Consider the following 1,090,070-nt stretch of genomic DNA (forward strand, 5'->3'; position numbering starts at 1 on the left):
CGAAGATTATCACAACATACTCTGATTAATTCTGACATTACTGTGTGTTGTACAAACATGAAAGATAAAAATAAAATATTAAAATATATTTTCCCCTGTTTTTAATGTAATACTTATTTAATTTGGTGCAATCTGTATTAGACTGCTGCCATTTGAGTTCAAGCTTCATTGACGGTTTGTGTTCCATAAATCTCATTATGAAGCAGAATCGTTGGGATGCAGAATGAATGAAGTTATTGTTATGCTGCTGCATGCACTGAATCATGAAGACTGAATTTATACAGAATTTAGCTGCAATTGCAATTTACTCAGAAATGAGGCATTCATTGCAATGTATTTAAAATTATTCAAGAACAGCAAGCAAACCATTAATTTTAAGTTGATGTCCTCAATGATTGTTGATTGTAGTCATTCTGTTATTTGCTAGAATGTCCTAGATTTTATTATCTTACACATATAATGTGGAACTGCTGGTTTATGAATTAAATCCCATATCCAGTTTTAGTAATTCTTGCATTTATTCATATTTTATTGACCATATAACATTTAAAGCATATGTTCAACTAAAACATTTATATTTCTGTATGTACAACACGAATATGTAATGAAAATGGGGGGTTCCTATTTTTTTAAAAAAAGGCAGTTGATATCCATTTGACCTATGGCAGCGCCATCTAGCGGGCCAACCATAGGGCCATCTGGTTTCCCCCTTCAAGGTATACAAGTTTCGTTCTTTGTAGTTTTTTCGTTTGACGCTTATTTCGTGAGATATTTGGCCTGGTCACGATCAATGGACCACCCTGTATATATAAATAGAGAGATGGAGACATGTTATGTATTTCGACATCTGTAGACTGCATAGTTCTAACAGCCTAGGAACTAACCATATTGGAGCTAGCGATATCCACACTGGCCTCGTTTGGTTTAGATGTAATGCTAATCGAAAAGACAACCAGTAGACTGGGCTCAGTAATAGTGCCTTGATGTATCTCCATCTGACCAACAGTATTCAACAATCCTGGAGGAAAAGCATGATGTCAGACAACCACTGCAAATTTATTTTTTAAACACATAAATAAAGACTTTTACCTACAACCCAATTTATCATTGCTTGTGGTGCTAGTTCAGCCATCACAAACCAGCCACCTCCCTCAAGAGTAATAATAATTTCCATCAAGAGGGTTGAAGTATTATCCCATATCAGTGATGACAGAATTCTGCCATCTGTAACAATCCCAAAAATCATTAGATCATGCCAATACACAAACAAAAACATACACAGGTAAAATGTTTTGGATATATACACACACTGTCGTCTTCCAGACAAAGGTATCTGCTTCCCTTGTCAGCATCGCCAAATTGATAATGGCTGAGAGTCAGTCTAAAACAGAAGGAAATTCAGCTAGAGCAGTTATACCCCCTAGGGGCAGAGTGGATTAAGAGGAAGGAAGCACACACAACTGCATTTCGTTGGTGGAGACAAATCCTATCAATCCACCGAGTGGGGTAACTTCCACCGTTTTTCCAACCAATAGCCAGGGATGAGCTGGAGGATGCTATTGATGAATCTGGCCAATAGGGTAACAGCCCACAAAAATTATATCAGTATGGAACATGCTTCTCGGAAAAACATCTGGCAGCAATCTGAGTCAAAAATTATAAGTGTCTTGGAAGACATCTGGCAGCCATCAGAGTGAAAAATTATAGTGATAAGCAACATGTTCTCGGAAAAAGTGTGACAACCAGGATCCCTAGACAGTGCTAACTGAATAACAAATTACAATGGTAAGTAACATGATCGTGGAAAACATTTGGATAATAATTCTACATCTACATCTACATCTATACTCCGCGAGCCACCTTACGGTGTGTGGCGGAGGGTACTTATTGTACCACTATCTGATCCCCCCTTCCCTGTTCCATTCACGAATTGTGCGTGGGAAGAACGACTGCTTGTAAGTCTCCGTATTTGCTCTAATTTCTCGGATCTTTTCGTTGTGATCATTACGCGAGATATATGTGGGCGGTAGTAATATGTTGCCCATCTCTTCCCGGAATGTGCTCTCTCGTAATTTCGATAATAAACCTCTCCGTATTGCGTAACGCCTTTCTTGAAGTGTCCGCCACTGGAGCTTGTTCAGCATCTCCGTAACGCTCTCGCGCTGACTAAACGCCCCATGACGAATCGCGCTGCTTTTCGCTGGATCATGTCTATCTCTTCTATTAATCCAACCTGGTAAGGGTCCCATACTGATGAGCAATACTCAAGAATCGGACGAACAAGCGTTTTGTAAGCTACTTCTTTCGTCGATGAGTCACATTTTCTTAGAATTCTTCCTATGAATCTCAACCTGGCGCCTGCTTTTCCCACTATTTGTTTTATGTGATCATTCCACTTCAGATCGCTCCGGATAGTAACTCCTAAGTATTTTACGGTCGTTACCGCTTCCAATGATTTACCACCTATGGCATAATCGTACTGGAATGGATTTCTGCCCCTATGTATGCGCATTATATTACATTTATCTACGTTTAGGGAAAGCTGCCAGCTGTCGCACCATTCATTAATCCTCTGCAGGTCTTCCTGGAGTACGTAAGAGTCTTCTGATGTTGCTACTTTCTTGTAGACAACCGTGTCATCTGCAAATAGCCTCACGGAGCTACTGATGTTGTCAACTAAGTCATTTATGTATATTGTAAACAATAAAGGTCCTATCACGCTTCCTTGCGGTACTCCCGAAATTACCTCTACTTCTGCAGATTTTGAACCATTAAGAATGACATGTTGTGTTCTTTCTTCTAGGAAATCCTGAATCCAATCACAAACCTGGTCCGATATTCCGTAAGCTCGTATTTTTTTCACTAAACGTAAGTGCGGAACCGTATCAAATGCCTTCCTGAAGTCCAGGAATACGGCATCAATCTGCTCGCCAGTGTCTACGGCACTGTGAATTTCTTGGACAAATAGGGCGAGCTGAGTTTCACATGATCTCTGTTTGCGGAATCCATGTTGGTTATGATGAAGGAGATTTGTATTATCTAGGAACGTCATAATACGAGAACATAAAACATGTTCCATTATTCTACAACAGATTGACGTAAGCGAAATAGGCCTATAATTATTCGCATCTGATTTATGACCCTTCTTGAAAATGGGAACGACCTGCGCTTTCTTCCAGTCGCTAGGTACTTTACGTTCTTCCAGAGATCTACGATAAATTGCTGATAGAAAGGGGGCAAGTTCTTTAGCATAATCACTGTAGAATCTTACGGGTATCTCGTCTGGTCCGGATGCTTTTCCGCTACTAAGTGATAGCAGTTGTTTTTCAATTCCGATATCGTTTATTTCAATATTTTCCATTTTGGCGTCCGTGCGACGGCTGAAGTCAGGGACCGTGTTACGATTTTCCGCAGTGAAACAGTTTCGGAACACTGAATTCAGTATTTCTGCCTTTCTTCGGTCGTCCTCTGTTTCGGTGCCATCGTGGTCAACGAGTGACTGAATAGGGGATTTAGATCCGCTTACCGATTTTACATATGACCAAAACTTTTTAGGGTTCTTGTTTAGATTGTTTGCCAATGTTTTATGTTCGAATTCGTTGAATGCTTCTCTCATTGCTCTCTTTACGCTCTTTTTCGCTTCGTTCAGCTTTTCCTTATCAGCTATGATTCGACTACTCTTAAACCTATGATGAAGCTTTCTTTGTTTCCGTAGTACCTTTCGTACATGATTGTTATACCACGGTGGATCTTTCCCCTCGCTTTGGACCTTAGTCGGTACGAACTTATCTAAGGCGTACTGGACGATGTTTCTGAATTTTTCCCATTTTTGTTCCACATCCTCTTCCTCAGAAATGAACGTTTGATGGTGGTCACTCAGATATTCTGCGATTTGTGCCCTATCACTCTTGTTAAGCAAATATATTTTCCTTCCTTTCTTGGCATTTCTTATTACACTTGTAGTCATTGATGCAACCACTGACTTGCGGTAAGCAAAAGTGCACTGTTTGTCTTTTTCAAAGCCTCTAATCTATGATTTAGTCATGTACTTTCACAGCTGCTGCAGCTGCTGTACGAATGTGCCAGCTGTCATCAGGGGCGGAGCTGTTCATATGAGCCAGTATCTCGCAGTGGATGTCTGACTCTTTTACACATAAAGGAGCCACAGTCTGCAGTGGTGGGAGCTTTATATGATACAGCAGGCCAATGCTGAGATCACCAGGTGGCACCTCGTGTCGAGTGACATGGAGCTAGTCCACTGTGTGCCTCACTGTTTGGGCACACATCTCACTGGTCGCTGTCTGCTGCCTCAGCAGCAGTGAGCACAATGATATCAACCTGTGCAAATGGTTTTAAGACGCTACCCTGACACATGCGTGGTGCAAGATCCTTACAGCAACCACATTTTTTTTACTTAACTAAAATTGTTGCTTCCTGATTATCAGATCAGTGCTCAAATGTATAACGTTGTAAAATAATGCAATAAAACACTCCACTAATTGTTAACAATCTTCCATTTCATATTTTGCATATATATATATATATATATATATATATATATATATATATATATATATATATATATATATGCTTGCTTTAGGTGTCCTTTGTACTTTGGTAATCTCAGTTAACACAACTGTGTCATGGTCACTGATACCAGTTTCGATGTGGACATGCTCAGAGAGATAAGGTCTATTTCTTGCCATTAAATCCAATGAGTGGGATTCCTAAATATCTGTTCTACATGGTTTTCAGAGGAGGCATTTAGTAAAGTTTCACAGGATGTCTCACCAATAACAAAACAGTAATTTTCCCAATTAATTGTTAGATGATTAAAATCTCCACCAGTGATGATCCTGATTGGATGGAGGGTCACTTGGTGATTAAAGTCTCCACCTTCTGTGCACCCCACACTCAGTTAGCTACCTGAATAGCAGACTCTGATGTGTAATGCACACCTGACCCATTTATGGGGACCCTACAGTTCTTAATCCTATGGCCTTGTGACAGAACTTTCGAAGTCTCTGGTTCGGTCCTTCCACTCGACTCAAACCAAAGGGTCACGATCATTTCTGGGGACAAAGCTGGAAATTGGGAGCTTCGTTGAAACTCATAATGCCCAAGGCTTGTCTTCTCAACCTTCTCTGCCAGTTGCTGGAATGGCCCCCTGAACGACCTCAGAACCCAGGTGACAGGCATCATTTGTACCAGTGTGTGCCACAATATGCAGTTGGTTGCACAGTGTTCCTTCAATGGCTGCTGGAAAAGCCTCTTCAACATGTTGAATGATGTCCCCAGGAATATACACTGATTGCAATAGTGATCTTTCCTGTCCCTTGCTGCTGCTTCCCCAAGGGGCATCATCGTTCGCTGTACGTTTGAACTGCGAATGATTAATAGGCCCCTAATCTTTTGCATTTGCCTACTCCTGACACTGGACAAAACAGGTTTCCCTAAAACAGGTGAAGTTAGTCCCACAGGCTCAGTTTCAGTTTCAGTGGAAGACAGCACCTCAAACTTGCTGGTTAGGGAGATCGGTACAAGACCCTGAGTCCTCCCTGGTCCCCATCCACACTTTAAAGGACGCCTAGATCTACCACTGATACGCCACTTGCAGTCAAGTGGATGAGTAATGACAGATCCTGTAATTTCTGCAGAGGAGACATGGTCCACGGGAGAAGATAGTACTTGAGGCACCTCTGGTACAGGTATCACAGGTACATGACTCTCGGGTGCTCTTCCTACACAGCAATTCGCAGCAGCTGCCTATCATTTGACAGTAGTCAGGGCTATTTCCAGCTGCTTACGAACGTTTACCAGCTCATCCCGTATTCAAGAACAGCATTCACACATACGATGCTCGAAAACAGCATTCATAGTGCGGCTGCATTTTGGCTAGAGGAGTGTTTATAAGGCATTGAACAAATAACCTTAAATTAAGTGCGCTGATTATCTTTTAATCTGTTGAGCTAAAAATCTGCTGATTCCCTATAAGAATCAAAGCAAATGCACAAAACGAGATTTCTATTAAAGCAACACAAAAACCTGTGGTGGAAAACTACTATTTCCTAAAAAGTTATGAGGTTAATTATAGCTGTTAGCAAATTCAAAAACAGAGTTAATTTGTTAATTTACGATGTAGGCAGATAATTTATAAGGCTACTCGTCTTTAAGGTAAAACTAGATGTAACACAACATGTTACTCAGAAGATCTGCTACAGTAACTAAATCACAAACGCCGATTCGCTACAAATTGCTAGTAGATTATGCAAAGGACAATTGCAGCTTCTGAAAAAAACCGCACGTTTACTTGCGTTGATAGACTATGAAGTTCAGGGGTAAAGTATTCTTTGACAGAACTTCCAAGACGCTACTCCAGGCGGGTGTAAAATAATGGAAAATACTGAACGCGAAAATGAAGATTTGGCCCTGTCTGACTACCCCCTGAAGCAGTTGTCAGGATCTCTTAGTGATGATATTATCTCCTCCTTCTTGCTCTTTAACATATAAATTACAACATAAACATACAGGGTGTTTCAAAAGTGACCGGTATATTTGAAACGGCAATAAAAACTAAACGAGCAGCGATATAAATACACCGTTTGTTGCAATATGCTTGGGACAACAGTACATTTGCAGGCGGACAAACTTTCGAAATTACAGTAGTTACAATTTTCAACAACAGATGGCGCTGCAAGTTATGTGAAAGATATAGAAGACAACGCAGTCTGTGGGTGCGCCATTCTGTACGTCGTCTTTCTGCTGTAAGCGTGTGCTGTTCACAACGTGCAAGTGTGCTGTAGACAACATGGTTTATTCCTTAGAACAGAGGATTTTTCTGGTGTTGGAATTCCACCGCCTAGAACACAGTGTTGTTGCAACAAGACGAAGTTTTCAACGGAGGTTTAATGTAACCAAAGACCAAAAAGCGATACAATAAAGGATCTGTTTGAAAAATTTCAACAGACTGGGAACGTGTTGGATGAACGTGCTGGAAAGGTAGGGCGACCGCGTACGGCAACCACAGAGGGCAACGCGCAGCTAGTGCAGCAGGTGATCCAACAGCGGCCTCGGGTTTCCGTTCGCCGTGTTGCAGCTGTGGTCCAAATGACGCCAACGTCCACGTATCGTCTCATGCGCCAGAGTTTACACCTCTATCCATACAAAATTCAAACGCAGCAACCCCTCAGCGCCGCTACCATTGCTGCACGAGAGACATTCGCTAACGATATAGTGCACAGGATTGATGACGGCGATATGCATGTGGGCAGCATTTGGTTTACTGACGAAGCTTATTTTTACCTGGACGGCTTCGTCAATAAACAGAACTGGCGCATATGGGGAACCGAAAAGCCTCATGTTGCAGTCCCATCGTCCCTGCATCCTCAAAAAGTACTGGTCTGGGCCCCCATTTCTTCCAAAGGAATCATTGGCCCATTTTTCAGATCCGAAACGATTACTGCATCACGTTATCTGGACATTCTTCGTGAATTTGTGGCGGTACAAACTGCCTTAGACGACAATGCGAACACCTCGTGGTTTATGCAAGATGGTGCCCGGCCACATCGCACGGCCGACGTCTTTAATTTCCTGAATGAATATTTCGATGATCGTGTGATTGCTTTGGGCTATCCGAAACATACAGGAGGCGGCGTGGATTGGCCTCCCTATTCGCCAGACATGAACCCCTGTGACTTCTTTCTGTGGGGACACTTGAATGAAAGACCTGGTGTACCGCCAGAATCCAGAAACAATTGAACAGCTGAAGCAGTACATCTCATCTGCATGTGAAGCCATTCCGCCAGACACGTTGTCAAAGGTTTCGGGTAATTTCATTCAGAGACTACGCCATATTATTGCTCCGCATGGTGGATATGTGGAAAATATCGTACTATAGAGTTTCCCAGACAACAGCGCCATCTGTTGTTGAAAATTGTAACTACTGTAATTTCGAAAGTTTGTCTGCCTGAAAATGTACTGTTGTCCCAAGCATATTGCAACAAACGGTGTATTTCTATCGCTGCTCGTTTAGTTTTTATTGCCGTTTCAAATATACCGGTCATTTTTGAAACACCCTGTACATGAATAATTAAGGGAACTAGTAACTACAAATGGTAAATGCTGTTTCTGCTTATACATTTATTGGGGATTAAAACCCCTTTATATATTATAAATGCTTATATATAAATGTCCAAAATACATAAAGAGACACAAATGAATTTCCTAACTAATATTGCTGATCAATTGCCCAAATCTGCCCCTTTTTATGGCTACGCGATCTAATATAAATAACGCGAGATGACTGATATCATCTACGTACCAAACACTAGAAGACAATACTTTCAAAGATGTTCAACAGTGGTATGCAACCTCAGTGGAAATAAAACTTATGTGATCACACCTATTTAGCTTTATAGCCCTAATAAGCCGAAACAATTTGCAATATCACTGTACGTACTGTATCCGTTGCATCAGAGCGATGGTTCTCGTACACGTCTGACCGATGGAAGAATTCCAGCCACAAAATAAAAAACTCTTTCAAACACTAGGACGGCAGAAGGCGGTACTCTGACTAGTATGATCTAATACTGTCTTCTCGTCTCTGTATTCTACGCACAAGGAACGCGAGCTCCCAGCCACAAGGCCGGAATTCAGATAACGTCTCTACGTGAGTATAGACAGCACAAGTGCTCTCAATCACTGGATGCTGTGTACACAACGACGACTCCCTACTCGGAGGCGAAGTCCATAATCGTATAAGTTCGCAACAGTAGAGTGCATAACGGTTCTAACTATAAAAATCTCCTGAGAGCAAAGACAGCAAGTCTGTCTGTACCAGCAAAAGCTGATACTAAGCGTCTCTCAAACACAGGCAGTCAAAATGGAAGACCTCATTCTCTCCACCGTTGGCTTCCCAGCAAAGCTCGGCTCCCCTCCCTCATAACTGTAGAAGGCGAATCATATGCTCGAAACCACACAATATTCTCCCTCTCTACAGATTCTTCCAAACACCGACCAACAATAATTTAGTCTTTTGTCGTCCAGCGCGGAAAGTTGCGAAGTGCCGGGGCTAGCAGTGTATTTAACACTAAATTCTTCTAGAATCTACATATGTAAATGATTCTCTAAGCCCCCCCCCCCTATTCTAACTCCGACTTTTGCTGTTGCACATGGATTAAAAAGAAACACGAACTGACTGTAATCGACCCTGCAAGTGGAGTAGAAAAGAGTTTGGCACCTGCAATAATTTCATTTGATAAATAAGTTAAATAAAGGAAAGTTTCATTAACGTAGTGAGAAATGATAGGGTTGCACTACCGATTAACAGAATGAAAGTTCTGTCCAAAATAACAAAATGATTTATTATAACTCAAAATAATAAACAAAAACACATGAAACATTTACAATACATCACATTGGCTCAAATTGGATACTCAAATAAATGCTGTGAAGGTGAAGTTGTCCCTAAACTAGATTGTGACATTTATGACGAAGTGGTAGGTGGAGCCAATTCCTTGCAACTCAAGTCTTAAGAGAGACACACAGCCAACCCAACATTAATTGCTGCTACAGTAGTGAGAATTCAGACAATGAACATCCAAGACAGAACAAAGTTAGAGAAAGACGAACAGGCTTAGCTCTGATTATCACCTAGGAAAATCCCTATCTGCCGGTGCTGCCGACATACATTGCCAAACTGTCTTCTTAACTGCAAGAACACGATCTGGCGTACCAGAGGCGATGGCTGCTTGCTTCGACGTCCCGTCGTGGTGATGATAATGTCGCGAGTATAGCCCGAAACTAATTATCCTGCTCTGGTTGTTCCAGACTAAAGACTTCCTAGCAATACAAATGCGCCTCTGAGGGAGACGAAGAAGGCTCGCCGCACAATCACTGACGGTACAGTGATTGATTTTATCAAGCAAAGTCACACTGTAACTCTGATACAGTCAACTTTAGCCAAAACTGCTCAAGACAGACAACATAGGCCGCTTGTACGCAGAACGCTCAATTGCCAACTGTACTCGGAAAGTTACGTTGAAGTCGAAACTTCAGCAACTTCGTCAAACAGTTACAATTAAATAAAAGTATATTAGACAGCCAACGGAAGGCAGGCTGTCCAGAGCAGCGAGAGCTCAGTCTTGTAACCTACTCCGACCGAAAGGCGAGAGCCGATTCCCTCAAGAGCACCCGTACAAGCCGAACACAGAACATTCCCGCCCCCACGACAGTGGCCGTGGTTAAACGTTCCAATCAGCAACTCGAAAACCGGCGGAAAATTCCACTCTATTGCCGGAGCACTACCATTTGCCCGCCAAAACTGCCTGGGTGCACAAGTCATTCCCACGCCTCACTGGTAGCCCGCCAGAAAGTGTTTTCGCTAAGTTTCTGCGAAGTAACAGAACATACATTACAAAAACAATATTAGAGAAAGAAATTTAAGAAAAAAAACAAGGTTCATGGGATGTCAAGTTGTGCTTGCACATTGCACAATGTTCACGACTGTGCTGAGAATGAGGCACTAAATCACATTGCTGGAAATATTCGAAGCACTTCACAAATTCGTTAGTTTCTCTGAGGGGGTTGGTATGTTGAGTCATATGCATTGATGCACGTGGTTCCATGTCTTGAGCATCGGAGGGGGGCTTTTGGGATGGGGCCACAGTACTGACATCACATAGGGCTAAACGTCGGGTGTTGTTGCTACGTTGTTGCAACAGCAATAGGGTGTGCTGGAACATCTGTGGTACGCTGTTGAGATTGCAGCAAGACCCATGCATATGATCGCAGCAGTACGATAGGAAGACATAGGCTCTCCTCATGTCGATTAAATGTCTCTGAGGACTACTAGTTGGGATGCATCACTAGTCCAGGTCTCTTCTCTCCCTGGACAGTACTTTAAGTTTCCCAATATTGCAGTTCGACGAGTAATGATGGCATGTGGAGTGACTCCACAAGTGTGTGAGGTGATCCAGACAGGATCGAACTAGGAGCGACGATTGCTACAACTGCTCTCTAAGTGAGAGAAGTTAAAAATGAGACAATTCATTTGTTAGAGTTTGTGGCACGATACTGATTTGTGTATGCAGATCAGCCAATGCTAGTGAGTTGTAAACACTCAAATAGGTGATTATATAGCGTCCCTTTCTGTCCTGAGGCACATGAGACGCAGGTTCTGACACCTTATGTGATCTTCGTGTACTCACGACAACGTGGTCTGCCACAGGGAATCCCTCCAAATGGCTGCCGCGTCCGGAGAGCTAGCTGGCTGTTGCGTGCTGGTCGCGTGTCAGTGTCAACGGCCAGCCACACTTTCGCTTGTGGCCCGGCGAGGGCTGTCTGCCGCCTAATCCCTCAGGTATACGGCCCGGTGACTGACAGCTTGTAGGACCGGATGCTCCCGCTCCCTTCTCGTCAGGTGGCGCGCTGACGCTCCCCTTCTTGCAGGTAGCCGATGACCTCATGTTTTAGCTCCGCCTGGCCTCTGCATTGCCACGATTCCCGTCATCTGCACAGTTCTGACAAAAATCTTATGCCTAACTTTTTCCCATGACCTTCTATGTTATAATAAAATTTACATAACGATACATTGATGGTCTGTCATTTCAGACACTCTTATTTTAATTTTATAGTTATTAATCTATGGCTATCATTATAACAAAATCTTGGTGTATCTAATCTAGACACGGAAATAATTTATCTATATATTTGTGTAAAGCACGATCTCCATACTGTACATGATGTGTGGCAACTGATGCTATGTATTGGATGAAGAACAAAATTTGTGGGCCCGCACTAATATTACTATTAATTATATAGATCGACAGTAGACATGCTCAAGAATTATCTACCATTTGCCAACGATCTACATTCTATGTCTTTTGAATAAATTAGGTGATTATGCAAGTGGAAGTTTTACTGAGTTATAAAGAACATGCAACTATTCTACATTCGCTCGCCCGTCGTCCCTCCACTTGGGGTCTGTGGTTTGGTGACCTGAAAAATAGCATCCCAACAGGCGCGTGCCAAACACTTATGGTAGAAAACCCCCACAATATTAAGGATCTAGCTATTGTTAAATCCTAAAGTTTAACTTATCCTAGTATATAGTACTCTCCTTTTTTTTATTTTTTTTTTTTACCTTATACAATACTCTTACATAATTCCTGTTACGCTGAGATGTCTCGCTGCTCGCCGCTATTGACAACAGTGATGTGCACGCCGTACGACATGACCTCCGAGTTTTCATTACGCCTCACTGAAACTCCGGAGACTGGGTTAGCCATGGCTATACAAGACAATAAATTTATAGTTGAACTTAATTTTGTATGTGATGCAGTTTTAGCAATGAAAGCGCACCTTTCCAGAGGCAATGTAACATGACCAAGCCAAGACTGGTTCCTGTTGAGGATTCAGTCGCCCACCACATGCTAGCTATACAGTATGTCACGAATATCCAAGTATACGTCCCTGGTCATTCATCTGTGACAGTCGCAAGCAGCATGCTAAATCCCCAACCAGCACATTGGCATGGTAGGCTTTATGCCCGCATTTCTACCGTCTAGGGCACCATTGGAGTCAAACGCTCACAGGTTCACCCCGACTTGCAAGAAAACGATGCTGGCGCATCACTGTAAAAACTATACTGCCCATATTCATCCTCGAAATCACGCAATATACCACAATCTTGCAGTGCACTGTTGCGTGCCTGCAAGCATTGGTATGAACGTCTCACGAACTGGTTGTGGCCGCTATAGAGCGTATCACGACTTCTCAGAACGCTTCTAAAAGCACGTTCTTGTATGCGCCCCTTTGTGCGACATCTCCTCACTCATCATTATCCCTCAACATGGACACCAGACAGGAACGGAGAAAAACATTGCTCATGAAAAGGTAGTGTCTCCTGCTCCATCGACATTGGAAGTCGCGAACATAAACAAAAAAAGGATAGCAGCAGTAAATTCTTATGCGAGATAACGCAGCGTGTTAATACTTTGGCAATCTTAATCTATTAATGCAACGATTATTGTTCCCCGAAGAAAGGTTCATATATTTGCCTATTCTACTATGCACACCACTTACACTACTACTATAGCAAGGTTCATGTATTTGCCCATTCTACTATGTACACCACTTACACTACTACTATTCCACGAACTTCTTTATGTGAGAGATGTGGTGGAGTCCTATGGACTTCTTTCCTTTCTGCGTCTCCAATTCATAAGCATTATGGTGAGCTGCTCTCCTTATACGGTACGGGCCGTTGTAAACAGGATAGAATTTTTGGCATTTCATTTTTTGTTTGTTAGAGAGTCGGAAAGACTTCACGAGCACCCTTTGTCCAATTTGGCAGTGTCGTAGACGAGCTCCCCTGTCGGCACGTCTCTTCCTGACCTCTGCTGCAGCCCGTATCCTCTTGAGACCCAAATCCACTATGGCTCAGTGCTGTGTTCGCGCCCTAGGTGGGAAGTTTACGACTTCGGTTATCAAGTCCTTAGGAATCCGGTTTTTCAGTACTGTAATGGGTGCCAATTTTGTTATCCCCTGGGGTGCCTCATTGATCACCTCCTGGACGTCTTTAAGGAAAACGTCCCATGTCGTGTGCTGTTTGCTACAGTACAACCGGCACAAGTTTCCGAGTTCCTTAATAGCCCGTTCTGCAGCATTCGAGCTCGGATGGTGTGAAGATATAAAAATGGGATCAATTTTACATCGACGCAACGTCTCCTTCCATGTTTTTGACTTAAACTGTGGCCCGTTATCAGAAATAATTCTACTCACATGACCAACCTGTGGTAGGAAATCCCGGATTAGGGCTCGTGATACAGTTCGTCCTGTCGCCCTCTTCAGTGCCGTAAAGGTAACGTATTTGGACGTTAGTTCAACGAACACTAATACGTAAGTATATCCTCTTCTTGTTCTTGGCAAAGGTCCCATCAAATCTGTTGCTGCTAATTGTCTTAATTTGGTCAGTACGATTGGGTATAATGGTGCCTGCATGCTCACAGTGGTGTGCTTAGCCTTTTGGCAGTCTTTACACACCGACAGGACCCTCCGAATTCGACGCCCCATGTTTCGAAAGTAACACATGGTCCTTAGCTTGAGATTGCACTTGCGTGGTCCGAAGTGTCCATAGCTGAGTTGAGTATGCCATATAATCTTGTTTATTAGGTGTTCAGTGATGCATACCCCCCATTCAGTGTCATTGGCATAATTTCGGTGGAAAATTATGCCTTTCAGCAAGAGGTAGAACTGCCTGACGGTGGCGTGTCTTCTGTCTATCCATTTCTGTTTCAATAACACTAGGGCAGGGTCCTTGTCTTGCTCCTTTTTGATGTCCTGCATACTACAGGTAATAAAATTTTCAAAGGCTACTTTCTGCATATAGAAAAGGCAGTAGTGATTTTCCTCCAGATCTTCTTCCATGTTGTGCTCAAATCCAATCGGTGACCGTGATAAGGCATCTGCAATAATGTTCTGACTGCCGGGGATATATTCTATCGAAAAATTGTATTGCCGCCTGTGATTAAGCTTTGCAGTCATCAGGAACTCGAGTGCCTTGTGGTCAGTGTAGACCCTCGTCTTGCGACCAAACAGAAGGTATCTGAATTTTTCAAATCCCCATACAATAGCCAGCGCCTCTAACTCGGTTACTGAGTAATTCCTCTCACTCTTGGCTAGTACTCTGCTACCAAACGCAATTGTCTTCCACACCCTGTTTCCTTCATGTACATAGTCTTGGAACACCATGGCACCCAGACCTGAGTATGAACTGTCCGTCACTATGCAAAGCTCTTCTGCTAAATTAGGGTGTGAGAGGATGGGTGCTTGTAATAATGCGAATTTTAATGCTTTCCATTCGGATTCGGCCGCCTCATCCCATTCCCAAGGAATCTTCTTTCCTGTAAGTTGATGCAACCTAGGACTGCTCTGAGTTTTGACATGTATAAAGCGTTTATAAAAATTTATGATCCCCAAGATCCCCCTTAACTGCTTCTTTGTCGTAGAAATGGGAAACTTTTCAATCGCTTCGATCTTTTCAGGATTTGGGGCAATGCCCTCACCCGTGATGATATGTCCTAGAAATTTGACAGAGGACGTACCAAAATTCGATTTTTCGATATTGATAGTCACTCCGTATTCCTTGAATGTCGCAAGGAGTTCACCGAGGACCGCATTGTGCTCTCCCCAAGATTTCTCCGCGATCAGCAAATCGTGCACATAGCTGGTGACATGAAGTTACAAATTATCGCTTAGTATGCCGTCCAGCCCCTGAATGAATGCGGCAGACGAAATGTTCAAACCAAATGGTAGACGACGAAACCGGTAACATCTTCCAAATGCTAAAAAGGCTGTATACTGTCTGCAATTTGGATGGAGCTCGATCTGCCAGAAACTCGATTTTAGATCAACTGATGAGAAGATTGATATTCCATGGAAGTTTTGTAAGAGTTCCTCTAATCGTTCCGGTCTGTCTGTTTCGGGTTCTATTATGGTATTAATCTGTCGCGAGTCCAAGACTAACCGAATACTACCATCTGCCTTCTCGACTACTCTTAACGGGTTATTATAGGCTGAAGCCGTAGGTTCTATTATTCCTTCACTCAGCATTCGCGTAATTTCAGCTGCTACTTTCTGTCGATATGCCAAGGGGATTGGGTAGGGTGGCACACGAGACTGGTTGTGCGGGCGTACACGGAATTCATATTGGAAGTTCTTTATTGATCCTGTCTTGGGAATGAAAACCTCCGCATGTTCTATTAGTAATTTATGAAGTTCTTTGCGGTGGTCGCACCTTATATTCTTTATTGCTTCCACTTTTCATTCTCATCCGTGTCCTCTCCCCTACCCGAAACGTCGACCTGTTCTTCCTTTCTATCTTTCTGACACGCATAGTTTATCCGAACACAGTTAGACGGTAGTTGAGCTGGGATCAGCTGGTCGTCGAACTTAATGTGGACGGGATTCCCTTTCCTCAGAACCACTTCACCTCGTCCTAGATCAACTATCGCTTCATGCTCATTTAGGAGGTCCGTTCCTGTTATCATGTCGATCGCCAGATTTGGCACGATCCAGAAGTTAGACTCTATTTTGTGTCCTTGGCAGGAGAATTCCAGTCTTGTTTGTTGGGTGACCTCCGTACATTTACCCGCTAATGCCCCTTTTATTTTGGTTTTCTTAACCGATAGGACAGGCCAGTCCACCTCCTGAGAGCACCTCTTGTATGCTGCCTCAGATATTGCTGTTATGTAGCTTCCACTATCTATCATCGCATTCATACTCTTTTCAGCTATTGATACTGTGATAAGAGGCTGCCGATCCTGTCGAGGAGTTGTTTTATGTTCTTCGAGCAGGATTTCTGATAAATCTTCGTAATTTATCATCATTAGTTGGCCAGGTCCGAGATTACGTGCGAAATTCCGGCGGCCAGTGTTCGCACTAGTCTGGCGTCAATCCCGTGTTAAGCTCCCCCTCCTCTGACGTGCATTAGGATTTGCGGGTCTAGTTTCAATCTCCTGGCTCCACTGTTGTCCTTGGTTTCGCTCTCTCCAATTACGGTCGCTTTGCCGTTCGTTATTCTTCCTATCCCAGATTCCTTGTCTAGATTGACCCTGCTCCCTGACGTTCTGGTTTCCGTGTCTTTGGTTTCCATAACCTTGAATAGCGTAACCTTGGCTTCCGTAACCCTGGTTTCCTAACTGACCAGTGCGATTATGCGATCTGTTGTCGTCTTCCCTTCCTGGCCCGTGGTATTTGTTACTTTGCCCCTTCTTCCTGTCCTTTGCGTCTTGTTTATCAAAGACAACTTCGAGTTCGCGCAATAGACTCTTGAATGCTTCTATGTTAGATCCACACTTCCCGACAAGTGTCTGTTGGTACCTAACTGGCAATTTGGAAAAGCAAAATTTAATGATTTCTCCGTTGCTATATGGACTATCTAAAAATTGATTCTTCTTGAGTAAATCATCAAGAAATTTGGTTGCGCTCCTATGCCCGGACACTTTCAGTTCAGGACAAAATATTATTTCCTCTTTAATCCTGTCTTGCGTTTCCTTTGACCAGTAGGTCCGCAGGAATGCACCAACAAATTCCTGATAAGTCCGACACGTCGCTGCCACACCTCGCAGCTTTTCCGCGGCTTGGCCTTCGATGTGTCCACACATGAATTCTAATTTTGCCTGGGTTGGCCATGATGCCGGTAATGAATTTGTAAACTGCATCACCCAGCTCTTCGGATGCATCGACCCTCCATTTTCTTTGAACTTCTGGAATTTTAGTATCGACAGGAAGTGATTGTGATCAAAATCCTGTCTGATCCTCGCACTGGTGTTGTCACTCGTTTCCGATACTTGCACGTCTGCTGAGTGTCCTGTTCTATCTTGCTGATAACTGTGATGTGCTACCTCTGTAACACAGTGGAAGTGGCACTCAGAATTCACTCTCCTAAGTGGGCTACAATTATTGGAGCTATTACTCGCTGTTTCTGCGTGTGCATTGTTAGTTCCACACTCGGTCATTGGGCTAGAGCACGGCGGGCTTTTCCTCGGAGACACAATTCTGTGTACTCCATCATTGGTATCCGAACGCGCAGTGCTCGTGTGCCCGTTTTGCTCTAGTTTTGTTATCCGACTCTCTACTTCTTCCATTCGTTTCGTATTGTTCGCAACCGCGATATTACCCTGAGTTTTTAAGAACGCTAGGGATTTTGAGTGGGGTTGTGTTGTACGTCGCAAGCGCCCTGCGAGTTTAGAAGTTGCTTCCGCGACTTTCATTGCCCCTATTGCCGCCGTTTTGGCCAGGCCTGCTACTTTTTGTGCAGCCATTGACATTTGTTTTACTTCTCCACATTCTTTCTTTATTGTTAGTAATTCCCTCGAATTTCTCCTATATGCGAAATTATTGCCTGAGTGTCCTTCTTACGCTGTTCGTCAGTTTCTTACTTCTCCTTCTTACGCTGTTTCTCATCTTCTTCCTTCTCCTTCTTGCGTTGTTTCTCATCTTCTTCCTTCTTCTTCTTACGCTGTTCGTCAGCTTCTTCTTTCATTGATCGTAGGAAGCTCAGTATTGGGTTAATGTCATCATTTCGATCCTCGTCACACATGGGTGATGTAACTCTGGACACCTGGGCGCAAGAGCTCTGACGTGACCGAGCTGGCCCCTGTCTGCTCTCGTTCGTTTGATTATAAACTGCTACCGTCTCGACCTGTGTGCCTGTCTCTGTTTCATCCTCTACCTCACTATCATAATCACGGCGGCGACGTTGCTCTAAGATCGCGTCCAAATCACCTTCCTCATCAATGACCCTGTCGTCCTGTCCTGCTAAAAATGTGCCCATCTCATCTCCGAACCTATCCCCGTCAGTAAACTGCCCCTTATCCATTATGCAATCCTCTTTTGTTTTAACTTCGCTCGATAATAGTCGTGCCTTACTTCTCGTGATCATTCATGAAAAACAATTTTATCTAAAATCCACAATAAAAATTATCTACTCCATATATTTTTCGACACAGACACAAAATTTCAACAACGCCGTTCCAACGCTGTAATTACATGCACAGAAACTGCACACAAACCCGACAAAGTGTGAAGTGGTACGGACACCACATCAAAGAAACATATAAAACAATGAACAAACAAACAAATATATACGCTGAAAACAAAAACAGTAATCATGCGCAGCTACTTAAAACTAATCACGGAACTACAAGAAAAACAAGTTGGGTATTAATCATTAAAAAAAAGCAGAGAAAAAAATTTGAATGTTCCTACTAAGAATACTGTTTGCTTATCAGTGATTCACAGGAAAGATCCGAGGCTTAGAGTCGCCATTCTATGCGAGGTGCCGGGGCTAGCAGTGTATTTAACACTAAATTCTTCTAGAATCTACATATGTAAATGATGCTCTAAGCCCCCCCCCCCCTATTCTAACTCCGACTTTTGCTGTTGCACATGGATTAAAAAGAAACACGAACTGACTGTAATCGACCCTGCAAGTGGAGTAGAAAAGAGTTTGGCACCTGCAATAATTTCATTTGATAAATAAGTTAAATAAAGAAAGTTTCATTAACGTAGTGAGAAATGATAGGGTTGCTCTACCGATTAACAGAATGAAAGTTCTGTCCAAAATAACAAAATGATTTATTATAACTCAAAATAATAAACAAAAACACATGAAACATTTACAATACATCACATTGGCTCAAATTGGATACTCAAATAAATGCTGTGAAGGTGAAGTTGTCCCTAAACTAGATTGTGACATTTATGACGAAGTGGTAGGTGGAGCCAATTCCTTGCAACTCAAGTCTTAAGAGAGACACACAGCCAACCCAACATTAATTGCTGCTACAGTAGTGAGAATTCAGACAATGAACACCCAAGACAGAACAAAGTTAGAGAAAGACGAACAGGCTTAGCTCTGATTATCACCTAGGAAAATCCCTATCTGCCGGTGCTGCCGACATACATTACCAAACTGTCTTCTTAACTGCAAGAACACGATCTGGCGTACCAGAGGCGATGGCTGCTTGCTTCGACGTCCCGTCGTGGTGATGATAATGTCGCGAGTATAGCCCGAAACTAATTATCCTGCTCTGGTTGTTCCAGACTAAAGACTTCCTAGCAATACAAATGCGCCTCTGAGGGAGACGAAGAAGGCTCGCCGCACAATCACTGACGGTACAGTGATTGATTTTATCAAGCAAAGTCACACTGTAACTCTGATACAGTCAACTTTAGCCAAAACTGCTCAAGACAGACAACATAGGCCGCTTGTACGCAGAACGCTCAATTGCCAACTGTACTCGGAAAGTTACGTTGAAGTCGAAACTTCAGCAACTTCGTCAAACAGTTACAATTAAATAAAAGTATATTAGACAGCCAACGGAAGGCAGGCTGTCCAGAGCAGCGAGAGCTCAGTCTTGTAACCTACTCCGACCGAAAGGCGAGAGCCGATTCCCTCAAGAGCACCCGTACAAGCCGAACACAGAACATTCCCGCCCCCACGACAGTGGCCGTGGTTAAACGTTCCAATCAGCAACTCGAAAACCGGCGGAAAATTCCACTCTATTGCCGGAGCACTACCATTCCACCAATGGAGATTCTTGACGCCAATTTCTGCGCCGATTTTGCTATGTCACGGAGCTATGCCCTGAGCAAGCCAATCACAGTTACGATTTTGCAGAAAGCGCGGGAATTTGCCCGCCAAAACTGCCTGGGTGCACAAGTCATTCCCTCGCCTCACTGGTAGCCTGCCAGAAAGTGTTTTCGCTAAGTTTCTGCGAAGTAACGGAACCTCTAGCCCAGCCGCCACTTCAGGCCCCTGCGGGCGTGTCTTTTGACAATGTCGGCGTCTGGAAAGCATTCACTCGACTCCCTCACACCCGTCGGCTTACCGTTTCAAGATCAGCAGAGCCCGCCTGTCACCGGACCACCTGGGTGACGAGAGACGCTGCGTGGGAAGTCTGCGTGTGAAGGAATAGCAACTTTTCACCACATGCAATTAGAGAGGAAAATCGTAAGATAGAAATATGAGAGGGGGCTCATGCCACCTCTCCAAGTTTGCGAGGAAATACCTGTCCCCGTTAATTAGGAATTCATACAATGGGACGCTTCTAAGAGAAAAAAATCCTCTGAAATAACCCAGCCTGCATGATCTCTGAAGTAACGCTTCCTTGTTCCTCTCTGCTGCGTCCAAGATTTTCAGAGTTTCCGGTTATCCTTCGGGTCTAGCTACAATATCGGCCAGCCGCCACTCTATTGTGCTCCAGCGCTCAGGTGCACCAACCGTCCGGCTAGGGCTACTTCCTCTGTTAAGCAGGGCCAACACATCTGTGCAGGCTTTTCCACCCAGCTGTTTCATTTCCACTGGCGTTCCAACCTTTACTAGTATAGGCAATCATTCATTACGCCGTTTTGATATAAAGACACTCCATCAACTTTCATGCAATAAGCGTTAACAACTATTTACAAGGTGTACGTGACAATGTCAGTCTTCTTTAAATATTCATATATACGATGTACAACCTATAAAATGATACCTAATTCCCGTAGTAAATCACGGCAAAGTATGTAGATGAGTGCTTGTATGGTACGAAATTATAGCCACCTTACAGACTGTGAACCACAAACGCTGAAATCCACGAAATATATTACGTATCCGAAACATTTTTACCGGTAACTTGAGAAGATATAGTTTTTTAAGTGTCTGAAAATTCTCAGAATTTCCTTTCTGTCACCTCAATGAAATTAGAGAAACATTGTTTTGAACGAGGATAGGCCTACTTTTCTCAAGCATTTCAAAAGAGCACTACAATTAACGATAACAGAACGAGTTTATCGCAGCACTTGCGAATGTTCGAAATTTCACAATACAAATGAGTATTGATACAATCAATGAACGATTACGCAGAAACGACTCGGACAGTAAAATATGCGAATCTAAACTTTAAACTGGCAGACGATATTGTACATGCGGTCTCACACAAAGGAAAATCCCTTAGTCGGCTTTTGTATACACTGGTGTCCAAAATTAAAGCAACAAACCGAAAATTTATAAGGTTGCGTTTATTTTGCCACAAAACAGTATAAACGTGTGATAGTAAAGTATAAACAATATAAAGAATACAGAACGAAAACAACTGCAACATGCATAATGGTAGACAAAAATGTTCTTAGTTTTTTCCAATGTTACGGGTTTACACACACTTTCTGACAACTGGTTAATGTGCTCAGTATTGGGTGTTACTCCTCTGACAGCAATACAGGCATGAGGAACGACGGGGCATGCTGTGAATGATGTCATCAATCTCATGTTGAGGCAATAACGCCCATTCTTCCTGCAGCACTGCTCGCAAGTCTTGGAGAGTGGTTGGTGGATGCTGATGGGATGCAGCCGGAGTCCCTAGTCATTCCAGACATGCTCTATGGGATTCAAATCGACAGAGCGAGAAGGCCACACCATGAATTCAGTATCTCCCGTTTCCAGGGAAACATCAATCACCTGTGCTCTATGAGGTCGAGCATTATCGTCTAGCAATATGAAGCCTGGGCCCATAGAACCTCACAATAACTGCACATGAGGTCCCAAGATCTCGTCACGATACCTGACAGCAGTTAAAGCTTGCTGGTTTAACCGTACAATACCGAAATCGTGTCTCACGTTCCCTGCAGATGCGAATCCGTCGAGAATCACTGTCCAAACCAAATCGAGATTCGTGTGAAAAGAGCATTAGTCCACTGTTCAATCGTCCAGGTGGCATGGTGACAGCTCCACTCTAGATGTTCCTTTCTGTGAAGACATGTCAGAGGTACACATACAGCAGGTCCGCGACAATGAAGGCCACTCTGCCGAAGCATTCTGTGCACCATTTCCCTCTGTACAATATGTCCAATTAGGGTTGCCATAATCCAAGGACGAAAATCAAGGACAAAATTCGGTGATTATAAAGATGTGGTTGAAACAGACCAATATGTTGTGCAAGTGACCATTTGTTTGCATTTCAGTTGAATCTCCATCATTACTTTACAGTGGTAATTATGAAGATGTGGTTGAAACCTGGAATCACACAATGTCCTTTCACCTTTCTGCACGTCAGCCAAATCTTCATAATTACCATAATTCAAACAGTAATTCTGTCAGCAAAGAAGTTGTAATTGACCAGGAAAATTAATCCAAGCATTAATGGTGTCTATAAAGGAGTGGTCAACGGTGAAAAAAATTAATTGCAGTTGACATTAAATAACTTTTTAATTAAAGCACTGAACACACATTATTAACATGTACACAATCGTGCTGCTACAATTGATATATATCTTTCACTTCATGCTTTAAACCAGTCATATTTCTCTGAGATCTGGACAGAAGAAAGAAACTCGCTCCGATTCTGAATCAGTCTACGAAAGTCTGTGCAATTTGTGTTTTTCATGTTATATTCGATTTGGAGCATTGCATTGACTAATGTTAAAGCTAGCCTGTTTCTTTCTTCTGTCCATTGTGCATTCACTAGGGAAAACACTCTCTCCACATTGGCATTATGCCCTGGAATGGAGAAATAGCACTGCACAATAGCAAGCAGTTCTGAATACTGCTCTTTAGAAACACAATTCTTAAAAAATTTAACCCACTTTTTATGAGGCATCATCTCCAAATTCTGGTTATCTTCCTGTGTAAGAAAACATTTCAGTTTCACTATTTGGTCAAATAGCAAACTCTCATCCACGTTGCAAGTTGTGTTTTCTTGCATCCACTTGAGTGTACATTCAACTTTTTTGCCAATCAGGTAAAGCCTTCTACAGTACCCAGCCAAATGTTCAAGTTCAGATAAAGGCTTGTTCCATTTTATCAGATAATCTGTAACTGTCTGTTAAAATGCCATGACATCCTCTTCAAATTTTGACTGCTGATACTGGTAGGGATCTGACATTAACTCTTTTACTCTCATAGTCATGAATGTAGATTTCTTTCTTTCCTCTAAAACATGCATGAAGTTTTTAAGTTCCACCCTAACCTCATTCACAGAGATGTCCTCTTTCTCAATGTTGGCGATAGCCTTTTGAAATGGACTCATCTGAGCAAGCAGAAAGTGTAAATACATCTCTCCACAAGCATCAGAAAAAAAGACTTGAGAAGACTTGCACACTTATCGAGAGACAGGAAGTATGATTTAAGAGCTTGAAACATGTATACGAATCTTTCAATTGCAGGAAATAAGCTCATCCACCTAGCTTTCACATGCCTAAGTAAATCTTTGTGAGTCATATGGATGAAATCACAAAAATTCCTTAATGCTGCTACATGAACAGTATAAATTGAAAAGTGGTTATAGATCTTAATAATTATACTTTGCACATCTTGAGGAAGTACGTCGGTTCCACTTTGAATAGCATTATGCAGTACATGAACTGGGCAACCTACCCCTACTATGGACCTGTTTAGTTTGTTTTCAAGTTTCTTGAATACATTGTTTTCCCTTTTTCTTTCAACACTTCCAAAGTTAGTGTTTGTATTATCCCGACCAAAAGCACAAGCTTTGTCACTAAGGCTGAATTCTAAAATTATTTTATACGCACACTGAGACACTGTACTGTGGTTTCATTGTCACACTCATTCAAATGTAAAAAATTACTTTGAACACCTTGTGTAATGTCAAACTATTGTAGCAGAACAGGAAACATTTTTACATGCTTGTGATTACTAGCATCTGTACTGATCCCAACATAGTTAACCTTTGATAGACTATTTTTAACATTGTCTTTTATTATTTGCATCTGTCATCTCAACACATAAATTAGAATATAGGAAAAATGCATGCAAGGTGGTTTTAAAGATAATAAGGTCCCTTAAGTTAAGTCATCGAGGACTAGCAATTTGTGGTCACACCAATTAAGCAGCAATATTCATCGTTTGCTGCTGCTTAGGGCAGAAGATGCCCCTGACTTGAAATATTGGCTGCAGCGAACTTCTATAAGTGAACCTGTCTGGTTATTATCCAGTAATGTACAGCAAAACTATCTGTGGAATTCTATGACCCAAGACAGAGTTAGGGAACTCAGCCTCCACTGTATCCAAAGTGATCTATTGATGCCAGTGAAATAATCAGTACATTTCATTATGGAACGAACAGCACATGGTCCAGTTTTACTAGAGGTCAAGGTGAGTACCATAAGGTTTTATAAGTACAAATCAATCAAACAACAGATAGAACTACAGGCCTATGCTTGTTGATATTGTCTATCAGTAACTTTAAATTTTAATAACATTTATCCATATATTTTGCAAATAGTAAACAAATGATCTCTTTGTTTGTATTACATGGGATTTTACAACATACTTAATTAAATTTCTATCTCTACCTGCTGTAATGAAAGTTACGGTATTTGATGATAGATTATACATTACATTTTTATTTTTGCAGGCGGGCCCGTAACCCGTATGCTACGCTTCTCGGTCTATAGGTTTGTCCAAACACATTCTAACCCGAGTTTGATCTGATTTCTGTTGCTTTCAAGTCAGCTGTGTTACTGACTGAGCTAGGGCAGTCTAATTTATGCTTGTAATACCGGTATATTTTACTTTATCACAGCACAAATCATTATGACACAGGCAGTGTTCATAAAAGATTATAAATGAAAGGTAGGCCTAATAATTATAAAACAAACGAGACTTCCAGGAAACATATACTACATTCCGCCATTGATATGCACCCACAGAGATTTTGGAAAGTCGTCACCCTTGGTTGAACACACAAAAGTTCTGCGAGTTTTCGAAAAACTTCCAGTATCAGACAAGTTCGGCAAGTACTTGCAGCAAGATCGAAGAAACTGTTCCCATTAACTTGCGGAAGGTACTTGTGCAAGTTGATGAAGCTTGCAGAATTCGACTTACTGAGGTGGTTTCCACATCAAATAAGAGGCAGAAGTAGCTTCTGCAAACGAATTGCGGAAACTTATTCGCTAGAGGACACGCGCTTTTAGACAGTTTTTATCGATCAATCGTTACAGGACATGTTCATTCCTTACTCGATCCACCTGACTGATGTTTCATAGTCTCCTGTAAAACCACATTTCAAAGGCTTCTGGTCGTTCCATTTCTGTCTTCCCCATTTGTTAACAAACAACGTATTACACATAGTGTAACACTCGAATTGCAATATTGGCAACAGTAATCCTCCTCTCCACACCAGTTTCTCCAATCGGAAAATCAGCCGTAATTCCTCCCGAGGGCATGCAGCTCTTCTGTATGGTTAAATGATGATTCCAGGGGTAAAGTAGTCCCCCCATTCAGATCTCTGTGGAGGGACTATTCAGGATAATGTCGTCTTCAGGTGAAAGAAAACTGGAGTTCTAAGGGATCGGAGCGTGGAAAGTTAGATCCTTTAATCGGTCAGATAGGTTAGAAAATTTAAAAATGAGAAATGGATAGGTATGAAGTTCGATAGAGTGGGAATTGATTAAGTCTGGTGGCAGGAGGAACAGAGCTTCTGGTCAAGTGAATTCATGGTTATAAATGCAAAATCAAATAGGGGTAACGCAGGAGTAGGTTTAATAATGAATAAGAAAATTACGAGTAAAGTTTCTTGGAGTCAATAAGTGATGTCAGTCTCAAATACTGTATGAATATAGTCTGGGTGATTTGTGCACCATGAGCTACACTGCCGCAAGACATGTGTATAGTTTCTAACTGTAATATTTTTATTACTGTGTTAACTTTTTAATATCAGATTATACATCTTAATGAACAGATTATGACCATTTTAAATTTTTAAATATGACCAATAATGTATGAAACACTGAAAATCGATTTTTTGTTGTCCATTTAAACGTTAGATACGCAACCTGCAGCTGGTACTGTGTGCCATGAACTGGGGCAGCTATTCTGTAATATATATGATTTACTTGTTCTTTCAGTAGTGGGTTATAATATGACCAGTAAAGAACTTAATAGACAACAATTAATGACGAATCACAAACTACTGTTTATTGTTGCAATTGGTCTTTCTCCAAAATTTCAAGGTATATTTTGATTAAGAAAATCACTGTATGCCACAACACATAGTGAATTTCTTCCCACTGAAACTTCCGGTGTACTATAAATGGGGTGCTAATGATTAAACTGAACATAATCTCGAGAAGGACACACACTCCCTAAATCCCCTGCATCCTAAGAGCACTGCCAATCGAAGCATACCCATTCAAATATTACGCCCAGCACGTGCACATCATGAACAATAACACTAAATCATAAAAAAAATTGTCAGCAGCAAAGATTATTTGTACTACTCGTTACAACTTAACCAGCTGTTGTTGCATCACTGTCGACATTCATTATGCAGCCAAACTAAAAAGCAGTTTTTTTTAAATTCCAGATAACAGTAAATAACACGAAGTGTCAGGATTCTCACAACAGCATCGAAGTTTAACATCTGCTGGTCACTTGACCGCTTGCTACTGTCAGTAGCATGTATAGGAGTAGGTTGACCGACGATGAAATCACGAGTAGCTGAGAAGGCGTTGGACGTCCACATCTCATCACGGAAAGTGGAGATCGGAGGCTCACCCGCTCTGTAAATTAGGATATGTGGCGATATATGACAGTTCTGACGACAGAGTACAAAATTGGTGAAGGCACAAGTGTTTCAGAGAACTCCGTTCAGCAAACAGTGTTTAACATGAGGCTTTGCCAGAGCACACGACCTCTCTGTGTTCCCATACTAACACAACGACGTCGTATTTTAGGATTACAGCGGGCTTGGGATCGTCGAGATTGGACCGTCGGTCAGTAGAAAATTATCGCATGTTGGATGAATCTCGTTTCTTGTTACACCTGGTCGATGGTTGTGTACAGATATGCAGTCACCTAGGTGAATAGCTGCTCGAAAAATGCGTGCACGACGGACACAGGCTAGTTGGAGCAGTAATTATGCTATGGGGTCTTTCACTTCGGTTCTCATGCGACCTGTGGCGGTAATCGAAGGCATCTTGACAGCTGTGGTCTGTGTAAACATTATTGCTGGCCATCTTCCAGCAGGATAACTGCCTGTGTCACAGGGTCACATTTGTGCTACAATGGCTTGGGGGGGGGGGGCATGATGCTGAACTTGTGTTGACATCTTGGCCACCAAATTCACTCTATATGGTCCCAATGAAGCACCTGGGACACTATCGGGTACCAGCTCCTCGCTCACAAACCACTGCCTCGTAATTTATGGGAATGACGTGGTCTATCTGCGGCCATGTACCTCTGGAAACCTACCAAAGATTTGTTGAGTCCATGTCACGCAGAATCGCGAATTGCTTTCCAGTAATGGGCCAACACTATCAAGCAGGTGATCATAATTTTCTTGGAACTCCTATTTAAGTGATGTTCTGCAAAGCCTCGTATACAGTTTGTCTTTAGGACAGCATCGAAATCGATGCTACACTACTTAATTTCCCATGATGAGAGTGGCAACCAAACAAACCTAAGTTACGCAGCATCTGCGAGACACAGTATCTCCTATGGGAATCGGACTCGTAATGCCAAGTATGGATAAAAATGCAGATTACTTGAATGGACTACACTTCTAGAAATGCCTGAGAATATTGTAATGAATAAAGGTCCGTAAACCAAAAATCAGGTGTGAAAGGGACGAGGCAGAAATGCTGTCTCTGTAATCTACCCCTCCCCTAACGGCCTCCATGTCTCGTCCTCTCCCGACGCAGTACACCAGCATTATGAAATACTCTGGTTTTGTTAGTAAAAAACTAAGCACGTTGTCAACACCCAAGACCAAATAACCAAGGAACAAAACCAATAATACCAATACCCAGACAATATCTACGACATCAATAATGACATTGGCCTATTTAAATCATTTGCAGCCAAATTTGACCCCTATTTCCGGATGGTGGTAGCAAACGAAGCAAGCACTAATAAACAGTCTAATACAGGAGGTAGAAAGGAAAATTTAACATCCGATCAACAACAAGGTCTTTAGAGACGGAGCACAAAGTCAGATTGTTTCAAGGATTGGAAACGAAATCAGCTGTGTTACTTCAAAGGAATCATCCCGTCAGATACTTGGAGTGATTTACGGAAATCATGGAAAACGTAAATCACGACGTTCGGACGTGGATTTGAACCATTGTCATCCCGAATGCGCGTATAAAGTCCTAGCCACTGCTCGACCTCACTGCTTACAAATACAGCGGCAGATGCAGGTCCAAGGTAGTCGTTAGGGATCATAACCCCCTCTCTCCAATCACAATTTTAGTAAATGTTAATAAATATGTGGTTTCTGTTTTTCAGACACGTCTGAAAGGACAGACACCATTTTGATCTAACAACCACTATAAATTAAGACACGAAGATATTACAGGCGTTGGCTGCAAGTGGACATTGATTTAAATCAAAAGGGAAACTTGAAAATTAGTGATGGACCAGGATTCGACCCCAGGTCTTCTGCTTACTAGGCAGATACTCAGACCACTAAACCATCCAGGCACAGTGGTCATTGCAACTGCACTGGCTACCCTAACATGCCTGCTGTCAGCTCAAATTGAAACGCCTCCTTTAGTGTTTGCAACTGTTCTGTAATTGGTTTCTTTTATATTATCCCATTGCTTTTTTTCCAGACATGTCTCATACATCGTCGGCACTGTCATTCTCTGCTGCACAGATTTGAGATGTGATTATTTCTTCGATGAACACTTCTGTTTTTCGTTTTAAGATAGAGTACTCAAAAATTTGTTCAAATTCACCTCACAGCTCCTTGGCATGTGCTTCTCTCCATTCAGACACCATTTTTTGTACATTATGCCATTCTGTGATTTAAGTATCAACATTTTACACCAGCTGTTCATCTTCTGCTGCACTTCAGTGCCATTTTTCTTTTTAATGTGGTATCCATACTATGGAATTTTTCCACATGTTTCCCTCTTGATCCTTGCTTCTCTTCCCTGAATCATGTGGTCAAAGCTTCTTTGATTGCTTTTATCTGAACATTTTGTACTGACTTAGGTTCCTTTCTTCGCTGTAAATTCTCACACAAGAAATAAATGTCACTGCTGTTTACTATATAATTGCAATCAAACAAAATAATGAATGCTTACTCACAACGATTTTTTCAGCTAATCACGTGCTGTTAGCAGAGATGCGTTGCCTTTCAGTTACCAAGGAATGAAAACGATTACAACAACACATGCACTATCAAAATTACGTGTACTATTTACTTGGTGCAGATTCTGTTATAAATTGAAAGATGTGACTTGAGTATTTTTATTCCCACAATGGTCATGTCATGTTAGTCAGTGATAGTTTCCCTCGCTGTTTGTCAGGCTGTTTCCTTTTTTATGTCGTATCCAGTTAGTTTCAGGCCTTAGTTTAACATCAATTGTAGTTCACATTGTTCCTAAATTTTAAACAGTGTAGTACGGATCTTGAGTTGAAGCGCTTAGAAGTCGTGTTAGACGTCGCCATATATCTTCCTGCTCCTCCTCCTCATCCTTCTTGTTTCGGCTTTGAGGCAGTAGGTCCTACGTGCTTTAAACAGAACTCGAATTCAGTGTTTGGTTTCAAAATAATGTAGGCAACTTAAAAATGAGAATAACTCACCATTTCCTATAATTGGTTGAGTACAAGAGCCAGCGCATTCTACATTTTCGTCCATCCCGTAAAACTGACACAACAAGAAAGAATGATTTTTCTATGCTCCTATCAGGGTCCTAAATATGCATCAACCGATCAACTTGGTGGCACCCTTCACAGTGCCTGACTAATGGCAAGCAGTGATCACATTGCTGCCCTACTCCTATAGCCATCTGGGTGTTGTTTATGTTACGTTCATTGAGACTGTGTTCCTCGACATCTAGCATGCTATAAAAAAGATGAAAAAGCTAGAATTTTTTTGGCCTTTGAAGAGGTTGTGATCCGACAAGCTCTGAAATTATTTAAGAATGCACCAGAAATTCTTTCCTGTCCTACTAAACCTCATGAACCCACAGTTGATGAAAAAGAATATTGTGATGAGAAAAGCTGTAAACTGTGAGGATATGATTCTGGCAGAGCTTTGAAGTTTTCTAATTGAGTGCAGCTGTATGTTGAACAATACTAGCTAAGTAAAATTATTCTTGAAAGTTACAACATCATTTACGAATGTCAGACGGGTTGCTGCCACAACAGTGCTGCTCAGCTTGTGTGACATGGTGGGAGGATCAAGTACGGGGTGGTCAGCTACAGCTGACAGTGGCAAACAAAATCCGTTGGTCAGCCATCCACTACATTACATTACATTAGTCATATACCATGAGTCCCAGAGAGGGGACATCCCTAGTATGTTGAAAGAAGTCAAAGATGTAAATTTAATGCTTTTTAAGTGCAACACAGTGAAATAACATCACATTGCTACTTTATGGTGCTAATTCTAATTAAAAATTAACCTAAAACATTCAGTCTTAAAATCTTAGCAGTAATCCATGCGCTTTCAAATCGAAACTGTAGAGTTTCCTTATCAGTCACTCGACTGTTCTGTCGAGGAGTTCCATGAAAAATTAAGCTGATTCTTGTTGTATTGTTGATTGCATTTACTTAAACTTATAGCTCGACTTTCTTCGGGTTCATAAACATTTTATCTGTTATTATTTCTATGTAGTAATTTCATTTGGTGACACATTCCATGACCTCGGAGATTTGTTCCTCAATTTGGTCCTACAGAACTTGCCGTGTAAATAAAAAAAATACGTTTAATGTTTCTAGTAAGTTGTTATCCATATGTACCCATTTATTTGACTCCTTTCTGTATTAATATTATTCCCTTGCCCTGTTTGTGGAGGCTAGTCAAAACACTCAATTTTTTGAATAAATACCTGCAGAATGTTCTAGACTTAATATCAGGTGTAATTCTTACAGCAAATTTCTATATCCTGAAAACAGTATGCCTGAAGCTTCTAACATTCTTGGGTATACTGTCGGATTCAATCATTGAAAGTCCACAATATTTCTGTGATTAACTGTTCTGCCATCATCAGGTGATGCTGACAGAATGATGTGTCTGCAGCATGGTGGCGGTATTTATGCCTGCTAGACCAGAGTTCAGGCCTCACAGGTTCCATCTGGTGGTGAATGGTGGAAGGTCATGTGGCTGCAGTGGTGGGGGCAAGAGTCTTAGTTGCCTTCCGCCCACTGTCCCTGTTGCGTCTCACATGGAGGCCAAAAACATGGAAGAGTACGATACGAAGACCACTTTCATACTCTTTGCTGGCAATGTTGGGTCAAAAATTGGCAGACTGCCGTGAAAACACCACATAATGGTAGTTTTCCGCCCACCAACCAAAATATGAACTTTATTAGGGACAGTTAAAGATGATATGATCTTTAAAAATCGATGGTATACAAAGTTCTGTGTAAATTGGGGAAAAACTTATATTGGTCAAACGATCTACACAGTACTCAAGAGTAGTTAGCCATCTCAACAGTAATGGGATACTTTGTAAATCACAGTTTGGATTTCAAAAATGCTGTTCCACTGAGACAGCGATATACAGTTTGACTGCCCACATAATAGAGTGTTTAAACAGTAAAATGCCACCTACAGGAATTTCCTGTGACTTATCCAAAGCATATGATTGTGTGAACCCTGACATTATGTTACAAAAATTACAATTTTATGGTACAAATGGAACAGCATATGAGTGGTTCAAGTCATATCTACAGAACAGGGAGCTAGAAGTTACTTTTCATTGTTTAAGTGATTTAAGTTAGTTTCCCATTTCATCTAACGGGGGTGAAATCACATTACGTGTTACACAGGGTTCGATCATGGGCCCCCTTTTGTTATTGAGACATGTGAATGACCTCCATTTTTATCTAAAACATGAAGCTAAACTGACACTGTTTGCTGATGATACAAGCATTATTATTAATTCAGTAAACGGGTCTCCAATAGAAAATGATGCAAATAACATCTTTGGAAAAGTTATTAATTGGTTTTCTGTGAATGGGCTTGCTCTGAACTTTGAAAAAACATGGTACATCCAATTTTCTACTGCAAGGAGTACAGTTCCTTCAATAAATATAATACATGAACAGAGATGAGTACCCAGAGTAGAGCACACTAAGTTCTTGGGTGTACATATAGATGAGAATCTTAATTGGAAAATTCATATTTTGGTTCTCCTTAAGCGACTAGGTTCAGCAACTTTTGCAATCAGAATAATCGCCAATTTTCAGGAGATAGAAATTAGTAAGCTAACATACTTTGCATACTTCCACTCTCTGATGTCGTACAAAATAATATTTTTATGTAACTCAGCACTTACTTGTTAGACTAAAAGTATTCATTGCTCAAAAGGAAGTGGTTAGAATAATTTGTGGTGCTCTTAGTCACACATCTTGTAGACATCTGTTTAAAAGGTTAGGAATTCTTACAACAGTACATTTACTCAGTAATGAAATTTGTTCTCAACAACATGGACCAGTTTAAAAACAACAGTGACATTAATGATTATAATACCAGAAGAAAGAAAGACTTACACTATCCTGTACATAACCTATCTATGGCATAGGAAGGGGTAAAATATGCTGCTGTAAAAATTATCCATAAATTACCAAATGAAATAAAATGTCTGACAGCAACCAGTAATAGTTTCTAAAAAATAAACTGAAATCTTAACTCCTTGACAGCTCTTTCTATACCATGGATAAATTCTTGAAAAGGAATAAATAAATCTGTAGGTAAAATATATGCATTGTGTGCCATTTAAGGCAATGAGATGGGTAACAAAAATTTTAAGCTTATGCACTTGACACTTTCCACATCATAACAGTCACTGTGAGATTGATCAGTGGAACATGTAACTAACTGACTAACTAAGTAACTAACAGTCTATGATGAATGCACAGAACATTAGCGCCACATCCTTTTACTGCAGCCTGTCAAGTATGCAGTAGCAGAAAACTGTATGGATAATGGACATAGGACATTAGGATATTAGAAACCACCGATAAATTCTGGAACTACATTTCCAAAGAAGCAATCGGAATCCCTGTGACTGATAATTTAATCAATATGGACACAGGATTCCAACTGTGCAAGGCGTTGGAGCCTATATTAAGCTCCATCAAAGCAGAATGCGACATCCAGGCACAAGATGCGACTGGAACAGTGAGCAGCAACAGGTGCCAACTGACTATGACTGTCTCCCCCTCACCACCGGCACAGCTGCACGATCCCCCAACCCCCACCCCCACCCCTGCACCGCCGAGCACAACACCAACTATGGACCTGTAGCCATCAGTACTACAAACATGCAGCAGATACATCATTCCATCAGGATGATCTGATGATGACAGAATGGCTATCCGCTGAAATGATGTAGGTATTCGACGATTGTGTCTACCAGTACACCCAAGAACTTTGAAAGCAGTATATATGCCAGAAAAGCCTCAGATATCATAGTATCCCTGAAGATTGAATTTCTCTACAAAACGATTGATTAACCCATTAGTGAATCGAAATATTCAGAATTAACTAGTTTCATGATTTTCAAATCAATTATAACAAAATTATGTATACTGTAAAACAGCAGAACCAAGGTGCTTCATTAATTCTAGCCAGTGGGTTTTCCAATTGAGATTATGATCTGTTTGTAGTCCCAAAAACTTAACACATCCTACTTCTTGCAATTAATTATGTGAGAAACCTATTTTTATAGCTTGTGGAGTTACTAAACGTTTGTCTACTTTTTGTGAATTTGCTTGACAACAGCATGTTTAAGTGTCTCAGAGAAAGCACTCCGTCTTTAGGCCACAGGTAGCCCATCAGAAACATCCCAACGCCGTGTCATCCTCAGCTGAGGATGCAGATGGAAGGGGCGTATGGTCAGCACACTGCTCTCCCAGCCGTTATGATGGTATTCTTTGACCAGAGCCGCTACCATCCGGTCGAGTAGCTCCTCAATGGGCATCACAAGGCTGAGTGCACCCTTGTGTGAGTCTAATCAAAATTCAATAATAATCCATTTGCCTTGAACCATTTGTGGATGTTTTCAAGTAATTCTTTAGGTGCCTTTTCGGTAAGATTGCTCATACATTTTCTTATTCCTATACTTGTAACATCTGCAAAAAGACCACAATTTGCATCTTCAGAAACTGCATATGGCAGAATATTTATGTATACTAGAAACAGCAAAGGACCCACAATCGAGCCTTCTGGTACACCATGCCTAATTTCTTCCAATTCTCAGGGTCAATCGTTATACCATTGGCACTGGTACATGTTGCTCTCTGTCATTCAAATAAGGTAAAAACCATGAACCTGATGTGCTCACTATTCTGTAATGTTTTTACTTATTACACTGTCATGTTTTACAAACCAAAAGTCAAAGCCAAGTCTCAAAATATTCTAAATCGTAGTAATTTATTATTTAATGATTCTAGTATATCATCCATCAATGTAAATATAGCCTTTTCAGTTGACAGTCATTTTTAAAATCTAAACTGTTTGTTACTGAGCATGTTTTCCTGTACTAAGAGTGACAATTTTAGAAAATGCTGGCTTTAATTAAATAAGTCAGTAATTCCTTACTAAACGTTTGTCTACTTTTTGTAAAGTTACTTGACAACAGCATGTTTAAGTGTCTCAGAGAAAGCACTCCGTCTTCAGGCCACAGGTAGCCCATTGGAACCATCCCAACGCCGTGTCATCCTCAGCTGAGGATGCAGTTGGAAGGGGCGTATGGTCAGCACACTGCTCTCCCAGCCGTTATGATGGTATTCTTTGACCAGAGCTGCTACCATCCGGTCGAGTAGCTCCTCAATGGGCATCACAAGGCTGAGTGCACCCTTGTGTGAGTCTAATCAAAATTCAATAATAATCTATTTGCCTTGAACCATTTGTGGATGTTTTCAAGTAATTCTTTAGGTGCCTTTTCGGTAAGATTGCTCATACATTTTCTTATTCCTATACTGGTAACATCTGCAAAAAGACCACAATTTGCATCTTCAGAAACTGCATATGGCAGAATATTTATGTATATTAGAAACAGCAAAGGACCCACAATCGAGCCTTCTGGTACACCATGCCTAATTTCTTCCAATTCTCAGGGTCAATCGTTATACCATTGGCACTGGTACATGTTGCTCTCTGTCATTCAAATAAGGTAAAAACCATGAACCTGATGTGCTCACTATTCTGTAATGTTTTTACTTATTACACTGTCATGTTTTACAAACCAAAAGTCAAAGCCAAGTCTCAAAATATTCTAAATCGTAGTAATTTATTATTTAATGATTCTAGTATATCATCCATCAATGTAAATATAGCCTTTTCAGTTTACAGGCATTTTTAAAATCCAAACTGTTTGTTACTGAGCATGTTTTCCTGTACTAAGAGTGACAATTTTAGAAAATGCTGGCTTTGATTAAATAAGTCAGTAATTCCTTACTAATGGCCGAGTGCACCAATCTCGATTAACAGTTAACCGCGGTTAAGTCGATATATAATCCTGTTCAGCGCAGTATTCTGGTGCACTAACATCGATCAAAGTTAAACGAGGGAATTGACCGCGGTTATATTTAACCGGGGCTCTTTCCCGGTTTTCTCGAGATAACCACGGTTTTGGAAGCATACGCTATTAAGATGGCGGCGCGTTTTGATGTTATGGATGGCATTGAGGAAGATTTGTTATACCTTGACCATTTAAATCGTGACCGAAATCGTGTTGGAGTGATTGTGGAAAGGGGAAACCCTTTTGAAGATTATGGTGACAGGAAGTTTGAAGAGAGATTTCGTCTGTCAAAAGAAACAGTGTGGTGGTTATTAAATCAAATTAATGATAGGTTAGAATTTCCTACTGATCGGAATAACCCTGTTTCTCCAATAAACAGACTTTTGATTACTTTAAGGGCATATGCAACAGGTGCATTCAATATTCTTATTGGGGACAACAGTAATATACATCGTACAACAGCACAACGAATCATCAGTGATGTATCAGACATCATAGCATCACTGTCTCCTCGCTTTATAAAATTTCCAACAAGAGAAGAAGTGCGCTCTGTGATGTATGGTTTTAGTCAATTGGACCGATTTCCTGGCGTTCTTGGTACCTTGGATTGTACCCATATAAGAATTCAGTCTCCTGGAGGACATAATGCTGAACTTTTCCGCAATAGGAAATCATATTTTTCCTTTAACTGTCAAACCATTAGTGATAACAATTTGTTAGTAAGAGATATTGTCGCTCGATGGCCGGGCTCTGTGCACGACAGTACCATATTTCTCAACTGCGCTCGCAGAGCTCAATTTGAAAACGGAGAAATACCACAAGGTCACTTATTGGGAGATAGTGGTTATGCATGTAAATCCTACTTGTTAACTCCACTTCTAAATCCGCAAAATGAAGCAGAGCATCGGTATAACAGGTCTCATATTAAAACTAGAAACACTGTTGAGAGAAAATACGGCATGTGGAAGAGAAGATTTCCCATATTATCTGTAGGAATAAGATGTAATCCACAGGAAGCAATGTCAATCATTGTGGGTACAGCTGTCTTGCATAATATTGCGAGGAGTACAAGCAGTGATGAACCACCAGAAGATCCTGAAATTTCTCGACTTTTAAATCAGTTACGTGATGAGAGAGGCCCCAACATTGAAGACAACGAAGAAGTGCTACCTGGACAGCAGATGTATCGTGATGATACATTACCTGGAAGAGCAGTTCGCCGTGCTATAATTAATGAACATTTCCGATAATCTAACATAAATTCAGACATTGTTCGTAATGAAAAATTATGATTATAGTTATGGGATTTCGCCGTATTTTCAATTTTTCAGATTATTTCAGCATGTAATCTATTTTGTTTCTGCTGTCTATCGAACATAAAAGTACTCACTGAACTGGGTGTGTGATGCGAAATTTGAGGTTTTGTTGTGCCAGGGACAGGATGTGCTGCCTACAGACAATTACCCAGCTGCTGCTTTTCTGAGATATTTTTTTAGTGTGGAACTGTTGCTAATTCATTATTAAAGATATATTTCTTGCATCACATTGGTTGTGAAAGCAATGCTGTACTCTGTTATTTATATACATTATATTTCTGTATTATGTTCACTATAGATCCTAAACATCTCTTAAATTTTCTACTGTAACAACAAACATGTGAATGTCCAACAGTTTTGCAATATTAAAAGAGCACATTCTTTATTATTAGAACCTTACAGTTTAGAGATTATTTTACTGCACTTCTCCTCATTAGTAATGCAGTCTTATCACCTAGATAAGCTTAAAATTGTGAATATGCAGTACACACATGGGCACAAAATAATCATTTGTGTAATAACATAAAGTGTCAGATTGGGATTGTTTATTTGTTAAATTGTTTCCATATTAATCACTACTCTTTATTTACAATATGATTTTCTTAAACATAAGTGTGTGTGGCCATAAGGTTGTGCAAAGAATTGAATTACGTTGTTAATTCTAGTCAGTCATGCGTGTAGCAGCACTTTACACAATATTACGCGCAACTGTATGGCATTAAAAAAAAAGTACATGAAATTGAAGACAAATTTGTGTTTAGAAATTGCCACCAAAAACAAGTTCTCATTGCTACAAAAGGCAATGGAATGTTGTCAGCAATGTCTAATACTTTGGGGATCAGTGCAAGAGCAATAATTAGTTAAGGAGTGTGCTACTTCGGAAGATATGAAAGCAGAACTGTAATGCTGTGAGTTGACAGTACAAAGTGTCATACTTTAAGTTATTACTGAAAACTCCCTCCCTCACCCTGTCACTGATATTGATGCAGTTTTTTCACATATTTAATGCTCACCTGTAGAGAAGGGAATTCCTTGTCATTGCATAGTGCCACAGAAAAATGCCTCACTACAAATACAGTTGTGGCAGAAGTTATGGGCTGCCATCATAAACATTAGCAGGTGCAGAATATTGCTAAGAAAGCCACACATGCTATGACTACTAAAGCAGAAACCAGTGACCCATCATAGGAATGCATTTCTGAAAATATTCTGCTACAAATTTTGCTGTGATAAAAGTTATGGGCTGACATTGTAAACATTAACAGGTGCAGAATATTGCTAGAGAAGCCACACAATTCTAATCTCACTACTGTCCATATTAGCAATGTATTATTCAATAATGCCTCTCTACAAATACTGTTATGATAAATGTTACAGGTTTCCACCACACACATTACCAAGTGGTGTGGCTAGGAAAGCCACATATGCTATGCTTACTTTTGCAGAAAAGGGAACCCACCACAGCAATGTATTTCTCAACGTGCCTCAATTCAAATTGTATTGTCATAAAATATATAGGTTCCCATTATAAACATTACCTGGTGCAGATTATTGCACAGAAAATGGCACACACAAAATTATGATTTGGAGCACTTTCCCTCATAATTTAATATGTTGGGATATTCTGGTACAAACAATGCAAAACATGATAACATTGGGCCTCATGTATATAACTGTTACAGCACATATGTTCATTCCAAAGTTAGAGTAACAAGGATGCTTTATTACTATTATTTTGTTTCATTAACAGTCTACCTCATTGTTAAGTCATTTAAGTAGGAATTGGCACCTGACGCTATGGCTGCAGGCCTGCAACTGACATGTAGCTTATTTGTGTAAACTGCAGTGTTGCTAATCTGTTTTTATACATGACGTAATTGTAATTTTAAGTGATTGGATGAAACTTAGTCCAGACCATATAAGCTGTAAGCAGATATTAGACAGACAACAACTAGGATAGTAGCAGTATCACTAACAGGACAAACACAGAGAAAGAATTTGAACTGTGAGACAACTTTAATACGTTAGACAAAATACAACATCGCACAAAAAATTAAAAAAATCACTGTCACAGGAAAAAAAAAAGTCACGTGTCACTGGCATTTTTCTTCTTCCAGTACTTCAGTTTTTCTTTAAGGGCCAGAATCTTTAAATTTTTTATCCTCATCTCCTTTTGGTGCTCTGCCTTCATCATGACTAATTGGGCCTCCAGAAGTTCCACTCTCTTCTTGCACACATTGTCAATCACTGTTCCCGAACCTGATGGCCTTGGTTTTGCAGGCATCCTGCGACGACTCCATGTATTTTTTGGCGTGCAAATGTTTTTATCCGGTTGATCAGGAGACTGTGAAACAGATTGCAACTGGGTGACATCCGCCAGAACATTATTTGGTGTCTCTTTACTTAATAATACGACAGGTGTGTGGGACGTGATAGGTTGTGTGCACTCTGCTAACTCGACAACTGAAGCAGGTGGCGTATTCTCACTGCACTGCACTTCACTGCTCTCCATGTTTACAACATCCACAATCATGCTGAACTGTGCATCGGAATCATATGCATTTGTTAACGGTTTCATTGAGGAACCAACAATTTCTAGTAGTTTAGCCCGATCATGGATCGTGGTTTTTTGGGTAGGCTTCCCCCCACCTGTTTTGTACACTTCCACCTTTTCTTCTGCAAGGTCTTTTCGAAGTCTTCTTTTCATATTTTCATAACAGGTTTTCAGCCTGTCACAGGACCTTTTTGTCACACCTGAAATTAAATAAATGTAGTTTGTAGTACCATAAATTAATTCTTATATTATTTGCATTCATAAGTCCATTTTGCATTCTAAGGCTCTTAACTTATAACTGCAATAAAAATCTAAGATCTGTATATGGCTTTTGTTTACGTATCAGTTCATTAAAAAGAAAGTGGTATAGGCATATATGAAGAATACGGCACAGGGCTAAGTGAGAAACGTATGTTCACAATTTTCAACATAAAAGCTTCCGTTAGTCACATAATATTTAGTTAACAGTAGCACGGCATTGGATTTTAAATTTAAAACTAACAAAACAATTCCAACCGCAAATGTGCATAGTCCTATCACGTATTTCAGTGGTACGCCAGTAACAGTTTTAAATTTCAAACTAAAAGCCAGTGTGTCCCACATCCTACGCTTACGATGAACATAGAAAAGTTATTTATTTATGAGTAAACTTACCAGGAGTAGAATTAAATTGCGCCTCCACATGGGACCACATTGCCTGTTTTTCTTTTAAGCTGCAGCCGTCGGTTTTCTTATTTTCAAGAACGGATGCATTTGCACCCACCAGTTCAAGAAGTACATCTATCTCGTACTTCGAGAAATTCGGTGTTCTTCTTTTATTCTCCATTATTCTCCAAAAAAGAAACCAACAGATCAGAAATAGGTATCGAGGTACGTAAACACACTTCTGCTCGTCGACGGAAAAAACAGCAAAGATAGAACGTGGCACCAGCGATTATCTGTGCAATTTCTTGTTTACAAACATCTTTGCGTTGCCAGGGCACGTTCCATTGCAATGTAGAGAGTTAACCGCGGTCAAATGCACAGTTGGCTGACGACGGTTTGCTGACCAGCGATTAACGTTGGTGCACTGCAGAAACATTTTAAACGCGATTTACTTTTAACCATGATCACGGGACCTTGGTTATCATGCTTTTTGACCGGGGTTGGTGCACTCGGCCATATGGCCGAGTGCACCAATCTCGATTAACAGTTAACCGCGGTTAAGTCGATATATAATCCTGTTCAGCGCAGTATTCTGGTGCACCAACATCGATCAAAGTTAAACGAGGGAATTGACCGCGGTTATATTTAACCGGGGCTCTTTCCCGGTTTTCTCGAGATAACCACGGTTTTGGAAGCATACGCTATTAAGATGGCGGCGCGTTTTGATGTTATGGATGGCATTGAGGAAGATTTGTTATACCTTGACCATTTAAATCGTGACCGAAATCGTGTTGGAGTGATTGTGGAAAGGGGAAACCCTTTTGAAGATTATGGTGACAGGAAGTTTGAAGAGAGATTTCGTCTGTCAAAAGAAACAGTGTGGTGGTTATTAAATCAAATTAATGATAGGTTAGAATTTCCTACTGATCGGAATAACCCTGTTTCTCCAATAAACAGACTTTTGATTACTTTAAGGGCATATGCAACAGGTGCATTCAATATTCTTATTGGGGACAACAGTAATATACATCGTACAACAGCACAACGAATCATCAGTGATGTATCAGACATCATAGCATCACTGTCTCCTCGCTTTATAAAATTTCCAACAAGAGAAGAAGTGCGCTCTGTGATGTATGGTTTTAGTCAATTGGACCGATTTCCTGGCGTTCTTGGTACCTTGGATTGTACCCATATAAGAATTCAGTCTCCTGGAGGACATAATGCTGAACTTTTCCGCAATAGGAAATCATATTTTTCCTTTAACTGTCAAACCATTAGTGATAACAATTTGTTAGTAAGAGATATTGTCGCTCGATGGCCGGGCTCTGTGCACGACAGTACCATATTTCTCAACTGCGCTCGCAGAGCTCAATTTGAAAACGGAGAAATACCACAAGGTCACTTATTGGGAGATAGTGGTTATGCATGTAAATCCTACTTGTTAACTCCACTTCTAAATCCGCAAAATGAAGCAGAGCATCGGTATAACAGGTCTCATATTAAAACTAGAAACACTGTTGAGAGAAAATACGGCATGTGGAAGAGAAGATTTCCCATATTATCTGTAGGAATAAGATGTAATCCACAGGAAGCAATGTCAATCATTGTGGGTACAGCTGTCTTGCATAATATTGCGAGGAGTACAAGCAGTGATGAACCACCAGAAGATCCTGAAATTTCTCGACTTTTAAATCAGTTACGTGATGAGAGAGGCCCCAACATTGAAGACAACGAAGAAGTGCTACCTGGACAGCAGATGTATCGTGATGATACATTACCTGGAAGAGCAGTTCGCCGTGCTATAATTAATGAACATTTCCGATAATCTAACATAAATTCAGACATTGTTCGTAATGAAAAATTATGATTATAGTTATGGGATTTCGCCGTATTTTCAATTTTTCAGATTATTTCAGCATGTAATCTATTTTGTTTCTGCTGTCTATCGAACATAAAAGTACTCACTGAACTGGGTGTGTGATGCGAAATTTGAGGTTTTGTTGTGCCAGGGACAGGATGTGCTGCCTACAGACAATTACCCAGCTGCTGCTTTTCTGAGATATTTTTTTAGTGTGGAACTGTTGCTAATTCATTATTAAAGATATATTTCTTGCATCACATTGGTTGTGAAAGCAATGCTGTACTCTGTTATTTATATACATTATATTTCTGTATTATGTTCACTATAGATCCTAAACATCTCTTAAATTTTCTACTGTAACAACAAACATGTGAATGTCCAACAGTTTTGCAATATTAAAAGAGCACATTCTTTATTATTAGAACCTTACAGTTTAGAGATTATTTTACTGCACTTCTCCTCATTAGTAATGCAGTCTTATCACCTAGATAAGCTTAAAATTGTGAATATGCAGTACACACATGGGCACAAAATAATCATTTGTGTAATAACATAAAGTGTCAGATTGGGATTGTTTATTTGTTAAATTGTTTCCATATTAATCACTACTCTTTATTTACAATATGATTTTCTTAAACATAAGTGTGTGTGGCCATAAGGTTGTGCAAAGAATTGAATTACGTTGTTAATTCTAGTCAGTCATGCGTGTAGCAGCACTTTACACAATATTACGCGCAACTGTATGGCATTAAAAAAAAAGTACATGAAATTGAAGACAAATTTGTGTTTAGAAATTGCCACCAAAAACAAGTTCTCATTGCTACAAAAGGCAATGGAATGTTGTCAGCAATGTCTAATACTTTGGGGATCAGTGCAAGAGCAATAATTAGTTAAGGAGTGTGCTACTTCGGAAGATATGAAAGCAGAACTGTAATGCTGTGAGTTGACAGTACAAAGTGTCATACTTTAAGTTATTACTGAAAACTCCCTCCCTCACCCTGTCACTGATATTGATGCAGTTTTTTCACATATTTAATGCTCACCTGTAGAGAAGGGAATTCCTTGTCATTGCATAGTGCCACAGAAAAATGCCTCACTACAAATACAGTTGTGGCAGAAGTTATGGGCTGCCATCATAAACATTAGCAGGTGCAGAATATTGCTAAGAAAGCCACACATGCTATGACTACTAAAGCAGAAACCAGTGACCCATCATAGGAATGCATTTCTGAAAATATTCTGCTACAAATTTTGCTGTGATAAAAGTTATGGGCTGACATTTTAAACATTAACAGGTGCAGAATATTGCTAGAGAAGCCACACAATTCTAATCTCACTACTGTCCATATTAGCAATGTATTATTCAATAATGCCTCTCTACAAATACTGTTATGATAAATGTTACAGGTTTCCACCACACACATTACCAAGTGGTGTGGCTAGGAAAGCCACATATGCTATGCTTACTTTTGCAGAAAAGGGAACCCACCACAGCAATGTATTTCTCAACGTGCCTCAATTCAAATTGTATTGTCATAAAATATATAGGTTCCCATTATAAACATTACCTGGTGCAGATTATTGCACAGAAAATGGCACACACAAAATTATGATTTGGAGCACTTTCCCTCATAATTTAATATGTTGGGATATTCTGGTACAAACAATGCAAAACATGATAACATTGGGCCTCATGTATATAACTGTTACAGCACATATGTTCATTCCAAAGTTAGAGTAACAAGGATGCTTTATTACTATTATTTTGTTTCATTAACAGTCTACCTCATTGTTAAGTCATTTAAGTAGGAATTGGCACCTGACGCTATGGCTGCAGGCCTGCAACTGACATGTAGCTTATTTGTGTAAACTGCAGTGTTGCTAATCTGTTTTTATACATGACGTAATTGTAATTTTAAGTGATTGGATGAAACTTAGTCCAGACCATATAAGCTGTAAGCAGATATTAGACAGACAACAACTAGGATAGTAGCAGTATCACTAACAGGACAAACACAGAGAAAGAATTTGAACTGTGAGACAACTTTAATACGTTAGACAAAATACAACATCGCACAAAAAATTAAAAAAATCACTGTCACAGGAAAAAAAAAAGTCACGTGTCACTGGCATTTTTCTTCTTCCAGTACTTCAGTTTTTCTTTAAGGGCCAGAATCTTTAAATTTTTTATCCTCATCTCCTTTTGGTGCTCTGCCTTCATCATGACTAATTGGGCCTCCAGAAGTTCCACTCTCTTCTTGCACACATTGTCAATCACTGTTCCCGAACCTGATGGCCTTGGTTTTGCAGGCATCCTGCGACGACTCCATGTATTTTTTGGCGTGCAAATGTTTTTATCCGGTTGATCAGGAGACTGTGAAACAGATTGCAACTGGGTGACATCCGCCAGAACATTATTTGGTGTCTCTTTACTTAATAATACGACAGGTGTGTGGGACGTGATAGGTTGTGTGCACTCTGCTAACTCGACAACTGAAGCAGGTGGCGTATTCTCACTGCACTGCACTTCACTGCTCTCCATGTTTACAACATCCACAATCATGCTGAACTGTGCATCGGAATCATATGCATTTGTTAACGGTTTCATTGAGGAACCAACAATTTCTAGTAGTTTAGCCCGATCATGGATCGTGGTTTTTTGGGTAGGCTTCCCCCCACCTGTTTTGTACACTTCCACCTTTTCTTCTGCAAGGTCTTTTCGAAGTCTTCTTTTCATATTTTCATAACAGGTTTTCAGCCTGTCACAGGACCTTTTTGTCACACCTGAAATTAAATAAATGTAGTTTGTAGTACCATAAATTAATTCTTATATTATTTGCATTCATAAGTCCATTTTGCATTCTAAGGCTCTTAACTTATAACTGCAATAAAAATCTAAGATCTGTATATGGCTTTTGTTTACGTATCAGTTCATTAAAAAGAAAGTGGTATAGGCATATATGAAGAATACGGCACAGGGCTAAGTGAGAAACGTATGTTCACAATTTTCAACATAAAAGCTTCCGTTAGTCACATAATATTTAGTTAACAGTAGCACGGCATTGGATTTTAAATTTAAAACTAACAAAACAATTCCAACCGCAAATGTGCATAGTCCTATCACGTATTTCAGTGGTACGCCAGTAACAGTTTTAAATTTCAAACTAAAAGCCAGTGTGTCCCACATCCTACGCTTACGATGAACATAGAAAAGTTATTTATTTATGAGTAAACTTACCAGGAGTAGAATTAAATTGCGCCTCCACATGGGACCACATTGCCTGTTTTTCTTTTAAGCTGCAGCCGTCGGTTTTCTTATTTTCAAGAACGGATGCATTTGCACCCACCAGTTCAAGAAGTACATCTATCTCGTACTTCGAGAAATTCGGTGTTCTTCTTTTATTCTCCATTATTCTCCAAAAAAGAAACCAACAGATCAGAAATAGGTATCGAGGTACGTAAACACACTTCTGCTCGTCGACGGAAAAAACAGCAAAGATAGAACGTGGCACCAGCGATTATCTGTGCAATTTCTTGTTTACAAACATCTTTGCGTTGCCAGGGCACGTTCCATTGCAATGTAGAGAGTTAACCGCGGTCAAATGCACAGTTGGCTGACGACGGTTTGCTGACCAGCGATTAACGTTGGTGCACTGCAGAAACATTTTAAACGCGATTTACTTTTAACCATGATCACGGGACCTTGGTTATCATGCTTTTTGACCGGGGTTGGTGCACTCGGCCATAAACGTTTGTCTACTTTTTGTGAAGTTACTTGACAACAGCATGTTTAAGTGTCTCAGAGAAAGCACTCCGTCTTCAGGCCAAAGGTAGCCCATCGGAACCATCCCAACGCCGTGTCATCCTCAGCTGAGGATGCAGATGGAAGGGGCGTATGGTCAGCACACTGCTCTCCCAGCCGTTATGATGGTTTTCTTTGACCAGAGCCGCTACCATCCGGTCGAGTAGCTCCTCAATGGGCATCACAAGGTTGAGTGCACCCTGAAAAATGGCAACAGTGTACGGCGGCCTGGATGGTCGCCCACCCAAGTGCCGGCCACGCCCGGTGATATGACGGGAACCAGTGTATCCACTGTGGCAAGGGAGTTGCTGTCTCAGTGAAAGCGCCATAACTAAATCAATATATTTTAGTTCACATGAACAACATTTTATTTCACTAGTCATTCCATCATTATCACTTGAACTTTTGGTTTTAAGGAAAGGACTTTTCTTAAAGATGTAAGACAAAGTTGAATTTTATTGTAATTGTTTTGGAAGGCTATGCTTATGTACTGTAGGCTGTCTGCTAAGGATGAGTTAAAACCTAAATTATCTGCTGCTGATGGAAATATGTTATTGAAATTTTCTGCAGTTCTGGGGCTTCTTTGGTCAGTACATTATACATTGTTTCTTAAATTTTAGTAAGCTTTGGGCTGAATCCTCCTCTCACCCCCAGGATGCACTTACACAAAACTCGATAGACATCCCCACCAGGTGACAAATATGCTGGGCATGTATACATCGAGGTTGGTATGTCGAGATGTTGTGGCTTTTGAGTAATTTCCTTACCTTGTATTGACAGAGAAAATATATATGCATAAACACTTCAGTTAATATTTGGAAGATAATACATGGACCCTTTTTTCCATATCCTTTGAGAGTTTTTCCCTTTCTAATTATCAAATACTGCCAGAAACACCTGTATTTTCTCCTTTAATAGTGTTGACTTTTACACTGTTAAAAATGTTGTTTAGTAAAAAATTGTTTCTTTTCTCTGTCCAGGTGTAGTCAAAACTAAATCATTTTTCAGTTTCAGATATCTGGCCTCTGTTGTTGAAAAAATTCACTGAAAAAATATCCAAGTCGTCATTTTCAGTGTGTTGCAAAAAGAAAGGAAACAATAAATTAATAGAGACTAATTAGATACAAAAGCAGGAAACCCAGTACTGCAACATGAGTGAGCATGGTAATAAGGGGTTGAATTTCGATGTTAGCAGATGACTATAGGTTTCTACATATACACCAACCAACCAACTGAAAAACTGGATATGTCTAGGTGATTTGTCCAGCCAACTGACCAAGTTTTCTTGTTGAGCGATCAGTATAGTATGACCACCTGACAGCCAACTCCCCACCACTTCACCTGACACTGTCACCACATCACCCAATTGATTGACAAGTAACTAAAAAGTACGTATGATACTCGTCTGAAATCCGAAAGTGGTCAGTGGGTAGAATCTATAACATAGCTAACAACCCCTCCTCATTGCTTACAGCATCTCTCATGACTACATTCTTTTTCGTCAAGAATGCTTTGATGGCGTCCATCAGCTTCAAAAAATGTGTTTCATCCATTCTTAGATAATTACGAAAATAATCGGCTCTCACCTCCTTAACAAACAGAGCGTGGGTGAATTTCTTCATTTGTTAGCCACGTTTTCACCCAAAGCTTTCTCTCAGTTCTTTTGTCTTGTTACCACTAAAACAGCCTAGGCAACTCTCAGTTTTTGTTTCTGTGTAAAACCGAGTGTCAACTCGTCAAATGTAACCCAGTGAACTTACTATAAACAATTTACAACCAGCGATAGGAAAAGGGTAGTTCTGTACTCGCTGAGTAAAGTCAGTCGGAACATACATAGTCTGCACCAACACCAACTAGGTGGAGTTGGCTGCACTCGACATTGGTCGATCGGTCGGCCAGTTAGTGCGTGTGTAGGGCCCATCACTGTCCATCTGAGATTTGCACAAACCTGGAAGTAAATCTCCTTCATGAGACATGTTTATGTTTACATAATGTCCTCTTCTGTTGAAGGTATGTGTGAATGTCACCATTTGAAATGCATTGTGGAATGTTTTAACATTCGATCCCACTCCATTTCCAGAAGTGTTACTCGGCCTTAAAACATCTTCCTACATTTTTATATTATAAATCTGTGCCTGCAATGGATAGTGTGTCAGGTCCAAGAATTAGAATTCTGGCAAATCGCAATTCAAAGATTGACAGCTTATGCAAAATCGTACAATGGTGGCTAAAAATAATTTTGCCGTTTATTGTATTCCCAAACTAAGCATCTCATCAGTATAATTTGGTATTCGATTTAGATTGAATTTTAATCACTGATGAAACTTCCTGGCAGATTAAAACTGTGTGCCGGACCGAGACTCGAACTCGGGACCTTTGTCTTTCGCAGGCAAGTGCTCTACCAACTGAGCTACCCAAGCACGACTCACATCCTGTCCTCACAGCTTTACTTCTGCCAGTACCTCGTCTCCTACCTTCCAAACTTAACAGAAGCTCTCCTGCGAACCTTGCAGACCTAGCACTCCTGAAAGAAAGGATATTGCGGAGACATGGCTTAGCCACAGCATGGGGGATGTTTCCAGAATGAGTCCAGAACAGGGAACCAGTCGTGATAATAATAGATATTTACAACTGAAGCGGTATTTTCAACCTCTAGCATTTATTCTATACAAATATTCGAAAAAAAACAAAGTGAACAAAAATTATAGTTTGCACAAAAAAATTATGGCTCTTCATCGTTACCTACACTTCTCAATGTTGATAAATTTTGGTAAAAATAATGTAATACTGGAGAAATGAAACGTAGTAGGTCCATCAAATCCTTGTTTTTCTCAGGTGAAATGTTACATGATTTGGAATACTTCAGAAGAGGCTTCAGTGTTTGCTGTTTTTCTCGGCTCTTGAAGCTCACAGATTTAAATGGTTCTTCTTTTTCCAGTGATCTTTTATAAAGAATAGTCCCTGACTGTCCATTGTTTAATTGAAGCCACCTGATCCGCCTCCATCATAATGGATTACTATCGTTTGTTAATGCTATTTTGTATTTGCATTTTCAGGAGGACAGAGTAGCCAAGAAAATCGTTTCTCTGCATTTCGATGGCAGTGAAACTTGTTTTTTCTAGTTTGTCTAATCAATCACATTCAGTCATATGAGTGTTCTATAAGTACAACGAAAGCTTTCCTTCTTCCGCTCTATCAAACTATGCTGTGAATCACACTCCATGTGGGTGTGTCCATTAGTAGAAGATTTGGGATTGGCCTGGACAACTGTCGGAATACATTATCAATGTTTTCACATCTGGTTTGATATCTGAATGAATTTGTACAAGCAGGGTCCCTCTTCATTAGCTCCTCTCGTAGCTCCAGCCTCATGCCATAAATAACAGTGTGTCAGTCCCCTCCACAGTCCTATATTATTAAACAGTGCATCTGTAAGATCTTTTGTAAAATGAAATCGAACTTTTGAGTAAAGGAGTTGGGAGACATTGCTGCAAATAAAATATAATGGTCTGCATTTCGTTACTGTTACTTGCAATTTCTTTCTCAGTAGCCTTACTTTTGTAAGTTGCATCAGCTGTCTCATGATGTTCTTTCATAGCTTTCATTAACTCAGATTTTTCATTTTCTGGACGAAACTTCAGTTGTATTTTCGTTTTGTCACAGGTCGAATATGTGTCCACTCTCGATTAAACAACAGTATCCTTGAGTACTTGAGCAATATATAACTTCAACAATAAGGAAAGAACTCTTGCCAGTTAAACTCTCTAAAAAGCTAACAATTAATGCCCAAAGGATATTGCAGTGCTTTTACTTTATTGACACAAGTGACAAGAGTAAGATTACTTAAAGCAATGACCATTAGCCTTTCCCTACATTAAAATTCACGACAGGAAATGTAATTAATAAAGGTCAGAAAATAGATTCTCAAAATGTCAAAATGATTTGGATATGGCAAGGTAAATGGACACCAGTCCCTGTAAGATTTTACGAAAATTTAAATAGAGATGTTGGGCACTAGTCCCTTGAGATATTCAACACTGTTCACTACAGAAAAGGTAAAGCTGCGTTGACCACTTTCAACGATTAGCGACTCAAAACAAAATCAGCGGATAGACGTCTGGCACTAGCCCCTTCAGATGGTAAACAAATCTCAATACAGAAAGATAAGCAGGCATTAGCCTCTTTGAATGGTTAGATTAAAAACAGTTAATACAGAGAAATTAACAAATATGTGCCAGGTGCCTTCGAATGTTAAACAAATTCTGGTCTAGAAAAAAATATGTATGCACTGTCCCCTTTAAATGATTAGTGATTAAAAACAATTAATACGAAGAATCAGCAAACAGATGTCGGGCACTAGCCTCTTCAAACATTAAATAAATTTCAGTACCAAAACACAGAAGGCAGGTGTTAGCCCTTATTTGATCTACTGTGGTTTCCAAAGCATTAACTGGTCTACAGATTATTACTTGTAATAAAATGAGTAGAAAGTCAACAGAAAATTGCATCAAGTTCACCCCACCAAGAGTCCACTTGGTGGATTTTACCCAACGAAACCTGTACAGGGTTTGTAACTACTGCAAATACAGTGCTGGAATTATTAGCAGTTATGTAAAATATCTGTGGCGGGGAGGGGGGGGGGCAGAGGGCGGTTCCTGGTAAGCAGTTGCTACTGTCCACAGCAAAGTATCATAAAAGTACAACTTGCTGTATATGTAACAGCCAACAAAACATTACATAAGCAACCAACTTGAGTTCTGAAAAACAGAGAAATTTTATGAGGCTACGCATTTCAAAGACAAGAGGAATCACCGAACTTTCTTAATGAACAATGATTTTTTAAAAAAGGAAAACCGTTTAATCACTTGGTTCTGCTTGCAAAAGGTATAGGGCTAAACACAAACAACACCTGGCTCAACCAGAATGGGGCGCATTGGAACACCTGGACTTCCTAGAATAATAATATCCGTCAAACATGATTTGCTCTTACGGACATAGTTACAAGAACCAAACCGTCAGGACTCGCCGAGTAATTCAATTGTTCTCACCACAGTTCTACATCTACATCTACATGATTACTCTGCAATTCACATTTAAGTGCTTGGCAGAGGTTTCATCAAACCACAATCATACTACCTCTCTACCATTACACTCCCGAACAGCGCGCGGGAAATACGAACACCTAAACCTTTCTGTTCGAGCTCTGATTTCTCTTATTTTATTTTGATGATCATTCCTACTTATGTAGGTTGGGCTCAACAAAATATTTTCGCATTCGGAAGAGACAGTTGGTGACTGAAATTTCGTAAATAGATCTCCCCGTGACGAAAAACGTCATTGCTTTAATGACTTCCAACCCAACTCGCGTATCATATCTGCCACACTCTCTCCCCTATTACGTGATAATACAAAACGAGCTGCCCTTTTTTGCACCCTTTCGAAGTCCTCCATCAATCCCACATGGTAAGGATCCCACAACGCGCAGTAATATTCTAACAGAGGACGAACGAGTGTAGTGTAAGCTGTCTCTTTAGTGGACTTGTTGCATCTTCTAAGTGTCCTGCCAATGAAACGCAACCTTTGGCTTGCCTCCCCCACAATATTATCTATGTGGTCTTTCCAACTGAAGTTGTTCGTAATTTTAACACCTAGGTACTTAGTTGAATTGACAGCCTTGAGAATTGTACTATTTATCGAGTAATCGAATTCCAACGAATTTCTTTTGGAACTCACGTGGTTCACCTACCACTTTTCGTTATTTAGCGTCAACTGCCACCTGCCACACCATACAGCAATCTTTTCTAAATCGCTTTGCAACTGATACTGGTCTTCGGATGACCTTACTAGATGGTAAATTACAGCATCATCTGCGAACAACCTAAGAGAACTGCTCAGATTGTCACCCAGGTCATTTTTATAGATCAGGAACAGCAGAGGTCCCAGGACGCTTCCCTGGGGAACACCTGATATCACTTCAATTTTACTCGATGATTTGCCGTCTATTACTACGAACTGTGACCTTCCTGACAGGAAATCACGAATCCAGTCGCACAACTGAGACGATACCCCATAGGCCCGCAGCTTGATTAGAAGTCGCTTGTGAGGAATGGTGTCAAAAGCTTTCCGGAAATCTAGAAATATGGAATCAACTTGAGATCCCCTGTCGATAGCGGCCATTACTCCGTGCGAATAAAGAGCTAGCTGTGTTGCACAAGAATGATGTTTTCTGAAACCATGCTGATTACGAATCAATAGATCGTTCCCTTCGAGGTGATTCATAATGTCTGAATACAGTATATGTTCCAAAACCCTACTGAAAACCGACGTCAATGATATAGGTCTGTAGTTCGATGGATTACTCCTACTACCCTTCTTAAACACTGGTGCGACCTGCGCAATTTTCCAATCTGTAGGTACAGATCTATCGGTGAGCGAGCGGTTGTATATGATTGCTAAGTAGGGAGCTATTGTATCAGCATAATCTGAAAGGAACCTAATCGGTATACAATCTGGACCTGAAGACTTGCCCGTATCAAGCGATTTGAGTTGCTTCGCAACCCCTAAGCTATCTACTTCTAAGAAACTCATGCTAGCAGCTGTTCGTGTTTCAAATTCTGGAATATTCCATTTGTCATCCCTGGTGAAGGAATTTCGGAAAACTGCGTTCAATAACTCCGCTTTAGCGGCACAGTCGTCGGTAACAGTACCATCGGCACTGCGCAGTGAAGGTATTGACTGCGTCTTGCCGCTTGTGTACTTTAGACACGACCAGAATTTCTTCGGATTTTCTACCAAATTTCGAGACAATGTTTCGTTGTGGAACCTATTAAAGGCATCTCGCATTGAAGTCCGTGCCAAATTTCGCGCGTCTGTAAATTTTAGCCAACCTTCGGGATTTCGGGTTCTTCTGAACTTTGCATGCTTTTTCCGTTGCCTCTGCAACAGCGTTCAGACCTGCATTGTGTACCATGGCGGATCAGTTCCATCTCTTACCAGTTTATGAGGTATAAATCTGTCAATTGCTGTTGCTACTAAATCTTTGAATTTGAGCCACATCTCGTCTACATTTGCATAGTCAGTTCGGAAGGAATGGAGATTATCTCTTAGGAAGGCTTCTAGTGACACTTTATCCGGTTTTTTATATAAAATTATTTTGCGTTTGTTTCTGGTGGATTTGGAAGAAACGGTATTGAGCCTAGCTACAACGACCTTGTGATCATTAATCCCTGTATCAGTCATGATGCTCTCTATTAGCTCTGGATTGTTTGTGGCTAAGAGGTCAAGTGTGTTTTCGCAACCATTTACAATTCGCGTGGGTTCATGGACTAACTGCTCGAAATAACTTTCGGAGAAAGCATTTAGGACAATCTCGGAAGATGTTTTCTGCCTATCACCGGTTTTGAACAAGTATTTTTGCCAACATATCGAGGGAAGCCCCTCCATGAACAATGACCTTGCCGTTGGTGGGGAGGCTTGTGTGCCTCAGCGATACAGATAGCCGTACCATAGGTGCAACCACAACGGAGGGGTATTTGTTGAGAGGCCAGACAAACGTATGGTTCCTGAAGAGGGGCAGCAGCCTTTTCTGTAGTTGCAGGGGCAACAGTCTGGATGATTGACTGATCTGGCCTTGTAACACTAACCAAAACGGCCTTGCTGTGCTGGTACTGCGAACGGCTGAAAGCAAGGGGGAACTACGGCCGTAATTTTTCCCGAGGGCATGCAGCTTTACTGTATGGATAAATGATGATGGCGTCCTCTTGGGTAAAATATTCCAGAGGTAAAATAGTCCCCCATTCGGATCTCTGGGCGGGGACTACTCAAGAGGACATCGTTATCGGGAGAAAAAACTGGCGTGCTACGGACCGGAGCGTGGAATGTCAGATCCCTTAATCTGGCAGGTAGGTTAGAAAATTTAAAAATGGAAATGGATAGGTTAAAGTTAGATATAGTGGGAATTAGTGGAGTTCGATGGTAGGAGGAACAAGACTTTTGGTCAGGCGAATACAGGGTTATAAATAAAAAGTCAAATAGGGGTAATGCAGGAGTAGGTTTAATAATGAATAAAAAAATAGGAATGCGGGTAACCTACTACAAACAGCATAGTGACCGAATTATTGTGGCCAAGATAGACACGAACCCCATGCCTACTACAGTAGTACAAGTTTATATGCTAACTAGCTCTGCAGATGACAAATAAATTGAAGAAATGTATGACGAAATAAAAGAAATTATTCAGATAGTGAAGGGAGACGAAAATTTAATAGTCATGGGTGACTGGAATTCGGTGGTAGGAAAAGGGAGAGAAGGAAACGTAGTAGGTGAATATGGATTGGGGCTAAGAAATGAAAGAGGAAGCCGTCTGGTAGAATTTTGCACAGAGCACAACTTAATCATAGCTAACACTTGGTTCAAGAATCATAAAAGAAGGTTGTATACATGTAAGAAGCCTGGAGATAGTGACAGATTTCAGATAGATTATATAATGGTAAGACAGAGATTTAGGAACCAGGTTTTAAATTGTAACACATTTCGGGGAGCAGATGTGGACTCTGACCACAATCTATTGGTTATGAGCTGTAGATTAAAACTGAAGAAACTGCAGGAAGATGGGAATTTAAGGAGATGGGATCTGGATAAACTGACAGAACCGGAGGTTGTAGAGAGTTTCAGAGGTAGCATTAGGGAATGATTGACAAGAACGTGGGAAAGAATTACAGTAGAAGAAGAATGGGTAGCTTTGAGTGATGAAATAGTGAAGGCAGCAGAGGATCAAGTAGGTAAAAAAACGAGGGCTAGTAGAAATCCTTGGGTGAAAGAATATATATTGAATTTAATTGATGAAAGGAGAAAACATAAAAATGCAGTTAATGAAGCAGGCAAAAAGGAATACAAACACCTCAAAAATGAGGTCGACAGGAAGTGCAAAATGGCTAAGCAGTGATGGCTAGAGAACAAATGTAAGGATGTAGAGGCATATATCATCAGAGGTAAGATAGATAATGCCTACAGGAAAATTAAAGAGACCTTTGGAGAAAAGAGAACCACTTGTATGAATATCAAGAGCTCAGGTGGAAACCCAGTTCACGCAAAGAAGGGAATGCAGAAAGATGGAAGGAGTATATAGAGTATCTATATACAAGGCCGATATACTTGAGGACAATATTATGGACGTTGAAGAGGATGTAGATGAAGATGAAATGGGAGATATGATACTGCATGAAGAGTTTGACAGAACACCAAAAGACCTAAGTCGAAACAAGGCCCCGGGAGTAGACAACATTCCATTAGAACTACTGACAGCCTTGGGAGAACCAGTCCTGACAAAACTCTACCATCTGGTGAGCAAGATGTATGAGACAGGCGAAATACCCTTAGACTTCAAGAAGAATACAATAATTGCAATCCCAAAGAAAGCAGGTGTTGACACATGAGAAAGTTACCGAACTATCAGTTTAATAAGCCACAGCTGCAAGATACTAACACGAATTCTTCACAGACGAATGGAAAAACTGGTAGAAGCCGACCTCGGGGAAGATCAGTTCGGATTCCGTAGAAAAATTGGAACACGTGAGGCAATACTGACCCTATGACTTATCTTAGAAGCTGGATTAAGGAAAGGCCAACCTACGTTTCTAGCATTTGTAGACTTAGAGAATGCTTTTGACAATGTTGACTGGAATACTCTCTTTCAAATTCTGAAGGTGGCAGGGGTAAAATATAGGGAGCGAAAGGCTATTTACAATTTGTACAGAAACAAGATGGCAGTTATAAGAGTTGAGGGGCATGAAAGGGAAGCAGTGGTTGGGAAGGGAGTGAGACAGGGTTGTAGCCTCTCCCCGATGTTATTCAATCCGTATATTGAGCAAGCAGTGAAGGAAACAAAAGAAAAATTTGGAGTAGGTATTAAAATCCATGGAGAAGTAATAAAAACTTTGAGGTTCGCCGATGACATTGTAATTCTGTCAGAGATAGCAAAGGACTTGGAAGAGCAGTTGAACGGAATGGATAGTGTCTTGAAAGGAGGATATAATATGAACATCAACAAAAGCAGAACGAGGTTAATGGAATGTAGTCGAATTAAGTCAGGTGATGCTGAGGGTATTAGATTAGGAAATGAGACACTTAAAGTAGTAAAAGAGTTTTGCTATTTGGGGAGCAAAATAACTGATGAGGGTCGAAGAAGAGGGGATATAAAATGTAGACTGGCAATGGGAAGAAAAGCGTTTCTGAAGAAGAGAAATTTGTTAACATCGAGTATAGATTTAAGTGTCAGGAAGTCGTTTCTGAAAGTATTTGTATGGAGTGTAGCCATGTATGGAAGTGAAACATGGACGATAAATAGTTTAGACAAGAAGATAATAGTAGCTTTCGAAATGTGGTGCTACAGAAGAATGCTGAAGATTAGATGGGTAGATCACATAACTAATGAGGAGGTGTTGAATAGAAGAAGGGATCCGTTGGTAGGACATGTTCTGAGGCATCAAGGGATCACCAATTTAGTATTGGAGGGCAGCGTGGAGGGTAAAAATCGTAGAGAGAGACCAAGGGATGAATACACTAAGCAGATTCAGAAGGATGTAGGTTGCAGTAGGTACTGGGAGATGATGAAGCTTGCACAGGATATAGTAGAATGGAGAGCTGAATCAAACCAGTCTCAGGACTGAAGACCACAACAAGAACAACATCGAGGGAAGGCTGAAGTCCCCACCAACTATAACCATATGAGTGGGATATTTATTTGTTCCTATCAGTGTGGTCGTTGTTTCTTCCGTGAGCCATAACTAACGGCTGCATGTGATATCGTACATCGTGCTTTGCCTCGCGTTCCGCAACTGTGAACTCTCTCCCCATCGCGCTGTCGACTGGGATCTGCCTCGCACCGCCGGTGGCTCCCTCTAACGAGCGCCATCCACACCCGCAGGTGACTCACCACGTTTCCCACCCCACACACTTAAAAAGGGTTCGTTTTCATGCGTACGTGCCTCTAATCTGCCAACGCACTATGCTATCTTTGGCGACACATGCGACAATATCGCTGCATCGTGCCAGATTTATCAGGTAGCATTTGTTCCTCAAAAACCTCAAGACTCGACTGGCGACGGCACGTATTACGGGTAGTAGAATTGGTTCATTGTATACACACCCAACTGCATTGAGCTCAGCGAAGAATGTATCAAGTCAGGATGGTCGGATCTTAGGCCGGTATTACACTATCAAATAACTTTGTCGATGGGTTGATCAAAGATGTGATCAAATATTTGTTAAATATATTTGACAAAGATCTTTGACTTGGCGCTTAAAAGGGGTATTACACCATCATATTTTCGTCAAAGTTCAAGATGGCCGACAACAACTTGTTATTAATTGCAGCAGTTGCATGTACAAAAATTGCACTGTGTGCACATGCGGAAGAGAAGCGAGGGAAAAGAAGGAAACGTACCTGGGTGAAGCCTTGGGTTTTACGACGACACGTGAAAGTATTCAACAAAAGTTGTTACGTGAGCTTATAGTGGAGGACGTCAAGTCGTACATCAATTACTTAAAGTGGATGAGCATACATTTCTGTATGTGCTCAGTGAAGTGTATCTTCATATCACAAAGCACAATACTCACTCAAGATGTGCTATGTCTGCACTCCGATTCCTTGCTACAGGAGAGAGTTGGGTTAGGTTAGGTCAAGTCTCCAATCTTCTTAATCTGTTTTTGTATTCAGGGTGCCTCACGTTGTAAAGCGCCTCATCAGCTTCATACCTCTCAATTAATTTTGTAGTTGTCGTTACATACCAGTTGCATTTACGGCAATGTTTATACAAACACTACAGATAACAGAACGCTACAGCTACAGCGATGCTAGCGCTCCATGTCGTAACGTCACATCGCAGTGAACAGAAGGCAAGGGACTTCTATGATAATATCTACAGCGAGGCCGTAGATTGATCAAATATTTGACGACATTTGACAAAGTTCCCTATTACACCATAACATTTCTTTGACGAAGGTATTGTACAAAGAAATTTGACAGCGTAATAAATACCCGCCGTACACACTCTACATTGTACCGGATCAAGCATTAAATGTTAATGCTCTGCACAGAGGGTGATGACATAGGACTTAACACAGTGTTCGCAGACAAGAAGTGAAGTTCCGGGGAATTATTTGTGGACTTAACTCGCTTACACCACTTTTGGACTTAACTCACTATCCACTGTAAGCAAGGAATATATGTCCTCACTTTTTTTCTTTTCTCAGTATGGAGTTCATCGTTGACCAGCAAACGTCTCTGTTTCCTATACTTCCGTGCTGCTTATCTTTGGCAAAGTATATCCGTTTGACGATGCGAATGTATTATCTTTGATTAGGAAAACTGTGGTATCGTATTTGGAATTTGTGTTTTGGTCTTTATTAGCGTTTGTATGTCTGTTTGGCTTGTGAATGATTTTGAGCCCTTTGCAGATTGTCGTTGTTGCTTATAGAAGCTCTCTGCAACTCCCATCTATATAATTACTTTTCTATTGAAGTAAGTAATAATGGCGTGCTTTTGTGACTGAATTTGTGTGTTTATTACTTTACAATTTACATATTACAATGACTCATTGTGATCGTAGTTAAGTGTTGTCCGTATTCTCCATATAATTTTCGCCCAATCTGTTATAAAAAGAGTTGCCCTCTAAGTTATATCGAATTTTCTGGAGCAGAGATAGCGTGGAAGAAGATAACTATTTTTTTTACTTTTATTTTTTTTAGAAGAAAAGTTTGCCTGCCGTCGATGTAAATGTCTTGCAGTTGTAATTTGCTTAGGAACGTCTTTCAGTGGCTTTGCTTTATTAGTCATTTTTTTTGCCACGTAACAATAATAATTTGCGTAACTTGCCGTTAAAATGTATTCGTGTATTTATGTGTAAAAAGGATCACTTTCGATTACGTGCTGCTGAAATTCCATGATAAATAAGAATAATATTCGGTAATTATTGTTTGTGGTACGCGATAGGTACATTAGTAGTTCATTTGTACATAGTATCATGTGCAGGTAATCGTAAACTAGTACACGACGTGGCACTATATGGAAATAATTGCGTTAAAGAAATTCATGTGTACAGACATTCCGAACTTTTTTGCATTCTTATCTCCAATACTGGCCTGAGCCTGAGTGCTACTTTTTTAGTGAATCTCATTTTAACACAGAAATGGATCAAGTACGCAGTTTTACCATGAAACAAACACATTACAGATAGGATTGATAGTTTTGAAGGAGACTACAGATTTCTCTCTTTCTTATCTCTAAAAGAGTGGAAAGTTCGAGTTACGTTTAGGAGGAATTGGTGTACCTACAATTAGTTACGATGTGCCATTCTTGGACAAATCGTGTTCCACATTGTTGCAGTTATCCACTATTGAACATGTATGATGGGTATTGTTTACGTTAGAAATAAAACCCCATCCTTAACGTCATTGTTGTCCACCCCTGGTAGCCGAGTGGTGAGTGCAACAGAATGTCAGTCCTAAGGGCCCGGGTTCGATTCCCGGCTGAGTGGGAGATTTTCTCCGCTAAAGGACGGGTTGTTCTGTTGTCCGGATCATCATTATTTCATCCCCATCGTCGCGGAAGTGGCGTCAAATCGAAAGACTTGCACCCGGCGAACGGTCTACCCGACGGGAAGCGCTCGCCACACGACATTTACATTTATTTACTTTTAATTGTTACTATTGCTCCCGTTACCCATCTACACTTTTCTGTATGAATCCCTAGTATCAGTAATTTATTTTTGCCCATGTTTTCCTCTTTCACCTCAGTCTTAAAATCATATATAACTTATTAATTTTTATTGTACTTTTCATTATTATCATTTCTCTTGCGGCATTACTCTTCCCTCCTCCCTTTTTTTTTTTTTTTATTTTTTTTTTTTTATTTTTTTTTATTAACTGATCAATATCTCAATGCAACATTGCTTTTGACCATGTGATGTGGTGACACAGTATCTCAAGATTGTGATTGTTTGTTCAATATTGCAAACAAAGCTATTTCAACTTGCTCAGCAATAAATTTGAATGGAAAAATTAAAACTGTAATAATCCATAAATTGGTTCGAATGTAAGAAGGTTGTACTAGGCCTGGTCCTATTGGAGGTAGTATGCCATTATCGACCTGCAACACTTTGAACTGACTGGCCCAGTCAGTTATTGGGGAATCTACAGTTAAACATGGGGTCTAAACCAAGGTGCAGCTCAGTATTTTTCACATTAACAGAGGTGAAAGGGAAGTAAGTGACAGCTCAAAATCCTAGGTGTGACCAGGGATTGAACCTGCAAACTTGGATTTATAGACTGGCTTTTTACCAGTTACTAAAATTTCTGTGGGCACTGATGACCTCAAGGAGTTTTACTCTGTTCAACACTGTTTTCTGGTGAGACTCTGACTGCTCCAAAAATGTGGGTAAACAAAGGTTATCCTTAAGTAGGGGAACAGATGCTGCAGTGGTTCCAGAAGTACAGAAGAATAGATCCAAACACCAGAAGATTCCTTGAGAACAGGAAAAACAAGGCTTGAGTCAACTTCTGTAATAGATTGAATAAGGTCTCTTAACATTTCAGATGTCTGAAGGAAAATCCAACCTCTAAAACATTCCAATGCAGTTGGTTTGCCAATAGTGGATCCCATGTGGTCAGAAGGATTTGTGATAAAAGCAGTTCTTCCATTTTGTCATGAAGCCCCCATGGTCATTCCAGAGGAAACATTTCAATCATTCTCCACTAGCTTTGTTCCTCTGACAAGTTGAATCAGCTATGAAAAATTCTGTGAATACCTGTCCAGGAGCACATGGGTGCTGTGGAACTACTTCTTTGGATATTCCATAAAATGTTGGGAAAGGGGAACTTAAATGGAGAATGTACTACACAAATTATCACACCTGTAGTGAAACCAGGGAATAACCCAAAAATTGATATCTCATGTAGACCAATTGCCTTGTACCCTTGTGTGGGGAAAATTCTTGAAAGACTCATCAAGTCATCTTGAAATATGCAGGAAGCTGAGTTATTTAAGTTTATCCCAGTTTGGCTTTAGTAAAGATAAAATAACAATGGACAATGTAACAATTTTGTGCTGTGATGCTCAGCTTTCCAAGAAAAATTGTTCTTAACGTCATGATTCTTAGGTGTGACGTCAGCTCATAATAATGTCCAGGTCTCTATCGTTTTAGAAAGCAAACTGGTCTTCTTATCAGTTGGATATATGGCATTTGTACTGCCCTTGAGGAGAGTGATTTCAGTAGGATAGCCTATCAGAAACAATTTATAGAACCTTTGATTTGTTCCATAGGCTTTGAAACTACTACTTCAAAGACTTCAGATATTATTTTTTCAATGGACTTGGAACTACTTCTTCAGAGACTTCAGTTATTATTTCAAGATGTCATGTGCATTATAATGAAATTCATACCGAGTTATTCATTATATATATTATATTCATTATAATATAATATTATAATATATATATATATATATATATATATATATATTCATTCATTAAGTTAAACTATCAGCTAAATTCTTGGGAATGTGATCGAGTTCCAGATGCAGATGGATTCCACATATTGATTACATTATTAATACTTGTCTCTCAGTTATGAACATCACCAGATCTTTAACTAAAGTTTGGTGGAATGCAAACCCCAATCTATTATTGGCTATATAGCGTGTTTATTAGGAGCAGGATCGAATATGGATGTGTGGTATTTGGGAATGCCAGCATCAAGTATATCTGTAAATTAGATGCTTTACAATATTGCTGTACCTGGACTTGTCTTGGCCTGATGAGATCAGGTCCTGCCAGTCCCCCAAGTGGGCTCACCACTCTTGGAGGGTTTGTGCTTGGCTACCACAAAGCCCCAGTCTGTAGCATCTTTTTCCTTCTTTGCTGCATGTCTAAACTCTTGCTATTCTTTTCCTTCTCCCTTGGGGAACATGTCTGGGGTGTTATTGGGAATGTTCCACATTGTCCGTCGCTGACTTAAGAACGTTTCACCACTGTTTTCCATTCCATTTTTCTTTCCTTGTTTCTCTTCTCCTCCCATTCCTCCATTTCGGCATTAGGAGTTCCTCTTTTTCTTCTTCCTTCCTGTGCGCTCCTGATGGCTGGCCCATGAGTCTGATACACAACAGATGACTGAGTAACGCTTAACTCCCAGCTCCGGGTGAACAGATAGGGTTTGCAAGTACCCCCTGGTACAGGCCAGGCTCAGGGAGGGGTGATTGCTTGAGCTGCTACATTCCCAAATTGGTGATAGGTCCCTCTGTCAGATGTTCAGGAGGTGTGACCTGAGATGTGAACAGTGACCTAAGTCGTGTGTGCCCCCAGTTCGAAGGAGCGTGTCATCAGAGATGCTGGCAGTCGTGGGAGATTTTCTTGCTATGAGCAAATCATCTTCACAATTAACGTCTACAAAATGTAAATGGAATGAGGCTAACGATTCGAAGACCCTTCTAGCTGCACTGTGGTTCCTCATGGTTCTACCTACTGAAGACGGATAGGCCTTCACAACGGTAAATCCGTTTATTATTCAGAAAGGCGTTGATGCAATTGCCAGCCATGTGAAGTACGTTCTTGTTTACGGAACGGCACTTTGCTTTTGGAGACTACTTCTGATTCTCAAGCACATGACAGCTTACCTCTTTACTTCTCCACGGCTGTCCTGTTCGTGTTGAGGTCCATAGAACTCTGAACTCTTCCCGCTAGTGTGTTATTTACACTAGGCTGCTCGACAGTCTGACAGAGGCTGAATTCCAAACGTACCTCTGATCAGGGTGTTATTGCTGTCCATCGGGTGATGAAAAAGATAGATGCCTCCTTAGTGTCCACACACACTCTTTTGCTCATCTTTGATAGAGTGGTGTTTCTGTCCAAGATCAAAGCAGGCTATGAAGTTATTACAGTCCAGCCATACATTCCGAACCCAGTGCGCTGCAACCAGTGTCATTGTTTCGATCACACTCGAGTCTCTTGTCGATACCCGACCAAATGTGTGACTTATGGTAGGGATGTGCACGAGGGCGATTGCCACCTCCTCCTCACTGCTGTAGCTGTATGAACTGCAATGGCGACCGTGCCGTCGCCTTCGAAATTGTCCCGTGTATCTTGATGAGCCGGCTGTCCAGGAGATCCGGGTAAAAGAAAAAATGCCTTACCCAGTCACTCACAAGTTATTGGCTATTCCCAAGCCCTGCGTTCTCTCGTCTTGCACTCACAGTTCTGTTCTTGCTACATCTCGTTCCAAGGACGACATGACGATGCAGACGTGTGACCTCAGATTCAGCTCTGAGGTTGTGAAATTGGCCAGTGTCAAGGTAGCATCGTCATCCCTGCATCCGGCAGTGCAACAAGCCATCAAACTCTTGCCTCAAGGGGCGAAGCCACCAGCTACACAACCTGTAGGCCGGAAATGACAGTAGTAGTACTCCCATGAGACTTCCTACATGCCTTCAGCCAACCAACACCTGAGCCTTTCTCTGATAACCGGAAAGGATCGAAGGATTCCAACAAAGGCAAACAGTCTACTCCTTCACTGACTCGAAGATCCTCTTCGATGGTGTTGCCAATGTGATACCTTTGTCCGGTTGGCCGGTGCACAGGATCTACTGTTTTTCTGCGTTGGATTCCACAGACCAACAGCACAAGCAAGCCGATGCTTCTGTGGACGTCATGAGCAGGATCCTCGCTGCTGTAGCAGCAAGTCTTCGCAGGCTGTTACTTGGCAGCTGCCGAGGTGACACCTCTTCATTTCTTCATCATGACTCTCCTCCAATGGAATGTTCGCAGACTTCGGTCCCACAAAAAGGCTTTACTGTTGCTTTTAGCATTGCAACGGCCCCTTGTTCTCTGCCTTCAGGAAACAAAATTGTGTTCGTACAGCTGCTTTGAGCTCACATTTCTTCCCGGCTCGTTTCGACCTTCTGTCTGAGGTCAGCATTCCATCTAATGCGGGTGTCATGTTGCACATAGATGATGACGTTCTCCCTCACTACCCATCACTGCGGCAGACTTCCTCTAGCTTATTGAGCAGCTACCTCCCCCATTTCTGCTGCCCATTGACTTTATTGCGCATCATCCCTTTGAGGTTCTGCCAGAACCTGTTAGAGAGGTGTCGTCTTGGCTGATCTTAATCAACTCAACCTCTTCTGCTGCCCCCTGCGGGTCTGGGGTAAGAATAGGCCCGAGGTATTTCTGCCTGTCGTAAGAGGTGACACTAAAAGGAGTTTCAACCATTTCGGCCTTCAATGTAATGCTCCCCATTGGGATTTGACCTCCATTTTTCAAAATTCTACAGAAGTACGAGCCTTTTGAGGAAGGACACCTTACGTGGTGTATCACCGGTCCTCAGTGCACTAAGACCTTGGCACTCATCGTCGTGACTGCACCCGCTGTTCATCAATTTGGGCCTACACACCTGATGGGTTGACAAGTTATGCCCATAGTGAGTCCCCATCTGCACCTACGATCATGATGGACTTTCCATGGGACCCGAAATCACGCACGGTAGCCAGCCCGTTGTGGTGGGGTCGTCATGTACCCTCTATGTTGTATCCCCCTGACAACACAGGGATCGTACTGCCGATACCTTAGCTGCACCCTCCCCACGTCAGCCAACGAGTAGATGCCTGTCTACCTGAGGCATCAGGACTCCCGGCAACGGTCATCCTGCCAGGTGGCCCTTGCTGAGGCTGGGTGGCGCCCGTGGGGAGAGCCCCTGGTCAGAGTGGGTGGTATCGGGGCGGACGTTTTGCAGATGAAACATCAACATGCATCAGGTCGCTCTGCGGCCGCGTCTTCCAAGAGGAAAGGTTCTGTCTCTGGTTCTGCTACTTCCGCCTTTTCCCCCTTGGCCACTCCTTTGGAGGAAGGACAGGCCCGCCGGCTTGGGGCGAAATACTTTCCCTGCTATTTAGTCTGTTCTGGGACCGATGGGGGGACGTTCGCCACCTCCAAGCCCATGTTCTTTGTACAGCATATCGAGGACATCTTCGGAGAAATCGAGGCTCTTAGTAAAATGCGTTCGGAGTCCATTCTCATAAAGACCACATCCGCTACACAGTCGGTGGCACTCCAGGCATGCGACTGACTAGGGGACATCTCAGTGTCCATTGTCCCACATCTGGCACTCAATAGGACGCAGGGGATTATTTTCCATCGGGACCTCCTGCTGCAATCTGCTGAGGAGCTCAGGGGCAAATTGGTGCGCCGTGGTGTGCATTTCGTCCGGCGAGTCCAGCACGGCCCCATAGAACCGTCGTGTCTGCACTGGGGCCTTTATCCTCGCCTTCGAGGGGGATGTTCTCCCGGAAAGGGTAAAGGTGATGTGTGACGTGCGACCTTACGTCTCACCTCCTATGCGATGCTTTCGATGTTTGCGCTTCGGACACATGTCGTCAAGGTGTGAAGCTGAGCCCCTTTGTGTCGATTGTGGACGTCCTCTTCGTGAGGGACATACATGCACCACACCACCTCTGTGCGTCAATTGTCCTAGCCTCCACTCGCCTAGATCTTTCGACTGTCCCGCATATCAGAAGGAGAAGAAGATACAAGAATTGAGAACCTTGGACCATCTATCTTATTCTGAGGTCAGGAAGAAATATGACCGCCTCCATCCCGTGATGTTGACAACGTCGTTTGCTTCGGTCATGTCCACTCCTTCCGCAGTATCCTCACCCCTATCCTGTCCCCCCTCCACGTCCTCACCCCATCCGGGGTCTATGCCTCCGCCTCCCAAATCCCTCCCTTCCAAATCCTCCTCCCTCGCGGCCCCTGCCCCCTCTGCCCCGGGGGCCACCCTTCCCCCTCCTCACCCTCCGCCGCCTGAGAAGCGATCCTCTTCTCAGGTGTCCATCAGGGAAACGTTACGGACACCGGCTTCCAAGGTCCGGCGTTCCAAAAAGGACCCCGAGCATGAGGACTTTCTTCGGGTCCAGCCCCCAAAGCCCACCATCCCTGTGACTCATCGGTCTTCCAAGAAAGCCTCGAAGAAGAAGTCTTTATCCCCCTCTCCACCGCGGCGCATTTCGCCTGATGCTCCATCCGACAGTCGCTGCTCCGGGCCGTCCTCAGTTTCGCGGGGACACTCTGCTGCCAGGCGCTCAGCTGGCCTGTCAGCGGCGGATGATGCTGCCCCTCATGCGCATCTCGGGAATGTGGCCGCAGCTGGCGACGACTCGATGGAACAGGATCCGCCTCCCGACGGTTGTAGCGACCTTCCCTCGAAACTTGGCCCTCCGCGGCCGCCGAGGTGACCAGCTCTTCACCCGTTTCGTTCCCCCTTTCTCTGATTCGCGATGACTCTGTTACATTCGAACATAAGAGGTATTCGATCTAATCGGGAGGAATTACAACTGCTCCTCCGCCTGCACTGTCCGCTCGTCATTGGTCTCCAGGAAAAGAAGCTACGCCCAACTGATCGTATTGCTTTTACCAACTTTACCTCCGAGCGATCTGACCGAACTCCTGTGGACGGCATTCCAGCTCATGGTGGGGTCATGTTGCTCATTCGGGACGATGTCTATTACCATCCCATCCCATTGACCACCCCACTCCAAGCAATAGCTGTCCGTATTACTCTTTCTGCCTTTACTTTTTCTGTTTGTACTGTCTACACTCCATCTTCATGCGCAGTTAGTTGGGCTGACATGATGCACCTTATTGCTCAGCTTCCTCCGCCGTTTTTATTGTTTGGCGACTCCAATGCCCATCATCCCCTTTGGGGTTCTCCTGCATCCTGTCAGAGAGGCTCCCTCTTGGTGGATGTTTTCAATCATCTCAATCTTGTCTGCCTCAATACTGGCACCCCGACTTTCCTCTCGGACTCTACTCATACATACTCCCTCTTGGACCTCTCAATCTGTTCTACCACTCTTGCCCATTGGTTCGAGTGGTATGTCCTTTCTGACACCTATTCGAGAGACCATTTCCCCTGTGTTGTTCGTCTCGTGCACCACACCCCATCCCCGTGTGCCTCGAGCTGGAACATACCGAAAGCTGACAGGAGACTTTACTCCTCCCTGGTGACCTTTCCGGACCATGATTTTCTCAGCTGTGACAGTCAGGTCGAATACCTCACGGCTGTTATCATCAATGCTGCCGAACGTTCCATTCCACGTACTACCTCTTCTTCACGCCACGTTTCAGTCCCCTGGTGGAATGAGTCTTGCAGCGACGCTATCCTTGCTAGACGACGTTGCTTTACGCACCTTTCGCCGCCATCCTACGCTTGCGATTTGTATGATTACAAACGACTCCGAGCGCAATGCCGTGGAGTAATCAAAGACAGCAAAAAAGCTTGTTGGGCCTCTTTCACCAGTTCCTTTTACAGTTTTACTCCCTCTTCTGTCATCTGGGGTGGCCTGCGCAGGCTGTCGGGCATTAAGGCCCACTCCTCGGTACCTGGCCTGACTTCAGGTAATGAGGTACTTGTGGACCATGTGGATGTCTCCAACGTCTTCGGCCGCTTTTTCACGGAGGTTTCAAGCTCCGTCCATTACTACCCTGCCTTCCTTCCCAGAATAGAGGCTGAAGAGGCTCGGCGACCTTCTTTCCACTCGCTGAATCTGGAAGATTATAATGCCCCCCTTTACCATGCGGGAACTCGAATGTGCAGTTGCACTGTTCCGGGGCCAGATGCCTTTCACATTCAGATGCTGACACACCTTTCTCCGGCAGGCAAATACTTTCTTCTTTGTACCTATAATCGCATCTGGACCGAAGGTCAGGTCCCCATGCGTTGGCGTGAGGCCGTAGTTGTTCCCATACCCATACCCAAACCCAGGAAGGATAGACACCTTCTTTCTAGTTACCGCCCCATTTCTCTTACAAGCTGTGTCTGTAAAGTGATGGAGCGCATGGTTAACGTTCGGTTGGTTTGGATTCTTGAATCTCGATGGCTACTTACCAATGTTCAATGCGGCTTTCGTCGACGCCACTCCGCTGTTGACCACCTTGTGACCTTGTCGACCTTGTGACCTTGTCGATGTTCATCATGAACAACTTTTTGCGAAAGCACCAAACGGTAGCTGTGTTCTTCGATTTGGAGAAGGCTTACGATACCTGTTACCTGCTCCTCACTATGCACAGGTGGGGCCGACGTGGTCACCTGCCCCTTTTTATTGATTCATTTTTAACAGATCGAATGTTTAGGGTACGTGTGGGTTCCGTATTGTCCGACGTCTTCCTCCAGGAGAACGGAGTGCCTCAGGGCTCCGTTTTAAGCGTAGCCCTTTTTGCCATAGCGATCAATCCAGCTATGGATTGCATTCCACCTAACGTCTCAGGCTCTCTTTTCGTCGATGACTTCGCGATCTACTGCAGTGCCCAGAGAACATACCTCCTGGAGCACTGCCTTCAGCGTTGTCTTGACAGCCTATACTCATGGAGTGTGGCTAATGGCTTCCGGTTCTCTGAAGAGAAGACGGTTTGCATCAACTTTTGGCGATATAAAGCATCCCTTCCACCATCCTTAAATCTTGGTCCCGTTGTTCTCCCATTCGTGGGGACAACGAAGTTTTTAGGGCTCACACTGGACAGGAAACTTTGTTGGTCTCTGCATGTCTCTTATTTGGCTGCCCGTTGTACACGTTCCCTTAATGTCCTCCGTGTTCTTAGTGATTCATCTTGGGAAGCAGGATCACACTGTCCTGCTTCGCTTATATCGGTCCCGAGTCCGATTAAAGCTGGATTATGGGAGCCTCGTCTGCTCGGCCATCCCTCTTACGCCGTCTCAACTCCATCCACCATAGAGGGTTACGTCTTGCGACCGGAGCTTTCTACACTAGTCCCGTCGAGAGTCTTTATGCTGAAGGTGCCGAATTACCATTGACCTACCGGCGCTACGTATTGCTTTGTCCATATGCCTGCCGGCTGTTGTCAATGCCCGACCACCCCTTACCAGTCCTTTTTCGCCGATTCTCTCGACCGTCAGTATGGGTTGTATGTGTCTGCCCTGCTGCCCCCTGGAGTCCGCTTTCGTCGCCTGCTTCGACAATTGGATTTTGCCCTCCCTACCACCTTCAGAGAGGGTGAGAGCCCGACACCACCTTGGCTGGCTAACCCCTGCGGGTCCGGGGTAAGAATAGGCCCAAGGTATTCCTGCCTGTCGTAAGAGGCGACTAAAAGGAGTTTCAACTGTTTCGGCCTCCTAGTAGTAGGTCCCCCTTGGGTTTGACCTCCGTTTTTCAAAATTCTACAGAAGTACGAGCCTTTTGGGGAAGGACGCCTTACGTGGAGTATCACTGGTCCTCAGTGCACTAAGACCTTGGCACTCAGCATTGTAACGGCGATGTAACCACACCCACTATTCCCCAAATTGGGCCTAAACGCCTGATGGGTTGCACAAGTTACGCACATAGTGCGTCCCCATCTGCACCTACGATCATGATGGACCTTCCATGGCACCCGAAATCCAGCACGGTAGCCAGCCCGTTGTGGTGGGATCGTCATGTACCCTCTAGGTTGTAGCCCCCTGACAACACAGGGATCGTACTGCCGATACCTGAGCTGCACCCTCCCCACGTCGCCCAAGGAGTAGATGCCCGTCTCCTTGGGGCATCGGGACTCCCGGCAACGGTCATCCTGCCAGGTGGCCCTTGCTGAGGCTGGGTGGCGCCCGTGGGGAGAGCCCCTGGTTGGAGTGGGTGGTATCGGGGCGGACGTATCGCAGATGAAACGTCAACATGTATCAGGTCGCTCTGCGGCCGAGTCTTTTAAAAAGAAAGGTACTGTCTCTGGTTCTGGTTCTCCTGCCCTTTCCCCCTTGGCCACTCCCTGGGAGGAAGGACAGGCACGCCGGCTTGGGGCGAAGTACTTCCCCCGCTATTTAGTCTGTTCTTGGACCGATGGGGGGACGTTCGCCACCTCCAAGCCCATGTTCTTTGTCCAGCACATCGAGGACATCTTTGGGGAAATCGAGGCTCTCAGTAAAATGCGTTCTGGGTCCGTTCTTATAAAGACCGCCTCCGCCACACAGTCGGCGGCGCTCCAGGCGTGCGACCGACTAGGGGACATCCCAGTGTCTATTGTCCCGCATCTGGCACTGAATAGGACGCAGGGGGTTAGTTTTCATCGGGACCTCCTGCTGCAATCTGATGAGGAGCTCAGGGCGAACCTGGAGCGCCGAGGCGTGCATTTCGTCCGGCGAGTTCAGCGCGGCGCCAAAGACCGTCGCATCAACACCGGAGCCTATATCCTCGCCTTCGAGGGGGACGTTCTCCTGGAGAAGGTAAAGGTGATGTGCTACCGGTGCGGCGTGCGACCTTACATCCCACCTCCTATGCGCTGCTTTCGGTGTTTGCGCTTTGGGCACATGTTGTCACGGTGTGAGGCTGAGCCCCTTTGTGGCGATTGTGGACGTCCTCTTCGTGAGGAACATACATGCACCCCACCACCTCGGTGTGTCAATTGTCCTGGCATCCACTCGCCTAGTTCTTTAGACTGCCCCGCGTATCAGAAGGAGAAGAAGATTCAAGAATTAAAAACCTTGGATCGTCTCTCTTATTATGAGGCCAGGAAGAAGAATGACCGCCTCCATCCCGTGACGTTGACAACTTCGTTTGCCTCAGTCGTGTCCACTCCTTCCGCAGTATCCTCACCCCTCTCCTGTCCGCCCTCCACCTCCTCACCCCATCCGGGGTCTATGCCTCCGCCTCCCAATCCCTCCCTTCCAAATCCTCCTCCCTCGCGGCCCCTGCCCCCTCTGCCCCGAGGGCCACCCTTCCCCCTCCTCCCCCTCCGCTGCCTGAGAAGCGATCCTCTTCTCAGGCGTCCATCGGGGATACGTTCCGGACACCGGCTTCCGAGGTCCGGCGTTCCAACACGGACCCCGCGCGTGAGGACCTTCTTCGGGTCCAGCCCACCATCCCCGTGCCTCATCGGACTTCCAAGAAGGCCTCCAAGAAGAAGTCCTTATCCCCCTCTCCACCCCGGCGCGTTCGTCTGACGCTCCATCCATGAGTCGCTGCTCCCGGCCGTCCTCAGTTTCGCCGGGACGCTCTGGTGCCAGGCGGTCAGCTGGTCTCTCGTCGACGAATGATGCTGCCCCTCCTACGCCACCCGGGAAAGCGGCCGCCACTGGCGACGACTCTATGGAACAGGATGCACCTCCCGCCGGTTGTAGCGTTGTTCCCTCGACACCTGGCCCTCCGCGGCCGCCGAGGTGACCAGCTCTTCACCCGTTTCGTTGCCCCTCTTTTCTGACTAGCGATGGCTTTGTTACATTGGAACATAAGAGGTATTCGATCTAATCGGGAGGAATTACAACTGCTCCTCCGCCTGCACTGCCCGCTCGTCCTTGGTCTCCAGGAAACCAAGTTGCGCCCAACTGACCGTATTGCTTTTACCCACTATAACTCGGAGAGGTCTGACCTCCCCCCTGTGGACGGTATTCCAGCTCATGGTGGGGTCATGTTGCTCGTTCGGGACGATGTCTATTATCATCCCCTCCCATTGACCACCCCACTCCAAGCAATAGCTGTCTGTATTACTCTTTCTGCCTTTACTTTTTCTGTTTGTACCGTCTACACTCCATCGTCATCCGCAGTTAGTCGGGCTGACATGATGCACCTGATTGTTCAGCTTCCTCCGCCGTTTTTATTGTTTGGCGACTTCAGTGCCCGTCATCCCTTTGGGGCTCTCCTGCATCCTGTCAGAGAGGCTCCCTCTTGGCAGATGTCTTCAACCATCTCAATCTTGTCTGCCTCAATACTGGTACCCCGACTTTCCTCTCTGACTCTACTCATACCTACTCCCACTTGGACCTCTCGATCTGTTCTACCACTCTTGCCCATTGGTTCGAGTGGTATGTCCTTTCTGACACCTATTTGAGCGACCACTTCCCCTGTGTCGTTCGTCTCCTGCACCACACCCCATCCCCACGTTCTTCGAGCTGGAACATACCGAAAGCTGACTGGGGACTTTACTCCTCCCTGGTGACCTTTCCGGACCATGATTTTCTCAGTTGTGACAGTCAGATCGAAGACCTCACGGCTGTTGTCATCAATGCTGCCGAACGTTCCATTCCTCGTACTGCCTCTTCTTCACGTCGCATTTCCGTCCCGTGGTGGAATGAGGCTTGTTGAGACGCTATCCGTGCTTGACGACGTTGCTTTACGCACCTTTCGCCGCCATCCTATGTTGGCAAATTGTATTGGATACAAACTACTCCAAGCGCAATGCCGTAGAGTTATCAAAGACAGCAAAAAAGCTTGTTGGGCCTCTTTCACCAGCTCCTTTTACAGTTTTACTCCCTCTTCTGTCGTCTTGGGGTGGCCTGCGCCGGCTGTCGGGCATTAAGGCCCACTCCTCGGTACCTGGCCTGACTTCAGGTGATGAGGTCCTTGTTGATCCTGTGGATATCTCCAACACCTTCGGCCGCTTTTTCGCGGAGGTTTCAAGCTCCGCGCATTACCACCCTGCCTTATTTCCCAGGAAAGAGGCAGAAGAGGCTCGGCGACCTTCCTTCCACTCGCTGAATCTGGAAAATTATAATGCCCCCTTTACTATGCGGGAACTCGAACGTGCACTTGCACTGTCCCGGTCGTCTGCTCCGGGACCAGATGCCATTCACGTTCAGATGCTGGCACACCTTTCTCCGGCAGGCAAAAGCTTCCTTCTTCGTATCTACAATCGCGTCTGGACCGAAGGTCAAGTCCCCATGCGTTGGCGTGACGCCGTCGTTGTTCCTATACCCAAACCCGGGAAGGATACGACACCTTCCTTCTAGTTACCACCCCATTTCTCTTACAAGCTGTGTCTGTAAGGTGATGGAGCGCATGGTTAACGCTCGGTTAGTTTGGATTCTTGAATCTCGACGGCAGCTTACCAATGTTCAATGTGGCTTTCGTCGCCGCCGCTCCGCTGTTGACATTCATCATGAACAACTTTTTGCGAAAGCGCCAAACGGTCGCCGTGTTCTTCGATTTGGAGAAGGCTTATGATACCTGTTGGAGAGGAGGTATCCTCCGCACTATGCACAGGTGGGGGTCTATGCGGTCGCCTGCCCCTTTTTATTGATTCCTTTTTAAGAGATTGACAGTTTAGGGTACGTGTGGGTTCCTTATTGTCCGAAGTCTTCCTCCAGGAGAACGGAGTGCCTCAGGGCTCCGTCTTGGGCGTAGCCCTTTTTGCCATAGCGATCAATCCAATTATGGATTGCATTCCACCTAATGTCACAGGCTCTCTTTTGTCGATGACTTCGCGATCTACTGCAGTGCCCAGCGAACATGCCTCCTGGAGCGCTGCCTTCAGCGTTGTCTAGACAGCCTATACTCATGGAGTGTGGCAAATGGCTTCTGGTTCCCTGAAGAGAAGACGGTTTGCATCAACTTTTGGCGATATAAAGCGTTCCTTCCGCCATCCTTACATCTCGGTCCTGTTGTTCTCCCATTCATGGAAACAACTAAGTTTCTAGGGCTCACACTGGACAGGAAACTTTGTTGGTCTCCGCACGTCTCTTATTTGGTTTGCCCGTTGTACACGTTCCCTTAATGTCCTCAGAGTTCTTAGTGGTTCATCTTGGGGAGCGGATCGCACTGTCCTGCTTCGCTTGTATCGGTCCATAGTCCAATCAAAGCTGGATTATGGGAGCCTCGTCTGCTCGGCCATCCCTCTTACGCCGTCTCAACTCCATCCACCATAGAGGGTTACGTCTTGCGACCGGAGCTTTCTACACTAGTCCCGTCGAGAGTCTTTATGCTGAAGGTGCCGAATTACCATTGACCTACCGGCGCGACGTATTGCTTTGTCGGTATGCCTGCCGGCTGTTGTCAATGTCCGACCACCCCTCTTATCAGTCCTTCTTCGCCGATTCTCTCGACCGTCAGTATGGGTTGTATGTGTCTGCCCTGCTGCCCCCTGGAGTCCGCTTTCGTCGCCTGCTTCGACAATTGGATTTTGCCCTCCCTACCACCTTCAGAGAGGGTGAGAGCCCGACACCACCTTGGCTCCAGGCTCCGGTTCATGTTTATCTCAACCTCAGCTCGCTCCCGAAGGAGGGTACTCCGGCTGCAGTGTATTGCTCACGGTTTGTCGAACTTCGTGCGCGACTTGCCAGTCACACCTTTATTTACACTGATGTCTCCAAAACTGGCGATGGTGTCGGCTGTGCCTTTGTCGTCGGGGCCGTCACCTTTAAATACCGGCTCCTCAACAAGTGTTCCAGCTTTACGGCCGAGCTTTTTGCTCTCCATCAGGCCGTTCAGTATGCCCGCCGCCACCGCCATTCATCATATGTACTCTGCTCTGATTCACTCAGTGCTCTTCAGAGCCTTGGAGCTCCATATCCGGTCCATCCCTTGGTGCAACGGATACAGCAGTCCCTCCATTCTTTCGCTGAGGGTGGCTCTCCTGTCAGCTTTCTGTGGTTCCTGGCCATGTAGGATGGCCTGGGAATGAGGCTGCTGATGCTGCAGCCAAGGCTGCAGTCCTCCTGCCTCGGCCAGCCTCCCATTGTGTCCCGTCATCTGACGTTAGTGGGGTTCTTTGTAAGAGGCTTGTGTCCTTGTGGTCGGATACTTGGTCCTCACTTCAAGGAAACAAGCTCCGGGCAGTAAAACCTTTCCCGACTGCTTGGACAACCTCCTCCCGACCATCTCGGCGAGAAGAGGTCCTTCTGACCAGGTTGCGGATTGGGCATTGCCAGTTTAGCCACCGCTACCTGCTCTCCGGTGACCCAGCCCCGCAGTGCCCTTGTGGTCATGCATTAACAGTGCGCCATGTTTTATTGTCGTGTCCCCGTTTTAGTCAATCTCGTGTTGTCCTGTCTCTGCCATCTACTTTACAGGATATTTTAGCAGATGACACTCGAGCAGCTGCTCGTGTTCTTCGTTTCATTACTTTGACTGGATTGTCCAAAGACATCTAACTCTTTCACTTATTTTATCTGCATCTTTGTAAGAACTTTCTGGTGCCCCCCCTCCCCGAGTTTTACTAGACTGAAGCACCCACATTCCTTTCAGACTCTTCACCCACCTATTCCCATTTGGACCTACCTTCAGCACTGCCCAGCTTGCTTATTGTCTTGAGTGGCCCATTCTTTCTGACACGTAAGCGAGTGACCATTTCCCGTGTGCTATCCATCTGCTGACTGCTACCGCACCTGCTTTCACACCCAAATGGCAGCTTACTAAGGCTGACTGGTGGCTTTACTCCTCCCTAGCGACATTCCACAAATAAGATTTCCCCAGTTGTGATGACCAGGTGGAATATATTATAAACCTTGTACTTACCGCTGCAGTGTGTTCCATTCCTCGCGCTTGATCTTAACCATGCTGTGTCCCAGTCCCTTGGTGGACTGAAGCATGCCGTAACGCAGTTCCTGTGATGAGACGTCTCTCCACATTTGTAACCGTCATACTATGATGGGAAACTGCATTCGTTATAAACAGGTGCATACACAGTGTCGCGTTCTTCGAGACAGCAAAAAAACTATCTGGATTTCATTCACTAGTTCTGTCAAAAGTTCTACCCCCTCCTGTGACCTGCGGGCCAACCTCCGATGGCTCTCTGGTACCAAGATCAATTTGCCGATTTGTTTCCTGACAGTAGCAGACAATGTCATAGTAGACCCTATCACTATCTCCAACACCTTGGACCGCCATTTGTAGAAATTTTGAGCTCTTCCCACTATCACTCTGTCTTCCTCCATCGGAAATGGGTGGAGGCGGCTCATGCAATACCCTTCTCTTCTCAGAATCGTGAGTGCTACAATACCGCTTCTTATGAGGGAGCTAGATCATGCTCTCACTTCATCCCGATCCTCTGACCCAGGGCCAGATGCTGTCCACATTCAGATGTTAACAGCACCTTTCTCTTGCAGGCAAGCACTTTCTGCTTAATACGTACAACCACTTCGGGCAGAGGGCATGTTTCCCTAATGTTGGCATGAAGCCACCATCATACCCATACCTAAGCCCGGTAAGGACAAAAACCACCTCCTGGCTACTGACCCATCTCTCTCACCAGATGTGTTTTCAAGGTGATGAAATGTATGATTCAAGCGCAGCTGGTATGGTAGCTCCAGTCTTGAAATTAACAAACAACTGCACAGTGGGGATTTCGAGCGCACCGTTCTGCAGTTGACCGTCTTGTTACTTTGTCCACCCATGTCATGAGTGATTTTCTGAATTGTGACCATGTTTTTCGATTTGGAAAAGGCCTACGACACCTGCTGGAGAATTGGTATCCTCTGTACTCTTTACACGTGGGGCTTTTGTGGCCGCCTGCCCTGTTTCCTTCACAAATTTTTAAAAGACAGAGTTTTCAAGCTGCGTGTGGGTTCTGCCTTGTCAGACACTTTTATACAAGATACCGGTGTGTCTCAAGGTTCCATCATGAGCGCCGTGCTCTTTGCTGTCACCATTAACCTTATAATTGCCTTTCTTCCACCGGGCATCTCCGGCTCCCATTTGTTGATGATTTTGCCATCTATTGCAGTTCTCCATGGACCTGTCTAACTGAGCGGCGTCTTCAGCAATGGCTTGATCATCTTTACTCCTGGAGCATGGACAGTGGCTTTTGTTTTTCTATGGACAAAACTGTTTGTATGAATTTCTGGCAGCACAATTGATTCTTCCCACCATCTTTACATCTTGGTCTGTTGCTCTTCCATTCGTTGAAATTACGAAATCCTGTGGCTAATGCTAGGTAGGAAGCTCTCTTGGTCCTCCCGTGTGTCTTATCTGGCAGCCCGCTGTACGCAGTCCCTCAATGTCCTACATGTTCTAATGGTACTTCCTGGGGTGCAGATCGAACCACCCTGTTCAGTTTGTACCAGTCCCTTGTCCATTCGAAACTAGACTATGGGTGCTTTGTTTATGTGTCTGCACATCCGTCCCTCTTGCGCGATCTCTACACTAGCCACCATCTTGGCATCCATTTGGCCACTGGCTCCTTTTACATTAGTCCGGTTGTGTGTCTGTATGCTGAATCTGCTGAACTACCACCGTCCTACTGCCGTGACTTTCTCCTCAGCAGGTATGCATGCTGTTTGTCTGGCATACAGTGCCACCCATCCTATGCCTACTCCTTCGATGAATCCTTTGATCACCAGTAAGGGGCACGTCCCTCTTATACTTAGCCTCCTGGAGTTCGCTTTTGGTACCTGTTCCGGTGGCTTGACTTCACACTACCTTCAACGTTCACGGTGGGTGTGAACCCTTCACCACCTTGGCTTCGTGAAGCGGCCTGTGTTAACCTTGGCCTTCATTTGCTTCCTAAGGACACTACTCCAGCCTCACTCTATCGCCTTCAGTTTCACGACCTTCATATGGAACCTTGCGGTACTACCTTTGTGTACACTGATGGCTCTCAGACTGACCATGGTGTCGGGCGTGCCTTTGTCATTGGCACCAACGTTTTTCGATATCGGCTTCTGGCACACTGCTCAGTATTTACAGCCGAACTCTTTGCCTGTATCCAGGCCATGGAGTACATCCGGCAACACAGACATTTCAATTGTTTCCTCCGCTCAGACACACTCAGCACCCTCAAAGACTACGTTTGCTGTACGCTGCCCATCCCTTAGTGCAACGGGTCCAGGAAAACTGGCACTTGCTCACTCATGATGGAGCCACTGTGATGTTTATGTGGGTTCCTGGTCATGTTGGTCTTCCAGAAAACGAGGCTGCTGCCAAGGCTGTAGTCCTCGTACCTCAGCCCAGCAGTTCCTCTACTCCTTCCAACGATCTCTTGTGTTGTCATTTGTCAGGAGGTGGTGTCGCTTTTATCATCACCATTGGTCCCCTTCATGGGAATAAGCTCCAGATTTTAGGTTGCTTATTGTGCACTGCCTTTCTAGCCATTGTCATTTCTTAAGTGGAGCTCCCACACCACTTTATACATATTGTGCCAAAGTTTTAACTGTCCGCCACATCCTGATGGAATGCCCATTTTTAGCTGTTTACATTCACGCTTGGGTTTGCTGTCAAGAGTTATCGGCTGTTTTAGCAAATGTCACGCAGTAACTCCTCTCTGTCTTCGTGTTCTATAGTTTTGACTTGGGCACATGACCCCAGTTCTTTTCACGCCCTAAAACAAACCAAACAAACTCACTCCTGCCAGTGCACTCGTAATAGACCCACTGGTAATGTCTCTTGATTTTAGGGAACAATGGCCCTCCAGTAAATATATTCTGAAAAGGATAGTGCTTTTAGCTCACCCAATAATTAATAAATGTAAAACTCTACACATCATCGTGTACAACATAATATTATATCGACGTCCAGAAAGTTTTCATGGGTTGAAACATATATCCAAAATTTATTATAACAAGAAGCAAGACTACTTATGTATGTATGGCCTCTGTACTGTGCCCTCCGCTCCTTTGCTTTACGTGGAATTTAGTGCGTACACTAACCTTAATGCAATAACCAGCACATACTTCGATGCTATTGAGCAAAGCTCTACATATTTATATGGATGGCCCAAGATTCATGTCAGAAGGCAATGTGGCTGTGCTGTTTTACGCCAAAGAACGGGTTACTTTTTGAACTCCTTCCTCAGTCGCTTCTTATACGGAGGAAGCAGTAACAATCGCATACGTCACTGTACATCTACATACACACTACGGAAGCCACCATACAGTGTGTGATGCAATGTACCAAGTACCACTGCTAGTCTTTTCCTTTCCTGTTCTATTCACATGTAGAACGAGGGAAAAACAGCTGTCCGTATGCCCCCTTATGCCTTAATTTCTTGTATCTTACCTTACTGGTTTTTACGTGGAAAGTATGTTGCAGCAGTGAGATCATTCTGCAGTCAGCTTCAGATGCCAGTTCTCTAAATTTTCTCAATAGTGTTTCTCGAAAAGAAATGTCACCTCCCCTCTAGGGATTCCTATTTGAGTTTCCAAAGCCTGAAGTTGACCATTTGCCTTCTCTACCACAGTCTTTGCATGCTAGTTCCCATGTCATATTGCTTGGCAACATTACACACAGATTTTAAATGACATGACAGTGTCAAGTGGACACAAATGGTCGTGTATCCTAACATTAAGGGTTTTTTCCTCATGCTCATCTGCATTCTTACATTTTTCTGTATCTAAAGCCAGCTGTTGTTCATCACACAAAGTAGAAATTTAGTCTTAAGTGATCTTGTATCATCCTACAGTCACTCATCTTTGACATCTTCCCACACACCACAGACACAACTGCAGATTGCTGCCCACCCTTTCCAGACATTTATCTTTATAGAAGATAATAGCAGTCCTATCACACTTAACCTATGCCATTCCTTATGATACCCTTGTCTCTGATGCACGCTCGCCGACAAGGATAACATATTGGGTTCTATTATTCCAGAAGTCTTCAAGCCGCTCAAGTGTCTGGGAACTTATTCTGTGTGTTCGTACCTTCATTAACAGTGTGCGGGGGGGGCACCATGTCAAATACTTTTGGAAATTTGAAAATATGGAATCTGCCTGTTGCCCTGCATCCATAGTTCACAGCATATCATGTGAGGAAGGGACGAACTGAGCATAACACAAGCAGTGCTTTGTAAAACAGTGATGATTCATGAATATAAGCTTTTTGGTCTCTACAAAATTTATTACATTTAAACTGGAATTGTACTAGAATTCCTCAACAAATCAATGTTAAGGATATTGGTCTGTTATTTTGTAGGACCTTTCTTTTACACTTCTTGTAGACAGAAGTCATCTGTGCTTTTTTTTTTTTTTTTTTTTTCCAGTTGCTTGGGATGCACTGAGTGGGAAATTTCCGATAAATCCAAGCTAAGTAAGAGGCTAGTACCTTAGAGTACTCGTTGTAAAACCGAATTGGGATTCCATCCAGACCTATAAACTTAAGTGGTTTCAACTCTATCAGTTGTTTCTGTATGCCAGGGTTGCTTATTAGTATGTTGCCCATATGGGACTCTATGCCAGGGTCAAACGACGGTATGTTTGTACAATTTTCCTGCAACCATTTCTTATATGTGAAAATTTAAAACTTCGGCTGTTGTTTTGCTATCTTCAACTGCCACATGAGACTGGTCAATGAGTGACTGGAAGGAAGGCTTAGACTAGCTTTAGAGAGCTTACATAGGACCAGATTTTTTTGCTGATATATTACAGTCATATTTGTTGTAACCCTCAAGCATGAACCAAGTATGCAACAGCCTTTCTTTGTCAGTATTTTCTGCAGTTTGTTGCTCAACTACTGGGGGTTCTTTCCCACCCTTAATCCACTTACTAGGACATATTTGTCCAGAGCATGACTTACAATTTGTTTAAACTTTGCCCATTACTCATCTATGTGGCACAGAAAGTGCTGCCACAAAAACCTTTGGTTGAATTCAAAATCTATGAAACAAGCATTAACGTAATGTAACATCCATCATACTGGAACTAAATGATTGCAGTTCATGTCTGCGTGAGCTGCTAACAACTGCTTATCTGCTCTTTCTAGCAAAAAGACTCTCGTAGCCGCCTTGACTGATTGTTAACTTTTTCAATGACGGTTGCTTTGATACACTGTACTATTTAACCCAGAACGATAAAAGACTTGTGATTATTTCTGATTCCAAAAACGTTCTTAGTACCATAGAGAACAGGAATTGGTTAACAAAGCAATGAACTTTTCAGCGTAGTTCGTGAAATAACAGAATGCTTTCAAATAAAGAAATATATTTATTTACTTTGGATTAAAGCTCGTGCAAGCATTTTGTATAACAAAACTGTAGACGAGCTGGCCAAGGCAGGTGCTTTATCTGGAACATTTTTGGATATCCAGTTACCTTTCACTGCTTTATTACATAGTGTTAAAATGGAAATCAGATCCCATTAGGAAGGGGAATGGTAAATATCATTAGTGAATAAATGAAAATATTATAGTTGGGTACAACCCCACGTATCCTGCATACTGTGGTTTTACGATATATCTGTACACCACAGAGCTACTTTTACACTGCATAAGGATGAGATTTAATCAAGGCAGTTCTCTGTATCATTATTTGGTCTACAACTTAGGAATTCAGACACCTGTGACTGCAGCAACTCAGATGTGAGCGGCGTTAATCATTTAATCTTCACCTGCCAAACATACAATCCACATAGAGAAAAATTCCTCTCAGATGTTTACAGTCACAGGATTCCATTCCCAACAAATATTACTAGTAATTTGATAAGGAATAATAGAGCAGTGGTTCAATGCCTGACAAAATTAATTCTAGTGAGTAATTTCAAAATCTGACCACAGAACTATAGATAAGGTGCAATCGCCATTGTTTATATTTTAAAGAGTAGTGACTTTTTAAACTTTGCTATTTTCCCCCTAGTGCTTAAAAATTAAGTTTTCCATTGTTTACCCAATAGGGAAGAAACAAATTTTAGTTACGTTAATGAAATATGTTCATGTCTAACTTAAACGAAATTCTGATTTTAACTGATAGCGGCTAAGTAGTGTACTCTCTCTCTCTCTCTCTCTCTCTCTCTCTCTCTCTCTCTCTCTCTCTCTCTCTCTGTCAAGTGCTGTAAATTTGAACATGCCAACCCTGCCTCCTTCAACTTTGCTGTCACTTTCATTAACACTATGGCTGCAAGATTGCTGTTGCTTGGTACAGAGGGTTATATTGTTTTAACGTAAACCACTCAGCCTTGCTATCATTTTGCTCACTATTTAAAATAAATGATCTTTTCACTGTTATGAAGTGTGCATGGATTCATATTCTTAACATGGCAGAGATGCAAACCTCAAGAAACAACTAATGGACAAAGTCACTAACAACACTGAAACATTATCAAAACAGAACAAAAGTTTGCGAACTAACAGGACCTCCATAGTAATACGCATTTTTGAGTGGGTTTGTTCTTGTTATTTGTACGTAGAAAAACATTTAAAATGTGGAAATATCACACTGCAGAGGAAAAAAAGATTTCCCACCATGGAAGCAAGTGTAACTTTGATATAGTGAATGCATAAAAAATATTGTTATAACATTTGTTGCTCTCGCCAGCTGGAATCATCTGCCTTCCAATCTAACCTAAACCTCAGGCTGCACTTCAGATCAGTCAATGTCACTATATTCATATTTCAGATAGCTTTTCGATGTGAGATACACACTGACTTTGCCAACTCCCTAGCAAACACATCACCTTCCAGCTTTATTTAGGCCTTAGACTATGCAACACATCAGTTTTCCACCATTTAAAAAAGTGCAAAGTGGAACATCAGTATTGCAATATTCAATATACTCGTTATATCGGCTGCACCTATGTTGCAGGTCTAGTGTGCAACTTAGTCTAAGATACACTCAATCTAAGGTACCATCCACAATAATTAAAATACATGTTGTTAAAAAACATGAACAAAAGTACAGCTGAATCATAAAAACAAAAATGTGCAAGTGTCAATTGGCCATACACTGCCCAGTAGAAGAAAGCATCCAGCTTGGAATTAAAGTCTGACAAGCATATCTAATCTTTTACATATGTTCATTTCAGCTTATAGTTCACTGAAGTAAAAGCCTGTTGTCTCAGGAGGAGCTAAATTCCATAGGACTGTTGTGTTGTGTCAAAAGACATAAAACAGAGGTCGCACTTAAAGGTTTAGGTGTTCCTCTTCCGACATGCTACGTGAGAATGGAATGGTCAGGAAATAGTCTAAAAGTGGCTAGATGTGAATGCTTTACCATATACTTCTGCATGAATTTCAGAGTAATCCTGTAGCTGTGCCCAGTTCGTTAATAAAATTATTTCTGGCACTCAGTCTCTTATGTATGACGTACAAGACCTACAAAAACTTCAAGTCAAACCAAAACAATCTATAATGATTAAGGTTTTTGCTGTGTTCCCCCTGTAATTCTTGCCATTCAAAATCCATTACAAGCTTCAGCTTTCCTTAGTACTTTCCACTCTTTCACATGTCTGTCACTCACCTGAACATTTGCTCCTCCCATAGGAAGATTTTAAAACTCCCTGCTTTCAGCTGATTTAACACTGACTGTTGTTGGCTCAACCTCCTTCTTCCTCTCCATAACAGGATTTTGTAAGTTGCTCAGCATCTCAAATGCTACATAACTTACTGCTGAGCTCACCATAATACAGAACTTGACAACTCTTTTCAGATGCAAAATTCCAAGCTTACTGCCAGACTGCTTTTCCATAGTAAGGCCACCCCACTACAAAACTTCAGCTCTGATCTTAACTTTAATTTGCAAGTATATTGTTCATGAGAGAGTTACGTTTGTAACTTCTGAATGTGTCTAACTCAGTAACCACTTCAGTATGCTGCCCTTTAGCAACTGAGGAAACTTTTGGAACATATTTTCGTATTGCCGTTGTGGTACAGCCTTGACAGACCAAGTGAGTTGCACAATAACTCGAGATCCTTGCACTTACATTCAAGTGATTCAAATCCCCTTCAGGCCTTTTACATCTATGTTTTTCATGGTTTCCCTAAAGAACATCTACACAAATAACAGGCTGATTCCTTTGGAAATGACCTACGGGATATTAAATCCTAGTCTCTCTCTCTCTCTCTCTCTCTCTCTCTCTCTCTCTCTCTCTCTCTCTCTCTCTTTCTTTCCCAACACCTTCTGGGGAAAATGCTGCAGCTTTTCTGTTAAATTTACCCTCACAAATTCCATCTCTTAAAGGCATTTTCAACATTTTTTTCCAAAAGACTCCCCAGTACTGTTGTACCACAAATCTGATACCAAGAAGTCAACCATTAACTGGCAAAAGCCCCCTACCCAATATACACGATTAAAGGAGTACTCTGATAAAACAAAAGCCTCAGCTACTGTACGCTATATTCATGATATACCAGAATTGAAGCTATATGTGGCGTTATCCTATGCCATGCTGTTTCCTCCTCACAAATGAAAGCAGCAATTGTCGATGACTATACTTTGATGAAAAAAAAAAATCCATGTATGCTTGTATCTTTTTAATTGCAGTGCTGTTAAACTTAAATGTTAAATCTTAACTTTGATTTTGATATTTATTTCATTGTATATATGCCCCATAGCCTCTGCTTTCTCCTTCAGAATGTTGTGCTTATTAACCTTGCTGTTACGTCTGTGATCGATATAATTCAAAAAATTCAGTCCTGCAGATTGTTCACTTGTTATTATTAGATATATGTATAAAATTATAATGTGTTCTAACTTAACACTTTAATTAGGAAATGAGAAGGAAAAGTGACAAGCTGAAGGAAAAAGATAGAGAGAGTCCAGAAAAGAAAACAGTCCGGCGCTCATCTCGGAGGCATTCTAAGAGGAGAAAACACTCCCATTCCTCTTCACCAGAAGCGGAAGACTCTGGTGCAGATGATAGTGAGTCTCAATGCAGGAGTAGATCATTGAAACGAGATGAGAAACAAGAGGATAATACAGTTTCTAATGAATTAAATGAAACAATTAAGTCTGGCCAAAAGAAGACGGGTCCAGGCAAAAATACAGAAAAAAACTTGACAGGCTGTGAAGAGGATTGGAAAGAAGACACTGCATTTTGGTCCGAAGACAACCCACAGGTTTGTGAGAACATAAATTCACATGTTCAGTTAGTAATGCAGCAACAATAATTGAATTTTGGATTAAGGAGGTATGACTGAACATTACATTGCCTTTTGCAGGGATTGCTTCCTAAAGAGACTACAGAACCAATTCAGAAAAAGTTACCCACCACAGAAGTGATGGACATAGATGAAGGTTCACAGTCTCAGCAGTCTCTGCCTGAGACTGGGAGAGGTGTTGTTTTAGAACCAAAGACAAGGAGAACAAAACGGTAAACATGTTGAATTGAAATGAGGAATTCATTGTAAAAATTTTGACATAACAGTAGTAATAACAAAAACATTTTAGCTGCCTCTACAAGGAAGCTTGTTTTTGGCATCCATCCTGATATTTTTGATATGCGTGCTCTTGCTCAACACTGTGGGAATGGAAATATTTTCAGTTACGCAGAAATGTACCTGAAATAGTGAGCAGTATTCTACTGCATTGATGTGTGTCGCCACACCATTCATTCTGGAATATCCAATGACAGTACATGCTTCAAGGTCAAATATCAACCACCTCACTTTAGCTCAGCAGTTCCTCATCATCAACAAGCTATTAATGACCCCAACATTGCTCTTGTGAAGAAAAGTAATTTCACAAAGTCCTTGGTGATTTTTGTTTTGTGGGATTAGGCTGTGGTAGCCTTAGGCCCATTAAAATGTATGGGCAGGAACAGAACAGACCATGTGAGAAAACTGGGAAAGGGTTGATGAAAATTAGAGATTGTTTGCACACCTAACTGAGTGCCTTTCACTGAGGATGCCGATGTTCACTGAAATGTAAGGTCCTTAGACATGTATTAAGTGGTGAAGAAACACACTCTCTGCCCTTTTGAGGTCCAAAATAAATATGAGGAACTAAGAACTGTTCATTTTGTGAAATAAATTAATGCAGTAAAACAAAAAATATTCCTGAAGATAGGAGAATCCTATCTCGCATCCATATCTAATGACCTAGTTGTCAGTGGGATGTTAATCCCTAATCTTAGTTTCTTCTTGCAGTTATCAGGTTGTCAACTATGTCTCTAAACTTCAGAATTATTACACACAGTTTTGTGATATTCAGCTATTTCTTATTATTGTTCTACTTGTTACTCCATCTCACAATTTCAAGTGCCTTTTCCGTGAGTGAAATCCTAAGAATGGCACAGAGCAGATTTTCTCGTGTTCTTGGAGGATGCGAGCTGAATGGCAGAGAGAGATAACTCTGTCAGTGACACTCACAATTACATGTATTATTTACTTTTGTGAACAGTATTGCACACTATGTAATACAGTTGACTCATGCATAAACTGACTATAACAATTCTAATTTCTGCCACTGCCACTTTTTATGCAGTCACATGCACCTATGCACTTTTATTGTAATAAATTTAGGATTGAAAGTTTTACGCATGTCTAATTTTTGTCAGGTTCTGTGCTATGATTGTAAATTTTTTTGCAGGATACGTAGGAGGTCTACTGCCAGTGGCTGTGAGGATGGAGAACCTGCTGCAGACAGAGCAACATGTGACGAAATTGCAGCCAGTTCTGCAGTTGAGAATGAAGAACAGAGAGGAAGAACTGAAAGTGAATCTGACAATGGGATTGAAGTGACAGTTAGTAAAAGGGATAGAGTGGCTTCAGACTGTGCTCAGGGAAGTAATGTGTCAGGAGCAAAGGGGAGTGAAGTTAAATTGAATGAGAACTCTAGTGAACAGGGTAGAAGAAATTCCATGGACAATAGATCAGAGCAGGAAGATCCTGCTGAAGAGAAACTATCTGTTGGATTAAATTCTGAGGTAGTAAAAAAAGAAAAAACTATAGAAGAAAAGATTGCAGATATGTGCAATGATTCTTCGTGTGATAAGTCAGAAACAGACTGCGACAACAACTCTCAGAAAGATATTTCTGAGGGCATGACTAAAGAAAAGGTATTGGAACTTCTAGGTGATGACAGTTCTGCAGTGCAAAGCAGTTTGAAGTTAGAAAGTGACAGAGAAACATCAGATGAAAGTGCTGGACAACAAGATGCAATCAAAGATGACAGTAGTGCATCACGAGCGTCTTCAGAGACAACTTCCAAGGAAAGTGCTGTTCCAAGGAGACGCAGCAGCAGTGATTCGGCAGATTTTCAGTCAAATAGGGAGGAGGGTGGACGTGACTCATCAGAAGGAGTGAAAATGGAATTGTCTGATGAAAAAAATGCTCTTCTTAAGGAAACTGTCTCATCATCTGATAAACAGCAGCCTGAGGCAGACGATTCTGCTAAGGAAACCGACTCAGTGCATGAGAAAAACTCACAGAAGACTGATAAGCATTTGGAGAAGCTCCACGAGGCAGGTAATTCATCTGCAAAAAATGAGAGTGGCTCATCCGATCAACCGAAAACAGAAGAGGTGAAAGTGAAACCAAAGAGAATAAAATTGTGTCGGACAAGTAGAGATACGAACAGCTACAGTGCAGCCAGTAAAGACACCAGCAGCCACAGCCCTGATTCACACGAGAACCAAAGGCCTGTAAAGTTGAACAGGAAAAGCCGTAGTCCAGAGCCATCACAGAAGAGTCGCAGAAGGGAAAGTGACTCACAAGAACCTCGCAGTCCGGGTCACCGTTACGAAAGAATTATTTTAAGGAGATCATTGTAAGTTGACCATCACCAGTCAGTTTGGGAACAGATGTGATTATACTGTTTTCTGCTTTATTTTTAGCTGTTTAAGTTATTGTCGCTCATTTCACGTTTAGAGGTCTCGTTAACAATGTAGGAGAAGATAGATTGCTACTTACCATAAAGGTGACATGTTAAGTTGCAGAGAGGCACAATTAAAAGACGCTTAAACAAAACTTACAACCACAGCCCTCATCAGCAAAAGAGAAGCACCCACCATTCAGACACACAAGCAAGCACAGCTCATGTACAAGGTTGCCAGTTCCTGCAGCTCGGGCCGAATGCAACTGTTGTATGGGATGGAAGCAGCAATCTGGAAGGGGCAGGGAATGGGAAGGGATAGTAGTGTATGGGTGGGGAGGAGAGAGGAACACTGTCTGGTGGTATGTGCAGGGGCTAGAATGCCAACAGGCAAAGCTTCAGAATTTTGTGTGCTGGGAGGTGGGGCGAAAAGGAAAGGAGCGGGGTAAAGATGCAGAGGGCAACAAACAAAGAGGTTGGAGACAAGAATGGGGAGGAAGTGACATGACAGAGGGGATGGAAACTGCTGGCTGGAGGGTGTGGGGACCGTATGTTGAGACCGGGATAAATGCGGCAGCAGAGAATGTGTTGTAAGGATAACCCCACCTGCACAGAGGATACAGATGGCTCAGGTAGCGAAGCAGCCATTGAAATCAAGTATATTATGTTAGGATGCATGTTGTGCCACAGGGTGGTCTACGTTGCTCATGGCTACAGATTGGCAGTGCTCGTTCATCCTGGGGGACAGCTGGTTATTAATCATGCCAATATAAAAAGCTGTGCAGTGATTGCAGCAGACCTGGTAAACGACATGGCTGCTTTCATGGGTGGCTCAGCCCCTGATGGTGTAGGATAAACCTGTGGCAGGACTGCAATAGGAAGTGTTGGGTTGGTGGGCTGGCAGGTCTTCCAGTTAGGTCTTACACAGGGATATGATTCTTGTGACATGGGGCTGGGATTGAATGTGGCATAGAGATAGACTAGGGTGTTTTGGAGGTTAGGTGGGCAACAGAACACCACTTTAGGAGGGGTGGGAAGGATCTCAGGTAGGATGTCCCTCATTTCAGGGCATGACGATAGGTACTCAAAAGGCATGGTGATGGATGTGGTTGAGTTGTTCAAGTCATGGGTGGTACTGGGTGAGGAAGGTGGGTCACTCTTTTATGTCTGGTTCTTGCGGGTAAGGGGAGGATTAGGAATTTAAGGGAAAATGGCATGGGAGATTTGTTTGCGGACTAGGTCTGGGGGATGATAACTGTCTTTGAAGCCCTTGGTGAGACCCTCAGATTGCTGGGCAAGGGAGTTCTTGTCACTGCAGATACTCCATCCCCGCATGGCCAGGCTTTATGGGAAGGAGTTTTTGGTGTGACAGGGATAACAGCTGTCAAAATGCAGGTACTCTTAGTGGTAGGTGGGTTTAATGTGGACAGAGATGCAGATGGAGCCATCAGACAGGGCTCTCCAACATCTACGATCTAACCGCCAACATCAAAGTACCAATGACTTTTTGTCATTTACACTCCACCACCCCAACCCCTTTACCTCCTGGCTCCCTACTCACCACAGTTGACACCACATCCCTGTTACCACACCTCCCCCCATGGGGCTCGTTACTCTTTGGTTCTTGGCTACCACCATGAGGCCCCAGCCTTTGCAGCATCTTTTCCCTTCTGCATTGCATGTGTATCCTCTTGCTATTCTTTTTCGCCTCCCTTGGGGAACGTGTCTGGAGTGTTATTGGGAATGTTCCACATTGTCCGTTGCTGACATAAGAACAGTCTCTCCACTTTTTTTTCTCGTGCCCTTTTCCTTTCTTCATTCACCTTCTCATATCCTTCCTCCGCTTCAGCATTTGAGGCTCCACATTTTCTTCTTCTTCTTCCCTGTGCACTCGTGAACGCAGGCCCATGTGTCCGACAGGTGACTGGGTAAGGCGTAATTCCTAGCACTGCATTGACAGGTACGGTTCGCACATAGCCCCTGGTACAGGCCAGGCCCAGAGAGGGGTGATTGCCTGAGCTGCTACCTTCCCAAATCGCCGATTGGTCCATCAGTCAGGTGTTTGGGGGTTGTGACCTGAGACGTGAAGAGTGACCTACGACGGGTGCACCCCCTTGTGAAGGGGGCCTCCAGTTGGAAGGAGCACGCCATTGGAGACGATGGCAATCGTGGGGCATTTTCTTGCCATGAACCAATTGTCTTCACAATTAATAACTACGAAATGTAAACGGAATGAGGCTAATGTTTCAAAGACTCTTCCAGCTGCACCACGGTTCTTTGTGGTTTCAAGTACTGAAGACTGTCAGTCCTTCGCAACGGTAAATCCATTTATTATTCAGAAAGGTGTTGTTGCAATTGCCGTCCCTGTGAAATCTTGCTCTCATTTACGGAATGACGCTTTGCTTTTGGAGGCTACTACTCGAGCACAACTGCTTACCTTTTTACTTCTCCACAGCTGCTGCGTTTGCGCCAAGACCCATAGAATTCTGAGCTCTTCCCGTGGTGTTATTTACACTAGGCTGCTCGACAGTCTTACAGAGGCCAAATTCCAAACATACCTCTCCTATCAGCGTGTTATTGCCGTCCATTGGGTGATGAAAAAGGTAAATGCCTCCTTAGTGCCCACACGCACTCTTTTGCTCATCTTCGATAGAGTGGTGTTTCCATCCAAGATCAAAGCAGGCTATGAAGTTATCACAGTCCAACTATACATTCCGAACCCTATGCACTGCAACCAGTGTCATCGTTTCAACCACACTAGTGTCTTGTTGACACCTGGTGAAATGTGTAACCCGTGGTATGGATGTGCATGAGGGCGATTGTCGGCCTCCTTCTCACCCCTGTATCAACTGCAATGGCGACTCCTGCCTCCTCTCGAAATTGTCCCGTGTATCTTGATGAGCGGGCTATCCAAGAAATTCGGGTAAAGGAAAAAGTGCCATACTCAATCGCCGCAAGTTATTGGCTAGTCGCAAACCCTGCATTCTACTGTCTGTTCTTGCTACATCTCACTTCTTGAAGGACATGGCCATGCAGACATGTGACCTCAAATTCTGCTCTGAGGTTGTGAAATCGCCTAGTGTCATGGTAGCATCACCATCCCTTCATCCAGCTGTGCAAGAAGCCATCAGACTTTCGCCTCATGGGGCGAAGTTATCAGCTACACAACTGGCAGGCTGGAAAGGACAGAAGCAATACTCCCGTGAAGACTTCCTACATCCCTCCAGCCAACCAACCAACCTGAGTCTTCCTCTGCTAACCGGAAGTTTGTTATTGGAAGTGTTGTGGTCTGAGCTTTGCGTGAGTCTTCACAACTGGGTTAGGAAGATGTGGGCCAGTCACAGATGTAATACTGTTCTTGGGCATGGCATTAATGGTGGTGCAGTACCCTGTAATGCAACATTCTACTGCCAGTGGTTGACTGAGTTGCTATATGCTGTAGTACAATCCATCATTTCCACAGCCAGACGTGATGGGAGCCTACCATACATCTGGTCAGGGGAATATAAATAGTCCCTGCTCATCCAGTAGCAGCATTCCTTTGGCCCATTCCTTTGCCTGACACTTCGGCCAGTATCTGGGAAGTCCCGGGTTAAAACGTGGGGCACCTGCATATTTCAATCAGTCGCCGGAGGTCACAGGCCTACACCAGCCTTGGTCCTGTAGCATGACACTGTTGCACCAAAAGCCATGGTGGCAAGGGAATGGATCATTGTGGCCAACAAACTACAAAGCCAACACCTATAAACAACCATCTTTATCCTTATTGTGCTCTCCAAAACCACTAAATCCCCTTTCATCACTTGAACTATACATCCAGCTCTTCAATCTGAGAAATTTGACAGCATTTGCCCAACCCTATTGTAAGCAAAGTAAAACCAATGTTGTGGGGTGGCCAGTTCCGACTGTAGCGTTGCATGTACAGGAAGCTCTGGTATTGGTTTTCCAGCGCAATGACAAGTGTGGGGTCAAGAATTCTTTTTCGACAGGAACATTATTCATTATTCGATGCCTCCCACACAATATTTTGACAAATGCAGCTCATATGCTGATTATGGTTAGTACGCAGTGCGTTGACATCCCAAGCAGTGGAAATCTGAGGCAACAGCTGATGTAGCGTGTTGACTCTCACCTCACAATGCCAATGGCTGGTGTAGGCCACAATCCACAACAGCTGGAAGAAACTTGTAGGCACAACCCATGTTGCACATGGGACCCCAGAGGCTGATCTGTGAATATGTACATATTCCGCTAGCCACTGTATAGTACCATATACCACCACCAGTCTTTTCTTTCCTGTTCCACTCACAAATGGAGCGAGGGAAAAATGACTGTCAACATGCCAAATGTTCATCGGCAGCAGTAGAATTGTTCTGCAGTCAGTGGCAAATCCCTGTTCTCTAGACTTTCTCAACTGTGTTTCACAAAAGAAACCTTGTGTTTCCTCCAAGGATTCGCAATTGAGTTCGTTAAGCATCTCCTTAATGCTCATGTGGTGATCAAACCTACTGATAACAAATGTTACAGCATTATTCTCAATTGCTTTGATATCTTCCTTTAAAGTGGCCTGGTGGGAATCTCGAACACATCAGCAATTCTCAAGAATGGGTCTCACAAGTGTTCCATATGTGGTCTCCTGTACAAATGATCTACACTATCCTTAAATTCTCCCAATAAAAAGATAGCGTGAAGCATCACATCAGTAATGCTGTATTCTTCCATTACAGGATTCTTTTTTTCTACTCACCTGTGTTAGCTTACATTTTCTACATTTAGACTAATCTGCCCTTCATCATACCAAATAGAAATTCTGTCAGTTATCCTGCACCCTACTACAGTCACTCAGTGGCGATACTTTACCCATATGTTACATCCACTCTTGAACATACTGCTTTTCTCTGCTGAATACTCGCCATCGTGGACATCATATCCTTCTGTTACTTGAGAAGTTTTCAGACCACTAGCACATCTTGGATCTTAGTTCGTATGTTAAATACGCATTAAGAGTTTGCAGATGGGCATCGTGTCAAATGCTTTTCAGGTGTCTAGGAATATGGAATCTGCCTATTGTCCTTCATCCATGGTTTGCAAGATATTGTGCAAGAAAAGGGGATGTTTGGTTTACATGCTAATTTGTGGACAGAAGCTTAGATGTCTCAAGAAAATTTATTATTTTTGGACTTAAGAGTATGTTGAAGAATTCTGGAACATACTGATGTAAAAGATATGAGCCTGTGATTTTGCGTGTCCATTCTTTTACCCTTCTGTATAGAAGTCACCTGCACTTTTTTTCCAGTCACTCGGGACTTTATGCTGGGTAAGAGATTCACTACAAATGCAAGCTAAGTAAGGGACCAATGCCATAGAGTACTTGTTCTCCATATTTGAGACTGTGCAATGGTCAAATGATGGTATTTCTGTATGATCCTTCTATGTGAATGATTTTTTAAACGTCAGATTAAAACTTCAGTTTTCTTTTTGCTGTTGTCCATTCCCACACCAGAATGGATGACGAGTTACTGGACAGAAACCTTCAACTGGCTTAGTGATTTCATATAGGACCAGAATTTTCTCAGGTTCTTGGCTAAACACTTCACTAAGGTATGACGGTGAAAGTTGTTTGGTTTGCACATTGATCTTTTTCCAGATTCAAAAATTTGTACCAACTTCTGCCTTTTGACATTTACACATTCTTTTTTTACCTGAGGCTGCAAAACACTGTGCTTCCTCAATTTTATTACTAAACCATGGTGGGTGTTTTCCACCCTTAACCCACTTACTCGGCTCATACTTCTCCAGAGCGCAATTTACAATCAATTTAAATTTGCCCTTAATTCTTGTACATTCACTATCGTGAAACTAAATGATATCCATTCTCTAAGTAGGATGCTAACTATTCCTTATCTGCTATTTCCAGCATAAGTACTGTCCTAGCTTTAGTGGCAGATTTATTAACTTTAGTAAGTATCATCACGATATCATGATCACTAATCATGTGTCTATGGTGACACAGTCGGTAAGGTCAGGTCTGTCTGGCTGTAAGGTCTGAATTATTTCAGTTTTGCGTGGGCTATAGAATTTACTGCTAAAGACATTTTTGGGAAACATGTTTAGAACTACTTCACAAGACTGTCTGGCCATACCACCTGCAGTGAATCCATAGACGTCCCAGTCTATACTTGATAAAATTATTTAATTGGATAGATAACAGATCTACTTGTCAATTACAACAGTCTGTGTGTGTGTGTGTGTGTGTGTGTGTGTGTGTGTGTGTGTGTGTGTGTGTGTGTTCTGTCGATGCTTGGTGAGTAGATTTTTTTATCCACCCAATGAAATAATTTTATCAATAGTTGATTGCTTTTGTTGTTGCATACCTGGTAGGTTAATGTCAATTCCAACAAATATTGCATGATCAGGGCATTTCTGCACTACTGAACGTAACTTTCTTTGAATGTCTCTGCAAGTCCATCTTTATGCAGAAGGTTGCTTACTTGACATTGGCTGTTCAATATAGAATGTCAGAACAGCTTCAGTGGTCTAAATTTCCTGTTATTTTACTTGAACCACTTTCAACACTACATTACACCATCTTCAGGCCCCTGTGTGAGGACAACAATGATAACAGTGTGAAATCTATAACAGAAAGGATGATGTAAGTATTATATACAGTGGCAATAGTTAGTAACATATAACGATATCAATCTGTACAGGGAGTAACATCAAAATTAAAGATAAATTAAGGAATAAAATGAGAGAACAGTAGCACACACTACAATAACTGGAAATTCAGAGGGCTGAACGTATTTTAATTAGACATTTTTTAAATAGAGTTGGCCAATAAAAACATCCAATGATTAACTTAAGTCAGTCTAGGTCAGTTATTCGTGTTCAGATAACTTACCAGTTAGAATCAATTTCAACCTCTATAGAGACAATATTTTTTTGACTGCAGTGAATATTCCCCCTCCTATGGCATCTAACCAGTCTTTACGATGTACACTCGCTGGACAGCCTTGCCTCAGCAGATCCTGTATGAAGTCCAGAATTGTCAGCGCTGGTTGGAGACTCACAGATCTGTTCCACCCAGTCACTGACGCTGCTCGTTGAGGCTGGAGTAGCTTAGCTGTAAAATCAACTAATGAATGAGACAGAGACTGGACCAGTCAAATGCACGACATCAAAGGAATGCTTTTATTGGTGAGCTGGAAGCATTCCTACCCTCTACAACCATATGTGTAGGCTCCCATCGTGCACACAGCTGTTAGAACCCCATGTTGTGCTACACAACATAGCAGCCCAGTCAACCAACAACAGCAGAATGCCGCATTATAGGGTACTGCACCAGCACTGTTGTAGTGCCTGGCTGCTGAATATACGTATTCGTCCGGACTCTGCAAACCACCATTAGGTGCATGGCAGAGGGTAAGTCCCATTGTACCAGTTATTAGGGTTTACGTTTGGAGTGCAGGAATGATGATTGTTTGAATGCCTTTGTGCTTGCAATAATTATTGTAATTTTATCGTCGTGTTGCTTATGTAAGCAATACATAGGGGATTGTAGTATATTCTTAGAATCATCATTTAAAGCCACTTCATGAAACTATGTTAATGGACTTTCTCGGGATAGTTTACATTTATCGTCAAGAGCCTTCCAGTTCAGTTTCTTCAATATCTTGTGACACACTGCCATGGATCAAAAGAACCTGTGACCATTCTGTATATGTTCAGTATCCCCTGTTAGTCTTATTTGGTAAGGGTCCCACACACTTGAGCAGTATTTCAGAACTGGTCACATGAGTGATTTGTAAGGAATCTTCTTTATACACTGATTGCACTTCCCCATTATTCCAGCTGTAAGCGGAAGTGCACCACCTGCCTTACCTACAACTGAGCCTATGTGATCATTCCCTTTCATATCCCTAAAATGTTGTTACATCCACATATCTGAATGAGGTGGCTAATTCCAACAGTGACTCATTGATACTGTAGGCATAGTATTCTGTGCTCATTTGTTTGATGATGTGCACAGTTACATTTCTGGACAATTAAACGAAGTTGCCAATCTTTGCTCCACTTGGTGAAATCTTATCGTAAAGTTCTGATTGCAGCTTCTTTCAGATAGTACTTAATTATAGATAACTGCATCATCTGCAAAAAGCCTGATTTTACTATTAACAACATCTGCGAGATCATTAATGTACCACAAGGCAAGGGTCCGAACACATTTCCCTGGGACACACTTGAAGTATTTCTACATCTCTTGATGACTCTCCATCGAAGATAACATGTTGTGTTCTCCCTACCAAAAAGTCCTCAATCCAGTCACAAATTTCACTTGACAACCCTTATGATCTGAGTCAAATGCTTTTCAGAAATTAAGAAATACTACATCTACCTAACTGCCTTGATTAATCCGTTGGGGACCACCCCACATATACGATGTTCACTTGCGAAGGTCTATCCGAAGTTCAGGCCACAACAGTAGCATTTGATTGATACGTAATATCTGTTGAGATTTTGATGACATGTGAACCCTCAACTGCCTACACTATTAAAGAGTAGAGCAGTCAATAAATAATCTGAAAATGGTTTTGTGAACACACTGCCAGACACTTAAATATAAATTGCTGAGTAGTTGTAGATGCAGAAAGAACTACTACTCTTTTATGAATGCAACATTTGCTCCATATTTGATTCAGTATCTATTGTACTAACAAGGGAACCTCCCCATCGCACCCCCCTCAGATTTAGTTATAAATTGACATAGTGGATAGGCCTTGAAAAACTGAACACAGATCCATCGAGAAAACAGGAAGAATTAGTGTGGAACTATGAAAAAATAAGCAAAATATACAAACTGAGTAGTCCATGAGGAAGATAGGCAACATTATGGACAACGTGAGCTGAGGAGCGTCGTGGTCCAGTGGTTAGAATGAGCTACTGCGGAACGAGAGGTCCTTGGTTCGAGTCTTCCCTCGGGCGAAAATTTTAATTTCTTTATTTTCGCAAAGTTACGATCTGTCGGTTCATTCATTGACGTCTCTGTTCACTGTAATAAGTTTAGTGTCTGTGTTTTGCGACTGCACCGCAAAACCGTGCGATTAGTAGACGAAAGGACGTGCCTCTTCAATAGGAACCGAAAACATTTGATCGCAAGGTCATAGGTCAACTGATTCCTACACAGGAAAACACGTCTGATATATTCTATACGACACTGGTGACGGCATGTGCGTCACATGACAGGAATATGTTGTCGACCCACCTAACTTGCACACTTGGCGAATGGGTAAAAAGATTCTTCTACCTTGCCCGATTTAGGTTTTCTTGTGGATGTGATGATCACTCCCAAAAAAGTGATGAAAACATAAGAGTTTGTGGCATAAACTGCAACAAATGAATACAACAGTTTCACAGTCGCACAGTTTTCCCTGTGCCCTGTCAAAACATATGTTTTTTACGTTTTTCAAATGTTTCCATGTGTAGACCGTCAAATCCTGCATATGCCTAAGCAAATCTGAACATGTCCTGGAATTTTGGATAGCAAAGTTGATTATGTGTGAGTACCTGAACTTTGATCATTGTCTGAAAATAAAAATTTAAACTTTTCACTCGAGAGGACTTGAACCAAGGACCTCTCGTTCCACAGCTGCTCACGCTAACCACGGGACCACAGCGTTCGTAAGCTCACAGTTTCCTTGATGTTGCCTACCTTGCGCATGGACTACTCAGTTTGTATATTTTGCTTATTTTTTTTCATAGTTCCACACAACTTCTTCCTGTTTTCTCGATTGATCTGTGTTCAGTTTTTCAGGGCCTATCCCTGTGCCAACTTATAACTAAATCTGAGGGGGGTGCGATGGGGAGGTTCCCTTGTAAGTAAAACTGCAAGGTAAATTCAGAAACATTAAAACGGGGAAGGAAATGGTTCATGCCTGGTCAGTTTTTTCCCCGCAGTGTACAAGAAATGGTGTATTGCATAAACTAATAATAGAATATGATGCTTCGTATGGTTTTCCAATATCTTACTTTAGCTGCTATAGAGAAGTAGGACATCATCTGCTTTGTGGTAATTAATTGTTTGTTTGACCTTTATTACAGGCGTACCATGTGGTGCGCTTCTGGATATTTCTCTGTGAGGGTGTCTGCATGTAAAGTATCTCTATTAATTATCCAGTCTTATCACACATTTCATTTTATATAACTACTATTGTTATTATTTGCAGTTCAGAAAAATCTGTTTCAAGAATTGAAGGGGACACAGGAACTGTTTCCCGTGATGAAGCCAAAACTGATATTGCAACAGATGGCAAGGATAATAAGGTAATCAAAGTGTTACTTGTTCCCTCAGTACCACTTCAGCTGATCTTTTGAGTTGAAGCCATTCAATGTTTTTATTATAAATTCATCTTTTTAATTTTGTTTCAGGAGAATGAGAAGCTGGTCTCAAACAAAGGTGAGTGGATGTACCAGCAAAACAAGCAAGAACTACATTTAGAGTTTAATTGTCAATATATTCTACTTAATTGTTGATACGAGGGCGGTTCAGAAAGTAACCTCCGATTGGTCACAGTGCGGGTTGTGGGGGGAGTAGCGACGCCATCTGTGCGTTCACGCACTCAACAGGTCAGTCGGCATCAAGCCGTGGTCGAGTGAACGCCGTACCTGCCCTAGTTTAGTTTTTGGGTCAGTTTGAAATGTGTGCTGCAATAGAAAACCCCGCCAAATGTGAAGTGCGTGCTGTCATAAGGTTTTTTGCAGCCAAAGATATTCTGCAGCAGCTATTCATCGTGAGCTTTGTGCCATGTACGGACCAAGAGTTATGAGTGAAGGAGTTGTCCGTGAATGGGTACGTTTATTTAAAAGTGGACGAGAAAACGTTCATGATGAAGAGAGGAGTGGTAGACCATCATTGGTGACTGACGAACTCGTTCAGACAGTTGATGCAAAAGTTCGTGAAAATCGACGTTTCTCAATGTCTACTGCTTTCCACAGATTTCTAAGACTCTCTTGTACGAGATAGTGACAGCAAGATTGGGTTACCGTAAGTTCTGTGCACGATGGGTGCCCAAAATTCTTACCGACCACCACAAAACTCAAAGAAAGGCCTCTGCATTAGACTTTCTGTCACGTTATGAGGACGAAGGAGAACCATTGTTAAACAGAATCGTGACCGGTGACGAAACCTGGATTAAGTACGTGAACCCTGAGACAAAAGAACAATCAAAGATGTGGGCACATTCAAATTCGCCTACCAAACCAAGAAAAGCCTCGCAAGATTTTTCTGCCAGAAAACTGATGGCAACGGTGTTTTGGGATGCCAAAGGGGTGTTGTTGGTTGAATTCATGGAACGTGGTACGACCATTAATCAAGACGTGTACTGTGAAACAATAAAAAAGTTACGACTGGCTATACAGAACAAACGCCGTGGTATGCTGACTTCCGGTATCGTTTTTTTGCACGATAACGCCCGTCCTCACTCTGCTTGCAGAACAACGGCCCTTCTTGAGTCCTTCAAGTGGGACGTTATCAACCATCCACCTTACAGCCCAGACCTGGCGCCAAGTGATTATCACCTCTTCATGCATTTGAAGAAATGGCTCGGGTCACAGCGGTTTGATGACGACGAAGAGCTCAAAGATGCGGTTACAGGCTGGCTCCAGGCACAAGCGGGTGATTTTTATGCAGAAGGAATTTCAAAGCTTGTGAAGAGATACGATAAGTGCCTCAATCGCTATGGAGACTATGTAGAAAAATAGTGCAAAGATGTATATATTAAAATATTTTTATTTAACTTGGTGTATTTTTTTAAATCAACCGGAGGTTACTTTCTGAACGGCCCTCGTATTTTCTACATTTTGAAGCTGTTCTCTTTTTAGTAACTAGTTTTTTGCAAAAATATTTCGCTCTTTCCTGAATTGGTCATGTGTTTTAAAAACAATAGCATTTATGTATAATTGTATTTCTTACTGTGTAAAATCCAGGATGGAATGTAACAATATTCTGAAGAGGATAGTTGCTACCCACAATACAGTGGAGATGCTGAGTTGTAGATAGTCACAAAATAAGCTTGTGGCCAACAAGGCCTCACACACACACACACACACACACACACACACACACACACACACACACAGTCTCTGAAGCCATGCCGAAAGCTTATTTTGTGACAGTCTTTTTGTTGTGCCTATCTGCAACTCAGTATCTCCGTTATACGGTGAGTAACAACTGTACTTTTCAGAATATTGTACTTCTTACTTGATACATTATCCATTTACTTAAAGCTACATTTCAAAACACTATAAAAGTTCCAAGTCCCGGATAAATTTAAATTTGAAACAGATGTGCTTTTGTACAATTATTCATCCAAGCTTCACTGACATTGATTTGAATTTATTAGTGTTTTTGCATCGTGTGTCTTGCCACATTCCAGTGCACCAATCATGCACTCCTTTTAAAGTAAGTCCTGCTATGTACTCTCAAACATTATATAATTACAAAACATTCGTACAGGCATTTACGTTCCAGTGTCCATTGTTTTATGATATGTTTCATATTTGGTTGTGTGTGTATGATTGATAAATGCATTGGTCATCATCAAGTTCCATGTAATGTGAAATGTAAACAAATACAAGAACAGTGTTATAAATGAATGAAGTAACAGCAGAAACTAAAGAAATTTGTTTTTCATTTGACCTCATATTCAGAAAGTAAAATACAGTTTGAGTTACAATGCATTGATTAAATGTTGGGGAAAAAAGGGTAGACTGCGAAGACAAAATGCAGTGCCTGTCTGACAGTTGAACAATCGTTGCAATGTGGGGTTTTTCAGTTTGTGGTGTTCATTGTCATACTTAATCTTAGCCTTCATGATGTAGATTTCATTATGCTGCTCCCCTCACGCGCAGCCTTACCACATATTCACCACCTCTCCTGCATGGGTCTGTAACTTATTTGTAAAACTCACATAGTCTGTGTTGTTTGTGTGTAACATATTTAAATGATGTAGAACAATGGTGGAAATTAGCAGTTCAATTTAAATAGCTTTTCCACCATATGTTTCATAAAATACTGTAAAATATAATATTTCTTATTCTAGGCCGTGATCTTTCTTTCAATTATCCTTTGTGGTTTCTATTTTACAACCTTATTCATGATGGGATGGATTTGTAATTCCAGATCTCATTATGTACACATTTATTATTAATCTTTATTTCTACTTTCTTGAAATGGTGAGTCCCTCGAATGGAATGAATTTAATTGGTCCTTTTATTCTTGATGGCATCATTTTTTAGTCAGAAATGTGATGTGTTATCTTTTAATTATATTTTTCCAAAAAAATTTTATGATTTCACCCAGCAGATGCAGCAGCAGCTGGCAGCATTTCTCGAAAAAGGCGTTGGGGTGCAAGTAAGACAAGCCGAGGCAATAAGAAGCCTGTACTTTCAATCTCATCAGATTCTCTCAAGGTAAATATTGCCTATACCTACAAGGAAGTATGCTGTAGTAGTCCGACATAGATGGCTAGGACCAGGCAGGCGGAAGCAGGGATGGTTGTTGCACTATTGCCTATTAGCAACAATTTCTGCTGTGCACTGAGATGTAACAAAATGTATAAATGGACAGCAGCTTTCTCCTTCCAGTTTGACGAAGCCATGTATTTTGTAATTGATCTGACCCACTTGTTCATGTAGTGTGTTACAATCAAAGACGGTGACTACTTGTTTAAAGTCTATCTAGAACAGTTCGCTATATAACTCAATGTGGTCCTGTTTAAAGTTCATTGTGACAATGATTTCAAAAGAAAGCTATGGCACTTGTATTGATTATCAGAGTCTACATCACAACAGATGCAAATGAATAATTTATCTGTTGATTGTTTACATAACACTGTCATCTGAATTAAAAGTGGAAACATGCATACACAAAAATCAGCAAAAAGTATTTTTGCTATTCAAGTAATATATGTTATGTTCCATTTTTTGAGACGGTAATAAGTCTTATTTAGACAAAACAATTTTTGCTTTATTTCAAAACATCTTCAGCAGTCACATAAAAATTTGGTTTTTCTTACAAATCTGTTTGTCGGTACTGTAAGCAGTGCCTGTGTTTTACATTACTACAATTAAACAGCACTAATTTACGATCAATACTCACAATGTATTTATACATACTGCATTCCTAATGGTCTTCCACATATTTCTAAAAGATTGCACTTCACTGACACTGGATATATATACATTTTCATGTTGTGTGGAGGCACGTACACCACATGTAGTTGGTTTTTCTGTTGCTTTATGTGATTATCATTTGTCTTGTTATCTGTGGTTGGGGGGGGGGGGGAGAGAGTGTGTGTGTGTGTGTACACATGTACAAAGGTTTCAATATTTTGGTGTGGGTGTATATGTGAGATTCATGTTCTAAATTCGGTGCGTACACATTATTACATTGTTTTAGGTACTTTACTACAACGGGGGGGGGGGGGGGGGGGGCTCCTGATTGGGTATTCTGACTATTTTGGGTGATACTGTCTTTTTGGTGGCTAGATGGAGTTTTATTTATCTGCTATATGCTTCAGGTGTTACTGAGGGAGTTTGATTAGGAAATGAGACACTTAATGGAGTAAACCAGTTTTGCTATTTGAGCAGCAAAATAACTGATTAAGTACGTGTATGGAGTATAGGCATGTATGAAATGAAATATGGACAATAAACAGTTTAGACAAGGAAAGACTAGAGGCTTTTGAAATGTGCTACGGAAGAATGTTGAATGTTAAATGGATAGTTCATCTAACTAAAGAAAAGCTACTGAGTAGAATTGGGGAGAAAGAAATTTGTCCAAACATCATTTAAACTAATCAAACATAGCAGAGAAATTACAATCCTCCTACCTACCGCAGAAATAGTGTCACAAGAAAACAGTCAACATACCCACTCAGCATCATCCACTACACCGTAGTAAAGCAGCTTTAACTAAGTACTAATGTGCGCAAAAAGAAATTAGTAAATGTGTCTCCCCTACACACACACACAGTCCTTAAATGGAGTTTTAGCCTAGATACATGGAAGGAGTGACCCGTGACCCAGAATTATAATTCCCACTGGTTAAGATGTTGTAAGAGCTTTTTAACTACACTGAAGAGCCAAAAAAACTGGTACACCTGTCTAATATCATGTAGGGCCCCCGCGAGCATGCAGAAGTGCCGCAGCATGATGTGGCATGGACTCAACTAATGTCCAAAGTAGTGCTGGAGAGAATTGACACCATTAATCCGTAAGAGTATGACTGGGTGGAGATTCTTCAGAACAGCATGTTGCAAGGCATCCTAGATATGCTCAATAATGTTCATGGCTGGGGAGTTTGGTGGCAAGCAGAAGTGTTTAAACTCAGAAGAGTGTTCTGGAGCAACTCTGTAGCAATTCTGGACAAGTGGGGTGTCACATTTTCCTGCTGGAATTGCCCAAGTCTGTCAGAATGCACAATGGATATGAATGGATGCTGGTGATCAGACATGATGCTTACATACGTGTCACCTGTCAGTATCTAGACGAACTGTCAGCCGTATCAGGTGTCCCTTGTCACTCCAACTGCATGTGCCCCACAGCATTAAAGAGCCTCCACCAGCTTTAACAGTTCCCTGTTGACACGCAGGGTCCATGGATTCGTGAAGCATGTCTCCATACATGCACACATCCATCCGCTCAACAAAATTTGAAATGACTCGTCCAACCAGGCAACATTTTTCCAGTCATCAGCAGTTGAGTGTCGGTGTTGACAGGCCCAGTGAGGCGTAAAGCTTTATGTTGTGCAGTCGTCAAGGGTACGTGAGTGGGCCTTAGGCTCCAAAAGCCCATATTGATGATGTATCATTAAATGGTTCACACGTTGACACTCGTTGATGTCCAGCATTGAAATCTGCAGCAGCAATTTGCGGAAGGGTTGCACTTCTGTCATGTTGAACGATTCTCTTCGGCCGTTGTTGGTTCCATTCTTACAGGATCTGTTTCTGGCCACAGCGATGTCAGAGATTTGATGTTTTACCGGATTCCTCATATTCACAGTACACTCTTGAAATGGTTGTATGGAAAAATCTCCACTTCATCGCTGCCTCTGAGAAGCTGTGTCCCATCACTCGTGCACCAACTATAACACCACGTTCAAACTCATTTAAATCTTGATAACCTTCCATTTTAAAAGCAGTAACATATCTAACAACTGCGCCAGACACTTGTCTTATATATAGGATTGCCGACGACAGTGGCATATTTTGCTTGTTTGCATATCTCTGTATTTGAATATGCATGCCTATACCAGTTTCTTTGGCACTTCTGTGTATAAACTCACGAATAATCTGAAATTTTAAATACAAAAAACACACACTTTTTTAAAGACAGAAACAGGAAGAATTGTTTGTTTGGTCCTTCCTGCATATTATAGTGACAGAAGTTGTCACTCCAGTTGCTTAGTGTTTGCTAGAGTTGACTTGTCTATGTTAAACAAGGAATAGTGGTTCCTGAAGGAAGATAAAAATTCCTTGCCCAGCAGCTGCAAAACTTCCATTGCAGCTGATGTACCACAGTCAGCATTTGCAAAACCATGTGCAGTAACACAATATGTTGTGTTTCACAATTCCAGCTGGCAACAAGCATATGCATAGCTGTAGAATGTAGAGTCTCATCACTGCCTGAATGAATGGAACTGACTTCAGGACAGCTGCTACGTCATGTTTGGCTTTAAGAGAGAGCATTCTGACACAGGCTGCAGGTGATGCATAGTTCAGTGAAAGGAACACAACATTTACACTCCTCAGATACAGTGTTTTCTTGTGATGTTCAGGGCTTAGGTTAATAATACTATTTTCCTACCCGTTGCTTCCATCGTAACACTTAAATGTCTGAGAAATCTTTACCAGATGCCTGGTGCCATGCAGGCATTGCTGTTGTATTCGTAGGTAGCCTTTTTATGTCGCCATTTACAGACAGTAACACTGTAATTCATTCTTCACTTTTTTTACTTTTATGATATTTTTCTCCCATAACAGAATATGTAAATTTCAAAAAACACCAGTTTCATCTGCATTAGAAATTACCATGGCTTGTAACCCTGTAGGAATCGTTTCTTCCAATGATTTCCACTTTCTATATCTACAACATCACTCTTTCCACTTACACTCTGAAATAAGCGATTACTATGTTTTTTATAATGATCCAACCAGCTCATGATGACAATCCCTGCTTTATTTCTTCGTTACTTGTCCTCGGTCTCGACATACTGGCTGAAAAAATAGGGGGTGGAGTGCAGTACTGTCTACTGTAAATGATGTAGCTGACGTGTGCATATTTGGCGTTTCACAGTTGTTTACTTCCACTTTTCACAAACCCCCCCATATACACTTTTAATATGGCCAGTGCACTGTTGTTTAACTTTCGATAAGCCTCATTAATAGGTTGCAGGAAAACCTCCACATACTGCTACAATAGTTCACTACTATTGAGCATCTACGAGCAGTAAAATCCCAACCACGAAGTTCATTGTTCTTGAAGAATAGAAAGGTACATATGGAGAGCAGGCACTGTCATTGTTTTTACAGATGGCCTAATAGTGTAAGACTTATTTCATAGTTAAGTTGAAGCATTGTTGTTATTCTAACCAACACAGGTTTCTCGTCTGAAACTTGTCTGTGGACTGACTGTCTTGGGATCAAAATTTGGGACCTTATATATCCTCACAGTAATAGGTACTGAAACTACACATTGTTTGAAGTTAAATTTACAGAAATTACAATTAAAACTTAACTCTTTAAATTAACTGAATACATCGAAAAATACACCAGACTTCAAGAAGAATATAATAATTCCAATCCCAAAGAAAGCAGGTGTTGACAGATGTGAAAATTACCGAACTATCAGTTTAATAAGTCACAGCTGCAAAATACTAACGCGAATTCTTTACAGACGAATGGAAAAACTAGTAGAAGCCGACGTTGGGGAAGATCAATTTGGATTTTGTAGAAATATTGGAACACGTGAGGCAATACTGACCCTACAACTTATCTTAGAAAATACAGGGTGATTCAAAAAGAATACCACAACTTTAGGAATTTAAAACTCTGCAACGACAAAAGGCAGAGCTAAGCACTATCTGTCGGCGAATTAAGGGAGCTATAAAGTTTCATTTAGTTGTACATTTGTTCGCTTGAGGCGCTGTTGACTAGGCGTCAGCGTCAGTTGATGCTAAGATGGCGACCGCTCAACAGAAAGCTTTTTGTGTTATTGAGTACGGCAGAAGTGAATCGACGACAATTGTTCAGTGTGCATTTCGAACGAAGTATGGTGTTAAACCTCCTGATAGGTGGTGTATTAAACGTTGGTATAAACAGTTTACAGAGAATGGGTGTTTGTGCAAAGGGAAAAGTTCTGGACGGCCGAGAACGAGTGATGAAAATGTAGCACGCATCCAGCAAGCATTTGTTCGCAGCCCAGGAAAATCGACTCGCAGAGCTAGCAGAGAGCTGCAAATTCCACAATCAACTGTATGGAGAGTCCTACGAAAAAGGTTAGTTATGAAACCTGAACGTCAACTACCCGAGGCGATGGATCGGCCGCCAGGCAGCCCATGACAGAGCACTTCATCACTGGCCTCCAAGAAGCCCTGACTTACCCCCTGCGATTTTTTCTTATGGGGGTATGTTAAGGATATGGTGTTTCGGCCACCTCTCCCAGCCACCATTGATGATTTGAAACGAGAAATAACAGCAGCTATCCAAACTGTTACGCCTGATATGCTACAGAGAGTGTGGAACGAGTTGGAGTATCGGGTTGATATTGCTTGTGTGTCTGGAGGGGGCCATATTGAACATCTCTGAACTTGTTTTTGAGTGAAAAAAAAAAAAACCTTTTTAAATACTCTCTGTAATGATGTATAACAGAAGGTTATATTATATTTCTTTCATTAAATACACATTTTTAAAGTTGTGGTATTCTTTTTTCAATCACCCTGTAGATTAAGGAAAGGCAAACCTACATTTCTAGCATTTGTAGACTTAGAGAAAGCTTTTGACAATGTTGACTGGAATACTGTCTTTCAAATTCTGAAGGTGGCAGAGGTAAAACACAGGGAGCAAAAGGCTATTTACAATTTGTATAGAAAGCAGATGGCAGTTGCAGGGTTGTAGCCTATCCCCGATGTTATTCAATCTGTATATTGAGCAAGCAGTGAAGGAAACAAAAGAAAAATTTGGTGTAGGTATTAAAATCCATGGAGAAGAAATAAAAACTTTGAGGTTCGCCGATGACATTGTAATTCTGTCAGAGACAGCAAAGGACTTGGAAGAGCAGTTGAAAGGAATGGACAGTGTCTTGAAAGGAGGGTATAAGATGAACATCAACAAAAGCAAAACGAGGGTAATGGAATGTAGTCGAATTAAGCCGAGTGATGCTGAGGGAATTAGATCAGGAAATAAGGCACTTAAAGTAGTAAAGGAGTTTTGCTGTTTGGGGAGCAAAATAAGTGATGATGGTCGAAGTAGAGAGGATATAAAATGTAGACTGGCAATGCCCCCCCACCCCACCCCACCCCCTCCTCAAACACAGAAGTCAAAGTTATAAAACAGCACCAAATAACACAGAGGTTCCTTGGGGCTGCCGTGTTTTTTCATTACAACTTCCTTGGCGCAACCGACAAGTACTTGTCGGTGCCGTTCGACTGCAGTGTCTACAGTCTTCTCACTACACACTTTGGACCTGCACACACACACAGACAGGCGATGCGCAGTAGATAGGCTCTCTCACACTTATATTTAAAATATCATGTGTTTGAGACGGTAGAAGGCAGAGTGGTTCTAGAATTTACATGGAAATTCTCGAAACACTACACATCACCATCCTCTGATCGAACACACAATATTTTATACATAATCATTATGCACATTAATATCACACATAATAACAATTCACATTTTAAGAGTATATATTTATTACGTAGGTTTATATATAACTTTATCACATCAACAACATTCACCCCCTTCCAATCGTAAATGCCAGGTGTTCGTGACACACCAGTAATCTAATTTCTGTTCTGTTGTAGTTTGGAGGAACTCTGGGGAACATGAGGGTGTTCCTTCTGATACTCGTAAACTTACATAAAACGTAATAATGTTAGTTGTGTACTCAGGTCTTTCAGTGCTCTGTCAAACTCTTCACGCAGTATCGTATCTCCCATTTCATCTTCATCTACATCCTCTTCCATTTCCATAATATTGTCCTCAAGTACATCGCCCTTGTATAGACCCTCTATATACTCCTTCCACCTTTCTGCTTTCCCTTCTTTGCTTAGAACTGGGTTTCCATCTGATACTGTAGGCAGTATGTATCTTACCCCTAGTGAGATAAGCCTCTACATGCTTACATTTGTCCTCTAGCCATCCCTGATTCGCCATTTTGCACTTCCTGTCGATCTCATTTTTGAGACGTTTGTATTCCTTTTTGCCTGCTTCATTTACTGCATTTTTATATTTTCTCCTTTCATCAATTAAATTCAATATTTCTTCTGTTGCCCAAGGATTTCTACTAGCCCTCGTCTTTTTACCTACTTGATCCTCTGCTCCCTTCACTACTTCATCCCTCAAAGCTACCCATTCTTCTTCTACTGTATTTCTTTCCCCCATGCCTGTCAATTGCTCCCTTATGCTCTCCGTGAAACTCTGTACAACCTCTGGTTCTTTTAGTTTATCCAGGTCCCATCTCCTTAAATTCCCATCTTTTTGCAGTTTCTTCAGTTTTAATCTACAGGTCATAACCAATAGATTGTGGTCAGAGTCCACATCTGCCCCTGGAAATGTCTTACAATTTAAAACCCGGTTCCTAAATCTCTGTCTTACCATTATATAATCCATCTGAAACCTGTCAGTATCTCCAGGTTTCTTCCATGTGTGCAGCCTTCTTTTATGATTCTTGAACCAAGTGTTAGCTATGATTAAGTTGTGCTCTGTGCAGAATTCTACCAGGAGGCTTCCTCTTTCATTTCTTAGCCCCAGTCCATATTCACCTACTACATTTCCTTCTCCCCCTTTTCCTACTACCGAATTCCAGTCATCCATGACTATTAAATTTTCGTCACCCTTCACTATCTGAATAATTTCTTTTATTTCATCATACATTTCTTCAATTTCTTCGTCATCTGCAGCGCTAGTTGGCATATAAACTTGTACTACTGTAGTAGGTGTGGGCTTCGTATCTATCTTGGCCACAATAATGCGTTCACTATGCTGTTTGTAGTAGCTTACCCGCATTCCTATTTTCCTATTCATTATTAAACCTACTCCTGCATTACCCCTATTTGATTTTGTATTCATAACCCTGTAGTCACCTGACCAGAAGTCTTGTTCCTCCTGCCACCGAACTTCACTAATTCACAGTGTATTGTACATTTGCACAAAATATCCAGAGGTTATAGTTTTAATAGAAATTAGGCATATTCATGATAAGTGATGTCCTTTTTGGTTAAACAATGGTTGCATGCTAAGATCTGGATCACTTTATACAAGTCCTGTCTTGCTTAAAAGAATTAATCCTCATGGGTAGCAAAAATTACCCATAAGGATTAATTCTAACTTATGTCTAAAAAAAAGTTTAACACTAATGGCAAACTATAGTCATTACATCATAAATAATTGCAGTACATAATTCTCATAACATTATAGTAATTAGCACTAAAATTGACTATAGTATGAAAGGTGTGGACTAGAAAAAATATTAAAATCAAGTGCACATTACACACCAAACATTAGTCAGTCATAACTTGTAACTCTTCAGGCTTTCCCGGCGATCTAATGACATCTTGGGTTGTCGGGTGTTCTGCCGGATATCAGCGTCGTACTTGCACGATATTTCGGTCACGTAGCTCGTAACCTTCATCAGGTGCGACCTGAGACTGCTCCTCGAGTGGACCTGGTCCAGTATTTATGCCTATGGCCTTCCCCCTCCACCAACCGCTGCAGGCGCTTCCTCTGTGGTCCGCGCCCATTCCCTGCGACCTGCTGGAGCGTTGCTGCTCCGTTTTCCGTCCACTGCGGTTCTAGGTGTTCCCTCTGCGGTCCGCGCCCACCAACCCCGCTCCTGGGGGTTTCATCTACGGTCTGGGGTACCAAGCGTTCCCCCTGCGGTCCGCGCCCGCTCACCACGACCTGTTGGAGCGTTGCCGCTCCGTTTTTCGTCCACTGCGGCTCTGGATGTTCCCTCTGCGGTCCGCGCCCACCAGTCCCACTTCTGGGTGTTCCATCTTCGGTCTGGTCCTCCCGGCAGTCCGTCAGGGGCTCGTTTTCCATCTCCATGTCTCTGGTTCTTCTGTTTGTGCAGTGTTGCAGCTGGCCCCGTTGCTCCTTTAACAATTCCAGAGCCGGATCCCAGGCTCTGCTTAGCTGGTACCCTGTGTCACGGTTCATAAGATCGTCAGCCATTTTAATTTCTATCGATTCTCTTATAACACTGTCCCAAAATCTGGGTGTTTGTGCTAGAATCCTGGTATCCTCATACTTCATGGCCTGATCTAGTTCTAGACAGTGTTCAGCAATGGCTGACTTAGTCGATTCTAAGCCGCAGGCGGTTTTTTGTATTACAAAAAATGGAAAAAAATGCGGCTTAGATTCGAGTAAATACGGTACATACATAAAACTAAGCACAAAATTACATCTGGTGTTATATTCTTTAAAACTGAGGACCAACCTTTCTCATTTTATGAAAATGCAGATTATACTCGCTTATGTTTGTGGTAATTAGTCAGAAATGAAAAAAACGATTTAAGGAAGCAGACGGCAAAACAAGAGAGGAAGTAAAAATATACCAGCTTGCTTCGTCACAAGCCATTCAACACACGAAATTTTCAAGACCCATCTTCAAAGGGATTTCCCAAGCTGCTCTTGCAGCATGTTTCCACTTACAGGAATACCGCCACTTCTCATTCCTTCAAACCGTTTAAAAATAATAGGTTCCACATCTCTATAATTTTTTTTTTTTTTAAAGGATGCCACATGATGTAGACGGTGCTAAATTGTAGTTCTTTGCCATGTCAGAAAATTTTATGTTGCAACTATCTTCAGTATTGTGGAGGATGATCATCAGTTTTCTACAGTTGCAGGCCACAACCCCACATATGTGAAACTGATAAATTTGACAATAACAGAGACAACACTTTACGTCTCCCACTTGGTCATATCTACAAAACTGGAAGCAGAAAGTTCCTTTTATATGGTTTAAATGATTTAAGGAATTTTGCCACTTCATCTAACTGGGGTGAAATTACATTACATGTTCCACAGGATTCAATCATGGGTCCCCTCGTTTCCTTGATATATGTGAATGACCTCCCTTCTTATCTGAAACAAGAAGCTAAACTGACACTGTTTGCTGTGGTACAAGCATCATTATTAATCCAGTAAAAGAAACTCCATTAGAAGATGATACAAATAATGTCTTTGAAAAAACACAGTACATCCAATTTTCTGCTGCAAGGAGTACAGGTCCTTCAATAAAAATAATACATCAACAGAAGACAGTAGCCAGGGAAGAGCATACTAAGATTTTTGTTGTACATATAGATGAGAATCTTAATGGCAAAATCCATGTTTTGGGTCTCCTAAAGTGACTAGGTTCAGTAACTTTTGCAGCCAGAATAATTGCCAGTTTTGAGGATACGGAGATTAGTAAGCTAAGCTAACATACTTTCACTCAGATGTCATGTGGAATAATATTTTGGGGTAACTTAACACTTAGGCAAAAATTATTCACTGCTCAAAAGAAAGCAGTTAGAAAAATGTGTGGGGCTCATAGTCACACATCTTGTAGGCATCTGTTTAAAACTCAGTTTTAATAGCCTCACAGTATATGTTCTCAGTAATAAAATTTGTTCTCCGAAACATGTACCAGTTTAAAAACAACAGTGACATTCATGATTACAGTACCAGAAGACAGACAGGCTTCACTGTCCTCTTCTTAAACTGTCTTTGGCACAGAAGGGGGTAAAAATATGCTGCTGTAAAAGGGCACGGCGGACTTCCTTCCCTAATCCGATGAAACCGATGACCTCGCTGTTTGGTCTCTTTCCCCAAACAACCCAACCCAAACCCTGCTGTAAAACTTATTGATAAATTACCACAAGGAATAAAATGTCTGACCGACAGCAGTAATAGTTCCAAAAATAAATTGAAGTCTTATCTCCTTGACAACTATTTCTCATAGATGAATTCTTGAATAGAAATAAATAAATCTATAGGTGCCATGTATACATTTTGTGCCGTTTAAGACAGCGGGGTAGGTAATAAAAATTTTAAGCTTTTTTAAAAGAGAGAGAGAGATAACATTGATTCATGTGTGCATTTCTTATGCATTTGTCTTCCGCATTCCACATGTAACGGTTACCATGAGATTGATGAGTGGAACACATAACTAACAAACTCAGTGAATGTGACATCAGATCACGTGAGTAATATCGCACTGTAGACAGGACACACATTGATTTCTGGTTCTTTCAATGCTTTTTCTGATATCGCCACAATTTAATTCAATCCAGGTACTTATCGACCGAAAGAATCAGTTTCCTTATACTGTCATCACACGACACAAAAGATGTTTGTGAAACCGAAAGAATTTAGCAACTCAATTGGATATGTAAAAAATTTAGCAAAAACTGGATTTTAATCGTTAGAGTGTTCTGTATTCATTCCTTAAAAGCAGGCTTTTTGTTAAAGCAGTGTTCTTTAAAAGCAGGTAGGAATACCATTGTTCTTGTGGGAGTTTCATCTGGGCCACGGAAATATTTCTTAAAAGCGGGGTTTCCTTAAATGCTGGCTCATTAGTTTAGGGTTTTACTGTATGTGTGGAAGAAATTAGTAACACAGTAGGAGGAAATAAATCATGAATAATCATTGTAATTTAATGCTGTTTAATTGTAGTAATGTAAAGCTTGAGGACTGTTAAGATCCTGACAAACAGATTTGCAAGAAAACCAAATTGTTACATGACCACCAAAGTTGCTCTGAAATATTGTAAACCATATTTTGGTCTAAATAAGACTATTATGATGTGAAAACGTAGAATATAAATTATATTACTTTTTTTTACTACTGCTGCTGCAGAAAAGATGAACCCTTAGAAGTAAGACACAGAGATTTTGGGCATGCTGTCCTACAATAGCTTTCGTTAAACTACAGCAGTTTAATGTAGAAAGACAGTTGTTAATTAGTAAATAATATTAAATTTACCATAACCCACCCTGTCTCGGCTAAATAATCCTTGAGTTTGTAATATGAATTATGTAAGCGGTATGCCTTAACTGACTGTAAATATTTAGATTTTAGTTATCTCTTTAATCTCATTGTTTAGAGTATTGCACAATTTTATTCCCTTGTAGAAAGTGCTGTACGGTTAGAATTTACAGCAGTTTAAACATGTCATGGAACTCAGTTACTATTTCTACTTAATATGCTATTGGCCCTTCTTTGTAATTTGACCACTTGTGCACCCGGTTTTTTTTTACCCCCCAGAATAAAGATCCCATCATTAATTATTGAGTACGTATAGATATAGTATGCTTCTATGAATGAATGAATGTGTGTGTGTGTGTGTGTGTGTGTGTGTGTGTGTGTGTGTGTGTGTTTGTGTGTGTCTACATTTGACGAAGGACTTAATCCAATAGCTTATAATATCCAACAGTCTTGTTTTTTTTCAATGTGCCTGTCTGTCACTCAACGTCTCCTCTGTATGGTGAATAGCAACCTATCCTTTCTATATTGTTGTAAATAACATGCTTCATTATTTTCGGTTTACTGTATATTACAAAATCACACAGCATTGTCGTTAATGATAACTGCACGTCATTTCTTTACCTACTGTTATCTTCATCATTGTTGATTATATTTTGAAGTGTTGTTCGAGGCTCGGAACACTCCCACAACAATAAATAAGAGTGAAGTTCTGTCTCCATTTATTAATAAATAAATTAATAAAATAATTTTCCTCAACTTAGCCCAAATGGTCTCCTTTGACTGATACTGAAACTCAACACTGACTGAGTCCAAAAATCGCAAAAACCTGAAAGAAAATCTTCGACTAAACAGTAAGTTCACTGAATGCTTAATAACACAGTCCTTCTCTTCCTGGAACACACAAAAATATTCTCTGTGATGTGATCCAGTGCTTCTATTTGACTGAACACTGAGAAATTCTAAGGCCGCAATTCCACTGGGAAGTGTAAGCCTGAACAGAATGAAACTTCCAACAAAACCAATATGATTTCAAAGTCCCTTCAGTCTCATTAGAAGCATCTGACAGTATCGAGTGATCGAATGATACCAACAGTTCCCACAAGCATGTCGACGAACTTGGTGCTGTTCACTGGTGGTGAAAGCAGCGTGTGGTTGGAAGCAGTGCTGGGTCCGTAACGGAAGACGCCAGATTACCGGCTACGACAGAACTGGCCAGCTCAGGGCCAGCTTGGGCCTAAATTCTCGCAGGGCAGAGGCATAATTGCATTTGATTGGCCGCATATGATGCAGTGGATGCAGCAAAAAGTCTGCAGTAGGACCAGTCCCTGTTGTAGTTGTGCGCGCCACCTGTCCTCATGTCTCATCTACATGAAGGCCCTCTGCAGCATATTTCTTGGCTCACTGGACTGTGCAGTTGTTGAATCACAGAGGCTGTACTTGCAACAGACTGCCTGGCAGAGGTGTGGTGCAGGGTGGCGTCAGCACCTGATGAATTCTATGACACACCATGTTTAATTACTGTTTCATAAATATGAATTATGTCACAGGTTCATGGTAATCAAATATAAGTACTTGTTTATAAGTAGCTAGTCTCAGGGACTTGGTCAAAACAAATGAGACAGTAAACTAAAACATAAAGAGTTTGCAGTTTGCGCTTCAGTGCACACAAGAATATTTCTCATGTAATTTTATTTTATTTATTTATTTTTTTTTTCCTCCATATTACAGATGTGGATTTCTAAGTTTTTCCGTTACAAGAAGTACAACCCTTGATTTTTCCATTTACTTTATTAGTCTGAAAAGTTTGAACTGTACTTACAGAACTTGATTCCTGGTGCCAAACCACTTTCTGCCGGAGAAGTTCAGCTGACTGAAGATGATAACTGTAAAGATACTAAAATTGAAGTGGAAGAAAGCTGGTCAGCAAAAGTTACAGAGGTAAAGGAATTGATGAGGCCACTTGCAGTGATGCCAGACACCAGCAGACCCACTACGTCAGCAGCAGATGATCACAGTGAGTAAAGCTTGTACTTTTATTCTGGAATGAAATCTTTATGCTGATACGATGTATCACCTACTGCACTTTATCTAAATGGAATCACTGCTCTGTATTGTGAATTTTCAAAACGAGTATGTGTAAGTGACATCAGAGTTTCTACCTATAGTGTTCAAATACCGTAAGGGAATGCAGTGGGGTGACATTAACAACTGATTATATTTCAACAGGTGACCACACTGTTATATTCAAGGCAAAAACTACACACACACACACACACACACACACACACACACAATCACAATGTAAACACCAGCACCATCACACAACTAAAGATGACTTGACACCAGAAGTTATCGGTAGTGAAAATTACTAAACAACAGGTGAAGTAGCATTAACTGTGTCCCTCTGTTTTTTGACAAGGGAAAGAGCAGGATTCCATGCAGAATTTAAGCAGAAACCTTCATCTCTATTTACAAAGTTACTTGAATCAAACAATGGAAAATACACGGTGGAATGTAACAATTCGAGAGAAGGAAAGTTGCTACTCACCATATAGCGGAGATGCTGAGCCGCGATAGGCACAATAAAAAGATTCACACAAACATAGCTTTCAGCCATTAAGGCCTTTGTCAGCAGTAGACACACATAGGCAGGCGCGCGCGCGCGCGCGCACACACACACACACACACACGCACACGCACACGCAAGTTCAACTTAGACACACATCTGCAGTCTCAGAGAGCTGTGTGTGTGTGTGTGTGTGTGTGTGTACTGCTGACAAAGGCCTTAATGGCCGAAAGCTATGCTTTTGTGAATCTTTTTATTACTCCTATCGTGGTTCAGCATCTCTGCTATATGGTGAGTAGCAACTTTCCTTCTCTTGTATTGTTACAAAGTTACTTGTTAATTTAATGTTAACTGTTGCCCTAATAACACTTTTCCAATAGTTGGAAATGGGTGCCAGAGTCTCAATGTTGTTATATTCCATAGGATGACCAGTGCCAAGACAGTATCCTGCAATAGCTGATCTGCTCAACTGTTGTAAGCATGTGTGATGCTTAATGCTCAGTGCACTGGTCGTTCACGGTCCTGATAGTGTGACCAATATATGACTTGCTAGAATATGACAGAATGGAACCTAAAAGTATATTTATCTTAGACACAGGTCAGAAAGCACATTTCATATCATATTTCCACAAAATACAACTGAGTGTGTTGGAGATGCTCCCTGCATAAGCTATGGAGGCTGTAGACCTCAGTGCCGACTCGGTATTATAATCACTCATCTGGTGCACGGTTGGTCGATAGCACAACGCAGATCTGACGTGTCTTTCACTGTATCCATTCTGACAGAAGGTGACCTCAGGATTGGTTAACTCGGCTAACAAACTCTCAGGATCTGAAATACTGTAAGCCTTATGAACCAAGATAGGAAGTACCCCTCCACGCAGAGCCGTTTGGTGACGACTATCGGTCTGCAGATACAAAAAGTCTTTCAAATTCTCACTGCTGTTACAACAAAAGTATCTTCGACATATCAGAAGGGGAAAAAACAAGTTTCAAAGCCAATGGCACATTTCTCGAAGTCTTCCATAAACAAATTTGCAATAATAGGTGACAACGGGCCTTCCACTGCAACTCCATCTATTTTCTCGTAGTACTAATCATTGAATAAAAAGAAAATGGAAGTCAATACACATTGAAATAGGTTCATTAATTCAACTCTGAACCTAACCTTAGTTAGCCGTAACAAATCAGACAGAGAGACATGAATGAAGAGAGAGACCACATCAAAACTTATGAGAATATCAGTCATTTAGGCACATTCAAGAAATCTGCCAAGTTTTTAATTGTTATCCACAATCTGATGAAGAGGATCCCCTCCTTTATGGATTTTCGGAAGGCAATATAAACTAGGGAGAACAGCACAGTAGTTATTAATAAGAGTGGTCATAGCTTCCTGCAACAAGGAAGTTGAGAGAATGGTTAACAGTCACAGGAGGCTTAATAACCATTGTGCTGTTCCTCCTAGGGTCTATGGCCATCCAAAGATCCACAATGGAGCAGACCGTTCTCGTCCAGTTTTGAGTAATGTTGGTACTCTGACATATTGTGTAGCAAAACACTTTACTACTTGGTTGAACCAACTAATTGGTTGGTGTGAGCATCACATTGAAAACTTAGCAGATTTCTTATGTTGATTAAAGGGAGTGTGTTTGAATAACTCTGATATTATAGTAAGTTTTAAAGTGTCCGTCTCTTCACTCATGTCCTCTGTCGGATTCGTTATGGTTGATTGAGGTTAGGTTTGATGTTGAATTAACGAACCTATTTCCACGTCTGTTGACTTCTGCCTTCCCCCCCCCCCCTCCCCCCAATGACCAGTGTTATGTGCAGACATGTGGAACTGCGATGGGTAGTCCGTTGTCACCCTTTATTGAAGATTTGTTTACGGAAGACTTTGAGAAATATGCTTTGGAGTCATCGGCTTTGAAACCTGTGTGTGGTTCTCCCCCCCCCCCCCCCCCAGATATATTGTTGTTAGTCCCATGGCAGTGAAAATTTGAACAACTCTTTAGAACACATGGACACAATCCACCCGTATATTTGTTTCACAATGGAAGTGGAAAAGGATGGATGCTTTCCGTTCCTTGATTTGTCGGTCAGGAGATTGTTACATACTGTTCACAGGAACCCTACATACACAGGCTTGTATGTACAGGCTTATAGTTGTCACCATCCGGCTCAGTGTGAAGGGGTACTTCCTAACTTGGTTCACAGGGCCCACATCATTTCAGACCTTGAGAGTTTGTCAGCTGAGTTGACCGATATTGAAGTCATTTTCTGTCAGAATGGATACAGTGAAAGACACATCAGACTGTGTTGTGCTATCGACCAACCGTGCACCGGGTGATTGATGTTAATACTGAGTTGGTACCAAGTCTTCACCCTTTCTGTGTTACTCCGGGAGCATCTCCAACAAACTCAGTTGTATTTTGTGGAAATATGATCTGAAATATGTTTTCTGACTGCCATTTAAGATTAGTGTCCTTTTAGGTTCCATTAAGGATGATCTTGGTTTGTGTAAGGCAGGTGTCTGTCATGTTCTCTTAGCTTGTGGCAATTCATATATTGGGCAAACTATCAGGGTAGTGGAGTTGTGGTGTAATGAGCAGAAGTGTCACACACACTTAACAGCAGCCAAGCAAATTGTCTTGGCACTGGTCATCCTATAGAATATAAAAACACGGAGACTCGTGCATGCACTTCCAGCTACTGGGATAGTACTGGGATAGTGTTATTAGGGAAATAGTTGCAATTAAATTAGCAAGTAACCTTGTAAATAGAGAGGGAGTTTTTGCTTAAGTTCTGCATGGAATCCTGCTATCCCTTGTCAAAAAACAGAGGGACAGAGTTAGTGTCACTTCACCTGTTGTTAAGTAATTTTTTTCACTATTGGTAACTTCTGGTGTCAGTCATCTTTGTGTGGTGGTGCTAGTGTTTACGAGAGAGAGAGCTGCAGTTTTTTTCTTGAAAAAGACTGGTCACCTGTCAAAATATCAGTGGTCATTTATGAAGTCTACCAGCTGCACTCCCGTAAGTAGTTTCAGAAGAGTATGTGCAAGTTCATTGCTTCATTAACTTACCTAAAATTTCACAGTAGTGTGCCCAGTAAAAGAGAAATCACAAAACAAAGTATGTCTGCCATACTTAATTATCATGGCACTCATGAAAGATAGTTACATTTTATTTTAATATGCTAGTCAAAGAATCATTTAAAACAAGATGCTCATCTTGACCTTAACTTTGCACTGTGGTCTTTTGTACCTCTTGCATCCATCCCTATATTCTTACTGTATTTGCATTCTGTCTCTTGTATTTATCATGTAATTTCTGTATTTCATAGTCTTTCACTGAATGTTGTATGTATTTGATTGAATGTCAAACCTCTTATTTCATACCTGATAAGCCCTATGACACAGTTGCATCTTTCTTTCTTTATGTTTTCTCTTTAAATTGTTTCACCCCTAGTTGCACTATATACGGCAGTCTCATCTTTTTAGATCTTTTAGGCTTTCTGCTATCTTTGTACTGCAAATTCACTTTATTTGGTACAGAATCCTCTTGGTAGGATTACGTCAGTACCATTGTGACGGAGCACACATTTTGTTTTGTGCACATCGACATAACCTTTTGTCTTGTGAACCATTTTGTACTTTTATGAGGTTGACTAGAATATAATGGGACTACAACTGAAACTCCCCCCCCCCCCCTCCAAAAACATACACATTTAGTTATTGTCACCCTCAATATACTCTGCTCCTCTATCCCTGCAACACTCCATGTGATTTTTCCATTGATGGAAACGCTTCTGGAAGCCTTCCTCACATTCGGGAGGGCGACAGTTCGAACCCACACCTGGCCATCCTAATTTAGGTTTTCTGTAATTTCCCTAAATCACTTCAGGCAAATGCCGGGATGGTTCCTTTGAAAGGGCATGGCTGATTTCCTTCCATGTTCTTCCCTAATCCGATAGGACCGATGACCTCACTGTTTGGTCCCCTCCCCCAAACCAACCAACCAACCAAGTCTTCCTCTGTGAGCTTCTTGATAACGTCTGCCACATTTTCTTTCTCTGCTTCAGTGGATTGAAATGTTATTCCTTTTAATGCAGATGTTACCTTTGGGAATAGATAAGTCACATGGTGCTAGGTCAGGCAAATAAAGTGTGTGCTCTAACACAGGTTGCTGTATTTCACTAGAAACCTCTTAGCAAACACTGCGGTAAGAGGTGGTTTAATGTCTTGATGCTGAGCCCATGACTTGTTCTTCGCAGTTTGGGTTTCTTTTTAATTTCTCATGGAGCAAGAACCTCAGTGTAAGTCTGTTAATAGTTTTACCTTCGGGAAACCTGTGAACATACACAATCCCATAAATATTTTAAAAAAAAATCATCGCTTTGAATCTTCATTTGCTCGTTCGAGCTTTTCCTACTCTCAATGAAGTTCGGCCCTTCCAATGCACGGATTGGTGCTTAGTTTTTATATTATAAGTGAAAAAGCAAGGTTTGTCACATGTTATCTCTTTTTCATAGAAATAAGGATCGTTTTCTGCATTGCTCAAAGTGTCAGTGCAAACATTTTCACAGGCTTCTTTTTGTTTGATCGTGAGAATTTTTGGCACTAGTTTCACGTACACTTTTCTCATGTTAAATTGGTTACGTAAAATTTGCCTTACATTCTTGATCAATTCCTACAGCTTCAACAATCAATCAGAAATTCAACCGACGGTCAGATCATATCAGATTACCTATTTCACAATATTTTCATCCATTTTTTATGTTAAAGGGCATCCAGGTTGTGTGTCACCTTCCAGCGTCTTCTCAGTCATCTTGAAACGGCTGAACCTCTCACAAACTCACATGTATGATAAACTGTCTTCTCCATGTACTTCTTTTAGATAGATAGGTTTCAGTAGTAGTTCTTCCAAGTTTCATGTGAAACTTCATGACTATTTGTTGAATATTATTACACTTGTCATTTTTCTGGGAAAACAAAGTAACAGCTCTTACACAAGCGAAGGCCATGGCCATGCAGATTTTTCTAGAAACCAGAGATGCCGCATTCGACTGAGAAGACTTCATACGTCACAACTATTGGTCATTCGTCTTTGGGCATTACTCTGTGACAGCATCAGTCCCATTATTTTATAGCCATACATTGTATTCGCACTCTTTTCAAGGAAGAAAAAAAGCAGCTGTATCGTATCATTAGTAAATGGTAAGACTATAGTGAATTTCACCGTCTTTGCAAGGAACTTTGGCCTTGTGGACAGTCTTTCTTCGGTTATTTTCAAGTGTGTTTTGAACAGTTCAGTGTGTTACCCAAGCCCATTGAATGTAAAATATTGACTGGCTCCAGTTGTGCCTCGTTAATCATCTAATCAAAAGGTAGAAAGGGAAAATCGTCATCCAAGAATTGTAGGAAATGGTTTCCATTTTTGGTTCTTAAGTTTGTGCAAGCATATTGTTATGTCATTTGAACTATTTGTTACACAGCAGTATTCATTTGATAGCAGTACGTATTATACAAATATACATTTACTTATAAATATATGAAATACACATTTATTTATAAATATATTGAATGAATTAATACCTGTCCGATTCACACTAGTGCCTGTTTCTCTCCACATTGTCACGTTTTTCTGCACATTTTTGTAATCAGTATTGAGTATATTGTACAAAAATGCTTGCACACACTGAATCTAGTAATCTTTCAGTTTCCCACATTTCTACCACAGGTGAGAGCGGTCTCACAACACCAGAAGGGATTGGCGATCCTTATGTCAGTTCTGCTTTCGCAGAACACGGGTGTAAAATGGCTGTCCTGTGAGAGGAAGGCAGGGCTTCTTTCCGTAAACCACTCTACACACCTTGGGCCATTAAAATTATCATTTGTTTACAGTTGTGGCTACCAGCCACATTGTACTGGTTATAGTTCCCGCACCATAGTGACTGGAAAGAGAAACCAATCAACGTATAGCAACCACACCGAAAGAGATGCTGTAAAGTGCAAATAAATTTATTTTTGATCCTATTTCTACTTAAGTAGTTAGTATGCCCTATCTAGCATTTGCAAGTACGGGTCTCATTACCCACAAAAGGGCTCTGCAATAAGCTAATGAGGACTTACACGTTACAGATTCAAAATCAGCGTTCTACAGATTTTGCAGTACAACTATGGTATTGGCACTGCTTTTGGCCAACAGCTGGTCAAAATAACGTGCTTTTGCTCGATTCCTGGCCTGCGTATAGATATCACACTCCTTTAGACAAAACTATCCCTCGTGAAAAGTGTATGACACGCAATTTATACCAATTTGAACCACTGGACAAATTCAGCCTCTGGATGTTTGTTCTTTCTGTGCCTATAAAACATATCATATCATCTGCAGTAGCTCCTTAAAGGATAACCAGTTTAACGATAAGCTCCACAACGACAGTTTCGCCTTCAGTTGCATGCCATTGCATTCCATCAGTTCTCATCACCCTGTTACACCAGTATGATTCTACATGCATTCTTTAAAGAGTGGGTACCTAGCTGAACCTCGGTACAATATGTAACTCCCAAAGAGTGCACCTTTCATCTTGATGGTGTGAATCTTTGTGATCACTGTGGTGTGCCATTTTTTATTTGGTGTTCATGATGGAAGTTCATAGTTTCCTTTGAACATTTCTTGAATGTGTTTGTGAAGTGTAATACATACACACTATAGAAGATTGATATGTGCACCTCTAGGACACTCATTTTCTGTCACCCTCCTGATGAAAATGGTGAGTCATTAGCAGCTAATGTTTTTTCTGTCATAATTGTTAATGCAACACTTCCAAATGAACCTTGCTAGATATTGAACTTGTGACCTCACAGTCAAGGGGTTCCTTGTAATTGTTTAAATATTCACCAAATATGCAGTGGTAATAAATGTCTACCCAGTTTTAGTGATAAGTAGGGACCAGAAAAATTCGCGTTTTGCGAAATAGATGTGAATTCTACCTCAAAGTGCAAAAACGCAAAATTACTTAATACTAATCCAGATTAAGTATTTTGTTGGAGATAGTTTGAAATAGCTTTATTTTCTGCATGTGAATATAAATATAAAAAATGTAACCAATTTTCAGTTACTGGTATTGTACATGATCTGGCAAAGCCGAATTTGGAAAGATAGTGTGTGTAAGAACCTGTTTGCAAAATAAAAAGTGTACAAAAGCAACGATGTGCCAGTGTGCCCAATGATCTGATGGCATGCCATGTGTGACGGTTGAAGAGTCTATTTAAGATACATGCCACATAATGAGATGTAGTACTCAGCCGTGAAACCTAACACGTTACAACAAAGACCTGCCTAAAGCTCCAATGATTGTACAATGCTGACACTTTTAACATAGCAAATTCCCCCCAGGGGCCCACAGTCCCTTTTGTTTGTATGTTTGTGGCACGCACGGGCCCCTAAGCTATTGCAGTCTCCTTCCTTTTTCCAGACTGCATTACCATCCCTGTCTCTCTCCTTCCCTATCCTTGCTTCTTTCTCCCTGCCCCCTCCTTTCCCTCTTAGTGGACTTCATGTTGACCTGGCTGTCCTCCCAGCAATGTTTTGGTATGTGCTATTGTTTAGTTTGCTGTTTCCATCTCCTTTTCGGCGTGTTTGGTCCCCTTGGGGTTTGATCTCCATTTCCAACATTTTCTGTTCAATGTGAGCCATTTGGGGATGAACTCCCAACCTAGTTTCCATGGTGCAGGCTCATCTCCCCCTCCTCTCCCTTTTCCCCTTGCACCTTGGCCCACTTCCTGCTAGGTCACCAGCACGGTAGCCAGTCCATGTGGTGGGGTTGTTAAGTACCCACTTAACTGAGCCCCCTGACAACACAGGGATCACACTGCTAGTACCTGAGCTGTTAACGCTTCGTGTATGCCAAGGAGTTGATGCTCATCATTTTGGGGTATCAGAACTCCTGGCAATGGCCACCGTGCTAGACGGCCCTTGCTGTGGCCGGGTGAGCCCCTGGTCAGAGTGAGTGGTTCTAGGGCAGTTGCTGTACACATGAAACAACAAAAGCTTCAACATCCTGGTGATTCTGTGGCCGTCTCTGAGTGATAGAAGACATGACACTCCTCCTTCGGCCTTCCCCTACCTGGCCACCCCATAGGAAGAGCGTCAAGCTCCCCGGCTTGGGTTGAAACCTTTCCCTCAGTACCTGGTGTGTACCAGGACAGATGGCGAAAGTTTTGCCACAACCTTTGTTTTTCATGGAGACGATTGAAGATAAGTATGGCAAAGTGGAATCCATGAGTAAAATGCAGTCTGGTTCTTCGCTCATAAAGACATCAGCTGCTGCCCAATCTGAAGCCCCGCGTACTTGTGACCATCTTTGTGACATCCCAGTCTCCATCGCACCCTACCAATCTTTGAACCCTGTACAGGGCATCATTTTCCACTGGGGTCTTTTTCTCCAAACTGACGAGGAGATCTGTGCAAACCTCGAGCAGCGAGGAGTCCGATTTATCTGCCATGTACAGCGAAGCCCTAAAAACAATCTCACTGATACGGGCGCCTTTATCCTGGCCTCCGAGGGGAATACCCTCTCAGACAAGGTAAAGGTGTTGGTGTATCGGTGTGATGTAAAACCTTACATTCCACCACCAATGAGATGCTTTAAATACTTACAGTTTGGACACGTCTTCCCGCTGCACCAATGATCCCCTCTGCTGTGACTGCAGGCGCCCCCTCCATGAGGGGAGTGCCTGTGCTCTCCCGCCAGTGGGCGTAAATTGTAATGCGCAGCTTCCTCAACGCTCACCAGCATGCCCGGTGTATGTGAAAGAACGACGGATTCAAGATTACAAGACTGTAGATCAACTTACCTACGCTGAGGCTTGTCGAAGGTACGACCGGCTCCATCCCGTGCCTAAAACTTCTACTTTTGATTCAGTTACGTCCATTCCCTCTCCTACCCCCTCCTCTTCCAAGCCCTGCCCCATTCACCCCACACCTTCCTCCTCACCTTCACTCTTCCCCCTTCCCCTCCCCATCAGTACCCATACCCCACGCCTTCAGGTGCTGCTCCCCCTCCCCCACTGGAAAAGCGCTCCTCTTCTTCGGCAGCTGCCGGTACTGGAGCTCCCTCCCAGGACTCCTCTTCCTAGCACCCCACTGAAAGGCGATCTGCAGCTCACGTCGGCTGTGCGATCCGTGGCTGGTGGGTGCCAAGATTGCCTGGTGTAATTCTGTGCCCGACCTTACTGCAGTCTGCCCTTCTATTCCTTCACAAGAGAAGAAGCAGAAACACAAGAACAAGGGCAAGGCCCTTCTGTTACCCCCTGAGGTGCCACCTTCCCCTCCTCCAGTCAACGAACCAACAGAGTCTGACCCCCACCTGTATGGACATTACCCCATCCTTTTCGGTGACGGATGGCGACTCGGCGGTGTGTCCGGCTCCGGTCCGTTTGCTTCCCATTTGGACTCCAGCTTGAGAATCCTCCAGTGGAATTTTAATGGCTATTTGCGTCACCTGGAGTTGCAGCCCCGTCTTTCCTCATACTCTGCTGCATGCATTGCTCTCCAGGAGACCCATTTTGTCAATTCCTACTGACCCACCCTTCGTGGGTTCCATGCTTTCTGTTGAAACTGAATTGGCCTCTTGCAGGCTTCTGGTGGTGTTTGCGCCTAGGTCTGCAAGGACATTGTTAGTAAATGGGTTCCCTCCATGCCACTCTGGAAGCAATTGCTGTCAGGGTCCATCTGGCAACTCCAATCACAATTTGTAATCCTTACCTCCCACCTGACAGGCCGCCTACATCCCTTGCCCTAACCACCCTTCTTCAACAACTCCCTTCTCCCTTCCTGCTTCTAGGGGACTTTAATGCCCACAACCCTCTTTGGGGTAGCCACATGACTACTGCACTGGGTAGGACAGTTGAAGCTGTTCTGGCAGGGCTTGACCTCTGTCTCCTAAATACCGGCACTCCCATACCCTTTTGTGTGGCACACGGCACTTTCTCTGCCATTGACCTCTCCATCTACAGTCCTGGCCTTCTTCCCTCCATTCAGTGGGGTGTCCACAATGACTTATGTGACAGCAATCATTATCGGATTGCTTCGACCTTCCTTCAGTATATCTCACTCCGTCACCCTCCCAGATGGGCCTTCTGTAAGGCTGACTGGGGTGCCTTCTCCTCTGCTACCACCCCCTCTGTACTAACAGACAGTAGTATTGATGAGTCTACACAGACTGACTACCGCCATTCTTTCCTCAGCTGTTTCAGCCATCCCTTCTTCCTCGGGTCCCCCCCCCCCCCCCATCGGAAGATGGTCCCTTGGTGGACTCCAGGAATTGCTGCGGCCATAGAAGACCGCCGCTGTGCTCTTCAATGCTTCAAGCGGTACTCTTCTACTGCTCTCCTTCTGGTCTTAAAACTATTCTGTGCCCACGCCCGTTACCTAATCAAATTTCATAAACGGATTTGCTGGGAACGATATTTGGCTGCCATAGGAAAGCACGCCCTCTCTTCACAAGTCTGGGCGAAACTCAGGCGAATATTTGGCCATTGTCCTCCCACCAGCGTTGCAGGAATTTCTGTGCCTGGTGTTGTCCTTACCCATCCAGACTTTGTCGCAGAGCATTTCGCTCAACATTTTGCCCAAGCCTCTGCATCGACTCAGTATCCGCCCACGTTCCTCCTCCTCCTGAAAGAGCGCTCGGAACGACTGCCTTTGTCTTTCATTTCTCACTGCTTGGAGCCTTATAGTGCCCCATTTAGCAAGTGGGAATCCGCCAGCGCCCTCGCCCTTTGTCCTGACACAGCTCCTTGACCGAATCGGATACATAACCAAATGCTCCAACACTTTTCGGTGGCTGGCCACTGTCGTATACTGACCCTTTTCAACCGTCTGTGGAGTGAGGGGGTATTACCTATCCAGTGGCAGGAAAGCATTGTTATTCCAGTGTTGAAGCCTGGGAAGCCACTTATTAGATTGGATAGCTACCATCCAGTTAGCCTTGCCAATACCCTCTGCCAGCTCCTTGAACGCTTGCTGAGTCAGCGGCTGTTTTGGATCCTTGAATCCCGTGACCTTTTGTCATCGACTCAAGGTGGTTTTTGCTGTGGCTGCTCTACAGTGGATAACTTGGTCCTTTTGGAGTCTGTAGTCTGGTCGGCTTTTGCCCATCGGCAACACCTCATTGAAGTCTTTACATAAAGCCTACATCATCACCTGGCACCACCACATCCTCACCACCCTTCGCGAATGGGGCCTTCCTGGCGCTCTGCCTGTTTTTATCCGTAACTTTATTTCTTGTCGCTCTTTCTGGGTCTAAGTTGGTTCCTCCTACAGCACTTCCCATGGGCAAGAAAAAGAGGTTCCACAGGGTTCCATGCTAAGTGTCCCTCTCTTTCTCGTCGCCATTGATGGACTGGGGGCGGCTGCTTGGCCAACAGTGTCTCCCTAATGATTTTTGTATCTATGTTGCTTCCTCCGTCATGGGTGCTGCAGAACACCGTCTACAGGGGGCAATCTACCAGGTGCAATCTTGGACTCTCTCCCATGGCTTTCAGTTTTCGGTGGCCAGGTCGTGTGTTGTGCATTTGTGCCATCGCTGTACAGTCCATCACCATCCAGACCTGTTCCTCGATGGCCAATCCTTTGAGGTGGTTCACATCCGTTGCTTCTTGGGTCTGGTCTTCGATGTCCGGTTGACATGGCTCCCTCATCTTCGCCAGCTAAAGAGGGCGCATTGGTTACATCTCAATGGTCTTAGATGTCTGTGCAGTACCACCTGGGGTGCAGACCGCTCTATTCCCTTGTGATTGTACAAAGCACTGATCCAGTCTCGTTTGGACTACAGGAGTCCTGTCTATGGTCCTTAGATACCTTCGACATTGCAGATACTAGACCCCATCCACCATTGTGGGGTACGACTTGCGACTGGTGCCTTGCGGACTAGCCCTCTGATTAGCCTTCTTGCACAGGCAGGGGATTCCACCGCTGCGAGTCTTGTGCCAACATCAGCTGATATCTCACACACTCCGCATTCGCTGCCCCCCAAAGCACCCTAATTATGGTCTTCTTTATCCAGACATGGAGATCAATCTCCCGCAGCGGCGACCACGGTGTGGGCTTACCATGGCTGCCTGCATTCAGTCACTCTTTTCTGAGCTCCAGCACTTCCCTTTACCGCCTCTTTTTCTCGTCACATGCGCATCCCCCTCCGTGGTGTGTCTCTCGGCCACAGGTCTGTTTTGATCTCTCCACCAATTCAAAGGATTCTATCCCTCCAGAGGCCCTTTGCCACCAATTCTACTGCCTCCTCAGTTCATTCCAGGGTTCAGAAGTGATTTATACTGATAGCTCCATGGTTGCTAGTCACACTGGTTATGCTTACACCTATGTGAGACACACGGAACTTCGTTCCTTGCCAGATGGGTGTAGTGTTTTTACTGCAGAATTGGTAGCCATCTTGCGCACACTGGACCATGTCCGCTTCTGCTCAGGACAGTCCTTCACTATCTGTAGTGACACACACACACACACACACACACACACACACACCTCTCTCTCACTTCCCCCCCTCACTCCCCCCTCTCTGTCCCCCCCTCTCTCTCCCCCCTCTCTCTCCCCCCTCTCTGTCTCCCCCCTCTCTGTCTCCCCCCTCTCTGTCTCCCCCCTCTCTGTCTCCCCCCTCTCTGTCTCCCCCCTCTCTGTCTCCCCCCTCTCTGTCTCCCCCCCCTCTCTCTCCCCCCTCTCTCTCTCCCCCTCTCCCTCTCTCTGTCCCCCCTCTAAGTGGCCGAATGAAGAAAACTGTGAGACGGACCAATCTTTAACATATGAAGAAATAATGAAAAGCGTGCAAGAAAGTAATGCTTAAAGTGATGAAGAAGAGGATACAGGAGGAGAGAGCATGAAGATTTCTCACACTGTTGGTGCTGAAGTTCCAGAGGTCTTCCTGGCAGGGTACATTATGCAACGACCAGATACATGCGGTACCAGTGAAATGCTTGTAAAATGGTTGCGTGATAAAGCAAGCCACCGTCACGTGTCATCATTGCGACAGTTAAAAATTATACACTCAAGGACAAAGTTTTCTTTGAAAATTATTGTATTTTTGGCCTTAATAAAGTATATCCTGTGTGTTTTAAAATTGTATCCTTCGGTTTAATAAAGTACAGTACGCTATATCCCCTATGTTTTCAAAATAAATAAAAACAAAATAAATGAATAAAATAAATTTCAGACACTCAATAATCCGGCAGTTCCACTAATCAGACACCCATATGTGCCAGAAATGGTCGGATTATCGAGAGTCTAGTGTAGTAGTAGTAGTAGTAGTAGTAGTAGTAGTAGTAGTAAATTCCCATCGAAAATTATGATTTTACTCCTTATCAAGTATATTTGATTTAGATTTCTGTTAATAACAGTCGTGTTGTGTCCAAATAATTTTGTTTTCTTCAAATGATTCCATTTATTGGATGACCACTAAATTACAAATTAACTTCTAAGAAAAATCACATTTCCTCTTGCATTCAATTATTTGATTTTATAAATTTGTATTAATGAATTTTAAGTACGGGCATTATGGAATGATGATGGAAAAGTTACACACAAATTAATAGTGTCTTCAGAATCGATAGAATCATTGCAGTTGTCCCAGAAATGAAAGTTGGCATTATTCCTATGGAGAGCAGGCAACATGTTGTGATTTTTGGTGCCTGCCTGTTTGTTTGTCTGCTACTAATGAACCATTTGTTTTGAGAATGACTATTTTCCTGTCTGTCTTCTGCCTTTTTGCTGTGGATGCCCTTTTTATTATATCTGAAGATTAATACAGCACTGGTTATGTTTTTTCAGATAGGTTTGCTGTGAGGAAGATCTCAATTGTGTCTGATGATGCCCGGACCTTGCAGCGTTCCCCCAGTCCTCCAAAAAACAGGGTGTCTGACATATTGTTTATAACCAATTTGGTACGGCCTTTCACAGTTCACCAACTGAAGGAATTGCTTGCAAGGACCGGCACTATTGTTGAAGATGGCTTCTGGATTGATAAAATAAAATCAAAATGTTTTGTGCAGGTAATATTGTGTTGCTTTGATGCCTAACCTCATTAGTATTCTCTTCTTTCTTGCTTTAAGTGGGCAGTGTAGCAAACTTTAAAAGATTTAAATTCTGTTTGCATTTGTTGTTTGCTGAGAATAGTGTGTACAAGTGATAGAAATACGTACTGTTCACCTCCAGAGTGTCAGCCAAATTATGGTTGCTTATCGCCACTAGTACATAGTGTGTTCAAACATAGATAGCGATAAAGCATTTGACATTGAATTTAGCAGCTCAGAAAGTGTCCTAGAATTCCATGTTATGTCATTGGACTAGGAAAGTGATTGTTGTTCATCAGATTATTAGTGCTCGCAGATGCTCACTACTGATTTATATACAGTCAATACCATTCATAGTGACACCCCTTGTAGCAATGCATTGCCCATAACAGCAAAATCTGATGTTCTGTCTAAATCCTATGTAAGCACTCTATTTAAATGTTGCTTAGTACGACTCGCTTATTGTGACTTATCTTATAAAACAAATTATTTTTTACTACATTTTCTGAGAATTATGTTTGCTATAACATCCAATGTTCATTTTTGTTTGTCACATATTTGGGAACTACTAACAAGAATGTAATGCTTATTTTCAAAATCTTGTTTTCTGTAGAATGTTGGTTTCAAATGAGGCATTAAAACAAATGACTCATCAAAAGCAAAATGCGTATGTACGCCTTAAATACAAAAAGCAAACAAAAATGACCAATTATCTGAAGCAGAACAGTATAATGTACTATATGTTACTGTATTGCATTTTTAAAGTTAAAGCAACTGCTTCAAAAATTAAATACAAATTGTCTTGCTGTGATGTAGAAAACGAAAAAATTAAATTCCAGTGGTGGTAATTTTTTTTAAGTACAGAAGTGGAATTACTCTTGTTTTGTCCTTATCTGTATTAGATACTTCCAATGAATTAGGTACAGTACATCACATTTTTACAAAATTTTGAAGAGAAACACAGGAGAAAGTGTAGGCCTTTGTGTAATTATGTATAGAATACTACCTTTTCATTTTGGGACTTATGATTAATTTTTGTAATACAGTAACTAGAATGGAGTTTGTGACATTTGCCTGCTTTATTTTTTCATTGATTGTCCTCGGTGTCGACGTACTTGCGTTGCTACACTGGGTGAAAAATGGGGTTTGTAATTTCGACACTGGCTGCTGTAAATAATGTAGCTGACACGTGCACAGTTGCGTTTCACAGTTCTTTACTTTAACTGTTATAACCCCCAATAATACACAGTAATAAGGCCAGTGCACTATTGTTTAACTTTCGATAAGCCCCATTAATAGGTTGTAGGCAAACATGCACAGACTGCTGCAATAGTTTACTGTTGAACATCTACGAGCAGAAAAAGCCTAACCACACAGTTCAGTCTTTCAAATAAATTGCGGTATGTATTAAACAGACACTGCCATTGTTTTAAAACATGGAATAATTGTGTTACACTTATTTCACAGTTAAGATTATGCATAGTTGTTCATCTAACCAACACAGGTTTCTTGTCTGAAAGTCGGCCGTGGACTGACTGTCTCGGGACCAAAAATCGGGCCCTTAAATATCCTCACAATAATAGGTACTGAAACTACACATTGTTCGAAGTTAAATTAACTGAATACATCGAAAAATTTGTTCTTTTTAGCATTTTCTTCTACTACAAGAGTTAGACTGAATTATTTGTTTAAATTATGAAATTAACAAATATTGTTACACAAACAATACTTGTGACAAAACTGTTAAATACTTTGGAATTAATTAAAAGCTGGCTTTGCTAACATGTTCTCGAATAGAGCCAAATAGATCCTTTAAGCATACAATTAATTCCAGAATGAGATTTTTCACTCTGCAGCGGAGTGTGCGCTGATATGAAACTTCCTGGCAGATTAAAACTGTGTGCCCGACCGAGACTCGAACTCGGGACCTTTGCCTTTCGCGGGCAAGTGCTCTACCAACTGAGCTACCGAAGCACGACTCACGCTCGGTACTCACAGCTTTACTTCTGCCAGTACCTCGTCTCCTACCTTCCAAACTTTACAGGAGCTCTCCTGCGAACCTTGCAGAACTAGCACTCCTGAAAGAAAGGATATTGCGGAGACATGGCTTAGCCACAGCCTGGGGGATGTTTCCAGAATGAGATTTTTCACTCTGCAGCGGAGTGTGCGCTGATATGAAACTTCCTGGCAGATTAAAACTGTGTGCCGGACCGAGACTCGAACTCGGGACCTTTGCCTTTCGCGGGCAAGTGCTCTACCAACTGAGCTACCGAAGCACGACTCACGCCCGGTACTCACAGCTTTACTTCTGCCAGTACCTCGTCTCCTACCTTCCAAGGTTCGCAGGAGAGCTCCTGTAAAGTTTGGAAGGTAGGAGACGAGGTACTGGCAGAAGTAAAGCTGTGAGTACCGGGCGTGAGTCGTGCTTCGGTAGCTCAGTTGGTAGAGCACTTGCCCGCGAAAGGCAAAGGTCCCGAGTTCGAGTCTCGGTCCGGCACACAGTTTTAATCTGCCAGGAAGTTTCATATCAGCGCACACTCCGCTGCAGAGTGAAAAATCTCATTCTGGAAACATCCCCCAGGCTGTGGCTAAGCCATGTCTCCGCAATATCCTTTCTTTCAGGAGTGCTAGTTCTGCAAGGTTCGCAGGAGAGCTCCTGTAAAGTTTGGAAGGTAGGAGACGAGGTACTGGCAGAAGTAAAGCTGTGAGTACCGGGCGTGAGTCGTGCTTCGGTAGCTCAGTTGGTAGAGCACTTGCCCGCGAAAGGCAAAGATCCCGAGTTCGAGTCTCGGTCGGGCACACAGTTTTAATCTGCCAGGAAGTTTCATATCAGCGCACACTCCGCTGCAGAGTGAAAAATCTCATTCTGGAAACATCCCCCAGGCTGTGGCTAAGCCATGTCTCCGCAATATCCTTTCTTTCAGGAGTGCTAGTTCTGCAAGGTTCGCAGGAGAGCTCCTGTAAAGTTTGGAAGGTAGGAGACGAGGTACTGGCAGAAGTAAAGCTGTGAGTACCGGGCGTGAGTCGTGCTTCGGTAGCTCAGTTGGTAGAGCACTTGCCCGCGAAAGGCAAAGGTCCCGAGTTCGAGTCTCGGTCGGGCACACATTTTTAATCTGCCAGGAAGTTTCATACAATTAATTGTTCCTCCAAATGTTTACAATTATTATAGAATTTATATTTGTTTATAAGTCAGCAGTAGAATTTGAGTTACAAAACAATTACTGATTTCACCCTGCAGTGAAAGATATTAACTAGGAATAGTCAAAATAAATTAGAAAATCAACTACATACATAAAACTAAGCACGAAATTAGATCTAGTGTTATATTCTTTAAAACTGAGGGCCACTCTTTCTCTTTTATGAAAATGCAGATTATACTTGCGCATGTTAATGGTAATTAGTCGGACATGGAAAAATGAATTTTAAGGAGACAGATGGCAAAACAAGAGAAGTAAAAATATCCCCGCTTGCTTCGTCACAAATTGTCATTCACGTCTGTTATACTATGAAACACTTACAGTAAGTTTTAAACATGCTCAACATTTGCCTCATTCATTATCCAAGAACATGTTTGATGTTATTGAATAAGTTATATAGTTGCTATTTTCTTCATGTATTAGAAGATTTTTACATTTTACTAGCATTTTCTTGCTATATGCAGTGCATAAACATCAGAAAAATTTCTCTTCAATCCCTTTCCACAAATACTATGTGGACTGTTACTCTGTGGCAGCCTGAAACTTACAAATATGCAAATTTTTATCAAAAAACAAAGCAAAAACACAGTTCGTGCTACCAGCGTCTATAATGACTGTAAACCATCGGTCCCTTTGACACCATTATAACTGGTTTCAGTTTTATATATTCAGCTGTGTTGCTGCTAGCCACTCAAAGATTTCCATTCACAAACCAACTTTCAGTTACTCTGCAGAGAAAATTTCTGAATGCAGGAGCTATGATGAATAAAATGTTATAGCAAATTTTTGTCAGTTTTTGTGTGTTTGATTATTCAGTACTCTTTAAATCATCATAACACTCTGTTAGCATTGTGGTTTGTTTGATGTCAGTTATTTATTTATGGGAATGTCATTTTTGAACAACAAAAAGTTCATTCTATGTATAAGGTCATTTGCAAAATCATATAATTATATAAAGATGTGAACTTAAGCTGTCTTGCAAATTATGAGGAAGGTTGGATTTGCTAATGAGATGTTGTTTGTTACATAGTACGAAACAGAGGAACAAGCAAGGGAGACACGGCATGCGCTCCATGGTATAAGGTGGCCTGTCTCCAATCCAAAACAGTTGTGTGTAGATTTTGGACGAAGAGAAGATATGGAAGCAGCAAAGGCAGCGGGTGAAACTGACAGTGTTGTGCGCAAGACAGATCCGCTACAGGTGGAAAGAGTGCCTCCAGTCTCTCTGCCTGTGCAAGGCGGGAATATTCCACTTGTTGAGAACTGGGTTGCATCTCAGCAGCAGCGTGACAAAGAACGAGACAGAGAACGTGAAAGGGAGAGGGACAGGGGGCGAGTTAAGGAAAGGGGAGCTGCACCGCCAGAACAGAGGACACAGAAGGTGAGTTGTTTTGAAACTTAATTCCACACAGATGCTAAGAGGGGCTGTTACCTTAAAAACAACTCTGCTTTTAATATACCAAGGTAGCTGATGCGTGGTTTCTGCTTAAAAATTGTAACTACCTATACCTCCATAAAACTGAGTTTAAATGCCTTGCTCACTAATAAGTTCTCTACAAGTTAATCAAGGTAGTCCACATTAAACTCCTTCATTTCTGCAATGAAAACTTTCCAAAAGGTGGTACTATATCGAAATGAAACAGCTGAGTTGTTGCAGAAGCTCCAAATATTATTTTTTATGTTACGGGAAAGTACATTTTCAAAAATTATTTACTATTTCGAGGTGTCGATGCATGTTTAGTGGAGCTAATTGTAATATCTGACCAGAGAACAACAACCTATGATAAATAGATACGATAAATGAGTTGTGATGTGCTGGATAGTTCATAAAGTAGTCCTGCACCACTCAGAAACGGTTGTCCAGATCTGCAGTTCATGTATGCATTATGGAAGTTAGGTGTAGTACAGGAATACTGTTACGGAACCTCATACAGTGAGAGTTGGGAACATATAATGCACCTAGGAACATTGTCAAGCTTGATTATTTTGTTGGTCAAGGTGTTGTGTGGGGAGACGTAATGTTGCAAGAACGTACTGTCCTCCAAATCTTGTAACACAGTCACGATCAGTGTTATTGTGACCTTGTACTCCTTCCCGATGTGCATTGTGTCGGGTGTATATGGCCCTTACTTCATTTATGTGGATGACATTGTGTGACCGTATCAAGCTGCACAAATTGGAGGAGCTCTTGGTACAAGAGAATATTCGGTGAATGGTCTGGTCTGTCTGTTTCCCCAACTGGAATCTCATCAAGCACGTTCGCATTGTGATGCGTTTGGAAGATGTATTGCAGCATGTCCACATGCAACAATTACCATCCACCACTTAACAACAACACTGGTGGAGGAATGAAACACCGTCCACTAAAAGTTCTCACCAGTCTTGTGGTCAGCATGGAAGCACGTTGCAGAGCATGCATCAATGTCCGTGGTAATCACATGCCCTAATACGAATCATGACCCACTTTTTGTAATGGCAATCACATGCCCTAATAAGAATCATGACCCACTTTTTGTAATGTCCATGGGTCCATTGTAAATTGCTGTGACTTAAGTCTTTGAATAAAAGTGTCGTTTCTGTTCGTCACATTCAGTACTTCTTTCAGATATCTTCTGTGCTATAATGTAGCAGTTCTTTCTATGTACGGTCCAAATTTTGTCGAGCTGTGTTAACTGGCAGTGACACATCGTGCAAAAGTTAATTTCGTCGTGAAGTTTTGCACACAAGTGCACTTGAACCATTAATCATAGAAATTATAACCTCTAAAAAATTTGATGTTTTATACAGTCAGACATTCTGCACAGGAAGCAGAAATATTATCAGCAATTATGGGAAGGATAGATTGCTATTCACTGTAAAGGTGACACAATTTGCAAACAGGCACAACAAAAAGACTGTTACACATTAAGTGTGTGGCCAAAGCCTTCATTAGAAAAGAAACCCTTTCGTATTCACACAAGTAAGCACACCTCACATACACAGTACCACTATCTATGGCTGATCGGGCCAGACTACCGTCAAGATCAGTTTAATCCTTATATGATGAATTTGTTAATGCTGCCTTGCTTCCTTATCAAATTTCTCTCTTCCTTCCTCCTTCACCCCCTCTTCTCTCTCTCTCTCCCTCCCTCCCTCCCTCCCTCCCTATCCCTCCCTCCCTCCGCCCCCTCCCACCCCCCCCCTCTCTCTCTCTCTCCACATTTCCTCCTCCCTTCCTCTCTGTCCATCTCCTCCTTCCCCCCTCTGTATTTCTGTTTCCTCCCCCGCCTTCTTCACTTCCACCTCTCTCTAACCTTGAGACCTTGTTTATTATAACTGCAAGCAAAACCTTGATTGGCAGTTGAAGCTGCTTGAAAGTGAATAGGAAAGTGGTTGGTATCATTTTGTATACAGTATATGACAGAGAGGTCTCCAGCTTCTGGATCTGTGATGAAAACAGCTTCCATGACAGTATTTTGCAAAGTTTTAATTTGTGAATGGGTAGGACTGCAATGTTGAGGATGATTTTCTGTAGTCATATTCTAGACGTCGTCCCCATAAACCATAGACCTTGCCGTTGGTGGGGAGGCTTGCGTGCCTCAGCGATACAGATAGCCGTACCGTAGGTGCAACCACAACGGAGGGGTATTTGTTGAGAGGCCAGACAAACGTATGGTTCCTGAAGAGGGGCAGCAGCCTTTTCAGTAGTTGCAGGGGCAACAGTCTGGATGATTGACTGATCTGGCCTTGTAACACTAACCAAAACGGCCTTGCTGTGCTGATACTGCGAACGGCTGAAAGCAAGGGGAAACTACGGCCGTAATTTTTCCCGAGGGCATGCAGCTTTACTGGCGTCCTCTTGGGTAAAATATTCCGGAGGTAAATTAGTCCCCCATTCAGATCTCCTGGCGGGGACTACTCAGGAGAACGTCGTTATCAGGAGAAAAAAAACTGGCGCTCTACAGATCGGAGCGTGGCATGTCAGATCCCTTAATCGGGCAGGTAGGTTAGAAAATTTAAAAAGGGAAATGGATAGGTTAAAGTTAGGTATAGTGGGAATTAGTGAAGTTTGGTGGCAGGAGGAACAAGACTTCTGTTCAGGTGACTACAGGGTTATGAATACAAAATCAAATAGGGGTAATGCAGGAGTAGGTTTAATAATGAATAGGAAAATAGGAATGCGGGTAAGCTACTATAAACAGCATAGTGAACGCATTATTGTGGCCAAGATAGATACGAAACCCACACCTACCACAGTAGTACAAGTTTATATGCCAACTAGCTCTGCAGATGAAGAAGAAATTGAAGAAATGTATGACAAGATAAAAGAAATTATTCAGATTGTGAAGGGAGACGAAAATTTAATAGTCATGGGTGACTGGAATTCAGTAGTAGGAAAAGGAAGAGAAGGAAACGTAGTAGGTGAATATGGATTGGGAGTAAGAAATGAAAGAGGAAGCCGCCTGGTGGAATTTTGCACAGAGCACAACTTAATCATAGCTAACACCTGGTTCAAGAATCATAAAAGAAGGTTGTATACATGGAAGAATCCTGGAGGTACTAACAGGTATCAGATAGATTATATAATGGTAGGACAGAGATTTAGGAACCAGGTCTTAAATTGTAGGACATTTCCAGGGGCAGATGTGGACTCTGACCACAATCTATTGGTTATGAACTGTAGATTAAAACTGAAGAAACTGCAAAAAGGTGGGAATTTAAGAAGATGGGACCTGGATAAACTGAAAGAACCAAAGGTTGTACAGAGTTTCAGGGAGAGCATAAGGGAACAATTGACAAGAATGGGGGAAAGAAATACAATAGAAGAAGAATGGGTAGCTTTGAGGGATGAAGTAGTGAAGGCAGCAGAGGATCAAGTAGGTAAAAAGACAAGGGCTAGTAGAAATCCTTGGGTGACAGAAAAAATATTGAATTTAATTGACGAAAGGAGAAAATATAAAAATGCAGTTAATGAAGCAGGCAAAAAGGGATACAAACGTCTCAAAAATGAGATTGATAGGAAGTGCAAAATGGCTAAGCAGGCGTGGCTAGAGGACAAATGTAAGGATGTAGAGGCTTATCTCACTAGGGGTAAGATAGATACTGCCTACAGGAAGATTAGAGAGACCTTTGGAGAAAAAAGAACCACTTGTATGAATATCAAGAGCTCAGATGGAAACCCAGTTCTAAGCAAAGAAGGGAAAGCAGAAAGGTGGAAGGAGTATATAGAGGGTCTATACAAGGGCGATGTACTTGTGGGCAATGTTATAGAAAAGGAAGAGGATGTAGATGAAGATGAAATGGGAGATATGATACTGCGTGAAGAGTTTGACAGAGCACTGAAAGAAACAAGGCCCCGGGAGTAGACAACATTCCATTAGAACTACTGACAGCCTTGGGAGAACCAGTCCTTACAAAACTCTACCATCTGGTGAGCAAAATGTATAAGACAGGCGAAATACCCTCAGACTTCAAGAAGAATATAATAATCCCAATCCCAAAGAAAGCAGGCGTTGACAGATGTGAAAATTACCGAACTATCAGTTTAATAAGTCACGGCTGCAAAATACTGACACGAATTCTTTACAGACGAATGGAAAAACTGGTAGAAGCTAACCTCGGGGAAGATCAATTTGGATTCCATAGAAATATGGAACATGTGAGGCAATACTGACCCTACGACTTATTTTAGAAGCCAGATTAAGAAAAGGCAAACCTACATTTCTAGCATTTGTAGACTTAGAGAAAGCTTTGACAATGTTGACTGGAATACTCTCTTTCAAATTCTGAAGGTGGCAGGGGTAAAATACAGGGAGCGAAAGGCTATTTACAATTTGTACAGAAATTGTATGGCAGTTATAATAATTGAGGGGCATGAAAGGGAAGCAGTGGTTGGGAAGGGAGTGAGACAGGGTTTAAGCTCTCCCCGATGTTGTTCAATCTGTACATTGAGCAAGCAATAAAGGAAACAAAAGAGAAATTCGGAGTTGGTATTAAAATCCATGGAGAAGAAATAAAAACTTTTAAGGTTCGCGGATGACATTGTAATTCTGTCAGAGACAGCAAAGCACTTGGAAGAGCAGTTGAATGGAATGGACAGTGTCTTGGAAGGAGGATATAAGATGAACATCAACAAAAGCAAAACAAGGATAATGGAATGTAGTCGAATTAAGTCAGGTGATGCTGAGGGAATTAGATCAGGAAGTGAGGCACTTAAAGTAGTAAAGGAGTTTTGCTATTTGGGGAGCAAAATAACTGATGATGGTCGAAGTAGAGAGAATATAAAATGTAGACTGGCAATGGCAAGGAAAGCGTTTCTGAAGAAGAAAAATTTGTTAACATCGAGTACAGATTTAAGTGTCAGGAAGTCGTTTGTATGGAGTGTAGCCATGTATGGAAGTGAAACATGGACGATAAATAGTTTAGACAAGAAGAGAATAGAAGCTTTCGAAATGTGGTGCTACTGAAGAATGCTGAAGATTAGATGGGTAGATCACATAGCTAATGTGGAGAGGTACTCAATAGGGTTGAGGCTAAGAGGAGTTTGTGGCACAACTTAACTAGAAGAAGGGATCGGTTGGTAGGGCATGTTCTTAGGCATCAAGGGATCACCAATTTAGTATTGGAGGGTAAAAATCGTAGAGGGAGACCAAGAGATGAATACACCAAGCAGATTCAGAAGGATGTAGGCTGTGGTATGTACTGGGAGATGAAGAAGCTTGCACAGGATAGAGTAGCATGGAGAGCTACATCAAACCAGTCTCAGGACTGAAGACCACAACAACAACAACATTCTAGTTGTAAGACAATAAGCCATAAAAACTACTTTCGGGTCATTCCATGTCAAAACACACAATAACTCAAGGATTTGTAACCTTTTATCTCATATTTTCACAAAACTTGGCCCATTTGCTTATACTTGTAACATAGGAACATCTGCAAAATCTTTTCGGTCTCAGATTACAACTTTATTTTAAATTGAATTTTTAATGTAGTGATATTCTGATAACGGGGCGGCTCTGCAATAATGTCAATGCAAAGTGGTACTTATATATATATAGAGGGAAACATTCCACGTGGGAAAAATATAAATATATCTAAAAACAAAGATGATGTGACGCACCGAACGAAAGCGCTGGCAGGTCGATAGACACACAAACAAACACAAACACACACACAAAATTCAAGCTTTCACAACAAACTGTTGCCTCATCAGGAAAGAGGGAAGGAGAGGGAAAGACGAGATTATGTGGGTTTTAAGGGAGAGGGTAAGGAGTCATTCCAATCCCGGGAGTGGAAAGACTTACCTTAGGGGGAAAAAAAGGACGGGCATACACTCGCGCGCACACACACATATCCATCCACACATATACAGACACGAGCAGACATATTTAAAGACAAAGAGTTTGGGCAAAGATGTCAGTCGAGGCGGAAGTGAAGAGGCAAAGATGATGTTGAATGACAGGTGAGGTATGAGTGGTGGCAACTTGAAATTAGCGGAGATTGAGGCCTGGTGGGTAACGGGAAGAGAGGATATATTGAAGAGCAAATTCCCATCTCCGGAGTTCGGATAGGTTGGTGTTGGTGGGAAGTATCCAGATAACCCGGACGGTGTAACACTGTGCCAAGATGTGATGGCCGTGCACCAAGGCATGTTTAGCCACAGGGTGATCCTCATTACCAACAAACACTGTCTGCCTGTGTCCATTCATGCGAATGGACAGTTTGTTGCTGGTCATTCCCACATAGAATGCATCACAGTGTAGGCAGGTCAGTTGGTAAATCACGTGGGTGCTTTCACATGTGGCTCTGCCTTTGATCGTGTACACCTTCCGGGTTACAGGACTGGAGTAGGTGGTGGTGGGAGGGTGCATGGGACAGGTTTTACACCGGGGGCGGTTACAAGGATAGGAGCCAGAGGGCAGGGAAGGTGGTTTGGGGATTTCATAGGGATGAACTAACAGGTTACGAAGGTTAGGTGGACGGCGGAAAGACACTCTTGGTGGAGTGGGGAGGATTTCATGAAGGATGGATCTCATTTCAGGGCAGGATTTGAGGAAGTCGTATCCCTGCTGGAGAGCCACATTCAGTCTGGTCCAGTCCCAGAAAGTATCCTGTCACAAGTGGGGCACTTTTGTGGTTCTTCTGTGGGAGGTTCTGGGCTTGAGGGGATGAGGAAGTGGCTCTGGTTATTTGCTTCTGTACCAGGTTGGGAGGGTAGTTGCGAGATGCGAAAGCTGTTGTCAGGTTCTCGCCTCGCTGGGATGGAGCATTTCCTTTCACGCCGATCACCTGCCACCCTACCTAAAACCTCTTTCCTCATCACCTTAGCCAGCTTCATCCTGACCCACAACTTCTTCACTTTTGAAGGCCAGACATACCAACAATTAAAGGGAACAGCCATGGGTACCAGGATGGCCCCCTCGTACGCCAACCTATTCATGGGTCACTTAGAGGAAGCCTTCTTGGTTACCCAGGCCTGCCAACCCAAAGTTTGGTACAGATTTATTGATGACATCTTCATGATCTGGACTCACAGTGAAGAAGAACTCCAGAATTTCCTCTCCAACCTCAACTCCTTTGGTTCCATCAGATTCACCTGGTCCTACTCCAAATCCCATGCCACTTTCCTTGACGTTGACCTCCACCTGTCCAATGGCCAGCTTCACACGTCCGTCCACATCAAACCCACCAACAAGCAACAGTACCTGCATTATGACAGCTGCCACCCATTCCACATCAAACGGTCTCTTCCCTACAGCCTAGGTCTTCGTGGCAAACGAATCTGCTCCAGTCCGGAATCCCTGAACCATTACACCAACAACCTGACAACAGCTTTCGCATCTCGCAACTACCCTCCCGACCTGGTACAGAAGCAAATAACCAGAGCCACTTCCTCATCCCCTCAAGCCCAGAACCTCCCACAGAAGAACCACAAAAGTGCCCCACTTGTGACAGGATACTTTCCGGGAATGGATCAGACTCTGAATGTGGCTCTCCAGCAGGGATACGACTTCCTCAAATCCTGCCCTGAAATGAGATCCATCCTTCATGAAATCCTCCCCACTCCACCAAGAGTGTCTTTCCGCCGTCCACCTAACCTTCGTAACCTCTTAGTCCATCCCTATGAAATATCCAAACCACCTTTCCTACCCTCTGGCTCCTATCCTTGTAACCGACCCCGGTGTAAAACCTGTCCCATGCACCCTCCCACCACCACCTACTCCAGTCCTGTAACCCGGAAGGTGTACACGATCAAAGGCAGAGCCACATGTGAAAGCACCCACGTGATTTACCAACTGACCTGCCTACACTGTGATGCATTCTATGTGGGAATGACCAGCAACAAACTGTCCATTCGCATGAATGGACACAGGCAGACAGTGTTTGTTGGTAATGAGGATCACCCTGTGGCTAAACATGCCTTGGTGCACGGCCATCACATCTTGGCACAGTGTTACACCGTCCCTGTCTGCTTGTGTCTGTATATGTGTGTGTGTGCGAGTGTATACCCGTCCTTTTTTCCCCCTAAGGTAAGTTTTCCGCTCCTGGAAATGACTCCTTACCCTCTCCCTTAAAACCCACATCCTTTCGTCTTTCCCTCTCCTTCCCCTCTTTCCTGATGAGGCAACAGTTTGTTGCAAAAGCTTGAATTTTGTGTGTGTGTTTGTGTTTGTTTGTGTGTCTATAGACCTACCAGCACTTTCGTTCGGTAAGTCACATCATCTTTGTTTTTTGATATATTTTTCCCACGTGGAATGTTTCCCCCCCCCCCCCCTCTCTCTCTCTCTCTCTCTCTCTCTCTATATATATATATATATATATATATATATATATATATATATAATTTTTTTTCCCCAAGTAGTTAAGTAGGGCATAAGGTTAACAGTACTGGGTTATTTGAAGTAGTAAAGTTACAAAGAAAGTTTTGAAAAAAATATTAAAGTATGTCGGTTTTTGATTTCAGGAAAATTGCGAGCATGTGGCAAAATGCTTATATCTCATTTCTACAACGTGCTGAGAACGTAATTTTGGTCTTAAATAACCCTCTAGATTGTAAGCTTTTTAATAAAATAAAAATTTTGATGGGTCTTTTGCTAATTGACACACACACACTGAAATCAAAATACATTTTGCTGTGATGGGAAAGGGTCATTTTAAGTAAATTCACCCACTCACTGGCTCAGATGCAAGGGTATCAAATTAGCATATTTAAGTATAACTCATTCTGGGCAGACAAGTTAACGTTACGTGTGAAAATTTATTTCGTTTCATTTGACTAATTCAGTAATTTTTTAAAGACATATTATTTGTGTGTTCAGCCAGTCACCTGCTCACAGTGATAAAAAAAGTGTTCTTGGACAGCAGTAGCTTTTTTGAAACCCTTATAGGCATGAAAACAATGCAGCAATTGCTGAAATTCATTGTTGAGAATAACTGGCATGCAACAATTAGTCTATTTGGCCTCAGTTGCTCTTTGTCTTTCTGTTTGTGGTGGGGCCCAATCATTCCACTTGTGTAAAGTATGTTTTAAGTGAATTAGAGCTCAGTTAATAGCAGTGGAAAATGTGAATTGATGCACTGTTGTAAAATGTCATTTGACAACCTGTACCTTAGTAAAAACTCTACAAAAAATAAAGAGCGGAGTGAAGAGCAACAAGATTTGATATTGCTGCAAACCAATATAAGCTTTCTACAAGATCACAAAAGTGCTACTATATGTGGACATTACAGATACTATTACTTAAAATTTTTGAAAGTCATTAAAGAACTTCTTGTGATCCTTTCGAAAAACGCAGGCAAACAGTTAAAAAATCTTTGAGGTCAGTTTGCTTGTATTTGTGTAAAACATTAAGTGCTAAAAGAATCTATGTAAAATGAGGCCAGAAACTGTGCACAACATGTCGTAAAGTTTGTGAACAGAAAACTGACATCAGTGATAGGAAAGAAAGTGATACGGATAACCTGGAGGTGACATTTTATGAATCAGTACTAAAAAGTCAAAATATTAGAGGATGCTGATAACACTTTACATGATTGGGGGTGCTCTCCTTTAAAACTTCACTCCATTTCAAATCACAGCAAGGCTTCATATGACAAAAAGAAGCTAGAAAAAGTAAGCATGTTTTGGAAAGGAAAGTGTATCGGGCATTAGATTGCAGTATTGAAGATTCTGACTGTAGAGAAAAAAAAAATTAATGAATAAATTGTTACGAAAGCTAAAGATTTTGATGCCATGATATTGTTGATGAAAGGAAAAGTAGCTAGTGTGAGAGTTCCTGAAAAAATTCAAATTTTAACTTTAGCTCCTCCCTCTTGGTCAAAAGAAAATGTAATTCAGAATCAAACGTTAATGAGTGTGTTGTTCAACATGCAAGGAAACTGAAAACAGAAAGGGGTATTTTATCAATTTCTAAATCAAAAAGCAGGAAAGTTATTCGTGATGTGGTGGTAAAGATTGTCACAAACTATACTCTTGTTTTAAATGGGAGAAACCAAACATTAACATAGCTCTCTCTAAATGTTTTTTTCCCTAAAACTGAAGTGTATTTTAGCTGCTGCTGCTGCCGGCACTCATTCAGAGTGTGTGTGTGTGTGTGTGTGTGTGTGTGTGTGTGTGTGTGTGTAGTATCCACCAAAACGTAAAACTGCTTTTGGATGCAGAACACATGGAAGAAACATACAAAGAACATATAAAGTTTCTTGTACACGACTCTGAAAACTTTGCATGCTTAATCACTGTGATAATTTTCGCATTGTCGACAAACTGTCAGAATTATTAAAACAGAAATTAGCTTACAAAGATACTGATGATGAAATTGAGTTCAGCCAGTGGATAAACACAGGTCATCGGGCAGTATTAGTAAAGCAGTCTGCAACTGTTGGTGAATACATAGACTTGTTGGTAACAAAATTACAGGCACTTAAACCACACTCGTTTACATCTACAGGGTGTCCAGAACAGGGCTCCCTGATTTCAAAATTAAATATTTCGAAAACAAAGATCGATAGAGGAATGCAGTAAACGGTATGTTTATTGTGAAAGCTGTAAGAAGTTTATACAGCAGTTTGAAATAATAGTTACAAAAGCTGCTAACAGATGGCGCTGTACGCTGTACAGCTCATATCAGCTTACAAAAGTGAAATAATCGTATGAAAACGATCTTTGCAAACAATCACATCACAATGTTTTCAAAATGTTCACCATTGGCACTACAGAGGTGGCGCAAACGAAGAATGAAATTCGCCATCACATTTCATAGTGTCTCAACCGAAATGAATTCACATGCCACAGAGATCGCCAATTCAAGCTCGTCCAGCGTGGCGGGATGCTTCGGGTAGGCCATGTCTTTCACTGTGCCCCACAAAAAAAAGTCACAGGGAGTCAAATCCGGCGAATATGGATGCCAATCCATGCCTGCACCAGTAAATTTGGATATTCCAAAGCAATGACTCGATTCCCGAAGTATTCCTCAAGAAAGCGAAACACTTGTTCGGTCCGATGTGGTCGGGCTCCATTTTGCATAAACCATTCAGTACCTGGTCGATCCTCTAACACTTGCTGTGTGGCGACAAATTGTTCCAAAATTGCAACGTAACGTGCACCAGTGACGGTTTCTTGAATGAAAAAAGGACCAATAATGCCTCTGGTGCATACTGCAGCCCACACAGTAACTTTAGGAGAATACAGGGGTTTCGCTTCACACCAATATGGCTTTTCGGAACCCCAAAATGGCCAGTTCTGCTTATTCACGTATCCATTCAGCTGGAAGTGTGCTTCATCTGTAAACCAGATGCAGCCAACATCAAATCCTTCACTATCAATCATTGTGAGCATCTGATTAGCAAAGGCAACCCTTTGGTGCACAGCTCGTATGGGTATGGCCTGGTGCATTTGAATTTTGAATGGAAACATGTGTAGGCTTTTTCTCAGTATTTTCTGCGTGCTGGAACGCTTCAAACCAGTCTCAGATGCAATTCTACGGACGGATGACATTGGATTTCGCTGAATAATTCCAGAAACTGTGGCGATATTTTCAGGCGTAACTGCGGTTTGCTTGCGGCCAACATGCCCCACTAGATCATCAGTTACGCTGCCTGTTCGTTGAAATTTTGCGAAGAGTGTACAAATGGTTTTCGTATCGGGTCCTTTTGGAACATTAAATCGTGCTTGAAAACTTCGCCTTGTTGCCGTAGGACTCTCTTCTAACCTGTGGTACTCTAGCACCAGAAAAACGCATTGTTCAATGGAGTACATGGTTTTAATCTCTTCCTTCGGTACGCTAACCTCCTTTCACGTTTCAATAGTGGAACTGATCGCTCTGGGCTTCGGATCACTATTTATACTAGGCATTACATATCGCGATTACAGTGCCATCTGTTAGCAGCTTTTGTAACTATTATTTCAAACTGCTGTATAAACTTCTAACAGCTTTCACAATAAACATACCGTTTACTGCATTCATCAATCTATCCACCCCCCCACCCCCCACCCCCCCCCCCCGCCGCCGCCGCCGCAAGATATTTAATTTTGAAATCAGGGATTCCTTTTCTGGAAATCCTGTTAAGTGTCAGTCAAAATCTTTGAAAAAATTGAAAGAGAGTCTTAACTCTGGGAAAAGCAATTCTGTTAATGGACTTTGCTGAAAACTACAGTTTTGTAATTCTCAATTTCATTCAGAATTACCACTGGACAAGAATCAGCTGTAAATCCCACCTGTGTGTATTTGTGGTAAATGAAGAAAGTAAATTGGTAATGGTGAACCACTGCTTTATAAGTGATGATATGGAACAGGATGTAGAATTTGTAAATGATGCCCAGAAAGAAATGGTTAAATGGCTGGCAGAGCATTACCCACAAGTGAAGGAAGTTCATTATTTTGCTGATGGATGCACTGCTCAATATAAAAAGCTTTAAAAATTTGTTTGAGCACAAAAACAATTTTTCTATTGATGCTGAGCATTCCTTTTTTTGCTACTAGCCATGGTAAATCCATGTACAATAGTTTGGGAAAAACTATAAAACATATATTGAGAAGAGGTAGCCTTCGACTAGCAGATGATGCACAAATAACATGTGCATCTGATGTTTACAATTTCTGCAAAGCTAATATTGACAAATGCTTTTTTCACCTCTAAGGTAAAGTCAATGTACATTTCCTTCACAAGAACCTCAAGAAGAAATTTTCAGCAACCTGCACAGTACCTGGTACCAGGAATTTTCACCATTACAAAACATTTTCTTGTGATTCTTTAGAGATCAGAAAATTAACTTCTTCTGAAAAGTCTTCCTTCGTTTTTTCATTCAGTGAAAATGCCCACAATGGACATGCCTTTGTCAGAAATGTTTGTGATGAAGATGACATTTAACTATTTTTTCTCCACCCACATGGACCAGCAGTGTCATTCTTTTGGCCTAAGAAGGAAGACTTGTTTTGTGCCTTTGAAAAGCATTTTATGTGCTATTGGTGTACCTGAATCAACATTATTAGGCAGAATGTATTACTTTAATTAAAAAGATATGAAGTTAACAGAATATAATTTGTCACAATGGATTAAAACAGAGATGCTCTTAAGAAGTTTCATTGATAGTTTCAGGGTCTTCACTGCTGAACATGTACATTTTAAATTAACATTAGTGAGGCTGAATAATAATTGTTTAAAGATTGTAATTTGACACCCTAAATAAAATTAACCCGTGTAATGAAAATGTTTCAATGAAATTTATAACTTTGGGCCCTTTACTTTCATGAGGCAGCCTTACTATATAGGCCGGCCGTGGTGGTCTCGCGGTTCTAGGCGCCCAGTCCGGAACTGCGCGACTGCTGCGGTCGCAGGTTCGAATCCTGCCTCGGGCATGGATGTGTGTGATGTCCTTAGGTTAGTTAGGTTTAAGTAGTTCTAAGTTCTAGGGGACTGATGACCATAGATGTTAAGTCCCATAGTGCTCAGAGCCATTTGAACCTTACTATATAGGTTGTCAGTGTACATAATCTGATTTGAATGATCTGGACAATGATGGGATATATGTTAAATGATCATCCAGTATCTATCAAAACTCAGAGGGCTTTTTTTTATAATCATTTTTGTTTGTACCACAAGAGCTTAAGTTGATTTTCTATATTCCTATAATTCAAGAATAGTCATTAATTCCCCCCCCCCCCCCCCCCTCTGACATCTGGGTAAATATGACAGTGATGTGTTGAAAATAAGATACTTTCTGTTGTTATTATTACTTTTGTCGGAAGTAAAGCAATGCAAATAACAAGCTTCAGTTGCGACATTTATGTTTGTAAAAAATTTCCATTTTTTTCTCTCAAACTACATTAAGTATGTCGAGAAATTTTGCATCGACTATTGCAGCAGTAGGTGTCAGGTATTGCTATTTCAGGTTTATTTGTGTGTCCATTCATAGAAAACCCATTAATAATTTTATTTTATTACAATGTGTACTGCCTTGGGGATTATTTTAAGACCAATCATAAGTTCCCACCAGGTTGGAGAACTGTGATTATAGTATTTTTGAATGTGTCTGTACTTTTCCGTAAATTTTTTGTAACTGCTGCTTAAATAATTGTCTGTTAACTATGTGCATCTCTTACATTATGAAAAAAATTCCACATCAAAAGCTTCATAAACACGTGAATTATGGCCATTTATGCAGATAATTACCATTTTGCATTGACAATCTTGCAGAGCCCAGTTATCAGAATATCACCACATTTAAAATTGGATATGAAAAAAAAGTTGTAGCCTGAGAGCAAAAAGATTCTGCCCAAATTCTTATGTTATAAGTATAAGCAAAGTTTCATGAACATCCGAGATGATGGGTAACATGACCTGTGCAATTTGACGTTCTATTGTAGTTAAAACTGACTGAAAAAGTAAATGAAATTGCGTGTATTCACAGTACAATCAGTTCAGCATTGAGGCAATCATCCCACCGATGCATGAGGTTGAAGGTACGCATTTGGTGAAACACAGTGTCCTGCTGTGTGAAGAAGTGTAACTGCCTGTTGTACATCCTCATCCAACTGAATGAGGCCATTTTTAAGGGACCAAAAGCAGGATAATTACATGGGGAGAGATTCCGAACTATAGGGTGGGTGCTCAAGCTTCTCCCACCTGAGTTAGCATAATTTCTCCAGTACAACATTTGCGATATGGGGACGTGCGTTATCGTGAAGCAGCAGCACTGCGTGTAATATTTTTCCTGGATGTTTCACCTTAATTGCACTCCATAATTTCTTCAGTGTAGCGAAGTACTGGTCCCCAGTGATGGACACACAAAGTTCCTTGAAATCAATAAGCAGTGGGCCCCGGTAATCAAAGAACAGGATGAGCAACACCTATTCGGCAGATTGCTGCGCCTTGAACTTCTTGGGATGAGGGGACGGGGAACAACATCATGGCATCGTGAATGCTTTAGATTCCAGTTTCCTGTGGTGGCACTTTCATCACCTGCAATAATGCGCTCAAGTTACGTGTTGCCTTCAGTACTGGAATGTATCAGGTGCTACAGGCAAACAGCCATCCGGTTTTGTTCAGCATCCAACATAGTTATCCACTGGCACCAGACCTTATGGTAGCCTAAATCCTGCCATATAGTGTCTTGGACACTACCAAAGCTGATGTTGAGATTCTTATGCAAGTACATGAATGGTTGTGCTGGTCCACCCTAATTGCATCATGAACCTTCCACTTGTTGTCCATAATGGATGAGGCTGGCCTCCCAGATTGACCAGCATCTTGTTTCAAATCGCGGCCAGCATGGAACCTGGGGCACCATTCCACAATGTTGGTTTTCGACAGACATGCTGCCCTGTACACATTGCCATTCCTTGATGGATGTCCACTGGTGTTCATCCTTCTGCAGTCAAGAAAAGAATAACTGCACTTTGGTCCTGTTTGGACTCATTTTGTAATAACTTCGCCATAGTTCACATTTCCACACTTAACCACTTGCACATTGAAAATACAAAAATGCCACACTATTCCCTTGCCTACATGGAGTTAACACTGGGTTTTATATATGCTGCAGCAACACCGTCAAGTGAAAATTGTTAACCTCTTACATATTTATATGTGGTATACTGTATATGCACAATAATCAGTGCATATTTTTTCCTGAATTTAAGGACAAAAACTGGGTGCGCGGATTAATTGTAAAAACATTGGTACTGCTCTGCATCCTGCAGTATATCCCGTTACACTATAACGTTGTTGTGGCCTCAGTCTGTGACACGTCAGTAAAACATTAGAAGTGAAGTATTAACTATGTGTTAACTTCATAATTGTGGCTACAAGTTCTCGTTATCACTCATACACAGCTAAAGAAAAACCAAAAATTATTGAAGAAGCAGAGAGCATTGGAAACTATGCAGCAGGAAGATAGTATGATGTGAGCTGGGGTTGTATTAGTGATGGGTGAAAAAACAAAAAATGGCATCAAGAAACAAACTGTAATCACCGGGCATTTTGCAGCCGAAAAGCGAAGCATTCAGACCTCAAAAAATAGGCTTTGTGATTTTGTAGATGAGAAGCAACAATACGGATAAGCGATGACTAGCAACATTTGCCAACTTAAGAAATAGGCATACCAGTTTCAGAGCTAGCTGGGGCTGGATATCAAGATTTTTTTCAATAAAAATGGATTAGGCTTCCAGAGGCAAACTACCATCACTCAACGGCTTGCAGGGCATTACGTGAAAAAAGCAGTTAATTTTCATTCCTACATGATAAATTTGTACCGTGTAAATTCCTATGTATTATCACATATTGGTCAAACAAACCAAATGCCAGTCTACCACTTAACAAGACCACGAACAGGAAAGGGAAATCCAGTGTCACAATACAAACTGGCAGCAACGAAAAGCAAAGGCGTACAGTGATGATGAATGTAACTGTCAGTGAATGAAAACTACCACCTTACATGATACTTTAAAGGAAAAAAATTACTCTGTAAATATCAGTGAAAGGCATACTGTTGAGAATGAATCTGAAAGGATGGATGGACAGTGATCTTGTGGATCACTGGGTGATGCATGATTGGCAATGTTGCCCTGGTGTGCTACTGACTGAATGTAACATGTTGATCCTGGCCAGTTTCCATGGACATATAATTGAGGAAGTGTGAGAAAGTTACAAAAAAAGGAAAACTGACTTGGTCATTATGCCTGGAGGCCTAATGCCTGTCCTGCAACCACTTTGTGTGTGTGTAAATCGACCATTCAAAGCTGCACTTAAACAGCAGTGTACACAATGGAGAGCTGATGGAAACTTCAAGTTCATGCCAAGTGGAAAATTCAAGAGGTTTGTGATTGGGTGAAATGTGCTTGGGACTTATTTCTGCTACCACTTGCAGAAAAATTGTTCAAAAAATGTGGTTTTACAAATTCACTTGACAGAAGCAAGGACCACACTATATGGGAAGGTGTCGACGACGACGATCATTCTTCTGCTAGTGATGACAAAAGTGAATAAAATCATTACATAAGTATTTTTTTTAAACAAAACACAAAGTCCTCCCTCCCCCTTAAAATAATGGTGCATGAATTATACGTGGATATACAGTATTTTAAAATAATATGTAGCCCGTGTCCAGCCAAGCATTTATTAGAGTATTATGCAAATATTTGAAGTATGTGGCTCATAAACTTTTAGAGATTTTTGCTAATAGAGTTTGCCTCTGTGTGTGTGTGTGTGTGTGTGTGTGTGTGTGTGTGTGTGTGTGTGAAAATTTAAAAAAGTATAGTCTATGTCTGTCCAAATGTTTATTAGGGTATTGTGTAAAAATCTGAAGTCAATCGGTACATAACTTCTCTAGATGTTTGCTAGCAGTATTTCCCATTTTTATATATATTGAGATAGTGCACGAGTTTGTAGCGTTTTCCATAAGTTTAAGAAACAGAATAGATACACATAACAGAGACTTTAGTCATCAATAATATATTCTTCTTCATTATTTACAACAGTCTGCCAACCGTGGGGTAACATTTACACTAAAGAGCCAAAGAAACTAATGTACCTGCCTGCATGTAGGGCCCCGCTAGCACGCAGAAGTGCCACAACACGATGTGGCATGGACTCGACTAATGTCTGAAGTAGTGGGAGGGAATTGACACCATGAATCCTGCAGGGCCGTCCATAAATTTGAGAGTACAAGGCGGTGGAGATCTCTTCTAAACAGCATGTTACAAGGCATCCCAGATGTACTCAGTAATGTTCATGTCTGGGGAGTTTGTTGGCCAGCAGAAGTGTTTAACTCAGAAGTGTGTTCGTGGAGCCACTCTGTAGCAATTCTGGACGTGTGGGGTGTCGCATTTTCCTGCTAGAATTGCCCAAGTCTGTGGGAATGCCCACTGGAGATGTGAATGGATGCAGGTGATCAGACAGAATGCTTATGTACATTTTACATGTCAGAGTCATACATAGACGTATCAGGGGTCCCTTATAACTCCAATTGTGCATTCCCCATAACATTACAGTGCCTCCTCCAGCTTTAACAGTCCCCTGCTGACATGCAAAGTCCATGGATTCATGAGGTTGTCTCTGTACCTGTACATGTCCATCCGCTTGATACAATTTGAAACGAGACTTGTCCGACGAGGCAACATGTTTCCAGTCATCAACAGTCCAATGTCTGTGTTGATAGGCCCGGGCTATGTGTACAGCTTTGTGTCATGCAGTCATCAAGGGTTCATGAGTGGGCCTTTGGCTCCCAAAGCCCATATTGATGTTATGTTGAACCATTCTCTTCAGTCGCCATTGGTCACATTCTTGCAGGATCTTTTTACAGCTGCAGCGATGTCGGAGATTTGATGTTTTACCTGATTCCTGATATTCAAGGTACACTCATGAAATGGTCGTACAGGAAATTCCCCACTTCATCACTACCTCAAAGATTCTGTTTTCCATCACTCGTGCAACAACAATAACGCGACGCTCAAACTCACTTAGAACTTGATAACTTAACATTGTAGCAGCAGTAACCATTCTAACAACAGTGCCAGACACTTCTCATATATAGGCATTGCCGACTGCAGTGCCATATTCTGCCTGTTCACGTGTCTCTGTACTTGAATATGCATACCTATACCAGTTTCTTTGGCACTTCAGTGTAGATTCCTTGACTGTGGAAATCAATTGGGTTTTTAAGTGAATAACTCTTCAAGCCATGTTCAGAATGCATTTTCATCTGGAAAGGAAGTTCCTTGAAGGTTGTTCACTGGAGAGTGGAATAGCTGAAAATCTAGGACGCAAAATCAGGTGAATAAGGGGGATGCGAATGACTTCACAACCCGGCTCCTGTACACAGTTTTTTGTCAGTCTAGCACAATGCAGACGGGCTTTATTGTATAGCAGCATCACTTCACACAGTCTCTCTAGTCGTCCTTGGATTGCACCTGCAAGACATCTCAGTTGTTGGTAGTAAAATGCCAGCAGTGATAGTTATAGTTCGGGTAAGCAATTCATAGTACACCACACCATCACTGTTTCCCCTAGATGCATAAATATTATCTTATGTGGATGCACACCCGTCTTTGTACGGGAAGTTGCTGCTTTGTTTGGGCTCAACAATTCTTTTCTTTATGTTGGCATAGAGACACCATTTCTCATCATCAGGAACGTTACAGGATAGGAATGTTTAGTGTTGCTCACGAGCTAGTAGATGTCAAGAAAGCAGAGATACATAGTCCTGCTTCAGTATTAATAGTGTTCTGCCAAATTTATTCAAAAGGAAACTATCTGTCATAAGAAAAGTTTATGTTACAGTGAGACAAAATTTACACGCATGCGCGCGCCCGCGCACACACACACACACACACACACACACACACACACACACGCACACACACACACTGAAGCTATGTTTCTATATTTAATTTGCAAATATACGCCAAAATAAAACCTTTCTTAATTATCCATTTTTGTAACTTACATTTCGTCATAATATCTTAAAATTTTCTCTTCTAGACCTGGGTACTCAGGCTAGACATAAATTGGCAAATCTGAAGCCAGGTATAGCATATTTATTAAGTGCTCTATAAACATTAAATGTTATTTCAGGTTCCTCCTGCTGTTAGGGAGTGGGATCTTGGTAAGATCGGGCAAATGTCTCCTGAAAGAGATAGCAGATCGGAAGAAAGAACCAAAGACAGAGAACGAAAATCTCGCAAAGATAAGCCACATAGGAGCAGGAGCACATCTCCTTCTGATGTATCTGGTACATTGACCTTTTTAATTATTTAGTGGATCGGACTATGCGTTTCAGTTTTTGATGTGGGTGACTGTGAAGAAACTAACTTGAATTTTCATGATTTCCAGCTAGGAAGAGTAAGAAAAAAGAGGATGATGCACCAGCAAAACTTTTGGACGATTTGTTCAGGAAGACAAAAACAGCACCATGTATATATTGGCTGCCTCTTACTGCAGAACAGGTTGGTAATGTCTTTTGTTAAATGTGTCCTTATCATCTTGTAGGGCTGGAGGAAAATAGTTTTTAAATGTCAACCGAGGTTTCAGTTAGTTAAGAAAAGCAAGAAACAGCCTGTACTTCCACAATTCTTCATATAGAGTAAAACAAAAATAACCACTCATGGTGATTTCTCATATGTGCATAGTCACAGTGATGTGTCGGTGACAATATGCTTGTAATTGTTGATTGGTTTTTTCGAAAATCCCCATTGTCGTACTAACCTACCACAGTGTCACATACACTATCTGATCAGAAGTATCCGGACATCCCTATGTAATGTGGAATTGACCATTAGCTGTCTTGAGGCAGGCCCACCAGTATAAAAATTGGCAGGCAGTATTGTGTTGTCAGTAGAGAAGCAGTAAAGGCAAAAGGGGTCATCCAGGAGAGTTCAATGATGTTGACCTTTGAGTAGTCATTGTGAGTCACCTGAGTAACAAATCTGTCAGTAACATTTAAACCCTTCTAAAAATTGCCTAAGTTTACTGTCAGTGATGTGATTGTGAAGTGAAGTGGAACATGAAGGAACAACCACAGTTAAATAAATGCCCATTGGCTGAGCAGCTCCTCATAAGCCACACATTTTTGTAGTCAGCGTTAAGTGACACTTGATATGATGTAAAGAGTAATGTCAGCGAACAGTGGATCGCTAGGAAAAAAGTTATTTGGAGTGATGAATCGCACTATACCGTGTGACAATCTGGTTGAATGGTTTGGGTTTGCCAAATACTGCCATTGTGTAATGTCAGCACCGAAGTATGGACGAGGTGGAGTTACAGTATGGGGTTATTTTTCATGGTTAATGTGTGGTTCCCTGTTATGCTTAAGAAAATCCTAAATGCAGAAGGAAATGAAAAATTTGACAGCATTGTGTACTGTGTATGGTAGTGAAACTGTTCAGAAACAGTGGCTGATAGCATCAGCAGGACAGTGCACCCTGCAGTCTTGAAATGGACTGGCCTGCTCAGAGTACCAACCACTTCGCTCCAGACCCAAGTGTCCAGCATCACTGCCTTCTCTGGTGTGCGCTCTTGAGGAAGAATGGGCTTTCATTCCTCCACAGATATTCCGGAACTTTGCTAAAAGTGTTCCAGGTGTTAGAAGTGGAGGAGGGACATAACCCACATTAATGTCCACTAATAGGTGTCTGGTTGTTTAGGATCAGGTAATGTATAAACATGATATACCAGAAATACACTTTGTGGCATTTTAATCAGGTGGTACATTATGTATCAACATCTTTAATGTCTATTTATTACATTTAGTTCGTACATTTGTTCCAATTTAGGCTGTTAAAAATAAAATAAGACTTTGTGTTGAATTATCCTCATTTTCTACTAATGTAATTTATGTTGATTGATCTGTGAATTGAATTGTATGGGAAAATAGTTCTTGTGTACAGAGTATTTTTTCTTTGATTTGCCCTAGTTGTGCTTGTATCATGGATATAATGTGTAGTGTGTCCTTCCTTAATACCCGTCTTTTCCCCAGAAAATATATCAGGATTTATTGTGTCATTTGTTTAATCATTTCATCACATCATATAAATTGAACTAAAACTACTTGTACATTAACTATTTCTTAGTATTATTACTGTAAAACTAAAAAACACCTAAAAATAAATATTTGTCATCAGAGAACATTTCTAATATCAGGAGAAAAATTCATGGAATCTGTGGAACAGTCAGAATTGTCCTTCTGATGTCTCTCTTTAATTTAATGTTTTCAATTTTCCCTTCTCTCTGTTTGACAGAAAACTATTGTTTCACATTATTTCTAGGTTGCTTGTGCTGTTCTTCCTGTCAGTTATTGGCAATATTTGAAATAGATGGATATTTTTCATGTGGCCTTTTTTTGTGCAAGTAAATGATAATTTTAGAAAAATTGAACAGATGAGGCACAACTTTGCAGTTCCTTCTCCTTTTTATGTCTGGTGCAAACTGGGTGTGTTATAAGTTTAACGTGTCTGTCTGTCTTTGGCATCTTAGCTCTCAAATGAAAGCTCCGATTTCAATACAATTTTTTTATTTGATAGCTGGATAATGGTTCTTAGCTGTGTTCCATGAAAGTCTCTTCAGTCATTTAAATTTCATCAACTAAATTAAATAAAAATGTTTTCCACCAGTGCACTCTTTTGATATACACTACAAAATACATAGGAGCTACATCAAGACACGTAGTACCAGATAGCAGAGGTCAAAAAGATCTAAATAAACAACCACAAGAACATATATTTTATCTTTTACAGTTACAAACAATGGTTTTTGTCTTTTGAAGTTGGCCGTTTCAGCACCTACAAAGCTGAAAAAGGGTATTGCTACTCAACTGTAAAAGATAAACATATGGCAGTCTTTTTTTGTAGTTCTTTTTGAGGTCTACACTTCAATACTAATCAAGTGCTTTTTGTTCCAATAGTTTAGGCAGCCTTTTGCAAGAGGGGCAAAGGCAACCCATTTCCTTTCAACTTGATTTACAATTACTGCCACTGTTTATTGCTGATAAGTGACAATTGGAAAAATACTATTATAGTGAAATGTATTTTAATTACTAATAGTAGCTAAAATCTGCACATGTGATATTGCATTGCCAAAATCTTGTGCCTTTAATAATATTTATCAAAATACATATCTTGTCAGTATACGCAGATTTCGGGGAGGCAAGATCTCATATCGCAATTTTGTGTTTTCGTCCGAGAAAGTATTTGTGTGAATGCGGGAATAGTGTGTCGATCATACCATGTCTACCAGTAAAATATAAAGTTTAGAAATCATGAAATAAAACTTAAATTTAAAATTTAAAAAAGCACAATAAAACCACCAAAAAGTAAAAAAAAATGTAATATCCCTTTAAGTTTAATGTAAATAGTAATATTCTGAGCTAAGCGTCGTTGCAGAGCATCGTTTCGGCAGAGATGTCAGTCGAGGCAGAAGTACAGAGGCAAAGATGTTGTTGAAAGACAGGTGAGGTATGAGAGGAGGTTGAGGTTTGTTGGAAAGGTTGTGAAGGGTGAGTGAGTTGCCTTTCCGGAGGTGGAAAACCAGGAGATTTGATAGTTTTTTGAGGTGGAGGGTGGCATGAGTTCACCTTTATCTCTCCCCATATATTTTTATTTTCATTTCAGCCTCATGTTACACTTTCCACCTTCTAATACCATGTCACCCTCACAACGACCCCATTAAGTTTTATTTACATTCCCTCCACAAACATGCCTTCGCCCTAGCCAGGTTACGCTCCCATATTTTATTTTCTCAGTCTTGTCTGCCATTTGGCATTACCCCCAAAGGCCTCACACTTAAAGTTCCCATCTCTGGCTGCAACCCTTCTTTCCATCAGTCTCTATACCAATTCCAAACTGAACAATCCATTGCCCTCGCCCACCTAATCCTTCACCTACACATCAACTCAGCCAATGAACACACCCGTCAACTCCTATCATTAATAAAAGTCCTCAGTCTTTCCTCTCCCACATCCACACCAGCTGTTCAGAGCATCCTCCTACAGGCCAACCGCAAATTAGAACAGCATGCCACCCTCCACCTCAAAAAACTATCCAATCTCCTGGTTTCCCACCTCCGGAAAGGCAACTCACTCACCCTTCACAACCTTTCCAACAAACCTCAACCTCCTCTCATTGCACACAAACCCAGTCTCTCCCATCTACTCAATCTCCCACTTCCATCTCCACTCCCTCCAAAACCTCAAAATTCCAATCGACACAATCTGGAACCACAGCACCCTAATTCAGTAGTTAACCTTTCCTCCAAACTTCTCTCCCAATCCGAAACCTCTGTCCTATCCAAAGGCCTCACCTTCAGCCTCACTACCAGATTCAACCAAACAGCCCTTGTCAAAGATTTACTGTCCTACACTCATACTCTCTGCTGGAAATATCACTTTCCCACGAAGAAAAATGATCCTAATCCTACTCCTAATGATCCAAATCCCCAAGACACTATCAAAATTGAACCCTGCCTGGAACAGTTCCGTCCTCCATCACAGCGGGACCCACCTCCTCTTCCTAAAAATCACCCTCTACAAACCTTCCAGGAATTTCTCACTTCCACCCTTGCCTCTCAATCCTTTTTAAAAAACCTTAATCCTACTCCCAACATCACCACTGCTGAAGCCCAGGCTATCCGTGATCTGAAGGCTGACCGATCCATCGTCATTCTTCCGGCGGACAAGGGTTCCACAACCGTGGTACTTGATCGTCGGGAGTATGTGGCTGAGGGACTGCGTCAGCTTTCAGACAACACCACATACAAAGTTTGTCAAGGTAATCCCATTCCTGATGTCCAGGCGGAGCTTCAAGGAATCCTCAGAATCTTAGGCCCCCTACAAAACCTTTCACCTGACTCCATCAACCTCCTGACCCCACCGACACCCCGCACCCCTACCTTCTACCTTCTTCCTAAAATTCACAAACCCAATCATCCCGGCCGCCCCATTGTAGCTGGTTACCAAGCCCCCACAGAACGTATCTCTGCCTACGTAGATCAACACCTTCAACCCATTACATGCAGTCTCCCATCCTTCATCAAAGACACCAACCACTTTCTCGAACGCCTGGAATCCTTACCCAATCTGTTACCCCCGGAAACCATCCTTGTAACCATTGATGCCACTTCCTTATACACAAATATTCAGCACGTCCAGGGCCTCGCTGCAATGGAGCACTTCCTTTCACGCCAATCACCTGCCACCCTACCTAAAACCTCTTTCCTCATTACCTTAGCCAGCTTCATCCTGACCCACAACTTCATTTCCTCATTACCTTAGCCAGCTTCATCCTGACCCACAACTACTTCACTTTTGAAGGCCAGACATACCAACAATTAAAGGGAACAGCCATGGGTACCAGGATGGCCCCCTCGTACGCCAACCTATTCATGGGTCACTTAGAGGAAGCCTTCTTGGTTACCCAGGCCTGCCAACCCAAAGTTTGGTACAGATTTATTGATGACATCTTCATGATCTGGACTCACAGTGAAGAAGAACTCCAGAATTTCCTCTCCAACCTCAACTCCTTTGGTTCCATCAGATTCACCTGATCCTACTCCAAATCCCATGCCACTTTCCTTGACGTTGACCTCCACCTGTCCAATGGCCAGCTTCACACGTCCGTCCACATCAAACCCACCAACAAGCAACAGTACCTCCATTACGACAGCTGCCACCCATTCCACATCAAACGGTCCCTTCCCTACAGCCTAGGTCTTCGTGGCAAACGAATCTGCTCCAGTCCGGAATCCCTGAACCATTACACCAACAATCTGAAAACAGCTTTCGCATCCCACAACTACCCTCCCGACCTGGTACAGAAGCAAATAACCAGAGCCACTTCCTCATCCCCTCAAGCCCAGAACCTCCCACAGAAGAACCACAAAAGTGCCCCACTTGTGACAGGATACTTTCCGGGAATGGATCAGACTCTGAATGTGGCTCTCCAGCAGGGATACGACTTCCTCAAATCCTGCCCTGAAATGAGATCCATCCTTCATGAAATCCTCCCCACTCCACCAAGAGTGTCTTTCCGCCGTCCACCTAACCTTCGTAACCTGTTAGTCCATCCCTATGAAATATCCAAACCACCTTTCCTACCCTCTGGCTCCTACCCTTGTAACCGCCCCCGGTGTAAAACCTGTCCCATGCACCCTCCCACCACCACTTACTCCAGTCCTGTAACCCGGAAGGTGTACACGATCAAAGGCAGAGCCACGTGTGAAAGCACCCACGTGATTTACCAACTGACCTGCCTACACTGTGAAGCTTTCTATGTGGGAATGACCAGCAACAAACTGTCCATTCGCATGAATGGACACAGGCGACAGTGTTTGTTGGTAATGAGGATCAATCACCCTGTGGCTAAACATGCCTTGGTGCACGGCCAGCACATCTTGGCACAGTGTTACACCGTCCGGGTTATCTGGATACTTCCCACTAACACCAACCTGACAGAACTCCGGAGATGGGAACTTGCCCTTCAGTTATCCTCTCTTCTTGTTATCCACCAGGCCTCAACCTCCGCTAATTTCAAGTTGCCGCTGCTCATACCTCACCTGTCTTTCAACAACATCTTTGCCTCTGTACTTCTGCCTCGACTGACATCTCTGCCGAAACTCTTTGCCTTTACAAATGTCTGCTTGTGTCAGTGTATGTGCGGTTGGATATGGGTGTGTGTGCGCGCGAGTGTATACCTGTCCTCTTTCCCCCTAAGGTAAGTCTTTCCGCTCCCGGGATTGGAATGACTCCTTACCCTCTCCCTTAAAACCCACATCCTTTCGTCTTTCCCTCTCCTTCCCTCTTTCCTGATGAAGCAACCGTTGGTTGCGAAAGCTTGAATTTTGTGTGTATGTTTGTGTGTGTATTGACCTGCCAGCGCTTTCGTTTGGTAAGTCACATCATCTTTGTTTTTAGATATATTTTTCCCACGTGGAATGTTTCCCTCTATTATATAAATATTAATTAATGTACTCCAAAAATTTTTCAATAAAGTTACAACCTTCAACGATGCCTGCCGTGATGCAACTGTCCATTTGCTGCACTGCACTTGGTCACACCTTGTCCGCTGCATAACATGCACCACACACCTCGCAGTTTACTGAAGAATTTCATTTATTTTGAACCCTCGACACAAACAGAAGGGTGTTGGTCTTTGCAGCCTCCATTGAGAGAGTGTGAGACAATTTACAAAAATGAAAATTAATTTGGTCCTACCCCTAATGTTACAAGGAGTTTTCAAGAAAAATAATTTTTTTCTTCAACATGTGGGAAAAACAGAACTAGTGACGTATTTGGATTGGAAAAAATATAGGAACATTCTCAGAATTTATAGATTCATTTGATACCTGTTTTATCATGAAAACAAAATTATTCAGAGATAAAAAATAAAATAGGGAGTTGTGTGAAACTGTTCAGCTTGTCCGAATATGACCGAGAATATTCCCTACCTCCAAAATTCTTTTTCATTTGCAGCTGTGAAAGACCCTTTGGCACTGCACCCATCACCCAGATCACCGATATATGGTACATAAAAGTAACTGCAGATATCGTCAGCCCACTATTTCCATTTAAGTCTAGCAAAATATATTTATTCATCTGGTTTTGTGAAACCCAGGTTTTATCGAATTATACTACAAGACTATTGTCCTCAGTATGCAGTAAGTGGATTGTACACAAAAACCTCACTCTTTCTGCAGCAGTGTCTCTGCATTGAATTTAAATTTTTTGTCCATCATTACACTTTCTGAGCGGAGCTGAAAATGAAGTGAGTGGAGAAGATTAAGAACATAATTATTTAACGGAGATTGCCCTGTATTTTTCTGTCCACTGGATGCTCTCCTCTGTCGTCATAGCCAAGTACATTTCTACACACTAAATTTTTGTTAAAATTGTCAAATTCTGTAAATTTCCATTTTTGTTTGTATCCCTTTCTTGGAGGATCAAAGTATGTGATCACGTAATATGGAATATAGTCGATTCAGAATTAACACTAGGTTTTGCTATCAATTTATGAATTTGCACAAAATTTACATTATGGTTTCTTCACTGTTGGCCAGATCAGAAAAAAAAAAACTTCACTACTTTCAATACTACAATCTTAGTTTATTTTCCAATGTCTTCTTGCCCTTTATGCACTAGAGCTGTTGATAAGATATGATACATCAATATCTTTTTCCAAAAAATATTGATATATATCGGTGATAATTTTTTTTCCGATATATCAATATCGAAATGGCAATATTGAGTGCCTATATTTTTATGTTATTCTATAATAATAATAATTATTATTATTATTATTATTATTATTATTATTATTATTATTATTATTATTCAATTTTCAAAAAATACTTGAAGTAGTTCTTCTGAAATTGTAGTAGAACATAATTTGACTTTCACCGTGTGAAGGAGTCTTACTACTTTTTGAGCTTCCATCACGTCCAGTCTTTCTCTATGACTGTGTGAAGCAAGTGTAGATGGCACAAAGTAGTAGTCTGATTGCACTGGGGGGGGGGGGGGGGGGGGCTGAATGATAAAACAAAATGTCTGATTAGAAGAAATAGCACAACAGTTCTGTTAAAAAATAATTTTTAACCCAACTAGTGTGCTATGATTCTTCAAAAACAGTTGTTGAAACTGATGAACAAAAATCTAAATGTCAAGATTAGTCTTAGCAATGGGCAGAGACGTGAGGAGAAATGCTGATGTAAGCAGCACTCGGCGCTACCAATAGAAACTGCAATGTTTAACTTCACCGCACATTTTTCACATTACGGCTAGCTAGGTAGCCGACATTTGTAGAAATGAAAAAACGGGGTAATGTTCCAGACAAATGCAGTATGTGACGAAAGTGAATGATGGATCCATCGACACCTTTTATTGTGCAATTCACCTGCAGTTACCATTGTTTGCAAAGTGGTTATCGCCAGCCATGAACGTGCATCATTTTCCTTTCAGTTCTTGCTGCTAGCTTGTTGACGTCTTGCTGCTAGCTTTTTGATGTACAGAATATTAAATAGTAAGTCACTACCTAAATATACAGCTCTAAAATTGGCACTTATTTACAATGTGCAGCTGAAAACTTTTTTTGGCTGCTAAGTCAATATTTTTTTTTTTTTGGTCAATAATTTTTTTCAATATATCAAGGGCCGATAATGATATTTATTTGAATATCGATATATAGGATTCGCAATATTTTCAAAAATATTGCGCGCACCGACCAGCCGGTAGCCTTCCTCCTCCATTACCCCCACTACAAAACTAAAGTCAGTGCACTTTTCTACAGAAGACTGAAACCACTCGTGAACAAATCAGATCACACGGGATGCATGTGCATATGGCAACAAATCTGTGCAGTGGAGAAATTACAACACTTCGTGCCTGACGAAGTCACGGAGCAGGCATGACCTTGCGGTACCTATTTTGGTGACAGCCACTTTAAGTAATCTTGATCAGAGTTAAAATTGATGCTGCTAATTTGAATTTCCATCATTTATTTTACTCGGGAGCTGTAGTAGTCCAGACTATCCATGACACCCTCCTCCATCTAAAAAGTGCTGGGAAGGAGGTGTCTTTCTGCTGGCTGGCAGGGTATATAGATGTTATGGAATATGAAAGGGTGGATCAGCAGTCGAGGATGCATGTTGTGATCCTCAGATACTTGCTCCCCCCTGCATGCTATCACATCGCTGTTGAGGTACAGAATCGTGTCAATGGGAAGAAGCGTGCGTGGAACTGATGACAATAAATTGCATCTAGTAAAGTCCACGACTGGGCCATGTTGTATCTCCTTACAGCCACGCAGGTGGGGTGAAGTCCTTCTGAAGCAGGACACAGACCTATGATGCATAGCTTCCATCCATACCATGTACACCTACATCAAGAATTTCAAAGGAATAATTTCCAGAATCTTGTGCAGTTCTGTCAATTGGCACAACAGCAAATCCTCGCCAACCCAAACTTCTTTCCAATGTTTTATTTACCGATGAATGTTCCTTCTCAAACAAAGGACAGGTAAATACAAGGAAGCGAGGGGACTCTCCCGTGTGTGCCCCCCCACCCCCTCCTTTTTTTTTTTAGGTGGTCAGCCAGTCACATCTCCATCTAGGTATTTTAGCTCTTATTCTGCATTATGTGTGTTTTCATTACAGTTTTAACACATTTCAGGGATTTTACATAACCTTAATGGATATCAGATAGTGTGTTTGTCTTTTTTTGCAAAGATATGAACAGCAGTATGACTTTTTTAAATGGCACCCTGTATTTTTTATTCGGTAATTCATTTCGTCTCCTAAAGAACTATTCAAAAATGTCTCACAGTGTACTATTCACTGAAACAGAACATTATTAATTACATAATGCAACATTGACGTTGATGCTCCCAGAGCTTAGTGCAGGTACGCGGGGTAATGGAACACATTGACGATGTTGACAGAGGACAAATCTAAATAAAAGTAGAACGCACACCCGTCATTCCGTCAACCATTGTCAGTTGAAGAGTTGTGCGAGTAGAATGTACACCAATGAAGAGAAGGTATAAATGCTACCCATTTCTGGGGAATGTAAGTTAGCAAAACAGTAATTGCAGTACTGTTTTGTTATGTACGAGTACATTTAGTACAGTAGTTTAGTCCTTTTAATATTGTTGTATAGAGTAGGCATACAGTAAAGGCTGTCCTTCATACAAACTGCATCGATGCAATGTTTCTTTTGTTGTTGTTGAAGGTAGATGAAATGCTATGTAGGCAGCGGAACTGTACAGAGAGTGATATCTTGACAAGAACACACCTTCCCAACAGATGTTTCCTCGTCCTGTTGCAGCGCTTCAGGAAACGGGAAGTTTCAACCCACGAAAATGCAATCGTCGTCATACTTGCACAGACAAAGGTGCCGAAGCTACTGTTCTCACTTGCATTGCTGTGAATCCACTTGTGAGCACACGACAGCTTGAACACGGGATTGGCATTCCTAAAACCAGGGTACATCATATTCTTACACATCACCAGTTCCATCCATACCATGTACACCTACATAAAGAATTGCAAGGGAATGATTTCCAGAATCGTGTGCAGTTCTGTCAGTGGGCACAACAGCAAATCCTCACCAACCCGAACTTCTTTTCAGTGTTTTATTTACCAATGAATGTTTCTTCTCAAACAAAGGACAGGTAAATACAAGGAACATGCATGCAAAGCTGTTGAAGCATGCATGACTGTGGAAAGATAAATGTCATGTATAGGGAAATTGGAGAAGAGAGAATATGAAGAGTTCAGGTGGAAGTCCAATACTAAGCAAAGAAGGTAAGGCCGAAAGCTGGAGAATGTATGGAAGGTATGTACAAAAGAAATAAATTTGAAGACAATATGTAAAGAAGAGAGGAAGTAGAGGGAGATGTGATATGGAAAGAATAATGTGACAAAGCACTGAAAAACCAACATTGAATGGGAAGAGTTGAGAAGGAAGAGAGACAGAGTCAGAGCTTATTCTTGGCGTTATTAAAACTGTGTATAGGGAAGCTGCAGAGGAAACCATGGAGAAATTTGGTGAGGTAATTAAGTAAGAAATGAAAACTTTGAGGTTTGCTAATGACATTGTAATTATCTGAGATGGCAAAGCACTTATAAAGAGCAGCTGAATGGATTGGTTTGTCTCTTGAAAAGATCTTGCAAGCTGAAGTTAATAAAAAAAAAATACTAATGGAATGTAGTCAAATTAAAGGAAATGAGACACTTAAAAGTAGTAGATAAGTTTTGTCAATTGAGCACCAAAATAACTGATTATGGCCAAAGTAGAGAAATTTAAAATGCAGAATGGCAATAGCAAGAACAACATTTCTGTAAAAAAAGGAAATTGGTAACATTCAAACATAAAGAAATTAAACGTGGATGATAATCAATGGCAACAAGAAGTGAATAAAAGTTTTTGAAATGTACTACAGAAAGATATTGCAGATTCAGGGTTGGTTGCACATGCATTATCTCCAATGGCTATTGAGAGCACTAGTTTTGGCCTATTTGACTGGAGATGGTGCCTCTGGTAAGTAGTAGTGCTGACAGCTGCTTTGTTGTCAAGACATTGTTCTTTAACAAAAAGTTAAGATGTTCTAGCTTGGATTTCAGTTGGTCATACCCAACTTCTTGGCGCTGTTAATAATGTTCTAGGCAGCTAGCTGTGCTAGGTGATGAAATAACTGATCCTTCAGTGCCTGTACCTTTTTGGATGCAGGAAAAAAAAAAGAGACTTGGATTTTTACACTAATTTGAATAATTGAATTTAATGTGCTTGAAGCATTATAGAGGGGAACACGTTTATTTTTTCATAAAGTGTATGTTATTAAAATGTAAACGTTCAGAGAGAGAGAGGGGGGGATAGAAAAAGTGAGTCAGTTTTTTTAGAGGGAAGATTTAAATTCATATTTGACGTCTAAAGTGTTTTTACTTTAATAAAGAAAATTACCAGCATGGTGTTAGAGAGCTGCATAGTAACATAAACATAAATATTGGTTTCTGTATACGTTTGGAAAATATTATGCAAAAAAAAACTGTGCACAGAGTTGTTTGTCACTAAACATTCTAAATCATAGAAATGAAAATCTTCGACTGTACACTTCCATGCAAATGTTGTGCTACACAGTGGTGCACAGTAAATTCCTTATTTCACCAAATTTGTTGCTAACTGAATTTGGATTTCTTATGCTAGTCATTTCCTGAAGGATATTCCTCAACACTAGATATTTAAAAATTGAATCCAACCTACTGAAAACTGGTAACTCAAACTCTTTTAAATTATTTTATACAATATCTTCAGAATAGCATGTGTTGACCGAAACCTCATTAGAGTTCATTTCTCATACAGTGAAAAACTTTTCCTCCATTTGAAAGAAGAGGGCACTACATACAGTCTCACAATTTAGTACCACATTTACCCTAGTATACGATGGACCTGAGTATAAGACGACCCCCTTTTTTAAGAGGCTCCTAGAGAAAAATTTATTACAATCATGTTTTGACTAATCAAATTTACGAACTGTTTTATTGACAAAAGTACACACATCAAAAAAAGTTTTGCATCACCTTGGTTCCGAGAGTTCCGGAACCTGTACAGAACATTTGAAGACACATAAACATTATTTCCATCCTTTTTATTTCTCATGAAAACCATACATTGCATGTTGTACCATCATACAGCGAGACCTTCTAAGGTGGTGGCCCAGATTGCTATAATACCCAGTAGCACGTCCTCTTGCATTGATGCATGCCTGTATTCGTCGTGGCATACTATCCATAAGTTCATCAAGGCTCTGTTGGTCCAGATTGTCCCTTTTCTCAAAGGCAATTTGGCGTAGATCCCTCAGAGTGGTTGGTGGGTCACACAGCTTTGGTGGGTCATACCATCCATAAACAGCCCTTTTCAATCTATCCCAGGCACAATGATCGAAGCAGAAGAAATGAATTAAAATTTGTGCTGCGGCCGGGACTTGAACCCGGGTCTTCTTGCTTGCTAGGCAGAAATGCTAACCATTACACCACTGCAGTACAATGGTCAACATTGTTGCACGAACTACCCAAGTTGAGTGCCCTTCCCTCTTCTGCTTCGATCATTATCATAGATAATGAAGAGACTTAAATGTCTCAGGGAAACATTTAATTATAAGATCTATAATATCTCCTATGGTACAGGACTTTCCCATTACATCCAACGCTGGGGTGCTATTCCAATGTCGGAAAGCTCTGGCAGTAGTGACAATGTAAGGGAAAATAAGCAGAAGATAGGTTGCACTTTCGGTTGGAGGATAGCATTCACGTATCGTACAGCCATTACGGCACTTTCCATGACCATCAGCGGCATACGTCGGCCCCACATAATCTACCCCAAAGCAGTAGGGAACCTCCACCTTGCTGTACTTGCTGGAAATTGTGTCTAAGGCGTTCAGCCTGACCGGGTTGCCTCCAAACACATCTCTGACGATTGTCTGGTTGAAGGCAGATGCGACACTCATCGGTGAAGAGAACTGTCAATCCTGAGCGGTCCATTTGGCATGTTGTTGAGCCCATCTGTACCGCGCTGCGTTGTCGTGGTTGCAAAGATGGACCTCACCATTTACATCGGGAGTGAAGTTGCGCATCATGCAGCCTATTGTGCATAGTTTGAGTTGTAACACGATGTCCTGTGGCTTCACGAAAAGCCTTATTCAACATGGTGGCATTGCTGTCAGGGTTCCTCCAAGCCATAATACGTTGGTAGCAGTCATCCGCTGCAGGAGTAGCCCTTGGGTGGCCTGAGCGAGGCATGTCATCAACAGTTTCTGTCTCTTTGTATCTCCTCCATGTCCGAACATCATCACTTTGAGATGCCTGGACACTTCCCTTGTTGAGAGCCCTTCCTGGTACAAAGTAGAAATGTGGACGCGATCGAACCGTCTAGGCATGGTTGAACTACAGACAACATGAGCTGTGTACCTCCTTCCTGGTAGAATGACTGGAACTGATTGGCTGTCGGACCCCCTCCGTCTAATATGTGCTGCTCCTGCATGGTTGTTTACATCTTGGGGTGGATTTAATGACATCTCTGAACAGTCAAAGGGACTGTGTCTGTGATAAGACATCCACAGTCAATGTCTTATCAACAGGAGTTCTGGGAACCGGGGTGCTGCAAAACTTTTTTTGATGTGCGTATCTGCCTAAAGCGTTAGCATTATACCTATTCTAAACTCAAATCAATTATTGATTGCCTTCATTTTTGTAATGCAAGGAGAAATAAAATAAACAAAAAGACATAATTTACATTAATTTTTATCTTCACAACCTATTTTGCTTACTAATCCTGTCGTCCGAAGTACCACTACTGCTGTGAAATTTATATATCATTGTTCTCGCAAATATTTGGCTGTTCCTTCTGATTATTTTGTGATTTCTGAGGTTGTGGTTACAGTGGGGCCGGAGGACACAGCTGTTTTTTGCCAAATACATGTCACATTTCACTTTTATCCTGATGTGAAAATGATACAATGTTTCTTGCTTACAAACATGTTGCCTGCCCACCGCTCTCCCGTCGTCTGTGTAGAACCAACAGCTTACACTCCCCCTTTCATTCCCATCGTACCTCAGTCAGCATTGACAACAGTGCTGCAGGAAAGACGTTAAGTACGCCACTGACACCTATGTAAACTTTTACTATCTCCTGCAGAAAAGCATACTGTTGTTGTGTATTTGTCTAATTTTAAATTAAGGCAAACTGCAGTTTAAACATGGCAAATGTTCATAAAAAGCCAAAGTACGCACTATAGATTCCCTTTGCTTAAAAAGCATCCTAAATGTTTGTATATGATATCCACACATGTACGAGAACTTTTGTTGTAAGCCTGTTCAAATACAATGACAAAGATCATAGGATTTGATGCTATTTCCTCTAGTGTTTCACAAAATTTTTAAATTTAAAGCAGAGCAGTAGATTGTTATGGTGGGTAGTTCATAGTTTCTTGTGTATCCCTTGCACTAGCGCCATGCGAATAAAATGTCACATGGTTGTTCGAGCGAGGTCAATACTGTATCAGTTGCTTCAGCATATTGGGAAGTCACGATGCTGTTTGAGTGCGAGTATCATTTGCCCAACCTACCCTTCCAAACTCTTCAGAATATATCTGCATGTGACATCAGTATAGCCAAAGTTTCATCAGTAAATGTAAAATGACCCCTATATGAATCTATTAAACGACCAAAATATGTTGGACTCAGCAGCAATAGTTTAATCTGTGAATATAAGACGACCCTTTGTTTTTTGACTGATAGCTTTGGGAAAAGCCTTATAATAAATACGGTACATGGTATACAATCTCAGTTGCACTTTACAATTTATTGACGACCAATTTTGGAAGGCGCTTCTCACTATTTTGCATCTATTACGTTTCATGAATTTTAAAACGGCTACTTGGTTTCATGCAAAATCAAACATGAAAAATCCAGGATGGAATGTAACAGTGTTATGAAAAGGATAGTTGCTATTGACCATATAGTGGAGATTTGAGTCGCGACTCAGCATCTCCATTATATGGGGGAGTAGCAACTATCCTTTTCATAATTTTGTTACTTGTCTTCATATGCCTTAATACATTTAGGCCACTTGAGGTGATAATAGCCTATTATTAATGGGAAGTATACATTGCAATGACCACTGTGTTAGTTCGTAGCAAATGTTCATTGTAGTGTATATCCGTAAAGAGCAGAAAAATATCCTCTTGCATCAAAGACAGCACAATTGGTAGGACACTGCCCATAGAAGGTGAGGATGACAGTTCTAATCCAGGTCTGGCAAACTTGTCTCATGTCCATTAGGCTTCTCCTTTTCTTCTGCCTCTTTAATCATAGACACAGTAAGATCTTCACTTCCTTTCTATGAGATGAGAGCAGTGTAATGCATGAGAGTTGTGTGCAGTGTTGCCACATTTTGGGAATTAAGTAGCTTTCACTGTGCAACCAATACTAATTATTATTTTCTGATATTCAATTTTGACTCAAGTCTAGTCTGTTTTTTCTTGTTGTTGCAGTTCCTGTTTAGAAGTTCCCATTGTACACACACTGTTGTCAGTCTGACATCCTGATTAAAAAAAAATTACAAAATAGAATCAGTGTCAGATATCAAGATAGCATACTCTTATCTCCAGATGGATACTAGGTGGTACATGAGCATATTTACAGGCAGAATTTTCATGACCTTTCAGTATGTCTATGTGCTACCTAGCATTCACCTCTTACTAACTCCTTTAGTTAGAATCTGTTTCTTTTGAATTTTTTGTTGCACTAGCACTAGAGACTAAAATATTGAGCATTCAAAACAGTCAGCGGAGGAGGAAATAGCCCAAGTGTATGATATCATCTTGTAGCTATTTAATCTTTATTGCTCATGTTTAACGGTGAGGGTTCTTGGTCGTTAGAGTGCTAAATAAGACTGACTGTTCAAAACCCAATAATGGCAATAAATAATATCACAGAGGGAAGGATTGACAGTACTTTAGTCACTATGACTCCATATGGAACAAAACAAGTAAGGGCATATGTATGTCCTGCATTGTGAATCCCCACTGTAACCATCTGTGGTTAGAATCTTTTCCTTACTACTTCCCTTATAATTGGTTTCATAAGTGAGGGAGTGTATCTGATCGCCTCCTTTGCTTCTATAGTATTTCAAGCAGCTGCCTTGATGTTTTCCTGTTGACTAAAACTGTCGTACTTAGGATCAAGGTTTCAGATTGTATCTTCGATCAGTAATGTTTTAAACAAACAAAAAAGACTTAAAATATGTCGGTAGGTTATCAACTGCCAGTTCAGAGATTTATTCTTCATATTGGTCTTAAGATTTCTAGTAACTGAATATCATTTGACTTCAGATTGCTTTATGTGAGTAATACTAAGTTGCTACATCAGTAGAGCATCACATTAAGCCAGGCTCAAGTGCCCACCCTTAGGCAGGTGTGGGCAAACAGCTGATGAGCTGGCAGTCAGCGAGGAGGGTAGCATATGTGATTGTAAGTGGCCACAGATGCTGGGTAGGAAAATGGCTCAGCAAGCTACAGAACAAGACCTGAACAATTTGCAGTAGTACCACATGGTGGGTAGACTACCAGGTGCACCTGCCTTGCAGATGTCCATACCCTATGGGGCAAAGTTGGAACAGTCTTCATTAAACTGCAGGTTCCTACATGGTGGAAGAGTGAGCAGATTTTCAAGTTGGAATACTGTGTTCTCCAATAAATTGAACCATGCCCTAGAAAACACTGATTTCATTTCATTTGTGAGTTCTAATTCGTGCAAGTTATTACTTCCTGTTTTTCTTTCTTCCTGAAGTATAAGATGATATTCTGCTAGATTTTCCTGAGTCAGGTATAAATGATTAGTCAACAAAAAAGCATATCACAGATCCTTCATGGCATACTGCTAACAATTTTGTCTCTTATTAGCAAGACATAATGCAATGATTTCATTTTACTCCTAACTTTGATACTGTTTGTACATACAATGACAAAAAAAATGGTATTTCAGATAGTGGTGAAGGAAGAAATGAGGCGCAAGCACATGGCGGAACACGAGCGCCGTATGGCAGAAATGCGGAAAGCAGAACGTGAAAGGGAGAGGGAACGTGCACGAGCTCAGCAGAGGCCCCACCGCCGAAGTGGTGGTGGAGCTGGTGAGAGAGACAGAGACAGGGAGAGGGACCGCCGATCTGGACGGCGACGCTCTGCCAGTGGTTCACCTAAGAAATAAAAAGAGTGAGGAGCTGTCTGGTGACACAGACAGCCAGCAGGAGAACTGGCATGACTAAGTCTTGGCAGAGATAGGTCTCCCAGGCCACAACACGGGGCCCACTCGCGCTCGTCTGGAGGGTCCCCAATGGTCGGTTATCACGTAAAAAGTGTTTCTCAAATCATTGTTTACATCTTCATAAATTCTTGATAATTGTTTTGCTTTATGATACATTCTAATTCCATCTTTTGGTATGTCAGCGTATTAGTATTTTTTGCTTTATCTTAGCTACAAAGTTAGTTTCTGAAATGATGTTTTCATCATATTCTTCTGTCACAGATAGACAGGCCTTTGATGCGTGTATTTTTAAACCAATCTTCTATTCTTAGTTATAGGTCGTGTCAGTATCTTTGTTGTAAATACAATAGACCATAACATTTCAAAGTCAGTACTGGTTTTGCTCACATTTGCACGAGTATTGAGTAAGATAATTTTTCAGATGACTTATTTGACTGCTTAAACTGACGAATGACTGGTTGACCTCTTGACTAATCCTGGGATATGCTTTCCACTGCCTGTTGTATTATTGTAGAAGTTTCAGCATTTTATTTTCAGGTTCAACGAAGAATTGGTGATGAGAATTATGATCTCGCGGGTGCTGATTACTTTTTGTCTTATTAGGGGACACAGCAATCAGCCCCCTCTAAGATCTTGGGGGGATGGTGTATGGGCCCAGTCCTTTGGGTGTCTGTGCTGACAAGATTAGTAAAGGATAAACATCGGACGTGTGTTCCACGCTGTAATGGTCTCAGAAGACAGCAGCGAAAAATCGTCGGGAAATGGAAAGAATTTTACCTGTTGCTTCTCCGGCAGTAACAATTCTCCATCAGTTTGAAGATAGGCAACTCAAACGTTATCAAAGTTTAGAAGATATGTGGTGTCACTGTGGCAAGAAGTGATTTGCTTAATATGTTTGAAAGAAGATATTCATCATTGAAATGTTGCTGTGGCTATAGACCATGTGGTGACAGATGTGTGCAGATTCTAACAAGGCACTACTTTTGAGCATCTCTTCAATCTGTATAGCTTCTTGTGTTGCCACAGTGCAAATATAGTGCCTAAAATTCTGACAGCTACTTCTTTGGTAATCTTTGAGACTGTGTCAAAATGCAAGTGTGTAGAAAGCGTCACGAGGTACCTTATCTTCTTGTAAATAAATTTGTCAAAAGCACAACATGTTAGTTGTGTTGATACAAATATTGGTTTTAATCTTTTGATCTCTAAAAAATATTGGAACATTTTACTCTCCTAGCTAAAAATTAAAAACAAATGTTCTAGCTCCAGAGGTAATAAAAAGTGGGTGCAATTTCTCCTAATAACACCAATATAGTGAAACAATACAACAGCAATTCAAAAATATTGTGTAAATCAACAGTGCTTGTTTTGTAAATATATATATGTTTGTGGGGAAAAATTCAGCATCATGGCAATACCCTGTCTTATAAACCTTTAATTGTGCCTTTGATGATGAATGAAACAATATGCATTTCAGTTACAAATTTATTTGTATTGCAAATTATTACATGGATTGTCAAGCAGAATGAATTTTAATACAAAAGAATATTATTTTGCAATTACTTGATTTTTCTTTGTAAGACAAGCAGTTAGTCCTTCTGCAAATTCTCCATTTTTTGCTTCCAGTCTTACAGCCTGTTCCATGTCTGTCAGTGCATCCTCAAACTTTCCTGCACATACATGAAAATAAAATTAATGAAATTCTCTCATATTAACATGTACAATGAGAATATCATTATGGTTCACTAATGGGTGCAAGAAAAAATGAAAATCCAAATTATGTATTGTGTGTGTGCGCACATGTTTCATTTATAACAGTGTTTGCCTATTACTCTTGTCTATGAGCTGTACTTTGATAGCAGTTAAATGGGATGGCACCAAAACATACAAAGATCTTAAGTTATTCTGTTGTAAAATTGTTCTGTTTTCTCGTCATATATGCTAATTTGCAGAGTATCTTTGCTAGCCTTCCAGTTTACTAAATCTGAAAACCTGTCATAGTATTCATAGGTTTTCCACTAAGGTTATTTAAAACGAGTGATTGTGTGCAAATGACTAATTCACTGCTGTCTTATAAGTTAGCAGTTAAGCTATTTGGTATAAAATGCATTAACAGAATCTGACAGAGCAGACAGGTGAGAGGATTTTGAGCCTAATTTTAATCAAGGTTTTGGATGGTTATCATAAAATTAATTAGGGTACCAAATATGTAATAGCAATGCCTAACTTTGACAAACATAAATAGCACAAAAAACATTCAGGGATATGAAATGACAAAGCATGTTAGAAGAACCATTTCCGACAAACTGTGTGCTCATTTCGTTAGTTCCTGGAAAGAAGCATTTTCCACTAATTATTATATGCTGACCACTTAATTACATTTATTTGTAATACTGTAGGAAAACTCACTACTTTGTCAAAATTTCCAGGTTTTTCAGTATTGTTGGTGGCTTCTGTTTTACGATCTCCTGCTAGGAAATATCATCAAAGAAAATCCGAATAGACATGTTACACTGAATTAGTGATAGCCTATTTCAAACATCTTTTTCGCTAATGGTGTCACCTCAGCAGGAAAGAAAATTTTGCCTTAATAAAGTTTTACTAGTGCTGTGATGAGATCAAGTAGCTCCAAAAACATGGAATAGTAAACACACAAAAGGTGAGAGGGGTGGACTCGTGCCAGGATGAAATTATATTTTGCCAACATTGTTTCAGCTATGCTGCAGGAGTTAGCCCTCGCACATCGTCCATACCAGGATGGTATCCTGATCCCTCCCCATGCAATTTCCATATTTTTAGTGCCCCGAAGAAAGACATTTGTGGCTGTCTGCTTTGAATGAAGAGGTGCATGCCTGGGTACAATCCTGGTCCTGTAAGCAACTTCAAACCTTTTTCCATGAAAACACACTGACCTTGTCTCACAGTGGGAAAAATGTATTAACAGATATGGCAATTACTTTTTTCATCTGTTTCATTTTCATTTGACCACCCCTTATAATTACTCTTCTGCACATATACATCCAACCTCTGTGTACCTGTGGCACAAGGTTGCTGTCCCTCTCTCACATTATTCCATTCATTATCCCCAGTATGTGGTAGTATTTCAATTCCATTAATTTCTAAACCTTTTAATTAATGTTAATGGTAAATCCATGACCCCTTGCCTGGCCACAAAACAGAATTGACTATCTCCGTTTACCAGGTACTATCTAAGTCTGGAAGTAATGCTTCTTTAATTCTCAAAAAGGACAGTTTTCATGGTTTGTGGCATGTTCTGTTTCTGAGTAATCTCTATAATGGCCAACTGGCCAACTTAGGAGGGTGGTGGAGCTGTGTCTGACATTTACTCTTTTTACACATCTCCTTGATTGCAGTTAAGCGTCTCACAAATGAACCATCTTAAGCACAGTCCCTTTTTATGATACAATCATTACTAGTTTCACAGCCCACAATGCCACTATCAGATGTTACGGTGAACGAATGTTCATGTGATGGCAAACTGATCACGACACAAAAATCAGCTAAGTGTACATATCCTCGCCTCCCTTTAACTCTTTGCACTAGATGTGCACATCTGTAAAGACAATTCTTTATTAGTAAAAATCATAAAATTGTTGAAGTTATAAAATTTTTGTCTTATTTTTAGAATAAAAAAAGTAGAATACAGGCCGTTGAAGTAGTAAAACCATATTTAAATCGGAGTAAGGGCTTTGTTATAAAACGGAAACAGGAGTGATCAGTTTGGAGCAATTTCCAATAGCTGATGGCACTGCTCTTCAAGCTGCAAGACGTTCACATCAGTGGCCATAATCTCAGAAGAGATCATGCAGCTGACAAGATCAACATTCCACTGCAGATCACTGCCTCCACCTTCGTTGATTGGGTTTGGATGGGAATATTTTAATGAATCAAACACAGAAATAATCCTTAGAATGTGATCTTTAATTACCAATTTTCACTTTTCCACATAATCACCAGCCAATTGGATACATTTCTGCCAACTATGAACAAGTTTTCTGAAGCCGTCACGGAAGAAGTCAAAACTTTCCGCAACCACAGTATCTGTTCTCTCAACGTCTTCATCAGAAGCATAATAATGTCCCCGCAGTTCATTATCAGGAGCAGGCGGAAGTCAAACAGTGCTAAATTTCTGGCAAATTTCAAGTCAGTGCGCTTTCATTTTAGGAGTCAGCATCTGGGGTACCCATCGTGCACAGATCTTCCGATAGCCAAGCAAATCAATAATGTGACCCACACATTCCTGCGAAATGTCAATTGTGCTTGCACTTTCTGTCTGAGTGATACGACAATCTTTCTGAATCAATCTGCCAACATTTTGCTTGTGAAACTTGGTGGTTGCTGTCACAGCAACTCTTTGTTAGTCACACAGGTCAGATGTTCCAGCATAAACATCTTTAAACTTACTTGCCTAATGACACACAGTACTCACATCAACACAGTCACCATAAACTGCTTTCATTCTCTGATGAATCTCCTTTGGGGTGACACCTGCTGTCAAGAATTCAATGACTCCACGTTGCTTACATCGCACTGACCGGCCATCTGCACCATGTTCCGTACTTTACACTATAACAATACAACCGTTCAACGCTAAGGCTTCCTATCAACTGGAGCTGTAGAGAAGACGCTACGGAACAAGCCAGTACCTGCCGCATACCAATGCTGCCAACTGTTAATAGAGTTACAAAGGTGGAGGCATTACTTTTCAGTCAACCCCCAGAATTCCATCATTTCTGGTAATATGTTCAGTTTCACACTGCGTGAACATTAGTTCACAGAGTGCTGCCCACCTGAAGACAGCCGCCATTGTGTGCTAAAACCAGTAATGGTTGTATCAAAAAAGTGATGTGTGTCAAAAATCAAATAAAGCTCAAAGTCACTTATATCCTTCAACAGAATGTTACTTCTTTTCCAATGTACTTTGCCACATTGGCAGGGGATGCAGTAGACTTGTCTCGTGGAGGCCCAAATCCTATCATACAGATGCCACTAAAGCCAAGGTCTTGAGTGGCGGGTGGAACACTAATTGATGAAGTGCCACCCTAGGATCCTGCTGATTGTATTGCCTGCATATGAAGTGTGGCTCAGTCTCCTGCTCATCTTGCTCTCAAGTTAGCAGTACCTTCCACAAAATGTGAGTTATATTTGCTTGTTGTGACAACCATTTCTTTTGAATGGGATTTTCAAGTATTTGAGCTCTTTCTGGTAAGCTGTGTGTTTCAGTTTAAGTTGGGCTCTGCAGTGGGTGGTTTGCCAGAGCTGTGTGTGACAAATGCTCGTGACACTTATCCTCAAAGAAGGTTACAAGCAGACTCAAACACTTCACAAACATATTCAAAAGAAATGTTTATAACAACCAGGCAAGTACATAGCACTGGAGAGCCAGCAGCAACAAGAGACACCAAGACAATAGCATTCATGGGCAGTGCTATAAATGAGGTCAGCAGGATACTAGGAATGCATAACATCAAGAGTGTTCCAAGCATGTCCACAACCTTACTTTACGAAGCAAATTGTCTACAAAACAATCTTATCTCCTTCAAAATACCCTCCATTACAACTAATATGTTTGTCCCACTGTTCAAAACATTTTGTTTAGTCACCCTCGAAATGGCTGACAGCTTTTTTTTCCTTCTTCTTCCCCCCCTTGACTTCAGTGTTGTCAAATCGTTGTCCTCTTAAGATGCTTGGGGCTGCAGAATCATGCCATTTTTAGCCAAAAACTGTCTAACAGAGATGGCTGTGTGTGCAGGTGTGGTGTTGTGGAAAAACCAGTCTCCTATCTGCCACAAATCTGGTCTTTTTTTGTTGAACACAGAGCTCCAAGATAACCCACTAATCTCTGACAGTTGATCAATTGTCTGCCAGTCTGTGAGCACAAGCTCTCGAATTTTTTCAATATTTTTGTCAATTCGGGTAGTTGATGGATGTCCAGAATTAGGTTTGTCATCAATCGACATTTGCCATTTTTAAATCCAGCAAACTACTCGTACACTTGAGTTTTTCCCATAGCATCACCTTGGTAAGCTGTTTTCGACATTAAAACAGTTTCAGCAGCATTTCTTATGAGGAGAAAATAAAATTTCATAACTGCATGTTGTTCACTTAAACTTGGCGTAATAGAAAACTGAACAAGAACAAAAGAGTACTGCAAATGAACAGAACAAACCAGGTCTACAACACAGGCAGCTCTGAACTGGCACTGAGTTGCACTGTACACACCTAGCAGCAGAAATGTGTGCTGCACAAGCTCCACCCACGGCAGTGTTATTTCGGTGTGTTTTACCCTTTGTATATTAGGTTCTGAGAGAGAGAATCTGGGACTCTGCAAATCAAGTTCACTGCATCCTCTGCCAATGCGGCAAAGTGTCTAGATGGTATTCAGCATTGAGGAGAGTGCCACGGAGTGTGAAAGTCATACTGGACTCCACCAAATCAGCCATTTCTGAGCATTTTAAAAAACTGGACACACTATAGACTATGTAAACAATACTTTCTTAATACAGGGTGTACATAAAAGTCCAGGAACACTTTCAATTATTTATTGAACAAGAACTAAACATTGTACAGATGTCATATGTATTGCATTTTGAAGAGAAACTCTGAAAGTTTTTTTACAAACATTGAGTTCATGGGATAACTGACATACTGATTTCTTTGGACTCCTTACAAATGTCTCTCGTATGCACTCCATTTTCACTTCACTCGCACTGGGATTTGCTGGGCACAAGCAACCTGTCTTAATGAATTTGTTGAGCCAGTGGTAACTGGCCTTCCTTGTTGGTGGCATCTTACCATACTTGGTTCTAAACATCCATTGAACAGCTGTAGCACACTTGTTTTTGTCGAGCTCCAACACACACAAAGCTCGCTCCACACCTCAACTTACCATGTTTGCGACTAGCATTGACTATTGGCAAATTACCTACGCTGTGGCGGTATACATGGGGGGGGGGGGGACACTTTCAGGGTTTCCTCTTCAAAATGACATACGTATGATATCTGTACAATGTTTGGTTCACGTGCAATAAATAATTGAAAGTGTTCCTGGATTTTATGAACACCCTGTATGTGTGCTTAAAGAAACAGCCCAAATCTGACTTGAGTGTTACCTAATAAACATGGACAGTGGATTCCATCTTTCATAAGGATTTCTTTGCTTGGCATAAAGAGCATAGAGTGTGAACTTTCAGCAACTGAGTCTCTGAGCATGACCCCCCACCATGGCACCCATTGCCTAGAGGTGAGGGCATCAATAAGAAATAGAAAACAATGCCCCAGTGAACCAGTACATCCTTCCTCAACAGTTATGTGAAAATGGCATCAAGTCCCATTGTTGAAAATGTGTGCAGGAGCCAATTATTCAACTGGGCAGAACGCACCTGAAAAGAATTTATATATCTAAATTCACCAGTAGAACAAAGTCAGACCAAATATGACATCTTAAATGTTTTAACATGTAAAGGTATTAAGGCAAAAATAAAACACTTCAGAGGTAGTATGCATGTTAAATGGTTTGTGTAGAGAATCATTGCAAACACATACATTTTCTCAAAATGTTGGTGCTTAGGACATGCAGAGGATGTCCCACACTGTCTTTGCATCAGCAAGAAATAAACAATACAATTGGTCACACAAAACTTGGTTCCAAACCCAAGCCTCTGAAGATCACTTTACAAACACAGTCCAAAAATATAATGGCCACTTTTTTTTTTTTTTTTTTTTTTTTTTTTTATGAGCCTAAAAGTATGGCTTTCACCATCTTCAGACAGTAAATACAGTGCCCTTTGAGACCAGACTTGGAAATCAATTTCTGGAGTATTTCACAATACCCAAATATTTTGAGAAAGAAGAAAGTATAAAAATGTTCCAGTATTTCTTTTCTTTTATTCAATGCTCAAAGTGGTGATCACATTGAATGACGTTTAGAAACTGTATCATTGACTGCTTTGTTCATTTATGTCCGATAAGGTGATGGTGCATGCATTAATATACACACTTTCAATTTTACTTGCATTGTTGGTCATTGTGGCAGATAATGTATGGTTCAAATGGCTCTGAGCACTATGGGACTTAACATCTATGGTCATAAGACCCCTAGAACTTAGAACTACTTAAACCTAACTAACCTAAGGACAGCACACAACACCCAGCCATCAACGAGGCAGAGAAAATCCCTGACCCCGCCGGGAATCGAACCCGGGCGTGGGAAGCGAGAACGCTACTGCACGACCACGAGATGCGGGCGGCAGATAATGTAATTAACTGTTCACTGCAGAGTAAAATCTACAGCTACGCACACTGCAAGCCACTGTGTGGTGTATGGCATAGGGTACTATGTACAAATGGAGCGAGTGGAGGAGGACTACCAATATGCCTCTATATGAGGACTAATTTCAGTTACCTTTTCTACAGTGTCCTTATACAAAATGTATGTTTGCAGCAGTAGAATCTCTCTGCAGTCAACTGCAAATGCCCATTCTCTAAATATTCTCAGTAGTGTTTTGCAAAAAGAATGTGTTTCGTCCAGGGATTCCCATTTGAGTTGGTGAAGCACCTCCATTTCTACTCTTTGATCAACCATATTAGCCACAAACATAGCGGCATGCCTCTGAATTGTTTTGACGTCTTGCTTGATGGGGACCTCAAACACTTTTGCTGTACTTGAGAATGCATCACACAAGCAGCCTATATACGGTCTCCTTTGCAAATGAACTACACTTTCATAAAACTTTCCCAATAAACCAAAGTCTACCATTCTTCTCTACTACAGTCTTTATGTGCTCATTCCACTTTACATCACTTTGCAGCATTATGCCTAGATATTTAATAGATACGACAGTGAGCAGCACACATCTCATTGAAACATTATGCAGTTGTTTTTCCTACTCATCTGCATCAGTTCACATTTTTCTACATTTAGAGCTAGCTGCTATTCATCACACCACATAGAAACTTTGTGTAAGTCATCCTGCATCCTCCTACAGTCACTCAACGATGATACTTTCCTGTATACTACTACGTCATCAGCAAACAGTCGCAGATTGCTGTTCATCCTGTCTGACACAGAAGCTGAGAAGAGAAATCACAACCATCTTATGTTCATAAAGCAGGAAAATTAGATGGAGAAAAACCAATAACAGACACAATTGCTGACCATTACTTACTTCAGGGGTAAAAGGTATAGTACTTGTGTGTTTATCAGCATTACTACATAATATAAAATTTCAAATTAAACTTCTTACCAATATTGACAAACAAATGTTAACGGATTGTAAATACATTTAACAACACAAGTCAATAAATTTTGACATTTTGTTTGGAGGTTGCATAAAAATATGAATTTCTAACCAATTGACTGTGCTGATCACGAATGTGAAGCCTGTTTCTTTACAATGCTTCAGGTTTTCTTACCATCATTGACATCTTTATCCGATGAAAGGAAGACGGAAGTGAAATGTTAAAAGGAAAAAAAGGTAACTTGGACAAAGCAAATATGGTAATGTGGACGCTTTCCAAGTGGAGATATTGCCTCTGTGTACATTTGCCCGTGAATGAATGCTTATGTCCTTCCTTCTGCGTGTCACTTCTTCATGTGAGATTCACCACCAGTACTCAAGACATATTTATTCGCCAACGACCTTGATAATGTTCCAGAGTTTTACATTCATAGTGGAAGCATTCACCATGTTCCTCTGACATTTAGCTCAATTGTTCTGAAAATTGTCTATGTATGACATTAGGAAATTTAGTTTTAGGGAGATCTTGCACCCTGTCTGTTTAAATGAACTGTAAGGTAATCTTTCACTATTTCCTTGTAATCGGGCTGCTTATTGTGGCCCATGGAAATGATGCACATTTTTTAAACTTCCCCAAGCTTGCCATTTTATTTCTGTCATTGTAATTTCAAAGTGTTCATCAGACATCAATTTACATATATCCAATCGAACAAATATCCTTCCTTTCAACTGTGCAGCAGACATATTGAGAATTGACATACAGGTAAGCAGCCGACAAATTTGAGAATTGGCATACAGGTATTGGAAACAGCTTCCTGTTTTATCCAGTGCTTTCACATACTTCCTCTTAGGCCACACTCTCCTGCTTCAATGCTCACGATATGCACTACTGCTCAACTGATTGAGAGATTATGGGTCCAAACGGCGAGGTCATCAGTTCTGTGATTCCAAAGTGGGTTACATAAGAAAGAGGGTATGCTAAAAGTGGATGGATTCAGTCAGAGGAGTCAACTTATAAAAGAATGAACATTAAACACACAGTAAAAGCATTAAAGGTGAGACCAAATCTAAAAACTGGAAAAAAGGGGGGGCGGTCATGGGGTCACAGACCATGAAGACTGCAAAAGGAGTCCCAACCACAACTAACCTGCCCCTGGTCCAAGACTAAAGGAGTACCTTATATCTGGTATGGCCAATACGTAAACAGCGAGGGGCAGAAAGAAGTGCCCCAAACTGCAGTAGACTCCTTGATGGTGCGGAGTTTATTACTGTGCGCAGAAGCGTTCCAGATGGCATTCCACTGTTGGGCAAAGAGCAATTTGACATAGATCCGCAGCTGTAATCGTGAAAGGAAATGGGGGATAAGTATCTGTTTCTCTAGCCAAACCAATTCATTCCCTAGGATTCCGACATGACTTGGGACCTAGAGAAAGATGACTGAATAGGCGGCACACTCAAGAGCAGAGAGAAGGTCACAGATGGCAGATACCAAGGGGTGATGAGAGTAACGTCGATCAATAGCCTGCAGACTGCTCATGGAGTCTGAACAAATTGAAACACTATGGGGGGAGGCCGGAGAAACAAAAAGGAGGGCCCTGTGAATGGCTAGAAGCTCTGCTGTAAATACACTACATGATCCTGGCAACAAATGGGGCTTGAAGCCGGTAGGAGACATGAAAGCGTATCCCACCTTATCAGTAGTCTTAGAACCATCAGTGTAAAAGATGGTGGTACCCTGGAACTCTGCGAGGATGGCACATACAAGATGCCGGAAAACCATAGGAGCAACAGAGACCTTAAGACCCTGGAAGAGATCGGTCCTAATCCATGGTCTAGGGGGGAGGGGGGTATGGGAGGAAAGACACGGGGTGCAGTCCAGTGAGTGCAGATCCCGGCAGCAGAGGGTACTGAGACATGCCAACTGGAAATCCCACGTAGGCAGGTGTTACGGGGGAGATATTTCTCATTGGCGAAGAGCACAGGATGGTCAGGGAATTGGTAAATGGCGACTGCATAAGAAACAAGGAGGTGGCTCTCGGATGTGTAGAAGGGGAGTCTCTGCTTCTGTGAGAAGACTATCAACAGGACTACTGCGAAAGGCACCAATAGCCTGACACACCCCACATTGATGGACAACATCGAGGAGTTTCAAAGTGGAAGGAGCTGCTGAGCCATAAACCTGACCACCATTATCGAGTCTGGACAAGACCAGAGCATGGTAAATATGGAGAAGACTAGAACGGTCTGCACCCCAAGATGTGTGGGCCAGGAAGTGGAGAGCATTAGGCTTCTGCATGCATGTAGTCTTTAGGTGTCAAATGTGGAACAGCCATGTCAGCTTGTTATCAAAAATAAGGCCCAAGAAACGGGACTGTGCTACAACACCGAGGAGCTGCTTGCCTAAATAAAGTTCTGGATCAGGGTGTACTGTGGGTCGATGACAAAAATGCATAACCTGCATTTTGTAGGGGGGAGAACTGGAAGCCATGAGTGGTGGCCCATGCAGAGGCCCGTCAGATGGTGCCTTGGAGCTGGCACCACAGACACCACTGAGTAGAAGCTGCACCAGATGCAAAAATTGTCAATGTACAACACCGGGTAAACAGAGGTCACAAGCACATTTATGGCAATGAGGAAAAGTGTGACACTTAGCACAGAACCCTGTTGGATACCATTCTCCTGAATCTGAGGGGTGCTCAGTGAAGTGCCAACTCGAACCCGGAAGAGACAGTGAGATAAAAACTCACGGATAAAAATCAGAACGGGATCACCACAGAAGCCCGTCATGGAGGGTAACTATAATGTGATGGCCCCAAGCCATGTCATACGCCTTATGTAGGTCAAAGAAAACTGCGACAAGGTGCTGGCGGTGAGCAAAAGTCTGTTGGATGGCAGACTCCAATTGGAGTAAATGATCAGTTGGAGATCGCCCTGCCCGGAAGCCACACTGATACGGTGACGTAACGAGCCTTAGCTCGGAGACGCTTAAAAGTGAGGAGGTTGGTCTGGGAGGGGTATCAAATCACTGCAGTGCCCATTGGCGGTCCTGGACAGCGAGTGCGACGTCCTTGGTCCACCACAGTACCGGCCGATGAAAAGGGCACCCTGTGGATACTGGGACATCAGTGCCAGCAGCATGCAGAAGAGAAAGCGGACAGCAGACATGTATAGAGGCCAATTGGCCCTCCAGAATGCCCAACATGGGGGCCTGTCTGCCTGGCGGGGGAATGAGAGTGTCACTGGAAAGTGGTCACTGTTACAAAGGTCATCATTGGGTGACCAATGTAGGGAAGCCACGAGGGCAGGGGAAGAGATTGTGAGATCGATAGCAGAGAAGGTGCCATGAGCGGCAGTGAAGTGGGTAAAGGAACCATCATTGAGGAGACACAAAGTGAAGTCCATGATAAGTTGATAGATTAGGATACCCCGGCCCGTTGAAGTGACACTCCCCCACAGTGGATGGTGGGCATTGAAATCCCCGAGGAGGAGAAACGAGGGCAGGAGTTGCTGGATTAAGGTAGATAGTGCAACATAAGCAAGTGGCTGACCTGGAGGGAGGTAGACATTGCAAAGGGTGATTGCCAGAGTCGTTTGCACTCTAACTGCTATCACTTCCAAAGTGGTACGGAGGGGGATCCAGTCACTAAGGACATCGGAGCGAACCAAAGTGCAGACCCCACCAGATGCTATCCCAGTGCCAGCACAGTTCCGACAGAACACCCGATAACCACAGAAAGCTGGAGAGCGGTCAAAAAAGCAATGCGTTTCTTGGAGAACAAGACAGAACACAGAATAAGAGGAAACAAGATGTTGCAGTTCCACTGGATGATCGTGTGGCGTGAGTCCAAGGTAGGCATGAAGGAGCCGAGGAGGTCAGGTCACTCTGTCAGTAGTTGTCACCGACAAGGATGGGGTGACATCCCTAAATAAGATGTCAGATGCAGGTTGTGAGAGGGGAGTTGGGACCTCCAAGATTTATATTTCTTCTTCTTCTCTTTCCGAAGTGGAGGAGGGCAGGACACGGGGAGTACAGGCATCTGCAAGATCGAGGCACGAAAGAGAGCAGACAACCTTGGGTCACGCAGATGGTGTGCCTCGTGGCCAAGAAGTGGTGAGAGTCTTCTGGCCTGAGAGACACCAGGGAGAGGGTTCCTGTGAAGGGGCCCGATCACCAGCAGATGCCGAAGAAGGGGGACACTTCTTCAGCCAAGGAGGGGAATGACTTCCTGACGGGAGGTTGTGGGAACTGCAAGGCGAGAGTGGGGTGGGGCTGGGGTAAGGACGAGGAAAGGAAGTAACAGAGGCAAAAGTGGAAGATAGTGACACTGGATGGAGTCTCTCATACTTTTGGCGAGCCTCAATGTAAGACAGGCGATCCAAGGACTTGTATTCTTGTATCTTCTTTCCTCTCTTGTAAGCTGGGCAATCTGGCGAGTGAGGAGAGTGGCGGTCAGCAAAGTTGACACACAAAGGCAGCGGAACACAAGGGCTTCCCTCATGGACTGAGTGGCCACAGTCACCACACAAAGGGTCCGCCGTACAGCGAGAAGACATATGCCCAAAACACAAGCACCACATAGGTGGATGGATGTACGGCTTCATGTCCCATAACCTTGACCTCCTCTGGGAGACTACCCCTCGAAAGCCAGAATGAAGGCACCAGTATCGGTGCAGTTATCTTTGCGACCCTTCTGCACACATCGAACAATAAGAACGCCACGCACTCCAAATTAGCCTGGATTCCTCATCGGTTTGCAGGATGAAGTCCCTGTGAAAAATGATGCCCTGGACCATAGTCAGAGATTGGTGAGGAGTGATAGACACTGGGATGTTGCTAAGATGATCACAGGCTCGAAAAGCTGCGAATTGGGTGGCAGAAGAAGCTCTGATCAACAGAGAGCCTGACCGCATCTTACTAATAAACTCCACTTCACCAAACTTTTCCTCAATATTTTCCATGAAAAACAATTGCTTTGTGGCAGTGAAAGTGTCCCCATCCGTCCTAGTACAGACGAGGTAATGGGGAAAGGGTTTCAGCCCAAGACAGCGAGCCTGGCCCTCCTCCCATGGGGTAGCCAGGGAAGGGAAAGCTGCCAGGTCGTACGAGGCAGCATTTAAGGATCCTTCACCATTCTAAGAGAAGGCCGTGTGAGAACGGCCAGATTTTTGCAGCTTGATACGCTTCATGTGCCAAGCATCCACCCTGATACCACCCACTCCAACCAGGGTCTCTCCTCAAGGGCACCACCCAGTCACGGCAGCCATTGCTGGGAGTTCCAGTGCTCCAAGAAGACACGCAACCACTCCTTGGCATACATGGGGGAGGGATCAGCTCAGGTATCAGTAGTGTGATACCCGTATTGTCAGGGAGCTCAGCCATATGGGTACATAACAGCCTCACCATACGGACTGGCTACACATGCTGGTGACCTAGCAGGGTGGAAGGGGGCTACAGTGTGGAAGGGAGGGGGGGGGAGAGGAATCCACTCCGTAGATGCTAGGGAGGGAGTTCTTCCCCATATAGCTCACACTAAAAACAGGAAATTTTGAAGTGGGAGGTCAAACCGTAATTGGAGACAGAAACGCCAAAAGGGTGGAAAAACAGGCAAAAGGAACAAAAATGCAACCAATACAGGAAACCAGGGGAATAGCCAGGTCGACATAAATCAGAACACCAAGAGAGGGGAAGGAGGTGGCAATGGGGAAGGAGCGGGGATAGGGCGGGAGGGGGCAGGGAAAAGGAAATGCAGCTAGGGAATGAAGAAAGAGCTGCAATAGCTTGGGGCCCGTGTGTGCCACACATGAACTCATGAAAGAACCGTGAACCCCCTGAGGGGTATTGCTCAATTCACACAGACAGAAAAGCATCTCGGTTTGCCGCATTTCCTGGCCAAGAATGCCAATCAGTTTGAAGTCACCACTTACAAAACATTGGTATTCTTCACACTTCACTTTTTGTAGTAGTAGTTCCATGGTACTGTAACTCTTAAGTGCATTGTATATCCATTTAGAATTGATGCTAGCTCATTTCCAGTAAGCAGCAATACTGCTTTCAAACTCGACTCTGAAGAATCTATAAATAACTTCCACTGCTTACTGTCATACCTTTGAGCTTCCACTTTCATCACTAGTGCCTTTGCAGAACACCACCCTGAAGTCTTCATCACTCTTTCTATACACAGAATATGAGGTAGCATGTGCAAGCATATTATTTTCACCAAGATATGATCCCAGAGATATCAAGACCTTCACCAAATTTCTGTTTAAGTAGAGATTTTGGGTTACTGTTAGTAACACACTTGAAATAGTTGATTCATTACTTTAATAACTTACCTCTGGTTCAGATAATTCAAATATATCCATTGATGATATTGGACAAGGGATCACAACGCAACTCTGGGCCATGAGGGATAGGTTTAATCATTGAATCCAAGTTTGTATACAAGATTTTTGTTCACATTTCTTTCGTTGTATCACACTACATTTGTCATACAGAAGAATCACTGACAATTCTTCCATTTGCGCCATACCATGTAAATAATGAAGTTCAGCACTTCATTTTACCTTCCCGCTACTTCTTTAATGGGAACAAATGACTTTTTATTCTAGGAGCATTCCATAATAAGCAAAATATGATTTCTTCAAGCAAAAATTCTTTTATTTTCCGATATCTTGAAATTACCCCATTAGTTCCACATATATAACAAAATGTATCTGGGCTATTCACACATTGTCTTCCTGATGTTTTGAATACAGCTTCAATGAAATAAAACCACTCAACACCATGTGTAAGTACTTTCTAGCACTCGCGCTCAATCAGCTGTTGATTTCTGTGGCAATGATGGAACATCAGCATTGAAGTTCACTTTCTCCCTCTGACTCGACATCTTACAAACACGCAATGTTGCCACGTTTATGTAAATTACACTACATAATATAGATTTTGTAGCCAATGGTAAATAGCCCGCAGTATACTGAGTGAAGCAGTAACTGTGCAGAGAAAAACAGGGGAGGGGGGTTGAGAGTGGTATCATTTTCATGTTCAGGGGTGCCAAATTAGTAAACAGTAAAGAACACCACTTACTTTCCAAACTCCAGATCCTGTGTCAACTTCTGTAACATACACATCTTTTTCTGAAAATATTACTACTGTCTGTCAATTTAGAATACAGCTATACCCACAACTTTGGAGTCATCACTTGTTTTCTTACTATAGCTGTATGAATGTACTTTTCTCGAAGTCCACATCAAATTAGTGCCACCTGCCTGGAAGTACATCATGGCAAAAATTAAATGTTCTATTTGGCAATGATAATAAAAATCATTTGTGTTAAAATGAAATTTTAAAAAGAAATATTCTGTGGTAGTTTTCTAGTCCCCCTCCCACTCTCCACATTTATGTTTCATGGCATGGATCATTTCTCACATGATAAACAATGTAATTTTTAACTTTAAGAGTCTCAGGGTTTTGTACGTGCATACAAATATACGACACATTTTCGTCCTTTGTTAAGTTGGATAATTTCTTGGGGTAATGCTCCAAAACATAAAATTTTTATTCAATAAAACTTGCAAACACTGATACACAAAAGTTTCTTTAGATATATAGTCGCACACAGTCTGACAAGATTGAACAGCAACTTGCACAGAGACCAATAATACTGTCCATCATAGTCTGTATTTATAGTACTTCATCTTTTTTCCAAGAATATCTTACATTAAGAATATGATACACCCCATTTTTTCAATCATCACGGTCAATCAAACCAACTGCTTTCAATAATGCCTAAAGCACTGGTCTCAATAACTTTCCAAGGGACCATTTGGAGGGCCTCACCAGTTTGTCTGAGGAACAGGCGTCAGGCAATATCTATGGCTGATGAAGTCCCTGTTCCAGAGGAAGCCTCTCAGCCTGGAAGATCTGGACATTCACAGAGGGTGGGTTCACTAGTAGTTGAGAGCTCCAACATTAGGCACGTAATGGTGTCCCTTGGCAATATGGCTGCCAAGTAGGGGAAGGAAGCCAGTGCGCACTCTATGTACACAGCGGGAAGAATCATTCCAGATGTGGAAAGGGTGCTTCCGGATGCCATGAAGACCACAAGCAGCAGCCAACTGCATAATTTGGCTCATGTAGGTATCAACAATGTTTGTCACTTTGAATCGGAAGAGATTCTCTCTGGTTTTGGCCAGCTATCTGAATGGTAAATACTGCCAGTCTTGCTTGCAAGATGAAGGGAGCTCACCATCTGCAGCACCATTGACAGAACTGACTGTTGTCCTGTGATATACAGCAGAGTGAGGGGCCTCAATCAGAGGCTCAGGTGACTCTGTTGCCACATAGTATGCACATTCCTCGACTTGTACCATCGTATGATGGGTTTCCGGATTCCGTGTAATGGGTCAGGGGTAGACTATACACAAGAAACGGCTACACTGGTAGTGAAGACTGTGTGGAGGGCACTCTCTCTCTCTCTCTCTCTCTCTCTCTCTCTCTCTCTCTCTCTCCTTTTTTTTTTTAGGTTAGAGTATCTCAAGAAACTACAGAAAGGACACCAGTGTGAAAGGATGCAAGGCAAATACAGGAAGGTAGACCTAGCAGCAATAGGTACCGTAGTTGTAAATTGTGCTGGGACAGAACCAGAGCACTGAAGCTCAAGTCGTTATAGGTATGTAAAGCTGGCTAAAGCCGGAAATAAGTTCAGCCAAAATATTTTTAAAGGACTTAATCATGTTAAGAGCAGATAGATGAAATACAGTTGGTAGTGGAGTACTTTTGCTGTCAGAAGTCGTTTACGTTGTACTGAAACTGAAGTAGATAGTTCCTGTGAGTTAGTGTGGGTAGAGGTTATATTTGACAAATAGAGTAAATTAATAACTGGTTCTATCTATATAGACTGAAGCAGCAAGTGAAAATTTGTACGAAGGTCGGGAATTTTCACTCGCTGCTTCAGTCTACGTACATAAAATCGTACCTGTATGAGACCAATAAAGAAATCTCAAACTATACGATTTCATTCATAATAACTGGTTTGTTTTATTGACTCCCTTGTTCAGATGATATGCAGTTGCTGAACAGTTCAAAGAAAACAGGAGTTTAATTTCAAATAGGTACCCCACTCGTACAATTATAGTTGTGGTGACTTCAATGTACCCTCAATATGTTGGCAAAAATATATTTTTAAAGCCAGCAGTATGCATAAAACGGCTGTCCAAAATTCTACTGAATCATTTCTTGTATTATTATTTTGAACAATTCAAAAGTCCATTCGAAGTGTAAATGATTGCAATACCATTGTTGACCTCTTCGCAACAGATGTCCTGAGCAAATAGGGAGCATCAGGACAGCCACACGGATTAGCACCCATAACACAGTTGTAGTGAGACTGAATAGTGCAATATGCAAACCCACCAAAAATAAATGCAAAGCACATGCATATGAAAAAGCGGATAAAAATTCTGCTAGACAGTTTCCACACATTCCGATCTGACTGTGTAAGCGTAGACCAGCTGTGGTTTGAATTCAAACAAACAGTACTGACAGAAGTTGGAAGATACACCACACAAACTGATAATGGCACATAAAACAGGTCAGAACACAGTTGCAGAAGCAACGAGGGAAGCACGTAAAATTTAAAAGAACACAAACTCCCCAAGATTGGCCCAAAGTTTTGCAGAAGCTTGAAATGTAGTGTGAACTTCAATGTAAGATGCTTTTAATAGTTTCCACAGTCAAACTCTTGTTTCAAAATATGACAGAAAACCAAAGAGATTCTGGTCATCTGTTAAGTACACCACCAGCAACACACAATCAATACCTTGACTGCGCGATGACTGTGCCACTAAAACAGAGTTACTAAACTCGGTTTTCCGAAATTGCTTCACGAAGGAAGACTAAGTAAATATTACAGAATTTGAATCTAGAACAATTGCCAACATTAGTAACTTAGAAGTAGATATCCTCAGTGAAGCAAAGCAGCGAAAATCATTAATGAAAGGCAATGCCTCCAATGCAAACTGTACACCAGTCAGGTTCCTTTCAGAGTATACTGATTCAATAGCTCCGTACTTAGCAATCACATACAACCTCTCACTCTTCAAAACATCTGCACCAAAAGACTGGAAAATCACACTAGTCACACCAATACCCAAGAAGGGAAATAGGAGTAATCTACTGAATTACAGACCCATGTAACTAATGTCAATTTGCAGTAGGATTTTGGAGCATATATTGTGTTCAAACATTATGAATTATTCAACGAAAACTATTTATTGAAAAATTTCAGCATGGTTTCAGAAACTGTCATTCTTATGTAACACAACTGCTCCGTATTCTCACAAAGTAATTAATGTTAGCAACAGGGGATGTCAAATTGATTTCATATTTTTAGATGGATTTCCAACACTGTTCGTCATTAAGCATCTTCTAATCAAATTGTGTGCCTGTGGAGTATTGCCTCAGTTGTATGAAAAGATTCACGATTTCCTGTCAGAAAGGTCACAGTTCATAGTAATTGATGGAAAGTCATTGAGCAAAACAGAAGTAATATTTGATGTTTGCCAACAAAGTGTTACAGGCTCTCTGCTGTTCCTGATCTACATAAACCACACAGGAGACAATCTGAGCAGTCCTCTTAGATTGTTTGCAGATGGTGGTGTTTACCATCTTATAAAGTTATCATATGATCAAAGCCAATTTCATAATGATTTAGACAAGATACCTGTAAGGTGCAAAATGTGGCAACTGACTAATTAATGAAAAGTGTGAAGTCACCTACATGAGTACTAAAAGAAATCCGATAAATTTTGGTTACACAATAAATCACTCAAATCTAGAGGCTGTAAATTCAATTAAATACTTAGGGATTACTATTATGAATAGCTTAAATTGGAACAATCACAATGTTGTGGTTAAAGCAAACCAAAGACTGATTTATTCGCAGAACACTTAGAGAGTGCAACAGATCTACGAAAGAGAGTGCTTATACCATGCTTGTCTGCATTTTTCTGGAGCACTGCTGTGTGGTGTGAGATCCACATCAGATGGGACTGACAAAGGACATTGAAAAAGTTCAATGAAGGGGATTTCACTTTGTATTACTGCGAAGTAGGAGTGTGTGTGCCATAGATATGGTACCTGAATTGGTGCAGCAAACATTAAACAAAAGCGTTTTTCATTGTGGCAGGATCTTCTCGTGATCCAACTTTCTCCTAAAATTGCAAAAATATTCTTTTGGTGGCTCATACATAAGGAGAAATGATAATCATGATAAAATAAGAGAAATCGGAGCTTGCACAGAATGAATTAAGTGCTCGTTTTTCCCATGTGCCGTTTGCGAGTGGAATGGTAGAGAAATAGCTTGAAGGTGGTTCGATGAACCCTTTGCCAGGCACTTAACTGCGAATTGCAGATCAATCGTAGGTGTAGAACATCCTCCACAAAAACAAAAGATGTACAATCATTTTATTAATATTTGTTATTTGCATGTGAAACACCAAGTTAAAATCTTGGCTCAAAACTGAACATAATGGTTATTTTTTAAATTTTTATAGACATCATACACTTCTCAAACTTTAGACATAAGTCCAATATTCTTGCACAAAATGTGTTAAGAAACTCTAATGTACAGTATAACAGGAACCTGAAAAAGAAGGTACAGACATACACTTGTTCGCAACACTTTCTACAGATTGTTGACTGTCTAAAACCTTTATTAGCAAATGGTGTGTGGTTCACTCTTCCAGAATGTACTGTGTGCAAACAGTTTTCACAGTTCTATACATGAAGGTATATTAAACTTTTCATACACGCATAGTGATCGATATTTCACCATCAGGGCTAGGCAAACGACACTGTGTCTGAGACACTGCTGTGTCTGCCTGCAGCCTCATGGCAGTCAGTGTGTTAATGCCCTGTTGCCAACAAGGCCTTAATAGTGAAGAATAGATAATTTGGACAAAGATGGCAAAGGAAATCAGATATTTAAAGTCATTATACAAATAAATCTATATCTTCACACATAACCAGTTACATCTATTTGCATGTTTCAACTACAGTTACTGTAGAGGGAAGAAACAGTGGTGCAGAGTATAAATGGAAAAAAGCAGCCAATTCTGTGAAGTAAGTATTTTCCCTTGAACAGTAATATTCTTTATACTGAGTTCTCAGTCAGTTCACAGCATAACATAACTAAATAAGAAACTGCATTATTCTTTATGTTCTGCAACATGTTTTATTTGTTCAAGATCTGCTTTTAAGCTTCTTAAAAATGATAAAATAACTCAAGGTCAACTAAAATTATTAGACAGTATACACATCATTTACAATTGAAAAGACATTATGTACACATTCTACACGAAAGCAAATTTCTACATTACAATACTAAATTTATTCCTAGCATTGGAATAATCTAGTAACAAAGACCTATGCATAAATTAATTTATGGGTCAAAATTATTTAAGTATAGGAGGCAACTCGAGTAATGTTTGTTCATGTAATATAAGGTGTTTTCTGTGGTGTATTTATTTCTAAAACTTATGGTAATCTCATCTTTCTGTCTTATGTAGAACTTCAAACAGTACATCACAATGATTTTTCCAGTTAGCTGCTTAGCATAAGCTGAATAACTCTCCCCCCTTCTACCAAACACAAGCTGTTCAGACAATCCAGCAGCGACAGGTAAGTGTAGACCTGCATATTTTGCAGAGTGCTTATGGATGATTTTACACACTCCACTTGATCTAAAAAATTTGTACACTTCACCTGATCTAAAAATTTTACTATCTTAAATGTTGAGTAATAATCTACCTGTAGTGTTACTATTTTAAAATGCAGGCATATCTACATCCACATCCATACTCCGCAAGCCACCTGACGGTGTGTGGCGGAGGGTACCTTGAGTGCCTCTATCAGTTCTCCCTTCTATACCAGTCTCATGGAATTTAGCTATTTTCTAAAATCTGTTAAATACAGCATACACATCTATACTCTGAAAACCACTGTGAAGTGTTTGGCAGAGTGTACGTTCCACTTTAACCAGTTATTAGGGGTTATATGGAGTGTGGAAAGAATTACTGTTTAAATGCCTCCATGCTTACTGTAATTAATCTAATTGTGTCTTCACGATACCTACAGGAGTGATACGTAGCAGCGTATTGCTAGTCATCATTTAAAGCTGGTTGTTGATACTTCTTCAGCTGGGTTTCTCAGGATACTGTATCTTGAAGACTCTGCCAGCCCATTTTCTTCAGCATCTCTGTGACACCATCCCACGGATCAAAGAAACCTGTGACCATTTGTGCTGCCCTTCTCTGTATACACTCAATACCCCTGTTAGTCCTATTTGGTACAGGCCCCACAAACTTTAGCAATACCCTAGCAAGGGTCACATGAGTGATTTGGGGCAATGACCTTTGTAGACTGATCGCATTTTCCTAGTATTCTACTAATAATCCAGTCTACCATCTGCTTTACCCAAGACATTGTCTATATGTGATCATTTCATTTCATACCCCTACAACATTACACCCAGGTATTTGTATGAGTTATCAATTCTAATTGTGACTCACTTATGTTATAGTAGTAGAGGTACTATGTTTTTTTTCTTTTTGTGAAGTGTGCAATTTTAGGTTTCTGAACATGTAAAGCAAGTTGCCAATCTTTGCACCACTTTGAATTCTTATCAATGTTTGACTAGATATTTATGCAGCTTTTTGCAGATGTTATTTCATTGTACGAGGGCCGTTCAGAAAGTAACCTCCGGTTGATTTAAAAAAATACAACAAGTTAAATAAAAATATTTTAATATATACATCTTACAACTACATCTTTGCACTATTTTTCTACATAGTCTCCATAGCGATTGAGGCACTTATCGTATCTCTTCACAAGCTTTGAAATTCCTTCTGCATAAAAATCACCCGCTTGTGCCTGGAGCCAGCCTGTGACCGCATCTTTGAGCTCTTCGTCGTCATCAAACCGCTGTGACCCGAGCCATTTCTTCAAATGCATGAAGAGGTGATAATCACTTGGCGCCAGGTCTGGGCTGTAAGGTGGATGGTTGATAACGTCCCACTTGAAGGACTCAAGAAGGGCCGTTGTTCTGCAAGCAGAGTGAGGACGGGCGTTATCGTGCAAAAAAACGATACCGGAAGTCAGCATACCACGGCGTTTGTTCTGTATAGCCAGTCGTAACTTTTTTATTGTTTCACAGTACACGTCTTGATTAATGGTCGTACCACGTTCCATGAATTCAACCAACAACACCCCTTTGGCATCCCAAAACACCGTTGCCATCAGTTTTCTGGCAGAAAAATCTTGCGAGGCTTTTCTTGGTTTGGTAGGCGAATTTAAATGTGCCCACATCTTTGATTGTTCTTTTGTCTCAGGGTTCACGTACTTAATCCAGGTTTCGTAACCGGTCACGATTCTGTTTAACAATGGTTCTCCTTCGTCCTCATAACGTGACAGAAAGTCTAATGCAGAGGCCATTCTTTGAGTTTTGTGGTGGTCGGTAAGAATTTTGGGCACTCATCGTGCACAGAACTTACGGTAACCCAATCTTGCTGTCACTATCTCGTACAAGAGAGTCTTAGAAATCTGTGGAAAGCAGTAGACAACTCCGACATTGAGAAACGTCGATTTTCACGAACTTTTGCATCAACTGTCTGAACGAGTTCGTCAGTCACCAATGATGGTCTACCACTCCTCTCTTCATCATGAACGTTTTCTCGTCCACTTTTAAATAAACGTACCCATTCACGGACAACTCCTTCACTCATAACTCTTGGTCCGTACACGGCACAAAGCTCACGATGAATAGCTGCTGCAGAATATCCTTTGGCTGTAAAAAACCTTATGACAGCACGCACTTCACATTTGGCGGGGTTTTCTATTGCAGCACACATTTCAAACTGCCACAAAAACTAAACTAGCGCAGGTACGACGTTCACTCTACCACGGCTTGATGCCGACTGACCTGTTGAGTGCGTGAACACACAGATGGCGTCGCTACTCCCCCCACAACCCGCACTGTGACCAATCGGAGGTTACTTTCTGAACCGCCCTCGTAGTTACCTGCACCATCTGCAAAAAGTATGGGGGTGCTATTAATATTGTCTGCAAGGCATTAACATACAACAAAATAGCAAGGGACCCAACACTCTTTGTTCGGGTACACAGAAAGTTACTTCTACATCTGTCAATGACTCCACGTCCAAGACAATATGCTGCATCCTGTCTACCAAGAAATCCTCAGTCCAGTCACAAATTTCACCTGATACCTTTGTAGATCGTTTCTGCTACTCTTCTTGTAGACCTATGCTTTCTTCCAGCTACTTTTGTTCGAGGTATCTGTGATAGGTTATAGTTAAAAGATGGGCTAACTCTGCTACAAATTCAGGTTTTCTAAGCATTCCTGCTTTTACTTTGCTACCATCTATTTCAGTTCCTGTCTCATCCACAGGTGCCTGGATGGTAACTGTGGTGCTACCGTACATACAAATAGAATGGGGGTGGTACACTTAGTATGTCAACACTTCTGTGTGTCTTCTAGTACCAAAATCAAAATTTCAAACCAAGTTATGCTTGATGGAATACATTGCTTTCATCAATGGTCACAGTTTCAATTGCATCAATATTATCATACATAAACAAAAAAGGAGTAAAAATTATAGCCACCTGTACACTTTCAGACATGAACCAGTCACGGTTGATTAAAAAAATATATAGTGACTATCCTGCATGTGGACAAAATTTACTGTATGTGCTAAAAAAAAAAAATTTGAAATCTCACAAATGTATGTCTTATTGTTAACACTGCAGCTAACATTTCAACTGCGAGCAAAGATTTTTATTTATTTGTCAAAGGGGGGTCCTCCTGATAATGACGTAGGATTTGTCGTCATAACCCTATGAAAATAAACAGCTCAAATTTACAGATATATAAGGATGATGCTCATGAGTACAACAATGGGTGGCCATGGTCTTGCTGACAGACCATCCCAGCATTCACCAGAATTTATTTACGAAAGCATAAATCAGGATCTTCAGTCTCCTAAACATTGGCTACAAACTATACTCAAAGATAATCAATAACCACATACAGAATATCACAGAAGCTATTATTTCTGAACAACAAAATGGATTTAGATCAGGTCATGTTTACCATGTGAGCCTTGATAGCATGTGGAAGCTTAAGTCTGGATGTGGATATCCTTATTACCTAACAGAATGAGTGAAAATCTTTACAAAACTGCTCATATTGTAATAAACACAGGTGGGAATCAATCAGATGACATAGTAATTAACCAAGGTATTAGACAAGGGTGCAGACTATCACCAACCCATTTTAATATTTACACTCAATTCATTCTATGCCAATATAAATGTAAAGTAAACAAAGGAACTAAGATAATGAATGAACACCTGAATGTACTTTTGTTTGCTGATGACATCATTATTATTCAAAAGAATAAAGATGACCTCCAAAAATCAGTCCACCAGCTGAACAAAATTTACAAGAAGTAAAGCTTTAAAATTTATAACAATACAACAAAAATAATGGCTTTCTGAGGAAAATATACAGTCAGATCAAAAACTGTTTTGGATAATTAAGTTTTAGAACAAATCTCTTATGCAGGCTGTGCTACAAGTTTTTATTTTTACCCTGATACTAAAAATAAAATACACAAATTCCAAGCTGCCTGTGATACCATTAGCAGACTATTGGGCCATAAAGTACAAAAGGAGACCATCATGAAAGTTTATAAAGTAATGGCGGTTCCTGTGATATTCTGTGGAAGCAAAAACTGGGCTACCACCAATAAATGACAACAAAATGAAATTCAAACAGAAGAAATGAGGTTCCTAAGAAAGATGAAGGGCTGTACAAAAACAGAAATGATTAAAAATGAAGATATTAGAACAAAATGAAATATTTCAATATGAATGAAAAAATTTAAAAATAATGTGAAGACTGGAGACAGCACGTCATAACAATGCTAGATCACAGAACTCCCCAGATGATCTGGAACTATGAGCCAAATGGGAAAAAGATATATTGGAAGACCTCAGAGCTGATGGGGATGATTTTGTCTGTGCATTCAAAACATGCAACATCCTAATCCTTGAAGGATAGATGATGATCATGATGATAAGAAATCCAGATGGCTGTACAGAGCATTGCCCATCCTCCCAAATATGAGGCCAGTGTCTTAACAACTGTAATGTACAAACTAACTGTTTGAAGAAGACGATTACATGATCAAGTCTAGAAACTCTGACAGATTATATGTTAAGTCAATCAATTAGGTTGTTCACACACAAAAATAACTGAAGGTAGCAATAAGCTGAATCACCTTTCACCGAGACTCTTGCCGTGAAAATTGCTCCCATAATGTACAGTATAACATCCTTCACACATCTAACAAAGACTGGAATTAACAAGAGAATTATTGGGAGCAGTATACAAAATCTATGGAAAAAGACCTTACTGGAATACAAAAGAAAGTACGGCAGATGCTCCAAATGCAAAAGTGAGGATATTAATGAACACATTCAGACACCGACTGTAAGCAAAATTCAGCGGGTAAATTATTTTAAATTACAGTATAAGAATGTAACAAATGTGAAAATCGTAACAAGACAGAAAATGACAACCTAATAGTCTTCTCAACAGAGTAAATATGCATTGCAATAAAAAGATTTAAAAATAGAAAATCTTCTTGGCCAGATGGCATATAAAATATGGAAGAGGGTATTATGTCAACAGTTTAATAGGCCTACTTTATTTAACAGTATTATGAAGGAAGGTAGGATATCAAAACAGAAGGAAAGTATTACAGTTCCAGTATATAAAAGTGGAGATAAGTCTTAGATACCACCTTAAAACTATTAACATCAGTAATCAGAGACAGGATACAGAATGATATAGAAAAGCAAGGATTCAGGAAAAACAAGAACACAATAGATATTTTCACTCTTACGACAGTTTGGAGACATCCACACAGTTCAATAATCCAGCCTATCTGTGTTTTCTTGCCCTGTCAAAAGTGTTTGATAGGATTCAAAAAGAGGATATACATAGCACATACTGAGGCTTTAATGGAAAAAGAAAACTAATATTTTTCTCCTCTAAAGATTTGTCAGTATATGAGTGAAAAGTAGATTAATTCAATGACAGGATCAACCTTATTTTTGAAAAACACAGTAATCGGTTTTTGTACAAAATTTATATTTGTTGTTGTTGTTGGTGGTGGTGGCAGTGGTCTTCTTTAGTCCAAGGACTGGTTTGATGCATATCTCAATGCTACTTTATCCTGTGCAAGCTTCTCCATCTCTGAGTAGGTACTTTAACACATGTCGTCCTGAATCTGCTTACTCTATTGATCTCTTGACTTCCCTCTACCATTTTTACCCCCACACACTTCCCTTCAGTACTAAATTTGCGATCCTTCAAGACTGAGATTGTGTTCTACCAACAGATCCCTTCTTCTAGTCAGATTGTTGTACCACAAATTTCATTTATACCCAGTTCTATTCAGTACCTCCTCATTATTTAAGTGACCTACAAATCTAATCTTCATCATTCTTCTATAGCACCACATTTCGAAACCCTCTATTCTCCTCTTGTCTAAACTGTTTATTGTCTGTGTTTCACTTCCATAAATGGCTACACTCCATGCAAGTACTTTCAAGAGAAGACTTCCTGACACTTAAATCTATATTTGACATTAACAAATTTCCCTTATCAGAAACACTGTTCCTGCCATTGTCAGTCTACATTTTATATTCCCACTACTTCGACCACCATCAGCTATTGTCTGTGTTTCACTTCCATAAATGGCTACACTCCATGCAAGTACTTTCAAGAGAAGACTTCCTGACACTTAAATCTATATTTGACATTAACAAATTTCCCTTATCAGAAACACTGTTCCTGCCATTGTCAGTCTACATTTTATATTCCCACTACTTCGACCACCATCAGCTATTTTGCTGCCCAAATACCAAAACTCATTTAGTACTGTAAGTGTCTCGTTTCCTAGTTTAATTTCCTCAGTATCACCTGATTTAATTCTGCTACATTCCAATATCATTGTTTTGTTTTTGTTGATGTACATCTTATATCCTCCTTTCAGGACACTATCCATCCCGTTCACATGGTCTTCCAAGTGCTTTGCTGCCTCTGATGGGATGACAATGCCATCAAAGTTCTTCTCTCTTTTTCCCTGAACTTTAATTCCTGCTCCAAATTTTTCTTTTGTTTACTACTTGCTCAATATACAGATTGAATAACATTGGTGATATGCTATAACTCTGTCCTCCTCCCTTCTCATCCACTGCTTCCCTTTCATACCCCTCGACTCTTCTAACTGCCATGTGGTTTCTGTACAAATTGTTAATAGCCTTTCACTCCCTGTATTTTACTGCTGCCATCTTTAGAATTTGAAAGAGAATATTCCAGTCAACATTGTCAAAACCTTTCTATACGCCTACAAATGCTGTAAACATAGGTTTGCCTTTCCTTAACCTATCTTCCATGAGAAATCATAAAGTCAGTATTGCCTTGTGCATTCCTCAACTGGTCTTTCCAAATGTAGGCTTCTACCAGTTTTTCCATTCTTCTGTAAAGAATGCCTGTTAGTATTTTGCAACCTTGACGTATTAAACTGATAGATTGGTAATTTTCACTTCAGTCAGCACCTGCTTTCTTTGAAATTGGAATTATTATATTCTTCTTGAAGTCAGAGGGTATTTCACTTGTCTCATACATCTTGCTCACCAGATGGAAGAGTTTTGTCATGGATTGCTCTCCCAAGGCTATCAGTAGCTCTAACAGAATGTTGTCTACTCCCGAGGCCTTGTTTCGACTAAGGTCTTTCAGTCCTCTGTCAAATTCTTCACACAGTATCATAAACCCCTTTCTCATCTTCATCTATGTCCACTTCCATTTCCATAATATTGCCTGCAGACCCTCTACATACTCCTTCCACCTTTCTGCTTTCCCTTCTAGGGCTGGTTTTCCATCTGTGTTCTTGGTATTCATAAAGGTAGTCCTCTTTTCTCCAAAGATCTCTAATTACCCAAGGATTTCTACTACCCCTCATCCTTTTACCTACTTGATCCTCTGCTGCCTTCACTATTTCATCTCTCAAAGCTACCCATTCTTCTTGTACTGTATTTCTTTCCCCCCCATTCTTGTCACTCGTCCCCTAATCCTCTGGTTCTTTCAGTTTATCCAGGTCCCATCTCCTTAAATTCCTAACTTTTTGGAGTTTCCTTCAATTATAATCTACAGATCATAACCAGTAAATTGTGATCAAGAGTCCACATCTGCCCCTGGAAATGTCTTATAATTTAAAATCTGGTTCCGAAATATCTGTCTTACCATTATATAATCAATCTGAAACCACCTTGTGTCTCCAGGTCTCTTCCATGTATGCAACCTTCTGTCAAGATTCTTGAACCTATGATTAAATTAGGTTCACTGCAAAATTCTACCAGGCAGGGCTTCCTCTTTCATTCCTTTCCCCCAGTCCACATTACCTACTATTTTTCCTTTTCTTCCTTTTTCTACTATCAAATTCCAGTCCCCTCATCACAATTAAATTTTCGTCTCCTTTAACTATCTGAATAATTTCTTTTATCTCATCATACATTTCTTCAATCTCTTCGTCGTCTGTGGAGCTAGCTGGCATATAAACTTGTGCTACTGTGGTAGGCATGGGCTTCTTAACTGTCTTGGCTACAATAAAGCACTACTATGCTGTTCATAGTAGCTATCAAGTGTTCCTATCTTTTTATTCAGTATTAAATCTACTCGTGCATTACCCCTACTTGATTTTGTATTTATAACCCTGTATTCACCTGACCAGAAGTCCTAACCCTCTGAACTTCATTATTTCCCACTATATCTAACTTCAGTCTATCCATTTCCCTTTTTGAATTTTCTAATCTATCTGCCTGATTAAGTGATCTGACGTTCCACTCTTCGATCCGCACAATGCCAGCTTTGTTTCTCCTGATAATGACATCCTACTGAGTAATCACCACCCAGAGATCTGAACGGGGGACTATTTTACCTCTGGAATACTTTACCCAAGAGGATTCCATCATCATTTAACTATACAGTAGAGCTGCATGCCCTTAGGAAAAATTATAGCTGTAGTTTCCTGTTGCTCTCAGCCGTTCGCAGTACCAGCACAGCAAGGCCGTTTTGGTTGATGTTACAAGGCCTGATCATCCAGACTGTTACCCCTGAAACTACTGGACAGGCTATGCCCTCTTCAGGAACCACGCATTTGTCTGGCCTCTTACCAGATACCCCCTCCGTTGTGATTGCACTTATGGTACAGCTATCTATATAGCTGAGACATGCAAGCCTCCCCGCCAATGGCAAGGTCCATGGTTAACATCTGTAAATTTTAAACATTATGACTTGTGTACTATATAACAGCTTTGGCCATCCTAGTTGCTTTATCTGTGCTTGTCACTATCATTTTTCACATGACAATAACTTAAAAACTTGAAAGCAGATGTATACTCATAAGAGGCAACCAATACAAGATAGCTTAGGCAATAATGTAAGTAGTATCACCTGGCAAGAAAGTTATAGAATAAATCTTTTCATGAACACTATTTTCATTTCATTCATTTTAGTTACACGTCAAGTTCCGTACGAGCAAATTGAGGAGCAAATCTCCAAGGTCGTGAAATGTGTCAGTACATGAAATTACAACATAAAAGAAATAACAGATAAAATATTTATGAACCCAGAAAAAGTCAAGTTCAAATAAATGCAGTCAACAATATAACATAGGAATCTGTTTAATTTTTCAAGGAACTCCTCAACACAATAGAAGGAGTGACCCATGAGGAAACTCTTCAGTTTTGATTTTAAAGCATGTGTGTTACTGCTAAGATTTTTGAATTCTTGTGGTAGCTTATTGAAAATGGATGCAGCAGTATACTGCACACCTTTCTGCACAAGAGTGAAGGAAGTCCAATCCAAATATAGGTTGGATTTCTGCAGAGTATTAACAGAATGAAAGCTGCTTATTCTTATGTCAAAGTACCCACACTACTGAATAGGAGTTGACACGAGGTTAGACCATTTCTGAGCCAAAAATATCCTTCAGAATAGGAAGAGTTACCCTAAAATATAATACCATACAACATAAGCGAATGAAAATAAGCAAAGTAGACTAATTTTCATGTTGAACGATCACTCACTTCAGACACTGTTCGAATAGTAAAAATGGCAGCATTAAGTCTTTGAACAAGGTCCTGAATGTGGGCTTTCCATGACAGTCTATCTATCTATCTGAACACCTAGAAATTTGAATTCAGTTTTACTAATCATATGCCCATTTTGTGAAATTAAAACATCAGGTTTTGTTGAATTGTGTGCTTGGAACTGTACAAACTGAGTTTTACTGTGATTTAGCGTTAGTTTATTTTCTACAAGCCATGAACTTAGGTCATGAACTGCACCATTTGAAACCGAGCCAATGTTGCACACAGCATCCTTTACTACCAAGCCAGTGTCATAGGCAAACAGAAATATTTTAGAGTTACCTGTAATACTAGAGTGCATATCATTTATATAAATAAGGAACAGGAGTGGCCCCAACACTGATCCCCAGGGCACCCCCTATTTGACTGTATCCCACTCAAACCCCACATCACAGCCATTCTCAGCACTGTGAATAATTATCTTTTGCTGTATGTTGTTAAAGTAAGAGGTGAACCAGTTGCAGGCTATTCCCTGTATTCCGTAATGGTCAAACTTCTGGAGCAATATTTTGTGATCAACACAATCAAATGCCTTAGTTAAGTCAAAAAATATGCCTAGAGTTCAAAACCTTTTGTTTAACCCATCCAGTACCTCCCAGAGAAAAGAGAATAGAACATTTTCAGTTGTTAAACAGACTTCTAAAGCCAAACTGTGCATTTGATAGCAAATTATGTGATATAATATGATCAATTATCCTTACATACACAGCCTTTTTAATAACTTTAGTGAACACTGATGGCATAGAAATAGGTCTAAAATTGTCTACATTATCACTTTCTCCCTTTTTATAAAGTGGTTTTACTACCGAGCACTTTAATCGTTCAGGAAACTGATCATTCCTAAAGGAAAAATTACAAATATGGCTAAGTACATCAACATCTATACTCTGCAAAGCCTGTAAGGTGCACGGCAGAGGGTACATCCCACTGTACCAGTTATTAGCATTTCTTCCCATTTTGTTCACGTAAGAGCATGGGAAGAATGATTGACTGAATGCCTCTGTGCAAACAGTAATTATTCTATGCTTATCCTCACGATCCCTATGTTAGTGATATGTTAGGGGTTGCAGTATATTCCTAGAGTCTTCATTTAAATCTGGTTTTTGAAACTTTGTTAATAGACTTTCTCGGGATACTTCACGTACATCTTCGAGGATATTGCAGTTCACTTCCTTCAATGTCTCTGTGAAACTCTCCCATGGAGCAAACAAACCTGTGACCATTTGTGCTGTCCTTTTCTGTTTCCCTTAAATATTCTCTCTTATTCCCAGTTGGTATGTGTCCCACAATCCTGAGCAGTATTCTAGAACAAGTCCCACAAGTGATTTGTAAGCAATCTCCTTTGTAGAACGGCTGTACTCCTTCAGTATTCTACCAATAAATTGAACTCTACCACCTGCTTTACCCATGAGTGAACCTATGTGATCATTCTTTTTCATATCCCTACAGTGTGTTACACACAGGTATTTGTATGAGTTGGTCAATTCCAACAGTGTCTCACTGATATTATTGTCGGAGGATCTTACCCTTTTTTTTTTTCCGTTTAATGAAGCACAAAATTTTACATTTTTGAACATTTAAATCAAGTGCCATTCTCTGCTCCACTTTGAAATCTTATCAGAATCTGACTGAATATTTATGCAGCTTCTTTCAGATAGTACTTAATTGTAGATAACTACTGCATCACCTGCAAAATTTCATTTTGCTATTAATATTGTCTGCAAGCTGATAATGTACAACGCAAACAGTAAGGGTCCCATCACACTTCCCTTGGGCAAACCCGAATTTACTTCTACATCTGACAATGACTTTCCATCCAAGATACCATGCTGTGCCCTCCCTACCAGAAGTTCTCAATCCAGTCACAAATTTGACTTGATACCCCCATACGATCATACTTTTGACAATAAGCATAGGTGCAGCATTGAGCCAAATGCTTGTCAGAAATCAAGAAGCACTGCCTTGATCCAAAGTTTTCAGTATATCATTTGAGCAAACAGAAAGTTGGGTTTCACATGATCGATGTTTCCAAACCCATGCTGCTTGTTATTGAGGAGGTGATTCTGTTCGAGATACCTCATTATGTTTGAGCTCAAAATATGTTCTACAATGCTACAACAAATCAATGTCAAAGATATTGATAGTAATTTTATGGATCACTTCTGCTACCCTTCTTGTAGATGGGTATGACCTGTGCCTTTTTCCAAGAACTGGGCATGGTTTTTTTGTCTGGGGGATATATCATACAATACAGTTAGAACAGGGGCTACCTTAGCTGCAAATTCAGTATGGAATCTGACAGGGATTCCTGGGCCTTAGAGCTTTGTTCAATTTCAGCTGTTTCTCAACACCACTGACGCTAATACATTACTGGCCATTAAAATTGCTACGCCACAAAGATGACGTGCTACAGACGCAAAATTTAACCGACAGGAAGAAGATGATGCAATATGCAAATGATTAGCTTTTCAGAGCATTCACACAAGGTTGGCACTGGTAAACACACCCACAACATGCTGACATGAGGAAAGTTTCCAACCGATTTCTCATACACAAACAGCAGTTGACCAGCGTTGCCTGGTGAAACAGTGTTGGTATGCCTTGTGTAAGGAGCAGAAATGCGTACCATCACGTTTCCAACTTTGATAAAGGTCGGATTGTAGCTTATTGCGATTGTGGTTTATTGTATCGCGGCATTGCTGCTCACATTGGTTGAGATCCAATGACTGTTAGCAGAATATGAAATCAGTGGTTCAGGAGGGTAATATGGAACGCCATGCTGGATCCCAACGGCCTCGTATCACTAGCAGTCGAGATGACAGGCATCTTATCTGCATGGCTGTAACGGATCGTGCAGCCACATCTCGATCCCCAAGTGAACAGATGGGGACGTTTGCAAGACATCAACCATCCGCACTGACAGTTCGACGACGTTTGCAGCTGCATGGACTATCAGCTCGAAGACCATAGCTGTGGTTACCCTTGACGCTGCATCACAGACAGGAGCACCTGCAATGGTGTACTCAACCTGTGTGCACGAATGGCAAAATGTCATTGTTGTTGTTGTTGTTGTGGTCTTCAGTCCTGAGACTGGTTTGATGCAGCTCTCCATGCTACTCTATCCTGTGCAGCTTCTTCATCTCCCAGTACCTACTGCAACCTACATCATTCTGAATCTGCTTAGTGTATTCATCTCTTGGTCTCCCTCTACGATTTTTACCCTCCACGCTGCCCTCCAATGCTAAATTTGTGATCCCTCGATGCCTCAAAACATATCCTACCAACCGATCCCTTCTTCTAGTCAAGTTGTGCCACAAACTTCTCTTCTCCCCAATCCTATTCATTGTTTCGGATTAATCCAGCTTCTGTTTACAGCATCATGATGGTCGCATCCATGTTTGGCAACATCGCTGTGAACGCACATCGGAAGCATGTATTCGTAATCGCCATACTGGCGTATCAGCCGGTGTGATGGTATGGGGTGCCATTGGTTACACGTCTCGGTCACCACTTGTTCGCATTGACGGCACTTTGAACAGTGGACGTTACATTTCAGATGTGTTACGACCTGTGGCTCTACCCTTCATTCGATCCCTGTGAAATCCTACATTTCAGCAGGATAATGCACGACCACATGTTGCAGGTCCTGTACGAGCCTTTCTGTATACAGAAAATGTTCGACCGCTGCCCTGGCCAGCACATTCTCCAGATCTCTCACCAATTGAAAACTTCTGGTCAATGGTGGCCGAGCAACTGGCTCATCACAACACACCAGTCACTACTCTTGATGAACTATGGTATTGTGTTGAAGCTGCATGGGCAGCTGTATCTGTACATGCCATCCAAGCTCTGACTGACTCAATGCCCAGGTGTATCAAGGCCGTTATTACAGCCAGAGGTGGTTGTTCTGGGTACCGATTTCTCAGGATCTATGCACCCAAATTGCGTGAAAATGTAATCACATGTCAGTTCTAGTATAATATATTTGTCCAATGAATACTCATTTATCATCTGCATTTCTTCTTAGTGTATCAATTTTAATGGCCAGTAGTGTACTTATTTCAGTAATATTTTCAGTGGTACAAGGATTAAATTGGGACAATTCTCCTGGGTTTTCCTTTGTAAAGGAACAATGGAAAATGGAGTTAAGCATTTCAGCTTTTACTTTGCTGCCCTCAATTTCATTTCCTATCTTATTCACTAGGGGCTGGACACTAACTTCAATGCCATTAATTGCCTTCACATATGACCAGAATGTCTCTGGGTTTTGTGAAAGATCATTTGACAATATTCTGCTACACGAGTCATTGAAGGCATCACATATTGCTCTTCTCTTTACTGCCAAGCATGTTTCATTCAACATCTCTCTATCTATAGCCTACACTTCATTTTACACTTATTACACTTTAATTTCTATTTCTCTAGAAGTTTCTTTACAGTGATTGTACACCACAGAAGGGTCCCTTCAATTATGAACTGTACTGCGTACATGTCTATCCAGTGTATGGTCAACTGTTCTTTTAAACTTGAGCCAGAGTTCCCCTACATGCTCCAGCTCTGGGCAAAAAGTGTCAAGTTCCTCATTGAAACATGACACTACTGATTTTTTTTTATCTACAATGATGTCCAAAATTACAACAACAAATGGAAATTGTGCAAGGTTTGACTTTATTTTGTCTCAGAACAATATACGCAGGTGATAGTAAAGTAGAAATAATGTAAAGAACACAGAATGAAAACAACTGCAACATCCATAACAGTAGACAAAAATGTTCTTCGTGATGAGGCACTAAGCCACTCCAAGTTGCATACATATTCAGTATCAAAGCAGCAACTGTAAAGAAATTACTATGATGCTTCAACGAACCATTACACAATGTACAAAGTAAAATAAAATCTTCCCTATCCTCTATATTCCTTGCTGATGAAATCACTCTCATGCCATTCCCAGTTGACACTTGATGCGGTGGCTGATGGGAGCAACAATCAGTCATCGTACCCAGTCAACTTGGAGTACATTATTGAGCATTGAGTGTATTATTGAGCATGAAGAATCTAAAACATTGCTGTGGTCTGCAACTGATGGCATCCCTGATTTTACCATAGAGAACTGCAAAAATAAAATGGCTGTTCCACTTTCTAATGTGTGCATTTACCGAGAGCCTGAAAGTAGCAAACATTATTTCACTCTTTACGAAAGGAAAGAAAATTACAGACCTGTATAATTATTGCCTGTGTTCTGGAAAGATTAGTTTGTCAAACAATACTCGATTTAATGGAAAGAAACACAGTTTACTCTAATGCTTGGCATGATTTCAGGAAGAATAAATCTGCAACTACTGCTATATACAAGTCCAAATTCCACTCCTACTCCTAGAGAGAGAGAGAGAGAGAGAGAGAGAGAGAGAGAGAGAGAGAGAGAGAACAACAAACTATAGGAACTGTCTAGATTTGTCAAAAGCATTTGACATCATGAAGTACAAAATGCTATCAGAGAACATTACTTTTTGTTGTTGTTGTTGTTTTAGGGCGCAAAACTGCTACAGTCATAAGTGCCCATTCTGTGGCTTAGGGAAGGGTAAAAATCCGAATGTGAAATCAGCAGCAATGGGAGTGAAACTCAAGAAGGAGGGAAACTAAAAATGGAAGGAAATCTTGGAAAACTACTATTGAAGGTGGGGGGGGGGGGGGGGGTTGTATTCATGTCATCTCACTAACACTGAAACTCAAGGACGTGACTGGCTGAGCATGTCATCTGCTAAAAGAGAAGAGGTATCAGGCGACAATTGTAAACGGGTGCATAGTGGATTAAAATAGGGACATTTCTGAATCCCTCCTCTGATATCTACCTACAACAGATAATCTGGAACTCTGCATGATGGAAATGTATCAGGCAACAAATAGTCCTGATGTCCTCAATGACATCCTTGAGGATGTCCGTATCAAAACTGATATCCTTGACCACAAGGCAACAATTGAAAGAATGAATACCACAGTAGGAAGAGCACCTAAAACAAGTATAAAGATTTATATGTTCTGCAAACTAGGCAAAGTAGTAGTATCATATCTGAATGAGGAACTTTAAACTTTCAGCTCAGGACAGGAGCATGCAGAGGAACTATGGCTCAAGTTTAAAAGAATAGCTGGCCATGCACTGGACAGATATGTACCCAGTGGAACAGTTCATGATGGGATGGGACCCTCCACGGTATACAGTTGCTGTAAAGAAACTTCTAAGGATACAGACGACTGCAAACAGAATACAGCAAAGCATAGGGCTACAGAGAAATGCTGAATGAAATGCACCTGGCTATCAAGAGAGCAATGTCTGAAGCCTGCAGAGACTACTGTACCAGAATATTGCCAAAAAAATTTTCACAAAACCCAAAGAAATTTCCATCATATGGAAAGACTGTTAGTATCACCCAAGTTAGTATCCAGTAACTCATGGATGAGACAGAGACTGAAATTAAAATAAGCAAAGCAAAAGTAGAAATGCCTCACTCTCTTTCCAAAAGCTACTTTACAAAAGAAAACTCAGGAGTGTTACTCCTATTTAACACTTGAACCACTAAAAAGATGAGTGAAATACACATTAGTGTGAGCAGTGTTGAGAAACACTTGAAATTATTAAAACTGAACAAAGCTCCAGGGCCCAATGAAATCCCTATCAGATTCTATATTGAATTTTTGGCAGAGTTAGTCCCTCAGGTAACTAAAATCTATCATAGATTCCGCAAACAATAAACCCTGCCCAGTAATTGGAAAAAAAGCACAGGTCACACTCATCTATAAGAAGGGGAGCAGAAGGGATCCACAGTATTAGTATCCAATATTTTTCATGTTCATCTGTTGTACACTTTTAGAGCTGAAATATAATGAGCTATTTTGAACAGAATGCCAACCAGCACTGATCCCAAAAACATTGATCATGCGATACCCAATTTGCACTTGACTTACCATGGATCAAGGCAGTCAGGTATATGCAGTATTTCTAGATCTCCAAAAAGCATTTGACTCAGAACAACACCCACAATTGTTATCAAAAGTAGGATTGTATGAGGTATCAAGCAAAATCTGCGACCTTCCCCCCCCCCCCCCCTTCACTGCGTTGTCTTGGATGGAGTGCCATCGACAGATGTAGACATAACCTCAGGTGTACCCCAGAGAAGTATGTTGGGTCCCTTGCTGTTCAGGCTGAATATTAATGACCTAACAGTCAATACTAATAGTAACCTCAGACTCTTTTCCGGATGATGTTGCGATCTAGCACAAACAGTCAGTCAGATAGCCTGTTGATTTTAAAGTCCTTCATATCCTGGCAAAGTGCTTTAAATGTAAAACTGTGCACTTCAAAAAACACAGTATCCTATGACTACAGTATCAACAAGGCACAATTTGAATAAACTATCGTGAGATAGTTTCAAGGATCAGCTTTAAATGATGGCTCTGGGAACATACCACAATCCCCTACATATCGCTCTAGTAGGGATTGTGATGATGAGATTAGATTAACTACAGCAAGCAGAGAGACATTTAAACAACCATTCTTCCCACTCTCCATAAGTGATTGGAATGGAGAAAAAAAACCTTAAAACTGGAACAATGGGATGTTTCCTCTGCCACACAGTTCACAGTGGTTTGCAGAGTACAGATGCTGATGCAGAAAACACAGTCCTGTAGCACCAAATACATCCACTTTAACTGGTTCAGATCATATCTTCCAAACAAAAAGTGCCAACAAAGCACAACCATCAAGAGGGTACTGGAACATTCTACTCTGATTGTGGAGCTATTGTACAGCATGTAAGATGTAACCCACAGTTTGATACTCTTACTACTACTGGTCCTTCTATACATAAATAACCAACTGTTGAACATCAGAGATACCATCGTTACACTATTTCAGAGGATATCAATGTCCTCTTTAATAGAAAAAAATTTCAAGACTTTGAAGATGTCATAAATGAACATACAGGCTGATAAATTTTAAAACTCATCTAAGACCAGGAAAATTTAACCAGATATGTAGGCGGAATTCATGACTCAAACACTCCCAGATTAGACACAAGATTTTAAGACCTGTGACTCCTGGGTAACTAACAATGGCAGAGACATATCACCAAAAGAAACAGCTGCATAAAGTATGCTACACACTACACATTCTTCTATATAGAACATGTCCAAAAACTGTTTGCTTTTCATACGGCACCCAGTTTCATTCATGATATAAGTAAGGTATTCACATTTGGGACAGACATGCCACCTAGCTCAGAATCTCAGAAGGAGAGCTTTGAATGTAATGCATAGGCTGAAGCCAATACGTGTGTAGACCTCTCTTACAAAAATAAAGTCTGTCTTGGCAGTGTTTAAATACTGGAAATGTGCAAGTTTGTTAAAAGTAATAATACTACAACAAAATTCTGCATAAATGTGAATGTCAATGATCATGATGCAGAACTGAAAATGAAATTCCAGGTTCTAACAATGTATTCCTCTGCCTTTAAAAATTCACTATTTAACCAAGATATTCAACTACACAACAAGCTGGCAGCAGAAATGTTGTTGTGGTCTTCAGTCGTGAGACTGGTTTGATGCAGCTCTCCACGCTACTCTATCCTGTGCAAGCTCCATCTCCCAGTACCTACTGCAACCTACATCCTTCTGAATCTGCTTAGTGTATCCATCTCTTGGTCTCCCTCTACGATTTTTACCCTCCACACTGCCCTCCAATGCTAAATTTGTGATCCCTTCATGCCTCAGAACATGTCCTACCAACCAATCCCTTCTTCTAGTCAAGTTGTGCCACAAACTTCTCTTCTCCCCAATCCTATTCAATACCTCCTCATTAGTTATGTGATCTACCCACCTAATCTTCAGCATTCTTCTGTAGCACCACATTTCGAAAGCTTCTACTCTCTTCTTGTCCAAACCATTTATCGTCCATGTTTCACTTCCATACATGGCTACACTCCATGCAAATACTTTCAGAAACGACTTCCTGACACTTAAATCTATATTCAATGTTAACAAATTTCTCTTCTTCAGAAACGCTTTCCTTGCCATTGCCAGTCTACATTTTATATCCTCTCTACTTCGACCATCATCAGTTATTTTGCTCCCCAAATTGCAAAACTCCTTTACTACTTTAAGTGTCTCATTTCCTAATCTAATTCCCTCAGCATCACCCGACTTAATTCGACTACATTCCATTAACCTCGTTTTGCTTTTGTTGATGTTCATCTTATATCCTTTCAAGACACTGTCCATTCCGTTCAACTGCTCTTCCAAGTGCTTTGCCGTTTCTGACAGAATTACAATGTCATCGACGAACCTCAAAGTTTTTATTTCTTCTCCCTGGATTTTAATACCTACTCCAAATTTTTCTTTTGTTCCCTTTACTGCTTGCTCAATATACAGATTGAATAACATCGGGGAGAGGCTACAACCCTGTCTCACTCCCTTCCCAACCACTGCTTCACTTTCATGTCCATCTGGTTTCTGTACAATTTGTAAACAGCCTTTCGCTCCCTGTATTTTACCCCTGCCACCTTCAGAATTTGAAATAGAGTATTCCAGTCAACATTGTCAAAAGCTTTCTCTAAGTCTACAAATGCTAGAAACGTAGGTTTGCCTTTCCTTAATCTTTCTTCTAAGATAAGTCGTAGGGTCAGTACTGCCTCACGTGTTCCAACATTTTTACGGAATCCAAACTGATCTTCCCCGAGGTCAGCTTCTACAAGTTTTTCGATTCGTCTGTGACTTATTAAACTGATAGTTCGGTAATTTTCACATCTGTCAACACCTGCTTTCTTTGGGATTGGAATTATTATATTCTTCTTGAAGTCCGACGGTATTTTGCCTGTCTCATACATCTTGCTCACCAGATGGTAGAGTTTTGTCAGGACTGGCTCTCCCAAGGCAGTCAGTAGTTCTAATGGAATGTTGTCTACTCCCGGGGCCTTGTTTCGACTCAGGTCTTTCAGTGCTCTGTCAAACTCTTCACGCAGTATCGTATCTCCCATTTCATTTTCATCTACATCCTCTTCCATTTCCATAATATTGTTAAGTACATCGCCCTTGTATAGACCCTCTATATACTCCCTTCCACCTTTCTGCTTTCCCTTCTTTGCTTAGAACTGGGTTTCCATCTGAGCTCTTGATATTCATACAAGTGGCTCTCTTTTCTCCAAAGGTCTCTCTAATCTTCCTGTAGGCAGTATCTACCTCACCCCTAGTGACATAAGCCTTTATATCCTTACATTTGTCCTCTAGCCATGCCTGCTTAGCCATTTTGCGCTTCCTGTCGATCTCATTTTTGAGACGTTTGTATTCCTTTTTGCCTGCTTCATTTACTGCATTTTTATATTTTCTCCTTTCATCAATTAAATTCAATATTTCTTCTGTTGCCCAAGGATTTCTACTAGCCCTCGTCTTTTTACCTACTCGATCCTCTGCTGCCTTCACTAGTTCATCCCTCAGAGCTACCCATTCTTCTTCTACTGTACTTCTTTCCCCCATTGCTGTCAATTGTTCCCTTATGCTCTCCCTGAAACTCTGTACAACCTCTGGTTTAGTCAGTTTATCCAGGTCCCATCTCCTTAAATTCCCACCTTTTTGCAGTTTCTTCAGTTTTAATCTACAGTTCATAACCAACAGATTGTGGTCAGAGTCCATATCTGCCCCTGGAAATGTCTTACAGCAGAAATATAGAATGTGAAATCTGTGTTCTTGTTTAATAAACATGTTAAAAGCCAAATTGCTTTTAATTGCTCATGCTGTATCTGAATTTTTGACTCGTGTGCATTCAAACAAGTACGAAATCAAATGCGGGACTGACTTTTGTAAAAGAAATAAGCATTAACATAAAATATGTGGAAAAAAACTTTTGTTTCAATCATATCATACCACTATCCATAACATCTTCGTAGGACATGTTTACTATCATATTGTACATATCTTGTAGAAGGATGACTCAAAGGACCAATAAACATATTTAGGCATAAATCTTGACCTTTGGAGCACTATCAAAGAACAGTGTGATCGTCTTGGGACAGTTTTCATAAACCCAAGCAAATTTCTACGTGAAAACTACTTAGGATGGCATGCATTTAAACAGGTTAAGGTCTGTAACACTCAGCAGAACGTATGCAAAATAATCAGAAGCAATGGAAACTAATATGGCCTGATTTGGGGGGGTGGGGGTGGAGGGGTGAAAAATCAATTGCTGCAGTTAGTGGTGTGAGCTGGGTATATTACCAGTGCAAGGGAACTCATAAAATGGGGATATTGGCGGGAATATTTCTTTGGCCTGGGAAGGTCCCCAAAAATTGAGAGTTCTTGTAGATTTTGAATGTTTTAACACTTATTGACAGTTAAAGAACCTTAAAACTAGGTTAACTAAGTAAATTAACTAAGTAATTTTAATCCACGACTTATCATTCCATGCATAATTTCCTTGCAAATTCCATGCAAAATATCATTTATCGAAGTCTAGCGGAAAGAATAATTTAAAATATTCACTAAGCCTACTATTTTTGGCAAGTTGAAACCCCACATTTCTCCGAATGAAACCTAAACTTCCAAAATATTTCTCTGGAGGTGTAACTCTCAATCAGCCGTCACCTATCGTATTTTTTAATTTTTCCAAACAAATGACTAGAGGTGTTTACTTTCAGAAATCAGAGACTCCTCATTTCCTGCGAGGAATTATGATTTATAAATTTATTTTCTGTAATGCAACTATAACTTTTAGAATTTTTAATTAATATTTTACCATGTCCTATGTCAATAAAATCACTTGTATTTTCAAGTAAATCATAAATTCAGCCAGTTTATTCGCATAATTTTCCCCCGAAATGCCATTTTCAATTACTAATGTTTACAAAATTCGCATGAATTTAAAATAAACTTTATAGCCTAAAATATCTCGAACACTGACAGAAAACTTAACAAATTGAATAAACAAACTTCCCTGTGTATTTTAGTAACTTTAATTACTCACTAGATGGCAGTTCTAGGAAATGTAAGAGTTGCAAATTTCGACACTTGGCAGTTCTAGGGCTAATTCCTTGATATTTAAAACACTGAAAACCAAAAAATATGTTTATTTCTAACAAGGAGGTTAAGTCCAGATCCATATAAGCCTAAACATAAAACCTATCCAAATATTTTATTTATAATTTAAAATGGAAAGTAAGAGTGCTCAAATAAAAAAGTATTAAAATTAGGAAAAACCAATTAAGTTTATCATAACCATGTTTTAGGCCTTAAGGGTAATTTAATTATAATAAGCTGTAATGGGGAAATTTAGTTCTTACAAGACGAAAGTGGCCATTTTTCCCTGCCCCCTTGAAAACTGCATCACTGCAGCTTTCAGAGAAACAGCCATATTGCTTTTTCAGTTGATAGTTGTGCTTGCAAGTTAAAGAACCAGTTTCATTAGAACTTTGTGAGGGATAAGAGTGTGAAATTATAACATTTCCAAGTGACAAGTGAACCAAACAACTTTAAGTAGGCCTGCTTCCTGTTTTGTTCATTGTTATGTTTTCATTCACTGTTGCAAAATGGTCAAGAAAAAAGTGGTAGTTTGGGACTTCTTTAATGTTAAAGGAAAAGGTGTTTGTAAGTATTGTACTCAAGAATACAAGCAAGGTAATTCAGTTAAAATGGAAAATTGCATAAAAATGTATCAAATGCCCTGCAGGATTGAAACATGTTCTCACTGTCAATAAACTAACACTTAGACCATCAACCAAAATGGATATCAATCAAGCACTGACAGTGGATGCATATTCAAATGTAGGCGGACTACACAAGGCGAAGCTTTTGTAACCTCGGCTGGTTTAAGTTCAGCTACATCTCCTTTCAAGTCACCAACACCACCTCCACCAAAGCCTTGGCCAAGTCCCCTATCTGAACACTCTTGTAGTTTGGGATCTGGTACTATACCAATTTACAGCCCAGGTTCATCAAGAGGAATAACTGCATTTTTGGATCACATGGATAACCAAACAAATATAAGTTTAAATCTCTTAAGGCCAACTATTTTTTGGTATGAAAATGGGTAGTTCATAGTAGTCCTTTTTGTAGCCTATTATATTGTAGGCCTCAATTGCTTTTTTGATGCTAAACAGTAAGACTGTTGTATGTATTCCACTGTATTAGAAAGGAAAATTACTGACCAACAGCCAAACTGGAAACTCTAGTCTTTTTCCTTAAAAGAGATATATTAGCATCTTCTAGCCTAATATTTCCCACCATTTAAATATCACAAAAACAAAAGTAGGTTAGTTATAGTTTGTAAAACAAAAGTAGTTTGTAAAACAAAAGTTTTGTTAACAAAAGTAGGTTAGTTTTTCTGACTGAACTTTCATGCTATTAGAATATGGCTTCACAATTCCCTTGAAAAATAACTATTTTCGCATTTAGGAGTAGTAGGCCTAGGTTGCAACTGCTCCTTCAAATCTCAAAACAGTTTACAATGAAGTGTGTTATGCCATTTCTCAAAAGCAATAAAAACTTTTTAGGTGGCACAAATCAATAGTTTTTATTCTTTGTTATGGCTTTATTAAATGGTTCATTGCCATTAATTTTTTTTTCTGCACAAGGTGCTGAACCAATCCTTAGCTAAAGCAGTTTTTGTAAGTGGATCCCCATACCTTTGATGTAGCACCCACTGTGGATGGATTTTTTCCAAAAATTGAGGACCTGCATATAAGTTAGCATCAAGATTTCTAATGTCTCCCCCTTTTTTTAGGCTCAATATAAAGAAATGAAAGAAGAAATTACAAAAATAATTCAGGAAACAAAAAATTTGCATCTTCAATGTGATGGCTGGAGTAATATCAGAAACGAGTCTATAATTAATTTTGTGATTTCAAAGGCAGAACCATTTTTTATAGATTTAAAAATGACAAAAACCGAGAGACATAATGCCGAATACCCAGCAGAGATCATTAGATCTGAAACTTCCTGGCAGATTAAAACTGTGTGCCCGACCGAGACTCGAACTCGGGACCTTTGCCTTTCGCGGGCAAGTGCTCTACCAACAGAGCTACCGAAGCACGACTCACGCCCGGTACTCACAGCTTTACTTCTGCCAGTACCTCGTCTCCTACCTTCCAAACTTTACAGGAGCTCTCCTGCGAACCTTGCAGAACTAGCACTCCTGAAAGAAAGGATATTGCGGAGACATGGCTTAGCCACAGCCTGGGGGATGTTTCCAGAATGAGATTTTTCACTCTGCAGCGGAGTGTGCGCTGATATGAAACTTCCTGGCAGATTAAAACTGTGTGCCTGACCGAGACTCGAACTCGGGACCTTTGCCTCTCGCGGGCAAGTGCTCTACCAACAGAGCTACCGAAGCACGACTCATGCCTGGTCCTCACAGCTTCACTTCCGCCAGTATCTCGTCTCCTACCTTCCAAACTTTACAGAAATTCTACCTGGGCAGACCACATGGAACAGCCACCTTTTTTGTTTGGAGAGCTAGCAATCGAACAAAGTGGTCCTCCAAACATTGACAGTCAATGAAAAGGCTGATCGAGACCCATACATTAAAAGGAAACTATGTTTTGGGTTAGAATAGAAAAGAAGATAAATTTGCTGAAACCAACTGTTGATCTTATCACATACATTGAATCAAATGACCCACAAATACATAGAGTGGTCAGGAAATTAAATGAACTAGAGAAAAGTATGAAGGAAAACTTACCAACATCACACATGCAAAAATCCAAAGAAAAGACAGTCATGGAGAAGTTCATCAAGAGAAAAAATTTTGACACTGAACCAATCCATCTCGCAGAATTTATGTTGGACCCTAAAATGCAGGAAACTTTACTGAACCCTGCGGAACTACTAGACACCATAGGTTTTGTTTGTGATTGTGCTCAGCATATAGGTTTGGTCATCTTAAAAGTAAGAGCAAATTTAGCTGACTACTGGCAAGGGAGGCCTATTCTAAAGAAAGTTTCTTGGGAAGGGATGGGCGAAAAGGATAAAATTATCAGGCCTCTGTCATGGTGGATGGGCTTGAGAGGTACTTGTGACTTGGAAGATATAGGCATAGGAATATTGGGGACACCAGTAACTTCGGCTGCCACAGAGCATACATTCAGTACATTTTCTTGGTTGCATCTCAAGAAAAGAAACAATTTTTCTTCTGAGGCGAGCAGCGAAACTGACATTTCTTTCTTACAACTGGAAGCTCATGAATACTCCACCTCCAAAAGAGAAGAAAGAAGCATGCAAGCAGAAGTCAACACAGTGGAAACAGGAGGACAGGAAGAAGATGAAGAAATCCTTGAGACTGAAGAAGATGATGAGATTGAGTAAGTAACTGTATCAATGACGATGTGTGTGTGTTTTTTTTTTTTTTTTTAATGTAGAAGAGGAGAAGGATCAAGATGATTTAATGGACATTGAGAGTGACATTGACTAGGGGACTTAAGAAAAGATTGATTGTGGAAAGTAAAGATGGTGTATTAAACCTTTCGCCTTTTAGTAGTTTTAATTTGATTTTTATAACATTTTACATTCTGGTTATTTTTCTGATGTTTTTATTCAATTGTAATATTTTTTGAAATATAAGAGTGTTCGTATTTTTTTTAATATATATATATTCACACAATTACCACATTCACCTATTAATGTGAGCAATTCCATTTTTTTAAATTATAATTTCCCAGGAATTTTATTTAGTTATAATTTTATCTTAAAATATATTTCCGTTTTTGAGTTTGATTTAACCATATAATTATTGCTTTTACTTATTGACAGTTTTTTGAGCTATTTTGCAAATTAATCATAAATTCCCAGTAATTTATGAATTTTGGGAATATTGCCAGCAATATTCCCTGGGCATATTTCTTTGATTTCAAATTCCCAGGAATTTTATCACACTAGCTGCAGCTGAAGAAGCAAAAATGACACAATAAAGGAGGGACTACAGAATAGGCTCTCAGAATGCAGCCCACAACATGTAAACCCGCAACAGAAAAGTTACATAAAAGTATTACATCGGAATATTCAATACCTTACCGACAAGAAACTAGAAGCAGGAATAGTCCTAAGTGAAATACAACTGTGTTATGTATCAGTGAACATGGTCTAACAAAGTCAGATAGCTAACTTGACAATAAAGGACTATATCTTACCCAGTTACTTCTACAGAGCTAAACTTAAAGGTGGTGGATTTTCCTTATACATTAAATAGGAAAGCCCCTAAAGACTGCAAATACTACATGTGAATATTACTCACAGCTAGAGAAAAAGACTATGAAATTAATGGTACAATGACAGATAACTTTAAGATTGTTTTGTGTTTAATATACCAAGCTGCAAGATTAGCATCTTTCTGGAACAAAACTAAGAATGAATACGAAGAAAAACATCATTACATGTGGAAACTTCAATACTGACATGGGAAAAGAATCAAAACCAAGAGGAAAATTTGAGGAATTATTAGTACAATATACAATGTGGAGGCAACAATACCTGCAGCTAGACGAGTGACTTCTCAAAGTCAGACAGTTATCGACATCATTAATAATACTGGTAGGCGTAACTATGCTAGCGGTAGTCCAAACAGAAATATCTGATTATCAGCAACAGCTGATCTGCTTCTGCAGTAAGGAAATAATGTCAGAACCAAAACAATCAATCAAAGAAATCAGTGAACAAAATATTAACTTCTACAGTGAAATATTATGCAGGGACACCTCGAATGAAACCCTACAGGTGCAGAATGTAAATCAAGAGTATGATTCATTTATTACAATTATTGGTCACCATTTAAATGTAGCTTTCCCAAAATAAAGAGACAAGAAAAGTTGCGGGGTCAGACAGAGTGAATTACCAATGAAATAAGGTAAGTGCACAGGAAGCTGCAGGATTTGAGATGGAGGGGTGAAGCTGAAAATTGTAAAATACTACAAAGAAGTATAGAAAAATAATAAGGGAGGCAAAAGCGAGAGCAATTGATTTCATAATGCTGAACTCAAAAAACAAGGTAAAAGCAGCCTGGAATGTAATTAATGATGAAAGAAAGAAAAAAGCTGGATCACACATAGAAACAGATATAAGGTCAAAATGAAAATAGACCATACAGTGGTTACAGATGGCAGAGAAATAGCTAACATACTCAATGATAACTATATAATTGTGGTAGAGAACTTAAAATTGCAAAGTAGTAGTCAGAAAAAAATGGTTACTAAGTTATTAAAAAAATTAAGCACAAGTCACAGAAGATGAACTGAGAAAAACTGTACAAAAACTGACGTCCAAGAAATCAGCTGGTAATGATTAAATATAGAACCGTATAATAAAGCAAGTGAGCAAATAATCTCACCACTGCTGGACATAGAAAACAGCTCTTTCAGAGATGGAATTTTTCCAAGTAAACTGAACATAAGCAGGATATCACCAGTGTACAAGAAAGAGGATAGGGATGACCTTAACAATTACAGCCAGTTTCACTGATATCAGGTTTCTCAAAAATCCTGGAAATGCTTGCATATAATAGATTAGTTGATTACCGGGACAACACAACACTCTTATACTTTCACAGCATTGTTTCAGAAAGAGTACATCTATGGAACCAGCAATTGCCAGTCTGACAGAATATATTATACAGTCCTTAGACGAGGAAAAAGTTGTTTCTGTAATGTCTATGGATCTCTCCAAAGCTTTTAACACTACTGACCATGACATACTGATAAGAAAAATTGAAAACTATGATATTTGAGGGCAAGCAGGCGAGAGGATAGAATCATACTTATGCAACAGGAAACAATATGTATCAGTAAGGAATGCACATCAGTCAGAAACCAAAGCCGTCAAATATGGTGCTCCGCAGGGATCTGTAATGGGGCCACTGTCGATTAATCTGTTTGTCAATGACATAGGTGTTGAACAGAAAGAGAAGAAAATATTTTAGGCAGATGACATGATAATACTGAACAACGGCTGGAATTTGGTACAGCTTAAAGAAGAGCATACATATCTGCATACACCACAGCTCAGTGGCTCCTGGAAAATGGACTTGTTATAAGCCTAAAAAAAGACTATGTACTGTTCACAAATAAATGCACATGTGTTTAGAGGTGGATAAAATAAGACTGGAAGAAGTAGAATCTACTAGACTCTTAGGTATTACTGTAGATAACAAGCTGAAATGGAAACAACTTATCAATTCTTTCTGTAAGAAACTCAGAACCATCATATTCCTAATGAGGCAACTATCATAGTATGCAGACAAACAGCTTCTGTGCACAGTACACCATGGACTCTTCAAACCATATATGCAGTATGGAGAGAGAGTGTGGGAAAACTCAAACATTCAAGAAACAAAAAGGTCGTTCACATTACAAAGAAAGCAGTCAGGATCATATTATTACATCCTTGCACATATATAAAACAATAATACATGTCACAGAAGATAGTGCAGTGTACACTACAAATGCGGAGGAAGAGCGACGTACAAAGCATACCCCACTGACTGAAAATGGTTGAAAAATCACCCCAATACTCAGGTATCAATTTACTATCAAGTCTGCCTAAAAAGACTGAGTGACAATGTGTGTGACACTAAGTTTTCAAAGACTACCTCGTGGAAAAGGAATTTTACAGTGTTGATGAGTATTTATCACATTAAATGTGTACATAATGAAAAATCCAGTAGGGAATGTAACAACATTGTGAAAAGGAAAGTTGCCACTCAACATCTCCGCTATATGGTGAGTGGCAACTTTCCTTTTCATAATATTGTTAAATTTGTATGTATTGTTACTTATACAGAATGAAGTTAGAATGTGAGAAAAACGGTTAGGAAGTGTGTGATAATGAATGTTTTCTAATTCTGACATGTCTTATATTACATGCACATTCACTGTGCATCATGTAATCCTACAGGATCAAATAAAATTCCATTCAACTAATTCTAGTAGCACAATCACAGCATTAACAATTACACCTCATGTAGAGCACACTATCATTTCATTACATCAATTTTTGTTACTGTACTGGAGAGACAGTCCACATTTCTTTAAATATCTTTAGTATAGGGGGATATGTTAGTTAACAAGCTAAATTGTAGCTTCGTCTGCTGATGACATGCCTGACACCTTGTTATGGTGCTAAAAGACAAATAATGAAGACCTAAGATAGTGGAGGCATTATTTTCTGATTCCATGGGGAAAAACTATCATGTAACTAATACCATTTCATTGTGTTTTGTGAGTTCAATGAGGAGAAACAATATGGTACACTTGCCAAGTACTAAGTTTGTATCTCCCAACGTAATAAAAAAATTATTGGAAACCATTACCTAGTCTGTAAAAAACGGTTCCTCTGTTGTAATATGCAACTGCTAGGTCAGGATCGTTTGCTATTGCTTTATCATAATCTTCTATTGCTCCATCAAAGTTCACTTGCAAATATCTTAAATGTCCCCTGTTGTTGTAAGCTAATGCTGCATCCTTCCTGTAGACAAATATAGGATTTACGAGCGATCTATTAGCACTGGAACAACACGAGCACACCAAACTTTAAAAATTTTAGTAGAGCTTCGAAAAGGGTACAGAAACAACACAGCGGTAAAATTCACAGGCGTTGATGCTGATTAAGAATGTCTACCGTTGTTATCTTCTAAGAGCACGTACTATATACTACATCAGCACACTTGTTTCTCGTATTTTTTTAGTTGACAAAGAGTTTCATACCCCCTTAAATTTTCAGCATCTATGAGGTCGGTTAATTCCATTTCAAGCTGGCGGCGTTCATTTGTGCTTGTCATTTTAAAAATCACGAGAACTAGTGAAAGGGTTGAAATTATAATACTGACAAAAAGTGGGGATAGAAAGTTATCTACGCGATAGCAATTGTATCACACACCAATGCTTATCTGTGAAAACAATTGCTACTAATGTGGAAACGAAGCAAATAGGTACATTGTTTATTACAGCTTCACCGACATTGCGCATTGACTAACATGCAAATCGGATATTAAGCGTCAAATGTTACTGTGTTTAGGCATCGTTCAGTAGTCTCAGAAGTCGACAGTAGCGCCGAAGTTTAGCAAGTGACAGCAAATCTGTGAAATTTAGTTATCGAATCAGCTGTTCCACTACGAATGCCGCACATTTTCTACTCAAGTATTCCAAAGATATTGCTGTTTTACTATGACAGATGACTCGTAGTAGGACGGGAGATTTTGTCATCACTGTACTGCGAGTCTGCGCTTGCGTTAGTAGTGAAATGGTACAGACAGTACGGGCAGTGCAGCAAAGCCAGGGAATCTGTCATACTGTCAAAGTGAGTTGGTAATGGTGGCGAAGCACATCTGACGTTAAGGAGTATGCGACGTGAGTTCCATATACGTCAACGATCAGGAGCAGAAGTGTCCAAGAATCTGGTGGTTAAATCACGCAGCACATTGCACCGAAAGGAACATCGCTAAATAATGTCTTCACCCAGTGCAGGCAAAAGGCGAATCGACACAGACATTATTAAACTTATAGAAAGTAAATTGGAGGTAACGTTCCTGTCAGGTCTGAATGAATTTTGTGTTAAATTTAATGGGCCGAAAGGAACACCGTACGAAGGTGGAATATGGAATGTACGTGTTCACTTACCTGAACAGTATCCTTTTAAGTCGCCTTCAATCGGTTTCATGAATAAAATTTATCATCCAAATGTAGATGAATCGTCCGGGACAGTCTGTCTGGATGTAATTAATCAGGCATGGACAGCTCTTTATGACTTGTCAAATATATTCGAGTCATTTTTGCCCCAGTTGCTCGCGTATCCCAACCCAACAGATCCTTTGAATTCGGATGCAGCTGCCTTGTATTTACACAAACCAGATGATTATAAGAAGAAAGTGCAAGAATATGTTCAGAAATATGCTGCAAAACATGTATTTAAAGATCAGGACAGTAATGATGATTCTTCCGATTCTGAATCATCCATGACTGACAACACAGAGGACGAACTGAGAGATATGGACTTATGACATTCATATTTGTTAGGTTTCAATAACTTTCTATGGAACTTTTGTTACGTAGTTTAGTCATCTCTGTTTCGGAAAAAAAAACTGAGCGTAAGATGTGATACTTCAAGAAAACGCTAGATGTCACTGTGTTACTTAATACGATGGAAAACTAGTCGACTTTATTCTTCGACTTAACGTGTGTTAAACATCGATAAGCAAGAGTGCGGCGGGGTTTTTTAATTGCGGGGCCCCAGTGAACCTGTAAAAACCAGTGTAAATTTGTGTCCTATAAAACAAGACGCGGCTGAACGTGTTCGGCGTTACAATCTGGAGCCTTCTGAGAAGTAAGTGTCACCGTATTGTATTAGACAAATGTTTCATTGTAAGTATAAATTAGTTTTGGCTTTCTGTATTTCTGTTTGCATAAAATTTATAGCTAAAACATAGTTATTGATCACTTAACAAAAAAATTATGTATTGCTTTTTCAAAACGGTGTGACTTACTGTACGCACGCAAGCTTTAGATTCGTAAAAGTACTTTTTCATCTATTTTCGTATGTCCTCCAACAATACTCCTTATACAGAATTAAAGAAGAGATTTATGGTACAAACCTATGTATACATTTATGATGTGACCGTGTAAGATTCATTGTATCTTGGAAACCTGTGGCCTCAAGGGGCTGTTATATACTTTACGTCCAGTAGCCTCCAGGACGATACTATTTTTACGAACATGAAATGCATTGGCTATAGTATTTGGCGTATGTCGCAGCTAATGAAATTGTGGGTTTTCGGTAATATCACTTTTGAAATACTATAAAGATAAGTAAGCATTACAGGATGATATAGCATAAACTGTAATTTCGCTAAGAGGCTCACGGAACTTCCCTCTGAATTCGCCGGTAAACTGGGCGCAACAGGTGGTTGTCACGTCAATGTGAGGCGATGAGATTGCGCATGATTTTTACATATGGATAATAAACATTTTGTAGTAAATGGGAAATGGACTTTCGTTCTTTGACGTAGTAAGATATACATTTCCTGCTAGTATAAATTCTGTAACCTGCCACTTTTATAAAGTGATAATATCCAGGTGCAGGAACTGATGTATTTCCCAACCATTATAAGTCATGTGCTTACTGACTCATGCAGGAACCAAAATTTCTAACCATTTCTTAATTCTTCGCAAAACTTCGGGAAAACGTCAAAATTGGAAAGGAAGATTTCTTAAATTTTAAATTATATTATCCGTGATTGGCTTATTATGCTTAATTTCAGTCACGGGTTAGGTATCGGAAAATTAAAATCTGAATATGTTAGGAAAATTTGGCGTATCTAATTCTGTTTTGTAACATTTCTTGTCATTTTTTTTCTGGAGTTTAAAGTGACTTCATCAGTCTGTACCTTAGTTTAGTTATTGAAACAATTCTGAGTAAAGAATTTTTCGGCCCATCCCATGCTCATATTTCGGCGTATCTCAAGCATACATAAATTAAATGTGACGCGTAGTGGATTTCGTCATGATTGGTTTACTGACAGTGAAGCTTAAAATATGCTACGTGTGAACATTGAAGAAACTTCATATCTTTCACTTATCGAATGCACAGTTACTTTCAAAAAAGAATGGATTGAAGTGATTATAAAATTGTAGGCATATATCCTAATGGTATTGGTTGTAAAGTTCAATATACTAAAATTACAGGATCTTAAATATGGAATGATTATTAAAATAAACACTTGCAGCGACTGACCTTCGGCATTAAATACAGAAACAGAAGGTCCGGCGTCATGTGAACATATGTGGGTATTTTTTAATATCACTGCGTTGCTGTGCAGTGAAATATGCTGACCATCATCCTGCTGTATCCTGGTTTTTTAATGCTGTCAGGTTTGCGAAAATGTCCAGGATTTGAGAATTTTAACTGGCAAGGATTTTTTGAATTTTAGACCTATATGTTCTGCATCACGTTCTTGAACATTCTTGCGGCCGTGCCTCTCAGCGGACACTTGGCGCAAGCGGAGACGTGGGCGTGGCTACCGGCGTGCTTTAACGTCTCAAGTCATTCAGCAACTCACCATGGGCAGCGTGTTAATGTTATTTTCGTGTGTAAAATAACTTGTCTACATGTTTTCATCATTTTGTCCTTTTTGTCTCGTTTAGCAGTGCGCAAAAGAAAGTGTGTGTTTGTTTTAATACCATCATCTGCCAAAGAATTGCTAAGCACAATAACAGAAATAACAGTATTCAGGTAATAAAATTCTTCTGAATCGTTGACAATTTTTTATTCTAGTATTTAGTCGTGGAGAACCAGTTTTGATAGTCAGTGAGGTTCGGTGGATAAATTTACGAGCCGAAATTGCCTGGTCCGATTTAGAAGAGATTGCACAAACTGTTAATGAAATTATGAGAGAGTCCATAATATTAATGATCTATTTGGTGAATGTTTGTTGTCGAACCAGATAAGAGACCAAAGGGTAAGTTGTGGATGAAGTACTGGAAAATACCATACACGATTTAAGAGAACTGGAAAGCAACTTTGAAGACGCCTTTTTTCAACCAATCTCGTCGGATCAGTTCCCTCTTTTTCGTTGTTTTCTGTTGCTTGCAAACTATAGCTAATATATTTGCAGCACACGCTTTCTTTGCTGTCTTAGACAGCTTAACCTTGTCAAATCGCGTTGTCAACTGACAATTTTTGTCAACGTTATCGCTAGTTGAGGTCGCTTCAATATATTGAAGGTTTGACAAACTAGTAATGTCAGTAAATATTGAACGTGTGCCTGCTCCTATAGTAAATTCATTGAGATTATGTTCGACGAGAAGCAGAATTTTCTGACACAAACAAAATCTGGGATTTGTCTTGGCTGTTTTGGAGGTAACAAGGCCAAGAAAAGCCGAGAGAAAGCTGTGGGCAAAGAAGTGGTTTTTATGCAAAGAAAGAAATTCAGCCATGGTGTTTCTTAAGGAGCTGGGAGCCAATGATTTTCCTAATTATCTAGGAATGGATGGAACACGGTTTTCGGAGTCGCTGACTATCACGAAACCATTCTTAACGAAAAGGAATAGTGACGAGAGAAGCCGTAAGCTGGGAGGAGAGGGCGTTTGCCGCATTACGGTTTCCATCCAGTGTGAGAGATTACGAGGGTCTCAGATTCACAGTTATCGTCCAAAATGACACGTAATTGGTTGAGGAAATATATAAAGGAAAACAAGATATTGAAGTAAAAAGAATACTGCATTTATAGCGTAAATAGATGTAATAAACAGTAGTAATGAAAGAAACAGAAGATTCTTCTTTGGAAACTCTCTCATAAAACTTACCTGCCACGCTATCTGCCACTCTAGCCATTTATTTTGAACAGCGTATATTTCCGCGCGCGGAATCTGCTGACAATAGTAACTCTGGAAGTTGAGCGGACAGCGCTACATGCGGCACAGTTTGTTGAGTGAAGTGGTGGAGGGCTCGTCTGTCTGTCACACTCAACCAACCGCCCGGCAAGAAAAAATGGTCGGGACGCCGCTACACACGTCCAGTTTATCGGGCGGTCGATAAATTGGTACGCGTGTAGGGCCGATTAGGATCGACGTCGAAACACTAACTGTTTACACAAGTTAGGATAAAAAAGAATTTGGGACGGTAACAAGTATTTGCGCTCTACTTATAAAATTGAAACAATAAATGGCAAAGCGGTGAAGTTCGATTCAGTAGGTCTTACACGAAGAATTGAGGCCTCATCTGCCGAAATTTTGAAACATCACCACAATATCTGGCAATGACTTTGATCATTTACTTGCTATTTTCTAACCTCATACTATAGATCATAATTTCGTTCTTAATAGTGCTTAAAGTACTGAAAGCCGTATTTAGTTAACTTCTTACGTATTTGAATAAAAATATATTGTTAATTAGAAACTTAGATTTTACTAACTTGAATAACAAGTTGACAACGTCAGTCGATAATTACTCTTGTGCACTGTTGCCACAAAATGTATTTCTGTCGGCCGACGAAGTCGAAGCATTCACGGCCGCACTAAAGGAAACAGAGCAGCCACCCAGGCGAGCTCAGGTGCAGGGACAAGAAGGGCGTCGCCCGAAATGGGCAAATACCAAAGCTGCGAATCTGGACGGTTGTTGTTCGCGTGGGCCTTGTGTAGAAATGACGGAGTGTCAGGCTGAAAGATGGCTTCTTACAGCTCTACAAGCATCTATGATAATTCATTAAAGTGTAAAGTAAATATGAATACATCCGCGACGCCAGAAAATGAGGCGTATTCAATGACACAGCAGTATGTCAATATCTTTAAAACTACAGAAGTTAATATTTCACCGTGAATAAACATTTTCACAGTGAACCTCTGAATTAATAGCTTTTAAATACTTCGTACGATTTCAACAAACGATACCTCAGATGAAAGCACTGCACGGTAGCTATCGTCCCAGAAACCCACTCATCTGTATCTACTTTATTTATTGACGTATTATGTCTCTTGTATATTTGTATTACACAAATGTTTATCAGAACATCGTATTCTCCACAATTACACAGCATGAATACAACACATATTGTCACATTTAATGAACACTTCACTATTTTGCCAGTAACTTTATTTAAATTTCGATTCCAAGTGCTATTAAAAACTGTGCCCGTTTAATTGAAGTCGCATATGTTAGCGCACACCACGATTGAAAAGATAACCAAAACACTTCTATAGTTGTTTAAACAATATTTAACATTTCGTTGTCATTTAACGTGAATGCACTTGAGCAAGAATGCTGTCTTATTTAGTCACGAATCAACTATTACTTATATTTATTGTAAATGATCTTAGTGTTATCGAATGTTTGCCATTTCTTTATTTAAATATTCTCGTAATATTTTAGTTTCGTCTGGGAAGAGGTAAAAATGAGTCAGATCATGTATGTAGAACCTGAGAACGATGTATTTTTGTTGGAGACGGCCTTGAGCAATGAGAGTTGCACATTGGCGGAACTCTGTCGGAGTCACTGCCTATGGTAACGTGCCTGATTCAGTCGCGTAGGTAATGTGGGCGGTGAACGGCCACTACCGTAATCTAGCTTGTGAAGTTAGAGGTCTGAGTGTGTCCCGAGTAGGACTCTTTTTTTTCCGCTTCTATTACGGAATCGTGTATGTTAATTTGTGAATCATCATGTTGAACTCTGAACTGTTTTAAGCTGGTGAGTTTTTCATGTATTGTGATGACGAAATGGTCTTCGCTTTCGCGTATCTTTGTTTAATTTGGGAATTTTGCCACCATTCTCGTAACTCTCACAAAGTAACTTCACTGCAATTTATAATGGTATTTTCTGTCTGTATTTTAATTAAATATCGTACGACCACTTCCGTTCGACATGTCCTTTCTTGAATAAACATTATTGTACATAATTCTCTGTGTACATCAATTACAGACGTTAGAATAGAACACTTGTTATTAAATTATTCATTTTTTATTTAGTATTTCGAAGTATTTTATTAACTGCAGAATCACAGCGGCATGTTATTTGCAGCGAATTGGCTGCGGGGCATGAAAGCAAACATTCGCGGTTCGACCCTATAACTACACGTAGCTACTACTCCTTTTAAACTGAGCTGTGCATAGCCCAAGTACCTAAAGTACGAGTAACGACAGGTAATAAGGGATGGTGTTTGGAAGAACAATTACATTTGAAGTAACCGTTATGTACCGTCGCAATCTAAGATTGACAGATATCTTTGTCTTACTACGGAGTTAATCAACCGATTCTTTGATCGTACATTCGTGTACATACAAGAGGAAGAATTCAAACTTATTTGGCGTATTTCTATGGGCGTCCGCAAAGAATACTCAAGTATGGCGATAAGACTAGGGTTTTCAGATTAAATTGACAAAATATCCGAACACTGCCTGGCAAAGGACTTGCTGAGCTGAATGGGAACACAGTAAAACGCCTAGTAAACATTAAAAATATTTATTTTAGCTAGTTATAGCTTTAAAGTCTTTTACCTTTAATTTCTTGGTTAAAGTCGGTGATTTGAAGTTTGCAATATTACAATTAATATGTAGGTCTGCCTCTGCGTTATCGGCACTCAATTTCTTCCTAGATTCAGATCACAATGACGATTCGTGTGTCCGAGGACTCTTTCCACAAAGATATTGCTGGATGTAACTGCCACTATTCTTTTCATAATTTTTGTCTTAGGCGTTTCTTCTGTTAAATCGTTTTTCACGAAAACGAGTTTGCGGACGTAGAAGCTTGACTTCGTAATTTTTCTAAAGTTTTTTTAGTACACGGTCCTCTTCGTATAAACTAGACTTATCAATGTCTTTTCAGTACTTACCACCTTTGATATCTGTACATATTTTTCATATGTAGGGGCTGTTTTCCTACATCCGATTAGCTGAATACATTAAAAGGAGATTTTTAGTAGTCACAGCTTTCCGAGAAAATCTTCGGCTCTTTGGTATGCTGCGAGAGCTTCATTCTTGAATTTATTTCGTTCAGCCTCATTAAGCGACAGAAGCGATCGACAGCGCGCGACAGCTTGAGGCAACGACACACAACTGCGTGCATAGTTACAGAAGTGCTAAGTGAGCGACGTCCTTGGCTCTGCCTGTCCTCTGCTACAACTAGCGACGCTTGAATTCAAACGTTTTTGAATCTCGTCGCTGCAGCACGCGCGACAGTGAAACCAACAGCTAGATTCTTCTCGGCAAAGCAGTGGAGCGGACGTGCCGGCGGCTGTGAAATAATCATCAGATTTTAAGAAGATTATTCAGTGAAAAAAGATCTTTCGCATCTTACAGCTTGATATCTTCGCTCGATAAATATGTGAATTTATTTCAGCTATTCCTCATAGATACTGTGCTGCACGAAACTTAGTATATGACTGCGCGAAACCTAGTATATGACTGCACGAAACATTTTAAGAGTTTGCAAAGATAAAATCGCACTGCGTAATCTTTCCGTATGGTTTATTTTAGGCCATAGATTGCGTATGATAAGTAAACAATACATCGAAATTGTATTTGACGCTTTATTCTCGAGGTATTGGTTGTTACATCCGCGGACGGGTTGCTCGCGGCGCGTCCACATCCCTTCCTGCGCATCGAGAATCAAATGGTCGTAAAAATTGTCATACCTCATAAGCGGTTCACGATATCGAAACAATTTTTTTTAAATAACAGCACGCAGAAAGGATGTATTTTATCGTATTATTAACACTCGACACGTTTTTGTCAAATGTTTGAGCAGAGAAAACAAGAGTCCCTATAAATTACACATGTTTGTGTCTGAATTTTCATAGCCAAACAAAGAAAGAGAAATGCGCAAACAAGGTATCAAAGCGACCAGCGTGAGGTGTAGTTTTACATGAAAGGATTTGAGGTTCATTCAAATGGAACCTGGTCAGTGCGTCTACCTTTGCCCTACACGTAAGGTGGCATCACGAAACTGCGGGTATAGTGGCGCCATCTACTGGTAGAGGGACTGACGCGTGCGCACCAATTGATGTTGGATAGCGCCGTTGTGGTTTCACGCCGAAGAGAATGTGGTCACACAAGGTAACGTCCACTACCAAACATGCAGACGAGTAAGCAGGGACAACGAGGAGTGATTCGATTTTTGGCGACGGAGGGAATTGGAGGCCTTCAACGGATGAAGGCTATGTACGGTGAGTACAGTCTGAGTCGTTAGTGTTGTGGAATAGCGCAAACGATTCCTCGAGGGGGCGCGAGCCGTTGGAAGACGATGCTCGTCCTGGACAGGTCATCGTGTCATCACACCGGAAATGGTTGCAGAAGTGAATGCTTTAGTCTTGGACAACCGCAGAATCATTGTGGACGAGATCCATCTGTTACTGGGTATTAGCGTGGGCACCGCCCACACCATAATGAATCAACACTTGAACTTCCGAAATGTCTGTGCGCAGTAGGTTTCCCACCAACTGACCGCCGAACAGTGCAATACTCGAATGGCGCTGTCTTCGAGTTACCTGCAACATTATCATGAGGAGGAATACGGCTTTCTGTCGCGTATTGCCACAGGTGACCTTGTCGAGTTCCTGGAACGGGGAACCACCACCAATGCCCAGCGTTATCAAGCCACGTTACAGAACCTTAGGTAAGCCATAAAGTCGAAATGCCGAGGCATGTTGTCCAGTGGCGGTATGTTCCTGCATAACGCCCGCCCACACACGGCCAATACGGTGAACACGACAGTGCAGTAGTTTCGGTGGGAAACGCTGGAACATCCACCGCACAGTCCCGACCTTTCATAGTGTAACTTTCGTGTGTATGGACCTCTACAACAAGCTATTCGCGGACATCGATTCGCAACGGACGACGAAGTGTGCGACTGGGTCCAGGCCTAGTAGCTTCAAGGATGGAATCGACCGGCTGGTGTCGCAATGGGATAAATGTGCCAACAGTTTGGGCGACTATTTCTGAGTAGGTGTACTGTGTATAACTACATTTTTGAGCTAATAAAATAGTTACTTTACACCAGTGACCGGGTTTCATTTGAATACCCCTCATAATTAGTTGGCGGTAATAAGGGTAATTAAGGAAAATTTAATCAGTGAGTTGAGGAAAAATGGAAATATCTGACGAAAAGCTGCTGCTAGCGGTGTAAATGAAGTGTCAAAAAGTTCATCTGTTCAAAGCCTAGCTATCTTGCCAAAAAAACTTCCATTGCTGTGACATTTAACTATAAAAAACGCTCCCTTCGAATCAGATACATACTAAACTTAGGATTTTCGGGTACAGATGATGATAGGAAAGCAAATAAGGTGTTAATGAGATCATGGTTTCTGAATGAAACTTGAAAATAAAAAATAAAAGAAATTGGTAAAATATTTTGTGAAATGATTTGTCTAAAAGAAATAAAATAGATCAGAGAAACATTTGACGTACCTTTGAATGATGCTAGAAATCGTGTACAGAAAAAAGTTGTACCAGATGTTCCTCTAATATTATTTCACGCTTTTCGACAAATCATTTCACAAAATGTTTTTTTTTTTTAAATACGCTTTACTTATGCAGGCTATTCAGATTAAATGGAAAACTTGGCCGTAACATGGACTGCTGATGAATTACGTTCCCAACAATAAAATATCAGTAAAATTTCGTGGTTGTTCATTGTATTTTATTAGGAATTTAATGTATGTGATCTGCTGGGATACAATGCCTACACACTTCCAGATCAAATAATTTAGCAAGAACTTAAAAACACACTTAGTGACGTAGTTTAAACAGTATACATAAAACTTAGTATACATATTTGTAGCTGACTCAGTTAATATGGCCAGGAACATACATCAGTCCAATTAAAAGTCGAAGACGCCACATATGCAATACTGATATCCCTCATGGAATAGCACTTATTCTTTTGCATTTACGGTAGTCATTCTTCCGCACCTATCGGCTGGTGAAAGTTGTTGATCATGTAAGAAACATTTATCTTTAATTTACTGATGAGATGGTGTAACGCCTCTCTGCTCATCCACGTTTATTGGAAGAATTTCTCATTTTCGCAGCTGATGATATAAATTACGGAATGATCTTTGAAGATTCCTTCCTTCGTAAATTTCATGCACAGCGCTCCTTTTCGCCTTAGTTTCCTGTGAAAAGCTAAACTTGTAGCCATACTCTAGAGCTGCAGTTTTGTACAGTTTAGGGGCGGCATTTTTTAGAAACAGCTGGTCGGCTGTAGTAGCCATCGCCGTATGCTGCCCTGCCGCTTGTTGCTGGAGTGTCGCATATCCAGCCGTCGCTCGCTGTCGGTCGCTTCCGACGCTTTACGTGGGACACGGCCTTACTTTTAAAAATGGTTGGATTTTGCTGCATAGAAATGATCCGTTTCTACGTGACTGAATATCCGCTTTTAATGTTGTCATAATATTATACAATTCTACAGGATTTATGTATTCCGCTTCCAGAACTTTAATATGTTTCCGAAATAAATTGAAAAGTAATGTACAAAATAAATGTAGTGGTAGCAGCAGAATCGAGAGAAATAGAGGGAGAATGACCAGTCAAGGTCACGAATGCAGGACAAGCCGGTTAGCAAAAGCTCATCTGATATTTGATTTCGTTTTGCAAACCAGTAAATATATTTGTATATGAATGGAATTCTAAACCTATCGAACCACTCATACTTCGGCACCGAATTTCCGAACAGTCAGGTAAAAATCCAAACACCTGGCAACCCAGGGTAAGACTAAAGTTTCTATTATATGTATAAGTAGGCGAATTTCGATGTATCTAGCGTTTTTACACAGAATAGTAAGAGAGAATAAAAACAAACAGCTCGAGTAAGCGGTGCAGGTTTCGTTCCTGAGTCATTCTCCCTTTGAAGTTTTTTTGACATCGCTGCTCTGTGCAGCACGACAAAGAAAGGAAGTTGGGGAGGGAGGAGACGTTAATCACCGTCTGCTTAGTCATAGCCGCAATGCATACCATTGGCGTTTGCATTACTGTGCGGAAATTTGGAGTGTATTAAAGATACAAAGATAAACTAGAGTAATGAATAAAACGAAATGCACTTCACAATCCCCTTATATCAAAATAACCTCCGAAATTGTGGCTGTGTAAAAGGTTCACCTTTTATACAGACATTACATACTTAGAGGTTTGCTTGGACAACGATGGGACAGGCCTTTAGCCTTATACTGTAGTAGGAACCATCCCGGCCTTTTGCCATCTTGCCCTCAAGTTGACTAAGAGGTGCAGCCAGACTGTCAAAAGTAACCGAAATCCTTGTATTGTACATCCTTAAATCGTGCTATTTGATATAGTGTACGCCTTGCATATCACTTGCTTCTCTAAACAGTGTGTCCACTTATTATACGCACACTCTAACAAGGCTCTCGGCGAGATGGGTGATGGGACTACTTAAATCAATAGAAGTCAAATGTGAACAAGCAGAAAACACTTTAGTCTTATGTACATCTACACCAGGGCGATTAGATCAACATCTACGAAAGCTGAAGTGACACACTTAGTTAACGATCACTGAAATGTTACGTGTAGCTGATTTTGCAGTCGTGTTATTTATTGACGTGTGAATCCCATCAAATTGATTGTTGCCTGCTATTTAAATCTGGTAGTGATCAGAAAGCAGCAGTACCAATCACCAGCATCAGACTTCAATCGCTGCAGCTACTCCCACTAGCCACCACGCCGGGAATATTCTTGCTCTTACCGGTCTGTATAAAGAACTACATAAGCATAAAAACAACGGATTATGCTCTGGAAAAAGGGAGAAACTTGTAGAACTTCGTAATTTTTCTGCAAATCTAGAAAAATTAACTTTCGTAAACATTCGACAAATTTGGTCTACGTTAAAATGTCCAGACTTATGATTTTGCGCAAAGCCTTTGCTGACAAGGGAACCTCCCCATCGCACCCCCCTCAGATTTAGTTATAAGTTGGAACAGGGATAGGCCTTGAAAAACTGAACACAGATCCATCGAGAAAACAGGAAGAAGTTGTGTGGAACTATGAAAAAAATGAGCAAAATATACAGAGTAGTCCATGTGCAACATATGCAACAGCAAGGATAACATGAGCTCAGGAGCGCCGTGGTCCCGTGGTTAGCGTGAGCAGCTGCAGAACGAGAGGTCCTTGGTTCAAGTCTTCTCTCGAGTGGAAAGTTTAATTTATTTTCAGACAATTATTATCTATTCGTCCGCCCGTCCAATACGAGCTAACTGCGCCGTAGTATCGGGCAAGGCAGAAGAATCTTTTTACACATTCGCCAAGTGTGCAAGTTAGGTGGGTCGACAACATATTCCTGTCATGTGACGCATATGCCGTCACCAGTGTCGTATAGAATATATCAGACGTGTTTTCCTGTGGAGTAATCGGTTGACCTATGACCTTGCGATCAAATGTTTTCGGTTCCCATTGGAGAGGCACGTCCTTTCGTCTACTAATCGCACGGTTTTGCCGTGCGGTCGCAAAACAGACATTAAACTTACTAAACTTATTACAGTGAACAGAGACGTCAATGAACGAACGGACAGATCATAAATAAAAAAAGTAAAGTTTTCACTCGAGGGAAGACTTGAACCTAGGACTTCTCGTTCTGCAGCTGCTCACGCTAACCGCGGGACCACGGCGCTCAACGCTTACACTATCCTTGAAGTTGCATATCTTGAGCATGGACTACTCAGTTTGTATATTTTGCTTCTTTTTTCATAGTTCCACACAACTTCTTCCTGTTTCCTGGATTGATGTGTGTTCAGTTTTTCAAGGCCTATCCACTGTGCCAACTTATAACTAAATCTGAGGGGGGTGCGACGGGGAGGTTCCCTTGTGAGAATCAAACGAGCACACGTAGTGTACAACTGCCATTCAGACAGTGTCGCCGCGCAGGCACGATGGCCGGTGCGCAGTGACCAGCTTTAGTCTGAAGCGACGGGTGAGTTCATTAGTTTGTTTGGAAGGGGAGGCCGACATTCATGCAGCGTCTTGGCGCAAATGTCAGAATAACTATTACCATTAACGAAATGATGGGCATGTCACAATGAAGCTATAAGTAACGCAAAAAATGACGTTTTTCTTCTTGTTTTCATCCATACCAGTAAATAATTACAGCTGGGGCACGAAGTGTCGTATGAGTCATGGGTCCCCCCTCTCTTTTTTTTTGTTTTTCTTTCTTTCTCTCGTCTGACAAATTTTGGCGAATGTTTTTTCTCCTCACTCCTGTGAAGCAGGGCTGATGTTCAGACTATGATCTGGCGAGAAATTCAAAAATACAGGATGGCGCATCATCATGCTGGGTCACCTGCAATGCTGACACTCTATGACGTCAGAACCCCAGTTCTGGAATACTGGCACTACGGCACATTTCCTGAGACGAAGGATGTTTGCAGGTGCAGGCCTGTCTGCTAGGCAAAGGATGCCCTACTTAACGTTTCCCCCAAGCTGTTATTCATTCTGAGGTGTATGGTCACTGAATACTACTGCTCCTGACTTTGTCTGAATCTCTCCACTTGCATCTTTGTTTAAACAAACACCGCGTAAGTGGCTACTGGACATATCCCCGTGTTGCTGCCCTGACTTTAATACCCTAAGTTAAAGTTCAAACTGTATTCTGTTAAGCAGGAAAACTTGCGTTTCTATTTAAACAAATACCTTACCTGGGAGAGCTCCGTATTCCACGGTCGCAAAATTCATTATCACCAGACTGGTCAACAAGACTAACATCACCCCATTCGCAGTAAGAGTCAATTGGGGTATGAGTCTCCCACTCGCGCTGGAGTCGCGCCGTCGTGCACTGGTGATAGCTCAGTGCGAGAGAGACGCTGCACACATACTACCGGTTCGAGAACTTGGTGCAGAATGGAGTGTAGAAGTTCAGATTACCAACACTTGCATGCTATTGTGATGGCACTGCAGCCACAGCCTGCGTGACCTGTCTTAAAATGACAGGGAACTAGAAAAATGCAGGCATCACATTTTTACTTTAACCCGAATGACAGGGACTCAAAATTCATGTAAGATGAAAATAACCTATGACCCACAAAAGTTCTGCACGAAAATTGAAAGATCTAGGGAATCATATTTGTCCTCCTGACAGTGGATACTTGTGCAGTGGTTCTGAAGTCAAAAATGTTATGCTTTTTATATTCGCCACAAAAATTTGTCCGAGGAATGGATGGTGGCTTCACTCAGCTGTAGCATGAACATCACACACATTTCTTATTTTTATTTTTTATTTCATTCCCCTTGTGGGGGCAGGTTGGCAGCAGTGATTTAGCCTCTCTTCAGCCTATAGCTTTTGGAGATAATTGTATTAATAACATAAGAAGGTGAATAAAATAATATTGAAATTTCTGGATGATGCTGATGCACCGGAGTTGGCGTTTCATGGCAGGTGGCTTGGAGGCAATTATTTGCAGATGATGATGGTGCTGATGTGGTTTCTGCTTGATGACTAGCTCCAGTTGGTGAGTAGATGGAGCAGACTGCAGCAGTACAGTAGAGAGTGAAATGAAGAATATAGATGAAGAGCTGGAATTGAAGTTGTGGAGAAGAGGAGGTTGTTGGTGTTGCTGTGAGAGGGGTGATGCTGGAAGGGTCTAGTGTGCTGTGGGGTTGGAGGGGTTGCTCGAGCTTGGGGTGGAAATGTATTAGACAAGGGTATCTACATGGGGAAAGAGGAGGTGGAAGTTGTTTTGCGAATGTGTGCAATTGTCATTTAAATGAAGTATGGAATGGGCTGCCAGAGTGACCTGAGAAGAGGAATGTGGGCAATCAAATTGATGGAAGTTTTGAAGAACAGGCGCAATGAGGTGGATGATGTCTTCAGTGGTAGGAGTAGAATGTAGGGAGTTATTTGGGTAAAGTGGTGTAAGTATAGTGGATTGTGAAAGTCATTTCCGGTAACTGTGATAGGATTCATTGCAAGTGACACAGGTGGGTGGGGGCTGGAGGTTGAGACACGTAGGCACACGTGGTTGGCTTCGAAGTGAGGGCAGGTGGAAGCGATTTTGCACCCATGAGTTAACCACTGTAGATGAGAAATTTGTGGGCAACAATAGGTGTGGAATTGGGAAGCTCAACTTTGTGTTTACAGTGACAGATGAAGGTTCCATTCTGAAGGTGGTGATGTATGGTTGAGGGACCCTCAGAAAAGACATGAATGAGGAATGTAGGACCAGAATGGTTGTGAATTCGAATAGCTTTTGGGATCTGGGAGTTGATTGGAATTTAGCTCCTGCTTAAGTTACCCTTCCCCCCGATCTGATCTCTCAGGTTCCACCCCCACCCCCCCTTGATCACAGCAATAAGAGTTGACAGGCAGTGGGGGGAGGAGGTTGGTATTGTCTGTGTTATATTGGGCAGAGTGGGAGTAAGGAGGCATGTCGACCAAACATGATGGTAGGTACTTATTGCAGTAGGTGGATATGGAAATCAGGACCAGAGGATTTGATGATTATGGAGTTATACTGGGTTGAGTTGCGATATGTTGTTTGTGAAGTACTTTTTGTTTCAAGGGAACATGTTTGATAGAAAAATCTGTCATTGGGATGTAATAGGATGACTGGATGTGTTGCAGGTGAAGTGTGGTTGGAATGGGAGAGGACTCCATAGGTTCTGGTTTGTGGCGCTGGGAGGGGACAGTTCGGTGACAGAGATAAGTGGGGTGCCTGTACAATGCGGCTTGCAGGGATCATTTGAGGATAGGATGTCAGAGGATACTGAATGTGGAATGGGATGGGATGGGATTTTGTATGAGTTTTCTTATTTTTCTTACATGTTATCGGTGAGGGTGAGGTTGAAGCTGATGCAGATGTGGATGTGGTATATGTTGCTTATGTGGGTCTGGTTGGTTCTGGAGTACGTCTGGCTGGTGTTTTTCAACCCAGATGTGGTGATGATGGTCATGGCAGTAGAGCAGTAGTAGGAGCTGATTGCGCTGCTGGCTGGTTCAGTTTTGACAGTGGTGGAGTTGGTGGCATTCTTAGTGGAAACGGCAGTGCCGATGGATCAACAATGTGTGCTTCAGTGATGAAATCTGCAAATGATTTAATTGCAGGGCTGGAGTTTGTGTGAGTGGGATGATGGAGTCATCAGAGTAGTGGGGAAGGAGGGTAGTGCAAGAGGTGATAGTGAGTATAGGATACAGGAGTAAGTGGAGGTGAGAATGGAGTACAAGAGCAAGAAGAAGATTATGGACATCGTAGTTGTAGGATCCTACAACTACGGTGATAACAGTGAAGATGTGGACTGGCGATGACTGATGGTGAGGGCAAGGTCTGGTGGCAAATGTGATGATCATTGGTGAAGACTGATGATAAAAGCAATTACAGGCAGTGAGGGCTGGTAGCAAAGATAACTGGCAGTGGAGGCAATGGTGGAGAGCAAGGCCTGCCGGCAATGGTGGTGATGTAGATAGCGATGGCTGTGAACTACTGCCTACAAAGATTTCGACCCTGATAGTAGCCCAGGCTGTTACTTACAAGGGGAAAAGTTCCAACCCTCAGGTAGATCCACAGAGCAGTCACACATGTACGAGGGGGAGTTGGAAAATAAGTTTCCCCTGTCGACTGTGGTCAGAGTTGTGTGTGAAAGGAAAAAAAAGAGAATGAGACATTAAAGATAAGACATATCTTTATTTTTCTACATAATTTCCAAGTACATGAAGACATTTGTCATACCACTTTATACGCTTCAAAAAGCCTTCCAGGAAAATATCAGGGCACTGCATACGGAAGAAGCGTTGAACGGCTTGTTTGATGTCGGCATTGCTGCCAAAGTGCCTTCTGCTGAGAGTCTTCTTCAAAGCAGGAAACAGATGGAAGTCACTTGGTGTGAGATCCGGATTGTGAGGCAGATGTTGTAGGCGCTCCCAGTCAAGAGTTGCAATATGGTTTTGCGTTGCCGTTGCCGTGTGTGGTCTCACATTGTCATCCAACAGCAGAACGCCATATCTGAGGTTGTCAGGCCGCTTTTTCCGAATCACCTCTTTCAATTTCGACAGAGTGGCACAGTACCGTGCAGCATTGATGGTTGCATCCTCCAGAAAGTCCAGCAGCAAAACTCCTTTGGTGTCCCAGAAAACGGCGAGTAGCACTATAAATGCAGACGGAGTGCTTTTGAACTTCTTTCGGACAGGTGATGGTGGATGTTTCCACTCAATGGATGCGGCCTTCAATTCGGGTGTGTAATGGTGAACCCACATTTCCTCCCCCGTCACAATCCGAAACAAAAGGTCATTGCCAGATTCATGGTAACACACGAGCTGTTCCAGGCTGAACGCCATGCGTTGTTCCATGTGTGTTGGGGTCAGTTGGCGGGGCACCCATCGTGCTGACACTTTCCTGTATCGAAGAATGCCGTGGATGATCTTGTGAGCTCGCTCATGTGCGATTCCACGTTCTGCCGCTACTCCATCGATGGTGATACGCCGGTTCGTTTTAATCATGTCATCCTCCTTCCTTACATTTGCATCTGTAGTGGCCGTGCGCGTCCGTCCAGGTCTCGGTATGTCCTGCACTTGCTGACGTCTAGCACTATCTCCGCACCATTTGCCTCGACATCACACCTGACCCATACACCTCAACAAGGCGGCTATGAATTTCTGTACCTGATATTCCACGTGCCCATTCATAGCGGATAACAGCTCTCCCTTCCGCCTGTGACCACGACTCCAAAACGTACCTTCTCTCCATAGTTCCAGGAAAAGACTGAGCCGCTGGCCTCCGCTTTGCGCAGGCACTATGACAGCGCCATCTGCTTGATCGCAGTCGACCTCCACCCATGGTTTATCGGTGTCTTGCACATGCGCGTTCACCTGACGTGTCGTCTTTGGCCCATATCACACAATCCTGCCTACAGGCGACAGGTGAAACTTATTTTCCAACTCTCCCTCGTACTTACCTGTACCAGGGGTGTATGATGGTAGTTTGATAAGTCTGCTAAATTTCGATAAAAAATAGACTATTTTTGTTGCACCTTCATCTGCTAAGCCTGATGATTCAACGTATCTTATAAAGAACTTCAACAATGTACAGCCAACAGTTCATTGTTAACACCCATCTGAGTTGGCCAGTGTGTCGACTGTGATTTAAAATGAAGAAAACAAGAGTATCTTGCTGTTATTAAACGTATTTGTTTGAAAGGTTGCACTGCTGCACAAATCAAAACAGAATTGTATGGTCATATCGACTCTGCACCATCATTGAAGACCATTTACTTCTGGATTACACAAACATGGTCAGACAAGCCGTGAAGATGGACGCTTCAGCCGTTAAATTGAGATCACACAAAGAAAGCTATTGACAAAATCCATGAGTTGGTAATCAGACTGTCGAATAAAAATTTGTGAGATTGCTGAGAGTGTAAGATTCTCAACTGAGCGACTCCTTCATGAACAACTGTCTATGAAAAAGATATGTGCGTGGTGGTGCCCTGATTGTTCACAGTTGACCAAAAGTACATCCAGCACAATTTCAACACAATGTCTGGCGATGTTTAATCGCAATTGGCACGACTTTTTGCGTCGAGTTTTGACTAGTAACGAAACCCGGATACATCATTAAACAGCAGAGCGAAAATTGCAATCAAAATAATGAATGAAAGCAATTGAAAGGGCACTGAAGAAGGCAAAGATCATTTTGTCAGCTGGTAAGGTGACGGCCACTGTTTTTGGGATTTCCAAAGAGTAATTCTCATAGAGTACATGGTAAAAGCCAGATTCATACCTGAATGTTAAAGTTGCATCGCATGGAAACTTGCATTGGCTGAAAAATGACCAAGGTTGGCATGCCAAAGTTCTTTTCAGCAGGATAACGCACCATCCCACACATTAGTGATGACTATGGCGGAAGTGCATGAATTAGGCTCCAAGTTACTTCTTCCAGTCCTCTAACTTGAAACTTTGTCTTGCTGGGAAGAAATTTTCATCAAATGAGGAAGTGATAGTTACAGTTAACGAGTATTTTGCAGAGTTTGACAACTTGTTTTTCCTACGGGATAAAAAAGCTGTAGGATCATTGGACCAATTGCATAGCCCCCAAAGGAGACTGTCAAAAAGTTAGGTGAGTTGTTTAAGAAACTTATTTTTGCTGTTTTACCAGAATTATCAAATCAGTCTTAGCAGCAGCACTTGAGAATGAAACACACGTACTTATTTACAATAGAGTTGTAGCTGTCAGATGTGCGACAAATACATATGACAGGAAGTTACGTTTTCTACGAGAACAGTGGTCAGTACCATACTTGTCCAGCGCATTTAAAGATGAAAGACTGAATTGCTGCCTCCTGCAGAGTTTGTTGCCCTATAGTGGACGTAATATGTGGTAAAGTCACCCAGCACGCTGTCTCAATACAAGGGAAAAACTTTTCCATAAGTACACCACAGCTACACTCCTGGAAATTGAAATAAGAACACCGTGAATTCATTGTCCCAGGAAGGGGAAACTTTATTGACACATTCCTGGGGTCAGATACATCACATGATCACACTGACAGAATCACAGGCACATAGACACAGGCAACAGAGCATGCACAATGTCGGCTCTAGTACAGTGTATATCCACCTTTTGCAGCAATGCAGGCTGCTATTCTCCCATGGAGACGGTCGTAGAGATGCTGGATGTAGTCCTGTGGAACGGCTTGCCATGCCATTTCCACCTGGCGCCTCAGTTGGACCAGCGTTCGTGCTGGACGTGCAGACCGCGTGAGACGACGCTTCATCCAGTCCCAAACATGCTCAATGGGGGACAGATCCGGAGATCTTGCTGGCCAGGGTAGTTGACTTACACCTTCTAGAGCACGTTGGGTGGCACGGGATACACGCGGACGTGCATTGTCCTGTTGGAACAGCAAGTTCCCTTGCCGGTCTAGGAATGGTAGAACGATGGGTTCGATGACGGTTTGGATGTACCGTGCACTATTCAGTGTCCCCTCGACGATCACCAGTGGTGTACGGCCAGTGTAGGAGATCGCTCCCCACACCATGATGCCGGGTGTTGGCCCTGTGTGCCTCGGTCGTATGCAGTCCTGATTGTGGCGCTCACCTGCACGGCGCCAAACACGCATACGACCATCATTGACACCAAGGCAGAAGCGACTCTCATCGCTGAAGACGACACGTCTCCATTCGTCCCTCCATTCACGCCTGTCGCGACACCACTGGAGGCGGGCTGCACGATGTTGGGGCGTGAGCGAAAGACGGCCTAACGGTGTGCGGGACCGTAGCCCAGCTTCATGGAGACGGTTGCGAATGGTCCTCGCCGATACCCCAGGAGCAACAGTGTCCCTAATTTGCTGGGAAGTGGCGGTGCGGTCCCCTACGGCACTGCGTAGGATCCTACGGTCTTGGCGTGCATCCGTGCATCGCTGCGGTGCGGTCCCAGGTCGACGGGCACGTGTACCTTCCGCCGACCACTGGCGACAACATCGATGTACTGTGGAGACCTCACGCCCCACGTGTTGAGCAATTCGGCGGTACGTCCACCCGGCCTCCCGCATGCCCACTATACGCCCTCGCTCAGAGTCCGTCAACTGCACATACGGTTCACGTCCACGCTGTCGCGGCATGCTACCAGTGTTAAAGACTGCGATGGAGCTCCGTATGCCACGGCAAACTGGCTGACACTGACGGCGGCGGTGCACAAATGCTGCGCAGCTAGCGCCATTCGACGGCCAACACCGCGGTTCCTGGTGTGTCCGCTGTGCCGTGCGTGTGATCATTGCTTGTACAGCCCTCTCGCAGTGTCCGGAGCAAGTATGGTGGGTCTGACACACCGGTGTCAATGTGTTCTTTTTTTCCATTTCCAGGAGTGTATATTAATCACATGGTTTGCCGTGTAGCCCAGGTGGACGGTGGCTGCTGACAGTGCCACCCCATACTCAAGCCTTTCACCTAGCAGTCCATAGCCGCTTGACTTTTCCGTCATGTGATGGAACTTTCACATCTAAAGACTCCCGCCTCACTATGTGTTCAACGATTCAATTAATATCAGATGTCTCCATAGGATTGGTAGTGCTGGGTACTCAAAGATGTGTGGCCATTGGGTACCCCGCTGCCTAGCAGAAGACCATAAACACCACACTGTGTGGAATAGCTTCCACGTTAAGGGGCTGACTGAATTTTTTTTGTTGAACATCATTAAAGGCGATAAAACGTGGGTTCATCTCTTGAAAGTGTAAACAAAACGGCTATCCATGGAGTGGCGCAACATTACATTTCCTTCGAAGAAAAAGTTCAGAGCCGTACCCCTCAGCTGTTAGTCATGGTGACAATCTTCTGGGACTCTGAAGGGGTTGTTCTGTGTGATATGCCCCCTCGTGGTGCAGTGATCAACCTTGAAGTGTACTGTGCTACGCTCAGGAAATAGAAGAAACGACTTCGCGTGTTTGTCGGCACAAAAATGCAAACGAACTTCTCCTGCTCCATGACAACGCAAGATCTCAGACAAGTCTGCACACCCGAGAGCAGCTCACGAAACTTCATTGGACAGTTCTTCCTCGTCCACCATACAGTCTGTATCTCGCACCTTCCAGCTTCCATCAGTTTGGTCCAATAAGAATGTACTCTGTGGGAAGCAGTACGTGTATAACGGGGAGACTGTTGTTGCAGCAAGAAGTTTGCTCTGATACAGGTCCTACCGGCAAGGTGGCATAAGGCTGAAAAATAGGCTTTTGTAGCCAAAATAGCGGGTAATAATATGGTGTATTGCAATCTTGAATGAAACCAATCTTTCAGAAAAAGATGTTGCATTACCTATTGAACGCTCCCTGTATGACGGAGTCAAAATTTATGTAAGCTGAAAATATCCTGAGATACATACATACGTTCTGCATGGATACTGAAAAATAGAGGGGGTGCAGATACGTCTTCCTGTTGGTTGAAACTTGGACGGCGGGTCTGAAGCAGGGAAAATAGGTTAACGTATTATGCACGTAAAATTCCCCAGAAAAATTTGTGTGGACCGTGGCTATGTTATTGACAGTAACATAACCACAGAGCAGTCAAACACGCGAACTTACTTGTACCAGCATTATTTTAGACCGAAATACGCTTATATTTCTGTACAATTCGAATTGTAGCCACCAAAAACGAGGCAAATGCATATGACGGCAAAGAATGATATTTTCTAAGAATAATGGTCAATACCATACTTGCGTAGCACTATTCAAGATGGAAAAACTGAATTGCCGTCTCCAGCAGATTCCGTTGCCATCTAGTGCACATAGTGCGCCCCTCCCCCACCCAGCTTGCTGTCCAGAAGGGACCCAAGCATGAGGTTCATTCAAATCAAACCTGGTCAGTGCGTCTACCTTTGCCTTTGCCCTTACAGGTAAGGCTGCACCACTTAGCTGCATGTATAGTGGCGCGATCTATTGGTAGAGGGACTGATGCGTGCGCATTGTTTGATGTTGCATAGCGCCATTGTGGTATCACGCCGAAGAGAATGTGCTCACACAAGTTACCGTCCACTACCAAATATGCAGGCAAGTAAGCAGGAACAACGAGGAGTGATTAAATTTTTGGCGGCGGAGGAAGTTGGAGGCCGTGAAATGTATAGACGGATGAAGGCTGTGTACGATGAGTACAATCTGAGTCTTTAAAGTGTTGTGCAATGGCGCAAACGATTCCTTGATGGATGCGAGTCACTTGAAGACGATGCTCGTCCCGGACAGGCTCATCGTGTCATCACACCGGAAATGGTTGCAGAAGTGAATGTTTTAGTCTTGGACAACAGCAGAATATCCGTGGAAGAGATCCATTGGTTGCTGGGTATTATTGTGGGCAGCGACGAAGTGTGTGACTGGGTCTAGACCTGGATCCGATAGCAGTCTACTAGCTTCTTCCAGGATGGAACTGATCAGCTAGTGTCGCAACAGGATAAATGTGCCAACAGTTTTGGTGACTATTTTTGAGTATGTGTACTGGGTATAACTACATTTTTGAGTTAATAAAATCGTTACCGTTACTTTACACTAGTGACCTGGTTTCATTTGAATGCCCCTTATACAATGGGTTGATACTGGGATCCTCATCTCGGCTTTTGAAGCCAATTCTTTACCTGAAACGGTCAGGGTGATTGTATATGGATGCAATACAAAACCGTATGTCCCCCTCCCATGTGCTGCTTCAGATGCACTAGATTAGAGCACATGTCTTTCGGTTGTAATGCCAGCACCATCTGTATAGATTGTAGACATGAGATGCATACAAATGCTCCTAGTGCCCCTCCTCCACCCATCTGTTGGGAACGTCATTTCCCATGTTCACTGGCTTGTACTGCCTCCCAAAGAGAAAAGAACATCGAAAAATTATAAGGATCTTGACTGAATCAGGTACCTGGAGGCCAAGAAGTATGTTTGCATCCTGTACGTATGACAGTGATGTTTCCTACGGCTATGACAGTGTCATTCTTTCTAGTGATGGTATCCTCATCCTTTGTGCCTTCTACATTGGGCTCTCGGGCCATCAACTACACCCACTCCTGTGATGGTGGGGCACTCCTCCTACTGTTTCCTCCACACCCACACTGTGGAACGTTGAATCCACTCTTAGTGGGGATATCGCTCCCCAACCCCAAGCTGGAAAAGAAATACCAGCCAGTGGCTGATGGAGCCACAGGTTGTTGGTCATATGGTTTCGCTTTCCTCCTCTGTCCCTGAAAGTAGGGGAGACAAGCCCTTGTGGATATAGAAACCATCCAAGAGAACTGGGACAAAAAGACCTACAGAATGAAAACTGTTCCTAGTGGTCCCCCATGCCTATTGACCCCTCATGTTCTGACTCTGTACCCAAGGTGGAGTTCCTGGTGGCCCCTGTGGCACTGGATCCCTCCACACAACCTGCTTCAGAATCGTAGTATCCTTGTGATCGGTGGCAGCAAGGTGACCCTGGGGCATGACCTGCCTCCTTGGTCTCCTCACGCTCACAAGATACTAATATCACGCTCATCCAGTGAAACTCTACCACTTTTTTTCTCCACCAGGTTGAGCTAAGATATCTTGTACACATTTCCTCTGCTTTCTGCGTTGCCCTCCAGGAAACTCGGTTCCCAGTATCGTGAACTTGTACCCTCCACAGCTGTTACAGCTATTTTAAGAATCGAGCTTGGAGTGATTATTAATGGCTGATGACTGTTGTATTTAGTTTGTGTGGCGGTGTCTCGACTGCTTGAGCAATGTCTGTTCTAGACCTATTACTCCATGGAGCTGCAGCTAACACCGCCACCTTAACACTACCTAGTTTAGTGTAGAGATTAAACCTTGCAACTGTTGTAATTTATCTCAGGGTCCAACTATGCTGTGCCCATTCTTCCTCAGCATTGAACTTCTTTCTTCCTCGCAGATTTCTATAGGTGAAATGGCTATCAAATAAAACACTGCTTCTCTATTTAAGTAAAGTATATATTGGTTCCAGTTGTCACAAACTTTCATAAACGGTCACACGTTACATGGGAAATTCCTTCTCCCAGAACCAACTAATATTACTGTCTGAGACCTCTCGTTAACATGTCTGTGAATAATATAAAACACTCGCTTATATAATATTTTCCTTGGTGCCAGATGTCTTCCATGGTACCAGAGCTCCTTTGTTCCTCCTTGCCCCACGGAAATTACAAATGCTCTCCAGCAGGTAGACTGTCGAGTAATAATACTTCCACACAATTTATGGCCCAATGTTTACGAACTAATTGCGATCACACACCTTTATTCAGAGTTCTATATTTGATGTATGTGATACGTGCCCTTCCAAGAATGGCATGATTACTAAAATCTGACAATGACAGAGCATCGGGTTGAGTTTGCACATACGTTCTGCACTCTGTCTACGGCAAACACATGGCACTTGATATGGCTTTGGCGGCTTTGGATCTTCGCGTAAGGATGTCTTTGGATTTTACTTTATGTAATTTGATCTCCCTGTCAGTGGTCAAGTATCTCGGAATGCATTGTCTGCACTCATTTCTCAGCTGCCCCATCTTTCTTAATTTTGGCTGACTTCAGTATCCACAACCACTGATCACAGTAACGGTATTGAAACTCTACTTGCAGAGTGTGATCATTGTCTCTTGAATTCCAGTGCCCCAACACACTTCAGTGTGGTGTATGGGTCTTGTTCGGCCATTGATCTTTCCATTTGCAGCTCTGGTCTTCTCTCCAAACTCATTGGAGAGTCCATGATGACCTGTGTGACAGTGATCGTTTTCTGGTCGTCCTGTCCCTTCCTCAGCGTCACTCACCTGGGTGTCCACTCAGACGAACTCTTTAACAATGCCAGCTGGGTTTCCTTTGCCTCTAGTGGTGTTCTAAGCACCCTGCCACATGGCGATCCAGAGCACAATTGCAGCCATTCTGTCAGCAGCAAACTTAGCGATCACCTATTCCTCAGGATTCCCCTCTCTCCCTATTGGAAGACAGTATCTTGGGGTTTTCCGAAATAGTCTTGGCCATTGGAGATCACAGATGGGCTCTCCAGTGCCATAAGTGACATCCATTGATGGAGCATCTCAGTGGTTTTAAATAGGTATGTGCCCAGGTCTGCCATCTAATAAAGTGATAGAAAGAATAATGATGGAAACAGTATGTTACTACCATTGGACCACATGCCCCTCATTCACGGGTTTGGGCAAAGGCTCAGTACTTCTATTGACACCAATACTGTAAGTTGTATCATTGAATTGTGTTGCCTACACGACCCAAATGCTGTTGCCACACATTTTGTTCTGCATTACGCTCGAGCCTCTCTGTCGGAGAATTATCAGCCTGCAGTATGTTTCCTCAAACAGCGGATGGGGTGAATTCACTAACTTTTCACTACAGGTCCCCTGGAGCCACCTACATACAGTGACTGGGAATTCCTCATTGCCATTGACCTTTGCCCTTCCATGGTTCCAGGGCTAGCCTGCATTCATAGCAACATGTTCAAACACCTATTAAAGGATTGCCAACATCATGTCCTTGCTGTTTTCAACAGTATCTGGAGCAAGGGATTTCAGTGGTGAGAAAGTGTGATTGTCTTGGTACTGCAACCGGATAAAAACACAGTTGAGATGGACAGCTATCGGCCAATTATTCTTACTAATACTCTCAGCAAGTTACTCAACCCTATAGTGAGCCAGTAGCTGTGGTAGTACCTTGAGTCTTGTGGTCTTTTGGCTCTGTCAGAGGGCAGTTTTCACAAAGGTGATTTTACTGCTGAGAATTTGGTCTGTCTGGAATCTGCTATCCAGTCAGCTTTTGCCTAGCGTCAACATGTTACCGCTGTCTTCTTAGACTTCCAAGAGACTTAAGACACTATATGAAACCATTACATCCTCATTACCCTACATGAGTGTGGTTTCCATGGCCTGCTCCCAGTTTTTGTTCAGAACTTCTTGAACGCTAACTGTTGTAGAAAAGGTGCATCCTGGGCTCACCCATGGCTTTCAGTTTTCACCTGCCAAGACAGGCATCATGCACTTATGTCACTGTTGTACTATCCATCCACAACCAGAACTTTACCTCGATGACCAATTGCTCCATTTGGTGGAGTCTTATCGCTTCCCAGGACTGGTCTTCGTTACCTGTTTGATGTGGTTTCCCAATCTTTGCCATCTGTACCAAACATGCTGCTCACACCTTAATACTCTTCACTGCCTCAGTAACACAGCTGAGGCCCAGACCACTCTTCACTATTTGCGGCTTTACAAAGTTCTGGTTCTCCTGATTATGGGAGTCTTTCATATGGCTCCGCATTGCATTCAGCTTTGCATATGCTGGACCCAGTACACCATTTTGGTGTCCATCATGCAACAGATGTCTTTTGGACGAGCTCTGTACATAACTTAAATTTTATTTCACTTGTAATCTATGTATTTGACGTTGTGTAAGAGTACCTGTGTTCTGGGTAATTTCTAGGATTTCTACGAATAAAGCAAACAGCAGCTGCCATCAAGCTTACCTTATTGTGGTCAATGGCTTCACGTAACACCAATAGATGAGTGTGCTGGCCTACTTGTTCAGTCAGTTCCTGTACTGTGCCTTTGCTTCTAATGCTTGTCTCTGCAACTCAAAAACTAGCTCACACCGTATCAGATAAGCCAAATATTAGCTTGTTCACTGCATGCTGAACTGGAGTCACTCTCCTTCCTACGTGTGGCTGGCACTTAGCACATCGATTCTTTCAAGTAACAGATGTCAAGAAAACTGAACCGGCAACGGACTACAATTAATAGCCAGTTATCATTGTTCTTAACGTCAAGGCAGTTCAACACTTCTTTCTTTCACCACAACTGCTGGCCAGTGTAAATATCAGTAAAAGTCCCAGTAAATGATAGTCAATCATGTTAGTGCAAATCGGATTCAAAAAATAGCAAGCAGATATCTCGGTAACCAAAGACTGTGTATTTCAATGCAGGAACACAGTCTGCCAGTGAACTCAAAACATCTCACTGCCTTCAAAGACGGAATTCGGCAAATACGACAGTACCTGTTAGCACGAAGAGCAAGCGTAGCCCAGGCTCGCTACACACACCACAAATGCACTCTCTATCACACAGGCTCAGCGGGATACAGACGTCTTTCAGAGCATAAGCTTAAGGGCACACGCCAACCTGTCACAATTTCCACTTCCTCCTGCTCCGTACCGTCACTGTCCACTGGCCCACAAACACACTATGTGATCTCCTAAAACGCAGACGGTGGAAGTATTGCCAACTTAGGTCACACATTGGAACAGTGCCAACCATGACACAGCAGAGGTTGGGGTTCCTCGTCGAACAGATCAGGCACCAACAACTTGTACTGTGTCAGAACAATCCGTACTCTTCTGTGTAGTAAACTGTCCATACTTACTCGCTAAGCTTTTTACCCTAATTGGTGAGAAGTGGACTCTGGCTGTGGACGATTCTTTTTCTCTCTCATCAGTGGTGGCAAAACGTCGTTTCATGGTTCCCTTCAGCGTCGGCAATAGAAAGAAGTCGTAGAGAGCCATTACCACAGAATACGGTGGCTGAGGCAACATAATGATTTTGTTTTTTTGCCAAAAGATCTCGAACTAGCTTTGAGTTGTGAGTGGGAACATTACTGTCATGCAATTTCCAGGAGTGGTTTTGTCACAATTCTGGTATTTTTCTTCTGACTGCTTCACGCAACGGCGCATAACCTCCCGGTAATATTCCTTCTGAACCATACGACCATAAGGCAGGAATTCGTGATGCACTATGCCACTGTTATCGAAGAAAACAGGAAGAACCTTCACATGTGATCGAACTTGTCAAATTGGCTCTTCAGGCAGCTTCCATTGGGACGCTTGGCCCTTGGTTTCGACGTCATACCCGTACACCCATTTTTCGTCACCTGTTATACCTTCTTTAGAAGTTCTGGATCGTTGTCGACTTAATCCAGAAATTCATGATCGACGTACATTGCGACGTTGTTTTTTTTGGCGAAATTCAAAAATTTCGGAACTAACTTTGCTGCTACAAGTTTCATATCCAAAACTTGAGCCAAAGGTTAGGCTGATATCATTAAAAGTCTCCCTGCTAGTGATTCGACGATTTTCCAGAACCATTTTCTTTACTTCTTCCACATCGTCCTCATTAACTGATGTGCTGGGGCGTCCAGGGCGGTCGTCTTCTTCAACGTTTCCTCTACACTCTTCGGAACGTTTATACCAGTCGTAAACTCCTGTCTTACAAAGTAGATTCGCCGTAAGCCACAGTCATCATTTCGAATGCGGAACTGCACGTCATTCCGTTTTTCAAGCAAAATTTAATGCAGATTCTTTGATCCATCTTTTTTAAAATAAAGAGCACTGGAAAACAGCTATGACTTTTCGACTGTCAGCAGCAAACTAAATATTCATAACAACTCAAAATGCAAACAATGATCAGGGCATGTATACAAACAAAATTTAAAAAAATACTTGAAAATCGGATTTATAAAGCCTGCGAATTTAAAAAAAATTCCCTAATTTTCGATCACACCTCGTACGTCACCTCCAGCAGTGTGATACAATGTACTAATAGTTACTACCCTCGGCAAAATTATAAGTGCATGCAAATGCTCTGATTATTCGTGTGAGGTTACTCCGTACCAGCTCAAGATAATTTTACTCGTTAATTTACGAAAACTGTACATACAATTATTTGGGTGCATACATCTGAATAGCCAGTAATTAGAAATACCAGTTCTTGCACTGTTTGTATGCGTAAAATCGTAAGTTGGGAATAGATTCGTTTGAAGTTAGCACATCAGTGTATATTCTACCTTTTGTGTCTTTACAAATGTTGACATATGCTCCTATAATAATCACTAATTAATATAGGTTCTATGCGTATACTGAACATAGCTATGTGCACCGCACCGTCCTTATTAACACACCATTGCCGGCCGGAGTGGCCGTGCGGTTAAAGGCGCTGCAGTCTGGAACCGCAAGACCGCTACGGTCGCAGGTTCGAATCCTGCCTCGGGCATGGATGTTTGTGATGTCCTTAGGTTAGTTAGGTTTAACTAGTTCTAAGTTCTAGGGGACTAATGACCTCAGCAGTTGAGTCCCATAGTGCTCAGAGCCAACACACCATAAACAGTTTGTATTTACATTCATATAGTAAACGTTATGATTTTTAAAGAAGATATCTTGTAAATAAATAAACCTTCTCAAATAACTGCGACCAGAAAATTCACCTACATGCACCATTGATCCATTTGTACCATGTCTGCATTAAAATGACACAGCCTAAGCATACCTATTAACTGATCACAAGGTCAGCAATCACCTTCTTACGATGCTTTGCCGTTACCAGTTATCTGGTAAATAAATGATTACTTATGATAATGGTTTATTTTGCAGCTTGTACTGACCCTTCATCAGTGCAACCGTCACCCAAATCGGCGACATATGTACAAAAGTTACTCTAGGTACTTTCAGGCCAATATTTCAGTTGAAGACGAGCAAAACATATTTTTGTGTGTGGTTTTGTGAAACCTAAGTTTTATCGAAGTGTACTACAAGACTATTGTTCTCAGCACGCAGTAAGTGCATTTTACACACAATTTCGTTTTTGCTGCTGCAATATCTCTGGATTCAGTTAAAGTTTTTAGTCCATCATTATATTTTCCGAATCAAAAACCAAGTGAGTGGAGAGGACAAAGAACAGAGGTCTGTGAACCAGAATAACTTTCCTCAAGGTGATCTCTTGTGTTTTCCTAGCCGTCGGATGCTTTCCTCTGTCGTAGTATCGATGTACAGTGCTACATACTAAATTTTGTCTAAATTGTCAAATTCCGTAATTTCCGTTTATATTTGTATCCCTTGGAGAATCGAGATACGTAAGTGTTGGGGAAGGCCGGTTCTACCCCTCAGGGTGCCCCAAAAGTTCCGTTACGATGACGTCATCCAAGATGGCGGCCATGACATCATTCAGGATGGTGGATTTTGGCGGGAAGTTTGAAATTGGCGGGAGGATAGGTCAGTTGGGCTATCCCCACTAACCAAACCCCCCTCCCCCCGCCCCCCTGCCGCAGAAAATGGTGGGAAGTTCAAATTCCATCAGGATAATGCAGTAAACGACAGTTATCTCTGCTAACCTAAGAAAATGGCGGGAAAGAAAGAGCACCTGGGTTATCTCCACTAACCTAAGTCATCCAACCGCCACCTTATCCTATGAACTGGTGGGAAGTTTGAATTTTGGACAGGAGATTGGTCAATTGGGCCATCTCTACTAACCTAAGAAAATGGCGGGAAAAAAGGGCACTTCGGCTACCTCCACTAACTTGTCACCTGACTGCCAGCTCTTCCTAGGGATTGGTGGGAAAAGGACTCAGCCTGTGCTGGACATAAGTCTTTATTATATTGCATGCACCAGTCTTCATTTAAACAATTTCATGCAGTACAGCCATCCAGTGTGTTCACCACGAGGTCCAGAGCCGAACTGACCTAGTACACAGTGCCACAGTCAGAGGGCGCTCTCATCCATAACGTAATCCAAGATGGCCGCCATGACGTCAGCTGATGACGCAAGTAACATTAGCCAAGATGGTAGGAAACTGTGTGTTAATGAAGTCTAGACCTAGTACACAGTACTGCCACCAGAGAGCGCTGTTGTCCATTCTGGTGACTTAACCCAAGACAGTGGGGGGAATGGCGGGAAACAGTGTGGTCGCCCCGAGGCTGTACCTAGTACACAGAATTGTCACCAGAGGGCGCTGTTGTCCGTTTTGTGACATAACCCAAGATGACTGTCTTGAGGGGAAAATGACTGCCTGCACTGGGCTGGTGGAGAGAGGAAGGAGTGTACTTTATTTTGGAACAATTTATTTAGGGAGCTATTTTGAAAGATAGTATATTTATCACACTGATACAAAACATATGCTCTGACATGCTTAGGGTCATGCCACACAGCTCAGACCTTTAAACTAGTCCTAAATAACGCACAGTTTCAGTACATAGCACACAGACCTGCAAACTGCTTCTAAATAATGCAGCACACTGATGTGTAGACACAACTTTTAAACTGTCCAAATAACGCAAAATGCAACCTACAGACGTGCTCGCTAAATAATGCAACAGACACGTACAGGCCCTAACCGCCGCCCCCTGTCCACTGGATTGCACGCTCTCCCAGAAGTCGAGATGTACCAGCACTCCCTGCGAAATGACTCACAGGTGCCGCAAGCATGAGGTGGCGGCATCCCCTTTCATACTTGACACCTGAGAAATTCCTCTCGAAATACATATTCACCTAGGCACCGTTGCTGACACGGCCGGACGGGAGCAAAGACCTATTTGCAGTGCACAAACACTCAGTGCACGTAAAAAACTCTTCTGAACAATCACAACCGCAGCTATCATGGCCAGCCAGCACAGGAGCGTGTTTTATACTGACGTCACATGTCTGTCTAAATATGCGACAAATCATCCTCTGGGCCTTGCGTGTGTGTGTGAACCCTCTCTCTACCTGCAGTCCAGTGAAGACCTAATTGCCTAGCGACTCACCCTTGCAGACACTACAGAAATCGTATCCAGAATATCACAGGGTCCATTGTTCCTCACATCCTCAATGGAACATGCGAGCTGTGTCTAGCCGCACTTGCATACCCAGCGTGGCTCACGCTTCGCGGCGGAATGTTCGTCCTGCTGTCAATATACCTCTCAGAAACGTTAAACGTTCACACAGCTAAAAGCCTGTGCATGCTTGCGAAAACATCCTTAATCATAAAAGCAGTCTCCTTTTTTGGAAATAGATCGCTGTCTAAGCACAGACGGGGGCGATTCAGAACAATTACGCAACCAGAATTCGAAGCACTGTCATACAGAAGAGGAAAAAAGTCCATAATTTTCGGTATCCTACAGCTACACGTCTGGAGATGTCTTAATGCCACAGTGGCGGATGAGTGACATCTCCGCTAGAAATGGGTGGTATGCTTCAACTTGTCTTTGAACACTTGCTTTCTCAGAACTTTCCTTATATACCTCGCATCCATCTTGTTCGAATCAGTTTGTAGACGCTCCTACGTCCCGGCACAAAGGATGTCTTGCGAATGACTCTTCAACCACTCCGGTCTCCGCTTTACACCAATTTGAACGTGGCAGCTTTTCTGTTTTAATGGAATGACAGCTGGCGTCATCCACCATGATAACTGAGCCTTCTGCAAGCACAGACAGCAGTCGAATAAACTAACCCTTAAAAACTCCGTCCATTTCTGAATATTACTCGGAGTTGCACGAACTTTTACCATCACGATAAACAAGTTTGGCGGCAAAAACGAAGGGCAGAGAACTCTGAGCTAGGGTAATTTGTTTTTTCACGGATATTACCATGTATCTTTTTGTCTGTCGGATACTCTCCTCTGTCGTAATAACCGCGTGCAATTCTACAGACAAGCTCCTTGTTGAAATAGTCAAATTCTGTAGATTTCCATTCTCGTTTATACCCCTTCCTTGGAGAATCGAAACAAGTGTTCACATCTGCAGATGCTGCCGAATTTAGTGACCTGCTAATACGACCTAATGAATACTTTGAAATTCCCGGTTTATGAATTTTACGCAAAATTGATACTCTTACTGCTCCTTGATTGTTGGCCATATCTGTAAGAAAACTTAAGTACATTCGATACGACAATTTTAGATTGTTTACGAATGTCTTTCCGCCCTTTATGCGCACTGGCCGGAGTAGCACTATACGAAGGCCGTAGCACCTGCATTTCACTGACTACCACTCACACGTCAGTGAACCGTTCCACGGAAGAATTAAATTACATGTGAACACACGACATCGCACGGAAACACTGAACATTCAGCTGGCGCTGATATACAGCACTATAAAGAGCGTACATGTGGCAACAAACCTTATAAGGCAGGTGAATCACAGCTCTTAACACTGGCGGACTGCAAACACCAGATGTGAACTTGAGCTGCCTATTTTTGTGACGCCCACTCCGCTTATTTGGCGATTTATCATCATCTCACTACAGAGTATGTGTTTTGTTCGCGTAATAAAAACAGTGTCTTTGCTACATATGTATTTGTTTGTACTGCAAATAAATAATCCAGACTTATTATCTTAATAGTTCCTTTCATTAACGTAAACAGATTGCTTTGAAAGTTTCTAAACTTTAGTTAGTAATTATTTACTGATAATATTATCTCAGACCTGCCGTTGAACTACTAATCTTCGAACTTAAATTGCTTCACACACTTACATGTCAGCATCAAAAGAACGTCACGGCTTTAATCAATTCTGTTATTTCCATTTAAATATTTACCTTGCTTTCTTTAGGGAGGAAGGCCTTCTAGTATTTTATTTGAAATTAAGAGTTGAACTTTTTTTAATTTTAACACAACTTTGCTTTATTTGACTTCAGTATACAGAAGTAGCTGATGACGGAGAAAGTGACCCGAAGTTCTAACCCACAGTAAAGCGAAACATAAAAACAAAAATCCTATGTGCCACCCCCACTTTCTGCCATACCATTTAAGCAATTGGTGCAACATTAAGCCTCTTCATGTGTATCTGATCGTAACCCACTATCTTTCCCTATCTCAAAAGTAACTCGCCACACGCAGAATAAATTTTACCAGCTAATTATCAGTCGACGTTAAAGTAAGATCGTGGCAATGAGTATGCGGAATTAACACTGTAAAACCAAGCAGTTATCACATCCCAAAATTCGTTAGAGCCAGCAATATACCAATTGTCACTAGCTGAGTTCCTCTGACTCAAAGTGAAAAGCTGTCACCTTTTACCGACAATAACGCCCTACACTATTTTCTGTGAGTACAAAAGTCTATAAATCACCACAATGAACACTCTGTTGTGTTAGTGTACCAAATCCCAAGACCAAAAATAACTGGAACACTAATACGAATTTAGAGAAGTATTCAGATCAGCATGTGATCGCCATTAACAGTAACGACTCATTAACCACAGTCTGATCTACGTACAGTTCGCACTATATAACTTTCACATCCAAGGAAATATTTTACCTACTCCTCACGATCTCATAGCTAGATCTCCCTCGTTTCTTAAACCTGCACACGTTAACTTTTACTAAGAATTCACGAGTGAAAACTTGCAATATCTACCCTTACCAAAAAAGAAAACCTAATTTATTCCACACTGCAAGTGCTACTATTCTGCTGCACGTAGCACCAATATAGTTAGCAACAGCTATTTAAAAGTCACCTCTACTCAGACTGCCCAGTCCAGCCAGGCTCTTCGGTGTCGACTCTCCTCAAGAGTATTTCAACCATGACTGACTTAATTCCATATGGAACCATTTATAAAACAAATATAAAACGATACTATTACTTTTAACAATTCTCTTTTTACATGGCCTTCCTCTTCTCCTCATGGCTGGATGCTATCAAGGTAGTCTTCGCCACTCAAAGCGCACGTTTCTCCCACCATCTTTACATCTTGGGCCTGTTGCTCTTCCATTCGTTGAAACTACGATAGGAAACACTCTTGGTTCTCTCATACGTCTTACCTGTCCTTTCGAAACTAGACTATGGGTGCTTTGTTTATGCGTCTCCACGTCCGTCCCTCTTACGCCGTCTCAACTCTATCCACCATCGTGGTATCCGTTTGGCCACTGTCGCCTTTTACATTAGACCGGCTGTGAGTATATGCTGAAGCTGCTGAACTACCACTGTCCTACCGCCGTGACTTTCTCCGCAGCAGGTATGCCTGCCATGCGTGGCCACCCATCCTATGCCTCCTCCTTCGATGATTTTTGATCGCCAGTATGGGGCGCGTCGCTTTTCTCTGTTACCTCCTGGAGTCCGCTTTCGTCACTTGCTCCGGCGGCTGAACTTCACACTACTTGCAACTCTCCCGGTGGGTGTGAACCCTTCACCACCTTGGCTTCGTGAAACGGCCCGTGTTAACCTTGGCCTTCATTCGCTTCCTAAGGACACTACTCCAGCCTCGCCCTATCGCCTTCAGTTTCACAACCTTCACATGGATCTTTGCGATAGTACCTTTGTTTACACTGATGGCTCTCGGACTGACCGTGGTGTCGGGTGTGCCCGCGTCTTTAGATATCGGCTTCCGGCACACTGTTCAGCTTTTCTCCCTGTATCAGGCCACGGAGTTCATCTGGCGACACAGACTTTTTGGTTGTGTCCTCTGCTCACACTCTCAGCGCCCTTCAAAGTCTATGTGCGCTGTACACTATCCATCCCTTAGTGTAACGGGTCCAGGAAAACTGTCACTTGGTCACTCTTGGTGGAGCCAGGGTGATGTTTCTGTGGGTTCCTGGTAAAGTCGGTTTGCCGGGAAATGAGGCTGCTGATGCTGTTGCCAAGGCTGCAGTCCTCGTACCTCAGTCTGCGAGTTCCTATATTCCCTCCGATGACCTCTGTGTTCCCATCTGTCAGGAGATGGTGTCCCTTTGGCATGGCCATTGGTCCTCCCTTCATGGGAACAAGCTCTAGATTATTAAGCCTCTCCCAGCTTGTTGGACTATCTCCCGCCGGGAGGAGGTAGTTTTAACTAGGTTGCGTATTAGGTACTGCCTTTTTAGCCATAGTCATTTGGTACGTGGCGCTCCCCCACCACATCGTACACATTGCGTCCAAGTTTTAATTGTCCACCACTTCCTGACGGACTGCCCTTTTTTTAACCGTTTACGTTCCCGCTTGGGTTTGCCGTTTGAGTTATCGGCCGTTTTAGCAAATCACGCACGGGCTGTCGACCGCGTTTTACTTTTTATCCGCCATAGCAATATGGAAAAGGGCATTTAATTTTTAGTTTTGGACCTCCGTTTCTGTATGGTGTCTTTTGTAGCCCTTTCTGCACGTCCCCGTTTTTAGTTGTTTTCTCGTGTGTCAATTGGGATTGATATATAGTCCTTTTTTTAACTCTTCTGTCTGTTCTATTGTTTAGACTTGGGCGCGTATGACCCCAGTTGTTTTTGCGCCCCTAAAACAAAAGAAACAAAATCAAACCGCTCACACTGTCTGCACGTGGTAAATAGGATCTTTGTCGCTCAGATTTGAATCTGGGCGACACATCAGCATCGGTACACTATAGCATGTGGTTCAAAAGGACACTTGTAAGCAATATAGAACCATGACACGTAATATCAAACCCACACTTATCACGTACTATTTATTGTCCGGCCACTGAGACAATATGTTAAGACTAAAGACTACTGTGACGACTTTTCAAATAACTATTTTCTTCTGACCAATCACAAACTGCTGCTCAACAGTGTGATACATATTTGCTGCTCGCACGACAGTGGCCCAGTACTGGAGTCAAGGTTGCTGTTCGCATTCAGTGTCTCTTGTGCACACCCCATCGTTGCCACTGTCTCCAACTAACCTTTGGACTGAAATACTCTGTCGACTCCATGGTTTTTCACTGCATGTTCCTGGCTGTCCTGATGTATTTCCAGGTTCTAAAGTGGTATACACTGAGGGCTCTACTGTCGACAGACAAACTGGTTTTGCCTACACACATGCAAAGTGCAGTGAACTACACTCCTTGTGAATGGTTGCAGTGTCTTAACTACAGAATTGTTGGCCATCGCTTGAACCCTCAGCCACATTCATTCTCGCACGGACAAGACATTCTTAATCGGCTGTGGTTCCCTGGGTAATCTTCAGGCTATTGACCAGTGCTAAACTCACAACCCACTGATCATGACTATTCAGGATCTCCTTACTGACCTCCATAAAGCTGGATGGTCGGTCGTCTTTGTCTGGACCCCAGGCCACATTAGGATCCCAGGGAACAAACAACTCACAGGTTGGCCAAGTTGACTACCAGGATACTGAGTTTGGAGATGGCGGTACTGGAACCAGATCTTCGAGCGACTTTACCCTAGCAGTTATTGAAGACTTGTAGGTAGATTGCTGTGCCCTGGTTTCTCCGGGCAAACTGCAAACAATAGAGACCACACGATGTGACAGTATTTCCTTCGCGCTTATCGCAAGGAATCGACCGTTCTGTTGTCTGGACATACATCGCTGACCAGTGGCCACAATCTACGAGGTGAGGCTCCACCCCACTGCTGGTGTGGTTCCAGTTTAATGGTAGCCCGCATTCTACTGGACTGCCCCAATTTGGCCACCTTACGGCAAAATCTTAACTTGCTGATACGCAGCCTCTAGTACTAGCGAGCCACACTAAAGCGTCTCACTTGGTTTTGTTTCACCCCTGAAGGTTGCTTCTACTCCTATCTGTAAGTTATGGCATATTGGCCTCGTCGGCTGCTTGAGGAATTGGAGTAGTGCACCACTGCCTGCTCCGAGCCAAGGGAGTGCATGGCTGCACTTGCTCGGTAGACCGGCCAGGCTCCTGCCCTTCCCATACTTCCAATTAATCTTATTCTCTCGCGTCTGTCGCTGGTTTACTCTCTCATCGTCGTTGTTTCATTATGAAAAGACTCTTAAATTGTCAGTGAGTGTTTTACACCTACCGTCGCCTTTTACGAGAGCCTGAAGACTATTTTTGCGGTCAGCCAGAAAGCGATGGAGAACAAACTGACTATAATTTCCAGTCTGCAAGTCCACGTTACTGTTTGTGCTCACTGGAATTAAATGTTCCTACTGGCTATTAGTCAGTGGGATGAGGAACTATGATTATAAATAACGTTTGAGTTTTGTTAGTAGTAGTAGTAGTAGTAGTAGTAGTAGTAGTAGTAGTAGTATCCCTTTCGGTAACAGTACCATTGCCATTTCAATGGCGACCTCTATGGGACGTTCCAAGTAAAATAATCTATTGTCCTGATTTCCAATCACAAAAATTGCTCAACTTAAGTCAAATGTAATCTCTCCACTTGCCGCGCGGCGTTGTCAACATCATGGGTGGCACACAAACGAAAGCGTTCCAGGACGGTGTACAGTCTTCGTGAGTTCACTTCCTACTTTTACCAAAAACACATTAAAGTCTGACCAGCTCTGATGTCATCAGAGGCACAAAGCAAGCAGGCGTTTGGCTGAAGGGAACAGATTGATATCTCAGTGCAGAGAGAGAGAGAGAGAGAGAGAGAGAGACTGTTCTCTGGCCGTAATTATATGTGGGCACAGCGAACTGCTTAACGGAACCTCTACTGTGAACCGCCCTAGGCATAGGCTGCAATATCTAATTGGCCCCTTTCTCGGACACGTATTAAACAATAGCTCTGTCTTGCAGTGAACACACAGTGCGCAGTGGGGCGATCACACTGGTGTAGAAATAATTCAAAAGCCAAAATCGCTTAAATACTGTTTACTGCATAACCGGTTACAACACACTAAAGTTGCCATCTTCGGCTCTGAATGTAGATTAATGTAGATTTATAAATGTTAATCTACATTCAGATCCGATGATGGCACCTTTAGTGTGTTGAAACCGGTTACACAGTAAACAGTATTTAAGCGATCTTGGCTTTTGAATTATTTCTACAATAGCTCTGTTGTTTAAAAATTTATAAACTTCTTAATTTTTGGATAAATAGAATGAAATTTGCTGTAGTAACTGAAAACTTTTTAGCACGACTGCATTTAAACTTTGCATTCCACAATTTTTAGAATGGAGCTGACAGTAGAACATGACCTCTGAATTGCCTCTTTGATTCCTTGTAACCAATGTTATTTACAATACTATCTTTAAACTTGGTACAGGTGTATTATTGCATTAGTGTAATAGTGCTGTAATTAAAAATTTCTATTAAAAGTGATACTTAACCTACCATGAATAAGGATATTTTCTTTCCAAATTTACTTTTTATTAAATAACTTGAAAACTGATAGACGCAGCTTATTGGTGTCACATATTTAATGTTTTTGCGTGAAACTTGGGCCACATGCGAATTTTCAGCTTTCGGAGTCTAATATTTAGGGCCTTCAGTTTTTCGTAAGGACGCTGATTTTAACCAAAATATTGCTCTGATGAAGTTTAGACGTGTAACTTTTAATTGTGACATACATTAGCATATTATGAAAAATGTTTAGCTTTGTAGTTTTTATTCAGCACCACTTTTTTAAGACCGTAAATTTTCCCTAACGTATTCATTTGATCATTCTGAGACTTTACAGTGTTAACATTAATATACTGAAGCATACCCTAAGTAAGTTTGGAAAAGTTAATTTAATTTTTAATTTCCTTCTTAGGTTATGGTTAAGTCCCTTGTTACATTAAGCACAGGCGCGTTATGACGACGTGGCGCTGGTGATAATTAACTGGGGTAAGCCCCGGCGCACTCGCTCGCCTCCGTACATCTTATAATGATGCAGCGCTTGTAGTTATGAAGGGTGAAGAAACACCGGTCGGATACAGAGGTTGCTTCACCCATCTCACAACGTGTTACGGGAACCTCCAGCTGCAGAGCAACTAACCTTCACCCTCTTAGCCCTCTCTCACTTCTACTTGCTTCTATCTCTTGTTTTTATGATTCTTGGCCACAGTCAGTTTCATCAGGGTTTGTTTTGTGTTGTTCCTCTCTGAGACTCTTCCTGGCATGACGCATATAGGATGGAGAAACTGATGACATAGTTTCGTCCCTTTAACCCTATCAGTCCAGTCCAGACTCTCCTAATTGTGAAGAAAACGCAGCAGATGAGATGGACCATTGTCTGACGAAACGAAAAAATGTATATACTTCCGTCCTATCTAACTGGCACCTAATTGTATGTGACGAAATAGCCACCCACGAAAAACGGCAAAATAATTATTACAAATAACATTTTCTGGCAGTGCGGTTATATAGATACTACGATCCACATGTACACTTGGAGAAATTGCAACAGCATCACGAAAACAGCGTCCAGAAAAGCTAGGTGAAACATCACGCGAGGCAATAAATGTTACTGCGTTTACTGCAGCCGAAAAACGACACGCCCAAAAATACTGTGCAGCGGCAATGTGAATCTTGGGTCACACAGCAACTTAAATAATCGAGCGTACAAACTAGAATACAACGCGTGAATTGAAACATAAATCATTAAAGAAATCCATTGCACCGGTTTCAAATAAACACGGGAGCTGGCTCAAACTAACCTAACAATAGAGGAAAAAAGTATAAAAGGTGAGAGATGAAGGATTCTACTGAGACCGAAAGTAAGTGCTAACTTGTGTCTTTCGTTTCGACAGTAGGCAATGTGAACCTCGTAATTCCATCTGACCCGAAAACACATAATTCCATTAACTCCATAATCGGAGATTTTGAAGTGCCTAGATTTCTCTAATAAGACAATAACTACGCTTGTGCTACACAGTCACTAATGAAGCCACTTTGTGTCACTTCATAATATTAAGAAACTGTTTTTGCTTCATGTGCAAAATTTAACAAAATCGGGTTAAGAGGTTCTCATTGCCTACCATCTATTTTATCTTTAGAACTTTAAGCTTTTGAAAAGTGTTACTATAACTACTATTACAATCCTAAAACATTTCAGTCAGAAGAAAAAAAGCCTCCTAAGTTCACTGTTGTCATTGGTGTCACCATTATCGTTGCGACTTTTTCTGCTGCCTCGTCAAATGAAGCAGTCGGTTGAGTACCTTGTATGTTCTTAATGAATATTGGTGCCCAAGATGTCGAAGTTCCGTTCATATGGCGAAAGAAACACCGGAAGTGATGAACCATAAATTGTGTTTTATCCTTCTGAGTGTCAATTTTTGTAGTATTACTACCTTCAATAATTGGTAAGTTATGAATAAATATTTGTTTATACAAAAGACAGGTCGCCTTCATTTCACTCACTGCTTTTAGAATTTCATAGTCACTTCGAACAACTATTCAGATTCACTGAAAGTAAAAAAATTCATCGCATTCTACCGTTTGACAGTTAGTGTGAATACTAAGTCTGTATTGCGAATCGTTAAATTTTAATAACTTGTGCGATAGTTTCTTAGACGATAGTTTTAATAATCAGTTTTCGGTCGATCCACGCAGCTATTTCAGTTATCGACAGCTCCATCCGCTCGTCGCAGTTTCGCATTCTCCGGAAAGTGTGTGTACATTTGACCCTGTTTCCAATAAGCGCTACTGGTATCATGTTGTCTAGAGAAAGTTGGTCGCAAACCGCAGCGCTCTGAATCATCTTTCTCTTCATAGTCCATTTCCGCCGACAAGGGCTGTCTACATGTTCGTCGCATATTGTCGGGCGATATGCCCAACAGATTCCTCTGAAGCTGTGCGTCAGATTCTCAGTATTTATGACGAATAAACGCTGCATAGTCTCCAGCGAAATAGTTCGTCCATTGAGACTGCGGGTGGAGATCTCTTATGAAGCAAAAGTCATAAACACCGCTGGTGATCTGAACACAATAGGACTTAAACGGCCATGGTCCCAATGAAAGTCATAGGCCCTTGATGTCGTTCCAATTTGAAGTAGGATGGAAGAAGAGAGTTACATAACAGCTCCTGTCAGACTGCAGCACGGGTAAAGAAATAATTGTAAATAATCTGTTATACTAAGCATGGCTAGAGACTTACACAGCTTTTCGTTTTGTAACGACTAGCACATTTTTTTGCTGTGTCCTTTCTTTGCGATGCTTCAGTTTTTTGTGTTAATTGTTTGGAAAGTGAAAACAAAAACTATTTTTTTGTAAGTACCTATATAAAATAATGTTGTGCTAGACTTTCCACTAACTCGTAAGGCTGTTGCGTTCAGTGACGCCGAACGAACAGTTCATATGAAGTTAACGCAGTTGACTTCGAGTGTGGTATGGAGTGTGACCCAGAAGTAATGATCAGTATTCAAGGGTATGAAAAAGTGCAGATGCTGTAGCTCATGAGCCCATGTTTACTAGACTTCTTTGTTCAAATGATCATTCCTGTCATATCCCTGAATCTTCTGTGAGTGCTTAAATTTGTGTTTATCCTGTATGTAAAGCAATTTACAGTATTTCTTTTGATCTTTTGTTGTTACCTCGTTGATGAGTTATATGGCTGGATGGAAAAACTAAGTAAATAAGCCTGGTGAAGCTCACAGTTTTGCCTCGACGAACGATCTTCCAGTCACTAAGACGGAAAGAAGCATCTTCTTCAGCGGGAGGAGCCAACCGTGCCGATGCTTTCGGCGTATCGCTGTCGGTGCGCCGCTTACTCGACTGCAGTTAGTAATTCGAAAAGAGATCAGCAGTTTTTCACGATGATGATTTGCCCACAGTTTCAAGTAACATTGAGACGAGTGTAGAATTTTGTGTGTTGTCGGGACTCCTGACCTGATTACTGAGTAGGCTACGTTACTGTTAATGAGTCCCTGGTTCAGGCCTTATTAGTCAGTGATTAAGCCAGTCACGATTCTGGTTCTGCCTTGCTCTGAACCCACTATCCAACATGCTAAATAATACAAATGCAATACAGCTACATCCAAACATATATATACAACTACAGAAATCCGTAATTATTGATACATGTTCAATTACCCGAAAGTTCCTAAATGCAATATAACACATACCGTACAGTTAATAGGAAGTGACGCTTGATCAAGGTCCGCGTCACTTTCCATTCTCAACCAGACTTAACGTCTGAGAAAGTAAAGAAATAATAATAATAATAATAATAATAAACCCCGTGGAGGCCCGGGAAAAGAATAGGCCTCCGGTATGTTCTGCCAGTCGTAAAAGGCGACGAAAAGAACAAACCACTAATAGGGCTAACCTCCCTTTTAGTGTGATTACTTGGTTCAGGACAGAACTAAAGAAGCCTCGGACAAGCGCCGTCATGGTCGGGGACGGCGCTTGAACCCTATGCCCGCCCACAATGGTAATGACACTGCTAGCCAACTGGAAAATGATTTAAATCCAAATAGAGGTGTTTTGCAGGATATGCTTCCTGCAACCACCCTAGAAGGAAAACAAAGACAGAGGATGAGATGGTCAGATGAAGTTAATCGACACCTCATGTTCTGTTATTACCAAGCAACAAACCTAGGAACCAACACAACTGGATACAGATCACAAGTATACACAACATTTATTACCAGATACCCAGAATTAAAATTTTTAACAGAACAACGTCTAGCTGATCAGATTCGTGTAATAATAAAAAATAACAGGATACCCCAGTCAGAATTAGAAAACATCAAACAACAAGTACAACAAATACTGGAACAAAATAATGTGCAATTAGAAGAAGAAGAAGAAAATACAGTAATGGACTCAAACATCCCAGAGCAAACAAACAAAGAACAACACGCATCAATTAAACAATCAGAGGAAAATGAAATTTTAAGACAGCCACCAGCACAAGCACAAATAGAACACGAAGTGACACACATGTTAGATATAGAAGAAAAATTTCAGTTGACATATATAGAATACAAAGACACAAATACAGGCATTAGACCATTCTTGCATAGACCACCAAGTAGCCCACAAGTCGAAACAACAATAAAAACTATCAACACAATCATACACAACAAAATAAATGAATACACAACTATGGAAGAGTTACAACTACTGGTTTATGTAGGAGCACTCACTACACTAAATATACACACTAGGCAGAGATCAGAACCAACCAACACACAGAAGAAACCCACAAAACCAGCATGGCAACACAGGCTACAGATCAGAATAGAAAAACTGAGAAAAGACATCGGACAGTTAACACAATTTATAAGAAATGAAATATCAGACAAAAAACGAAAAAGGTTAGGTAAAATCTCACAACAAGAAGCAATAGAGCAATTAGATGAAAAGAAGCAAAAATTACAAGCTTTGGCGAAACGACTTAGAAGATACAAAAAAAGTGAAAATAGAAGGAAACAAAACCAAACATTCAACACAAACCAAAAGAAATTTTACCAAACAATAGATAACACACACATAAAAATAGACAATCCACCAAACATAAGAGACATGGAACACTTCTGGAGCAGCATATGGTCAAACCCGGTACAACATAATAGGCATGCACGGTGGATACAAGCAGAAACAGATACATACAAGATGATACCACAAATGCCTGAAGTGATAATTTTGCAACATGAAGTCACCCGAGCAATTAATTCTACGCACAATTGGAAAGCCCCTGGAAATGATAAAATAGCAAATTTCTGGCTAAAGAAGTTCACCTCAACACATTCACATATAACTAAATTATTTAAGTTACATTGCAGACCCATACATATTCCTGATACACTTACACATGGAATAACTTATCTGAAACCTAAAGATCAAGCAGACACAGCAAACCCAGCTAAATATCGCCCCATAACATGCCTACCAACAATCTACAAAATATTAACTTCAGTCATTACACAGAAATTAATGACACATACAACACAGAACAAAATTATAAATGAAGAACAAAAAGGCTGCTGCAAAGGAGCACGAGGATGTAAAGAGCAACTGATAATAGATGCAGAGGTGACATATCAAGCTAAAACTAAACAAAGGTCTCTACACTACGCATACATTGATTACCAAAAAGCTTTTGATAGTGTACCCCACTCATGGTTACTACAAATATTGGAAATATACAAAGTAGATCCTAAATTGATACAGTTCCTAAACATAGTAATGAAAAACTGGAAAACCACACTTAATATCCAAACAAATTCAGATAATATCACATCACAGCCAATACAGATTAAGCGTGGAATATACCAAGGTGACTCATTAAGTCCTTTCTGGTTCTGCCTTGCTCTGAACCCACTATCCAACATGCTAAATAATACAAATTATGGATACAATATTACTGGAACATACCCACACAAAATCACACATTTGCTATACATGGATGATCTAAAACTACTGGCAGCAACAAATCAACAACTCAACCAATTACTAAAGATAACAGAAGTATTCAGCAATGATATAAGTATGGCGTTTGGAACAGACAAATGTAAGAAAAATAGCATAGTCAAGGGAAAACACACTAAACAAGAAGATTACATATTGGTTAACCACAGCGACTGCATAGAAGCGATGGAAAAAACAGATGTCTATAAATATCTAGGATACAGACAAAAAATAGGAATAGATAATACAAATATTAAAGAAGAACTAAAAGAAAAATATAGACAAAGACTAACAAAAATACTGAAAACAGAATTGACAGCAAGAAACAAGACAAAAGCTATAAATACTTATGCCATACCAATATTGACCTACTCATTTGGAGTAGTGAAATGGAGTAACACAGACCTAGAAGCACTCAATACACTTACACGATCACAATGCCACAAATATAGAATACATCACATACATTCAGCAACAGAAAGATTCACATTAAGCAGAAAGGAAGGAGGAAGGGGATTTATCGACATAAAAAACCTACACTATGGACAGGTAGACAATTTAAGAAAATTCTTTCTAGAACGAGCAGAAACTAGCAAAATACACAAGGCAATCACTCATATAAATACATCGGCTACACCACTGCAACTTCATAACCACTTCTACAACCCTTTAGATCACATAACATCAACAAATACGAAGAAAGTAAATTGGAAAAAGAAAACACTACATGGCAAGCACCCGTATCAACTAACACAGCCACACATCGATCAAGACGCATCCAACACATGGCTAAGAAAAGGCAATATATACAGTGAGACAGAAGGATTCATGATTGCAATACAGGATCAAACAATAAACACCAGGTATTACAGCAAGCATATTATTAAAGATCCCAATACCACAACAGATAAATGCAGACTTTGTAAACAACAAATAGAAACAGTAGATCACATCACAAGCGGATGTACAATACTAGCAAATACAGAATACCCCAGAAGACATGACAATGTCGCAAAAATAATACATCAACAGCTTGCCTTACAACATAAACTTATAAAACAACACGTTCCTACATACAAGTATGCACCACAAAATGTACTGGAGAATGATGAATACAAATTATACTGGAACAGAACCATTATAACAGATAAAACAACGCCACATAACAAACCTGACATCATACTCACCAATAAAAAGAAGAAATTAACACAATTAATCGAAATATCCATACCCAATACAACAAATATACAAAAGAAAACAGGAGAAAAAATTGAAAAATACATCCAACTGGCTGAGGAAGTCAGACATGTGGCATCAGGATAAAGTTGACATCATACCAATTATACTATCAACTACAGGAGTCATACCACACAATATCCACCAATACATCAATGCAATACAGCTACATCCAAACATATATATACAATTACAGAAATCCGTAATTATTGATACATGTTCAATTACCCGAAAGTTCCTAAATGCAATATAACATGTACCGTACAGCAAAAAGGAAGTGACGCTTGATAAAGGTCCGCGTCACTCCATTCTTAACCAGACTTCTAAAAAGTCTGAGAAAGTAAAGAAATAATAATAGAAAAGGATGGCTCTTTCCCTGTTCGTGCTTGTGGTTAGCCAGCCACACGATCCAGGGAATCACTTTAAACGTTGTTTCTTTCGGCTGATCTTAGTTTTACGTACTAGTTTGTCGTGATTATATTAGTTTTATCTTGCGAGGAAAGAGCAAGAACTTGTATACAGACACATACACCGCGATGTGTGATTTTTAGAATCAGTTTAATGCAGGGTATTTCAAAATGAATATAAGGGTTTTAAGGCATTGTAGCACATATTACATTCACCTTACAATTATAAATAATACACCAAATGAAAGAGACACAATTTTTCTTACAATTATTCTGTGTGAACACCGATCGGACATAGTCGATAGGAGAGGTGTTCCGAAACCTTAATGAATGTATTAGGGGGTAACTGTTGCAAAAACATTGTTTCTAAAGTCTGTTAGATCAGCTGGTGTCGGAGGCACATACACATGATTGCGTCAGATAGTGTGTGAACGTTTCGCGTACTGAGTTATGTCACTGAGGCGGCGCACCATCTTGTTCCCAAATAAGGATGTGTTGTTCAGCTTCTTCCCATTGAGGCACGGGCCATAGCTGGAGCACTTCAATATAAGAAACATCAGTTTCATTTGATTACACGAAAAATAAAGGCCCATAAACTTTCCGCGGGGATATTTCTTGGGGCTAAGCGTGAAAGACTCGCATTCGTTCAACACGTTTTTCACTCTCTTTGTCATTCCATACTCTTCCCATTGCGCACAGGTATACAAACAAAACTGTTTGAGTTGCTCTTTCAGTTAGTGTATTATTTACAATTGTAAGTTGGACTTGATAAATGCTACAACGCCTTTTAACCGGTATGTTCATTTTGAAACACCCTGTACATTGATGTGTAATTGGTGTTCTGTCATTACCAGACAGTATTTAACTACTACTTACTGGGAAAGACTTCATTCTCACTAAACATATAGTTCGTATTCTGCAAGTGCGTTGTGCCGTGCTGTTGAGCAACCTGGAACTGTCATGACATCAATTTTGTATTCGTTGTTGTATTTGAAAATGGCTATGCAGAAACCTGCAGTAAGTAGACTCACCTACGGCTGTCAAAGTGCGGGGATACGGGCGTTAAGCGGTATAGGTGAGTGGATTAAGCATTTCTTGGCAAGGAGGCCATAGTATGTTATGTTTGCTAAAGAGTCATCGACAGATGTAGAAGTAACTTCTTCTGTGTAGCACGCGAATGTGTTGTGTCCCTTCCTGTCCATGTTGTGTTTTACTGATCTGGCAGACAACTGTACCAAGACTTTTTAAAGATAATGCACTTACAAATAAATGAAGTAGACTACAGTCAGAAAAAGTTGCAAAAATATGCAGCCAGTTCTTGATAAGCTTAGAGTGGTGCACGTATTGGCAGCTTGCAATGAATGTTCAGAAATGTAAGATAGTGCACTTCACAAATACTATATTAATACTAAAACATCAGTGAGTCACAATTGGAGTCGGTTAACTTTTACGAATACCTGGGTGTAACAACCTTTAAGGGTATATAACAGAAAGCTCGGTTACGCTCAGTCGTAGGTAAATCAGCTGGCAGACTGGTTCATAGGTAGGATCCTAGGGGGATATATTGAATCTACATGAGAGATTGATTACAAAACTTCAAAACTTTCTTGCAACACATCCTAGAATAATACTAAAGTGTGTGGGACCCGTACCATATAGGACTAACAGGGTATATTGAACGTAGGCAGAGGACAAAACGAAATCAAACATAGAGCTCACTCGGAAAACAAGACAGCAACCATGTCACAGAGCTATTACATCTAAGAATGTCTGCTTCACTGTGGTTTACATTGCTTACATCAGATGTCTCCATAGGATATACAAATGGACATAGCCGATATATGTACAGCATATCATTGAATTATGACATCGAATTTATGCTAAAATCAACTTATACTGCATCGAAATCGATGACATTTGCACATAAAGCAGTAAATTTCACGTAAAACCTCGTCCATACTGTTACTTTCATACGGACTATACACAACAATTAAGATCCTAACAGGGCGTCTCTGATTAACCATACATTTGATAAACGACAGTGATATTCTTTAACTAACGTTGAGTTTTCGCTGTAGGTGTGCCTTGGTGTGATGGAAATGTGATATCGATGTAGTCGAAATGTTAAAATCCATCTTTCATAAAAAAAGAAAGTGATCTGACGCCCAGTACAGCACTACATTTTTAACAGATTTCTCACATAAATTGAAAGTTTTTCACGTTATACATAAGACATCTAACATTTGCAGCGGATTTCTAAATGGTTGACAGTTCAGGAATCTGAAGGTGTGAACGATATGCGAGTCTCATATCTGAAATAGATTGGTAGATTAGTGGAACTTCTGTTAGCAAGCTTATGCGCTTTCGTAGGATTTCTATGTTTTTCCAATGAGTGGGTTTATGGTTGTTCCAACAAGGGCGCGTGTGCAGGTGGTCTTCTTGCAAGTCATGATAGTAGGCATCTGGAAATGTGATGTGAAATAACTGTGCATGCAGTTTTGGGGAAATTCTACAATCCTGCTAGGTTGTAAGACATTCAGATATGTTACACTGTAGTGAAATAGTTCAGACTATCGTCGAACTTGGTAAACTAAGGTCATATGGAGTATGTTGGATGAAGTTTGGAAAAAGGTGGGAAATTGAACAGTTGAAGCATTATGCACTGGAGACTACATAACATTTCACCCCATGCATCTACATGTTACAGTAGGAACTGTAACAAATTAATCAAAAATTTAACAAATTGCCCCAAAACTGCAACTAAACATATAAAATTATATTATTCGACGTCGCTCGCCTAAGTACTTACTCCACAGTCCTCTATTTGGTTTCACAACCCCTTTTACTGCACAACAACCAACAGACGTGAAATTGTCTTCAGACTGTGTAGAAGACATCAAACTGATAAGATTAAGATCAATAGAACCATTCTTTAACTCAAGTGCAGGAGAAGCGAATGGAAGACCTAAATTTATTGGAATGGTTAACAGAAAATGCCATGTACTGTAAAGGAAATAGCATTGCAGACACGATTGCAATCAATTCTAGATGTTTGTTAGGAGCACTTATGAAGTAAGCATGACAATAGACTGCACGAAATCACACACCAACTAAATGATTAAGTGCAGTGGTTAGCACACTGGACTCACATCCAAGACGATGACCGTTCAAACGCTTGTCTGGCCATCCTGATTTAGGTTTTGTATGATTTCCATTAATCGCGTAATGCAAATGACGGGATGGTTCCTTCGAAATTACATGGATGCTTTTCTTCTCCAATCTTTCCTAATCAGAACTCGTGCTCTATCTCTAATTACCTCATCGTTGATGGAATGTTAAACACCAGTCTCCTCCTCCTCCCTCATGAACATCCTGCTAAGATCATAATTTGCATATAGCCCAGATGAAAGTGTAACTGTATGGACTAGGTATTGTTCTGCGGTCTCCTCCAGGTATGCTCTTATAAAATCCTGTATGCTCCAATATGTAATAAATGAATGTGGATGGTGGAGAAGGTTCACAGAATATTTGTGGCGAAGAAGTGTGGTTCTAAAATTAAAGTAGGAGTAATTGTTAAACCGTGTAGCTGACTGTTTGGACATACTGTCGTCGACATATAGCACCAAACAGTAGGCTACGGTCTTAGGCAGTGTAGCGAGGGCACAGCACCATGCAGGCCCTGTCAGCTTGGCGGGAGACAGCAGTGGCTGCAGCTCTCTGAGCCAGTGCAACGCCATGTGCGTGCGCTTCACAATTTGTTTTGGAAGACTGCGAAAGGGGGCCACTTCCCGGTGTAGTCTTAGTTTAAATAAAGACACAGTTGATCCTATCCTATCCTATCACATCCTGCTACTCACACACGTGCCAGTGACCAGTGTTTGCCAATCATACAGGTTGCATCCATGACCTACACAGTTTTAAAGTTAGTACAAGTGCTCTGGCCCTGTCAACCAGAGGGCTTACCGTCATTTTAAACTTACACTAAGTGAATTTAGTTTTCCTACTATTTTAAGCATTGGGAAAAGTCAACTTTTGGATTTCAAGCTTAGGGTGACAGTAGCCTGAACTGTGATGTCAGAGGGGTGGGGAAAACTGTTTAAACATAGCGCAAGTACAAGTTAGAGAAAGTGAACTTCAGTGTCACAAGTGTGTAGAAAATCAATGATTTTTTTTGGATTTCCCACCTTTTTAAACTTAGAATAAATTATCTGACTACAATGTAGACAATGCCCATTGTTTGAGAACTGGCACAAGGGAGGTGACCTTAGGAGACAATGTCACTTGTCCCAGAAGCGGTACAGGTGGAGGGAGGAGTATGGGAAGCAATGGCAGTACTCTTTGTGCCAGAGGGCCGGTCGTTGTGGCTGTGCGGTTCTAGGCGCTTCAGTCCGGAACCGCGTGGCCGCTACGGTCGCAGGTTCGAATCCTGCCTCGGGCATGGATGTGTGTGATGTCCTTAGGTTAGTTAGATTTAAGTAGTTCTAAGTTCTAGGCGACTGATGACCACAGATGTTAAGTCCCATAGTGCTCAGAGCCATTTGCACCAGTTGTGCCAGAACTCCTCTACCTACATTATTCCCATGAACAAGGATCTGATGACCGTGGTCTGCAGAGCGTAGATGCATAAATGAAAATGTCTTGAGCAATGTACACCAAAAAAAGTTACAGAAAAAGGCATTTAGATTTTAATGTTCTATCTATATTGATTGTATTAGAAACAAGCGCAAGATCGTATAGGAAAAGGACAGAGATGGAATTGGCTGTGCACTTGTTCAAAGAATCGTCCCAGCATTTGTGTCCAGTGATAAAATGAAAACCGCATGAAACTGGTCTCTATGATATGAAGGAGTTTGAATCGGGAGTTTGCCAAATGCGTGTAATATTGAGTATAATACTATGTGGAGCTCCCTGTGGCATTCCTGGAAATGGAACAGCAGATCAGCAGACCAAAGCAGTTAATATTGACAGAGGAGGTCCATAAAGGAATACTAGCTATGGAACTCTTAAAAAACCTCAATTTAACGATCATAGAAGAGAAATGCAGAGTGGCAAGAGTCGTGCAACTACAGAGGCAGATACACTCCTGGAAATTGAAATAAGAACACCGTGAATTCATTGTCCCAGGAAGGGGAAACTTTATTGACACATTCCTGGGGTCAGATACATCACATGATCACACTGACAGAACCACAGGCACATAGACACAGGCAACAGAGCATGCACAATGTCGGCACTAGTACAGTGTATATCCACCTTTAGCAGCAACGCAGGCTGCTATTCTCCCATGGAGACGATCGTAGAGATGCTGGATGTAGTCCTGTGGAACGGCTTGCCATGCCATTTTCACCTGGCGCCTCAGTTGGACCAGCGTTCGTGCTGGACGTGCAGACCGCGTGAGACGACGCTTCATCCAGTCCCAAACATGCTCAATGGGGGACAGATCCGGAGATTTTGCTGGCCAGGGTAGTTGACTTACACCTTCTAGAGCACGTTGGGTGGCACGGGATACATGCGGACGTGCATTGTCCTGTTGGAACAGCAAGTTCCCTTGCCGGTCTAGGAATGGTAGAACGATGGGTTCGATGACGGTTTGGATGTACCGTGCACTATTCACTGTCCCCTCGACGATCACCAGTGGTGTACGGCCAGTGTAGGAGATCGCTCCCCACACCATGATGCCGGGTGTTGGCCCTGTGTGCCTCGGTCGTATGCAGTCCTGATTGTGGCGCTCACCTGCACGGCGCCAAACACGCATACGACCATCATTGGCACCAAGGCAGAAGCGACTCTCATCGCTGAAGACGACACGTCTCCATTCGTCCCTCCATTCACGCCTGTCGCGACACCACTGGAGGCGGGCTGTACGATGTTGGGGCGTGAGCGGAAGACGGCCTAACGGTGTGCGGGACCGTAGCCCAGCTTCATGGAGACGGTTGCGAATGGTCCTCGCCGATACCCCAGGAGCAACAGTGTCCCTAATTTGCTGGGAAGTGGCGGTGCGGTCCCCTACGGCACTGCGTAGGATCCTACGGTCTTGGCGTGCATCCGTGCGTCGCTGCGGTCCGGTCCCAGGTCGACGGGCACGTGCACCTTCCGCCGACCACTGGCGACAACATCGATGTACTGTGGAGACCTCACGCCCCACGTGTTGAGCAATTCGGCGGTACGTCCACCTGGCCTCCCGCATGCCCACTATACGCCCTCGCTCAAAGTCCGTCAACTGCACATACGGTTCACGTCCACGCTGTCGCGGCATGCTACCAGTGTTAAAGACTGCGATGGAGCTCCGTATGCCACGGCAAACTGGCTGACACTGACGGCGGCGGTGCACAAATGCTGCGCAGCTAGCGCCATTCGACGGCCAATACCGCGGTTCCTGGTGTGTCCGCTGTGCCGTGCGTGTGATCATTGCTTGTACAGCCCTCTCGCAGTGTCCGGAGCAAGTATGGTGGGTCTGACACACCGGTGTCAATGTGTTCTTTTTTCCATTTCCAGGAGTGTATTATGCACGATTCAACCCAGTACTGGCACAAGAAGCTTCAGAAGATTCAAGAACGCTATAACATGCTTCACGTTCAACAGCAGCTGCTACACTGCATTAACTTTATATAATTCCCATTATGCGATTGCAGTAAATAGAACGCCAACCAGTTGGTTTTTGGCTGTCCAGCAAATGCAATGTTAAAAATAAACTATCGCAATATCTGGTCAAAATGCACTTGCCGTTTTCTGCCATTCCAAGTGTTAAACAAAAGATCACGCCATGGGTGAGCGACATGACCTTTATGGAGCAACATTTTCTGGCCCATGGTATCGTAGGTGACACTCAGAAGTGCGCGTTCTTTTTTTTCCCCTTCCTTTCATACTTGGGCTCAGAAATTTACCACTTGCTACAGCAGATCAACTCAGTGGAACCCAATGCCCCCCCATATGAACCTTAGTCTTGTCTCTTCGACTATTTCGATTCACAAGTGTACATTGTGGCTACAGTTCTTCAGCTGCCATGAGCTCCATTTATATTCTTATAGGGAATAAATAGCCAGTTCCAGGTTCTGTCCAATAGGGCATGGATGTGCAGAGACTGCCTTTTCCAATGTACCAAACCCCAATGTAAACAACTTTCCCAAATTCCCTAGCCCGGGTCATGATCCTCGTCCAGTCACCAAATGATTGACTTCAGAGACCACCTCAAAATCAAAGATCCTACGTTGGAGGCAAGTTCCCCATAATCAGGGTTTCTGAACAATCTCTCCAATCTTCCGCTGCGTTGCAGGGCTCCTCTGGAGTGTTTGCTGTCCACGCTATTCGCTGGTCCCAGCCCCTAAAAACAACCTTCCAACTGAACTGAGTTGCCCCCTACTTACAAACAGTTGCAAAAACCATGGCCATAGTGCCACTATCACTGTGTAAGATGTCCCCCTTCAGTAAAATGGGACACAAAGCTGAAGTATCAGTGACCCCTAAGGATAAACATCTATTGTCTGTGTGGAGCTCCTCCATCCCTGACTCAAGGATTAGATGAGGTGCCTGAGGCCGCCTCACTGGATGTCCTACATGTCCAGGCTGTGCTGCTTATCTCACTCTTAACTCTCACAGTGGAAATTAATGCCATCCAGTGGTGTTTCAGACTGATACTAGGTCTTCCATGACTATCTTCGTTTGGGAACTTATCATTGCATGGACTCCCTTCCAATTCAGGCTTTCTCCAGACAACTCTGCAGCTACTGCAATGGTATTAGTAAGGTCAGAGGATAGTTTACTGCTCAGATTCAATACCAATATATCATCTACATGGCATGCATCCTGATGGTCAGCAAGGAGGGGGCCAAGAACATCCTCACTGTAGGCCTGTTTAACATCTTAGGCTTGGAAGTCCTGGACTCTAACAGTGTGTAGCCTTCAATGGCCAGCTCATATTTATGAGACTTACGCAACAAATACAACTAAATTATTTCTCAAACTTCTACTGGCGTCACAGGTTTTGAGGTTCATGTTGCCCAACTTTTGTCAGCCATGCCGCATTTCTTCAAGGCATGCAGCATTCGGTTTGTGCTCAGGGAGAAGTTACAAATGGAGCTCCAGTGCCTACAAGAAGAAAGTATCTTGAAGGCAGTACCTAACAGTCAGTAGACATCCGGATCGTTATTGTAGAAAAGATAAATATGCCCCACAGGATTTCCAGAGATTTAAAGCCCACGATTAATGCACAGTCCGTTATCAACACCAACCCTATCCCTAAGCTCAAAGACATTAAGGCCTGCCTTGCAGGTGGAAAGATCTTAATAAAGATTGACTTGTAGTGTGGTTATCTTCAACTCCCTTTGGACGAGGCATCACGAAACAGTTCAGTGATCAACACCCATTTTAGGCTATTCTGCTACAATAGACTTTCGTTTGGCATTACAGCCCCCGAGCTATTTTTCAATGATACTTAGAAAATCTTAATCAGGATATGCACGGAAGAGCAAACTAGCTGGATGACATTACAGTTACGTGTAAAGACAGTGCTCAAGTATTAGCGAACAACTTAGATTCCCTTTTTGTTGTGCTCCTGCACACCTGTGTAAAGTAAGACACGGACAAATGCTATTTCTTTGTGACCCAAGTCGAATATCTAGACACTGGACTCGCATTCGGGAGGACGACGGTTCAATCCCGCGTCCGGCCATCCTGATTTAGGTTTTCCATGATTTCCCTAAATCGCTCCAGGTAAATGCTGGGATGGTTCCTCTGAAAGGGCATAGCCGACTTCCTTACCCGTCCTTCCCTAATCCGATGAGACTGATGCCCTCGCTGTCTGGTCTCCTTCCCCAAACAACCCAACCCCCCCCCCCATCGAATATCTAGGCCCATGTCTTAAGTGCCTCAGGAATGTGGCACACACCACATTATTTAGGCCATCCAAAAACATCAGACACCTAATGATAGTAAGAAACTACAGCCAGTTTTAGGCCCATCAAAATACTAGAGAAAATTCATCCTCCATGCAGCAGCCATAGCAGACCCACTTCATCAGCCCCCCCCCCCTCCCCCAGTGTGCTCGCCGCTCTTTGGCGGGTTCGTGCTTGGCAATCACAGGGCCCCCTGCCTTTGCAACCTTTTCTTCTCTTCTGTGCTGCATGTCAGTCCTCTTGCCATTTTTCCCCCTCCCTTGGAAAACGTGTGGGATGTTATGGGGAATGTTCTGCATTGTCTGTCGCTGACGTAAGAACAGTCTCACTTTTGAAACTTCCTGGCAGATTAAAACTGTGTGCCCGACCGAGACTCTAACTCGGGATCTTTGCCTTTCGCGGGCAAGTGCTCTACCATCTGAGCTACCGGAGCACAACTCACGCCTGGTCCTCACAGTTTCACTTCCGCCAGTATCTCGTCTCCTACCTTCCAAACTTTACAGAAATTCTGAAAGTTTTCGCGAAAGGCAAAGGTCCCGAGTTCGAGTCTCGGTCGGGCACACAGTTTTAATCTGCCAGGAAGTTTCATATCAGCGCACGCTCCGCTGCAGAGTGAGAATCTCATTCTGGAGTCTCACCTTTGTTTTTCGCTCCCTTTTTCTTTCTTTATTTCCCTTCTCTCGTTCTCCGCATCGGCGTTTGAGGTTTTTTTTTTTTTCTTCGTCCTTCCTGTGAACTCCTGAAGGACGTCACACACGTCTGATGCACAACGGGTGAGTGGGTAACGTGTAATTCCCAGCCCTGGGTCGACAGGTAGAGTTCACACGTACCCACTGGTAGAGGCCACGCCCAGGGAGGAGTGATTGCCTGAGCTGCAACCTTCCAAAATTGCCGATTGGTCCGTCTGTCAGGTGTCAGGGAGGTTTTACCTGAGGTGTGAACAATCACCTAAGGCGGGGGCGCCCCTTTGTGAAGGGGCCCACAGTTGGAAGGAGCATGCCATTGGAGACGCTGGCAATCATTGGTATTTCCTCACGATGAGTCAATAATCTTCCCACTCAACATCTACAAAACGTAACGTAATGAGGCTAATGATTCAAATACCCTTCGTGCTGCACCGCGGTTCCTTCTGGTTTCACGTATTGAAGATGGCCAGTCCTTCTCCACGGTATCCTGTTATTATTCAGAAAGGTGTTGATGCAATTGACAGCCTTATGAAATCCTGCTCTCGTTTACGGAATGGCAGTTTGCTTTTGGAGACTACCTCTGATTGGCAAGCACAACTACTGCTTGCTGCCTCGCTTCTCCATGGCTACCCTGTTCGTGTCAAGGCCCATTGAACTTCGAATTCTTCCCATAGTGTAATCTACACCAGGCTGCTCGACGGTCTAACCGAGGCCTATATCCAATCTTACCTCTCTGATCATTGCCGTCCATCGTGTAATGAAAAAGATAGATTCCTCCGTAGTGACCACCTGCACTCTTTTTATCGCCTTCGATAGAATGGTGCATCCACGCAAGATAAAAGTAGGCTACGAAATTATCACAGTCTGTCAAGACATTACGAACTTGCTGCTACCAGTGTAATCGTTTCAACTACACTAGAACATCTTGTTAACACTCAGCCAAATGTGTAACCTGTGGTAGGGATGCGCATGAGGGAGATTGTCTGCCAGGTAAAGGAAAAAGTGCCTTACCCAGTCACTCGCAAGTTACTGGCTAGTCGAAAACCTTGCCTTCTCCTGTCTGGCACCTATAGTTCTGTTCTTGTTACCCCTCGCTCCATGAAGGACATCGCCACTCAGATATGCTACCTCCAATTCAGCTCTGAGGTTGTGAAATCGCCCAGTGTCAAGGTAGCTTCTTCCCGCCCCCCCCCCCTCCCCCGTCCAGCTGTGCAACAAGCCATCAAGCTCTGGCCTCAAGTTGTGAAGCCACCAGCTACACAACTGGTGGGCCATAAAGGACAGGAGTAGTACTCCTGTGAAGGCTTCCTTCCTCCATCGAGCCAAACAACTCTCGAGTCTTCCTCTAACTGGAAAGGCTCGAAGTAGTCCACCAAAGGCAATCAATCTTCTCCTTTGCCAACTCAAACATCCTCTTCGATGGTGTTGCCACGTGATATCTTAGCCTGGACAGCCTCCATGTCGTCAGTGCGCACTACCAACCGTTTTTCAGCGTTGTGTTCCATAGACCGACTGCACAAGCAACCCACAGCTTCTGTGGACCCCATGGAGCAGGATCCTCCTGCTTCTGTGCCTTGTAGTAGCGACTCTTCACAGGCTGTCACTTGGCAGCCGCCGGGTGACACCCCTACATCTCTTCCTCATCTTGACTCTCCTCCAATGGAACATTCGCGGCCTTCGATCCCACAAGGCGGATTTACAGCTGCTTTTAGCACCGTAGCGTCCCCTTGTACTCCGCCTTCAGGAAACGAAATTGCGCTCTCCTGACCACTTTGAGCTTTCCCATTTTATACCGATTCGTTTTGACCTTCCCCGTGAGGTCGGCATTCCATGTCGTGGGGGTGTCCTGCTGCTCCTACAGGATGACGTTCATAGTCAACCCATCTACCTGACCACCCATCTTCAAACTGTTGCAGTTTGCCGTTTTGTTCCCAACCTGACTTCCTCCCTCTGTACCATTTATGTCCCTTCGTCATTCGATGTCACAAGGGCAGACTTCCTTCAGCTTATTGGGCAGCTACCTCCCCCATTTTTGCTACTTCGTGACTTTAAAGCGCACAATCCCCTTCGGAGTTCTCCCAGGACCTCTAAGGGAGGTGTTCTCTTGGCTGACCTTCTTAATCAACTCAACCTCTTCGCCTTAACATTCGAGTACCCACTTTCCTTTCCGACTCCTCGCACACCTATTCCCATGTGGACGTTTCCTTCTGCACTGCGCAGCTTGCCCATCGTCTAGAGTGGTTTGTTCTTTCTGACACCTACTCAAGCGACCAATTTCCGTGTGCTATCTGTTTGCTGACCCCCACCCCATCTGTGTGCATGCCCAGATGGCAGCTTACTAAGGCTGACTGGCAGCTTTACTCCTTCCTGGCGACCTTCGAGGAACGAGGTTTCCCCAGTTGTGATGATCAAATGGAATATCTCACAAAAGTTATCCTTCCTGCTGCAGAACGTTTCATTCCTCGCACTTCCTCTTGACCATGTCGTGTCCCAGTCCCTTTGTGGACTGAGGCATGCCGCGACGCGATTCGCGCGTGGAGACGTGCTCTCTACGTTTTTAACCGCTATCTTACGATGGCAAACTGCATTCATTAGAAACAGATGCATGCAAAGCGTTATCGCGTTCTTCAGGCTAGCAAAATAGCTAGCTGGATTTCATTCACTAGTTCTTTTAACAGTTCCACCCCTTCCTCTGTCGTGTGGGCCAACCTCCGACGGCTCTCTGGGACCAAGATCGATTCCACAGTTTCTACATCTACATCCATACTCCACGAGCCACCTGACGGTGTGTGGCGGAGGGTACCCTGAGTACCTCTATCGGTTCTCACTTCTATTCCAGTCTCGTATTGTTCGTGGAAAGAAGGATTGTCTGTATGCATCTGTGTGGGCTCTAATCTCTCTGATTTTATCCTCATGATCTCTTCGCGAGATACACGTAGGAGGGAGCAATACACTGCTGGACTCTTCGGTGAAGGTATGTTCTCGAAACTTCAACAAAAGCCCATACCGAGCTACTGAACGTCTCTCCTTCAGAGTCTTCCACTGGAGTTTATCATCTCCGTAACGCTTTCGCGATTACTAAATGATCCTGTAACGAAGCGCGCTGCTCTCCGTTGGATCTTCTCTCTCTCTTCTATCAACCCTATCTGGTACAGATCCCACACTGCTGAGCAGTATTCAAGCAGTGGGCGAGCAAGCGTACTGTAACCTACTTCCTTTGTTTTCGGATTGCATTTCCTTAGGATTCTTCCAATGAATCTGTCTGGCATCTGCTTCACCGACTATCAACTTTATATGATCATTCCATTTTACATCACTCCTAATGCGTACTCCCAGATAATTTATGGAATTAACTGCTTCCTGTTACTGACCTGCTATACTGTAGCTAAATGATAAGGGACCTATCTTTCTATGTATTCGTAGCACATTACACTTGTCTACATTGAGATTCAATTGCCATTCCCTGCACCATGCGTCAATTCGCTGCAGATCCTCCTGCATTTCAGTACAATTTTCCATTGTTACAACCTCTCGATACACCACAGCATCATCTGCAAAAAGCCTCAGCGAACTTCCGATGTCATCCACCAAGTCATTTATGTATATTGGGAATAGCAACGGTCCTATGACACTCCCCTGCGGCACACCTGAAATCACTCTTACTTCGGAAGACTTCTCCCCATTGAGAATGACATGCTGCGTTCTGTTATCTAGAAACTCCTCAATCCAATCACAAAATTGGTCTGATAGTCCATATGCTCTTACTTTGTTCATTAAACGACTGTGGGGAACTGTATCGAACGCCTTGCGGAAGTCAAGAAACACGGCATCTACTTGAGAACCCGTGTCTATGGCCCTCTGAGTCTCGTGGACGAATAGCGCGAGCTGGGTTTCACACTACCGTCTTTTTCGAAACCCATGCTGATTCCTACAGAGTAGATTTCTAGTCTCCAGAAAAGTCATTATACTCGAACATAATACGTGTTCCAAAATTCTACAACTGATCGACGTTAGAGATATAGGTCTATAGTTCTGCACATCTGTTCGACGTCCCTTCTTGAAAACGGGGATGACCTGTGCCCTTTTCCAATCCTTTGGAACGCTACGCTCTTCTAGAGACCTACGGTACACGGCTGCAAGAAGGGGGGCAAGTTCCTTCGCGTACTCTGTGTAAAATAGAACTGGTATCCCATCAGGTCCAGCGGCCTTTCCTCTTTCGAGCGATTTTGTTTCTCTATCCCTCTGTCGTCTATTTCGATATCTACCATTTTGTAATCTGTGCGACAGTCTAGAGAAGGAACTACAGTGCAGTCTTCCTCTGTGAAACAGCTTTGGAAAAAGACATTTAGTATTTCGGCCTTTAGTCTGTCAACCTCTGTTTCAGTACCATTTTGGTCACAGAGTGTCTGGACATCTTGTTTCGATCCACCTACCGCTTTGACATAAGACCAGAATTTCTTAGGATTTTCTGCCAAGTCAGTACATAGAACTTTACTTTCGAATTCATTGAACGCCTCTCGCATAGCCCTCCTCACACTACATTTCGCTTCGCGTAATTTTTGTTTGTCTGCAAGGCTTTGGCTATGTTTATGTTTGCTGTGAAGTTCCCTTTGCTTCCGCAGCAGTTTTCTAACTCGGTTTTTGTACCACGGTGGCTCTTTTCCATCTCTTACGATCTTGCTTGGCACATACTCATCTAACGCATATTGTACGATGGTTTTGAACTTTGTCCACTGATTTCAACACTATCTGTACTTGAGACAAAACTTTTGTGTTGAGCCGTCAGGTACTCTGTAATCTGCTTTTTGTCACTTTTGCTAAACAGAAAAATCTTCCTACCTTTTTAATATTTCTATTTACGGCTGAAATCAATCATCGATGCAGTAACTGCTTTATGATCGCTGATTCCCTGTTCTACGTTAACTGTTTCAAATAGTTCGGGTCTGTTTGTCACCAGAAGGTCTAATATGTTATCGCCACGAGTCGGTTCTCTTTTTAACTGCTCAAGGTAGTTTTCAGATAAAGCACTTAAAAAAATTTCACTGGATTCTTTGTCCCTGCCACCCGTTATGAACATTTGAGTCTCCCAGTCTATATCCGGCAAATTAAAATCTCCACCCAGAACTATAACATGGTGGGGAAATCTACTCGGAATATTTTCCAAATTATCCTTCAGGTGCTCAGCCACAACAGCTGCTGAGCCAGGGGCCTATAAAGACATCAAATTACCATGTCTGAGCCTGCTTTAACCGTGACCTTCACCCAAATCATTTCACATTTCGGATCTCCGTCAATTTCCTTCGATACTATTGCACTTCTTATCGCTATAAACACGCCTCCCCCTTTACTGTCCAGCCTGTCTCTGCGGTATACATTTCAATCTGAGTTTAGGATTTCATTACTGTTTACGTCTGGTTTCAGCCAACTTTCTGTCCCTAGTACTATATGGGCGTTGTGACCGTTTATTAATGAGAGCAGTTCTGAGACCTTTCTACAGACGCTCCTGCAGTTTACTATTAGCACATTAATATTGTTATTCCCTGTTGCATTTTGCCTACTCCTACCTTGCCGCGTCTCAGTAGGCGTCTTCTCGGGCCTAGGGAGGGAATTCTCTAACCAAAAAACCCCCATGTGCACTCCACACGTACTCCGCTACCCTTGTAGCCGCTTCCGGCGTGCAGTGCACGCCTGACAGTAGCAGACGATGTTGTTGTGGACCCATTGCTATCTCCAACAACTTGGGCCGCCATTTTGCGGAAGTTTCGAGCTCTTTTCACTATTACCCCGCCTTCTTCCATCGGAAACGAGCGGAGGCGGCTCGAGCAATACCCTTCTCTTCTCTGAATCCTGAGTGCTACAATGCCGCCTTTTCTATGAGGGAACTAGATCATGCTATCAGTTCATCCCGATCCTTCTCCCCAGGGCCAGACGCTGTCCACATCCAGATGTTGCAGCGCCTTTTTCATGCGGGCAAGCACTTTCCACTTAACACATAAAACTACATCTGGGCAGAGGGCACATTTCCCGGACGCTGGCGTGAAGCCACCGTCATAACCATACCTAAGATTGATAAGGACAAAAACCTTCCATCTAGCTACCGCTCCATCTCTTACCAGCTGCGCTTTAAGGTGATGGAACGTATGATTCATTCCCGGATGGTATGGTGGCTCGAGTCTCTCAATTTACTGATTGTTTAGTGTGGATTTAGAGCGCAGCGTTGTGTAGTTAACCATCTCGTTACTTTGTCCACACATGTCAAGAATGGTTTCCTGCGGAAATTCCAGACTGTGGCCGTGTTTTTCGATTTGGAGAAGGCCTATGACACCTCCTGGAGAACTGCTAACATCCATACTCTTTACATGTGGGGCTTTCTTGGCCGTCTGCCCTATTTCCTTCAGGCATTTTTAAAAGACCGAGTTTTCAAGGTGCATGTGGGTTCTGCCTTGTCAGACACCTTTATCCAGGAAAACGGTGTGCCTCAGGGTTCCGTCCTGAGCTTTGTCCTCTTTGCTATCATCATTAACCCTAAAATGCCTGTCTCCTGCCAGGCATCTCCGGCTCCCTTTATGTTGACGATTTTACCACTTATTGCAGTTATCCACGGACCTCTCTCACTGAGCAGCGTCTTCAGCGATGTCTTGATCGTCTTTACTGCTGGAGCACCGACAATGGCTTTCGCTTTTCCGCTGACAGAAACGGCTGTATGAATTTCTGGTGACGCAATTGGTGTCGCCCACCATCTTTACATCTTGGGCCTGTTGCCCTTCTGTTCGTTGAAACTACGAAATTCCTGGGCCTCATACTCGATAGGAAACACTCATGGTCCTCCCATGTGTTTTACCTAGCAGCCCGCTGTACGCGGTTCCTCAGTGTCCTACGTGTCCTCAATGGTACTTCCGGGGTGCTGTTCGAACCACCCTCCTCCATTTGTACCGGTCCCTTGTCGGTTCGAAACTCTACTATGGGTGCTTTGTTTATGCATCAGCACGTCCATCCCTCTTGCGCTGTCTCAACACTATTACCATCGTGGCATCCGTTTGGCTACGGGCGCCTCTTACACTGGCCCAGCTGAGTGTCTGTATGCTGAAGCTGCTGAACTACCACTGTCGTACCGCCATGACTTTCTCTTCAGCAGGTATGTATGCTGTTTTTGTGCCATGCTTGGACACCCATCCTATGCCTCCTCCTTTGACGATTCATTTGAACACTAGTATGGGGCACATCTTGGAGTCAACTTTCGGCACTTGCTATGCTGGCTTAACTTCACACTATCTGCAACTTTCCCAGTGGGTGTGAACCCTTCACCACCTTGGCTTCGTGAAACGGCCCGTGTTAACCTTGGCCTTCATTCGCTTCCTAAGGACACTACTCTAGCCTCGGTCTATTGCCTTCAGTTTCACGACCTTCGCATGGAACTTCACGTTTATACCTTTGTATACACTGATGGCTCTCAGACTGATTGTGGTGCCAGGTGTGCCTTCGTCGTTGATGCCCACGTCTGTCGATATCGGCTTCTGGCACACTGTTCGGCTCTTCTCCCTGTATCAGGCCACGGAGTGCATCCAGCGACACAGACTTTTCAATTGTGTCCTCTGCTCAGACTCACTCAGTGCCCTTCAGAGTCTATGTACGCTGTACACCGCCCATCCCTTAGTGCAGTGGGTCCAGGAAAACTTGCACTTGGTCTCTCTTGGTGGATCCAGTGTGATGTTTGTGGGTTCCCGGTCATGCCAGTCTGCCAGGAAACGAGGCTGCTGATGCTGCTGCCAAGGCTGCAGTCCTCATACCTCAGTCCGCGTGTTCCTATAGTCCCTCAGATGACCACTGTGTTGCCGTCTGTCAGGAGGTGGTGTCTGGCATCGCCATTGGTCCTCCCTTCACGGGAATAAGCTCCGGCTTATCAAGCCTCTCCCAGCGGCCTGGACGACCTCCTCTCGGCTGCTGGGAGGAAGTCATTTTAACTAGGCTGAGTATTGGGCACTGCCTTTTTAGCAATCGTCATTTGATAAGTGGTGCTACACCATAACTTTGTACAAATTGCGCCCAAGTTTTAACTGTCCACCGCTTCCTGATGGAATTCCCATTTTTTTAACCGCTTACGTTCCTGCTTGAGTTTGCCGCCTGAGTTATCAGCCGTTTTAGCAAATGACGAGCGGGCTCTCGACCGCGTTTTACTTTTTATCCGCCAAAGCAATATGGCGAAGGCCATTAATTTTTAGTTTTGGATTTCCGTTTCTGTAAGGTGTCTTTTAGTCCTTTTTCCACATGCCTGTTTTAGCTGTGTTCTATTATGTCAGTTGAGCCTGATGTACAGTCTTTTTTTAATTCCTCTCTGTCTTCGTGTTCTATAGTTGTGACTTGGTCTCGTCTGACACCAGTTGTTTTTTGCGCCCTAAAGTAAAACAAAATCAAAACCAAACCACTTTATTAGTTATTGCAGGAAAAATGTTAAATGGAACTGGATATCTGTAGGCCTACGTGACAGTCTTTAGGGACCAAACACAAGCTCTTCTGCACCTGAAATGTCTTATGGCCTATGACCTGTCAGCCATTAATTGTGGCAGCACTGAATTATGGTTTGGGCATGGTTTTATCACATGAAGTCAACAGCATGGAATGCCCTATTGTATTTATCCCCAGAACGTATACGTAGGACCAACTCAGCTAGAGCTGTATAGAAAAGGAAGTTCTGATCGTTTGTGCCCTCACAACTTGTACTGTTGGCAGATGACGAACCTCTTATCATGGTTCAAGGCCGCCAGACATATTCTTACCTGGGCAGTGCATTGTCTCTAGCAGTAGGCATTGATTTTGTCCATCTACTCTTCAAACATAAAGTATCATTCCACTGCTCAACCTGCCAATTCTGACGTTCTCTCTAGACTTCCAACAGGCCAGCACCCAGAATCTGATGTATGATAGGTGGTTTGTTTCCATGTGGGAAATGATGCAGACGCAATACTCATCGCATGTCACTCCTCTAACGACCTGGTCATCTGAGAAGTACTCTTGGCTATTGGACCAAGGATGACCAGTGGACTGAAAACATCTGGACCATCTGGTAGCACAAGCCTTTTGGTATCTTCGCAACAAGCTACTGCCCTTAAAGGCAACCTACTGTTTCTCCAAGAACTGCTGCCGCCGAGGTTAGACCTTGTGAGAAGTGGAACTAAAAGATGGCTCTGTGCCACAAACAAATCAACCAAGTGTACCCCCAGTGCACACACACTTCTACTGTGGTCTTTCACAGTCTTTTGTTCCAGAGTTGGACTACCTCCCTCTCTCAGGACCACGGACGATGCTGACCAGCCACTGCGTCAACAGGTCTTTCAGCCTCCAGCTTCCAGGGAAGTCAGCACCCCTATGTCCCACACACCTGCTGCGATGGAGCCCTCCAGGCTCACTGATTGCATGAGCAGCTAAGAGGAAGGTGAGAGCCTCCTGGGACTTAGAGACGTGGCACACTCTCTCGTCCATCGTGGGGATGGGTGTTGTGTATGGGCTGTTAGCCCTGCCTATCAGCAACGCTTCATACACAGTGTGTGTGTCCAACCCAGTGAAGTTACAGGGGCCACACCAGCAGCCTGCAGATTAAGACCGAGCGTGCTAACCAGGCTGGTAGGTGGCTGCACGAGCGTCACCAGAACAGTCTTTTCCTTAGTCCTCCCGGACAGTTGCCACCACAGTTGTGGTTCATCAGAGCTTGTCGCTAAGGAAACCATCAGAACTGTCAATGCAGTCTCACAGCCGATCACCGCTTCAGTGGAGCCGCCAGTAACTACCTCAAACATCGCCAGGAAGTGACCCTTCCGCCTGAGGCTGAAAAATGTCTTTGGAATTTTCCATCTCCTTTGTCTTAGTTTGTGAGAGAGTGAACTCCGAATTTGACTTTCTTCTTTATTGGGGCCACCTGGCCATTTACAAACTTGTGTAAAATCAGTGATTAACACGAACTACTACAGACAGTTCCTTTAATTAACTTGCTCTTGGAAGGAGGTTTTGTTTATATATTTATTAAAAAACTTATTGTATATTGTTTATCTGGGCTGAGTTCGCATTGCTCCTAAACCAGCACAGAACATATCAGTTCCACTGAGGAAGAGACAGACATATTCCTTTTCCATCCTAGTCATGTTAATTTTATTTTATTTCTGTTATTTCTTTAGTCGGTTTTTTGGCATATATGCCATTATGCCATTGCCATATTACTTAGTTAACACATGTTATGATTAAAAGAAATTGCAGCAATTACAAACTGAGTACACAGTAGCAGGCAACAAATCAGAGCGTATCATAGTAACTGGCAATTATTTTAGTTTGAGAAAAAGATACATAATAGTAAAAATTTAGAATATATTAGCGTAATGATATATGAACCTAAAATTTGGGTTATAACATTGTTTCCAAAAGGTAAAGATGAAGCAATAGATGCGGCACTATCACGTGACACAGTCCATGGTACAGAAGCCATCCACGAGAATAGACGTCCAGTTATATGGAAAACTTAAAATGACTTAAAAATATCATTATTCTAAAAGTCATGACATTTTCTAATGTGTGGCTTGCAGTGTGGTTGTTACCTTCACTGCAGCTCTCGCCCCACAGTGAAGACGGTTGACAGTACCAGATACGCAAGTTTCCCACGTTTACACACTGCTGCGAGGGGAAAAAGGACTGCGTTCAGTGGCAGCAGCGTAAAATGTGTGCTTACTGAGGGCTTGTAGCGTTGATGATTCATTCGTCATGGCCACCGCCAATCAGATGACGCTTAGGGGGTTTGTCTGTGCGCCCTCGTGTTTTGACTCTGCAGGCAGTAACTTAGCTGAGTTTAGTGATGAATTGGGTTTGTAACATATACGCTAGGGTATAATATGCACCGGCATCGATTACGTACTCGTGTCGGACAACTTCAGTCGTTTCGAAGGGGTTCCTATTGTCGGCTTGCGGAAAACTGGGTGTACGCATCGATGGATTGCTGCATATGTTGGGCACAATATATCGGCGGGGTTTTGCCACTTTCAGCATTGGTCTATTGAACATTCCTGCACCTGTAGACCTGTAGGTTCGCTTAGTACAGAAGCACGTCAAGACCGAGGCATTTTGTTAACGTTGGTGGCAGACTGAACGCCATTCAGGAAATCTAGCACATTTTACACCTGCTCTCACGGACGACAATTGGGAACAGTCTGCTTGCAACAAGACAAAGACCATGTGTGCCTCGATCCAGGCGCCAGAGACAACACCACCACCACCACCACCACCAACATGCATGGCTACTATGGTGTCATGAGAGTCGCGTGGAAAATGCAATGGAGCTCTGTTGTCACCATTCTCAAACATTTTAGAAAAAGTAATGTGCAGGCAGCTTCTCAACCACCTGACCACAAATAACATATTATCAAGGACACAGTTCGGATTTCTGAAGGGTTCTGATGTCGAGAAGGCTATTTACACCTACAGTGAAAATGTACTTAATTCATTAAATAACAAGTTACAAGCAGCAGGTATTTTCTGTGATTTGGCAAAGGCATTCGATTGTGTGAACCACAACATCCTTTTAAATAAATTAGAATTCTATGGTGTCACGGGCAGTGCTGCAAAATGGTTCATGTCATACCTCGCTAACAGGAAACAAAGGGTGTCAGTGCAAGGGACTAGTAAATTAAGTCATCACTCATCACCAGAATGGGAAGAAATTACATGTGGTGTCCCACAACGATCCGTCTTAGGGCCATTGCGTTTTTTTTTTTTTGTGTACATTAATGATCTCTCATCAGTTACACTGCCAGAAGCAGAGTTCGTTTTGTTTGCGGATGACACAAATATTGCAATAAATAGTATGTCGAGTGTAGTTCTAGAAAGATCTTCTAATGGTATTTTCATGGATATTAATAAATGGTTTAAAACCAACTCACTGACATTAAACTTCGAAAAGACTCACTATATGCAGTTCAGAACTTGTAAGAGGTTTCCACCCAGCATATGCATAAAGTCTGAAGAAGAGCAGATAGAAGAGGTTGACAGTCTTAAATTCCTGGGATTACGACTTGAAAATAGATTCAGTTGAGAGGAGCACACCACAGAACTGCAGAAACGCCTTAACCAATCTGTATTTGCAATTCGAGTGTTAGCAAACATAGGCGACATAAAAATGAAAAAGCTTGCATACTTTGCCTACTTTCATTCCATAATGTCATATGGTATAATATTTTGGGTTAACTCTTAAAGTCAAACAAAAGTTTTCAGAGTCCAAAAGCGTGTAATACGTATTTTTGTGGAGTAAATTCACGGACGTCCTGTAGAAATCTCTTCAAAGAACGGGGTATACTAACTACCGCCTCTCAGTATATTTACTCCTTAATGGAATTTGTCCTAAATAATATAGCTGTTTTTCCAACAAACAGCTCAGTTCATACATACAGTACCAAGAACAAAAATGATCTGCACAAGGACTTAAAAGCACTTACTTTAGTTCAAAAAGGGGTCCACTACTCGGGAACACTCATCTTCAATAATTTGCCAGCAAACATAAAAAATTAGTTACAAATAAAGATCAGTTTAAAAGGAGTCTGAAAGAATTACTAGTGGCCAACTCCTACTCCATTGACGATTTTTTTTAATAGAAACAAATGATGTATTGTATATACTATTAGTATTGTTTAAGCTTTAAAAACAAAAAAAAAAAATTACCCACATCCACGAGGATCTCCTCAGCACGGATCTATGGAACGAAAAACTAATCTAATCTGTCTGCGTTCGAGTGAGGCATGAGGGCCTACGCGTGTAGAACCGATGAGGGGCCTATTTATGAGTGCATGCGCCCACGACACAGGTCCAACCCAAGCTTCATAGTTTCGGGAGGGGGGGGGGGAGGGGGTCGTCCGTTGTCCGTTACAACTCACGCTCACGGATGATATTCTGCAGGGTAAAATAACTAGTGCCCGCTGCATTGCACAAGTCGTTACTCTGTGCTACTGCCATTTATTCGAGAGTAAGGTGATGTGCTTGTTCAGCAGGTTGCTGTACGTCCACATAGGGCTACTGCAATACAATGTGCCCTTCGTGGTGTACAGCTAGTCCACTAGCCAGCAAGATCACCAGATTTCTCGCCAATTGAACCCGTATGGGACACGATAAAGCAGGAACGTAGTCGTTCTCTTAGAGCAAGCAAGAACCAAGGCCATTTTGTAAAGGTTTTTTAAATTACCGCTACCAGTCACAAACTTTGTGAACTATTGTATTTATTTATTTTACTACATGTTTCGAGAGAATACCTCATTTTCAAGCTAAATGGCAGTACAAAAACAGTTTCACGATAAGATTATAGTGATGTTACATAGTCTTTCCATAAATGCTGTGGTTATCCTGTGGGAGAAGAGGAAATTTAGTAAGAGGTGATAGTCAAAATGACGTAGGCCGAATTGCACCAAAAGGAACAAGATGCTTCGGATAGTCTTAGGACGCCATTCCGCACCTTTAGAATAGTTTGCAAGCGAAATAATACAGGTCTACGTCGCGGTCACAGAGGGGTACATTGTATATTTATATGACTGATTGGGTACACTTTACTGTGACGTGTTTCATTTGGTCTGAATTTGTCATCATATAATCCTAGCACGATGAAGTACCTGTCATATCATTTGTCACTAAAATGGTCTTGTTATTGAGTGCACTGCATTTTTTTTTTTTTTTCCGGCAGTGTGCTTCCCATTAAAGTTACCGACATGGTTAGTAATTTCTTTCGCGTCTCTGTACAGTACATCGGAATATATGTTCGTGGTTGCTTAGGACTATGTTATCAGAGTCCTGCGGTTTCCTGGTTACAAACGCAATCCGCAATAATCAGTAATTCATACTCTTCCGTCTTAGTTCCCTGTTCCTGCATTCGTTTCGCCAGTTCTCTTCGTAGTATTCTTTTCTTATATTCCAGCGTTTACTCGACTTTAGATATTTCAGCATTGTGGGCTTTGTGGTCCTTTCATTTTTGCCGGCTGAGGAGCATGTTAATTCGAATTAGCTTCGTTTCTTCTGTCCAATATTCTTTGGCCTTCATACTCTGCAACTTTCTTTGCTCGTCTACCCACAAAGTTTTTGTTTATACTGTCCTGGAGCCTGAATTTTTCATTTGAAAGTCGCCATGTTGGGTAGTATGGTTCTTGTGTGGGCTTTCTTTCCAGATCCCTTTGTACCTCTTGAATCGCGCTTACTTTGGTTCTGTTGTTCACAAGAAATTACCTGATATGATGTGTCAACGTCCTCTGGTCTCTTCTAAGGATGTGTCCGAAGGTCATACTAATTTTTTTTTTCCAGAGGGTGTTAGATCATTTCTATTTGGGTGTACAGCTCTTGGTTCATTCGTCTTCTAAATTTACCGTCTCCTGTTAAGTGTCCCAATATCCCCTTGAAAATCCTTTGTTCATGGGTTCCAGTCTAAGTAATATCTTTCTTACAGGTTCAGGCTTTTGCTCTGTCTTTGGCTTCAGGGTAGATCACTGTTTTGGCAGTTTCTTCATTTTTCGTTTATCGAAAGATTTTTCTTACTGTAGATGTTCATATAGAGTTTGCATGCCAAATTCGTCTTGTATATTCGTTCTTACGTAGCATCTTTTTCTGTCAGAATAGTTTCCATTTATTCTCCTAGGTATTTAAATTCCTCCTCCTAAGGTCATCCATCTATGACGTGTCCCATGTTCGTCTTATACTGTGCCTTCTATATAGAGATTAATAAATATTTTTTAGCCGGTCGTCTCTGGAGCTAGTCGTATTTTCTAATGATTCCAACGGTATCACAATCTCTTCTGCAAATGTCATACATTACTTCTATATTCCTTTTTTCTTGCATCCCAGTCGTATTCCACCCACTCCTTTCATTTCCCTGATCACCTTATCAAGGTCACAGTTACATAGCCTGTCTCCCTGTCTGATTCCAGTTTCGATCTTGAAAGACCCTGAACGCTTTCCTCTGGATCTATCCTAGGATGTCGTCTTGGTTTAAGTCTGTTGAATCAGTTCAAAGGATTTTCTGTCCGGACTCATCTCCAAAATTTGGGCAATGTTCGTCTGTCTACAAAGTTTTCCGTTTTGTTGAACTCTACGAATGTTGACACGAAATTATAGCTTTCTTGTTTTTTGAAACACTGTCTATCTTATTGATCTAATGTCTCTCTGGGGAGAAAGTTTGCCTCGCTCTCCTATTTATCTAATAGTTCTGCGTATTTGCTCTCTGACCCTCCTTACATATTGGAACGAGCTGCATCTCTTTCTCCCACGTAGCACGCTCCGTTGTTCCGTCGACGTCACATTAAACCACGTCCACAAATGCAACTAAAGCGCCACAACTGCTCGTGGCCCACTGCACTGGTACCGCAGTTGCATGTGAGAATACGGTTTTCGGTGGTGTCAGTTGAATGGTGCCACTGTCTGCCATACCTCAAAAAATTCATCTCGGTTATAGTTTTTGACACCACTAGACTTCCTTCACCATACACCACCATTTGGCAATTGCCTGGTGGCGGTATTCGAAAGACAGAGGTGGTCTGTTTTTGTAGGATAATTGCTGATTTGTCCGTTCGTTCTGCATTTTTGTTATGTTATGAGTTTTATTTTGTGTTTGTGTGTGTGTGTGTGTTTGTGTGTTTTTTGTGTGTGTGTGTGTGTGTGTGTGTGTGTGTGTGTGTGTGTGTGTGTGTGTGTAATTTATACATGATATTTAAAAGATAAAAAAGTAAACAAATAAAACAAAGCGAGTGATTTACACACTGTACAAGTCGTGCTCAGTATGCAGGAAATACCCCAGTGCGGGATGTGACAGTTTCGAAAGTAAAAATTACTCGCAGCGCTTGCATTAACGAACCTATTACAAATCCAAAGAGTGGCACGTCTGCAGATGAAATTTACTACAAGCCAATTGTTAATTTGTTTGCCATAGCAGACAGCATTTTTCCTTCGAGCATTATTTCTATGTAAATATTCCTTGTCCCCTTTCATTCCCACATGAAATCCATTTTCGGGTCCAACATTTAAGTTTTCTCTTCCTTGTGCTTACGTTTTGCCTAAACCCGGCAATAACCTGCACTTTAACATTAATACCCGAACAAATTGTCTCAACTGTCTCCATACTGAAAACTATACCACAACGTAGAATTTGTTGCGCCCTGTATGAACGATGGATCACGCTGCCGGTATAGTATACCGTCAGCTCTGGTGTTAAGTTGCGTGTGTGAAAGAGGCATTACTATAAGACGGTCAGATCGTCAATATAGACAGGTGGGCACGATATGAAACCAGTAGCTTTTTTTTTTTTTTAGTGGAGATGATTTTCAGTTCCGCACCATTTCTATATGTTTAATTTGCCCGTCCGTGCGGCGGACAGAAGTAGGAAGGACGTATTTCGGTTAGTTTATTTTGGAAAACAAAAGTAAGTATTTTATTATTTGGTACCCACGCGTTGTCATGTAAGTGTTAGCTAGTATTGAACATTTTGGTTTAATGGCGACGAGTATGCATTCCGTCGAAACGAAAGGGAGAATGTGTGAGCTTTTCAAAACAACAAAGCCCGTAATCCAGGAAGAGCACTTGGCTGACGGCCTCCAAATGCTGCGTATGCTTACACTGCAGGTGATAAGAATGTTCCGTTAGTCGGTTCGGCAGAAAACTGGGAATGATAGTACGCGACTGACGGCAAGAAGGTGCCAGAGATAACGACCTGCTTCCTGGAAAGTTTTGTTACAACGTAGGCTGGACACTAAACAGTAACAGAACTTTATCGCCTGTGAAGCAAGAGCACGGCAGAAACTTATCTACCAGAAAACTGTCCTTTTCCTGTCTCATACCTTCTCGTCCCCCGTACACTCTCTCTCTCTCTCTCTCTCTCTCTCTCTCTCTCTCTCTCTCTCTCTCTTTCTTTCTCGTTTTGCCGTCGTTGATATATTTTGGTAAAAGAAAAGTAATGTGTTGCTGGACTCTGCATGGAAAGTACGCTCTCGAAATTCCAAGCGCAGATCTCTCCGTCACGTATAACGTCTCTCTTGTCGCGTCTGCCAATGGATTTTGATGAGCAGCCATGACACGCTACCGCACTTACTAAACAACCCCGTGGCTAAACATGCTACTCTTCTTCGGATCAACTCTTGTTTCTTTTAATCCTGTCTGGTAAATGCACCCTGTGGTGCACAGTACTCAAGATACGCTTGAACGACGGTTTTGCACGTTACCCCATCTTGGATTGACGATATTTCGTTAAGATTCCTTCTACAAATCGGTATGGTATCTTACTTTCCAACGACCAATTTTATGTTGTCGTTGTACTTTTAATAGCTCCGGACCGATGTTGGTGTCGTCGTCGTCGTCCTTCAGTCCGAAGACTGGTTTGATGCAGCTCTCCATGCTACCCTATTCTGTGCGAGCCTCATCATCTCTGAATAACTGCTGCAACCTAAATCTTTTTGAACCTTTTTTCTGTATTCATCTCATGGTTTCCCTCTACAACTTTTACTCCCCTCAAATACTATGTTGATGATCCCGTGATGTCCCAGAATAAGTCGTGTCAACCGATCCCTTCTTCCAGTCGGTTTGTGCCACAGATATTTCTCCCCCATTCTATTCAAAATTTCCTCTTTCGTTACATGATCTACTCATCTAATCTTCAGCACTCTTCTGTAGCACCACATTTCAAAACCTTCTATTCTCTTCCTGTCTGAAATGTTTATCGTCCACGCTTCACTTCCTTACGAGGCGATGTTTCAGACAAATACCTCCGAGAAAGACGCCTGAACACTGAATTTATATTCGCTGTTAACAAAATTGTCTTCGTCAGAATTTTTTTTTGTTGCCACTGCCAGTCTGCATTTTACATCCTCTCTGCCTCTGCAATCGGTTATTTTCCTGTCCATACAGTAACACTCCTCAAAAAATGGTTCAAATGACTCTAAGAACTATGGGACTTAACATCTGAGGTCATCAGTCCCCTAGACTTAGAACTAATTATACCTAACTAACCTAAGGACATCACACACATCCATGCCAGAGGCAGGATTCGAACCTGCGACCGTAGGAGTCGCGCGGTTCCGGACTGAAGCGCCTACAACCGCTCGGCCACAGCGGCCGGCAACACTCCTCCACCACTTTCTCGTTTCCTAATCTAATTCCCTTAGCATCGCCTGATGTAATTAGACTGCATTCGGTTACTGTTGTTTTGGTTTCTTGGCGATCATCTTGTATCCTGTATGTAATTTTCACTCTGCAGCGGATTGTGCGCTGATATGAAAATTCTTGGCTGATACAAATTCCGTATCAGACAGATACTCTAAATCGGGACTCTTCCATTCCGTGGGCAAGTGCTCTACCCACTGAGTTATCAAGGACGACTCACAGTCCGTCCTCACAGCTTTACTTCAGCCAGTACCTGGAAGATAGGAGACAAGATACTGGCGTAGTCAAAGCTGAGGACGGATCGTCAGTTGGGTTTGGATAGCCCAGTCAGTAGAGCGTTTGCCCGCGAAAGGCAAAGGTCTCGACTTCGAGTCTCGGCCTGGCACACAGTTTTAATCTGCCATTTAGTTTCGTCTTATATCCTCCTTTCGAGACACTGTCCATTCCGCTCAACTGCTCTTCAAAGCTCTTCGCTGTCTGTAGCAGAATTACAATGTCATTGGCATACCTCAGAGGTTTTTTCTTCTCCCTCAACTTTAATGTGTATTCCAAACTTTTCTGTGGCTTCCTCTACCGCTTGTTCATTGTACAGATTCTGTAATAGAGGGGATAGACTACAACCCTGTCTCACTCCTTTCTCAACCGCTGCTCCCCTTTCACGTCCCTTGGCTCTTATCATCGCCATCTGGTTTCTGTACAAGTTGTTTATAATTTTCACACTCTACATTTTACCCCAGCTACCTTCAGAATTTCAAACAGTGTATTCCTATCGATATTGCCAAAAGCTTTCTCCAAATCTACAAAAGCCATAAACGTGTGTTTGCCTTTTCTTAACCTATCGTCAGTCAGGGTCAATATTGCTTCGACTGTCAGTAAATTCCTCCTGAAACCAAACATTCGGTAAATCATTCGTTGTTAGTATTATGCTACCATGATTTATTAAACTGATAGTTCCGTGATTTTTACACCTGTCAGCTACTGCTTTCTTTGCAATTGGAATTATTAAATTCTTTTCTGGAAGTCTGCGGGCATGTCGTCTGCCTCATGCACCTTGAACCCCAGATGGAAGGGTTTTGTCACGGCTGGCTCCCCCAAGGCTATCGGTAGTTTTGATGGAATCTCGTCTACTCTCGGGGACTCGTTTCGACGTAGGTCTTTCAGTGCTCTGTTAAATTCTTTTCGCAATTCCGTATCTCCTATTCCATATTCATCGACATTCACCTCCCTTACATAGACCCTCGATATTCCTTTCAGCTTTCCCTTCTTCACTCAGACAGGTTTTCCTTCTGAGCTCTTGATATTATAGTTACTTCTCCTTTCTCCAAAGACCTCTTAAAGTTTTCCTGTAGGCGGCATCTATCTTTCCTCTAGCGATACTTGCTTCTAAATACTTAAATTTGTCCTCTAGCCACTCTAGCCATTTCTGCTTTGCCGATTTGAGTTTCCTGTCAGCTTCATTTTTCAAAGGTTTGCATTCCCTTTCGCCTGATCATTTGCTGCATTTTTATATTTTCTCCTTTCATCAAAGCTTTTACCTACTTGATTCAATACTTCACTACTTCATCTCTCAAATCTATCCATTGGTCTTACACTTCACTTCTTTCTCCCGTTTGTCAGTCGTTGCCTAAAGCTCCCCCTAAAACTCTAAACAGCCTCTGACTCTTTCAACTTATCCAGATCCCATCTCCTTAATGTCTTACCTTTTTGCAATTTTACCTGTTGTGATCTACAGTCCATAACCAATAAATTATGATCGAAGTTCATATCTACGCCAGCAAATGTTTGACACTTTAAAACCTAGTTCCGTATTCTGGCTTACCATTACACAATAAATTTGAAACATTCCGACGCTTCCAGGTTTCTTCCGTGTATACAACCTTCTTTCATTATTGTTCAACTAAGTGTTGATTAAATTATGCTCTGTGCAAAATTCTACCACGCGCCTTCCTCTTTCATTCCTTTTCCCCAGTCTATATTCACCTATTTTTTCCGTTTCCCTTTCCTTCTGCCGAATTCCAGTCCAGCAACGCATCATACATCTCTTCATATGCGGAGCTAGTTGGCATATATACTTATACTACTGTGGCAGGCGTAGGCTTCGTGTCTATCTTGGCTACGATAATGCGTTCACTATGCTGTTCGTATTAGCTTACCCGCATTCCTATTTTGTTATTCATTATTGTACATATTTCTGCATACTCCTATTTGACTTCGTATTTGTAACGCTGTACGCACCTGACCAGAAGTCCTGTTCTTCCTACCACCCAACTTACCTAATTCCCTCTATATCCAAATCCAACCTGGTAATTTCCCTATTTAAATTTTCTAACCTAACTGCCCAACTAAGGGATCTAACGTTCCACACTCCAACCTTTATAATGCCAGTTTTGTTTCTCCTGATAACATCTTCCCGAGTAGTGCCCACCTGGATATCCAAATGGGAATTATATTATATCGATGATATTTTATATAAAAGGATGCCATCATCATTTAAACATGTAGGAGAGCTGCATGTCCTCAGGAAAGATTATGGCTGTAGTTCCCTCTTGCTTTCAGCCGCTCACAGAACAAGCACAGCAAGGCCATTTTGGTTAATGTTACAAGGCCAGATCAGTCAATCATCCAGACTGTTGCCCCTGCAACTACTGAAAAGGCTGCTGCCCCTTTTCAGGAACCAACGTTTGTCTGGCCTCGCGACAGATACCCTCCGTTGTGGTTCCACCTAGGGCACGGCTATCTGTATCGTTGAGGCACGCAAGCCTCCCCACCACGGCAAGGCCGGTGGCTCAGGACGGCGGGGGAGGGGGAGGGGGGGAGGAGGGGTGTGCACACGGCTGTAATACCAGTAATGAAACTATAACGTATCCTTCCCCCTGTTTGTGCGAAACGCATTTGTTAGAGGGTAAATAGCCACTCTGCAAGAAGGGTAGATCCTCAGAATACTTTGCTTTTCGCAAAAATTTTCGACCTAGATATAAAACAGCATCACCTGGGAACTGCCTAATAGAGCTTCCGACGTTACCAACCGGTCACAATTGGAATACTAAAGACGCTATAATACGCCCTATAGGCTAGTCAAAAAATATATATACATCTTGCAAAAGGTGGAGTAGATGATTTCATTTTATTGACTCGTTTATGTGGTTGGAAAGAGTGTAAAACCAAGTTTTGCCAACGAAATTTATGTTGGCTAAACTCACTATAGACAAAAGTTTTGAAAATAACGGACTTTTTCAGTGTTTTTCAAAATCAGTTTCTTGTGCTCCTAGCGCTTTGACATCCATTTCCTTTTTGAGAGAGCACAAAATTCTCTACAAATTCGATTACTAAAACTTTTTTCTGCACCCAGTACCATTGGCTCTACAGGTAGTCAAACAATATCGGTTTTTAAAGTTTTGTCCGAAATGGTAAAGATGTAGTTTCTGAGCACTTTTATTTCAGTTTCTGTACATATAATAGAAATATAACAAATATTATGTCATTTAAAGGAACTGAACATCTCACTGCGGAGTAGGGCGTATTCAATTACTCCATATGCAATAGGGTGAGTTCTAGGCATCCATAGATTGATTCGTACATCAGCAGTCGAAGTTAAGCTCCAGGGCATTTCAGCCCTGACTCATGCATATTTCTAAAACTACATCATTTACTCATTTATATCAAGTAACCACCGACAGGAAACTGAACTATTAGTAGGAGACTCCGGGTAAGTAGTGGGTTCCACTTCGACCTGTTCGTCCAACAGTGAATCAGCGTCTTCCAGTTCGATGGAAATAAATTCGCTGAACACGAAAAACTTGGTGTCAGCTCTATGAGGTTCAGATATTTTACCAGTTGGTGACGTGTGGAAGTTTGTGGCGTACCGTGGATTTCCCGCTTATCGCGAGCTGTCGCCTTGACTTTAGGCTATCCGTGCACGCATCCCGGACCGACCTAAACTTGCACGCGTCACGCTGTCTACGTCCCCATACCATAGTGCCTTATTTTCATCAGTAATGCGGGAATACAGAATTAACACAGCCTGACCTGACTGTGTTAGTAGGTACTGAGTGTAATATCAGCGATGCTATGTACTCTTACGTATGCTTGCCATACCAGAAAGTGAGATGTTCAATTGCGGTGTATAGCATTGCATGTATTTCTACTTTAAGAAGAGAAAAGTGCTCAATAATTAGGTATTTTGCAGTTTTGCACCAAGTCTGAAAAATCGTTATTTTTGGACGAGCTGTAGTAGAAAATGAAGAAATCAGTACTTTTGCTTTTGATGATATCGCCATTTGGGGTGAGACAGACAGGGGAGTTCAGAAGAGATTGGATTACTAGGATAAAATATTTAAAGAATTTAAGTTGATTCTGAGAATAAAAAGTGACAATATCAGTTTGACCTTGTAACAACAAATTGGACGGAAAGGTTGAATGTTTAGAAAGTTTCAATTATATGGGCAGTGCCATACCAAGTAATGGAAGTGCCAAACCAGAACTTTTAAGCAGAGTATGAAGAACTAAGTACGAAACCCAGTCTGGGACAAGGGAGTCCTAAGAGTTAAACAGACCAAGTCCAAAACCTATCTCCAGACAATCGTGACGTATAGTCTGGAGACCTGTGACATAAGTAAGAGAAGAGTCAAATATAAGCATGTGAAATGAAAAACAGGAGACACAGACAGGAACGAATATGTAAGCAGTGTCCTGCAGGTGACCTTGACCAAGGAGGAAGGAATGATTGATTGCTTAGAGGTTGAAGCGGTTGGGTCATGTGAAGCCTATGCGTCTGACTCGAACTCCACGTCAGTATTTGGAGATGGAGGTCGGAGGTAGGTGAAAAAAGACCGATTGGGCTGCCTAAGAACAGATGGGCAGACCAGGTCAGTGAAAATCTCAAGAAGAGAGGAGTAACGTGGCATGCAGTGGAGGGGAGGGGGGGGAGAGAGAGAGAGAGAGAGAGAGAGAGAGAGAGAGAGAGAGAGAGAAGCTATACCACGACATAAATCAATGCAGGCATATCGTTCACAAAGTATTTATCTGACGACGATGATGATGATCATGATGATGTAACGCCCTTGGTATTCGGTGCATTGAACAAGTCCGAAATTTTAAAAGTTTTTTTGACTACAGGAAGTTTATCCAACATAAATTTTGTTGGTAAAACTTTGTCTTCTAATCTTTCCAGTCATACGAACGATATAAAAAATGAAATTTTCTATCCCACCTTTGGCAAGGTAAGTGCTCTTTTTTTTTTTTTTTTCACGGACAATTTAAGTGGACTGTTATGGGATACGACCGAAGCCACTTTCACTTTTGACGATTTCACCCCGTCAAGAATAAAACTGTCTCTTGCCTGTTAACAAGTCAATCAAAAAACTAGTTTGGTATTCAATCCTCTCTGGAAGTACCCATATATCGCACTCCGCCAGGCTGCAAGAAACACGGCACCGAGCTGGGGATCATTAAATCTTCCTGGATTGGACAGAAGAGGAAGGTGAGCTGAGACAAACAAAATGCCTGTAGGGGTATCTCTAGTGATTATTACACAGACCATTTCCATTTTCCAAAAAGTCATAATACGTACACTTGAAAAATGTCCTGCTACAGTGTGACGTCAACGGTAAAGGCGTAGTACATGCGGGCATGACTTCATGGATTCTCCTTAGAAACACGAATGACTTGCGATAGACCACATGTCAATCAATCTTACGGGGGCAGGATTGCGCGACTGTACCTGGAAACATCCGCAATAATTTAAGTGCGTGGTTAGAAGTTGGACAGTTTTATTATTATTATTATTTCTTTACTTTCTCAGACGTTAAGTCTGGTTGAGAATGGAAAGTGACGCGGACCTTGATCAAGCGTCACTTCCTATTAACTGTACGGTATGTGTTATATTGCATTTAGGAACTTTCGGTTAATTGAACATGTATCAATAATTACGGATTTCTGTAGTTGTATATATATATGTTTGGATGTAGCTGTATTGCATTGATGTACTGGTGGATATTGTGTGGTATGACTCCTGTAGTTGATACTATAATTGGTATGATGTCAACTTTATCCTGATGCCACATGTCTTTGACTTCCTCAGCCAGTTGGATGTATTTTTCAATTTTTTCTCCTGTTTTCTTTTGTATATTTGTTGTATTGGGTATGGATATTTAGATTAGTTGTGTTAATTTCTTCTTTTTATTGGAGAGTATGATGCCAGGTTTGTTATGTGGCGTTGTTTAATCTGTTATAATGGTTCTGTTCCAGTATAATTTATATTCATCATTCTCCAGTACATTTTGTGGTGCATACTTGTATGTAGGAACTTGTTGTTTTAAAAGTTTATGTTGTAAGGCAAGCTGTTGATGTATTATTTTTGCGACATTGTCATGTCTTCTGGGGTATTCTGTATTTGCTAGTATTGTACATCCGCTTGTGATGTGATCTACTGTTTCTATTTGTTGTTTACAAAGTCTGCATTTATCTGTTGTGGTATTGGGATCTTTAATAATATGCTTGCTGTAATACCTGGTGTTTATTGTTTGATCCTGTATTGCAATCATTAATCCTTCTGTCTCACTGTATATATTGCCTTTTCTTAGCCATGTGTTGGATGCGTCTTGATCGATGTGTGGCTGTGTTAGATGATACGGGTGCTTGCCATGAAGTGTTTTCTTTTTCCAATTTACTTTCTTCGTATCTGTTGATGTTATGTGGTCTGAAGGGTTGTAGAGGTGGTTATGAAATTGTAGTGGTGTAGCCGATGTATTTATATGAGTGATTGCTTTGTGTATTTTGCTAGTTTCTGCTCGTTTTAGAAAGAATTTTCTTAAATTGTCTACCTGTCCATAATGTAGGTTTTTTATATCGATAAATCCTCTTCCTCCTTCCTTTCTGCTTAATGTGAATCTTTCTGTTGCTGAATGTATGTGATGTATTCTATATTTGTGGCATTGTGAGCGTGTACGTGTATTGAGTGCTTCTAGGTCTGTGTTACTCCATTTCACTACTCCAAATGAGTAGGTCAATATTGGTATGGCATAAGTATTTATAGCTTTTGTCTTGTTTCTTGCTGTCAATTCTGTTTTCAGTATTGTTGTTAGTCTTTGTCTATATTTTTCTTTTAGTTCTTCTTTAATATTTGTATTATCTATTCCTATTTTTTGTCTGTATCCTAGATATTTATAGGCATCCGTTTTTTCCATCGCTTCTATGCAGTCGCTGTGGTTATCCAATATGTAATCTTCTTGTTTAGTGTGTTTTCCCTTGACTATGCTATTTTTCTTACATTTGTCTGTTCCAAAAGCCATACTTATATCATTGCTGAATACTTCTGTTATCTTTAGTAATTGGTTGAGTTGTTGATTTGTTGCTGCCAGTAGTTTTAGATCATCCATGTATAGCAAATGTGTGATTTTGTGTGGGTATGTTCCAGTAATATTGTATCCATAATTTGTATTATTTAGCATGTTGGATAGTGGGTTCAGAGCAAGGCAGAACCAGAAAGGACTTAATGAGTCTCCTTGGTATATTCCACGCTTAATCTGTATTGGCTGTGATGTGATATTATTTGAATTTGTTTGGATATTAAGTGTGGTTTTCCAAATTTTTCATTACTATGTTTAGGAACTGTATCAATTTAGGATCTATTTTGTATATTTCCAATATTTGTAGTAACCATGAGTGGGGTACACTATCAAAAGCTTTTTGGTAATCAATGTATGCGTAGTGTAGCGACCTTTGTTTAGTTTTAGCTTGATATGTCACCTCTGCATCTATTATCAGTTGCTCTTTACATCCTCGTGCTCCTTTGCAACAGCCTTTTTGCTCTTCATTTATAATTTTGTTCTGTGTTGTATGTGTCATTAATTTCTGTTTAATGATTGAAGTTAATATTTTGTATATTGTTGGTAGGCATGTTATGGGGCGATATTTAGCTGGGTTCGCTGTGTCTGCTTGATCTTTAGGTTTCAGATAAGTTATTCCATGTGTAAGTGTATCAGGGAATGTGTATGGGTCTGCAATGTAACTGTTAAATAATTTAGTTAGCTGTGAATGTGAACTTCTTTAACCAGAAATTTGCTATTTTATCATTTCCAGGGGCTTTCCAATTGTGAGTAGAATTAATTGCTTGGGTGACTTCATGTTGCAAAATTATCACTTCAGGCATTTGTGGTATCATCTTGTATGTGTCTGTTTCTGCTTGTATCCACCGTGCATGCCTGTTATGTTGTACCGGGTTTGACCATATGTTGCTCCAGAAGTGTTCCATGTCTGTTATGTTTGGTGGATTGTTTATTTTAATGTGTGTGTTATCTATTGTCTGGTAAAATTTCTTTTGGTTTTGTTTCCTTCTATTTTCACTTTTTTTGTATCTTCTGAGTCGTTTGGCTAATGCTTGTAATTTCTGCTTCTTTTCGTCTAATTGCTCTGTCGCTTCTTGTTGTGAGATTTTACCTAACCTTTTACGTTTTTTTTCCGAGATTTCATTTCTTATAAATTGTGTTAGCTGTCCGATGTCTTTTCTCAGTTTTTCTATTCTGATCTGTAGCCTGTGTTGCCATGCTGGTTTTGTGGGTTTCTTCTGTGTGTTGGTTGGTTCTGATCTCTGTCTAGTGTGTATATTTAGTGTAGTGAGTGCTCCTATATAAACCAGTAGTTGTAACTCTTCCATAGTTGTGTTTTCATTTATTTTGTTGTGTATGATTGTGTTGATAGTTTTTATTGTTGTTTCGACTTGTGGGTCATTTGGTGGTCTATGCAAGAATGGTCTTATGTCTGTATTTGTGTCTTTGTATTCTATATATGTCAGCTGAAATTTTTCTTCTATATCTAACATGTGTGTTACTTCGTGTTCTATTTGTGCTTGTTCTGGTGGCTGTCGCAAGATTTCGATTTCCTCTGATTGTTTAATTGGTGCGTGTTGTTCTTTGTTTGTTTGTTCTGGGATGTTTGAGTCCATTACTGTATTTTCTTCTTCTTCTTCTGATTGCACATTATTTTGTTCCAGTATTTGTTGTACTTGTTGTTTGATGTTTTCTAATTCTGACTGGGGTATCCTGTTATTTTTGATTATTACACGGATCTGATCAGCTAGTCGTTGTTCTGTTAAAAATTTTAATTCTGGGTATCTGGTAATAAATGTTGTGTATACTTGTGATCTGTATCCAGTTGTGTTGGTTCCTAGGTTAGTTGCTTGGTAATAACAGAACATGAGGTGTCGATTAACTTCATCTGACCATCTCATCCTCTGTCTTTGTTTTCCTTCTAGGGTGGTTGCAGGAAGCATATCCTGCAAAACACCTCTATTTGGATTTAAATCATTTTCCAGTTGGCTAGCAGTGTCGTTACCATTGTGGGCGGGCATAGGGTTCAAGCGTCGTCCCCGACCATGACGGCGCTTGTCCGAGGCTTCTTTAGTTCTGTCCTGAACCAACTAATCACACTAAAGGGGGGTTAGCCCTATTAGTGGTTTGTTCTTTTCGTCGCCTTTTACGACTGGCAGAACATACCGGAGGCCTATTCTTTTCCCGGGCCTCCACGGGTTTTATTATTATTATTATTATTATTATTATTATTATTATTATAAGATTTTCATCAAATGGAGATCCGATGCTGAACGCGATTGCATAAAGCGAAACTGCACGTCCGTTGTAAGTTAGTGAGTGGGAAATCCTTAGTTTACGGGACATGTAGTGCCATACGCACATTTTTATTTTTTTTTTTTAAGGCTAAGATTCGTCGGAAATAGGTTTCTTTACGTGCACCTACTGACTGTTGCCACGACCATTATCTTTCGTGCAATCTGGAACGTGTTTTAGAGGACACGATTGGCCGCTTGATAAGTGCCGGGTGTAAGCTGTGAAGCTTCTGCCACCCTCAGTTAACGCTTTGTAATGATCGAGTGACCAGTTAGAGAGAGATCGGATTCAGCATTACTGATAGAGCTGTAGTAAAGTAAATCTTGACTTGTTTAATAGCTTGTTGATCCACCTTTGGAACGCCATGCAGCAGAGACTGTATTTGGCGTGTATTTGCAAAGTCCTTGGTTTGTTTCTGGCGGTACGTAGCGTTATATGTCTACAGAGTATGTCCCAGTTTCATTAGGAATGTGGTTATGAAAAAAGTCATAGATTGTCACAAAATCAATATGTATTCAAAATAGTCCCGCCCAGAATCAGCGCATAGCTGAAATCATTTTAAGTGTTTTGAAACAGTCTCTGTTATCGTTTTTTGAACCTGCATATAGCGCTATAGTAAAATTTTCTTGAAAGTCCTTAATTACGTCATAGCGGTGTCGTTCCATTGCCAACTTCCATTTAGATAACAACCAGAAGTCGGCTGGGGCCAAATCTGAAGAATACGATGGGTGATCCAGGACTGTGATACATTCGTTGGCCAAAAATTCGTCCACAATCTGCACTTTGTGGGCTGGTGTGACGTCATGGAGGTCAATCAGGAACCTACCTCGCGGTATTCGGGTCGAATTCAACGAATTCTGGACCACAAACCCTGGAGGACTCAAAAGTTGATGTAACCTCACTGCTCCACTGCCAGTTTCCGACAAATGTTAGACACGTACTGCTACATTCGCGGTCGGCGTGGATCCTGCAGCAACTATTTTTGAAACTTCAGGGAACGTAACCGAGATAGCATTGTCGTTTGAAATTTCACACAAGCAGTCCTAACAGAACTGCAATACACCGTACGCACAGACACGCAATTCCCGTAAATTATGGTCCATGAACTGCCTCCTGGTAGCGTCCCAGATGTGTTCCATTGGGTTAAGATCAAGTGAATTTGGTGACCAAAACAATGAGGGCTATCATGCTCCTCGAACCTCTGAAATACTATTCTGGCCTTGTGACACGGGTAGTTTGGTTTGAGAACTGCCTACAGTTTATTTTAAATGTCATTGATGCGAGACCACCACCAATAAAGCAGATTCCCAAATCCACAACTCTAGTGGAAAGGCGAGGTGTTTAAGAAAAGTAACGAGACTGATAGCACTACGAGCGATCGGACAATGCAGCGTTGCTCTACTAGTGTAGACCGGTGTGTACATCATTCCAGACGCTGTCTGTTTCAGCTCCGCATAGTCATCACTCGATGTTTCGGAGCGCCATCAGTGAAGTTGTCTTTTTGTTGTGTAAAGAAAATAGAACAGCTGAATTTAGAGCAACGTTAAGTCATCAAGTTTTGTGTTAAACTTAGGGAATCCGCAAGTGTGAACTTCGAAAAGTTGAAAAAGCCCTAGGGGGAACAGTCCTTACCAAGAGCACTTGTTTAACGCTGGCACAAATCATTTTTGGAAGGCCGAGAACACATTGAAAATGAACCTCGCTCGGAAGACCTCATCTTCAAACACATACGAAAATGGCGAATGTGTGCGTGCTCTTTTGATATCAGGCCTACGTTTAATAATAAAGATGATGGGTGACATGTTACACACTTTCACCGTACATTAAATTTTGACCGAAGTCACACATGCGAAAGGTTTGTGCCAAAACTATACCGAAAAACCCCACAATAAACCAGGACAACAATCGAAGAAACGTGTGCATTGATCTTCTTGAGAGGATTGCCAATGACCACGAATGGTCCAGTCGTGTGATCGTGGATTTTTGAGTAAGACCCTGAGACAAAGCGGGAAAGTGAGGAGTAGCACACTGAGACATCTCCTCGAAAGGGTAAAACAAAGACAAAACAATGCTGATTTGCTTTCTTTCCAGTAGGGTACTATGCATACAGAATTTGTTGCTCCAGGACAAACTGTCAACAAAGCGTTTTACAAAGATGTTCCTGAAAGGCTCAGGAAAAGGGTGAATCGAGTGAGACAGGACATTGGAGACAAGGGGATGTTGCGTCATGATAGTGCCCCCTGTCACACGGCCTCCTCCATCACGGAATATTTGACCTCCAAAGGCATTCCTGTTGTTCCATAGCACCCAATTCAGCTACTGAGTTCTTGTTACTTTTTTCTTTTCCCTAAATAGAAAAAAATGTGTTAAAAGGGCGTCTTTTTAGGATACTGTAGACCATTCAAAACGCTACAGTCGCAGGTTCGAATCCTGCCTCGGGCATGTATGTGTGTGTTGTCATTAGGTTAGTTAGGTTTAAGTAGTTCTAAGTTCTAGGGGACTGATGACCTCATATGTTAAGTCCCATAGTGCACAGAGCCATTTTTTTTGAACATTCAAAAGAATGTGACACACACATTAAAGGCCGTAACAATTGAAGCCTTTTCAACACCGCTACCAAGAATGGGGTCGACGACTCTCTGTGTATAGCTGCGGAATGAGACTACTTTCAAGGGGAAAATATTTTTGTTTGTAAAACATAAGAACTTCGATAAGTAAAAAGTCACTCTCATTACTTTTTCACACAACTTGTTTACGTACCTGGTAGCCGTTTGTTACCCAGGGTTGCAGGCCCACGGCTTCATATATTGCGGTGTTTTTTAACTTTATAAATAAGAACAAACAATTTAAAACAAACAATTTAAAAAAATATTTATTATTGCTCTGAATATAAACAATGAGATCACATGCAATGAAATATCTTGCTGCCACATTGCCACCTTCACCGTAAGTAAAAATAATGGAGCACCGTCTTGAAAACATGCGCAATTGTACAGGTAGTACAGTGCATGCAAATGGCTTCGGTAGTTCCTCGCAAATTATCGGTTCTGTTCACATGCAAATCGTGTTTATATATTGCATTAGCTGTACCCGCCCACCCTTTGTTGTTACTCAGTCTGCTTATATGGAAAAGAAAGAAAACGGAAAGCACACGTTTCTAATTTCAATGAGAATTTGATGTACGTCCTAATCTCTCTCTCTCTCTCTCTCTCTCTCTCTCTCTCTCTCTCTCTCTCTCTCTCTCTCTCTCCCTCCTCCCCCCCACTATCCATTTGTCACCTCCTCCCTCCTTTCTCTGTCTATCTTCTCCTTCCCTCTCTCTGTCCATCTCCTCCTCTTCGTTTCGCAAGTCCGTTTACTTCCACCCCACTTCACTGTCCATCTCCTCTTACACCCCCTGTCTGACTTTGAGCCATGTTTATTGTTATTGCAAGTTCATATTAAGTAGAGTAGTGGTATTCTAACCACATACCAATAAATACAACTTTCCAGTTTGCTAAAAATAGTATGTACGTGTCTGAACGTTTATTACAGTAGCGTGTAAAAATTTGGACTAAATCGGAAAGGTACATTTGAGATTCTTAGTAAAAATGTTTTCTCTTTGTATATTTCATGTATATATTTATGTATATTAAAAATCCACACAAGTTAAACTATTAAGTAGCTAAAAACATGTCTAAGAATTCAACGTTGTGTAAAAATTAAGAGCAATCGGTGAAGAACTTTCGAAGATTCTAGATTTTGAACAAACGAACATTTGAATTTTTATTTATGTAATATATTGAACCAGGCTGAAAGATCATGGAAGGATTAATAACATACGAAAGCAAAAACTGCTAGAAAAACGTTAAAATGAAAAACAACGTATCGTGATGTGTATCAAACGATTCCATTGGAGCAGCTCATTACACAACTGACTGTTCTCCTGCGTATGTGGACGGTCAGCGCGGCTGAGTACTACGTGGATTGGCCCGGATTCCATTCCCGGTACTGGCAGGGACTTTGTTGAGGACTGGAACTGGGTGCTTTCAGCCTCGTTATCGATGTATCTCTATCTCTGTATAATTAATATCGGCTAAAAACTTGTCTTTTGAATGAAACTAGTTATCAGAATTGAGATACTTGACTCGATTGAAATAAACCAGTTGCTTCAAAAGGCTTTTATAAAAGTAATAACTACTTAATATATTCCCTTTTTCAAATTATGTTCCAAAATACAGTACGAGGTCTGTTCAAAAAATTCCGGAACAGTCGTGATTTCGTGCCAATGGTGTGTTGGAGCGGAATGTGGTTGGTATCCCTGTACATGCTTGTGTTTAATGTGTAACTGCTGGAAGTTTCATTGTTGTATCTCTGTTAGTTATTATTCAGTGCTATATTGGGTAGAACATTGTCACACAGTTTGCGAATTTAAGGATGGCAGAGTTACAGGAATAACGCGTCTGCATTAAATTCTACGTGGAGCTCAAGAAGACATTTATAAAAACACGCCAAATTACGCAGAAAGCCTACGATGATGAGTGCTTAAGCCGTACTCTGTTTCGAATGGTCCACACGGTTTAAAAGTGACCGGACGGAAGTTAGATGACCGTCATTCAGGACGCCCTTCCACGTCTACCGACGCCATGCTGACAGTTTTCTATGACTTTGAAGGATTAGACCACGGATTCCTGTCACAGGTAAAAACTTATTCGATCGTACTGTCGGGGCGTGTTGCGACGCCTGCGAGAAAATGTGGAAGGAAACGGCCTGAAATGTGGCGAGACAATTCATGGCTCTTGCATCACGATAAGGCAACCGCACATTCATCCCTCTTGGTGCGTGAATATTGCACAAAAAAGAAATAAGTTCCCTGCCCCATCTTCCGTACTCACCAGACCTGGCCCCTGCGGACTTTTTGATTTCCAAAGTTGAAAACCTCATTGAAAGGACGAAGATTTGCAACGATAAGAGATAAAAGAAAATTCGCAGACGGCGTTTCGCGCGATCTAATAGGACTCGTATGAAGATTGCTTCCGGAAGTGGAAACGGGGTTGGGAGGAGAGTATTTCGGAGGAGACCATGCACAGTAAGTAAAAGGTAAGCCTAGAAAAATTTTGTGGACAAAATTCCGGAAATTCCGAAATTTTTGGAACAGACATCTTCTTCCTTTTGTTCATGAAAAACTTTCTATAGTGAATTATTACATATAGACCTGTAGTTTTTAAATTCAAAATAATGAGTTACAAATTTTCGAAGGCCACCATTAATAAAACACCGAATATATTCGTTTACTGGACTCTGATTAAAATATCCTGCAATTTAAAAATTTTTAAGTTTCTGTGTGTGTTCAAGTCGAGCCATGCATTTCACAAAGGTTTCCTGCGATCGGAAATTTGGAGATGGGTGCGAGCACGGTAGACGTATTTATCCCGTACCACTGGGGATCACTTGCCAGTTGTCTAACAAACTGCCATATTTTCAATCTCTAATGAAGTAATACCTCATTTTCTTCACTTTCTGAGCCACTAAATTCAGTATAAAACTCAGGATCGCTGTAGCTATCCTTTCTCACAAGGGAACCTCCCGATCGCACCCCCCCTCAGATTTAGTTATAAGTTGGCACAGTGGATAGGCCTAGAAAAACTGAACCCAGATCAATCGAGAAAACAGGAAGACGTTGTGTGGAACTATGCAAAAATAAGCAAAATATACGAACTGAGTAGTCCATGCGCAACATAGGCAACATCAAGGTGTGTGTGAGCTCAGGAGCCCCGTGGTCCCGTGGTTAGCGTGAGCAGCTGCGCAACGAGAGGTCCTTGGTTCAAGTCTTCCCTCGAGTGAAAAGTTTACTTTCTTTATTTTCGCAAAGTTATGATCTGTCCGTTCGTTCATTGACGTCTCTGTTCACTGTAATAAGTTTAGTGTCTGTGTTTTGCGACCGCACGGCAAAACCGTGCGATTAGTAGACGAAAGGACGTGCCTCTCCAACGGGAACTGAAAACATTTGATCGCAAGGTAATGGGTCAACCGATTCCTCCACAGGAAAACACGTCTGATATATTCTATACGACACTGGTGACGGCATGTTCGTCACATGACAGGAATATGTTGTCGACTCACCTAACTTGTACACTTGGCGAATGGGTAAAAAGATTTTTGTACCTTGCCCGATTTAGGTTTTCTTGTGGATGTGATGATCACTCCCAAAAAAGTGATGAAAACATAAGAGTTTGTGGCATAAACTGCAACAAATGAATAAAACAGTTTCACAGTCGCACAGTTTTACTTGTGCTCTGTCAAAACATATGTTTTTTAACGTTTTCAAATTTTTCCGTGTGTAGACCGTCAAATCCTGCATGTGTCCAAGCAAATCTGAACATGTCCTGGAATTTTGGAGAGCGAAGTTGATTATGTGTAAGTGCCTGAACTTTGATAATCGTCTGAAAATAAGAAGTTCAACTTTTCACTCGAGGGAAGACTTGAACCAAGGACCTCTCGTTCCGCAGCTGCTCACGCTAACCACGGGACCACGGCGCTCCTGCGTTCACTCTCTCCTGGGTGTTACCTATCCTGCGCATGGACTACTCAGTTCGTATATTTTGCTTATTTTTTCATAGTTCCACACAACTTCTTCCTGTTTTCTCGATTGATCTGTTTTCAGTTTTTCAAGGCCTGTCCACTGTGCCAACTTACAGCTAAATCTGAGTGGGGTACGATGGGGAAGTTCCCTTGTCAGAAGCACCAGTTTAACAGAAATACAGAACAGATGTTACAAACTCGCATTTTGTTGCAAAGTATCTAAAGTTGCCCACAGTAAGGACTATATCTAGTGGCAACTCTCTCAACCAGAAGACAACAGACAAGCTACGAATGTAGCGGCCAAACACGTAACTATTATCATTGAAATGGCTATAAGCGAAGTTCTATTTTTTCAGAGATCCGTTCTTAAGTTGCCTGAATATATTCGGGACTTTAAGTTTGTCAAAATAATAATTACGAGGTAGCTCGGGAGTTCGTTAAGGAGTTAAAATAAAGATGCCCAGTGTGTCGTATGGATGACGTGTTTGCGGAAACTACCCTCCTACAAACCTATGAAGCCACAATGATAAGCCGTTCTGACTTCGAGTACATCACATGTTATAAAAGCTGGTGATAATTTTCAAAAAGACAAATCAAGCACGACAACTTGAACCACACGAAGCCAATAAAGTAAATGGAGGGTGATTCAGTAGGAAAGGTACATGGTACTGCTGAACAAAAAAAACTTCAAATGAACGTATGCCCTTTCCTTAATCGTATCCGACATACAGCTGTTTGAAAATGACATGCGTCAGTCGCATGTCCTTTACCAGCGCTCACATGAAAATACAACCAAAGCGATATTAGGCTACATAGTGTTGTCTTTACTGACCATTTCAATGGGCGCTTCACTCGCTCATTGTGGGCGACGAGTCCGGCAAGTGTACACGTTGTTTACCTCACGTCTCAATACTTGAGTGGTTGCACCAATGTGCTACAGTGTTGTTACGTGTTCAGTCAAAACAGTACTGGTCAGTGTCATAGTCCTTCACACATGCGGAGTATGATGACATGATCTTTGTCTACTGTTTTCTCGGTGGGAATTCCAGAACCGAATATAAACGACCATTTCGTAATCCAAGACTTTCCGATAGCGGGGTGTCTGACAGATTGTGTGAGCGTGGTTGGCTTCCCAGCATACATGTTGTATCTGAACGTCCAGACCAACGAGATCTGACTGAATGAAGACGTTCTTGACATGGTAGAACGCAGCGCAACTACCAAGCTTTATGTTCCACAAACTCAAGTCAGGGGCAGAGTCTGCATCAGTACCATCGGCAGTGTGCGCATCTGCTCGTGGGAGATGATGCCAAACGAAAGGGTTCTGTCAGTGGATCATTGCCAATGAAAGCTGTATTTCACGTATTCTGTTCCCTGATACGTAAACATTTAACTTACCTGTAACGGCGCCGGCCGCGATGGTCTCGCGGTTCTAGCCGCTCGGTCCGGAACCGCGCGACTGCTACGGTCGCAGGTTCGAATCCTGCCTCAGGCATGGATGTGTGTGATGTCATTAGGTTAGTTAGGTTTAAGTAGTTCTAAGTTCTAGGGGACTGATGACCACAGATGTTAAGTCCCATAGTGCTCAGAGCCATTTGAACCATTTTTGAACCTGCAACGGCATCAGTAACATGCACAACTCTCACGTGTGGATAGATGAAAATTAGCACGCTACTGTGGAAACAAAGTTTCAACCTCGTTTCTGAATGAACATGTGGTGCGTTATTGTCGATGCCCAAATCTTTGGAGCAGTTGTTTTAGATAACTACACTCCTGGAAATGGAAAAAAGAACACATTGACACAGGTGTGTCAGACCCACCATACTTGCTCCGGACACTGCGAGAGGGCTGTACAAGCAATGATCACACGCACGGCACAGCGGACACACCAGGAACCGCGGTGTTGGCCGTCGAATGGCGCTAGCTGCGCAGCATTTGTGCACCGCCACCGTCAGTGTCAGCCAGTTTGCCGTGGCATACGGAGCTCCATCGCAGTATTTAACACTGGTAGCATGCCGCGACAGCGTGGACGTGAACCGTATGTGCAGTTGACGGACTTTGAGCGAGGGCGTATAGTGGGCATGCGGGAGGCCGGGTGGACGTACCGCCGAATTGCTCAACACGTGGGGCGTGAGGTCTCCACAGTACATCGATGTTGTCGCCAGTGGTCGGCGGAAGGTGCACGTGCCCGTCGACCTGGGACCGGACCGCAGCGACGCACGGATGCACGCCAAGACCGTAGGATCCTACGCAGTGCCGTAGGGGACCGCACCGCCACTTCCCAGCAAATTAGGGACACTGTTGCTCCTGGGGTATCGGCGAGGACCATTCGCAACCGTCTCCATGAAGCTGGGCTACGGTCCCGCACACCGTTAGGCCGTCTTCCGCTCACGCCCCAACATCGTGCAGCCCGCCTCCAGTGGTGTCGCGACAGGCGTGAATGGAGGGACGAATGGAGACGTGTCGTCTTCAGCGATGAGAGTCGCTTCTGCCTTGGTGCCAATGATGGTCGTATGCGTGTTTGGCGCCGTGCAGGTGAGCGCCACAATCAGGACTGCATACGACCGAGGCACACAGGGCCAACACCCGGCATCATGGTGTGGGGAGCGATCTCCTACACTGGCCGTACACCACTGGTGATCGTCGAGGGGACACTGAATAGTGCACGGTACATCCAAACCGTCATCAACCCATCGTTCTACCATTCCTAGACCGGCAAGGGAACTTGCTGTTCCAACAGGACAATGCACGTCCGCATGTATCCCGTGCCACCCAACGTGCTCTAGAAGGTGTAAGTCAACTACCCTGGCCAGCAAGATCTCCGGATCTGTCCCCCATTGAGCATGTTTGGGACTGGATGAAGCGTCGTCTCACGCGGTCTGCACGTCCAGCACGAACGCTGGTCCAACTGAGGCGCCAGGTGGAAATGGCATAGCAAGCCGTTCCACAGGACTACATCCAGCATCTCTACGATCGTCTCCATGGGAGAATAGCAGCCTGCATTGCTGCGAAAGGTGGATATACACTGTACTAGTGCCGACATTGTGCATGCTCTGTTGCCTGTGTCTATGTGCCTGTGGTTCTGTCAGTGTTATCATGTGATGTATCTGACCCCAGGAATGTGTCAATAAAGTTTCCCCTTCCTGGGACAATGAATTGACGGTGTTCTTATTTCAATTTCCAGGAGTGTATCTTTATGGAGTAAGGCATCTTGATTTCCTTCAAAATGGGTTACCAGAATACTTGGAGGATGTTCCTTTGACAAAACTGTCATATGTACTTCCAGCACGACGCAGTTGCTGCACATTCCATATGGACAGACACAGTAAATGACTGAAACGTATCCTGGGCGTTTGATCGGTAGCCGTGGAGTAATTTCGTGGCCACAGAGGTCATCCAATCTTAATCCATTGGATTAGTATATGTGGCATTGGCCTGAGTGAAGTCTAAAAGTGCAGAGTGGACACGAGGGGGACTTTTCGCTTCTATTTTACATTCATGTGCTCAAGTAAATGACTATACGAATGCTCTCAAACCAGCAACACAGCAGCTGTCTACAGTAGCTACAAAGTGCGTTGCAGTTGAGGGACTTTTTGAACGTCTTTCGTGAAGAATGGAATACAAACAAAATATTAGATCAGTGTATCATTTACTATCATCTGCATTCGCCCAGTACCCCATTGTTTCCCTGGAAACTGTTAAGAACTGAACATGTTCGTATGACGTGCTTTCTGTTTAGTCACTAATACTATCACCCCCTCGTCCTGACTCATCCTGTATAAGTAAAAAGATCAATATGGAAAGGAACCAATAAGTTCAAGGAATTTTCTATAGCAGCTCAAAATGTTTTACGTTCCATCCATAGGAGTGTGCCAGGGGATATTGGGCGAAGGGACTGCTTTAGGGAGCACTGGCCTCCCCTCACCTTTCTCTCTGAATTCCGGACTAGAAGAGTCTTTATTCCTTGCAGAATTCTCGTAGACTTTCAGAAGTGATTTCCCATCATTCCACTAAAATTCTCGTTCAACCAATCTTAGATTATGTTGCTGATAGTTCTTATATTATGACACGTCTCGAAGCTGACCAATTCTTCTATATAAAAAATAATTTGTTTTTCGTTCTTCCCCGCCCTCTTCCCCCTCCCTCCGCCTTTCAGATAATCTTCTACAGCGCTTATGAATGCATCAGAACCAACTGTTACTACGTAGGCTGTAGCTTATGAGTAACATACCAGCTTTTATCTGAAGCAAGTCTATCTCAACATTAAGAGTAGTGTGGCAAGTTGAACAGATATTGCAAAAGTTATCCTGCTGGAAGGTGCTATAACCACCAGACAAGGCATAAAGCATGAAGGGATGCAGATGGTCCACAATAATGTTCACTTAGGCTGCAGCTGTCAGTGTCTTCGATTACTACCACATATCCCATGGGGAAGCACAGATGAATGTCCCTCATAGCATCGAAATGGTATAACAAGAAACATGGTTCATACGACCACAGACTAATCACGATGATCCCGTGAACGACCGTTTCATTGGTTTAACATGGGTACACGTAGACATCGTCTGTTAAACGATGTGCATTGAACATCGTGCTCTGAAATACTTGTGCCTGCATCGGCATTGTAATCTGTCAAAAGATTGGTCGCAGGTAGACGCCTATCCTGCTGTGCAGAGCGGGGAAGCTGTGGACCACTCTAAACAGATGTCGAGGACAGGTGGGACGCCAATAGCCGACCAGCTTCGCTGTTTCTTAGATGCTCGTTTCCAGACGCCGCACCATAGTCTACACTTTGTCAAGTTCACAGTTAGGGGTATTATCGTCGCTAGAATGTGTCTCCATCCGTCTCTGCTTCAATCATGTACTTTATTACTGCGCATGTGTCTACAGCGCCACCAGGTGGCACTCAAGCTCGCTGTGGACAGCGGTAATTATGTTTTGACTCAGCAATGTAGTTTCGTGCACTCTAAGACAAAGACGCACCACGAAGGAATTATCCGGATGGGACGGAAATCGGTAGATGTGATGTGCATGTACAGACAACCAAATAATTAAAATTTCAGAAAAATTGGATGTTTTATTCAAGAAAAAGTTTCAAGAATTGAGAAAGTCAACGTGTCAGTCCACCTCTGGCCTTTATGCAAACAGGTATTTGGTTTGGCATTGATTGACAGTAGGTTTAATGTCCTCCTGAGGGGTTATCGAGCCAAATTCTATCTAGTGGTTGCGTTAGATCGTTAAAATCCCGAGCTGGTACGAGGGCCCAGCCTATAATGCTCCATACGTTCCAAATTGGGAAGAGATCCAGCGACCTTGCTTGCCAAGGTCGGGTTTGGCAAGCATGAAGACACAGTAGAAACTCTCGGCATGTGCGAGCTGGCTGAAATGTAAACCTAGAATAGCTTGCCACGAAGGGCAATAAAACAGGGCGTAGAATATCGTCGGCGTACTGCTGTGTTGTTAAGGGTGCCGTGAATGACAACCAAAGGTGACCTGCTGTGAAATGAAATGGCTCCCCAGAAATGACTCCTGATTGTTGGGCCGTATGGCGGGCGACAGTCAGTTTGGGATCTCACCACTCTCAGGGGCGTCTCAGACACGCGTTCGCTGCCATTTCGAAGCGGGAATCGTGACTGAAGAAAAGTCTATTCTTCTCAATGGGATTCCAGGCCGAAGACTTGGCTGGTGGTGGGATACCAACCTGACTGTCGCCCGCCATACGGCTCGACAGCCTGCAGTGATGGTCTAGGGTGCTACTCTCTCCTTAGCAAATTGTCACCCACAGGGCACTTAAGCACAGCGATACGTCGACGCTATTGTGCGTTCTGTTTTGTTGTCATTCGTGGCAAGCTATCCTGGGCTTACGTTTCAGCAAGATAATGCCGGTTCGTACTTGACGAGTGTGTGCCTTCATGCTAGCCAAATCCTATCTTGGCCAACAAGGTCGCCAGATCGCTCTTCAATTGAGAGCGTTTGGAGCATTTTGGGTAGGACCCTCCAACGATCTCGGAATTTCCGATCTAACGCGTCAGTTGCAAGATATCCCTGAGGAGGACATCCCAACAACTGTATCAATCCTAAGCCGAATAATTCCTGCGTAAGAGGTAGACCAACGCATTTTTTACTCGCTCAATTGTGAAGCTCTTTCTCTTGAATAAATCCTCCAGTTTTTTCTGGAATTGCAATAATTTGTCTGTACATGTTCATCATAGCTACCGATTTCCACCCCATTCGGATAATTCCTTCTTGGTGCAGCGTTCATTTCGTCTTCTACTTAAAGTATATAAGGTGAGTCAATCTGGCACGCATTAATGCAAGAAACGATATCTGCATCGTAGGTCTGGCAATATATTCGCTTCAGTTTTTGATATGACGGGGAAGATCTAAGTGGCTTGTTTCTCTTGTAAAGTATTGGATTCTCAGGCCTGATACAAACCTTTTGATATCCGCGGATTCGGATAAGGGATGGGGTAGCATTTCTCTTATCCGCACAGAACTCTCCTTACGGGTATCTCATCAAATTCAGGGTGCAGTCGTGTCCTTCCTACAAAATTGTGCGACCGCCTTCTAATATTACATGGCAGTTAAGTCTGTAGCGAACTCCGATCGACCCTGATTATTAAGGACGGCGACTGCGACTGGACAGTCCAGGGTCAACAGCCAGAGGAGACCAGAAGAGACGAGACGAGGGGTGGGTCGTTGGGTCGTCTTCCGGCGAAGCGTACGCCGTGACCATAGCGGGAGTGGGGTGCTGCAGGAAGCACGCACCCGCACTTCCTGCACTCGGAGCTGCTCAGTGCAGCGGTACAGGGCGCCCGCGGCGGTGCACGTGCGTCTTCCGAGAAGTAACTTGTTGCCACTCCCCTCCATCTCGAGTGTGGTGTCCTTCGCCGATAGTTTGGAGGAAACAATTGAAGAGTAGTTCTGTAAAAAAAAAAGTAATGCCGAACAATCTAACCGTTTTATAAAATGTTAATCGCTACTTTCGTTACCGATGACGTCTGTCCACAGATCCGCCACTATTGCTGTGCTGTGACTGGTTGATAAGACGTCCGTTTTGATTTCATAGTTCTTAAGGAAAGCGTCGTATTTGTTGGTTTTTCGCATTAAAGTGCAGAAAAAAAAACTTTGTAGCCACTGGCCTATCGAAGATCCATAGAAAATGCGGGTTATAAAATATTCTATTGTACCTTCTGGATGGCACCGAGACTACAGTAACTGATTTAGTTTCAAAGGTGTTTGGTTTTCATTTGTTTTTCTTCTGAAGCAAAGATCCGGCTGCCGACTGCTATTGTTGAGTAGAATCATGTATGACACCACCGTATTTAACACCAATATCCCTTCCATAAATGTCTGTTGTTTTCATCCAGGGTGTCTCAATGAGTGTGTAATACTACAATGAATATATTATAGAGTGTGTGTGTGTGTGTGTGTGTGTGTGTGTGTGTGTGTGTGTGTGTGTGTGTGTGTTTGTTTGTTTTATTTGTTGAATCGGACAGGTATATTAAGACCTCTCATTTAAGGAAACCAGTGTTATGATTACTGTATCAGTACTGTTGCTATTTACAGGTCACCATATAAAATCTGTATATTACACCCTTTGTTTGGTCGCCAGGCACATGCATGCTGGGAATGAATTCAGTGTAAAAAGTCAAGAGTAACGAAAGGGAATACGTATTGTGTCCTATCGACTCGCCTGAGTCGGGCACGATGCCATGGCCCGTGTCGTTATTTGTTACCCACTCGTCCCGATAGGACGAACTGGTGAAATACCGAGTCGGACACGAATTTGCGTCCGATAATGCGACATGCGAGTACCGAAATGTTGTAGGGAACACCGTAGCGATACTTACTCACGGTTAGCAAAATAAGATTTTCAGTAGGTCCACTAAACCTCCATAACATAGTGACAGTTCTGCCTATGGTTATAATAAGCAGTTAGTAAGTCTCCGTCTGTTATCTTTGATTTAAAGTACTTCAGTGTGGATGACTACTCATCTTCGTACTATTGAAATGCGTCGATACAGAAATTTGGCCGGCAGCTCGTCTTACAACATTCGTCCCACTGCGTGAATATCGTACGTGGTAAAATATCTGAAGGGATACTATAAAAAAATATATCTGTAAGAAAAAGGCTCTGAAACATTTACCACGCGATCAGTGCCACCTGTAAGTAATTTCAGCGCAGCAGGTAAACAATCTGCGGCCATTCATATTCCATTAGGAAGGCCTCGGAGGGCGACCTTACGCTAGATGGATTGACCACACAAAGAAACGTGGGCAAACTTGGATGCAAAATGCTGATAAAGGTAAACTATTGAGAATTCTGGGAGTGTTGATAGTGATTCTTATGTCTGCATCACTAGAAACAACCAGTAGCACACGAGAGATATTCCAACGTTACACAGCATGGCTTGCGGCAGTTCAGTTTATTTTTGTTCATAGATCATATATTACAATGGTATTAGATATGCCACGTTGAAAGTTTTACAAAGAACAAACAAAACTTAAAAAAAATTACCATTGATACAGGAAAACAAAAAACAGTAATAACAGATTAAATGAGAGCTAGATATTGGAAATACAACAAAAAAAGGAGATAAAACAAATTTTAGTATATGAGAATGATAGATAATAGTAGCTTGCATTTATTTACACAACAATCTTGCAGGCACAAGGAAAAACACAGTTATAAGAGTACATGTATGCCGTACTGTAGAAAATATTAAGACATTTATGCAAACCGAAAAACCATTTTTATATCATATTTGTACTAAATACAGTACCAGGAAGCACAGTTCTCCACTTAACGGGCACTTTTTACTTCGAACGCTCTGAACCGCAGGAAGCCATGCTTATAACAACACTCGATCATTTAAAAAAAGAAAAAACAAAACACAGTGGTCCATGCAAAACGTTGCATTCTACCTCGAGTGACATTTTAATAGAGAAACAATGTAACCAGATATCAATACCATAGGAGAGAAATTATAAATAATGCATTGATGTCATTGTATCATTACATTTTCAATCAAGTGTCAAAAATCCTCTGCTTAAAGTAATTGTAGTCTAACACACACATCCTACATACCTGATAGAGCATATATTAGTCCTCATAGTGCAGATGCAGTATTTCGACGAAGTGGTTAAAACAGAATGGAAGAGAACAGTGTGCACACCACACTAAAGCCATGTTTTTACATTCAAAATCACTTTTGCATTCAAGCAGTCCAATATCAACAGTCACACCAATTACATTTTAAGATGGTGATACGGGTGTGTCATTGTCATAACCAGCCTTTCGCCAAGCATATTACAGCATAGGCGTATGCTTTGGCGTAGAAAATTGATTGTAAATCACAGAGTGATGTTTGATGATTAAATAACGATCCTGTATTTTCACTTGTGGTTAGGCACATTGTAGTCTCACAAAATCAACAGCCTTTCTGATACAGAGCTTGTATTCCCGAAAGAAGTAAACATCAAGGGGTTGGCAATATCTTCAGCGTAACAACTTTGTGTGGAAAACTTGCATCTAGAAGGATACGATCAGTATGACCTGAACAGGAACCTCGCAGCAATATGCTCTTTCCGTTTGTTATATGTTCACCAAGGACTGAACTTAGAAAACGTTTCATGTATTCTTTAGTCATTTTTCCACTTTTGCTTGCCTGCGCATGAACATTTCGTGGGCCGGTTTTTTCGGTCCTAATATTTCAAAGAATTTGAAAGTGCCATGTCCCTCTTGAAAATACAGGTACAACTTGTTTGCTAGTCTGTCTGCGTTGATAAAGCCATATCAATTGCGTAGCTATGGCTACAGATGTGTACAGACTACAACACACTTGCTGTAGTTTCCTGTCTTCTGTCAGACAGTGTTGATGAAGACATTTCATACTAGAATCGACTCTGGTCACTGTTCCAAACATTTCCTTTCTCCATACCCTGCTGTCAAAAAAACGTTCACTTAAAAATTTCGATAAAAGAAATCGAAGCTTTGAAATTGTCCAAGCCAACTCATTTAGACGCTCCCAGTACCCACATTTGCTGATGCCAATAGTGAACTGTGGATCCGTACGAATATGCTTTATTAAATTGCGATATTACATGCTCCTTTATAGTTTGCAACTGCGACAGTCTGTTTCCTTTGAAACGAGCTCCTGCTCGCCTTTTTCTAGACACAAAATTTAGAATTAATCTGCAATTTGATTAACTTTCAATGCACTTACAGCGGCTAATTTTTGCTATTGGAATTGAAGCCACGATTGTCACAGTCTTCATAAATGTTCTGTAGTATGCTGTCATCAGTATCTCCTAATACATGGGCCCCTATTGTTCGGGTGGATATAATTCGTACTCACGATGACTGGACTGTTACTGTTCTACTCGGGGTGAACATCGTATACTACTGGAACAGCTACCTTCTGGTTCAAGTTCTTCCTGTCCTTCAAAATCATTTTGTGTATTCAGCGTAACGTCATTTGTTTGTGTCATCCTCATTATATTTCTGTATTATTATGTTATACAGGGTGATTCAAAAATGCATGTAAATATTTTAAGGGTGTATTTGTGAGGTAAATATAAGACAAAAATGTTCTATAAATGTTTTTCCATAAACGTTTAATTCCAGAGTTATCGTTAAATACGAAAGTCATGTCCGTATCAAAACGACGGCAGTGCAAGCAGCAGGATGCCATATTCTGGTACGTAATTCACATACGTATCTCCCAACAGTTGATTCGAAACTGCATGAATAGTGTTTGTTTTTGTTTGCACGTGATGTTTACTCCTACTGTACGGAAGATGGCGCTGATGTTGTTGGTAACGGAAAAGTACGTCCTGTCGTTCATTCATCGTCGGAAGGCTAAAGGTTTCGTGCACATGATGTACTCAAACAGTGAGTATGCTGATATGCACCTTGTGTATGGTGCAGCAGATGGAAATGCACTTGCAGCAAGACGAAGGTACAGTGAGCTGTTTCCAGGAAGACGGTTACCAAGTCATCAGACGTTTGTATCTGTGGACAGACGTATGCGGGAGTATGGCATTCGTCCTGGGCCACATTCAGGTCGACCACTTGAGCATGCAGTGAACGTCGAGGAACATGTTTTGGACCTGGTAGACCAAGATCCATCTATCAGTACGAGACAAATTAGTGCAGCTGTACGACTTCCACAATCTACTGTATGGCGGCTGCTTCGGAGACAACAGTTGCATCCATTTCACCTGCAAAAAGTGCACGAATTGACACCTGAAGACTATCCTCGCCGTCAGCAATTCTGCCAGTGGTTACAAGAGTGTCATTTGAATGATCCAATGTTCATTCGGCGGATATTATTCACAGATGAGGCCATGTTTACTCGTGCGGGTGTAATCAATTCGCATAATATGCACCAGTGGGCTGTCGAGAATCCTGGCGCGAGAATTGTGCGTGGATATCAACATCAATTCTCCATAAACATTTGGTGTGGTATTGTGGGGAATTACTTACTCGGACCTCATGTTCTGCCTCCAAGGCTGAATGGGCACGCGTACTGCGAATTTTTGGAGGGAGAATTGCCTGGATTGTTACAGGATGTCCCTATTGCAACACGAGCCACCATGTGGTTTATGCACGATGGTGCTCCCGCCCATTACAGCCGCAACGTAAGGGCGTACCTCAATTCTGCGTATCCACATCGATGGATAGGTCGCGGAGGACCAATTGCTTGGCCAGCCAGATCACCTGACCTGAACCCTTTAGACTTTTATTTATGGGGCCGACTAAAGACATTGGTGTATTCTTCTGCAGTACCGAACAGAGAAGTGCTACAACAAAGAATTGAAGGTGGTTGTGAAATTATTCGTGGAGAGTTGAACGGACTGTGTAATGTGCAGAGATCATTGATGCGACGAGCACGGGTCTGTCTGCAAGTTCAGGGACAGCATTTTGAACATGCATTGCATTAAGATTTGTGCAAATACAGTACAGTACAGTACAGTCTGTAAAATGCTTCAATTTTCCTTAGTTATTGTGCATTGCTGTAGTTCAATCAACAGGACCTAAATTAATACAGTGTTCGCGAGGAATTGTTTCAGTTTGTTACGTCACGTTTATTTATCAGTTTGCGTTGTTAGTCCAAATGCACTGTAATTAAACTGTGAACTCTGGGAATTAAATACCTTACGTTGTATTGAATGTATTATCCTGTTTTGTTCATAACTCTGTAATAAGCCAAGTATGGAAAAAATTGTATAGAACATTTTTGTCTTATATTTACCTCACAAATACACCCTTGAAATATTTACATGCATTTTTGAATCACCCTGTATATCCTCGGCCCCGATTTAATTTCCACATTCAGCACGTCGCAACTTTGTTCCTTAAAGCTGGACCGCATTCGTAGGATTAATTTGCTTCTTGGTATCACTGTAAACATTAACTCGGATGCGAACACCCGGAGACGCATTCGTTCTGCAGCTATACCGTGCCACCGTCTGATGGCGCTAGAAGACAAGGCGGAGTTTTGCATGGGAGTGACACAGACCAGTGTTGTTTTCATGATCGAGCACTAGTCTAAGCATGGTTTCGTGTGGTTTCGAGCGTCAGAGGTCAAAGGTGTCCAATGTTAGTCTATACACGCTCGTCTGTATTTTCAGCACACCATTTGATCTTCATTCTTTCCCTCGTCAGGAAATTGAGTTTCATGTGAGAAGTGTTTTACATTGCTCCCATTTCAATTTCCCTTTGTTCTATGAATCTGTCTGCAAGTATTGCTTCACATTATATCAACATCCAGAGTGAGATGTTCCTTCACTTTTCTTTTGAAGATGCTCAGGTCCTTCATGAAAAGCGGCAGACTGTTATAAAATAAGCTTCCTGCGTTTCTAGGCTTCCTGTCTGACATTTTCAGCCGTTTGCTGCAGAATCGGGGATTAATTCTGACATCTGTTTTGTGATCACGAAAAATCACTGTTTACAGGTGCTGCACAATTTAAAACTAAAGGAAGTACTCGTATGTACAGACTCACTACAGTTAATATTTGAAATTATTTAAACTGGTTTTTGCAGGACTCGCGTTGCGTTAGTTCCGCTATGCATATGATGGCTTTCTTTCGTAATTTTAAAATTGTCTGATTGTGTATACCTGTTGCTCCTCCCTGTGATGGTATACAATAAAATATACACTGAAGAGCCAAAGAACCTGGTGCAACTGCCTAATGTCATGTAGGACCTCCACGAGCACGCACAAGTGCCGCAACACGACGTGGCATGGACTCTACTAATGTCTGAAGTAGTTGCATTGTCCTGCTGGAATTGCCCAAGTCAGTCGGAATGCACAATGGACATGAATGGATGCAGGTGATCAGCCACGATGCTTACGTACGTGTCAACTGTCAGTTGCATCTAGACGAATCAGGAGTCCCATATCACTCCAACTGCACGCGCTTGAACAGTCCCTTGCTGACATGCAGGGTCCATGGATTCATGAGGTTGTTTCCATACCCGCGCACGTCCATCCGTTCGATACAATTTGAAACGGAACTCATCCGACCAGGCAACATGTTTCCAGTCATCAACAGTCCAATGTTGGTGCTGACGGGCCCAGGCGAGGCGTAAAGCTTTGTGTCGTGCAGTCATCAGGGTACACGAGTGGGCCTTTGGCTACTAAAGCCCATATCTATGACGTCTCGTTGAATGGTTCGCACGCTAGCACTTGTTGATGGCCCAGCACTGAAATCCGCAGCAATTTGCGGAAGGGTTGCACTTTTGTCACGTTGAACGGTTCTCTTCAGTCGTCCCGTTCTTGCAGGATCCGTTTCCGGCCGCAGCAACGTCGGAGTTTTGATGTTTTATCGGTTTCCCGATTTCCCTACTTCATCGCTATCTCTGAGATGCTGTGTCCCATCGCTCGTGCACCGACTGTAATACCATATTCAGACTCACCTGAACCTTGATAACCTGTCATTGTAGCAGCAGTAACCGATCTAACAACTGCGCCAGACACTTGTCTTACATTGGCGTTGCCGACCATAGCGCCGTATTCTGCCTGTTTACATCTCTCTGTATTCAAAAACGCATGCCTATATCAGTTTCTTTGGCTCTTCAGATAATTCCGTAGTACATTTTAGCAAGGTTTCTGTATCCACTGTGTAGGAGAATTTTTTCATTAAGAATATATTTGTATTTATTTTAAAACAATTCTTATCAACTTGATTTTCCCCATGTCACAAATTTGTCCACCTCTATTCCGAGGAACCTATTATAGCACTCTTTTTAGGTCTTCAGCCCCAGTACTTAGAATGAAATCCTCTGAGCTGCCAGTTCTGTTGTTCAAAATTTTGTATGTGTTAATTTCTTGCTGTTTATCGATAGATTATATTGTCTTAAATGCCTTTCTGCCGTTTGTATGTGCTCACTGGCTCTCTCTTTCCAAATTTTCTTTTGTGTCTGAAGGAAAAGAAAACAGCTACCAACCTGACATGGGTTTTAACCCGCGAACTTTGATACGGACAGTATAAACATTCGCAAAAAAGTAGAACTTAGGATTTGTTTTAATAAGAAATGAAAACTTCGTGACATATTAAAGACTGAGCACTACTGGACTAAAAGAGAATTTTATTTTATATAGGTCAGGAGACTACGCTGAAAAACTCAATTTCAGGATTTTTCCAAACTGCAATGCAAAATCAAATTTTGTCCTCTTCCTCCAACACCATCCGTATACTCAACAAATGTCGGCGTACTATACAGATGGCTTTGCGACGGAGCCAGCTTTGCACGCAGTGTAAAGAATGAAGAGGTGTTACATGTAGACCGCGGACCTTTAGGTTAAAATCTACTCTCTTCCCGAGTTCGTAGTTGCAAATAAACTTGTCGAAACCGTTAATTTTTTAGTACCTAAAACTCCCTATTTCGACGTTAACGCCAATTTTTGGCCACTTGGGCTTCAAAATCCTAAAAGATACCTAAAAATAAAAATCTTGTACTATTTTCGAAAGATTAGAACTGCTTAAAAGAATCAAAGGCAATACATGGAAAAAAGCCTACCTGTTTCCACAAAGACAGATATTCATAGCGCTTGAACTGACTACAGATGAAAAAAAAATCACATGCACGAGGGGAGATTTAAAGCTGCCATTGTATTGTAGTAAAAAAACTTCTCCTGTCCCCTTGGAAGCATCTCCCACCAGTTCATATGTTAACCGAAAATCTACCAGCAGCTGCGGATTCTGTAATATGAGTAACTCAATACAAAGGTTCCTCAACCGTATAGGGATTGGGTTATACAGGTATTACAGCCAACTATACATTTATAGCAAGAATTATTTCCGAATTGGAAGGCTCAGGGAGACTTGCCTAAGAGAGCATTTCTCTACTGGAGGAAGTTAAAAAGAAAATTAAAGCAGCGTCAGGTGAAGTGGGAGAAAAAGTACGGGCAAAATGCAAAAGGTTTTGCTGAAGAACACACAGAGCTTGAAGGACTCTCACTCAGCAACATATATAAACCAGCTCCCCTAACTGCAGCATTCCTGTCAAATATGTGCCAAAATTGAAGTACGCCCCTGTCAGTTCTGTTGATGTAGAGCGTTCTCTTCTCAGTGTATAAATCAATGCTGATTGATAAGCGCCATAATTTTTTTGCGGAAAACCTAGAAAAGGTTTTAGTTATTTGCTGTGAAGCCAAATATGGTCTGAGTGTTTGAAACCAGTGGTATACCCGACGTTTATTAAATTACGTGTTAAATTTAAAGGGCTATACCAGTTTTATACTGTGTTTTTATGTTGGGGAAAACTAAAGAGTTGGCATTAGTCTGAACATCACAATAGTATAATGTTTGCTGCGCTGTCCAAGTATGCATATTTTCATTTTCCTTGTATTTAATGCTTAATAATATGCTCATATATCAACACTGTGTATTTTACACTATGTTTAGTTTTTCCGCATAATGTTTTATGGGCTATTTAAGGATTGGTATAGATACTGAAAGAGCCTATTTTATGTGCCTAAAATGCACTTCTTACAACCTGAAAAATCCGTGGTCTACTTACGTGGCAATTTTGACACGCCTTTTACAAAGTGTTTACAGTTGGCAGAACAACGACTAATGTGGTAAATGGGCAATGCTTATGCTGTGAGGTCCCCGCAGAGAAGTAAGCAATGTTACTGTGTAGAAAGCACCAGGATCCAACCGGAGTGTGTGGGACAGGCCCGCCGCCGCTGCCACGGTCACACCAACGACGCCGTCGCGAGACGGCCGCCTTCAAGAAGTGCGGGAAGCTGCCAGATACGGAGCGGAAGTGAAATATAAACACCGCTGGGGGATGAACGGCCACTACAGTGCGTTTGGACAGTTTTGATTCAGTGCTTGTAGGCTTCGCTCCCAACTATGTTTCCTAAACAGGAGTTTTGGAACTGGGTGTTAGAGATGTGGTAATCCATAACTGATTTCAGAGTTCCGAGCAACATGAGGGAGTCCTGTTATCGAGGAAATCCCATAATTCGACGACATCATCTGCAAGAATACAATGTATGAAGTGAGGTCTGCCAAGGTAGAAAACCCAAAGAGATTCTGCTCGTATGTAAAGTACACTAGTGGCAAAAAACAGTCAATACCGTCACTGCGCGATAGCGATGGAAATGTTACCGATGATGGCGCCACTAAAGCGGAGTTACTAAATACAGTTTTCCGTAATTCCTTCACGAAAGAAGACGAAGTAAATATTCCAGAATTCGAAATCAGAACAGCTGTTACCATGAGTGACATAAAAGTAGATACCTTAGCTGTTGCGAAACAAATCACTTAAGAAAGGCAAGTCTTTCGGTCCAGATGGTATACCAGTCAGGTTCCTTTCAGAGTATGCAAACACAATAGCGCCATTCTTAGCAATCATATACGACCGCTCACTTGATGAAAGTAGCACAGGTCACACCAATATTCAAGAAAGGAAATACGAGTAACCCATTGAATTACAGAACCATATCAAATGGTTCAGATGGCTCTGAGCACTATGGGACTTAACATCTGAGGTCATCAGTCCCCTAGACTTAGAACTACTTAAACCTAACTAACCTAAGGACATCACACACATCCATGCTCGAGGCAGGATTCGAACCTGCGACAGTAGCAGCTGCTCGGTTCCGGACTGAAGGGCCTAGAACCGCTCGGCCACGCGCCCGGTCAGACCCATATCACTGACCTCTATTGGCAGTAGGATTTTGGAGCATATACTGCACTCGAACATTATGAATCACCTTGATAAAATGACATTGATACATAACAAACACGAATTCAGAAAATATCGTTCTTGTGCAACGCAGCTATCTCTTTATTCCCATGAAGTAATGAGTGCTGTCGACAAGGGATCTCAGATCGATTCCGTATACCTATATTTCCAGAAGGCTTTCGATACCGTTCCTTACAAGCGACTATTAATCAAATTGCGTGCATTTGGAGTATCGTCTCAGTTGTGTGAATTCGTGATTTCCACTCAGGGAGGTCACAGTTCGTAGTGATAGAGGTAAATCATCGAGTATAACAGAAGTGGTATCTGGCGTTACGCAAGGTAGTGTCACAGGCGCTCTGCTGTTCCTGATTTACATAAATGATTTAGCCGATAATCTGAGCAGCCCCTTAGATTGTTTGCAGATGACACTGTAATTTACCGTCTAGTAAAATCATCAGACGATCAGTCCCAGTTACAAAATGATCTAGAGAGAATTTCTGTATGGTGCGAAAAGTGGCAATTTTCACAAAACAAAGAAACGTGCGAGGTCATCCACATGGGTATTAAAAGAAATCTGATAAATTTTGGGTATACGTTAAATCGCACAAATATAAGGGCTGTCAATTCGACCGCCCCTCGTGGTCTCGCGGTAGCGTTCACGCTTCCCGAGCACGGGGTCCCGGGTTCGATTCCCGGCGGGGTCACGGATTTTTCCTGCCTCGAGATGACTGGGTGTTGTTGTGTCGTCTTCATCATCATCATCATTATTCATCCCCATTACGGTAGGAGGAAGGCAACGGCAAACCACCTCCATTAGGACCTTGCCTAGTAAGGCGGTGCGGGTCTCCCGCATCGTTCCCCTACGCTCTGTAAAGAAGCATGGGACTCCATTTCCATTTTCCACCTAGGAATTAAAATTACGAGCAACTTAAATTGGAAAGACCACGTAGATAATATTGCGGGGAAGGTGAAACAAAGACTGCGCTTTGTTGGCAGAACACTTAGAAGTTGCGACAAACCCACTAAAGAGACAGCCTACATTACACTTGTCCGTCCTCTGCTGGAATATTGCTGCGCGGTGTGGGATCCTTACCAGTTAGGATTGACGGGGGGACATCGAAAAAGTGCAAAGAAGGGCAGCTCGTTTCGTGTTATCGCGCAATAGGGGTGAGTGTGTCACTAATATGATACGCGAGTTGGGGTGGCAGTCACTGAAACAAAGGCGGTCTTCTTTGCGGTGAGATCTATTTACGAAATTTCAATCACCAACCTTCTCTTCCGAATGCGAAAATATTTTGTTGACACCAACCTCCGTAGGGAGAAATGATCCTCATAAAATAAGAGAAATCAGAGCTCGAACGGAAAGATTTACGTGTTCCTTTTTCCCACGTGCCATTCGAGAGTGCAATGGTAGAATAGCAGTATGAAAATGGTTCGATGAACCCTCTGCCAGGCACTTAACTGTGAATTGCAGAGTAACCATGTAGGTGTAGAGATACGAACGCGGTAATACCTCCTAGTGCTCAAGGAAGTGACCATTCCGTGAGTGACAACAGTAAAAAGTGTGCTTCCATAGCCAAGCAGTTTTGATTACACAGAATGATTCCTTTAAATGTGGCTGCCGTTACACTTAGCTCTTAGGAAACGTGGATAAGTTTATTTCTGTTGACAGTATAGCTACATGATAATGTTGCGTTAAAGCTAACATCTCTGTATTCCTGTTATCGATTCCAACTATACACACCAATTTCTTTTGTCCTGAGGGATTTCCTCCAACACAGTTCAAAGGAGGCAAGTCTGAGGCTCAGCTTTTCTTACGGTCCAGATCTCATGCCATTTTCTTCTGTCCTGCGCTCCCCCCCCCCCCCCCCCCCCAGACTTTTCCTTATTGGAGTCCATTACGTCTGTGATGCCTTCGTTCGTCTCATCCTTTGCCAGCATCTTTTTTCTTGTGCCTTCTGTCTTCCCCAGCATCAATGCCTTTTCCAGCGAATCGTCTCATCTCACTATGTGCCCAAACTAGTTTAATTTTTGTTTCAATCTCAGACCTTCCAAGGAGCAATCTGGTTTTTATTTGCTGTCATACCGACCGACCTGTTCATTCTTTATGCAGTCCATGCAACAATAAGGGATTTCCACCACCACCACAATTTAAAGGAGGCAATTCTACGACGCTCAACTTTTTCATTTTTTTTTTCTAGAAAGAACGTTGCGCTTACTATAGATCTTTGTTGTTAAAGTTACGTCTCAATTCCTTAAATTGTCAAGGTTGGACACTGCCTTTGGCACAAGAACTTTAAGATGGGTTGTTCATTGCGACATAAATCACCAGGTCGCCCGCGTGTTGATGATTGTGTCGAACAGGTTAGGGAGAGCTTTCTCACAGTCCACAAAACTCAGTGGGATGTGCATCTCGCGAGACCGGCATTCCACAAGACTGGCGACACTGCGTAGACGTTTACACTTGAAACCTCACACATTCACAATGACACAGCACATGAGTCATGCAGATAACGTTGCTCGTCGGTTCTGTGCGGAAACTGAGGACGACGAGACATTCCTGGACATAATCTTCACCGATGGGCCAACACTTCATATCAGTGGCATGGTTAACACCCACAGCTGTAGAATATGGGTCATCGAAAATCCAAATGCAACCCTGGAAGACCTTCGTGACAGCCCTCAAAGTTAAAGTTTTTTGTGCCATTAGCAAGTTGAAAGTGTACGGCTCTTTCGTCTTCATGGAGAAAACTGTCACTGGTATTTTGTATCTGGATATCCTTGAAAACTTTAATTCCACAGATCGATGAAGATGACAGAAATGGGATGGTTTACTACTTGCAAGGCGGTGCACCACCTCATTTCTTCACGGAAGTTTGAGGTTTCCTCGACAATCGCTTCCTAGGTCGGTGGTTTGGCCGTGAAGAGCCAATCTCATGGCCACCTCGCTCCCCAGACTTGAAACAACTAGATTTCTTTCTCTGCGGTTTCATTAAAGGCGGAGGGTACGTTTCTCCCCTACCAAACAATGTAGCGGACCTGAAAAATTTTGTCTACGCTACCGTTGCACAAGTAACGCCCGATTTGCTTCAGCGAGTGTGGGAAGACATTTATTACCGGTGGAATGTTAGTCGCATCACAAATGTTTGTCACATCGAACCAAAATTTTATGCGAAACTTGAGATTGTTTGCTACAAAATGACAAATCTACCGATTCTGAAAGTTATCTCAATAAATTTCTAAATCATTCAAAGTTGTGAAGTCCATTTTGACTCGCTCTGCAGAAACTACTTCCATTATTTCCCCTCTTACTTGCCGTGAAGTGATAGGTGTAGTTGCCATAATTTTCGTTTTATTGACATTAAACACTAGCCCAGCTTTTTGCACTTTCTTGTATCACCTTCAATAAGAATATCTTTAGCTCTTATTTACTTACTGCCATCATGATGGTATCGTTTGTATATCTAATATTATTTATAACTATCCTAGCTGATTTAATTCCAGTTTCTCCTTCGTCTAACCCGGCATTCCTCATAATGTTATTTGTTTCTCAATCTTGGCTCTTTTAGTTGGTCCATATAGGGTTCCCACCGTGGCATTTCGGTCAGAGACAGGTGAGATGGTCTGGTACTCCCATGTTTTCGAGTGCTTCCCATAATTTACTATGATGGACACAGCCAAAGGCTTTATCATAATCCATTGACCCTGGGTATAAATCTTTTTGAAGTTTTCGTGCCGCTTCAATAATGCGTCAGATGTTGGCAACTTGATCTCTGGTCACAAATCCTTTACGAAATCCAGCTTGTTCTTCAGGTGGCATTTGGTCTATAAACTGGCGAAGACTAATTTGTATGATATTAAGCACGACTTTTTCTAGCGTCTGAGATAAGTGCAACTGTTCAGTGATCCGAAAACTCCCTAGAAATTCTCTTCTTACGCCCACCTTCTGACTTCCTTGTCTCCTTCATCTTGCTTTTATTACTGACGGCTCAAAAGATGTCCGTTATGTTTTTAGCCATGTCGCATTTACTGTTATGTGTCTTGCTATTAGACGGTGGACGCACCACTCTTGGAGCGAGGGACTGGTGACTTCGTTGTTTGGTCCACAATCAACCAAAGTCCCTTCTTTGGAATCTAGATGAATACTAAACTTTCTCAGTCGTTTGTCTACTGTTCGGTTCTCCGTGGAGTGCAACACTTTCACCGCATACTTTGCAATGACTTTGAACAATTCTTCTAGGGTTCCATCATACCCACTAGCCTCGATTTTAGAAGCATTTTCTAGGGCCCATTTCATTTTACTTTCTAAAACATCTGATTCTGGTTCTAATGCCACATTAACTTCATCACCACTAGTACACAGTTCTTTGTTATATAAATCTTCCACGTATTTCACCCGTCTTTTGTTCATGTCCTCTCCTTCTGTTAGATTATCATCATTTTTGTCTTTTATTACTCCAGTTTTCGCGTTAAATTTTTCCTTAATGTTTACGTTTTTCTTGTAAAGCACCCTTGTCTTCCCCGTTCTGTTGTTCTGTTAATCTTCTTTGCACTGTTAATTTAAGAAGATATTCTTCTCTCTTCTAATTTCCGAGACCCAGCATTTAATTCAAGCATTGCCATCTATCCCCTCTTGACTTTTGCTTTCTTTCGCTCTAATACTATTTGCAATGCCTCGCCCGATAACCATCTGGCCTCCTTCTTATTGTTTTTCTTGAGAATGTTTTTCTGCTGCCTCCTCAACAGCGTAGGACATTTCTACCCACAGCTTTTCGACTTCTAACTCTGATTCATTAAATTTGTTCCTGGCTGCCACTGTATAATCAGAAGTTATGCATGTTAGATCATATTTGTAAGATGGTGTGGCTTTAGCTACTTTCCACAGTTTAACTGAAATTTTGAAATTAAGAGCTTATGATCTTAAGAGCTTAACTGATCCGTAGTCAGCTCCAGGTCTTGTTGCAGTTGTCTTCATAGTACTCTTTCATCTCTAATCACAAAGTAAGTAATAATTTTTATTCTACTATTGGCCGTCTGCTGACCTCCAGGTGTACAGGTTTCTTCTGGGCAGCTGAAAAGTGTGTTGATAATCGGCGAATTGTATTGGCAGAATTCTAGGTATATCCGTCCTACTTCATTATTTTGTTGTGCAGAGACCAAATTTTCCCGTTACATCCACTTTTGCGTCCCGATGCCCAATAATGAAAGTATTCTTTCTTGGTGTCGACAGCAGTAGTTCTTGCAAATCTCCATAAAACTTGTCAGTAACGACCATTTCTGCATCGGTGGCTGACATATCAACTTGACTGACCCTGAATATCAATCTATCATTTCTAGTTGCACCAATTCATAGTTTCATTTAATCTGTTACTAACTGTGAAGGCTACTGGATTACTTCGTTCTGTTGTCCATAATAGTATACCCTGTAGTCATTCAAAGCAAATTCTCTATACCAGTCCACATCGTTATACTTTTTCCAAATACGTCTATGCCAATTCTCTCCATTTCTCCTCTGATTACGTCCAGATTTCCTTACAGTACTGCTGTTTCCAGCATCATAATCTTCTTTGGTCTTCTCTGTGCCTGATTCCCAAGGAGACCCGAACTGGAAGTTGAAACTGCGGAATATTTTGAATTGAGTAGTAACATAGCAACAACGTAGCAAGTAAGTTAGCTGAACTGTGTTAGTGTAGGATGGAGCAGAAGCAGTGTCCGTAGAGACAAAAATTAAAGCAAAGGTTAAAAACGTGTAGCAAAATACAAAGGAAATTCTACTCTTGTGTTTATGGTGCAAAAATGCTTCATCAGTTATTACCCTCAGTGTGCGTTGTTTATTAAATGGGAAGAAATTTTGCTAGTAAATTGTTTAAAAGACGAGAATGTGTCGTAAGTTATGTTAGGTAATACGTACATTTTTAATAGAATACCATGTGTTCTTAAAGCTAATTTTTAGGATTGTTACGGAGAGAGAATTGGACCTGACTTCCATCCCATACTCGTATTGGCAGTTTCAGTTAATAATAACGAGAAAAAGTTGGAGGATGACTGGTCTTTATACGCTGTCGAGTCACACTCTGACAACTTGCCAAAAGCCTAAATAACCAACTTTTGCTGTGCGGACCGCTGTGAGAGGCGCTGGAAGTGTGCCAGTGAGGTTCTGGAAGGTACAGACATGTCTACTCGAGTGCCCTCGCTAGCTACACTAGGTTTCTCGGTTGAGGACAGCCCGATCGAGATGGTCCCACATATTCTCGGTTGGTTTCAAATCCAGGAAGTTTGGTGTCCAAGGGACAAGGGTAAGCACTCCGATGCTCTTTGAACCATGCGTGTACGCAACAAACCCCGTGATACGTTGCACTGTCCTGCTGGTACAGACGATCGTGGCAAGCAAAAACAAACTGCATGTAAGGGTGGGCATGGTCCCCAAGGATACAAGCATACCTGTGTCGATCAATTGTGCCTTCCAGAATGACACGCTCACCCACGAAATGCCACGGAAACGTTCCCCAGACCATAACGCTCCCTCCTGCGGCCTGGACCCTTCAGAGGATTGTTGCAGGACCGTAAGCGCCAATGGCGATATGTCTGACGAAGCATAAAACTGACACATCTGAAAAGGCCATCTGCCGCCACTCAGTGACGGCCACCAGCGGTTCTGGCATGCAAATTCCAGCACTCAGTATGGGTATACGAACCAGGCATCACCTGCGAAGGTCCATACGAGAAAACATCCAGTGTTACTCTGCAATATCATGTTCTTTGCCTCATACCAGTCACGTCCAATGTGCACACAATCACCGAATCTTTCCATACTGGTTTATGCTTGTTACATAAAGGTAATAGAAAGGAACGATCTACATAAATAAAAATGAAAATGTTCGTTGGTTCAAAATCGTGTATCTCCGAAAGCTCTTGACAGATTGCTTTGAAATTTTGACAACGCTGCATTCTAATACAGGCGTGTTTTTAGATACCTATGCATATTTTTAATATATATAACATATAAACGTATGTATGTAGTACGTGTAAAGGGAAATCATGGTTAACGAAAATCTCAATGTACCCTTCCGATTTACTTCAAATTTTTACAGCTTATTGTATACAATAGTGAAACGTGGTTAGGAAACAGGAAAGATGTATTTATGACTTATTGGTTTATGCTTAGAATACTACTGCACAATCTGAATCAGCGATAAGAAGGCTCAATGTCGGAGAGAGCGGAAGGGGTAGAGGAGATGGAGAGGAGGAAATGGTGTGTGTGTGTGTGTGTGTGTGTGTGTGTGTGTGTGTGTGTGTGTGTGTGTGTGTGAGAGAGAGAGAGAGAGAGAGAGAGAGAGAGAGAGAGAGAGAGAGAGAGAGAGAGAGAGAGAGAGGGGGGGGGGGAGGAGAAAAGATGGACTAAGAAAGGTAAGAGAGGAGGAGAGGAAAATGGACAGATACAGGGGAGAGTAGTAGTTTAGGACGTATATCCAGTTCTGATACATATTAGAAACGTGTGCTTTCACTTTTCTTTCTTTTCCATTTAAGTAGACTGGGCCACAGCAAAGCGTGGCCTGGTACAGCTAGTATCAAATACTATTCAAGAAAACATGATCCAATGAGCTCGAATTTCTATGATTTTCACGTAAGTCATTTCGCGACTTTCATATATATAATGTCGCGAGATATTATGTTTCGGCGTAATTTTTCAAAGTAAATTCTGGTAATCATATCAGCAAGCCACTCTACGTACATTTTGTGTCTGCCACTGAAGTTTGATGAGCACGTCTGATATTGTCGCTTTTACTAAGAGAACCCGCGAGGAAAAATGCCTTTTCTCTTTGGATCTTCGTTATACCCGCTACTACTTGGCGACGGTGCCAAACTGACATATAAAGTACTCAAGGATCGGCCGAACAAGTGTTTTCTAAGCAAGTTCTTTCGTGGACGATTTAAATTTCTTTGAAATTTCCTTAGTACAATTTTATTATGGAGCTAAGTGTGGAAGTAAAAACTGATGAGGGAGCCCGTGGCTTCGCAGGTTTCTGTGTGTACGGGTCACAGTTATGTAGTAATGAGAGGGGGCTGCACAGGATAATACTAGCAAGGAGAGCTGCCACAGTCTTTGTACCGAAGGCGGCGGCTGCTACCACCACCACCACCACCAACAACAACAACATCATTTTCTCGTGAACCTCATCTTGCCATCTGCTCTTCTTGCCACTAGTTTTATGTAGTCGCTCAGCTTCAGGTTGTTTTGGTCGGATGCTCTTAGATATTTTCAGGTTGTTATTGTTTCCAGTGTTTATTTCCAGTGTATACAGCTAGACGTGTAAACGGACAGTAATGGATCTTTCCACCTGTTCATGCGCAGTACGCTAAATTTGTTTATGTTGAAGATCAACTGTGACGCTTTGCTTGTCTTCGTGCATTTCGCCGCGATACTCAGGCGTTGCGTCTTTGCAGTACGCATAGTGGTCGCCCGAAGACAGCCTTACAGAGGTTCCGACGTCATCCATCAGATCATTTCTATTTTTCGCGGACAGTAATGTCCGTAAAACAGTCCTTGGGGGGTATCATCGAACTAAATTTACATCTCACGATTTGGCCCGTTAAGAAGTCGTATCTGGTATGAAGTCCTGAATCCATCACAAAAGTGCCTCGTATTTCGTGTTATTCCGCATATAGTGGTTAGTATTTTAAGGCATAATAATGTTATTTAAAGTATATAAGGACGATCAGGAGTCAGACATTATGACGATTATGATCTTGTGACGGTACTTAGTACTTCTTCGTCGATATTCCGCATTGGCCGCCGATAGTAGCGGAGCAAGTGAGGGACGCGTGTAATGAGCCGGGGAACTGTGCGAGCGGAAATGCGACCGCAGGTTTCACTGCTCAGTGCTCGCCGCTCTGTGGCGGCTGGCAGAGAGCAGAGAAAGTCGCTTTCTCGAGGCTCTGTGTTTCTGCCGACAGGGAATTTGAGGACTTCGCCCGCCGGCAGGACTCGTGCTTTCGTGTTGAACCCAAAATGCTGGTGGAAGCTGGCTAATGTAGTCAATAATCTGAAACTATTGTGAACAGGACATGTCTTCAGGTATGAAGGGGTTAATGGAAAAAAAGTTCTAATCCTTAAGAATGCGTTTTGAGTTGTACGGATTCTATACTTCGGAGACTTTGACTGTGAATAGACGAGTACCAAAGCAGTATTCGTAGAAAGAGCGCAGTGTATAGAGGAAAATTTTAGGCAATTTGAAATCATATGAGGAACTGTACAGGAAGATAGACGATCATCGGCCATTCTGAAGAAGCATCCATAGATCTTTCCTTTTTTAATTGATTATGTTACTGATTCTAGCAAAGAAAATCTGAAATATCACAAGGCTAAAGACAAAAAGATTCGAATAGTTCCATGAACGTGAGAAAAACGCTGTCTCAGAGAACAGAATAACGGGTAGGAATTAATTTAGACAAATGGTGAGAAACTACTGGAGTTTTAAGCTGGGAGAATAACTCTAAGACGAAGAGGAACTCAGTCAGAAGACGGAAGGAAGGCACTGAGCGACAGGCGCAAGAAATTTTGGCAGGACAACAAAGCTGGCCGACGAACAAGAGATAAAATAGAAAGTTATATTGATTGTTAATCGGTAGCCCATAATGGCTCAATTCGAATAAAAAAAACTGATTTGCTGCGTGTTATATGTTCTGTTCAACTCAATGACCAAAAACGTAAATACACCAACACAAAGGAAATTGTATACTAGACAGTTCTTTATAGTGGTACATGTGGAACTGTTACCAGCTTGTGCTGCATTCGAAAAAACAATAGCTGTGTTTTTAATAGAGTGAGATTTCCTTGTAGATGTTAGTGGACTGAAGAGGAGGAGATCTTAAAACAACAGATATTAAAAAAATATTTTCTAAGGCAATTAATGCATTCCTTGTGAAAAAAAAGTACAAAGTGAACATTGGTGGAACTTCTTGTAGTCTAGAAAACTTCCTAAGACGTAACGACATATTCCTATTTCTGCTACCGAATGTATCGTCACCAGCCACTGTGTAAGGAAGCATTTGAAACACTCAAACTGAGTATAGTACAGGGTGGCGCAAAATAGGTTTATGAAATTGTCTGCTACAACATAACATGAAATTATAGATTCCTGTTATATTTATGCTTTAGCAGACAACCTGTAATTTAATACAGCAGGTTTTCAAAGAGCTTTCCTTCTGCAGCAATTGAAATTGGTCTCACCCCTAAATATCACATTAAGATGTTTAGGGGTGAGACAAAAGTCAAATTTGATAGTTTCCGTTCCCAGAAACAGATGGCAACACTTACCTCTAAACTTTGACATTTGGGGTTAGTTCGTTTTTCCGGCGCATGTCTTCACATATAAGATTTACAGAACATTCAATCGGTGTCAAGAAAGAGAACAAAGCATCATTGTGAGGCAGAATCCATGCAGGAGTAAGACAAGGATGCGGCCTTTCACCACTCTTGTACACTATTTATATGAATAAAATCTTGCAAGAACTGAGACAAATGCTACACGGCTTTAATCAAATAAACAGAAATACAAATCTACATGATCTACTTTTTGCAGATGACTTAAAACTTGTAGCATAATCAGAGAATGGCCTGCAGCGTTCTGTACACGATTTATAGATTATATTCGCGAAATAAAGCATGGACGTAAACACCGAAAAAGCGAAAACAAAGGCTTTATGTAGAAAATAACCACTACAAACTTGGATCTTGGTGCGGAGCCCCCGTTTAACTGAGGGTCAAGCTGTAACAGGCTGAGTAAGTCGGTCCAGAGGCAGGACGAAGCCAAGGGCAGCACAGCATATAAAATTCTAGAAAGAACTATTCTTCGAGTAAGAAACAGACCTAGCTGAAAAATCCACTAGATATACAAAATCAATGGGAGTCGTTGATGTCGAGAAACCTTTCGTGGTCCAGCAGCTCACGAGAATACGTCTTTGTAAGACCTAAGCAAGACCTGTGCTGTACTATGGCGGCGAAGCCTGAACGATAAAGGCAAAAAATGCGAAAAGACTAACAACCTGTGAAATTAAATTCTTGAGACAAACTGTTAGTTACACCAACGGGCTCACAAAATGGATGACAATATATTGAAGGAACTTAAAATGGATTCCATCACACATTATACTCAGAATTACCAAAATAACGGAAGAAAACGCCTGCAACGAATAAGCTCAAAGAGGATCCCAAAATCCATGTTAAACTACCATCCCTACCGTGTGAGATCGCTAGGTTGTAACGTTCCATGTGTAACGTTCTTTAAAAATTAAAATCTTTAGATTACGTTGAATGAATGCGTGACTGATGCATACATAACTGGAGTTGTCGTGTAGCGTGTTGTAACTGCAAGTGCCATGCTTACTCTGTGTTATTGTTAGCAAAACTTTATACGAACAGATTGGGCAAATATTAGTAAGCTAACATACTTTGCATACTTCCACTCTCTGATGTCATACGGAATAATATTCTGGGGCAACTCAACACTTAGGCAAAAGGTATTCACTGCTCAAAAGAAAGTAGTTAGAATAATGTGTGGGGTTCATAGTCTCACATCTTGTAGGCATCTGTTTAAAAGGTTAGGAATTCTTACAACTGCTTCACAGTACATTTAGTCACTAATGAAATTTTTTCCAAACAACATGGACCAGTTTAAAATCAACAGCGACGTTCATGATTACAATACCAGAAAAAAGAAAGACCTACACTATCCTTTACTTAACCTATCTTTGGCGCAGAAAGTGGTAAAATATGCTGCTATAAAACGTTTTGATAAATTACCACATGAAATAAAATGTCTGACAGCAGTAATAGTTTAAAGAACAAATTGAAATCATACCTACTTGACAACTCCTTCTATACCATAGTTGAATTCTTGAATATGAGTACATAAATCGTGAGATATAATATATGCATTTTCTGCCATTTAAGGGAATGGGATAGATAATAGAAATATTTAGGTATAACACTATAATGTAAACAAAAAACCCTTGTTCCCTGTGCGCATTTCTCGTGCATTTGACACGTTCCACATCATAACGATTTTTCCGTGCTATTGATCAATGGAACACCTAACTAACTAACAACTCCCAATACCAGTAGAGAAATACAGTCACTGCAAAATATATTCATCCCCTTAGGCATTGAATCATCTTGCCCTGTTCAAAACTGATAACTTTTGTCCATGGGCACATAACAAACAAATTAATCATTTTACGTACATTCTGGGGTTACTAAACAATTACAAATTATCAGCCAAATCATCTACACTAACGCGCTTTCGAAACGAGGGTCATAAATACTTAACATATTTAACTTGCTTGCGTGAAGACTTCTGCTTCAATGTTCTCGTTATTCTAACACTTGGTGGCATCACAGAATACACCACAAAAACTGCCTACTCCATCCTCTTTCACTCACAGACAGCTACCTACAACTGTGCGCCGAGCGCTCTCTTACTCCAACACTACAATCTCAGACTAGAGGCAGTAACTTTGGCTCTGCGGTCATGCACAGTCAGCGATCCGCATTATCAAGCCTATCAGACATACATCGTTTATCACTTTCGGGTTCCACATAAAAGTGCACCACAGTAGACTACTTTCAAGGTTAATATTGGAGGGAAGGTTATGGCGTACGTCTTACCCATAGTTAAAACACACACACACACACACACACACACACACACACACACACACACACACACACACACACACACACACACACACCACAAACTACGTATGTGAAGTTCCTTTCATCCTTGAGTTTGATACTACGTTCCTTTCTACATTTTCTTGTGTGTTGTAAAATATTGGCGTCTCTCTTTTAGCCTACAAATCCCGTTTTCTTACATGTTCTCTCACTAATTTTCTCTAGATTTGACGATTATACTGTCTTAAGAATGCTGAAAGTTTGGTCTCTTTCGACGCTGCGCGCGAGACCCGAGGCCTCGTAGCATTTTTAAGCGCCGCTACAGTGTGTCCGCTCGCTCTGACAACGTAGCTGAGTTGTTGGGGATCTCGCTGTTTTATGCTGCATCTGACCATTTCATAGCCATTTCAAATTGGCTCCGACTGTGAGCTGAGCTCGTCTGCATATATTGGTCTGTATGTGTGTAGAGCTGCTGTTTTTAAGCTCACTGGACAAAAAATTGAACATTTACTTAACTGCTTAATGGAAGTGATTTTCTACTGTCCTGCAAAACACAGGAAACACTAACAAGGGAGGCCACGACGTTGGGATCACGGATTTACTTCAAACTTCATACACCTTCACTAGCCCATTAAAACAACATAATGTGCAAGTAGTAACGTGCACTACTCTGGCAGTTCCGAGAAAATCCCAAGAGAAGCTTTACGCGTCTACTATGCAACTGATGTATCTGTGCGTAGCTGCCGGACGCCATCTTCACGGTGGTCATGTGGTTAGCGTTCGAGCCCCCTAAGACGAACGTGTACGTGGCGACGGTTTGACTTCCGTAGAAACCCTCATTTTTGTAATACAAGTGTAAATTCAGTGATATTAAAAAAAATTGCACCTGCACTATTCGTTCTTGCTACATTAGCCATGTCTCACCGCTACGTAGGTTCACTGCCAAATGGGGCCTGCCCCTGTGTTTGCAGCTCGAAATGTCGATGTGCAAAGTAGTTCCTGGTACCTTACTAGATTGCATGTATAAGGGATTGAAAAAATATAGATTAGAAATTAAGTGGGATTCCAACCGTCGCCTCATGCACGTTTGAAACTCTAACGCTAACCACTTGACCACTCTTAAGTGCCCGGCACGTAGGCGCGGATTAGTCAGTTACATGATAAAGATTGAAGTAAATCCGTGATCCCAGAGTCGTGGTCTCCCCTTGTAAGATTCTTGCATCTTTTCGTTGGTGTTTTCTTAAACGTTTTGATCTTGGTGCGGAGCCCACGTTTAATTGACGGTCAAGCTGTAACAGGCTGAATAAGTCGGTCCAGATGTAGGAGGAAGGCAAGAGCAGCACAGCAACTCCACTTCATTTCAGGAAACCCCATTAGTTCTAAATTTCATGACGTTTCAGCTTAGAAATACTGGCAATAAAAAACCTCCCTAAAAGAGCCCGATCCAATAGTCTATACATAAACAGTTTGTGCGCGTACATAGTGATAGACTTTTCTCCTTGACCATTCACTGTCACCGACTAGTGATTTGTGGTGGTAGATAGACCTTGGTCTCATGCTGTTAGTAAGGGAGTTTGGTCGCGGTGCGTGGCTGTGGGTGAGTGTAGCAAGCAAAAATCCGCGAAGTATAGAGCAATAAGTACTCTTAGGAAAATCTATATAATCTGTGTCTTACGAACTTTATCGTTCATTAGAAAATGCATTTTTTTGTTTATTCGTCCGACGTAATACTATGCAGGCGCGGTGTAGTCATCCAGACTTTAACGGTGACGTGTAATATCTAAAAGATCAGTTTTTAATCTCTCAGCGCGTTTTCGTCAACCACACTTTACCGACGATCAACAAACATATAAAGAAAAAAATCCAGTCGGACTCAAACGTGTAACTAAGAAATGAATAATCTAACGGTCCACTACAGTGATTTCCGATAAATATTTCTCTATTTCTTCGTGAGTATAATCCTTTTCATGATTTAGCGCGTTTTAGGCAATCACTTCGCATTGGTCCCGTGGTGTTACCCGCAGTTAAACACACTACTGGCCATTAAAATTACTACGCCACGAAGATGACGTGCTACAGACGCGAAATTTAATCGTCAGGAAGAAGATGCTGTGATATGCAAATCATTAGCTTTTCAGAGCATTCACACAACGTTGGCGCCGGTGGCGACACCTACAATGTGCTGACATGAGGAAAGTTTCCAACCGATTTCTCATACACAAACAGCAGTTGACCGGCGTTGCCTGGTGAAACGTTGTTGTGATGCCTCGTGCATGGAGGAGAAATGCGTACCATCACGTTTCCGACTTTGATAAAGGTCGGGTTGTAGCCTATCGCGATTGCGATTTATAGTATCGCGACACTGCTGCTCGCGTTGATCGAGATCCAATGACTGTTAGCAGACTATGGAATCGGTGGGTTCAGGAGGGTAATACGGAACGCCGTGCTGGATCCCAACGGCCTCGTATCACTAGCAGTCGAGATGAGAGGCATGTTACCCGCATGGCTGTAATGGATCGTGCAGCCACGTCTCGATCCCTGAGTCAACAGATGGGGACGTTCGCAAGACAACCACTATCTGCACGAACAGTTCGACGACGTTTGCAGCAGCATGGACTATGAGCTCGGAGACCATGGCTGCGGTTACCCTTGTCGCTGCATCACAGACAGGAGCGCCTGCGATGGTGTACTCAACCTGGGTGCACGAAAGGCAAAACGTCATTTTTTCGGATGAATCCAGGTTCTGTTTACAGCATCATGACGGTCGCAACCGTGTTTGGCGACATCGCGATGAACGCACATTGGAAGCGTGTATTCGTCATCGCCATACTGGCGTATCACCCGGCGTGATGGTATGGGGTGCCACTGGTTACACGTCTCGGTCACCTCTTGTTCGCATTGACGGCACTTTGAACAGTGGACGTTATATTTCAGATGTGTTACGACCCGTGGCTCTACCCTTCATTCGATCCCTGCGAGACCCTACATTTCAGCAGGATAATGCACGACCGCATGTTGCAGGTCCTGTACGGGCCTTTCTGGATACAGAAAACGTTCGACTGCTGCCCTGGCCAGCACATTCTCCAGATCTCTCACCAACTGAAAACCGTCTGGTCAATGGTGGCCCAACAACTGGCTCGTCGCAATACGCCAGTCATTACTCTTGATGAACTGTGGTATCGCGTTGAAGCTGCATGGGCAGCTGTACCTGTACACGCCATCCAAGCTCTGTTTGACTCAATGCCCAGGCGTATCACGGCCGGAGGTAGTTGTTCTGGGTACTGATTTCTCAGGATCTATGCACCCAGATTGCGTGAAAATGTAATCACATGTCAGTTCTAGTATATTTGTCCAATGGATACCCGTTTATCATCTACATTTCTTCTTGGTGTAGTAATTTTAATGGCCAGTAGTGTATGTCTCCGTAACGTAATGTTAATGTCAGTATGGATGGAACTGGGTGAGGATTGTGTAAGCAAGTATATTCACTATACGGTAAAGTTCAAAAGTCATAGTTCTCTTAGAAGAAACTGTGTTCTTAAAGTGTTCCACGTCGCGCTTTATGTTGAGATACCTGCCAAACGTAGTACGGATGAAGCACGTTGAGGACACTCTACCATTATCCTGCACCGTGAATGAAACAAAAACAGTCATATTATTTAGCTTTACGTGCTCTATATTTCGCGGATTTCTGCCCACCACACTCGCCAACTGCCAAGCACTGCGACCAAACTACTTCGCTATCAGGATAACTGCATCGGTGTTACCCCTAATGAGGTATACGTCCGTGTGTATCTCATATCTGGAATGATGGTACGCATGCCTCCTCCCATGCCATTTATTATGACCCGACAAAATCCCGGAGATTCTCAGTTATTAAAATAAATTGGATTTCCATGCGTAAGGAACTGACATTTTGAGGGAATCCTTTATTAATATATCTGTGTCTTAAATTTTGATTTCACCCTGTGATAATTTTAATTAAAAATTGACGACTGCGAAGAAAGACTTGCTCCGACAGATTCGTATGCCATATGAACGAAAAACGTAAAGGTTTTCAGCTGTGAGAAAGGGATAGTCTAAAAGGGAGGAGGTACGTCTCGCAGTAATGGTTACTTTTCTGTGAAAATATATAAGTATGTTTAAGCAGTAATGAGCTGCTGTTTTGTCACTCGCACTTCCTCCAAGATTTCAAATTGGAAAATGACCTATAAAAAGTGATCGTATAAGCAATAATAAATTAAGGAGGGGACCTGCAATTCCTGGCGAACAGACTATTATTAATTGCAAAAGATAAATATCCATAGTTCTAACATGGACTGTGAGCTGCATCAAGAACGCTCTGGAGATCGTAATTAACCTCAAAACATGAGAACTGTTCTGTCTTTCAGCAGCACAGCCCAGATTAAGAGATGTCAAGCACCTCATTTTCGAACGTCCCTGTCACTCCGGCGTTATGTGACAGCTATTTCAAGCAGGATGTTTACGCCTGCCCTTCATTCCCTACGGTCCAAAGTAAATAACCATTCCGTTAACTGTCACGTGTTTTTTATGAAGTGATGACGAATAGTGCCGCTTTCTCCAGTGTCTGTTATGTATGCATCAGTAGTCGGCATGAATCATTCTTCTCTGTCTGTCCTATGCCATTCGGAAGGATCTGTGCTTGTAACTCCGTTCCGTGCTCGCTTGTGTAAAGTGAACATTTTTCAAAGATTTACTTACACTTTATTAGAGAATACAGTCATCCCGCTGTCATAGTTGCTACATCTGGGAGTCTTGATTTGAATATCGGGCCAGTCGCCCAAGGTTATGATAAGCTAGTTATGTTAAAATTTCACTAGGTGATCGGAGATATACTGGCATAAACGAAGATAATGCTATTTCTTGTACCAGTTTCTACCAATTCTTCGAAAGTATACCGCTCGGACATAGAGAATTCATTTGGGAACTGTTGAGAACTTCCTATACCGGAACGTCGCAAACAGTGTGAATGACACAGCACTTCTAGCACTTATCTCGTCAACAGTGATGGTGAACAGAGTTCTGAACAGAGACAGGTCTAAGATTTAACCTTGTATACGTGAGATAAACAGTAATAAAACGGCTTTGACATCTGTCAGCAATGAAGTACTAACAGAAGGAGCTCTTTCTTGCTGCCTTAAAAGTCACTGTGGTAATAATAATACCCCACGTGGATTGGAAATAGATTAGGGTGCGGATAATGACATCTCAATTAATATAACACTTAGTTCTAAAACACTTTTGGTTTGGTCCGTTAAAGAGCACATAGAACCATTAGTTAGCGTTAGCATTTTAATTCCTCTCATCTTCACAAAACTTCATCCTCTGCCAGTCAGTAGCCTTTCTTATTACGTTGCGTTTTTGAGTTTTACTCCTTTCGGTCTGTTGTCTGGATATGAACTTCTGCCTCTGCGTAGTTCGTGTAACTGTCAAGGGTCAAGAGCGAATACCGTGAATTACTTTTGAGTATCTGATAACCATTGTACTAAATTTATATAGTGCCTTTTGTGATATGGAAGATATTTTGCTTAGTTGTGAGTCGTCCATCCGTGCTGCACATTCGTTAAACTTTATACGTCATTTCCTGTGAAATGGAACTAAAGCGTTCGGTCCGGGAATATAATTCTTCTGAGCTTCAGGGCGGCCAAGGCACCGTCTTGGACCTTGTGTACGAATATTTTCTTTACTACTTATGTTGTACTAAAAGTGCTTTAGTGTAATTTCATATTTCTTGCGACAAACATGTACCGCATTTCAAGACGATCGTCTTATAATGTATATTCACGAATCCGTGTTATTTTCGTGTCAAAACTTGCACCATAGTAGCTGATCAGTACAAGCCGCGCACGCCCGTGACTTGTCTGTACTGGAAGACGAACATTAAAACGTTCGCCCGCCCTGTCATCTAACGCCACAGTGCCCGTGCTTATTACCCCTCTTCCTCAGTTAAACATCTCTTACAATGTTACCGTCCCTGGATTCTTACTGAGCAGGAAATCTACGCTCTTACGAATCTCAGCGTTAGTTGACGTGACTGAATTCGGCTGTTAGTTGCTGATCCATACTATTACACAAGGTGCGGCTGAAAAGTTCGGTGAATGGTCTCTTAAAATAAAGGAAACAAGATTTGCAAACAAAATGCCTTTACTGGCTTGCAGAATAATCACCATTAGCTACAACACCATTCAGACATTGGTTGTAAAACTATTGTGAACTGTCTGCAAACGCTTCTTGTGGTATCACTCGACGCACTATGATCACGCGTTGTTGGCATCTGCGTTCTCAACTTTCTCGCTCAAAGCAAGCTGATTGTTGTTCACCACCCTTCTTATTCTCTAGATCTGACGCCAGCAAACTTCCTTCCCTCCTTAAATTAGCTCTGGAAAGTCTTACCCTTCGTAGACCAGTTCCTCAAGAATAGTTTGTTGACTTTTTCCAACAGCTGAAGGCAAGTAAAGATATTTTCATTGTAACTCTTGTTTCCTTTATTTCCAGAGACCATTCACCGAACTTTCCACACCCACCTTGTAAAATACGACTGAGAACCGCGAGCAGCAAGAATAATTGAGGGCCGCAGTTCGACGACCGTTGGTATAAGCCGTGACCACTAAACAGTATTTTATTGTCGGCGTGATGTTTCGAATTAAATGACCACGGGGGGCGGGACGTCAGACGGACCGACTTGGAGTAGGAGAGGCACTACAGGACATTTTAATTTCCACTGTCTATACTTTTACAAATAAATTCATAAAACTTTGTCGGCATGACCAGGAAGGATTCGGGACTCACACTCACAGCAGTGGAAGTTAAAAAACCTAACAAAATAATTTTTTTTCACATGCGAAATTTCATCATTCTTTTCACTTACTGTTGGCTGCATTTGTTGCTATAGGTACACGTCAGAAGTAAGAGACATTCCTCGATGAATTTTGCATAGCATACAAACTGTACTTGGAGGTGTATGAAACTTTAGAATTTTCCAAATCTATTAAAAACTGTGGTAAAAATGGAGATAATTAACTATAAAATTTGAGTTTTTTCTGAACATGAAGTTTAAAATGTAGCAGCTCATTCATTTTTTCATAAATTTAATAAATTCTAGAGTTTCATCTACCTGTAAGTATGGTTTGTATGCCGTGCAAAATTCATCGAAGAATCTCTCTTACTTACGAAGAAAAGTGTACCTATAGCAACAAATGCAACCAATAGTAAGTGGAAAAAATGATGAAATTTCACATGTAAAAAAGATTTATTTTGTTAATGTTTTCGATCTTCCACTGCAATTAGTGTCAATCTTGAGTCCTTCCTGAGTGTGCTTGACAGAGTTTTATGAATATATTTGTAAAACTATAGACAGTGGAAATCAAAATGTCCTGTGGTGCCTCTTCTGCTCCAACTCCGCCCGTTTGACGTCCTACCCCCCTTAATGTAAATAGCAGTTACAAGAAGAGTCGGTAAAAGTGAATGTTCGTACTTACAAAACTCACACCCACCTCCGCAGCCGAGTCCCGCTGAAGCCAACTCACGCCTGTGCTGTGGCGCTCGACGTAGTGGTAAGCTGGTTCGAATCTTGGTGCTGGTAGATTTTCACGGCCAGTGTTTGTCCGGCAAGAGGAGGAAAGGTGGTGGGTTGAAGTTCTTGATCACCAATCAACAAGGCGCCAATGTACTCGATTAAATTCCAAACCTCTCCGCAGTGTCTCATGAAGTGAGGGCGTGTGACGCTGTTCATGGTCCGTCGGATGGTGACGTTAAACCTCGGCGGTTCCCTCGGGTCTGTTTGAGACGAGTAGCCTGCTTTCCGGCACTGCTTTTCACCCTCTCCTGTCCCTCCATCCACTACAATACAAACCCAGCACTGCACGGTACGAGCACTCTTCAGTCATCCACACGACACACGTGGCACTTGACAAACTGAATGCAAACGGCTGTGCTGAATAATGTCGGAAAGGTAGGAAATGTTAGTGACCGGGCTAAAATCACAAAGGGAGTCCCGCAGGGTCCAATTCTAGGTCGACAGCAATTCCTTGTATATGTGAATGACATCCAACCAGAAAAAGTGGTACTTTCTGCAGACGATAGTAGTATTATAATAAATCCCATTAGAGAGAAAGCGACAGAATAGTTCATAACTTAAATTTTCCAAAGAATTATTAAGTGGTTCACTGAGAACCGGACTCTACCTAAATTTTGAAAAAAAAAAGCTACATGCACTTCTGTACAATTAAGCATACTGATGTAGCACATTAGCAGGAGACAATAAGCAAGGTAGGATCCTTCAAATTTTTGGGTGTACTTGAACTGAAAGAAGCAGGTTACTGACCTCCTCGAACAGTTAGGTTCAGCTACTTTTGCTCTTCATGTAATTGTTTATCTTGGGAAAAAAAGTATAAACTCCTGACATGTTTTGCATGTTTCCACTCAGTAATGTCGTAAGGAATAATTTTCTGTGGTAACTCACCTCTTAGAAAGTATTGATTGCACAATAGCGAGCTGTAAGAATATTATTTGGTGGTCACCCGCGGACTTCATATAGATATCACTTCAAGGAGCTAGGCATTTTAACTGTGTCGTCACAGTACATATTTTCGCTAGTGAAATTAGTCATAAATTATCCATCACAATTCGAGAAGAACAGTGATGTACATACCTACAACACTCGAGAGAAAAATAACCTTTATTACTCATTGTTGAAAACGTCCGTGGCTCAGAATGTAGTTAAATATGAAGCAATAAAAATTTTTGATCAGTTGGCCAATAATATAAAATGTGACAGGTAGCGAAGCAAGTTTTAAATATACGTAATTTAAAATCATTTCGCCGGGGAAACCTCTTCTATTCCGCTGACCAGTTTCTAATTAAAAACTGGTAACCAGTGAAAAAAAGTGTTTTTAAGTGTAGTTGCGTGGGTAGGAGTAAAATGATGTGAGCATTAATGTTTACACTAATCATGTATAAATATCATGTAAACTGACTCGTACCACATAATTTCGATAACTCTCTCTCTCTCTCTCTCTCTAAATCTCTTACGACGCTTCGTCTGTCAAACTTGTTACAGTTCCCAAGACAAATTGCGAGCGAAACTTTTATTTCAGCTATAGCCAGTTGAAGCTGTTAGTGGTTTCGAGCGCTCATAGCCATTTGTGTTGCAGTTGATATTAGGACTAAAAAGAATTTCCAGAGTTCGCAGTGATTTGTCAATTTACCACAAAAAAACTCGCTGCTTGTGAAAACTGGAAAGGGTAGGGTCCATTAAAATCACACCACGAGAGTGAATTGGTGGATGAAATCTCACAATTGTTTCCCGTCGACAGTGCTGCCATCTTCTTCGTTTGGCTAGTTCCCTTCCACCACGAACAATGTCATTACATTACCGTCAACTCTTCTACGGAGTGTGACGTGAACATGTACTAAGCTTAGCAAAAAATTAATAATAAAGCATAATATCTCTTACTGCTTGATTAATTATTCAATCATTACAACACGTTAAGAATTTAATCTGAAATAAGAGTAATTCTAGTATGGAAGAACTGCCTTTCAAAATTGCCTGGGAACGCATACGTAGCAGGATGGGTAGACAGATAGAACGGTGGGTGCCGTAAGAGGCTTATGCTTATTGAAGGAGGAGAGAAGGAAGAAGAACTGTAGGTAATTAATGGAATCAGTGATAAAATATTTCAGACGAGGACGTAGGACAATTGCTAGTTGTTGTTCTGTCCGGTTGGTTTTGTGCAGATATACCAGACCTCACAGCTTTTCGCCAATGATCCCCATGTTTAATGCTCTAATAAGACGAACATCGAAGCTTCGCACAAAGACAGGAGTGAATCGTAACTTACGAAGTGAAACGTTGGAATAGTATTGGAAATACCGGTGATAGCTGCATCTGGAAGTAAACTTTCTTCAGGCACAATGACAACAATATTCATATGTCTTAACAAATTTCAGACATGTCGATCGGCCATCTTCAGATTAGTATCCGGCACTAGTGAGGTCTTCGTCTGTGACAACCCTGAACTTTCGCTCGGTGACAGACAAGGACCTCAGTGGTTGCATACTGGTTTGAAAATGGTCGATTGATACGGTTCGTACCGTTTAAGATGTATGATATTAGTGTGATTTTGCTTAGAAGTAAATAAAATAAAAATAAGAAGACATCAAACATTTTCATAAATCGAAATACTCGACAAAAAGAGGCTTGCAATAATATTGCTGAAGGAACTTAGTCTGATCTGACAGTCGATATAATAATCGTAGTACCTGCTGAATGTTCTTCAGAATCATGGACAAACACACACGAAAATTTCTTAATTCTCAAAATAAGAATCATTTCTACATCGAGAGTTTATCTTCGATTTGACGCTCTGTTATAAAATACAATTGCGTGAAACAGGAAGGTTCTGCAGAGATTTTCTGCTCTGCCTACATCTTAGTGCTGTTAACAGAAGAGTGAGTAAATTATGTATATATAACGTTTTGTTGTTATCTTCAACGAACCGAAGACTGGTTTGATGTACCTACATTTACATCTACACCCTGCAAGCCATGTAGCGATGTGGTTGGCTCTGAGCACTGAGGTCATCAGTCCCCTAGAACTTAGAACTACTTAAACCTAAGTAACCTAAGGACATCACACACATCCATGCCCGAGGCAGGATTCGAACCTGCGACCGTAGCGGTCACGCGGTTCCAAACTGAAGCGCTTAGAACCGCACGGCCACACCGGCCGGCATGTAGCGATGTATGTTGGAGGAGACCTCCTGTGCATCTGTCACGCCCCCCCCCCCCCTGCCCCCTTTCTTGTTCCAGTCGCGTACGGTTCGCGGGAAGAACGATTGCCGGTAAGCCACCGTGTGGGTTCAGATCTCTGTGATTTTATTTTCGTCAGCTTTTGGCGAGACGTAGGACGAAGCAAAAGTTGGCTTTTCGAGGAACGTGCCCTCTCGGAACATAAACAGAAAAATACACCGTGACGCAAAACGCCTCCCTGCAGCCTCACTCGCTCGAGTTGGTTGATTATATCCGTGACGCTTTCGTGCTTGCTACGTGAACCACTAACGAAAAGCGCCGCTCACCTTTGGACCTTCTGTTTCCTTTTCAGTTCGGTCTTGTACAGGTCTCATACTGACGAGCAATATTCAAGTATTGGTCGAACGAGTTTTTTGGAAGCTACTTCCTTTGTCGATGTACTACGTTTCCTGAGGATTCTTCCAATGAACCCGTCAGGTATCTGCCTTTTCTGTGATTAGTTTTATGTGGTCGTTCCATTTTAAATCGCTGCGTACGCAGCTTCCTATGCATTTTATGGAAGTAACTGCTTCCAGTGATTCTTCTGCTGTCGTGCAATCATACAGTAGTAGGACTTTCTATTTATGACAAACTGCCTATTGGCTTCTGTCTCGGGTTCTTCGGCCGACGTTCATCTAATGATTTTTCTGACGTTTCGCCAGCACGAGTGGCTGGCATTGTCAAAGCTTCACCCTCCATTGCCGGTGGTGAACTGGAGCCGAGCTCGCGGGCGCAGGCTATATGTACCTGGCGCGCCAACGTCCGAGGGCTTCTCCGCGGTCATTTCCGGTGCGGTTCTCCTCTTGCTACCTGCGACGGTCGTTCGCTGCAGTACGGAAAGCCAGGATCCGTTGACCTTAAGGCTTTCCTCTTTCTTGTTCAAACTGTTCGCGTGTTTTTGTATTTCTACAGCTTCTCTGAACAAGCGCGTGTGATAGTGCTTCTCTACAGCCAGAACTTCCGTGTCGGCGAATTTTATTACATGGTCGGTCTCATTCAGTGCGTGCTCTGCCACGGCCGATTTCTCCACCTGCCCCAACCTGCAATGTCGCTTATGCTCTTTGATCCTGGTGTTAATGGATCGTCCAGTCATTCCGACATAAACTTTTCCGCATGTGCATGGTATGCGGTATATTCCCGACATTGCAAGTGGGTCTTAGATCGGCGAAGGAGAAAAGAGACCCACTTGCAATGTCGGGAATATACCGCATACCATGCACATGCGGAAAAGTTTATGTCGGAATGACTGGACGATCCATTAACACCAGGATCAAAGAGCATAAGCGACATTGCAGGTTGGGGCAGGTGGAGAAATCGGCCGTGGCAGAGCACGCACTGAATGAGACCGACCATGTAATAAAATTCGCCGACACGGAAGTTCTGGCTGTAGAGAAGCACTATCACACGCGCTTGTTCAGAGAAGCTGTAGAAATACAAAAACACGCGAACAGTTTGAACAAGAAAGAGGAAAGCCTTAAGGTCAACGGATCCTGGCTTCCCGTACTGCAGCGAACGACCGTCGCAGGTAGCAAGAGGAGAACCGCACCGGAAATGACCGCGGAGAAGCCCTCGGACGTTGGCGCGCCAGGTACATATAGCCTGCGCCCGCGAGCTCGGCTCCAGTTCACCACCGGCAATGGAGGGTGAAGCTTTGACAATGCCAGCCACTCGTGCTGGCGAAACGTCAGAAAAATCATTAGATGAACGTCGGCCGAAGAACCCGAGACAGAAGCCAATAGGCAGTTTGTCAACAAGTGGCCACGAAAGCCTCAACAACTTTCTATTTATACTCAGTACGTTAGATTTGTTCATGTTGAGGGTCGGTTGCCACTCCCTGCATCAAGGGTCGATCCCCTGCCGGTTTTCGTGCTGGTCTATCTGTGGAAATCTTTTCATCCATCTGAACCTGCGTACTGCAGCCAAACCTTGGTCTCACTATAGAATTTTTACGCTTACCCCCACTTACCTCATTAGGAAACTATTTCTTGATACCTCAGGACATCCTCTCAACTGATTTCTTCTTTTAGCCAAGTTGTGCCTTTTTTTCTTGCCAGTTGCATTCAGGAGCTCCTCGTAAGTTATCCGATCTACTTCCGTTATCTTCAGCAATCTCCAGCTGTGTCACATTTCAAAAGCTTGTATTCTGTTGTTGTCTGTACTGTTTATTATCCACGTTTCGCTTTGGTAGAAAGTTAAACACAAGAAAAATACCTACATAGTAAACTTCCTAAAACTTAAATTTATATAGGATAATAAAATTTCTCTCTTTCAGAGGTGCTTTTCTTATTATTGCCCCTCTGCATTTTATATCCTCTCTTCCTCGGCCATAATCAGTTATGCCGATGCTCAAATAACACAACTCGCACACTACTTTTAGTGTCTCATTTCCCAGTCTGATTCTCTGAGCATCGTCTGATTTAATTCGATTACATTCCATTACGATAGTTTTACTTTTTTTAATATAACTTACTTTCAGGACAATGCCCATTGCGTTTGACTGCTTGCTGAAATCCTTTCCAATCACTGACAGAATCTCAGTATTAACAGAAATCTTTTAAAGTTTTTATTTCGTGTCTCTGAACGACTTTGATTCCCTTTCCAAATTTCTTCTTGCTTTCCTTTAATGTCTGCTCAGTGTATAAACTGAATAGCATCGGGGGCAGGCTGAACACTCTCACTCCCTGCTCAAGTACTGCTTCCCTTTTATGGCCTTGAATTGTTTTAACACATTTTATAAGGACTGCATATGTACACATTTCACCTGATTTCAGTTTTTACTATTGTGAACAGCATACCCAAAAACATCATTATGATGATGAATAACCGTAAATTTATACAGTGACTGAAATTATTTTAAAGGCACGTGGTTATTTGTGGAAAAAAACATGTTTAAGTATTTGGTGTTGTACGTATTTTTCTGTGCAGTTTACAACAAAGCAAAACAAAATACATTGTCATTTTACCATTAGGATTTTTACTTAAGAAATGTAAAGAAACAAGACAACCTAAAGGGCGCAAACTGATTTAAAGGCACTTGTGACTTGTCAGAATAACATACCGTACAGCAAGTAGATTATAACCATGACCTAGTATTTAGTCGAACCTCCATTGTTCTTAATAACTGCGAAAATCCTCTTAGGCATTGATTGTATAAGGGCAGTGACCTCTTCTTCAGAGACTGAGGTCCATTCTATTGAATTGCAGTTTCCAGCTTAGCCAGGTTCAAATTTTTGTCCACTGCGATATCCATGTCGTGCTCGAATCCCCCATAGATTCTCCGTGGGATTTAAATTCGGACTTCTCCATGGCCAGCCCAGAAGCGTAATTTCTTTACCTTGAAACCACAACATTGTCTTGAAGTACCTGTGAATCCCAGCGTTATCGTGTTGTAATAGCAAATTATCATCTTCAAATTCCTCATTCATACGAGCCAACTTCTTCAGCATTCCTGTATAATCATTTTAGGCCGCAACCATGCTATGTTGTATGTGCCTCTAGCACAAAATGCTGCCCGGATCATAACGGTGCCACCGCCATATTCATCCCAACGTGTTCATCTGTACGAAGATCACGGCAGTAATATTGAAAACCATCTGGCCCACCCAAATTAACCTTATCATCAATGAAAATTAAATGTTCCATTCTAGGATCCTCGACATATGTTCTTCGGTAAACTTCAGCCGGGCCTCCTAATGGATATTGTGTAACGCTGCCTTATGGAGCAGTTCCTTGAATGCCGGACTCTTGTCTCCAGCCATGATTTGTCTAATTGGTCTAGAAGTAACTGCAAATCAGCCACGATTTGAGAGGAACACAAGCTGTTTTGAGTTTTCCTTGAATCAGACGCGTATCTGATGCTGACACTATTCGTGTCCGGCCATATTTGTTATGTTTTGTTAACCGGGGACCTAGAAACGACGGAGAGGCTACGTCCCCGCCGCAGCCGCAGTGGTCCGCAACCCCACGACGACTACCACAATCCACTTCACCCCTCCGCCGCCCCACACCGAACCCAGGGTTATTGTGCGGTTCAGCCCCCGGTAGACCCCCCAGGGAACGTCTCACACCGAACGAGTGTAACCCCTATGTTTGCGTGGTAGAGTAATAGTGGTGTACGCGTACGTAGAGAACTTGTTTGCGCAACAATCGCCGACATAGTGTAGCTGAGGGGAACCAGCCCACATTTCCCGAGGCAGATGGAAAACCGCCTAAAAACCATCCACAGACTGACCGGCTCACCGCACCTCGACACAAATCCGCGGGGCGAATTCGTGCCGGGGACCGGCTCTACTTCCCGCCCGGAAAGCCGTGCGTTAGACCGCACGGCCAACCGGGCAGGCTATATTTGCTATACTGTACATCTAATCTGCCAAAATTATCAATAACACAACTGGGACGCTCTAATTTTTTAGAAATCTGGCGGCTAGACAGCCTCATTTATTTGTACGCCATAATACTTGCATGATGACATTGTAATTCTGTCAGAGACAGCAAAGGACTTGAAAGAGCAGTTGAACGGAATGGATAGTGGCTTGAAAGGAGGATATAAGATGAACATCAACAAAAGTAAAACGAGGATAATGGAATGTAGTCGAATTAAATCGGGTGATGCTGCGGGAATTAGATTAGGAAGTGAGAGGCTTAAAGTAGTAAATGAGTTTTGCTATTTGGGGAGCAAAATAACTGATGATGGTCGAAGTAGAGAGGATATAAAATGTAGACTGGCAAAGCATTTCTGAAGAAGAGAAATTTGTTAACGTCGAGTATAGATTTAAGTGTCAGGAAGTCATTTCTGAACGTATTTGTATGGAGCGTAGCCATGTATGAAAGTGAAATGTGGACGATAAATAGTTTGGACAAGAAGAGAATAGAAGCTTTTGAAATGTGGTGCTACAGAAGAATGCTGAAGATTAGATGGGTAGATCAATCACATAACTAATGAGGAAGTATTGAATAGGACTGGGGAGAAAAGTTTATGGCACAACTTGACCAGAAGAAGGGATCGGTTGGTAGAACATGTTCTGAGGCATCAAGGGATCACCAATTTAGTATTGGAGGGCAGCGTGGAGGGAAAAAATCGTAGAGGGAGACCAAGAGATGAGCACACTAAGCAGATTCAGAAGGATGTAGGTTGCGGTAGGTGCTGGGAGATGAAGAGGCTTGTACAGGATAGAGTAGCATGGAGAGCTCCATCAAACCAGTCTCAGGACTGAAGAATAAGACGACGACGACAACAACAACAACAACAATACTTGCATTCTCGTCGGCCACTAGAGGCTTTTCACGCGGCATTATCACAATAAGTAACGTACGACGGTAGCGCACACACTTCCAAACTATACTTGTTGCCAGTTGTTGGTTGACATTCACCATTGTGCTTGTAATCTAGCGGACCTGCCTTTATAACAAACTTCCGCCCCATCCTACCCGAAAGATTGCTTTTCTTTCTAATTTTTTAAGTACTCGACCTAATCCTAATGGTGAAATGAGAAAGTATTTTATTTTGCTTTGTTGTAAACCTTGCAGGAAAAATAGTTGTAACACAAAATACGTAAATAAACGGTTTTTGTTCACAAATAACTACGTGCCTTTATAGTAAATACCACCACTGCATTTAAATTTAGCTTAAACGAGTCGTAGAGACTTATATCCCCGAAATTGCGCCGCGTTGGCACAGTACACATGGAGCAACAGCTACGTGTTTGGTTCTGTAGATAGCTAACGGTGGGTAATGGCGCCTTGCCGACGAGTCGATAAATATTGACGCCCGGTGGTAAGGCACGGCGCCGACGCGTCAGCCCGGTGATGGGAAGCAGATGGCGCTGATGGCTGCAGCGTGCTAGCCTGCGGTGCAGCGAGCCGGGACGCGTCGCTTGATGTACGTCCTGTTGGGAGGGGCCGGCAGCAGGAACAGTAGGGGAGCTCAGGGCTAGTGGGCTGCGTGCACACGGAGGAGGCGTGGCTCGACGTGCCCCATTTCATCCACGTCTGTACTGCGCGAGCCACTCAACGGCTTGAGGCTGATGGTACCTCTGTTACCAGCCTTCTTATCCTTGTCCCGTTCCATTCGCACATGGTTCATTCAGTATTTTAACTTCGTTGAGTGTTCCAGTGGCCGTTTCAATTTTTGGTTTTAGTTAATAATTTTGTGAAGTTTTGTTGCTATTGGTATTAGCTGTGGTGCGGTAATATGAATACAAGCAGTTGCTTTTTTTTTACAAGGCAACCTCCCCATCTCACCCCCCCCCCCCCCCCTCAGATTTAGTTAGAAGTTGGCACAGTGGATAGGCCTTGAAAAACTGAATACAGATCAGTCGAGAAAACAGGAAGAAGTTGTGTGGAACATGAAAAAATAAGCAAAACATACAAACTGAGTAGTCCACGCGCAAGATAGGCAACATCAGTGATAGTATGAGCTCAGGAGCGCCATGGTCCCGTGGTTAGCGTGAGCAGATGCGGAACGAGAGGTCCATCGTTCAAGTTTTCCCTCGAGTGAAAAGTTTACTTTCTGTATTTTCGCAAAGTTATGATCTGTCCGTTCGTTCATTGACGTCTCTGTTCACTGTAATAAGTTTAGTGTCTGTGTTTTGCGACCGCACCGCAAAACCGTGCGATTAGTAGACGAAAGGACGTGCCTCTCCAATGGGAACCGAAAACATTTGATCGCAAGGTAATAAGTCAACCGATTCCTCCACAGGAAAACACGTCTGATATATTCTATACAACACTGGTGACGGCATGTGCGTCACATGACAGGAATATGTTGCCGACCCACCTAACTTGTACACTTGACGAATAGGTAAAAATATTCTTCTACCTTGCCCGATAGGTTTTCTTGTGGATGCGATAATCACTCCCAAAAAAGTGATCGCATCGGATGGACGGACGGACAGATAATAATTGTCTGAAAATAAAAAAATTAAACTTTTCACTCGAGGGAAGACTTGAACCAAGGACCTCTCGTTCCGCAGTTGCTCACCCTAACCACGGTACCACGGCGCTCCTGAGCTCATATTTTCTTTGATGTTGCTTATCTTGCGCATGGACTACTGTTTGTATATTTGGCTTATTTTTTTCATAGTTCCACACAACTTCGTTCTGTTTTCTCGATTGATCTGTGTCCAGTTTTTCAAGGCCTATCCACTGTGCCAACTTATAACTAAATCTGAGGGGGGTGCGATCGGGAGGTTCCCTTGTTAGTAGACAGAGAATTTCGAGACCGCTATTGTTAGTTCTTTAAGTAGTTCTACTGGTGTAACTGGACTTAGGTTACGTAGACTTAGTTTTTTTTTTCAGTAACTGTAAAATTTTATAGTGAGTGAGAAGTGTGCGCTCTGTCCTAGGTTTGTAAGTAGTAAGTTACGGTGTGGGGTTTGTTTAAGGTATTTTCATTGGGGGTGGGGGGGATGCAGTAGTGAAGCCAGTGGGCATTCTAGCGAGATCCTCTCCTGGGAATGCAGAATCTTTAGTAGAAGTAATTTGATAGAGGAGCAGGAGCGTAAGATCTGTGCCCTTCAGGTGCAGTTACAACGCGCAAAGGAGGAACTAGATAGGTTTAGGAGGGTGAAGGGTGGTTGCGAATGGGAACGCGCAGTTTGCAAGCAGGCAGCTAGGAGAAGGTGGTATTCAGACAGTTATATTTTGCGTATATGCAACAGATTTGACCAACTGTCAGAGTTGAGTTGAGTGGAGAGGAGCCTCTTGTAGCTGTAGATGTAGGGAACACGCAGCAGTCCTCAGCAGTTAGGAGGCCTAGGTCAGCTGCTAAGTCTAACAGAAAGAAGACGGTTCTCCTGCTAGGTAGTTGGCACGGTAGAGGTGTGGGCCAGCAGTTGTGAAAGTGTTGGTGAGTGAATATCAGGTCGCCAGCATTGTGAAGCCTAGTGCAGGATTGGCTCAGGTGAATGACATCATAGGGGAGTTACGTAGGAATTTTACGGAGGAGGATCAGGTAGTGATAGAGGGTGGAGCAGGGAACAGTTTTGATAGGGACGGGGAATATGATGTAGGTGGTGACCTGGTAAAGATAGCTACTCAAACTGGTGACAATAATGTGCATTTCGTACAACTGTTTCAGCGTCATGATCGGCCCCATCTTAAAGCGGCTGTTAGGCGCGTTAACTTGGGGCTGGGGAGGGCGCTGATTGCAGAGGACATGGCTCACATTTTGTTGGTGCCAATTGGTTCTGTCAGTAGATCGGGTTTCACTAGACATCGACACAGACTAGTTATGCCGCATTATTTTAGTAGGAGAAGGCGTCCGCGCCTTACAGTGCATAAAACTGTTGATAATATATCTATTACTACGAAGAGCGGAGTAGGTCCGCAAGTTATTCTTCATGGTCCTTCAGTGTTTTGTGGATGCGTACTGAATTTTACACTTACTAATGCTGATGCTAGTGCACATGGTAATGGTTGGGTTGCTGTGGCTCTAGTTCGTGGTGATAAAGTGGAGACTGTGTCAGGGCTGGAGACTTTTAACAGCCAAGAAGTTGTTGCTTATCGTACACTTAAGATATGTGAAGTGTATAACGGAGATCGTGGTTCATTTTTCTATATGTCTACAATGCCGTTTGTTCTCAGGAAAAGGAATCGTCGTAAAGTAAATGAATCAGAGTCTGTGTCCGTATGGGTTAAAGGTGCACTGAATTGTGCCAAGATTAAAGTTGTTCGTGATGTGACACATTACTATAGAAACTGAAATAAAGTACCTTTCCTTGAGAAAATAAAAAAAATAATAAATATTACAAGACATCAAAAAAGGAACCTATTGTGTCATGGTAAATGACCCATCCCAAGTCATCCAGATACTGACTCACCAAGGGACACTGACATCTCAGAGAGAGGAACCATGGCTATGGGGGGAGCTGTGCTCCAATCTTTGATTATATATTCATTTGCTGCCAGTTGCTGCGATATATATCTATGTGCGGCGTTCTAGGTACTTAGCGTTGCCCTCTGGGCGTTCTAACGCCTAGCGGGTTTCACTATCTTGCATCTCAATAGGTATGGGAAGCGCGTGCTGGTAAAGTTTATAGGTGACAGCGTTGTGGGTGGTGGTGGGCTCACTCGTGGAAAAATTCCTGTAGTAGTTGGTGCTACAGCTGTACCTTTTTTAGATTGAAGTCAACTGATAGGTATATCTTCTTAAAGGAAGTCCCTCTAACTAAGGGCTCGCCTTCAGAGGACGTCATGTTTCGAAGTAGAGGAGGAATTAGCGTATTTCATCAAAATATAAGAGGTATTAGAAATAAAGTTAGTGAACTGCTTATAGATGTTGACTCTGAAATTACTGGTATGTCGGAGCACCACTTAAATAATTCAGAGGCTTTCTTTGCCAGGATACAGATTAGCTGGCTGGTTTTCGAGGAGTTCCTTGCGGTGTGGGGGAGTGGCTGTGTACGTAAAAAAACAGTATTCCATTTGAGTCCATTGACGCATCATGGCACTACACTGAACTGATATTTGAATGTTGTGCAGGGGCCGTTGAATTTAGTGAAACTAAGCTTCTATTTGTTGTTGTTTAAAGATCCCCTAACTGTGACTTCAGAGCATTTCTGCTCAATCAAGAGAGGATTCTTGATTCACTTTGTAGGAAGTGCCAGAAATTAGTTAGATGTGGTGACTTCAATATAAATTTTGTATATGATGGTGCAATAAAAGGGATGTTGGTAGATCTCCAAAATTCATATGATCTGATGCAGACTGTTTTTTCCAACTAGGGTGCAGTGGAACGGTAGCACAGCCATAGACAATATTTTTATTCATTCTTCATTACTAGATGGGCATTCTGTTAGTAAAAGGGTGAATGGCCTTTCAGACTTTGATGCACAAATTCTAACACTAAAAGGCTTTTGTACTCAAATAAGTTTCTCACATAATTACAAACTATGAAGGAAAGTTAATCAAACAGCAATAAAGAGTTTTTTAAACCTTGTCAAGGAACAAGAGTGGCAGGATATTTATAGCGCCGATAACATAGATCACAAATATAATGCTTTCCTTAACACATTTCTCATGCTCTTTGAGAGTTGCTTTCCATTAGAACGTTCTACACATGGTACTAGCAGTAAAAGGCAGCCAGGGTGGCTGACCAGTGGGATAAGGATATCATGTAGAACAAAGTGGAAATTAAATCAAAATGTTAGAAGTAGTCACAATCAAACTACAGTAGCCCATTATAAATAGTATTGTAAGGTGCTTAAACATGTTATTAGGAAGGCAAAGAGTATGTGGTATGCAAATAGTGTAGCTAATTCACAGGATAAAATTAAAACCACATGGTCGGTTGTGAAGGAAGTGTCTGGTCAGTAGCACAAGGTCGACGATATAAAGTCACTTCGTATTAAAAATATTTCTGTTACTGACATATCAGATATATGTCCAGTATTTAACAATCATTTTCTGAGCATTGCTGGTAAATTAAATAAAACTTTAGTTTCTACAGGAAATGATATAACTTTCTTGGTAAATGCCTTTCCGAGATTGATGTCCGAAATACTGCTCTGTGATACAGACAAGGGGAGATGCAGTCAATAATTAAATAACTGAAAACTAAGGACTCTCATGGTTATGATGGAGTGCCTAGCAGAATATTAAAGTACTGTGCTGCACATGTTAGCAGAATATTAAAGTACTGTGCTGCACATGTTAGCCATATTTGTAATTTTTCCTTCAGGAATGGTCAGTTTCCTGAACGATTAAAGTACTCAGTAGTAAAGCCGCTTTATAAAAAGGGACAAAGGGATAACGTAGACAATTTTAGATCTGTTACTATGCCATCAGTGTTCGCTAAAGTTATTGAAAAGGCTGTGTATGTAAGGACAATTGATCATTTTGTATCACACGATTTTTTTATCAAATGTACAGTTCGGCTTTAGAAGACGTTTAACAACTGAAAATGTTATATTCTCTTTTTTCTGTTAGGTACTGGATGGATTAAACAAAAGGTTTCGAAATCTAGCAATATATTTTCGATTTAATTAAGGCGTTTGATTGTGTTGATTACAAAATATTGCTCCAGAAGTCGAACCCTTATAGAATACGGGGAGTAGCTCACAATTGGTTCACCTCTTACTTTAACAACAGACAGCCACAGGGAATTATTCACAATGTTGAGAATGGCGGTGATGGGGCGATCTGAGGGGGATACGGTCGAGTAGGGGGTGCCCCAGGAATCAGTGTTGGGGCCTTTCCTGTTCTTTATTTATATAAATGATATGCCCTCTAGTATTACAGGTAACTCTAAAATATTTGTGTTTGTCTATGACACTAACTTGGTAATAAAGTATGTTGTGTGCAACATTGGCTCGGTTTCAAATAGTGCAGTTCATGACATAAGTTCATGGCTTGTAGAAAATAAACTAATACTAAATCACAGTAAGACTCAGTTTTTACAGTTTGTAACACAAGATTCAACAAAACCTGATGTTTTAATTTCACACTATGGACATATGATTAGTGAAACTGAACAGTTCGAATTTCTAGGTGTTCAGATAGATAGTAAACTGTCGTGGAAAGCCGACATTCAGGATTTTGTTCAAAGACTTAATGCTGTCATTTTTACTATTAGAACAGTTTCTGATGTGAGTGATCGTTCGACGCGAAAATTAGTCTACTGTGCTTATTTTCATTCGTTTATGTCGTATGGTATTGTATTTTGGGGTAATTCTTCCCATTCTAAAAGGATATTTTTGGCTCAGAAAAGTGCGGTTCGGGCAATGGGTGGTGTAAGTTCACAAACCTCTTGTCGACCCTTGTTCACGAGTCTGGGTATTTTGACATTGGCCTCTCAATATATAAATACTCCTTACTGTCATTTCTTGTTAACGATATTAGCTTATTCCCAAGAATAAGCAGCTTTCACTCAGTTAATACTCGGCAGAAATCAAACCTGCATTTGGATCGGACTTCCTTAACTCTTGTGCAAAAAGGTGTGCAGTATACTGCTGCATCCATTTTCAATAAACTGCCAAGCGAATTAAAAAATCTTAACTATAATCCACGCGCTTTCAAATCGAAACCGAAGAGTTTTCTCATGGGTCAGTCCTTTTATTCTGCCGAGGAGTTCATTGAAAAATTTAGCTGATTCTTGTTGTATTATTGACTGCGTTTAGTTAAATTTATGAATTGACTTTTTTCGGGGTCATAAACATTTTATTTTAGTCTGTTATTACTTTTATGTTGTAATTTCATGTACTGACACGTTCCATGACCTTGGAGATTTGCTCCTCAATTTGGTCCTACGTAACTTGACGTGTAAATAAATAAAGTGCAACGCATACACTGGGGTGACAAAAGTTACGGGAGAGGGGTTGGGTTGTTTGGGGGAGGAGACCAGACAACGAGGTCTTCGGTCTCATCGGATTAGGGAAGGATGTCGGCCGTGCCCTTTCAAAGGAACTATCCCGGTATTTGCCTGGAGCGATTTAGGGAAATCACGGAAAACCTAAATCAGGATGACCGGACGCAGGATTGAACCGTCGTCCTCCCGAATGCGAGTCCAGTATGCTGACACCTGCGCCACTTCGCTCGGTAGGGGCAGGAATATGCACACATTCAGATGGCGGTAGTGTCGCGTACACAAGTTATATAAGGGCAGTGCATTAGTGGAGCAGTCATTTATACGCATGTGATTCGCGTGAAAAGTTTTCCGACGTGATTATGGTCACACGACGCTAATTAACAGAGTTTGGACGTAGAATAGTAGTTGGGGCTAGACACATGGTTCATTCCATTTCGGAAATCGTAAAGGTAATTCGTAAGTGTGTGCCGAGAATATCAAATTTCAGGCATTACATCTCATCGCGGCCTACTCAGTGGGCGGACGGCCATCACTTAACAACAGAGTACAGCGGCATTTTCAGAGAGTTTTCAGTGCTAACAGACAAGAGACACTGCGTGAAATATCCGCAGAAATCAGTGTGGAACGTACGACGATCGTATCCGTTAGAACAGTGCCGCGAAATTTGGCGTTAATGGGATGGGCTGTGGCAGCAGACGACTGACGTGAATGCTGCTGCTAACAGCACGCCTTTGCCTACAGCGCCTGTCCGGTGCTCGCGACCACATCGGGTGGACCCTAGACTACAAGAAAACCGTGGCCTGTCAGATCAGTCCCGATTTAAATTTGTAAGAACTGATAGTAGGGTTAGTGTGGCGCAGACACCGCGAAGCCATGGACCCAAGGATTCAACAGGGCACGGTGCAAGCTCATGGTGGCTCCATAATAGTGTGTGGGCTTTGTTTACACGAAATAGACTGACTGGGTCATTTGGTCCAACTGAACTGATCATTAACTGGAAATGGATATGTTCGGCTACTTGGAGACCATTTGCTGCTATTCATGGACTTCATGTTCGCATGACAATGCACCACGTCACCGCGCTACAACATTACGCGACTGGTTTGAAGATCATTCTGTACAATTCGAGCGAATGATCTGACCATCCAGATCGTCCGACATTAATCCCATCGAACATTTATGGGACATAATCGAGAGCTCAGCTCGTGCAATAAATCATGCACCAGCAACACTTCGACAATTATACACGGCAAGGGAGACAGCATGGCTTAATATTAATGCAGAGGACCTCCATCGACTTGTTGAATCCATGCCACGTCGAGTTGCTGCACTAATCCCGGCGAAAAAAGGTCCGACAGGATGTTAGGAGGTATCCCATGACTTCACCCCCTCACTGTACAGTCGCGACGCTCACTGCTGCGACCACTGTTACCGTCTGACACGTCCAACCACACTAGCGTTCCTAACGACGAGAAAATTAGCCGTAAGCTTCTTTGTTTTTAATTATTTTTCCATTTAATCAACGAAATAGGTGTTATATTTCTGCTTTCCAAGCGTTACTAAATGATAGAGACACCTGAATAATGGTGAAATAAATACAAAATCAGCTGAATCTCACAGATACAGTGGCACCAGATCCAACTTACTCATGAATAAATGCTTTCGAATATGTGTAAAATTGCAGCTTACTCTGATGTAAGCAAGAGAATATACACAAACATTCCATGCATGAGAAGCATATGTTTGTGTTGTTCTTTTGTCTGTTCTTATTATGATGGGCAGTTACCTTGATACGTAACAATGTTGAAACAAACATGGGTGAAATAACCCCAGAAATCGGGCTTCTGGAGCATGGAGACTAATAAACACATCTCCAGGAGGACAAAAAAAAAATGGTTCAAATGGCTCTGAGCACTATGGGACTCAACTGCTGAGGTCATTAGTCCCCTAGAACTTAGAACTAGTTAAACCTAACTAACCTAAGGACATCACAAACATCCATGCCCGAGGTAGGATTCGAACCTGCGACCGTAGCGGTCTTGCGGTTCCAGACTGCAGCGCCTTTAACCGCACGGCCACTTCGGCCGGCTCCAGGAGGACACACACATGGACTAACAGCGCCGGAAATCGTAACACCAAACGATAATTTCACATTACGAAATTTGTGCTACAAAAGTTGATGCTAACCTGAAAAACAAGAGAAAAACATCACAAAATGTAACATATTAACATACTGTAACTGCCACATAATACATTTGTTATATGCATAAAAAGAAACATGTATTATAGGCCACTGAAGGCGCTTCACAAATAAAAGAAACGAAACGCGTGTGGCACTTGGACTTTGTCTGTTGAGTGAGTGTCGTCCTGTAGCATTCTGAATCGACGGCTGCTTTAGACTCTGAAACGTCTAAAAGGACAACAACCTGCCTGTCTCAGAAGACTGCACCGCATTGCCTGCCGGTGGCCGTTTTGAACTTTGTTGGAGAATTGCACGATCGCTGTCTTCCTGAGCTCTATCTCACGCTAGCTCGTAAAGAATGCTCGTATAAATTCCAGTAGTCTCATTGGCTGTGATCAACTGTCCTCAACGTAATATATTTAAAACAGTTACAGGTGGGCACCGCTACTGAAGGTCGCAAGCGATCTCAAGTTTCTGGATAAAAACAATAGTTCTTTCCGCGCTGTTACCTGTTGAAACTGTTAACTGTTAGTGCAGTGGCAAAGTTATCGCACTCGTGCAGTTACTACGCAGTAACAACTCATGTCTGCGTGTAACAGTTTAAACTACACATTCCACTGACAATGAAACCTGTTAATATTTCGAATCGCCACTCTTCCGTCGCACAGACGTCAGTGAGTTACTCCCGGACACACATCATGGGTACGGGCTGCTAAGCAACCATTTTTTTCTCTCCCTGGAAGAACCGCTAATTGCAACAGCGAACTTCATTCCATTCGTTCACCAAAGGCAACGTACAGTGGGGACAACACATTTCGTCTCGCACACACTTCGCGATCCAGTTAGTCGAGATAACCTTGTACCACTTTCTAACATTTTTTTGAAAATACTAGACACAAAATAAATTACACATTACAACAGACTTTGTAACATTTAACATTTATAGTTACTGAGCGCTTGAAAAAGTCAAATGTATACTAACTATGCCCTATTAGAGTAAAATTTCAGTTTTAATGCTGCTGCAAGGTTACACAGTCATTCAGGGTAACTTCAGTCCAGTCTTGAAACCCAAAGAATTTTTCCTATATCTAATTCTCTGGGCAAATTTAGATCGCTCCATGAGGAAACTAGGTGTTAAAACTGCTAAAACGAAACAGCGTTAATTCAGTACTGCAGTTTTACTATTAAATACGAAGATATTTGTACCGACCTGGCATTGTTCAACTTAAATCGCTCTCGCAAGAAGCTCTCTTCAGAACCAACGCAATTAAAAGATAATAGCAAGCCTAAGGGTTTGAAGGAAGTGGGAAAGGTAACTGAAATGCTAACCGGAAATCACAGAGGTAATGAAACAGTTACTTTTAGTACAAAATAATGTAAGTAATGGAATAGCAGCCATTTGAAACTAAATTGGTAAGTGTTACAAAGATACCCTGACTGGTAAAGAGTTACCCTGATTGTAACTCAGATTGTCTAAGGCATCACAGCGTCACATTACGCAAGTCTACTGATCGTCTCAATATACCGTCGTCAAGCGTCGGTGAGTTTCAGTTGGCGCAGTTTGTTCAGCAGCGAGGAATTCAATGACACATTTCTGTTTTATATGCACCTCGATGAAAGACGCCAGTTTGCAACGCTACCCCGCTGCTACGACCTGCCGCAGGACGACGAAATCAACAGGATATTTGCGACGTCAGAAAATTAATATTGCGCCAGCGTAATATGGTTCGGACACTCAGTTAACACAAAAAATTGTATTCATTAGTTTCGGAATGGCTCTCGTTTTTGAATTACAGGCAGATTAGATTTTCTTTGAATTCTTCCGACCACTCGCTCTGGCATCTGCCTTTCATACAACAGCACTTATTCCCAGGGCCGTTTCTACCATTAGGCAAGATTAGGCGGCTGCCTAGGGCGGCGAAATTCCATGGGCGGCAGAAGGCAGGAAAAATTAATTTCAAATTAAACAGTGAAAAAACTGAGCAGAAATCAGGAGAAAAATTGAAAGAGAGGAAAAATTAAAATACCGAATTGTTTTCAAAAGATGCGAAACGTTTACTTAAGCCTTTACTTACTGACTCACATTACCTCTCTCTACCTTAAAAGTAAAGCAGCTGTACTGAGACTTTTGACTTAGTGTTTAACGACCACAGTGAGCAACTCAATGGGCTATAAGCAGTCAAAAAAAAAAAAAAAAAATGGTTCAAATGGCTCTGAGCACTATGGGACTTAACATCTATGGTCATCAGTCCCCTAGAACTTAGAACTACTTAAACCTAACTAACCTAAGGACATCACACAACACCCAGTCATCACGAGGCAGAGAAAATCCCTGACCCCTATAAGCAGTCGCCTGTCTCGAATTTAGGGCCACTGACTCGAGGGAAGGGAAAGAGCCAGTGGCTTTGGACAAACACAACATCCACGCTTCACTGGGACTCTAACCCGGACCCATCTCGGACTTATGATCAGAAGCCAGTCGCTTAAACTACTGCACCACCGGAGCGGCTAATAAGTTGTAGAACTCCCAATAGAAAATGCAAACAAGTCGTCATTATTCATTTAAGTGCAAGAATGTGGATCCTGAAAAAGATGAGATTTATTCCTAATTCTAAAAGTATTTCTAATAAAGCAGAAAAGAAATAAAACCACAATTATCCAGATTTGATACTTCGACATGCTCCTCATCAATATAGCATAACTTGTGAATTCAAGGCAAAATTCGTTGTATCAGAAAATACAGTAGCGCCACACCTTTATTAGTCAATTTTCTCACAATTAAAATAACTAATTGATGCCAAATTTGGTTGCACTGTTATTCAGTTGAGTTGTAGTTTAATATGTTCAGCACATTCTTACTATTTCAATTATTTTGGGAAGGACAAAAAATAAGAAACTAACATTTGTTCCCCTCAACCAGTTTTAAAGAAATTTAGGACAAAGCATGGAAACGGACTGTCTGCAGAATATGAGGACATCTGTCACATTAGTTTAATGGTTAAAAGTATAATAGATTTGCTTTTTTGGGCCGTTGGATGTTGGAGAAGGTTGGGGGCGGGGGGGGGGGGCGGCGGAGGCGGTATTTTATGGTTGTTGCTGTTTCTAGTGATATGCTAACGGTGTACTCCAACTGTAATGAGTTTTTCCGCCTATTTATGCGCAGTACGTGCACTTACTTAAGCAGCGACTGCCATTTCCTTCAGGGAGCGTCGAACTCCTTCACGTCTGCCTGCATTCTGCTATAATTTTCTGGTACCGCAGCATTCCTGTATGCTATACAGTCAGTTCCACAAGAAAGGGTACGCCATAATGTTAAATGCAACGTCCGCAGCGACATCTCTGGTAGTGGTCTCGAATCTGTACTCAATGCGCTTTTGCACTGTGTATAGATAGTGTGAGAGTTGAATGTTTTGTTTTGTCGGTTGCAGCTTGGGCTATTTTCACATATTTAAGGCCAACTTAAACGCTGGAAAAAAGTCCATTATTTATGAAAAATGCCTTCTGAAGTCCGTTAAGAAGCTATTTGGTTCGAACGAGGATAATTATCTGAAACAGCGCAGCCGTCTCTGTACAGCGTTGAAACAAGACAAAGGGTTGTCCACGGTGATTTCGCGTGCAATGTATCCGGATGCAAATCGTATCAAAAATGTCTGGTCGTATATTAAGATGAAGCTTAAAGGAAAGCCAATATATACTTTGAAGCAGCTGTCACATAAAATCAGGACGGTATGGAAACCGTTGCCGAGGCGATATGCAGAAAATCTCGTGAAAATCATGCCAAAAAGGTGCTAAGCTATAATCAATAATGTCGGCGACTGGATTAACTATTAGATAGTTGAAACTTCCTGACGGATTAAAACTGTGTGCCGGACCGAGACTCGAACTCGGGACCTTTGCCTATCATTGCTCTACCATTTTTTTTAATCTCATTTTGTTCGTTTTCGTTCATTGTATTTGATAGGGGTGGACGTCGCAAGACACCCTTTTCAGTTCGTCGTTGATCCATTAACTCAGTTTTTTTTTTTTTTTTTTTTATTACAGAAGGCAGCTAACCCTCTGACTGAACACGCTGAGTTACCGTGCCGGCACCATGTGAGCTACCCAAGCACGACTCACGACCCGCCCTCACAGCTTTACTTCCGCTAGTGCTTCGTCTCCTACCTTCCAAACTTCACAGAAGCTGTCCTGCGAAACTAGCAGAACTAGCACTCCTGGAAGAAAGGATATTGCGGAGACATGGCTTTGCCACAGACTGGGGGATGTTTCCAGAATAAGATTTTCACTCTGCAGCGGAGTGTGCGGTGATATTAAACTTCCTGGCAGATTAAAACTTTGTGCTGGACCGAAGTAATTGTGCAACTGGCAATAACATGTATTTTCAGATACACACACATATTTAGAACTGTCTTTTGTTCCATACAGATAATGGCTTACACTTTCTTGTGGAATCGACTGTACATCGTGAACACTAACGCCCCTATAACACTCGGTTGAGGTACCATTGAAATTGCTTCTCCAGTAGACGATTTTGACCCGTTAAGACGACGTGCTGAGTTCTGTGTACTGGGGAGCCTTAATAACTTCCCGTAGTCAAGGAACACGATCGCAATCTACTACTGCTGGATCTCAATGCACGAACTAGGCGATCGGAGTTTCGCAAGATGTCTGTTGCCGGAATGCCACGTGACTCCTACAAGGAAATTTTCCTTTCCGAAAGTAGTGATACCAGCTTAAAAATGCTCCCCTATAGGAGAGGAAAAAAAACTAATATGTTCCTGTTTGTTTACAAGACTGACTGAAAAGTGGAGTATCAGCTGCCTCATTCTACCTTCCTTAGCACTTTTCAAACCTTTCCCAAACGCTTTGGCATGCGAACATATTCGCCCTATTTTTAACAAGCAACTCGCGTCAAACTCCCACAAGCTGCCCTAACTGTAACTCTCTGACACCCACTAGTGCATCACTGAAAGTCCCTCATACCTGCCCCTCTCTCTCTCTCTCTCTCTCTCTCTCTCTCTCTCTCTCTCTCTCTCTTTCTCTGCCTCTCTCGCTCTCTTCTCACTGCCACCCTCTTTTTTCCTTCTAGTCACTATCATGGACTCTGTCTTTATTATCACTGGCTCTCACCCACTTCCACCTCTTTATTTCCCTCCCAGTGACACTGTCCCCTCCACTCTTTTTCCTGGCACTATTCTGTCACTGTCATCTATGTTTCATTGCCATTGTGCCCCTATGTTTTTTGTCACACTGCCATTGTCTCCTTCGCTCTTTCTTCGACACAACCACTGTCTACTATCTTCAGTATTTATTTCTTTTCCGTCTGTTTCCCCTTGATACCGTCTTCTTATATCTCAGCATAAAAACGCGCGGATATGTTCGCTAAGTATACTGTCGCATGCGTACCGATTACGCGAGATAGATTCCAAAATTCTAAAAGAGGTTGACGGCAGTGAAATAGGTCTGTAGCTCTTACAATTGATTGTTGACTCTTGTAAAAAACCGGAATAACGTAAAAGTTTTGCCAGAGAATATTAACATACATTGTTCTCCCGCGCTTGGAGGATCGTAAATGACCACCTTGTGGAATTCAGTATGGACTCCGCGAATAGCGATCCTATGTAATCCAACACTCAGTCCATGATGTCTGCAATGTTATATTTTATTTTGGTACCATTGTACAATTCCGGGCGTACGCCACTTTCAGTTCCCCAGAAATTGTTGTTGTCGCTTGTGTCATACACCAAGGAAGTTTGTTTTTTATAGGATCGCCACTGTTCACAGTATACCGTAAATAAATGAACGAGACAATAAACACTGGTCACATGCGATAATGTTGTCGTTAGAGAAGTTGCAACGCCAGAAAATCGTCTGAGTGCGAGAAGGCTGCGAGGATCGACGCTTTGAGTAGGGTTTGGCAAGTGACACCCTCACGTAAAATTAAAGCACCGAATTGTCCTTAAATATGTTCGTGACACACGTCATTTGTATACTAAGGAGTACTCGGTGAAGCTGTGGAAACAATTAAAACTGTATAGAGTGATCACAAAGTCCCATTACACCCTATCCCATGTCCACATATTCACAGGTGGTCGCATTGTATTAATGTGGGATCAGGTAAGGGAACAACTTTAAAGTCGTTGGAGCATTCTCTATTTTTTCCAGAGTGTCTGTGTGTACACCATAGTTTTCATAACAGAGTCTGATTCTCCTCCATGCACGATGTGAAAATCTCCTCAGCATCGCAGTAAATGCACGTCGAACGGCATCCGTAAGTTCGTCAACTGTCTCGTAACGTTGGCAAAAACCTTCTGCTTACTGAATCCTCACAATGCGCTGTCGCAAGGTGACGGATCAGGACTTCGGGGTGTCCACTCCACAGGGTGCAGGCAAATGGACAGAAAATGCATCCAGTCCATTTATGAGAAAATATCTCGTCGAGATATTCTGTAACGGCAATAGCGTAGTGGGCTGGTGCTCCAACCTGCTGGAACCATACACGACCGAACAGTCCCCGATCTCGCAGATGTGGAATAAACCAATCACGTAAAATGGTGAGATACACAATGTGATTCACAGCACTAACAAAGAAATATGGACCTACCAAGTGAGTTGCAGACATTGCAGCCCAGGTTATGACATGTGGTGCATTGTGTTCAAATTCTTCATAAAAATTAGGGTTTTCTTTACTCCAGAAATGTTTCTCGTTTTTGCAGTGTGACATATTGCACACACGTCCGAGAAAAACAGTTTTCCCCCTTGAAGGAAGAGTTGTAATGCGATTGAGCATTCGCCCACAATCCTGATGACGTTTTTGGATGTCGCTATCGCTCACTTCGTTTACAATCGACTGTTTACATGTCTTTTGCTTCGAAGCATTCTTCATATGTTTTTGTATCGTCGAGAATGGAACTCCGAATTCGTGTAATCACTTATGAATGGACTTTTTTGGCGAGCATTCGACAGACGCTGCCTGCCTCCACACACCTTTCCAGCCGTGTCGGTGGTCATCCTGAGCGCGGCTTATCTTTTATGCAACCAGTTGCAAAGAGCTTTTTCTCCCACCGTAAAAGTGTTGGTTTTGATGGGGAAGGTTTTTGAAAACTTTAGTGAAATCCTGCCAAATGTCTCTCATAGATTTTCCTTTATGTGGTCGTTTGTGAACCCACGCACTCCTTACGAACCTCTCTTCCATCGTGTAAGTGGACTCATTAGCCATGATTTAGATGTATATCAGCACTTTCAACAATTCATTAACATCTATGTAATATATAGGAGGTAGTGGGACTTCGTGACTATTGTGTAGAATAGCTAAGGTATATATTCACTGTAAGATGGGTACGAAAACAAATCATTCGAGGAGGAGATAACTCACAAAAATCTCGTTTGGTCGATACTTCAAAATTGGTAATCAGATTGTTAATCTCATCAGACAGGACTAATCGAGAAGGTAATGAGGATGCACGTCTTTCTTCAGGTTCGTTTTTTGATGAATAATACACGATGTGCTTTGCATCGCACATAATGTCTCTGAGCACTATTGGACTTAACTGCTGAGGTCATCAGTCCCCTAGAACTTAGAACTACTTAAACCTAACTAACCTAAGGACATCACACACATCCATACCCGAGGCAGGATTCGAACCTGCGACCGTAGCGGTCGCGCGGTTCCAGACTGTAGCGCCTAGAACCGCTCGGCCACCTCGGCCGGCCTACACACATAATAAGGTGGCTTTTGTAGACATAGAAAATGGACAACTGCTTGTTTTCGTACGTTTCATTCTCAAACAAGTTTCAGTACTACTGTAACATAATGAACTGATGCTGTTATGGAAAAAATAGAATTGTTTTGTCATTTTCATAACTTCTACACCATTCAGTAACTGCTTCCTCGACGTAACTTTGTCTACAGTTAAATAATTTTTGTTTCCTGCCAGTAACATAGCGTGTGGTTGCGAAGATGGAAAAGTGTTTGGTTTAGCGTCCGATTGAGAGAAGTAACATGTTCGTTAAAACACTGTAAAGGTTTCAGTGGTCTGCATTCCCTTAAAGGTGCGTACAAGACCACACAAGGAAAGATCTTGAGCCACTTACAAGCTTTGGCGGGCATTTCGTAGTTCTTTTTTGCTTCATATTTAACGAGTATCTGTGGTGATCAGAAAATCTAACTGAATATCTTAGACTGGCATGTAGAGTCGAATGCTCTTCGTTTTGGTGTGACTGAGTTTGAAAAAGAAGGAAGAGCAAGAACCCCGTCGAAGGTTCATCACATTCCCATCTCGAGTAACACGCATGGGAACTGCCGAGCTTACGTTCCCACCTGCCAGACGAATCGTCATCGACTGTATGCTGTCACCGTCTGAAACAATCTGGAGATGACAGAGATTCGACGTGGCTCATTGCCTGTAGCTATTAGAAAATAAGCGCGGCCACATGTTCTCCATCTGGTCACCATATGTCTTTGAGATTTCTTCCATCGCCATGATTCCAGAGAGACACCTTCCAGCGGAGGGGGGTTAAAGACGGGAGGCATAGCTTCATAGTGTGAAATCCGCGCTGCTGGTTGCTTACTGGTATTACGCAGCCGCTTTGCAGTACCCGGGAAATGAGTGTCCGCCCGCCACTGTGAATGGTTTGAGGGCCTGAGAAAGCCGCTGCCGGCTTTGTCTCTTTCTCATTGTGGTAGTTTCGCAAGGCTGGCGCACTGCTCCCTTACATAAGCCCCTCCTTGTAGTTGCCACGCACTTGCTGACAGTGACCTCTCCGTCTGGCCTCGAATGCTTCTTACACGGAGTCTTCGATTTGTATATATCACGTACAAACCTTTAGGAAACAGGTTTTTTGTTAATTTCGCTTGAGTTTGTTGACCCTTTCTGCCAACAGCTTGAGACAAATATAAAGTCATACAGTGCCGGAAAAAATTAATATGCCTGGAAAGACGACGTCGATTTTGATCCAATGACGGCATATGTCATCTGGGCCACAGTAGAAGTTACGATATTGGTTTCAGCGTCGTCCGCTAACAAATAGCGTAGCGGCATAGCTACCAAAGCACAATCTGTGTCTGCACTTTCATAGGGAATGCTCACAGACAGAAGGCCCAGCGTGTTACAAACGTGTGAAGCAAGCAGGCAACGATGCCACAGAGACGCACTCGTGCTTTCTACAGCCAACTGAGTGGGTTCGAAAGGGCTCAGTTCGTGAATTTCCGAGTGGCGGGATGGTCCTTTCAGAGAATCGGCACACTAGTTGGACGTGCTGTGTCACCTGTGCAATGATGCTGGTATCAGTGGTCACGTCAACATTCTCACAACTGTAGACGAGTTTCTACTCGTCCACGCTGCACAGAGGCTCGGCAGAATCATCGTACTGGAAAGGCAGTAGTGGCAGATGATACTGCTACAACAGCACAGAAGCCAGACGTGTCAACACGAACTATCGCGAACCAGTTATTAACAGAGGGACCACGGAAATGCACACTTCTAGCCCGTCTTCCACTCGGGCCACAGCATCGACGTGAACAGCTCGACTGCTGCCGCCAGAGGATCACTTGGAAGATGGAAAGGCGCACTGTGCTCTTCAGCGATGAAAGCAGAGTCTGCCTGCACCCCCTCTGCAGGTCCAGGGGTTAGAATAGGCCCGAGGTATTCCTGCCTGTCGTAAGAGGCGACTAAAAGGAGTTTCACACGTTTCGGCCTTTGTGATGGTCCCCTTTAGGGTTTGATCTCCATTTTTCAAAATTTTCCCAAAGAGCGAGCCAACTGGGGAAGAGCACCTTACGTGGTGCATCGTGTCCATCATGCATTGAAATCTTTAGCCCACTTTCTCGTCGTCACATTGCAGTGCAGCCCATTCTCCATCTCTTGGGCGAGGCCACCTTCCTGGGTGCGTTTTCCACCATGCACTATGCAGTGTCAATTTCCATGCCGACGATGACCATGGACTTCGTTGCACCTCATATCCAGCACGGTAGCCAGTCCGTTGTGGTGGGGCCGCCATGTGCCCTGTTGGTTGTAGACTCCTGACAACAGAGGGATCGCTCTGCAGATGCCTGCGCCTTAACTTCCCACGTATGCCAAGCAGTTGACGCCCGTCACCCTGGGGCATCGGGATTCCCGGCAATGGCCATCCTGCCAGGTGGCCTTGGCTGTGGCTGGGTGGTGCCTGTGGGGAAGGGCCCTGGTCGGAGTGAGTGACATCAGGGCGGATGACACCCCATGAAGTGTATTACGTCATCTCTTGCTGGTGGTCCGCCGCCAGCAGTCCCTAAGCGGGCAAAGTCTAACTTTAATGCTAAGAAATATGACCCCAAGTCGTTCCCTCCCTGGCCACACCATGGGTGGAACGCCAGGCTAAGGATGGCAGTGAAGCTTATTCGCCCCGGTACCTTCTATGTACGAGAGTTGATGGGGAAACTTTCATGTCCATGAAGCCTCAGTTTTTTTGTGGAGCATTTGGAGGACAAGTTTGAAGAGGTGGAAGGCTTGTCCAAAATGCGCTCTGGGTTGGTCTTGATAAAAACAGCATCCTCTGCCCAGTCAAGGGCATTACTCGCTTGTGGCATTGTGGGGGATGTTTGTTACCATCACGCCCCGTAAGAGCTTAAATATGGTCAGGCAGCAGATTCGTCTGGACCTTTCTCATGACCCTAAGGACTCAGTTACTCCTGCTGCTCTCCATCGTCACTTCCTCTCGATTCTTGTGTTCCAGGGCTCGGAAGTTAGTTATAGCTAAATAATAGTTCGTTCATTAAGTCAGCTGTTTTACGCCATAGGGTCTCATTAAATTTTCCATCAGACAAAATATCTTATATCCTACGATCACGCGAGGAACTGCCATGTCGTGGCTTTCTGTAAAAGTTTATTTTTTTTCCAGCAAGTCCTACGTTTTTTCCGGTATTACATATAGAACGGAATCTCCGAAAATTCCTGAGTCGGTGTCTTTTTCCAGCAAGGGCGAATGTCTACGCAGCAAAAACGATAGTTAGTGTCATAGCTCCAACAGTGCTAGGGCATAATTTAAGCGAAGTGCTCTGGATTTTATATTCTGACATTTTTACCATAGAGAGCTCCGATGCAACGATGAGGAAGTCTGCGTATTGTTCAAATACTTCAGAGATTTCAATCCGTTTTTCTTCATTTGGTGTTACCTTCAGTCTCTCTTAATTCCATCCAAATAACTTACCGTACATGAAGTATTATCCCAGACAGATTCTATCCAGTCTTAAACGAATAGTGTAGCTCTGGCACTGAACAACCTCTTGCAGAATATCTGAAACCGTAACAGACCGCGAGAAACTGCAGCGACAAACGCCCTCTACAGTCGTCATCTAAACTGTTGAAATTCGAGCGCGCGATAGCGTGCGTCAGCGCACTTTGAATGTTAACTTACAAGAGGACCATCAGACATGTTCATCATCGATTTTTATGAGTCTAGGTACGTTATAGAGGCCTGTCCTGAGTACTTGGGTAGCGACTTTTTATGCGTCCCCCTTGTTTCCGAGAGAATCGTTGTTGAAGTAGTATGCGTGCCCGCTGTAGCGTCAGCCATCTTCCTAGTAAGCGAGAGTAGCGCGTAGCGCAGCCGCTAAGGTTCACGGCTACAACCCTGGCTGTGCGGATACAACTGCTGTCCACTTCCTTCCTTTCTTTCTTCTACATATCGAATATCATTAAATAGTATATGTCATGCGAAATTAGTCACTTTCACTTACAGATAAACCGATCATTACAACAAACTTTCTTCAAATGTGTGTTCCGTTAGACACAGATTAGATAACAGAATAGTCTTACTCGCAGTCGCTTGAATAGCGCGAACCGTAGCAAGGCGCTTCAGGCCGCGCGGCTACCCCGTTTGGCGCAATTCTAGACTTGCCTGATTTCGCGTTTCTCATGATAAAGTTTTTAGGATCCCGCACCTGTGTCTGTAAAAACTGAACCCTTATAGGATCACTTTGTAGTCCCTCTGCCTGCCCGTCTGTCTATTTGCCTGTCCGACTCCTCGAGACACTTTTTCTCGGGAACGGGTACACGGGTCAGCTCGAAATTTGTCGCATATTAAAATACACGGTTCCTTGGTGACATAAATGGAAGCTTCTAAGTCAACGCAGTGCAAGATACGGCAGTTTGTGTCACATATTTTGATACTCGCAAACTCAGTCATCGAACTATACAGGGTACTTCCCGTTGACCTAGAATTATGAAATTTGCGAAGAAGCAAGGTTTCACACAACAACCAAAGGAAAAATCCAAAAATTGTTTCTGGAGCCGAGCGACCGCTACGGTCGCAGGTTCGAATCCTGCCTCGGGCATGGGTGTGTGTGATGTCCTTAGGTTAGTTAGTTTTAATTAGATCTAAGTTCTAGGCGACTGATGACCTCAGAAGTTAAGTCGCATAGTGCTCAGAGCCAGCCAAAAATTGTTAATTGTCAATTATATGACACTTTATCAGTCCGCCTATCTGTCCAGACCCCTTCGTATTAGGAACGGGCAGACGTATCAGTTTGCAATTTGTCACACATTGAGGTCTGTAATCCTTTGGTGGCGTAAAAATTTTGATCTTCTGAGTCAACGGATTCAAGATATGGCCATTTATGTTACATTTTCAGAGTCGAAAACTCACTCATTAAAACCTGTAAGGTGCTTCGCATAGACGTAAAGTCGTGAAATTTATCAAGAGGGAAGTTTTCACAGTACCAGTAAAGGAAGCAAATGAGAAAATTGTTAATTTGTTGTTATATCACAGGGAAAATTATTTCTTTTGTCGTTTATCAGGGTTCAAACCTGAAATTTAAAATTTCGAGAAAGTCGTGGCTTCCCTGCAACCGATATCGTCCCAATATCAGTGTCAATAACAGGCAAAAATCGTCGAGCTTCTCGATTCCCAGAATGGATGAACTGTCTATATACAAAATTTTGTACGGAACCTCTGGTGTGGGAGTCCTGCTCGCACGTGACCAATTTTTTTAGAGCCTACTTATAAACTGTTTCTTGCGCAGTCCGACGAAATTTCCCGAATGGTTCTCGCAGGCGTAACAAAACGTAAGGGAATATCTATAATGACGCAGTTCAACTATGTACAGAAATGATTATGTAGGTCCAATTTCCGTAAGGGCATGTTGTACGTCGATTGGTGCTAGCAGTCAACTTCACGGGTATTAATTGCATAATCCACGCCAGAATTAGAAGTGAGTACTTTTGCTTGTATGTATAGTCCCATATATTATTCAATGATATTCTGTACGATGAGAGGGCCAGGTGCGGGCAAGTCTCGCGCACTGAGGATTCCGTACAAACTTAATTATGTATTCAGACAGTTCATCCATTCGGGTAATCGAGGATCTCGACCATTTTTGCCTGTTACCGACATTGATACTGGAAAGATATCGGTTCCAGGAATTGCAAGCTTTTCGAGAATCTTTCAATTTCAATAATATGAATGTGACATAAAGTCTTGCTTGAGACAGACAACCATTATTGTAATAATCAGTAGTTCTCTATTCACGCTGAATGAGTCGCAATGAAAAGTCAGACGTAAGGTAAGGAATGACTTTATTGTTCATATCACGCATCTCGTAATTTATCCATCATCAGATATATCCAGGAGCGAGTGCTGCTCGTAGATATGGCGTTTCATGCTGAAAGTGAAACAAACACGCGCAGACACTGGTTACATTGGCTTACTTGTTAGAAGCTTCAGTTTTTCACACCGCCAAGTTACCATAGACCTGAAACTTCCTTGCAGATTAAAACTGTGTGCCGGACCGAGACTCGAACTCGCGACCTTTGCCTTTCGCGGGCAAATGCTCTACCGACTGAGCTTCCCAAGCACGACTCAACGCCCCGTCCTCACAGCTTTACTTCTGCCAGTACCTCGTCTCCCACCTTCAGACAGACAGACAGACACACGGACGGGCAACAACAGAGTGATATCGACTGAGGTAAAGAACTCTAAAAAAGTGGTACACACAGGATTTCAACCCGTAATGTTAGCGCACTAGCCGTGAATCTTAGCCTCTGTGTTACTATCGTTTGGTCGCAATATGTGGATTTTCTCGGAAACCAGGAACCGTCACACGAAAAGCCACTGTGAAGCTGCTGTGTACAGGTCCGCCCAGAACATACCTAAGACTTATCAAAATTCTCAATTAACAGGCCTGATGGTCCCTTGTTAGCCTCACGAAACGTGTAAATGGGCACTTGAGGCGACCTGTTCAGTGTGATGTGACGTTGCGCCCCCTGGCTCACGGCAGAGGCGGGGCTGCAGCTGGGAGGAGGCGGCGGCAGCCTGCAGCAGCAGCAGCCGCCAGGTTTGCCGATAAATCAGCTCCGCCGCTGGCTGGCGTGACCCCGCTGCCGGCTCCCTGCTCCCGGCTCCCTGTCCCCCGTCCTGTCTCCTTGCACTGCGCCGCGCCCTTCTCGCCAAACTTTGCTCTCTGCCGTCGTCCCGGACGGCTCCTTTACTTCCTTTCCTACTCTGCGTTGGACGTCTCGGTTGTGACGTAACAGCCTCAGCACACAGGGAGACGATGTAAGGCCAGAAGGCGTTCATGAGCGGCTTCGTAGCACGCCAAAAGTGTGTTTTTCTTTAGGTACCACATCGATCCACAACACCCAATTGCTTACTGTGTTAAAAATGTATGTACAAAGAAAATTATCGTCACTCGTATTACAGCTACGATCTCGTAAACTGACATACGGTCGGGAGAACGGTGTGCTGACCACATGTCCCTCCGTATCCAGTGACGCCTGTGGGCTGAGGATGGCACCGCGGTCGATCAGTACCGTTGGGCCTACATGGCCTGCTCGGGCGGAGTTTTATATTACCAGCTAGCATATACGAGGGGGGACCCAAAAGAAACCGGACTCCGAGGGCGCTGCCACTCGTAGACGTAGTGCAGGGTTCTCACGTGCTAGATGGTGTTAGTAGAGACCTTCATGAAACAGCTGTGTAGACGGCGTCAGTGTAGAGCTGAACGTGCAAGTGTGGTATTGTGTTTCTCTGACTGTTGGCGGGTTACCTCTGCGAAGTTGTTACGGCAACTTTGAAAGGACAAAGAGTGTGTGTGAAATTTTGTTTCCTGCTTAAAAAACTGCAACGGAGACACTCCAAATGCTTCAGGAAGCTTTCCAGGAGGACGCTATGGGGCGCACACAGGTTTTAGAGTGGTTTGGGCGCTTTAAACGTGGTGAGATGTGTGTTGAAGACCAAGCGCGTTCTGGACGCCCTTCAACATCGCGAAATGAGAACATTGAAAAGGTCCGCCAAAAGATCAACGAGGATCGTCGCCAAACAATCGACCAAATTTCAGCAGAGACAGGAATCAGTTGGAGCTCGTGCGAGCGGATTTTGAGTGAGGATTTGCACATGAGACGTGTTGCTGTTGTTCCGCGCCTTCTCACACAGGAGCAAAAAACCATCCGCATGAATGTGTGTCAGGACTAGAAAACAGAGATTGCACGTGATCAAAACTTCTTGAACAAAGTCATTACAGGGGATGAGAGTTGGTGTTACGGGTATGACCCAGAAACCAAGCAAGCGTCAAGCCAGTGGAGGACTCCCAACTCTCCCAGACCAAAAAAAGCAAGACAAGTGAGGTCAAATGTGAAGACGTTGGTCATTGTCTTTTTTGATGTTCGTGGAATTGTGCATCGGGAATTCGTACCCTCTGGCCAGACTGTTAATCAGCACTTTTACTTGGATGTTTTAAGGCGTCTGCGAGAGGATGTGAGGAGGAAACGCCCGGAACTTTGGCGATCAGGTGACTGGTTTCTGCATCACGACAACGCTCCAGCACACACGGCCTTACGAGTGACCCACTATTTGGCATCTCACAGGTGGTCTGTCGTTCCCCACGCTACGTATTTGCCGGACCTAGCCCCGTGCGACTTTTTCCTATTTCCACGAATGAAAAAAACGTTAAAAGGGGTGCGTTATGATTATGTGGAGGCGGTAAAAACAGCTTCGCAAAGGGCACTGGACAATATCAAACTTGAAGAGTTCCAAACAATCTTCCAACAGTGGAAAAAGAAACTTGACAAGTGCATCGCATGTAATGGAGAGTATTTTGAAGGTGACTGAAGTAATTTTGTAAAACGGTCATCAATAAATTTTTTATGACAACAATCCGGTTTCTTTTGGGTCCCCCCTCGTATTTGTTTTAAATCAGTATTTTAGTTGCTACGTCTTCGATAAGTGAGAGGAACACTAGTGGTGACGACAGTCGGTGAAATCCTCTCTTCCGAGATAACCACCAGCGATTTGCCACGACAAACAGCTGTCGCTTCCGTAGCACTAGCAGAGACGGCCGGTGGAAACCTGCACTTGCCAGGTCTGAAAAACAGAAACAGCGACGCACCACGAAAGAACTATCAGAATGGCACGTAAATCGGCAGATGTGATGCACATGCACAGACAAACAAATGATTACTATTTCAGAAAAACTGTATGATCTAAGAGAGAAATTGACATGTTAAGCAAGTCACTAACGCTTTGGTCCGCCTCTGGCTCTTGTGCAAGCAGTTATTCGGCTTGGCATTGACTGATATTGTTGTTTGATGTTCTGAGGGATATCGTGCCAAATTGTGTCAACCTGACGCATTGGATCTTCAAAATCCCGAACTGGTTAGAGGACCCTACCCATAACGCTCCAAACGTTCTCAATTCAGAAGAGATCCGGCAACGTTGCTGGCCAAGATATCGTATGAGAAGCACGAAGACAAGCACTAGAAACTCGCCGTCTAGACTGTCATCGGCAGGTGTAGAAGGAACTTCAGGTTTTCCCCCAACTTGCTGTTCACGTTGAACACTGCCAGAGAAAAGTTCCAGCACCCACAAAGACTGTGTTCAGCGGAAACATGCACTGAGCAGTCGTATTGTTAGTAATTCATTTGTCACGGTCGCCGGCGATCAAATGGCGTTCAGAAGGCCTGTTTCGATTCTGTAGGCAATTTCTTTGCTGAATTTAGACGTGAACAGTGTTAACAACATTCATTGTAGGGCACGGGGTCGCATCGTAGGTATGCTTGCAGCAGGATTAAGATCACGTATATCTCTAACTATGGAACCACTGACACCACGACACCACCAAGCATAGCTACTCTGGTGTCGTGAAAGAGACGAGTGGAGAGTGGAATATCAGTGATGAGAGCAGGTACTGAGGTAACATCTGCGAGTGATGGACCTACAAGCGTATGGTGCAGATCTGGTGAGCTGCCTATTCCAGAGTACATTCGCCCCGACGCGCAGGTCCCATTCCAGGCTTGAAGGTGTGTATGTGGGGAGCGGGGGGGGGGGGGGGGGGAGGGGGCACGCTTCAGTTACATCCATCGGTCACAGTTAATGTTTTTGCAGGGTAAAGTAACCACTGACCGTGCTACAGCTATTTCTTGGACAGGCAGGTGGTGTGCTTTTTCAGCGTGACAATGCACGTACACAAATGGCTACTGCAACGCAACGTGCTCTTCATGGTGTACAACATATGCCCTGGCAGGAAGATCACAAGATCTCTCGCCAATTGGACACGTATGGGACACGATAAAACGGGAACTTACTAATTCTCCACGACGTGCAAGAATCATTAAAGAATTGGAACAAAAGGTTTGCGATGCTTGGGACAATATATCTCAGAATGCTATTCGGAACCTTTACGATTATTTGCATGCGAGAATACACGCCTGCTTTGCCGCAAGAGGGATGGAAAGGGGGATAGGGGCGGCGGCGGTGGCTCTGTGTACTGATGACAGTTCGGACATCCTTTACCGTGACATGTGTATTTCATTTGGTCTGTATTTGTTATCGTAAAAGCCAACAATGCAGACAAGTTTCTGGACGTCCGCAAAGTACACACACTGTCAATAAAATGACCTAACTCTTGAGTGTCATCTTTTTCTAGCAGTGTACATAATGACTTTGCAGACAATAGTAACCACAGACTTTTCGCAGATGATGCAGTTGCAGCGAAGTACTGCCCGAAGAAAGCTGGACAATAATCAATCAGACCATGATAAGATTTTAGAAGTGGTGTGCCGATTGTCAACTTACTTAAAACATTCAGAAATTTAAAAATGTGGACTCCACAAAAGGAAAAATATATTATTCCTTGACTGTAATATTAATGAATCATAACTGGAGTGGGTCAACTCGTACAGATACGTGGGTATAACAATTTGTGGGGATATGAAATACACTCCTGGAAATTGAAATAAGAACACCGTGAATTCATTGTCCCAGGAAGGGGAAACTTTATTGACACATTCCTGGGGTCAGATATATCACATGATCACACTGACAGAACCACAGGCACATAGACACAGGCAACAGAGCATGCACAATGTCGGCACTAGTACAGTGTATATCCACCTTTCGCAGCAATGCAGGCTGCTATTCTCCCATGGAGACGATCGTAGAGATGCTGGATGTAGTCCTGTGGAACGGCTTGCTATGCCATTTCCACCTGGCTCCTCAGTTGGACCAGCGTTCGTGCTGGACGTGCAGACCGCGTGAGACGACGCTTCATCCAGTCCCAAACATGCTCAATGGGGGACAGATCCGGAGATCTTGCTGGCCAGGGTAGTTGACTTACACCTTCTAGAGCACGTTGGGTGGCACGGGATACATGCGGACGTGCATTGTCCTGTTGGAACAGCAAGTTCCCTTGCCGGTCTAGGAATGGTAGAACGATGGGCTCGATGACGGTTTGGATGTACCGTGCACTATTCAGTGTCCCCTCGACGATCACCAGTGGTGTACGGCCAGTGTAGGAGATCGCTCCCCACACCATGATGCCGGGTGTTGGCCCTGTGTGCCTCGGTCGTATGCAGTCCTGATTGTGGCGCTCACCTGCACGGCGCCAAACACGCATACGACCATCATTGGCACCAATGCAGAAGCGACTCTCATCGCTGAAGACGACACGTCTCCATTCGTCCTTCCATTCACGCCTGTCGCGACACCACTGGAGGCGGGCTGCACGATGTTGGGGCGTGAGCGGAAGACGGCCTAACGGTGTGCGGGACCGTAGCCCAGCTTCATGGAGACGGTTGCGAATGGTCCTCGCCGATACCCCAGGAGCAACAGTATCCCTAATTTGCTGGGAAGTGGCGGTGCGGTCCCCTACGGCACTGCGTAGGATCCTACGGTCTTGGCGTGCATCCGTGCGTCGCTGCGGTCCGGTCCCAGGTCGACGGGCACGTGCACCTTCCGCCGACCACTGGCGACAACATCGATGTACTGTGGAGACCTCACGCCCCACGTGTTGAGCAATTCGGCGGTACGTCCACCCGGCCTCCCGCATGCCCACTATACGCCCTCGCTCAAAGTCCGTCAACTGCACATACGGTTCACGTCCACGCTGTCGCGGCATGCTACGAGTGTTAAAGACTGCGATGGAGCTCCGTATGCCACGGCAAACCGGCTGACATTGACGGCGGCGGTGCACAAATGCTGCGCAGCTAGCGCCATTCGACGGCCAACACCGCGGTTCCTGGTGTGTCCGCTGTGCCGTGCGTGTGATCATTGCTTGTACAGCCCTCTCGCAGTGTCCGGAGCAAGTATGGTGGGTCTGACACACCGGTGTCAATGTGTTCTTTTTTCCATTTCCAGGAGTGTAGAATGATCATGTAGGCTTACTCGTAGACAAAGTAGGCGGCAGACTTCGGTCTATTGGTAGAACACTAGAAAAATGCAGTCGGTCTACAAATGGGATTGCTTAATAAACGCTAATGTGACCCATCCTAGAACACTGCTCAAGTATGTGGGACCCGTACCATATAGGACTAGCATGGGATATTAAAGATATACAGAGAACAGCACTAGTTGTCAAAGGTTTGTGACTCACGGAAGTGTGTCACAGAGATGCTGAAGAGACTGTACTGGCAAACTCTTGAAGATAGACATAAACTCTTCCGAGAAAGCCTCATTAGAAAGTGCGAGGAACCAGTACAGGTCAAGAATCTACAGATATTAGTCCCCTACATACAGTTCCCGCACGAAAGATAAATCGAGACTAAAAGGAGAACACGTATAGATGTTTAAGCAGACATGCTACCCACGCTCCATACGTGCATGGAACGGGAAGAATTGTTAATAACTGGTACAATGAGACATACCTCTGCCATGCACGTCACATTGGTTTGCAGACTGTTTGCAGAATATGTCTGTCGAGGTTGATGTAGACATTACACTGTCGGCATCGTACACTCCACGTAGGAACCATGACAATAAGATGAGAGATTAGGAAGCTTACAGAGGCGTTACTGAAGTCAGTTTTTCCTCGCTCTATACGCGAATGGAATAAGACAAGAAGTCGGTGCTATTTGTACGATGTATCCGCGGCCGTGCGCTGTTCGGTGGCTTGCAGAAGATATAGGTAACGTAGGCCGAAAGGTACACATTATTCGTAACAATTTGCAATGCATTTAATTACTGAAGGACAGAACGTACGGCATCGTTGTTTGGGAGACCCCGAATTGCAGGTTCACCGTCTAGTTGGGTAGGTTGTCACTGTCGTCAGTTACAGTTCCTGCAATAGCTATTCTTTTATTCCATATCACTTCCAGAAATTGCGCAATAATTTTTATCCTGGAGAACAGCTCCAGCCTTCTCCTCATAAGTGATGCGTTACTAAACATCGTAGCTTACAATTTGAGCTGAGAATGCGACAGGTAACTTTTTCCTTGTTTGAGTCGAGTTCACAGTCATGTTTCCCATTGTTTCTTAAAATAGATGACAGGTTTTGTCTACATTTCAGATAAAAGTCAGCAGTTTAACTTTCACCTTGACTCTTAAAGTTGTAACGATTACTTTCGTTGCACAATCACGAAGCTCACACTTCGTTGTATAAAAATCTTTCGGGTATTACTCTAATACTTTATTTTCTAGCTCCCCCTCACTTCTGCTTTTTGCAGTCGTGAATGACAGTCGTGAATGGTTGTGGACGAGTTACATTCATTTCATTCGGTTCGGCTTTTCATTGAAACAGAAAAATAGGGAGAATTTATTTGCTGCATAAGTTTTAGGGTCCCGTGCCTCAGTCTGCAAAACGGAACGTTTACAGATAGTTTCGTTGTCTGCTGTTAAGAACCCTTTTTCTCAGACACGGATAGAGGCATCAAGTTCCATGTTATGTCAGTTCACTCAGAATACGCGGCCATTTATGTAACGTATTTTGATACTCTGAAACCCATTCATTAAAAGCTATAGTGTACTTCCCTTTGATCTAGAGCCATGAAATTTGGAAAGAAGCAAGGTTTCAATGTGCAAGTAAAAGAAACAATCCGAAAATTGTTAGTTTGTAATTATCCAGACGGATGAAAAACGAAAAAAAAATTTTTTTTTCGTGGTGTATGTTTCTCCGTCTGTCTGTTAAGACGCCTTTTTCTTTTCGGAAGGCTAGTGTATCAAATTCAATTTTACATGTACTAAGAGCTATGGTCCCTTGGCGGTTTAAAAAATTTTAAGCTTCTAGTTCAGTGCATTCAAAAGATACGGCCGTTTATGTCATACTTTGAAACTCGCAGACGTACGCATTAAAACATACAGAGAACTTCGCGTTGACGTAGAAACATGGAATTTCACAATACCAGTAAAGTAAAAATATCTGAAAATTGGTAAACTGTAATTACATCACGTGAAAATACCTTTCTACCACCAGAACATATATTGGTTCAAAATGGTTCAAATGGCTCTGAGCACTATGGGAGTTAACATCTGTGGTCATCAGTCCCCTAGAACTTAGAACTACTTAAACCTAACTAACCTAAGGACATCACAAACATCCTTGCCCGAGGCAGGATTCGAACCTGCGACCGAAGCAGTCGCGCGGTTCCGGACTGAGCGCCTAGAACCGCAAGACCACCGCGGCCGGCAACATATATTGCATTCATTATCCGTCAAAAGCGTAACAGAACAACACTACTGCATGAAAACATAAATATCAGTTGTAGTCATGTTTTAGTAAGTAAATAAAAAATGCGCTAGTCCTACTCGCACACGGCCTTTTTTCTTTTTTTTCCTTTTTTTTCTAATTTCACATTAGCTTCAAAACCCATTTTCACCCGTGCCCTAATAGGGGAAGCAGAGAGTACTACAAGTGTAATAAACGTGTTATCAGCCATTCAGATGGTAAAATTAAAGCTTAAAAATATTTGAATGTACAAGGTTTGTTTTTTTAATACATTAAAGAAACAAAGGAGCAGGATACTCTTGTAAAGACATCAGCTGTAATGCGTCTTGCAACGAACAGCTGGAAATTTCTGGCGCGTTGTCGTGGGAATACCATTGTCAGTTTGGGGAAAAAAGGGAGAATAACTTTTTCTTTCCCAGTGCTGAGAACTTCTGCTTCTCAATGTCAAGGTGAATGAGCCGTGTTGGTGGGAACGTACGAGCAGCCGACAGCTTGTACAGACTCGTTGACCTTCCCTCTCGTTGGGATTTCGCTTGTCTTCCCATCGTGTCGCGGGTGATCGGATGAGAGGGCTCATCTATCGAACAGGAACGCGGAATGGTCTATGGAACATTTTCCTAAAGTTCTTTTTCTTCATTTTCTTTACCTGATGTGCTTGACGCTGCTCGCTCCTACACGTGATCCGGCGCGCGACTCATCACCACAAACGGTTATTTCGTAATGGTCTACGGGTTTCTCGAAGAGTTGCAGTACGAAGGCGCAGCACCAGAAAAGTCTCACAGAGCTCTCGGAGATGCACGTCCTTAGTGGGAGTCTGTAGCGGTGTTCCCGCTGTTGGAGGACTGCACAGGGAAATATTTCCGAACAGGGATGAACCATGAAGAGGAATGTTTCGATTCGGCGCAGGTGGTTCTCTCATACCGTAGACACAATTGGTAACAATAGATCTGTGAGCTGGCCCGCGTTAAATGTGATGTTGCTGTGACCAGTTCAAACGTCCTATTACAATACCGTAGAAAATCTTACGGCGAATATTCAGAAGAGCTTCAATAAACACACTATTCACGATGCGAGCATGACAAAACAGCCTTCCAACAGCGAGGTCATTGATGCCAGAGGTCAGTGCACCGACTGGTTAAATGCCTCTGTCAGGTGTACCGGAAATTAATATCGTTTTTCTACATTAAATTCAAACACATCAATTGTTCGCAAGATTTTTTTGATCGGTGATGTAATTACCCTTATCAACAACCTTCCTACATCTAGTATGCTAATTTTCAATGCTGGATCGATAAAAATAAATTCGTTCTGAGCACAATATCTGATGATGGCATTTTGCACATCATCGACATTTTCAAATTTTTTGCCACTTAGAAAATGTAGCGATCGGAATAAATGGAACCCCGATGACGCAGTATCGTTCGAGTATGGCGTGTGAGGCAGAACCTCCCACCCCAATTCATTAAGTTTCTTCAGGGTTCGTCTTGGGCGGTGCGGTCTTGCATTACCTTGTTGCAGAGTACAGCGTTTTCTCTTGACAATCGCTGAGCACTTTTCAGTTAAAAATTGATTTACTCGAGCCAACTGTTCACAATAAAGGTTTCAGCACTTCAAAAGGAATGACCCCGCGAAAACTGCACCAAACGCATAAAAGCGCCTTTTTGGGGTGTAAACCTAGCTGTATTCTGCCATGAAGCAAGTTGCATGTGGTGGGTCGGTTACCTTTGTCTTCACCAGCCTGCTGCAGATGCTCTTGGATGGTCGATCAAGGTTGGTTAAGAGTGTTTGACAGTTCCTCCATTGTCTGACACGGATTTGCTTGCACTTGCTAAAGTTCTTCGTCTTCCTGATCGATAGGAGCCGGAAAGGTCAAATTACCGAATATGAACTTAGAAAACCATCTTTGGCATTTTCGAACGTCTAATGCACTTGGATAAACATCGCAAATGTTTTTGTTAGCAACTGTTGTTTACTATCCATACCAAACTCAAAAAGCGTACGATGCTGGATATGTACCTCTTCTGATAATTGTCTAGCAATTTCGTTGTAAATTGCAAAAAAAGAGATTTAATTATTTAGGAGTAAACAAATCACTCTAACCTTTAAATGTCTTTGGCACGACTTTGAAGTACACAGTGAGCTGATAACTGACAAACGAATATCGACACGTGTAGAAACGACATTACCTTCCTATCCCTCTAATATTTCTTAAACGGAAAAGGGCTCGTTCAGTTGAAATCATACTTGTGAACAGTATTAATAACTGTGCTTTGGAAAATGGAAAATTCTGGTTCCACAGCCGAGGTCAACAACAAGGAAAATCCCGCTGTAAATATCTGGGCTGGTATCGTTTACGACAATCTCTGTGGTGAGCCATTACTCGTGTATAATGAGCTGAACGTCGCTAAACTTGTGAACAGTATACAGAGCTACTCTCATGTTGTAAGTGCGGACTCCGTCGTCCGCCAAGCATGCGCAGCTCCATCGCACTTCCGCAGATATCCGTCACGAACTGGATATTATATCTTCTGGACTCTGGATTTGGGCACTACGCCCTACTTCTTAGCCTGCAAGCTCACACGACCTCAAGCCTCTTGTATAAAGATTATCGTACGTCAGATTATTTATTTACAAGGTCTAGTGACGTCAATTAGGTACAACCAATCCAAAAACCAAGCGGTACTGGTTGGTCATTCTAGGTTCATGAGCCCAAAGTATCGGGAATCCCTAACAACTTTAACCCTAAACGGGACAAATATCAACTTCAGAATGACAAATCAAATATCTTACAGCCGTCTAAACTTCCAGCTTATCTTCGTCCACGCTTTGCTGTGGCTCAGTCTGTTTAAATGGAAACGGAAGAAAGGAGCAAGCATACATTTCGAATGTGTATGGCAATTACTTATACGTACTAATGTCCCTCTTTCCCTTGACCCCGTCCATCTCCTCATCACTCTCTCTTTGTCCTCCTCCCCGTCCTCCCCCTCCGTACTTCACCTCCTCCTCTCTGTCCATTTTCTCCTCCTCCTCCTACTACTACTACTACCACCACCACCACCACCACCACCACCACCACCACCACCACTACCACCCCCTCTGTACTTCACCTCCTCTCTCTCTCTCTCTCTCTGCCCATAACCTCATCAAATTTTTCTCTGTCCATCTTCTTCTCCCTCCTCTTTCGCAGTCCGCTCCTGTCCCCTCTCTCTTTTTCACCTCCTCGCCCCTCTAGACGTCCATCTTCTTCCCCCTTCAATCTTCTTCTGCCGCTCTCTCTGTTCCTCTCCTCCTTTCCGCTTTCTATCTCCATTTCCTCTTCCTCCTTTCCCTGACTCTGCGCCTTGTTTATTGTTATTGCATATTCATATTCTACAGTAGTATTCTAATCATAAGTCGACAAGCCATAGATACACCTTTCCTTCCTAACAAAGTTTTACTATACAAAAGATATATAATACACGTAGACCGGATGTGTGTCTTAAGTCATTATGCGCATTTTCTCTGGTATTTCCGCAGATGTTTACAATTTCGTTTTTGCGTTTTGTAGCTGGAGTCATCCCAACCAAATACAGATCATCTCGTCATTTATACAACGCCCAGTGTTGACGGAAAGCGTCGACTTGTTTCCCGTTACAAGTAAAATTATTTCTAAAGCGGAATGTTACGTACTTGTTCGGTAAAGCGGTTTCAAATTACTCTAGTGCGACATTTGTTTTATCGATATGTATTAACAGGATCAGTTAAACACGGAGGATAACCAGAACTGCAGGAGCGACTGAGCAGCAGCTCTTGTGCATGGCGGTAGCAGTCAGTGCTGCCACTGCTGGAGTACTGGTCATTATTCGTGTTTTACTGGTCCTGGTAATACATATGGATAACACATATATCGGATTAGCATGTATAATTCCGCTTCAGCAATAATTTTGTCTGTAAAAGGTAACAAACCGACGCTTTCATACGACACCGGACATCACATGAAAGACGTCGTGATCATTATTTCTCTGAGCTGACACCAGCTACACAACGCAAAAACGAAATTGCTTATATCTGCCGCAACATCACAGAAAATGCGCCTGAGTACTCTTACAAGTGTGTCTGTCCCGATGTTCATTGAGTGTATTCATATGATATATACATATATTAAAAATAGATGTATAAAAATACGCACGTATTCGAATGCAACGTTGCCAAAAATTTAAACCAATGGGTGAAGAACTTCCCGAGATTTACGATTTTGTACAAACAAATTACATTTTTATTGATTTCCCCTGTAATTACTACAAATGTATTTATATATTTCTAAAACGCCTATGATACGTTTTCATGGATTGAGAAGGAAGTGTCATCGGAATGGACAAAGTATGCTGTAAGACGAAGAATTTCACGATACATTGTTTGCTGAAAAAATGTGGAAGCTAGGACACTGTCATAGGGCTTGCAGTATGAAGCCACGGTACAGTATTCGAAAGGAACATGTATAACCGTCACAGTATAAAATGTTTTGTTCCAACGAAGACGGGCAAATTCAAAGATGTTTATTTACAGCGCGCACAGAAGCATTTTTACAGTCACCCTTCTCGCGTTCATACGTGAATGGAACGTGAAGAAGCGCAAGTAACTGGTACAGTGAGACGTACCCTCTGCCACGTCATTCGCGGTTGTTTGCGGTGTACGGATGTAGATTAGTATTATAAGTGAGTGAGTTAGGTGGATTAGCAAGGGGTGGTGACATTGCACGGTTCGATTCCCAGGTGGTCCTAGGATTTTTCTGTCTTGCGTCTGTTCTTTCACCCCTAGCAATGATTCGTTAATGTGAAAAAGTATAGTTTCATGGCCATTAGGATTCAACATTAGATTGGAAGTCTCCCTATAAATAGCCGGGTAAGTCTTTTCAAAGGTTAGAGGAAGGCAAGGTGTACGGTCTTAAACAGAGCGTCACAGACGCTCTGAAGGACCTGAACTGGTAGAAGCTTGAAGGCAGATGTAAATAAACTTAGAGTTTCAAGAAAAGATGTTAAATGAGGAAACTAGGAATATTCTGTGGTCTCCCTAAGTATCGCTCCTGCCGGAACGGTGAAGACAACATAAGACACAACATAAGACTAACTACAGCGGACATATGTGTTTAAGTTCTCATTCAACCTGCCTCTCTACGCGAATGAAACTTGGAAAATCGTAATATACAGTAGTAAACTGTAAAATATCATACTGGAATTTTAAGTTCTGTTGCCGTGCCTGGAGAAAAATAATAGTAAATTAAAGATGGGTCTGCCTTTTTGCAAGTACAAAATTGTTTTGTTTTAGTACTCAATCCTTGTCGATGCCCTAACGTCCCATACGTTTACAGATGACATGGTGTATTAATTTAGACCTGTGACTGATTTAGATTTGTGGTCACAGTACATACACAATGTAAACAAAAGGTAAAGCGCGTAATTTATTTAAATAACCACAAAATGTGATGTAACACATTTCTTATCCTCAATAAAATCTGTATATATGAATTTCGGAGAAAAAAAAGGCTGAGGATGCCACACCTGTAGTGAAACATGTTCTGGTATTGAAGCAAAACAATGATTGTTTGCTTGAGAAAACGTGGACCCATCTTTAATTCTCTAGTAAACAGCAAAACTGTGAACCACCCGAAGGTTTGTCTGAACGCCACAGTGTTTTACTAGGCACGGTTCTGTGGAAGGTGGAATTCCTGGCCTTCCTCCAACCTTTCAGCTGACTTAGGTAGCCAGAGTACGGTGCAGCTTCACATTTTTCACATTAACAGAGATTATTAGAAGCGATTCAAGTGACCGATAAAAATCTTAAGACTTTCCCCAGTGATCGAACCTCAGACCTTTGGACCCAATAGTCAGACACGTAATTATTGAGTCGCCAAGCCGCACTTCAGTGGAAATTATCGCCTGCCATGCACTTCAGTGGTGTACAAACTACAGATGCAGATGTAGAATAGACCCATTCACAGTAGGAGCCTGCAGTTGTCACACCAGCCTTCGTTTAGCAGATAACGTCTTTTTGTTTTATATATAACGTCTCCATGGATGAGGTGTACAACTCCCGTGGATGGTTGCAGATACTTCATGCAGTTTTTGCAACAGTATTCTGTAGATGTCCTGCTAACTCCTTCCTTGAGCTCCTGCATGCTACAGGTTCTCTCACCAGTGATTGTTGTAGTCACTGTTTCTGCGTGTACGTAAGTAACTAGTAGATATGTATGGCCTTGTATCTCTGTGTTTAAATGCCATACTACAGACCCAAAAGGTGTGGGGCCAGTGCTTGGATTTTCAGTTTTCACGTCTTTCACTTCCGGAAGTTTCTGTTTCTGTGGAAACAAAATGCAGAGTTGCACCGTGGTGCCGAGCCCATGTAAATAATAGGTTCCCCTAAAATTGATTGGGTACGTCTATTCGAAGGTGGCATGAGAGCAAGTTCATATCACGTCCAGTAGAACATGCCTAGAAAAGCACTGTTGTATTGAAACCAAACTTCCGGAAAGTAAAAATGTGCATGCGCCAAACTGTGTTTTGTTCATATGAATGGTGCAGGTGGTTTGTATGTTCTGAATGCTTTCGTGGCTTTTATCACCCGGCAAATTATCAAGACAAAGTTCGAGAAGAGGTTGCTTCAAACGTAGTTCGAAACGATTACCTATTTTCTCGAAAACTGAGGTCTAGTGACCTAAAACCGTTTTCAAGAGTTGCTGTTGAGGTGTTCCAATTCAGTGTTTTGAAGCGCGTCTAAATCTGTTACTTATCGGTATTACCTCCCCTAGGCAGAATTCAGCAATATAATCATAATAAAACTTTACTGTCCGTGCTGCGGCACTTGTATACACTGAATAACTGCCTTTTGATAACTTCACCCTGCTTGCCTCTGAATTTAATTAATTGTGACTATATTATATTATTTTGCACAAGTCTTAGCCTTCCCACATGGTTATGCCAACAGGAGACGTGGTGGCAAATGTGATAAGACGCGGCAAAAAGTGACCCTTATTAATTTACAGCCAAATAACTGTCACATGTATTGTCGAAAAATAGGTGCACATTGCCGGAAAAGAAGGTTGTTACTGTATAGTACGCCCCTCTTACAGCATGGAAAAAAGAAAAAAAAGTTGCCACTTAACGTGGGATCGATCCTCTACTTCTTTGCACAAGAAACTTAAGAGCTTGAGCAGTCAGCTACAATTACTACCAGCAAACATATTCCTGTTGAGGATAGATGTGGAGTATCTGTAGCTAATAGCGCCGTTTTTTTCTTTTTTTGCGGAAAAGCTTTTATATCTTCTTGTACTATTTTAAGAATAGACAGCACCGCTTTTGCGTAATAATTCCTTTTCCACCTGTTCTTAACGTAACCTGAAAAAAAAAAATGCTTTTCAATCTCACCGTTTCTTTACCGAACTTAGACTCCGGCTGCGTCTTCCCGACGCAATTTATTTCTTTGCAAGTGTACCAGAGGGTAATATGTAAGACAGGGTTGCTCATTGTCACCACTAATACAATATATTGAGAAGACAATGAAATGTCATCTCGTGTGATTTTTTTTTCCCACAGTCATAAAATGAGCAAATTGTATGTTGATGAAGACGTAGCAGTTGTTGCCGAAAGAGAACCGGAAACGTGAACGGGAGCTTAATGAAATGAAACGTGTGTTATCTAATGGCTATAATATGCACATAAACATAACAAGGATAATGGTGTGCTGAATGGTTAAATGTTAAACTTGGACAAGAGACTTTTGAAAAAGTGGTTGGCTTTGGCTATCTCGGAAGTAGAATAGATGAGGAAGAAAGATACAAGACAGACGTAGTAACAAAGATTGTGCAAGACCGAACGTTTTTTGTAGATGCAGTGGTGGAAAAAAATCCAACACCAAAAAAGTTAAGGTAGAATAATGAAATTTCGGGAATACATTTGTCTAGATAACAGATTTAAGTGATTAACATTCCAAGATCACAGGTGCGCGAGATAAGCCACTGCAAATGCCAAATGCAGGTACATTAATAACCGATGTAACCGCGAGAATGTTGAATGCAAGCATGCAAACGGTCATGCATAGTGTTTTACAGGTGCCGGAGGTCAGTTTTTGGGACGGAGTTCCATGCCTGTTGCGCTTGGTGGTCAGTACAGCGACGGTTAACGCTGATCGTGGATGACGCTGATACCCCATAGGTTATGTGCTTGATTGGAAACAGGTCTAGTGATCAAGCAGGCCAAGGCAACATGTCGACACACTGTAGGACATGTTGACTTAAAAGAACAGCACTTGTCCGCAGCTCGTGGTCGTGCGGTAGCGTTCTCGCTTCCCGCGCCTGGGTTCCCGGGTTCGGTTCCCGGCGGGGTCAGGGATTTTCTCTGCCTCGTGATGACTGGGTGTTGTGTGATGTCCTTAGGTTAGTTAGGTTTAAGTAGTTCTAAGTACTAGGGGACTGATGACCATAGCTGTTAAGTCCCATAGTGCTCACAAGGGAACCTCCCCAACGCACCCCCTCAGATTTAGTTATAAATTGACACAGTGCATAGGCCTTGAAAAGCTGAACACATATCAATCGAGAAAACAGGAAGAAGTTGTGTGGAACTATGAAAAAATGAGCAAAATATACAAACTGAGTAGTCCATGAGGAAGATAGACAACATCAAGGACACTGTGAGCCGAGGAGCGCCGTGGTCCCGTGGTTAGCGTGAGCAGCTGCGGGACGAGAGGTCCTTGGTTCGAGTCTTCCCTCGAGTGAATATTTTACTTTCTTTATTTTCGCAAAGTTACGATATGTCCGCCCATTCATTGACGTCTATGTTCACTGTAATAAGTTTAGTGTCTGTGTTTTGCGACCGCACCGCAAAACCGTGCGATTAGTAGACGAAAGGACGTGCCTCTCCAATAGGAACCGAAAACATTTGATCGCGACACTGGTGACGGCATGTGCGTCACATGACAGGAATATGTTGTCGACCCACCTCAATTGCACACTTGGCGAATGGGTAAAAAGATTCTTCTACCATGCCCGATTTAGGTTTCCTTGTGGATGTGATGATCACTCCCAAAAAATTGATGAAAACATAAGAGTTTGTCACATAAACTGCAACAAATGAATGCAACAGTTTCACAGTCGCACAGTTTTCCCTGTGCTCTGTCAAAACATATGTTTTTTACGTTTTCAAATATTTCCGTGTGTAGACCGTCAAATCCTGCATATGTCCAAGCAAATCTGAACATGTCCAGGAATTTTGGAGAGCGAAGTTGATTATGTGTGAGTGCCTGAACTTTGATAATTGTCTGAAAATAAAAAAAAATTAAACTTTTCACTCGAGAGAAGACTTGAACCAAGGACCCCTCGTTCCGCAGATGCTCACGCTAACCACGGGACCACGGAGCTCGTTAGCTCACACTCTCCTTGATGTTGCCTATCTTGCGCATGGACTACTCAGTTTGTATATTTTGTTTATTTTTTCATAGTTCCACACAACTTCTTCCTCTTTTCTCGATTGATCTGTGTTCAGTTTTTCAAGGCCTATCCCTGTGCCAACTTATAACTAAATCTGAGGGAGGTGCGATGGGGAGGTTTCCTTGTCAGAGCCATTTGAACCATTTGAACAGCACTTAGGCAAACGTAATCCTGTTGGAAAACACCCCCTGGAATGCTATTCAGGAATGGAAGTGATAGAGGTCGAATTATCAGACCCGTGTACAAATATGCAATCAGCGTGCCTGGGATAACCAATGTATGCTGCTGCTGTCATATGAGATCGGATCTCGGACAACTGTCATCGGAAAATACGACAGATCTCCACCCTGTGCTCAAATGACCTCTCGCTTGGCACAATCGAAGTCGCAAATGGCGGAGGTTTGGAGTCAGTGGAATGCACGCTACAGTGCGTGTGGCTCGGAGCTGTCCTTGAAGTAACCGATTTGTAACAGTTCATTGTGTCACTGTGATCTGTGTCCAGCGCGGATGATCCATATTGTCAACCAAGTCAACTTCAAAGAACAGAGTGGAACAACCGACAAGAGATGCACAAGTCACATACAATCCTAAAAACAGATTGCACCTTATATGTAAATAGTTAACAGCATCTCCATGTCTAATAAGGGCGTAAAGCTAGGTACCTCTTCAAGGGACCTACGCCTTCCGTTAAGAGGCAGTGCACAGTCTGGAGGGAAGGATCTTAATTGTGGTCCCTCTCTTTTGAGCCCAACCCGACGGATACCTATGGTAGATCGAGGAAAACCACCGTTCAGGCTGTGTTGCTGGCGGGGCCGGAAGGTGCTAACTGCCACACCACGTATCATTATAAGTCTCATTGGCTCAGCGTGAATTGTTTGTACAACCAACCTACACAGCCTATACCTCAACCTCCACTACACTAATAACTTCTGATCTGAAGCTTAAAGTTAGGCACCTCTTCAAGGGACCTACGGCCCCTGGTAAGAGGCGGCGCACGGCCTGGCTGGAAGGATCTTAATTGTGGTTCCTCTCTTTTGAGCCCAACCCGACGGATACCTATGGTAGATCGGGGAAAACCACCGTTCCGGTCGTGTTGTTGGCGGGGCCGGGAGGTGCTTGTGCCTGCCCTGTAGGCTCAACACAAACGGTTAGCGTCATTACCTTATTAAGTTTACCACAAGTACCCTTTCATTAGCAACTTTGAGCCAAGTACAAAATCAGTTACCTCTCTATTGTGTATCGTAAATAGTTTAGCAGGCTGGACATGGAGGTCTTAGTCTTAGTTTCTAGCTTTAACGTACCCTAATCTCTTCTGATTAAGTTAGTTTTTAGGATGGTAGATGTTAAAGGCATGGTGAGCGACGGCCAGCGTCTTGAGGGTCATTCCAAGACACGGGCCGCCGCCCTCAACCAGGTGACGGGCAATATTATACCTATCCCTTCGCTATTCAATTCTCTTCCTTCCTTCTGTCTAAATATTTAATTTCGTTTTGTTTATTAATATCTCACTTGATTTTGTATTAGTTATAAGTTTTTCTAATGCTGCACAAAAAGATATCAAATGGATGTAAACAAATAGAGCCCGCCTCCATGTGGCGGCACACGGGCAACGGTGTGAGTGTGGACGGGAGCCGGTGTGGTGTTACTTTGTCACTCCGGACCCCGGACACAGTCACGACGGCTAAGTGGCAACATACGACCCACCATAAGAAATTAGACGGTGGGTCATAAAATATAAGCAGCTAGTGAAAAAAAAGTGTCACTGTGATCCCAACTGCCGCTCAGATTGCTGCGCAGATTCAATACGATGCTCTACAGCCATACGCCGAACACCATAGACTTGTCGGTAGTGCCATTCTCGTGACCACCGCTGCCAGCAATCATGGACAGTGGCTACATTCCTGCCAAATCTTTCTGCAGTATCGCGGAAGGAACATCCAGCTTCTCGTTGCTCTATCAACACGACCTCGTACAAATTCGGTGAGGTGTTGATAATGGCTTCTTTGTCGCCTTAAAGGCACTCTTGACTAACATCAACTCACCGCGTCCAATCTCAAAGGTAACTAAAGCACACAACTCTTGTATTGTGGATTTAAAGTAAACCTGATTTGTATCCTCATAGCTGCGCTACTAGCACCGATCTTATTCGACTGGCGCGAAAATTGAATAGACGTCATCTTTCAAATGTAGAAAGACACCTACCAACTTCCGTTTGTCTCGCACAACTCATTCATGGAGTTGGGATTTGTTTTTCCGTCAGTGAGTAACCAGCTGATAACATCTGAATTTAAACCTTGAGATCTGAAAAAGATTCGTGAAAAGCTAAGTTCGAAGCAGAGCTCTGTTTGGAACTGAAACGAAACGGGCGGAAGCCTTCGAAGTATAGTGTTAAGAGAGGCTGAAAGAGTTTTGAAACAAATCAACAAGAAAAAAATGTTTGACCAACAAAGAAAGTATTGAAGAGATAATGGGTGGGCATACATCACAACAAGAATCGTTGCTGAAAACTGCAGTTAAATGGTCCGTGGAAGCAAAGTATGCCTCTACAAAGAACATCGTTGATGTGAGCTATGGCAGTTATGTTGAAGTGATGAGAGTAGCTGGTATGCCCTTGAAAGGGAGAAGTACATCAACCCTGCCGTAGTTAAAAAATGGCTCTGAGCACTATGGGACTTAATGTCTGGGGTCATCAGTCCCCTAGAACTTAGAACTACTTAAACCTAACTAACCTAAGGACATCACACACATCCATGCCCGAGGCAGGATTCGAACCTGCGACCGTAGCGGTCTCGCGGTTCCAGACTGACGCGCCTAGAACCGCACGGCCACACCGGCCGGCCCTGCCGTAGTCCTCACAACCGAAACGAAAGCAGCTCTTCCGCCACTTCGAGTTCTGCCATGGCGATGCGGTTTCATATGCCACATATCTGGCCAGCTGTAACAGCCCTTATAATATCCAGCCTGCTTGTACGAGTGTATTGTTTATTTTTCAAAACTCCTAGCCGGAATCCATTTCAGAACTATTATTGACTCCTGATTAGTTGATAAGAAGGGCGGTTCAAGGGAAAACATTGTGCAGTATAATTCCTGTAAGTTATAATATCGATTTGACTGTTGATAGGAGCTATCATTTCTACAGATGAGCAACAGTTGGCAGCCTATCATTGCGTCACAGAGAATAAAGTTGTGTTGTCTACTTGCTCCGCTTGGAGCAGCGATCTGTGGTATGTTTTTTGAGTAGTGAAGGATTGGAGCTCAGTACGGTGATTCGTGTGTGTCGCCGCAGCAACTGAGCAGCGCAGGAGGTTTAAACTCTGTGGAAGATGCTCACATCCACATCGCGTAGTCACGAACGGAAACGTTGCCGCTGTAGAACAGTTCGTGAAAGAAAGCAGGAATATTACTGGAAACGAAATAACCAGTGTTTTCGGTATCTGTGTTCATATAACACACAGTGTTGTCCATGGTGTGTTGCAATGAGGGTACCTTGTAAGTAGATTGCTGTATTGAGGGAGCGTCGCGCCAGAGGTCTATGAGGAACATTTACGTCATTTCCAGGTTGGAGGTAATAGATTTCTGGACAGAACTGTTACAGGAGATGAAAGACTGACCAAGCAAGAGTGCCATAGCACTTCGCCAAAACCAGAAACAATGTGCACTCGTCCATTGGCAAGAATAGTCATGCTCCCTCTATATTGTAATACAAAAGGGGTAATTTTGGAGTGTTACATGGAAAAGGGATTAACAGTGATCAATAACTCATACTCAGATGTATTACGAAATCACTTTCGTTATACAGGGTGTTACAAAAAGGAACGGCCAAACTTTCAGGAAACATTCCTCACACACAAATAAAGAAAAGATGTTATGTGGACATGTGTCCGGAAACGCTTAATTTCCATGTTAGAGCTCATTTTAGTTTCGTCGTCCACCTACGCTCAATGGAGCACGTTATCATGATTTCATACGGGATACTCTACCTGTGCTGCTAGAACATGTGCCTTTACAAGTACGACACAACATGTGGTTCATGCACGATGGAGCTCCTGCACATTTCAGTCTAAGTGTTCGTACGCTTCTCAGCAACAGATTCGGTGACCGATGGATTGGTAGAGGCAGACCAATTCCATGGCCTCCACGCTCTCCTGACCTCAACCCTCTTGACTTTCATTTATGGGGGCATTTGAATGCTCTTGTCTACGCAACCCCGGCACCAAATGTAGACTCTTCGTGCTCGTATTGTGGACGGCTGTGATACAATACGCCATTCTCCAGGGCTGCATCAGCGCATCAGGGATTCCATGCGACGGAGGGTGGATGCATGTATCCTCGCTAACGGAGGACATTTTGAACATTTCCTGTAACAAAGTGTTTGAAGTCACGCTGGTACGTTCTGTTGCTGTGTGTTTCCATTCCATCATTAATGTGATTTGAAGAGAAGTAATAAAATGAGCTCTAACATGGAAAGTAAGCGTTTCCGGACACATGTCCACATAACATATTTTCTTTATTTGTGTGTGAGGAATGTTTCCTGAAAGTTTGGCCGTACCTTTTTGTAACACCCTGTATAATCAGGAACGAAGGACGAAGACAACGCCCTCTGAGTGCAGGTGCTTTGTTGCAACACGAAAATGCTCGTCTCCGTACTGCCCGTTCAACCCTGGCAACAATACCGGATATGAAATTTTACTATCTCGAACATTCCCACCTTAATCACCAGACCTCACGACCAGCGGCTTTCTGTGCGTTCTGACTGCTGAAAGCAACATTTCACAAGCGATGAAGAGGTGAAAAACGCGGTGCACGGGTGGCTGCATTCAGGACGAAAAGAATTTTGCTCACGAGAGATCCGCGCACTTCCGAACCGATGAGATGTGTACATTACACGTCGTGGAAACTGTGTCGAAAAATGAGATACGTAATATTTCTGTATTACCTAATTTGAATGATGACGATGATAAGCAATTGTTTTCATTTGAATCACCCTCGTACACAGTCTAAGCAGAAGGCTGCATCCTCTGTAGGTCTCACTTCGTGAACGGGCGTGGGACGCGAATTTTCTCTTGCGTGTAAGGTGGTAGGAAAATCCCGGCAGCGTATTGACGTTACGAGGGTGGCACAGTGCGGATCGTTGCGGGAGGGCGGCTCGGGAGCTGTCGGGTTTGCCGATAATGGGCGATGGGACTTTCCTCGGGGCGGTCCAGAGGAACATACGTAGCTCAGGCAAACGATGTTGACTGGGATCTGGACAAATGACTGTCTCCGTGAGGAGTTAGCTCCTTAGCTCCTCTGTTCTTCCTTTCAAGACGCTGACGCTGAACACATTCGTTACACAATTCTCATTGTCTTCTGTGGTAATTTTGTGTGTCATCGTTTGGCAGTTCACTCAGACGATAGCATTTACCAGCACCAGAGGCTAAGTGGAGTGGGAGGAAACACCAATAGGAAAACTACTTACGTCAGTCCCATCTTCCATCGTATATAAGGCAGCAAATTTTCCGAGTGAGTCAATCTCAGCGCTTGACTAGTAAGAAAACTTTGATTTTAATGGTCGTGCGAAGTAATAGCATGGAAACGGTTCGCTGGGCAATGCTAGTCACTTGTTCCGAGGTATGAACTAAAAAGATAGTCGTTTTTATATAAATAACACCAAACAGCAGCTATAAAATACATGAAATATTCGCAGTTGCGAATACGAACAGCCATCAGCTGCAGGCGGGAATGAAGACAATGAAAACTGAGCCGGGCCGGAACTTGAATCCGGGTCTCCCGCTTATCGCGAGTGGTCGCCTTACCGCTAGGCTATCAGAGCACGATTCACGGCTAGACCCTAACTTCCTATGTCGTCGCTCCTGTGTCACAACTTGTACTCTTACAAGCATTATGTAATTCCCTTGCGGGAAGGAACATTTTAACTGAAAGTCGCTGCCTGGTATCGGCGGATAAATAGGACTCTGCAGTGCCTGTGTTGTTGAGGAGGACGATGCATGTTCCTTAGCATTTGCATGCATGTCCGAAGGAACAAGCATTGCAGCGACCATAGCCCTTAGGAAATAAAGCCGGCCGGATTGGCCATGCGGTTGTAGGCGCTACAGTCTGGAACCGAGCGACCGCTCCGGTCGCAGGTTCGAATCCTGCCTCGGGCATGGATGTGTGTGATGTCCTTAGGCTAGCTAGGTTTAATTAGTTCTAAGTTCTAGGCGACTGATGACCTCAGAAGTGAAGTCGCATAGTGCTCAGAGCCATTTGAACCAAGGAAATATGGATATGCATTTGCAGTTGCATACTTTTTCGGAGGCACAAGCATTGCAATATCGTAGCTGCTACAAAACTTTTCTATGCTGCAGTTAGTTTTGACTTTGCCATTACCTGCCAGACATAGAGCTTAAAATTATACATACCACATACCCATTATTGCAAAATGTTACACAGATTTGTATATATACATATTTGGCAATAATGGGTATTTATACTACATATTTTAAACTTTGAAGTCTACAGTTGTTGTTGTTGTTGTTGTTGTTGTGGTCTTCAGTCCTGAGACTGGTTTGATGCAGCTCTCCATGCTACTCTATCCTGTGCAAGCTTCTTCATCTCCCAGTACCTACTGCAACCTACATCCTTCTGAATCTGCTTAGTGTATTGATCTCTTGGTCTCCCTCTACGATTTTTACCCTCCACGCTGCCCTCCAATGCTAAATTTGTGATCCCTTGATGCCTCAAAACATGTCCTACCAACCGATCTCTTCTTCTAGTCAAATTGTGCCACAAACTTCTCTTCTCCCCAATCCTATTCAATACCTCCTCATTAGTTACGTGATCCACCCACCTTATCTTCAGCATTCTTCTGTAGCACCACATTTCGAAAGCTTCTATTCTCTTCTTGTCCAAACTAGTTATCGTCCATGTCTCACTTCCATACATGGCTACACTCCATACAAATACTTTCAGAAACGACTTCCTGACACCTAAATCTATACTCGATGTTAACAAGTTTCTCTTCTTGAGAAACGCTTTCCTTGCCATTGCCAGTCTACATTTTATATCCTCTCTACTTCGACCATCATCGGTAATTTTACTCCCTAAATAGCAAAACTCCTTTACTACTTTAAGTGTCTCATTTCCTAATCTAATTCCCTCAGCATCACCCGATTTAATTTGACTACATTCCATTATCCTCGTTTTGCTTTTGTTGATGTTCATCTTATATCCTCCTTTCAAGACACTGTCCATTCCGTTCAACTGCTCTTCCAAGTCCTTTGCTGTCTCTGACAGAATTACAATGTCATCGGCGAACCTCAAAGTTTTTACTTCTTCTCCATGAATTTTAATACCTACTCCAAATTTTTCTTTTGTTTCCTTTACTGCTTGCTCAATATACAGATTGAATAACATCGGGGAGAGGCTACAACCCTGTCTCACTCCTTCCCCAACCACTGCTTCCCTTTCATGCCCCTCTACTCTTATAACTGCCATCTGGTTTCTGTACAAATTGTAAATAGCCTTTCGCTCCCTGTATTTTACCCCTGCCACCTTCAGAATTTGAAAGAGAGTATTCCAGTCAACATTGTCAAAAGCTTTCTCTAAGTCTACAAATGCTAGAAACGTGGTTTGCCTTTTCTTAATCTTTCTTCCAAGATAAGTCGTAAGGTCAGTATTGCCTCACGTGTTCCAACATTTCTACGGAATCCAAACTGATCCTCCCCGAGGTCGGCTTCTACCAGTTTTTCCATTCGTCTGTAAAGAAGTCGCATTAGTATTTTGCAGCTGTGACTTATTAAACTGATAGTTCGGTAATTTTCACATCTGTCAACACCTGCTTTCTTTGGTATTGGAATTATTATATTCTTCTTGAAGTCTGAGGGTATTTCGCCTGTCTCATACATCGTGCTCACCAGATGGTAGAGTTTTGTCATGACTGGCTCTCCCGAGGCCATCAGTAGTTCTAGTGGAATGTTGTCTACTCCCGGGGCCTTGTTTCGACTCAGGTCTTTCAGTGCTCTGTCAAACTCTTCACACAGTATCTTATCTCCCATTTCGTCTTCATCTACATCCTCTTCCATTTCCATAATATTGTCCTCAAGTACATCTGCCTTGTATAAACCCTCTATATACTCCTTCCACCTTTCTGCCTTCCCTTCTTTGCTTAGAACTGGGTTTCCATCTGAGCTCTTGATATTCATACAAGTGGTTCTCTTCTCTCCAAAGGTCTCTTTAATTTTCCTGTAGGCAGTATCTATCTTACCCCTAGTGAGACAAGCCTCTACATCCTTACATTTGTCCTCTAGCCATCCCTGCTTAGCCATTTTGCACTTCCTGTCGATTTCATTTTTGAGACGTTTGTATTCCTTTTTGCCTGCTTCATTTACTGCATTTTTATATTTTCTCCTTTCATCAATTAAATTCAATATTTCTTCTGTTACCCAAGGATTTCTATTAGCTCTCGTCTTTTTACCTACTTGATCGTCTGCTGCCTTCACCACTTCATCCCTCAGAGCTACCCATTCTTCTTCTACTGTATTTCTTTCCCCCATTCCTGTCAATTGTTCCCTTATGCTCTCCCTGAAACTCTCTACAACCTCTGGTTCTTTCAGTTTATACAGGTCCCATCTCCTTAAATTCCCACCTTTTTGCAGTTTCTTCAGTTTCAATCTGCAGTTCATAACCAATAGATTGTGGTCAGAATCCACATCTGCCCCAGGAAATGTCTTACAATTTAAAACCTGGTTCCTAAATCTCTGTCTTACCATTATATAATCTATCTGAAACCTGTCAGTATCTCCTGGCTTCTTCCATGTATACAGCCTCCTTTCATGATTCTTGAACCAAGTGTTAGCTATGATTAAGTTATGCTCTGTGCAAAATTCTACAAGGCGGCTTCCTCTTTCATTCCTTCCGCCCAATCCATATTCACCTACTATGTTTCCTTCTCTCCCTTTTCCTACTGACGAATTCCAGTCACCCATGACTATTAAATTTTCGTCTCCCTTCACTACCTGAATAATTTCTTTTATCTCGTCATACATTTCATCTATTTCTTCGTCATCTGCAGAGCTAGTTGGCATATAAACTTGTACTACTGTGGTAGGCATGGGCTTTGTGTCTATCTTGGCCACAATAATGCGTTCACTATGCTGTTTGTAGTAGCTAACCCGCACTCCTATTTTTTTATTCATTATTAAACCTACTCCTGCATTACCCCTATTTGATTTTGTATTTATAACCCTGTAATCACCTGACCAAAAGTCTTGTTCCTCCTGCCACCGAACTTCACTAATTCCCACTATATCTAACTTTAACCTATCCATTTCCCTTTTCAAATTTTCTAACCTACCTGCCCGATTAAGTGATCTGACATTCCACGCTCCGATCCGTAGAACGCCAGTTTTCTTTCTCCTGATAACGACGTCCTCTTGAGTAGTCCCCGCCCGGAGATCCGAATGGGGGACTATTTTACCTCCGGAATATTTTACCCAAGAGGACGCCATCATCATTTAATCATACAGTAGAGCTGCATGTCCTCGGGAAAAATTACGGCTGTAGTTTCCCCTTGCTTTCAGCCGTTCGCAGTACCAGCACAGCAAGGCCGTTTTGGTTAATGTTACAAGGTCAGATCAGTCAATCATCCAGACTGTTGCCCCTGCAACTACTGAAAAGGCTGCTGCCCCTCTTCAGGAACCACACGTTTGTCTGGCCTCTCAACAGATACCCCTCCGTTGTGGTTGCACCTACGGTACGGCCATCTGTATCGCTGAGGCACGCAAGCCTCCCCACCAACGGCAAGGTCCATGGTTCATGGGGGGGTGAAGTCTACAGATGAGGAAGTAAATAGTCGAAACTAATTGTAGCGATATAATCTTATGTCAGGAGTTAAGTGGTATCTGTAAATGTCTTTCATAAAAGTTGTGGAAGTTTGTAACAAAGTCAGTTACAGAATGAATTTTCACTTTCTAGCAGCGTGCGCGCTAGTGTGAAACTTCCTGACAGAGTAAAACTCTGTGCCGGACCGAGAATAGAGTTCGGGACCTTTGCATTGCGCGGATAAGTGCTCTAGCAACGTACTTGTGTATCTATTGGTAGTGCACTTGCCCGCGAAAGGCAAAGGTCCCGAGTTCGAGTCTCGGTCACGTACACAGTTTTATTCTGCTAGGAAGTTTCAAGTCAGTTCCAGTCTTTTTGTTGAAGTACAGGCCTCTTCAAGAAAGCCCTCTCCCCACGCAACGCTGTCTTGAACTTTTGATCATTTTGGTTCTCCCATATTATTTAGATAGTTGGAACTTGGTAGTTAATCTGTGATACCTGTAGTTGTGTTCGTCTGTCGGGAAAATTGGTCAAATGGAGAATCGTTCGTTATCATTTTTGATGCAAAGTAAGCTGGGAGACAACAAATTAGGCAGACAGGCCTTAGCTCTTAAAGAATTTGACTTCAAAGTGGTATACGGTCCTGGAAGATTTAGTGCTACTTCAGATGCTTAATCTCGTACGCATTCTGATGCAGTGAGAGAGGGGAAAAATGGAAGAACGAAATGATAATTAAAATGGGGCGGAGTTGGAATATGAAGGCTAGGTCAAAAGTTTTTCGAATAACGAAAGGCGCGAGTATAATACCGATGAATGTTTGAAAGAAAATTTTCAATTTACAGACCAAGGAGAAATACGGAAGTACCAGGACCACTTGCTGTACCAAGTAATGCTGTTCCGGAAGACTCATTTGACCAGGGGGGGGGGGGGAGGGAGGACGAGGATTTGCGTAATACTATTTTAACTGAGCTGATTTCGGAGTCTTCTCCAACTGTCAGGGTTAGAGCTAGGAGGGACTTCGTAGTGATCTAGTTTCTGTGGTGAAACCGCTGACGCAGCAAGAGAAGAGCTGCGGAGATTGTTACACGAGCCAGCAGAAGGTTGCTGCAAGGAAGGCACTTCAAGAAATAAGAAATGTTGTTGTTAGGTGAACGCGTTGGGCAAGAGCGAGTCAGCAGCAAAAGTAACAACTTCTGTGAATCACAGACCACGCGCGCAGTTGTGACGTTAGCTGAGGCCCGACCGCCGTAGGGACCGGTTTCCAGGAACTCTGCACTGTGTGGCAGCCGCAGCCTGCAGCGCAGAACGGAGGCTCATTCTGACACCTCACTAGCGAACTATGCCCTCGCTCGGGCCCCCATCTACCGGGGGATTAGTCATCCTGGTCTCATCACATGTTGTTGTGGTATTCAGTCCTGAGACTGGTTTGATGCAGCTCAGCAAAATAACTAACGACGGCCGATGTAGAGAGGATATAAAATGCAGAATGGCAGAGTAACAAAAAGTTCGCTGAAACAGAAATTTGTTGACATTTCTGAGGGGAGTACATCTACATAATACTCTCAAACTCACACTTAAATGCTCGGCAGAGGTTCCATCGCCTTCACAATAATTCTCTATTATTCAAATCTCGAACAGCGGGGGAAAAATGAACGCCTACATCTACATTTATACTCCGCAAGCCACCCAACGGTGTGTGGCGGAGGGCACTTTACGTGCCACTGTCATAAACTCCCTTTCCTGTTCCAGTCGCATATGGTTCACGTGAAGAACGACTGCCGGAAAGCCTCCGTGCGCGCTCGAATCTCTCTAATTTTACATTCGTGACCTCCTCGGGAGGTATAAGTAGGGAGAAGCAATATATTCGATACTTCATCCAGAAACGCACCCTCTCGAAACCTGGACAGCAAGCTACACCACGATGCAGAGCGCCTCTGTTGAAGAGTCTGCCACTTGAGTTTGCTAAACATCTCCGTAACGCTATCACGCTTACCAAATAACCCTGTGACGAAACGCGCCGCTCTTCTTTGCATCTTCTCTCTCTCTCTCTCTCTCTCTCTCTCTCTCTCTCTCTCTCCTCCGTCAACCCTACCTGGTACAGATGCCACATTTATGATCAATACCCACGTATAGGTGGAACGAGTGTTTTGTAAGCCATCTCCTTTGTTGATGGACTACATTTTCTAAGGACTCTCCCAATGAATCTCAACCTGGCACCCGCCTTACCAACAATTAATTTTGTATGATCATTCCACTTCAAATCGTTCCGTACGCATACTCCCAGACATTTTACAGAAGTAACTGCTACCAGTGTTTGTTCCGCTATCATATAATCATACAATAAAGGATCCTTCTTTCTATGTATTCGCAATACATTACATTTGTCTACGTTAAGGGTCAGTTGCCACCCCCTGCACCAAGTGCCTATCCGCTGCAGATCTTCCTGCATTTCGCTGCAATTTTCTAATGCTGCAACTTCTCTGTATACTACGGCATCATCCGCGAAAAGCCGCATGGAATTTCCGTCACTATCTACTAGGTCATTTATATATATTGTGAAAAGCAATGGTCCCATAACACTCCCCTGTGGCACGCCAGAGGTTACTTTGTCTGTAGACGTCTCTCCATTGACAACAATATGCTTTGTTCTGTTTGCTAAAACCTCTTCAATCCAGCCACACAGCTGGTCTGATTCTCCGTAGGCTCTTACTTTATCAAGCGACAGTGCGGAACTGTATCGAACGCCTTCTGGAAGTCGAGGAAAATGGCATCTATCTGGGAGCCTGTATCTAATATTTTCTGGGTCTCATGAACAAATAAAGCGAGTTGGGTCTCTCACGATCGCTGTTTCCGGAATCCATGTTGATTCCTACAGGGGTTTCCAGAAATGACATGATATGCGAACAAAAAACATGTTCTAAAATTCTACAACAGATCGTGGTCAGAGATATAGGCCTATAGTTTAGCGCATCTGCTCGACGACCCTTCTTGAAAACTGGGACTACCTGTGCTCTTTTCCAATCATTTGGAACCTTCCGTTCCTCTAGAGACTTGCGGTACACGGCTGTTAGGCCGGTATTACACTATCAAATTTCTTTGTCAAAGATTTGATCAAAGATGTGATTCAATATTCCGTCCAATATATTTGACAAAGATCTTTGACGTAGCGCTAGAAGGGGTATTACACTGTCATCAAATTTTTCGTCAAAGTTCAAGATGGCTGACAACAACTTGTTACTAACCGCAGCAGTTGTACGTACTCCAATTGCATTGTGTGCACATGCGGAAAAGAAGTGGGGGGAAAAAATGGAACCATACATACGAGGTTGACAGTCTTAAAAGTCCTGGGATTACAACTTTTAGCAGACATAGGCAACATAAAAATGAAAAAGCTTGCATACTTTGCCTACTTTCATTCCATAATGTCATATGGGATAATATTTTGGGGTAAATCTTGAAGTCAAACAAAAGTTTTCAGAGTCCAAAAGCGTGTAATACGTATTATTTGTGGAGTAAATTCACGGACGTCCTGTAGAAACCTCTTCAAAGAACTGGGTATACTAACTACTGCCTCTCAGTATATTTACTTCTTAATGAAATTTGTCGTAAATAATATATCTCTTTTTCCAACAAACAACTCAGTTCATACATACAATACCAGGAACAAAAATGATCTGCACAAGGACTTCAAAGCACTTACTTTAGTTCAAAAAGGGGTCCACTACTCAGGAACACTCATCTTCAATAATTTGCCAGGAAACATAAAAAATTTGGTTAGAAATAAAGATCAGTTTAAAAGGAGCCTGAAAGACTTACTACTGGCCAACTCCTTCTACTCCATTGGCGAAATTTTTAATAGAAACAAATGATGTATTGTATTTATTCATACTATTGGTATTGTTATTTCAGCTTAAAAAAATCGACATGTTCCACATCCACGAGGATCTCCTCAGCACGGATGTATGGAACGAAAAACTAATCTAATCTGGGTGAAGCCGTGGGTTTTACGACGACACGATAAAAGCATTCAACAAAACTTGTTACGTGAGCTTACAGTGGAAGACGTCAAGTCGTACATTAATTACTTAAGAATGGATGAGCATACATTTCTGTATGTGCTCAATGAAGTGTATCCTCATATCACAAAGCACAATATTCACTTAAGAACTGCTACATCTTCAAAAGACAGGCTCACTGTAACACTCCGATTCCTTGCTACAGGAGAGGGTTATGTTAGGTTAGGTCTCCAATCTTCTTAATCTATTTTTGTATTCAGGGTGCCTCACGTTGTAAAGCGCCTCATCAGCTTCAGACATCTCTATTAATTTTGCAGTTGTCGGCACACACCAATTGTATTTACCGGCAATGGTTATAAAAGCACTACAGACGACAGAACGTTGCAGCGATGCTAGCGCTCCATGTGGTAACATGTCACATTGCAGTGAACAGAAGACAAGCGGTTTCTTTGATCAAATATACAGCGAGGCCCTAGATTTGATCAAATATTGGACGACATTTGACAAAGTCCCTATTACACTATCAAATATCTTTGACAAAGATATTGGACAAAGAAATTTGATAGTGTAATACCGGCCTTAGAAGGGGGTCAAGTTCTTTCGCTTGCTCTGTGTGGAATCGAATTGGTATCCCGTCAGGTCCAGTGGACTTTCCTCTCTTGAGTGATTTCAGTTGCTTTTCTGTCCTTGGACACTTATTTCAATGTCAGCCATTTTTTCGTTCGTGCGAGGATTTAGAGAAGGAACTGCAGTGCGGTCTTCGTCTGTGAAACAGCTTTGGAAAAAGGTGTTTAGTATTTCAGCTTTACGCGTGTCATCCTCTGTTTCAATGCCATCATCATCCCAGAGTGTCTGGATATGCTGTTTCGATCCACTTACCTATATCTTACCGTGAGAGCTCTAATTTCCCATATTTTATTATGATGATCATTTCTCCCTATGTAGGTCGTCAACAAAATATTTTCGCGTTCGGAGGAGAAAGTTGGTGGTGGAAATTCGTGAAAATATGCCGACGAGCAACGAGAAACGTCTTTGTTTTAATAATGTCCACCCTGAATCCTGCTACGAATTGACGCATGGTGCAGGGAATGGCAATTGAATCTCAATGGAGACAAGTGTAATGTGCTGCGAATACATAGAAAGATCCTTTATCATTTAGATACAATGTAGCAGGTCAGCAACTGGAAGCAGTTAATTCCATAAATTATCTGGGAGTAGGCATTAGAAGTGATTTAAAATGGAATGACCATATAAAGTTGATCGTCGATAAAGCAGATGCCAAACTGAGATTCATTGGAAGAATCCTAAGGAAATGCAATCTGTAAACAAAGGAAGTAGGTTACAGTACACTTGTTCGCCCACTGCTTGAATATTGGTCACCAGTGTGAGATCCGTACCAGATAGGGTTGATAGAAAAGATAGAGAAGATCCAACGGAGAGCAGCGCGCTTCGTTACAGGCTCATTTAGTAATCGCGAAAGCGTTGCGGAGACGATAAACTCCAGTGGAGACGCTCAGTAGCTCGGTATGGGATTCTGTTGAAGTTTCGGGAACATACCTTCACCGAGGAGTCAAGCAGTGTATTGCTCCCTCCTACGTATATCTCGCGAAGAGACCATGAGGATAAAATCAGAGAGATTAGAGCCCACACAGAGGCATACCGATAATCTTTTATTCCACGAACAATACGAGACTGGAATAGAAGGGAGAACCGATAGAGGTACTCAAGGTACCCTCCGCCACACACCGCCAGGTGGCTTGCGGAGTATGGAGGTAGATGTAGATGTATACTTAAATTCGCGATAATGTGCTTAATTCCGTGATGATTTAATTTTTTATTGTTAAAGTTCACTTAATGCACTTTTGATTCATTTTCAGCATCAGTGTCACTGTCGGTAATATTTGCACAAATATTACACGCAAATGCCATAACATCAGGTGAATCGATGGAGTGACAATCTTCATGGAACCATCACAGACAAAAACGAGATTAAATGTAAGCACTTTTATTCTATCTTCAGCTGTACACTCTTTATACATGGCGCAGATGGCATCACTTTCGTTGTTCTTCGACTTCTGTTTTCCCTTATACACTGATTTCACTGTGCTACACTGGTTAGTGGATTATTCAGTTAACGTTCAGGCCGAACCACAGTTAATGCGTTTGGTGTATCAAATTAACTAACTTAGCTTCCAGTTCACTCGTAAAGACAAACGGCCAACCCATTTTGCCGATGGTCGCTTTGTCTTTTGTCACCATCACTGCGGTCTACACATTTTTTTAAAGGGCTTCTTGAAATGGAGAAATGTTTAGCAGCTTTGTATATCGACCACTTTTCTTCCAAAACCTTCTGAAGTGTGCCACGAAAGTCATCAGATGAATAAAATAGCCTTTTCTCACTTATATAACTCATTTTTCGCTTGTCGTTCGTAGCACATTTTCATGGACAGAAAACTTGAGAGTTGTTGTCGTTCTCCTAAGTGAATGATCGAGTAATAAGGCATATAAACCCAACTGTGATGACTAAGATAATAATTATATTACATTGGTAAATGACTAATTACTTGAAAAACTTATCTTAATGAATTTGTATCAGAGGATCAGCGCAGCAGACGACGTTATTTCCCTCCACACAACAACAATAATCTACCTATTCCGCACACAGCCTTATTTCCGCCCGGAATGTGTCTTCCGTGTGAAGGCATTCTTGCCGTTTGTTGAGTACGGTTGAAGCTGTGTGTAGAGGACTTACCTTACTTACAGACACAGAATGTGTCTGCGATCACGAAATAAATTATGTCACGTAATCAGGCTGGTTTACTCTATAAGCGTAGCAGAGGCGAACAGGGATCCTTGTAGAACCGACACAGGCCGCAAATGGGGAAATCCACTGACAGCGATTTTGACAGTGGGCTGATCATGCCCCGGCGTCAAGGAAGGAGCATCTCGGAAACGGCGAAGCCGGTCGGCTTTTCGCGGTCAATTGTTGTGAGAATTTATGGAAAGTGGTTGAAGGAAGGTCAAACCGCGAATTTGCAGCAACGTGTTGAACGTCCACGCCTCATCACAGAACGTGGATATAGGAGGCATAGCCGCTTCGTGAAGTAGGATAGGCGGCGATCTGTGGCAGGTCTGAGTACAGTTCATGTGTAGGCACTGGTATTTTGGAGCACACCGTTCAGTTCACATTGTTGAGCAGACGGCTCCTAAGTTTTGGCATTTAGACGTAACAACGTTAATTACGATTGTAGTGGGGCATAGGACACCGTAATTGTACCGTGGTTCAAATGGAAACGTGTCGTCTGCTCGGATGAATCACTTTCTTGTCACAGTTGTTCTGTGGACGTCTACGGGTGCACCGTCATCCAGGCGAACGGCTGGCCGGGAAAGCACCGCGCCAAGAATGCAGAAGAGTGAGGACAGTATTGCACCATAGGGACTTGGGCTTCCGTGGCACGTGTGGTGGTAATTGAAGGCGCCAAGGCAGCTGTGGAGTTGGTGAACATCATTGAAGACAACACCAAGCCCAATCGCTGTTGTACTGTGTTCCAAAATTGGACCAATACGGTATTAATCAGGCTGTCATAATGTTCCAGCTCGTGTGTTTGTGTGTGTGTGTGTGTGTGTGTGTGTGTGTATATGTAAGAGAGAGAGAGAGAGAGAGAGAGAGAGAGAGAGAGAGAGAGAGAGAGAGAGAGGGGGGGGGGGGGGGAGACGGGGAGGGGGAGGGATGGGGAGGGGGGAGAGTGAGTTAAGTAGACTCTCCATTTCAGTAGAGAAAAAAAATTGGAGAACCTGTAAATACTTTTTATAGGCGACGAGACTAATCAGAAACACAGATGAGGTGATGCCAGATATGATGTTGAAAGCCATTCGTTTTATAAAGAACGGAAAAGCACTGGGAGATGCGCTTTCCTTGGCACTCCGAAGTCGAAATGGTTCTATTCACAAATAAGACCATGGCCCACTACCTTGACCAGTTTTGTAACATAGAGCGCCCTTTAGTTCTGAAACATATTTTTAAAAAATCAGTCTTCGTGCCTCGAACTGCAGTACAACGACCGGAAGGAACCCGTAAACATCAGGACAGCCATACCTCTGTTTCAGATTGAGAGTGACAGTGGTTGGTTGATTCGGGGAAGGGGACCAAACAGCGACGTCATCGGTCCCATCGGATTAGGGAACGATGTCGGCCGTGCCCTTTCAAAGGAACCATCCTGGCACTTGGGTGAAGCCATTTTAGGGAAATCACGGTAAACCGAAATCAGGATGACTGGACGTGGGTTTGAAACGTCGTCCTCCCGAATGCGAGTCCAATGTGCTGTCCACTACGCCATCTCGTTCGGTAGAGTGGACGGTCTTCATATTTCAGATGTGACACCTCATTGTTGTATACTATACAGGGTGGTCAAAAACAGTCTGAAAAGTTTGTAAGGGTGTTGCAGAACAGGCTGTGCTGAGAAATAATTGTTAAGAAGAAAATTTGATACGTTGCGCCGTCTCAGTTAATTCGCATTGAAGTTAACCAATCACACTGTCCCGCCAAATAAAATTGTCAGTTGTTATCAGAGTGTAGATGATAGAGCACGAGACTGCTCAGTCTTGGTTCGATCATTACCATCATCCCATGTCAAATTTTCGTATCGCTGTCTTGTTCAGTTGTAGAGGATCAAAAGAAGAGCACGTTCAGCGACACCGCCTCTGGCGGGCCGCTTGAATTTACGCGCTCAACGGCCTGATTGGTTAACGTCAATGGTAATCAACCCGGAAACGGCGCAACGTAACTAATATTTTTCCTTAACAGTTATTTCTCAGCACCCTGACAAGCTCCTCAGACTTTCTGACCACCCTGTAAAATCACATATGAAAAATAGAACTTCCTTATAATAATTATAGCATATTCATAATTAGCTGGTAATGTCAGTGGTGACGCTAATTAAATAGGATTTTTTTTAATTTAATGGAACTGTACTGTGATCTCCATAAGGGCAAGGTTTTAGCTGTTCCACAAAGACCTTCATTTCTTTGCCCAAGTAAGTTTCATCAGTTTTGTGCCATCTTCAGGCGGCACTTACTCTTATTACATATCTGGAATTATCAAATGATGAACGACACTGGCCATAACTGGAAAAATGAAAATGTTGTAAAATTCCAATTATATTTGCTTTCTCTCGAAACTGCTAGTTTATTTCGTTCCTAAGAAATTTTGTTACCTGGGACGATATCATAGTTTGGGAAGGCAGTCGAAAATTAAATAAATCATTTCATCTGTGTTTATTGTGCGAAAGTTTTCATTAAGTACTAATAGTTTTCTTCGGAGGTACTCTCGAAAACATCGCAAGTACTAAGGAAAATTTTTGCACAACTCCTACAGTTGAAGCGATTTATTTTCTGACCTCAAAACATAATGTTTGATATGTAATAAACCTACGGACCGACAGGTTATAACACTGTTGCTTAAATATGTTCCGTCAAAGAAACGATGAATAGTTTTGTTTTGCAATAACGCATAAAAGTGACGACCGAAAGAAAAGTTTTGATTTTGGATATTTTGCATTTGTGACTTAGAGGTATTTCAGTGTAAAACTTGCAGACAGATTGAAACTGAGTGTCCCTACGACTCGAAGCAGGAACATTGCCTTCCGCGGGCAATGCTCTTACCGACTGGACACTCAGGCGAGACTCACGACCCGCCCTCACAGCTTAGATTTTGTAATACATCTCTGCTACCTTCCAGGAATTTCATAACAGCGGACATTTCGCTGCAGAGTGGCGACATTCATTCCGGTATTTCAGCGCAGCCAATCAAACTGAAGATGTCATTCTCTTCTGCAAAGTAATTCGACCGTCTTTATACGTATTTGCTGTCTAGGTCCACCAAGCCTGTCTACGGCGAAGTCGAATGGAAACTGAAAATTTCTCTGGTACTCACTGTGAATTCCTCTCCGGATGGTTCTAGGACGACTGGGAGATGGTCACAGTCTCCGTAAAAACCGAGCCGTAAACTCGGTGTCGCCTGTCAGCTTAATGACTCCATTACTATGCAGTATTGCACCGCGAGCTGAGAGTTGAATATTTCGCCGATACAGATGGTGCGCTGTAAGGCGTTCGTCGCGGAACACTTGGCAGACGCTGTGAAAGTTCTGTTGTGAACTTTCTCCGAGAACGGACGCAAGTGTGACGGTTGCATATCCGGCTGTAATTGAGGGGAAAGGCGGAAGGAAGTGCTAAACCACGAGAGTGTATTCGAGGTTAGTGATTAAATTCAGACAAGAACACAAATACAACAAAATAAAGCATTTTATATACTAGACAGTGTATTGTAGCGGTTCGTCGGAATCGACTTGTTACAAGAATGTGGTGCATTCGAAAACAGAACTGATTGTGACGATTATAAATTATAGTGATAAAAATTTTTATGATCTGGCCCAAGTCTTTCAATTGGACGCCGCTTCGACGACTTGCGTGTCCCTAACCTACCCCATTATCCAACCGGGGGAAGGGTACCTCATTATGACGTGGACTCCGAGTCACGTGTCATTTCTCGCAAATCTCCACAATTACAGATGAATGCTATGTTAAAAGGCAGATTGAAAAATCCGTGACCCGATCGGAATTCGATCCCGCGACCTTTCTGTTTCTATAATCCGTTCATCATAAGAATAAACATGATGTAAACACACACAAACGCGGTGATTGGTCAGAAGCAGTAGCACATGTACACTGGTGGTGGTACGCTCTTGGAAGTGGGTTCTACTTAGGTATTAGATACCTTATTACTAAGTTACGGTAAAGGAAACTTTAAGATATTCAAATGTATTAACAGCCATCAACGGTTTTCTTAATCACGCTGTAGCTACGTAGTTTTTATTTCAAAAATCGTGTACAGTCAGAGCCTCCGTAGCGTTGTGCTGATTGTCGTGCTATTAATGCGCAGTATGAAAATGCCTGAGGCTGCTTTCTGTTCTGTAGTGAAACACGCACATGGAACACTGTTAAAAAGTGCCGAGGAATAGGCTGTTCTTAATGTTTTTCATAAACTTACGGAGATGATGGGTTTTGAAGTTTTCCCAGCGTTGTACATTATGTAGTTAGAAAAGGAATCCATATCAAACGTGTAGCGCAGGCAGAAGCGTAATGGTGTATGAACAAATGCTGTTATTCGTGCGTTGGTTCAAATCTCCCCAGAATTTTTTTTTCCTCGTTCAATCTGAAATACCTACAGCTCGTAATTATAAAACTCAGCATCATTTCTCATGAATAATACGCGAAATTCTTATTTCCATTTCAAATACAAATTCTTAATTATCGATGTCTTATGAAAGACTGTTCATAAAAATTGTTTAAATCAAGAAAACATAATTTAATTTTTAAGGCAAAAATGAAAAACCAAATCCTCTTTATTTGGACTGCGTCCATCGTTTTATACCACAGAGGTAGGTAAGTATCGTAGAAACATAAAAAAAATCATTTTCACTGCATCGAGGTCATCAAACAAATGCTGCATTTTTACATTTGCTACTGTACCATTACAATATGAACCCAACGGAACTGATCTGGTGCCAAGCTGCGGGATTTGGCCCGAGAAGTAACTAGACTGTTAAGCTGCCAGTCGTTCTGGAATTAACGCACGCAGCTTTTTCACACGTCACTGCCGAATGCTGGCGGGATATAGAACGGCTCGTCATAAAAGAAGAAGAGAAAATGCTGCGCCTGGTTGTTTGCTTCGTGGATTCTGTTTTTGATAGGCTCATTATCAACGTAGCAGGTGACACTTCCAGAAGTGAAATGTATTTCTCGGATTCGGATAAGGAAGGAGCTAAGCGGTTACCAGACGATTGACTGTAAGTAATACCTTCAGTGGCTTCAATATTTAACTATATTGTGAAATCCGTCCATACTCTTACGTTACACACAGCTTACGCAGAAAAATTACCCTGTCGTTAAGTCAGGAATTTTCATCATTCTTGTTTGTAATTACAATAGTACGTTAGCTAAAAACGATAACGTGTTGCGGTTTTCGTCTGGTCGTCTAAGGAGCATATTGTGGGAGATTTGTAGTGTATTATTTCATTTTGCTTAAAAATTAAATGACATTCGAAACTGTATTGCTCCTCTGTTCATCTCTTTTTACGTGTGAACTACAGCAGGCTAGCTGTACCAGCTGACTGGCCAGTGCTATCCAAGCTAAATGCGCCGGTAAAGCTGTTGTCCTGTATTATCGCTAAGTCGATATGCGCGGAACGCACAGCACAAAACGTACCCTTATTATCGTACTTGGCAGTACTCGACAGCTTGGCTGCAGTTCCACGTGAAACGGAAATCCAGTGAGGTTCCCACAAACGCGGAAGAATACGTAGTGTAATGTTTACATCAGGTTTATTCTTGTGATGAATGGATTATAGGGCCGACAATTATATGTCTAAACTAATCCTTACTAAACAGTTGATTACCAATTTCTTCCGTCGACTTCTTCAATTATCGCGTGGCCGCTGTTCCCAGGACCGAAAAGGCGGAGTACTGTAGTACATTACTTAGTTAAAAAAAACGACTGTTTTCGAAATGTAGTGATTGACTTCTATTATTATATTTTTTAGCCACTTACATTACGAGCTCACAATGCAGTCCAACCCGGTAAGGGCGTTATCAAACACTCGTGTAACTGTCGAAAACAATATAAAAATGAAATTCAGTATGTAATGTTACTGCACAACACGAAAGGACCTGACAAGCTACAATGTGAAACGAATTAAACCGTAAAATGCATCCTTTTATACGAAAAGGGACCACGTGGCATGTGTCTAATGATTCCATTTGCATCGTTGCCTCTATTAATTCAGCTGTGAGCTCTCACTTCTGTAAACAAAGTAGACAGCATGAGAAACAACGTAGACCATCTCAGAGCTGTGCAGTTTTTGCGCTGAATGTTGGTTTAGTCAGTGCATGTGAGCTATATTTCACTTGCCTCTTCCAGATGCTGAGAAGCGTAATGACACCTTGCAATAATTTGAACTCATTCTGTACTTCCGTAAATGTTTTCCTTCCTTTCGGCTGTATTCCACACACAATTCTTTCCAGAATGATACTTTCACTTCCTGGCAGATGAAAACTATTTTGCGAACATGGACTAGAATCTGGAACATTTAGGTTTGCGGGCAGCAGTGCCCTTACCGACTGAGCTGTGTAGGTATGACTCGCGGCCCCTCGTCACTGTCCTGCCAGTACATTTTACTACCAATTTAAGAAAATAATTCAACTCCATCACTTTTATTACGTTAATCGCATCAAAATATGATCACATTAAGCTGACGCGTTTCGGAAGAACAAGCGGCTATCTTCGGACGCACACCATCACAAGAACCAGAATCATCTTAAGTCTTACTTAACAAACGCCACAAAAGTTCTTCCGTATAACACACCCCGGAGAAACGCTCCTCTTCTTTTTCCTGGCCTTCATCCCATATCTTCACGGGGTCCGCATGTTTATTTTCGGATTTGGCAGTCTTAGTAGTAGTAGTAGCAGCAGCAGTAGTAGTAGTAGTAGTAGTAGTAGTAGAAGAAGAAGAAGAAGAAGAAGAAGAAGAAGAAGTAAAAGTAGAGTCGCCGGATGCCCTTCCGGGCGCCACCCCCCCCCCCCCCCCCCCCCTACGGTCTTTATGTAGCGTAAGTGTCTAGCATTATCCCGTGTGAAACTGTAAAGTGTTTCGTAAATGTTTGCATATCGTGTAACTGAGACGAGACGTCGTCGGTCTCTAAGCCTACACACTACTTAATCGAACTTACGCTTCGGACAACGCTCACACACCCATGCGCGAGGGAGAACTCTAACCTCCGACGGGGCGAGGCGCACGGACCGAGACAAGGCGCCGCAGAACTTGTGGCTACCCTGCGCGGAGGCAGAGGTACAGGCAGAACTGATGCAGGAAGAGGGGGTTCGTGCCAGGATAGCTCAGCCTGGTTAGAAAAGTGGTTCCAGTCCGCATCCGGCACACCGTTTAAATTTTGTAGCAGGATTCATTGTTGTTGCAGTTGGCCGATTTAGTGGTAGTGGACTGCGCGTATTGGGTATGTTACAACTCATGTCAGCAAGAGCTATTATTGGTCATGTGTTGTTCAGACTACCTTAAAAAGCATCGAGAGTTCCACCGTATGACGTGGAGCCTAGTAAAGAGAACAGCGGCGGACGTGGGCTTGGCTCAGGGCGTTGGAATGCCAGTCTGTAGGCGACTAAGAGACCTTGCGACAGCTGGCGGCTCCCGACTGAGTGGCGTGGAGGTCGTAGCAAAGCGGCAGTCCAGTGCCAAGCGTGCAGTGCTTCGAGGAAATGAAGAATCCAGCTGCTAGGTCGCGTTTGGCCGGCCACCGCTACCCGGAGGGTAACAGAGTAGCGCGTGTAGGCTTCCACTTGGGGTCGAATCGGGCTCACCAGTCCTCACTTTGGTAACTTCGATTTGAAGCTATATATCATTCGATATATGAGGGTCGTTCCGTAAGTAACGCCCCACATTTTTTTTTAAGCCATTCATATACATAGACATTCGATGTTTGATCTGTGCGCCAGTGACGTTTCGAATCGTTCTGGCAGCCGTATAACAGTGTCACAATGGCGTCTACATACGACTCGCGTAAAAAAAAGGTATGTGAACTATTATGGGACTTAACTGCTAAGGTCATCAGTCCCTAAGCTTACACACTACTTAACCTAAATTATCCTAAGGACACACACACACACACACACACACACACACACACACACACACACACACGCCCGAGGGAGGACTCAAACCTCCGCCGGGACCAGCCGCACAGTCCATGACTGCTGCGCCTTTTAAGAAACTGTGGTGAACATCCATAAACGTTTGTGTGTAGTGTATGGCGATGCTGCAGTTGACAGGATTACTGTTGGGCCGTCGGTAAAGAAAGATACAGCCTCAGGAAATGCAGAAACAGAGCTCCGTGATCAGCCGCGCTCGGTACATCCTGTCACAGCCACTGCTCCATCCATGCCGAATCGTGCGGATGCCGTTATTCGTGCCGACTGGCGCATCACAGCTCGACAATTGGCTCTACAGTTGTCGGTCAGCATACGAAGTGCGTCTGCGATGATCGAGACTCTCGGATATTCAAAGAGGTGCTCACTATAGGTTCCACGAAAGCTCACAGCGGACCACAATATTCGAAGAAAGGCCATTTCGTCTGAATTGTTGGAGCGTTTTGAGACCGACGGAGGAGCCTTTTTGTCAAGGATCGTTATGGGGAACGAAAGCTGGGTGCACAACTTTGCCCCGGAAACAAAAGGCAGTCCCTGGGCTGGCATCATCCTCATTCACCACAAAAGAAGAAATTAAAGACAACATGGTGACAGTCTCCTGGGATTGTGATGGCGTCATTCACGTGGATGTGATGCCAAGAGGGTGAGCCATCAATTCAGAGGCATACGTGAAGAATGAATAAACTCAAGAACCGTTCCGACGTGTTCGCTCGGACAAGCATCCGAGAAACCGGGAACGCATCGCCAAATTGGGTTGGACATCATTGCCTCGTCCACCCTACAGTGCAGACCTGGCACCTTCGGACTTCGATCTCTTAGGGCGCTTAAAGATTCTCTACGGGGAACACACTTTGTAGATGACGAGAGTGTCAGTCATGCAGTGAAAACATCGGTATGCCTATAAGACAAGAACTTTTACCAGCAGGGAATACACGGTCTTCCACATCGTTGGCGTATGGCCATAGAACGTGATGGCGACTACGTAGAAAAGCAGGACATGGACAAGACATATTGATGTATATAGTCACCAAATTCTGACTCTTAACAGTAAATAGGGCTGTATGTTCTGAGAAAACAATATGGGGCATTACTTATTGAACGACTCTCGTAGAACACTGGAACGAGTAGATAGCATATTTATCTATAAACAATTGAAAACCAAAATTTGCTTAAAACACAAAAATAACGAAATAAGAATTCTTATTTGTTGAAAATGACCTTTATAACTTAGATACCATCCCACAAGCTGTGAAAACATAAATAAGTGTAAGTCCACTTTCACATCCTGCTTGCGCCTGTAACCAGCAGTTGGGTGCACTGAAAATTCAAAATTTCTCTATAAAAAACGAATTAGGGAATCCGTATCTGTTGAAAATCAGTTTTACCTTAATATCATCCCACAAACCCAGAAAACGCGAAATAATAGCAAATTGTTTCACATCCCTGTTCTTCTTGTCACCAGTAGGCGTTTGCACTGAAAAAAGTCCTTTGTTCGATCTTTATACCTGATAAGGTAAGGTTTCTCCCTTAAAAATCGTCCTTAGGGGATTGGTTGCACAATAAGTAACTAGTTCTCACTGTTACCAGTAGTAATAAACACAGCTGAGTCGCAAATTAATTAATATCCACAGCTAAGATGCTGCTGTATTCTAAAATGTCTGTAAAATACAGCGCAAAAAGTGCAGTTTTTACACCTGGTAACCAGGGCTTAGTCGAGATTAATACTTGAAAAAACGGTGTAAGACACAAATCAGTTAAAGAGCTATCACAATACGGCAATTAAAAAATCGCAGCCAAGTTGTAAATTATTCTTCCACATCTAAGATATTGAAAAAATTCTAAAAGTCTGCAAAATACGTCAGCAGCTTACAAGAGTGCAGTGTTTACATTGAAACATGAAAAACGCTGTTTGATACCACAATATTGCAAAAAACTTCTGAAATGTAAAAGAAAGCATGAGTCAGTTTCCACATATACCTGTCTTTTACAAATTAATACCCCCAAAATTGTAAAGTATGTGCCTCAATGAAAGATTTAACTGCGTAATAACACTTGACACTTTAGAAGGTGGGCCTAATTTGATGTCGTAAAATGACGCTGGCCAACCTCATACCTGCAGAAAAAAATACATGTTAGATAAGGAGGCAAATTGACAGACTGAATGTGATTAATTAGGCCTACTCATAACACGCCCTCAAAGTACATATTTCAGCATTTAAAAACGTTCTCAAGCACCATATTAGGAGGGCCAAAGTTAATGCATCAAGTTATTCACTAGAAAAATGATGAACGAAGCTTTTCATTGCCAGTTATTGCTCTTACTACAAATAACACAAAACTTCTAAAGGCTATGTAAGTCAAAGCAGTTTGCAGTCAGAAGGCTCCCTAAAAGCTTTATAGACTGGATTTGTCTGGTATTAGTCCTCATGTATTCTAAAAAAATACATTAGCAGTGCGAAAAGAGCGATGTTCATTTATATAAATATGTAAAGTGAGTATTCAATCTGTGCACGTGCATTTCCGGAAACTATAGCTCGGAAAAAAGGAAGCCAGTAACCAACTACACACACACACACACACACACCCACACACACACACACACACACACACACACACACACCCGCGCGCGCGCGATGCAATTATCTTACTAGGAAAGAATAAGACATTTTATTACCAAAATATTACTTAGACAGCATTTTCAAGGACAATGTCACAGTCGATATATTGCAAAAAAAAAATTGCCTGTTATACACTTAAGCGCCAAAGAAACTGCTATAGGCATGCGTATTCAAATAGAGATATATGTAAAAACGCAGAATACGCGACTGCGGTCGGCAACGCTTATATAAGACAAGTGCCTGACGCGATCGGTTACTGCTGCTAGAGTGGCAGGTTATCAAGATTTAAGTGAGTTTGAACGTGGTGTTATAGTCGGCGCACGAGCGATGGGACACAGTACCTCCGAGGTAGCGATGAAATGGGGATTTTCCCGTACGACCATTTAACGAGTGTACCGTGAATATCAGGAATCCGGTAAAACATCTCCGACATCGCTGCGGCCGGAAAAAGATCCTGCAAGATCGGGTCCAACGGCGACTGAAGAGACTTGTCAACGTGACAGAACTGCAACTCTTCCGCAAATTGCTGCAGATTTCAGTGTTGGGCCATCAACCAGTGTCAGCGTGCGAACTATTCAGCGAAACATCATTGATATGGGCTTTCGGAGCCGAAGTCCCACTCGTGTACCCTTGATGACTGCACTACACACAGCATTACGCCTCGCCTGGGACTGTTGATGACTGGAAACATGTTGCCTGGTCGGACGAGTCTCGTTTTAAATTGTATCGAGCGGATCTATATGTACGGGTATCTAGAGAACGTCATGAATCCATGGACCCTGCATGTCAGCAGGAGACTGGTGAAGCTGGTGGAGGCTCTGTAATGATGTGGGGTGTGTGCAGTTGGTGTGATACGGGACGCCTGATACGTCTAGGTAAGACTCTGAAAGGTGACACGTACGTAAGCAACCTGTCTGATCACCTGCATCCATTCATGTGTATTGTGCATTCCGACGTACTTGGGCAATTCCAAGAGGATAATGCGACACTCCACACGCCATTGCTGCAGAGTGGCTCCAGGAATATTCCTCTGAGTTCGAACACTTCCGATGGCCATCAAACTCCCCAGACATGAACATCATTGAGCACATCTAGGATTCCTTGCAACGTGCTGTTCAGAAGAGATCTCCATCCCCTCGCGCTCTTACGAATTTATGTACAGCCCTGCAGGATTCATGGTGTCAGTTCCCTCCGGCACTACTTCAGACGTCATGCTGCGGCACTTCTGCGTGCTCATGGGGACCCTACTCGATATTCGGCAGGTGTACCAGTTTCTTTGGCGCTTTTGTGGATGTTACGAGATGTTTCTCACTTTGCAAGCGCAAAATAAATATTTCTGCCTCTAAATTGTCTGTTTAACCTATTAAAATACATGTTCATCGTAATATAAGCTAAAGCGCTAAGAAAATTCTGTTTTGTTTGCCTTGCAGACACACAAAGCCATCACAATATGCCTAACGCAAGACTGCGTGTGACTACCCTCCAGTGCTATAAATACTGAACAAATGCCACAACACGTATTAAAGCGACATCATTCTCTGTAACGTACAGATATGCAGACATAGATGTGGAAGTCACTGTGTTCGAAAAAATCAGAGGGCCACAACTGGAAATGAAGTTAGAGAATCTACCAGCCCACGATGATGCCCCCGGCTAGAGTACATGCTTAATATCAAGCCGTCAATCACATCCTCCATGTTAGGAGTTCCAATAAGCAAAGCTCAAACAAAATATCTGCAAATATTATGAGGTACGATATCTCAACATATAGTGTAATAGCGTGACAGTGACGGTTTGCAGAGACGAAGATATCAACGCCGTAATGAACAGAAACCAGAGACGAAATAATGTGATTACAGCAGCAATAACGGTGTGAAATGACCAATAACTGCCGAAGAGAAAGATACAAATCATCAGGTACATACCTAAACAGTCTTGCACTGGAATCAAACATGCGATCCATTCAGCAGTGGTCTCCAGCCTGATAATACCATGTTTCATGGCCAAGGAAGACGTAAAATGTTTTCTGTGGTCACATGTCACGATGCTTTCATAAAAAAAAAAAAAGGCACCGAATAGAGTGAAGCACATCGTAAATATGGTTAGACTGCGTTGAATACACTTACGGAGCCTTGCACAGGGTCAAAGCACACGATCCATCCTGTTCTCAGCTATAAGAGTAGACCTACCCTCTATTTGGATTTTGAATGGAGTGATATTCTGTCCCAAAACATACGAGCTGCAAGTAAAGTTTTGGCGATAACAACGGTTTTCAGAAGGTAAAACTGATGGAACTGCATCTTGTAACGGCAATTCGGAAGCACTCCTTAGCCGCCTTCTGTCGTATTCCAATGATGAGCCTCTCTGCATACAGGAAAAACTATCAATCTGTGGTTGATGTTCCGCAGCCATTAAATGTTGGTATGCCGTTGGTTTTAAACTCTGCAAACGGTTGTTCTGTTGCTAGGTGCACAACATCCAAACAAGCGCATTTAGAAACAACTTAACCATCTTTTGTGATGATGCAGAAGTGCACGTGGGTGGCAGGGCATTCATTCACGGTTTGGGCATATGCGCATCCAGCTATTTCCTGCCAGTCTATCGGGTCTCCACGTCGTTCCATTTTATGCGCCCGTTCCATATAGCTGATGACCCATACGCGCCACCTCATAGGCATGACTTAGGTCTGAGGTGGAGGATAACTTGGTCTCCTGGTACTAGAATTACACTACCGACGGCGCTGGAAAAGAAATTTAAGCATGTAATCACTGGCGTGGCAACATGAGGTTGCCACGCTTTTCCAAAGCCAACAGTCCACGAGAAAATAAATAAGAAAGCACTGAGTTTGCAGTTAATTATTCAGAAATACTAAATTTTGAAGTTAAAATTTTTTGGAGTTACTGGTTAAATGACTGGCTTAACTTAAACTGTTAAAAACTTTCAGTAACCTCAGTTTAACGTGACAAGCAATTTACTTCTAATTATTGAAAGATTGAGTTTACTTTAAGAAAATGAGCAACTGATTTTACTTTTAAAATAACAACAATAAAATAGCGTTCCAGGCCAGCAGAAGTCACTCACTGAGCTAAATACAGAATAAATTAAATTGCGCACTCTTAATTTGTGCTGTATCTTTAGTTATTAGTTTTGCCAGTGAAATTTTACTTTAAGTAGCTTCTGTCATGCAATACAAGAATGAACAGTTACTGAGGCAGAAAATTTAGACCGAAACTGGTCATTAGCAAAAACACAAAACTGACAGTAAATATTTAATCAATTTTCATATTCTCACGACACTCGGCGATTGCATGGAAAGGAATGGGACCCTGCGTGCCGCGTGGTAATAATGTCTGACGACAATGATAACATAGGTGCCCTACAAGTTTTAACTGTTGCAAGTTATTATTCAAGTTATTCATACTTTGAGAAAGAAATGGTGCTGGGCTAGTTTATAATTTTTCTCTTAACAGTCTTACGATGCTGGGCTAGTTTATAATTTTTCTCTTAACAGTCTTACGATGTTGTAGCTGTGCGGACGACGAAGAATGTAGCCGACGACAATGCTGAGCTGCCGTTCTTGTTGTTGTTGTTGTTGTTGTTGTTGGGTGAGAACCCCGAGTCGTTTCCAGAGCCACGGATAATTATGGGACAGGGAATAGTTGGAATTGCAGCTTCCTCCGCCTGTCCGCTCTTACCGTGCTCTCAATACTTGGTTAACAAATCAGGCGCGTCGACAATGGCGCAAGCGTAGCTGCACACCGCGGCGGTGGAAGCGACTAGCAAACACTTCCGCGCTCTTTCATGACTCATGCTGCTCTGCTTGCTCGCGAGCTCGCAACGCGACAGACTCTCTCCACACGCAAAGATAAACAACGGCACAACTACTACCATTTTGTCGTTGCTATCGATACATTTCAGTAAAGTTCCCTTCGGTATCGCCCAGCAATTTACAATATTTTTATTATAATTACAATCAATTATATACAGTCAAAAATAAATACACTAGTACATCGATTATGTATTAACTATAGTTTTTGTAATACAGCTTACAGCTTCAGAATCAAAAGTACAATGAAAGTTATCAACGGATATTAAAAGGCGAAAATTTTGGATGGTGCAGAAGGTATTTTATCTGCATTTTCGGTGTTACAAGATGCAAAGCAACCAGGGTGCCTCTTGTAATAGACGGGGGGGGGGGGGGGGTTGACCAATATTTTCTCTGGTGAGCTGATTTGGAAAATAACATCAGTCGCATTGTTGCCGATGACCGTTAGGTCCAACATTACAATCTCGTATTGCTCCGCGGAACATGGCAGTATGGAAGATGATTCGTCATTGCCTTCCTTCGATCTGTTTTGATGTGTCTAATGTGTATCTATGTTTTGCAGATAATTACGATGAATGTTATCTCAGTGTAATGTTTTGAACGGGAATGGAATGAGAGGAAGGACTGGATGAAATCAGATCCCGCACGTAACTTAGCAGTACAGGTTTTTCATCACTCCTGAAATCTGTAACGAATGTTGTAGGCATTTTGTTTACTCTTGTAAGCCGTGCGAAGGCAGCATGATTTATGCTGTGTTGGTACAATATGTTTTGTATCTTATGATTTTCCTCAGCACTTCTTTTACTCTTTTGTTTTTTAACTTCCTTCGTAAACTGTCTGATGAATATTGCCGAGACCCCAATATTTACCCGGCTGTGGTTTCACGCCCTTATCGTACAGACACCGTCGTGAGGTTAGTGATTTAATCCAGAGAATTGGTACGCAGTCTGATCGGCGCAGGTAGAAGCGGTGACGTTTAGTTCCTGGTCGTCAAATACAATGGTTGAACAATCTTCCACCACCGGGATCAGAACCTGTAACTTTAGAGGTGAACGCCAACTAATTAGTGCCTAAGTGTGTGTTAGTGACTGCTGGATATGAAAGCAAGTTTGGTCTCAAGTTGGTTGAGGGACTGTCGAAATGTCTAGCAAATTTAGTTTATGGGACAGACTCAAACAGCGAGAGAAGGTGATAAACGCTGTCACAAACAACAGGTAATTTGAGCTGAGACATGAAGTTGAAATCACTGCTAACGCACCTCTTCCCATTCATTCAATAATATTGGTGCTTGAAACCGTCCGGCAGCACAGGTGATAGGCCAGACCAGGAAATGTTTTTCTTTAGGAAGCAACGTATATTTATTCCTTTATTCTCGTGGAGTATCAGAGCAGATGTATGAGCTCATCCCACTATAAGAATGAAACCAGTAGCAAAAATCTAACACAGATGCGGTCTGCCCTTGGACTGTCACCGAAGGCAGCATAAGCCATGGAGGATTTGCGCAAGCAGTATAAACAATGGCATTTTGTTTCAGAAAGGGCAAGCGAGCTATTACTGAGCCACAAACAAGCTTATCTGGAGAACCGCTTCAGGCGACTTACGAACAGTTCACTACTGGAGTCTGAAAACTGCGTTGCTGCTTGTCAGAAGAAAAACTTTCGGGCTTGATAACATACAGCTGATGCTGACAAACGCCATGGCCGAGGAAATGGCGAAAACTTGTGGCAGGGTAGTTAATGCGTGCCTTTCGCTGTGGAACTTCGAAACACAATTTATGTACTATATCGGTTAGCTAATAACGTGTCAGTTGACAAATACGTCATAGAGAAACCGTATTTGAAAATTTTTTACTGTAGGAAGCAATGCTTACTTATCCTTTTGTTCTTGATGTAGTATTCGAGTAGATATGTGACGTCGTACCACAATCAGAATGAAACGCGGACTTGCTTCGGCATTCCGCACGCTTTCGAGAACCTGACCGATGTTTGCAGAGATGCCATTCACTGATAGGTACATAAGGACATCAGAATGCAAGTTTTTTTTTTTTTATTTATTGGGTTCGGGATGACGTGTGCCCACACAGCCATCTCAGCAGTGGAATGTCAATTACACACATCAAAAAAAGTTTTGCATCTTCTCGGTTCCTAGAGTTCCGGAACCTGTACAGAAAACTGGAATAGAGATCAACATAAACATCATCTCCGCCCTTTTTATTGCTCATGAAAACCACACATTGCATGTTGTACCACCATACAGCGAGACCTTCAGAGGTGGTGGTCCAGATTGTTTTACGCACCGGTTAGTTAGGTTTAAGTAGTTCTAAGTTCTAGGGGACTGATAACCACAGCAGTGAAGTCCCATAGTGCTCAGAGCCATTTGATGCCACCCCAAAACAGCAGAGAACCTCCACCTTGCTACACTCTCTGGGTACTGTGTCTAAGGCGTTCAGGCTGTCCTGGTTGCCTCCAAACACGTCTCCGGCGATTGTCTGGTTGAAGGCATATGCGTCACTCATCGGTGAAGAGAACGTGACGCTAATCGTGAGCGGTCCATTCGGCATGTTGTTGGGCCCGTCTGTACCGCACTGCATGGTGTCGTGGTTGCAAAGATGGTCCTCGCCATGGACGTTGGGAATGAAGTTGCGCATCATGCAGCCTATTGCGCACAGTTTGAGTAATAACACGACATCCTGTGGCTGCACGGAAAGCATTATTCAACATGGTGGCGTTGCTGTTAGGGTTCCTCCGAGCCCTAATCTGTAGGCAGCGGTCATCCACTCCAGTAGTAGCCCCAGTGCGGCCTGAGTGCGACATGTCATCGACAATTCCTGCCTCTCTGTATCTCCTCTATGTCCTAAAAACATCGCTTTGGTTCACTCCGAGACGCCTGGACATTTCTCTTGTTGAGAGTCCTTGCTGGCACAAAGTAACAATGCGGACGCGATCGAACCGTAGCACTGACCGTCTAGGCATGGTTGAACAACAGACAAGACGAGCCGTATACCTCCTTCCTGGTGGAATGACTGGAACTGATCGGCTGTCGGACCCCCTCCGTCTAATAGACGCTATTCATGCATGGTTGTTTACATCTTTGGACAAGTATTGTGACATCTCTGAACAGTCAGTGGGACTGTGTGATACAATATCCACACAGTCAACGTCCATCTTCAGGAGTTCTGGGAACCGGGGCGATGCAAAACTTTTTTTTGATGTGTGTATGATGATACGAACGTCAGGATAACACAACGTTCAGTCCCCAAGCGGAGAAAATCTCCGATCTGGCCGGATATCGAACCCGGCCCCCTTTAGTTGGCGAACTGCCGTACTGACAGCGCATGTACCGAGGCGGACTGAAACCTAAGGTACACACGTCGCCCCCGCAGTAAGACTGGCGTGTTGTCAGAAGAGAATACATATTCCCAGTTTCCTGCAGACTCGGAACTGCTGCGGTACGGATAACAGGTACACAGCAGTGTGCGGATTGATTTGGCGCGGCTACTGAAAACGACCTCTGCAGTTGAAGTACGAGGAACAGTAAGACTGCTGTGGGCAGAACCTCTGAACTGCGTACAGATTCAGCGTGAAATTGTAGCGGTATATGGAGCAAATGCAATGTCACGTCCAGGCATATAGTGTAGTGGTACCAACAATTTGACAAAGGCCACACAGACGTGGGTCCTGCATCGGGCAGTTTACATCTTTTCGGCAAACTGAAAGAACTTCTAGGAGGGGGAGAGATTTTCCACCGCTGTTCCCGAAAAGCCCTGTGACGAAGGAGCGAATCTCTATAGTCAAGAAATTACACCATGGGCAGAATGCTCAGAGCGTAGTTAGCTAAGATTTGGAGATTGCTGGAAAGTAGTGGTATGTACCTGCGTCACTTAGAAGTATAGTACTGCATCCAGTAAGTTACTTGGTCTGCCACAGTAATGTGTAATCTCCTTTTCAAGTCTCCTCGAAGTAGTGGGTAGCTCACTACGCTGCTTTGATGACGCTTCTACCGAGCCCTGGGATAGTCCCAGTGAGACGATGAAAGCGTGAGTCAACCGGATCCATAAATCACGAAAACTGCTCTGAATTGCGCCTTAAAATACCTTCACAGTGAAAACGAACTCCAACAAACAAAAACACACAACTATTGTAAGTTTGGCAAAGTCGCAGCTGTTGAGAGATCGGCGAATTTCTATGGTCAGCGGTTGCGAAATGTTAAGACATTCAAATTGTTGTAGATACACACATTTGGTAATTATTACTATTATTATTATTCTTTTTCTCAGACGTTATGTCTGGTCAAAAATGGAAAGTGACGCGGACCTTGATCAAGCGTGACTTCCTTTTAACTGTACTGTATATGTTACATTGCATTTAGGAACTTTCGGGTAATTGAACATGTATCAATAATTACAGATTTCTGTGTTGTATATATAAGTTTGGATGTAGCTGTATTGCGTTGATGTACTGGTGGATATTGTGTGGTATGACTCCTGTAGTTGATAGTATAATTGGTATAATGTCAACTTTATCCTGATGCCACATGTCCTTGACTTCCTCAGCCAGTTGGATGTATTTTTCAGTTTTTTCTCCTGTTTTCTTCTGTATATTTGTCGATTAGTTGTGTTAATTTCTCCTTTTTATTGGTGAATATGATGTCAGGTTTGTTATGTGGTGTTGTTTTATCTGTTATAATGGTTCTGTGCCAGTATAATTTGTATTCATCTTTCTCCAGTACATTTTGTGGTGCATACTTGTATGTAGGAACGTGTTGTTTTATAAGTTTATGTTGTAAGGCAAGCTGTAGATGAATTATTTTTGCAACATTGTCATGTCTTCTGGGGTATTCTGTATTTGCTAGTATTGTACATCCGCTTGTGATGTGATCTACTGTTTCTATTTGTTGTTTGCAGAGTCTGCATTTATCTGTTGTGGTATTGGGATCTTTAATATTATGCTTGCTGTAATATCCGGTGTTTATTGTTTGACCCTGTATTGCAATCATGAATCCTTCCGTCTCACTGTATATATTGCCTTCTCTTAGCCATGTGTTGGATGCGTCTTGATCGATGTGTGGCTGTGTTAGATGATACGGGTGCTTGCCATGTAGTGTTTTCTTTTTCCAATTTACTTTCTTCGTATCTGTTGATGTTATGTGATCTAAAGGGTTGTAGAGGTGGTTATGAAATTTTAGTGGTGTAGCCGATGTATTTATATGAGTGATTGCTCTGTGTATTTTGCTAGTTTCTGCTTGTTCTAGAAAGAATTTTCTTAAATTGTCTACCTGTCCATAGTGTAGGTTTTTTATGTCGATAAATCCCCTTCCTCCTTCCTTTCTGCTTAATGTGAATCTTTCTGTTGCTGAATGTATGTGATGTATTCTATATTTGTGGCACTGTGATCGTGTAAGTGTATTGAGCGCTTCCAGGTCTGTGTTACTCCATTTCACTACTCCAAATGAGTAGGTCAATATTGGTATAGCATAAGTATTTATAGCTTTTGTCTTGTTTCTTGCTGTCAATTCTGTTTTCAGTATTTTTTTAGTCTTTGTCTATTTTTCTTTTAGTTCTTCTTTAATATTTGTATTATCTATTCCTATATTTTGTCTGTATCTTAGATATTTATATGCATCTGTTTTTTCCATCGCTTCTATGCAGTCGCTGTGGTTATCCAGTATGTAATCTTCTTGTTTAGTGTGTTTTCCCTTGACTATGCTATTTTTCTTACATTTGTCTGTTCCAAAAGCCATATTTATATCATTGCTGAATACTTCTGTTATCTTTAGTAGTTGGTTGAGTTGTTGATTTGTTGCTGCCAGTAGTTTTAGATCATCCATGTATAGCAAATGTGCGATTTTGTGTGGGTATGTTCCAGTAATATTGTATCCATAATTTGTATTATTTAGCATGTTGGATAGTGGGTTCAGAGCAAGGCAGAACCAGAAAGGACTTAATGAGTTTCCTTGGTATATTCCACGCTTAATCTGTATTGGCTGTGATGTGATATTATTTGAATTTGTTTGGATATTAAGTGTGGTTTTCCAGTTTTTCATTACTATGTTTAGGAACTGTATCAATTTAGGATCTACTTTGTATATTTCCAAAATTTGTAGTAACCATGAGTGGGGTACACTATCAAAAGCTTTTTGGTAATCAATGTATGCATAGTGTAGTGACCTTTGTTTAGTTTTAGCTTGATATGTCACCTCTGCATCTATTATCAGTTGCTCTTTACATCCTCGTGCTCCTTTGCAACAGCATTTTTGTTCTTCATTTATAATTTTGTTCTGTGTTGTATGTGTCATTAATTTCTGTGTAATGACTGAAGTTAGTATTTTGTATATTGTTGGTAGGCATGTTATGGGGCGATATTTAGCTGGGTTTGCTGTGTCTGCTTGATCTTTAGGTTTCAGATAAGTTATTCCATGTGTAAGGGTATCAGGGAATGTGTGTGAGTCTGCAATGTAACTGTTAAATAATTTAGTTAGACGTGAATGTGTTGAGGTGAACTTCTTTAGCTAGAAATTTGCTATTTTATCTTTTCCAGGGGCTTTCCAATTGTGAGTAGAATTAATGGCTTGGGTGACTTCATGTTGCAAAATTATCACTTCAGGCATTTATGGTATCATCTTGTATGTGTCTGTTCCTGCTTGTAACCACCGTGCACGCCTGTTATGTTGTACCGGGTTTGACCATATTTTGCTTCAGAAGTGTTCCATGTCTGTTATGTTTGGTGGATTGTCTATTTTAATGTGTGTGTTATCTATTGTCTGGTAAAATTTCTTTTGGTTTGAGTTGAATGTTTGGTTTTGTTTCCTTCTATTTTCACTTTTTTTTGTATATTCTAAGTCGTTTGGCCAATGCTTGTAATTTCTGTTTCTTTTCATCTAATTGCTCTATCGCTTCTTGTTGTGAGATTTTACCTAACCTTTTTCGTTTTTTTTCTGACATTTCATTGATTATAAATTGTGTTAGCTGTCTGATGTCCTTTCTCAGTTTTTCTATTCTGATCTGTAGCCTGTGTTGCCATGCTGGTTTTGTGGGTTTCTTCTGTGTGTTGGTTGGTTCTGATCTCTGCCTAGTGTGTATATTTAGTGTAGTGAGTGCTCTTATATAAACCAGTAGTTGTAACTCTTCCATAGTTGTGTTTTCATTTATTTTGTTGTGTATGATTGTGTTGATAGTTTTTATTGTTGTTTCGACTTGTGGGTTACTTGGCAGTCTATGCAAGAATGGTCTAATGTCTGTATTTGTCTTTGTATTCTATATATGTCAGCTGAAATTTTTCTTCTGTATCTAACATGTGTGTCACTTCGTGTTCTCTTTGTGCTTGTTCTGGTGGCTGTCTTAAGATTTCGTTTTCCTCTGATTGTTTAATTGATGCGTGTTGTTCTTTGTTTGTTTGCTCTGGGATGTTTGAGTCCATTACTGTATTTTCTTCTTCTTCTTCTTCTTCTGATTGCACATTATTTTGTTCCAGTATTTGTTGTACTTGTTGTTTGATGTTTTCTAATTCTGACTGGGGTATCCTGTTATTTTTGATTATTACACGGATCTGATCAGCTAGTCGTTGTTCTGTTAAAAATTTTAATTCTGGGTATCTGGTAATAAATTTTGTGTATGCTTGTGATCTGTATCCAGTTGTGTTGGTTCCTAAGTTTGTTGCTTGGTAATAACAGAACATGAGGTGTCGATTAACTTCATCTGACCATCTCATCCTCTGCCTTTGTTTTCCTTCTAGGGTGGTCGTAGGAAGAATATCCTGCAAAACACCTCTATTTGGATTTAAATCATTTTCCAGTTGGCTAGCAGTGTCGTTACCATTGTGGGCGGGCATAGGGTTCAAGCGTCGTCCCCGACCATGACGGCGCTTGTCCGAGGCTTCTTTAGTTCTGTCCTGAACCAACTAATCACACTAAAAGGGGGGTTAGCCCTATTAGTGGTTTGTTCTTTTCGTCGCCTTTTACGACTGGCAGAACATACCGGAGGCCTATTCTTTTCCGAGGCCTCCACGGGAATTATTATTATTATTATTATTATTATTATTATTATTATTACAGAAAAGAAAATGGATTCTGATTGCAGAAGCATCACGAAAATCAAACCACTCAAAAAAGACACATGTCGTCCACAAAATTTTCTTTACAAAGAGATACCCATGGAGCTTACAATTCTGTATTGGAGGAGAACTGTATTGAAGATGGGCAAGGTTTCAAGAATTTTGAATGACATCAGTTTGAAGAACTCTTGAGGCTAGTAGAGTCAAATATTCAACGGAAAGACACGAATGTTGTTGTTGTTGTCTTCAGTCCTGAGACTGGTTTGATGCAGCTCTCCATGCTACTCTATCCTGTGCAACCTTCATCTCCCAGTACCTACTGCATCGTACATCCTTCTGAATCTGCTTAGTGTATTCATCTCTTGATCTCCCTCTACGATTTTTACCCTCCACGCTGCCCTCCAGTAACAAATTGGTGATCCCTTGATGCCTCAGAACATGTCCTACCAACCGATCCCTACTTCTAGTCAAGTTGTGCCACAAGCTCCTCTTCTCCCCAATTCTATTCAATACTTCCTCATTAGTTATGTGATCTACCCATCTAACCTTCAGCATTCTTCTGTAGCACCACATTTCGAAAGCTTCTATTCTCTTCTTGTCCAAACTAGTTATCGTCCATGTTTCACTTCCATACATGGCTACGCTCCATACAAATACTTTCAGAAACGACTTCCTGACACTTAAATCAATACTCGATGTTAACGAATTTCTCTTCTTCAGAAACGCTTTCCTTGCTATTGCCAGTCTACATTTGATATCCTCTGTACTTCGACCATCATCAGTTATTTTGCTCCCCAAATAGCAAAACTCCTTTACTACTTTAAGTGTCTCATTTCCTAATCTAATTCCCTCAGCATCACCCGACTTCATTCGACTACATTCCATTATCCTAGTTTTGCTTTTGTTGATGTTCATCTTATATCCTCCTTTCAAGACACTGTCCATTCCGTTCAACTGCTCTTCCAAGTCCTTTGCTGTCTGTGACAGAATTACAATGTCATCGGCGAACCTCAACGTTTTTATTTCTTCTCCATGGACTTTAATACCTACTCCGAAATTTTCTTTTGTTTCCTTTACTGCTTGTTCAATATACAGATTGAATAACATCGGGGAGAGGCTACAACCCTGTCTCACTCTCTTCCCAACCACTGCTTCCCTTTCATGCCCCTCGACTCTTGTAACTGCCATCTGGTTTCTGTACAAATTGTAAATAGCCTTTCGCTCCCTGTATTTTACCCCTGCCACCTTCAGAATTTGAAAGAGTATTCCAGTCAACATTGTCAAAAGCTTTTTCTAAGTCTACAAATGCTAGAAACGTAGGTTTGCCTTTCCTTAATCTAACTTCTAAGATAAGTCGTAGTGTTAGTATTGCCTCACGTGTTCCAACATTTCTACGGAATCCAAACTGATGTTCCCCGAGGTCAGCTTCTACCAGCAGAAGAGTTTATTGTAAGCCTTCGGTACCTGATAAGTTCAATGTACTGTCATCGAATATCACTGGGCAAGATTATTGAACCAGTGCCTAGTGTGTGCTTTGTTATCGGGAATGCACTCGAGGATTTTTGTAAAAGTAAGTACTCGGAAGTCGCCCTATTGTATAAACACAAGAAAGAGACAACGCAGACGATACAGCAATGCACATGCGCCAATCACTTAAGTGTTGCAGTTGGTTTTCGGTGTGAAGGTATCATATGATGCCCGTAGCTAGCTCGATTGTGGTTCACATATCCTCATTTTGCTTGAGGTTAGATGACCTGGGGGTCCACAAATACACAGTGTCCTCGATTTTGACACTTTTCTGGAACGTTGGATTGGTGCCTAGGGAGGTACGTTCCGCCTTCCCGCGCAAAACTTGCCCTTTAGGTGTCACCTACGATGACGCCACTGGGAATTGTACAGCTTGTTGCGGATAGTGCTGTGCTGGTGGTACGTATCGTCTAAGCTGTACTTGCAGCTTTTCTAATGAATTTGTAATTGGCAATCGCCAAGGATTTTTAACGTCCCTGAACTCCTCAATTGCTCTCTCTATAGCAATTCAAGAAACTACAAGGTTTAACCAAGACGTTTCCAGAGTTTGTATTATGTTGCATTCTAAAACTATCCGAAAGTTTGAAGTAAGAAAACAAAAAAGGATGCTTCTTTTAACACAAAACAGGAATTCTAACGCTATTTCTTCATCCATTTGCGCTGTAATTCAAAAGAATCGAAGTCAGCTTCTCTCCCCCTCCCTCCCTTCTCTCTCTCTCTCTCTCTCTCTCTCTCTCTCTCTCTCTCTCTCTCTCTGATAAAGTAGTATTACCAGTGGAAGAACCACCAACGCAGATCACCTAAACTTCTTTTCCGCCCAGTTATGCGCCAACTAAGCTTAAATTGAACTGTAATTCATCCTATAACAAAACCGGAGATAGAGTTAAAGAGAACTTGCTTAAGAACGTTGACTTCGGTAATTCTACATATCCCACATATAGTGCGATACACAGTGCTTCGAAGTACAGGGCGTTTCAAAAAGAAAGAGCAGATTTCAAACATTTATTTCTCAAAAACTACAAATGATAGAAACACAATTCCAACGGTCCTTCACTCAATATGAGTACCAAATGTTACACAACAAATATCAAAACTGTACCTCAATATGAGCACCATTTGTTACACGACAAATATCAAACCGGTATCTCATTTCTTGCCACACACGACGCAACTGGTCTTTAGTTACCGAATTCACGGCCGCAACAATTCGATGTCGTACCTCTTGAAGAGTAGCGGGCATAGGTGGGACATAAACACAGTCCTTTATGTACCCCCACAAATAAAAATCGCAGGGAGTAAGGTCTGGTGACCTGGGAGGCCACAGACGATGACATTGATCTTGTGCTCCTGCTCTTCCAATCCACCGTCCTGGAATGGTGTTATTTAGGTACCGTCGTACAGGTTCAGAGAAGTGTGGTGGGGCGCCATCTTGCATGAAGATGAAGTGATTTGAATCTTCCTGAAGTTGAGGAAATAGCCAGTTTTCTAACATGTCCAGGTAAATGGTTCCTGTGATAGTTTTCTCCATGAAAAAGAAAGGTCCATAAACTTTGTTTACAGAAATTGCACAAAAGACGTTAACCTTTGGTGAGTCTCTTTCATGTTGAATAACGTCCCTCGGAGTTTCACTCGCCCAAATTCGTACGTTATGCCGATTAACTTTACCAGAAATGTGAAACGTTGATTCATCTGAAAAAATTAATCGTTCGGCAAAATTGTCCTCTTCCATGTCCTGTAGAATTGCAGTTGAAAATTCGAACCTTTTGTTGTGGTCGTCAGGACGCAATGCTTGCAATAACTGCAGTTTGTACGGCTTCATGTGCAGACGGTTACTCAGAACGCGCCATACCGTTGTTTTAGACATGTTTAGTTCGTGACTTGCCCGTGCCGTGGATTTTCTAGGGCTCCTTTCGTAAGCTGCACGGACACGCTCGACATTTTCATCCGATGTGCGTGGACGACCCGTGCTTTTTCGCTTGCAGATGCAACCATCTTCTACGAATCTGTGATGCCACTCATAAATTTGCTTATGACGAGGCGGCTGTTTGTTGAATTGACGGCGGAATGCACGTTGCACACCAACAATGGACTCTAACTTTGCAAATTGCAGCACACAAAATGATCGTTCCTGTGGTGTCGTCGCCATTTTCCTACAAACAAACGCCAGCGCCACTGCGGATTTGCATGGAACTTCTGCGCGGACCATTGAAAAACTTTGAACCTTTCTCTGACAAGAAACGTTTGAATTGTGTTTCTATCATTTGTAGTTTTTGAGAAATAAATGTTTGAAATCTGCTCTTTCTTTTTGAAACGCCCTGTACTTGAGGGGTTTCATTGCCATCAAATGAAAGAAACCGAACGTTCTCTGGGAAATCAAGCAGGAATCTGTGAGACTGCTGCAAAAGAAATCGTGGCTCATGCCTGGATTACTGTAATTGTAAAGGAGATAGCATCTCCCCTTCGCCTGAATGGCTGACTACAGAGATCGCAAACATTTCTAAAGCTCTTTACGAAGTGAAGGAAGGTGATGGAAACTTCGAAAACGATCGTACATTGTTGATTCCATAAAAGCAATAAAAATGATTTCCTTATATGTGGAATCAGGTATGTCAACAGGAAGACTAAATGGGAGACTGTTGGGGAAAATACAGCAAAATAAATCATTTCTGAACTACGTCCCGTGTAGAATGGACTGGTTAAACAATGTGCCCTAAAGTCTTTTAAAGTATGATCAACGTTCTTTATTAACTTACTTAAAATAACAAATGTGAATTACTACTGTGGTGAAAATTGTATCACTGTTTATTTAATGATTACTGTAAACGGTAAAGATTAGATTAGATTAATTATTCATTCAATAGACCCATAAAAGAGGTAATCCTCCTGGGTGTGGAACATGTCAGATAAGCACATTACAAAAATGTAATTAGAAAAATTGAGTTTCATTAATTTTAATGATCCTCAGTCAATAAGCAGTAAAATTATGTACATGAATTAAATTTAAGCTTCTAATATTTACAGGTTTAATACTTACATCTGCTTTCATTAAATCCATCATTCAGACATTTGCTAGTTTCTCAGCTATTACAACCAAGTATTGTCAAACATTAAAGTATAATAAATTTTCATTAAAATGGTCTACTGCTCTTGTTGAGAAACTCATGGATGGAAAAGGAGGAGTTGGCCACCAAAAATTCATTGAAATTATGTTTAAATTGTGTCTTGTCTGAAACTAAACTCTTAATGGTTGCTGGTAACTTACTGAAAATATGCGTTGCTGAACACTGGACTCCTTTCTGGGCAAGAGTAAGTGATTTTAAATCTTTATGTATATTGTTCTTATTTCTAGTATTGATACTGTGTATTAAGCAGTTAGTTGGAAAAAAGAGATGTATTATTTACAACAAACTTCATTATGGAATAAATATACTGAGAAGCTGTGGTTAATATGCTCAATTCTTCGACATGATGTTCTTGGATTTACACTACTCATTACTCTTGTTATACGCTTCTGTACTCTAAAAAATTTTTCTCTGTTTGTGGAGTTACCCCAAAATATGATACCATATGACATAATGGAGTGAAAATAAACAAAATATGCCAGTTTTTTGTATTTATATCGTCTCTGTCTGACATCATTCGCATTGCAAACACAGACTTGTTTAGGCGCTTTAGCTGTTCGTTAGTATGTTGCTCCCAACTGAATTTATTATCAAGTTGTAATCCCAAGAATTTTACACTCTCAACTTCTCCTATTTCCATGTCGTCATATTTTATACACACACCAGAAGGAAATATCTTGGAAGTTCTGAACTGCATATAGTGGGTCTTTTCGAAGTTTAATGACACTGAATTTGCTATGAACCACTTATTAATGTCAGTAAAAATTTGATTAGCTTCCCTTTCTAAATTTATATTTGATTTACTATTTATTGCAATGTTTGTATCATCTGTAAATAAGATAACCTCGGCATCTGGTAGTGTAAGAGATGACAGGTCATTAATAAACACAAAAAACAGTAGTGGACTTAGTATGGAACCTTGGGGAGCACCATACGTAATTTCTTCCCAGTCAGATGATGTCTGAATGCCTACTGCTGAAGTGTTACATAATGACACCCGTTGTTTTCTAGTAGTAAGATATGACTGAAACCACTTTTCAGCACTACCAGTGACGCCATAATATTTTAATTTACTTAAAAGAATGCTGTGATTCACACAGCACTCAAAAAATGAGAGCGGGTAAAGCTATCTGTGCATCGTTCTGATAATTTGATCAGTCTCCGTATACAAATTTTCAGTTCTAGTACTTAAAGCAACCTTTCAGGTGGACCAGCTAGAAAAGTAGTTGTATTAAAAGAACTAAATCTAAGAATACATTGTTATCGGTACGAGAACAATACTCAGAAACGACAGCGCAGTCACCGCTTAACTGAACAGAGAACTGAAATCCACGGCACCACTGTCTCCCCAGTAACGAACGTCAAAGGGTGCTGGGCCAGCACCAGCGCATTTGCCGGGACTGGACTACCTACCTTTGTACACGTAGCGTACAGAGTACCATCCCAACTAGCATGTAACAAGTCTTACACGACGAGAATGATCCATACGTTCGATCAGCAAGTGCTTGTATCGTCTCTCGATGAGAAAAGAGAACTAAAATTTCGTAGTCATTTCGTTCGATGCAAATAGCCCTCCACTCGAGAATACCTTCACCACTTGTCTTAATCTTTCCCTGTTAGTAAGTGGAATACGCTACATCTCGTCATTTAAACGCACTGTCATCGGATTGTGCGTTGACTAATAAGTCCAGAGGACCTTTTTCTATGGCCACAGCGCCCAATGCTGATGTTCCAGCGCCCACTCCCTAACTTTTGTGCCCCATGAAGTGCACTGAACAGAGCTACGCGCGTAGGCATATCCTCAAAAAATGAACCGTGAAAGTTTTTCGTAAAAATATTAAAATAGCTTCTTGATTTCATCTATGTCTGCTGAGTTTCTGGCAGAAATTTTAGACTTGATGTTTACTAAATGTGACACCTGACTGAAAATCAAAAAAGGCAAAGAAATATTCTAAATAAACTATCCAGTGGACATCAGTAATTATTGTAATAATTACTTATGTGTATGCCCCAGAACACGTTCCTGTCTCGAGTTTGAGTAAGAGACGCAGTATCGTCTTCTGCCTTAATTTCGTTCGTCATAAACAATGTTTGGGGAAAGCCTGCAACTGTGTCATTCATGACTTAAGTAGTGAAAACTGAACCACTTACTTATTTTTTCATGCTTAGCACAACGAGTTTCGAGAATTTATTCTCATGATAAAGTGCATTTGCTTATGTGGATATCTTTGGTGATGTTTGCATGTGTGACTTTTCACCTGTCTTGCATTGTAGATTTCTTTCCGAGGTTCCAATTACAAGGTACTGTGCCTAATCTATTACACAGAATGTCACCCACATGCAAATCATAACGGACACTGTTTTTGTAATCAAAACATGCTACAAAAAAACAATGCAAATGATGATTTGCATGTATGTGACATTCTGTGTAATGAAGCAGGCAAAGTCGGTTGTATTCTCAATAAGGCATGTACAGTACAAGAAAGGCAGCAAATCAGATTTGCAAAAATCACAAAAAATATTCATGTACACAAATACATTTGAAAATGAGAATAATTTCTTGAAACGCTTTGTGCTAAGCATGAAAAAAATAAGTGGTGCAGTTTTTCATTATTTAAATCATTCCTCTTCAAAACATAACCAGACTTCCTCTGACAATTGTAGGTGGTCTTGCTAAGATGGTCTCCACCGGGTCCTGACGTATCATACATGATACAGTGCCCAAAAGGTTATAGCTTATAAATTGGTTACAATGTTAATGTACAGTTATTCACTAACTGAGGAATGTCTGTCAGTTTTAATAAATTATTAAAGCATTTTAAAGCATATAACCTCTATCGTCGAGACATGTAGTTGAAGAAACCGAAGTTTGCAGTCTGTGCTGTCACCTCATGACACTTGGCAGAAGGATGACCAAGTGAGCTATGGCAAGCGCTGTGTCTGTTGTATAGGGTGAGACTCGCATTGATAATGCAAACCAAAAACGTTCAGCAGCGCTCGCGCCAAAGACAAAAATTGAACTTAGAAGTATGGTACCTCTACAGTGCCGAGTTATAGAAAGCTGTTCATCGTAGTGCCAACATAACTCCCAGGAATAAAGGTAATTTCAAAAGGTTTCTTGAAATTACAGGAGCTAATCGCCTTTTGTTTTGTTCAATTTTTATTATCCTATTACCCGTTTAGAACCGCCTAGCGATTCACCACCCCACGGCCGTCACGACACCACCAATCCAACTGTACAAACGCACTACTCTGCGACACGCACAGCCTCGCTGCCGAGCGTTGCGTGCGGAGGGCCGTGGACAGGAGCGTACATCTATGCAGTGTGCTGTTGAAATAGCTGTAGATTATACAGTGTGTGCATTACGCAACAATTTACTAGTTTTTAACATGGTTTATTCTCACTGTTGTAAAAAAATCCTTTCACTACTTCGCATTTCATTTTGATTATTTTTATTAGTCTGTTCTTCTTCAGCGTTCAAATTATCTCGGTGTCAAATTTCATCGAAATTGGTTCAGCGATCTAGTCGTGAAAGTTTCAGCCATGTAAAGGCTAGTGTCATTTGCCAAAAGTTCATGCTCCGACATGGTGGTACTTGTATGACTCTTCCGGTAATGTACCGATGATGACTGTATTATGGTCGACATCTAGATCAGCTATAAATTACGGATTTTTGCTGTCCTTTAAATCTGAATTTTCAACGGTCTCTATGCACACAGGCTTCCAATGGATTCCAATTTAGTAACTCATTAGTTTATTGACATTTAAGTTTTTAGAGTGTGATCTCTCTTATAGTCACTGTGACCCTCTATCGCTTGTCAAACAAGACTGTAACCATCTGTACTGTGGTTTATTTCGTATTAGCCGGATTGGTCGCTATTACCTCAGCACGAATGGGTCCCATACGCTTCACCACTATTTCAGAATAGGCTTAAGTATTTTGTTAACTAGACTCTTGGGTAGAAACGTAGTCTTCCAGCATCTCCAATTTGCATCACCCATGTCGTAATATGTAATCATTGCACGCCATATGCCGCACGTTGAAACGAGTAATTGACATCCCTGTCTTTAGCTATGCCTCACGGATCCTATAATGGAAGGCTATTACCATGTTACACTTTGTGAAGGGTAAGTTCTGTGCCCTGTAGTTACAGCCATCGTCAGCGTATTCTCACATTGATACCGTGAGAACATATGAGTCGATATACGTAGAAAAAACACGATCGTTGTGTGTAAGAAGTGTTTAATAGATGTGAAAACTGGTGCTCCTTTCACAGCTTACGGGCGCGCAACACAAATTGTTCTGCCTGTAAACGGCGGCTAGTCCAGGATAGTGTATAATGTTCGTTCTATTTAGAAATCCTCAGCACAGTTAACGTCGTGGCTAGGTATCTCATATGAAATTATTTTCTTTCGTAGCTGTCGGTGTGGTACTGAATGAAAAACTTACTCAAAATGTGGAGAAACAGAAAATCCATCTGTTTGTCTACATACGTCGCCTTGTCAAAATCTCACTCACAAATCGCGTGATTTGTGTCCTGCATAGCGGGGATTTTTCGGAATACCTCCTGGGTGACAAAAACGACATTATTCTGCTCAAGGTAGGTAACGATTTATACTTTTTTACTGTAATATCATGCTGACTGCCACACCTCTTACATAACCGTTGCTGAACTTTCAGTATCATTAAACACCTTGCACACTATCATAGAGTTTATTACTATGTTTCTAGTTTGGTTTACTTGCTTCTAGTTTTGAGAGCAGCAGAGGTATGTTTCTTGTACTGGTGGAATGCCGTATTTTCTTTCTTTTCCGCACATTAATGAAGTGTAAACTTCACGAGAAAAAAAAGAAAGTAATTGGACGCTTTATAAGTAATCTTGCCGTAAGGAAGGCCTTAGACCTTTTCAAATTTTTACATGCAAGTGCAGCTACCCGCCTTTTGATGACAACAGCGATGATAAATGCAGCATCGCCTACCTACTGCGCTACTTTGTATGAACGAAAGCGATCGCGTGCGTGGGCGCGATATCTCGAAATTCTGGTCGAACTTCAGCTGCTATTTCGACAGCAGTATTAGCACGCACTGTATAACTGTGTTACGTCGTTTACTTCTAATGGCGGAAGACTACATTCAGTGTGAATCGGCGTGGTGCACAAACCACCGCTCTTATCCGGCTCATGTCCGTAATAGGAGATAATCCACGATTAGTCTTCACGACTATAGTCCTTACTGTGTCGTCTGTCGTGCGCCGTAGTGAGGTCAATATAGGAGGGCAGATAGACAAACCACATAAAACTACTTGTAGAAAAGGCAGATGCCAGCCCCCTGGAAAGAGAGAGAGAGAGAGAGAGAGAGAGAGAGAGAGAGAGAGAGAGAGAGAACAACATCCAGCTAGAAGCGGCGGCCTTCGGTGCGGGATCGTCTACTCGGCGCAAGAGCATCAAGGAGATGCTCATGAAACTCTAGAGGTGCTTGCCACAAGACAGGCATCTGGCTTTACTATTCCGAGAGTGTACTTTCCAATATTAGTTGAACAACATATTAGTTCGTCCCAGGTGCGTCTAGCGAAATGACCACGATGACAAATTCAGAAATTAGAGCTCATAATTATGGAGGCTTAACAACAGTCGTAATTATTGGACACGATTCGTGGGTGGAAAAAGAGGCGGAGAGGGCTTGAATTACATTTTTACCAGAAGTACCCTCCGCAACACACCCTAAGTGTCCGAAGCTGACTGCAGATATAGATGTAAAAATCTTGACTGCTTCCGGCACCGCAGCGAAGATATTTGTTAAAGAAAATCTTCTGCACTAGAAATGTTTATTTGCCCAACCGATATTCGGGTGTATAATGCGTCTTGAGTGGCGTGTTCGGTATATCTATAGCAATGACATATGAGTCAGATGTAAATTCTTCAGGATGTTCAGCTTAGTGTGCATCTAGAAAGCAAAAGCCCTGTTGTGGATACCTAGAACTCAATTACAACGTTATCTCTGTTAGGACGGATTTCATATCCTATCGTAGCCTATTAACATAGACATGTTTATTTGCTTTCTACAGGGTGGGCAGAAGCAGTCTGAGAAACTTAAAAGATGTTGTAGGGTAGGTTGTGCTAAGAAAAAAAAAATTAGATTGGTTGCGCCGTTTCCGAGTTTATTATTACTGGAGTTAGCTAATCAGGCCGTTGCGCGCGCAAATTCACGCGACTTGCCAGAGACAAGTGTCGCCAAACTCGTTCTTCGTTTGGTTGCGTACAACCGAACAAGAGGGCTACATAAAAACTGGATATGCGATGGTAGTCAAATAAAATGATATGTAATGGAAAGTTTTGTAGAAATTTTTTGACAAGTTTTCTGAGTCCCACCTAAATTTCGGCCCGGAAAATGGGCAAAAATGGAAAACGCCGCGAAAACGATGGAACTACTTTGCGTTTTTCCCTTATAACCCGGAAACTACTAAATTTCGACGAAGCTGTCACTTTATGAAACTAGGGAGGATAAAAAGTCACACAAAATAGGTCTCGGTAACTTTTTTTTTTCGTCAGATCGACTGCATGGCGTGTAGCGCATGTCGAAGTTAGCGTTATTTCAGGCGCCACCACCAAAACTCAACTTCTCATCTCTGAGTATGGTTCGTTCAAACAACAAAAAGCTTTCATCACTCTTACGATTAAAACATATTAAAATAACTTACGTAAATGACGCAAAGGTTATACTTTATTTGGCATTTCATGATAGTAGTAGTAGTAATAATAATAATAATAATAATAATAATAATAATCCCCGTGGAGGCCCAGGAAAAGAATAGGCCTCCGGTATGTTCTGCCAGTCGTAAAAGGCGACGAAAAGAACAAACCACTAATAGGGCTAACCCCCCTTTTAGTGTGATTAGTTGGTTCAGGACAGAACTAAAGAAGCCTCGGACAAGCGCCGTCATGGTCGGGGACGACGCTTGAACCCTATGCCCGCCCACAATGGTAACGACACTGCTAGCCAACTGGAAAATGATTTAAATCCAAATAGAGGTGTTTTGCAGGATATGCTTCCTACGACCACCCTAGAAGGAAAACAAAGGCAGAGGATGAGATGGTCAGATGAAGTTAATCGACACTTCATGTTCTGTTATTACCAAGCAACAAACTTAGGAACCAACACAACTGGATACAGATCACAAGCATACACAAAATTTATTACCAGATACCCAGAATTAAAATTTTTAACAGAACAACGACTAGCTGATCAGATCCGTGTAATAATCAAAAATAACAGGATACCCCAGTCAGAATTAGAAAACATCAAACAACAAGTACAACAAATACTGGAACAAAATAATGTGCAATCAGAAGAAGAAGAAGAAGAAAATACAGTAATGGACTCAAACATCCCAGAGCAAACAAACAAAGAACAACACGCATCAATTAAACAATCAGAGGAAAACGAAATCTTAAGACAGCCACCAGAACAAGCACAAAGAGAACACGAAGTGACACACATGTTAGATACAGAAGAAAAATTTCAGCTGACATATATAGAATACAAAGACAAATACAGACATTAGACCATTCTTGCATAGACTGCCGAGTAACCCACAAGTCGAAACAACAATAAAAACTATCAACACAATCATACACAACAAAATAAATGAAAACACAACTATGGAAGAGTTACAACTACTGGTTTATATAAGAGCACTCACTACACTAAATATACACACTAGGCAGAGATCAGAACCAACCAACACACAGAAGAAACCCACAAAACCAGCATGGCAACACAGGCTACGGATCAGAATAGAAAAACTGAGAAAAGACATCGGACAGCTAACACAATTTATAATACATGAAATGTCAGAAAAAAAACGAAAAAGGTTAGGTAAAATTTCACAACAAGAAGCGATAGAGCAATTAGATGAAAAGAAGCAGAAATTACAAGCATTTGCCAAACGACTTAGAATATACAAAAAAAGTGAAAATAGAAGGAAACAAAACCAAACATTCAACTCAAACCAAAAGAAATTTTACCAGACAATAGGTAACACACACATTAAAATAGACAATCCACCAAACATAACAGACATGGAACACTTCTGGAGCAACATATGGTCAAATCCGGTACAACATAACAGGCATGCACGGTGGATACAAGCAGAAACAGACACGTACAAAATAATACCACAAATGCCTGAAGTGATAATTTTGCAACATGAAGTCACCCAAGCCATTAATTCTACTCACAATTGGAAAGCCCCTGGAAAAGATAAAATAGCAAATTTCTGGCTAAAGAAGTTCACCTCAACACATTCACATCTAACTAAATTATTTAACAGTTACATTGCAGACTCCCTGATACCCTTACACATGGAATAACTTATCTGAAACCTAAAGATCAAGCAGACACAGCAAACCCAGCTAAATATCGCCCCATAACATGCCTACCAACAATATACAAAATATTAACTTCAGTCATTACACAGAAATTAATGACACATGCAACACAGAACAAAATTATAAATGAAGAACAAAAAGGCTGTTGCAAAGGAGCACGAGGATGTAAAGAGGAACTGATAATAGATGCAGAGGTGACATATCAAGCTAAAACTAAACAAAGGTCGCTACACTACGCATACATTGATTACCAAAAAGCTTTTGATAGTGTACCCCACTCATGGTTACTACAAATATTGGAAATATACAAAGTGGATACTAAATTGATACAGTTCCTAAACATAGTAATGAAAAATTGGAAAACCACTCTTAATATCCAAACAAATTCAAATAATATCACATCACAGCCAATACAGATTAAGCGTGGAATATACCAAGGAAACTCCTTAAGTCCTTTCTGGTTCTGCCTTGCTCTGAACCCACTATCCAACATGCTAAATAATACAAATTATGGATACAATATTACTGGAACATACCCACACAAAATCACACATTTGCTATACATGGATGATCTAAAACTACTGGCAGCAACAAATCAACAACTCAACCAATTACTAAAGGTAACAGAAGTATTCAGCAATGATATAAGTATGGCTTTTGGAACAGACAAATGTAAGAAAAATAGCATAGTCAAGGGAAAACACACTAAACAAGAAGATTACATATTGGATAACCACAGTGACTGCATAGAAGCGATGGAAAAAACAGATGCCTATAAATATCTAGGATACAGACAAAAAATAGGAATAGATAATACAAATATTAAAGAACTAAAAGAAAAATATAAAGACTAAAAAAAATACTGAAAACAAAATTGACAGCAAGAAACAAGACAAAAGATATAAACACTTTTGCTATACCAATATTGACCTACTCATTTGGAGTAGTGAAATGGAGTAACACAGACCTAGAAGCGCTCAATACACTTACACGATCACAATGCCACAAATATAGAATACATCACATACATTCAGCAACAGTAAGATTCACATTAAGCAGAAAGGAAGGAGGAAGGGGATTTATCGACATAAAAAACCTACACTATGGACAGGTAGAAAATTTAAGAAAATTCTTTATAGAACGAGCAGAAACTTGCAAAATACACAAAGCAATCACTTATATAAATACATCGGCTACACCATTGCAATTTCATAACCACTTCTACAACCCTTTAGATCACATAACATCAACAGACACGAAGAAAATAAACTGGAAAAAGAAAACACTACATGGCAAGCACCTGTATCATTTAACACAGTCACACATCGATCAAGACGCATCCAACACATGGCTAAGAAAAGGCAATATATACAGTGAGACGGAAGGATTCATGATTGCAATACAGGGTCAAACAATAAACACCAGATATTACAGCAAGCATATTATTAAAGATCCCAATACCACAGCAGATAAATGCAGACTTTGCAAACAACAAATAGAAACAGTAGATCACATCACAAACGGATGTACAATACTAGCAAATACAGAATACCCCAGAAGACATGACAATGTTGCAAAAATAATACATCGACAGCTTGCCTTACAACATAAACTTATAAAACAACACGTTCCCACTTACAAGTATGCACCACAAAGTGTACTGGAGAATGATGAATTCAAATTATACTGGAACAGAACCATTATAACAGATAAAACAACACCACATAACAAACCTGACATCATACTCACCAATAAAAAGAAGAAATTAACACAACTAATCAAAATATCCATACCCAATACAACAAATATACAAAAGAAAACAGGAGAAAAAATTGAAAAATACATCCAACTGGCTGAGGAAGTCAAGGATATGTGGCATCAGGATAAAGTTGACATTATACCAATTATACTATCAACTACAGGAGTCATACCACACAATATCCACCAGTACATCAATGCAATACAGCTACATCCAAACTTATATATACAACTACAGAAATCAGTAATTATTGATACATGTTCAATTACCCGAAAGTTCCTAAGTGCAATATAACACATACCATACAGTTAAAAGGAAGTGACGCTTGATCAAGGTCCGCGTCACTTTCCATTTTTAACCAGACTTAACTTCTGAGAAAGTAAAGAAATAATAATAATAATAATAATAATAATAATAGTAATAATACAGAGGATGAGATGGTCAGATGAAGTTAATCGACACCTCATGTTCTGTTATTACCAAGCAACAAACCTAGGAACCAACACAACTGGATACAGATCACAAGTATACACAACATTTATTACCAGATACCCAGAATTAAAATTTTTAACAGAACAACGACTAGCTGATCAGATCCGTGTAATTATCAAAAATAACAGGATACCCCAGTCAGAATTAGAAAACATCAAACAACAAGTACAACAAATACTGGAACAAAATAATGTGCAATCAGAAGAAGAAGAAAATACAGTAATGGACTCAAACATCCTAGAGCAAACAAACAAAGAACAACACGCACCAATTAAACAATCAGAGGAAAACGAAATCTTAAGACAGCCACCAGAACAAGCACAAATAGAACACGAAGTGACACAGATGCTAGATATAGAAGAAAAATTTCAGCTAACATATATAGAATACAAAGACACAAATACAGACATTAGACCATTCTTGCATAGACCACCAAATAACCCACAAGTCGAAACAACAATAAAAACTATCAACACAATCATACACAACAAAATAAATGAAAACACAACTATGGAAGAGTTACAACTACTGGTTTATATAGGAGCACTCACTACACTAAATATACACACTAGACAGAGATCAGAACCAACCAACACACAGAAGAAACCCACAAAACCAGCATGGCAACACAGGCTACAGATCAGAATAGAAAAACTGAGAAAAGACATCGGACAGCTAACACAATTTATAAGAAATGAAATCTCGGAAAAAAAACGAAAAAGGTTAGGTAAAAACTCACAACAAGAAGCGACAGAGCAATTAGACGAAAAGAAGCAGAAATTACAAGCATTAGCCGAACGACTCAGAAGATACAAAAAAAGTGAAAATAGAAGGAAACAAAACCAAACATTCAACACAAACCAAAAGAAATTTTACCAGACAATAGATAACACACACATTAAAATAAACAATCCACCAAACATAACAGACATGGAACACTTCTGGAGCAACATATGGTCAAACCCGGTACAACATAACAGGCATGCACGGTGGATACAAGCAGAAACAGACACATACAAGATGATACCACAAATGCCTGAAGTGATAATTTTGCAACATGAAGTCACCCAAGCAATTAATTCTACTCACAATTGGAAAGCCCCTGGAAATGATAAAATAGCAAATTTCTGGTTAAAGAAGTTCACCTCAACACATTCACATCTAACTAAATTATTTAACAGTTACATTGCAGACCCATACACATTCCCTGATACACTTACACATGGAATAACTTATCTGAAACCTAAAGATCAAGCAGACACAGCGAACCCAGCTAAATATCGCCCCATAACATGCCTACCAACAATATACAAAATATTAACTTCAATCATTAAACAGAAATTAATTACACATACAACACAGAACAAAATTATAAATGAAGAGCAAAAAGGCTGTTGCAAAGGAGCACGAGGATGTAAAGAGCAACTGATAATAGACGCAGAGGTGACATATCAAGCTAAAACTAAACAAAGGTCGCTACACTACGCATACATTGATTACCAAAAAGCTTTTGATAGTGTACCCCACTCATGGTTACTACAAATATTGGAAATATACAAAGTAGATCCTAAATTGATACAGTTCCTAAACATAGTAATGAAAAATTGGAAAACCACACTTAATATCCAAACAAATTCAAATAATATCACATCACAGCCAATACAGATTAAGCGTGGAATATACCAAGGAGACTCATTAAGTCCTTTCTGGTTCTGCCTTGCTCTGAACCCACTATCCAACATGCTAAATAATACAAATTATGGATACAATATTACTGGAACATACCCACACAAAATCACACATTTGCTATACATGGATGATCTAAAACTACTGGCAGCAACAAATCAACAACTCAACCAATTACTAAAGATAACAGAAGTATTCAGCAATGATATAAGTATGGCTTTTGGAACAGACAAATGTAAGAAAAATAGCATAGTCAAGGGAAAACACACTAAACAAGAAGATTACATATTGGATAACCACAGCGACTGCATAGAAGCGATGGAAAAAACGGATGCCTATAAATATCTAGGATACAGACAAAAAATAGGAATAGATAATACAAATATTAAAGAAGAACTAAAAGAAAAATATAGACAAAGACTAACAAAAATACTGAAAACAGAATTGACAGCAAGAAACAAGACCAAAGCTATAAATACTTATGCCATACCAATATTGACCTACTCATTTGGAGTAGTGAAATGGAGTAGCACAGACCTAGAAGCACTCAATACACTTACACGATCACAATGCCACAAATATAGAATACATCACATACATTCAGCAACAGAAAGATTCACATTAAGCAGAAAGGAAGGAGGAAGGGGATTTATCGATATAAAAAACCTACATTATGGACAGGTAGACAATTTAAGAAAATTCTTTATAGAACGAGCAGAAACTAGCAAAATACACAAAGCAATCACTCATATAAATACATCGGCTACACCACTACAATTTCATAACCACCTCTACAACCCTTTAGACCAAATAACATCAACAGATACGAAGAAAGTAAATTGGAAAAAGAAAACACTTCATGGCAAGCACCCGTATCATCTAACACAGCCATACATCGATCAAGACGCATCCAACACATGGCTAAGAAAAGGCAATATATACAGTGAGACAGAAGGATTCATGATTGCAATACAGGATCAAACAATAAACACCAGGTATTACAGCAAGCATATTATTAAAGATCCCAATACCACAACAGATAAATGCAGACTTTGTAAACAACAAATAGAAACAGTAGATCACATCACAAGCGGATGTACAATACTAGCAAATACAGAATACCCCAGAAGACATGACAATGTCGCAAAAATAATACATCAACAGCTTGCCTTACAACATAAACTTTTAAAACAACAAGTTCCTACATACAAGTATGCACCACAAAATGTACTGGAGAATGATGAATACAAATTATACTGGAACAGAACCATTATAACAGATAAAACAACGCCACATAACAAACCTGACATCATACTCACCAATAAAAAGAAGAAATTAACACAACTAATCGAAATATCCATACCCAATACAACAAATATACAAAAGAAAACAGGAGAAAAAATTGAAAAATACATCCAACTGGCTGAGGAAGTCAAAGACATGTGGCATCAGGATAAAGTTGACATCATACCAATTATACTATCAACTACAGGAGTCATACCACACAATATCCACCAGTACATCAATGCAATACAGCTACATCCAAACATATATATACAACTACAGAAATCCGTAATTATTGATACATGTTCAATTACCCGAAAGTTCCTAAATGCAATATAACACATACCGTACAGTTAATAGGAAGTGACGCTTGATCAAGGTCCGCGTCACTTTCCATTCTCAACCAGACTTAACGTCTGAGAAAGTAAAGAAGTAATAATAATAGTAATAGCAATAGTAATAGTAATAATAGTAGTAATAATAATAATAATAATAACCAATATAATTCACCAGACATAACGTCTGAGAAGAGAAAGAATAATAGTATTAGTAATAATAATAGTAATAGTAATAATAGTAATAATAGTAATAGTAAAAATCGTTGTAAACAGTCATAGAAGAATGGGAACAAAAGCCGAAAAAATGGAAATATATGGAGACCCTTCAGGCTATGAAAAAGGAAAAAGCCTTCGCTGATGACCTCGATCCTTTCTGGTGATTAAGAAGCATAATCCATCAGATTGAAGTCATCAAAGAATGTGCCGAGAAAGTTGGACTGCAAATTTCTTTTTCTAAAACCGAAGTCATGACTGCAAAATACATCAAAACACAAAATTAAATCACAAAATATGGCACAGTAAAGAAGGTTAACCACATTGTAACCTGCCCGCATGAAATTTCAAAGTCAATGATTATAAAAATGTGTGCCAAATGTTGTCTTCCCACAAAAGTGAATAATAAAAAATGAGCCAACCGTAACCTCCTTGGAAAATTAAAGAATAATAATTGCCCAAAACGTAAACTCCACACAAAAGTTTAGGAATGAAGTTTGCTCATTAAACCCACAATAATGTTAATTAAATAATGAGCCATCAACTGAATGTAACATCTCAACAGAAATAATTAAACCTGATAAATTTTATAAGGGCAGCAGCGCTGACCTTCGGCCCTGTGAAATAATTAAACCTGATAAATTCTTACCTCAGTAAAACTGCATGTATATCTGCTCTTATTTATCGACTCAGCTCCGTGCAATGCTGGCCCATATTTAATTTTGATTCTTGGAGGAAATGCATATGAAATATTATTTAACTTGAAATGAATCTTTTTCTTTAAATGAGTTACTTTATAAAAGGTTATTATTGGGGCATCTTTTGAACAAATTAATTACAATTAACATACGTTATTAGCTGAGCGCAATGCTGCTTCATTACCTTCTACAATAATATACATATCGTCCACCACATTCCTGACCAGACTCGTGGGCAGAGCACACCGCGGACGCATGCCGATTCGCTACACACTAGCACTGAGTACAACTATCCAACTGTCTACTCCCTCTGCCGACTCGCCACACACAACTAAACTCTCGCGCGGTCAAGCGCAGACTAGCAACGATAAATAACTCTCTGGGCAGAGATTCTGTCATGCCTCGCCATCGCTGGTAATGAATACATACGTGTTTCAACATAAAGTACTTAAGAGAAATTATTGAGCCTACAGGTACAAACAACAGGTTAGCACAAAAAACACGGGAACTCAAAATGCGGAAACCATATAGGAAAGTTGCGAGCAACGACAATAAAAAGTGCATAATCATCAACACAAAAGATTGACACTACACGACTGTTATCAAACCTGAATCACTCTACGCCAACGAGTCTCTAAACCTTAATTACAAAGGAGACCTCGCAAATATCGTAAAGCCTGAAAGAAAAATCATCCGAAAATCCTTGGCCCGAAACTCTCAAACGAAGGATACCGTCTACAATCACACACAGTCACAGAAAAATAGTGGAACATAGAAACAGATTTACCGCAAACGACGACTGAAATTCTACGGACACATCATGAGACTACATGACAACCGACTAACAAAGAAAATTTTGACGTACTTACAGAAACTGAAAACGACAACAGTCTGGATAAAACAGGTCCAAATTGATCTAAAAAGTGCCAAAATCTCACCGACAGACATCATCAAAACGTTTTCAGACATAAGGTCTACAGCTGGGAAATTTCATCAGAAGACAAACCAAAGGTGGTCAGATGAACGTCGAACTAAGCATAGCGAGATGTGAAACAATTCTGGAAGAACAAGAAAATAACAGCCACAGATCGTAATTTGCTTTGTGATCCTCTAGGGGTCTAAGCAATGTAAATAAAATAATAAATAAATGTATTATTAATTCAATAATTTAAAGAAATTTCGAAGAAGTTTCATCCTCTTCGCGCTTCGTACTCCATTCGCTTTTATTCGTCTGCCGAATGAGAATATATACGGCTATGTTACAGGTAAGAAAGATAATAGACGACTAATTTCGGTTCACACCAGGTAGTAGATAAATAATAATTTATCTATTGCAGTTATAAGCAACTATAATAAATTAGAGTTGAAACCAATGAACATTGTATCTTACAAATTCCCAGTGAAATCTGGTGACATCGTTGTAACAAAGACAACGTGAAAATTTTCTTATCTTCATCAGTAGCAGACCTCATTTCAGGCACCTGTACTTCCTCTACTTCCAACACGGCTTCTTCTTGGAGGAGGAGGAACAGAAAGAGACTCCCCCCCGCAGATTGTGACAAGTGACGGAGGCTGGAATCGCGTCGTCTTTTGTTTTTGAAACATAACAGCTGTAAAATTGAAGTACGTATATCAACGAGCAAGAGTCTCGTCACTAGTGTACAGATTAAATGTACATTTACATATTTACTGATGACTCAAAACAACATGATCATCTGCTTAATAGCACACTGATCCAATTTTGGAAGGCAATACGTAAGTGATTCTGGGTGGTGGGGATTTGACAAGTCCTCGATAAGTTTCCGGAGGTATGTGGCAACACATTTTTACGTAAAGATCGCGCATTTCCGGCAAATTACGGACTGATGGTTTCTGGGTATGGAGATGGCGCTCGATAGCGTAGCAGATGTGTTCCATCGGGTTCAGATCGGTCAAATTTACCAACAATGAAGAGCACAGCACCCTGGGTACACCATCATACTCATCAAATCACCGCATCACGATTCTGACGATGGTGACGTGGACAGTTATCCAGTTGCAAGATGTCATTAATGTGGGGGACACATCAAACTTGAAGGAACGCCGGGAGAACGACAACAGTGTTGACGTAGTGCGCAGCTGCCTAGTGTCTTCGATGACGGCCACAGTTCCTATGGAAGCCCAGATGAATGTCCCCAGTAACATAATAATCTCTTCACAGGCGCGGGTTCGTAGCGTGGTGCATGTTTCGAACAGCCGTTCGCCTGGATGACGGAGTATCCGGACACGACGGTGGACCTAGCGTGACAGGAAACGCGATTCATCCTATCACAGGACATGTTTACATTAGCCCACGGTCCAATCTGAATGATCCCGTGCCCACTGCAACTGTAATTGGCGATATCGTTGGGCCAATCTCAGAACACGTCTGAGTCCCTGCTGCGGAGCCGCCTGTTCAGCTGTGTGCCCCGAAACAAGTGTACCAGCAGGAACATAGTAAGTCTGTCGTCAGGCCTCCCAAGGATCAGATCGCCGCCTATGCTGGTTTAAGGCTCTTTCAACCGATCGACTTTCGTGTGTCAATTGACTACTCCAGACTAGTGCGTCTACTGGCTCGCCCCCCCCCCCCCCCCTCCCCCCGGCGGTTTATTCCCATACTGAGTCCTGTCTGTTCGGAGTGGTCATTTTCTGTTTACACGTCGGCGCCGAAATAGCCGGTGTTGAGAGGTGTACCGTGCAGTTTGGCATCTGAACCACGAAAGTGTGGTTATGAGGAACTATGCTTTTTACAGCAAAATCAATTAATTTCTCTACACTTCTGAGAACTGAAGAATAGGAAGAGTGTTATCAAACATTTCAGAACATACATATTTATTTGCTCGAGAAAATATGTACACATCAGGCAATATGTAGAACACAGTAAATAGCACCTTCTTAATTTATCCTTTGTATAGTGTTGAGCCTTACATAGAAGATTACAACAACCAGCACATTTTTACAATGCCATTTATTTATTTATTTATTTATTTCAACAACGTCGTTGACGGTTTCAAACCGTTGTTCATGATCAGGCAGATAGTTAACGCTTCACATTAGATTTCGCCGTTTGTTTCCCACCTAACGAAATTTCCCTGGGGTGGTGGTGCCCTACAACCAAAACAAAATGTGAGGCGATGTCTTTTTAACTGTTATTGTGCCTCACGACGATTTTAAGCTGTGAGGCACAATTATAGTTAAAAAAACATCGTTTCTCACCTTGTTTGGGTTGTAGGGCACCACCACCCCAAGGAAATTTCGTCAGTTGGGAAGCAAAACGCGAAATCAAATGCAAAACGTGAAATAGCCTCCTGAAGATGAACCTGTCGGTTCGAAACCGGTAACGGTGCTTGTATCTTGTTTTCTTAACAAGTGCCAAAAGATGACGGAAATTATTTTTCTTGTCCAATACGTTTGATTTTTACACTGTCAAAAAAATTTTCTTTAAAACACATGTTTCTATTTACGTTCTTATTTATGCATAGCGTAGGTTTTTCTCTATAAAACATAAAACACATGAAAGCAAAAAGTATTTGTCTCTTGTAGAACGCTGGTAGGAAAAAATACCAGCACCTTGTGTAACTTACCAGTGTGCCACAAAAGCAAAGCAAACAGCATAGTAAAGGTTAAGAAGACATAGGAGTGAGCTCGACCAGAGTAGGTAATAACTTCTGATGTTAGCAGACGCCGACACAGTCCCTTGTCTCTGCGCATGCGCAGTAGGAAATTTAGAACTCCACACTGATCTATAGATCATTAACGTCATACACACACTCCGCGTCGTGGTGGGTTGCTGATCTGCACGCAGGCACGAAAGGCGTACGCACTTAGAGTAGTCGATTTTGACCATAAAGTGGCTAGTATACAACGGACTTTACAGAGCGAGTTAGTCTCCCATCTCCACGTTCTGTGATGAAGCGTATACATCACACCTTGCCGCCTATTCGTGGTTTCACCGCCTTCAGCCAGCTTCCGTAGAAGCTCAGAGCAGCAGCAGGCGAACAGCCGACCATTTTCGCAGTTTCGGACACAGTACTTCCCAGGCGCCGGGTCATAACAATCTGCCCTTCGTCATAGTCGCTTACGTCACTGGGTTTCCCTATTTGCGGCTCGTATAGTCGCTAGAGCGATTCCTCATTCGTCTCTCCTCCGCTTTTTACCGCGTCACGCCCCTTCAACGCGAACGTGCGGCATTCAACCTCGCGGTGGGCGGTGTTCTAATGTTCTTGCTAATCAGTTTATACTCTGTAAACAACCTTAACTGGAATCGATATTTTGACAAACATAACAGGAATCACGGGTCAAAATGGACTCTTCAATAAACGTTCAACATAACCCTCATACAAGTTGTAATTCATATGTAAATGCGTAATGATTGTATTAAAATAGGTTTTATTTCAAAAATAAATCAACTTTTATTCAGCAAAAAATTTACACTGTGTTATTTTTTAACTTTAAGTCCTATGTCTCATATTTTACAAGAATTTTTAGTACCTTACTTTGGAATGATACACGATTACAAAAAAGGCTTAGATTAAAAAACCCAGATATACTATGGAGTTTCTCATAACTTCTCCTTAACATAAATTGGGACTCTTTATGATTAGAAACAAAAATAATGAAAACGAAACAGGGAAGTGTCAAAATGTTATCTATGTCAGTACCTGAACTAAGAATGGCACTTAGTACACAACACTTTTTTCTGCGTGTCGTTTACAGATGAATTTAAAACATCTGTCGCATTTTTGTGATTGTTTGCTGTCAGTTTTAGGACCTCATAAATAACATCTTTCTCTTTTTCATGAGCCACTTTGATTACAAGGTGAATTTTCTAGTTGTAGGTTATTTTGTGGTTCATCAGCTGCTCCTAGAAAATTATCTATCCTACTCTTCAAATCTACTGAAAACGAAGAATACTCCCTCTTTCTTTCTGTGATAAATTTAGTCCATTTCTTTTATGTAATGATTGTGTTTCATATGTTTTCCACCATTTGATACCTTCCATAATACGAATCCATTTGCACTCGCAACATTCAATATTGCTGAAAAAAAAATTACAGATTGCCGTCATTGAGTTCTTATAGAGACTGAATAATTGGCGCGTTTCTGATCTAATGTATCAACACTACCTCTTGTTCTGTTGTAAAATTAAATTATCTCAGGTTTTCCATTGTTTTCATTGACTGAATTTTCATGGTGCATCGATGAGATCACATCTACGCTTCAGTTCTTTTTTGGGACATAAGATGCCAATGTTTTATCCTTCACTAAACCAAAAAATGTAGATCCTACTACCCGTTGTTCATTGCCAAAAAATTCTGGTGGTATTTCCCTTTTATTTTTGCGCATCGTTCCAACGTAAGTCAGTCAGTTTGTCAACCAGCTCCACAGAAGAGAACCAACTATCGGCAGTTGTATTTCTGTTGTTCCAAATAAAGGTTCTACACGCTGCAGTTCATTCCGTGTTGGAACTGAAAGTTGGCTTGTTTTATTAGTGATTGCCTTGCCCGTATAGATAAAAGCATTGTATAGTGTGTTTTAGTGTCGCAAAGGCACATAATCTTGATGCCATATTTAGCAGCCTTCGATTTGATACAAACCCTGAAAAAAAAATTTCGCTCTAAAAGGCCAAAGCATTTCATCAACTGTCAAATATTCTGAGCAGCTATAGTTTTTTTGACAGTTCTGAATGAAAATTCCAAATATTTCTGAAATGAGGGCAGCGCGTTCATTAGTTATTCTTTCTTCCCTAGAATTCACATCAACAAATCTCAAAGCAGATAACAGGAACATAAATAGCTTTACTGACATGGTTATTCTGAATATATCTCGGCCTGTTCCATAAGTTCCCCATAAACTCTCTATATCTTCATGGCCAGATTTGAATACACCTGATAATAGTAACAACCCAAAGAATGCTTTCATTTCCATAATACTCACCTGTTTAGTGTAAGTAGCATTAGTTTTATACATTTCTGAATATCTTTTATTTTCTGATTAGTGTGAGTGCAAATACACTCCTGGAAATTGAAATAAGAACACCGTGAATTCATTGTCCCAGGAAGGGGAAACTTTATTGACACATTCCTGGGGTCAGATACATCACATGATCACACTGACAGAACCACAGGCACATACATACAGGCAACAGAGCATGCACAATGTCGGTACTAGTACAGTGTATATCCACCTTTCGCAGCAATGCAGGCTGCTATTCTCCCATAGAGACGATCGTAGAGATGCTGGATGTAGTCCTGTGGAACGGCTTGCCATGCCATTTCCACCTGGCGCCTCAGTTGGACCAGCGTTCGTGCTGGACGTGCAGACCGCGTGAGACGACGCTTCATCCAGTCCCAAACATGCTCAATGGGGGACAGATCCGGAGATTTTGCTGGCCAGGGTAGTTGACTTACACCTTCTAGAGCACGTTGGGTGGCACGGGATACATGCGGACGTGCATTGTCCTGTTGGAACAGCAAGTTCCCTTGCCGGTCTAGGAATGGTAGAACGATGGGTTCGATGACGGTTTGGATGTACCGTGCACTATTCAGTGTCCCTTCGACGATCACCAGTGGTGTACGGCCAGTGTAGGAGATCGCTCCCCACACCATGATGCCGGGTGTTGGCCCTGTGTGCCTCGGTCGTATGCAGTCCTGATTGTGGCGCTCACCTGCACGGCGCCAAACACGCATACGACCATCATTGGCACCAAGGCAGAAGCGACTCTCATCGCTGAAGACGACACGTCTCCATTCGTCCCTCCATTCACGCCTGTCGCGACACCACTGGAGGCGGGCTGCACGATGTTGGGGCGTGAGCGGAAGACGGCCTAACGGTGTGCGGGACCGTAGCCCAGCTTCATGGAGACGGTTGCGAATGGTCCTCGCCGATACCCCAGGAGTAACAGTGTCCCTAATTTGCTGGGAAGTGTCGGTGCGGTCCCCTACGGCACTGCGTAGGATCCTACGGTCTTGGCGTGCATTCGTGCGTCGCTGCGGTCCGGTCCCAGGTCGACGGGCACGTGCACCTTCCGCCGACCACTGGCGACAACATCGATGTACTGTGAAGACCTCACGCCCCACGTGTTGATCAATTCGGCGGTACGTCCACCCGGCCTCCCGCATGCCCACTATACGCCCTCGCTCAAAGTCCGTCAACTGCACATACGGTTCACGTCCACGCTGTCGCGGCATGCTACCAGTGTTAAAGACTGCGATGGAGCTCCGTATGCCACGGCAAACTGGCTGACACTGACGGCGGCGGTGCACAAATGCTGCGCAGCTAGCGCCATTCGACGGCCAACACCGCGGTTCCTGGTGTGTCCGCTGTGCCGTGCGTGTGATCATTGCTTGTACAGCCCTCTCGCAGTGTCCGGAGCAAGTATGGTGGGTCTGACACACCGGTGTCAATGTGTTCTTTTTTCCATTTCCAGGAGTGTATGTGCGATCAGTTCATCTGATATCAGCAACTGCCATGACTCAATTGGTGACAAGTTCAGTTTTTCACAAGCTGTGCCGATGATACCAGGCAGGTGAGTGATGATGCGGCTTCTGACTCTGGACCTAGCTGTTGAACGAGCAGAGCACTTGAATCGATTTTTACCTCGAAAATATGCACTACTTGATAGCCAGCTATCTCTCTTCTGAATCACCAGACTATGAATTACTTGAATCAGAAAATTTCTTGTTATGTATTTTCATCGTCACTTATTCTATCTCCATCACAAGGTTGAAAATCACTTAAAGATTATGTGTCTGAATAATTTTAGTCTATTAATAGTCCACAATTTCTTTTTCTGAGAGACCCCGCTGCATTGTGGCAATAAAGTGCTTGAAACACAACAAAATAAGTCGGTTTACACTGACTAAAAAAGTCCCATATCTGGAATCGCGGTTCAAATTGGCCCCAGGGATGGCACTTACCTCCACTTCCAGTAAATTTCGAGCAGCGAGCTGCGGGTCCCTGGTGCACCTGACCAGTGATGGGGAGCTCGTGAATGAGTCATTCAAATGAACGCTTCACTCCAGTGAAGTGTGAACTAACCACTCAATTTCAATGAACTGGTACTTCAAACTCTTCACAGATAGCACACTCCACACTTTTTTCTAGTTCATTCACTCTCTTCCCCCCTCCCTCTCCCACTACATCGGCGCTACGTCACTCATTCTCCCTTCACTTCAGTCCTCCCTCTACTGCCTGTCGACGAATCGCGTGGCGAAATACTATTAGAACAACAGTTAAACTTCGCTTTCCCAAAACCTAAATCGGCGAAGAAACCCCAAATTTCACTACTTTTACGCGATCGCGAGGTGCTACCCATTGTATAAGCGCGAATAAATACAAAAACTGCTTTCCGAATAAAATAAAGAGGGACTTTACCTGAAATAGTACCAATGACTACAGGTGACAGTTCACGTTTTGAATTTTGAGGGTTATTACTCTCAACAAAAATAAAATCTACAGGAAAACTTCTGAATAATTACTTAACGTAGGTATATAGACTTTGTGACAGTGGTAAACATACTCATTCTATTTTGTAGTTTTCAGTCCATGAATACAACAAATAAGGTTTCACTTGGCAGATAAAGACTTTTTTGGGCGCTTCGTGAGAAAATGTCGAGCTTTATTAAACGTAATACCTTCTTTATATGTGACAGGCTTCTCTGTTTATCTTTCCTTTGTCCCCTTCGACCATGCTCTGTTTAAGTTAACTCAGACGCTGTAAGTGTGTAAAACGTTGCGTGCACGTTACTGCATAGTTCGGCCATCTGTTGGTAAACTTACGAAGTATTACGAAGCTTTATTGTACGAGTCCCCCCATGAACCATGGACCTTGCCGTTGGTGGGGAGGCTTGCGTGCCTCAGCGATACAGATGGCCGTACCGTAGGTGCAACCACAACGGAGGGGTATCTGTTGAGAGGCCAAACAAACATGTGGTTCCTGAAGAGGGGCAGCAGCCTTTTCAGTAGTTGCAGGGGCAACAGTCTGGATGATGGACTGATCTGGCCTTGTAACATTAACCAAAACGGCCTTGCTGTGCTGGTACTGCGAACGGCTGAAAGCAAGGGTGAAACGACAGCCGTAATTTTTCCCGGGGAAATGCAGCTTTACTGTATGATTAAATGATGATGGCGTCCTCTTGGGTAAAATATTCCGGAGGTAAAATAGTCCCCCATTCGGATCTCCGGGCGGGGACTACTCAAGAGGACGTCGTTACCAAGAGAAAGAAAACTGGCGTTCTACGGATCGGAGCGTGGAATGTCAGATCCCTTAATCGGGCAGGTAGGTTAGAAAATTTAAAAAGGGAAATGGATAGGTTAAAGTTAGGTATAGTGGGAATTAGTGAAGTTCGGTGGCAGGAGGAACAAGACTTCTGTTCAGGTGAATACAGGGTTATAAATACAAAATCAAATAGGGGTAATGCAGGAGTAGGTTTAATAATGAATAGAAAATTAGGAATGCGGGTAAGCTACTAGAAACAGCATAGTGAACGCATTATTGTGGCCAAGATAGACACAGAGCCCATGCCTACTACAGTAGTAAAAGTTTATATGCCAACTAGCTATGCAGATGATGAAGAAATAGATGAAATGTATGACAAGATAAAAAAAATTATTCAGGTAGTGAAGGGAGACGAAAATTTAATAGTCATGGGTGACTGGAATTCGTCAGTAGGAAAAGGGAGAGAAGGAAACATAGTAGGAGAATATGGATTGGGGGAAAGTAATGAAAGAGGAAGCCGCCTTGTAGAATTTTGCACAGAGCATGACTTAATCATAGCTAACACTTGGTTCAAGAATCATAAAAGAAGGTTGTATACCTGGTAGAATCCTGGAGATACTAAAAGGTATCAGATAGATTATATAATGGTAAGACAGAGATTTAGGAACCAGGTTTTAAATTGTAAGACATTTCCAGGGGCAGATGTGGATTCTGACCACAATCTATTGGTTATGAACTGCAGATTGAAACTGAAGAAACTGCAAAAAGGTGGGAATTTAAGGAGATGGGACCTGGATAAACTGAAATAACCAGAGGTTGTAGAGAGTTTCAGGGAGAGCATAAGGGAACAATTGACAGGAATGGGGGAAAGAAATACAGTAGAAGAAGAATGGGTAGCTCTGAGGGATGAAGTAGTGAAGGCAGCAGACAATCAAGTAGGTAAAAAGACGAGGGATAATAGAAATCCTTGAATAACTGAAGAAATATTGAATTTAATTGATGAACGGAGAAAATATAAAAATGCAGTAAATGAAGCAGGCAAAAAGGAATACAAACGTCTCAAAAATGAGATCGACAGGAAGTGCAAAATGGCTAAGCAGGGATGGCTAGAGGACAAATGTAAGGATGTAGAGGCTTGTCTCACTAGGGGTAAGATAGATACTGCCTACAGGAAAATTAAAGAGACCTTTGGAGAGAAGAGAACCACTTGTATGAATATCAAGAACTCAGATGTAAACCCAGTTCTAAGCAAAGAAGGGAAAGCAGAAAGGTGGAAGGAGTATATAGACGGTTTATACAAGGGCGATGTGCTTGAGGACAATATTATGGAAATGGAAGAGGATGTAGATGAAGATCAAATGGGAGATAAGATACTGCGTGAAGAGTTTGACAGAGCACTGAAAGACCTGAGTCGAAACAAGGCCCCAGGAGTAGACAACATTCCATTAGAACTACTGACGGCCTTGGGAGAGCCAGTCATGACAAAACTCTACCATCTGGTGAGCAAGATGTATGAGACAGGCGAAATACCCACAGACTTCCAGAAGAATATAATAATTCCAATCCCAAAGAAAGCAGGTGTTGACAGATGTGAAAATTACCGAACTATCAGTTTAATAAGTCACAGCTGCAAAATACTAACGCGAATTCTTTACAGACGAATGGAAAAACTGGTAGAAGCGGACCTCGGGAAAGATCAGTTTGGATTCCGTAGAAATGTTGGAACACGTGAGGCAATACTAACACTACGACTTATCTTAGAAGCTAGATTAAGAAAAGGCAAACCTACGTTTCTAGCATTTGTAGACTTAGAGAAAGCTTTTGACAATGTTAACTGGAATACTCTCTTTCAAATTCTGAAATTGGCAGGGGTAAAATACAGGGAGCGGAAGGCTATTTACAATTTGTACAGAAACCAGATGGCAGTTATAAGAGTCGAGGGGCATGAAAGAGAAGCAGTGTTTGGGAAAGGAGTGAGACAGGGTTGTAGCCTCTCCCCGATGTTATTCAATCTGTATATTGAACAAGCAGTAAAGGAAACAAAAGAAAATTTCGGAGTAGGTATTAAAGTCCATGGAGAAGAAATAAACACGTTGAGGTTCGCCGATGACATTGTAATTCTATCAGAGACAGCAAAGGACTTGAAAGAGCAGTTGAACGGAATGGACAGTGTCTTGAAAGGAGGATATAAGATGAACATCAACAAAAGCAAAACGAGGAAAATGGAATGTAGTCAAATTAAATCGGGTGATGCTGAGGGAATTAGATTAGGAAATGAGACACTTAAAGTAGTAAAGGAGTTTTGCTATTTAGGGAGTAAAATAACTAATGATGGTCGAAGTAGAGAGGATATAAAATGTAGACTGGCAATGGCAAGGAAAGCGTTTCTGAAGAAGAGAAATTTGTTAACACCGAGTATAGATTTAAGTGTCAGGAAGTCGTTTCTGAAAGTATTTGTACGGAGTGTAGCCATGTATGGAAGTGAAACATGGACGATAAATAGTCTGGAAAAGAAGAGAATAGAAGCTTTCGAAATGTGGTGCTACAGAAGAATGCTGAAGATTAGATGGGTAGATCACATAACTAATGAGGAGGTGTTGAATAGGATTGGGGAGAGGAGAAGTTTATGGCACAACTTGACTAGAAGAAGGGATCAGTTGGTAGGACATGTTCTGAGGCATCAAGGGATCACAAATTTAGCATTGGAGGGCAGCGTGGAGGGTAAAAATCGTAGAGGGAGACCAAGAGATGAATACACTTAGCAGATTCAGAAGGATGTAGGTTGCAGTAGGTACTGGGAGATGAAGAAGCTTGCACAGGATAGAGTAGCATGGAGAGCTGCATCAAACCAGTCTCAGGACTGAAGACCACAACTACTAACAACAATTGTACGAGCGAGGCGATGCCAGCGTAGCTCCGCCTGAGCGGCGAACTGGGCAACTTCGCCAGGCTTCCGTACTTCATGAATGAACTACTTCATTTGAACGCTTCACGGCAAAGAGTGAAATGAATGAAGTAGTTCACGGGAATGAACGAGTTCGACCCATCTCTACACCTGACAATGTACAAATATTACACTGGCGCGCGAAACTCTTAACTCCGCTCGTTTCCATTGTTAGACGGTTTTATTGTTGTCGGTGGGTCCAAAATGACCCACGATTCGGGTTAAGGGTTAATGTGGGTGGCGGTTAACGCTGCCACCTCACTACTCTATTTTTTCCTGTGAATTCGTGAAAGATGTGCGCGAAGAAATCCGTAAGAGCTCAAATTCCTCGGATTTTCTCATCATTTCACGGGATGTATGCGGAACGTATGCCCCCGGAATTTTGGCAGAAAACCTCCGTTACACTCGTACAATGTTTTTCTTGTAGCGTCTGCTACTGGAACATGTCAAAAATCTCTCATTTATTAAACGAACCTGTGGCGAAACGCGCAACTCTTCTTTGGATTATTATCTTCGCTGTTGTTTATATCTGATACGGTATCAACACATACAAACAACACTTAAGAATTGCTCGAAAGAGTGTTGAGTAACTTCCTTAAGCCTTGTTTCATCTTGGGCACGACAGCCATAAATTTTTCGTATAAAGGCGACATCTTTTCTCGAATTGCTCTAGGTATTTAATAAGATCTCACGAAAGTTACTACATAAAGTTCAGTTTAAAGGTTTCGAGTATTTCTGTGCAGAAGGCATTTTCGTAGACTCTTTGACTGATTCTGTCTGGCATCTAGCTTTCCGACGGGTAGTTTTATGTGGCCGTTCCACTTCAGGGCGCTCAAGACGAGTACTCGTGGAAACGTATACGATTGTTGATGGTTGATCGTCGATAGTCACCCGTACAATCGAACAGTAGTGGATCTTCCAGCGTGTTTATGCGCAATACATTAAACTAACTTATGTCGTGTGTCGAATGTCAGCGCCTATTCCAAGCGTCGACCGTATACTGGTCGTACTGCATTTTGCTACAGTTTCATGACGATTTAACTTAGTTAAATACGACAGCTTCCTTCACGAACAATCTCACGCTATTGCCGACGTTATTCACTAGATAATCAATCCATATTGTAAATAAAGTTGAATTTTATGATAACGACATCGGTTACACTAACTCAGCTACAACGTCGTGATTTATGTGGTACGGCCGTACTCCTCGTAAGAAACACACTTCTTATCCTTGCTTAATGCGACAAATGTGTGTGCTTGTAGCTCGAACATAACGTAATTTTCAGCCTCAGATAGCAACAAGATTTTCCAAGAATCAGTGTACTTTAGAACGAAATCTGTTGTTGTGATATGGTAACCTGGCATATTCTTCTCTCTGCCCTTCGTCAACAGTAGGTGTAGTTTGGGCTCCTCACCTCATTGTTACCCTAGCACATTCATTCTACAGTAGCGGTGACAATCACAGAAATCAACAGTACATGTGATGCCAGTTTCAATAAAAAGTTGTTACGAAGTTACAGGCATTTTAGAACAGCGCGGCTAGTAAAAGGAAAGTTTTAATGGTGGAGGAAAAAGTGAAAATGATTAATGAAATCGAGAATGGAGTTTGAAAGGTTGACGTGTGTCGTCTATTTGGCCTTATAAATTTCACAGTCCAATTAGAAGAACAAGGATAAAATTGTTACTGAGTTTGAACAAAATGGATCTAAAATCAAGCAGTTACGAAAAGTTGAATTGAGCGACGTGGATGAAGCGCTGCTTAAATGGTTTAAGCAAGAGAGGCACACCTTCTGGTGAAAGCAGAATAATTTGCCAATAAATTAAAAGATGAGGAATTTGTGTGCAGCAGTGGCAGGATTGACACATACAAACTTCATGGCATTATTTTTAGCAGTGAGAGGTGAAGCCAACAGTGTGATCACTGAAACAGTCTGACAATGGCTGACTACCGAGTGACTTAAAATTATGCAGACTGTGGCATCTTTAATGCAGACGTTTGTGCTAACACGGATGGAAATGAGAAGAAAAAATTTCTCATGATATATAAATAAAAAAAAATCGTAGATGTTTTAAAACATGTAAAACTCTTCCCGAGCACTACAGTGCTAATATAAAGTTTTGAATAACCTCCAAACTCTTTAAGGCTGAAATAAGGCATTGGGATCAGGAGCTTAGAAGTCGGAAACGGAAGATACTGGTTACTGTTGACAGCTGTTCAGCACGTCCTGCATCCTCTGGTCTGCAGAATATTAAGCTTGTTTTTCTTCCTGCAAATACGACAAGCTTATTGCAGCCCGTGGACCTAGGAGTGATAAGGAATCGGAAATGCCGCTATCGTAAGCTCATATTGTTGAAAATGAAACAATGCTTTGAGAAAAAGCAGGATTGTTCTATTAGACTGATGGACGCGGTCAGTTGCGTTACCAAAGCTTGGACTCGGGTCATAGCCCAAACCATCAAGAACTGTTTCTGTCATGCGGAAATCACAACTGAAGGAACAAATGCCGTCGAAACTGAAGGAACGTTCGACTACACTGATGATCTGGCGCTATCTGCATTGCTGCCAGAAATTAACTTGATATTCTCAAAATCAGTGCGACTATGAAATATATGCAACACTGGAGACGAAGTTGCAAATGAAGCAAAGAATCAGGGCCACAATGACCACGAAGTGAGCGAGGAAGAGGAAGAAGAAAGAAATAGTGCCCTTCCCTACCGTGTGTGAAGCTTTAGAAACTAGGGAAGAGAGCAGTGAAAATTCAAAAGAAAAATGAACGTAGAACATAATTTAGAAAGTGTGTGTTGGGCAAATAGACAGCAGAGTAAAATGACTAATTACGTAACTTCTAAATAAAGAAGTTTGGCGAGTACTCAACGTACTGCTGATATACAGATTCACGTAAGGTTAAGAGTGAATGCTGCATGTAAAATAAAACAAGGCGAAATAAATTTGTTTTTTTTTTTCTATTTGCCGCCATAATAGACTGAAAATACGAATCTCGGTTAAAACGACACTCGTTTATGACAATAAAATTTTCATGGTACTTTGAACGTTGTTACACCCAGGTTCCACTGTAGTAACGGTCCTGCAACAGTCTCTTGGAGTGCTCACAAAGTTGCTTCTGCATCTGTGTGTGTAGTCGTAAGACGTGTTGATACCTATCTGATAGAAAGCCAAGCCCTGAAGTCAGTCAAAAGCTGGTCCAGTATTCCATAAGCTCGTTATTTCGTTCAGTAGTCGACAGTGCGGAACTGTATCGAATGCCTTCCGGGAACCCAGGAGCGTGGCGTTAACTTGGGCGCCGTTATCTTTTGCCATCTGGGTCTCCTGGGCTAACAGAGCGAGCTGAGTTTTATTATATATTTGTTTTCCAATCCGTGTTGATTCTTATAGAGAAGATATTCATATTACTTAATGGTCATAATCTTTCTTTTTCCCCTAGTCATTAGTGTTCTGACTGATTTGAGCGGCCCGCCACGAATTCCCGTCGTATAGCCAACCTCTTCATTTAGCACTTGCAACTTACATCCTCAGTTATTTGTTGGATGCATTCCAATCTCTGTCTTCCTACACAGTTTTTGCCCTGTACAGCTCCCTGTAGTACCATGATAGTCATTACCTCATGTCTTAAATGATGTCCTATGATCCTCTCCCTTCTCCTTGTCAGTGTTATCCACATATTCCTTTCCTCTCCGATTCTGCGCAGAACCTCCTCATTCCTTACATTGTCAGTCCACGTAATTTTCAACATTCGTCTGTAACACCACGTCTCAAATACTTCGATTCGCTTTTGTTCCGGTTTTGCCACAGTCCATGTTTCACTACCATATAATGCTGTGTTCCATACGTACATTAACAGAAATTTCATAATATGTGAGCATAAAGCTTTATCCCTAATATGTAGAAAATATCTGCGATATAGGCTTTTCGTGTGCATCTGTCCGACGTCCGTATTTACGAACGGTAATTTCGAATCACCTGCAACACTGCAGAACTCCAGCGACCTGCGATAAATTGCTGTTCCAGATGGTTGTCATATGCAGTTCAAAAATTCCACAGATATTGACGAGGCCGGTAGTCGTGTGCATTACCACAATCATGAACGCAATTACACTGCAATCAGCGCTATCGGTGACAGTTCTAACGTAACTCTCATCGTATACAGCACAAAAGTGCAATTAACATTATTAAAAACATTCGCAACGATCACTTCTATAAAGAAAACACAATGTGAGCAAACACACAGTATTTATAGGCAGACTCTTGTTTGACCATTGCGTATTATTATATCTTGACCCTTGGGTTCGACGGATATATCAGACCATAGCGTTCTGTGGCTCATAGCTCGTGGCAATGAAGAGTTTCAGGTGATAGTTCACGTTTCCTCCACTAGATGGTACGTCTCGTCATTCAGTGTATTCTCGATTAGTTATAATGCTTTTCGTTGTTTTTGTATTGGTAACGGCACAAATTATGGTAATATGTCCTGAAGAGACATTACGTTTGATAATTGTTTTGGAGTTCCCTGGTGATTTGCTTGGGATGCGTTATTGCATTTATCTCAATACAATACAATACATTACAGTACAATACTGGTACAGTATCCGTAATTTGCTTGACAAACTAAAGTGTAAGAACACCGACATTGTTGCCAGCTTCTTGACTTAATGATACAAGAATAATCTGAAGAAGGGCCATTCTGTAATGGCATACAGAAACATGATGATGATGATGATGAAATGGAAGGACGAGATAGACTCCCTGGTGGTCAGCACGTTCAGTGTCGATACATTTCGAGAAGTACTTTCAAATAACGGCATCGTGCAAAAGTCAAGTGTTTCCATGGATTACTAAGGAATATGGGAGGTGTGGATAGGAGCGATTCCCAGTAGTAAAACTACTAAATAGCCAGGAGCTGACTGGAAATAATATTACTGAAGTTTTTTCGCCACTTATTGAATGTTGCATGTATCAATGCATACGTTTTGTACAAAAACACGGCGGCAAAAGTGTAGATTATAAATCAATTACTCTCAGCGAATAGTTGGTCGTTTCCTTTCCGCATAAGTTGGATGGTCACGTTAAACGCCAAAACCGACTCGCTTATGCCAAATACTTACCAGAATTTTTGCCAACCACGTCAAAGAAAAGACCAAGGAAGTGTGTAGTATATACAAGAAGAGGTCTTTGAAAAGATGCACGTTATCGGTGCCCAGAATGTGAAGTTCCTCTCACTGAAGACCGCAACAACAACTCTCTGCATCACCTTGTTTTAAAAATTTCACGCTGAAAACGACCCTTAATTACGTAAAAATAAAATTTCATTCTCTTCTTTGATACATTTGATTTCTTCTACTCAGTCCTAATCCGGACAGCGAAGACAAGGTTCCACTAATTACACGGCGGAAGAAGCATTTAAGCAATCATTTAAGATAACTGTCATTTATTATTCCTTCTCAGTTGCACTTTTTAAATTAGATTACAAGTTTCGATCACTCTGAATTATCTTCAGATCTAAGTGGTTGCGTCAGTAACCCGTCTAGAGAAGACGGTTTGTTGACGCAATCACTTAGATCTGAAGATGATCCAGAGTGGCTGAAACATGTCATCTAATTAAAAATGTCCAACTGAGAAGGAACACCTCTCAAGATGATTATGTCGACTATAGTGAAAATTTAAGCGATCATTTTTCTCCTGCGCCGTATGCCAATAGCGCGGTTTCAGGTTTAGGTTCTGGGAGGAGGTCACGGTTTGCCTCAAACCCGGACCGCTCCCCCCCTCCCCGCTCACCCACCTCCCCCCCCCCCCCCACGAACGTGACGCAGATGTGTGCGATGACGGTGGTGGTGGTGGTGCTAGTAGTAGGTTTGTTCACACCAGTGACTAGATTAACGTCCAGGAAATTGCATTTCAGAAGAAATGTAGCCATTGGAAAGCGTTCATTCGAAAATTTGAGAAATACGTGTTCCACGCAATTCGTTTAAGATCTATAATAGCAACAGACTCTCGAAACTCTGATAATACCATAAGTTACACAGTATAAAATTAAAGTGGGCGCTCACAATTATCAGTGTCTCATTTAGCACTGAGATTGTGAACACCGGTCTGAAAACTACGGCTATAGGACCGTGTAAATTAGGGTATGGCTGTTTCGTTATTTCTATCAGTTGTTTCCACGTAAGTTGGGGAAATTCATTCTTCGGTTTTTCTCGCTTGGTGGAAGGTCTTTCACTTTGTTTTCCATTAATGTACTTTCTGTGATCTACGCCGGCCGAAGTGGCCGTGCGGTTAAAGGCGCTGCAGTCTGGAACGGCAAGACCGCTACGGTCGCAGGTTCGAATCCTGCCTCGGGCATGGATGTTTGTGATGTCATTAGGTTAGTTAGGTTTAACTAGTTCTAAGTTCTAGGGGACTAATGACCTCAGCAGTTGAGTCCCATAGTGCTCAGAGCCATTTGAACCATCTGTGATCTACCTGTGGATTCAGGGACCGTTTCAGACTTATTGTTGACAGCAGGTGGGTTGCCAGCGGCCTTGCCGCAGTGGTAACACCGGCCCCCGTCAGATCACCGAAGCTAAGCGTTGTCGGGCGGGGCTAGCACTTGGATGGGTGACCATCCGGTCTGCTTGTTGGCAAATGACGTGCACTCAGCCCTTCTGAGGCAAACTGAGGAACTCCTTGATTTAGAAGCAGCGGTTCCGGTCTCGTAAACTGACATACGGCCGGTAGAGCAGTGTGCTGACGACATGCTTCCATATCCGCATCCAGTGACACCTGTAGGCCGAGGATGACACGTCTGCCGGTCGGCACCGTTGGGCCTTCCTAGGCCTGTTCGGACGGGGTTTAGTTTTAGCAGGTAGGTTAGCCTTTGAATATGTGCGTTTACCTAGCTGGAATATTATCGGTCAGACTGCTAGACTGTACACGTTGTTAGGCTTTCAAACAAGCAACTGCGAAGTGACATGTGTTAAACGCAGCTCATAGAATTCCTTACCTTTTTCGAGGCTCTAGTTTGCATACTGCTTTATTTTCCGAAAGTTAGCTGCGAATTTTGGAAATAAAAGTACGTGAAAATATAAAATCTTCAACTAAAAAAAATTTTTTTGAGAATTGCAAGAAATCGTTTCTGAAGAAACGAAGTTTGTTTACAACGAATATAAATTTGTTAGGAAGTCTTATCTGAAAATGTTTGTGTAGAGTGTAGCCATGTCTGGAATTGAAAGATGGATGATAAACATTTCAGACAGGAAGAGACTAGAAGATTTTGAAATGTGGTGCTGCAGAAGAATGTTAAAGATTAGATGGGTAGAACATGTAACTAATAGGGAGAAACTGGATAGAATTAGGGAGAAAAGAAATTTGTGGCACGACCTGGCTAGAAGAAGGGATAGGTTGTTAGAACATATTCTGAGACATAAAGGTATCACCAGTTTTGTTTTGGAGGGACGTATTGAGAGGTGAAACTTGTAGAGGAAGACCAAGAGGTAAATACAGTAAGCAGATTCAGAAGGATGTAGGTTGCAGTAGTTATACGGAGAGGATGAGGCTTGCACGGGATAGAGTAGCATGGAGAGCTGCATCAAACAAGTTTTCGGACTGAAGACAACAACAACAACAACAACAACAACTCGGAACCACCACTTTATCCTGCTCCTTCCACATCCCAGCAAAGTTCCGCGAGGAGATCCCAGCCTCGAGCGCAGTGCTGCGCACTCTTTGTAGCTCTGCCTGACATGCAGCTAGTGAGTGCCCTCCTGTTACCTTGAGGCCGGCTCCCCGACGTGGCAGCGCCGCCCACTGGTGACGTCACGGCCGGTCCTCGCCCACAGCGTCTCGTGGGCGATGGCTGTTGCGGAGGCGCCGGTCGCCTGGACCAGTGGCTGCGTCAGGGGCCCAACACAGACCGGTTACTGACCGCGCCCACGGCTCTGTTTCCTGGCGTTTGCACTTCGGTTGCTTGTAACAGCTGGATCGTCGTTCTCAGTGAATGGCCTGCTTCGGAAGAGAAGACTTTACATTGGCCCTGACTCCCAGTTTTCAAATTAAATACACAAGTAGCTTTAACGAGGGGGTTTTACTCCTCTCTCGCACTCCAGCACGCGTTTTGAACGTTTAATGAGTTCGTTAATTTAATTAAATCCATCTGATGATGGATTTATTTAAATCAACAAACTCATTAAAACATTCCATTCTCTAATCTTTTGGAATCAAGCACTAAAATAGTTTCTCGTTCCTGTTGCTACACCGTTTATGCAAATCGTGTATATAGTTCACTTAAAAAAATCCACGTGACGAAGAAGATGTAATCTCCAAAACGTGTAGCGCGAACACGAATAAATATGAGTACGGAGACATTTGTGTACTTGAACTGCTTTCTGAAGTCAAAACAGATTTTTATTTTCGTTAAGCGCCCTATACCACATTAGGGCATCTTGGTTTATTCCGAAAATACAGACGGTAAAAAACAGATCTGGAATCCGTGCGTCAAGAATTCGTCGGTATTGTTTACATTTTACTTTTATGTATTGTACTGTACCTTAAATTTTATCTTGTGTTTCCTGTTGCTGCCAGTCAATTTAAGTTGAAGGTCTACAATAAATGCAGTATGCTATCTGCAACACAAGGATGCTTAGACAATAACTTCGTCTTAATTTTGGACTAAAATAATATATACCGGTGCCTCTCTCCTAAGAGGAGAGTCGTTAGGTGTATTTTCTCTGGTGTTTCGCCAGATATTTGCAGTTACGTTTTTGCATTGAGCAGCTGTATTCAGCCCAAACATTTACTGCACACGTCTTTCATGCGACGTCCAGAGAGCATCGGTTTTGATCCAATTACAAAAAAAATTATTTTTAAATCGGAATTTTACGTGCCAGATCGATAGAGCACTCCCGAATTATCCTAATCTGATATTTGAGAGGGGGGGGGGGTAGGTATATATACTCCCTCAAAAATCTTGGTTGATCTACATTTACATCTATACTCTGCGAGCCGCCTTGCGGTGTGTGGCGGAGGGTACTTGTGGTACCATTATCTTTTTCAGCCCCTTTTTTGTTCCTTATACGAATGACGTGTGGAGAGAGTGACTGTCGGTAAAGGACCAAGGACGAAATCTCTATGTAAACAAGAATCGTTCCGATGCTTAGGAACAGTTGGTGACGTTGTAGTCGACAGTGCATTGCTAAAAGACTGCTGAAGGCAAGCTATAAGCACCAAGCTACCTAAATCGCGCTCAAGTGTGATTACACTTTTGGGTGCGTTCATGCCATTGGTTCTGGCAGTAATGATGTTCATCACAATTCAACAGTGACACTGATAACATCTACATAAGTTTAGGATATTGAATTTCCGCACATCGATAATGAATCTGTAGAGACTGTATCCCGTCACATATTGTCAGCACACTTCCTTAAGAGTCACAACGTAATCGATGCTACATTCTGCAGGAACATCAAGAGAAAACTGACAAGTATCTAATTTTAAATGTTCTAACGTTAAAGTCGTTTGGCGTGACTCGCTGGGAGACCTGACACCCTAACTGGAACAAGGTTTTCTTCCTTCGCGCACATTAGGATTTGTCCTTCTCCAAGTGTAGGACTCGTGCCTTAGGTGTTTCTGTTGGCGTAGGTATGTAGTGTGTTGTCATGATGACGATGATGATGATGATGAAGGTGAAACCCTGTGCCAGCGTATGGCCAACTTCTCTCGAGTAGCACTAAGGTCCCAATCCGAAGGGCGGATCATCCAGTGTCTCACTCTCATGAGAGAACGTACGGTTCGGAATTATACCCAGATCAGTGACGCAAAGTATGGCGATCTGGAACGGTACGCTACCATCTCTTCCCTTACCGGCCAAAACTAACAATGAAAATTTCTGTCACCCCATTTTGAACCGGCGTTTCCAGAGTAAAGTGCCATCGCATGAGCTTGTGTTGGTGACCTCAGGTGTGGTGGAAAGTCGCCTCTCATTTGGTTCAAAGATTTGCAAGCCGGAGAGAAAGTAACCAAAGGTAAGTTACTAACTGAAGTCTGTTTACTTTTCAATATAGCCGAACACATTTGGAAAGCGTGTGGTGAATGTCAACTACGGGCCAGTTCAGTACTTTCGAGTAAAGTTGAGTGTGTGGTCGTTTCAGTGTGGGCCTCTGTAAATGGTGTGCCATTTAATATCTTATTAATTTGCGAAAACTGATAGTCGAAAACTTCATCACCCTATACAGTTTCCTTGCTGCCTCGCCAAAGAAGATCCACGTTTATTTACACGCTTTGCAAACCTGTGTACAGCGAATGGATGAGGATACTTGAAACCAATATTAGTGATTTCCTTTACTTGCTTCTTCGCCCCCATTCGAAAAAGACCTCTGTCCCCCGTCCCAAATTCTTTTTCTCCTTGTTCTCTACGTGAGATCGACGATATTGACAATAGAATTGTTGAAGAGATAACCTACCTCCAACACTGGATCTCTACACTTTCCCAAATGCTCTCTAAGGGAATAAATTCGCCGTTCTTCCAAAGATTCCATTTTGTCTCCCAGAGCGTATCCATTACTTCTTCGTACGTTCTGACTACTTAAGATTCAAGCAGCCGGCCTCTGAATACTCCCCATGTCTGCTATCAGGAGTATTTCATATTGACTGCATTTACTGCAGCAGTACTCTGTACCAGGTATAGTAGATCAGTGAATGACGATTTCACACCAAAGATCAAAGCCCCGCGTCTACAGTTGTCACTAATTATAGCTATTCGCAAAGAATCACCAGTTATGCAGTGGTAAGCTATTTAAATTGTTACATATAAGCCTGCGAGAAGAGATGTAACTGCAGGCAAATACACTCGAACACAGAAAAAGGACGCACCACTAACAAGCTATGCAGATTGGTCGCAAATTGATATTCACACACGTACCGACGGAAAAGGCAAAATTGTAAACTTTCGCGGCCAATGTATGAATGTGTGGCACAACACTGCTACTTCACCGCGCAAATGGCAAGGATCGTAAGCAGAGGACATGTCGATACCAGGGCGTAAATCTTCGCGAATTTGATTGTATGTGCTGAGTTTGACAGTAACTACGCCTCACAAACAGGCGCATGAACAATATATGCAAATGTCAGCATTTGAGAGAGGACGTGTATTTGAGCTCAAAGAAGTCGGTTGGAGTAATCGGCGAATCTCTCGATATTTGAATTGGAGCGATGTTATTATTCGACGATGTTAGCGGGGCTGGGTGAACCATAGCCTAACACACATTCAAAAAGTAAGCGGTCGACCTATAGAAACGACAGAATGAGAGGACGGAAAAATCGTCAGAGAGGCCCCAAGGGCCCGGGGTCGTCGTCATCATCATCGATCCGAAGTGCAAGTGGTGCTTCAGTGACCACAAGGATCATTAATAGGCTTCTCACAGAAAGGGGGCTGAGCTCACGGCGCCCCTTGCGCCGACTGTCATTGACCTCTGGACCCCAACAAGCCCGTTTGCAGTGGTGTCGGGCACATTCGGCCTGGAGTTTCAGTGATTGGACTAGAATTGTCTTCAGTGATGAGTCCCTCTTCGAATTGAGCCCCGATAACCAGCAAAGACGTGTCTCGAGACGCTCAGGACTGGAGCGGAGTACCAAACTGACTGTCGCCACGTAGAATAAAAGTAAGCTCCGTGACCGTCGCCCGCCTTATGGCCCAACAACCACGAGTGACGGTCTGGGTTGCCATTTCTTTTAATAGATATAACGCCTTTGGTTGTCATCCGTGGCACCCTTAAATCACAGCGGTACGTCTACGATCTTCTACGCCCCGGTTTGTTGCCCTTCGTGGCATGCAATCCTGGGCTTGCATTTTAGCCAGAGTGTTTCTACTGCTTGTCTTCGTGCTCGCTAGCCCTACTTGGCCAGCAAGGTCGCTGGATCTCTCCAATTGAGAACGTTTGAAGCATCATGGGCACGGCCCTGCAACCAGCTCGGGATTCTGACAATCTAAATATAACTTATTTCATGATACACTTGTAAGAGAATTTGAAAACTGTTTCCCCAAGAAATTAGTTAAATCTAATTATAAGAAACCATGCAAAAACCCTTGGCTTACTAAAGGAATAAAAATATCTTGTAGCCACAAGGGAACTATATCTAACAACAAGAAAGAGGAATGACCCAAAAACGGCCAAATCCCAGGTGTACCGGTATGAAATGAGCGTTAAGATACAAAAGTGTCGATAGGGAACATTTTTTGTGAACGAGCCTTATTTTTTTTTTTTTTTTTGTTTGGTTGGTATGACATCTGTGAAAGATATTTAGTATACATCCAGTCATGGAACAAATATCTTCATATGTTTTCATCGTGTTAACAATGTCGAATTTTTTACCAGAAAGTGATGATTTGCAGAAAGCATTAATTTTTTGTTTTCATTTAAAAAAAGGTGCTGCAGAGTCGCATCGAATGCTTGTTGAGGCATATGGTGATCATGCTCTATCAGAAGCAACATGCAAAAGATGGTTTCAACGGTTCAGAAATAATGCTTTTGATGTAAGAAATGAAGAACGTGGAAGACCACCAAAAAAGTTTGAAGACGCCGAATTGCAAGCAATATTGGATGAAGATGATACTTTGAGTCAGAAGCAAATGGCAGCAATGCTAAATGTTGCACAACAAACAATTTCTGACCGTTTGAAAGCTATGGGAAAGATCCAAAAAGTGTGGAAAATGGGTGCCACATGAATTGAATGAAAGACAGATGGAAAACAGAAAAACCATTTGTCAAATTTTGCTTCAAAGATATGAAAGAAAATCAGTTTTGCATCGAATTGTTACTGGCGATGAAAAATGAATTTATTTTAGGAATCCTAAACGGGAAAAATCATGGGTTAATCCGGGACAACCATCAACATCGACTGCAAAACCAGATCGATTCGGCAAGAAGGCAATGCTCTGTGTTTGGTGGGATCAGAAAGGTGTGGTGTATCATGAGCTTCTAAAACCCGGTGAAACTGTGAATACTAATCGCTGCAGACAACAAATGATCAATTTGAACTATGCATTGATCGAAAAAAGACCAGAATGGGCCAAAAGACATGGCAAAGTTATTTTTTTACACGACAATGCACCTGCAAAGCAAAACTGGTTCAGGATACAACCAAAACACTTGGCTGGGAGCTGCTACCCCACTCGCCGTATTCACCAGACTTGGCCTCTTCCGACTACCATTTGTTTTCATCAATGGGACACGCATTGACTGAGGAACACTTAGATTCCTACAAAGAAGTCGACAATTGGGTGTCTGATTGGTTTGCTTCAAAAGACGAATGTTTTTACTGGCGTGGTGTCCACAAATTACCAGGAAGGTGGTCAAAATGTATAGAAAGCAATGGTCAGTACTTTGAGTAAAATGTTTTTACTTTTCAATTCAAAATTAGTGTTTCATTTTCACAAAAAAACGCTCATTTCATACTAGGATACCTGGTATTATAAAAATTACTGTGCAGCATTAAGAAAGGTTATTAAAAAGTCCAGAAGCATGTGCATCATGTCTGAGATCAATACCTCTGGTAACAAAATCAAAACAATTTGGAATATTATTACAAGGGAGACAAGGCAACCAAGAGTACAGGATGACGGCATCACCATCAAAGCGAATGGAAACTTGATAAACAAGAAGCCGGAAGTCGAAAACATTTTGAATAATCATTTTTTAAATGTTGTACAAAAATACGATCTAAATGTTCATTAGAAGAAGCAAGACAGTTAATGGAAGAGGCCTTACCCACACCATTTGACACAATTGAAATTCCGCCCACCTCTCCTTCTGATATTAGGAAGATAATAAACTCTCTCAAGAATAAAAGCTCACATGGAATTGATGGCATTTCCAGAAGGGTAATAAAAGCTTGTTCCCAAGAAATGAGTTGGTTTCTTAGCCACATATGTAATTGCTCTCTGAAGCAGAGTATTTTCCCAGATAGACTGAGGTATGCCACTGTTAAACCACTGCATGAGAAAGGGGATACGTCTGATGTCAACAACTACCGCCCAATCTCTCTTCTGACTGCCTTATCCAAAATTCTTCAAAAACTAATGTATTGTAGAGTATCTTCATACCTTTGTAAAAATAAGGTTTTAAAAAAATGTCAGTTTGGTTTCCAGAACGGTTTTTCAACGGAAAATGCTATATATATACTTTCACTAATGAAATATTAAATGCTCTGAGTAACCGGAAGTCACCCGTTGGGATTTTTTGTGATCTATCAAAGGCTTTGGATTGTGTAAATCATGGAATACTTTTAGATAAGCTCAAGTACTGTGGTATGAATGGGACAGTGCTCAAATGGTTTAAATCATACCTAACTGAAAGAGTGCAGAAAGTTGAAATAAGCAGTTCACATAATATGCAAAAAAACTGGTGATTTTTCAAAGTGGGGAACAATCAAGAATGGGGTGCCGCAAGGTTCGGTCTTGGGTTCTCTGCTGTTCTTAATATATATTAATGACTTGCCATTCTATATTCACGAAAATGCATAGCTGGTACTTTTTGCCAATGATACAAGTATAGCTATCACACCCAACAGACAAGAATTAACTGGTGAAATTGTAAGCGATGTTTTTCAGAAAATCATTAAGTGGTTCTTTGCAAATGTGCTCTCATTAAACTTTGACAAAACACAGTATATACAGTTCAACGCAGTAAATGGAATGACACCATTAATAAATATAGACTTCGATCAGAAATCGGTAGCTAAGGTAGAAGATTCAAAATTTCTAGGTGTATGCATTGATGATGGGTTGAACTGGAAAAAACACACTGAGGATCTGCTGAAACGTGTGAGTTCAGCTACTTATGCTATTACGGTCATTGCAAACTTTGGCGATATTCATCTGAGGAAATTAGCTTACCACGCCTATTTTCATTCTCTGCTTTCGTATGGCATCATATTCTGGGGTAACTCATCATTGAGTAAAAGTGTGTTCGTTGCACAAAAGCGTGTAATCAGAATAATTGCTGGAGCTCATCCAAGATCATCTTGCAGACACTTATTTAAAGAGCTAGAGATCTTCACTGTAGCCTCACATTATACATATTCACTTACGAAATTTTTTATTAACAATCAGAACGAATTCAAAAGTAATAGCAGTGTACATGGCTACAACACTAGGAGAAAGTATGATCTTCACTACTCAAGGTTAAATCTAGCTTTGGCTCAGAAGGGGGTAAATTATGCTGCCACAATAGTCTTTGGCCACTTACCTAATAGCATCAAAAGTCTGACAGATAGCCAACTAACATTTAAAAGGAAATTAAAAGAACTTCTGAACGGCAACTCCTTCTACTCATTAGATGAATTTTTGGATGTAGTAAGTGGGTAATTTCCCCAACCTCCACAAAAAAAATGAAAAATATTAAGTGTCATGTAATATTCTGTGTAATTTAATATCTTGTATGGACACCTTTTATTAACCTGACACGTTCCACATCATTATGAAGTGTCGTATTCATGATCTATGGAACAAGTACTAATCTAATCTAACGCGCCAATTGGACAGAATTTGGCACGACATCACTTAGGAGGGCATCAAACAACTCTATCAATCAATGCCAACCCGAATAACTGCTTGCATAAGGACCAAGATGGACCAACGCGTTATTGATTTGCTCGATTTTTGGAGCTCTCTTTTGAACAAGTCATCCAATTTTTCTGAAATTTTAATCATTGGTTTTTTTTGTACAGGTACGTAATATCTACCTATCTCTGTCTAGCGCGCGGTTAGAGGCGCGCGCGCGCGCGCGCCTTTGTGTTTGTGTGTGTGTGTGTGTGTGTGTGTGTGTGTGTGTGTGTATGTTTCGGATAATTCCGTCGTGGTGCGTTGTTTTCTTTTTCCTTAGAGTGTGTATTGTAATTCATTTTTTTTCTTTTAATGAATGTAACTTAATATAATTCCATCAGGTGTTTCCGTTAGACGACTTGAACAAAGCTGTTTTGTGATGACACGAGTCACTGAAAGCGTATAACTACAGATAGAAAAAAACACGGAAAGAGACTACAAAAGTTATTACAAAGATTGAGAATGCTTCATGCAATTGGGGAAAAAAAAAATCATGTTACAGTCCGAGACTAAACTACTGCGAGGACCTCTTCTCTAGGATAAAATGAGTGTGCCACAGGGAATCCTATTAACGTATGTTGCAGAAACGTATGGTTTATAATGAGATTTCTCAGTGCTATTGGTAGTCTGTCGAAAAATGAGACCGAAGCTACAGTGCACAGCTTTCCGAACAGTGGTAAAAGAAGTATGATTCCAGTGCCAATCGTTTCTCAGCTGAGAGTTCCTCAAGTGTCATAACCTTTTGAAAGTGTCCATATTATCCCAGGGCGAGAATTTTATGTAAATTTAATTAGTCCACGAAAGAAGTGGCTTACAAAACACTTATTCGGCCGATTCTTGATTATTATTCGTCAGTCTCGAACCTTTACCTAGTTGGATTCATACGAGTAGACGAGACAGACAAGATCCAACGAAGAGCGGCGCGTTTCGTCTCGGATCTCGTAGTCTGCGCGAGAACATTGCGGAAATGCTCCAAAACTCCAGTGGCAGCCGCTGTAAGACAGGCGCTGTGCACCACTAAGAGGTTTAGTCTCGAAATTCCATGATAGTACGTTCCGGGAAGAGTCGGGCAGCATCTTACTTCCTACCACACACGTCTCGCGAAAAGATAACGAGGAGGAAATTCGAAAAATTAGATGTCATGCCTGTTTAATTCAGATTTTCTCCTTTGTCCATCACTTTAATTACCGTCTAATGTTACTAGTAATTTATACCTTATAACCTGAATTAAGTGTCCTCGTTTTGCTATGATGTATTTTGTCCTCCGCGTTTTTCACACTGAATGATATCATCTAACCACTGGGGGGTCTTTAAACAAACAGTATGTCGCAACGTCTTGGCTGCCTAGCGTGGGAACCATCACAAGGTGTCGACTGCTTTGCGACCTGTGAAGTCAACGTGGAGTTTCCGACCACAAATATTTTAGCCGTACGTTTTCCGACCTTCAGATGAAGCAACATAGGGAAGCCTCTGCTCACGGTTTTCATGGTTTTCATATAAGAACATCCCCTTCACATTTTATCCAGGCTTAGGAACGGACTATGCACATAATAGGCCCAAATAGGCACGTTTTTAACTGTATTTTTACCTTTTTTCTTTCTACATCATCACTACGTTACTTCTTATTTCATGACTTTTAATTTCTCATTCATGTTTCTGTAAGACATCGATAGACTTTAATCATCATCTTAAATCCCCCGAGCCGTTACACAGATATTGACAAAAAGTTCAAAATAATTATAAGAGTGTATATCTATGTTTTCTTTTTGAAGAGGTAGACCAATGGACTCCTTTTAATTTCAATATATCATTTACTGCTTCCTCCTTCAGATAATTTATTAGACAGACTAATGCTTTTTTATTGAGCGGTTAAGTTATTCCACATTTCAAATGGTGTACTAGGATGTTCCATCCATAGATTGTCCATGCACTCTGCGAATTTCATGACCCTTCCTCCAGGGGGCGTTTCTTCCATTATCACTAGCCACGCTCCAACAACAATTTCTGGTGGAATATATGCGAGCGCAACATATACTACTGGCCATTAAAATTGCTACACCAAGAAGAAATGCACATGATAAACGGGTACTCATTGGACAAATATATTATACTAGAACTGACATGTGATTACATTTTCACGCAATCTGGGTGCATTGATCCTGAGAAATCAGTACCCAGAACAACCACCTCTGGCCGTAATAACGGCCTTGATACGCCGGGGCATTGAGTCATACAGAGCTTGGATGGCGTGTACAGATACAGCTGCCCATGCAGCTTCAACACTATACCACAGTTCATAAAGAGTAGTGACTGGCGTATTGTGACGAGCCAGTTGCTCGGCCACCATTGACCAGACGTTTTCAATTGGTGAGAGATCTGAAGAATGTGCTGGCCAGGGCAGCACCCGAACATTTTCTGTATGCAGAAAGGCCCATACAGGACCTGCAACATGCGCTCGTGCAATATCCTGCTCAAATGTAGGGTTTTGCAGGGATCGAATGAAGGGTAGAGCCACTAGTCGTAATACATCTGAAATGTAGCGTCCACTGTTCAAAGTGCCGTCAATGGGAACAAGAAGTGACCGAGACGTGTAACCAATGGCACCCCATACCATCACGCCGGGTGATACGCCAGTATGGCGATGACGAATACACGCTTCCAATGTGTGTTCACCGCGATGTCGCCAAACACAGATGCGACCATCATGATGCTGTAAACAGAACCTGGATTCATCCGAAAAAATGGCGTTTTGCCATTCGTGCACCCATGTTCGTCGTTGAATACACCATCGCAGGCGCTACTATCTGTGATGCAGCGTCAAGGGTAACCGCAGCCACGGTCTCCGAGCTGATAGTCCATGCTGCTGCCAACGTCGTCGAACTGTTCGTGCAGATGGTTGTCGTCTTGCAAACGTCCCCATCTGTTAACTCAGGGATCGAGACGTGGCTGCACAATCCGTTACAGCCATGCGGATAAGATGCCTGTCATCTCGACTGCTAGTGATACGAGGCCGTTGGGATCCAGCACGGCGTTCCGTATTACCCTCCTGAACCCACCGATTCCATATTCTGCTAACAGTCATTGGATCTCGACCGACGCGACCAGCAAACGCGATAGGCTACAATCCGATCTTTATCAAAGCCATTTCTCCTCCTTACACGAGGCATCACAACAATGTTTCACCAGGCAACGCCGGTCAACTGCTGTTTGTGTATGAGAAATCGGTTGGAAACTTTCTCCATGTCAGGACGTTGTAGGTGTCGCCACCGGCACCAACCTTGTGTGAATGCTCTGAAAAGTTAATCATTTTCATATCACAGCATCTTCTTCCTGTCGGTTAAATTTCGCGTCTGTAGCACGTCATCCTCGTGTTGTAGCAATTTTAATGGCCGGTAGTGTACATGCGGTAAAAACAGTCGGACCTCTTTTCTCTCTTTGTTAAACCGAGTTCTTTTATTTTCTTCCACAGACATTGGTTGAAATCAAAATTGCAACCGGAAAGTGGTATTTCGCAAAAAGCATGGCTTTTATCGCTTTAGTTGTAGCCTTTCAAAAGTCTAGCACTGCAGTTTTCGTGACTATAGGCATTTTATTTTTCAGTCCAGAAAAAAATATTTCCTATGTATTTTGACTTTTGTCAAGAAGCAAAGCAAGTAAAACGGGAAATACCTTCGTCTCCTCTTCTCTGTTCTTCCACTGTCTACGTGCATGGTGTATATTTGTTTGAACTATTTCGAAAGAATGTCAAATATCCCGTGCATAAGAACAGTTCCATTTTCATACAGGATTTTCTCCGCTTCTTCAGAACCGAACACCAGGATTCAGTTAATTTCAAAATATATCCGCTCACTGGAGTATGCGAAGTAGTGCCAGTGCAAACTGGTGTCGCTCTGGGTCGTAGTAATAGCTTCCCTTCTTACTTTACACAATACATTCCTTGTTTTGTCGTAATATGACATATTTGCGACGAAATGTAAATCTTTATCTTTCAAATCAAATTTGGAAAATAGGCATTGTCTTTTCTTAGTGGACTTTCTTCCTGCAGTTACGCCTTGTTTCTTATTCTGTCCATCTGCTTCATGAGGTGGGTAAAAATGTAGCTGCTCAGCCATGGTTCTGCCATTTGCAGATTTGAAACGGCCTCTGCACTTATTCCCTTTCGGAATTCACGCACAACCAGTTCCTATATTCATCACATTTTCTATGCAGCCTTTAGCGATGTTAATAGTAATATTTCGGTCTGAATAGCATCATTTAACTCAATGAGACATTTCTTAGATTTTTTATTTTCGTCGGTCTTCTGACTGGTTTGATGCGGCCCGCCACGAATTGCTGTCGTCTGCGAACCTTTTCATCTCAGAGTACCAATTGCACCTTAATTATTTGCTGGATGTATTCCACTATCTACAGTTTCTCTTAGTTAGATAATAAATGAAATATCAATCTTAAGACTTTTTCCTTGCATGGAGACTTCAATGCAAGTATAGACGACGATCACGTGGAACAACACAAAGAGTCTATTTAACAAGTTTGTTTGCGTGGCCATCTTCCGCAGCAAGCTTAGAAATACTTGTTTCGTAAATAAAACCGCCTTTTCCTGCTGCCACTTAATTTATTTATCCCAGACGCGTTTCGCCTTCATCTTGTTCTAAGGCATCATCAGTGGAATCTCTAACGATACAGTTTTGTTACTTTTAGATTATTAAACAGTTCACGTTGCGATTTTTTATGTAAAAAAAGTAATAACTTACGATTTACTGATCTGCGTTTCCTCTCATCTGGTCTGTAGATCTCACTACTACTTTATTACTGACATACAAGCACAACTTTGCGTTCTGACCTCCTTCACACTGTTCACCATATTTCTCCCTTTTTGTGGTGTACTGTTGTTCTTTGGAATGTTTACCTATTGGTTGCCAACCTAACGAAGTACATGTTCAAGACAAACTACTTCAATTCATGATGTTTATTCTGTGTGTGTGTGTGTGTGTGTGTGTGTGAGAGAGAGAGAGAGAGAGAGAGAGAGAGAGAGAGAGAGAGACCCCTCCACAGGATTGAACCGAAAAGTGAAATCAGCTGTCACCAAAGCTTTCAACCACTCGCTAACAGCTAGTACACAATACAATTTAGAAGTTAGTCTTCAACATATACTTTTGACCAAGGCTCCTACATACTGGAATTATGTGATTATAAATGCTGTAGAAATAAGAAAGTCCGAGAAAATTCCAGTCGTGACAGCGGATATAATCTTAACGGTGCATGGAAGCGAGCTGTCGACGCAGAAAAGAACCAGATATATTCGTCTCAATGTTTACGCCACGACGGTAGCGGGACGCCACCAATGACATACTGACACCATGTGCGTCAGCAGTGGGTAATCACTGGACTATATAAGGCCACCACAGCTGTAGTTTTGACAATCAGTTGCTCCTGACGAAGACGATGACGTAATCGTCGAGGTGCGGCCATGCGGCTTATTGTGTGTCAGTTCGGACGATGCAAGTTCCGCCACGCGATCTACTGTCGACAAGTTTTTTGTGTTCGCGAAAATTGTAACTATATGTTCATGCAGTCTAATTTATTGCTTTCTTATGATTAATCCCCTTTATTTATTTGTTGCCCCCCCCCCCCCCCCCCCGGTGGCGCCCAACAATGTAGGACTGAAATTGATTGATTTTCCAGAATAACTTCTTCAGACATTACTGATAGTATTGTAAAATATACTAATATTGTCATAGAGGTCAAAAGGAATACCCACCCAGATGGTCATGAAAGAGACTATAACCCTGCCAATAGAGTTGAAATATTGGCGGTTTTTGGAACGTTGCTTCTGGTGGCTGTAAAACCTGGAAACCCTACAAATTTGTCGGCATTCTTCACTGCAAATAGGACTGGACTCACCATCCTACAAGCCAACTACAGTGACAATCCTTTCCGATTTCTGATGTGATGCTTCCTATTTGGTAATGTGAAAACTAGAAAAGACAGAGTAAATATTGAGAAGTTAACACCTATTCGGGAAATGTTCACCACATTCGCTGAAAAACTGTCAAAAATCTTACTCCCTTCGCTAATTTATAATAGACGAGATGTTGGTCTGCTTTAGGAGATGACGATTCCTTCAGTGTATGGCAAATACAGAAACAAAGTGTATGTACGCTATGTGCAACGCGCGTTCTTTTTATACGTGCGACAGTTTTCTTCTGTGCGAAGCAAATATCGGGCTCCTTTACCACGTCAAATAAACCTTGGTATGTATCTGTGTGATTAGCTGACCCAATAAAACAGTCAAATCGTAATATTACAACTGACAACTACTTCAGTAGCTATCCACTTGCGGTCATTTGCCAATAAACGGTTTGACTTTCTTAACAACAAAAAAAGAGAGAACATCTGCTGTTTGCCTTATACAGGGTGATTATAATTAAATTTTCAAACCGCTGTAGAAATAACACCACTGGTCAGAATGACGTCAAATTGCAACGGAATATTATTGAAGAAGGGACAAAACGTATGGCAGAAGAAGAAAAAATAGTGAAAATGTGTCAGAATACGTAAATGAAAACACCTGTCATTCGCACGACCCATTGAAGTTGGTATAAACACGCCGGATACACGGTTTTTCCTCCTTTCGTCTCTGCGACGTTCGCCATGGCTGTTTCAATGCTGGATCGCGCTCTGCTTGTAAAGCTGTATTACAAGAATTATGACTGTGCTCACGTCGCTCTGCAGAAGTTCCGGACACTGAAGGGTTTGAAGAAAGGAGTTGGTTCGATGACTGCCGTGGGTCTGGAGAAAATGATTCGGAAATTCGAAAAGACGGGTTCTTTTGTTGTGCAACCTGGTAGAGGGAGAAAACGAATTGATTTGACGTCAGTGGAAGCAGTGGCCACAACAGTGCAGGAGGAGACGAGTGATGGTGTGCAAACGTGTAGTCCACGGAGAATTGCCCTAACATTGGACATACCCGTGAGCACGGTGCGTAAAATCCTACGAGACATCCTTCTTTGCTATCCATTCAAAATTACTCACGTGCACGAGTTGCTTCCTGTTGACCTGCTAGTAAGAGAGACCTTTGCTTTAGAATTTCTTGCTCGCATGGAAGTGGGCAATGACTGGCCGTGGAAGATTTTGTCGACAGACGAAGCCCACTTCTATCTGACAGGATATGTCAATACACTGAATTGCCGAACATGCGCATCGGAAAATGCACACGTGGGTGTGGGTTTATGGCATTATTTATCATGGGACCATATTTTTTTCGAAGAGACAGGTGCTTCCGGTCATGTTACCTGTACCGGCACTTGTAAGCGCTATGAGTGTCTTTTGCGCAACCACGTCATTCCAGCTCTCCAACAGCGTGGATGTGTGGATGAGATGAATTTTATGCAAGATGGTACACCTGCGCACATTGCAAATCCAGTTAAGCAGCTGCTGAAGTGCCATTTCGGAAATGCTAGAATTAATAGCCGCCATTTCCCTACAGCCTGGCCGCCCCGAACGCCTGATCTCTTAACTGGTGTGACTTCTGGCTGTGGGGCTATCTGAAAGATGTGTTCAGTGTTCCGATTGCAAACTTGGGTGCATTGAAGGCACGCATTGCGCAACACATTCTGAACGTGACCCCGGAAACACTTTGATCAGTTGTGGAACATGTTGTTTCTCGATTTCAACTTGTTGCAGAAAACGGTGGACAGCATATTGAACATGTTTTGCGCCAGTTACACAGAAATTAATGATCCGATTTGATTTTGATTGATGCTTTTTATGCGGTTTTTGGCCTCAGAACAGTGAAGAACAGATTTTTCCCATCCAATGTGATATGATTTTGCTGTGGTGGATGGGCTTATGTAACTAACAGTATCACACCTCTACATCCACGCACACTGAGCAGTACAGTTTGTTTAACGTCAAACGTACACCTTAGGCATTGTTGTATGATTAATTTGTCATTTGTAGTCGACCACTATTAAATTATGATGCTTACAGCGCCATCTATTGCTACATTTTGTAACTATTTATTTTTCTTCTGCCATGCGTTTTCCCCCTTCTCCGATAATACTGCGTTGCAATTTGGCGTCATTCTGGCCAGTGGTGTTATTTCTACAACGGTTTGCAAGTTTAATTTTAATTATAATCACCCTGTATATGAAAGGAACGTTTGTAAAAACCACTCCAATGAAATAATTCTTTCCATCAGAGCGCTGAGAAAGAAGTGTATGAAAACTGGAGGTTTGTAATTGAAATATTGCATAGTACAAATTTAAGAAGATGCAAATTGTTTTGTTTATGGTATAAGTGTTGTTTTACAAAATTAGGGCTGTGGCACGAGAGTTCCTGGGAAAAGACAACTTTTAAGATGATTTATATTGCGTTGTAGGATAAATTTGGTTTCTTGTTCCCATTTAATACTTCTCCTCTTTTTGACATGTTGTCGAAGTATGATTGCTGTAGAACGTCTGATGGACTTTCGCTATTTCTTGTATATGAAATTTTTTAGAATGTTTCTAGTTAACAAAGTAGGGGGCCCAAATTACTTCTAGTAGTTTAGGACCAATATAAGCACTGAAAGTTTATGGAAGAGGCTGCAAATCGCTATATATCTATATTCCTGAATTTATTCTCCACTCCTAGGAAACTTAAAATTAAATTGATATACTAAAGCCAGTATTTGACATAAACGTTAACGCTGCAAAAACAAATACAAAAAGTGTTCATAATTTCGTTCCCCGTAAAAGTTCTCGAAAATACAATTAATTTAAATGTTTTTTCCATTATAACATCTCCAAACACTTTCATTGTTATAAATCACTTGAAGGCCATGAATGAACAATGTTTTCAAGTTATTTTCAGCGTTCTAATCATGTCTCACATATGAATTTGTACGTCTGGATAGAGAGGAGCGAGTTTCGTGATAACAAACCAAGTATTTTGTGCAACAAATCCAATTCTCTCCGCTTACCATTTCACACAAGGCAAAGTAAAATAATTTCTATGAATATCAAAGAAAATGAATTTTTAATAACAGTTTCAAATTTCGTTCTCGGGACGAAAATAGGAAGTACAAGGGGGACAAAATTACGAAAATCCCCAGATATACAGTATTATTATGGCCGCTAGAGCAACATAGGCCAACCGTCAAGAGCAATTACACGTCAGAAACAACAGTGACTGAAATAAAGCCGAATATTTGAACACAAACCAGTGCTCACACTAGGAACAGCAGGCTGTTAATTTGGCAGTTGCACTAACTCACATCACTGTAAAAGGATGTATTGTCTTTTACACGGAAGCTAAACGTGCTGCACACAGCAGACCCTCTCAACAAAACTATGAACTGAGATCACACATGCGCGCACAGTTAAACATTTCATACCAAATGTGAAAATCGAAAATTCCCAGGGTCAAGAAACGGGGAGGAGGAACGATATTACGGTCCGTTCCCTTAATTTTTGTTGTGTAAAAACTTTTTCAACAGTTTTGTTATACACTGAAGCGTCAAAGACACTGGTATAGGCATGTGTATTGAAATACAGAGATATGTAAACAGGCAGAATACGGCACTTTGGTCGGCAATGCCTATATAAGACAACAAGTGTCTGGCACAGTTGTTAAATTGGTTATTGTTGCTACAATGGCAGGTTATCAATATTTAAATGAGTTTGAACGTGGTGTTACAGTCGGCGCACGAGCGATGGGACACAGCATCTCCGAGGTAGCGATGAAGTGGGGATTTTCCCGTACGACCATTTCGCGAGTGTACCGTCAATATCACGAATCCGGTAAAACATCAAATCTCCGACATCTCTGCGACCGGAAACAGATCTTGCAAGAACGGGACCAACGACGACTGAAGAGAACCGTCCAACGTGTCAGAAATGCAACCCTTCCGCAAATTGCTGCAGATTTCAATGCTGGGCCATCAACAGGTGTCAGCGCGCGAACCATTCAACGATACATAATTGATACGAGCTTTCGGAGCCAAAGGCCCCACTCGTGTAACCTTGATGACTGCGCGACACAAGGCTTTACGCCTCGGCTGGGCCCGTCAACATCGACATTGGACTGTTGATGACTGGAAACATGTTGCCTGGTCGGACGAGTCTCGTTTCAAATTGTATCGAGCGGATGGATGTGCGCAGGTATGGAGACAACTTCATGTATCCATTGACCCTGCATGTCAGTAGAGGACTGTTCAAGCTGGTGGAGGCTCTGTAATGCTGTGGGGCGTGTGCAGTTGGAGTGATATTGGACACGTGATACGTCTAGATACGACTCTGACAGGTGACAGGTGACACGTACGTAAGCATGCTGTCTGACCACATGCATCCATTCATGTCCATTGCACATTCCGACGGACTTGGGCAATTCCAACAGGACAATGCGACACCCCACACGTCCAGAATTGCTACAGTGTGGCTCCAGGAACACTCTTCTGAGTTTAAACACTTCCACTGGCCGTCAAACTCCCCAGATATGAACATTATTGAGCATATTCGGGATGAATGATGACTAACTGACAACCTCAGCTGCTGATAGGTGTTGTTGTTATACCTCGATGTGGACAGCTGAAAATGTGTGCCCCGACCGGGACTCGAACCCGGGATCTCCTGCTTACATGGCAGACGCTCTATCCATCTGAGCCACCGAGGACACAGTTGAATAGCGTGACTGCAGGGACTTATCCCTTGCACGCTTCCCGTGAGACTCACATTCCCAACTGTCCACAATTCTATATATGTACTGTACCTTATAGACATTTGCCCACCCACTCATTACTCGCGCACGCGCTGGCGATTCCCGTAACAGTTAGGGCAACCTGTGCGCATTCGCACAGACAAAGGTCAATGGCTGGGTAGCCTTTAACTATATATACAAAGACAGTAACTTGTTCTCGAAAGAACAGTTATTGTTGATGACCGTGCAGCTTTTCCCTGAAATAAATGATGACTAACTGACAACCTCAGCTGCTGATAGGTGTTGTTGTTATACCTCGATGTGGACAGCTGAAAATGTGTGCCCCGACCGGGACTCGAACCCGGGATCTCCTGCTTACATGGCAGACGCTCTATCCATCTGAGCCACCGAGGACACAGTTGAATAGCGTGACTGCAGGGACTTATCCCTTGCACGCTTCCCGTGAGACTCACATTCCCAACTGTCCACAATTCTATATATGTACTGTACCTTATAGACATTTGCCCACCCACTCATTACTCGCGCACGCGCTGGCGATTCCCGTAACAGTTAGGGCAACCTGTGCGCATTCGCACAGACAAAGGTCAATGGCTGGGTAGCCTTTAACTATATATACAAAGACAGTAACTTGTTCTCGAAAGAACAGTTATTGTTGATGACCGTGCAGCTTTTCCCTGAAATAAATGATGACTAACTGACAACCTCAGCTGCTGATAGGTGTTGTTGTTATACCTCGATGTGGACAATTCTATAGAATTGTGGACAGTTGGGAATGTGAGTCTCACGGGAAGCGTGCAAGGGATAAGTCCCTGCAGTCACGCTATTCAACTGTGTCCTCGGTGGCTCAGATGGATAGAGCGTCTGCCATGTAAGCAGGAGATCCCGGGTTCGAGTCCCGGTCGGGGCACACATTTTCAGCTGTCCACATCGAGGTATAACAACAACACCTATCAGCAGCTGAGGTTGTCAGTTAGTCATCATTTATTTCAGGGAAAAGCTGCACGGTCATCAACAATAACTGTTCTTTCGAGAACAAGTTACTGTCTTTGTATATATAGTTAAAGGCTACCCAGCCATTGACCTTTGTCTGTGCGAATGCGCACAGGTTGCCCTAACTGTTACGGGAATCGCCAGCGCGTGCGCGAGTAATGAGTGGGTGGGCAAATGTCTATAAGGTACAGTACATATATAGAATTGTGGACAGTTGGGAATGTGAGTCTCACGGGAAGCGTGCAAGGGATAAGTCCCTGCAGTCACGCTATTCAACTGTGTCCTCGGTGGCTCAGATGGATAGAGCGTCTGCCATGTAAGCAGGAGATCCCGGGTTCGAGTCCCGGTCGGGGCACACATTTTCAGCTGTCCACATCGAGGTATAACAACAACACCTATCAGCAGCTGAGGTTGTCAGTTAGTCATCATTTATTTCAGGGAAAAGCTGCACGGTCATCAACAATAACTGTTCTTTCGAGAACAAGTTACTGTCTTTGTATATATTCGGGATGCTTTGCAACGTGCTATTCAGAAGAGATCTCCACCCCTCGTACTCTTATGGATGTATGGACTTCCCTGCAGGATTCATGTCGTCAGTTCCCTCCAGCACTATTTCATACATTATCGAGTCAACGCCACGTCGTGTTGCGACACTTGTGCGTGCTCGCAAGAGCTCTGCACGATATTAGACAAGTGTACCAGTGTCTTTGGCTCTTCAGTTCGTAAAAATTACTTCTTTTTTAACCTAAAAAAATGATTTCTTGAAGTCATTGATTGATTTAACCCTATAGCTCGATAATGCATGAACGTTCGAAAACGATAACCAACTCGTGGCGGTGTAAATGCCACCGCGCGAGCGCGAACGTTGCTACAAATAGCGCGAGCGCCTGAAAGTTGAGTGAGTGCTTAGCGCGTGCAGCTGATTCATTCACTTGTCGCGCTTGAGTGAGCTGCTAGCTAGGGCGGTAGCTTTGTCGCCCCTGACAGAAACCTCCGTATCCAACGATGCCTGGCAGTGACGGCGTAACCGTGGGAATGGCTCGCACCATTTAGCGGGCGCGTTCCTGACTGCATGGAAGCGCTGTCGTTGGCATCGTCGTGGAACGAGGCCGCTGCTTCCCGCCTCGCACTATCATGCATCACCGGCAATGCGGTGAGTCTCTCTCTCTCTCTCTCTCTCTCTCTGTAAGTGTATAAATTTTCTACACGACAGTTGACCAAAATAATTAAAAGTTGCGCCCAAAACGTTCACTGAAACGACCTATATGTGAATGGCAGTGTATTAAAAATACGTTAAAACGCAGTCGTAAATGGCAAGAAACGTTAAGTAGTGACACGTAGAAATTAGACTGCGCTAACGGTGGCATAGTCAACGGTCGTCAGACGCCGTTGCCAGATGTCACCCGATAACATCGGATGACAGCTTGGTCACAATGCGTCCGATCGCCTTCGTGAGTTTTTGGTGGCGTCAAGTAGGTTAGGTTTTTAATAACCTTATATGAACTGAGTTACGTTTTAATTGCTAACGGTGGGATGGATACCACAGCGCCTCTGTGCTTGGAGCCGAGTGTTACAATGTGGCTTTGGCCATTAACAAGATGCCGAATGCATGCGAAGAGCTATAACTGTCTCGAAAAGGACGTGGCGAGTACTGTACAGTGTCCTCAGTTAATGGAATTACTAGGCAAGTCTTACGAATGTACGAGATGGAGAGAGAAACGTTCTGTTATTACATACTCGAAATGATTCTGGGTGACCTTCCGAGCAAGATTACAAACATACTGATTTTGCTAACTCTACTTGAAGTTGTGCAAACATACGTCAATTAATCTTCAACGAATATGTTTCAGTATACATGTGAAAGACAAACACGAGGTTCAGAATAAGATACTCTGGACACCTTTCGCACTGAAAAGTGGAAATACATCCACCACATTTGCAGACCACTTCAAGTAACAGAATCACCACACTACTGGCATAAAAACGGCAGTTATCAGAAATAATAATTCGCAGACAGCAAATGTCCACCTACCACAACCCCCCCCCCCCAAAAAAAAAAAAAAGATCCGCTCCAGTAAGCATAAGATACATGCTTCTCACTTCAACAAATTATTTTTTTAAGGTTATAACTTACACCTGAAATACCCAATAAATATTTTCCCTACTTGTCTTTTTCAATAAATTTGCAACTTCAGTCCATAGATTCCGAATTATATCCCGATTATGATATTTTTCATAATCAGGACATCACGATCGCCTTCTTTGACTAAACTTATGTCTCTCGCAGTGCATTTCTCGTGGTGTGTCGGCCAAACTGATTTGAATTTCATCGTTTGTCGCCCGAAGTCTCTACATTCGGGCGATAAAATCGGCAATACTGTGACCGCGCACGTAGCGCCGCACTGATTTGAAAAGATCGGCCGTCTTCGATCGGTCGTCGTCGAAATCCACCGATATCGGTGCCGCTGTGAACGTCAGCCGTAAACTGCAGCACATGCTCACAAGGTAAATTTCCCGTCGCACCCCCTCAGTTTTTGTGGTAAAATGGCCCAGTGGATAGCCGGTCAAAAACTGAACACAGTTCTAGCATGAAAACTGGAAGGAAGTGTACTAAACTGTGAAAAAAGAAGCAAAATCGAAACAGTGAATAGTCCAAGCTGATGACGTGCAACATCGAACGAATTTCAGTAGCCATGGCGTCCTGGTTATGGGGTAACGGTGATCGACTGCGAAGGTGGAGATCTGCGTTCAAATTTCCGTCGTGCCCGAGAAGGGGCATGTATGTCTCACAAAATTATGAACTGTCCGCCCGGTCATTGATGTGACTGTTCGCTGTATTCAGATTTGTGTCTGTGTCGTGGTGCAATGTCCGTTCACAAGAGCGAGGTGTAAGGAAGAGACACTCAGACGTACGCACCTCCTATTTGTTCTACACAAGTACCACATGTTCTGACTAATGCGATTCGTTTTGGAGGTTCTAATTCCTTTGTTGTAACATAGTTCACACCGATTTGTTGTGGTTTGTTTTCATTTCTGTACGAGGTCTATGCTGCATCTCGCCTGCTCTGACTATTCATCATATTTACTTGCAACGGTAATATATTCTTACCTTAAGACTCATATTAAATAACCAGTGTATTGCCAAGACTACAGAAGGAGAACAGATACGTCAGTGACCGAATGGAAATGTCATGTAAACCCAACAAATCGTACAGTTTCCGAAATGCTCGAGTCGGGCCTCCGGGCCATCACAACTTGCCCTTGGTCAAACTCTGATAGATCTTACACAAGGGCAGCATGGTCACCGATACTATATGCATCGTGCGTGTGTCTGGCTAGCGGTCATTCCTCGCCATGTGAAGCTGCTATCGCCTGGACGGGCTTATATTGTTAGTAGGTCGGTAGTCGTAATGTTCTGGCTGATGTGTGTGTGTGTGTGTGTGTGTGTGTGTGTGTGTGTGTGTGTGTCTGATATTTTCAGTAGTTAAGATGTTTTTCAAGTTCTCATGTTCTTATATTTCATTCTCATACCAATTCTTAAATTTTGTTCTTATGTTTATTCTTCCGGAGTATTTGTTGGATTCATTTATTGTTTTGTTCATTCGTTTAGTAACCTTCTATGGACATGGGTAGATAAAGGGAAAAAATAAAATAAAAACTATAATACGGTTTCGAACAAAGGGCACGCAGAAGTGCGAATAGCGACGCTAGCCGCTTTGTCACCGCTTCGGCTGTTCTTGCTATGCGCTAAAATGCACATAAAGTTCCTTGAAAGATTTGACTCTCATTTTCTCAGAATTGGTTGAGTATCTACGAATAAGCCGAGACACGTTAAAAGGAGTATACTGGGGCGCATTTGTACGTGGCACCAGAATAATATATCAATAAATTAAAATGAAACTAGTATACTATAAACGATGAATGCCTCTGATAGACTCGATAATGCGGATCGCTGACAGTGCGCGACCGCAGAGCCAAAGATACTGTACTGCTCTGTTGGAGTAAGAGAGCGCTTGGTGCACAGTTGTAGGTAGCTGTCTGTGAGGGAAAGACGATGGAGTAGGCAGTGTTTGGGGTGTGCTGTGTGAAGCCACCAAGAGTTAGATTAATGTAGGTATGTCAATATTGTTGAACATGCAACCAGAAGTCTTCATGCAAATAAGGTAAAGATATTCAATAATTATGATTTCTGTTTTTGCCAGCGCGTTAGTATAGATGAGTTGGCTGAAAATTTGGAATTGTTGAGTAACCCCAGAATGTAGGTAAAGGGTTTTAATAAAACGGCTAGTTAGATATTTCATTTCTGTAATACTTTTTAAGATTTGTTAACAGAGCTATGTGTAATTTGATGATTTGCATTTATATTGGATTAATGAACTTAGATAATACTTGCTGTTTAAATCTCATTGTTTATGAAGCAATTGTGAGTAATGTAACTACAATTGTCAGGTGGTTTTTAAAAGACAAACTTAACTTGCAATATAATTTTGCTAAAAAAACTGAGTGTTAGTAATTCACCATAATCAATACCGCCTTCCAGTTCATGTCATGCATTTTTTAAAAAGAAATTGGATTTTCTTAAATGTTCTCGTTTATCAGCCAAATGAATTTCATGTGCATTTAAAGTATTATGGCCATCATTGCACACTGCTGAGCCTGCAGTTAGCATACTTATATTTTTTTATGAGAGACCAGGATATATCGCGTTCCACCGTTGTTGCTTTACAGGTAAGACAATTTAACTTATTTGTTATGTGCACAGGGACCAAAGTTATCATTTTTGGACAGGGCCAGATGATGCAGTGCCTAAAGGGCTGAATGTATTTTGCAGTGACTGTATTCCTGTGTTGGTATTGGGAGTTGCATTGCCCAATCAATTCGTGTAAAGTTTTGCTAACAATAACACAGAGTAAGCACACCACTTACAACACGCAACACGACAATTAGAGTGCAGTACTCATTGGGCACTTCAGACATTCATTCAACGAAGTTTCTGGGGAATAGGCTATGGCTTGGTGTGTTCTTCCCGTTAGCATATTTCTCTGTTGCTACTCAGTATCGGGAGCCCGTATCATGTCATAGCGGCCGTCCCGGTGATTAAAGTTGTTCTTGAACTTTCCGATCTCAACTGCCTCTCTCTATTGATAAAACGCCAGTTTGTATATGCTGAAAGCCGATGGAGAAATGAGCTTAGTTGTCCATCATATAACAGAATCAGCATCGCTACACATTTTCCTCCATCACAGACACCTACACAATCCCTGATAGCATGTGGAAGTTCAGTGGCCCTGTGACGTCTCCATGACGTTATTCGTCTAACTCAGGGGTCTGCCGGCAAACCGGCTCGCGTTAGCTGGCCGGACATCCCCGGTATCCGGCCCGCCAAATATTTGAGGTGGTACCTATACTGCCAACAATTGAGTTTCGAGGCCTATCGCGACCAATACACCGCGAAATTATCGGACACAATCACGCAACAGAACTATCTAGTATATGCTCTGGCTCTGCTACTCGCTACAAGACTACATAACTAAACTTATTGATGCGCCGCTTTAAATAACAATGCGATGACATTCTCTACCTCTACGTCTTGCAGTAATAGTGTTTCTAACAATGGTTTTGAGATTTCGTTAACTTTGCAGGACGCTTTCGTGAAGAATGTGCAGTGACATACTTTTTTGTCGGTGAAATTTGCAAGAATAAAATACGCCAGAATTTCGGTCAGGTACGTCCACCAATCAAAATTATGTAATTAAATAAAAGTCGTAGTTCGTTTCAGTGTTAGCTATTCCCACAACCTTAGAGTTTTGCTATTTCATCTTTCCTTTAGCCTTACATTACGGTGGTCATGGAGTGCTAGGGTGCTTTAATCCCACTAGGTAGATCTTGGACCTTATGACTTCGTGGAGGAGTCAATGTGGCCCGCGGACTAAAAAGTTTGGAGACTCCTGGTCTAACTCCCAATGATGACGATAGAGAAAGTAGTTGCCAGCTTGCGTATACAAACGAATCTGACGCGGCAATAAAACAAACATTTATCCTAGAATTTCGCCACGTACAACTATGTTCTTCTGAGGCTACGTTCTTGTTGCTTTCCTGCTCCCCGTCAACATGAAAGCAGAAATCCCTTTGAAGGACGGCCAGTGCGCCGCACGGAAAGTACCAGAAGCTCGCGGTGGAACTGCTGATCGTTAGCAGCTGTGATTCTGCCCTTGGCCGGCTTCTGGTGTTCACGCCCAAGGTCTTCCAGCCTACTGCAGAAACGCAGAAAGCGCGGCCGAAGGCGGGTGATGTGTGACGTATTAAATAACGCCGTTCTAGCAACATCAGCCTTTCAAGACGAGGAGAGAAACTTTGCAACTACTCGTAAAGCTTACCTCGGCAGTTGTTTAAGAGAGCGTTTGGTAGATTACATAGTCGATACAGTGAGTCGTAAACGTTTGATATACAGTTTAATGACTTGTATTTAGACGAAGTGACTTCTGGAACCAATAACTGTTTATACACAATATCGCTTGTTCGCGCCACAGCCCACTTAAGGGGCTCCGGAAAGGCTCAAAATCATGAAAAGTTCAATTTTTACTTTTTTGCGTTTTCTGAATCTGCAGACTATTACCTTTTAATAGATATATAATTTATTCAATTCCGAAGACTACAACTATTTTTAATTTTTTTTTGAAATGTGTTCTACATGGGCGTGACCCACTGTGGCGCTGTTAAACTGCTGTCAAATGGTGTTATTATTAACGTCCGTGTTCATCAGGTACATTTTAGTGATGTGAGATAAAGTATGTGTTGTGGCTAACCTGTGATGGTTCAATATATATCGCTGGTGTGATTGTCGATTGTTTCATGTTTATTTACTCTGTCGTTATCTCGAATATATTCGTAATTAATTCTGTTTCTTGAGTCTCTGTTTTGTTGAAGTACAATAATGAGTAAAAGTAAAGTTATTAGAAATCCTCTGAAGGCTTTTAAGAAAAGGAGAAATGTTGGAAAGCCAAAGGTATGTGTTATTACTGTAAACAATAAAGACGATGAAAATCCCCAACATAGCTTGTGTCCCAAAGAAGAAGACAGTTTGTGTAAATACACTCCTGGAAATGGAAAAAAGAACACATTGACACCGGTGTGTCAGACCCACCATACTTGCTCCGGACACTGCGAGAGGGCTGTACAAGCAATGATCACACGCACGGCACAGCGGACACACCAGGAACCGCGATGTTGGCCGTCGAATGGCGCTAGCTGCGCAGCATTTGTGCACCGCCGCCGTCAGTGTCAGCCAGTTTGCCGTGGCATACGGAGCTCCATCGCAGTCTTTAACACTCGTAGCATGCCGCGACAGCGTGGACGTGAACCGTATGTGCAGTTGACGGACTTTGAGCGAGGGCGTATAGTGGGCATGCGGGAGGCCGGTTGGACGTACCGCCGAATTGCTCAACACGTGGGGCGTGAGGTCTCCACAGTACATCGATGTTGTCGCCAGTGGTCGGCGGAAGGTGCACGTGCCCGTCGACCTGGGACCGGACCGCAGCGACGCACGGATGCACGCCAAGACCGTAGGATCCTACGCAGTGCCGTAGGGGACCGCACCGCCACTTCCCAGCAAATTAGGGACACTGCTGCTCCTGGGGTATCGGCGAGGACCATTCGCAACCGTCTCCATGAAGCTGGGCTACGGTCCCGCACACCGTTAGGCCGTCTTCCGCTCACGCCCCAACATCGTGCAGCCCGCCTCCAGTGGTGTCGCGACAGGCGTGAATGGAGGGACGAATGGAGACGTGTCGTCTTCAGCGATGAGAGTCGCTTCTGCCTTGGTGCCAATGATGGTCGTATGCGTGTTTGGCGCCGTGCAGGTGAGCGCCACAATCAGGACTGCATACGACCGAGGCACACAGGGCCAACACCCGGCATCATGGTGTGGGGAGCGATCTCCTGCACTGGCCGTACACCACTGGTGATCGTCGAGGGGACACTGAATAGTGCACGGTACATCCAAACCGTCATCGAACCCATCGTTCTACCATTCCTAGACCGGCAAGGGAACTTGCTGTTCCAACAGGACAATGCACGTCCGCATGTATCCCGTGCCACCCAACGTGCTCTAGAAGGTGTAAGTCAACTACCCTGGCCAGCAAGATCTCCGGATCTGTCCCCCATTGAGCATGTTTGGGACTGGATGAAGCGTCGTCTCACGCGGTCTGCACGTCCAGCACGAACGCTGGTCCAACTGAGGCGCCAGGTGGAAATGGCATGGCAAGCCGTTCCACAGGACTACATCCAGCATCTCTACGATCGTCTCCATGGGAGAATAGCAGCCTGCATTGCTGCGAAAGGTGGATATACACTGTACTAGTGCCGACATTGTGCATGCTCTGTTGCCTGTGTCTATGTGCCTGTGGTTCTGTCAGTGTGATCATGTGATGTATCTGACCCCAGGAATGTGTCAATAAAGTTTCCCCTTCCTGGGACAATGAATTCACGGTGTTCTTATTTCAATTTCCAGGAGTGTATAACAAAGGATTGCTAACTGGTGAAGTGTACACTCATAAGCATAGTCTGCCTCATGCAATAATGGAGGTGATAAAACCTATTTTCAGAGACTTAGCAGCACCTGAACTGTTGAAAAAGTGTATTCACGGAAAAACTCAAAACCCCAATGAAAGTGTAAATAGTGTTATATGGTCGAGAATCCCCAAGACTGTATTTGTTGGAATAGAAACACTTCACTTTGGTGTGTATGATGCTGTTGCGACTTTCAATGAAGGCAACATTGTAAGGTGCAAGGTATTTGGAAATATGGGAATGAAGATAGGTTCTAACATGGTACGAGCGATGCTTGCTTTAGACAAGGAACGCCTTCGGGCTGCAGACAGGGCTGTAAAGAGTCTAGAAATACAAGCAAGAGTAAACAGGAGGAGGAACAAGAGGAGGCTGGAGGAGGAGTTTGCAGATGATGAAGATAATCCATCCTATGGACCTGGAATGCACTAAAAAGTTAATCCAATCTTTGTCGCTCGATTCCCAAAACTTTTATTTTCTCATACTAATTACATGTTTTCTAAGGATCTTCCAAACATATTTGTTTCAAACTTTCAGTAAATGTTACACAGTACCTTCTGCATAATATAACACAGCCTTTTTCCAAAAAACCGTATATTTTTGAATATATAAATAAAAAATTGCAAAAAGTGTTGTGAATTTTCATTACAATTGAAAAAAAATCATCTTTAATAACTGAACTAAAATTTTGTAAAATCCCTGTGTTAAGTTGTAGTCCATATTCCAATAAATAATCTGTAAAAAGTTCAACTTCCTACCTCAAATACTTTGTGAGGAAAGATGTAATTTATAAGCGTTATTTTAACATTGCAAGTGTAGGGCGTTCCGGAGCCCCTTAATTATCCAGTTCGTCCACGCGGAGATGCAGTGCTGTTCCACCAGGTCTGAAATGTTTTGACAGAATTTTAGCAGCATGATAAGGGGGACTGGCAGCTATAAAAGGACACCGGGCACAGTATTAGTCAGCCCCTGTCTCCTCAGGAGACACAACACTAACACCCTGTAAACCCCTCCCCCCCCCCCCCCCCCACTTGCCTTGATACTAACAAATCGCGAAGGAACACGGTCCAGATGCAGCCACTAATTAATTGTTAGAAACCGTAGAGCTGCCCAAGTGCGGGGATACTGATAGCTACGTTTCATCCGCTGTTTCAGATAGTCCCAGACATTTTCAGTAGCATCAGAAAAATGTTCCTATCGAAGCACAAAAAGGCAAAATTTTTGGGAAAAATTTTAAAGGTGCTGAGGAAGCTGTACCACGTTTTTCAGTCACACACTTAAACAGGAGCATATTCGCTTTTTTGTGCTCCGATTGGAGCATTTTTGCTCTGGTTACCTTCTTTTCCCTGCCATGGCAGTACATGTCACACATGTGAAAAGGACTTTATGGGTCAGTAGAATTCTGGTAGTTTACTTATGTGCCTGAGTTCCACATAGATTTTGTTGCTGGCTTGACGAAAAAGGTTCATCAAGAATGGTCACAGACGTGGGAGATCTCGCAATAGTCTAAAGGAAGACTCTATGGTGCAATACAGCCGAGTATTCCACGAGAAACCTGGATCTCCCAAATGAAGCTATCTATACGTCAAATCACTATCATAACGCGTATCCGCCTGGATCACGTTTGTTACCCTTCAGAACTTTATAGGATGAAAGTTCAGCATCTCCATCTTGCAAAGACCACCCAACTGAAATTGCAAATCCTCGAACATTTGATACACGCTATGACAGACAGTGCCGCAAGTTTCTTAAGGCCTTGCTCAGAGCAGGAATTCCTCAACCTACATCCGTGACGGATCTGTTCCGACGACTGACCAAAACGAACTATGTCAGTATTGCCCAGTTCCTGCAAGAAACGGATATCCAGTTATAAGTTAGACTCAAAGTTTCCAGCGTAAGAAGTTGTGATATATAGACCGTGTTCAGTGCGTGAATGTGCAGACTGTACCATGAAGTTCAGCTGGAATTAATGTAACTTCTAATGTGTATGCTGTATATGTTATATTGTATACCAAATCTGTAGTTACTGACTTCTCTGGCTAAATGGTTAATGCCAAACGCCAATAAATCACATTAAAAAATTAATAGTTATGGGAGACTAGAATTCTATAATAAGAAAAGGAATAGAAGGAAAAAATAGTAAGTGAATATGTACTTGGAGAAAGGAAAGAAAGAAAGGACGCCGGCTGGTGGGGTTTTGCACAGAGCATAATGTAATCATAGCTAACACTTGGTTTAAGAATCATGAAAGAAGGTGTATACGTAGAAGAGACCTGGAGATACAGGAAGATTTCAGATTGGACACACGGTTGTAAGACGGAGCTTTCGGAATTAGATTTTAAATTGTAAGACGTTTTCAGGGGCAGATGTTCACTCTGACCACAATTTATTGGTTATGAACTGCTGATTACAACTGAAGAAACTACAAAAAGGTAGGAATTTAAGGAGATGGGACCTGTATAAACTGAAAGAACCAGAGGTTGTAGAGTGTTTCAGACGGAGCATTAGGGAACGAATGACAAGAAAAAGTGAAAGGAATACAGTAGAGGAAGAACAGATAGCTTTGAAAGATGATATAGTGAAGGCAGCAGAGGATCAAGCAGGTAAAAAGATGAGGGCTAGTAGAAATCCTTGGATAACGCAGGAGTCTTTGAAGTTAATTGATGAAAAGAGAAAATATAAAAATTGCAGTAAATGAAGCGGGCGAAATGCAGTACAAACGTCTAAAAAAAAAAAAGAGATTGACAGGGAGTGCAAAATTGCTGAACAGGAATGGCTAGAGCAGGGGTCTCCAAATATTTTAGCCTAAGGGCCACACTGGCTTTTCCAGCAAGCCCCAAGGGCCGCAACCTAGCTGCAGTTTGTCTAAGTTTTCTTGTGGTCTGATACCCCAGTACCGCTGGGAACTTCTGGGTACAGTTCAGAAGTTTTTGTGGCGCTTACCACTGCTGCCATTCTTTACGAGCTGATACTGAGTGACACTGCAGTAGGCATTACGCAGTGAACTGTGTTTGTTTGATCTTGAGCCGTGGACTTAATTTCATTTCAGTTACATTGGTACAAAGAAATACTATATAATTTTTTCATAATGGGGGCCACAGTCATAATATATTTCTTTAAAGTCAGTACCGCGATTAGACTACTGTTTATTTACAGTGTTACATTTACACTTACACAATCATGATTTCGGCTTCAAAATGCCATTATCAAGTGTTTTCTGAAAGCAGGTTAGACAATAACAGGTAAATACATAACAAGTGATATAACCATATAACAATCCATATTGCCGGCCGGGGTGGCCGTGCGGTTCTAGGCGCTACAGTCTGGAGCCGAGCGACCGCTACAGTCGCAGGTTCGAATCCTGCCTCGGGCATGGATGTGTGTAATGTCCTTAGGTTAGTTAGGTTTAATTAGTTCTAAGTCCTAGGCGACTGATGACCTCAGAAGTTAAGTCGCATGGTGCTCAGAGCCATTTGAGCCCAACAATCCATATCTGTAATGTTTACTTACAAGTGTTACAAATTGCCTAAGATGGCTTTCATATGTGGTAGCCGATTCAGTTGATAACATTACTATGTCACCTTTACGCCATATAAATAAGATGTCACTACTGTAACATGTAAATAAGATTTATAGCACCAAGATTACAGCCTTATGTATCAATACCACGGTATACTCATGTCTGCATCTCATCAACCATTAACATATACTATGATATCCCCACTTTTTATATTATGTTAAATTTAAATGTGCTGTTTAACTTGAAATCTTTTGATTCTTTTTTTGCTTAAATGCTTTTATGTACATGACGTGTTTCACAAACTTGGAACATTACTTAGGAACAAGTGCAAATAACCCAACACTTATAAGCCAGGAAGTTGTTTTTGAAATGATTATTCAAGACTGAAAAAATAGCACTAAACAGATTCTTTATGCGAAATAACGTTCGTTAAGCAGGTTGGTTTCTTACGTTTTTTCCGCTCGTTCTGCTAATCACTCGTTATGGGATGTGCTCGATAAGCAAGGTTCGAAGGTAATAAAAAAATAAAATACGACGGCCCGGATACCACGCATGTCTGGCCCATTACCGCGGGCCGGATTGATGGTGTTCGCAGGCCGGTATTGGCCCGCGGGCCGTAGTTTGGAGACCCCTGGGCTAGAGGACAAACGTAAGTATCTAGAAGCATATATCACTAGGGCAAAGATAGATGCCGCCTGCACTAAAATTAAAGGGGCATCTGGGGAAAAGAGAACCAGCTGTATGAATATCAAGCGTTCAGATGGTAAACAGTCCTAAGCAAAGAAGGGAAAGCTGAAGGAGTATATGGAGGGTCTGTCCAAGGGAGATGAACTTGAAAGCACTATTATAGAAAGGGAAGTGAAGTTAGATGAAGATGTAATGGGAGATATGATACTGCGAGAAAAAAAATTTACTAAGCTCTGAAAGATCTAAGTCGAAACAAGGCCCTGGAATAGATGACATTCCATCAGAACTACTGATAGCCTTCGGAGAGATAGCCATGAAAAAACTCTTCCATCTGGTGTACAAGGTGTATGAGACAGACAAAATACCCTCAGACTTCAAGAAGAAAATAATAATTTCAATTCCAAAGAAAGCAGGTGCTGACAGGTGTGAAAACTACCGAACTGTCAGTTTAATAAGCCATGGTTGCAAAATACTAGCACGAATTCCTTACAGAAGAATGGAAAATTTGTTAAAAGCCGACCTTGGGGAAGATCATTTCGGATTCCGGAGAAATGTAGGAACACGCAAGGCAATACTGACCCTATGACTTACTTTAGAAGCTAGGTAAAGGAAAGTCAAACCTACGTTTATAGCACTTCTATACTTTGGGAAACCTTTTGACAGTGTTGACTGGAATACTGTCTTTCAAATTCTGAAAGTGGCAGGGATAAAATACAGGGAGCGAAAGTCTATTTACAACTTGCACAGCAACCAGACGGCAGTTGAGAGTCGAGGGCCACTAAAGGGAATCAGTGGTTGAGAAGGGAGTGAGAGACGGTTGCAGCCTATCACTGATGTTATTCAATCTGTATATTGAGCAAGTAGTAAACAAAAGAAAAATTTAGAGTAGGAATTAAAGTCCAGGGGCAGAGAGAAAAACTTCAAGGTTTGCCGATGACATTGTAATTCTTTCAGAGACAACAAAGGACTTGAAAGAGCTGTTGGACGGAATGAACAGAGCCTTGCAAGAAGGATATAATATGAACTTCAACAAAAGAAAAATGAGGATAATGGAATGTACTCGAATTAAATAGGGTGATGCTGAGGGAATTAGATTAGGAAATGAGACACTTAAAGTTGTAAAGGAGTTTTGTTATTTTGGGAGCAAAATAACTGATGATGGTCGAAGTAGAGAGGATATAAAATGTAGACTGACAGTGGCTAAACAAAAAAGGTTCTGGACGAGAGAAATTTGTTTACATCGAGTCTAGACTTGTCAGGAAGCACTTTCTGAAAGTATTTGTATGGAGTGTAGACATGTATGCTAGTGAAACATGGACGATCAATAATTTAGACAAGAATAGAATAGAATAGAAGCTTTCGAAACGTGAAGAATGCTGAAGATTAGGTGGGTAGATCACGTAACTAATGAGGACGTACTGAATAGAATTGGGGAGATGAGGAATTTGTGACACAGGCCGACTATAAGAAGGGATCGTTTGGTAGGACACATTCTGAGACATCAAGGGATCACCAGTTTAGTACTGAAGGGAAATTTGGGCGATAAAAATCGTAGAGAGAGACCAAGAGATGAGTACAGTAAGCAAATTCAGAAGGCTGTAGGTTGCAGTAGTTATTCAGTGGAGAGCTGCATCAAACTAGTCTATGAACTGAAGACCGCAACAACACAACCATCTTGGAACCCGTGGCTCAGTTTTGGTTCACAAAAATCATGTTTTTGGAGCGTTTCTCGGTAACGAATAATAATTTTTGAAACTGGGAAGATGTCTAGAGAATATAGCCGTAAAATGCGAGCAATAGCTGTGTCACTTAAAGCGCACCGTGGATCACGTCTAATGCAAAAAGGAATCAACCGATTTGCTCCATTTGCCTAAGTTAGAGGAAGTGTGTATTATTCAAACTTTGACGCTTTAGTATAGTCAGGGTAAGACGAAACTTCCTTGGGTATAGAAATGGACTCTAGCCAAAGAGCTATCCAAAACTTTTAACTCTACCGTTGTATCAACAACAGAACCCGAGGTATGAGCCCCTGAAAAATCTCGTTTTTATGCGCGTCGTTTTGTAAGATAGACAGCACATGCTGTCGCATGCATAGCGAGTTTTTAGACCGGTTGATTTAGCGGGCTATTCGAGGTGCGACAGAACGTCTGAATGAATGTTCGTAAAACCAGCAATGTACGCGTGCAGCCCTGTGAACTTCATGTTGGAACAAGATGCTATCCGCTGGATACTCATCATGTTCATGTGCAAGAAGGGAGAACATCTGGCAACGGAGAATGGTGAAATAAACGTCCAGTTTGGTGGGATGTCTCAGCTATTCTCGGCGTAATTAATGGTGTTCCTCTAGGTGTTGAGCCGAATTATTGTTCCCATTTTCAGTCTGGTTGGAGTCTCGGCAGCCAGTACTCCTAACAGCAAAACTACAAGCACATGAAGGTGACGACTGAGTAGGTCGTCGATATGTCGTACATAAGACGTTAACAACAACTTGGCTGGACACCTGGAAGCTCACCATTAATTCTGCTTCATGTTCACTTTAATCTGAATGACTGCTGCCAAGTCATGGTACGAAAAACAAAATATCGCAGAAGCACCTCCAAACAGAACTAAGACTACACCCTATACATACACTGCATGTTAATCGCCTCATTGAGCCGTCGGTGTTCAGTGCTTTGCACCATTTAAGAGTAGGCATCATCGCGACTCCTCGGATTTCCAGTCATCGACTGTTCAGTTTATCCCGATATGCCGCTGTGAAAGATAGCCTCCGTAGAGGTATCAGATTCCAGATATCTATTGCACGAAGTGCCCTTCGCAATATTCGCCTGGAAACTGATTGAAATGAACTGACAGCAGAAATTCCTAGTGGATTTTAAAGCGATAAGACAGAATATGGAAAATGTTCTTTATCCAGAAGTCCTATTCCATTCGTCGGAAGAGCGTTTTTCATTAATACATTATGCAGTGCTCTATGAAAGCTGATAAATACTGTCACCAGATGGGTCTGCTGCTGTCCTCCACAAACAAAAGCTCTGTCCAACTAGAATTGCGGCAAAAAATGACGGTGACCTTTTGTATACAAAATACTCACCATGGGGTTAAGTTTCAATTTGTATCGAAAGCAATATTTATATGCACAACTGCCTTGTGCTACGATTTGATGTTTTGTCAGCAGTTGCCGATTTGATTGAGGGATGGTCTTCGAAAATGAGAAATAGCGATGAATAGAGATTATGCAGTGTTAAGCATGTGTCCATAACCAAGCGATCTCTGATGCAGACTATAGGCTTCTCCTTCATTTCAGCCCGTGGCTAAATCGTCAAAAAGAGCTGCAGAGCACCCAGTAATGGACGGTGTCCGTGGTTGCCCTTAAATCCGCAAAGAAAACCTGTGCCCCAACCTCAAGCCGCTGCGCACCAACTTTGATGAAGAATGCCATTTGGATGACAGTATCAAGGCATTAAACGAATCTATTTCTTAGATACTGAGTCCACTGGATGGAGAGGGCAGTACCCTCCCTCAGAGATAGGGATCACAACATCTGCCATGCTAGTACGTTACCTCCGAGACAACTAGAGGAACAGATGAACCAAAATCCACATGCCTTTCTCTGTTTTGTTTTGAGTGACTCTAGAGTTTCATGGTCATTAGTGACGGCCAACTGCTTCTCGTTTCGCCCGATGGACCGAACAGTGTTGTTCCGTTATGCATCTAGAATTGGTGGGAACTTTTAACAGATGGCCAGCTTGTTCAGCCTTCCGAGGAAATCCGCCTTCCGGTTAGAGGTCTGCACAGATAAACGAAATGCTGACCGCAGCCTGTATCAACTTAGGAGCTGGTGGTAGATTTGCGGTTAGCCTGGATTATTTTCGTCGGTACACTTTGTTTTGAAATTTTGTTGCAAGTCAGTGGCTGCATTTGTGTAAACGATAAATTGTACAACTTTAAGCTCTCATTTCTTTCACCGTTCATCACAAAATTTACTTTCTTTATGTATGCGTAAATTAGTGCCATTTAAATTTTTTTATATTAAGAACAGTCGCTAACGTTCTAGCATTAAACCAAAAATTCTTTGTGTAATTTTGACATTTTGACTAAAAGAAATTTCGTACCAGACGTTATAGTCATCGTCGCATCTGTCTTCTTGTATCTCTTGGAACTCAACAAATAATTTTCTTCGAGTATCTACCATTCGTTTGCCTGGTGATACGTTCCTTCCGCTGCCACTTTCATTATACTCGCTACTACGCCTTTCACTTCAGTCTGTCCACTGATCCACTCGTATTCCTGTCTCTCTTGGTAATTACTAATGTGCATCTCTCCACTGTTCGCTAAGCAACCTTCAGTTATTTTCTAGGTTACCTCGTTAGAAGTTAATGTCTCACTGCCAGACATCAGAAGTGAAAATAAGCGCTGACTGTACACTCCCGTTTTCTGAGACATCGGAAGCTTAGTTTGGAAAACTCTGTCCATTTCACCAAAAGGAATCCAGCTCATTCTGACTCCAATTTATTTCCACGATCGTCCTATCGGTGGGTTAGACAGCGCTACATAGAATAATTCGTTACCTGTATCTAACACTTCATAGTTGATTTTACTCATTTGTTTGTGACATGTTTATTATATATGATTTTAGTATTATTGCAGTCGGTGTGACCATTAATAAACGCCAAAAAAGCTACGAAAGGGAGGCAGATGACGTTTTACAAGGTCATGGCAGTTTCTGCTAAGCTCTATGGAGCTGAAACCTGGGTCCTACACAACGGGTTATGAGCAGGATACAGGCTGCGGAAATGAGATTTCTCCGAAGCGCTAAAGGCTGCACCAGAGAAGATTGCCTTAGAAATGAAGATATTAGGAATGAATTAAAAGTTGATTCAGTGCACAATAAAACAGATCTAAACAGAAATGTGTGGTGGGAACTTGTAGACAGAATCTCTGAAAATACATTTCCAAATCTGATTCTTGACTACAAAACGCGACGGACGAGACGGGGGAAGATCATGGAAGAGGTGACAAGATTTCGTTGACCAGAACAGATGAAATCATTTAATCCTTGGAGGGAGAAGGAGACGTAATATTGCAGTTTATTTTTAGGCCTGCTTTCACACTTGCTCTATTAGGTTCTTCAACGTCATAGCGGGATATCTCAAGTATGGTGCGTGATTAAAAAGAAATATTAGAATGAATACATTGTGTTACCACTGTGGTGATTAATGAATCTGGCAGAGTCCGCAGCTCGTGGTCGTGCGGTAGCGTTCTCGCTTCCCGCGCCCGGGTTTCCGGGTTCGATTCCCGGCGGGGTCATGGATTTTCTCTGCCTCGTGATGACTGGGTGTTGTGTGATGTCCTTAGGTTAGTTAGGTTTAAGTAGTTCTAAGTTCTAGGGGACTGATGACCATAGGTGTTAAGTCCCATAGTGCTCAGAGCCATTTGAACCAATCTGGCAGTGCGAGACCATTAAATTTGAAAGGCTCCTGATGGATAGCGATGAGAAGTCTGAAAACTCCTGGATGACAGTATCTTAACAAAAAAGAATAACCGATAAGAGACCATCATCGCGTAGTAGTGATGAAATTCATCGAAACGTACAAAGATCTTCAAATATTTGTAGGATAAAGCGTCAGCAAGAGGTTGGATCCACGAAATAGAAAAGGACATGGGAAAAATGTAAAAGTTGAAGAAGCAACTGACAGAGAAACTTTTAGGGAAAATTATTCAATATGGAAGGATTCCAAGGTATAAGAGAGGGGAAAAAAATCGTCTGAAGTAGTCGTTGGTCAGAAGACAGGACAAAAACCACAGAGAATAGGCGAAAAGAGTAATGGAACTAAAGAAAAAACAACGAATGATGAACTGAAATTTGCGAGTGGTCCTTAGTTGGCACGTCCAAGAAGAAGAAGAAGATGAAGAAGAAGAAGAAGAAGAAAACAGGAAGCAGGTATGAAGATTAAGCATCTAGTTAAAGCAAAGAATCCTTCAAAGCTTCGTCTTTGATTGTACTAACTGTTTGCTTAAAGAGTCTCGTTCCATTTATCCAGATCGAGAAATAACGAGAGGAGTGACAGGAAGCTAAAGTGAGTTTTACATTAATAATGCTGACTGATGTTAATACGTCCAAAATGGAATAAGGAACTAAGAAATTACGCAATTATTCATCGGTATTCATACATATAAAAACCGCTTAATTTCTTTTTTACGTTTAAAACCAGTTGCTAGTCATTAATCGACTTTAAAACCTTCTTAGTATTTAGCTAGACGTTTTAACACATGATTTAGGATATCACTTTTTCATAGATAACCACGTCGGCTGCGAAGTGTCTTAAGATTACCTATTAACAATTTTCTGTTTCAGAATATATCTACATTCATCAGAGCTTGTATGGGGCAGGAACTGGCTTTAAATGCGAATCGGGCCTACCAGATTGTTTTTCACTATTACCTTACACTGCCGGCCGGAGTGGCCGTGCGGTTCTGGGCGCTACAGTCTGGAACCGAGCGACCGCTACGGTCGCAGGTTCGAATCCTGCCTCGGGCATGGGTGTGTGTGATGTCCTTAGGTTAGTTAGGTTTAATTAGTTCTAAGTTCTAGGCGACTAATGCCCTCAGAAGTTAAGTCGCATAGTGCTCAGAGCCATTTGAACCATTTTTATTACCTTACATCAACTCACGCGAATGGCGGGACGTTTTCTTAAAAAAAGAAAAAGGACCTTGTCAGATTTCCTCCTCCAATTCTTATCTGAATGACTGTGACATTGGACAGCACACCGATTTTTAAAGAACACATGTTTGCATATACTGCCAAACTCGGAACAACTAACGCGTCTCCTGGGGTTATCTGCGTACATGCATAAGTTCACCTGTCTTAGAACTGACATGTTCTGCTGCGAAGCACAGGTCAACAGTGCCCACGCAGATTTAGGGGACAGGCGATTCAACCAACAATCGTCATTAATTCTCGTATTGTAAGATCAATGCCAATATAATCTCTGTTCGCCCTGAGTCCCATAATATACACTCCTGGAAATGGAAAAAAGAACACATTGACACCGGTGTGTCAGACCCACCATACTTGCTCCGGACACTGCGAGAGGGCTGTACAAGCAATGATCACACGCACGGCACAGCGGACACACCAGGAACCGCGGTGTTGGCCGTCGAATGGCGCTAGCTGCGCAGCATTTGTGCACCGCCGCCGTCTGTGTCAGCCAGTTTGCCGTGGCATACGGAGCTCCATCGCAGTCTTTAACACTGGTAGCATGCCGCGACAGTGTGGACGTGAACCGTATGTGCAGTTGACGGACTTTGAGCGAGGGCGTATAGTGAGCATGCGGGAGGCCGGGTGGACGTACCGCCGAATTGCTCAACACGTGGGGCGTGAGGTCTCCACAGTACATCGATGTTGTCGCCAGTGGTCGGCGGAAGGTGCACGTGCCCGTCGACCTGGGACCGGACCGCAGCGACGCACGGATGCACGCCAAGACCGTAGGATCCTACGCAGTGCCGTAGGGGACCGCACCGCCACTTCCCAGCAAATTAGGGACACTGTTGCTCCTGGGGTATCGGCGAGGACCATTCGCAACCGTCTCCACGAAGCTGGGCTACGGTCCCGCACACCGTTAGGCCGTCTTCCGCTCACGCCCCAACATCGTGCAGCCCGCCTCCAGTGGTGTCGCGACAGGCGTGAATGGAGGGACGAATGGAGACGTGTCGTCTTCAGCGATGAGAGTCGCTTCTGCCTTGGTGCCAATGATGGTCGTATGCGTGTTTGGCGCCGTGCAGGTGAGCGCCACAATCAGGACTGCATACGACCGAGGCACACAGGGCCAACACCCGGCATCATGGTGTGGGGAGCGATCTCCTACACTGGCCGTACACCACTGGTGATCGTCGAGGGGACACTGAATAGTGCACGGTACATCCAAACCGTCATCGAACCCATCGTTCTACCATTCCTAGACCGGCAAGGGAACTTGCTGTTCCAACAGGACAATGCACGTCCGCATGTATCCCGTGCCACCCAACGTGCTCTAGAAGGTGTAAGTCAACTACCCTGGCCAGCAAGATCTCCGGATCTGTCCCCCATTGAGCATGTTTGGGACTGGATGAAGCGTCGTCTCACGCGGTCTGCACGTCCAGCACGAACGCTGGTCCAACTGAGGCGCCAGGTGGAAATGGCATGGCAAGCCGTTCCACAGGACTACATCCAGCATCTCTACGATCGTCTCCATGGGAGAATAGCAGCCTGCATTGCTGCGAAAGGTGGATATACACTGTACTAGTGCCGACATTGTGCATGCTCTGTTGCCTGTGTCTATGTGCCTGTGGTTCTGTCGGTTTGATCATGTGACGTATCTGACCCCAGGAATGTGTCAATAAAGTTTCCCCTTCCTAGGACAATGAATTCACGGTGTTCTTATTTCAATTTCCAGGAGTGTAGATCGCCTCTTCATCCAGAGCAATTGATAAAACATTTTGCAACTTAGCCCACCTAGTTCATGAATGCACCAAACATCTTCGGTCGAGACACCCTTCTCTCATAACATCCACACATTTTGTCTTACTTGTAAACACGTCGCTGTCCTCATAGCCAGGACACCCTGCTATCTCTGATTCTTCTGGGATCTGATTTACTACGGAGTACGTGGTACTGTCTGACAGAATACGAAATTGGCATTCAGAATTATGTATATAGATTTTATAATTGGGGTAAACAGACCTTGGCAAAGTCTGATGGTTTCCTTCTCAGTTTTCAGTGCCCTGTTTGAATAGGATTTTTGTAAGAGTGTACTCTGGTTAACCCGTGGACTTTATGATTATTGCGACATGTCAATTACTTTTTAATTGAAACTGTGAACGTACTCATTAATGAGCTACTGAATGAGACAGAGCTGTGTAGGTAAGAGCGTTGCTGGCCATATCGAATGGAATCGTTTGGCGTTAAGATCGTCAGACCTTCGGCTCGACAGTCAACCGCAGAATGAGAAGGATGCACGATGCCTCAGCGCATCTGATCGCAGCCAGGGGGCCTAACGCATGAGACAGTCCACCTCTGGTGTCGCTAGGCCCTACGTTTTTCAGTTGCTATTGCTTCAAGAGTGTCGCTTCGGAGAACACATTGCTGATGGCAGGTCTCGCTGTTGATTATGGCGCGCCGTAACAGCGTATTAATGGGTCACACAGCTGCACGTCAGTCGTCATTTCAGTGCTCGACCTCAACGGCGAGCGGCCACGCCATCCAGAAGCAATTACTTAGTATGGCGCGTAGAGGCAACAGCTCCAGTAAGTGTTTCTGCTCACCGTACGGCACACGGTACAGAGATTAGCACTGATGGGTGAACAGCGCGGTTTGACGTTCGAAGCACGGGAAAAGGTTCGTTTGACCTGATGAGCCGCGGTACACACTGGTACGTGTAATAGAGTAGAATTACGTCCAGCACCATATGAGGCTGGTTGGTTGGTTGGTTTGCAGGAGGGAACCAAACAGCGAGGAAAGCATTAGTGAGAGGCATACCAGGATTTCAGAATACCTGGAAGCCAATGTGAAAAACGGCAAGATAAGCCAAGCTGCGATCTTGACCTTGAAAAATGAACTCGCCTCCTGGGCTATTGCTCATGCGAAGCTCGAGGGGCGGGTCGAAGAACTACAGAAGGAGAATGAAAGGCTGCGCAAGCAGCCAACAAAATCATGGGCTAATGTAGTCGCTCAAACTGCACCCAAGAGCCAAACTACAAGGGATACCATTGTTAAGGTATCACAAAGACCGGACACTGCTGTCTTTTTGAGGCCATTGCCCGGTCAAGACACTAAAAAAGTACAAGAAATCTTCACAACAATGATTAATCCTGCTAAAGACAAAATAAAAGTAAACAAAGTGAAAGCCACAAAGAACGTAGTAATAGTCGATGTGGCAACAGAAGATGACAGGAATAAAATATTAAATTATCAGAAACTGTGCAAAGCTGTAAAATGTGAACCCCCCAAAAAAGAGAAATCCACTTGTAATTATGTATGACATACCAGTCACTTTTGATAATAACGAGCTACATGAAACAATCCGAAACCAGAACTTTGATGATGTAAGTGTAGACGATTTCAAGAATGAATTCAAACTTAAATTCAAAACGGGGCCAAGAGACAAAGACGTTGTGCATCAAGTGGCGGAAGTCTCTGGCCAGATGTGGAAGAAACTTACCTCAATGGGTAAGATCTACATTGGCTTCCACGCCATTAATGTGCGGGACTTTTTGGTGGTACCTCGCAGCCATAATTGCGGAGATCTTGATCACGTACATAAATACTGTGAAAGGAAGTCGGCTTGCTCCAGGTGTGGAGACGAAAATCACATCCGAAAAAACTGTACAAGATCTGCAATATGCATCCCTTGCACAAGGAGAGGCAAAAAGACCTGCAATGCCTCTGGTCGCAACTGCCCAACGTACAGGATGCTCGAACAGAGGTTAATATCAAGAACTGACTATGGCTGAGTCTATCTACTACGGCACACAGGATGCCTAAAAGAAAATCCCCATGCAAGAGGAGAAGGGACGCGGCAAGGGCAGCTCAGTTCAAACAGTTCCTTGCAACACTTGCAGAAGGAAGAGCTGGCAGGAGGGGAATGAAAGATGCGTGTGTCCAAACGGACCCACAAGAACAAGCGGCAGCCCCCTCTCCCTATTGCTGGGGATCGCGAACGCCAGGAAATCAGGCAACTCGAGACGGGCGTCCTGTAGCGGTGGGCCGACCAGCATTCGTACAAGGGAGCCCTGTACTGGAACCGCCGGTGCAGGTCAATACAATTACGAGCTCTAATACAGAAACAACACATAACACCAATGTCAGAACTGACTCGAGACAACCAACAGTTGTGAGAACAGTGGTTGATCCGGTCAGAATATACCCCAATCTCGAACATTCTCTACAATTATCCCGCATGGAGGAGCCGGCTGTCCCGACCACCGCACTGCGACATCTAGTGCGGGTAGGACATAGGTACGGGCGTAAAGTCACCTTCTCGGCCATGGAGGCTGTTGACAGGGTACAACTGAAGACCATGAATCTTCCCACCGACCTCGGCGCCCTGCGTGACCTAGTAAAAAAGGTGTTTGAGAGAAGAAATGAAACCTTCAACTTAAACGAAATATACAGTCAGTCTGTCCTATCCAATGGGAGAATAGCTTACGACTGGAGAAAAACCTTCCCAGAATCATACGTACACACATATTTCCCATGACTACAGAAATACAGATAGGAGAGCTAAACGCACATAACAGTAGGCTGGTAATGCAGGAGCTTCGGAGGGTGGTGGAGGAGAGGAGCCTTGATGGGCTCTGTTTGCAGGAGCCATACTCTCTTGCGGGGAATGTAGCCTTCACTGCCATGAGTTGCCAAGTAGTAAGTTTCGGGGACGACCCGAAAGCCATCATCATAATAACTAACAAGGCACTGCGGGTAACAGTGATCTCGCATCTTTCGGACGACCATTGCAATGTCATTGAACTTCAGTCACCAATTGGCGTCATATACATAATAAATATGTACTTTCAGTACGGTACAGACATTGACGTGTACCTCGACCAACTCACGCAGGTGGCAACGGTGCTGAGGGGCACAAAGATAGTTGTGGTGGCGGACGTGAACGCCAAATCCCCCCTGTGGCACAGTGGCACTCGAGATGAAAGAGGAGGCAAGCTGGAAGAGACTATCATGTCTCTACAACTTCTCATTGCCAATAGACCAGGAAACCCCTCCACCTACACAGGAGGGGGAGGAGATGGAACCAACATTGACATCACGACGATGACAGCCAACATCGCTGCCAATGTACAAAATTGGATCGTTACTGACGGAGACACAACCAGCGATCACAATTTGATCACATTTACAATCTCAGAACGGGAGTGCCACTGGGACATAGGGTGGGAAGTACAACTAAACTATAACAGGACCAACTGGGAGCGCCTTGCAAGAGAGTTTGACCCTCCGACATGGCCAGAAGATGACGACGATATCAATAAACACGCCGAAGATCTGGTGGGCGCTCTTACCAGGGCGGTAAAGGCCGCTGTACCAACCAGGAGGAGAGCCGCTGCGGCTTCTCCATCACCATGGTCTGCGGAGCTAGGGCAGATGCGTCAGTCTGTCAGGAGGGCGAGGAGGTACTACCAGCGAAGTGTCGTCTGGGAAGAAAAACAAAGATGGCTGCAAACATACAGGGAAGCCAAAGAGCAGTTTCAGAAGGAACTGCGAGCAGTCAGATTGGAAAGCTGGAAAAAATACGTGCACAGCCAATTGGCTATGGATCCCTGGGGCACTCCTTACAAAATAGTAATGGAAAAAAATCAGGTCGCCAATGGTGCTCTCCACTATCAGGGACGGAAACCGGATGACTGGGTCTTGGCAGGAAACTGCTGAGGTCCTCCTCCACTCACTCCTCCCTGATGATAAAGTGGAAGAGGACACCGAAGAACAACGCCTAATTAGGCAAGCTATGCAGGCAGACTACCAGAATAACATCATGGTGTACCCTTTCTCAGAAGAGGAAGTGGCAGCCCACATAAAATCACTAAAGAAAGGAAAGGCCCCGGGACCAGACGGCATAATCGCGGAGGTGGTGCAATACCTCGCTCCTCAACTGGTGACACCTTTAGCAAGAATTTACAATGAGGCCCTGCGCCTCAGAACATTCCCCACAATCTGGAAACAGGCCAACGTTGTAATTATCAAAAAAGGGCAGGACAAAGATCCTAAAGAAGCAAAGTCCTATAGACCTATCTGTCTGTTGGACCTGTTAGGCAAATTGCTGGAGAGGTTACTAGCTGATAGACTGACAGCACACCGAGTGCTGTGCGGGATGAGTGACAGACAATTCGGTTTTCGGCAGGGGCGATCTGCGTGTGACGCAATTGCCCTCGCGTCCGAGGTCTGTGGGTCATCTCCGCACAAGTACATAGTTGACATCATGGTGGACATCAGTGGCGCCTTTGACAACCTGTGGTGGCCTTCGCTCTTCTCCTGCCTGCGGGAGAAGGAGTGTCCAGGGCCGCTATACGGCTGTCTTAGGAGCTATTGTATGGAAAGAGAGGTCTGGCTATCGTCCCCTAGCGGGCGAATTGGTAAGAAAATCACGAAGGGGTGTCCACAGGGCTCTGTCCTGGGGCCACTCTTTTGGGATATAAACATGGAGCCTCTCCTGGAGAGCTTGGTTCAAATGGTTCAAATGGCTCTGAGCACTATGGGACTCAACTGCTGAGGTCATTAGTCCCCTAGAACTTAGAACTAGTTAAACCTAACTAACCTAAGGACATCACAAACATCCATGCCCGAGGCAGGATTCGAACCTGCGACCGTAGCGGTCTCGCGGTTCCAGACTGCAGCGCCTTTAACCGCACGGCCACTTCGGCCGGCGGAGAGCTTGGCGAACAGCGTGGATGTGCTAGAGGTGATAGCTTACGCTGACGACCTCCTTCTGCTGGTTGGCGGCCGAAGTCGCGAAGATCTCGCACCCAAAATCAATAGAGCATTAGCAATTCTCACACAGTGGTGCCAAAACACGAGAATGACTATTGCGCCTAACAAGTCGACATATCTACACTTCTGGAAATTGAAATAAGAACACTGTGAATTCATTGTCCCAGGAAGGGGAAACTTTATTGACACATTCCTGGGGTCAGATACATCACATGATCACACTGACAGAACCACAGGCACATAGACACAGGCAACAGAGCATGCACAATGTCGGCACTAGTACAGTGTATATCCACCTTTCGCAGCAATGCAGGCTGCTATTCTCCCATGGAGACGATCGTAGAGATGCTGGATGTAGTCCTGTGGAACGGCTTGCCATGCCATTTCCACCTGGCGCCTCAGTTGGACCAGCGTTCGTGCTGGACGTGCAGACCGCGTGAGACGACGCTTCATCCAGTCCCAAACATGCTCAATGGGGGACAGATCCGGAGATCTTGCTGGCCAGGGTAGTTGACTTACACCTTCTAGAGCACGTTGGGTGGCACGGGATACATGCGGACGTGCATTGTCCTGTTGGAACAGCAAGTTCCCTTGCCGGTCTAGGAATGGTAGAACGATGGGTTCGATGACGGTTTGGATGTACCGTGCACTATTCAGTGTCCCCTCGACGATCACCAGTGGTGTACGGCCAGTGTAGGAGATCGCTCCCCACACCATGATGCCGGGTGTTGGCCCTGTGTGCCTCGGTCGTATGCAGTCCTGATTGTGGCGCTCACCTGCACGGCGCCAAACACGCATACGACCATCATTGGCACCAAGGCAGAAGCGACTCTCATCGCTGAAGACGACACGTCTCCATTCGTCCCTCCATTCACGCCTGTCGCGACACCACTGGAGGCGGGCTGCACGATGTTGGGGCGTGAGCGGAAGACGGCCTAACGGTGTGCGGGACCGTAGCCCAGCTTCGTGGAGACGGTTGCGAATGGTCCTCGCCGATACCCCAGGAGCAACAGTGTCCCTAATTTGCTGGGAAGTGGCGGTGCGGTCCCCTACGGCACTGCGTAGGATCCTACGGTCTTGGCGTGCATCCGTGCGTCGCTGCGGTCCGGTCCCAGGTCGACGGGCACGTGCACCTTCCGCCGACCACTGGCGACAACATCGATGTACTGTGGAGACCTCACGCCCCACGTGTTGAGCAATTCGGCGGTACGTCCACCCGGCCTCCCGCATGCCCACTATACGCCCTCGCTCAAAGTCCGTCAACTGCACATACGGTTCACGTCCACGCTGTCGCGGCATGCTACCAGTGTTAAAGACTGCGATGGAGCTCCGTATGCCACGGCAAACTGGCTGACACAGACGGCGGCGGTGCGCAAATGCTGCGCAGCTAGCGCCATTCGACGGCCAACATCGCGGTTCCTGGTGTGTCCGCTGTGCCGTGCGTGTGATCATTGCTTGTACAGCCCTCTCGCAGTGTCCGGAGCAAGTATGGTGGGTCTGACACACCGGTGTCAATGTGTTCTTTTTTCCATTTCTAGGAGAGTATTACTGAAAGGCCAATTGGCCAGGAATCCAACGGTGAGAATCGAGGGCTCACCGGTGATTCGGCGTCGTGAGGCCCGGTATCTTGGAGTAATAATTGATGAAAGGTGGAACTTTGCGAAACATATTGAAACAGCTACACAAAAATCACTAGAAGCCCTAAATAGTTTAATCATGATAGGACACACCAGATTTCATCTTCCGCCAGAACTCATAAAGCTGTACCATAACACCATTCTTGTCTCCATTGTGGGTTGGGTTACGGATCCGGAGTGTGGGCACACAGGCTCACGAGGGTCGTGCCTGCCGTGTCTGTGAGGAGGGTGCAACGCAACATGCTTCTACGCTCCACTGGAGCATACAGAACATCTCTGGGAGGGGCACTACTAACACTCATGGGGGTTTGTCCCCTGGTCATTAAAATCCGGGCACAAGCAGCTTGGTATTGGGTGAAAAGGGGAGATGTAGAAAAGACTGAGAGCATCTTGGGAGTGCGGGTGGGAGACAAGTTTGCAATCAAGAGAAGAGGAGAAGAGCTATGGCAAGAACTCTGGGATGCAGAGGCAACAGGCCGAAGGACTTACCAGCTGATCCCAAACATCAAAGAACGCCTCCAACTTTCGCACTTCCAACCGAGTAAGGGGCTGTTGCACTTCCTCACAGGTCATGGACCGTATCCGGCATATCTTTGCCGATTCGGGAAAAGGGCTACCCCCTCGTGTGACTGCGGAGCCGAACGGGGTACTCCGGACCACGTGATCTATGAGTGCCCTGTCTTCGATGACGTAGCCGGTGATCTAAGAAACCAGCTACCTAACAACAACACATATGAACTAATCAGAGACCCTACCACATTCAATATAATAAACCGCCTTGCCAGCGAGGTATCAGCAAAGGTCCTACGAGATTATCTAAGGGAAAATAAATGAACTATCAGACATGACAAGACTAAGGCGACCCATCCCATTCCGCCGTGACGGTAGGAATCCGCCACGCTCTGGAACAGGGGAAGGGAGCGCTAACACCCAAATCCGACAATTGCGCACAGATGGTGACTTAGTAGTTATCTAATCTTTACGTAGATAGTAGAAAGAATACCTCAAACAGAACCTGCAGCGATCTTCTAAAAGGCCAGCCCGGTGCCAGGGGCATGCTCACTGGGATTAGCTCAGTGGGCATGGCCACATAGTAGGTTTATATGCAATAACTGGCACGCCTGTAACGCCGCAGGAAGTAGCCCCTAGATTAGTTAATTAAGTCTAGACACTAGATCTTACCCATTAAGTAACTAACTTATCATTTCCTGTAGCAAGTAAGCTTACTAATACTAGAAATAGAAGTAAAAATGCTGCAAATACTATCAAAATGTAATGTAGATTGAAGACCCACTAATGTATAAGGTGGTGGGTTATGATGTATGAAATAATTGGATAGAATAAAGAAATTAAAAAAAATCGAGGCTATTGGTCCCGTCAGATTAGGGAAGGTTTAAATGGCTCTGAGCACTATGGGACTTAACTGCTGTGGTCATCAGTCCCCTAGAACTTAGAACTACTTAAACCTAACTAACCTAAGGACATCACACACATCCATGCCCGAAGCAGGATTCGAACCTGCGGCCATAGCGGTCGTGCGGTTCCAGACTGTAGCGCCTAGAACCGCTCGGCCACTCCGGCCGGCATTAGGGAAGGATGGGGAAGGAAATCGGCCGTGCCCTTTCAAAGGTACCATCCTGGCATTTACCTGAAGCGATTTAGGGAAATTACGGAAAACTAAATCAGGTTGGCCGAACGCTGGTCTGACCCATCGCCCTCCCGAATCAGAGTCCAGAGTGCTAACTAGTGCGCCACTTTCGCTCCGTGCTACATGGGGCCAGGTCTCATTTTATGGTTTGACCTGCCACTTTCCAAATTCTACAGAAGTGCGGGGCATATGGGGAAGGACACCTTACGTGGTACATGAGTTATCCATAGTGCCCTTAGATTCGTTCTCCTGAACCTCTTGTCTTGGCTTTGCATCTCCATCAGCAATTCAGCTATTTGGGCGAGGACACTTGTTTAGGGTATGTCATCTTATTCCATTGTCTCCTGTCCTCTTTCGCCCCCATGACAGTATTCTATTTCCCTGCGCTCAATATCCAGCACGGTAGCTAGTCCATTGTGGTGGGGCCATCATGTACCCATTTGGTGGTAGCCCGCTGACAACACAGGAATCGCACTGTTGATGCCTGAGCTGTAAACTCCCCATGTATGCCAAGGAGTAGATGTCTGTTTTCCTGGGGCATCAGGACTCCCGGCAACGGCCATCATGCCAGGTGGCTTTGCTGTAGCTGGGTGGCACCTGTGGGGAGGGCCCTTGATCGGAGTGGGTAGCATCAGGGCAGATGACCAGCAATGAAGCGCACTAAGTCATCTCTCGCTGGTGACCGTACGGTGCGCCAGCAGTCTCTAAGAAGGGCAAGATCGAGTACAATGCTGACACGTATGACCCTGAATAGTTTCCCTCCATCGCTACACAATGGGAGGTATGTAGGGGTACAGAAAGAAGGGAGCCATATTCGCCTCGCTATTTAGTCTGTAGCAAATGGATGGGGACTCCTTTCTACCTATGAAGCCTCAGTTTTTTGTTGAACATCTTTAGGATAAGTTTGGGAAAGTGACAGCACTGTCAAGGATCAGAAGTGGTGCAGTCTTGATTCAGACAGCATCCCCAGCCCAATCCCAGGCGTTACTCGCTTGTGACCCGCTGGGTGATATTAGTGTTTCCGTTACTCCCCATAAAAGCCTCAACATGGTCCTCTTGCAGTCTGACGACGACGTCCATGCCAACTTAGAATGGTTGGGTGTTCATTTCATCCAGCACGTTTACAGGAGACCAAAAGACAATAGGGTTGCTACTGGTGACTTCATCTTGGTGGCCTTTGATGGTGATCAATTGCCTGAAAAGGTTAAGGTGATGGTTTATCACTGTGATGTTAAACCATACGTCCCTCCCCCTATGCGGTGCTTTAACTGCTGGAAATTCGGGCACATGTCTTCCCGCTGCACTTCCAACGCCACATGTCGAGACTGCGGACGTCCACTGCATCCAGATACTCCCTGTGCGCATCCTCCCACTTGCATCAACTGCAGAGAGCAGCACTCGCCCTGCTCGCCAGACTGCACAGTACTCCAAAAGGAGCGGAAAATCATGGAGTACAAGACCCTGGACTGGTTGACTTACCAAGAGGCCAAACGTAAATTTGAACGATTACACCCTCTTTGGTTGATGTCCACATATGCTGCAGCTATGTTACCATCACAAGTACCAGTCATACCACACACTGTGCCACGAACAGTGGCCCCTCCGGACCTGCAGAATACAGATGCCCCCTTGGAGGTAGGGAGAAATCTCCTTCTGTTGCTCCCAAAGTACCTATTTCGGGTGCAAGGCCCCTCCAAATGCAGGGGGCATCGGTAGCCTTGCCCCCAGCTGGAGAAGCAACAGCCTCCTCTGGCTCCTCTCGTGCAGAAGGGGTCCCTTGTGACCCTCTCTCCCAAAGTTTCCACTAATGCCACAGTGGACACTGGCCAGTGGCTAAAGGAGCCAAAAGCTGCTGTATGAAGAGCTTCACAGGCGTCCTCCATGCATGCAGCTACTTCGGATAAGTCCTCCCAGCAAGCCCCTAAAGAGAAGCGAGAGGGCAAGCAAACAAAAAAGTATGCTAACAAAAAGGACCATCTGGTGGCCCCAACACCCCCACCCCCACTAGTTCTGCACCTACGGATGAGGTGGAGATCTCAACGTCCCCTGAGGACCTGGGTCTCATTGATGCCTCAACCACAATAGGAATGGATACAAATACTCAATTGGTGGCAGCAGGTGACCCTGAGGCATAACCTGCCTCCTTGCATGCTTCATGCCTTCCCAGTCTCATCCTGCAGTGGAACTGCTGCAGCTTTTTCCCAGCACCTGGCTTAGCTATGGCAACTGTTAAGCTTTACACCTGCTTTCCCTCCAGGAAACCTGGTTCCCAGCAATGCGGACCGCTGGTCTTCATGGCTACAGGGGATATTACAAGAACTGTAGCTTCTATAATAGTGCGTCAGGTGGAATTTGTATCTATGTCCTGAACTCAGTTTGCAGTGAATCTGTGCCTCTCCAAACCCCTTTTGAAGCTGTGGCTGTCAGGATAAGGATGACGCAGAAATAACTGTCTGCAATGTGTATCTTCCTTAAGATGATGCAGTACGTCTGAACACATTGGCTGCATTGATTCAACAACTCCCTAAATCTTTCCTACTTTGAGCGATTTTGATGCCCATAACCTCTTGTGGTGTGACACTGTGCTTACTGGCCGAGGTAGAGATATCGAAACTTCCCTGTCTCAACTCGACCTCTGCCTCTTAAATACTGGTGCCCCAAACATTTCAGTGTGGCTCATGGCAGTTACTCGGCCATTGATTTATCCCTCTGTAGCCCAGGACTTCTCCCAACTGTCCACTGGAGATCTCACAATGACTTATGTGGTAGTGACCCCTTTCCCATCTTCCTGTCACTCCCCCACAGCCATTCTCCCGGACGTCTACCAGGATCGGCTTTAAACAAGGCAGACTGGGAAGCTTTCACCTCTGCTGTCACCGTTGAATCTCCCCCACATGGTATCATCGATGTGGTACTTGAGCAGGTCACTAGAAAGATCGTTTCTGCGGCGGAAAACACGGTCCCTTGTTCTTTAGGGTGCCTCCGGCGAAAGTCAGTACCTTGGTGGTCGCCGGAAATCGCTGAGGCCATTAAAGAGCGTCGGCGAGCTCTACTGCGATATAAGCAGCACCCTTCCCTAGAGCACCTAATTAGCTTTTAAATGGCTCCGTGCCCACTTTCGCCAGCTTATAAAAAGACGGGAACAGGCGTGTTGGGAGAGGTATTTCTCGACCATTGGGTGCCATACGTCACCTTCCCAAGTCTGGACAAAGATCAGACGTGTTTGTGGGTACCAGACCCCGATAGGTATCCCTGGCATTAACATCAATGGCGTGTTATCTACCGATGCGTACGCAATTGCCGGGCACTTTGCTGAGCACTATGCTCTAGCCTCCGCATCAGTGACTTATCCCCCAGCATTTCGCACCGTCGAACAGCAGATGGAAAGGAAAGCCCTCTCGTTCACTGAACGTCACAGTGACCCCTATAATGCTCCATTTACAGAGTGGGAGCTCCTCAGCGTCCTTGCACATTGCTCCAACACAGCTCCTTGGCCAGCTCGGATCCACAACCATATGATCAAACATCTCTCGTCCGACTACAAGCGACATCTCCTCGTCGTCTTCAACCGGATCTAGTGCGATGGCGTCTTTGCATCGCAATGGTGGGAGAGCCCCTTCATTCCAGTGCTCAAACCCGGTAAAAACCTGCTTGATGGGGATAGCTATCGACCCATCAGCCTCACCAACGTTCTTCGTAAGCTGTTAGAATGTATGGTAAGTCACCGGTTGTATTGGGTCCTGGAGTCACGTGCCCTACTGGCTCCTTGTCAGGGCGGTTTCCGCCAGGGTCGTTCTACCATTGATAATCTAGTTTTCCTCGAGTCTGCCATCCGAACAGCCTTTTCCAGACGCCAGCACCTGGTTGCTGTCTTTTTTGATGTACGAAAAGCTTAAGACACGACCTGGCGACATCATATCCTTGCCACAATGTATGAGTGGGATCTCCGGGGCCCGCTCCCGATTTTTATCCAGAATTTTCTGTTGCTCCGTACTTTCCGCCGTGTCAAAGTTGGTGCCCCCCGTAGTCCCCCCCCCCCCCCCCACACACATATGCAAGAGAATGGGGTCCCGCAGGGCTCTCTATTGTGTATCTCTATTTTTAGTGGCCATTAACGATCTAGCAGCAGCTGTCGGGCCGTCGGTTTCACCTTCTCTGTATGCGGACGACTTCTGCATTTCGTACTGCTCCTCCAGTACTGCCGGCCAAAGTGGCCGTGCGGTTAAAGGCGCTGCAGTCTGGAACCGCAAGACCGCTACGGTCGCAGGTTCGAATCCTGCCTCGGGCATGGATGTTTGTGATGTCCTTAGGTTAGTTAGGTTTAACTAGTTCTAAGTTCTAGGGGACTAATGACCTCAGCAGTTGAGTCCCATAGTGCTCAGAGCCATTTGAACCATTTTTCCTCCAGTACTGGTGGTGCTGAGGGGCACCTACAGTGAGCTGCCCACAAGGCGCAGTCACGGGCTCTAGCCCACAGCTTCCAGTTTCCAGCCGCGAAGTCGTGTGTCATGCACTTCTGTCGGCTTCTTACCATTCAACCGGAACCAGAACTTTACTTTCATGAAGATCCACTCAGTGTAGTGGAGACATAGCAGTCCTTAGGTTCTGGTTTTCGATGCCCGATTCACGTGCCTTCCTCATCTTCGTCAGCTGAAGCGGAAGTGCACGCAGCACCTCAGTGTACTCCGCTGCCTGAGCAACACCAACTGGGATGCAGATTGCTCTACGCTGCTGCAGCTGTACAGAGCCCTTGTTCAATCCCGCCTTGACTATGGGAGTCTGATTTATGGTTCAGCAGCGCACTCAGTGTTGCGTTTACTCGACCCAGTGCACCACTGTGGCGTTCGACTAGCAAGAGGACCTTTCAGGACGAGTCTGGTGACCAGCGTACTGGTGGAGGCCGGAGTCCCTCCATTGAACTTTAGGTGTGCACAACTGCCCGCCAATTACATTGCACACATTCATAGTTCTCATGAACATCCGAATTATCATCTCCCTTTCCCATCCATGGTGGTTCACCTCCTGCATCGGAGGCCCAGGTCAGGTCTTACGATTGTGGTTCACATCCAATCTCTTCTGTCTGAAGTGAAGTCCTTGCCTTTATCACCTATACTCGAGGTCCATTCACGTACACCTCTATGGTGTATAGCTGGACCTTTCACATGGTCCTAAGGACTCACTTAACCCCGCAGCTCTCCAATGTCACTTCCTCTCAATTCTCGATATGTACTGGGACCATGAAGTGTTTTACACTGATGCCTCGATGGCTGATGGTCACATTGGCTTCGCGTACGTACATGGAGGACATATTGATCAGCACTCCTTGCCAGATGGCTGCAGTGTTTTCACTGCAGAGCTGGCGGACATTTCTCGTGCTCGTGAGCAAGTCAGCTCATGCCCTAGAGCGTCGTTTCTTCTCTGTAGTGACTCCTTGAGCAGGCTACAAGCTATCGACCAGTGCTACCCCCGCCATCCTTTGGTAGTGACCATCCAGGAGTCCATCTATGCTCTGGAACGGTCTGATCGTTCTGTGGTGTTTGTGTGGACCCCAGGCCACGTCGGAATCCAAGGAAATGAACTTCCCGACAGGCTGGCCAAACAGGCTACACAGAAGCCGCTTCTGGCGATCGGCATCCCTGTAACTGGCCTGTGATCATTATTTTACTGCAAGCTTTTTCAGCGTTGAGGGACGGAATGGCATAATCTCAGTACGCACAACAAACTGCATGCCCTTAAGGAGAGTAAGAATGTGTGGAAGACCTCCATGTGGACCTCTCGCAGGCACTCTGTGGTTGCGGCTGCGGTGGTCTAGCGGTTCAGGCGCTCAGTCCGGAACCGCGCGACTGCTACGGTCGCAGGTTCGAATCCTGCCTCGGGCATGGGTGTGTGTGATGTCCTTAGGTTAGTTAGGTTTAAGTAGTTCTAAGTTCTAGGGGACTGATGACCACAGATGTTAAGTCCCATAGTGCTCAGAGCCATTTGAACCATTTGAACTCTGTGGTTCTCTGCAAGCTCCGCATTGGCCGTATGTGGCTAACAAATGGCTACCTCCTCTGACGCAAGGACCCACCTCGGTGTGATTGTGGCTCACATATGACTGGCCTGCCCATTATTAGCCGCTCTGCGGCGGACTTTTAACCTTCGCAGCACCCTACCTTTGGTGTTGGCGACAAAGCCTCAACAGCAGATTTACTTTTACGTTTTATTCGTGAGGGTTTTTGTATCATATCATCTAAGGGTGTGCATTTAGCCTTCTCTCTGAGGTCGCCACCCTCCATTCATTTTAACTCTGTGCACTTTCTTTGCATTCGTTTGGCTTGGAGGTCGTCTTTTCCCTACATGTGTTCATCTCGCCTTGTACCTATTTTTCTTGTTGAATGATAAGTGGAAGATGATTCACTTGTATAAGGAATGGGAGTGGACCCAAAATTGAACACTGTGGAACCCCCTTTATTTTTTTTCCAGTCACTAAAATTATTTACCTTTCGAACATTGTCTGAATTATTCAACACAGTTTTTTTGCATTCTGTTTGTAAAGTATGATTCAGACCAGTTGTACGTAAAGCCATCAATTCCATAAAACTTGAGTTTTGCTAAGAGTGTAACATGATCGACATAAACAAACACCTTGGAAAGATCCAAAAAAATTCCAACAGGCGATATACTATTATTTAAGGCTTGTGCTGTTTGATAAATGTATGTATAAATAGTATTCTCAGTCGAGCAACCCTTCTGGAATGAAAACTATGATATGCTAAGTAAATGTTTCGCACTTAAGTGGGCGACTACTCTTGAGTACATTACTTTTTCGAATATTTTGGAAAAAAGATGTTTGTAAGGAAACTGAACGATAAATGTTTAAGTCTGTTGTCAACATTCTCATGGTGGTTTAACAATTGTTTGCATGCCAGAGTACTGAAGGTCACGGGTTCGAAACCCGCCGCTTTTTCACTACTGGTCATGATTTTTCAAGTTGATCGCGGTTCGGAGTCCACCTTAAACTGTATGTTCTCCTTTTACTGGTTGTCTGTTCAAAGAGGAAGGCGAGGCAAAACGTCTTCATCTGGACTATACCTAATACAGTAGTGTGCTGTTCAGGCGATCCTTTGCGGTGACGATAGCTTTGCTTACACTGCTGCTGACTGATTTTGCAACACCCCGAGGTCGGCATGCAGCGAGCGTCAAACAGGCATGCTTTAATACGCACTCCACAAAGTAGGGAGGAGTAACACTGTCTATTTTCCGTAGATACGGAGATATTACTCAGCGGGTTTCTCGTTGAGAAATCATATCTGCATGTCTGTCTGTGAGAAGGTTGTGCTGTTACAGAGTTCTAATTACAGTTTCACCGACCGATATTATGAGGGAATAAGAGGATATAGCAACCATCACATGTGCAGCGTTTATGTTACTAAAAGAAGCTGATCACCAGAAAAAGAATAAGAAGGTACGATGTTGGTGGACAACCTCTCTTTTAAAAAGTATGGAGTTGTCTGGTGGGACAAAAATGTCTGACCTTAAAACAGATTTGGAATATGGGATATCTCATAATTTTTTCAAATGAAACCTATCGATTTCGAGTTGTTGAATCGTTTAGGCCCTATTTGCCAAAATTGTACGTGCAGCAGAGACTCAGAGATATTTAGCTACTGGGAATTCATATTCCAGCTGAATGTACAATGAGAGGCAAAAAGATTGCCCGGCCCGAATAACTTGAAATCTGAGAGCAGAGCACTACGCATTCCTAAGTTCAGAAGTACGTGTCAGAACTCTAGCGGTCTGAGGAGCCTCAGCTTGGTGTCTGCATCGTCAAATAGTAGCAATATAATAGTTAGGATACAGTATGTATAGAGATTCATTGCAATTTAACTCATCGAATCATTTCGTTTGAAAATAGTTATTCGCGCACGTAGAGACGGTTGAAATATAAGGTCTCCACGTCGCGTCGGTAGAATTAGTGTTGAGGAGCGTTTCACATCTCTTTCAATGGTACCGGTACGTTAGCTCAGTGTGTTCGGTCAGAAGGTTACATGCCCTAAAATGGAGCCTTTTGAAAGAATGTGGAACCTAGAAAAGCCTGCAGCTGCGCAATGTCTAACGAATTAAGGTTTAAAATATTACCTGCACAGGTCTAAATAAAAAATAACAATTGACTCCAGTTAGATTCGAACACTTGACCCTTACGTTCGTAAACTCACCCATTGAAACAGATGTGAAACGCTCCTCATTATAGTAATTCTACCGACGTGGAGTTCTTATATTCCAACCGTCTCTACGTGCTCGAATAATGATTTTCAAAATAAATAATACGATAAGTTAAATTGCTATGAATCTCAACACATAGTATATCTTGACTAGATATTGCTTCTATTTGATGATATGAACGCTGGCACTTCTGAAATTTGGCATGCCAATGCTCTGTTCTGGGACTAAATTATTCGGGCCGGACAGTCTTTTTGCCTCTCGTTGTACTCCTTTTTTGGTTCACGGTGAAAAAATGCCAATAAAGACACCATTTTCTTTTCCGCGTCATGCTCAATTATTTCCCTCCAAGCGTCTAATCGTTTGTTGTTTTTATAATTGTAGTTCGTGGGGCCTCATAAATATTCTAATTCCCGATAAAACTGCATCAGCTTTAATTCTGTCTCCGTATTCCACTCCGTGTTCCAGTATTTTTAAGTACAATAAATACTCATCCGTTCGACAAAAACAGCAAATCGCTACTGAACCGATGAATATTCGACCTGGGTGCCATGCTAGGAGACAGGTCGCACGGTCAACCCACCGTTAACGCTTTGATGATATAACTGCTGGCAGTCCGAACCGTAACCAAGAGCAACCGCTTTTTTGACTCCGATTTGCCGCCCGTACACATGAAGCAAATCTCGGACAACGCAGCGTTGTCGTAGTATGTGCGCGCCTTCTACATCTACATCCATACTCCGCAAGCCACCTGACGGTGTGTGGCGGAGGGTACCTTGAGTACCTCTATCGGTTCTCCCTTCTATTCCAGTCTCGTATTGTTCGTGGAAAGAAGGATTGTCGATATGCCTCTGTGTGGGCTCTAATCTCTCTATTTTATCCTCATGGTCTCTTCGCGAGATATACGTTGGAGGGAGCAATATACTGCTTGACTCCTCGGTGAAGGTATGTTCTCGAAACTTCAACAGAATCCCATACCGAGCTACTGAGCGTCTCCGCTGGAGTTCATCATCTCCGCAACGCTTTCGCGATTACTAAATGATCCTGCAACGAAGCGCGCTGCTCTCCGTTGGATCTTCTCTATTTCTTCTATCAACCCTATCTGGTACGGAGCACACACTGCTGAGCAGTATTCAAGCAGTGGGCGAACAAGCGTACTGTATCCTCCTTCCTTGGTTTTCGGATTGCATTTCCTTAGGATTCTTCCAATGAATCTCAGTCTGGCATCTGCTTTACCGACGATCAACTTTATAAGATCATTCCATTTTAAATCACTCCTAATGCCTACTCCCAGATAATTTGTGGAATTAACTGCTTCCAGTTGCTGAACTGCTATATTGTAGCTAAATGATAAAGGATCTTTCTTTCTCTGGATTCGCAGCACATTATACGTGTCTCCATTGAGATTCAATTGCCATTCCCTGCACCATGCGTCAATTCGCTGCAGATCCCCATGCATTTCAGTACAAGTTTCCATTGTTACAACCTCTCGATATACCACAGCATCATCCGCAAAAATCCTCTGTGAACTTCCGATGTCATCCGCAAGGTCATTTATGTATATTGTGAATAGCAACGGTCCTACGACACTCTCCTGCGGCACAACTTAAGTCATACGACCCCCCAACACCTGGCGTAATAGTATGGAATGGCATGGAGTTAATAACATGATCAGCTGTGGTTCACAAAGGCAATTACTTGGAGAGCAGGCGCCACAGTACTGACTTGTTAAGGCCCATGGTTTTTCCCTATCTTCGATGTCTCTGTGACGTTATCTGTCAACAGATAACTGAAGACTGCGCTTTTCCCGTGTTACACAGACGCTCCTCGATATAGCGTGTGTTCGACTGTTGACCTGGCCAGAACGTTCTCACCCACTGGAAGAAGGAAAAAAAAGTAGTAATAGTTTACCGAAAGATTGGCACTTCACCACTCGCCAGCCATTGCGACAGATGAACTACTTCGGAATTCATGGGTTCCATGGGTTTTATGTAGAGAGGAAAGTTCAGCGAATAACGTAACGTAACGAAATGTAGCTTTTGCCTGGCCTCAGCGCAGCAAAGCACATGGCCCAGGAGCGTGACTAAGGCGGAGGGCCAGGTAACGGTGAGGCCGTGGGCCGTCTGGGACGGAGTGGAGGGGGTGAACCTGGGGTGCGGGTGGGGGCCGCGAGGCTGCAGGCAGGCCGCTGTCCGAAGGAGCGTCAGTCAAGTTGGAGCCGCCGACACCTGTTGCTGTTCGTACGGTATTGCAGTCGCGCGGTGCGTGCAGTTGTGGTGCCAGCTGCCACATAGGCTCACTTTGTGGTCCGTCCCTGTAAAGTGTCGTCGGCGAGTGCGATCGTGAACGAATCCGACAGCGGAGCCAGCCTTCCTTCACGAGCAGCTAGAAGGCCAGTGTTCCACGCTAGCAGGTAAGCAAGCAGTCTAATATCGCTGCAGTGATGCGTCATCGGTGCCAAGCCCAGGTCCACAGCGTGATTCGTCGCTCGTCTTTTCCTTTCCTTATGCAGATAACGGATAAGACGGATGTTTAAAGTTTCTTTTCGCGGAGGGTCCCCGTCCACGGATAGCGCAAGATGGCGGTTGCAACCTCCATTTGATTCGTCTCCAGTTGCATTCAGACCATCTTCTCAGAGCAACCAGTGTTGCTGTGTTAAACCATGTGTAATGTTCCGAAGGTTTTACACGTCTTGTATTTAGTTATCTTCACAGCAAATTTTTTCTGTGACCTTCTCAAGCCGTGCCCCTCAGCATTTCAGTGATGTATCATTGGATAAACTTCAAAATCCCTTCGAATTTCTTTCGGTAATACCATAAGTATCGTGGTACAAAGGCAGTTTCTTTGAATATGGGATGCGTTGCTTGACGGAGGGACAGTCAGGATTTTTATTATGGGTAATCAGCTTTTGTCAAATGGCTGTCAGCCGGCCCGAGTGCCCGTGCGGTTCTAGGCGCTACAGTCTGGAGCCCAGCGACCGCTACGGTCGTAGGTTCGAATCCTGCCTCGGGCATGAATGTGTGTGATGTCCTTAGGTTAGTTCGGTTTAATTAGTTCTAAGTTCTAGGCGACTGATGACCTCAGAAGTTAAGTCGCATAGTGCTCAGAGCCATTTGAACCATTTTTGAAATCGCTGTCTTTGAAGGCGCTTGGTACACGCTTTAGATAATGAACTTATTGTTACATTCTTTTCAAGCTCTTCTGTATTCTCCATGGTGCTCCCGATGTACAAGCGATGTGATCTGTTGGTCTGTTGTTGTCTTAACAAGACCGCCGTTGTCCATCAACTAAAAAGAAACAGAAAGGGAGGGGGGAAGGAATTGTCCGAATGGTGGACGAAACACTTAAGCACAGTTGTGGTTTTCCTTCAGCTTACAATGTGGACATAGAGGTTTTACGAAGAAGAGCATTGCTTATGGTCACCGGCCTGTTTCTCTTGACAGATTAGCGAAAATGCTTGATAGTTTTACTGCCAGACTGTAGAAAACGCATGCGACATCACGAGAAAAGTTGCACATAACCACTTAGTGTCGGTTTTCACGACGGAGTCTACGAATATTCTCCAGCCGTACAACCGTGACGTTGAAACACCTGGACGTACAAAAATCATTCTTCTCGTGCTCCTTCAGCTAGTGAAATGAAAAGATAACTTCACGTATTACATAGTGGAAGGCGTTACCTGCATAGCACTTGATGACTAAGAAGTGACGTTTAACCCTGCATGCGTTCTTGAAGAAGCTCGTTTCCTTTTCCCAATAAAAGGACTGCGGGGAGAATACTTCCATCTATTTTCTAAGGGCTATGGAACTCTGGTGTTATAAGACTACGGAGAGAAAATAATAAATCGCAAGTGTTCACACAACTGTTGTTTGCAAAGTGTAGTCGAAACTACTGTATGTGGAGCTGAGGAAATTGATTAGGAAGTACCGTATTTGACATGAATTAGAAATTGGTTTGTTTTGCAGACAGGAGAAAGAAACATAGTTACGTTTAACCTATGCACTACGATGTTCTTTTTCGCCTGGAAGTATTTGGTTACCCAGAGACCTGAGGAGGTATTGTAGATGGTATGAACATTTAGCTGGTAAACGAAGGCTGTTCTGCATCGGAACTGCCCAATGGCTCCTACAGATGGACATCGTCCCTTTTGTTTACGAAGACAATGAAATGGCCCTTTGACAATGTTCTGTTATTGAATAGTTTGCATTTATGCCGCCCAGTTTCAAAAATTCGCGCGGAATGTCTTGCGCTTTATTCGCAGAAACAGAAGTTGCGTCAGGAGGAAGTCGGAACCAGAGCGACAGGATAACAGTGTTAAGGTTGCGATAGCGAAGTTCCTCTGGTCATATTTCTCTCCAGGAGAACGGACCTTTCGCAAAGCATAACAGCCTTTTATACTGATGACACTAATGGTAGCCGCAGTGGCAATCAGCCACATATTGAAACTGTGCTGGACCGGGAGTCGAATCCAGAACCCAGTATTTCACGGTCATTACTCTTACAAAAGCTTGCCAACTCCTAGCCGGCAGGGCTGGTGCTGTAAGAATGAGTTGACAGACATGCCTGGATAGCTCAGTCGGTAAAATCTTTCCTTTATAAGCAGGGATCCAGGTTTGACTTCCAGCTCGGCTTAATTTGCAGAACTCTGTTACCCTTCCCTTGTAAATAGCATTCTTGCTTTTTCTTTTTCACAGGGTTTGCATAGTTCGGGAGAAGCTCCCTATTTCAGCAGGGTTGTATCAAAGGGTAGGCTTCTATGACGACTGTACTTAACAGCTATCGTCTTACGTTGTAGAGGTCTTCTTTGTCGCCCAAGTGACGGTCAGAGTGTGTGACAGGTACATTGCATATGTAAGGAAGGTATCGACTTTACACTCTTAGAACACGCAAATAATAGACTTTCATATTTTTACAGGGAGTCTATTGTCAGAAATGAGATTTTTTTTCTCCTTGATTGCAAGACTGTGTCGGAACTGCAAAGCTTCACCTTAATATTCCACATGGGGAACCCACCCCCTGCCCCACTCATAGGTCGCTGGGATTTACTTGAATTAGATGTGTTAGGGAAGAAGTATGCTTAAACGACTGATAATGACACATTTTAGCCCCTGTAGAGATACTAGAGTTGTTAATGTTCCATCCCCTTGTCGAAAATGTGGTCGCGACTATTTTGATAGTTATAACTACACCTCAGCCTTTTAGGTTCTAAAACTCGTAAATTACATACCTAAAATAGGGTCTGTCACTTAAAAAAATAGGTTATAAAAATCATTAAATAGCTAACAAAAACCTGACATATTATGTTCTAAAAAGATAAATAGATTGACAAAAATCTGCAGTATGTTGTTGTCTATGACCGTAATTATAGTCACAGTAAATAACTAACACTTTCTCCAGCTTTTCCATTGACAAGCTGTATCTCTTGTCTGTTACTAGCATCTTATATGCAGAGAATGAGCTTTCTGCCTCAACAGATGTCACCGCAGCATATTTAAATGACGGTATTAGGCGCAATGGGACCGCACACTGATGTTCTGTTGATTTACCTAATAAGATGTCAGCCACTGTGTAGAGGGTGGTCAGCACTAACTTTAGTACCAATAGAACCTGGGACAAAGTTGATTTTTTTCTGTTATCTCTTCTACCAATCGCAGTTGCGTGTAGACTGGTTTCCCTGAATACTCCACAGCTTTGATAATAGGGACCAAAAATGCGTAATGAGATTTTATGTATGCAGTGTCGTTGGAAATTGTTGGGTCCTTCAGAAGATCTTTAGCTGAAATAATGCTAATTGAAACCTCCCGCAATTAAAGAACAATGTTCTTAATGTCTTCCAAATGCTGGCTGTAATATTTCACGGCCTCTAGCCACGTTCCCCACGGAGTAAGTATGGATTCTCGTGGAAGTGGTACGTTGGGAAGTTCCTCTCGAAATAACTGGGTTCGTGTGGTGCGTTAATAAAAACCTTTTTGATGGTTGAAACTAGCTTATTTACATGTGGAAATTTGAGACATTTCGTCTCAGCTACACGATTCATGGCATGAGCAAGGCTGGGTAAAATACTTTCAAGAATTTAATACCAACAATCATGTATACAGCTGCAACAATGTGGATTACACGTACTTTATTTTCGTCTAGACTGTAGGGGGAAAAGTAGTTTGAGTGCTTTATTAACAAAGTAAGCAATTGTTTCTTGGTTAGTCTTTAACTCCTTGCTGCAGATCAGATGAGGCAGAGAGCGGTTGTCAGGATCTAATTTTCCAACAATCAAATTAGCCACATACTGACCTTCTCTGTCACCTGTCTCATCGACCGAGATCCACATGTATGAATCGCCTATATCTTCCCTTACCCTGCTCAATGTATTTTCATGTAAAGTATCTAAATAGTTATTTCTCGGTGTGGATTCTGATGGAATGCTGCAGTGACAGTATTTCTGTAGAAAACTTTTGAACTGGCTATTTTCAGCTGCATTGAATGGTATGTTTGCTGCAACAATGGCTTGACACAGGTAAGGATGAAATTTGTTTTTGTTTGTTGCATTTGGATTAGTTAGAAACGTTTGTTTTAAGTTTGATTTATTTTTTAAATTTGCCTGGTGTTTAATCCCTGCAACGTGCTGACTTAAATGCGACCTCTGTTCTTCATAACGTACCTAAAACAAAAAGAAATGAGAAATACTTTGTGGAAGAATTTACGTACAAGATCTACTTAACAAAATTAACCTACACTAATCATTTCTAAACAATATTTTTGCATTCGCATGTGTCTGGTGCAAGTTAACTCGGGAAAAACAGTGGCATCACTGTTCTCTGAGTGAGCGTAGCAGATAAAAGGTTAACATTATACTTACGTCTTTGTTCCACACATTGCAGTGAATTACTTTTCGAACCGTAGAGAAATCAGGAAATTCTTGTAACCACTGGCGGATCGGAGATGATTTAAAGCTGGCTATTTTCGGCATCCTTGACTTTCCACAAATACACTGTCGCTGTGAAATACGAGGTGCATTCAAGTTCTAAGGCCTCCGATTTTTTTTCTAATTAACTACTCACCCGAAATCGATGAAACTGGCGTTACTTCTCGACGTAATCGCCCTGCAGACGTACACATGTTTCACAACGCTGACGCCATGATTCCATGGCAGCGGCGAAGGCTTCTGCAGGAGTCTGTTTTGACCACTGGAAAATCGCTGAGGCAATAGCTGCACGGCTGGTGAATGTGCGGCCACGGAGTGTGTCTTTCATTGTTGGAAAAAGCCAAAAGTCACTAGGAGCCAGGTCAGGTGAGTAGGGAGCATGAGGAATCACTTCAAAGTTGTTATCACGAAGAAACTGTTGCGTAACGTTAGCTCGATGTGCGGGTGTGTTGTCTTGGTGAAACAGCACACGCGCAGCCCTTCCCGGACGTTTTTGTTGCAGTGCAGGAAGGAATTTGTTCTTCAAAACATTTTCGTAGGATGCACCTATTACCGTAGTGCCCTTCGGAACGCGATGGGTAAGGATTACGCCCTCGTTGTCCCAGAACATGGACACCATCATTTTTTCAGCACTGGCTGTTACCCGAAATTTTTTTGGTGGCGGTGAATCTGTGTGCTTCCATTGAGCTGACTGGCGCTTTGTTTCTGGATTGAAAAATGGCATCCACGTCTCATCCATTGTCACAACCGACGAAAAGAAAGTCCCATTCATGCTGTCGTTGCGCGTCAACATTGGTTGGCTACATGCCACATGGGCAGCCATGTGGTCGTCCGTCAGCATTCGTGGCACCCACCTGGATGACACTTTTGCATTTTCAGGTCGTCATGCAGGATTGTGTGCACAGAACCCACAGAAATGCCAACTCTGGAGGCGATCTGTTCAATAGTCATTCGGCGATCCGCCAAAACAATTCTCTCCACTTTCTCGATCATGTCGTCAGACGGGCTTGTGCGAGCCCGAGGTTGTTTCGGTTTGTTGTCACATGATGTTCTGCCTTCATTAAACTGTCGCACCCACGAACGCACTTTCGACACATCCATAACTCCATCACCACATGTCTCCTTCAACTGTCGATGAATTTCAATTGGTTTCACACCACGCAAATTCAGAAAACGAATGATTGCACGCTGTTCAAGTAAGGAAAACGTCGCCATTTTAAGTATTTAAAACAGTTCTCATTCTCGCCGCTGGCGGTAAAATTCCATCTGCCGTACGGTGCTGCCATCTCTGGGACGTATGGACAATGCGCATGTTTCTATCTCTTTCCAGTCCGGAGAAAAAAAATCGGAGGCCTTAGAACTTGAATGCACCTCGTATTTCACCACATCCAAGCAGCAAGCTGACCGACTGCATGAAGACAGTGCAGATGCTTTAAACAGGCATTTCCGACAGGACAGAAATGCGCCGGTGACAGATCACAAGGCTCCTCCGTGCCCTGCCGGCCCATTTGACGGCTCACAGCGTCGGACAAAACCATGCGGAGCAGGGCGGGCTGGAATAAGCTGGCCTATGCTGTCGTCGTCTGACCACGAATGGCGTTCACGCAAGCAAACCAACCAATTATTATTCAGTTACTGTTTTCTAAGTAGCCGGGAAGACCAGAAGAGTAGTTTTAGTCGTACAAATTTTGACTGTTTTTTTTTAATTAGATACTATCAGGTTCTGATATGAAATTAGATATTTTAGGTACTATAAAGTTACAATAATTGATAAAATATTTTTGCGTTCTTATTAGCTGGGTAAACCACGAGAGAATGTTAGTCATAAAATATTTCATTGGATTTTTTCAGGTACCAACATGAAATTAGGTATATTTAGGTGCTACAAAACTAGCGTTTTCGGTTATAAATTGGCGTAATTCGTGTATTGTTCGCGCAAACAAAGTTGACACTCGGCACTGTGGCTGATGGGAGCGACAATAAATGGGAAATGTCTTTACGGTCGCTCCCATCAGCCACCGCGCCGAGTGTCAACTTTGTTTGCGCGTGTACTATGTACAACTTTTATTGCCTTTATTTAATGAGGAACAATGTAGGTTTTTACCAAAAATCCAAGGTCTAGTTATAACTCTGCACAGTGTGTGCATCTACGAGTGAAAATTACCGTCAGCCAGGATGCTGAGAAGCCAGACTGTTTGTTCTCTCAGGGGGTAGCGTGGCTACGTGTACAGTAGTATAGATAAGCTGGCATGGAAAGGGTCCAAGTCAAAAGGGCGGCGCGTGACGCGTGGACGTCGCATCATTCATGCGAACTGTGTGACCAGCGCTGTTGGGGTTTCCGATTCCTACAGTAGCGTGTCGGAGCCTCCGGACCTGCGTTATTCGGGACGAGGCTTAGTTCCTCGTGTCGATTAACTGCTGAACTGCACAACATACAAAGTCAGTATGTTAATGCCTCGTGAGATTCGATAGCAGTTTTTCTATCCTTCTTAGGTATTCAGTCTCAGTCATGTCAGTTTCCTCGTAATTTTACGCCGATTTGCCTAATCTGAAAATATTCCAGCTTGTAATTTCAGGCTATTCGAGGGTGTAGTTTAAGGCACCTGGGCCACAAGAGAAGCGAGTCTACACTTCATCACCGATTTCGTCCAAATGTATGGTATAAGAAAGACCCGGACAGAATGAAAGTGACAGGTGGGAGCTCCGTTTGCATAGGGGAAAGAGTACAGACCGGTAATCAGAGGGTCGTGAGGTCGAATACATATGTGGAAACGTTTTTTATTATTATTTTCAGTTTTTACGTTTAACTGCAAATAAACCGAAACATTGCTCAATATATTTTATGTATTTATATTTTGACTAAACGGATAAAAGGAAAGCCAAAGGGAAACTTTGGATTGCAAATAAATTTCGAAGCAGTGATCGTATTTAAAACCTTCACGACGTATGTACAAATAACTCACCAAGAAACAATTGTAATTAAAGCGTACAGGACAGCGTATTCCGTTAGTTTAATTTTGACCTTTGAGCACACCCCAGCAGATTTCCGGAGCAGGTTATATCGGTCCATTGAGAGATAAAAAGAAACCACATCGCGAGAAGTTTGCATCAAAATACATTCCATCGTACATCATCAGCTATCCTCTGCAATGTTTGGCGAAGTGATGCGTTACATGTGGTTTTCTGCCAGACGGTGCGATGAGATAGAATCTTTTTTGGTGGTAAACAAAGTATTCTCTCTGTTGTTGTCTTCAGTCCTGAGACCGGTTTTGATACAGCTCTCCATGCTACTCTATCCTCTGCAAGCTTTTTCATCTCCCAATACTTACTCCAACCTACATCCTTCTGAATCTGCTTAGTGTATTCATCTGTTGGTCTCCCTCTACGATTTTTACCCTCCACGCTGTCCTCCAATTCTAAATTTGTGATCCCTTGATGCCTCAGAATATGCCCTACCAACCGATCCCGTCTTCTAGTCAAGTTGTGCCACAAACTCCTCTTCTCCACAATTCTATTCAATACCTCCTCATTAGTTATGTGATCTACCTATCTAATCTTCAGCATTCTTCTGTAGCACCACATTTCGAAAGCTTCTATTCTCTTCTTGTCCAGACTATTTACCGTCCACGTTTCACTTCCACACATGGCTGCACTCCATACAAATACTTTCAGAAACAACTTTCTGACACTTAAATCTGTACTCGATGTTAACAAATTTCTCTTCTTTAAAAAACCCTTTCCTTGCCATTTCTTTACTACGTTAAGTGTCTCATTTCCTAATCTAATTCCCGCAGCATCACCCGACTTAATTCGACTACATTCCATTATCCTCGTTTTGATTTTGTTGATGTTCATCTTATACCCTCCTTTCAAGACAGTGTCCATTCCATTCAACTGCTCTTCCAAGTCCTTTGCTGTCTCTGACAGAATTACAATGTCATCGGCGAACATCAAAGTTTTTATTCTCCATGGATTTTAATTCCTAATCCGAATTTTTCTTTTGTTTCCTTTACTTCTTGCTCAGTATACAGATTGAATAACATCGGGGAGAGGGTACAACCCTGTCTCACTCCCTTCCCAAGGACTGCTTCCTTTTCATGCCCCCTCGACTCTTATAATTGCCATCTGGTTTCTGTACAAATTGTAAATAGCCTTTCGCTCCCTGTATTTTACTCCTGCCACCTTCAGAATCTGAAAGAGAGTATTCCAGTCAACATTGTCAAAAGCTTTCTCTAAGTCTACAAATGCTAGAAACGTAGGTTTGCCTTTCCTTATTCTCTCTATAGAAGCCTTTAAACAAACATCTAATTGTAAAAGTGCTGCGTGTATAATGTGTAAAAGATGCCAAGACAGTTATTTCTTCACCTCTTTTATGATGAATATCACCCCAGCATATGTAAATAATCAGCAGTAAAGTAATAGAAGTATCTAGTTTCGTTTATGAAGCTCTCTTGTGTAGCTTACAACCGCTTCCTGTAAATTTAACTGCAATCCTACATTTACCTTTGTCTTCGCCTTTGATGTTACTATCACAATATTAAGAAATACATACAGTGAGCATTATTTAGGTTTATTTACGTTGTAAAGTTGTAAGTAAAGTGAAAATTGAAAATCTAGTTTCCAAATACGGACTAGACCAACGATCCTCGGCTTGCTGCTCCGTACTCTTCCCGCTGTGCCTGGCGGCTACGCTAACGTAAATTGCTCGTGCTTCCCTCGATCCGCGCCAAAATTGCTATTTTGTCTAAACGCTTCGCTATCTGGAGATCCCACTTCGCTATCTGGAGATCCCACTTCTGCCACTTTCATTTCTGGCCGAGCCCTGCATCTACTATAAATTTGGACAAAATTGCTGATCAACGAGTAGGCGCGGTCGCCTTGTAGGAGTGGGACGAGCTCACTTCACCACAGAGTACTAGCGGCAGACAGCTATAGCCTTGATATGCTCGAGGGGTCACTACGGACGCGACGCGCACGAGCCGTGGCGGAGAAATTCTTCCCGGAGGGCGTGGAGTTCGGCGACCGCTGTTCGCGGTCCATTGTGCCGCATAATCGATCTCCGCGGTCTGATACCCCAGTCTCCAGAGGATATCGTCCCGAAATCTCGGCCAGGGCCGCGAAGCGAAGCCTTTCACGTCACAGATCGGCGAGTTGAACGGTTTGGAATGGAACGGGACAGGCAGGCGGTTTTTTACACTGCGCAGTGGGACCATTCGAGCAGGCGTGTCTACTTAAATGCTTTCTCATTTCTTAAAAGCCTGCACTTTCTCAGAGGAGTGCTGGGGAGTATCGACACTTTTTTTTCCCAAATGCTCAATTTGTCCGAACCGAGGCAGGTGGTGCAGTAATTAAGACGCTGGACTCTCATTCGGAAAGGTAGCTCTTGAAACCCCCGTTCAGCCATCCACACCGAGGTTTCCGCCGTTTCGCGAAAAGTATTACGGCAAATGGCGGTGTCGTTGTTGCGAAAGGGAAGAGGCCGGTTTCCTTCCCCAGTCCTAGCGTGTGCTCAGTCCCTAATGACCTCGTCATCGACGGGACGTTAAAGCGTAATCTCTCTTACTTTTCCATTTTGTCGTCGGCGGCTAACAAGTTTCTCCGTTTTCAGTGGAGCCACAATCATAGTAACACTGTTACTTAATAAATATATTTTCGCTCTGAAACTAAGGTTCTGTCTTTGGACATAATTTTCTGTAACAGTGGAGTTGTCATTGCCCGTGAATTTAGTACGATAGTTGTCACCCATGTGCTACAACAGAAATGTTGTGTTTGTTCTATTGACATTTTTGTAGGTTTCTGCATTTTATGTGGAATCATTATTTTCACTTTGTTGTTGTTATTCACGTTTGGGCTCTGCTGGAGGATGCGAGATACAATAAAGGTAATTTTCACAGGTGGTTTTTTTGCTTTACTTTGTGCTAGTATTACCTACATTCTCTACAATGGACTCCATTCTGTCTGTCAGGCCAAGTTGTTCTGGTCTTCTTGAGATTTTCTGGCAGGCCAGTTGTGCAGTTGTGAATTTTCTGTTCGACATTTTTTCTGTATCATACACAGACTTGGATTATTTCTGCTCCCTTCAGGTATTCTGTTACTGCCATTATGCAGTTTACCGTTTGTTTTTAGTGTTACTGCTGACACTTTTGTAAAATTCTACAACCTGTCTAGTTATTGTGACTGGCCTAACTTTTTTCAAGTGCCCAAAAAATTGTTAGCATTTCAATTGTGTGTGTGTCTAGCAGCTTCTCCCAAACTACTCAATTGATTTCAATCAAATTTGGCATAGAAATAGAAGGTCTCGTCACAAGTAAACATTGTGGGGTTTATAAACTTCTAGCCCCAATAGTAATGGAAATACAGGCTAAAACATTTCCTTTCTAGTCCTGGCATACAGGCTGTCCTGCATAACAGGCATGTTGTGTAGGAACAGTGTCAGCCTGCTAAATCAGTCTGCTTTGCAGGGCAGCCTACATGTCAGGACTAAGAAATTGTTTTATGTCATGTGACATGTAGGTTATCCTGAATGATAGGTGTGTTGTGTTGGAGTAGTATAGGCCTACTTTATGGACCTTCTTTGATTGGTGGTCTGTGTGTCAGGGTCAAATATCTGAATAATGTGTAGCCTACCCTGCATGACAGGCATGATGTAGGAGTTATATCGGCTGAATGATGACTTTCCGTTTTCTCATTTGGATTTTTTCAGTGTCTCTCCTGTCTGAAATGATTTTCAGCCACATAAAAACATTCTGGTTTGAAAACTGTGTTGTAGTATCTCAGCTTTGTGTATTTTGACATTCATTTTTTGTTATAGGTTTCTTTAGTAAGTCCATTTTGTAGCAACGAATTTCATAACTGGTCGTTTCACTTTGTTTCTAATCCTCGTTAATGAAAGATTGCTCAGGGGCTCTGTCAAAAACTTCAACATGTGTTTGGGTTGCCATCTTCTGCAGCAGTTATTGTTTTTTTCTTTCACAGCATACAACAAGTGAAAAAAGCTCTTAAATTTGTGTCGCAATTAGCTTTATAGAAGAAAATACTGGTCTTTAACATGTCGTCATCATTAGTGTTCTACCCAAAGGCTGGTTTTCCCATGGGAACTCCCTATGCTTCGTGTCTTCTGCCATCCTTTTCAGGTCCACTTAACTTCCGCTTTAACATATAACTGATACAATTAAAAAAAAAAGTTAGGTTGTATCCTGATTTGCTCATCTGATATAGTGTATTAAGTTACTGTGGTTGCTTATCCCTTCTGTACAATTCAGTTACTGTAAGAAAATTTAAGTTAATAGGTATGCAACGGATGGTTCAGTCAGTCAGAGCCTTGCACTCGAAAAGCAAGATTCCAGCTAAGTGTGGCAGTGCAGCGCACGGTTTTAGTGTCAGACGTACAAACATTATCTGGCCCACGTCAATTTTGGCTGTCTGGTACATTCTATGTGGCAACTCCAAAAAAGTTTGTGACGACTTCTGAGATCTTTGGCGATAGTCAGAGAGCACCCACTTAATTACTCCTAACATAAATCATAGAAATGTCTAGGCAGATGAAAAGAAAAGCTTTCATTCTTGGCACAGGGCACTGTTTATTATGCTGGTCCGACGTTCATATAAATAGGGTTAGAATATGAGTTAATCGTCTGACAGTGTCTGACATTTTTAATATCTCCCCAGTTCGCGACCGAGTTAGTCCCTCTGTTAACTGTATCCTATTGTAGATCCCTCGAACAAAAATCTGTGCCCAGCAGGTGAAAGAAAACACAGCCTACCCCTGTCTACAAGAATGGTAGTAGAAGTTTCACAAAACTACCGACCAGTATCTTTGACATCCATTTGTTGTAGAATCTTAGAACATATTTTGACCTGAAACATAATGAGCGGTCGCAGGTTCGAATCCTGCCCTCGGGCATGGATGTGTGTGATGTCCTTAGGTTAGTTAGGTTTAAGTAGGTCTAAGTTCTAGGGGACTGTTGACCTCATAAGTTAAGTCCCATAGTGCGTAGACCATTCGAACCAAACATAATGAGGTATCTCGAAAAGAACGAGCTCATCCTTGCCAAGCAGCAAGGAGTTCGAAAACACAGATCGTGTGAAACACAACGTGCACTTTTCTCACATGGCATCTTAAAAGTCATGGATCAATCAGGCATTTGCACTGTCTCGATTACCGAAAAGCATTTGACTCAGTACCACACATACGCTTTTCATCAAGTGTACATACCACACGAAATATGTGACTGAATTGGGGGTTTTGTGGAATGTAAAATGCAGCATGTTATCGTGGTTGGAGAGACTTTGAGTCTACCCGAGGGCAGTGTGTTGGGTCCTTTGCTGTTTATGATGTATATTAATGATCTTATGGACAATATTAATGGAAATGCCGTGTGGCTAGGGCCTCCCGTCGGGTAGACGTTCGCGTGGTGCAAGGCTTTCGAGTTGACACCACTTCGGCGACTTGCGTGTCGATGGGGATGAAATGATGGTGATAAGGACAACACAACACCCAGTCCCTGAGCGGACAAAATCTCCGACCCAGCCGGGAATCGAACCCAGGCTGCTAGATGTGACATTCCGTCGCGCTGACCACCCAGCTACCAGGGGCGGACACAATATTAGTAATAAACTCAGAGTATTCGCAGATGATGCAGTTATCTATAACGAAGTACAATCTGAACGAAGCTGTACAAATATTCTGCCCGACATTAACATTTCAAAGTGGTACAATGATTGGCATCCTGCTTTAAATGTTAAAGAATGCAAAGTTGTGCGCATCACAAAATTGAAAGAAAAATGTAGAATCCTATCAATATAGTGTTAGCGAGTCACAGTTGGAATTTGTAAACTCATACAAATACTTTTGCGTAACACTTTCGAGACATGAAGGGGAACTATCATATACCCTCAGTCATGGGTAAAGCAGGTAGCAGACTTCGGTTTATTGGTGGAATACTAGGGAAATGCAATAAGTCTACAAAGGAGATTGCCGGCCGCGGTGGTCTCGCGGTTCTAGGCGCGCAGTCCGGAACCGTGGGACTCCTACGGTCGCAGGTTCGAATCCTGCCTCGGGCATGGATGTGTGTGATGTCCTTAGGTTAGTTAGGTTTAAGTAGTTCTAAGTTCTAGGGGACTGATAACCACAGCAGTTGAGTCCCATAGTGCTCAGAGCCATTTGAACCGTTTTTACAAAGGAGATTATTTACCAAACGCTCGGGCGACCCATCGTAGAATATTGCCCGAGTGTATAGGACCCATACCAGATACGATTAGCAGAGGATATTGAACGTATACAGAGAAGGGCAGCACGAATGATCACAGATTTGTTTGAACCGTGGGAGAGAATCTCTGAGATGCTGAAAGAACTGAACTGTCATACTCTTGAAGATAGACTGAAACAATCCACCCCAATAAACTCTACTAACAGTTTCAAGAACCGGCTTTAAATGATGACTATCCTATATACAACCACCCCCACACATAGCTCCTATAGGGATAGTGAAGATAAGATTAGATTAACTACAGCACGCACAGAGGCATTTAAACAATCGTTTTTCCCGCGCTTCGTACTTGAACGGAACGGGAAAAAGCCCTAATGGCTCGTACAGTGGGACGTATTCTCTGCCATACACTTCAGAATGGTTCGCAGAGTATAGATAGAATACAGTTGTCTACGTTTCAGTGGACCAAAAAATGCCGTGACCAGCACGGAACTATAATTGAGGAAGTGTTGCAAAACAGGAGTTCAAAGATTTCCATGATTTTAAATGCCTGTAAGCTTAAGGTAGGACTATCTTCTTTGGTATATCCGTCTTCCGGCTGACACCGACTGGACGCACTCCAATTTCCTCTGTCCTGTACTTCTTCCTTACTGCTACATGGCGTACCAAGCTGCCTTCTTCCTCTTGCCTGCACAATTTCCTTTAGTGGCTCTTTGTAGCTGACAAGCCCTTCGCAGTATATGTTTTTACCCGTGCGTATAATTTCCACTTTAGTTTTTTGGGAGAGAGGGGGGGGGGTGGTTTATAACTGTCCAGGAAGAGGAAGAACTTTCAATTTTACGCAGATTATTTACGTCTTTTTTTCTTTCATGAATGTTGCAAATACTTTTATTCCAACTACACTTTGTACGTGGAGAGTCTATAACGAGTGGAAAGAGCTTGAAGGGGTTTGAGGCAACTAGAATCAGCAGGTTTGGAGTTTGCAGTGCTCTCGTGTCGTAATGTCGCGCTGCTGATTTCTGCCTGCTGGTGTCCGCGCTTTTCATTTTTTGTTTGTTTTTTGATCCTGCTTCTGCCGCGTTCTTTCGGCCGTCACTTCCGGAGGTGATTTAGCGCTTCCGGCTGGCATGGCTGGCTGTCGTGTTACGGGCACACCACAGTGCTTTCTACTGACGCGCAGCTCCCCTCTTCTGCTGCCCTCCCCCCCCACGCGCGCGCGTGCACACGCACGCGCGCGCGCGCACACACACACACACACACACACACACACACACACACAGAGAGAGAGAGAGAGAGAGTGTCTCTCTCTCTCTCTCTCTGTCTCCGTCAGTCCGTATGTCTTTCCTGCATTCTTCCATAGCCTGGTAACAGTCCTACTGGAGCACATGGTATCGTAATCACAGGAGTCAAAGTAATCGTGTACCCACTGTACATGTACCCGTTTCAAGTGCAAACGGTTTCTCAATAAACGACAAACAGTCGTATGTGGGACTTGCAGTTTGCGAGGTGCAGGTCGGGTCTATTTCGTAGGGCTGTTGACGAACGTTGTCTCAATCGCTCAACGTCGTCGTCAGATGTGCTTGGACGATCTGATGATTTCCCATGTCTTACCGAGCACCCTGTTTCTACTAAACATTTATGATGCTACTCATAAATTGTAGGCCTACTAGGAGGATCTTTAGCGTACTTGGTATGGAAATTACGCTGAACTGTTGTCGGCGACTTCGAATCTTCAAACCAAAACACACAGTTAGCATGATTGGTGTCCAGTGAAAGCAGCCATCTTCATCGCAATTGCCGCTAGCGCTCCTTACGTTGCGATTTGGCACTAGCGAACTACGTGAGATAAATCTTGATGTATTTCCCTTCAAATTGACACTACTGTGAATTAATTTATACGAATTTTCAAAGTTTTGAAGTCATCCTTGAAACATCTTGTGTATGCAATCTCACTAACAGCGCGTTGAGGGCTCAACCGTATGTTCATCGTACGTCTACTCTCTCTCTCTCTCTCTCTCTCTCTCTCTCTCTCTCTCTCTCTCTGTGTGTGTGTGTGTGTGTGTGTGTGTGTGTGTGTGTGTGTAATATGCAGCACAAGTCTGGCAAACTACGCACACACCAGGCACGGGCTTAGGCCGCAATATAACTGGCTGCCTATGACCAACTCCAGTTTAAAAAATCTACCACCATATAGGCATACCACTCCCGGCATTAGCCGAAGAACAGCGGTAGAGTTTGGAAAGAATAAAAAGGGCACGATTCCAGGCACTCCGTGTTGGGAAGTGAAGCATTATGTCCTATGCTGAAGTCGGGAATCGACGGTGCAAACAAAACTTGAAGAGGTGGGGCTGCATTACTGAGGATGCAACCTGCGAATGTGGAGAACTACAGAATGCTGAACACCTCGTGATCTGCCCGAAGTTGCCTGACGCGTGCACACTGGATGACCTGACTTCAGCAATGTTCCAGCAATGAACAATGCCGAATTCTGGGCCTCAAAATCAATTTTATATATACAAAGTCCTGTATATTTCTTGTACATTGTTTCGAATTTGTAAATATTTGTATTGTACTGCCCTCGATACGGAAATAATAATAATAATTTAATTTCCGTTTGCTCTCAAACGGCTTCGGGCATCAGTGCTCCCAGTGGTTCAGCACAGCTATGGCAGCGGCTGCTTTACGTGGCTACACGATACTGGCGGATGGGGCTGGCCGACCGCGGCTGGGGAGGACTGCACCAGAGCTGTAGGAAGCATCGTCTCCCCCTGCCCTTTTCTCCCGCTTTTTTTGTGATGCGCTATGTAGTCCATTTAAATCTCGTGCCCACCCGGCCGCCACCAGCGCTGGCTGCGGCCTTGGTCCTTTCGTTCCTTTTTGCCTGCCGGAGTCTGTTCCCCTGCAGCCTCGCCCGCTCGCAACGCCGAGAGGTGAAAGCAGAGATTGGGGACGCCATTTGGCGGTTTCCGCAGCCCACTTGGGCGCCAGATGTGCATCGTCGTCCGGTTCCCCCAGCACGGCCTCCTGCAGACATTTGTGTGCCACTTCATTGCAGGAGCGCTCTGAACAGACGTTAACTCTTGTGCTAACAGACTACACGATAAGCAAGGGACATTGCGTGTTGACAGACTGACTGGCAACAGAAGATATCTGCTTTGTCTTTTAGCAACTCGTACAAATGTTTTTAATTTTTTTTTTACAAATGATTGATTGGTAAATTGTTGCTGAGCTATGGTCACAGTGATTTCCTCTTATTTACTTGAAATTATTTACTACGGCTCAGTGCTGCAGCAAATTGTTGAATTGACTGCAAACATTGACGTACTCCATCACTACCACCCCGCCTCATAACAACAACAACAACTACTACTACTACTACTACTACAGCCATCACCACAACCATTTATTGCGTCTGTTCTCTCTTTCGACACCCATTTCGGGAAAGAAATTAGATAGAAGATTTTACTCGTCTCCAACGTAGCTTCAAATTCTGGTGTTGGTTCTTTCGTGTTTCAACTTTGTTTTCAAGAGCGAAGATTTATTTCCATGAAGAGTGGACTGTGTTCGTAGACATTCGATATATATTTAATATCTACTTTTACCTTAAGCGTGGCATCCATAGCATTGTCAAATACTCCTCTTCCAACGAGTTTTATCTTGTCCCTCGACCTCATATTTGGCTTTCATTGGACGCTGAAGACCTCCGTATCGTGCACCCGTGGTATCTTATAATAATAATAATAATCACCATCATAATCATTTTCGTGTTTAATGTTCCGCCTCTTCATTTCGTCTCGGATGCTGTATTTCCAGCTTGTTCTGAGTTTTCATCTTCTTCTATTTCCCTTCAGGTCATTTTGAAAATGATGCAATGGTAGCCTGTTCTTCGGAACCCGAATACTATACTCGGAACATTTCTCAGCGGTCTGGGATAATTCCCGATGGGCTTTATTCAGGAAATGGAGAAGATCAAAGTAAGAGTAGCGCGTTTCGCCACATGTCCATTTAGTAAGCACGAAAGCAACGCGCAGATGCTCATTCTACTCCAGTGGCAAACGCTACAAAAGAGACGTTCTGCACCACGGTGTAGTTCACTGTTAAAATCCTGAGAACGTACGTACCTACAAGAGTCAACATACGTATCCCTTCCACCCAACGTATATCTTGCGAAAAGACAATCACAATGGAATGAATAAATGTAACATATTGTACGTAAATGAGAGATGCACTACTGTTCGATTGCACAGATTATGAAAAGTCACTAGAAACAGTATGAACAGTAAACATCTAAGGGAGCGATCTCAAATGGTATGATCACGCAGAACAAATTGCAGGAAAAGCGAAATCTCCGCTGAAAGTCAGTGGAAGAATGTTAAGCAAATGTAATTCATCCACAAAATAAGTGGCTTAGAGCACAAATGGGCCACCAATTCTTGAGTATTGTTCATGTGTTGGACCTGTACCAAGTAGGATTAATAGAAGAGATGTAGATGGTCTAACAAAGAGCGACACGTTTCACCACGGGATCCGTTGGTAAGCCTAAGAACGTCACCGAGTTTCTCAACAAATTCGTGGCAGTCGCTACAGTTGAGGCGTTGTGTACCACAGGAAAGGTTATTGAAAATCCGAGAGCGTACATTCGAAAACGAGTTGAGCAACACATACTTCTTGTTGCACATGTCTGGAAGCAACCATATGGAAGCTCTGAACACCACAGCACCTTACTAGGCATGGTCCTATTTCAGATGGTAACCCGTTGCCATTTTCCGGCCTCTTCAGCTGAGTTACGGAGCAAGTTATAGGGCAAGCTACACTTGGACGTGTATTCCAAACCACGATGCAACTCGGAATTTTTCAGCACTGTGGGGTTGAAAACAATCTTCGTATTGAGACTGTTTTACTTGTGAAAGTTTATTGACAGCCGTTCTTTCCACGCACAATTCGCGAGTGGAGCAGAGAAGAGGGAAAATGATAGTGGTACCGTCTGCCACACACTGTAATACGTGTTGCAGAAGGTGGATATACGCTGAGGTGACGAGTCATAGCATACCTCCTAATATCGTGTGGGGCCTCCTTTTGCTCGGCGTAGTGCAGCGACTCGACGTGGCTTGGACTAAAGAAATCGTTGGAAGTCATCTGCAGAAATACTAAGCTGCCTAAGAGTTGCTCTCGATCATGTCCCATAAATGTTGGATGAGATTGTCGGGCGATCTGGGTGGCCAAATCATTCCCTCGAATTGTCCACAATGTTCTTCAAACCAGTGGCGAACAACTGTAGCCTGATGACATGGCGCATTGTCATCCATAAAAATTCCGTCGTCGTTTGGGAACATGAGATCCGTGAATGGCTGCAGATTGTCTCCAAGTAGCTGAACATAATCATTTCCAGTCAGCGGTCGGTTCAGTTGGACCAGAGGACCCAGTCCATTCCGTGTAAACGCAGCCCACACCATTATCGAAGCCACGCCCAGCTTACATAGTGCGTTGTTAACTTGGGTCCATGGCTTCGTGGGTTCTGCGCCACACTCGAAACCATACTGCCAGCTCCTACCAGCTGAAATCGGCTCTCATCTGACCAGGCCACAGTTTCCCAGTGGTTTAGGGTGCGATTGATATGGGGCCTTGATGTTAGCTGAGTCACTCACGTCGGTTGTCTGCTACCGTAGTCCATTAACGCCAGATTTCGTCGCTCTGATCTCACGGATACGGTAATCACACGTCCCACATTGATTTCTACCGTATTTCACGCAGTGTTGCTTGTCTGGTAGCACTGACAACTCGACGTACACACAGCTGCTCTCGTTCGTTAAGTGGAGGCTGCCAGCCACTGAGTTGTCCATGGTAAAAAGTAATGCCTGAAATTGGTATTATCGGCACACTCTTGAAACTGTGGATCTCGGAATATTGAATTCTATTACTGTTTTCGAAATGGAATGTCCCGTATATCTAGCTCCATTCTGTGTTCAAAGTTTAATTCCCGTGGTGCGGCCATAATCACATCGAAAACTTTTTCATATGAATCACCTGAACACAAATGAGATCTCCGCCTATGCATTGCCCTTCCATACCTTATGTACGCGATATACCGCCACCTGTACAGTAGGAGAATAATGGCGATCTTTTGTAGTATTGAATCACGTAGCACTCCCCCCCCACCCCCCCCAAAAAATAAAAACAGCAAACGGTGTACGCACAAAGTTTTCTTTTATTTCTCTGTTTAATTTAATATTTTGATTCTGTGTACTATCTTGAAACAGAGTGAGTCAGAATTTTTCTGTCTTTGTTCGATTTTTAAGTTTAGTACAGGAAATAACAGTAATAAAAAACCGAAAATCGGTTATTTCAGAAGCCGGTTATTTTGAGCGGTTTGTTTTAACAGTTAGGTTAAACTGGCATGGAAGAAACCGATATAACCGAAATCCGGTTATTTTAGCGATATCCACCATACCTAACTCTTACAGAAGCTATAGTGTCTCTTTTTAAATATTGAAGCTGATATATTTGAAGTAAATAATAGGACTCTGAATAATATTGTATGGACATAAACGCCAAATTTATTATGAAAATGTATTAAATTAGCTTCAAAGAAAGACTATATGGATTGCAATGTAATAAAAAGACATTATATGTATTAGATGAGATCGTAGTGCATAACGTTCTCAAAAGTAACATTATTATCTTTGTCATTGTATATAAGAGAAAAAAGATATTTAAAATCACTTCGAGTCAGATCATTTCTTCTGCTGCATGTAAGGTACGCTTGCTATTGTAAAGCGATAGCTTTTGTTCTATTTGTTCTCGTACGTAGCGAATAATTCAAGTGTGTATTCTGTGCTTAGTGAAAATATATTTACAAAAACTGAGTGCATTGTGTTACTTAAAGAACCCATGCAAACAATTCTTCCTGAATTAATAATTGCAAGAATTTATTTAGCATTTTTTCAGTCTCTGCGAAGCGAGCAGCGGTGATCTTTGACTGGCAACAATTGGCCGCCATTACGCGGCGTAATTAAATTATTTTTTAAATTTTTTTGTGTAACATATCACCACAGCCGGAGCAGAAAGAATCATTTCAAGTTATTCCGTTAACTAAAGTGCAAAGCCTCGCTAATTTTATTTCGTCAAAAAATGCTTAGTACAGTATGCCTTTATTGTGGGTCAGTGGACTTAGCCTGCATTACATTTCGCCGAAAGCATTTGAAATAATTTGTAGGCAGCCTGGCGCTCATATATATATATATATATATATATATATATATATATATATATATATATATATATATATATATCCCTTTCTTGTGTTTCATTTAATAATAATAATAATTAATAACCACAGAAAGGAAGGGATAATGCCTATCAAAAATCGTTCTTCCTGCACACCATTCTTGACTGGAACATGAGAGGGGGAAGTGACAGTGCAAAAGAAAGTACCCTCCTCCGCACACTCTAGAGTGGCTCGCGGAGTACAGACGTCGTGGACGGGACGTTGACCGCTATATGGTGTCCCTGCCTCGAGTTACTCCAAACAGCCGCAGGACGCCTCGACAGTGTCAATGCTGGCAGCGGAACCTTGAACGATTTTAGGGCCGTCTGGCTGGCGTCACTTCCGCAGTGCCGGCGTGTCAGCGGCCGCGGCCATTCTGTACGTGCCCCCCAGGACACTGGCTCCCCCGCACAGCGGCGGTCCGAAATAACTTGGCGGCCGTCGGCTCACGGCTGGGCCGACTAAATGTCGCGAGCCGCCGCACCATGGCGGCCGTCTTCCGAGGCGCGTGGTCGAGGTGCTCCCTGTGCGCGCGCAGGCTGTTTACTGCCGGCGTGCCTCCTGGTGGCAACGGCCCGCGTGAGTAAACATTATTTGTGGCTGCCTGAACACTGTGAAGAATACAGCTTGTTTGACAACTATTTATTACGATGTACAGACCAGAGTAGAGGCGCCTGTAAGCGATCACACTGGTTTGTCAAATTTGCTGTTTACTTTCAGCGGGTTTGTCAAACAAGTCTGCACACGTCCTAACCAAGTTTGTCAAAGTTTGGTGCACATCTCGTTTATTGCGCCGAGAAGTATTTTGACACAAATATCATTGGCTACCATGGCAGAAAACGGCATTTCGTAAGATTGATTTTTCGCAGTGTACACAGAAAAGAAAAGAATGGCGGTCGTCCAAGGAATGGTTCAAATTACACTGAGGCCACGAAAGCTATGAGGAAGAGCTATGCACATATACAGATGGCGGTACTACCGCGTACGCAAGGCGTGAAGGAGCAGCACATTGGCGGAGCTGTAATTTGTGTTTAGGTGATCTACACTACTGGCCATTAAAACTGCTACACCACGAAGGTAACGTGCTACAGACGCGAAATTTAACCGACAGGAAGAAGATGCTGTGATATGCAAATCATTAACTTTTCAGAGCATTCACACAAGGTTGCCGCCGGTGGCGACACCTACAACGTACTGACATGAGGAAAGTTTCCAACCGATTTCTCATACACAAACAGCAGTTAACCGGTGTTGCCTGCTGAAATGTTGTTGTGATGCCTCGTGTAAGGAGGAGATATGCGTACCATCACGTGTCCGACTTTGATAAAGGTCGGATTGTAGCCTATCGCGATTGCGGTTTATCGTATCGCCACATTGCTGCTCGCGTTGGTCGAAATCCGATGACAGCAGAATATGGAATCGGTGTGTTCAGGAGGGTAATACGGAACGCCTTGCTGGATCCCAACGGCCTCGTATCACTAGCAGTCGAGATGACAGGTATCTTATCCGCATGGCTGTAACGGATCGTGCAGCCACGTCTCGATCCCTGTGTCAATAGATGGGGACGTTTCCAAGACGACAACCATCTGCACGAACAGTTCGACGACGTTTGCAGCAGCATGGACTACCAGCTCCGAGACCATGGCTGCGGTTACCCTTGACGCTGCATCACAGACAGGAGCGGCTGTGATGGTGTACTCAACGACGAACCTGGGCAAAACGTCATTTTTTCTGATGAATCCAGGTTCTGTTTACAGCATAATGATGGTCGCATCCGTGTTTGGCGACATCGCGGTGAACCCACATTGGAAGCGTGTATTCGTCATCGCCAGTATGGCGTATCACCTGGCGTGATGGTATGGGGTGCCATTGGTTACACGTCTCGGTCACCTCTTGTTCGCATTGACGGCACTTTGAACAGTGGACGTTACATTTCAGGTGTGTTACGACCCATGGCTCTACCCTTCATTCGATCCCTGCGGAAACCTACATTTCAGCAGGATAATGCACGACCGCATGTTGCAGGTCCTGTACGGGCCTTTCTGGATAAGCATTACCTCTCACCACGGACAATGCAGTGGCCGACGGCCTTCACTTACCTGCCGAAAGCAGCAGCATTTATATAGAGTTATCGGTACTAACAGACAAACAACACTGCGTGAAAGAAGCGCTGAAATAAATGTGGGACGGTCCACGAACATATCCGTTAGGCTAGTGCTGCGGAATTTGGCGTTAATGGGCTATGGCAGCAGACGACCGATGCGAGTGCCTTTGCGACTGCACGAGATCGCCTGCAGCGCCTCTCCTGGACTCCTAATCGTATCGGTTGGACCTTAGATTACTGAAAACCGAGGCCTGGTCAGATGATTACGGGTTTCAGTTGATAAGAGCGGATGTCGGGGTTCGTGTGTGACGCAGACACTTCGAGGCCGTGGACCCAAGTTATCAACAAGGCACTGTGCACTCTGGTGGTTGCTCCATAATAGTGTGCGCTGTGTTTACATGCAATGGACTTCGTTTGTTCCCAAACGACGATGGAATGTTTATGGATGACAATGTGCCATGTCACTGGACAATTGGTTTGAAGAACATTCTGGACAATTCGAGCGAATGGTTTGCCCACCCAGATCGCCTGACATGGATAACATGGAACATTTATAGGGCGTGGTCGAGTCTGTTGGTGCCCAAAATCCGGCGCCGGCAACACTTTCGTAATTATGGATGCCTGTAGAGGCAACATGGCTCAATACTTCTGCGGGGGACTTCCAGTGGAATAAATAACTCGACTGAACACCTAAAAGTACACCAGCAAAGCACTGTGGTATTCAAACCAATCTTCGCAACGATGACAGTTTTTATTATAGTGACACTGATACTTTTTAACCATAGCATGGAGACTGTAAGCGGTGTTGTCCAGCGATCGTGTTGAGCATAAGTAGGCAGAAAGGCCCGTCATTATTTGGTTACATAATTGCCCGAAAATCTCTGGAAACAGTCGTACCCATTAATTTTCTGGGAGTGAACGTATGCACTGATTTAAAGTTCGACCACATACATCTGGGAAGAATCCTCAGGAAGCGCAGTCCACCCACGAAAGAGATACTCCATTGGTGATCCTGAGAGTGGGACGAACTGACCGAGGTAATAGAGAAGGCACAAAAAGTGAGCAACGCGTTTTGTCACAGGCTTGTTTATTAAGCGTGAAAGCGTCACAGAGATGTTGGTGCAACTCCAGTCTGCCGGAACCACGTGGCTGCTACGGTCGCAGGTTCGAATCGTGCCTCGGGCATGGATGTGTGTGATGTCCTTACGTTACTCAGGTTTAAGTCGTTCTAAGTTCTAGGGGACTGATAACCTCAGATGTTAAGTCCCATGTGCTCAGAACCATTTGTAACTGCTGTCTTTGAAGAAAACTCGCTTCGGTTCGTCCCATTGCGTATTGCTTCTCTAAAATACAGTGACTCAGTGTTTCTATATATGGTTACATCGAGATACACGGTGACAATTACTCAACTATGTGAAATAAAATCGTCGTAACTTCTGAACAGTTTGCCTTAGGACGCTCAAACTACACGGCTGGCCGCGGTGCATGAGGTGAATTGGTGTGCGCATGCACTCGCGCTTTGTTGTTGTTGGCCATGTGCACGTGAAAATGTCAGGGTACAGCGTGGCTGAGCGTATAGCGCTTGTGAAAGCCTACTATGCGAGCAGTAACATCCCAACTGCGGCTCAAAGGAAGTTTGCGACTGAGTTAAAGCTGAAGACAACCGGTCAAAATGTGCTTACAATCAAGATTCGCAAGTTTGAGAGATGTCAGTGTTGCCAATGTCGGTCTTCCAAAAAGGGTGAAAACGACTGAAAATATCGAGAAGACACGCGCTACTTTTCAAACCAGCCCAGGAACTCGATCAGACGAGCTGCACAACAGATGGGAATCAACCGGGAGTCACTGCGACAAATTGTTGAAGACCTGCATCTCTTCCCAGACAAGATTCAGACCCATTGGCCATAAAGTCCCAGGGCCGTGGAACACAGAATTGATGAACAGGCTTTGATGTGAATATGGCTTGGTTTAGTGACGAAGCTCACTTTCATTTGGACTGGTTCGTCAATGACCAACCTTGCGCATTTGGGAGCTGAGAATTCGCGTTTCGCGATCGGGAAGTCTCTTCACCATCAACGGGTGACAGTGTGATGTGCAGTGTCTAGACACGGAATAATGGATGCAATATTCCTTGATGACACAATGACTACCGAACGGTACGTGAAGGTTTTGGAAAGTAATTTCATCGCCTTTATCCAAAGTGACCCAAATTTCGACAAGATGTGGTTCATGCAAGACGGAGCTCGAGCCCATCGGAGCAGGAGAGTGTTTCATGTCCTGGAGGAGCACTTTGGGGACCGCGTTCTGGTTCTGGTTCTGGGTTACTATGAGGCCACTGGCATCGGCCTTGTTTGGCGTCATATTCTCCGGATTTGAAGACAAGCGACTCCTTTATGTGGGGCTATATTAAAGACATAGTGAACAGTAATAACCCCAAAACCACTGCAGAGCTGAAACCAGTCTTTCAGGAAGTCGTCGACAGCTCGATGTTCCGACACTTCAGCATGTCATGCAGGTTTTCGCTATTCGTCTGCGCCACATCATCGTCAACGATGGCAGGCATATCGAACAAGTCATAACCTAAATCCGAATATCTGTAGTGACGTTTACATGATGAATAAAGCGTGTGCCCGCCGTAGTTTGTAACTGATTTACGTGTTTTTTTTTCCATATAGTTCGAAAATAGTCACCCTGTATGTTACATGACAGTGACACATTATGTGAAAGTTACTTTCGTCCTTTTAGTTTTGCTCACCAGTGTATAATCAGTAGTAAATATGGAATGATGATGATGATGATGATGATGATGATGATGATGATGATAATAATAATAACACACACCCAGTACTCGAGCAGAGAATGCAGCTAGGACATGGATATACCTTACACTGTGGTAGGCTCCTCAAAGGATTGTGTGCCAGGCGAAAATATCACATAATGGGCGCTATGGGTGCTGGAAGAGCTCTTTGTGGAACCCATGATACCAGCATGTATTGTATCTAATCAACGTGTTTTAATAAAGGCGCTTAGACCCAGTGAGAGTGTACTCGACCAATTACTACGGTTTATAATCATGTATTTTTATTTGAAAATAACTCTCTTTTTGAAACTATGTGATTAAGGTCATAATGTGATTATCACCAGATAATGGCCTAAGGTTTAAAACCGGTCGTAGCGAAGAAAAAGTAAAATTAGTACAGCCGTAGAGATCTCATTTACTGCGGGATCTCCTTCCATGATTCTTGTTGGCTCACACGTATTATCCCTTTGTTTGCTGCCGTGACCAAGAATGTACATTACTTGAAAGGAAATAGCCGGTGACGTGTGCGTGGATTCCGTGCGAGTAGACGGAATTTACGACCATTGTTCAGACAGCAGAGCGCGGCGCAGCCTGCAGCGGAACTATCTTTGTCGCTGGAAGGGCAGAGCCGACAACTCGCTGCCACACGGCGTCTCACTGTCGTCCTTCGCGGAATCCTCACCGCATAGCGTTTCTCGGAACCCCAGCCCACGGTGGCGCGCTCGGTGTGCTCCTTTTTGCTCTCCAACCGTCCCGGACGCGGAAATAATCGCCTGCCTCTACCCCTTCCTATTTCGTTGTACTTACTATCCCTCTAGTTTTCCTTTCGAATTCACTGCTTCGACCAAGCAATACCCCTTGGTGTAAGGTAAGCAGCGTTTAGGTAGCTCTGTTTAAAAGAGATCGTGCTGCACGAATACATCGAAGTCCGTTAATTAACACGTTAACTTCCTGCGAGACGTAGACGTGTGACTTGATGCGCAGTTACTTCCTTCGTGAGGCAGGCTTCATATCTGCAGCATGGGTCGAGGGTGTTATAGTTGCGCTGTAATTTCCCTTCCGGCTTCCGCGTTTAATCCTGCTGTTAGTTACCCATTACACGTTTTTATAGTGCCGCAGCGACTGGAATAGGTATACGTCTCTTTTACGCCTACAAAGATTTAACTCTGTTCTTGACCATGCACGTAGTAGGTCCGTATATCACCAACCACTGCACGATGAAGTTAGCGTACTTGAGTAACCAAGTCGAAGCATTTCCGTTGACTGTATTACAATGAACTTATTCAACAGCTACTTTATTTTTTATTTTTTTAAATACTCTTCACAGTCGCCCGCTCGGTTCAGAGGTGCCTGGTTCGAATCCTCTTGGTGGTGGATGGAGACGTTAACCTCGGCGGCACCCTTGATGGTATTAGAATGGAGTGGACTACAGGCTGGCGCCGGGTCGCACCGTCTCACGCCTCCTGTCATCGAACAACAGACACAAGCATGACACCCCAGCGTACAAAAATTCATTAGTTATCTCCACGATGCAAATACACACTTAATACATCATAGCAGGTCACGGGAAAGCAACGGCAAATTACACCTCTATCTCTTTATCCAGTACGGCAATGCTGAATTCCCGCATCTACCTCCATGACTCAATCATCAGCATTGGACTGACTTGACTGTGCTGCGGCTGGGCACGCTTTGTTGTGGCTCAGTCTGCTTAAATGGAAAAGAAAGAAAAGGGAAAGCACAGGCTTCTTATAATATTATGGGAATTGGCTATATGACCTTATCTTCTACTCACCCTTTCTTTGACCATCACCTCCTCCTCCTCCTCCTCCTCCTCCTCCCCCTCCCCCCTCTTCCTCTTTTCATCTTCTCCTCCCCCTCTCTCTGCCCATCTCCTCCTGCGCCCATCTTTCAGTCCACACCTCGTCTCTCTCTCTCTCTCTCTCTCTCTCTCTCTCTCTCTCTCTCTCTCTCCCCCCCTCCCTCCCTCCCTCCCTCCCGCCCTCCCTCCCATTTTCTCCTCCCCCTCTCCCTTCCTTTCCTCCTGCCTCCTGTCCTTGTCCATCTTGTTCTCCTCGTTTTCTATGTCCATTTCCTCCCACAACTCTATCTCCTCTTCCACCCTCTGTTTGGCCTTGAGCCTTGCTGATTGTTATTGCAAATTCAGATTCTGTAGTAGTCTAATTACAAACCAATAAACCATAAATACCATTTTCCTATTTGCAAGCAACGTTGCATTATTGTGTGTTTAATATATATAAACACTCTGACAGGCAGGATGGCCATGCTGAAATGTAACACTCTGACAAGAGACGCATCACGAAGGAGTTACTCGAATGGGTCACAAATTGATACGCAGGTATCTGATGTTGCCTTCTCCATAACAGTGACAGCCTCGTGATGGATGTGCCGTTCAATCTGCAGTATGCTTTTGACAGAGAAAAACCGAAATAGCAGTAAGACTTTAAACTAGCTTAGCATGAAGTACATTTCCAATGCGATCGCTCACAGCCTAATTGTCATATTCTTATGTGAATCAGTGAAATATATTGATATTATAGCGCCATCACAGTGTGATCAATATTAGAATGATTTCTGTAATCAGTTTTTATTTTTGAAAGTTTTTTAAAATTCTGACCAGCTTTAAACAGTCAGAAGACAAGTAGATTTTTCAGATGGGTAAATAAAAAATGTTTACTAAAATACAATTGAGAATAGTTTAAAGAACTGTACTTCCAAACGTACTGTCTTTTAATTACTTTGTATAATTATCTGTACGTCATACCAGCATCAACAACCTCTAGGATAACTTTGAATCCTACATCTGTTCGACTGAAGCATGTATGGGAGTGTGGACTGGTATTATTTTTACACAGTTTATGACTTGGCGCAGTGCGGCAGAATGAAAGGTATATCGTGTCGTATTTTCAATGTCTTACTGTATTTTCTCATTTACTTCGATTGTACATTCTGAGAATGGCTATTGCATAGCAGAAAGTGGTAATTCAGTTAAAAAACTTTGCGATAAAGATAATTAAATTAAAGTTACCTAATCAGGCAGCTGTCTTATGGGCCATTCCGTGCCAAGTGGTCTAATATCGATAAATGTTCCCACATGACCATAATGGATTTTGATGAAATTTTGTATGAACTTTCACACATGTTCTCAATGAACACTGGTAAAGCTTCAGTTTCAGAAATTCAATATTTGCAGAGATATAGTCACTTGTTTGAAAACCATAGCACAGCTTCCAATAGTGCATCCTTGAATTTTCAGCAACTTTGAGATGAGATATCTCTGTAAGTATTTGCATGAAAGAAACAAAACTTGGCCATCTTATACAACTTTTAGAGCACTTTAAAGTAAAATATTAAGAAAAGGATTTCTGAGCAATTTTCATATAGATAATTTGAAGCAAAGTTGGGCGAAAAAATAGCTGTTTAAAAAAAATGCGAACTTTAGTTTTTTATATCTCCAAAAGTAATTGTGGGATGTACATGAAACTTTGCACACCATAACTCACCAACACAAGGTCTTAGAATATAAAATTTCATTCTCCTATTGCTTTCCATTATTTCACAAATCTAGGGTGAAGTTGACGATTTTTCAAAAAGTACTAAAAATGGGTAGTTTTAGTCAAATTTTTCAAAAAAGTGTTTTCTCCAAACTCTTCTAAACTATGGTCATTAGAAAGAGCGTATTCTAAACTATCAAGAAAAGTGGATTTGGTTTTGCAAAGCAAGCATATAAGGCCCTAAAAAGTAGCATCATCAAAGAGGCGCATTGGAAGTTTGAACACATTTTTCTGGCACTCAAATTATACCTGAAACCTTTTATTATGCCAAATAAATGTTTATTAGTGCCTTGAATAATTGAAATAAAAAGATCTGGTAAATAGGCAATGAGACTGTCAGAAAAACTTGAAAACTATGAGAAGTAGCCCTTCTGCTTTTATCGTAAGTGTTCATCTGCATAAAACAAGTGGAAAATGAAGACCTAATTTTTGGATTCAATTGTATTGAATAATTGAAATAAAAAGATCGTGCCTTGAATAATTGAAATAAAAAGATCTGGTAAATAGGCAATGAGACTGTCAGAAAAACTTGAAAACTATGAGAAGTAGCCCTTCTGCTTTTATCGTAAGTGTTCATCTGCATAAAACAAGTGGAAAATGAAGACCTAATTTTTGGATTCAATTGTATAAAACATTTTTCCAAAAAAGAATCGGTTTGCTTGAATCATACATCAAGTGATGTAAATTTTCCAATCAATATTGCAGAGATTTTAATACCTAGGTGTTGTAACCTGTGAATTTTTGTCTTAAAGTTATTAGGGAAACGTGAAATTGGTTGGTTAAAGATCTAAGAGTTTTAATTTTGTATTTAATCACACTTAAATGTAGCCTACTACCTTGGTAAATACGTAACCACTAGTTTCACAGAGAAAACTCACAAGATTCACTGTTAATAGAAAATATAATGGCAACAATTACTTTAACAATCAGATTGTTTCATTATTGTGAGCCGTGTTTGAACAATCAGTATTTCAGTGGTGTGTTTGCAGCATAGTGAGTGGGTTCTCTTGACTGAGTGCAGCTTGTTAAGTGATTCATAAGACCATCATCGTTTGTAATCTTAATTTACAAAAAATTGCTTTGTGTCTTTTATAGCATATATCTCTTATTAGATTTTTTCATTGGTATTATACATTGTGTATAATTTCATTCAGTAGCAATTTGTCTGAAATTTAAGCAGATTATAATTTGCACCTAGAGGCCAAATACATTATTTAGTTACTGATTAGAGATGGATTCAGAAGGGAACAGCATACCTTCCTGCTCAATTGGGCAAGGAGACAGTGGAACAAAGTGTCATGTCACTTTCTTTGCCAAAAAAAGCTGCTTTAAAATGGTTTGCAGATTTTAGTGATGAGGAAAAAGAATTGTTGGTCCGACATTCTGAAGCAGAGCTGGACAATACCTCTCAAGTTTACCTACACCATGAAGCCCTGTTATTGACACAATATGAGAGGTTACAAAAAAAAAAAATGCTTCAATCCCTTTGGGAAAGTGAATCATAATGTTAAGGCAGGAATTCGCACTCTTGATACTGAAACAGCTAATAAGGCTTCTGATATGTTGAAGAAGCAGCTTGTTAATAACATAAAGCCAGGTCAGAAAATTTGTCCGGCTTGCAGGACTACCTTAAACAAACACTTGGACGAAGCTTTATCAGCCTCGTCATCACATTCTGATGAGAACTTTACACCAAAAGAAGAATTACATAGTAGCTTATTGTCTATCGGTATTTCACCCTGAAGAGAACAGTAAGCTACAGAGATAAGCCCCAATATGTGAAGAAGAAAATTCAAAAGGTGTAAAATGTGATTAAAAACAGAATTGTAAATGCAATGGGAGTAAACTGACAAATTGAAGATGCTAGTGAAATTAAGGAATGTGGAAACTGTGCCGACTATGCACATTTGCTGACTGAATGCAATTCATAAAGAACAGATGCAAGTTTTAACCTTGGCACCTGTAAGTTGGACAGTCATACAAACAGCAGCTCAGTTCGGCGTGTCCGAAAGAATGGTGAAGAATGCTTGGAAGCTTAAGGCAGAGAAAGCATTCTGGCACTTCCCGAAAATAGGCAAAGCAGGAAATTACCAGCAGACGTTGCTAGTAGAGTGCAAAATTTTTTTGAAGATGATGAGTATAGTAGGGTGTGCCCTGGAAAAAAAGATAGTATTTCAGTTAGACTTTTAGATAGAAAGACATACATGCAGAAAAGATTGTTACTTTGCAATTTACGGGAAATGTATGTTATCTATATGAATATAAATGGTCCAGAAATAGGGTTCTCAAAGTTTTGTGAACTTGACTCAAATGGTGTGTAACAGTAAGATCAGCTGGAATGCATGCAGTTTGCATCTGTGCAATTCACCAAAATGTGTTAAGCTTATGCTTAGAAGCTGGTATACGTGAAAATGATAAGGAGATTCTCAGCAAGGCAGTTTGCAGTTCGAACTCTAAACAGTGCACGCTTTATCGCTGTGAAAGGTGTCCTGGGCCCAAAGCTATTGCATCTGAAATTGCCGGCTATTTCCTAGATCATGAGCCACTGGAAGTTATTGTGTTTAAGCAATGGATACATACTGATTGTGCCACACTGGACACGAAGCAAATGGTAGTGGATGAATTTACTGAAGATGTAAAAAATAAAATTTGGAGTCTGTCATGCCATCATTACATTGCCAAGCATCAGAGTTTGCATCTTAAAGGCCTTAAATGTCCTCTGAAAGACGAAGAGCTTGTTGTCCTAATGGATTTTGCAGAAAATTATACTTTTATCATTCAGGATGCTGTGCAAGGCTTCCACTGGGACAATAGTCAAGCAACAATTCATCCATTTATGTACTTTCGTCAAAATGAGAAAGTAGACTCTTTAAGTTTTTGCATTATCAGTGATGGTTTGCGGCATGACACTATTACAGTTCACGTTTTTATCAAGGAGCTCATCAAATATATAAAAGCACGGTTTGCACAGATATCCCACATTCATTATTTCAGTGACGGCTCCAGTGCTCAATATAAAAATTTCAAGAATTAACTAAATTTGTGCTATCATAAGAGTGATTTTGGAATGACAGCCGAATGGAATTTTTTTGCAACTAGTCATGGGAAATCACCTTGTGATGGGATTGGAGCTACAACAAAGCGGTTAGCAGCAAGAGCAGGCTTGCAACGGCCACTTAATGGACAAATTCTTACTCCCATAGATCTGTTTCACTTCTGCTCTGAAAACATTAATGGAATTAAATTTGTTTTCGTCAGTAAAGATGCAATTGAAAAAAAAATATTGTGTCACAAGAAGAGAGGTTTAAACTTGGACAAACTGTAGCAGGCACTAGAGAAAATCATCACTTTTTACCTATTGATGAAACAACAATTCAGGTCAGCAGAGTTTCAAATGATTGTTCATCTTTTCTAGCTAAAATGGGTCACAGTAATGAAGGAGCCATATTAATGTCTGCTCTCCAACCAGGACAATATGTTGCATGCATCTATGAAAACGTGTGGTGGATTGGGAATATCTGTGAGACCTCCACAGAGCAAAGGGATGCATTAATAAACTTTATGCACCCACATGGTCCAGCAAATTCATTTTATTGGCCACCAAGAAGTGACAAGTGCTGGGTTCCAGAACACCACATTATTGCAGTTATTCCAGCTCCATCAGTAAATTTGTCTGGCCGGCAATACACGATTCCTCTTGATATTCATCAGAAAATTAATGTAGCATATCAAAAATTGAAATAGGTTAGAGGGAGCAATCTAAGGAACCCAAGAGTGCCTTCTAATTTTACACAGGGCACTTAAATAATTTTACTATCAGGCTTGGGAACCTGTGTGAAGAAACCCTTATCAGGCTTGGGATTGTGTGGTAAAGAAACCCACCCGTGGCTGTTTTAGCTAAGCTATCGTGCGTGGCCCCTATGGCAATGGGAATGCTGGTTTTCTCAGGTGAAATGAAACTAGCAGTGGTTAAGCCACCATGGACCATAGCAACTCATTTATACACTTCTTTTCCATCAGTAAGCTGCTGTTGTTCATTAAACAGGCAATTAATAATTAGATGATTATGCAAATAAATTTTATGATTTACATTCATTATTAATAATAATTGTGCGTGTGCGTGTGTGTGTGTGTGTGTGTGTGTGTGTGTGTGTGTGTGTGTGTGTGTGTGTGTGTGTGTGTGTGTGTGTGCGTGTGAGAGAGAGAGAGAGAGAGAGAGAGAGAGAGAGTGTGTGTGTGTGTGTGTGTGTGTGTGTGTGTGTGTGTGTGTGTGTGTGAGAGAGAGAGAGAGAGAGGGGGGGGGAGGGGAGGGGGGAGGTGACAATTAAGAAATAACATTGTTTCTATTTTTATTCTTTTGCTATTCGGACTTAAGCAAGGTCCTATTCGTCAGGACTTCTTATTTCACTTATCACAGACATTAATAAACATGTATAAGGCAAAATAAAAGATTTCAGGTACAATTTGAGTGCCAAAAAATGTGTTCAAACTTCAAGTGCGTCTTTTTGATGATGCTACTTTTTAGGGCCTTATATGCTTGCGTTGCAAAACCAAATCCACTTTTCTAGATAGTTTAGAATATGCTCTTTCTAATGACCATAGTCTAGAAGAGTTTGGAGAAAACACTTTTTTGAAAAATTTGACTAAAAATACCCATTTTTAGCACTTTTTGAAAAATCGTCATCTTCACCCTAGATTTGTGAAATAATGGAAAGCAATAGGAGAATGAAATTTTATATTCTAAGACCTTGTGTTGGTGAGTTATGGTGTGCAAAGTTTCATGTACATCCCACAATTACTTTTGGAGATATAAAAAACTAAAGTTCGCATTTTTTTTTAAACAGCTATTTTTTCGCCCAACTTTGCTTCAAATTATCTATATGAAAATTGCTCAGAAATCCTTTTCTTAATATTTTACTTTAAAGTGCTCTAAAAGTTGTATAAGATGGCCAAGTTTTGTTTCTTTCATGCAAATACTTACAGAGATATCTCATCTCAAAGTTGCTGAAAATTCAAGGATGCACTATTGGAAGCTGTGCTATGGTTTCAAACAAGTGACTATATCTCTGCAAGTATTGAATTTCTGAAACTGAAGCTTTACCAGTGTTCATTGAGAACATGTGTGAATGTTCATACAAAATTTCATCAAAATCCATGATGGTCATGTGGGAGCCTCTAGACCACTTGGCATGGAATGACCCTTATATATACTGTGTAACTGTGTACGAAGTCGGCCGTCCTCACTGCAAAAAAATAGTTCAAATATTTCAAATGGCTCTGAGCACTATGGGACTTAACATCTGAGGTCATAAGTCCCCTAGACTTAGAATTACTTAAACCTAACTAACCTAAGGATATCACACACATCCATGCCCGAGGCAGGATTAAAACTTGGTACCATAGCAGTAGCACGGTTCTGGACTGAAGTGCCTAGAACCACTCGGCCACACCGGCCGGCGTCCTCACTGCAATGCGAGCTGGTGCGTTCTCGTAGTACCGTACATTTAACAACGATTTTTCTTTGGTTTTGAACGCTTCGAAGTCCGACAGGGAACTACTTAAGACAGGCAGTGTAATACGCACCATTCGGTAGTAAATGTGTAATGGGTGCCCAAAACGAGTTGGACAACGCATGTATGGATGTGAATTGATTTCAAAAAGTCTTTTTGGTTGCCTGTGTCCTACTTCACGGAAGTGGGCCCTGTGAACAGCCTTACGTAGAAAGACGGAAGAAATCGTTTTATTTGTCGTGATACTGGTCTTGTTTACAGGCAGCTGGGATTTTCCTGGTTCGCTTAATGGACGCAACCTAATTGGGTAGCAAGTGGAGGCCGGTTCTGATTATAGTGCCTAGCAGCTACCAGAGGCTGGTGGCTGCCCGCGCACGTCACCAACACCAGAGACAGACTCAAAGGTTCCCCTGTTTCCACTCTGTTCGCGTACTGACATGGTATCTGGAAAATTCCCCATCTTTGAAGGAAAAAAAAAACTATTCTATACGGATGGTGGTGGTACTGAGAGTGAGAAGGAAAGTCTTACATTCGCAATGGCGACCTAGACGCTTCAGTACGGAACCACGCGGCTGCTACGGCCGCAGGTTGGAATCCTGCCTCGGGCATGGATGTGTGTAGTGTTCTTAGGTTAGTCAGGTTTAAGCAGTTCTAAGTCAAGGGGACTGATGACCTCAGATGTTAAGTCCCATAGTCGTTAGAGCCAGTAAACATTTACGATCGTTTCTGACATTGCAGTTACCGTTACTACTTCATATAACAATAATTTATGTAGGTACCATTTAATAGCAATGTAAGTGGCCAAAACCGCAAAAGTGGTCTTTGCATCGTGGTTTCCCCTTGAACATCGCTGCTGCCTGCCGAAAAATGATCGGACGAGTTCTAACATACATCTCCATTGTTGTCTGTGAAATTGCAGGAGGAAATTCGTTCCGTTATTTTTTAGTAAAAACTTCTTTGTTTTTCAGTCGTTTAAAGTACGATAAGTCACTTATATTATTCTTCTTGCCTCACTTTTATGGAGAGCAATGGGTAATAGTATTTTTTTCCTTTGAATATCGATGTTTAAGTAACGTCTTTCGCCTTACAAATGTAGTCCCTTGTTATTTATTTCAGTTTGATAGTTTCTACGGTGGGTCACTAATGCTGACATAGCGTTCGATCAGAAAAGTGGCTGTACTATTCGTCGAGAAAAGTGGCCAAGATGGTCACCCCAATCAGAGTTAGTTACGAAAAAAAAAAAAAAAAAAAACACCACGCATTATGCAACAGATAAAGCTGACTGCTAAATCATTTTATATACAAAGCTATCATCCACCATTCTATCCGTCTGTGCCAGTTTTGAATAAGTTGCACTCTGTTCTGTTATATTTGGCCTAATACTTAAGTCCGATTGAAAACGGTTTGCCGCAGCCGCTTGGTATTCTTTCACATACTAGGACATGAAGATGACTAGTGAAAGTGTCTGGAAATCAGAAAAGCAAACATGGGATCCTATTGCGATTGCACTGCCCACAGTACCCGCTTGGGTTTGGAAAACTGGTCACTAGGTAAGCCTTCAGAAAAATGTATGTAGTTCCAATACATTATTTTCTTTTTCACTTACAAATATTTTTGGTCTGACACCGTATGATATTTAAACTGTGTAAGCGGTAAGCTTTTCTAAATAGCCATGCTCTGGTGAAAATTGAAGTACCCTTTGAGTGGCCACTTTACCCCACCCCTTCCACCCCTCCTTTCCAACCCCCGCCCCCTTTCTATGCGGCCCGAAGTGTCGCCCTACAAAGTCAGCATAAAAGTTTGACGACCGCTGCTATATATATATATATATATATATATATATATATATATATATATATATATATATATATATATATATATATTCCTGGAAATTGAAATAAGAACACCGTGAATTCATTGTCCCAGGAAGGGGAAACTTTATTGACACATTCCTGGGGTCAGATACATCACATGATCACACTGACAGAACCACAGGCACATAGACACAGGCAACAGAGCATGCACAATGTCGGCACTAGTACAGTGTATATCCACCTTTCGCAGCAATGCAGGCTGCTATTCTCCCATGGAGACGATCGTAGAGATGCTGGATGTAGTCCTGTGGAACGGCTTGCCATGCCATTTCCACCTGGCGCCTCAGTTGGACCAGCGTTCGTGCTGGACGTGCAGACCGCGTGAGACGACGCTTCATCCAGTCCCAAACGTGCTCAATGGGGGACAGATCCGGAGATCGTGCTGGCCAGGGTAGTTGACTTACACCTTCTAGAGCACGTTGGGTGGCACGGGATACATGCGGACGTGCATTGTCCTGTTGGAACAGCAAGTTCTCTTGTCGGTCTAGGAATGGTAGAACGATGGGTTCGATGACGGTTTGGATGTACCGTGCACTATTCAGTGTCCCCTCGACGATCACCAGTGGTGTTCGGCCAGTGTAGGAGATCGCTCCTCACACCATGATGCCGGGTGTTGGCCCTGTGTGCCTCGGTCGTATGCAGTCCTGATTGTGGCACTCACCTGCACGGCGCCAAACACGCATACGACCATCATTGGCACCAAGGCAGAAGCGACTCTCATCGCTGAAGACGACACGTCTCCATTCGTCCCTCCATTCACGCCTGTCGCGACACCACTGGAGGCGGGCTGCACGATGTTGGGGCGTGAGCGGAAGACGGCCTAACGGTGTGCGGGACCGTAGCCCAGCTTCATGGAGACGGTTGCGAATGGTCCTCGCCGATACCCCCGGAGCAACAGTGTCCCTAATTTGCTGGGAAGTGGCGGTGCGGTCCCCTACGGCACTGCGTAGGATCCTACGGTCTTGGCGTGCATCCGTGCGTCGCTGCGGTCCGGTCCCAGGTCGACGGGTACGTGCACCTTCCGTCGACCACTGGCGACAACATCGATGCACTGTGGAGACCTCACGCCCCACGTGTTGAGCAATTCGGCGGTACGTCCACCCGGCCTCCCGCATGCCCACTATACGCCCTCGCTCAAAGTCCGTCAACTGCACATACGGTTCACGTCCACGCTGTCGCGGCATGCTACCAGTGATAAAGACTGCGATGGAGGTCCGTATGCCACGGCAAACTGGCTGACACTGACGGCGGCGGTGCACAAATGCTGCGCAGCTAGCGCCATTCGACGGCCAACACCGCGGTTCCTGGTGTGTCCGCTGTGCCGTGCGTGTGATCATTGCTTGTACAGCCCTCTCGCAGTGTCCGGAGCAAGTATGGTGGGTCTGACACACCCGTGTCAATGTGTTCTTTTTTCCATTTCCAGGAGTGTATATTCAGCAGTACAGTGGGTTCGACGCGGGACATGGCAGAAAGGAGCTGCCGGGTTTTGACGTATCTATGGTCACACTTAAATGAAGCTGCCCTATTAGTTGGTGTGTGGAAGCACACTATCTGCCGTACTACAGGGAAGGGTGTACTACTAGCAACCATGTTACATGACGCAAGAACAGTGGTCATAAAAATAACCTAACCGACTGGATCCGGAGTTTTCATGCCACGTCTTGTAAATGACAGCCGGATTCAAACTAGCAGAAATTAGTTCTGTCAGTGAATTCTGATCCATCTCAACAGTTTCCGAGGGAAAGTTGCGAAGGGAGGAGCTCCATGAAATGGTCATTTGGAGTCCGTTCGTCGCAAAAGGTCTTTCTCACTGAGACAAAGCTGCACGTCTACAGTGGGGCAAACAGCACAGAAACTAGACATTGACTGACTGGAGGCATACAGGGTGGGTCAACGAGTCTCTAACTTGCTTCTCTTTTAAATGATGAGAGCCGTCGAGGGCACCGACTGCCCCATAAGGTGTTTAACGTGCAGTGTGTGGAAGCAGTACAATAGTTTAGGGAGCTAGTTTCGTGTGCCCGTACTCTGACTTAATTGTGTTTGAGAATGTGTTAATATTTCAGTTTGTTATTATTACATTAGTTAAACATTGATATTGTTATTTCAGCGAAATTGCCTGTATGTGGCATAATATTGCTACAACTGACAAAACAGTAAAAACACTCCAGCAACGCCATGCGAATTCGAAGCCACATACGATCGAAATCTTACGAACACATAAAAAGAGAAGCAAATGCTCCTTGATAGTTATTCGTGAAAATAAATATACTTTTAGCTGTCGGTTTGCTTTTCAACGTGCTAGTTCAAATATAATCACAGTAATGACTGTCGTCCTTGATGAGATGTAGTGCAGGTCAGGGCTTAATTCCATCCACTACCTTAAAATGATGTCTCCAGCTTTGCTAGAAGAAAAATTACTAAATCTGCGCTGATAGTAACGCGCCTGTAAAACAATAATGTAAATTTTGAATGTGGAGCGCAATGGCGGCGGACTGCAGCGCTCCAGCGATGCTGTTTTCGCTGCGCTGCAGACAATGCTATGATTCTGAAAACTGAGATTATCTGACGTAGTAAGTTCAACTCACACTTTAACTTATTATCTATTCGACATGTTCTCAGTAAATTAGGTACCGTTACAGACCTAGACAAGCAAGCAATATACGTAATAACGCTTCGGAAAACACACACACACACACTCACACGCCCGAGGGAGGACTCGAACCTCCGATGGGCAGAGCGGCGCGGACCGTGAAAAGGCGCCTCACACCACGCGGCTTGTTGTTTATGTAGTTGTTTATGTAGGGTATTTGTTGCTGCTAGTCACATACATGAGACACCCTTATGGCCCTAATATGGTCAGGCCCAATAAGCAATAAATAAAATAAATAAATATCTCAATTGACGCTATTCCAGCCACGCTGTTGCAACTTAACTGGCCGACTATATCGCTCAGTATTGTTCACACAGAAAAATGTCTGTGGCTATTCGGAATAGCGGGTGAGACGTAGCAATTTCTTAGATCTGCGGGATCTAGCCAGCTTTGAGCGGCCTCAGCTGCATGTGGCATACGTAAAGAAACGAATGGACTGCTTTCCGCGCATAACTGGGGTCATTATGAAGGCTTCAAGTAGTATCACACGGTATTAGCGTGGTTTCTCCTGTGCTGCATGCTTTCCCTGAGTGTGGCAGTAACTTTTTACTGAAAATAACTCTGTGTCCACAATATATCTTGCGGTTTCTCTAAATATCGACATGGTTTCTTAAGAAAAGCGTGACCATTTTGTTCCCTCCATTTTCCCGGGACAGGGCTTGTGTACCGTCTCTAATGACCTTGTTCCCGACGCACGTTAACCTTAGTATGACTTACTTGCCTCCTCACTGTAACTTAAATGCACTTCTCCCTGGAAACGGCCCCGCGCATCTCTGAATTCAAAATGGGGAAATTCGTGGTTAAATTTCTAAGAACTTCACTCTTTACTTCCAATTGCATTGGTGATACTTTTCCAGTTTATTAACGGAGACAGTTGCAGTTGGCGCCAAATGTAATGAATTATGTTTTGATTTGAATAATAACAATAATTTAATCTTTTCATTCCGACGAATATTTTGATTAATTGAAATAAAATACTCATAGAAAATTAGTCTCCTATTGTTGTCAGACGTTGGCGGGTTAATGTGAAGTACGAGGCGATCATTTTGTCCCACAGTTAAGCACGCGTTTCAGCTTGTTCACTAAGACTTTTCAGCGGCACCAAACTGCGTAATATTGTTCGGTTTTGCTTTCAAAATGGTGTTTCCATGTGTTGTTACCAGTCACTATGTCGTGTCTCGTCGAATATCTACCAGTTAAGTTGTCTGAATTGAATAAAAACGAACCAGTCGACCTGCGAGGCCTTTTGCTACTCTTTAAGTGAATGCGGTGCCCAGGGGGTACGTTGTTTGGCGAGAGCTCGATGTTCGTGTGCAGCTGTTCATGCTTCAGTCAGTTCAAGAGTTCGGGGAATGATTTTTGGTGGAATTTTAACGTTTTTCCTGCATTATTGCTGATGCCTGACGTTCGTAGCTTGGATTATTTGGAGAAGTCTAACATTGTACCAAACTCATTTACCCAGTTTCAGAATGTAACTCCGGATTAGCACAGTTATATAATACCAAGCATTTTTATAGATCTCCTTAGTGTTCTATTAGCTTCCTCTTTGCTGCATATGCGCAGTTCATGTGATGGTATCTCCAGAGGACGACCTGGACACTGTGCGTTATTCGCACTTGCAGGGCCACTAAAACAAAAGTGAACAACTTGTGCATTGGAGAGCAGCGTCTTCTTAAGCCAATGTTTTTCAATCTGTGGGTCGCGACCCCCTGGGGGGTCGCAAAGCCTTGCTCAGGGGATCGGGGTCGCAGGAGGAAGAGGAAGAAACTCGTCTATTTTATGCTCGCTCAGAGCGAAGCGCGAAGACATTAATCACGTCCGTACTTGCTGGCGTACTCGGACAACTGTTTGCAGTGACCGAAAACGCGCGACTACGCCCCCGCTGACCCCTTCCCACCCGCACGCCTCTACCGCGGCAAAGAATGTAATATCTCTGCCCGCAGAGCACTGCGCCCTCTTTTCAAACTGCACTTAATTTCTCGATCAGTATAGTATCAATAGAACGAAAATCAGATACGTTGCTTTTGAAGTCGCTGACATACTTCTATTATGGTTTTGGGAGTCGCCAAAATATTTTTACTTGGAAAGGGGTCGCGTATTCAATAAGGTTGAAAAACACTGTCCTAAGCTATTACATGTCGTGGTCATGTAGTCGTGTGGGGGGGGGGGGGGAGAAGAGAGGAGGAAGACTGTTCAGTGGACATTCCGTATTCTCAACTGCTTTCAGTCGTGGGTTTATGACGACAGTAAGGTTCCTCAGTGAGCGACGATAAATGAGGGCATTGGTTACGGGCATTGCAGCTTTCACTTCCTCTGCTGCAGTGAAAGGGATTGGAAATTTGTGGTGAATTGGGGGGGGGGGGAGTTTCGCCGCGAATCTGTGCGTCAGCGTCTTTATTGCTGGTAATCTTTTCCTTAGAAGAATTAATTGCAATATTCACTTACCTTAATTTGCATTAAAATCACACGAAAGTTGTTTCATGTAAGGGCTCAGAGCACAGACGTCAGTTGAAGCCAGTCCACCATCTTAATGAGTCTTAGAAGTCTCTCCGATAAAGTCCTCTGTTAAACGTAACCTCTTAGTTTGAAGCGTTTAATTGACAGTCAGTTCTGAGTATGTTCTTCGAAACAATATACTTTTTCGTGAATGAATACCCATCATCAGACGGTTGAAAACTTAATTTTTTAACGTTAGTTCTCACTCGACAAGCGTGGTGTACATAGCGGCAAAACACCCGAATGTTTTATTTCTATTTTAAGTGAACCTGAAGAGCAGAACAGGAATACGAACACTTTAGTAATACCAATATGGTGGACGAATGCTTCACTTTTTCGGCCTAAGGACGTCTCCCTATATTCTAACCTTCTTGGAAGGGAATGTCCGCTGTCAACGGACAGATGTGCAGCGTGTCAAGTAAGGGAATGCAGTGCCGGTGTAAATATTTCGTAAAGGAAATACCGAACAAAATTCGCTCAGACATGCGTACATGTTTCGTGGCTGGCGGCTTTAAATGTAGATAAATATATTCGAGGTAAAACCAAGCGCATTGATGAAACTGCCTGTTCAACAACAAGGACGCATCCACCAGGTTGACGTCAGTAGTTACTCATACTCCTGGTGACCTTACGGTCGTTTCAAGTTGGCTGTGAGTAGGAGTTGTTACTGTACACAAAGCTTCTTTCTTTCTCCTTTTTTTCAGATTCTGTGTCAAAATCTGAGGACGGTGAGAAACTGACGCGGCAAGTAATTTCATTGTTTACTGGCAGTAGCGCACCATGCCAAAAAAGTGGACTTCATCCAAATCACTCGTCACTTGCGAAAATGACATAAATGCGACCATCTATTATTCGTCGATTGTGCAGTATCTATCAGCATAACGAAACTTCAACTTTTGACGAGCAATCTTAAGAAATTGAGGTCTACATATACTTGGAAAACTAGTTCGCATCGTTTTTCTATAAGTTTAATAAACACAACAGATACACTTAACAGAGTAACCAGTAATATGTTCTCCTTCACTGTTCACAACAGTCTCCCGACGCTGGGTTAACTTCCAGATTCCGTGACTGTAAAAGTCACATGGTTTTGAGTTGGGGAACTCGTCGAACGCATTTTCATTCGGAAAGGAAGTTCCTTGAAGGTTGTTCGATAGAAAGTGAAAAAGGTGAAAATCTGAAGGCGCGATATCAGGTGAATAAGGTGGCTGCGGAATGTCTTCCCAAGCTAACGTGTGTATAGTGTTTTTGTCAGTCCAGCAGAAAGCGGGAGGGCGTTGTCGTGGAGCAGCGTCAGTTCACGCACTCTTCCTGGGCGTTGTTCGTGGACTGCGTCCGCATGACATCTCAGCTGTGGACAATAAATGTCAGCAGTGATGGTTACACCTCGGGGAATAAATTCCTACTACACCACACCGTCGCTATTCCACCAAATGCGTAACGTTATTTTTTTTTATGCATGCAGCTCTTTGTACGGGGATTTGCTGCTTTGTTTGGGTTCAACCATTCCTTTCTTTTCTTTATGTTAGCGTACAGACTCCATTCCTCGTCGCCAACAACGGTGCAGAATAGAAATGGTCGGTGTTGTTCACAAGCCAATTGACGACGAGCATGAAGAGATGCACATATGGTCACCTGCTGATTTTTGTTATTTTTGGCTGAGCGGATGTGATACCCATATACCCGATTTTTGAGCCTTCCCCATTGCGTGCAAATGTCGCACAATGGTGGAATGATCACAGTTCATCACATTTGTCAGTTCTCGAGTACACGGACATCTTCATCAAACCCCTAAGGCCACTAATGTCAAAACGATCCTCCTTAAAAAGAGAGAACCATTTTCTTGCTGTGTTCTGTCCACTTGCGATATATTAAGAATGTGTCGGAACTGTTCCGATTGCACTCCATTTCCTAGCATCCATAGCTCCACTCACTATCTAAAAATAACAATATGTAAACTACAAATAGAAACAGTAAACTACAAATAGAAACAGTAAACTACAAATAGAAACAGTAAACTACAAATAGAAACAGTAAACTACAAATAAAAATGACAATCGATAAATAGCAACCGGAATACCAAAATGCAAAACAAAAACGCTATGAACTTATGCACCAACCTAATTATTTTCACAGTGACGTTATTGCCAAACGGAATATAACAAAAATGAAGACCTGAGACAGTGCCCTGAGATTGTTGTCCTACCGGCTGAAGTATGTGGATGTAGTCGTTCACTAGCAGAATTAGTCTGAAATGGTTGCCATGGCATCGTGGTCACGAAGCGAGATTCGGACTGTTTTGCGGTACAACTTCGCGCGTGGTTTAAACATAGACCAGTGCTTTGTAGAAATGACTCTGGCACTCTGTGACGTGTGTCCACATCGTACAACTATATTCTGGGTGCCGCACAGACTGACGGAAGAGCAAATGACACGACGTGTGAGTTGGTGCCGGGAGATGTTAAAGAAGTCGCAAAAGTTTTCGAAGGGACAGTCTCAGTATGTGAATAACATCGAGATAGGTGACTTGACCAACTCCCAGGAACTACTTAAACTACATCTACAATTAGCCAATCATTAAAATTCCGGGACCTGGGACTGGATTGATGGTGTTACTTGGGTGACCGCCAATTCTGCACATAAGAAGGCCTCGGGACGTCAGATATCTTAATTCTCTCGTCTCTCTGACTTGTTGAAGGCCCAACGCAAGACCGCCATAAATCTCACTGACATTGAGCTGACTGGGGATGCAGTTTCTTTTCTGGAGGAGGGACTTAATTTTGCTGCCACACCTAGGTTCACGCCGGTAGCGGACACTGTCAGTGCAGTTGAACAGGTTGCTGCACGACTACCACCTGAAGCAGCTGAAGAAGTACGCCAGGAACTCTACCGTGCTCTGACGAGAACCAGCAGGGAGAGGGCAGCCATTCGAGACCTGAGACAGTGCCCTGAGATTGTCGTCTTACCGGCTGACAAAGGCAATGCTACGGTTTTCTCTCCCATAAGGATTACATCGAGAAGATGCAGAGCCTGCTAAAGAAGAATCTTACAGAAAGATCAACGCTGACCCCACAAAGAAGGTGGAGAACAAGACTAGGGCTTTTCTCAAGGACGCGGATTTACCAGAGGGTGTCGCCTAGAAATTGACATCTCAAGGACCTGTACCGCCAAGACTTTATGGACTCCCTAAAGTCCACAAAGAAGAGGTGCCGTTACGCCCAGTTGTCAGCAACATTAGGGCACCTACATATTTGCTGGCCAAATACCTGGCAGAATTCCTAAGCCCTTATGTGGGTAAATGCCCTCATCACGTTCGTAATTCTGTGGGTTTCACAAAACGTCTCGACAAATTCAAGCTGAAAGACTCAGATATCCTGGTGAGTTTTGACGGTATTTCATTATTCACCAAGGTGCCTCTTCTAGAGTCAGTTGAGCTTATTGCGCAGAAATTTGACGAGAAGACGACTGACCTTTTCAAGCACGTTCTGGCCTCCACGTATTTTCTCTTTAATCGAGAATACTATGAACAAACAGATGTCGCGATGGGGAGCTCACTCTCGCCTGTAGTCGCGAATTTCTATACAGAGTACTTCGAGGAGGAAGATTTGGCGCCATCCAAATGGAAACCTACTTGTTTTCTCCGTTATGTGGATGAAACGTTCTTGATGTGGCCCCATGGAAGGGACAAGTTCCTATACTTCCGTACACACCTGAACACCATACATCTGAACATCAAATTCACTATGGAGACCGAAGCAGAAGGAAGATTACCATTCCTGGACGTCATGGTCAAAAGAAGAGCAGATGGCACCCTCGGCCATGGGGTATGCAGGAAGTAAACGCACACCGACCTGTATTTGCATGGTGTTAGCTGCCACCACACTTCGCACAGGAATGGGGTGCACAGGGCGTGCACCATCTCTGCCCCATGAGCTGGAACACCTCAAAACTGTATTCCGGAAAAACGGGTACTCGGAATGGCAGATCAGGCGCGCTCTCCGCACCACCTCTACAGTACAGCGTGTGGAGACGGAAGAAGCCACAGAGGAAGAGAGAGCCACTGCCTATATACCGTATACAGGCGCACTATCGGGGAAAATAGGACTAATATTGGGGAAACACCGAGTAGGAACTCTTTTGCCCACCCAATAAAACACGAGCAGTATTGGGAAGTGTTAAAGACGATCTCGGTTTGCGGAAGGCCGGCATATACCAGATTCCGTCAGTTTGGGAGGCTTATATTGGATAGACAGTGCGCACCATCGAAGGTCGTTGCCGAGAACATCATCGACTTAGGTGCTCCAACAAGTCGGCGGCCGCAGAGCCCTGGTTTTCCGAAAATCACGAAATGGACTACCAACATACCAGGGTCTTATCACATACATCTAAATACTGGGACAGCGTCGTTAGAGAGGCTATCGAAATTCTTACCAGGACGGACTCATCAACCGAGATTGCGGCTATAACCTCAGCAAGGCATGGGAACCAGCATTTAGGCTAATTAAAAAGACGCTCAGCAAAGAAAACGAGCGGGCGACCAGGGCGGACGAGGCAGTTACACCGACGCCACCACAGACGCCGACGCCAGCGTCTTAACGACCGCCGCCGCCGCCGCGCGGCAGCGTGCGCGGACCGCGGAGAGAACGCCTAGCAGGGGGAGGGGATTTAAGACGGCCGCTCGCCCTCAGCTCTCTTCGTCAGTGCACCTGACAATGGCGGCATGTCTGATGGCCGAAATATTGTGCCCGTTGGACACTATGGACCGGCAGTACACTCGTGGACTGTTCGAGCAAGAAATATGCCGGGAGAAAACGTAGAATCACAAAAAATGAACTGTTTGTAGTGTAATAACAAAAAAGATAGTTACTGTAGTCGGGGCGCAGTTGTTTCGTGTGTCTACAATGCGATTTCCCAAACGTCTGTTTTGCAACGCCTCTTCATAGCTTTATAGACGGTTACTGTTTCAGCTGTATCCGTATCCACTTCGCAGATGAAAACTGTCAAAAGCGATGCAGGTGTCAAGTATTTCTTTAAGTTATCTCTATTTTAGGAGTGTCTTAGTAGAAAAGAATAAATGTATTAAAACTTTATGCAGGGTACGGCATTTTTTCACACATCTTAGCGGTTACGACGTCATATCTCTTGAACGATGTGTCGTACAATAATATATTCGCGTAGGTACATTCAGCGGAATATGTGGATATATTGCAAAATGTACTACGAATAGAGTTAGTAGCAAAGGAGTAATAAATTTAAACATCATGCACAATCCGGCATTTTTTATTTATGACGTCATATCTCCTGATCTATGATAGGTAGGTGATTCTTATCACGGGATATTTGCCCACGTTTGGCCTAAATCGGTCCATTGGTTTAGGAGGAGGCGTGGAAAACGCACGCGCGCGCGCATACACACTTTTTGTAATATGTATGGATTCCATACTAAGCGCTGCACAAAAATCGAGTACGAAAGCGCTGCACAAGGTTCTAGTAAGAAGCATTACTTTCCGGTCCACCCCATATCCCACGCGAAACTGCATCGCTACGTAACTAGGCAAACAATTTTCGTGGAGTGTTACCTGCATCCTACCTTACGATGAGATGCAGAGACGCCTGTGTATGCAGTCGTATTTATCAGACTTTACTACAGTAGGTGTGTCTTGAGATGTCATAATAAACCATTTGTCACTTGTTGGAGAAAGGCCCCCATTTAGACTCTATCTCGCATGACGGACTTCAATTATATCCATCCAGTTGTCGGAGGAATCAAGATGTTCCTTGAGCGTTTTGGGAGTGTACGCTCCCGTAACTTCAACAGTAAGTTTCTCCGCTCTCGCAGCGTCTACCACTGAAACGGCATGAGCATTCCACAGCAAAACGTAAGTTACGAGTAACAGAATTGAGCCCATTATGAATGTTCGAGCACATCTTTTTGCACTCCTATAACACTTATTATGTTATTACACGTTTCTAGTCATCCTCAATGTTGGTTTCATTTGAGCCATTCTTTCTGGGAATTTCAGTATCGATGTGTATTCATGTACACGACCGCTATCAGTTTTTGGTGATATGTTAAGATTTATGTTTTGTTGTTGCAGGCCCTCGTAAGGACTTGCTCCCCGAGCGGGAGCCACCTGGCGGGAGCCTCTCGACCTGTTTGTTTGGAAGAGGTGAGTTCCACAAGAAACGACATTCCCTCCCGGCGGAAACCCGATTGACATTTACTACTCAGCTATATTTCTTTTAGACACAATGACAGTAATTTCATTCAACTCTGGCCAGCGTTACACGTAAGACGATTGCCGTGTATTCTCTGTGCGCCACTTAAGATGTATTGCTTCTGCAGATGGTCGGTGAACGGTCGAAACCGGCCAAGATTAAATGCGTGTTTCTGTGATCGCGTTTAAAAGAATTGTCCAGAGGTGAGACTCTGAATCCTGTACTGTGCGGAATTCTGCTTTTACTGCCGCGGTTTGGCAACGAATTCTACTTATCATTGCATACAGTCTGATACATTTCATAAAGTTTAATTCTCGTGACAGAAGCAGGGATCAAAGAGGAAGATTTGAGCTCGTTTTGGTGCCGTGCACAAGTGAACAGCAGATACGTATAGTCCGTCATTTATTGACAGAAGGACAAATCCAGTGTAGAACTGACAGGGAAATCCAGAACGTTCATGGATAAAGAACGACTATATGGAGACATCCACGAGAGGCGCAAATTGTTCGGAAAAACGCACTGTGAAGTTGGTGCAGGTGATTTGACACTTGCCGGTCGACCAGCAGCGGTCATAAAACCGTCGAAAGTTACACTAAGAGAACAGTTTGGAGCAAATGTTCATGCTCAGTTTTGTCTGTGTTACCCACTGAACATGAACATGTTTATAGGCCACGGGTTTCATTCCAGACGGAGTAGTGCTGAGATGGGCATCCTTTTGAAGTCTAAGGAACAAGTATATTGAAACGCGCACGAATAGAGAAATGTCAGCCGAAATAGGATTTGTGATTGATTTAGGTCTATTTCATCTTACTCAAATTTCTTTTCTTTTGGGGAGTGGGGATACTAATTGGTTGCCAGGTTACAGTTATGCCTGGCTCTAGTTAAACTGTCATATACACACGTATTATAATTGTATTGTTAATGTTGCTCTATTGCACCAAGTCAGTTTTTTTGCATTAGGCTGTATTTTTATGTGGAACACACACTATTTCATCCCATTCGGCATTATGAACTAACCTTCTGTTATTCTTTACCACCAGGATACTTGATAATGCCCAAAAGTGTGAAATTAGCTAACTGCGCATGAAACGACGTGTTCGTTGCAAACAAAAATACAGCGTGGTGCAGGAAACAAGCTTAGTATGAAAAAGTTACTGTGGCTGTGGAACCGTGCACCAAAAAGGCGGCTAATATTATTGCGTGATTGATGTTTTTAGCTGAAGACATTGTGAAATATTGCGTGTTGTTGGGCACTAAGATAGGCAACGATAACTTTGACAATCATCTGGATAGACGTTTATAATTTTTTTAACTCCAGCACTACCCCGAAAAGTTGTTTGTGCACGCTTTTCTATAAATGTGGGTAGTAAAGAAGTGTGACTGTGTAGTTCGTTTCGTGAAGCGTAATGTAACTGTCACGAGATTTGGTGCTGGTTTTATTTTTAAGACTGTTAAGCTTGATGCCATCTCTTCCAATCTGACGATACCCTCTACGTATGGGATGCACTTCACTACTTCGTTTTCACATAACCCCTGTTCCGACACTCTCACACCGGTCTATGTTTGAACATAACATCTCTGAGAGGATCATATCTGGCGAAGTACCACATTGTGCAAATATAAATCAACTACTCTTGTTCAGTGTGAATCGCTGTGTTCGTGAACAAATGCAGGATGTTATTAGGTGACCGGTCAAATTAATGTCGCACAATAGTGGTAAAAACAATGAGGAGGAAATGCTGGACGGGGCCTATACCGGCCATGTTGCACGCGCTCGCCACGGTCCGTGGGTTGCTGACAGTGGAACGCCGATCCGTGTCTCCGCCCCCGTCTTACGGCCAACGACCTCTGTGGAGGGGGCGAGCTAAAGCAGCCGTCACTGAGGTTGGGTCGGAGCGGTCTCGTTTCATCAACCAGTGAGCCCAGCAAGTCAAGGCACGTATATGAACACCACAATCGGTTGACAGTATTTCGTGGAGCGGCGAATCCAAAAGGACACCAGAACACTTCCAGCACTTGCGTTTCCTTTGATATATTTTGTAGAAAGGAGACAGGAAGAAGAGGGTTTACCGTTACGTCGACGGTGAGGAAATCGGCAATGTACTCTTATAAATCTCTTCATTCAGTCCAGTCGGTTTAGGGAAAGCTCGGAAAACCTAAATCTTGATGATCTGACTGAATTTTGGACCTCGTTCCTGCGAAATGCGAGCCCGTCAACCAGCACGACATCTCTAGCGGTCATTTTCGTATAGAAAAGCCCTAATTTCAGTTGTGCATACTGGCATACTGCTATCTGACAAAGGCACTGTATATTTTTTTCTATGCCTGAGCCATTATTGTTTATTTTTTGAGCGATGAAAACTTTTAATAAACCATTTGCGCACTTGAAAGTTGATTTGAACAGACAATAAATTAGGTATCCTCCTTTTGGAGGTGGTGTCTATTTCTTGCCTCTGAACTGTGAACAAACTTAATCATTTCTATGGGAATCTAGAATTCAACGTGGAATCCAACAGTTAGGCACCGTGAGGAAGATCAGTTCAAAGTCGGTCGAGACGTTGGCATTTTAGTTGTTTTAATGTTTCATATTGACGCCATAAAATATCCAAAATGAGTTTATTCAGATTGATACTGGCCTTGAAAGACTAAGAACTTAAACATGATATTTTGCACATACACAAAGCACTGGCAGAGGAGAATGTATCGATAAGTAATACTAATTTCTAGGACCGAATGAGAATAGCACCTAGAACGTTGGTAATATTCAGAAGTCATTCTTATTTCGTATGACGTAAACAAAACATGTTGATTGTACCGTAAACGACATAGCAGTTAAGATTGTGAATAATTGGTTTGTAGGGAACAGAATCCACTTCTAACTACATCAGAAGTCAGTATATGTAGTAGTAGTAGTAGTAGTAGTAGTAGTTGTTGTTGTTGTTGTTGTTGTGGTCTTCAGTCCTGAGACTGGTTTGATGCAGCTCTCCATGCTACTCTATCCTGTGCAAGCTCCTTCATCTCCCAGTACCTACTGCAACCTACATCCTTCTGAATCTGTTTAGCGTATTCATCTCTTGGTCTCCCTCTACGATTTTTACCCTCCACGCTGCCCTCCAATACTAAATTAGTGATCCCTTGATGCCTCAGAGCATGTCCTACCAAACCCCTTCTTCTAGTCAAGTTGTGTCACAAACGTCTCTTCTCCCCAATCCTATTCAATACCTCCTCATTAGTTATGTGATCTACCAATCTAATCTTCAGCATTCTTCTGTAGCACCACATTTCGAAAGCTACTATTCTCTTCTTGTCCAAACTAGTTATCGTCCACGTTTAACTTCCACACATGGCTACACTCCATACAAATACTTATCATCAGAAACGACTTCTTGACACTTAAATCTATGCTTGATGTTAACAAATTTCTCTTCTTCAGAAACGCTTTCCTTGCCATTTCCAGTCTACATTTTATATCCTCTCTACTTCGACCATCATCAGTTACTTTGCTCCCCAAATAGCAAAACTCATTTACTACTTTAAGTGTCTCATTTCCTAATCTAATTCACTCAGCATCACCCGACTTAATTTGACTACATTCAATTATCCTCGTTTTGCTTTTGTTGATGTTCATCTTATATCCTCCTTTCAAGACACTATCCATTCCGTTCAACTACTCTTCCAAGTCCTTTGCTCTCGCTGACAGAATTACAACGTCATCGGCGAACCTAAAAATTTTTATTTCTTCTCCATGGATTTTAATACCTACTCTGAACTTCCTTCACTGCTTGCTCAATATACAGATTGAACAACATCGGTGATAGGCTACAACCCTGTCTCACACCCTTCCCAAGGACTGCTTCCCTTTCATGCCCCTCTATTCTTATAACTGCCATCTGGTTTCTGTACCAATTGTAAATAGCCCTTCGCTCCCTGTATTTTACCCCTGCCACCTTCAGAATTTGAAAGAGAGTATTCCAGTTAACATTGTCAAAAGCTTTCTCTAAGTCTATAAATGCTAGAAACGTAGGTTTGCCTTTTCTTAATCTTTCTTCTAAGATAAGTCGTAAGGTTAGTATTGCCTCACGTGTTCCAACATTTCTACGGAATCCAAACTGATCTTCCCCGATGTTGGCTTCTATCAGTTTTTTCCATTCGTCTGTAAAGAATTCGCGTTAGTATTTTGCATCCGTGACTTTCTAAACTGATTGTTCGGTAATTTTCACATCTGTCAGCACCTGCTTTCTTTGGGATTGGAATTATTATATTCTTCTTGAAGTCTGAGGGTATTTCGCCTGTCTCGTAAATCTTGCTCACCAGATGGTAGAGTTTTGTCAGGACTGGCTCTCCCAAGGCCGTCAGTAGTTCTAATGGAATGTTGTCTACTTGTTTCGACTCAGGTCTTTCAGTGCTCTGTCAAACTCTTCACGCAGTATCGTATCTCCCATTTCATCTTCATCGACATCCTCTTCCATTTCTATAATATTGTCCTCAAGTACATCGCCCTTGTAGAGACCTTCTATATATTCCTTCCACCTTTCTCCTTTCCCTTCTTTGCTTAGAACTGGGTTTCCATCTGAGCTCTTGATATTCATACAAGTGGCTCTCTTTACTCCAAAAGGTCTCTTTAATTTTCCTGTAGGCAGTATCTGTCTTACCCATAGTGAGATAAGCCTCTACATCCTACAGTTTCTTAAATATAGGTATTTTCAGTTCGATATATTTTTGACATATAATCAGTGATGTGAGGTGTTTGAAATATTAACATTGAAACCATAGTGTGCGACTAACTAGGAACTTAAAAGTGATTAATCAGAACATTGCTCATTGATAGTGACAGTTGAAATTGCTCAGGCTAATGCAGTTACCCTGACATGTCCCGTGGAGAATCATGTCTGGGATAATGTAGAGTGCAAATGCTCAGAATTATTATAAAGTCAAAGTCGTCCCATACTCAGGAAATGAGATGCAAGTATCCTGCATTGCCGTTCCTAGTGGAGGTGGTTTGCCACTGCATTCCTCCGATCTGTTATAAAGGTCAAGTTTGTATCTGTGTGTATGCGACGAGCGCGTGTACAGTGTAGTGTTGAGGTTGTGCTGTTATGGGTGAAGGAAAGGGGTAAGGTGAAACCCGGTTTCCGGACGTAGCCTATTGCTCTCGAAAAGCAGAAAGGGGCCCTTCGAGCTTAACGTCCCCATCCGACGGACAGATCACCATCAACAGTGTTGCGTGCCCTCACTTGACGAGACAGTGCGAAGAGGTATGGAATTTAATGCGGGACACTGGCGAAAAGACGGGTGATCAGGAACTTGACGTCACTATCTCACCTTCCGTTGTTGGACAGATGGTGGCAGCGAAAATTTTCCGCGACAAGGATTGGAATCGGCGTTCCTCAAGAGTAGACCGCCACCGCATAGGCGTGCGTTAGCGATCTCGTCTACGGAAGCGGATCAGAATCACTACAGCAAGAGAAAAGTGGGTAGGAACATGAATGAGGCAGCTGAGTGAGTGCGAAGTGCGGCATTCCTAACACACTGAGGCACCAGGTGTCTTCTTTGTTTCGGGAGAAGAGTTCTCTTACGAAAAAGAGAGGGAAGCTGGGTTTCAACGTCCTGACACCAGAGACAGGATTTACTGTGTATCTGGTACTCTCTCGGCAACATGATTTACCAGAATCTACACTGATGTGGCAAAAGTCATGGAATTGCGATAAGCACATATAAAGATGGCGGTAGTATCGCCTACACAACGCATAAAAGGGCAGTCATAGGCGGTCCTGTCATTTGTAATAAGTTGATTCATGTGAAAAGGTTTGAAACGTGATTACGACCGCATGACGGGAAGTAACAGACTTTGAACGCGGAATGGTAGTTGGAGCTAGACGCATAGGCCATTCCATTTCGGAACTCATTAGGGAATTCAGTATTCCCCATATCCAGTGTAAGGAGTGTGCCGAGAATACCAAAATTTATGCATTACCTCTCACCACGGACAACGTAGTGGCACACGGCCTTCACTTAACAACCGAGAACAGCGGCGGCTGCGTAGAGCTGTCAGTGCTAGCAAACAAGCAACACTGCGTTAATGGCTATGGCAGCAGAAGACAGAAGCGAATGCCTTTGCTGACAGCACGACATCGCCTGCGTCGCCTCTCCTGGGCTCCTGGCCATATTGGTTGGGCCCTAGACGATCGAAAAAATGTGTCCTAGTCAGTTGAGTCCAGATTTTAGTGCGTAAGAACTGATGGTAGGATTGGAGAGGACCGCCCAGATCAACCGACAGAATCCCAACGAAAATTTATGGTACATAAGAGAGAGTTCATTTCATGCACAACATCCTTCACCGGCAACACTTTCACAATTGCTTTATACTACAGTATATACTATAGAGGCAACACGACTCATTATTTCTGCAGGCGTCTTTCAACGATTAGTTGAGTCCATAGCATGTCGAGCTGCTGCACTACGCCGAGCAAAAGGTCTGAGACGATCCTAGAAGGTATCCGATGACCTTTGTCACCTCAGTGTGTGTTGTCGGGAACATGTGGCACGATACGCTGGTTAGCTAGTCACGCGACAAAGGTCTTACCAGCATTTACTGGTTAACAGCTGGATGGTCCACTACTGACTAAAGCCAGAAAGATCGCTTCCTCCGCTCACGGCCAACTTGTAACGTCAATTCGCCATACCGATTAATAATTAGTGACGCGATTTAAAAGGGTAGGAGATAGTGACAGAAACAGTCCTGCAACGCCTTTTAGAATGATGTGTCTGCAGCTGCGTGCAGAAAAATAACAGGCGTGCGTGATCTAGTGATTCCAGAGACCTGCTGGTTCAGTTCATTCGTTGCCGATCCGCACTGCTTTCACCTGTTAAAACCTATCTGCCCTCAACTGGTCTGCATTCGTTCTGACGAGGCGCTGCAGCTGGGGTAGCATCCTGTTCTCGTGGAGAAGCTTGTACACCATTAAATAAGTAACGCACGAAGCTATTAAGAACACACTACATTGTCGAGTCCCTACGTCTTCCTATTAGATTGGACTGCATTAGCAGTAATATAAATACGAAGACAAAAGCGCCACATACCAAAATTCACGAAGCATATGCCGTAGCCGCCAGTTACTAGTAATACTGAATGAGATTTCCACTCTGCAGCGGAGTGTGCGCTGATATGAAACTTCCTGGCAGAGTAAAACTGTGTGCCGGACCGAGACTCGAACTCGGGAACTTTGCCTTTCGCGGGCAATTGCTCTACCAACTGAGCTACCCAAGCACGACTCACGCCCCGTCCTCACAGCTTTACTTCTGCCAGTACCTAGTCTCCTACCTTCCAAACTTTACAGAAGCTCTCCTGCGAACCTTGCAGAACTAGCACTCCTGAAAAAAAGGAGCCGGCCGGTGTGGCCGTGCGGTTCTAAGCGCGTCAATTTGTGACCGCAACGGTCGCAGGTTCGAATCCTGCCTCGGGCATGGATGTGTGTGATGTCCTTAGGTTAGTTAGGTTTAAGTAGTTCTAAGTTCTAGGGGAGTGATGACCTCAGTAGTTAAGTCCCATAGTGCTCAGAGCCATTGAAAGAAAGGATATTGCAGAGACATGGCTTAACCACATCGTGGGGGCTGTGCACTCTGCTGCAGAGTGAAAATCTCGTCTCCACAATTTCCTTTCTTTCAGGAGTGCTAGTTCTGCAAGGTTCGCAGGAGAGCAGAAGTAAAGCTGTGAGGACGGGGCGTGAGTCGTGCTTGGGTAGCTCAGTTGGTAGAGCACTTACCCGCGAAAGGCAAAGGTCCCGAGATCGAGTCTCGGTGCGGCACACAGTTTTAAACTGCCAGGAAGTTTCAAGTTTCACTAGTAATACTATTCTCCCTTGAAAAAAGTGTAGCGACCGCAGTCTGATATCAGTGTTACTGCAGATAGTTATGAAACTTCGTGGCACCGAAACACGCACTATTCAAAGACGATAAGAATTGACGCCCACGATCGCGAGCGGAAGTTAATCTGCGATTATTTGACACAACACAGTTGCGATTATTTAGCACAACACTGAGAAAGTACACAGAAAGATAAAAAAGCATTGTCCTACTTAAGAGTACAGTGTGTGAGATGATGTGATAAGGCGACAGTAGCTTTGTTCATATGAGCTTACTAAATGTAAATCTTTAGTTGGTGTCACAGTCAAAAATATAACTCTGAAACACAAATTAGTCAGTTCTTAGTTCCCACGCAAGTTCATATTTCAACTTTGCTTACATCATATGAACTACCAAGAAGATATGCGCCCTCGGTCAGCACACGTTGTGGCATGCCTCGAGAAAGGGACTCCGACCCCTCATTATACCCTTTTAGCCGACTGTGACGTCAGGCATATCAGTCACCCGACAGTAACCAATTTTGATGTTATGGCGCCCCACACGTGTTTCACGCGCGAGTCATTCGTTTGCTACTCCCATCCATCAGGGCCACGGATGAGTCCAAGCACTGCCGCTGACGGGCGACTTCCCACAAGAAACTGCGTCATAGTTTAATTTTTCACCGAAGTATTGTTGCGCCAAGCTTGGAGAAAATTCCCGACGCCCTCGATTCCGCCCCACGTGCAGGCCTCGCGTCTTCGGCGGCCTTCCCGCCTCCAGTTGCGACGGCCGAGCCCTGTTTCCGAGGCCCTCCGTGAAGCCTGACGCGCTACTCAATTAAAATTCGAATAACTTACGATCCACCTGATGGATTTTGATGCGGTCTGCACCACTCAGTTGCAAATTAAACAAAGACCATATTTAAGATACGTTCCGACATAAATTATTCTTTCGCTACGTTTTAGATTGCGTACTTCTTCTTTATTAATTGATGGTTCTTAGAGAAATTATATAGCACAAGCACTTCTCAATTGGGGTAGGTGACACAAACCAACGCAACTAAAAAGAAAAAAAGACGCAGAATGTGCTAAATAGTTATTTCGAAGGTCGTCTCTGTGCATAAGGTAGATACATCAGGATAACAAAACAACTTCAAAAATATTGAGCGAAAGAGAATAACTGCAAGGTACACATGGTATGGAATTGTTTTGTTCTACGATGCACTGATAAGAATTGATTCTCAGAATTTTATAAATATATTGTTACACCATTTTACCCACGTCGGTTTGAGAACACTGTGACTGTTTTCGTAAATATAACTGAAGATAAAATTGCAACTAGCCACACTTATTGACGAAACATTTATTTCGCGACTCTCCATGAATCGTTAGATGGCAATGAAGATTTTTTGTACAAATTTCACCTTCTTTGGGATCAAAATTACGGGAAATTTTTACAAGATATCCCCATTGCCATCAAATGATGGTCTCACATCCAAAACTAGTTATGGCAAAACAAATCATTCAGCAGACAAGGGTAGCTGCTTGCAGTTTTTTCTTTAGTAGTATTTACAGTAGAACTACAATTCCTATTAATTTCAAGGAATATTATGGAAGGAATGACGATATAATAAATTACATATTAATGACACTTCGGAAATTTTAGAAATAATCCTGCTCTGAACGCAAAAAAATGTATAAACGCCAGTATCGTGTTTATAATCACTATTAACCAGTGATAGTTACTTATTATAACCACAGTATGTGCTTGTCTTTACACCCTATCAATTACATAATAAGTTTGGCAACCCTCCTAGTGCCATGTGCTCACACAGTGTTTCATCTTTTCTTACACCATTAAACTCTTGATGTACTTACCGAAATGTTCTACACCTAGCATAAACTTTTGAACAGACTTACACATAGCGAAGGGAGATTGCCAAAGAGCGAGAAGGGAGGTATCCTTCCTACCTAGGCAGCTGAAATACTCGTTGGGATCTACCAGTCATAATTGAATTTTTATTCTGTGCGCTTAAAATAAGCAGCGGCAAAATAATTTGATCAACACAGTATGAATCATGTATTGATATAGCCCACAATTTTCCGTATCACTTGTCGCTTCGGCTGTCAAGCACCTGAATCAGCTGTCGCAGCCCTGCATAACTAGCATGAGTTTGTGAATCTGTTGTGGCAGTGTCACAAGTGTGGTGGTGTTGTGACCTTTTAGAGCAGACACTGGCTAAGCTGCTGCATGTCGGCAAGCGCTTGAGCCGCGCCTCCAAGGCCAACTGCAGAGTCTTGAGTTTTTACCGTTATCTTCTGCAATGTCGCTACGCAACGGTTTGCTGTCTGCGTACTGGAAGTCGTATGTTAGGATTGTTCTCCTACTGTATGTACGTGCATTGCATAGCTTCTTGCTAACTTTTCTCGGCTTCATTTTCCAGTGTAAAGTTTTCAACTCACAGATTCATACCTACGATCCCTTCGCTTTCTTTGCGGTATTGGTTTGGGGTTTGTCTGATCACACTTAGGAACACACACATCCAGTACAGATTTGTAGTTAGAGCGGGTCCAGATGTGAATCACTCAGAAACATGTTTATCGCCTCGACAAAAGTTCGTGCTTTCCCTTCGCTGAGACACCGCTGAAATTTTTTGGAAAACGCTGATAGTAAGTCTGGGAAATGGAGAAAAACTCCAGGGAAACATCATTACAGTTTCATATTAATCATTATCTTTATCCAAAACGTTGACTATGTAGACTTTACCGGCATATTAACAGATGAGATTCTTGTCAGGTCTTCAGCCGAATCAAACTGTCATCCGCACACAATATTTTCGCGGTCCAGCTGGCCGCCATCATTTCTCTAGTGAGAAAAGCTAAGCCGCTCTCGCCGATAACTGCTTCAAACTGTGAACGACGGTACCTTTATATGCAGCGAAATTGCGGAGGCGCATGCGCCAAGGCAAAATGAGCAAGCGCTCAGTCGTTGCTGCTGCCCCCTGGCGCTAGAAGAGTTGCAGCGCCTCTGTTGGTAAACACTGTTGAAAAACGATAGTACTCATAGCTTGCCGATTCAGATGCCGTTGTTTCTTCATATCTGATAAAACAGGATTTCCAAGTTTCACGTAGCGGGTATCCATAATCACGGTTAATAATATTATTTCTTAGTCTTATTTCGATAGATTCTTTTAAAATACAATCCCAGTAACGCGAGGAGTTTGGAACCACGTGTCTCATTGTGTAGCATCCTCTGTCCCTCTCAGAGACAGTGCTCAACCACCACAGATTTGGCTGATTGTAAAAATCGCGTATGGCAATGATGTCAAACACATCTGTCATTGACGGTACGAACTATTCCTTTGGCCAATGTATATTTTACCGCACTGTCGAAATCAAGACCGACAGATGTTATTATTAACCAAATAATGGATACCCGTCAAGTAAAACTTGGAATCCTGTTTTATCAGATATGAAGAAACAACGGCATCTGAATCGGCCGGCTATAAATAATAATCTTTAACGCTATATCGTTTTTATCTACAGTTTTCACCAGTGGAGGCGCTGCAACTCTTCTTGTGCTTGGGGTCAGCAGCAACGATTAAGCGCTTGCGCATTTTTCCTTCGCGCATGCGCCTTCGTATTTTCGCTGCGTATGAAGATACTGTCGCTCACGCTTTGAATCGGTTACCGCCAAGAGCGACTTAGCTTTTCTCACTTGATTATGGCGGCCAGGTGGACCGCGGAAATATTGTGTGCAGATGATAGTTTGATCCGGCGGAAGACCCGACGAGAATTTGATCTGTCCAAGACGTTGTTTGTGACACTAATACAGAGTTAATCGTATGATCACAAAGGGCCTGGTTTTCAAGTAAACAAGTGTCTGAACGATTCTGTCACCAAAATAAGCGAACTGGCTGATCTGGACGAGAGGTTAACGCACTGGACACGCATTGAGAAGCTTCAGTCTTCACTCGATCACCAATCCTGAGTTAAGTTTCCCGTAATTTCCCTAAATTGCACGAGGCAAAATTTTCTGTGGAATTTGTGGCCAATTTCCTTCCTCGTCCACGGCAAATTTTCGCTTGTATCCCGTCTTCTGTTGGCGAACAGTCTGTGCATTTACTATCATATTTTGGAGGGAGACAGAGAACGTAGACTACAAATAAGTTAATGGAACTTACCTTTGAACTACCATGTCTAAAAACAAACATAAAAGTACATATCGACAGACTGGATTCTGCTATCGAACCTATAGAATTATTGCATGTAAACCCACATGCATCACTAACCATCTGAGCTAGCATACTTTGTCGATATTCTAGTTAGTTAAAAATCGGCTTCCGTAGATCTTGTACTGAAGTCAGAACAGGTTTTCTTTATCTAATTACATGGCCAACCGCTCATTCTGCTACATAGAGCCAAGTATCGACGGAAAGTTAGAAAATGTTAATAAAAATTACGGGAGGCTTCACAATAGAGCTTTAAAGCACTCTCATTCTGTAACTTCTCTGTTTCAGTGCGACAGCTCGAGTACATAAGCGACATTAAATGCGTATCATGATATTGTTTCAACCATGCATTGAAGTCTCCACTGTCTTGCACAGTGCATGTCATCGTTTCTTAAGCTACTCCTCCACACATACCTTTCTATTGCACAATCCAGAGTAACTTTGGGAGTGGCCGTAGTAGGTATAAGGCCCCCATGGGTAAATGAACGTCGTTCTTATTCAACTTCAACTACTTAAAATGGAACGAGTAAGCGTTGAGACACCTACTGATAACCTGGTTCAGTGAAGTTTATTCATAGTTGTGTTTTTCTCCATTATACACAACTACTTCGCCACTCATCCTGTATTGATATGCGTATTCTCGAGTAGGAGTTAGTTTATGCTAATCGGAGTAGATATCTCCATGTTTTCTAGAAGTTAACGGCATAGTAAGGAAACTGCCCTTCCCATCAGACATTAGCCTTCTGTAGACCGCTTATACGGTGCCCTTTACGTAGACGTGATACTGCGATCGATATGTGAACAGTAATTTACAGGCCGATGACACAATACTACTTACGCCTTGGAATGTGTGGGTACTTAGATGTTGTCGCAAATTTGTGTTGCGAAACCTTTTATACAATACAATATCTTATACCTAGTTAACATTCGTGTAGTAGTATTGTTGCAGTATTATTGCAATAAGTAATCTTTTTGGTTCGTTTTGTATACTAGGTCTGCAAGGCTATGAATCACAACGCAACTCCGGAAGTGAGATCGGCCTGTGGATACGTACAGGGCGGCAATCGTCTGGTGGGCGATCAACGTGTGCGAAGAGTAATTTATTGTCAACACATTCAAGCAAATTCACCGTCATGCCTAAACTACAGCGATAAGAGGAAAGTTTAAAAAAATTAGAAAAGTCATTCTGAAACAGACTGGCGTATTGTGCTACCGTGAAAACAATAGCAACGAAAGGCTTCTTACTTTTGATAACACAAAGTTTTGTATATTTTGTGGCGTTTATTTATTAAATTATTAACTTATTGTAACTTTTGACCAGTTTATTTATTAAATGAATATAGTACATTATCTGTATCTATCTTATTTGTTACAGTTACGCGACTGATGATTAATAATTTGGAAAGAACATGGGAAGTTGGACATAATTTCTGAAATTTTATTATACTTTTTGTATTAATGTAGATGAAATCGCATCAGAGACTGCGACCGCTAGGCCTCCCAAGACTCGCCACATTTTTAAGGCTCCTGTAGGACATTCGTATTTACCGCTCAGGCACCGTGTCGGCTGCCTTTCTTGTCTGCGGAGTGTGTAAATGGATAAAGTAAGGAAAGATGTTATTAGAGAACAGTTACGATTGAAAAACTATTTGCATTACCATATGAAAAGAGTCCCACACCAAAAGATCACTCCAGCATATTTTAGCCGGAATTTTCCAGGAAGAGGGACCTAGCAACAGCTAGGAGAGGCAGATCTTTTAGAAGCTTCAAATTAGAGATGCTAACTGGAATTAAATATACAAACGAAAACTTTGAATGAAAAATAATTAAAAAAAATGCTCCAGCAAAATGGATGCGGTTATACGCTGTGGTGCCAAGTCATGGGTTACCTCCTAATACTGTGTCGAACCTCCTTTATTCCGGCGTAGTGCAGCAGCTTGACGTGGCACGGACGCAAGAAGTCGTTGAGAGTCCTCTGCAGAAATGTTGATGTTGAACCATATTGCCTCTATAGCCGTCCGTAATTGCAAAAGTGGTGCCGGTGCAGGATTTTGTGGACGAACTGACCTGTCGATTATGTCCCGTAAACATTCGGTAGGATTCATGCCGGGCGACCTGGGTGGCCATATCATTCGCTCGAATCGCCCAGAATGTTTTTCGAACCAGTTGCGAACAGGTGTGGCTCGGTGAATTTGCGCTTTATCGTCGATAAAAGCCTATGAGTGGCTGCAAATGGTCGCAAAGTAGCCGAACCCAACCATTTACAGTCAATAATCGGTTGAGTTGGCCCAGATGACCCTTTCCTTTCCATTCCACGTTAACGCAGTCCACACTATTGTGCACCCACAACCAGCTTGCACACTGACTTGTTCACTACTTGGGTCCATAGCGTCGTAGCGTCAGCGCCACAGTCGAACCCTACCATCAGCTCTTACCAACTGAAGTCTTGATCATCTGACCATCTAGGGTCCAACCGATACGATCGCGAGTCCAGGACAGGCGTTGCAGGCGACGTCGTGCTGTTACGCCGGTATTATACTGTCAAATTTCTTTGTCCAATATCTTTGTCAAAGAAATTTGATGGTGTAATAGGGAACTTTCTCAAATGTAGTCAAATATTTGATCAAATCTAGGGTCTCGCTGTAGATTTGATCAAAGAAGTCGCTTGTCTTCTGTTCACTGCAATGTGACATGTTACCTCGTGGAGCGCTAGCATCGCTGCAGCGTTCTGTCGTCTGTAGTGTTTTTATAAACATTGCCGGTAAATGCAATTGGTGTGTGCCTACAACTACAAAATTAATAGAGATGTATGAAGCTGATGAGGCGCTTTACAACGTGAGGCACCCTGAATACAAATACCTAACCTTATCTAACTCTCTCCTGAAGCAAGGAAACGGAGTGTTACAGTGAGCCTGTCTTCTGCAGATATAACAGTTCTTAAGTGAGTATTGTGCTTTGTGATATGAGAATACACTTACTGAGCACATACAGAAATGTTTGCTCATCTGTTGTTAAGTAATTGATGTACGACTTGACGTCCTCCACTATAAGCTCACGCAACAAGTTTTGTTGACGGCTTTTATCGTGTCGTCGTAAAACCCACGGCTTCACCCAACTGTTTCCTATTTTTCCCCCGGCTTCTCTTCCGCATGTGCACACAGTGCAATTGTGGTACATGCAACTGCTGCGGTTACTAACAAGTTGTTGTTGTCAGCCATCTTGAACTTTGACCAAAAATATGATGATAGTCTAATACCCCTTTTTAGCGCCACGTCAAAGATCTTTGTCATATATATTTGACGAATATTTGATCAAATCTTTGACAAAGAAATTTGATAGTGTAATACCGGCCTTAGCAAAGGCACTCGCGTCAGTCGTCTGCTGCCGTAGCCCATTAACGCAAAAATTTGCCGGACTGTTCTAACGGATACGTTCGTCGTATGGCCCACATTGATTATTACGGTTATTTCATGCAGTATTGCTTGTCTGTTAGCACTTGCAGCTCTATACAAACGCTGCTTCTCTCGGTCTTTAAGTGAAGGCCGTCGGCCACTAAGCTGTTCGTAGTGGCAGGTAATGCATGAAATCTGGTATTCTCGCCATACTCGCGACACTGTGGATCTCGGAATACTGAATTCCCTAAAGATTTCCTACATGAAATGTCCCATGGGTCCAGCTCCAACTACCGTCCCGCGTTCAAAGTATGTTACTTCCCGTCGTCAGGCCATAATCAAGGCGGGAACCTTTTCACATGAATCACTTGAGCACAGATAACAGCCCCGCCAATGCACTGCCACTTTATACCTTGTGTACGCTAGACTGCCGCCATCTGTATACAATATGTGCATATCACTATCCCATGACTTCACCTCGGTGTGACATGATTTCACATCAGAGAAATCAAGTTTGTGCTGGATTACAATTCCTGTATCGCCAACGAGTATAAATGAAACTTTCGATACTGATAAGTGTGGCTTCTGATGGAAAGTGCGTATCTTCAATTTATGGCGAGTCAGTAGATTAGATGGTAAAAATTAACGGGGCACTACTAGGACGGCAAGCCGGCCGCGGTGGTCTCGCGGTTCTAGGCGCGCAGTCCGGAACTGTGCGACTGCTACGGTCGCAGGTTCGAATCCTGCCTCGGGCATGGATGTGTGTGATGTCCTTAGGTTAGTTAGGTTTAAGTAGTTTTAAGTTCTAGGGGACTAATGACCAAAGCAGTTGAGTCCCATAGTGCTCAGAGCCATTTGAACCATTTTTGAACTAGGACGGCAAGGCAGACGCATAGCTCAGTATCTCTTTTTCCACACGTAGATAAACGAGATAGATTTATGGTCGCATCTGGCTCGCTTCCAGAGGACAGCCGGAACGCTCTGACGTCGTGCCCAGGTTTGGTAGTCGAGGAGGAGTGGCCGACGCCAAGTAGTGTCGCAAGACAGGGGCCCACTCACTGCTGAACGGCTTGGCGTGGGCCGCGCTTCGCAATTCACGCCTCCTCGCATCGGAGCAGCGACCAGGTGGTCTGGTGGTGACCATTGCGCAAGACTTCCCAAGTCTTTGAAGTGAATAAATTCACGGAATCCCTGGTACTGATGCCTCCAGTTATGCATGCATCGATTTATCTGATTCTCTGTACATCGAATGAATGTTGTTGTTATTGTGGTCTTCAGTCCTGAGACTGGTTTGATGCAGCTCTACATGCTACTCTATCCTGTGCAAGCTTCTTCATCTCCCAGTACTTACTGCAACCTACATCCTTCTGAATCTGCTTAGTGTATTCATATCTTGGTCTCCCTCTACGATTTTTACCCTCCACGCTGCCCTCCAGTGCTAAATTTGTGATCCCCTGATGCCTCAGAACATGTCCTACCAACCGGTCTTTTCTTCTTGTCAAGTTGTGCCACAAACTCCTCTTCTCCCCAATTGTATTCTTTACCTCTTCATTAGTTATGTGATCTACCCATCTAATCTTCAGCATTCTTCTGTAGCACCACATTTCGAAAGCTTCTATTCTCTTCTTGTCCAAACTATTTATCGTCCATGTTTCACTTCCATACAAATACTTTCATAAACAATTTCCTGACACACAAATCTATACTCCATGTTAACAAATTTCTCTTCTTCAGAAACGCCTTCCTTGCCATAGCCAATCTGCATTTTATATCCATATCCTCTCTACTTCGACCATCAGGGGCCTGAATATGTCATTAATGAGGTGCCGAAGAAACTGGTCGTCTAAAATAACAACTTCTAAAAACATACGACTGTCTGGTTATTTTTCTTTGGTGAATAACTGCGCGTTGTGGTCCCTGCTTCGTTGCTGTATAAGGACTTTCCCGTGTAATTCGAAAGGCTGACTACAACGTATTTTGTTACTTAGAATCCATTAGAATCCAAAACAGATTGTATGCGTTACTTTCGCAATAAAACAAAATTTTGCTGTGTACATGAAATTTAAAATGTTGCACGAAAGCCACTCCAAAAGCGGAATTCGAGCCGTCGTTGATGGTGGCAAAAGAAGAAAAGGAAACTACATGTTTTAATAACAATGACTATTATTGTACAGTAAAATACTTACAGGGATTGCCGGCCGAAGTGGCCAAGCGGTTCTAGGCGCTACAGTCTCGAGCCGCGCGACCGCTACAGTCGCAGGTTCGAATCCTGCCCTGGGCATGGATGTGTGTGATGTCCTTAGGTTAGTTAGGTTTAAGTATTTCGAAGTTCTAGGGGATTGATGACCTCAGAAGTTAAGCCTCATAGTGCTCAGAGCCATTTTTGAACTTAGAGGGATTACAGGAAATAAGACATACAGCTCCATAGAAACGCTTCATTTCGTGTTGGCTCTTTATGGCTTACCTGTAATGCAGAGATGCGGTCTCTCTTGTTCCTTATTGCCTAGACTCCTGTGATCATTGTGATACTTGTCCACCGTCCTGCCTGGCCTTGCACATTACAGCAGATTTTCAGTGTATACGAAGTTGTAGCATCTGTGTGAAAATTCATATCTGTGCAGCAGAGCTACTGTATCTAGTGTCAGGACTGGATGCAGAGACCATTGAAAACATAATCGTGGGGGGAGAACTAAACTTACTAACAGACGAGATGACAATAAACAGGGCTGTTACCTCCAATAACACCCCCTCATTACCGAAGACAGCAGTTCCAATGTCTGTGCAGTCACCCATATTTAGGTTTTCCCTCATTCCTTAATCATTTTAGTAAGTTTAAGCCGGCCGTTGTGGCCGAGCGGTTCTAGGCGCTTCAGTCCGGAATCGCGCTGCTGCTACGGTCGCAGGTTCGAATCCTGCCTCGGGCATGGATGTGTGTGCTGTCCTTAGGTTAGTTAGGTTTAAGTAGTTCTACGTTCTAGGGGACTGATGACCTCAGATGTTAAGTCCCATAGTGCTCAGAGCCATTTGAGGAAGTTTAATTCGAAGTCCCCTATTCGGCGCAATTGTTTCCGGTGAGCAATCTGTCCACGATGTGGAACTATTTTATGTAAAGATACAATTTTGTTAGCGTCCACATAGAAAGTTAATTATTTATAGTAACCCTGTGGCGTATAGCGTCGAGCACATTGGACAGATGTTAATGGTCGCTTCTCTGGCATTTTAATCAGTTGTGAGGCTGCAAACGCACAGTCCACTGCAGTCGGCACTTCCTACTGGCTGCTGTGCCCTGCATGCATTTGCAGCCTACTGACCGACTGAAAATGCCAGAGAAATTACCGTTAAAACCTGTCCACTGCAGTGAGAATCATCCTACACAGGGTTAAGACACGTAATTACTATATGTGTACTTGCGTGGCATTTGCAACCTATATCAGAAGATTAGGTGCACCAATTCCAGTAATTCCGGCAGATTACGTTACAGTTGTCTTCTTTCTTTACAAATTCTCTGTTCCTGACCATAGCTATATTGACTGCATTTGCCTTTTACAAATCTTACACCAAAGTAGTTAAACTATTTCCACCACATAGATTAAAAAGAAAACAATATGCCTATTGTGTTAATAATAATCACGGTGTCACTTTCCATGCTTTGGTTAAACATGTAGACCATTGGAAGTTGAACTTTTACTGCAGTGCTTCAGAGCACATACTTGCCAGATGTGTCAACGATTGTGGTGTACGCTGCGCCCTGGAGACAAGCAACAATGGTGATTGTTGTAACGTCTACTGGCTACCATCACTGATGGTCATTACTTGGATGCTGAATCAAAGTCTTGCATTACTTCCAAAAAATCATTGAAGTGTCTTACATCGTGCTCAGCAATGCTAGGGATATATGTGTGCCTTATAATTTTGCAAGATTTTCTCTCTGAGCATGTTCTTACAGCCGCGTGGCAGCTCAGATTCTTCGTCTCGTCAATAGTATTATTTGTTAACAAATTTCGTTGCTGTTCTGTGATTCCTTCCTGTCCCATGGTAAAAGAAACACCTGCCCATCAAGATTATTAAATTCTAAGGCATTACTGTGTAATAAGTAATGTTCAGTTAGCCGATGTATGCAGAACTCCATGTGCGCTAGGTTTTAAATTTAAAGGGTAAGTATAAAGGAACCTTCAACGGTCACAAAACCAGGATCACTGAGATAAATGAGAGGCTGATGTGGTCTAATAAGAGCATGTTTACACATTAAGAACACAAGACAAATTGTAAATCCAGAATGACTTCCTCGGGCTGTGACGTATGGTGTAGATTATGCAATGATCTGGACAGGGTACATTTCATTGTGCTTCATTGCTGGATGATCTTAGACAAATCTCAGAAGAGACACCCTATATAAACACGAGGGTGCTGAGAGCAGAAACCACAAAAACTACGTTGTATCCCCTCAGGCCCCGAAATGACGTCATAATTGAGTAACTTTGAACAGCATTTTATAGCAATACGAAGGGACATCATCTCAAACTCAAAACGAGAGCGCAGAACTCTTGGAAAAAAGGATGATATGAAATACGACAGCAGAGGGGCCGCCAGAATTACAATCTACAGCCCGTTCCATTGCCCTTGTCGTATTTCTGTTGAATTCGTCGTCTTCTAGTTATTTTCGGGTGTGCAGCCGGATCCCGTCGACATTCTGCCATGACATTCATCGTCTTTTTCTTGTCCATTCCGATAAGCTGCTCTTCCAAGTCTTCCGCCATCTCTGCGAGTTGGCAGTCACTTTGTAATTCTTCCAGTTTGTACTTGTTCTTCCTGAACATAAATTCCTTTTTCAAATTTTTCTTCAGTTTCTTTTACTGCTTGCTCAATGTACAGGCTGAATAAGGGGCACTGTCTCACTCCCTCCTCAATTACTGTTTCCCTTGCATTTCCGCCCTCTCATATCCGTGTAGGTAACATGGCTATAAGGGCCGGTTCGAGAACACTTTTCCACACGAGCAACTTGCAAGTAGCAAGTCATAGATCTCGGTCCTGCAGTCCTCGAAACAGACGTACATTTTTGTCTGCGGCGTTCCACCACACTATGACCGCATACTGTAACACTGGTCGGATAAGTGTCGGATGTAGCATAATATAGCAGTGTCAGGGCACAATGAATACTTGATCAGTAACGGGGTATAGCGTCTTCAGACGACCGAGAGTTTTAACTCCTGACGTCGCGGATGTGATGTCCCCGCGTGTGGTGTCAGGGATACTTCGCAGTGCGTGACCACGGGATGGAGCTTCTTGTTATCTGCACTTGCTGGAGATCCCCAGGCACTGTGCGTCGTGTGAATATTATACACTGGCTTTTCGCGGCATTAAACCAAAGTCGCCAGCAGTTGGTATTTCAAGCTCCTAATACGTCGCATGCCATTTGCAGGTGGTGACACATAGTGTCAGTTCTAATACTTCGCATATAGAGTGCACTTTCGTATGCGTACGAAGCTAACTGCGCGCCCGGTTGATCTTTGGGACATCAGAGTAGTAGTAGTAGTACTGGGTGATCAAAAAGTCAGTATAAATTTGAAAACTGAATAAATCACGGAATAATGTAAATAGAGAGGTACAAATTGATACACATGCTTGGCATGACATGGGGTTTTATTAGAACCAAAAAAATACAAAAGTTCAAAAAATGTCCGACAGATGGCGCTTCATCTGATCAGAATAGCAATAATTAGCATAACAAAGAAAGACAAAGCAAAGATGATGTTCTTTACAGGAAATGCTCAATATGTCCACCATCATTCCTCAAAAATAGCTGTAGTCGAAGAATAATGTTGTGAACAGCACTGCAAAGCATGTCCGGAGTTATGGTGAGGCATTGGCGTCTGATGTTGTCTATCAGCATCCCTAGAGATGCCGGTCGATCACGATACACTTGCGACTTCAGGTAACCCCAAAGCTAAGAATCGCACGGACTGAGGTCTGGGGACCTGGGAGGCCAAGCATGACGAAAGTGGCGGCTGAGCACACGACCATCACCAAACGACGCGCGCAAGAGATCTTTCACGCTTCTAGCAATATCGGGTGGAGCGCCATCCTCCATAAGCATCGTGCGTTCCAGCAGGTGTTTATCAGCCAGGCTTGGGATGATGCGATTCTGTAACATATCGGCGTACCTCTCACCCGTCACGGTAGCAGTTACAAAACCAGAATCACGCATTTCCTCGAAGAAAAAAGGTCCGATAACGGTAGATGTGGTAAATCCAACCCATACGGTGACTTTCTCGTCGTGCAATGGAGTTTCCACGACAGTTCTACGATTTTCGGTAGCCAAATTCTGCAGTTGTGGGCGTTTAGAGTCCTCGGAGCGTGAAATGAGCTTCGTCGGTCCACAACACGTTACTCAAGCAATCGTCATCTTCCGCCATCTTCTGAAACGCCCACACCGCAAATGCCCTCCGCTTCACTAAATCGCCAGCTAACAGTTCATGATGGCGATGGATTTTGTACGTATAGCATCGAAGGGTGGTACGCCTCAGTGCCAACCAAACGGTAGTGTATGGAATGCCGGCGCGACGTGCGACTGCACGAGCGCTGACTTCCCCGTGCATAGACGAACCCGCTACAGTCTCCATTTCTTCCTGAACTGTTTCAGCAGCATTACGCCTTGTGCTCGGTCGGCCACTACGGGGTCTATCGTCTAAAGAACCCTTGGCTTCGAACTTCGAAATCATTCTCGCCACAGTTGCATTTGTCAACGGAGTTTTACCCGTTCGAATCCCCTTCCTATGGCGATAAGATCGTAACGCTGAACTAGCACATTCCCCATTGTGATAATACAGCTTCACTAAAAGCGCCTTTGCAGGTAACGTCAACATGCTGCGACTGCTGGCGCATCTGATTCTCCTTCTCATTACAGCTCCTTTTATACACGATTGTCATGCGCAGTCACAGATTTTTACCCCTCTATCTACATTATTCCGTGGTTTATTAAGTTTTCAAATTTATACTGACTTTTTGATCACACGGTGGTGGTGGTGGTGGTAGTAGTAGTAGTAGTAGTAGTAGTAGTAGTAGTACCACCGCAAGGGCCATGTATAGACCTCTGCAGTACTCCCGATAGGATAGGCGTTGCTGTAGATATGCCATCCTTACCGTGGATATTAAGAGTTCTATTTTTCAGATAAGACTCGATGAACCTGATGTGTGGCGTCGTTAGCGCCAGTACAAAGAGTTTATGTAGGAGGCTCGAGTGCTTGTAAACACCAAATTGTAAATTAAAGATGAATACAGATCTCGGGAAACGTGGTGACTAAAGGAATTATTTTGCACTGTGCGGCTGAAGCGTTCAAAATGGAGTCGACAAAAACGTACTGTTGATATAAATGTATTACACCATTTGAAGATGGGCGAAACGCCGGAACACGTTTCGGTATAAATAAAGCTATATAAAAGCTATATTGGCCAGTTAATGGGCAAGATGTGCGGGGTACCGGGAGGATAGGGCGACTGTGTCACGTAGGCTTGTGGCAGGGTGACCTTCTCGCTGTGCTCCGCTGTGCTGCGCATGCATAGGCGGTAGCAGCAGCAGCTCAACAGACCGGTTTCCCTCTCCGCCGTTTCGAGATCAACTCCCGGGAGGACGGGTGCACTGCCAGAGGACGATTCTGATCCATTTGCCCGGTGTAAACATTAAAAAAAAATTATAGCCAGAGTGTGTAGTTGCTTTGCTTTAAATCCGTCCAACTGTTAATAAATGTGTCTTCGTTTCATCATACACCCTTCATTTTATTCATTGATAATGTGGTCAGTGGTTTGGAATTAAAACATTTTTACGATTTTAGTTTCCTTCTAAATGCAAAAACAGTTTTTTATAAAAGATATTGAAGTGTGATTTTTATCAGTAGCATTGTTATCTGATTTTCGTTCACACCCGGAAGTATCGTCTTGCGGCGTTAATTAAAGAAAAACATGAAGTAAAAGATGTGGAACATGGTCAGAGTGACCGAAACTGACCTGACACCCGAATGTGACGAAAGCAGTCGCTGTCGTGTATAACGCTGATATGGAGTATATGGAGTACCTGGCAGTTGGTGGCAGCACAATGCACGTATGTTTTGAGCGTGTTCGGATACTTTCGATCACATAGTGTACATCCACTACCAGCAGAAATTGCTACCGGATTTGAAACCAGTTGTTATTGTCAAAGTCTTGTGTCTGGTCCCTGTCGGTTAGGATTATTATTAGCATTATTATTGTTATTATTATTTTACGGCGTATTGCATGGCCGTACGTTGTCCATTTGTGTTGTCATTCACGGTGTGGTTCTCTCTCTATCTCTCTCTCTCTCTCTCTCTCTCTCTCTCTCTCTCTCTCTCTCTCTCTCTCTCTGTCTCTCCACAATTTTCCAGACCACTATCTCTTAACATGGTTCAGCGCCATACTGAGACCCTCTGTGTAAGAGTGCTTCTGTAGTTCCCTCGCTGTGGCCGATCGTTTCATCACCATCAAACCAGTTTCATGGGAAGCGCCGAGAACCCGATACCGAGTCACACGAGTATGTAGTGATCGGCATCCTTCGTAGCTCGGCTAAAGTTGCCGGTGAGAGAGGTGGGGGTGACGCTAATAGATCTGAAGACAGTGTGTAACATTTTAAAATTTGGGCTTTTTTTTAACTCTGCCGTATACAAAACACTATATCTCTTCATTCAGCCCGACATCTTTCGGCACTTATGCGTCATTTTCTGTGCGTCAAATTAATATCTGAAAATTGTGTTGCTAGTGAAAATGCGTGTTTACAGATCAGCTTTTTGTGCTCTTTTTTAATTTTGAGAGCATATCGTATTTTCCGTCCGTTTATGTATCTCTGTTGGATCTCTCTTTCTACTGCTATTGTGTACACTCTTTTCACACACCTTTTTTTTTAAATATGGTTTTCATTGTCACTTTTACTCCACACTTAGTTTCCACAAGTCGTGATAGGAGCTGACACGTATCCATGCTTACGCTGATAAAATGACAAAAAAAGAAAAGACACGAAAACCGATCTGTTAAAATTCATGTAAAAATTTATTTTCACTAGAAATGTAATTTTCAGAAATAAATTTGACCCATAGAAGGTGGCACAAAAGTGTCGAAAGATGCCTGTGTGAATAAAAAGAAATAGTGTTTTGCACAAGGCGGAGATTTTAAATCATAAACAGGGAAAGATGTAAAGAGGAGCTTTCAATCCGAGCAAGATCATTTTTATGATGTTTTGCTTGTAGTCCATAGACTTTATAAAATTAAGCACTTACAGAAGATAACTGTTAATTATATTCACATCTTACACTGTCGAGAAATGTAGCATGCCACCTGGCTAAACAATATGAATGATACTTCTACAAAGATAATTGAACTGTTCGAGAAAAAATACCAATAATATGTCTGCACAATGCTGGACGAAGGAACTAAATTACCGTGTGCCCCTAGAATTTGCGAGAGACCGCCAATAATATGGATATATAAGGTGCAGTGAAATGAAAACGAGATGGGTGGGAAAAAGTAAACTGCTTATTATTTCAAAAGTAATCGCCATAACGGTTAATGCATGTACCACACTGTGAGATAAAGCAGTTAATGCCTTCATGTAAAAATGTTTGCGGTTGAAAACGGAACTATGATTGCGCCCAGGCGTGCACCTATTTGTCCAAAGCAAATCGTCGACTACGAAGGTATTTCTTCAGGGCTCCAAAAGTATGGAAATCGGATGGGGAGAGATCGGGATAGAATGGAGGAATTGTAAGGATTTTCCAACCAAACTTTTGCAGCGTATTCGAAACAACGTACTCGAAACAGCCTTGACAAGATATGGGTGGACTCACAGGATTAGTGGTTTGCAGAACAGAATGAAATTTGTCTTCTCGGTTGGCCTCCTTCTGCACCAGACGTAACACCCTACTGAGAACTTATGGGCAGAGACGAAGCGGATGGCAATTATTCATGCGTCCAATGTACATGTTATAAAGATGTATCATTAGTACATTTAGAGATAAAATAAATGTCGCTTGACTAGGGCCTCCCGTCTGGTAGACCGTTCGCCGGGTGCAAGTCTTTCGATTCAACGCCACTTCTGCGACTTGCGCGTCGATGGGGATGAAATGATGATGATTAGGACAACACACCACCCAATCACTGAGGGAGAAAATCTCCGACCCAGCCGGGAATCGAACTCGGGCCCTTACGATTGACAATTTTGTAAGAAATTGTGCTGTGTTTCCTCTAGCTCACCCCCTTCCAGGAAATTAATAACAGCTTGTCTCCTTTCCCCCCATGCTCAGACTGTAGCGATGCTCTTTTAGTGGAAGTAAATGTACTGTAGAAATCTTGTGTGGTGTTAAACAGCTTGTAAGTACTTGTTATAACACTTCTTGTTAACACCATGAGCTGCATGTAGATTGTTTAAGTGCCAGACTGGTGTTCAGGTACAGATGCCACTGACAACGGGTTCTGCATCCGAATACAGGTCTGGTAATTAATTACGAGTGCTACTCGGAAAGATCGGTCGCGACATAGAAACCATAGTGAAAATCAAATGAAGCTTTGCACAGAAGTGGGCAGTGTCTCTCTAGTACACCCGTCGATCGCGTCATGTCGCTCGTTTCAGTTCTGAGCGCGCAGTGAGCACGTAAAAGTGCCTAGAAAATAGTGTCTCCCGCCAAGCACGAAGGCCTTGTGAGACATTTCGCCTGAAGCTATGCAGCCCACATAACTGTCATGCCGTTTCCTTCTTTAAGACAATTTTCAGCCGCCTTCTGCCGGGGCAATGAAGACGCCCCTACATTGTTTTCGATGGGAAGTGTTCATGACAACCTGTAATTGGCTCACACTGAGTTCCATCTCTGCTCACATGAACCACTGGCTATGAAGACAACATTTTGGTACAGATAGCGAGCTGTAGACCAGCGTAGAGAATTGGCAGAAAGCACTGCCGGCTGCCTTCTACGACGAGGGTATTGGAAAGTTGGTATAATGCTATGACAAATGTCTCAGTTGAAGTGCGACTTTGTAGATAAGTAGCTGGAAATTGTAGCTAGCATGCAAATAAATTGTCATTTCGCGGCCGATCGAAACTTAATTGCCAAATATCCTCTGTATTCTACACATGGCGCTTGGTGTTAACAAGATGTCTTTCACCAAACAATGTATACGACGTGATTCCGCTGCCCCGACCGCTGTCGTTTTGTGCAACCCGCAATATTTTGTTTCCGAAACCATGCGCGAGGTTTTTCATATTCTCCCGCTCGCTACGCGCAAACTGTTAGTCTTACAGAAAAAAGTGAACAGGATCATTTTGTAGGAAACTTAATATAGTTAAATTTTGTACTGAGGTACGTTTTCTCTGGAGACCACGGTTTTAGTTACAGTACAGTACAGTAATGACCTTGAAACGCAACTCTGCGTCCCTACACTCAACCCTCAGTCAGGATTTCTAGTACGTTGTTCGTGGCACTCTCTCCTACAACTACACAAAAAATTCCGACTACACAAACTATTCCCCGATTTTCGATCTTCTTAGGTCTATATCAACAGGGCTATTACGCCGCCAGCATAGTCGGCTATTTCGTTAATTTAGACGTGCTAGTGAGTGTAATGAAAGGAAAACGATATTTGTAAACATACGCGAAAACCGATAACGTTGACAATTCGATCCAAACTTAACCCTTACAAGCACAGTACAGAGGGTACTAGGGTAGTTTTCCAACACAGCTTTATTTATTTAATTTTTTGAAGTAATTTCCGCCACACTGACTACACGTCTCGTCCCCGAAAACAATATTCCCAAGTTTATGTATAGAGTAAGGCACACTCGTTGTCCAAAGCCCTCGTCACTTGAAAACTGCACTCCTTTCAGCTTAATTTTCACTTGCGGGAATAATGCAAAGTCACAAGAAGCAAGGTTTGGATTGTAAGGAGGGTGCTCTAGAAGTTTCAGTCCTGTATCCCGCAAATATTCAGTGCCTGCTTTGGCGCGATGAGGGGAGCGTAGTCGTCATGGCGGAACCAAGTGTCCATTCTTGACTTCTGTCGCTGGTTCTTCAAAGACTGGATGACTTTGGGTTGGCTGTGTCCAAACACACTCCACAATACCACTCGATATGAAAACAACAGCATTTTCTTCTTTACTGGTCGGGATTTTCTGACAGCTACGGGTGTGTCATCATCTTCAAAGACCCAAACCTTGTTTTGAGTCTTAGTCGGCACGTCACAATAGTACAGCCAAGTCTCGTCACCTGTCACGAGTTTATTCGCATAATGAGATTAACCCTTAGAAAACTTCTGTAACATCTTCTGGCACCAAGTCACACGTCGTGTCGTCTGCTCTTCAGTCAGTCTATGCGGAACCCAGAGACAACAAAGTTTCTTTACTTTCAAATGATCGTGCAGAATCGAACGAATTGCTGGTGCATTTAGCCCTAAGATATCCTCTATCTACTTATAGGTTGTATTGTATTGTATTGCATGGAACTGGGGACCTAGATACGACGGAGAGGCTTCGTCCCCGCCGTAGCCTTCAGTGGTTCACAACCCCTCCGCCGCCCCACGCCGACCCAGGGTTATTGTGCGGTTCTGCCCCCAGTGGACCCCCCCAGGAACGTCTCCCACCAGACGAGTGTAACCCCAAATGTTTGCGTGGTAGAGTAATGGTGGTGTACGCGTACGTGGAGACAGTGTTTGCGCAGCTATCTCCGACACAGTGTAACTGAGGCGGAATAAGCGGAACCGGCCCCCATTCGCCGAGGCAGATGGAAAACCGCCTTAAAAACCATCCACAGACTGGGTGGCAAACCAGACCTCGACACTAATCCGCCGGGCGGATTCATGCCGGGGACCGGCACGCCTTCCCGCTCGGAAAGGAGTGCGTTAGAGCGCACGGCTAACCGGGCGGACTGCTTATAGGTTACTCACTTGTCTTCTAGAATTTTCCTCACAACATCAATGTTTCCCTCCGTAACTGATGATAGTGATCTTCCCGTTCCCTCAGTGTTCTCAAGAGTGAAATTTCCGCTTTGGAAGTCTCTGTACCTGCTGAATATAGTTGTACGATGTGGACAAACAACACAGAATGCAAGAGTCATTTCGTCAAAGCACTGGTCTGTGTTCAACCAAGCGCGAAGTTCTACCGCAAGACTGCTCGAATCTCACTTCGTGACCCCTACGCCGTAGCAAGCTCTTCAAAGTAACTCAGCTTGTGAACGACTGCGCCCGCGCCCACAGACTTGGCTCAGCTGTGGCAATGCAAGTATGAAATACTCAGAACACAGCAACAATCAGTGTTAAACTTCACAAAATTGTTAGGTAAATTTTACAAAAACGTCAATTTTACAATGTGTTACTGCTCGGCTAAGCAGGTGGCATATTAAGACCAGTAAGTGAAGACTAGAAAAAGTCGACTGTGGGAAGTAATTCCTGCAGTCGGAAGTAAATATCTGTACCGTGGTAGGAGGGAGTGCCATGAAGAACGTGCAAGAAACCCTGACCAGTGAGGGATGTGTGTGGGGATGAATATGCATTTGAAGGTCATTTGTGTACGTTTTTCTTGAATAACTCGAAAACTACTGCCCCTAGCGAAAACGTATCCGAGTACAAGATTCCGTAACTGCAGTCGTGCGGTCCCTGGGACCGTGCTATTTTTCACACCCCTGTTTCTAGGAACGCTATTGACCTTGAAGGGCTGGACGGCCCAGTAGCTTCCTTATTCTCAGTCTGCTGCTTGTTGCCACGGCAGTCATCGTTGCAATTGCTTTGTTTGCTATTGTTTCGTTGAAACGACGTCCACGGGATCGCACGACTGTGTTAGTGTAAGTCAGTGACTGACTGAACATTTTTCCTTTTCGTTGTGGCTGTTTTGTTCTTTGCATCTGTCGGTGACAATAACTTTGGAACTATGTCAGGTAACCCTGTTCCTTCGTTTGTGAGAACAGACGATCCAAATTTTGAAGAAAAACTTTCAAGAATTATTGATTGTCTGGCGAGAGTGAAAGTGACGAGGAAAGGTCTGAAGGAGAATCAGATAGCGATGAAGATGAGGAACGTGCTAGGAAATACTTCTATGGCAGAAATAGGTTCAAGTGGTCGGCAGTAGAACCAAACAGGCATGTCAGAATTCCAGCTCATAATATATTGAAGATATCAGCACTTCGACACGAAGTCAGAGGACAATCACAGATCGACCCACTGACTGCTTGGAGCTATATTTTCAGTGATGATATGCTGAACGAAATACTCACATGGACTATTGAGAAACCTAAAAAAAATCCACAAATACGGAGAGAACAGAAGTCAGACTTGGTACAATGTCTGAAACGAAGTTTCATCGGCCTTCTTATATACACTGCAGTATTCAAATCGAATAACGAAGACATACGTTCTCTCTTTTGTACTGATGGGACTGGCCGTGATATTTTCCATATCACTATGTCATCAGCAAGATTTGCTGTAATTCTCAACTGCCTGAGATTTGACAACCCTGATGACAAGGAGTTACGTAAGGTTTCTGATCCAGCAGCTGCTATAACAAACATTCTACACAAATTCAACGAAAATTTGCAGCGATCCTATATTCTTGGGGCTAATGCTACAGTCGATGAAATGCTAATCGGTTTCAGAGGACACTGTAAATTAAAAATATATATTCCATCTAAACCGGCGAAGTACGGCCTGAAGCTTCAATGCCTCGCCGACTCCAGGACTAACTACATCTTTAACACCTATCTCTACTTTGGAAAAGATACTGATGGAGCTGGACTTTCCCCACTTAGGCTGTTCTCAGATTGTGCAAGCCAATAGCACATACTAACCGGAACATTACTGCTGATAACTGGTATGTGTCAATCGAACTTGCAGACGTGCTACGGAAAAATGGTTTGACCACAGTGGGAACAATGCGGAAGAACCGAAAGGAAATTCCGGCATCTCTCTTGCCTTCCCGTAGACGTGAAGTTGGAACAACGCTGTGTGGATTTACTAAACACATCACGCTCATTTCGCATGTGCCTAAGAAAGGAAGAGCAGTAATTTTATATCAATAGTGCATCACACCACAGAAGATGGCGTGGAAAGTAAAAAACCTGTAATAATAGCCCACTTTAATAACACAAAGGGTGTTGATACTGTAGACGAAAAGTGTGCCAAATATTGTTCAAGTCGCCGCAAACAACGCTGGACCATGGCCGTGTTTTTCCGTATTCTTGACATGAGTGTTGTCAATGCATATATTGTTCATCAGTCATTCAAGGAAAGAACTGTGCTTACCAGGATGAACTTCAAGAACTGATCGAACTTTCACTGCGCGAAAGGATAATGAATAAACGCCTCCCACGAGAATTGAAATTTTCTATGGGTCGAGTTCTAGGAAGTGAAGTACATCTCCATGAAGAGCTGGAAAAGGAGGACAAACTACGTAGGGATGGAAGGAAGACATGTCTCATTTGTCCACCAAAAAAGAAGAGAAAGACAAGTTATTTGTGTCGCAAGTGTAAGGTCCGAATTTGTTTGGAATGCTCTTGTAAGGTGTGTCCGCAGTGCGTGTAAGGTGGTGCGAAATGTGGCCAAAATTTAACACTGATGGTACTTGATCAACATTAACCTGCAACAACCAAGTTTCAAGTAACGAACTACACTTAGATATTTCGATATTTGTCCATCACTGTAAATTTCAATGAGAATTTAGAGTGCAATATGAACAGGTCTTTTTCACAGCACCGAAACAATACTTTGTGCATATGTTACCATTTATGTATAATTGGAGAATAAATATGTAGTACTAAATTCAAACAGTAGCGCTAGATTGGTGATTTTTACATATTTTTCCCGCCTTCTGAACTCGGTCCACGGGACCGCACGACTGTAGTTGCGTGAGAAGTACTCACTACTGTGATTAAGGGTTAACTACATTAAATTTCCTGCAAAAAGTTCCTGTTTATTTTTTCTGTAGTGCGGATAGCGAGCGAGAGAACATGAAAATCTCGCGCGTGGTTTTTGAAGACATTGCGGGCTGCATATAACATCAGTAGGGGCGGCTGAATCACCCTGTGTAATTTCTGCTGGTAGTGTGTGTGCAGTTGGCTAGTTGCTGCCTTAGTTCACGAAATAGCAGCTCCTTTCTGACTTGGTGTGGCGAGGAGGAAACTCAAGAGTTGTAATGCCCGCCTCCGCGTTTTCTTCTTTTTTTTTCTCCACGCCCGTTTAGGAGTTCTGTGCACGTGCAGGTCCCCACGGCTGCAGCTGCTGCTGGCGCCTCTATTTCTGTCGCTGCAGGTCGCAGTTGACTGCGCTGACTGGGGAGGGGGTGGGGCAGGCTGATAGTAGCTGCGGCAGTCAGCGCAATCTGACCGCCCGCCCAGCCTCCCAGCAGAGTTGTACGCCTCCACACAGATTACGCAGATACCCAGGCGCATAGCACGTGCAGTAATGTAGCTGGCTTACACCCGTTAACCACCACTCTTGGGCAAAAGAGCTAAACAAGTTCCTTCCCCAAACCGAGTTTGTGCTTCGTCCCTAACGACTTCATCATCGACGGGACGTTAAATATTGATCTTCCTCTCTGTAGATACAGGATGGAGCGCGGTAAATTGTATTTTTAGAATTCACGTTGTGGCGGCACTGTTGGTCGAATAGAGGGGAGAGTGGGTGTGGTTTATAGTGACCGACAGGAAGTTTGTATTCAATTGCCGTTTAGTAGCGACAGTGCAGTGGACACGTGAGGAGCGCTCATTTTGTGTTGAAGTGTATTTCTCGAATTCCGACTCGATCACTGCAGTACAGCGTGATTTTCGTTTGCGGTTTGCAGTACCCCCAATTTTCCTGAACGGTAATCAATTTTAAATTCGGTAAATGCGTGCAGAACAGGGGATGTGCCATCTGTACGAAGAGCGCCTGAGAGAAGCGTTACAACACCAGAAAATTCTAACGAGGTAGAGCAGCAGTACTGCAATCTCTGAAACGCTCAGCTCGGAAGCACGCACTTGCTCTTGGCATTTCAAGACGTTCTCTCCACCGGATTCTTCATAATGAACTGAATTGTGCTTGTGCGTGGCCCAGCAATTGTCAGTACGGGATTATGTAACACGAACATCTTGTGAAGACATGCTTACAATCATACCCCCCTATGACGCACATGTGTTCTTTTCTGATGAGGCACGTTTTAACCTAAGTGGATGTGTAAACAAACAGAACATGCGGTACTGGAGCGACACGAACTCCAGGCAAATTCACCAGAGACTCCTGCACTCAGACTACGCCAGTGTGTGGTGCACCATATCACGAATAGGCATCATTGGCCCTTACTTTTTCCAGGAAAGTCGTCTTGCTGTAACTGTGAATTCGGATCGTTATTTAACTATGCTGCAAGAGCTTTTCCAGCCGGCTTTCGAGGCTTTTTACAGGCTACGTGGTTTCAACAAGACGGTTTCACTGCATAAAAAGCGGGCATTACCCTGAATTTTTTGAGGCAAACGTTTCCTGGAAGGCTTATCTCTCGGTTTAGGGACCTCAACTGGTCCGCGAGATCACCTGACTTAGCCACATGTGATTTTTTTCTTTGGGGTTACCTGAAGTCAAAGGTGTATTGCAACCGTCTCAGCACCCTAGAAGACCTGCAGAACAACACTGAGATTGAAATTCCAAGAAGACATGCTTGAAATAGTGCACGAGAATTTCAGAAAACGACTGCGGCAGTGTGTGGATTATGGCTCTGAGCACTATGGGACTTAACGTCGGAGGTCATCAGTCCCCTAGAACTTAGAACTACTTAAACCTAACTAACCAAAGGACATCACATACATCCATACCCAAGGCAGGATTCGAACCTGCGACCGTAGCAGTCGCGGTTCCGGACTGAAGCGCCAAGAACCTCTCGGCCACCCCGGCCGGCTGTGGATTATGAAGGTAGACATTTGCCAGATATACTGTTTAAACCATGTAATGAGAAACTACCATTATTCTCCAGTATGAGAAAAACAAAAATGTAAGTTACTAAGTGTTCATTATTATTGTTTTAATTTTATTCCCAAGTCAGCAGTTTACAGTGCTCCACACTGTACATTGTGCTGTTACCTATTTTTTCGACTTATTGCGTTGTGCCCCTCGTCTCCTTCCTCCCCATTCATCGATCAGTGTTTAAAGTATCCGTCTTAAACGCATACTTTGACACTTTGTGTAATAGTTCTCACAACAAATATAGACAGTAAAAATATTTTTAAATACTGTCGGCTGCTTGCAAAAGTATTAAAGAAGGCCCCTTTGGGGTGTTGTAATTAAATTGCAACTACTCACAGAGGCCCATCGTATGGCAGCGAAACTAAGCTAATTCGTTAATGCGGAACCGGTTTACGCTTGAAATAAATTATTTCCAATTTTGGCCGTCAGGTGCAAATCTGGCGCTGTGAATGAAAGAAGGACGTGTAGAAATATTTCCGTATCTAATAAGGAGCGGGGCGTGAGCAGAAGACAAATGAGAAAGGCAAAAGGTTGATCTTATTATTAACCGCCGCTTACACAGTTTGTTCAGTATGAGCGCCAGATACGTCGACGGGATTCTGCATGCGCAAAACGACGTGATCAACAGTTGTTCGGAGCAGTTCCGGTGGAATCTGAACATGTTCCTGTGTATACTGGCCTTCGGGTCAGGTAGACGACGGGTCTCTGGTAAACGCGTTCTTTTAGATATCCGCGGAGCCAAAAGTCACAGGGATTCAGATCAGATGATATTGCAGGCCATGCATCTGGAAAACCTCTCGAGAGAACACGTTCATGGAGGGCTGCATGAAGCAGATCTTTCACTGGGTAACTGACGTCAGGTGTTGCCCCATCTAGTACGAAACAGTAATTTCCACACACTTGCGCTCTTCCAAAGGTCTCTCTAACGTGCAGATGGGGTACACCGGACAGGCCCTCTTGGTGTATTCTTTTCAAAGACCAGAGAGAGAATAAAGATGCTTGTGCATCCACACCAAACAGTCAGGTATGGCGAGTGCAGTGGGTCTTCGTGCACAACACGTGGTTTAACACTGCTCCAAATTCGGCAGCTAACACTACCTGGGGCACGTGCACCTTGGTCAGTTACAGCACCCTGTAGTCTTAAATGTGCCTCGTTAATGCTCAAATACTGCTCGGCCCGCTGTCATCATCTTCGATCCGTGCCAGAAACCGAACGGCAAAATTGGAACATTGCGGGTCACGGGGTTTCAGTTGGTGCACTGTCTGGATCCTGTACAGACACCAGTGTAATATAAACCACATTTACTATTGTCCGTGGGATGGACAATTCTCTTGACACAGCACGAGCACTCGCAGCTAACACTACCCGGGGCACGTGCACCTTGGTCATTTACAGCAGCAGCAACATCAACATCATGAATAACTTCCGCCGGTATAGGACGCCTTTCTCTTTCAGGTGCCACACCAAGCTCATCCGTGTTTTCGAATTTCATTATCTTCTTCTTTAAACCATTTAATGACATGGAACCTCTCAGACCTTTCAGTCAGCAGTATTACCCTAAAGCAGCACAGTAATTATTGCCGTTCACGTGAAACAGTTTCACTAAGAGCGCGCGGTCTCTCTTCTCGTTAGCCATACTGTTCACTCACGCTATGGTTTGTCAAATGGCAGTGTGGATGTGATACAGTGTGAAACTTATCTTTATCATTTCAAACACTGACTTACAGAATGTTCCCTGACAAACACAAGTCAGACTTAACCTATTTATTTATTACCCACAATATACAAGCCCAACGCAATCTGACTGCTATACAATGAAAACATGGCTTCAAATAATTAACACAAAAGAATGGCCCCGAATGGGGAGCAATCCTGACAATAACCCATACTTTTCATAAGTTACTTACCTCACAGAAAATCTTCGTAACACGAACTGCAGCAATTACAGCAAGCAGCAACTACAGCCCGCTAAATAAAAGGATTAATAACTACTAGGAGGCATGGTTAGCAAAAGAAAGATTTTGTTGAAGAGCAAACACTGTATTTAGCAGATTTTTACCTTATTCATGTGACACCCAGTTCCAAACATTATATAGTCGTCAATAATTCCACCACCCAAACATTGCAAACTACATCCATTCTCATTTTACAATGCATGCCCTACCAACAATGAGTCTCCACGATGGACACACGTCCGCTCACTAATTGCTAGTCGGTCCAACCACAGAGTGTCTTACCGAGGACGTAGAGCGCTGTCAGCGATATTAATACAGTCTATAGGGCTGCCAACGTACAAACATGAAAACAGGCTACTCACAAGGGAACCTCCCCATCGCACCCCCCTCAGATTTAGTTATAAGTTGGCACAGTGGATAGGCCTTGAAAAACTGAACACGGATCAGTCGAGAAAACAGGAAGAAGTTGTGTGGAACTATGAAAAAAATAAGCAAAATATACAAACTTAGTAGTACATGTGCAAGATATGCAACATCAAGGATAGAATGAGCTCAGGAGCGCCGTGGTCCCGTGGTTAGCGTGAGCAGCTGCGGAAGCAGAGGTCCTTGGTTCAAGTCTTCCCTCCAGTGAAAAGTTAACTTTCTTTATTTTCGCAAAGTTATGATCTGTCCGTTCATTCATTGACCTCTTTGTTCACTGTAATAAGTTTAGTCTCTGTGTTTTGCGACCGCAACGCAAAACCGTACGATTAGTAGACGAAAGGACGTGCCTCTCCAATGGGAACCGAAAACATTTCATCGCAAGGACATAGGTCAACCGACTCCTCCACAGGAAAACACGTGTGATAAATTCTATACGACACTGGTGACGGCATGTGCGTCACATTACAGGAATATGTTGTCAACACACCTAACTTGTACACTTGGCGAATGGGTAAAAAGATTCTTCTACCTTGCCCGATTTAGGTTTTCTTGTGGATATGATAATCACTCCGAAAAAGTGATCAAAACATAAAGAGTTTGTCACATAAACTGAAAATAAAAAATTAAACTTTTTTTCTCGAGGGAAGACTTGAACCGAGGACCTCTCATTCCGCAGCTGCTCACGCTAACCACGGGACCACGACGCTCCTGCGCCCAAACTATCCTAAATGTTGCATATGTTGCGCATGGACTACTAAGTTTGTATATTTTGCTTATTTTTTCATAGTTCCACACAACTTCTTCCTGTTTTCTCGATTGATCTGTGTTCAGTTTTTCAAGCCCTATCCACTGTGCCAACTTATAACTAAATCTGAGGGGGGTGCGATGGGGAGGTTCCCTTGTTAGAAGTGCAAAGCGCTAGGTTTGCACCTGGTGGCAATAAATCGAACTAATTTGTTGTTCAGTGTAAATCTCTTCCGCATATGTACCAAGTTTCGCCACCACACGGTACTGACAGCCTACACTGGACCTCCGTGAGGAGCTGCACTTTAATTGTAACCGGCAGTTTCTTTGAACCGTACTCCATGACTTCCGGAACGCTTTAGATACAACGCTGGCCACTAAGCTAAACTGCTGTAACACGATGAAGAGTAAGAAGGGGGGAGCTGAGAGATGATAGTTCAAATTTTCAATGAAATGGCAGGCAGTTTTGTCAAACGGTATCACTGTTGTATAAAATATTCTCGAATTTTTTGCCGCTTCAGTTCTGGGTGTAACCTTCAGCTTTCGACGTTTACCACCGTCGCCTTCGTCAGGAAAACTGACTGACGTGGCTGTTGATGGGGTTGCCTTACTTTGCCCATGGAAGACTTCTGACTGGTGGCGTATATCATGCCAACGACATGCCGCCGTAGATGTCGTCAACGTTTGCGCTTCTGGCGCCACTTCTCTCGTAGGTGCGAGAACGGCTCAGGGAATTTCGTCGGGAGCCCGTTTCCACGCACCACTAACAATGTTATATCCGTTGTCCTTGTTGCAGCCGCCTATGGGCTACATACGGCCACCACCGCATGACTATCACGATGGTGGTAACCGTCCAAAGCTTAAGGTTTTACCCAGAACTGAGGCGGCAAAATTCCAAGAATGTCGCCGCGAGAAACTTCCTTCTCGTCATTCGTAGGCCAATATTGGTAAATGCGAATCTTGTATCGATTGTAAACGAAAAATCTGCACTTGGGCTATACAGGATGAGGCAGGTAAGATGGGCCAGCCCAGATGTGTCCATAATGAATGAATATATCGAGGTGCAGTTTTCGTCAAGTTATAGAGGACAATAATGGAGAATTTCCTGACGTACGCAAGTAGTTTTTATCGTTTACAGTCGGCGAACTACTTTATCTTTCTCTAATGAAACTATACTTCTTCTTGTGCCATTTGGAAGAAACTTGGAAGAGAATTTAAACGTATGGGACCTGATCAAAGTATGAAGATGACAGCGCCGCAAACTACTAGGAGCAGAGGTTCCACAAATGTGTGCTCTATTCAGTCACGTAACTCAGGTACGGTTCGTGTGTTTACCAGCGCGCTAAAGCCAATGGTCTGTGTTGTTCTGTTGCAACTATCAATAACTTGCTCGTAAAGGTATTGAAACGTTCAGTGTGTAAGACAGTCGAAAAGTGAATATAGTTTAGGCGAATGTCGGCAAACTGTTAGAGCAGCGGTGTAGTTGTGTGCTGAAGAGTATACGTATCATTCAAAGCACTCACGATCTCTCTTTGCAAACATTATTTAAAAAAAAAAATGTTCTAGAAACGGGAAGCGTGGAGAATAAAATACGCCAAAGAAAAAGAAGAGCAACTGATGAAAGATGTGAAACTCACATTTTAGCAGCAGTAACACACACTGCAAATGTCACTTGGAGGTATCACTGAAGTACTAGAGGCATCAATCAAACGAATGTTCTGCGAGCATTGCATTCCATCGCATTTCATCCGCTTCATATTTCGCTGCATCTACAGCTTCCTGGTAATGACTCGCAAAATTGGTTCCGGTCCTCCGAATGTAATCCACGGAAAGTAGAAAGTGATGGGGCCATATCTATACAAAATTTTGTTTAAGGAAGAAGCATCGTTTACAAATCATGCGCAACTCAGTCTTCCCAATGTGTGGAAAAAATGTTTTTTGCTAACAGCTGTACAATTTTATTTATTCTCTACCGGTTTAGATACTGGTTACCATCTCCACAAAAGATAATAATGTACAATTCGTCTGCCAAATTTTTGACGAACTGATGTACATTATCATCTCCTGTGAAGATGGTAGCCAGTATCGAAAGCGATAGAGAATAAATAAAATTGTACAGCTGTTGACACAAATATTTTTTTTCGAAATATTTATCGGCTGTAGATAAAACACTTGAAGAAAGCTTTGCTTTCTAATATGCACTAATCTTCAGACAAAAATCCATGTCGACTCAAAGAAGTGGATAAAAACAACGTTCTTGGTCCAGCAAAGTTTGGTGCGTGACTTTCCAAGACCCGCATCATTGGTCCTTGTTGTGTTGATGGGAATCTAAATACAGTCAAGTATCTCGACATCCTAACATGTGCTGCTGCGGTAGTTTTTGGAAGACATCCCACAGGAAATATGGCAATCACTGTGTGGTACCAACATGACAAATGTCCTTCCCATTCCGCACATGTAATGACAGACCCTCTCAAGAAAACATTTGGAGAGCAATGGAACGATCAGGAAACTCAAAATAGTATGCGCACTCACCAAACTTAACGCTCCCCTACTTTGATGGGGGGGGGGGGGGAAATAAAACAAGATGTCTATTAAGAAACACCGACGACTCCCGAAGGCGTAAAATGGCTTATAACAGGTCCTTTGCTGCCATTAACTCCATACGAAATTCAACGTGCAGTACTGTTTCTCCCGAATAATTTTATACCGTGTAGCAGTATTCAAGATCAACATTTTGAGAATTTGGTATGACAGCCCTGATAATAAACACACGAACAGTACATGAGGTACATGTTTGCTTTCATTTGGTATAATAGGGCAGGCGTTTGCTGTTCCTGATTACAGAACAATAGTTCGCGCAGCTGTTATGTTGATACTATTTGATCAAGCCTACCCCCATGAACCATGGACCTTGCCGTTGGTGAGGAGGCTTGCGTGCCTCAGCGATACAGATGGCCGTACCGTAGGTGCAACCACAACGGATGGGTATCTCTTGAGAGGCAGGGCAACCGTGGGGTTCCTGAAGAGGGGCAGCAGCCTTTTCAGTAGTTGCAGAGGCAACAGTCTGGATGATTGACTGATCTGGCCCTGCAACACTAACCAAAACGGCCTTGCTGTGCTGGTACTGCGAACGGCTGAAAGCAAGGGGGAACTACAGCCGCAATTTTTCCCGAGTGCATGCAGCTTTACTATATGGTTAAATGATGATGGCGTCCTCTTGGGTAAAATATTCCGGAGGCAAAGTAGTCCCCCATTCGGATCTCCGGGCGGGGTCTACTCAGAAGGACGTCGTTATCAGGAGAAAGAAAACTGGCGTTCTACGGATCCGAGCTTGGAATGTCAGATCCCTTAATCGGGCAGGTAGGTTAGAAATTTTAAAAAGGGAAATGGATAGGTTAAAGTTAGATATAGTGGGAATTAGTGAAGTTCGGTGGCAGGAGGAACAAGACTTTTGGTCAGGTGAATACAGGGTTATAAATACAAAATCAAATAGGGGTAATGCAGGAGTAGGTTTAATAATGAATAAAAAAAATAGGAGTGCGGGTAAGCTACTACAAACAGCATAGTGAACGCATTATTGTGGCCAAGATAGACACGAAGCCCATGCCTGCTACAGTAGTACAAGTTTATATGCCAACTAGCTCTGCAGATGAAATGTATGATGAGACAAAAGAAATTATTCAGGTAGTGAAGGTAGACGAAAATTTAATAGTCATGGGTGACTGGAATTCGACAGTAGGAAAAGGGAGAGAAGGAAACGTAGTGGGTGAATATGGATTGGGGGAGAGAAATGAAAGAGGCAGCCGTCTGGTACAGTTTTGCAGAGAGCATAACTTAATCATAGCTAACACTTGGTTCAAGAATCATAAAAGAAGGTTGTATACATGGAAGAATCCTGGAGATACTAGAAGGTATCAGATAGATTATATAATGGTAAGACAGAGATTTAGAAACAAGGTTTTAAATTGTAAGACATTTCCAGGGGCAGATATGGACTCTGACCACAATCTGTTGGTTATGAACTGTAGATTAAAACTGAGGAAACTGCAAAAAGGTGGGAATTTAAGGAGGTGGGACCTGGATAAACTGAAAGAACCAGAGGTTGTACAGAGTTTCAGGGAGAGCATAAGGGAACAATTGACAGGAATGGGGGAAAGAAATACAGTAGAAGAAGAATGGGTAGCTCTGAGGGATGAAGTAGTGAAGGCAGCAGAGGATCAAGTGGGTAAAAAGACGAGGGCTAGTAGAAATCCTTGGGTAACAGGAGAAATATTGAATTTAATTGATGAAAGGAGAAAATATAAAAACGCACTAAATGAAGCAGGCAAAAGGGAATACAGTCTCAAAAATGATATCGACAGTAAGTGCAAAATGGCTAAGCAGGGATGGCTAGAGGACAAATGTAAGGATGTAGAGGCTTATCTCACTAGGGGTAATATAGATACTACCTACAGGAAAATTAAAGAGACCTTTGGAGAAAAGAGCCACTTGTATGAATATCAAGAGCTCAGATGTAAACCCAGTTCTAAGCAAAGAAGGGAAAGCAGAAAGGTGGAAGGAGTACATAGAGGGTCTATACAAGGGCGATGTACTTGAGGACAATATTATGGAAATGGAAGAGGATGTAGATGAAGATGAAATGGGAGGTACGATACTGCGTGAAGAGTTTGACAGAGCACTGAAAGACCTGAGTCGAAACAAGGCCCCGGGAGTAGACAACATTCCATTGGAACTACTGACGGCCTTGGGAGAGCCAGTCCTGACAAAACTCTACCATCTGGTGAGCAAGATGTATGAGACAGGCGAAATACCCTCAGACTTTAAGAAGAATATAATAATTCCAATCCCAAAGAAAGCAGGTGTTGACAGATGTGAAAATTACCGAACTATCAGTTTAATAAGTCACAGCTGCAAAATACTAACGCGAATTCTTTACAGACGAATGGAAAAATTGGTAGAAGCCGACCTCGGCGAAGATCAGTTTGGATTCCGCAGAAATGTTGGAACACGTGAGGCAATACTAACCCTACGACTTACCTTAGAAAATAGATTAAGCAAAGGCAAACCTACATTTCTAGCATTTATAGACTTAGATAAAGCTTTCGACAATGTTGACTGGAATACTCTCTTTCAAATTCTGAAGGTGGCAGGGGTAAAATACAGGGAGCGAAAGGCTATTTACTATTTGTACAGTAACCAGATGGCTGTTATAAGAGTCGAGGGGAATGAAACGGAAGCAGTGGTTGGGAAGAGAGTGAGACAGGGTTGTAGCCTGTCCCCGAAGTTATTCAATCTGTATATTGAGCAAGCAGTGAAGGAAACAAAAGAAAAATTCGGAGTAGGTATTAAAGTCCATCGAGAAGAAATAAAAATTTTTAGGTTCGCCGATGACATTGTAATTCTGTCAGAGACAGCAAATGACTTGTAAGAGCAGTTGAACGGAATGGACAGTGTCTTGAAAGGAGGATACAAGATGAACATCAACAAAAGCAAAACGAGGATAATGGAATGTAGTCGAATGAAGTCGGGTGATGCTGAGGGAATTAGATTAGGAAATGAGACACTTAAAGTAGTAAAGGAGTTTTGCTATTTAGGGAGTAAAATAACTAATGATGGTCGAAGTAGAGAGGATATAAAATGTAGACTGGCAATGGCAAGGAAAACGTTTCTGAAGAAGAGAAATTTGTTAACATCGAGTATTGATTTAAGTGTCAGGAAATCGTTTCTGAAAGTATTTGTGTGGAATGTAGCCATGTATGGAAGTGAAACATGGACGATAAATAGTTTGGACAAGAAGAGAATAGAAGCTTTCGAAATGTGGTGCTACAGAAGAATGCTGAAGATTGGATGGGTAGATCACATAACTAATGAGGAGGTATTGAACAGAATTGGGGAGAAGAGGAGTTTGTGGCACAACTTGACAAGAAAGAGGGACCGGTTGGTAGGACATGTTCTGAGGCATCAAGGGATCACAAATTTAGCACTGGAGGGCAGCGTGGAGGGTGAAAATCGTAGAGGGAGACCAAGAGATGGATACACTAAGCAGATTCAGAAGGATGTAGGTTGCAGTAAGTACTGGGAGATGAAGAAGCTTGCACAGGATAGAGTAGCATGGAGAGCTGCATCAAACCAGTCTCAAGACTGAAGACAACAACAACATTTGATCAAGTGTCATACAAGTTATGTCGGTGAAGTTCCCTTAGAAACTTCCTACAAATGCCACAGAAAAAGTATATAGTTCCATTATGATAATAGGAAGTAGGTATCATGATTTGGCAACTATAAATTGTAAAAATTACTTGCGGACGTCAGGAAATTCACCATGTTGTCAAGTAAATCTTGGCGAAAATCATACCTCGATATATTCGTTCGTTTGGATATATCTGGGGTAGTCTTTCTTAGTTTCTTCATCCTGTATGAAGTAGGTATATTAGAATTCAGTGTTTAGCTTTTGCCGACAGTCTTGCAGGACTGTCCGAAGACATAACAATGGCAACAATAAAAATCAATAATGTTGTAAGAATTACATAAGAAACTGGTCTTCAAATATCATACGCAAAAACAAAATATGTGACAAATATAAGAGACGGTTCCAATTTCAACAACCGAGATTACGCATAACTTAATGTCAAGGTAATACGGAAGAACGTCCGTGACTGGGAGGCTAATAAACTCAAGACGGTGGAGATGGAAATGGCCTTTCAATTGAGTAATGATGTGTACAATAAAAGATCTATCTCCTCTCCAGCAAAGTTAAAGCATTATGTTACAGTAGTAAAATCTGGATGTTTACATGAGTCGAATGCTGGGGCCAATAATACACAACGGCGAGTTCAGGGACAGAAATAATGAGGATCTGTACGCGAAAACTGTACAACTAAATGCAATGCAGAGGCGGCTTAGAATGAGTATTTACGGTCATCTGGTTCGGTAGAATGAAAACCGGATAGGTAAGGCGATTTTTGAACGCGTCAACCGGGAAAGGATCTCGCTGGTGCAAGGCTCCAGGAAATCGGACATGACCTGAAAGAAATTAGAGTTGAACATGCAATTCTGAACCGAGATACGGCTCCAAATAAGGTTTTAGATTCCCATCTCCAGAGAAAACCAAAAAAGAAAACTGGAGCAAAGTGGTCAGAAGCTGGTAAACGGAAGCCCTTTGTTCGAGAGAAAAATTATTGGAAAACAGAAAATTAAGTCGGAAGTAGTTACTTATGTGGTCCATAGGATACAGAAATCGAGGAAAAAAGTAAAACATTAATATTTTTTTATTGTTATTGTTAAAGTCGTATGCATCTGTGACAAGTAATACGTATGTAATATTTGCGCGCGTGCGCGGGAGGAGTAAAGGTACGTTTACATTTGCGCGGCTTTACGCGCGTTCAAAAGGTGCAAGAAGACGCATGCAGCGGTGCAAAGTTATGGATGACTCTGATTTGTGCGCACGGGCCACGGAGCGCAGGTGTATTATTCCCATTCCAGACGGGGACACACCTGTCCGTAGTTCTCTCCGTTTGGTGCTGTGTTTTATCACGTCTCATTGCAAAAAGATTCAGTTTGTCGCACAAACCCCCAGCACGTCCGGGTTAGCCAGCGTATCGAATTCATCAGAGCAACAATAACATGTCCAGACGTTTCAGACCCTTCCCAATGTCCCAGACTGCGAGCTCTTCAAAGGAAGAAAAAAAGAAAGCATTAATAATATAAAGCGAAGGACTTCGAAATCTTCGTTCTAGGTATGAACGGAATCTCTCAAGCGAACACGTGGAGAAAGGGGCCTGCACCTATACACGTGCCTCTACTTGCGTACGGGGCAAGCACAGGCTCATGACAACTGTGTGCAAGACGCACAGCACAGGTGCATTAGCCAGTAGCGAACTGTAAGCTCTCCCCCCCCCCCCCCCCTCCGGAATCAAACCCAGGGTCTGCGCCGCAGCAGAGCTCAATATAGACCAGTGTAACCGCGAGGGGCCGTGGCGAGAGAGAGTGTGCAACTGGGAGCAACGGCCAGCCGGACAACGACTCTGGCACGCAGCGGGGCAGGGCACAGAGGAGGCGCCCCAACGTATCCTCTGGACAGCTGTTGGGCTCCGCCGTTAAAAAGGGCACAGCGACTTGCCTCTTTCACTTATACATCCCACTCTCACGTCTCGATATAAATTGATAACACGAAATTAATACTGAACACTGTACCAGCGCAGGAACCATACTCCTCTGCCGGTGAAGTCCTAGTGAATTTCACCTCTTGTTCCTTTCCTTTCCTTTCATGTCACTGTATGATGCGGAAACGTAATATCTGTAATGTATAGGTTTCGTAGCGATGTCAAAAAAATTGGCTTCGTATCACTGCGTTACAGATGAGGAAGGGAGTAAATGGGAGTAAAAGCTAAACTGGCTCCATTTTTTTTAAGTCCACGTGGCTTGGGGCATTACAATAATATATAATTCACAATGAAGGTGAAGTGTTCTTTCCATTGTGCAGATCCATTACTGCAAGCTCAGCATTGTCCAGTCCTCCCAGTTTTCCGCCAATCTGTTCACAGCTGCATATAGTGCTGTTATCACGTTATCCTCAATTAGCTGGTACCTTCTTCTTCCTTTGGTCCTCTTTCCAGCCACCGTTCCTTCAAATGTACCTTTATTGTACAATCTCATCTCATGCAACGTCCTAGCCAACTCCTTTCCCTCTTTTCAGTTGCTTACAGTATTCGTCTTTTCTCATTTACCATGCGTGTAACAACCTCACTTATCCATTTCACATTTTACATTTTTATGCAAATTCAAATGTCACAAGGCTAACAATTTCTTCTCTCTGTGTAGCAGCGTCGATATTCCGGCGCCATACAGGATAACACCCCTTAAAACACTTCAGATCTTTTCCTTAATTTTTAGAAATGACATCATGCAACACCTTAAGTATTCCTTAATAAGCGGCCGGTTTCGGTCAAACGTCATTTTCCAGCACAGCAATTGTTACATTGGAGTATAGGGAGCTAATATGGTTACACATTATTACTTATTCTATGCCAATAAGCATGTTTACTTCCTATATAATTTCTAGTTAGTTTTCTGACAATGTGCTTCTTTTTGACATCCCTGTGTTCTAATGTTAACTTTTGCCCTCAACCCAAGCTGTGCCGGAAAATGGTTGACCTAAAACGGCCGCTTATTAAGGGGGAGGGGGGACATTCGTAAAAAACACACTCTATTTAGAAGATTAACCAAATCCACAGTTTTTTTAATATAAGGCAGTAAAATTTTGTACTGTGGTTCACATGAAATTAATACATTTGCTGCTGAGTACCCTGCATTATATATATTTAACTTTTTATGGAATTTAAAAATTTTATTTTCAAATAATAATACATGTACCTTTCTATATTGTAGTTATTTATTTAATGGACCATAGAATATAAAACTCCAGTGAAACATTTCTTTTGTAATAGCTATCCTTGTTTTATTTACTGTCATGTTACTGGTGTCTTCCAGTCTAGGTACCGAAACTGTCAGCTGTATCCACTAATTTATCAGAAATTTTCTCTTTTATCTTATTGGGTTTGCCTTGTACAAACCATTACCTTCACGTTTGTCAATCCCTCACAGCTTGTGTTCAATCTTTTTAACATACTGTTAATTGCCTTTGCATTTTTGCATAGCAATAACCCATCGTCATGTACTCTATCATTTACAGAAATACACTGTGATCACACAGGGAGCGTAGAAGTCAGTGATCACGTTAGGAAACGAGACGCTGAAAATACTAGACCAGTTTCGATATTTGGGCTAAGCTTGCAAAAGTAGAGAGCATATCAAATGGAGATACCAAGAGAAGCTTCCCTGAAAAACGAAAATATGACAACGTCAAATACAAATTTTAGGGCCAGGAAGATTTTTTCTGAAAGTATTAATCCTTTGTGCTGCCGTATATGGAAGTGAAACGTGGATGATAAACAGAACAGACAGCTTTTGAGATGTGGCGCTAGGGCATAATGCTGAAGATTAGATGTGTGGGTCGAATAACTAATGAAGAGACACATAATCGAAGTGCTGATAAAAGAAATTTATGCTATAATTGGAAAAAAGAAAGGATCGGTTGGTAGGGCACATAATGAGGCATCAGCAAAGATTAGATTTGGTGATGAAGTATGGGAGGCGGTAAATAGTGTAGAGGGAGATCAAGGCGTCAATGCAGTAAGCAGATTCAAGTGAATCGTAGTATCAATAGCTGTTTAGATATGAGAAGACTTGTATAAGATAAAATAGCGTGCAGAGCTAGTCTTAGGACTGTTAACAACAAACAAAGCTATTCACACTTCTACGTATAGGTTTTGGAATTTATTTAGCAGACGAGTCTATCCCGTTACCGCGATTAATAATTTGTTCCAGTTCTGCCCTGGTTATAAATGATGCATTGGCCAGGATATGGTGAGAAGCAAACCCTGATATTCTGTTCACGCTATACACTCATGAGCAATTGAATGACAAGTAGCTACCATGTGCCAGAGAATGCTACCCTGTTACCCCGGAGAAAGGAATAGTTCGATTTGTCAAGTGATTGGAAAAAGCGTCAGACCATGTAATGACTGATGGTGTGACTCATAAGCACGGGGTCGGCTAGACACGCTAAATACTGCATTTGAGCCCAGCCGGATCGTGGCGTACTCGATGTGTGGGCCAGTCCATCTCAGGCGTCGTGCAAGCCCTAGACTTTCCACGTTCCTCCCTGTCAGGGGTTATAATCTGAGTACCTCCAATGGGGAATAACTGCCGTCCCCAGAACCAACTGCTGTCTGTTACAGCGCATTAGCCGGCCGAAGTGGCCGTGCGGTTAAAGGCGCTGCAGTCTGGAACCGCAAGACCGCTACGGTCGCAGGTTCGAATCCTGCCTCGGGCATGGATGTTTGTGATGTCTTTAGGTTAGTTAGGTTTAACTAGTTCTAAGTTCTAGGGGACTAATGACCTCAGCAGTTGAGTCCCATAGTGCTCAGAGCCATTTGAACCATTTTTTGAACAGCGCATTAAACAAGCGGATAGCCGGGCCACAGCGCAGCTAGTCATTCGCTACTTCAATAGTGGACAACAGCCGGTGCACCGAACGACGTCTTCCCTGTGGTCTACAAAAGCCACGACTCCTCACGCTGACTTCTGCTCATCAAACCCTCCGAGAAAGGAAGTGAACCGACATTTAGCCTACCCTCTCGAAAAACATGTAAGGAGGCTGCCGTGTTTTGACTTAACCTATACACATCCCCTTGCCCAATGACACACTGCGGAGAGGTTTACGGTGTAATCTAGAGGACAGCGGGTATCAGGAACACTTTGCTGGCCAAACATTATCGATGAAATTTTCTTCTTCTTCCTCCTGCTCCACCACCACCACCACCACCACCACCACCACCACCAATACCGAGCGAGGTGGCTTAGTGGTAATACTGCGAGAACACTAAGAAAGCATGTAGCATTGGTGCTCAGCCAGGTGAGTTGCAGGTGCACAGAGAGAACGCTGGTTAACCCGCCAGATAGATGCTGCGTTACGCCAAGCAGAATGTCCCGCGCAAAACGATTTTAAAGAAACTATTCTTTAAATTTTGTTTAGGATATTGTAGCTTCATTCATCAGCTTGATGTTAAACTTTTGTAATATTTCGAAATAAAATTACACTCCGCAAGCCAGTCGAGCTATTTGCAATGAAAAATAGGAGTCGCGAAGAGTTTATGTACTGTGCTGTTAGGTCATACTTTACTGTGTTTAAAATGTAGCTAACATATTGCATTTTTCTTTAAACATGGAAGGGCATCTACATGTATTTCCAGTCTGAAGTTCAAATGGCTCTGAGCACTATGGGACTTAACATCTGTGGTCATCAGTCCCCTAGAACTTATAACTACTTAAACCTAACTAACCTAAGGACATCACACACATCCATGCCTGAGGCAGGATTCGAACCTGCGACCGTAGCAGTCGCGCGGTACCGGACTGAGCGCCTAGAACCGCTAGACCACCGCGGCCGGCCCAGTCTGAAGGAAATGGATTGTATGTAGCGCACTCACTTCTGCCCACACACGCAGTGTAACAACTGTTAACTATATACAACACCCATCTTAATCATATAAGCTGTTCAAGATATATAAACGAATATTTGGCAAATTGTAGCACACAAAGAGAAAATTATTTTTTCGTGTGGTTAACGCGCGATTCTTTTTTATCTACTGAGATATACAAAGTAAGCACAGATCTTTTCCAATGGAGAAATGTAATTTTTAAGGCCATTGGAAGTTGGCGAAATGAGAATTGGCGTTTGTTTGCAGCAACGCAAGTGAAGAAATAACACGTTAATTTATGTACCGACAAAGAGCTTTTTCGTGAGCTATTAATATGACAGTTGCTTGATTAATAAAACGCTATTTTAGGACTCCGTCGCTTTTGCAACCTCATTAGCAGGTTGGCCGGCAGGAGTGGCCATGCGGTTCTAGGCGCTACAGTCTGGAGCGGTCGCAGGTTCGAATCCTGCCTTGGGCATGGATGTGTGTGATGTCCTTAGGTTCGTTAGGTTTACTTAGTTCTAAGTTCTAGGCGACTGGTGACCTCAGAAGTTAAGTCGCATAGTGCTCAGAGCCATTTGAACCATTTTTTTTTTAAGTAAACTCTGCAGTGTTGTGGTTAATGAATAAAATTTTAACATTGCGAGAAGATCAGTGTTGTTCCACATAACTTCCCGCTGATGTTCCTTGTCCTTACTGGTACCTATTCTTCGTGAAGTGAGAGTTTTGTGTATCAAGAGCGTAAGTCCAGTGTAAGAAAATGTGATGAGCTTGTCTACAGGTAAGTGTTATATAAACCTTATCAAACGAACCACCGAGCCTAACATCTGCATCCAATAGACAGATCAGCATAGTATAACATGACTTTACTCTGGGACAATGGACAGAGGGTTATTAGAATTCAGTGCAGGGCATGGCCACAAATCTGGCATGCGACCTCCTTTCCCCTTGCCTGTCAAATACTGGCAATAAAAATTCCTTCCATTGCCAGGATTCAAACCGAATACTTCATTACCCCTGATAAGGGCTGTACGTGTACGGGATCTGTGGTCACCTCAGCTGTGGAGGCAGATTTTGCTGTGAGATGACTATCTAGTAGAGTTACGCCTCAATTTGTCTGAGTCGGCTCGATTAAAGTATCACATTTCGTTGTGTACTCAAGACACTGTGTTGGGTTGATGGTAACGCCGTCTCTCAGAGGGAAGCGAGCAGCAGCGCAGCGCATTTATATCGCGGACACGCTTCGGCATCCGTTGTGGGCTGTGACAGTGATAGAAGTAACGGACGGCACAATACTGTACAGTACGACGCGCTAGAGCAGTAACGGTCAGTCCGTAACGGAAGCCCAGCGCAGCGCGGCACGTTCCGGGTCTGCGTAGCCTTGTATGTGCAGGCGTCAAGAAGGCCTGTGCATAGAGAGAGACACGGCCGTGGCTGGCATGTTGAACAGGGGAAGGCGGGGGACGGAAGAAAGGCAGCGTCCGCTGGACCCAATGAAACAAGGGTGTAGCCGTGGCGTTGGGCGCTGTCCTTGTTTCTCACATTTAGTGAGACACGAGATACCATTCGAAACTCAATTGGGCAGACCTGCCTATTGGCAAGTAAAATACCCTTTCTCCCGATTCTTGCAAACAATATATGCAGTTGAACAGGCAGATTTGCGTAAGGCATTAGACACCGTACCACACCGTCGAGTACTGTAGCCAAGATAAAATAAAAGCACTCCGTCGTCAGGCCACGAATGGCCTACCGCGACCATCCGACCGCCGTGTCATCCTCCGAGGAGGATGCGGATAGGAGGGGCGTGGGGTCAGCACACCGCTCTCCCGGTCGTTATGATGGTATTCTTGACCGACTATTCAGTCCATTAGCTCCTCAGTTGGCATCACGAGGCTGAGTGCACCCCGAAAAAATGGCAACAGCGCATGGCGGCTGGATGGTCACCCATCCAAGTGCCGGCCACGCCCAACAGCGCTTAACTTCGGTGATCTCACGGGAACCGGTGTATCCACTGCGGCAAGGCCGTTGCCTATAACCAAGATACGATCATAAGGAATATCTTCCCTAATATATGACAGTTTGGACGAATATTTGACTAATACAACTCAGTATATTACACTGCACGGCAAATGTACCACAGAATCGAAAGTAACATTGAATGGCCCCAATGAAGCGTACAAGGAGCTCCAGTGTTACCAATATACACTTAAGAGCCAAAGAAACTGGCGCACCTGCCTAAAATCGTGTACGGCGCTTGCGAGCACACAGAGCTGCCCCAACACGACGTGACATGGACTCGACTAATGTCTGAAGTAGTGCTGGAGGGAACTGACACCACGAATCCTGCTGGGCTGTCCATAAACCCTTAAGAGTACGAGGGGGGGAAGGTGTCCTCTGAATAGCACGCTGCAAGGCATCCCAGATACGCTCAATAATGTTCATGTCTGAGGAGTTTGGTGGCCAGTGCAAATGTTTCCCAGAAGAGTGTTCGTGGAGCCACTCTGTAGCAATTCTGGATGTATGGGGTGTCGCACTGTCCTGCTGGAATTTCCCAAGTCCGTCGGAATGCACAATGGACATTAGTTGATGCAGGTGATCAGACAGGATGCTTACATACGTGTCACTTGTCAGACTAGTATCTAGACGTATCAGGGGTCCATATCACTCCAACTGCAGACTCCTCACTTTACTGAGCCTCTACCAGCTTGAACAGTCCCCTGCCGACATACAGGGTCCATGGATTCAAGAGGTTGTCTCCATACCCGTTTACGTCCATCGCTCGATACAATTTGAAACGAGACTCGTCCAACCAGGCAACAGTCCAGTCATCAACAGTCCAATGTCGATGTTTTCGGACCCAGGCGAGGCGTAAAGCTTTGTGTTGTGCAATCATCAAGGGTACACGAGTGCGCCTTTGGCTCCGAAGCCCATATCGACGATGTTTCGTTGAATGGTTCGTATGCTGACACTTGTTGATGTCTCAGCATTGAAATATGCAGCAATTTGCGAATGGGTTGCACTTCTGTCACGATGAACGATTTTCTTCAGTCGTCGTTGGTCCCGTTTTTGCAGGATCTTTTTCCACTCTCAGCGATGTCGCGGATTTGATGTTTTACCGGATTCCTAATTTTCACAGTACACTCGTGAAATGGTCATAGGGGAAAATCTCCTTCATCGGTACCTCGGAGATGCTGTGTCCCATCGCTCGTGCGCCAACTGTAACGCCACGTTCAAACTCACTTAAATCTTGATAACCTGCTATTGTAGCAGCAGTAACCGATCTAGCAACTGCGCCAGACTCTTGTCGTCATAAATAGGCGTTGCTGAGCGCAGAGCTTTATTCTGCCTGTTTACATATCTCTGTGTTTGAATACGCATGCCTATACCAGTTTCTTTGGCGCTTCAGTGTATAAGGGAAGTAAAGCGCGTAGATGCGGGCTTTTCTTAAGCGGCAATTCCAAAGTCAACTGAAGAATACTGAAATCCGTCACGATATAAGCTAATCACGTCTATAACCAACATTTGGCTTGTGACACATACGCGTCGCTGACAGAGAATTCCGAGCAGCTCGCAGTGAGGTTTCCTTGGCAAGGTCATGCTCGTTCCCAACCGTGACGTGTGGGTACTCGGTGGGTTGACGGGACAATGAATATTCCACGTACGTGGGCGCTCTGCCGCGCAGTCTGGCCACTGACCTTGGAAGGAGAAGCTGACGACTTCAGCTAGATGATGACAAAGAACACATCTATACTGCGCAAGTAACTTTACAATGTGTGGCGGAGGGTACTTCACGTACCATTGTCAATCCCCCCCCGCGTCGAGACCCCTTCCACGCCTCGTTGCGAACAGTACGTGGGGCGAACTACTGTTGGTAATTTTATCTTCTTGGTTTTTTCGCGACATGCGAGGGGCATTCCCACACAACGGGCAGTTCGGTGAATAAAAAAATAAAAAAAGCTCTTGAGAAAAGGTTCTTATTGACAGTAATGTTTTACTACAGATCTACTTTCGTAATTGCCCTTCATATCTATCTACATAATTTCTGTAACGCTGCACCAGGTTCTTCAGCCCCGCTGCATAGAAGTCTGCCGCATGACAGTTGAACCAGCTGGTAATGCCACTTTTTGAGTTCATCGTCGTTTTGAAATCGTTGTCCACCCAGCCACTTTTTCAAATGCAAGATGAGGAAATGGTCGCTTGGTGCAAGGTCGGAACTGTACGGAGGGTGGTCATAAAGTTCCCAACGAAAATCTGGAATCTTCTCCTTGGTTTTGGCAGCGGTGTGAGTGCGTGCGTTGACGTGAATGATTATGCCAGGCGACAGTTCCCATGTGGCGTCGATTTTGGATCGCACGTCTCAGTTTGATTAGTATTTCACACCTGTAATTGTTGACCCACGGTACATGAAATCAATCGAAAGCACGTCCTTTTCGTCCCAAAAAAACGGTAAGCCATCATTTTTCGATTTGAGAACGGAGATTCTTTAAACTTTTTTGGTTTGGGTGAACCTGAATTGCGCCATTGCACTGACTGTTGTTTTGATTTTGCGTTGGCGTACCATATCCACGTCTCGTCGTCCGTTACAATGTGGGAAAACACACAATCTCCACCTCTCCAAAAATTGTGGTGTGCTATGCATTCTTTGCTCTTTTATGCTGACCAGTGAGCATTTTTGGAATCCACCTCGCACAGTTTGTGATATCCAACCTGTTCAGTTACAATCCTGTAAACTGAAGTTCGAGCAGCAATTTTGGAATTCAGTAGCCAGATCACTCATCGTAAATCGCGGATCACTTCGAAGCTTTTGGCTCTCATGCTCAACGATGTCGTCGGTCTAAATACTGGACCTGCCACTCCGCTGTTCATCGTGAACATCTGTGCGGCCATTTTGAAATTATCAACACTATTTCCGAACTCTGTTGTCACTCATTATTCCAGGTCCATACACTAGACATAACTCTCGACGGCTTTTAGCAACTGAACATCTTTTTGCCAGTGAAAATCCAATCACCCCGCACACTTCACAGCTGGCGGGATCTGCGATTGTTTCGGCCATTACGATCTGCTCTCACCGACTGGCAATCAAACCGAGGGCGACTCAGCAGTGTCAGAGGTTGTCAAGAACATCGTTCTGTTGCACACTGCACCGCAAATCGCCATTTTCGACAGCGAAATGTGTATAAATGTGAAATGCGACAGACAAATCGCACGCCTTCGTCTTCAAATGTGAGATTCAATCTGCAATTAGAGGTTAATAACGGTTTAGAATTCATTGTAAATGTTTTTTTTATTTTTTATTTTTTTAACATATATCGGACTACAGCGACTGTTCTTACTGAGCCCTGTGTAGCTTTATTTCCCATCATTTAAGATGGTGTCGGATTCACTTGCTTTCCTGGATGAGTTTTGTGTGCCTGGGAAGGCACAGCGAGATGTATTTGGGACGAGACAGGCAGAGAGTGCAAGTAGAGAAAAGAGCGGCCCTTAGCCATCAGCACAGACCGGTCGGTGCCTCAGGTATAGTCTTCGCGCAGGTCGGAATGCTAGGGGATGGTGGGCTATTGTGTAGTTCTACCACGTAGTCCAGCCCAGCATCCAAACTGCGAGGAAGCAGCAGGAGAGCGCCGCTTCTTCATGTTTGAAGATAACCATCAGTCACTCGAAAGCAAATAAAAATCAGCAGATGCAGCACCCAAAGAAAAATACTCTACTGGCCATTAAAATTGATACACCAAGAAATACAGATGATAAACGGGTATTCATTGGACAAATATATTATACTAGAACTGACATGTGATTACATTTTCACGAAATTTGGATGCATAGATCCTGAGAAATCAGTACCCACAACAACCACCTCTGGCCGTAATAACACCCTTGATACGCCTGGGTATTGAGTCAAACAGAGCTTGGATGGCGTATACAGGTACAGCTGTCCATGCAGCTTCAAAACGATACCACAGTTCATCAAGAGTAGTGACTGGCGTATTGTGACGAGCCAGTTGCTCGGCCACCATTGACCAGACGTTTTCAGTTGGTGAGAGACCTGGAGAATGTGGTGGCCGGGGCAGCAGTCGGAACATTTTCTGTATCCAGAAAGGCCCGTACAGGACCTGCAACGTGCGGTCGTGCATTATCCTGTTGAAATGTAGGGTTTCGCAGGGATCGAATGAAGGGTAGAGCCACGGGTCGTAACACATCTGAAATGTAACGTCCACTGTTCGACGTGCCGTCAATACGAACAAGATGTGACCGAGACGTGTAATCGATGGCACCCTATACCATCACGCCGGGTGATACGCCATTATGGCGATGACGAATACACGCTTCCAGTGTGCGTTCACCGCGATGTCGCCAAACACGGATGCGACCATCATTATGCTGTAAACAGAACCTGGATTCATCCGAAAAAATAATGTTTTGCCATTCGTGCACCCAGGTTCGTCGTTGAGTACACCATCGCAGGCGCTCCTGTCTGTGATGCAGCGTCGAGGGTAACTGGAGCCGGTCTCGGAGCTGATAGTCCATGTTGCTGTAGACTTCGTCGAACTGTTCGTGCAGATGGTTGTCGTCTTGGAAACGTCCCCATCTATTGACTCACGGATCGAGACGTGGCTGCACGATCCGTTACAGCCACGCGGATAAGATGCCTGTCATCTCGACTGCTAGTGATACGAGGCCGTTGGGATTCAGCACGGCGTTCCGTATTACCCTCCTGAACCCACCGATTCCATAGTCTGCTAACAGTCATTGGATCTCGACCAACGCGAGGAGCAATGTCGCGATACGATAAACCGCAATCGCGATAGGCTACAATCCGACCTTTATCAAAGTCGGAAACGTGATGGTACGCATTTCTCCTCCTTACACGAGGCATCACAACAACGTTTCACCAGGCAACGCCGGTCAACTGCTGTTTGTGTATGAGAAATCGGTTCTCATGTCAGCACGTTATAGGTGTCGCCACCGGCGCCAACCTTGTGTGAATGCTCTGAAAAGCTAATCATTTGCATATCTCAGCATCTTCTTCCTGTCGGTTAAATTTCGCGTCTGTAGCACGTCATCTTCGTGGTGTATCAATTTTAATGGCCAGTAGTGCAATTTGCTCTATTTTTTTTTTTTTGGCCGAAACAATCTGTGACTTCATGTGGCGTAAGGCGCAATGCACACATGATGATAAATCCTTACAGCTTTGCTATGAATCATGGAGATAGGTTTTACTTTAAAGAAAATCGTTTTTGCGAAATCAAACTCTGATTACTCACAGAGAGACTGCACGACATAAGAAGCCTCTAACTATTGCAGAAGTCTCTCATTGCAAAGAAACTACAAACATACCTTTAAAATTCCTCCGAAACCTTCTCCATCAATATGAAGGTCAAGAAAGTATTGCAAATGAATTTTTATATCCTTAATAAAGTATGCCGGATAGTTTCGCCAAGATTCACAAAAACAGATCTCTCTCTCTGAAAAACTCAACTGCACGCTACTATGCCTCAAATAACGTCCCAACGCTGCACAACTGACTGCCACAGATAAAACTAAACACAGTGTCAAGGATCTTATTCACTATTTACGAAATGCGCTCATTCATCTTTGTCGCACTACAGTAAAGGTGAATTACAAGGGCTGTTCAATAAAGAATGGTCATAAATTTTTTTCACAACATACCTTTACTGATCGTCATAATTTTGATGGTCCTTCTCAAAGTAGTCTCCCATGAATGCGATGCACTTGTCCCAGCGTTTCTGCCAGTCTTCAAATACATGCTGGAAACCATTTTTTGAGAGCTCCTTCAAAATCGCCTCCGCAGTCTTCGCCACTGCTTCTGATGATTGATAATGCCTCCTAAGAAGGCGTTTATTCATTTTAGGGAATAGAAAAAAGTCACATAGGGCTAAATCCGTATTATAGGGAGGGTGAAGGATGCACTTCACGTTGATTTTTGCAAGATATTCAGCAACAAAATTGGCAGTATGCGACCGCGCATTATCGTGGTGCTGCATCCAGCTTGCTTCGCGGAAATGTGGTCTAGTATATCCCTGTAGTATCGTCCAGTTACGTATGTGTGTGCAGGTACAACATGCTGATAAACCATTCCGTGAATATCAAAGAATGAGATGACCTTAACTTTCCCAGCAGAAGCAATTACTTTTGTTTTTTTGGAGGTTGGTGATGAAGGAGAATTCCTTACTGAGCTTTACTGTTTGCTCTCAGGATCAAAATGATGTAGCCAAGTTTCATCGGCAGTGATCACATTTGAAAGAAACTCCGGGTCTTCCTCTAACATCAGCTTTTAACTGCATGCAGATCTGCACGCGAATGTCCTTTTGTTCGGGAATCAACAGTCGTGGAACCCATCGCGCACAAACACGTGTCATGTGTAATTTTTCTGCCACCAACGTGTGGATGGCACCCAATGAAATGTTCAGTATTTCAGAAAGTGATCTTAAGGTAATTCGCCCATCCTCTCTCACAATGACGACGGCAGTATTCATTTTTCTTCCGTAAGAGCAGTAACTGGAGCACCGGGTCCACCTTCCTTTGAAATTGTCTCCCCAGCTTCGAGCTGTGCTGTAGGGACGGACAGACTCTCCATAGCCCTCCTGTAACATTGTATAGGTCTCAGCTGAAGATTTGTTGAGACGAAAGCAGGATTTCAAACCCGCATATTGTTCCTCGCGTGTTACCTCCATTGCAGCGTTAGGCAATAAAGAACATGTCTGATCTTGCCTGCCTCTCACAGGCGGGAACCAGGATTCCCAACAATGAAACTACTACGGAGTGTTTGTTGCACATTAACCTAACAGCATATCATAAGATTAAATTTTAGCGCGAGAAACTATGGCAGTAAAATAACTATCTTTCTTTACGGAACAGCCCTCGCATTTAGAATAGTAGAAAACATATGAGAACCTTACAAGAATAACTATTCTCATACAGGACGTTTTGAAAATGAATGCTGGGTGATTGCATTGGCATCCTTTATGCGACCTCCTGAGTCCTTGTCTGTATTCTGAGCGGCGGTGTGTCGGAAATGTTTTCTCCGGCCACCCGTAGGAAAACGCGTGATATCAACGACGTGCGTCGCGGTTCGGACCTCCAATGCAGAGATGTCACGAGGAGGATTGAGATGTGGCTAGAGAGGGAGGGGTATGACGACCTTCCCATCGTGTAACACGGATGCGATGGCGTTGGGCAGAGTTGTGGTGAAATTTGGTGCCATTGTAATACCATTAACCCACCTTAAAAGTCACATGAAATTCTGAGCTATGACGTTTCTTCTTTTCATGTGTAGACACATGCTGTTTAAAGCGTCGCCGAGTGCGTGGGGGACGCTTTTGCACGATTACAGAAGAAGGTTGTAGGCTCCTTCGAGCCAAATTTCAACTTCTTCGTTGCAACTGGGAAAATGACGTTGAGTTTTTACAAAAACCTTTTAATTATTTTGCGCAGTGTATTTATTTTGTTTACAGAGTATATCTGCACAGTTTGTAGAGGGGAGAGGAGGATCGCATTAACTCGGAACAATATTCAATATGAGTGTGGTTCGGTTGTTAAGCGTCAGACTCGAGGATTTTGAGTTCAGCACTCAGTCGTCGGTCCAAGCATTTCCTCTGAGCAAGTATCGCATCTTTCATCTCTGGCACTGATTTATTACTGTGGGAAACGCCAAGCTGCATTGCGGTTCTGAGTCCAGTTCCCATTTAATTGGCCGGGTGAGTCAGTTCTGAGGTCGGTTGGCAAGGACGTACACCCTCCAAAACGACCACGCGTAGTAAAACACTTCGTACAAACTAACCATCTGGTGCGGCTCAGATTTACGTTTGCGTTATGGATCCAAGGGTTAGTGGATTTCGCTATAACTTGTATGCGACGTTTGCTGAATTACCAATGAAAGTCACAGTGAACCTAGAAAATAAAGTTATGAAGTAAAAGCTGGAGACTGTACAAACGAGGTTGCTCGCTTTACTACAGAACTGCTTGACTCGACACAACGAGTTCGCGTCTGTTTTTCGACTTCGAACCGCATCCCTATTGCGACAAGGTTCGTCAAAACTACGAACTTGAGCAGTGCAGGAATAATTGACATACGTGTTCTTGTATTATATCAGATACGATATCAGGAGCAAAAAGAAGAAGAAGAAGAAGAAGAAAGCAAGATTAGGGTTTAATATCGTGTCGACAGCGAGAGCATTACACAAGGAGAACAAAGTCGAATTGGGCAAGGGAATCGGCCGTGCCCTTTCGAAGTAACCATCACAGGATTCGACTTTCACTATTTAGGGAAATCACGAAGACCCTAAATCTGGATGGCCGGACGGGGATTCTAACCACCGTCTTCCCAAACAAGTATCAAGAGCGTACCTACACTATGTGATCAAAAGTATCAAGACACATGGCTGAAAATGACTTAAAAGTTCGTGGCGCCCTCCATTGGTAATGCTGGAATTCAATATGATGATGGCCCACGCTAAACCTTGATGACAGCTTCCACTCTCGCAGGCATACGTTCAGTCAAGTGCTGGAAGGTTTCCTGGGGAATGGCAGTCCATTCTTCACGGAGTGCTGCACTGAGGAGAGGTATCGGTGTCGGTCGGTGAAGCCTGGCACGAAGTCTGCGTACCAAAACATTCCAAAGGTGTTCCATGGGATTCAGGTCAGGACTCTGTGCAGACCAGTCCACTACAGGGATGTTATTGTCGTGTAACCACTCCGCCACAGGCCGTGCATTATGAACAGGTGCTCGATCGTGTTTTGAAAGATGCAATTGCTCTTCAACAGTGGGAAGCAAGAAGGTGCTTCAAACATCAATGTAGGCCTGTGCTGTGATAGTGCCACAAAAACAACGCTGACAGATGCCGTTCACCGAACATTCGCCACACCCACACACTGCCATCGGATCGCTACATTGTGTTCCGTGATTCGTCACTCCACACAACGTGTTTCCACTGTTCAATCGTCCAGTGTTTACGCTCCTTACACCAAGCGAGGCTTCGTTCGGCATTTACCGGCGTGATGGGTGGCTTATGAGCAGCCGCTCGGCCATGAAATCCAAGTTTTCTCACCTCCTTCCTAACTGTCATTGTTCTTGCAGTGGCTCCTGAAGCAGTTTGGAATTACTGTGTGATGTTCTGGATAGATGTCTGCGTGTTACACATTACGACCCTCTTCAACTGTTGGCGATCTCTGTCAGTCAACAGACGAGGTCGGCCTGTACGTTTTTGCGCTGTAAGTGTCCCTTCACATATCCACGTCACTATCACATCGGAAACAGTGGACCTAGGGAGGTGTAGGAGTGTGGAAACCTCGCGTAGAGACGTCTGACACAAGTGACACCTAATCACCTGACCACGTTCGAAGTCTGTAAGTGTCGCGGAGCACCCCATTCTGCTCTCTCACGATGTCTAATGACTACTGAGGTCGCTGATATGGAGTACCTGGCAGTAGGTAGCAGCACAATGCACCTAATATGAAAAACTTTTTTTTTTCGGGGGGTGTCCGGATACTTTTGATAACATAGTGTAGGATCGAAGCAACTGGAGCGGGACGGAGGTGGGTGGGCAGTGGTTTCTACTGGTATTAGTTTCTTGGGAGGGGCATGGGTGAAGGTAAAGAGGAACAATTTTTACAAAATCAAACTAACAGTTGTTTATTAATTGGCAAACATACTAGTTCTACCACTTTCCAACAGGTACGCACCAACTACTATGTACGTAAACGAGAGAGCATATTTTGTAACGTTCAGATGCGTGCGAGTAGTTTCTTTATTCATATTTAAGTAGATATTAATAGCGGCCAAAAAGACATGGAGCATCGAAGGTACAACCCAGACCCATCTGACATTTTCAGTTGCGAGGATTATAGCAGCGACCTGTGAAATAGGTGTACGTTGATGAATTACTAAGGAATTTAAACGAGAAATGATACAGTTTGTGTGGCCTGAAACTGAAGTACATAATAAAAGTAGCTTTGATATTTCACAACAAACGGCGCTAGATACACTTGCCATTAGTCAACATCCATTGCATGTTGTGGCCTACTTCAAACTAACACTGAATTGATGATGAGCCTGTCTGTGGCGGGACAGGATGAGAGCTCGCTTTGCAATCATCATCTCTGTTTTTTCGGTAAGGGGGAGGGGGGAGGGGAGAGAGAATAACGGTCCTCACCTGTCCGCTCGTTGTTGTTGACGTTGCTGTCCCATCTTTTCAATTCCCTTCTTTGGTATCTCTGTCTTACAAAACTGGAGAGCGTCTAGTTGGTGCCTGTTGTATGTTCTGAGCTTCCTCCGTAATCTTCTGCTGACTAAATCCTTGTCGAATGTCATCTAACATTCAGAGTCCTCTCCTTCCTCATTCTCATCCTTTCCACTAGTTTTCTGTCCTCTCATGTTTTAAGAAATGTCCGCACCTCGTGGTCGTGCGGTAGCGTTCTCGCTTCCCACGTCCGGGTTCGATTCCTGGTGGGGTCAGGGATTTTCTCTGCCTCGTGATGACTGGGTGTTGTGTGATGTCCTTAGGTTAGTTAGGTTTAAGTAGTTCTAAGTTCTAGGGGACTGATGACCATAGATGTCAAGTCCCATAGTGCTCAGAGCCATTTGAACCATATTTTTTTAAAGAAATACTTGATCCGTCAGCATTTCAGTGAATTTCACGTTTTAACATTAATCTCCATGGCCACAATACAGAACTATCAAAGTATTTTTTTTTCCTCTTTCATTTTGACTAACCATATTTTGCTGCCATTCAACTCTATACTTCGGATATAACTTTTGGGGAATCTCTCTCTTAATTCTGTCGGAATTTGTTTCGGTGTTAACGAAACTTTTCGTCTTTTCAAAACCTCCGTAACCCATAGATATTCTACTGATTATTCCGTCAACCGCATCCATTTTCTGCCACCGTGCGTCTACCCCTCTACAATTTTATCTCGTTTTGATGTACTCTGTACTGGACAGTGAAAATTTGTCTGCGCGATAAAGTTTGCAGAAATGTAATGTGAATACTAACTGTAGATTTCGTAAAAGTCTGTACTTCGTGTTTCGGTGGATGGCTGCTTGTCTTCCTTCACTACTGCAGCCGCAGGCTGAACGAACAGAGCAGCTAACAGCAGTGGGAGTCTGGGAGGCAGACGCCGACGCCGCTACCTGCGTGAGCGTAATACTGCGCAGTGCAGGTTGCGTGGGGATGCTAGGCGGCGTTGCCAGTGCACTTCCCTGCTGCGGCTCAGCTTTCGACTGAATATCCTTCACCCCTTCATTTACACTGAGGTGACAAAAGTCATGGGAGTACATCCTAACATCGTGTGCGACCTCCATTTGCCCAGAGTAGTGCAGCAACTGGACGTGGCATGGACTCGACAAGTCGTTAGAAGTCCCCTACTGAAACATTGAGCCATGCAGCCGCTACAGATGTCTGTAATTGCGAAAGTGTTGCCGGTGCAGGATGTTGTGCACGAACTGACCTCTCGATTATGTCCCGTAAATGTACGACGGGATTCTTGTCGGGCGATCTGGGTGGCCAAATCATTCACTGGAACTGGCCAGAATGGTCTTCAAAACAGTCACGAACAATTGTGACCTGGTGACATTGCACACTGTCATCCATAAAAATGAAATCCATGAAAGGCTGCAAATGATGGGTTCGAAACTTCCTGGCAGATTAGATTCATTCTAATGATGGGTTCATTTGGACCGGAGGACACAGGTCCATTCCACATAAGCACAGCCCACACCATTATGGAGTCACTGCCAGCTTGTACACAGTGCCTTCTGGATAGCCTGAGTCCGTGACTTCACACTCGAACCCTACCATCAGCTCTTACCAACTAAAATTGTGACTCGTCTGACCGGGCCACCATTTACCAATCGTCTAGAGTCCAACCGATATGGTCGCGAGCCCGGGAGAGGCGCTGTCGTGATATTAGCAAAGGCACTCCTTCAGTCGTATGCTGCCATAGCACATTAACGTCAAAATTCGCTGCACTGTCCTAACGGATACATTCGTCGTACGTCCCGCATTGATTTACGCGGATATTTGAAGTACTGTCGTTTGTCCAATGAGAGGTAATGCCTGAAATTTGGTATTTTAGGCACACTCTTGCTACTGTGGATTTCGAAATACTAAATTCAGTATTTTAGGCACGCTCTTGACACTGTGGATTTCGAAATATTAAATTCAGTTTTTTAGGCAAACTCTTGGCACTGTGGATTTCGAAGTACGGAATTTAGGCACACTCTTCACACTGTGGATTTCAAAATACTGAATTCAGTATTTCGAAATCCATAGTGGCAAGAGCGTGCCTAAAATACTGAATTCAGTATTTCGAAATCCACAGTGGCAAGAGTGTGCCTGAAATACCAGATTTCAGGCATTACCTCTCACTGGACAAACGACACTACTTGAAATAACCGCGTAAATCAATGCGGGACGTACGACGAATGTATCCGTTAGGACAGTGCGGCGAATTCTGACGTTAATGTGCTATGGCAATAGACGACTGAAGCGAGTGCCTTTGCTAATATCACGACAGCGCCTCTCCCGGGCTCGCGACCATATCGGCTGGACCCTAGGCGATGGAAAATGGTGGCCTGCTCAGACGAGTCACAACTTCAGTTGGTAAGAGCTGATGGTAGGGTTCGAGTGTGAAGTCACGGACTCAGGTTGTTCAGAAAGCACTGTGCCAGCTGGCAGTGGCTCCATAAAGGTGTGGGCTGTGCTTGCATGGAATGGACTGGGTCCTCCGGTTCAAATGAACCCGTGATTGATTGGAAATGCTCATTTGCAGCCTTTCACGGATTTCATTTTTGCGGATGACAGTGTGCAATGTCACCAGGTCACTACTGTTCGCGACTGTTTTGAAGACCATTCTGGCCAGTTCCAGTGAATGATTTGGCCACCCAGATCGCACGACAAGAACCCCTAACGCTTTTCGAAATTGAATGTCCTGTGCGTCTAGCTCCAACAACTATTCTGCTTTCAAAGTGTGTTAATTCCCGTTGTGCGGCCATAATCACGTCGGAAACTTTTTCACATGAATCACCTCAGCACAAATGGCAGCTCCGCCAATGCCCTCTTATTCCCTATATACCCAATACCACCGCCATCTGTGTATGTGCATATCGCTGTTCCTTGACTTTTATCACGTCAGTGTAAGTTACCAATAATTACTCTTTTTTTTTTTTAACACTGCCGTTAACGCACGGACACAATGTTGTGGATGTTACAGCGTGTGAAACGAATGTATGGGCATGTTTCTTACATAGTCCACCTACACATGCATCTATGACAGAAAAATTGCTAAATATACATCAAATGTACTTAAATATCTCATGAAAGTGTCATCTCAGAGTTGTAGGTAGTTCCTGCAATGGACCAGAAATGAAATGAAATGTCGTATGGCTAGGGCCTCCCGTCGGGTAGACCGTTCGCCTGGTGCAGGTCTTTCGATTTGACGCCACTTCGGCGACCTGCGCGTCGATGGGGATGAAATGATGATAATTAGGACAACACAACACCCAGTCCTTGAGCGGAGAAAATCTCCGACCCAGCCGGGAATCGAACCCGAGACCTTAGGATAGACAATCCGTCACGCTGACCACTCAGCTACCGGGGCCGGACGCAATGGACCAGAAATAGTTTAGTTGTTCACCTCGCAACAGTAGATGAATTGACTGCACAACAATATCCATGTAATTGCTGCTTCACTGCTCTGGGGGACTACACTGTTTATTATTATTATTATTATTGGCAGTAGTCAGACACACTGCATCGGCGGTCTGAAATCCATATTTTCCAGTCCAAAAGTAAGGAGTCCAGCAGTCAAGAGATACGCAAACAGTAAGACTACGTATGGTGCACACATTTATAGTGATTTTAAATGTGGGTGCAGGATGTGGGTGAAGCAAGTGGCCAGGAAGAGGAGTGATCAAGAGAAACCATGTTTTGTAACAAGTGTCTATCCTCAATGTGGAGAGTTAGCTTTCTTTTCTGAGAACTAGTTGTAGATAGCACTCGCAATGCACGTAGACAGACTTGTTTCATCATTGTATAGGTTGTTCGGAATAAGCAGTTAAAAGTGTCAGATTGACTCGTACGTTCGCGGTTTAGCAAAACACCCACAGAACACAAATATCATTTATCGTTCGCCATTGATGATATAAAAAATGGAAGTTTTAAAAGAAAATTCTTTTTCATTCTCCAGTGCAGTTAGTTGCTAATGTTGTTTATTATGGGGCAGGGGAGTGAGTACTAGCTAACATCTGATTGAGTAGTGGTCTCAGAAAAGTTGGGGACCACCGGTCTAGATCATTCGGACGACAGATAACTGAATAATGGTTTTAAAACAAGCGCCGGGGCTTGGATCGGCACCAGCGATATAAAATGTTTGTCGTCACGGCTCGCGGCGTGTATTACAGAAGTATAATTTCGTAATTAAATTTCGATAAATTGAATGAAGCGCATCGGAAGGGATACTAATAGCTGACTTGGCTTGCAAGGGATCCTGCGGTTTAAAATGGGCTGCGAACCACGTGGTACTTCTCACATTAAGAATTCATTGACAGAGGTGAAAGAAGTACAAGTGTGGGGGAAAAAAGTCGTGGCTGGTCTGGTTACATAACATCTACACAGTCTCATGGAAAGAATGCATATAATGCTACAACCAACCTACGCGGCTTCGGTCGCGCGCGCATATGACGCGTATCTTGCTCACATCTGCTACTCTCCCCTTTCTCTGTCCTCCTTTTCTCCCCTATCTCTGTGCATTCCACCTCCCCATACTCTTTCCATCTCCTCCTGCCGTTATCTCCGTCTTTCTCCTCTACTCTCTCCCTAACTCCATCTCCCCCTCCCCCTGTCATTGTTTCTCTTTTCCACTCCCCTCTCTGTCTGTTTACCTCATCCTCCCCCTCACACTATCCATCTCCGCCTCCCCCCCCCCTTTCACTCCTCAGCCGTAAATGCTGTGATCGAAGAAGCTGTAAGTCGTGAGTAGAGGCTCTTAGCTGTGTCAAAGTTTCTAGATACTGGTAGAACACCTCTAATCAGTGCAGCAGTATCTCCACAGTTACTATGTGAAAATATTCTCGGAATATGCAGCGTCATTTACAGGACCTTGAGGAAAGACATAATGGTAAATCAAAACGGATGCAAAAATGATATTCATGTGAATTCTATGTATTTATGTATGTCCCCTACAAGTTTAAGAAACTTATTTCAAATTAAAAGTGAAAGGATTGTAAATGTCTGTGGCACACATCATATAATAATAAATACACCAAACATACAAGAAATGAATAATTTATGAACTGCTGGAACTCTAAAAATGTCAATTCCTTCCCTTTGCGCCTCATAGCTGACAGCTGACAGCTTGGTGTTCGGCTGCTCTTCTCTCTCTCTCTCTCTCTCTCTCTCTCTCTCTCTCTCTGTGTGTGTGTGTGTGTGTGTGTGTGTGTGTGTGTGTGTGTGTGTGTGTGTGTGTGGTGGGGGGGGGGTTAATCTTTAAACTTATACGTTACCTATGTCATCGAAGTTCCGGCTGCCTCGTAGTATGTTGCAGCGCTAGAAAATAGTAGCGAAATGCAGGAAGATCTGCAGAGGATTGACGCTTGGTTCAGAGATTGGCAGTTGACTCTGAACACAAACAAATGTAACGCATTGCGCATGGATAGGCCGAGAGACCCATTTCTGAATGATTAAAATCCTTGGGATGGCCAGTCGTCAGAAAAGCTATTCCCCCTGGTGTGCAAGATACGTGACAAGCGAAATATCCTCAGACTTCAGGAAGCGTGTAATAATTACTTCCAAAACTGACTGATAACTGTGAAAGCTACCGAGATGTTACACTGAGGTTACAAAAGTCATGGGAGTGATCCGCACACGTACAGCTGGGGGTAGTGTCACGTGTATTGGCGAAGCTGTCATTTGTACTCATTTGTGTGAAAAGGTTTCCGACGTGGTTGTGGCCACACGACGGGAACTAACAGACTTCGAACGCGTAATGCTAATTGGAGCAAGACACAGGGAACATTCCATTTCAGGGATAGTTAGGAATTCAGTATTCCAAGATCCATAGTGTGCCGAAAATACCAAATTTCAGGCATTACGTCACCCACGGATAACATAGTGAACGACAGTCTCCACCGAACGACCTAGAACAGCGGCGTTTGCCTAGAGTTGTCAGTGCTAAAAGACAAGTAACACTGCTTGAAATAAGCGCAGAAATCAATGTGGGACGTACGACGAACGTATCCGTTACGACAGTGCGGTGAAATTTGGCGTTAATGGGATATGGCAGCAGGCGACCGACGCGAGTGCCTTTGCTAACAGCACGACATCGCCTGCAGCACCTCTCCTGGGCTCGTGGCTATATCAGCTGGGCCATAGACGAGTGGAAAACCGTGGTCTGGTTAGATGAGTTCCGATTTCAGTTGGTAAGAGCTGACGGTAGTGTTAGAGTGTGGCGCAGATCCCACGAACTCATGGACGCAGTTTGTCAAGAAGACACTGTGGAAGCTAGTGGTGGCTCCATAATGGCGTGAGCTGTGTTTACATGGAATGGATTGGGTTCTCTGGTCCGACTGAATCGATCACTGAGTAGAAATGCTTTCGCTGAGACATTCGATCCTGTTCCAAGCAGCCTTTCTATTTCTCTGACATGTGTGCTTAATGTTTTTCGATGTGTTCTTGAAAATATCGCTTAAAATGCCATGAAATACAGGTTTGTTAAAAGAAGCACAGTAGTTTAATTACCTATTTTCAGTTTTTTTTTTTACCAACCGGAGAATCTTCCTCGTCTTTAGTATTTTCCCAATGACTCTCCACTCAGTACGTCACCAGAATTGTGGAAGTAGTACTGACAGCATTGCGTACAGACTGTGTTCTATTTATTTCCCTGTTCCTTGAACAGAAACACTTTTGAAACAAGCAATGGAATTTTCGACCAAATGGCAGGCAGTTTTCCAGCTGGCGGTTCTGGAGAAAAGCACCCTTGTGCTTATGATGCTTTAAATTCAAAGAACTGATGTTGAGAGGCTAACACACTTCTTTGGGTAGACGTCACGCGACGACAGCAGGCCTGGTCACTGACGCAATGCTGCTTCGTTATCGCACTTTGCACAACGCACATTTACTGGTACACCCGCAAAATGAGTAGGTCGGTCGATCTGCCAATAAATCTGTGCATGTAAGTGGCTCTTTACTGTTGGGAAGATTAACTGTTGACAAGTCTCCACTGTTGGGAAGAGTTTGTTGATACAAAGTAGTGATTTCGCGTTCTCCTATTTCTGTGAACACAAATTTTAAAAAGACCAGTTATGACAGTGGTGTGTCATATAATACGTCGTTAGATAATGAGCAAGCGAGCAATCACTCCATTAAAAAAAATCGGCTCGTGTACAGGTATTGTATCTGAATTGAAATACAAACTGTCTAATTGTTTATATCCAGATACCGACGATCTCTCGCAACAGTGTGATATGTAACAAGTACATATTGTAGAGCAAGCCTCTGTTGTAACAGTATGAAGACAGCAGTCATCACCGTGAATGTTGGTGTGAAGACCACTGTGCTTTAACGAGGCATGGTCGTACTGGAGATAGTGTGCTCTTGCGTTCTTTCCAACTCTGGACTGATTTAACTGAATAAATATATATGACTTAGGCCTGCTGATAGTATTCATTGCACTGTATTGACTTACTTCAAACTTATTCTGAATTGATACATCGAAGATTATTTTTTTAAATGCTAATCAGATGTTACTCACCCATTAAAACGTGGACACGCATTACATTACATTATTACTTGTGGCTTAGCTCATGAATACATTTCGTAATGACGTGGAACGTGTCATAACTTAAATTTTCAGTGCACAATATAATTTTTTTTCAGTTACTACTTCATATCAAAAAATTCATGTATTGGGCAGAAGGAATTGTCATTCAGAAAATCTTTTAATTTATTTTTAGATGTTTGTTGGCTGTCAGACTGTTAAAGCTATTTAGCAAATGACCAAAGATTTTTGTGGAAGCATAATTAACCCCTTTCTGTGCCCAAGTGAGATTTAACCCAGAATACTGATGATCATCCTTTCGTGTACTGTTGTAGCCATGCATTTTGCTGTTGTTTTTGAGTTGGGATGGGTTATTAATTACAAATTTCGTAAGTATTGCGAAGGTACTGTGAATATCCCAAGTCCTTAAATAAATGACTGCAAGGTGATCTTGGGTGGGCTCCAGTTATTACTCTGATTACACGGTTTTGTGCAATGAATACTTTTTCTCTTGATGAGTTACCCCAACATATGATGCCATATGAAAGCAGTGAATGAAAATAGCCATAGTAGGCTAATTTACTGATATGTTTATCACCAAAATTCGCAATAACCCTAAAAGCATAACTAGCTGAGTCTAAATGTTTCAGCAGATTATCAATGTGTTTCTTCAAATTCAATTTCTCATCAATGTGCACACCCATAAATTTTGAATGCTCTGCTTTAGTATCAGACTTCTGTTCAAAGGCTGTATTTTATGCCATTTACTGTACAGAATTGTATATAGGCTACTGTGTTTTCTTAAAATTTAGTGAGAGTCCATGTGCAGAGAACCACTTAACAATTTTCTGAAAGACATTAAAAATAATTTCCCCAGCTAATTCTTGCTTGCTGGGTGTGATTACTATATACTTGTATCATCAGCAAAAAGAAATATCTTTAACTAGCTGCACATCTTGATGAATATAGAATGGCAAGCCATTAACATACATTAAGAACAATAAGGGACCCAAGACTGAACACCATTCTTGATACCTTCCCAAGTATTTGATTTTTGCAGACTGTCTGTACTGTTTATTTCAGCTTTCTACATTCTTCAATTTAAATATGAATTAAGCCATTCATGCACTGTCCCACTCATACCATAATACTTAAGCTTATCTAGAAGAATTTCATAACACACACAGTCAAAAGTTAACAAGGAATGTATTTCTGTTGGTTTAGAAGTTTTTGGGTTTCTTGTGGTTTATAGTGAGGTCATATACATACATTACTTTCATTTCCTATTGACTTTAATGTGTCTCATGAATAACATTAAACAATGAGGGTACTAATATTAGTGTGAAAGATGCTGTTGGAAAAGGATGAGCTACTGACTCAACATTTTTTATTTGGACGCCTTATCTGAATTTCCCCAAAAGTTAACGCCCCTAGTATAGCAAGGATTTAAACTGCACAAAACATGCCCGCATTTGTTGACTTTTCACGGCACTGTGACCATCTTACCAGTGCATTACTTTCAGTTTGATTTGTTGTTCTATCAGGTAATGGAGGAATTTTATACATGTAGCTTCACTAGTGTCATTTTATAGTACCTGTAAGTTATTGTCATTAGTACCAATTAAATAAAATGGATTTTTGAATAGTGGAATTTAATGTTATTAATAAACTGTCTTTTGTGAATGAGATATTATTTTGTTCATAAAATGTTGATCAGTGTAGATGGTTAGCAGTTCATAACATATAATTTTTGAGGAGACTTTTACTGAAAGTACAGACAATCTTAAACTCTTGAGAGCAAAATAACTTCTGAACCTTGTGTGTTTAGTCACAACTATATGATGGAATATGCTAACATTTATTTCTGTTTGCTGCTATGGGACTGAAATTGTAGTCATTTAACCCGGATACGTCTGTTTACCTTCGGGGAAGATTTGTACAGGGTAGCTTAAAACTTTTTATGCTGCTCCTTTATTCTACCTTCGAACAGATGACATTAGCGTACACTTCATCCAAAGGACTCATACCACTGTTGAAAACAGCATGTAGCTTTCATTGTTGAGTTAGTATTATTCAGTGTTCATGAGAAAACTTGGTTTTCAGAAAATGGATTATCTACCTGATCTTCTAGTTGATATGAGTATAACATCTCAATGCACATTTGTACTAGAGAAATAACTGTTTGTGTATTCTCTCAGAATGTCTTATAGGTATCAGTATAGTAAGGGATAATATGGGTATTTGAATGGCTGATATGTTACAGCAAAAGGCAAGAGGCAGAAGACATTGTATCTGATTTTTGTATGCATAAAGCTAACATCCTCCTGGAAGTACGTGCTTAAATGACCAGTCACTGAAATTATGCTTTCACTATATTTTGGGCAGCATGGGGCAAAGACCTTTAAATGAGGCAAAACTATAAGATGTGGGTTTAAGTTCTGGTGTGGAGGGCCAAATAATGGATGTCTGACATGGTTTGTGCCATACTAGGATGCTAGTATGTTGCCAGAGAAATATGTTGACAATGCCCTTGGTTACAGAGTAGTTACAATGTATGTCAACTAGCTGGAAGAGCTGCCATATAGATTGTATTGATTTACTTCATTTCATCATCTGTGATACTTGCATCTAAGAAATATTCAGGCCACAGGTACAATAAGAGCTAACAGAATTGGTAAGAGTTGCATGCTACCAAATGGAAATTAACTGGAAAAGAAACATAGAGGGACATTAAACTTCAGATATGGCAGTGGATTTACTGAATGACAGCAATGTGGTGACAGTGCCATAGCTTTGATATTATAAATCCAACTCGTACAGCAATACGATATTCACATCAGTATAAAAGATGGATAACAGTTCAGTACCCTAGAGTCATTTACCATTACAACAAGTTTATGAATGGAATTGAAAGAGCTCACCAAAATATTTCACTCTGTCACTCTCTCTATTAGGGGTTCTTCCCCATCACTGTATATTTTGTCAGTACAGCCAAGGACAATGAATGGCAGCTCTGCACGGAAGATAATGGTAAAATCGACCGTGTGGCATTTCGTTGAAGAATTGTCACTATGATTCTAGAATCAAACTGCCATGCAAAGAGAAAGCCCATACTAAATTTCAAAAATTGATTCTAGTTATTGCAGTTGGAACATTATGCCATAGATTTTCTGCTAGCTTCTGTTTCGAGAAAGACGAAACAATTTCAGTGTTGCCAATGTCAGGAAAAGTTCACAACACCGTGTATTAAATGTACAGTACCACTTCATGTTTCTGCTGCGTTGATTCTTAAATAGTCACATTCCATTAAATGCATGTGAAGAAAGCAGAAGTCCTTCCAGAGGATGAGGCATTATTCAGAATCTATGCACATAAAAGGTGTAAACTATTATATACATATGATTTCTATCATAATTAACTGATTAATTAAAGATTTCAGTAAAATTCAAATAACAAATAATTCAGGTGTATCTGGGTTAAGTTGTTTGCCATTGATATCTAGATTCCTAAGTAAGACATATCTACAATCTATAAGAGATGTTTAAAAAAAAAAAAAGGGTAGGTAGCACATGACTTGCACTTCTCAACTCCCTGTGGCAGTCTGATCTCGTGCATGTGTACTGGTATTGCTCTCTGTTCCTCACTCCTCTCTGCAACAGTCGTGGGTGGAATGGAGCTAACACTAAGGGCTGTTTGAAAACATTTTTCCTCCCAAGTGACTTATCATTCCTCTGCCCCCTTCTACCCCCTTTCCCCTATACATTTAATCTGTGTCAGTTTTCGCTACTAATTGTGATACACATTGTACATCTTGCAATTGGACACCCCTGGTGCCCCTCTCAGTGTGGCATCCGAACCAGCCACTACTAATTGTGATACATCTTGTATAGAAATCTTACTGTTCTGGCACCTCTGGCTCCCCTCTCAACTTGCCATCCTGAATAGAGGCCTGTGTCGCCTGAGTCTTAAACTGGCCATGCTGATACCCTCCTCTGACAGGGCTAAAGAAAATGTGAACAATTTCTGCATTAGTAGCCACACCATTGCATTTTTGTAGTTTATGAATGCTATATGTACATAATATGCGTAGAATATTCATCAAAGATCTGTCCATTGTGTAATATATGTTTTCTGAATTTGTTATAAAGGCTGTAACAAGAGTCATACTAAGAAGAATTGAAAAGAAAATTAAGGAATGTATTGGAATATATTGGGGAAGACCAGTTCATGTTCAGATAGGATACAGGAACAAGGAATACTGTAGGTGGTTTGAGGATGATTGGAAAAGTAATGATTGAAATGAACAAGGTGGTGTACATTTGTTTTATCAACTGGGATAAGGTATTCAGTAGTCAACAGGAATATACTGCTGGGAGTCTTAAAATATGTTGATATAGCATAGAAAAATACGTAAATAAAGGAGATGTCCACAAGCAGAAAGTGACAGAACAGGGAATGAAGAGCTGAAAGAGATGAATAGGCATTGGAAGGAGTGGAAAGCAAGGATGCTCAACATATATGGAGAAGAACATACAGGTGATGCTATAGAGGACCCAAGGGGCATTATAATTGTAGGAGTAAGGGTAAACACTGTAAAACATGTGTATGATCAAGTAGAGCTGCAGAATATGTTAAAGAGTACAGCAAGCAGAGCTGAGAAGTATGAAATGAAGATAATTATGGGAAGGACAAAAGTGATGAAAATATGAAAGAAGGAACTACCAGTTAATATATTCTTAGATGGAAAGAAGGTAGAACAAGTAAAATTCTTTCTGTACCTAGGAAGTTTAATGATGTGGAATGGAAACTGTATAGAAGAAATGAGGAGGAGGATATCTGAGGGAAAGAGAATATTTGAAAAGGCGAAGCAGACATTTTGAATATGACTGTGGAGAAGAATGCATATGGTGAAGTGCATCGACAGACTTCAGAATGAAGCAATGAAGAAAGAAAACTATAAGAAATGATTAGAAAGGGGATAAAATTTTGACTGGGCCTTGTTCTGGGTAGGAATTGTTTACAGCAAAGAATTCAGAGGAAAATGTGGAATGAATGAGAGGAAGTGGTAGGAAGAGATGTGGAGTGATGGATGACATTAGAAGTGGATGGACATACAAACAGATGAGGGAAGATGCTCTGAACAGTAAACAGTGGGAAGCCTCAAGGTGAAGCCTGTCATAAGACAGATAAATTAAAGAAGAATCATTAACTTTGTAGTTTTAGCTTTTATGACGAAAAGTGCATTAAATATGGTGAAGTATGCTTAAGGAGTATGATAAGTACATAAACATTAGGCTACATTACAGGCCAATCTCTTACACAACCTTTACTTGACATTCACATTTGTTGGCTTCAGCAGCTCACAAACTATCTTCCGACCTAAACTAGACCTCGCACTATACTGCAAATCAATCTGCTACCACAACCAAGATTTCTGGGGAGAGGGGGGGGGGGGGCAATATCATACCGTGGCTCCTGTAGGAATGTTTTTATATTTGACCAATTGCAGAATGGTAAGACCACTTTCTTATGTATTACTTATTGCTGTATAAAGAACAATTCCAAAACTATAAAGTTTGCTGGTAACACCAACATTCTGATCAAAGATAAAAAATTAGCTGTATTAGATATAGCTCAGATAATAGTTGAATAGCCCTACAGAATATTTTGCAAGTGAAGTATCTCTTATTGTGGTAACCTATCATTAGCTTATTCTGCAAATTTTTACCCCCTGTAGTGTTAAGAAATTATCTGCTGGGGTTAATGCAGATGAAGCAAAGAAAATATTTATTCAGCAGGGAAGCAGTAAAAATATTGTGACAGGTAGATAACCACACATCCTGCAGAGGTCTCTCTAAATATCTTGGAACTCACACTCACATACACAGTAATAAATAAAGTGGGAAGTTGAGAATCTCTACCAGTTCAAAAGAAGGTTGAAATGTAGCTTATTAGCCACTGTATAAAGTAACTGATTGTCTAGTTTCAAGGATAGGACATTCCTTTTAATTGCATAACAAACACCAATGTTCATTGTGGAGCTGCATGGAAAGTAGTAGTGTTTTCTAAACAACCCTCTGTTCAAGCAGATGTAAAACTGTTTCCTTTTAAAAATACCAATGTAATGAAGTGAAGATTAAGCTACAGGTGGAAGATAAACAACACCTATGTATTAAACTGCAGATGGAAAACATACGGAATCTATTTAAGGTAACTGAGAAAGCAGTTGCTTTTTTTTCAAAGTGGTGCTTTTCCTAGTAGTCTGCTAGCTTACATTGAGCTGGGCTATGCACAAATAGTATTAAGCAGTATATAAGGAGTAGGCAAATAAAAACTGAACACCCACCACAATGGGACAATGGAATGATTCCATTCAAAGCTAATCACCACATTTATCCCACTGGGAGACGATATGATCAATTCCTGTTTCTTAGACAGGTTGGCTGCTGACAGATCCACACCTGCACACACCCACTCTTGCATTTCCCCATCCAACTAAAACCAATATCCATGCATGTCTTTCTTCAGGTTGCCAAAGGTTCGAAAATCACACTGTGAATAATCCGGGCTGTACGGGGGATGTTGCAGTGTTTCCCAAACGAATTTCTGAAGCATAGCCTTCATCTGTTAGGCAGTGTGGGGGCAGGCATTGTTATGCACCAGAATGACCTTACCATAACTTGTGTGAAAGCTTTGGATTTCTTTGGTGGGGAAGATAAGGGATGTTTCTACTGCTGGCTTTGCCGTTTTCCCTCGGGGTCGAAATGGTGGCACCATGTAAGGTCATCATGACCTCCTCCTTTGGTTGCAGGAGCCCTCTGCTCCTCAAGTTCTTTGAGAATAGAACAACATTCAATGCACAGCGCTATGAAGACATTTTGTAGAAATAGTGGTGCACCATTAAGTCAAAATGCCCAGGATTGCTGTCAGACGGTATCATTCTATTGCGTGATGATGCCTGCCCTGACACTATCAATTGGACAAAGGCTATGCTTCAGTGATTTGCTTGGAAAATACTGCAGCATTCCCCATACAGCCTGGATCTTTCACAGTGTGAGTTTCACATCTTTGCCAATCTGAAGGAAGACGTGTCAGATGTCAGTTTCAGTCGGACAAGGATGTGCAAGAGGGTGTGTGGCTGTGGATCTGTCAGCAGCTGACCACATCCTGTGAAACAGGAACTGATTGCCTCGTCTCTCAATGGAAAAAATATTGTAACACATGTGGTGGTTACTTTTGAATGGAATTATTCCATGGTCCCATTGTAATGGGTTTTTAGTATTCATTTGACTGCCCCTCATAGTTCTATTTTATTGCAAATATGGCGTTCAGATTAAGTTTCTAAGAGTTACTTCTCTTTTGTTAAAGTCTGTGTTGACCCATTCCATAACTCTTAAAGGTTGCCTTCTTGATGGGACCCACAGATCTTGATGAATGAATGAGTCAAAGACAATGGAAGCCATATCTCTCTTTTGCTGTCGAGGTCTGAGCTGTAACCTTAGATGTTATAATATGACCTAATTGACATCAGCACTATAAGACTTCTTGGTGTAATTGTAGTAGCGGGGAACATAATAAATATTTGATTTGTTTTCAGGCTGGACGATCATCATGTTGCGGGCCTTGTTTTTGGTGTCGCTGCTCGCACTTCTCAGGGTGTGGATGGTGCGTGGGCAGCAAGGGTGAGTACTGCCTCTCTGTGGAAGTAATGAGTCTACAGTTTTCTTCCTCAAACGCTTGTTTTAATCATAATGAAAGGGTATGAAAGAAAAATTTGCTAATGTTTTTCCAAGAGGAGCATATGGCTTTCTCAGATGAATTGACATTGCTAACAGAGTGTATAAAATTGCTTCTAAAGCACTTGGAAAAATGCAGAACTTAAGATCTCTTTCCCAAATAAAAAATCTCTATATGTTCAATTTCTCACAAATGTTTCTGTGGATGGCACCATTCTGGTGTGTTACTATGATGGTTACTAAAGTGAAAGAAGACCAATTTCTGTGACTAAGTGTAGCTGGAAGGCTCTTGTGAATGGGTTCTGTTCACAGCCTCCTGCTGAAATGTACAAGTGTTGAATTACGAGTAATATTTTCATGAACTGTATGAGTGAGTGTATGTTAATAGTTTAGTAAAGACGCCACAGATCGTTTCCAGAGAATTAATTCTTCAATGATATGCCACCATTTTTTTGATGTAAGCACTGGTAACTGGATACGCTTTTGTCATCAATAACAAAAGTGTCATGAAGCTACCAGGGATATTAGCCATCTTCTGCTCCCATAGTCAGGTCCTCACCGCCAGTTATATTTCGTCATTGGGATTTCTCCAAGAAGTTCTTCATTAAATGTAGGGAATAGACAAAAATTACGGGGTACCAGATCTGGTCTGTATAGCAAACAAGGTATGGTCTCGAGTTCCTTAGTGTCAAGTGAAGTGGGTAACTGCATATTGTCATCTTACAACCAAAACGTTATTATTATTATTATTATTATTGTTATTATTATTATTTCCTTGTTTAGTTCCAGGCCACCAATATGGATACCTTAACTGGCACTTCAAAGCAGAGCTGGTGTCACATTTCCAAGAATTACGTTGTGATAGGACCTCTCACTTAACTTCTATTTATCCAGTGCTTTTGTTTATCCATTCTTCGATAAATTTCAATTGGAGGAATGACTTCTGTTGTTAGGAACTTAATGACAGCCATTGCTTCTGTTGCAATGATAGCTCCCTTCAAGTTTTCCATTATGACCACAATAACTACGTAACTAATCACAGCAAAAGCTCACTGCTAAACAAAGTTGTTGCAAAGGATTCATGCAACATGTTGAAACCCATTTACTTGCAAATGCTGACACCTATTGAGGAGTACAGCACATTGTGGCACTACTCATTATAACCGCATTTGTGGTTAAGATAAGGTCCACTGTCTGCCACCCTCATGCACACACAGACACAGGTTTACTTTGCATACTTCACTTTTTGTTGGAACAAGGGCTTATATTTTAGGGCATCAGTAAAGGCACAAGATGTGGTTTTGGAATACAAATATCTTATCTCAGCTGTATGTGGTGCTAAGTGGGCCACTATTAAACAAGCTGGGCATTCTTGTACTCTTTATGTGAGTCAAAATTGAAGACCTTTTTCTCTTGGGAAACTTAGAACCTCTGCGTGAGTACTTAATGTCCATTGGACCATAATTGTCTTGTACAGACATCAAAACAAGCTAAACTTTGAAGTATTATGACATAGCTCTTTATCTTCATGACATATCTCTTTATCTGCAGGAGCGTCTATAGAAAGGTCCCAGAACTGCTCTCATTAATAAAAGGTCACAATGCCCACATAGTATTAGGGACAGAAAATTGGCTGAAACCAGATGTAAACAGTAATGAAATTCTAAACTCAGATTGGAATGTATACTGCAGAGACAGGCTGGACAATGAAGTGGGAGGCGTGTTTATAGCGATAAGAAGTGCAATAGTATCGAAGGAAAATGACGGAGATCCGAAATGTGTAATAATTTGGGTGAAGGTCACGGTTAAAGCAGGCTTAGACATGGTAATTGGATGTCTCTGTAGGCCCCCTGGCTCAGCAGCTGTTGTGGCTGAGCACCTGAAGTATAATTTGGAAAATATTTCGAGTAGATTTCCCCACCATGTTATAGTTCTGGGTGGGGATTTTAATTTGCCGCATATAGACTGGGAGACTCAAACGTTCATAATGGGTGGTAGGGACAAAGAATCCAGTGAAATTTTTTTAAGTGCTTTATCTGAAAACTACCTTGCGCAGTTAAACAGAGAACCGACTTGTGGCGATAACCTATTAGACCTTCTGATGACAAACAGACCCAAACTATTTGAAACAGTTAATGCAGAACAGGGAATCAGCTATCATAAAGCAGTCATTGCATCGATGGTTTCAGCCGTAAATAGAAATATTAAGAAAGGTAGGAAGATTTTTCTGTTTAGCAAAAGTGACAAAAAGCAGATTTCAGAATACCTGATAGCTCAACACTCATAAAGCAGTCATTGCATCGATGGTTTCAGCCGTAAATAGAAATATTAAGAAAGGTAGGAAGATTTTTCTGTTTAGCAAAAGTGACAAAAAGCAGATTTCAGAATACCTGATAGCTCAACACAAAAGTTTTGTCTTAAGTACAGATAGTGTTGAGGATCAGTGGACAAAGTTCAAAACCATCGTACAATATGCATTAGATGAGTATGTGCCAAGCAAGATCGTAAGAGATGGAAAAGAGCCACCGTGGTACAACAACCGAGTTAGAAAACTGCTGCGGTAGCAAAGGGTACTTCACAGCAAACATAAACATAGCCAAAGCCTTGCAGACAAACAAAAATTATGCGAAGCAAAATGCAGTGTGAGGAGGGCTATGCGAGAGGCGTTCAATGAATTCGAAAGTAAAGTTTTGTGTACTGACTTGGCAGAAAATCCTAAGAAATTTTGGTCTTATGTCAAAGTGGTAGGTGGATCAAAAGAAAATGTCCAGACACACTGTGACCAAAATGGTACTGAAACAGAGGATGACAGACTAAAGGCCGAAATACTAAATGTCTTTTTCCAAAGCTGTTTCACAGAGGAAGACTGCACTGTAGTTCCTTCTCTAGATTGTCGCACAGATGACAAAATGGTAGATATCGAAATAGACGACAGAGGGATAGAGAAACAGTTAAAATCGCTCAAAAGAGGAAAGGCTCCTGGACCTGATGGGATACCAGTTCGATTTTACACAGAGTACGCGAAGGAACTTGCCCCCCCTTCTTGCAGCGGTGAGCAGTGTACCGTAGGTCTCTAGAAGAGCATAGCATTCCAAAGGATTGGAATAGGGCACAGGTCATCCCCGTTTTCAAGAAGGGACGTCGAACAGATGTGCAGAACTATAGACATATCTCTAACATCTATCAGTTGTAGAATTTTGGAACACACATTATGTTAGAGTATAATGACTTTTCTGGAGACTAGAAATCTACTCTGTAGGAATCGGCATGGGTTTCGAAAAAGACGATCGTGTGAAACCCAGCTCACGCTATTCGTCCACGAGACTCAGAGGGCCATAGACACGGGTTCCCAGGTAGATGCCATGTTTCTTGACTTCCGCAAGGCGTTCGATACAGTTCCCCACAGTCGTTTAATGAACAAAGTAAGAGCATATGGACTATCAGACCAATTGTGTGATTGGATCGAAGAGTTCCTAGACAACAGAACGCAGCATGTCATTCCCAATGGAGAGAAGTCTTCCGAAGTAAGAGTGATTTCAGGTGTGCCCCAGGGGAGTGTCGTAGGACCGTTGCTATTCACAATATACATAAATGACCTCATGGATGACATCGGAAGTTCACTGACGCTTTTTGCGGATGATGCTGTGGTATATCGATAGGTTGTAACAATGGAAAATTGTACTGAAATGCAGGAGGATCTGCAGCGAATTGACGCATGGTGCAGGGAATGGCAATTGAATCTCAATGTAGACAAGTGTAATGTGCTGCAGATACGTAGAAAGAAAGATCCCTTATCATTTAGATACAATATAGCAGGTCAGCAACTGGAAGCAGTTAATTCCACAAATTATCTGGGAGTACGCATTAGGAGTGATTTAAAATGGAATGATCATACAAAGTTGATCGTCAGTAAAACAGATGCCAGACTGAGATTCATTGGAAGAATCCTAAGGAAATGCAATCCGAAAACAAAGGAAGTAGGTTACAGTACACTTGTTCGCCCACTGCTTGAATACTGCTCAGCAGTGTGGGATCCGTACCAGATAGGGTTGATAGAAGAAATAGAGAAGATCCAACGGAGAGCAGCGCGCTTCGTTACGGGTTCATTTAATAATCGCGAAAGTGTTACAGAGAGTACAGATAAACTCCAGTGGAAGACTCTGAAGGAGAGACGCTCAGTAGCACGGTACGGGCTTTTGTTGAAGTTTCGAGAACATACCTTCACTGAGGAGTCAAGCAGTATATTGCTCCCTCCTATGTATATCTCGCAAACAGACCATGAGGATAAAATCAGAGAGATTAGAGCCCACACACAGGCATACCGACAATCCTTCTTTCCACGAACAATACGAGACTGGAATAGAAGGGAGAACCGATAGAGGTACTCAGGGTACCCTCCACCACACACCGTCAGGTGGCTTGCAGAGTATGGATGTAGATGTAGATGTAGATGTAGAAATGCAAACATCTTCACCAGTGGCTGAAAAGTTGCCTGGAGATAAAATTATAGCCAGTCTGGAGCCAGGTGATAGTTAACAATAAGGGTGGAAGAAAATTTGAAAATCTTAGAATCCATACAAATAATCTATGGAACCACAGAACTTCTCAGCAAGAAGGTAGAAGAGAGAAAGACGATGTTGAAACACCTTTTAAAAAAAGTGTAGAGTCAGGTTTCCTAGCCCTCAGGTCGCTGTAGACATGTTTATAAATAAAAAAAAGCTGTTTAGTTTACTCTTTTGGGCAAGTAAAAGTACCACTGATATCATTTACACAGATACTGAACTTCTGACCATTCGTATTTCAGAATACATGGATGTGTGTTTTGACAGTACAGTAATTGTTAAGATATCAGACTAAACTGTGGCAGAGGATATTGAATGTTTCATTTCTATTCTTGAGATTACAATAGAACAACAGGAATATATTTTATTCTTGTGCAGTGTTTTGGTTCCAGTAGGGACTTCTTGCAGTTTGTCACACGCACAAAAACTTGAGCCCAGGTCAACTACCAAGTTTCTCTAACTCTATGTGCATACACATATGATGTTATGATAGTTTAACATTTGTGTGCTTCTCTTTAGTCTGTCTAGAATTGTCATAACTGAACTATAATGGCAAATACTGATTTTAACTCTTTAACGTCTTTCTTTTCCCGTCTGTTAAATACTGTGCTTAGCTTCACCATCTGCAGAAAAATGTTCCAAAATTAAAACTTTGTACTGGATCATTGCCTTTTACATGCAGTGCTCTACACAACTAACCTATTCAGGCAGTACTGAAAAGTTGCCTTCACAGCTGCAAATCTGCCAAAAAGTTTCTGAATGGTGTATACTTCTGTTCCAGAGCAAAGAAATTCGCTATAAAAGATACAGCAAAATCCTTTTGAAGAAAAACTTGTTTTAGGTCATACACAAATTAAAACTGTCGAGAACTAGGGTCAGTGGGAAGCCAGGTTAACAATGTAATTTTGTATACAGCACTAGTATTGACAGAGTCCAGCTTCAGTATGAGAATCATTAGCAGTGTCGTTAGTTGGCACATGAGACTATAGAATAGTGAAAAATACTTCGATGATAGTGCAACAATTTATCGTTTATTACGTGCGCTATGGATTCTTTTAAAGTGAAATCTATAGTGAAACCAGTTGAAATGTGATCTTGTTGGAGCACAAAAAAGACTGATATGCTCCTCTTGAAAAGACTCTGAAAGAAAATTGGGGGGCCAGCTGCCTCAGTCCTGATTCCTCACCATAAATTTTGGTATGCAGTTATATTCACGCTGAAACTTCCTGGCAGATTAAAACAGTGCACTGGAACGAGACTCGAACTCGGGACCTTTGCCTTTCATGGGCAAGTGCTTTACTGCCTGAGCTACCAAAGCATGACTCAAGACCCACCCTCACAGCTTTAATTCTGCCAGTACCTCATCTCCTACCTTCCAAACTTCACAGAATCTCTCTTGCAAGCTTTGCAGAACTAGCCCTCCTGGAAGAAAGGAAATTGTGGAGACATGGCTTAGCCACAGCCTGGGGGATGTTTCCAGAATGATATTTTCACTCTGTAGCAGAGTATGCACTGGTATGAAACTTCCTGGCAGATTAAAACTGTGTGCTGGACTGAGACTCAAACTCAGGACTTTTGCCTTTCACACACTATGCTGCAAAGCACAAATTTCATTCTGGAATCATCCTCCAGACTGTGGCTAAGCTGTGTCTCCACAGTACCATTTCTTCCAGGAACTCTAGTTCTGCAAGCATCCCAGGAGAACTTCTGTGAAGTTTGGAAGGTAGGAGACTAGGTTCTGGTGGAAGTAAAGCTGTTCATGAGTTATGCTTGGGTAGCTCAGCCAGTAGAGCACTTGCTGGTCAAAGACAAAGGCCCCAAGTTCGAGTCTTGGTTTGGCACACAGTTTTAATCTGCCACCAAGTTTCATTTTGGTGCATACGCTGTTGCTGGGTGAAAATTTCATTGCGGCATATTCATGCTCTTTTAACACAGAACATTCTAAATCCATTTCCCAGTCTCTTTTTGTAGTGAAGCCCTTGTACTCAGCATCTTCTTCTCATTGCCACTGTCTCCTCCCACTGCCCTCTTTTTTATCCCATTGTTACTTTCTCCTTTCTGTCACTTCCAGTGTCCTGTCTGCATTCCATTCTCTCACTCTTCCTTACGATGCCTCCTTCTCTGCCACTGTCACTCTCTATCTGTCCCACTGCCACTGTCTTTGTCCCATTATTTTGCTCTCTGTTTCTTTCTCACTTACAGTCTGCTGTCATTTTCTTCAACCACCATTGTCTCCTCTCCACACATGTTCCTGCGGATGGTTCGCTAGTGGTTTTGACCACTAGACTGGGAAATTTAACATGTGGATGTAGGGGATGGAGGAAAGAGAGCAAATTTTTCATGTTAAAGTTCACCAGTTTGCAGGGGTCTCCAGATCACCCAAGCCTCTGTGTAGTTTCCACTCATTTCCTTTTTCATTTTCAGTGCTTTCTTTCCCTCTTGCTCCCACTGCTACTATCTCCTTCCATTCTCTTTCTCTTTTATTACCACTTTCTCTCTCCTACCACCACTCTCTCTCTCTCTCTCTCTCTCTCTCTCTCTCTCTCTCTCTCTCCCCCTCTCTCTCGTTCTCCTGCTTGCACTGTATCCTCTCTCATCCACCATCACTGTCTCTTTGCTACTGTCTTTCAGCACAGAAAAGTGCAAATATGGTCTTATGCCCAAATTTTTTATGAGGAAGATGGAATGAGGATTGTGGCAGGTGGTTACCAGTTTCCTGTCGGAGTCTTTTGAAGAGTAGTTTTTTTGCCCTTTTTCTGTTCTGATGAGCATTTTTCAGCTGGCTCCCCTCTTTTTCCCTGTTACAGCAGGATGTGCTGCTTATATGAAACAAATTCTGTAGGTCAGTAAAAATTTGACAGTTTATAAATAAACTTCAACACATTTACTTACTTTGACACAAATAATCCACAAATAATTATGCATGATATAAGGTTAACACACAATCGTCTCCAATCCAGTGCAAACTCACTTTACACTCATTTACATAAAAATGCACAACATTATTATGCTACACCTACAGTACTCCAAAAATGCGGCACTTGATTTGTAAGTACAAATAATTTTGCATGACAAAATCATTTCTTGTAAGGTGCTTACACTGCCAGGCAACACAACTGAATAATTTCAGGGCCAAAACAGCCTCTGTAGGTGTCAAGTTCCATTATACAGAGACAGCTCATCATTAAGTTTTATTGATGGAAACAGTCCTCACTAAAAATATAGTTTGGTGGACTCTGAACCCTTGTGATAACTCCAGACCCTTTCCATGTGTTCACTATGCCAGTTCAAACTACATTTATGCCTCAGATCAGATGTGCATATTTTACAAGCTTTAGTATTATAACTGTGTGAACCTCTGGACTTGGTAACAGAGAATGATATTGTTTAACATTTCAAGGTTCCCTGAGAAAGAAAATGATTTTAAGAACATACGTTAAAAATTCTGACAATTTGCCATGAATAGAAATCATAGAAGTGGCCAGCCCTACAATTGGTACTTTTGGTATACAAAATTCATGGTTTCCAGTGATTTCTCAGGAACCACCCTTGAACAAATCGTGCTTTTATAAGCCATATACGGCCTACCACAGAGTACACCTAATGTAAAAGAACCAACCGATATGCTGAATTTACCAGGTCTGGAGAAGTTTAATATTTAAATTTTGATCCTGTACTGTAAGATAGCTACAATAAGCCCATTCTTTTGATAGGCATACAAATGGTCACTAGACCAAGGGCTATCCAAAATATTTGACCCCTTTTCTCTGTGATCAATGGAATCCGAGATATGACTGCTTGAAAAATCACATTTTCGCATGCAGCTTTTTGGAACATAATAGTATCATGCATTAGCCTATGTGGACAGATAGTTACAGGTCATTGTTTGGAAGAAACATTTCTGTTGCCATTGAATTAAGTGTTCAAAGAATTTTGACATGCCATAATGTTTCCCACATTCAGCCAAACTTAAGTTCTTAATTGTAATTGTGTGGTGATGTATGTATTATTATCCCTTTTAACTTTAGCAAGTCTCTCTCACTCGCTCTCACCTTACAGAACCTGGAATCCTGTTGAAAAGTTAAAAGTGCCCGGAGCTGCATGTATTTACAGATATGTACATAAATATGCTGAAATTGTATTCACTCAGGTACTAAATTGTTGACACTGCCAACAGGTACTATACAATTGTTGCACCAAAGGTTTTGCGTCCTAACTCTGAATACCATGTTGCTGTGAGCACTCAGTTTGTATCGGAGCCATGTGATATAGTGGTAACTGTTGGTGGAAAACAAGATGTGGGCAGCAACTTTGTAACAAGCCAGATGATAACTGTGGAGCCGTACACCACCAGGATTGTGAAGCTGGAGGTATTTGTGTACAGATTTATTCTTTGTAGCAATACTAAATGTAAGAATCTTTCAAACATGAATTCTGTTTTTGTATTAATGAGAATGAATTGTAGAAATAGTGTATGTAAAACTGCAAAAATATTCAGGTATGTCAAGTTATCTGTGCTATTTGGGAAATTCACATTGTTTTTGGTTGCACACTTTTCTTATTTTATTTCTAAACATATATCAATGGAGATATCATTGGTATAGGCTAGAGAAATGTGAATTATTTTATTTTTAAAATTTTTTTTTTACAGAACCATAGTATTTAAAACTTTGGGTGTTTTTGGTTGTTTGTAACAAATTGATTATCACTGTTGCATACTGAAATGTACCAGGCATAATTTTAATATGTTTCTAGTAGTGAATGCCTCATTTAATGTGGAAATTCATTTGTAAATTAACAGTAGCCTACTGACCATGGGGAGAAGCATAAAGGATCAATTGTTATTACTTAAAAGAAAGGCAAGAAATGGTGGAATATGATTTATGAGATTTTTCCAGCATGATTGATAGGTGGTACATTGCTGTTATCGGAATATTGTGGCAAAAACATAATCGTCAGACTGGCTGGAAACTTGGAATCTCACCATCTAAAATGGGGAGGGTGGACTTCTGATTTTTATTAAGTTTGATCTATTATCATGCTGAGGTATTAGATGTATCATCTGTGTAATTCATAGTTTGACTTGTGTAATAATTAGTTGATAGTTTTGTGTTTCTAAACTGAAAGTAAGTGCTTTGATTTGATTCTGTTTCAGATAGGAGACTTGGGAAGTGGCATTTACAAACTCATAGTCAAAGGAGAGAAAGGACTGGTGTTTGAAAACTCAACAAATGTTGATTACATTCATAAAAGTTATTCAGTATTTATTCAGACTGATAAAGCAATTTATAAACCTGGTCATAAAGTGATGTTTAGAGCAATAGTCCTAAATTCACACCTCAAACCAAGTGTTACTGGAGCCCTTGATATATATATTACTGTAAGTAACTTATGGCAGTTAATTTATAAATCCTTTTTAATGCCACTATAATGATATTTTCACCAAGCAGTAGAAGAAATTTACTTGTCATAGATTGACTTAAGATTGAAGAAAAGTGTGTTGGAAAAGAAGGAAATAAAAATGTTCATATCCTTGATTTCCAACAGATAAAGGTTGCAAACACTGATAGTGAATAGTAAGCATCACTGGATGAAAAAAGAAAGGCAAAATAAAAATAAAAAATATTAAAAGATTCTGTTGGGATTAAAGTCAAGATGGAGAAGAAACTAATGCGAATGAAGACCAGAAATTTCTGGGGAAACACAGAAGACTTGTAGAGGATTGACACTTTGTGTAAAGACTGGCATTTTTTAATGTGTTGTATGTAATTAGATAGAAATGCCCTTTATCATGATAACACAATTCACAATATTTTTTTTCTTTATTAAAGAAAAGAAAGAAGAATGAAATCAAAACCATTAAGTATCAAGGAAGATATGGTGGTACCTTCACTCTTCAGTAAAAAATTATTCACAGAGATTAACATGCAGTAGTAGTGTCCACCACTATGAACCTGAAATAGAAATAATGTAGATATTGAATATACCAAACTGAGTGAATGCCAGAATAGCCTTAACTGTGTTTGCATGAAGCTGTACAACAAATTATTTCTGTCTGTGAGTGACTTGTTCAGTTAGCATTTTATAAATATTTACAAAAATTATTAATCAGCTAATGTGCATAGAAATTAGAAGAATTTTAATAGATGTATCAGTGCACAGAGAGTACAAGTACTTTAGTTGCAAGACTCATTGTTGCACCTATTAAATGTGTACTTGGATTGTGTAAATTTATCTATCAAACAATGGAAAAGCTGGTATAGAATAATGGCAGTATTATGAAAAGGCTAGATTGCCACTCGTCATATAGTGGAGATATTGAATCGCAGACAGGCGCAACAAAAGACTTCTAAACTAAACACACAAGCTTTCAGGCAGAAGACCTTCTTCTGAAAAACACACACACACACAAATTTCTGCAAGAGCAGTTCACACACATGCCGAGGGTCATGTGTGTGAGGGCCGCGTTTGTGTGACTCTCTCTCTCTCTCTCTCTCTCTCTCTCTGTGTGTGTGTGTGTGTGTGTGTGTGTGTGTGTGTGTGTGTGAGAGAGAGAGAGAGAGAGAGAATATGACATCTATCGAAAGATAGAACTAGATCACCAAAAGCCTTCCTAGGATGACTGGAGTGGATGAGGAGGACAGGCATCATTTTAAAGTGAATGTGTGTGTGTGTGTGTGTGTGTGTGTGTGTGTGTGTGTGTATTTTGGAAGAAGGCCTTTTGGCTGGAAGCTTATGTGTCTAGTAGTCTTTTGTTGTGCCTGGCTGCGACACATCTCTGCTGTACGGTGGTTAGAAATCTATCCTTTCCATAGTATTGTAAATGTATCTATGTTTTAAAGTAAACTTGCACTGATTGAGGAAGTTTCTGTTGAGAATGTCTCTCAGCTCTCTTTAATTCACACTATTCTGAATGTCTACGTTTGTTGTCCAGTTCGTATCACTTATTGTCCTGTAACTGTAATGCCACAGAATCTTAAGATGTACATTTCTACAGTTAATGACTGATTTTTGTGCAGGATGGAAGGGGCAACAGAGTTAAGCAGTGGAGGCGTGCCCTCACAACAAAGGGCGTGTTCTCAGGAGAGCTGCAGCTGTCTGAATCTCCAGTTCTTGGAGACTGGAATATTGTTGTCAATGTACTGGACCAGACTTTCAGTAAAACCTTTCAAGTTGCTGAATATGTTCTACCAAAATTCGAGGTCACAATTGATGTGCCCCCATATGTTACCTTCAAGAATTCCAAAGTGGCAGCTGTTGTGCATGCAAAGTACGTTGTTTCACTTTTGTCCCCTACATGTTTAATGCCACTGTCACGGCAATACTAGTATTTAGATATGTAAAAATACAGATTCTTGTATACTCCTGTTAGATATATCAAACAATGGAAACCCCAGGTTGGAATGTCAACAATGTAAGAAAAGATAGATTACTACTTACCACAAAGCAGACACGTTAAGCTGCAGACAGGCACTATTAAAAGACACTTACACGTAAGCTTTGGGCCTCAGCCAGAGTTGATGATTGTGTGTGTGAGATGTGCTTGCTTGTGTGAATGAATGGTGTGTTTTTTTTTTCTCTCTTTTTCTGATGAAGACTGTTGCCAAAAGCTTATGTGTAACTGTCTTGTAATTGTGCCTGTCTTCAATGTTCTCCTTTACAGTAAGTATCAATCTTATCTTTTCCTACATTCTTGTTAGATATATATGAGATAAATAACATTGTTTTTGAACTTGGAAGCTGTGTTTTATGTATATGCATTTGATTTCTCATTGCAAGTTCTTAATTTGTTAAATAATTCTGTGCAAGATCAATAAGAGTGTTTGATACCTTTCTTTTTTCCAATCATTGTTCATGCTGTGATGGGAGTTTTTCCACAATGTCCACTGTCCACTCCTGTGCACATGTGCAAGTTTGCACACCCTCACCTGCTGCTGCCGCTCCCCCCCCCCCTTCCTCTTTACACCCACTATATTTACCTATAACTTTTCAAATGAACATATAAGCAGCTGTAGTAGAATGTGTCCGAGTGTCTCTTTAGCATGTTTTTTCCCAGACTGATTTACGGGCTTCCCAGTAGTGCAATCTGGTGGTAGTCTGAGACTGCAAATTAAAGATCTGTGGCTCAATCGTGTCAGTCCTGCAAGTTTTCTCTATCATTTATTGCTTCCTTTACTTTGTATCTGTAAAGGAAAAAAAATTTTTGCACTGTGTTTGAGTCAACGTTAAACAATGTTTCACCCTAACTGACTGGGCATTAGTTTAAAGATCGGAGGAAGCCAGGGACATGCCTTGCAGTAGGACCATGCCTTGTGAAGCATTGCTGTGTTTCAACCAACCACTGGGTTGAGGACTGTTTTACTACAGTGAGAGCTGTTAACAAGGGAGACGAAACAAGTGGAGTTGAGACCTATGGGCAGCATCATTGTTACTATTCTCCTCACATATCTCTCGGTAAAACTTACAGTGTAATGTATGTGTGATAGATAAGGACCTGGCTGGAATATAAGTAATCAAAGGAATAAAGGTGACAACTACCTGTATAATTCAGGTGTTGAATGGTCAATAATCACTTAAATGCAACTGTGTGTGTGTGTGTGTGTGTGTGTGTGTGTGTGTGTGAGAGAGAGAGAGAGAGAGAGAGAGAGAGAGAGAGAGGGAGGGAGGGGGGGGTGAAGGAGTTACATTTGTGATTCCATTATAGCATATTCATCTTGTTCTGAAGTCTCAAACTTTAGTATTCATGGAAATATTGAAAGTTCCAGTCTGATTAAGCAGTTTTGTGTGTGACATTTGAAGAAGGGAGAGCTGATTATGGATCTTCTGTTTCGTAGGTATACATATGGAAAACCTGTGAAGGGAGAGGCAACTGTCACTATGTATCCAAATTATTTCTCATCAATTTTACAACCAGCATTTCAGAACCCTGTGCGAAAAGTTGTGACAATTGATGGCAAAGCAGTGGTGGAATTTGACCCTGCAAAGGAGCTAAAGTGAGTGTACTGTAGTTGTGTGGATTACCACAGTTTTTCACATATGTATGAAGAAATCATTTGTATGGTTACTGATATATATAAACTGTCTTGAAATTTCTTTTACAGTCTAAATGATGAATATGCTAGAAATGTCCAGTTTGAGGTTGCGGTTGAGGAAGCTTTGACTGGAAGGAGGCAGAATAACTCAGCACAAGTGACAGTACACAAGTATATGTACAAGATGAACCTTATTAAGACATCAGAGTGCTTCAAACCAGGCCTCAAGTACACAGGATATGTAAGTATGGCTTCACTCTTTAATAAGGTTGTTATTTTAGCTGCATACTTCATTGAATGTAAATTCAGATAACAGCGACCAGTCACTTTTGAACTATTTTTTATTTTCATAAAATAATTTTTGACCTTTTTAAGGTTCTTCTTCAATTGGATTGAAAACTTGTTTATGGAAATAAACAAATATTTCAAAGTGACTGATTGATATCCATATATATATTCGATAAATACACACTCTGGTGGTCTAAAATCTCCTTAATGGGTAAGCTTAATACATACTCTAGGAGAACGTGGCTCTCCCAATCCAGCAATTGGGGAAAACATTGTCTAAAAGTTATATGATATCAACAGCATGTTCAGCTGTGAATGGTGGCCTAAGGGAAGTCCAGTGTCAAACCCTTCAAGGAAATAGTGCACCTGTGACATTTGTGTTACATAACAAACATGTTTATTTTTATGTTTGTATTAATGCTACAAATCTATATATGTATAATCTCAAACAATGGAAAATACAGGATGGAATAACAATAATATGAAAAGAATAGACTGTTATTACCACTTAGAGGTGGTGTTCAGTGGCAGACAGGCACATTGAAAAAAGATGGTTAGTTATTTGTATTTGTCACTGTTAAGTCCCTCATCACACACAGACAAAGCAAAATGCACACACATTCACAACTCTCACACACGTGACCATTTTTGTCTCTGGGTGCTAAGACCATGTCTGTGTCTGAGGTAAGTAGCAGTCTTTGCTAGGGTGGGCAGTAGGGGCTCAGGATAGGGATGGGCTGCAGAAGGGCAACAAGGCAGGGGCGGAGGAAGATGCTGTTGTTGCGTGTGAGGATTGTACAGAGACATGGTGGGGAAGGATAGATGAAACATTGGAAGGCTATAGTGGGGGGGGGGGGGGGGGGTGAGAAGTAGATAAGGGGAAAGGACTACGCAGGTGCACTGGGAGGATATGAGGCATGGAAGACTGCTCTAGTGGGTTAGGCAGTAGGACAGCAGTGACTAGCAAAGGATGAGGCCATGGGAGCTACAGGAATGAAGGATGTATTGGAGAGGAATTGCTTGTCACTACAGGTGCAATGACTGTGGGTGTCTCAGCTGTTTGTTAAGGGATGTCAAAGTGGAGGTATTGTTGATAGCTGTAAAGTTTGACGGACGGCTCAACCAGACTATAGCCACGAGATAAATGGACCACCAAGTTGTTGAACGTGCAGCCACACAGAAGCGTGCTTGACTTCAATGTCTGTGTCACAGCTTGTGCTGTCTGGGTTCTTCTCACTAACACCAGCTTTCCTCTTTGTGCTGGTGGGAACTCTCCCCTCAACATATCCTTCCTCCACTAGCACCTGTCCTCCAGCTGCCTATCCCCTTCCCTGCTCCCACTCCAGCCCTACTCATACTTCTATCCTACCAGTGCACCTGCATAGTCCTGTCCCCTTCTCTTCTTACTCCTCGCCTCTCCCAACCTGCCGCATGCCCCCAGCACAGCCTCCCAAAGGTGCTGCACCTTGCAACCCAATATCCTCGGCAAAGATTGCTGCTTGCCTGTCGCAGTCGAACCTCAGTGACAGCGGTGACAGCAGCCATTTGTGTGTGTGTTTTTGTTTTTGTTGTTGTTGTTGTTGTTGTGAAATAGGGGAGAGAGTTTCACAGATACGATACATGAGTTAGGGTGGCAATCATTAAAACAAAGGCGTTCTTTATTGCAGCGAGATCTTTTCATGAAATTTCAATCTCCAGTGTTCTTGCCCAAATGCAAAAAATATTTAAATTTTTATTGACACCCACCTGTATAGGGAGAAATCATCATTGTAATAAAATAAGACAATCAGAGCTTGGTTCGATGAACGCTCAGTCAAGTACTTAAGTGTGAATTGGAGAGTAGTGATGTAGATGTGAATATGTTTGTGTGTGTGTGTTTTGTTTACATCTGTTGAAGGACTTAATCTGACAGCTAAACAACAATATATAGCAGTCTCTTTTTCAGTGTGACTGTCTGCCACTCGATACCACCCCATTTGGTGAGTAGCAATTATCATTGTAATACACAGCAACAATATGGAATGGAAGATTGCTGCTCACAACATTAGAGGAGGCATTGAGTCGCAGACAGTAACAATGAAAAATAATGCTAGAAATATTCAGTTATCAGTCGAGATTCTTCATACTCTCTCTCTCTCTCTCTCTCTCTCTCTCTCTCTCTCTCTGTGTGTGTGTGTGTGTGTGTGTGTGTGTGTGTGTGTGTGTGTGTAGAAAAGCAAGTACTTTGTACTTAAAACATGATGAAATGTTAATCATTGAGAATGTATTACATAGAATGAGGTGGGCACAACAAAAAGACTGTCAAACAAGTAAGCTTTTGGCCAAAAAGGTCTTAATTTGAATTAGCCAAAACACACACACACACACACACACACACACACACACACACACAGGCGCAACTCCCACATGCAAGACCACAGTCTCTGCCTGCTGAGGCCAGAATGTGAGCAGTGGTGCATGATGGGAGAAGCAATATGGCATTTGGGAGTAGGGGGGGAGGAATAACAAGGCAGGGATGGGGGATGGTAAAGTGCTGCTTGTGGGAGCATTCAGGGACAAAGTGGAGAGAGGGTAGGGCAGCTAGATGCAGTTGGGAGGTTAGACAGAGGGCGGGGAGGGGGTGGCAGTGGAAAAGGAGAGAAGTAAAAGGACTGTAAGTGTGTTGGTGGATAGAGGCTGTGTAGTGCAGGAGTGTAAAACGAGAAAAGGATAGGTGGGCGTAGCACAATGACTAACCAAGGTTGAGCTCAGGAGGGTTACAGGAACGTAGGATATACTCCAGGGAGATGCAATTCAGAGAAGCTGGTGTTGGTGGGAAGGACCCAGATGGCACATGCTGTGAAGCAGTTATTAAAATGGAGAACATCATATTGGGCAGCGTGTTTAGCAACTGGGTGGTCCAGCTGTTTCTTGGCCATAATTTGTCAGTGGCCATTCATGCGGACAGACAGCTTGTTGATTGTCATGCTTACGTATAATGCGGCACAGTGGTTGCGGCATAGTTTGTAGATCACATGACTGTTTCCACAGGTAGCTGTGCCTCAGATGTGATACATGATGCTTGTGACCAGACTAGAGTAGGTGGTAGTGGCGGGATGTATGGGACAGGTTTTGTATCTAGGTGTATTACAGGGATATTTGCCATGAGGTGAGAGGTTTGGGAGTTGGGGTTGAGTAAGGGATAAGGATATTGTGTAGGTTCGGTGGGCGGTGGAATACCGCTATGGGTTATGGGGTGGGGGTTGGGGGTTGGGAAAGATAGTGGGTAGAACATTTCCCTTTTTTTTTTTTTTTTTTTTTTTTTTCTTTTTTTTTTTTTTTTTTTTTCGGGCGCACAACTTCAATGGTCATTAGCGCCCTGACTACTCTAAGAATGCACCGCGAGGCACAAGTTGACAACAACAACTAAAAGGGAAAACACAATAAAAGACAGACTGACAGGCATAGGATTAAAAAACATCATCAAATGTCCTTAGCGAGGTTTGTCAAATTGATAAAACAAAGAACACGAGCAGCTGCTCGTGGGTCATCCGCTAAAATGGCATCTAAAGTAGTAGGCAGGTTAAGATCGAGGCGCAGTGTTTTAAGATCGGGACAGGACATTAAAATGTGACGAACTGTCAGCAAGTGCCCACATGGGCAGAACGGCGCCGGCGCAGCCGTCAGCAGATGGCGATGGCTGAACCGGCAGTGTCCAATTCTTAACCTTGCTAAAACGACCTCCTCCCGCCGAGAAGGGCGTGAGGAGGACGTCCAAGCCACGGGAAGAGGTTTTAAGGCCCGAAGCTTGTTGTCGGTAAGTGCAGCCCAATCGGCATGCCACAGCGACACAACGCGCCGACAAATGACCCTGCTAAAATCGGACGAAGGGACACAACAAGAAGCTGTCCGAGGCTGGAGGACCGCAGCCTTGGCCGCGGCATCTGCAGCTTCGTTCCCAGGGATACCGACATGGCCAGGAACCCACATAAAGCTAACCGGCGTACCGACGTCCACCAGCTGCTGAAGAGAGCGTTGGATCCGGTGTACGAAAGGGTGAACCGGGTACGGATCACTGAGGCTCTGGATGGCGCTCAGGGAATCTGAGCAGATGACATAAGCAGAATGTCGGTGGCGGCAGATGTACAGAACAGCCTGGTAGAGGGCAAAGAGCTCAGCTGTGAAGACCGAACAATGGCCATGGAGCCGGTATTGGAAACTTTGTGCCCCGACAATAAAGAAACACCCGACCCCGTCATTGGTCTTAGAGCCATCTGTATAAATGAAAGTCATGTTGTTGAACTTCGAACGAAGTTCCAAAAAACGGGAGTGGTAGACCGAACCGGGGGTGACCTCTTTTGGGAGCGAGCTGAGGTCGAGGTGAACGCGGACCTGAGCCTGGAGCCAAGGTGGCGTGCGGCTCTCGCCCACTCGAAAGGTTGCAGGGAGTGAAAAATGAAGGTGTTGAAGGAGGCGACGAAAGCGAACTCCAGGGGGTAGCAAGGCAGAGACATACAACCCGTATTGAAGGTCAAGAGAGTCGTCAAAAAAGGAACGATAAGAAGGATGGTCGGGCATTGACAGTAGCCGACAGGCATACCGACAAAGCAGTATATCGCGCCGGTAGGTGAGTGGCAATTCGCCAGCGTCAGCATGAAGACTCTCTACGGGACTGGTATAAAATGCTCCGATCGCAAGTCGTAAACCCCGATGTTGTATGGAGTTGAGGCGGCGTAAGATGGATGGCCGTGCAGAGGAGTATACGAAGCTCCCATAATCCAGCTTGGAGCGGACGATCGACCGATATAGACGAAGTAGGACGGTTCGATCCGCTCCCCACGACATACCACTGAGAACACGGAGGACATTTAAAGAACGGGTACAACGGGCGGCCAAATATGACACATGTGGAGACCAGCTAAGTTTCCTGTCAAAGGTAAGGCCTAAAAATTTGATTGTCTCCACGAGTGGGAGAGCAACGGGACCGAGTCGTAAGGACGGTGGGAGAAACTCTTTGTAGCGCCAGAAGTTAATACAGACCGTCTTCTCGGCAGAAAAACGGAAGCCATTGGCGACACTCCAGGAGTAAAGACGGTCAAGAGAACGCTGAAGACAGCGCTCCAAGACACGTGGACACTGCGCGCTGCAATAGATGGTAAAATCGTCCACGAAAAGGGAGCCTGATACATCAGCTGGGAGGCAATCCATTATTGGATTGATCGCGATGGCGAAGAGAGCGACGCTCAAAACTGAGCCCTGTGGCACCCCATTCTCCTGGCGAAAGGTGTCGGACAGGACAGAACCCACACGTACCCGAAACTGGCGATCCATTAAAAAGGAACGAATAAAAAGAGGGAGGCGACCGCGAAAGCCCCACGTATGCATGGTGCGGAGAATGCCCGCCCTCCAACAGGTGTCGTAAGCCTTCTCCAAATCAAAGAACACAGCCGCGGTCGGGCGCTTCCGCAAGAAGTTATTCATGATGAAGGTCGACAAGGTAACCAGATGGTCGACAGCAGAGCGGCGCCTTCGAAATCCACATTGTACATTGGTAAGTAGGCGTCGAGACTCGAGCAGCCAAACCAATCGAGAGTTAACCATTCGCTCCATCACTTTACAGACACAGCTGGTAAGCGAGATAGGTCGATAACTGGAAGGCAAGTGCTTGTCCTTCCCCGGCTTAGGAATCGGGACAACAATAGACTCGCGCCAGCATGCGGGAACATGTCCCTCAATCCAGATGCGATTGTATGTACGAAGAAGAAAACCTTTACCCGCAGGAGAAAGGTTCTTCAGCATCTGAATATGAATAGAATCAGGCCCTGGAGCGGAGGACCGTGATCGGCCAAGTGCGGTTTCAAGTTCCCGCATGGTGAATGGGGCATTATAACTTTCACAATTCGAGGAGCGGAAGTCACGTGGCCTAGCCTCCTCGGCCTGTTTGCGGGGGAGGAAGGCAGGGTGGTAATGAGCGGAGCTCGAAACCTCGGCGAAAAAGTGGCCGAAGGCATTGGAGACAGCCTCAGGGGCCACAAGGACTTCATTCGCGACCTTCAAGCCAGAAATTGGGGAGTGGACCTTAGTGCCAGATAGCCGGCGCAGGCTACCCCAGACAACAGAAGAAGGAGTAGAACTGTTGAAGGTGCTGGTGAAAGCAGCCCAGCTGGCTTTCTTGCTTTCTTTAATAATACGACGACACTGAGCACGTAATCGTTTATAATTAATACAATTCGCCACTGTAGGGTGGCGTTGAAAGGTGCGTAAAGCACGTCGACGAGCACGTATAGCGTCCCTACATGCTGCGGTCCACCAGGGGACCGGTACGCGACGTGGAGAAGAGGTAGGGTGAGGGATGGAATATTCAGCAGCAGCGAGAATGACTTCCGTGAGGTGTGCGACCTGACGATCGCAGCTTGTGAAGGTTTGATCCTGAAAGGTCGCCCTGGAAGAAAAGAGCCCCCAGTCTGCCTTGGAGATGGTCCAACGAGAGGAGCACGGAGAGGGAGTATGCTGCAGGAGATGGATAATACACGGGAAGTGGTCGCTCGAATATGTATCAGAAAGGGCATACCACTCAAACCGGCGTGCAAGTTGGGGAGTACATATAGAGAGGTCTAAATGGGAATAGGTATGAGATGTGTCCGAAAGAAAAGTAGGGGCGCCAGTATTGAGGCAGACAAGATTGAGCTGGTTGAAAAGGTCTGCTAACAAGGAGCCCCTCGGGCAGGATGCTGGAGAGCCCCAAAGAGGATGGTGGGCATTGAAGTCTCCAGTTAACAAAAATGGTGCAGGTAGCTGAGCAACAAGTTGCGTCATGTCTGCCCTGGTAACGGCAGATGACGATGGAGCGTAAACGGTACAAAAGGAAAACGTAAAAGTGGGGAGAGTAATGCGGATGGCAACTGCCTGCAGGCCGGTGTGCAACGTGATGGGATCGTAGTAAATATCATCCCGGACCAGCAACATAACCCCTCCATGAGCTGGGATACCTACCACAGGGGGTAGGTCAAAACGCACAGAGGTGTAGTGTGCCAAGGCAATTTGATCGCATGGGCGTAGCTTCGTTTCCTGGAGGGCTACGACGAGCGGACGATGCGAGCGGAGCAGCAACTTCAAGTCCTCTCGGTTGGAGCGAACGCTGCGAATATTCCAGTTAATAAGTGCCATCGGAAGAAAAGGAAGATGAGAGAAGGGGTCACCTCGAAGGCCGCTGAGGGCCTGGCTTCGAGCGAGCACTGCCGCCGCTATCAGTACGCGGACAGTCATCGTCCATTGGTTCTATAGGTTCATCGGCCATCTTGGGAAGATGGCCGGGAGGGGGAGCTTCCTCCGCCGGTGAACGGCCAGATGTTCGGCTACCAGCGGTGCGGCCAGGCGAAAGGGATGACGGCCTGGGGCGGCAACCGCTGGGTGGCGCAGGAGAAGAAATGCGCCGTGGCGGAGAAGGAGAACTGTGCTTCCTATTAGCCTTCTTGGATGGTCGTTTGGTGGAAGTACCGGACGAAGGCTGGGAGGTCGAGGTACGTAGGAAGTCTGCACGGGACGGTTCCTTCTTGAAGGCCCGTGCATCTGACTTCTGGGTCTTCGTCTTAGCAGAAGCTGATGAAGGGGCTGGTGTCTGTGGGGTGATGGGACGAAGAGGAGACGTCGACCGCGCGATCTTAGCACTGGCCGAACGGACGACCGTGGTGCTGAAGGTCAGATCGCATGTCTGGGTTGCTACCTCCCGGGTAGTCCGAGGAGAGGCGAGGACAGTGCTGTATTTCCCCGCTGGGAGCAGCGTGGGCTTCCTACTAGGAAGCCACTGACAAAATGTGACCAAGAAACAACTGGATCAACCAGTTTGCTGAACATGCTGTCCAGCAAAACATTCTTCACATGAATGATGCTTCACAGCCTGTGCCATCTGGATCCTTCCTACCAACATCAGTTTCCCTGAAATGTGTAAGCGATTATTCTCCCTGTAGTATATCCTATGTTCCCATAACCCTCCTGGCCTCAACCTTTGTTAATCATTGTCCTACACCCACCTATACCCTTCCCTGTTCCCACTCCGACATTACACAGCCCTCTATCTCACCAATACACCTGCAGTCTTTTTACTTCTCCCTTTTTCTAGTGCCCCCACCATCCCCCTGCCCTCCGTCTAGCCTCCGACTGCACCCAGATGTCGTACCCTCTCTCTCCACCTCATCCCTGTATGATCCCACAAGCAGCACTTTACTGTCTCCCAACTCAACCCTGCTATCCTCCTCATCCCTGCCCCAGCTCCTCCTTACCCCACCACCCAGTTCGCTTCTCCCTTCATGCGTTGCTGCCCCCAGTCTGGTCTCGGCAGCAAGAGACTGTGGTCGTGAGTGTGTGTTTTATCTAATTTCGATGAAGGCTTTTGTGGTCAAAAGCTTACTTTTTCAGCAGTATTTTTGTTGTGCCTATCTGCGACTCAGCGTCTCTGCTATATTGTGAGTAGTAATCTCTCGATATAAAAGTTTTCTGGGTATGGTACCGTGGTACCATACCCAGAAAAAAGTTTTCTGGGTATGGTACTGCGGTACCATACCCAGAAAACTTTTATATCGATTGACTCTGGCCGCGGAAGCCTACGCAGTTAAATTAGTAATCTCTCCTTTTTGTAATATTGTCATTATTCCATCCTGGATTTTCCATTGTTTAATTTTGTTATTGCATAGGATGGTTCATCAGCAGGGTGTATACGACCTGGGACAACCTGGAGATCCGGGAAAAACCCGGGAATTTTTTCATCGGGGAGAAAACCGGGAAAAACCCGGGATATTTTTAGAATTCCGGGAATTTTTCATTGTTTCAGTGTTCAGTTAAATTTTTGTAATTTTGACTGGTAAGAACCGATACTCTAACAAAGGATATTACTGTATCCCGCTACTGCAGAATAATACTTCAACAATAAAACACAAACGAGAGAAAAAACAAAAATAACATAAACTGCAAAGGAAATGCGCCTTATACAACAACGACACACAGTGCTCATGGAAGCGTCTGCCAATTGAGAATGTGTCATAGGCTTTAGGAAGACTATGCAGTGCTTCATAACAACAAATTGCCTCCAATGAGCGTGAAGTCGCAACTGTTTGCATTCGACTTGTTTTAGCAGCTATGTGCGGGCTCATGCGCATGCGCAGTTAGGTCACGTTTGAGTAGTAGATCCTCTGGCTTCTGGCTATAGGAATGTGGCTGTTGGCTGTGCAAGTAGCTAGATGCTACCGGGAAAAGAGGGTGCAAAATTCATATTCTTGAGGAAAAAAAACTTGTTTCACAAAGCGCCTAGCATCCAGCGCACGTTTGTCTATCAATTATTCATATCATTTTGAAACGCTTCCCTGTTGGTTTTTGAACAAATTTTAAGTTGATTTCTGAATGAATCATAAGTTGACTTTTGAATGCATGCATAGTGTAAGTGATGTCTCTGTCAGGAGAATCCTCGTCGCATCTAGAAATAAACTTTCCGCAGACAAAAGGGGGCTGGGCAATACGAGCTGAGGGAGTAAAGCTGAACGGATGAATGCCAACACTAGTAAGGACCAGTTTTACAGTACCCGGCTAGCAGACGTGTAAGTTCTATTCTGGAAGTAACGCGGAAAAGGTGTTGTTCGAACATGTAATAACGCCTAACCGGAAAATAATCGAAACAGACGTAATCAGATCGAAAAACCACACCAGTCTTGGGTATTATTTGTATTAACAGCTTTGTCAGTATTAGATAACAACATTTCGATTTTTCATGTAGCAAAACGTTTGACGAACTTTGATGAGGTAATAGATTCTTTCGCAAAAAGGAAAGCACGCCATGTAAAGCAGTAGCAAGATTAGAGGGAAAAATGCTAGGAGCTAAGGTTTGAAGAAATGTGTAACTTTTTGCTTATCTCTTGTCAGTATTAGTTTTATATATCCCACATTTAATTTTATGTCACACAAAACAGCAAGTTATTAACTAATAGGCAATAAACAGTTAAGATTTTCGGAAGAGTTGTTGTTCTCTCGATTACAAATAATCCCATCCGCTATTAATTGCGAGATTTTTTAAGAGGGGCAGGCTGTCAAACCGGCCGACTGGGAGTAGGAGTGGCACCACAGGACATTTCAATTTCCACTCATCTGAATATAGTTTGGACGTGCGATAGAAAAATGCTTTATGAAGAGGCGTTGGCATACTTAAGACAAAATAATATGTCTAACAGTTCCTCGAATACATATGTTTTATGTTTCAGACTTTTAGAAAGATGTGCACTACAAGATTAACATATTTTGAAAATTCGATTTTTTTTAGTATTGACTCGGTTCGCAAATGTTGTATATCCGGGGCTGATGCGCAGAGCAGTCTGAGTTAAAGTGGGTAGTCTCCACGTGTCCCTTGTTTACATTTAGTGATTTTGCTGTTTCCCCTTCGTTTACTCTCACGTCAAATGAAAACCAAACGTATATCTGTGGCCGGGAGCTATCAAGTGAATTAAAACACATTCACATAATTACGGAAGGCTAAAATATGTCATTAGTTTCAGATTTTATTTTATTTCCACCTTTCTGACAGTCAAGCATTAATCGACTTGTGGAACAATGAAGTTATTTTTGTCTGTTTGCTAAAGAAATTTAACTTCTGTTAACCTTTTCCGCAGAGGCAGTCAATGTATTTGAAACGAAATGTTTAATTCCACAGTACTGGCTAGTTTCAACTGTTCGCTGCATTTCAAGGGCACGTTTTCATTTTCTAGCACGTATGGCATTATGTCATAATAAAGAACCAAACATGATATAATACAGCACTGGTTCTCCAAGAAAATTTACATCCCGAAAACCACACTGAAAAGCTCATTTTCAGGTCGAGGTCTACTTCATTGGGAATCCGGACTTTAAGTGTGCACATTTTAATATTGTTCACGAAATTCCGATGCTCTTGCCGTATCCTCTGATGTCTTGCTTCTTTTATGACATAATGTATGATCTTTCAATGTTTTACACGTACGTACATATGGGCTTCCTACGTCATGATAGCTACCCAAGTGCGGTGTTGCCTGTTATCTACGCTTTCTGGCAACTGTTGAAACGAACCTATTTCTAACAGGTCACGGGAAAATATTGCGAATAGTGGTTTGAAAAGCGTTACTTTCAAAGTAAATATCGTTTTACGTAAGTTGAACTATGTGCAAGAATGTACTATGAATTTATTAAATCACAGAGCGTTTGACTCTCATTCAAAAATCAACTCTTTTGATGACGCGCCATGTAGAAGAATTTCGAACCCTGAAGATCAGACATTTATGTCATTATTAAAAATTTTATTGGCACATTTGTGTGATATATCTTAAAGTGTAACACGTGCAAAAAGATCAACAGTATATGCGAAAGCTTAGCTTCTCTTGCAGGTTGAGAACAATGTTATATGTGAAAACTTTGCTTTTATTGTTGCAACACTATGTATATTAATTTAAACTATTAACTTTCCCTGTTTGTGTGTTCGTGCTACTTAACAGTGATGATGCTGTTGGCTGACTACATGACGTGTCCTATGCTCTGAATATCTGCTGTCATCGGCTGGCAAGATCACGTGACATGAGCTACGAACGGCCTACAAAAGTGCATCGAAATCTCGATTTCAATGATTCGGAAAGTAACATGCGGTGTTTGGTGGAATTCCAGTGCATACTTTCGTAATACGAAAATACCCAGCGTACATGTTGCTGCACATCAAAGATGTTCCCAAAACGTGTCTTTTTCCCTGAGTTTCGTTTTCTAAAGTGCAGGGAAATTGTACGCCCGCGTATAAAACAATAACCATTCAAAGGATTGATAAAGGAAAATATACTGTCACCCGGGAGAAAGTGTATTTGTAACCGGGAAATCCGGGAATTTTTTTTCCTTGTCCACGTATACACCCTGATCAGAACCGTTTTGTCATTTAATGTTTATTATGTATTTTTTATGCATATGCTATCTGATCAAAAGTATCTGGACATCCTGTGGGGCATATTGTGTTGTTAGTAGAGAAGCAGTTACAGCAGAATGGTTTGGTCAGAGAGCTCAGTGACTTCGAACATGGACCAGTCATTGGATGTTACCTGGGTAACAAAGATATCAGGGACTTTAAAGTCTGTCTAAAGTTCCCCAAGCTGACTGTTGGTGACATGACTGTGAAGTGAAAATGTGAAGGAATGACCACACCTTACATACTGGCGGACAGGAATTGCTAAGCATTGCAGAAAGTGGTTGTAAAAAAAAAAAAAAAAAAAAAAAAAAAAAAAAAAAAAAAAAAAAAAAAAAAACCATGATCACTCTGAGTTCCAAGGTGCTACAAACGCTGCAGCCTAGCACAGTGACTGTGTGTAATGAGGTAAAAAGAGTAGAGTACAGTGGTCGAGCAGCTGTTCATAAGCCATGCATTTCTGTGCTCATTGCTAAGTAATGCTCGAGGTGGTGTAAATTGTGATGCCACTGGATAGTGGATGACCAGAAATGTGTGACTTTGATTGATGAATCATGCTATGCTCGGTATCAGTCCAACAGAAGGGCTGTGGTTTGATGAATGACAGGAGAACATTACGTGACGTAAGGTGTAGTGCCAACAGTGAAGTACGAAAGAGGTAGTGTGCTAGGGTGTGGGGGTGTTTCTCTTGGTTAAGGTATGGTCCCATTATTGCAAGTAAGAAAACGCTAATTGCAGAAGGATGTGAACACATTTGATAGCAATGTGTACTGTATACAGTGGAGGAACAGTTTAGATATGATGACTGTATCAGTATGCCGGTGGACCCTGTCATAAAACAACATGTGAGAGGCAGTGGTTTGTGGACAGTAACATTCCCTAAATGGACTAGCCTGTCCAGAATCCTGGGGCCTTATTCTGTATTGTTCATACTGTTCGGTGCAGTTGGTTAGACTTGGTAGTGACGTCATTTTCGCTTCTTTATCTGGCTTCTGAGACCTGTTACCGAATGGTCCTCCAGCTGATTTTTCGACAACTGTACTGAGAGGTTTTGGATTTTGGTATGACCCTGTCCTTTGGTTAGCCATGGTTAATTTATTTTAAACATATCGAGCAGTTTTAGCTTTGGATTTAGTGACTGTTACTATAGAATCACCACAGGATGCGTCCAGTTGGAAAGTGAGTTCATAATATACTATTTTGTTTGTTAGAACTATGGTTAGGTTAGGTTAGGTTGTTAATGTGAATGATTAGAACATTCAAAAGAGAGAAAAAAAGTTTTTGGTCAATATTCTCGCAAAATACCTGTTTGTTAAGAGTTTAATATCATTAAAAGTCAAGACATTGGCTCTGCTTATGTATATTACATGAGTGGTTGCGGAAATTACTAGTGACTTTGCGTAGTCTTTTCTGTAAATGGTTTACTTATTAATTATCGAAACACAAGTAGCAATGCAAGGGAATTGTGTGAAGACTGATAGAGGAAACCTTACAAAATTTCATGCATTTATGGCTTAACGCCTGCATCATTCGGCAACGAAATCAGCCTGCGTCTCTCTCGAATTGAATTGCATAAAATAAAGTGCTGACAGCATACGAGCTATGGTAGTGAAGTTGGTAAGGCTACGACCTGCTGTGGCAAAGGGCGTAGGTTCATATACCACTAGATGTGAAAATATTTTTTTTGCTCTTCGTGCTTGCAACACATTCTGAGACTTCGTTAATCATCGAAGGTAAGCATTTTTCTGAAACATCATTGTAATTTACATGTAAGAGCACGCTGTCTCAGTAACGAGTATCTCCAGTTTCATGACTTCCATATGTTTAAGAAATGAAAGATAAAATTACTGTGCATGAAACAACTGACAGTGACATTTATACTACTTCTTGTCACAAATAATTCACCACTTTTTTTTCTGAATACGTAGTGATTTCCGGGAGTGTGGTCAGATAGCCATCTAAGAGCACAACGTATGAGGGTTGACTGAAAAGTAATGCCTCCACCTTTGTAACTCTTCAACAGTTGGCAGCATTGATATGTGGCAGGTACTGGCTTGTTCCATACTCTCTTCACTACAGCTCCAGTTGGCGAGAAGCCTTAGCATCGAATGGTTGTGTTGTTACAGTGTAAAGTATGGAACCCTGCACAAACAGTCGGTCAATGCAATTTAAGCAATGTGCATTCATTGGATTCTTGACAGCAGAAGGTGTCACCCCAAAGGAGATTCATCAAAGAATGAAAGCAGTTTATGGTGACTGTGTTGATGTGAGAACTGTGCATCATTGGGCGATTAAGCTTAAAGATGTTGAGGTGGAAACATCTGACCTGCATGACAAACAAAGAGTTGGATGTCCTGTGACAGCAACCACTGAGTTTCATAAGCAAAATGTTGACAGATTGATTCAGGACATCGTCGTTTCTTTTACAGAGAAACTACAAGCACAATCGGCATTTCACAAGAACGCGTGTGTCACATTATTGCATTGCTTGGCTCTCGGAAGATCTGTGCACGATGGGTACCCTGGATGCTGACTCCTGAAATGAAAGCACACAGACTTATAATTTCCCAGGAACTCCTCTCGCGTTACAAGAATGAAGGTGACACCTTTCTCCATTCAATTGTGATAGACAAAATGTGGGTACACCATTACGACCCGGAGATGAAATGTCAGTCTATGGAATATTGACACAAAGACTCGCCCCCAGAAAAAGAAATTCAAGACTCAGCCGTCAGCTGGGAAAATCATAGTAGCCACATTGTTGTGGGACGTTATGGTGTTATCCATGTTGATTTCTTTGATCGTGGAACAACAATAAATTCAGAGTGTTATATCACAATTCTGCGAACTCTGAAACAATGGCTAACAAGGGTCCGAAAGGAAAAGGGACATATTTTCCTGCTGCATGACAACGCCAAACCACACACTTCACATGCCACCACAGCAGAACTTCAGAGACTGAATCTCACCACCATACAGCATCCTCCACACAGTCCAGATTTAGCACCGTCTGACTTCCATCTGTTTCCGATAATGAAAGACGATCTGCGGGACATCATTATGCTTCTGATGAAGACGTTGAGAGAACTGTGAGACTGTGGTCGTGGAAACAGTGTGTCGACTTCTTCCGTGACAGCTTCAGAAAACTTGTTCATTGTTGGCAGAAATGTATCCAATTGGCTGGTGATTATGTGGAAAAGTGAATATTGCTAATTAAAGATCACATTCTAAGGATAATTTCTGCATTTGATTTATTAAAATATTCCCATCCAAACCCAATTAATGAAAGTGGAGGCATTACTTTTCATTCAAATTACCGCGAATGAAACTAGCAGCAATTGTCTTTATACTTTTGCTTGTCACAAGTATTTATCTGTGATCAGAGATGAAAGGTTCCCGCCACAATATTTTCAGACAATACCACCATATATGAAACCTTTTGATTCATCAGATGCACGTTATAAACAACGAACTTCTATAGCTGCACTTGACACATGCTGTTGAAAAGGTGGTTTTTTAAATTTTGTTTTTATGAACCAAATTGTTGATGTATCATACAGGGAAGTACACTACGTCGTCATTTGGATCTCTAGGAGCGAGCTACAGCCACATTCTATGCATCTTCTTATCCTTTGACACTCTCTTAAACAATTTTTTGGGTTTGTGGCGATGTGTTCCGTCTATACAACTAATTGAAGGCAGTTTGTTCCCATACGCATTTTGCTTCTTCTATTTGTGAAGCATCATCATGAATAAAGGAAGTGAAATGTGTATGGCAATAAACAAACTGCCTTCAGTTAGTTTCATAGATGGAACGTACCTCCATGAGTTTTGAAGCAAATATGGAACGACAGAAAACAGAAAAAATGGTGAATTTTTTGGGTGTTTCTATAGCTTTATTTGTACATTGTGGTACTACACTCCATTCCTAACTCATATTCCAAAATGTAAAATCCAAAAGAAGACAACAATGTGAATGAGAATGAAGTGACATAATGCATCTTTTTCGACAGTTTCCAGAACACGGTTGATATTCTACTGCTATCATGCGTTCATAGAAGTCCATGGTCAGAAAAAGTTGAACAGTGTTACACAGTTTTCGGTACTGTAAAGAATGGCGTGCCTGTGTTGACTGCTAGCTGCTTCAGGTTCGTGGCACTGTAGTGCGCATGCACAGATCTGAGGCAGATTGCTTTTCATTGGTTGGCGTGAGGAGAACTGACAACAGTGTTTCAGTTTGCTAGGACCGTTTGGCATCGCTTTCGAAATGCTTACTGAATAATGCTGGGGCTCCTTTTCATAAACAAGACCGGTCAGTGTGCTCGCGTACTGAACCGAATGGCAAAATGGCAGAAAGATAGGGCCACTGACTTGAACCCAATGGAACACCTTTTGGGATTACTTAGAATTTTGGCTTAAGTATAGACCCCGGCGTCAAACATCACTACCTCCTATGGTTTAAACTGCAGCAGAATTCGACCTGTCATAAAGGTGAAGGGTAGACAGACCCCCATATTAATGTCCACTGATGGGAGTCTGAATACTTTTGATCAGATAGTGAATGTAGGTTGCTCAAAGATGGTCCCTTCATCGAAATTAGCTGCCTGTAAATAAGCAGTATGAGAGCTTACGGTGTTGTTCTTTAAGTGCGTAATATGAATATTTGTTAGATTAAGGTTATAATTGTTTTCTGTGAACCAGACCTGTTTCTGATAAGTTGATTTCACGTGTGTGTGTGCGCGCGCGCCCAAACACACACACACACACACACACACACACACACACACACACACACACACATACTTAAGTGCAAAGTACACATAGTTGCAGATCATATAAACACAAAACATTTTTACACACAGTTAATGTTGCTGTTTGTTTCTTTTATAGAAATCATTCCTGCAATCCATTTCATATTTCTTTGCAGACGTATGTACCAAAAATTCAGATTCGGGGAAAAAGACAGTGATAAAGCAAGAACATTTTTAGATTTCTACTAAACAAAGATAGACACTACTTGTTTCTTAGTTTTTATGTGAAGTTGAATGCCTTGGTTAAATGGTGAATTTTTGAGGGTAGAGGTACACAGTCTTTGAGCATAGAGTTTCCTTTTCTGTCTTGTACCTTGATCATGGACATTCACATTTTCACATTACTGTCAGAATCTTGCAATTGTATTTTCTACAGATTTATGCATTTCTAATATGTAGATTACTAAGAAGTAAAATGAGTGATTTTTGGAATTGAGTTCTATGGATTTGAGGTGGCTGTGCACTCTTCATTACTCTCACAACTCTCTCCTGAGTGAGGAGAGTATTTGAGCTATGTGGGGTGTCTCTCCAGAATGTGGAACCGTACAGCTTTGTATTATGAAATTGTGTATATTAAACAGTGTGAACAGTCTCTGGGCTTTTGCAGTATGCAAGAATGCGTAAAGGGTAGCACATTTTATTCAGTTTACTCAAACTGTGGAAAATCGAGGATGCAGTAACGAAAACATGAAAAAGTTTCAGCAAGGCTATAGACAGTGCACTAGTGTAAATTGATGTGTGTTGGAAGATATGAATGTACAATGAAGTAATTTGTTCTTTGCTTCCCTCCATCAGTGATTGCCTCCTCCTCGGTTCTCCCATCCATTCATTGTCTCTTTTTTCCATGAATATACTTTAATTTAAAAAACCTTAAATAGTTTTTTCATGTTGTCATGTAATTTCTCTGTATGGGTATTGCTTCTCATCAGTTGAATCTGCTTTCTTTGTTCTTTGTTGCCACTAATTTTTTTTGTAGATAGATTAGTTCTCACAACATAGAAGAGACAATGTGCAATGTCTGTTTAGTATTGTACATCTGTTCATTAATACAAGTGTATCGCCGTGGTAGCAATACAGCCAGTAAATTGTGGAAGAAATTAATCCAGCTACTTATTTCACAGGTTCAGCTTGTGTACCAGGATGGAAAACCTGTCCGGGATGAAAAGAACCCAGTCAAAGTTAGCTACAGATTTTCGCATGGTGAGAACTTCACGGAAGAATCATTCAAGTTATCACCAGATGGTATGGTGACACTTGACTTCTTCCCAGATAAAAATGCAACAGTTCTTGAAATTAAAGTAAGTACTGTGGTGAAGCTCATTATGAGTTATTGCAAACTGCTTATAATATTATATTTTACATTTCATATGCATCTCACTCTGTTTCATAATTATAATTCACTGATTTTTTGATTTACTATGTTTTCCTTCTCTTATAAAAAGGCACAATATCTCGGCATGGAGGAATGGTTCTCATCCATTTTACCTGCAAATTCACCCAGTAATACATTCATTCAAGCAGTTGTGAAGACAGAACATCCAACTGTGAGTCTTTTTTACTGTTGGAAAATTATTTATTGTTGTAATTTGTAGCATTACCTATCAGTTATCATGGTGAGGCTTATAGCTTACTAATAGTGTAATACTGCTGACATCCTTAGGTGAACGATTATGTACAAGTGGAGATAAATTCAACAGTGCCTCTCAAGTACTTCAGCTACCAGATAATTGGACGTGGAGATATTGTGATAGCCCGTACAGTACAAGTGTCACAATCTGTGCCAATGTTCAAATTCCTAGCAACTTATGCTATGGCACCAACGGCCCATGTTGTTGTGTTCTATATGGCTGAAGATGGAGAGGTCATTGCTGATGCACTTGATATTGAGCTGAAGGGCACTCTTCAGAACTTTGTAAGTCTGCATCTTTATTGTGTTGAATATTCATCAATATTTTATTGTCTTTCTTTCTTAAAGTGATAATGGTTTAGTTATTTACTGGGCATCATATGTATCGTGATCCATCAAACAGATTGTAGCAAAGTGAGGATTTTATCTCTTCAACAACATTGGTTTGTTATTTTTTAATAGGATTTTGGTTCTTGCAGGTAACAGTTGAAGCAAATCCCAATGAAACAGAACCAGGTGGAACTGTTGATCTGAAAATTGAAGCCAAGGCTAACTCCTATGTAGGTCTGTTGGGAATAGATCAGAGTGTTTTGCTCTTAAAAGGAGGACATGACATCACAGAGGTAAAAAGATCTTTCACGTGTCTCATTTGGACTTCTAAATTCTAGTGTCAATTTAACATAATTTAGAATCTTACCTGTAGGTTTGTAATGCTGTTGTTTTGTACACTGACAGAAAAAAATCGCAACACTGAGAACCAGTTGTGCGACATAAACGAAAGTTGGTAGGTATGGTTCTATGACTGAAAGATGATGTCTGTTCAAAAAATTTTGCTCCAGTAACATACAAGTCATGCTAGTAGCATCACTATGAGGATGCTTATCAGGTTTGATTTAAATACATGCTGTAACAGTCATGAGAATTAGTTACATTTGAGATTGGACGTTGTGAGTTGATGTTAGTCAAGAATGCCTTTAAGGCAACAAAGACACCATTATCATTTTGCTGTGTTATGGAAAGACTTGGCAGGACTGTAGCCGTTGCACTGCTAGAGACCTGAAATTGATAGCAGTGGGACTTTTGGGGAAATTTTGAGTGTATATCGAAAGAATAGGCGTATGGGAAATAGGGGTGGTGTATTTGTTGCATAAGACAAGAGACTCAAAGCCACCAAGATAGAAATTGAAACCACATGTGAGATTTTTTGGGCAAGACCCAGTATCAGGGGTTGGCATAAAATGATAATCAAATTCTTCCATTGCCCACCAGACTCATCTCCTGATGTAGCCGAAAACTTTAGAGAAAACCTCAGTTTGCTTGTACCCCAAACATACTGTAATCATCAGTGGAGCCCTTAATCATCCAACAATTAAATGGAAAAATTACAATGTTTTTAGTGCTGGGCATGATAAGACATCCTGTGAAACATTAATAAATGAGTTCTGTGAAAACTATCTAGAAAATATAATTAGGAACCCCATTCATGATGAAAATATATTGGATCTAATGGCAACAAATAGACCTGACCTATTTGAGGATTCCACGTCGAAACTGGTATCAGTGACCATGATACAGTTGTGGCAACAATGGTTACCAATGTACAAAGGACAACTAAAACAAAAATAAAGATATATATGTTCAGTAAACTAGATAAAAAATTAGTAGTGGTATATCTCAGGTGGGAACTTGAAACATTCAGCACAGGCAGGAGCATGTAGAGGAACTATGGCTCAGGTTTAAAAAAATAGCTGACCATGCACTGGATAGGTATGTACCCAGTAAAACAGTTCATAATGGAAGACACTTCTCCATGTTATACAGTCACTGTAAAGAAATGGAGATTACTGCATAATAGGTGTAAAACAAAGTGTAGGATTATGGAAAGAGAGATGCTGAAAGAAACACATTTGGCTGTCAAGACAGCAATGCATGATGCTTCAATGGCTACTGCAGCAGAATATTGTCAATTGATCTTTCACAAAACCTAGAGACATCCTGGTTGTATGTAAAGGCTGTTAGTGGCACCAAAATTAGTGTCCAGTCCCTAGTGCATTAGACAGGAACTGAAATTGAGGGTATGAAAGCAAAAGTTAAAATGCTTAACAGTATTTTGAAATATTCCTTTGCACTGGGAAAACCAAGAGAATCTCTCTCATTTAATCTTCATACCACTGAAAAGATGAGTGAAATACATGAAAAAAAATGATCGTATGGCGTTTATTGGCCGGGATATCCCCTTCGGGGTTTGGCCTCCATATTGCAAGTCTTAAGTTGATGCCACTTTGGCAATTTGTGTGTCAGTGATAATGAAAATGATGATAGACACACAACACTCAGTCGCCTGCCAGGAATCGAACCCGGGCCCCCTTGCATGGTAGGCAGTAATGCTACCGCTGCGCTACAGAGGCAGACAGTGAAATAAATATTAGTGTTGTTGAGAAACAGCTGAAATCATTAAAACTGAACAAAGCTCAAGAGCCTGATGGAATCCCTGTTACATTCTATACTGAATTTGCAGCTAAGTTAGCTCCTTTTCTAGCTATGATCTATCGTAAACCTCATGAACAAAAGAACAGTGCCCAGTTCTTGGAAAAAAGCAAGGGCCACACCTGTCTACAAGAAGGGTAGCAGCAGTGATCCACGAAACTACCATCCAATATCCTTGACATCAGTTTGTTGTATAATCTTAGAACATACATTATTAAGTTTGAGTATCTTGAACAGATTGACCTTCTCAATGCCAACCAGCATGGATTCCGAAAACATCACTCATGTGGAACCCAACTTGCACTTTTCTCACATGACATACTGAAAGCTTTGGATCAAGGCACTCGGGCAGATGCAATATTTCTGATTTTTGAAAAGCATTTGTCACAGTACCACACCTATGCTTACTGTCAAAAGTACAATCATATGGGATATCAAGTGAAATTTGTGACTGGATTTAGGACTTTTTGGTAGGGAGGATGCAGCATGTTACCTTCTTGGATGGGAGAGTCATGATCAGATGTAGAAGTAACTTCAAGTGTGCCCCAGGGAAGTGCATTGGGACCCTTGCTGTTCATGATGTATGTTAATGACCCTGCAGACAATATTAATAGTAACCTCTGACTTTTTGCAGAAGTTGCCATCATGACCCATGGAACTAGTATTAATCTAATCTAATCTAATCTATAATGAAGTACTGTCTGAAAGAAGCTGCATAAATATTCAGTCAGTTCTTGGTAAAATTTCAAAATGGTGCAAAGGTTGGCAACTTGCTTTAATTGTGGAGAAATGTCAAATTGTGCACTTCACGATTTTTTTTAATAGTGTCCTATGGCTATATGTCAATGATACGCTGTTGGAAATGGCCAACTCGTACAAATACCTGGGTGTAACACTTAGCAGGGATATTAAATGGAATGATCACATAGGCTCAGTTGTGGGTAAAGCATGTAACCTTCAGTCTTACAAATCACTCGTGTGAATGGTCCTAGAACATTTCTCAAGTGTGTACCAAATGGGACTAACAGGGCGCATCGAACATACATGGTCACAAGTTTGATTAATCCATGGTAGAATGTCACAGAAATACTGAAGGAAGTGAACTGGCAGACTCTTGAAGATAGATGTTAATTATCTTTAGAAAGTCTACTAACAAAGTTTCAAGAACCGGCTTTAAATGATGACTGTAGGAATGTACAATCACCCCCTACATATCACTTGCATAGGGATAATGAGAATAAGATTAGTACAATTACTGCACACACAGAGACATTCAAACAATCATTCTTCCCATGCTCTATAAGTGAATGGAACAGGAAGAAACTGTAATAAGTGGTGCTATGGGGCATACCATCTGCCATGCACTTCAGTGGTTTGCAGAATATAGATCTAGATGTAGGTGTAGGTTGCTGGTAGCGGTGGTCACAAGAATGTACGGTTGCAAGAAGACTAGGCTCCAGACAGCCATGTGGCACTACTGAGAAGGAAGACTCTAGTTCTTTGGCATATGGCTCTGGCACATCGTACTGCATCTCGAGCAGCAATTTGAACAGCAGTTGGCACCACTGCAATGCAATGAACTGTTACAAATCGGTTACTTCAAGGACAGCTTCAATCGAGATGCCATGTAGCATGCATTCCACCTACCCCAAACTGCCAGCATTTGCAGCTTCTGTGAAAGCTCATTGGAGGCCAGGGTGTGAAGGTCTGTTGTGTTTCCTGATGAAAGCTGATTCGGCCTCTGTGCCAGTTATGGCTATGTGCTGGTTAGGGGAAGGCCAGGTGAGGGCTTGCAACCAACCTGTCTGTGCACTAGACACACAGGACCTACACCTGGAGTTATGGTCTGGGGTGCGATTTTGTATGACAGTATAGTTATCACATGCACCCTGACTGCAAATTTATGTCTGTTCTGGTGATTTGGGGTTGTTGTGGTGCCATTCATGAACAGCATTCCAGGGGGTCTTTTCCAACTAGATAACATTCACCTGCATACCACTTTTGTAACTCAACATGCTCTACAGTGTGTTGACATGTTACCTGGGCCTGCTCGATCACCAAATCTGTCTCCAATCGAGCATACGAGGGACACCATTGGACGACAACTCTAGCATCGTCCGCAACCGGCATTAACCATCTCTGTACTGACATCCAGCACCTGTACAACACAATACATGCACTTTTGCATGCTTGTATTCAACTTTCTTGGCAGTTACATCAGATATTAATGTTCCAGCATTTTGTATTTGCAATAGCTCATCTCAAACTTACATTAACCTTTGATCTTGCAGTGTTAATCACTGAAATATGTTACATAGACAAAGATCTTCCCAAAATTTCATTATTCTACACAAATTATTTTTTGGTGTTGCAGTCCCCCCCCCCCCCCCCCCCTCTCTGTCCGTGTGTATAGCTGAAACTGTCAGGTGAAATTTCTGGTATGTGTTCATACAGTTTTAAGTAATTAGCAAATTGTATAAGTTACTGTTCTATGTAAGAATTTTTCCATTTTGTTCTGTGAAGTAGAATATTTATTCATCTTTAAACATATTTACAAGGAATCAGTGAAGTCATAGAGAGAGAGAGAGAGAGAGAGAGAGAGAGAGAGAGAGTGTTTATATATAGATTTAGCTAATATACATTTATAGTTACAGCATTAAAATAATCTCACATGGCTCCTTGCCTAATTACGTTATAAAGTTACATGTGGTTTAATTGGTTTTCCAAACATGCGGTCGTTAGTCTATTTTTATAACAGCAGTTTGACCATGTGCTTCCCATGTTGAACTTCCAGACTTCATCTCCAAAGCTGCAGTAACTCCTTTAGCCAAAAAAATGTTCTCATTTGCACCACATTTTAGGAATAAACTTCCATGACATTTGCAGTAGAACTTATATTTTCCCTTACCTTAAATACATCAACAGTTCGCACTATTTTGATATGTTCATGCTTCTGTATATAAGATCAGTACCAATCTCAAAAGTTCATTATGCTTCCATTTGCCCATTTTTCTGTTGTTGCTATAACAGTTCCTGGGAAGTCTGTGCATATGCAGCACAGGATGGCAATCCATGGAATACATACTGCCATGTCTGAGCAGGTATTTCCTCTCGTTAAGTCACTGTGACTGCCATCCCTCGGCAAAGACTTACATCGTCCCGCAGCACAGATTACGACATGAACAGTGTAAATAAAACCAGTACACAATGTCTTATCCATTTACATTAGATACATTATTATTATTATTTTTGATTATTCCCATTTAAGAGAGCGTTTGAACTTGAATTCCTTTATGATGATTGTTTATGTTTTTTCTGAGCCCAAATTTTCTTCATGTGTTCACTGTGTTGTTTCTTTCACTCCACTGTCCATTTGCATCCTGGTCTCTTCTGTGTTGTGGTGTCAAATTTATGTTTTTTGATGATGTTCCTGAATTCAGTTCTATTTTCTGCATCGTTTACTGTTATGTGTGCTTGTCTGAGGTCCTCTTCAGCTTCTTTTATCCATTTTGTTTTTCCCCTGCCTGAGTTGATGACTTTAAGAATTTGCTTTGAAATTCTGTTTTCATTCATCCTGTGGATATGTCCGTAGAACTGCGTTCTTCTTTTCCTGTGTTATGTGATGTGACATTCAAGAATGCATTGACCTAAGTTATTATCCTAGTAGTGAACATTGTTAAACAATGTAACCTTTGTTTACAAATCTAATACAGTATGACACAATGAATCAATGTATCATGTTAATAACTGTATAAAATATTACAGTTTATAATTTTATATAAGTACTCCAGAATCAAAATGATCTAAACTTTACTGTACAAAATAGATCCTTTCTCATTTGGAACTTGGGAAAAATAAATAAATGAATTATGGATATTCATTACCAGGGAAATCTCGGTGACTTGTTTCTAAGAGGCAAACACTTGAGCAAAAGTGTTGCTGTGGACAAGATACTGGATTTGGATTCAGGAGTGCCGGCCAGATTTAAGTTTTGCTTGCTTTCGTTATCTCATTTAGGCCCATGTTCAGATTTGTTTCTTTGAAAAGGAAATGGTTGATTTCTTGCCCTATTCTTCCCCCCTTCCATGTTTGTGTTTCATCTCTAATAGCTTCATTGTGATGCAATGTTAAATTTCAGTCTCCACCCTTTGTATTCTCATACAAGGCAAACTAAAATTAACTGTTGAAAGATATGTTCATGAGTTGTGTTTGTTTCAGGATGATGTACTGAAGGAGCTACACTCATATGATGCCAGTACAAAGTCACCGTACATTGATGGTTTAAGGGATAAAAGGTCTCTGTTTTGGCGACCAGGTTCCTCTGAGGCAAAGGAGATATTTGATGTAAGTGTTCCATTAAGAGCTGGCCTACTTTTTATGTTTGGTTTAGCACTCCACTGACTTTTTTCATCACTAGTGTTGTAACACAAAAAATGAAAGGCTCATAGACTGAGAGATAAATAGGAGTGACAGTGAGATTAGTAAGTAAAAATAAGGACTGCAGACGGTGTACAAAGTAAGGAAAAATGTAAAAAAGGAGGATATAGGAAGAAGAAATTATTGGCAGGTAAATGAGGTACACAATGGGGGGGGGGGGGGGGGGAAGAAAGAAAGAAAGAAAGAAAGAAAGAAAGAAACTATTTATATCTGCAATGCTGTGAATCACTTTTGCTCAAACAGACATCCAGATATTAGGCTCATGAAACAGTTGACCATATATTGTCATATCACAAATTATGTTCTATTGTGGATTATGTTCTGCAGAAAACAAACAAACATTAGGACAACTACTCACCCACAGCTGATTGTTGGGTGGCACAAAGACTTCTCGTGTTACTTCGGATCTATCCATTGTTGCATATTAAAATGTATTAACGTGCAAAGTTTTTTCAACCTTGAACTGGCTCTGTATACTGTGACAAGTTTAATCAAAATCAGTCCTCTCAGTGTTAGTGCAAGACTGGTTGGCTACAGATATTTTCTTGCACTCTGCAGAAAGATTGTTGTGTAAAAGGTTCCAAAAAATAAATGAGACTGATGCTGCAAATTTATGTGCTTGCCAGTTATTTTCAGTAAGTATCAGTTGACTTTAAAATAGTATTCATTTAACTTCATGCAAAACAGTCTTCTTTCATTCCAGTGGTCGAAACATTTCTGCATCATGTTTTCTGTGAAGCTGTAATTGAGGTAGACTTTTTGGCCTTTCAGCATAGTGCAAGAACATGTCCGTTCAGCCATTGCCACTGAGTCAGTTGGCTTTAATTATCTTGCCTCGGCATAAGAACACAATTCAAAATTCATAAATAGCAGTCCACTAACACACCAGAGCAAATAATTCCTTGTTTATGTGAGTAGCCTCATTTCTGTTGTTGAGACTGTACTGCAACAGCATAGGCAGTACTTCACTATTCATTCTTACCGTACATTTTGTAGTTGTCATTCCTGTGAAGGATAAGATGGGCACTTGAAAGAAAGTGCTTTCCTGTGGCAGGCTTGAGTTGGGGACTGTTTTTGTACAGGCATGAGTTGGGGGATAGATTTTGTAAGACGACGTGAGGAGATAATATATTTAAAAGTTATAACAGAATTATGAAAATAGTTCAGATTTAATGTTGATTGCTTTTTTAAATGCCTAATCTAAAAATAAGTTAGCACTGAAAAGTAAGATATTCAGTGAAAACAAACCTACAGTAGTATGTGTCATAAATGAACTGTTTCATCACGGTATAGGTGCGCAAAATTGATGTTAATGGAAAAAAAGAGATTGATGGTGCAGTTATTAAACTAGTTTGTATTTGAATAAAGTTTCTGTTGATAAGATGCAGTTTGTAGGAAAGACAGTATTCCTCTGCTGTCAGAATTGAAGGTTGTTGGATTTGATTTCAGTAAATTTAGGTATTTTACAGTTGTTAATAATTCACATTTATTTGATTGGAAAGCTTATAATAATGCAGATAATCTGATAGTATAAAATAAGGCTACTGTTGGAAGTCCCATTGTGTAGGTAGGGTTTCACTTCATCTAATTTACGACTTCATTGGGTGTTAATTGTAATTGTGACATTTCAAATACAAATCTGTCTCCACTCATAACTACAGTCTTTTTCAGAGAATGCAGTGGAGTCTTTGACTCTGTTTTATCTGAAAATACATGTACATACTTGGACCACACATTTCTCATGATTTTCTTTTGTGGACTAAATGCCTTTTGCTTCATTATAAGACACTAGAAAAATATTATAATATTGTTTATCAGTGAACGAAAAATTCAAAATTCATTTATGTGTTGATTTGTATGTAACTATCTTAGTTGTTCTTCTAGCAATGTTAATAGTTGTACTTAGTGGATATTTTAAAGTGAATATCTGGTGTTTCAAGATTAAATTGTCATCAGAATACACACATGAAAAGACTTTGACTGTTCTGTCTCACAAATCAAGAGTCTACTTTTCATATTGCTTTTGTGAATTTCTTTTTGATGTTGAACTGTATTTATCACCAAGTGTGTAATATTTCCTCTTCTCCTTTCAGAATTCTGGTGTTGTGGTCCTGACCAATGGGCTTGTGTATGAAAACATGGTGGACAGTAAGTATTTTGCGATGTACCCTTCATAATTCTCTGATAAAATATATCAGCATGTAATTGAAGATTTTGTTGTAATTCTATACAAACAAGGAAATCAAATATAAAAGTTTAATTTTCACATTATAAAACTAAAAAGCAAACATTAATGGATGAAGTAGCTTTCGTCTGGCCAGTAGATATACTTATCAGTAAGCATTTAACCAAAAGATTTAGTGTTTGCTTAGTGTGTCTGTTGGCTATACAGTGACTTCACTCTGCTAGGAATCTGTGATTTGAAAAGTTAAATTATTTACTTTGTTCATGTGTTTTTTAGATGATTTTATTAATGCTGAAGTTTTGGTACTGTGCAAATTACATTCAACTTATGATTAAACACATCTGTTCATATTTGTTGCAGTACTAATTATGGGTGCTTAAATTTCTTAACATTTCTCCTAATAAAATATTTCCTATCCTGCTTAGTGCTATGCTTAAAAGATAAAACTATTGGTATTAATCATTTAGTGTTGTTCTACCTTATTGGTGTTTTATTGGCAAAGTAGTATTTGTCAGGTTTTTGTTTTCCCCATTTTTAGTGAGATTTATTTTGGTTTTATCTAAGAGAGCTTCAGAAGGTGCTGATGTAGCTCAGTTCATTGTTGGAAGGCAATGCTTCCATTGATGGCAATATAGCTACTTTTAAAAGTTCCATTTCATATTATACCTGTTCAGTACCTCCCATAACACTGAAAAATCGAGCTGTTTAATTTAACAGTGTTAATGAAAAGTGTTATCATCTTAATAGACAGCAGAATGAAGCTACTACATCACTGTCATTTGTAAATAGATCTTTCATTTAATTGTTTGCTTGTAACTACAAGCATTTTGCAGTCTTAGAGTGCAAATATGTGTTACAAGTTAGCTTCAGCTACATAAAGTACCATTAGAAAATGGACCAAGTGAGGTGGGGCAGTGCTTAGCATACTGACTCACATTCGGGAGAACAAAGGTTCAAATCCTTGTCCCTCCATCCATATTTAGGTGTTCTGTGATTTCCCTAAATTGCTAAAGGTACATACTGGGTTGATTCCCTTGAAAAGGCCACGGCTGATTTCCTTCCCCACCCTATTTTAATCTGAGCTTGTGCTCCATCTCTAATGACCTAGCTGTCGATGGGACATTAAATACTTATAACTTCCTTCCACCTTCATTAGAAAATGGGGATTAAAAAGTCCCAATCTATAATTTACTTGAAAGATAACTACTGTTTGTCATTCTAAGCACTGCCAGACAAAAAGCATGTCTTCATTTCATAAAACAATAATACAACTGTCATTATGAAACAGCCGTTCTTCTCAGGGCGGTGACCTCTGCATTATGTTTCACAGACAAATGTCTGTTTCATATCTGAAGCTGAAAAATTTTCACTACTTCTGTTTGCCATCACTTAATTTTCGATATTTAAAAAGCACTTTTATAGGATGGTGTTTGGCTGTTGGTCGGGGGATTTATCAGATTGACTCTTAGAGGCAACCAGCTTGTTAAATGTTGTGAGGGCAGGTACAGGAACACAACACCGTTGTTATGGAAAAGTGAATGGGTACAGAGTTGATATGCGGAGTTCACAGGTTTTAGTGATTCTGTTTTAAAAAGATACTGGTTGTAATATCAAAAACTGAATTCATTGTTTCACTTGTCCATCACTTTCTTTTTTAGTCTACTACAGATCCGGTGTTGCTGATGATTTTATGTTAGACAATGAAGAGTCAGCAGTAGATCTGGCCCCGTTACCCAGTATGGTATCTGGAGATGAGGGAATCAGAGTTCGCAGCCACTTCCCAGAAACCTGGATTTGGGAAATGCTAGATGCAGGGTAGGCCAGGCTACTGAATAGTCAATTGATGATGTATAATCCACAATTGAAACCAACATCTATTGTTGGTGTAGATATGTACAGTATGTTATAGATGCTTTAATTATGTATTTTTTGCTAATGTACCTGTGTGTATTTTGGCACAAATAATGATGATATGCTTTTTTTTATTAATTATTACAGCAAAAATTAAAATGTGGGTAGAGTGGGCTGCAAGAGAAAGAGATATTTACTCTACTGCTAGAGCAGTTAATTTAAATACTTGGAAATAATTGGCATATTGGGCAACATAAGACTGACAAACACACAGAGCATAGATCTGAAGGTTTGTGAATCATGCCCCTAATAAGGAGTCTCCAGTAAACACGTCATGAATGAGACATTAGAGCCTAACCTTCCTTCCTTCTTTCTTTATTCTATGTTTTGATACTCAGGATCCCTATTGTTTGGAAGAAGAAAGGATGTTTTCAAGAGCAGATAGCCACTGCTAAAGAAATATTATCATTTCCTTATCTTACACCAGAAATGCAGTGAACAAAATGTTGAACATCCTGAAATATTCTTTAAAGATATGGATGGAACATCAGGAAGTTGGATTATTCCTTGAATATGACCATGAAGCACATGAAACATTTTGTTTTGTCTTCTTTCCAAAAGTACTATGATTGAATTCTACACTGATTTTGTCATGTAGTGAGGTGTGCTACAAGCTATATATGCTCCACATGATTGCACACCTTGGAGTATAGAAAAGAGCTAGATCCTTATGCCCTCATTTGCTTATATAGTCTTTCCAGCAGGTCTACATTTCTTTCTCACATTTTTCTTTATTGCTGTAATTCTGATATAGTGGCTGTGCAGCTCACACAGTTTAATTAGAAATGATTAATACTTGACTACTACAATTATGTGAAAAAATGTTAAACATTAATAACATAGTGCATTTACAAAAATATATCATATAAACTTTATGAAAGCCATACTGAAGATATTTTATGAGTTTATTAAACTGGCAGACACTGCTAATTATTACATCTGTCAGGAATTTTAAATAATAAATGTTTATAATAAAATAGAACCTAGAAAAGAGACATTCACAATGGCAGAAATTTAATACATATTTTCCTAATGACATCTAGAATTGTGTAATTCTTACATTTTGGTGTGGCCGTCATTTGCTGTAGCATACTACAAGGAATTTATGGATAAAATACTCATAAAGAGACTCATGAAGCATAAATTATTCATCTAATATTTCTATTCATTTTGCCTTTCATTCCATTATACCTGAGAAACTTGAAGAGATTATCATACCTAGACACAAGGAAATGAGCTATTACTAGCCAGTTCTATTACAATTTGCCTAACAGAAACTATATAACATAATACAATTTTTCCCCTGTGAAAGAGCATTTATGGAGGAAATGTCACAGAAGCAGACAGAAATGCTAATGTAAAGCTTAATGGTATGCCCATGATATATTCCATCTAATATGACATATAGATACATAAAAAACAAGTCACACTAATGCAGACTTATTACACTAGTCTTGTGCTTGACATATACACTTTCCACTCATATCTCCATCTTTATTTTCCTATGTAAACATGCATTTGCACAAGTGAACCCCTCCCCCTCCTCAGCAAACACTCTCGCTTCTGTTTGGCTCTTGAGTATATGTTTGGTTTATTTAAATACTTAAGAGTTTTGATTGCTTAAATCAAACTTACGAAAATGGTTCAAATGGCTCTGAGTACTATGGGACGTAACATCTGAGGTCATCAGTCCCCTAGAACTTAGAACTACTTAAACATAACTAACCTAAGGACATCACACACATCCATGCCTGAGGCAGGATTTGAACCTGCGACCGTGGCAGTCGCGCGGTTCCAGACTGAAGTGCCTAGAACTGCTCGGCCACACCGGCCGGCTCAAACTTAGGAAAATGAAGTAAAATGCTTAATACAGTATAAAATAAAATTAAATACCATTTATTGCAAATTTGATAAATCAGGAAATATTGATTGAAATACTGAGAACAGAGAAAAATTACTGTATTTGTGCCCTTTCTTTTATCAGTACAAGAACTGAGATTAGTTGAAGTTCTTGTGTAGATATTGTATCTAATATCAAGATGTGTGTATACTAGTTACATTTAACAATGTAGAAAAGTACTGATTGCACTTACCATAAAGAAGACATGTTAAGTTACAGACAGATACAGTTAAAAAACGCTTACATAAAGCTTTTGGCCACAGCCTTCATCAGCAAAAGAGAAACACACACCATTCATACATACAAGCAAGCACTCCTCATTCACACATGACTGCCAATACTGGTAGTGCAGGCTCGAATGCCATTCTGGCCCAAGCTGCCAGGGCATTCCGACACCTGGTGTTGGCGGTAAAGTGTGTTACTCTTTTGCTGTTGAAGGCTGTGACCGAATGCTTTATGGAAGTGTCTTTTAATTGTGCCTGTCTGCATCTTAATGTGTCTTCTGTATTATAAGTAGCAATCTGTCTTTTCCTACATTGTTGATATTCCTACCTGAGGTTTCCCTAGTTATATTTTAGCATCACTACATGTTATATTTCTGTCATTTATAAATGCAAAACAAAGGCAGAAGTCTTCCCCCTCCCCCATTTCTCCTTCCACCAGTTTGTGTTCGTAAATTGTTCAGATGTTCTTCATTATGGTCTTTCATAAAAGACAACTGATATATTTTTATTAATTATTAGTTATTGTCTGCTCACATAACACTGTATAAGGACAACAAATGAATTGTACAATCTTTTTGTAAATGCTCCTGTTCTAAACACTCAATTGCATATTATTATTTTCAATGAAAAGCTGCAAGGTACAAAGTAACTATGGCTTAGCTACTTATTATTAAATGGTGGTGGTTGTAGTCATTATATATTTAAATATTTGTGTTTTTTGCTTGTGTGAAAAAAGAAAGGGGAGGATTGTTATATCCATGAACATCTTAAAAGCAGTAATGTGGTTTGATGACCCTTTAAAATGTATAATTTTCTTAAAGTGATTAAAAAGGCACTCACACATAAGACATGTACAACAAATAAATGCAATATGTCAAGCAAATATTTTTCATACGTGTACAATGTTTGCAAATATACAATGACCACCTTACTCCCCATACTTCCACCCCAATCTCCAAAACACAAGGTCATGCAAAAGAATCGTTAGAGAAATAAAGGAAGGGTGAATGTGCATGTTTGTTGACTAGAAATTTTTCTTTTGTTTTGTGCATGTAAATATGGTCTTAGCTATATCTCTGTGGTAACAAGAAAAGAAGGTAAGTGCATAAACAAGGTGTGTGTGTGTGTGTGTGTGTGTGTGTGTGTGTGTTTGTGTTTGTGTGTGTTTTTTCTACTGGTGAGTGTTTATCTTCTTTTTTATCACTGTTTTTGGTTAATTGATGTGTCTGTAGATGACTAACATGGCTTGTGAAGGCAAGCAGCTTTTTGTGGTGAAAGTTTCCTCAGGCTGGACATGCTTGTCTTGCAATCATCCTTGAGGTGGTGGCTGACCTGCACTAGAGAATAACCTATGTAGGGTCGTCAAGTTGTACCTATTCTGTGATCATATGTTTTCTTATGTTGCTATGAAATTATTTAGTTAACTGAAAGAATATCCCAGGTGTTCGCAGATCGAGAAAAAATGCACATTTGTGCTGAGCTTGCTGAAGAGAATGTTGATGGAAGTACAACAAAGTCACAGTAAATCCTGGCTCCATACATTACTGGTTTGAGGAAGACACTTCTTGCATTCTGTTGGCTTTTCTCCTCCTTGTGAAGCAAACAGGAAGATAATGAAACTTAAAGTAACTAATTAGTAATTAAATGAATAACATAGATTCCAGGAACGGTAAAAAGCATATGGTAATGATCAAAATGGTGTGATGGAGTCATAATTCAAAGGCTGGTCTCAGCATTATTGGCTTGGTCTCCTCTCCAAATTTTTCCTCGCCCCCTCAACACTGTTTGGCCACTGCCACTCTTCCCCTTTCTTTGCCCCCCAGCCAATGCCACTTTGTTTAGTACTTCAAGTGAAACTGCTTGAAGCCACCCAACAGTTTAGCCTACTCACTTCTAGTGATGACTCAGTAAAGCCTATCTTTACCAAGCAAAGTGGCACAGTGATCAAAGAATAGAACTTGCATTCTGAGGAAGCAGTACTCAAGTCCCTGTCAGGCCATCAACATTTAAGTTTTTTGTGGTTTCCCTAAATTAAGTCAATTCACCAGATGATTCCTTTGGAAAAAGACACCATTGCTTATCTATCCCATCCTTGTCCAGTTGCACCTTGTGCTCATCCTCTAATGACCTCACCATTGCATCTTAACCTTCCTTCCTTTTTTATCTTTCAGTATTCCCTATCGCATCTCTCATCTTTATTTATTGTCATTTCTTCTCCACAATCCAAAATTTAATGAAAGTCACATTCTTTTCCCATCCTGCAATTCCATCTTTTCCCAATTATTCATTTTCCTTAACCTCTGTAACAAGTTGCATTTCTGCGTAACTCTCTGTGTATGTTGTCTATGCCACTGTATTCCCACCTTACCTGAACCTATGTCATACTCTTCATTTTTATAATTATACATGATGTGTTTCTCCTCATTCTGTCCCTCCCCTTCTGTTGTTCCTTTGTTTGATTGTTCACATCACTCCCCCTATAACATTTATTTTTACCAGAAAAGGTCTGATATTGACCAAAAAAGATCAAGAGTGCTATAGAGGACTGCTTGGTAGAGAATTCAATTATAAATTAGAAAGATATCTTATTTGGTCACCCAGCATGCGAATAAATAGCAAATTGTAAGTATAAACAGTTGTAAGATTTCAAAGTGCTTACATGACTATTAAAAAGTGATAGTAATTTACATGAAACAGTTTTAGCCAGAATGGAAATATGTTTATGTACCTATTGAAACAGGATCAATTAGACCAAGGCTGTGTTGTCACCCCCATCCCCTTTTTATATTTATTCCCTATGTCTTTGGGGTTTTGTGTCACATGAATCTGATATTATGATGAACATATTCTCAGGAAATACGTCAGTAAGTGAGTGAGTGAATTGACACTGTTCTGAATTACATATAATCATGAAACTTTTTGGCAGATTAAAACTGTATGCCAGACCAAGACTTGAACTTGGGACCTTTGCATTTCTTGGGCTCTCTCGACTGAGCGAAACAAGCACAATCCACGACCTGTCCTCACAGTAAAGGTGTGAAGATGGGTTTTGAGGCTTGCATAGGGAGCTGAGGCGGTAGAGTACTTGCCCACAAAAGGCATACGTCCTGAGTTCGCGTCTCAGTCTGGTGCACAATTTTAATCTGACTGGAAGTGCTGTATGAGCGCACACTCCATTGCAAAATGAAACATTTATTCCCCCAGGCTGTGGCTAAGCCATGTCTCTACAACATCCTTTCTTCCCGGAGTACTAGTCATGAAAGTTTTGCAGGAAACCTTCTCTGAAGTTTTGAAAGTAGTAGATGAGTTACTGATTGCAATAAAGCTGTGATGATCATTCTATACCACCACATACCTACTTGGCTTTTTCTGGTTTGAATTTATATTAGTTCCTCCTACCAGTAATCCTTTGTAGTCATTCCCGTGTCTTTCTTTTCTGTATTTTGCATTCATCCTTCATTTCCACCTGCACCAAATTATTTACTGTGCCATATTATTTATTTCAATTTTGGTTCTCAGCTTTGACTTACTGATTGCCAGCACATTGGTTAGTTCTTCGGAATTAGAATCTTGACTGTTAAAATGTAGTTACCTCTCGTTTCATATAAATTGTCTCAAATCTGGACTACAGTTTGGATTGAATTATGTAACTATATGGAACATGCAAATCTCTGTACTTTGCCTTCGCTGTGCATTCTACTTTCCTCTGAAAAAGGATTACTTTAATGTCCTCAAAGTCAGGAATTCAGTCTGTGCGCTCCGCAAGCCACTTTTTCAGCAGCTGGTAAACTGTGGTGTTACACTTCAATCTGAAATTATATAACTTTATATTTTGAGATAAAGAATAATATTCACTACCAAATCTCAGCAGTAATATATAGGTAACATATCAACATGTAATATAAAATTATTCAATACTGATGTGAGTGGTGACACAGTATTAATTAATGTTGCCTGAAGTTAAGTTTAAAAAACTAAAGCGAAACTGAAAACGTGGTGTTAGCAATAAACAGCTAAGTTTTCTCTGACAACAAAATGAAGAAAATATAGCTGGAATCATGTGAAGGGACCTGCAAGCATCTTGACTGCGACACCTGGGATGCGTGCAAGGTGTACGGTACCAAGGCATCAGCACTGTGTGACCTCGTGTGAGAACTGAATGAGGTGAATGTGTCTTGCAGGGCCGCTGCCGGTGCCAGGTTCGGGCCCCGGGCTGCGTGCGCAGGACGGTCCCCACTTCCGCACAACCCCACCCCCTGGGGCTCCCACACTCAAGCCGGACCTCGGGCCTCCTGTCGCTTACACACCTGTCACCAGACCACCCCTCGCGGGGCCCTACGCCTTCTCACGAATCCCTGCCCCCGTCTGGAATAAGCCACGCGTCTTTCTCCTGCACGACCTCGCGTCGCCGTGGCTCTTTGCCAACTTGTCTTCTGGGTATGGATGTACACAATTGGGGATCTGGTACTTTTTCCACCCTATTTAGAATTTTATGTTGGTTTGGCAGTTGTAGACATCTGCTGTGTCTGGCTTCAGGTATTCTTTCAGGTATGCAGTTAATAGCTGTTAAGTGAAGCTGTTATGAATCGATCAGACACACTTTTATTAGTGTTTCAAATCTTATTTTACTCTTTAATAGTTACTGCTTCTGGTATAAGAGTATTATCTGATTTAGAACCAGTGAAATAATACAATTTGTACTAAATTGTCATCGTATAGGTATGTGTAAGAAAACTGCTTAGTGGTTTAAATATCTGGATAGTAATTGGAATGTCTTATAATAATATTTTTCTCAGTAATTGTCCAAAGCTCTGAGCAGAAGAGCACTCACATTCCATGGATTGATTTGCTTGGAAAGAGAAATGGGTTTTTTGCTGTCTTTTTAAGGATCTTAAGGCGTTTCTGAGGTTGAAGGAAGGCAGGAGGTCATCTCTTCATCACAGATTTTGGTCAAATCAAGCTTTGTATCAATTGTCTACATGTATCTACAAAAGTTGCATGGAAGTAGGATGTCACTGATAAATGTTGATTGTTTTTAACATGCAGATTATCAATGATAATCATAACTGTAACTGTCCATTTACTTGCCCATCGACTTGTCCAGTTGATACCACAGCAGAACCAAAACACAGGAGTAAAGAATGATAATGGCATCAAAAATGAACTGGACTAGACTTCATAATCAAACTGTTTGATAATCTCCTAAAACACCATAAATGCCATCAACTAAACTACACTCATGCTCATAAATTAAGGATAATTGCAGAATGTAGTGCCACGCAACGTGGCACTACACAAAACTGGCGCTAACAGTATAGGCATACAGGGAACATACACGACACAGATCTGTAAGTCCACAGTATTGGTGATAAGTTGAGAAAACCGTCCCGAAACATATGTGCTACAAAACGCCACTGTTTCCTGCACCTGTGATCCAACATCAATATGGGATGTGATCACCATGCACACGTACACAGGCCGCACAACAGGTTGGCATACTCTGGATGAGGTGGTTGAACAGTTGCTGGGGTATAGCCTCCCATTCTTGCACTAGTGCTTGTCGGAGCTCCTGAAGTGTCCTAGGGTTTGAGGACGTGCAGCGATACGTCAACTGAGAGCATCCCAGATGTGCTCGATGGGGTTTAGGTCTGGAGAACAGGCAGGCCACTCCATTCACCTGATATAATCTGTTTCAAGGTACTCCTCCACGATGGCAGCTCGGTGGGGCCATGTGTTATCATCCATCAGGAGGAAGGTGGGACTCATTGCACCCCTGAAAAGGCAGACATACAGGTGCAAAATGACATTCCGATACATCTGACCTGTTAAAGTTCCTCTGTCGAAGACATGCAGGGGTGTACATGCACCAATCATAATCCCACCCCACACCATCAAACCACAACCTCCATACAAGTCCCTTTCAAGGATGTTACGGGGTTGGTATCTGGTTCCTGGTTCACGCCAGATGAAAACCCGGCAAGGATCACTGTTCAGACTATACCTGGACTCGTCCATGAACATAACCTGAAACCACTGTTCCAATGATCATGTACTATGTTCTTGACACCAGGCTTTACAGGCTCTCCTGTGGGCAGGGGTCAGTGGAATGCACCTTTCAGGTCTCTGGGCAAATAAACCATGTCTGTTCAGTTGTGTGTAGATTGTATGTCTAGAGACAACTGTTCCTGTGGCTGCGGTAAGGTCCCGAGCAAGGCTACCTGCAGTACTCCGTGGCCATCTGCGGGCATTGATGGTGAGATATCGGTCATCTAGTGGTGTTATACACTGGACGTCCCGTACTGTAGTGCCTGGACACGTTTCCTGTCTGCTGGAGTTTTTGCCATAATCTTGAGATCACTTTGTGGCACACGGAGGGCCTGTGCTGTGACCTGCTGTGTTTGACCAGCCTCCAATCGCCCTAGTATTCTACCCTCCATAACGTCATCAAAATGTGTTCTTTGAGCCATTTTCGACACACAGTTACCATTAGCACATCTGAAAATGTCTGCACACTTACTCTCTGCACCGTACTCTGACATGCACCAACACACCTCTGCGTGTGTGGACTGCTGCCAGCACCGCCGTGCGATGACCACAAGTCAAATGCACCGCATGATCATACCCTGATGTGATTTAAACTTGCAAACCACCCACCAGAGCGTTGTTTCACCATGTATCAGCATTATCCGTAATTTATGAGCACGAGTGTAAATAACAAACAAAACAACGTAAGGAAAAGACTTTCTCAGTCTCTTGCATCAAAAGTTGTTTAATGGTGGGATTATGTGTGAAATAGATATGGATCAAATTGACTAACTGATCCATGGCCATGTGTCACATTTTGATCTCAAGCAGGACAGCTGACCGTTGAGACAAGTGACAGGTACACATATTAGGTGTAAAGCTTGGTAGTTCACAGTAATGCCAAGGAAAAGAAAAAGTTGTAGTTTGCGTGCGCAAAATAGTTAAATGCTTAACCCAGTTATTTGTGTGTCACTTACATTAAGTGAAGTCTGATATCCTACATTTACAGTGTTATGCAACAAAAGTACATACATTTTGCATTGAGAAATGATGGACTGATGCTCAATCTGTCATGTATGTTCATGTTCTTTCTTCTTTCAAGCCTTTCAGAGTGGTTTGGCTGCATGCTCAGGAGAGAATGGTGCAGTTGTGTGTGTATTGCATTTGTCTCTGCTTGTCACTAGTTTTGATTTGATATTAAAGTGCTTCAGAACTGACTTGATCTGGTCTATCATAGGGTGTAGTATGGAAGATCAGTATGGTTGGCATGGAGGTTGGTTTTGAATTGGGTTGCAGTTTGTCCCAGAGATTTAATTAGTGACTTCAAATTGTTTATATCCTTGGTGGCATATTAAAGCAGTGCAGACCATGCATTCCATAATATAAGTGGAGCAAGAAGTTGTGAATTTATTAAGCTACACTATAGAAATATGCTTGTAGACACTTGCATAAACTTAATGTAAGAACAGTTTTACCTAAAAATAATTATTTTGAGCTTCTAAATATAATTTTGTACTAGTTCCACTCATTTATTTGTTATTTTTGTAGGCCAAGTGGAAAAACTATCATGAAAAGTAAGGTTCCTGACACCATCACATCTTGGATTCTCACAGCCTTTTCAGTAGACACATTGTTTGGACTTGGTCTGATAGAAACTCCTCAAAAGGTAAGATTATTTTCTTTTTATCATATAATTTAGATTGCATAGGGTCACAGGGAAAACAGTGCAGTTCTCTATACTGTGACTTCCACTTACGTCTAGAGTCATAGTGTTATATGAATGTACTACCTTGGAGAGGCTAGAGCTTTGTTGGAAATATGTGATTGTATATACTCTACACTGACAGGTACAAACCAAGGAAATCTCTTATTTCTGAAGCTGCCACGAAGGCTCTTAACCAATTAATTATGGTGAATAGGCCTGTGTTCTGTTTTGGTACCTTTTTACATGAAAGGTTACTTTATAAGTGACAATGAGATTTAAAGAACATCACTTTGTAATTATGAACATTTACTGGCAAGAGGTTCAAGAGTGTAGATAATATTTTCCCTTAATTGTATGTAATTGATATGTGTTATGAAAGTGATAAAGATCTGTGTGTATGAATATTTTTTATAATTACCAATCTGCTTGAGAAATACAGATAAAAAATTTGAATTACAGTTTAATTACAAATAAATATTGCACTCGTGTTTATAATTTGTTTTATGTAGCCCACAATCTTTTACTTTTTAATGTGTGAAATGTTAAAAGGAAGATTCTTAGAGCTGACACTTAAGCACAGCTGGAGAGCATCAGCATGCAAATGACAGATTTTTTACTGGCATATAAAATAGATGCGGTATTTGACATAAAATGAAAAACTGATGATCAGAATCTGAGGCTGGTGGGAATCTTGGTGTTAAATATTAAATTTTTTCTTGATGACTTCTCCATCCAAAAGACAAATCCTGTTAGCACACCATAAATTTTTAAGGTAGCTGTGTGAAAAGCTCCTTCAAATCAAGTAGGATCAAACTGCCAAACAAATATCGAGACAGAACATAAAAATTTGGCTGTTCTGTGTTTACCGAGAAATTTGGAACTATGTTTCTCAGGAAATATAGATATCTGCAAGAACTAATGTTAGAAATTTTATCATTACGATATTTAGTTTATATTTTCCTTCCACTTCAGAGTGATTTATCATTATTAGTTTCCTTACCACTCTCAGTTAAATATATTTAAGAATATTACAACTTTTTTGCCCATGGTGGTGTAATTTATCAAGGCATGAGGATATTTATAGAAAGTAGTTTAGTTCAGTTATAGATCCTTACAACTATATTTTACTTTTTTTTGTAAAATTTCACCTACACTGAAGGGGAAATTTAACATAAACATGTTGTTCATCCACATCTTTCATTATAACTTTGTTAAATATCATGAAATCTGCAAACACTTTTCTTTTATTATTTCAAACAGAATTGTTTCTCCTGCTGTTGTCATCAACAAGAGCCACTGTTTTATGTATGTTTGCTGGAATTGTTGACATTTTTTTACAAAAATTACAACTTTTTTATATTTTAATAGATTTGTTTCTACGGATTAAGTAAGTATATAAGTAGATTTGGGGCGGGGATTGGATTCTGATGCTCTGTGCAGTGTATGCACTGTATTAATAAAATTTGCTGGCTGAGAACTTTGTAGAGGAGCAGGACACTGGGTCCAATCCCAGCCAGGCAAATACTCTTACCTTTTCACTTACTATCAAGTTTTAGGTGCTTTACTTGGTTGCTACAGCCTCTTTTGCATTCAGTAAAACATCAATTTTTGCAGGTGCGAGTCTTCCGGCCATTTTTCATCTCTATCGATCTGCCATATTCTGTCATTCGTGGTGAGATTGTAGCAATACCTATAGTTGTCTTTAATTACATGGACAAGGATGTTGTAGCTGATGTTACGCTGGAGAAAGTCGAGCTTGGTACCTTTGAATTTGCTGAAGTGTCAAATGAGGTCAGCTCTGTGAATAGTAAGTATTAAACCTGTATATTCTATAGCATTTTGTGTAAAATTTTCCTTTATGGATATCCACAATGAAATTAACTGTGCTATATGCTAATGTTTACAAGGCTGGAATGGATGTACCACTCACACTACATTTACTTACCATTGCAGAGGTGGAATTGTATCGTAAGAAGCAAGTTACGGTGAAAGCCAACAGTGGTTCTTCAGTATCATTCATGATAACACCTAAGAAACTGGGCCACATAACAATTCAAGTAAAAGCCAAGTCTCCTTTGGCTGGTGATGCAGTGTCGAGGCAACTGTTTGTTAAAGTAAGACATAGAACTACATACTGTCTTGTATCGGAGAACTTAACATATATGTGAATACTGAAAGGGGGATCTTAGTGTCTGATGATGTACATAGTATATAGGTGCTAGCTAGCCTTCTTTGGTATTAACTTTCACTTCATTAAGATGTTTTTATTTTTATTATTATTTCTTTACCTTCTCAGACGTTAAGTCTGGTTAAAAATGGAAAGTGACGCGGACCTTGATCAAGTGTCACTTCCTTTTAACTGTACGGTATGTGTGATATTGCATTTAGGAACTTTCGGGTAATTGAACATGTAGCAATAATTACAGATTTCTGTAGTTGTATATATAAGTTTGGATGTAGCTGTATAGCATTGATGTACTGGTGGATATTGTGTGGTATGACTCCTGTAGTTGATAGTATAATTGGTATAATGTCAACTTTATCCTGATGCCACATGTCCTTGACTTCCTCTGCCAGTTGGATGTATTTTTCAATTTTTTCTCCTCTTTTCTTTTGTATATTTGTTGTATTGGGTATGGATATTTCGATTAGTTGTGTTAATTTCTTCTTTTTATTGGTGAGTATGATGTCAGGTTTGTTATGTGGTGTTGTTTTATCTGTTATATAATGGTTCTGTTCCAGTATAATTTGTATTCATCATTCTCCAGTACATTTTGTGGTGCATACTTGTATGTGGGAACATGTTGTTTTATAAGTTTATGTTGTAAGGTAAGCTGTTGATGTATTATTTTTGCTACATTGTCATGTCTTCTGGGGTATTCTGTATTTGCTAGTATTGTACATCCGCTTGTGAAGTGATCTACTGTTTCTATTTGTTGTTTGCAAAGTCTGCATTTATCTGTTGTGGTATTGGGATCTTTAATAATATGCTTGCTGTAATACCTGGTGTTTATTGTTTGATCCTGTATTGCAATCATGAATCCTTCCGTCTCATTGTATATATTGCCTTTTCTTAGCCATGTGTTGGATGCGTCTTGATCGATGTGTGGCTGTGTTAGATGATACGGGTGCTTGCCATTTAGTGTTTTCTTTTTCCAATTTACTTTCTTCGTATCTGTTGATGTTATGTGATCTAAAGGGTTGTAGAAGTGGTTATGAAATTGCAGTGGTGTAGCTGATGTATTTATATGAGTGATTGCTTTGTGTATTTTGCTAGTTTCTGCTTGTTCTATAAAGAATTTTCTTAAATTGTCTACCTGTCCATAATGTAGGTTTTTTATGTCGATAAATCCTCTTCCTCCTTCCTTTCTGCTTAATGTGAATCTTTCTGTTGCTGAATGTATGAGATGTATTCTATATTTGTGGCATTGTGATCGTGTAAGTGTATTGAGTGCTTCTAGGTCTGTGTTACTCCATTTCACTACTCCAAATGAGTAGGTCAATATTGGTATAGCGTAAGTATTTATAGCTTTTGTCTTGTTTCTTGCTGTCAATTCTGTTTTCAGCATTTTTGTTAGTCTTTGTCTATATTTTTCCTTTAGTTTTTCTTTAATATTTGTATTATCTATTCCTATTTTTTGTCTGTATCCTAGATATTTATAGGCATCTGTTTTTTCCATCGCTTCTATGCAGTCGCTGTGGTTATCCAATATGTAATCTTCTTGTTTAGTGTGTTTTCCGTTGACTATGCTATTTTTCTTACATTTGTCTGTTCCAAAAGCCATATTTATATCATTGCTGAATACTTCTGTTATCTTTAGTAATTGGTTGAGTTGTTGATTTGTTGCTGCCAGTAGTTTTAGATCATCCATGTATAGCAAATGTGTGATTTTGTGTGGCTATGTTCCAGTAATATTGTATCCATAATTTGTATTATTTAGCATGTTGGATAGTGGGTTCAGAGCAAGGCAGAACCAGGAAGGACTTAATGAGTCTCCTTGGTATATTCCACGCTTAATCTGTATTGGCTGGGATGTGATATTATTTGAATTTGTTTGGATATTAAGTGTGGTTTTCCAATTTTTCATTACTATGTTTAGGAACTGTATCAATTTAGGATCTACTTTGTATATTTCCAATATTTGTAGTAGCCATGAGTGGGGTACACCATCAAAAGCTTTTTGGTAGTCAATGTATGCATAGTGTAGCGACCTTTGTTTAGTTTTAGCTTGATATGTCACCTCTGCATCTATTATCAGTTGCTCTTTACATCCTCGTGCTCCCTCGCAACAGCCTTTTTGTTCTTCATTTATAATTTTGTTCTGTGTTGTATGTGTCATTAATTTCTGTGTAATGACTGAAGTTAATATTTTGTATATTGTTGGTAGGCATGTTATGGGGCGATATTTTGCTGGGTTTGCTGTGTCTGCTTGATCTTTAGGATTCATATAAGTTATTCCATGTGAAAGTGTATCTGGGAATGTGTATGGGTCTGCAATGTAACTGTTAAATAATTTAATGATATCAATATAATAGAGGGAAACATTCCACGTGGGAAAAATATATCTAAAAACAAAGATGATGTGACTTACCAAACGAAGCGCTGGCAGGTCGATAGACATACAAACTAACACACACAAGCACACAAAATTCAAGCTTTCGCAACAAACTGTTGCCTCATCAGGAAAGAGGGAAGGAGAGGGAAAGACGAAAGGATGTGGGTTTTAAGGGAGAGGGTAAGGAGTCATTCCAATCCCGGGAGCGGAAGACTTACCGTAGGGGGAAAAAAGGACGGGTAAACACTCGCACACACACTCTCATATCCATCCATACATATACAGACACAAGCAGACATATTTAAAGACAAAGAGTTTGGGCAGAGATGTCAGTCGAGGCGGAAGTGCAGAGGCAAAGATGTTGTTGAATGACAGGTGAGGTATGAGTGGCGGCAACTTGAAATTAGCGGAGATTGAGGCCTGGTGGGTAACGGGAAGAGAGGATATATTGAAGAGCAAGTTCCCATCTCCGGAGTTCGGATAGGTTGGTGTTAGTGGGAAGTATCCAGATAACCCGGACGGTGTAACACTGTGCCAAGATGTGCTGGCCGTGCACCAAGGCATGTTTAGCCACAGGGTGATCCTCATTACCAACAAACACTGTCTGCCTGTGTCCATTCATGCGAATGGACAGTTTGTTGCTGGTCATTCCCACATAGAATGCGTCACAGTGTAGGCAGGTCAGTTGGTAAATCACGTGGGTGCTTTCACACGTGGCTCTGCCTTTGATCGTGTACACCTTCCGGGTTACAGGACTGGAGTAGGTGGTGCTGGGAGGGTGCATGGGACAGGTTTTACACCGGGGGCGGTCACAAGGGTAGGAGCCAGAGGGTAGGGTAGGTGGTTTGGGGATTTCATAGGGATGAACTAACAGGTTACGAAGGTTAGGTGGACGGCGGAAAGACACTCTTGGTGGAGTGGGGAGGATCTCATGAAGGATGGATCTCATTTCAGGGCAGGATTTGAGGAAGTCGTATCCCTGCTGGAGAGCCACATTCAGAGTCTGGTCCAGTCCCGGAAAGTATCCTGTCACAAGTGGGGCACTTTTGTGGTTCTTCTGTGGGATGTTCTGGGTTTGAGGGGATGAGGAAGTGGCTCTGGTTATTTGCTTCTGTACCAGGTCGTGATGGGTTGAAGGTGTTACAGAATGTATCTCTGCCTACGTAGATCAACACCTTCAACCCATTACATGCAGTCTCCCATCCTTCATCAAAGACACGAACCATTTTCTCGAACACCTGGAATCCTTACCCAATCTGTTACCCCCGGAAACCATCCTTGTAACCATTGATGCCACTTCCTTATACACAAATATTCCGCACGTCCAGGGCCTCGCTGCGATGGAGCACTTCCTTTCGCGCCGATCACCTGCCACCCTACCTAAAACCTCTTTCCTCATTACCTTAGCCAGCTTCATCCTGACCCACAACTTCTCCACTTTTGAAGGCCAGACATACCAACAATTAAAGGGAACAGCCATGGGTGCCAGGATGGCCCCCTCGTACGCCAACCTATTCATGGGTCGCTTAGAGGAAGCCTTCTTGGTTACCCTGGTCTGCCAACCCAAAGTTTGGTACAGATTTATTGATGACATCTTCATGATCTGGACTCACAGTGAAGAAGAACTCCAGAATTTCCTCTCCAACCTCAACTCCTTTGGTTCCATCAGATTCACGTGGTCCTACTCCAAATCCCACGCCACTTTCCTTGATGTTGACCTCCACCTGTCCAATGGCCAGCTTCACACGTCCGTCCACATCAAACCCACCAACAAGCAACAGTACCTCCATTATGACAGCTGCCACCCATTCCACATCAAACGGTCCCTTCCCTACAGCCTAGGTCTTCGTGGCAAACGAATCTGCTCCAGTCCGGAATCCCTGAACCATTACACCAACAACCTGACAACAGCTTTCGCATCCCGCAACTACCCTCCTGACCTGGTACAGAAGCAAATAACCAGAGCCACTTCCTCATCCCCTCAAACCCAGAACATCCCACAGAAGAACCACAAAAGTGCCCCACTTGTGACAGGATACTTTCCGGGACTGGACCAGACTCTGAATGTGGCTCTCCAGCAGGGATACGACTTCCTCAAATCCTGCCCTGAAATGAGATCCATCCTTCATGAGATCCTCCCCACTCCACCAAGAGTGTCTTCCCGCCGTCCACCTAACCTTCGTAACCTGTTAGTTCATCCCTATGAAATCCCCAAACCACCTACCCTACCCTCTGGCTCCTACCCTTGTGACCGCCCCCGGTGTAAAACCTGTCCCATGCACCCTCCCACCACCACCTACTCCAGTCCTGTAACCCGGAAGGTGTACACGATCAAAGGCAGAGCCACGTGTGAAAGCACCCACGTGATTTACCAACTGACCTGCCTACACTGTGACGCATTCTATGTGGGAATGGCCAGCAACAAACTGTCCATTCGCATGAATGGACACAGGCAGACAGTGTTTGTTGGTAATGAGGATCACCCTGTGGCTAAACATGCCTTGGTGCACGGCCAGCACATCTTGGCACAGTGTTACACCGTCCGGGTTATCTGGATACTTCCCACTAACACCAACCTATCCGAACTCCGGAGATGGGAACTTGCTCTTCAATATATCCTCTCTTCCCGTTACCCACCAGGCCTCAATCTCCGCTAATTTCAAGTTGCCGCCACTCATACCTCACCTGTCATTCAACAACATCTTTGCCTCTGCACTTCCGCCTCGACTGACATCTCTGCCCAAACTCTTTGTCTTTAAATATGTCTGCTTGTGTCTGTATATGTATGGATGGATATGAGAGTGTGTGTGCGAGTGTTTACCCGTCCTTTTTTCCCCCTACGGTAAGTCTTTCCGCTCCCAGGATTGGAATGACTCCTTACCCTCTCCCTTAAAACCCACATCCTTTCGTCTTTCCCTCTCCTTCCCTCTTTCCTGATGAGGCAACAGTTTGTTGCGAAAGCTTGAATTTTGTGTGTTTGTGTGTGTTAGTTTGTGTGTCTATCGACCTGCCAGTGCTTCGTTTGGTAAGTCACATCATCTTTGTTTTTAGATATGTTAAATAATTTAGTTAGATGTGAATGTGTTGAGGTGAACTTCTTTAGCCAGAGATTTGCTATTTTATCTTTTCCAGGGGCTTTCCAATTGTGAGTAGAATTAATTGCTTGGGTGTCTTCATGTTGCAAAATTATCACTTTAGGCATTTGTGGTATCATCTTGTATGTGTCTGTTTCTGCTTGTATCCACCATGCATGCCTGTTATGTTGTACCGGGTTTGACCATATGTTGCTCCCGAAGTGTTCCATGTCTGTTATGTTTGGTGGATTGTCTATTTTAATGTGTGTGTTATCTATTGTCTGGTAAAATTTCTTTTGGTTTGTGTTGAATGTTTGGATTAGTTTCTTCTATTTTCACTTTTTTTGTATCTTCTAAGTCGTTTGGCCAATGCTTGTAATTTCTGCTTCTTTTCATCTAATTGCTCTATCGCTTCTTGTTGTGAGATTTTACCTAACCTTTTTCGTTTTTTTTTCTGACATTTCATTTCTTATAAATTGTGTTAGCTGTCCGATGTCCTTTCTCAGTTTTTCTATTCTGATCTGTAGCCTGTGTTGCCATGCTGGTTTTGTGGGTTTCTTCTGTGTGTTGGTTGGTTCTGATCTCTGCCTAGTGTGTATATTTAGTGTAGTGAGCGCTCTTATATAAACCAGTAGTTGTAACTCTTCCATAGTTATGTTTTCATTTATTTTGTTGTGTATGATTGTCTTGATAGTTTTTATTGTTGTTTCAACTTGTGGGTTATTTGGCGGTCTATGCAAGAATGGTCTAATGTCTGTATTTGTGTCTTTGTATTCTATATATGTCAGCTGAAATTTTTCTTCTATATCTAACATGTGTGTCACTTCGTGTTCTATTTGTGCTTGTTCTGGTGGCTGTCTTAAGATTTCGTTTTCCTCTGATTGTTTAATTGATGCGTGTTGTTCTTTGTTTGTTTGCTCTGGGATGTTTGAGTCCATTACTGTATTTTATTCTTCTTATGATTGCACATTATTTTGTTCCAGTATTTGTTGTACTTGTTGTTTGATGTTTTCTAATTCTGACTGGGGTATCCTGTTATTTTTGATTATTACACGGATCTGATCAGCTAGTCGTTGTTCTGTTAAGAATTTTAATTCTGGGTATCTGGTAATAAATGTTGTGTATACTTGTGATCTGTATCCAGTTGTGTTGGTTCCTAGGTTTGTTGCTTGGTAATAACAGAACATGAGGTGTCGATTAACTTCATCTGACCATCTCATCCTCTGTCTTTGTTTTCCTTCTAGGGTGGTTGCAGGAAGCACATCCTGCAAAACACCTGTATTTGGATTTAAATCATTTTCCAGTTGGCTAGCAGTGTCGTTACCATTGTGGGCGGGCATAGGGTTCCAGCGTCGTCCCCGACCATGACGGCACTTGTCCGAGGCTTCTTTAGTTCTGTCCTGAACCAACTAATCACACTAAAAGGGGGGTTAGCCCTATTAGTGGTTTGTTCTTTTCGTCTCCTTTTACGACTGGCAGAACATACCGGAGGCCTATTCTTTTCCCGGGCCTCCACGGGTATTATTACTATTATTATTATTATTATTATTATTATTGATATCTTCCTGTACATTCAGCTGCATGCTGGTGCCTGACTGGGACAATATCTTGACAACATACGTTGTTGTTATCATTATATGCTCTGATACACTTAGCTCTCAAGGGAATTGCTCTTGCTTTTACTGGTGACCTCTGACCTCTCTTGTGGCCCTCTTGTGGTCTTCCTGAAGTCTTCCTGAAGAACTGAAAATGTTCAGTTTGCCATCCACCCCCTGTAGCTGCCATGGATTCAGATGGATTCTGTAAATCATCTGAACAGGTTCATAACCTCACCCCTGGGCCATGTCACTGCATTTGGCACTCTGCAGTAAATTCACATCCACTCCCAGCAGGACGGTCAACATTTTTTATGTCTGCCATGTACAGTGCTGAAGAAATGCTTGCTTCATTTCCAGAATTGGAAACTCAACTCACCGTGTGTATATGCAGGCATTGTTGCTACTTCAGTTATACCGGATCCCAAACTGAGCCAGGATGGTAGTTAGTTTCTCTATTGCTAAGGACCCTACCCACCATCAGTTTGATCTTAATTTTTTCCCTGATCAAACTGTCCTACAACCTGTGAAGTTGAGCCAAGATTTTCTTCTCCTCGTAATTCACGGAATGCCTGAACTCCGCATAGGTGTTAATGACTGCAGATATACTGAGTTGACCCTGCTTGGTGTGGCATTGGTGTTCCACATATAGGATCTCAACTGCTCATACTCTTCAAACATATAGGCTTAATGATGCTCTAAGAAGTGGACTGAAAACATTGTAGAGAATATATGGAAGATAGTGGGAACTGTTGTGAAGTGTGGAAACCAATATACAATCTTATCGTTTGACAGGGTGACAATTCTTATGGAAAACTTGGCATTCTCAAGAAAATATATTTTACCTGGAAAAATTAGGGAAATCCTAAGGAATTTCATAAAAGGCATTCTCAAGAAAATATATTTTACCTGGAAAAATTAGGGAAATCCTAAGGAATTTCATAAAATCTCAGGAAATTCTGCATTTTTAACCTACATCTACATCGATAATCTTCAAGCCACCATAAGATGTGTGTCAGAGGGTACCCTGTACCACTACTTGTCATTTCCTCTCCTGTTCCACTTGCAAATAGAGCGAGGGAAAAACGCCTGTCTGTACATCTCCATATGAGCCCTAATTTTGTGTATCTTATCTTCGCAATCTTTATGTGTGATGTATGTTGACGGGAGCAGAATCTTTCAGCAGTCAGCTTCAGATGCCAGTTCTCTAAATTTTCTTAATAGTGTTTCCCAAAAAAGAATGTCACCTTCCCTCCAGGGATTCCTGTTTGAGTTCCCAAAGCATCTCTGTAACACTTATGTTTTGTTTGAACCTATCAATAACAAGTCTAGCAGCCCCCCCCCCCTACCCCCCACTGAATTGCTTCGATGTCTTCCTTCAGTCTGACCTGGTACGGATCTTAAACACTCGAGCATTGAAATTGAATTTTATTGAGTTTTATAAGTCACAAATTTTAAAATACTTAGTATTTCAAAATGTGTTAATTATATGAACATTATTCCATATAAATTATTGATGTTTGAAAACTGTGCTTAAACTACTGCTTATCGTTATTGTTGATATGCAGGTGAGCTGAGAGGAAAGAAAAGTCATTATTGTGGAATGCTCACACTCACACTCTCCTCTTCTCCATTGATTTCTGAGGATCTTCTTGACACCATCTACATCCTCGCAACTGGAATTCCCAGGAAATTTTGCTTCCAAGTCCAAGTAGCCGCTCTGTTTGATGGCTTTTGGTGTCACACTTAAATCTGACTGTAGGAATTCAGGGTAGTGATGCTAGGATAGGAAGTAGCGAGTTGAGGTTATTTGACAGTGTTACTGAAAGCCTTCATGCTTTTGTAAAGAAAGATGACATCTACAGTTGAGAGGCAGGTGTATAAGTTTTGTTGTTGTTGTTGTTGTTGTTGTTGTTGTTGTCTTCTGTGAGAAGACTAGTTTGATGCAGCTCTGCACACTAACCTATACTTTGGAAAACTCTTCATTGTTGCACAAGTACTGCAACCTTCTTACTGTACTTAAGCTTTAGTTTTCCTGTGTATATTTGTGTATAATGATTATTTGCCTCATTTTACTTAGAGATGATTCATAGATTTCAGTGAAAGAACTGTTCTGATCATGTTGGCACAACATTGCTGTGCTAAATGTCTGTTATTACTTTTTTTTGTTTCAGGCTGAAGGGGAGACACAGTACCGAAATAAAGCATTCTTCATTGATCTAAGAAGCACCAACAGTCACAAAACCAATGTCACATTAGAGATTCCTAGAAGTTCAGTTCCAGGGTCAGAGCAAATTGAGGTTTCAGCTGTCGGTAAGTGCTACAAATGAAGATGTACAATTTCATGTTGTTTGTGGTATCTATGAGGTTGGGGGAGGGGGGGGGGTGGGGGAATTAACCTGTGGTTCAGATCCTGTAGCAAATTGTGGCTGGATAAGTCAGTTCAAAGAAGGTAAAGGCTTACTGGCTTACTATCTGCAGTGGGACTATGCCAAGTAAAGTTGTGTAGTGCTCAACATGCCCTCACATCCATTGAATTGATGGCAACTTTGTCAGTTGTTCTTTCCTACAAGCTTTTTGTACTTGTATGAGTGGTACAAAGAATGTGATGATAAATACAACTTTATTGATAAGTTTATTCATTGTGGGTCTGTTGGATATCATGACCGCATTTTACTTGAATAAATTATCATAGATAGTCGTGTCCAGTCACTAATGGTGTATATTTTTTCATTAAGTAGTTTTTAATTTGAAGCTCATCTTCAAGTTAGGCATATAGAAGTTTAGAGTATACTGCTTGGCACTGGAGCTTGGTTCATGTAGCTGTATGGGTGGTGTTTCTGTAAAGATCTGACAGCTTCAAATTCCATTGCCATTTAGTTGCAGTGTTTATCACTATGCACTATGTCTCATCAAAAAACAACTGTACAACAAGTGCTGTACAACTATAATATAGTTCAAAGATCTTAGACAGAAGATAACTTTATGTATGAATGCATAGTCTTACAATAATATGACTGAATAAATCTTCACAGGCTGCCAGCAGTGTCAAATGATTATACATCTACAAGCTTTTGGCTAATGGTTGTTGGCCATTATCAAGTGGTAACAGAGTGCCTTGTGATTGGTGGTCTTATTGTTAATTAGCCATGATACTTGCAATGATGATCCCATTGTGAATAGTATAAACTAAGTGGGTTTTACATTAGAAGTGAACTATAAATTTTACAGTTAATTGGGATTCACAGGCATAAAACTCTGAAAGCTGAGTCAAAAAGGTGATAGGAAATGTAGCAAGTGCAAACATGTAGCTTTTGTTCCAGTAAATATTTTAGGTGAAATTGTTAGTCAGTTACCTAAATTTCTTCTGCTCCAGTTTTGTTTTAATACTAAACTGTCTTTGAAAATTTGCCAGTACGGGTAATACCATTACATCCAGCAAATTGGTATTTTTGTATTTACATGAGTGTAAGCACTTTTGTTTTAAAAAATTTGTGTTTTGTAAAAGTGATGTTTTATGCTAGCCTTTGTGATAATATTTAAAAAATGCAGTGTTATCTATAATGGTGAGTAAAGATACATAATGTTTTGCAGGTGACATATTGGGACCTAGTATTTTCAATCTTGACAAACTCATTAAGATGCCATATGGCTGTGGTGAGCAGAATATGTTGAATTTTGTACCCAACATTGTTGTAATGGAATATCTCAAGGTTAGTATGCAACTTTTATTATAAGTATTGGCATGTAGATAACATATAAGTTTAAGATTTGAAGATTTTAGAATGATAGTGCCAAATCTGGTATGTTATTGTACTTTAAAATTCTGTATTGACCATTTTACAATGATGCTGTAAGTATTGGACAAATCGTGTGTGTATATTGCTATTTCAGTGGTTCACAGGTTATGACAAAAGCTTGTAAGGATGTTTTGCAGTACAGTTATATTTTAGTCTCATAGTTCATTACTGTCTCAGTCTGCCCTCACCACGAAATATAACTTGTCATCACACCCATTTTCAATGTACCAAAGGTGGGTATGAACAGTGTAGGAAAAGACAGATTTCTTTGTACCGTAAAGAAGACACGTTAACTTACAGACAGGCACAACTAAAATGCACTCACATATAGCTTCTGGTCACAGCACTATTCACAACACACACACACACACACACACACACACACACACACACACACACACATACATTTATGCATGCAAGCACACCTCACCCACACACATGACCGCCAACTCCATCATCTTGGGCCGGAATGCAACTTCACATGGGATGCAAGCAGTAATATGGAGAGGATGGGATGGAGAAGGGGAAGGGATAGTAGTGTATGGGTGGGGAGAGAGATGAATGCCGTCTGGTAGAGTGTACAGGGACTAGATTGCCAACAGGCACAGCTTCAGGAGGTTGTGAGGCAGGGAGGTGGGAAAAAAAGGAGAGGACTGGGGAAATGTGGGTGGGTACATCAGCAGAGGGCTGCAAATAAACAAGGTGGGAGATGAGATTAGGGAGGAGATGATAGGACAGAGGGGGTGGAAACTGTTGGGTGGAGGGTGTGGGGACAGTGTGTTACTGTAGGTTGCGGCCAATATAATTACGGGAGTGGAGAATGTGTTGTAAGGTTAACTCCCATCTGGGTTGCTCAGAAAAGCTGTTGGAGGAGGGAAGGACCCAGGTGGCTTGGGTATGATTTTAATAATAATAATGTGAACTGTAAAAATAATATACAAATGTTTTAATACGATGAGTGTGAATTGTTTAATCAGCCTAAAATATGTAAAAGATTTCAGTGTGATGATAATAATAATAATAATAATAATTTGTGTACACTAGTGAATAATACTTACTTTAGCATAACACCCAAGAAATTGTGATTCAGATAACTATGGGTTTAGAAAAGCATACACCTGAAAATTTGAAAAGTATATGTGTCACACAATTAATTTCAAAAACTATAATAGCAACAAAATCGTACAACTTTGATAATTTCATAATTTGAAGTCAAAGTGGACACTCACAGTAATTATCAGTATTTCTTTAAATACCAAGATTTTGAATACTGGTCCGCACTATGTATGAATGAGGGGAATCCTGTTCCTTTAAGTTGTTTCCACCTATATTCAGTGAAGTCAGCTCTCTCTCTCTCTCTCTCTCTCTCTCTCTCTCATTTCCTCTTTTCTTCCTGTTTTCTCTGCCCTCTCTTCTTAGTGGAGTGTCTTCCCCTTTCTGTCATCCCATACTCAAGTTCGTGTGGTTTGCCAGTTCTGCCTGTCGATTCATGAAATATTTGCTGTTGACAGCAGGTAGGTCAGCCTGTGCAAATGTACCTTTACCTAGCTGGAATGTTCTCCACAGCTGGCTAGTCTGCAAGCCTGTCCAAATGACCAGCTTCTACCACGAGTAACTGAAAAGTACCCTGCATTAAACATGGACTGAATTCCTTTTCATTTTTGAGACTCTTACGCTCTATTCTCCATGAGTTAGCTTCGAAATTTGGAAATTGTTGTAAGTAAAAATATAAACTCTTCTCCAAAACTTTGAGGGGTTGGGTCATGAACCCCAAATACCCCCCATCTCACCCCCAACTTTTTTAGAATAGACACTTGCTACACATTCAAGCAATACTCTAAGATGCATGCGTGGGTGTTTAGTCTCCTTTATAGATTGAATCCACTTTCCAAATAATCCTACCAACTTACCCAAGTCTTCAGCTGTTTTACCTCTGATTGGGCCCATCTGATCATTTCATTTCATAGCCTTTCATATCCTCACTAACTCGTAACAAACAGGTAGTTCTATGAATCAGTTGACTCCATTTGTGACTCACAAATGTTGTAATAGTGGGAGAATGTTTTTATGCTTATAAAGTGCACAGTTCTACATTTTTGAACATTTGAAGTAAGTTGCCAATTTTTGCACCTCTTTGAGTCCTGTCAAGATCTAACTGGATATTTGTTTACAGATATTTTCATCTTTTTGACATGTAGAAATTAGGCACATGTTTGGTATAAAAGAGTGACAATATGGAGGGTACTCAGAAACAAAGTAGTTAATGCTGTCAGTAACTTTATTCATTATTATTATTATTATTATTATTATTGATGTGCTTCAACATTGTCGTGCTAGAGAAACCAAAAGTTGGGTTGGCTCAATGCTTGAATTATTTTGAGTGTCTGTGTAATGTCATGTTCCATTCATCATTTCATAGTCTGGCTTTTCTTTTCCTTTTATGTTTTATTTATTTATTTTTTAAAGTTTGAGACCCCATGTTGTATCACTTTTGGTATAGGGACAGCCAGTATTTTATTTTCTATAAGGTACACCTGACATACAAAAACACTGTTTTTTCAAGTGACCCAAACATGTTTCAGCACCTCCATGCCATCCTCGTGGGTTTTCTTTATTGAATCTTAATTTTACATTACATTCTTACATAGGCCATTTGCACATTATCCTGTACTAGTAGCTTGTCATGTTTTGCTTTGGCAGATCCTTTTTCTTTTGCGTTCTCATGAGTTGTTGAGAGGCACACACGATAATACATGTATTTTGTAGAATTTCATTTGTAATGAAACTTTTCACTTCACCAAAACACAGTGTAAACTTTACTTCACTTCATCAAAACACAGTGTAAACTTCATGGATAACAAAGCTTACACTGTGTTCTGGTGAAGTGAAAAGTGTTCACTACTAACAAAATTATACAAAATATGTGTATCACTTGTGTGTGCTGTCTCTCAATAACTCATGAGAGAGCAAAAGGAAAAGAATTTGCGAAACCAAAACAAGACAAGCTACCAGTACCTGAAATTGTACAAAAGGTCTTGTACGAGTTGTTCAAAAAGTCCCTCCGCAGTGCCATATGATTGTTTGCCTGCCTGGGTTTTTCAACAAAACAATAAACGCACAATGATAGTGCAGTGATATTCTGTACCCATTCATAGCAGAACTTGTGTTAAGTGTAGAGATGGGCAAAACTGTTCTTTTCATAGATCGGATCCGAACTGTTCACTCCCTGAAATGAGCTAGGTCTTTTTCATGACTCACCACTCATTCACAATAGAAAATAAATGGAAGGCACATTGCCCATTCCCGGCGGGGTCAGGTATTTTCTCTGCCTCGTGATGGCTGGGTGTTGTGTGCTGTCCTTAGGTTACTTAGGTTTAAGTAGTTCTAAGTTCTAGGGGACTGATGACCATAGATGTTAAGTCCCATAGTGCTCAGAGCCATTTGAACCATTTTTTTGAGCACATTGCCCTTTAAACTTGGTTTATTCCAGTACTATACCTGTATTTTGATCTTATTTGATCCTATTTTGAAGTAACACAGATAATGAGTAAGAAGTTTGTATTGTTTATTGAAATTTCCACGATATGACAAAGTTTTTGATTATCGATTTATTTTGCACTATCGTGGTTTTTTGGGTGATCGGAAAATGTTGTAACTTGAGATTTACATTAACAATGTATTTGGCTATAATGTATTAAAATTTCATTAACCTCGTACAAATACATCCCAAGCCATATATTTTTAAAGTGAACATTTCCTTCCGAAGACGCCCAAAATCGCAAAATCCGTACTACAATTAGAAAAAAAATATAAATTTGACTGTAAGACCAAAGTGCTGCATATAGCCTTATGCAGAATAAAACAAGGAAAATATTGGTGTATCACATTTTGCGATACGTTTATTGGTTCGCTCGTAATTAAAGTGTAAATTCGAGTGTCCATAATAAAAAATCCTATAGTAAGAGGAGTCGTCAGGAACCTCATCTGATCAGTTTAAACAAATAAAAATAAAATAAAAACAAATGATGTATACATAACATAATTATGTAATATACATATCGGTATTAGTACGAAAAACAATATCCAGAATAGACGAACTCCGATGCAGGGGCGCTTAGTCAAGCTGGTCGAGCCGCGAGCTGTATTGCTGCGCGAGCTAAGACCGCAGAGACCAGAGTGATACCTGAGTTGCTTTGCTCAACGCTCTGGCTAGAGTCGAGGACGGTGGGGTGAGCGTTGAGCGGGCGAGTTCCGAGGGTGGGGGAAGCGGTGAGCGGCCACCACTCACCCTCTCTGAGCCAAATCGTCCATTCCCTTGCGAGCAGGTTGTTGCAAGTAGTTCTTATGTTCTCCGCTAGGAGGCTCTCTGTCCTGTTGCTCGCATCAACCGCCCAGAGGGCAGGACGTGCGACTGAAACGATCGCCGACGGAGTGCGATGCTAAGTTAAGGTGCGCCAGCGGCCAGACACTGCACGCGGCAAGGGAAGCACAGAGACGGCACGGCATATGTGAAACACAAAATCCAATGGGGCACTGCACAATGCAGGCAGCCAGGGCAGAAGCAGGGCAGAGGCCGGCGCCGGCTGTGTTGTGTGGCGTGCAGTGTGCTCTGACCAGCAGAGGCCCCCCTGATATGCTCCGTCTCTCTCTCTCTCTCTCTCTCTCTCTCTCTCTCTCTCTCTCTCTCTGCTGTGTGAAACGTTTGGAGCTACCGTTCTTTTTTTCTGAATCACTGATTGTTCACTTCTTTGAAAGATTCTACTCTATAAAACAATTCATGAGCGGATCCCCCATCTCTAGTTAAGTGAAATACTGAACGATTATTTTCAACAAGATGGTGCAACCGCGTGTACAGCTTGCGTTTCAATGTCACTACTTGCTTATGTTTTTGGTGATCGCATAATTTCACAGGGACTTTGGGCCCCCACGATTGCCTGACCTAACACCACCTGACTTTTTCTTCCGGGGTGCAGCGAAAGCAACTGTCAATAAAAAGACCAAAATCCATCGATGAATTGAAAATTGCTATATCCACTTTCACTGCTTCTGTTACAGAAGAAATGTTACAGCTTATGTTTGGAAACATGATTAGATGAATTGAATTGTGTATTCAACCACAGGGGGGTCACTTTCAACATTTAATGTGAAAAGTTGTAAGCAAAAATGAATATTCAATAAATTAACTTTTATTTCACTGAGTTTCATTTCGGTATATTCACTGCGGCATACGGCACGCGCTGCTATCAGTCATACAGCACTGCAGGGAGACTTTTTGAACACCCCGTATAAGCATGTAATGTAAACACATGTAATGTAAATTAAGATTCGATAAAAGAAACACTGAAAATGGCATAGAGGTGCTGAATCGTGTTTGGGGCACATAAAAATACAGTGTTGTTGTGTATCGGGTGGGCCTTATATCCAAAAATTTTAATTATAAACATGGGAAATACAAGAGCAGCAATTCCAAATGATGAGCCACTATTTTATTCTGATAAGACAGGAACTTGTTGCTGTGCCTTGGCTAGAATACTTTACTGTTAAATCAGAGATGGTAGCCTTTAATAGTACTGTTAAGACACCATATGCCATTTACATTTATTTGGAGTGTAGTGTATACAAAGAAAAACCTTCTTCACTCCAGTGATAACCACATATCACATGAAAATTAACTAGCCAAGTTTAACATTTCCTGTGTTTGATGCTATGATACATATGGTCTTCCTACAGATTCCAGGCACAGAGGGTAAGTATGCTAATCTCTCTCTCTCTCTCTTTCTCTCTTGTGTGTGTGTGTGTGTGTGTGTGTGTGTGTGTGTGTGTGTGTGTACGAAAAAACACAAACTCTGAATTTCACATATACTCATTATTATGCTATTGTCATTTTAATATTGAGTAGCTCCTTTCTGTATGTGTTGTGAAAGGAGTACCTTATAAGAAAATTGGATAGTAAATCACGTCTGATTGTTTCAGAACACAGACCAGGAGAAAGGCAGATTTATAACTACAGAATGTACATATAAAAATCTAGAGCCCAGTTCATCTCATTGTTAACTTATTGTTCTAATCTGCCATCTAACAAGCAACAGTACGAAAAAACACAAACTCTGAATTTCACATATACTCACTATTATGCTACTGTCATTTTAATATTGAGTAGATCCTTTCTGTATGTATTGGGAAAGGAGTACCTTATAAGAAAATTGAATAGTAAATTACATCTGATTGTTTCAGAACACAGACCAGCTGACACCTGCTGTCGAAACCAAAGCTTTGAAATACATGGAAAAAGGCTATCAACAAGAGCTTACATACCGCCGTGATGATGGTTCCTTCAGTGCATTTGGCAACAGTGACCAGCATGGAAGCACATGGTTTGTAAAAGCTGCTTGTATCTTGTAACAAAATATGGAATTCCCTCTATGTTATCAAGCAGATATTACTGTTAATTAAGTGATATTGAAATTAAGTGGCATGAAATCTCTTTGCCTACTCAATTCAGGACCTACTTTGGAGGGCATTGTTTGTTATTATGCCAGAATGTACACTGGTGCAGTGTCAAAATGCAAGTTATTTCTTGATTTAAGGTTCACTGACTAACTGTTACAGGTACATGTAAATGATTCTGTGGTATTAACTACAAACCCTGTGAAGTAGTATGTTTATTGGTGTGGCTGCCTTCAAAATATTTTTAAACTGACACCTCAGTTTGTTTTCATGTGTTAGTTCTGATACACTGGAGATGAATTTTTTTCCATGCGGAATTGATCTTGCACACTGTTGATGATGAATTTATATCTAAAGATGATCCATAAGGCTTAGGTTGGGTCTTTGAGGGGACGAGTCCAGCAAATCCATCTTACTGTCTTCTTCTAATCATTATGCAAAGCGGTATTTGTTTCCTTGTTGCACAAGTCCTGAAATACCAATACACTACTCCTGATTTATTGTCATGACACATTTAGTCCTTAATTGTTCACCACATTCACAACTAAGCACCGAGCGAGGTGGCGCAGTGGTTAGCACACTGGACTCGCATTCGGGAGGACGATGGTTCAATACCGCGTCCGGCCATCCTGATTTAGGTTTTCCGTGATTTCCCTAGATCACTTCAGGCAAATGCCGGGATGGTTCCTTCGAAAGGGCACGGCCGATTTCCTTCCCCATCCTTCCCTAATCCGAGCTTGTGCTCCGTCTCGAATGACCTCGTTGTCGACGGGACGTTAAACACTAATCTCCTCCTCCTCCACAACTAAGCAAGTGCCACTACATGTACCACAATTCGATGTATCACAAACCCAACATCCATTTCTCCACTGGCTAATAATGGCATTATTTGGACTACACTAAACAAAATTGCACGTTAACAATTGTGAAAGGCTTGTCAATGTTCCAACCTCGACTTTCCATTGTTCAGTATTGCATGTTGTTTCTGATAACCAATGGTTTCTGAGCAGTTTCACTGACCTTTGTATCCAAACTGTGAAGGAAGTCTTCTGCAGTAGTTAACAAAGATATGTAATGATTTATTCATAATTTAGGAAATCACTGTAGGTATTACATGACTCTTATTATTTCAGCTGTAACGTGACTGATAACAGCAAAAGTAAAGGGGTTACAAAATGTAGACTAGCAATAGTGAGGAAACATTAAATTTTTTAACTCTGATATGAATTTAAGTGTTAGGGAGTATTTCTGAAAGTATTTGTGTGGAGTGCACCCTTATATTGAGGTGAGAAGTGGACAACAAGTAGCACAGACAAGAAGGCAAGTGTTCTACTGACTGAGCATCCAAATAGGCTATGACTCACGGTCTGCTCTCACACCTTCACTTCTGCCATTATCTCTCACCTGCTTTCCAAACTTTACAGAACTTCTCCTGCATGTGATGCGGGACTAGCGCTCCTGGAAGAAAGGATATTGCAGAGACATGGCTTAGCCACGGTGTAGGGGATTGTTCCCTAAATTAATTTTCACTGTGAGTCAAACCAGATCTCAAGCTGGGGTCTCATGTTTGAGTCCCAGTCTGGCACACAGTATTAACTTGCTATGAAGTTTCAGATAATCGCACAATCAGCTACAGAGAGAAAATTCATTCTGGAAACTGTACCTTCATTGGGGAGGGAGGAGAGAGGGGGAGCTTGGCAAGATTAAAAAGAAAGGAGAGGTCACTTAGAACGCAAGATCAGAGAGACCCACCTGTAGTGGGGATGAGGATAGAAGACGATGAAGGGAGTGGGGGGCAGATGTTAGAAGTGGAGGGATGTGAACCAGTTGTAGAGGGAAACAAAGGTTTGAGTATAATATGTAGGTAAAAGTGAATCTAGGTTGCAGTAGTTACACAACTATGAAGACACTCCTACAACAGAAACCAGCACCAATTAGTCTTTGGACTGAGGACTACAACAATCCAAAGCAATTACTAGTTTCATTGAAATCGTGAAATATTTCAGATGAACATCCAAAGTTTCAGACTTGTACAATAATGCGCCGCTGCAGACACTCAGTTGTAAAAGGTGACTCATTGTGACTGAAAATACTTCTATCTTTTTGATGGGTTTCTTCAGTTTTTCCACAATGTATATCATGATTGAAAAGTTCTCAGGCAATTGGCTGTGTTGTTGTGGTGCAACATTTCAAAAACAGAAAGAGTTTTCACAATCACGTGTGTTGGCAGGCTGATATCAGGAAGGGGGGGGGATCAGTGTCCCTTTATAACTGTGGGTGTCCCCCACTTCTTCCACATAACTAGCAGCCCCAGTGCCATGTTGGCTCTCTTCCTCTCTTTCCAGAACCTCCAGTGTTCCAATGTCTGTCTTATAATTTGCAGTTTGCCTTGCTAGGATTGTTAGACAGAATGGCGTTGAGTCAAGAACGGTGCCTTGGCATGGACCTGGGACCTAATGCCTGGTCCACTAGTAGGCATTTGGAATGAGTGGGAGATGTCTACAGGTATGAAGAGAGACTCCCCAGCCATCAGTCCCTTAGCATGCCTCTTGGTGACATTTCAGTCTGTTGTCAAAATATTGTGTATGTTTGTTACAAAGATCCAGGCATCTGTACAAGGACTTACCATTCACATTTGTGTCTTCACTTACATATATTTCGAACATAGTGAACAACACACGTATCTCACGTATCTCTGATGGGCAAGGTGTTCTCAGACTCAGTCAAGTATGCTTGATGAGTCAGCAGTGCAGCTGTAGGGCTCAGTCCACTGGTAATAGGCTCCAAGGATAAATCCTGTGTGATGTTGAGTTTACGACTCCAGAAACAAGGAAAAAAATGCTGTGTTCATAATAGGAGAGATGATTATGCAACTATCTGTCAACTTACTTTGTGCCAGGTACTTCATAATTTGCTCAACTCGTACTGGATAAAAGCTCGGGCAGTTTCACATGGAAGAAAAGCATGTAATAATGTTGAAGGACGTCTGCTGATTTGAATCACTTTGCAAAAGTTCAGTGGGCAGTCCTGCCTGTAATACATTACAGCTCAGATCTGGATACTTTGAAGCACATCTTTCAGTGCTGCATGAAACTTTCACTTTGCTATAAAATATTTACTGTTATAAAATATACTGAAAGATTGAACCTGTATGCCTATTTGTTGCTCAGACCTTGTTCCTAAGATTTTGCTGACAACTCTCTTACCTCCTCAGCTAACCAGATCCACAATTTTTATACGCCAAGAAATTTTAAAACAGTGTACACTTTGGTGCAGAGTGGAAACTTCTCACTGAAACCAACCTGTAAGCTGTGGCCGAACCGTTGTCCGCCACATCCCTCTTCCCAGAGTTGCTAGTCTGGCAAAAGGAGCTTCTGTGCACTAAGCAAAATAGATAATGGCAGATGGAAGCTATGAAGTGGGTGGTGAGGTGTGTACAGTTTCTTGGTCGCAAGAGCATTGCCTGTGGCCAGTAAGGTGAGGTCCAGAATAGTCCTGATGTTGTGCACAGTTTTAAACTCTTGGGATTTAAACTCTTGGGAATTAGAACAGCACTTGGCACAGGGAAACGAAAGTGTTGAACCTACTACCAAACAGAAATACTGTATATCATTGACTATATTCTTTTGAATCATAGAAGCTAGGTTCAGACTGAGAATGTTGCCACTAGTGGATAATGTTCTTATTGACTGAGCTGGTCAAGTATTTGTTATGACTTTCTCTGACAACATAAATTTTGCCTGTACCAGTATGTTACTTTCCAAAATTCACAGAAGTTCTCAGTAATACCGTGTTGGACTAGCAGTCTAGGAAAAAAAGATACTGTGGAGAAATGCATAGCCGCAGCCTATGGGTTGTTTCTGTAATGAATCTTTCACTGCAGTGGAGTGTGTATTGTCTTGATACGTTGTGTGACAGATCAGGACTTTCTTCTGAAACCTTGCCTTTTGCAGGCAGTGCTCTTACGAGCTTAGCTTTCCAAGTGTGACTCTGACCCAATCCTACAGCTTGAAGTTGGTGCTGTTGCTGAGTCAGTCTTCAACTACACCCTTTCTTTTGAGAGTGCTAGTTGAGTAAATTATTTGGGAGGGCATCTGTGAAGTTCGGAAAGTAGAAGCGAGTTTTATTGCCAGTACTGAATGTCTGACAGTGTGGTCACAACTCATTAAAGAACAGCTCACTTGGTAATAGCATTGGCAGCAAGTGGACAAGGTTCTGGTTTTGAGTCCTAGTTCCGCATACATTTTTAATCTGTTAGGAAGTCTTAACCATGAGCTGCATTTCAGAATGAAAGAATGCTTTAAATATGGGTGGTGCTATAATAACCTTTTATGTTAAAAAATACTGTGACACTACATTTTGAGAACCTGTAGACTAAGTTATTAGGATAATAGGTAAATTACATTTAGATAAAGAGCAAGTGCTTGTAGTAATTTGGGGAATTATTATTTTGCAGGCTGACAGCTTATGTAACAAAATCATTCAGTCAGGCAATGTCATATGTGCCTGTGGAAGACAGAGTGATAGAGGAGGCTTTGCGATGGTTGTCAAACAACCAGGCTTCTGACGGCAGCTTCCCAGAAGTGGGCAAGGTCAGCCACAGTGCCATGCAGGGCGGTGCAGCCAAGGGCCTGGCTCTTACAGCGTACACTCTCATTACATTCCTTGAGAGCCAGGTAAGTCAGACCCAGTGTACATGTATGACGTATGAAAGCAGCTGAGGGTAAAAACAATGTTTTGTATGTTTTCCTGTGAATGACAGCACCATACAAGATGTGAACTGTTTCTGCAAACTTCAGATTGTTAAGTTACTCACAGTTGCTCAGTCTGTACTGTTTTCTCCCTCATGTCCTGGGATTCATTCTGTCTTCCTCTTTGGTATCCTAGTAAGTGTACAGTCTTCTATTTCTCCACATTACCCAAAACATATTATTCTGAAAATTTAGCCCCTTAACTTAAAAGCCCTTGTTGTCTTGTTTTTATTGTTTTGATACAAACTTTAAACCCAGATTATCTCAGGCGGCTTAAGAAAGACGTTCAGAAAAATAAAACCCTACTTGTATCTATTTCAGCACTGATAGTTAAGTGTTTGGCTGCTAGACAGCATCAGGTATTACATTTGTAGCCTGGATGTCATCTTTACTGTGTGCAGCTTTGGATACTCTGCAACAAAATGTGTGCTCTCAGACTCTCTCCTACATTGTTGTTTTGGCAGTGCTTTCAAAAAAAGGACGGAGTTTGACATAGAATTTAGTAGCTCAGAAAGTGAAGAAGAATATGATGTTACTTCATTAGAGACTGAAAGTGATGAAATTTTGTCATTTGAGTGACAAGTGCTCATAAGTGGTATAATATAAATGCATCTACTGTGCTCCAGGCAGCTCCTCCAAGATTTATGTTCACAAGAAACCATTTTAAAATACATAGTTTAGACTTCATAGCTATCCAGAAACTAAAAAAATTACTTCAAGTTTCAGGATATTTTAGTCAAAGTCCAGTGTACAAGTATACACAGGATTTTATTATTTGTGATTTTCATAATTTTGTTTAAAATCTGTCTTATATAGCTGTACGTAATGTCATCCATTAAAAAAAACTTTAATTTTTTGGAACATAAATTGAAAAAAAAATATTGTTAAATAAAGGGATTAATAATTGTACACTTTTTATGCTTGTTGACTGGCTGCTGTCAAGTGGTAAATACATATGTTATCTATCTGTATTTAGTTGAATCCTAAAGAATTTTGAAACCATTTGAAGAAAATAATTGTATCACTTATTTCTAAAAGGGGACAACTCACATTTGATAAATTATTCAGGAGGACAAAAAAATCATTCCACAACCTTGTTTAACAATGTAATGGTGAATCTCATTCTGCTGTGTGAAATAATTCATTTGCTGGAATGTGTAAGGTTAATATTACCAGAATCAGAGGTTCTGATACTTGTCCGACCATGTGAGCTGCAGATTCCTCAACTGGGGCCATAAGTTGGTAGAGTTTTGGTTTCTGCTAAATAAGGCAGGAGTCCATTACACACAAGAGACAGGTGCATAGGTAGTGAGGGCTGTGTTACATGGACTGGGTGGGTTTTTGGGTTAGAGGGTCTCTGGGAAACACAAGAAGGGCTTAAGTCTCAAAGGGTGCTGGTCAAACACAGGAAGAAAGTAGATCTAGGAATCATCGGTATAACAGTTGTAAAGTGTCGTAGCTGTGTTGGGAAAATATTGTATCTCCAAGTGCTAACAGGAAGTGCTGATGCCCAAATCATTACAGGCACTGAAAGCTGACTAAAGCTGGAAATAAGTTCAACCAAATTTTTTGTGAAAAATCTAATGGTGTTCAGGAAGATAGGCTAAATACAGTCGCTGGTGTCATGTTTGTTGCTGTTAGAAGTAACTTGTCTTGTACCAAAATTGAAGCAGATTGTTTCTGTGAGTTAGTATGGGTACAAGTCATTCTTAGCAAAGGGAATAAAATAATAACTGGATCGCTTTACTGATCTAACAGCTCAGATGATACAGTTGCTGAAAGGTTCAAAGAAAACTTGAGTCTAATTTCAAAAATGTACCAAACTCATACAGTTATAGTTAGTTGTGACTTCAATTTACCCTCAATGTGTTGGCGAAAATACATGTTTAAATACAGATGTATGCATAAAACAACATCAGAAATTGTGCTAAACACATTCTCTGAAAATTGTTTGGAGCAATTAGTTCATGAGACCACCGAATATTAAACAATTGTGAAAACACAGTTGGCCTCTTAGCAACAAACAATCCTGAGCTAATAAAGAGCTTCAAACTGGATACAGGGATTAGTGAACACAGGGTTGTTGTAGCGAAACTGAATAGTGTAACTCCTAAATCCTCCAAAAATAAATGAAAAATATATCTTTAAAAAAAAAAAACGGATAAAAATTCGCTTGGTGCGAGACAATCTACACTCTTTCCAAATTAGCAATGTAAGTGTAGACCAGATGTGGCTCGAATTGAAAGAAATAGTATTGACAGCAATTAAGAGATTTATACTAAACAAATTAACAAACAGTAGAGCTATTCTCCAATGGTACACAAAACAAATCAGAATACTGTTGCAGAAACAACAACAACAACAACAACAACAATGAAAGAAAAATACGAAATTCAAATGAATGCAAAGTCCGCAAGATTCGTGACCTGCAGAAGCTCAAAATTTAATGTGGATTTCAATGCAAGATAGTTACAGTAGTTTCCACAACAAATCTTTGTCTCAAAACGTGGCAAAAAATCCAAAGAGATTCTGGTCGTATGTAAAGTATGCTAGCGGCCAGACACAGTCAATGCTTTCTCTGCACGATAGTAATGGGAATACTATTGATGACAGTCCTGGTAAAGGGAGTTACTAAACACAGCCTTCTGAAATTTCCTCACCAAAGAAGACAGAGTAAATATTCTCGAATTCGTATCTACAGTATCTGCCAAGATGAGTAACTTAGAAGTAAATATCCTCGGAGTAATGAAGCAACTTAAATTGTGTAATAAAAGCAAGTCTTCTGATCCAAACTGTATACCAGATAGGTTCCTTTCAGAGTATGCTGGTGCAGTAGTTCCATAGTTAACAATCACATGCAACCACTCACACAACAAAGGATCCATACCCAAAGACTGGAAAGTTGCACAGGTCACACAAATATTCAAGAAAGGCAGTAGGAGTAATCCACTAAATTACAGGCCCATATCATTAATGTTGATATGCAGCAATATACACTCCTGGAAATTGAAATAAGAACACCGTGAATTCATTGTCACAGGAAGGGGAAACTTTTTTGACACATTCCTGGGGTCAGATACATCACATGATCACACTGACAGAACCACAGGCACATAGACACAGGCAACAGAGCATGCACAATGTCGGCACTAGTACAGTGTATATCCACCTTTCGCAGCAATGCAGGCTGCTATTCTCCCATGGAGACGATCGTAGAGATGCTGGATGTAGTCCTGTGGAACGGCTTGCCATGCCATTTCCACCTGGCGCCTCAGTTGGACCAGTGTTCGTGCTGGACGTGCAGACCGCGTGAGACGACGCTTCATCCAGTCCCAAACATGCTCAATGGGGGACAGATCCGGAGATCTTGCTGGCCAGGGTAGTTGACTTACACCTTCTAGAGCACGTTGGGTGGCACGGGATACATGCGGATGTGCATTGTCCTGTTGGAACAGCAAGTTCCCTTGCCGGTCTAGGAATGGTAGAACGATGGGTTCGATGACGGTTTGGATGTACCGTGCACTATTCAGTGTCCCCTCGACGATCACCAGTGGTGTACGGCCAGTGTAGGAGATCGCTCCCCACACCATGATGCCGGGTGTTGGCCCTGTGTGCCTCGGTCGTATGCAGTCCTGATTGTGGCGCTCACCTGCACGGCGCCAAACACGCATACGACCATAATTGGCACCAAGGCAGAAGCGACTCTCATCGCTGAAGACGACACGTCTCCATTCGTCCCTTCATTCACGCCTGTCGCGACACCACTGGAGGCGGGCTGCACGATGTTGGGGCGTGAGCGGAAGACGGCCTAACGGTGTGCGGGACCGTAGCCCAGCTTCATGGAGACGGTTGCGAATGGTCCTCGCCGATACCCCAGGAGCAACAGTGTCCCTAATTTGCTGGGAAGTGGCGGTGCGGTCCCCTACGGCACTGCGTAGGATCCTACGGTCTTGGCGTGCATCCGTGCGTCGCTGCGGTCCGGTCCCAGGTCGACGGGCACGTGCACCTTCCGCCGACCACTGGCGACAACATCGATGTACTGTGGAGACCTCACGCCCCACGTGTTGAGCAATTCGGCGGTACGTCCACCCGGCCTCCCGCATGCCCACTATACGCCCTCGCTCAAAGTCCGTCAACTGCCAACTGCACATACGGTTCACGTCCACGCTGTCGCGGCATGCTACCAGTGTTAAAAGACTGCGATGGAGCTCCGTATGCCACGGCAAACTGGCTGACACTGACGGCGGCGGTGCATAAATGCTGCGCAGCTAGCGCCATTCGACGGCCAAGACCGCGGTTCCTGGTGTGTCCGCTGTGCCGTGCGTGTGATCATTGCTTGTACAGCCCTCTCGCAGTGTCCGGAGCAAGTATGGTGGGTCTGACACACCGGTGTCAATGTGTTCTTTTTTCCATTTCCAGGAGTGTATATAGTGTTCGAACATCATGAATTACCTTGAAGAAAACTCTATTGACACACAGTCAGCACGGATTTAGAAAACATCATCCTTGTGAAATACAGCTATCCCTTTACACACTCAAATTGTTGAGTGCTATTGACAAAGGAGTTCAGATTGATTCTGTATTTCTCGATTTCCAGAAGGCTTTTGATGCCATACCTCACAAGCAGCTTGTAATCAGATTGCATGGTTATGGGATATCATGTCAGTTATGCAGCTGGGTTTGTCATTCCCTATCAGAGAGGTCACAGTTTGTAGTAACTGACGGAAAGTCATTGAGTAAAACAGAAGTGATTTCTGGCATTACCCTACTGTTCCTTATCTATAAAAACGATTTAGGAGACAATGTAACCTGCTATCTTATGTTGTTTCCAGATATTGCTGTCTTTTATTGTCTTGTAAAGTCATCAGAAGAGCAAAACAAATTGCAAAAAGATTTAGAAAAGATATCTTTATGGTGCAAAAATTGGCAATTGACCCTGAATAATGAAAAATGTGAAATCATCTACATGAGTGCTAAAAGGAATCTGTTGAATGTCAGTTACATGATAAATCAATCAAATTTAAAGGCCACAAATTCAACTAACTGCCTAGAAATTGTAATCACAAACAACTTAACCTGGAAAGATCACATAGAAAATGTTGTGAGAAAGGCGAAACAAAGACTGTTGTATTGGCAGAACACTTAGAAGATGCAATAGATCCACTAAGGAGACTGTCTACACCACACTTTTCCATCCTCCGTTGGAGTACTGCCACACTATGTGGGATCCTTATCAGGTAGGATTAACAGAGTAGATCAGGAATGTTCAAAGGAGGACAGTACGTTTAGTGTTATCAAGAAATAAGGGAGAGAGTGTCGCGGATGTGATAAGGGATTAGGGGTGGACATTGTTAAAACAAAGGAATTTCTCGTTGCTGTGGGATCTTCTCATGAAATTTTAGTCATCAGCTTTCTCCTTCAAATGCGAAAATATTTTGTTGACACTTAACCTATATAGGGAGAAATGATCGTCATAATAAAATAAGCAAAATCGGAGCTGGCACAGAAAGATTCGGGTGTTCGCTTTTTCTGTATGCTGTTTGAGCGTGGAATAACCGAGAATTATTGTGCAGGCAGTCCAATGAACCATCTGCCAGGCACTTAGGTGTGATTTGCAGAGTATCAATGTAGATGTAGATGTAGATATACACTCCTGGAAATGGAAAAAAGAACACATTGACACCGGTGTGTCAGACCCACCATACTTGCTCCGGACACTGCGAGAGGGCTGTACAAGCAATGATCACACGCACGGCACAGCGGACACACCAGGAACCGCGGTCTTGGCCGTCGAATGGCGCTAGCTGCGCAGCATTTATGCACCGCCGCCGTCAGTGTCAGCCAGTTTGCCGTGGCATATGGAGCTCCATCGCAGTCTTTAACACTGGTAGCATGCCGCGACAGCGTGGAGGTGAACCGTATGTGCAGTTGACGGACTTTGAGCGAGGGCGTATAGTGGGCATGCGGGAGGCCGGGTGGACGTACCGCCGAATTGCTCAACACGTGGGGCGTGAGGTCTCCACAGTACATCGATGTTGTCGCCAGTGGTCGGCGGAAGGTGCACGTGCCCGTCGACCTGGGACTGGACCGCAGCGACGCACGGATGCACGCCAAGACCGTAGGATCCTACGCAGTGCCGTAGGGGACCGCACCGCCACTTCCCAGCAAATTAGGGACACTGTTGCTTCTGGGGTATCGGCGAGGACCATTCGCAACCGTCTCCATGAAGCTGGGCTACGGTCCCGCACACCGTTAGGCCGTCTTCCGCTCACGCCCCAACATCGTGCAGCCCGCCTCCAGTGGTGTCGCGACAGGCGTGAATGGAGGGACGAATGGAGACGTGTCGTCTTCAGCGATGAGAGTCGCTTCTACCTTGGTGCCAATGATGGTCGTATGCGTGTTTGGCGCCGTGCAGGTGAGCGCCACAATCAGGACTGCATACGACCGAGGCACACAGGGCCAACACCCGGCATCATGGTGTGGGGAGCGATCTCCTACACTGGCCGTACACCACTGGTGATCGTCGAGGGGACACTGAATAGTGCACGGTACATCCAAACCGTCATCGAACCCATCGTTCTACCATTCCTAGACCGGCAAGGGAACTTGCTGTTCCAACAGGACAATGCACGTCCGCATGTATCCCGTGCCACCCAACGTGCTCTAGAAGGTGTAAGTCAACTACCCTGGTCAGCAAGATCTCCGGATCTGTCCCCCATTGAGCATGTTTGGGACTGGATGAAGCGTCGTCTCACACGGTTTGCACGTCCAGCACGAACACTGGTCCAACTGAGGCGCCAGGTGGAAATGGCATGGCAAGCCGTTCCACAGGACTACATCCAGCATCTCTACGATCGTCTCCATGGGAGAATAGCAGCCTGCATTGCTGCGAAAGGTGGATATACACTGTACTAGTGCCGACATTGTGCATGCTCTGTTGCCTGTGTCTATGTGCCTGTGGTTCTGTCAGTGTGATCATGTGATGTATCTGACCCCAGGAATGTGTCAATAAAGTTTCCCCTTCCTGGGACAATGAATTCACGGTGTTCTTATTTCAATTTCCAGGAGTGTAGATGTAAGTAGTTTGGAAAATTTTTGTAGCTGGTATGGTGCTCTTCATCAGACCGAGTTATTGCTTATAGAAATAATTGAGGAAGTAAATATATTTTGAGGAACTTAAATTACAAGAAAAGTAAAAACAATGTAGGAAAAGATAGATTGCTACTTACCGTAAAGAAGGCACATCAAGTTGCAGACAGGCACAATTAAAAGACACTGACATGTAGATTTCGGCCACAGCCTTCATCAGTAAAGAGAGAGGCGCACGCATGCACGCATGTGGCGTCTCAGGCCAATCCCAGCATCTTGGGCCAGAGTTGGTGGTCGTGTGTGTGTGTGTGTGTGTGTGTGTGTGTGTGTGTGCTCTGTGTACTTGCTTGCCTGCGTGCGCGTGGGGGGGGCGTAAGTAGCAGTCTATCTTTTCCTGCATTGTTGATATTCCTACCTGGAGTTTCCATTGTTTGAAGGAAGGGAAAAACTTATATTTAATGAATGACAGTATTTAGAATGGAATAAATATAACGTAAAGTATATGGGTATGTCTGAAGCATACTATTACACAGAAAAATTATGGTAGATTATCATGATATGAAATACATTTAAAGAGTAACCAAATGACTTACTGTTTGTGATAGAAAATTTGTTACAAATGATGACTGACCACTGCATAAAGTTTATAAATGAATACAGAACATTTTACAAAAATATGATTGGTTTTAGTCGCTTTTCAGTCATGTTCATTCACGTCTGTTATAGGCAAAATCTTCAGTTCACTATAAAGACTTGATACTGTCAATTTGTTATACACTTAAGAAGTTTCTTCTCTCCTGATGTTGTCACTTATTAGAAAAATTACAAACTTAAATTCACTCTCTACCATCAGCAAAGCAATGATGGCATCCCATTTTAATTGCAATAACTGCATCTATGTCTTAAGAAACCTAAACTGACAAAATCTGCATTTTCAACTTTTGAGGAGTTATCCCCTTTAAGGAATCAGTGATTCAGTTTTGATTCAGAAAGTGACACAACCTGCGCAAAACGTTATTTGTTCACAAATCAGCTGAATGATGTCGAGCCAGATGCCCGTTTCTAGTGCAAACAGTGTTATAGAAGATGAAGCAAAAATGGTTAAAATAGCCTTACATTTCCTATAGTCTCAGTCCTTCCTGGTCCTGGTATTCTGTTTCTAACAACATAGTTTCATGTCTTCATTTCTCTTATGTCTACGTCTACTGTCCATTTTTCTGTGTATCTTATTTTCTCTTGTATTGTGCTTTCTCTGGTCTCAACATGTCTTAATTCATCAACAATTGTTCATTTTTTGACACTCAAGCTTTGAGTGCAGTTTTGACAGCTTTCACTATACCCTTCTTGTTGGAACATCAGGAGGGAGTGACACAGCATTAATGAGATAAATACAAACTTTATTATTACTTTCGTTATTTGGATATGCTCAGTGACCACTATTCTGTCTCATTGAAAGTGTTCTTGATGCTTCTCTTTCTCATTTTTATGTTCCTTGCACACAAATTGGAATGAATCTGGATGTACAGTATTTTCTGTATTCTTTTAGCAGAGATACAGGCAGATGTACCACAACACCATCAACAAGGCAGTGGAGTACATTGTGCGGAACATAGATAGCATCAACGACACTTATGCCATAGCTATAACAGCATATGCACTCCACCTTGCTGACCATACTGCCAAGGATGCTGCCTTCAACATTCTAGAGAGTAGGGCTAAGACTGAAGGTAAGAGTTATGCAGAGCAAGATTCTTTAACATAACACAGTTGAAATTTTTAGTTTGTCAGAATTACCTCAGTTGATGTTTCCTAACTGTTTTTTGCTTTTAAGATAACTTGTTATAATTCCACATCTTCACTCAATGCTTGTCTTTATGATAAGTGTTTATACACTACTGAGTTCATGCTTTGACATCAGTTTCTATTTTGTAATGTTTGCAACTTTGATCTCTATTTCATGTACTGTCAGTAAAAACGAAGTGGATTTGTGTGACATCTAAAAAACAAAACAATCTACTCACCAAGCAGAGTTGTACAGAAATTGCAAGCTTTCGGAGCCAATGGCTCCTTCATCTAGCAAAAGGGTTGAAGGCGAAGGAAAAGGGGTGATGGAAAGGGACTGGTGAGGTTTCCGTCAACCCTTTTGCCAGGAGGAGGAGCCACTGGCTCCAGAAGCTTGCAAATTTCTGTATCTTTATATGTGTTTTCTTGCCGCTGCTTGGGGGATAGAGTTTTTACCTGTCCAATTACAATACATTTTCAAAAATTGATTACTTTCGTTGAAACATTGTATTCCGACACATGTGGCTCAGATCTGTAGACAGAAGCTGGCAAATCTTCTATAATATTGATTCAAGGGGACTGCGTTCATCCGACACTATAGGATTTGTGTGTTTTTCACGCATTGAGCAGTTGATTGGTACTAAATTAATATGGAACATGTTACTAAGCTTTCTGACAGTTGTAACAATTCATGTTGAATGTTACTTAAGTTTCTTCTGCCTGGTCCATTGATGAATGAATGGGAAATTTTCTTGCTTCACAAACTTTATTCCCGTTAATTGACATATGAACTGCACACTCGTCATGTAAACAAAACACGGACAGACTTCAGTGATCTCTTTGACTTCCAAAAGTAACTTTAAAACTGACTGACAAAACAACAACTCAACAACTAACTCGCAGCCTCTCTGCATTGCTTTATATAGAATTTTAACAATAACTTCCAAAATAAAGTATTATTAATTTTGTACAATTTTGATGTTACAATTAAAATTTACAAAATGTAAAGAAACTGATGTTACAGCCGAATAAGGTATAAAATACAATATTCAATGACAATCTTTTACAGTAATATCTTTAGTCTTCCATAAGAAAATCATTCTGAACTTTAAATAATGTCTCTTGTACTACTTTAGTTACATAATTAATTACAGTTTGGATTTGGTTACTAACATGTAATGGTAGTACAGAGCTCGTGCTTTATTCAATAAAATACATAAATGCACAAATAACGCCTCAAATTCTGGAAATTGGAAAACTTTGAGATGTAAACAATTGGAGAGTTAGTTAGAAATGTAATTACAAAGAATATTAATTACAGAGGAAGACATAAAAATAAATAACAAATGAAAATACATCGCTTGGTAATAACTTTTAAGCTGTTTCTCAAGATAGTGTGTTCTTTTGTTACTGGATTTTTAGATTACCATTTTGTTAATTAGAAGCATTGATTTTTCACGCTAGCATCTCTGCAGTCTCTAGGTATTTATTGCTAAGGACTTATTACTTCAATTTCTTGATTAATTACTTAATTTAGTATATGTAAATATTTTATCAATGACAGCAATCCACCGATAATTACGACACCACTCGTCCTTCTAGGACATTCCACATGCCTTCGCAATGAATATCAAGTTTTTTGTCAAATAGGACAGAATGATATATTTATAGACACACATACAAGGCGTTCGGAAGCACTGAATTGTCTGATAACTATCCGGATGCATATAAAAAAAGGTGATATCGGACATCTCATATGAGTCCTGGGGAAGGCTGTACCATTATACAATGTCCTTCAGAGCTAAGAAGCTGTGTTTTCAGTGATTTTTATGTACAGGGTGTCCCTCCCAAGAGTTGTCAGGCACATTTTCTCTGCAATTTCATTTTCGCAATATATAGCTGGAGCTAACTCAAAAAAATACTACTAGTCAAGTCTTTATGCGACGCCCAATTGTCAACAGAAAGTGTCTGTCTGTTTCCCATTACAGACAAAATTATTTTTAAAGTGGAATTTTATGTGCCTATTCAATAGAATGGTTCTGAATGGGTGTAGTGCGCTATTGTTTTTTCGATACGTATTAACAGGGACAGCAAAACACAGAGATTAAACCAGTGTTCCAGCAGTGACTGAGCAGCACCTGGGTCACCGCTGATGCTACCACCGCGCGGAAGCACTGCTTGGTTGCTGCTGGAGTACTGGTTATACTTTATTTTTTAATGTCACTGTTAACACGTACTGATGAAACAGACTGTTCTATAGAATGGGCATGTAAAATCTGGTTTAAAAATAATTTTGTTCCTAATGGGAAACAAACTGATGCTTTCTGTTGAAACTGCGCTTCAGTGAAAGATGTGATGAGCAATATTTGTTTGGGGTTGCTGCAGCTACATACTGCAAAAATGAAATTTCAAATATCTTTTGAAATATCAGAGAAAATGAACCTGATGACTCTTACGAGAGACAATTGGTATAAATTACCTAATGGATAATGTCTGAAACTCCATGAGGCTGTTCACAGATGATGTTTTTGTATACAGAGAAGTTTCAATGCTAGAAAGACCTGCAGAAGATGTATGTTTGATGCAGGGACTGGCAGTTGACCTCTAGCTTAAACAAATGTAGCATATTACACATAAATGAGCCCAAAGATTTGCTGTCCAGGGTGTATACACCCTGGGAAAATTGTTCATCGAGGAAAAATCTGGGAGAAACCCAACAAATTTTTAGAATTCCAGGAATTTTAGTTTTAGTTTTCAGTTAAAGTTTTTTAAATTTGCCTGGTAAGAAATGATACTCTAACAAAGAATTTTACTTTAGCCCACTACTGCAGAACAATACTACAGCAAAAAACATAAACAAGAAAAAATACCAAAGTAAAACATTAGTTGCAAAGGAAATGTGCCATTTATAGTGACAGAACATTGCACACACAACAGCAAAATGTGTCGAAAGGCTTTAGGATGGTGACTATACAATACAACAAAGTGCTTTCAATGAGTGTGATGTCACAACTGTTTACATTTCTAGCAGGTCACACGAAAATATTCCAAATTGTGGTTTGAGAAGCATTACTTTGAAACTAATTTTTTTTTTCCACACAATGAATTATGTTACATGCGAGAATGTGCAATGAATTTCTTAATTCATGGAGTGTTTGACTCTCATTCAAAATTGAACACACACACACACACACACACACACACACACACACACACACACACACACACACACACAAGAACCACCCAAGCTTCAGTTTTGGTTTTTCATGTTTAAGCTAGTTCTTTCATAGACCACAGATTATGCAGTAAGGATGTAAAAAAGTATAATTATCGGTAGAAAAAATGTGAGGTGAGCTCTTCAGAAATTTCACATGTAATTGGCTTTTCTGTGGAGTAGTTGAAGTGCTTGATGGAACATGCATTAAGCCATGTAATCCACAAAATGTTTGGTGCATAGCAGTGAAATTATATTTGTGCCTCTCAGAAATATTCAACTGCTGCAATTTTAGATGTGCTCTTAGGATCCTGCCTAACTACACCCTCGGGAAAAAACGACAAAATTTTCTTATGACCAGTATTACATGAGAAAGCTTAGCTTTTCATGTAGCTATACTGTATATGTATTAATTTAAAGCATTAACTTTTCCCATTTGTGTGTTCTTCCTATTTAACACTAACGCTATTGGGTGACTACATCATGTTGTCTGTGTTCTGGACATCTGGTGTCATTATGTGATCAGAACTATGATTGGCTGACATAAAAAGCACACTGTGCAGCCAGTGTTTTGGAAGCTACGCTGCTGTATTTGGTGGACTTCGTTTTTATACTTTTGTAATACGAAAATAGGCAGTGTATATGTTACCACGCATCGAAGATCTTTCCAAAAACTTCCCTCCCCCCACTCCTCCCCTCCCCCTGTTTCATTTCCTAAAGAGCTAAGAAGTTCTATGCTGGTGTATAGAACAATTACCATTCAAAAGATTTATAAGTTTTACAGATCTGAGGGAAAGTACGAGGTTGGATCAAATATAAACAGAATTTAATTTCTTATTTAAATTCATTTATTAAAAAACTCAAGGTAATTATAATTTATTTTTCCACATAGTCTCCTGCTTTGGAAATGCATTTGTCCCAGCGTGTGGGCAGCTTTTTGATGCCCTCATCATAAAAAGAACTGGGTCGTGTCACCAGCCAGTTGCGCACCAAATCTTCTACATTCTTGTCATATTCAAATCGTTGCCCTCCTAGAACTCCTTTAAGTGGTCCGAATAAATGGGATTTGCAGGACGATAACTCCAGGCTGTAGGGAGAATGATCAAGTGTAGTGCAGTGCATATCCTGTACTTTGGAGACAGAGTTACAGTACGGGGTCACGCATTGTCTTGGAGGAGGATGATCTGTCAAATCGATTGGTCTCGTCTTTGTGGCAATATGCAACTCTCACCTTGTTCAACAATTCGCAGTAGTAAGCAGCATTGATTGTGTGTCACTCATGCAAAAATCGGCAAAATGCCTCACTGATTGAGGAGCGGGGGGGCAGTTGAAAGAACCTTGCCAGCTGACAGTCAAGTCTTGGCTTTCACTGGTGCTGCCACCCCGTTCCGTGGTGAAGCCATGTTTCATCGCAGGTGACATCCGACTCAAAAATGCATCACCTTCTTCCACAAACCTGCTATAAGTCTCTGATAGACCTCCAAACTACTCAACTTCAGATTTTTGGTCAAAAGTTTAGAGACCCATCTGGAACACACTTTACAGAACTGTTGGTCATTTGTGATGATTGCTTGACAGCTCCCACAACTGATTCAGACTTTTTATGCAATCTCTGATACTCTCGCCCGTCGATCGTCATCAATAATGTCTTTAACCACACAAATGTTTTTGTCTGTAATGCTGGTCTGAGGGCAGCGATCCTGTTGCTGATTTACCTCAAGTTCTTGTCCTTCCTTGAACTATTTATGCCAGACAATAACAAGTGTCCTTGATAATGTTTGATCACCGAACTGTGCAAGCAATCTTTGGCAAATTTCCACTGCTGAAAACTCATTCACGAGCAAGAAATTTGATAATTATGCATTGCGCGATGGAGGGGTACACCTGTTGCTCAGACATCGTGAACATTACTGATGAAAAGGCAAGAAATATCTAACAGCACTCTCTCCTCACTTCTAAAGGTCCCGCCTAAGTGTAACAGAAGTGCAGGGCCAGTCCTACCAACTGTTGATGTTCAGGAACAAAAATTCCATTTATATATGATCCCCCCTCGTATATTGTCACGTATCAAGGAGAAAAAAATGTACTTTCACCTGGGAAAAAGTGTATTTTCGCCTGGAAAAAAGTGTATTTTTAACTGCAAAATCTGGGAAAAATCTGGTAATTCTTTTTTCTTGTCCGCATATATACCCTGTTGTTGTTTAGCTACACTTTTGCTGAACAATCATCAGAAAAAGCTGTGTCAATTAAATATCTGATAGTATGCATATGGATCAATTTAAAGTGGAACAAGTACATAAAACTAATCACAGGAAACACAGATGCCAGACAGTTAGTTATTGGAAGAGTCCTCCCCACAAATGAGGGTGCTTACCCTCATTCGACCGATACTTGAATGTTAGTCATCATTCTGGGATGCACATTATTTAAGATTGATTGAGAAAATAGAAAATATCCGAACAAAAGCAGAGCTCTTCATAACAGATTCGTTTAGTAAGCATCAAACCATTGTGGATATGCTCATCCAACTCTGGTGCCAGATGGGATACTACAGTGGGGTTTGCTGTTTGAAGCTCAGAAAGTACAAGTTCCTAGAAGAGTCAACTGACATATTGCTTCCTCATATGTATGTCTCATGACATTGTTATGGTTATTTGTCACATTCACTAATTTCCAATAGTTATCTTCACAGCATAAGAAAATTTCGTAGTCCTCACACCTCACTACCAACGGCTGATTATGATTAGAAGTCTTTGTGAACTTTTCTAAAATGCCATTCAATATTTCCCTTTGTAGGTGTGGCTACAGTAGCATTATATATCAAACATTTACACCTATCCTTATGCATTGTAACAAATATCTCCTACTCATGCAGTTTAAAAATGATGTGTTTTCCTGTGTGTAGCTGTACTCATTTTTCATGAACACAATACTGAGTGAGAACTACAACTTGATGTATGGACTGTCTAGTTCAGATTGGTAACACTCTGCAGTGGTTTGGAGAGGTTTATTGCCAACTGTGCATCATACCATTGCCAGTGTCGACTGCATTATCACTGAGCTGTGCTGTCACTGTGGTATGTGTTGATTGTTGCACTATTTTGATCGCGATTGTTTCGTAAATGAGTGATGAAGCAGGAAAAAATCTTATGTGGTACTTTGCGTGTTGCAAGTCTTCCAGTAGGGCACGACTTCTGTGTCCTTGAAGTTAACAGCACCTAGTTTTCCCCGAACGGTCATCCATCTAAGTACTAGCTGGGCCTAATGTTGCTTCACTTCAGAGTTTGACTGTGTGGGAACTAGTGTTACCAACATGACATAAAACACTTATTTGACATGTCAGTGCAATTAGCAATCTCAGTTTCAATAACACAAAGTCTTTAACTGATCATTACCTCTGTCATACACATTCTTGTTTCGTGGAAGCTTGGAAACAGAGGTCTGTGTTGCTGACTGGATTTGGAGCTTGCCGCCCCCCCCCCCACCTATCAGTGCAAATCATCCCACAGCAAGCCTTGAGCACTCTCTCTGCTCACCACAACCCCCACTCACAATGTGTTAACTTACAATTTGCAATTAGTAATCTTCAATGCATGAATAAAGCTGTTGCTTGGCATGATTGTTTAAGGCAGTGAACTGCAGATGGAGATGAAAGAGGTGGTGTCAGTGTTGTCAGATTTACCATATACAAAAACCGTGCATAACAGTGAATTGATATTTTACAAAAAAAAGCTTGTTTAAACCAATCACAGGCAAAGGTTTTGAAAGAGTGACTCATAAAGCCATGACGATCGACTGGTTTCTACATCTACATCTACATCTATACTCCGCGAGCCACCTTACGGTGTGTGGAGGAGGGTACTTATTGTACCACTATCTGATCCCCCCTTCCCTGTTCCATTCACGAATTGTGCGTGGGAAGAACGACTGCTTGTAAGTCTCCGTATTTGCTCTAATTTCTCGGATCTTTTCATTGTGATCATTACGCGAGATATATGTGGGCGGTAGTAATATGTTGCCCATCTCTTCCCGGAATGTGCTCTCTCGTAATTTCGATAATAAACCTCTCCGTATTGCGTAACGCCTTTCTTGAAGTGTCCGCCACTGGAGCTTGTTCAGCATCTCCGTAACGCTCTCGCGCTGACTAAATGTCCCCATGACGAATCGCGCTGCTTTTCGCTGGATCATGTCTATCTCTTCTATTAATCCAACCTGGTAAGGGTCCCATACTGATGAGCAATACTCAAGAATCGGACGAACAAGCGTTTTGTAAGCTACTTCTTTCGTCGATGAGTCACATTTTCTTAGAATTCTTCCTATGAATCTCAACCTGGCGCCTGCTTTTCCCACTATTTGTTTTATGTGATCATTCCACTTCAGATCGCTCCGGATAGTAACTCCTAAGTATTTTACGGTCGTTACCACTTCCAATGATTTACCACCTATGGCATAATTGTACTGGAATGGATTTCTGCCCCTATGTATGCGCATTATATTACATTTATCTACGTTTAGGGAAAGCTGCCAGCTGTCGCACCATTCATTAATCCTCTGCAGGTCTTCCTGGAGTACGTACGAGTCTTCTGATGTTGCTACTTTCTTGTAGACAACCGTGTCATCTGCAAATAGCCTCATGGAGCTACCGATGTTGTCAACTAAGTCATTTATGTATATTGTAAACAATAAAGGTCCTATCACGCTTCCTTGCGGTACTCCCGAAATTACCTCTACCTCTGCAGATTTTGAACCGTTAAGAATGACATGTTGTGTTCTTTCTTCTAGGAAATCCTGAATCCAATCACAAACCTGGTCCGATATTCCGTAAGCTCGTATTTTTTTCACTAAACGTAAGTGCGGAACCGTATCAAATGCCTTCCTGAAGTCCAGGAATACGGCATCAATCTGCTTGCCAGTGTCTACGGCACTGTGAATTTCTTGGACAAATAGGGCGAGCTGAGTTTCACATGATCTCTGTTTGCGGAATCCATGTTGGTTATGATGAAGGAGATTTGTATTATCTAAGAACGTCATAATACGAGAACATAAAACATGTTCCATTGTTCTACAACAGATTGACGTAAGCGAAATAGGCCTATAATTATTCGCATCTGATTTATGACCCTTCTTGAAAATGGGAACGACCTGCGCTTTCTTCCAGTCGCTAGGTACTTTACGTTCTTCCAGAGATCTACGATAAATTGCTGATAGAAAGGGGGAAAGTTCTTTAGCATAATCACTGTAGAATCTTACGGGTATCTCGTCTGGTCCGGATGCTTTTCCGCTACTAAGTGATAGCAGTTGTTTTTCAATTCCGATATCGTTTATTTCAATATTTTCCATTTTGGCGTCTGTGCGACGGCTGAAGTCAGGGACCGTGTTACGATTTTCCGCAGTGAAACAGTTTCGGAACACTGAATTCAGTATTTCTGCCTTTCTTCGGTTGTCCTCTGTTTCGGTGCCATCGTGGTCAACGAGTGACTGAATAGGGGATTTAGATCCGCTTACCGATTTTACATATGACCAAAACTTTTTAGGGTTCTTGTTTAGATTGTTTGCCAATGTTTTATGTTCGAATTCGTTGAATGCTTCTCTCATTGCTCTCTTTACGCTCTTTTTCGCTTCGTTCAGCTTTTCCTTATCAGCTATGATTCGACTACTCTTAAACCTATGATGAAGCTTTCTTTGTTTCCGTAGTACCTTTCGTACATGATTGTTATACCACGGTGGATCTTTCCCCTCGCTTTGGACCTTAGTCGGTACGAACTTATCTAAGGCGTACTGGACGATGTTTCTGAATTTTTTCCATTTTCGCATTTTTTCCATTTGATCGCAATCGATGGGTTGAGCACCCCTGATCTGGCAGATCAAGTTACTTGTAACATATTATGTAACAACTCAGAGCGATAAACTACATAAGCTATGAGTAGCCTAACAAAAGTTAACATGTAGCATTTCATAATTACTCAGATGTCCAAGCAACATAAGTCAGATGTGCACCAAGCCATGACTTGAAGCATATGTAACTTAAACCAGATTTGAAAATGATCCTATCATAGCACGAAGAAGTGAGTATGTCCTGGGCAGAGTCGGGGATGTAAAAGAAGGGAATTATCTTTTTGACTTATCTGGCAGCTTCAAACACATTTAAATCAGTATTATCATAAGAATGCAACTTTTGTTTATTTGATTCACTTTAAATCATTTCTGCACATTCAGTTCATACAAGAATTAATTTTATGCTTTACATTTAACTCAACTTTAAACCATTGTAGTCCGACAGTGAATAAAGATTATGGTATAAAAAGTTTTCATTTTGACTTTATCCATTTATCTGCCTTTGTGCAAAGTTTGATCTGATTCGCATTAGCTTAAAGTATGGAGCGCTTCAAAAACCTCCCAAAAAGTGTTTTTTTTTTTTTCCACATAAAATCCAATCAAAGCAAAACTTACCTAGACCATGTTTGATACACCAGTGGACCAAATTTGAACAGTCCTTCTCATTCTGGCCTGGTGTTATTTAAGATGACTGTTTTTGCATGTAAAATCCAAAGAGAGTGGTTGTTTTTGCACATGAAATCCTAATGGTGTCTATACAGATGGTGCCATTAGCTGAGCATTAATTCCAGCCCAGTTAAAATCTTTTGGGAAAGGAATCAATCAATTCACACTTTGCCTGGGCGCAAGCTCCAGTTCGTCGTTTAAACCTTGCTTAATATTCTGTAACATAGCTATAGTAAGACAGATGTTTGAATGGCTATACAGATGGCCACTTGTCTGGATAAATCAAAAACTTTTCACCCCATTGTCCTAGCTCAAATAGGAACTGAGCACCAAGGCCCCCGCCACCTCAACCCCCCAAAGTGCAATTCTCTGCAACTGACTGACTAGCACAGAAACAGCTCTCTTTGGATATTAGCTGCCAACTGACCAATTTGGAAGTGTACATAATGACTTCTGGATACAGTCTAACTTAGTAACTTGATTCTTTGAATGCTAGCTGCTGACTGACTAACGCAGAAGTTTTTGGCATGCACTTGGTCCACAATAATGCGCCAAGAATTTTCTGGAAACATAAACTTCCTAATTTGAATGTTTCAAAAATTAAGTCAAACAATGGAAACTCCAGGTAGGAATATCAACACTGTAGGAAAAGATAGATTGCTACTTATAAAGATGACATGTTAAGTTGCAGACAGGCACAATTAAAAAACGCTTCCAGAAAGCTTTTGGCCACAGCCTTCACCAGAAAAAGTTAAATACACACCATTCCTACACTTGACAGGCACACCTGGAGCACACAAGACTGCCAACTGCAATAGCTCAGGCCAGAATGTCAGTTCTGGCCTATGCTGCCGGAGTTGGTGGCCATGTGTGCGTGAGGTGTGCTTGCTTGAATGTATGAATGGTGTGTGTTTCTCTTTTTCTGGTGGAGTATGTGATCGAAAGCTTTGTGTAAGTGTCTTTTAATTGTGCCTGTCTGCAACTTAACATGTCATCTTTATGGTAAGTGGCAACCCATCTTTTCCTATATTGTTCATAAATTGTCATTATTCAAAAAATTATAAATTTTTGGGTTCAGAAAAATTAGGGTTACAAAACAATGATAGAGAGATTTTGAAAAGATTACATTTTAAGATTCGAACATTCTAGAAATTGACAATTTTCAATAAAGATAACTTTTGAAATACGAAGTTTTTGAGAAAAGTAACATCATTGTTTGAAAGAAAAACTAGCAGTTATTAATGGGGTTGAATTTCGAAGTACATGTAGTTTTAGTGAATCATGTATTTTGAATATGTCATTAAAGAAAATATTTCTACATGAAGTGTTTATACTGCTGTCATCAGTAGTCTGTAAACTATACAGTGAATAATAAAGTTTTGATAAATGCTGCTTAAATAAGAAATTGGAGATTTCACATATTCATAGTATATGTATTATGCATGAAATAAAAGATAAAAATAAGGAATTGGTTTAAAGGAAGTGGAGCTATTGCACCTTGCTACATTTCATCCTCCCCTCCCTTGACCCTTTCCTTCCCCCTTTTCTGTTAAGAGCAACAGCAGAAACCTCAAGAACTACATTGGCAGGAACCATCTGAGTAACTAGCTCCAAATTAATCCATGGTTTGTGTCAGTCATACAGATTGGAAAATTAAGTGCCCATTTATAACCCATTGCTATTATTACCCCATTACTACTGATTTCAGTCTTTTTTTCTGCAGGACTCCTACTCAGTAACATTTATGTTGATGTTTGTTCATGTGTTGCGTTAGTTCACAGTGACCTGTTATCACAGTCTCTGCCTATCTCATTCTAGGTGACATGAAGTGGTGGAGCAGAGCCCTTGGTCAAGAGGATGAGAAAAACCCATGGCATAGTCTACCCAACTCTGTAAATGTTGAAATGACATCTTATGCTCTTCTAACATACTTATTGAACAATCATGTTGCGGATTCTTTCCCAATTTTGAGATGGTTGGTTTCACAACAGAATGAAGAGGGTGGATTTTCCTCTACACAGGTACAGTATATAACCCTCAGAAAACCTGTAAAGGTTTTTATCCAGCCCAAATGTTGTCATAGGAGAAAAAATAATAATTCACCATAACAATGCTAAATATGTGGTTTGATTGTGGAAGGGTTTCTCTAGGTATTCTGTTTGTCTTACAACATTGACATGTCAGGACCTGTGAAATGCTTGTAAAGCCATTGCGTGATAAAGCATACTACCATCGCATATAATCGTGGTGACAACTAAAACTTTGGAACGTGTTTCGTACTGACTGTCGAGTGATACTAATATGCTTGTACACAATCAAGGACTAAGTTTTCTGTAAAAATGAATGTATCTTTTGATCTGATAAAGTACAATCTGTATGTGTTTATACTAAATTTTAGACACTCTCAACAATTAGGCACTTTCACTAATCCATACGTGCGAGGAATGGCCAGTTTAGCAAGAGTTTACTGTGCGTGTGCGTGTATGTGTGTGTGTGAGTGCGTGCGCACGCGCGCGTGTGTGCACTTTTCTTATAAGCACAAAAATGTTGTAACTTCTGCTAATTGCCGTTGAAAGTTACCTTTTTAGACAAACTTTTAAGCATACATACATATAACTGATCAAAAGTATCTGGACGCCTATTAGTCAACATTAATGGGAGGTGTGTCCACCATTCACGTTTATGATGCCTTGAACTCTGCTGGGTTCACTTTTGATGGGGTGTCTGAATGTCTGGGGATGAGTGGCAACCCATTCTTCCTCGACAGCCAAAAGAAGAGGAGGAGGTAATTATTATTGTCGACAAACCTTCGCCTCAGAGATGTTGCTTCATGACGGGGTGCCTTGTCGTGTTGATACAATTGCCTTCTTCTGTATTGTGTGCAGTACACAATGCTGTAAAATGTGCTCATATCCTTCCACAATTAGTGTTTACTTAATCACAATAAGGGGACCACACCCTAGCCCATGAGACATCCCCATACTGTAATACTACGTCCTCCATACTTCACTGTTGGCACTTCACGCGATGTCAGTTATTGTACCGGCTGGACTGCTGGTAGCACTTTGGAACTCATGAATGATTCCATCTGCTGACTTAGTGTGATTCTTTTACAGCCACTCTCTGCAATCCTTGATGGTCCCTCTCCATGAGTACATGAGGTTTGCCTGCTCTCAGTTTAACTGTGTTTGTTCCATCACATTTCCACTGCACAGTCACATCACCGACAGTTGTCATGGTCACTTTTGGAGGATTGAAAACTCTCTGATGGATTTGTTACTCTGGTGACATCCAATGGCTGGTCCATGTTCAAAGTCACAGAGCTCTCCTGACTTATCCATTCTGCTGTTACTGGTTTTCCACTGACCATATAATTGCCCCATCTCCTTTTATACTGACAAGTCTGCCCCATATGGCATCTGGAGGTCAATTCTGCATTATGCAGGACTGTCCAGATACCATTGATCAGATAGTATATGGCTCGAAGGGTTGGTTGATAAATGGGATAAATTAGTCATAGAAATTATTTAACTGTATCTAAAAACAAAGATGATGTGACTTACCAAATGAAAGTGCTGGCAGGTCGACAAACACAAACACACACACAAAATTCAAGCTTTCGCAACAAACTGTTGCCTCATCAGGAAAGAGGGAAGGAGAGGGAAAGACGAAAGGATGTGGGTTTTAAGGGAGAGGGTAAGGAGTCATTCCAATCCCGGGAGCGGAAAGACTTACGTTAGGGGGAAAAAAAGGACGGGTATACACTCGCGCGCGCGCGCGCGCACACACACACACACACACACACACACACACACACACAAGCAGACATTTGTAAAGGCAAAGAGTTTGCCACATCATCTTTGTTTTTAGATATATTTTTCCCATGTGGAATGTTTCCCTCTATTATATTCATATAATTATTTAATTGTATCTAAAAACAAAGATGATGTGACTTACCGAACGAAAGCGCTGGCAGGTCGATAGACACACAAACAAACACAAACACACACACAAAATTCAAGCCTTCGCAACAAACTGTTGCCTCATCAGGAAAGAGGGAAGGAGAGGGAAAGACGAAAGGATGTGGGTTTTAAGGGAGAGGGTAAGGAGTCATTCCCATCCCGGGAGTGGAAAGACTTACCTTAGGGGGAAAAAAGGACGGGTATACACTCGCACACACACACATATCCATCCACACATATACAGACACAAGCAGACATCTCACAAGCAGACAATCTGTATGTGTATGTCTGCTTTCCGCTCCCGGGATTGGAATGACTCCTTACCCTCTCCCTTAAAACCCACATCCTTTCGTCTTTCCCTCTCCTTCCCTCTTTCCTGATGAGGCAACAGTTTGTTGCGAAAGCTTGAATTTTGTGTGTATGTTTGTGTTTGTTTGTGTGTCTATCGACCTGCCAGCACTTTTGTTCGGTAAGTCACATCATCTGTGTTTTTAGATACAATTAAATAATTAGCCATAGAAAGTTTTATTAAGAATTCTGATATAGTGGCCCATGAGAAGCTGAATGGCTTCAGGAATGGATTGCTTCATCTGTGTGGTCCAGAGTATTCAGCTGTAGTGAAATGAACTGAATGTTTGTGCCGTGCACCGTAGCCATGGGAGATGCCAAACACTTCTATCTGCCGTGCACACTTGTGAATTTGGCAGCTTTCTCTCGTCTTGTGGCTTGCTGTATACAGCGGGAGGCAGCTGAGACGGGACACTCTAAATACATCCAAGAGGAGTAAATATATCAAGATGCAGCCTTTGCCAAGTCATAATAGAAAATGTGGTGTATTTTAAGACTAAAGTTTTAATGCACCTAGTGGACAAATTATGATACCAACTTTTTTAATGGAACTACGTATTTTTTCTGTGTCTTTGAAAGAGACTTTAAAGGGAACTTGAATTGCATAACATGCGCAAAACTTCATCAAATAATAACAAGGTAACAGTGTCATAAACAGCTACCCCACTGTCAGGTGAAGAGGTCACACAAACATCTGCTTTTCTGTCCCAAATGTAAGCAAACAAGTAACTCGGGTGTGATTTGTAGGTACTTAAAGCCAGTCAGTCTGTGCTCCGCAGTTTTAATGATCAGTTAACTTGCTGTGAAGCTTTTCAGACATTCAAAATGTATATGACAGCATCTAAGAAGTGGGTAGAGTTTTCATTTGGGGTGAGTATCCCCAAACTCGTAGGGCACCAGTACATTTACATGCTGAATGGTATATTGATCATGCCAAACCCCACAATCTATCTTTCCAACAATTATAAACATATTTAAATATACAGGAAATGTGAAAAATAATGTATGCCAGAGAAAAATAACGGCAGATGATGAGAGAAATGCAAATAACAGTTTAGTATTGGTAACATACTATCCACATGTCATTACTAGGCAACCTGGAAGTGCGAGTGGGTGTTCTGTGACTGCTACATTTAAACACATTTTGTCCTCTTCACATTTTGCATCACCGTCTTCATGGCAATTGCTTTCAAAATCAGTTACAGTTCTCCAAATGATATCTACAAAAAATGCAAAATGATGAGGTGTTTCTGTGCAAGATTTTGTGTATGGTTGAAGCATTATTTGAACTGTGGACAAACCAGTCTTTACAACGTGCACTACTTGTCAGTTGAAAATCCATGCTCGCTGAAAGACGTGGATAAGTAACCACCTTGATATGTCAATGTATGGTGCGAGATTTTCAAGAATCTCTTGATTGGTCACTGTCTTATTGTTAAGATTATGAACAGTGACAAGTATCGATAGTTTCTAACAAAATATTTAGTTGGATAGATGATAAATATACTCACCAAGTCGCAGCAGAACACCCACATAAAAGTCAGTTGTAACTGGCAAGCTTTTGGAGCCAGTGGCTCCTTATTTAGGCAGAAGGGTGGAAGGGAAGGAAGAGGGGTGAAGGAAAAGGACTGGAGAGACCTAGGAAAAGTGGTAGATTTTTGGAAAGTTACCCACAACTGCAGGTCAGGGGAGATTTACTGCACGGGATGAGAAGGAAAGACCCTTTGGTGAATATCATAGTGCTACTCACATTGCACCTCAGTTACATGATTCACAGACATTTAGAAAACATTCCCTTACTTTACAGAGATAACACTAAACACAGACAGATGGGGTACACAGCTTCCTTCCTAGGGGAGGGGTTTTAGGGAAGGGGTGACAACAGGAAGGGCATCCAGCCACATTCACAACCACTAACATTGACAAATCTAAAATTAACGTACCAACCCCATGAAGATACAGGATAAAAGTCACAAAAAAGGAGTACAGACTTCTTTCTATATATATCATCCATCATATACCATAAAACTTTGACGTTGAAGTGCCTGTTTCTGTGTATTAACATAGAACAGATTGTCTTGTAATTGGCTATGTTTCTGTTTAAGAGAAATATCAAAGTAAGTTTCATATTTGAACAAACCATGTAGTGTGTTGATGTCGAGAAAAATTCTGTCACCTCTGATGCAATGATAATTTCTGTTTCAACAATGTACCTTTGAATGTGTAACAGTACAAGTAATTTCTGTTATCATATGATGACACTTTGTGAAAATTTCCTCCACTAGTGGCAAACATGAGAGAGAATTTTTGCATTGTGTGGTACAGGATATAATTCTAATTAATTTTATCACAGGTCCTTACTGATGTCCACACACTAAAAAATCCCTCAGGTGGTCAGTGACCTTCACATACTGTTTGTCTACAATAACTTGACAATTTTAGTGGTGCCGCCAGAATTGGAGAAAATCGGCACTAATGGAAAGATATTCATTTATCACTGAGTGCTGCCAACATTAAACTGCCCCTAGACTCTGAGCATTACTGTGCACATCATTAAGGGTACTGGTGCCAGGAGCAAGCAGCTTGACCTGCCTTCTCCTCACCACTCCTCTCCCCTTGGCAGTCCCAATGCAGGGGAAAGCATGCCTCCTGCCTTCCCTGAAAGCCACTGTGAGAATCATCAACTTATCAAGGACAAACAGTAGAAGGGTAGTTTCTCACAATGATGCCCTTTTACAAAATATTCTCGATAATCTTGCTGTGACAAATAAGAATAGAAGTTCCAACTTTTGGTGAAAACCACCTTTGCCTTCATCAGTATATTGAAGGTTTGTTATTCTAATTTGATGTAATGTGAACACAGAATATTTTATACACCTGACTTTAATGAGTCACATCATAAATGCACCATTATACAACCATTTGTATCATAAATGCATCATTATACAACCATTTGTCAGTGTGACTATACTATTTTTTTCTGTTTCTTTCATTGAGAGGACAAGAACTTATCTGTTGAGCTTTATTTATGGATGCTTTTGTTACAAATATTTGCACTTATGAACAATATTATCACTATATGCCACTTGGTTTGCAGGACACTGTTGTCGGCCTTTATGCGCTGGCTCAACTGGCACAGCACATCAATTCCCGCTCAACTAGTATGGCAGTAAATATTACATACCAAAATGGCGGATCAGTTATCTTCAACATTAATCGCCAGAATTCAATGATTCTCCAAAAGCGTGAGGTGAGCTGTTATAATCTCATATAATTTAAGAATTTGACATGGATTTTTATTTTGGGTGAAAGTGAAACAGATTTTTAAAAATCAATTCGATATCACAGAGTCAGCTTATCAGACTTCCTCAATCTACTGTTTTTTAATGAAATATTTTCGATTGTTGAATGATATGTTGGATATTGCAAGTGGTAGGTTAATTGTGAAATGAAATTTAAAAAGTAAGGTTAATTGTGAAATGAAATTTCAAAAGTAAAAATTAAAGTGTCTAATCCAACAAAATAGGGAACTTCAAAGAAAGAGGGATTACTTACGAACAACAACAGATGAATTATTGCCATAACCAGAGAAATAGATAAATATAGACAGTAAAGATTGCGTTATTCTTCTTGTCTCTTGCTCCTCTGTCTCCAGACAATGGAACATTTTGTTCTGAACCTTGAAATTATTTCTTACTGTGACTATTGATCAGCTTCCCTCACAATGAGGTAAGTTGACTTATTTTGCTGTAACTTCATTTCAGATGTATTCTTTGCTACATTTCAGTTACTGATTGTGGATTATACTAAGGTGACAAAAGTCATGGGATTCCTCCTGATATCATGTCAGACCTCCTTTTGCCCAGTGTTGACAGGGCATGGTGTCAACAAGTTGTTGGAAGTCCCCTGCAGAAATAATGAGCCATGCTGCCTCTATAGCTGCCATAACTGCAAAAGTATTGCTGGTGAAGGATTTTGTGCACAAACTGACCTCTTGATTATATTCCATAACTGTTTGATGGGATTCATGTTTGGCAGTTCGGGTGGCCAAATCGTTCCCTTGAATTGTCCCGAGTTGTCTTAAAGCCAATCACACATTGCCATCCGTAAAAATTCCATCATTGTTTGGGAACATGAAGTCTGTTAATGGCTGCAGATGGTCTCCCAGTAACCGATTATAACCATTTCCAGTCAGTGATCGGTTCTGTTGGACCAGAGGACCCTGTCCATTGCATGTAAACACGGCACACACCATTATTGATCCACCACCAGCTTGCACAGAGCTCTGTTGAGAACTTGAGTCCATGGCTTTATGGGGTCTGCGCCACACTCGAATCCTACTATCAGCTCTTGCTAACTGAAAACGGGACTCATCTGACCGGGCCATGGTTTTTCAGTCAAGTAGGGTCCAAGTGATGCAGTTGTGATCCCAGGAGAGGTACTGCAAGCAATGTCATACTGTTAGCAAAGGCACTCTGTTAGTTGTCTGCTGCCGTAGCCCATTAAAGTAAAATTTTGCCGCAGTGTCCTAATGGATACACTCGTATGTCCCACATTGATTTCTGCAATTATTTGATGCAATACTGCTTGTCTGTTAGCTCTGATGACTCTTGGCTAATGCTGCTGCTGTCAGTCATTAAGTGAAGGCCTTCAACCACTGTGTTGTCTGTGGTGAGAGGTAATGCCTGAAATTTAGTTTCCTTGGTACACCCTTTACACTGTGGATCTCGGAATATTTAATTCCCTAACAGTTTCCGAAATGGAATGTTCCATGCTTCACTTTCATAGTGTGTTACTTACCGTCAAGCCGGCATAATAATGTCAGAAACCTTTTCACGTGAATCATCCGAGTACAAACGACAGGTCTGCCACTGTAATACAGTACATTGTGTTCGCAATATTACCACCATCCTTATGTTTGCATATCACTATCCCATGACTTTTGTCACCTCAGTGTCAGTAGATAGTCCAGTAGGCATTTTATGTTTATTGAAAATTGCAGACTATGAAGCAGCTTATAAAATAAACTGTAGCAACATTTATCATCATTATTTAACAGCTCTGCTTTCCTCAATGATGTGCACAGCTGCCTCCTTATGTTCCTATCAAGATAAATCCAGTTGTTCATGTCATCATTCATTGTTCCCACTCTTGCTGCATGTCCATCTTCGTAATGCCCATCTAGGGTGTTCTTGGTCTTGCTACCCACCGAATCCCTTCATTTTCTCTCCAGGTTTACTCAAGCTTTCCTTGTTGGTTCCATCCTTGCTATGTGTCCAAACCACTTGTGTCTTTGTTTTCTGTCTTAATCCCTCTTACTTCTTTTTAACTCTCTCTTACCTCTTCATTTTATATTTTGTACACTTTTTATTTCTGTATCATGGACCTCAATAACTCTTAAAACCAGCAATCACAGTGAGGCATACTTTGTGAAGATGCATGCATCTACAGGGTGTTACAAAAAGGTACGGCCAAACTTTCAGGAAACATTCCTCACACACAAAGAAAGAAAATATGTTCAAGACACCATAAAAAAGTATGAGTGTCTTAATCCCAGACAAATGACACAGTCGTACACTACAGCTGAAACATCATCGCCTGCTCTGTTTGACAGTACCTTCCTCTGTTTTGCCTCTTACAGTGAGCCCTCAGAGCTACCTGCTGTTAACCCCCCCCCCCCCCCCCCCCCAAGCAGTTGCGGGCCCTTCTGGTGCTTCCATCACATCCACTTTGGGAGCATTGCTTTCCACCTGCCAAGGACACCAGTCCCCATCCCCCAGCCAGAGGCACCTTACCCCCCTCCTGCTTCTCTAGGTAGGAGGAGGTCCCCTGGGACTCATCCTTCCACAGTCCGTGCTGATCCACAGCCAGATGCCAGCCAGTGGCTGAAGGAACCACTGGCTGCTGGCTGTTGGACTTCTCATTCTTCCTCTGTCCCTGAAACCAATTCAGGGAAACCATCTCAGCCCTCACCTTCTAAGGAGGAGGAGGACAAAAAGAAGTCCTCCAAGACAAAGGAAACTGGCCCCCATGCCACTGGACCTCTGCAGGTACTCCTTCTGTGCCCAAAGTGGAGATCCTGGTGGCCCCTGAGGCACCAGATCTCCCCAGGCAATGTGCCACTGTGTGAGTGGATGCCCTGGCATCTCAACCGATGGCAGTACATGACCCTGGGACATAATCTGGCCATCTTGGTCGCTTCGTGCCCTCACTGTATTCAGTCTGATCCTCCAGTGGAATTGTAGTGGATTTTTCCACCACCTGGCTGAGTGATGATAGCTACATTCCACATTGCCATCTGGGAAACATTGTTTCCAGCAACATACACCTCTGCCTTTCATGGCTACTGAGGTGACTTTAAGAATCACACTGAATATGAGAGGGTATTGGGTGAAGTTGTACTTACGTGATGGACTCTGTATGCAGTGACCTTGTGCCTCCTGATACACCTTTGGAGGCTTTTGCAGTTTTGGTAAAGGCGTATGAGGATTTTTCCATGTTTACCTCCCTCCCAATGATGTCGTGTCCCAGGATGTACTATGTGCATTACTCTCTCAGCTGCCCCAACCTTTCCTAGTCTTGGATGATTTCAATGCCCATAACCCTTCATGGGATGTAACAATGATCACTGGTCATGGTAAAGACATCGAAACTTTACTGGCACAGCTCGATCTTTGCCTCTTGGATTCTGGTGCCCCCACACACTTCAGTGGGGCACACAGAACATTTTTGGCCATTGATCTCTCCTTTTGCAGTCCTGGTCTTCTACGATATGTCCACTGGAGGGTCCACGATGACCTGTGTGGTAGTGACCACTTCCTGATCTTCCTGTCGCTCCCTCAGCATTGCTCTGCTGGACACCTGCTTAGATGGGTTCTCCGCAATGCTGCCTGGGATGGGTTCACCTCTACTGTTGTCCTTAGCTCCCCATCGCAAGGCAATATCGATACAAATATTCAGTATACAAAGGCAGCCATTCTTTTGGCAACCAACCAAGCCATCCCATCTTCCTCGGTATCACCACATCAGAAGACGGAACTGTGGTGGACCCCAGAGATCTCTTTGGCCATTGGAGATCATAGGCGTGCTCTCCAATGCCATAAGTGACACCTTTCACTAGTGCACCTCATTGCCTTTAAATGGCTCCATGCCTGCACCCACTACCTCATAAAATGATGAATCTTAGGAACGGTATGTTTCCACCACTGGATCACTCATTTCTCTATCACAGGTATGTGCAGTGATCAGACAACTCTGTGGCTTCCAGCCCCTGCAGGTGTACCAAAGTATTTCCTTAGATGCTGTCATTTGTATAATCCAGACACTGTCATTGAATATTTTGCTGTGCATTACACTCGCACATTTGCATCTGAGAACGACTACCCCACCTTTTGGCTCATAAATCAGCGGGTGGAGCAAATGCGCTTATCTTTTACTACCTGACACCTGGAGCCACATAATGCTCCATTCAGTGAATGGGAACTCTCCAGTGCCATAGCCCATTGCTCTGATATAGCCCCACGGCCAGACCGCATCCACAACCAAATGTTGAAACATCTCTCAGTGAATTGTCGGTATCACTTCCTTGCTCTCTTTAATCGGACCCGGAACGAAGGTGAGTTCCCATCTCAGTGGCGAGAAAGTGCCATAGTTCCGGTTCTGAAACCATGCAAGAACCCCCGAGATGGGCGGTTATCACCTAATAAACCTGCAAATTACTCTGACACATGGTCAGCAAGCGGCTGTTTTGGCTCCTTGAGTCTCAGGGCATTTTGGCTGCATCTCAGGGCAGTTTTTCCCAAAGGTGCTCCACTGCTGATAATTTGGTTCATCAGGAGTCCACCATTTGGACGGCCTTTGTACATCATCATCATCTCATTGCTGTCTTTTTTGACCTACAGAAGGATTATTACATGACATGGCATCACCACATGCTTACTGTGTTCATGAGTGGGGTCTCCAGGACCTCCCAATTTTTTTCAAGAACTTCCTGTCGCACCGTATGTTCTGGGTGCAAATGGACACTTCACTCAGTACCCCTCTTATATCCAAGAGGCTCTGTAGTTCCTGCTTTCTTGTGGCCATCAATGGTCTAGCTGTGGGTGTGGTGTCTTCAGTATCGCCTTCCTTCCGTGCCTGCTTTTATTATTGCTCCTCTAGTATGGTTTTTCACTGAGTGTCACCTACAGGGCACCACACGAAAGGTGAAGTCGTGTGCTCCCATCCATGGCTTTTGGTTTTCAGCTGCCAAGATTCATGTCATGCACTTCTGTTGCCATCGTACTGCCCACCCACACCCCGAGCTTTACATAGATGATCAGTTACTACTTGTAGCTGAGAAGCACCACTTTCTGGGACTAGTCTTAGATTCCCAGCTGATGTGGCTTCCCCACCTTCACCAACTTAAGTGAAAGTACTGGTGACTCCTTAATATTCTTTGCTGCCTCAGTAACACTAGCTGGGGTACAGATCGCTCTACCCTTTTGTGGCTCTAGAAAGCCCTGATTCAATCCTGTCTTGACTAGGGCAGTTGTGCATATGGTTCAGCACCACCCTCAACATTGCGGATACTGGACCCCATTCATCACTGTAGGGTCCAACTTGTGTGCCAACAACAGCTGCTGAATTATGCTATATACATTCATAGCTTCCCTGAACATCCCAACTGCCATGCCCTTTTCCCTGGAAGGGAGCTCCACACCCCATAGCAGTGACCCAGAACTGGGTGTACAATTGCAGCACACCTCTAGTGTGTCTGTTCAGAACTGAAACTTCCTCCACTGTCGCCTCTGGCTAGGGAAACATCACATCTGTCCCCATGGCTTGTGCCCCAACCTCGGATTTGCCTTGAAGTCTCCTACAGTCCAAAAGACTCTGCTGATCATGTGATTTTTCGCTGCCTCTTCTTGGCTGCCCTTGGGAAGTGCTACAGTTCGGGAGTGTTAATCTCTGATGGCTCATCAGTCGACTGATGAACAGGCTTTGCATACGTACGTGCGTGGTGCAGTGAACAGCACTATCTGCTACACAGCTACAGTGTCTTCACTGCTGAATTAACGGCCATTACATTAGCACTTAGCCATGTTTGATCTTGAACTGGCAAGAGTATCCTAATCTGTAGTGACTCCCTTAGCAGTCTTCAGGCTGTAGACCAATGCTACTCTGCTCACCCGCTGGTTATGGCTATCCAGGATCTTGTCTCTGACCTCCATCAAGCTGGACGGCCCATCGTTTTCATTTGGTCCCCTGCTCATGTTGGGATTTCGGGAAATGAATGAGCTGACAGGTTGGGCAAGCTGGCCCCAGGATGCCAATTCTGGAAATGGTTTTCCTGGAACCGACACCATCTATTGCTGCAAGTCTGGAACTCAGATTGGTCTGCCCTGATCTCCCCAAACAAGCTAAGGAGGATTAAGGAGACTACCACCATGTGGCAGTCTTCCCAGTGTGCTTCTTGCAGGGAATCATCCAGCCTCTGTAGACTCCGCATTGGCCACACTTGGCTGACCCGTGGCCAAATTCTCAGATGTGAGGATCTCCCTCACTGCTGATGTGGAGCTCGCCTGATGGTGGTCCACTTACTCATAGACTGCCCTAATTTGGCTGCTTTCAGGCAGCACCTTAATATTCCTGACATGCTACCTGTGGTGCTAGCAGACGACACTGAAGTGACTGACCATGTGTTATGTTTTGCCTGTGAAGGTGGGTTCTATTCATCCCTGTAAGGTAGAGTTCTTTTGGCCTCATTGACTGCCTGAGTAGTTGGTGGGGGCACCGCTCTCCTGCCCCCCCCCTCCTGCCCCCCCTCCTCCCCCCTCCCTCATCCCTCCTCCCTTCTCCTTGCCCCTTCCCCTCCAGGGATCCCTCGGCAGCCAATGTTTGGGTGGCCCAGCCTGGCCTCTACCCTTTCCACCATTTTATTCTTTTTAATTTCTCGGTTTTAAAGTCTTGTATTGACTGATCTTTTAATGAATTTTCTGTGCTGTCTTTTTTTCTGGGCTTTTATCTCAGTTTTTATTTTTTATAGTTACACTTAAGCTTTACAGGATTTGCCTTCTCCCTTTGACGATTAATTCTGGTTGGCCACGTAATGGATGGAGGTACTGATGACCTCACAGTTTAGTCCCTTTCACTCCAAATGAACAATGCAATACTGAGAGCATACTTGAATGTAGGTGGTACTCATTTAGTATCAAACTGTGGACTGATTATTTTGGGTGATGTCCAGCTACTTACAGACAGGTGTAAGAACAGACTGTTATTTTGAAAACTACATAATGGTTTGAAACTCTTATGGGTTGGATTCTACCATTTTTGATGAACCACAACAACTAATTTGCTTTTGGCTTATAGAAAATGTTGCTAGTCGAAAATCCAAAAATATTGTGGAACTGTTATCTACATAAACCCCTTGTTTATATGAATGAGCACCATATTGCAAATTACAGCAAATTACATAAAATTATTGTTTAGTGGATTAATTAGTCAGTGATCAGTCTCATTCTGTACAGAAAAATTAGGGTAACTAAAGTATGTGGTCAAAGTTCAGAATCTAACAGTGGTTCTGATGAGATCTATGCTGGGAAATGGAGCTGCTTATGAACTTAAAGTTTTATTATTGTGGAAGATAATTAGTTTTAGGTAATTTCAAATATATTACTGGTAAGTTAGAATGTGTAATTTTCAAATAGGGTAGGGCACTTTTTAGCTCATAGATTTGTGCTCGTAGCAAACTGTAGTGCTAACTTTAACTAACTGTAACCTTGAATTAACAATGGCATAATGAAACTAATTACACAGATAGAATCAGGACAGCAAAAATAATAATCTGAAAAATAAATTACAGTGAAATTCAGTTTTACAAGAACTTGAGAGTTTTATGTAAGTTTCATGTTAACAGGTAAATATATTGAACATAAGCAAAAAATTAGTGAAAAAAACTAGTTATTTATGGGAGTAGAAGAAACATAATGGATGGGAATAATCCACCTGCTATTATGTCACAACATGACCTCTTTGAAGATCTCCACATTGAAACTGGTGTGATGACCATGAGACATTTATAGCCACAATGATTACATAGTACAATAGCCACCTAAAAGAAGTAAAATGAGTTGCTTGTTCCGCACACAAGGGTGGTTTGAAAAGGTCTCGCAACGGAATAGGAAAAAAAGTATTCACATCACTGAAACTTTCTTTATTTTTCAATGTAGTCTCCTAGTAGATTAATGCACTTGTTCCAATGATGTTCCAGTGCCTTGATACCATCTTAAATAAGTTTTCTACAGACCTGCAAAATAGTTGTCAACTCTGGCTATCAATTTGTCGTTTGAAGTGAATCTTCGTCCACCAAGAAAAATTTTCAGTTTCGGGAAGACATGGAAGTCTGACGGAACCATAGCAGGTGAATAAGGCAGGTGTGGCAACAATTCCTACCTTAGTTCATGTAATTTTGCCATGGTGACAGCATGTTTATGATCCAGCATCAAGAGTTGTGGCACCCATCTTGCAGATAATTTTTTTCATTTCTAATTCTTCAGTTAAAATGTGATATACCCATTCAGATGACATCTGGCAAATGTGAGCAATTTCACGCACTTTCAATCAACAATCCACCATGACCATTTTGTGCACTTTTACAATGATTTCTGGAGTAGTGACAGATCTCAGCTGACCACTGCGCGGATCATCATCTAAGCTCTCCCGACCAAATTTAAATTCATTTGTCCACTTGGCAACAGTTCAATGTGAAGGAGCAGAGTTCTCCAGTGTATTCTGGAAATCGACATGAATATTCTTTGCTTTCATATCTTCCTTTATGAAGTACTTAGTCAGTGCTTGAATCTCAATTCCGCCCCCCCATCTTCGCAAATCACTATGCACTATGCGGAAGCACTGACATGGCACATGTTTACAGGCGACAGATCAACGAATATCACGTGAACAACTCGTTGCATTAGTGCTGACCTCTTGTGGTGATTCCAAGAACTTTTCAAACCACCCTCGTAGATAAAGAGCCAGCACTAATGTCGTCTATCAACAAGGAATTTGAAAAATTTAGCTCTGGAGAAAGGCATGTAGAATGGCAGCTATGGTTTAAAGGAGTAGTTGATCTGGCACTATATATATATAAGATGATGTGACTTACCAAATGAAAGTGCTGGCAGGTCGACAGACACACAAACAAACACAAACATACACACAAAATTCAAGCTTTCGCAACAAACTGTTGCCTCATCAGGAAAGAGGGAAGGAGAGGGAAAGATGAAAGGATTTGGGTTTTAAGGGAGAGGGTAAGGAGTCATTCCAATCCCGGGAGCGGAAAGACTTACCTTAGGGGGAAAAAAGGACGGGTATACACTCGCGCACACACACACACATATCCATCCACACATATATATGTGTTTTTAGATATATTTTTCCTACGTGGAATGTTTCCCTCTATTATATATATATATATATATATATATATATATATATATATATGTTCAAATTAAGTGCCTGGGAGGGGGTTCACCAAATCATTTTCAGGCTGTTTCTTTACTGTTTCACTCTCGAACGGTGCACGGGAAAAATGAATACTTAAATCTTCCATGCAACCTCTGATTTCTCTTATATTTTCATGCTCCTAGGACAAAGTTAAATATTGAAATTTCATGAGAAGATCCTGCTGCAATGAAAATAACCTTTGCTGTAATGAAAATAACTTTTGCTGTAATGATTGCCACCCAAATTCGCATATCATACTCGTGGCACTTTCGCCCCTATTTCACAATAATACAAAACGAGTTGCCCTTCTTTTGACAATTGCAACATCTTTCTCAATTCTATTTGATGTGGGTCCCACATGTGATAGCAGTTCTCCATAAGAGGGTGGACAAGCATAGTGTAAGCAGACTCTTTAGTAGACCTGTTGCGTTTTCTAAGTGTTCTGTCAATAAATTGAAGTCTTTCGTTTGCTTTCCCCACAACATTATCTTTGTGATCATTCCAATTTAAGTTATTTATAACTATAATCCCTAAGTATTTATGTGAATTTACAGCTTTAGAGATTTATGTGTATTAACCGGTGACCATAATTTAGTGGATTCCATTTAGTCTTTGTGTGGATGACTTCACACTTTTCATTATTTAGAATCAGTTGCCACTTTTTGCACCATTTTGTCTAAATCATTTTGCAATTTGTTTTGAACCACAGATGATTTTATAAGATGGTAAATGATAGCATCTTCTGCAAAAAGTCTAAGAGGACCACTCAGATTGGCTCCTAAATTGTTTATGTAGATCGGGAACAGCAGAGAGCCTATAAACCTTCCTTGGAGAATGCCAGATATTACTTCTGGTTTACTCAATGACTTTCCATCAATTACTATGAACTGAGTTCTTTCTGACGGTCTGACAGGAATTCAAGACTCCAATTACCCATCTGAGACGATACTCCATAGGCATGCCATTTGCTTAGAAGTCACTTGTGAGGAACACTGTCAAAAGCAACCTGGAAATCTAATAATATGAAATCAATTTGACATCCACTGTCAATAGATCTCATTACTTCATGAGAATAAAGAGCTGGTTGATTTTTACAAGAATGATATTTTTTGAATTTATGTTAACTGTTTGTCAATAATTCATTATCTTCTAAGTAACCCATAATGTTCAAACACAGTGTATGTTCCAAAATCCTTCTGCAAAATGACATTAGTGGTGTGGGCCTATAATTCAGTGGATTACTCGTATTTCATTTCTTGGGTATTGGTGTGGCTTGTACAACTTTCCAGACTTTAAGTACAGAGCTTTCAATGAGAGAGTGGTTGTCTATGATTGCTAAGTATGGAGCTATTGTATCAGCGTACTCTGAAAAGAACCTTGGAAGGAACCTGACTGGTATACAATATATACCAGAGGGCTTGGGTTTATTAAGTGCTTTAAGCTGCTTCGCTACACTGAGGATACATAATACTAAGTAACTCATGTTGGAGGTTGTTCTTGGTTGGAATACTGGCATATTTACTTCATCTTTTTTGGTGAAGGAATATTGAAAAAAAGAAAAAAAAAACTTTGTTTAGTATCTCTGCTTTAGTGGCACTGTCATCCATACATCACCATTGTGCAGTGGGTGTATCGATTGTATCCACGCTGCTGTACTTTACATACAACCAGAATCTCTTTGGATTTTCTGCCAGAATTTCGTTGTGGGAACTATTAAAAGCACCTTGCATTGAAGTTTGCATTAAGTTTCGAGCTTCTGTAAAACCTTCCCTATCCTTGGGGTTTAGCATTCTTTGAAATTTGGCATGCTTTTTTCGTTGTTTCTGCAACAGTGTTCTAATATAGATAGAGATGCTGAACGAAGCAGTAATGGCTGTCAAGAGGACTGTGCATGAAGCCCTCAGTGACTGCTATAGCAGAATATTTTCAAAAGATTTTTCAAAAATCCCAAAGAAGTTCTAATCATATGTAAAGACTGTACCAAAGTTAATTTTAGAGAGACTCTTGGATGAGAGAGGAAATGAAATTGAGGTTAGCAAAGCACGGGCAGACATGCTGAACTCAGTTTCCAAATGTCCCTTTATAAAGGCAAATCCAAAATCCATGAGTGTTGCCCATTTGAATTCTCACACCATTGCAAAGATGAGTGATATAGATAATAGTGCCAGTGCTGCTTAAAACAAGTGAAATCGCTAGACTCAAACAAGGCTTCAAGCCCTAATAGAATCCCTGTCAGATTCTATACTGATTTGTGACTCAGCTAGTCCCTCTTTTAACCATAATCTGCTGTAGATCACTTATAAAAAAACGTGCCCAGTTGTTGAAAGAAAGCACAGGTCGCACCTAGAGAATTGCACCTTTATGTCTGATCTATTAATAAGGTATTTATGAAATAGAAACTGCACTAGCTAAGGCAAGAAGTGGACTAATTATAGAATTCAGTTCAAGAAGTAAACAGTGGCATTCTACATTATTTGTTAGTTACAAATAATTTATTCATGAATAAATTTGTTTGAATGATCTACTTAGTCTAATTGTTATCCAAGCAGAAATAGCAACAATGTAGGAAAAGATAGATTGTCACTATAGGTTGGCTGATACCTGTACTGTCATCATTGAGGTGAGTGACTGGCAGAATTTATACTACTTGACACAATGCTGTGGGGTGAACGTACCTTTGTCAGAGATAACACTGTTGGCAACAAGAGCATCAGTCTGTGACTGACAGCCACAGACTGATGCTCTTGTTGCCAACGGTGTTGTCTCTGTCACAGGCATGTTTACCCCAGAGTATTGGGTCAAGTAGTTTAAATTCTGCCAGCAATTCAACAAGAAGTAATACTATCCCAGATGCACGCCTGAAAGATGATGGAGTATTCTATCTGTTGTGAAAACTTCAAGAAACACAAGCAATATTATAATTGAAAATATGATTGTTACATTTTTAAAATTTTCTGATACTTAGCTCTGTCTTTTCTTTGCAGCTGTCGTCAAAAGTACGGGAAGTCAACATCACAGCAACTGGAACAGGATTTGCCATTGTGCAGGTGTCTTACCGCTACAATGTTAATGTGACTGGTGCATGGCCGCTCTTCACATTAGACCCACAGGTTGACAAAAACTCTGACCGGAATCATCTGCAGCTTTCGATATGCTCAGCGTATGTAGCTCTTATCAGTGTTCTGTTAATATCATCTTGCTAAAAGATACTGATACTGATTCTGATACTTATAAGCAGTCAGTTTATATGTTTTGACTATCATTTAATCAGGCAAGTTTTCAAATATGTAGTAAGTAGCAAATCATGGACTGCATGAAAAATCAGAAAAGAAGTGAATCAAAGCAGACTGATAAAGTAAGATTGGGTACTCAGAATTTGTGAGGAAAGGAACAAGTGGAAAAACTGGAGGATAAGAGTGGACAGGATGACAAGGCATGGCTTAAGTCATGAGGGAAACCGTCCATGGCAGTAGAGGGGGCCGCAGAGGACAAAAACTATTGTGAAGACAGATACTGGAATATATGCAACAAAAAAATTGAGGTTGTTGGTTGCAAGAGTTGCTCTCAAACGAAGAGGTTGACACAGGAGAGGACGTCGCAGTGGACCACGTCAGGCCTGTCTATGTACTGGCTGAAATATGGGGTTGTAATTTGGACACTGACTACTGTAAATAACGTAGCTGACATATGCACAGTTGCGTTTCACCGTCTTTACTTTCACTTTTCACAGCCCCTCATATACACATTTATATGGGCAATGCACTATTGTTTAACTTTCCATAAGCCTTATTAGTAGTTTGCAGGTGAACATCCACATACTGCTACAATAGTTTCCTAACCACAAAGTTCACAGATCTGGAAGAATAATCAGGTACTTGTGGAGAAGACACAGTCACTGTTTTTACACATGGCGTAATTGTTTAACACTTATTCCACAGTTAATTTGAAGCATTGTTGTTGTTCTAACCAGCACAGGTTGCTCGTCTGAAACTCAGCTGTGGACTGACTGTCTCATGACCAAAAATTGGGCCCTTATATATCATCACAATAATAGGTGCTGAAACTACACATTGTTCGAAGTTTAATTTACAGAAATTACAATTAAAACTTAACTCATTAAATTAACTGAATACATCGAAACATTGGTTCTTTTTAACAGTTTCTTCTACTGCAAGAGTTAGGCTGAATTATTTGTTTAAATCATGAAATTAACCAATATAGTTACGTAAATAATGTTTTTGACAAAACTGTTAATTGCTTTGGAATTAATTAAAGGCTTACTTTACCAACATGTTTTCAAATAGGGCCAAATAGATACTTAAAGATAACTAGCATTTTGTCTTCCAAATGTTTACGATTATTACAGATTTTATATTTATTTATATGTCAACAACAGAATTTATGTTATGAAGCAGTTACTGATTTCGCTCTATAATAAAAGACACTAACTAGAAATAGTTGAAATAAATTAGAAAATTAGTTTCATACATAAAACTAAGCACAAAATTAGATCTAGTGTTAAATTCTTTAAAACTAAGGGCTAATCTTTCTCTTTTATGAAAATGCAGATTATATTCACATATGTTAATGCTAATTACTTAAAATTGAAGAAACGAATTTAAGGAGGCAGATGGCAAAACAAGAGGGGAATTAAAATTATGCCAGCGTGGTTCTTCACAAAATGACTGCCTGGTGGAGGGGAGGAGGTAGGGTGGCATGATAAACAAACAAAAATTCCTCATTATTTGGCAGTAACATTAAAAGTTATATTAAAAATCATTGTTTGAATTACGTTACAGAAAAGTTCTCTTCTTTGTTTTGTAATAGTGAATGAGCTATTGTAATCATCAAAATCATCATTAATAATACAAACATTAAATGCTGGAACAGCTATAGTGCATCTTTGTTTGAGACTTACCTGTGTTGCGGTTAATTTTTATCAGAGTAGTAATGTAATATAAGCAATGAGTGTAGCAGCTGTAACTTTGAACAGTTGTTAAAAGGCGTAGCCTTATCTCAAAGTACTAAACTTATCATTCTCCTCTATTTGAAATAAAGGTTCAGGGCACCCAAGTTTCCATAAAATTTTAATGAACGAGATAAGCTTCTATGGGAAACGGTAATACGGGTAACTGTATGCGCAACAAACTGTTCCCATAAATGTCTATACATACATATATTTCAGCACAAAGAAAGATACACTGTACAAGGTACAAAGGCTGACCGGAACATGGTGGCTCGTCAGAGCAGTTAGAGTTCAAAGATCATGCTTTATGTGGTCGATGTGACATAACGAAGCAACACAGCCCCCCCCCCTCCCTCTCTTCTCCCCTCGCCTGAGAGGAGGTCGTGTGTGTGTCAGCTTCGGAGTGCGTAGTGCGGGGCGGCAGACGCATGACTGGAAGCTCCATCTCAGTCAGGGCGGCGTGTGAAGGCACAGGATAAGCTGCAGGTCCACCTCGTAATCAGACTGCCAGCGGGGGCAGACAATGCGTGGGCCGGCCCGGGAGTAGAGGTGTTGGGAGGGGTGCGAGTGTGCCTGACCCTAATGCAGCTCGAGCCATCCAAGGAGATGAACGCTTGAACTCTTGATGGATCACACTCTCGGAGGAGGGACAGGCTATGCTCTATCTTGACATCTAGTTCCTCATTGAGTGTCGAGTCTGCATGTCTGTAAGGAGCACAAGCACATGGTCGTCGAAAGCTACGATCGACATGTCGCCGACGTGGTTAGGTGGTACATTGCAGCACAAGTTGAATGTCGGGGAGCAAGTCTCTCCAGTAGATGGAACGTCATTAAAACCTGTGCATGGGGTTGATGACGACATGCTTGGGAAACCCACGAACTGCGGTGATGAATCTTCAGAAGGAGAAGACCCTACCATGGGATGAGCTAACTCGTCATCGGGCTCGGCAATGGAAAATTTATCTGGATGGGACTGCAGAGGGATGTCGGAGTCAATGAAAGCAGGCTTGAGCCTGTGTAGTGAAACAGTCTGCGGGCAATCTTTAACCATTATGTGGAACATCGTCTCGCCCCTCCAGAGTACTTCAAAGGAGCTGAGGTATGGGGGTTGCAGAGATTGTCCAACGGAATTGTCCATGAGTATAACAACGTGGGAGCATGTGTTGAGTGCAGTTGGCACATAAATGTCCGGCGGGGAATGACTGACAGGCGGGTGTAGTCGTGCTTGTCTGAAGTGGGTGTGCATTCAGTCTGCGGATGTGGGGAAATCCTCGAGTGCTTGGGTCAGGATAAGTTCCCCAGGTAGAATCGCGTTCTTGCCGAAAACGGATTTGGAGATGGTTCCCTGTAAGTCAGGTTTAAAGGCCAAACGGAGACCGAGTAACACTCGAGGAAGTGCCTCAGACCAGAGGCAGTCATGACACCTGAGTGCTGTTTTAAGGGTGCAGTGCCATCGTTCCACTAAACTGTTGCTTTGCGGGTGGTAGGCTGTTGTATGAATTTTTTTGATACCACAAAGGTTTCATAGAATCATGAAAAGTGCAGACGCGAACTGTTGACCCTGGTCGGTGGTGATGGTGGACGGGCAACCAAGTCTAGTGATCCACGATGAGACAAATCCCTTGGCCACGGTTTCTGCTGTGATGTTTGGTAAAGGAACAGCTTCCACCCAACGAGACATGCGATCGATTGTGGAGAGGATATATCTGACGTTGGCAGAGGGCCGATAATGTCAAACTTGCCAGGGGAGGGGGGGGGTCGGGAGGGGGGGTGGCTTCGGCGTATCTTAGAAGGCCTGCTGTCCCATGGTAGGATAGGCTTTCCTGTAACCTGGCACTACTGGCATGGGCGTGTTACTAGCAAACACGTCCCAAACAACGGCTGGTTGCAATGTCCCTGATGAGTAACGTAAGCATGAAGTGGCAGGCACGGTCGGTACCATGGGTACGAACAGATGAGCGGCGCATGAGGTAGGCCCATAAACTGGACTGGAGGTTAGAGGCATAGCACTTAAATTGTCCACGTCGGAAATGACACGGGAGGCCGGCACAGCAGGTACTGTGGAAGGAGCAAGCGGCTGTATGGTCAGAATCGGAGGCCCCCACCCCGTGAGTGAGGGGGGGGGGGGGGGGGTTGGCACTTGGTGTGGCAACAGCGAGAGTTTTCTGTGCACATTGGAAATGCACCCTGTGTGGTAGGACCAAAAATCACTGGTGAAACCTGCTGGTGGTCACATTATCGTGGTACAATGTTCCTGGATGGTGAAGCGCCATAGGGTGTGCTCGAACCCATGTAGTCAAGAAACTGGGTGACAGATCTGCTGGTTCAGCCTGGTGAACTTTTTGTATAAAAATATCCGTTATTAAATTGTGAGGAAGGCAAAACTGGCATGGCTTGATAGCAGTTGACCACATGTGCGTTTTGCACGAATGGCAGCGTAGCACACGGCACTGCTGTAAGCAACATTGCAGCGCATAGAGAATCAAAGCACGTGTGTGAATTTGGGTCCCTTTGAACGCTATACGAGCAAGCGATCATTACATGATTCAGGAAATCGTCCACTTCACTTTTCACATGTTGGCGTGCACAGTCTGGCGACACAAAACCCGGTCCATTGTTTAAGGTAAGGGCATAACACTCGGCCGTTGTAGAGCTGCAAAGTTTGAGGGTAACTTCGTTGGAGATCGCGAAACACTGTCCGTTAGCGGCGAAACAACCGTTGCAAGAGGATTGGAATGGCCTGGTAGTAGGAGCTGAGCCTCCAAATCCTCGTATAAAAAAATTGTGTGAGGCAGCCATGGTGTCAAACGTAAAACCTGTTGATTCCATGTACACTGTACAAGGTACAAAGGCTGACTGGAACATTAACACGGCGGCTTGTCAGAGCAGTTAGAGTTCAAAGATCAAACCTTACTTGGTCAATGTGACCTATCGATGCCACACTTCTAAAAAGTAATCACACTTACTTATATCTCTTTTTTGGTATCTCTCCCAAGAAGCAGTCATATTTAACCCCATTAACATCATATTATTTGTTCCATAATATTTTGGTAAAACTGTGTAGTGTTCATAACTTGCTGCCACAATATTTTGAATCATTCTGACCATATGTAGGTTTAAATTGACAAAGTACAAGTAACCGCTCTGTCTTGTGAGTTTACACCTGAAGATGGAGAGAAGTCTGGATCAAAACATTGTGGTAGCAGGTTACAGGCATCAGTTTTCTCCAAATGGCTCCAACGATTGTTAGACCAAGAAAGTTTTAAATGTTACAGTATTTTATTTGAGTAACGTATACATCACACCTACATGTGTTATACATTGTTTTCTTTGGCCTGCTGTTAAAGTTTTTGGGATGATGAAGGGGATTGTGGTGTAATTGGCACTTCCTTGTGTATCTACTAATTGCTCTAACATGATTTATTCCACAAAGAATGTTATACTTTATTTATTTCTCCCTTCTTGGTTTTTCTTCCTTTTTTTCCCACAGTAAAGATCGTGATAGTGATTCTTAGTGTGGCACAACAGAATAATAATGGCCATTTGATTGAACTAAACTGTCTGCACTTTGTGTCCTATATTTGCAATTGTGCACTGGTATTATTTAGTGTAGTTTCATCACTCCATCAGAAATACATCTTTTCTGTGAAAAAATGTGAAAAAATAATCTCAAACTTGCATGTACACAACATTATTGGCTGTACTTTATAGTTATGCTAAAATTGGAGTGTGGTCACTAATACACATTTTCTGCTTATCCCTGTCTTTACGTAATACAGGTTTGCTGCTGGACAGTCTGCTAATGAAAGTAACATGGCTGTTATGGAAGTGTCATTGCCCTCTGGCTTCACCGTTGATTCAGATTCACTACCCAGCCTGGAAGTTTCACAGAATGTGAAGAGAGTTGAGACCAAAGATGGGGACACTGTTGTTGTTCTGTATTTTGACAAGGTAAGGATTTCATATTTAACTCTGATAGAATTGATACAGTGAACTAATTCTCAAAGAATAATTGCAGTATCTGTAATTAACTGTCTTTTGTGGTTAGTGTTCATGTTTTGCATTACCTTCATATTCATGAGTCGGGGCATACAAGTAGAAAAAAGAACTAATTATAATAGATTTTTCGACCAATACATTTGTATTGGAAACATGAATGTTTGTTTCACCACTTGGGTTGTTTGTTTTTTCAACAATTCATTGTATTTTTAATGTCTGTTCTTGTCTTTTTGTCTCTGTTATTCTTCATTTGTTATTATCTTTAGGCTCTGTTGTTTGTAGTCCAGTATTAGTTGTAAAGAATTTAGATTTAGGCTGGTATAATCCACTGTTGTTGGCTGTTACTCCCTTTTCTGCAATATCTGTTTCTCCTTAGCCACGTTTCCAACACCATTCTTTTTTCAGTTCTTTGACTGTATGTAGTGTATGTCTCATGACTCAAAAATTCTGAATTATTTAATGACTGTTTCGTATTGCTTACCTCTTTACTGGGCTCCCACGAGCACTCAGAAATGCCACAACACGACGTGGCATGGACTCGACTAATGTCTGAATTAGTGCTGGAGGTAACTGACACCATGAATACTGAAGGCTTTCCATAAATGGATGAGTATGAGGCGGTGGAGATCTCTTCTGGACAGCACGTTGCAAGGCATCCCAGATATGTTCAATAATGTTCATGTCTGGTGAGTTTGGTGACCATCAGAACTGTTTAAAATCAGAAGTGTGTTCCTGGAGCCACTCGGTAGCAATTCTAGATGTGTGGAGTGTCACATTGTCCTGCTGGAATTGCCCAAGTTTGTCGGAGTGCACAATAGGCATGAGTGGATGCGGGTGATAGACAGGACGCTTACGAATATGTCACCTGTCGGAGTTGTATCTAGACATATCATGGGCCCCATAATCACTCCAACTGCACATGCCCCACACCATTACAGAGCCTCCACCAGCGTGAGCAGTCCCCCGCTGACATGCAAGGTCCATGGATTCATGAGGTTGTCTCCATAACCGTACACATCCACCTGCTCGATAAAATTTGAAATGAGACTAGACCCACCAACTAACATGTTTCCAGTCATCAACAGTCCAATGTCACTGCTGAAGGGTGCAGGCGAGGTGTAAAGCTTTGGGCCGTACATTCATCAAGGGTATACGAGTGGGTCTTCGGCTCCAAAAGCCCATATCAATGTTTCGTTGAATGGTTCGCACACTGACACATGTTGATGGCCGGCATTGAAATCTGCAGCAGTTTCTGGGAGGGCTGCACTTCTATCACGTGGGGGAACAATTCTCTTCAGTCATCATTGGTCCTATTCTTGCAGGATCTTTTTCTGGCCACAGTGATGTCAGAGATTTGGTGTTTTACCAGATTCCTGATATTCATGGTACACTCGTGAAATGGTCATATGGGAAAATCCCCACTTCATCACTACCTCGGAGATGCTGTCCCTTTGCTCATGCACCGACTTTATCGCCACGTTCAAAGTCACTTAAATCTTGATAACCTGCCATTGGAGCAGCAGTAACCGATCTGACAACTGTGCCAGACACTTGTTGTCTTATATAGGTGTTGCTTTTGTTGTCTTATATAGGTGTTGCTGACCGCAGGACCTTATTCTGCTTGTTTACATATATCTGTATTTGAATATGCATGCCTATACCAGTTTCTTTGCACTTCAGTGTATTTTCATTCTGTTAATTTCTGCATTGTTTGTAGTATTTATTTTTTTGTTACTTACAATTTTTAGAAATGGTTTGCTTATTAAAAAAAATGGTTCAAATGGCTCTGAGCACTATGGGACTTAACATCTACGGTCATTAGTCCCCTAGAACTTAGAACTATTTAAACCTAACTAATCTAAGGATAACACGAGGGCTTATTAAAAGAGCACTTCGCTTTCTCCTAAATTGTCTGGAACACGTGCGTCTGTCTCTTGAGAAATTTACTTTCGTGGAAGCACTTTGTCAAGTGTATACACTAACAATGAAATGTAACTTATATAAGAGCAAGTGTCAGAAGTTAGGTGTAGTGACTTGTGTTTAGTACAGCTTGAAAGACTAAGTTTCACAACTTTTGTACTTCCAGATGACAAGGCAGGAGTATTGTCCCACCATATCTGCTTACCGAACTCACAAAGTGGCTAAGCAGAAACCAGTTCCTGTATCTATTTATGATTATTACGACTCGTGTAAGTATACTATTAGATTATAAAGCTATACTAAAGCTCTGCTTTTGTCCATTCTGCTAATGCTTTGAAAGCAATCTTAGGCAAGTTTACAGATGGAGCACTTGTTTTTATAGCACTAAGAGATGATGTCAGCTGTGTCCTTAACCATGACTGTAGCAGAGAACATGATCTTTTTACATAAATGTAAAAAGACAATTACCTCAATGTATTCTGCACCCTGAATGTTGATTAATTTTTTAGTGACAAGGTGCCTACATTACAAATATCTTAAACTAATTTTGAACTTCAACAAAAATGTAGTTAATTCAGAGTAATAAGTAATGATGCATGCAATGTATGTGCGCTCATATGTCTTCCACCTCCATCCCTAATGCCCCCTTCCTTACCTCGGCAGCTCAAGATATTAACTATGGCTCTGAAATGAGACTTGTCGAATGCAGTCACTTAAAGCCTAATATGGCAACACCCAACCATTTACTCAGTTGTATAAGAAACAATTCTGAATTTTGATAATATTCAGTTTAGATGGTTGATGTGAGAATGACAAGTCAGTAGTTGGTTTAGTAAGAAATAATTTGCAATTTTTAATTTTGGGGAGAAGAAGAGGGAGAAAAAGGAACAGCATAACAAGAGCAAATTCACAAAGTTTCAGAGCTATGGAACATCAGTAATAATAATATAATAATAATAATAATAATAACAACACACTATAGACTACCACGTGAAAGTATAATAACTTGCAATACCAGCTTCTTTATTTTTAAATAATTTGCACCAAAAGTTAAGATAATTTGAGGTGTAATCTGAAGATTAAATTTTGATAAGAATGTACTGAAGGTACTCAAGAGTTGTGGAGGGGAAAAGGGGGGGAGGGGCAAGGGAGGAAGGAGCCAGGCACTTTCCTAAGTAAAATATCTGTTTACTCGCCCGCTGTTTACACACAAAAATTTGTTTGTAAGTTTGCCAAAGATTTTTTTCATATGGTCGCCACATATACTTCCATGAATGATCTTGTAACACATATTTAATAATACACACACACACACACACACACACACACACACACACACACACAGTCACCTGTGGACACTGAGGCCATAATCAGGGCTTGCAAGTGACATGGCCTCATGTGGGAGAAGGAGGGGGGGGGGGGGGAGCACAGTGCGTGCATCTGACAAAGGATTGGGTCCGAGATAGCTTATCCAGAAGTCTGCTTTCAGTGTGCATTTCCACTGCTCAGTGCCTCCTACGTATGGTACTTTCTTCTTCTTCTTTTTTTTTTGGTGGGGGGGGGTTGTATAATGTGAGTCCTCGTAAGATTAAAGGTTAAGCTGTTCGCCATGTACCAGTTGTAAGCCATTTTTATTCTCCTCCTGGCTGTGTGTGGAACCTTTATTAGCACATTTGTATCATCAGCAAATGTTGAGCTTTTGAAGAGGCCTGCCATGTCTTTAGTTAACCATTTATGGAGGTTCAGAACGAAAATGAGAATAAACCCACTACTGGACCTTACAGGAAACTGTATTTAATCCTCTGATACCAATTGTTTTTATTGTTAAGATATGACGCCATCCGTAGTGTTTTAGCTTCTGTAGTAGATTTCAATGATCTGCACAATTGAAGGCCTTAAAAAGAAGGCTTGTGCAATTTTCTGAGTTCACATTTTGTGTGTGTGTGTGTGTGTGTGTGTGTGTGTGTGTGTGTGTGTGTGTGTGTGAGAGAGAGAGAGAGAGAGAGAGAGAGAACGAATATTGTTACTTCCAAACTAGAATTTCCATGATTGTGGTATATGTGTATTCTTTCACTGTTACAGCTAGACGTGCTAGAGTATTTTATGAACCAAGAGTAGCAACACTGTGTGATATCTGTGAGGATGAAGACTGCGACTCAGTTTGTTCGAGTAAATCGAGTGGTCGTAGTGGAGGGAGTGACGGTAGTGCCGGGTCAGCAGCACCTGTGCCGTTGCCAAGTCATCTACTTGTGCTGCTGATGTTCGCTGTTTGCTTGCCTGTGGGCTTGGCTACACAGCACTGATTGTTTTGTCTAGGCTCGTATGATGGGTAAAACTTCATACAAGCTGCTGACACATAGAGAGACTGAAACTGTTTGTAAAAGAGACATACAGTGGACTGAGTACATAACTAAATTATATTTTGCTCAGTGCTTTGAGACATTCTGAATTATTAACATTCTTCTGTGTAATCAGTGGATAAGTATGCTTTGATGTTGTTGAAAATACAATCTGTGGATTTACAAATAACACCCATTAAAAATATGGGATAACAACAATTTAATTTACTGTGATTCATTTTAAAACCATTAATTCCATGGAAGATGATTCATAATATTATGGTATTTATCACTATATTCTTGAGGTCTACAATTAAGAGTGCAATAAAACCAAATTTCAGTGTGTGTGTGTGTGTGTGTGTGTGTGTGTGAGAGAGAGAGAGAGAGAGAGAGGGGGGGGGGGGGGGGAGAAGGCGGAGCCAGATAGTTACTTAACATAATATTTAACTTAACACAGAGCAATATACTTGGTTCTTCTTATGTAGACATCATAATTATGAGTGAGTAAGTGCTGGATAGTTCTTGGATAGTTCTGTTTACAAGAATGCAAATTGTGTCCACTGGCAATACTGTGTGTGTTCTTATTCTAAACTGTAACGTTTGTGTGATGTCATTTACCAGTCACATATCTGCATTGCCTGGACAGTAATGATGCAATTTGCTGTTGAAATAAAATATGTAAACTACTCAAAGCTAATTGTGATATGTAACAAAGCTGCTTTAACACACTTGTTATGTAGGAAGATTGTGATGTTCCTTTGTGTTTTTTGAACAATATTTTTTTTGTTTATATAGTTTTGAAACAAATTATTTGGTGATTACTTTGAAATCAGTTTTTGAGATGAGTGATATGTATATTTGTTAATAACAAGATTGTAACATATAAATAAAGTTTTGAATTTTTTGTACTATGTATTTAAATATAAACCCTATGACTCATTTATATACAGAATGTGTCCTACTGGTGTTTCAGGATGTAGGAAATTATTGACCAGAACAAAAGATGGCTACATTTCAAAGTTACAGCACTATACTTTGTTCATCATAAGAATAAACCTGATGTAAACAAACACAAATGCTGTGATTGGTCAATGGCCCTAGCACACCTACACTGGTGTTGTCACTCTCTTGGAAGCAGCTCCTACTTGTGTATGACATGTCTTATCACTGTGTTACTGTTCATAAAACTTTAAGATATTTAATGTATTAACAGTGATCAACATTTTTCTTAATCATATTTTAGCTATGCAATTTTTATTTCAAAAATCGTTTACAGTCACAATCTCTGTACTGCTGTGCTCTGATTGGCACACTGTTAATACATAGTGTGCAAATGGCGGAAACACACATGTGGAACACCCTTACAAAGTGGCAAAATACAAGTTTTTTTAATGCTTTTCACAATTTAAAAAAAAATAATCAGCTTTGAACTTTATGGAGGAACTATATTTACAAAAGATAAGGACAAACCAAGTATGGAAAGTATAGTTGAAGCAGTCTTTTCTTTTCATCCAATTTGGAATACTTGCACCTTTTTAAATGTAAAATCCATCAAATATATGCTAATTAATTCATATCTAATCAGCATTTTCATTAAAAATACACCTCTTCTTGTTTGTAATTACATATTTCAAGCAAAATTAGAGTTTTCACTGCAAATATAAAGTCTTAACTATCGATATTTTATAAAAGGTCGCCGGCCAGAGTGGCCGAACCGTTCTAGGCGCTACAGTCTGGAACCGCGCGACCGCTACGGTCGCAGGTTCGAATCCTGCCTCGGGCATGGATGTGTGTGATGTCCTTAGGTTGGTTAGGTTTAAGTGGTTCTAAGTTCTAGGGGACTCGTGACCACTGCAGTTAAGTCCCATAGTGCTCAGAGCCATTTTATAAAAGGTCCATCTTGAGGATCAATAAAACAAGTCAGCTGTATTTAGTCCTTTATTTCCAAATCACTATCGGTTTTGTGGCACTAAAAGCCACATCTTCAGGTGAACAGGTAACTAAAACATTAGAGTAGAGCTAATTGTTAATAAAGGTTGTGTAATTTTTAAAAAAGAGGGGGGGGGGGGGGGACCAGTGTGGCAATTTCTTAGGTGCTCAAAATCCTAAGTTTTAATATGGTTCCAAAAGGATGAATTAAACAAGACAATAAAGTTTTTCATAAATGAAGAATTGTGAGAATAAGCTAGAAATACAAATCATTCATGAAAATTAGTGCCTTACTGGAAATCCATGGTAATGTGAAACAGATGACAAATGAAGCACTGGAATGGGTCATCCGGGGTGCATCTTTCAAAAACAAAAGTTACTAATGACAGTGTTGCCAACTTAATTTCTGGCATGTGCCTACACAATACTTGAAAGTACCTATGTCAGTATGAAAGCCTCTACAGGAGCAAAAGACTTTATTATAAAGAAATAAAGGTAAATGTCAGGATATGATGGCCTAACAGTTCCTACATAGCAACATTTACACACACACACACACACAGACAGACAGGCAGACAGAGAGAGAGAGAGAGAGACTTCCTCCTTCCGTCTTCTTTCTTGTTATAATTAACTATAAGACCACATGGAAAAAACCTATGAAACATTATTTTGGAGCTGAACCAACGGAAAGCACACCTTCTCAATAGCTGATTGTAGCCATTTTTCCTTTAAGTACTAAGTACAAACTAAAGAGAAACTGATGATTTGTACACTTGTTTTTTCAACAAATAAAGCATTTGTATGTAAATCAAATCACTCTGTTCTATGATTTTCCATTTTTTACAGCAAAAGGTCCTACAAAACTCCCGACAAAGCAGTACTTGGCTGTACGGGTTGTTGCTGGTCTTCCTCCCCTGAGTGAACAAGGGAAAGTTAGCAGATTTTACTTACCTACTTGTGAGAGTGATGTAATATACTTTTGGTTTAAGTAATTAATTTTGGAGGGCCAATTCAAAATGTATTATGTTATAAACGTTTCACTGACTGGTGCCCCATACCTGGCTCTGGTCTTAAAGACATATTTCCATCAGAAAGATGTATGAGTAAATATGGTATGTGTAGGTAAAATGTCAAGGGTGAATGACATTGCAAAAAAAAACTGAAAATGGAAGAAAAAGGGGAGGGGGCTGAATTTGAAATCTTTGCAATGAGTGTCAAAATTACTGGCGCTTGCCCTGAGTAGGTTTAACCGTACCAATCCAGAAAAGGAATAATGAATAATTATGTGCAATAAATAACTTATTAAGTGTTAGCAGACCATATAATGTAGTATCCCTCAGAGTTCATACCCTGTGCTTCCAGTAGCACTCATCAACTTTCAACAGTCTACGTTCCTGTCCTATTTGTTGCATTATGAAGAAGCCATTAAACTAGATGTTTAAGATCATTTATGCTTGAAAAATGTTTTCTCCATTACCCGTCTCTCTCATATAGACCAAGTATCAGTTGTTAGTGAGATATGTTAAAGAAATGGCAGTTATGGTTATGCTGCACTTCTATACCAGAATAGCAAGGTGTAACCTTCAGTTGTTATAAGGAAACAAAGACAAATTCCAGCATTTTAGGGTGCATTCTGTTGATGCTGAATCTTCTAAAGATACATTTTCAAGATATTTCAAAGCACCTTCCAAACATGAACCACACATTATGCATATCTGAATTATTAAATCAAGCTCCTCAAAGCAAGTGTGGAGAATAGACTTTCCCATATATCAATATTCTTGAAATGTAGCCTTCTTGCACAAAACTCTTCAGTAACTTCTCACAACTGGTCTGGGAGATTATCAACGTAAATGTGATAATTTTTTAAAATGTTTCTTGTGGAGAAACAGCATTGTGGCTAAAAATACTTTAAAAATGGATTACAAGCAAGTCTTGACCAGGAAAACATTTACTTCGATGGTAACTGGTTCAGTCAGTGTTTGACCATCCACAGACCCACATACCACGACAGTAAATGGTGGAGGTGAAAGTGGACATTCGTGGATTCACAACACCAGCTCCTTGTGATTAGAAGGTCTGAGGATGGTCAAATATTGACCAAAACCAGCTACCATCGAAATAAGAGTTTTTTCAGTTGAGACTGTTTGTAACCCATTTTTAAAGTAAATGTGATAGGCTCCAGGGAACCACACCTTAACTCGCATGCCAAGATTTTACAGGGCAAGAAATGTCACTGAAGGTGAAAAATATTGATTTTTAGATATCAGCTCCACATGCAAAAAGGAACCTAGAACCTACATGATTGAAGCATTTAACAGTATTATGAAAATGATAGATGGCTACACACCATATAGATGAAACGTTGAGTCCCAGACGGACACAACGAAAAGACTATTACAAATTCTATCTTTTGGCTAAAAGGCGTTCCTCTGGAGTAGAAAACACACACACTTTCAAAAAAGCGCAACTCACACACACAACCACTGTCTCTGGCCTCTGTGACCAGACTGCTGACAGCACCTGCACCTGATGGGAGCAGCAATCTGGTGGAAGAAGGGGGGTGGGGGGGGGTGGTTAAGGAAACAAGAGCAGAGAGGGAGAGGGATAGGAGCTTAGGGGGTGGAGGAAGGTGTGGTGCTTGTGGGAGTTTGTAAGGGCACAGTGGCGACAGGACAGGGCTGCTAGTTGCACTCAGGAGGTTTGGAGGAGTGTGAGGGAGCAAAGGGGAGAAGAGGAAAAAGAGGGAAGGGGTGTTACGGGAATGGAAGATACGTTGCAGGAAGTGTTCCCACCTGTAAAATTCAAGAAAGCTGATTTTGGTGGAATAGCAGGCTGTTTAATGTGGGAGTGCGAGCAGTGACGGGGATAGGTAGGTGGAGGACAGGGACTAGCAAAGGCTGAGGGAAGGGGTGTTACGCGAATGGAAGATATGTTGCAGGAAGTGTTCCCACCTGTAAAATTCAAGAAAGCTGATTTTGGTAAGAAGTATCCAGATGGTGCAAGCTGTGAAGCAGTCATGCAACAGGCAGTGACCTCAGCAACTGGTTGATCCAGTTGTCTCTTGGCCACAATCTGTCAGTGGCTAGTCATGCAGGCAGACAACTTATTAGTTCTCTTGCTCATGCAGAAAGCAAATTAATCTGTAGAGCACATGATAACTTTCACAGATAGCCCTGCCTTTCATGGGGTAGGAGATATCTGTGACAGGACTAAAGAAGGTGGTGGTGGAAGGATGTATGGGATTGATCTTGCATCTACACCAATAACAGGGGTGAGAGCAAGGGTGTAGTAGGGATTGTAATAAGGATACTTTGTAGGTTTCTCTCCCATGAGGCACCACCTTATTGTAGCACTGTCCATGTGGGTGGAAGAGTTTGTGTGCTCCAAGGAAGCTGAGAGCTATATCGGTGGTAGTGTAGCTACTGGCATGTCCAACCTAGCCCGGCAGGTCTCAGCAGAGGAGCCTTGACAAATTGTGCATCACAACGACCCATCTTATATCCTATATATCCCATTCCCTACCCTCTCCTCAGTTACCTTTCCTTTTCTTTCTCTAACTACCTTAACACACCACTGCCTTGTGGTTGGTCCCGGGAGGGATGAAGGCTAAGGGAGAAAACCCTGAAAGAAAATCTGGAGTGGGGCCCCAAAGGTGGTTGGAGGGCGTACTACATCCCCTTTCGGCAGCTCCTGCAACCGAAGTGATACCAGACGTATTGGCTTGCCTTTCCTCTGGATATTATCATTTAGGTTGAGAGGGAGATCGTGATGAGTGGGCAACTCACGTGTCTTCATATTTATCGCTCAGGCTTGTAGCATCCTGGAGAGGACACTTCAGTGACGTCCAAGGACTTCGGCGTAACACGGGAAGAGGCAGTTACCGGTTATAAGCTCTGTCTGATTGGCGTAAGACTCGAGTGCCAGGGGCCACTTCCGACGGTGGGAGAGATCATTGCATCTCATTGGACAGCTACCGCCCGCCTCAAGCTGGGCAGCCCCCCCCAGCCAATAAGGTGCTGTCCCGCCACTATCCGCCTGCTTCACGGGGTGTGTGGAGCTTAGAAGTAATCTTCGACAAGTGGGTTCGACTAAAAACAAAAATAAAATAAAGAAATCACTATTTCGTATTGCCACCTGGAATGTTAGGACCATGTGTCCAAGGTACATTGATGATGCCCAAGAGGTTGATTTCATCCGTAAGACTGCTGTAATTGACAGATAGCTCCATCGTTTGAATGTTGACATCGCGGGACTGCAGGAGACGCGGCTTCCAGACGCAGGCTCTATCACGGAGGATAATTACACATTCTGCTGGTAGGGGAAGTCTCAAGACGAGCCAAGAGTTCATGGCATAGCATTTGCTGTTAAAAACACCCTCCTGGACTGTACTGTGCCACCATCCGGTGGAACAGAGCGAATTATTGCTTTAAAAATATGCTCCTCAAGCAGCACTGTTGACATCCTAATTGTGTACGCTCCCACCTTATCATCCAGCATGGAAGAGAAGGATCTGTTTTATGATTTACTCAGCGACAGAATAGCCAAGGTACCTAGCACCAAGACACTGTATATTCTACGGGACTTTAATGCTAGAGTTGGATCAGTTAATGACATATGGCTGTATTGCCTGGGACATCATGGGGTGGGAAAAATGGATGAAAATGGCCAGAGACTGCTTGAAGTTTGTTGCTTTTATGGACTCTGCATTACAAACACATATTTCCAGCTTAAGGATCAGCACAAGGTGTCCTGGAGACACTCGCACTCTCATCACTGGCATCAACTTGACTTAGTCATAGCTAAGCGTACTGGTCTCGAAAATGTGCTACTGACACGAAGTTATCAGAGTGCTGATTGCAACACTGACCACGCCCTGGTGGCGTGCACATTGAAGCTCACTCCTAAGATATATCACCACGCTAAACCGAGATGTCATCCCCGTATCAACCCAGATCATGCTCATGACACACAAAGAAAGCAGGATTTTGCCAGTAATTTTGAAAATGCTTTCCCAGGAAACGTGAAAGAAGAAAGGAATGTTGATAAGAAATGGGCAAAATTCTCGGGTGCAATCTACAACTCAACAGTATTGGCCTATGGAATGAAATGAAAAAGAAATAAGGACTGGTACGAGCAAAATTTGGAAGAAATGGAACCAGTCACTGAGACTAAATGGAAAGCCCTGCTTGCTTACAAAAAAAACCCAAATGAAAGAACTCGAGATGACCTACGAAAAGCAAAGAACAGGGCACAGCAAACATGTAGGAGATGCGCAAATAACTGCTGGCTGAATTTATGTACAGGTATACAGAAAGCGGCCGATTCTTGGGATGCTAAGGCAATGTACGATGGTATTAAGAAAGCAATTGGACCAACTGTCAGAAAAACAGCTTCTCTGAAGTCCAAGATGGGTGAAGTCATTACTGATGAAGGCAAACAAATGGAATGCTGGTTTGAACACTACCTCGAGTTGTATGCAGCCGAGAATGAAGTTAGCAAGGCTGCATGTGACACCATCAAACAAATGCCATTTATGGAAGAACTAGATGCAATGCCTACTATGGAAGAACTCAGTAGAGAAATAGATTCTCTTGCTAACGGAAAGGCCCCAGGTGAAGATGGAGTCCCTGCAGAGGTTATTAAGTTTAACAAGTCTGTTCTTCTCAAACATTTATATTCACTTATCACAACCAGCTGGGAAGAAGGTTATGTCCCGATGAGTATGCGGAATTCGAGGATAGTTACTCTATATAAACAGAAAGGGAACAGAAGTGACTGTAACAATTACCGAGGCATTTCATTACTAAGTGTAGCCAGGAAAGCTTATGCAAGAGTCATCCTAATGCAATTACAAATCTTAGCTTCCAGAATCTACCCAGAATTTCAGTGTGGCTTCAGACCTGGCCAATCAACTGTAGATATGATCTTCTCCTTAAGACAGCTACAAGAGAAATGTCGTGAGCAGCAGAGGCCACTTTATATTGCTTTCATTGACCTTGTTAAAGCGTTTGATTTAGTGAGCAGAAATGGGCTTTTCAAACTGTTGCAGAAGATTGGATGCCCACCGAAACTACTACAAATAATTGTCTCTTTCCATGAGAAAACACAAGCAACAATCTGCTTCAACAGTAAAACATCAGAAGCATTCCCTGTTAATAGCAGTGTGAAACAGGGGAGTGTGTTAGCTCCTACATTGTTTGGGATTCTCTTTTCCCTTCTGCTCAGATTTGCCTTTGAAGACTGTGAGGAGGGAGTGTATCTACATACGAGGTCTGATGGAAATCTTTTCAACATTGCTCGCCTCAAGGCCAAGACCAAAGTAAATACAGTTGTTATCCGTGAGTTGTTATATGCGGACAATGCAGCTCTAGTAGTGATCACAGAAGATGAGCTGCAGTATATAATCAACAAATTATCACATGCCTGTGAAAAATTTTCGTCTACTCATCAGCCTTCAAAAGGCTAAGATCATGGCGCAGAGCACTACCAACCTTCCATCCATCAGCATTGATGGCAATCCTCTCCAGATAGTTGATGACTTTACCTACTTGGGATCCACAATATGTAGCAACTTGTCCACAGACACTGAAATTACTAACAGAATCGCAAAGGCATCATCTGTCATTGAAAAACAGTGTATGGAACAACGGACTGCTTACCACAAAAACTAAATTAAAAGTCTACAACGCTTGTGTTATAAGCACCCTTCTCTATAGCTGTGAAACATGGACAACTCTTTCTAAGCACGAATCTTTACTCAACAGCTTCCATCTCCGCTGTCTCCGGAAGATCCTTCAGATCTCTTGGAGAGATAGAGTACCTAACACCGAAGTCTTTCATCGTGCAAGCACAACCACCATCTTTGCACTCCTGAGTCATCGACGTCTAAGATGGTTGGGACATGTCAGGCACATGGATCCTGAATGGATACCGAAACAACTGCTGTACGGAGAACTTCAGGACGGTGTGAGGCCAGTGGGACAACCGCATCTCCATTTCAAGGTTGTCTGCAAGAGAGACCTGACCAAGACTAGAATCAATCCAAGTTGCTGGGAAAGCATTGCAGATGACCGTGTCAAGTGGCGAGTAACAGTGCGCAACGGCGTCAAGCTCTCAGAGAATGAACGCACACAGGAACAAATCACGAAGAGGATGAAGCGAAGAGACAGAGCGGCTTCTGTTCGAAGTCCCACAAATTTCACATGTCCAAACTTCAGTAGGGACTGCCACTCTCGAGTGGGACTTTTTAGCCACACCAGACGCTGCAGACTCTGAACCAAGCATTTTACACCATCATCCCTCAAGGATGGAAGGATGCCATTATACTTTGTAGGTTTGATAGGTGGCAGAATACCTCAGTGGGAAATGTGTGAGGGATAGTGGGTAGGATATTCTACACTTCAGGAGATGAGAAGACATAGTGGAAAGCCTGATAAGAATGTGATTCAGTTGCTCCAGTCCTGGGTGATTCAGAATCTTGAGGGGAGTGCTCCTTTTTGGCCGGACACTGGGTATGTGGGAGGTAGAAGCTGGTTGGAGAGACAAGAGTTGGGAGATCTGTTTCTGTACAAGGGTGGAATGGTAATTTTGGTCTGTGAAGGCATCAGTGATATGTCGGGATGCAATATGCATGACACCCATGCTATGGACTGCACAAACAAATACAGTTAAATTGCATCTTCCATGTCGGTATGTCACATCTCGGGTCCAAGTCTGTCTTAATGCAGAGCACACATGAAAGCATTACATGAGGAGCCATAGAGTTCTTCTGCATGTGGTTCTTTAGAGGGGTAGGAGTTGAAGGATCAGTGTAAGGCACTTAAGGCCCATACTGTAAAATGGTGCTGAGAGTAGAAAAAGAGGCTGTGCCAAACTTATGGATGCAAAATCAGGATCTGAGATTGTGGATAGAACATGTTCACATTGTCTTGGAGCAAGAATGTGGGGGATATTACACTTGCGTGGTGTAATAGGACACAGGCCAGGCATTCTTCCCTCCCCAACAACATGCAGATGCCACTTCCTGATACTGTCAAAGTGCTTATCCATTATCTGTGCATCTGAATAATTATCATAGATATCTCCCAATGTTGACTGAGTTTCAAGAGCCTTTTCAACAACTTCCTGAAAGCAGAAACATTTCATGCAGCAGGAAGATTTCTTGAACTCCAGTGGTAATGAATGCTTGCAAGGAGTTAAAAAGTGCACTGGCTAAGGCTTCATTATTGGCACATCCAATTCCTAGAGCTCTCATTGTTCTGTTGGTGGATGCTAGCCAAACAGCAGTAGGAGAGGCCTTACAGCAGTCAATATGTGGAGGGTGGTACCCATTGGTTTTCAGCTCCATGAACTTGTCAGTCCAATAACAGTCATGGAGAGCCTTTGATTGAGAGCTTCTGGCTATTGGGTTGGTTCATAAGTAAATAGTCTCTTTCCATGTTTAATAAATGGAACAGATACACATAAGAGAGACATTAGTCATCTATAATATATTCTCATTCACTATTTACAACATTCTGCCAATGAAGGAGTAACTTTTTGATTCTGTGACTGTAGAAATCATGTGGTTTTGAGGTGAAGAACTTGTCAAGCCATGTTTGGAGCTCATTTCCATACAGAAAGGAATTTCCTTGAATGTTGCTCGATAGAGAGTAGTAAAGGTGAAAATTTGAGGGTGCAAGATCAGGTGAATAAGGTGGGTGTGGAATGACTTCCCAACCCAACTCTTGTTTAATATTTTTTGTCAGTCTAGCAGAATGCAGGCTGGTGATATCGTGGAGTAGCATCACTTCAGACACTCTTCCTGGTCATTGTTCTTAGACTGCATTTACAAGACTTCTAAGTTGTTGACAATAAATGTCAGCAGTGATGGTCACATCACAGGGAAGCACTTCTTTGTGGTACACCACAATATCACTATTCCACCAGATGCACAACATTATCTTTTGTGCACACATGCAGGTCTTTGTATGGGGACATACTGCTTTGTTTGGGCTCAACCACTCCTTTCTTTTCCATATGTAGCATAACCATGTTTCATCACCAGTAATGATACAGGATAGCAATTGTGTGTGTTGTTCACCAGCCAATTAATGACGAGCAGAGATGCACATATGGCCATCCATTGATTTTTATGATTTTGGCTTAGAGCATATACCCGATTTTTTAAAATTCCCCATTGAATCAAGTGTTGCATGATGATAAAATGATCACATTTTGTCATATTTGCCAGCTCTCAAGTACACTGACATGGATCATTGTGGTTTAATGGATTTAAACGATCTCCATCAGATCCCAAAGATCTTTCTGAATGTGGAGAGTCACTAATGTCAAAACAATCCTCCTCAAAATGAGAAAACCATTTTCTTGCTTTTCTCTGTCCAGTGGCGAATCTCCATACATGATGCAAATGTTTCTGGCTGCCTTCGCTGCTGTCACCTCTCTATTGAACTCAAGCACAAGACTGGGTCGTGAATGGTCCAATTTCGTCACTTGGCACACCATTTTCTAACGTCCACAGCTCCACTCACCATCTCATAATGACAATATGTAAACTCAGACATCAACAGTGAACTACAAATAAAAAAAGACAATTGATAAACAAACTCTTAGCAACTGGAATACCAACATACAAAACAAAAACGCAAGAAACATCAGATGTAGAAGTAACTTCAGGTGTGCCCCAGGTAAGTGAGTTGGGATCCTTGCTGTTCATGTTGTCTATGAATGACCTTGCAGACAATGTTAATACTAATGTCAGGCTTAAGCTGTTTGAAAGAAGCTGCATAAATATTCAGTCAGATCTTGATAAGATTTCAAAGTGGTGCAAAGATTGGCAACTTGCTTTAAATGTTCAGAAATGTAAAATTGCTCACTTTGCAAAAGGAAAAAAAGTAGTATCTTATGACTGTAATATCAATGAGTCGCTGTTGGAATCATCCAACTCATACAGATATCTGGGTGTAACATTTTGTAGGAATATAAAACGGGATGATCACACAGGCTCAGTCGTGGGTAAAGCAGGCAGACTTCGGTTTATTGCTAGAATACTGCAGAAGTGCAATCAGTTCACAAAGGAGCTTGCTTGGGATCCATACCAAATAGGACTAACTGGGGATATTGAATTTATGTGGAGAAGGGCAGCACAAATGGTCACAGGTCTGTTTGATCTATGGGAGAGGGTCATGGAAATATTGAAGAACTGAACTGGAAGACTCTTAAAAATAGACTTGAACTATCCCAAAAAGTCTATTAATAAAGTTTCAAGAACCACCTTTAAATGATGACTCTAGGAACATACTACAAGCTCCTACATGTCACTCACATGGGGAATATGGAGATAAGATTAGAATAATTACTCCACTCACACAGACATTCAAACAATCATTCTTCCCTTTCTCCATAAGTAAATGGAACAGGAAGAAACCCTAAGAACTAATACAATGGGGCACACCCTCTGCCGTCCACTTCACAATGGTTTGCAGAGTATGGATGCACCAACCTAATATTTATTTAAAAGTGAAACATTTTTGCCCATGGTTGGAAGGTCAGATTTTTTTCTGTGTTTACAATAATAAGCCACTGACATTTATCTTCAAATGAAGCAGGTGCTCCATGCAGAATTCACCACACAATTTTCCATTGACATTCAACACATATCGGGGCAAACAATGTGGTAACAGATTGCTTGTCTCGCAGCTGTTCAGTGGTTACAACTATTGACTGGACGGACAGAGCTGCAGAGCACGATATGGAGCTGTTACTTGCCCGTTGCCAAATGGACCTGGCCTCAACAAGTTTATGCATTGAGCACCTACTGCTGCGAAAACTGACACACATGGACTGATACCTGCACAAACTATCAAACCACCACCTGATCCAGAAAAGAGGCATGATTCATATGCTCGTAACATGTGCAGGAAGAATATGTGAGCCTCAAACAAGAAATGCAACACCTGGTAAATGTTCTGGGGAGCAATGGGTCCTCCACAAATTATATTAGAAGTGTAACAGAGCCAAACACTTGGTGAAGTAAGAAATCAGAAAAAGAAATGTCAGGTACGGCCTTTCTGCCATACATTCCCAGAGTGATGGACAGAATGGACCATATATTGCAGAAACACAGCATAAAGATAATTTTCAAACCAACAAGGAAGGTCAAAGGATGTCTTAGATCGGCAAAGGATAAAAGGGACCCACATGCAATGTCGGGAATATACTGCTTACCATGCACATGCAGAAAAGCTTATGTCAGAATGACTGGATGATCAATCAACCCCAGGATCAAAGTACATAAGCAACACAGCAGGTGGAGAAATCAGCCATGGCAGACCACACAGTAAGTGAGACCGACCATGTAATAAAATTCACTGACACAGAAGTTCTAGCTGTAGAGAAGCACTACCACACCCACTGCAGAAATACACAAACACAGGAATAGCTTCAACAAGAAAGATGAAGAAGGTAAATGGATCCTGGCTTCCCGTACTGCAGTGAATGACCGTCACAGATAGCAAGAGGAGAATCGCACCGGAAATGACTATGGAGAAGCCCTCGGACATTGGCGCACCAGGTACACATAGTCTGCAGTTGTGAGCTCGGCTCCAGTTCACCACCGGCAGTGGAGGGTGAAGCTTTGACAATGCCAGCCACTCGTGCTGGCAAAAAGTCAGTAAAATCGTCAGCCGAAGAACCCGAGACAGAAGCAAATAGGCAGTTTGTCAACAAGTGGCCATGAAAGCCTGAACAATTTTATAATGCCTACAGTGTCAAAAGTCCCAGATTAATAGACATTTCTTGGTTCCTACTGGTGATTTTTACATCTTCTTCCAGGAGACTTTCTCATTTGAATGTGGATATCACAGGCCCTCTCCCACTATCTGAAAGGTGCCATTTTGTGATTACCTTGATACACCATTTTACTAGTCATCTGGAGGCAGTACCTGTGCAGGATGTTCTTGCAATTTCAGTGGCTCGCATTTTGGTTTAGAATTGGTTCTCATGTTTTGGCATCCCACAGGTAATAACTTCAGATGCGGGAGATCAATTTGAGTGACAATTATTTGCAGAGTTGTGAACATGTGGCTGTAAACACGTGTACAGTATGAGCTACCATACCACCAGTAATGGGATAGTGGAATCAGCACTGAAAATTAAAGACAGAATTAGCTTTCCGTGCAGATTCTTGGTCTTCAACAATACCGTTGTTTTTAGTGGGATCACACACAGTTATAAAAGAGGACACGGGTTGCTCTGCTGTATAGCTGGTGTACAGTGAACCATTGAAGTTGCCAAGCGATTGCTTCTCACCCTGACCCCCACGTAGTTTGCAGATCAGAGACTGCAGAATTTTTGCACACCTACAGACCTGTAAGACATAGTATAAAGCATATTTTTCCATAAAGACTTAAATACTTGTAATTTTATTTGGATCAGAGACAATACAGTCAGGTTGCCACTTTCCCCTCATTATTTTAGTCCTTCTAGCGTTATTCAGTGTACGAATGTTTATTTTTGAGAAAAACGGCAAGACTGGTACATCACATGAAAGCTTGTTGATTAGTTAATGTGTCATTTCTTGTTCCCTTGTCATTGAATTTGATGCTGATTGGAATAAACAGAAATTTCTTGTAGCTCTCACAAGCCTGAAATATTTCTGTTAAAGTGCCATAATTGGGCCACAGTCGCCGAAGTGGCATCAAATCGAAAGATTTGCACCAGGCGGACGGTCTACCCGATGGGAGGCCCTAGTCACAAGACATTAAAAAAAAAAAAAAAAAAAAAAAAAAATATATATATATATATATATATATATATATATATATATATATATATATATAAAAGAAAGATGATGAGACTTACCAAACAAAAGCGCTGGCAGGTCGATAGACACACAAACAAACACAAATATACACACAAAATTCAAGCTTTCGCAACAAACTGTTGCCTCATCAGGAAAGAGGGAAGGAGAGGGAAAGACGAAAGGATGTGGGTTTTAAGGGAGAGGGTAAGGAGTCATTCCAATCCCGGGAGCGGAAAGACTTACCCTAGGGGGAAAAAAGGACAGGTATACACTCGCACACACACACATATCCATCCACACATACAGACACAAGCAGACATATATATATATATATATATATATATATATATATATATATATATATATATATATATAAACACACAGATGATGTGACTTACTGAACGAAAGTGCTGGCAGGTCGATAGACACACAAACAAACACAAACATACACACAAAATTCAAGCTTTCGCAACAAACTGTTGCCTCATCAGGAAAGAGGGGAAGGAGAGGGAAAGACGAAAGGATGTGGGTTTTAAGGGAGAGGGTAAGGAGTCATTCCAATCCCGGGAGCAGAAAGACTTACCTTGGGGAAAAAAGGATTATATATATATATAATTGGGCCACAGCTCAGAAAAGTGTGTGGGGTTGCAATTTTTCACTCCTGAGAAGAAAAGCAAGGCAAGGAATGTCAATATTTTTCGCTGGTAACAAACTGGTCATCTCTTTCTCCATTGTATATTTGCTGAATATAAGATGTGTGTTGATTTGTATATCATACAATGTTCTCAATAATGGCTTCTGAAACTATTCTCATAAAAGCAGAAACTTCACAAGCATACAGTACAGGTTCCGATAAAAGTTTCACTAAATTTGTGAAACTTGTTTACACCTTTTTAGGATGAATCGGGGACTAGAACCATTTTGTTTTATTGTCTTTCACAATAAAATATTCTGATTGTTGGTCCATTTCACCATCTGAACTAGTGATGCCACTTTGTGGTAACCTGTATTATTGATCACTGAAGTTTATTGCCTCCTCACTTCCAACACTGTCCAGACCTCCCATTATCTCCTCTGTTGATTCTTCCTGCAACATATCCATAGTTTCTACAGAAATATTTTGTGTACTCAACGTCATGCAGTAAAGTAAAGCATGGTATCATATTCACTTCAACACGAAATGAAAATGACAAAATTTTGGTAAATAAATACTGGGCGAAACTGCTGTTAAAAGATTACAGATATGAAAATATATTTACAGAATATTGCATAGACATGAAGTTATTTCCAAGATACCACCTGATCACTAAAAACTACGGGTAAACAGCTCAATTTGGACGAATACACTGACAAATGACCACTCAGAAAGATGTGGCAAGTGCTACAACAACACTTGCATGGTGTACAGTTTACAACAGGTGACAACACAGGATGTTTTTCCACACATACTGTACATTGGTGAAATATACCACACAGGAAGGAAAGCATACCAGGCAAGTTTGCAAACTTCAGTAATATGATGGGTGAATGGCCAAGGTTGAGCAACACAGTTTCTTCAATGAATAAGCAAAAATAGAGAAGTGGTGAGTGCAGAACACCAGCATGAGTACTTAACAGTTAAACAGAAATGTAATGTTCAAGTTGGTGAACCATATAACAGAACTTTGTAACGAACTGCATAAAACCATGTACCCAATCATCCCAGATTATAACCAACAGGCTTTTTTAGGTGCAAGAAGCAACACAAAAGTGTTGAACTAAACAACCTGGATTTGAAAAAGCCTTGTTCACATGGCATGGAACCAGCTTGGAAGTGAGTAAATTGACACTACAGTGCAGTGTGAAAGATCTGTGTAATAATTTCACTGCATCAGAATCCCTTGTCATGAAGTGTTATGATTCATACACAATGAAAAGTAAAAGACCAGAACCACTTAGGAAAAGGCACTTAAATGAGCAATATCTTAGAAATAAGTTCCATTTGCTGTAAGTGTTTCTGGATGAGCATTCACCACACCTGGTAGTAATAACAGGACATGGACTGAAAGTAAATGAAATTGAGAATCACAGATTATGGCTCTGGGCACTATGCGACTTAACTTCTGAGGTCATTAGTCAGAATCACAGATTAGATGGTTATGTTTTACAAGATAGGCTTTAGTTACTCTAGGCAACAACACAAAGGGGAATGGCGGGAATATTTGTTCTACATCTACATCTACATGATTGCTCTGCTATTCACAATAAAGTGCCTGGAAGAGGGTTCAATGAACCACCTTCAAGTTGTCTCTCTACCATTCCACTCTCGAATGGCACGCGGGAAAAACGAGCACTTAAATTTTTCTGTGTGAGCCCTTATTTTTCTTATTTTATCGTGATGAACATTTCTCCCTATGTAGGTGGGTGCCAACGGAATGTTTTCACAATTGGAGGAGAAAATTGGTGATTGAAATTTCATGATGAGATCCTGTCGCAATGAAAAATGTCTTAGTCTTAATGATTGCCACTCCAATTCACGTATCATGTCTGTGGCACTATCTCCCCTATTCCCTGATAATACAAAACGAGCCACCCTTTGTATTTTTTCGATGTCATCCGTCAGTCCCACTTGATGTGCATCCCACACTGCACAACAATATTCCAGAATAGGATGGACAAGCGTGGCGTGAGTAGTCTCTTTAGTAGTCCTGTTGCACCTTCTAAGTGTTCTGCCAATGAGTCACAGTCTTTGGTTTGGCCTATCCACAAAATTATCTATGTGATTGGTCCAATTTACGTTATTTGTAATTGTAGTCCCTAAGTATTTAGTGAATTTACAGCCTTCATTTTTGTGTGACTTATCACGTAACCGAAATTTAGTGGATTTCTTTTAGTACTCATGTGAATAACTTCACATTTTTCTTTATTCAGGGTCAATTGCCACTTTTTGCATCATACAGATATCTAAATCATTTTGCAATTCGTTTTGGTCATTTGATGACTTTACAAGCCAGTAAATGACAGGTTAATAGGGTAATTAGGAAAACAGGCACACTAATGTTAGCATAGTTGGAGGCCTAAATATTGACACAAACTCTAGTATAACCTACATGTAAACAACAAACCTATTAAATTCATATAATAGCACAAATACAGTAAGGTCTGAAACTAGAGTAGCAGAGTCAACCTCCAGCTGATGTACCTTCACTCATGATGCATGTGTTTATAGAATTGTGTGTCCATACAGTTCACAGGCCTGCTTGTAGATGTCATCTGGGTCGCCCCCCTGGCACGCTCTGGAAGGCCGGCAAAGAAACAGTATTCTTTAAATGATCGCAAACGAGTGCTCAGACTATTCTGAACCTTTTATTACTGTTGTCCAGTCATGTGTTCAGTGCTACACCCAACCTGTATCTTTACGTGTTGTCCTATAAAGTACTATGTTCCATAAATTGTGTTTGTTCTTGCTATAGCAAACTTGGCAATGAGTGAGGATTACATTTTCTCCACGTGTTAGTGTCAGTGCTAAGTCACCTGACAAACATATCGATGGAAGAAATACTTCAACATATCGTTACTCATCAGCAAGCTGTTGCAGAACAACAGCAGGCTCTCACCATCACTCTCAATCAAGTGGCATCTGTATGTTTGTAGCAGGTTACTCATCCATCAGTGCAACCATTGTCCTTTCCAGCATATGACGAATCAGCTAAAGATTGGAACTCTTACAAGACACGGTTATGCCAACACTTCTGGGTTTTTCATGTGGGCAATGCAAAGCTGTGTAGGGCTTTCTTTCTTCCCTGGCTTTCACTGCGCATTTATCAGTTGTTGGCCAACTTGCACCTTTGCAAGAACTGGCCAGCTTATCATTTGATGAAATGTGCAAGCTTCTCTCAACCTGTTACTGTGAAAGAGTGCATGTCATTGTGAAGTGTGTAGAATTTTACTGTTGTCAGAAACACCCAAACCAATCTTACAGAGCCTGAGCTGCAGAATTAAACAGGCTGAGCTGTCATAAATTTGTCGCTAGTACCTATCACAAATCCTATGCTGATCATACGGTGTGTGATGTTATTATTCATCTGGCCCCAGATAGGAAAATTAATGAAAAAGCACTTCAATATGAGAATCCAAAAGTTATGGATGTGTTCAACATAACACAGTCCTTTGAAGTGTCACAGGCTGCCAGTGATCAGATTGCTGCAGGGGGGAGGTATTGAAAGTTGCTCAGTCAATCCCTGTTAGGCACATTGCAAGTATTCAGGATGACGGGGAATCCATTACAGTAGTACAACCTTCGACTCAGCATCGCATGGGGCAACACCGGTTGCGGCCACAGTAGCAACAGGTCACATCATAACAGTAGCATTGTGCCCCCCTTCCTCTTGCCCATACTGCTTTGTCCAACATGACCGTGCTGCATGCCCTAAGCACTGGGCTGTTTGCAAATGTCAAAAGAAATGACCCACTGCATCAGTGTGTAACTCCTCTTCAGACGTGGCAGACACAGTAGCACCGATGGACATAAACTGTACCTCTACAATATCTGTCTTCCTGAACAAATTGTTTATTGAATTGCTTGTGTTTAATAAACTGCTAAAAGTGTAAGTGGACACAGGAGCTGCAGTGGCTGTAGTAAATGCACAGCTGTATCTGGAGTTGGGCTCCCACCCCTCACACAGGTTTCACGGAAGTTGGTTAGCTACAATAAACAGCAGATTCTGATTCTAGCTCAATTCCGACTACTGTCTCTTACAAATTTTCTGTTCACTCCGTCACCTTCCTTGTCGTGATTCATTCCCGTAACACAGACCTGTCCTGGTTATATGCATTTAATGCTTACAGTTTCTACATTGCCAATGAGATAAACTTAGTGTCAAGATCAAGTTCCATATCAGCAACTGGAGGTCCTCTGCTCTGAGTTTTCATCTCTGTTTTCCCCTGGGCTTGGTTGTGCTACTGGTTTTCAGGCTCACATTACTATGAAAGAATCCACCCACCCTCGTTTTCTTTGAGTGCGGCAGGTGCCTGTCACATTGTGTGACTCTGTCAATGCCAAATTAGACCACTTGATGTTACATGATGTCATTCAGCCTATTTCTTCCAGAGAATGGTTTACATCACTGGTCATCATTTAGAAGCTGATGGGTAAGATTTGCCTCTGCTGCGACTTCAGTGTCACTATTAATACACATCACAGTCTGTGATAGATACATACCCTTTGTCCTGCCCTGAAAAGTTGCTCACAAAATTATCAGTTGTCCACTACTTTTCCAAGACTGATTTGCCAGAAGCGTACCTCCAGCTCCCTTGCATGAGGCCACTAGGTGCCTTCTTGTTGTCAATACAACTTTCAGCCTACAGTAATATCAATGCTTGCCTTTTGGGATTGTTTGTATACACACAATTTTTCTGTACTGTTCAGAACAGCCGACAGCCTTTTTGCCGGCTGACATCACTGTTTTGGGTTCTTCCACTGAATATCACCTTAGAAATCTTCAATCATCATCTGTTTTGCAGTCTGTGGGTCTCAAGTGCAGTCTTGCCAAATCTCAGTTTTTTCAGCCGTCAGTTGAGCACGTTGGTTTTGAGGTTTCTCACACAGGAGTCAAGCCATTGGGTCTCCATGGCGATGCAACTGAGAGCCCGTAGCCAAGGGGGAAGGATGAGGGTCCGTGCCTGCCGAAGAGTTGACTGCAGGAGGGGGCGAGGCCATTAGTGGTGCTGGCGAGTGGTTACCGGTGTCCAAATTAACGCGGCATCCGTGGCGTGCAGGGGGAGGGCAAAGCTGTTGGTGGGAGGTGATTTCAGTTTGCCGGTTGTGAAGCTAGCATTGTAGTGCAGAATGAGCTCAGTCAGCGGTGTGGATAAGTACATCAGTTTCTTGATCTACAAGGCAAGAGGTGGCAGTTTGGACAGAAAAAGGAGGTTTCTTGATCCAGATTAACAAGAGAATGTTATCAGGCATGGCCTGGTTGTTAACGAGGAGTTGGAGACGGCGCCACAGCTGTGATGGAGTCGAGTCACCGAGTTGTTCCTCGTAGATGAGCTGCTGGACCTTCTCAGTCGACGTCCGTGTAACATGTTCCAGTATTGTCCTCTTGACAGAAGCGTATACGTCTACCTGAGGAGGTGTGGTGACTAAATCATGAATCAAGTCAGCCTGGTCATGGAAATTATTCATGAGACAAATATACTGAGAGTGGCCATCAAGCGAATAATATTGAAAGATCTGCTTGACTAAGGCGAACCAGAATTCGGGGTTCTCAATGGAGAATGCAGGCAGTATCAGTAGTTTTGCGAGTGGTGGTGGCCGGGAAGCAGCCTGAGGGTGAAGTGCGGAAGCAGATGTGAGGTCCAAAGCGTGGGCGGCAGTAGCATTCTCGAGCCTTCACGGTGTGGTCGGGGAGCTCGATGGAGCTGTGAACTGGCCCTGAGATAGAGTGAAGGTGGCATTTGGCGGTGGAGGACGATGTGTCACGTTGCGGAAAGCCGATGTGGATGAGGCACCGGTTTGTGCCGAAAACGAATGCGGAAGCTCGACAGGAGCCAGCGCGGATGCAACAGGAGAGATGTGTTTCATGGAAGGTGGCACGTCGCGGATGGCTAACGCGGATGAGGCACCGGTTTGTGCCGAAAATGGTTGTGGAAGCTCGACTGGAGCCGGCGCGGATGCAACAGGTGAGAAATAATTCATGAACTGTGGGCGCATGTTAACACGCTGATAGCTTGATGAGAGAGCTGAGCCATAATCACCTGTGTGGCAGGGAGGCGGCGGAGGTGTGGGCCGAACCGAAGCACTGTGTGTATAGTGATGCTGAACATGGGGTGAGTGGTAAAAAGGTTCATTGTTCATAGTCACTCCACTCAAAATCACGTTCGGATAAGGCGAGAGCCGTGGCACAGAGGTCGGGGAGAAGTCCCTGAAGACAATGTGAGAGCAAGACCTGAAATTGTTTTTAGGGTTCTTACAGGTCACCGCCAGGGTTCTCAAAGACCTCAAAGGCAATGATGGTAGCAAGACGGAGACTGGAGGTGCTGCGGATTAATCTGCAGCACAGTAAAGGGGCCTCTGCTGCTCTGAACTGCTGCCTGGGGAGGCAGGAAGTGGACGTGGCCCTGCTACAAGTACCCTCCTTACATAAATGGGGCATATCGGGCCTCGGTGGCACTGGAGGTAAGCTGATTTATGCTAGAAATCTAAGAAATTCCAGAACATGCATCTATGTAAGAAATGGAATTTCTTTCATGCCATTGTTGGATTTATGCTCCAGGGACCTAGTGACAATTAAAATGAGCAAAATGAGGAAGGTATCACGAGGGAAATTATTTTGGCCTCAGCATACTTCGCTTACGAAGACAGCTCTCCTCCTCCTTTGGAGGTGAGGAGACTGTTAGAGGCTTGCCACCAGCAAGATGATCAACTGCTGGCGGGATGCGACGCCACTGCCCACAACCTAGTGTGCGGCAGCAAGGACACCAACAGTAGAGGTGAGTACCTTCTTGAATTTATTTTAGCTAACAACCTGGAGGTCCTGAATAGGGGCAACGAACCTACATTCAGGAATAGCAGAAGGGAAGAAGTAATTGACATAACTTTTGGTTCCGTGATGATGGGCAGCTATGTCAAACAATGGCATGTGGTGTTAGAGCCATCCTCATCGGACCACGTGTACATTAAATTCAAGGTTGAAATGGGAATCAGACAGACCATGGCCTATAGGAATCCCAGGAAAATGGACTGGGAGACATATAGGAGGGACCTTGACTTAAGCTTATTGGAAATTAAAACCTTGATAAGGAATCCAGTAGAGTTTGAGGAAGTAGCAGAGGCTGTTACCTCTGCCATAGTGACCTCATATCAGCACAACTGCACAATCACCAAGAAGTGCACAAATAGGGGTGTGCCTTGGTGGAATAATAACTTAGAAATTCGAAGAAAACAGGTACAAAGACTGTTTAACATTGTGAGACATAAAGGACAATGGGCTAAATAATACCATGAGGCCCTTGTCAACTACAACCTTGCAATTAGATAAGCAAAGAAGACATCCTGGAAGGTATTCTGTGAGGAAGTGGAGAGCTCCAGCCAGACGTCACAGAATCCTTACTAGAGTACCAATCAATGCAGGAGGTATGTTGAGGAAGGAGGATGGGGAATATACAAAGACAGCACATGAGATGCTGGACTGCTCCTCAGAACTCACTTTCCTCAATATGCTCTGCCAGACAACACAGGCCAGAATGTGATCCTGGAGAGACAATGGTTCTCATGCACTCGAAGAGAGGACTGGGAATCAGCTAAGAAGTGTGTAGACTTTAATAAATTCCAATGGGTGGTGGGAACATTCCAACCATTCAAGTCATCTTGTCCAGATGGAATTTTTCCAGCTCAGGCAGGAGAGAATCTCATAAGAGTCCTATATGCAGGTTATTCAAGATTAGCCTAGCAGCAGGAATCATTCCCAGTGTTTAGAGGGCAGTGAAGGTTGTCTTCAATCCAAAACCAGGGAGAATTGATCATACCAAGGCCAATGATATGAGACCAATCAGTCTGTCCTCCTTCATTCTCAAAACATTGGAAAAACAGGTTAATGTATACGTTGGGGAGAGGAGGCTAATTAGGGCCCCTCTATATTCAGACCAACACACATATCAACCAGGTAAATCATATGAGACAGCTCTCCACCAACTCGTTGGGAGGTGTGGAGAAAGCACTTCATTTCAAAGAAATAGCCCTCTGCATCTTCCTGGATATTGAGGGGGCCTTCAATAACACGACCTTCGATTCCATAGTAAGGGCAGCAGAGGTGCATGACCCAGGGACCACTATATGTAGGTGGACCAACGCCATGCTTAGTGGAAGGAAGGTAGAGATAACCATGATGAATGAAAAGATTATAATTAACACCACTAGTGGCTGCCCACAAGGAGGAATTATGTCCCCTTTATTGCAGAATCTAGTGGTGAACGATCTCAGTGAGGAACTAAATTCTAGGCAATGCTTCTGCCAAGGATATGCAGATGACCTTGTCGTAGTAATACTTGGCAAATTTACTGACATAGTCAGAAATATGGCACAAGGAGGATTGAAAATTGTGCAAAATTGGTGCAGTAAACAGGATCTGAAGATTAATCCTAAGAAGACTGTTGTGGTGCCATTTATGAAGAGGCATATCCAACACTCAATTTGGAATCTAAAGCTCTTCGATGAAACTCTACCTGTGAAGGGAATAGTGAAATACCTAGGGGTAACCTTAGATGAGAAACTAATGTGGACCTCTCACATTAAGAGTATCTGCTCCAAGACAAATAGTACTCTAGAGAGTACTAGAAGGGCTAGTGATAAAAACTGGGGCCTAATCCCCACAGGTATGCATTGGATGTATACCACAGTGGTTAGACCTAGGATTTCCTATGGGGCAGTAGTATGGTGGAAGAAGGTAGAACAGTGGATTGCAGCTAAGGAGCTTGCTAAAGTGCATAGACTGGCCTGCTTAGCCATAACAGGCAAAATTAGCAACATACCAACCACTGGGATGGAAGCCATGCTGGACATGCCTCCACTACACCTTTGGGTCAAGATGGCGGCAACAGCTGGGACATACAGACTTAAAACTGGCAAAAACTGGATCTCATTGGGATAGCCAGAATCACATGCTAACTTAGGGAGTGAGGTAAACATAGGAATGGCTGGGGAAATGCCTGCCAACTATTTAATAACTTCCAACTACTTCAACAAGCCTTACAGAATAATAATTGGAATCAGGGAGCAGTGGGAAAAAACAGTTAGACACCATATGGGGGACATTGTTTGGTTCATGCAATGAACAAGCTGACAGATTGGCCAGGATGGTGGCAATGATTCCATTTATTGGACAGGAACCTGTCCTGACAATCACCAAGGCTATGATCAAACTAGAACTATGGAACTGGCTCAGGAAACAGCATGTAGAATATTGGATCAAGGTCCATAAACAAAAACATTGTAAGGTAATGATGCCCAAGCCATCTTTTAAAAGAAGCTTTGTAATCCTGGGATTGAACAGGAAAGAGATCAAACTGACGACTGGACTGATGACCGGCCATGGGAATTTCAAAGAACACCTACACACAGTGGGTATAACGGAAGAAGACCCTAAATGTAGGATCTGTGATGAGGGTGAAGAAACTGCATCACACCTAATCTTCGAATGCATGGCACTGGAAAGCAAAAGATACAGTATCTTTGGGACGACTAGACCTGAAGAAATTGTGTCTAACAAAAAACTGGTAAATGGACTCCTTGCACTATTTAAGGGCATTGGTTGGCTTTACTAGATATACAGGGAGAGATACCATACAGTAAACTCAGTTTCAGTGCAGGCAGTGGCAGATTAGACCTAAGCTGTTATAGCTTCCCTGTCAAAACCAAATCAAATCAATATTACAGTTTTTTTTACTACTAACTTAGTACTATGATGGGAATGAGTGTCCTTATTTGGCTTTACATCAATTGGATGGCAACAATCATTTTCGCTGTTTGTGGGTGAGATGGTGGTGATTGATTATTTATTTGGTTTGTTGGTTAACTTACTCTAGTGATGCACCTATGGCTAAGTTAACACTGTGACAGGCATGAGTGTCCTTCCTGGCCTTACATGGTTCAGACAGCAGCAATCATTTTTGCTGTTTAAGGATGAAATGGTGACAATTGATATGATCAACTTACTCTAGTGATGTACTTATGCTAACTTACTACCACGATGGACGTGAGTGTCCTTACTTGCCTTTACATCGATTGGACAGCAGCAATCATTTTTGCTGTTTGCGGGTGAGATGGTGGTGACTGATTATTTATTTGGTTTGTTGGTCAACTTACTCTGGCGATGTACTAAGTTATGATGGCTAAGTTAATACTTTGATGGGCTTGAATGTCCTTGATTGGCTATACATTGATCAGACAGCAGTGATCATTTTCACTGTTTTGTTGGTGAGATGGTGGTGAGTGATGGGTTGGTTGATTAGGCTAATGGATGGTTTAGGGTAACATGTGCTTTGTTTGGCTTTAGATGGATTACGGGCACCAGAGATGCAATAGGGCTCCTACGAATCTTGGGAGAAAGGTTTATTGAACAATCTAGAAAAGGCATTTGACAATGTGGTTTGGGACAAGCTGGTGACTATAATGAGGGAAAAGAGAGTGGACTGGAAAACCAGATGACTTATAAACACATTATATCTTAATCAAAAAGTTTCAGTTAAAGTGAGAGGAGAAAGTACAAACTGGATCAGATTAGGAAAAGTAGTAAGACAAGGATGCTGTTTATCAGTTACTCTTTTGAACCTCTACTTGGAAAATATGATTGACCATTGCTCATTAGATGACAAAGGAGTAGAAATTGGAGGAAGAAGAGTAGGGTGTTTGAGATTTGCTGGTGACATGGTCCTTCTAGCCACAGGGGAAAAAGAATTACAGGATTTGGTGGACACCATTGCAACTAACGGAAAAAAATATGGAATGAAAAAGAACACAAATAAAACAAAAGTATTGGCACTAGGAGGAAATAAGAAAATAAAAATTATGCTGAATGGAGAAACACTAGAACAGGTGCAAAATTTTAAGTACCTTGGAAACAGGATAGACACTGACTGGAAGTGCACCACAGAAATTAAAACAAAGATAGCAATGGAAAAAGAGGTGTTTTATAAGAAAAGGAGAATCTTCTGCAGCGGTCTGGACAGAGAACACAGAAAGAGACTCATAAAATGTCTTGTATGGAGTGTTCTTCTATGTGGTGCTGAAACATGGACTATGAGGAAAAAAGACAGAGAAAGGTTGGAGGCCTTTGAGATCTGGACATGGCGGAAGATGGAAAGAATAAGTTGGATGGACAGAGTAAAAAATGAAGAGGTACTGAGAAGAGTGGGAGAGAAAAGACAGTTACTAGATGTAATAAAGAGAAGAAAAAGAAATTGGATTGGGCATATATTAAGAAAGAATGACAGACTGGTAAAAACAGTTTTAGAAGGTTATGTAGAAGGGAAAAGGAAGCGAGGAAGGAAGAGATTCCAGATACTGGATGACATGATGGACGGTACAACATACAGCAGCCTTAAGAAGGAAGCAATGGATCGCAGAAAATGGAGAGGCAAAGGACCTGCCAATATAGCAGATAACTGATGATGATGTGCTTTGTTGGAAATTACTGTAGGGGCATGTTGTCCTGGTCTCAGAGTTTGTCTGGCCACCTTGTGGTGGTGTATCTGTGGACGCATTGTCTGAGCTCTCGAACCAGTGGGTTCTCAGACTGGTTGAGTCTCACATAGAAGGATCTTGCAGAGTTCTGGAAGTGGTCCCTCAGGAATGGGACCTGAGAGAGCTGGTGAAGCCCATCTGTTGGGAACCTGGCAGGTAGTTGGAGTGCCCTTTTCAGGGCTCAATTCTGTACTCTCTGGAGCTGCCGGAGATTGGTGTCTGCTGTGTTACCCCACACTACTGTGGCATATTCGAGAACAGGCCACACCAGTGCAAGGTAGAGAGATACCGAGTCTTGCAGGCAGTGATGATGAAGTATTAAGCAGCGGGTATAGTGAGTGTAAACTTCTAAGAGCCTTCTCTCACAGTTCATCGACATGTTGATAATTATCTAGTGTTACTCCCAGGTACTTTGCCATTCTTGTCCAGGGTACTGACGTCCTTCGTATCTTGACGGGTATGTTGGGGGGCCTCCTGCATATGGCTAGTGCTTGAGTTTTAGTTGGACTGAAGGCTTGGCGCCATTTACTTGCTCATTCGCATAGTGTGTTGCATGCCCATTGGAGTCTCACCTGTAGGTATGTGGCGCTCCTGCTGTGTGATTATACTGTGGTGTCATCTGCGCATAAGGCTAAGTTGATTCTGTCAGCCTTTGGTGGGTCAGATGTATACAGGGCACAGAGTAGCCTACCCTGTGTTACTCCTACGCTGATGTGCCTTGATTGACATCCCGTCTTGCATTCGTACATGGAATTTTTGTTCACTTAGGTAACTCTTCATCAGGTCTACAACATGTGACACTGGAATTCCTCTGTCTAGAAGTTTTTATAAGAGTCTTTCATGCCACACATAAAAAAATGCATGAGATACATTGAGGAATATGGCTCCGAAGAATTCCCTTCATTCTATGGCCCCACGTGCTTCTAAAAGCGTAAAGAGTTGGTGGGTAGTGGTACGGCTTCGGCGAAAACCAAATTGTTCATCTGGTAGTAGGTGCTCAACCTCCACACGCCCATTGATGTAGAGTCCTCAAAGATCTTGGACGTGGCTGGGAGTGACCTTATTGGTTGATAGGTGGTTGGGATGCATTGGTCTTTGCCAGTCTTGGGTTGGTGATCACCTCACCCTGTTTCTATGCCAAGGGATAGTCACCTGTCTCCAGAACGTTGTTGAAGGCAGCAGTCAGTAATGGAATGACTGTTGGGGGCATCTGCTTGATCAGTTGGTTGTTTAGGAGGTCTGATCCACCAGCTTTCTTCAGGTTCAGTGTTGGGAGTTGTTCAGATACTTCATATACTGTAATAGGTGCTATGTCGTTATCTTTGGTGCAAGCTTCTAGGAACCTGGGTAGTTAGTCTGTTACTAGGGCAATGTGTGCCCTGTTCACTGGTCATCAACTGGGGTACAGTTCTTTGTGAGTTTGTCTGCCAGTGCATGTGCCTTGGTGTCTGGTTGGATTAGGAAGTTGTTGCATACTTGGAGTGGAGGGGAATGTTTTCCTCTTCTTAGTAGGCTCTTCATCATCTTCCAGGCAGATCGGTCCTCCAGTTGCAGTGAACTGATCTTGTCAGCCCACACCTGATTTCTGTAGTCCTGGACTGCAGTCTTGATTTTGTGTTGTAGTCGGTTGACCTGGCACTTGGTTGCTAGGTTTCTATTGGCCTGCCATTGCCTGAATAAACGGTTCTTTTCATGTACTGCAGCAAGAATGGCATGGGGGAGCTGTTGTAGGTTATCTCATGGATGTGTTCTGGGCCTCTGTGGGGTTGCTGTGGCTGCTGCTTCTAGGGCATTAGATGTTAGGTGGAGTAGTATGGTTTCTGCTCCAGCTTTCCTGGATCTGAGATGTCTTGGATACCTCGTTCTACTTGTGTCCTGTATTCCCGCCAGTTGATAGCACGGATGTCGAGTTGTGGTTTGTTAGGTTGAAATGCTCCGTTTAGGTCTAGAGTGAAAATCACCGGGTTGTGATATGACATCAGCACTTTCTAGTGATGGCCGTAACCACATGTGGAATGCCTTTTAGTACTGTGATGTCCAGCACATTGGACTGCCCTGTGGCTTGGAAGTTAGTTGGGTCATGTGGTCCTGTTATGATGGAATGGTTTCTTTCAGCCACTCATAGTAGCCATTGGCCACTTGTGTTAGTGAGGTGACTGTTCCACCCTGTGTGCTTAGCATTTAGGTCACCTGCAACAAACAGATTGCCTTGTTGGAACAATAGCGTTTCAAAATCAGCTTCTTATAGTGTACCTCGTGATGGTCTGTATGCGAAAATGAACTTGATGGTTCCCCTCAATGTCTGGACCACTACTGCAGTGGCTTCTATTGTGTTAAGGGCAGGTAGTGGCAGAGGATATGCCGTAGTGAGCTTTTCACGTAAATTGCAGTTCCCCACCAGCTGTTAGTTTATCTGTCCGGTAGCAACTGTAGTTTGGTAGTCTGATGTGGACATCAGGCTTTAGCCAAGTCTCTGTAACTAAGCACATGTCAATGCCTTCTGTTTGGAGGAAATGGTGGAATTCCCCTTCTTGTCTGCAGATGCCTGTGGCATTCTGCGTACATATTGTCATTTCATATCTGGCTTCCATACTGGGAGCAGATGGCTGTTCGTGTAGCTTGGATGACGATCTTGATGGCAGCTGCAATCTGCTACGGGATGGTGGCCATTATGGACTGGACAGCTTTGCGTTTGCCTTGATCATCATTTCCATCATGGCACTGAGGAAGGAATTGTCTGGTGTGGGTTGACTTAGGTTGGTGCTCCTGGGAGGGGCCTGTCGCGGCACAGGTGCTGCTCTGTGGTAGTGAATGGGGGAGGTGGTGCAGCATGATGGGGGACCCTGGGGTCTCTTGGGTTCCTCCTGTTTTGGATTGGGGGGGGGGGGGAAGCTTTTGTCTCCCAGTGGTGGTGGTGCTGGTGGTGCCTGCCCCTGGGCATTGTGCATAGGTTGTGAGTGCTTGACTGTAGCTGTTGCATAGTTCCTTGCTCCTCTGCTTGTAGCTGCTGCATTGTAGGTGAGGTCTTGGCGTCTTTGCCATGCTATATGGGTCTTGACCTTCTCGCATCCCATGCAGTTGGTGGGGTGATTTTCATTGCAGCAGACAGAGGTGGGTGCTGTTATCATTTCTTTTTTACATTCATTGTGCGAGTGGTCTCCTACGCATTTGATGCATTTCTCTGGCACTGTGCAATGCCTGATTACATGGTTGAAGCCCTAGTATCAGTAGCTAATTGTGGGGCGTGTCTTGCCACTTGGATTTTCGAATGTTGCATCTGTGTTGGTGATGGTTTTCATAGATAGCAGTTAGCTGGAGTGTTGGCCATTGCTTCCATAAATAGGTGGTGTCTTTGTATATTTTTGGTGACTTCACCTTTGATCTCATTCACAGCTGAAGTTGAAATGGACTTCTCTGATAACCTGCTTGATTGGCTTGTTGGTGGACCAAGTATTGTAGCCCAAGTTACACTTTTTGAGCTCCTCTGTGACTTTGGTGTAGTCCTCATGGTGCTTTTACGCAGTTCGTACAGGTCTTTTCCACTGACTCGGAAGTTGAAATGGCTGCTGACAAGGCCCTTGATTGTATGCAGTAGGGGTTTGTATGTATTCTTATAATTTATAATGATTGGTGGAGGAGTCTGGGTTTTTGGATCCGTCATCAGTCGTGATAACTGCAGTATCTGTGAACGAGCTGCTTGAGGCCACTGGTCAGTTGGTGGCGATGTATCTTGCGGGTGCAGTGCATGTGACAATGACAAACTTCTCTTCATCAAGGACTGGCTCAGCTTTCTTAGCTCGTTTCTCCTTAATGGTTGGTAGAGGGGAATTTGCTGAGGAAGTAGTACTGGTCTTCCTCTTTGAGGAGATAGCTTTGTCCTGCATTGGGGTGACTGGTCTTGAGCAGTGTGCGATTTGTGCTTTTACCAGTGGTGGGGATGTCTTAGGGGGGTAGTACAGTTATATATGTTACTAGCTTGGACTGTGGCATTACCCATGGTTAAACAGTTATTTATAAACAGATATTAATGCCGAAACTCACTAGTCACGCATATGCACTATCAGAAAAGCCATCACTTGTTGTATCTTTAAAAGTACATTATAGGCAAAGCTTATTTACAAAATCATCTACATACAGGTATACGAGGGGAATTCAAAAAGTAAAGGCAGATTTGTAAAAAGCTGTACTTATTCTGATGATAGAAAACTGAAACATGCGTTATTTTTCTACGTAACCTCCCTGGACTTCAATGCAGTTTTCCCAACATTTTACGAGGTTTTTTATTTCATCAGAAAATACGATTTTTGGTTGCATCTGTAACCAATTTTGCACCGCAGCAATGACGTCTTCATCACTTTCAAATCTTCTTCCCTGTAGTGCTTCCGTTAAGGGTCCAAACGTGTGAAAATTGCTTGGAGCCAGGTCTGGATGTTCAAGCACCTCTAATCTCAAACCTTTACTGAGTCGGCTGTCCGTTTGGCAGAATGTGGCCGAGCATTATCTTGCTGTAGGATGACACCTCTTCACAGTTTTCCACGACGTTTGGATCTGATTGCAGGTTTTAGTTTCGTACGCAACACATCACATCCACCATACAATACAGATCTGGCTCTAAAGCCTCGTTTACGCTGGGGCGACGTCTTGCAACATTGTGGCATGCTACGGAAATGTGGCGTGCGTCGACCTGTAGCATGCTACAACAGGCAACATCTGGTGGCGTATGTTGCATGCGGCAGGTTAATTTATACCAGAGCAACAGAATTTGTGCCACTCGTGTGTCGGTCTTGCAGTATAATGGATGATAAAGTGATCGCAGCGACGGCCTACTTGGTACTTGCACATGCAGCTAACAATGGAAATGAAAACCAAAGGAAAAGAAAACGATGGTGGAAGAGAGGAGTATTTAAAGAAAGTTCACGAAAGAGTATCCTAGGAACTAGAAGCAGATGATGGTGCGTTATTTAGTAATTTTACGAGAATGTCAACTGAAGACTTTAATTACTTACTGCAGTTAACTACACCTCTTATTGTAAAGAAAGATAACAACTGCCAAGACAGTATTTCACCAAAAATTCGATGGGCCATCACATGACGATTTTTAGCCACTGGTGATTCATACAAGTCACTAATGTACTTATTTAAAGTATCATATTCTGCTATTTCCCTCATAGTGCCAGAAGTATGTGAAGCTTTTTCATTGGTGTTGAAGAAGTAAATAAAGGTAAGCGCACAACATTCAATACTGATTTGATTTGAGTAATGTTTTATTGGCATTTTTAAGCAAATTAAAATGGATATTAAAGAACTGTTAAAAAATACTTATTTCTAAAATCGAATTTATTCGAGCTCTTCTGTTTCTGTTTGAACAAATTCGTCACAATTATTATTGTCCACATATACAATTTCACAGCTAGGTTCTGCAACCAATGTTTCGATGCTCGGAGTTTGCTGTTCGTACTCCCCCAAGACCGCTTTAAAAAGAACATTTGAAAATATGTGCTTGACATATGTAGGAGGTACATGTTCTCCAAGAGCTACATCGCCGTCATCTTTTGATACTGTGTCCTCTGTGTCATCAGTCTGAAAACATAGGGAAAGTAATGAGTATGTTTTACTTTTCAGATTCCAAAAGATACTGAAGAATAGCAGAAGGTAGCAAGAAATTTTGAAGTGAAGTGGAGTTTCCCCCAGTGCATAGGAGCCATAATGGCAAACGTGCGCAAATTATGTGTCCTCCGAATACTGGAAGTGAATACATCAAATACAAATAAAACATTCAGTGTTGTCCTTATGGCAATTGTAGACGCAAATTAGTGCTTTCAATATGTAATGTTGGGTGTCACAGGGACAGAAAGAGAGGGGAGGAGGAGATTGACTTAGAGAGGGAGAGAAATTGACCATTGACCTTAGCGAAGGGGAGAGTGACGCAGGGGGTAGGAGGTGATAGAGGAGAGAAGCAGATGGACAGAGAGAAGGGCAGGAGAAGATGGGGAGTGGGAAAAGAAGGATATGGACATAAGGGGAAGGTAGAGTCATCCTGACAATGTCGAGTTTATTTACCTCATTTATAAAATTAATAAATCTTCATATGTTGTTAGTCAACAACTTTGTAAATGATTCATGTAATATATGATACTCAAACTATACTAAAATATGAGATGAATAAAATGTAAAATTAAAATTTTGTTGTTGTTTTGTGCTTAATTTTAACACTGAAATTATAAGTGAATGTTAATTTGTTAAATCATTGTATTACGACAAAGCCACAGCAAAGTGTGGCCGGTTCAGCTAGTACTACAGTATATAATTGTCATTTTAACTTACAGAGTTTAGTTGAAGAGACGAGACGAATGAGACTGCTCCTGAAGATTCGAGGGTTTGCTTGTTAGTTTTTCAAGGGCGCTATGGTGCTGAGACTTGATCCACCTTGCTGCAAATTTTTCTGCATCGAAGCAATGCAGTGGAGGTCCATTTATTGAAATGAAAAGTAGATTTGAAAGTGTCAGAATTTGTAAGTGATTTCTCTGATCAGTCAGTGTTAAATTCATGGCGCTAAATCCGCGTTCAGATTCAGCTGTACATATAGGTACAACTTCGACTGCTTTCACAAGTTCCTTCACAGAATTGGGCATGTGTTGAAGATTTTCTTTATAGATTCGAAAATCTTTAACTAGTGACGCACACGTGCTTTCATGTAATTTAAAATCCACCTTATTACACAAGCGAGAAATTGACGTGTTACCATAAAACACACGTTCATAATCATCTGAAGGCCATGTATCTGAATTTAATACGGCTACATCTGAAAAGAAATCCAGGTCCTCAAAGCGGTTTTTTATATTGTCTACCAAAGATTGAAAAAAATTCTTCCGAAATGTCTGAAATCTGTTATATTCATCACAAGATGGTTCTTTAATTAATACCCCTTTGAATGTGCGCTTTTCCTCTAACTCCTGTACTATCATCCTAATTCGAGGTGAGTCATTTGTTTTCAGTGTTTCAAGAGTTCTTATAGCCACGTCAATTTCTTGTTTTGCTTTAAGGACTAAAGAATTTCTGTTCTGCATAAAGAATGATAATACTTGCAGAACTTCTAGGGCCTCATAAAGCATAACTAATTCCATTACAAGCAACCACTTTGTGAGATGTTTTAGTAAACCTTCAAATTTAGATCTCTCCTGAGTTGATCGGGAACCATCATGTCTCAGTTTTTCAAAAAGATGGACAAGAGAACTGTGACTGTCAAGAAGAGCTCGAACAGCATTAAATGAGGAAGCAACTCAACGCATGTGAAAAATACGGCCTAGTTTTAATAGCTGCAAGGATAACTCTTGTGAAACAATTTGTAGTAGTCTCTGATTTTTGGGACTTCGAGAAAACACAGAATATAAGGAATCTAAAAAAAACCTGTATATGGTATACATCTACTGCATCATTCATTACATTGTGGACATCTAATTCCATTTTGTGGTTCATACAATGAACAACAGTTAAATCCTTATGTAAATGACTACGTAGTAGAGCGGCTATGCCTTTGTAAGGTGCAAGCATTGTTGAGGCACCATCTGTTGCGATACCTACAAGGTGGTTTTTTAGTACATCATTTGTAATGCCATACTTTTGAAGAGTCAGGAAGTCGTTTCTGAAAGTATTTGTATGGTGTGTAGCCATGTATGGAAGTGAAACATGGACGATAACCAGTTTGGACAAGAAGAGAATAGAAGCTTTCGAAATGTGGTGCTACAGAAGAATGCTGAAGATAAGGTGGGTAGATCACGTAACTAATGAGGAGGTATTGAATAGGATTGGGGAGAAGAGAAGTTTGTGGCACAACTTGATTAGAAGAAGGGATCGGTTGGTAGGACATGTTTTGAGGCATCAAGGGATCACAAATTTAGCATTGGAGGGCAGCGTGGAGGGTAAAAATCGTAGAGGGAGACCAAGAGATGAATACACTAAGCAGATTCAGAAGGATGTAGGTTGCAGTAGGTACTGGGAGATGAAGAAGCTTGCACAGGATAGAGTAGCATGGAGAGCTGCATCAAACCAGTCTCAGGACTGAAGACCACAACAACAACAACAACAACAACTTTTGAAGAGCTGCTAACAATGTGCTGAAAATGCATTCTCCTGTGCCACTTTCTAATTCAACAATGTCAAAATATAATTGCAAGCAATTCCCTCAAAGGACAAACATAAATATATTATTAAACAAGTTTTATTGTAAACCGTTGTACTTTTGTCCATCATGATACTAAAGTTTGTACCCGATTCTACAAGGAAGTGAGCAAGATTCTTTTTCATTTCTTCTCCTACAAACATAATGATATTTCGGCATGCGTGGTCAGAATAAAGCATATTACCGACTGATAAACCATTAAGCTTTTGTAGTTCAATTACTGCAGGATATGATTTGAATGATAATTTCTGTTTAGCTATTACATATGCAGATCTGAACAACGAAGCAGTAGCGATTACTTTTTCTTGACGCTGCTTTCCCCACAACTTTTCACTTTCTCTCACGCATTTTTCTAAACTATTCTTTTCTTTTATACTCATGATTTCTACGCACTTCATGTGTGATTTGCACTTTGCATGATTCCCGATTTTATCGTTTAGTTTTTTGGCGTTATCAGCAGAAACACCAGCTAAAAACAAGTTATGGATACGCACACGTTCACTGCTCTCCACCTTAAGTTCACGAACTTGTCAACACACTGTGCACATTACTAAGTTTTTGTCATTTACGGACAGCCACGGCTTAGTCTTTTGCCAGTTTTGAAAACGTGATAAGGCAACACAATTTCCTACTATAGTCTCAAGAGTACTGTTACTCCCATTCCTACCTTGAGACGTGTCACAGTTTTCAGTCACCGGAGATTCAGTCTCTTCCCCTGTATTAGCACCATCATTACCATTTTCTTTTTTACATTCACTGTCTATTTTAACTCTTTTAGCACCACTGTTAGTATTCTGACTGTCAGAGTTTGTACACTTATCAGGTAATGCACCGCTCTTAAGGAAATCAGAAATTTTGCTTTGTTTGAATGACATCCTGAAATTCCGTAGTTCTTATAGGCCCGGACGCACTTAACTCACTAATGAAGCTACTGAAGCGGGAACGTGTGAAGATCGCTGTGTGCTTGGTGGACACGAGGCAACGAACGAACGGCACCAATTAATTTGGAGTACGCGATGCTGGGGAGCCTGTGTTAAGCTCCACCCACGTGGTTCGCGGCTAGCGAAGTCAGACTGTCCGATCCCGTCTGACCAGTACCGTCGCTCACTTCGCACTACTTCGTGCTGTAGTCCCAGGCACGTTATTCTGCACCATACCGTTGCCAAAAGGTGGCCTAACAGTAAATGTTCGCACAGGTACCGGGCAGGTCACCACCCTGTGTCAGGGCCCAGGGTGGGAATTTCAGCCCCCAGCTCACCCAACTCTGCAGTACGACTGCTGCGGAATGACTGCCACACTACTTCCCTCGGAAGCTCGCAAGTAAACGGATGATGCACCTTAGATGAAAGCAACAATGACAACATAATAATGATGATTTACTTCTAAATGTTTTGAATTGCTTAACTACTACATAACACTTTTTCAAAATTAATAAGCAAACATAGTAATAGTATTAATAGTAAGACTGTATTAAAAACTTCCAGTGTTTGGCTCCACAAATTTAAATTATATGTAAAGTTTTACTCCAGTGTGTGGGAAATAAACATCCCAGGTTGGGATGCATAAACTAAAACCAGAGGAGGGGGTGGTCTGATGCAGAGGAGGGGAAATTCCCCCCATCCCCCCCTGCAAATCGCACACTGGTCTTGAGGCACCTTGGACATTGTTGGTTAGGTATTGGAGAGCTCTGCTCACAGTTGAGGCAGTGCTGATGGTACCCATGGGTGCACTGTAAGGTTGGTGGCCAAGGTCAGGGTTCCCTGTCGCGTTGAGTGTCGCTAAGAGTTCTTGTTCCTCCACCTGGTCGTTAGGATGGGACTGGTCAGTGGTGGCCGTAGTATGATGTAGGGTGTGTGGAAGTTGGGCACAGATGATAGGGCTAATCTTTGCCTCAGTGAACGCAGGCTTGTCCCACACAAAGGGGGCCCTGGTTCACATATTCCCTACTCTAATGGTCCCTAGGTGTGACTAACTTATCCCTGAAGAATTTAGTGTGCAACCAACGAAAGAAGCACGACAATTTTGCAGCTAGCAAGCTAGCAACAGTTGCAGTTTTGTTTTTTCGGAGGATCGCTAAGTGATCTCAGTGGTGACGATGTCTCAAAGTTCTCGGTAAGACCACAGAACTCGCCAGGTGGCGAGTGGTATCTCGATCTTATACGTCGTGAGTGGCAGCGAAGTGCACTCTCCGACGTCTGGAGTGCTTCTGAGCGGCAGCCTCCGGATGCTGCGATACATATTGCTGCTGCACGGCCTCTGGGCAGAGCGTCCGCCCGGCGTGGTGGGGCAGGGGGTGGCCAGTCGGTGCTCTGTGCTGGACTCTGGCTGGAGCAGCGAGCGTGATCACGGTACATCTTCACACCTCAGCGTCTCAGCTCCGACTGATGCGTGCGTGTTAGATCACTGCACACCTGCTCTTTCCATCTAGCAGGCCGTATTTATATATGGGCGCAGCAGGCGCCCAAGGGAACACCTGCCATCATCCGCTCTATGCTCCGGTAGTAGCCTCTAAATTGCTGCTTTCTCGGACACACAATATTTTAAAACACTGTTGTGTATTAATTTAGGATCTTCATAATTTTCATATGAATTTAATTAAGTTGGCTATAATCACAGAAAAAAGTTTTAGCTCACCTCCATTTAAACTTTGCCATCTAGAGTTTTTAGAATGGAACTGACTGTAGAACATGACCTCTGAACTACAACTTTAAGAAACCTTGTATTGGTTATTATTTATGTCAAAGTCTTGGAACTTGTTATACCTTCAGTATTTAATGTGTTTAATCACACACTGAAATCAGAATTTTCTAGCATTAATATAACAGATACTTAATCTACTACAAACGGGGACGTTTTTGTTCCAAATTTAGTTTTCAGTAAATTACTCAAAAACTATTGGAGGTATCTTAATGGGGTCACATAATTACTGTTTTTATATCAAACTGAAGAGTAATACAAATTTTTGGCTTTCTAGCTTTATTGTTTAGTGCCACATATTTTTTTTCTTAAAACGATGTATTTAGGGAAAGATATTCATCTGATCACTCTGAGATTTGACAATGTAAACATTAACATACTGAAGCGTATGTTGACAAAGTTCGGAAAAGCTACTTTAAGTTTCATCCTTAGGGTATGGTGCAATACTTGTTTGCTATGCACAGATGCTTTATGGGGACGTGGCGCTAGCAGCAGTGAACTGGGGGAAGTCCCGGCACACAAGCTCGCCTCCGTATCTCTCAAATGATACAACGCTTCTTTCGCCACATGTTCCCTATGGTAGGACATCACCTGTTTCATATTGCAGGTCATAAGAGAAGAAGATGCAGCAATTTATGGCAGCCAGAACTTTCAGACCTAATGCGCAAGAAATAGTGGCCATTGTAATAGAGAATACTGAAGACCGGTATCCACCACCAGTCGAATGCACCTTGAAGAATGATCTCAGCCAGCTGGGGCCTACGCCACCATTGTCAAAAAACAATTCAGCATTCAGACATTGAAGCTACAACCAACTCATCCATCAAGTATAATGTCCTGCAGGCAAACAGGCTTTTGGAGAATATAGAACAATCTGGTCTGTTTCCACTGTGGACGCCTGGGACACATTGTACGCTACTGGAAAGAAAGAAGACGAGTATTAGACGGTAATCGTGCCACAAGAAGTCAACAATCACAACAGTCCTATTTGCACCAGTCAAATGCAAATGAATACAGTTGACTTGTGGGATGAAGCTCGTCACTGTACCCTGGGAAAGGTCATTCCCAACATGCCATAAGCATTTCCCGTTACTATACAGAGGTACCACCTTCTCACCTAGCTGCTGTCTTCAGGAAAACTGTGTGAGGTGACCACCTAAAGAGGTGGGCTTGCCACAGATGAAAATCCTCCATGCAATACAGTTCCCAAGATGACAGGAAATCTCACTGACATCATCTTTGATGGGCAACCTATCTGGAGATAGTTGACTTAAGGCATCTTTTTCTGTGGTGTCAAATACTTCTCATTACCAGCTAATGAAGACTATGTTCTGTGACACAAAAGCAAATGGAAAAGAAGTCCATCCGACAGGAACAGGTATCACAAGAATAACAATCAATGACAGAACACAGCCCCTTGAATTTGTTGTTTTAACAGAAGGCAGACATGATGTTACTCTCAGACAGGACTTCTCGCAGGCATCACAAGAAGTCAAAGAGTGTAGAAGATCAGAGTACCAGACTGATGAAGCTATTCCAACAAGCACACATAAGAAAGACACTCTGAGTGGCTATTCGATATTGAGGATATTGCAGAATGAAATTTTCATTCTGCAGCTGAGTGTGTGCTGATACGAAACTTCCTGGCAGATTAAAACTGTGTGCCGGACCGAGATTTGAACTCGGGACCTTTGTCTTTCACAGGCAAGTGCTTAACTGGTGGAATTAAAGCTGTGAGGACGGGTCGTGAGTTGTGCTCGGGTAGCTCTGTCAGCAGAACACTTGGCCACGAAAGGAAAAGGTTCCGAGTTGGAGTCTCGGTCCAGCACATAGTTTTCATCTGCCTGGAAGTTTCATTGAAGATATTGTTATCCCGCCATCATCAGTGAGAAGAGTTCCTGTTGTCTGTCGAGAAGCTCAGTTAACTGTGAAAAAGATAATCGGACTCACAAAATAAATCTACATGCCAGTGACAATCATAAACATTGTAGGTGGTCAAGGACAACTTTGGATCACTAATTGTCATGACCAGCAACAACTCATTCCTAAAGGAATGTGTGTAGGGACAGCTGAACCAGTTCAATAAGGGCAGCTTAGTGTCACTGATGGAGAATTGTGCTCCCCCACCACTACAGATAATGCAGGACACTACTACTGAACTGCAACTGCCAATGGGACCTGACTGCTGATTAGTGTTGGTGAGTGATTGACATTCTGCATCAATTTTCGCATGCTTTCAGATCCAGAGTGGAGAAAGGACAGGCCAAGTGACCCATGGTAAAATACCATAATAACAATTAGCCAGGGCTCATATAGTGTCACCAGCTGAACTACAGATAATATGGGAGGAAATAGAGAATGTGCCACAAGATGATATCATTGACCCTTCAGAGTGGTCTCGGTACTCTCCTGCGTTCCTTGTGAAGAAGGCTGGGCACGTGACATTTCTGTGTGGACTACCGATGACTGAACAAAATCGTGAAAATGATGCCTATCCATTGCCACACATAGGTGACTTGGTAGACTGCTTGAAAGAAGCAAAGTATTTCTGATGTATGGACATGCAAACAGGGTACTGGAAAATCAAGGTTGGTGAGACAGACCAGGAAAGAACTGCATTCATAGCACCTGATGGGCTCTACGAGTTGTAATTATGATGGTTGGACTGTGTAACACTCAAACCGCCTTCGAACTTAAGATGGACAACTCACTTTCACTCCTTAAATGGACAACTTGTCTTTGGTTTTTGGATGACACTGCCATTCTTTTGAACACATTTGATGAATATTTAAGCCACTTGACAACTGTGTTGAAGTGTTTGCACATTATAGGCCTCCGACTGAATCCAAAAAAGTGCCTCTTCCTCAGCGGAGATATAAAAATCTTGGGGCATCTTGTCAATGGCGATGAAATCCATCCCAATGCATAAAAATGAGAGCAGTTACACGTTTTCTGGCTCCTCAGCACATTCTTGGTATGCAGTTGTACTACAGGTGATTGATAAAGGACTTGCATACCAAGGCACATCCCTTGCAAGGAAATGCCAAATTTTTCTGGGACAATGTGCAATGAAGAATTTTCATTGTCCTTGAGAAGTCTTAGCACTGTAAGATGAGAATGCCAAGAGAGAACACACTGACACTAGCAGGTATGGGAGAGGTGCAGTTTTAGTGCATATTCAGGAAGGTGTTGAAATTGTGATGTTATGGCTTTTTCTTCCAGAGAACTCTTCAAGATGAACTATTCTACAACCAAGAAAGTGTCCCTTGGACCATTAATGCATTCTGGCCCTATTTATTTGGCAAACCATTCACTGCTGTGACAGACCAACTTCCTTATTATTCCAACCAGTCACTCAATTGTACAATAACCAAACTAGACCTAAATTCCTTGTGTGATGAACAGCACTTTGAAGTTACGGGTATAATCATTAATAGTCATAAGCTAATAGGAGTATCCATGTACAGATCAACAAAGGGAAGCATTAACATATTTTTAGAAAAAATGGACATGCTATTGAGTGAATTAAGTAATATTAAATGGCTACACTATGATATTGCAATAGGAGGTGATTTGAATGCTGATTTTGATCTTACTAAATGTAAGGGTAGTGTTGCAGATCTGGAAAACTTACTAAGACAATACAATTTACATCATGTTAATAACAGGCCCACAAGAAACAAAGCATGTTTAGATAACATCTTTGTAAACTTCAAGACCACTGAAAACACATGCGAAGTTGTAGTGTTCCCATTCTCTGACCATGACTCCGTATCTCTAAATTATGCAAGTAAAATTCCCCTCAACAGGAGCAATGCAAACAGACCTGTCCCAACAGTTGTGATTACCAGACCCGTAACTGAGGATAAAATTAACACATTTCGTAATTCCCTTGCTGACAGAGACTGGTTTGGCCATTGTAGAGTCGATGGACATTACACATCAAGTAATGACGTGCCAGCCAAAATAATATTTGATGGATTTTTTAATGCATTCTTGACCCTATTTAACCATAGTATTCCCATAAATAAAATCAAAATAATGGACAGCAGCCACAAATCCAGATCTCAAAACAGACAAAATATATGGTACACTAAACAGCTGACAGATCTAAAGAAACAAGTTTTGTTACTGTACAACATATACAATAGTATGAAGTCTGACTGTGCCAAATCAGCCTATGTGGAATGCAGGAATGAATACAAAAAAGCCATCCTGCAAGCCAAAAAAACCTACAATGCCAACAGCATACGTAATTCCACCAACAAATGCAAAACTGCCTGGAAAGTAATTAACAGTGCTGCCACAGATACTAAAAAAGACAAAATTAATATCCCACCACAAACACTCAATGAGTTTTTTATTAATTCAGTGAAAGAAATAGGAGATGCAATTATCAAACCAGACATTAGTCCATCAGAGTTACTCTCCCAAAATTGGGGTAGACAGTTACTAAATACAAGCATGCTAACATTCTCCGAAGTATCGCCTAGATATGTACAAGGGGTCATAAAACAACTGAAATCATCTGATAGCTTAGATATATATGGCATATCATGCAACCTGCTAAAAAAAGTGTGTGATTGCATTCTGTACCCTTTAACCCATTGCATAAACAAGTGCTTACTTGAGGGATATTTTCCTGATGAGTTAAAACTGTCTAGGATCGTCCCAGTATACAAAAAGGGAGATAAAGACTCTCCATCTAGTTACAGGCCTATTTCAATAGTACCCGCATTCTCCAAGGTAATAGAATGCATCATGTACCAACAATTATCATCTCGCTTTGAGAATCTAGGAATAATTAATGCTACACAATATGGGTTTAGGAAGAATCTGTTGACCATTGATGCGATCAACACGGTAGTCAGTTACATCCTCAAAGTTTTTGAGAACAAAGGCTTTGCTCAGGTCTCATTCTGTGACCTAAGCAAGGCCTTCGACTGTGTTGAGCACACGCCACTACTAGAGAAACTAGAATTCTACGGCATCAAAGGAAACAGTCTCAGACTATTAAAAGCTTATCTCAACAACTGTAAACAGGTAGTTTGTGTTGGTAAGGAAATGTCAAACATAGAAAATGTTAAAGTAGGTGTGCCTCAGGGATCTGTACTGGGGCCCTTCCTGTTTCTGATAATGATCAATGACCTCCCCTCGTTTATTAGATCCACCACTGTATTGTATGCAGATGATACGACTTTTCTTCATAGCAGTAACAATCTTAATGATCTTAAAACCTGTGCTGAAAATACACTCACTCATGCAGCATATTGGTTCAGAGCAAATGGTTTCCTGCTAAATGAAAATAAAACTCAGCGGATAGTCTTCACTCTAAGAGACAAGCCACTATCTGATGACCCTAGTTCTGTTAAATTCCTGGGAGTTTATTTAGACGAAAAGTTATCCTGGGGCCAACATGTAAACTATATTAGTAGTAAGCTATCTAGAGTAATTTATTTATTAAGACAACTCAGAAATTGTGTACCAGAAACATACATCAGATCATCTTATTTTCAATTTTTCCAAAGTATAATATCCTACGGCATTATCTTGTGGGGTAACTATAGTCATATACATGACATCCTATTATTGCAGAAGAAAGCCATTAGGATAATTACAAATTCTTCCCATAAGGCTCACTGCAAACCCTTATTTACTAAACAAAAAATTATGACAGTAATAAACCTCTATATATACAGGGTTATTACAAATGATTGAAGCGATTTCACAGCTCTACAATAACTTTATTATTTGAGATATTTTCACAATGCTTTGCACACACATACAAAAACTCAAAAAGTTTTTTTAGGCATTCACAAATGTTCGATATGTGCCCCTTTAGTGATTCGATAGACATCAAGCCGATAATCAAGTTCCTCCCACACTCAGCACAGCATGTCCCCATCAATGAGTTCGAAAGCATTGTTGATGCGAGCTCGCAGTTCTGGCACGTTTCTTGGTAAAGGAGGTTTAAACACTGAATCTTTCACATAACCCCACAGAAAGAAATCGCATGGGGTTAAGTCGGGAGAGCGTGGAGGCCATGACATGAATTGCTGATCATGATCTCCACCACGACCGATCCATCGGTTTTCCAATCTCTTGTTTAAGAAATGCTGAACATCATGATGGAAGTGCGGTGGAGCACCATCCTGTTGAAAGATGAAGTCGGCGCTGTCGGTCTCCAGTTGTGGCATGAGCCAATTTTCCAGCATGTCCAGATACACATGTCCTGTAACGTTTTTTTCGCAGAAGAAAAAGGGGCCGTAAACTTTAAACCGTGAGATTGCACAAAACACATTAACTTTTGGTGAATTGCGAATTTGCTGCATGAATGCATGAGGATTCTCTACCGCCCAGATTCACACATTGTGTCTGTTCACTTCACCATTAAGAAAAAATGTTGCTTCATCACTGAAAACAAGTTTCGCACTGAATGCATCCTCTTCCATGAGCTGTTGCAACCGCGCCGAAAATTCAGACTTTGACTTTGTCATCGGGTGTCAGGGCTTGTAGCAATTGTTAACGGTAAGGCTTCTGCTTTAGCCTTTTCCGTAAGATTTTCCAAACCGTCGGCTGTGGTACGTTTAGCTCCCTGCTTGCTTTATTCGTCGACTTCCGCGGGCTACGCGTGAAACTTGGCCGCATGCGTTCAACCGTTTCTTCGCTCACTGCAGGCCGATCCATTGATTTCCCCTTACAGAGGCATCCAGAAGCTTTAAACTGCGCATACCATCGCCGAATGGAGTTAGCAGTTGGTGGATCTTTGTTGAACTTCGTCCTGAAGTGTCGTTGCACTGTTATGACTGACTGATGTGAGTGCATTTCAAGCACGACATACGCTTTCTCGGCTCCTGTCGCCATTTTGTCTCACTGCGCTCTCGAGCGCTCTGGCGTCAGAAACCTGAAGTGCGGCTTTAGCCGAACAAAACTTTATGAGTTTTTCTACGTATCTGTAGTGTGTCGTGATCATATGTCAATGAATGGAGCTACAGTGAATTTATGAAATCGCTTCAATCATTTGTAATAGCCCTGTACAATGTCTTAACCTACAAGATGTGAAACGTAGAGAAAATGTACATTGTTACAACACAAGAAGCATCAAACACATATACACGCTTACCACAGACTATCAAAATCAATAGATAGCTATGAAGTCTCAGGGCACAAACTATTTAATAAGCTGCCACATGCTATACAGGATCTTCCTGAACACACATTCAAAGAAAGACTGCATGAATGGTTTATTACCCACCCGTTCTATGATATCAATGAATTCTTCAACTGTAAAATGCAGTAATCCAACAGATGACCCGCTGTACATTTATTGTAATATAAGCTAAAATATTTCAGTAGTCAATACCTTATCACACTGTATTATAAATTGTAACTTCATTTGACGTTGTCAATTGCTGTAATGGCCTAAAGACAATAAAATCTTTATTATTATTATTATTATTATTTTCGATTATTCCCTTTTAAGAGAGCGTTTGAACTTGAATTCCTTTATGATGATTGTTTATGTTTTTTCTGAGCCCAAATTTTCTTCATGTGTTCACTGTGTTGTTTCTTTCGCTCCACTGTCCATTTGCATCCTGGTCTCTTCTGAGTTGTGGTGTCAAATTTATGTTTTTTGATGATGTTCCTGAATTCAGTTCTATTTTCTGCATCGTTTACTGTTATGTGTGCTCGTCAGAGGTCCTCTTCAACTTCTTTTATCCATTTTGTTTTTCCCCTGCCTGAGTTGATGACTTTAAGAATTCGCTCTGAAATTCTGTTTTCATTCACCCTGTGGATATGTCCGTAGAACTGCATTCTTCTTTTCCTTATTGTATCCGTAATCTTGTCTATGTATTTATATAATTCTGATGTTGGTCTCTTCTTCCAGATTCCTTGCTCTTGTATCGGGCCAAAAATTTTCCTGAGAATTTTCTTTTCTTGTTTCTCTATTTCTTTGATTTTAGTTTGCCCACCTATTTGTGTTGTTTCAGATGCATACAGTGCCTCCGGAAGTACGACAGTGTTGTAGTGCCTCAATTTTGCGTTAATGGATATGGACTTTTTGTTATAATAGTTCCACGTGAGTTTATATGCTTTCTGTAGTTTTTTTATTCTTTCCTCATTGGCCTTTAGGTTGATCCCTGATGGCTGGATGATTTCTCCCAGGTACTTAAAATGTGGTACTTGTACGATTTTCCCATGGGTTGTCACAATAGGCAATTTGTCTTGTGGCACTCTTTCTATGTACTGGGTTTTCTCATATGAGATTTGCAGGCCAGTTCTTTGTGCAATTTCGTGTAACTTCTCTATGTCATTAGTGGCTTCTTTTCTATTACTTGTGAGGATTGCAAGGTCATCTGCAAAAGCTAAACACTTCACATTGAATCTATTATCTTTTCTAATGCCAATTTGGATTCCTTTGACTTCTTTTTCCCATGTCCTGATGATTTTTTCAAGAATGATATTAAAGAGTAATGGTGAAAGTCCGTCACCCTGTCGCACTCCAGTTTGGATTACAAATGGTTCAGAGATATCCCCCATAAATTTAACCTTGGAGACTGTGTCAGTTAATGTTTCCTGAATGATTGCTCTTGTCTTTCTGTCAATGCTGAATTCTTCCAGCATCTTGCAGAGCACTACTCTGTCTAATGAGTCGTAGGCCTTTTTAAAATCTACAGAAGTAACCACTGTGTTTCGGGTGTTTCTCATCTGGAGAATCATTTTCAGATTCCAGATCTGCTCTATGCATGATCGTCCCTTGCGAAAACCAGCCTGGTATTCTCCTATTTGTGGGTCAGCTTGTTCTTCTGATCTATTCATGAGAACTTTTGATAGGATTTTATATGTGACCGGTACGAGTAAGATACCCCTGTAATTATTTGGTTCAGTTTTGTCCCCTTTTTTGTGGAGTGGATGGATGAGTGCGCATTTCCATTCAGATGGGATCTGTTCTGTTTCCCAAATGTTTAATATGATTTTGTGAATTTTTCCTGTTAATCTTTCATCATTTAGTTTCCATAGTTCTGCAATAATTCCATCTTCTCCTGGGGCTCTATTGTTTTTCAGTGTCTTGATAATTTCTACTATTTCGTTGATGGTTGGCAGTTTATTATTATTATTATTATTATTATGTTGGCAGATTGCTTTGAAGGATCTGTCAGGTCGACTGATGAGATGGACACTGAGCCTTCAGGAGTATGATGTGACAGTGGTATACAAAAGTGGACAGAAACACAAGGACACAGACTGATTTTCAAGGAATTCTATAGTGGAACACAGCAGTGTGGTTGAAACACTTCTTTTTCTTGAAAAATTTCAGCTTATGTGGGTTGTTCACAGTGTCTCTTCCAAAGCTTCTCATTTCTCCCAAAATCTATCCGTTATAATCTTGTCCCAATGCAGCCCTCTTCAATTCACATCATCCTCAAACCGGTCCTCCATCTTGTTCATGGTCTTTGTCCAGATTCTGTCCATACTAGGATCCTTCTGGGAAGTCTTTCTGGTCCCATTCTTTTAATGTGGCCACACCATTTCAGCCTACCAACACTATTATACGAACCGCTGTATGTAGTAGTTAAACTGCAATTTTTTTATTCCAAATTATTTCCTGAATGTGAATTTTATGACCGCAGCTACAGCAGGTATAGACTTCTTACCCAAATGTGACATATGAAAATTTGTGCTGAACCAGGACTCAACACTGGATTTCACGTTAATGCAAAGTGTCACCTTAACCACTTTGGCTATCCAATCAAAACCTCCATATATCACAGTCCACCTCCTTGCATCATAGTGTTATGTATGTCTTCCTCTAACCTCGCAACATTACTTGCTTCCCACTTAGGGAGAATGATACCACCACAAGGAATTGAGACCATTTTTATTGTTATGTGCCCCTTTTGACTTACAAAACTTATATATTATTTGATGATCAACAGCTGTATGAAATATTATACCAAGTTATTTTCTGAATGCAAATTTCATGACCTCAGCTCCAATGAGTACAGATGTAAGTTAATCTGCAGTTGGTAACACTGTCCATTGTTTTCCATATATTCTTCTCCATGCCATTCTTCTTTTACCCTCAGTCTTCCCTACTATTATCAACTGTAGAAGTGTACATTTGTTGTTCCATAAAATATGTCATAGCTATCCAGTTTTCCTTCTTTTAAACATTGTCAACATTTCCTGCTGTTTGCATATTCATTGCAGTACTTAATTATTGTTGGTACCTAGGGTATTTTAATCATTCTGAGGTAAATATATATTTCAAAGGCCTCTGTCTTCTTTGCTGTGTCATATTTACTGTCCTTCCTTCAGAACCACATAGAAGTACAAATCGGATGTATGGGGGCTAAACAAAAATATGGAAACACTGTAAGAAATCCATACTTGAACATAAATGTTGATGTTACCCAAACCTGCAGGTTGCACTGTTGTGTATTTGGTTATGAATGGCGCCTATGCAATGTCCTTAATATGTTGAAAGTGTCAGTCATGTCATGTCAGAACAGTGTTCTGTGAATTGTGAGTACATTATGTCGAAGCTACACGAGTTCGAATGTGAGCATATTTTTGGTGCTCATATGGTAGGTGTTTCTGTAATCAAATGTTTGGTGTTTCAGGAGGCACGTTATCAAAGATTTATACGCTTACAAAGAAAGCGGAAAAACATCATCTGCAAAGTCACAATGTGGACGAAAGTGTGTGATGATTGATCATGACAGTCAGTCATTGCAGAGGATTGTGACAGCTGCAAAAGACAATGCATAACTTAATGTCACACTCGTGAACAGTGTCAGCACAAAAACAACATGAAGGAGTGCCATAATCAGGGAACTGCAGGACGAGATGAATTCCAAAACTGCTTACTGCCACAGATTATGTGACCATTTTGACTGATTAGCTCCATCCCATGGTACGTTAATTCCCTCTTAAAGACACTGTGTTCCAAGATGGCATGGCCCCTGTTCACAAAACTCACCACGAGGATGAACTGTTGCATCTCTCCTGGCCATCACAGTCAACAGATGTCAATATTACTCAGCCTTTGTAGTCTACCTTTGGAGAGACAGTTGTGGGACTGTTAACCACTTCCATCATTGTTACCTGAACTTGCCAGTATTTTGCAGGAAGAATGGTATACGATTCCCTTGAAAACCTTCCAGGACCCGTATTTATCCATTCTGAGATGACTGGAAGCTGTTTTGACTGTCAACAGTTTTTCTACACTATATGAGGCAATGTAATGTGTTGTTTTTGGTTGTTTCCATATTTTTATCGTCCCCCTGTAGCATCTTAACAAGTGTCTGGTGATGACAAATGTCCTGAAGAGGAACTTGTTTTATCAACAAAAGCTTCCGAAGCACTTTAAACTGTTTTGAAATCTATGGAGCAGCAGCCTTCAGCCTCCTTCAGGTGTGGATGTTGCTGGAAATGTAAATATTCCTTGAAAAAGTCATTACAGTCAGTTTTTCAGTTACACTTCTGAATGTTTTCATATGTAAATATAAAGACCTGTATTTTAAAATAATAAACTGAAAGATCCATGATTACCATTTTGGAATAAATACTATTATTTACTTTTGATTACCTTTTTTAAAAATAAAAAACCTGTAACTGAATTTCTAATTGTGCAATAAATTTTAAAAGTTTATTGTCTTATTGTGGGTGTGTTTCAATATTACTGACCCATGATGGATAATATATATTTAAAATTTTATTATTTACAAAGTTTTGCACTTGGAATAATCCATTAAATATTTTTTGTAACAAGCATCCCTAGAAATCACAATTTAATTATAGGAAAGTTATTTCTCCATTAAAAAGCAGATATACACTCAAAGAGAGAAAAAGATGTACTACGAAGGAATTATCTGAACGGGACAGAAATTGGTTGATGTGATGTACACGTACAGACAAATAAATGATTACATTTGAAGATTTAGTCAAGAGAAAGAGCTTCACAAATTGAGCAAGTCAATAACGCATTGGTCCACCTCTGGCCTTTATGCAAGCAGTCATTCTGCTGGGCATTGATTGATAAGAGTTGTTGAATGTCCTCCTGAGGGATACTGTGCCAAATGCTGTCCAATTGGGGTGTTAGATCAACAAAATCCCAAGCTGATTGCAGGCCCCTGCCCATAATACTCCAAATGGTCTCATTTGTGGAGAGATCTGGGAACCTTGCTGGCCAAGGTAGGGTTTGACAAGTACAAAGACAAGCAAACTACCACCGTGTGCAGGTGGGCGCATTATCTTGCTGAAATGTAATGCCAGGACAGTTTGTCATGAAAGGCAACAAAAAGGGGTGAAGAATATTGTCGACATTCTGCTGTGCTGTAAGGTGCCACGGATGACAACTGCAGTGGTCCTACTGTAAAATGAAATGGAACCTCAGACCATTACTCCTGGTTCCTGGGCTCTACAACAGGTGACAGTCAGGCTGGTATCCCAACACTGCCCGGGGCATCTCCAGATGCACCTTTGCTGGTCATTGGGGTTCAGTTCGAAGCGGGACTCATCACTGAATTCAGTTCTGTTCCAATCAAAGAGATTACAGGCCTTAATAATCAGCAAAGACATGTCTGGAGATACCCTATACAGCAGTAGGATATCAACCTGACCGTTGTCTGCCGTATGGCCTGACAGCCGGAAGTAATGGTCTGGGGTGCCATTTCATTTCACAGCAGGACTCCTTCAGTTGTCATCCGCGGCACTTTCACAGCACAGTGGTACACCGATGATACTCTATGCCGTCTTGGTGCCCTCCATGGCAAGCCATCCTGGTCTTACATTTCAACAACATATTGCCCGCTCACTTATGGGAAGAGTTTCTACTGCATGTCTTTGTGCTTGCCAGGCACCACTGTGCCCAGCAAGGTCACCAGATCTCTCCCCAGCTGAGAATGTTTGGAGCATTTTGACCAGGGCCCTGCAACCAGCTAAGAATTTTGACAATCTAACACACCAGTTTGACAGAATTTGGCACAATATCCCTCAGGAGGACAGCAACTACTCTATCAATGACAAGTTGCATAACTGCTTGCGTAGGGGCCAGAGGTGGACCAATGCATTACTGTCTTACTGTTTGTGAAGCTCTTTATCTTCAACAAAACATCCAGTTTTTCTGAAATTGTAAACATTTGTTTGTCTGTACATGTACATCACATCTATCAACTTCACTCCCGTTTGAATAATTCCATCCTTGTGTCCCCTTTTCTTGTCTTAGAGTGTATGTTTTAAACAACTGAAAATTCATTGCATTAGCCCATATTTTTTGAGAATGGGCTTCTAGTATCTGAAATTTAAAACCGAGAAAACGAATTTTAAAAAATTTAGATCATATAACAAGAATGATAAAATACTCAGTATTGATATTCTTCATCCTTCAGGCTTGTCTTCCCTTCCCTTCTGTTTTGTTTGGCTCATATTTCACAATCACGTAGTGCTTTATCAATTTTGTTGAATCTACTCTAATCGATGATGCAGAATGCTTTTGCACTAAACAACAACAACAACAATCTTTATTTGTCCATACTAACATTTTCTTCAATACTTCAATTCTGCCACTAGTTTCCTCATTGAACAATAAAATTGCATCACAAGACATCAATTTTCGATACAGTAAATCTACAAAATGTCATTTTTGGGTATCTGTTCCAAATTAAATTAGTCTTTAAATATCTGTTCCAAAATTAAATTAGTCTTTAATTTTCATTTTGTGTTTTCTCATCAAGACACTTATTCAATAAATAAAGGTACAAGAATCCTGAACATATGCTCAATGGCAACTATAACAGATTCTGTTAGTGAGAGACTATGTGAATGAGTTTCTTTGCTTGTGTTATATTTACAATAATTTTCCTTTGGGCACAAATTATGCATTGGTGTCTGGCTGGTGGATACTTAAAATATAATGGCATTCCCATAGAGTAGCTGAAGAGAATCAGTTTCTTTAAGTGTAAGCCTATCTTTTCCTGCTAGTGGTTTTCCATCTTCCATTAGTTCACCTTTCTTTTCCTTAAGCAAGTGACAAAATCTACCATCAAATCTCTTTTGGGTGTGGCCAACACTCTGGAGAACATCCTCCCAAATGTCTGGAAAAGGGGTGTGTTAGGTGAAAAGTTGAAGTAACATTTTAAAGGAACTTTTGATGCTGCTATTGCTATAAAAACAGTATAAAACATTAACCCTCGAGTGGGTGTGGTGTTTTTTGTAACACGAGTAGACGCATGGCCTAGTTGTGTACTTTATATGCATGTGAAGAATAGCTGTTTTTATATTACCGAGGTAATCACGTATGAGCAAAATCACAATTTAATTTTATTTTAACTAAGCAAAGATAAAATAAACTTATATTTTATGAGCTAAAGCACTGTCTAATTACAAAAAAACTTTCATTATATCACTCTGATGCAGCATACAGGATTTACCCCATAGTAATGACACACTCTACGCATTAAACAGCAGTGTTGGATCAGATCATAGCCAACCACTTATTCAATTGCTAATTACCTCTTATACAATAGCCCCATTATGGCATTGTGCTGCTAGCTCAGAATCTGGCTGTTTTCTTACACGGATCGTATCTTTTTTCTCGCCTATCTTGCTGTATGTTTTATATTTTTGCTGCTCACTTTGATGTATGACAGCATAACTTAGCACTGTGTAACTGAAGCAATAATGAAGGAATAGGTACAGGCTTGCAATTAGAAAGAAACAATGGAATGGTACAAGACAATGCTATTTGAGAATTGCGCACTTTATACACAGGAATGCCTGCTTGAGGGATAAATAAACTCTACAGATTAACAGGAGATATTTTGGCATAAGTTTTGGAACCCAAATCCAAGGAATTCCCTCTTAAGAGACATTTGTATATTAGAAACATGTGGTACCTACATGACATTCAGCTCCTACACAGGAAAAAATAAATAAATTTAAAAAAATCACCAAATTCTTGTTTATACTGGCGTATTGTGAATGTACACAACGATTGTTAATTACATAATTTAAAAATTGTTTATTATTAGTATCAACAGTGTAGGGAAAGATAGATTGCTATGTACCATAAAGATAACACACTAAGTTGCAGAAAGGCACAATTAAAAGATACTTACATATAAACTTTCGACATCAGCCTTCATTGGAAAAAGAGAAATGTACACCATTCATTCAGACAAGCAAGCATACCTCATGAACAGATGACTGCCAACTCAGGCAGCTCGGACCACAATGAAACTGTCATGTGGGGCAGAGAGGCAGGGAAAACTGAACGAAAAAGGGGAGGTGGTGATAGGACAGAGAGGGTGGAAACTGTTGGGTGGAGGGTGTGGAGACAGTTTGTTACTGTGGCTGAGGGTGGGATAGTTATGGGAGCAGAGAATGTGTTGTAAGGATAACTTCTGCTTGCTCAGTTCAGAAATGCTGGTGGTGGAGGGGACGATCCAGATGGCTCAGCTTCTGAAGCAGCCATTGAAATCAAGCATGTTATGTTCAGCTGCATGTTGTGCCACAGGGTGGGTTTTCACTCTTGGGTAAAGTTTGGTAGTGGCCACTCATGCTGAAGGACAACTGGTTGGTAGTCACACACACAAAAAAAAAAGCAGTGCAATGTTTGCAGCAAAGCTGGTATATGATATGGCTGTTTTCACAGTTGGCCCAGCCTCTGATGGGATAGGATAAGCCTGTGTCAGGACTGGAATAGATAGTGCTGAGTGGGTGGATTGGGCAGGCCTTCCACCTCGTTCTTCCACAAGAGCTTAGGGTTAGGATTGGGGGATGACTTCAGGATGGACTAGGATGTTGTGGAGATTGGATGGGTGACAGCACATCACCTTGGGAGAGTGGGAAGGTTTTTTGGTAGGGTATCCCTCATTTCAGGGTATGACGATAGGTAGTCAAAGCCTTGGCAAAGGACGCAGTTCAGTTGTTCCAGTCCAGGATGGTATTAGGTGTCAAAGGGGCACTCCTTTGTGGCTGGTTCTTTGGCACGATGGGAAGATTGGGGGTGTGAGGCGAGAATGGCATGAGAGATCTGTTTGCGGACTAGGTCTGGGAGATAGTGCCTTCCTGTGAATGCCTTGGTGAGACCCTCTACATACTGGGCAAAGGAGTTGTTGTCATTGCAGACAAGCCATCCCTTGGTGGCTAGGCTGTATGGGAAGCTTTTTTTTTTTTTTTTTTTTTTTTTTTTCGAGAAAGGGATGACAGCTATCGAAATGCAGGTACTGTTGGTGGTTTTAATGTGGACAGAGGTGTGAATGGAGCCATCACAGAGGAGGAGGTCAATGCTGGGTTGAGGAGAACCTGTTAAAATGGATGGGAGAGACGGTGTTGAGATTGTGAAGGAATAAAGACATGGTGTCTTGGCTCTGAGTCCATGTCATGAAGATATCATCAATGAATCTCAACTAAGACTATGGATTTGGTGTTTTGCAAGGCTAGGAAGGGCTCCTCTACATGGCCCATAAACAGGTTGGCATACAAGGATGCCATGCGGGTGTCTGTGGCTGTACCACAGATTTTTTTCATATATGTTCCCTTTACAGGAGAAATAGCTGTGTGTTAGCATAAAGTTAGTAAGGTGTACGAGGAATGAGGTAGTGGGTTGTTCAGTAGTGGTAAGACCATAGGCATGAGGGATGTTGGTGTGTAGGGAGGTGGCGTCAGCTGTGATGAGTGGGGATCCAGGAGGTAAGGAGATGGGAATGGTGGAGAGTCGGTGAAGAAAATGGTTGGTATCTTTGACATGGGATGTTAGATTACCAGCGCGCAATTCTTTCAGTGAGGCCACAATAACCAGCCAGAATGGGACATCTAGGATTGTTAGGTTTGCGGATTTTGGGGAGCACATAGAAGGTGGGTGTGCAGGGTGTCATAGGAGTGAGGAGAGAAATGGATTCAGGGGAGAGGTTCTGGGAAGGTCCTAAGGCTTTAAGCAGGGACTGGAAGTTACATTGGACTTCTGGGACGGGATCAATCTGCCATTTAGTATTATGTACATACATATCAATTCTTTCTCCAAAATAAGAGTTTTCTGTTACAAATTGTAAGGGTTCCATTACTGTCACCCTATTAAAAATATCAATTTTACCAGCTCATTTCTGTTAATATTGTTTGTGTTCTAGAAAATCAGGAAGTTACAGGTACCTGCTAACAGTAGGGAAACCCCCAGCAGACCGCACTAGTTTTTGCATTGTGGGGCCTTGAGGCATGAATAATATTGTTTAATTACAAAGTATTTTGAGTTTAGAAGTCAAAAGAGAAGGTATAATGGTTGTGTTCATGATTAAATATTCAAAGGAAGTAATTTTGTGAAGTACTCTGAGTAGAATTGTAAATTTTTGAGCATTTTTGAAGACTACCAAGTGGAATAAATCAACAGAGAGTTAGTTTTGTAGTACTGTTTCATCAATGATTTTGAGTACATTCTACCTCCATTTTCTTTACCACTGGATTTTACGAGGTCATTCAGGTCCTAAGCAGACTGGGTAACTATGTCACAAAAATAAAATAAACTCCTTATGGCTTATGGTCGACAAGGATGGTGCTACTGGAAACAATGAAAATCTTTTGACCCATAACCTATACAGTTTTCTATCAAGTTTGATATACATGCAATAAGTAATTTATTGTCTAGTGTGACTAAAAATTAAAAAGTTTAATTATATTCACCCAGTATAAAAGCACAACTTCTCATGGATGCAATAGTACATTTATCCTTAAAGCACAATACTATAAAGTCATAAAACAATCACATTATTGTTGTTACTTTTTCCTGAATGAAATATGTTTCAAAAAATTGTTGATGTTGATAGTGCCAAAAGACTATCAATCAGTATACCATGTTACAGAAGTAGACTCCTAACTTATTCTCCTGAAGAAAATATTCATTGTTGACCAACTTTCCTCACCCCCCTAATAAAAACACCACTCAAACTGAAGTATGGCAGTTCTAATCAACATTCTGTGTTACATTCAGACACATTAAATGAGACAATAGGATGCAGCACAAGCCCTTCACAGTCTTAAATGCAACAGAACTTCCAGCCTAACCAAGAATACAATAAGACACATTTATTAAAGTTACATATTAAATGTGGTCGCTATTCGTGATACTCGGATACTGCTAATCACAGATGCCCACAGCTTTTTAGATCATTACAGGTAGAAGACTGACAATTTCTCCTTGTGTTGCTTCTCTTAATTGTTAGGTAGTAACTGTGATATATCCCAATATCAGTTCAGGGATAGTCACTCTTTGACTTTCTCCATAAAGTATCAACTCCACTATAGAACACTTCATGGGCGGGAGGGGGTGGGAGAGAAAAAAAAATTACAACCATACAGATACCTTTCCCTTATTTATTTATTTGTTCAAATATTCATTGTTGACCAATTATGCCATATATAATATTTGCCAACATCTTATTTCACTGCACTGCCCAAAAATAAATTAGTACAACTTTTCAGAGGTTTCCAATTCACTCAAGTTTCATTGTTGCAATAGTGCTTATGGTGTGCACGAAATAATTTTATTTAAAGATCAACAACACAATTGGTTCCGAGGTAACAGTTATCGACTCGTGCTAAAACACCCTCGTTAGTGCGGGGTATAGCCTTCACAAGTGGTGCTGACTCTAGCCTTCAGTGGATCGTACAGACGGCGAATATTGTCCTGGGGTATGTTACGCCATGCCTGCTCAACCTGTTAATGTAGTTCTGTCAGAGTTGCCTGTTGAAGAGTCGAATGAGTCACTTCTCATCCCATTGTATCCCCACATACGTACAATAGGTGATGACAAGTCTGAAGATCGTGTTGGCCAGGAAAGTTTCTGCACATCTTACAGAGCATGTTGAGTTTCACAGGCAGTGTATGGGTAAACATTGCCCTGCTGGAACAACACACCACCTTCCTGTTGCAAGAATGGGTCTAACAACATTTTGCACATACCACGCACTGGTTGGCATCCCCTTCTGAAACACCAAAGGTGGACAAGGTTTGCAGCTTATTCCACCCCAGGTCTCAAGGCCCGGAGTGTGGTCAGTGTCTTGGACAAATGGATTCGATGAGACAGCGCTCACCAGGTTTACGTCGTAGCAAAAATGACTGTTACTTGCACGCATGCAGAATCTGCTTTCGTCGCTGACGACCACAGCACGCCGTTCCATATTCCGGGTGATCCCTCGATGGCCTCAGTCGAGTCACGCACGCTGACGGTGTGGCGTGTTTGGAAGGTGGGCTACAGGTTTGTGTGAAGCCCCCTTATCTGTGCTGTGGTAGCTGTACAATTTGTCACTACCGCTCTTCCAGCACGACAACCCTGCAGGCATCTGTGCTGTGTGGACATCCGGAACCTCTTCTAAAGGTGTGAGAACACTGTGTGTGAACACTGATACAAGCACTGTTGCCCAACTGGCACAGCGCATACAACTTCTGCGGCAATGCTCCATCTTGCCACCTGAAAGGCCACAACTTCACCCTTTCGAACGAGCTCAGGTGACTGTAGGAAGAATGAGTGCATCTCTGTGGCATGGCTGCCTGCTTGCTTCACAAGTTTGCACCACACTAAGCCTTCTGGCTGTGAGCATTCCCTATTAAAGGTAGACAAAGATGGCACTTTGGTGGCTATGCCACTGTGCTATCTTACATTTACTATCCCTCAGGTGGCATATGCCGTCATCACATCAAAATTGACACCGTCTTTCCACGTATAATAATTTTGTCCCCAGTGAGATAATGTCAGATCATGATACTGAAACATTTTTAGTAATAAAAAGTTTTACAAATTCTGCACACTTACAGCTTCATTTAAAATGTAATTGATTCATACATGTACATGCTTGAAGTACTGCAAGATGAAGCAGAAACTGTTTTGAGTCAAGTCAGGTAATTTATAACGATGATGATGATGTTAATAATAATAATAATAATAATAATAATAATAATAATAATAAAATAACCATATAGTTCAGAAACAAAGTTGATACGACTAGGCACCCTTCTTATACAGTTTAGTTCCAGTATGGTATGGACCTCTGTCCTTCGAGATGGTGTAGCAATGACTGACGTGTATTACTGTTTTAGCCTGTACTGTAAGCATACAGACTGTTATTGTGAGAAAAAAATTCTTTGCTTAATACACTTTTGTGAAATAAATGACTACAAATATATAAATACAAGGAAGAAGTAAGGGTTTTAGGTATTGAAAAAATTTCATGTTTTCCTGCTGCTCACACTATTCTTTATATGTGCCAAGTCCTAATCATCCACATGAAATGTTGGGTGTACTATGTTTCTGTTCTGTAAATGGAAGTGCACGTATACTGTTTCTTGAGTATTTGCTATTACTCTGTTCCTGGCAAAAACATTATGACATTTCTTCAATAGCAACTTTTGCAGAGCTAGTAAGATGATCTTCCTTCAATCAATACTCAGGTTTCATCTGCAAATAGGACCAGCTTTGAGTTCCAGTCATGTAAAGGCAAGTCTTACCCCCACATAAAAGAAAATCAACCTGAAATTGAGATGTGTGGCATGTGACAAATCTCAAAAGTGAGGATCGAGTTCTCTTTCAGGTATCTGATTTCTGTTACCTTGGAGTAATCTTACAAATACAGTTTAATTCTCAGTTGCTAGAACTCTTCCACCACAACATACAAGTTCTTGCAGGAGAACAGCACGATGCATTAAACCAAAGGCTCTTCCACCACAACATACAAGTTCTTGCAGGAGAACAGCATGATGCATTAAACCAAAAGCTTTTGTTACAACTGAAAGATCCCTGATATGTTTGTGTGTGTGTGTGTGTGTGTGTGTGTGTGTGTGTGTGTGTGTGTGTGTGTGTGTGTGTGTGTGTGTACACATTTAATGGAATCAGACACTGGAAGAATTTTATACTGTCAATGAACATTTATTCAAACAAAAAGTACAGACTGAATCAATGACAGTACTAAACAGAACAATACTTTGAAAAGTTACTATACAAAGTTTATTTTAGAAGACATACTTCTCAATTATATACTGCAAAATAATTAATTATCACAGCAATTAAGCTTTGGTTGCTTAATGGTTTTCAACACCTTCCTGAGCAAAAATGCAAATAACTGACTAGAATTTAACTCAGCATTATCTTACTGGCTCAGGCTGTGTCTGTTGAGGTTGCCCCTCTGAATCACTTTTCCTTCTCAGCTGTGATTTGATCCAGTTAATAAGTTTGTTTCCCTTTCCTTTTTCCTTAACTTGCAACCTAGATAATAGCAGGGACAAAAGAAACAGATATTATTATTTAAGTAACTTCACAAATATTAAAAACATAGTCATATGCTGGAAAGCACTAACAACACATTCTTTCTGTTGGAATCTGTGATATCTGATGTACTTGAAAAGCATATATGGGTGACGAATTGTAACCAAAGAGGGAGACAGGGTGATTAAACTATATGTGTGGACAGTTCTACTTCTAATAAGAATTAAATATTTTAAATGAGGTGATAATTACTTCTACATATTTAATTCCACACAGGTAAGAGTCACATAGTGTTTATTATTATTTTAATGCTACAGAATTTTGAGCAGTTCTGTTGGACAGGAATCCTCTATTTCTCTTCCTGCATCTTACAATATGTTTGCTTTTAAATAACAAAGATTCAGAATGATCTTACAGCTTGAAGCGATTTCCATGTTATTCACAAATAAATAGACAAATGAGAGGAAATGCAACAACTCTCCTCCAGCTAACTGTGTGTTATGTAGAAACATGTAACAGCAAGAAGATGGGGCCAAGAGTTACCCCTCATCTTCTAGTTTAAGTACACACTCTCAGCATCTCCGACCATCCTGTTGACGTTATTGGAGCTGAACAATTCGAAGGAGACTTACCAACTCTTAAACACAGATCGAGCAAATAAAACAACCTGGATGGTTGCAGGCTTGCTCTTAACTTGGACATGATGGAGTGCAACAAGCTCACCACTCTACCCTTAGTTTTTAAATAGGGTTCTAGCACCATTTTATCAAAGTATTGTGAGCACATAGTGGTTTTTACCTATAGATCAAAGCACGGGGACAATGTTGTCATTCTGTTTTCTTCCCACATTTTATCACCAAAATCTGCCTGAGTCCCTTCAAGGTGTACTATGCAGAGCTCTGGGCAGTCAAGAAGGCACTAGAACACTTGAGATGTCTTGGTAAAGGGAAGCTGTTTGTCTGTAAGGACTCTCTCAGTGCTCTGCAGGCTACTGAAGCGATTGTTCCCAACAAATAAGATGGTTCAGGACACTATCCACTTCTGAACAGGCAGAAGAAAAGGTGACCTTCTGCTGGGCCACTGGAAACCTGGGAGTTAAGGGGAATGAGGAAGCTGACAGAGCAGCAAAAACAGCTTGCGACAGTTCACCTTAACATCTCCCTACAGGCTGTTGTGTCACGGATGACAAAGAGTGTGTTGGCTGAGTGGGAAAGGCAGTGGCTGAAACAGGCCAATAACAAGCTGCCATCAGTCAAACAAACTATTTGACTGTGGCACATTTCCTTTTGCAGTACAAGAAAGAATGAAGTGGTCTTCAACTGCATTCGTATCGGGCACTGCTCAATGCTTATCTCTTATGGCTTGAAGATCCACTGGAGTGCAGTGTTCGCAGCATCTGACTCACAGTGAAAATTTTCTAACATTGAGTTATTTGTATGATGCTTTGCTCCATGTGTCTGCTGAGGGGCTTATCTCAATTTTAGGTGATGAAGAAACAATAGCAAGAAAACCGCTGACATTTTGTGTGGCATCAGGACTCCAGTCCGATTTAATTAGATGGATGTTTCAATGTGCTTTTGGGTGGCTGGCTTATCTTATGTGTTCCATGATTAACCAGCCATCTTTATGCCATCCATTGTTTTATTAACAATCTTAATGTACGATGACAGTATGAATAGTTATGCTAGAGACTGTATATGAATTGTTTTACGAGTATGGCTTAAGTTGATGGTCTTTGCTCTTGATTTTAACAATGGTGGCTACTCATAAACCAGTACCACAACCAAAAGCATTCTAAATCCATCCATCCATCCATCCATCCATCCATCCATCCGTCCGTCCATCACTGAACACCATAGCCACAAGTGGGTACATTTGGATGACTGTATGCTTGTGTGTGAGCATACCTTGTTCAACTACACAACGAGTTGTAATTGAAGAGCTAGCAACATCTCTGTGAGGTTGTGTGTTTCCATGTGCCACACCTCAACCAGTTACACACTTTCCCTATTTGTATTTACTGTTTCCATACAGGAATTTCTAGTATTGAATTTGTCATAAATTAACTACCTCAAAGCTTGAAAGAAGCAAATGTGTAGTACACTAAGTTAAGGGGACACAGTCGCGAGGGAACTCCCATAAGGAATCAATGCTAAAACAAGCAAACGTCAGGTACACGTTCTGAAGTAACTAGTGGAGATAAAGACCTGAAACTTTTACAGTGTACAGCTGAAACATCATTCTCAAATCACATAAAAATGGTTAATGTATTTTATATATTTCATGAGTAATCATTTTTTTGTTCTATAAGACAAAAAATTAAAACTTTTCTAAACACCTTGGAGCTTGTAAATCTGTTCTTTTTATCACTGCTGGTCTATTTTTTTATCTAATAAATCATCGTTGTATTAACAAGAGATACTGTAAGTCTGATGTCTGTAGCTGTCATAGTTTTTGAGAAAAGTGTACCAGAAGGTCAAAAAATGTAGTTTTGAGAAAAATGGTATTATAGTTTTACATGCAAGAAAGTAATGCACATTGTCATACAGACACACTTTTAAAACATTCCAGGGCTATACTGTGGCTCAGCTTCTTGATCTTTATCTTCTTTTCTTTGATCTTCTGGCTATCCTGGCCTACTTGGTAGCATTTCCTGCAGAAATATCAGCTTAACAGATACGGTCCATGTCAATCTTTTTCAGTGCCCTTTCAGTATTGATACCATCCTTTGTTCCCAAGAGTCTTAATACATCAGTCTTCTTTGACACACCAGCATTGAAGCACATCACTGCATCATGAACACCAAATTTTAGTGTTTCTTTTCTAACGAAAACAGTTTTTGGTAGCCTTGTCCAAATGAGTTTTTCCATGGAGACACTTTTTCAAGAGCTCTTGATGGCTAAGGTCTCTGAAAATGGGTTTCACAGCTAGCAGGATTTTTTATGGAATTTAATGTTTGTGCTTATAGCTGGAAGATGTAGCTGGGTTGTTGAATTTGCACCAGCTGTCAGGTCCCCGTGGGCAAAGGTTATGTTGTGGTTCCTCATCTGTTGAAATTTTATGAAAGAATATAACCCAGATGGCTCTCCTCATTGCTTCTACATTGTTGCAGTTATTTCTAATGGCCATACCATAATAAGTCTGGATCCTGTCTATTTCAGCCTTTGTCAGGCCCCCTTTACCACCTAACTTTTTTCCTTACATATCTTTAGAAGTCGTGATCCCATTCTTTTCTGTACATGTCCTATACATTCCAAGTTATTAATTTTGACTCTAGGCCCATAAGGTTTATCTTCTACCACTTTCTGATAAGCCTTACTGTCCCCATCCACAAGATAGTCTGTATAGAGGATACCTCTTGACTGTACAGACCTTTTGAAAATATTAGCAACACCAGCCACTTCCATGCCTCCACTAGAACCATCATAGTCCTTTTTGCACACTTGTTGTATAGTGGGATTTTTTCTACAGATGTCACAGAGCTTAGTAATAATTTCACCATCCAGAAACTTCCCAGTATCAAAAGAAGTTGCTGACACAATGCCATTTAGGGATGTATGCCCATGTTTCTGCCAACTGCCATCAGAACCAGCAGAAATTTGCCTTGGATCAGATTTCGTATCATTCAACTGAACTGCTTCTTTGGCTGCTTTCAACATTGTAGATTCACTTACCTAAGCTACAACTGCACCAATAGTCTTGTTGTAAACATCAAACTTTCTTGGAGGTGGAGGAATGTTCATCACTGCACAAAGAACAGCACCTGCACTCCGCCGTTTTCCAATAGATCTAAGTGCATACACTAATCTTATATTGTTTTCACACAATCCGCTTCTTGTTGCATAGGATGACATTGTATTGGCAGTACAGCTACATTCCAAACATGTCAAAACTAAATTACAAACAATTCCCTTGGTTTTCACCACATCTTCGTGCAAAGTAACGTTTTCACCACAGTTTTTACAATTTGTGTGTTTTTCAATAAGTTCACGTAATAACCTCATGGAGATCAAAATGTTTGTGTCAGTAACAACAGAAACATTGTTCACACCACGTATTGCATTGTCATGCATTTGAGAGGCACTTGGAAAACCGGCAGCAGCTAGAAGCTTCTTGCTTGAAGCACTGACACTCGCACTGACTTCGCTTTCAATATTATTTTCTGCCCTCTGTTCAAAACTAGCAGTTTCGCGGTTTATTTTTACGTATTTATTTCCATGAAACTTAGGCTTATATCCAAACTTCCTTATTCTACCCATTGTGTTATAACGTTTCACAAAATCATTACATTTGTATCACCAAAACGTAAACAACTAGGATGAAGAAACTGACAAACGATAGTCGACAATGCAGACAGGCTGGCAAACATCAGAATAACAATTCTCTCTTGCAACCCAAATAAAGAGTATTTATATCCGTGGAACATAAATGATTGTTGTACTATAGTCAATGCTGACGACTGCGCAAGACACAGCAAAAATGGATGTGGCGCTAGTTACCATGCTTCATGAACAAATTAATAACTCTGAATCTAATAATCAGATTTGTATGAAACAGACGGCATTTTGTAGCCAAATAATTGGAGCATAGATTAAGACTAAAAAATAAAAAAATAAAATAAAAATAAAATTATTCTATTTTTTTGAGCCTGTTCGCGACTGTGTCCCCTTAAGAGCTTAATATTCCACTAAAAATATCTTTAAAGATGGGGGCACCAGAGCATACTGATGAATAAATTCAGAATAAATTGGCAAGGGGTTTGTTCAAGACATCATCCAAATTAGAGTTACAGGAAAACTAAACCAGATTGCCACAATAGGGCTTTTAGTACCCTACATCTTCTTTATGTGAAATACTGTTGCTTATATACGTATGTCAACTGCACTAAGAGTACTGCTTGGAAAGAACATACTATCCTAGATGGCAGTCAAGTACTCACCTTCTCGTAGTGATATTGTGCAGTGGACCAAAAGCCAATGCAACGACTGTACAGGCTAAGCAGATCACATTGTATGGCATGCTGAAGTCCGGTGTTGGCAGTGTCACTATGAGAGTTTCAGTCCGCAATTCCACCAGGTAACCTTCTCGTGATGCATTGAAACTGTAATGATGTCAGTATGTGTTATGACAAATAAAAAGCATTCATGTTCCAAGCCATGCACTTTATCATTAAATGAAACCAGAGCCCACTTTCATCTAGTTTATTCCCGGATTTGGTTCATTATGAAATATCAGTCAATTTTTGTACACTGAACCCATTTCCAGTATCTTCTAAAACAAGAAATTTCTTTAAAAGCTAACAATCTGAAAAGAATTTCTTATACAGAATAAAAATTCCACAGCATACTGTGAAAAACAGTTTCCTAAGGAGTTTATGCAAAATTAGAATGAATTACAAAAGTCCACGTATTTGTTCAAAATTTTCTCAACTGAAATAACAACATGAATAATAATGATGAATGAAAACAATAAATTATGTAACTGTACCTGGAGATTGTAGAAAGATTACCAAAGTTAGCTTTTCCTTTAAAAAAAGCTGCCATAAAAATGCATTAATTTATTTTCATCTTCAGGTAAGTAAAAGAAAAAACTTACATGTTCTTCTAGTTTTCAACATATGTTATTATTAGCTCCAACTTTAACCACAATTTTTAACAATATAGCAAAGGCAATATATGAGGTGAGGCAATTAAATAACGAGACTGCTGTTACAAAACCTTTCACTGATCCCCAGCCACATTAGAAAGTTTGCCAATCCCTGCAATGCTCCGTATGAATTTTCCAGTTTTTAAAAGCAGTGTTCGAAGTCTGCTTATATCAGCTTGTTGAGAACCTCCATCACTTTGGCTTTCACCACTTCCACACTGTCAAGTCTTGTCCCCTTGAAAGCTGATTTGATCTTAGGAAATAAGAAAAAGTCACAGGGCACCAGGTTGGGAAAATACAGTGGGTAGTTTAACGTGATGATGCCATACTTTGCAGAGAATGTCTTTTGAGACAAGGTGTAGTGGGTTGCTGGTTTGGCCCCATTTTTGGGCAAACTTTGTGCATGTTGCATGAGCCATACAAAATATACTGTACACACTGTAAATTCCTGAGATTCCAGCACGAGTTCGGACACTCGGGCAACAATTTTTAGGGGTCATTTACCAATTTTCTCTATGTTGTTATCCAATTTTGATATTGAGGGTCATCCAGGGTGCCAACTGTCTTCGGTCATTTCACGCCCCTCCTTAAACCTCTTAAACCATTGAAAAACTCGTGTTCAAGGTAAACTTTCACACCCATACACTTCCTTTAAAATGGCATGAGCTTCTGTAGCAGTTTTCCCCAGTGTCACAAGAAACCTGAGGTTAACTTGTTATTCTAGCTGAGCACTTTGCATTTTCCACCAATACACTGGTGCAAGTACTTCACATGACAATTGCTACAGCAAGACTGAGTGACATAACTGTGCCCATCAAGTGCAGGATGGGGGAGGCATCAACTGACATGAACATGTTCAAACCTCTCACGACGTGCTCCATGTTTACTGGTAGCCTCTCCAGTCCAGTTATTTACTTGCCACACCTCATAAACAACACAATTAATTATTGTATGTGCAGAAGGTAACAGTAACATCCCTAATATTTTAAAGAAAATTTTCAAGTTCATATGAGAATTATCATATTTTCTTCATGTGATCTCGAAGTAAATTATAATTCTAGGTCTAGTCAGGCCTCAGTGATATACATAAATAGTATTTTATGACCATTTCTGACAGGTACAGAGAAGGAGAGAAGAGGGGAAGGGGTGAATACATTTTCTTTCCCACTTTCCGTCTGTCCAGATTAACCATGTATAGGGTTTTACATAATAAGAAGCATCACTATTTCTTTATTGGCTGTTCTAATAGAACAGAAGTCTACAAGTTACAGAGTGTGATGTGTTGACTTCTATCTAATTACTGTAGCCAATGAAGAAAGAACAACTTCACTTTACACTGATGATTTTCAAGTTAGATCCGACACCACTGTGGTGTCGTCTGCATAGTATCGCTCAGTGGCCGGCAACACCACGGTGGTGTCGTGAACATAGTATTGCGCAGTGGCCAGCAACAGCAGTTTAGTACCTTTTGCATTCTGTTGTTGTTTTGTTTAGGTAACAATAAGTTACACATGTCAACAAGTTTGTTTTTATAAGTACTTGTGCCCTTTCATCATGGTGGACAAAAGAGACAGTAGGATTATTTACGATGAATGCGCAGACGTCTTGTCTGATGTTCCGGATGACTTGGCCGATTGGGAAGAAGACATTGGATATCAAAAATATGAAAGTTTAGCACAACCGTAGGAAGATAGTGAAATACATCCAAGAAGAATTCGGTGAACATTACAGTTGCCAACTGATTCGGCTGAATCAGACGAAGAACACAGTGCACAGTGGTGAGACTTTGAGTTACCGAGGACCAACAATAAATTTGAAGGATCACCAGGTCCAAACATATTTCCCAAAGATACACAGAGCATTGAGAATATCATAGAATTATATATTGGGAATGATCTATTTGAATATATTAGCAACAAAACCAACAAGTACTACAGTCAAAACTGGAACAGAAGGAAACTGGATTTAAAAAATGCCAAATTTGTCGACGTTATGGGGCCTGAACTTAGAAAATGGTTTGGGCTTGCTATCCTTATGAGAATTGTCAAAAAAAGCAAGGATCGATGATTATTGGACAACGAATCCGTTGTCAGACACACTGATATTTCGCAAAACGATGTCCCGCAATCGATTCAGACAAATATTATCATTTTTAAATTTTTCTGACAGCAACAATAAACCGGATAATGCTGGCCGGTTTGTCAAAGTGCAATTTGTAATTGATTATTTTTCCAAAATGTTTAAAGAAATGTTTAATCTAAGTCAAAACATCTCAACTGATGAAGGAATGATACTGTGGTATGGATGGTTGAATTTTAAAGTTTACAATGTGTCAAAAATTAAGAAATATGGCATACTCATTTGAATGCTGTGTGATTCAAGTTATATTCCGGTGCTGGACAGCCTTCAGCAAAAACAGTGATGGAACTATTGACACCTTCTGATGGAAAGTGGCATCACCTCTGCATGGATAATTATTATAACAGTGTAGAACTTGCAGAGAAGTTACTTGAAAAGAAAATTTGAGTTTGTGGAACGATATGGCAAAATAGAGGATTTCCAGAAAATTAAAGTGCGCAAAAGTCAATGTGTTTGAAGCTTGTCATCAACGGAAAGGTGACAAGTGGCCGGCGACAAGCCAAGTAATCCGAATTAGCACTGCCGGTGCCAAGCGAATAAATTTGTACAAGATGTGCGGACGGCAAAGTGTTAACATGCCATAACAGAGACCTTGGGGATCCAAAGTGCAAGTATACACTTGTGAACAAACATACTACAAGCAAGTGTTCCATGTACCCCCTATTCATATTAAGACAGATTTCAGCATGTCTCCTCATCAGTGCACGCACATGTTTAAAAATTGCTGGTATGTTCTGAATGCACTGAAACTATCCAAAATGTGTTCCTGGAGTTTATCAACAGAGTTGGAATACACCAATACTTTTAAAAATTCCAAAATAAATAAATTAATTAATTAAAGTGTGATGGGTTCAATTCAGGGGACCTGGGAAGCCATGACTAATACACTTGTCAAAGATTCCTATTAAATAACAACAGCTATGAAAGTGTGTCAGTTAACCATCAAACATGTACCACATATGCACCCTTTCAATAAAAGGACCATCATCCAAATAGTCCATTAGTTTGGGTTGCAGGAAATGAAGGTACACACAACCACCAGCAAGTTGGTCATGTAGGAAATGTGGCCCTATCAACAAGTCTCCAATGATCACTTGCCCAAGCGTTAATGAAAAATCTCTGCTGCTTTGCCATTGCAATACATGTGGGTTCTCAAAAGCCCAAAAGTGTATTGTAGACGTTCATAATACCATCTCATGTAAAGCATGCTTTGTCTGTAAATAACACATGCACGAGCAACTGTGAATCATTCCCCCATTGTGTAAGGATCCATAGGCAGAGGGCAATCTTGACTGGAAAGTAAGGTGCCTTGCACACTTTGTGCATGATACCGATACAATCATCCCTCATGTAATATGCACCATATAGTGGAAGGAAAACCATGTTCTTATGCCTGGCATTGCGTCCCCTTGTTGTAATACATGCTCCACAATTTGTGGCATCAACACTGGTCTTGGTCTACCTACATGTTACATTTAAATGAATCCATCTTGTGCAAGCAAAGATGGGACTTATTGAACCCTCTGCTGTTACCTGCTTGTCTGCCTGTCTTCTCAGAGGATACAATTTGTACTACAACTGTGGGCTGCCATTAGCATGCTCATAAATGAAGTGAGTGGCTGCCATTTATTCATTTGAAAATGTGTATGGAGCCATGGCAACAGGTTCAAATAATACATGTACACAGAGCCATGGTGACTGGCATGGCCAGAAACTTGAGCTGTGGTTGGTTGCTCCAAGATCAATCTTCACTTCACACCAATGAAAGTCACATACTCAACCAAACAACAGCAATGTGCCAGCAGCGAAGCTGCAAAATAAACATAGCCTTATACATGACCAGTGTTACAACAATTGCTTGATTGCATCTTGTGCTTACGTTGTATAAGGGAAACCATTGGTTTCTGGATCTATGTTTCTTAGGATAATTTGCATGTTTCATTATCTTCTTCTCAATCATTTTTTGTGCCTATAATAGTCAAACACCCTACATAGATGGAACTACCGTGGAAGTTATCAACATAATGTTACACGTAACTGAGGATAACGGGACAACAAAAGTTAAAAATAACAGTATGGAAAAGCTTGCAATTGCTACTCACCACATAGATGAGGCACTGAGTTGCAGACAGGGGCAATGAGAAGGAATGCTGAAATATTTAACTTCCAGAAAAAATCCTCCTCCTGAAGTAAAACACACCACACACACACACACACACACACACACACACACACACACACAGAGAGAGAGAGAGAGAGAGAGAGAGAGAGAGAGAGAGAGAGAGAGAGAGGGGGGGGGGTGGACAGCCAAAGGGATACTACGATAGGGGTAGGGGAATGCTAGTGCTATCTGTGGGAGTGTCCACGGACATGGTTGCACAACATATGGTCCATTCCCAGAACATCCTTGGTCTCCACCTCCATTAGACCCTGTCTTCCACCTCTTTATCCCATTACTTGCTCCCACAAAATGACTACACATGTGTTCTTGACCAGCAGCGCACCTACATAGTCCTTTCCCCTTCTCTATTTCTCTCCTCTCCTTTCCACCCCCCCCCCCAACCAGTGACACTGTTACCCAATCCTGCACCTAGCAGGCAGCATATTCCTCCACACATACACTGCTACCTCTCTCCATCCTCAACACAAGCCTCTTCCATATCCTCACCACTCTCCCCAGTTAGACTGCTGCACACGACGTCAGACACAGTCACAGTCAGGACTCAGAGCTTGGAGACAGTTATCATGGGTGTCTGTCGTGTCTGTGTGTATTTTCTGCTTCAGCAGAACGACTGTGCCTAAAAGCTTAAATATTTCAGCATTCTTTTTCATTGCGCATCTTTGGGACTCAACACCACCTCAATGAGGTGAACATTCATCCTTTCCATATTATTGTTGTTCCATCCTGAACTTTCCAAAATTAAAAATAACTTCACATATTAGGGCTGTAATTGCTGTCTACCCCAGAGGGCAGAAATTAGTAAAACATATCTTTCATATGCTTGTTGCATTAAACAAATCAATCACAGAAAGGTGTGGTTCAGGTGAAATGTATAATATGATGGGAGAAGAGGTTATCACTCATTGAGGAAAAAAAAAATACATTATAAGAAAAAAAAATTAATTCTGTAGTAATATACTCTTTTATTAACTGTTGCAGAGCTCAATTTTCTATTTACTTTTTCAGTTGTAACTAAAGTAGTCACAACTCTTTACTAAAGAAGCAAGCCATTTCTGTACACTGCTGGCATGTGCATTTCATTACCTCTCACAAGACAAGGATCGTCGATCGATGTTATCAATTCATGTTTTGACAATAACATTATATTAATGTGACTTATACTAGAAAAGATTATTAAAATTCAAAGAAGCTAAATGCTATTCTATTAATGGTCAGCGTATTATGAAAAAGAAATGTGATATTAATGGATGAAGCTATTGTCCAATCCTTAAACCCGCCATCTACAGCTACTGCCGTCCATTAGTGGTGGGTGATGTGTTAATTTAACTGGCTCTATGTATGATTTATTTGCAGTCTGACATACAAGCTAACAGTAACATGGAGGTGGCCAAAGACAAGTTAAGGATTAAGAAACATTCAAAGAAGTAAAGTGTAAGTTACTAGGCATAGCTGTCTGAAATTCCTTCACCAAAGAAGACATATATATTCCAGAATCGAGAACAGCTGCCCCCATCAGTAACTTAGGAGTTGATATCATCAGGGCACGGAAGCAACTTAAATCGCGTGATAAAAGCACGTCTTCTGGTGAAGATTGTAAACCGATTATGTTCCTTTCAGAGTATTCTGATGCAATAGCTACATAGTTAACAATCACATACAACCACTTGCTTGACGAAATATCCATACCTAATGACTGGAAAGTTGCACAGGTCACACCAACATTTGAGAAAGGCAATATGAGTAACCCACTAGATTACAGGCTGATATCATTAATGTTGATACGCAACAGGATTTTGACACATAATTATGTTTGAACATTACCTCGAAAAGAAAGGTCTATTAACACACAGTTAACATGGATTTACAAAATATCATTCTTGTGAAACGCAACACACTCTTTACTCACACAAAGTGTTAAGTGCTACTGACCAGGGATTTCAAAAGATTCTATATTTCTAGATTTCCAGAAGACTTTTGACACCATAACTCACAAGCAGCTTGTAATCAAACTTCAAGTTTCTGTTCTTAGTGATGTGGGCTGGGCGATGATGAGTCAATGAATTAGTCTGACCCTATTTCACCCCCTTAGGTGTTGAATTTCCAAAAACAGCAAAACATGCATTTTTTCATCTGTAATCAAGAAGCCACACACCAATTTCCAAAGGTTTAGCTTTAAAAATGCTCGTGCAACAAAATATTTTCATAAAACATTTCATCTCCTATTTAACCCCTTTAGAGGTTCAATTTCCAAACACACTGAAACACAATTTTTTTAATTTGTAATTGAGAAGTCAAATACCCATGTTCATAGATGTAGCTTTAAAAATACTTCAGCAGTTCTTTAATAATTATATATTTTGGAAAAAAAAAAAAAAAAAAGGTTTCACCCACTATTTCATCCGATAGGGTTAAATTTCCAAAAATGCTGAAACACATATTTATTTATTCCTGACTGAGAAACCAAATACCAATTTTTGTATGTGTAGCTTCAAAATTGCATTAACAGTGACATTTTTCAAAAAAACCCTTCATCCCCTATTTCACCCCCTTAGGGTTGGAATTCCAAAAAATCCCTTCGTAAATTACACCTACAGTATAAGGTTTACACCTTCTTCAAATTTCAAAGTTATGTCATAAGTGGTTTGGGCTGGGTGGTGATGAGTCAGTCAGTCAGGACATTGTCTTTTGTATACAGAGATTACTGATGCTCACCTGGACATATGACAACACAATTTATCACTGTGTTAGCTGAAGCAATAATGAAGGAATAGAGATGGAATCACAATTGTGAAACAACAATGCCATGGTACAAGACAACGTTATTTGTGTTTGGAGCAGTTTATACATAGGCACACCCGCTTGAGGGTTAAGCAGGAAAAGTCTTTACAGTAACTTGTTATTTTACCAGAATTTATGTACAATTTTAATTAAAATAATTAAATATAATAGACTTTCTGAAAACTTGGCCTGCAGCTTCTGCTTTTGGCTGAAATGCATATTGGACCATGTCATTCACCTCCACAACCTCAGAGTGAAGCATCTCCAAATTCTACTCTAAAGTTTTGCAGAACTGCACCAGCCACAATAGCATTCCCACATTTGTTTTGTTTATGCTGCATTGTTTTAGCATGAATTCAGAAACATTTATTCCAAACACTGCATGTATGCACTATTATCCATCAGGCAGCAATATGGGCTCTATGGTAGTGACCTTCGGCTCCTAAGTGGGGTCGAAACACGAAGTCATAAGATGTTTGGAGAGGGCACATCTACTAACTCCAACAAGCAACATATCACAATGTCCATTTTCAAATCCTGCACCAACTCTACTATTGTCTCAAATGTGTGCATCAAGCATGGAACCCGGCCAACAGATTAACAATGTTGAAAATCTTCACATCTGTGTACTGATAGAAAATATATTCTTCCAATTTCTGTGTGGTTTTGTTTGTGCCCCAGGAGAACACAGTATGTACACAATCTACGGCACCTATGACATTCAGGAATCCACCAATTTAATAGAATTTCCTTTTGCTCCTTGATATATGCCCTTGGTTCTGTGGCATTGACACATACAGTGGCTTTTAGACAATTAAGCTGTTTATCACATTGTTAAAAGTTCTTTCAGCAGTAGTACGACATCTGTTAATGAGATCCCCTGCTACGATTTGATAAGTACCAGTGTGGAAGATTCACTGCAGCCTAGGAGACAAAGAATTATGCTGCAGTAATGACTCCAGCATACCAAGCACAGTCTCAAAAGATACCTTATGAAACTCAAACTGCTCTTTGAAATCACTATCACTATACTTTGCAAATGGGTATCTCTCCATTAGAGCCCTCATTCTTGGGATGTCTACCTCTTCCTCCCTCACAATATATTCACAGTAGTCCAGGTATTCCACAGAATCCAGTATGTAACATATAGAAACCAAAGAACACACTTTAATCTCTAACTTTACTCCACACTGATCTAATTCTTTTTAAAATTGACAATCACAGACACCTACATCCTCACTCAAATGTTGTTATTTCAAAAACCTGCTTTATTTCTCAATGTTGTATATACATATCTACAGCAAATGCAATACAGTAGTATGCTGTGCTCATTTCATTCACAACCTGCACTAGTAAATTAAAAAAATAAATAAATAAACAAACTAATTAATTTAAAAAATCAACTGGATTTAAGTCCAACATTATTTGATACAAATGATACTTCTCTGCCATGAATCTGAGTTTGCCTGTAACAGAGTCTGTGATACATGTAATAGTCATTTAGTCCTTAAAGTCCTAAAGCTATGAAGATACAGTAGCTATAAGATTACAGTTTAGTTCTCAATCAATACTGTGTTGATCAATAAATGATGTGTTATTAGTTTCCACTATTTTAAGTGACCTTCTGGATGGGCAAAGGTACTCATAATTTTTGCTAGTTATCTCACAAAGATCATGAGAAGCCTTTATTTTGGCTGTAAGACTGCCTATGGCTCATAACTAGAAAATTCTTCCTGGATGACAGAATTTGATAATCTGATTAAGAGGGGTGTAGGTGGCTGAATATCAAAAGCCAGTTTAAAATATTGTCATTTTTTTCATTTGATTAAAAGATGAGATCTGCATGGAATATAAAGTGGTGACCAAATCTGTTACATTCACATTTGTATCTTATTTAGATTACAGGTGGTATTAATACTACTTGAATTTGAAATATGGTTTAGAGAGGGTTTAATGGGTGGCTGTGCTTAAATGGACAATGTTATTTCAAAGATTTTGCTCACTCACATCAGTATCACTGGAATACATACCAGCCTACATTATGTCATAATGCAAACTGAGAGAAGTATGACGGGTCTCAAGTTCCTTTATATGTTATGAAGTAATCAAACCAGAACACACTAGTCTCTCTAAATGCGAACACTTTAGGTTAGGCTTTATGTGACTGTTACTGACATCTACTGAAGCAACAAGTTTAATTACCAGTCACAATTTATTTTATGTCCACTATGTGTTTTGTAGGTTTAAACCTCCCAGATCAAGAGCATTTGTGTGAATTAATTTCACTTGTATTTGCTGTGTTTAAACTTTGGGGTAACATGTTGCGCTGTTTGTAGAGGTCTTTGATTCCAAAAATGAACAAAAATGTAAAAGTGAAAATAACTCAAGTGGTCACCAGCTTCTTTTCTGTGACACTATATGTGGTGTACTACAGTAGAGAAAGGAGCCTATGACCACTGGAAGTTTTTTTAATTTTATAATTTTTGTTCATCTTTGCAATGAAAGACCTTCGAAAAACTAAAAAAGCATTTCGTTTCTCTCTTCTGGAACTAGACAGTGCCATAAGTTAGTACCAAAATTGTAAACACAACTGATTTGCTTGGTTGTTTTAATCAGGTTTGTCACTGATGTTCTCCACATCTCTCTTCAACTGCTCTGATACGGCATGGCATGGGACAGGCTATCAGAACAGCCAAGGAGATATGTGAGGAACATCAGTGACACACTCCACTAAAAAATGAAGCAAGTCATCTGTCACGGAGCACTGGCTATGATATAAAAACGAAATTAAATATGACAAGACCAGTACTGTGGTACAACTGTCCAAGTTTCTGGGGCACCATAATTAAGCAGTTTATCAGAATAAAGATGTCAGAAAACTTAATAAATAGGGATGGTGGTTTCAATTTAAATAATGATTGAAGTCTGACACTCAATTTATAAAAATCTCACCGACAATCAGATTCACCAGAGTTGGAAAATGCTCTGAGAGAATTTGCATTTCACAGAATATTACAGTGAAAAACTAAAGAGCATGAAAGGGGCAAAGTTGGTATCAGGAATCGTACTCAGCTACAAATGGTAGCACCAGACCCACAACAGTTGAAGTCCAGCCAGTGAGTACATGTAACCGTAAGAACTACAGTAGCTGAAGAAGATGGCTGAAGCACGCTATTAATCAATAGATTATGATAATTATGTTGCTGACGAGTGTTACTAACTGTAGTTTCTTCAAATATGCAGATTAATCTGAAAATAGAATGAATGTATTCTGATAATTGTAGTGAAAATAATCCATAGGTTATTGTTTATCAGACTGGACGCACATTGAGGTCTGTAAAAGACATGTTACTACATGTGTTCGAATGGTGGATACTTTGTCACTACAAAGGAATATTGTAATGATTAACATATAACCGTTGCCAATGATTTGGAAAATGCAATGGAGAAACTTCGAAAAAATAGTTTAGAACATACTGTTAATAAATAGGAAATCTTACATTTACAAGGAAACATTTAAATCTGGACAGCCACTGGGAACCGACTGCATGTTACTGTTAACCTTTGTCTACAAACTGATCACGCATACCCTCTCCCAGAACAGTAATCATTCCTCCTGTGACATCCAATCTCTTTCATATAATAGAGGGAAACATTCCACGTAGGGAAAATATATCTAAAAACAAAGATGATGTGACTTACCAAATGAAAGTGCTGGCAGGTTGACAGACACACAAACAAACACAAACATACACACAAAATTCAAGCTTTCGCAACAAACTGTTGCCTCATCAGGAAAGAGGGAAGGAGAGGGAAAGACGAAAGGATGTGGGTTTTAAGGGAGAGGGTAAGGAGTCATTCCAATCCCGGGAGCGGAAAGACTTACCTTAGGGGGAAAAAAGGACGGGTATACACTCGCACACACACACATATCCATCCACACATATACAGACACAAGCAGACATATTTAAAAACCAAATATTTAAATATGTCTGCTTGTGTCTGTATATGTGTGGATGGATGTGTGTGTGTGTGTGTGTGCGAGTGTATACCCGTCCTTTTTTCCCCCTACGGTAAGTCTTTCCGCTCCCGGGATTGGAATGACTCCTTACCCTCTCCCTTAAAACCCACATCCTTTCGTCTTTCCCTCTCCTTCCCTCTTTCCTGATGAGGCAACAGTTTGTTGCGAAAGCTTGAATTTTGTGTGTATGTTTGTGTTTGTTTGTGTGTCTGTCGACCTGCCAGCACTTTCATTTGGTAAGTCACATATATGAATTAATCGATCATTTTCCATTTCTTCAGGAAATCCTCATACATAAACATATTTGCATACAAAATAATGCAAGTTCATTATGTTAAAAGTGCAAAGAACATTTCTAGCTTGTTTGTAAGAAAGTTGCTTTACATTATTGCTCAGAATTCATGAAACAGTATCACTAATATCAGGTAACAACAAAGCTAGCAGATAGAAAACCTTTATGTGAAGTCAAAGGCATTAACAAACAATTTTACTGCACCTGGCAGAAATGAGTGACACATCCTGTGGAAGAGCAGTGTAGCTTCTTGCCAGGGGTAACATAGCTGTAATTATTGCAGCCCCAACGTAAAATCCATGGTTTGCATCTGGAGGGTATTCCTGCCACTTCAGGAATACATACTCAAATTCTATAGAAATCTCTGTTACAGAACGTTGTGGCAGGCGGATCAAGATCTCCAGGTAATAGGAGCGTGCTCGCTCCATGCCAGGGACGTATTTCTTCAGTACTGTAACAGATAACAACTTGTTCCTGACAGCCAAATCTAATCAAAGTTCTTATATGATATGATCATGCCATATAGTAATGGTAGAAACACTTTATCTGTTAAAAAAACTCAAGTAAATACATAAATCTTAAAAACATCTAAGTCACAAATTAAAAAATGAAAAATCCAGGGTGAAGGTAAGAAAAGGACACTTGCTACTCACCATGTAACGGAGATGCTGAGTCACTGATAGGCACAACAAAAAGTGTGTCAGAAAGTGAGTTTTTGGCCAACAAGGCCTTCGTCAGAAATAGACAAGACACACACACACACACACACACACACAGTGATCTGGCTGCTGAGGCAAAACTAGCCAGTCTGGCCTCACCAGCAAGAGACTGTGTTCTCGTGTGTGCGAGATGTGTGTGTGTGTGTGTGTGTGTGTGTGTGTGTGTGTGTGTGTGTGTGTGTGTGTGTGCGCGTGCGGGCCCCTGCCACCGCTTGGTGAGTATATTTTATTTATTAAATATTTCCTTCTGTCGTAACTGTTTACACAAGTACCTTATTAATCAGTTTATTTTACAACTATCATCCTGTTTGTTGCTGCACTTTTTAATCTAATTACCTTCTTCGTTTTAAATAACAACATAATTTCACATATATCAAATTATACATTTCTTCTTATTTCCCTCTTACTGACCTGAAAGCCAAAGCTGCTCATCTGTGTAAATAAATCAAAATGAGACCAACAAAAATACTCCTATCTCCAGGTGACAAAATGTACAGATGTTGATTCATCACTAAATTTTATGTGTGTCGTCTGGGAGAAGTCTAAAGAAACTGATGCGGCAGGGCAGAACTGTCAGATACAAATCTATTGCACAGTCAAAATAATCCTTAATTTAGAAAACAATTATTATTAACTCTTTCCTCTCTATACAGGTAAAAATTAAAATCTTTTTATTAAGTTGGCTCAAAATGTTTGTGGAAAATCATTTTGACTATGCTTAAAACTTGATGAAAAAAATTTTATACTGTTCATCAATTGACTGAAATTAATGTGTATAGAATGTTGGACTGAAAATCTACAGTGAAGTAGGACGCAAAAACATAATATTTGGTCCAATTAAAAGAAGTGCCCAGAATATTTTGCTAGAGAAATGTCAGTATCTGGTGGAATCATTCACGCATGATGTAGCTTAGTGACTTCATGAGACAGATACTATCTATAACAGAAATATATTAATATTGGCTAATTATCATTAGATGTATACTTGAATAATGATTGCGTTTTGTCATAGATTTCTTTACAAGTCATCTGCACTTGGATAGAATGATTTAGAATATAAATATGTCACGAGAGGGGGGAGGGGGGGTGGGGGGGGGGGGTGGGGAAATCACAGTTCTCTGCAGTGGTTGTTTTTATTTGTTAGCTGAGTGTCATCCTCATGCTATTAATTATCTTTTGATACTAAACAAAATTATGATGTTAAGTATTTGGAATTTGGTCTACTGTTCTACATTCATAACACAAAGAATTTGGCAAAATTTATTTGGATGAAAAATGCAAATAAAAATTATCATTTGTTAATTGTGAATAACTGTTAAAATATTTACTCAAAACATTATTAATTTACATGAATAAAAACATTTGTTTATCACCTGAAAATACAAGTAGTTGCAAATAACAAAAAATTGATCTCCAAATACAGCTATTGTCCCAATTCTTTATCGTTTATGAAACAAATGTACCTTTTGTAGTTTTTAAAACCATCCTTTTTTCAAACATCTCTTCAGAATATTTGTTTGATATTTGAAGATTTTTCATTGTAACTTACAAAACAATATGTTCCATGCATGCCAAAGAGGGTAACAGTTAATTACATTTCTTGAACATTACCTAAAAGCAATCGGGTTACATTGCAAGACTTTTAAATTATGATCATCTTCAGCAAAAATTGAGAAATAATCAGTTCCCTTCTAGTTTTTAGTGAATAACTTCATTGTGGTTCCATATCAACTACCCCCCCCCTCCTCCTCAAATACCTTTCAAAATAAAAATTAATGATAAATGTCTTTTTCTATCATAACTTGATTTGAAACTCTTCAGCTAATTTCTTCCACATTTCTGTGGTTATCATATGTCTGAACTTGGTTTTAAGTCTCCCTTGATGTACAGATGAGTTATTTATTTTTAAATGGCAGATAGACTGTGATGGAATAGTTTCATGTTCTTCCTTTGGTGTAGGTAGGTGAGAAAAACCTTCAAATCATCTCTTGCCACTTTCTTGAATTGAAGTTTCTAGTGTGTTGCAATATTTATGGACACAGTCCGCTGGATTTTGCATAGCACTAATAATCCACGGGACACATTTTTTTGCCTTGGAGTATATCCAGAGCTTCATAACGTGTTATGTACTCATACGTACTCAAACTCGGTGTCTCTTATGAATTTTTTCAATCTCAAACATCTACGTAACTGCATAGATAATCTCAGACAGGGGAAAATTAATTCATCTTGTAATGCAAGGCATACTCAGAGTTAGTCCCAAAGCACTTTCAGTTAATTTAAAATGACTTTCAACATCCAGCAGCACTCCACAAAGTGTTCTATTTTTGTATAGTTTAGTGATGCCCTTCATTGAGTCCTTACTTTGTTCATTCTAGTGTTACTGATAAAACCGCTTGGAAATGACCCATTCTTATGTTGTATTTGTTACACTGCAAGTCAACTAAGCTGAGCTCAACTATAAGGTTAGTCTGAACACTGGAGTGCTTTAGGAGACGTTGTTATATTGGATGTAGCTTTCCCTTGCCTTTCTCTGACCTCTGAAACGATTCTTCTAGGAATTATAGGGAGACCTATATTTTAACACAGACTCTGAAACACAGTGCGACCTGATGTGGCATTTTTCTCATTGCTAGGGGGGAAATAAGCAATAAGTGATAGACAAAATCTAGGACCAACTGGGGATTGAGCCCTAGACATTTAGCTTTGTAGTCTGAAACTTGACCCACTAAACCACAGAGACACAGTCCTGTACCAATCATTAATAACTTATTCATCAAACAGAAACTGGTTGGTTGGTTGGTTGGAGAAGGGACCGAACTATGCGGTCATCAGACCCTCTGACCTGAGATTAACTAAAGCCGATGAAATCCCACATTAAAAGAGAGAACTACAACATCCATAAAATGATAAACTATTGATAGGGAAGGAAGAAAAAGAAAGAAGATGATGTGAGGGAAAGGAAGTGACTAATGACAGGGGCATGGAGGAAGAAGCACAGGAGACAAGACAAACAGAAACTGTGCAGAGTCAAATGAAAAAATGCTGGTTATGTGAGAGAGAGTTCTGTTTCAGAAGTAAACAGAGAAAATGCAGTTGTATTCTACATTGTTCATTATTTTAGTTATGAATAACAAATAAAAGCCCAAAAATCAATATTTTGAATGATCTATTTATTCTAATAACCATCTAGATTTGTTAAAATACTGCCTATCACTGGTGCCATAAACATACCATGTACAGAAAAACCAAAATCCTTTTTTAGATTGCCCTGTGCAATGAATATATACTTGAAAACTAAATTCATCGTTAAGTTGAAATACACAGAGCAGCCAAAGCACTTTTTTCACCAAATGATTTACTGTGATGAAAACAACATAGGGTAAACATAAATTTTTATTTTCCCAATATATGATGAAGCACAGCCTCCGAAAGATCTGTGCAACACAGCGATGTCATGTAATTCTTTCTTTCTTTGAGCTGCTCAACCTGTCTTCTTCTCACAATGAGCATCGCTCAGACTTTCCCCATCTTCCTCCATTCTGGATTGTGACATTCCATGGAGAACTATGACAACATATGTGTTGGAGAAACAATGTTGCCAGTTCTAATAAACTTTGTATTTCAAGAAAGGGTGTGTAATCTAAATCATGAAGCCTTGCTGCTTTTGTGAAATATCATTGTATTGTAGAAACAAATATAACTATACAGTTCATTTTGAAAATTATTAGCACACAAAAAAGATGAAAACTGAACTTTCACTGTGATTTGTTTTGAATTGATTTTGGCTCTGTAGCTTACCTGGTTCAATTTTCCTACCCTGAGATGTTATTTTGAGTGTATGGAGGTAAACTGGTATAAACCATGGTATATTTTCCATATAAACTACATCTATTTCTTTCCAATGTGTGTTGTGAATCCTTGTGACAATGCCACCACGTTCCTGGCCATAGCCTAAAAAGTGAAAAGAAGTTATTTAGAAAAAACAGAAGACACCACTCAAAAAATAAAACATTTCAAAGTAAAGTATAGACAAAACAAATGATCTTGTTTATATGGTTCCTTATACTTCGAGTACTCAATAACTCTCTAAGAAACAAATACATTCTTACACATCATGTTCCAAAAATTTAAGCATGAATGACATCACTGAAGGAAATGGAAAGTGTCAGCCAACAGTCAGTAGATTTTTGAATATTTCTTACGAAAACAAAGCCCTAAGCTATCACTGGTGTTGTGCATGAACAGTGAATTACACTCATCATCATATGAGAAGTATCTAAATAAATGAAGTATGACATTTTAGTGTTGTGCAGATAATAATAAATGACTTATTATTAAAGATACAGTACTGAGCAAAATAAATATATTATGTTAATGGAAGTTGCATGACCGGTGGTAAACACACACACGCGCGCGTGCACACACACACACACGCACACACGCACACACACACACACACAGAGAGAGAGAGAGAGAGAGAGAGAGAGAGAGAGAGAGAGAGAGAGAGAGAGAGAGAATGTGTTTTACCCAAAAATATTGTTTAAAGTGCATATTTCATTCCTGGATTCACTTTTACAACTAATTTCTCTATTACTGTTTAACTGCAGTGTGAATAAGGAATGTCAGCTTCCTTAATTGATTAAAGCAAATCATGGGATGGTTTCTTTGTAAATTCCTGCAATGATAGAAACATTCAATGATTTTGAAAGTAAGACATTGTCAACCGACCTGAGTAAAAACCCTAAGAGATTTTGGTCGTATGTAAAATCAGTAAGTGGGTCAAAATCATCTACATTCTCTCAGCGACCACAATGGCACTGAAACATGGCCGAAATACTGAATTCGGTCTTCCGAAGTTGTTTCATGGGGAAAGATCTTAACACTGTCCCTCCTTTCAATCATCGTACAAACATCAAAACGGTAGATATTGAGATAACCAATCGTAGAACTGAAAAGCAGCTACAATTGCTTAGTAGTGGAAAGGCTTCAGGACCAGATGAGATACCTGTAAGATTCTATAAAGATTATGCAAAAGAACTCGCTCCCCTTCAAGCAGTAATTTATCGTAGATCGCTTGAGCAACAGAAGGTACCTAACAACTGGAAAAAAGTGCAGGTCATTCTTGTTTTTAAGAAAGGCCGTAAGACAGATCCACATAATTACAGACCTATATCGTTGACGTCAATCTGTTGTAGAATTATGGAACATGTTTTATGTTCAAGATTATGACTTTTTGGAAAATTAACATCTCCTCTACAAAAATCAACATGGATTCCACAAACAGAGATCCTGCGAAACTCGGCTTGCTCTGTTCCTCCATGAGATCCACAGCACAGTGGACAATGGCACTTAGGCTGATGCCGTGTTCCTTGACTTCAGTAAGGCATTTGACACCGTCCCGCATTGCCATTTACTGAAAAAAATATGAGCTTACAGAGTATTGGAGCATACCTGTGATTGGATTCAAGACTTTCTTGCTGATAGAACTCAACACGTCGCTCTTAACGGAACTAAATCAACAGATGTAGAGGTAATATCCGGAGTACCAAAGGGAAGTGTGATAGGACCACTGATGTTTACAATATATATAAATGATCTAGTAGAAAGCTTTGGATGCTCTTTAAGGCTATTCACAGAGGATGCAGTTGTCTATACCAAAGTAGCAATGCAAGAAGATAGTAACAATTTGCAGAACGACCTGCAGAGAATTGACGAATGGTGCAGACTCTGGCAGTTGACCCTGAATGTAAATAAATGTAACATATTGTGCATACATAAGAAAAGAAATCCACTACTGTACAGCTATACCATTGATGACAAACAGCTGGAGACAGCGTCTGCCGTAAAATATCCAGGCGTAACTATCCAGAGCGACCTAAGTGGAATGACCATATAAAACAGATACGGGGAAAAACAGACGCCAGACTCAGATTCAACGGAAGAATCTTAAGGAAATGTAACTCATCCATGAAAGAAGTGGCTTATGAGGCACTTGTTCATCCAATTCTTGAGTATTGTTCATCTGTCTGGGATCCCTATCAGGTAGGACTGATAGAGGAGATAGAGAAGATCCAATGAAGAGTGGCGCATTTTGTCATGCAATTGTTTAGCTGGCGAGAGAGCGTTAAGGAGATGCTAAACAAACTCCACTGGCAGACATTACAAGAGAGGTGTTGTGAATCATGGAGAGATTTACTACTGAAATTTCGGGACAGCATTTTTCAGGAGTAGTCTGACAACATATTACTTCCCCCACATACATCTCGCATACTAACCACAAGGAGAAAGTTCGAGAAGTTAGAGCCAATAGAGAGGCTTACTGACAATCATTCTTCCCAAGCACTATTAGCAAGTGGAACAGGGTTGGAGGGTTCAGATAGTGGTACCGAAAGTACCCTCCGCCACACACCATTAGGTGGCTTGCGGAGTATGATGTAAATGTAGAAATGACACAGCTGAAAAAATTCCAAACCAAGCGAGTTGTTGTTCTTTAATAACTTCATCACTAACAGGACATTTAGGCCTCTGCCAAATTTTCAATGAAATTGAGCAGTGTGAACATGTATCAGCACTTGATTGGTGCTACAGTTCAATTTGAAATAATATCCTCAACAATATGTCTATTAGCTATATAGCCTTAAAAAAAATAAAAAAAAAACACCACCACCACTGAGGGCCGAACCGCACAATAACACTGGGTTCGGTGTGGGGAGGCGGTGGGGTGGGTGGACTGCTGTGGCCTATTATGGGGTTGTGAATCACTGAGGGCTACAGCGGGACAAAGTCTCTCCATCGTTTCCAGGTCCTCGGTTCAATACACAATACAATACACACGAGCTTTACCCAACATATCTCAGATTGTAGCTTTAGATGCCTACAACTGGTTCATTCTGTCATTTCAGAAAGCAAAAATAAATTGCTAGCACCACAGATAGACATGATTCTCTAGGAACCAGCTGGATCACAAGTCACAATGGAGTTGTGGAGTCAACACACAGATGAACTAATCAAGACTCCTAGTTCCGCATGTCTCACCTTTAGAAGTTTCTCATTCTGTTCGCCTAAAGATGGAAGTGTTGGCATACTTTGCATATTTTCTCTCTTTATTGTATTCTGGGACTGCCCCCCACCTCCCCCAAAAGGAAGTTTTACTCAACACAAAATCACGCAGTAGCTGATCATCTTGCAGAAGCCTTTTAAAGGATCTCAGAATTCTCACATTCATTTCACAATGTATTTATTCCCTAATTGTTTGTGTTACCAACATTATAAATCAGCTTTAGCTGAACTTTGGGGTACACAAGTGCAATACAAGACACAATATTTTCATGTAGACTTTTTATCCTGTGGTTTAGATAGAAGTTACATGCTTGGGTGCAAAGGTATTCAACAAGCTTTCGTCTAATGCAATGTTACAGATTGGGAATCCCAATCAGTTTGAAAGAAAATTAAAAACATACCTCATTAGCTGCTCTCCCTATAAATCATTTGAATATCAAGATTTAAGGACTGTTCTATTAACTACATAGGAAGTAGCAGTGTTCAGTGTAAAGCTACATTCCAAATAGTAATGCACTGTAAAGAGCACTCAGAATCTGTAACTGTTGGTAACTTTTTTCTTTGAAAAATATCAATATAATGAAGTAAATGAACAAATGCTCAAAATGTAAACATTGTTTTCAAACTACAGAAAAGGCCCATATTAATAATATCAAAAAGTAGTAGTCAAGCTCACTTTAAGATCTGTTCAAAACCCTGGGGATTTTAACTACACCATGTGAGTACCTTTACTAATCAGATGTACAAATAAAAAATGGCATTCATACTTACTGCACTAACAGTTCTCTCCACAACCTTGGAACAAGATCTAAACTGAACTTACATTTACTAAGAAAGAATGAACATAAAAGTCACAAAAGGGAATACAACCATACAATAAAATACCCAACAAAAGTCAAGAGATTACTAAAACAAACTTATTTAAAGAGGTGGTTAAAAAATACCTGCTAAGCAATACATTCTATAAAGTGAAGGATTACTTAGATAACACAGTGTGAGTTTAGCAAAAAATGTAATACAAATAAACAACAACAACAACAAAATTATCACTTTGTGGAATACGTTCAACACTACTTTTTTTGTTTTGTTTTTTTCATTTTCTGGAAAAACTTACTCCCAAAGCTATGCAATGTATAATATCTTACCCTGTTTCTGATTTCAACATCTCACTCATTTTAGAAGGGTTCTGACCCAGTTTTTAGAGCTAGTAAATGGGAACATGCAGCACACAAAACAGAAACCAAACATCGTCGCTATAGTCCTACCGTCAGGTGATTATGAAACAATGTGTATATATTGTATGAAGTGTTTGCAGTGACTTAGTTAGAAATGAAAGAGCAATGTAGCAATAGCCTTTTACAGTGATAAACAACTTTTTGGCCAAACAGTATTGTACATTAGACATCAACTGAATGAGATAGCACTGTTTTAAACAGACTAGTCTTGTATTCAGAAGTGTGCAGACTCCAGTCATCATTCAGCCATCCTGATTTAAGTTTTCCATGGTTTCCCTGAAATACTTCAGCAAATGCTGGGATGGTTCCTATGATAATGCCACAGACGATTATCTGTCCCATCCTTGGCAAATTAGACCTGTAACTGTGTTGTTGTTGTTGTTGTTGTTGTTGTTGTTGTGGTCTTCAGTCCGAAGACTGGTTTGATGCAGCTGTCCATGCTACTCCATCCTGTGTGAGTCTCTTTGCCTCTGAGTAACTACTACAACCTACATCTTTCTTAATCTGCTTACTATATTCATCTCTTGGTCTCCGTCTATGATTTTTGCCTCATGCACTTCCCTCCACTACTAAATCGGTGATCCCTTGATGTCTTAGGATATGTCCTATCAACCAATTCCTTCTCTTGGTCAAGTCGTACCATAAATTTCCTATCACTCCCATTCTATGCAGTACTTTCTCATTAGTTACGTGATCAACCCATCTAATCTTCAGCAATGTTCTGTAGAATCACAGTTCCAAAGCTCCTATTCTCCTTTCATCTAAACTGTTTATTGTCCATGTTTGACTTCCATACATGGCTACAATTCAGACAAATACCTTCAGAACTTCCTAACACTTAAGTCTAAATTCAACGTTAACAAATTTCTCTTCTTCAGAAATGCTTTTCTTACCATTGCCATCCTACATTTTATATCCTCTGCTGTAAGTATGTGAATGCCTTTAGAGTACAGTACTATGACATGTCTAATGCCATTGTAAAAGTGATCTTCCAATGAATAGAACTACTACTGCTGCTACTACTGCTACTACAACAGAACTATCAACAACAGCCATCTTGTATAAATAAGAAGACAGCAGCTTCTTTCAAAGTAGCAGTTTTCTAATGTGCTTGATTAAATTTATGTGCCACAAATATGAATTGTATTAAGTAGTGTAGTGATAGTTCACTGTTAATACAGCATACAACCTACATTTCAATTATTGGCTTTTCATGCGTTAATGTATATCTTGATTTGTTCCACATCCCTGAAAGTTCTTGGGACTGACGACAAAATGAATGATGATGAAGTGCAATGGAAGACAATAAGAGTTTTCAGACAAAAGTTTTTTTACCATATTTTCTCAGATGCAATACAAGAAACAGATATGTTAGAAAACAAATATATTCGAGAGGGATGCAGAAAGCAGTGGAAGCTATGCAATGGAAAATCAAATAGACTGTCCACAAAAGCAAAACTAAAGAGAATAATAAAAGTGAGGAAGCAAAAAGAGAAAATAAGAACAGAAATGATGACAATGGGAAGCAGGCATAATAAGGAAGGGTGACATGTGGTATGCTCGGATGGAGAGAGAGGGCTATTAGGTGACATTCTGCAGAGATTTCAGTTTTCCCTGTTTATGGGTACCTTCTGAATAATCACTCTGCAAGTAAGTGGTCAATAATGTTGAAGTCATTGAAATCACTGAAAAATTGGATGTTTGTTACATTCACTTTCTGAAAATGTGTTGCCAAACTGAATGTGCCCAGGCTTCTTAAAAATAAAGATTTTTGCCTTCACTTCAAGACATTACAGTCTTCCAAAATTCTCATCTAAGAATAATATCAATTGCAATAACCACAAGGGCTCATAATTTAGGTAAACTCAAACATCAAACAAATGTTAAAGCGATGAGTGGAGTGCCTGCAATGCAACTGTAATCATTGCTTTAAATTTAATAACAAAACAAAAAAATAATAATAATAGAAATGTGTCACAGTATCTTGATGGCAAAATTGAATATGAAAGGCTGATAAGGTCAGTTAGTTCTTACACTAGTTTTGAATGTTAGTTGGATAAAACATACCTCTATTTTAATAACAAAAGAATTTCCATGTTTGTTACTTCATGGGTTGTTACTGAAATTCTTTTATTCTGCTTTTACTTTCATTGGTAATGCTATAACAATTAAGTCTCTAATGATACAAGTGGAAACCTAGTGCTTTTACTTGGCTAATAATTTCCAGTGATGTTAACTTTTTACTACAAAAATGCATTTCACTAGTACATGTCCCACATCCCCCTCGCCCACTATTTTTAAGGCATGTAAGGGGAGGGGCAATGTGTTACTTTATGGACACAGCACAATGCACTGCGATCAGCTACTTGCAAAATATTTAATGCAATATAATGGAAAATGATGGTGCTTTCTGCTAAAGTAAAAGCTATTTTATCACAAGCTTTGGGTGCAGTTAATAGCCCTGAAGACAAATACAGCTAAAATGGTATGAGGGAAGGCAGCAAATCACAGAGAACAAATGTAACAAGCAATTATTTGTGACAAAGAGTAATGTCATTATAAGTATAAGGGGACAGACCTCTGCTCGCCAAATAGAGGAGACCTACTGCTGCCCAATTGCTCAAAGAATCAGTGTTGAGAAATCTGAGTTTGTTTTAGCTCTGACAGATGATATTGCTGCCCTTCTGCACAAAGCTGTCCACTGCTCAATGCTTCCTCTATTTGGCGAGTATCGATCTATCACCTTATATTTATTATCTTCCATCTTGAATTTTCCACAATTCCAGAGCACAATTTTTTTTCCCTTCTGGAGATACTGTAGACACTTACTTTGTGAACATTCAGCTCAACAATGACATTTTTACAAAGATCAAACAAGCTTTGAAGGACTAAAATTTTTAATAGTGCTGGGACAAGAATCATGAGAACATTATCAAAGCTTTACTGTACTACTATTTCATAGCTATGCCATAATGCTAAACTGTCTCAGACCATATTCAGTCTCTTGGGATAATACAGTAGAGTTTAAGAATGAAACAGAGATTTGTTGGTTAACTATTTGTATTTCAGTAAAGAAATTTTTCAAAGGGTTTCTGAGCAGTACTGTTTTGGCCAATTATGTAGTTCATAATGGCATTTTAGTAATACATTATTACAAAGATTTAAGACTTTGCACTTTATTGCACTATAGCAAAATAATGTTCTTCGAAGACTTCTGTATTTCAGTGATTTCCCTACGTGGTATCCACGGAATATTATTCATTTAACATAATGTTATTAGCAGTTGTTTTCATCAGTCAATAAATGTTATGAAGCCAATAATTGAAATATAAGATTTGGCAAACTTAGTATATAGCTGACTTTGACCAAGTTCTACATCTTTTTAAAGGCTGGTACTATAACACTGCCAAAAGCACATATCAGTCACATGATAACACTCCTTTAATGGTGGAGATGAGTTTTGGTACCTGTTACCTGGGCCAGTCTGGTAGATTAGCCTGTGTTGTTACAATCAATAGTACAATTTTAACCTAAATATACCTACATTAACAGCTTTAACACAATGCCATATATTTGATAAATTTACAATTCAACTTACCAACAATATATCGGTTTGCATGAAGAACTGGTGGAATATTTACAGTGAATATTTTTGGAGATGATGTTTCTGCCGCGATGCTTATCATACTCCCAGGCAATGTTATCTTCCTGACGTCATAGACAGCATACTTTGTTTCATAGCCTCCTCGCCAACTGGACAGTCGTGTTTCAGGAGGAGGAATCAGTTGGAATGTGGCTCCTGTCTGAATTGAAGTGTTAAAAATTATTCATACTGAATAGTTAATGTTTGTACACAATCAAGTAATATAATTATGGCCTTCATCTTATGATTCAGGGTTTAGTAACACATAGGTGATTAAGCAAATCATATTGTGAGGTGGTGGAAGCCAAGAGTATATAGGGTACTGCAAATAACATGCCTATGCTTTGAGTACTGACGATTAAAGAAAACAATTAGAACATATGGTTGGAATTCAGTTTTCTCCATGGAGTCTGTCCTCATCCCATCCAAAAAGTCTCCTCTGACCTGGGGTTCTGGGCAACTTTTCTGCAACTCTTCCCATTTTCAAACCTCACCAATCCGTTTCCTTCAGCCCCCATCCTCTCCCTTCAACACTTCTGTCAGACGAAGAAGCGACTGGCTCTGAGAGTTTGCATGTTTCCACATCTTTCGCAAATTTCTTCATGGCACCCCATCCCTCCCTCCCTCTCTCTCTCTCTCTCTCTCTCTCTCTCTCTCTCACACACACACACACACACACACACACACACACACACACACACACAGAGAGAGAGAGAGAGAGAGAGAGAGAGAGAGAGAGAGAGACCTAGTGTCATCTCCAGGCACTAATGTCCAACTCAATGCCTCCTGAATGTGGTGAGTAACAATCTATCCTTCCCATATTGTTGTTATTCCATTCTGTGTTTTCCATTGTTTCAATTATATATGTGTTCCATTTAAAGCAATGCACCGAACACAGTCTTTTGATTATTTTTGTAGATAATATTGTCTATATTGTACCCAGTGTTTCAAAACAATCATCAGGGTTTTAAGGCTTTGTAGGATTAATTACATTCAACTTATGATTATAAATAATACATCAAATGAAAGTGCACATGCACTTATTCCTGTGTCTTCAGTTAGTAAGCGCCACTGGCAAAAACGGCAACTAGTGAACAGAAAGCTTTTGGTGTTTTACAGTTTGCAAGGACTTAATCTGTTGTTACAGTGTAGTGTGTGTTCTGTATAAGTTCCATTGTAATCTTCCAAGTGATAATGACATCCATAGATTATATCATCACTTTTAAGACACTGGCTGTCTTTGCAAAGGGAAGAGTACCGAAGAGCAAGAGTGACTGAAGAACATATTGATGAGAGTGAGAGAGTGTTACACTTGTAGACCCAAGAAATAACTTCAGATAGCTTGTCATGTGAATTAGCAATTACAATGCTGTCTGTGGGGAGACTTTTAAGGAGGTGCTTAAAACTACGTCTTTTTCATATGTAGTTATCACAAACTCTAAAGCAGTGCCAGCCATAGCATGCCCAAACTTCACACGGGCTGAGTGTGCAGGTCAAGTTTCTGCCTGTATCACTTTGCTCATTTCTTCCCAAAAGTACTTGGTACAGCCCGACATTTCATGTAGTACAGCAGTGTGGCATTTTTCGGTCGGTACAGGTCTCTTCACTCAACAGGATCATGGTGTCAGCACTGTTTACCCTTCGCTATTTGTTCATGGTATGAGAGACATTCGCAGGTCCAGTGGTTGTCGGCACAAAAAGAGGCAGTCTAGAGATTTATTGTCACAAGCCTTTAAAAATGAATGAATGACAGAAGAGAGGGATGAAAATTCTCAATATATTATTACACAGTTGCATAAGCAACAGATGCTGCAAATTTATTCAGAAGCAGTATTACAATGCCACTCAGAAAGAATTTAAAGATTTAGTCTACAATGAAAGAGCAAAGAATTACAAAGATTGACAGATGGGATTCATTGTTGGGTATATTAAGAAGCACTTGTGATGAAGCAAGCTGGGATCTCTCTACTTCCTCCCTTGTTTTGCCGCCTGCTTCTTAAATTCATTTTTTTCATTTTTGACTAATTACCATTACCATATATGAGTCTTAAGAAATATAGCACCAGATCTAATTTTGTGCTTAGTTTTGTATTTGTAATCAATTTACTAATTTATTTTGACCATTCCTAGTTAATACCTTTGTTATAGGGTGAAATCAGTAATTCTTTCATGGCTTAGATTCTGTTGTTGACTTATAAACAAATATCAATTCTGTACTAATTATAAACATTTGGAAGAAGAGCTACTAGGATTCTTAAAGTATTTATTTGGCTCTATTCGAAAACATATTAGCAAAGCCAGCCCTTAATTAATGCCAAAATAATTACCATGTTTGTCAAAAGTATTGTTTGTATAACTATATCTGTTAATTTCATTATTTAAACAAATAATTCAGCCTAACCTTTGTGGTAGAAGAATCTGTTAAAAAGAAGGAATTATTCTATGGATTCAGTTAATTGAATGAGTTATGTTTTAACTGTAATTTCTGTAACGTAAATGTATAGTTTCAGTACCCATTATTGTGAGGATATATAAAGGCCTGATTTCTGGCCCCAAGACAGTCAGTCCATGGCCGATTTTCAGATAGGAAGTCTGTATCAGTTAGAGTAATGCATTAACTTAACAGTAGAATTAGTGTAACACTAATAGGCTGTGTGTTAAAACAATGACAGTGTCTATACAATTTATTTGAGAAACAGTGTCACACATACCTTATTATTCTGCAAGAACTGTGTGGTTAGATATTTACTGCTCACAGATGTTCAATAGCAAACTATTGTAGCATTATGTTGATGTTTGCCTGCAAGCTATTAATGAGGCTTATTATTTCCCATTAGTGAACTGTGAATTGGCCAGATAACAGTGTAATATGGGGGTGGGTGGGGGGAGGGGGGGGGGTGAACTGTGACAATAAAGAACTGAGAAATGCAACTGTGCAACTGTCAGCTACATCATTTACAGGAGACAGTGTTGAACTTCGACCCCAATTTTTCGGCCAGTATAAGAACACAGTACATCGACACCAAGGACTATCAATGAAGAAATAAAGTAGGCAAACGTCACATACTCTGTGCTAAATTTGCAGGCATGCAGCACATGAAGACATAGGTGATACAAATAGTAATATTTCTGATGTACCACACATAATTCCACTGTCAGTTGCAATCGAGTTTGATGGAACTGGACGAAGAGTACAGAGACTTTACCATTACTGCAAAGTACATTGGCTAATTCAAGGGATGAGCCTGGAATGATTTTTCAATTTAGATCTCTCTACTGTTAATTTATGAATGAAAATGGAGTGCAGGAATGAAAATTAGAACACCCAGAATGGATTACAGACCATGCATTTTAAGTGGACTTTGTAACGGGACATCGTCCTCTAGCATTACCAGTATTATTAAATTATTTTTTTAAGAAACATTTGAAATTATGAATTATTGGTACACTTAAAATTTCTATTATTAATTATGCAATCCTGGATTGTTTACTATGTTTATTTCTAGATTCATTTATGGAATAATAATAGAAATTAATAATGTAACAGATACTAGTACACATTCTTTTGTTAAGAAAAATTGTAAGCCCTTTGGAATATTTTTATTTCCACAGAGTGTGAGGGAGTTACAGGCTTGAGCACAATGAATGCGGACTTATTTTTGTATTTTGTAACAACATTGTAATTTCAGTTTTGTTAATTTATTTAATAAAATTGCAGCCAAATAGCCATATACAGTTACTTTGCTTAACATTTTACATTTACGTTTACATTTTACATTTTTGCATATTCATTTACCGATTTCACTCTTTTACTGCACAGTTCTATGTGATTTCGTTCACAGGCTTCATTACACAGTTTACATACACATTACGACATGTCGCAGCTCGAAGTTTGGTGCTGTCCATGAGTGGTTCGTCATTGCTTCGGTGCCATAGAACTCCGGCCATATTTTTTCTCATTTGTCCTCAATGATCTTCAGTTGCTTTCTGGAAGCCCTGGTGTGTGTGTGGCATCATATATCGAAGTTTGATGTCTTCAATTAGGAATGTCTCTCTCACTAGCAGGTACATTAGTATAGATCTTGTTGTCTTTGAGAGACCTAGTGCTCTTTTTAGATACGTCGAGTTTACCTTTTCTAGTGTTTCTAGATTTTTTTCTGTAAGGTGGTCCCATATAACCTCCATCCCATAGGCCAGGATTGGCAAGATTTTTGCATTGAATAATTTCATGGCTGTTCTAGACTGAGTAAGCGGATGTTTTTGATGTCCTGTATTGCTATTATTGCTTGGGTTGCATGTTCTGTTGTATGTTTTGTGAAGCATTTGGTTGGTGGTTGCAATGTCACCCCTAGGTATTTAAAGTCTGATGAGATTTTTATTTTTTGTCCTCTGATGCTGATTTCCGCATTCTTGGGTGTTTTGCCCCCTTTTCCGAAAATTACCATTTCTATCTTTGTTATGTTTATGTGTAGTTTGTGTTCACTGCACCATTTGTCTATTTTCTCAATGATTTTCTGCAGCTTCTGTAATTGGCTTTGTTAATGTGAAACATCAAAATACTGTATGATATACTAAAATGTGAGAAAATATATTTACTTGAAAACAAAAATTCTGCAACAACTATCTTCAAAATTATTTAGTGCAATAAAACCATGAAGACCTAAATTGTGAAATCTTCATAAAAGTCTAGAAAAAAGATGGAATTCGGAAGGAGGGGGAAGATTACATCTTGACTGCACACTACCCATAGTAACACATTGCAAGGTGAGGAATGATTTCTTTCTGATATGACGGGGATGCATTTAAAAAGAAAATTGGGTTATAGGTGGGATACACTTTGACTAACACAGTCCAATTACCTAAGCTCACTGCTGTTAAAGAAAATGCGACGTTTGAAGAATTCATTGTGGCCTTGAAAGAATTACAAAGATAGTTTCCTAAGTGTTTTGAGAACACTGCCAATCTTACATCTGTTTTTGAGCTGTTTTCGAGACCATTTGTCATTTCCATTGAAAGTGCTCCTGTGCATATGCAGATGTAAGTGACCTGCTAGGGAATTCCTATTTTAACGACAAATCCTTTTATGTTAAAACTGTTCAGGATGTCTATGTTGCTTTCCTCAGAGTTTTCACATCTCCGTAATGAGGTTGCAAAATAGCTCCAATATTTTTATCGATACATTTATGTAAAAGATCTTTTTTCAATTATGAAATTAAATAAGTCATGATAATGTGGCAACTTGAGTTCAAACATCTGTGAAATTATCTGTCTCTGTCCATATGCCGACAGCCGACAGCCTGTACCAGTCAAAAATTATGCCTTCAGTGTGCCAAAAATAATTAAATAAAACTGAAAATTTGTTTTGTCTGTGATTTATGCTGTTGAGAAATGTGAAATATAAAAACAAGTTTTATGCAGTGGGACTGCACTGCCATTTAAACATTTAAGCGAGGTGTGTTCAAAGTTCCCCCCCTCCCCCCAAGTACATACGATGTAAAACACAGACTGGCCATAGCAAGGAAAGCTTTTCTGAAAAAGAGGATCTGCTGACACTGAATATAAATTTAAGCATTTGGAAGTCTTTTTTGAAGGTATTCATCTGGAGTGTAACCTTGTACAGAAGTGTATGTGAACAATAAGCAGTTCACATAAGAGATGAATACAAACTTATGAAATTTGATGCTATGGAAGAATGCTGAAGATTAGACAAGTAGATCACATAATTAATGAGGAGGTACTGAACTGAATTCGGGGGAAAAGAAATTTATGGACAGTTTGACTAAAAGAAGAGATCGTTTATAGGACACACTCAGTGTGTTAGGTGAAAGCTGTAGAGGGAAATGATTGTATGAAGACAGTATGAAGGTTCAAATGGATGTAGGATGCATAAATTATTTGGTGATGTAGAAGCTTGCACAGGATAGACTAGCATGGAGAACGGCATCAAACCATTCTTCACACTGAAGATCACAACAATGTTTCACACCATGTTTCACCTTCTATGATCAGCGTATAAGCAGAAAAGAAAATTTCATTAAAAAGGAAAGCACAGATCTTCAAAAAAGACATTAAAATTCATCAGTTTTATAATGTAACAAAAAAATATCATCATATTCAAAAATCATAATTGAACAGTACATTATACAGTAACCACAGAAATTAGTTGCAATGGATTTAGAATGATATAAGCAATGTTTATCCTACACAGAAAATTCAGAAGATACAAAAAAATTTAAGTTCATTAATATTAAAAAAAGAGCTGCATGTTCAGAGGCTCAACAGACAGTGTGTTGGCCTACAAGAAAGGATGTAAGCCACATTTTGGATGTGGGCCATGTTTTAACTGAGTTAACAAGAAAAATTAAGGAAATTAAGGACTAGATACATTGCTACTTACTGTAAAGATCACACATTGAGCTGTAGACATGTACAATGAAATGAAAGTTGTGTCACGTAGAATGAAAGCTTCAATCTGATTGGGGGGAGGGGGGGGGCAGGAAAGGAGAAGGGGTAGCAGGGTAAGGGGGGGGGGGGCAGTGCCACATTTGGAGGCTGTAGGATGGAGAGGGGTAGGGGGGCAAGAGGGGGGAACGGGGAGCAAAAAAGCAGCAGGCAAGGGGAAAAGTGAGGGAGTGCATTCCAGAATGAGATTTTCACTCTGCAGGAGAGTGTGCACTGACATGAAACTTCCTGGCAGAATAAAACTGTGTGCCGGACCGAGACTCGAACTCGGGACCTCTGCCTTTCGCGGGCAAGTGCTCTACCAACTGAGCTACCCAAGCATGACTCATGCCCCGTCCTCTCAGCTTTACTTCTGCCAGTACCTTGTCTCCTACCTTCCAAACTTTACAGAAGCTCTCCTGCGAACCTTGCAGAACTAGCACTCCTGAAAGAAAGGATATTGTGGAGACATGGCTTAGACACAGCCTAGGAAACGTTTCCAGAATGAGATTTTCACTCTGCAGCGGAGTGTGCACTGATATGAAGAGGGTGCATTGGCAGAAGGTAGCACCCTAGAGGGTGTGGGATGAGAATAGGGAGGAAGTGATAGGAAAGAGCGGCTGGAAACTGTTGGATGGATGGTGGGGGGACAGTAGGTTACCACGAGTTGAGGCAGCGATAATTTTGGGGGTGGAGAATGTGTTGTAAGGATAACTCCATTCTGCAAACTTCAGGAAAGCTGGTGATGGAGGGGAGGGTCCAGATGGCCCAGGTTGTCAAGCAGCTACTGAAATCAAGCATGTTACGTTCAGCTACACGTCTGCCACATGGTGGTCTACTTTGCTGTTGGCTAATTTGGTGGTGGCCATTCATCCTGATGGACAGCTGGCTTGTAGTCAAACCAACATAAAAAGCTGTGGAATGATTGCAGCAGAGCTGGTAATGATATGGCTGCTTTCACAGGTTGCACAGCCTCTAAAGGGGTACAACAAGCCTGTGATAGGACTGGAATAAGTAGTGCTCAATGGATGAATTGGGCAGGCTTCGCACAGGGTTGTGATGCCTGTGACAAGAAGTGGGATTGGGAGTGCCATAGGGATGGACTGGGATGTCTTTGGTAATCCATCAAGGAAAGTGGGACTGCAGACAGACACATAGTACTTGAATAATGATAACAAAACCTGCAAGTGTATTTGAATCAAACAAAATTTATGCTTTGAATATAATAGAGGGAAACATTCCACGTGGGAAAAATATATCTAAAAACAAAGATGATGTAACTTACCAAACGAAAGCGTTGGTATGTTGATAGAGACGCTAACAAACACAAACACACACACAAAATTCAAGCTTTCACAACCCACAGTTGCTTCATCAGGAAAGAGGGAAGGAGAGGGAAGACGAAAGGATGTGGGTTTTAAGGGAGAGGTTAAGGAGTCATTCCAATCCCGTGAGCGGAAAGACTTACCTTATGGGGGAAAAGGGACTCGCGCGCACACACACACATATCCATCCACACATATACAGACACAAGCAGGATGTGGTTCAGTTGTTCCAGTCTGAGCTGGTACTGGGTGATGTAGGGGGCACTCCTTTGTAGCTGGTTCTTGGGGGTGGTGGGAGAATTAAGGGTGTGTGGTGAAATGACATAGGGGATGTGTTTGTGGACTCATCTGGATGATAGTGCCTGCCTGTGAAGGTTTTGGTGAGATCTCTGAGCATACTGGGCAAGGGAGACCTTGTCACTGCAGATATGCTGTCCCTAGGATGCCAGGTTGTATGGGAAGGTTTTTTTTGTGTTGAAGGGATGACAGCTGTCAAAATGCACATAATTTTGGTGTGGTTGAAGAGGATGAGGTGAAACAGATAGGAGAGAAGGTGTTGAGGTTGTGAAGGAATGAGGACAGAGTGTCTTGGCCCTGAGTTCATGCCATGATGATATCATCAATGAACCTAACCATACTAGGAGTTTGGTCTCTTCGGAAACTAGGAAGGTCTCCTCTAGATGGCCCATAAACAGATTGGCATGGAGGGTGCCACACAGTTGCCCATGGCCATGTCTGTATACCTTTCCTTCAAAGAAGAAGTAGTTGTGATGATAAAGTTAGTAAGATGCATGAAGAATGATGCAGTGGTTTTGGAGTGAAGGATATTGGGAAAGGTAATGTTCAATAGCAGTAAGACCACTATCATGAGGATTGTTGGTGTGTAGGGAAGTGGTATCAACAGAGATGAGAAGGGATTCCAGAGGTAAGGAGGTGGGGATGGTGGAGAGTCTTTGAAGGAACTGGTTGGTATCTTTGACGTGGGAGGCTAGATTGTTGTTGGTTGGTTGAGGGTGTTTGTCAGTGAGGGCCGAAATTCTTTCAGTGGGGGAACAATAACCAGCTAGAGTGGGGCATCCAGAATTGTTGGGCTTGTGGATTTTGGGGAGCATGTAGAAGGTGGGTAAGTGGGGTGTTCGAGGAGTGAGGAGGGAAATAGATTTAGGGGAGACGTTCCGGGAAGGGCCTAAGGCATTAAGCAGGGATTGCAAGTTATGTTGGATTTCTGGGATGGGATCACTCTGACAAAGTTTATAGGTGGAGTAGTCATATAATTGGAAGAAGTGTTCCACCACGAGAATTAACTGTGACTCATAATGGCATTGGTGGAACCTTTTTCTGCAGACAGGATGTTTATGGCTGTCCTTTTATCTGCTGAAAGGTTGGTGTTCTGAGGAAGGGACCTGGACAAGAATGGTGAGGCGAAGTTGAAGGTAAGGAATTCCTGGAAGGTGACCAGGGATTGTTAGGTGGGACGCAGGGAGGATCAAGGTTAGATGATGGTATTAACTGGGAGTGGGAGATGCAGGGTTCAATGTCAGCATTGGGTTGGCTTTGGTTGGAGGGACTGGTGGCATAGAAGTGTTTCCACTGTAGGGATCAGGAGAAAGAGAGTAAATTTTTGACAAGTCCACTTGGTTAAATTTCGGTGCATTGCTGAAGGTGAGGCCCTTGGATAGGATTGAAACTTCTGTGGGGCTTAGGGTTTTAGTGGAAAGGTTAACAACAGTGTTCAAGGACTGTTTTGTCTATAGATTTAGTGGAGTGTTGGTAGGGAGTTTTGGAAGATATGACAAGTTGAAAAGATCAGCTAGGCAGGGTCTGGGTGCTATGAGGAGTTGACGAGGAGGAAAACTGTGGGTAGGACAGGGGCTGGACAGTGGTGCTCTGAGTAGACAGTAGGTTTTTAGCAGGTTGGATAACTTGTGGAGGTGGAGTCTGGAATGCTCCTGCATGTGCTGGAGAGCAAGGGATTCAATTTCAGAGAGGTGATGTATGTAGCAGAGATTGCGGGGCATCAGTATCTTGCAGAGGGAGCAAGCCTGTGGCAATGAGATGTGTTTTTGCAGTACTAGGTTTGTGAGGGCTAGGGACTGGCAGAATCTGTAAAGGTAAAGACCATTGTGAAAGGAAGGGGTGGAAAGGAATTTTTATGGTTGGGCCATAGGGGGTGATTCCATGATTTATGAAGAATTTAAGAAACAGGATGTGGGACTGGGTTTTTGCCAGGGAAAGGGGTACCTGTTCTGAACTGATGCAGAATGATGGACAAGGGTCTATTGGGACAGGGATGGCATAAGGGAAACAGGAATGACGTGTAAATTGACAAATGAAGTTGTTAGGTGGTTGTGGGGGGAGCTGGATAACAGAAAACACACACAAAAATTACATAAAGACAAGCAAAAGCAATAACAGATACATAAAAATATCCACAAATATGTTAAAAAGTACACAAATGTGGGACAAAAGGAATGGATGAGATATGGGAGTAAGTGTGTGTTGGGATAAAAGAAGAGAGGGAAAGGGGATTGGTTAGGTCTAGGATCATAATTTTGTGTGGCAGGGGTGGAAAATAAAACGCAAAAATACACGAGGATGAGGGAGGAAGTGGGATAAAGAGAAATTATTATTATTATTATTATTATTATTATTATTACTGGTGGGAAGAATTTGGGTCGTCAGAAGCTGCATCAACACTCCACATAGTCACTTAGCCGTGTGTTGTGCGCAGATGAGATCATTCATATAGTGTGGCTTGGAAGTTACATGCTGCTTGGAAAGTAATGAATAAACATGGAAAAGAATGAACACAAAGAAGAGTACTGCAATTGAGAATAGTTACAAAGGAAAACATCAGAATCGTGGGAGGCAAGAAAAGCCACTAGGCAATTTCAAACAATGAAAATTTCAGTTTGGAATATCAATAATTTAAGGAAAAGATAATTGCTACTCACTGTAAAGATGACATATTGAGATCCAGGCACACATAATTGCCATGTCCTGCCACCTGTGAAACCAGCCATGTCATATATCACCTCTAATGCAATCTGTGCACACTTTTTTTATTAGTATGAATACCAACTGGCTATCCACCAAGATGCATGGTCACCATCAAACTGGTGCCAAGAGCAAAGTAGACCACCCTTTGGCACAACATGCTGCTGAACGTAACATGCTAGATTTCAATGTCTCCCTTACAACATAGGGCATCTAAATTCTCCCCTCCACCACCAGCTTTTCTGAACTACGCAGTTGGGAGTTATCCTTACAACACATTCTCCACTCCTGAAATTATCCTGGTCTCAACCTATGGTAACCTACTGTCCCCCCCACACCTTCGATCCAGCAGTTTCCACCTCTTCTGTCCTATCACCTCCTCCCTATTCTCGTCCCCTCATCCTCTTTGTGTGCCACTCTCTGCTAATGCCCCTGCCTGTCTTTTCCCTTCCCTGCATCTCTCCTTTTCCACTCCCCCCTCCCCTCCCTGCCCCAAAGCCTCCTGACACTGCACCTGTTGGCAGTCTAGTCCCTGCATGCTCTGCCAGACAGTGGTCTTCTCTCCTCTGAGCCGTACCTTGCTATCTCTTCCCCTACCCCACACCATCCAGATTTCCGCTCCTGTCCTACTTGCCAGTTGCATTCCAGTCCAAGCTGCAGGTGATGGCGGTCATGTGTGCATGTGATATGCTTGCTTGTGTAAATGAGTGTATGTTTGTTTCATTTTCTGGAGAAGGCTTTGGCTGAAAGCTAATTGCATAATGGTTTTTTAGTTACACCTGTTTGCAATTCAATGTGTCATCTTTTCGGCAAGTTGATATTTCAACCTGGAGTTTCCATTGTTTGGAAATTGAGGATTGCTTGCCTCATACTCCGGCCAACAAGTATGTAGTGTTTAGGCAGTTACATACATGTGCTCAGATTACTCTTGGGCTAGGCTCCAGTTTGCCTCACATGCATCACAAAAATATACTTACAATTTGAAAACATTCAGAACAGAAGTCACACAATTCACTGGCACACACATATATTGCATATTATTATGAGAAACTGTGAGTTAATAACTATAAGATCTGTAACATGATTACTGACCTCATTTTTGGATAAATCGACATATATCATGCTGATGTTAGCCAGTGGACAGGCCCCTCCGAGACCTAAGCCAAAGAGTTTCCTTATTGACCAATTTGATGAACCAAATGAAAGGATTGCAATGTCGTATACAAGGGAAACAGTTTGCTGAAGTTCCAGGGAAATCTTGTTACAAGTTTCATCCTGCAGCATATAATTGTGAAACATGTCATAGTTTTATCTTTGTCTTAGTAAACACAATTACAATTGGTGATACGAAAGTAAGAAATCTAATTGTTTGGAAATGGTCACATCTTGAAATACTTACACAGAATAGAACACAAGTGAAAGATGAAGCATAAGAGATGCATGCAATGAAATTAGAAACTTAATACAAAATACACTTAAAAATATGATTACTGGGCAATAATAATACTAAGTATCTTACATTCTACAGAAAATGAGTTAATAGTTTGCTGTAACATTAACAAATTAAAATATTTCATAGCATTACAGGCTCTGTATTCACAGTTAAGTACTATGGACAGTCTAATGTTATAGAAATTCTTTACTATTGACTGTTTACATACACAGTCATACAGAATTATGTCTCTGTATATTGCCAAAGCTTTTTTTTTTTTTTTTTTTTTTTAAAGAAAAACAGGAGGAAGCCGTGTGTAAAGTAAGTATTTTTGTAGCAGAAAATGATGCAAAGTAGCTTGTCATTATGAAATTGGCTCACTTATTTTGCAGAACTAACTTCACAATAAAAAGGGAGGAAAAATACATATAGGACACTATGGGAAACTTGCAATGCTTGATACTAGTAGGTACGAAAATCCATACAGGATTCTACTTCTGTTCCCCAGTCTACATCCAACCAAAACCAGAATTACAGAAGAAAATAATTCTCCTTGGTGACAATTTTCACATAACTGAAACATCCACTGTACATGCAGCAGCACTCATTGAGCCCAGTTTGTCATTTGTAGAAATTATTAAAGTCACAAAACTGTCAAATAGGTGAGCCAGCAATTTCACTGTGCTATTTGGAGGTTCGAATAATGTTTATAAGGATAAAACACCCATAGCTTGTTTGGAATCGGATATATGTTTGGGTCTACTGTCACAAACTAAAGTTCTGTTCAACACTCCACACCACTACGATCTGCCATGGTGGTCCTGTGTTGATCAAGAAATCAGTGCAGGAAAGCAACAGCTTGAAATAATGTATAAACATTAAAAAAAAATAGTACGATACACGTAAATGGCATTGGCTGTAGATTTCATACTACCAAGGTTTACATTTAAATAGAGTGGGAAATTACTAATAACTGAGAAAGTGCTAGGTGTAATAGCAAACAAGCCTCACATACTGTAAGTACACATAAAATAATGTTAGGTTAGGATCAACTATTACATCACAAATCTTTTCTAGCGTACATTTAGTGTTAAGAACGGAAGTGAAGTGCATCAAACAGGACACATCTCGCACTATCTTGTAATTATTCTATTTTATTCTTGCATGTCAGTATCAAATCTTTAAAAAATAAGATACATGATTTTAGCGTTCTTGTATTAATGAACAATGGTTAAATAAGAAACAACTACATTTGTATGTGCCATCAGACTAATGTAGAAGTTTGAACAGTTATGGAGACATCTCAATCTGCATAAAATAAATAAATAAAAATTAAAAAAAAAAGAATTAATCATGACATCAATAATTTCTGCATTGAAAGTGTATTTGACGGAGCTCCTATATTATTGCCAGGCTCCAAATTAATTTTAGTGTCTGTATACTTTACCCCTGATCATAATATTGATGCCTTTACAGAGCTACTATATAGAATAATCTTCCACATCCAAAAATACACAAAAAGGAAATTATAATTTTTGCGGATATTAATATTGACATTTGGATTACAATAATAAAGCCCTTAGCACATGCTAAATCTCCTCAGATCACACAAAATGTTTTGTACAAATAACAGTTTAACAAGATCGTTATCATATCTGGAGTATACAAAGAAATGTATCAACGAAAATAACCAATTTTTGAAAATATAATGTAACTGGATGGATAAAAAAATCTACTCACCAAAGTGGCAGCAGAAGGATACACAAACAGGTATTTAAATTTGCAAGCTTTCGTAGCCAGTGGTTTCTTTTTTTGGCAGAAGGTTTGACGAAGAAGGAAGAGTGGTGAAGGAGCAGCACTGGTGAGTTTTAAGAAATCTACATCTATACTCTACAAACTACAGTGAAGTGCACAGCAGAGGGTACGTTCCATTGTACCAGTTATTAGGTTTTCCTCCTGTTCCCTTCATGGATGGAAAACAGGAAGAATGATTGATTGAATGCCTCTGTGCATGCTGTAATTATTCGTCTTTAAGAGGCTGCCAAAGCAGTTTCTTCAGCAGCATCACTGTGACATCCTCCCATGGGTCAGACAAACCTGTGACCATTAATGCTGCACTTCTCTGTATACGTTCAACATTTCCTGTTAGTCCTATCCAGTACAGGTCCCACACGCTTGAGCAGTATTCTAGAATTGATCACATGAGTGATTTGTAAGCAATCTCCTTTGTAGACTGAATGGGGATAGTTCAGAAAAGTCGCCCAAAACCCCTGGTCAGGGGAGACTTACAAGACACTATGAGTTTTTCCTTCTCATCCTGTCAGGCAAGTCTCTACTGATCCAGAGTTATAGGAACTTTTCTTCTAATTTCCTAAACCTCAACAGCCCATTTCCTTCACCACTCTTCCTTCTCCTTTAATCTTTCTGCCAGAAGAAGGAGCCACTGACTCCAAAAGTTTTCAAATTTAAATACCTTTATATGTGTGTTCTGCCACTGCTTGGTGGGTAGGTTTTTTATCTTATACAATTACACTGTAGAAAGAAATATGTATGAAAAAGGCTTTTTAATACTATATATCTGTCAGATCATGAATGGAGATGGTTAAAATTGCTGACAAATAATCCAACAGTGCAATGTGAACAACCCAAGTGCAACACCTGACCAAAAATAAATAAATAAATAAATAAGAAGAAATAATTAAGCACTCAGAAAGGGAAGAGGAAACGAAATGAAGCTTCATAGGTTGACATTATTTCAGTGATTACAATATTGAATCAAATTTACAAATAACTTGGCAGTAGGAGGTACTTCTCAGCTGACATTGGTCTTCCAACATAAACTGATTTGGTTGGGAAGGGTGTCATAAAGCCATTATATCCTCTCCTATGGGAAGCTAGTCCACAACTGTTTAAATGGTCCTTGATATCCTGGATACTGGCACTGGGACAGAGTTGACATCTGAGCTAGTCCACCACATGTTCTATCAGAGACAGATGCGAGGATCTTGGTGGCCTTGGGAATATCTCAAGCCACGTGTGCATGGATATTTTCCTGCTGAAAAATGACACCACGATACGCCGCACGAGAGGTAACACGCGAGGATGCAGGATGTACGTGATGTGCTGTTGGAGTTCCTTCAATCACTTTCAGCAGTGACCTGAAGGCATATTCGATGGCTCGCCGCACCGTGATGTCGAGAGTAACTCTGCTCTGCCTTTCCAAAGCATTGGATTATTGTGTCATACAGCATACAGATAACAAACACTCGTCAACCATTTAAAGTGTCAGTACAGGTATTTGAAGGCAGGTGGAGTGTTAAACAGTCCAAACAGCATAACTTTAAACTCATAGGGGCTACCAGGAGTTACGAAGGCATTCTTTTCTCAGTCAGCATCATCAACCACGATTTTCAAAAATGGTTCAAATGGCTCTGAGCACTATGGGACTTAACATCTGAGGTCATCAGTCCCCTAGAACTACTTAAACCTAACTAACTTAAGGACTTTACACACATCCATGCCCGAGGCAGGATTCGAACTTGCGACCATAGCGGTCGCGCGGCTCCGGACTGAAACGCCTAGAACCGCTCGGCCACTCTGGCTGGCACCACAATTTTCCAGTAGCCTTTCTGCATGGGCATTGCTGAGAAATACTTTGCTCCTTTCAAGCAGTGTAGGGTGTGGTGTCACCACCAGACACCACACTTGCTAGGTGGTAGCCTTTAAATCGGCCGTGGTCCGTTAGTATACGTCAGACCCGCGTGTCGCCACTGTCAGTGATTGCAGACCGAGCGCCACCACACGGCAGGTCTAGAGAGACGTCCTAGCACTCGCCCCAGTTGTACAGCAGACTTTGCTAGCGATGATATACTGACAAATACGCTCTCATTTGCCGAGACGATAGTTAGCATAGCCTTCAGCTACGTCATTTGCAACGACCTAGCAAGGCGCCATTACCAGTTTATATTGAGATTATAATTAATGTATCAACAAGAGCGATGTTCTCCAATTATGGATTAAAGTTAAGTATTCAAGCAACTCTGTACTTTATTTAGTAGACTCAACTCCTTTAACTGTTCCAGACCTCACGCCAGACTGCGTGAGCTTAAACGTGTGCATTTCAGCCTCCTCTAGCAACACGGTGTTGGCTCTTCTGCCAACACATCATAGGGTGTCATCACTGTGCAGCAATGGATAGATATCTATCTTCATGGTTTTATTCAGCTGTCGGTAGTCGATGCAGAAATGCCATTTGTTGTCCTCCTTCACACGCTCCACAAGAGAGGACCAAGGACACTCTGAAGGTTCAATGATGTCATCTTGCATCATCTGCACTTCCTTCCAGATTATTTGTTGTTCAGCTGACGACACATTACATGAGCGCTGGCTAATTGGTGGATTGTCCTGAGTGTTGATAGGTGATCCAGCATAGGCCTTTTTGTCTGTCTTCACTTCACACTGTATTTGAAAGTAACCAAAAACTGGCTCACAATGGCTATCACTCACCAACGTTGTTCCTTGGCCAGGACTGATTCCATTAGCAGTTTCATCGTAGCTTCCCCCCTACACTGTCTGTAGTGGTTGATGAACAGAATTTCATCAATGAGGCTAAACTGCCTTTCCTGGACTCACTCAGATGTCCCAGGGCACATACTTTTAAGGATGAGTTTTGGCTACTCAAGACAATCAGCAATCCGAAGTTTTCCTTTTGTGGCTGCTTGTGACAAATAATGACTACCTATAAACCTTATGATCATAGTTGGCATGTAGATTTCCTTTGTGAGCCTCAGTAGCTTTTTACAATCTGGGAATCTCAACTGACATCTGGAATTTGTCTCATTGATGACAGCAGGATACCAATATCTTTAATGGCAAACAATTGCCCAGAGCAATCTCTGCTATGCATGTTTATTGGAATAGCCATTTCAATCTGGAGCTTCGATCTACCACAGTCGATGACTTCTTGTGCTGCCTGCAGGAAGCCCCATCCAAGAATAACATTATGACCACATTCTTTTAAAAGACACATTTGAAGGGCAGTATTCTGCCATTGATAATTATTTTTGCAATACAAGTTCCCATTGGTTGGCTGTATTTCCCATTCGTGATTTTCAGCACTATCACTTTTGTATCATGGAACACTTTCCTATTTAGTTGATGGTGATATGCATTTGACATTACAGAAAAGGAAGCACCCAATTTGACTAGTGCCTGGACAGGGTGGCCACTGCTGATGACATCCATAAGATTTCCTAACATGATGGTGATGGTTGTCCACGGAAGATTTGCACTGTTGGTAGCCTGACATCCATTGACGTTTGCCTCACTTAGTTTTCCTGAATTCCACACCTAGGCAATCAACTGGCACCTTTATGACAACAGGGAATGGCTATGGCATGTTGGGGAGTGTCCTCGTCCAGGGTACAGTGATGGGCTTCATCCCACAGGCAACTAAAATCATCTGCAAGTGACTATTGCGAATAGAACAGTTGTGATGGTTGATGTCTTTCACTGTAGTAGGCATTGAAAACTTGCCTTCTTTCTCTGCAGTAGCATACTACATGTCTAGGGTGTCCACAGTGGAAGCACATTGGTGTGTGATACTTGGTACAGGAGTCGGCTGCATCTGCCAGGTTGTCATTGGATGGCTGTGACACAAGTCAAAGTTGGCTGTGTCCATTCCTCTTGGCCCATTGGGTTGGTGGCGGACAGTGGTGCTAAAGATTGATACATCTCTTCTTCAAGATTCTCTATTACCTTCTGATGTATTGGGTTGACATTCAGGCTGATATCTCTTGCTTACCAGTCCGACAGTTCTGATTGCTATAAAATGCTGTATCTCTTCTCTCACTACCTAGTCTTTGACAGAAGTGAGGTAGTGGTGATCTTCCAAAACTGTCATAGAGACCATATGTGGAAACTGGTCATACATCTTTCATCCAATTCGTTTCTGTTCCATTTCCTCAATGTGCTGGTACCACTTCACGAATTCCTCAGAATTGTGACATCCTTTACCATACGTGTTTCTGCAGCTCCTTTCATCAGTTGTGAGGTTTTGTTAGTTTCAATCATATTTTCATTCACAATGTACCATAGGACCAAAACAGTCTGTAGGCATGGCTGTGTCATTTCACCATGAGACTGGGTCCTGTTTTTCAACTTTTCTTCTGCTGATTGTCAGCAAATGTTTTCTTCAGTTCAGCTTCAAATTTATCTCCACTATTGAGCTTCTCTTCGTTGTTATCTAAACACTGCTGTGCTGTGCCATGCAAGTAAAAACTAGCCACTTGTCAAATACATCATGTCCTCCACTTACTGCAGGCTTGGAATCCATTGGTCTCCTGAATAGACAGACAGTGGGAATGATGTGCAGCTTGTACTCCATTTCCCGTATGTGTAAGCCACAGCTTTTTCGTTGCCTAACTGGAGCAACAGTGTTTTAGATATTTTGAAATATCTGTCATCTCCACCAAACAGTGCTACGTTGTAACCACACTTAAGTCCAAATCTGAGAGCAGGGTAACAAAAAAAGCACATTTATTATAAATACGGGGGGAACAGCTGAAACAGTACTAACCCCTTGGAAGGAGAGTGCAGCTATTTAAACAAACATTGAATATTCCTGAGTGCTGATATTTATTTATGAAGAGACTGAATATTCCAGAATATACAAAAGTAATATATTTCAAAAACTTTCCACAAATGATAAATACCAAGCAACAAATAACTGCTGGTGGTCAGGTATGAACTGGAGACCCCCAGCACACCAACCAGTGATGCTTGCTAAATGCAACTTAATAATCACTGAGATGACAAAATACATCAGACAATGATATGCACATATACAGATGGCGGTAGTAGTCATGTACACAAGGTATAAAAGGGCAGTGCATTAGTGGAGCTGTCATGTAAACTAAGGTGATTCATGTGGCAGGGCTTCTGATATGATTAAGCATGCACAACAGGAATTAACAGACTTTGAATATGGAATAGCAATTGGAGCTATACGCATTGGACATTCCATTTCGGAAATCATTAGGAAATTCAATATTCCGTGATCCACAGCATCAGGAGTAAGCAAAAAATATACAATTTCAGGCATTATCTCTCAGCATGGACAGTACAGTGGCCGAGAGGCTGCACTTAACGAGCGAGAGCAGCAAGATTTGCAAAGAGTTGTCAGTGCTAACAGACAAGCAACACTGTGTGAAATAACCACAGAAATCAAAGTGGGACACACGACGATTGTATCTGTTATGAAATCTGGCATTAATGAGCTATGGCAGCAGACGACCGATGCGAGTGCCTTTGCTAACAGCACAATAGTGCTAGCAGCACCTCTCCTGGACTTGTCACCATTCGGTTGGACCTTAGGTGACTGAAAAACCGTGGCCTGGTCAGCTGAGTTCCCATTTCAGTTGGTAAGAGCTGATGGTAGGATTCGAGTGTGGTGCAGACCCCACAAAGCCATGGAACCAAGTTGTCAACAAAGCATTGTGCAAGCTGGTGGTGGCTTCATAATGGTGTGGGCTGTGTTTATATGGAATGGACTGGGCCCTCTGGATTTTTGGCTAGTTGGAGACTATGTTTCCAAACAATGATGGAATTTTTAAGGATGACAATGCACCATGTCATCAGGTCACAATTGTTTACTACTGGTTTGAAGAACATTCTGGAAAATTCGAGCATATGGTTTGACCACCCGTGTCGCCCAACATGAAGCCCAGTGAACATTTATGAGACATAATCGAGAGGTCAGTTCATGCACAAAATCCTGCACTGTCAACACTTTCAGAATTATGGATGGCTACAGAGACAGCATGGCTCAATATTTCTGCAGGGGACTTTCAATGACTTTTTGAGTCCATGCTACGTCGAGTTGCTGCACTACGCTGGGCAAAAGGAGGTCCGACACAATGTTAGGAGGTATCTCACGATTTTTGTCACCTCAGTGTACAATTGTTATAATTTATTATTCTATAAAGGGTTTTTTGCTCTTCTGTCTACCCAGTATTTCTTCATTCTTCTACTTTTTTTCTTAATTTAAGATTACCCTTTCAGTAGACCTTTTACTAATCTTCATTTATAGCCTGGTTTGTGTGTCAGCAGTATTTAGTTTTTGTCTTTTGTTTTTAAGTCATCTACTGTAATTTTGATTTCTCTTACATCTTCCTTAATTTTTTTACTCTTAACTAATTCTCAAGTTTCCTAATAGCCTCTTACTAATTCCATTTACTGGCGTTCTGATCAGATGTCCAAAGAAGTGTGCAACAGTTCTTCACACTGAAAAATATCATCAGAAACTATCATTTTTACTGGATGAAGGCACGTACCAGAAGTTCAATCATGATTCCACACAGTGCATTAACAAAATGATGGGGAAATTCAAATGATTCTGTTGTGTGAGATGAAGTAATTAATAAATTACTGCCATCTGCGATCCAGCCTCCAAGGCTTTATGGACTGCTAAAGACACATAAAAAAAAACTTCCACTGTTATTGGTTGCTTACAGACGTGTGAAACATCTGCACCCAAGGTGGGACAGAGTGCACCACATTATTAATTCAGGAACATTTGTGAAAACATGTAAGAAACTTAAGATGAGTCATAGCAACATACTGCTTAACGTGGATATAGTGTTAATTTCTACAATGATTTCTCTGCAAGACACTCAGACTATGGGTCAAATAGTTTCAACCATGCACTGTCAAACTGTTCTGTCACACTCTAATGACGATGTACTTTCTGTACTGAAATGAAGATTACAAAATGACAGATGGCCCAAGGCCCAACAATGTGACCTCGATTGTCACTGGCTGTTACAAATTTTTTCGTGGAACAGATTTTCTGTGAAATGAGGTCTAAAGTCCACACTAATTCACCTATTCTGTTATGAGGATGCACAGAAAACTGGATGGTAGCAAGTTGGAACTGTATGGAGGATGATCGATGACAGTTAACCCAAGGTGTTCGAGTCTTGTAGATGTCGCAGCACTTGTGTGTGCAATGTCATGATGAAGGGGAGGGTGCTCCATGTGTGGACAATCTCTTCAAATTCAATATTCGATTACAGCACACTGTTTTTCATGCACCAACATAGTTAAGTTACACACCACCATGTTATGCACTTCAATTCAGGGTCCTATAGTGACAGAGGCCTCTAATATGTGCACATGAAGAATGAAGAATAAAGTTGTAGAATGTTAATAACATTTGTTTTACTTAAAAAGCTTTAAGAGTTTTCACCCAAAAAATTCAGAGGCATTATATTTCAGCATTCCCTTGTATCTGAGGTGTCTCCACAATACTTTCTTTACACGGTCTCACTGTGGAATGACACTTCAGCATGAATACTGATAATCCCAAAATTAAAATAATATACTGTGAAGACAGAGATGGCAAACTAAGCAGAATATGGACATCTGGGTTGGTTACTCAGTGTGAAAGCCAATCCACACTGACAGGTTTCCATCACCCTGTGCACAATAAATCTGTCTTGCACATTAATTCATAGGGCTATGATAATTTTTGACAATTATCATCTCCTACCTGAAGTCAAGAGTTTAAGATACGTTTTCAAGAATAAAAATTATAACAAGATAGGTCATGAGTCAGTTTTAGGTGCAATCAGTAATGGATGATTCATAATCTGACTAGGATTAGCCAACAGCATTCCTTTCTTAGCATGGTGCAATGACCAGCACAATAGGATGTCTTTTCAATGAAGAGTTGATATTAGTGTTCTCTTCAACTTTGAAGATTCAGGTCATATTATACACGAGTAAAGACTAACAAGGAGAGGTCCCCAGTGGTGGGACCAACTTTTTGAAATCAAATATATGGTGAGCCAGGTTAAGATCCCAGGTACCACACCTTGCTGCCATTCACACTGCTGGGCCCTCATCTGCAAGTAACTGAGGAAACAAAATTCAGAATATTGTGTGACACTCAACAGCATTAAAAAAAATTATATTACATAGGCCAGTTGTGTGGTGTAATAGATAGGATAAGACCGTCATTCACATGAGATTGTGGGTTTGAACTTCGTTGGGCACATTAAATTTTTTCATTTTTAAATCTTTATCAAAATGAGTGTGATCATTATTTTTATTCAGTTAATCAGTTTAAAATTACTTTTTTATTTCTGTTTCTTTGTCATATCATTTTAATCACTGTATGAACTCTTTCTTTTGTTTAATTTTTTCTTTACATCATTCATTTTCCACTCAGAATTTCTGTGAATGTGAATTTAATTACAGGTATCTATTATAATATTCAATTATTTGAAAATGATGATCTATTGGTTAAAAAAACAAAAGATGAAATAACCTTTTTGTACTGACTGTACAATGGTCTGAAAAATGTATTTTTCATTACAAGAGGTGCAATTTTCTTTGCATGGTAATACATTTAAAACACAGCAAACATTCCTATTGTGCTATGGAGAAAATAATGCTGATGAAGATTTAAACAAAAGAAGGCTTTATAAGCAAAATGAAATTCAAGCAAAATGAGGAAGAGACATAATGAATGCAATATCCTAGACGAAAAAAATAGGATGATAAAACAAATGACATTAAATCAAAATTAATACATAAAATTAATTAAAATCACAAGAACAAAAATTTCAAGTGAAAAAAGAATTATTTGAAGAAAAATGAGAGCAAATAAGGAAGTTGATATTATCATTAAAATGATGTAACAAAGTAAAGGAAATAAAAAATTACATCTAAATCAGTTAATTAATAAAACTGATGGTCAAAGTCATTTCGATAAATATTTAAAGATAAAAAAATTTAAAGCACACGAGTAGATTCAAACCTACAACCTCTTGCATGTGAAGCCCTTATCCTATCCATTACACCGCACAAACAGTCTATATAAAATGTTATTCATGGCTGTCAATTAGCAGCTGTGAAGTACACGTTTTAAGAACAGTAATAATCAGTCGTCAGCTGCACAAATTTTTGATAAACTAATTTCTTGTCCATTTTTTTCAAATTAATTTGATATCCTCAGAAGATCATACAATTAAGCTTACATCAGAAAGCAATTGTCAAGCAAACTCTTGACAATAGATTCCTTCATTAAAATTTTTACATAATACTGTCAAGCAGTTAAAAAGTAACATAAAAATGCAAAGATATGGTGAACAAAAAACTTTGCATCATAAGCAAAACATTAAAAAACCACAGTATATGTGATGATTAATATCAACAGACTGATCTGAAGTAATGATGCGAAGTTATTTTTGGTCACCATATTTTCACATTTTTTTACGTTTCTTTTTAACTGCTTGACAGTACTATGTAAAAATTTTAATGAAGGGCTCCATCATCCACAGTTTACTAGACGATTCCTTTTTGATGTAAGCTTAATTGTATGATATTGTAAGCATGGCAAATTAATTTGCCGAAACTAGTCAAGAAGTTAATTTAATAAAAATGCATGCAACTGATGATTGATTATTTCTATTCTTAAACAGTTTGTGTAATATAACTTTTAAATGGTATTGAGAGAAACACAAAACTCCAGTTTTTTTTCACCCCCCCCCCTCCCCCCGCCCGCCCCCATCAATTACTCCAAAAAGATGGCCCAACTGGGGACCTCTCCTTTTAAGTGTTAGCATTCTTGGCGGAGGCAGTATTATCTGTGAACATAAAACTATTTACATGGGACATACTAACTGTACTATTTCTGAATGTTTTGCTGAACACATGTACCATATAAAACAAAGAGAGCTAAAAAAGTCATCAGTGGCACTACACTGCATAGAAACTGCAACACCCTACTGGGATTCAATTATTAAAAAAGCCCCGTATGTTCAATTAATGCATAACAGTACAATCAATAGGGACCAGGACAAAGCACCTTTACTTCTACACAAATTTCACGTATTGCCTCCCAAAATTGTGTCAAACACAGCATTACTAACGTAAAATGATAAGGCAATCAGTTTAAAGCATTTTGATTAAATGCCTAATATTACAACAGTTACAAACAAAAGAAGAGAGATCAAATAATTGATAAAGGCAAAGTCACACAATTCACACATCTTTCATTGCTGTACCTACTATTGTCTTTATTTCATTTCTGACGAAGGAACGTCCAGTCACAAACATCATACTTATAATCTGCTTCTCTATTATTTTTCTGTTAATTACAATATTTATTTCTGTTTCTGTTGAAACTGTTGTGTCTGTTGAAACTGCGTTATCTGTCTAATATATAACAATTCTTCTTTTTTCTTCAATTCTGCATTTTGAAATGGAGAAGTGAGGAGGCAAATGAATATCATTTTGTATGTATAAGAAAGGAAAATCTGGTCCAGATGGCATTAGCAGGTTGGTAAAACTTTAAGGGCAAATGATGGACTTCAAATGCTGCTTATAAAGTGACAAACATAATGGAGAGATGAAATAAACACTCAGGCCACTCAGAGATAGTTTCTAAGACAAGCAGTATTCGTGGTGGAAAATTATACTTCCTCTGCAATTTCATTATAGCACATAAATAGTAGAACACATTATACAGGCTTTGCTGTATGTGCTTAGCACCTCTGATAGCTCACATGACACACACACTGAAATGTGAAATTTAAAATTTCCCCACCAAATTAAATGTTCGAAGAGATTTCTGGATTGCAGGCGGTCATCGTAAACTTCATTCCACAATATTTCACCAGCCAGTCATCTTCAGGTGAGCCATCGAAGATCGACGAAAACATTCTCCGCTCTACCTTATATAGTGCGCTGATAGCGTTGCTGTGCGTGCATCAGAATCACGGTGACAGAAGATCCACACTGCCCGGTGGCAGTGCCTTCGCCAGTGGAAATGCTAGGCTCAGCTGTCTTTGGTGTTGAGACTTGCTGCAGTTATTGGAGTGTTCTGGCATCTTCGTCTGGAGCGAATCTTGGAAATAATGGGATTCCATACTTTATCCAGCTGGTAGCTGCTGTCGCAGTTCATTAGATTTTTTGTGATGTGTATTTCAATGGATTCTTTTATAACTGAGTCCCAAAAAGACATTGCTGTGGCCAAAATTAATGCTCTGTCATACTCCTTTGAATGTCCATTGGAGATACAATGTTCCACAACTGCACACTTGTTAGGTTGCAGAAGGTGAGTGCAACGTTTATGTTCTGTGCAACATTCTTCCACTGATTGTGTTGTTTGTCCTATATAGGCTATACCACACTGGTAAGGTACCTTGTAAATTTCTGCCTCCCGCAATAACAAATTATCCTTCACTGATCCCAGCAGGTCCGAAATCTTAGATGGTGGGTGGAAAGTCACTTTCATCTGAAAATTATTAAGGATTCTTCCTATTTTGAAGGAAATATTTCCAACTAAGGGAAGAAAACCTAGGGACTTTCCTGGTGTGTTCTCCTCTTCATCCACTTCCCGGTTCTTAGCCGAGAATGCCCTGTTAATTGGCCGGGTTGAGTATTCATTGTCTCTGAACGCTGTCCTTAATTGCACAAGCACTTTAGATAAACTATCTACATCCAACACTATATGGGCCCTGTGTACAAGGGTTTTAAGCATACTCATGGTTTGGGATGGGTGACGGAAAACTGAAGAGTACAAGTACAAATCATTGTGAGTGGGCTTACGGTAAACAGAATATCCCCACAGAGCTGTCACTCTTCTGTCTAACGAAAACATCCAGGAATGGGGGACACCCACTTTCTGTAATTCCAAAGTAAATCGAATGTTCTCATGAATGGAATTACGATGATGTAAAAACTCCATTAACTTATCTTCTTCGTGGGGTCACAATAAGAAAGTATTGCCTACGTATCTACAAAAACAGTTGGTTTAGAAACTGCTCACTCAAGTGCTATTTCCTCAAAATCCTCCATAAAAAAGTTAGCTACTAGGGGCGACAAGGGACTGCTCATGGCAACACCATCAGTCTGTTCAAAATATTCTTGGTTAAACATAAAATAGGTTGAGGAAAGAGCACGTTGAAACAAAGCAGTGATGTCCAACAAACTGTTTACCAATTAGCACCAAGAAATCAGCAAGAGGTACCTTTGTAAAAAGAGATACTACATCAAAACTCACTAGAAGATCTGAACTACTTAGGTGGAGAGCCCCCAGTCTGTTGATAAAATTGCCCGAGTTCCATATATGATGATTGGTTTGAGGGGTGCTCCACTGCGTGGTCATCAGTGACCGTACAAAGTCCCAATTTTTACACAGTCCAATCTAGCCAGTCATGAAATGATGAGGACAACACAAACACCCAAGTCCCCGGGCAAAGAAAATCCCCAACCCGGCTGGGAATTGAACCCGGGACTCCGTGATCCAGAGACAGCAACGCTAGCCACTAGACCACGAGCTGCGGACTCCGTATATGATGTGGACATTTGCCAACCAATAGTCTCAGTAAGAAAGCAAGATTTTTGGCTAAATCATATGTGGGGGTGTCAATATTACACACTTTAGGCGTTAAGGTAGAATTTCTTTGTGCACTTTATGAAGACCATACAGTCTTGGTGGTATGCTGTCATGTGGTCTTAACCACTTGAAGGTCTCTGGAGATAACGAGGAAGAATTCAGGAGAGTACACATCTTCCGTTGCACGTGTGCTGTACGCTGGTTGTTGGTTGGTTGATTTGGAGGGAGGGGATCAAACAGCGAGGTCACTATGTCCGGATCCTCTCTGAGACTGCGTAGTGCAGTCTTTTATTCAGAGGTTACATTACTGCGTTGAGGAGGGGTCATACAGCTTCTTCAATACCACTCACAGATACTGCAGTTGGTATAGGTGCAAAATTGAGTCTTTTACCCAAAACAGACAGTGTTGCATTATCCAAATCCTTCTCGGTGAAGTTAACAATAGAACATTGTGCAGTTACACCCTGTGGCGACAGCTGTTTTGGCACCAAGCGATCAAATTTCGACATCTGCCGTTAACTTGCAACCTTATATACACAATCAAACTCGGTTGAAGTCACTCCAGCAACCCATTCCCATGATACGGGAGATAGCAGTGCTACAATCTTCAGATGTAGGTGGAATAGTTACTCTGAAATGGCATCCAACCTTTGTTTCATATAACAAATTCTCTCCTTCAGAATAGCACGACTAGCCTTCTCCGTCATCTTCCGTGCAGTGGCCATCTTAATAAAATGTGTCCCTCTGGCAATTTTTGGTATTACACCATGGTCCTGATATCTTAATTAAAAAAACCTTCAAAACTTAAAAAGTTTTGCTCTCTTACCACATAGCTTGTCAAAACTTCTTACGTGTGAGGCCATCTCCTCCACGTAAATGCATATGATGTGAAATTAAAAGTCTTCCCACTGAATTAATTTTTCAAAGAGATTTTGGGATTGCAGCCAGTTGTTGTAAACTTCATTCCATGATATTTCAACTGGACACCTACCAGTCATCTTCAGGAGAGCCCTCTAAGACTGACGAAGACTTTCTCCACTCCATCTTATATAAAACGCTGATAGTATTGCCGCACATGTGTCAAAATCACGGTGACAGCACCCTTGCTGGTGTAACTGCAAGGATCAGCTGTCTTCTGCGTTGCTGCTCACCACAGTTAATGGAGTTCCAGATGAAGATGTCAGAATACTCCGATAACCATGGCGAGCGGCAACACCAAAAGCAGCTGACCCTAGCAGTTCCACCAGCGAGGGCAATGCTACCGGGTGGCGTGGTCCTTCTGTCACCATGATTCCGATGCATGTGCGGCAATACTATCAGTGCACTACATAAGGGGGAGTGGAGAACATCTTCGTCAGTCTTTGATGGCTCACCTGAAGATGACTGGCAGGCGTCCAGTTGAAATATCATGGAATTAAGTTTATGATGACCAGCTGTAACCCCAAAATCTCTACAAACACAAAACAGCAGCAGTAGCACCAACAGCCGCTTGAGTAATCCTGGATCAGTGTTATTAAAAGGTGGTATGTGTACAGTGCTCAGAGGCACTGGACAGCACTGAGGGAATCTGAGCATTCAGTGCATTAAAAGACTGTGATGCTAGATGTACAAGGTGGTCTGATAAAGAGCAAAAAGCTCTGTAGTAAAAATTGAGCAGTGTGGTCTAAAAGATAACACCTAAAACACTGTTCACTGACAACTAAGGTATGTCCCACACGACAGTTATCCTTCCAGCCGTTGGCATAAATGAAGGTGCTGTCCCAAAGCTGTGTGTGAAACTCCAGAAATGTCGAGTGAATGATCAAAGCCAGAGAAGAGTTCTCTGGAAGTGAAGTAAGACTTTGAAGTACTAGGAGGTGACAGGGAAGCATAACTTACGTCGTGTAGGTGGTCACGGGAGTTATCACAAAAAGAAGTGTAATATGGGTGGTTGGAGATACAGTACAATTGGCAAATATAGCTGCAGTGGCAAACATTGCACAGGAATGACAATGGCAGTTTGGCAGCTTCCACATAGAAACTCATAATTGGACTGGTAGGCAACACACAAATGGGCAAACATATTCTGCAATGATCAATTGTGTTAACGTGATGTAACATGGATGGCTGTGCAGATGACTACACACCCATAGTCCAGCTTCAATTGCACTAAGGATTGATAGAAACAAAGGACTGCCCCATCTGCTTGCCATGAGGTAACACTTAGAATGTGTACAACTTTTCAGAAAACAGCCACAATCTGCTGCAAAGTAGGATAAATTAGAGATCAACATTGTTTTCTATCAAGCGTTAACCTCAAGAATTTCAAACAGAAGTGCAGCTTGATTGAGTTGCAAGGTTAGTGGCAGGAATTGCTTTGGCTCCCCAGAAATTAATCTGATGGTTTATCTGGAGTAGAGACGGTCGTGACATGCTGAGGTTATTGATGGAGTGAACAGGTCTGTGAAGATGGTTAGCTGTAGAGTGATGCCTACAAAAGCTGCAGCAGATGTTTGTTAACAATGTCTGTTGACTACCATATCAACTTCCCATTATGTTGACACTACTGGTAAAGGAAATAGGACAGTAGCTGGAAGGAAGGTGTCTGTCCTTGCCAAGTTTGGCTATACAGTGGCTTCACACCACTATGTAGGAAACAGGAAGCCTTTCCAGGCACGACTGTATGTATGGAGGAGAAAGCACTTCCCATCAGGAAATAGGTGCTGCACTCTCTAAATGTGAATGTCATCTGGTCTTGGGGCAGATGGTCATAATGATGACCGAGCGAGGTGGTGCAGTGGTTAGCACATTGGACTTGCATTCGGGAGGACAACGGTTCAGTCCCGCATCCGGCCATCCTGATTTAGATTCTCTGTGTTTCCCTAAATCGCTCCAGGCAAATGCTGGGATGGTTTCTTTGAAAGTGCGTGGCCAACTTCCTTCCCCGTCCTTCCCTAATCCGATGAGACTGATGACCTTGCTGTTTGGTCTCCTCCCCAAAACAACCCTACCCCCTCATAATGATGAATGGCATGATCAGTCTTCCTCATAGTAAAAATACTATTGTAGTACTCATGATTATGAGGAGTAAAAGAGATTTCCTAAGCCTTTGCTGTTTGTTTCCGACATAGGAAGGCAGGGTGGTAATGAATAGAGCCCGAGGTCTCAGTAAAGTGCTGGCCCAAGGTGTTGGGAGGCACTGAAAGGATCCACAATGATACTACCCATAATGGTCAGACTAAGTTTGCCAGCAACACAGCCAAGTTTATCCCAAACAAAAGAAGAGGGAGTAAAATGGTTAACAGAGTTAACAAAAACAGATGCTAGACACTGTTACAACCTTTAATCACTAATAAATTGCGTGGATATACAAAAGTAGAAACAATAGCGGGTTACATGCTATTAACTCCATATCTGTCATTCGACTGCCGTGCTGTGAAATGCACCCGCGCCGTTCATAGGCAGGTGGCGCTCCCACGCTCGGCCGAGCTGCGGAGTGCCTCTATCGCCGTGTTCGCGTACTGACGTAGCGGCACTTTTAAATCTCGTGGCACTGTCACAACACTTTTCCCCCCTTGAAAAAAAACACTCACTTCCTTGGAGACACGGACAGTGCGGAGACATCCATGGCCTCTTGGGAGGCCCCGAGAAGATCCCGCAGAGAAACACGAGAGTATGGTCGAAAATGTCCAGGACGGAAGCTTGCGCGTGGAACGTGCCTCCTGGACGAGATGATGGGTGAAAACTCCGGAGCAGCATCCATAGGTGTCGTGGACCTGGGGGTGTGCTCCAGCGAGATGGGTCCCGGAGAAGGCGGTGTCGCGACTGGGGCTGGTTCCGGCGTACTCGGAAGCAACGTTGGCTGCAGCAACATGCACGGAAGATCGGCAGCAGCGACAGGACTGGCTTCTCGGGCTGGTGGAGGCGAAAGAAGGGGCGGTGGCACCGGCGTGGCCACCACTCGTGGGCGCATCTGGTCGTAATGGCGAACAACCATGTTGTCGACCGTACGTATTTCACAAAGCCGGCGGCCGCGAAGAGCCTGGACCACCCCTGGAATCCATTTAGGGCGAGATCCATACCCTCGTGCCCACACATCGGCGCCCACTGAGTTTTTTCCCGCACTAGGGGACACAGTACAAGGCCTGACAGGGTGAAGCAGGTGCAGTAGAGTGCGCAGTTGGCGGCCATGCAAGAGTTCAGCAGGGCTGCGATCACCCAGAGGCGTGAAGCAATAAGAACTCAGAAATTGCAACAGAGCGTCATCTGTGGAAAAATCACTAAGGAATTTTTTCACCTGGCTTTTGAAAGTGCGGACAAGGCGCTCGACCTCCCCATTCGATTGCGGATGGAAGGGCGGTCTTGTAACATGATGAATCCCTTGTCCAGTACAAAAATCACGGAAGGCCTGCGAAGAGAACTGAGGGCCATTGTCCGTGACAATCGTGGATGGAAGACCTTCTAGCGCAAAGATTTTGGACAAAGCCAGCGTCGTCGCCGTAGTGGTGGGCGACAGACATCGAACAACAAAGAGAAACTTCGAGAAGGCGTCAATCAACAGTAGCCAATAAGTGCCGAGGAAGGGGCCGGCAAAGTCAGCGTGCACCCGTTCCCACGGCTGCGCCGGATCAGGCCACAGAGAGGGCATTGTACGGGGTGCAACCAGTTGTTGAGCACACTGACCACACGCAGCGACCATGTGGGCGATGTCCGAATCAATACCGGGCCAATAAACGTGCCTGCAGGCCAGGGACTTAGTCCGAGAAATCCCCCAATGGCCTTCATGCAATAGTTTGAGAACATCTTTGCGAAGAGAGGCTGGCACCACGACCCGTGGAGATGCGCCATCCGTGGCCAGAAGAACACCACCCTCACGAACAGACAGACGAAGGCGCAAGGCATGGTAGTTGCGAAGGGGATCCGATGCCTGGCCCTTGGTCCTGTCCAGCCAATCCCGTTGAACAAAACCGATCGCCTGACGCAGGACCGGGTCCCACGCAGTAGCCGACACGACCTGCGAACCTGTAAGTGGAAAACCCTCGACTGCACGACGTTCTTCCTCATCAATGTGGAAACAGAGTAGTTCATCTCGATCGAAAACCGGGTCGGGGCCCATCAGCAAACGCGACAACGCGTCAGCGTTGGCGTGCTGGACCGTGGGGCGATAGTGAATCTCATAGTGAAAACGAGACAAGTATAAGGCCCAATGTTGCAGGCGGTGAGCTGCCTTATCTGGAAGCGACACCGAGGGGCTGAACAGAGAGACCAGCGGCTTGTGGTCGGTGATGAGGTGAAACTTAGAACCATACAAAAAAATGCTGAACTTTTTTAGAGCATAAATGATAACGAGCGCCTCCTTTTCGATTTGAGAGTAAAGCCGTTGGAGATCGTTGAGGGTCTTGGAAGCGTAGGCGATGGGTCGTTCCGACCCATCCTCATACCGATGGGCGAGAACAGCCCCTAGGCCATACTGTGACGCGTCAGTTGCCAGAACCAAGTGCTGACCCGGACGGAATGTGGCAAGACAAGGCGCTGACTGTAAATGAGCCTTCAGGCGGACAAAAGCCTGCTCACACTCGTCGGACCAACAGAAAGGAACGTTTTTGCATAACAGCTGATGCAGAGGATGAGCCACCGCCGCCGCGGATGGAATGAATTTGTGATAATAAGCAATCTTGCCTAGAAACGCCTGAAGTTCTTTGACCGTAGACGGCCGGGGTAGAGCGGTAATGGCCGCAACGTGCTGTCGTAGAGGACGTATACCCTCACGAGACAAGTGGAAACCAAGATAAACAACAACAGGTTTGGCAGTTGTAAGGCATGTTGCCGAACTTCTTTATCAGGAGCAAGCCGTAGAATAGTGTCCCGAACCATTGAATCAGCATAAGACTCATGATGAGTGTCCGTGACAAACTGACATTTCCTACTCAGACCGTGTAGTTCCGCCGCCCAAGCCCGGTAAGATTGATGGGGCTGTTTACGACACCGGTAGAACGCCACGCAGGCGGCAACGACGTGGGTGTTTTTTCGGTAATAGTTAGACAATAATTCACACATTTCTTGGAAGGACAGAGAGGCAGGTTCCCACAGAGGGGCTAACTGAGATAGCAGCTGATAGATCCGTGGGGAAATCCAAGATAGACATAACGACTTACACATAGGAGCGTCGACAACACCGAAAGCCAAGAAGTGTTTCCGCAAACGCTTCTCATAATCCTCCCAGTCTTCAGCGGCCTCGTCATAAGGAGGGAACGGAGGCGGAGAAGAGGAAGACAGACGATGAGTAAGCGACGTCGACAATGCCTGAATAGCAGCTGTCAGCTGTGTTTGTTGTTCAATGAGCGCTTGCATAAGCTGTTCCACGTCTGCCCCGACATGAACACACAACTCCACAACGCAGGAAAAAAAATGTCCGACCTCGTCGCCAATAAGTGTTATAACCTTTAATCACTAATAAATTGCGTGGATATACAAAAGTAGAAACAATAGCGGGTTACATGCTATTAACTCCGTATCTGTCATTCGACTGCTGTGCCGTGACATGCGGCCGGCGCCGTTCATAGCCAGGTGGCGCTCCCGCGCTCGGCCGAGCTGCGGAGCGCCTCTATCGCCGTGTTCGCGTACTGACGTAGCGGCACTTTTAAATCTCGTGGCACTGTCACAACAGACACTGTTTTGCTATATCTGCTAACTTGATGGTTCTTTCCATGCATTTGTTTATAACAGTTACAGTTCTCCAGCATTCAAAGACAGGGAGCACATATCTTTGTGGACAAACTGCATCTTGGCATTCCTGAGTCCACCAGGGAACTGGGGAGACTTACCAGATGGGTCTTTTCTTGTCATCCCATCCAGTAAGTCTCCCATGACCCGCAGCTCTGGGTCACTTTCCCGAAATCTACCCCTTTTCCTAGACCTCTCCAGTCCTTTTCCTTCACCCCTCTTCCTTCCCCTTCAACCCTTCTGCCTGAAGGAGGAGCCACTGGCTCTGCAAGCTTGCCTAATTATAATCTACTCTTGGTGAGTAGATTATCTATCCAATTACCTTATTCAGTGTCCATAGGTGCACACCTGTGTCAGGTCTCTGCTTATAGCTAGCCACAGCTGCCACAAGTTGTCATCAGTGTATCAGTTCTTCTACAAGAAGCTGAGTAAAATATATTTATTTAAAGTGCTCTTGCGCCAACTAATCTTTTGCTTGCCTGTCCAGATTCCTATGGTGGCAGATCTCTTTGGCGACCTTCCATCCTTTATCATTTTATCATTCGTAATTTGGCTCCTTGAAACATAAAGGTTGCCAACTTGCATCATATATTAAGAGAGACTGGTAGAACAAAAGGCACACAGCACAGAAGAAGTAGTAATACAGCAAGCAATGGGGCACCATGTTTTCGCAGCACATACAAAAGAGTTGTGAGACTGTGGAAGGGGGGTCGTTTTGTACTGCTTAACAACTGCGGAAAGCAGTAGTGTTTAATAGTTTAAAAACTGAGAAAAGTCTTATTTTCAATTATACAGGAAAATAATAACAAAATTACTAATAACCTGTAGGAACCACTACCAGAAAGTGAACAACCATAAGAAATGAGTGAGAAAATCAGAATATATGGAGTAAGAAATACTCCAGCTATTCTAATATTTTATTTATTATGCACAGATCTTTGCAAAGTCTGTGGGCTGATCGTTAGATGTATGCCAGTAGAATTCATACTGTTCCATCCTTTATACTCTTGCTGAATGCCAATATCTTCCTTGCCTCGTCTTAAAACAGGATACAGTACGAATCGTGAAATTCATTTAATTGTCTTTCCGATTGATGATAATCATTTACTGTTAATGTTTTCTGCTATACCTACGCTTCACTGAAGAGTATGTGAGAGTATGTCTCACAGTATGTGGTTAAAGGGATGAAATGTTTGGGGAATGACAAAAATATCCAGGGAAAATGCTAAAATAGTTGTTGCTATTAAAGTCAATCTGTGATTTAATTCTTTATATGTCTCTCATTACTTTAGAAAGCCTTAATTACTAGCTACTACTGATGACTCCTCTGCAACTAATGTCTGTTCTTCTTTCCTATTTTTGTTTGTTCTTCTCATCCTGGAATTTCCAAAACCATAATAGAAAGAATAAATTATTAAGTAAACAATTAAAAATATACAATGACTATAAGCTTGGTTTGTCCATGAGTGCTGCTATAACTCTGCAACCCAGCTCCGCAGACCCATGGGGGTTGTATGATGTGGAACCCTCCAGCCCCCATCACGACAGACAGCTGTATTAAGTAATATCAACATTTAACAGTATGCTGAAAGGGCACCATCAAGAGTGCCCCACGGAATTGTGATAGGACCACTGTTGTTCTGTATATACATAATGAAGATACAAGATGAGTTAGACAAAATTTCCAGTTGGTATGATGAATGGGAGGTAGTCCTAAGTGCGGAAAAATGTAAATTAATGCAGATGAGTAGGAAGCACAAACCTGTAATGTTCGGATACAGTGTCCAGCTTGACACAGTCAAGTCATTTAAATATCTGGGCATAATACTGCAAAGCAATATGAGGTAGAACTAGCATGTGAAAACTGTAGTAGGGAAGGCAAATGGTCGACTTCAGTTTACTGGGAGAATTCTGGGAAAGAGCAGTTCACATGTAAAGGAGACCACATACAGGATGCTGGTGTGACCTATTCTTGAGTACTGCTTGAGTTTTTGGGATCCGTACGAGGTTGGATTGAAGTAATTCAGAGGAGGGCTGCAAGATTTATTATCAGTAGGTTCGAACAAAACATAAGTGGTGCAGAGATGCTTCGGGAATTCAAATGGTAATCCCAGGAGGGAAAGCGGTATTCTTTTGAGGAAACACTATTGAGAAAATTTAGAGAACCAGCATTTGAAGCTGACTGCTGAACAATTCTGCTGCTGCCAACATATATCGTGTAAGGATCACAAAACTAAGATACGAGAAATTATGGCTCATACGGAGGCGTACAGACAGTTGTTTTCCCCTCACTCTATTTGCGCTTGAAACAGGAGGTAAATGACAAGTAGTGGTACAGGGTACCCACCGCTATGGACATTGCAGTGGCTGGCGGAGTATCTATGTAGACGTAGATGAGGAGATCTTGTTAGTTGTGAATTGTAAACAAGGAAACAGATGAGAGTGAAAAGCATACGTAGCTTCAAAAGATAAGATAAGAGCAGTTGGAGAACTCAAGTTAAAAATAATTGCCAATGTAATTGTCAACGGTGAGTACACAAGTTGTGATATAATTGTTCAATGAAGGAGGTAAAGATTACAATGTATCACAAAAACACTTTATTCTTATGATGCACTTACACATCCATTAAATTTCAAAGATGAGATGACAGTCACCATTTCAGTTTAAATGAGTGAACCTAAATACATATGTGGAAAGAAACAAAAGAAGTAACTTTGAAAGAATTTTACATGTATCACATAACGATCAAAGACAACTAGGGATATGCTCGTATTACCAATTCCCACAATTTATCTGAACACTTTTTAGTTGACATATAAGCAAAAGGAGAGGAAAAACAAATAATATTCATACGGCAGAACAGAAAGAAACTCCATACAGAAGAGTATATTCACTTGAGAGATACATTCACAAATGATGGCAACGGTGATGACATTGGAAGACTAGTGATTTTACCGTCAACTTATGACGGAAGTCCACGACACACGCACGAGTATACATCAGATGCTATGACCTACTGAAGAAAATGTGATCACCCTGATTTATCCATAACATTCACTTGCACTTCATAAAGGTTGGAGATGAAAGACAAGCAAGCTCCTATGGGCTCTCATGACATAATAGCTTGAGTTTTTCTATACAAACAAAGAAGATTCACAGTTGTTATTAAAAAGTACCATATTTTTGAAACCATTAGATGCTGGATGTACACACTCAAATCGCAGAACTGAGGATCATCTCATTCACACAATTTAATTTGGTCATATGAAAAAATCTGTCCAAATCAAACTGGTCGAGCAATTTGAACTGAATTTCTGAAGCCAAAACAGGATCTAGAATTATACTATATAAGAGTGAAAATATGATTCATGGTCCATGTGGAAGAGTAAATATGAATTCACCATGCATGAGTAATGAAAAGAGTACAATATGATATGTTGTTGTTGTTGTGGTCTTCAGTCCAGAGACTGGTCTGATGCAGCTCTCCATGCTACTCTATCCTGTGCTAGCTTCTTCATCTCCCAGTACCTACTGCAACCTACATCCTTCTGAATCTGCTTAGTGTATTCATCTCTTGGTCTCCCTCTATGATTTTTACCCTCCACGCTGCCCTCCAATACTAAGTTGTTGATCCCTTTATGCCTCAGAACATGTCCTACCAACCGATCCCTTCTTATAGTCAAGTTGTGCCACAAATTTCTCTTCTCCCCAATTCTATTCAATACCTCCTCATTAGTTATGTGATCTACCCATCTAACCTTCAGCATTCTTCTGTAGTGCCACATTTCGAAAGCTTCTTTTCTCTTCTTGTCTAAACTACTTATCGTCCACATTTCACTTCCATACATGGCTACAGTCCATAAAAATACTTTCATAAACGATTTCCTGACACTTAAATCTACACTCGATGTTAACAAATTTCTCTTCTTCAGAAACGCTTTCCTTGCAATTGCCAGGCTACATTTTATATCCTCTCTACTTTGGCCATCATCAGTTATTTTGCTCCTCAAATAGCAAACTGTCTCATTTCCTAATCTAATTCCCTCAGCATCACCCGATTTAATTTGACTACATTCCATTATCCTCATTTTGCTTTTGTTGATGTTCATCTTATATCCTCCTTTCAAGACACTGTCCATTCTGTTTAACTGCTCTTCCAGGACCTTTGCTGTCTCTGAAAGAATTATAATATCATCAATGAACCTCAAAGTTTTTATTTCTTCTCCATGCATTTTTAATTCCTACTTCGAATTTTTCTTTTGTTTCCTTTGCTGCTTGCTCAATATACAGATTGAATAACATCCTGGATAGGCTACAACCCTGTCTCACTCCCTTCCCAACAACTGCTTCCCTTTCATACCCCTTGACTCTTATAACTACCATCTGGTTTCTGTACAAATTGTAAATAGCCTTTCGCTCCCTGTATTTTACCCTTGCCACCTTCAGAATTTGAAAGAGAGTATTTCAGTCAACATTGTCAAAAGCTTTGTCTAAGTCTACAAATGCTAGGAACGTAGGTTTGCCTTTCCTTAATCTATTTTCTAAGATAAGTCGTAAGGTCCGTATTGCCTCACGTGTTCCAATATTTCTATGGAATCAGAACTGATCTTCCCCGAGGTCGGCTTCTACCAGTTTTTCCATTCGTCTATAAAAAATTCGTGTTAGTATTTTGCAGCTGTGACTTATTAAACTGATAGTTCGGTAATTTTCACATGTGTCAACACTTGCTCTCTTTGGGATTGGAATTATTGTATTCTTCTTGAAGTCTGAGGGTATTTCACCTGTCTCATACATCTTGCTCACCAGATGGTAGAGTTTTGTCAGTAGTGGCTCTCCCACGGCAGTCAGTAGCTCTAATGGAATGTTGTCTACTCCCGGGGCCTTGTTTCGACTTAGGTCTTTCGGTGTTCTGTCAAACTCTTCATGCAGTATCATATCTCCCATTTCATCTTCATCTACATCCTCTTCCACGTCCATAATATTGTCCTCAAGTACATCGGCCTTGTATATAGATACTCTATATATTCCCTCCATTTTTCTGCATTCCCTTCTTTGCTTAGAACTGGGTTTCCACCTGAGCTCTTGATATTCATACAAGTGGTTCTCTTTTCTCCAAAGGTCTCTTTAATTTTCCTGTAGGCATTATCTATCTTACCCCTAATGATATATGCCTCTACATCCTTACATTTGTCCTCTAGCCATCCCTGCTTAGCCATTTTGCACTTCCTGTCGATCTCATTTTTGAGACGTTTGTATTCCTTTTTGCCTGCTTCATTTACTGCATTTTTGTATTTTCTCCTTTCATCAATTAAATTCAATATATATTCTGTTACCCAAGGATTTCTACTAGCCCTCGTCTTTTTACCTACTTGATCCTCTGCTGCCTTCACTATTTCGTCAATCAAAGCTACCCATTCTTCTTCTACTGTATTTCTTTCCCCCATTCTTGTCAATCATTCTACTGCTACCTCTGAAACTCTCTACAACCTCTGGTTCTGTCAGTTTATCCAGGTCCCATCTCCTTAAATTCCCACCTTTCTGCAGTTTCTTCAGTTTCAATCTACAGTTCATAACCAATAGATTGTGGTCAGAGTCCACATCTGCCCCTGGAAATGTCTTACAATTTAAAACCTGGTTCCTAAATCTCGGTCTTACCATTATATAATATATCTGAAACAATCCAGTATCTCCAGGCCTCTTCCATGTATACAACCTCATTTCATGATTCTAGAACCAAGTGTTAGCTATGATTAAGTTATGCTCTGTGCAAAATTCTACCAGGCGGCTTCCTCTTTCATTCCTTACCTCCATTCCATATTCACCTAATACGTTTCCTTCTCTTCCTTTTCCTACTATCGAATTTCAGTCACCCATGACTATTAAATTTTAGTCTCCCTTCACTATCTGAATAATTTCTTTTATCTCATCATACATTTCATCCATCTCTTCGTCATCTGCGGAGCTAGCTGGCATATAAACTTGTACTACTGTGGTAGGCGTGGGCTTTGTGTCTATCTTGGCCACAATAATGCATTCACTATGCTGTTTGTTGTAGCTTACCTGCACTCCTATTTTTTTTATTCATTATTAAACCTACTCCTGTATTACCCCTATTTAATTTTGTATTTATAACCCTGTATTTACCTGACCAGAAGTCTCATTCCTCCTGCCACTGAAATTCACTAATTCCCACTATACCTAACTTTAACATATCCATTTCCCTTTTTAAATTTTCCAACCTACCCACCTGGTTAAAGGATCTGACATTCCACGCTCCGATCCGTAGAACACCAGTTTTCTTTCTCCTGATAACGACGTCCTTCTGAGTAGACCCCGCCCGGAGCTCTGAACGGGGGACTATTTTTCCTCCGGAATATTTTACCCAAGAGGACCCCATCATCATTTAACCATACACTAAAGCTGCATGCCCTCGGGAAAAATTATGGCTGTAAGTTTCCCCTTGCTTTCAGCTGTTCGCAGTACTAGCACAGCAGGGTCAATGGTTAGTGTTACAAGGCCAGATCAGTCAATCATTACGACTGTTGCCCCTGCATATACTGAAAAGGCTACTGCCCCTCTTCAGGAACCACACGTTTGTCTGGCTTCTCAACAGATACCCCTCTGTTGTGGTTGCATCTACAGTATGGCTATCTGTATCGCCGAGGCACGCAAGCCTCCCCACTAATGGCAAGGTCCATGGTTCATGGGGGTAGGACAAAGTGATATGCAAGATCATACTTGAATGAGACACAAACAGAAGATGGATATCAGAGTACCAAAAATTGCCAAAATGCTAACACAGGATAATCAAGAGAGAGACTTAGATAATCACGGGTGGTTCAATACAATCTGCTTCTTTCAAAAAATATTCCAACCACACACAAATGTGGGATACTTCAACTCAGTGAACTCAATTAAGCGTGTGTGCAAATACATTAACACAGGGAATGATATGGGTTGTTCACAAAGGAAATGATATGGGTGCATTCACAATAACCAGAGACAACAGCAAATAACATTTAAAAGACGAAATACTTCAGTATCAAATTATTTAGGAATAAAGGAGATGTCTTACCAAAAGGCATAGGTGCTGTGTCATCAACAGGTACACAAACAAAAAGTGCAGAGCTTTGCTAGCTTTTGGAATGAAATTCCTTTTTATAGCTGTAGGAGAAACACGTGCGTTTATCCCCCCCCCCCCCCACACACACACACATACGCCTGTCTCCCTACATTGTGCTCTGTTGACTGAGCGCAGTGTAGGGAGACAGGTAGGTGTGTGTGTGTGTGTGTGTGTGTGTGTGTGTGTGAGAGAGAGAGAGAGAGAGAGAGAGAGAGAGAGAGAGAGAGAGAAAGGAATTTCATTCTGTAAACTAACAAAGCTCTGCACCTTTCGCTTGTGTACATGTCAATGACACAGTGTTCAGCCTTTCGGTGAGTTGTCTCCTTTATTCCTAAATAATGTTATTCTCATACAGAACTTTCCATAGAATATTATATTTCAGCATCAAATAGGCAGATATATAAATTGTAATGATGGGGCTTAGTGAATATTGGGTTTCCCAATACATCATAAAGAACCAGCAGTAGTTGATAAACAGTGCATTTAGAAAATGGTCAACACATATTCTTACAAAAGACTCTGCAGATAGAGTAGGCAGTGAACCAGCTGTGAATATAACATTAATTACATTTTTCCAACTTTGTCAAAATGATCCATTTACAAGAACACTGCTATATGTTGATGAACCATCATGCTATATGTGGAATGCAACAAGATGAATCTTTCAATTAAGAAAGCAACGAGCTCCAGTCAGGGGTCACAAAGAAATCTTCAAAAGTAATTAAAAGTATTTCTGAGTGTTCAAGAGTATTTCTGAGAATGAAAGGCTAACATTATTATGATACCTCTGAATGTTCATTTTTACAATATTTTTGCTTAATCTGGAATATTCTCAGAAAACAAATTACAATAAAGACCAAGCGACGTGGGTCTTTTTTAACTTGTAATCATTATAAATAAATCTTGCCTTCCATAGTGCCCGTGTTGGGTTTGGTGTTTCAAGTAAAAAAAATGAGGAGGATGGATGCTCTCTGCTAAATCTATGGCATTGAGTCTGCTTGAAAATTATGTTTTACAAGTTCATAGCAAAAATCAAAAACATTATCATAAGGCACAAACAGATACATACCCTGCAAATTGGTCTGAGGTGAACTCCTAGAGAATGGTAATTTGTATTGTGTATAAACCCAGCATTTAAGAGTGTTGCCAAACCTCTCTGTGGAATAAAAAAAAAACAATACAGTAAAGCAAAATAAGAGTTGGCTTCAACATGTGAGAAAGTAATGTTAACTACAGTTACGTCTATATTTCAGGTACAAAACCAGGAAGACTAATTCTAATTAATTACAAAGATAATAGAAATTAAATTAAAGTGAACACAGAAAAGAACTTTTACTCACTGGACTTCTTTGACCTCTATTTAGTAGTAATTTCAGATGTTCAACATCATTTTCCTATATATTACTTTCTAAACTGAAATGTAGCTCATCAGTCTCACTTAAAATGAAAACACACGTTTCTGTACCCAGTAATCAATTCTAGTACATTCAGTGTCATTAATATGACACTAAATATGCTAGAATTAATTACTTATTTTTGCATAATGTACACTCCTGGAAATGGAAAAAAGAACACATTGACACCGGTGTGTCAGACCCCCATACTTGCTCCGGACACTGCGAGAGGGCTGTACAAGCAATGATCACACGCACGGCACAGCGGACACACCAGGAACCGCGGTGTTGGCCGTCGAATGACGCTAGCTGCGCAGCATTTGTGCACCGCCGCCGTCAGTGTCAGCCAGTTTGCCGTGGCATACGGAGCTCCATCGCAGTCTTTAACACTGGTAGCATGCCGCGACAGCGTGGACGTGAACCGTATGTGCAGTTGACGGACTTTGAGCGAGGGCGTATAGTGGGCATGCGGGAGGCCGGGTGGACGTACCGCCGAATTGCTCAACACGTGGGGCGTGAGGTCTCCACAGTACATCGATGTTGTCGCCAGTGGTCGGCGGAAGATGCACGTGCCCGTCGACCTGGGACCGGACCGCAGCGACGCACGGATGCACGCCAAGACCGTAGGATCCTACGCAGTGCCGTAGGGGACCGCACCGCCACTTCCCAGCAAATTAGGGACACTGTTGCTCCTGGGGTATCGGCGAGGACCATTCGCAACCGTCTCCATGAAGCTGGGCTACGGTCCCGCACACCGTTAGGCCGTCTTCCGCCCACGCCCCAACATCGTGCAGCCCGCCTCCAGTGGTGTCGCGACAGGCGTGAATGGAGGGACGAATGGAGACGTGTCGTCTTCAGCGATGAGAGTCGCTTCTGCCTTGGTGCCAATGATGGTCGTATGCGTGTTTGGCGCCGTGCAGGTGAGCGCCACAATCAGGACTGCATACGACCGAGGCACACAGGGCCAACACCCGGCATCATGGTGTGGGGAGCGATCTCCTACACTGGCCGTACACCACTGGTGATCGTCGAGGGGACACTGAATAGTGCACGGTACATCCAAACCGTCATCGAACTCATCGTTCTACCATTCCTAGACCGGCAAGGGAACTTGCTGTTCCAACAGGACAATGCACGTCCGCATGTATCCCGTGCCACCCAACGTGCTCTAGAAGGTGTAAGTCAACTACCCTGGCCAGCAAGATCTCCAGATCTGTCCCCCATTGAGCATGTTTGGGACTGGATGAAGCGTCGTCTCACGCGGTCTGCACGTCCAGCACGAACGCTGGTCCAACTGAGGCGCCAGGTGGAAATGGCATGGCAAGCCGTTCCACAGGACTACATCCAGCATCTCTACGATCGTCTCCATGGGAGAATAGCAGCCTGCATTGCTGCGAAAGGTGGATATACACTGTACTAGTGCCGACATTGTGCATGCTCTGTTGCCTGTGTCTATGTGCCTGTGGTTCTGTCAGTGTGATCATGTGATGTATCTGACCCCAGGAATGTGTCAATAAAGTTTCCCCTTCCTGGGACAATGAATTCACGGTGTTCTTATTTCAATTTTCAGGAGTGTATGTGACAAACAAGTGCCCAGTGGAAAAAGGGCACATGCCACTGTGATTTTGGTACAGGAAGACAGCCGATGCCATCTAGTGTTGTAGGTGGGAACTTGTAGCACAGTGGCATGTGCCCGTTCCTTTAAAGAGAGCATATTATATTTGCTGTTATTCAGGACTGATGCATTCCCAGTGGAAAAGAGGCCCATGCCAATAGTATTTATGTGTCTCACGAGTCGATTCATCTGATTGGTTGACTTGGTTCCAGAAAGCCAATCAGAAAGGATTTCTCAAATGTTGTTCACATGTTTCCAAGATGGCAGCAATAGGTGTTGCTATTAATGTTACCCACAAAGAAAATACAACAGTACATCTAAAAGTAAAATAAAATAAAAATTAAAAAAAATTATAAAGAAAATGAGTGGAAAGATAGTGAAAGGAAGAGGTTAAGAAACAATGGAAAAGAATGTAAATCCTGAAAAAATAAGATTGAGCCCAAGAAAGTGTTTTGTAGTGCCACTGACCCATGCTGCAGAACTAGTTTCTGCAAATACTCAACACTGAATGAACGACAGAAGGAAGCAATATTTAGAGCTTTATCAATTGGGAGATTATACTAAGCACAATGCTTATTTATCTGTATTAGTGCAACTTAATAGGTGCAAAAAAGTATATCCAAGGAAGAGGAAGATTCCAACAGTAAGCCAGACAAGGTTTCTTTCAGGTATTTTATTCAAGACACTCCAGTTACTGAGGCGGAAATGTGTAGGGCCGCATTTTAGCTGTTTATGCCATTTCTGTTAAATGTTTGAGGACTGTCCATAGCAATGAACTGAGAGTCATGAATCTACAATATATTTATCTGTACATACACCTTGACAGGATAGAAGAGGCCAGCATTGTAACAGACCTCATGCCATTGATAACGAGAGAAAAAATAAGGTTAGAAATCACATTGAAATGTTTCCAAGGTACACATCGCATTACAATAGAATGCAGAATCTGTTCACTCAATTGCTGGAATGTATAGTTTGTACTGTGAAGATCTTAAAAATACAGATGAAGTCCCAGTGAATCCACAGACATCACACTACACCTTGAGAAAGCTGAAGCTGCATATAGTGCTCTGAAAAGTGACTCAAATGAGCCAAAACTGAACGGCAGTGATGCACTCGTTCTGTGCATGGACTTACAACATGCACTACCAACACCATATATTTCAACAGAAACAGTTTTTTATAAGAGACAACTTTGGACATATGATTTCTGTATTCACCATTGTAGTAATGAGAAGGCAGTGATGTGTGTATGGACCGAGAATGTTGCTTCTAGAGGGGCCGATGAAGTAGTTAGCTGCACTTTAAAGGCTTTAGACATGGTGCAGAAATAATGTCATCAGACGGTCATCATTTATTCTGGTTTGTGTGTTGGACAAAATAAAAACTATATTATCCTAGGTCTGTGGTTGTACCTCCTAGATAAAAAATGTTTTGGTGGTGTTGAGCACAAATTTCTCCTCCCTGGTCACACGTTTGTGCCATGTGGAGTTATTGAGAAGCTGAAAAGAAAGACACAGGCTGTGGACACTCCAGCAAAATGGGTTGAACTTATACGAAAGGGCAATCAAAAGAACCCATTCATTGTGGTTGAAATGAAGAAAGACAACTTCATGCCACGAACAGTATCGTCAAACATAAAGTTACCGTTGACAAAAAGCCTGCAGATGTCAGAAATGCAATGGTGTTTAGATTAGTGAGTGGTGAACATTCTGTATATATCAGATATTCAAATAATCAAACTGAGAAACCTGTACAAGTTAGTTCACAGAAGTGTCATGGATGATTTGCGAAGTTTGCAGACTGCCAGTTAGTTCCTAAGTATCCAAATGGACGTCAAATTAAGGCAACAATGTTCAAGGACCTTCAAAGCTTACTGCAATTTGTGCCTGCAATATATTCAAATTTTTATCAGTCATTGATAAGTGATGGTAGTGACGATTCAATGGAACAGGAAAACATTGATGAGGAGTTTGACTATTGATGGTGTGTTATGTAATGTGTCTACATGTCAAGCATTTCATTTTCTGTACTTTAAATTGTAATAAAGTGGCCTAACATTTAACAGAATTTGCAAAACACCTTCTACTTACTGTAACACCTGTTGGTATCACAGCACGAGTTCATATTACTATAAAAAATCATATTTCCTTAATTCCCATTTCCTGACACAACATACTTTGGTGGCATGTCCCCTTTTCCACTGGGCCCCTCATATAATATTTTCAAGGCTTTATTGAGTACCCTATGTAGTCTGCATTTCAAATTATATTTTGGAAATGCAGATTAATGCAAATAAGGATATTCGTATCAACATCTAAATTAAAAATATTTAGTTGCATGTAATATATGATGTGGTGGCAATACTATGAAAAGCATAGATTGCTACTCGCCATATAGCGGAGATGTTGAGTCACAGATAGGCATATAACAAAAAGACAGTCAAGCAAGTCTGCTGTCGGCCAAAAAGGCCCTCTTATGAATTAGACAATGTACACATACATATGCAGATGCAACTCACACACGACCACTGTTTCTGGCTGCTGAAGCCAGAAGAGAGACAGTAGGTTGGCTCTCGCGGGCGCACGTGCGTGCATGCGCGCGCGCGCGCGCGCGTGTGCGTGTGCGTGTGCGTGTGTGTGTGTGTGTGTGTGTGTGTGAAGGCCTTTTTGGCTGAAAGCTTACTTGCTTGACAATCTTTTTATTGTGCCTATCTGCAACTCATCATCTCCTTTACATGGTCAGTAGCAATCTATCCTTTTCATAATACTGTCATTATTCCAACCTGGATTTTCCATTATTTGATATGGTAGGGGGGTTAAAATTAAAACATTTACAAAAATTCACAGTTCAATTCTTAGTCCATCCTTGAATTATTTCTTTATTACAATGAAAATTCACTTACAAAAGCTACAGAATTACAAGGAGACAGAATGGCTGGTCAGTAGTTAATTTCAGGTGGCAAAATTGCCAGTACCACTGATAAACACGTCCATTCATTTTTGTTTCCCCTCGTCCTCACTACAGGTGGATGATTTGCAACTTGAGTACGATAGTTTTTCTATTTTTATATCTGCCTATTGGCAGTACTTAGAATTTTGCCTCATAACAATAAGTACTAGAATTTTTTTCTTTTCACTTTTTTTTTACCTCTGCCAAAGATAAGTATGTATGAAAAATGCTATATGTTATCTTGATTTAGAGTTCAAGTTCAACTGTAGGTCCTCTTATAACCGTCTGCGTAAGTTATTTCAAAGGTTGGAGGGAGGCAAGGATCTCATCACTTATAAAAGTACCATGTCTGATTTGATTTTATTTACTCATCTACGGATTTTCTCATTTTGTCATCATATTAGAATGGAAATCAATAACTTAGAATTTACATACATACAGACTGTATAAGTAGGTTTCTTTGAGGATAGGACAGGTGGTCAGTCATGGCCTTCATGAAGGAACCATCCTGGCATTTGCGTGAAATGATTCATATAACAACAGAAAACTTAAATCAGGATAGTTGGACACAGCAAACTCCATCCTCTCAAATATAAGGTCAGTGTCTTAACAACTGCCCTACCTGATTTGATTAGTTCCTATTGTACAATGTTCTTTTACACACAATTTGCACCACATAACTTAATAATATAAAACAGTTTTGCACTACAGCACTGAACACACTAAAGACACCTGCTGGTGACCTCTGGACCACGAACATGCTGCTACGTCCCTTGCACTCCTCCAGTATGTTCGGAAAACTAACTACATGCCCATAAACATTCAACAATTTCCCCTGCAAATCTTCATGTCCTCCCCTCAGTCTACCTGAAAAACAGACTGCATCCAACACCCTCCTCTGCCCCCCACCTCCCTTTGATGAGCAAGATTTTGAGCTAGGGAGAATGTCATTACTACCATGCACTGCACTGCAGAATTTGACATAATTTCCCTGTAACAGCATTACAACGTGATCATGCACTGTAGTGTGACAGAGTCCTGTTGTTAGTGCCTTTCTTTATTAACTACTACTCTGAGCCCTCTAAGTAATCTTTAACTGAGTAGTAAACATTACATTTAGTTGCAGTTTAAACAGATATATTTTAGTAATCTTTTTCATCTCCTTGGGGAATTTATTATACAATTTTATTCCACAATAGCAAGTGTTGTTTTCAGTTTTTTATTCATTTTTCCTCGGTTCTTCTTCTGTAATTACATAGAAAGTGGTTAGTGAAACACTTTTCCTGATCTGTGCAACAGACTGATGGATGTACTCACTTGGTGCAGGAAGGAAGCCCAGTTTTTTTTAAAAATATGACCAGGTTAGATTGCTACTCACCACAGAGGGGGCGAGCATTGATAATCAACGCCTCCTTTACATTGCGAGTAGCAATCTATCCTTTCCATATTTTTGTTAGTCCAGCTTGGATCCATTGTTCAGTTTTTTGAATAGTTACTTACAAAGAGTCTGATCAATACTCTTAGGTATTATACTCATGGCTCTTTTCCACAGTTTAAAAACCATGTAAATATTTTGTTCCTTCAACACCCAGAAAAGAATTGAGTGTACATTGGAATAGTATGTCCCCCCAAGACACTGGCTCTTCCAAATTGAACATCTATTTTGCTTATCGTCTAACTTGGTTGATGGTTCATTGTGCATAATCCCAGTTGACAGTTGCCTATCTAACAGAGCTTGCAGGAACAACAAAAATTTGATTCAACATTTCATATATTTACTAACCAAATTAAAAAATTTTAAATGCTGCCATTATCCACTCATTAAGAAGTATAATCTTATGCTAAAGGCTTAACATAGTATGAAAAGGATTACAGTTGAACTGTGTGTATGCCATGAGGGAGCTTAACTGACCACGAGCAAATATCCACACTATATTCATCCAGTACTTGAGAATGAGAGCACTTATCAGCTTCCAAGAAACTATAGATATAATTTCAAACCTTTTAAAAATGTTTCTTACCGAGGGCTCCCCCTCCCCCCAAACACACAAAATGATGAAAGGAAGAAAGTTAATTGTTTACTACTTTTCGCTGTTCATGCAGTGAAACTGATGCCAGGTATAACACTTAAGTTTATTAGTACTTAACTACTAACTCTATTACAATACACTTTGCAGACACTATTCATATATATCATACTGTTCGACAAATAGGTCAGGGGATTTGATGTCATAAATATTGAGATGTGCGAAAAGCTAATTGTCGTTTACAACAGAGTGCAAATTATCAAGATTATACTGAACTAGTGTTTGATAATGAAAGTACTTTGTGACTTCCAACAAACTTTAAACATAATTTCAAACCTTTTTTTTTTTTTTTTGTTTTACACTTATTCTCTGTTAATCAAACCATGGAAAGTCCAGGTTGGAATGCCAACAATATTATGAAAAAGATAGTTTGCTTCATCATAAAGATAACATATCGAGTTACTGACAGGCACAACAAAAAGAATGCTACACATTGAGCTTTCAACCAAAGCCTCTGTCAGAAAGGAGAACACGCATACATTCACACAAGCACACCTCTCTCTCTCTCTCTCTCTCTCTCTCTCTCTCTCTCTCTCTCTCTCTCACACACACACACACACACACACACACACAAAAATCGCTACCTCCGGCTCTCGCTTATATGCTTAATGTCAAAAATTTGACATATTAGCTAATTTGTAAAGTAATCAGAAGTTTGAAGCTCTTTTATGTGTGGAAGTTCAATTCTTTAAAGAATCTGGGATTTACTGGTAGAATCCTAAGAACATAACAAGCTGATCATATTTCTTTATTAGTATCTTCGTGTGTTTGTTCCATGTTAAATGGCCATAAATATCCAGCCCCAAAAATTTTTGTATTTGTTACATAATCTCTAGATTTGTCATCTTTGTTTTATGCAACAGTTGTTTTTCATCTTTGTGCTGAAGTGCATATTTTCCAGGTACAACTGGAACCACTTGTTTTACTTAGTGCTTTTAGCTTGTTTAGTAGTATTTTTATGGTCAACAGTTTCACAAGCCTTGGACAAACCTAAGAATCTACCTATAACACAGTCATCTTTGTCAAGAGCTTCGAGTACCACTTTTGTGAACTCTGTAATGTCCAACATTGTACTCCTTGCACTTCAAAAACCAAACAGTATGTCATTAAAAAGGTTGCTAACTAAAGCTCTGCAGTTTTCAAACCTATCTTGGGGTTGATGATAGGTTTATTTATTAATTCATGATGAAGAATGGGAAGATTACAAAAAGTATGATTAAAAAGAGTTTACACTGTTTCCTTGTTTCATACACAACAGAAGTAGGTAATAGTCATATCAACACCACTGTGGGTTGGATATGACACATGGACACTTATCATCATGATGACAAGAAACTTGTGTGGTTGAAAGTGCAGAAGCTTCACTCAATTATGATCATGAAATAGAGGAACTACATAATCAAGTTATAATTCCCAAGGAAATGTAAGTGTGCCATCAATAACTGCAGGCTTGCATGGATTGGCCAAACCAACAGCATAAGTAGTAAGACTTCCTCTATGATGAGTTCAGTATTATCAAAAGACCTTATAATGTACTTCTAAAATACAGCCATGTCTTGTTCAAAAAGGACCATTAAGAACACAAACATAATTTAAAATATTTTGGACACTCTGCTAGAAGATAACATCTTCTGGCATTTAATTACATCTGCTTTACTTGATATGTTCAAATACGATTACAGAAAACACAATTAAGGGGCAGAAACTCCAACAAATTCATTCACTTCCTTGACCTATAATCAAGTGTACTATATGTGGATACTTGTTTTAGGCACCGATTATCTCACAACTTCCCAATTGCTTCTATAGAGATGATGATACCCTCAAGAGACTGCAGGAGAGAAACTTGTATTCAAAAATGAGTGGTAGCTGACGACGACAACACAGTATCACAGGAAATGACTCATTACTGATAATTAGTATCATACGCCCAAATACGTCAGAACAAACTGTCACATAACTATATAAAAAATCAAGGAAACTACCGAAATATCACATGCGGACTGACATATTACTTATTTAAAAGTTAACCAGTTAAGTATCAGCCACAATCAAGTTACAAATTTTTCAGTGAGTTTACATAAATCTCTGTGTCTGCTATTCTAGATCATACAAAAATCAGTCAGTGAAATGAATGTAAAAATGGTTTTCATAGTGTACACTGAAATATGCATTGTAAATCCCTTCTGAATACGATTGCTGTGTGATAAATTAAATTTAAAATCAATCTGTACCTTTGATTCACAAGGAAGTAATTTTTTCCACGGTGTCAGATTTTCAGTGCATACAATTTCCCTTGGTAGGGCAGCATATCGGAGCAGGCTAGAATTCAACTGTTTATCAAGTGTCACACCAGATGGCCTGAGGCTGTATTCAGGCTGTAGACTGTTGGACTTGTCAATAAAATTTAAGGATGCACAAAGCAGACCAGAGAGAGCACCCGTCAGTTCCTTCCACAGCTTATCAATGCTGAAACGCAAAATATAACAAAGTAGTAATCAAAATTACTCGAAATGCTCCTTATTTCCTTACTTTCTTTTATAATGTTATAAACTACATTCCAAAAACTACATGAGAAGTAGCATATGACTTTCAATTAATACAGAAAGAGTTAACTTGTCCAAATTCACAACACACAATTAAACTTTTCTCCTCAATTACTCTTTGGTGTTCCAGCTTTTACTGCAATCTCTCCGACAGGAAGCTTTTAGGAAGCACCACATTGTTTACTTTATGGATACCACTTACCGACATGAAAATTCAGATGTCATTTAACAGTGGCACCACTGACAAAATAGAATACGAATTAAATGCACATTTGACCATTTAAATAATGGGAGTGACAAAGGTAACAACTCCCTGAACAGTTAATTACTAATATTAATCAAGGATAGATCCATAAAATAAGATAATTGTACTATTAAGCAAGCCCTTATGACTGAGAAACCCTTTAAATTGGTTGGTTAGTTGGTTGATTCACGGTAGGGGACCAAACAGCAAGGTCATTGGTCCCATCAGATTAGGGAAGGACGGGGAAAGGTTAGGGAAATCACAGAAAACCTAAATCAGGATGGTTGGATGCAGGTTTGAACCGTCATCCTCCCGAATGCAAGTCCAGTGTGTTAATCACAGCACCACTTCACTCAGTCACCCTTTAATTAAAATTCTCAATTACTCTTTACTTGATTTACCAGCAAGAACTAATGAAATTTTGGACTATTACTAGCATTATGTTTAGTAATTCAAATTGTAACTGGATTATTTTTGGCAATACATTACATATCAAATATTATCATAACATTTAGAAGTATAGTTCACATCTGTTAAGATGCAAATAATGGCTGAATTATCCAAACATTACATGCAAATGGAGCTTCTATATTTTTTTTACCTGTATTTCTTTAGATGTAGGACACGGAATTTATTATAGTTCATATACAAGGCAAGTCACTAACTGTTGCTACCTAGAATACCTCCTAAAGTACAATAGTAGCTGAAAAGTTTGTGGGACAAAAGTTGCATGGGACAATGGGGGCCATAATATGATGTTTGTTTCTTGTTGCTAGGTGGGGTTTTATCAGAGATATAGTCAACTTTGTTTTTTTAAATGGGGTGCTATAATTTGGTACTTATTTTCTGATAGCGGCTATCAAGATGAATCCATTGATGTGTAACAATAAGATCTTTGAAGGCCAACGAAGGTCAAAATGGTGGCATCAACGTCCATTTACAGAAGGTGTTTGAAGCGACGACCACTGGTATCAATGCAGTGCTGCAATCTTCTTACATGGATTGAGTGGTATTCCTCATCACTTTGGCACTTATCGAAACACATGCTCTGACAATTCTCTCTCGTATATCATGCAAATAATAAATATTTGCCGAATACAGCATATCCATCTAACATGCCATTAACATGTAAACACCATTCGATGGTTTCACAATACAACACTAATAGTAACAGTAAGACTAATAACGTCGAATCAAGCGAATGTGAATGATGCATTGTTTCGAAGAATATGCTTCTCATTTATGGAGAATGACAATGAAATTCAGTGAGAGCAAGAGACTTATATGCTGAAAGACATCTCAACATACTCACTCTAAATGTCATACATTTAAATATGTGTGTGACAAACTGAGAACAACTGGATCTTTAACACATCTGAAACATATCTGGCAAAGGAAAGTTACTAATGAGGAAACAGGAATCTGTACTCTTGCCACTGTGGTTCGAGATCCTTGTGTTAGTTCACGTCAAATCACAAGGGACAGTCTCCACCAAGAATTAACTGGTACGGATTGTATGTGTCATATTGAATTCTGCCGATGGGCTCAACTTCAGATTCAGAGGGATGACACATTTACTAATTTGATTTCATTTACTGACAAGGCTACATTCACAAACCATCGAAATGTCAATTCTCATAACATGCATTATTGGGTAACTTAAAATCCCTATTGTGTGCAGCAAGTTGCACACCAAAAACCATGGTCGGTGAATGTATGGTGTAGTATTCTGGAGGACAGAACTATAGACCCCTCATCGAAGGAAATCTTAATTGTAGGAAGTACACCACACTCCTGCAAGAAACAATAGGTCCGTTATTGGAAGAAATACCTTGAGGAACAAGGAACAGAATGTGGTATCAACATGATGGGTGTCTGGCACATTGTTTGCTGATGGTTAGAAATGAGTTGCAGAGACAATTCCCAAACTGTTGGATTAGACACGGAGGAGATGTGTCATGGCTGGCTCATTCGCCAGACTTGACGCCTATGGATTTTTTTAAAAATTGGGATTCGTAAAAGACATTGTTTGTAAAGACGTTCCAACTACACCTGAAGATATGCGAGAGAGAATTGTCAGTGCATACGCTTAGATAAGTGCCGAAGTGATAAGGAACACCATTCAATCCATGATAAGAAGATTGCAGCACTGCAGTCATAGCAATGGTCATCACTTCGAACACCTTATGTAAATGAATGTTCATGTGACCTTCGCTGACCTTCAAAGAGCTTACTGTTACACATAATTGGATCTGTCTCAATGTCTGCCATCAGAAAATAGGAACAAAACTATAGCATACCATTTAAACACAAAGTTGACCTTCATATCTCTGATGTGATCCAACCTAGCAACAAAAAACGAAAGTCATATTATGGCCCCCGTTGTCCCATGCAACTTTTGTCCCACAAACTTTTCAGCTACTATCATACTTCGGAGCTATTCTTGGTGGCAACAGACAGCAAAGAAAGAGTGAGGAAGAGTTAAAATGGAGGTTGGGTGGAGGCCTGGGAGCAAAGGCCAGATGTTCACTCTTAGACTGTGGGATAAAAACCCTCCTCACAAATAAAGCATAAAATTGTAATAGCAGTTGAGGCATTGTCTCCCAACACCACTGGCAGTGCAGTGGGAAGGTGAAAAGTCTGCTACAGAGCGGCTAAAAGCTGGCAGTCCAATAAGATGTGGACGACAGTCAAGTGGGAACCACAGCGACACTGAGGCAGGGCCTTGCAATGGAGAAGGTGACCATGAGCCAGTCAAGTACGGCAGATGCAGAGCTGGCAAGGGACAATGGAGTCCCTTTGAGTGGGTCACATGGATGACCACATTCACACTACATAGTTTATTTGGTCTACTGAGGGTGCACCATTCAGTATCCCAGATCCCAAAAACTTTGCCGTGTAGGACCAATCGGAGATCAGTTCCCGGGAGTCCGATCTCCAGAGTTGGTTTATCAGTAGCTTGTTTGGCCAGTCCGTCAGTAAGTTTACTGCGTGGGATCCCAACACGTCCTGGGGTCCAAATGAAAGACACTGAACTTCCACTGTTTCCGAGGACATAAAGAGACTCCCGGATAGTCATTACCAAGGGATGGCAAGGGAAGCACTGGTTGAGAGCTTGTAGGCTACTTAAGGAGTCACTACAGATGATGAACTCACCTGCGCAGGAGCAGATATGCTCAAGAGTGCAAGAGATGGCCACCAACTCTGCAGCGAATACACTGCAGCCATCTGGCAAGGAGCGCTGTTTAGTATGGCCAGCGTGAGCGTAAGTGAAGATAGCGTGACCATCGACCACTGAGCCATAAGTGTAGACTATTTATGAGCCCTGGAACTCATCGAGAATAGAGAAAAAAAGACGGTAGAGGGCCTCAGGTGGAACTGAGCCTTTTGGACCTTGTGATAGGTCCAGATGAAGTTGTGGCCAAGGCATGGACCATGGAGACATACGTAAGTTGACCCACAGGAAAGGTGGTAGAAGAAAAGTGTTGAGTGCAGTAAGAAGTGATCAGACACAGACTGCAACTGGAATCCCCAATCTGAGCTGCCACTGTGGGGATGGATTGCAGTGTTAGGGAAAAGGAGACGGTAATTTGGATGGTGAGGTGAACTATGAATGTGGGCAGTATAATTCACATGCAGTTACTGTCACCTAGTATCCAATTGAGGAATGCCAGCTTCTAAGAGGAGGCTGTTCGCTGAGGTGGTTCAGAAAGTCCCGTGACAAGCCAAACTCCACAGTGGTGTATAGGGTCCAGCAGCCGCAATGCTGAGGGCAATGCTGAACCATAAACCAGGCTCCCTTAGCCAAGACGGGACTGCACAAGGGCTTTGTACAGCTGCAGTAGTGTAAGGCAATTAGCGTCCCAGTTGGTGTGGCTCACGTATCCAATCATATTAAGATGCTGCCAGCACTTTTCCTTTAGCTGATGAAGATGAGGAAACCAAGTTAAATAGGCGTCGAAGACCAGTCCCAAAAAGCAGTAAGTCTCCCTACATTAAGTAGTTGCTCATCGAGGTAAAGTTCTGGATAGGGGTAGACAGTATGACGATGATACAAGTGCATGACGCAAGTCTGGGTGGCTGAAAACTGAAAACCATGAGTGTGGTCCCACGACTGTGCCTTTCATATGGCTCCTTGCAGTCAATGTTCAGCCACATCAATAGAAGAGGAGCAGAAGGATATAAAAAATTGTCAGCTTATAGGATGGGAGATACTGAGGACCCCAATGATAGTGGGAAACCATTAACGGCAATTAAAAGAGTGGGAAGCTCAGGACAGTGCTCTGCATAACACCATCTCTTGGATATAGGGCGAACTGTGCGAAGCACGACTCGAAGTCTGAAAGTGTGGAGCGACAATAAGTTCCGTATAAAAATCAGAAGCGGGCCCGGAGGCCCCACTCATGCACAGTAGCACGATTGCGGTGTTGCCAAGTGGTATTGAAGTCTTTCGTCATGTCGAAAAAGACGGCAATAAGGTGTTGTCGCCGGGAGAAGGCCGATCGGATGGCAGACTCCAAGTGGATCAAGTTGTTGGTGGTTGGTTGCTTGGTTTAAAAGTGGGGGGAAGGGACTAAACTGCTTGGTAATCATTCCCTTGTTCCGAATAAAACAATGCCACACGGGGGAGAAACAAACGAGACCTGCAACACAAAACAGAAAGAAAGGAAAAACCACAAGAACGAAGGAAAGTAACAAACACTAAAAGGAGCAAAAGAAGACAAGAAAACAACAAAGAAACACGAGAAACAGTTAGAAGAGAGTAAAACAAGAAAGTAGATTACAGTGGCTGGCCGATGACGAGAATAAAAAGGAGAAGCCAGCACCTCTGCAACACATTAAAACCACCACCATAAAAGCGCTAGGGCGGATGACGCAGAGGGACAAAGGACAGGCGCAAAAACTTAGATCAAATGATAAAACCCACCCTCACAAATAAAACATAAAACTAAAGCTGCTGTTGAGGCATTGTTGCCCCCACACCTAAGGTAGGGTGCTGGGTAAGTTAAAAGACTGCTGCAGGGTGACTAAAAATGGGCAGTCCAGCAAGAGATGGATGACTATCATTTGTGAGCCACAGTGACACTGAGGTGGGTCCTCACGATGGAGAAGGTAACCTTGCGTTAGCCACATATGGCCAATGCGGAGCCGGCAGAGGACAACTGATTCCCTGCGAGAGGCCCGCATGTTAAGACTTACACACATTCGTAATCTCCTTAATGACACACAGTTCGTTGTGCGTACTGTTATGCCATTCTGTCTCCCAAAGCTGAAAAACACCGTGGCATAAGACAGAACACAGGTCAGGTTCAGAGAAGCCGATCTCCATAAGCAGTTTACATGTAGCCTGTTTGGCCAGCCTGTCGGCAAGTTCATTGCCTGGGATTCCGACATGACCTGGGGTCCAGACAAAGACCACTGAACGACTAGACCGTTCCAGGGCATAGATGGACTCCTGGATGGTCACTACCAAAGGATGACGAGAGTAGCACTGGTCGATAGCTTGTAGGCTACTCAAGGAGTCAGTACACAGAAGAAACTAGTCCCCATGGCATGAATGGATGTGCTCAAGAGCACAAGATATGGCCACCAGCTCTGCAGTGAAAACACTGCAGCCATCAGGCAAGGAATGCTGTTCCATATGTCCTCCATGGACATACGCAAAGCCGATGTGACAATCAGCCACCGAGCCATCGGTGTAAACTGCTTCATGGCCTCGGTACATGTTAAGAATCGACAAGAAGTGGCAGCGGAGAGCGCGGTGTTAACTGAGTCCTTAGAGCCATATAATAGGTCCAGGCGAAGCCACGGCCTGGGTGTACACCCTGGAGATGTACGTGAATGGACCCCAAAATTAGGTAGTAAAGGCAAGGACTCCAGTTTAGATAGAAGGGATCGGACATGAACTGCAATTGTAAGCCCTGACCTGGGCCACTGATGTGGGAGATGAACCGGCATGGGTGGGAAAAGGAGACGGTAATTCGGATGCGCCGGGGAACTACGAACGTGTGCAATGTAACTGGCCAGCAGTTGTGCATGCTTAACCTTCAATGGAGGGACCCCAGTCTCCACCAGGATGTTGGTCACTGGACTTGTCCTAAAAGCTCCCGTTGCTAGTCGAATGCCACAGTGGTGTGCTGGGTTGAGTAAATGTAACGGTGAAGGTGCCGACGAAACAGACACCACACTCCCATAGTCAAGGCAGGATTGAACAAGGGCTCTGCAGAGCTGCAGCAGTGTAGAGCGATTTGCACCCCAGTTAGTGTTGCTCAGGCAGCAGAGGGCATTGAGGTGCTGCCAGCACTTCGGCTTAAGCTGTCAAAAGTGAGGAAGTCAAGTCAATCGGGCATCGAAAACTAGTACTAAGAATCGATATGTCTCCACTACAGTGAGTGGATCGTCATTAAGGTACAATTCTGGTTCAGGATGAATGTGAAAGACTGGGGGGTAATTCTCCAATGCAGAGCCTTGAGCATAGTGCTCAGCAAAGTGCTCGGCAATCATGTTTGCGTTGCTAGAAAACACTCCATCGATGGTAACGCCACGGACACCTGTTGGGGGTCTGGTACCCAACAACATGTCTGATCTTCATCCAGACTTGGGAAGGTGACATATGGCACCCAATGGTCGAGACATACCTCTCCCAACACTCCTGTTTCCGCCTTTTGATAAGCTGGTGAATGCGGACACGGAGCCTTTTAAAGGCTATTAGGTGCTCTAGGGAAGGGTGCCACTTATGTCGCTGTAGAGCTCGCCAATGATCTTTAATTGCCTCAGCGAATTCCGGAAACCACCAAGGTACCGACTTTTGCTTGGGGCACTCCAAAGAATGAGGGAGTGCATTTTCCACTGGAGATATGATTGTTGTAGTTACCTGCTCAACTACAACATTGATGGCACCATGCGGGGGAGATTCAACGGTGACAGCAGAGGTGAAGGCTTCCCAGTCTGCCTTGTTGAAAGCCCTTCTTGGTAGACGTCCGTGGGCATGACGCCAGGGGCGTGACAAGAAGGTGGGGAAGTGGTCACTGCCACACAGGTTGTCATGTACTCTCCAATGGATATATGGGAGAAGTCCTGGGCTGCAAAGTGATAAATCAATGGCTGAGTAACTGCCATGAGCCACACTGAAATGTGTGATGGCCCCAGTATTTAAGAGGCTGAGGCCAAACTGAGACAGTAAAGATTCGACATCTCTGCCTTGGCCAGTAAGCATGGTGCCACCCCATAAGGGGTTACGAGCGTTAAAATCTCCCAAAAGTAGGAAAGGTTCAGGGAGTTGAGCAATCAGTGCAGTCAATGTGTTCAGGTGTACTGCAATATCTGGAGGAAGATATATGTTGCAGACAGTAGCAAGCCAGTGGGTGTGTTGGGACCTTCCATCGAGCTACGGACCGGACCCCCTTGAAGACGTCTCCCGCAGTCGGAGACGAAACGTTAGGAACCACCACAGAATGCATCAACCAACCACGGCATAACGGCCCGGATAATTATAATGGAGATGATATTTCCGGCCGTGAAAGTCTACATTTTAGTATTAGTTATTTCCTGCGTCATATGTATCATGACAGCCACGACTTCAAGAGGGGTTTGAAGGGGCACAGGCTCATTACATACCAAGTTCAGGAAATAGACGCAAACTCCACCTGTCTCTCTATTATATTCGCTACGGTTCTTGTTAATAACCCCTGTAGTCGAGAAGGGCAGGGGTCCGCAATGCCGGGAACCAGATTTCCTGGAGGGCAACGCAGAAAGCAGGCAGGTGTAAAGCTTAACAATTGCTGCAGCTCAACCAGGTGGTGGAAAAAACTGTCGCATTTCCACGGGAGAATAATGTGATCGTGAGGCTGGGAAGGCATGGAACATTCAATGAGGCAGTTTACGCCTCAGGGTCACCTGCCGCATCCAACTTATTTCCTGAACAGTCTATATCCATTGTGTCAGAGTCCAGCAAGATCTAGGTCCTCAGTGATGCCACAATCTCCACCCCATCCTCAGACGCAGAACTTGTAGATAGCGGTGGTGTGGGAGCCACCAGAATTCCCTTTGGTCTTGGGGGTCTTCTTTTTGGGTTTCTCTCACTGCCCCTTGGGTTTCTCTGGCTTGGAGGGATTTTGTGATTCAGTCTCCAGGACTGAGGATAATCGTGAAGCCCTACGACCAGCTGCTTGCGGGTGTCATCTTTCCCACTAGCAGAAACCTGGGAAGGGAGTGACCCAAGGGACCCCTTCCTGGCGAGAGGAGCTGAAAAAGACTTGCACTTCTCTGGCTGAGAAGTGGGGACTGGTGTCCCCGATGGCGGGGGCGGGAGGGGGGGGGGCAGGGGGGAGGGGGGGCGGGTGCTCCAGAGGTAGGTAAGTGGTGCGGGAGCAATAGGGAGGGACGTGCCCCCCCACCATCAAGGGTGCAAGTGTAGTCTTCTGGCTTGGAGAGCCAACTGGAATTAGTGGAACTGGTGGGGCTACAACTGTTATCATAGCAGTGGCATAAGAGGAGGTCATAGCCACAGGATGGAGGCACTCACATTTCCTCTTAGCCTCGGTGTAGGTCAGTCGGTCCAGGGTCTTATATGCCATGATTTTCCTTTCTTGCTGTAAAATCCTGCAGTCTGGTGAGCAAGGTGAACGATGCCCTCCACAGTTGGCACAGATGGGTGGCAGGACATATGGAGTATTGGGATGCGAAGGACAACCACAATCTCGACATGTGACACTGGAAATACAGCGGGACGACATATGGCCAAACCTCAGCACTTAATGCACTGCATCGGGGGAGGGATATATGGCTTGACATCACAGTGGTAGACCATCACCTTGACCTTCTCGGGCAATGGGTCACCCTCGAAGGCCAAGATGAAGGCACTGGTGGCAACCTGATTATCCTTCAGACCCTTATGGACACGCCAGACAAAATGAACACAGTTCGTCAAAAGAAGGTCCCTGTGGTTGGTTGATAGTGAGTGAGTGAGTGAAGGAAGGAAAGAAGGAAGGAAGGAAGTTTAGGTTTAATGTCCAGTCCACGGCAAGGTCATTAAAGACTGAGCACAAGCTCAGATTCGGAAAGGACAGGAAATCAATAGTGTCCTCTGAAAGGTCCCCCCCCCCCCCCAACCCCCCTCCGCCCCACCCCAAGCATTATTCTTAAACGATTTAGAGAAATGATGGAAAACCCAAGTATGGATGGCCAGATGAGAATTTGAATTAACATTCTCCCAAATACTAATCCAATTTCTCACTGTTTTTAACATCAGCTGACTGAATGCAAAGAAGGAAATATTCATATGGGTTATGTCTTTGATTTCATTTAAAGTTAAAATCAATTCTTTTGCTACTTTAAGATAGCAGGAGTGTGGTTTCCTTGGAGATCAGCCGTAGCTATTGATCTACTACTGAACATTAATCTATTACAGATGCTTTACAAAGCATAATTAATAAACAATGACCAGCATTACTTACTCCTTGTTGGTTGGCTTAAACCATGCCCAAACTTCAGCCCCTGGTGCTGCATCACGCACAGGATATCCCCAAAGTTGGTGCCGCCACAGGCCTCCTGTGAGACTCACGTGTAATTCTTGTACATCAAACTGGGCAACAATCTCACCCAGTGGACGTGGAAAGAGGTGACTGTGTTTGACTAAAAAAATTCAAAAAATTTCTCCTTTAGGACATATGTGTTATAAACTTATATTACTGGAACTAATAGTAATTTGAAGAAAGTTTGTGGATCATAGTCACAACTTTTTATACCCTTCATACAATTAAAATTTCAAGGCTATACCATACACCATTCTCATATTACACGAAATCAAATTTGGGAGAAAAAAAAAAAACTAAAAAGAAGAATCGATTGTGATAATTTGTTGTTTTTGCTAATGGATTGTATAAATGCTTTTGCAAGAACTCAAACTGAGCAAGAAGCAAGGCTATCACACAGAAGCAAATGGATGAATATGTTTCATGATTATAACCAGAATGTACACTACTGGCCATTAAAATTGCTACACCACAAAGATCATGTGCTAAAGACGCGAAATTTAACCGACAGGAATAAGATGCTGTGATATGCAAATGATTAGCTTTTCAGAGCATACACGCAAGGTTGGCGCCGGTGGCGACACCTACAACGTGCTGACATGAGGAAAGTTTCCAACCGATTTCTCATACACAAACAGCAGTTGACCGGCGTTGCCTGGTGAAACGTTGTTGAGATGCCTCGTGTAAGGAGGAGAAATGCGAACCATCACGTTGCCAACTTTGATAAAGGTCGAATTGTAGCCTATCGCGATTGCAGTTTATCTTATCGCGACATTGCTGCTCACGTTGGTCAAGATCCAATGACTGTTAGCAGAATATGGAATTGGTGGGTTCAGGAGGGTAATATGGGACGCCGTGCTGGATCCCAATGGCCTCGTATCACTAGCAGTCGAGATGACAGGCATCTTATCCGCATGGCTGTAACGGATCGTGCAGCCACGTCTCGATCCCTGAGTCAACAGATGGGGAAGTTTGCAAGACAACAAGCATCTGCACGATTACCCTTGCGCTGCATCACAGACAGGAGTGCCTGCGATAATGTACTCAATGATGAACCTGGCTGCACGAATGGCAAAATGTCATTTTTTCGGACGAATCCAGGTTCTGTTTACAGCAACATGATGGTCGCATCCGTGTTTGGTGACATCGCGGTGAACGCACATTGGAAGCATGTATTCATCATCGCCATACTGGCATATCACCCGGTGTGATGGTATGGGGTGCCAATTGTTACACGTCTCAGTCACCTCTTGTTCGCATTGATGGCACTTTGAACAGTGGACGTTACATTTCAGATGTGTTACGATCTGTGGCTCTACCCTTCATTCGATCCCTGCGAAACCCTACATTTCAGCATGATAATGCACGACCACATGTTGCAGGTCCTGTACGGGCCTTTCTGGATACAGTAAATGTTCGACTGCTGCCTTGGCCAGCACATTCTCCAGATCTCTCACCAACTGTAAATGTCAGGGCAATGGTGGCCGAGCAACTGGCTCATCACAATACACCAGTCACTACTCTTGATGAACTGTGGTATCGTGTTGAAGCTGCATGGGCAGCGGTACCTGTACACGCCATTAAAGCTCTGTTTGACTCAATGCCCAGGCGTATCAAGGCCGTTATTATGGCCAGAGGTGGTTGATCTGGGTACAGATTTCTCAGAATCCATGCACCCAAATTGCGTGAAAATGTAATCACATATCAGTTCTAGTATAATATATTTGTCCAATGAATACCCATTTATCATCTGCATTTCTTCTTGGTGTAGCAATTTTAATGGCCAGTAGTGTAGTTTCACCACCGTTTGTTTCTCAGGTTGAAATACAATCAGCAATTACAAAAAACACTTTCAGCTCTCTGAATTGTCAAAATAATCAATTATGCAAAATGTAAGGAAAAAAATCACTGCTACTCCCCATAAAGATTACATGTTGAGTTGCAGACAGGCACAAAGAAAAGACTGTTACACACTTATCTTTTGAACAAAGCCTTCTTCAGAACAGGAAACCCACACCAGAGAAGCAAAAGCAGTAATCTTAAGGTGGAGGGGAAGGGACAGCAGGGTACAGGTGGGGAGAGAGAAGAGAGCTGTCTGGTGGCATGTGTACAGTGTCTAGATGGCAGCATGAAAAGACTGCCTCAAGCACAGCGTTGCCAACGGTGGGGAAGAAAGAGGGGGTGGGGATGGGGATGGAAAAGTTGATGAGCAGGGAAGAGGAAATTCGGGCAAGTGTGTTGCCAGAGGGTGGCATATAATGGATAGTGAGGAGGAGACAGAATAGTAGGGAAATAAACTGTTGGGTGGAGGGTCTGGGGATAGTAGTTTACCGTAGGCTGAGGCGGGGATAATCTTGGGAGCGGAGAATCTGTTCTAAGGATAACTCCCATCTGCACAGTTCAGAAAAGCTGGTGACATAGAGGAGAAGCGAGATGGCTCTGCTAGTGAAGCAGAAATCTAGCGTGTTATGTTCCAGTTGCATGTTGTGCCACAGGGTGGTTTACTTCGCTTTTGGGCAAAGTTTGCCAGTGGCCACTAATGCTAGTGGACAGCTGGTTGGTTGTCATGCCAAAATAAAAAACTGTGTAATGTTTGCAGCAGAGCTGGTATATGATATGGCTGTTTTCACAAGTGGTCCTGCCTCTGATGGGGTAGGATAAGCCAGTGGCAGGACTGGAATAGAAAATGCTGAGTGAGTGGATTGGGCAGGTCTTGCGCCTGGATCTTCTACATGTGCTTAGGCCTACGATTTGGGGTGGTATTTGGATGGGCTAGGATGCTGTGGAGATTTGGTGGGTGGCGGAACACCACTTTAGGAGAGTGGGAAGGATCTTCGGTAGAACATTCCTTATTTCAGGGCGCGATGATAGGTAAACAATGGCCTCAAGCAGGATGTGGTTCAGTTGTTCCAGTCTGCAGTGGTAATGGGCGATGAAGGGGGCACTCTTCTGTAGTTGGTTCTTCGGGGTGGTAGGAGGAGAGTCTGTCTGCAGACTAGGTCTGGGGGTCCGTCTTCGCGATAGTACCCTGTCTGTGAGGGCCTTGGTGAGACCTTTAGCGTTACTGGGCAAAGGAGTTTTTGTCACTGTAGATATACTGTCTACTGAGGCCAGGTTGTATGGGAGGGATTGTTTGTTGTGGAAGGCATGACAGCTGCCAAATTCAGGTATTTTCGGTCATTGGTGAGTTTAATGTGGACAGATGAGTGGACAGAGCCATCAGAGAGGAGAAGATCAATGTCCAGGTTTTAGCAGGACTAGGTGAAGTGGATGGGAGAGAAGGTGTTGAGATTGAGAAGGACTATTCACATTCTGTCGCCCTCATTGTCTGTAGCCCTCTGCCAAAGCACCTGCCTGTCTTGCCCCCTCCCTGCTCCTCTGCTTCTCAAGTGCCCATTTTCCCCTCCCCAACTCTCTGCTCCGCATTCCCCTGACACTCCACCTGGGGCAGTCTTGTCGTGCCTCCATCTAGTCCCCACACACTCCACCAGACAGCACTCTTCTCTCCTCGCTACCACACCCAGTCCCCTACTTGTTTGTTTCTTTTAGGGCACAAAAACAACTAAGGTCATAAGTGCCATTGTTATAACCTTAGGACAGCAAGAAGTACACAAATTTAAAAGTGACTATGCATTAAGCCCAGCCCATGAAAAGAAAGTAAGCTAAGAACAAGAACTTCCTCATGTATAAAGGTCCACAAAATATGCTGCAGGACAGTGGAGGTCCGAAACCAAAGATTAAATGCCCTTTGCCACACTGCTATGCTGGATAAAAAGTAAAACGCAGTTGACAGCCTGCACATTGTCCACTGATAATTCAGACAGCACACATATATGAGAACGTAAATGGTTACAAAAAGGGCATTCAGTCAGGAAATGACGGACTGTCAAAGGTTGCTGACAATGAGCACAAAGTGGTGGGGGATCACCACTTAACAAATGGCGAAGGCTAAAATGACAATGCCCAATATGCAACTTAGCTAAAATGATCACCTCGCAGCGAGAGGGCCGAGATCAGGTGCGCCAAGCCGCAGGGAGAGGTTTAATTTCTCGGAGCTTGTTACCATGAAGAGAAGACCAGTGGTGATGCCAAAGCAACACCACCTGCAGACAGATGGCAACAAGCAGATCATCCAAAGGCAAGAAAAAGCTAGCAGACTGAGGTAAAAGGATTGCAGCCTTGGCAGCAACGTCAACAGCCTCATGTCCCATCAGACTGACGTGACCAGAAACCCACAAAAACATCACAGTGGCTCCCTCAACAGCCAGCAAATGGAAGCTTTCTTGGACCCATCGCACTAAGGGATGGACTATGTACAGCACACACAGGCTCTGAAGGGCACTGAGAGAGTCGAAGTAAATGACACAATTTAAAAGCCTGTGTCGCCGGATGTACTGCATGGCTTGATACAGGGTGAAGAGCTCCACTGTAAATACTGAGCAGTGTTCTGTAAGCTGATACCGTAAAGTGCCAAGTGCCAATGATGAAGGCACACCCGACACCACTGTCAGTCTTGGAGCCATCAGTGTACACGAAGGTGCTGACATTAAATTGTGTACAAAGGTCGAGAAACTTACTGCAATAGATTGAATCCAAGGTAGTCCCAGATGAATACAGGCCGCCGCACAAAACCGACATGGTGAAGGGTTCACATCCACTGGGAATGGGCAGGTAGCATGAAATTAAGCTCCTGGAATAGGAGCTGAAAGCAAACTCCACGAGGTAACAGAGAAGAGGGGACGTGCCCCATAGTGGTGGTCAAGTGAGTCATCGAAAAAGGAGGCATAGGAAGGGTAGCTAGGCTTGGCAGACAAACGGCAAGTGTACCTGCTGATGAGAACATCACTTCGGTATGACAGCATTAGTTTTGCAGCATCTGTATAGAGACTCTCAACTGGGCTAGTGCAAAGAGCACTAGTGGCCATACAGATTCCATGATGATGGACTGTATTAAGACAACATAAGATGGACGGACGTGCAGATGGATAAACAAAACAATTCCTAGTCTAGTTTCAAACAGACAAGGAATCAGTACAAATGGAGAAGAGTGGTCTGATCTGCTCCCCAGGAGGTACCACTGAGGACATGTGTAGGACATTGAGGGACTGGATACAGTGTGCAGCCAGGTAACACACATGGGAGGACCAAGATTGTTTTCTATCAACCATGAGCCCTAGAAATTTTGTAGTTTCAGCAAATGGAAGAGCAGCAGGCCCAATGTGTAAAGATGGTGGAAGAAACCCATTGCGCTGCCAGAAATTCATACAAACAGTTTAGTCAGTGGAAACATGAAAGCCACTGTCAATGCTCCATGAGTAAAGACGATTGAGACTACTGAAGACTCTGCAGAGATGTCCAGTGGGAGCCAGGCCATTAATAGGGTTAATGGTTATAGCAAAGAGGACAACACTCCGGATGAGCCTTGAAACTCCCTATTCTCCTGGATGAAGATGTCCAACAAGGCAGAACCCACACGTACCTTGAAAACTCAGTCTTTTAAAAAGCCTTGGAAGCTCCATGTGTATAGAGTATGGAGGATACCAGTCCTCCAGCAGGAATTGTAGGCCTTCTCCACACCAGAAAACACGCCACAGTCTGGTATTTCGGCAGAGAGACATTCCAGACATGGGTTGACGAAGTGACGAGATGGTCAACTGCAGAACGGCACGCTCAAAATCCACATTGTGCAGTGGTTAGTAGGTTGTGAGATTCAAGCCAACCAGCCATGAATCATATGTTCCATCACCTTGAAAACACAACTGGTGAGAGAAATGGGGCAGTAGTCCTTACCAGGCTTAGATACAGATATGACAGTGGCTTCAGACCCGCGTCTGGGAAACACGTCTATCCAGATGTGATTGTATATATGAAGGAGAAAGTGCTTGCCTGCAAAAGAAAGGTGCTGCAACATCTGAAGGCCAACATCGTCTGGCCCTGGGGCTGAAGATCGGTGTGAAGCAAGAGCATGCTCTAATTCCCTCATAGTAATAGTGGCATTGTAGCATTCACGATCTGAGAGGAGAAAGGTATCATCCGAGCTGACTCCACTTGTTTCCAAGGAAAGAGGGCGGGTTGATACTGGATGGAGCTCAAAATCTCCACAAAATATTGGCCCAAGGTGTTGGAGATAGCTATAGGGTCCACAATGACATCACCTGCTATGGTCAGGCTGAAAATCGGGGAACAGACCTAGGTCCCAGAGAGCCAACAAAGGCTGCCCTACATGATGGAAGAGGGAGTGGAACTGTTGAAAACACTAGTACAGGAAATCCAACTAGCTTTTTAGCTATCACGAAGAATGCAACAACACTGCACACACAACTGTTTATAACAAATACAGTTCACCATTGTAGGATGATGGTTAAAAATGTAGAGACCACGTCTCTATGCATGAATCGCATCGCGGCACGCTTCAGTCCACCATGAGACTGGGACACGGCACAGTACAGATGAAGTGTGACATATGTAACCTTCTGCAGTGGTAAAAATAACATTCCTGAGGTATTCTATCGGGTCATCACAACTGTGGAAATGCCATTTGTTAAAGGTCGCCAGGGAGGAATAAAGCCTCCAGTCAGTCTTAGAAAGCTGCCAATTGGGTTTACACGTAGGTGGGGTAGAAATCAGCAAATGGATAGCACAAGAAATGGTTGCTCAAGTTTGTGTCAGAGAGAACAGACCACTCAAGATGATGGGCAAGCTGGGCAGTGCAGAATGAGAGGTCCAAATGGGAGTAGGTGTGCGTGGCATCTGAAAAGAAAGTGGGTGCTCCAGTGTTAATACAGACGAGGTTGAATTGATTGAGAAGGCCAACCAAGATGGCACCTCTCTGAAGGGTTCTGAAAGAACCCGACAGGGAATGGTCTGCATTAAAGTCACCGAGCAGCATAAAGGTGTGAGGGAGTGATCAATTAGCTGGAGGAAGACTGCCCTGGTGACACTGAATGACGCAGGGATGTATACATTGTAAAGAGAAAAGGTCAAGTGAAGAAGGATAATGCGGGCTGCAACAGCTTGCAGCTGAGTGTTCAGTGAGATTGTTTGGCTATAAACGTCATGCCAGATGAGCAGCACGAATCGCCCTTGAGACGGAATGCCATCTCCAGAGGGGATGGTCAAAGTGGACCAGAAGGAAATATGAGAGGTCAAAGCGGTCGCAAGGACACAATATTGTTTCTTGGAGGCAGAGAACAAGTGGACACTGTGATTCCAAGGGCAGCCGTAATTCCTCCTTGTTGGATCTAGAGCCATGAACACTCCCTTAGAGGAGTCATAATGGGATAAAGGGAGGAGGGAACAAATGAAGAGTTGTCACCTTGGCAGCTGCCGAGTGCCAACCTTCGAAAACTCAGTACTACAGGGCTGGAAGATCCTGTTCCATGAGATCTACAGAGATGTCAGCATTCTCACTGGGTCAGCCTGCAGATTCCACGGCAGAAAAACGGTAGGTGATCTGCACCGGCAAAATGGAAGGTGGCTGATGAGGATACCAGGCAGCGACTCTGTCACAGAGGATCTACAAGTCAGGAAAGGAGAAGACCTTTTGCTTTTGTCGAGTTCTAAGAGCCTTTGTGGTTGGCAGATGAAGACTCAGACGTTTGTTGGGTGCAGAGACATAAAAAGTCTTTGCAGTAGTATTACTCTTGTCCTTTCTGACCTGCCAGTTGTGTAGCAGCTGATTTCACCACGTTCGCGAAGATTTGGTGGCTTGTTACACAGCTGGAGGGGAAGGAGACAGGGATGTTACTGTGATACTCGGCAATTTTACAACTGCAGTGCTGAATCTGAGGTTGCAAGTCTGCATGGCCATGTCCTTCATAGAGCGAGGCATAGGAATAACAGCACTTTGGGTGCCAGATGGTAAAATGCAGGGCTTTCACCTAGCCAACAACTAACAAGCAACAGAGTAACATACATTTTCCTTCACCCAGATCTCCTGGACGGCCCACTCACTGAGATACACGGGGTATTCTCAGGATGAGGCTGCATGATCTCTATTGCAATTTATACGGCGGCAAGGAGGGCAGCAATCGTCCTCGTGAGCATCCCTACCACAAGTTCACACATTTGGCCAAGTTTCAACAGGACATGCATGTGTGATTGTAGTGTTGACACTGGTAGCAACACATTGGATTTGGAGTGTATGGTCAGACTGTGATGACTTCATAGACAGCTTTGATTTTCAATGGATGCACTACTCAATCAAACATGAGAAAAAGAGTGCGTGTAGTTACTAATGTTGCATCAACCTTTTTCATTACCTGATGGATTGCAGTGATGCCCTGACAAGAGGGGTAATTTTGGATTTCTCCCTTGGTCAGACCATCAAGCAGCCTAGCGTAAAAAAAAGACCTGCAGAATTCAGCATTTGATGGGCCTCGACAGAAAAAGGATAGCTGTGAAGGAGCGAAGCTGCAAGCAGCTGTTGGGCTTGAAAACCACAACTGGTCTCAAAAAGTAAAGTTCCATTATGTAAACAAGAGCAGGATATCACAGGGCATGCAACTGCATCAACACCTTTCTGAGTAATAAACAGATTAACCGTAGTAAAGGACTGCAGCTGGGAGAGTCTTTGAATCTTTAGCTTCATTCTGTTTATGTTTAGTAGACAGACTGACATGGTGATTGGCTCATTGCAAGAAAATCCCCCACGACTGCCAGTGTCTCTGATGGCGTGCTCCTTCCAACTGGAGGTCGGATAGTACATGTTACCTGGTCACCAGGTAACACATGGCCCAACCTTCAACTTTCAGGAATACACAGAGAGGAGGAAGAAACAAAGAGGAACCTAAAATGCCAAAGCAGAGAAAGGGTAGGATATGGAGAATGAAGAAAGAAAGAAAGAAAGAAAAAACAGTTGAGGGACTGTTCTAATGTCAGGCTACTAAAACTTCAAAATACATTCCTAAAAATATCTCAGACACATTCCTCAAAGGAGGGGAAAAAGAATAGCAGGAGGAGAGATGTGCAGCATGGAAAGGGAACAGGTGCTGCTGCAAAGGCTCCATGGTAGCTAAGCACAAACTCGTCAAAGAGTGGTGAACCCTTGGAGGGGCTGCACCCTATGATAGCTGTTTTTGTTTGATTCGATAGCTGCATTCTGGTATGAGCAGCTGGAGATGGTGGTTATGTGTGTGTGAGGTCTGCTTGTTTGTGTGCTTCTTAAGAAGGCTTTGGTCAAAAGCTAAGTATGTAATTGTCTTTTTGTTGTGCCTGTCAGCAACTCAATGTGTCATCTTTACGGTGGGTAGCAATATAACCTTTTCCTTATTTTGTTGGTATTCCAGCCTGTATTTTCCATTGTTTAATTGTGCAAAATGGTAACTCAAGATCAACATCCAAATTCATCTGTCCTATACATAATAATTTTAATGTTCAATATCAACCACTATTCACCACAAAGGAGGCACTGAGTGGCCAAAAGGCACACTAAAAAAAAAGACTGCCAGACATCAGCAGCTATCGGACTAAGGGCTACAGTCCATTTTCAGTCTTGGTGGCTCTTCTGCTGTGTGCCACTGTTTACAATTTGTTTCCATTGATCGGTGCCAATCGGGAAATAGTATACATTAACCAGTGATACATGCTGAATCTAGAAATACGAATCGGTTACTTTGGTTTTAGACATGGAGAGCACAAGACCAATGATTACTGATCTTGCTGTTATGGATTAAAAGGTTAGTTACTGATTTTCGTATTTATTTTATGCTCTGTGTATTTCTCAGAATATGCCATGATTTCTTGGGACATTGTTTCATATTCCAGTGTTATAGTTTCATTGTGAGTTGACAAAGCCAACATAGGTGACTGGAGGAAAACTGGCTAGCCAATGAATTGGACAGATTTAAAATATACTCACCAACTGGCGGCAGAAAACACAGGCAGAAGGATTGAGGGATGAAGGAAATGGATTGGAGAGGTCTAGTAAAAGGTGTAGATTTTGGGAAAGTCACCCAGAACTGTGGATCGGGGGAGACTTACCGGATGGGATGAGAAGGAAAGACTTGTTGTTGGCAGTTACCAACAATCAGTCTTTCCTTCTCATCCCATCCGGTAAGTCTCCCCCGACATACAGTTATGGCTGACTTTCCCGAAAGAAGTGTAATCTCCAATGAAGAAAAAAAAAATCCAGAAGAAAGAAGAAATATTGAACAGACAGAAGAGCAAAAACCCCTTTATATACTAAATTATAACATTTCTTTGTATAAAAATTGTATACTAAGGTGACAAAAGTGTGAAATACCTCCTAATATTGTGTTAGACCTCCTTTTGCCAGGTGTAGTGCAGCAACTAGACATTGAACGGAATCAACAAGTTATTTGACATCTCCTGCAGAAATACTGAGCCGTGCTGCCTCTATTGTTTTCCATAATTGCAAAAGTGTTGCCAGTGCAGGATTCTGAGCACAAACTGACCTCTCAATTGTGTCCCATAAATGTTCGATGGATTCATGCTGGGTGATCTGGGTGGTCAAATCATTCGCTCTATTTGTTGTACAATGTTCTTCAAACCAACTGTGGCCTGGTGACATGGTTCACTGACATCCATAAAAATTCTATCATTGTTTGGGAACATGAAGTCCATAAATGACTTCAAATGGTCTCCAAGTAGCCGACCATAACCATTTCTGGTCAGAGATGAGTTCAGTTGGACTAGAGGGCCCAGTCTATTCCATGTAAACATAGTTCATACCATTAGGGAGCCACAAGCAGCCTGCACAGTGCCTTGTCGACAACCTGGGTCCATGCCTTCGTGAGGTCTACAACTCACTCGAACCCTACCATCAGCTCTTTCAACTGAAATTGGGACTCATCTGACCAGACCACTGTTTTCCAGTAGTCTAGAGTCCAACTGATATGGTCACGAGCTCAGGAGAGGCACTGCAGATGACGATGTGCTGCTGGCAAAGGCACTCGTGTCAGTCATCTGCTGCTATACCCCTTTAACACCCAATTTCGCCGCACTGTCCTAACTGTTATGTTTGTCGTTCATCCCACATTGGTTTCTGTGGTCATTTCATGCAGTGTTGCTTGTCTGTTAGCACTGACAACTCTACACAAATAGTGCTGCTCTTAGTCATTAAGTGAATACTGTCTGCCACTGTGTTGCCCACGGTGAGAGGTAATGCCTGAAGTCTGGTATTCTCAGCACACTGTGGATCTCTGAATGTTGAATTGCCTAACCATTTCTGGAATTGAATGCCCCATGCATCAAGCTCCAATTACCATGCCACATTCAAAGTCCATCAATTTACATTGTATGGCCATAATCACATCAGAAACCTTTTCACATGAATCATCCGAGTACAAATGACAGCTCTTCCAATGTACTGCCCTTTGTAACCTGTGAAAGAGATACTGCTCCCATCTGTATATGTGCATATCACTAACCCAAGACTTATGTCACCTCAGTGTATGTGGAAACCAATGTATGTGGTTTAGTCTAATATCTGAAAAAGTACATCTGTACAATCATATGTAAGATAGCAGAATCAGAATTTTATTGCTACGTTATATACATAAACATACATAATATAATTGAGACACATACAGAGGAAACCAATTAATGTTAATGTAGGTTTATTAAATTTCCCTACAAAGTTAAATTTATCCACATTGAAAGTTTGTGTGTGTGAATAACAACATTTTTGCACAAGGATGGGATCTAATTTTCTTTCCAGCAAAGTTCATTCCACTTTTTCACTTTTAATTTACTACAGATTGTCATAGGCTTTTGCTGGAGGGTCTAAGAATAGGGTTTTGATCTATGAGATAACACGAAATATTATTTGTTCCTAGTATCAAACAAATGTTGAAAATGGTTTACTGCAAATAATTAAGAAAGGTTGCATATAAACATGAACAATTCATACATGTAAATAAACACCACAGTTAAAACATTTAAAACCCCAAACTGTGGTCAGCATGAAACCACACACTTAATATCATGCATATTTCTAGCAGTAGATCTTAGTGATATTGATAATATCCTCCTATTTACACTAGTTTCATTCTCAAAAAAGATAATTCAGTACCCTAAAAAGATTCAAAGCAACAGTATTAAACAATTTTTCGAGAGTCCATGTCATTTGTAAGTGGAAGACTGTTTAACTTGTTTATGACAATTTGTTCCAACAAATATCTGCAGCAATTCGACAGAATATGCTCCCTTAAGTGTCTGATTTTTATGGGTAATTTGGAAGTTTGATTGTTTAGTTTTAAATTATTTAATTTAAATATTTAGATCATCTGAATCATCTAGGCTGGTTATGGCATCAATGACTTTTTGGGGACTTTGTTCAGTTGTTTCACTTTCAGTGATTACAGATGTGTTATCTGCACGTTACATTGAGAAGTAAATCATTTATATGAAATAAAAACAGCCTAAAGTGGAACCATTTGAGTATCCATGTGAAATAATTTTGCAGTCAGAGAAACAATTTCCTTTACCGGGCATTACAACTACCCTTGGCTTTCTCTCAGATAAATACAGTGTGAACCATCTCAAAGCACTACTATTAAGTCTCTATCTGATTTATGGAGCAATAGGGAGTGCTTTGCAGATACAAAAGCCTTTGCAAGTTCACAAAATTTTCCATGACTCTATGGGACTTGTCTAAAGGTAAGCAGATGTTCTCAACAAATTTGCTGGTGGAAGCATCCGATTCCACTCGTCTGCTTTGACTCGTGACGTAAGGGTGTTGTGGTGTGTGACGTCATTACGGCGTGGAGTTTTTGAGTTGGTTGTGTTTGTAGATGTCATCTTGTTGTGTTTGATGGTACCCTCTGCTAGTGAGTGTGTGTGTGTGTGTGTGTGTGTGTGTGTGTGTGTGTGTGTGTGTGAAATTGTTGGCAGTGTTTGTAGTTAGGGATGTAAGGTTTGGAAGCTTTTCCAGTGTGTTACCAATTATCTTTTGTTTTGTTTTTTGTTTGTTTATGTGTTTGGTGTTACTGGTTTGTTGTCTGTGGTGCAGTAAGACATCTAATTTATTGTGTGGTTTCTGTTGTTAGGTATTGATATGACAATGAAATGTAACAGTGATACGTTACGGCAGGAGATCAGGGATGACATGTTGTTCATTATTAAATTCCGCCAGTTATTTGGACTGATCGATGAGATTGTGAAGTGTAGTATTTGTCGCAAGAAAATGAGGTTGATCAGAATTTCATAGTCTCAGACCAGGGACCGGTACATATGTGTGTGTGTGTGTGTGTGTGTGTGTGTGTGTGTGTGTAGGGAAGGGCTGGGAGGGGGGTCGGTCCGACCTAGTTTGCAGTGCCGGAATTTGTTGGTGGTAAGAAGTAATTGTTATTTTGGGTCTATTCTTCTCGAGTTGTGATATTTCGTATATTTATGGTGTACCGAATGTCTTGATTTATGCAGGGATGTTTGATTTTTATACTGAGGTGTTGTGGTTTTGGTTTTATTTTTCATAGTTTTAGGTGTTGGTTTTTTTGTATCAATAGTTGTGGTTGACTATAAAGGGCAAGGGAACTCACTGATTCCAATTTTCATAGTATTAGTTTTAGGTACTGGCGTTTTGGTTTCGTCAACTGTGGTAAAGGGAAATGTCCAATTCCAGTTTTCGTAGTTTTTAGCTGTAGGTGTCGGTATTTTGGTATCATTAGGTGTGGTGGACCTATATAGGTCAAGGGAACTGTCAGATTCCTATAGATTTTGTTGGTGTAGCAGAATGCTGTTTTTTTTCCGTCATTTTGTGTGGTTTGGGATTGTGTTGTGTTTTTTTATTGTTATATTTAGCTTGTCCGCACCCTAAAGCCCCCAATTTCCTGCATTGTCCTGTTAGTTTGATTGTATTTTTGGAGGGAGATGTTATTGTCATATTTATATGTATTTTTGTGTTTGTTGCCATGTGCGTATAGTGACGTCATAGGTGCCACATTGGAGATGCTTAGAATAGCCATTTCCGCACTACTGATGAGTCATGGGTCACAGCAGGCAGGTGGAATAGGACACTTCCGTAATCCCCTGCTCTTGTCTTTCTGGAAATCAAACTGATTTACACAATATTATATTTTGCTATGAAATATTGGATCTGAGTTGCCACAAGTTTTTTTAAATACTTTTGAAAAGACTGGGAGAAGTCTTACTAATCAGAAGTTTCCTACACCTTACCTTGAGCCTTTCTTGAATAACAGCTTTACTGGGTGAGAATAGATATAAATCAAAATTAACAAATACACAAAATTACAGCCCCTAAGAATAACAAAAATCTTTCAAATATAACAAAAACAGTATTTTAAAGCTTGTTTTTAAACCTTATTCAGAGGGCCTAAAAAAAAAACATATCCTTTCTAGTATAAAAACAATTGCTCTTTCTAATGAGGAAATAAATTATTCATATTTAGCAATATAATATCAAAGTACATACACATTTGATGGAACATGTTTTGCTGACATAGATGATTTATTTGTAACGATTTAAGGCCAGCAGTGCCTGTTATCATCAGTTCTTCTTTATATTTGCTCATGTTTGCTTATGTGAATTTAGGTGAAATATGTGATTCTGCTTATCAGGCATGAGAGTACAGTTCGTTTTTCATACAGGTGTGTGTGTGTGTGTGTGTGTGTGTGTGTGTGTGTGTGTGTGTGTGTGTTTACTATCAGTGGCGCAGGAATAAATTTTCTCAAGGGAATTTGTTACTCACTGCCTGCCATTAGCAATTTAATGGATTTAATGTAAATCAGCCTTTTTCAGTAACTGCCCTTTCTTGGGTTTGGCACATAACCTCAGTACATACACTCTCTATAAACTCTGACTCAATTAGAAATTAAAATTTATTATTAAGTGTGCAGGAGTTGGAAAGATCAAACATGAGAACCATTTGGCGACCAGAGAGAAATCTGGAACCAGATTCACAAACAATTGTGGACGTCAACATGACCTTCCAACAGAATGCTAAAAACTGGAATTGTTGAAAAGTCTTGCACATTGTTGTATATATAAGCCACATGATTAAATGTAATGTACCACTAATGAGAATTGTCACAAAGATCTGAGGAGCCAATATGGTCAGGATAACATCAGAAGGCAATGTCAATGTGATAAAATCTGTAATCACGGTTCAATGCAAACAGTACAAAACTAACATCTAAGTACTGGAGTTGTGTCTTGACCTCTGATCACTGAACATCATATTTCTATTGAGGTCACTAAGGGCTGTGCAATATGACAACTAGTGCAAAATTTCTCTAGAACCAGCACATAAGTTATGTAAATCCATAAGATGATGAAACAAAGCAATGGTGATTAATTGCATATTTATCAAGTACTCTCCTATATTCACTTTGGTCTGGCGTTAACTTCTTTGTTATAATACCTAGAAACAGACCGAGTTCTTCATTGCACAATTACAAATTTTGGCTTTTCATCTCATATTTTCTCCCCTAACACTTCTTTCTTCCCCATGAACCATGGACCTCGCTGTTGGTGGGGGGGCTTGCGTGCCTCAGCGATACAGATGGCCGTACCGTAGGTGCAACCACAACGGAGGGGTATCTGTTGAGAGGCCAGACAAACGTGTGGTTCCTGAAGAGGGACGGTAGCCTTTTCAGTAGTTGCAGGGGCAACAGTCTGGATGATTGACTGACCTGGCCTTGCAACATTAACCAAAACGGCCTTGCTGTGCTGCTACTGGGAACGGCTGAAAGCAAGGGGAAACTACAGCCGTAATTTTTCCCGAGGGCATGCAGCTTTACTGTATGGATAAATGATGATGGCGTCCTCTTGCGTAAAATATCCTGGAGGTAAAATAGTCCCCCATTCGGACCTCCGGGTGGGGACTACTCAAGAGGACGTCGTTACCAGGAAAAAGAAAACTGGCGTTCTACAGATCGGAGCGTGGAACGTCAGATCCCTTAACCGGGCAGGTAGATTAGAAAATTTAAAAAGGGAAATGGATACGTTAAAAGTTAGATATAGTGGGAAATAGTGAAGTTCGGTGGCAGGAGAAACAAGACTTTTGGTCAGGTGAACACAGGGTTATAAACACAAAATCAAATAGGGGTAATGCAGGAGTAGGTTTAGTAATGAATAAAAAAATAGGAGCGTGGGTAAGCTACTACAAACAGCATAGTGAACGCATTATTGTGGCCAAGATAGAAACGAAACCCACGCCTACTACAGTAGTACAAGTTTATATGCCAACTAGCTCTGCAGATGATGAAGAAATTGAAGAAATGTATGATGAGATAAAAGAAATTATTCAGGTAGTGAAGGGAGACTAAAATTTAATAGTCATGGGTGACTGGAATTCGAGAGTAGGAAAAGGGAGAGAAGGAAACATAGTAGGTGAATATGGATTGGGGCTAAGCAATGAAAGAGGAAGCCGCCTGGTAGAGTTTTGCACAGAGCATAACTTAATCATAGCTAACACTTGGTTCAAGAATCATGAAAGAAGGTTGTATACATGGAAGAATCCTGGAGATACTAGAAGGTATCAGATAGATTATATAATGGTAAGACAGAGATTTAGGAACCAGGTTTTAAATTGTAAGACATTTCCAGGGGCAGATGTGGACTCTGACCACAATCTATTGGTTATGAACTGTAGATTAAAGCTGAAAAAAATGCAAAAAGGTGGGAATTTAAGGAGATGGGACATGGATAGACTGAAAGAACCAAATGTTGTACAAAGTTTCAGGGAGAGATTAAGGGAACAATTGACAGGAATGGGGGAAAGAGGTACAGTAGAAGAAGAATGGGTAGCACTGAGGGATGAAGTAGTGAGGCAGCAGAGGATCAAGTAGGTAAAAAGACGAGGGCTAGTAGAATTCCTTGGGTAACAGAAGAAATATTGAACTTAATTGATGAAAGGAGAAAATACAAAAATGCAGTAAATGAAGCAGGCAAAAAGGAATACAGACGTCTCAAAAATGAGATTGACAGGAAGTGCAAAATGGCTAAGCAGGGATGGCTAGAGGACAAATGTAAGGATGTAGATGCTTATCTCACTAGGGGTAAGATAGATACTGCCTACAGGAAAATTAAAGAGACCTTTGGAGAAAAGAGAACCACTTGTATGCATATCAAGAGCACAGATGGAAACCCAGTTCTAAGCATAGAAGGGTAAGCAGAAAGGTGGAAGTAGTATACAGAGGGTCTATACAAGAATGATGTCCTCGAGGACAATATTATGGACATGGAAGAGGATGAAGATGACATGGGAGATATGATACTGTGTGAAGAGTTTGACAGAGCACTGAAAGACCTCAGTCGAAACAAGGCCCCGGGAGTAGACAACATTCCATTGGAACTACTGACGGCCTTGGGAGAGCCAGTCCTGACAAAACTCTACCATCTGGTGAGCAAGATGTATGAAACAGGCGAAATACCCTCAGACTTCAAGAAGAATATAATAATTCCAAACCCGAAGAAAGCAGGTGTTGATAGATGTGAAAATTACCGAACTATCAGTTTAATAAGTCACAGCTGCAAAATACTAACGCAAATTCTTTACAGACGAATGGAAAAACTGGTAGAAGCCAAGATCAGTTTGGGTTCCGTAGAAATGTTGGAACACGTGAGGCAATACTGACCTTACGACTTATCTTAGAAAATAGATTAAGGAAAGGCAAACCTACGTTCCTAGCATTTATAGACTTAGAGAAAGCTTTTGACAATGTTGACTGGAATACTCTCTTTCAAATTCTAAAGGTGGCAGGGGTAAAATACAGGGAGCGAAAGGCTATTTACAATTTGTACAGAAACCAGATGGCAGTTATAAGAGTCGAGGGACATGAAGGGGAAGCAGTGGTTGGGAAGGGAGTGAGACAGGGTTGTAGACTCTCCTCGATGTTATTCAATCTGTATATTGAGCAAGCAGTAAAGGAAACAAAAGAAAAATTCGGAGTAGGTATTAAAATCCATGGAGAAGAAATAAAAACTTTGAGGTTCGCCGATGACATTGTAATTCTATCAGAGACAGCAAAGGACTTGGAAGAGCAGTTGAACGGAATGGACAGTGTCTTGAAAGGAGGATATAAGATGAACATCAACAAAAGCAAAACGATGATAATGGAATGTGGTCGAAATAAGTCAGGTGATGCTGAGGGAATTAGATTAGGAAATGAGACACTTAAAGTAGTAAAGGAGTTTTGCTAGTTGGGGAGCAAAATAACTGATGATGGTCGAAGTAGAGAAGATATAAAATGTGAACTGGCAATGGCAAGGAAAGCGTTTCTCAAGAAGAGAAATTTGCTAACATCAAGTATAGATTTAAGTGTCAGGAAGTCGTTTCTGAAAGTATCTGTGTGGAGTGTTGCCATGGGAAGTGAAACATGGACGATAAATAGTTTGGATAAGAAGAGAATAGAAGCTTTCGAAATGTGGTGCTACAGAAGAATGTTGAAGATTAGATGGGTAGATCACATAACTAATGAGGAGGTATTGAATAGAATTGGGGAGAAGAGGAGTATGTGTCACAACTTGACAAAAAGAAGGGACCGGTTAGTAGGACATGTTCTGAGGCATCAAGGGATCACAAATTTAGCATTGGAGGGCAGCGTGGAGGGTAAAAATCGTAGAGGGAGACCAAGAGATGAATACACTAAGTAGATTCAGAAGGATGTGGGTTGCAGTAAGTACTGGGAGATGAAGAAGCTTGCACAGGATAGGGTAGCATGGAGAGCTGCATCAAACCAGTCTCAGGACTGAAGACCACAACAACAAAAACGCGTCTTTAATTCGTTACATATTAAAGAAAGTTTTTTACCCAGGGATCTGTAGCTCTGAAATGTGAACTAATACAGGGACGATGCAGCAGTTCTGAGCTTTAAAACGAACATACTGCCATTGCTCATCAAAAATCTTGTAATACACAAACTGTAACCTGGTAAATAAAAACAGAATATAAACTTACAAGATTCTGCGTCCGGTTCAACATCCCATACGGTAGTAAATTGGAAATATGCATATACATGATCATCAGGCAGTGGTTTTAAAAGCAGCTCTTCATTAAACACATCGTTTTTTGATGACGCCAACACAACTGTCAAACACAATATTAATGTACTAATTAACTTTGTACCATAACCACTTTCCCCCATAGTTTCAAACAGCGTCTGCTAGGAAACTCATTGAAAGATATGCTACGCTACGTGGTAGCGGTTTTCTACAGGTCTTGAAAATATTATAATGCTGTTGAATAATTTTTTTGTATGCATTGTGTCATTATTTAAGGTTATCAAATTCCAGATTTCTGTATTGAAACTAAGCCATGACGTCAACGCTAAACAACTTATTCCGTCAGCTTATTTATCTAGTAACCCGGACTCTTTTTTTCTCCACGTAAGGTCTTTGAATACAGATGTGTTGTGTTTACGTTTGGTGAGTGCGGTGAGGTGTTGATCATTGTTATGTACAAACTAAAACTGCTCGATTGTTTTCGTCAGCTTTCAAGTACGTAATATTGTGCTGCCCTGATAATTACTTTGCTTGATGATGTTGTTCTAGCACGTTTAAACTAGGGTCAACATTACGTTGACACACAGACTAAGAAGTAAATCGTATTCCACATACACATGAAGATACGAGTAAAATACAAGATCATTAAAAACCCAGTCTATTTCATTCGAGTAACACGACTGAAATGCCATTTATTGCCTGTATCTAAGCAGTTTGAGGCACAAATGGTCGTTTGCTTTAATTTGTTACGTTCTTGTTGAAGTTAATACTCGCAGTCATGCTCCCTCATTTCCAGTAAGTTTACTAATTTTCATCAGAACATGATAGCAGTGACACTCAAATTGCCGATCTTTTTATGCGGAGAACAGTTCTGTCACTGTACGCTAGAACAGTATCATGTTTATCAAGGACATATAGGCTATATCTACTTCCATACCCTGCAAACCACCGTCAGGTGCATGGCATTTATATCTAAGGACGCTGTGGTCTCGCCGTTTAGCGCACCAAAACGGTAATAGCCTCTAATGCATGTTTGTTTTGTATATGTGTTAATTGCATTATATAATGATTCCGGTCATGTTACTAGATATGGATTATTCACGCCCAGGTACTTGTCGGAGTTGGCCGATTGAAACTGTGGCTCGTTGATGTTATAGGATACCACTTTTTTCTTCGTTTTGTGAAGCGCACAGTTTTAAGTTTCTAAACATTTAAAGCAAGTTGGCAATCTTTGTATCACTTTGAAATCTTATCAAGAGGTGTCTGAATATTTATGCAGCTTCTTTCAGGTTGATGTCAGGGATATTTGACAACAGTTTCGTGGATCACTTCTTGTACCTTTCTTGTAAACGGATGGGACTTGTGATTTTTTTCTGGGAACTGGGCATGCATGGCCTTTGGTCAAGGTGTCTAAGATAGATTATAGTTAGAAGAGTAGCTAACTCACTATAGATAATTGTATCGTCTGCAAAATGTCAGAAGTTGCTATTAACTTTCCCACAAGGTCATTAATATACAGTATGAACAGCGTCCCACATGATCGATGTTTTTGGAATCCATGCTGGTTGGCATGGAGGAGATCATTCTGTTTGAGATACCTCATTGTGTTTGAGCTCCAAATATGTTCTAAGATTCTACAACAAATTGATGTCAGGGATATTGGATGGCAGTTTGTGGATCACTTGTAGTACCCATGGCTTTTGGTCAAACTGTCTAACATAGACTATAGTTAGAAGAGTAGCTAACTCAACCTCATATTCACTATAGAATCTGATATAGGGATTTTGTCAGGCCCTGGGGCCTTGTTCAGTTTTAGCGATTTTAACTTTGTGAACACCACTGACACTAACAATTATTTCACTCATCCTCTCAGTGGCATGAGGATTAAATTGGGGCCAGTTCCTGTCTCGCTTGATAATGGTCATCAAGGGTAATGCAGAACTGCAGTTCATCACTTAAATGCTGTGTGACACAATTCATTAGAAGTCTACGCTGGCTGGTCATGGCACCACTCCAAATATAGCTGTTTGTCTTGAAGTGTTGGTTGCAGCCTACACATAGGATGGATTTCCCTAGTCCAGCTGCTGCTGGTCTCTGACCAGTTGTGCAGGATGACACACAATCTTGCAGGGAGTACATTACTTCTTACCAGATTACTGGTGCTGATTTGAAGGGGTTGCAACATGCTCGATGCACACTATGGCAGCTCTCTCTTGTGGAGGTCAGATGTGGTCTACCAGAATCTTGACAACGAGGAAGCCAGCCCCTGTGTGCCCATGCAGTCCAACATTGGGCCACTGTCACATTCTAATGCCTCCCAAATCTAGATTTGCAAAACACACACACACACACGTATTAGTCTGCATTCAGAAATTATTCTTTAGAGTAGGAGGAGTTGTAAAGCAGGTATGATTTCAGTCTGTATTTGAAGTTAACTTTATTATGTATTAAAATCTTTACATCCCAAGGTAGGTGGTCAAAGAGTATTATGGCTGAATGCTACATTCATCTCTGCTTCTTATGTATTTTATTTAGACTTAAATTTTGACAAAAGACTTCATAAGGGGGAGAGTGGTGTGTGAGGTTGTTGTCAGTACATCCACTTCTTAAAAAGCTGGCTACAAACGATTCCAGCGTGGACACCAAACAGTATCCTTATTAAACACTTCTTTGCTACAAAAGTCACAACATCCTAGTCCATCCCTATTACATTTCCTATTCCATTCCCTCGTCAGAAGGATCATATCCCTGTGGAAGACCCAATTGCAAGACCTGCCTAGCCCACCCACCAAGCACTTCCTATTCTAGTACTGTCGCAGGCTTATCCTATCCCATCAGAGGTTGGGCCACCTATGAAAGCAGCCATGTCATATGTCAGCTCTGGTGCAATCATTGCACAGCTTTTCCTGGTGGTATGGCTACTGACCAGCTATACATCAGGATAGATGGCCACAGCCAAACTTTGGCCAAGGGCAAAGTAGACCATCCTGTGGCACAAATTGCAGCTGAACATAACATGCTTGATTTCAATGGCTGCTTCACTGCCTGAGTCATCTGGATCCTCCCCTTCATCACCAGCTTTTCTGAACTATGGAGAAGGGAATTATCCTTATAACACATTGTCCGATCCCAAAATTATCCTGCCCTCAAGCTATAGTAACACACCCTCCCCACAGCCTCACCCAACATTTCCCACACCCTCTTTCCTATCACCTTTTCCCTATTCTCACCTCCCATTCTCTTTGTGTACCATCCTGTGCCAATGCATTGCCCATCTTTCCCTGCTCCTCCTTTTTTTGCTTTCTGTGTGCCCCCACCTCCCAGTCCCACAGCCTCCTGACCATCTGCCTGTTGGTAGTCCAGTCCCTGCACACTCTGCTGGACAATGCTGTTCTCTCCATCACCCATAACTGCTATCCCATCCCCTTCCCTGCTCCTTCCAGATTGCTGCTTCAACTCTGCCTGAGAGTTGCATTTTGATATGAGCTGCTGGGGATGGCAGTCGTGTGTGTGTGTGTGTGTGTGTGTGTGTGTGTGTGTGTGTGTGTGTGTTGTGCTTGCTTGTGTGAATGAAGGTGCATGTGTTTCTTTTTCTGGCAAAGGCTGTGGCTAAAAGCTAATGTGTTAGTGTCTTTCAGTTGTGCTTCCCTGTAACTTATCATGTCATATACATGGCTGCTGGCAGTCTCTCTTTTCTTTACATTATAAATATTTTATTCTTTCCTCCGTAGTTTGCTTTATAATTTTCTCATATTTTTGTTACAGGATGCTACTCCCAGAGAGCATTGGTCTGTTCACACCACAGTTATATTTCTGGGACTGCAGTCATGCCAAAAGGAATTACCAATCCAAATTTCAAAGAAATTTGTTTTACTGGCACTAAAGTAACAAGTAATTACAAAATATTTCAGTTGAATGACAGAGTAACAACATCTTTTCTCCAGTTTTCACCTAATGTAACACAAAGGAGGCCAGTTCCACCTGTGCTCGATGCACCTAATGTCATTTCATCAAATATATTTGAACTTCCAGCCTGCAGTATTATTGACTACTTACGTGAAATTCCAGTGAAGGATATCAGTGTGCCTACTGTAGGAAATGTTACTGAGAAAATTGCTGCACGGCTCATAGTGATCAGGAGGCGAAAAATGAAGAAACATAAATTGCGAAAACTGCGTAAAAGAATGAAATTTGAATGGGCAAAAGTTCGCCAGCGAAGAGAGCTAAGAAAAGAGAAGAAATTTCAAGCGGGCCTTATAAAGAAAATAAAAATTGCAGAAAGTTTTGATGCAAAGGCATTTGTTGCCCAAAAATTAGCTAAAGCCCACGCCGCAAAGCAGGCAATCAAATCATAAAATATCTAATCCGTGTGCTGAATCTTGTATATATTATCTGAATTTTTGATAGTAAATTATTAATTTTAAATCCAGAACATTGATTGTTTTCTCATTTTTAATATTCACTTTCACTATCTCTGAAAAAATCATCTGTTTAGTAACTACTGCAAAATTTTCAAGTAAATGATTGTGAACTCAGAGTAGCCAGCTCTTAGCCCAAAATAATCTTCATTATTACATATAGTGTTATAGCTTTAAAATTGTTTGATTGTTTGGTGCAACTTGAGGAAAGCCAATAAGATTTAAATGCTTAACAAATTGTGCTAGTTCTTTTTTTTATATATATAATGTTTCTTGAAGCTCTATGATATTAAGTGTTAAACTTGCTTATTTTGTTGGAAATGATGCGTATCTCACTAATTTGAAGCAATTAACAACATGGAATGTAAATAACAGAAGAAGTCTTGTTGAGGTATCCTCAGTCATCACCTAAACAAGATTTTAGATGTTGTTGGCTTTTGGATGAATCCTTCTTCAGAGATAATAGGACATACATAAATACAGCTGTATGGCTATATTGTCCCTGGTGATTACATTGGCCCAGCACTGCAGCTTGATTGAGTTGAGGGATTCTGTTGGGTGAAGTGGGTGAGGGGAAAATGGCATGGGTAGTGGGAAGGCGAGCTCAAGGTACACACAACAGAAATGTAGTACTGGTGGGCATATTCTGGCCACAGGCAGGTGGAGTTGTGGCAGTGGACTGGAAATGGTGGGGGGGAGAGACTGTAGAGGAGGAGGGTGTGAGTGCAGGATGGGTGAACTGTCCATGGTGCAGGGATGGAGGTTAGTGTGAGGCAGGGGCTATCTGAGATTACAGAAACAAAGGATGGGTTGTGATGACAATTCCCGTCTATGTAATTCAATTGGATAGATAAAAAAATCTGATGACCAAGTGGCATCAGAACACACACATAAAAGACTGTTGTGACTGGCAAGCTTTCGGAGCCAGTGGCCCCTTCTTCAGGCAGAAGGGTTGAAGGGGAAGAATGAAGTGTGAGTCCGCAGCTTGTGGTCGTGCGGTAGCGTTCTCGCTTCCCACACCCGGGTTCGATTCCCGGCGGGGTCAGGGATTTTCTCTGCCTCGTGATGACTGGGTGTTGTGTGATGTCCTTAGGTTAGTTAGGTTTAAGTAGTTCTAAGTTCTAGGGGACTGATGACCATAGATGTTAAGTCCCATAGTGCTCAGAGCCATTTGAACAAAGAAGGGTGAAGGAAAAAGACTGGAGAGATTTAGGTCTGGGGGAATTTCCCCAAAATCTACCCCTTTTCCTAGACCTCTCCAGTCCTTTCCTTCACCCTTCTTCCTTCCCCTTCAACCATTATGCCTAAAGAAAGAGCCACTGGCTCTGAAAGCTTGCCAATCACAACAGTCTTTTATGTGTGTGTTCTGCTGCTGCTTGGTGAGTAGATTTTTTTATCCATCCAATTAAATAATTTTATAAATAATTGATTGGTTGTGTTGTTGTTGTTGTGGTCTTCAGTCCTGAGACTGGTTTGATGCAGCTCTCCATGCTACTCTATTCTGTGCAAGCTTCTTCATCTCCCAGTACCTACTGCAGCCTACATTCTTCTGAATCTGCTTAGTGTATTCATCTCTTGGTCTCCCTCTACGATTTTTACCCTCCACACTGCCCTCCAGTACTAAATTGATGATCCCTTGATGCCTCAGAACATGTCCTACCAACCGGTCCCTTCTTCTGGTCAAGTTGTTTTGTTGTTACATCTATGTAATTCAGAGTACTAATGTTGTATGACAATAGTGAATTCACACAAAACATTGGAGGATAGTGAGGAAGCTCATGGGGGAGGGGGGGGGGGGGGAGTTACCTACAATAGTAAGAGTTGGGGCAGAATACAGTATGAAATTTCCTAACAGATTAAAACATTGTGCCAGACCGAGACCCGAACTCCGCCTTTACCTTTCCCAGGTAAGTGCTCTACTGACTGAGCTACTCAAGCATGACTCACAACCTATTCCACCAGTACTTCATCTCATTTTCCAAACTTCACAAAAGCTCTCCTGTGATAAATTCCATTTAGAGTCTCAGTCCGGCACACAGTTTTAATCTGGCAGAAAGTTTCAAATCAGGGCACTCTGCGCTGCAGAGTGAAAATTTCATTCTAGAATACAATAATTTGGTATCTGTAGAATAGTTCTCATTATTTATGGAGTTGACACACCTCTCATGTTCCCCATTTCTAACTTACAGTGATCAGCATGATAGAATGCCAAAAGGGAGCGTTTTTCCCCAGATGAACTCAGTTTTTTAAAGTAGGATTTCATGGGTTTTGCAGGTATATTGCTGAACACTTATCATATGGCATTACTGGCTGTGAGCTATTTCTTTAATGCTTTCAGCTGGAAGATGACTGATGGACTAGAAAATATCGTGCTATGAGTATGTAGATCTAAGTCCTTCTGATCACTTTCAAAATTCTCAGTTTAGAAGGAATGTCTACATCTTGATGTTTGGAGCCAAGTTGCAAACAAAGAAAGATTTTGTTTGCATAAAAGTGATTACACTGAGTGAAGAAATACCACTGTAAATCATAGAAGACTGAAATGCATTTTCTCATCAGATTAGCCCCCCCTTTACTCCTGTCTTGGATTAATGCCCGCATTATGTCAAACAAACACAGAGAACATGATGATTGCAAGAAGAATGTGTATAAATGATGGGACAAGCTGGAGAAAGCTCTTTGATAATGTGGGGTTCTTAATTATACATAAATGGGTCCTTTGATTAGCGCAACATATCAAGATTCTAAATGACTGCACTGAGCTTGCGCTATAACATATTTCATCCTATACATTAGGCTGAGTGAATATAACACCTAACCACACTCTTGTGATGACACCTTTCTTTGTGTTCCCACATAAGACTCCCACTTCATTGATGTTGCACTTTCTATGCTTTCAATATTTGGAATCCTCATTGAATACCACTTCATAGATCAAATCTGCAGCTTCACAGACATTTTAGTAGAGATAGATTTCGCAGAATCAACATTTACTCTGTTTAACCCTTCCCTGGCTAACTCGGCCTCTAAAACTCACTTTGTCTTTGTATTCACTGGCCCCCAACAGAATGAACACACTAAATTTGCCCTACTTTCTTTCCCTCTGTGGTTCATTGTCTTTTTGGAAATGCCTACTACCATGAGAAGGATTTAGTATCATTTCATCATTAATAACCTGTTTTTCATTCGAAAATGCACGTAGCGCGCTGTCAGCTGCATCGTAAACAATCCCTGTATTCTTCCGCCATTGTGTGGTGATATCCTCCTCTGGTATGTCCGTCATTACTTCATCTTCAGCTCATGTTCTTATATTTGCTACTCTTGAACTTGGTGGGAGCTGTAACGACCTTGTTTCTGCTCATTCCATATCTGAGATTGCCTCTAGTTTAATGGACAGTCCTCATTATCACAATGGTAATTTTGAGAATCTTGCTCAGTTTTGCCCTCATTTACATTATTGGGCACTGCCTGGCCTAGACTCAGCATGGCCCACGACCAGTCCGAACTTTCCTACCATATAAAAGTGTGAACCTAAGGTGCTGCTTCAAGCCTTCCCTATTCAAATGATCTGGTTACTCGCCATCTGGCCACTACTATGTAGTAAACGTCCACTCACTCTAAAAATCTGACAAATTTGTCGTAACTACCTCTGGTTGTTGATACCAAAGCACATCTCTTATCAAATGGAAGTTTTTGTTCCAAGCCCATTATAAAAATGTAGTATCTATTAACTTGCCTAAATACTGTAGTATGGACAACAAATAATAACAGAAACTTTTCTTAGAGCCTAACCACTGTTGGTACCTCCCCCCACTCCAGAAATCTATCAATAATTCCTGTTGTATTTCTTGCAATCAGTGCTATCACAGAAGAATTTCTTGAAATTCACCCTTACCAGTACACATTTTCACAACTTCCTGTGCCCATCTGGTCACGTGTCCTACCACCAGTAATGAAAGCAGTTTCTTCCTTTTGATTCCAGGATTTGAGTAACTCATGGTCAAACTCATTAACAAATGCTTTTGGATGTATCAAACACTGCAGTTCAAATCTACTACAGTTTTTAACGTAATAAATGCTGTCTCTGACAGAAACCTGCTGTGCAATCCTTTTCAAAATTTTTATTAACTATTTTGCAGTATTTTTGCAAAAGTCTGTAATCTTTTTTTTCATATTTTCGTTAAATCCTATCTGCTATTTTGAAGTGATTCATGAGCCTACTGCTCAGCGACCACCAAGCTATCGACTTCTGTTACATAGTGAGTAAGTTGTTCCTCCTTTTTGTGCAATTTGTAAATAGAATTAGCAACAAATAATTAATTAGTTTGGCATGTTTCACGTTATGACACAGAAGCTCGGTAATCATTACTGAATGCCTACAGATGTTTTGACACTTTCATGTGTATGCATTCTACTCGCTGTGTCACTCTGTGCATATGTTAGTAATTTGAGAAGACAGTTTATTCTCCAAGCCAACAATCTTGTCATAAGTGAGGCTTTCCTACTGCCATTTATGTTCCGAAAATTGCTTATTCATGCTGTCTGTCGATTCTGTAATTGAATGTGAAACTTATTTTTTGAAAGCAGCCACCACATGAAAAGAATGTTAAGCACTAGTCCGAACTTCAGATTGTAAATTGTCGAACATTTCAAACACCTTTGCTTGCCAGTAACCAGTATCTGCCTTCTTCGACAGTTTGTGTTCTGATCCCTGAGGGGAGATATTAATGTTATCTAATTTTGCTTCATACAGTTCATCTACATAATATGTTTTTGACAGTGCTGAAAGCCATTCTCCTTGCATGTTTGTATATTCTAAAGCTGGCAACTCCGAATCTACTTGACTTTGTGTCATTGCGAATTGCTGCCATTGAACTAGTTTGCCAGTGGTTTTCAGAAGAACTGTAAAACTTAACTTTGATATCTTGAAATGCTGAGAACGATGATCTAAAGCTGATTTGAATGGCAAAGTTGCATGTAGCAGCACGGTGACTGCCATACTTGCCCCAGCTTCTGGAAATGCTGTGATGCTGTGCCAGGAAAAACTGCCCTGACCGGTGACATGGAATGCGGCAGGGAGTCCACCCCTATGTGGAGTGGTGGTGTTCAACATGGGCCACCCATTGAGCAAACAATGTAATGAATATTAGGGTCGGTGGCAAAATGTAGTCTCACAGTAAATGTGCTTTTGACCCCTATAAGCTACACAGTGGGTTACAGTAAATGAAACTTCCCACCGTAAAGATGTGCCAGGATTAACAAACATCATGCATTTTAGCAAGAAATGTCTGTGATCACTTTCCCTAGCACACAACTGGAGGCAACTTGCTTATCTCAAGTCTTTTAAAGATGTCCCATAGCCATTGTCCTGCTTGGTTTCTTCTCCGTTGGTTGTGAAAGGATGCCAATTATTTTTGTTTTATTTCATGAATCGCAAAACTAGCAAAACAATTCCAGAGCCAGTCTATCATTAATAGTCATACCTAGATTTCCGGTCATTAATCGTTAGTATGCGAACACTGCAAAAGTCACAAAAATCCTGCATACAATCTTAGAATCAGCATAAAATCACACAAATAGGTTTTCCAAGGCAACTTAAACAATTAAGTCCATCATTATGTAGAGCTGCATTTCACACACTAGCTTGCATGTTGCCACCTCAAAAACCAATAATAGACTGCCTTGGATTAACACAACATTGCACAAGTATGTCATCCGAGGCAAATCTTCAACAAACTGTTCCATCTTTATATGAGGTCAGATTTTACACACGGATTCATGCATCACCTTGTCTGAAATTGATCGTAGACTACTAGTGAGTTATCTTAACAGTTTGGCACCTGTCCTCTTAGGGCGCACTTGTGATTGGTCCATCCTTTCCATCAACAAGCACTGACAGTAACTAAAATTTGTAATTAGCATTTCCTGATGAACTGAGTGATACTGAAATTATTATTAACATGTTCTCAGTGCAAGTAATGTGATCAGCACAGATGGAGCTGTATATTAATTTTTAAACAGTAAATGTAAATGATAAAAGATTTGCTTCTTGGCACCCAGTGTGGTAGGTGAATCCCCACTATTTCTCTTTGCTCCAGAGTGATACGGCTCTTGCTCGCCTGGGCATTGTCACACTATGTGACCATCTGGCGTGTCATTTGGTGAGTCTCTCCTGTGATCCTACCAACTTGATAGCCACCTGTAGCAGAATCTTCCCATAATGTGCATTAAAACATAACATCAAAATGTAATAAATGTGGGCAGAGATGTGGCATAAATGCCACATATCCCCCAAATGTTTTTTGAGATTACCTGGTTTTGAAAAAAATAGAAAATTAAAAAAAAGGAAAGAAGTCCAACCTCTTTCTTTTTATTTTATTTTATTTTATTTCCTAAGGTGCTCAGCCCTACTGTTGGAATACAGTAATGTCTGTAAATTAATCATATAAAATCTGGCTCCTCCAAATTTCTAATATTTATAAAATTATTTCAGCACATATGTTCTTTTAATAATACATTTCAATAATAAATTTATTGACCTTGTCAACACTTACAGCACTATTATTCCCATTTACGTGTTTTCTGTGGCCAGTTGCAGAATTACATGTTGATCTTCTAGCTGGTGATGTCATTGGCATCCTTTCTCTACTCCTGTCGTAGTACAAGGGGCGTTTCAAAAGTCCGTTCAAAAATAAAAACTACTTATTTGTTTGCGGTAAACCTTTTTTATTTTTCGACATAGTCTCCTTTTAGACTTAAACACTTTGTCCAACACTGTTCTAATTTGTTGATCCCTTCTGAATAATAGGAATTGTCCAAGTCTGAAAAATAGCTATGAGTTGTTACACTCACCTCCTCGTTTGAATAAAATCTTTGGCCCGCCAGCCATTTCTTCAAATTGGGGAACAAATAGTAGTCCGAGGGAGCCAAGTTTGGAGAACAGGGGGGATGTGAAACGAGTTGGAGTCCTATTTCCATTAATTTTGCGACCACAACTGCTGAGGTGTGTCCTGGTGCACTGTCGTGATGGAAAAAGGACTTTTTTGCAGTTCAATCGCCGGCGTTTTTCTTGCAGCTCGGTTTTCAAATGGTCCAATAACAATAGTAATGTATCCATGTTTCATCCACAGTGATGAAATGACGCTTAACGTCCTGCGGATTCTTCCTGAACAGCTGCAAACCATCCTTGCAACACCACACGATTCGGTTTTTGGTCAAGCGTGAGCAATTGCGGAACCCATCTTGCGAATAGCTTTCTCATGTCCAAACGTTTATGCAAAATATTATGTACCCATTCATTTGAGATGCCCACAGCACTAGCAGTCTCACACACCTTAACTCTTCTGTCATCCATCACCATATCATGGATTTTATCAATGATTTCTGGAGTCATAACCTCCACAGGGCATCCAGAACGTTCAAAGATGCCCATATGGCCACTCCGAAAATTTTGAAACCACTTATAAACTGCCCTAATCGAAGGTGCAGAGTCACCATAATGTTTATCAAGCTTCTCTTTAGTCTCCTGAGGCGTTTTGCCTTTCATAAATTAATGTTTAATCACCTCACAAAATTCTTTTTCGTCCATTTTTTGACAATCACTCGACTTCCTTGATTCACACGAATCCCAATGACAAAGAAATAGACCAATATGGCTGAAACTTGGCGTGCGGTCTTTGCAAAGATGCTGCTGACTAAACATGACCTCAATACGTGCCAGTGGTGCCATCTCTTGGACTTTGCACGGACTTTTCAAACACCCCTCGTTCATTTTGATACACACAACATACATTAAATAATACAAACACTAGACACTTATACAATATTACACACACCAAAAAAGGTTTTGCATCACCTTGGTTCTGAGAGTTCTGGAATCTGTACAGAAAATTCGAATAGAGATCAACATAAACATCATTTCCACCCTTTTTATTGCTCTTGAAAACCACACATTGCATGTTGTACCACCATACAGCGAGACCTTCAGAGGTGGTGGTCCAGATTGCTGTACATATCGGTACCTCTAGTACCCAGTAGCATGCTCTCTTGCATGGATGCATGCCTGTATTTGTCATGGCATACTATCCACAAGTTCACCAAGGCACTGTTGGACCAGATTGTCCCACTCCTCAACGGCAATTTGGCGTAGATCCCTCAGAGTGGTTGGTGGGTTGTGTCATCCATAAACAGCCCTTTTCATTCTGTCCCAGGCATGTTCGATAGGATTCATGTCTGGAGAACATGCTGACCACTCTAGTCGAGCATATTGTTATCCTGAAGGAAGTCATTCACAAGATGTGCATGATGGGGGCACGAATTCTCGTCCATGAAGATGTATGCCTCGCCAATATGCTGCCGATATGGTTGCACTATCGGTCGGAGGATGGCATTCACGTATCATATAGCCGTTACGGCGCCTTCCATGACCATCAGTGGTGTATGTCAGCCCCACATAATGCCACCCCAAAACAGCAGGGAACCTCCACCTTGCTGCACTCGCTGGAAGTGTGTCTAAGGCATTCAGCCCGACCGGGTTGCCTTGAAACACGTCTCCGACAATTGTCTGATTGAAGGCATATGCGTCAGTCATCGGTGAAGAGAACGTAATGCTAATCCTGAGTGGTACATTCGGCGTGTTGTTGGGCCCATCTGTACCACGCTTCATGGTGTCGTGGTTGCAAAGATGGACCTCGCCATGGACGTTGGGAGAGAAGCTGCGCATCATGCAGTGTATTGTGCACAGTTTGAGTAATAACACGACATCCTGTGGCTACCCGAAAAGCAGTATTCAACATGGTTTCATCGCTGTCAGGATTCCTCCAAGCCATAATCCGTAGGTAGCTGTCATCCTCTGCAGTAGTAGCCCTTAGGCAGCCTAATCGAAGCATGTCATCGACGGTTCCTGTCTCTCTGTATCTCCTCCATGTCTGAACAACATCGCTTTGGTTCACTCCAAGATGCCTGGATACTTCCCTTGTTGAGAGCTCTTCCTGGCACAAAGTAACAATGCAGACATGATCGAACCACGGTATTGACCATCTAGGCTTGGTTGAAATATAGACAACACAAGCCGCATACCTCCTTCCTGGTGGAAGGACTGGAACTGATTGGCTGTTGGGCCCCCTCCATCTAATAGGCGCTGCTCATGCATGGTTGTTAACATCTTTGGGCAGGTTTAGTGACATCTCTGAACAGTCAAAGGGACTGTGTTTGTGATACAATATCCGCAGTCAACATCTATCTTCAGGAGTTCTGGGAACTGGGGTGATACAAAACTTTTTTTTGATGTGTGTACAATCTTCCTGAAAACTCAAAATTACAAAATCATGAATTATATGAATGGATGATAGTCTAAACATAATACCTTAAGTATTATTTTTAAAAAAAATATTGATCTTCAATTCATAAGCAACTAGCTCCCAAACTTGTAAACTTTCAATGACCTCTTATGACCCAGTGTACATGCATCACCGTTGCGCCATTCACCTACAGTTCTGTCAAAGGCTGTGGCAAAGACCTTGCTGCAACAGGGCACTATTTGGCCACATCTTCAGAACTGCTGTTATGTGCTCAGCTGATTTTTAACAGGCCATACTTCGTGCACTCAAATTACAAAAACCTCCCTCTGTCATATATTAAATGTGTAATACAAACAAAATCCGTGCTCAGTGCCACATCATATTTGCAAAACATTAAATTGATCTCCCAATAAACACTAAATTAATGGGTATACTTTTAACAGTCTAAACAGCTTCATATTGTTATCACCCACAGATTCTCACATTGCTATGACATGACAGTAGTTGTTGTTTGAAAGGAATGTGCTCTTGCACCTCAAACCAGGGAGCATAGTCTTTCCAAACAGCACAATTTTCAGAAAATATTTTCTGATTCTTTCTCATTAATTTTAGTAATGCTTTATTTTCATCACCTGTTACTTGATCTATCTGGTCATAAACTATAGCTCTAATATCATTCTCCGATCAAATAAAGTTACACTTGATGTTGCAGATTTTACAGTCATAGTTCTGGTTTACGATGTCACAAAGAGTATTTGTTATTTTCCTCACATGTTGATTTATTTATACACTCCTCAACCACGTTATCTGCATTTGTCGTTATTCTGTTACTGCTGCCCTCAAGATACAATAATTAAATTCATTTTCCATTACTTCATCCTTAATATTACTCTGGTTACCATTTTCAGCACATTTTTCCACATATATATTGTCATTAATAATTAATTCATCAATATTGTCCTCAATATTAGCAACATCTGCTTCAGTGGTGATCTCATCACCCCTACTATCATTACTAGGATCCATATTGGTCATAAATAATTCACAAAACAAGCAATTTACAAATCCTAAAATTGCAAGATGAAATCCCCTCTGAAATTACAACAAAATTTCCCTTCTTTAATAATGTTGCTAAATCTCCCGTCAGTCACTGGCGCCATGCTGACCTCTACACGTGAAGTACCGCTGATACACTTCCATGTACCACAGAAGCCACCAACTCACAACGGTTAGCTTTTGATGGCTACACCGCCTCCAGTTGTTGGTATACGTCTCTGTCGCCATCACACTCAAAGTCACCCACACCATGTGATGATGACATAGCCTTCACCTGCCCAGCTCCACTCCCAGTATATACACCCCACCATCAGATTAAGACAAAAAAATGTGTGTGTGTGTGTTGTCTAATTCCAGTCAAGGCAAGTTATCTCACTTGTCATGGTTTCTATATTTATCCACTATGGCCACAATTAATTAAGAAATCTGTCACCTTGTAGAGTGAGGTGGGTATGTTCACGCTAATGAAATGTCTAAATGAGAAGACTAAATGACATAAAATTGACTAAAAGGCAGTATGAGGAAAGCAGTAAAATGAAAGAACTCTTGACCATATGTAATTTATCCATGACCAGTTGAGGCTACTTCCCAAAGACAATGGAGTAGAAGTCTACATTAGCGTGCATTTCCCTATTTAAAATCTATGGCAATAAGTATTACTGTAGTGGAAACTTATAGTCATAATGGTGAATGCTAGTCATAGTCATTCACATTTCTAATGCTACCTGTGTAATGATATGTTACTCATTTTCTGTGTGATGGTTTAGTACTTTGTTATGATTCAAGAAGGTTAATAGTTAATTAACAATAGACCGGAAACAAACATTACAACAGTAATCATCCCAAAAAATCCTTTAACAAACATTGTACCATCGTACACAGTCTATGTAATGACATACATCATTGTTAGAATCAGTTACTCACCAAGTAGCAATATCTGTCTTACGAAAGTGAAAGGAAAGGGGTAGGTGGAGGTGGGCTGCTTATAGTTGAAATCTGAGTTACAGTCTTCAGCTTGTTCTTTCCAAATGTATATGCTGCCAATTTTCTCTACTATATAGGGAGTGGTTATGTTTATATATTCTATTATTTGAAACAGTTGTTTATTTGAATTAAAAGTTGTTCCTGAAATGTTGAATGTCTTTGCTCGATATAATGATCTTCAGATCCTCAGCTTGTCACCTGCAGTTGTTATGTACACAGTTTATTGAATGTTTTAGTGTGTGCATTTTCTGAGGTGGAGGTAAATGCTAGAACCATCTTAATCATATCCTTGAAAGAATTTCCAGAGTTGCCCTGTCCCTATGCCCACTTCTGCATTGCAGTATCTGCTCCAGCTATCCTAAAACTGATTCAGAATCCATCCTGTATCTATTATTGTTCTTGTTTAGGACAATTAAAAATCACATCAAGTAGCTATAACGCATTTCTGGATGCCTTTTTTGCAGCCCAAAAGTGTATCTTTTCTCTGGCCACCTGCCTTCTTTTGCCAACCACTAATCTGCTTTTGCTCATTGTGGAAGTTCTTGATCAGTGATCTGTACTTTGCTCAGTTTGAGACGTCTTCCTGATTCAGTCCAATGGGCTTGAAGGTTCTCCCTTACTTCCTTAAACCACATATTGGATACTTAAAGTCTGTTGTGCAGTATGTTAAAAATTTGCTTTGTTAGTTGAGGTGCAGTCACACTGAATAGATGTCTATAGGATTTTAGTTGCTGTTTTCTTATGGACTCCATAGCTTTTCATTATCCGTTCTCTTCCTCCCAGTCCGTTACCTTAAGAGCTATTATTTTCCAAATGATCTTGCACTCAAACTTTTTGGCTTCTCTCAGCCCAGCCTTTCCTGTTGTTCTGAAGCATTCACTTGCACATAGACATTTAGTTTTGATCAATGTGCTATAGTGCCTGAGTTTAGCTTTTCATGAGATTGCCTTTACCTTATACAGGACATGCTTCCCGTGAAAAGCAGTAGACATCGTCCCTCTCCTGATGTCGTTAACTTCTTTATCGCTTGTTTTCATGTATACCATTTCATTGAAGTGTCTGAAACTATCCACTTTTCATGTTTACTGAACTCTGTTTTTGGGTGATCGAATGTTTGTGCATTGGTCTTGTACTTTATTTTCTCAAAACAATTTGGAGACTAGCTTTTTCTTCCTCATTTCTTCAGCACATTCATATGTTCCTCAGGTATCTGTGTGTTTCTTGACAGAACCACAAAGCTGTTGGTGAATGCGAGGCTGTTAATTCTTATTGCCGTTCTGTGAGTCTCCAATTTGAACTTCGTTCAGTAAACCTTTTACAACTAATTATTTTTCCCATTCTTGGATGACCTTCTCCTACACACATTAGAAGAGAACTGTGGTAGAGTTTGCTTAATAATTTCTACTACTTTTGGTTCCGATTAAAATTCTGCCAAGGCGTCAAATCAATAATGCCTGTCAAGCAAATCATAGGCTTTCTAAAGGTGGACAAGGCACTGCCATATCTTTAGGAGATGCAGTTTTTCACTACTCTTTTCAGACTCTGATTCTGATTGATGCCAGACCTCTTTTTTCCTGAATGTAGCTTGATATTTAACAATTTGATGATCTGCACGGTGTCTCAAAACAAAGTTGATATTTGAAGAGCTCTATGTGGATGAACAATGAATGGAGGAGAATGAGGGGGGGGGGGGGTAAGTTCATTGCTTGCCTGGGCCTTAGGAATTCAATTGATAAGGAGTGCTTCTCAAGGGCAGGCTGCGCATTCTGTGTGCAAGAATTAAACAAAAACACCGATTCAATGACTTTACCATGGAGGAAATTTTGCAGTGGTCATGGATTGCATAATGTAAATGATGCTCCATGTGTTCCACTTATCTGGAAATGGATCAAAATGTTTGAGGAGACTGGTTCAACACTGATGAAACTGAGATCTGGGCGACCAAGCTCATCAAGAATGAGTGAACCCATGGAGAACGTACATTGGTCTGTTCGTGACAACCCTAACCTTTCCATTTGTAAGTGTACAAGTTCTTTAAATGTGCATAGATCATCTCTGTACAAAATTCTGCAAAAAGACTGTAAATGGCACCCTTGCAAAATCCAACTGATGCAAGAAGGTGCCTCAGGATGCTAGACATATGCTGTAGTTCATTAATGGTGTAACTGAGTGCTCTTCTTTTAACAACTTCTTGTTTTGTGATGATGCTCTTTTTCATCCAAATTGTCACATCGATAATTGCTGCTAGTTGAGTGCAACGAATCCTAAACAGAAGCATGAGAAGCCCCTTCATTCACCAAAAGTCACTGTATGGGCTGTGATGTCAGCTCAAGGGATAATTGGTCTGTACTTTTTCGAGGACGAGAGTGCTCGTGCAGTGACAATGCATTCGGAACATTATGACCCATGTTAAATGACTTTTTAGTGCCTGAATTGCAAAACTTTCCTGGTTACAACCAAAGTACATGGTTTTAGCAAGACAGAGCCGCAACGTACATGTCCAATGCGTTGAAATTGCGAGTTTGTGTAATTTCCCCTAGCAAATTTATCTCCAAGGAGTGACATAAATTACCTCCTGCACCGTCCAGATTTGAGCCTCATGGCTTTTTTCTTATGAGATACGTCAAATCTAAAATGTTTGTCAATAATCTAACTTCTCTGGAGCAATTGACAGAAAACATCCATAGCAAAGTGGGAGCCATACCAGTGTCAACTTGCTGAGCCCTCGTGCAAAATTTTGTTCATCGTTTAAAGAGGAGTGCCATAGGCATGCTGGATTGCATTTAAATGACATTATTTTTAAGTAGTAAATTCCTAAACTGTATATTTCAATAATAAATAAATATTTTATCAATAGACTTCAATCTCTATTTTATTTTGACACATCAAATATAAACTTCCTTTTGAGACACTCTTTACTAGCACCACTAGTCTAACCCGGAGCAATTTTAAGAGTACCACATAAGTTTGAGTAGCAATAGGAACATCATGATAATTGTTGGTATCAGTTCTATGTCTATTTTTATATAGAGGATGAGTCTTTTCCATCTCCTGACTAAGGGCATTAGTGGTGATTTCTCTTTCATTTTTCACTATCCTGTGTATGTTTTTTTTTTATATTATGCGACAGTATTCCATAGTCAAAGCAATTAAATCACCCCTGAATTTGAATCCTTTGGCATCCACCTTCCCTATCATTTTTCCTTCTCTTCCTTTTTTATTATTGAATTCCAGTGCCCATCAAAATTAATTCTTTGTTTCCCTTAAATATTTGAATAATTCCTTTTGTCATATCCTTTGTGGAGATAGTAGGCATAGAAACTGATACAGTTGGGGTAGGTGTTGACTTTGTGTATCTTTTACATGGACTGTGCTGTTTTTTGTAACTCACCCACATCTGTACTTTCAAATTAATTATTGGCCCTACTCCTGCATTACTCTCATTCGATTTTGTGGTCGATCACACATTGTTCACCTGTTCTTTTTGCCACTGCATATCACTATTTCCCACTACAACTTCAACATACTCATTTCTCTTTTAAAATCTCTAACCTGTCTACACCAGTAAGGCATATGTTTCCATACTCTGACTTTTGGAACATCATTTATTTGTATCCTTTTGCCACCAAAGATATCATCCTCATAAATAGTATAATCCATCCAGGACACTTGTATGTCATAGAGAAATATAACAGCAGTAGTTACCTGTTCCTTTCAGCTGTTTGCAGTGCCAGCGTAGCAAGGCCAGACAAGTCAATCATTCAGGCTGTTGCCTCTCTTCAGAAAGCATGTTACCCTGGTCTCGACACTCTGTATCACTGAGACACACAGACCATCTCACTGTGGCAATGTCCACGTTTTGTGGGCATATAAATATATACTGATAAACAAGGAAAATTAGTATTTGTATCAAAAGGTAAAGTCATTCAAGAAAACAGTAAAATGATGAGGGAAATTCCTGATCAGTACTTACATTCAAGAGGTGAAATTTCAGTACTACCAATGGAGGCACAAAAAATTACATATACTCTCTTTGAAATTACATACACTATCTTAGCTTTCAGAGCTAATAGTTCCATCCTCAGGGAGGGATGAGGGATGTAAATTGGGGAAGGTCCAAACCCCAGGACGAAAAGGGTCCCCCTGTTGTGAAGGTGAGGTGAGATAACAGAAATAAGGGAAGACGTATCAGATTGTCTCTCTTTAAGACCCCATACCCACTTCATGTTTACATTTTTGGCTTACCTCTTCCTCAAAAAGTGGGTACCTCTCATCCGGGGGTCTGAGTGACCTGCCATTCTTTTTTGACTTTCTCTAACCTATCACTGTCTTATCCATGAGGACAAAACGACTTGTTCTGAAAGCTAGGATAATATGTGTCTATCAGCAGTACTGAAATATCTCCATCTTAAAGTATGTACTGGCCAAGAATCTTATTTCATAACTTGATAGTTTTTAAAATTAGTATTAGGGAAGATAAATGGAAGGCCTAGATTTGTTGTGAAGGTTTTAGGAACATGAAGTCAATTTGTAAAGGAAATCAGATACAAGATGCTAGTGTGACCTAATCTACTGTTGCAGTGTTTTAAGTCTGTATCGAGTAGGCACAATAATAAACATTGGACAAATTGAGAGATGTGCTGCTAGGATCATAACGATAACGATATTGTATAGCCCTCACTAAAGTGTCAAAGAAATGCTTAGCAAACTTGAATGGGAATTCTTGGAAGAATGATGATGTAGTTGTTGCAAAATCTTGTTGGACGTATTAAGAGAACATACACAGTTGTTATAATTAAACTTTCGCTGCTTGTGACGGACCCCATGAAATACGAATGATCGTAGGACAATAAATCATTGTGGAAACATTAATAAGAACATCAGGAAGAGAAGTAACGAATAAACCATTGAAAGAAACACATTTTAATTTTCACATTAGAGGGTAACATTTGTTAATTGCGTACCATGTTTACTTTTGAGGCTACAAACTTTGCTCAGTGTGATGACCACCTGCATTCACAACAACTCAGAACTGCACTAGAGATTTCTCTACTGCTGCCCAAAACATCTCTGGTGGGATCTTGGCTACCTCCCTTGCTGTGCTCATCTTCAACCTCCAATTAGTGTTATTGATAAACCACATCCTTAAGGTAACCCCTCATCCAGAAATCATATGGATTCAAATCTGATGATCTTGATGGACATACAGCTTGGATTGATTAGCCAATGATTTGGTTTTCTCCAAATGTGTTCTAGATTAATAGATGGATCTCATGAACAATGTGAGGTGGAGGCCCATTGCGAATCAGAACATCTGATTTCAAAGCACCTCTCTCCTGTGGAGCAGGGTTAACATATTGGTGAAGTGCCGTTCATGCTGATTGTCTTTGCTCCTTGGGTTCGAAGTTCCTCAAAGAACAATAGACGAGTCCTGAATTGTGCCATGAAGCCACACCACACAGTGATGCATTCACTATGCACGGGAGCTTCACGAAAGTTTGTTGGCGGTGGTGATTGAGAAATGCAAAAATTGTGAGTATTCGCTGCCCCTGTCAGGATAAATGTACTTCATCACTCCACAAAATATTTGAGAACACATGTCACTTTCAACCCATGCAAGAAATGTAAGAGCAAAGTGTACACAAATGTCTGTGTCACACGGCGAAAGTTGGTGAGTAACATGAAGTTTGTACAGATACCATTTCACAGTTGTTTGCAACACTTTTCAAATGGTGGAATGTTCAGCTGTCATGACACAGCTCATACACTATATGGAAAATACACATTGCATCCAGCATTCTCAGTCATGACAACAGTTAATTTCTTCAACAATATGTGGTGCAGTTGGCTGTTGGCCTCTCCCAGGAACAGTTCCAAAATAGCCAGTTAATCTGAACTTACGAGTCATGTTCTTCAACCCCAGTGTTGTAAAAGGACCTCCCTGTATTTCTTTCATGCATCAGTACTCATGAAGAGCAGCAGCACTTTTGCTGTTGAATTGATAAAACATCTTTATGAATCAAGCCCTGCTCAGCTTGTCCAAATCCTTTTTTTGTCGTTGTACACAAATTATGACATTAACGCTACTAACAATGCAAATCCTGCAGGGCATAGTTTTAACATCATTCCTATAAATTTGGATACCCAAATGGTAAATATTTTTCCATCTACACCGACTCAAGTAACAAAAGTTTAATTATAACCACGTTGTATATTGGAAGGAGAGTGTGTGACCATTCTGATGCCACCACTGTATATCTCACTCTGGCGTGATAAAAATAAGATAAATTATGGTGTCTTCAGAAGCATACGGTCAGTCATTTTTTTCCTCATTAAAAATTGTTGATAAAACACCAAATATCTTAACACAAAAAAAATTAAATTAAACACCACAATACTGGACGAACACGTCAAACAACTGAAGCACAACTACGACACTCTAAACTGACCGAATAAATTTCTATAATGACAAGTAACAACCTCCAAACATTACTAATACATAAGTGTAACAACATAAAAGAAACACTGATACTTTCACAAAAATGCAAATGGAATAGACAGAAAATTGATGTTGATACAAAGTGTCCACAAGACACGGTATAGTGGTTAGTGAAGTATACACACAGCTGCAGTTCTCATCATGCCTGATTGTGGCTAGATAAATGGATACTGTGGTTTAATGGGCAGTGTAACTGATGACAGGTATGCCTCAATTTGTACGTGCCTTAGTCAAGTTGCCAAGTGGTAGGTATCTCGGGGAGTCTATCCAGCAACAGTATAGGAAGGCACAGCTGTTGAAGACGTTGGACTCACATTAATGAGGAGAGTGTAGAAATACCATTTACCCATCTAGATTTAAGTATTCTGCACCTTCTGCTTAGTTTGCTTCAGATGGGTAGCAAGGTTGCTAGACTGTGAAGGTAATGGTTATGGCTAACCCCTTCCTGAATCTTCCACTGGCTGTACTAGCTGTACTAAAAAAGAGAGAGAGAGAGAGAGAGAGAGAGAGAGAGAGAGACATCCCTGGTTTTCCACTAGAATTCAAGAAACACAGTATTTCTTCCAACTTCTCATCCATCCACAATTAAGAGGATAAAATGAGAAAAATTGGGTCACACATAGAGAGGTGCCGTCAGTATATCTTTCAGCACACCACCCACAAATGGAGCAGAATAAATAGGAATGTATATGTTGACTGGGTATGGTGGTGTTGTCTACAGAAAATGAGAGAGAGAGAAAAATTGCTGAATGTAGAAAAGATAGCAGATTATCAGTGCTTGGTACAAAGATAGGCAGTTGACTCTCAAAATAAGAAAATGTATTTGAATATATCAGAATAGTCAATTTCATTACACTGTATTTCATAATACCTCAGAGTAAATATCATCACTGAAATTTTTATTCAGTGTCTTTGTACTGAATATCTGCAAAATTCTATTTGTCAAGGTGTTTAAAAGAAGTACATGCAACCTGCAAAACTACTTGAAAGGTTCTCACGCATTGCATCAGATGGCAGCTGCTCATCATCTTCAGCTATGATTTTTGCTAGCTGTTGTGGCTCGCCAGTATATACACTGTTTAACTAAAGAAATGAAGGCACCAGGAGGAGGGGGCCTATAATGTCATTGTGGTGGACATTGACAATCGTAGCCCCCTGCCGGAGTAATGAACCGTGGACACTGTATACGAGGCATGGTAAAGCTGGTCGCAAGCTGTGGACCTCAGTGTGTCTGGAGGCAAATTGTTGGTGCTCAGCTTAGGTGTCTTGGCTTTTATTTCCCATTAGTGAAAAATATAGACTGTTACTCACCATATAGAGGAGACATTGACTTGCAGACAGCCACAACAAAAAGACTGCTACACAAACACATTTGAGCCAAAAGGCCTTCTTCTAAAGTAAAAAACACACACTTGTCCACACAGGCACAACTCACACACACACACACACATGACCACTGTATCTTGCTGCTGAGGCTGAACTGTACACTGGACTGCACACGGCAACTTTATCTGAAGGGAGAGAAAATATGTGAGCGGATGGGGGATGGGTGGGGGGAGGGGGTAAGGAATAGGTGGGGAGGGGGAGAGATAGCGGGATAGGGGTGGGGAAAGGTGTAGTACTGCTTGAGGGAGCATGCAGGGACATGGTGGGGATGGAGTAGTGTTCCTAAGTAGTCGGGAAGTGGGGGTGGGGAAGGGGAGCCTAAAGGAGAGAAGTATAGGAGCGGAAAAAAGGTGGGTTTGTTGATGGGTAGCCGCGCGGGATTAGCCAAGCGGTCTAAGGCACTGCAGTCATGGACTGTGCGGCTGGTCCCGGCGGAGGTTTGAGTCCTCTCTCGGGCATGGGTGTGTGTGTTTGTCCTTAGGATAATTTAGGTTAAGTAGTGTGTAAGTTTAGGGACTGATGACCTTAGCAGTTAAGTCCCACAAGATTTCACACACATTTGAACTCTTTCGTTGATGGGTAGAATGCTGTGTAGTGCTGGAGTGAAAGCAAGGAATGGGATAGGTGAGAGAGGCTGTGTAGTGCTGGAGTGGAAGCAGGGAAAGGGATAGGTGGGTGAAGGACAGGTGCTAGTGAAGGTTGAGGCTGTAAACCCACTGGTCTCAGTCTTCGCTAGTCTGTGTCCTTAACCAACCTATCCCTTCTCTGTTCCCACTCCAACACTCCACAGCCTTCTATTCCACCAATGCAGCACCAATCTTTTTCCCCTCCTCTACTTCTCTCTTTTTCAAAAATGTGCTTACTCTGATTCCTTTTATTCTATAACCAAAATGAGCAAACTGATGATGTGGCTATGGATAGCCCTCTACCTTCTGTAGTAGCTCACCTTCTCATGGAAGACTTCAAGGATACAACACTTCAGTCAGCTGTTTGAAATCTACGAATAAATGTTTCTGGAGATACTTTGTCCGAGTATTTGTTTCACCATGGAAGTGGAGAAAAATGCAGACTGCCTGTTTATAGGTGTCATGGTTGATAAAAAAGAAGATTGCTCCTCTAATTACAGTGTGTTTCATAAATTAACAGACATCAACCTGTGAAATGTCATTACCCATCCCAATGCAACAGTGTGTTGTGGACACTTGTCCATACATGTCGCACTATCTCCAACCCAGAGAGGTTGTCAGCAGAGCTTAGCCATCTGTGCTCTTCGTGTGTCCAGATCAGGTACGCTAAGAAGCAGTTCACACCATATTTAGACCAGCGCGTGTTAAAGCAACCAGGAGAAATGGAGAACTCCAATGCTTTTCTTCCCTTATGTTGCCGGTGTGTCCTTAAAAATCTGCAGGCTTTTCAAGAAACACTGAATAAAATTTATCTTCCCTCTGGCACGAATGCAAATGATGCTGGGTTCCGCAAATGACAACGTAGGTCTCTGTCTGTGCAAAATAATACTTCGCCTAGATGTCACATGTTATTAAATTCAGATACACTGAATGTTGACATCGCACCACATGGGATCTCACAAAAAAATCTGCTAGTGCTGAACACTATCTTGATATCGGGTGTGGCATGAACTATGGAGAGATCAAGATCCTATCTTCTGCCTTGACATACTGGGTCCCCATTATTAACACACTGATTGCTGGAAGGCTGCTGGCAGACACAGCAGAGGTTCATGCCTGACACTGTGTCACCATTGGTGGCCACAGGCTCCATTCTGTTTAGACTGTGTGTAACGTTGCAAAAAACTTAGCTGTATCTGAGTCCCTGAGCATCAACTTCCCCAAGAAATACAAATTAATGCACGGTACTCCATTATAAATTGTACTAAATGAGTGAATCGACTGGACAATGGCGGCTTATAGTTTCAGGGGTGAACCTCTGCTGTGTCTGCCAGTCTCATGGCAGTCAACATGTTAAAGAAGTTGTCAAAATACCTATAACTAATGACTTAATTAGTGGAGTACAGGAGTTCAGCTCAGTTGAGTGGAACCACCACTAAGATATTTTCAACTACAAGCCAACGATTTTAGTGAGAGCACCAATGGAGAATCAAACCCCGGACACCTAAGCCAGGTACAAACACCTAGTCCCTGTTCACATGCTGTGGTCCACACCTTGCAGTCAAGTTTCCCATTGCATGCAGGGTCAGCAGTTTGTTTCTCCGCCAGGGGGCTTTGGATGTTAATGCCCCTGAGATGGCTTTATAGGCCCATCTCTGGGCACCTGCGCTTCTCTAGCAAACCAGTATATGAGCTGGAGAGGCAAAGCAACTAGCCACAGTGAAGCTCCATTGTGTCGAGATAATATGGTGATGTGGGAGGATGCATGTTTAGCAAAGTGAAAGCACAAGGCCCTAAAGCATCTACTCATCTGCAGATGAGACTCCCACCATGCATGCTTCAAGAGCCAACTGCAGCATCTCTGATGTGCCTTCTGGCCTTCCAGGGTGTGCTCCCCTCTCAGTCAACAACAACAGATGCTGCTGAAAAATTTAAAAGATACAGCACATGGGTGCACAATCTTTGTATGGATGAGAGAATCTCGTATACACCTATTGACAAGTATTAAAACTTGCACACAACAAGAGGAGCTTCCACACATTGTAGCCTTTCTCGCTTATGCAGTAGCAAGATGTTTGGACAAAGGGATTCAGTAGCCAATGTACTCTGGCAGTTTCCCATAAACCAGCTATTGCAGCAAGGAAGGTGGTGGTGTGGACAATAACATGGTCTCATATGCTCTTGAGCCTGTCATGTGTCGAGCTTGGTGTGATTGCTGTTGCTAACAACTTAGATTTCACTTCATCTGATGGTGTGTGAGTTCAGGGACAGGAAACTTTGCCCCATCAACATCTGAAACAGACATCAACCTGGCCTCTATGATGGGACTCATTATCAATACTTGGCCAGCAGAAGAGACTGTGGAAATGGAGCTTCAATCACAGAAGTGACCAGTTCACGTGAGTGTAGTTTCAAAGCCTACAAAATATCGTTTTCCAACACTAGTGTCCCCACTCCAAAGTGTGCACGCAGTGTAAGACATCTCTTAAAGGCCCAAACAAAACCTGTTAAGCCCATGAAGAGGGACTTGTTAAGCCCAATTGGAAGCATACCACCAAGGCGGTTGCACCGTCCCCACCCAGTTGTGTAGATACCAACAACCACTTCTCCAGTTTTAATAATAACACCAACAAGACTGGAAAGGCATTAGAAGAGCAAGGAAAAAAAGATCAAGTCTCTGCCACTTGTTGTCATACAGGGGAAGGATGACATTTGATCCTTCTACAACAAGCTGAAAGTAACAGTGTCCTCAGACTTTTCGATATGGCTCTCTGGTCGTTATTTCTACCAGGTAATTGTATGCACGACTGAAGACTACTACTGGATCATGGACGTAGTCACCTATTGATCTGAGCCCTGGAGTTAATCAAGGCGTTAAACCATAAAAAGCCTTACTACATAAAGCTGGATCACCTCAGAGAAGAACTCAAGGATATGGGTTTTGGAACTCATTCCACGGCCAAAATGGAATCGCCCCAAACCCACTGGGCAATGGCTCACTTCTTGGCAGTACTTCTCGACGATGTCGAGTACAAGAAGATTTTCCAGGTGGACACAGTAGCCAAAGTATTCGCCGAGGTCGTGAAATTAAACGTGAAACGTAGGGGATTGCAGTGTTATTCACGTCAAGGTCTCGAACATGCAGCGCGAGTAAGGAACATAAACTTACTACAGGGGCTGCTTTCAAACGTGCAGCTCCAAGACAACATACACATGCTACAACTTCAAGCTGCAGGCTCGAAAAAGCTTCGTTACTGTCGCAGAAGGGACTGCACACGCCAATACAGCTCCACAAATGGGTACAAATTGTTTTACGGAAGATTAGCTGCTTGTGAAAACCAGCCAGCACACCAAGACTTAGGGACCTTTTTGTGCCTATTGCTGTAGAACTCACGGACGTGGGCAGCGTTTGGACAGATGCTGGTGCCCAAGCAGCATCTTTCTGGACTTACTTCAAACCAAAACAAGGCCAATGAAAATCGCAGTACTTCTCCCAGTAAGTCTACCAGTGAAAGCCGGCCGGAGTGGCCGTGTGGTTCTAGGCCCTACAGTCTGGAGTCGAGCGACCACTACGGTCGCAGGTTCGAATCCTGCCTCGGGCATGGATGTGTGTGGTGTCCTTGGGTTAGTTAAGTTTAATTACTTCTAAGTTCTAGGCGACTGATGACCTCAGAAGTTAAGTCGCCTAGTGCTCAGAGCCATTTTCTACCAGTGAAAAGATTAGTAACAGCGCTGCTCAGTTGAGATTAAGTCACAGATTAAGGCAATTCATAAGTTAACTCTCATAAATCCTAGTTCCTGCAGTGACTGCGGCCATCCGGACCGTTGCACCTGTATCAACCTATGAGGCCGGGGCCACACGAGCGGAATAGCCGTCAGACGCGCGGTAAATGACCGCACCGCTATGGCGCATGGGGTAGATGAAGCAGTCCACACGGGGCGGAACGTCTGCGGCTGCGGAATTTTGCCGCTTGCCAGGCGCATCGCCCATAGCGAGGCGGAAAACCCGCTGCGGCACACGCAGCGCTGTGGGTCATGAGAATCAATTGGGCATTTCACACGGGCGGTGCGACAGGTGTGCGGAGAACGGCCATCTGTCAGCAGTCAGTGCTGGGAGCGGAGTAGAGTGGCCATTTGCAGCAGGCAGTTGCGTGCTCCGTTCCGTGTGACTACCAAGTGACTTCCACGATGTGCCCACTAGACAATGAGAAAATAGATATGGAGATTCTGATAATGGAAGTGGAAAAAAGGCCTTGTATTTGGGATGTAAGGACCGAGGAATACAAGGACAGAAATAAGAAGGATGCAGCATGGCATGAAATCTGCTGTGCATTATTCGATAATTTCGCAGATCATTCAAGCACAGAGGAAAAATCCGTTGGTAAGTTTTTCGTCCACTATTAGAATAATACAATTGGTTAAAAGATCACTCTGAATTCCAACATAGTTATCGAATTAGTTCTCTGGAACTCGTCAAGTACTTTTGTTTAGAGATTGCTGAACAATGATAAGTGTTGAGAAAGTCCTGCATTTCTCTTATTGTTGACATGTTACACAATGATAATGTAACAACAATGCACAAATATAACAATAGAAATGAACAGCATATTTGGACAATAATATGTAAGAATTGGCAATAATGGTATCGATTCTTTTGCATCGCATGAATTAAGCCACATGATCGCCTTGGACAATTACAATATTGGATAGAGTGATAAATCACTAAAAATAGAACATTAAACAAACCAGGTTCAGTAAGCACTGCTCTTAAACGAGTTTCTGGATAGTGTATGAAAGAGTCAACAATAGCTGATAAGTTAGTTTTATTAAGTCTCAGGCGAATTTACAGGTGTAATTACCGATAATAACAAGCTAGAACAATAAAATTAATAAAACTGTAAATGTTAAGGAAAATGCATAATAAAGTTCATTTTCTGCTCTATGTAACACCTCAGATTTTGCCGTCCTGCCAAGGCACTTTACCAGCCTCACTTACAAAATAATTTGCCATTACATCTCTGTTTCTTATTGCTGACACACTACTTCTTTCATCCAAGTTTGTTGCAGTCTCAAATCCATTCACAATAAATGTGTCTTCAATTGGTGCCCATCTCTCTCGCGCACATAATTATGCAGAACACAACATGCTATTCGTATGTTGTTGTTGTTGTTGTTGTTGTTGTTGTTGTTGTGGCCTTCAGTCCTGAGACTGGTTTGATGCAGCTCTCCATGCTACTCTATCCCGTACAAGCTTCTTCATCTCCCAGTACCTACCGCAACCTACATCCTTCTGAATCTGCTTAGTGTATTCATCTCTTCGTCTCCCTCTACGATTTTTACCCTCCACGCTGCCCTCCAATACTAAATTGGCGATCCCTTGATGCCTCAGAACATGTCCTACCAACCGATCCCTTCTTCTAGTCAAGTTGTGCCACAAACTTCTCTTCTCCCCAATCCTATTCAATACTTCCTCATTAGTTATGTGATCTACCCATCTAATCTTCAGAATTCTACTGTAGTACCGCATTTTAAAAGCTTCTTTCTATTTTTGTCCAAACTATTTATCGTCCATGTTTCACTTCCATACATGGCTACACTCCATACAAATACTTTCAGAAATGACTTCCTAACACTTAAATCTATACTCGATATTAACAAATTTCTCTTCTTCAGAAACGCTTTCCTTCCCATTGCCAGTCCACATTTTATATCCTCTCTACTTCGGCCATCATCGGTTATTTTGCTCCCCAAATAGCAAAACTCCTTTACTACTTTAAGTGTCTCATTTCCTAATCTAATTCCCTTAGCATCACCTGACTTAATTCGACTACATTCCATTATCCTCGTTTTGCTTTTGTTGATGTTCATCTTATATCCTCAACTGCTCTTCCAAGTCCTTTGCCGTCTCTGACAGAATTACAATGTCATCGGCAAACCTCAAAGTTTTTATTTCTTCTCCATGGATTTTAGTACCTACTCAGAATTTTTCTTTTGTTTCCTTCACTGCTTGCTCAACATACAGATTGAATAACATCTGGGATAGGCTACAGCCCTGTCTCACTCCCTTCCCAACCACTGCTTCACTTTCATGCCCCTCGATTCTTATAACTGCCATCTGGTTTCTGTACAAATTGTAAACAGCCTTTCGCTCCCTGTATTTTACCCCTGCCACCTTCAGAATTTGAAAGAGAGTATTCCAGTGAACATTGTCAAAAGCTTTCTCTAAGTCTACAAATGCTAGAAACGTAGGCTTGCCGTTCCTTAATCTAGCTTCTAAGATGAGTCGTAGGGTCAGTATTGCCTCACGTGTTCTAATAGTTTTTCCATTCTTCTGTAAAGAATTCACGTTAGTATTTTGCAGCTGTGACTTATTAAACTGATAGTTCGGTAATTTTCACATCTGTCAACACCTGCTTTCTTTGGGATTGGAATTATTATATTCTTCTTGAAGTCTGAGGGTATTTCGCCTGTTTCATACATCTTGCCCACCAGATGGTAGAGTTTTGTCAGGACTGGCTCTCCCAAGGCCGTCAGTAGTTCCAATGGAATGTTGTCTACTCCGGGGGCCTTGTTTCGACTCAGGTCTTTCAGTGCTCTGTCAAACTCTTCACACAGTATCGTATCTTCCATTTCATCTTCATCTACACCCTCTTCCATTTCCATAATATTGTCCTCAAGTTCATCGCCCTTGTATAGACCTTCTATATACTCCTTCCACCTTTCTGCTTTCCCTTCTTTGCTTAGAACTGGGTTTCCATCTGAGCTCTTGATGTTGATGCAAGTGGTTCTCTTTAATCTTCCTGTAGGCAGTATCTATCTTACCCCTAGTGAGATAAGCCTCTACATCCTTACATTTGTCCTCTAGCCATCCCTGCTTAGCCATTTTGCACTTCCTGTCGATCTCATTTTTGAGACGTTTGTATTCCTTTTTGCCTGCTTCATTTACTGCATTTTTATATTTTTTCCTTTCGTCATTTAAATTCAATATATCTTCTGTTACCCAAGGATTTCTACTAGCCCTCGTCTTTTTACCTACTTGATCCTCTGCTGCGTTCACTACTTCGTCCCTCAAAGCTACCCATTCTTCTTCTACTGTATTTCTTTCCTCCATTCCTGTCAATTGTTCCCTTATGCTCTCCCTGAAACACGTACAACCTCTGGTTCTTTCAGTTTATCCAGGTCCCATCTCCTTAAATTCCCACCTTTTTTTCAGTTTCTTCAGTTTTGATCTATTTAATTCAGTTTTAATTTATGTCAACAGCAAAATCCAGTTTCACATACATGGCTCCCTGGAACAGGCGCTATTTGTTCGACAATACGCCGAAGGAACATTCAACGTACCTACGAGTCCGTGACAAACGGTAGTTGAAAATTCTCTTCTCGTGTGTCAAGATTTTACCATCATAAGGTCGTAGTACGTGTTCTGAGAGTCCAAATGCTTCGCCACCAACAAACACATACGGTGTAACTATCCCAGTGGCATTTGGTAAGCCAGAGGGCTCTGGTATACACAATGTATTTCCGTTCAGACGTTTCCACAGGGTAGATTTTCAAAAAATTGTGCTGTCTGAATCTTTTCCCAACGAGCCAATGTCAACAAAAACGAATCTATAATCTGAGTCTGCCACTGCTAAAAGAACAATGGAAAAGAAGTCCTTATAATTATAAAACAGTGAACCACTCGGCTTAGGGTTGACCAACCGAATGCGTTTACAGTCGATTGCCCCTATGCAATTTGGGAAATTTGCACGGATTTGGAATCCATTGGCAATATTCTTCCACTCCTCCTCTGTCGGCTGAGGCAGACACTTGTCACGCAGGCACCCCGAAATCGCACAGCACACTTTCCTCACTATGTCACTGGCTGTTGACTTGCCTATTCTGTATGTATAGTGCAGATCAACCAAGTGACAACCAGTAGCCAAATACCTAAAACCAAAGATATAAATGTATAAAAATTACGTTCAATATTTAGTCATTATTTAATGATGTTGAAGATTTTAAAGTTACGTTAAATTACCGTTTCTTTTTTTCTCCTTTGTAGGCCAGAAGGCACAACAAAAGTGGCGTAACATTAGGGACTATTATCGGAAATATGTAAGGAAAGTGAAGAAATCTGGTTCAGAAGCAGTAAGAATATTAAAATACGTGTACGCTGACCAGCTGGGGTTCTTGGCACCTGTTTTAGAAACAAGAGATTCAGTTTCAAGTCTACAGGAAGACGAAATTCAGCACTTGGAACATCCTTTGGAATTTTCCCTGGCAGAAGACGACACCGGCAATCCAGTAACATGAGTTGACGCCTCAACACCTGAGCAGATTTCAGTACGCTCATCAGTTCCACAAAAGAAAACGAAAGTGAGAAGCGTGAAAACAGATCTTGAAGCTAAATGCAAATTTCTGGATAGTCCTCCAATTCGTTATCCGTCCGCTGAGGACGAAGACAAATCGTTTTTTGATTCCTTGTTGCCCACGCTGCGTAAGTTTGATTTAGATCAAAAACTAGAATTCCGTATGGAAGTTGTACGCCTACTTCAGTGCATCCGAAACTCAAAATCGCAACCATTTCATGGCTGTTATGCAGCGTGTCAGCAACCTATGCAACATGCACCAACGCATGCAATAAGCCCAGGACATTTCCAAACATTACATACACAAGGAAATATGTACAACCAGCGTGCAGCTCCTCAATTAGTACAGATGCAGTCTCAACAGTATCTAGCTGAAAGAATTCTGACGTCTAGAGAACAATCGCCTTCTATTTCACCAGTGTTTATTGATTCAGACTCTTGAGTAGAGGGTTTTTGCAGAAAAGTGAATTAAAAGGAGTTACTTTCCCGTTTTGTATGTCCATTCTGTTAATTTCATTTACAGTTAATTGATGTTTCTTATCCTCAAAAGACAGATTTACATGTAACATTTCATTCAATATCGTTTATTGACCTAATCATTATCTTTTTTTAAAAATTGAAATGAAAGTGTTGTTAAAACTAGTGATAGACATTACTGGGTTTCTTTAATTTTAGCTGAGATAATTTTTGGCTGAGACAGGATACTTGCACATTAGAATTCACTTAGCTTAAAGTTATAGCCAGCATTTCCATTGAAGGTATACCGAGTCTCATGTTCGTGTCTTGCTTCTGTAAAGCGTTTCTAAGCGTGTGATGTAATTCATCGAAGCTTGAGAAAGACATTCGGAAATAGTTGAAAAATTTCATTTCATACTCTCGTAGCTCGTTAAATATAACGTAAAACGCTGCTTGCAACAACCGACTACCCACTACTGAATGCACCAGTACTTTCGGTGTATTTTTCTCTTTTTCAGTATTTTTAACTCTACGTATGCCATTACTGCACAGTGTCGAGCATCCATCGCGACTACCAGCTTTAAAAAAAAGAAGGAGAGAACAATTCAGTCTATTTGCTTGGCCTCCTCGCGGCTACGAAGCGAACTATCTTCATTATAAGAACATTTCGCGCTGTACTAGAATTAAAAGTGTATTTTTTTCCGTCTCTATTGTAATTTAATCGCAAGGTAAACAGTTACCAGGTCGACTTTACTTACTTTCTTAAAAATTGTGTTGATAATAGTTATTTAATGTTGCGTGAATGAAACAGCGTAGACAAGAAAAATGACACATACAGCAAATAGCTAACTCTGCACCTGAATCTGCAAATTTCTTTTTCTACTTTTAAAATGATGAACCTCTTAAAGATGCAACGTTAACATAAAGTGTGACTAAATGCCTTCATAGACGACATGCGGAAAATAAACACGGCACAACTCTGCATTGTGAGCGAGAATAGCCTCGAGCGTGGCGCGCCGTAGGCAGCTGCGGCCAAGCGCCAATATACACTCCTGGAAATGGAAAAAAGAACACATTGACACCGGTGTGTCAGACCCACCATACTTGCTCCGGACACTGCGAGAGGGCTGTACAAGCAATGATCACACGCACGGCACAGCGGACACACCAGGAACCGCGGTGTTGGCCGTCGAATGGCGCTAGCTGCGCAGCATTTGTGCACCGCCGCCGTCAGTGTCAGCCAGTTTGCCGTGGCATACGGAGCTCCATCGCAGTCTTTAACACTGGTAGCATGCCGCGACAGCGTGGACGTGAACCGTATGTGCAGTTGACGGACTATGAGCGAGGGCGTATAGTGGGCATGCGGGAGGCCGGGTGGACGTACCGCTGAACTGCTCAACACGTGGGGCGTGAGGTCTCCACAGTACATCGATGTTGTCGCCAGTGGTCGGCGGAAGGTGCACGTGCCCGTCGACCTGGGACCGGACCGCAGCGACGCACGGATGCACGCCAAAACCGTAGGATCCTACGCAGTGCCGTAGGGGACCGCACCGCCACTTCCCAGCAAATTAGGGACACTGTTGCTCCTGGGGTATCGGCGAGGACCATTCGCAACCGTCTCCATGAAGCTGGGCTACGGTCCCGCACACCGTTAGGCCGTCTTCCGCTCACGCCCAAACATCGTGCAGCCCGCCTCCAGTGGTGTCGCGACAGGCGTGAATGGAGGGACGAATGGAGACGTGTCGTCTTCAGCGATGAGAGTCGCTTCTGCCTTAGTGCCAATGATGGTCGTATGCGTGTTTGGCGCCGTGCAGGTGAGCGCCACAATCAGGACTGCATACGACCGAGGCACACAGGGCCAACACCCGGCATCATGGTGTGGGGAGCGATCTCCTACACTGGCCGTACACCACTGGTGATCGTCGAGGGGACACTGAATAGTGCACGGTACATCCAAACCGTCATCGAACCCATCGTTCTACCATTCCTAGACCGGCAAGGGAACTTGCTGTTCCAACAGGACAATGCACGTCCGCATGTATCCCGTGCCACCCAACGTGCTCTAGAAGGTGTAAGTCAACTACCCTGGCCAGCAAGATCTCCGGATCTGTCCCCCATTGAGCATGTTTGGGACTGGATGAAGTGTCGTCTCACGCGGTCTGCACGTCCAGCACGAACGCTGGTCCAACTGAGGCGCCAGGTGGAAATGGCATGGCAAGCCGTTCCACAGGACTACATCCAGCATCTCTACGATCGTCTCCATGGGAGAATAGCAGCCTGCATTGCTGCGAAAGGTAGATATACACTGTACTAGTGCCGACATTGTGCATGCTCTGTTGCCTGTGTCTATGTGCCTGTGGTTCTGTCAGTGTGATCATGTGATGTATCTGACCCCAGGAATGTGTCAATAAAGTTTCCCCTTCCCGGGACAATGAATTCACGGTGTTCTTATTTCAATTTCCAGGAGTGTATATCACTCGATTACTCGAGACTGGAAAGAGATATGGCTCTCCTTTCAGTGTTAAAAACAATTTCGATATCTTAGCTACAATTCGTACGCAGCATTATACGACCTCAAATGCATCAAACGCAAAGTAGCCAGCGACGACGTTTTTTACTGCAAACTTTTCAAAATATGCGCTGTATTTTACTTAATTATGAAGTATCACGATAACCATGTCTCTCTTCAGTCGAGAGAGAAGTTTAATTTTTATTTTCAGACAATTATTATCTGTCCGTCCGTCCGAAGCTGCACAGGTACACAGAGCAATATTGTTTACGTGATCGTGTGCCAATTATCAAAGTTCAGGCACTCACACATAATCAACTTCTCTCTCCAAAATTCCAGGACATGTTCAGATTTGCTTGGACGTATGCAGGATATGACGGTCTACACACGGAAAAATTTGAAAACGTTAAAAACATATGTTTTGACAGAGCACAGGGAAACTTCATTTGTTGCAGTTTATGTGACAAACTCTTATGTTTTCATCACTTTTTTGGGAGTGATTATCACATCCACAAGAAAACCTAAATCGGGCAAGGTAGAAAAATCTTTTTACCCATTCGCCAAGTGTACAAGTTAGGTGGGTCGACAACATATTTCTGTCATGTTTAACTTTTCACTCGAGGGAAGACTTGAACCATGGACTTCGTTCCACAGCTGCTCACGCTGACCACGGGATCACGGCATTCCTGGGCTCACATTGTCCTTGATGTTGCCTATCTTGCGCATGGACTACTCAGTTTGTCTATTTTGCTTATTTTTTCATAGTTCCACACAACTTCATCCTGTTTTCTCGATTGATCTGTGTTCAGTTTTTCAAGGCCTATCCACTGTGCCAACTTATAACTAAATCTGAGGGGGGTGCGATGGGGAGGTTTCCTCGTAGGCTGCAGCTGTCGGCGAACAGTAGCGGGGCGCCGGGAGGAATGCAGTGGCTGCTGCGTACCTCTCCCTCTCCACGATGGGCTACAAACTCTTGGCCTCCACTGCAGGATCAAGACTTTATTCAGATAGTGTACAGATGTGAAAGTGGTTTACCGCAATCAGTACGATACTAGCAAATACAGAAAAAAAGAGAGTGACCTCCATCATTACCAGCCGGTTGTGCTAAATCAGTTGTGTATTTTTATATGAAAATAATAAGACAACGTATTAAAAAATCATTTATTTTTCATTCGATCCCCTTTTTTTACCACCTTCGCATCGCAGTTTAATGGGAAATGGACCATCAACCTCATAATCTCCATGCAACTTGAAATGCTTGTCGCAATAGCTGTACTTGGAAGTAAACTCGTCAGTCTAAAAGACTGGCATTAGCTTGTGAAACATATGTATAATGTTTGGACCGTGATTTATTTTCAAAGAATATTCTTAAGAATTTATTTGATTTACTAGCGATTCATCAAGAACATTAACACATTTAACCACACTATGTAAGCATGGAAGTAGTTGCCAGGGAGTAACTGATGAAATTATAACCAAATTCCTTTTAACAAATGGGAATTTTATTCACTTTAATAGTGCCTAAAAACATTTTTTAAAAGAAACAGATCTAAAATTATAATCGGAAAGCACCCTCTAAGTATCAAAGTTACAATTTATTCAGAGGCAGAAAGAAACAAATTTTGACTGTATGAGCTTTCGGGCAGAGAACCTTGCCGCTCCCTTTTGACATGGCCGTAGTTACGACCGCTCACAACAGCCTCTGAAAGACTACACTGGTGCAAATCTGCAACACACCAGATAACTTTAAACTAGGAGTTTTAACAATTTACACAAGCACACAAACTATGCACCCCGCGAAGAGGGATGGAAATGGTACAAAACACTAACAATTAAAATATTAACCTTGCCACCGAAGGTGCAACTTGATTTTAACTTCTAAGAATCGTCTTATGGTGAAAGGGTGGCAACTTTATATACTAAAATGATCATTTAAATAAAAGCCCATGAAATGCAATCTTATATAAAATTCTACAAGGTTGGCTAAACAATAGTTAAGATGCTCTACAGTACACAGATACCGCCTCTCAAGATCATAGGCAATAATATCAAAGTTTCAAAAGATCAAAACATATTTCAGGTATTAGGCCGTTATACTCCAAGCAATAAATTCGTTAACACACCAAATCCGACAAACATGACAGAGGCAGCTACTAACGTACGGTAGATTGATAAGGAGATTACCGAACCACAGGTTGCTCTAACCCGCCCCTATTCCACAAGGGAAAAACGGACCACCCAATTTATAAACAACGACCTTTCCACGGGTGGGCAAGCGGAGAAGAATGGTGGGACGACCACAAAGCAAAACGGCTGGTGACCTCACCAAGAAAACAAGTACAATTTAACAAGAGTAAATCAAACCACATATCACCAATCACTTAACTTCTAATAAACTGCGATTTCTCGAGAAGACCTGGCACAGCACTCCCAAACCGCTCTCCCGAACGGTCCGCTGCCAGCCGCTTCAACGGACGCAGGAAGGCGCGCCGATCTCCCGTCTCACGGCGTCGCAGCTCGCACCGGCCAGACTGATGTCGTGGGTTGACTCCTGTTGCTCTCGTGTCGACAGCGAAGTCACTACCCCTCGCTATACGCCGTGGCCCACTGGACTCACGTGGCGACCTCACATGCGCCGATGCTCAAGACGGACAAGTCAACTTGTGTCTCAGTGCGCAACCGACCAACCGATCGATCCAACCACCAATGACCATTGCCTGAAAAAATTCAAGCAGACTGGTGGCCTAATGCGCAGACTCAGATGCAGGAACTAAGCCTCGACCAGGCGACCACTCGCTGAGTTCTCTTACTGGTGGAGTGGAAAGATTCTCATTTTGCCAGCTTTAAAGGTTCATCCGAACGACAGACATACTAGCACTCCGAACGACAGACAGACACTAACTGCCTAACAAATGCGGACGAGAGACTGGCCCAAACTGACTGGCTGGCAAGCTCATAGCGCCCCTTAAATGCACGTGAACAGGCAACCTTTCCCCTTTCCCACCAGAGGGAGACACCAAAGCTGCGATTGCCACAGCGGCGCCACCGTCAGAAACGGAGGGCAACTTCTTCACACTACGCGCTGCGGCGCGCCCTTCAAAACAGCAGTTTTTACCATGGCTCAATGTTATATAAAGCAGGTATCAGTTCTTTAGGAAACAGATAGTGATCCAGTCCATTCGATTTATTTTACTCATCCATAAGTTTCTTAAACACTGAGGTGACAAAAGTCGTGGAATACCTCCTAAAATACTCTCGACCTCCTTTTTCCTGGTGTAGTGCAGCAACTCAACATGGTATAGACTCAACAAGTCACTAGGAATCTCTTAAAATATTGAGCCATGCTGCCTCTAAAGCCATCCACAATTTCGAAAGTGTTGCCAATATCAGATTTTGTCCACCAACTGACCTCTCAGTTATGTCGCATAAATGTTTGATGGGATTCGTGTTGGGCGATTTGGGTGGCTAAATCATTTGTTCGAATTGTCCAGAATGTTCTTCAAACCAGTCGCAAACAACTATGGGCTGGTGACATGGTGTATCCGTCCATGTATGAATGGCTGCAATTGGTCTCCAAGCAGCTGAACAGCAGAATTTACAGTTAATGATCAGTTCATTTAGGAGCAGAGGACCAAGTTCGTTCCACGTAAAACTCAGCCCACACCATTACGGAGCCACCACCGACTTGCACGTGCCTTGTTGACAACTTGGGCCCATAGCTTTTCGGGGTCTGTGCCACACTTGAACCCTACCATCAACTCTTACCAACTGAAAGGAAGTCATCTGACCAGACCATGGTTTTCCAGTCGTCTAGGGTCCAACAGAAATGGTCACGAGCCCGAAAGAGGCACTGCAGGTGATATGCTGTTAGCAAAGTCACTCGCAAACATTGTCTTCTGTCATCGCCCATCAACACCAAATTTCGCCACACTGTCCTAATGGATACGTTGATCGTAAGTGCCGCATTGATTTCTGTGGTCATTTCATGCAATGTTGCTTTTCTGTTAGCACTGACAACTCTCTCCAAACGCCACTGTTCCTGGTCATTAGGTGATGGCCATCGGCCACTGTGTTGTCTGTGGTGAGAGGAAATACCTATAATTTGATTTTATCAGCACTCTCTTGGCACTGTGGATCTTGAAATATCGAATTCCCTAACGATTTCTGAAATGAAATGCCCCATGCATCTAGCTCCAACTACCATTACGCATTCAGAGTCTGTTAATTCCCATTGTGCAGCCATAATGATGTCAGAAACCTTTTCACATGAATCACCTGGGTACAAATGACAGCTCCGCCTATGCACTGCCCTGTTATACCTTGTGTACGTGACAGTACTGCCATCTGCATATGTATGTGTATATCTATATATCACTGTGAAATATTCATGGGTTATCAGCCGAATGGCGTCGTTGTCTAGTCTTCAGGCCTGAAGATGATGGATACGCAATCCATTGAAACGTTGCGACTAGAAGACGACGCCACTCGGATTCACGCCTGAAGATGATGGATACGCAATCCACTGAAACGTTGCGACTAGAAGACGATGCCACTCAACTGATAACCCGTGAAGACTTCATATTTGAAATACGCCGCGAAAGCCTGCAATCGCATCTATATATCACTATCACATGACTTTTGTCACCTCAGTGTAAATTTCGAGTCTCCTTACATTTAATTTTAAATTTAAGCCATTTGAATATGTAAAATGTGCCAACACTCTCTGTCTTGTCGAATCCATAGTCTTCTAGCTGCGTCATCGTCATCTATTCTGGTGTAATTTGTTCTAGAATATTTAGAATGGTCAGACTTAGCAGGTTCGCTGAAAACGCCAGTGTCTTGCAATCGTCATTCTCCATTAACTGCGTCTTAATGGTTGACTGCAGTGTGCTGAAAGATGCTTCGCTGCTGAGAACTTGTAGTACACACTCATTGTCTGCGGTAAATTAACGGCTAATACCATATGCTCTTTTTTCACATTTAGCGTCTAGTATCATGATATTATTCATCAAATGGCCGGTGAACTGCTTGTAGCAATCTCCATATAGTTCATCTGTACGTGCAAACGAAGTTGATACTCGGCACAATGGCTGATGGGAGCGACTGCAAAGGCATTTCCCATTTACAGCCGCTCTCATCAGCCAACGCGCCGAGTGTCAACTTTGTTTGCGCGATTTACCTGAAACCAGAGCTAATATACATACCGTTTTTCGTCTTTTCGATGTTTCGTACACTGCTGTGAATGTTATATATGTTATTAGTCATGGTGGAATCAGTAAACAAGAATGTGACCATACATGCGTGAATCTAATGCACATTTCCTCGTCTTCCTGCATGTGAGGCGAAATCATTGGATCCTAGAATTGTGTTATATAACTCCAGCATCAGAAAATATGTTAGTGTGGGAATGATCTCAGATCATGTTTTATCCAGTGCGAGTTTTCGAAAATCCTCGATTTACTGATACCAAAGTCATACTACCGCTAGATGAGTGGATGAGCCTATCTGAAACTTTGATGCAGATTGCTGCCATATTCAATGGAACTGGATAAGCTCCCTCAGTGATACCAGGTGACCATACGATTGCATCAGTTGACCTCCCAGGCACAATTAAATTTTATAAAATAAACGACTGCACACATCAACAAGAGTAGACATTTAGGAACTTAATGTATGCGAGTTACGCAATTTAGCATGCTCTAGACAGACGACTAAGCTTATAGTCACATATGTACAGATTCCATGAGAAAGTGTGGACCAATCTGACGGAGCTGGCGCGCCAAATTCCCAACCATCGGAAGAATGGCTCTGAGCACTATGGGACTTGAAACTTCCTGGCAGATTAAAACTGTGTGCCGGACCGAGACTCGAACTCGGGACCTTTGCCTTTCGCGGGCAAGTGCTCTACCAACTGAGCTACCCAAGCACGACTCACGCCCCGTCCCCACAGCTTGGAAGGTAGGAGACGAGGTGCTGGCAGAAGTAAAGCTGTGAGGACGGGGCGTGAGTCGTGCTTGGGTAGCTCAGTTGGTAGAGCACTTGCCCGTGAAAGGCAAAGGTCCCGAGTTCGAGTCTCGGTCCAGCACACAGTTTTAATCTGCCAGGAAGTTTCATATAAGCGCACACTCCGCTGCAGAGTGAAAATCTCGCTATGGGACTTAACATCTGTGGTCATCAGTCCCCTAGAACTACTTAAACCTAACTAACCTAAGGACATCACACACATCCATGCCCGAGGCAGGGTTCGAACCTGCGACCGTAGCGGTCACGCGGTTCCAGACTGAAGCGCCTAGAACCGCACGGCCACACCGGTCGGCCCGTCGGAAGAAATCATCGCCCAACTGTATGAAGCATTCTGTGCATCAGGGGAATATGTATGAACCAATCATACCTGATGTGGGCGCTGAATTACGATTGTATTTAAGAATGTATAATCATCCCCTTATTTGTAAGAATTTATAAATGAAGAAAAGTGTAAGAACTCTATGTGTTTTCTCTCTATAAAATCCTCTGCATGTTAATGTAAACCTGCATTCATCACAATGACTGAGTGAACAAAACATCCTCTTCACAAGGATTTTACAGTAACCAACTAATCCTGCAATGATGCTGAGGAGGGGGGAGAGAAGAAGAAGAAGAAGAAGAAGAAGAAGAAGAAGAAGAAGAAAGGGCCACTCTTTTCTAGTTTCATCTGTGCTCTAATTATTGGTCTTCAGGGTGTGGAAAAACTAGTTTGGTTCTATCTTTGACAACCCACCCTGAGGGAGTCTTCTTCGAGCATGTATATATATTTTCAAAAACAGTATTTCAGCTTACGTATCAGTTATTACAGGAGATTCTGCATGACATCGAGGGATTAACGTACCAGACGTCCAGCGAAAGCAGCATGCCCCCCCCCTCCCCAACCTCAAAAAATCTAACCAACCAAACACCGTTTTCGTATGTGATGACATTGCAGTGAAGAACCATGATGAAATCGGAAAATATATATGTTTTGGCAAAGAAGGGAAAGCAGAAAGGTGGAAGAAGTATATAGAGGGTCTATACAAGGGCGATGTACTTGAGGACAATATTATGGAAAGGGAAGAGGGTGTAGATGAAGATGAAATGGGAGATATGATACTGCGTGAAGAGTTTGACAGAGCACTGAAAGACCTAAGTCGAAACAAGGCCCCGGGAGTAGACAACATTCCATTGGAACTACTGACGGCCTTGGGAGAGCCAGTCCTGACAAAACTCTACCATCTGGTGAGCAAGATGTATGAGACAGGCGAAATACCCTCAGACTTCAAGAAGAATATAATAATTCCAATCCCAAAGAAAGCAGGTGTTGACAGATGTGAAAATTACCGAACTATCAGTTTAATAAGTCACGGCTGCAAAATACTAACGCTAATTCTTTACAGACAACCTAGGGGAAGATCAGTTTGGATTCCGTAGAAATATTGGAACACGTGAGGCAATACTGACTCTACGACCCATCTTAGAAGCTAGATTAAAGAAAGGCAAAGCTATGTTTCTAGCATTTGTAGACTTAGAGAAAGCTTTTGACAATGTTCACTGGAATACTCTCTTTCAAATTCTGAAGGTGGCAGGGGTAAAATACAGGGAGCGAAAGGCTATTTACAATTTGTATAGAAACCAAATGGCAGTCATAAGAGTTGAGGGGCATGAAAGGGAAGCAGTGGTTGGGAAGGGAGTGAGACAGGGTTGTAGCCTCTCCCCGATGTTATTCAATCTGTATATTGAGCAAGCAGTAAAGGAAACAAAAGAAAAATTCGGAGTAGGTATTAAAATCCATGGAGAAGAAATAAAAACTTTGAGGTTCGCCGATGACATTGTAATTGTGTCAAGAGACAGCAAAGGACCTGGAAGAGCAGTTGAACGGAATGGATAGTGTCTTGAAAGGAGGATATAAGATGAACATCAACAAAAGCAAAACGAGGATAATGGAATGTAGTCGAATTAAGTCGGATGATGCCGAGGGAATTAGATTAGGTAATGAGACACTTAAAGTAGTAAAGGAGTTTTGCTACTTGGGGAACAAAGTAACTGATGATGGCCGAAGTAGAGAGGATATAAAATGTAGACTGGCAATGGGAAGGAAAGCGTTTCTGAAGAAGAGAAATTTGTTAACATCGAGTATAGATTTAAGTGTCAGGAAGTCGTTTGTATGGAGTGTAGCCATGTATGGAAGTGAAACATGGACGATAAATAGTTTGGACAAGAAGAGAATAGAAGCTTTCGAAATGTGGTGCTACAGAAGAATGCTGAAGATTAGATGGGTAGATCACATAACTAATGAGGAGGTGTTGAATAGGATTGGGGAGAAGAGAAGTTCGTGGCACAACTTGACTAGAAGAAGGTATCGGTTGGTAGGACATGTTCTGAGGCATCAAGGGATCACCAATTTAGTACTGGAGGGCAGCGTGGAGGGTAAAAATCGTAGAGGGAGACCAAGAGATGAATACACCAAGCAGATTCAGAAGGATGTGGGTTGCAGTAGGTACTGGGAGATGAAGAAGCTTGCACAGGATAGAGTAGCATGGAGAGCTGCATCAAACCAGTCTCAGGACTGAAGACCACAACAACAACAACAACATATGTTTTGGCCGCCACATTAAAGTCAGTTTCTTTGATTTGAGCCAGACATACTGAAGGATCCTAAAGCAGCTGATTCGGGATAATGCAAACCTTATTATTGCTTTTAAACAGGACAATCTAAATTTGAAGCATATTTACCAAGCTCATGTAGGAATCGACATGTCATTCAATGACCTCGTCACCAGATGCCGTGATCCCTGGAATAACTCGCAGTATGGTTTTCTGGTTATCGATAAAACTAGGAAACTGAATGATAGCTGGTACTGACGAAATTTCCAGGACGTTCTGCTTAAAAGATAGTGTACCAGTACACACCTGCGTCAGTATTTTGGTTGCTATTGGCAGGTTTGCTAGGATGGTATACATTTATTCTGAGGTTGTGATACGCAGACCGAACATCCATCTAATCATTGACACAAAAATTGAAAGTCTTAAAAGCTCTATTGAAAAAATCACCGATAGTCTTAAACGTTACACTGCGGAAATACAAGCGTTGGAGGATGCTCTCAAAAGGGTAACTGTAAAGGCCCATGAAATTAAACTGGCATTAGAAGATATGAAAAAACCATCCTGTAAACATTGAGGAAAGAAATGCACGTGAAGAAAACAGTAGAAGCTTTCTGAGGTTAGTCAATATAATAATGCAAAGGTTAATGAGATTGAACGAGTGTTAGACATACAAAAGAGAAACCCTCTGCTTTAACGTATGTATACAAGTTGTATACTATCTCGAAGTGAGCGTACTATGCAACAGTAACTCAACAAAATGCAAAGCCATAGAGGTGCGTAAGGCTGTTCGTCATAAATTGCGACTGCTGAAATTGGGACAGTTGGAGCAAGATAATACTCTTTCAGAGAAGTTTAGGTCAGACGAAGGATGGAGGCAGAAGAAAGGGTGAAGAAGAAGAGGAGGAAGAAGAAGGATATACTGTTGCTGATTACATTAGCCATCAAGGTACTAGCAAATTAGATACGGCATAGGGAGTCATCAGGGATAAACTATATATGTTGGGAAAGCATCCAGCACACTTAACCAGATACTTAATACACGTTGGAGAGAAGGAGTTTACAGAGAAGCTCTAAAGCCGACGTGTTTCTCATATGGCGCATTATAAGATATCGACGGAGCATGGCATTTGTGAAATGGCTGGGCATCCCTTCAAAGCATAACAGCTGGGTGGACGCTAAAGGCATGGTATACAAAGTGGGTATTACAAGACGATCCGCCGCGAATGGTACTGGTCTAGAGCGACAGCCATCTAGTGATAGACTGGGTGAAACTACGAAAATTAGCAGAAACATTATCCGGGCGCCAGAATAGAGGGTAATTGAGTAGCCCAGGTGCAAAAGCGGCTTTGTGACAAAAAATCGAAAATTGAGTTAGGTTAGTGTTGTTTAACGTCCCGCCGACAACGAGGTCATTAGAGACGGAGCACAAGCTCGGGTTAGGGAAGGATGGGGAAGGAAATCGGCCGTGCCCTTTCAAAGGAACCATCCCGGCATTTGCCTGAAACGATTTAGGGAAATCACGGAAAACCTAAATCAGGATGGCTGGAGACGGGATTGAACCGTCGTCCTCCCGAATGTGAGTCCAGTGTGTTAACCACTGCACCACCTCGCTCGGTCGAAAATTGAGTTAGAGGCACTTACTTGTACAGGTTTTCACGGTCTATGTAATAATGTATTCATCAGGCTTAAATAACGGTTCTAAGTACACTACTGGCCATTGAAATTGTTACACCAAGAAGAAATGCAGATGATAAATGGGTATTCATTGGACAAATATATTATACTAGAACTGACATGTGATTGCATGCCGGCCGCAGTGGTCTCGCGGTTCTAGGCGCGCAGTCCGGAACCGTGCGACTGCTACGGTCGCAGGTTCGAATCCTGCCTCGGGCATGGATGTGTGTGATGTCCTTAGGTTAGTTAGGTTTAAGTAGTTCTAAGTTCTAGGGGACTGATGACCACAGCGGTTAAGTCCCATAGTGCTCAGAGCCATTTTTGTGATTACATTTTCACGCAATTTGGATGCATAGATCCTGAGAAATCAGTATCCAGAACAACCACCTCTGGCCGTAATAATGGCCTTGATACGCCTGGGCATTGAGTCAAACAGAGCTTGGATGGCGTCTACAGGTACAGCTGCCCATGCAGCTTCAACACGATTCCACAGTTCATCAAGAGTAGTGACTGGCGTATTGTGACGAGCCAGTTGCTCGGCCACCATTGACCAGACGTTTTCAGTTGGTGAGAGATCTGGAGAATGTGCTGGCCACGGCAGCAGTCGAACATTTTCTGTATCCAGAAAGGCCCGTGACGAGCCAGTTGCTCGGCCACCATTGACCAGACGTTTTCAGTTGGTGAGAGATCTGGAGAATGTGCTGGCCAGGGCAGCAGTCGAACATTTTCTGTATCCAGAAAGGCCCGTACAGGACCTGCAACATGCGGTCGTGCATTATTCTGCTGAAATGTAGGGTTTCGCAGGGATCGAATGAAGGGTAGAGCCACTGGTCGTAAAACATCTGAAATGTAACGTCCACTGATCAAAGTGCCGTCAATGCAAACAAGAGGTGAGAAAGACTTGTAACCAATGGCACCCCATACCATCACGCCCGGTGATAACGCCAGTATGGCGATGACGAATACACACTTCCAATGTGCGTTCACAGCGATGTCGCCAAACAAGGATGAGACCATCATGATGCTGTAAACAGAACCTGGATTCATCCGAAAAAATGACGTTTTGCCATTCGTGCACCCAGGTTCGTCGTTGAGTACACCATCGCAGGCGCTCCTGTCTGTGATGCAGCGTCAAGGGTAACCGCAGCCACGGTCTCCGAGCTGATAGTCCATGCTGCTGCAATCGTCGTCGAACTGTTCGTGCAGATGGTTGTTGTCTTGCAAATGCCCCCATCTGTTGACTCAGGGATCGAGACGTGGCTGCACGATCCGTTACAGCCATACGGATAAGTTGCCTGTCATGTCGACTGCTAGTGATACGAAGCCGTTGGGACCCAGCACGGCGTTCCGTATTACCGTCCTGAACCCACCTGGTCCATATTCTGCTAACAGTCATTGGATCTCGACCAACGCGAGCAGCAATGTCGCGATACGATAAACCGCAATCGCGATAGGCTACAATCCGACCTTTATCAATGTCGGAAACGCGATGGCACGCATTTCTCCTCCTTACACGAGGCATCACAACAACGTTTCACCAGGCAACGCCGGTCAACTGCTGTTTGTGTATGAGAAATCGGTTGGAAACTTTCCTCATGTCAGCACGTTGTAGGTGTCGCCACCGGTGCCAACCTTGCGTGAATGCTCTGAAAAGCTAATCATTTGCATATCACAGTATCTTCTTCCTGTCGGTCAAATTTCGCGTCTGTAGCACGTCATCTTCGTGGTGTAGCAATTTGAATGGCCAGTAGTGTATTTTAAATTAAGGTGCGAAAATCGCGTGCGGGTGCAAAGACGGCTATGTTTTCTACGCGTTAGGTTGCAAAATCGGTCAAATCCTATTCGGTTGCAAAAGAGGCAGAGTCTTAACGGGATAATGACCACCGACAAAGGGTACGGTTGCAGAACACCGTCTTGTCACACCTAAATCTTTTTAAAAGTTTCGATTTTTAGCTACACGTGACCAAAAAGTTTGGGTTGGCAGTACTGGGTAGATTTTCGTATGTTTTTCCTTCTATTGCTACATTGTAGGAAGGAAAGTGCGAGAAGGCATTGTTATATGATAAAAAGATCTACCAGCACACCGGTTCCTCTGTGTGTTTTAAAACGACTTTGTAGGCAGTTTTATTGTAGCACAGTTCGAAATGAACAAGGACAATGAAGAGGAAATTTCTACTATTGAAGTACATTTCGACGAACCCGACGACAATACAGCTGAGATTAGCGTTAATGAGAGGGAAGATGCCACGAGAAACTCTACATTTAGGAAGAGAAGACGGAATGTACAGCAATGGAAAAGAAACGTCGAGAAAAGTAAGAGGTAAGGAAGACCACTGCTTATAGTAATATTCAAATATTCATTACAGGTTTAATGTTGTTGGAATTAATGACCTAGCAACATTACCTAAGCTTTTCTGGAACACATTTCTTATAAATTCAACGTACTTGAAAATAGATACACTGAACTTCTGATTGCATTGACATAAAACTACTATCAGTTTGTTTTCAATTTTAATTTTATTTATCGGTAGGTACTAACCGAAAGAGTTTCCATGGATGCCAAACTGTAAACATCCTGCTGGAAAGCTAAAATGTAAAGAACTCACCATGCAGGACGTAAGACAGATACATCGAAAATTTTACGAACAAAATAACCGAGAATGGCAGGGCAACTACATTTGACAACATGTCACTGTGTCATCTCCTCGAACATCTATGCTTACAGGAGACAAGGATCCAGAAAGCTACTAATTACGGAGTTTGTGCTCCCAAAAAAGTGAAGGAGTTTCTATAAAGATCAGGGTTTGCAGAGCGGCTTTCATAGGGATTTTGCAGATCAAAAATATGAGATTCAACAAAATTTGTCAGAGTATAATGAACGATTCCTCACCTGCAACCGCTGAAAGAAGAGGAGGTGACAGAAGAACGAAGTTGTACGAAGGTAGGAAAAATGCAGTTGTCAGACACATTGAACAATTCAAGCCAATCGAAAGTCACTATTCTAGAGGAAATGTGCTACATCGCCAATATTGGCCCAGTGAATTAAATGTAAAAGTAATGTGGAAAACGTTCTGTGACAAACGTCCTGATCTGGACGTAAAGTATGACTACTATCGGACAAAATTCTGCAATAATTTTAATATTGGCTTCGGAGCACCTTATATTGACACATGTTCTACATGCTCATCCCTACAAAGCGTGATTTCCTTAGGAAATCGGGAAATGGAAAAGAAAAATTTGGAACATCAGCTTACAGCTCACAAAGTTTGGAGCGATGTTTTTTTTATGAAAGACTGAAGGAAGATATCGAAGGTCAACTAATTTTAAGTTATGAGTGCCGGAAAAATTTAGTCCTTCCAAAAGTCCCAGATCAGGTGGCTTATTATTCCAGACAGATGTACTTATATAATTTCACGGTTTGCCGAGGTTCCTCTACGAGCAGTCAGACGAAAGACAATATGACCTCGTATGTTTGGCTGGCGAACGAATTTGCAAAGGGGTCGAATCAGATTGCTTCACCTCTTCATCATCAACTGCTTAACACCAATTTGAATGGTGTCACCAAACTAAGCGTCTTTTCGCATGGAAAAACAAGAATACAACAATGACTGGGATGTTGGTGTACTGGTTCCTGTACGCTGCTCCAGTACACGTAGAGAACGTTGAAGTGTGGTTCCCGATCGTCGGTCATTCTTTAATACCCCCTGATAGAGTTTTTGGAAACATGGAGAGAAAATTTTCAAAATTAAGCGTAATCGAAAACCCTGCAGTATACGTCGGCATAATGGAAAAATTCACCACAGTGGTGCATCTGGGGTCGGACGACTGCAAAGTGAGACTGGAAGAAGATTGCCACTGACGTCATCAAAGCTCCTGGAGCCTGGCACTTCCAGTTTCAAAAGACGAAGAGAATTATCATCACGAAGACAGCAAATAGAAAATTATGTCTTGTGAAAGGAGAAGCATTCTTCAATTTTGAAAGTGAAGAGCCGAAATGTTTTCTTAAAAGAGGCAAACGTATCCCGAAAGAAACTCTAATTGAGGAGATTCCAAAAGGCCTTCCACTGAAAAAAGCTAAAATTATGGGCGTCAAGCCGCTCTTAAAACTACACTGGGGAGAGACATGGCCCGGGGAGGAAAAGTTAAGATTCTACACTGATGTTTTTGAGCAGCAGAAGATCATGGAAACAGACGAATGTCAATACGGCGAGGATGAAGGACTTGATTTTGAGCTCTTAGACGACGACGATTCCCCGAACATAGCTTAAACACTGTATACTTCATTTTACCTTGTCATCGTTTCTTTGCAATATTTCATTTTCCCGAGATTTGTTTCCAAAGATATCTCACTTTCATGACAGGTGTTAAGACTGAATTCAGTGATTAAGTCTGAGTAATATTAATATTGTACCTTGTAGTAGTTCATGTTTAGTTTTTTATGTAAAGGTTTCAATCTTTTTAAATATTTAAAATAAAATTTCGTTTAATTTTCTATCTTTCGTATTATTTTAGTATACTACTGTGGCTACCTTTCGTACCGACATAGCCAGATAAACATCGGAATTAACTTTTCGGCCGGTTTTGCAACCGACTGCATTCCGTCATGGCCGCCGATGTGGCTGCAGAAGCGCGTCTAACTGGCCCATTCGGTTGCAAAACGGGCTAAGTACAAATTTTTGCATAAAAATACTAATAAGGGGTTAATGTAGAACTATAGAGACATTTATGATTTGGTCGCTATGTTTTTTTCTTTTTTGAGACATTAACCACCGTTGTAATATTGCCGTGAGAGCAAGGCTACGTTTTCCGGCTTTTCCCAGAAATCTTTCGAAACTGACTTAGCCGCTTTTGCAACTGGGCTTCTCAATTCTAAACTGCCGTCAAACCGCGCATGCCCAATAGACAGCGATCGATAACTCGCGTATGCGCAGGCGGGGGTACCACAGTGCTTTCTGCTTGTTATTTGCGTCTTGTTAGATGGCTAATAGCTAATTTCAGATTTTCTGTTGGGGATTTTCCGCATTTTGTTTCAGAAGTAGGTTTCATATATGCAGAAAACATTATTCTTTGCCAGTAGATTCTCTTTTATAAAAGCTGTTTGTGAAAGCATTTTTTTCTATTGACTGCTTCGTATTGTAGAAACGAAATGGGGCAAAGAGGTGTTAAGCGTCTTAACTGAGGCATACAGCGACGAAACGTGTTGTATGACCCACTGTATCATAATAAAATACGTCGGCAATCGTTTCTTTCTGAGTAATATTCATATATCGTTAAACGGTGATTTTCTATTTGTATCGTAATGCCTTAGTTTACGAAAGTTCATGTTTGATTTGATTGCAACTCTTGCTTCACTTCAAAATGCCAGAAAAGATAAACTGGCAGTGATAGGGGAGAAAGTCCATGCAGTTCGGCCCAGTGCAGCAGACGAGGACTGCAAAGCTCTGAGTAGCATATATATATCTATATTCCAAAATTGGAAAAATAACAGAAGCGCACCTTTAAGCATTGGTCCTTTAAAGTGTTGCAAATTGCAGTGCATATATCCACAATAACTTTTGAAGTGGGGGGCTGTGGTATTCTGTGGCTAAAGCCTGACTTAAAAGATTCCCCAGTCGCCAAAAAACGTAATGTTACAACCAGCCTGCAACGTAACAGGGCGTTTACCGGTATTTTATTCGTGATATAGGCTGGTACGATCACACAATGGATAAACAAATGGTTTAATTCTTACTTTCGAGAAAGTGAGACAGACTGTGTCACACTTACTAATTCCATCTTCTATCATAGACAGCAGCTTCTCGAAACAGGCCATGTCCATCCTCACGAAGTTCCGAAATTCTTGCGGATCTTTGAGCCTCAGTTCTTCCACAAGCAGTGAATATAATGCCCTGCGTTCGTCCCTTCTTTTCAGCCAGGGTCGAACTCAACAACGCCTGGCTTTTTGTTTTCGTCGTCGTTCTGCCTTAATCCGAAGATTTACTGTCATTGCCAGGGCAATAGCTCCAAGAACAAGTGGGTCCTCCATGTGCAAAGTGCTGTATAAACATATATACCTGTGTAACCAAGAGTCATAATATGAAAAGTGTGCGCACACTTTGTCACAGGGCACGATCGATCTGCGATCAGGAGAGCCTTCCAGTAGAACTGCAGCACCCCTAGACAACATTTCGGAAAAATGGGTAAAACCAGAAGCAAACAAGACACGCACAGAAGAACACAAGTCATTGGCGTGCATTTCGTTCGTCGGAAACACCTCAAGAAAAATCGTTAGAATCCTGGGGAAACACAACGTGAAATGTGTATTCCCACCCCCTGCAAAAACCTTGACTCTACTGGGTTCAGTGAAAGATGAACTAGGCCTTCGAAAACCAGGCGTTTATCAAATCCCCTGAGTCAGTGCGAAAATCATACATTGGGGAGACAGTCCGCACTGCAGAAGAGAAGAGTTGCCGCGAACACAAGCGCCATACCGAATTACGCCAGGTCACTAAATCAGCCGTGGCTGACCATTGTATAAAGACTGGCCATTCTATGGACTATGACAAAACAAAAATACTCTGTCAATCCTCCTACTTCTTGGACAGCGTTAGTAAAGAGGCCATCGAAATCCGACTACAGGACGATCTAATTAATAAAGACAGCGGCCTTCAACTTAGTCAGACTCGGAACCCTGCACTCAGCCTGGAGGGAAAGATACGGTCCCAGAGATCGAGGGAGACTGCAGACCCCAGTTCAGACCCAGGCCCCGCTTCCCCCACCACCTCCAGTAGCCGCCGCGCCGGCCGCACCAAAGACACCAGGAGAGGAACGGTGGAGGGGGTAACGGCTAGTATACAGGGTGGTCCATTGATAGTGACCGGGCCAAATATCTCACGAAATAAGCGCCTAACGAAAAAACTACAAAGAACGAAACTTGTCTAGCTTGAAGGGATAAACCAGATGGCGCTATGGTTGGCCCGCTAGATGGCGCTGCCATAGGTCAAACGGTTATCAACTGCGTTTTTTAAATAGGAACCCCCATTTTCTATTACATATTCATGCAGTACGTAAAGAAATATGAATGTTTTAGTTGGACCACTTTTTTCTCATTGTTATAGATGACGCTGTAATAGTCACAAATGTATAAGTACGTGGTATCGCGTAACATTCCGCCAGTGCGGACGGTATTTGCTTCGTGATACATTACCCGTGTTAAAATGGACCGTTTACCAACTGCGGAAAAGGTCGATATCGTGTTGATATATGGCTATTGTGATCAAAATGCCCAACGGGCGTGTGCTATGTATGCTGCTCGGTATCCTAGACGACATCATCCAAGTGTCCGGACCGTTCGCCGGATAGTTACGTTATTTAAGGAAACAGGAAGTGTTCACCCACATGTGGAACGTCAACCACGACCTGCAACAAATGATGATGCCCAAGTAGGTGTTTAGCTGCTGTCGCGACTAATCCGCACATCAGTAGCAGACAAACTGCGCGAGAATCGGGAATCTCAAAAACTTCGGTGTTGAGAATGCTACATCAACATCGATTGCACCCGTACCATATTTCTATGCACCAGGAATTGCATGGCGACGACTTTGAACGTCGTGTACAGTTCTGCCACTGGGCACAAGAGAAATTAGGGGACGATGACAGATTTTTGCACGCATTCTATTTAGCGACGAAGCGTCATTCACCAACAGCGGTAACGCAAACCGGCATAATATGCGCTATTGGGCAACGGAAAATCCACGATGGCTGCGACAAGTGGAACATCAGCGACCTTGGCGGGTTAATGTGTGGTGCGGCATTATGGGAGGAAGGATAATTGGCCCCCATTTTATCGATTGCAATCTAAATGGTGCAATGTATGCTGATTTCCTACGTAATGTTCTACCGAAGTTACTACAAGATGTTTCACTGCATGACAGAATGGCGATGTACTTCCAACATGATGTATGTCCGGCACATAGCTCGGGTGCGGTTAATGCGGTATTGAGTAGCATTTTCATGACAAGTGGATTGGTCGTCGCAGCACCATACCATGGCCCGCACGTTCACCGGATCTGACGTCCCCGTATTTCTTTCTGTGGGGAAAGTTGAAGGATATTTGCTATCGTGATCTACCGACAACGCCTGACAACATGTGCTAGCGCATTGTCAATGCATGTGCGAACATTACGGAAGGCGAACTACTCGCTGTTGAGAGGAATGTCGTTACACGTATTGCTAAATGCATTAAGGTTGACGGACATCATTTTGAGCATTTATTGCATTACTGTGGTATTTACAGGTAATCACGCTGTAATAGCATGCGTTCCCAGAAATGATAAGTTCACAAAGGTAGATGTATCACATTGGAACAACCGAAGTAAAATGTTCAAACGTACCTACGTTCTGTATTTTAATTTAAAAAAACCTACCTGTTGCCAGCTGTTCGTCTAAAATTGTGTGCCATATGTTTGTGACTGCCGGCCGTTGTGGCCGAGCGGTTCTAGGCGCTTCAGTCTGGAACCGCGCGACCGCTACGGTCGCAGGCTCGAATCCTGCCTCGGGCATGGATGTATGTGATGTTCTTAGGTTAGTTAGGTTTAAGTAGTTCTAAGTTCTAGGGGACTGATGACCTCAGATGTTAAGTCCCATAGTGCTCAGAGCCATTTGAACCATTCGTTGGTGACTGTTACAGCGCCATCTATCACAAGCGAAACAAGTGGTCCAACTAAAACATTCATATTTCTTTACGTACTACACGAGTATGTAATAAAAAAAGGGGGTTCCTGTTTTAAAAAACGCAGTTGATATCCGTTTGACTTACGGCAGCGCCATCTAGCGGCCAACCGTAGCGCCATCTAGTTTCCCCCTTTAAGCTAGGCAAGCTTCGTTCTTTGTAGTTTTTTCGTTAGGCGCGTATTTCGTGAGATATTTGGCCCGGTCACGATCAATATAGCGCGCCGAGAGGAACAGCACAGCATTCGTCAGGAACCACCTGAAGATGGCAGCGTGTACGTCTGTCGAAATATTGTGGAGAAATTACGACGCTACGCGGTCGGATACCCGAGAACTGTTCAAATTGGAAATAAGCCGGGAAAACTTCAGATCGCAAATTTCTTATTAAATAGGAACCTTGAGCTCACATAAATAATTTGAACGAATGACGTTCCAATATATCACACGGTCTCCCTTGTGTTTTACCTGGTAGAACGAATGACTTTACAAGAGATCAGACAGTTATATTTGCGTTCCGCGCGTTATCACGTCTACGGTGCATGCACCCCAGATATATCCCGCGTGGATGGTGTAATACGTCTATGTGAGCCAGCCTGCAGTTACAGGTATGCACGCTTAGGGCGCTGGTGCATAGGTGTTCGGTTTACGCGCAATGTGTAATAGAGGCTTACTAATGCACGCGAACCTTCTGAGCATACAGAACCATAACACGTGTCATACAGTAGGATGTGTACAGTGCACAGTAAAGGTAGTATTCTCAATAGTCTGCCAGTTGCTTTACATATACCAGAGTCTCAGTATTGTGCACCAGGAACAAAACTACAAAAGCATCTGGCGCGCGATGATATAACGGGTTTAATTTACTACACCAGGCATGTAAGGACATGATTTAGCCTACTCTGCAAATAAAGTTTTAGCAGAACGTCACGTCTAACATCGAATCTTAGCCGAGAAAGCTAAACAAATATGTAGAAGAAGGGATGTACACTACTGGCCATTAAAATTGCTATACCACGAAGATGACGTGCTACAGACGCGAAATATAACCGACAGGACGAAGATGCTGTGATATGCAAATGGTTAGCTTTTCAGAGCATTCACACAAGGTTGACGCCGGTGGCGACACCTGCAATGTGCTGACATGAGGAAAGTTTCTGTTATAAACAGGAATAACACAATAACCTCTTCAGTCTGGTTTATTAAATCACAAATCACTTTTTAACAATTATGTTAGCCAAGCGTCTACCCAGGCTCACACTCAGAAGTAATGCATAATTAAAGTTTGGTTATACCAATGTCCGAATGTGCATGGTGGGGTGCATGTCCCGTATTTATTCCCAAGTCCAGTGAAGTTCAGTCTCTCCAAGTGAAGTCGCAAGATATTCCGCCGAGCAGCCAGCTAACCTCGAGTGGTGCGGTGAGTCATCCACAAGCAGCTGGAACATGGCGTACTGCACTTCCCGATGAGAACTGTCGTTTGCGGCGGCGGCCGGGTTTATATAAGGCTTGCTAGTTAATGGAGCCGTCGGCTGGGGTCGCTGTTTTCCAGGGAAAACCAATCGCAATGTTTCCTGGCGTAGCCAATTGCTGGGTGCTGACAAACGCACGCGCGCGAAGGCGGCCAGCGATGATAGCCGCGAGCCGCCCGGAGAAGTGCGGCCAGCGATGTATTTCTCGGCCACGTAAGGGAGCGTGCGTGTGAAGACGGCCAGCGATGGAAGCAGCGGGCCGCCCAAAGGAGTGCGGCCAGCGATGTATTTGGCGGCCGCGTACTGGAGCGCGTTGTCGGTGTTGGTTAGAAGTGGTATATACCACAGTTTCCAACCGATTTCTCATACACAAACAGCAGTTGACCGGCGTTGCCTGGTGAAACGTTGTTGTGATGCCTCGAGCAAGGAGGAGAAATGCGTACCATCACGTCACCAGGCGAGCGGTCTACCCGACGGGAGGCTCTCGTCACACGACATTTCATTTCATTTCCGAATTTGATAAAGGTCGGATTGAAGCCTATCGCGATTGCGGTTTATCGTATCTGCTCGCGTTGGTCGAGATCCAATGACTGTTAGCAGAATATGGAATCGGTGGGTTCAGGAAAGGTAATACTGAACGCCGTCCTGGATCCCAACGGCCTCGTATCACTAGCAGTCGAGATGACAGGCATCTTATTCGCATGACTGTAACGGCTCGTGCAGCCACGTCTCGATCCCTGAGTCAACAGATGGGGACGTTCGCAAGACAACAGCCATCTGCACGAACAGTTCGACGACGTTTGCAGCAGCATGGACTATCAGCTCGGAGACCATGACTGCGGTTACCCTTGACGCTGCATCACAGACAGGAGCAGCCGGCCGAAGTGGCCGAGCGGTTCTAGGCACTTCAGTCTGGAACCGCGCGACAGCTACGGTCGCAGGTTAGAATCCTGCCTCGGGCATGGATGTGTGTGATGTCCTTAGGTTAGTTAGGTTTAAGTAGTTCTAAGTTCTAGGGGACTGATGACCTCAGCAGTTGAGTCCCATAGTGCTCAGAGCCATTTGAACAGACAGGAGCTCCTGCGATGGGGTACTCAACGAAGAAACTGGGTGCAAGAATCGCAAAAGTCATTTTTTCGGATGAAGCCAGGTTCTATTTACAGCAACATGATGGTCGCATCCGTGTTTGGCGACATCGCGGTGAACGCACATTGGAAGCGTGTATTCGTCATCGCCATACCCGGCGTGATGGTATGGGGTGCCATTGGTTACACGTCTCGGTCACCTCTTGTACGCATTGACGGCACTTCGAACAGTGAACGCTACATTTCAGATGTGTTACGACCCGTGGATCTACCCTTCATTCGATCCCTGCGAAACCCTACATTTCAGCATGATAATGCACGCCCGCATGTTGCAGGTCCTGTACGGGCCTTTCTGGATACAGGAAATGTTCGACTGCTGCCCTGGCCAGCACATTCTCCAGATCTCTCGGCAATTGAAAACGTCTGGTCAATGGTGGTTGAGCAACTGGCTCGTCACAATACGCCAGTCACTACTCTTGATGAACTGTGGTTCGTGTTGAAGCTGCATGCGTAGCTGTACATGTAGACGCCATCCAAGCTCTGTTTGACTCAATGCCCTGGCATATCAAGGCAGTTATTAGGGCCAGAGGTGGTTGTTCTGGGTACTGATTTCTCAGGGTCTATGCACCCAAATTGCGTGAAAATGTAAACAATGTCAGTTCTAGTATAATATATTTATCCAATGAATACCCGTTTATCATCTGCATTTCTTCTCGGTGTAGCAATTTTAATGGCCAGTAGTGTAGGCATAGGTCAGTGTAATTGCAGCATTCGCAGTTGATAAGGCAATGTGCACCAAACTTAATCTGGGTGCTGGGATACATTTCAAACAGGTTATGAACGCCGTTTGACGGCTGCTGAAGAACATGAGGAAACCCTTGGGATGTTTAAAAAATTGCATTCAGTCATCGCTGGCATTGGCAGAAAGTATTCTGAAGCGGAAAGGAGTAAGAAGAAGAAACGGGTTAAAACGCCATGGATTTTAGCATTACCTAAGACATCGGGTGGACTTATCTCATTTTTAATCCCACGCCTAAATGGCTTGACAGCCGTTGGGCCTCTCGCTAGCGACACTGCCGTCGCAGTATGAGCAGTGAAGAATGCAAAGAGCATGGAGTGCCAACTTCCGGAAACACAGAGACATAACAAGCTGGTGGATACTATCGCTATCAGAAAAGAACTCTATCTACATCTACATCCATACTCCGCAAGCCACCTGACGGTGTGTGGCGGAGGGTACCTTGAGTACCTCTATCGGTTCTCCCTTCTATTCCAGTCTCGTATTGTTCGTGGAAAGAAGGATTGTCGGTATGCCTCTGTGTGGGTTCTAATCTCTCTGATTTCATCCTCATGGTCTCTTCGCGAGATATACGTAGGAGGGAGCAATATACTGCTTGACTCCTCGGTGAAGGTATGTTCTCGAAACTTCAACAAAATCCCGTACCGAGCTACTGAGCGTCTCTCCTGCAGAGTCTTCCACTGGAGTTTATCTATCATCTCCGTAACGCTTTCGCGATTACTAAATGATCCTGTAACGAAGCGCGCTGCTCTCCGTTGGATCTTCTCTATCTCTTCTATCAACCCTATCTGGTACGGATCCCACACCGGTGAGCAGTATTCAAGCAGTGGGCGAACAAGTGTACTGTAACCTACTTCCATTGTTTTCGGATTGCATTTCCTTAGGATTCTTCCAATGAATCTCAGTCTGGTATCTGCTTTACCGACGATCAACTTTATATGATCATTCTATTTCAAATCACTCCTAATGCGTACTCCCAGATAATTTATTGAATTAACTGCTTCCAGTTGCTGACCTGCTATATTGTAGCTAAATGATAAGGGATCTTTCTTTCTATGTATTCGCAGCACATTACACTTGTCTACATTGAGATTGAATTGCCATTCCCTGCACCATGCGTGAATTCGCTGCAGATCCTCCTGCATTTCAGTACAATTTTCCATTGTTACAACCTCTCAATATACCACAGCATCATCCGCAAAAAGCCTCATTGAGCTACCGATGTCATCCACAAGGTCATTTATGTATAATGTGAATAGCAACGGTCGTACGACACTCCCCTGCGGTCTGATAATCCATATTCTCTTACTTTGTTCATTAAACGACTGTGGGGAACTGTATCGAACGCCTTGCGGAAGTCAAAAAACACGGCATCTACCTGAGAACCCGTGTCTATGGCCCTCTGAGTCTCGTGGACGAATAGCGCGAGCTGGGTTTCACACGATCGTCTTTTTCGAAACCTATGCTGAATCCTACAGAGTAGATTTCTAGTCTCCAGAAAAGTCATTATACTCGAAGATAATACGTGTTCCAAAATTCTACAACTGATCGACGTTAGAGATATAGGTCTATAGTTCTGCACATCTGTCGACGTCCCTTCTTGAAAACGGGGATGACTTGTGCCCTTTTCCAATCCTTTGCAAGGCTACGTTCTTGTAGAGACCTACGGTACACCGCTGCAAGAAGGGGGGCAAATTCCTTCGCGTACTCTGTGTAAAATCGAACTGGTATCCCATCAGGTCCAGCGGCCTTTCCTCTTTTGAGCGATTTTAATTGTTTCTCTATCCCTCTGTCGTCTATTTCGGTATCTACCAATTTGTCATCTGTGCGACAATCTAGTCTTCCTCTGTGAAACAGCTTTTGAAAAAGACATTTAATATTTCGGCCTTCAGTTCAAAAATCAAATGGTTCAAATGGCTCTGAGCACTATGGGACTCAACTGCTGAGGTCATTAGTCCCCTAGAACTTAGAACTAGTTAAACCTAACTAACCTAAGGACATCACAAACATCCATGCCCGAGGCAGGATTCGAACCTGCGACCGTAGCGGTCTTGCGGTTCCAGACTGCAGCGCCTTTAACCGCACGGCCACTTCGGCCGGCACTCGGCCTTCAGTCTGTCATCCTCTGTTTCAGTACCATTTTGGTCACAGAGTGTCTGGACATTTTGTTTTGATCCACCTACCGCTTTGATATAAGACCAAAATTTCTTAGGATTTTCTGCCAAGTCAGTACATAGAACTTTACTTACGAATTCATTGAACGCCTCTCGCATAGCCCTCCTCACACTACATTTCGCTTCGCGTAATTTTTGTTTGTCTGCAAGGCTTTGACTATGTTTATGTTTGCTGTGAAGTTCCCTTTGCTTCCGCAGCAGTTTTCTAACTCGGTTGTTATACCACTGTGGCTCTTTTCCATCTCTTACGATCTTGCTTGGCACATACTCATCTGACACATGTTGTACGATGTTTTTGAACTTTGTCCACTGATCCTCAACACTATCAGTGCTTGAGACAAAACTTTTGTGTTGAGCCATTAGGTACTCTGTTTTCAACCATATAGGAGAAGGTCTTGGTCCGTTCAAGAGGGAAAAAAAGCTCATAGCCATACTTCAAGACAGACTACTTACAAATTCAGATCTACTTAAATTGGTCAAAAACTCCCACTTCCGGCGATTCCATGGAAGTTTAATGAGAGAGAGACTACCTAGGAGGATGTGGAAATGTGGAGAATGCGGCACTGTGAACCCCAGTGTTGCAAGGGTATGTGGAACTCACTAGGTTGCAATGTCAAGAAGAATGGGGATAATGTGTACTACTTTGACTTGTGTGGTGATTTACGTCTGCCAAAAGAATTGCTGCCTCTGATCTGGTGGGGAGGGAGGGGGGAAGAGGAAACCGGGGTATCTGGGTATCTGCACCGGGCGGCAATTTCAGGGCAGGCCAAATTCATATTCTCGAAGAAAAGAACCTTGTTTCACAAAGCACCTAGCATCCAGTGCATGTTGGTCTATCGGTTATTCATATGATTTTGAAACGCATCCCAGTTGATTTTTGAATATTTTCGAACACATTCTAAGTTGATTTCTGAAAGAATCATCAGATGATTTCTGAATGCGTGCATAACGTATGTGATGTGTCTGCCAAGGGAGTCCCTGTCGCATCTAGAAATAAAAAACTTTTCTTGCAGACAAAAGGGGACAGGGTTATACGAGCTGAGCCGAATGAAACCGAACGAGTGAATGCCAATCGCTGTTTGTTTATATGGTTGACTGGGTGTGTGAACGATCAACATTGTTATAATTTTTAGCGAAATCCATAGGTTCAGACTGCCAGAGTGGAAATAAACGGCTAACAGGAATAACAGGTAAGAAAGATTACATGTAATCTTCTAGGTGTATCCAAGAAAATGAAACTGTGACAGAAAATTTTTGCCAGATCGGTACACTACTAAGGCTGCGGTTACAGTGGCTCCGATATCGGATTCCACCGAAGATCGACATCGACCGGAGACGGCCGATCTTTTCGTCAGTATGCCACTACATGAGCGGTCACACTACAGCCGATCTTATCTCCCGAGCGTAAAGACTTCGGACGACAATCGGTGAAATAAATAAGTTTGTCTTCTTCAGTCAAATCGACCGATGTTCTCGCACACAAAGTACGGAGCGTGAGAAACTGATAAGTTTAGTCCAAGAAAGAGTGAGTTTGTAGTTTCCAGAGGATGAAAATATCATAATCGGGATATAGTTCGGAATCTGTGGACTGAAATCTCAAGTTTATTCTAAACCTCAACTAGACAAAATCTTTATTGGAAATTAATTTGTTCAAGTTTTCTGATGGCGTATCATATATACTTATAGCTACTATACTTGATCTATTTGTGGTAGGTTGTCATTAGTTGTCTACAAATTATTATTACTGCTTACTGGCGTTTTATGCCAGCAGGGTAGTGATTCTGTTAATACGAAGTGGTTTGCAAATGCGTTGTACAGTTTGTATTTCCACTTTTAAGTGCTTTAGGTTACGCTACACTTTAAACTTATCTTTCACTCGTGTGCTAAATGACTGTAATTGAAGGTTAACTGACGTACATCTCCACAACTTTAAATAAATACAGCGAAACAGAGTGTTTATAACTTGCTTTTCAAGGTCACCACGAAGTAACTGAACGTACTTCCCATCACCTCATATATTCGTAAAACTTGTCGAGTAATTCCGGTAACTGAGGACAGAGTATTTAGTACTCGCCACGCTCTTTGCCAGGCTAATTCACATGCATTCGACGTCTCTTTAACAGCAGAGGCGTCGTGGCATCCACCCCACCCTAGAAGGTTAAACTCTAACCTACTTCATACATAGAACAGATTCTAACCTAACCTAACCTCCTTCAGCCTGCCAAAAATTGACGGAGATCGGATGCACTATGACCACGCTGTCGGTCGGTGTTATCGGGCGACCTTTGGCGACGGTGTCTGACGACTGTTGTCGGTGCCACTGTGAACACAGGCTAAGGGTTAGTTGTACAATCCCCGGTTAGCAACCGTTAAGTTCAGCTCTCGGAATAACGCGGAAAACGCGTTGTACGAACACATAATAACGTCTAACCGGAGAATAAACGCTGGATAACTAAACCGGTGATTCTGCAGGGTTAGTGAATTTAACCAGAGAATAAGTTTTGACAATGGCACGAATAGTTACAGAATTATTGATGACAAGAGAATTTGTTAGAATGAGGAAGGAGAAGAAACGGGAACATCACACAAACTGCTTGGAAAAATATGACGATTCCAAATTTATACAAAAATTTCATACTACTAGTATCCGATCTCAGGCTCAAGAAACTGGAGCGTATGAATGAAATTTGAAACTATTTCCTAACACAAAACTTTCTTCTTGCAGTATGCATTTGATATTGTTACTTCGTTAATTATATTCTGTCGTGTTATTAATGTAAATAAGGTATATAAAAATAATTATTCGTGCCGAAACAATCTCGCTTATTTGGTGTGTCTTACAACTGCTGCAATATTAGAAAGGCATATTTCGTTTTATCTTACAGACAGTAATAAAATAGACGTAATCAAATCGAGAAACCACATCAGTCTTTGGTACTCTTCGTATTGACAGCTTTTTCAATATTACACGACGGCATTTTGATTTTTCATGTAGCAATACGTTTGACGAACTTTGATGAGGTAACAGATTCTTTCGCAGAAAGCAAAGCACACCATGTAAAGCTATAGCAAGATTAGAGAGAAAAAAAAGTTGGGTCTTAAGGATTGAAGAAACAGATATCATGTCACACACCTTAAGTTGGAAAGAACGAATTACTTTCCGCTAATTGACCTAAGCTAGGGAGGATGGAGCATTGCGTTGATTGGTCTTGAAACACACAACAGCATTCCACACACCACCGAGGCAACAACAAGTTTCATTTAGCAGGTGACGAAATTTTGGAAATACTTTCCGGCTCATACGATATTGATGATCTTAATGCGCATATAAAACAATTTGCAAAAGGGTTCGAGCTATGTGCAACCGTTAGCACATCTAAAACACAGGTAAAAACGTTGGAATAGACAATAGAATTGAGCGAGGAAGGTCCAATAGGGTCACTACTTGGCTTCTCAAGGAGCCAAGTTTTATAGAAGAAACCCAATAAATTTTACGAGTCGGCAGAACTAGAGAATATATTACCGGGGAAAACAATCCTTGTGTAATATTGCGACGAATTCATGCTTGAAGAACCGGCTAATGCATAGTATCTATGGGTGCTACCCTACAATAGGCCCTGAATACAAGATTGCGCAAATAACATGTACCCAAATGTATCTTCCAGTGACTGTCCAAGCTTTATACCATCTCGAGATTAGCGTTCTAGATCAGGACGGAAATTTAGTTGATTTTCGTGGCAAGGAGATAGTTGTACATCTCCACCCGAAGCAATGTATCAGATTTAAATGTGACTCTCACAGTCCTTTGCACATCACTTTGTAACGGAAGCACAGTGCATTAACAATGGAGAATTTAAAGTTTTTCAAAGCGATAAGGTTGAAAACGTGCAATAACGTCACGCCATATAACAGATCCAGTTCAATGTGACGAATGAAACATCTATCAGGAATATCTTTCCTGTAACCCATTTGCTTCAGCGACGTTTAATAGTAATGATGAAATACGCATTTTGCTTCAACAGCAGGGTAAGCAACAGTTTCCTTTATCTAGAAGAGCGGTTTTTAAAAAAGGATGGAGAGCTCACATTGACTTCATGAGTCATGCATAACCCGTTCGCCTTTCTGTATCAAGGAATAAGATACAAACTGACTGGAATCGAAATCGACAGTAGTAGGATAAAGCCGGTGTGGCCCCACTCTACATTGTTGCCAAATTTATTCAAGATGGCGGATCCAATTTGGTGGCCATAGATGTGGCAACAATGCAGTGTCGTCATGGCGAGAAGTTCAGATTTTGGCAGGAAAATAGGTCAATTGGGCTACCTCCACTAACCTAACCCCTCCCCCCTCCCCTCCCTTCCTGTCCTCCCCTACCCTATCTGGCAATTAGCAGGAAAAGCACTCAGTCTGTGCTGGGCTGCCAGATAGGATGTACATGGTGATGTTGCAGCCTTCAAATAATGAAATTACAATGAAATCTATTCTTCAAGGGCTGCAAGATTACCAATGGTATCTGTTCTTTCAAACATGTCTGAAGGAACAGATACCAACTTCATATAGATAAGGCTTACCGGCCAATGATCTTCTTCAGTGCTGATGCACTCACATTGCTCAAACTCTTACGGGAATCGGTAGATTGACTGCCGCAAGTAATGACTATAGTGGGCAGGGGCACTACAAATGTAGTGTGTGGACGTTAAGTTGGAAATGTGGGTCTCACAGCGAGTGTGCCAGAGATAAGTCCCTGCAGTCACACTATCCTCTGCGTCCTCGATGGTTCAGTCGGACTGAGCATCTGCCATGCAAGCAGGAGATCGCAGGTTCGAGTCCCAGTCGGGGCATACATTTTCAACTGTCCCTGTTAATATTTATCAACACCTGTAAGGAGCTAATGGTCTGGATTTCATTGTAATTTCACTGCGACATTGACATTGAGTATAGATGGTGATCGCAGGGGTGTGTATTAACAGACAGAAAGTGCGGCGTGCACGTCACCAGCAGTGTAAGCTCGTGTTAAAATCACCGAATTTAGAAAGTGATTCAGCTAAGGTTGGTTGGTTGGTTTTGGGGAAGGAGACCAGACAGCATGGTCATCGGTCTCATCGGATTAGGGAAGGATGGGGAAGGAAGTCGGCCGTGCCCTTTCAGAGGAACCATCCCGACATTTGCCTGGAGTGATTTAGGGAAATCACGGAAAACCTAAATCAGGATGGCCGGACGCGGGATTGAACCGTCGTCCTCCCGAATGCGAGTCCAGTGTCTTACCACTGCGCCACCTCGCTCGGTTATTCAGCTAAGGAACATGGAATGAAGCCAGCATTTGCAACTCCCTCGTGTTGCCACTACATATTTCTCCAGTATTTGTAACACATTTTATCTCGATGCCATGTCACAGATTCTGCAATATATCCACTGAGTTATAGACTATGGAGGATGGTGGTTGATTCAGAATGATCACATACAGTGGATGGTGTGGTATCCAATGAATCACTTTTAAAAAATGCATCGCTAGGTTGTGCTGTAAGAAATGTACAATGTTTTTTTCAGATCTATAGTGTTGCATTTTCTGGTAGAAATGCTGTCTGCGATTTGGAATCAAGTCTTTCCATTCAACCACATACCTGCATTGGATCCTATGGAGATGTCTTTTAATGATTACAGCCACTAGTGAATCATGTTCGTGGCACTCTCATAAGTCGAAGTGAGTCACCCTTTTCGATCCTATCTGCTACAGTAAAACTCCAATGTGGCTTTTTAGGCAGCCCCTATGCATCTTCTAAATGTTTCTCAGTCTCTGTAGCTTCGCCCATGTGATTGTCCCAGTTTAAGTCGGAACTGAGCAGAAGTCAGAGCCGGCCGCGGTGGTCTCGCGGTTCTAGGCGCGCGGTCCGGAACCGCGCGACTGCTACGGTCGCAGGTTCGAATCCTGCCTCGGGCATGGATGTGTGTGGTGTCCTTAGGTTAGTTAGGTTTAAGTAGTTCTAAGTTCTAGGGGACTGATGACCACAGCTGTTAAGTCCCATAGTGCTCAGAGCCAGAAGTCAGAGAGCGCTATATCTACCACCTTCTGCAACCCGTGTGCAAACAGGGTGAGCTATGTTAATACGATAGGACCGTCGGTCTTGACCATTCAGAGGGAATGGGAACGTGTTGTGGTAGCTCCACCAACAGTGTATGATGTGTAAGGCCTACGCCAAACGAAGCTTTCTCCTGCAACATAAGGTAGTAGCAGAAAAAGACAGTACTGGAACTGGAAGAAGGACGAGGATTTTGCTATTGTATTGCAGTGCGTCTTCAAACTACATACAGGTGCTGTAGTCTGAAGGAGATCTGCATCCCTCAGGGTACAGTCACGTCTGTCACCCAAACATTCTCTCTATCATTGTTATTTTCTACCATCCAACAGAGAATAGAAACTATGAACAATAAAAAGTCCACTAACGTCATCCAGTAGAGAACTCGATAAGGTTTTACCGCGCCCTTGTCTTATGCACAGGGTGCGGCAGCGTTCATAGCGTAATTTGACTTGCGTAGTACAATGACACACTGCAGGAATGCGCGCCAGCTCGTGCCGCATTCGTGTACTAATGACTGATGAGCTGCCATTTCGAGTGTGACAGTGATATGGAGCGGTGGAGTGCACAGCATCGTGCCTTTGCTGTTGTAAGTTATTTCAAGAATAACGACTCTGTTATTGCTACCCAGCGTCTATTTCGGCAGCATTTCAACTTGGGACATCATGGGAAAGTTCCAGATGGACGGACCACTGTGAGGTGGGTGCGTGCATTTCGAACAACAGGGTCTGTTTGCAATGGCAAACCGGGAAGAAGTGAAAGAACTGTGCGGACACCAGAAGCCGTGGAAAATGTTCAGGCTGCACTATTGCATAGCCCAAAAAGATCTGCTCGTTGTCATGCGCAAACTGTGCATATGTCCGATCGCTCATTCAGGAGAACATTGCACGAAGATCTCCATTTTCATCCATATTAGGTGCAGATTGTTCAGGAAATTAGACCTCACGATTGGGTTTCACGCGAAACATTCTGCTTTACCATGCGTGATCTCCTTCGCCAAAATCCACAAATGTTGCACACCATCCTGATGTCAAAAAAATGGTTCAAATGGTTCTGAGCACTATGGGACTCAACTGCTGAGGTCATTAGTCCCCTAGAACTTAGAACTAGTTAAACCTAACTAACCTAAGGACATCACAAACATCCATGCCCGAGGCAGGATTCGAACCTGCAACCGTAGCGGTCTTGCGGTTCCAGACTGCAGCGCCTTTAACCGCACGGCCACTTCGGCCGGCCATCCTGATGTCAGATGAAGCTAATTTCGAGTTATGTGATCCAGTGAATAAACAGAATATGCGTTATTGGAGTGATGTAAATTCGCATGAACTGCACATCAAGCCCTTGCACAGTTCTCGTGTCACAGTGTGGTGTGGAGTTGCTTCCTTTGGGATTATTGGTCCTTACTTCTTTGAGGATGACAGCGGTGTTGCTGTAACCGTCACCAGTGAACGCTACCTAAAGATGCTGTAAGACTTCGTTCTTCCCCAATTAGGTATGTTCCATGTGGATGTGGAACAGTAATGGTTTCAACGACACGGAGCGACCTCGCATACAGCCAGAATTTGCATGGATTTCTTGCGGCAGACATTCCCCGGTAATTTCCCGTTTTGGTGACATTTCCTGGCCTCGTCGCTTACCTGACCTTTCATGTGCACACTTTTTCCTTTGGGGCTACCTGAAGCAAGAAGTGTTCCGAATACAATGCGCCACCATTCCTGAATTGAAGGATCGCATCAGAACTGCCGTCGGCAATGTCCCAGGGAATACGCCGAATTATGAAAAGCTTCCAACGTTGCCTAGGTGAATGTGTTGTGCAGTGGGTGCATCGTTTGACAGAAGTCATATTCAAAAAGTAATCCACGCAATGGACTATGACTTACGCAGTAGTAAATGGCATACCTTTACCTATTAATGACATAAGAGGTAATAAATAAATTACAGTTACGGCCTGATGGTGTGTTTTTATTATCCTACTATGAACACTGCCGCACCATGTATACAGAAAACAAAAACTTTCTGCATGCTGGCATCGAGCATTTGACCTGACCCCCATTAAATACACAGGCATTGACCCACCCATTGATTGAAGTCGCCTGTACAGACCAGTGTAAAGCGTAATTGCCTCTGTAGGAGGACCATATTCCACAGACTATACTATCACTTGCAAGAGAGGGTTCCTGTGTTGTTGTTTGATACATTGTTTTCTTCTGCTGTAACAAGTCCAAGCAGCATATGACACAGCTTTGTACATCGCCATACCTTTTGTTTTTTCCATAACGACTTCGAGGTCTGTGTCAGTTTCTAACCTGACATTAACATTATAACAAACAGACCCGAAATTTTCGACTCTGTAAGCGCAGAACAGGGAATCAGTGATCATAAGGCCGTTGCAGCATCCCTGAATATGGAAGTAAATAGGAATATAAAAAAAAGGGAGGAAGGTTTATCTGTTTAGCAAGAGTAATAGAAGGCAGATTTCAGACTACCTAACAGATCAAAGCAAAAATGTCTGTTCCGACACTGACAATGTTGAGTGTTTATGGAAAAAGTTCCAGGCAATCGTAAAATGCGTTTTAGACAGGTACGTGCCGAGTAAAACTGTGAGGGACGGGAAAAACGCACCGTGATTCAACAACAAAGTTAGGAAACTACTGCGAAAGCAAAGAGAGCTTCACTCCAAGTTTAAACGCAGCCAAAACCTCTCAGACAAACAGAACCTAAACGATGTCAAAGTTAGCGTAAGGAGGGCTATGCGTAAAGCGTTCAGTGAATTCGAAAGTAAAACTGTATGTAGCGACTTGACAGAAAATCCTAGGAAGTTCTGGTCTTACGTTAAATCAGTAAGTGGCTCGAAGCAGCATATCCAGACACTCCGGGATGATGATGGCATTGAAACAGAGGATGACACGCGTAAAGCTGAAATACTAAACACCTTTTTCCAAAGTTGTTTCACAGAGGAAGACCGCACTGCAGGTCCTTCTCTAAATCCTCGCACAAACGAAAAAATGGCTGACATCGAAATAAGTGTCCAAGGAATAGAAAAGCAACTGGAATCACTCAACAGAGGAAAGTCGACTGGACCTGACGGGATACCAATTCGATTCTACACAGAGTACGCTAAAGAACTTGCCCCCCTTCTAACCGCCGTGTACCGCAAGTCTCTAGAGGAGCGGAAGGTTCCAAATGATTGGAAAAGAGCACAGGTAGTCCCAGTCTTCAAGAAGGGTCGTCGAGCAGATGCGCAAAACTATAGACCTATATCTCTGACATCGATCTGTTGTAGAATTTTAGAACATGTTTTTTACTCGAGTATCATGTCGTTTTTGGAAACCCTGAATCTACTCTGTAGGAATCAACATGGATTCCGGAAACAGCGATCGTGTGAGACCCAACTCGCTTTATTTGTTCATGAGACCCAGAAAATATAAGATACAGGCTCACAGGTAGATGCTATTTTCCGGAAAGCGTTCGATACAGTTCCGCACTGTAGCCTGATAAACAAAGTAAGAGCCTACGGAATATCAGACCAGCTGTGTGGCTGGATTGAAGAGCTTTTAGCAAACAGAACACAGCATGTTCTCAATGGAGAGACGTCTACAGACGTTAAAGTAACCTCTGGCGTGCCACAGGGGAGTGTTACGGGACCATTGCTTTTCACAATACATAAAAATGACCTAGTAGATAGTGTCGGAAGTTCCATGCGGGTTTTCGCGGATGATGCTGTAGTATACAGAGAAGTTGCAGCATTAGAAAATTGTTGCGAAATGCAGGAAGATCTGCAGCGGATAGGCACTTGGTGCAGGGACTGGCAACTGACCCTTAACATAGACAAATGTAACGTATTGCGAATACATAGAAAGAAGGATGCTTTATTGTATGATTATATGATAGCGGAACAAACACTGGTAGCAGTTACTTCTGTAAAGTATCTGGGAGTATGCGTGTGGAACGATTTGAAGTGGAATGATCATATAAAATTAATTGTTGGTAAGGCGGGTACCAGGTTGTGATTCATTGGGAGAGTCCTTAGAAAATGTATTCCTCAACAAAGGAGACGGCTTACAAAACTCTCGTTCAACCTATACTTGAGTATTGCTCATCAGTGTGGGATCCGTACCAGGTCGGGTTGACGGAGTAGATAGAGAAGATCCAAAGAAGAGCGGCACGTTTCGTCACAGGGTTATTTGATAAGCGTGATAGCATTACGGATATGTTTAGCAAACTCAAGTGGCAGACTCTGCAAGAGAGGCGCTCTGCATCGCGGTGTAGCTTGCTGTCCAGGTTTCGAGGAGGTGCGTTTCTGGATGAGGTATCGAATACGAGGTGTGGCTAGAAAAAAACCGGACTAGTACTGGTGAAACAATAAAACGAATGCTGAAAGTCGCGTGGCCTGTCACGTGACTCTCGCTCCGCCTACTGCTCGAGTTTCATCTGCCTCCTGCACTCAGTCTGCCCGTGGCGTCTGTTTTAAGTAGTTGACGTTTTGTCTGTGCGTCGGAAAATGTTGAGTGTACAGAAAGAACAGCGTGTTAACATCAAATTTTGTTTCAAACTAGGAAAATCTGCAAGTGAAACGTTTGTAATGTTACAACAAGTGTACGGCGATGATTGTTTATCGCGAACACAAGTGTTTGAGTGGTTTAAACGATTTAAAGATGGCCGCGAAGACACCAGTGATGACACTCGCACTGGCAGACCATTGTCAGCAAAAACTGATGCAAACATTGAAAAAATCGGTAAACTTGTTCGACAAGATCGCCGTTTAACAATCAGAGCAGTGTCTGAGTTAACAGGAGTTGACAAGGAAAGTGTTAGGCAGATTCTTCATGAAAGTTTCAACATGAACAAAGTGTGTTCAAAAATGGTTCCAAAGTGTCTCACAATTGAACAGAAGGAACGCCGAAGAATGATTTGTTCTGACATCCTGGAAAACATTGAAAGTGATCCCACCTTCTTACAAAATGTTATTACTTGCGATGAATCGTGGTTTTTTACTTACGATCCCGAAACTAAACGCCAATCGATGCATTGGAAAACTCCTGGTTCTCCACGACAAAAAAAGCACGAATGTCAAAATCGAAATTCAAGGCAATGATGATTGTTTTTTTTTTGACATCAAAGGGATTGTGCACATTGATTGGGTACCAGAGGGACAAACAGTGAATCAGCATTACCACATTAGCGTCCTGGCTACCCTACGTGAGCGAGTACGGAGAAAACGGAACGATTTGTGGAGAAAAAAGTCATGGATCCTTCACCAAGACAATGCCCCAGCTCACAGTGCGTTGTCAGTGAAGACGTTTTTGGCAAAACACAACATTCCCATCTTAGATCATCCACCCTACTCACCTGATTTGGCCCCCTGTGACTTTTTTCTTTTCCCTAAAGTCAAGTCAGCTTTGAAAGGAACTAGATTTGAGACTGTTGAAGCAGTAAAAGAAAAAGCGACGGAAGTAATGTATGGACTTACCGAAAATGATCTGCAGCATTGCTATGAACAGTGGAAAATTCGTATGGAGCGGTGTAGAGACCGAGGAGGAGAGCACATTGAAGGAGATAACATGAAATTGTAAATAATTGTAAATAAATGTTTTTTCCAGCATCAGTCCGGTTTTTTTCTAGCCGCACCTCGTATATTGCTTCCCCCTACTTATACCTCCCGAGGAGATCACGAATGTAAAATTAGAGATATTCGAGCGCGCACGGAGGCTTTCCGGCAGTCGTTCTTCCCGCGAACCATACGCGACTGGAACTGGAAAGGGAAGTAGTGACAGTGGCACGTAAAGTGCCCTCCGCCACACACCGTTGGGTGGCTTGCGGACTATAAATGTAGATGTAGATGTAGATGTAACATGTTTCGATCCACTGGCTCCCAGAGAAAACTCGACATCGCACAACATACGTCATGTTGCTGCTGCTCCCACAAAACATACACTGGATGATTGAAGTAATATACAGCCACGACATAAGGAAACTGGAAGACTTTTGCGGCATTGTGGAGCATTTCCAAACAGGTGTCCAAAGGTAAGTGACAGCCTCTACATTTAAATTCATCTTTCATAGTGTCAGGACAGCGGATGGCTCAGTGTTCCTTTCAAGTGATTCCTCATATTGCAGTCATGTACGCGATCACTGTTTCAGTATTAGGCATCCGTGGAAGGTGTTGCCCCTCCACCAAACCTCTTTCTCTATCTCAAACAAGTGATGTCAGTCAATCATTATGTGGTGATCAACAGCAGACCAGTGGACGGATGGGATGGAAAGGACACTGTCGATGTACTGTAACAAGCATTGCAGTTGAGAGTGCGATCAATTTTAGCAATTTTACCAGCTGTTCCATAATTTCAAAATCGATTAATGACATGGCAGCATGCTTCCCAATTTCTGTACCATCTCTAACCCCACCCCTACACTACTTTGCGAGTACCATATACTAGACTGTGAATGTAGATAGACGACTGCACAGTATGTTCATTCATTGTTAATTCTTGAACATATACACCAGAGTATACCAGACAGCGAACTTCATATTTCTAGCATATCGATCATAGTGAGTAATTTGCGATTACGATTCCCCATCTTTCCCTATATGGATGGGAGTCGCAGAACATTCTTAGGATAAAGTTATAGATTGAAAGATCTCCTCGCATTGTCTTTGACCAACGCTCCCTGCAACACTGTCTCCAATTAAATCTGCAGCTGACCAGATGTAGACTGCTACATTGCACCTCTTGTGAAGGAACAGAGTGAGCGGAGACCGTAACTGCTGTTACTCACAGCACCCATCCAAGTGCACAAGATTTCTCCAGATGCGTGCATGTCGAGGAGGTTAGCACCACTTATCGGTGTATAGTAGATATGAAAGTGTCGTGATGATATAACACACAGTTAAGAAGAAGAAGAAACGTGCGGTTTTTATACATGATGGAGTTCCTGACGGATGGAGTTTGAAGCATGTTATGTAAATCAACTGCGCTATCAATTCCAAAGTATTGTTCTAGTGTCTGGGGTCAATACCAAGAGGGCATTGGTAGAGAGAACATAAACACATGCACTTAAAACACGCTATAATGTTAGAGCGGTGCGATTTCTGACCAATTAGTCATGTGGAATGCAATGCTCTTAATATTACAATGTAAGAAATATATTTACAGCGCATGAGATACATTCTCTTTGCAGGTTTCTCTCCGATAAACTATGGTGACCAAATGTAACGTGAAAAAACTGCTTCCCTAAAAACATCAGTTCTTTGTGATACCTGCGCAATATAGCTTTTCAGAAATATATAGTGACCCCGATTACGGTTCAGAAATTATACTATGCTCGCATTAGTCCTATAAAAAATGATTGTTAGTAACGGAGAATGCCTCTTACAAGGAAACAGACGAACGCATTGCAGCAGTCATGCTGCAACTAACTCCGTGAACAGGACACCGGTCAAGCAGAGGTATACAAGGGCATTTCAGTACCTCACAAAGACTTGACACTAACTTAGAATCACTGTAGTTATGAAACTGAAGACTTGATTTTGTGCCCAAGAAGCGAAAGGGGAATTGAGTACGTCGCATAAATCTTAGTTCGTCTCTAAGAGAGGAATCGTTAGCGCTAGGATTACTTTTATTTCTTTAATAATGCGCATTCGTGTTATATTACTATCGAGAAAAACTTAAATTTCTTATCATTACTGAATCTCATCACAGTGTAACATGTGTTGGACTGTGACGATAACAACTTTGTTGTAGCTTCCAGTTTGCGGAACTGGTGGCTGATTAGGGGAGGGCCTTACACTGTGGATAGGCGTGGAGGGGGGTGAATGAGCGGGACTTGTTCCGGGTGAAATCCTAGCGCTAAGGGCACGTATGTTTCATCATCATCACACGTGAGTTGAAAGTCCTCTGATGACTGAGAGCTTTACTGTTAACGATCACAAGTGTATAGTGCTCTAAGTCACACACAGGACACGCAGTTGTGTATGAGTCGAACGCAGGTTATGCCACACAACTGATACATCCCGACAGAACAACGAAAAAAGTGGTTGAATGAGCCACAGCAACATCTCCCTCCCTCTCTAGAATGCATCACAGTCTACCATTAAATCATTACTCGTTACAAATCCATCAACCGATCACTCCATCCACTTTCTGTCATCCTTTAAGGCAGATGCAAGTCAATTTAGAAGCAGATGGTTCTCTTTCTTCCAGGAAAGCGTAAAAGACAGCAGCCAACTTGCATGTATCACTATTACCTTAATAGATATACTATAGAATGTTGTCATATAGTGACTGTTTGTTAGCTGGCACCGCAATGTTGTGATTGTCGGAGAGTACAGAGAAGCACGTTGTAAATACTGTTTGGTAGGGTTTAAAACACCTAAACAGTCCTGCACATGGTCAAACAGGCGATCAATTCTATAGTTGTATGTTGCTGTTCCTCAACTGGTAATAGCTGAACTAGAGTGATACAGTGTACAGACTATTACACGACATATATTCAAAGTTTTGTCCCTCCTATTACAAGATGGATGACGGATCCGTATACATACTGAACGTACAGAAGTTTAAGGAATTAGCGCCGATCCTTGTTACAGACACATCGAAAGAAAATGAGCTAATCAAAGGCGGACATACTGACATTCGTGTATAATTTGAGTTATCAGACAATTTCCTCAAAGAAACTACTTCATTAGTGCGTTGTTACGTGATGGGAGGTGAATTATTGTCCGCTAACCAGAATCGTGCAAGAGGCAGTGTGAAATAACAAGTGATGCATAACATCAGCACCATTTCCTGATGGAGTCTCAGAGAGTGAACATTATTGCTGATGCCCAAGGGTTTGTGGATAAATTCAGGGAGTTTGTGTATAAAGATCTGGCGTTTCTAGCTTTTACAAACTCGGACGTGTAACGGCAACATTCTCCATGACTATTCAGGCTCATAAATTATTCAGGAATCTCAAATGTGCGAAAACTCAGAGGACAACATTATGGGTGGGGCGAAATCACCATTCAAAGGACTGGGACCAACCTGACGTGTCTGTGGAACATATGTTGACAATGCTTCAGAATTTTGATCACATCGATGCTGTAGTTTATATTAAAGGTAGTGACAAAGTGTTCTGGATGGAGAAAATGTTAAAGAATGCTTCAGTACATGATCATACAGTTGTCCAGCCGTCTGTCAACTCAAGAATATATGTGAAGAAGAAGATGAAGAGAACAATGCTTTCATGTCTGTTTCAAATAATGTGAAATAGTTGGATCATCAATAAATGATTTTTTAAAAATTAAATTATGCGTTTGACTTTTTTGTCTTACCAATAGATTTTTTTCAGTGGGGAGCATGTAAATTCTCCCACAGATGTTCCCCATGTTTGCGATCTACAATTGGAGACAGAATTTCAGACAGTTCCTGAATACATTTTTCAAATCGGTATCGGTCGGCTTCTCTCATCACACCTCCCAACATGAGCCGCCCGGCGTGGCTAAGGCCATATTATCATTGAGTGAAGTTCGTTATGGCTCTTGTCGATATCCACGCACTGATTATCCCCAGCACCCATTGCAGCAGCTGGCGCATCAGCCAGAGGCTGTCAGTTGTTATGTGTGCTGGCTGGGTTGTCGGTTCTCCACCGTTTGTTTAGAGAGCGCTGTGGAGGGCAGTCCACTATCTGTTTATATTGAGTCATGTGTTTTTAAGTGCAGACTGTGATGCTACCAGATCCTACTCTCTGTATGATGCATGTCTTTAAAGAGATACAGAGAGACTTCATCACTCACATCAGAGCTTGGTGTACCGAGTGCATTCATTAAGATGACATGAACAGTGGAGAGCGTACCTTATCGCCTAGACATGCACTTGTCTAAATATATAGCATGTTTAGACAGTGATAACACTTCTCAGTCTGCTTCAATACTGACAATGTCGTCTGGTTAGAACTGTAGAGTATTGTCTTATGTGCTTGACACTTCGCCAGCAGATGGTACAGAAACTTAATGGAGTCCTCTACTTAGGTGAAAGTTTATTATATACAGCAGGTTAATGTATATCATATAGCACATAGAAATCTACTGCGCTAGCTGCTACAAAAATTCATTATACACTACTGGCCATTAAAATTGCTACACCACGAAGATGACGTGCTACAGACACGAAATTTAACCGACAGGAAGAAGATGCTGTGATATGCAAATTATTAGCTTTTCAGAGCATTCATACAACGTTCGCGCCGGTCGCGACACCTACAACCGCTGGCATGACGAAAGTTTCCAAGCGATTTCTCATACACAAACAGGAGTTGACCGGCGTTGCCTGGTGAAACGTTGTTGTGATGCCTCGTGTAAGGAGGAGAAATGCGTACCATCACGTTTCCGACGTTGATAAAGGTCGGAATTTAGTCTATCGCTATTGCGCTTTATCGTATCGCGACATTGCTGCTCGCATTGGTCGAGATCCAATGACTGTTAACACAATAAGGAATCGGTGGTTTCAGGAGGGTAATACTGAACGCCGTGCTGGATCCCAACGGCCTCGTATCACTAGCAGTCGAGATGACAGGCATCTTATCCGCATTGCTGTAACGGATTGTGCAGCCACGTCTCGATCCCTGAGTCAACAGATGGGGACATTTGCAAGACAACAACCATCTGCACGAACAGTTCGACGACGTTTGCGACAGCATGGACTATCAGCTCGTAGACCATGGCTGCGGTTACCGTTGACACTGCAACACAGACAGGAGCGCCTGCGATGGTGTACTCAACGACGAACTTGGGTGCACGAACGGCAAAACGTCATTTTTCCGGATGAATCCAGGTTCTGTTTACAGCATCATGATGGTCGCATCCGTGTTTGGCGACATCGCGGTGAACGCACATTGGATGCGTGTATTCGTCATCGCCAGGCGTGATAGTATGGGGTGCCATTGGTTACACGTCTCGGTCACCTCTTGTTCGCACTGACGGCTTTTTGAACAGTGGACGTTACATTTCAGATGTGTTACGACCCGTGGCTCTACCCTTCATTCGATCCCTGCGAAACCCTACATTTCAGCAGGATAATGCACTACCGCATGTTGCTGGTCCTGTACGGGCCTTTCTGGATACAGGAAATGTTCGACTGCCGCCCTGGCCAGCACATTCTCCAGATCTCTCATCAACTGAAAATGTCTGGTCAATGGTGGCCGAGCAACTGGCTTGTCACAATACGCCAGTCACTAATCTTGATGAACTGTGGTATCATGTTGAAGCTGCTTGAGCAGCTGTACCTGTACACGCCATCCAAGCTCTGTTTGACTCAATGCCCAGGTGTGTCAAGGCCGTTATTACGGCCAGAGGTGGTTGTTCAGGGTACTGATTTTTCAGGATCTATGCACCCAAATTGCGTGAAAATGTAATCACATGTCAGTTCTAGTATAATATATTTGTCCAATGAATACCCATTTATCATCTGCATTTCTTCTTGGTGTAGCAATTTTAATGGCCAGTAGTGTATATACAGCAGATTAATGTGTCTCATATAGCACACAGAAATCTACTGCACTATGTGCTATAAAAATTCATTATTTACTGCACAGGGATTTACTACGTAGCAGCGTCCATCCAGTGTGGCATAGCCAAGAGCATCATTTCTCGCAGACAGTGTTTGTGTGGTACAGAAATTTGGTACTCTATCCAGACCCACGCTGCGGTCGTATCAATAGCTGCTCTAGGAAGGAATATATTGCGTCATCTTCTTCAGAATGATTAAATGGAGATTTGCACAGCTTTCTGTGAATACTAAGATGTATTTCCTCTTCTTCTTTATAGATTTTTTTCAGTGATGTTGCAGCAGCGATCGCAACCTAAGTTGAGCCTGGTGTGTACTCCCTGGACGCATCCACTCCACAAGCGAAAGCTTGATGTGTAGCATTGCTAGGACGAATGCAGTCCAAGTCGAGCCATCCTTCCTGTGCAATTGCTCGGCCCACAAGCTCATGTATTTGTTGCAGTCAGTCCTGTGGTTCCACAGTATGGTGAGTGTTAATATAATCTTTCTTCTGAGTTTTTCGTATGCTTGGTACTTGTGTTGTGGAGCCCATGGCGCCAATTTCGGCTCAAAGTTCGCAGGGCTTGACTTAGTTTGTGAATGAGCATATATATATGTAATCACACATATTTCTTCTTCTACTGCCACATCTCCTGCATGCATTGGTTAGGAGTTCTCTTTCTTTCTAGATGCAGTCGATAGTCAAAACGATGTTCCATCCCAGGCCATACTGCCATTTTCGTTCATTGCCTCTCAGAGATCGACGCCGATAAGCAATGAACAGATTCTACAGTTATTCACACTTGCATGAGTTGCTTATCAAACGTGCTTCTTTGTCTTGGTTTTAGATGCTATCGATAACAGTGAAGTCATTGGAGGAGAATAGGTCAAGCTGCCTCAGTCCATGATGCCATTCTCACCCATCAGCTGACAGGGCTGGATCTGCCCAATAAAAGACAAGCAGATACATGAGTAGAGCTTCTTCTTCTGCAATACTTTTTTATCATACTTACATGCAGTGTTGATGATATATTTCTTTGTTTTAGGCATTCTTGGTAATAATAATAATGATGACAAGAGGCAGCTTACAGGCAGATTAGAATGACATAGGGGTCATACACGATGCAGATCATTGTAGGAGTAAAGTATCACAAATATGTATTCTTCGTTTCTGACATCATTAGACACACCAGATTTTTTTCCCTTCAGAATATCTGAGGGTGTCATCTGGGCGTGGAGTTCACCCAACAACGTGTCCTCCTAACCGTCCTTAATGCACCTGGCACCACCACCACTACCAAGTGCAGAGCCTTTGTGGCTTCAGTCATCGTGTCCTGATCTGTGGTGGCTACAGCCACCTTGAATGTCGTAGTCTACGACACTGTCACTACGACTGGGACCATTGTGCTGCACCCACCTCAACTGGGGTCGTCTACGACGCCTTGAACACGATCGTGACCATCATAGCTGCAGTCACTGTGATGAAGGACGTCTACAGCGCCGTCACCTTACCCAGTACCTTCATGGCGTACCTCCATGTGCAGCACTGTCCAGTTATAGTTAGCAGCTGGCTAATACCAGCTCCTTCACTCATCCAATGGGTTTGGGACTGCACTAGGTCAGTCACATCACTCAGCTGTACACATTACTTGCATGTCCACAACCACATCTTTGAACCAGTAAATAGGGGTGCAGCTTTTATTTTCTTTTATTTTACACGTCTAGTTCCACAGGACTAACGCAACTGAGGCGGAACTTCGACGTATTAATGTTCAGAACCTCGAAGACGAATTCTGCTTCACTTGGTCAATACCGGCTTGTGAAAGAAATTATACTAATAACTCACAAGAATACAGTACAAAAGACGTTTGTGGGCTTTTTAATTTTAAGCCATCTCATTCCGCACATCATTCGAGAGGTAGAATGTGCATCATGTTTATACCCTGTAGAAAGAGGAAAGCGAGCCAGAAGAAGGACACACTGTGTGAGAAAAAGAAGGGAAGCATAAAGTTAGCGGAGGCCTCTTCCTTTCCAAAGTATCCGGTCAGCATCCTAAAACTGTAAATTTGCTGTTATTCTTCAAGGACAATAAATAGCACTATGTATGGCTGAAGAACATTTCCAAACTACTTTCAGCCCAAAAGAGTAAACATCGTGGTTCACATCATTTTTGCTCTAGATGTCTCACCTCGTTTCCTACAAGTGAGGTTCTAGATTGATGTTCCACACAGGAATTGGTACAGGTGGAAACGCCAACTGAGGAAGAGACGTTTCTCAAGCTCATGAATTTCTACCACCAGTAACGCTCTCCCTTTGTAGCAGACGCTGATTTCAAATTCCTATTCAACCTGTGGCATGCTGTGAGGAAGACCCTACTGTCTCCCATACAACCCTCACAGAGTGGCACGTACCATAGGCAGCTCCATATCGGGTTGTGTGCTCACATGATTCAAGTAAGAGTCAATTTAGATCACATGTTGAGAATACTCCTGTGAGATGGTTACTCACTAGGCTCAAAAAACTTGTATGGGAAGCTGTTCGCATTTATGGCATCAACACCCCCATAACCAAATCGCAGAAGAATATGCCTTCCACAAAAAAGCCATCAGATACCATATTTGTGGACAGCTATTAGACAGAAGGGCGGAAACCCCACGTAGAGACCATTGATATCTAAATGGGAAGTTTCGCGGTATAGCACACAATGCACACAACCCGAAGTAGCAAGTGCTACGCCACATACCTTTCTTTTTTCACAATCTGAGCGGGTATGATGCCCATTTTGTCATTTAGCACTTGAATGATTTCGGTTTATGCAGTGATCAGGTTAGCGTCCTGCATGTGAGTGCTGAAAGATGCATTTCGTACTCCAAGCTGATGACACTGAGCATCACCTCCTCCACTTGAGAAACTTGCTGAGACATTGTGTCTGCAGGACATACATCTCACTAGAGCTGCGTTTCCTGATGACGCAAAGTGTCAGCTCGTGATGAAGAAGGGGTCTTTCCTTACAAATACCTGTATTCTATGGATAGACGCAAACAAACTACTTTGCCTGACATAACTGCATTCAGCAGTAAACTTACAGGCAATGCCATAACGGATGCATAGTAGGGGCATGTGGTGAATGTTTGGCAGGAATTCAATGTCTCTGATTTAGGGGAGTATGCAAAGCTCTACATGGACACATATTTTCTAGAATATCTGGAGTGCTTGCATGACTACTTACACTCTGGATCCTGTATTCTGTTACATTGTACTAGGGCTTTTGTGGGACACAATGTTGAATAGGACACATGCCGGGATTGAATGATTGACTGATGTTGACATGCTGCTCTTTCTCAAATGCAGGATTCAAGGGAAATTTGCCAATGTGTCTATAGGCACGCCCAGGCGAATAAACAGTGAATGAGTGGTTAGTTCAAAGCATCTGAGGATGAGACTTACTCATGTACCTTGATTTAAATAACTTATACTGATATGTTATGCAACAATATCTACCTGCTGGAGTGTTCCGATGGCTATCTAAAGACGACACCCTTAGATTAGGTGATTTCGTGGGTGTGGCAGCTGATTGTGCTGAAAGATAAGTCATGATGGCAGACTTGGCATTCTTTCTAGACTATATGATGTGCACAGTGTTTTGCCTCTATGTCCATAGTGTAGTCTTCCCAAACTGATGACAATGCTGTGAGGGTTTGCGGGGGGGGGGGGGGGGGGGGAGGAGATCAGAGATACATAGTGCACAATAGAAACCTGTGCACCAGTTTTTAAGATACCATCTCTTGTGTACTTTTATTTAATGTGTGTATGAGCAAGGCAACATACATTGCCAAGATGTGGTAGCGTAAAAGCTATGAAATACGGCACAAATTCTGGACACAATATAAAGACTACCACTCTCAGCTCTCCCAACAATACCAGAATAGTTTTTCTTGTTTGAGAGCTACAGCTTGCAACTCTCAAAAGACAGAGGCTGCTGTCTACACGAGACCTATGGACTCTCACAGGTTGACTACCTGAGATTTGCCACACTCTCCGATACTGCCAACGAGATAATTCTCGGCGCGGTTTACACGACATGTATTACTTTCACAACAACTATGAGAGTGAAAAACTCTCACGTGTTTACCTTGAAAATCATCACGAATAATATGCTAATTCAAGGACTAACTATTTGTGTCTGGAATGCAAATGACCTGGGGTGAATGTCTGGGCAGTAAACTTTTGCTTTTATCGCACAGACAGAGATGCGGTGGACAGCAGGACATCTGCCTACATAAAATCATCGCTCTGACATCACCTGGTGCAACTACCTGACTTGGACAACTTTTAACCAACTGGCGTCGAGATTAATACATCAGTAGGTCAAATAACATTTTTAGTGGCTTATTGACCACTTTGTGCAAACCTCCTTCCAGATGACTTCAGTGCACTGCTGTTCATCTACGGAAAAGCTCAGTGGAAAAAGTAGAAATTTCCATTTACCAGTTTTTTGGGAAAACGTAAAAAACTCTTTGGTATCCAAATTACACGTGATATTGAGAAATTCGTTATTAAGCAATTGTAGTACTAGCGGTAAGTGGTTATGTCTCAAAATTACATAATAGGAGTTCCATTAGTTAACGACTAATCAATGACTAAACATACTGGAATATTATCCTTCTTCAACTCACTGTTTAAACACCTCGATAAATAGTGGCAACAAAGGCTATTAAGACAGAAAATAGTCCGAAATAAAATATTGAAGACAATAGCTGTTACTTACAGCTGTTAATTGAACAGTTTATTTACTGAAAGAACAGAAAGTAGACCCATTAAAGGTTAAAGAATCATTTCGATATACGTCTCGCATCAGTGTCACTCTTCACTGTGTCCGAGCTGTGCAGGGTAGCCGCCCGTTCTCAAGCGTCTTGTCACGGTTCGAGCGGCTGCCCCCGTCGGAGGTTCGAGTACTCCCTTGGGCATGGGTGTGTGTGTGTGTGGTTCTTAGCGTAAGTAGATTAAATAGTGTGTAAGCTTAGGGACCGATGACCTCAGCAGTTTGGTCCCATAAGACCTTACCACAAATTTCCAATTTTCCGCTGTGTCCGAAATACGCCACTGACCTGTGGTTTTCAGGCACATAGTGTTTGACATTATAGATGTCCTGCAGCTTCTTAGAACAGATAGGCACTTTCACAGCATACACTTTGTCTTTCGGAGCACCACATCCTCTTCCTTCTTCAGCTTGAATGTGCTCTCAATTAGGCCATCGATGAACTCCAAAAACTTCACATATGCGTTCAGTTTATTACTGAACTCCAGATGGTTGTTCACTGAAGCGCCAAAGAAACTGGTATAGGCATGCGTATTCAAATATAGAGCTATGCAAACAGGCAGAATACGGCCCCGCGGGCGGCAACGCCTATATAACACATCAAGTGTCTGGCGCAGTAGTTAGATCGACACCTGCTGCTACAATGGCAGGTTATTAAGATTTAAGTGAGTTTGAACCTGATGCTATAGTCGGCGCACGAGCGATGGGACACAGCATCTCCGAGGTGGCGATGAAGTGGAGATTTTCCCGTACGACCATTTCATGAATGTACCGTGAATATCAGGAATCCGGTAAACATCAAATAACCGCAATCGCTGCGACCGGAAAAAGATCCTGCAAGAACGGGACCAACAACGACTGAAGAAAATTGTTCACCGTGACAGAAGTGCAACTCTTCCGCAAATTGTTGCAGATTTCAATGCTGGGCCATCAAGAAGTGTCAGCACGCGAACCATTCAACGAAACATCCTCTATATCGGAGCCTAAGGCCCACTCGTGTATCCTTGATGACTGCACGACACAAAGCTTTAAGCCTCTCCTGTGCCTGTCAACACCGACATTGGACTGTTGATGACTGGAAATATGTTACCTGGTCAGACGAGTCCTATTTCAAATTGTATTGAGCGGATGAACGTGTATGGGTATGGAGACAATCTCATGAATCCATGGACCCTGCATGTCAGCAGAGGACTGTTCAAGCTGGTCGAGAGTCTGTAATGGTGTGGGGCACGTGCAGTTGGAGTGATATGGGACCCCTAATTCGTCTAGATATGACTCTGACAGGTTGCATGTACGTAAGCATCCTGTCTGATCATCTGCATCCGTTCATGTCGATTGTGCATTCCGACGGACTTGGGCAATTCCAGCAGGACAGTGCGACACCCCAAACGTCCAGAATTACTATAGAGTGCTCCAGGAACGCTCTTCTGAGTTTAAGCACTTCCGCTGGCCACCAAACTCCCCAGACATGAACATTATTGATCATATCTGGAATGCAGTGTAACGTGCTGCTTAGAAGACATCTCCACTCCTTCGTAATGTTACGGATTTGTGTACAGCCCTGCAGGATTCATGTTGTCAATTCCCTCCAGCTCTACTTAAGACATTATTCGAGTCCATGCCACGTCGTGTTGCGGCACTTCTGCGTGCTCGCGGGGGCTCTACTCGGTATTAGGCAGTTGTACCAGTTTCTTTGGCTCTTCAGCGTATGTATAATAACGTTGAACGAACAACCACTCTTCCCAATGACCCTGGATGTCTTCTTGAAGTAGCGAGGCCACCAATCCTTGAAGTTCAGCACTTGGTTGGTTTGAAGACTCTTATCTACAGAAGGGAGCTTCTGTTTTCTTGTAGTTCGAATGATTTCCTCATACTCTTCAGGCAAATAGATCCGATCGAGTCTTCGAACTACTCTCTTGACGACTTAGGAGATTCTGTCACAGGGCAAGAAACTATGTCCACGAATCGAATAGTAGTGGCTGATGACCGAGAATCTGACATTCATAGTGAGTGTCAAAAACAGCCTTGTTAATGTGTGGTTTCGATTCTGCCCAGCACTGTCATCGCTAAATATATGCAGTTCTTTCTTTTCTGCTGGAATTTCGTAAATGAAGTCGAGGACACAGCTGCATACCACATTAGGAACTCTATTAGCTCTCTCTTCTGTATATGTGTATATAACTGACGTCTCGTTTCCGGTATTATGAATGTTAAAAACATAAATCCTAAGTTTATGCAGATAGCACATTTCCTGAACTAGCATAAATGTCAAAGGTAGATCCTTCATAAAATTCAAAGCAATGGCCCTGACGCCAGCCCTAGTCTTGTAGATTTCAGTGGCTTTTTGCATCTTCTGGTAAAACTTCTTGGCGCGTCTTTTGTGAACAATCACCTCAGCGACAGCCGCTCTGTTTGCTACTTCATGAAGACATCAAGATATTATTTTTACATTCATATATCTCACGGTCGAGAAAACATCAACTTGTGGCCTACCAAACTTGTAACGGTAGTTCTCTTTAAAATGTTTTAAATAAAACTCTTATTTGACTACTCCTCTGAGCTCAGGATGATTTTCAATGGAATGTTCGTGTATTTTTCGAACTGTCAAACTGGACTCAAAATATGTTACACGAGTGGAAATGTCGTGTGACTCGTGTTTGGGAATTGAGCAGGTATGTTCATCAGTTTTAGCTGTGGTCGTTGTTTCAAGAGCATTTCCATGGTTTCAATGCTTTCCTCTCATGTCAATAGGCAACTGATTCTAGAATGAAATTTTCACACTACAGCGGAGTGTACGCTGATATGAAACTTCCTGGCAGATTAAAACTGTGTGCCCGACCGAGAGTCGAACGCGGGACCTATGCCTTCGCGGGCAAGCGCTCTACCAACTGAGCTACCCACGCACGACTCACGCATCGTTCTCACAGCTTTAATTCCGCCAGTACCTCGTCTCCTACCTTCCAAACTTCACAGAAGCTCTCCTGCGAACCTTGCATGACGGAGTGTCAGTCGTGCTTGGGTAGCTCAGTTGGTAGAGCACTTGCCCGCGAAGGCAAAGGTCCCGAGTTCGAGTCTCGGTCCGGCACACAGTTTTAATCTGCCAGGAAATTTCATATCAGTGCACACTCCGCTGTAGAGTGAAAATTTATTTCCAGAAACATCCCCCAGGTTGTCTCTGCATGTCTCCGCAATATCCTTTCTTCCAGGAGTGCGAGTTCTGCAAGGTTCGCAGGAGAGCTTCTGTGAAGTTTGGAAGGTAGGAGACGAGGTACTGGCGGAAGTAAAGCTGTGAGGACGTGGCCTGAGTCCTGCTTGGGTAGCTCAGTTGGTAGAGCGCTTGCCCGCGTAAGGCAAAGGTCCCGAGTTCGAGTCTCGGTCCGGCACACAGTTTTAATCTGCCAGGAAGTTTCAGGCAACTGATTACTCTCTAAAAACTTGTTCAAATGTTGCATCACTTTACTTGTGTCAACACGCAAACTAACATAGGCCTTGCGTCAAACTTCAAACAGATTGAATCCTTTCATTACGCAGAAATTGAAGGCTGGCGTGTCTTGTTTGGAACTTTCTGTTGTTAGTCGATGTCCAGCAACATCATATCTTTCTATAAATCCTAACAGATGTGTGTCTTTTTAATTTTTTGGGCGTCCACTATACAAATTTTCGACCACACTTCGTTTTTCTGCTGCACTGAAATCAGCCATGCACTTTTTACTACTTTCAGAATCTGGACCAGTTCTTTTAGCCTCCATCGGTAACCCTTGCCTGTGACAAGTACTTCTCCACTTTGTCTGGCTAGTTTCTCGATCTTTATTCACTTTACCTCACTTTCTTCTAGTTTCAGTCACATCGTCATCTGACTCAGACATTTTCCACAGAATACGAAAAAATGCTTCGCTCACTGAGAGCTGTCTGTTAGCTGCTGAATATAAACAGACCCATGCAACAAGCAGCTGCAACAAGCGTTTTTACTGAAGCTACATCTACATCTACATACATACTCCGCAAGCCACCTGACGGTGTGTGGCGGAGGGTACCCTGAGTACCTCTATCGGTTCTCCCTTCTATTCCAGTCTCGTATTGTTCGTGGAAAGAAAGATTGTCGGTATGCCTCTGTGTGGGCTCTAATCTCTGATTTTATCCTCATGGTCTCTTCGCGAGATATGCGTATATGCTTGACTCCTCGGTGGAAGTATGTTCTCGAAACTTCAACAAAAGCCCGTACCGAGCTACTGAGCGTCTCTCTTGCAGCGTCTTCCACTGGAGTTTATCTGTCATCTCCGTAACGCTTTCGGGATTACTAAATGATCCTGTAACGAAGCGCACTGCTCTCCGTTGGATCTTCTCTATCCCTTCCATCAACCCTATCTGGTACGGATCCCACACCGGTGAGCAGTATTCAAGCAGTGGGCGAACAAGTGTACTGTAACCTACTTCCTTTGTTTCCAGATTGCATTTCCTTAGGATTCTTCCAATGAATCTCAGTCTGGCATCTGCTTTACCGCCAATTAATTTTAAGTGGTCATTCCATTTTAAATCACTCCTAATGCCTATTCCCAGATAATTTATGGAATTAACTGCTTCCAGTTGCTGACCTGCTATATTGTAGCTAAATGATAAAGGATCTTTCTTTCTGTGTATTCGCAGCACATTACGATTGTCTACATTGAGATTCAATTGCCATTCCCTGCACTATGCGTCAATTCATTGCAGATCCTCCTGCATTTCAGTACAATTTTCCGTTGTTACAACCTCTCGATATACTACAGCATCATCCGCAAAAAGCCTCATTGAACTTCCGATGTCATCCACAAGGTCATTTATGTATATTGTGAACAGCAACGGCCCCACGACACTCCCCTGAGGCACACCCGAAATCACTCTCACTTCAAAAGACTTCTCTCAATTGAGAATGACATGCTGCGTTCTGTTATCTAGGAACTCTTCAATCCAATCAAACAATTGGTCTGATAGTCCATATGCTCTTACTTTGTTCAGTAAACGACTGTGGGGAACTGTATCAAACGCCTTGCGGAAGTCAAGAAACACGGCATCTACCTGTGAACCCGTGTCTATGGCCCTCTGAGTCTCGTGGACGAATAGCGCCAGCTGGGTTTCACATGATCGTCTTTTTCGAAACCCATGCTGATTCCTACAGAGTAGATTTCTAGTCTCCAGAAAGTCATTATACTCGAACATAATACGTGTTCTATAATTCTACAACTGATCGACGTTAGAGATATAGGTCTATAGTTCTGCACATCTGTTCGACATTCCTTCTTGAAAACGGGATTGACATGTGCCCTTTTCCAAGCTTCTGGAACGCTACGCTCTTCTAGAGACCTGCGGTACACCGCTGCAAGAAGGGGGGAAAGTTCCTTCGCGTACTCTGTGTAAAATTGAACTGGTATCCCATCAGGTCCAGCGGCCTTTCCTCTTTTGAGCGTTTTTAATTGTTTTTCTGTCCCTCTGTCATCTATTTCGATATCTACAATTTTGTCATCTGTGCGACAATCTAGAGAAGGAACTACAGTGCAGTCTTCCTCTGTGAAACAGCTTTGGAAAAAGACATTTAGTATTTCGGCCTTTAGTCTGTCATCCTCTGTTTCAGTACCATTTTGGTCACAGAGTGTCTGGACATTTTGTTTTGATAAATCCATTGCCACACCTGACCCATACACAGAGGGTGTGGACAAAGCCACCTATATACTTGGGTACAAGGGGGAGGTTGCGACCCCTCACTCCCTCCCCCCTTCACACCAACTCTCAGAGAAAGGAAAAATATAATGTAGTCAGGTGCTTTTCTTTCAAGAAAATGATTTAAAAGTCGGTATTACATAGGTTTTTAAAACGGTCGGAACCGGACCTTTTTTGGTTACTGACAAGTCGTCATTTGTCTTCCAAAATGTTGAACATACTCCAGACCCCCAAGCTATCACACCCCTCTCCCCTTCCCGGCGAACTATCGCATGGGCAGCCTTGGGGTGCACGAAACTTCTGCGATTTTAGCACAATTCACTGTGGAAGCTGGTAACACAGCAAGTAGCTCAAGACTGCAGGAACGTTGAGATTTCTCCCAGCAATTTCCTCCCAACATAACAAAGCCTAACACAGAGTACAGCTGTGTATTTCGATAATAGCAGGTCATGCATCACCCCGCAATGAAGTGTAATCTGAATCCACACTGGTACGACATTAACAACACAATAGAAACAGGGCTGCCAAGATTGTCACACTCATATTCCTTTATAACAGTGAATGGGGAGAAACTACACAATTTATGCAGCAGAGACAAGATGTGTTGCCATCACCAACTGTGCGAGAAATTTGTTACCAGCTAGACACTAAGGCAAGTGTTTGGCAGACACATTTGCAGGAAATTTCATCTAATGAAAAATGCAGTTGATGATAATCACATTCGTCGAGCAGTGGAGAGACTGCCAGGGTTCCTAACAGCCAGATCTGGAGGAGATTAGATTGAGGTAGTCACTGAGAGAAATATACTCGAAAACTCTGTTCTCTACATACTTGTAGACCAGTCGGAGTTGACATGTTAGACAGTGCTCTCCTGAACCAATTGCCACGTGATACAGTATACATTTTACCCACAATTTTAACAATATCATGGAGATCTTCAGATTTCAGTCAGTGTAAAAATATGCACAAGTGGTTCCTATCCTCAGGTCAGTCAAAGATCTGCGACTGGTACAAAAATGACCCATAAGCCTACTGCCTACACTCTGCAAAGTATTCGAGAGGATTTTCACCAAGTGGCTGTGTCAGAACGTTAGGGAGGATGATCTTGTCCCACACAAGCAATACAGTTTTTTGAGAGGGCACTCCACTCAACAGCAATTACTTCGACTGGTGGAGCAGCCATCGTTGGTTTTGGAATAATTAGGGTCACTGTTCTTAAGCTAGGGTCACACATGCAACTAATGTGAGGCCACAGCTTGTGGCTTACTGTAGTGGCATCATGAGCTGCCGTTGGTTCACACATGATGCCACAAATTCTATGTACACTGCTGGCCACCGTAAATGCAACACCCTGAAGGAAGCATCCGAATCAAGTGAAATTTACACCATGGGTTTGCAGCGATGAGATATGCAACTGATTAGAATTTCAGCGCAGACGCACATCACGCGCGCCTTTGGCGCCACCTCATAGCGCCATTTAAGGCTTGGCGATTTCGACGAGTGTACGTTCGGCACGTGTGTTTACCTTGTGGTTGTTTCACAAGACGATCAGTCATGCCTCGTCGACAACAGCGAACATCTTTTGATCAAGTATCCGAGTTCGACAGAGGAAGGATAGTGGCTTACCGAGATTTTGGATTATCATACAGAGAAATCGCTAGTCGTGTTGGACGAAACCAAACAACTGTAATGCGGATATGTGACCGTTGGATGCAGGAGGGTACGACGGACCGACGTCGTCGATCGCATTCACCTCGGTGCACCACTGCACGTGCTGATAGGCAAATTGTGCGCATGGCAGTGACGGATCGCTCAGTGACATCCCGAACAATAGCACAGCACATTGCGTCTGTAACGCATCATCCAGTGTCTGCGCGTACCATTCGACGCCGTTTACAGCAGAGTGGTCTGTCCGCAAGACGTCCATTGCTTCGTCTACCATTGACGCAGAACCACAGACGTCTCCGTCGCCAATGGTGTGATGACAGACGGATGTGGACGGCAGAATGGAATGACGTTGTCTTTACTGACGAGGCACGCTTCTGTCTGCAGCACCACGATGGTCGGATTCGAGTGTGGAGACACCGTGGAGAGAGGATGCTGGACAGCTGCATTATGCACCGCCACACTGGTCTTGCACCGGGTATTATGGTATGGGGCGGTATTGGATATTACTCTCGCACGCCTCTAGTACGCATTGCCGGTACTTTAAATAGCCGGCGCTACATATCCGAGGTGCTGGAGCCAGTTGTCCTTCCTTACCTTCAGGGCTCGGCTACAGCCATATTTCAACCGGATAATGCGCGACCACACGTGGCACGCATTGTCCAAAGGTTCTTCGTCAATAACCAGATTGAATTGCTTCCCTTGCCGGCTCGCTCTCCGGATCTTTCGCCGATAGAAAACATGTGGTTCATGGTTGCTCAACGAGTGACCCAGATTACATCCCCAGCTGCCACACCAGATGATCTTTGGCAACGTGTGGAAGCTGCTTGGGCTGCTGTACCCCAGGAACACATCCAACGTCTCTTTGACTCAATGCCGAGACGTGTGGCAGCGGTGATCTCCAACAATGGCGGCTACTCTGGCTACTGATTCTGGCAGGAACCACATGTCACAGACGTCTGTAAACGTAATCATTTGATACTTGGTCAACATGTTATCTACAAAATAAATCTTGTTGTGCTACCTCTTGTCTTTCTTGGTGTTGCATTTACGGTGGCCAGCAGTGTAGTTGCACACCGTTCAACTTGTTTTTGCATTATTATTAATAAATAAAAATCGTGACAAAGCACAAAAATAAAAAAATAAAAAGTGTTAGAGGAGTTATATTAATGTCACAAAACCACTGTTTGGTTAACTAAAATCATAGGATTTCACATTAAAAACCTTGAGGATGTCGTATGCAAGTTCGGAACATCTCTTGCCTACTGTATAATCAAATATTTGTTGACAGGAAACAAAATTGCGGCGCGGTATCTCACCAGGAGAATGTGTGTAATTACCTTTCAATTTTTGCACGCAGTATTTACTACTATTATCACAAATGTATTGCATTTATGTTTACCCTAATATTAAAAAATCAGCTAAAATTTAAAGACCTCTGTACTGCCATTCTAGTTTCCCTCCTGGAGAAACTAATTGATTGGTAAATTTATTTCCCACTTCCTTTACTGATGGTGGGAATTATGTGTGTTTAGAGGTTCCAATGATGTATTTGTTTCAGCCCGTCTGTCAATGTGCCATTCTCCTTTTTGACTCTAGTGTTTCCGCACCGGTACTGAACACGCACAACTTGTGTGAGTTTGAGTAAAACTTTCACGAAAAGACATATTCGGCAAGGACCCTCAGCAAGATGTAAGAACTAGAACGAATTTTCGTCCCGCAGCGGAGTGTGCGCTGACTTGAAACTTCCTAACAAATTAGAACTATGTGCTAGACCAGAAGTCGATCCTTGGAACCCTTCTGGCACGCAGTTTTAATTTGTCAGGAAGCTGAATGCAAGAAACCGTTTCCGCTAACTTGTGAACTTCTTGAAGTTGACGAAACTAGCGGTCATGACCGGGAGGAGTTTTACAGACATGGTGTTCCCTAATATTCCAGCCAGTTCTGTGATTGTGTGAATAATGCACAATACCACAGCAGGAAGTTCGACAGAATGCTTAATAAATATGATTTCAGGATTACGATGTTAGAGTGGTTGCGAGACAGGCAAATTAAGTGCAACGACTGAGTGAGGAAGGGTGAACTGTTATCTAAAATAAAAGAAAACATACCAGCCGTGAAAGTGTACACCGTGGATAAAATCACTGAGAGGAGTGCCCACAAATAGTCCCTTTACCTCCCTACAACTGCGACTGAAATCCGGTAGAATTGGCATGGGTCAAAATTAAGCAGTTTCAGGGAAAATAACGTCACTGGTGACATGTCTAAGAAAAAATTGCAAAATCTTGTTAATTATGCTTTCCTTTCAGTTACTGCACTTAGAGTGGCAAGGTTACTACAGAAAAGTGCAGCAACTGGAGCAAGAGTATGGACACAAGACAGAATAATGGAAATGGTCACTGATAAAGTATTATCAATGATGTTGTTGTTGTTGATGATGATGATGCTCTTGAACCAAACAGAAGTGATAGTGATCTTTAGTGAACATCGTTTTGAAATTTCTTCCAGGAACAGTTAATTACACTTTGTAAACATTACTGTTGTGTTATGTTTAATAAATGCAATGTACAGATTCTAAATACCAGTTTCTGACTCTCGATTCATAGTGTCCTAAGTCATTCATCTATTCTGATTTTTCATTATTTTCAATACATAAATAATAAATAAGTTGTAAATGAAACTCCTGCTCATGAAAATGTCAACAAATTAGGTGATTTCCTATCCGACGGTGTTAATGCGAGTGCCACCTCCGATTTGGTGATAAGCACAGAATTGAGGTAGTGGTGGCAGCACTAACACAGGCAGCCGACCCTTTCTTCCCCTCACTGCTCCTATCCCCTCGGCAGCCATAAGCACGGGCATGGCCATTCCTGACAGCCACCGTGCTAATTGTCAACTTATCGCAGACAAAAAATGTGGGCTCCATAGCACATCACTTTCACCTTTATTATCACTTTCATCTAACAAATGACCTTCCATTTCTTTAAATTCCATACCTATCCCTTCTTCTGTTAACTCTTCCTCTTCTGTTAACTGTTGCAAAGCACCCAAAGATTCATTACATTCGGTTAACTCATTATTTGTTTCGGAATCCACCCTGCCCCCTTCCCAATTTGCATGCAAGTCATGTGAAACCTCTTCCTGAACATCATGTACCTGACTACCTTTTCCCACATAATTATAAAGCTCCCATGTTACCTTCAATATTTTATCTCAAGTAAGTTCAATTTGCTTTGATACATAATTAAAAATGGGCACAATTTCACTGATATCTACAGGTATGATCTGATTATCATGTACTTTCCTAATATTCTCCTTTTCTTTTCTGCTACAAATAACTGTATCCCTAGTATGATTTTGCACTATTTCTTTCTCTTTCATTTCAATACAAATCATCCCATCTAATTCTTTAAAAAGTATAACACCTTCCCATTCTTCATTATCAGTATCCTCACCATCAGCGTTATGGAGTATACTGTAACTGTCTGCCTCTATTTCTTAATTTTTCTCAGTATAAAGATCACTAATAATCTCAACATACTCTTCACAATTTCTACCTATCTTGTTTTCTTCTCCTTTTCGTACACGATCCCCATACCTTCAACCCGAGCAATAACAGTTTCACGACCTTCCTCTACATTTTCATCTCAATTAATCTCGCAATTCCCTATTCATTATAATTATTATTCTCTTTTTGCTGACACAGATTGGCTACTTGATTCATAAAAAAGGATTGTCAAAACATCCTCACCCACTTCTGTTTCACTGTTCTGATTCCTGTCTTCCTCACCTTTCATTTCACTCAGGACAATTTCCCAGAATTCTCTATCAAAATTAGCCAGGTATGTTCTCCATTCTTTCTCTTCTTCAGTCACCATTAGCCTTATTTCTGTGCATTTTTCTCTTCCCAACCTGACATACATACATACATTAATCCTTGTTCCACAGATCATGAATATGGCATTTTGTAATGATGTGGAATGTGTCACCTTTACATACGTTTCCTTTACATAAAATAATTAATTAATCAATTAATTTTTTTACAGTTACTACTACATATCTAAGAATTCATCTATTGAGTAGAAGGAGTTGTCATTCAGAAATTCTTTTAATTTGCTTTTAAATGTTGGTTGGCGATCTGTCAGACTTTTAATACTATTTGGCAAATGATCAAAGATTTTTGTGGCAGCATGATTCACTCCTTTCTGTGCCAAAGTGAGATTTAATCCAGTATAGTGAATATCATCCTTTCTTCTAGTGTTGTAGCTTGTAAGACGTATGATTTGCTGGCGATGGGCGAGGCATGACAGAATCTCTGACCAGAGAGTAGTTTATTGTTAGTTGTTGCTTGTCGCTAGTCTGCGCTTGTCTGTGCGAGTGGACAGTAGCAGTCTGGTGTAGTCTGCGGGAGTCGGCATGCGTCGGCTGTGTGCTCTGTTCGCGACTCTGGTCAGGACTCTGGAGGATGAGTATTGTTGTAGAAGGTAAAGAAGCAGCCTTGCGCGTATTTAATAATGTATGTTAATTGTAATTTAATTTGTTCAAAAAAATGCCCCAATAATAATTTTTATAATATAAAGCAACTCTTTTAAAGAAAAGCATTCATTTCAATTTAAAGAATTTCCAATGCATTATCATTGCATCCAAGAATAAAAAAAAAAATATATATACACCAGCATTGCACGAAGCTGTGTCGAAAAATGACTGATTAAGAGCAGATATAATTGCAGTTTTATTGAGGTAAGAATTTTTGCTCTATTATTCAGAATACAGGGCCGAAGGTCAGCGCCGCTGTCCTCATAAAATTCATCAGGTTACAAAACTTTTTTTATTATTTTGATGGTTAGGAATTTTTCTGTTTCGAACTTGACATAAAATGAGAAAAGAATTTTGTGGTAACATTAAATGTGAATGCATTTCTGCACTCAGACAATGAATGGGAGCCAATTTTGTTCAGAGGTTACAATATTAGAAAAATTCATTTAATCATTATTTTTTGTGGCGAGGCTACGCTTGGCACATTTCCATTTAACAATATTTTGTGGGGAGTTTACGCTTGGCTCATTTTCGTATTTTGTGGGGAGGCTACACTTGGCTTCATTTTTATTTAACATTTTTTTTGTGGGAAGGCTACACTTGGCGACATCCGGCCAGGATCGCATTTCTTTGTGAGTCTTCTGATAAGTAGTCATATATCTGCTCTTACTTACTTAAATGTAGTTTTCATCTGGCGCAACGCATTTTACTAATTTGTCACATTTTTTTACAGATCATCGGCAATTTGTTGCTCTTTGTTGTATTTGTGTTTGTTGCAGTTTTGCATTGTCCTTGTTTCATTTGTGCTTAATTTTGTTTAGTGAAAATGCCGCAAAAAACTGTTAACAGTACATCGCGATGTGCAATGAGTGAAATAGCCGACTCGAATAATTTGACCGATAGTACTTGCGACACTCAGTGTAATGATGAGAATCTCCTAATTGTAGACAATCAGTGCGTACCGACCACTAATGTTGATTTTGATCCTAGTGATAAACAAACAAATTCAATTGTGTCCTCTGTTAATTTAATGACAATTGATGATGCGGCACGTTCTGTTACAATGAACGCTGCGCAGCTTGACACACCCGGTTTGCAAAATTTACGTAATGAACAAACAAATTTTTGTAACGAAAATGAACAGAGTACTCAAAATACGACAGATTTATTTGATTCCGAGGTAGTGACCAACAGTGCACATTCGATTGGCAAATCTTTTTGTGAATCACAGAATAACCAAATGGTTACAGAAAACGTGACAAGTGCAGATACGCCATTACACAGTACAGAGAGACAGAGAGTGGAGCCGATGATTTAGGCTGGGGTAAAGTTGTGGCATTATTACAACAAATCAATAAAAAAATAGACAATGACTTCAAACAACATGATGAAAACCTCAAACGAATTTATGAATCGTTCGACCAACGTAATGGAAATCTCGGACAGTGGAATGAAAAACTAAACAACAATTTCAAACAAATTAATGAAAAACACGACAACCATATTAAACAACTTAATGAATCGTACAAACAACTCAATGAAAAATACGATGACAATCCTTCAAATACAGACAATCAGTGCCTACCGACCACTAGTAATGATTCTAATGCTAATGAGGAACAAACGAATTCAATTGTGTCCTCTGTTAATTTAACGACAATTGATGACACGGCACGTTCTGTTACAATGAACGCTGCCCAGTTTGACACACCCAGTCTGCAAAACTTACGTAACGAGCAGATAAATTTTTCTAACGAAAATGAACAGTGCAATCAGAATACGTCAGATTTATTTAATTCCGATTTAGTGCCCAACAGTGCACATTCGATTGGCAAACCTTTTCAAGAATTACAGAATGACCAAATGGTTACAGAAAACGTGACAAAAGCAGATACACCATCAAACAGCACAGAGAATAGAGTAGGTAATTTTGGCATGGATCGAGTTGTGGCATTATTGGTAAATGAAAAACAAGATAACCTTAATGACTCGAATAAACCACTTATTGAAAAACTTGACAACAATTCCAAACAGTTGAATGAAATACTAGACAACACTTATAAACAACTTATTGAAATGTTCAAACAGTGGTATGAAAGTTGCAAACAGTCAAACGAAAAACACGACAACCTTAACGAACAGAACAAACAACTTAGTGAACAGGTTACAGCTGTTACCGTGCAACGTCATGATACTAAAGAACAACTACGTGAGGATACTAAGACTTGTGCTATGAACAATAGTGAAGAAACAAGATCTGTTACACAAGAATTAAGTAATACACATGGAGCCACAACAGAATCACATAGAGACGAAATTAATGCAGTCACTGAACAATGTTCAGAAAACGCAACACAGATACGCGACGAGTTTAATTTAAAGTCACCAGAACTTTCACACACTTTGGATATGGAAGTCGATAAGAAATGTGAACAACAGAACAGCCAAATTGAGGAACGTATTAAAGTAACAAAAATGAAAAATGTTTCAGTCAATAACACGGCACAGCATACGCCACATTCCGAACATTTCTCACACTCGTACAGCCAGTATAAGTTAGGTCATTTACAGAGACCACGCGACTTAAAATCCGAAGAGACACAGATAAATAGATTCTTATGCAATCCTGAACCTGTTCACACATTCAGAGACGATAACGATTACAAGCAATTTTTATCCGTAAGAAAATCTAAGGTATTTGAAAATGACAGAGCACAGGTACACGCTTTGAACCGTATATGACAATTTGTTTTTGTATTTTCAATAGCATTGCCTGTAATGCAGAAACTACAATTAGCATGGATACAGCAATTTGTTTTTGAATTTTCACCGCCATTACCTGTAATGCATAAACTAGAATTAGCAAGGATACAACAATTTACTTTTGAATTTTCACCGGCATTGCCTGAAACGCAAAAGCTAGAGTTTATCTGCAGCGCGTAAGTGACCTCAGGGGATTCATTACGCTTTAATGAATATGTGCCGTAGCGTGCACAGGGCCCCGAGCCGTAGTAGTGCTGTTTCATTTTCAGTTTTCTGCACTGCTGCCTTCTCTTCTACTATCCTTTATATCTATCAAAACGGCTCTTCAACTATCACTCTATCTAGGATTAAGAAATGAGTAAAGAAAACCCGATATGACAAATTTTACCGAAAGTGACAGTTCTTTTTAGACACTCCCGAAATGACAACTATCGGCGTAATTTTAATAACAGATAAAATTGTAATCATCAGTATGTGTAAAATTATCAGCAACAGCAAACGCATTTTGGTAACAATAGACGTTTTTACCGCAACAGCATGAAAGCCAGCTGGTTAGCATACCTAACCAACAATGCAGTCTACAAGGTCAACCAAGCTTTAATGTTTCGCCGCGTACACATATAGCATCAGCTCCAACAAATAGTAACGCACAGCAACAAGGGAATCAGTACGTACAGAAAACACAATATTTCAATTCCTATCGCAATGCGCCGTATAGAAATGACTATCATGACAGACGTAAAAATAATGAGCACAATTTTCAGCGTATATTTAATAACAGTCTATCTTATCAGCAGCAAGAACATCAACAACAACATATTATCATGAATGAACCAGACAGTAGGTATCATCCAGAACGTAATACGTCTGGAAGAAATAACAAAACAGTTCAAATAGTCGAAATGCCACAGCATCCTCCTGAAAATAATGACACGTCAGATGGAATTTGAATAGATACGGTACAGGTTGCATATTCCAGTAACGCAAGCAGTACTTTTGACACGCAGAATCTTGTTCACGAGAATGTTATTTGAAACATGCTTTGTTGAATGCACCACTTTTATCGCACCCAGATCTTACCAGAAATTTTTCCATTGCCACCGACAGTTCTAACACCGCTTCAGGCGTACACATTTTTCAGGAAATTGAAGAAGATGGTTGTACAGTAATTAAAAACATCGCTTTTGCAAGTCGCATTCTGTCACCTGCTGAACGAAATTATTCTGTTACAGAACTTGAAACATTATGTGTTGTATGTGCTTTTACCAGATTTGGAAGACACACTACCGTTTACACAGATCATAGAGCGATACAATTTTTACTTTCGGCTAAATTTACACACGACAGACTAAGTAGATGGAAACTTTATTTGCAGGAATTTAATTTTACAATTGTTCACATTCCCGGCACACAAAATATTGTAGCAGACGCATTATCCCGTTCTGTTAACAATAATCAGCAAGACATCGCAACCAACTTCTGCAAAGCAAATTTCAGCGTCATGTACATTCAACAAGTTGCATTTGAAAATTTCATTTCGCCGTCATTACAAGACATAGCACAAGAGCAGAGTAAAGACAAAGTATGGAAAGAAATTAAACACCTTTGGCAAGATAGGAATAATGCTACGATTAGAAACCATTACACTGTATGCAATGACATTCTGTTTCGCCGCTCTCATCCTGACAGCAACAATTGGTTATTATGCATTCCTGACGAACTAGTTAACAAATTAATCTGGTATACTCATTTAAGTTACGCACACTACGGAGCTAGAAAATGTTTTCTTATACTGAGACAGAACTGTTATTTTACCAACATGGAGAAACGTATACGACGAGTTTTAGCGTCATGTAAAATCTGCCAGAAAGCTAAATCAGACACGACTTCACATATTCCTCCATTACATCCCATTGTCCCTGTTAAATTGAGACATATGGCCGCTGTAGACATTTTTGGTCCGATTCCAAGAACTAATAGAGGTTTTTGCTACATCTTTGTCGCTGTTGAACTCACTTCAAAATTTGTTACCTTCACTCCGTTACGCAAAGCTACTGCTAAAACTGTTTCGAAAGCATTTGTAAAACATTTTCTATTTCATGTAGGGCATGTGTTGAAAGTAATTTCCGACAATGGATCACAGTTTCGATCTGCTATATGGACACGTATGTTACGAGCTAGAAACATTTCTCCGATCTATATATACAGGTACCATGCTTCTTCGAACCCTTGAGAACGATTAATGAAAGAAATTGGTAAACTGTGTGGAATATACTGCCATAAAAAACATATTGATTGGGACACATACATACTCTCATTCCAGGATCTGAAAAATGTTGAACCACTTAACAAAATTAAAGAATTAGTAACCTTTCCTACATCTCGTCGACTACGACACCATGAAATAATTGACATTGCGCTGAACAACATCAAACGTGCCACACAGCGCCGGAGAAGACAGCAAAAACAGGTTTGTACACGCCGTGACTTTCACATTGGATAGAAGATATTAGTACGTACACACTATTTATTCAACAGAGGAAAGAGTAGGTGCAGTAAATTTGAGCTTCTACACGCAGGTCCATATCGGATTCGCAGCATTCCTCACCCCAATGTAGTACACGTCGAAACTTTGAGAACCAGAAAAACTAAAGGGAACCACCACATGTCGAACATCAAACCTTTTATTGAATGAACATACTTTATGATTTATCACACTGTAATGCCATTTCCTAATTTTTCATGGCCACTTATGCAATTATATCCACATGAACACTTACTGATGATTATCGCATTTTTTTTTTCTTGGGAAGTGCCCGGCAAGGTAAGGTTAGCAGGTCGCTTTTCTTGTCGTTACACATCAGACCGTGCATATTTTCCATTTTTTATGTATGTATGATTGTTTTCCTGTTTTGTTTGTATGCACTATGAAATAGTTAAGATATAACAAACACCAGTTGACTTTAACATTTTTGCCATATGATATCTCAACATCGTGACTACTTTACTTTTTTTTTCTTTTTGCTGCTACATTGTGATATACTGTGTACATTTTTGCTTCTGAACACTGTCGATGTTTTTGACATATTACGATTTCTGTCATGCTATGCTGTATGCTCAATTATGTTACTATAGACCAGTTTTTATTTAATGGGTATATGAATTAAATGCGAGACATTAATCTTTGTTCATCATTTTCAGAAAGAAATAACGTGTAAACGAAATAAATTAAACAGAAATGGGAATTTCACCTTCGGAATGAACGAAAGAAGATGCAATACCTCGTGACGAAGAGTAAATGGATCAGAATTAACAAGCATTAACAAGAATATACTATACACATCGTAGAATAGCAGTCTTAACTATTTTTTTCTTTCAGAATACGAGGCGATTCATGCAGGCTGTCATACAGAACTACACATCTTAGTTTTAGTGATGAAATATGCTAGAAATAAGGAATAGTTGTATAATGAATAATGAAGTGACTTTTTTGCAGATGATAATGAATGGTGATGAATAATGATGAAGAATAATGCTACTATGGATAATGAAGTTTTTCTTTACAGGTGATGATAATAATGGAGTTATGATAATATGGATAATGAAGTTTTTTCTTAGCAGATGAAAATAATGATGAAGTTTATATATTTACTGTTAGTTAAGAGATGCTATGTAGTTATTTAAGTATTTGTTGCAGTTCGTTTTGACAGTATGTCTTATATCGTATGGTATGATGACTGAAGGTTTTGGAAAGGACAGCTAGAGAACATATATATTTTTATACACATTTCACTACCTGTTAATTCGAAGTTCACTACTTTTCAGCATTATATGCGTTTATTCTTTCAGTTTAATAATCCCTTTTGTACATTTTGCAGGAGAAATTATTCATGAAATTAATGTGCTATAAGCAGTTGTTCATTAAACCTATGTCATTTATGAATGTGATCACATATACTCTACTTGTTTCATAACCTTGCTACAGCTGACTCATGACGAATGACGTTACACATCTTCATTTGCAGCAATAACTCAAAAGCAAATATTGTTATCCCCCATTAATTAATTATCGATCCCAACGCAATGCATTGCTAGCACAAAAAAAAATGTATTACCAGTCCCAAATAATGCTACCAGTTTAAGAGAGTTCTGAGTAATACTGATCAGCTCTGAATAGTATGTCACTTCAATAATGACTTCTGAATAATACTGAATGATGCTTTGTAATAATGCATAAATACTATGCACATAATTTCTGTAAATAATATATTTCTTATACTCTGTAAATGCTATGCCAATAATTAACGCTTGTTTTGAATGATCACTTCTGAATAATGCATAACAAATCTTTGTAGCTATCCAGTGAATGCCACTGATTACTGTAATAAGATGACCTATGATGCCAATGATTACTACAATTAAATTAATTATGTATAAATGCTATGCCAATAATTAACTCATTTTGAATGATGACTTCTGAATAATGCATAAAACAATGCTTTGTATCTGGTCAATGAGTGCCAATAATTACTATATTCAGATAATTTATGAATATTATTCTGTAATACTACTACATGGTACAGAAATGTTCAGTAACTGGGCAATGAGTGCCACCAATTACTCAAATCAGTTGTTAGACTAATGTAATTCTCAATGAAGACTACTATGTGACTTAATGTCCTTCACCTTCTGACCTAATTACCAGCAATTACTGCAATATCCGTTTGTCCTGTCTATACTTATGATCATGGAGCACTATATTTGGTTTTTGCACTATTTCTACGTTGGTCTACTTTACAAGAACGTGGTGTTGACACGACATGCTCTCCACTACCTTGAGCGATGGAGATGTTATTATCGTCCGACTGTTTGGTTTACCTAGTGTACTACCAAAATGATAGCATGGAATATTATTACGACATTTCAGTGTCTTGGCTACACTGATTAATACTTCAATGAAAAGAACTTCAGATTGTCTCACTTGGTGTTGTGCTTCTATAGAAAGATATGGACTTTCAGAGCAGCTGCGTGCAACCTAAAGTGCTACAACCATGACGCAATCCTTCCCATTCCTTTCCTAATTCCTGTAACATGATAAAGACATATACAGTGCGTGTGCACTTCATTTCATTTGTTAAGGAGATCAGTTGTCCTAAAAATGCTAAAGACTTATACAGTGTGTGTGCACTTTATTTTACTCCATGATATGTAAAAATGCTAAAGACTTCTACAATGCGTGTGCACTTTATTTTCACTCCTTGATATGTTTATTTGTTGTAAAAATGCTAGAGAGTTTTACAGTGCATGTGCACTTTATGCCATTTGTACTCATTACGTATACATTTTGTGATTCCCAATATGTTCTGTACTACAGTGCGTGTGCACTTTATTTCACTCCTTGATATGTTTATTTGTTGTAAAAATGCTAGAGAGTTTTACAGTGTGTGTGCACTTTATGCCATTTGTACTCATTACGTATACATTTTGTGATTCCCAGATATGTTCTGTACTACAGTGCGTGTGCACTTTCGTCATTTTGTTAACATGATTTGTATTCATTGCATATACATTTTTGTGATTTGCTGATATGTTCTGAACTACAGCTCGTGTGCACTTTTGTCATTTGTCAATATGATTTGTACTTATTATGTTTATTTGTTGTAAAAATGCTAAAGAGTTTTACAGTGTGTGTCCACTTTTGCCATTTGTTAATATGTTTTGTACTCATTGTGTATACATTTTGTCATTGCTTGATATGTTCTGTACTCAGTGCGTGTGCACTATATTTTATTTCATGTTCTGCACTTATATATATATATATGTAAATATATATATATATTTGTTGATCATGGCAAGTCCAATTGACTCACCATTGCTGCCAAATTTTTGCCCCCCCAGTGGAGGGTTATGTAAGACGTATGCTTTGCTGGCGATGGGCGAGGCATGACAGAATCTCTGACCAGAGAGTAGTTTATCGTTAGTTGTTGCTTGTCGCTAGTCTGCGTTTGTCTGCGCGAGTGGACAGTAGTACTCTGGTGTAGTCTGCAGGAGTCAGCATGCGTCGGCTGTGTGCTCTGCTCGTGACTCTGGTCAGGACTCTGGAGGATGAGTATTGTTGTAGAAGGTAAAGAAGCAGCCTTGCGCATATTTAATAATGTATGTTAATTATAATTTAATTTGTTCAAAAAATGCCCCAATAATAATTTTTATAATATAAAGCAACTCTTTCAAAGAAAAGCATTCATTTCAATTTAAAGAATTTCCAATGCATTATCATTGCATCCAAGAATCAAAAAAAAAATATATATACACCAGCATTGCACGAAGCTGTGTCGAAAAATGACTGATTAAGAGCAGATATAATTGCAGTTTTACTGAGGTAAGAATTTTTGCTCTATTATTCAGAATACAGGGCCGAAGGTCAGCGCCGCTGTCCTCATAAAATTCATCAGGTTACAAAACTTTTTTATTATTTTGATGTTTAGAAATTTTTCTGTTTTGAACTTGACATAAAATGAGAAAAGAATTTTGTGATAACATTAGATGTGAATGCATTTCTGCACTCAGACAATAAATGGGAGCCAATTTTGTTCAGAGGTCACAATATTAGAAAAATTCATTTAATTATTATTTTTTGTGGGGAGGCTACACTTGGCTCATTTTCATTTTGATTTATTTATTTTTGTGGGGAGGTTACAAGCTATGCGCTGTTATTTTGGAATTGGGATGGGTTATTAATGACAAATTTCATAAGTGAATATATGTATTGTGAAGGTACTGTGAATATCCCGAGTTCCTTAAATAAATGTCTGCAAGGTGATCTTGGGTGGGCTCCAGCTATTATTCTGATTATACACTTTTGTGCTATGGATACTTTCTCTCTTAATGACGAATTGTCCCAAAATATGATGCCATATGAAAGCAGTGAACGAAAATAGGTATAGTAGGCTAATTTACTGATTTGCAATAACCCTAATAGCATAAGTGGCTGAACCTAACCATTTCAGCAGATCATCGATTTGTTTCTTCCAATTCATTTTCTCATCAATGCACACACCCAGAAATTTTGAGTATTCTGCCTTAGCATATATAGCATAGTGAATATTTATCAAGGGTGTTATGCCATTTACTGTACAGAATTGTATAAACTGTGTTTTCTCAAAATTTAGTGATAGTCCATTTGCAGATAACCACTTAATAATTTTCTGGAAGACATTATTTGCTGATTATTGCTTCTTGGGTGTGATTACTATACTTTTATCATCAGCAAAGAGAACTAGCTTTGCATCTTCATGAATGTAGAGTGGTAAGTCGTATATTAAGAATAATAAGGGACCTAAGACTGAACCCTCTGGGACACCATTCTTGATACCTCCCCAGTTAGAGGATTCTGCTGGTTTTTGCAGACTGTCTGTACTGTTAATTTCAACCTTCTGTATTCTCCCTGTTAACTATGAATTAAACCATTTGTGCACTGTCCCACTCATACCACAATAATTAAGCTTATCTAGAAGAACTTCATGATTCAAAAGCCTTTGAGAGATCACAAAATATCCCAATGGGTGATGTTCATTTATTCAATGCACTTAATATTTGATCAGTGAAAGGATATATATAGCATTTTCTGTTGAAAAGTCTTTCTGAAAACCAAATTGACATTTTTACAAATATGTGATACAGTTTTCTAAGTGAAACTGTTTTCAAATATACTCACAAAGGTATCTTGAAACAGCTTAAATTTTAAATTAGCATCATGTTCCCTGTACACCTCATCCCAGTCTAACTGTTGCAAGCTTTCCCAAAAATTTTGAATTCTTAAATCAGTAATGGAACACACTAGTTTGGAGGACTGTTTAGCACTACTATATGGAGCTATATCACATACTGTAACTAGCTGTGCATCATGATCAGACAGACCATTCTTAACAGGAAAGGTTTTTGTATGATTAAATTTACCTTGGTCTATGAAAACATTATCTATAAGTGTGCTGCTTTCCTGTACACATGAGTAGGAAAATCAGTAACTGATGTCAAATTGAGAGAACCAAGTAATACTTCAAGGTCAAGCTTTCCATCAGACTCCTTTAGAAAATCTATGTTGAAATCCCCACAAACAATAATTTGCTTTCCTTTGTGTGACAGGTAGCACAATAAAGCATCCACGTTTTTCAAAAACAGTTGAAAATTTCCCAATGGGGACCTATACATGGCTATTATTATAAAAGTACCATTATTAGTTTAAGCTCACATGCACATGCTTCTCTATGTTGCTCTATGTAACAATTTTTAGTTTCCAAATTGTTCACACTGTGACTGATTTTAACATGTATGGCAACTCCTCCTCTCTCCATAGTGTCTCTACTTACATGTGCTGAAAGCTTATAACCACCTACATTTACCATTTCCATACCTGTGACTATATGATGTTCAGACAGGCATATTACATCTATTTCACCCTCAGTTTCTAAATCTTCTAAACAAACAAAAAGCTCATCTACTTTGTTTTTTAATCTCCTGATATTCTAATGCAATATATTAACGTAATTTTTCATTGTGCTTTTATGTGAATCTTGTGACATACTAACATTATTTTTTACTGTACTGTTATGAGAATTTTGTGATATTTTCGCATCTCTAGTACCTGCGTGTCTGAACCTCCCATTGAGCTTAATTTCAATCAATGTAGGATGACTGGACACTGATCTTAGCCTAAATAAGTACTCCCATGAGTTTCAGTGCCCCCCCCCCCTAAAGATTTTGCTATCATCCCAGCCAGTTTACCCTTCCCTTTCCTAATGAGATGCAGGCCATGTCTTGTGAAGTCCCACCTACCAATACCATCAACAGGAACCAAACCTATGCCTCCCATCGGTATGTTTCGCAGTTTTCCTGACCGTTTCCTCTATTTTCAATCTACCTGTTGTCAAATTGTCTGCTGTTTCTTTCCCATGATCAACCTCTCTGTTCATGTCCCTATTTTCATTTCTATTTCTGTCATTTCAATACTTTTACCTCCTATCATTACTACCCTGTTAATAATTTCTATAATTTCCCAACTCTCTCCTCCTATATCTCTCCTAATGATCTTGAGACTGCCCCTTATTCTGGTGTTGCCCATATTCTCTTTGTCTATTTCCTTGTCTTACATTTCTGTCCCATGTTCTTTCTAACTTGTCTGCATATCATAAAAACATTTCTATAGAATCATAAGATCCCTAATACGGCGGCGAGTGAGTGACGTGCGTTAGCTTGGCTCGCAAGTTTACGTGAACTCTGGAGGTGTTTTAAGCAGTTAGGCTAGTCTACATATACTAAAGTCGTATATATAGTGCCATTGTCGTACTTTGCATCACATACTGAGTACCAATTACATGGAATCGCACTTAAAATGGAAAATCGCCGAACAACACGCAGTGCAGCCAACGGCCAGGCCGGCGACAGCGCAGGAGTGGAATCTAGACCAGGAGTTACGGCCGCTGCGCCCAGCGTCGCTGACATCGCCGCACTCGTGAAGGTTGAGGTGATTGCTACGCTGCAGGCTAAGCAGGTGCTCGGGCTCATTGTTCAAACCATCACTGATGCTGTCAGTGCAGCAGTGACGGACAAAATACAGAAAACTCTGGAGGCGGATGCGAGCGAGATCTGTGCACTGGACACATCGTCAAAAGCATGTGAGGAGAGAGCACGACTGCTCGAACAGGAATTGATCGAAAAGTCTGACGAGCTCGAACAATATCAGAGACGCAATAATCTCAGACTGTTTGGCATTACAGAGAACAGCAGAGAGAACACAGATGAACTAGTGATAAACCTTGCCTAATGCTCGGTTTACACTAGCAAGTTATTGCAGCAATTAACTTGCGCGGAGGAACTTGCCGCGCGAGTTGCGAGTGTAAACATATCGCCAAGTCGACTTGCGACCGTAGCAATTTATTGCGGAAGAGACTTGCTGCACGTTTTCCGCTTCCAGTGTGAACACCACGCAAGAAGTATCTGCAAGTAACTTGCAGCTTTTAGGATTTATTTCTATTTCCTGCAAGTAGGAAGCGCAAGTCATAGTAAGTATGTCGTCTGCACTCATATTTAACATTTTACTTAATGTGGTGACTTAATTTTATGCAACCATCTTACGTATTATATGCAAACAAATTTCAGAAATGGAGGAGAAATGGGAATGGATGAAGCAGGATACAAAACATTTTATTGAAGCCGTGGAGAGCTATCCCGAAATATGGAACGTGCATAACCGGGACTTTAAGGATAGAGTGAAGAAGATGAGCTCATTAAATGAAATCTCGTCGATATTCGACACATCTGTGAAAGAAGTACAGAGAAAGTAGCATAACTTGAAGATACAACCCCTTTGCCACCTGCATCCACTAGCTTGTTGTTTTAGGAGTCTAGAAAAGACGATGTGTAATTATTACATGTTCTATTTAATTAGCTTGTCACTTTTCATTTCATGAGCATTAGAAAAAAAACATTTTTATAAGCATATCATTCTGTAAAATGCAGTTTATTTCAATAAAAATTTAATTTCATTGTTGTGTTTTCACATACCTTCAAATAATTTTCCCTTTTCAAGACGTCAAAAATGGCTCTACGTACATCAGCTACGGTCAGAGAAATCGTGCTGACGGGAATATGAAACAAGTGCATTAGGGAACAAGTACATTAGGGACTTGTATGAGTCTCCTACAAAGAAAAGATTTCAAAGTTCAAACTTTTTTGTTGAATGTTTCATATAAATAAATGAAAAGGCCTATTTTATTCGTAGCTCAACTGTAGCTATAAATCGTATGGTGACTAGCAAATGTTCCTTTTCTGAAATAGCAGTATGGAAGTTTGTGTCTCGTTTTGATATGGTGGGCGCTATTAAAATCAACAAACACTCCAAATCATTTGAGGACATTCTGCAAAAGTTTTCAAAAGTATCCATGCTCTCGATACTAAGTTCTTGCAAAAGTTTATTATAGGCATCATTTTGCGATCTTCTCATTATCCACTCTCTAACCTAAATACTTCTCTTTTTATTTCTCACGTTTTTTATTATAATTACAAGAGCTACAGCATATCTCACCCACCTACTTGTCATTTTATACTTCGGCTGACACTCGTAATGACTGAAAGCATATGTAAACAGTATCAGCAAGTCTGTTGACGCAAGTTTCTTGCCAAAGAACTTGCGGAAAAATCTTGGTTCATTCTTGGGCTGCTGTGTAAACACAGCTGCAAGCAGCTCGCAATAACTTGCAGCAATAACTTCTGCAAGCGACTTGCTAGTGTAAACCCAGCTAGGCGTGTGGATGACTCTGAGTGACATTGACAGAAGTCATAGAATGGGTTGTAGGTCGCCAGATTCTACAAAACCAAAACCTATAATACCGAAATGTGTGTCCTATAGGAAATGATCTTAAATCATCAGAGCAAAGAAAAATCTCGCGAAGTTGGGTCTGACAGTATGCGAGGATCTGACCTCTGAAAGACTAAACATTTTGAAGAGCGCGATTTCGAAATTTGGGCTACAGAACGTATGGACAAATGACGGCAGGATAATGGTTAAGACCGAAAACGGAAAGAGAACAATTTGCAGTGTTAATGAACTCGAAAGCCTGTGCTTTAGAAGTTAAATCATGTCAAATCTTGCTGCCACTAACCTATATGTTTAAATTGTTTACATTGTCATCCATAACTGAACTAATGTATTATCAATTTATTGTTTCTCCACATAAATATTGTCTCTCTGATTGTTTTCTCATATAATTTTGTTATTATTTGTGTTATCGACTTTTCGTTTCTCTACATAACTATTTTTATCTCAAATTGTTTTCTCATGTAATTTTGTTAATTATTACATAAGTTAGTCTTTGTTCCATCTGTAATTAGCAACCCACTATTATATTTTAGTTGTTATCCTCATAAGTGCCATTACTATCACACTCTATCCTCGTCTTAAAAACTGTTATGTGCAGATTACCCCCGTTGTGTTTAGTGAGTTTCCTTCACTTGACAGCACATAACTACTTTCAGGAACGTTGCAAACCTCGCCAACCTTGGTTATAGGTCCCGTCGCCTCCCCTGGGACCTACTCCTCCCCCCCCCCCCCGGGCCGCTTTCCCTGCAGAGAACTGGGAGAACACTCCCCTTCACCCCTCATCCTCGCGCCTTCCGCATTCCTCATGCCAGACCCTCTTGTCAGCGCTAACCACAACCAGCAATCATCTGTCAGCAGCCTCCTCCGCCTATCAACAGCTGAACGCACCAAGCTGCATATTGCACATGCAAATTTCCAGTCTCTGCCAGCTCACTTCGACGAGTTCAAATATATATTTCAAACTACTGATATACACTTAATACTTACGTCAGAGACTTGGCTCAAACCAAGTATTCCCACAATTTCCATAAACCTAGATGGCTATATCTTTCTCAGGCATGACACATGCAACAGATGAGGGGGTGGAATAGTGGCGTACATACACTCTGATTTATCACCTACTGTGCTACATACATTCGACAATAATGTAGATAAACAGGAGGGATATATGTTCACAGAGATCAAATCCCTTAACAGAAAATGTTTAATATGTGTCCTTTACAAACCTCCTAAAGTATGTGGGTTCACCTGCTTCGAAACTGCCCTCTCAAGTCTCATCAACACATGAACACGTAATAATACCAGGGGACACTAACATTAATTTTCTGCGCAATAGTCCTTCCAGTGGGAAATTTAAGAGGATGCTTTCTTCCTCAAATATGACGCTACTTCAGCTGGAACCTACTCATCACACCACTACCAATCACACTTTCATACATATATTCGCAACGAAATCTCCAAACAGAATAATATGCTCCTCTCAAATATCTGCGCCTGGTATGTATTCCCATGACATTATTTTCATGACGGATTCACTAGAATGTCCCAGAAAGAAACAAAAACTGTCTACATACTGAGACTTCAAGATAAACACGAAGCCCACGCCTACTACAGTAGTACAAGGTTATATGCCAACTAGTTCTGCAGATGATGAAGAAACTGATGAAATGTATGATGAGATAATAGAAATCATTCAGGTAGTGAAGGGAGACGAAAATTTAATAGTCATGGGTGACTGGAATTCGACAGTAGGAAAAGGAAGAGAAGGAGACGTAGTAGGTAAATATGGATTGGGGGTAAGGAATGAAAGAGGAAGCCGCCTGATAGAGTTTTGCACAGAGCATAACTTAATCATAGCTAACACTTGGTTCAAGAATCATGAAAGACGGTTGTATACATGGTAGAACCCTGGAGATACTACAAGATGTCAGATAGATTATATAATGGTAAGACTGAGATTTAGGAACCAGATTTTAAATTGTAAGAAATTTCCAGGGGCAGATGTGGACTCTGACCACATCTATTGGTTATGAACTGTAGATTAAAACTGAAGAAAATGCAAAAAGGTGGGAATTTAAGGAGATGGGACCTGGATAATCTGAAAGAACCAGAGGTTGTACAGAGTTTCAGGGAGAGCATAAGGGAACAATTGACAGAAATGGGGGAAAGAAATACAGTAGAAGAAGAATGGGTAGCTTTGAGAAATGAAATAGTGAAGGCAGCAGAGGATCAAGTAGGTAAAAAGACGAGGGCTGGTAGAAATCCTTGGGTAACAAAAGAGATACTGAATTTAATAGATGAAAGGAGAAAATACAAAAATGCAGTAAGTGAAGCAGGCAAAAACGAATACAAACGTCTCAAAAATGAGATCGACAGAAAGTGCAAAATGGCTACGCAGGCACGGCTAGAGGACAAATGTAAGGATGTAGAGGCTTATCTCACGAGGGGTAAGATAGATACTGCCTACAGGAAAATTAAAGAGATCTTTGGAGAAAAGAGAACCACTTGCATGAATGTCAAGAGCTCAGATGGAAACCCAGTTCTAAGCAAAGAAGGGAAAGCAGAAAGGTGGAAGGAGTATATAGAGGGTCTATACAGGGGCGATGTTTTTGAGGACAATATTATGGAAATGGAAGAGGATGTAGATGAAGATGAGATGGGACATATGATACTGTGTGAAGAGTTTGACAGAACACTGAAAGACCTAAGTCAAAACAAGGCCCCGGGAGTAAACAACATTCCATTAGAACTACTGACAGCCTTGGGAGAGCCAGTGCTGACAAAACTCTACCATCTGGTGAGCAAGATGTATGAGACAGGCGAAATACCCTTAGACTTCAAGAAGAATATAATAATTCCAATCCCAAAGAAAACAGGTGTTGACAGATGTGAAAATTACCGAACAATCTGTTTAATAAGTCACAGCTGCAAAATACTAATGCGAATTCTTTACAGACAAATGGAAAAACTGGTAGAAGCTGACCTCGGGGAAGATCAGTTTGGATTCCGTAGAAATGTTGGACACATGAGGCAATATTGACCCTACAATGTATCTTAGAAAATAGATTAAGGAAAGGCACACTTACGTTTCTAGCATTTGTAGACTTAGAGAAAGCTTTTGACAATGTTCACTGGAATACTCCCTTTCAAATTCTGAAGGTGGCAGGGGTAAAATACAGGGAGCGAAAGGCTATTTACAATTTGTACAGAAAGCAGATGGCAGTTATAAGAGTCGAGGGACATGAAAGGGAAGCAGTGGTTGGGAAAGGAGTGAGATAGGGTTGTAGCCTCTCCCCGATGTTATTCAATCTGTATATTGAGCAAGCAGTAAAGGAAACAAAAGAAAAGTTCGGAGTAGGTATTAAAATCCATGGAGAAGAAATAAAAACTTTGAGGTTCGCTGATAACATTGTAATTCTGTCAGAGACAGTAAAGGACTTGGAAGAGCAGTTGAACGGAATGGACAGTATCTTGAAAGGAGGATATAAGATGAACATCAACAAAAGCAAAACGAGGATAATGGAATGTAGTCGAATTAAGTCTGGTGATGCTGAGGGAATTAGATTAGGAAATGAGACACTTAAAGTAGTAAATGAGTTTTGCTATTTGGGGAGCAAAATAACTGATGATGGTCGAAGTAGAGAGGATATAAAATGTGAACTGGCAATGGCAAGGAAAGCGTTTCTGAAGAAGAGAAATTTGTTAACATTGACTATTCATTAAGTGTCAGGAAGTCGTTACTGAAAGTATTTGTATTGAGTGTAGCCATGTATGGAAGTGAAACATGGACGATGAATAGTTTAGACAAGAAGAGAATAGAAGCTTTCGAAATTTGGTGCTACAGAAGAATGTTGAATATTAGATGGGTAGATCACATAACTAATGAGGAGGTATTGAATAGAATTGGGGAGAAGAGGAGTTTGTGGCACAACTTGACTAGAAGAAGGGACCGGTTGGTAGGACATGTTCTGAGGTATCAAGGGATCACCAATTTAGTACTGGAGGGCAGCGTGGAGGGTAAAAATCGTAGAGGGAGACCAAGAGATGAATACACTAAGCAGATTCAGAAGGATGTAGGCGGCAGTAGGTACTGGGAGATGAAGAAGCTTGCACAGGATAGAGTAGCATGGAGAGCTGCATCAAACCAGTCTCAGGACTGAAGACCACAACAACAACAACATGTATTTACACACTTCTAGTTAGAGACAATAAATATATTTACTCCTGGTATATAATACTTTTTTTACAAATAACTTATTAAATAATATAATGCCACATTTTTCACTCATATCTCACTACCAGTCACTGCACACACTATACACACATTGTTTCATAAGACTTTACTCACTACACACACACACACACACACACACACACACACACACACACACACACACACACACACACACACACGACACACACACTCACTGGTGATCTCTGGGCCATTTTGTGTACTGCAACTTCCCATTTGCTATCCTGAAAAACTGAGTCAGCATCCCTCCATAATGAGTAAGATGATGAACTCAGAAGGAAAAGGTGTTAGTATTGTGCTATGCATAGTTTGGGGGTAAGTATTTCTAGAAAAGAAAAAAAGAAGGAAAAAAACATAAAGTGAAGGTATTATGTGGAATGTTGGATATTTTATAATCATTATTATTATTATTATTTATTTGTATAACATTCTTTATCAGACCCCTACTCTGTTTTAGCTAAGTAATCCTTCAACGTGTAAAATGTATTGCATATCAGGTACTTTTTAGCTGCCTTTTTAAACAAGTGTATTTTGGCAATTTCTTTCATCTCTTTGGTAATTTATTGTACAGTTTTATTCCTTGGTAGAAAATGCTGTTTTGAGATTTCTGTTTATTTTTTCTTGATAAATGTAAGTTGAATGTATCTTTTGTTGCATGGTCATGGACAGAGCTGTTTGTGAAGTAATTTTTGATGTGTACAACTGACTGGTAAATGTATTAACATGGAGACGTTAAGTCCCCAGTGTTCTGAACAGATCTTTACAATGAGCTCGACTAGTATTTTTGGTTATTATTCTTATGGGTCTTTTCTGGAGTTTGAAAATTGTGTTCATCTTTTGTGCATTTGTTCTGCAAAAAGAATGCCATAGCTAAGAATTGAGTGTACATATGAATAATATGTAACTAAAAGACACCGCATGTTACACACTGATGATAGGATTCTAAGGGCATAACATGCTGATGACATTTTGTTTGCAAGTACCTTTGTGTGTTCACACCACTTCAACTGAGAATCAATATTCATTCCCAGAAAATTTGCATTTGTTACACAGTCTATAGAGGTGCCATCTACATTTAATTTAACATTGTCATTTTTCCTCTTCAAACTGAAATTCATAGCATTAGTTTTATTTATGTTCAGTGTCACTTTATTAGTTATTGACCAATCATAGTCTTCCTTGAGAGATTCATTTGCTTTCTCATCAAGGAGTTCTCTTGTTTTCTCAGTGACTATTTTTTTCACCATGATTAACACTACTGGGAAAGTCATTGCTGTATATCAGTAACAGTGTTAGTCCTAATATGCTACCTCGCAGAACCCCTATATTAATGCATTTTTGTTCTGATAAGTATTTTAGTAAATGTTTAGATCTATTTGAAGTACGTGTTATCTCTACTCTTTGTACCCTATCTGTTAGTTATGATCAAAACCAGTCATTAGATACCCTCTTATTCCTAATGCTTCTAATTTATTTAATAGAATCTTGTGGTCGACTGTATCAAACACCTTAGATAGATCCAAAAACATGCCTGTGATACACTCATCTTTATCAAGAGAATCAAGTACAACTTTTGTGAATTCCGCTTTGGCTGACTCCATATTTTTTTGGAAACCAAACTGTGATTCACTTAAAAGATTGTATTTATTCAGGTAATTCATTAATCTGTCTTCCATAATTGCTTCTATTATTTTTGAGAATGCTGACAGCAGGGAAATGGGCCAGTAATTTTCTATGTCTTCTGCATTACCTTTCTTGCCTGTTTTAACTGCTCTGGAAATGTCCTGATGTGAAGGATTAATTTATTATATTTGTTAAGGGGCCTTGTATAATTCCTAAGCATTGTTTCAGTACACACATTGGTACTTCATCTAAGCCTATTGACTTTTTTTTTAGTTTTTGAATTGTTTTACTGACTTCATTCTCTGTGGTTGGAAGTAATATCGTTGTATTTTGTGAAACATTATTTTCAGGTGTTATATTTGTTTGGGTGAAATTTTGCTGTAACTTCTCTGCAATACTTTAAAAATGCTCGTTTACATAGTTTGCTAAGTGCTGTGGATCATTTATTACCTTATCCCCCTCCCTTAGCAGTATGTTATTCTGCGTTTGTTTGCCTCCAGCTTATTCTCTGCATTATATATTACTTTGTCATTAAATGACTTTTTTGCGGCACTCAGCACCTTCCTATAGATGTTTTGGTTTAACACACTTCCGAGCATCTGCTCCAAAAATAATGAAACCAGTCCCAGAGTGCCATCTGGCAGCTTTGGTTGGAACCCTAAATGATGTCATGATGTCAGCCATAGGACAGTCAGCTATGTGCAGCTGGTTGTGAGGAACCCTGACACATTGCTCCTTCTACTTTTAGTGGCTCCAGAAGCACCTATCTCACTTCGGCTGCTGGTTCCTGACCTGAAGGGCCTAATGGCCACCACTGCTGTAGGTCGCTGTTGGCTCCTACATAGTAATGGATTTGATCCAGAAATGCAAAATATGGAGAAGTAGAGAGAATCAGTCGTGGTAGCAATAAAGATGGATTTATTAGTTCTTTATTTGAGATGCATTTCTCCTGTATTCAAAGGCATCTTCAGACAATCGAACTATTGGTAAATAATAATCTCATAAAATGAGGAGCCAAACACATGTAATTGCCCCCAGGAAAGAGTACGCCAAGTTCATGTATAAAGCTAAAACACGATGGTCACAATTTGTATCTTGTGAAGATTTACTGTAATGTAGTAATGCACCACAAGCCAATAATGGTAATAAAGGAGAACTCTCATATGGTAAGATCAAAAGTGATGTTTTAAAAACACAGGTTCTGTCAACAGCATAAAAAAATCATCATATGGAGATGATGCCCACTAAACCCAAAATAGTACTTCTTTAAAATTGTCATATACGCACAACTTTACGTGTTAGAACCTTCATTACGATTATCGGATTGTGGTGTGCTACCACATTACTGTAAGCCTTCACAAGGTACAAATTGCGACCATTGGCATTGTTCCATATTTTAGCATTATACATGCACTTGGCTCATTCTTTTCTGGGTGTAATTTCATGTGTTTTACTCAATTTCATAAGATGATTGTTTACCCATAGTTCGATTGTCTGAAGAATACTTTCAATACAGGCGAAATGCGCAGCAAATGAAGGACTAATAAATCCATCTTCATTGCAACCATGGCTGAATTGTCTCTGCAACATTACGATGGCTGCTTTACCGTTGCCACAGAGTTTGAGAATGAGGTGGAATTACTTCAGAAATGCAAAATTCTGGCCGACGATCCGTAATTTGTTCTCACACGTGCTGCCTTCATTTGAAATCAAAGAAACTGGAATTGAGGAAGTAACTTGTTTTTCCATATCGCCCACAATGCGTTATCAAGCATAAAAGCAGTGTCCGTCAATACCTGCAGATGTCGCCAGAACTGGGAAGGTGATCTGCTGTTTAGTTTTTTGTATAAATCGGCTGATGAACTTGTTGCTCTGGCTATTTGGACAATTATTGAGGTGAAGCTCCTTCGATGTTTCTAACTTGTGAGTGACCAGAGGTGACTGGAAGATGTCACTGATGATAGATGTATAATCAACAATATTACACAACAAAGTAGAAATTTTGACATGTCATCAGTAATGTTGTGGGTAGTCAGAACAATCTCTGTGATGTCTAAACCAAGTCTATCGCTTTCCAGGTTGAAATAAGAGCAGGTTATGTAATGAATGCTCTATTGTAGGAATGTCACTGAAATTGTGCCTGTATAGCACTAGGTTATCTGATCCAAGGGTGTCGTCATACGGAACCCCATTGATCATGCACAGCCGAGGAGATAAATCACAATTCTTCTCGTGTGACCCAGTTGGTCATGTTCCACGGAGGAAGAAACGGTTTCGTCTGCTCCATTTCTGGTGTGGAAGCACAATGGAATACATATGGTCATAGTCTTACTGTTGAAACTGCATATGAAAACGTGATTTAGTTACATGTACACAGTTTTGTATCGAGCTAGTGTGACCTGTCTTATTGATTCAGTCAGTGTGATGAGAGGCTGTGCCACACTAATTCGTTGCAAGAGTTCCACGTGGTGTTCCACCTGTGTGGGAGGGAAAACATAATCACTCTTAGTTTTCAACTCACAAATGGTTTGCTGCATATCATTTGTCACACCTTGTAATTCACTAAAAATAGTGTTTTGTTGGGCGAAAGGTCGCATTAACCTTTGTCTAGCTTCATGATCCACTGTTTGACAGCCTCCTGGTGGGAGGTCACACCTCTGTAATTGGTAGTGTTAGGTGCCACGTCGCCCACGCCACCATATAAGGGAGGTGGGCTGGTCACAACCTGCTGCCCATCGGTAGAGGTTGAACTGCTGCTAGGCGAGCCTGGAGTGGTGTACCAGAGGAGCGGCGCCAAGTCCTGGAAGGAGGGCTTTGTGCTGGTAGCTGACACTGTAGCTGCAGCTGGCCAGGCTTGTGGTGACTGCTTATTGACCCATGGTATGGCAGAGCCTAGCATGGTCCCATCGACATAGCTGGTCTGCTGAGCTGTGAATATTTCTGCTAAAAAGTCCAGTTGATTATAGGAGAGAGTGGCTTATTTGTTGTGTCGATGCATCATTTCTAGTCATCTTCCAGACAACATTTCCATGGCCCACTTGTGGGGCAGCTATTGGCCTGTTCTATAAGAATGCTCTCTTGATGCTGTGCTGGAAGGTTCACTGCGCTGGGTCTTGTCTGTCGTGCAATATATAAACAGACCCTTATTGTGACTGGCATGCCGAGATCGGCACTTACCAGCTGCCTATGTCTTCTGTAATGCTGCACTGCCATGCTTGCATGGAATCACCAAAAATAAGTGGGGGCGCTACAGAACCACACAACTTTGGAAGATATGCCCGTGGGTCTCGATCCTGGACTGCTCTACAACAAAAGTCATCAAGCAAAGCTAACAAAGTACATTTACAAAAAATTTTCAGTATATTAGTACTAACCTGCTTGAAAAAGAAGTTCAGAGGTTAGGAATTTACACTACAATGATTAGCCCTTTAGATCCTTACTTACTACTACAAGTGTACACTTGTGTCATACTAATTACTAGTCCTTAATTCTCTTGAGAATGTATAGAATAGCACATGACTATACTAATATCCCACTAGCCATGTCATTCTGACAATGGTCCAGATACCCCTTATCACATTTTTCAAGGTCCTCAACTCTCAAAAGTTGTGAAATACATTTCTTACTATTATCCTAATTACAATCTTCCATGTACAATTATATTTTACTTCTCACTTTATAGATACAACAAAAAATGATATGAAAAACTCTTTTCCTTTTAATAAGTTATCCTGAACAAACTTTTACCAGCATATGGTGTGACTCTGTTAACCTCCAGTGCTCAGCATTACCTTTGTCTATCCAGTGGTATTTAGCTCATTGTTTTGGAATTTCGTTCAGAACTTTGTCCCTGTGAACACAGTTCCGTTTATGTTTTCTTAGAAAGCATATTCCCAACCCTATCCTCGCACGTGAGCCACATATGGTATTATGACTCAGAATACATCGCCAGTAATCCCAATTACTTATCGCACTATATTGTTAATCACAGGCTGAATTCTTCCCACAAATTCTTGTCTTCCTGGAACCTCTTGTGGCGTCACAGCTATTACGCGACTGCAGATTTTTGCAGTAAGTTTTGTTCCGTTATGGCAAACTGTTTTGGAAGCCAGCATTTGGCGGCGGCCGACTTGTGGCCTGCCATATGCGTCATAGCCACACCTGTCGCTCAAGCGAACCGTGAGAATGCTCACTGTGACAGGTACTAAAATCACTTATTCACCTCTCCTAAGGAACTTAATAACTATGTTAAATATTGTCCGTTTTATTCCAAATTTGGTACATGACTTTTTGTTATTCAGACGAACTTTACGTCAAAATTTGATACCGCTACCTGTAATAGTTTTGGAGATATAAAAAACCCATTAAAATGTACTTAACCGACACTTAAGAAAGTAAATTCAGATAGGAACAATAAGAGTTTATATTTCTTTTGTTATTTGAAAGCAGTAATAGCACTCTCAGTGTGCCGATTTATTTTATAAAGACTTTCAATTCTAAACTATCAATAATTTTTCTTTCGTAATGAAAATAACAGTATAGAAGTTAATATTTATATTTTGTGTTAGGGTGAGAGTAAATGAGTGTGAATGTGAGTGTTTATGTGGGACATATGTCAAATTTCAATTCTACGAGGGTAATCCCAAAAGTAAGGTCTCCTATTTTATTTATAAGTACATAGACCTGTTTATTTCTACAATGGTTTACATCCGTTTACAGCTTGAACATTTAACTATTTCTCGACATAATCACCATTTCTGCTGATGCATTTTTGTAGAATCTGTGGCAGTTTTTGTATGCCCATGTCATACCAGCTCGCTGCCATGCTGTTCAGAAAGCTATGAACCTCTTCTTTCACCTCATCGTCGAAGCTGAATTGCCTTCCGGCCAAATGTTCTTCTAACTTAGGGAACTGGGCACCAAGTCAGGACTATAGGGCAGGTGGGTGATTATGTTTCACTGAAACTGTTGCAAGAGAGCAACGGTTTGCTGAGAGATGTGTGGGCAAGCGTTACAGAGATACATACAAACGTCCATTAATCCTTGTTCCATAGATCAGAATACGACATTTCGTAATGATGTGGAATGTGTCAATTTAACATAAGTTTTCTTTATACAAAATAATTAATTACTTTTTTACAGTTACTACTTCATATCTAAGAATTCATCTATTGAGTAGAAGGAGTTGTCATTAAGAAATTCTTTTAATTTGCTTTTAAATGTTGGTTGGCTATGTGTCAGACTTTTAATACGATTTGGGAAATGGCCAAAGATTATTGTGGCAGCATAATTCACCCCTTTCCTTGCCAAAGCGAGATTCAATCCAGAATAGTGAATATCATCCTTTCTTCTAGTGTTGTAGCTATGCATTTGGCTGTTATTTTTGAATTGGGATGTGTTATTAATGACAATCATAAATGAATATATGTATTGCGAAGGTACTGTGAATATCCCGAGTTCTTTAAATAATGTCTGCAAGTTGATCTTGGAAGGGCTCCAGCTATTATTCTGATTACACGCTTTTGTGCAATAAATGTTTTCTCTCTTAATGACGAATTGCTCCAAAATATGATGTCATATGAAAGCAGTGAATGAAAATAGGCATAGTAGGCTAATTTACTGATATGTTTATCACCCTAATTGAAATAACCGTAATAGCATAAGTAGCTGAACCTAACTGTTTCAGCAGATCATCGATGTGTTTCTTCCAGTTCAATTTCTCATCAATGCACACAACCAGAAATTTTGAGTATTCTACCTTAGCAACAGACTTCCGTTCATAGTCTATATTTATCAATGGAGTTATGCCATTTGCTGTACAGAATTGTATAAACTGTGTTTCTCAAAATTTAGTGCGAGTCCATTATGGAGAATGTGTACACTCTTGCTCAACATTCCTCTTCTCCGGTTCTGAATTGCCCGTTCGAGTTTTTTCAGAGTCTCACAGTACCTGTCAACGTTAATTGTGGCCTTAGCGATTCAGCTCCGACGACAAGGTGAAAGATGAAGATCATAACTTTCTGAAGAGCCTGGCGGCGAGCTGGTATGACATGGGCATACAAAAACTGCCACAGCGTCTACAAAAATGCATCGACAGAAATGGAGATTATGTCGAAAAATAGATAAATTTTCAAGCTGTAAACTGATGTAAACCATTGTAGAAATAAACAGGTCTGTGTCTTTGGGATTACCCTCGTATTTTGTATTACACCTTACGTAACTAGCAAGTTTTACGCTACCAGGGTGTCATGAAAACTGTAAATCCCCCTAATTGGTGGATGACGTATGTCTACGAGTGTTTGCTTTTATAATAAGGCAACCAGAAAGGTAATAACAGGATAATCAGTTCTAAAGTATATTTGAAGCAAAGATTCTCTTAGCTTTCGTTTCGTTTGATTTGGTGAAACATTTTGTTAATATTTGCAGCATGAAATGACGTAAATGCCTCTGCGAATGTTGATTGGAGTAATACCGTTTAAGCGGAAATGTAATCTTGAAATATTGATCTGATTGGCTGTTCGTTTTGATCAATCAGTCAGAGAGAAGTGTTTCCCGCGCACTGGAATGAGTTATATGACCTGAAAGCAACGGCATTCGGTCAGTCGTGGATTTGCTGACGGACGAGAGGGTAATTTTACACATGTCCGAAAAAGTTATTTGTAAAATGAAGAAGTTACTGTTATTTCCCATTCGGTTTATATCGCCATGCAAGCATATGCATTTACGGACAGTTGTGTGAAGTTTGAGAGATTTTGGAGTGTTTGTTGTAGAGAAAACTGCGTGTGAAACTATCGACATTTGCGAAGAATTCTGCGTTGCATGTTCAGTGTGCATTTACAGTACATTTTTGGCGAGTATCTTCCTTTGGAGAATCTACTGAAAAGAACCGAGCGTGAAATTCATTTCGTAGCAGAGTATTGACTGTATTAATCTCGTAATATTTCGGTTGGACTTGTACATTTCTGGCTGTCTTGCGTGTGATATAAGCTGCATGGATTAGTAGTAGATGTGCTATCGACGTAAACGTGGACTTGTTGACACTATAACTAAAAGACAATAAACAACATTAGTATGGGGAAGCGGACATTTTCAATGAAGGAAGGAAGTATCCACTTTTGCCCGTTACTACTAGAGATTTACAGGTTTATTTTGTTACCTGAGTTACACGGACTATTCAGTCGTAAGTATGGACGATGGTTTTCTTCAACGCTGCCTTAGCATCGTCTACACAGTACCTACGAATGCAGAGCAACGGATGGTGAACGAACGCTGTACTGAGGTAGGTGTACATTAATTTGCAGGTTGCTTCACTCGGTGCTAGCGAACACTTTTAACTCCGCTCCGCCGCACTCTGATCACCAAAAGCAATTTCCTGGTGAGTTCTGATACTGTAGCACACGAATTAAGCTTTAATGGTTTTATTCTCAATTTATCTGGCTTGCCCTGTAATGTGGACGAACCTCATGACAGCATTGCGTTGGCGACAGTGTGCCATAGCTGGAATTTTGCCCTTCTAAGTTTTACGGTGCATCACCAAAGGCCAATTTTGGCACGATGTTCAGGCAGAAAGTTTACTCTCAGGTTTGTCTCTTAACCTTCACTTACGTTATGCTCAGGCCGGCCGGTGTGGCCAAGCGGTTCTAGGGGCTTTAGTCTGGTACCACGCGACTGCTACGGTCGCAGGTTCGAATCCTGCCTCGGGCATGGATGTGTGTGATGTCCTTAGGTTAGTTACGCTTAAGTGGTTCTAAGTTCTAGGGGACTGATGACCTCAGATGTTAAGTCCCATAGTGCTCAGAGCCATTATGCTCATGCACATCAAACTGGGTTCATTGTAAACAGATCAGAATGGACTTCAGCAGGTTGCTGTGCTAGGATGTGACCTTTGTTTGCACTACTGATAATACATCCTGAACCTCTGGCATACACTCTTCGAAAAATTCTGCTTTGTAGATCCAGTCATTAACTTCATGAATTGGTCTTGTCTTCCTTTTCCTATGGTCACCCTGCTTCTGAGGAAATATATGCATCTATATTGTTTCTTTCACAAGATCTGCAACACCTGAAACACAACTATCAAAATTAATGGCTTCCTGTGCATTTCTTGTAATATGTACAAGAACATCATTTTCTGCAGTTCTGCACTGTATGACACAAAAATCAGTGTTATTTGTACTTCTATGTACCTCTGGCCCAGCCTACATGGTCCTAAACTAAACCCATTATCCCCCAGTGGGATATAGGTACTACTGCACTTAAATCATCCATGTTGCTATCTGCACACTTATTCACTTTGGTGCAGCCCACAGTTCTACATCTACATCTACATCCATACTCCGCAAACCACCTGACGGTCTGTGTCGGAGGGTACCCTGAGTACCTCCATCGGTTCTCCCTTCTATTCCAGTCTCGTATTGTTCGTGGAAAGAAGGATTGTTGGTATGCTTCTGTGTGGGCTCTAATCTCTCTGATTTTATCCTCATGGTCTCTTCGCGAGATATACGTAGGAGGGAGCAATATACTCTTCGGTAGAGGTATGTTCTCGAAACTTTAACAAAAGCCCGTACCGAGCTACTGAGCGTCTCTCCTGCAGAGTCTACCGCTGGAGTTTATCTATCATCTCCGTAACGCTTTCGCGATTACTAAATGATCCTGTAACGAAGCGCGCTGCTCTCCGTTTGATCTTCTCTATCTCTTCTATCACCCCTATCTGGTACGGATCCCACACCGGTGAGCAGTATTCAAGCAGTGGGCGAACAAGCGTACTGTAACCTACTTCCTTTGTTTTCGGATTGCATTTCCTTAGGATTCTTCCAATGAATCTCAGTCTGGCATCTGCTTTACCGACGATCATCTTTATATGATCATTCATTTTAAATCACTCCTAATGCGTGCTCCCAGATAATTTATGGAATTAACTGCTTCGAGTTGCTGACCTGCTATATTGTAGCTAAATAATAAGGGATCTATCTTTCTATGTATTCGCAGCACATTACACTTTTCTACATTGAGATTGAATTGCCATTCCCTGCACCATGCGTCAATTCGCTGCAGATCCTCCTGCATTTCAGTACAATTTTCCATTGTTACAACCTCTCGATACACCACAGCATCATCTGCAAAAAGCCTCAGTGAACTTCCGATGTCATCCACAAGGTCTTTTATGTATATTGTGAATAGCAACGGTCGTACGACACTCCCCTGCGGCACACCTGAAATCACTCTCACTTCGGAAGACTTCCCTCCATTGAGAATGACATGCTGCGTTCTGTTATCTAAGAACTCTTCAATCCAATCACACAATTGGTCTGATAGCCCGTATGCTCTTACTTTGTTCATTAAACGACTGTGGGGAACTGTATCGAATGCCTTGCGGAAGTCAAGAAACACGGCATCTACCTGTGAACCCGTGTCTATGGCCCTCTGAGTCTCGTGGACGAATAGCGCGAGCTGGGTTTCACACGACCGTCTTTTTCGAAACCCATGCTGATTCCTACAGAGTAGATTTCTAGTCTCCAGAAAAGTCATTATACTCGAAGATAATACGTGTTCCAAAATTCTACAACTGATCGACGTTAGAGATATAGGTCTATGGATCTGCACATCTGTTCGACGTCCCTTCTTGAAAACGGGGATGACCTGTGCCCTTTTCCAATCCTTTGGAACACTACGCTCTTCTAGAGACCTACGGTACACCGCTGCAAGAAGGGGGGCAAGTTCCTTCGCGTACTCTGTGTAAAATCGAACTGGTATCCCATCAGGTCCAGCGGCCTTTCCTCTTTTGAGCGATTTTAATTGTTTCTCTATCCCTCTGTCGTCTATTTCGATATCTACCATTTTGTCATCTGTGCGACAATCTGGAGAAGGAACTACAGTGCAGTCTTCCTCTGTGAAACAGCTTTGGAAAAAGACATTTAGTATTTCGGCCTTTAGTCTGTCATCCTCTGTTTCAGTACCATTTTGGTCACAGAGTGTCTGGACATTTTGTTTTGATCCACCTACCGCTTTGACATAACACCAAAATTTCTTAGGATTTTCTGCCAAGTCAGTACATAGAACTATACTTTCGAATTCATTGAACGCCTCTCGCACAGCCCTCCTCACACTACATTTCGCTTCGCGTAATTTTTGTTTGTCTGCAAGGCTTTGGCTATGTTTATGTTTGCTGTGAAGTTCCCTTTGCTTCCGCAGCAGTTTTATAACTCGATTGTTGTACCACGGTGGCTCTTTTCCATCTCTTACGATCTTGCTTGGCACATACTCATCTAACGCAAATTGTACGATGGTTTTGAACTTTGTCCACTGATCCTCAACACTATCTGTACTTGAGACAAAACTTTTCTGTTGAGCCTTCAGGTACTATGTAATCTGCTTTTCGTCACTTTTGCTAAACAGAAAAATCTTCCTACCTTTTTTAATATTTCTATTTACGGCTGAAATCATCGATGCAGTAACCGCTTTATGATCTCTGATTCCCTGTTCTACGTTAACTGTTTCAAATAGTTCGGGTCTGTTTGTCACCAGAAGGTCTAATATGTTATCGCCACGAGTCGGTTCTCTGTTTAACTGCTCAAGGTAGTTTTCAGATAAAGCACTTAAAAAAATTTCACTGGATTCTTTGTCCCTGCCACCCGTTATGAACGTTTGAGTCTCCCAGTCTATATCCGGCAAATTAAAATCTCCACCCAGAACTATAACATGGTGGGGAAATCTACTCGAAATATTTTCCAAATTGTCCTTCAGGTGCTCAGCCACAACAGCTGCTGGGCCAGGGGGCCTATAGAGACATCCAATTACCATGTCTGAGCCTGCTTTAACCGTGACCTTCACCCAAATTATTTCACATTTCGGATTTCCGTCAATTTCCTTCGATACTATTGCACTTCTTATCGCTATAAACACGCCTCCCCCTTTACTGCCCAGCCTGTCTCTGCGGTATACATTCCAATCTGAGTTTAGGATTTCATTACTGTTTACGTCTGGTTTCAGCCAACTTTCTGTCCCTAGTACTGTATGGGCGTTGTGGCCATTTATTAATGAGAGCAGTTCTGGGACCTTTCTATAGACGCTCCCGCAGTTTACTATTAGCACATTAATATTGTTATTCCCTGTTGCATTTTGCCTACTCCTGCCTTGCCGCGTCTCAGGAGGAGTCTTGTCGTGCCTAGGGAAGGAGTCCTCTTACCTAAAAAAACCCACATGTGCACTCCACACGTACTTCGCTACCCTTGTAGCCGCTTCCTGCGTGTAGTGCACGCCTGACCTAATCAGGGGGACCCTACATTTCTCCACCCGATAGCGGAGGTCGAGAAATTTGCACCCCAGATCTCCGCAGAATCGTCTGAGGCTCTGGTTTAAGCCTTTCACTCGGCTCCAAACCAGAGGTCCGCGATCGGTTCTGGGAACGATACTACAAATAGTTAGCTCTGATTCCACCCCGCGAGCGAGGCTTTCCGCCTTCACCAATTCCGCCAACTGTACGAACTGAGGATGACCTCTGAACCCAGACGGCGGGAGTCATTGGTGCCGACATGAGCAACAATTTGCAGTCGGGTGCACCCAGTTTCCGCATCTGACACTACGGCTACATGATATTCTAAAGTTGCACGTGATACCATAGCTGATGCTTCCTTGTAACTCCTTTCAACTTCCACAATGATAGTACTCTGTGTATTGCACAACCTGTCAGGGATTTTCACAATGCTAGGACCCTCTTCATTAACCATCTTAATTTTCCCACGTAAAAGATCGTCCGACAAGATGTCAAGTTTCGTCCTACTCTTCACAGGTTTGACAGGTTTAACTACACCAGCAGTTCTCACACATCTTACAGCCACAAGCAAACTAGACAAAGCCTATTCCTCTCCCTTTCAGTTTTCTCCTTCACCTTACACTCTTCTCCCTCTTTTACCTTTTTCCCCATCCCATCCAAAATCTTCCTATTCCTCATGTCCTGAGGCTTGTTTTTAATCCACAAGTCATTGAGTCTTCTCTGCATCTCCTCTCCATACTCTAGGTAAGTACAGAAAACTGTGTCATTCTCCTAGCCAGAATTACTTCCAGTTCTTTAGACAACTTCACATTGTCTACTTGCATTCTATCTACTTTGGCTTCTACAGTTTTTAACAACTCCCCTGTGGTAACTCTGCTTCCTCTGGCTCTGACCATGACGTAGTTACCCTTCATCAATCACACACATAGAAACGAGAGACACTTGAGCACACTACTCTCCAAACACTCTTCATTATTTGACATTCTTATATACCGAGCCATATTCCTTGCCCAATTCACACTGGCTGCCACAGCACTATCACATCACATCGCACCACTGTCACATCAAGGTGTATTCACGCTGTCCATCGCGTCTTGGCATGCCAAGTGAGTTCAGTTTATCTGATTCAACTCGCATGACTCTCCTCAATTATTTTTTTGGGGAAATTGCGATCTTTGCATGATGATTTTCAACTGTTTTTACACACAAAGTGTACATACACAATGTGGTAGCTCTTGTACATGGTTGCTGGAGTCCAAATTTGTACAAAAAAGATATTTATCGGACTCAAATTGTTTGCAGGATAGCTTGTATATTATAGAAGACAGCAGAGGCACAAAACAACGTAAAAAATGATTATGGATCCGAAAAATGTCATTATGTGGTACAGAAAGGGAATTTAACATACCATAAAAGGATTCTGAGGTTATTTTTGATCCGTCGTTGCAACTACAAAAATGTGTAATTTCTTCACCACACCCGTTTCGCTTTATTAAGGTAAAGCATCATCAGTGGTCTATAATTAAATTTATTTACATTTTGATTTGCTTTTTAGATCGAAAAACAGTTCGTTAAGAATGGGTTGGTTTGTACTTACGGTCATTTTTCGGCTGATTTCTACATCTACATCTACATTTATGCTCCGCAAGCCACCCAACGGTGTGTGGCGGAGGGCACTTTACGTGCCACTGTCATTACCTCCCTTTTCTATTCCAGTCGCGTATGGTTCGCGGGAAGAACGACTGTCTGAAAGCCTCCGTGCGCACTCGAATCTCTCTAATTTTACATTCATGATCTCCTCGGGAGGTATAAGTAGGGGGAAGCAATATATTCGATACCTCATCCAGAAACGCACCCTCTCAAAACCTGGCGAGCAAGCTACACTGCGATGCAGAGCGCCTCTCTTGTAGAGTCTGCCACTTGAGTTTATTAAACATCTCCGTAACGCTATCACGGTTACCAAATAACCCTGTGACGAAACGCACCGCTCTTCTTTGGATCTTCTCTATCTCCTCTGTCAACCCGATCTGGTACGGATCCCACACTGATGAGCAATACTCAAGTATAGGTCGAACGAGTGTTTTGTAAGCCACCTCCTTTGTTGATGGACTACATTTTCTAAGGACTCTCCCAATGAATCTCAACCTGGTACCCGCCTTACCAACAATTAATTTTATATGATCATTCCACTTCAAATCTTTCCGCACACATATTCCCAGATATTTTACAGAAGTAACTGCTACCAGTGTTTGTTCCGCTATCATACAATCATACAATAAAAGATCCTTCTTTCTATGTATTCGCAATACATTACATTTGTCTATGTTAAGGGTCAGTTGCCACTCCCTGCACCAATTGCCTATCCGCTGCAGATCTTCCTGCATTTCACTACAATTTTCTAATGCTGCAACTTCTCTGTATACTACAGCATCATCCGCGAAAAGCCGCATGGAACTTCCGACACTATCTACTAGGTCATTTATATATATTGTGAAAAGCAATGGTCCCATAACACTCCCCTGTGGCACGCCAGAGGTTACTTTAACGTCTGTAGACGTCTCTCCATTGAGAACAACATGCTGTGTTCTGTCTGCTAAAAACTCTTCAATCCAGCCACACAGCTGGTCTGATATTCCGTAGGCTCTTACTTTGTTTATCAGGCGACAGTGCGGAACTGTATCGAACGCCTTCCGGAAGTCAAGGAAAATGGCATCTACCTGTGAGCCTGTATCTAATATTTTCTGGGTCTCATGAACAAACAAAGCGAGTTGGGTCTCACATGATCGCTGTTTCCGGAATCCATGTTGATTCCTACAGAGTAGATTCTGGGTTTCCAAAAACGACATGATACTCGAGTAAAAAACATGTTCTAAAATTCTACAACAGATCGATGTCAGAGATATAGGTCTATAGTTTTGCGCATCTGCTCGACGACCCTTCGTGAAGACTGGGACTACCTGTGCTCTTTTCCAATCATTTGGAACCTTCCGCTCCTCTAGAGACTTGCAGTACACGGCTGTTAGAAGGGGGGCAAGTTATTTCGCGTACTCTGTGTAGAATCGAATTGGTATCCCGTCTTGGGATTACAGCTTGATAATAAATTCAACTGGGAGGAGCACACCACAGAACTTCTGAAGCGTCTTAACAAATCTCTGTTTGCAATGCGAATTTTGTCAGACATAGGGGATATAAAAATGAAAAAGCTGGCATACTATGCTTACTTTCATTCCATAATGTCATATGGGATTATTTTTTGGGGTAATTCATCAAGCCAAGCTAAAGTTTTCCGGGCACAAAAACGTGCAGTGAGAGTTATATGTGGTGTGAACTCAAGAACATCCTGCAGAAGCCTGTTTAGGGAACTAGGGATACTAACTACTGCTTCCCAATATATTTATTCCTTAATGAAATTTGTCATTAAAAATATATCACTTTTTCCAACCAACAGCTCAATTCATGGAATCAATACTAGAAATAAGAATAATCTTCACAAGGATTTAAAGTCACTTAGTCTTGTACAAAAAGGTGTGCATTATTCAGGAACACACATTTTCAATAACTTGCCAGCAGCCATAAAAAGCTTAACAACCAATGAAATTCAGTTTAAGAGAAGCCTAAAGGATTTATTGGTGACCAACTCCTTCTACTCCATTGATGAATTTCTTAGTAAAACCAACTAATTTGTATATAAGTACAACATAACTTCTGCACAATTTCAGTGCAGTAATGTGTTCATTGAAAATTTGTGTGTGTGTCTGTGTGTGTGTTAGTATAATCTAACTTCTGCACCATTTCAGTGCAGTAATGTGTTCATTGTAAATAAGTATTACAGTAGTTGTATTACCTTATAAATAAATAAAAAACTTTTTTATTTTAAATTCAGTGCCTTAGTATTTGTAAAATGACTCTTAGTGTTCATTAAAAAATGACGATCATTCCACTTGGGACCTGTGGAGTGGTACATTAGCTTATTTCTTTTAGTTGTAAATATTTGTCATGTATTGTTGTTTTTCTGACATGTTCCACATCCTGGAGGACCTCCTCACTACGGATCAATTGGAATGAAAGTAAATCTAATCTAATCTAATCTAATCAGGTCCAGTGGACTTTCCTCTGTTGAGTGATTCCACTTGCTTTTCTATTCCTTGGACACTTATTTCGATGTCAGCTATTTTTTCGTTTGTGCGAGGATTTAGAGAAGGAACTGCAGTGTGGTCTTCCTCTGTGAAACAGCTTTGGAAATAGGTGTTTAGTATTTCAGCTCTACACGTGTCATCCTCTGTTTCAATGCCATCATCATCCTGGAGTGTCTGGATATGCTGCTTCGAGCCACTTACTGATTTAATGTAAGACCAGAACTTCCTAGGATTTTCTGTCAAGTCGATACATACAATTTTACTTTCAAATTTACTGAACGCTTCACGCATAGCCCTCCTTACGCTAACTTTGACATCGTTTAGGTTCTGTTTGTCTGAGAGGTTTTGGCTGCGTTTAAACTTGGAGTGAAGCTCTCTTTGCTTTCGCAGTAGCTTCCTAACTTTGTTGTTGAACCACGGTGGGTTTTTCCCGTCCCTCACAGTTTTACTCGGCACGTACCTGTCTAAAACGCATTTTACAATTGCCTTAAACTTTTTCCATAAACACTCAACATTATCAGTGTCGGAACAGAAATTTTCGTTTTGATCTGTTAGGTAGTCTGAAATCTGCCTTCTATTACTCTTGCTAATCAGATAAACCTTCCTCCCTTTTTTTATATTCCTATTTACTTCCATATTCAGGGATGCTGCAACGGCCTTATGATCACTGATTCCCTGTTCTGCACTTACAGAGTCGAAAAGTTCGGGTCTGTTTGTTATTAGTAGGTCCAAGATGTTATCTCCACGAGTCGGTTCTCTGTTTAATTGCTTGAGGTAATTTTCGGATAGTGCATTCAGTATAATGTCACTCGCTTACATCGTGGAATGCCGTCTGCTAGCACATCGTTGTTTTTCTGTGTTAGATCCAGATGGATCAAAAATACCCTCATGAAATATAAAGAAACTACGGACACTATGGCCACACAAATGAAGAATTTAGATCTGCGAAAGAAGTTCTAGGAAGAGGAATCTGCATTTATAAATATTTTAGAAAATCGAAGCACCAGTTTTTTTTCATTTGTTATGTCAGATAGGAGTCAGAATTACAAAAAGGGACACAATGTTGCGAGCTGCCATCACATCCTATGAAACATTGGTTTGTTTAGTGTTTAGTTGCAGTTCAGTGCAGATTTTTATGCAATAATATAACTCCCTCAGTACCTCTCTCTTCAAGATTTATAGGTACTCTTTACATCTTGTATTTGGGTTTTAATAGTTCAAGTGCCTTATTTGTACTGAGGTTCACTAGTAAAATCACATATATATGGCCCACTGATGCTTGCAAAATTGTTTCAAACACAGTCCAGAGAGCTACTTAGCAAAAGATAAGTCTGCCACAAACACATATTTAAACGGACAACTATAGTACATAACATGATGTACTTTACAAATATGCTGATGCTTCACAAGAAAAGCATTTTATCACTCTTGCAGTGTTTGAAGGTTTCAGTCCATTTCTCTGTAAAACATTGCAAATGCCTGGCAACATACAAATAAATTCCACTAATTAATCTCTGGTTCTACCTACAGCAATTCTTTCACTTCGAGTTTCAGCCATATTGCAGTCCATTTCATTGTAAAATACTAAATATGGTAACAGAATATATAAAAATCGCCATTATGTATGTAGTACAGGGCAAGTAATTTAGTAGATTTATATCGTACAATTTAGACTGCTGCCTCACTGCTTCAATTAGTCTTTCATCATTTATTACAAAATTATAAATTTTAACAAAAGAAATAATGAAACAAAACAATTTATAACAAACACTGAATAACTGATATCAAGCATGAAAACAACGATGAAATGAAATATGGAGATCTGCATTGGCCATGTATTGTGAAGAAATGAGCTTGGGGTGTCATGTGATCAACAAGGGATAGAAGATCTCAGCTGTCAAAACTTCATTCCCAAAAACCTTGATGGTACCATGATGTGACAAGACATGATGGAACACCCAGAGTGGACACCGCCATTTTAAATGCATTGCAGAATGTTTTGACAGAATGAGACATGATGGCGAGTGTGATTTGGCCTTTATCCTATAATTCTCCGACTTCAGTAGTGTGAAAACTGAATACTTCTTACAGCACTCAGTTTCCTCTCCTGAATCACTATGCATGATTAACACATTACACACTCCTACCCAAAGAGGCATACCCCTTGCTTGAGACAAAACATACTAGACAACAAATTCTTATTTAGTGCCCTACCCTTACTGATCTTAGCAATAAAAATA

At 41.9% G+C, this 1,090,070-nt stretch overlaps 8 protein-coding genes, 3 non-coding genes and 1 pseudogene across 22 annotated transcripts; 6 read left to right on the forward strand and 6 right to left on the reverse strand.

Moving 5' to 3' along the window:
- Positions 1 to 39,298: 39,298 nt before the first annotated feature.
- LOC126234317 (myb/SANT-like DNA-binding domain-containing protein 3) lies at positions 39,299 to 40,770 on the reverse strand. The gene is made up of 2 exons (XM_049943001.1): positions 40,510 to 40,770; positions 39,299 to 40,055 (listed from the first exon to the last, which is right to left on the reverse strand). Exons 1-2 carry the CDS (start codon positions 40,679 to 40,681, stop codon positions 39,388 to 39,390), a joined length of 840 nt encoding a protein of 279 aa, XP_049798958.1. The 5' UTR covers positions 40,682 to 40,770; the 3' UTR covers positions 39,299 to 39,387.
- Positions 40,771 to 44,391: 3,621 nt separating this feature from the next.
- LOC126234316 (myb/SANT-like DNA-binding domain-containing protein 3) lies at positions 44,392 to 45,882 on the reverse strand. Its single transcript, XM_049943000.1, has 2 exons — positions 45,603 to 45,882; positions 44,392 to 45,148 (listed from the first exon to the last, which is right to left on the reverse strand). The coding sequence occupies exons 1-2, from the start codon at positions 45,772 to 45,774 to the stop codon at positions 44,481 to 44,483; spliced, it is 840 nt and encodes a 279-aa protein (XP_049798957.1). The 5' UTR covers positions 45,775 to 45,882; the 3' UTR covers positions 44,392 to 44,480.
- A 12,637-nt stretch (positions 45,883 to 58,519) lies between these two features.
- Positions 58,520 to 172,906, forward strand: LOC126235882 (apoptotic chromatin condensation inducer in the nucleus). Of its 3 annotated transcripts, XR_007544828.1 has the most exons (14): positions 58,520 to 58,686; positions 84,318 to 84,665; positions 84,768 to 84,919; positions 86,137 to 87,315; positions 97,584 to 97,680; positions 97,786 to 97,813; positions 100,718 to 100,827; positions 114,438 to 114,630; positions 129,019 to 129,239; positions 133,488 to 133,838; positions 153,506 to 153,662; positions 153,764 to 153,876; positions 171,449 to 171,799; positions 172,331 to 172,906. XR_007544828.1 is itself a non-coding variant. In XM_049944809.1 (13 exons), the coding sequence occupies exons 2-13, from the start codon at positions 84,321 to 84,323 to the stop codon at positions 171,668 to 171,670; spliced, it is 3,168 nt and encodes a 1,055-aa protein (XP_049800766.1). In that variant the 5' UTR covers positions 58,520 to 58,686; positions 84,318 to 84,320; the 3' UTR covers positions 171,671 to 172,906. The 3 variants fall into 3 exon arrangements, 2 of the variants coding, with proteins under 2 accessions (XP_049800766.1, XP_049800767.1); XM_049944809.1 differs by having other exon boundaries at positions 171,449 to 172,906; XM_049944810.1 differs by having other exon boundaries at positions 100,721 to 100,827; positions 171,449 to 172,906.
- Positions 166,876 to 166,948, reverse strand: Trnaa-agc (transfer RNA alanine (anticodon AGC)). Its single transcript has one exon. It is a non-coding gene; the product is annotated as a tRNA-Ala (tRNA).
- A 289-nt stretch (positions 172,907 to 173,195) lies between the features above and the next one.
- LOC126235886 (tetratricopeptide repeat protein 32-like) lies at positions 173,196 to 223,528 on the reverse strand. Of its 7 annotated transcripts, XR_007544831.1 has the most exons (5): positions 223,006 to 223,528; positions 222,612 to 222,766; positions 188,069 to 188,250; positions 178,858 to 179,127; positions 173,196 to 173,394 (listed from the first exon to the last, which is right to left on the reverse strand). XR_007544831.1 is itself a non-coding variant. In XM_049944813.1 (4 exons), exons 1-4 carry the CDS (start codon positions 223,077 to 223,079, stop codon positions 173,273 to 173,275), a joined length of 459 nt encoding a protein of 152 aa, XP_049800770.1. In that variant the 5' UTR covers positions 223,080 to 223,520; the 3' UTR covers positions 173,196 to 173,272. The 7 variants fall into 7 exon arrangements, 3 of the variants coding, with proteins under 3 accessions (XP_049800770.1, XP_049800771.1, XP_049800769.1); XR_007544833.1 differs by lacking the exon at positions 188,069 to 188,250 and having other exon boundaries at positions 223,006 to 223,526; XR_007544830.1 differs by lacking the exon at positions 178,858 to 179,127 and having other exon boundaries at positions 223,006 to 223,517.
- A 217-nt stretch (positions 223,529 to 223,745) lies between these two features.
- Positions 223,746 to 224,297, forward strand: LOC126234914 (ubiquitin-conjugating enzyme E2 H-like). Its single transcript, XM_049943653.1, has one exon. The coding sequence runs from the start codon at positions 223,746 to 223,748 to the stop codon at positions 224,295 to 224,297; it is 552 nt and encodes a 183-aa protein (XP_049799610.1).
- A 92-nt stretch (positions 224,298 to 224,389) lies between these two features.
- LOC126235881 (CD109 antigen-like) lies at positions 224,390 to 790,376 on the forward strand. 4 transcript variants are annotated; one of them, XM_049944806.1, is made up of 29 exons: positions 224,390 to 224,620; positions 587,286 to 587,357; positions 663,373 to 663,457; positions 672,251 to 672,443; positions 673,229 to 673,453; positions 675,093 to 675,343; positions 676,908 to 677,066; positions 677,175 to 677,346; positions 695,258 to 695,434; positions 695,579 to 695,680; positions 695,797 to 696,048; positions 696,243 to 696,386; positions 702,469 to 702,594; positions 704,781 to 704,835; positions 713,089 to 713,344; positions 716,480 to 716,597; positions 718,251 to 718,443; positions 718,590 to 718,750; positions 728,036 to 728,174; positions 729,456 to 729,574; positions 735,896 to 736,035; positions 740,565 to 740,784; positions 749,495 to 749,675; positions 761,264 to 761,466; positions 766,853 to 767,005; positions 779,229 to 779,404; positions 784,990 to 785,161; positions 787,296 to 787,398; positions 789,212 to 790,376. In XM_049944806.1, the coding sequence occupies exons 3-29, from the start codon at positions 663,387 to 663,389 to the stop codon at positions 789,430 to 789,432; spliced, it is 4,482 nt and encodes a 1,493-aa protein (XP_049800763.1). In that variant the 5' UTR covers positions 224,390 to 224,620; positions 587,286 to 587,357; positions 663,373 to 663,386; the 3' UTR covers positions 789,433 to 790,376. The 4 variants fall into 4 exon arrangements, with proteins under 4 accessions (XP_049800763.1, XP_049800765.1, XP_049800762.1 ...); XM_049944808.1 differs by lacking the exons at positions 224,390 to 224,620; positions 713,089 to 713,344 and adding exons at positions 538,990 to 539,199; positions 706,531 to 706,687; XM_049944805.1 differs by lacking the exon at positions 224,390 to 224,620 and adding an exon at positions 538,990 to 539,199.
- Positions 637,916 to 638,032, reverse strand: LOC126237800 (5S ribosomal RNA; annotated as a pseudogene).
- Positions 790,377 to 848,232: 57,856 nt separating the features above from the next.
- Positions 848,233 to 958,260, reverse strand: LOC126235885 (GPI transamidase component PIG-T). The gene is made up of 10 exons (XM_049944811.1): positions 957,950 to 958,260; positions 938,991 to 939,168; positions 928,980 to 929,214; positions 919,767 to 919,853; positions 890,125 to 890,307; positions 878,225 to 878,429; positions 870,131 to 870,283; positions 865,815 to 866,061; positions 853,492 to 853,653; positions 848,233 to 848,552 (listed from the first exon to the last, which is right to left on the reverse strand). Exons 1-10 carry the CDS (start codon positions 958,134 to 958,136, stop codon positions 848,432 to 848,434), a joined length of 1,758 nt encoding a protein of 585 aa, XP_049800768.1. The 5' UTR covers positions 958,137 to 958,260; the 3' UTR covers positions 848,233 to 848,431.
- A 126-nt stretch (positions 958,261 to 958,386) lies between these two features.
- LOC126234318 (uncharacterized) lies at positions 958,387 to 962,425 on the forward strand. The gene is made up of 2 exons (XM_049943003.1): positions 958,387 to 958,416; positions 961,759 to 962,425. The coding sequence occupies exon 2, from the start codon at positions 961,821 to 961,823 to the stop codon at positions 962,346 to 962,348; it is 528 nt and encodes a 175-aa protein (XP_049798960.1). The 5' UTR covers positions 958,387 to 958,416; positions 961,759 to 961,820; the 3' UTR covers positions 962,349 to 962,425.
- A 37,163-nt stretch (positions 962,426 to 999,588) lies between these two features.
- Positions 999,589 to 999,663, forward strand: Trnas-uga (transfer RNA serine (anticodon UGA)). Its single transcript has one exon. It is a non-coding gene; the product is annotated as a tRNA-Ser (tRNA).
- A 44,161-nt stretch (positions 999,664 to 1,043,824) lies between these two features.
- On the forward strand, positions 1,043,825 to 1,043,899 carry Trnat-cgu (transfer RNA threonine (anticodon CGU)). Its single transcript has one exon. It is a non-coding gene; the product is annotated as a tRNA-Thr (tRNA).
- The last annotated feature ends 46,171 nt before the right edge of the window (positions 1,043,900 to 1,090,070 follow it).

Source organism: Schistocerca nitens, chromosome 2, assembly GCF_023898315.1.
Source record: "Schistocerca nitens isolate TAMUIC-IGC-003100 chromosome 2, iqSchNite1.1, whole genome shotgun sequence".
Taxonomy (NCBI): Eukaryota; Metazoa; Arthropoda; class Insecta; order Orthoptera; family Acrididae; genus Schistocerca; species Schistocerca nitens.

What these genes read in the sequence shown, in the direction of transcription:
- LOC126234317 (XM_049943001.1), bottom strand. Translation starts at nt 40,681, where the DNA reads ATGGAGAATAAAAGAAGAACACCGAATTTCTCGAAGTACGAGATAGAT. An exon ending in GCAATTTAATTCTACTCCTG is followed by an intron (nt 40,056 to 40,509) that starts GTAAGTTTACTC and finishes ATTTAATTTCAG; the next exon opens with GTGTGACAAAAAGGTCCTGT.
- LOC126234316 (XM_049943000.1), bottom strand. Translation starts at nt 45,774, where the DNA reads ATGGAGAATAAAAGAAGAACACCGAATTTCTCGAAGTACGAGATAGAT. An exon ending in GCAATTTAATTCTACTCCTG is followed by an intron (nt 45,149 to 45,602) that starts GTAAGTTTACTC and finishes ATTTAATTTCAG; the next exon opens with GTGTGACAAAAAGGTCCTGT.
- LOC126235882 (XM_049944809.1), top strand. Translation starts at nt 84,321, where the DNA reads ATGAGAAGGAAAAGTGACAAGCTGAAGGAAAAAGATAGAGAGAGTCCA. An exon ending in GAAGCTGGTCTCAAACAAAG is followed by an intron (nt 97,814 to 100,717) that starts GTGAGTGGATGT and finishes GATTTCACCCAG; the next exon opens with CAGATGCAGCAGCAGCTGGC. An exon ending in TGCCTCTTACTGCAGAACAG is followed by an intron (nt 153,877 to 171,448) that starts GTTGGTAATGTC and finishes ATGGTATTTCAG; the next exon opens with ATAGTGGTGAAGGAAGAAAT.
- LOC126235886 (XM_049944812.1), bottom strand. Translation starts at nt 223,079, where the DNA reads ATGACAAGCACAAATGAACGCCGCCAGCTTGAAATGGAATTAACCGAC. An exon ending in AACCGTTTTTTACAGACTAG is followed by an intron (nt 218,106 to 222,611) that starts GTAATGGTTTCC and finishes CCTGCATTTTAG; the next exon opens with GGTCCAACATAAATTCTGCG. An exon ending in TTTTTGCATGTGTGATGTTG is followed by an intron (nt 196,070 to 217,997) that starts GTAAGTTTTCCT and finishes TACTTTTTGCAG; the next exon opens with ATGGTGCAGGTAACTACGAG.
- LOC126234914 (XM_049943653.1), top strand. Translation starts at nt 223,746, where the DNA reads ATGTCTTCACCCAGTGCAGGCAAAAGGCGAATCGACACAGACATTATT.
- LOC126235881 (XM_049944806.1), top strand. Translation starts at nt 663,387, where the DNA reads ATGTTGCGGGCCTTGTTTTTGGTGTCGCTGCTCGCACTTCTCAGGGTG. An exon ending in TGATAGAAACTCCTCAAAAG is followed by an intron (nt 716,598 to 718,250) that starts GTAAGATTATTT and finishes CAATTTTTGCAG; the next exon opens with GTGCGAGTCTTCCGGCCATT. An exon ending in TTATGATTATTACGACTCGT is followed by an intron (nt 787,399 to 789,211) that starts GTAAGTATACTA and finishes TCACTGTTACAG; the next exon opens with CTAGACGTGCTAGAGTATTT.
- LOC126235885 (XM_049944811.1), bottom strand. Translation starts at nt 958,136, where the DNA reads ATGGGGGAAAGTGGTTATGGTACAAAGTTAATTAGTACATTAATATTG. An exon ending in TACTTCCTTGTGAATCAAAG is followed by an intron (nt 919,854 to 928,979) that starts GTACAGATTGAT and finishes TTTATTCCACAG; the next exon opens with AGAGGTTTGGCAACACTCTT. An exon ending in TCGATTTATCCAAAAATGAG is followed by an intron (nt 878,430 to 890,124) that starts GTCAGTAATCAT and finishes ACTTCAATTCAG; the next exon opens with ACAGGAGCCACATTCCAACT.
- LOC126234318 (XM_049943003.1), top strand. Translation starts at nt 961,821, where the DNA reads ATGCCAAAAGGAATTACCAATCCAAATTTCAAAGAAATTTGTTTTACT.